A 979,397-nucleotide genomic window follows, 5' to 3' on the forward strand; every position below is an offset into this window, starting at 1 on the left:
TAGGGAGAGGGGGCTCCTGGGTGGCCCTGTAGGTTAAGCATCTGACTCTTGGTTTCTGCTCAAGTCCTGATCTCATGAGTCATGAGATCGATCCCCACACCTGGCTTGCCCCACTTCCTGCATCTGGCTCCCCCCCACACCCTCCCACCCTTGGGCTCCACGCACTCAGCAAAGAGTCTGCTTGAATTTGCCTAAAGATTCCCTCCCTCCTGACCCTGACTGTGCTCTCTCTCTTTCAGATAAAGAAGTCTTAGAAAAAAAATAAGCTAGGAAGAAATTAGTGGGCTTTTAGATAGTGGAGAGGCAAGCTGATGAACATTATGATAGAATGAGAAGCTTGTTGTATAAGAAAAGTTATGTGTGCAGAAACCTATAGTCCCAAAGTGATATTCACATCTCTAACTATTCAAGGTACACCAAAAAGTTCTGTGACTTATATATAATTTTGCAGAGTCATTAACTTAAATAGTACCAGATGAGGCTGGTTGAGAGTAAGCCTTACTTCACACCATCTGTATATGCTGAACTTTTTTTTTTCTCTATGCAATAATTTTCTTTATATGTCTGGAAGTTTTTTTGGTTTTTTGTTTTTCTTTTTTATGGTTCAACTTTATAGCCATTTAAGGAAAATTATGGCTTTTTTAAAAAAGATTTTATTTATTTATTTGACAGAGAGGGAGATCACAAACAGGCAGAGAAGCAGGCAGAGAGAGAGGAGGAAGCAGGCTCCCCACTGAGCAGAGAGCCCAACACGGGGTCCAATCCAAGGACGCTGAGATCATGACCTGGGCCAAAGGCAGAGGCCCAACCCGCTGAGCCACCTAGGCACCCCCAAAATTATATGTTTTAATGGTTTGGGAGAATTTAAAATCCATGAGTGCCTCTAAAATGATTTCTCCTCAGTATTAAGAGATACTATTTTTTGATGATATTAAAAGAAAAATTTTTTTAAATGGAGCAACAGTTATTGGTATCATCAAGCAAATGACAGGGTCACATGAGATGAGGGAGTGGAATCAAATAAGCATTGTTTATAGGCTAAGTGATGTAAAATCAATTGTGTTTGTATCTAGCTTTCACACTATTTCCTTGCATCACCACAAACAACTGACTTCATCCTTCAAAGCTCCATTTCTCAAATGTACAGTTAATATAACTATACCTAGAGCTGTTTTGAAACATATATCAAGTATTTGAGAAAAACTCCACATGCATTATCAAATTATAAACAAGTATTAGCTATTTTAATTAAATTAATATTGGTATAGAATCTATCAGTAGCACAGGACTTTCAGAGACCTGGTGATTTTTCAGTGTGAAATATGCTCACACTCTTTTTTTTTTTTTTTTTTTTTTTTGACAGAGAGAGATCACAAGTAGGTGGAGAGGCAAGCAGAGAGAAGGGGGGAAGTAGGCTGTCTGCTAAGCAGAGAGCCCGATGCAGGGCTTGATCCCAGGATCCTGAGAGGCAGAGGCTTAACCCACTGAGCCACCCAGGTGCTCCGAAATATCCTCACGCTCTTATTTCTACATTCAGGATTTAGAGGAAATTGTTTTACAAAACAACTGCATGTATACTATTTGTGCTTCTGAAACCACTGTCTTTATTCTTAGAGTATTTGATTAAATGACTTATTCATTGGTAGGACAAAGGAAGAAAAACAACTATCTGAACTGTATAGGTAGAGTGAGAGTTGCCTAGAAAACCTCAGTTCCTCCAGTGAATAGAGTGGTAATGAGTGTCTAAATAAAATAGCTCAGGACTTCCCACCCCCATGCTCTATACCCCTGCACCTAGTGTTTCAATATTTCTCTTGGAATCTGCAGGCTATGTACATTTCTTTTCCCACCCCAGGATATAATTCTGTTTCTATTGGAATTCTCTTGCAAATCTCATGTTAGTAGTATGATGATGACCATATATGAATATCTACTTTTTAGCCCATTGGTGACTTCTAGAGGACAAGGCAATTTCTTCTCATTGGGAGCCATTCTTAGGCTAAAACCAACAATAATTAGTGTATTTTGTCAACTACCTGGAGAATTTTCGAATCATGGGCAAAATTACGTGCAGTAAACTGTTGGCTGAAAATATCAAACTTAAAGCTGATAGGCGTATTGAAAATCTTGCTAAATAAAATTAAAATGAAGAGATTGTGTTTCTGGAAAGAAAAGCTCATATGGATATTTGTTTATTTCAGCATAATCAGTTCAATAACTGTAATCGGGCTTAAGATCACTACTTGTGTTTTTTACTTATTTTGGGGTGATATAATTAGGTTAGCTTTGAATACATAAGGCAAAAATTGATCTCCCAAGATTCACTCATTCTTTACCTTTCGTAGATTTGTCAAGATGAGAGGTTTTAATATGGAGTCATTTATTTCTATTTTAATGTTTTAATTATTATTATAGTCAAAGTGCTTATATGTTTACAATTTTAAATACTTCACAGGAGAAATAATGTAGGAATGGCTGTAAAAGGATATAATGCTGATTTGAAATCTTTAAAAGGAACAGTGGGAAAATTTGCTTTTAATCTACAAATGGCAAGCCACCTGCCACCCAATATGTCCACATTAAACTCAAAAGAACTTAAGATCTGTTAATTTTCTTTATTTCCTATTTTACACAATGTCATCATTCGCCATTCTCATAATTCATTTTTCCTACCAGAGGTGAATGGGAGGTTTGATTATAGTTAAGACTTTGTTAAATGTAAAGAATTAAATATTATTCATTAAATATATATTATGCCCTTTCTGTATACTAGTATCCTTTGCGTGGTATAAAGTGCCAAGTTTTGTTCTTTTTCAAAATTGCTTAAGCTATTCAACGACATTTGAATTTCCAAATACATTTCACAATTAGTTTGCCAATTTCTACCAAAAAACAAAATGGTCATAATTTTAATTGAACTAAATCCATAATTAATTTGGGGAAATTCTTCATCTTAATATTGATTCTTTAAATGCATGGGCATGGTATGTCTAACTATTATTATTATTAATATTTTACTCATATAAATATACTAAACATGGAAAACTTACTTTTACTTCTTCAGGCTTTATTCATTCATTTTTTTTCCCCCTTCGGACTTTCTGCATAAAATACCATGCCATCTGCAAACAGAACCACTTTTAGTTCTTTCTTATATATATATATATATATTTTTTTTTTTTGCTTTGATGCATTGACTAGCACATTCTATATAATGTTGAATAGAATTTAAGGGATATTCTTGCCTTGTTTTAGATCTTAAAATAAAAACACTCTGGCTTTCACCATTAGGGATAATGTTATCCATAAGTCTTCTTTGAGTGCCTTTTTTTTTTTTTTTTTTTTCAGGCTGAGAAACTTTTTATTCTTAATTTGCTGGGATTTTTTATTATCCCTTGAACTGGAGCCAAGAGATGAAAAACAGAGAAAAACAGTGAGTTAAAGGTTGTGGAACTGAAACCTATTTCTTTGTGGATGCAGTTACTGTAGTTTCTAATCAATCATCTCAGATAATCTGGCTGAAGTACATGATTTAAGTTGTCATTCCCCTGTTTAAAATCCTTTAATCTTGTCCTACTACTTACAGGTTAAAATTCAGTTCATCAGGCATGAGGTTCATGGCCTCTGCCTTCAGCTTCAGCTTCAACTTCTTATGCTTCTGCATTTCCCTGCATGCTCTTCTATACTCTTGATATTTGAATTATGTGTATTTCCTAAAGCATACAATAACTATATCCTATCTCTGTTTCATAACTACTATTCCTTTGGTCTGGAAAGCCTTTTCAAGTTTGTACTGGGCAGGAGGGGGAAGTTCCACTCACTGAATTTGAACCACCTCTGTAAACCAGTCTCAAATCTCTCACCCCTCACTATAAATGATTGTCTCAGAGCATAATAATGTACAATGACTGTTTACTCTCTTACTTGACTTGCCGACTGGTCTCTGAGCTTCTTAAAGGTATAGATCCTGAGTGCTATGTTTGTATCCTGGAGGCTTAATTTACTGGTGTATAACAAGTCACACATACTGACAGTTTAGAATGAATTCTTGAAGGAGGCAGTTTACCTGAATTGGTCAAGGCTGACAGAAACAGATCGTTTAGATTGGCTTATCCTGTATTTATATATGATAATACCTGAATAAATTCTTAACTTTGGAAATTATAGATGTGACATTTATTATGAATGTCTGAGTATTAATTTCAGAACAAGAATACATTTTCACAATGCATCATTAAAAATTGAGATGATTAATATAATTATTTATCTGGGAAATCTGAAAGACATGCCATCTTTCTCTCAAATGATCTAAGAAGGTGAAAGAAGTAATTTCTAAGTGAGATTTAGTTTTCAATACATTTATTAAACTTTTCAGCCATATGAATTCCAAGAATAAATTTAATCCTTATTTACACCTGGAGGATATATTCTCCCATCTTTCAAGCATCAACAGGAAGTTGAGCTTAATTTTCTATTTTCTCTGTCATTAGCACTGAAGAAAACACGTCCTTTACTCTCTCTTAAGTCAAGAATAGTGTGGGAGTTAATCTATGCAGGATGATTGTCTAGGGACAGATCAATTTGTAGATGTGTGCTAAGCAATGGGAATTGAGTGATTTCTGCTCTTGTTTCAGGGTGTTAGACAAAATGTGACCTATCATCACTGCCTAGACAAAATTGGCAAATAAAAGCATAAAAAGAGAGACTGCAAAATGCCTTTGATGGAGATGTCAGGTTTGAGGAATGAGTTTTCGGGCATATAAAATATATGAACCTGGTTAAATTTCACCAGTGAAGTTTCATCTGGGCTTGTAATTCTGCCCTGTTTGGGGCCAGTTTCTCCTGCCTCACTAGTGAGATAAAAATACATCTCTTGTTCTCGGCATATCTGTGGCACATCTCTGGTAGCAATGATTTGTACATTTTAGCATTTTATGGGATCTATCACCCAATTAAACTATAACTAGTAGAGGTTTTCTGTTTTGTTGTTGGTGTTGTTTTGCCACGTGATATTTGACTTCTTCTTAGAAAGGACCGTTCCAACGCATGGCAGATTTCATCCTCAAAACTGCCACTTTAATGAGAGGCAAGGGTCTGTTGTCCGGGAAGCCCATGTAAGAAGATTATAATGATGAGATGTGCTGTTGATGCTGTGAAATGTTTATCTGACATTAAGGTTTCCATTAGCACTTAAGGAGACTCCCAGAAAAATCTCTGTGAATATCATTTAGATTGCCATTACACAAATCATGTTTTTCTCATTTGGTGCTCATATACTCAATTTTCCCCTTTAAATTAGAATCAAGCAGTGTGGGACATCTGTAATAAAATGAGACTATGTAGAAATACCTGAGCAGAGTTGTTTATTTTCCATTTTGTTTTGTTTTTCTTTTAGTGTCTTGTTATTTTTCTTAAATAGTAATTAGGATTAATGACTATATGGTAGGTTATTAAGAAACATCAGATGTTAGCAAACTGAAAACTCCATTTTAAATCTGTGGTATAAGATTACAAAAGCATAAATAATCAAATAGTAATACAGGTTTAAGTCTTGTGATACAATATGCATGTTTACAAATTTTTGGAAAGGAAACAATGTAAAATAAAGTGGAGAGTAATGTCAACGTATACATGACCAAAACACTAATAATTTTCCCTCGACAAAGGAATAATCTTTAGTATTAAGAACAATTCTTTTCTGGGACTCCTGGCTAGCTCAGTTGTTAGAGCATAAACTCTTGATCTTCGGGTTATGAGTTTGAGCCCCACAGTGGGTGTAGAGATTACTTAAAACTAAAACTAAAATCTTAAAAAAAGAAGAAAGTTGTTTTTCATTACTTTCTACTCTTAAAAGTCAGGAAAATGTCTTTGAATAGCTGCTTTAAATATTGGCAACCTAGGGAGGGACAGCAGTAGACTTTGTTGCTTAGAATGAACCACTTAGATAATTTATCATTTGCTATCTTTGTAGCTTCAGTGATTATCTAGATCTGTTGTCGGGATTCTAAACTCTGGGTTTATGTCACATGATATTTGACTTCTTCTCAGAAAGGACCATTCAGGTGTATGTCTTTAATGAAACGAGGGTGATGATTCTGGTTCAGTATTGCCTAATCAATGCAGGAAATCATCAGTTCAATAAATATTTTTAATACTGGATTGGAAACTAGTTTTACTACAGTCAAACTCTGGAGGGCAGTATTTCTCAAAGTTTTGTCTAAAATAAGCCAGAATTACCTAAAATGTGGTTTTCTAAGCCCCACTATAGAACTTCTAGAACAGGATTTCTGATGGAATAGGGGTAAGGGACAAAAAAATAAGCATTTTTAAGTAACTCCTCAAGAAAATTGTTCACACTAAATGTTTTGAGCAGCATTACTCAGTACTGTACATTATTTAGAACTGTATTATATGAGGTGAGTAATGCAGGTTATTCTGAAATTTCCTTTTAAATTTTCAGAACCCCAGATGTAATCTATCTCCAAATGAGAACAATTTCATCACTTCAAAGTGACTGGTATTGACTTTCTTATCAACATCAACAGCATGTTGTGATTCACATTTACCTTATTTCTAAGTGACTAGTATTTAATATAGTAGCCACTAGGTACATAGAGCTATTGCACCCTTGATAGTGTGATTGAGAAACAGAAGTTATATTTTAAGTTAGTTTAATTATAACTTTATAAATGAAGACTTAATTAATGTATTGGAAAATTTTATGTGTGTTTAAATCAATTTGGAAGTACAAATTTACTTTTTTAACTGATAATTTTATGAAATCTCAGCATAATGTATTCTTACGCATCTTAATTTGAATGTTAAATTTCTAAGATAAAATTTGCAGCAGATCTCAAAGATTTAGTATGAAAAAAGGAAAGCAGAATATCTATTAATATTATTTACATGCTAAAATAACAACTTGTTTATATTGAGTTAAGTAAAAAACATTTTAACTCTATTTAAAAAATTTTTATGTGGCTACTAGAAAAACTTGATAAATGGTATGGAGGACTTTCATTATAATTCCGTTGTACAGCACTGCCCTAGAGTGAAGAAGCAGTTATCATTAACTGTGAGCAGTAGCATCCCTAACCATTAGTGAAGGAGCTATGCTTTTATTAGAGTCTAGAAGTTGAAGAGTAATAAAAGGAAGAGCTGGAAGACAACATGGACTGGTAGGCAAGAAAGCTAAAATTATAAGAATGGGACAATTCACCGGCTTCATTTTTAACTTAATAATGAAGTAAATAAGAATACTTATTATCAGATTTGTTTTGCTAATCATTCCTGAGGAATTTTTGGTCCATATTTTTATTATTATTATTTACCACACAAGACTGGCCTTCAGGAATAATAATCAAGGAATCAAGGAATGTGAAAGTGAGAACAGCTTTCTTTACAGAGGAAGATATAGGCAATGTTCCATTCATTCAGTTTCATAATTAATATTGTCATCGGAAATTATGCTTAAGAAGTGTCATCCTCATGATTGCCCTTCAATTTTATATAACAGTCATGTAAGGAGGACAACCTGACAGAAGGTAAAAAGTTGACAGGAGGGCCATTGAACCAAAAGATCCAATAAACCAATCTCAGTATGTGTTAAAATGAAGAAAATTGCCTTTCTCTTATTCCGCTCCTTCCCTTCTCTTTTCTTACTATTTCTGTTTATTCCTTTTCCTTGCTGGCAATCTAATGTTAAAGCCATTAGGTAGGGCGGGCTAAGCAAGGTAGTAGTCTGCACTAAATGGAAGAGTCATGATAGATGAAAGCGGGGTTCAGAGCCCAGAGTGGGGATGATTTTTCACACAGGAGAAAATTGGGAATGAGGAGTGGAAGTCCCAACAAAGTGAGGAGGACAGTCCAGTATGGGATACTGGACCTAAGTGAGATGAGGCTGAATTCCATATGGGGTGCAACAGGTAGCCCTTTGCAGAGTGCCAAAGCTTAGAGTAGGTGAAGAATCTTCTGTGCTGTGAAATGGTTGGGCATAGAGTATGAAGCATGGGCAAAAGAAGGAACATTCTACACAGGTGGATGGTAGTGGAGGCTAGTCACCGAGTGTCAGAGATTAAGTGGTGTAAAGAACACAGGCACAGGGAGAAGGAATGTGGTGGCTGTGAGGATTAGTTAACTAAATAAATATGTTTATGGTAATGGATGCTAGTATCAGAGAATAGAGTTATAAGCATGGAGGAGAGAACGGGAGTAAAGTAAAATGTTGTTTGACTGAATTTGGAATTATTAATGGAAACTGAGATCACATATATATCTACCTCTCAGATTTTGGCTTTTACATGCCATTCTCTTCTCCAAGAAACTAGAGATTGTTGGAGAAATGACTCAATGCAAGGATAGGGCAAACAGGCTCAAAGAGGAAAGTTAGCGCCATTTATAACAAAAAATAAGTAAGCATTCAAAATATAGTGTCTTAAGGATATAAAAGCCAGCTTGTTCTGGGACAATTTAAAAATAAACTTGATAGTAATGAATTATGACCTACTGAATGCAGTGGAGAACCAGTAGCTCCAGAAAATAAAGACACATATGGGCATAAACTTGAAGTTTGGCAAGGAGCAGAGTATTTTTGTAATTTCAGAACAATTTGCCACAAAATACCTATTAATTACAAAGGGCAAAACAATAGTATTTTTGATAATAGATGTCTGGCAGTTATCACCCTTATAAAGATATCAAACATCATTAGTAATGGGACAAATTGAAATCTTGTGCCCTATATATAGGCTACCATGAGAAAAACATAGGATCACTTCTGCAATAACCATCCAAAGAAGCATAACCTGAAACTACTCATGAGGAAACATCAGATAAAATCAACTGAGAAACATTATATAAAAGGGTTGGCCTCTAACCTTCAAAGGTATCAAGATCTTAAAAGTTAAGGAAAGACAATGGAACTCTTTCATCTTGAAGATGACTGAAAAGACATGACAAGTAAATAAATGAATGTTTTAAAAATATATTTTTGTGCTCTAAAGGACATGGTGGGGCCAGTGTTCACATTTAATGGAGTCTGCGGATTATATTGGTCTGGACTCAATGTTAATTTCCTGATTCTTGTGTTTTGTCATTATGTAAGAAGTCTTAAGTACTTGGGGATGATGGGACATCATGTTCTGAACTTGCTGATAAATAGTTCTTGAAAAATAAGTTAGTTTTACTGTTTTTGCAACTTCATGCATTTCAGAAGGTTTTCATATAAAAATTAAAACTCAAGAAAAAAGTACCTGTTTTTATTTTTTTTTAAAGATTTTATTTATTTATTTGACAGAGAGATATCACAAGCAGATGGAGAGGCAGGCAGAGAGGGAGATAGAGGTAAGAGGGAAGCAGGCTCCCTGCTGAGCGGAGAGCCCGATGCGGGACTCGATCCCAGGACCCCGAGATCATGACCTGAGCCGAAGGCAGCGGCTTAACCCACTGAGCCACCCAGGCGCCCAAAAAGTACCTGTTTTTAAAAATCTCTGATCTGTTAGATGAATGGTTTTAAAATATTTCCTCTCTAGCTTCTAGTTGCTTTGGTTTTTTTCAACTAAGTAAGAACCAAGCTCTTAAGCAAAGAGAGAATGGGTAAGAAGTTTTAGAAGTTTGAAAAGAAGGGAGAAATTTGAAGTATTCAACTCAAAGAACACAAAAGAGAATAGACTGGGGGGTGGTTAGAGTATGGCACTGGACAACATTAAGAGCCCATTTGAGGGTAGAAGTCACAAATTTCAAGTGCGAACAGAATTTTTTGTTCAATTATACTCATCTTCAAAGGTGTAGGCTAGGGTCGAAAGAGAGTTTGGCTTAATTTGGATGTTGGCTTTTCCAGGGGCATATAAAAAAGCAAAAGAAAGAAAAGACAGTTAAGGATATGTGCAAGGGAGTTATAATGATTGACTGTGGGAATAGAAGCTTCTGTGGGTTATAAACATGATGTACATTGTTGAAGAATGTGTTCTTTTCCTGACTCAGCCTTATTAACCCGAGTGTTCCCAAAATCCTTCCACTCCTAATTGGAGGAAAATATAGCCTGTGTTTTTTAAAAGATGGAGTGCCATATCCTCCCCGTATTACTGTAGGTATGTTTCTATCACTAATGTTACAGCATTATTTCATAATTATCTCTCGGGTGTTTGTCTTTCCAACAAAACTGAGAAGTTCTAAAAGATGAGATTCTTTTTATTTTTTTAAAGTGCTCAGCAGAGAGCCTGATACATTGTAACCAACATATTAGTCCTATAAGAAGTCATTTGGGGGGGCCGCAAAATCACCATCTTGTGGCAAAACACAGAGTATTGTCACTATTGACCTTAAAGTTGTTATTGTGTCTTAGTAATTATTAATATAATTACTTTTTGGTCTTCGGACTCTAAACTACATAGGATTAAGTATAAAATAGTGTCTTATCTGAAGATACTCAGTTTTTACATCTTTGCTTAAATCTCTGTCGACATAATTTAAAAGTTGGGTTCTCTTTAACTGCATTTTGTTTGTTTGTTTCAAGAGAAAAGAAAATCATATTTGTGAAAGAGAGGAACGTTTTTATTTCAAAAGCCTGAAGAATTTTCCCGGGACCCAAATACAGAAAGTAACTTAAGGTTAGCCTTCTTGGGAACTGAAAAACAATCAGGAGCACAGGCCAGATCTCCCTTTCTCAGGGTCAGAAATTAGTTTCTGCCCTTCTTTTTTATTTTCTTCTCTCTCTCTACAGAGCTTTCATCTGATCCCTCAACTTGAAAATGTTTCAAAATGACTGGCCTTGGCCCATTTCTATGATAGGTCGTGTGTTTTCAGTCCACCAGCTAACTGACAGGGTCTCTGTATACCCATACTAAAATGCAGATAATCTTTTCTCAGCAGGCCTGCCTGTGGATGGGCTGCTTCTTGCATCATTATTCCTCTCCTGGCTCAATCTGTTGTGATAACCAGGTAAGTCAGTGCTTTCACCCAGAGGAAATCCATGGGCAGATAGATCTCTTTATCAGTGGCCTCTCAAACAGAAAAGCTGGATAACTAAGAACAGATCAGATAAGGGGTGGGCTGTAAGAATTAAACCTTGCATAATTGTGGAAGTCCAGAAAGGGGAGTCAGAGGGTCAGAAAAAAAAAATCACTCTCAGCCTCTGGAAGAATTTCCAGCTTTACATTTCAGAGAATCATGAAAATATAATCTTAGTTCTAGTAATCCACTGAAGAACATCTATCAAATGAATCTCAGTCAACGGCACATTTCCTTAAATTTGGTGTTGGTGCTTTGCTCCCAATAGTATGTTTACTAACTTTTGTGATTTGGCCTGACATTTCTCACAATAAGGATACTAACTACATGAACTTGATGTTAAAATTCACAAATGATGGTCATCCATAATTCCATTTGCTCCAATGTACCATCTATGACATGCCTTCTATTTAGGTTTAATGTCCTTCATGGTTTTGGTTGACATGACTTTCACACCTGAAATTTCTTAGGAATCTATGAAAACTATGAGTGTTTTGCTTATTCTTTTTCAATATTAAGGGAGATTGACATCCTGCATTTTGAGGTTAAGAAAATTTACAGGCAAGTTCCTGGAGTTTCTGGAGATGAATAGAATCAGCCATTGTTTGCAGGCCTAACATCATCACTGAGGAAAGCGCTGGATATTAACCAGAATTTTTTGGTTTTCATTTTTTCCAAAACAAGATTTTCATGAGTAGTGAATTTTCTAAATTGTATGGGAAAAAATGTTATGGGGGATGAGAGTTTAGCTATAAATGTTTCTGGGTGTCTCTAACAAGAGAACACAGAAAACCAAGAAAAAGAAAAAATCATTTAAATTTTATTGCTACTTATAAAGTTTTAGAGAGCATATCAAAGTGTTGGGGGAAGGGAAAAAGTCTACAGAGGTGAAATGTCCTCCTCCTAGCCCAATAAGCACTGAATTTGCTATATTTGAACAGGGAAGATGGAATTAGACTATAGATATTTGGCAGTCGGTAGTGAGAAGAAATACTTGCCTTTAAATCATATAGCACAAAGGAGAGAATGCTCTGGAATAAGTACTCTTAGGTTCTCATACTATAGTATTTCCTAAAAATCTGTCCACAGATTTGAGGAGGTTGTTTTCTAATTCCATAGCACATATGCCTAGGTCAAGCCTTAAAACAGATAGTTTATAGAAAGCTCATCTCTTTGCCATTTTCAATTTACTTTTCTTAAATGTGAATCGAAGGCAGAAATGTACTTCTGGTCCATGCTTGGGTTCAGCACTGAGTATAAACTAGAGGAAATAGAGAATCAGATGAATGATATCTCTGTTTAGTCAAAAGATGTTTTTGGATATTTGTAATCAAGCCTCTAGCTATAGAATGTGAAAATGTATGAGAAAACAAGTTAATTTAAAGGTTAAAAAAATTGAACACTGATTAAAGTTAATAATATTTATCATACCAAGGAGCTCATATAGGATGAAGAATATATCTATAAAATCTACTGTATCCCTTAAGTATACGCCATGTAAGTACAACCTGCCAGAAACTGGCATCAAAGGAAAAGTACATGCTGCCAAAAAAAAAAAAAAAAAAAAAGGCTCTTGAGTCATAATATGATACTGCCCTAATCAGTATTTTATGAAATTACCTGTCATCTTAACAAATTATTGCCCAGCCGGTTTTTGATTCCCTAATCAGAGAGGGGGACTACTCCAAATATTCCCTCAGGACAGTCTTCTTCACAGCTCCTACTTTCACTCTCCTATAAGGGTCCTTTTCAACCAACATCTCCTGTAGTCTCCCTTCAGCCCTTCCCCTGACCTACTTGATGATTGCTTAGATCTATCAATAGCTGCATCATCTACATGGAAACATCAACTTGTGTCAATGTTTCAAGTATTCCTGGACACCATGCCTCCTCCCAGGCTGCTAGCAATAATTTAACTGTCATTTAGTCTACTCAGAAATTATCGTTAACTGGAAAATATATTCCATTAATCCCAGACTAAATGTGCTTTTTCAGTTCAATTTTCCTTTAACCAGATTCCCTAAATGAGAGTTGTCACGGTAAAGCCACTGATGAGCTGGGAAATATGATGAGATGGAGATAGAAATAAAAAGACAAAACATTTTTTAACTGGTTGTGGCTAAACTTTCTTAGTTTGCCAAATTTTTAGAAACATATACTTGTATCAAGGTCCTTTTGCAGAGGCCTTATGTAAGTGAACAGTCTTGGATATTTAATTCCATTAGCTTCCCAGTATATCTGTGACCATAACATCAGTACCTAGAGTATAGGGTATATGGTATATAGTAGGTCCATAAAAATTACCTATTAAATGCATAGGTTAATATATTAAAATGAAGAAGAAAAAGAGCTGTAACACTGAGTATTTGAATGACTGCTACTAGAATGCATGTCCTCTTTTCCTGAAGATGGAGATCTCTTCTTGTCTTCTATCTTGTCCCCACCACCTTCTGATGAGCTTCAGGGGAATTTTTCCTTATTCCAATATTCATGTCCAGACTCAGAGGGTAGGCCCTGATACCCTGGAGATATCTGACCTCATGGTCATTATCATGACCATCACCTGCATCTTCACCATCACAGTTCAGCTATTAGACAAAATTCTCTTATTATCATTCTGAAATGCGTGGCCCCTAAAATCAAGTCCCTCATCCCAAAACAGGATGGTTGTTTACATTTTCATGCAAAAAGAACCATTTAAAGTGTATCCTTTAGTCGTCACATACAGAAAGGAGCAGTCCCTCTGCTGCCACTCCCTTCCTCCAGCAAAGTGGTAGACTTCACCTGGTAGAGAGAGTAGGAAAACGACAAAGGATTTTACAAATGTCAGAAATAATAGGTACCGGTTTCGAAGTACTCCCAATAATCAATGATAAAAGATGCAGTGAGATAGGTGCCGAAAGGGAACCACAAGTGTTAGTGAAGTCAGAGAAGAGGGAATCTACTTGCACTTGTTGGAATCGGAAATTTGGTAATTAGAACTCCAGCTACAAGTGTAGGTTTCCGTAAATGACTGGAAAGAAAGACTGAAGCCACATGCCCCAGATTTTGAACATCAGTCTAACAAAATTTGTCTGTGGGGGAGGAAAATTTATTTTCCCTTCACCCCTCTAGGTTCTGGGCTAAGACTTCTCTGTAATTAATTAGTAAGAGTTTCTAGAGTTTGGGTCATCTCTCTTCTGGAACAAAGAGGGAGACACCCTTAGAAATGGAAATTTTCCTTACAAATGTCAATTTCTCTTACAGAAAGTTAACTTCTACTGGGTTTTCAGAGATTCTCTTATATTTGCCATTTCTTAAAAGTAATCAACCTAAAATAATCCTCATGCTAAGAAGATATATTTTGGGGTGGCAAATTCTGTTCCTCTTCAATTATTTGGTGGGCAGTAGTTAGCCGCAAAAGTTTCTGAGCAGAGGCTTGACATCATCAGATTTGTGAATCAGGAAGGTTAGTCTAGAGTGACATAAGAAGAAGGAATAGAACTAATTAACTAATTAACAGAACTAATTAAGAGACAGCTGTCCCGAGTGAATCCAGTTCCAACCAAGAGCAAATCAAAAGCAATAGCAAAGGGGGATATTGGAAAAGTCTGGATACAGTAGGCTTTAGGTTGACTTTGCTCAGAAAGGGATCAAGGTACTTGATCGAATACGTAAGCACTGAAGTTATTAGATTGAAACAGATCACTCCCATGTTCGTGTGAACTTCCACTGGTACTCTATCAAAACTTATTCTTACATTTCTATCTTAACCTTGAATAATATTGAGAGTCTCTTTATCTTGTTTTTGCATTTTAAGTAGAGTGTATTTTTTAGAATCAAAGATCGTAGCTAGTAGGCATCAAGGCCCATTGCAGGACTTAAGCTTGGTTTAGTTTACCTCAAAAATTTTAAAAAGCAACCTATTTTCTTTTCAAATGAACATGTATTATATTGTCATACATAAATTTGAATAAAATGTACAGCTTTTAGAAAGAATCATGGGGATTAGTACTTTTATTCAGTGACAGCTGAAGGTCACAGAAGGCCGTTAAATTGTAATAGTTTGTCTACTCAAAATCTTGATAGATAGCTCTGGGAACTTAGAATTTTCCTGGGAAAAAATTATTTGTCTCTTTTTCAAAGAATAGAAAGCAAAAGCCAGTAAACATTTAGGCCTTCTGCCAAAGGAAAATTATCTATGCCTAGAATGGACAAATTCCCAGCATATGAAGATTTTTTTCCTACATTTCTGTGGCATAGTCACGTCTTATTCCAAGAGCCTGTGCTAGAAACTTGTTGAACCATTGAGCATGCCATTAAAACCACCTTCACTCTTAAAAAAACAGTGGACATTGGACACCTAGGTGGTTCAGTTGGTTAAGCACCTGCCTTCAGCTCTGGTCATGATCCCAGAGTCCTGGGTTTGAGTCCCACATTGGGAACTTGGCAGGAAGCCTGCTTCTCCCTTTGCCTGCTGCTCTCATTCTCTCTCTCTCTCTCTGACAAATAAATAAAATATTTGGAAAACAAAAACAAACAAACAAAACAGTTGGACATCAAAGTCCTGGCAGTGATTCCTGTTGTGCTCACGTAGAAAAACTTCTCATGACATCCAAAGCCTAAGGATAATTATTTTTAAAAAACTAGGAGAAAATAAATAAATACCTTTTGTGTTGTTGCTAATGCTAGACAGAGAGTGTGCTTAGTGACTCACATCCTCACTTACTACTTGAGACAGTCTGTTGAGTTATGTATTACTGTCCTGACTCTGGAAATAAGGGAATCACAGAAGTTAAGAAATTTGTCCAAAGTTATAAAGCTGCTAAGTGAGGCAAAGATTTGGATTTGTGTCAGTACTGTTATGTAGTATTAATGCTTCTACTGAAGAACACAGTTTGGAAATTAACACTTATTGAACAGTTTCCAAGATGGAATTTTAGAGTTAAACATTACAATAGAAAAAATGTTCTATTGTAAACATTACAATAGAAAAAAGAGACCTCACAATTTGTCTGCTCTCTAGTCTGCTGAAAGGTAGATGAAATAGCATAGTTTTATTGAGGGTAATATCTTCATTGAAATCTATTTACCACTTGACATTTCTCAAAATCTATTGGATTTGTTGTGACTTTAAGATTATATTCTGAGGGGGCGCCTGGGTGGCTCAGTGGGTTAAGTCTCTGCCTTCAGCTCAGGTCATGATCTCGGCGTACTGGGGTCACGAGCCCCGCATCAGGCTCTCTGCTCAGTGGGGAGCCTGCTTCCCTCTCTCTCTGCCTGCCTCTCTGCCTGCCTCTGCCTACTTGTGATCTCTCTGTCAAATAAATAAATAAAATCTTAAAAAAAAGATTATATTCTGAATATGTATGTATATATATCTATATATATATATATATAGAGAGAGAGAGGGAGATCTCTATATGTATGCATAGTATATTCTGATTTCTACCAGATCTCATTGATCTCATTGTTTTCACCAATGGTGCACTGGTCTAAGCCTCTAATGCTGCAAATGTCTCTTGAAGTGGTGTTCTCAACTTCCAACCCTAGGCGCTCTACACTCAGTTTCCAAAAGCAGCAAGGACAAGGTTTTTAAAATGTAAATCCAAATCACATTGTATTCTGCTCAGAATCCTACAAAATTGTTCTGCCAAACTTTGTTTTGACTCTGGCTGTCTCCCTGGCCTCATTCCTTACCCCTCTTCTTATCCTTTATTGTGTGACAGCTGTACTGATCCTGCTGAAATTCAAATCAAGCAAAGTTTGCTCTTGCCTCAGACCTTTTTTTTTTTTTTTTCATATCTGGAATGCTTTCTCCTTGATTTGCACTTCTTTTTCATGTAGGTTTCTGCAGAAAGCCTGTCCTTGATTATTTTATGGGGGTGGGGTGGAGTAGGGAAGCGCACTTGAGTCTGTCTCTATCTCTTGTCTTCACTTGATTTATCTTTATAGCTCTTGTTACTATTTGAAATTGCATTATAGAACTATTTAATGCCTACCTTTCCAGCAGGATGTGAGCTTTATAAATACATGTCTGATTTTGTTTACTGCTGTATCCTCAGTGTCTACACCAGCATCAGGCACATGAGAAACTCTTAATACATATTTCTTGTATGAGTAAATGAGTGGATGAATGAAAGAAGAAAGGAATCCCAGCACCACTTCCTTCATTTGATTGCATAAGCATTCTGAACATGACAGAGTATCGTAGGGATCATTTTATCCACTTGCTGTTATGTTGTAGACATGTGCTTTAACTTGAGACACCTTGGCAAATTCAGGACTTAACGTATGTATTTATTTTGATAGTTTTTTATGTATGTTTATATATATGTGTGTATGACGATTTATGTACTTATTTTGATAGTTTTGATAGTTAGGAGAAGAGAATCCTTCTGTTGTCCACGAGAAAACCATGGGAGGCTGGGAGGCTGCTAGCAGGGACAGGAGAGAAGGCAGCTAAAGAGAACCACAGAGAATCAGCAAAAACCTGATGACACTGAACCTCACTACAACTAGTGAACCTACCTATACCGCATTTTAGTAACATTTATAACCTTTGCGTACCAAAGCCATTGGGATTTTTGCTACTTGAAATCAAAAACGGCTTAGCTGCTACAAGTTCATATCACATGTTTGGTTATTTAGCAAATACAACTCTTCCTCACAACTCTCTTTACTAGTAACTGTATGTGTTAGATTTTTAAGAAAAGGAATGATTGACCTATATTAACCTGTATTTTCATCAAAGTTATACTTTTTTAAAGCATTTGGGACTTGTTTAAAGACTAGATCATTGGCTAGATTTTTACCAAAATTGTTTTTACACTTTTGTTTTTTCTTTTTGTTGCATAAATTTTTAGTTTGTTTCAAGGAATTTCATTTGTGAGAGATTTTTCTCTCTTTGAAGTGTGATTGTCATCACATACTAACTTGGTCTCTTGGTTTTGTGAGAAATAAAATTGGTATTTCTGAAATAAACATAAATCCATCTGACTTTTTAAAAAAATAAACAATATAAGCTACAATAGGAAGCAAAATTTAGACACTGTATAAAAATAAGAGAAGAGAATATTATAATAATCTTATTATAAGAATAATAAGAAGACTTATTATTATTAAAAATAATAAGGTGAAACAAATGCATAAATAGGTACAATGAGTTTCCTTTCTCTTAAGGCACCATATGCAAAATAGATATGTATATATCAAGAGACATTTATGCAGATTAATGTCAAATCACCTTCTCATTGGCTTGAATTATTTCTGAAGTTCAAACAAGTTATATTTTATCATTTTAGAACAAAAAGAGGAAAGAAAGATTTATTCTCATGGAAAAATAACATAAGTGAAAGCAATGTGAAACAAAATAGCAAAGGAAATAGTATATGTGGGGAGAAACAGAAAACATTAAAATTCCATTTAAGACTTTGTAGTGCAAGAGTTGGTGATAGCATTGTATTTGTACTCATATACTTGACAAGTGCATAGTAAAGGTACAGATATTGTCATCCTATTGAAATCTTCTATAGCAAAAGTCATGGACTGGCCCAGAAAATGATTATATTTTGATCCTAGAATCTCCCTTTCCTGAAAGTTAAATGCTATTTTGATAATTTAAGTTAATGTTAACCAGGCTAAACTTTTGAAAACAATTATAATGAAATGACATTTTGTTGTGTGATAGCCTCATACTAGTTGTTAGTTGTGATATTGGTGATAGCTTTGTTAAATGAATTGTTTTTCTTGCATTGCGTTCTATGGTACACTAAGTATCCCAAAATGCTAGTAACTGTGCAACAACAAAAACAAAAACGAAGGAGTGATCTCTTTTTAAAAATACATACATTAGAGGAACTAAATTAATATTAATCCAGTTCTTTCCTGAAAACATGAGATTTTAACTTTCTAATGGACATCTTATATATCCTTGAAGTGCTCTTTTCAAATTTATGAGAACACTTTTAATACCTGAAGAAATTAGTATCCTAAGGAATACAACTTGGAATTGGCTGATATAAGTATTTTAAAAGATCTGGGGATAGATGTACCGTTCTAGGGTATTTTCATCATTTTTTTAACCATTTCACCTTATGAACTTGAGGTCTCTCTCTCTCTCTCTCTCTCTCTCCTCTCACTCCTTCTCCCCTCTCCACCAATAATATCTGAAATTCATTTTCACACTGGCATCTGTGATTGTACATTAATACATCCATGGCAACTTGGGAAGTTCCATTTGCCCCTATAAGTATGTGGGGCCTTCTTATAAATGATCTTTAAATTCTCTTTTCACTAATATTAAACCTTAGACTCGCCTTTATGTAGTTCAGAGTATCAACAACCAATATTTGTTGAGTGCCCTGAAGGTTAAGGGGAAACAAAAATTTATGAGACGGGACATTAACTGTAAGTTTCTTGAAGACAAGATGATTCTCAGAGCTAGTCATAGACCTGGCATATGTAGCTAGCATCTTTATTTTGTAATTGGCCAACACCCAGATGATTTTACTCTTCCAGGACCTTTGATCATATTAAGAAAACTCCCCAGCATGCATCACAGTGGTTTTAAGGTAGTTGAGACAATGAAGGTATGTGAGTCAGTAGCAGTATGAATAAAGACTTGGAATGAAAACAAAAAACGACACTGACTGGAACTGTACACTACCAAAGTGCTAACAAAGTCTGTATTGTTTTGCTCATCTGAGGGACTGAGCTAGTTAGTTCTGAAGTGCTCTCAACCAAAATTTAAAAAGAAAAATGGCGAGTATTTACATGTTCTTTGCTGAAAAACATTAATATGAAGTAGTAATTATTTGAAAAAATGGAAAGAGTCCATCGATAAATGTGATTGCTAACAATTTTGAGTTGTTTGAATCCTTTTAGGTAAATGAAGGAACTGATTCCTGTTGTACTGTGGGGCTGTAAACAAACTTCACTCAGTAAGCCCTCCAGCCGTTCATTGATCCTTTCATTTATTTGCAAGTCTGAAATTAACCAGGAATAGCTGAGAAGGTGCTCAAGTTCAGTGTGCATGGAAGACCTTGGTCTCACAGCATCTTGAGGGACAGAGAAAACTTGTATTTTTCCATCTGCGTAATCTTATCTGTTCCTGGTGTTTGCTAACCCTTCCTGATTACCCTCAAGCTTCTCCCATCCTCCTTTATTCTCTCCCCTCCATTTATGTTCTTACGCACTTCACACTAGGATATGTTGCATTATCTCATAATTACTCCTTTAATTATTGCTGACATTGCCAAGAGTAGAACATCTACAAGGAAAACAAAACATTCCTTATTATTACTTGCTTTATCTACATGGCATAATTCTGATATGTACAAATGCTAAAAGGCCTCTTTCCCATGAATGAAGACAAAGTGGGAAATGGAAACACTGATCCCATTTAGACAAAGAGCCTATTAATATATATACACTTTTACCATCTTCCTTACTAACTGAGCTCAACTGAATGATCTTTCTATCTTAGTCATTTCCTTTCAGCTTCTGCAGCCATGCAACTAAGTTTTATTGGATGAAATGAGAATTGAATTGCTAAAAGGGATCTAGAGTTCATTTTTTTTGGAGGAGAGGGAGAATACTCACATTAGTCTTTATTGTTAAGTGTGTTGCTGATGATAAGATTTATGGATGGAGCATCAGTGGTCATCTTGAATAGGTGGGAAAGCTTGAGCATGAAAACAACCAACAGTTATACAGAAATATAAAAGTAGTTGAGGTGCTTCATGATTTTATGAAGCATCAGGTAAAACCAGAAGTGCCTGACTTTTGCCTTGTTTTATGCTAAGAAAAAAAAAACTTTTTTGACTATTTAAAGGACATCTTTTTTATTAGAATCCAGGTACAATACTTATCTGATGCAAATATTCTATTGTGTGTTTACTTAGCATCTACTCTGCTCTCAGAACTGCACTAAATTATGTATTTCAACTATTTTGATGGTAACTCACAGTAAGAACTTGATTTACATAATAATCCAGTATTCGTTTATACATTTCTTTTTATACATAGTGGAAAAATATTTTAAGAAACAGTATCTCATTATTATATTCATGATGTCCAATATCTCCATTTAATATATGTGATATTTGAAAGTAGAGTTGGTTTAATCATGCCAAGAAGAACATAAAGGGAATACAGAGGGAAAAAAATATTAATGGTTATTTGAGCAAAGAAATGTATGCTGGATGTAAGAAGAATGGTAAAGAAGCACAAAATACAATAATTACTATATGCCTGGCAGGATGTTAGGTGATTTGCATAGGTTGAGCCCATCTGGTTTTGTAAAAATGCTGTGAGTTAAAGTTAAATACAGTTTTTGTTTTTGTTTTGTTTTTGTTTTAGTGGACAATTAGAATTCTTTGAAGCTAAAGAACTTTCCTTAAATCATATAGTTAATGGGTGCTAGAGTCAGGAGTCATACTTGGGTTTTTCTGTCCACTTCATTACTTTAACTTTTTAATTCTTTTAGAATTAAATGTGAGAATTTTTTATCTGATTTTTTAACAGTAGCAGTGCTTATTAGCTTGTTTCATTTTCATTTAAATGATGCCTTTAGAATTTTGAGGGCTTGAGAAAAAGAATAAACAAGATCAAGGAAAAGTACTTGGTTCACTTCTGCTCAAAAGCACTTCCCATTGGTCATTGATGGTCTAATTCAGAAACAGTCCTTGTACAGTAGATTCACTTTATGTTTTAGAAAGAACGATGTTCTCTCTTGCATGTTCCTGAGCATTCTGTGGGAGTTCATTGATCAGAGCTTCATTTTATTTCTCTCCCTTGTTCTTCACATGATCCTTCTGGAAGTTGTGAGTCTTAAGTGCAAAGTCAAATTGTTTTGAATCAGGTATTAGAGTCATAAAGACAGTAAGATAAATCCTGGTTCTATATAAAGATGTTACCTTATGCAAATTACTTAACTTCACTTTACTTATTTGTAACAACGTGGTATACACACACGCCTGGTTTTAGGATTGTGTATGTAAAGTAGCAAGCATAGAATGATCATTAGTAGTATGAAGTATGTAAGCCCTAGGTCACACAGCCTAGTTTCATATCCTGTCCCCATTACTATCTGAGTAAACAGGTAATGTTACTCAACCCCTTTGTCCCTTTCTTTCCTCTCAGTAAACATTAAAAATACCCCTTTCATGGTTGCTGTGAAGTTACTAAAAAGAATAATTCATTTGAAATGCTTATCATAAGACATGTTACCTTTAAGCACTCAAATGTTAGCAGTTGTCATCTTTCCTTAATAGATTAATAATGAGTTGATCTATGAAATAGATACTTCCAAATTTTTGCAGACAGGTTTTTAGAACCCTTCTAAGAAAACCTATCCTATTAGTGCAGTGAACCTTCGATTTTTCAGACTCTACCTAACAATATAAATATCCACTTAACATAATCCTGTAGTGCTAGTTCTGCGGGACTTGATTGACTTCAAAGAAAAAAAGTGGATTGCAAATGATAAAAGACTAAAGCTTGTACAAACTTTTGAAGTATATCTCCTGTTGATGCTTGAATAATTAGAAAATGTATTCAATGTAAAAAACAGAAATTTTCCCACCATTGGACTTCATGTGATTTAGGTCATAAACTGAATTTTTATTAAATTGGAAGCAAAGTTGAAAAATTCCATCTGGGACATAATGTATTCTTTATTTGGAGATTCCTTCTTATGAAGTATTTAATGTATTATAAGTCAATTTAATGAAATCTTTGTAAAGATGATTTTTTTCAAGCTGCCACTACTTGGAAAGAATGCAGTTGTTCAAGACTAATCTGTATTTCTGCAGGACACACACAGACGCATGAGCAATAAGTAAACATTAGGATTTTGAAGTTGTTTAAACACAAGAAACCTAATTACTATAGTCTGCTGCTTACACAATTTGGCAGATATCCTATCTAATTAATTCTGTTACCTAAAAGCCACTGAATAATTCTGTTTTGAGGCACATTTTATCTATATTTCCCATCTGGATTGGTCCTTTGTACTGGTATATTCAGTATAGAACCAGTGGTGTTATAATTGGCAAGACTGGAATTCATTGTGAGATGTAGAATAACTCCTCCTGTCCTCCTGTCATTTTATTTGCTGTAGGCCTAGAGAGTGAGATAGTCTCAGCAACTTTACAAAGCAACTGCTGGCTTAGCTGAGATTTAAGATACAGATGATTGGTCAATGTATACTCTATAGGGTAAATTTATTATTGGTGAGGTAAACTCCATAAGTACAAAAGGAATCAGTATTTCCACACAAGTATATATTTTTATTCTAAATCAAATTTCCCGTTATAACTGGTTGGTGGAAATCCACTCATCCCTTTCTTTCATCATTTGATCTAACTTATATGAAAACATAAGCTAATTAATGACTCAGAGCTGTTGTTTTGAAATAACTAATAACATAATTTGGATACATTGGTAATATCATATTTATGCAACTAGATTTTATACAATATTAGATATAATTGCTAGTAATTCCAACATTACTTTTCTGTTTCCAATTTAAAACAATGTCCAAAATATCATTACTTTGAAACTACTAGATTAACCAACAAATATAAATTAGTCATCAGTAAATTATCTCTCTGTCATACCCATGATTACACCTTTGTCATAGAACCAATATATCTTATTTTGGAGTCCCCAAATCGAGAGATATGGCTAGAATTACATGAAACTCAAACAAGCAAAAATACTCTTTGCATAAGTCCATCTGGATTCTAAGTCTTCATTTTCAGAGATATTAATTATGAAATTATTTACAAAATACATAGTTTACTAATTCTCATTTTCAGAGAAAATTTAAGTTTTAAGAGTTGTGCATCCATCCATTTGATAATTCGGTATTCTAAAATTTTCTCTAAGAACAATTCTCATTCAGTCAAGCAGAACACTTTTCTAGTGCAAACAACTTAATTTTTAAACAAATGTTTTATCCCAGGAAAGCTACTGAATTCTTCAAATAGTTGCTACCTATGAATCTATTCTGACCTTTCCATTCCACATTGTTCATACTATTTCTACTTTTTCATCTAAAACGTTTGATTTAAATTTGAGTAAATTAATACTAAGTTGGAGTTTCTTTGTGTCTTGCTCCCATCCCTCCATACCCGTTGTCACTATTTCCTCTACTTTCATCTAAAACAAAGATTTATTCATCCCAGGCTAGAGATCAGTAGCATGTTTGATTCAGAAACTACAGACATGAAGATGAAATAGCCTCTGCTCTCAAGTCCTTCACAGACCAGCAGCAAAGATTCCACAAATATTAGTAATACTAGAGAAATGTGATAGGTTCTATGACGGAGAGATAATCCTTTCTTCTGAATGAATGGAGGAAGGCATCTCAGATGTTGTAATATTTTTTAAAGGGTCTTTTTTTTTTTTTTTAGATTTTATTTATTTATTTGACACAGAGAGAAAGATCACAAGCAGGCAGAAAGGCAGGCAGAGAGGAGGAAGCAGGCTCCCCGCTGAGCACAGAGCCCGATGCAGGGCTCGATCCCAGGACACTGAAATCATGACCTAAACCGAAGGCAGAGGTTTTAACCCACTGAGCCATCCAGGCGCCCCTAAAGGGTCTTAAATTAAGCCAGATTTTTATGAGCAAAGAAGAAAGGTAGGACTGCTCAGATATATTTGTACTATGTAATGGAAAATGCAACAAGTTTTTAGACCTAATGTAGGATTTAGGGCAATGATCTCATAGTACACTACTGTATAAAACTTTAAGTTTTTCTAAAAATATGAGAACTTTATTCTAGTTAAGGGATTTGGATAACTTACTCCTACAAACTTTTTCTAAGAAAGTGCTTGGTTGGGGCGCCTGGGTGGCTCAGTGGGTTAAGCCTCTGCCTTCGGCTCAGGTCATGATCTCAGGGTCCTGGGATTGAGTTCCGAATCGGGCTCTCTGCTTGACAGGGAGCCTGCTTCCTCCTCTCTCTCTGCCTGCCTCTCTGCTTACTTGTGATCTCTTTCTGTCAAATAAATAAATAAAATCTTTAAAAAAAAAAAAAGAAAGTGCTTGGTTGAAGGAATGAAATGGGTCATTGAAGGTCAAAGAAGAGATTCCGTTTTATCTGTAATGTTCTTTGATTTCCAGGGGAAGTTACTTACTATTTTAATAACTAATAACTATTACAATGATTTTTTTTCAAAATTATACATCTAAAAAATTCCTTGAAGTCAGTTGTATCAAAATAGTAAAGGTGGTTGATTCTGGAAGGTAAGAATATGAACATTTAACATTTTTCCTCCTTGAACTATTTTTTTTAAAGATTTTATTTATTTATTTATTTGACAGAGAGAGATCACAAATAGGCAGAGGCAGGCAGAGAGAGGGGAAAGAGGCTCCCTGCTGAGCAGAGAGCCTTGATCCCAGGCCCCTGAGATCATGACCTGAGCCAAAGGCAGAGGCTTAATCCACTGAGCCACCCACGCTCCCCTTGAACTGTTTTTTGTTTTAACATTTTAAGAATCATCTAAAATTTTTAAAAAGAGATATTATGTAATTGGAAATTTGAATGACAGATTGATGAAATTAAGAAAAAAGGGCAGCAATATCAGGTAGGAGATAAAAGCAGTAATCCTAGTAAGAGACCCTGTGCTTCTATTAAAAGCAGTGACAGTAGAAGGAGACTGAATTTACAAACTTAGTGTTGTGTTACACAAGAGGAGTGTCCTTCCTGCACAATGCAGTATCTCTAGGATAGAGAGTAGGGGGGTGTTTTTTTAGTGTAACTTGAGATATTTTTGTATTAAGATATGTAGTTAATTTTGTTATAGTATTATGAAATCAGTGGTATAAAATAATAATCTGTAATATATGACAGTTTTCCAATTAATTCCTGGATTCTTGTAAGAGCCAAGTAAAGGCCTTCTCTGAACTCTCCCTATCTGCCTTAAAAACAGATTCTCCAAGAGAGACTAAGTTGTCTTAATTCCTCTTCCCGGGAGTTTCATCAACCAGGGAAGACTGATCCTTATTATAGGAGAGAGACTAGAAGTTAGCACCACACCCAGACAAACTTCCTACTCCCCTAAGATGCCTGCTCCTTCCTCCCCTTTCCCTGTTAAAATGGTGTTTAATCCTGAATTCTAAGCCACCTTGAGGAATTATTCATTTTTCTCTTTGTATCTCTCATGTATACATGGAGTGTACATGATAATTAACTTCTGTTTGTTTTTCAGTTATTCATCCATTTATTATTACAGGGGGCCCAGCTAAGACCTCAGAAGGAAACAGGCAAAATTATTTTTGCTCCCCATTTTATTCAATCTATATAATGACCGTGGTAGAAAGAGATTATTAGTCCCATTGAATAGATGAAGGTAATAAGGACTCATTACCATTACCCAGGATCTAGATCTAGGAAATGTCAAACAGCAGCTTTTAAATCTAAATCTAAATATGTGTGGCTCTAAATCTTATAATCTTTCCAAGTGCAGATATTTTAATTTATCAAAGATTTTTCAAGCAATTCCTATATGTCCATGTACTCTTTATAAACCATATATTTTTTCAATTTTTTTATCAAGGAGTTTATACTCATATTAGAAGAGATAATTATTGTTATACACAGCTGTAAAATAGAAGCCCAATTGTGTGTTATATGTCATGTAAATATAATAAATACTATGAGCTAAAGCTATTACTGTGGGCCCTATGGTAGATTAGGTGCATGCAAAATTAAGAAAGTTTATGTTTTGGTGGTTGTCTTAGTTCATTCAGGCCACTATAACATAATAGCAGGGACCAGGTAGCTTATAAACATAAAAAGTTTACTTCTCACAGTTCTGGAGCCTAGATGTCCAAGATCAGGGAGCCCACATAGTCAAGTGCGAATCCTCTTTTTGGTCCCACACTTCTTATATCCTCCCATAGTGAAAGGGACTGGGAACTTCTCTGGAGTCACTTTAATAAGGCACTAAACCATTCATGAGGGCACCATCTTCTAATACCATCACTTTTGAGGGTTAGGATTTCAACATATACATTTTCAGAGGATCCAAATATTCATATTATAGCAATAAGGAATAAATTTTGGACTCAAGATGCCAAAAATTGAACTCTATTCTAACATTTAACCTCACAATTATATTAAATTACTCTCTATAAACCTTAGTTTCTACATTTTCAGAATAGGAGTAATAAAACCCATTTCACTGTTTTGTTGACAGAATTGCATAGGAAAATGCATGGGAAAGCAAGAAGCAAATTCATAGTTTAATACAAAAGGCATTATTATAGGCAATGAAATCTGCATTTTATCTGAATGCCAAATTCCAGTCATGTTAAAGTTGATAAAATCTTTAACCCAACTGTCAAAAGTTTTCAAAAAGAAAACATCAAAACTATTTGTTCTTGAATTTTAAAATTCTTCTTTGAATTTTATGACTCATCAATCTTGAAAATGTTTGTTTGTATAGTTCACTGATGTTCAAGAGATAGCAAAGCTCTTAAGTAAGATTTCTGAAGTTTGGAAAGAAACAGAACCCCAAGTCTATCCAAAAGGAACCTAAAAATAAAACAAGAGAATAGGAAAGTCCTACTTCCAGAATAGAAAGCATCCCTAAGATTCACAATTAAAATATATTTTAAATATTAAATCCAGTAATTCTGATTGAGTTATATTCTTGGAAACTGGAGGTTGAGAAACAAGAGATTCTATTCCATATTTGTTAGTGATTTAAAAATAAGAGTTATTTGATGTTTACTATATGCTAGTACCTTAATATTTATTAACACATTTAGTTCTCATAACAACCATAGGGGATAGTTGTTCCCACTTCACAGATCAGGAAACCTATACCTAGAAGGTTAAGTAATTTGCCAAAAGTAGGTACACAACATGGGCATAGGCACTCTCATCTCAGTGGCCTTGTTCTTAGCTATAGAGTTTAGATGCTATTTGTGATATTAATGCCTAAGTTACAGTACAGGGTCATAGTAGAACCCATTAACCTCAAACAAGCAAACATATATCCTATTCACAGACTTTTCCTCTTTGCCTGGAAACCTTTTACTCCAGATATCCACAAAGGACATTCCTATTTTCTATTTTCCAAGCATACGATACCTTCCCAGGGAACTTCCTTGACCACCCTTCTGTGTGTGGTCTTTCTACATAACATGGGGTTTTTAAAAAATAATGCTTACTGTTCTTCATTTCACATTCTAGATTTGCCAACTTTATTATTTCTGTTCCTACTATTTTGATAAGCAATGCTGAAAGCAATGACTGGCATATTACAGACACTTAATAAACATGTGTTGAATGAATGCGTAGTTATGAGCTAGACATTGTGTTAGCAGCTTTGAATATATTGTCTCGTTGACTCTTAAAATAATCCTTCTAGGTGTGGATCTCATTCTCCTTTTCACACATGGGGAAACAGATTCATATATGTCAAATAAATTTAACAGATGCACATAAGTACTAAATAGCTGAGACAGGATTAATCCAAGTCTATATAATTTTAGAGTACTCACATTTTGCATTACTCTGTTGCCTTTCTGATTGTTTCGGATGAAAAGTCAGGAAAATGATTTTATCTCTGCTGCAAACCATTATTTTATATCATGATAACATGTTTTAGTATAAGATATCTATTAGATTAAGTCTAGTTTTATAAAGGTGTTTCTTCAGACCATTACAATTGAAGCTTTTTTTTAAATTATTATTACTTTCATCTGTTTTAGTAACTCTACTGAGATATTCAATTTAATGTTTTCATTAAAAAATAATGCACAATTCCTTGAATCTGGTGACTTTAGGAGGTATATTTATCCTCAACCCTATGAGCCCCAGGGCCAAGTCAGAATTGTAAGGCTTTTTATAACACAGAATTCAAAGTCTACTCCGCAAATGGCTAAGGTTCTAAGAAAAATGAATTGTTTCCTTTTCTTTTTGTCTTTGCAAATTTATTTTATGAAACCTTTATATTCTTGAAAAATGTATCATTATATTATCCTGGGATTTCCTGGTAAGTGCCCGATGCTTGGCTCTAAACACATTTTTCATAGAACACCCATGTAGTCATCTTTCCGCATTAGAATGCCCCGTTGGTTTAAGCTAAGAGTCATGTGATATGGTAAGTGCAGAGGTGGTTTGACAAAAAGGATTTTTGTGGTTGTAGCTCATAGGAGATGGAATATGCAGCTAATGCATTCAGATAACTTTTCCATTATTTGTAATAAAACTCGTGCTAAATTGAATATTTCTAACTCTAAGAGTTTTTAAACATATTTTGGTTTGTGAGATTGATTCCCATAAGTTAATCTTGGGCAGCTCTTTTGAGAAAGTTAGGAAGCAAATACCTAGGGCTTTTGCAATATGCATTATCTATGTGAATAGTAAATGTAATGAGATTAGAACACTTTTCCCTCTATCAATAGTTGTTGGTATTGGATGAAAATATATTTGGATATGTAATCAGTCTGACTGATTGAAGAATTTTGAGCAACTTTGATATAATGTGTGAACCTGTTAATATGTAAGGTATTTTATAAAATGATATCTGGAAGATATTCTAGTTAGGTTAAAATAATAGAGTTAGGATCAAAAGACTTTTTTTTTTTTTCCCTCTTTTTAAAAATTTTTATTTTTTCAGTGTCCCAAGATTCATTGTTTATGCACCACACCCAGTGCTCCATGCAATACGTGCCCTCCTTTTTTTAATTTTTTTATTTTTTTTTATTTTTAAATTTTTTTTTTATTTTTTTTTTAATTTTTTATAAACATATATTTTTATCCCCAGGGGTACAGGTCTGTGAATCACCAGGTTTACACACTTCACAGCACTCACCAAATCACATGCCCTCCCCAATGTCCATAATCCTAACCCCTTCTCCCAAACCCCCTCCCCCCGGCAACCCTCAGTTTGTTTTGTGAGATTAAAGGTCACTTATGGTTTGTCTCCCTCCCAATCCCATCTTGTTTCATTTATTCTTCTTCTACCCACTTAAGCCTCCATGTTGTATCACCACTTCCTCATATCAGGGAGATCATATGATAGTTGTCTTTCTCTGCTTGACTTATTTCGCTAAGCATGATACGCTCTAGTTCCATCCATGTTGTTGCAAATGGCAAGATTTCATTTCTTTTGATGGCTGCATAGTATTCCATTGTGTATATATACCACATCTTCTTGATCCATTCATCTGTTGATGGACATCTAGGTTCTTTCCATAGTTTGGCTATTGTGGACATTGCTGCTATAAACATTCGGGTGCACGTGCCCCTTTGGATCACTACATTTGTATCTTTAGGGTAAATACCCAATAGTGCAATTGCTGGGTCATAGGGCAGTTCTATTTTCAACATTTTGAAGAACCTCCATGCTGTTTTCCAGAGTGGCTGCACCAGCTTGCATTCCCACCAACAGTGTAGGAGGGTTCCCCTTTCTCCGCATCCTCGCCAGCATCTGTCATTTCCTGACTTGTTGATTTTAGCCATTCTGACTGGTGTGAGGTGATATCTCATTGTGGTTTTGATTTGTATTTCCCTGATGCCGAGTGATATGGAGCACTTTTTCATGTGTCTGTTGGCCATCTGGATGTCTTCTTTGCAGAAATGTCTGTTCATGTCCTCTGCCCATTTCTTGATTGGATTATTTGTTCTTTGGGTGTTGAGTTTGCTAAGTTCTTTATAGATTCTGGACACTAGTCCTTTATCTGATATGTCGTTTGCAAATATCTTCTCCCATTCTGTCAGTTGTCTTTTGATTTTGTTAACTGTTTCCTTTGCTGTGCAAAAGCTTTTGATCTTGATGAAATCCCAGTAGTTCATTTTTTCCCTTGCTTCCCTTGCCTTTTGCGTTGTTCCTAGGAAGATGTTGCTGCGGCAGAGGTCGAAGAGGTTGCTGCCTGTGTTCTCCTCAAGGATTTTGATGGATTCCTTTTGTACATTGAGGTCCTTCATCCATTTTGAGTCTATTTTTGTGTGTGGTGTAAGGAAATGGTCCAATTTCATTTTTCTGCATGTGGCTGTCCAATTTTCCCAGCACCATTTATTGAAAAGGCTGTCTTTTTTCCATTGGACATTCTTTCCTGCTTTGTCGAAGATTAGTTGACCATAGATTTGAGGGTCTATTTCTGGGCTCTCTATTCTGTTCCATTGATCTATGTGTCTGTTTTTGTGCCAGTACCATGCTGTCTTGATGATGACAGCTTTGTAATAGAGCTTGAAGTCCGGAATTGTGATGCCACCAACGTTGGCTTTCTTTTTCAATATCCCTTTGGCTATTCGAGGTCTTTTCTGGTTCCATATAAATTTTAGCATTATTTGTTCCATTTCTTTGAAAAAGATGGATGGTACTTTGATAGGAATTGCATTAAATGTGTAGATTGCTTTAGGTAGCATAGACATTTTCACAATATTTATTCTTCCAATCCAGGAGCATGGAATATTTTTCCATTTCTTTGTGTCTTCCTCAATTTCTTTCATGAGTACTTTATAGTTTTCTGAGTATAGATTCTGTGCCTCTTTGGTTAGGTTTATTCCTAGGTATCTTATGGTTTTGGATGCAATTGTAAATGGGATTGACTCCTTAATATCTCTTTCTTCTGTCTTGCTGTTGGTGTAGAGAAATGCAACTGATTTCTGTGCATTGATTTTATATCCTGACACTTTACTGAATTCCTGTATAAGTTCTAGCAGTTTTGGAGTGGAGTCTTTTGGGTTTTCCACATATAGTATCATATCATCTGCGAAGAGTGATAATTTGACTTCTTCTTTGCCGATTTGGATGCCTTTAATTTCCTTTTGTTGTCTGATTGCTGAGGCTAGGACCTCTAGTACGATGTTGAATAGCAGTGGTGATAATGGACATCCCTGCCGTGTTCCTGACCTTAGCGGAAAAGCTTTCAGTTTTTCTCCATTGAGAATGATATTTGCGGTGGGTTTTTCATAGATGGCTTTGATGATATTGAGGTATGTGCCCTCTATCCCTACACTTTGAAGAGTTTTGATCAGGAAGGGATGTTGTACTTTGTCAAATGCTTTTTCAGCATCTATTGAGAGTATCATATGGTTCTTGTTCTTTCTTTTATTGATGTGTTGTATCACATTGACTGATTTGCGGATGTTGAACCAACCTTGCAGCCCTGGAATAAATCCCACTTGGTCGTGGTGAATAATCTTTTTAATGTACTGTTGAATCCTATTGGCTAGTATTTTGTTGAGTATTTTCGCATCTGTGTTCATCAAGGATATCGGTCTATAGCTCTCTTTTTTGGTGGGATCCTTGTCTGGTTTTGGGATCAAGGTGATGCTGGCTTCATAAAATGAGTTTGGAAGTTTTCCTTCCATTTCTATTTTTTGGAACAGTTTCAGGAGAATAGGAATTAGTTCTTCTTTAAATGTTTGGTAGAATTCCCCCGGGAAGCCGTCTGGCCCTGGGCTTTTGTTTGTTTGGAGATTTTTAATGACTGTTTCAATCTCCTTACTGGTTATGGGTCTGTTCAGGCTTTCTATTTCTTCCTGGTTCAGTTGTGGTAGTTTATATGTTTCTAGGAATGCATCCATTTCTTCCAGATTGTCAAATTTATTGCCGTAGAGTTGCTCATAGTATGTTCTTATAATAGTTTGTATTTCTTTGGTGTTAGTTGTGATCTCTCCTCTTTCATTCATGATTTTATTTATTTGGGTCCTTTCTCTTTTCTTTTTGATAAGTTGGGCCAGGGGTTTATCAATTTTATTAATTCTTTCAAAGAACCAGCTCCTAGTTTCGTTGATTTGTTCTATTGTTTTTTTGGTTTCTATTTCATTGATTTCTGCTCTGATTTTTATGATTTCTCTTCTCCTGCTGGGCTTAGGGTTTCTTTCTTGTTCTTTCTCCAGCTCCTTTAGGTGTAGGGTTAGGTTGTGTACCTGAGACCTTTCTTGTTTCTTGAGAAAGGCTTGTACCGCTATATATTTTCCTCTCAGGACTGCCTTTGTTGTGTCCCACAGATTTTGAACCGTTGTATTTTCATTATCATTTGTTTCCATGATTTTTTTCAATTCTTCTTTAATTTCCCGGTTGACCCATTCATTCTTTAGAAGGATACTGTTTAGTCTCCATGTATTTGGGTTCTTTCCAAACTTCCTTTTGTGGTTGAGTTCTAGCTTTAGAGCATTGTGGTCTGAAAATATGCAGGGAATGATCCCAATCTAGGATCAAAAGACTTTTAAGATAAGGTGCTATTCAATAAAGTTAAAGTTGGACACCAAGTACAAGAGATCTTTTAATCCTTTTTTTTTAAATCCTTTTTTTTTTCCACTAAGTCTCAGGATTCAAGCTGGAGTTTGCCTTAGTTTTCTTTTTCATAACTCATTCTGGAAGTTTAAGCAAGTCAACTAATTTCAGTGGACTTTATAGAATAAAATGAAAAGTTTGGATTATATGATCTCCAAATTGCTTTAAAACTTGAAGTGATTTTTTTGGAGATAACCAGCATAAAATATTTAAAATCTTGTATCATAGCATCTTGAATAGCTGAAGGGCTCTTGGGTAGTATCTAATACTCTAGTACCAAAATATGGTTCATTACTGAAATTGACAAATGGCTATTGTAACTTGCAGCTCTTCCAACTCCAGATCAAGGATTTCTGCTTCTGTAAATCTGAGGTGTGGCCACGGATAATATATTAACACTATCGTTAAGTCCAGTAAACAATAGCTATTAGAAAACTGAGGTTAAATAAATCATTTTCTCAATAATTAGAACTCGGTTTTGGCTAAGTTTATTTTTTAAAAAAAGTAAGTAAATTGGGTGCCTGGGTGGCTCAGTGGGTTAAGCCTCTGCCTTCAGCTCAGGTCATGATCTCAGGGTCCTGGGATCAAGTCCCGCATCAGGCTCTCTGCTCAGTGGAGAGCCTGCTTCCCCTTCTCTCTCTGCCTGCCTCTCTGCCTACTTGTGATTTCTCTCTGTGTGTCAAATAAATAAATAAAATCTTTAAAAAAAAAAAAAAGTAAGTACATCTGTAAAATAACAACATGTTTCCTTGTTTTGAAACATTTGGTTTCCCTTTTCTTGGAGGGGATATGTTCCTTTTCTAAAATTGAGTGAGATGTATAGGCCCACTGGAAAACTGAAATTTAATCATAGGCTTATAGAATGATAACCTCCCCTGCTACATCTTACCACCCCCACCACAGTGGAATACAGGATTATAACTAGAAGAGCTGCATTCACTATGTGGACTCTGTTTGATCAGGAGTTCTTAGGAAATCCAGAGACAACTGGAGAGATAAAAAAAAACAACAGAATAATTCAAAGCCTCTGGCACCAACAGGTACAACAAACATTAAATATAGAACTTTGGGGCACCTGGGTGGTTCAGTTGTTAATCGTCTGCCTTTGGCTCAGGTCATGATCCCAAGGTCCTGGGATAGAGCCCTGTGTCCAGTTCCCTGCTCAGCGGGAAGCCTGCTTCTCCTTCTCCCACTCCCCCTGCTTATGTTCCCTCTCTTGCTGTGTCTGTCTCTGTCAAATAAATAAAATCTTAAAAAATTACAGATCAACTACTATTACCAGTTTTGTCTGGATTTCAACAAAAGTTAAAAAGCTTGCTAAAAGTCAAGAGAAAAGTAGTAGTATCAAGAAACAAAGTGAATATCAGAAGCAGACTCAGATACACAAGCATGCTAAAAGTCGAGAAAAGTAGCAGTATCAAGAAACAGTAAATATCAGAAGCAGACTCAGATACACTATTGGAGCAGGAGGTTTTAGATAAGTGCAGGAGGCTAGAATGATACATGTTGAAATGGGTTAGAGCTGGGAGACATCAGTAAGAACTCATATTTAGCTTAGTATAGATTGATATAGCTACATACAAAATATGTGTAAATATGTGTATAAATACATAAATACCAGTTTTTATCAACATATGTATTTCTTTGCTCTGTCAGCTGAGATGGCCTAAAGGAAATGACATCAGGATAGCAGTAATATCTCGAGCACCCGAGTGCCATACCTTGGTTTCTAAGGCCATTCTCCAGCAAAGAAAACTGGGTCTCTACAGAAAAACAGTTGATCTAAGAGTGGGGCAAGAAATGTGTTAGATTACTCTCAAGTATCTAACAGTGTCAGAAAGGGAGTTGTAAGAGGATCACATGACCAAACTGAAGGAGCTTGCAGTGGTCAAAGCCAGAGCAATTTCAGCAAGAAAATAAGAAAAAGTAGTACTGGATTATAACTCAAAGTATAAAATAAATATCTATGAATTATAAGGGCCTATTTAGCCAGAGTGATTCCATCTTGGATTAAACAGTCGTTTTGTTGTTTATGCAGTAAAACTTAAACTGTCCCTATCCCCCTTTCCCCCGGGGGACTGACTTAAAAACAAGTCCCAGAAACCAGTCCCAGCTAATAAAGTCCAAACACAAGAGTGGGTCAGGCCAGGTGAAGACATCCAATCAGTGGGGGGTGGGGGGACATACTGTCTCCCTAGCTACCAAGGAGTATGGGCCCCACCCTTTGGGCACCTTTTGGGCACCAGTTCTGACCAAGGTGATAGGCTAGTTCAAATGTCTACTATAGGGTAAATTGTAATTCAATTGGTCACTTATGTGTGACCTAGCAGGACTGTGCAGCTTTCTCTGTGCGTTACAATCTCATTGGCCACCTGTGCGTGGCCAGGCCCAACCACATGGCCTTTGCCCTTAAAAGCTAGTCTGTAAGGCAGAGAGAGCTCATCCTCTCTGTAAGAGGCATGGCCCGGGCCGGTCGGTTTGATTCTTGATGCTTGGTGCAAAATAAAGCTTTGCTTGACCTTTACTTTGTATCAGTCTTGCTCCTTTAATCACAGACCCATTAATGACGGACCTTTCAAATCCATATTGATATATATAACTGATTGAAAAAATTAGTAATTGAGGGGAAAAAACTCTCTTATGTAAAAGAATTCCAGACAAATAATTTATATACTCTGTTCTCAGGAGGGAAAGTGCTTCACTCCCCACTACTTAAACAAAGTAGTAGACTTCCTTCCAAAGATTACAGTATTGAGAGAGGAAAAAAAAATAGTAAATTAGTTAAAAAAAAAAAAAAAAAAGGAACCCTGATGAACATTACCCTAGCCAGGTGATCAAGGTCAACATCAACAGTGACAAATATCATAAATGGTATTTACCTTTTGTCTGATGGAATGAAATTGTTACAGGGTTCTTCTCACAGACTCAAAGAATGAATCTTATGAACACAAAGGATGAAGTGATAGTTTATTGAAAGTAAGAACAAGTTAAAAAAAAAAAAAAAGGATCTAGAATTAGAGGGGTCCTGAATGGGTCGCCCAATGAGGCTTTTATTTAGAACTGACCAGAAACTTGTGGCCTTACAATTCCCATGATATCTTTTTGTTAAGTAGGGATTTATGATAACATCTTGTAATGCCTGACTTCTCTTTTGAGGCCTAGTCATTTTCTGTGGTCATTTTTTACTTTCTATGGTCATAATATAATTATCGGAAAAAGCATTTTAACCCTCGCAGTTGGGACAGAGTGGTCTGGTTTTTCTTCCTTATCTTTGTTTTCATTCTGTCTCAGTGTCTGCGTGCTTGAAATATCCTCAGAGCCTAGTTGGAGTCATTTTCTTTCCCTACCTGAAGTCCCATTCTTTCCCGATTCAAAATTACTTTAATTCTGTGATTTTTGCTCTCCCAAAACCCATAATCCTAGTCTAAGTGTGAGAAGAACATCAGATAAATTCCAATAAAAGATACCTTACAATATACATAATGCTCACAATTTTCAATGTCAAAAAAAAAAAAAGAAACATCTAAAATTGTGAACTTCCTTTAGTCATAATGTATCAGTATTGATTTGTTAATTGTAACAAATGTGCCATACTAATAGAAGTTAATAAGAGAACCTCATTGCTGGGCATATGTAACTCTCTGAAATATCTTCTCAAGTTTTCTGTAAATTATACACTGTTCCAAAATTAAAGTCCTTTTTTTTTTTTTTTTTTTTTTCTGTTAGTTAAGATTGAAAGAAGACCTCATTGGAGGCCAGAACAAAATTTCAGACATTATAAATACAGCCACATAGTATTCAAAAACAAGTAAGCTGGAAGCATCTATGTTTAAGGAATATGTTCTGAGAAACTCAGATGTTCTAAATATCAGTTCCTACAACAACCTCTGTGTTAGGCAATTTCATGCAAAATATCTTATTAAATTAATAAAATTTAGCAACCATGGACACTTCAGGTGATTTAGATGAATTGAAGAGGTGGAAAGGAAATGGAAGATCAACCAGGTTCACTGAAAACAGTGAAATACTTGGAAAAATAAACAGGTAGTAATTACTTTTTCAAGGTCAGAAGAGATTAACCTGAGATCTACTTCCAAGGCTCCAAAGCCATAAATATTTGAACTTAATTGGCATTTCAGCAACTTTTAACACACAGATAGATAGCTTCACTGTCCCCTTCAAATTCAAGATAACAAAGATACTGGTGGAAGAACAGAGGCCAGAGGAATGCTTTGCAAATCCACAAGGTGCCCCCAAGCACCAAATACTAGTAACTATTTTCATGAAAGGGTGGTGTTTGACTTAGGCTTCCAAAAGGCTTTAGGTATTAGCCCCAGAATCCTGCCAATTTTTTTGCTAAATATGTTGTCACTTGCATGTATAAAGGTATTTGAATTGAAAATATGCCCTAAAGAACTTTCAGAAACAATGAATAATTTTTGATTAACAATAAGCATGGATTCTCATGAACTCTCATGAAAACAGAATATAAGATTTTCCTGAGACAGGATTTTGGAGAATAAGACCAATTACCTATACCCACATTCATTTTCTGCTTTTCCTCTAAATCTCCAAGTAGTTTAGCATGGGGCCTGACACAATTGTTTCGTGTTTTAATAAAATGAACAAATGAATAGATGAAATAGATTGATCACTTTCTTGAATATGTTCTGAAAATAAATCAAATTCTCAAATATGTTCTTGAATAAATCAAATTCTTATTGTAAATAAAATTTACTTGAAACAGAATACTTTGTAAATTTTTAAATTTGTAAATTCCTGTAGGTTCATAGTACTTTTGAGGAAATTGAAAGATTAATGGCATACTGTGGGTTGCACAGAAATATAGAACTCAGACTCAATTTTGAGTTTGTCCTGAAGGTCCAAGGATGTATATGACTTTTTTTTTTAATGCGTTATTGCAGAAATAAATAATGTAGGAAAGAATGCAAAGATCTACCCCTTAATCAAACACTTTCAACAATAGTTTCCGGGGACCATTCTGATTTATGTTTGATATCTTGGCTTCTCACTCAGTTTAGTATTTGTCCAGGATTTTTATTTGTTAACAGTGAATAATTAATAATTACTATTAATATTTGTATTTAAATAAGACCAGAAATGTGTAAACCTTCAGACTACGTTTCCATCTTTTGACATGGGTATGGTATGGGGTATGGGATCATATGTATTAAAGTTTCTTCACTTGGATACATGGGTAAAACTGAAACCTGATTCTCTTTTCTATAGAGACTGCTTCCTGAAAACAAATTTCCCTCAGATTAAGCAGCTGCAGCAAAACTCTTCCTCCTGTAACAGTCCTGAGTGGTGGTTGGAGAGATAATCTCAGCTGCTGCCCCTAGCAACGATTTTTGTGAACAAGCATTGTGGCCTGCAAAAACCCGAAATATTAGAGGGAGTTCTTTAGACAGTAAAATCTGAGAGAAGTCCTGGAAAACTATTAAATTGCAAAAAGAAATAAAGAGCAAAGGGTAAATATTTGATTAAATCTCAAAGAAGCCATGATAATATAGGGACTGAAAACATATAGAATTATTTATAGCCCCAAAAGGTAGGAGATGGATAAAAGGAGTTAAGAAGTTCTAAAGTCTGTGCCTTTTTTTAAGATGTGGCAGAAGTGCCAGTTTGCTAAACTCAAATAAGGATGTTGCATCACGGTAATCACTAAACAAAAATTAAAGTATGTATAATAGCATTATAGGAAAATAGGAATCACAAAACAAAGCAAAACAAAACTGTTGATCTGTCTAAAAGGTGAGACAAATTGAAAACAAGGGTAGATTGAAACTGAAATATATCAACAACTACATTTGATATAAATGCACTTAAGCACAATTAAAGCACAAAGACTGTCAATGAGATTTCTTAAAAATCTCATTATGTTCTCTCTAAAAGAGTCAAAACTGTATAATCTAATAAAGCATAAAGTTTGAAAGTAAAGAGATAGGAAAATGTTATACCATGCAAATATTAACAAAAACCAGCCTGGTATGTCTAAATTACTAACAGATAAAATTGAAGGGAGGGAGGAAGGAGGAAAGGAAGAGAGAAAGTCAGGGAGGAAGGAACTCAGGGAGGGGGAGAGGAAGATTCCTCAAGTTTGTGAATTAAGGTACTAAGTGTTCTATAATCCAAATAGGAAATCACAGTGCCAATTAGAAACCAATTTTTATTGAATAAAGACTGATAATAATAGGATTACTTTATAACAGCAAACTGTATATTAAAACATGTCAGATATAATTAAAGCCATGTTTAGAAGAAAATACATAACTTTAAATTTATACTTTAGGAAAGAAGATTGAAAATCAGTGATCTATGCATGCCTCTTTAGAACCTAGGAAACAACAATAAATCAATCCTAAAGAAAGTAGCAAGAGGAAATTTTAAACACAAAAGTAGAAACATGTATAAAACAGATCAATAAAAGAAAAAAAATCAACAGAGTTTACTATTGGCAATTTTAAGAGATCAATAGAACTGATAATGCTCTGAACAGAAGTAATCAAAGGAAAGAAGCAGCAACAAGAATGAGAAGTGAACTTAGCTTTAGATCCTACATACCTTAAAAAAGATATTTATAGGATTTTTTAAAAAGATTTATTTATTTATTTGAGAGAGAGAGAGGACAGGTGAGCAGTGGAGTAGGGGGCAAGGAGGTGAGGGGTGGGAGAGAAAAATCTCAAGCAGACTCCCCACTGAGTGCAGAACCTGGAACATATCCCAGCTCAAACTCACCAGTCTTGAGATCTTCACCTGAGCTGAAACCAGAAGCTGGAAACTCAATCAACTGAGCCACCCAGGTACCCTGAAGATATTATGAATAGCATTAAACAAAAGAATTTTTAAGTAGTAGATAGTTCAGGGAAATACCTAGAAAAAGACAGCATTCCACAACGGACTTGTGGGGGAAGAGGGGAAACAAAAAACAAAGACCTAGTTCTTTATCTATTAAAAAGATTAAATCAAGAATTCGGAATTTTTTTTTTTTTAAGATTTTGTTTATTTTGAGAGAGAGAGAGGGAGAGAGTGAGCATGAACAGGGGGGAGCAGCAGGGAGAGGGAGAAACAGATTCCCTACCGAGCAGGGAGCCTGATGTGGGATTTGATCCCAGGACCCTGAGATCATGACCCAAGCCGAAGGCAAATGCTCAACCGACTGAGCCAACCAGGTGCCCCAAAGAGTCCAGAATTTTTAGAGAAAATGTTTAAAACCAGGCGATTTCCCAGCTAATTATTTCAAAAATTTAAGAAAGAAATATTACCAATCTTAAAAAAAGAAAAAAAAATTATTCCAGTGAATAAGAAACATAATAGTTTCTAAATATTTTATATGAGGAGAGTACCATTTTCAATATATCTTTTAAAAAAATATATTTATTTATTTGAGAGAGAGTGAGCAAGGGTGGGGGTGGGAAGGGGCAGAGGAAGAAGGGAGAGAATCTCAAGCAGACTCCCTGCTGAACACAGAGCCCCACATGGGCTTGATCCTGCAACTCTGAGATTGTGACCCAAGCTGAAATCAAGAGTTGACACTTAACTGATTGAACTACCCAGGCACCGCTCCTTTTCAAAACATCTTAGCAGTACTATATGAAAGAAAATTATGTGCTGATTTACCTCATAAACATAGATGCAGTATTACCATCTGAATCTACTAGCACTTAAGAAGACTCATTACATCAAGGCCAAGTTGAAGTTAATAAAGGAATAAAAATTAATTTTAAATCTGACAACCAATTTACAACATTAAAAGGAAGACAGGGTATTAATCAGCTCAATAGAAATTGAAAAAGCATTTGATAAAAGTCAGCTCACATTTAGTATTTATAAAAACAATAAATCCGGGGCACCTGGGTGGCTCAGCTGGTCTGCCTTTGGCTCGGGTCATGATCCTGGGGTCCTGGGATGGAGCCCCGTGTTAGGTTCCCTACTCAACAGGGGAGTCTGCTCTTCTCTCTCCCTCTGTCCCTCTCCGTTGCTTGTGCTTGTTCTCACTCTTTCTCTCTTTCTCAAATAAATAAAGATAATCTAAAAAAACAAAAAACAAAAAAGATAAATCCTTACCAAATTGTGAATAAAAAGGAATGTCCTTAATCTAATAAAAAGGGTATCTACAAAAAACGTAAAGCAAACTATATATTTAGTGAAATACTGAAAAATTTCTGCTGAGATTAGGAATGAAATGAAAATATTCACTGTTATCATTTCAGTCAACATTGTACTAGATTTACTAGCCAGCATAGAAAGGAGAAAAATAGGAAAACATAATTACTAGAAAATTCCCATGATGCTATCACTGCATAATCCTTTGATCTAAACTGATCTAAAAGTCATACCATTTTAATCAACCTCTTATATATATCCTTAACTACTAAACACTTTGGAGGAATTTTACCCTTTTTAAAAAAATATGAAACAATTGGGGCACCTGGTTGGCTCAGTTGGTTAAGGTCCTGATCCTGGAGCCCTGGGATAGAGCCCCAAGTCAAGCTCCCCACCCAGCAGGGAGTCTGCTTCTCCCTCTGCCCCTCCCCCACTCATGTACACACTCTCCCTCTCTCTCAAATAAATGAATAAATAAAATTTTAAAAAATATATATGACACGATTTCTCATAACATTTCCAGCTGGAATCCATAATGTGATTCGGAATCTCTCAGGGCTAGGGGAAAGAGGAGAAAAATGGAAATAAAGAAATTCTGAGTCTTAATATGGCTATTAACCCATTTTAATTGATATTTTACTCATTTGTTGCCATTTTTATCTGTTTACCATCATTTGTGCTATTTCCTTTTAGTTAATTAATTTGCCTTATGATTTCTTCCTTAATTTTATCTATTTTTCTTCCTTGATTTTATTTATTTTTCTTCCTTCACTTTAAATTCTGTTGAAATAATCTGGATTTTCAAATCATAAAATTATCTTATAATTATTTGACTTGTTTCAGAACATAATTTTCAACAACTGTTTAGTCCTAAATGCTTTTTTTAAGATTTTATTTATTTATTTGAAATAGAACAAGAATGAGAGAGAGAGCACAGCAGGGGGAAGGGCAGAGGGAGAAGCAGACTCCTACGGAGTGGGGAGCAGGAGGCAGGGAACCCAATGCAGGGAACCCAGTGCGGGGACTCAATCCTAGGACTCTGGGATCATGACCTGCGCCAAAGGCAGATGCTTAACCAACTGAGCCACTCAGGTGACCCCATAAATGCATTTCTAACTAGATTATTTTTGCTCACCATTTATATATATATATGATTTTTTTTTCCTGTTTTGACTTCCTTATTCTGATTCTTTTGTTTTTTTCCCCCTTTGGCTGGAGTATTTCCTCAAATAATTGTTTTCAGATACAACACTCATGTTACACAATTTGAGTCTTTCTTGTTTATAATAATTTATTATTGCTATGCTTTTGAATTATGGAGACATCACTTTTAATCATATTGCTCTAAACTTTGCTTTATATTCTGTCATTTGATGTTGAAGCTAAGAAGTCCTCCTTTCAAATTTGCACCACATTCTTTCCTTTACTGCCAAGTTCATCTTGAAATTTGTTTGAGATAGTCTTTGGATTACAGATCATGTCAAGATACGTGTGGTGTTAAAATATGTACCTTCTTTCAGTATTGGTGCATTTGCTTGGCATTAATGTGATCCTTTGAATTTGAAGTATTGGGAGTTTCTTCCATACAGGAGCCTATTTGTTTTGTTTTCTTGTATTTTTATCATAAATTCCATTTTCTTCGAGTTTCTGTTTATACATATTAAATTTTCTATCCTCTATTATAATTTCCAACTTTTATATTTTTGCTCTATATTCAAAATAATTCTTTGTGTTGATTTTTAGTCAATTAAAGTTCTTTTTACCAATGATTTACCTGTGGGGCACCAGGGTGGCCCAGTTGTTAAGTGTCTGCCTTCAGACCAATGATTTACTTGTTATCCAGTACTTCTGCTAAGTTGACTTTTTAAGTGTGCTTCTTACTTACTTTCAACAACTTTTTCTTTTACTCTGCTCCCTTTCCCTAGCAGCTTATTTTTCTATTGTATATATAGAATATTTTCTCAAATCTCGCAAAGGTAGGGGGTAAAATTTTCTTCTCTTTTATTGTATTTAGTATGATATGGTGAAGTTCATTGGATCTGATGGCTCAGTTCAGTTCTTGAAATTGTTTCTCTTCAAATATCTTTTCTTTTCTTTCAAAAGATCATAACTCCACAGTTGAAGCAAAGCAGAATGACTCCTGGGTTGGCAGGCAATGACCTACATTATATTCAGTGTATGATTTGTGCCAGTTGCTGTGCCTGGAGACTCTATAATTGGTATAAAATTACTAAAATAGACAAACTCCTGTGACTTACTCACTGACTTGTCTTCTGCTTTCACCACTGTTGAATGGAACTTGGTGCAACTGTTAATGGGAATTAAAGAAGGAAATTTGGGGAAGGCTGAGTATGTACTAAAATTTCTCTAAGTTATAGACTGGCTTGACTCTCACTTTCCTGGGGCAATCTGCAAGTTAGCTGCGGAATGCTCCTTTTTCTAGCCCTGATAGCCAGTTAAGGAAATGATTGTGAACTGATCTCTTGCTTCCTTAGTACACAGCTGGAATCAAATAGTGCTTAGAACAAAGCAACACATCTTGTATTTGCTTCAGTCTCTGGTGCTCCTACAGGGGGAGGGACATGGTCTCATCTAGTCTTGTATTCAGGTTGTCCTGAGTTACACCTGGGCAACTTCCTCTTTGCCTTCATGGAATTGCTCATTACTCAATCAGTTCAGCCCTCACCTCCACCGTATATTCCAGAATTTCCTCAAATTTTCTTATAGTTTACTCTTTTGCTCTTGGTAGATCTTTTAAAATTTCTTCAGTTAGTTCAATAGTATTCTACGGTAATTTTTTTCAGTTAGTTATGGTTAGCTTTGTGGCTTCAAAGAGTCATTCTGAAACCTTTTCTAGCAAATATATATTGTCCGACATTCCTAACAATTGTTCCTTTTAGCAACTTGTAAATATTTAGACAACTATGTAAAAAGCAAGCCTTATTCTTTTTTAAGAATGTATTTTTATGATGCAGTTAAAATTATAATTACAGTTACGTTTAACCATTTTCAAAATAAGATCAAGTTAGTTTGGCCAGTTAAGAGAACCCAAGACAGATTATACCAAAATTAAGCATACCTGAGAACAAAAAAGGTTTTTAAATACAGCCTGTGTTTTGAAATTAATGAGGGACTAGAGATCTGAATTTACTGTAATCACTAGCAAGTGAGTGGTTACTATAGTAACAGAGATAAACTGATCCAGGTTGAGAGGAAAATATTTGCAGCTGGACCAATCAAAAGAATTGTTTTTGTGTGGCATTTCCTGCCATCTCCTGTTTATACTCTAAAAGATTGGGGGGGGGGGCGGGGAAGGACATGTTCTGGGTTTTAGGAAGATGATTGAGTTAAAGGTTTACATGGATATTTTCTAAGATTTATAGCAAACTGTTCTAAATAAAATTGTTAGCCAAGATGTCGTGGAAACCCCTTTACTAAAACTTTGATGTCTACAATAAAATTAAGGTAATACTTCTATCTCACACAATGTTATACGTGAGTTTTATCTCAATAAAACTAGGGAGAGGGAATAAAGTACTTACAGACTTAAAAGGAAAAAAATATACTTGAAGTCTACACAGGCTTTGGCTAAAGACTCAGGAACAGAGAACTGCTGAGCTGATCCTTGAGTATCCACATTAACTGAAGGTCCTTTACCACCAGATTTCTGGAGACCTCAGGAGATGTTTGTACCTAGGTTACTAGTGGAAAAGGACAATGAAGTGAGTTTGTTGACAGAGTTTGCTTATCTCTATTATACAAAGCAGTAAAATCTTATTTTTTATATATTGGAGAATAGTAATTCCCAGTTTATGGATATATGAGCCATATCAAATTACTGTATGGGATTTATAAATCTGCATGCATACTTACAGTTATCTTAGAGCAAATGAGTAACATTTCTTACGCATACATGAGCACATTTTCAAAGATATATAAATGTAATTGATAACATATTTAAATGCTCATGAATTTCAAGTAGTTTTATATGATTATGTCAGATATTGATACTCAGAATATCACAGTATGAATACAGATGGTTGGATAACTCTGTATTTGTGTGTGTGTGTGTTCTCTTTTGGTTCCAAGATGTCTTCATGCTCAAAAACGAAGTCCCACCACTTGAGACAATGAGACTATGCTGTGACATAAGAGATCATGCCCTCAGGGATGGGTCTTACTGAAAATCATTTATGTTGTGATTTAACTGCAACTCTCTGGCCAAATCGCATTTCCATGTAACCATACCCTTTAAATTATTGCTTGAAGGAAGGAACACTTGAGGATTTGATCAAATTTATGGGAGATAAAAGGGGTAGAAATTACCTAGTAGTTAAACACTCATGAGCAACTCAAATTAAACCATTGAGACTGTCTCTCAGAAAGTATACCCCACCAAACACCATGACAGATATTTCAGTTGAGAACTGTGAAGCCCATCTTTTGTGATTCTAGAAACTACTTTTTTTCTTTAAGTTGTATATACACATTTTTTTACCCTTTATTCATTTCCTTGTATTTGCTTTCCTTTTCCTACCAACCATCTTTTCAACTCATTTTCTCAGTACTGACCAACGTGCACCTTTTCTAGAAGCTTTAACACAGAGGCTAAGAATCCATAGGTAGTAGGGAAGCAAGTAGAATCTGTATTACTATGAAAGCACTTTGTCAGGTATTCTGAATATATACTGATACTTTGATATTTCTTTTAAGCAATGATAGTATTTTGCTGAATTATTATTTATAATTTTAATTCTGCTTTTACCTTCTTATATAAGTAAAGTATCATGTAATTAACAGTGAAACTTGGCCATATTTGCCATATTAGTCAGATTTTTTCATGCTGGTTCCAGAATGATAGTAGATGAGGCTTGAATGGCATTTTGTTTGTTGTCGATGCTGTTGTAATGACAGTCATTCCTGAGCCATGAGCAGTAGTTTATAAAAGCATGCAGAGCAGAGAGATAATTTTCTTTCCTTGTTTGTTCAGTTATAACTAATGATGAGTAAGACATGCCACTTTTTGTCCAGAATACTTTTCATATTTTAACAACTACGAATTTACAAACCTCTTAAATATACTTTACTTTCTCAAAGAGTGCTGGAAAAAGAAGTCATATTGCTTCAAATATGCCAGGCTTCATGTGTAGCACATCTATTGCCATAACTTGTACTATGGTTATAACTAGAATCTCAATCAGTCCCTGAGTCCAGATTTGGCCCACATCTTTTCCATTGACCTGTCTTAACATTCATCTGTCTAAGTTAACACCTAATACGGGGTCAATAAACACTCACTTAAATGAATAAATAAATTAATATAATAGATTTTAAAAGACCGTCAAAGAACTAATCTGAACTTCATCTAGTTTGACTCTAAACTGAAGGATGGCTTTTGCTAAATTATTTTTTTTAATTATCTGTCAATGGGTACTTCCTCATGATCATTATGGATTCATGCACTCAAGAACAGAAGATGAGTAAGAATGAGATCCTAAATTTATTTTTCTTTGTTTTTTAGAAGAGAGAGAGAGAGAGAGTGTGTGTGTGTGTGTGTGTGTTTGCAGTGGGGGAAGGAGCAGAGGGAGAGAGAGAGAGAATCTTAAGCAGTCTCCATGCCCAGTATGAAGTCTAGCATAGGGCTTGATCTCACAACCCAGAGATCCTGACATGAACAGAAATCAAGAGTTGAATGCTTAACCAAGTCAGGTGCCCTTAAATTAAAATTTCTAAGTTGACCAAAATAACCTTCTTCCCAGATACTCAGAAGGATCACATCCTTTACTTCTTAACTAGTACAACAATATCCATTTCCTCAATTACTATGTTTTTAGCATTTGCTGCTCCACTGATCACCTGCTCATATTATGAAATCAGTCTTTTGTGTTTCTTAAGCTGTATTTTATTTGACCACCATTTTTAAAATATAGCTTTTCCTCTAAACTTCATTGAGATAACATTTGTAAGTTTAAGGTATATAATGTGATCACTTGATATATGCAAATATTTCATAATGATTACCACAACAAGGTCCATTAATATATACTTCACCTCACAGTTTGCTTGTTGTTCTTGTTGTTGGTTTTGGTGATGAGAACATTGAAGAAGTACTTTCTTAGCAACTGTCAAGTATATAATACAGTATTGTTATCTATACTCACCATGCCATATATTACATTCCTAGATCTCACCCATCTTATAACTGAAAGTTTATATCCTTTGATTAGCATCTCCCATTACGTCCAATCCCACTCCTGGCAACCACCAATCTACTCTGTTTCCACAAGTATGGCTTTTCTAGATTCCACATATAAGTAAGATCATGCAGCATTTGCTTTTCTTTGACTTATCTCACTTAGCATTGCAACCTCAAGTTTACTCCATTTTGTCACTAATGGTAAGATTTCTTTTTTTTTTTTTTTTAAGATTTTATTTATTTATTTGAGAGAGAGACACAGAGGGAGGGGGAAAAGCAGACTCTCTGCTGAAGCAGGGAGCCCGATGAGGGGCTCGATCCCAGGACTCTGGGATCATAATCTGAGCGGAAGGCAGCCGCTTAACTAACTGAGCCACCCAAGCGCCCCAAAGTTCCTTTTTTATGGCTGAAAATATCCCATTGTATATCACATTTTCTTTATCATTCATCTGTCAGAAGAGACTTAAATAATCCATGCCTTGAGTACTGTAAATAATGTTTCAGTGAACAAAGGGTGCAGATATCTTTTTGAGACAGTGATTTTATTTCCTTTGGATGTATACCCAGAAATAAGAATGCTAGATCATATGGTAGGTTTTTTTATTATTTTGTTTTTGTTTTTGTTTTAATTCTTTAAAGACCTCCATAGTGTTTTTGACAGTGGCTTTACTAATTTACACTCCCATCACCATTGCATAAGTGTGCCCTTTTCTCCATGTCTTCAATTTCTTGTCTTTTTGATGATAGCTATTCTAACAGGTATGAGGTGATACTTTATTTTGGCTTTGATTTGCGTATCCCTGATAATTAGTGATGTTGAGGTCCTTTTCATGTACTTACTGGCCATTTGTATGTCATGTTTGGAAGATGAAAAAATTGTTCGCCCATTTTTAAAAATTGAATTACTATTATTATTACTATTATAGCTACTTCTACTACTGAATTATAGGAGTCCCTTTTATTTTTTGGATATTGAAATATCAGATAAATGATTTGAAAACATTTTATTCCATTCTTGCCTTTTCATTTTGTTGATTGTTTCTTCGTTGTGCAGAATATTTGTTGCTTAATTTACCTTTTAGTCTCCACAATCATCATCTTTGAATAAGCATGAGGACTATAGTCTTACAACCGTGACCCTGGAAATATCATTTAGGATTAATTTCCTTCCATATTAAAACATTCGTTGATGAGCTGCCCAGTGGAAAAAAGTTTCATTCTCTTACAGGCTTTAGCCCCACCCAGCTGATCTTTTGTATACAGAAATGTGAATGAGAACTTCCAATACCAAGTTACTAAAAGCATCTCTGCAGCCTTGCCTATGCCTTCACTTAGCCCATTTTACTTTTCACTGCAGCCTCTCTGAGATGGAGTTAGTGCTGCTGTCATTTTAAGGCAGCAAGATATCGTCAAGAAAAAACAACTCTAAAATCCATCCATCCTGTTGAAGTCAATTGCCTAGAAAAGGCATGAATACAGAAATTTAGAGAGTCAGCTCTGCATGTTTTATCTCTTTTGGATTTCCAAGTGAGAATAATCACCAGAAAGCCTGAAGTTACCACTGATTATAATACAGTGATTTTTTTTTCTGTCTCCTATGATTTTTAAAACTTCAGTAGTGTGAACTTTGACTTACATAGCTCTTTAAGAATTTTGCAATGTCAACTGTGAAGTTTGAGCTGGATTATCTTTCTCCTGAAGGCTTCAGACATGAGCATGCTTCCAACCCAGAATTTACACTAACCTGTTTGACCGAACTCTCTGATGATTCTAGTCAACTGGAACTTCAGCATGCCAATTCTGTCCCCACTGGTAAGCTAAACTTTAGATTGATATTTTTGTGTATCTTACATCTGTATTTTCTTTAATGTCATATATGTTACAAATAAATCTTGATGTCACCTACTTTGTGGTGGCAAAACTGATGTCAATTTTAGTTTCATCAGTTGTTTTCCCTCAAAATATATAAATAAGTTTCTACAAAAAGAACAGAACATTGCCCCAGTAGAGTGAAATGCCAGAAAACAAATTTAAGGGACACAGAAAAATATTAATAGTGAAGTAGATTTTGTTTTTATGAACTCAAGTCTATCAAGTCTTAGTTTTGTTTGGGATGATTGATAAAATCAGGGATTGTATCCATAAACTGCAGAAAAAGTCCTGCCGTCTTTCATTCATCTCTTCTATTTCAGTTTCCTTTTATATAATTATATGAAGGATAATATGTTTTCTTTACCTTCTCATTAAGAACAAAAAAAATATTCCTTTTTCTTATGTTATTTTATGACCTATTTAAATTCTATATGAGCTGACAATGCTGACAGACTTCAATGTGAAAATAGTATTTTTTGATATCTGTGGGTGGTACTTACTTATCCAGCATCCGACAATTTTTATTTTAGCACCGCAGTTTTGAGGAAACAATGCTATATACTAATAGTCTGCATACATTAAGAAATTCTGTGGTTTGGATTATAGTGAACAGCTATGAGATGTCAATAATGAATTAGTTGTGCTTTGTAGAAAAAAAGTATAATAAATAAATATATTAAATAAATTCTGTTCTAAAGGAAAATGCCGTTATGAGCTAGTTGTTTATCTTTCCTCATAAAAAAGACAGTACAATGAGAAAAGGAAAAGTTAAGCAAAGTCTTTATAGCTCTGGATGTTACATACAGGTCATTAATCTTTGTCCAATGAAAAAGAACTTGTAGAAATAACAAATTCTAGTTTGCAACCAGAGGAGTCTTCTAAGAAAACTTGGCATATTTATTTATTTTGAGATGAAAAGAAGTTTTGAAAAGAAGTTTTATGTGACTCCCAACCAATTGTTGATTTGTTGTCCGTACACTCTTGTTTTATATGACTTGTTTTATAATATGGGAAGTTCTATAATCAGGAGATATGACAACTTTTTAAAATTTTCTTTCACCCATACCATTATTTCTCTTTCTTAAATTGAAAGCCTTACTGGATATTGAACATACAGTTTCATAAATGGAAAAATCGAGAGTTTTTTTGTTGTTTGTTTATTTGTTGTTGTTGTTTTACAAATGAACAGTACAGTATAGTAGACTTAGACAGGAAAAAGACACATTACTTATTTTACATGTACCAGTTTAGTCATGGTTTAAATACCCATGTTCTTTTCACCATGTTTTTGTCTTCTAGTTGTCTCTGTTCCAGTTACCACATCTAGTCCAATAAATTCAACTGCTGTCTTTCTAAAACTGGCTTTACACAGCTAGAGCTTAAGTTTGAACTCTTCCCCAGTGCCTGGAAGACACTTTCACCTCAATATACTTGGTAGTGCCTCAAATTCAACACAAATAAACTAAACTCCCTAAAAATGCCTCCTCCTTCTTACATTCTTATTTTTGTCAATATCCCCTGAGTCACAGACATTCCTTAACATGTGTTGCAATATAAAGTACAAGGTTATTTCTATGCATATTAGTTTAATATAGGTCTTCTTTACTTCTTTGTCCATCACTATGAGCCAGTACTAAACAGGGTGCCTGGCAAAAAAGGTTCTTTATATCTTGACTCATTGACTGCCTGGCTGAGAGACTGAAATCTTGGCCCTCTTCATTTCCCTAGTTCATGCACCTGTGTAGTCTTCTATCTCATCTCAACTTCAGGTTTTCCAAAACAAGCTTCTTGTCTATTGATAGCCTCCTAAGCACAAGTCTGACTTATTTCCACCTTTGTTTACAGTCTCTGTTAAGTGTACATGACCTTGTTCTAAACCTGGTGCTCTAGGATCTAAATCTTTTTCTCCCCAGAACTTTGCCAGTTTCATGTAACCTACTTGTATCCTACAAGAATGATTTACACTTTTCAATTACTGTTTGCGTTATTTTTTTCAAAATAATTTCTAATAAATGTTTCTCCTTCTTCTACTTCTTAAGGTTTCACTGAGAAAAAAGATATATCATCTTCTTCTTAAATGCCTGTGGTTGACTCTTTATATAAAGGAATATTTCCTATGCCTAATTTCTACAAAAAGTTTGTCCCATATATGAAAGCATTCATATTCTGGATTTTGTTGTTACAAATACATATGTCCATGGCTTCTCTTCCATTAGATGATTTTTCTTGAAGGTAACTGCCTTTTCACAATTGTTTTTGCCTATAAATCATGAGCATGTCATAAATGTGATCGAGTGACTAAATTTTAAGTGTAGTTTATCTTTTCATTCATTTCCTTTCATAGGGAATACTTGTTCAAGTCAGGTTATACATGCATTTTACCTGCCAAAATACTATGTGGAAATTACACACAATTTTTTTTTTTTGATGATACCATCATACAGGATATTACCAGTGTGGAATTTGTCCTTCATTTAAAAATTTTATGGTGCATTGGTCATCTTAAAATCTACATTGTATGCTAGATCTTTTCCTCTATATTCAAGAGAGTCAAGTTGTATTCACTTAAAATATAATAATTGAAAAAATAATATATATATGTATATATATTCATTGAATATTTATGACTGAGAGTTTTGCTTGGAGTGTCTATATGAAAATGAAAATGAGGTATTAGTAGAAACATCTTGGTTGTGTGACACTATGTTTTTAACATACATAAGCACATATCCCCAACATGGGAAAATAAAATACAACAGGAGAATGTTAGTCCATAGAGAGTTGAGCAGATATGTCTAAAAAGAAATGTGTTCCATTGTTAGCAAAAACAGTATTTATGACTTTTATTTACATAATAACTTGAAGATAATTCATACTTTCAGAATCTGACTAGTTCTCATAAGACCTCTATGAGTTAGAGTTCATTTATCTTGAACTTTATTAAATAAGAGAATTCAAAGGCCAGAAAAGGTAATGTAATCGGACCTACAAAACACATATACATATCTAATGTGTGCCTATGTCAGTGGGGAGTGTGGTGGCAAAGACAGAGATAAGTTGAGTTGCTCTTAATCTGCTTTCTGCCTCTAAACTTAGTGTTCTTTTTTTTTTCTCAGCATTGCATGGAAATTATGATTAAAAACAGTCCCATGGGATAAAAATGCTTCTTTAGGTTTCAGAAGTGTATTTCATCAGTAATCAGTAATGAGATTATAAATATCATTCCCAGATTCCGGAATGTGCTTTAAATGACTCTTTTAAGATTATGAACATCTCACATTCAGGATCATCATTTTCACCATTGTGATATTAATGATAAGCACATATATATCATTTCCTATATATCAAGCAGTGCTGTGAATGTTCTATATATGTACACATGCAGAGATGTACATACATATGTGTACATATGTTTTATATGTACACATATGTCAATATATATATATTTATCCCTGTCAAATAGGTAATAATAACTTCCATCACAACACAGTCTAACATATATTCAAGAATGTAGTGATTCAGCTTTTTAAAATTTGTTAATTTCATTTAATCTAGAATTTTGTATATTCTTTAGACCCTAAAATCCTTTTACATAGAACATTTCCTAACATCCTCCAAGACCTGCTTTGGAGATTTGGTGTTAAAGAAATGAATTACGCAATGCTAGTGAAGTAACTGGAGAACTCTAATAAAAAGTCAAGATAAGGTCCTGCTCAGTCACCAACAAGCAGTGTCACTTGGGGCAAAGTTTTAACATCCCTCCTGGGTGATTTTTCTAATCTCTAAAATGTCTAGAGTAGATTAGTTGATTTTAAAGGCCACCAACAGCTATAAAAAAAGGTTAATGAAAATAATTAGATGTAGAGCATTTCCAATGCACATCATTAAGCTAGATTAAGACCAGAATATAAAGAAGGGTAAAGACAAAGCCTCTGTTTACATATAATTTATAACAATAATAATGAAAGTCAGCTTATGCAAAGAATTTGATAATTTATGGAGTTCTTTTAAATTTGACTTGTACAATCCTTCTGTAGATCAAATCGTTTTATTACTCCCATTTTGATAAACGAAGAAACTGCATATTAGTGATATTTTACAGTGAAATTTTAGTAAGTGATAAACCAACGTGGACACAGATTTTTTCCAATTCCAAGTGTTATTGCTACTACGCTAGTACAAGTGTGAATACCGGCCTTACTAGTTACCCTGCTGCTATGGCAATAGGGAAGATGACAAAAACAGCATTTACTGTTTTATTGACAATACCATATACTTGAATGGAATAGTCTCATTTTACTCTCCTAATGTTTTAAAGCATGAAGAAGTAAAATATTAATGTAATTGTCCATCGTATTTCAAATATAGAGCTATAGATCACTAATTTACATACCAATTTGCTATTTTCAATTCAGAATGATTGAATTGAAATCTTTTTAAGATATTTAGAATAACTTAATAACCTAAGTGAGACTATTTGGTGTATAGAAATGTTAATAAGCTGATTTTAAATACTATGTTAATTTTGAATGTGTCCACTGAGCCACCCCGGGGGCCCCCAAATACCATATTCTTAAGAAAGTGTTACACTATCCACTAGTAGCCAGAGGAATCAATATAAACATTTATAAACATCACCTATCCCCATTAAACCACATGATCACAACACATACACACATTTAGTATGTAATTAGTATGTATGTAGTAATTCTCTGAGAATTTGACTATATTCGTCTTCCTGGATAGGTCTTGGAACCTAGAAATGACTGACCACTCTGCAGCCGTTACAGCTGTGCTAAGGTCAGCATAAAAAAAGAAAATCTTCATCATCCTGGGTGATTTGGGACTTTATGGAGTGGGCTTTGCACTGGTTATTTCTTTGTCTCAGGAAGTGAAGAACATGGTTTCTAAGGACATGCAAGGAGACCAAAAAAATAGATTCTGTTCTGTGACCTTGGAATGGAGGGTGAACATTCAGCTAGTTGCAGCCCAGAAGACCATCTATGACCAAAAAGTAAAGGACCTGAGTGGCCTTTTTTGCTTAGTTAGAAGGAATTAGAGGTCCTAACTTCTTAAGATGCTTAGAATGATGACCCGTTGCCACATGTCTAGTGAGTTTATAATGCTGCCATCATCCGCTATTTATATCTATTAGTCGTCTACTCTGTTCCTAGCTCTCTGCCACTAAGAAATGTCAAGTATCTGGATGGTCCAGTGCCTGCTCTAACTCACTCTCTAAATCTAGTTATGAAAAAAAAACTGTGTATGTGATTGAAATAGGTAACTCTTTCTTCCTGTCAGTCTCATTCAGGGCAGGAATCAGCTGGAGAATAGTGCTTTAGCAGGGTGGTTTCCAAACCCTAAATATAGTCCATGGAGCATTTGCATTAGAATCACCAGAATACTTGCGATTCCTGGGGATTCTAGGGTCCCATCCCAGATAATTTATATGTAAACTCTGTGGATACAATCAAGGAATCTAGATTTTAGAAATACCTCATTATGTTCATACACACTAAAGTTTGAAAATCCGTGCTTTGGTTAAGTGTCATTATAGGAGGACTAGCAAGAGCTTTCTACAGTGATCCTGATATTATGGCACTTGTTTCAGATAATTTCTCATCATTGTAATCTACAGCCAACTATAGCTTTTTTGTCAACAAGCTTTTATACTAAGGTTGTTAATCCATTGACATAATTGAAAGAGTGTTTTCCTTTTTCTTATATTTGCATATTACCCTCAGATAAATTCAGATCAAATGCTTCCAAAGAGCCCTCCCTCTCATTCTTTATATAAAACATCTAATTTTCCCTGTATTGGATGCCCAGAGTATCCATTTCTGTGGCATTGATATCAATATTAAATGTTTATTTTTTGCATTTAATCTTGCATTTAAATGTTTTACTGTTAAATTTTGGATATAGCTTTCAGCTTTCAGTGCAGTTTTATCAAATAGAGCATAAACTCCCACAGGATAAGAGATATCTTGTACTTCCCTTCAGTCCCCTTAAGGAGAGACCACCAGAGAGCTCTATGAACTGAGGAGCTGAATTGCTTATTTCTAATATGACTTTACAAAGATGGGCCAATTGATAGAAGCCTTCACTTCCTTTGTGGAATTTTTAATATAACTCTGATCTCTTAATGGCTCTGCCTAGGGGCCTTCAACTCATCCTGTCTTAAGAAGAACAATCTAAGTTCATATAATATGCATACTTTGGCTGCCATGGTAAAATGAATAGTTAATGCTAATGTGATGTTGTAAAATGAAATAACCCCAACAACCATCATTTCTTTAAATGCCTGCTGAAGATATTCTACTAGGAATTGGGTACATCTATTATAATTCAAAATGATAAATTAAAAAATGGCCTTTCTGATAACATACAGGGTGTGCTAATGGAAGTATTGATAAGTGACCATTGCATACTATGTAATACCTTGTGGAGTTGACTAAACTAGATGGAGATAGAGATTAACACAAATACATAGATTTATCTCCTCAAAGGAAACATGTCTTCCTGATAGCAGATGAACGAATATTACTCTGTTTTTTTGTTTGTTTGTTTGTTTGTTTGTTTTAGAATAGGCCTCAGTACCTTAGTTTATACAGCACTTCGTACAGAAAATCAAGGATTGTGGTGAAATGTTTATGATGAGATTCTCAGGTTGGCATGATGAAATACAGCCACAGTCTTTATTCATAAAGCTCTTTCTGGGAAGCAGTTTACGAAGGGCTCTCTGTAAAATAATGGGTGAGTTATCTTAGGGTATAAAATCAGGTATGCTACTGATAATTTATAACCGGTTATAGAAAAGGTACTTAACTTGCAAGCATTATTCTCTTATAAAGTACAATAGATTCTAGAATCTAGAAATCACTATAACAACTTGATAAGATTTTAAGCTAAGTTTTCAGGAGGAAATAAAAAAAATCATAGAACATGCTGATTATCAGCATGAAAAGAGAAATAGCGGCTGCTGACTCCAGAGTCATGTTGCTTCTGCTGAGACTGCAAAGCTTTCCCCTCTGCTCTAACCCCAGAGTACACCGAAAATCATTGAGTAAACAGGAAGAAGACACAGCAATACCCCTCTAGCCCAACCCTCTCCCATGATTGGTTTCTTCCTGAGTCACAGCTGAACTTCTGCTCTGGAGTGGAAAGAGCTTCACGAGAGAGGCACTGGCCAAGAATAGTCAGTGGGTGAACCCAGCCAGAGAAAGACACTCCAAACCTGTTTCCTTAGTTGCAAACAGGGGACTTGCAGAGTACATTCTCTGAACCTCTTTCAAAGATTCTCTGATTTAATTTTATAGGCATTTACTTAAAAAAAGGGTGGGGGGCCCTATCGGGAGGGTCCAGCAAATTCTGTAAGTCACCATAATTTCTGATTGCTTTACTGCTTAAAATAAATTTGCACACTGGGAAAACTCATCAATGCCTTCTGATACCCCAGCTTCCTATGGCTGTGTATGGTCTCATGCATCACTGTTGGGCTTTTTCAAAGCTCATTGTGCTACATAACATGGGGATACTTTTCATGTCCTCAAGAATGTTGGAAAAACCACTGCTTGGTCCCTTGAGTCAGCTGTGGTAGATCCTATTATTCAGAGTGGTGTTTTGCTTATTTTTAGATGACCAATGAACTACTTACATTTCCCATGTTTGTATCGTATTTTCACATCCTTAACTTTCAGCTTTCATTTTGCTTGTCCTTTGCTTTTTCCTGCTGTATAATTTGAGTTCTCAAAAGCTAAATATACTCATTTGTGTTCTCTGAAAATTCTATATAGAAAATTCCTGCTCTAAGTTATGAGTAGAAAAATATATAAACTACAAATATAATCTTAGATTTAATGTTCCTACATTCTACTTTTTATAAGTTAATCCAGAAGACTGTGGCATTTATTTTTACAGTTTTTTGAGCTGCACATTTTAACTGAACACTGACTGATTGCTATAGAAGGAGTTGTCTACGTAAGAATATACCCTATAAAATAATCCAGTATCTTCATGTAAATTAAAATTGCTATTCTGTATAAACAACCACAGAGAGGTAATTGCTTAGACCCTAGTCAAGCTAGAATTCAGAGGTTGCTCTGTTATGATTTAGTTGTGTGATTTCTGTCAATCAGAAAATTCAGTGAATATCTGTATGTTTCTATTTCCTGATACATAGTAAGGGTATGCAAATCTCTACCTCACAGAGTAGTTAAGAATATTAAGTGAAACAACGATAAAACATTCAGCAAAATAATAGTAAATATCTAGGAAATGCTGTTATTCTAAGTATATATTATTGGATAGCTATATTACAATAGTATTCCAGAATGTGATGATTGACCATGTTCTGGTGATTACAGTCCATATGAGGCAAATCGCAGAATCTATGTAAGGCAAACTGAGCTGCTAAGATTCAAGTACAGTTGTCCACAGGAACACATGACTGTGCAGAGAATGAAAGTCACAAACTTCAGGAGCATTTGTTTTATTTGCTAAATTATCCCATTAATGCTTAATATTAAAATAAAGGTGGGTTTGGTAGGATGTAGAATAACTACCTAAATTAATTTTTGTAATCAAATACCAGACTGCAAAGAAAACTGTTCTCCTAGAGATGTGTGTGAGCACTCACTTTTCTCTAACAGGAGAGACATTTCTAGGGGAAAATTTGTGAGGCACTGGAAAGAAAACAGGTGTTGGTTGCATGAGAACCCTGGTGTCAGTTGGCTGCTTGGTCAGTGATGTCTCATAATGCCGGAGGGTGCTCAGTGCATTTGGTGAGGCCAGGAGTCTGTCCTGGATCCAGTGAGGCTCTGCTAGTTTTAGCACTGACATCCTGAATCAGTGTTCTCTTCTCAGGGTGTCATTGGTTTTCGAAAGCAACTGGGAATTTTACTTTACTTCATTGAGAGTTGGGAATGGTAAACTTTTTTATGTGTGCTCGAAATTAAACTTCTGTATTTTGTTCCCACTCCAGATAAAAGTAGGCAGAGGTAAAGTCTTCCCTGTGTTCATCTTTAAAAGATTATCTAGCCTTTAGAGGTGAGATGCCTTATCTGAACATTGAATAGTGCCCTGAGCAAGGAGGCGGAGATATTAGAGACAATCATGTATTATCTAGATTAACTTGACTAACGTCATAGATGGGAAGAGATAGATTCACAGGCTTCTCTTATATGAGAATGTGAGAGTGAGGTCAAAAAAGCATGATGAGTAGCTTGCCTAATATTACACAGATGATTTGATATAGAGGTCAGTCTGTAATTTTCTCCATCCTGTATTGTCAGGCCCTCATGTGTCTTCTAACTCCCCTGGGTCATCATGATAAAGGATGGCTGGACTTTGCCATATAGAACACCTCTTGCTATGACTCACACATAGATTTTAGAGCTTGCGAAGGTTACTTAATATTTCTCTGCCTATTCTTAGTGGGATACCCGCTTCATAGAATTGAGCATGGGATTGAGAAAATATTTGAAAAAAATGCCTTCTGGAGGGACAGGGTTTAGAATGTATATTTAATGGATATGAGATGTCTCCTCTTTTCCTGCTTCTAGCATTCTGCCTACTCTATTACTCGCTTGTGTCTTCTCAACTCAAAAATTGTTGGGCCGTTCATATGAGTTGCTGTGAGGACTGAGGTAATAAATCTAAAGTCAAAGTGTTCTACAAATACACACATCACTGTGACTTTTCTAATTAATTCTTGCAGCCACATGATTTTTAAATCAAACTTTCTTGAAAGTGATTTATGATTAATTTTTAAAAAAATTAAAGATCTGGGGGTATTGGTCTAAATGTCTCTTGTAATGTAAGAACTCTAATCTCATCATTCATCAGCTTATTTTTTATTACCACTGAAGAAATTATCATTCCCCTCTATCTGTCCTGCTGATATTTTCTTCAGAATCCTTATCTGATGCCAGAGTAGTTAAGTACAATTCAGTGTCTCATAGTTCTTCTTTGCCACTGAATATTTGGCTCTCACCAGTCAGATTTCAGACTTTAGGCTCCATTTCCAAGGCCACCGTGGAGAAAAGTCTCAAAACAAAAGCATGTAAAGAAGTGAGTTCTGTAGCAGATCCAAGAGCATGGATTTTAGAAGTCACCCGATACATATAAATGCTATGTATTTTGTAATTTCTGGCAAAAACACAATAATCACAGAGAGTTTGGTCATTTTTTGTGTTGTTTTGCCTTGGAAGCCTAATGAAACTTTTCTCAGGAATTTGTCTTATAACCTTATCATAGTTACCCTTTAAATGATTAATTGTTAAAAAATAAAGTTCCATTAGCTCCAACATATGCAGATACTTTAAAATTTGAGTTAAAAGGGGCATTTTATGACAGACAAATGGTGAGGAGAATAAGTGGAATTAATGGGAATTCAAATGTATACATTGTTTATTACCTATGGGTCAACAATATAACATAAGACCTGCTAAAATGTAAGACATTGTACAGGTTAGGAATTAGGGGCAACTGGGTGTCTCAGTCAATTAAGTGTCCAACTCTTGATTTTGGCCTAGGTCATGATCTTAGGGTCTTGAGATAAACCCCACATCAGGCTCTGGGCTCAGCAGTTAGTCTGCTTGAGACTCTCTCTCCCTTTCCTCTTCCCCACATTCTTTCTATCACTCTCTCTGTCTCTCAGATAAATAAATCTTCAGGAAGAAAAAAATAAGTTAGGAATTACTTAAAAGGAGACTAAAACATGGAGTCTGCTCCTAGTGTTAGAGAGGACATTCATTCATTACATTAATATTTACTGAGTAACCATATATACAATGTACCTATACACATACATACAAAATAGTTTTGTAATATATATACAACCTATTTTGGTACACACCATCAATGTATTTACCGTGTGAGCACAGCTGATATCAACTCTGTTCTCCCTAATATCCCAGCACTCAGTGGCATCCCTCGTCCCATTCTCATCTGTGAGTGCCCCGTAGTAAGTAAGGTCATTCTTTCAGTCTTAGGTTTGTGTTCTCATCTCATCCTGAATGTCGTCAGTGTTAGAATCTTTAGTGATAGATGCTTGCAAAGAAGGAATAGGCAGCCATGGACAAAAGGAGAGTCTGCATGGAGAATTTTGCAATATATTCTCTATGTAAATATGTCCATGTCAAGTTTAATTTTAGTCTTTAGTTTTCTGAAAGTTAAGCTAGGAAAGAGTCTTCTCCATGGCTATAAGCCGTGTTTCAATGTTTCTGTGTCAGAATATCTGTTGATTTGTGTTAGTCTTCCCCTACTGTTTCTTTCTATTGTACATCCTCATGGGTCTTGGTCACCATTTTAATCCTCACCCATACGAGACTCCTCATCCCCCACAAATATCACATTATGTTCTGCATCCTCTGTCCCCATGTCATCTCACTCAACCCACCTGGTAGAGCATCTGTGCCTTTTGTGTAACTCCAGCCTTTGTAATACAGAATACTCTCATCAAATTATGGGAACCATCACAAATGACTGGTTAATGAGCAGTGTTCTTCTAGTGAAAGTGGCAGGTATCAGAGAACAATAAGGGATTTAGGATGGTTCTGGAAAGTCAAAATAGAATTTTAATATTGTACCTCAGTCACATGATGAATTAATTAAATCTTGCTAAGCTCTAACACAGGATATTATACTGTTTCTTAGTGTAAGAGTTTTCTGCCATGCAGTAAACTTTGGAATTTAAGTCTTATAGCTCACAGAAGTTGCTTGTAAATTGCAGCTGATCACTCAGGGGAAAAAAGAGGCAACTATTCATTGTAGCACATGCCAAAGGAAAAATCAATGATAAAGGATATATGTTTTGAACTTCCAGAAGAAATAGATTAATGTAGCTCAACGAGAATAGAAAAGGAAAGAAATTTTAAGCAGGGACAGACTGAAAGAAAGGAGGAAGGCATTCCTAGAAAATGAATTGACATAGATTGACCACAGTATACGGTGTCATAAAGTATTTATTTGTGTGTCTGTGCATTCATGTGTTTCTTTATTTTTTGCCACAATTACTTCCATACTTCTAGTATGAATACTATGGATTTTTCTTAGAGAATCAACCCCGTTTCTACTCTTTATAGTAGGTCATATCGTTTGTGCCCCTACTTTAAGATGTGCCTTAGGCTAGCCTTCCTTCCAATTATTTAGGTTATTGGACTAATGAATTCCTTATGGGATAGTGTTCATTTGATTTGATTCTTGTATCTATTACAGTAGGAATAGTTCTCATTTCTAGTTTTTGGTAAGGGAGTGGCAAGAAAAGTCCTGCGTGGCGAGAGTGAAAGATGTATGTTGCACGATAGGGGAAGGTAAATTAAGTATAGGTAGAATAGTAGGCCTCAATGCTAAATGAATAGCATTGACCAGTACAGTTGGTAGACACCTTGCTAATTCTAGGAGACCCGTTTTAGCTTTCCCTACTTTTTAAAGTCAAGGCCTTGGTAACATTAGTCTGGGGCTACAGCCAAACCATCATTCTTAAGGAAGTCTGGAAACTGTGGCCTTAACCTCTGCTCTCAAGGTTCCTGGCTCTATACTCTTTTGCAGTTAAAATAGATAAAATCTAAGCCTCATATAGAAGTTTAATGTGTCCCCAAGGCAACATTGAGATTTTCTCTTCCTCCCATTAAGAGAAATTTTTATTTAATTTGTAGGAGGAGGAGGAAGTGGCTAATCTTAGGCTGTTTACAGAAACTCCTCCAGGGGTCTCAGAGTGGCCTAGCCTGTCTGGTTTGTTCTATTTCAGGGTGGAATCCATGTGGGTCCTTCATGTTCCTGTTTTTCATTTCATGCAGGGATCAGACCTACGCGTAAATTTGTACGTGCATAACCACTGAGAGATGTCATGTTTAACCATCTGGTTAGAAAGTGGGCTAAAGATTCTTCTTCTCTGAGAAGCTGTGGCTACAGAAATGATTGATTTTTTTTTTAATGATTTTATTTATTTATTTAACAGACAGAGATCACAGGCAGGCAAAGAGGCAAGTAGAAAGAGAGAGAGGGAAGCAGGCTTCCTGCTGAGCAGAGAGCCTGGTGCGGGACTTGATCCCAGGACCCTGAGATCATGACCTGAGCCAAAGGCAGAGGCTTAGCCCACTGAGCACCCAGGTGCCTCAGAAGTTGTTGATATTAATGACTTCCTGCGTTTCTATATATTCAGATTACCATAGGAGTTAAAAGTCAATATGGATTTTATCTTCCTTAGATGAAGAAATGGATTTTCTTTTTTTTCGGTAAATGGTTTTAGGACAAAATATATTAGGCCTGTCTTGGCAGTTATGGTGTATAACAGTTGCAGTAGAACCCATTTCCCCCTTGTTTATGGGAACTGTTAACAGTTTCTTCTAAGAAACCTTACTTTGTCACATTCTAATCATGATGTTAATGGATAAAACTCTCTCAGAGTGCTTGACTTATGACCATAGAGTATCCTACGGATTTAGAAGGGAAAATAAGCCTGTCCAATCATAGTGGAATTTAAGACCTTAGTTAGAAATACTCAGCTTGGGGAAAGGGTATGAGGCTGGTACTGAGCCTTGGGCAAATATAAGGCGAGAATCTGGTGTTATCAGCGACTATCTGTGGAGACTAATGATAGAGAAAACCCAGAGGAAGCAGAGCCACAAGAATGGCATTACTATAAAGTTAGAGTATGAATCAGGTTCTAACTGAAGCTAATCTGAACCTGGAGCTCAGTCAAATTAAGTCCATTATGTTTTCCTAAGCCAGTTTATATCAGGATTTATTTAGCTATTTTAGTCTGGTGCTACAGGAAATATTTTCTCCCTCTGCCTCTTCCCTTTGAAACCTCTTTCTTTTTCCTTAAAATTTCTCTCAAGTATACTTCAAGTATTTCTTCCTCTTTGGAGCTTTTTTTTTTTTGACACAGCTTGGGAGTTTGTTATTCTGTTACAATCTTTATCATGAAAAACAGTGATATATTTGCTTATCTGTATCTCTCATGGTGAAAATTACTATAATTCATTTCACATTTATTCTATGTTACATTTTATTAAGCTTTGGGATATGGGGCTGAACAAGACAAACATTGTGTGTGCACTGTGTAAGGGCTGTTCTTATATACAACAGATGCTTGCAAAATACTGAATTAGTATGCAATTCAAAACATTCATTTCTGAATCTTTTTTGACTAACATCACTCCACGAAGATCTTAAATCTTCTGAATATCCACCATTGCCTTTATTTCTTAACATTTTGAGAGCTGATGCTTCAGTTTCAAAAGACATATATCTCAGATCTTCAAAGAGTTCCCAAATCAAAACTGCAGAAATATTTACCAAAGCAGATAAAATTCCCTGTGAATCATAATGTCCTTAAAAGTTAAATTTATAACACCATGTAGACACAGTCCATGCTTGCCATCTTTTTAATTTTCACTATCATTTTATTGTTTATGTTGTTAAAAAAAATTACAGTGACTAGAGAACTAATTTAAATGGTTTAAAAAATACTTTTTCTTATTTCCATACACAGCAGACTATAGATTGTGTTCAAGTGATAGATCAACACTGAATTTGACAATTAACTCTTAAGAGCATCTAAAGCTATTCTGCCCAGGCCAAGAACCAAGAAGGTATTATATATATTGGCTTTATTTTTTAATGTAACCTACTATCTTCAGTTGGACTTTTATTCTGCCTTATGCCAGGGTCTGTTTTTTCAAAAGAAATGTTTGCGTATATGACTTTTCAAGAGTTGTCATTTACTTAAATGGTGAATGAAGAAAAGATGAGGAGAGAAAAATGTCATGCGTTCGTGCTGGCTTTGATCTAAACCTAAATGACTCATACTATTCAGTTTTGCAAGTTAATAAATCACAAGTGGAATTATATTGTGTATTTTCAATGTGGTCAAGATTATAAATTCCATGAATTTCAAGTTCATAAATACCATTATGGTGGAAGAGTAATATACCCATTCAGTGAAATTCTTAAGTTACTTGAAGGGATAAAGATTTGTATATTCAAACTATGTAAATAAAATATATCAATAAATATTTATAGTATATTTTTTAGTAAAATACTTAGTAAATAATTTGGTGAAAAATAAGTAAAATATTACTTTTTATTCTGTGTTTCTCACATATAGAAGTTTTATTTTTATTACTGTTCCTCAGAGCCTTGCAGGTCTCAACGTATAGCTTATCAAATGAAAGCTTGACCACTCATAAAACCCTATGGGAGTTGTACTGGTAATTTTAGGCAAAACAGTCTCATTTATGCTCATAATCTGTTGCTACCATTGCATTCATTTATGAAAGAGCCATTTAAAAGTTTGGGCTGTAGCTGATGTTGGAACGGAATGAAACAAAATGATCGCCTAGAGATTGCGTTCAAGATACTAGCTTCCTTAGCTTTAACCTACCTACTCATATAATTGGTTGGATCTAAGATAAGACAATCAGCAATTAAAATTTCATAGAAGTATCTTATCCAAAACTTATAACTGTCCTCAAATAATCTCCTAAATTCTACTTATTTTCAGAATGCCATTTTTTTAATATTAAAAAGTACTCTTTAGAATCTTATATATGGATCTTAACCAATGCTACATTCACTATTTACTGGAAGACAGCCACTTAATTTGCCTGTTAAAATGCAACACGATTAGTGTTATAGTAAACTTATGAATACTGTGTTGGAGAAACAGTTATGGGAGTGATGAATTCTGACAGAAGTAGGAAGAAAGCTACAGAGAAAGTAGCTTAATGGAGGAGACACTTGTACAAACTCCTCATGAGTACAATTTTTCCATAAACTTGAAGTTTAAGGAGAAGAGGTAGTATAGGTAAAGGAACATCATGGGCAACCACAGAAAGACATGAGAAAGCAACTTAACAGTTGAGAGAGTAAAATCAGTCTTTAAAGCCATCCCCCAAACCATGAGAAATACTAAATAATAATTCCTCTGAATTTTTAGAATATTTTATATATTTGGTAGAAAAGTTATTTTTTGTTTTGTTTTGTTTATGAGCTCCTTAAGACAACTCCCTTCATCAAACTCTGTGTTCTTAAATGCAGGGGCCAGTTTTAATTTATCCAGCAAAACATACAGCCCTTGGCAGCCATTCAGCATAGTTGTCAACTGAATAGTGATGTAGCTGGAGTGTGGGTTGTGTGAGACATAGATTGGAAGATAAGGAGGTTAAGTTGGGCCAATTTGCAATGGGATTTGAATGTCAAAACAAGCAATTTAGCCTTTATTCTTTCAGGGAAGATAAGCCACCAAATGTGTTTGAGCAGGTTAGTGGTGATCAGAGCTGTGCTGTTGATATTGCCAAAAAAAAAAAAAGAGAGAGAGAGAGAGAGAGAAGATTTTTTCTCTAGTCTCAGAATGAAGGCTCATTTTCTTGCTCCAATTTTTTAGTATATGTGCTGCCGAAGCGAGTACCGATTGTCTTGATAAAAATATTTTAACTTGGTCACACACAACTCTTAGCTTTTTTTGTTTCAGTTTTTTTGTTTTGTTTTGTTTTGTTTTGAATAATTAGGAGGTTCCTGAGAGAATAGACACTGATTTATGAGTAAGAGGTCATTATCTGAACAATGGGTATTTTGGTGTATGGTTAGCATCAACTGGAACAGATACTCCCAGAGGAAGGCTCCTTATTCTAGAAACTTCCTTTGAAACCTGAAGAATTTAGTGGGTTGACTACCACGTAGTTTTGAATATGCTATTTTTAAGTATAAGAGCCAATCATTAAATTGTACAGTCATATTTCCAAGTAAAACAGCAGTTACATTAAAGCTACCAGTCTATGTGGAAGAAGCCATTGCCTAAGACCCATACTGAAGTTGAAGCTTTGTATTTGTCCTCTGCTAGTAATTTTTACTCCTTCACATGTTAAAGGAAAACCCAGAAACCTTTTAAGAAAAATGGAGTTGCACCATTTTATATAGAAAGGGCAAAGAAAGCAAGAGATGTTGATAACCAGTAACAGTATATTATATTTTCCAAACTACAATTCAAATTTATGGTTTAGTTTTCTATTGACTGTATCATAGAAACTTAATTTTAAGCTATTTCTGATTGAGATGAAAAAATTACCAAACATAATTTGTACATTGTAAATTTGATTTAATTAGTAATTTGCAACTATTCAAATATATGTTTATATGGTTATAATACTCTTTTAATTTCTAAATTACTGATTTGAACTTTTAGTTTGTATTACTTGAATCTTCCACAGATGGAGACAAATGTCAGCTTTCCCTGATTTCCTCACATGATACAAGATTCAATCCATTCTAAATGAAAATAGTACATTATAAATACTACATAGTTAGAATTCTTCTTAAAAAAATAAAAAATATGGTATGTGTTAATAAGCTTGGCCTGTGTTTCTGAGTAAACTTTTATCTTTATTTCCATTTTCCCTGTTTCTATAAACATAACATCAACACTGTTTCCTTACTGGGTAGTGTCAGAAGAATTTAGCTTATGTTTTAACATCAACAAACATCCCCAAGGAAGAGACAAGGTGGTATATAGAGAATATTAGCATAATTATTATTTGACAAATGAAAATGATTTTCTGCTCCTGGTACAAAGTTCTTTCATAGACTGAAAAGGTAAATGTGTACAAAGACAAATTAATCAAAATATTCTCAATCAAAATGGTCTAGTTCAAGGTTAGTAAGTTATTTATTCTCATTTATAGTATAGTTGTACTGAGATTTTGACATGCTAGGGCATAATGTTCATTGAAACATTATTGGGTATTGAGCAGATGAATGAACATACAGGAAAGGAGCATTTTAGTGTGATGCTGTACTTTTGCTTTACTCATTTAAAAACTGTTATCTCACTTAATTAGACTTAATTTCTAAAATAAAGCCAAATTAATCAGAAATATAGTACCTAGAGAAGTCATCTTACAAGTATTAAGTGTTTTAAGAAATTAAAGCTTGGAGCATCTGGGTGGCTCAGTCATTTAGGTATCTGCCTTTAGCTCAGGCCATGATCTCAGGGTCCTGGGATTGAGCCCCTCATCTGGCTCTCTTCTAAGCGGGGTGTCTGTTTCTCCCCTGCCCTTGCTTGTTCACTCTCTCTCTCTTTTTCTTTCTCCAATTAACAAATAAAACCTTTTAAAAAAGAAAAAAAAATAAAGCTTATTTTAAAAAATATAAATCACTTGCCATAAATCAGATTTTTAAATGCATAGATAATATTCTAAGGTATTAGGTTGTTTGTTTTTTTCTCCTATAATCTCTTGACATTGGAAAGAAAAAGCTCAGCAATGCTTCTCCTGTATCTGTAGGCTGATTGCTTCATTAAGTGTTAAGGTGAGGATTTAAATCCACATACCTCTCTTTACCAAGCATCTTGCGTGAACCAGTGCCTTCGACTTCTCTGTTCCTTCAAAGATTCTTCATCTTTAATAATAATAACAACAATAATAATTCATTAAGACTTTACTCAGTGCCAGACACTGTTCTGCATGCTTTTTCTAATTTACTTTATTTAGTCCTCATAATGGCTCAGGGAGGAAGTTACTGTGATAACAGAGAAAAACAACTGAGGCACAGAGATGTTAGACAGGTTGCCCAAGACCACATAATTTGTATGTGGTATAGCGGGTCGGGATAGAGACAGTTAATTTGGTGGTAATACCTACACTAGATTACAACAAGCTCTGTCAAATGTGGGACTAGTAGAAGTGACCTTAGGGCACTTTATTTTTATTAATCTATTCCGCAATAGGTTGACATTGAAATCTCTATGAACCATTAATATCAAAAGGTCTTCAAATGGATGCATGGTTAAAGATATATAATACCAAGCCTATTACACTTTATTTGCTGAGCATTGAGGATTGAAGCTCCCCACAGAGAGCCACAACTCCATAGATCATTTAGTTGTAGAGAATTTAGTGATTTGTGAAATATTAAAATGTCAAAACTAAAAATATTTCCATAAGTTATAAAAGTATTATTAACCTTCCTTGATGGGGAAAAAGTGGTCTAAGGTATTCAAAGCACCTTTTTAAAGACTATTTTGATTAACATTTTAAAAGTTATGTATAAATATTTATTGAGCTTTGTGCATGCACACACACACACACATATACATACATACATATTAAAAAAAAAAAAAAAAAGCAGTTAGCGTGTTTTTGCCTTGGATCTGAATGAGGCAGCAGCCTTGGGTAGAGCTGTCTTGAGATAACATAGTCAAAACAAGCAGGGCATCAAGGCCCATCTTTTGTCTTGTATTTTCAGTTTTCTGATTCATTGTTTGTTTCATTTTATAGCCTCTAAAGAATAAATGAGGGGAGTGCCTAGCTGGCTAAATTGGTAGAGCATGTGGCCCTTGATCCTGGGTTGTGAGTTTGAGCACCATGTTAGGTGTAGACATGACTTAAAAATAAAATCTTGGAAAAAAAAAAAGGAAAGAATATGTGAGATCTTGAAGTTGTATTCTAATCCTTTGCTTCAATGTAATGGGAATAATTTTGCTCTCACAAGTTCGGTATGATCATTAAGTGACCTGATATGCAAATGCTGGGTAAACTGTAAAAACAATAACTACATAATAAATCATGAACTGATTTGGTTGATAGGAGTAATTATACTAATAATAATAGCAGAAATTTAATGAGAGTCAACACCAGATGCACTTTACTTTGTACAAAGACTTTTGGTGTTGCTTTATCACAACTGGAGAGCAAATTCTATTTTAGTACACCAATGGATTCTTCTCATATTTCATAGAGGAATTATTATATTCTTGACAAGGTCATGAGCTGACTTTAAAGTTCAAGTGTGATATGTCCATGATTCAGAGGACAGAAAAACCATGTTTACAGTGGGTCTTAGGATGAGTGAATTGGGCTAAAAATATTCTTTCGAAGTCTAAGGCAAAAAGCTTTATCAACTAGACGAGCCAGTTAAGGAGTTTCCCATACCAAGTGCACCTAAAATCCAACTGACCTTTCTCATTAGTGGTTTTCAAACATTTCTGTATTTGTCCAGAAAGAGAACCAATCTCCAGGTGCTGAGATGTCCCTTAAATGAATGTTTGGTGTTCATACCTCCCAGCCACTGAGCTCTCAATGATAGTAACATGCTATTCTAATAGGATCTTAACTTTGGGGCCACCTTCCTAGGAATAGTTTTCTCTGTTGGAGCAGGGAAAGCAGAAATACAGCACTGCTGACCAAACCAATGCACATGCAATCAGGAATTATCTAGAAACAAACACTAAAAGGAGCATGTATGACAGAAGCAAAATGTAAGTGGTGTACACAAAGGTTAAGCATCTACTCTTTTCTGTTGAGGTTGGGAAGAAAGCAATTCTGCATTTTCTAAAGAGATCATTGATTTCTGGAAAGTATTAAGCTTTTAGATTCCAGTTACAACTTGAGCTCTCTTTTCCAACACCTAATGTATGAAGAATCATACAAAATTCAAGATTATAACAATCTCTGTAAGACTGTGTATCATAGTTAAAGCAATACCTTTTTGTGGAGGTAGATTTATTTTCTATGGCATTCTGCAACTGAGAATTGAGGACCCTGTTTGTTAAGCAACCATCTACCTCCTCTCTCATTTGATATGGGCTGATCAAGTGCTACAAACGTTGTAGTGTGAATAATATTAACTTATTCTATGTGAATATGATGACAACTAATAATTAAATAAATTTAATAAATGAATTCATAAACCATTGCCTCAGCCAATAAATTATAGCTTCCTCCTTGACTAGAAAGAGTGAATTTATTGATGTTGGTTTTTTATATTCCTAATTGTTAAATATAAATCTCCCTGTGGCCAAATTGGTGGTCTTCTAGTCTTCTAGTCTTCTATCGTTCCTCCTTGACAGTTTCTCTCTTGGGAAAAAAATATGTATCTGCTACATACTCATGTGGTATAATATAAACTACAATAAAATTTTATCTTAATTCAAATTAAATCTCTCAAATATATGTAGTTGCACAAACTTCCCCAATTCAATATTTGATGTCATTTCTCCTAGACTCATATCTATCTCCATCCAACCATTTCCTAATAAATACTTCTAAGGTTATCAGAAATATACAGTAAGCATTTTTATATTAATCAACATTAATTTAGTGGTTATTATATCATATATACAATTCCACTTTCTCTTATGCAGCCAAGTTTTTAAATTTTTTTTTTTATTTTTTGATAGAGCACATCATGTGAGCAGAGGGGTGGGGCAGAGGGAGAGGGAGAGAGAATCCCAATTAGGCTCCACACCCAAGGCAGAGCCTGACACAGGACTGGATCTCACAGCTCTGACATCAGGACCTGAGCTAAAATCAAGAGTCAGATGCTTAAGCAACATCACCCAGATGCCCCTATGCTATCAAGTTTTTTTTTTTTTTAAGATTTTATCCATTCATCCGACAGACAGAGATCACAAGTAGGCAGAGAGGCAGAGAGAGAGGGGAAAGCAGACTTCCCGCTGAGCAGAGAGCTCGATGTGGGGTTTGACCCCAGTACCCTGAGATCACGACCCGAGCCGAAGGCAGAGGCTCAACCTGCTGAGCCACCCAGGCGCCCCTGCAACCAAGCTTTTAAGCTATAATGATTTAACCAAATTTTCTATAGTTTCAATCAAGAATACTGTTTATAAAAATACTGTCATTTGAGCAAAATTTTGCACTTTTATTCAACATGTTTCTTACTTCCTCAAATTTTAGACATAATTTGTAAGTTCAGCTTAGCTCTGTGGTTTGAAGAAATATGGGGGAAAATGTGAGAAGAGTTGGATTTTGAATAAAAGTTAATCTTAATAAAAATGAGAAAAGTGGAGACAGGCAAATGAGGCAGTGGGGAAATGTATCAGCAAATGTGTACCTTTTCTAGACCTAATCAAGACTATTTTCATTTAATAAGAAGTTTTCCTATAAGATAGGAAGTGGATCCTTGCAGTATCTCAAATCCTATATTGCTGATTCAGGTTAGATAACTTTATAGAGCTATGCTGCTGAATCTCCTTTATGCCTGTCCAATTAGAACATATTACTCACTTGGTGGTAACTCTCCTTTCCTAGATGAGTATGTGGTCATTGAGAACGTTGCTTACAAATCTGCAGGAATTGTAAGGAAAAAGACTAATTCTGAGATTGCAAGAGCTAAAGACAGTATCAGCCTGGAAGTTTCAGGTGTGTGGAACACACATTTAAGATTGTGGAACACTGTCTTAAGAGTACTCTTTTAATAATACAGCTAATCTCAAGGTGAACTTTAGAAAAATTAAAGTTTTCTGCCTTTTTATAAACTAAACTAAATGGTATAATTTGATTGATGTACAAGTTAATAAAGAGGTGAAAATGTTTGTATACCTGAAATGTGTAAAAAAAAAAAAGGTCTATTTCAAAGAATCAGTCCTTATTCATTTAAATTTGCATCTATCTTTCCCTTCAAAGTATGTTACATTTCAATATTTCTTGATTTGATTTCTGTTTGGACTACTGCAAGTTTAATTAGATTTTTTGAATCCAGATTACAATTTAGTTTATTCATATATGGCTTTTAAAAGGAAACCAATTTTAGGTATTCATTCTGAAAATTTTTAATTTCCAAAGCTTTTTATAATAAAGGGGTTTTGAAAGAGTAATTTTCATGTATATGACCTTCAGTGCTATACCAGCACACTAATTTCCAAACAAATATTTGTCCCGTAAAATAAAAATTTCTATATACCAAAATATACTAAAATAAAGTTATCTATTGAGGCAGTCTCCTAAATTGGAAAAATAAAGCCAAGTTACAAACACCACTTATGTCTTAACCATATAAATATGTCTGTGTATTTATGAATATAACTAACAAAACTGCATTTTTTTCTGTTTTATATCTGGGGTTAAGGTTTTCAGTGACAGTTGTTGTAAGATAGGCTGACACGTTTCAGCCATAATGAATTTACAACTGTCACAGTCCATTATCTGCTTCCCAATGGAGAACTGTTCATTCAAGAGTTAGGCTTGGATTTTGGCAAAAGTATTCCATATTATAACAATAATCTCGACATAGATTTTATCACTATTAACTGACAGCATTTGGATACATGCAGCTCAATCCAGAGCCATAATCTCAGAAGTAGTTTGATTCTTTTTTATATTCCATTTTCTACTCAATGTCTTCTTGTCCTTCCCTGTCTCAATGTAACATTTTAAAATAAAGTGTCCAGAATAGATTTAGATTATACATCCCATGCTCATGGATTAAAAGAACAAATATTATTAAAATGTCTATACTACCCAAAGCAATCTACACATTTAATGCAATGTCTATCAAAATACCACCAGCATTTTTCACAGAGCTAGAACAATCCTAAAATGTGTATGGACCACAAATAGCCAAAATAATCTTGAAAAAGAAAAGCAAAGCTGGAGGCATCACAATTCTGGGCTTTAAATTCTATTACAAAGCTGTAGTCGTCAAGACAGTACAGTACTGGCACAAAAACAGACACATAGATCAATGGAACAGAACAGAAAACCCAAAACTGAACCCACAGCTATATGGCCTGCTAATATTCAACAAAGCAGGAAATATGTCCAATGGAAAAAAGTCTCTAACAAATGGTGTTGGGTAAACTGTATAGCAACATGCTAAAGAATGAAACTAGACCACTTTCTTACACCATGCACAGAAATAAATTCAAAATGGATGGAACACTTAAATGTAAGACAGGAATCCATCAAAATCCTAGAGGCAAACACAGGCAGTAACCTCTTTAACATCAACCATAGCAGCTTCTAACTAAATATGTCTCCTGAGACAAGAGAAATAAAAGCAGAAATAAACTACTTCGACTTCATCAAGTTAAAAAGCTTCTGCACAGTGAATCCACAAAACTAAAAGGAACCTTCAGAATTGGAGAAGATAATGCAAAATAAATAATTTATCAAACTCACCCCCCCCCAAATTATCCAGTTAAGAGATGGGCAGAAGACATGAATAGGTATTTTTCCAAAGAAGACATAGGGTAACTGACACATGAAAGGATGTTCAACATCACTAGTCTTCAGGAAATACAAATCAAAAACTACAGTGGGGTATCACCTCACACCAGTCAGAATGGTTAAAATTAATAACACAGGAATCAACAGGTGTTAGCAAGGATGTGGTGAGAGGGAAACCCTCTTACATTGTTGGTAGGAATGCAAACTGATGTAGCCACTCTGGAAGACAGTATGGAGTTTTCTCAAAAAGTTAAAAATAGGGTGCCTGGGTGGCTCAGTGGGTTAAGCCGCTGCCTTCGGCTCAGGTCATGATCTCAGGGTCCTGGGATCGAGTCCCACATCGGGCTCTCTGCTCAGCAGGGGGCCTGCTTCCCTTCCCCTATCGCTGCCTGCTTCTCTGCCTACTTGTAATCTCTGTCTGTCAAATAAATTAATAAAATCTTTAAAAAATATATTTTAAAAAAGGTTAAAAATAAAACAACCCTATGATTCAGCAATTGCATTACTAGATATTTACCCAATGGATGCAAAAATATTGATTCAAAGGGATACATGCATCCCAATGTTGAGAGTAACATTATCAATAATAGCCAAATGATGGAAAGAGCCCGAATGTTCATAAACTGATGAATGGATAAAGAAGATGGGAGATGGATATTACTCAGCCATCAAAAACAAAAGAAATCTTGCCATTTGCAACCATATGGTTGTAGCTAGAGAGTATAATGCTAAGTGAAATAAGTCAGTCAGAGAAAGAAAAATACCATAAGATGTCACTGATATGTGGAATTTCAAAAACATAATGGGGGAAAAAAGAGAGGCAAACTAGGAAACAGACTCTCAACTACAGAAAAAAAAAAAACTGATTACTGGAGGGAAAGTGGGCAAAGGGATGGATTAAATGGGTGATGAGTATTAAGGAGTATTTGAGCACTTGTGATGAACACTGGCTGTAATATATAAGTGATGAATCACTAAATTCTACACCTGAAGTGAATATTACACTGTATGTTAACTGGAACTTATTTATTTATTTAAGATTTTATTTATTTATTTGACAGAGATCACAAGTAGGCAGAGAGGCAGGCAGAGAGAGAGGAGGAAGTAGGCTTCCTGCTGAGCAGAGAGCCCAATGTGGCCATCCCAGGACCCTGAGATCATGACCTGAGCTGAAGGCAGAGGCTTAACCCACTGAGCCACCCAGGTGCCCCAATTTAACTGGAATTTAAATAAAAACTTGAAAAATAAAAAACAAAAACACCTTTAAAAAAAAAAGGAAAAAGTATGGTATATTCACAAAATGAATGCAGTATCAAAATAAAAATTAATAAAGTATAAAAAAAGAACCAGAGTTTGGTTTATAGAAAAGTTCAGGAAATAATACAGAGAATTCCCTATATACACCACACCTGGTTTTCCCTATTAACATCTTGCATTAGTATGGCACATTTGTACAAGGAAGAAACTAGTCCCTCAGCATATGTTTGTCTTATTCTTATCTCATACTTAGACTGGGATCATGTGTTTCGGGCGGGGTAGACCACACAGGTAAAAAGTCATTTTATCACATCATTTCACAGGTTCCTACTTTCCACATGACTTATGACTGTCCTAATTGTCATAATTTAGCTGACTAGAGTAGTGTTTATCAGGTTCCTCCATTATAAAGTTATTTTTTTTTCTCTTTACCATAGTGTACTCTTCAAAAGGAACTCACTGCATACAGCCCACACTTAAGGAGTAGGGAGTTATGTTCTACCTCCTTGAGTGAGTAGCATCTGGATAAATTATTTGGAATTCTTCTACATAGGATACTTAATGTTTTCTCCCATTTGTTTAGATTTTTATTTATTTTTATCAATATGGACACACGGATACCCATTTTATACTTTGGGTTTTAACATAATTACTTTGTTAATTTACTTTGTTGTTCAAATGTTCCAGCTTTGGCCATTTGGGGTTGTTTTAGTGGTTTCCTTGTTGCTTTGATATCGTAAGATATAGTAATATCATGCTGACTTAATTTTTTTTCCCCTGATGAAACGCTCTTTACTTTTGGACAATACAAGATATTCCAGGATCATCTTGTATATTTCTTCCCCAGTCCTACAGGAAGCCATTTATCTAAAAATTCTGTTTTTTGTGTGTGCTTGTTTCTTTTTTATTCAAGAAAGGTATTCAAAACCAAGATCAGGGCATTAGGTACGGTTATTGGTATTGTGATATCTCATTGCCTTTGGGCTCTCTCTGCTGAAAAAACAATGAAATATATGTGTGCATAATGACCTGTATATAAACATATATCTATGCATATTTCTATGAGCAACTACCTCTGTCTATATTGAACAGAATATGAGTTCAAACTGATGTATGTGACTCCTGTCCATTACCACATGATCATTATTGTCTCCTCTCTTGTTTATAATACTCTACTCTCAACAATGAGAAACTTGACTCCCACCATCTACCTTTTATATTTCAATCGCAGTGTACAGTGTGCACACTGTTACCAGAATTGCTAATCCTCATCAGAAATGACTTTATCAAGTAGAATACAACCTTTATATATAATCACTTGTCTTTACTATTGTCAGATTCCATCCTTATACATAATCTCTTGTTTTTAGTCTTACAGATTCCATCTCTTTCTAAACTTACTTGGTTGACCAATATTTTCTCCCACTCCCTGCAGCTAAATGGTTTCATACATTTGCGATACATGGAAATGGCTTCGTCACCTTCTGCCTTCTCTCCTTAAATAACCTGACTACCTAAAATATTTTTAAATTTGTTTATATTAGGGTTTGCTTTTTGTGTCACAGAAGTCCTAAAAGTTTAAAGAAATGTGTAGTGTTATGTATCATGTGTCATGTATCATGGCAGTATCATAATAGTTTCACTGTATTAAATGTCACCATGCTGTACTCATGAACCTCCTCCCTCCTCAACGCATGGCAACCACTAATCATTTTTACCATCTCTCTAATTTTTCCACATAGAGAAATCTCATGTAATTTGGAATCATCCTTGCAGCCTTTTCAGATTGGCTTCTTTGATCCACCAAAATGCATTAAAGTTTTATCCACATCTTTTTGTGGCTTGATGCCTTATATCATTTTATTGCTGAATGATATGTAGACCACAATGCGTTTAGCCACTCACTCCCCGAAGGCCTTCTTGGATGTTTCTACTTTGGGGTGATTTTGAATAAAGCTACTAAAACTTTGACCTGCAAGTTTTGTATAGACATAAGTTTCCAATCAGTTTGGTAAGTACCTAAGAGCGTGACTGTTAAATTATTTAGTAAGGTTATGCTTAGCTTTGAATTCAGTGGCCAGACTATCTTCCGTACTGGCTATGTCAGTCTGCATGCATTCCCATCAGCAGAGACTGAGAGAGCTCCTGCTGTTCTGCATCCTGGTCAACAATTCCTACTGTTCCTTTTTTTTTTCTTTTTCCTTTCCTCTTTTTTTTTTCCTACATTAAAGTGTATGGTGGTATTTAACTGCTGTTATTTTATTTACAACTCTTTAATGCAGATGTTTAACATTGTTCCTATGCCATCTGGACATCTTTGATGAAGTGTCTGTTAGATTTTTTGCTCGGTTTTTAATTGTGGTGGTAGTTTCCCTATTGTAGGGTTTTTAAGGATTATTCTAGATTGCATATACAAGTCCGTCTTCAGATACTGGTTTTGCAAACATTTTCTCCCAATTTGTGGCTTCTCTTTTCCTTAACAGTGTCTTTTTTGGGGTAAGAGTTTAATTTTAATAACATCCAACTTATCAATTCGTTTTTCTTCTTCTGTGTATGGCACTTTTGGTATATCTAAAAACCCTTACTAAAAAAATTAAAATTAAAAATTAAAAATCCCTTTCTAGACCCATGATCATATACATATCCTCCTATATCATATACTAAAAGGTTTATAGTTTTTGTGTATTTTACATTTAGTCTATAATCCATTTAGAGTTAAATGGATTTTTTGGGAACAACATCAGACTCTGTCTAGGTTAAAGAAAGGGGATGAAAACTTTGGAGCAGTGCTTGAATGCAGGAAAGGGAATTTAAAATCAATCAACCTCTCTTTTTCTCTCCATCTATCTCTGCCTGAACTTCAACGAGTATGAGTGTCTATATATGTTCCTAAGAGGCTGGTTAAAAAAAATGGCCTCTGCCATGTGATGTGCTTTCAAATGGGCATGCGGGAAACACAAAGTAAAGATTAGGGAATCATAGTGAGAGATCATAGACTCTAGATTCATACATCCTGATTAGAATCCCAAATCTATCTCTTACCAGCTAATTGGCTTTGGACAAGTTTTATGTAGCCTTTTGTATATGGGTTTCTCTATCTGTGTGAGGATAATAGTAATTAATACTTATTCATAGAAAGGAGGTAAGATTAAATTAGTTAGTATTTGTTAATTGCTCAGAACAAAATCCAGGACATATTACATACAATAAAAAGTATTTTTAAAGTATTTAAGAAGTAAATGCAAAAAAAAAAATTTTAAGATTTTATTCATTCTTTTGAAAGAGAGAGACAACACAAACATGGGCAGCTGCAGAGGGAGAGGGAGAAACAGACTCCCCGCACTGAGCAGGGAGCCTGATGTGGGGCTCAATCCCAGGACCCTGGGATCATGACCTGAGCCGAAGGCAGATGCTCAACCAGCTGAGCCATGCAGGTGTCCTGTATATGCAAATTTAGATTCAAATTACCTCTAGATATTTGTTACTGTTGAGGGTTTTTTTTTTTAATTATAATTCTTAAAAATTAACAGAAATTTAGTGTGTGTGTGTGTGTGTGTGTGTGTGTGTGTGTGTTGTGTATATTCTTTCTGAATGACTGAGTTAGGTGGGGGGGGGGGGTGTCTGTGTTCATGCCTGGATCAGAATGTTAAGTGGACAATGTCATCTCTGTTGTGACCAGTGTGATAATTATAGTTATTGAACTGTGGGAGGAGAATCTGGGTACAGCCATAAAACCATAGTTCTATGCTTCAAATACTCCTGCTATAAGGGAACTTCTTCAATAACTTTAATATTTCTGAAATTTAATTTATTCACTATTTTCAGTAAGTGAGGTAGGCATAATTATATATTGCAACCAGGTCTGAGTGCTGACCCTGGGAAGAAGAATAACCAGAGACATGGCATTGTGGCTGTGCTTAGTGGTGTTAATAATAAGATGACCTTCTCCTGAAGCCATCTTAAACCCTTGCCAATTGCTTTTTTCCTCTACATTCTATTTTAAATGTGCAGTCTTTTGAATTTTTCTCTTCTGTATTTTCCCATGCTAGTTCCTACTTTTATTTGACCAACAACATTTCAACTTAATTCGTTACACTCACTCTCCCAGGGTTCTGGTCTGCTTCCTCACTTCTTCCCTAGATATTATCATTATCCAGTCAAACTGCTGATTCTGTGTCCCAAGCAATGCTTCAAATCAGTGTTCAGCTTACTGCAAATTCATATTTGTCGAAGAGCTTTACTGATTTGAACTCCCTGAAAGGGCAATATTAATAATCCGTATTATTATGTAAATTAAGGTGCAAAGCTCTTAGAGAGTAGTAGAGCTCTAGACTATTAAAAACTTTTCATTTTTTATTTTTTTGAAGATTTTATTTATGTATGTATTTATTTATTTATTTATGTGAGAGAGGGAGAGAGACCACAGCATGAGCAGGGGAGGCAGACTCCCTCCTGGGCAGAGAACTGGACAAAAGGCTCCATCTCAGGACCCTGAGATCATGACCTGAGCTGAAGTCAGATGCTTCTTAAGCGACTGAGCCACCCAAGTGCCCCTAAAATAGATAACTTTTTAAAGAAAAAGTTATGTAAACTTATAACCTCAGAACACGGCACCGACATATTTTTATATGTGAAAGAAAAGGCGGAGAGCTGGTGTCCTGCTAAGTGATGGTTTCAGTCATAATTCCAAATTGTCACCTTAAATTTAAACCCTTGTGCTCAATCTGCTAGATCAAGGCTCCTCAACCTTGGCCAGAAAATTCTTTGAGGTAAGTAGTTGCCTTGCTCATCGTAGACTATGCAATGGCATCTCTGGCCTTGACACACTAAATGTTAGTAGAACCTTCCACCAGCTGTGACAGACAAATCTCTAGGCATTGCCAGATATCCCATGTGCACAAAATTGCCCCCAGTTGAGAACTAAAGCACTACACATTTAAAACATTCTTTTCCAGAAGATCTTTAAACCCATGGGAAAAGATATGGTGAGATGGAGAACTTTAAAGTAAATATGAGTTAGAAATTTGGGCAGAACTTCAAAGAATTATATTAAAGTTTTATGTTATCTGAGCCTGCTTAATCATTCCATTTTATACTTGGTGTTTGTTTTATTTGAGTAGAAATCTTGAGTAAATAGCAGTGCAAGAGGGATCATATCTTGTTTTTATTATGGTAAAATAAATAAAACTCTTCCTTGGGATCTCTTAGTTTTTGTTTTCTTTTTTCATGAATCCTTTGTTCAAGATACAATAAAACTGAATATTAAACCAGAAATAAACAAAAGATAATACCTGATTCAAAGCAACTAACCAGATATTTGGAGCTCAAGAGGAAAACTGCAGTGCTAACATCCATATTTGATTGCTTATACTTATACTTAAGCCACTGATGTTCTTTGGGGTTGTGTTTTTATTTTAAGTATGAAAAAGCATGGCCTCTTTGTAGTAAAATTTAAAACACCCATTTATTAAATGCTTACTACTGAAGTCAGGCCAAGTAAGGATTCTTTACTTAGAAAGACCTCCTAACTCTGCATAATATTTTGCATGTTGTTGGCACTGAACTACAATAGAATGATGCAATTTTATTCAAGAATGAGTAAGTGGGAGGAAAAAAGTGTCAGAGAAAATTCAAATGAGAATTATTTCTGGTTTGAGAATAAGCAATGGTCCAGGATTTGTGGAGCCTAAAGCCTATGTAATTAAAGGGCCCCTTTCAAGAAATAATAATACAAATTTATATATAAAATAGAAAGGGAACGATTAGAGTGAAAAAGTAAATTACTACAATTACACTTTTTCCAGTGCTGACAAATTGTACAAAAGCACAAACTTACAAAAAAATAACATGTTATTTTTATTAATTAACTGCCTGACACCCTCTACCATGTTTTTTCCTATATAATTTTTGGCTTCATTCTTTTTGATAGCCTCTTCATATGACATTGAGTTTATAGTAACTTTTTCTATAGCAAGAACAAAAAACTATGTATTATTTCCAACATCATGCTTGGTTGAACTGCCTTATTTTCACATAAAATTTATTTTTAGCTACACAATAATTTTTGGTACTGCCATGTAAGCTTTTTGGATTAATGCCAAACTTGGAAATACTTTGGAAATACCTCTCTCAAGTTTCTTATTTATGATCTATAAGATTTAGAACAATTTCTCAGATAATGTTTCTGGCTTGGTATGTTCCAAGTATTGTTATTTCTTCCCCAAGCACAAGTTCCAGAGTGAAGCAACATAGGATAGCTCCATTTCCCTATCATAACCACTGTCTTCACACCTTTGTGCCATGGTGCTGGGTGTGTTCACACCAGATGGTAGGAATATGCCTAGAAGCCATCTTTACACTGGGACTGCCAGCCATAGCTCAATTCTAAATACCTGTGATTGATAAGCCCATACTTATAGCTCAGCAATGAAAGATAACAGCATTCCCACTTCAACTTCCCCTTATGAGGTCACAGAAATATTCATGATCACCCGAAGACCCCATCTGATAAAAAATGAGATATGACATAGAAAACTCAGGGTTCACAGAGACAGCCATTCTCACACATTATGACTTTTGCAAATGTTACCAAAAGATGATCACAGGAAAATATTAAAGGGGAGGCACCCTGATTCGGATTTCACTAACTTCATTATCTGCCTGGGGTACCTCTTCAATAGAAGAAATGCACCAGGGGCACCTGGGTGGCTCAGTGGGTTAAGCCTCTGCCTTCGGCTCAGGTCATGATCTAAGGGTCCTGGGATCGAGCCCCACATTGGGCTCTCTGCTCAGTGGAGAGCCTGCTTTCCCCTCTCTCTCTGCCTACTGCTCTGCGTACTTGTGACTTCTCTCTCTGTCAAATACATAAATTAATTAAAAAAAAAAAAAGAAGAGATGCACCATTTTATTTATCATTCCACACAAGCCATGTCATTGTTTAGGCTACTTCTTTGCATCTTGATTTTGCTTGGAATTGTTTGTAGCATTGTAAAATAAGCATAAACATTATCACGAGAGTTTAAGAGATAGTCTGGGCATTGTGTTTGTTCCTGGATTTCTTTTTTTTTTTTTTTAACCTGATAAAGCATGGGACTGTAAGGGTTAGGATTATTAGCCATGGGTTTGGCAGTCATGGATTTAAATCCCGGTTGTACATTCACTGTGTGACCTTAGAAATGTCTCACTTCTTATACTCTATACCCTCATCTTCTACTTGAAGAAGAATGCCTCCTGACATAATTTCATAAGACTCTAGATATAAAGCACTTGATACAGTATCTAGAACAAAGGTAGTGTTCCATAAATAGGGGGTGAAGAACACTTATGTTGTCAGTATTGTGGGGTCTCTTTGTGGATCATATATAATCCTAGCCTTGGACTTTGAAGACCATTCAGATGTACTTTCCCCAATATTGGAAGCCAGTATTTATTTAGCTTTCCTACTAACTCAGCCTTTACTTCTGCACTTTCTGTATTTCCTAATTCTGTGCCTTCATCCCAGTCTTTCACATTAATGCCACGCACATTCTGGAGCCAATCCCATTTATAAGCAAAATCCTGAGCCATCTGCCTGAGCCATTCAAAGGTTTTATTCATCAGTAGTTTCCAACTGACTGTTTAAACTTTTGTTTTTATTGTTTACTCCTGGGCTGACATTTACTTCTTAGGCTTGAAAACTGATTTGACTTCACCACTCTGATCTTCAAAACTTTTTCTAAATAACATAGATTATAATGTGACATCTATCCTCTGGCTCTTTCTTATTCTCACTCCTGATCATCTCATTTCATTAGGTCCCAACCTGTGTGGTCATTCTTGGCCATGTCCTCACGCCCACTGGAACCTGCTACATTGGGTTGATAACTTCCGTGGAAATTTCAAGTGACTCCTAGGTCTCTAAACTTTTATCTTTTCTTTCAGAGGCAACACCATGTACTCTCATTTGCAAACCACCATCAACCCAATAAGCTTGGCAAAGTCACATGAGGTCAGGTTTCTTGAAATATTGACAATAACGTCTACTCAGGGTCCTTTTATCCTCCTAGTAAAGGAAAAACTATCCTAAAGTTCAGTTTAAACAAATTTGTGGTTGATGTAGTCTCAAATGATTCTCAGTCCAGAGACTCACTTATTTTCATTCATTCATTCAATTATCAATTTATCTACTCACCCATAAAATACTTTTAAAGCCTTGCTGTATATATCAGCCACTCTGAAAATCTATGGAAAAGAGAATTGAAGAAACTTCAATGTTTATGGCCATGGCATGCAATCAATAAACTCTGTCAATTCTACTTTGGAGTGATCTTGTATACTGGCCATTTCTCTCTATTGTCATTGAAATCACTCTGTTTTTCACAGGTCAGAACAATTTCACCCCCAATTTATTATTAAGCCTTCAAGTGGTCCGTTTCCATTTCTTATACTGTTTAAGTCATTCCACATAGGGAGTCAAAATGTTCTTTTTAAAAAACAAATCTGATTATGTCCCTCCCTTGCCACAGCCCTTTCAAAAATTTTCCATTGTCCTCACCATGGAAATTAGAATCTTGAATCTGCTTCTCTGTTTGCTTCTCTGGCCTTATTTCTTGCTGTTTTTCCCCTGTTCATGTTCTGCATTGTATACCTACTGGACTGGCATTTGGTTTGGTCCTTTGATTGCCTTTTGCCCTTTTCCATTCTACATACTTTATTCATGAGGCCTGGGAGACTTGTCCCACCTCTTCTTCTGTGCCACCATTTTAGCTAGGCACACATCCATTACTCCATTTACTTGTTAGAGTCACTTTATCAGGGCAGCCTCATTACTTAGGCCACATCCACAAATTGCACTAGCATGTCCTGTGTTTCTAATATTGTAGTAAAATTATGTCTGGATTATTGGTCTTTCCTATTGGACTGGACTGTAAGTTTCCTAAAGATACAGTCTGTTGCTTGATCACAGATGGACCCCTGGTACCTTAGACTGCATGCAGTGGACACTTTGAAATGCTTGTTGAGTGACAGTGGCAAATGAATGAATAGTACTACTCTCTAAACCCCATAGTCCATGAAGTCATCAGAGAAGTAAAAAAATCAATGAGAATCCGGTGTGATTAAGAACTCAGGGTGGACATATACAGAACAGCATGGAAACACAGGCCAGGGGTAATTGAACCATCCAGTGGAAAGGTTGGGAAAGATTTTAAGAAAGGTGATGTCTGAGTGGAGACTTTTGAACATGAGTAGGGATAAGCCTGCAGAGAAGAGGGCTAGGTAGTTGCAATGGAAGGCACAATATATGACAAATAAGGCAAGAGGCACAGAGGAAAACAGTAGGTTCTAGGCACAAAAAATAATGCTCTGTCCCGAGGTAGCTCAGTCAATTGAGCACATGACTCCATCTCAACTCAGATCTCACAGCTGGGAGTTCAAGGCCCACATTAAACAACAATAATAATAACAATAACAACAACAATAATAATGCTCTACATGTAGGGCTTGGGGTGCACATGGGACAACAGCAGTTAATGAAGCAAGAGAAGTGGACAAGGACCAGATCTCCAGGGACCCTGACTTTGTAAATTAATAGGATTAATTGTAAATTAATTGTAAATTAATTGTAAATTAATTGTAAATTAATAGGATTCATCAGTTGGTTTTTAACAGAGGAGTAGCAAATCCAGTTTCTTAGGTGCTGTAACCACTTCTTATTTCTCAACTCAAATGCGCCAAGGAGAAGCAGTTTTTTCTGGGTTCACCCTAATAAGTACCAGCCTCTTCTAGCCTCTTCCAGTTTTTTCATAAAAGGATGCAAAAAATGTTACCCTGCTACACTTTCCTTTTTTGATATCAAACTTCTTGACCAAGTGAAATTTTTTTTAAGTCGCATAGTCAGAGCTTCCAGATTTTATTTCAATAAAGGCAAGATAAATAACATCACTTATCTTAGTTTAGTTTAAAAATATATTTTGCCGAACTTAAATAATGATTTACAAAAATTTACACTAAACTCTGGGAAAAATCGTGACAATTTATATTACTGAAAAGTTTGGCTATTGCCTCAGCATTGACTATATTTCATTTTATGTCTCCAATGATTCTCATCAGACACCTGCCTCTATTCAGAAACAAGTTCCTTTGAGTAACTGCTTTAATGCGAAAGCCACGACTGGGTCGTCAGTGCACTACTGCCATCTGCCGGTCATAATTAACAACACGTTTCCATCTTTCTGACTCTTCAGGAAATGATTGATAAATAGTGTGAAATTAAATCCATTTGTAGATAACAGAGGTGAAGCAATCAATGATTCATCTCTGTAGTCACTGTTAAGAAGTTCCTTCTTGTTGTGTTTTAAAACAAGCTCTCAACATTCAATTATTCATCCTGAGCTATAGGATGAAGTCAGATTCTTTATTTGCATGATTCCACTTGTTTTCTTCTGGCAAACATCGGTCTTCAATCTTGCCACTCTTTCTGAGACCATATACTCCTTCCCAGCAAAGTAGTCCAAACCGCAAGCTCCAGCTGTGTGTGATCAGTGAATTGACAATGTTTTTGATTTTGGCACATACAATAATGAGCTCTTTTAGCAGAATTTTTATTTCTTCACTTACTGCTTAGACAAATAAAGTTGTAGTCGGCTTTGTTGGTTTAGTCAGACCTAAGGAAAAAAAGGAAAACTGGCCAAGAGTTTAAAATTGTAAGCCTACCTATAAAATGCCATAGTTTATCTGACGTCAACATAGGTAAGAACTTCCCTGAGGGACATGTAAGTTGTCATTCCAGTAACACAGACACAATGTACCCTCATCTGTTGAACTCCTAGATGTTTAAACTTGACTATAAGTTTGAGATGTTGTGGCTCATATCTTGACTTAGCAGAGAGGACCAAATATTTTTAAGTTTATGCTTCCGTACAATTTTAAACTGATTTACTTCATCCTGGTGAGATGTCAAATGTAATAGTCTTTGCGGTCTCTGTGACCTACATACTTTTCAAATTCCTGCCTCTTCACTAGCCAGCTAGTACATTCCCTCCTACCCGTATGCATCACAGTTTACCTCTGGTGAAAGCTTTAAAATCAGGCTGCCACATGCTGTTAGAGTGGCTTCGAATATAAGGAATATAAGGATATAGTCCTCACTGCCACAGGGTAGCAAGTAGTCTAACACTAAAACCTGATATTATTTTCTGCTTTCTCATCCCATTCCTGGCATCAGTTGTCACAAGTCAGGTCTTATAGGAGGGAATCCCTGAGACTGAGATAGGTGTAAGATATTTCTTAAGTCATTTTTAAAGAATGGCTTTGGGATCAATACTCAAGGCAGGGAGGTGGAGGAAATAGGATTGAGCAGAGGGAGAATGGTTAGACCTTTACACCCATTCTTCCATCAGTCAGTGGATGCAGACCAAAGAAGGAAGGGCATGCTTTTGGATGAAACAGTTGTTCTCTGAAACTAAAACAATCCTAAAAGGACTAAAAGCTGAAGGGAGATATGGTGGTGAATCTTGTGGCAAAGCAGTAAGTATGTTTTCAAATTGGTTGAGTCTGTGTGTCCAGAAATTGGATTAATAACTTCAAGATTTTGATCAAGAAAAAATAATCAAGAATGGCATCCTCTGGCAAAAACTGCCATTTCCAGGCCAAAGCCATGTGGGCTCTCAGATTGTTTGTACTGTGCCATAGCCTACAGCAATCTTTTAAGGCTCTTAAATATAAAGAGGCCTTTCTTTATTGCATAGATACAAGCTCACCTTATTAGCATCAGGTAGAAATCTCTCTGAGGTACCTGACCTGTTTTTCCACCTGGCATTAACTTCCCTCAGCCTAGAATTCTCAGTGGTGGGGAGATTCAAAAATATAGTGCCTTTACATGTTTGTAAAACATAATTTACAAGATAATTATCCAATATGATAATTATTGCCAAAAGCATATAAAGCTTTGAATCATAAGTGTGGTGTGATGCCTAGATCTGCCAGTTACTTTTTCTGTGACCTTGAACAAGCCATTTGGCTTTAAGCCCTTTACTTCAGTATTCCCTATTTTGTTAACTCAGTGTGTTAATATCTACTTCATCCCTCTGTGAATATAAAATCAGAAAATGGATGTAAAGGAGCTTTGCCAAAGGTGAGGTGTGACATAAAGGCCATGAGTAGCTTCTTAGCTCTGGACCTGCAACCCATCTCTTATATCTTGGTGTGTATATCCTAAGTTGCTTTTCCTTCTTAGAGTGTGTGTGTGTGTGTGTGTGTGTGTGTGTGTATTTAAAATGCTAACCTATCCCGTCCTTTTGTTGTTGTTCTTACTTATTCTCTTAAAACTCCCTATCATCTACGTCTAAATGATGGATGACCCTCGTCTCTTCTCAAAACTGACACAGAACTTCTTCTCTTTGCCTCTCCTTATGAGAACCTCTTCTCTTTGCCTCTCCTTATGCTAAGTGATAACAAGAGGACCATTGCTTCTTCACGGGCATATTTTCAGTGTCCACAGCATATGTTTTTATCGTTATTTTAAGCTCAAGACCCTCTACATCTGTAAGAGGTTACAAAAGGGGTTAATTTTTTAAAATTCTGCGTATATAGATACAAATATGTATGTGTATATATATGTATGTATATATGTACATATATATGTTTGTGTGTATACATGTACATATATACGTTTTGTGTGTATATATATATGTATGTATATACATGCCATTGTGTATACACACACAACTACCTGATATTCAAGTTGTTATGTCTCTATTGCATACATTGAAATATCAATATACAAATAAAACAATAAATAGAACATGAATAAAAGAACAATTATTAGAAATTTTTAAATTTTTTAAAAAGTTTACTTAGCTATAGTAAAACATTGCTGCTTTCTGATCCTTTATTCTTAGCCTCATTCTATTTCAGGATCAGAGCTTTCTTGCTTTCTCCTGGGACCCATGCCATGCAGGGGAAGGTAGGCCATCCTGAGATGAAAATAGACTGGCACAGACAGGGTAGTTGGCTAAAAGACTTCAGCCTCCTGAAAATATGACTCTTTTTAGACAAATATATTTTAAGTGAGTAGAATCATAGAAATGGATAGTTCAACAAAATAGGTTAATTTACTTGTAACCCATTCTCCCTGAGCTCAGAGCAGAGGAGGAAATGGACACAAGATAGGCAAGTTTTAACAGTCAGAAGCAGTAGGAAGATAAACAGGAATAAGAGGACTGGAGGGTAGAGGGTTTCAATGGAGAATACTTGTCAATGAAGACAAGTCAGCATCTCTACCAACAGGCTATAAAATACCTTGACTAGAAGAAGGAAAAGTAAAGAACTGATGGATCTAAAGATAGTTTCTATCCCAAATTTAGATGGAGATTATTTTGATTGCCTACCTCATTGCTTAGTTTCATTTTGAAATAAGGTGATTCTTTAATGTCGTCCTTAGTAAAGATCTATCTTTTCACAAGAATGTTCCCAGTTATTCTCCAGAGTTTTCTGTTTTAGTTATTGTTTTCAGTTTTCTTTTTGTATTTCTCAGAGTAGACGGCTCTCGTGGACAAGATCCTGTGGGGTTAAATCGGTGGCTTATCCTAAGGAGTCGTGGCCTTTGATCAGGGCTTTGGGTTTGGGTCAGGTCCCTTTGAAGGATGTCTCTAGTCTGCTAAGACTGTTCAAGTTCTGTAAGAATCATACTTAAAAGAAGAAAACACACACAAGCTACCCGGGAGCTACCATCACCCTGCATTTGTTATTCACATGTGTTTTTATAAGAGATTCAGCAGAAGACTCCATAGCCAAGGATCTCTGAGAAGGTGACTTGTCCAACTTTGTCCCTGACATACTGAACAATAGTAGTGAACTGATCATCTTCAGTTAGTGGCATCAGTGCCCAAAAATAGAAGAGCAATAGGCTATACTTGTCAGCACAAGGGTAAGAAAGTGTTATGAATCAGAATTAAGCCTTTGGGACTTCTTCTCATAACCCATATATCTTTTGAAAAGCTACTTGAATTCTCTATGCCTCAATTTACTCCTGAATAAAATGAGATTGGTAAGCCCTTTATCATAAACTTATTTTTTAATATGGATTGGGGCTATAAATGTAAGCTACTTGGCATAGTTCTTGCCAGATAGTAGTCAATAAATATTATGTATTATCATTATTGTTATATGATTATAACTTATTTGGAGTTGAACAGTTCATAAAGTATTATTCTGCATCTTCTAAGGTGCATGAATTCAGGTTACTTGTAAATCTTTGAGTTGATTTTTATTTAAGGCAGAAACTTGTATGATGTCTGATGCGGAAACTCGTATGTAGTAAAACACTTTACACATATTTGTTCCTTTCCATTTGAAGATGGATTTGTCAAGTAAACCTGCTTTGAAGAGGGAATAACTCCCCCACCCCTGGCCCGCCTGATAACAATTAGTCCTTCTGATATATGTGCCTCAGGGGTCCCCTTGGTGACTCAGTCGGTTAAGTGTCTGACTTCAGCTCAGGTCATGATCCCAGGGCAGGGGTGAAGGTGGGGGGAGTCCCTGCTCCACGGGGAGCTTGCTTCTTCTCTTCCTCTCTGTTCCCCCTTGCTCCTTCTCTTTCACTCTCTCCTGTCTCTCTCTCTCAAATGAATAAATTAACTCTTTTAAAAAAAATGTGTGTATATGCATATATGAGATATATATGTGTGTATATCCTGTATATATGTGTATATGCATATATTATATATGTATATATATTCCATTTTATGCCCCCCACCACTTTGTTGATTCTTTTTTTAAAAGATTTTATTTATTTCTCTGAGAGAGAGAGCATGAGGCAGTGTATGTGAGAGAGAGAGAAAACACAAGAAGCGGGAGGAAGGAGAGGGAGAAGCAGACTCCTGCCAGGCAGGATGTGGGGCTGTATTCCATCCAGGACCTTGGGATCATGACCTGAGCTAAAGGCAGAGGCTTAACCAAGTGAGCTAACCACAGGCCCTGTTGATTCTTTTTACTCATTTCCTTATTTGTTTCTAAATGTCAAGCATTACCACGGTTCTGAAGCCAGAGATAAAGGCAATGGTGTACTAAGGGGAATATCACTTCCCTCCATCCCTTCTATCCTTTTCACCCTGACTCCTTGTACCTTCTGAAGGCAGCCATTTTCAATATAATGTAGTTTATCCTTCCTGTGTTTCTTTTTGCACAGCAAGCAAATACATATATATATTCTTATTTCCTCTTTTTTGTAAACACACGTTAAATGCTAAAGATTATATTTCATGTAAACAGAGTATTTGTTTGTAGAGCTCTCATTCTGTTTTTACAGCTACAAATTATTCTGTCTTGAAATACATCATAGTTTTTAAATTATTTTTCTATATAAGCACTCAGGCTGCTTTCAATATTTTGTATTTATAAAAGTGATTCAGTAAACAAACTTGTATATATGTATTTTCGTATATTTACAGATAAAATTCCCAGAGGAGGAATTGCTAGATCAAAATGCAAATACATATGTAGTTTTGTTGATTGTTGCTAAATTCCCTTCAAAAAGGATTTTTCCAATTTGCATGCTTGTCAACAAGTACTTTAAGCAATCTTTTAATTACCAATAAGTATTAGGTTCATTTACTCTATAATTCTTATTGAGTCAGAAATAGAGATATATACAGTTTCAATTCTTTTTAATTAGGGAAAATATATATATTTTTGCTCTAAGCTCATTATTCAAAATTATAATTATCAAAGATTCTTTATCTTATTCTGATCCCCATCACAATTCCATGCATTGAATGATTAAGATTTTGAAGTCTAGCAAAACTGGGTGTGAATTCCAGAGTTCTCATTTATGTGATATTAGCAGTTTTAGAACATTTAGAAATGTTTGTCATTTCTAAAAATCTGGGTTTTTCATTCTATGTAATTGGTTCTAATTATATTTCCTATTATGTATATTATTATGATTAAAGAGAATTACCTCTGATATCTTTACATACAGCATCTGGAATAGGGTAAGCTTCAAATTATATTTTTTTCTTTCCCTAAAACATTTTGGGGAATTGAGATTTGTTTAAATTTTGATTTTTAGAAATTTTGCTGGCTTTCTTTTTGTCAATGAGTTTCATATTTTATTTTTAGATCTTTTGTCAAAATTTGTTTCCTATTGCAGCATAGTTTAGATAATTTTACTTCAAGGTTTTGGAAATAAAGCAAAACTGACAAAATCATAATACATAAGTTTTAAAAAATTAGTTTTTTTAAAGGATTCTAAAATATATCTTAAGACATTTTTCTTTTTCTAAAAAGCCTGAGTTATAGATGAGGAACAAACAAAATTGTGTTTGTTTCTGTTTTTTTTTAATGAAGATAAAGAGCTTTATTCTGTATATCTTTTAGTGTAGATAAAAGGTTCTATAACATACATTTATTTTCTTTGTAAACTGAAAATAATTAATAGCACAAAAGCTACATATGCCCAAATACATGTATCAAAGTATAGATGCCAGTTTTTCTCATTCTAACAGGTTTTCTGTAATTTATATCTTAGTACATTTCATATCAGTCTTTAATCTTTACTTAACCATTCTGCTCTGCCTAAATGAAAGTGTTTATGAATGTCATAAGTTAGAGTGAAATTTAAGAGCTGCACTGATTCTAAAATAAGTTTTTCCCTTGTATGAATGTGGTAGACAAAAACTGGACTGTTTATAGGAAGTGTTAGATAAACTGTGTAGTAATATATCTTTTTAAAGATTTTATTTATTTATTTGACAGACAGAGATCACAAGTAGGCAGAGAGGCAGGCAGAGAAAGGGAGAAGCAGGCTCTCCACTGAGCAGAGAGCCCCATACAGGGCTCAATCCCAGGACCCTTCTTAGATCATGACCTGAGCCAAAGGCAGAGGCTTTAACCCACTGAGCCACGCAGGCACCTGAAACTGTGTAGAAATATTTTTAAAACCAAAGTTTGGAAGTTTAAACAGTTTAGTGAATCTCTTTATGACAATATCAATCTCCATCCCTACTACTATCCTCTGTGTGTTGTACTTAACATTGTGTATGTGTATACATGTGTATGTGCACATGCTTGTGTATAACACAGGATGTGTATCATATTAAACTTAATTAGTTTGTCCACTTAGCTTGTTAGCTTGTGGGAATCACAAAAAGGAAACTTACACATGTTTTTATTTTGACAGCACAAATTCTATAGGAGCAATTTCTATCGGAATCTCTTAATTGTAAATCTAAAAACTGGTTAACTTGTATTTACTTAGTGTGATGTACATTTTTCTCCAATACATTCAAATCTTCGTATTGAATTTAATGCTTTTAATTTAGCATCATAGATTAGAACTGAAAGACATAGGAAGTAATCTGGTGTAATATTAATAGTCTCTAAGATTTGCATCCTCAAAATATTTTAAGTTTCGGGCGCCTGGGTGGCTCAGTGGGTTAAGTCGCTGCCTTCGGCTCAGGTCATGATCTCAGGGTCCTGGGATCGAGTCTCGCATCGGGCTCTCTGCTCGGCAGGGAGCCTGCTTCCCTCTCTCTCTCTCTCTGCCTGCCTCTCCATCTACTTGTGACTTCTCTCTGTCAAATAAATAAATAAATAAATAAATCTTAAAAATCTATTTAAAAAATATTTTAAATTTCAACCATTAAAAACAATTACATATCAATTTATTTACTTAATCCCTATTCATTCAATACTTACTGAGTGCCAGGAGATGTTCAAGGCTTCATATAATTGAACAAAACAGTCAGTGATTCTGCACTGATGTTGATTATATTCTAGAGCAGGAGAAAATCCATAAACTATATGAATATGAAAATTATAAGTATTTTAGAAGGTAATAGATATTGTAAATAGAATTTGTAAAATATAATGTAGAACAGAGGAATGCAGGTTGAGGGTCTTTATGTTATTACAAATTATTGCAAACTTCACTTGTTGTCTAGAAATTTATTATGTTTTGGTACTATTTATCTATTACTCTATTTTTAGACAATCATTTCAAATATTATCCAAGATTTGGAAATATCTAAATCCAAAGTTCTACTAATTAGAGATAACTTTTCTAAGCATTTCATGGAATTTTGTGAATTTTTGTGCAGAATTTTTTCAATATTTATATTAATTATAATTTGGATTAAAAGTCATTTATGGGCTTGCATTCAGGTTTTTGAATATTAAATATTTTACTTAATAAATTAAAATTGTATTATATATTCATAAGTGCATCAAGACATTATTAAACTATTTACATGATAATACATTGCTACTTTAATCAGAAAAATAATACCCCAAACACATTGTTATGCATGTGGTGACAATAAGTTGGTGACCTCCCATTTATGCTAATTAGAACTCTGTCTTATCTGAGCAAGAAGCAAGGCTAATTTGCACCTTCATTTATATTTAACCCCATGAAAATGAGTCATGACTTGTGGCTGAGAGATTTCTACTGCTTATTGCCAAAGTATAGCAGTCCATTGTCTTCACAGCTCTTTTCAGTTTTGAAAAGAGCTGTCCCCTCTGCCTGGAGCCCTCGTTCTGTAGATCAGCTCCCTGGTGCCCCTTATCACAACTGAGGTCTCCACTCAAATGTCATCCTATCAAAGAGACTTCCTCCCATGCTGTTAAAAGAGCCCTTCCAAAAAAAAAAAGAGCCCTTCCCTTTGGTCACATTCTCTCATGTTGTCCATTTCATTTTCTTCAGTACTAAAGTTGATTTGTTTCCTTGTTTATTGTCACCTTGCCCTCCTACCTTAGTTCTCTAAGTGCCCAGCACCTGTCTGACTTGATCTCCACGATAACCTTGGTCTCAGCTGAGTGTCTAGCACATACCAAGTGCTCAAGAAATATGTGTTGAGTGAAGAATGAAAAATGATGAGTTTTCATGTTAAAATATTCAAGGCAACTAAGTTTTCTGCTTAGTTTAGCATTTTCACTGTAGTTCTTTTCATGACTAGATGAAGTGCGAAATTAAATGATATTTTATAAAGAAAAAATGCATTTCTAACAGAATAATATATTATAGGGTAGTGTAATATGGCACATTTAGTATAGTGGTTAAGATTATGGGCTGTGGAGCCAGATTACCAAGCCATTTCTGGCTTAGTTACTTACTTGAACAAATTACTTAACCCCTCTTTTGCCTTTTCATTTGTAAAATCAAGGTAATAATAGTGTCTACCTCATACAGTTATTGCAAAGACTAAGTGAGTTTATCTCCCTGCAATGTTTATCATAGCTCATAGTACATAGTAAACATTTGATAATATTGGCAATAATTATTATTCAGTGACTATACTTCTCATTTTTGTGATGATCCCTCTGCATAAAATAAGAAGGCACAGGTGTGATCCCCACATATGCAGTAAAATTGTGCATAAAAATTCAGGTTTGAGTACTATTCACATTTTTAATCATGCCAGTACTTCCCCTGATAGTAAAACCATTTTCAGGGACCCATTTTTCTGTGCTGTTATAGAAAAATAAAACACTGGGCTATTTCAAAGATGCTAAGTATATATGAGTGCTGAAAACTACTTGCCAGAAATTACACAAAGTGCCAACATAGCACCTTGTCCCCATGTTCCTCTGCTTTGTGAGAAGTTTATTTATTGAAATTGATCCCCAGAAACATGAAATGTTGGAGTTAAACTTTGCTAAAATGCATTCTTTAAATATACTTTCCTTTCTTTATTTCTAATACTTGGGTAAATAGTGTGTTACATTACTTCTAAACTCAATGTGTGATGACAACTCAATAATTGGCTTGACCCACACTTAAGCTACTGCCATACTGTGAAAAGAGACATCTTATTACACTCGAATATCCTGTGTGAGATTCTTCAGGTTTCAAATATGACCATTAAGTCATGTCTAAAATGCAAAGACCAGATTCAACACCATAATGAGAACTGTAAGATGCAGAAAAAATACTGCAAAACATTGGTGTGTTCTCCCAGAACTGAGATAGCCCGATATTTAACATGGGAAACAGTGATTTTGGCAAGTAATATTTCAATTTATTTTTGTTTTCATTTTATTTTATTTTATATTTTTTAATCATGTAAGACTTCTTAATTTTATTTTTTTCCAAGTGTTTATTTAAATTCCAGTTAGCTAATACACAGTGTAATATTGGTTTCAAGAGTAGAATTTTGTGATTCATCACTTACATACAATAAATACCCAATGCTCATCGCAAGTGTCCTCCTTAATACCCATCACCCATTTAGCCCATCCCCCACCTACCTTCCCTCTGACAACCCTGTGTGTTCTCTATCATTAAGAGTCTGTTTTATAGTTTGCCTCTTTTTTTCACCCTATGTTCATATGTTATGTTTCTTAAATTTTGCATATGAGTGAAATCTTATGATATTTGTTTTTCCCTGACCGATTTATTTCACTTAGCATAACACATTCTAGCTCTATCCATGTGTTGCAGTCTTAGAGGAGAACGGACACAAGTGGTAACCTCTTTTTTTTGACACTGGCCACAGCAACACTTTACTAAATATGTCTCCTGAGGCAAGGAAAACAAATGCAAAAATAAACTATTGGGACTTCATCAAGATAAAAAACTTCTGCCCAGTGAAGGAAACAATCAACAAAACTAAAAGCCAACATTTGGAATGGGAGAAGATATTTGCAAATGACATATCTGATAAGGGATTAATATGTAAAATCTATAAAGAACTTATCAGACTCAAAACCCAAAATACAAATAATCCAGTCTCAAAATGGGCCAAAGACATGATTAGATATTTTTCCAAGGAAGTCATCCAAATGGCTAACAAACACATGAAATGATGCTCACCATCAGTGATCATCAGGGAAATACCAAGTAAAAGCGCAGTGAGATATCACCTTAGACCTGTCAGAATAGCTAAAATCAACAACACAAGAAACAGTAGGTGTTGGTGAGGATGAGGAGAAAGGAGAACCCTCTTACACTGTTGATGGGCAAACTGGTACAGCCACTTTGGAAAACAGTATGGAGACCTCAAAAGATCAAGTTTGTTTGTTTTTGTTTTTGTTTTTAATTTTCACATATATGTATAAATAAAATTGCTTGCATGAGATAGCTTGTGTTACAGTTTCTGCTTCATCCTAATAGTAGACATTTTGAAATATGAGTGTTGACAGTTCTGGATTTAGAAAGAAAAATAATACAAAGTGCCATCCATCCTAAAAAAGGCTCCTTGCCTCAAAATATAGCCCTTGATTTAGTTTGTGGTCTTAAACTTCTCTATAGGATTCTCACCTTCTTAATCTAATACTCCTAACATACTTACCCAACAAATACATAGCTTACTAACTCTACACATTAATAATAAACATCTAGTGTTTTTCTCACTTATGCCCATATATATTTCTGCCTTTAAAGAAGTTAGTCTTTAGTAAGGAATATGTAGACCAATAACTTTAGTTCATACAATAAACACCAGTATAGTAGCAAGTAATATCTAGTATTTGTGAAACATTTGTTATGCTACAGAAACTAATATACTACTTTATAAAGCTTACTTAAGTTAATAATTCCTACAATTATTTCAGGTAGTACTAATGATCTCAATTTTACAGATAAGAGTTGAGGCACAGGGGGTATGAATCACTTAACTGAGGTTATTCAGAAAGCAAGTGGTGGAGCTGGGATTCTAATCCAGGTAGGATCTTCACTCCGGGGCCCAAACTTTTAATTACTCTGCTAAAATCAAGGTTTGACTATAATTTTACTAGGACAAAGATAAGTAAAATGTAATTAAGCTTTGAGGTGAGATGCAGAATAGAGAGCTTTCAAGGAAAATGAGGGAAGATATGACATATGGAATGAGTTTTGAAGGATACATAATTTTCAAGCAGACGATCAAAGGATAGATATTTCAGGAAAGGAGCAAAAGCAAAGAAAGAGGGATTGATGATAATTGGAACTGTTATAAACATCTCTTTGCTTCCTGAATAATGTTCAAATTACTTAAACTAGCCTTGAAAGGCTAATTTGATTTTACCTCAACCTAAATATCTAGTCCTGTTTTTTTTTTTAATTTTTGTTTTTTGCTATTTATTTTACATTTTGTAATATATTGTTTCTTCTTCCATTTTCATGCTTTCCTACCTCTATTTCTCTATCAGTGTTATTCCATCCATATGAATCTACTCTGTATGTCTCCGCCTGTTCATCTTTTACTTAACCTTCAAGGCCTCATTTAGAAATGCCTTCCCCGGGTGCCTGGGTGGCTCAGTGGGTTAAGCCGCTGCCTTCGGCTCAGGTCATGATCTCAGGGTCCTGGGATCGCGTTCCGCATTGGGCTCTCTGCTCAGCAGGGAGTCTGCTTCCTCCTCTCTCTCTCTCTGCCTGCCTCTCTGTGCCTACTTGTGATCTCTCTCTGTCAAATAAATAAATAAAATCTTTAAAAAAGAAAAAAAAAAAAGAAATGCCTTCCCCTTCATAAAACATTTCAGTCCAGGGCAGAATTTTTCATTTCTCTTCCTATCCTCGTCCTTAGCACTTACTTTCTCTATTCTTCTCCATGTGGCTCATTACTTCACACACACAGCTTACCTCTTAATGTATTTATGTGTCATTTCATTCATCCATTAATAGTTATCCTAGCTAGGTAGCTATCATCTATCTTTACAAGTAATCTACCAAAAAGTTTTAAAGGAAAGTTGCAAAATAACAGTTAAGATCTTGGACTTTATAGTCTAAGACAACTAGATGGGATTACTAGCTCTGGGTTTACAAACCATCTATAAAGTTGGTGAAACAATCTGAAGTTACATTTCCTCATCCTAGAAGTGGACAGAGAATACTTCCCTCAGAGCATAGTTGTAAAGATTACATCTAATGGTAAATGTAAAGTGCTTAACTCAATATGAGCACTAATGAAGTGATAGCTATGGCTGTTACTATTGTTTAGATACACAAAATATTCCCAGGAGCAAACATTTAAGAATCATGGTTGAATAATACAGCAGCATTTCTCAATTTTTAGCATTTATTCTTATTGTATATAATCATCACCCCAGGCACTTGTTAAGATGCAGACTCCGTATAGTTTTACTTCCAGATACTCTGATGTTCAAAGTTTTGGTTTGGGGCAAGAATCTCCATTTTTAAGAAGCAACCTGAGTGACTGTACTGCAGATGATCTGGAGACTATTTTGAAAATATGCTAAAGCAGAGACATAGCCAATGAAAATTCTTAGCTAGAAAAACAATATGTGTATTAGCCAGAAGTGCCAGCCTTGATGTCATCAATCTCTTATCAATCTCTTTACCATTTTCCTTTCTCTCTCATTTTAGAAGAGGGGAAAAAAAAAAAAAACTCTTTTATTTATGCATGATCTTTCCAGATTATGCATTCTTTGCAAAAATAGAGGCTTTGGTGCTTACATGTAAGAACTCTCACATATCATATTTCTTTGATTCATAAAGAACAAAAGAAAGCTGTAATAAATCAAAAAAAGGAGAAGATTCTATATAATAGCAATGATTTAAAGATAAAACCTGTTGCTTATATAAAAGATTCGTTTTTGTTTGATTAACTAAGGTTGTCTTTTTTGTCTTTTTTCCTGAAAATGCAATTCAGAGTTCTCCATTGTGATTTTAACTATTCTCAGAAACAGAACACTTTGTAATGAATAGCCATCAGAATATTTCTTGGGCATAGGAGAGCACCAATCAGTGAATCTCAAATCAAGATCTCATGCGGAAATGAATTTGTTTTGATTCTTTCTGCTTCTTTAGGGTTTTTGGATTTTATTTTTTTTATTTTTTTTTATAATTTTTTTTATTTTTTATAAACATATATTTTTATCCCCAGGGGTACAGGTCTGTGAATCACCAGGTTTACACACTTCACAGCACTCACCAAAGCACATACCCTACCCAATGTCCATAATCCCCCCCCTTCTCCCAAACCCCCTCCCCCCAGCAACCCTCAGTTTGTTTTGTGAGATTAAGAGTCACTTATGGTTTGTCTCCCTCCCAATCCCATCTTGTTTCATTTATTCTTCTCCTACCCACTTAAGACCCCATGTTGCATCCCCACTTCCTCATATCAGGGAGATCATATGATAGTCGTCTTTCTCTGCTTGACTTATTTCGCTAAGCATGATACGCTCTAGTTCCATCCATGTTGTCGCAAATGGCAAGATTTCATTTCTTTTGATGGCTGCATAGTATTCCATTGTGTATATATACCACATCTTCTTGATCCATTCATCTGTTGATGGACATCTAGGTTCTTTCCATAGTTTGGCTATTGTGGACATTGCTGCTATAAACATTCGGGTGCACGTGCCCCTTTGGATCACTACGTTTGTATCTTTAGGGTAAATACCCAATAGTGCAATTGCTGGGTCATAGGGCAGTTCTATTTTCAACATTTTGAGGAACCTCCATGCTGTTTTCCAGAGTGGTTGCACCAGTTTGCATTCCCACCAACAGTGTAGGAGGGTTCCCCTTTCTCCGCATCCTCGCCAGCATCTGTCATTTCCTGATTTGTTTATTTTAGCCATTCTGACTGGTGTGAGGTGATATCGCATTGTGGTTTTGATTTGTATTTCCCTGATGCCGAGTGATATGGAGCACTTTTTCATGTGTCTGTTGGCCATCTGGATGTCTTCTTTGCAGAAATGTCTGTTCATGTCCTCTGCCCATTTCTTGATTGGATTATTTGTTCTTTGGGTGTTGAGTTTGCTAAGTTCTTTATAGATTCTGGACACTAGTCCTTTATCTGATATGTCGTTTGCAAATATCTTCTCCCATTCTGTCAGTTGTCTTTTGATTTTGTTAACTGTTTCCTTTGCTGTGCAAAAGCTTTTGATCTTGATGAAATCCCAGTAGTTCATTTTTGCCCTTGCTTCCCTTGCCTTTGACGTTGTTCCTAGGAAGATGTTGCTGCGGCTGAGGTCAAAGAGGTTGCTGCCTGTGTTCTCCTCAAGGATTTTGATGGATTCCTTTCACACATTGAGGTCCTTCATCCATTTTGAGTCTATTTTTGTGTGTGGTGTAAGGAAATGGTCCAATTTCATTTTTCTGCATGTGGCTGTCCAATTTTCCCAGCACCATTTATTGAAGAGGCTGTCTTTTTTCCATTGGACATTCTTTCCTGCTTTGTCGAAGATTAGTTGACCATAGAGTTGAGGGTCTATTTCTGGGCTCTCTATTCTGTTCCATTGATCTATGTGTCTGTTTTTGTGCCAGTACCATGCTGTCTTGATGATGACAGCTTTGTAATAGAGCTTGAAGTCCGGAATTGTGATGCCACCAACGTTGGCTTTTTTTTTTCAATATCCCTTTGGCTATTCGAGGTCTTTTCTGGTTCCATATAAATTTTAGAATTATTTGTTCCATTTCTTTGAAAAAAATGGATGGTACTTTGATAGGGATTGCATTAAATGTGTAGATTGCATTCGGTAGCATAGACATTTTCACAACATTTATTCTTCCAATCCAGGAGCATGGAACATTTTTCCATTTCTTTGTGTCTTCCTCAATTTCTTTCATGAGTACTTTATAGTTTTCTGAGTATAGATTCTGTGCCTCTTTGGTTAGGGTTATTCCTAGGTATCTTATGGTTTTGGGTGCAATTGTAAATGGGGTTGACTCCTTAATTTCTCTTTCTTCTGTCTTGCTGTTGGTGTAGAGAAATGCAACTGATTTCTGTGCATTGATTTTATATCCTGACACTTTACTGAATTCCTGTATAAGTTGTAGCAGTTTTGGAGTGGAGTCTTTTGGGTTTTCCACATATAGTATCATATCATCTGCGAAGAGTGATAATTTGACTTCTTCTTTGCCGATTTGGATGCCTTTAATTTCCTTTTGTTGTCTGATTGCTGAGGCTAGGACCTCTAGTACTATGTTGAATAGCAGTGGTGATAATGGACATCCCTGCCGTGTTCCTGACCTTAGCGGAAAAGCTTTCAGTTTTTCTCCATTGAGAATGATATTTGCGGTGGGTTTTTCATAGATGGCTTTGATGATATTGAGGTATGTGCCCTCTATCCCTACACTTTGAAGAGTTTTGATCAGGAAGGGATGCTGTACTTTGTCAAATGCTTTTTCAGCATCTATTGAGAGTATCATATGGTTCTTGTTCTTTCTCTTATTGATGTGTTGTATCACATTGACTGATTTGCGGATGTTGAACCAACCTTGCAGCCCTGGAATAAATCCCACTTGGTCGTGGTGAATAATCCTTTTAATGTACTGTTGAATCCTATTGGCTAGTATTTTGTTGAGTATTTTCGCATGTGTGTTCATCAAGGATATTGGTCTATAGCTCTCTTTTTTGATGGGATCCTTGTCTGGTTTTGGGATCAAGGTGATGCTGGCCTCATAAAATGAGTTTGGAAGTTTTCCTTCCATTTCTATTTTTTGGAACAGTTTCAGGAGAATAGGAATTAGTTCTTCTCTAAATGTTTGGTAGAATTCCCCCGGGAAGCCGTCTGGCCCTGGGCTTTTGTTTGTTTGGAGATTTTTAATGACTGTTTCAATCTCCTTACTGGTTATGGGTCTGTTCAGGCTATCTATTTCTTCCTGGTTCAGTTGTGGTAGTTTATATGTTTCTAGGAATGCATCCATTTCTTCCAGATTGTCAAATTTATTGCCGTAGAGTTGCTCATAGTATGTTCTTATAATAGTTTGTATTTCTTTGGTGTTAGTTGTGATCTCTCCTCTTTCATTCATGATTTTATTTATTTGGGTCCTTTCTCTTTTCTTTTTGATAAGTCGGGCCAGGGGTTTATCAATTTTATTAATTCTTTCAAAGAACCAGCTCCTAGTTTCATTGATTTGTTCTATTGATTTTTTGGTTTCTATTTCATTGATTTCTGCTCTGATCTTTATGATTTCTCTTCTCCTGCTGGGCTTAGGGTTTCTTTCTTGTTCTTTCTCCAGGGTTTTTGGATTTTAATACTTAGCATCATTCCAGAGAATCTGACTTAAAAAAAAAAATTTAAGAGGCCCAAATATATGCAATTTTTAAAAGACTCCCACTTGATTGTGGTCATCTAGATTTTAAACATCCATCATCCCAACGTGTGGCTTCTAGCTTCAAATCCACCAGAAGTGCTTGTTAAAAACATAAATACATGATTCTTATCCTGGCTTATTGAATCAGAAATCTTTGAGGGTGGCTTCAGCATCTATAATTTTAACAAAGTTTTCTGATGATTTTATGCACATTAGACACTGAGAACCCCCACCAACTAAAATGATCCAGTTTCCTCCTCCAGTACGTGGAAAAGAATACCAGGAACCCAGGGACTAAGAAGCCTGAGAACTATTCCAGAAGCCATTCTGTTATTCTTTTTATTTTATTTTGCTTTTAAAAATTGTAGACCTCAAAAAATATTCAGTAAGTAGCACTATATATATATATATATATATATATATATATATCACAAGGCTGCACTGATAATTAACATTGTCTACTATATTTTCTTTTTATTTATTTTGTGGAAAATTAAAGTTCAAGTTTCACTAACCATATCAAGTCTAGATATTTCAGCTTATATTCCTTATAGACAAAATCACTTTTCTATGTGACTTACATACAAATGTTACCCTCAAGAAATTTAACATTATAATTCATATTCATATACTAATACTAATACTTCGTATTCATTTTCCCCCACTGTCCCAATAATGTCTTTCACAGCTTCTTTTTTTTTTTAATCATATACACCACCAAGGATCATACATTGCACATAGTTTTAAGGTTTATTTACAAACCCCAAAGCCAGAAGAAGGAAGGAAAAAAATAAAAAAGATTAAAGAAGAAATAAATGAAATAGAGAAGATCAATGAAAGTCCTAGAAATGTAGACTTCAAAATTATATCAAGATGAAAGAAAATTTGAGCAGAACAATTACTAGTAACAAAATTGGAATCAGTAATCAAACAAACAAACAAAACAACAACAACAACAACCAAAAAGAAAAAAAAATAACAGAAAAAAACTCTCAACAAAAGTTCAGGAACAGATGACTTCATCTGTTCCTGAATTACACTAATCATTTAGAAGAAAACTTAATGCTTACTCTTCTTAAAATATTCCAAAGAAATAGAAGAGGAAGGAAAATGATGAGATTGATTCTACAAAATCAGTATTCCCTATACCTAAACCAGACAAAGACTGCAAAAACAAATAAACAAAAACCTATAGGCCAGTATCTCCAATGAATAAATACCCTAAAAAAATATTAGCAAACCAAATTCAACAATACGTTAAAAAAATCATTCACCATGATTTACTAGGATTTATTCCAGGGATGCAAGGGTGGTTCAATATTTGCAAATCAATATGATAAATCACATTGACAAGATAAATACCATATGATCATCTCAATAGATTTTTTTAAAAGTATTTGACAAAATACAACATCTTTTTCTGTTTAAAAACTCTTAATAAAGGGGCACCTGGGTGGGTTAAGGCCCCTGCCTTCGGCTCAGGTCATGATCCCAGGATCCTGGGATTGAGCCCCTCATCGGGCTCTCTGCTCAGCAGGGAGTCGGCTTCCCCACCTCTCTCTCTGCCTGCCTCTCTGCCCACTTGTGATCTCTGTCAAATAAATAAAATCTTAAAAAAAAAAAAACAACCTCTTAATAAAGTGGGCTTAGAGAGAACATACCTCGACATAATAAAGACCATATATGAAAAACTTACATCATACTAACATCATAGTCGATGATGAAAATTGAGAGTGTTTCCAATCAGAACAAGACAAGGATGTCCACTCTTGCCACTTTTATTCAACATAGTAATGGAAGCCCACACCACAGCAATCAGATAAGACTTAAAGACATCCAAGTTGGTAAGGAAGTAAAACTGTACTATTTGTAGGTGACATACTATATATAGAAAACTCTAAAGACTCCATCAAAACACTATTAGAACTGATAAATGAATTCAATAAGTCACAAAATGCAAAATTAACATACAGAAATAGGTTGTATTTCTACTGATAATAAAGTAATAGAAAGCAAAAATAAAATAACAGTGAGATGCCTGGCTGGTTGAGTCAGCAGAGCATGGGACTCTTGATCTTGGGGTTATGACTTTGAGCCCCATGTTGGGGGTAGAGTTTCCTTAGAAAAATTTATTTGATTAAATTGAAGAAAAAATAAAGAAAACAATCCTGTTGACAATTGCACAAAAATAATAAAATAGCTAGAAATAAACTTAACCAAGGAGGTTAAAGACCTGAACTCTAAAAACTATAAAACCCTAATGAAAGAAAGTGAAGATGACACAAATGGAAAGCTATTTCATGCTCTTGGATTGGAAAAACAAATATTGTAAAAATGTCCATACTACTCCAAGCAATCTGCAGATTCAGTGTCCTCCCTATCAAAATACTAACAATGTTTTTCACAGAACTAGAACAAATAATACTAAAATTTGTGTAGAACCTCAAAAGACCCAACACAGCCAAAGCACTCTTGAGAAAGAAGACCAAAGCTAGTGGTATCACAATCCTAGATTTCAAGATATACTTCAAAGCTGTAGTGATCAAAACAGTATAGTGCTGGCACAAAAACTAGACACATGGATCAATAGTTTTCTTCAAAATAGAAGATTCTCCTGCTGTACATGATTATAAGTAATTTGTCTTGCAGAAAAATCCTCAAATGGAATTTGTTCTATTATTTCCTCTTAATTAGAAAAAGTTAAATATGATTTTCAAAAAAAGCTATAAAGTGTCCTTATTAGGCCATTATATCAGGAGGCATTACGCCATACATTGGTCCCACTTTTCATGAATAAATTATAATCATCATTTGAAGGTAGTGTTCATATGATTTTTTCTTGTGAAAGTACCTTTCCCCTTTTGTTAATAAGTAATTAATAAGTAATCTGTGGGATGATTTGTGAAGTTTGTAGGAATATTCTCTTGCACAGAAATGCTTTACTGAATAATTTAGCATCTTTTGGTGACTCTTTCCTTAATCAATTATTACAATACTGATTGCAAAAGACTTTTTAATTTTATCATCCTTGTTTCTTTAATGGCATTCTTCTATAAAGTAGAGCTTTTCCCTCTCCCCCTTAACACTGCATTTTGTTATTATCACCTAAGACTCATGGATTTTTTTCTTTTATTAAAATATGTGTACACATATATCCTGTAATATACATACTGATAATAATAATGCAGCTCAGTGAACTTTCACAAACTGAACACACTGCTGTAATTAGCATCCAGGTTAAGAATAGAGCATTATAGCACATTGTAGCTCCCTACAATAGTTATATGTCAAGGATAACCACTATTCTGAAATCTAGCAACATTTACTATATTTTCCTATGTTTATATTTGAGATAAATAGAATTATATAATATGTAGTGTTGTGTTTTTGTTTTTTATGTCTGACTACTTGGATCACCATATTTTTTTGTTTTGTTTTGTTTTGTTTTTTTTTTTTGATATTTTAAGCTTTTTTTTTTTTAAGATTGTTTATTTATTCATTTTAGAGAGAGAGTGCATGTGAGAACACCAGCAATGCTTAGCGAAATAAGTCACCATATTTTTTTTTAAAGTTTCACTCATATTGTTATACAGAATAATAGATAATTCATCTCCTTACTTTCTAGCATGGCATCATGTAAATATATCACATTTATATATCCAATCCATTATGAATGGACATTTGGGTTGGGTTGTTTGAAGACCAGCATAAAAATAGTCTCATAAACATTCTAGCTTATATGTCTTTGGTGAACTCATACATAACTTTTTGTTGTTGTTGTTGTTCTTTTAAAATTCGATGGGATATAATCCATTGCTGTCATAATTCCATTTGATGCTCAAATTTCCCAAATTTCACCAGTAGCTTCAAGCAGGCTTCTGGGTCCTTTAACAAGTCTGATTAATTTCTCTTGTTACTTTCTAACACATAAGATAGTTTAGGCTTGCCTTAAACTTTCCCAGATGTAGACCTAGAATTAGCCATTTTTCCTGAGAGCCCGGATAATGAGTAATGCTATTTAGAAATGAAGATCTAAGCACTAGATGTGTTGCTTTTGGGAGTCAATGTTTTTAGGCCTTTTAGTGGACAGTGCTAGGAAAATATTTTTAATATAAATAATGAAATTGCACTGATATTTACAATATCAACACAATGCCACATTTTCTTCATTTTTGACTAGTCTACATATCTCTTGTCTCTTAAGTGAAATCTTTGGTACACAAAACTATTTTTTGTATTTACTCAAACTACACAGTACACCAAAACTACTTTAAGAACTTTAGAACTACCATACCAAAAAAAAAAAAACCAAAAAACACAATTATACCAACAACAAGCCAACCATGAATATTCAAGATTTCTTCACTTTTTGTTGTTGTTCTTTCTTATATTCCTCTAACATTGTACAAATCAGGTATTTGGATCAATTATTTATTTCTCCCCCCCAACTACATTATGCTTATGTTATCAATTTGATAAGCATTTAATATTAACCATACCTGATTACATTTAATTTAATGATTTTATGTCCATTTTGTGATTTTCTTTTATCCTTGCTTATCAAATCTTATGTTTTGCATAAAGAAAGTATTAACATGATTAAAAATTCAAAATATATTTAGCCAAGTCACATTCCCTCCCTTTGCTATTCTGTTTACCCTATTCCCACCCTGTAGCCATCTACTTTGATTAAATTTTGGAGTATTGTTACTGTGTTTTAATTTTTGAAAAAATAAGATTATATATATATATTTTTTCTTAGTTCTACATTATTTTATAAAATTTATATGCTCTTGGGCATATTGCTTTTTCTAACTAATAATAATATATCCTGGAAAATCACTCCATATCACTTCATGGATACTATTCTCTTTCTTTTTATAGCTGTTTAGTACTGTGATAATGCATCATAATTTATCAAGTGATTTCTTTATATATGATAAAAAGGCAAAAGGCAAAAGGATGTTCCCAATGTTTTGTTTTTATAAATAATGGCAAATGAATACTTGTATGTGTTTGGTTATGTATGTGGTATTTTGGAAGATGACTTTTCATATTGATTCTTAGTAGTATAGTAGGTCAACCAGCATATGCTATGGAAAGTTTAGTTCGCTTTTTGTTTGTTTGTTAATTTATTTATTTATTAAAAGAAGGAGGGAGAGGAGGTGGGTCAGTGAGGCTACATGCCCAGTGTGGAGCCGCATCTGGGATCATGACCTGAGCCCAAATCAAGAATCTGATGCTTAACCAACTGAGCCATGCAGGTGCCTTGTTGTTGTTTTAGTCTTACTACGTAACAATTTCCACTCTAGTGTAAAATATAAAATTTCTATCAGCAGAGTAAAGAGAGCCTGTTAATTCACAGACTTACAAACAGAATGCGTCAAATGTTTAAAAATTTTCACCAATCTGATAAATGAAAATGGTATCTGAGTGTAGTTTTAGTATTAATTTTTATTTTTAACAAGTGAAAACTGAATGTTTTGTCATGTTTTAGGGCCAGCTGTGTATTTCTGAAATTGTCCGTGTCATTTGCCTGTTTTTCTTTTGAATTTTTCATATTTATTTCCCTGATTTTAACAGTTCTTTTTTTTAGTATGTTTTTTTTTTTATTTTATTTATTTATTTGACAGATAGAGATCACAAGTAGGCAGAGAGGCAGGCAGAGAGAGTGAGGAGGAAGAGGAAGCAGGCTCCCTGCTGAGCAGAGAGCTGGATGTGGGGCTTGATCCCAGGACTCTGGGATTGTGACCCGTGCTGAAGGCAGATGCTTTAATCCACTGAGCCACTGAGTGGCCTGAGCCACTCAGGCGCCCTGATTTTAACAGTTCTTAATGTACTAGAGATACTGCCCATTTTTTATGGCATAAATTGAAAACATTTTCTCTGAGTTTTTTTTCATTGCTTTGGTTTTACTTTGATTTTACTTGATATTATTTTCTTTATGTAGCCCAATTTACTAATAATTTCTTCCAATATATCAGAGTATTCGACTCAGCTAAAAAAGTCTTTCCTCAGACTGAGGTAAAAAGGTCGGTGATATTGATATTTAGTATTGCTCTATTTTCTTACTTTTAAATCTTTGATTTAATTGAGGTTTATATTTATGTGTAGTAGGAGGTAGGGATGTAGTGCGAGCTTCTCCCCACCCCTAGTGGTGAACCAGTTGTTCATCTGTGCGTTTTAATATTTCATTTTTCCCAGTGATTTGCATGCCACTTTTATCAGACACTAAATTTTTATATGCACATTCTCTATTTCTACATTTGCTTTAATTTTACTGAGTTGTGTATTCATGTACCAGTGCCAAAAGGGGAATATACTTGTGAGTTATTCAGTGACAGAATCATAAGTACTTTTGATTTTGTTCATCACTGAAACCAAGAGACAGGCCATTGGGAGTTGAAGGGAATGTCATTTGCAGAAACTATTGTTTCAACTCAGTTAATGCTAGAGCTTTATTTGATTACCATCTTTTTGTTCTTTATTTCTTTTGAAGAGATGAGAGTATTATTGAAAATCCAGATGTTTTATTTAGTTTAGAACTTGTCATTTTAAAGAGGAAGGATTTAAAATTTACATCTTACGCTCTTCTCTTTCAAGTTAGCTTTCTTTTTAAATGAAGTTATTATATATGGACTTTGATATTGGCTTTTATTTTTATTTACTTAAATGAATAATAGCAAGATATAGAAACTGAATGAAAACTCTGTAAATGGTACTTATTATAGCAAAAGAGAAAGGCTTTTAGAAAGTCTTTTCAGTTTCTTAAAATCAATTAGTGGAGCTAAACTGGATTATGTATGCATATATTAGTCACTCAGACATTATCATCTGTTGAAATAACTTTTTTAAGTTATGAGGTTTTTTTTTTTTTTTTTTTTTTTTTTTTTTTTTTTTTTAAAGATTTCATTTTTATTTATTTGACAGAGAGAAATTACAAGTACACTGAGAGGCAGGCAGAGAGAGAGAGAGAGAAGGAAGCAGGCTCCCTGCTGAGCAGAGAGCCCGATGCGGGACTCGATCCCAGGACCCTGAGATCATGACCTGAGCCGAAGGCAGCGGCTTAACCCACTGAGCCACCCAGGCGCCCAGTTATGAGGTTTTTATTTCTTTGTGACATTCTTTATTCCATGGAATGCACCATTCTTTTATATTGCCTTTAGATTTCTGTATTTTTTCTATATTAGAACTACCACTTAAACAAAGATATAGTATTAACCTTAACTTATATTTGTCTAGCGCTTCAAAATAGTGGAGACCACTAAAAATGAAATATTAAAACGCACAGATGAACAACTGGTTCACCACTAGGGGTGGGGAGAAGCTCGCACTACATCCCTACCTCCTACTACACATAAATATAAACCTCAATTAAATCAAAGATTTAAAAGTAAGAAAATAGAGCAATACTAAATATCAATATCACTGACCTTTTTACCTCAGTCTGAGGAAAGACTTTTTTGTAGTGGAGACCAATTACCTCATTTTGTCACTGGGACATATGGATACTGACTGCCACATTTGAGCTGGACCCACTTAATCCAGACATCATTCAATACACTGTATACCTGCAGGGTTTTGTTTACAGAGAACTTTGTCAAGACAACAAAGGATTACTTAAAAAAAAAAAAAACTGAATTTATTTTATAGAAGGATGATTGAAGACATTTTACTATGCAATTAATATAGGAGATAATACATATATATGTGTGTCATTGACAAGGATATAGTGATAGTATGATATTCTTTAACTTTTTTAAGTTTTGAAAAATTTTTAAAGGTTTTATTAATTTACTTGAGAGAGAGAGAGAGTACAAGCATGGAGGAGGGGAAATGGGAGAGGAAGTAGACTCCCTGCTGAGCAGGGAGCCTGATATAGGGCTTGATTCCAAGACCCCAAGATCACAACCTGAGCCAAAGAGATGCTTAACTGACTGAGCCACCCAGGCACCCCCTGATATTAATTCTTAATTGCCGTGCAACGAAAGGACCAAAGGCTTTTGCCAACATTAACATGGGGAATAAACTGTGTTTTCTGGTTTTTGTCACTTCTTGAGCTATGCAGTTCTATGCCTATTCTGGTGGCTCTTGTTGATTGTGCTAAACTAATTCATGCCTTTTTTTTTTAAAAGGCTAATTAGAAAGGAAATAATATTTTGAGCACTGCAGTATCTTTAAACGTATTTTTATATCACATCTAATACAGTGAGTATAAGCTGGTTTTGTTTATGAATTTTTACACATTTATATTAAATAATCCTTGTTAACTAAATCTTATAACAATAATTTCCCTCTAATATAGACTGAACTCTGCTTCAGGACAAACTCCCATATCTTAGTTGCTTAACACAGATGATGTGCCCTTTTTCCCCTGATGCGAAGTCCTCTGTGCTTTTCTTCCTAGCAGTGTTTCAGAGTCCTAGATTTATGCATCTGAGGACTTTGTTCTCTCAACATATGACTTCCACTCTCACAGGAAGAGAAAGGAGAAGGAACATGAAGAACAAACATTTGTTGTTCCTTCTGACTGGAAGTGGCCATGTCACTGTCCCTTGTACTTACAGCCCACTGGTTCAGAACTATTCACTTGGCCCCAACCTAACTACAATATAAGTATGAGGGAAATGTTGGGAAATGTCGGCTAGCAAATAAAGTATTTGCTGAGTCTCTCTCTGTCACTTGCTTTTGGAAAAACCTTGCTCATAAACCTAGGGAAAGCTTCCTTTTCTGTTTATATGTTTGAGGTTTTCTTCCTCCTGCAGTTCTGAGCACTTCACGTTTTCTGCCTGGCTGCCTCTATGTTCCACCCATGTGTGTTGGTGAATATATAGAGAAATAGAGAAAGTGTAGAATCTGCTCTCTCTGGAGGACAAATGGCTTGATTGCATTCAGAGTTAAGAGACCCATGATGGGTGTAGATCTTGATGCCACAACATTCTCTGTGTGACATGTGTAAGCTACCACTGAATCAGAAGACTTCATGTATTCCTGTTTTATCTTTTCATGTCCAGTATACAGACTATAGTTAAGTGGTTAAACTTCCAAGAGGTACTATTTCCAGTTTTTGTACCACCTCAAGCTTAATAGGCTGTCAGCAAGCTAACTTTATGCAAAAATTTCTGCTGGATTTATCAGTGCTGTCCTTCATTACTGAAGCCGTTTACTTAACCTGAAAGATAGGGTTGAGACACAGAATTATAATCAGGAGAACTAAATTATCTTTTTTTTTTTTTTTTTTTTTTTTAGTTCTGTCACTAGCTAGTTGTTTTCCTCTCTGGGGATTTCACTTAACTACTCGGGGCATTAGTTTCTTAATCTGTTAAATGAAGATGTGAGTCCCTTCCAAATTTTAAATACACACGTGTGCACACAAACACATCCTTCTTTGTCTTGACTTCATAATAAAATCTGTCTTAGGACCCCTAAATGAGAAAATAAAAATTTTTTCACTGACAAGGAAGTACAGGAAGAGAACAGGTCTATTCTTATACTCTGGGTCAAAATCTGAGGCACAGCTATCCAATTCTAGATCTTCAATTTAGATCTTCCCCATATATCCAATTCTAGAAAAGTCTCTGAAATCTACTAAATCAGATGTTTTAAGAAATTCTCAGCTTCCAATATGTCTGAATTTATAATCCAAAAGGAAGAATGAGGTTGTTTCTGTTTTTTCTCTATAGATCTAAGTTAATAATTCATTGTAACTAAGGAAACATTTGAATTGAGTATCCATCAATGAAGCAGTTTTTCCCTGCATTTACCTAACATTTAAAATAAAAGGTAACAAAGAATCATATTTTAAGTCAGTGAGATACTTCCGTGTAATTCAATGCATAAAATGTTTATAAGTGCTTTTTGGTTCATGCTTTTTTTTTTTCCTAGAGAAACAGACATGTCCTAAACTTCTATATCAATGATATAAATACACAATTAGAAGCATTCTCTTATGCAAAATACAAGGTGTTTTGTTTTCATAAAACTAAATTTAACTTTGGCCTGGTTCAGAAAAAACTCAGAAAATCACATTATTTAGGGCATCTGGGTGGCTCAGTGGGTTAAAGCCTCTGCCTTCAGCTCAGGTCATGATCCCAGGGTTCTGGGATCGAGCTCCACATTGGGCTCTCTGCTCAACAGGGAGCCTGCTTCCCCCCCTCTCTCTGCCTCCCTCTCTGCCTACTTGTGATCTCTGTCAAATAAATAAATAAAATCTTAAAAAAAAAAGAAAATCACATTATTTAATAAAAATTTTAAGTGATATTTCTTAGTGAGAAATTCAGTCTGATTCTGAGGTAAAAGATACATGAAAAGCATCATGAGAAGTTTTTCTGGAAATACTCACATCCTAGAAAGACCGTGGATTACTAGATCCTTATAAGAAACCTCTTTTACTCTCTAGATAGTTTACCTCTGGTTTCTGAACTAAAAGTTCAGAGTGTCTTGTTCAGTAAGGCCAATGAGGAACCTGAGGACAAACATGGAATTATGTTTTTTGGATTTCTGACATTTAAATTATTTACACAGTTTTGAAACTCTTCCATGGGACACTACTTCCATCACCTTGTTTAGAAAAGTGAGCCACTCCAGTGAATGACATGGCCTACTGGGTGTTACACAGATATTTGAACACTTCTTACACATAAACCCCTACTTACATGTGTCCAACAGATATGCATATGCATTTATACACATTCCATGACAATTTTTATCATTCACCCAGTGAACCACATTCCATTAAAGATAAAACTTCTTTTGATCTTTTCATGCTATTTCTGAGGTGTGAACAAAATTCATATCTAAGGTAGAATGCTAGGATGTTAGTACCCTGCTAATGATTTAAATAACCCACCTGAAAGACTCTCATATGTCACTGATCCTAAAAGAAACACATGAGCAATACGCAAATGAGAGCATCTCTTGTTAAAATTTAGTTCATTGAAAACCAGTTCCACACAGGCCAGTGAGACTTGGGTGGCAGCCATCCTGTTGGACATGGAAATACAGGAAGGACCAGTGCAATGCTTGACCAAAGTATACATATATATTTTTTATACACACACACACTCACACACATACACACATATGTATTTTAATGTGCATATTATATATATTATATATATCTTTGGGGGTATACTTTTGTATATATAGTATATATTATATAAAAAATAAGAGAAAACAAGAAACTTACTGGACACATTTTTGGCAATTTGCAATGAAAGGATGCTTTACTTTCAACTAACCTTGAAAAATCAATTAGTCAAAATTTTCTTTGTAGATGAAGAAACTGACTGTAAGAAGTAATGACAGTCTTATACAATACCCCACAGCCAATCAATAGTAAAGATGGGATATGAGGCCAGATAATCCAGTTGCTAATCCACAATGCCACCACCACTTTTTGTTTGCCAACTTTAGGCAAATCATGTGGTTAAACATGAGTCTGTGCCACTCCCTGACTTATCTGTGCTTCATGGACAAGGCTCTGACACAAATAACTCATTTGTTTGTTCCATCTGTTCTTACTGGATGTTGAGTAGATCATATAGGAGCCAGGATGACAGTTTGGGTAAATACAAAAAAGTATGTTCAACGTTAACATGAAATGCTAACCAGGACACCTGCATGCCACAAGTTCATTCCATAAGGATTACCAACACCCAGATTGTGATTCATATTATGGATTCAGCCTTTGGAAATAAGTTTAACATGCTAGGCTTTCAAACTTCACAAGGCTGGTGTGTTTTATTTCAAGGCTATGGACTTATGAGCCCTTGTAGCATTTCCTGGAAAGGTATTATTAATTTTTATCTTGCACTAAAAGTAAAGGTTGTAGCTTCCCCAATTCAGTGATTTGTTTGGATCAGAGAATCTAAATATTTTAAGATCTATTATATTGCTGCATTCCCTGTCTAACTAGGATGACTTTAAATGGAGAAAATACAAATGAATGTACAGAAGGATAAAAACAAGGCTGGAGAAATAAACTATGTGGGCTGGACAACCTGTCTTTAAAATAACCTATCTTTAAAATTTATCACAAATGAAATGACAATCTCTTAAGTTTTTCAAATTATTACCAAGGTTGCCATTATTTTAAGAGGTTATTTCTTAGCACATGTAGAGAAAATATGCATTTTCTGAACATTGATTTATTTCTGAGGGTTGGGATTAGTTTTATTGGTGGCTGACAATACTCAAAATTCTGTTTACTATTATTATGTTATGCTATTTTGAATGTCTCTCTAACCTTTAAATAACAACTTGAAACTAGATTTGTTTTTTGAATGATTTTTTTTTATAAGGAACACATATCATGTAAATATTAAGAAGACAATAAAAAATCCTCAGGGTGAATAGCAAGTTTTCTATATCCAATTGAATAATATGAGGTGAAAAATTACATACAGCTCAGCAGGTGTTACTATATATTTCAGTGTAAGATGTCATTATTTTCTAGTCATCCCTGCATAGCCCTCTCAAAGTGTTTTGTCTCATTTAGCTTTCAATACAACCATTTGAGGTTGGCTTCAGTATTCCAGTTTTAAAGATGAAGAAACAAGTTCATCAAAGTTAAAAAGTTACCCAAATTTAGTGATAGATTCAGAATTCAAATTCAAGCCCCTAGGAAAGCTGACACTGTTCAATGCTTGGATCTATTTCTCTGTAATGATGTGTTTAGCTATGTTGTTTGTTAACCTCCATGAGGTTAATGATCTGACAGGTAGGTTAGAGTTTGACATTTCTTCCAAATATCTTAAAGAGATTAATTAGAAAAACTGCTGAACTGTTCATGGGGGACAATTAGAGTAAGGACTTTTTAATCTTATCCTCAGGCAACAAAGACATTTTGTCCTTTGAATTTTATTTTATATCCCTCTGTCAGACATTATTTCCTGGTTAAGACTATTACAAAGACAGTGGGTGTTACCTGCAGGATAGGCTATGGGTTTAGATGAACTTAAATTCCCATACCACCATTTTTAGTAGTGGTATTTGATAAGCTACTGTAACTCAGATTTTTTGTCGGGGGGAGAATCATTGTGAGGATTAAATGTGCACTGTTAATGGAATTTTGCAGGTATCTGTTAATCATGGCCTACTCATTACTTTATATTAGATATATTATTTATTTACCTTCCTTTAGGTTTCCCATACATTTTCAGACTATCATCTTCAGAATCTTATTAGCAGGAATTAGAATGAGACCACACATTTGAGAGGAGGTCAAAAATATAAAAGATAAGAGAGGATTTTGGTGTCTTATGTACCTCAAACATTAACATACTATACAAAAATGTCTCCTGCAAAAATCAATCTCCAATCCTGATGTTGAACACTTTTATCCTCAGTACATAAGTCTGCTTCCAAATCTTTCTTTTTGAGATTTTTAAAAAAATTCGGTTGCATTTTCAAGCACCATCTGAATGTTATGAATATGATGATAAATTATGTTATGAATGGTTTGATCTTTCTAATTTCTTGGATTTGACCAGCCATGTTTAGCTGATGGAGTAACACTTCCTTGGTGGCATTGCTAGGAAATGAGCAGTCAGAGGTGTCTCCTAAATGCCAAAAACTAAGAAAGTTTTTGTTTTGATTTTTTAACTTAGATTTGCCCATGAACCAGAAACCTCAGTAGTTTCAAATCCAGTTCCATTCATGGTGGTAAACCTCAAAATATTAACCAAGTTACCTGTGAGATGAAGTTATGCAGTAGTAAAGACTACCACCTTGATGGGTAGATGAGTCAGAAGTAGGACATTTTTTTAAGATTTTCTTTCTTTATTTGAGAGAGCAAGCAGAAGCAGGGGGGTGGCAGAGGGAGAGAGAGAAGCAGCCTCCCTACTGAGCAGGGAGCCCAATGTGGGACTCTATCTCAGGACCTTGAGATCATGACCTGAGCTGAAGGCAGACACTTAACTGACAGAGCTACCTCAGTGCTCCAGATATAGGATATTTACAGGGCTTTGTGGTCCAAACTCAAGTGGTTTAAGACTTTTTTTTTTTTTTTTTTAAAGGAGGGTACAGATTGGGAATGGGAAAACATCAGTTGAAGACTGATATAAGTTGAGGATTGGTGGACACAGCAAAGCAAGGGCCATGAAGTAAGTTGTGATCACTGAACTGTTGATAATCAAACTGCTTGCCCAAGTGAGCAAACTAGTGACTCAGATAAATTGTTGATAGGAAATTCTTTGAGCCAACAGTGAAGTTATTTATTATTTTGCAATTTAGGTTACCCAGGATAAGGTTTACTGGTACAAACAACTAAGTCATGATGACGTAGGTACTCTACAGTTGTTTCTAAGTTATAAGAACAAAATTGCTCTCAATTCTCAACAAAGTCACATCAGATGCTAGGGGATCCCTGCACTCTCAGAACCCTGTTCAGTACCTCAGAGACTTGACTAGAGAAGACTGATCACTGATGATAGACTTCAGTAATCTGACACTAGGCTTCTGGAGTGATCTTTATGTGAGTGGATGGTAAATTATAAGAGGAGAATTAGAAAGGTACCTAATGGAGGGAGAAGTGATTGAGACTATCACAGAGTAAGGTAAACACAGGAAGAATCCATTAAACCTGAGACAAATGAGTAGGCACCATTCTCTGCACTCTGTAAATTAATAGGGAAAAAACACTAACCTCTTTGAATCCAAGTTACTAGATAATTTTTAGTAAATGTTTTACTGTTTTAAAATAATACCATATAAAACTGTATCATATAGTGACACTTAGTCTCAAAAACGTCTGGATGGATTTTGGACTAAACTTGAAATTTCCTACTCTTAGTTGTGAATGGATCAATAAAACACCATAGTTTACAAGAGATCCATTCAGGTGCCTTGTATATTGCCTTTCTTTAGCTTTTAGAATTCTTCTACGAGTATAAAGATGATAAATTATAAGGTTAAAATTATAAAAACAGTTATAAAGATTATATCTTAGCTTACATTTGTGATCTTATTCAGCTTCCAGACATATCACAGAATGGTGAAGAAAAACTTCAAATTTTTGCTCATTTTAGATGCAATCTTTGATTTCACCACTTACTATGTGTACAAGTTTGATCAGGTTACCTTACTCTAATAAGCCTTCTTACTTATCAAATAAACTATATACTTATTACTTCTGTGAATCTCTTTACTCTATAAAATGAAGATGATAAAAACATCTATAGTTGTTGAAAGAGTCAAAGGAGATAATGTATGTTGATTACACCACTGTTCCTTAGGCACTTAGGCTTTTCTTTGCTTTTTCCTCTTCCTTTTCTCAGCTACCACAGTTTTGCAGGGTACAGCTAAAATAGGTGTGAGTTTTCTCTGCTTGACTTATTTCGCTAAGCATGATACGCTCTAGTTCCATCCATGTTGTTGCAAATGGCAAGATTTCATTTCTTTTGATGGCTGCATAGTATTCCATTGGAGGGAGACAAACCATAAGTGACTCTTAATCTCACAAAACAAACTGAGGGTTGCCGGGGGGAGGGGGTTGGGGAGAAGGGGGTGGGATTATGGACATTGGGGAGGGTATGTGATTTGGTGAGTGCTGTGAAGTGTGTAAACCTGGTGATTCACAGACCTGGGGATAAAAATATATGTATATAAAAAATATATGTTTATAAAAAATAAAAAATTAAAAAAAAAATAAATACATTAAAAAAAAAAAAAAATAGGTGTGAGTTTTCTGTTTTCATCTCGTGCCAGCTAAATAAGTGATCTCAACTGGGGAGACTCTTTTTTAACCCCCTGTGGACATTTAAAAAGGTCTACAATTATGTTTGGTTGTTACAACAGGAGAGGTTGATGCTACTGGTGTCTAATAGGTAGAGGCCAGAGATACTGCAAAACAACCACAATGCACAGGACAACTTCCTCCAACAAAGAATTATCCACTCAAAATGTCAGCAGTACAAATCAAAAAATGTCTGATTAGATGCACATTTTATTTAAAACAAGTTTGGTATTGAGAGAATCATCAAAATCAAAATCATAACTAATATCAATAGTAGTAGTTATTATTATATTATATTATATCAATAGTATTGGCAACTTTATGCTTAGTGTATATGTATAATTATATATGTGTGTATACATATATGTGTATGTATACATATTGCATATATACTGTTTTTACTGTCATTATTTCATTTTGGTTTACATTATTTAATCAAAGCTTGTTTTTTTATGCCCATTTTTATAGGAAATTTGGCAATAATAATATAATCTGACCCAAGTACACACAATTTATTACGGACGGAGACTTAAATTTAACCCAGGTGTTTCTGTCTCCAAAAGCTATGCTTTAACTTTCTAAACGATTCCATGTTCCTGTGGTTAAATTCTAGCCTTGCCATGTAATGATTTGAGTCTTTTGACTAAGAATTTACTTTTCTTGAGTTACAGTTTCTATTCTGTTAAAAAAAAAAAAAGAACAAATTTACATTCCCATCCATGCTATGGAATCAATGTGAGCACCAAAGTTAGGAAATCAATGAAAGTATTTTAAAATCCCAAAGTACCATAAAATGCAAGCTGCTATGCCTCCTGGTTAACATATCCATCTCATCACTGAGAATACTTGGGAATTTCAGTTTTATGTGACTGAAACAATATTCTATCAGTAGTAGCTCCTATAGAAAGAGAGATGAATGAAAATAAAAATTCTGTCCCATTGCAACCTAACTCCTGTTTGGATAAGGGATATTTCTGACAAATCTACAAAAAGTAGAGGGACCAAGAAATAACTATAAAACTCCAGTTTCCTTCAGAGTCTAATCTGTTTTATTTACTGGTTGGATTAAGCATGATTGAACTAAAATAGTTGATATTAGAGAAAAAGTTGGATTACCTTTCACACAGCCTTTTTAAAAAAAATTTTCCATGAAAAATAAAGCCAAGAAATATCAACAAATACTGAGACTATAAGGGAGACAAATGTGGCATGTGTTTTTTAGTCATTTCTGTGAAAATTTAAGACTATGTTAATATCACAATGTATTCAAATAGAATTTCCTTATTAATGGTACATTTTACAGAGTAAAAATAGATTTATCCTGGTTTTTACAAAAGTATATGATATATTAAGTAAAGTTTTATGAGTTTTTTTTTTTTAATTCTTTTGACTAATGTCTTAATGGTATCATAGTCTTTGATTGCCTTGTGTGGATCAGAACAGTTAGCTTTCAAAGAGATGTTACACCTAACATTCTTGTTGATAAGAAATGTAACACAATGGTATTCACTAGACGTTTGCTAAGCAGTTACATCAGTCAACCATCCAGCACATATTTATGAAATACCTACTCTGTGCTGATCACTGTGTAGCCATGTGCAAGGATACTTGGAAATTAAAAACTTCACTTTCTGAAAATGAAATTGAAATAACAAATAATTGAAAGAACTGATTTAACTGAAATTGAAATGAAATTGAAGTAACTGCCTTTTAGATTTCTTCCAGGAAGCTCAGAGCCAAAGCTGAAGCTGGAAGACTCTAGGTCTTTACAGTCCTCATATTTGAGTTACCTACTTAGTCATAATTGCTTCTTTTCTCTTTAACTTTTTTCATAGTATTTATTCGTTGTTGGATTCATGTGTGTGTTTTTTTTAAGATTTTATTTATTTATTTGACAGACAGAGATCACAAGTAAGCAGAGAAGCAGGCAGAGAGAGGAGGATGCAGGCTCCCCACTGAGCAGAGAGCCTAATTCGGGGCTCAGTCCCAGGACCCTGGGATCATGACCTGAACCGAAGGCAGAGGCTTTAACCCACTGAGCCACCCAGGTGCCCCGGCTTCATGTGTTTTACTTATACTCCATACTCATCCTCACTTCTGATCTCCATTACTGTCAATTCTGAATCTGAATAGTAGTATTAAGATTAAACACTGGATTCAAATTAAATCTATAACCATCAACCTATAACCAGGTACATTTATAAAATCAATGTCCAAAGGAAGATCAACAAAAACTTCAAAATCCTCCTTCTAAAATGGCTCAAATTCTTTATAGAATGAGAAATGGTGTTAATAAATTAAATATAAACATACAAAGACATTCTTTCAGCGAATACCAACTATGGACATTATAGCTCTCTTGCCAGCATACATCTATTTGCTTGTCCACAGTGAGACCTAAATGCAGCTTGAGTTGCACTCACTTTAAAGTGAACTTTGAGGGGTACCTGGATGGCTCAGTTGGTTAAGCTTCCAACTCTTTATTTCCCCTCAGGTCACCATCTCTGATTGTGAGATCCAGCTCCAGTTATGGCTCTGCTCTCAATGGGGAGTCTTCTTGTCCCTTTTCCTTCCCCTGCTTGTGCTTGCCCTCACATGCTCTCCCTCTCTCTCTCTCTCTCAAATAAATAAAATCTTAAAAAAAAAAATAAAGTGAACCTTGTCCGAGCAAAAATTGGATCTTGATTTTCTATTCTTGTCACAATAAAGATCCAAGTAACGCAGGTCAATATGTGGTATTCCTCTGTCCACAGGACTTGGTGCTGGGATAGTACAATCTATGCAAAGTTCAACAATTTTCTCTGGCTCTTGGAGGATAAGCATACTATCTTCTCTCATTGAACACAGAGATAGATTCTTAGTTGTGTGTGTTCATCTCTTTCAGATGCATGCATATAAATATACACAGTCAGAAAGGGAGATAAATGGAGAGAGCAATAGATTCTACTCAATAATGTTTAGTCATTAATGCAAGAGTACCAAAATCAAAATATTTTCTATTCTACCTCTGCAGTTTACAAACCATAAAACATAAGGATACTTGTTATTCTATTTTACAAATGAAGACATTGAGACCCCAAAGAGATTTGGGGATTAACCTTTGCCACAAGTAGATCACTTGCATAATGCCTGCCAGAAGGTAGTATATTAGAACAGATGACGAGTGAACAGAAACTCCAGAAAGAGAGACCCAGCGTACAACACTTCTAGGAGGAGTATGAGATTATCAGGACGTTGAATGACAGTTTAGATGGGGAACAATAAAAACAACCAGAAACCAGAGGGAGAGAAGAGATCCTGGAGCTGAACCAAGATCTACCTGATTCCGGAGTCCCTTTCTTTAATGACTCAGGCATTGCCTTCCTTAAAGCCAAGATAGATATTCTCAATTCCAAGTAAGTATGGATCAGACGCTACCCAAAATTAATCCACAGGCCCATTATGGGCCATTTTTATTTCATGGCTTCAGATCACTGCCATGTACATAATGCACACTTTCCCTTGGTGATTTTTACTTTTATTAAGTCTTTAGCCTCTTCGTAGAGCCTCCCTGTGGTGTGTAGATTTATGATGTTAGGAGGTCTCTCTGAAGTGGCTCAGGAGGAAATAACTAAGGCACAGAAACAGAAGAAGAGGTTGTGCCTTTCCAGAAAATTAGCTCTAAATAGAATAATATGTGTCAACACAATAGCTAATTCTAGACATCATTTATCAATACCTCTCTAAGATTCTCTCCATGCCAAAAGAGAACATTCCATAGAGAACAAACATGAACAAAATAAGAGAATTTAACTTTGTGGCTATCCTAAGGGGCCTGAAATACCCTTTAAAGAACATGTCAAACAAACTATCAGTTTTATTTTTTTATCACTTTGGAACGGCTTTTTACATTTTCCTTGCAAGAAAAAAAAATATTTTTTTAAAGATTTTATTTGAGTGGAAGGCAGAGGGAGAGGGAGAATCAGGCTCCCTGCTGAGCAGAGAGCAGTACATGGGGCTGGATCCTTCCCAAGGCCCCCAGACCTGGGATCATGACCTGAGCTAAAGGCAGAGCTTAACTGACTGAGCTAGCTAGGTGCCTCAGAAAAAAACGGGTATCTAAAGAACAACCTTGATTCCTTTGCCATTCTGGTTTGTTTTCTCTGTCAGGATGTGCTTAGTTGATGTACCTTACAGTTGTAAAAATCAACCACACCCTGAAAAAGTTTCTGAGCATGATAAGAAGCTTACTGGGAGAGACTCCAAAATACTTTGACTTGGTTTCAAAATCAGCATCTTACCCCTTTGACCAGCACCCCATTTCCTTTCCTGTTCTTGCTCCTTTGATTTATGTAGATTTCCTTCTGATTGTTTTTCTCTCCCACCTTGCACTACCCACCCAAACAGAGCTTCCTCTGTTTACTTAACTTACGGCTGACCGCACTGACCCTAAGCAACTCAACTTCATTCCACAACCGATAGCTGCCAGGGCACTGTCAAGACAAAATGTCCCCTTTTAGAGGTCCTAAAGCTTTACTTCATCAGAAACTTAATAGAAACCTCGGTGTACTGAAGGAAGAAGAGTGGATTTATTTCTGGAAAAATTAAGAATGATGCTTTAGCTCCATCAAAGGAGCTGAGAGTGTTTTATCAAGTAAATTTTATGTATAGCTGTATTCTGAAATGTTTAGATTAGGACTCAATAGTGTTTATAGATTTTGGAATTATGTATGCAGTATGTACTTTCTTTCAAGGCTGGCCACAAGCATGGGCTGTAAAGGAATAGTCAGTATGAGGTCTTTGAGGTTATGTAGCTTTGAACCAGATGTTCATGTCTCAGGACCAGCATCATTGTCCATAGCTACAAATCTCTAGAGTGCTCTAGTAAGCAAGATAAGTATTCATGGCTTATATTTGCCTGAAATATAAGAATAGAGGAAATTTAGCCCATAAGAACCTTGATGGCATGGCCCACACCGACCTTCATAACATCACCTAAAACTACAAGGATTTTTTCTTTATTTATTGCAAACTTCTTACAAATGTGTGAAAATGCCATGTTTCCTCCCATTCCTATTTTTTTTTCCTCCCACTCCTATTTATGCATGTACGCTTTGCTTTGATTGAAGCACTTTCCCACTCTTTCAACAACCTTCTTTAGCCAGTTAAATCTCATTATCAAAAATCAAGTGGTACATTTGACTTCTATTCCTAGCGAGCTGTTCTTCGGAGGCTCAATGATCCATGTGCTTATCTTTATCAGCCTTTAGAAATGTGCATTAAAATTGATGCTGTATATTCAGCTTCTATTAAGCTGAGCACTATGGGGCCACAGGGGTTGATATGGTATTATATTTGCTTTTCTAGAATGACATGGTACTTAAACTATAATAGGCACTTAATGACTGTCTACTTCATAAGTAAGTGATGGGATGAATGAGGTTTGTGAACTCTGTCTTTATTTATCACATCTGCAATGTGATTCTCTTCATCTTGTTGCCCATGTTCCTCATTCAACACCAAGCTTTCTCTCAGCCAGTCCTTCCTAACCCCCAGCTTCCTCCATTGTTTCCTTGTCATCTCCCATCCTTGCATTTACTCTCCAATATCCAAAATGTAAATCTGTACACATAAAAAATCTGAAATTTAACTTTTTAAAATACTGTTGTATTTGCAGTTACATTCAAATCCATCCTCATTCCGTTCTGAGTCAGGTTAAACAAACTGTCTGGCCCTCAGGCTTCCATAGGCACTGGCCTCACACCAGAGAGCACAAGGGAAGAAATCAGGGCATTTGCCCCATCTTTCTCTGCATGGGCTGCAACCTTTTTTCAGCTCCAGTTCCCACCTACCAAACCTGTCATACTTTCGGGTTCTACCAGGATATCCCATGCCTTGAGTGCTAGTAATCCTGTCTCTTCCTGTTGTCACTCTACTCCAAGAGTCCTGGCTCCTTCCTAATGTCATTTATTTCTGGGTAACTTTACAATCTCTTGTTTTGCCTCTTTGGTTTCCCGTAGCCTGATTATTTAATTCAGGGATTTAAATTCCTGTATTGTTATTATTTGCAGTACTTAAAATAGTTTCTGTTTTCCTGTTTGGATCTTGACTGATCAATTGGCAGAGAGTGGCTGATTTTTTTCTTGGGAAAAAAAAATGTGTGTGTGTGTGTGTACACACACACATACCAATGATATACTTCAGTGATTATGGAAGCTCTGTAGAAACTGAAAAAAATAGCAAATGCAAATGAATGTAACAAATGGCCCCTGATTATCATTTGATATGGACAATGGCTAATACTGCTTCTTATTTGGTCAAAGACCTAAATTCAGCCAGAACAAAGTATTACTTCATGAATTTCAGGCTTATTGCACTAAAACGGAATGAATCACATTTAGTCCTATGTAAAATTAATCGCCTTCATTAAAAAGATTAAAATTAAAAGTTCTTGGTTCTTCCTTTGAAGTGTTGGATAATATATTTCTTTCAGTTACATAGTGAGGAGGTCATGTAAGCTGAAGTGGTAAAAATGTATTTCCTGGAAGATTCTGAAAGTAACTCAATGAAAAAAAAAATGCAGTCCATTAAATCTTATAATATTTCTAGAAATACAGCTAGAACATTTGGCTCTTATTTAACCAGTCCAATTTACCCAGTAATTTTAATTAAATGAATCAAATTACTAGGAAGCTTTATCAGCTATCCTTGCATGGCAAAGTTAGCAGTAATACTCTCAAACCATGGGCCTAGTTAAAAATTTGGCACCAAAAAAAAAAAAAAAAAAAAAAATTTGGCACCATATAATCTTTGAAAGAAGTCCAGGAAAACACACAAATATTACAGCAAAGATACCAAGACCCAGAAGAAGTTAAGGCACCAAATGCTCTAGTTCTGTTTATACAGTACAAAATGAAAAGATCTTGGATACTTTTTATGTGAGGATCTTTACCTTTATACCAGTAGAAGAGGGATATTTGTACTATTGTTCATTATATTAGTCTACTGGGGCTACCATAACAAAGTTAACACAGACTGGGTGGCTTAAATAACTTATTTTCTCACAATTCTAGAGGTTAATGTGTCAGCATGGTTGGTGTCTTCTGAGTATTTCTCTCATTGGGGTGTGGATGGCTGACTTCACATGATCTTCCCTCTGTGCCTGGGCCTGAATTTCTCTCCTCATAAGGACAATAGTCATGTAGGATTAGAGTGCACACTAATTATCTCATTTTAACGTAATTACCTCTTTAAAGGGCTTAGCCCCTCTGAGATACTGAAGCTAAGGAATTCACCATATGAATTTCAAAGGATGCGCATTTCAGCCTGGAAAATATACAGTGATTGAACTTCTCTTTTAGAGATAATACATATTGGACTTGGTGGGTTTGGTATTAAGGAGGAAATAAAGCAGAGAAGGGGATAGAAGACATTCTTAAAAAAAGAAGAAGAAGAGGGAGAAGAGGGAGAAGAGGGAGAAGAGGGAGGAGAAGGAGGAGAAGGAGGAGAAGGAGGAGAAGGAGAAGAAGGAGAAGAAGGAGAAGAAGGAGAAGAAGGAGAAGAAGAAGAAGAAGAAGAAGAAGAAGAAGAAGAAGAAGAAGAAGAAGAAGAAGATGATAAAATGAAAAAGAATTGCTTCTCACTCTGCCACACTCAAACAGGTACCGATGTGACATCCTTTCCCCATGTGTATACATTGCCTGTCTTTGGTGATCATTTCTCCGTTTCTAACATGGCTATTACCTAGACATCCTTCAAGAATTAGCTTTTGCACCATTCCCTATAGGACACTTGATCCCTCCCACTTTTATTGATTGAACTCAGTGGTCTTCCTTTGTGACACTTCAGCATTTAGCACCAGGATGTTTATCCGCACAGGTAGGGTCATTATCTTGTATGGTAATTATATACATCTGTTCCTTCCAATAAACGAAGAGCTTCGTGAGGAACAAAGACTAGCTCTTTCATCTCAGTGCTTGTCTTGGCACTTAGTAGGTTCTACTTAAACATAATTTCTTGATCCAGTAGATCAGCATCCTCTCTGTGGCAGACATAGAGGATATAATAATGAGAAAAATCAGATGAAGTTTAATGAAAAAAATCTGATGAGTAATGCATACTGCATACACCCCCACCATTAGCATCACCACTGTCCATCATCACTCCAAAAATATCCTTTATACTTTCTCTTACTAGACAAGTAGACTAGTCTAGACAAGTGGAATTTTTCGAGGAACATTATAGTCTCTGGGCAGGAATTTTCTTCCATTTTGGGTAGTCTTTTCTTGAACAAGTAGTAGTACCACAAGACTTGAATTGTGTAGTGAGTCAAATACTATAAAATGCAGAGTCATTTCTCAAAGCTTAGGTAGGAAGCCAAAGTTCATATAGGGTAATTTTTATCCTGAGTAAGATTCATGAAAAATTATAAATTGGAAAACTTAGAGGTGAATGGTTAGAATTCAAAAGACAGCAAGGATGAATGGAATAAATGTCGAGGTAATATTTAATTCCCGCTGAGTGGCCTACTTCACAAGCTGCACAATGGAAGGGGAAAACCGTCAGTGTCAGCCCATCTTTACTAAAAGCCTTCTGGGGAATAAGGGAGGAATTTTGAAGAAGACATTTTCTGCCTCTCTTCTCTAGGATGAAATTCATGATTCAATACAATTTTATAACTAGATGTTTACAGTGGGATTCATCAAATCCCTCTATGAATTATCTAGGAGGAATTTTTTTTAGTCTCCTTTTGCAAAGTTGCTGAACTTTATAAATAAAGTACTTTCAAACTTGCTCATACCCAGAACTCAGTTGCTCGGCAATGACTCACTTCTTTTATTCATCACTTCTTCTTTCCCTGTGGTTCAGGTTTTAAAGATTTATTAATTAGAATGTATTCATTAACTAATTTTAACACATTTGGGCAACAATCACATGCCGGATAATGCATGTAACTCCTGCTCTTAAAAAGCCTAAATTCAAGCAACTAATAGTTAATTCAAATAACAAATGTAAATATTTCTAAGTACAGAGAATTCAGGGGAAAGTACTTTTAAAAGACTTTCATGTATGAAGTCCAAGTTTAGCATGTATCAAAACTACCTTCTCACTTACTTAACAAATGTTTTAATGGTTCAAAATAAATTTACCTGGAATTCTCCTTAGACTCTACAAAGCCACCAAAACTTTCTTTGAGACCATGTATGAATAGTTGAGATGATGCCCTAAAATCCCAAATACATAACATTACCTAAAATATTATGCTAGAAATTCATCACTAGTAATTTTTTACATGGCAAATATTTCATTCTAAAGAGAGTCCATATTCAGATATACTTTTGTTTTTATGTGAATATTAAGGAAACCTATCTTAAAATACTCTATGTCTGGTTTCTCAGTGCTCTTTATTTCATTCTTGGTTCAGCAGGTGAATTTTCAGAAATTCTTTTGTTCATGTTTTTGTAAATGACTTTAAAAATATTACCATCAGCAAAGAGAGTATAAAACATTGACTGGGTACAATTGCATTCATTTCCATAATGTTTTCCTCTTCTTCTGAAAGTAAAGACAAGGAATCTCTTTTCAAATTCAGCAGTAGATAGGTTTGCTGAATTGTGCAGATAGACACCAGTTAAATTTGCAGATTTTCTTGCCTTTCTTTATGGTCTGCAAAATAATCTTATTGGTCTGCTTTACACACTATCCTTCTGCTGGGTCTACTGAGCAAAAATTCTGACTTTAAAAGTTTCTGCTTATTCTAATTCAATCTACACAATTTTGTAACTTTCTTTTGCCTCACTTTGTTCTTTCTCTTTGTTTTCTTGACATATAAACATTGAATAATATACTAAGGTGAAAAACTGGTAAAGAAACTATTTGGAACTAAAAAAAAAAAAAATAGATGAATACCTAAGAGCAAAATTAAGCAACACAGCACTAACAGCATAAAAAGGAAAGCAAAGGAGAGACCTAGATTCTGTGGTAAATATACTGGTCTGGAAAAGAATATGAGAAAATCAACATTTACGGAATATTTACTGTGTGCAGCACATTGCCCTAAGCACCACCAAATGTAAAAGTATAAATAAATAAGGAGTTGATAATTTCAAATATTAGGTTCAAAATCATAGAACAATGGGAAAATCATAGAGCTAAGACAGAAACCAAGTAGACTGAGCCCAAAGAAAGTGTAAGTTTGTTTGTTTGATTTTGATTTCTGTTCTAATAGTTTTGATAGTATCAATGTTCAGACTCTGGTAATTTCAAAGTCTGCAAAGTAGAGGTGACATTATCTCCTGTGTGATTGTTATCAAGAGTATATGGAATAAAGAACCGAAACCTGCAAGAATGGAGCCAAGCATATAGCCCAAATAATCACTCACACAGTCCTTCCCTCGAGGCCACTGTTCTTCTTAAGCAAAGTCAGAAAAGCTACAGATGAGGATGGCAAAGGCCCCTTTTACCTATAAAATTGTTTCTACTGGACTGTTAAACCGAAAGGGTCAACCTTGACATATTTACATCAAACTGGTCTATTGGCTTTTTAAAATATCATCTAGATTAAGAGGAGATGGCTAGAACTAATAATCTGAGGATCATGTTGGCTGTCCCTGTTGACTGCCAAAGAAGTGACACATCTCCTAGTTCTAGATCAGTACAACCACCAACACTGAGCTGCTTTAAGTTGAGCAGATTCCTTTCCTAAATGCTTTCACTGACAACATGATTCTCTCTGTAGTCCTACTCACCACAGTAGAATGGACCCGGAAGGGAGTAAATATCAGTCACTGCGAGAATGTGATGTGGGTACAACTGAAATGAAAATGACTGGTCAAAACATCTCAAAAGAAAAAATTACTTCACATGCATAAATAGGACATTTCCCTAACTCATGAACAGTAAGTAGTTTGGACACTAACCATGAACCTCTGTGTGATCTTTCAGGCCCAACCGTCGGTGATTACAAAGGCTGTACCTGGCAAGGCTTATTGAGGGAAACTGTCATTTGTGCACAGGGATTTGGCGCACATCAATACATTGCAGTCGTAGAAGAGTTTCAGAAAACACTCAGCCTTCCCTCAGCCCCTAAGGTGGCCAAGCTCTTACATGTAATCTGTATCCCTAAAACACACTCCATTGGCCATTGGTGGCCTCCTTTTTTTTTTTTTTTCCCCTTTAATTTGAGAGAGAGTGGGGTTGGGGAAGAGGCAGAAGGAGGAGAGAAAGAGAATTGTAAGCAGGCTCCATGCCCAGTGCAGAGCCTAACGTGGGGCTCAGTCTCAGGACCCTGAGATCATGACCTGGGCAGAAAACAGGAGTCTGAAGCTTAAGCATCAGACTGCTTCCATCCTGATTTCCAGTTAGTTACCACCCAGATGCTCCTGTCAGGGACTTTTGTCAGAGATCTTCCTCAGGCACTTCTGCCAAGGTCGCATTACTGGGGAGCAGGAGAGGGACATTTTGGACACTTTTCATCCACTCTGGCCCAGTACTCAGTAGCTGTCCACTCCTCACCCTTTTCCCTCCTCCCTGTCTCTAGGGGCTCTTTCCACAGTGCATCAACCCTCACATCTGTGCTGATCCAGCTGACCCTAGACTGGCACTCTTCCATGGGAAAAAATGAAACAGTGGGGAGCCAGTGCTTCCTCCAGTACAGCATATACTATTGCAGTAAGTGATTGAAGCTTTGACCAATACTTTCATTCTGGCGGGTTGACTTAATTGGCTACTCCAGCATCTGACAGTTCAGCTCTCTTCAGCTCATCTCTAGCTCCTGGCAGTCATTACTCATTTCCATGCTGCATGGAAGCATGAGGCATTGTCCAGAAAAGTCACAGAATCTGGAGTCAGACAAGACTGGATTCAAATTTATACTCTGCTACTTTTTAGTGTTTGACAGTTGTTATAATAGGCTGAGTTGTGTCCCTCGCCCCCTGCCCAATTCATATGTTAAAGTCCTAACCCCCAGTACTTCAGAATGTGCCCATATTAGGGGATATAGACTTTAAAGTGGTATGTAAATTAAAATAAGGTCATTAGACTCGACCCTAATCCAATATGATTATTGTCCTAATAAGAAAAGGAAATTAGGACACACACACAGAAGACCATGTGACAACACAGGGAGAAAATGACCATCTACAAGACAAGGAGAGAAATGCTCAGAAGAAACCAACCCTGTCACATCTTATCTTGACCTTGGGGACTCCAGAACTGTGAGAAAATCATTTCTATTGCATAAGCCACCCATTCTGTGGTATTCTGTTATGGCTGCTCCAGAAATTTAATATAACAGTGATCATGCTACTTTTCTTGGAAATTTTCTCTTATGTAGATTGGGAATAAATTAATAATTGATTCATGACACCATTTAAAATATAAGAAAATCAAGTAAAGAGTATTATAAATACTCAAGAAATACCAGCTTTTATTTTCCTTTGTTTTTAGCTTGAAATATATGGCCTTCATTTCTTCCATGATTAGCCTCTCTATTTTAAGACCTCTCACCCAACATTCTGCATATACTGGAAGATTCATCTTGATCATATCACTTACCTATGTCAAATAAATTAACAATTCCTAAAAGTCCTTGGGACATATTTAAATTTATTGGTATGGTCTAAAAACAATCTGCTAAAATGGCCCCATTTTATTTTTCCCATCATATCATCTATTAGCCAGCCCCAGTTTCCCATTTCAGTTATAGTTGATAGACTCTCTTTTCCCAGCACCTGCGATATTTTAGCATTTTGTCTTTGCACATGCTATTATTCTGTTTGAAATATTCCCTCTTTTTCTTTTCTCCCTATTCTTAAGCCTTCTTATTTAGAGCTTAATTGAGAAGCATGTTTTTAGCTTCTTCACTCCTAGCAGTCTCAAGCACGCAAGGAATAGGATTTAGGAAATGAGGTTATTTAGAGATACATCCTAAACTCACTCATGAAGCAATTATTGGGAATTCTCTATTTGATAAGAATTGAGCTAGATTTGGATATAGGAAATGAGAAAAATATAGACCTGTCTGTCTTCCAGGAATTCATAATCTGGCAGATTAGAAGCAACCACACTCCCCACTGCTAAATATCTTGTGCGATATCTGAAAAGGATGCTTTGTACTGAGAGAGATATATGCAAATAGAAGAAGGGCAGAGCTGACTTTTAGGAGGAGGGAACATTTGAGCTCAATCATGAAAAGTCTGGAAACATAAGCTAGAAGGAAAAAAAGAGATTCTGGAAAAGACAGACATGTTCAGGGAAATCCTTGTAATCGCCACAACTGGAGTGTGTAAAGAGAACAATAGGAGACAGGAGGGAGAAAGGGACAAGAGAAAACCCTGGATGTGCAAGAGACATGTTTGGAAACATAGAAGCCACCTAAGCCAGCCTGAGGCCAACATGCGGCTTTTCCCCTACTTCCTCTCTGGTCAGACACAAAAACATGTTACGAGCAATATACCTGCACCTGCTTGCAAATGGCTGAGAATTTCAGATAGTCTTGATGTAAGACATATTATTTTCATGTCTAAAAACCCTCTACTGGGGGAAAAAATCACAACCAAAAGGATATTCATAAAGATTGAAGAATTTCAATTACTCTTGAGAAACTGTAAGTTGGTGAATATTATCCAGGACAAATAACTGCAGTGCTTTAGTATTCTTCCCCCATGCTCTCTCTACTGATTTTTTTATCCTTCATTGTTTGTCATCCTTTCCTTGATTTCATGTTTAATTAATAATTTAAAGGTATGGCATTACCATTTGAAGAAAGAAATGTAGAAGATCTTTATGAATGCTATAAACTAAAAGATAAGTTTTAAATTACATTTTGAGATTTTGCTATACTTTTGTTTATATTTGTATATATTTTCTCTCCTTCTAAAATATTTAGGGCAATTATTTTTTCACCCCAAAACAGTGATTTTTATGTATGACAATTTCTGGATGAACATGGATGTTTTCAAGACTCTGGATAAATTAAGAAAGGGTGAACGACAATATTAAGTACTAAGCCTATACTGTGTTCTGAGTATTTATAGCTTTTTTTCATTAAGTCTCATGAAACACTTAATGGCAGGGATTAACTACATTTTATGAATGAAGAAACTGACCATTAAAGATATTAAGTATTTGACCCTTACCTCATTGTTTTATGTTACAAAACTTGAGTGTTACCTCAAGCATTTCTATTGACAAATTTCATGCTGTTTCCCTTAAACCTAGGCTAATTGAAGAATGATGGTTGGAGAGCCAAGGATGAAAAACTTTATAATGGACTAGTTTCTGCTTGAATGAATTACAACTACATTCATAAAATCCTGTCCAAGTTTTAATTAAATAGCATTTTTGTGAAACTGATAGTTTTCATTGCTTGGATTTACTCAGACTCGTTTGATTTCAGATTTGTCTTTTTTGTTTTGCTTTTATTTTTGTCTTTGAAACGGCTCTGGACTGAATCCAGAAGGTTGTAGGATGCTGAGGAGGGAAAGAAAAATCATATTCTATGTAGATTCTACCAATTCATGATGATGAGCTTCATAAATAACCACTTATAATATTATTTTCAGATTCACCATGTTAAAAATGGCAAAACAAGAGACAAAATGTTAATTAGCAAATGTAGGTAAATAGATATTGGCAAATGTATTTATGGGAATAAAATCCAATTGGTATAGGTATTGACTCTTCTTTAAATGTTGGTAGAATTCATCTGTGAAGCCATCTTGTCCTGGGCTTTTCTTTGTGGGGAGTTTGTTTGTTATTACTCAGTTTTATTGCTGGTAACTGGACTGTTCACATTTTTTATTTCTTCTTGATTCAGTTTTAGGAGGTTATATGTTTCTAAGAAATATCCATTTATTCTAGGTTGTCCAATTGGTTGGTGTAATTTTTCACAATATCCACTTATAATCCTTTGTATTTCTGTGGTGTTCGTCATTATTTCTCCCCTTTCATTTCTGATTTCACTTATTTGAGTCCTCTCTCTCTCTCTCTCTCTTTTTTTTCCCTTTTTCAATGAGTCTGGCTTTAGCTGGAAAAACTCAACTTTCTTGATCTTTGCAAAGAACTAGCTCCTTTTTTCATTGATCTGTTCTGTGTGTTTGGGGTTTTTAATTACTACGTACCTTGGTATGGACCTCCTTGGGTTGAGTCCTCCTTGGGTTGAGTGGGGGAATCTCTGTGCCTCCTGAGTCTGGATTTCTGTTTCGTTCCTCAAATTTAGGAATTTTCCAGCTATTATTTCTTCAAATATTTCTTCCGCCTTTTCTCTGTCTTCTCCTTTTGGGATCCCTAAATATGAATGCTATTATGTTTTATGGTGTCACTGAGCTCCCTAATTCTATTTTCATTTTTATTATAATTTTTTTCTCTCTCCTGTTCAGTTTGATTGCATTCTATTACCCTGTTCTCCAGGTTGCTGATCCATTCTTTTGCTTCCTCTATTCTACCGTTTATTCCATCTAGTGTATTTTTAATTTCAGTTGAGTTCTTCCTTTCTAATTTGTTTATTATTTTCTATTTCTGTGTTAAAGGTCGCACTGAAGTCCTCCACCCTTTTTTCTAGTCCAGTAATTATCTTTATGACTAGTACTTTAAATTATCAGGCATGCTACCTGTCTCCATGTCATTTAGCTTGCTTGCTGTGATATTTGACCTGTTGTTTCATTTGGGACATATTCCTCTGGCTCCACATATTGTCTAATTCTCTGTTTCTGTGTCTTTGTGCTAGGAAAGTTAGCTAAGTCTCCTGCTCTTGAAAGTATTTGCTTCATGAAGCAGAGGTCCTATGGTTATCTGTAGTGCAATAACCAGTCCTATGGTGACTGGTGATTCAAGGTGTCCTTTGTGTGCTGCGTGTCCCCTACTATTATGGCTGAGCCACTTTCATCTTTAGTTCCATCATTTGCAATGTCTCTCTTTGCCTGTTGTGGACAGAGTTTGGTCCCTGTGTTCTTGGTGGGCCAGTCCAGGGCCACCTTGGGCTTGAGCTGAACCAGACCAGGCATTTGCCAGAGATGCAATAGCACAGAAGTGGAGGATGCTTTCCGTGTGTTGTCCCTTAAGAAGCTTTTGTTGGTGGGTAGGGTCTGCAGTTAGAGCAGATGCCTGCCCCCAGCTCACTGCTAGGGCTTCACTTAGAATGGTAAGGGGCACCTGGGTGGCTCAGTTGGTTGAACATCTATCTGACTTTTGGTTTCAGTTCAGGTCATGATCTCAGGGTCCTTAGATCAAGCCCTGCATTAGGCTCCCCACTCAGCCTAATGAGTCTAGAGTCAGCCCTGGAGTCTGCCTGGGATTCTTTTCCCCTTCTTTTCCTCCCCCTGTCTTGTGCTCCCCTTGCTTGTGCTTTCTCTCTCTCTCTAAAAATAAATAAATAAAACTTTAAAAATCTCTCTCTAAACATAAATAAGTAAAATCTTTAAAAAACCACGTATGTGAGTATTTTCCCTTCTCCTTGTAGCAGGAGTTGTTTCAGAATTGTGCTGACATCTGTCAGGGCAGATGGGGCTTGACACACTGCTTTGGACAGGCTCTGGCAAAGGGCATATTGCAGGGTACAGGTTGGCTGGAAAGTACAGGGGCTGGGCACATGGTGTTAGCAGCTTTGTGTGGGTCCATTCTGAGAGGGGACCTAAGGCCACTTTAGAAAACTCCTGCCTCAGGGTTGAAGGGTTGGGCCCACAGAAGAAAAGCTCCTGCCAAGGCAGGCCTGGTAAAAGGAGTGGATGTGCAGAAGTGCTCAGGGCTGGGGCACACACTGGAGGGTAAGGGGGGAAGTGTTGGTGCTGGGCCAGTTCCTGCAGATGTGTGCACGTATCTAGGCTGGAGGGGTGACAGAGGGAAATGGCCCCCTCCAGCTCCCCTGTTTTGGGGGAAGTCTCCCAATGATCTCTGCCCCTCCAGCACAAGCTCTGAGATTAGTAAACAAATCTCCCACCGATATGACCCTGGCATTTTTGAAATGTCTGCTTCAATGCTGTAACTCCACACAACTGTTCATTGTGCTATCTCTTTAAGGGTGGGGATTTGGTTTCCTCTTACTTTAAAACCCAGCCAGCTGATTTTTTTTTTTTTTAAGATTTTATTTGTTTATTCGACAGAAAGAAAGAGATCACAAGCAGGCAGAGAGGCAGGCAGAGAAAGGTGGGGAAGCAGGCTCCTCCCTGAGCAGAGAACTCAATGCGGGGCTAGGTCCCAGGACTCTGAAATCATGACCTGAGCTGAAGGCAGAGGCTTAACCCACTGAGCCACCTAGGTGCCCCAGCCAGCTGATTTTTAAAGTTCCAGGCATTATACCCCATTGATCAAAGAATTGTGAAATTATGCCCCTCTAGTTTTCAAAGCCAAATATTCTGAGAATTCATTTTCCCTGCGCAGGTTCCCTAAGCCTGGAATGACTGGATGAGGGTCTTTTTTTCTCTCTCCTTTCTGCACCCGTAGAGCCCCTGTGTCCTTTTAGCTTCTGTATCACCATCCTACTCTTTCAGAAGTGGCCTTCTCTCTACATTTAGCTCTGGAAAGTGCTCTAACAGTCTTTGGGTCATTTTCTGGGTTATTTATACTGATATGGTATTATTTAGTTGTGTCCTTGGGAGGAGGTGAGCTTAGAGTCCTTCTACTCCCCATCTTCCCTGGAACTCCTACTTTTATTCTTGCTGTATGTTATCTTGGTATAAAAATGTTAGTGACATAGGGCTGTGCACTTGGCATGGAGTCTGCTTGTCCCTCTCCCTCCCCAAGTTGGGCTCTTTCTCTCTCTCAAATAAATAAACAAATAAATAAAATATTTTTTAAAAATTAGTGGCAGGGCACCTGAGTGGCTCTGTCAGTTAAGTGTCCGACTCTTGATTTCAGCTCAGATCATAATCTCAGGGTCCTGCAATCAAGCTCTAGTTTGGTGGGTAGTCCGCTTAGGATTCTCTCTCCCTCTCCCACTCCCCCAACCTGTGTGCATGCACTCTCTTTCTTTCTAAAAACAAAAGTTAGTGAACAATTTTTTCATACTTCCTTCTATATTTATATTTTTCTGGAAAAGTCTAAGTCAGTTTATTTCAAAGTTTGTGAGTATGATTATCTTTTTTTTTTTTTTAATTTTGGTCCACTCATAAGAATCCTTCTCCTTAAAATACAGCAACTTTATCTGTATGCCTCATGGTTCATCATTTCTTGTAAATTTTCTTGGGACACCATTTCCTTTTAAAACTACATAGTTCAGGTTTTGTTTTCTCCAGTTTCCATCTCCCACCAAAACAAATTTCCTTTCTCATAAAACTTCCATTTTTGTCTATACTTTTTCTAGCTTCTGTCAAGAATGCCATTATGGATCATTGGGATGATTTATTTTTTATTTGTATACTTTTCTCGTAATCATTTTTCTATTTTATTTGCTCATTCTCTGTGGCTTTCCTGTGTTGTTCTTCCTTTTAAGGTAGCTCTTTCTTTGTTGTTTAATTATATTTTCCTGGATTTCTTGGTCATCACCGAATTAATAGCACACAGTACAATGTCTGTGGGGTTTTTATAAATATTTGTTGAATAGATTATGAATAAAGAAAAAACAAAAAAACTTTTTTTATTTCTTTGTACTCTTTTATTATTGATAGTGGTTATGGAAGACAAGTCCATTTTCACTGCTTTTATGTTTTCAGTTTGTCAACCAAGCAGAATTGGCAAGGCTATTTTTGACTCGTAATATATTTGCTGATAATATAGTATTCACACATTTCTAAATGCCATAATGTAGGGTAGCTAAAATCATAGGCTTTGTTGAAAGATCAGTCTCACAGTTTCAGGTCACAGTCTGCCAGGTAATAATCAGAAGAGTGTGGTAAGAAGACCATGTTGTTTTGTCTCTCCCATAACTCCAGCACCTATCCTGGGGTCTTTCACATACTTAGTTCTCAGGAAGTATCTTCGGAATATCTGATTGATGAATAAATTTATAAAATTATGCATGCAGTTTTTTCAGTTGCTCAGAAACATTGTAATTAACAAATTTATGTGTCATAAATTACCATAAATGTCTATCAAAACTACAAACAAGACTATGGCTTTAAATAATATGTGACACCAAGTATAACTGTTCATTGATTTGAAACAAACAAACAAAAAATGACCCACTGATTCTGTTTGTTGAGTAACAAAAGAAAAGAACGGCATGATCTCTTTCAAATGGGTGAATATCAGATGTGTGTTAGGGCTTTACATGGAAATGGAGAAATTGAAGATACCCCAGAGTTGAGCCAAATCTGGCTAATGATATGCAAGTACCCCAAGAGATCATAAAGAATTAATTGCTTATGTAATATAAGTCTATAAGGCGGGGAAAAAATATGATTAAAATAGTGTCAGCACAGCAGATCACCCTTCCCAAACTGCTTTCTCTCTCTCTTTTTAAAATAAATGATCAGAAATAAAAAGAACATCAAATTCTAGATTTCTAGCACAGAAATTCACAGTTTAAATCAGTTCCTAGTATTAGTACTTGATGTAAGGAGAGGCTGTTTAACCAGGCAAGAATGACTTGTGTTATTTTGTAAAAGAAAAACCAGTGTGAGGAAAATGCAGGCATATCGAGAATTATATGATTTTCATATCTAAAACAATTCTATATAATCTGTATTTATTAAACTATTCCAAAAGAAATATGTGCATGAAGATTTATGTCAAAGTATGTTCTGTCCATCATTATTTGTATTATTGAAAAATCAGAATAAATGACAAATAAATTATGATGCATTCATCTGACATATATGAAGTCATTGAAAAGTATTAGAAGTAGCAGATAGTATTATTATTAAACATGTATATTATAATTTATATATTGTTAAAAATATTTGTTCACCCTCCTCACAAATCCTAGACCCACTGATGCCACGCTTAATCAAAGGACTTAAGTAGGGCATGGAAATGTGAGAAGAGAGGCCTCCCTCTTTTGACAAAAACAGCGTTCTCTGTTTTTTCTTACTTCTGCTGTGATACAGGCAGTGTCCCAGAGAGTGGCTGTGCCAGCAGTCCAGTCTCACAGTGGAGGACTGATGAATTCATGGAACAGACATCTACCACTCTTCCCTACATCATGTGCTTCCTTTTTATTGTCGTTGGAAAGCACTGGGGTTTCAGAGTCATTCATCGTTACCACAGCATTAGTTTGTTGGAGCTGACACTGAGCGGGTATTATGAAAGTTTTATATTCCCAAACTCCAACACCCAACAAACTGAGCCATGGTTAGGAAGGAGGGACATAGGGGCAGAGGGAGGAGGAAAAACTTTTACTTCATACAAATATTTATTAATTTATTATTTGTAAAAATATTAGGATAGATAGATTTCACCAATATATACTTATCTCCAAACTCATCAGATTGTTTATATTAATTATGCATACCTTTTTATGATATCAGAAGAGGAATACATATATTTCAAAATTTCAAAATTAAAAAAAAGTCTAGCTGAACACACATAATTTATCCTTACCCCTGTAAATATGATCAAAGATTTCAGAGGGAGTTATTCTAAGTCATTTGATTTTTAAGTTTTTTTTTTAATTTTTAAAGATTTTATTTATTTATTTGGTAGAGAGAGACACAGCAAGAAAGGGAATACAAGCGGAGTGGGAGAGGAAGAAACAGGTTTCCTGCTGAGAAGGGAGCCCCATGCAGGGCTCTATCCCAGGACCCTGGGATCATGAACTGAGCAGAAGGCAGACACATAATGACTGAGCTACCCCGGCTTCCCAAGGGTTAATTTTTAGTGTGTTGCTTTATTCACATTTTTTGTGGGGCTGACGAAGATTATATATTTAAAAAAATGAAAATCTGGATATGCTCTCCAAGCTGACATATTTACATGAGTGGTTCTGAAATGCAATACAATTTACAAAAAAAATGTTTTCTCTATTTAATAGGAATGGTCAGATCAACTAAAAAGAAGAGAAAATAAGACATATTTCAACTTTATGCTATAATATTTCTTGACTAGGCTCTGACTAGACTGAAATAGGATCCTTTAGAGAAGCTAAAAGAAGCCACACTATTTTTTTTCAGGATTTTTATTCATTTTACTTTTGGTAGAGATGAGATGTTTGACCTTCTTCTGACTTTAAATGCCAAAACCCATCATTTACAAAGTCCTACAAACAAATCTGTAAACCAAAGAAATCCAATAAAAATACATTTAAAATGTATTTATTTCAAGGAAAAACCATTAGGAACTCTTCCTTACTTCCACTCTCGGGACAGAGGCAGGAGTTAATGTTTTTCCTCTAAAGTCATATTGTAGGTCAGAAGTCAGAGATTGGGTAAAGGTTCTAGAATGGCAGATGCCAATTCGATATGGGAGAGGGCGCTTTCTGACATCTAATCCAAAACCTGAGGATTAAGAAATAGCGAGGAAATTCATACATGGAAACTAATAAACCTTTAAACACCTCCTTCATCCTCTCCTTCTTAGCTTTGTAACTTCAGAATGAAATAAATCTTGCTTTCTAAGTGCATGACTGTGGATCAGTCATTTAATCTCTCTGAAACTGTGTTCTCTGTGAGTTGTAACTGGGAGCAAAAATATCGTCTTCAATGGTTTGGGGGAGAGTGAAGTACAATAACATACACCCAGTGCTTAGCATTGTTTGTGACCAAAGACAGGTGCTCTGCACAAGGGAGGTGTTGCCTGCTTTATAAAAAGTGTGTGTGTGTTTGTGAGAAAACAGATCACCCTCACCTAGCTGCATTTAAGAGCCTGACTCAACAAAAGTGCTTAACACGGGTATCCCAAATTATGCCACATTTCTTTGTCCTCAAATATTGCAAGGGAAAAGAATTGTCTGAGGCTTTTGCCAACCCTGCAGTCACCTGGACGCACCTCAGAAATTCTGATTAGGAAGATCAGGGATGGGACCTGGGAATGAAAATTTTAGCAACTTTCCCCCAAGTGAGTCTGAGAAAGGGGTCCTAGGAAAAAACTCTAGCTTCTTTTTTATAAGTGAATTTGACATTTGCATAATTTTTAGCTCTTTACAAAAATAACCCAAGGTTTTAATCAGAAATGAGGCTGCGTACAGACTGCTTTAGCGTGGTCATGCTTATATTCAAATAGGGATCAGCTTCCGAATGAGTAAGATCGCATGAGGTAGCTATCCCTTCAGGGGTCATATTTTAGTAACAGACTAATGAACCATTATTTTCAGTTAGAACAGCACTTTCCACTCTGTTCTACTTGTTAGGGATACATCAGGTTAGAACACATTTTCAGTAGCCAATTTAATGTGTTTGAAGAATGGCCCACCTCTCTCCTGTAAAGGTAAAATTGGTTAACCCGGCTTGCCACCCCTTTCCTTCTTCTAGAGGTCATCTCCATCAAAATGACACTCTTCGCCTTTCTGGATTTCATTACCGTTGGGCTTTGATGGGTATAATTGGTCACCATGGCTTCAATCTGACTAAACTGATATTTCATATCTGTCACTTGATAGACTGACCTATCCTTTTGCAGCGATGGGTTCTTCCTAACCTCTGCTGAGGTCACCTTTGTTGCTCAATTTTGCTCTGAATTAAAGCAGCTCTGTGCTAGTTGGTCACAGCACGAAGTACGTATGCCCTCTAGTGGCCACCAGTCATATTGCACTGCAGAGATTTTGTTTCTGCCTTTACTCTTGGGGTTGGGGGCGCCAGGAGAGCAATTTAAGACAGAAATCAATTCATCCGAACAAAGAATAAATATCTTTCCATTTCACCAAATAATAATGTCCTTAGTGTGAGTATTTTTCTCATAGTATTATTTTGGATGAGCTGACATGAATAGCCTTTTAATGAAAAATAAGCTGTTAGGGAAACGCCTTAAGAATGTATTAAGGGCGGGGCGCCTGGGTGGCTCAGTGGGTTAAGCCTGTTGCTTTTGCTCAGGTCCTGGTTTCAGGGTCCTGGCATCGAGCCCAACATCAGGCTTTCTGCTCAACAGGGAGCCTGCTTCCCTCTCTCTGCCTGCCTCTCTGCCTACTTGTGATCTCCCTCTCTATCAAATAAATAAATAAAATCTTTAAAAAAATGTTTATTAAATGGCTATTTCCCATCATATGAGGGGAGGAACAAGCAACTCACACGGAGACAGAACTGCCCATACTATGTCTAAGCTTTAGCATAAATATCTATCATAAAATATCTTATTATTATTGATATTAAGGAATAAATTTTGATTCCCAGGATGTCTGAATTCCCATCATCTCCCCCACTGTTAAAAACCCTTCATTGGATCCTTATTGCCAATAAGTGAAAATATAGACTCCTTAGAACAACATAAACAGGGGCGCCTGGGTGGCTCAGTGGGTTAAAGCCTCTGCTTTCGGCTCAGGTCATGATCCCAGGGTCCTGGGATCAAGCCCCACATGAGGCTCTCTGCTCAGCAGGGAGCCTGCTTCCTCCTCTCTCTGTCTGCCTCTCTGCCTACTTGTGATCTCTGTTTGTCAAATAAATAAATAAATCTTAAAAAAAAAAAAAAGAACAACATAAACAAGGCTTTCACTATTTGGGTCAAAACAATCTTTTTAATCTTTTTTGCTATTCCTTCATTTCAAATCGGAGATTCTAGCCAAATCAAACTACGTGTATGAAGACAAATTATATCCATTCAGACTTCTATCCTTTTACCCATGTTGTTCCTTCTACTTGAAATGCCTTTCTTCCCTTCTTCCTTCTATCCTCCAGAGACTTGTCTAAAGCTTGACTTAAATATCATCTTTGTAAAAGTTTCCTGATTTTCCCTTTTCCCCATTTGTGCCTTAAACATTCTACCACATCATCACTGAATGTAGTGAACTGAGTTTTTGAGGATCTCCTTAAAGCCTGGAAGTGTGCCTGTGATCTAAAACATAACTCAGGTAAAACACTCTTATAAATAAAAAATCGATTTAACATATAAATAAACTCCATTGTGTTTCTAATTAGAAACTGGTCTATATACTCTGAACTTAATTTTACCTATGGCTTTCCTTCTAAGACATTGTTGGTGGTGTCTTTTTGTCAGCTTAGCGTCGATTCCCCATTATTTTAGTTAGGATTCCCAGTCCCATCACTGTAGTAACAACTCTTAGACTCTCATTCTGTGCTTCCTTCCATGCACTCCTCTGACCTTCCAGTGATGTGACTCCATCCAGTTCTGCTTCCGTTTATGAGCACATGGTTTAGATCTGACTAATAAAAGCAACACATTCTTCTGGCCTTGGTGATTGATTCAGAGACAGACAACACTGAGATCTTTGTTAATTGTCCTGGAAAGGAAACTCGTACCTTCCCACTAACTGTGAAATGTCTCCACTATCTTCCTACCATACGAAGCCAACATTATGGTAATAGAGTGCAGAGACAGAAACTGGGGTGTTGGTGATATGGTTAAGAATATAAATTTTCATGACTCAATAAAGCATATTTTGGAAGGTGATCCACTTAAAATTGAGTTCTCTTTATGGAGCCTAAAGAGTCCTAACTGATCATATATATTTTACTATTTATTCTTACTCAGACCTACTTAGTCTTACTTAACTGGACTCAAGCAGCAAGAAAACAAGCATCCTATTAGTAAATAGTTCTCAATATTTAGCATAAAAATACCATTGTTGGTTTGGACCTCTGGGAAACTAACTCTTACATATTGGGCTTTGCACCTGTGTTTCAAAGTCCCCAGTGCTTTAAACTCCAGTGACCCTAAGTAGTAATTTTCTGGTTATTCTGCCCTTTATTATCTACTTTTTCCCTGTACCATTCTTCACTTCTCTGTTAATGTTCTGTGCACCTACCAAGCAAACTACTTGCATTTGAAATTTTGTCTCGGAGTCTTTTTCTTGGGGAACCCAAACTACGACTAAGCCTCTCTGTCTCTCCCTCCCCCTCTCAGGATATGAATGGCAGATTTCAATTTAATATGGGTAGGGAGCTGCCATTGGCTCATTTGGTTCATTTCCACAATTCTGTAAAAGGGAATTCTAACAATGTTGTCCAGTTTTCTTGTTGCTTTTAGGAAGGAGGGATTTTTTGGGGGGGACGGGTAGTCCTTACTCCATCCCTAACTTATAGAACTGTATATTCCATCCCTTCTAGAACTGTATATATAGTATACTATCAAAATCTGGAAACTTACATTGGTACAGTATGTATGTATAGTCCTGTGTCATACTGTCTTATGTGTAAAGTTGTGTAACCACTATGGAGACCAAGATATAGAACTTTTATATCATCACAGAGGCTTCTCTTGTGCTCCCTCTTTATGTTTACATCCACCCCAAACCCGGATCGTCCACCATTTTTAAACCCTGTTAACCATTATTCTGTTCTGGAACCACCTGTTGGAAGAGGTATCCATTCCCCAGGAATAGTGTTTCTCTGCTTCACTCAGTTATTGTCAGGGAGCAGCCAACAGACCTCTTCACAAACACAATAATAGATTTTAGGGTGTGGCAACTGGGAAGCTAGTCAACCATGCTCTCTGGAAGCAGAATGGCTCGTTTTCCTGGCTGCCAAAATCAGTCAGAACATCAGTCGTTGTTTTATCCCTAGCACTTGGTACATAGTAGTAATAATATTTCACTATATATCAAATATTGAATACTCTTCATATAGGAACTCACTTAAATCTTATTGTAATCCTATGAAATAGTAAAATTATAGTTTCTATTTTACAGATGAAGAAATGAAGATATAAAAGGCCAAGTAACTTGTCCGAACTCATATAGCCTTATAAATAACAAAGATAATGGCTTCAGAATTTATATGGTATATATAATGCTGTAGTAGGCATTCCATTAGTTTCTGTTAAAGAAATGAATGACTGAGTAGGAAATACTTACTTTCTCCCCCACATTCATCTTCCGGATAGCACTTCTAATCCATCCAAACTCCTGGTGAGAATAAGAAAATTAAGAGATTGAAATGATGAAGAGAAGCCTTTCTCCCAAATTGTCATTAGCTGAAGACCATCCAACATCCATCTCAGATGACTTGAAAGAGATATTTGTCTGCACTTACCTTTAAAAGATTATGGAAAACTTTAGTTTCAGAAACTGAAATTTGGCCAATATGTTCCAATCTGGAGTAATTATGTATGGAAATCTCTTATTCCACTCGGGGAAGCAAATAAGGGCCAGCAAAAATGTTTATAAGGGATTTCATCAAAATGTGTTGTCAGGAGAGCATGAAACATTTTAGTTTATCCAAAGATGGTGCAGAAGTATAAAGCCCAAGAACTTGGTTATGTGCTGGTAGGTTCCTGAAAATACTATTTGAAAGGACAGAGCCCTGCCCGTGTCCCTCTGACTCCTGTTACAACTAAAGCCAGGTAGGCTTTGCAGTCGGGGAAGGTCTTCCTTAAGATTGTCCTCTCTTTTGAGAGATATGTGACCCAGCACAGCTCATGTGCATCACAAAACACAATGGTAGTACCACCCAGATGAGCCATAATTCTTATCCTATGGCAAAGAGAAAACATGAAAGCCCTTTCTCTTCACCTTACACGTGTCTGTTCTCTTTCAAAATGCCTATTAGCAGCAGGGAACTGTGAAGCAGGGTTTGGGCCAATGTTATTTTGACTGTCAATGGAACTCTTCCCCTCCCCCCACCCAATTTGACTTGGCTGTGATATGATCAGCCCAAACAAAAATTTCTGAAACTTCTTGTGCTCAGTTGAAAATAGAGCTGATGATGCTGGTCGTGTGATCATGGAATGAGATCCAGGAATCCGTCTGAATTGGGCTTTTCCTTAGCAAACAGGATCCTGGTTTTTTGTTCTCTTTTCTTGAGTAGATTCTCTGATTATGAGGATCTTTTTGTTGATTGTTAGGAACCTCAAGGACAAATGTGTTGCCAACTTCTAATAAAATTAGAGGACTCCGTAGCCCACATTCTGCATATTAATTTCATTAAAAAAAAAGATTTTATTTATTTATTTGAGAGAGAGAGAGAGAGCCAATAAGCTGGGGGTGGGGCAGAAAGAGAGGCAGACTCCTCACTGAGCAGGAAGCCCCAACCCTGGGCTCTCTTCCAGAGCTCTGGGATCAGGAGCTGAGCCTAAGCCAGATGCCTAACCAACTGACCTACTCAGGCACTTTTGAATGCATCTTTTCCCAATAATACTTGGCTCTTATTCTATTTCTTCTCTACTTTTAAAATCTTATCATGTGTATTCATTGATTTCTTTAAAAAAGACTTTTTTTTTTTTTTTAAGATTTTATTTACTTGACAGAGAAAGACACAGCCAGAGAGAGAAAACAAGCAGTGGGAGAGGGAGAGAGAGAAACAGGCTTCCCACTGAGCAGGGAGCCCGATGTGGGGCTCAATCCCAGGACCCTGGGATCATGGCCTGAGCCAAAGGCAGACGCTTAACCAACTAAGCCACTCAGGCACCCCATAAAAAGACTACTCTTTAAATTAAGAAGTTTAATATGTTATTCCTAGCGTTATGTAGGTAGGTCACTTTGTGGCATTAAAAAAGAAGTTAATATGATTAAATAAAATTGAAAACAGAAGACTATATCTCCAATCTATCCAGTTAAAAACAGTACTTGCGTATCACTTCAACCAAGCATCAGGGGAAAATCTGGATTTCATGAAGCCCTGTGGTCTTTAATTTGGGGAGACTTTTCAAAAAGAATACAAAGTTACAAATACAGAACTATAAAGTAAATGAGAAAATAAATCAAAAGCAGATTATAAATTTTAAAAGGTCACAAAACCTACAAACATCAGAAAAAACAGAAAATAGCATATATCCTAAGTAACTGCCTATCACAGCTCTGTAATTACTTTTCGTATATTTTGACTACACACTTCTTGAATATTTTAATGCATATTTATAACATTTCTATAGCATTTATATCTTTCTAAAATTTTATAACATTTTCTAGAAAAAAATTTGAAAGACAATCATTGCTTTCTCCATGAAATTGACCAAATATTTTTAATCATTTTCTTAAAATTTGTTTGTTTCACAACTTGTTATCAATATTGTAGTGCAAATCTTTAGGATTTTTATCAACTATGTGATGTTCTCTTTCAAATTCCCTTCATATATGAGCAGTGTGATGTCATTGCATTCACATTTTCTTGTGCAGAAAACGATGTTACTCATGCACTAATCTGTTGGTATAATTTTACCTTTAAGAAATAAAATACATACTTATGACAATGTAAACATAAATCTGGGGTCCCTTTCTTGGCCTTAAAACTTCTAAGGCGGGGCCCTTGAGTAACTCAGTTGGTTAGGTGTCCAACTCTTGATTTTGGCTCAGGTCGTGGTTCCAGGGGGGTCATGGTTCCAAGGAGGTGAGATCGAGCTTCACAATAGGCTACGTACTGGGTGTGAAGTCTGCTTAAGGTTCTCCCTTCCCACTGTGCTTGCTCTCTTGCTCTTTCTCTCTCTAACAGGAAAAAAAAATTAATTTAATTTTTAAAAGTTCCAAGGAAAATGAGGGATTTGGGCACTTAAGATTTATTCATTTTACTATAAATCTGTCCTGTAAGCAAGTACAGAAGAACCATGTCTTTAGTCAACTACTTAAAACATTTAACAATTAGTTCAATCTAAAAAAAAAAAAAAAAAAAGCAGCTCACAGTTGTTCCTAGAAATGAAAACTAATAGAGCCCAATGACTCCTTGGAAAGAGAAGAGAATTGGGATTTAGTGAAGGCCTAATTAGTCCAACCTATGCTTAGTAATTCTATAAAAATTGAATTCATCTACAAAACTATTCAATAAATACTTAAAAGCACCAATTCTTCAGCATACTAGGAATCTAATTGGCAACAGGAAAAGACCTGGTATCTTAAATTTTAATGGGGAAGACAGATAATGAACAATTAAACAAATAACTACAGATTGTCATGAGTGTTCTTCCAAAGGAAACAGAGTGCTATGAGAAAGACAATTGGAAGATGGGAGACCACATTCAGACACAGAAAATTTCCAAAGCAGTATTTATTCTGAGACCTGCAAGATGGGATGGAACCAGACACAAGAAAAAAGAGAAAAATGCCATCAGGAGGTGGGATCAGTTTGTGCAAAGACCCTGAGACTGAGAATGCTATGGCCAGTTTGGGGCAGTGTAGAGAAAAGCTAGAGCTGCATTAGTGGGTGGGTGGCCATTGTGATGTGATGTGGGTGGCTCAGGTCCCAGCTCACTGCAGTCTTGGAGGCCAGGTAGGGAGGGTCCCAAGTGCAGTGGTGAACAATGTGGGGCTGGCTCTCAGGTCCACAAGACACAATGTCTGTTCAGTCTACCGTGTGCATCATGGAGCATATGATGGGAGGGAAGTGGGGAGGGTACTCAGGAAGCTGTTCCAGCGGTAGAGGCCAGAGGGATGGTGTTTTGTACTAGGAATAGATTGCAGATGGAGGGGAATGACTTAATCTGTGGTCATCGCTGCATGACTATAATGAGGCAAAGTACAAGAGAAAGAGGATTCAAATTTGATTCTCTGGGGTCACATATTTTTACAGATGTGGAGAAAGACTGAGGAGAAACATCTCATTTAATCCTTAAACAACTCTGTGAGGTGACTGTTTTCATACTCACTATATGTATATGAAAATGGTGGGGCGCCTGGGTGGCTCAGTGGGTTAAAGCCTCTGCCTTCGGCTCAAGTCATGATCCCAGGGTCTGGGGATTGAGCCCCACATCAGGCTCTCTGCTCAGCAGAGAGTCAGCAGTCTCTGCTTGCCTCTCTCCCTACTTGTGATCTCTGTCTGTCAAATAAATAAATAAAATCTTAAAAAAAAAAAAAAAAGAAAGAAAAAAGAAAATGGATGGTAAGAGAGCTTTAACTTCCCTCCTAGCCTTGAATTCAGAAGTAGAAGAATATAAATTAGTTTCTTCTTTTGCCTTAAGAGATGCACATTTTGAATGCTGATCTTCCTTCCTCCCACTAAATTTTTGGATTTGGGGCCTAGTCGATCTGTAAATAAGGTTTGTATTCAAGAGGCTATGTATTCAAGCCTGTGAATTCAGAACTACTCTGTTAGAATCGGTGTGTCTTCAGAATTTCCACTAGAGGGAGCCAGCACAATGTGTTTTGTTTTCCTCCTGGCTGTACATTGTTTTTGATAATCGTGGTAAACTTAGTACCTTTTGGTCACCCGCAGACTTAATAAAGTCACTTTAAACTTAATAAAGTTCATTTTGTTATCTTTTAGAAATCCATATGCATAGTTTGCATAAGATCCTAAAGTTTTCATCAAAAGCTGTTTGCAGGGCCGCCTGGGTGGCTCAGTGGGTTAAGCCGCTGCCTTCGGCTCAGGTCATGATCTCAGGGTCCTGGGATCAAGTCCTGCATCAGGCTCTCTGCTCAGCAGGGAGCCTGCTTCCTCCTCTCTCTCTGCCTGCCTCTCTGCCTACTTGTAATCTCTCTCTGTCGAATAAATAAATAAAATCTTAAAAAAAAAAAAAAAAAGCTGTTTGGAAGGAGAAAATGTAGGAGATTAAGGAAAATTTAGGAAATGGGGAAAAAAGAAACTCTTATTTACATTATCTGCAACTAAACATCTGATTTAAACTGGTGGTGGAGGAGGGGCGCCTGGGTGACTTACTCAGTTAAGCACCTGACGTTTCAGGGTCCTGGGATTGAGGCCAGTTTTGGGCTTCCTGTTCAGTTTAGCAGGGAGTCGGCTTGAGAGTCACTCCCTCTGCCCCTCCCCCTGCTCACAACGGACTCTCACTCTCTTAAATAAATAAATAAATAAATCTTTAAAAATATAAACTTGGTAAAGAAAATTCTAAAAATATTTTAGTTAAAAAAAGACATGTAAAATTATATAGAATTTAATAGATACCATCATTATTACCTTCACATGTACCAAATTATATGGGTTCTTTCTTAGTCACTGTGCTATCTTTATTTTTAATTTTAGGTGAATATATAATACATATTTATGAATAATTAAAGTTTACTTCGAGCATGGCCCCCAAAACTGTTTTTCCTGTAATGTCATGCCTTACCAAATATAAAATCTTTGTGCTATAGGAATTTTTGGAGCGCTTGGATCAACCTTTCCAATGAAATGAACAACACAAAATAAGCACAAACATAATAATAATAATAATAATAATAATAATAATAATGGTAACCATTTGGGTGTCAGTTTCATCAGATCGAAAGGGTTGGTTTCAGATACAGGGCAAGACAGGACAACCCTGGTGTGTCCCTTTCCTTTGTCATGCGCTCAGTTATGAAATGTTGTATGAGGCCTTTGGCAGCAGCATAGTAGTAGTGCATGGAATGATATGAATGATAAAGGCCTCCTTCAGAGTGGACACTCCAAGGTGTTTGTAGATGAGTGCCTGTCCAATGAAGCATGTGTTTCTAATTTGGGATTGCCTTCCTCTCTGGAATCTGACACAGAAGGTGTTGTGAGTTCTAAAAGGCTTGGATTTCACGTGTTGAATCCGGATACCAGATACAGTGGCGAATACCACCTTTTGAATCCATACTGCTGCATCCTAACAGATGGCCATTAGATTAGCCTGCAGGGGAGTCAACCTTTTGTTGTCTTTCTGAAAATAAGCAAATCAGCTCTCTACATCCTGAAATTACCATGGAAGAAATAGCCCAGGGAGCTCTGAATCCAGCAAGTGCCAATAAAATCTGGGAAATCAACCTTTCTTAACCATGAAAGATGTGCATTTGATGTATCTTAACATTTTTGTATTCAGAACACATGAAAGAAATTATATTTAATATAAAGGCCTGGGACATCTCAAGATTTAGCTTGGTGCTTTGAATTCTGGCTCTACACTGAAATCATTTGGGAAAATAATTTCTTAATAAGCTCAGATGCTTGGGCCACAGTTCATACCAATTAAATGAGAATTGCAAGGCTTGAAATCCAGACATAAGTCATTTTATAAGTTTTCCAAGTACAACCAATACTGGAAATCACTGATGTTTCCCAAACCTTTATGTTCAAGGTATCACTTGGGATTTTGTTAAAATATAGAATATGATTCAGTGTCTCTGTGTAAAGCCCGAGTTCCCAGAAGATAGTGATATTGTTGTGAACACACCATTCTGCAGAGTAAGGATACCAAACAGTGTAGGCAGGCTTCTCTGTCTTGATAAATAGCTCCTAAGATGCCAGAACTCTTTCTGCTCATTTGGTGATATTTATTATTGCTTGATCATGTAGAAGCTCTTGGATTGTTGACATACTCTCAGCTTATCTTCCAAGAGTCTTTAGCTTTCTTCCAGAATCTGCTAAGACTTTCAGCTTATATTATTTTCCTCTGGGAAAACCTGAAAAAAGAGACATGTAGATTTTTAGCAGAAAGGAGTTTATAACAAATGAACTGTACATAAATGAATGGAAACACAATGCATTTGCTTTTTTATTACTCACCTGATTGTCATTAACATAGTAGGTAAAATCAGGTCTGTGGGTATTTGAGATGCTTTCCCACCAATTCAAAAATAGAGGCCCAGAGAAGTTAAGCAACTTATCCAAAGTCACAAAGTTAATAATTGGCGAAATCAGGATTTAAACCCAGGCAGTAGATGTTTCTAAGCTTTTGCTCCCAACTACTATTTTATACAGCTTTGCAATAAACCCAATAGTTAGGAACCAGTTAATAGATGAGCAAATTAGAACCCTGAAAATATAAGAGACTTACTCAAATGTCAAAAAGGAATCAATAATCAGGCATGGGTTGAGACTCAGATTTATTGTCTTTCAATCATAAGGAAGAAGTCCAAGTTGTTCTCTACTTGGCTACTGAAACCAAGGGAGAAGTTTGTCAAATAGAATATGCTAGTTTCTGAAGAGTCATGTGAACCCTCTGTGGATTCAATTGCCCTTCCATTTTCTTCTCCATATGTATTTTGGGCTGTTTACACCACAGACTAATGCTTTCATAAAATTAATCAGATGATTGTGGAATGCGGAGTGTAGCCCTCTTTCTTGCTGAGAATATTTATGTCTTGGGCCAGGAGGCTAAAAGCCCAGGAGGGAAAGGGAATGAAGGCAGAGGAGGCCCAAGAAAGGGGCACTGGCTATACTCTACCTGTCATAGGGCAGGGGAAACCGTCCTCAGGGGAAACCATCAGCCTGCCTTTTTCCTAATTTGCTTTTAAGATAAAGAAGTAGAGTTTACTTCACAGATATTCCACTACTGCTGACATTTGGAGTGGTTGTTCGGAAAAGCACAAATGGACCTTATGTCAGCAGGAAAGTAGAATTTTTCACTGTTTTTTTTTTTTTTTTTTAAAAAAAAATGTTCTAAGAAAGGGCCTACAGGAGAAAACATAAATTTAGACTCTTAAATTGTCATCTTTTTGTGAGTGGATACAAAACAATCCCTAATTTGCTTGCTTGCTTTCTTTAATTTTTCTAACAGATCCAGAAGTGCCTGTCATTCTAGCTTGGATAATAATGAGTACAAACTAGAGTGGATGGATGGGTAGACTTTCCATGGCCTCTGTCTTCTTTCTAAATTTCAGATAAGTTTCACTGGCCATTGTGTGCCTAGAGCAATAAGGAAAGAAAACATCTAAAGCAGACCAGCATTGTCCTCTTTAATCTGTAGCATGTCTGGAAAGCATCAGGGTAGAAGGAGAGGAAAATGCAGTCTTTCCAACTGGATACACTAAATTAGTCAACATGGGTGTTTCTAAATTGAAGATTGTTTAATTAAATGGTGCAATGGATCTACTATACAATATGTATTTCCCTGCAAATTACCTCCTGGGAAGCCGTATCAAGTGGATTATAAATTAACACAATCTGGGTTTTTTTTTCTGATAGATTGATATTTGATATCAAATATTGATATCAATATATTGATATTTTTCTGATAGTCAAAGTTTAATAAAATGTTCCTAGGAAATAGATTCTAAATCCGGAGATTATATTACCCTATTTCACATCACAATGATTCAGCGACTGTGGAGTTTCCAGTATCTATCAGGCAATATGTCAAGACTTAAGAATATGGTGGCAAACTAGATGGTTCAGGTCTCTTTTTTATAGACACTGCATTTCAATAAGGAAGAAATAAACAATAAGTAAAAATATATGTATATAAAAAATATATGTTTATAAGTAAGTAAACATATAAACAATTCTAGATAATAATAAAGGTACAAAAAACAAAACAGGCTAAAGGCATAGATCATATTAACTAGGAAGAGGAAATTTGATCTAGTGGTCAGGGAAGTCCTCTCCGTAAGGGGAGGTAGTTGAGAAGACAACTGCATCATGAGAAAAAGCAAATCAGGAACTGGAGAAGACTATTCCAGGTAAAAGAGACAAATATAACCCAGTGACCCTGGGATATGTATGAGTTTACAACATTCCAGATATATAAAAAATGGCATATGGGGGAGGGGTGTGCCCAGATGGCCCAGTCAGTTAAGCATCCCACTCTTGATTCTGGCTCAGGTCATGATCTTAGAGTTGAGCCCCACATTGGACGCCATGCTCATTTTGGAGTCCGCTTGAGATTCTCTCTCTCCCTTTGCCCCTCCCTCTACTCACATGCTTGCTGTCTCTCTCTCTTTCAAATAAATATTTAAATTTTTTAAAAAGGGGGGGCACATGGATAGCACAGTAACCAAGAAAGAGAGATCAGAGCAGTAAGTGTGAGTCATTATTGTCAGTCTTTATAATCCATCATAAGCAGTTTTATTCTAATTGCAGTGAGAAGTTAGTAGAGAATTTAAGCAGTGTTATCTGATTTAACTCTAAATTATTTTATAGCTTCTGTGCAGGGAATAAATGGTAAGGTAAAAGTAGAAAGAATAATTAAAAGTCTTTTGTGTTAGTCTAGATGAAATGTGATTCTGTTTGGAACTAGAAGAGCAAAGAAGGAGATGAAAGATGGGCAGAATCAAGATATATTTTGGAGGCAGAGCTAACAGGACTCATTGGATTGGAAATGGAGACTGCACCTATTATCTATTTTTGTACAAAAATGACCCTAAAGTGAAACCAGCAGGTTTTGTGGGTCAGGAATTTAGGAAAGGCTTTAGATGGACAATTAGTGTCTGATCCATGTGGCCCCAATTGAGATGACTGATGCTGGAAGGTCCAGAATGACTTTTGTACCTCTTTCTTTGTACAAAATGCCTCATCCTTTTGAGCCTCTCTGCATGGTTCATGCTTCTCACAGTGTGGTGGCTCCATGGAAATCACATCTTTTCATTTTTTAAAATTTTTTAAGATTTCATTTTTTTTTTTTTTGAAGGGGGCATGAGAGAGAGAGCGAGAGCGCATGAGCATGGGTTGGGGGCGGTCAGAGGGAGAAGCAGACTCCTGCCAAGTAGGCAGCCCAATGTGGGACTCGATCTCAGGATTCCAGGATCATGACCTGAGCCAAAGACAGTCGTTCAACCAACTGAGCCACCCAGATGCCCAAAATCACACTGTTTACATGATAGTTGGCTTCCATGAATGACTATTACCAGATGAAGGAAGTGTCTGTATCTGCCAGTCTCTCACTGCTTAGGCCAATAGATTATTACATCTGTACTTCATCAAATTGGTCACAGAGAAACCAAGAGAACAAAATGTGGATTTACATTTTTCAATGGGAAAAGGGCCAAAGAATTTGTAGCCTTTTTTTTTTTAAATGCTACAAGCGTGGATGATAGAGAAGAATTTACCAAGTCTTGTAGATTACTGATTGAATCATTAATAGTTATAGAAAGTTATTTAAGTATGAGCTCTTCTCAGGGAATAAATTACCTCATTACATCAAACAATAAATTCTGTGCAGATTAAATCTCTGGTGTGTTAGATAATGGAAAGGAAGTAACATCCTAGGCACATACTGGAAATACCATTGACAAAATTTGGCTGTTAATTGGATATGGAGGACAAAAAAGAAAGAGTCACTGATTTATGGAAGATTGTATTGACTGGGCTGTAGAGACATTAGGTATAAGGAATCAATAGGAGCTGGTTTAAGTGCCTAATCCAGGACTTTGACTTTGGACATAATTTATCAATGTGTCAACAGATTAAGTGATTACTAGTCAACTTTAGAATGAGTAGCCCTGATGTTTCGTGAGTCTCTGATGAGTACTTATCAGACTCTGGACAAAGAATTAAATACAATTATTGCAATTCTTTTGTGAGGTGATTCCAGGAAGTGAGGGTAGGGAAATAGAAAAGTAAGACAGGAAACAGAAAAATCAAATGAAGTAATAAAGTCACTGTTGTGGGTTTATGTAGCTTAGACCTGCTCTGAATCCCACGTGATGTAGGAATGACATAGCACACATGCCTCACGCACCCCAAGGTCACCCAAAGAGAGAAGAACCTGGGGTATTTACCTACTAAAAACCCATTAATCATTAGTTGAAAGATGTTCCCATGGATGCTAATTCCCTAGAACCCCTAGCTTGCCTTTCACACCAACGGAATAGGCACAGATGGTGAGAGAAACCCTTCAGGCAGAGAGACACAGATGCTGGCAGCAAAATTCAGAGAGACATGCACTAAAATAGCAAAGGCTGGGCACTGCTACAGCAGTCTTGAGAGGTTATATGTTCTAGGAATGTCAAAAGCAACTATTAGAACATTATTTGCAAACATGTCTAATACTCAAGTGAAATTGTTTGCTTCTAAAACTATGAAAAAGGCACATTTTCGTGTTAAGGCATTAACATCAACTCTTGCTGGCTTGCTGGCTTGGTGATAGTCACTGAAAATAGAACAAGGAAACAACGCACCATGGAGCAGCACAGAATCCAGAGGAGCAATTAATTGCATATGGCTAGAGAAAAAGGTCTGTGCTTCTGTCATGTGCTTTCCACTAGATTTATAACTCTGTACATTTTGCATGCATTTATGCATATAAATGATACATATTTATGATACTCAAGTTACTGCTGAAGTATTTGTACTTGATGGTTTCCATCTGTATCAGAAATGCCTTCTCCCTCTTCATCTTCACTGGAAAACCCTCCTAAAGACTCAAGTTTTTCTCATTCAGCTGGGCTATGTTCTGCTTATTAAAACTGTGTTGTGATAATTTTCCATATTCTTATTAAATGACTATATTTTGCCTTGTGTCAAATGTATGTATAATCTTTGTTACAGATCAACTGCTTTCTTTATTGTAGGTAAAGGTTCTCCCAAAACAAGTTTATTGTTTAAATGATTTATCTAGGGCTTTCACTTGTGCTATCAAGTGAAGTGCTAAAAGAAATACAAATTGAAAAAAGATAAGTATTTGCTTTGCCTGCAGAATAACAAACGTTAGTCATTATTCACATTTTTTTAAAGATTTTATTTATGTATTTATTTGACAGAGATCACAAGTAGGCAGAGAGGCAGGCGGGGGTGGGAGGGCGGAGGAGCAGGCTCCCTGCTGAGCAGAAAGCCCAGGACTGGGATCATGACCTGAGCCGAAGGCAGAGACTTTAACCCACTCAACCACCCAGGTGCCCCCATTATTCAGATTTTTGAACAACAGACTCAGGGATGGAAAGTTGAATAAGATGATCAAGAAAAATATAGTGAAATAAAATTTTAGTTGTCAAAGTACTTCTTACAGAAAAATATTCAGTTGGTGCATTAATATTGGCCAATATATTTGAGTGGTAAGTGTTTGATATAAAAAAACAAAATACCTAGATTCCTTTTTTTTTTTTTAAGATTTTTATTTATTTATTTGACAGAAAGAGAGAAAGAGAGAGAGAGCACAAGTTGGGGGGAGAAGGAGAAGGAGAAGCAGTCTCCCCACTGAGTAGGGAGCCAGATATGGGACTCAATCCCACGAGCCCAGAATCATGACCTGAGCCAAAGGCAGATGTGTAATTGACTGAGCCACCCAGGCACCACACCCCCCAAAATCTAATTTTCTTAAGAATGCACTTTTCCCCATTAAAGTGATCATTAAATATATATTTAAATTTTGATGTGATCTTCAAAATTTGAAATTTGGGGTCTTTTTTACATACACATCTACACAAATCAAAAATTACCAGGTAACATTTCTGAGTTTAAAGTTTAAGGTATATGATCATTGATACTGTAAATATCCAAAGTGTTTTGCTGACATAAAACATGAGGTAGAGTCATGGATTCTTGGTCTTGAGAAAAAGAAATAAGCTGTGAAAAATTACTAAAACATGGAGTCACATTCCAGTCCTCACTTGACAACTCTAATGAATTTTGCCTTTCTTCAGGCCGAAATATAATATGTCCTATATTAAATCATGCTAATTACAGCTTGAGGATAAACTGATGACCTGCTAGGTCAAATTGCTTCCAAACACCCAAATTAGGTTTAGGTTCTATGGTTTGACATTTTGTAGCAAGAGATTGGAGTGGATCTTCTGTCCCGATCTACATTTAAGGTGTATCATGTGCCAAGTTTTATACACAGAGGGGCCAAAGGTAGAAGGACAGAGGGTGAGAAGAGGAGGAATCTATCTTCCCTGGACTCTCAGTTTGGTCTCTGTCTCACTCCTTCCATTTTGTATGCCTTTTTTTTTTCCTCAACATAAACATAGTATGTGCTCATTGTACAAAATTTTCTAAATGCAAAGATATATCATGAAAAAGCAATCAAAAGTAACCATAAGTCAGACACCTCCAGAATCACCATTAATATTTTAGGGTATATCCTCACATTGCTGTTTTATGTTTTTTTTTTTTTTTTCCACAATTACGTGATTTGTGCTTCTAAATACTGCTTTGATTGAATTAATTCCAAAGGATCCTTTCTCAGGAAAACAACTGAAAGGATATAAATAAGGAGTGACATTTCAGTGGTAGATTTTGGCTATTGACAAGAAGGTGGCTGCCTCCTTCACCAAAGCAAAGATCTAGTCTTATTTATATAAATAGTACATTAAAGCTTCATACCATGAATCCATCCTACTGCCCATTTTATTTTACTCTCTTTATGAGTAATTTGATGACAAGTTTTTTCATCATGAATGTATACCCACTAAGTATTTTGATTTTTTTTATTTGTTGACTATTCCATAGGAGTTATGACTCAGGGACTTTAAGTTTAGCTGAAAGAACAAATTTTCAATTAATGTAGTTTAGAATTTATTGACCTTGGTTCTTGATGATAGACAAATTTAATCAGTTAATGACTAACATGTGTTTCTGACATATAGAGAAAGCTAAGGTATAGCTATGAAATGCCTGCAATGACTCATGATTATCTTCAAAGCTAACTCCAATATATTTTTCATCTTGGAATCCAAGGCCCTACCCAATATGGTTCCAATTTCCATTTTTAAATTTGTCCATAGGATTTTTTTTCATGATATAATATTTGATATTTCTGAAAGAACACAGATTATAATTAAATTTGATTTCAAATTCTCACCATAATATATTTTCTCTGTCATCTTGTCAATTATTTATTTTTGTTAAAACTCTAATATACTGGGCTCCTGGGTGGCTCAGTGGGTTAAGCTGCTGCCTTTGGCTTGGGTCATGATCTCAGGGTCCTGGGATCGAGTCCTGCATCAGGCTCTCTGCTCAGCAGGGAGCCTGCTTCCCTTCTCTCTCTCTGCCATCTTAAAAAAAACTCTAATATATCTACTTCACCGAGTTATTATAAAGATGAAATAAAATGAGGTACATTGTGTGAAATACACAGCACGGTGACTAGCACAGAGGAACACACTCAAGAATGTTATTTCCATTCTCTTTCCTTTGATGAGACTTATACGCCAGCCAATGAAATTTTATGTTGGCTTCCATGCCTTCCTACCCACCTCCTTCCCCAAAGAATTTGCTCATATAGTCTTCTTTACTTTGGGGGATACCTCGATTATTTTTATAATTGAGAACTTTTTATCTTGTATATATGAATCAAAACATCTTCTTCACAAAGTATTTGCTCATCCTACCCCTCTAAAAAATAATGTTCTCTGAAATTTCATCAAAATGCTTTATCTGTACTTCTCTTTAGGTCGTTATTACTTCTTTCCATTATAATGATGTTTATACATAGACACGCAGCAAGTTACTTAAAAGCATGAATTTTAGAGTATAAAGCATGACAAGTTTTTTCTTTTTTTTCTCATTCTATCACTAACATGTTGTGTGTTTGTGAAGTGTTAAACCTGACTGTACCTCAGTCATCTCTCTTTTTTTTTTTAATAGTGGTAATTCTCATACCCATTTTTAAGATTAGTATGAGTATAGTGCCTGACAGAAAGGATCTACATAATGATGAGGATGGTTATGAGCTTTGAGAGGGCAAGTCCAATTTTATGCAACCTGGGACCCTTCACAGAAGGTGGCACTTAACTGTAGCTAATTAAATGAGGAAATGAATAATACGTGTTTTCAAACATAATCATGGGAAACAGGTAGCCTGATGCTGTATTCTGTTGCCATAGGTTCCACCATGTTCTGACACTTGCAACACCTTGGGTTATCCCATTGTCTCTTAATGTCTTTGACATGTCTTCCTTTGCCAAGATGTCAGGAGTTGTTACACAGTTTCTGTAGCTGTTTGAAGGAATAATTACCACAGTGTTCTCTACCATGTATGTATGTTACCTTGAAAACTGAATACCCATTGCACTAAGATGCAACACCCTAGAGCATGCTCTTATTGAATCACATAAGTAAACATATCTATTGACATTTTTGTTCTTGGTACTTTCTAGTTCCTACTTGCTTCATGACTAGCATGCAGAAACGTAAAGGATAGATAGATCTTAAATGCTATCTATCTAAGGGAAGTCCCTGGGCAAATACTAAGAAAAAGAGAAAAATGTACACTCTGCACTATTGTGAAGTGTGAAAAAGAAAAAAGAGGAATGCACCAGACAAGGTGTGTGATACTAGGATTCAAACTGTCTTCTTCTCTGACAGGAACCTGAGTAGGAGGTTAATGTAAATATCTATTAAGTTTGGAGAGTCTGAGAATATTTGTGCTCTTGGTGCACAAACATAAGAATTGACTGAGGATTCTAGGGACCTCTAGGAAATTCTATGCTTTGATTGTGTGCTGACATATACAATATAGGGATGAAAAGGAGGTGGACAGATAGATCGACCTCAGGAAGTAGTCAGAAAATCCTGTGGTTTGTGAATGGTATGCAGTGTATTTAGAACTTTCTGCATCCCCTTATTGAAGTGACATGGAGATTCTGGAAGTTATACTAAACTGCAAATGCCTGAGAAGCTACTGTACACCTGATTTTAAAACTCAAGAATGTAAATGTGCTCCCTCTAATTCATTCATTACTAGGAAATAATACTTATTTTATGTGCAAAAAAAATGTTTGGAAATCAAAGCATCTTTATATATTGTCTTTGCCTTGATGCTACTCAGTGCTTCTCAAAGCTTGTTGTGCTAAATAATGATTGTATAGGTAACTATATAATACATAGACATCAAAACTATATATAAATACATAGAGATATTTTTAAGATCATTTTGGTGCAGCTATGATTTATTTTACAGTGATCAGAGGAAATATGTCCATCAACATTTTGTTGATAAGCAATTTAAAACAGTAGCTTGAAATCATTAGGAGTCCCCAGCCCTTTTGGAAAACCGATGAAAATTATGGGTCAACTCCCAGAAACAAATGCATATATACTCATACACAAAAGTCCTAAATATAATTTAAATGATTAAGAAAATCCCCAAAACCTAATCATGGACTTTAAGTTAAAATAAATCCTGCTTTAAAATTTATTGTGGGGCTTACTATGGTTTACCTTGGAAATGTGAGCTATGTTTTATTTATTAAATTCCACAGCCTTTGGCACCAACATTTGTGAGAAAGAAAAAAAAAAAAAAAAGACTTATCTCAAAGTAAGAATGAAGTCAATCATATTTACAGCCCTTATATCATCACACAACATTTCTTACTCATGTCAATAAGCAAATTTATCCCCAGTAACCCATATTATGAAATGGGGCTTTGGGTTCCAGGAATGAGTTGATTTTGAATTACTGCATGACTTTTCACCAGATATTCAGTTTAAAATGTTTCTTAAATGTTGCAATGACTATAAATTTGGTAGTATATATCTTCCTTTATATAAGGATGACAAAGCAAGTTAAAGTCTCTTCCAAATTTTATCAAAATGGGTCTTCACCAGAGAGGAATTTATTCCATCAAATGTTACACAGTAGATTATTATACCCTTTATCTTAAACAATAAATGCATTTGCAAGCAGTTTTTATAAATGCCTCCTGTGGTTCAAGTTCATTGGTTAGGGCAGAAATGACAAGTAGTTAGATAAGGCAGAAACTATTAGCTACCCATGCAAGAGCATCCTCTCTTTTGTACTTGCTCTCAAAATGTTTCTTTAAAGATAGGATGAGGCAAAGAGCTCACGGGAAGTGGGGCTTTGTCCCAGAACCCTGGACATGAATTCATGATAAAACCTACCCTTTAAATAGAAAAATAAAAGTGACTGCTCTGAAACTCATTCTGTCATTCTATCATTGAAATGTCTTTTTTTATTTTTATTTTTTCCCCTACTTCCTGACGCAGTCGTTTTTCCCAGTAAATGGATCCAGGTTTTATATTGCTAGAAAACTATAACATCTGTGCTCTGTAGTTTCTGATTTTGTTTTTGTTGTTTGTTTGCTTGTTTGTTTGTTTTTCTGGGAGGAGGTGGTTGTTTTGGTAGAACCAGCTTCAGTGTAAAGCAGGTCCAAGGATTCCATTTATTTTTGTTGTTGTTGTTTCTGTCGTTCTTGTTTTTCACTCTTTTACTTCATCATAGAAGAAATCCGGGGTGGGGGCTTAGAGGTTATGTTATGGAAATATATTCAGATAGAATTTAAAGATTCTTAAATAACCCACTCAAGTAAGAGAGCTGGCATTCTTTTCATTATTCACCTAAATATCTTTTTTTTTTCCTACCTAAATATTCTTGCTACCATATGTTGCCAACATTTGTGACTGCATTCCAACAGGAGAGTCTCTGTGTGGTTGTTGGGGAAGGCCCTAGGAAGATGGCATATTTTGGAGAGTAGGAGGAAGGAGTGGAAATTGAGGGTTACTTGGGTGGCTCAGTCGGTTCAGCGGCTGACTCTTGATTTCAGCTCAGATCATGTCTCAGTGTCATGGGATTGAGCTCCATGTAGCACCACACGCAGGGTGTAAAACCTGCTTGTGATTCTTTCACCTTTCACAGCCTCTTTCTTTGCTCCCTGCCCACTGCCCCCCCCCCAAGAAAAAGTAGAAAGAAATTGAAAGACTAGACATGGAAATTGGGCTCTGTGGAAATAAAATGTTTTTAAAGTACTGTTATCTACTGTTTTAGAAAATATGGTTTATAACATTTTGCGGGTCATCTTGGGGGTCAGAAGCTGACCCATGCTGAAAGTATGGTCATTACTCTGATCACAGTTTCCACAAGGAATATATAAAACTCGTGGAGAGCCATGAGCTCTTCTGCTCCAAACCATCTACATTTTCAGGATTCATCTGCAACAGCTACTGTGTCAGTGCTTTATATAACATGGCCACACTGAATCCTCGAAAAAGCACTGTTCTCATTGTTAATATTGTTGTTATTTTAATGATCATCATTTCTTGCCAAGTGGGGAAACAGAAGGCACAGTAGTGTAAGCAGCTGTCCCAGGGTCACACAACAAAACTGACAGAACTGAAATCTACCTAATTCTCTACTTTTACCACCTACACAAATACCTTTGCCCCTTCCTGAAAAAGAATGACTATGACTTACAGTTTGATTCCTAATTCTCCTTTGAAACTTTTAAAAACTGAAAAATAATTCATGCCTTTTTTTCTATATCTTTAAGAAACAGAAATATGTCTGAGGCAAGGGGTGTAGATCTCACCCACTGATAGCCTGCCACTTCTGTCATTTCTCCAACACATTTTTTATAACCCCCTTGTGATAAAGCCTTTGTTTTTCCCTTAGCAATAATAAAACTCATTTAAGCCAAGAAATTATGGGAGAATAGTAAGACCAGTCAAAGGCTTTAAATGTATTTTTTCACACATGAAGTCATACAGCAAAAAAGAAAAAAAAGTTACCGTAGTTCTTTAAAAAGTCATTTAAAAGATATTTAAAAGATATAAAGGTATAGATGTGAAATAGATCATCAACTCCTATTTCCATTCGATATCAGATCCAGTTGAAATTTTCAAAGCTAGCTTTACTATATCTCTGGGTTTTGTTCTTGCAGGTGTTAATTGTTTGGAAATGAGTCTGAGAAAATGGTGCCCAGTGGATACTTTGAGCCAAACTCTTCCCTTTTCCCACCTTTAAGTTGCTTCTACCCTCAGTGTTCTTGGGATTGTTTCTCCTCCTCTCCGTCTACAGAGCTGACTTTCTCTAGATGATTCTCTTTTTATTTATTAGCTTAGAAATTCTCTTGTGATAAGCACACTCCAATGTTAAATGGAAAGAGGATGATAAAAACAGCTTCTGATGCTGTGTCTTGCCTAAATATGTGTGTGTGTTTAATGAAGAAAAGAAAATAGATCAGTTTAATATTCTCTGTAATAAAGTGATGGTAGATAGCAAGGTTTTTGTTTTTTGTTTTTTTCTTGTGCTGGTAACTGGTCTTCTGTGCACTTATTTATATGTAAAAATGTTCTTGGTACCTAGGGAAAATAAGCTCTTATTACACGAATGAGTTTATTAGAACTCTCCTGCCTTAGGCAAGTAAGCAGTTTCTTTATGAGTCCCTGAATGTAAGCATCTCTAAAATAAGAAATGAGAAAATGTCTCCATGAGATGCCAGGGCTGGTTCTGGCCCTAGATTAATTGACCCTTGCTTTTTTTTTTTTTTTTTTTTTTTAATTTAAATTTAAATTTTTAATTTTTTTTTATTATTTTATTTTTTATAAACATATATTTTTATCCCCAGGGGTACAGGTCTGTGAATCACCAGGTTTACACACTTCACAGCACTCACCAAATCACATACCCTCCCCAATGTCCATAATCCCACCGCCTTCTCCCAAACCCCCTCCCCCCGGCAACCCTCAGTTTGTTTTGTGAGATTAAGAGTCACTTATGGTTTGTCTCCCTCCCAATCCCATCTTGTTTCATTTATTCTTCTTCTACCCACTTAAGCCTGACCCTTGCTTTTAATGCTTTGGAGAGTGACTAATTTTAAGCAACATATATAAATCACTGAAATTCAAATCGTGTTTTTTTCTGTTGTTGTTGTTGTTTGTTTGTTTTTAGCTAGTCTAAAAGGGAGAGAAAATTGTGATATGCTCTCAGGGTAGAGTCCTACCAGTACTCACAGAGATTGCATTCCTCCGTAAGCCTGAGATTAATGTGTCATGAGACGGGAAATATCTACCGAGGTTAGGAGGTAAGAGAAGAAAAAGGATCAGTCATTCTTTACGGTTTCTGTGTTCGGTGAGGGGACATCATCCCATAAATAAGAAGTTGTAGATGCAGAAAGCCTGATTGGTTCAGGCGGAAGGACATGGGACTCTTCATCTTGGGATTATGAGTTTGAGCCCCACAAAGAATTACTAAATAAATAAATAAAGAGATTGGGTGAGGAGATTACTAAATAAATAAATAAACAAGCAAAATTATAAAAAGTCATAGATGCTTCTATTATATTTCATTGCAGTACATAATTATCGCTGATGAAAAATAGCAAAGGCACTGATTTGCATGCCCTCCAATTTCTGAAACCAGTAGGGCCTTCATGATTAAAACAGGCTTTCATAATTTACATATGAGCAAAGCAGCCAGATTTTACTACAAGAAATATTATTAGCTTACAAGTCATTTAAATGTGGGTTTGCACTGAGTAACAGGACCTGGAAGCTGAAATGCTTTTAAAGATCATCAAGGATTCCTGTTATTCATGAATCCTCTCTAAGGGCTACCACAGTTAAAACTGTTCAAATATGGGGGGCACCTGGGTAGCTCAGTGGGTTAAGCCTCTGCCTTCGGCCCAGGTCATGGACCCAGGGTCCTGGGATCGAGCCCCGCATTGGGCTCTCTGCTCAGCAGGGAGCCTGCTTCCCCCTCTCTCTCTGCCTGCCTCTCTGCCTACTTATGAGCTCTATCTGTCAAATAAATAAATAAATAAAATCTTAAAAAAAAAAAACAAAACTGTTCAAATATGGTTGGGTATATCTAGAGGCAGGGAATCACAACCAAGGAGGCTCAGTCCATATTGGACAGCTCTTACAATCATGTTGGTCCAAATATTTACAAATTACACTTACAGAGTTAATTTAGGATATCATTTCCTATCATTTAAAGATAGCAATCACTGGCTCCTTGTGCCCTCTCTTCTTCTGGCCAAATATCCCCAGTTGCCTTGACTATTCCGTATGCACGTATATGTGAATTCCTTTGTCATATTCAGTATTTTTAAGGATTTCAGTATTCCCTTTTGACACCTGTAGATACCCCTGACTATCTCCTTGTTGGCTTACCTTGTTGATGTCTATGAGGATCATTTTAAATTTTGCTTTATAAAGGGATGTTTTTTGGTAGTAAGTACTTCTGTCAATATCAGAAATAACCAGTGAGTGTCACTGTTCTAATACACACCAATACTTGTGGGTTTTGTTGTCCTATAATGATCAACAGCACCCTTGCAGAAACCATAAAAACTTGTAATTATGCAGAGCACAGGCAGTGGGCTGGATGAATCAAGGGTCCTCTTATTCCACCCACATCAGCTACTATAGAAATTTTGGACAGATTTACTGGTGCCTTTTTTCCTCTTTGCTAGTCTACTTCAGTTTTGCAAGAAGAAAATATATTTTGCTTTCCGTCCAAAATAAAAGACTGGCCATTTTTTTTTCCCCCAAAATGCTCTTCCTACCACTCAACTTCATAGTCTGTAAATAAATTCTGCTGACTTCTGATAAATATCATTATTTCTGATTTGATTTCAGTTATTTATTTAATGGATTATTGATATAAAGGGAAGATAGTAATTCTGAGTATCCATTTGTACCAGGTTTCCTTTTAAGCACTCCGCATATACTATTTCTTTTAACTCCACAACAATGCAATGAAGTCCTTATTCATGCTACTGTATAGATCAGGGAAAATAGTCTGAGATATGTTAAATAACTTGACTCAGGGTGACACAGGGATACATCTGACATTAGAAGCCAAGATTGTCTAATACCAGAGTCTCATTCTTTCCACGACACCCTCCTTCCCTCAGACTATACATGCAAAAATGGGATGCTTAGAAACTAGTATGCGAACCGTTACAACCATGTTGGGATTTTGATGGACCCTGTAGGTAACACCTTTCTCCCACTGCCTGAATTCCGAACCAGGGGAGAAATAGAGCTCTGCAGACTGACAGATGGATATCAAAAGGTCAGCTCTATAATTGATGAAAGCTAGGAAAATGGGACTTTGATGTGTGGCCAAATGAGCTTCTGAATTCCCTCTCCTTATAAATCTGAGGCCTACCCATCAACTAAGTGACTCAGCTGGGAAATCTGATCCCCCATAGTGTCAGACCCCTTATTATTAGCAGAATAAAGGGGAACAGATTGAAATGGAGAAGAAAGAAGAAAATTTTTCCAAATTTGCGAACCACATAATCCTGATAAGCTAATTTTTCCCCCCCAAAGGAAGAAAGGCCAGGAGTGCAGTCTACTACACTGACATCCCCACTGAAGTCTACAAGTCCCTCCACACGGGACTATTTTTCTTAATATGCCATCTTATAATACAGACTATTAACAAAAATGGAGAACAAATGAAAAGGAGAATTTGGATCCTTCCTGACACTAATCTAGGAGTTTTTTTCTTTAAACAACTGACATTTATTGTTGACAATGATATAAAAATCCTTTAAAGACTATCATATTTTATTACCCAAAGAGAGGTAATATGTTTATAAAACATTTATAGAATTAGGTATGCAAATAAATTAGGAAGGAAAGTAAATGAACACAGTAGTAACAGAGGGGGGAATAAAAGAAGCATTAGTACTGGAAAAAATGTTAAATGAAAGCAACATTTTAAAGAGTACAGGGTACTGAGAGATGTGGCACAAACTCATAATTAAATTACATATGCCCTATAGTTTTCTTACAAGGATAATGAGGTGTTTATCCTATAAGCATTTGTGCAGTGATGAACTCCTAATTTTTTGAGTTCTTAAAGATGAATTTAAAGAAGGATATGGAAAAGCTATTCCCTGAAATAGATGTGTTTTTATATCTGCAATGGCAAGCAAGGTTATTTCATACCTTTTTGGGCTTGTCATATAATTGTAAGGACTTGGGGTTTTACTCTTAGTGAAATGCGAGTTTACCAAATGAAGGGCTTTAAGCAGGAGATTCGTATTAGCTGGATTTCATTTTAAATTCTTCTGCCTCGTGTCTACTCACTGTGAACCTCAAACCTACCTTCACACTGGTCAGTAGAGAGGCCACTTAAGAGACTCACAGCAGAGGAGAGAGTGAGAAGCTATGGATAGGTTCTGGATACACTTTGAAAGTGGATTGAAGTGAGGTTATGAAAGACAGATATTCAGATTTTGGCCTCTAATGTTTTTCCCATCAGATGATATGGGAAGACTATATGGTTGGGTTAGGTCTGGGAACAAATATTGGAAGTTTCATTTAAGAATATTGAGTTTGGACATGATTCTTTCAGACCAAGTAGAAATGTAAAGAAGACAGATGTGGGGTGCCTGTGTGGCTCAGTGGGTTGGGCCTCTGCCTTCGGCTCTGGTCATGATCTCAGGGTCCTGGGATAGAGCCCCACATCGGGATCTCTGCTCAGGGGGGAGCCTGCTTCCCCCTCTCTCTCTGCCTGCCTCTTTGCCTACTTGTGATCTCTCTCTGTCAAATAAATAAATAAAATATTTAAAAAAATAAAAATAAAAATAATAAAAATAATTTTAAAAAGAAGACAGATGTGATATAAATGCTTGGAGTTATGGACAGATATCTGGATGAGAGATATGCATTTAGGAGGTATGAGTGTATCAATTCATTTCACCATGAAATGGGTGAGATCACCAGGGATAAGGAATAAAGACAAAGAAGAGAAGATGACGACAAAGAAGAAAAAGTAAAGAAGATAAGGGCCCAATAATTGAGTCACAGAGCTTTCCAAAGTTAAAAGTTCAAGACATGAGAGGAAGATATAACAGAGATTAAGAAGGAGCATCTAGTAAGGTTGAATAATCAACCTCTACCTCCCTGGAAACCAAGTGAAGATAGTGTATCTAGAAGATCACAAGCAATTATGTCAAATGTCCCTAATGTAGCAAGTAAGATGAAAACTAAGAATCCACTGTTGATGTTGGCAGTAAAGAGAACATGGATAATTTTAGTACAAGACTTTGTGGAGGTATGGAACAAAACAAACGAAACCACAAAATTTATGGAAGATTTAAAAAGAGGACTTAGAAATGTTACTATTGACTGTACTTTTGTGGAATTTTGGAGCAAAAGGGAACAAAAAATTGAGGAGAAAAAACATCAGGAGAACTGGATCCAAAAGAGGTTTTTTTTTCTTTCTTTCTTTCTTCTTTCCAATTTTTTAGTAGTTAATGCTTGCATGGTGATGGGAGGCTGGACTTGATTCTGTAAGGAGAGATGGGAGAATTATCAGGCTGTAGTAAGTGGAAGGAATGGAAATTGGTGTCTAAGCAGAGGAGATGGGCTTAGCTGGGAGTGCAGTTAGTTTAGTAGAGTATCAGACAGGAAGTCAGAATATAGGGGTTTGGGATGCCAGTATGTGGGTGGGAGCTGTGGAAGTTTTCTGCAGATTGCTTCAATCTCGGAGAAATAGGAAGCAGAACTATCAGCTGAGAGTGAAGAGTGGGGAGGAGGTGGGTGTTAGAAGACAGAATTTGAAGTGAGGGAATAAAATATGAAGTAGTCTTCTGGGTGAGTAGAAAAATAAGATGACCAGGGAAATATGCTGACTGCTATCAACATTAAGGACTCACTTGAGGTTATTGTGATGAATTTGAGGGAGATAAGTCTACATGTTGGCATGCTTTTTTTCTTTAATTGTGGTTGAACTTTCTAGGTGTACACATGCAATTGATATATTATGTACACACACCCATCTCATATCTAAAAGTAAATTGTTTTGTGTATTTCCTATTCTATTCAAAAGTGTCCTTTTAAACAATATCCATGGTCATGTTATAGCTTGTCTGAGATAGTATTTTTTAAAAATAATACAAATGTTTGATAATGTGTCTCTAAGACAGTTGCTCATATTTTTCTTCCTTTTGGCTTTTTCCCTCTTGACATTGAACCTGATTTTAAAAGCAAACAAAAAGTACCACATCCCAACTAACATAACTGAATATGTAAGCATTGAAAATTTTTTTAGAGATCAATCTCATTCCCCTCATTACAGATTAGGAAAACTAAAGCCCAGGGGACAGAGAATGGTACACAGGATTCTATATAATTCTACTCATGTGATTTTCCAACTAAACCTCACCTTTTTCTTTTCGTCTCCTTTTTCTTCTTCTTTTTTTTTTTTTTTTTTTTTAGAGCCATAGCACAGATCCAGCTTTGCCTTATGTTATGATATGTCCAGGGGATATTACTTGTTCAGATTTTGGCAGTCACATAGGAGCAAGCTGCTGGAGCTTTCATTATAGATATTCTTCTGCAGAACAGGTGTGTAGAAAAAGGTCTGTCCTATTTCCCAGCAGATGCTCAACCTGTCTTCTCCCATATACGCACCAGCTCAGTTGAAGCAGAAGTAACCTATGCCTGCGTAATGTCACTCACACTGTTAAGAAAATGGCACTATTGTTGCCTGGTTACCTCTCCATTTTCTTAATTGCTTCTTCATAATGTGAGTTTCATAAGCTATAGCAACTCATGGAAAATTCAGAATTACAGAGAATTGCCACTGTCACTAGCTTTCCAATTTCCATCTGGAATTAAAAATCCAGATCTCTTATCCTATCTCCGCCATAGGCTTATAACCTTGGTGAAGTAACTGAACTTTCTGGGACACTGGTTTCCTAACGTACTAAATGAGTAAAATGGACTTCATCAGTGGTTGAGATCATTTTTAGGTGGCTGCACCTGGGCTTTATGAGAAATGAAAGTGAAGTAAAATTTTAATTTTAACCAGAGCTACAGTGGCCTAGTTGTCTACTCTCTGAACATCCTCCTGCTTTCCTAGGTTTCCTTGAGAAGCTACACAGAGTCCAAATGCTCCAAGGATCATGATCCTAAAACTGCTGGATGACAGGATCTAATAATCTCTTTTGGCTCTGTCATTGTATCAGCCCATGATTCCACGCTAGAGGGGTGTGTGTATGTGTGTGCACGTGCACGCAACACATGCACGTGCATGACAGAAAGACGTGAAGGATTTAGGCCAAAGATGCTTATGCATGCAGAGTTGCGCAGAACCTTAAACCCTTAATACCACAGATCGTAGACTGTTTTATTTTTTCCCCAGTGATGTAGTCTCAAAGGAAACGAAGTGAGATTGAGACAGACATTTTTGCCTTTTCATCTCATTTTTAAGCCCTATGACAGAAATAAACCTGCATTTGTTATAAAAATTTGTATGGTTAAGGGTGGTGGAGAATGATTAATATCAAAAATTTCCAAGTGGAGAAGAGACTGGTGATTCAGTTCTGCTAAGCTCAGTACTGGGCAGAGGCTATGGAAGCCCCTGCCAAGATTCAGCCAAAACGCCAGTCATCATGTGGTATCATCTCATAATTCCTTAGACATAAACTGAAGGTCACTGTATCCTTTAGAGAAGTGAGAGAAAGGCCCCTTCATACAGAAGTGGCTAATGTATAAGAGTTCACTAAATGATTGAAGTCAGAATACCTCTGATAATTCTAATGAATACGCTAAGGTCTTTAAATACTACTTTCAACATCCTTTTATATTTATCTCACTACAGAAGTAATGTAGATAATGAATTCCAACTGCTGGAATGTATTTAAAGTTCAGAGGGGAATAACAAATCTAAAATATTATTTGGAGATTAAAATTCTTAATACTCTAAAATATTTACTTTCAGCTTTTATGTAGCTGTGTGTGTGTGTGTGTGTGTATAAATGATATATAACACCATAAGAAAAATTGTTACCATCAGCAATATATAAAAGTGCTTTGTGATCAAACTCTCACAAATATTAACTGTTACCCATTTTAGTTTTGATAGTACAATGCCATATTCTTGATCTCTTTGATTCTTTGATTCTTTGATTACTTCTGAGGATTAATATCCTTTAGTATTTACATAATTTTTAGTTTTTTTTTATATTTTAAGTTTGCTTTTAGAATAGAGCAAGCTTTCCATTTAGGATTTTTTAAAATGACTTAAATTTATCACTTTTAATTTTTTTTTGAATTTCATTTTAATTATTTTATTTAATTTATTTTAATTATTTAATTGTATTGTATTGTATTGTATTTTCAGTAGGCTTCACCCTGAATGTGGGGCTTGAACTCAGGACCCTGAGTTTAAGAGTCTCATGCACCACTGACTGAGCTAGCCAGGCGCCCTGAGCTATTAAATTATTTTTAAATAGTATGCTTAAGTACATGCAGCAATAGCCAATGCAGAGCAATGTCTATATAATGCTTTAGTGTGAAGAATTTATATGTAATATAAAAGTCACCAAAGAGTAATAATAACGAAGCGTTAACTTTTTACTCATTAAATTCATGTTAAGCTATTCTATTTTTTGAAATTAATTTTCTCAAATTCAGACTACTACAAAATTTAATAATAATGAAATGTAGGTTCCTCCTTTACGTCCCAAAGCCACTCACCACAGGTAACTACTATTACATCTTAATATATACAATACTCTATGGGTTTGCTAATTTCTATAGTACAGGTAAGTACATATTATAAAGGTGGGTTACACCTAGGTAGGTCTTAGTATAATAGGTTTTAAAACATCATTTTTCACTAAAGAATAATATCTTTCCATATCAGCACATGTAGATCCACCTCATTCCTTTTTTTTTTTCTTTTAAGATTTTATTTTTAAGTAATTTCTACAACCCAACATAGGGCTTGAACTCACAATCCCAAGATCAAGAGTAACATGCTTTACCAATTGAACCAGCCAGGATCCCTCACCTCGTTCATTTTGATGGCTCTTTCATAGGTTGACATACGGTTGTATTTTGTTGTTTTTTTTCCCCCAACTTTATATCCAATATAGCAATAATCATCACTGTGTATCTGTATTTGGGCTTAGTATGTGTTGTTTCAGGAAGCGAGATTCTCAGAAGTAGAATGGCTCCATTGAAGTGTATGTGTATTTTCAGTTTTTAACTTACTGCCAAACTGCTCCCCTAAATGGGACTTGCCATGTTAAAGTCCTATCAACTGTATGTGGCAGCACCCATTTCTCTACAGTTGCCAACCCTGGCTCTTCTAATATTTATTTTAGAAATATTGGTAATCTGATGGCATTTTGTTTTAATTTATATTCCTTTACTGTTCCTAAGTTTTCACATTCTTCAAGAGTAATCTCCTTATATATGTTAAGGAATGTTTGCAGTTTAAATTGTGTCTTGATTTCCTCTTTCATTAGATTGTTAATATTTGATTTCTAAGTACTTTTATAATTAATTTCTAATTTTATTGAATGGAAGTCAGAGAATGTGCTCAGAAATACACTTATTGGTTCCACAAAACATAAATCTTATGGCTGTCTCTTCCTAGAAGCCTGGTGATGCACCATGTTATCAATTTTGCTTTAGTCTAATGATTGAATTCAATGCTTTACCTAGATCATGTTACATTTCCCATGCCTACATCCATATCTAGATAACAACTATGTGAAAAGTCAGGTTGCAGAAGATTTGATAAGAACATGTTATCACCCCCGGTCAATAATTTAGAAACTACCTTTTTATAAGACAATAGGGACTTCAGATCATCCACTATCATCTGCTCATTTTACAAAGACAGAAATTAAAAGTGAACGTCCCAAGATTATCCACTTAGTCGGTCATGACTCACTTCATTCTGAACTAATGGACAAATGAGCATTATTTCTCTGAAAAGAAAAAAATAATTCACATTAACAACTTTGATCCTAATCAAGAAAACTAATTGTAGGTTAAGTTGGCTCAGAATTTATAGTGTATAATTCATTCTGATTTAGAGATCAGTATTCGTTGAATCAGTGAATGGTTTGAAAGCAACACTGATGAGTCTCAACTTTTGCATTTCAACAACTTCTGACATTGGCGGCCCTCCCTTTTTAAGATTATATGTAGCTCCTCTGATGACGTCGGTATCCAGATTTGTCACTGTATTTAGGCTATTTAACCAGATTAGTGTAGGCTTTTCCACTGAGTCAGACTACAGACTGAATTTTTGCCTTAGTCACAAATCTTCAAAATAGAGGGTTTTCACAACAATAAAAAGTTTGATTTCTAATATTTACAAGTAGTCTGAACATACTTAAAAACCAAAATTTTAATGAAATATTTTAATATGTTTTGTGTTTCTGAGGATGAATTAGTCTAATGTGGTTTTTCTTCTTTCAACATTCTTCACTGAATTTTCTATAATTTTTCACAAAAGACTGGAACCGTTTGGCCAAATACTGACACAGAAACTAGTCTTTTGAAGTTGATAGACATAGACATAGTGGACACATTTTCCAACTATCTTTGAAATGAAGAGTTCTTCCAAGATCAATATTATAATATTTTCAGCTCTTTGTTTTGTTTTTGTTTTTGTTTTTGTTTTTCAGACCCTCCCTCATCAGTTTCCTTTCCTCTGAAACCAGCTGTGATCATTGGGCAGGGGTCTGTCTTGGCCCCCTGTGCTGTTTTCTCCCTATCTTTCTTTCTCAAGAGTTTATTTCTTATATAGGTTCAGCCTATATGAGATGCATAGCATCTCAGTCTAAGTCTCCTGTTCCTATCTCTCCCTCAGGCTTGGGAACTGACGTACTGAATTATCCCAGAGTCAACCCAAAGTTAGTCTGTCTGAAACTAGGCCTACCCTATCTCATACCTACCTGACCCCGCTCCCTGTTTCATCAATAGAAAACATATGTCAAGTCTCTGGAACTTAAAATATTAACTTGAGCTATTATTTTATTTCTGTCTCTCTTTTTTACCCAATTCTCCAGGCAATTATGATTTCCTGGTGTTTCTTTTGCAATGTTTACTCATGATTTGAGTTTCTACTGCTACAGTATTGATTGGAGTTTCAGCCCTTTAAGAATTCCCAGATGATCTTTGGGAATCTACACATAATCTTCTACACACAATTGCCAGATATGTCTTCCTAAACTTACTTTCAATAATTAGGGCTTCTCTTCACTATCCTTCAGATGCAGTTAATGATTTAGTGAAAAAGATAAGATGTTTCAGTTTTGTTAACTATTGCATGATTGAGTTGGATTACGTATTTCTTGGCTTCCTTATGTCATTCTCTGCATTTGTTGTCTGAGTTCCACAAACAGGTCTCTAAGAAAGCCTTTGCTATTCTAGTTTCATACTTTGACTCATTATTTCTCACACTTGAATTAACTTTGTAATCTTGGTCTATCCAAATTCTTTAAATTTAAAAATTCAAGTTAAATCCTGAAGGTTTAACTGAAGATATTTAGTTTAAAATTATTGTAGCCTTCTGAAAAAAGAAAAAAATATCTAGTCTTTGTCTCTCCAAAATAATTTTATCTGGCCCATATTGAACTCAAGTTGGAAGAGGTGAGTCCAGTCTTAAAATAGAGGTAAAACCACCTCCCCGTCACCCCCCGTCTGACTCCGCCATTGCCGCTACTGCTGGGAGGAGGGAGCCATGATCCAAAGAAACCAGAGCACTTGAGAAAACTGTTTACTGGTGGTTTGAGCTTTGAAGCTACAAATGATAGTTTAAGAGAATATTTTGAAAAATGGGGTTCACTTACAGATAGTGTGGTGATGAGAAACATTCCAAGGCTTTTGGTTTTGTGACTTACTCTTGTGTTGAAGAGGTTGGTGCAGCAAATGTGTGCCTGACCACACAATGTTGGTGGGTATGTAGTGGAACCAAAGAGAGGTGTTTCTAGAGAGGATTCTGTAAAGACTGGTGCCCATCTAATAGTGAAGAAATTTCTTGTTGGTGGTATTAAAGACACAGAAGAGAGACTACTTTGAAAAGTATGGCAAGGTTGAAACCATAGAAATTATGGAAGACAGGCAGAGTGAAAAAAAAGAGAGGATTTGCTTTTGTAACTTTTGATGATCATGATAGAGTTGATAAAATTGTTATTCAGAAATACCACACTATTAATGGGCCAAATTGTGAAGTAAAAAAGGCCCTTTCTAAACAAGAAATGCAGTCTCCTGGATCACAAAGAGGTCATGGAAGTGGATCTGGCAACTTCATGGGTCAGGGAGGAAACTTTGGAAGTGGTGGTAACTTTGGCCATGGTGGAAACTTTGGTGGAGGAGGAGGCTATGATGGTGGAGGATGTAGCAGCAGAGGTAGTTAAGGAGGAGGTGATAGAGGATATAATGGATTTGGAGGTAATGGTGGCAACAATGGTGGTGGCCCTGCTTATAGTAGTAGAGGAGGTTATGGTGATGGTGGACCAGGATATGGAGACCATGGAGGAAGATATGGTGGTGGTGGTGGTGGTAGAGGATATGATGGTCACAATGAAGGAGGAAATTTTGGAGCTAACCGTGATGGTGGTGGTGGGAACTATGATTGTGGAAATTACAGTGGACAACGACAATCAAATTATGGAACCATGAAGGGGGGGCAGTTTTGGTGGAAAAAGCTTGGGCAATTCCTATAGTGGTAGTTATGGATCTGGTGGGGAGATGGTGGAAATGGTAGCAGAAGGTTCTAAAAAATTTTCAGGGGAAAGGGGCTATAGTTCTTTGCAGGAGAGAGAGTATGGAGTTAACAGGAAAGCAGCAGGTTACTTTGAGACAGTTGTCCCAAATGCATTAGAAAAACTATAAAAATCTGCCACAGAAGGAACAATGATCCATAGTCAGAAGAGTTACTGCAGCTTAAACAGGAAACACTTCTTGTTCAGGACTGTCATAACCACAGTTTGCAGAAAGTACAGCTATTGATTAATGCAATGTAGTGTCAATTAGATGTACATTTCAGAGGTCTTTTATCTGTTTTAGCTTTTTCTTTTTCTTTTTCTTTTCATTACATCAGATATATTGCCTGGTGAATTGTGGTAGTGGTGCCAGAAATTAAAAAATTAAGGAATTTTTAACTTAAAAAAAAAAACAAAAACAAAATTATTTTATCTGTTTTATCATTTTTTTTAAAAGAGAGTTTATTTATTTTTGACAGACAGAGAGCACAAGTAGGCAGAGCAGCAGGCAGAGAGAGAGTGGGAAACAGGCTCCCTGCTGAGCAGAGAGCCCCATGTGGGGCTCGATCCCAGGACCCTGAGATCATGACCTGAGCTGAAAGCAGAGGCTTAATCCACTGAGCCACCCAGGTGCCCCTGTTTTATCATATTAATAGCACATTTGTCATATTCATAGCACAACTGGAAAAACCTAAATAGCCTTCTGCATAAGTGCTAGGTAAGAAACCTGAGCATAAGACTCAGCTCTGTGATTTCCAAACATTTCTTGGAATATCTCCTCCAAGCCCACATACCAAGCCCATAATACGATACGAGGTCTCAATTGCCTCATCTGTGAAATAGGTAGGGTTAGAGTAAATAGTTCTCAAGTCCCTTTCAGTTTATGATCCATAAACTGATATTTAAAGACATTTTGTCAACATAGTGTCAAATATACTTTACTATTATAAAACAAACTCTATCATTATAAAATAGCCTCTATTACATGTTTATCTGGTGATCATTAAGTTTCTCAAGCCCATGCCCTTATAAGAATATTCAAACTTCAGAATCAACATAATTTTTTGTTACTATATGAAACCAATTTTATTTAGTTGACATGCTACTAAAGTGACATGCTACTAAACAGGTTCTGATACCAGTTCTAGTGTGAGGGGGAATCCCCATCCCCATACCAACAAGCAACTCTTGGGATACCATCTGAGAGTTTTAAACTTCAACTCATTTGTAACTCTACCTGGAGAGAGCCTTGGATTCCACAGGTTATGGGCTCGGTCCAGTATGACTCCCATCCCAGCCCCATCCCACTCCACCTACCAGTCATAAGTCCAGGTTATCCCCTGTGATTCTGATGGACTAGCTGCAAATTTGACCTTCGAGCAAACCCCTCCTTGAACCTCAGACACTAGTAGCAAGTTGTTACTTGGTTGTTACCTGTACTTCTTACCAACCGCCTAAAAATCACAGATTCCCATAATCCCTTTCTTCCTTGGGTTCACCAGTTGATTAAAAAAAAGACAAACCTGTTCCTCAAAATGTTGAAAATAGAACTGCCCTATGACCCAGCAATTGCACTACTGGGTATTTACCCTAAAGATACAAACGTAGTGATCCGAAGGGGCACGTGCACCCGAATGTTTATAGCAGCAATGTCCACAATAGCCAAACTATGGAAAGAACCTAGATGTCCATCAACAGATGAATGGATCAAGAAGATGTGGCATATATACACAATGGAATGCTATGCATCCATCAAAAGAAATGAAATCTTGCCATTGCGACAATGTGGATGGAATTAGAGCGTATCATGCTTAGCGAAATAAGTCAAGCAGAGAAAGACAACTAACTATGATCTCCCCGATATGAGGAAGTGGTGCTGCAACATGGGGGCTTAAGGGGGTAGGAGAAGAATAAATGAAACAAGATGGGATTGGGAGGGAGACAAACCATAAGTGACTCTTAATCTCACAAAAGAAACTGAGGGTTGCTGGGGGGAGGGGGGGTTGGTAGTAGGGGGGTGGGGTTATGGACATTGGGGAGGGTATGTGCTTTGGTGAGTGCTGTGAAGTGTGTAAACCTTGCTACTCACAGACCTATACCCCTGGGGATAAAAATATATTATATGTTTATAAAAAATAAAAAATTAAAAATTAAAAAAAAAGACAAACCTCATTTTAGAATCATTTAAAGACCTTTACCATATTTGCAAAGAAATTGATTATTTGTACTTTTATTATTTATTTATTTATTTATTTTTGGTGGTGGTGACAGGAGGTAGGGGGCCCAGTTCAACAGTTGACTGAAATGCCTCTTTTTTTTTTTTTAATTTTAAGAGTTTACTTATATATTTGGGAGAAAGAGCAGGCTTGAGTGGGAGAGAGGAGGCAGAGGGAGATGGAGAGGTAGACTTCTCACTGAGCGGAGAGCCTGATGCAGGGCTCAATCCCGGGACCCTGGGATCATGACCTGAGCAGAAGGCAGATGCTTAACAGAGTGCCCAAGTGCCCTGAAATGTGTCTTTTTTATCAAGTTTTTCCTCTCTTTTCTATCATGCCTCTTCTTTTTCTTTCTCTCACTTTCAAATCCCTTATGAAACTGTGTTCTTTTTTTCTTATAGCAACTAATAATTTTGTTCTATTCTCTGAGCTCAAGGGTGTGAAGTTTGGAATTTGAAATTTCTGATATTAAGTCATCCTTTACATGATCATTTCATTTATTTTGTGTGTGTAGAAATGATATAGATTTTCATAGTGTATTATTTTTCCATCCATTATATAAATCTCTTTCATTAACTATGTTGTACTTCAATATATTGTCTTGGAATTTTTAGTAATGATAAAATTTACAAATAAAATAATGACTGCTTCTTAAAAAAAAAGAATAAAAAGCTTCTATTTAAAAAAAAAAAAGTTATCTCAGGAACAGACAGATGGAAGAGGTGCATAGGGCATTGGATGTGAAAAGGAGAACAAAGCTTCCATGTTCTCTCAGGTGGGCTGCTCTCACCAAATCTCCAAGTATTCTCTAACCCTGAAGTGCTCTGATCTCCATCTTTTTGGGATTTTATGGAGGCTTCGTTACATAGGCAAGGTTGATGAAATCACTGGCCATTAGTGGTTGAATTCTGTCTGTAGCCTCTCTCCTCCCCAGAGGTCAGGGGGTAGGACTGGAAGTTCCAAGTCTAATCACCTGGTTGGCTGTCCTGGCTAGCAGCCCCTCCTCCTTATGTGCTTTCCAAAAGTCATCTCATTAACATAACAAAAGATATTTCTATGCTCTCATCACTTAGGAAACTCCAAGGGTTTTAGAAGCTCTATACCAGAAACAGGACAAAATTACATTATAAATTACATCACTCCTACATATTAATTGAATAAGCTTAGGCAATTTTTATTGGAAAAACAAAAAAGCTTACTAATTACAAGGTCCTGTGCCAAACACTAGTTAATTGGGAATGGGGTGAGGGATACAGAAATGAATTCAAATGAATTCTACATTTAAGGAATCAATTGTCTAATGAGGGAGGCATACAGATAAAGATGAAGGAATTACTACAATTAATTAAGAATTTAACATTACAAATGCTACTGTACATACACAAACTTGAAAGTTTACAACAATATTCCAAGGTAGTAATTATTAATTCCTATTTCTGAGTATATACTATCCACTATATTCAATAGGTGTCTTTTGAGGCTTAGAAGCATTTCTGGAGGAAGGCTTATTTAAAGGGAGATTATTTCTAAATGGACATGTCACTTAGAAGAGAGCAGTGCCTGTCAAAGTACCATTGGAGCTGAGTCTTCTTTCAAAAGCAGAGCAGACTTCCCATTGATCCTGTGGGTAGGAAAGGCATGTTAGGCACATAGAAAAGGTTGACCAAAATTCCAGAGGCAAAGAAGTAGAGGTTATGGTCAGGGAATTCTGGTGATTTAGTCTGGTTGCACAGAAAAGCAGGGAATGAACAAAGAGAAAGGTACGGCTTTTGAGTTTGGGAGGGCACAATATTAAAAGAGGGTATTACTCACCCAGGGAAAAAGTAATTGGAAAATCTAGCCATTCTAAGCTTTTTCAACACTGACAGCTAAATCAGCTTGCATAACAGTACATAGACCTACCCACCTGCTTAGTTTCTAATGCAATTTACTAAAAAGTTGTATCTTCCTACACACTTCTTTATAACTAATTTGACCTATACCAGATAGCAGTTTTACAGCAGAAATAGTCAACATGAAAAGCTCTTTTTTCATGATAATTTCCTATTCTCCTTCTGGTCTACTGAGTTTCTAAGCAAAATGTTTCTTGTTCTTTTGTTCCCTCTTACAGGCTTACAAGAGTTGTGCTCATCTCATTGTGAGCTGGAGAAGAGTGTGTGGGCTGCCAAAGGCAAACATAAAGGTGAGTTATGAGGGTAGATTTTCAGGTGCTCCCACCAACTTCGCTCTTCAGTATAATGGAGTAGCAACTGCAGAGTCTTTGTCGGGAGTGAAAATTTAACACTGATTTGTATTATCACATTCATGTTATTAATTATTCATGTGACACTTTAACTTACCATGCAGTTTGCAAAGCACATTCATATCTGTAATTTACTTAGTTTTATCCCAAGCTTCTAGTGAAATTACATTTACTTGTAAATGTCTTATGCAAGATATAACATACAAAAACCTTTGTACCACTTGTTCTTAAGAAATGAATTTAAGAGTCATGTGTCTGGGCGGCTCAGTCAGTGAAGTGTCAGTTTCTTGGTTTCAGCTCAGGTCATGATCTCATGGGTCTTGAGATCAAGCCCCAAGTCCTGTCCTGCTCTGCACTCAGCAGGAGGCCTGCTTGAAGATTCTCTCCATCTATACCTCCCCCACCTCTCTCTCTTTCTCTCCTAAAAATAAATAAATAAATATTTGAAAAAAATGTTCACATTATAAATTAGTAGCTTGGCAAGTATTAATAAATTAATCAGCTCAAGGCCACTGCCAAACCATTTGATATATGCTTACTTATAACTTCTGATGTAAGATATTTAATGTGGATTATATAGAGTCTATATTGTATATAATTTATATATATAGGCAATATCTAACTTATGATGGTTTAACTTACAGCTGTTCTGCTTCATGATTGTGCAAAAGTGATAAACATTCAGGAGAAACTGTACTTTGAATTTTGATCGTTTCTCAGCTAGTGATATGCATAACATATGCCTATGATTCTGGGCAGCAGCAGCCACAGCTTCCAGACACACAGTCATGAGGGCAAAGAACTGATATACTTAGACTCATCCTGCACCTATATCATCATTCTGTTTTTCACTTTCAGTAGAGTATTCAGAGTATAAATTACGTGAGATCACTAAAGCTTTATTATAAAATAGGCTTTGTGTTAAATGACTTTGCCCAACTGTAAGTGTTCTGAGCACATTTACAAGAAGCTAGACTAAGCTATGAAGTTTTGTAGGTTAGGTGTACTACATGCATTGTTGACTGATGATATTTTCAAATTAGAATGTGTTTATTGGAGGGTTCCCCTTTCTCCACATCCTCACCAGCATCTGTCATTTCCTGACTTGTTAATTTTAGCCATTCTGACTGGTGTGAGGTGATATCTCATTGTGGTTTTGATTTGTATTTCCCTGATGCCGAGTGATATGGAGCACTTTTTCATGTGTCTGTTGGCCATCTGGATGTCTTCCTTACAGAAATGTCTGTTTATGTCCTCTGCCCATTTCTTGATTGGATTATTTGTTCTTTGGGTGTTGAGTTTGCTAAGTTCTTTATAGATTTTGGACACCAGTCCTGTATCTGATATGTCGTTTGCAAATATCTTCTCCCATTCTGTCAGTTGTCTTTTGATTTTGTTAACTGTTTCCTTTGCTGTGCAAAAGCTTTTGATCTTGATAAAGTCCCAATAGTTTATTTTTGCCCTTGCTTCCCTTGCCTTTGGCGATGTTCCTAGGAAGATGTTGCTGTGGCTGAGGTCGAAATAGAGGTTGCTGCCTGTGTTCTCTTCAAGGATTTTGATGGATTCCTTTCTCACATTGAGGTTCTTCATCCATTTGGAGTCTATTTTCGTGTGTGGTGTAAGGAAATGGTCCAATTTCATTTTTCTGCATGTGGCTGTCCAATTTTCCCAACACCATTTATTGAAGAGGCTGTCTTTTTTTCCATTGGACATTCTTTCCTGCTTTGTCAAAGATTAGTTGACCATAGAGGTGAGGGTCTATTTCTGGGCTTTCTATTCTGTTCCATTGATCTATGTGTCTGTTTTTGTGCCAGTACCATACTGTCTTGATGATGACAGCTTTGTAATAGAGCTTGAAGTCCGGAATTGTGATGCCACCAACTTTGGCTTTCTTTTTCAATATTCCTTTGGCTATTCGAGGTCTTTTCTGGTTCCATATAAATTTTAGGATTATTTGTTCCATTTCTTTGAAAAAGATGGAGGTACTTTGATAGGAATTCCTACACATAGGAAATGTGTAGATTCCTTTAGGTAGCGTAGTGATGCGAAGGGGCACGTGCACCAGAATGTTTATAGCAGCAATGTCCACAATAGCCAAACTATGGAAAGAACCTAGATGTCCATCAACAGATGAATGGATAAAGAAGATGTGGTATATATACACAATGGAATACTATGCAGCCATCAAAAGAAATGAAATCTTGCCATTTGCGACAACGTGGATGGAACTAGAGCGTATCATGCTTAGCGAAATAAGTCAAGCAGAGAAAGACAACTGTCATACAATCTCCCTGATATGAGGAAGTAGTGATGCAATGTGGGGGCTTAAGGAGGTAGGAGAAGAATAAATAAAGCAAGATGGGATTGGGAGGGAGACAAACCATAAGTGACTCTTAATCTTACAAAAGAAACTGAGGGTTGCTGGGGGGAGGAGGGTTGGTAGAAGGGGGGTGGGGTTATGGACATTGGGGAGGGTATGTGCTTTGGTGAGTGCTGTGAAGTGTGTAAACCTGGCGATTCACAGACCTGTACCCCTGGGGATAAAAATATTTTATATGTTTATAAAAAATAAAATTTTTTTTTAAAAAAGAATGTATTTATTGGGATATAACATCATCATAATTTGAGGAAGACCTGTAGGAACATCTATCAACATAAAATAGCAAACTGCCCCAAAACCTTAAAAAGTTAAAAGTTAGCAATAAACTGACGCATAATAGATGAACGAAGATAAATGCAAACCACACTTCGCAATCAACTTCTTGAGATCCAGCCATAAAGAGAAAGAACAAGGCTATTAGTTTAACTAATAATTAGTTTTAATAATTTTAATCTAAAAAATAATCTAATTTAGATTTTAATCTAAAATCTAATTATTAATAATTTTAATCTAAAAATTAGTTAACTGTATTAGCAATACAGTTAACTAAATTGTCATGGTTAGAGGATAGATCACTCAGAAAGTATATGGTTCAAACATGAATAAAGAGAGGCAAGCATTGGCAATGCTTATTAGAGAACTCTTAATGGAAGAATTTATTCTGGCTCAAGATATCCCCCTGCACCATATGTCGATGGGTACATTGAGCTCTCACACTCAGTGCTACTAACCTTTCAAACTGTATAACTCACTTACTTTGCCTTGATTCTAGGCTTGATAGAAATCTTTGCATTAGAATCCAATTTCCAGTGTGTGTATTTTGGGAAATGTATACGCTGAATGTATGCCGTAACTGTCAGTACCCAAAGCAGTATTATTTTCATGGCTTAAGAATAATTTTATTAGTATTGTATTGGTATCATTTATTCCAGGCTTATTGAGATATTGACATATAATTTATGTAATTATGCAATTTATGTATTAAGGTATAATGATTTAAGACATGTGTACACTGGGAAATGATTACCACAATCAGATTAGTTAACACCTCCCACCCTTTATATAATTACTTCTTTTTGTGTGTTGTGATAATTTTTAAGATCTATTCTCTTAACTTTCAAAAATATAATATAGTGTTGTTAAGTATAAGCACCATGCTACACATTAGGTCCCCAGGAACCTCCATATTATTTCATAGTGGCTATGCTCATTTACATTCCCACCAGCAGATCACAAGGGTTCCTCTTCCTCTACAACCAACATTTATTAGTTCTTGTCTTTTTGATAATAGCCTTTCTAACAGGTATGAGGTGATATTTCATTGTGGTTTCAACTTGCATGTCCCTAATAATTAGTGATGTTGAGCGTGCACTCAGCCATTTGTATGTCATCTTTAGAAAATGTCTATTCAGGGGTGCCTGGGTGGCTCAGTGGGTTAAAGCCTCTGCCTTCTGCTCAGGTCATGATCTCAGAGTCCAGGGATCGAGCCCCGTATCGGGCTCTCTGCTCCGCGGGGAGCCTGCTTTCCCCTTTCTTTCTGCCTGCATCTCTGCCTACTTGTGATCTCTGTCAAATAAATAAATAAAATCTTAAAAAAAAATAAAAGGAAAAGAAAAAGTCTATTCAAGTCCTTTATCTGGTTTTTAATCATAAGGTTTTTTGCTATTGAGTTTGTGGGAGTTCCTTATATATTTTGAATATTAACCCCTTACAGATTGTTTGGAAACATTTTCTTCCATTCTGTAAGTTTCCTTTCTTTTGCTGATTGTTTCTTGGCTCTTGAGAAGCTTTTTAGTTTAATTTAGTCTTCCTTGTTTATTTTTACTATTGTTGCTGGCACTCTTTGTGACTTTTTTTGTCATATCCAAAAAATTGTCGTCAAGACCAAAGTCAAGGAACATTTTCCCTATGTTTTCTTCTAGTAGTTTTATGCTTGTGAGTCTTCCATTTACATCTTTAATCTACTTTAAGTTAATTAAAGTGGATAATTCTTGTACATGGTGGAAGGAAGGGGTCTAATTTCCCTAACCTGTATGTGGTTATTCAATTTTCCCAGTGCTGTATTGCTATTATTAATATATCCTGAGAACTTGGTTGCCATGACTCCACCTTTGAAAAAGGTTCTGCTTCCTTCTGTCAAAGTCAGATTTCTGAGATTATAACTAAAAATCAATCTGTTACCTTAAGATTCCTCTCAGCAATCAGTAAGCCAGCCTTTTTCTGGTATAAAGTTTGCTATTCTTTCTGTAGTACTTAACATCACTCACTATTTTGCCTCTAAACAGCTTTCTTGTACTAAATAATATGGGTAGGAAATTACCAGAAGTTTTTGCAGATCCAGAAGAGGGTGGAGTGGAAACTAGCAAGGATAAATGATGAGTCAATGAAGAAACACATGACTAAAAACAGGCTTTGGGATAAAATTAAATGACCATTAGAATATTAGCAGGAACTGATATTTATCAAGTTTTTCCATGTGTCAAGGACTGTGTTAGACTCTACGTGAGTTGACTCTTCCCAGCAACAATATGAGGCCAGGGTTACTATCAATGGCCTTGCTGCAATCCCACTGCAAAGATTTTGGCTCTTCCTTGCTTTAGGATTCTAGGATTCAGGAATCAGGGAACACAAGAAAGAAGTTAGATAAGTGATAAACTGAATCAAGTCCTATTGGTAACAATCTAATGATTTTTTTTCCTCCATTTTTAACAAAAGGTGTTCAATGAATATAATAAGAAGCAAAAAATAAACACTTTGTTTGGGTATTCTAAAAACCTACCAAACCAAAAATCATGCTTCATAAATACAGACCCATCATAATTGATTGTCATCACCGTCAAGCTATTTAACACTGTAAAGCTATTTATAAGTCATATCCCCTTATTACTGGTTTAAATCCCAATAATTTTATAAGTTAAATAAGTATTACTTTTTTATTTTATATGTAATCTTTGTATCCCTTTTATAAATTCTAGGCAGGTTTATAAGTATGTTATTAAAAAAAAAAAAAAAAAGGGGAAAAAAAAACAAACAGCTGTGATGATCATTCCCGCCTGTGGTGTTCAGACGATAAGCAGTCCATCTAGTTATCAGTCTGTAAAAAAACTGTATTTTATATTATTTCTAATTTCATTATAGTCAGTCCATAAAAATGGCTAGAGTCCACTCTTTTTTCTTTTTTAGTCCTTATTCTTTTCCCTCCCAAAACCTGAGTTTTTCTAGCTCTTTTTTTTTTTTTTTTTTTTTGCTCCCAAAACCACTCTGAAAGAGTTGGTTGCAAGTTGCTGGAACAAGGTTCACCTGAAGCTCAGAATGTCTAAAAAGCATTAAGGGTCTCAGTAGGAAAAAGTGGATGAGTTAAGCAGGCAGTCCACAATATCCCAAAGGGAATGGTAAATGGAACTAAACTTCAACTTCAGGAAAAATGTGATGAGATAGAGAGTTAGAGAGGAGACACTGAATTTTCAGTCCCACTTGACCTTTGACAAGTGATAGCCAAGGTTCAGTTTTAATAGATGTCCTCAATTTTTCCAAGTTACAAATCCAAATATTTATATAAATCTCTCAATTCATAATGTTGGCAGTGCCTTCAAATCCCTAAAAAAAAAAAAAAAAAATACTAGGTAAGGCTAATAAAGGACCCCGAAGACAGATTTGTCCCTTGTTAGTAAACCCCAAATCTCTGCTTCATTAGCTTCAGAATTTTGATAGAGGACAAGATAAGCAAAACTTAGCCCTGTTAATATGGACTGTCCTTCATCAAGTGACTGATGAGTTACACCAATATTCTGTCTCTCTATTCTGTTTTACTATGGACCTATCATCTCCACTAGGGGCAGGGTGAGAACAGAAAGGGTGAATAAAGAATAAATCTATCTCCTGCTACTAAAAAATGAGGGACCTATGGTTCAAGCATTTATTCTAGATGGGGTTACTGTAGGTTCTGGTTTGCCAGAGACAGTCCTTATTTATAACTGTTACCCCATCCAATGTAATCATTAATAATGACTCCTTTCATACACATAAGTATGCCAGTTGGGGTGGCATTATTACTGCTTACAAGTGTCATAGCTATAGACAGACCAAAATCACATGAATGCAGGGACGTAAGTCAATCATTGCTAAGTGCTATCTGAGATAAAAACCATTATAGTGTCCAGGCTCAAAGCCAGATTAGCTGACCCTAAACTCGGAACTCTTTCCACAATCCAGGATGTTTTCAAGTTTTATGTTAAATGTCAGAGACCATGGATACCAGAACTAAAGCTAAGAGAAACAAAATACACTCAGACACATTCTTTAGGAAGTAACAGAGCACAGATTGTATCTGAGATCTTCTGAGGTCAAGGCTGGATACTTTTCTAACCATCTCCCTGTTTGGAAACCAAATACCAAGCATTATGCTAAACATAAAAGTCATTACACTAAAGGTACAATTTGGTGATGCATCTGTTAAGAGAAATAGAAACCTGAGAATAGGATTAATCATTAGGGACATGACTAACAGGCACAAAAGAATCAGAATAATTCATGATCCTATATAATTAAGTGCTAAATTATTTAGCAAGGATGAACAAGTTCAGAAGAGACTTCATGTGGGTTGGTATATTCAAGGAAGAGGTGGCACATCAACTCGGCCTGGGAGAACTTGATGAACAGCAGATAACAGCAGATGGAGAGTGTTCCCCAAAGAGGAAACAAAGAGAAGTATTTTGGGCTGTTTTTGTGAAGCAGATCAAGGAATATATTCGGACCCAGAGTTTCCTGTGAAGTCCAGAGAAATCTGGTGCATTAAATTAGATTGGGCCAGATTATGAGAATGTCCTTAATGTTTAATTTTGTTTTACACATACATATCCATAACTTTATGCATTCATGTGGATATTCATGTATAAATGCACACATGTGGATATTCACATGCTTTTGAATGTCTAGTTGTTTTTCTTTTTCCCTTATTAGGCTTCCTTCTCTCCCTCTCTTCTTCCATCCAGTTGTATTAACCTACCTACCCATGTTAACAGCCCAGTACATAGATTTCTGTATATTTTCTTCCTGTCAACTAATCATATAGATGCCTTAGTAGGATAAACCATAATTTACTATATTGCTGGGTATGAGTTTTGTTCTAGTATTTTGCTACCAAGACCAATGATGCAACAAGCATGTGGATCATTATTTACGGGTCATTATTTATGGGTGCTTTGTTTGAATGGAATAGACTGCTAAGAGATGGATTATTGGTTAAAATAAGCTGTAATCCTTCACGATTCCAAAGCAATGTATGAAAGAATGCTTTTCCCAACATCCTCTATAAAAATAGATATCATGGCTCCTTTCCATTTTTGCTAATGTGAAGAGCCTAAAAATATACCTTGTTATTTTAACTTATCGTTCCCTGACTAACAGAGAAAAATTTTTTTCATTTTATTTATGATTTTTTTTAGATTATAATCTTAAAATGTAGTCTGTAAATACTCTGCATTTTTTTTCCCCGTTTTGCTTTACTCTTCCTTCTTTTGTTCCTTTTATCAATCAGGGTTCAATGAGCAAAACAGAATGAGATACACTGTAAGTATTATGGAATTGGGATTTGTTATAGGAATGGGAATTTTGGGAGAATAGTCCAAAAAGGAATGTTGGGGAATCAGAGAAAAGCCACTAACCAGCTTTCCTGAAGCACTTGGGGGTGTGGCAAAGAAATCAAGAGTTTGTCAGGGAGTCTGGAATGGGACCATCATGGAGCATTGGTGGAGCCCCCTGTGGAAAGACTATGGCCTCTGCATGGCATTTCCATAGAGGGGGGGAAAAAAAAAAAAGCTGAATCTGGTACTGGGAAAAAAAGGGGCTAGCTAGACTCTGTCTATCCCTGTGTCATTCTCTCATTGCTTGAAAGCACAGTGACCTTCAGAGTGCACTGGCTACTGCTTTCCTGTAGGTTTACTATCTTTGTACAAATGTCTTTTTGATCAGCTTTAACCTGGAACTATATTGGGAAACCAATTCTGGAGAACATGGCTGGAGTTTAGTGAAGTTGACACAAAAGGAACGTAACAAAGCACATGATTGATTTTTGTGAATGTCTGCAAAGTACAAAGATAATGTATGATGATCTTATAAAATTCTGTTAAATGAAGTTCATTGATTGCAGTAAGTCCATCTAGATCTTTATTTGTTATTTGGTCTATTATACTGTTTAAATTTTTTGGGAAGTATATATTTTCTTCCATTACAGTTGTAGTTTTGTTGATTTGATTGTTTTTTTAAATTAAAGGCTGTAAAATTTGGTGCATAAAATATATGACTTACATCTTATTTATAAATTATACCTTTATCTTTAGGCAATGTACCTTTTTAACATTTTAGTCCTTCTAATGTGAAATTCCATCATGACTGACATCAATATGGCTAGACTTGCTTGCTTTCTTTTTTCATTTACCTAGAATCACTATGACCACCCTTTATTACTTAACATTAAATATTTATTTCTCATGGAGTACATATCTTGATTTTAATCCAGTTTAAGTCACTGTCTTTTGTGGGGAAAAAAGAGTGCTCATATTTGGGATATTGGCCAATAACTTGATCTTTTTCATTCCATTTTTCTTTGAACCTATAATTTATGTTGATTGTTGAGTCCACATTTTCCTTTTATTTTTCCTGGTTTGATCAAGGTGTAATATATTTCATTCGTTTTCTCATTGGACAACTCATCATTCTTTTCCTATTCATTTAATATAACTTTTTCCCCCTTGTTCCCATAGTTAAATGAGTTAAACCAAATTATTTTTTTCTATTAACATGCATGCTTCTCCTTTGCCTTTTGTTGATCCTTCCCCAATAAAAGAAGATCTTAATGCTATTTTCATCTTCCACTTTTCTTTTCTAGTTCTCCCCTCCTTAGGCTTCCGTAACATTCTTACTTCTCCCACTCCCAACTACCTGGATTTATTGAATTAATAATTAGGATTTTTTTGTGTTTTCTTTTTGATAGCTTTTTATAGTTCTTATATTAAGTATCTCTGGAGAGTGTGTTATTGTCCATTTGAATTTAATTAGGTAAATCAAGATCTGATACTATTATATTTTACTCATCTTTTATCTTGAGGTCTTTTTTCTAAGTTATTTTTTTTTTTAAGTAGAACCCATAAGTGTTTAATCAGACTATGTAAGTTATATATTCCTCAAATTATTGCAAATCTTCAAATTTCTTCCAAGACTTGAGAATAATTATATCTTGTGTAGAGGTATGTGATTCTGGGATGAAGTCATTTATATCATCATCCTGAAGAAGCTATTCTAGCTTCCAGCATTGCATATTAAAGAGTATGATCAGTCTCTTTTTGGTTTTCCTTAGTCAATATTTTACTGATTCCTAGGTGACAAAACCTAATTTGAAGATTGGAAAATATAATCACTAGAGTTAAGGTCCAAACTTTCCTGCAAGGGACTGTAAGAAAATTAATGTTTTTATTGTATAAAATATGATGCTCTAGTTTTTTTTTTTTAATGTTTAACGACAGTTTTACAATAAAACACCACAAACATGGAATACTTAGAGCTTCAAACATTTAGAGGTTATATAACCATTTGCTGTCTATTCTTAAAGAAATTACGAAGATGCACTCTTCTTCTAGTATAAAGCTTGCAAAGACTAAAAATATATATCCTGGCTGAATTTGGCAAATAGATTCCAGTATATATCTCTTAAATGTACTGAAAATATATGTAGCTTTTTCTTATTAATTATAGGAATTATAGAAATTATAGGAAGGGAGGAAGAAGAACTTTATTTGATATAAAGTATGATTTACTGTATATTCTTCAAGGTAACATTATGTGATCATCTACTCAGTGATGCTAACATAAATTACTTAGATTTAATTTAATGAATATAAAGGCTATAAATGGCACATTGATTATTGATTTGCTTTTAAGTTGCCAGTATTTGTTTTTTAAGTAAATTCAGTGGTGTCACACTAAATAATTACTTCAATAATCTCTCCATCCTATAGCTTTTATTTTGGCAAACAGTCTGTTCATCATATTAGTGTTTAATTTCTGACCCCACTCAAGCTCATATTGCCACAGAGTTTATATTTGTAGATTTTCTGTACCATTTCCACTATTTTCCTTCAGAGAGGAAAGAGGACTAATCCTGGTCAAACCAGCCAAAAGGATTGTATTTCTGAAGTCAGAGCAGAAATTTTCTTTGACAAGAATCCTAGAATATGAGGGACAGAAGAGAAGTTAGGAAGCATCTAATCCATCAGCCTTCTTACAGATAGGATACCTTGAACCAAGAAGGCAAGGTGATTTGCACGCTGCTGGAGAGCATACAACTTTATACACCAGTCTATAAGCTATAGACTCCCAAAGTAGTGCCATCTCTTCCACATTTCTCTGCCAGGTTAAAAAGAGGACCTCCATGGCCAAGTGCTGATTTTCCTTTTCAATTTTAAATCTACTATTGGATTAAAATGGCATAACAACATTTTCTACCTAGATTATTTCTAAATACATTTTTATCATTTTTTATTTCTTTACACTTATTCTTCTAATGTAAGTAATATGTATTTGTTGGTTAAAGTGACTGTTTGACTTACTGTCCAAAACAGGATACATTTTAAAGTTTGAGCTATTAATGATTACACTGAAACAAAAAGCAACCCAGAACATACTGTCACTCTAGGAATAAATGGAAAATAAGGTTAAAATATCAGTAAGCAAAATGAAAGAAAAAATTATTACTTCACTCGTATTTTCTTTATGTAGACTTTGATATGTTTTAATTTTATTACTATAGCTCTATCTATGCATATATTTTTTTTGCAAAAATGGATCTCATACTGAAATATTCTTTTGAAATTTGTTACTAATAAACAATATATCAGGAAATAAATTTTCATGCACACTATCTTTTTAAAGGATTTCCTTTTTTTAAAAGATTTTATTTATTTATTTGTCAGTGAGCGAGAGAGAGGGTACAAGCAGGGTGAGTAGCAGACAGAGAGAGAGAGTGGAAAGCAGGCTCCCTTCTGAGCAAGGAGCCAATGTGAGACTCCATCCCAGGCCCCTGGGATCATGACCTGAGCCGAAGGCAAACACTTAACCGACAGACCCACCCAGGTATCTCTAAAGGATTTCCTAATATTACATTTTTAATGTCTTTGGAAGAATGTCAAGGCAGTAGACACATTCTTTACTCCCCCTGGACTGGTTATATTCAAACAGAGAGCACAGTGTATTCACAGCCAGTCAGTCCAGCTTCCCAGGGACCACACACTTATTTTCTCTGAAAAGAAAATAGGTAACTGCAGAAGCTACTTTATTTCCACTCCAACTGGCAAATAACCCCAACAACAGACACAGCACAGACCTATACCAGTTGATAGAAGCATCAAGCTATCAGAATAGATGCTAGCTATAGACAACATTCACACCTAGAACTCTAGGTGAGTATTTATGGAAAAGTTGACTCAAGAGCATGGAAGCTCACCAAATGTGGTAGAGTAGTCAATATGACCAGAGTATCAGTTTAAGAGCTTATGAAGATGAACAGATGTAGAAAATAAACCAACAACTATTACAGTCCTAGATTTTCAAAACAACAGGACCAATCTTTATGAAATTATCTACCTAGAATAAGTAAAATCACAGAACAATATAAAACCACAGTCTTGCATGTAAATTTTGAAAGGTAATTAATACACTTGACTTATCTTTGAATGTCTTATTATTAGACTTTTTTTGACAAACAGAATAAATGTTTGTGCTAACTTTCAAAGGAGTGTATATCTAATGCATAATACAAACATGATGAAAAATGCCATGAAATGATGTTAGTCATATTCTATAGGAATTATAGGAGATTAAATTCACATCTAATTGGCTTCATAGTGGGTGGATGTGGAAAGAGGAAGTCTTCGTTTTAGAATTGGCATTGCTCTGGGGCCTTAAAGGATGAGTAGGGGTGGGGAAAACATGACTAGGAGTTTTAGAAGGAGCATCCCAAGTGCAGAAAACAGCAGCAGCAAAAGCAGAGAGGCTTATGAGGAAGAAAACCATTGTAGGACCAAAGCTGAGTATAGAGAGTCTTAGAAACAAGATTAGAAAGTGCTGAGAGCAGATCATGGAGCTCCTTGAATGATAGAATGATAAACATGGACTCCATTCTATAGACAACTTGAAATAATGGTAAAGTTTTCAAGTTAGAGAAGTAAAATAGAAAATGTTTATTCTGTCATTACCTCCTTTATTCTACACATCTGCCTTCTCTTAATGCTGTCTTCTTAAACTGTTTTGTGTCCCTGTCTCTTCAGAATACTGTGTAACAAGACCACCTCAGGCTAGATTCAGATTAGGTAGAAGCTGCTGATTTTCCTCCAGTGTTTTCTCTTAACTCACTTAGATCCATTAGGAACATCAGTTCTGAATGCTTCTCTGAGTGTCTAGCCTGGCTGTCAGCAGGACTAACCTGTTGTTACACTGTCGCGTGTGCCCAGGAGCCCAAGGCTTTGGGGAAGCAATTGTTAAATCGTATTCCACCCTTCCATTTATCACAGCACTCGTTTTTTTCAAGAGCTTGTTTATACCTTTAATAAACCATGGATAGTGATTAGAACCAAGAAAGTAGTTAATAGATTAAATATAAATATATATATATATAAAATATATAAGTGGTTTAATATCATTTCTCTTGGTTTTGCATAAGGAAGACAACTGCTCAGGTCACTAAAGCAGCATTTTTCTTGAAGTCATTTTAAATTAATTACTTTCTTTATTTATTCACTAGTAAGTATTCATTGAGCTTGTGTGACTGGAACTGTACTGGTCTCTGAAGAAACAGAAACACTCTATCTGTTCTCAAGGAGATCAGAGTCTCCCTATAAGAATGTCTCTGGGAGAGCTCTCTCTCCCCTTCTCCCTTCCTTACTCTTTGCAAATAAACCCATTACCGGTGTGACTTGGCTATTTCATTTTGCCCATTAATACCTTAAATAACTGGATTCTAGAAAGAGAATGACTGCAAAGAGAATATCTTTATTTCAGTTTCCATTGAGGCAAAGAGAAGCAGAATCGGCAATCCCAGTTTCAATTGAGTCATTTATTCAAGATGCAAAGAGGTAATGACAGAACTCTCTCAGTTCCTGTGATAGAGCACAAAATGGGGAGCCTCACAATTGGCTGAGCTGAATGGTCATATTTCTGAGTTCAAAGGAATAGAAAACCGCTTGATGTAAAAGCAGAGTTTCTTACCTCTCGGGGAGGCAAAAGTTAGCATGGGGCCTGATAGATTAATTACCTAAGAAGGACAGGAGACAGGTGGTGAGCTGTGGGAGAGCTAACACTGCAGAGACCTGCGCAAGGAAACAGAACAAAGAAAACCAGGGTCCAAGACTGAAAAAGAAATATTAGATTGGTAGAATGATAGATACTGAAGGAGTTTAAAAATATATGTATGTAATCAATATAAATTCAGTGTAGAACATGTCAAAAAAATATGGAGGTCTAAAAAAATCAGCCTTAATCCTTACTTGCAAAATTAGTTATTTTGGACATTTTGGTATGTTTCTTTCAAGTCTTTTTTTTTTTTTTTAATATATTGCAAAACATAGTTAAGATCATTATGTATGATAATCATGTTCCCTCACTGAACATTATATAAAGTATTTTCTCATTTTTAAAATTTGAAGAAAGAAATTTGAAACCAAAAATAGTAAAAAAAAAAAAAAATCAGTTTAGCCTTCTCTGATGAGGCTATTAAGTATTCATTTCTAAACTTTCTACAATGGAAATGTTAGATTCAAAATATTTCTTATCAGATCACAGAAAGATTTATTTTTGGGGAAGGTCTTTGTTCAAACCCCTCCATCTCCACTTTCAGAATACATACACATACACATACAGCTTTTCCTTCTCTTTGCATTGCCTTTCCTGTAAAGCAGATGGTGCTTGAAATTGCCTAGGCCCCTCACAAAAGCTGTTCCTCTAGCAACCTTCCTTAAAAGACGATTTTAAAACAAGCAAAGATATTCTTTGAATTCCCTGCTAGCCAATATGTCAGTCCAGCCTAAAATATTACTAATTAAAACTAATCAACTTTATGAGAATATAATTTAATCATAGTTGCACTGCATAGGCTAGGGTGCCATGGTGTTAGATATACAAAATCGCTTTTTAAAAATAATTAATTTCTAATGAGGTTCAAATTCTTAACTCATTCCTAGCTCCAGTGCCCATACATCCTTACCTCCTGCTGAGTTGTGGTTGGAGAAAATAAGACATCAGCACAAAGAAGAGGTTCTAAGAAATTGAAGATGTCCTTATGCCTGGAAGTGTAGAGTAGAACCATGAGCCTTTAATTCTTTCAACTGTTCCTCCTGATCATAAATTGAATTAAAGCTCATATTTCAAAAATATTTCTGATTCCAATAGTGATTTAAAAGTGTTTGTAAAAGAAGATCAGATCCTCAGGAGTTATAATTATAATAGTATGTGATATTTATTGAGCTTTGCTTTGCTGCCATGAACTAGTCTTTAATTATATGATCTAATGAATCATGAGATTGGGTGCTATTAGAATCCAATGAGTTGGACTGTGTCAGAATGACCTATAAGTCAAGCTATATTAGAATTTTAACTGAAGATGAAATAAACATAACCAAGACAACCTCAGATATTCATTTATTGCTTCGGGTTTCAAAGCCCCCTTCTGTAAAATAGCTGTAAAATGAGGCTCTGTGGAGATAATCTCTGAGGTTTTTTTCTGGATCTTCAGTTGGAGATAAACTCACACTGAGTTAACTTTTCATAACCAAGTATTTCTTCAATGTTTGCATTCTGAGCTTTTACTGAATGTTCAACATTTTCCTTTTGGAAAATCCATTATCCTCCATTCAAGAAGGGGTCTTCAGTTGGAGATAAACTCACACTGAGTTAATTTTTCATTACCAAGTATTTCTTCAATGTTTGCATCCTGGGCTTTTACTGAATGTTCAACATCTTCCTTCTGGAAAAAACATTATCCTTCATTAAAGAAGCCTGCACATTCTATGCTATATGCCTTTCCCTGAGAGTAGAATCAAATTTCTCTCTCCTCAGTGCCTAGCCACAGAAAACTCAAGAAAAATCTAGTCAGAACCACCAGGCTGACTGACCAACTTCTGAAATATCATGAGAGATATTAATAAATTATAGTTTAAATCTTTTAGTTTCAGAGTGATTATGCAGTCATATTTAACTGGAATGTTTTCCTGTTCACAGCCTGCCCTTGTGCTATACACTACAGGTGAACTCAAAGCATGATGGTAACTCAACCTGTTTGGGGTTTTGAAAACCTTGACATCATTCCATCTTTCTTTTTTCCATCTCCCTTTAATTAAATTCAACTGACTGAGTTAGTCTCACAAACCTTCAAAAATCAGGAAAAGCATAGTTGCTTTCTGTGTCTGTGCGGTAATGCTCCATCTTCCAGGAGGAGCTATGAGGTTTGAGTCCGGCAGCAGGAAGAAGAAGATAAGAAGACGAGAGAGGCCACTGAGGAAGGTGCCGAACTGGCTCCTGTCCCTATTTTGGGGCCACTGTGATTTGGTCCTCCCCAAGTTACTTCACCCCTTTGCGTGTCAGATATCACCTCTCTCAACTAAAGTGTTGGTTTTTATGGTCTTGAGAATTCTTTGTTGTCCCAGGCCTCAGTTTCTTTTACTATATTAAAATAATATTCTATCTACTTTATATGGCTTTTGTGAAGATTACATTTAGCATGGTAGATAGTGTCTTCTCAATACCTGTTACTTAGTAGGTAAATAAATGGCCCAATGTCACTATCGTATGATTCGAGGCCTCAATAGCTCAAATACAAGAGGATAACTCACGTGTAATGTGCTTGACATTTAACATAACTTATCTAATAAAACCATTCTAGTGGCTAAGTGAAAGTTATCCATATTTCTATGCTCGAGTTTGAGAGGGAAAGACAGAAACGTCTCTCCATCTGCTGCTGCATTTCTCTCAGAGGCGAGATTAGCTTTGCCCTTCTGTAAGTGCCAGTATTTACAGACCAACTTTTAGGAAATCAAAACTGTGTCTCAATATAATAACCAGACTCGAAACTTGAAGAAGAGGTAATTACTCAGTGGCTCCAGAGATTTGCTAGGATTTATTTATAGTCGCTAAGAAAAGTCCTCCCCTCCCTTGCCAGGCAAACCCAACGCAACGCCCACCCACACTGCGGCACTGGACGCTCTGGGGATGCGAGGTTAATTCCCCGAGTAGCCGCTAAGGGGAGCTGGACGCTGGACCGCCCTCCGGCGTTGCCATAACAACGGTGGGCGCGCAGCCTTAGGAGCAAAGCGCCGGCTAAAGCAGGTGTTGGATTGCAGCGCGCTCGCGGAGGCTCAGGGATTGTGTGGCGCCCGGGAGCCTCTCAGAGAGTCTGGCTCCTGTTCCTCCGCCTCCCTCTCGGACAGCTTCCGAACCCAGCGGGGACGCGCAGAGTGAAAATGGTCCACCACTCAGGCTCGATTCAGTCCTTTAAACAGCAAAAAGGTCAGTTGGGATCTTGGTCCCCCCTCCCTAAGGGCGTCACGTCCCCCTCTGCATGCCCTTGCAGTTGTGTAGGAGCATCCTTTCCAGGCTAATGCGACGCAGAGGTGGAGAACTCTGTGAAGTTAAAAAAAAAAAAAAAAAATGCTTCTTTACTCTGCATCCAAGATGAGTCTGATTTCTGAGCCTCCGCACGGTCCCAGGGAGAAGCGGAATTCGTCATTTCAGGGACTTGATTTAATGTACTATCTCTCCTAAGACTGTTTCATTGCATTGCAGTAAACCAGCTGAGTAAGGATTGTTTTACCAGCCCAGTAGTGCTCTGAGGTTTGAGGACAGTAATATTGGACCCTGTTTGCCCCAGTCTGTCATTCAAATGGCTAAGAAGCTTCACATGAATAAATCTCTTACTTGAGATGCTTTTACACAGTCCTAGATAAATGAATTTTTGGTCAGTTCGATAAGTTGGCCTGTTGAAAGGGTTCTGAAACTTTCTTGGAAAACTTAATTTTGCCCACATCCTATGTTTGATTCTGCGTTTCAGGCTTTTGTTATTGTTGGTAGGTTCCTCTTCCGGGGGCTTTGTATTATCTCTCTTAGCTTGTCCTTCATGTTTCTCTCTGGATGCAGTGGTATGAGTACCTATGCTCATAATCAAATTAAGAAATATCCCTAGTTATCTTCACTCTTTAGTCCTTATTCCCTATTTTGTTGAAAAGTATTTTTCTAGAGCATGTTTATGTTTAGGCATATTTACAATTCTTTGCAGTTGGTCCAAAAACATGTATTAAATAACATAATTACCATTTTATTGAATTAATAATGATGATGGCAGTTATGCCACAGTTGACCACAGGTACCTAAGATATGTGAATTCTAGAATGGTAACTTGACTCATTCATAGCGAAGTGAATATTTACTTATGTTATTATCTGTACTCTTATCTGTCCATCTCTCTATCTACAGTCAACAATTGTTTCTGTATAGATTGTTGACTATTTTAAAGCAAAATCTGGATGGACATACCAGGGATAATCTAATAGGGATTCCTGCATTAGGCAGAATATGGGACTGATTGAGCTTCAAATTCCATAATTTTGTACTGTTACAGTCCAAATTCTCTAGGTTCTTTTGAAAAAATATGTTGTGCCATTCCACGTAAAATCTAAGTGTTCCAAAGAGAATTAGATTGTTTCAAGAAGTCATGTTCTCTTTAATCATTACTTTAAACACATGTACACTTTAAGAATGAAGACAAAGATAGTAGGAACTTTACCTTAGCTTCATACAATTAATATTCTCTGATGCATGGCTATAGGTGACTCATTCTTGGAACATGGAACCTTGAAATGGTCCCCACACAACTTATTATTATGTATGCATACATATTTTGCTTTTAAAAGCTAACAACTGCCAATTTAAGGACCACCTGTGATTGCTCAAAGTGAGTCATCAAAAATAGTACAAATCTTTGTTCTTCATACTGTCCAAAAACATTTGGTTTCCTTTATGATGCATTATGAGCATTATTTTCAAGTCTTTTACTTTTTGGCACAAAAAACAACTTTAGCAGAAGGATAAATGTGGAGAGGAGGAGGGATAGGAAAGGAAGCACCAATAAAGTGGTTCTGGTTAATTGCTTGTTAACCATGAATGGGCATTCCAAAAAGATGTAACAAACTGAGGATTAGCTACTTTAATCTTTCAAAGAAGAAGCAAAATAAGATTTTAGATGCTTTCTGATCCAGGAAGCATGAGACAGAAAGCTTTTAGGGGTGCTTTTCAGCATAACATTAACCTGAAAACTTCACATTAAAATGGAGAATATGCTGGAACTCTATAGGGTTCTAATTACCAAGCTTGCCTTTGTTAATTAGCTTAAAAACCTTGAGCAAAGGGAGTCTGCTTCTCCCTCTGACCCTCCCCCCATCTTCTCCACCTCACCATATTCTCTCAAATAAATAAATAAAATCTAAGAAAGGAAGGAAGGAGGAAAGGAAGGAAGGAAGGATGGATGGATTGATTTAGCTGAGCAAACCAGTCTCTGGGGATGACTTTTTGTTTTAATCAAGTGAAATTAAAGTTTGTTTTTATTTTGATTTCAACTCTATAATACCTAGAAAGAGCCTGGGATATTCAGAAAACACCATTAGTGTAAGACTTTAAAAATGTTCACTATCACTTGAAAAATAGACACACTCTCTATTTAAACTCTCAGCAAGCAGGGCGCCTGGGTGGCTCAGTTGGTTGAGTATCTTCCTTCCGCTCAAGTCATGATCCCAGGCTCCTGCTTCTCTCTCTGCCTCTCCTTGTGCTCTCTCTGTCTCTGTCTCTCTCTCTGACAAATAAATACATAAAATCTTTTAAAAAATAAGTAAAATAAACTCTCAGCAAGCCAGGAGAACTATGTAGTAATGTATGTAGTATGTAGAACTATGTAATAATCTAATCAATCCCTGATCCAAATTCCCTCACTGATAATAATATCTATCTAATTGGGTAATCAGCATTTTTCAATAAGTCTAATAGATGCCAGAATTGTTTTCTGTAAAATGAAATACTATCTGAAAAACCAGATTTCTCCATTAATTTAATCTGCAATCTTCATTTTCAGCCTTGCATTTTAATTCTACATATACTACTTACAAGTTTTTTTCTTTAAGATCTCTAAACTTCAGTTACTACCTCTGTGAAATGAAAATAATATCTACATTGCAAACCCCTAATGTGTTCAGCAGTTTGGCGTACAGATTGGGACCCATAAGTATAGTGAATAATTAATAATAATAATAAAAAAATAATGATGGCTATTCTTCTTCCCAGGCCCATCTGCTTTTATTCTTGACTACTTAGGAGTAAAAACAACAACAACAACACCCTCAACAGTTCCCTTAGAAGTTGTTGCCCTTTATTTTACTTTGTCTCACTTTTGTTATTTTGGGGTATTTTTAAGGAAAATGAGACTCTAGGTCATCTAAAAATTCGTTGCAATAGTCTTGATTTACAGTCACAAACTACACAACTCCCATGCCCATTTCTCAGGAAGGCCTCTCAAAAATTCCCATAGAGTAAGTTTAGATGTTCATTTCATAATTTCAAAATTTCACTGCAGATAAATTGTACTTATTCACTCTCCACTCAACCCATATTTACTCAGCTCTTGCCATATGTCAGATATGGTGCTTAGCAATGGCATTGTCAAGAACGCTTTCATTCATGAACCTATTACTGCAAAAGTCTTCTTCAGAAAACTTTGTGTAGTAGGAAGGCGGAGAGGTTTGCTAAACACAACCTTTATGCAAATTATAGGAAACTCTGTATTTTTCTAGGAAGATGTTGACATATTGTTTATTGACAAAGCCAGTTAAGTTTTCTTTTCTGAATTTTTAATTTTTTAATATTCTAATAATTTTTTATTCTACTTTGATTAAATTTACATTGTTTTATTAAGAGGCTTAATAAATTAGGCAGTAAACTGGGAGAATGGGGGAGGGGGGCAGAGTATTCCACAGTTTATTTCTGAAGTCTCAAGATTACACTGGAGTGTATTATGCTTACAGAGAACTAGGACTGTGTTTTTGCCTTTGCCTTCGCACATATTGGAGGAACACATTAGCTGGCAAGTCAGCAGTGATATCTGGTGAAAGTCCAACTGTGCTTCCCAGCCTGGCTTGCTCTGTTCACTTGATGGAGGATGAATTCATGTGTCAAGCAAAAGTGGGCAAGAAAAGGACAATGTGAGCTCTGGCTTGTAGTGGCTGTTATTTACCAATACAGCCAGCAAGACTTTGAGGAAACCATAGGTCACCTCAAACACAGCCTGTCCTAAAAGGCTTGGGCTTAATGGAATTAGCTGAAGCTGTTAAGTGATTCATCATTATTCTAAGGGACATTTGGTAAACATGAAAAGAGTGTTTTTAATAATTCCATGGAATCAAACACTTCCTACTCAAAAAGTGGCTTAATCATAATAATAATCTTTACATGTACTTGGGAATCTGCAAACCACAAAGCGCATGTATTCTCTCTCTCTCTCTCTCTCTATCTTTTTTCCTCAAAATAAATTACTTGCAATGGCAGGTGCCCATCTGTGAAGCCTCTCAGCAGCCATCCTGCTTTGTGTTCAGTTCCTAGTTCCCAAGACCCTGAAGGGACATTGCTGGGGGGAATACCTAGTTTCAGAATCTCTGATATCCATTGTTTAAGTCTCATTTTCCTCTCACTCATATCTTTAGGATCTAGGATTTTCTTTTGCTCTTCCCCTGGTAAAATGAGAAAAAAAAAAATCTGGAGCCATTTATACACTGACAGAAATGTATTCACACGTGTGTACTGACTCTCCCTGGTATTTTGCTAGTTGATTCTTTTATTTATGAGAAGAGAAGGCATTGCCTCTTTTAAAAAATTCCTGCCACGTAGGAGAAAAAAATTTGGGGGGGGGTGGATATTTTGGGGTCAGAAACTGTACTTCTCTCAGGCTGGTGCTGACTATCATCCTGATCACAAAGGATTAGGCACTGAATCTAATGGAGAGCCCCTCAGGTCTTTCTACTCTGTCTCTTAATTTTCACCCTTCTCTTTCTTTACCTCCTCTGTAGATTTCCTACATATTTACAACTCTAGTTTCCTAATGATAATCTCCCAACTGGGGGAGAGCCCAACTATGAAGGGAATGTAAAGAAATTTCTATCCAAATAGGAAACACATGTGTCTGGGGCCATTTCTTTTCTTTCTTCTTTCTTTCTTTTTTTTTTTTTTTTGTTAACATATAATGTATTATTTGTTTCGGGAGTACAGCTCTGTGAATCATCGCAATTCACAGCACTCATCATAGCACATACCTTCCCCAGTGTCCATCACCCAGCCACCTATCTCTCCCCCAACCCCCCAAAGTCTCAGTTTGTTTCCTGAGATTGAGAGTCTCTTATGGTTTGTTTCCCTCCCTGGTCCCATCTTGTTTCATTTTTCCCTCCCTTCCCCCAAAGAACATCCCGCCCTGCCTCTCAAATTCCTCATATCAGAGAGATCATATGATAATTGTCTTTCTCTGGTGGACTTATTTCACTCAGCATAATACCCTCTAGTTCCATCTAGGTCCTTACAAATGGCAAGATGATGTGGTATATATATTTACAATGGAATACTATGCAGCCATCTTGGACCATTTTCTTTAAAAATGCTGCATACGTCCAATGGCTTAGAAGAATTACTGTGTCACTTCAAAGTAAGGATATTGAGGTTTAAAATGATGACTTTGAATTAGCAAAAACAGTATAGAATATGTGATAAATAAATATCCTCTTAGGAATGAAGAGAAGTGATAACATTTAAAAGAAATTTCATCCAAAATAATTATAGGATAAAAATATGAGTGTTTCAAAGCTATCTAGAAGTTCAGTTACCCAAAATATCACATTTCTTGAGGATTCTAAGGAGCGTAAGTCTTCATTTGAATCAAGGATTTAACATTCTACTCTGCCCATGGTTGTTACTGAAAAAAAAAAAAATGGGGGGTTGATAATTATATAAATCAACTTCTCAAAAGAACCTAAACCTAAAAAAAAAAAAGGCCTGGCCTCTTTCTGTTTATTATTTCAGTATTTTACAATTATGCAGATGTTTAGAAAGTATTAAGGTAAAGTGTGTAGATTAATGTGAAATAGGTGTATCTTGATGAAAAGAACACGGATTGGAATTCCGAGATTGAATTCTGTCACTATCTCTGTAACTTGCGAATTTGCCTTTTCTGAGCCATAGGTTCTTTATCCAGATCCGTGGGTAATCATCCCCACTCTCAGGATTGTCGAGGAGGATAATGATAACACCACCACGAAAACCAGCAGCAGCAACAGCAAATACAGTGTAGATACTACTCACCCCAAAGCTTAAAAGTACACTTCATATTGGATGCTCACTAAACCTTTAGTAGTTCCATGTATCATTTTTCCTATTTTCAAGGTGAGAGAATTGAGGTGTAGCTCTTTGAGGTATAGCTCATTAGCTCTTAATGAGTGACAGAACTGAGCGGTGAACACAGCCCTTCCTGACTCTGAGGTCTACCTTAGAATTGTTCTGCATTCCATAAGGAAGTAAGGAAGCCTACTTGCTCTAAGTCCTCTGGAGGAAGGAACAAAACAAAACAAAACAAAACAAAACCGAGGCAGCTGAAAGGCTGCTCACTCCCATTTGATTTCCACTGTCTGGCTGTCTGTAGCTTGTCTTCTGGTTTTAATCTCTTCTCCTCTATAAAACTATCAGAGTTCCAGGCAGATTTCAGTAATTTCTGAGCTACATCATGGATAGCTCACTGTCCATTATGTGGCTTCAGTAAAATGAGAACTTTAGATGGGATAATGTCTGTGATACCTTCTGACTCTGTAGTTCATCAGAAGTTACAGAAGTGTGAAATCATATTCCAGCAGGCAGTGCATTGGTACAACAAACCTACCTGTCCCTTCACGTCACTACCTTAACTGCTAAACTAACTGCATTACAAAGCAGCATTTACTTTAAATTCTGATTTGTTCCAACCCAGCAGGCACATGAGAAAACAGAACCAAATGCAGGATCCACGGTCACCAAAACACGAGTCCCTCTATTCACATCCTCACTGGCACCGAGACCAAGTTGGCATTAGAGGAGAGGACTTCCCCATGCATAAAACTGGGTGGACATGAAGACTGTTTTTTAAAGGCACTGTATTAGTCTTAGTCTTTTTAGCATTCCATTTCTAGAAAATTAATAGGATGACCAAAAGACATCTGTCAACTCCTAAAGTTGTGTGTGTGTATATATTTATGCAAATGTATTTATGTAAAAGTATATATTTATATCTATATAATATGTATATACATATATATTAAACATTTTATTTATTTACTTGAGAGAGACGGCGAAAGCAACAGAAATAGTGAGAGAGAGCACAAGTGGGGAGAAGGGAGAAGCAGGATCCCTGCTCAGCAGAAAGCCCAATGTAAGACTCAATCCCAGGACTCTGGAATCATGACCTGAGCCAAATGCAGATGGTTAACCAACTGAGCCACCCAGGCACTCCCTAAAATTGTATATATCTTATATCTTATAAAATTGTATATGCACATTTAACAGCAATTTAGTCAGGGGGCAAGGGGTCGGGCTTTCCAGATACAAGTACAAGGTCCAGTTTAAACTGTGTTTCCATCACTCAGTGGTATCTTGAGCAATTTGTTTCATCTACCTTAGCTCATGTTTTTAATTAGAAGATCCAAATTTTCAAGATCTGAAGAATCACCTGGAGTTCTTGTTAAATGCAATTCTTCAGTCCCTCCAGATGTATAATCTCTTCTCCCTCCAGGGGAGGAGACTAGGAATCTGTGTCCTTAGCAAGCATGCATCCTATAGGGTTCTAACAACTGAGCCCATTTGAAAAACTTTTATAAAATAGTAACTACATAAACACTGAATGAGATAATGAATTAAAGTGTGTGGGCTACAGCAGGTTGTGAATAGGTGTTCTCTATTAGTAGTAGAGGTAAACTATGTAGATCCTAGACTTAGATGAATACATGCATTTAGTCCTAAGAAAATATAACTTTAGTGTGTCTCTATATTAACTACAATCCCCAATCCTTCCTTTTTTTTTTTTTTTAAAGATTTTATTTATTTATTTGACAGAGAGCGAGATTACAAGTAGGCAGAGGCAGGCAGAGAGAGAGGGGGAAGCAGGCTCCCCGCTGAGCAGAGAGCCCGATATGGGTCTCGATCCCAGGACCTTGAGATCATGACCTGAGCCGAAGGCAGTGGCTTAAACCACTGAGCTACCCAGGTAGTGGCTTAAACCACTGAGCTACCCAGGTGCCCCCCCGCCCCCGCCAAATCCTTCCTTTTTAAGGTATGAGGAAACTTCCTAAATGGGAGTTACTGCCTTGTCTCATTTACTGGACAGTTCAGCAAATGAGTTATCTGACTTGTAGAGAAGAGCTCTCAGACTTTGCCTTCAGTTCTTCTATATTGACCCTTATAAATACCTCAAATTCTATCAGTTCCTTATATTTGCTGTAGGTATTTTAGGTCCTATTTTTTTACTGTATAACTTTTTGAAAAATAAGGAAGCTTTAGCGCATACCCTCCCATAATGAAATAATTCAGGGCAGGGCCTTAAGAGTACAATACATTGTAAAAGTTTATAGTTCTTCTTGATTTACATATATGGAAGATGTGCATTAGGTTTGTGGTGATTTATTTATTTTTTTAATAATTCATTGTCATAATTTAAAGTCATGGTGAAAACACTATGTGAAATAAGAAGCATAATATGAAATCACAGAATTGTGTTCAAATCTTAAAACTGTTCACATAGTGACCATGGGCAAGCTAATTTCAATGTGTTTCAATTTCCTTACTTATGAACTCTGAATAACAAATACTATTATTAAACATGTGTTCTTTGCCAGACACTGTTTAAAGTATATTGCTTATAGTATCCTACTTAATCTTCATAAAGAGACATATCTGTTACTGTAATTTCACAGTTGAGAAGACTGAAGGATAGAAAAGCTAGTGTTCAAGGTCACACAAGTAGGAGTGGCAGAACTAAGGTAGCTATCCAGAGGTGGAAATGTCATGAGAATGAGCAATTCTGTATGGCTAACTCCTTCTACAGCAATTGCTTATATAGTAGGCTCAATATTTGGTGACTAATGTTTTTGTAAAACACTAGTAGCTCCCTATCCTAACTTCAAATCAGTGAAATTAATGGTTGCCCATTACTCAGCACAGGGTTTTTCTGTTTGCCTACATAATCTCTACTTCCACTTGGTTATATCAATATTTCCCAAAGCATTTTTCAAATAATTCTCCCAAAGTTTAGCTGATTGCAAAAATTCAACTTCTTTTCCCTTTTTGGTAAAATGACTCTAATTTCCTAACATTAGCTCTATTTGGACTTATTCAAAAGTTGTTTAGCCGTGAACCTGTGGATCTTAATAGGCACAGTGGTGTACTTGCAGACAGTGGTGCATTTACAGTGTACTTGCCTAGAATTACCTTGACTACCGACTGAACATAGTAACATAGATGGCCTCAGACTTATAATGAATGAGATAAATGGTCAAGAACTTGAAGGGAGATGTCAAGCAGCTTGGATTCAAATGACACTTCTTGGCGCCCCCGGGTGGCTCACTTGAGCTTCTAGCTCTTGATTTGGGCTCAGGTTGTGATCTCAGGGTCCTGAGATAGGCCCCACATGGTGTTCTACACCTAGTGGGGAGTCTTCTTGAGGATTTCTCTCCCTCTGTCTCTGACCCTCCGTGCTCTCTTTCTTTCTCAAAAATAAATAATTAAATGTTTAAAAAATTATGCTTCTTGGGATTTGTAATGTATGATTTTTGCCAATGTTCTTATTTCTCTAAATTTCCCATTTGTCCTATGTAAATTGGAACTGGTAGGGTTGTTTAGGGGATAACTTGCTGTAGTGTGTACTTAAAAAAAAAAATGCATATACAAATCTGACTCTATTTTTTTGCTACTTTTTCTGATCTTAAGAAGTTCTAAGACATTCCAGTATAATTTATGTTTGTTGAATAAATGTTCCTACTAAACATAGGTCAGGAAAAGTCAAGTTTAACACTTTTTCTTTACAGTCCAATTCTTAGACTTACTTCTTTTTAATCATGTTCAATCTACAAATTTCAACATAAGGTATAAATTTTGAAAATAGAATTATCAAAATATGATTCACATGACTTTTAGTCTCTGAATTTATATTTACTTCTGATATAGTATTAACAATTTTTGATTGTTTATGATATTTTGCTCACCAAATGATATTCATGAAATGAAAGTAGAGTGATAATTACAAAGAATTTTATATAGAAAGGGTTCAAATTACATCTTTCTCTTCACCATATTTTATATATTATAAAATATATTATGGCCTGATATAATAAAAAAGAAATAGCTTTCAGATGTCAGTCACTAACCATAGACAAGAGAATTGGGGGTAAAGCAGTAAATTCAAATTTCCTTACTGAGGAAAACACTGTCTTTTAAAATACTATCTTTGGTATAATGCCTCCTTTGGAGCATTCATATTTTGAATAATGCTTTTCTATTTCTCACACATTGCTCCAAGACAAGTGAGTTGGTGGTATGTACCACACTGAACAGCTTGCAGTTAGTCATAACTCTTACCAGATGTGAAGAAATCACCCACTCACAGGCACTTATACCCAGCTAGAAAAGAGTACTCTAGAATTTAAGTCACAAATAAGCAGTTACTTTAGTCTATAGTCCATATAAAATCATGTTTTGCAAAACTTAATTTATTCTCTCTAAAAACGCTGTATAACTGAATAATGAAGTATGCCTGAGAAAATTCTATCTAAATATGATGTTTAAGACCTAATTATTACAATTTTCTTTATATAATTGGAGTCCTGCAGGGTACTTGAGTACTGTATGGTCTTTAGGAATGGTATGATTTGATATCAAAAAGTAAAAAAAAAGGTGGGGAGATTCTGAACCTTTCTCTGCTTCAGACCGAATCTTGAAAAACCAACCGTTGTTAGCCAATGGGAAATGTGACAATCAAGTCTTCTTTGAAGTTATCTAATATTCATTTCTTCAGCCTAATTAAAAATCCTTGATATGAAAGATATTAAATAGATATAAAGCTTAATATATTTGAATTTTATTTCTTCCAAGAATATTTTGTCAGATTTAAATCTTATTTAACTGCTCAGTAAATGAAAAGATGTTATGTGTTCATTGAAGGTTTTTAAAGATAGTGGTCTTGAAACACGGAGGGCTTATAATTGAGCTTACTGAAGATGGCTCATCACTGTGTGCTTGATATTCATTAACCCATCTAATTCTCAAAAATCCATCAAAGAAGGTACTACTCATTCCATTTTACAGTAAGGAAATCGAACCATAGCATGACTGATAGTTTATGTAGTAACATAAGCTGAGCATTTGGTAATGTAAGACAGGTGCTTAACAGAGCTAGAATTTGGATCAGCAATGTGGGTGCATATCTTCTTTTCTATAGAGGCTTTTACCAAGATGGCTGAAAGGAGCTGATAATAGTTCAGAGCCCACTGTGTGTCCATCAGTGTGCTAACCATTGTATATATGTTCTATCACATAATTCTTATGTTAACACTTTGAGACAAAAGTCTGTTTTGCAGGTAAGGAAACAGACTGAGAAGTTAAGGAAGTTGCACATGACCACATAGCTAATATGTAGCAAACATGAGATTAAATCCTATGGACTTGCTAGTGTACCATGAGATACACTAGGGGTAGGGAGAGTAGCTTCTTTCTATCATGAGTTACACTGAAGAAATTGGATTAGGAAAAAATAGTGCATTGATGAATAGTTACTGTAAACATGTCAGGATATGATCTTTGTACACAGTGCAAAGGGGAAGGATTTTGGCCCTTTATGAAATTCAGTCAGTTATAAGATACAGCAGAGATATCAACAAAGAATCTTTCAAAAGTTCTGTTACAGCTTATACCTCACTTTTTTTTTTTAATTTTTTATTTGTTATAAACATATATTTTTATCCCCAGGGGTACAGGTCTGTGAATCACCAGGTTTAAACACTTCACAGCACTCACCAAAGCACATACCCTCCCCAATAATCCCACCCCCTTCTCCCAAACCCCCTCCCCCCAGCAACCCTCAGTTTGTTTTGTGAGATTAAGAGTCACTTATGGTTTGTCTCCCTCCCAATCCCATCTTGTTTCATTTATTCTTCTCCTACCCACTTAAGCCCCCATGTTGCATCACCACTTCCTCATATCAGGGAGATCACATGATAGTTGTCTTTCTCTGCTTGACTTATTTCGCTAAGCATGATACGCTCTAGTTCCATCCATGTTGTCGCAAATGGCAAGATTTCATTTCTTTTGATGGTGACGATCCTATAGATGGTGATAGATCCGTATAGATGGTGATGAAGATTTTCTTATCATCTCAGCAAGACTCCCTTCCATTCTCACGCTTCTCTAAACCACCTTCTCCAACAATACCCATTCCCTTTAGTGTATCCTCCATCCTACCCTCTCAAATCTGGATTTTAACATTTGTTGCTATTTCACCTGGATGTGAATATTGAGTTCTAAGTTTGTTTGTACTGGAACGAGACATGATGGGGGACCAGGAATCATGATGCAGCATATCCTAGGCCCCACAATTATGTGTTTGGGGCAAAAGCTTAACAGAAGACCTCCGTGTTCCAGGCACTATGCTAACCATTGAAAATACAACATTCAGTGAAATTTGACATCTGTTGAGGTATCTCTGCTAGGGTTTATGTTCTTTTCCATTGATACCTCTGTTGAAACACTGTAAGTATCTCTTAGCCATTTTTATTGAAGAAGTAACTGGCTGTCATCAGTTTGGACACCTGCTTAAATCATAAAAGTACTCCTGTGGTCAAGGAATCACTTAAAATTTTGAAAGGAAGCAAAGAGCTTTAAGAACAGTTAGAGTCAGCCTTGTCCTTGGGATAATTCAATGCTGATCCAGCATCGAAATCCAACTATGCTGCCTATAGTAATGCTTTGGAAATGTTTTCAGTAAAATTTCCCAGCATCTAATTTTTATAAGGAGGTAGTATAAGGTGGTAGTTCCATACAGAAACTTCAAATGCTTGCACTGTCAATGCACGCATGCAGTATTGATACTGTAGAACAGAGAAGGCAAATGTCTGTATTCTAAATTATCATTCCCCCTCTTTTGTGCAAGTCAAAGCCTGACTTTAGAATGCTTCCTTACATGGCACCCCCCGGACAGAGTTCATGTGGAAATGAAATATTTTTGTCAGACTTGTTATACAAGCTGGAATTCATCTCTACCTATACCCATGGTGAGAACAAGTCAGTATCACTCCTTTTACACTCTGCTGCTGAAATTTGTTCTGTTCTTATCAATCTCTTAAAGACAAGGGGTACATTTTTCTTCTTTTCTTTTAAAAATGATATTTATTTATTTACTTATTTACTTATTTGAGAGAGAGAAAGAATGCACAGGAGCAGAAGTTTCTTTTTTTTTTTTTTTTAATTTTATTTATTTATTTGGTAGACAGATCACCAGTAGGCAGAGAAGCAGGCAGAGAAAGAGGAAGGGAAGCACAGTCCCTGCTGAGCAGAGAGCCTGATGTGGGGCTCGATCCCAGGACCCTGAGATCATGACCTGAGCTGAAGGCAGAGGCTTTAACCCACCGAGCCAGCCAGGCACCCAGAAGGTCCTTTTTGACAGTACTTATAAGAGAAAAGAAGGACAGACAATGGGGAAAAAGAGCAATCAAAGTAAAGCAAAAAAAAAAAAAAAAAAAAAAATTGGGAGTTTATTTTATGATGGAGTTATGCAATAATTCAGGTACTGCTTGCATAGTATCTTGGAAGTCCAAATATCATTTGGTTTATTTAAAAACTAATAAATTGTACAATACCCTGTGCAATATCGTGTGTTCCACAGGACCAAGAAATTGATCCTGAGCCAGAAGACTCTGGTTATGATGTATCTATAGTCCTCTCTGGCCCTGATCACTGAGTATTGTTTGCAGAGATGAAAAAAAAAAGTATAGATATTCTTCTAGTTTAGTAATATCCCTCAAAAAATACCACTCATTTAATATATAATCCCATCTCTTCTTCCCGTCGTAATATTAGACTTAGCTTGCAACGTATTTCACTCTTTTCTCCTGTTCCTATCCCATTCCTGATCCTGAGACAAATAGTAATCCCAAATCACCACTTAAATACATCCTGCCTTACTTTATGCAGTATGATAGGATAGAAACTAATAATTAAGCTTGACTTGTAGTAATCATAATATACTGATCTTTGTCAAATAGAAAGTCATTTTCTTAGGTGTACAATTAATATGGTTCAATACATTAATCCTCCAAAACCAAGAAAGGCATAGGACATTCCTATAAGAATCTCTGAAATATCTTTGAGGCCACATTCTTAGAGGTCTAACTTGAGAATCTAAAAGGGTTTATTTTATATATATTGATCAAACTCTTACCATGTTCTATATTCTGAGGTTTACAATCCATAAACTGAGTTAAATTTAAGGATTGCAGAGATGGCCAATTCATACCTATTTGTAAAAGTGTCACAGTAATGGGAATAATGGACATTAAACTTTTTAAAATATATATTTTTATTTTGGGGGAGGCAGAAAGAGAGGGAGAAAATCATCAAACAGATTCCCTGCTGAGCACAGAGCCTGATGCAAGGCTCGACCTCACGACCTGAGATCATGACCTGAGCCGAAATCAAGAGTCAGATGCTCAACTAACTGAGCCACCCAGGTGCCCGGACATTAAACTTTTGACCTAACTTTTATTCATCCTATATTTATGGTTAACTCTTCTGAGTTCCTGAAGACCAGGTTTTGAATGACTCTGAAATTAAAATCACTCATTTATTCATATTTTAATTGATTTACTCATTCAGTGATTTTACTAGACACTGTGGAAGATACAAGGGATTTAGAGAAAAAAAAAATCAGAAGAGGCCTTAACTCTGCAAGATCTGGCATCCTAACAAGGAGAGAGCTGGACAAGCAGCCCACAACAGAGTTTGAGAATGCTGATGACAGGCAACCAAAGGACATGGAAATAGGAGCAGGAGGTCTATCCTAATATGAGGATACAGGGTTTTCAGGAGAAGCATGTGGTTGCTCTTATGAAATCAACGGGGTTTTCTTCTTTCACCTCATTTTAAAACTCCTTACCAAGGAGGACCTGTGATTGTAAGCACAGAGAAACATTTATGAGACCCTTTGAAAGGAAATCATGGTCTTATTATTAGTAGATTCTTATGTTAATAAGAGATAGTGTTTAGCTGATTAAGTCAGACATATTATTATTTTTTGATGTAGTGTTCCAAAATTCATTGTTTACATATAACACCCAGTGCTCCATATAATACATGCCCTCTTTAATACCCACCACCAGGCTCACCCATTCCCCCACCCACCTCCCCTCTAAAACCCTCAGTTTGTTTCTCGGAGTTCATAGTCTCTCATGGTTCACCTCCCCCTCCAATTTCCCTCCCTCTTCACTTTACCTTTCCTTCTAATGTCCTTCATGTTATTTCTTATGCTCCACAAGTAAGTGAATTTAGTAAGTGAAAAACCCCCGAAGCAACTCAAAATGTTGAAGCCAGTTCACTGCTCATACCAAGGACCCAATTTTCAAACTCTTATAAGGACTGTGGGTGAATGTAAAAGCCATGTCCATTCTCCTTTGCGAGGTGTGTGAGTGAGGTTGATCAGCAGGGGATGACCCATCAACATTGGGGAGGTGGGTCCTGCACAAGTGCAGACTGTCACCTTCTGATCTAGGACCTGTTACCAACTCCAACTGCTCACCAGGTCTGAGCAGGCTGCTTAGCAGGAAGTGGATCTGTGCAGATATTTGCACATGGCCTAAATTAAAAATTGTTTTCTAATATTCAAATAACATGATCATTGTAGAAAATTTGGAAAAACATTATTACCTTTAAAAATTGTGCCTGTTAAAATATTCTACACATTTTAAGATAATTAGATTCTGATTTTCTAGTTTATCACTATATGGGCTTATTTACCATTTTTCTAGATTATCATTACTTAGGTTTAACTTTATGTGTAGGTGCATCCATCTTCAGTGGTTTTTTTCAAGTTTCACATTATATATATGAATAAATATATTTTATTTTAATATATCTATAAGAAATACAATGATATTAATATTAATATATTAAATTATATCCTAATGATATAATATTAATAAATTTATATTTATATAAATACATTTATTTATTATTTTCCTGATTGAAAAGAGTACAACTTTATGATTTCTTTTTTTAGAAGGTTCAGATTTATTCAGTGGGATACATTCTCTTGATACCTTCATATGTGAATGAAAACTTTTTGACTCTAGGATACTTAAGACGGGAATAGTTTTCCATAAATATTATAACTTTGAACTACAGAGTGCTTCTTTTTTCAGCCCAAGGAATTTATTGTAGCAATGCTTTAATTATCATTTCGGATTCTTTCATTTTTGCCTCTTTATTTAACCATCACAATTGGTTGCATAAACTCATGGAGATATACATCTTCCAAATCAATTTATCTTCCTTTCTTTTATTGTCATTTCCCCCAGACATTCTGGTGGTGCTCCTTAAGATTCTCTTTTCTACCGATGACTCAGTCTTTCCATAGGTCGATTCTGATCTTTATTTCTTCAAAAAGCATTTTTAATGTTAACAACAAATTGCTAACCCTAAACTATGCCTTTATTTTACCTAGCTCTCTTTTCATTTTGATATGTTGTAACATAATTTTTTTGAGAATTCATTTTTATCTAAGGAGAGATCCCTGATTCTGTCTGTATTATCTTTGTTTATTGTAGCATATCTTATTCAAAGGTTTTCTCTTCTGCAACCTTTGAAACATGTTTCTTCTTATATTGGGAGGAAAAAAGGAAACTTAATTTCTATTTCTCATCCTCCTCCTTGAGGAAGGAGAGATCTATATAGCCAGGTGTTTAACCCAAAGTTGTTTGAAAGGATTCTCCTGATCACTGCTAGTTTACCATCCTCCAGTTAGATCTTAAGATCGATGACAACTCTTAGTTTGTTTCCAAGTCCAGTGACCTAGAAATCTTGAGATGACCTGAAGGCAGACTCTATAGGTGCTTATTTTTAAAAACATTTATTTAGTCAGCTATACCTCTGGCCATATTTACTAATGAAAATTTCTTTTTGGCCTGATTTCTACTTTAGGCACATTGTGGTTTTGTTTATTTGTTTTTTTTTTCCTCCCGTATCAAGAAAAACCCAGTAGGATCAGTGAAAAGCTCTACTTTTTTTCTGTTTGGGATGGACACACTTGCCCTGGGCTGTAGCTCTTTATTTGTTAATACCTAGAGATGAAGGGTATCAAACAGTCTCTTAATCTGTTCTGTCCACTTGGCTTTGCTTTTCCAGACAAGAAATAATGGTGAACTCAGACCAAGATCCCTTCAACCTTCTTGCAGCAATACATCACCAAAGATGACTAGACATCTTTATTTAATCTCACTTTGTCTATTCCATAATTCTTTAGTTTCTTGCATTGAGGTAGAAATGAAGCATCATCCATTTACTTTTTCACATTCTCTTCCTCCATCTTTTTGGCCATTGGAATGGAGAGGGTGGTTCAGAGAGGAAATTAATCCTTAACAAATGATTTCCCCAGAATTCTTTAAGAAATTTAATTGTAAACTTTACCAATATATGTATTATATTTCTCAAAATGGATGTGCCTTGCCTTTTTCCATTTTCTTTAATGCTCCCTGGATTTTATGTTTAATATTTCCTTTGCTTTCTGTCCTTGCTCTATTAAATTTAGTTTGCTGGCTTTCAACTTAAATGGCTTGGAAGGTATATATTCTGTTTTAAATTTTACTAATGGTTTGGCCTGTTCTTGCTGTTCAGTATATATCGGATCATTCACACATTCCCCCCTTCATTATCTTGATTACATTTTTCCATCCAAGAAATTTTTCTATAAATTTGAAACTGTTCCAGTTTTTTGATTTCTCTATAGCTAAACTGTCTACTTTCCCTGCTTTCTTAAACATAATCACAGTGAACTCTAATTTTCTGTGTACTTGCTGCCACTGCCACCCACCAATAAACTATAATCTGTTGAGAACATTTTCTTATTAATTTTTATCACCAAAATTGAAATCGCCTGACACACGGAAGATACTTTTAATTCTATTTTTGAAAGATTGCTATGCAGGGGTGATAAAAATCAAGAACTCTATTAAAAATTTTTAGTTATTTTTTTCTTTTGTGAACCTAAAGCATATTTTTCTGAAAATAAATGATTCAACATAATAATAGAGACTCATGCAGAGCTGTACTAATTAGGAGGTATTGCTAAGGCAACCATTGCTGATTTCTTTAATAAGAAAACACTTTTTAAAAAAATGACTTGAAACACAGTGGAAGAGTGACAAAAGTTAAAAAAAAAAAAAAAAGGCAATATCCTGCCCACCCCTGTGTACTCCTTAGGCTCTATTCTCAGAAACAAACTCTTTAGCTTTACTACTTACTAATGTTTGTTCTGAGACTTCTAGAATTTCTTAATTGTATACCTATGATCCAGTATTTGTTACATTAAAATATCTGTTGATTTCCCATCAAATTAGTGGATATTAAACTTCTCATACTACCACTACAACACCTCTGCAATCCCTGCTTCCTTATTTTCCCAGTACTGATCTTGAATAAATCAATAGTTAATGTATATATTATTTTCACATTAAAATTGTTTAGTGCTTCATCAAGCAGTTAGTAGTATACAAAATTAATAACCTTTCAAGTAAGTAAGATTTCTTATTTTTCCTTAAAAAACTTGTTTTTACATTTGCTATATTTTCATCATAACTCTTCCATAACTTTTTAATGTTCAAAAATAATTTATCAAATGCTTAGCTGTTATTCTTCCTTACACTGAAACACATGAAATTATAACTTGTTTTCCTTAAGATGCCTCTCCATCTTACCTATCTCTTGCCCCAATGAGAAATTTTTAAATTTCAGGATTGTTGCAGAGCTGGGACTTATCTTTCCAATTATCTTATATTACATCTCCTTTTCTTGACCCCATGTCTTTCCTTTTTTTTTTTTTTTTTTTTTTTAATTTGCTGCCATATCTTACTAGGACATTCTCGAATAGCTTTTTTAAGAAACTGTGTTTCAGGAGTTAATTTTTTGAGGTTTTGTACATCATAAAATGTCTTCTTTTCCCATACCAGAAAAGTTGATTGAATCTTTGGCTAGATAAAGAATTCTAAGATGGATATTATTTATTCTCAAAGCTTTTATGTCATTATTCTGCTGCTGACTTCCAACAGATAGATTTGCTTTCAAATAGCCTAATATCCTTCTGGATTGAAATCAAGTCTCTCTTGTGAATTTTTATTTCTTTTCTCCCCTCCCTCCCGAGTATTCATTCCTGCCCAATACCAACTTTTCTAAGTTTTAAAATTCTCTTTAACTTAGTATTGTGTGAAATTTCATTATCGTGGATCTTAGCATGGTTCTAATTATTCGTTCTTCTGGTCACTTAGATGCTTCTTTCAGTCTATAAAGTGATAATTTTAATTCTGGGATGTTTTCCTCTATTAGCTCTATAACGATTCTCTAATTCTTTATTTTACTCATTTTTTTTTCTAAAGCTATTTTAAGATAAATATTGGAGCTCTGGGGTCCTGGTTATCTTTTTGTTTTTATTCATTTCTATATATACACTATATATGTGTGTGTATTTACACATATGAGATGTATATATGTTATCTAGACATCTAGATATCTAGAGATATCTCTATATCTATGTATCTATATATATAGATATATATTTATATATATATCTAGAGATATCTCTATATTTATGTGTGTATATATATATATAATACATACATATATATATATATATATACCCCCTACATACATATTTTTAATTTTAAAAGTCTTGAGGTGTAATATACCTACTATAACCTGCACATAATTAAAGTGTGTGATTTGATAAGTTTTGACTATGTACTTACCCATGAAACCAAAATTACAGTTAATATTATGCAAATATAATTCACCTTCAAAAGTGATTCTTTGCCACTCTTCCTTCCTGCATCTACCTGTCCCTTATGTTCAAACAACCACTTACATACTTTCTGTCACTTTAGATTACTTTGCATTTTCTAGAATTTTATGAAAGTGGCATAATACAACATAAACTCCTTTTTTGTCCTTTTAATTTACTCAGGAATTATTTTCATGTTCAGTTATATTGTTTATATCAATAGTTCACCCCTTTTATTGCTGATTAGCATTATATTATATGGTATATTCATTTACTATTGCTGCTCTATAAAATTATCACAAACTTAGTGAGCTAAACAACACAAGTTTATTCTTAACATTTCTTGTGGTTGAAGTCCAAATGAGTTTCACTGTAGTGGAATTAGGTTGTTAATTGCACCACAGCACCTGGGAGATGAACCTCTCTGTAATCATACTGTCAGTCTGTTTTAGCTCTAGGAGTCACCTGGCTTTTCCACAGCAAATGATGCATTAGTATGCTGAATCTCTTAGTCAAGGCCTCATGGAGTCTCCTCTGCATGCTTTTACTGGAAGCTTTCTGTACGTTGTTAGTTTCCTCCCTCACCTTATATCTGTGTTCCAAAAGTTCGTTCTAGTGGCTGAGTTAACATTTTCTCATCATGTATTCTTTGATCTATACATTAATAATTATTTGTATTTTTGATTCTTATTTTGGTGGGGTTCTGGGAGTAAGTATATAAGTGATAAAAGTTTGTGGTAGATCTTTTCTTATTGAATGGATAACCTGATATCTTTGTTCAGTGGCAATCTTGAACAAGTATCAGTTGCATACCCAGAGAAGGTTCTACATTGATATTGGCCTTGGGCATGACCTTTTAAATTTAACAACAAAAGCAAAGGCAACAAAAACAAAAACAAGCAAGTGGGACTGCATCAAACTGAAAATCTTCCGCACAGCAAAGAAAATAATCAACAAAATGAAAATGCAGCTTACAGAATCTGAGAAGATATTTGTAAATCATACATCAGATGAGATTAATATAAAAAATATATGAAGAACTTATATACTCAATAGAAAAACTCTAATCAGAAAATAGAGGAACTAAAGAGACAGATTTCTTCTGTTGATCATCTCTATGTCATCCTTAGAAATCTGAGGATGACGTAGAGATGATCAACAGGTAGAGGAAAGGTACTCAAAATTATTAATCATAGGGAAATACAAATCAAAACCACAATAAGATATCACTTCACACCTCTTAGAATGCTATTATCAAAAAGGTAAGAAATAACCAGTGCTGTCAAGGATATAGAAAAAAAAAGAACCTGTGAGCAGTGTTGGTAGAAATGTAAATCGATACAGCCACTATGGAAAACAGTGTGGAGGTGCCTCAAAAAATTAAAAATAGAACAACCACATGAACCAACATTTCCATTCCTGAGTATTTACTCAAAGAAGAGAAAAACGCTAACTCTAAAATACTTTTGTACCTCTATTTCCATTGTGGTATTATTCACAATAACCAGGACATGGAAGCAACCTAAGTGTCCATCAGTGGTTGAATGGATAGTGTGGAGATACGCACACACACACACACACACACACACACAAATATTATGCAGCCACAAAAAAGGAAATTTTAGCAGCAGCATGGATGGACCTTGAAGGCATTGTGCTAAGTGAAATAAATCAGACAGAAAAAAGATAAATACCACATCATCTCACTGATATGTGGAACTTTAAACAAGTAGAGCTGATACATATATAGAGAACAGATTGTTTATTTTCCAGATGCAAGGGTTGGGATAGGTGGGCAAATGGGTGAAGGAAGTCAAAAGATACAGACTTACAATTATTAAGTAAATCAGTCATAGGGATTTAATGTACAGCATGGTGACTGCAATTAATACTTTATTGAATATTTGGAAGTTGCTAAGAGAATAGATCTTAAAAGATCCCATCACAAGAAAAAAAATTCATAACTACCTATTATGACATGTGTTAACTAGACTTATTGTGATTATTTTGCAATATATACAAATATTGAATTATTATGTTGTACCTCTGAAACTAATGGGTTATATGTCAATTACACTTCATTAAAAAAGCAATTTATTGCACTTGATGTGTAAGTGCAATTTCACCCCTAAATTTTGTACTATTAATCTTCAGACTTAGAATGTAAACATATTTTATACTTGTTTGCCAGAAGCCAGAAAGGGCCAGTTAAATTTAATCTGAAGTTTGGTTTAATCATATCAGTGGTCAGTGTTTACACCCTGGTTCATGAAAAGCTGCTGTTTGAAATGAAATGTATTCAGATTTTTAACGAGTGTTTAAGAGTTCCATCATCTTGGGAAGAAAGGCCCATCAGTGCTTTTGCATGTGTTTTGTAATTGCAGAAGTTTAGGAGTATTAGATTTATTTTTCATTTTGAATACCTGATGACATTTTACTGTTCCACACTTTGTGCTACACATTTTGAAGAGATGTATTTTTTATTGTAATGTTTGTAATAAAACATTATTCAATTTAACACAGAAATGTGACTTGGGTTGGCCATTTGCAATATAACTGTTGGTGTAATTGTAATGATTTATTTGAACTATTATTGTTCATGCTTCTCCCTTATGAGTGCCAGGCAAAAAGAAAAGGGAACATTTTCAATAAACATGTTCTTAAGGGCAAACAGAGATGGCAATTAGACTTCCAGTGTCAACTGCTCACTGTGGTGTTTGCTGATGATTTAGAAGGTAATATTTCTGAAAATAGTGTTCCAACTACTTTAAGTATGTCCTAGGCAGTACAGTGGGAACCACTTACAAAACTGCCAGTAAACAGTTATCTTCAGCTCTTTGATACTCTGATTTCTTTTTGCAATAATCCCATATTTCTTGGGGCTCCTGGGTGGCTCAGTGGGTTAAGCCTCTCTGCCTTCGGCTTAGGTCATGATCTCAGGGTCCTGGGATCAAGCCCCGCATTGGGCTCTCTGCTCAGAGGGGAGCCTGCTTCCCCCCCTCTCTCTCTGCCTACCTCTTTGCCTACTTGTGAGCTCTCTCTCTGTCAGATAAATAAAATCTTGAAAAAATAATAATCTCCATTTCTTTAATATTTCCATCTCCTCTCCATAACTAGTTATGTTCTGCTTCTGACTGTGAGTACTGAATTCACTCTGTGCCAGATTTTTGTAAAACACCTTTTTTTATTCTCTTTTTACTTACCACCATTAGAATTTAGCTGAACAGTTGTCAATGATTTTCTTTTATGCAGCACCTGAGTCACAGATTGAGGAGAGTTAGAATTGTATATTACTATCTTGAGTGACCCCTCCTCCAACAGGAGATTTTAACATGAGGATGATGATTAAATGTAACTCAGATTGCAGCTTCTCTCACTGATGATCGTGGATCTTGAGTCAAGTCACAGACTTATATCGTCTCAAGGTGGTGCTCCACAATCAATCATCATCATTTCCCCATATTTGCTTTGAAATAAAATAATAAAACAATAATGATAAATACTTTCAGTGCCTGCTGTATATTAAATAGTCTGCTTGGAGTTTTGTGTATATTGATCTCTGATTTTCATAATAACTGCCCAAGGTAGATTGTGTTTTTTCATCATTCGGTTATGAAAAATAAAGCTTTGAAAGTTTAAGTCATTTAAATTCAGGTTGTTCTTTATGAACTCTAAAACATCTATATATACCTGACTTGTTTCCCTCTTGTTTCTTTGAGCAGGTAGCCATGTAGCAATTATGAACTCATACTAGCTAGGACTGACCCTAACCAGAGGGATTTCACCAATGACTTCATCTGTGTGAACAAAATGTGCTTTTATAAGTCTCAGATAATCAGATTATTTCCTAATAATTTGATCTTTGGGAGAAGGAATTATCTTCCTGTGAATTCCAGTATAAAATTACAATGTTTTTCTCCAAATACTAATTAATATTATTTCATTTTTTTTCATGATTGTAGTTCTGAATTAACTTACATAATCTTGCTTTTTAGTCCCCATGAAGGAAACTGGCATATGCATCCTCTTCATAATTTTATTTTTTTAATTTCTTTTAGCACCTGGCTAGCTCAGTCGGTAGAGCATGAGACTCTTAATTTTTTTTCTCTTTATAATTTTATTCCCATCAGTGGTGCTTTACCCATAGATATGTTCAATAAATATTTCTTAAGTGACTACCTAAATGCATGATCTGGAATCTTCCCTCAAGACTCTCCCAACTCTACAGGTGGGAATGAAATATGCATGTATCAATCAAGAAGAAATGATATCACTTGATGTTTGTCATATATTAGATTATATTACAGTGAGTTTGTCCTACATAGATTGTATTATAGTAAGTAATGTAATCTATTAAATGCATTTATCAAGAGAATGGGAAATTTCGGGGAGTTGGAATAATTAGGAATGTCAACATTCCCATTAAATTTAAATTTTTGAATACCTTAGAGACAGAGTACTCCCATCATCCAGATGAGGGGTTTATGGTCTATAGAGACTAAACAACCTCCCCTAAATCATCCAGTTAGATAAGGGCAGAATACAAAGGCATCAGGTCATCCAGGGGCAAACCTTAATTGATACCAATTTTAGGGTCTCTATTAATCAAGGTTCTGTTTAGCATTGCCAAAAAATAGTACAGACTGGATGGCTTAAATAATAGAAATTTATTTCTCATAGTTCTAGAGGCTGGAAGTCCAAGATCAAAGTGTTGTAGGTTTGGTCTCTCCTGAGGCCTTTCTCATTGGCTTACTAAGAGCCATCTTCTTGGTTGAACTAACATAGCCTCTTTCTGGGGCGCCTGGGTGGCTCAGTGGGTTAAGCCGCTGCCTTCGGCTCAGGTCATGATCTCAGAGTCCTGGGATCGAGTCCCGCATCGGGCTCTCTGCTCAGCAGAGAGCCTGCTTCCCTCTCTCTCTCTCTGCCTGCCTCTCTATCTACTTGTGATTTCTCTCTGTCAAATAAATAAATAAAACCTTTAAAAAAAAAAAAACACACACATAGCCTCTTTCTCTGTGTAGACTCATCCTTAGTCTCTTCCTCTTCATATAAGGACACTAGTCCTATAAGTGCCCCATCCAAACGAACTCCTTTAATCTTAATGACCACTCTAAAGGTCCTGTCTCCATGTACTGTCAGAGGTTAGAATGTCCTTGTGGGGGACACAATGCAGGTTTTAAGATGGTCCAAGTCTGTGCTTTTTGAGGATGTATGTTTGGGTTGTTTTTATATTCTTGAGGCAACCTATACTTTTTTACTCTTTCCTAATGAATTTCTCTTTTCTTCAAGTCTCTGTCAGCTTCAGTTCTTATTGGTAGCTATGGTTTCTTCATGTTCCCTGATATGCATTGCAAAAAAGAGAGAGGAAACCAATTGGCCTAACTCTCTCTCAAAGAAAGATGATATCATAGTTCTCTAAGGAGAGAAGAGATTGTCTTTTAAAGTTCAGGTGCCTACTTCTGGTCCATTCAGCTATGACAATGACACTCCTTAAAACACTGCTTTCGTAATAGGGATTAGGGCATATTAATTTGTGGTATTACTCAGATGAAGAGGTAAGCTAGTAGAAACTGGAATTAACATCTGTAGAATAGATATTTTATCCATTTCAGAAGCAAAAGGAGCTCAGTTTCAAAATGGCAGTAAATGTTGTGGCCTTAATGTGAGTCCACATAGCTCTACTGGCTTCCAAATCCAATAAGCTGAGATGAGATTTTTAACTTCATTTCTTTTTCCATGCAGAATGAATCTTTTGGCAAACTCAGTCCCATATCTATAAGTTTGGGACCCGTTTGCTTTGAGTATCATCCAGAAGCACACAGCCAGAACCTACTTACTCCTCAGGTTTAATAACCTAACTCATTATGGGACGCCTACATGGCTCAGTTGGTTACGTGTCTGCCTTCGGCCCAGGTCAGGATCCCGGGACTTTGGGATGGAGTCCCGCATTGAAAAAGGCTCTTCTCCCTCTGCCTGCTGCTCTCCCTGCTTATGCAATCTCTCTCTCTGATAAATAAATAAAATCTTAAAAAAAAAAAAAAAAAAAACTTAACTGGTTCAACAGTGTATCCCATGCTAATATAGTTAATAATTTCATAGTAATTCTAAAACATCATTGCCATTGATCCAAAAAGCCTCATTTCTCAGAATCTTCCCAGTTCATGCTGTGAGGCCACCATAGTCTCTGTGTTGATTCTCTCTCCGACTGAAATTCTGAATTCTTTAAATGTTGAATTCCACTTGAGTGGGCAACATCCTGGTGACAAAGAACTCTAAACTGCAAGTGTTGAGGGAACTCTCCTTCATCACAATGAATACAAATATTAATGACGGATAGCTCTGCATGGCTTATGGAATGAGCCAGAAGAATCTATGAACTGTGACTTTCCTCCAGTAATTAAGTTAGCTCTAATATCAGTCCCTGAATGATCTCTGTATCAAATTTTATGTCAGTAACCTCGATATGAATGAACCCAGTTTAAAACTATACATTTTCTGGAAATAAAATTGACAAAATTCCATTTCTTGTATTCTTACCTGGTTTTGTATATGAAATATAGTACCTTTGGGCCATATGTGAAGGACTGGTAGAAAGTGAAAAGAAGAGAGGGGCAGAGAAGGAGAAGAAGATGGGGAGAGAGAAAAGGAATTTTTTTGAAGAATTTGCTTTTTTAAAAGATGATACTTCAGGTACAAAAAAAGCACAAAGATCTATGGTCACAGCATAACACACCCTCCCCCCCAATTTACAGGGCCGCTTTCATAAAATAAAATAAAACCTGCTTATTTTCCTATTCTAAATCAATTAAGTGTGACTGTAAAGTAACACATGTTTTCAAATGAAACGAATCTGTGTGCATGCACGTGTGTGCTGGAAGTGTGGAGGTGAGCAGTGAGACAGTAAAGGTGGCAAAATCAGCGGAAACTGAATTGTGAAATCCTTATCCAATTTCAGAAGGGAATCGGGAAATCGTTCAGAATCTGTGCTGTCTGGAAACATTTGAATGTCAAAGAAACTACACCATTTCTGTTTGATATTTCCAATTTTCAGTTGCTTCCTCCTCCTCTAAATTTTGTGTTTCATTTTGAGAGCTCTAAGGCTAACAGGTTAACAAAGCTGATTTTGCCATACTTTGATTTTTTGAACAGACAATACACAGTTGGTTACTGCTTTTTTTTTTTTTTTTTAACTTTTGTTCTAGTTCCTTGGCAAACTTTAGGGTACACCTTTAATTTTTTTCAAAGATTTTATTTATTTATTTGAGAGAGAAGAGTGTGTGAGAGAATGGTGAGGATCAGAGGGAGAAGCAGACTCCCGGCTAAGTGGGGAGCCTGCTGATTTGACACTGGATCCTGGGACTCTGGAATCATGACCTGCACCGAAGCCAGACTCTTAACCAACTGACCCACCCAGGCACCCTGGTACACCTTTAATTTTAGCTGTTATTTTCAATAGCATCTACTTTTATTTCTTAATCCCAAATTATGTACTCAACACTATACCTTTTCTTGACTTCATCCTCATTTTCTCTTCATCCCTGTATAAAGAATACCTTCCACTTCCCCGTAAGCAATATTGACACTCTTGCTTACTGTTATTTCCTAAATTGAAATCTTCCTAGTTCAATGTATCACTGAACCATCACGTTAAGAGTTCATTCTTGGATATTCAGAAGAATTTCAGTTTAAGCATCAGTGGTTCCACCTTCTGCATCCTGGTGATTATCCAAAGATAAATGAGATTGGGCAGGTGCACACCTTCTTATCTTTTCTCTCCCTCTGTATATTCTTCTCTATATATTCTTCTTCATGATGAACAGTCGTACATGGATAAATTGGACTTCATTTTTTTTAATAAAAGAAGTTACTGTACTTTTATAAAGGGTTGTCAGTAGATGGAATTTCCTTTTCCTTTTAAAGTATGAATCTTTAAGTAACAGTGCTTTTTATATTATATAAGTAATTTTAACTGAATACTGATTGATTTTACAGTGCACCAGGCATTGTTCTAAGTCCAGCAGTTAACAAAACAGATAAAAATTCTTATTCTCAGGGAATTAATATTCTTCTGGTAGAGAGACAGTGTTAAGTAAGGAAAATGCATAATGTATCCAACTCATGGTGACTGACATCAAAGAGATTAAATTAAAGCAGGAAAAATGTCCATAAGATGGTAGAGTGATAGTCAAAATTTTAGAGAGATTGGGCAGTTACTGAGCATTTTTGTAAACATTTTGTTTTTGAATATATTATTTTATGAAAATAATAGTATATGATTATGGAGTATTTGGAAAATGCAAAAATATGAAGGATAAAAAATCATAAACTACTACCTAGAAATTATAACTTTTATCCTACTGGTTTATTTCCTTCCAGTTATTTTTCAAAGTCTAAGGTTTATACATACAAATGTATGCCTACATTTGTATTTATGCATGTCTATAAACACAGACACTTAAGTGTAAAGGTTTGTTGAAAAGCCAATTCTGTTCACTGTTGGTGGCTCTAGAGTATATCAGGAAAGAACTTGGATTCTAGGACCAAATTGTTCTGGTACAAAACTAAGTTCTCCTACTAACTATTTTTGTGGTTTTGGACAAGTTGTATATGTGAGCTGATTGACCAAACATGTAAAATAGAACAATGATGGCTTCAGGCTTACAGAGTCATAAGAATTCAAGAAGTTTTAAGAACAAACAGGCAAATATGCATATACACAGACTTCTACACCTACCCCAGCAGAGCAAAGCATACAAACTGTGCAAATTCTACTTGGTTTTGAGATCGTTTTTGCTTCCAGGTTCACAGCTGCTTCATCGGAATTTGCTTTGCCAGATTTTATAGACCTGGGTAAATTAAAGTAACTTTGAATGAAGATCTCTTGTGAAGATCTAAAGACTCATATACCTTTCAGGCTCTTCTGTTTCTGGAATCGGTAGTTCTTTTCTGTGGGAGGGAGGGGATCCCTCCAACAGTTACTCTTTCTCATTTTTATTTCTATGTGAGTGGCAAAGAAACCATCTAAAACATCAACTCTTCTTTGATGTGATAAATATCACATTAGAAGTTGAAATAGTTAAACATTCATGAGTTGTTTGGCGATGGCAAAGCAGGATTCTTCTCAGTCCTGCGTAAGAGGTATGACAAATTAAAGATCCACACTTGGATGTACAGATCACTTTTGACCTATTTTCCTTTGATGCTTTTGTCTGTTTCTGGAATCAGTCTTTATAACTGATACCCTAAATATCAAGAAACTTGGTCTTTCAGAAGGAACAAAACAAATTTTGATAGAAACAGAAAAGGTAATAATAATTCTCCCCCCATTTTAATTATATAATTTATTCAGGTTGAGTTTTAAAATTAAATATTGTGGTAAAATTAGGATAATAAAAATGATAAATTTCTGTTCCATAAGAGTATGAAGAACTCCTTTTATTCATGTATATTTCTATGTATAACCTAGAAATTTATCTGTAAGTTATTAATATGTATTTGGTATTTGGTGGAAAAATTAATGTTAAAATATGAATGAGTGAGTGGGTTATTCCTGGCTACAACATTTAATGTAACAAAACTACAGGAACTTTAGTATTCCTTCCCCATTCTCTATGGGCCCAAGCACTATGATAAACATTTTGAGGGTACAGAGTAAGACATGTTTTTATGTTCAAGTTGTGTATGGTTTAGTTTTTGAATAGTGAAAGAGGAGACAAGATAGATGTGCATGGACAATGAGAGAAAAATTCAGCAGCAGAGTTATCATCATAGGCCACAGGCTAGTGGAAACATGGAGTATTTTAAGCCAAGGGGGATATTATCTCCAAAACAACCAACAAAACCCTATGTGTATAGGGTCAGATGTTCAAAGGTTACTTTTAAATTTCTCGTACATGCTTGGGGTGAAAAGAAAATGAAGTCTCCAGTGGTGGGGAGGGGAAGAGTGCATCCTCAGATGTACACAATCATGTACCCAAAATGCAAAGGGTATCATCATATTAAGGATGATAAAGAGTATACATTCTTAGGGCACCTGGACATCTTAGTGGGTTGGGCCTCTGCCTTCGGATCAGGTCATGATCTCAGGGTCCTGGGATCAAGCCCCGCATCGGGCTCTCTGCTCAGCGGGGAGCCTCCCTCCCCTTCTCTCTCTGCCTGCCTCTCTGCCTACATGTGATCTCTCTTTCTCTGTCAAATAAATAAATAAAATTAAAAAAAAAAAGTATGCAGACTGGAAGAAAGACTTTATAGAGGCTACTTGACTTTGAGGTAATTGGATTCAAACACCACTTTGTATCTAAAGAGCATGTATTTGATTACTAAATGATAATATGTCATTACAGGTACATGAATGGAAGAGTGTGAGACCATTATAACAGCTCCGTGGGCATCCTGACATTGACCTCCACTCACTCCTTATGCCACCCTTTATAAAATTACACTTTAAGTCACAGTTCCCCAAACAGATCCAGCCTCTGTGCTTATTAATAAGAGGTGTATTAAAAATTGAAAAGACAGGGGAAGGGAAAAAGAAGACATGGGGAAAAGTAGTCCCATGACAGATTAGAGGAACTTTAAATTCTACATTAAATATCTGATCATGCCCTTTCAGCATCTCTTACCTAAATGTTTCACACTTCTCCTGAACAAGCAACATTCTTTTCATAACTGCTGGCCAACTTGACACCCTTACTCTCCAGTTTGCTAGGATTTTCAGAGATTAGAAATTAATTGGCAAGAACATTCTCTAACACATCACACTTGGCTCCTCTACTCTTCTCCCTCGTCTACCCACTGTGATAATCTCTCAGATAAAAATAATCATGAACTCCTACCTTAAGAATATCTAATAAAAATGGTGTTATTTTTTAAAGCTGGTACCTAAGGAGAAACAGTTCTAGAAACAGGTTGGTTGTTTCCCAAATGGTTTTCTACTGTAGAATTAGTCATCATATCTCAGAAATTACATGAATATTCTCTCAAAGCCCACTTCTATTTAGCAGCAAGCTTACAGCCGTTTATGTACTTAGCCTTGTAAACCCTAGTTGCTGCCTCCTTGAGGATCTCAGAACTATGAAAAAATGCATTGCTTGCTGAAGCTGCAGACTGTGCTCTTCAATTATGAGAACACTGACATCATTTTAGAGTTTGAAGACAGGCCCCTTTGCCTATTTTTTATTCCTAATGATTTTCCTACACTGGTGAATCCTTTTGAGGAAATCACATGTATCCTAATCTTCTGTATTCTGGACTTCAAGTGAACATATATCTGACTTGAGATATCTGTAATGTCATAACCACTATGATCTTTAATCACTGTGATCTTTAGTGTTAAATTTTTTAAAAATGCACTCACTTGCAGACTGCAGCCCTTTTTAGGTGAAGCTTGGCCTACATCCACATTTTCCAAAGCGTGGTCCCTGGAATTCTATTAATTTTAAGAAAATAAACAAGGAGGTTAATGACCAAATGAGGAAGGAATTTATTCTTAGTATTTATGGTTTCATAATCACTTCTGAAGTGAGGCAAATATTAACTAAAATTAGCATATTGAAGGCACAAATAAGTTTTACCAAGCTCTGGCCAAACTGGTTTCAAACAGACTTGTTTTCAGTGTACACTAACATACTAGAAAAGAATGCCACAAAAAATGCTTTGAGAAATTTCAACCAAAGAGTGAGTCATTCAAACTATGTAATCTATCGTGTTTAACTGTTAGTCTAGCTGTGAGAATCTGGTCTTATTTCCACTTTGGATGATAGAGTAGACGTCCTACAATCGCATGTTAGAATGCTCCTGACAGTTAAACTCAAATTAGCATAGTGGATTGTTTCCGGAAATTACAGAAGTTGATGTAACGGATTACCCCCAGCTTAAATGACTATTAAATTATGACATTATGACATCTAACATGTTGAACAGTATTTTTACACAATTATTTTAGGCTGACCTTAAAGAACTACTTTGCAAAAAAGAAAAAAAAAAAAGAAAAACCTAATGCAAGTGACAAGATTCAGGCTGAGCTAAGAGAGAGAAAGAATTACTCAGACTCCTGATTAAATGTGTACATTGACTAATATTTGCTTGTTTTTAATCTAATCAAAACTAGTAAGGATGTGGAAGTAAAGGATTAGAAGAGAATGCAATAGAATAACAAATGACTAATGCTATATCCCAAATATTTTGTGCCAGGCATTGTTCTCAGTGTTTTCCACATAATAACATTTGGCAGTAGATGCTCTCGCAGTTTGGGCATCTGGGAAGAGCAGATAAACAAGTAGTAGCTAACGTTAGACACGAGATCACTGAAAGTTGAGTGTCTGGAGAAACCAGCAAGAATGATGCCTCTTAGTTCCTAGAATCCAGAACAGCTCAGACTGTAAATACCAAGAACTTCTGAATGGGCGACACGGGTAGAGCTTAAACAGGATTAACCGAACATCTTTTAAGGAGAACCCTCCAAAGCATCCAAAAACTCAGGCACAATTCCCAGTTTCCCTTGATTCTTCCTCCACCCTTTTTTCCTTAAAACCAGTTTGTTGCTTTGTCCCTCACTTCTACCCCCAAAACATGCCAGATCATTTCAGCTCTTCCTGGTTAATCTGATTCCTGATTGGTTTTTCTGTTTCTATTCTTAATCCTTATATTACATCCCTTCGAAGAACTTTGCAGAAGTATCACTGGGTAAACGTGATGGGTCTTGTTCTCTGAACTTCTTTGATTTGACCTTTCACTCCTTCTGTGAGCATCTCCCCTGGCAATTCCATCCTGCCTGGCTTTGTTCCCTAGTAATTCTGTCTTGCTTAATCATGTTCTTGCCTCTCTGGTCTCTTTACCCAGGTACAGTTAGTCTCGCAAACATACATTTTCTCAAGCTGTTTAATGCATTTAAAGTATTTTTTTTAATACCAGCCTAAATCCTATTTACCCTACAAAACTTTTCTTACATAGTACTGATACTTTTAACTTAAAGTTATATAACTTTTGATACACAGGATTTATATGAAAAGAACACTTAAGATGTGATACATATATGAATAAATGAATTAACTGACAAATTTTAAAAAGACTGAACAAAAAAGTAAATACAATGAAGATGTTGGGGAGAAACAGAGAAGAAAGCTAAAAATAACTAAGTTTCTCTGGCAGGTGCATTAGTTTCATATTGCTACTGGAGCTAATTACCACAAATTAATTTAGTAGCTTAAAATGACACAGAGTTATATTCTTAAAGTTTTAGGAGTCCGGAGTTTAAAATAAGACTCACTGGGTTAAATTAAGCTATCAGTAGTACGGATTCCTTTTCGAGTCTCTTGGGAAGAATTTGTTTTCTTGGCTCTTCTAGCTTCTAATGTCGACCTGGATTACTTTGGTTTATGGTTCCTTCCTCCGTCAAAGCTAGTGGTACAGCACCTTCTCTTGTTGGTCCTCTGACCTCTGCTTCCCACATGCCTTCTCTTCCTCTAACTCTGAGGCTTCTTGCTCTTTCTCAGAAGGGCCCTGGGTAATTGTGCTGGGCTCACTTACTTAATCCAGGATACTCCTCTTATCTCAAGATCTTTAACTCAGTCACAGGCTTCAGGGATTAGGGTGTGGACCTCTTTGGGAAGGGAGTATTATTCTGCCTCTCAGAGAGGAGAACTAGAAATGTCAATATGAACATGTCATAGTTTATGCATATATCATCATATTCTTCCCTGTCTGGTCTCCAAAATTCTGCTTACCCTTTTACACTTCGTCCTAATATCTACTTTTGTTCTCAAACTGTTTAATGCATTTGAAGTTTGGTATTTTTTTTAACTTGTCTAAATCCTATTTATTCTTCCAAACTTTCCAAATGTGATATCGTTATTTTTAACTTAAAATTAATTAAAATTATGTAACATCTGATACAGGGAAAGTAATGGAAAGGGTATTTAAGCTATGACACATATATGTACTTACATGTATATGTTTGTGTATGTGTGTCATTTCCTCACTTTTTGTGCTGAGAGAATCTGGAAGGAAGGATACCCAGTGGCAGCAAGCAAAAGTCCCCAGTTCTTGGTTTTATTTTATCTTATTTTTATCTGATTTTTTCAATGTTGCAAGACTCATCGTTCATGCACCACATCCAGTGTTCCATGCAATACATGCCCTCGCCAATACCCACCACCAGGCTTACCCAACCCTCCCACCCTCCTCCCCTCCAAAACCCTCAGTTTGTTTCTCAGAGTCCACAGTCTCTCATGGTTTGTTTCCCCTTCCAATTTCCCCCAACTCACTTCTTCTCTCCAACTCCCAATGTCCTCTGTGTTATTCCCTATGCCCCACAAATAAGTGAAACCATATGAGAATTGACTTTCTCTGCTTGACTTATTTCACTCAGCATAATCTCCTCCAGTCCCATCCATTTTGACACAAAAGTTGGGTATTCATCCTTTCTGATGGAGGCATAATACCCCATAGTATATATCTTCTTTAAAGAAGACCACATCTTCTTTATCCATTTATCTATTGAAGGACATCTTGGCTCTTTCCACAGTTTGGTGACTGTGGCCATTGCTGCTATGAACATTGGGGTGCATATGGCCCTTCTTTTCACTACATCTGTACCTCTAGGGTAAATACCCAGTAGTGCAATTCAGGGTCATAGGGTAGCTCTATTTTTAATTTCTTAAGAAATCTCCACAGTTTTCCGAAATGGTTGCACCAACTTGCATTCCCACCAACAGAGTAAGACGGTTCCCATTTCTCCACATCCTCCCCAACACCTGTTTACAGTCTTGTTAATTTTGGCCATTCTAACTGTTGTAAGGTGGTATCACAATGTGGTTTTGATTTGAATTTCCCTGATGGCTAATGATGATGAACATTTTTTCATGTGTGTGTTAGCCATCTGTATGTCTTCTTAACTAGAAGTCCTAGCAACAGCAATCTGACAAAAAGAAATAAAAGGTATTCAAATTGGCAAAGAAGAATTCAGACTCTCTCTCTTCGCAGAAGACACGATACTTTATATGGAAAACCCAAATGACTCTTCCCCAAACTACTAGAACTCATACAGCAATTCAGTAATGTGGCAGGATACAAAATCAATGTACAGAAGTCAGTTTCTTTCTTTTACACTAACAATGAAAATATAGAAAGGGAAATTAGAGAATTGATTCCATTTGCTTTATTACCAAGAACCTTAAGATACTTAGGAATAAACCTAACCACATAGGTAAATGATCTATACTCGAACTACAGAGCACTCATAAAAGAAATTGAAGAAGACACAAAAAGATAGAAGACCATTCCATGCACATGGATTGGAAGAATAAACATTGTCAAAATGTATATAATGCCTAGAGCAATCTGTACATTCAATGCCATCCTGATCAAAATTTTACTGGCATTTTTCAAAGAGCTGGAACAAACAATCCTAAAATTTGTGTGGAACCAGAAGAGACCCCGAATTGCTAAGGAAATGTTTAAAAAGAAAAACAAAGTTGGGGTCATCACTTTGCCTGATTTCAAGCTTTACTACAAAGCTGTGATCATCAAGACAGCATGGTACTGGCACAAAAACAGACACATAGACCAGTGGAACAGAGTAGGGAACCCAGATATGGACCCGCAACTCTATGGTCAACTAATTTTCGACAAAGTAGGAAAAAATGTACAGTGGAAAAAAGATAGTCTCTTCAATAAATGGTGCCCGGAAAATTGGACAGCTATGTATAGAAGAATGAAACTTGACAGTTCTTGGTTTTAAATACCACCCTTCAGTGAAAGAAACAGAGCTCCTTTAGAAATGATTAGACTAGAGCAGGGAAAACACATGCTAAACCTTGAACAATTTCCTGTGCTAGAAAGTAAGAATATACTCCAAAGAACATTTGAAAAGATGTAAAAATGACACAGACCAAATATGAGATCATTTTAGCATTAAAATAAATGATAATAATATATTTAACCTACTGAATAAAATAGGAATCTGTGACTCCAGGTTTACTTAAGTATGAATAAATATATATACATAAATTGGGGGTAAGACAAGGCTCTTTTTTACATTATAATGCAAAATTATTTCTGCAGAAGGGATGAAGGAGACAGGTCGATTTTAGCAAATCATCATATTGCTAGTCAATTCAAGTGTAATTTTCAATAAAGGCTAAGGCCGGTGGGAGAAAATTTGATAAAGAATATAATTTGTCATAATTTGATGTTATTTTTGCATAGAACACTAATCAATTACAAAGGAAAGATGGTGGCTTGATTGTATGGAGAAACCTGGTAGATACCAATATGACCAAGTGATCTACAGTTGTGCCACACTGGTGCAACAAGTTGACACCTTGAGCCTGATGATTCAATGCTCTGGAAAGAATGCATTTTTGTGGTATTTTTGCCAGGAATTTCTTATAAGAAAGCACCAGACAGATTCAGGTTGAAGTTCATATTATAGAATATAAGGGCTATATTATTTAAAATTCAAAGATTTGAGAGATATTCCAGATTGGAAGGTTTCCACAGGACAAATATGTATGTATTCTTGGAAACTATCCTTGGCCCAAAAGGGAAAAGAAACATTGTTGAGGTAATTAGTAAAATTTTAAACAGATCCGTGGATTGTATAAGAATATTGTATCAATGCTGATTTCCTGAGTTAGAGTATTGTTTGTCCTTATGTAGAAATGTGGCTGATATGTTTTGGAGAGGAGGTGATGCACTTAAATATTTAGGGATGATGAGGAACCATGACAGTAGTTCTCAGAAAGCTTTTTAGAATTCTTGTAATAATTAGTGTTGGGAACAAATAAGAGAGAGAAGATGGAAAATGGTGAATTGGTCCAAAGTGGTAATGATGAAGGTGATCAGAGTCAAATCTGATACCTTCTAGTTCTTTTTTCCATGTCTCTTAACCTTTCTTTTATTATATCTCCTTTCCTTTTGGTCCTACATTCTATGTAATTTGTTTAAATCCAATACCTTAGCTCTCTCTTTAACTGTATACAGTCTACTGTATAACTTCACTGAGTTTTATATTTTAATAATTATTATTTTATCTCTACAATTTCTTAATGAATTTCTTAAATCTATGACTACTCTTTGCTTGTTCATCTTTCTGAGTCTGTATTTTATTTTTGAAATATTTTGTTCTTAGTTACTTTATGTTTTTTATGTTATTCCAGTATCCAAAATCCTTAAGGATCTAAACCTGTTTTTATTTGTCCTGATTTTCATTAGAGGCTTATTTCCTTGTTTCTTTGGGTGATCTTTATTGTGTCTTGTATTTGTGAGATCTTAATTTGTGGAGTACCATGGGTGCTTAAAGCAGGGATGCATCTGTGTTTTCTTTTACTGGGACCCATGGGCTATATTTTCCTACAGCCACTTTTCCCTAATTTAACTGCCCAAGCTTACTGTAGAAATTGTAATTTCAGCTCCTCACTTTGAAGTGGCCAAAGATCTAATCTCTTGGACAACACAGGCTTTCACATTCTTACCACTCACTATTTCTGTACTGGTTCCAGATCATGATTATTTCTTTGTTTGGTTGTTGTTCATTTTTTTGTTTTTGTTTTTGTTTTGTTTTGTTTTGCTATTTTTTGACCCTTAGAAAGTTTTATTACTTCCTATGAAGTGAGAGATATATTCAAATATGTTTAAGCAGAATCACATTAATACTCTAGTAGAAGAACCCTAAAAGTGTTGTCTTTCATTATGCAAAAAGAAGAATATTTTATGTATTTTGTTACTCTTCCTGAAATGGCTATAAATCTCTTATAAATAACACCAATGTTATATATGCTGTTGTCTTAATGTTAACACTCTTCCCCACACAAAACAGTTGAAATGAACTGAACTACAAATGAATTAATGAAGGTCTATTTGAAATCTCTTCACAATAGCTTTTAACATATCTAATTGTAGCTAAAATTTACTAAGTATTTAAATGTGACAAACAATGTTCCAGGTAGATGGCATGTAATATCTCAGTTAAGCCTTTGTAATATGTGTATGACTAGGTACTAACCATTTTCCCATTTTATGGATGAGGAAACACTGAGAGAGCTAAATAAATTGCTTAACACTAACCCTTGTAAGTGGTCCCAATATGGCTAATTTTTCGGTCTATTTGTCCTGGAGCCACTTGAAGGCACTGATGATGACCCCCATTTATAGAATGCCAGCACCTACACAAAGATGTATTATGTAAACATAAATAAATGGATAACTACATAAATATGAACATGAACATACATACCCAGTACACACACCTTTCTATGTAGCCTTCCTTCTTAAGTTATTCTAGTAGGATTCTGTTCTGTGGATTTCACTCAAATGGAGTAGTTTTGAGCATTCTGTATCCTGTTAGCACTTGCAGGAAATATTGGGGGAACATTATGTACTTGAGAAAAGCTATCACCTTTGAGGCAAACTTAGACCTGTACCTGTCTTCTGATGGCAGAATTCAGTGCTTAGAGGGAAGGCCCCCAGAATTTCTTCCTAGGCAATGAATCCTTTGGACAACTTTGTTTGATATGTCAAAATAATTTATAAACTGGAATTCTTTTTTCTATCTCCATAACAATATGATCAGGTCAATTTCAGAACAATATTAGCAGCTACTCCACATAACTTTTTTTCTCGCTCTTAATTTTTTTAAAAATTTATTTATTTGACAGACAAAGATCACAAGTAGGCAGAGAGGCAGGCAGAGAGAGAGAGAGGAGGTAGCAGGCTCCCTGCCGAGCAGAGAGCTCAGTGCAGAGCTTGATCCCAGGACCCCAGGATCATAACCTGAGCCTAAGGCAGGGGCTTTAACCTACTGAGCCACTCAGGCGCCCCTCTCTCTGTTTATTAGGAAAAAAAAAAAAAGCTTAGAACCAAATGGTACAGCACTGACTAAGAACATGTGTTGAGACTACCCGGGCTTAAAATCTTAGCTCTACCACTTCTGTTTTTGAGCTGACTTACACTCTTGGTGCCTCAGTTTCCTCATGAATATGATAAGATTCTTAGAAGAATCTTAGAAGGATTTTATGAATTTTAAAGGTCAGTAAATATAACTGAAGGAAGGAAGAAAAGAAGGAAGGAAAGAAGGGAGGGAAGGAAGGACTCCAGGATCTGATACATAATTATTACACTGTATATAGTTTTTATTTTATTTTTCTATCTTTAGCCAACCTGACCTGTTCGTTTTCAAATGGGTACTCTTTGCAAATTGATAGCTATAAATACCCTTCTTTAGAGACCTTATAAACTTTGATTAACATTTGAAAAGAGTTTTCTGATTCCTATGAAAAGTCTTACTTTACAATTATGAATATGTATTAGGTACCACATGTTTGCTAATTTTGTTTAAAAGTTGAATATCTCAAGTTATATTTTATAGTCCTTTATCTTCTCATTATGCATACTGAAAAGGTATTATTTTCTTCTTGAATAAAAGGCTCTGAGGAATATTGAAATTCTAATTTTGTATGTATGCTGCAAAATCCTAGAATTTAAAAGAGGTTTATAATAAACTTAATGTATTTTGAAATATTATAATTAAATGGCACTGTACACCTCTGCTGCCTAACTCAAGAAGTATGTACTGAGCTGTCTTAGGAAGTTCAGTATATGTATAATGTCTGAATCGAGAAGTAACACTTGGAAGCAGATATAAGGGTGTGTGCTTTGGTGAGGGCTGTGAAGTGTGTAAACCTGGCGATTCAGAGACCTGTACCCCTGGGGATAAAAATATATTATATGTTTATAAAAAATTAAAAAAAAAAGATATAAAAGTTAAGAAGGGAAAAAAGAGGACAATTAATAAGAAACCACTCACTGTTTCTTACTTTAAGATAATTTTGTCTTTTATAAGCGTCTTCTAAGTGTTAGAAACCATAGCATATAATTTTGCGGTTGGCAGACAATCGTGTACCAAACTCCTGGAATATCACCAGAAGTGTCTGTCAAGTTTTTTCACTGAAACTTTACAGAAATATGGACTCAAATTAGACCTCAAGCATTTCTTTTATATTGGATGAATGTTACGGTCTCAGTAATTCAATAAAGGATTACTTTTGTACAATGTTGCGTACAGTATAAATTATAGTGAGAGAGATTAGACCCAGAGAGGTAAGAGACACATTTAGCAGGCGATTACCATGAGGTAAAAGAGGCACTGATGAGAAAAGATGGAGACCCAAAACCTACTGCAAAACCCCTTTTATCTTGAATTTTGTGGGAATTGACATTATGTTAGAGAGAAAGAGTGAAAGAGAGAGAGAGAGAAACTGAAGTAACTGAAAAGATTATAGTGACTTATAATTATTCCTTAAGCTTCAAAATGATTTGATTTGGGGAGGTATTTGGGCCTGAGCTCAAGCTGGGTGTGTGTGACTCATTAGCTGAGTGACAATGGATAATTACATTCCCTCCAACATAACATGGGAGTAATGATACTCATCCTAATGGATGATTATACAGTTCGAAGCATGTGAAAGCGCTTTGTGAATTCTTAAACTACACAGGTGAAATGAAGGAACCCAGTATTCATAGCTACCTCTTCTGAATCGTGAAAATTTGCCTCAGAAGGAGGCTGAAAGTCCATGAATCTTGTTTTCTTGACTACTTTCTCCCTTTAGTTATTTCATTAGGATTAATTCCTGGGGCCGAAATCATCTGTTAAGGATAAACATCATCATATTCTTACTATATCTTGCTGTTTTATTTCCCCAGTGATTAAGCCAGTTGTTGAAGCTAGAAGTGGCTTATAATTTTACCAGTTTCTCAGCTACCTCATCAAACCTGGGCTTTAGTGTTTATGTTTTTCTGATTTTTATGACTATCAGAGTCACCGGTGTCTTTTTAATTTATATGCTTTTGGTGAATAATATTTACAATTATTTAAAACTCTGTGCTTTTTCTTCCCTTTGAATATTCTGTCTGATTAATACTCATCTTTTATTTACTAATATCTTGATCTTATTCATAGACACTAATAAAACATCTACTAAGTGAATTATTTGCATTGTTTTATTAATTATTAAAATCTCTCATATTTGATAATTAATATTTTCTCCATTAACAGAAGACTTACATTGATAAGATAATTAATAAAAATAAATATTTTCCCAATCACATTTAATATTAATATCTTCCTACTCCATTTTCTTTTTAATCTGTTTTTTTTACTTTTATGTATATTTAATATAACTATATATATAGTTTTATATATTGTATATATGATTTTCCTTTGTAACTTTTTGTCTTCTGTTTCAAAGTTGAATACAATTCTTCACAGAGCTAGTACATATCCATTTCTCCTTTCACCTGAGTTATTTTTTTTTTGGAAGATTATATTTTATCAATATTTGTCTTTTTAAATCATCTGGAGTTTATTTGGAAATGTGGTAGGAAAAGTATGGTTCTGGACTGCCTGAGCACCCCTCATTGATCTCTTACCTTCCTCAGCTTCCATGACTTGCTCTTTCCTGGTTCTCTTTCTCCTAATCTGACTCCCTCCCTTTTTCCCTTGCTCTCTCCATCCTTCCTTCCTTCCTTGTCTCCTCTTCCTGCATAAATAAATATAAGTCGTTACCTTGCATCATTTTTCAACTTTTCTCCCCATGTTATGTTTCTGAAGGACTCATCTCACACTTCAGGGCACCTTTTTCAATTTTTTTTTTTTTTAAATAATTGAAATGCAAGTACAAGACATGGTCCTGAATGTTCCATATATATTATTATGTGTCATCTTTAAAACAACTTGGTAGGTTGTTCATGGCAGTGCTTTTACACATAAAATGGTAACTCTAGAATCTAAGTGATTTGTTCTGTAACATAAGGCTAGTAGATGGTGATGCCTAGAAAGATGCCCTGTGTTTGTTAAACTTTAAAGCCTTATCTTAATTTTAACGCTGTATTGCCTCAGCCACCTAGTCTCTCCATTACTCTCAAACTCTGGTTATTCTCTATCTCTTCTCTTCTTTTTCTTTTTTTTTTTTTTTAATCTCTTTCTCTTTTTCTCAGCAGTGTCTCTCAATCCATCCCTTCCCTCTCATTTCTCGTTACATAAATTCCTCTAACAGTTCACTGTATCTTTAACTAATGCATAGACGACTCTTTACCAACCACCATCCTTCATGTGTATATATATATCGAGAGAGAGAAAGTGGAGGCAGGGGAGAGGGAGATAGAGAAAGAAAGAGAGAATATAGAATATTCTAATATTCTTGGTATGATATTTGACCATCACTAATAGCCAGATTTTCCAGTACCTCAACATTCATTCCCTTCAGGAATATCTTGTGCCTTTGTTAAATTAACTTCTTACCCTTTGTTCCTGCTGCAAAATTCTCCATCTGTACCAATTGCTAATAATATATAACTAGCTCTAGCTTGGTGGATCCTACATTTCTGAGAATGCACTTTTGTCCTCCCAGACTGCCTGCCTGCCTGCCTTCCTGCCTTCCTGCCTTCCTGCCTTCCTTCCTTCTTCCTTTTTGATGCTATTAAAGATCACTCTTTCAGGTCTTCTGTTGTGGAGGCTAATCTGTCTTTGCCAACAGTGGCATGAGAGTGGACAACAGAGAACTCTAGTTTGTTTGGTCCCTATTTGGTCAAATTCTAGATTGTTTTATAGTCCATAGGGGTCAAATTTAGCCGTTTCTGGTAGTCTGTTTTTGCCATGAGTCTACTCTTCTTATTTTTAAGACTTTGAATTCAGGGAAGCTTCTGGATGGAAAGACCCATGAATATACCCAGGCCCACATTTTTCCTGCTTCTGAGTTATCTATCTGCTTTTGTAATTATAAGCCTAATGTCTCTGCATGGACTTTGTAAGAACCTGAGCTTTTTAGTCAAGAAAATTATAATACTTAAACTGTAGTTAAGCACATGGAAGTGCTTAAAAAAATGATATTGAGCAGGGTTCTGGCTGGGTCTTCATAACACACTAGCTGTGAGGCCCGTAGGAGTTCTAAGGCTTGATCACACAGAACTTCTGTGTCCTCAGCCATGTGGTACAGCATTACATTTGCTCACCTGTGAACTTCACACAGTGTGATTCTGAGTAAGAAAAACATTCATTATGTGTATGATGTTGTTCAACTGAGGAGAAAAAAAGTTCTTTGTGATATGACTGTGTTCATTACAAAGAATGGAAAGTTTCCCTTTGATGGTTTCAGAGGTAAAACTAGACAGAGGGAAATAGTAGGTTTAGAAAGAGATTCCTTGGTCATATAGAGGTAATAGACCCTCTACATTTATTGTCGGGGCTGATAAAAATTCAGTCAGACTTCCATTTCACAGATTCTAAATCAGAATTTTGAGAAGTAGGTACTGAGAATATTCTTATTAACTGCCTTTTTCCCTGTCCCTAACACACACACACACACACACACACACACACACACACACACACACACAATACACACACTCATAGGCAATCATTTTTGCACATGCTGCAGTTTAAGAATGAATGATAGAGGCAAAAAAAGTAGAAAATTAAAGGATGAGTTTTGGAAATATCTACATTTATAGGAGAGGAAAATGAAGAGTAGATGAAAAATATAAAATCAAGTAAAAACAAAATTAAGACATATAAACAATAAAAAAGTGTCATTTTAAACAGAGGAGAAAAATTTCAACTAAAGAATACACATACCACATTGCTGTGTTATGCTCTAATAATCAGGTCTCTCTAGAACAACAACAACAAAATGATATAGATATAGATCTATAGATCTATATATATAGATATATATTTTAATACTTTATGCACTTGGCACATTTTTTTTTTTTGCACTTGGCACATTTGATTTTATTTTTGAATTTTCTTCAATTCCACATTACATTTGTGCCTACCAAGATAATCACCCCCTCAAATGCATATTAATTAAGGCATCCTGGTTATTTATGAGTTAACTGTTTTCGTCCATCTTGTTATATTAAAAAGTTATGCTCAACATTTCTTCTTTTAAAAGGTAATTTAGCTGGCTTTTCTTACAGTTGCCACCCAGGCTAAAGTATTGGTGTATATTGGCTGATGGAGTTATGGAGGCTGAGAAGTCCCATGACCTGTCATATGCAAGCTGGAGACCCTGGAAGGTAGTATAGGTCAAAGGCATGAAGGCCAAAGAAGGGGACAGGAGGTGTAGATTCCCCTGAGAACTAAGAGCAGAGTACAGGGGAAGACTGATGTCTCTGGTAAGCAGTCAGGTGGAGAACCAGCAAATCCTTCCTTCCTCCATCTTTTTTTTTTTTTTTTTCTATTCAGGCCTTCAGTACATTGGATATTGCTTATCCACATAGGCGAAGACAATCCACTCTACTTAGTCCAGTGATTCAAATGCTAATGTGTTCCAGAAACAAGCTCACAGAAGTAATATTTAACCAAATATCTGGGCATGCTGTGATCCAGCCAAGCTGACACATAAAATTAACTCTCTTAATTGGTAAATAAATAACAAAAACAACAAAAGACATCAAAAAGATAATAGGTTTAGAAATTAGGAGACTACTGGGGATGTCCAGAAGAAAACTCTAGTCTTATTTGCAAAACAAGTCAGGTTAGAGCTATAGGGAACAAGTGTGAGGGGCAGAGGTCTGGAAGTTGAAGACTAAAACAAGATGTTTAAAAATGTGAAGAAATAATGATAGAGATTTTAGTTCTGTGGTTAATATGCAGAAATGTCCTTGGCAAGATTTGGATTGCATGATTTCAGATGTACCTTCTAATTCTAAAAAGCAATGGATGATGGGGCAACTGGGTACATATGACTTTCTAAGATTCATCCAGACTTCCTTGTTCCTACCTCTTCCTGGCTCTGATCCCACACACCTCATTTCATGCCTGTCTGAGTCCATGCTTTTTCTTGCTTAGATCCTACACAATCTTCATCTTGACCATCCTTCAGGTATCTACCACAGCACCAAACACAGCCCTGTGTATGTTATAACACTCCATGAAGGCCAGGTTGAATCCTTTCCCTGGTATTTCCTTCCCTAAAGAATCATAAAACCATCCCCCCTGCAACATTCTCTCTTTGGGGAAGGAAAAGAGGGAGTGAGACAAAAAGAAGAAATCAGTATCTAAAGGCAGAGGAGACAGGTCAAGAACTCAAGGTTATCTGGCATAATACAATGAAGAGTCCCATGTTCCACCCCACAGTGGATGGGGACCCTTGACCTTGTCTAGATTCCATCTTTTTAACAGTTTTAATGGATACATATTAATTGGAATTAAATTCTGTCAATTCAGTTGACATTTGTTGCCTTAATGATCAGAAGGCCTTCAATATTAAAAAGCAAATGTAAGACTGAATGTTTTTGATATGCTAGCAAATATTTCAGTCTCAGTTTTCTCTTTTCATATCAATATTTCAGAATTGCTATTGCCATAAAATGATCTTTTTAAAACTGCAAACAAATAAGTGGTTAAAGCATATACTGCTAACTTTTTTAATGCTTTGGTAAAAATATAAGGGATTATCTTTACATTTAGATAAAATCTTTTTGATTTTGACCTGAAAATACAGTGAATTTACCTTTAAAGTGATCTACTAACAATATCCTCTTGATCTATAAAAGCATTTTAACATTTATTTAAGTGACCTTTCTAAATAATGGAATGTTTTGACCAACTTGATAAAGATGGCTGATTCAGCTTTTAGAATACCAAAGATTAATTTTAACTGTCAAAATTTTACTAGTTCATTGATAACGGATCTTTTGTAAGTCACCTGCTTTGGTGGTTTTATTGTTTGTGTTTGTTTGTTTTGCCAAACCACTTGCTCAGTCTACTGTTTTTAATACTTAGGTAAAATTTTAATACTTTATAATTTGAGTTAAAATATTTTCTACAGCAGCTGCTAGATCTTTTCACACACCGCTTGAAAAATTAGCTGAATAAGAATTAGAAAAGTTAGAAAATCAGAGAACTTTTGAGATTATCTGCTTTTGACATTATTATAATTAAGGGGAAATGGGAAATTTCAGGGAAATTATACTGCTTGCTTAGATCATAACAGAGACTAGAACTCAGGCCTTCTGACTCAAAATTGCTTTTTTGGTATGGGGTAGGTCATGTAGTATCCATAAAGTCCATTCTGTAGACATTTTATCATATATTATGTATCTTTACATATTATGCTACTTCCTAAAAGCTGTATTTATGTGGATGGAGTAAGTTATCTTTCTAGATGATTTAGAATTATAAACATTTTGTATATTATAAATAGGTTTAGAAATTTTAAAAATCCATAAAAATTTTATGGAGTTAGAATGTTAATCAGTGATACTTTTGGCCAAATAACAAAACTGGTCAAAACTCTAAGTCTCTCCTAAAAAACAGTACTGATTAATGTCTTCAATAATAAAGTCTGGATTGAAGAAAAATTTTAAATTAATTTCTGTAGATTTTCAGTTTTCTACAGTTGTTGATCTCATACATAGTCATCAATAAATAAGCAAGCAGACAGCAAATATTACTTCTCCAGAGCACTTTTCACAGCCTCCTAAGGCTCCTGGGAACAACATCATATTACAGGAAAACTTGTGTGTAATTTGGGGCCAAATCTGCAAACTTAGATAAACTCAACATTAAAATTTAGTGTTTAGCCAGAGAGAGAGAAAGAGAGAGAAACTGTGTGTGTGTGTGTGTGTGTGTGTGTGTGTGTGTGTGTGTTCCTCACAACAAAGAGAGAGAGAGAGGGAGGGAGAGGAAGAGACAGAGAGAGAATCATAAGCAGGCTCGGTGCCCAGCGAGGAGCCCAACATGGGCCTCAATCTCTCAATCTCACCTGAGCTAAAATCAAGGGTTGGATGCTTAACTCACAGGGCTACCACACACCTCTGTGTTGCCCTTTTTTGCAGGTGGGAAGCCAAAGGTTTGGGGGTCGTTTTATTCATCCATAGTCCCACAGTAGCAGAAGCAGGAGCATCATCAGTCCCTTTTTATAATGAGGCTTCCCTCAAATCCTTAGAGAATTCTTTCCCAGCCTCAGATTTCCTTGGTCCTTATCTGTGCACACTTCTCACACTCCATTGTAATTATATGAAACTGTGCATTTCCCCCCTTAGACTGTGTAATTCTCAACTACAAGAACCAAATCTTACTGCATGGGTGTCCTCCTTCACCTGACATGGTATCCTCAACTGCGGACCAGGTATCAGTACATGGTTGTGAAGGGGATGATTTGTTTTCCTGTAGCTCTTCTATGTGGACTCTGGATAGTGCAGAGTAAGATTTATTTCCATAATAATATTAATAACATAATGGTATACTATGTCCATGTATTGTGCTTTTATTATGTATGGACACTTGACTGAGCACCTAAAATGGATTATCTTTAAAATGGATTTTCTTGGGTGCCTGGGTAACTTACCTGGTAAAGCAACTGCCTTCGGCTCAGGTCATGATCCCAGAGTACTGGGATCCACTGGGAGCCTGCTTCTCTCTCTGACCTTCTCCTCTCTCATGCTCTGTCTCAAATAAATAAATAAAATCTTTTTAAAAAATGGATTCTTTTATTGATTTCTCACAATGACCCATACACTAGGCATTATTTTAGTATATTTGGTTAGTTGGCTTTTCTCCCTCCCCTGGGGCTAGAAGACTCCAGTTCTAGAACTTCAAGTTTCTCAATTATCCTCAGTTCATAAGACATTTAGATGCAGCTGTTATCATCATGTTCCTTACATATAAGGAAACTTGCTTTATGCTGCCTCAAGCTCATCACAAGGACTAAGGAAGTTTCCAGTCCATGCACATTGGATTGTTCAGTTCAATCAATTAACTCAGAAGAAAATACCAAAGATCAGAAACAAAGGGATATAGGCAATTGTCAGACAGACTTGCATCCCAGTCTTGAATGTCTATGACCTTACACAGGATTTGTACTTACTTTGAACATCAATTTCTTCAGTGGTAAAAATGTTAAAATTTTTTTCCTAAGAGGTGTGATAAATTAGATCTAGCATCACAGTGTAGGATTTAGATATTTACATCCAGTATCATTAAATGTCATTTTTAAATCTGTTTCCCTTTTGTACAAAAAAAAAAAAAAAAGTACTTGGAATTTTTTTTTTTTAAATCAATACTCTAGAAGAGCCTAGGTTCCCAAGATTTCCTAACACAATTTTCTTTATCCATAAAAATGGAGCTGAAGTTCTCTGATACAGAAAGAAAAGAACATGAAAGAATGCTACTATGTTTTCTTTAACTTTTGAGAAAAGATGAAGACATAGTTGAAAGAGGTTAAGATTTTTTTCTCTACTACTTTATGATCTGTGACCCTTTCAGCCTCTCTTACGTTCTCTAGTTCATGGTTTCATTCAGCTAGAAAGTGGTGAAGAAAACTTGTTCTCTTTAATTTTTCTCAATCATTATGAGGATGGGTGAAAAAAGTCCTTGTAAATAAAAGGTGCCATACAATGGTATATATTGTGTTATGTAAGAGACATGTGATTAAAATCTGCAGAGCTCAATAAATATTTAGGAAAAGAGTACTCTAAAAATATCTGGTGCAATCCCAAGTGGCAGCTCTAGGCCTTAATCCATTAAGGAAGAGCGTACCTAGAATTGGTGAAGTTCTAGAACATAGGTGAGGTTCGGTGGGGGAAGTCCGGAGGCGATGACCAAGAAAGAATTCTTGAGACATCTTTGGTGCAGAATGGTTGTTCATTAAAGCACGGGGGCAGGACCTGTGGGCAGAAAGAGCTGCTGCTCCAGGGATGTGAGGAGTGATCTATTACATACTTGTAAATTGGGGAGGGGATTAGGGATGATGTAAGACTCTAAGGAATTTTGGAAGCGAGGTTTCTAGGACCTTGAGGGGCTAGCCATTGTCTGGGGAAAGGGTTATTCATTACCAGTAATAAAATCTTTTTTTTTAAATTAAATTTATTTATTTTCAGCATAACAGTATTCATTATTTTTTCACCACACCCAGTGCTCCATGCAATCCGTGCCCTCTATAATACGCACCACCTGGTACCCCAACCTCCCACCCCCCGCCACTTCAAACCCCTCAGATTGTAAAATGAAATCTTTTTGTGAGACCCTTTAGATATCTATCAGTGGGCCATATGCTTGGGAATGATTGTCAGCATAATCTTGGAGGTTTAGACATAAAAGTTTCCAAAGGAATTGTTACAGGATCCTGGCTGGGGGTAGGGGGTAGTCAGGCTAAGATTGTACTTTGCCCTTTGCGCTTAGCAAAGCCTTAAGGTGGGGGTAGTTGAGTCTCTAGAGGAGAGTCACTCTGCCTGGTTTAAGGGCTTGTCAGTAGGTAAGGAAATTTAATAATTTTTCTTCTGCCTCTGTTTCCCACATCAGAATCACACTCCATTCAAGGTTCTGGGCACACTAAATTTGGGGAAAGCCAAGTAGCATAAGTAAAGTTTTACAGCACTCTAGAGGGAGCTTTTGCAGGAAATAAGGAACTCTCAACTAACATATGATCAAGGAGAGAGGGCTTTATGAATTTTCAAAAGATTTCTGTGAGTATAGAGTTACATTTTGGAAGGAATGCTGGGAACAACTGCGAAGAAATAAAAAGTATATTTCATATGTATGGGCAATGTAAAGCATGACCCGGATCAAGTTTAATAAAAAGTTAATTATTTGTCAAATATGGTATTTTACTACATGAATCTTCACTTTATACTATATATACTCAGTTTCTTTGGTGTATCTGAGATATTTAATATTTTTAAATTGATTTTCCATCAGATCATGAGGCATACTACAGCATGGATGAAGATGATTAGGGCTCACTATGCGAAAGTAACTATATAAGGTGAGAGTGAAACATAAGCAATGCCCTCACTGTCTGGTAGAGGGAGGCCTTCTTCATGGAGCCATGCAGGGTATGCCCTGCAGAAATCAAGGGATACTATTCATGTAAATTATCATGGGATTTTTTCCCTGGTATTGTTCCATTCATCAGCCTTAGAAGGAAAGATGAAGTAGAGGAACACGAATAACCAAAGTGTCATTTAGAAATTGGGGTGAACTAAGTGGGCAAGACCAGTTTCATGAATGTGACTTCTGAACTCAGGCTAGAGAAAGAACTAGAATTTGGGTAGGTAGATGACTAGAATTTGGAGTACAGGAGAGAGACAGACTTTCAGGCAGATGTAATTATAAAAGCAAAGTCATAGAGTTGAGAATATTGATGATTTATGCATCCCTCCACTTCTGAATTTGTCCAGTACACTGTTACCCGGAATAACTACAAATCTCAGGAAATAAACATTGTGCCCAGGCTCACTTTTCGCTCTCCTTCACAGCCCTGTTTTCCCTTCTTCTGTCCACCAGTCTCTTTCTGTGAGTTTCATTGAGCACTTTTGCACTAAAGTCTTAAGAACTTAAGGTCTTATTTCTGTCAGTCATTTGCCTTCCAAAACAGGACTATGCAGAAGAATGGTGCTTTCAGGGATAGAGCACCCGCACCAGGAAAACCTTTCTAAAACTCCCCTTTATGTAAGTGGTTTCAGTTTCTTCCCATCAAATACACAAAATCTATAAAATACAAACTCCATAGCATGACTTTCAGGCTCCTAATGATCTGTCCCATTTCATCAAATTCTGTCCTACTCACCATATGCTACAGTCACTTTACAGCCTGCACTTTCTTCCTCTCCTGGACTAACCCATCCAGCTAGGGGTGGGCCAAGAGCCCACACTTTATATGCAAGTAGGGCTTAATTACAGGCTTCACCATTTACCACAGCTGTAATTTGGATAAATTATTTCCTTAGGGAGTTTTGGCTCTTTTTTTGTACATGAGATAAAGTATTTAAGGTTAAGGGTGATTGGTATATTGAAATAAAATCAATGCAAAATGCTTAGAGGATTTTCTAGAGATATCAAACTCTCAATAGAGTTAGTTCCTTCCTTTGCTTTTGTTGATTATTGAATGGATTGTCTTTCCTTCCTCCTTACCCCCAGGGCCCCAGCTACACCAGTTTTAAAAGGTTTAACCCACACCTTGTGTCCAGCCCTTTTCACATTAGAAAGTAAGGCTTTTTCCCCCTCTGTTTCTCTCACGTTTCTTCTCTTTACAGTTACTAACTGCCCTCCTCAAATTCGAAATACATTATATTGGCTTCTGGATCTAAACTGTTCATTTTGCAGTCTGCAAAAGCTAAACTCAAGATAAAACACACAGTATTTAGGAAAGTTTTAAATAAAATGTTTTTAATAAAGTATAAAAGTTTTTAATAAAGTTAAAAATATATATTTTATATATAAAATATAAAAGTTTTTAATAAAGGATATGATTCCTTTATTTGTATCTTTATTGCTGCAATAACACCATTCTGTTAAGTCCTGTGTACCTACAAGTTGTGATTCTGCAAAGCTGAGATTGTTACGCCTTTGTATGCCTATATGGTCCCAAACTGGGACATGAACCCAAACATTTGAGGAAACTTAATATGTGAGGTCATTAAGAGCAGTGGTTTCCACTATTACTGGTTATGAGCATACAGTGGATTGCTGGGGCATTTTCATAATCAGATCTTAATGCTGAGGAAGCACTCAACTGATCATGGATGCCTACATAGACATAAGGCAGCTCCCATATGTGTGGGACTGAAAAAAATCATAGCATATGAAAAGAAGAAGTCATCTTGAACATCTTTCAAGTTTTGTTTATTTTTTTGTCTATGGAAAATATAACATAAGACAATATTGAAAACCATTTTGTAATAAAAATCACTTGTGCATTTGGTTTGCATATCACCTTTTGGTCCTTGGACCATAGATATACATATTTCATAGTTTCAAACATAAACATAGTACATCTGTCATTTGGCATATTGCTTTTTATTCCATAATTTTATTTTAGTATTTTCCTTTTCTTTTTTTCATACATTTGATTTCTGTCAATGAATATTCTAGATGTTGTTAGAGATACAATGGTGAAGAAAGCATTCATGGTAAATACAACTTAAAAATACCTATATGCACATAGTATATAGGTATGCATATATTAAACAATTAAAGAAAATAGAGTTTCTATTAGTATGGAGGAAATGGGGAGTATCTTTCAACAGGTATTTAATAGTACCTCTCATGGCCTTTCTCTTTGCCACAAAAGTGAATACCTTTTTTACTTTGCACATGTATTAATAACGCTTTCCCCTCATAGCTTAAAAAGAGAGAAAATACCAAGTTGCCTCCATGAACGGCTTTCACCCAAAAGTCAAGGCAACTCTGGAGAGTGTTACTATTCTCTTTAGAAAGTTATCTGTTTCTCTGGCTAGAAATTAAGTCATCCACCTTTAGATGCCCAGTATAAGATGGCACAGAAGAAGCATGACGTCTGCCAAAAAGAAGAAAGCCTGTTCCCAAAAAGCAGATTGGAAAATGAAAAACACAGTAGTCACTGGGACTTGACATGTACCATAACCCTGTGAATAGGGAAAGTCTGGATTCTTGGTCGTGGAAGGAGAGTGAGTTCTCAGCTCAGCCAATCATGGAGCAGCCCCTGATTCTGTTCTCTGAAATGATTCACTAGGTTTATTGTACTCCATTGCCCTGGTTCTACCTTCCAAGTGTCTCCCCTATTATTCTCTTTCATGGCCTTACCTGAGGTGGATGATTTCTAGAAGAAGCACAGGCTTAGGAATCCACTTCCTGGTGTCTAAATTCAGAAATACGTGGATTGCCTTAATAGGTAAATAATTAGAGGTTTTTGTGAAACAGATTTTAGGTTTCTTTAGTGTTTGAGTTTCATTGTAATTTAGTGTGCTCCTGGTCATGTGTTTCCTGCCAATCTCATGCAATAGCAGCAGCCAATATTTTATGACCTTGTATTAACATGAGATTTCCTCCTTTTAGCCATATTTCCTTACAGTTTGTGAACTTTATTGCTAAATGTTCTGCTTCTCTGGCAGAAATGGAAAATTAAGGGGTGCCTGGGTGGCTCAGTCGTTACGCATCTGCCTTTGGCTCCCGTCATGATCCCAGGGTCCTGGGATCCAGCCCCAGCATCAGGCTTCCTACTAGGCAAGAAGCCTGCTTCTCCCTCTCCCACTCCCCCTGCTTGTACTCCCTTTCTCACTGTCTCTCTCTCTGACAAATAAGTACAATCTTAAGAGAAAAAAAAAAAAAGGAAAATTAAGTTTTCCAGCTCTGTAAGACTCCAAAGCATCCATTTTTACTGTATATCACAAAACACTTTCCTAGAAAAGCTATATATTACTTCCTTCTTGATTTTTTTTTTTGATGAGTCAACTTTATCTAAATTTTGTCTTTTCTTGGAGGACTACTAAAAAAAAAAAAAAAAAAAAAGAATCAGTTCTCATATGGAAGCACTCTGATTCCTTTTTTAGAAAAATTTTTCCTGATATTACACACCTAAGGAATAGATAACAAGTAACTTTTTTACAAGCTCATAAGGACTGTCATCTCCCAGGCCTGAAATTGGGTCAGTGCCCTGTGTGCCATACTGGAGTTTGGCACACTTTTTTTCTGTGAAAGACCCAATAGTAAATACTTTGGGTTTTGCTGACCATATGGTCTCTGTTGCAGCCACTCAATTCTGACTAGCAGCATGAAAGACCTGTAGTCAATATGTAAACAGGTGCACATGGCTAGAGAGCAATAAACTTTATTCACAAAAACATGTAGCAAGTCAGATTTGACTTGCAGACCATAATTTTTTGACCCCCCCCACTCCAGCTCCTTCACTCTTTTTTTTTTCTTTAAAGATTTTATTTATTTATTTGACAGATAAAGATCACAAGTAGGCAGAGAGGAGGAAGCGGGCTCCCCGCTGAGCAGAGAGCCCGATGTGGGGCTGGATCCCAGCCTCTGAAAGCAGAGGCTTTAACCCACTGAGCCACCCAGATGCCCCCCTCCTTCACTCTTTTAATTCCACATTTTAGTCTGTTACCATCAGACCATCAGTCTGTTACCAATAGTCCCTGCTATTCCTAAATAAGTTCTGATTTGACAATAACACAAAACCTAATTCAAAACAGTTTCAACAATGAGGAACAATTAGTTTCTCACATAACCAGAAATTCCAAATTAGGGCTCCTTTAGGATTGTTTAGTGAACCCATTTACCATCACTATCTCAGTGTTGTCAGCAAAAATCCAGGTTCTATACTTTTGTCTGCCATTCCATTTCCAGAGTCCTGTTCTCACCCTTAGGCTAGTGTACCTCATAATCACAAAATAGCTACAGCAAGCCCTGCAGTTATATACACACACAACATCCCACTGTAAAAAGTCTTCCTTATATCTCCTTTGCACAGTGAGAAAATTTCCACTTAATGCCCAGTAGCATATTTCCTTTCATTCTCCACTGATATAAATGGTGTCACATGCTCAATTATAAGAAATCTAGGTCCTTATTACAGTGATACAGGAAATGGATTTTTGTGGTAAAAGACCTATAATGTAAAAATATACTGAAAGATGTTTGTGAATTATTTCCTTTATAAAATCTAGCCATAGGGAAGTTAACTAATCAAATATTGCGTGTATTTTTATCATTCATGTTTACATTTTTCCCCCAAAAGTTCAAAGAATGCACTTGGATAGGAAAAGTAGATTAGTTAAGCAACAATCCTTCCAATATTTCTACTCAGTTATTCAAATTTTTTAGTTTTATAAACTTTTATTATGAAAAATTCCAAATAATATAAAAGTAGACAGAATCATATAATGAATACCTACGTATACATACTCAGCTTTGACATTATCAACTCCATCAACATGTTCTATCTATATCCCTATTCAATTCTACCATCCATTGGATTAGTTTTTGTCAATATATCATGTTTTATTTAGTAAATATTTCAGTATGTACTTCTAAACTTTAAGAAATTTTTAGGGGCACCCGGGTGGCTCAGCCAGTTAAGCATCTACTTTCTGCTCAGGTCATGATCCTAGGGTCCTGAAATGGAGCCCTGGCATCGGGTTCCCTGCTAGGCAGGGAGCCTTATTCTCCCTCTCCCTTGGCTGCTCCCCTGCTTGTGCACTCTTTTTCTCTCAAATAAATAAAAAAAATAGTAAAAAAAAAACTTTTTTTGAACCAAACCCAACATATTATTATAATATCTTTAAAATTAGCATGCTTAATGTCAGGATACTAATATCCAGTTCTTGTTTAGATTTCATGAATTGTCTTATAAATTGATTTTGGTAGTTGTTCGAGTCAGAATCTAAAAAGACTCATACACTGTAATTGTCTGATGTGTTTCTCAGATTTCTTTTAATGCTTTGAGTCTTCACATTCTCATTTTGTCTCTTGCTGTTTATTTGATGCACAATTGTATTTTTCATATAGATTTATCCATATTTTAGGTTTTGCTGGTTATATTCCCTTGGTGTGAACATGTGCCTTGGCTTCCTGTAGTTTGTGTAAGATTTAGAAACATGATCAGATTCAGATTCAATTTTTGTCGAGAGTATCTCATAATTGACATTGCACATTTCCATCAGGAAGCACATAATACATGGTTTTCACTCTATCTCTGTAATAATAGCAGTCATTAGTGATCATTGTCTTGATTTATTATTTCACTAAGATGATATTTTATGCTAAAGATGTAGAAATGGTGGTTCCATTAAGTTCAGTTACTTATACAAGAGGAAGTATGGCAGTTCATCAGCAAATATTTTTGGCACTAACTTCAAAATTTAGCTTGAATGGGACCTTTTTACACTTCTGCCTCACCAACATCTGTTTTCTGTCACCTGGACTGCCCTTCTGTATCATCTTGACTGTCCAGTTTCAAGCCTTATTTCTTCTCACCTATTTTCCACACAGTAGAGAGCAATCCTTCAAAACAGCCATTAGACCAAGTCACTGTCCCTAACCTTCCACTGATTTCCAATTTTACTTAGTTTGAAATTTTTACTTAAATTCCAGTTAGTATAACATATAGTGTTATGCTGGTTCCAGGAATAGGTTTTAGTGATTCTCCAATCACACTTAGAATAAAAGGCAAACTCCTTTTATTTTAGATTTACGGGCTCCTACATTATATGGCTTCTGGTTTTGCCTCTACTTTTGTTCTGTCACTCTTCTGTTCCCTGTTCCACAGCCCTAGAGACCTCTTTGCTCTTCCTCAAATATTTCAAGTACTTTCAAACTCAAGACCTGCACTGATTTTGCATCTGGCCTAGGATGCTCTTATCCCAGATGTTTGCATACTTCATCCCCACCACATTCTGATTTTTGCTCATCCTTTACCTCCTCGGAATCAATTTTTGTGGTGGCCCCATCTAAACCTGTATTACCCACCATTCTCTGTTCTCATATCCTGCCTTTGGTTTCTTTGCTGAGCACTTATAAATACCTGACATCACATGCTTGTATTGGCAATCTTTCCCATTTACGAACAACGTGAAGGAGGGATTTTGTCTGTGTTGTTCATTCTTTTAATGTGGTAGGACTAAAACAGTGCCTGTCATATAGTGGGTGCTCTGTATTGTAAATGTTTGAATAAAAGGATGAATGAATGTATCTGAAAAAGAAGCTACACTGAGTAACTCCCAGTCCTCATCCATCCTTGTCCAGGTGACCCTACGTGATGGGCTTGAGCTTCGTTTTGTTAAACTCTGTATGCAAGAACACTGGGCTTACATACCTTGTGAGGCCAACTTCGTGTTAGTGCCTAAACACTTTGGAAACTACGGTTTCCCAAGACAAATTTATTCCCTGTCTGATTTGTAGAGTAATTGCTGCTCTTACTGACTAAACCTCTCCCTGCATATGATTTTATTTAAAGAAAAAATAGGGGTGCCTGGGTGGCTCAGTCAGTTAAGCATCTGCCTTCAGCTCAGGTGATGATCTCAGGGTCCTAGGATCCAGCCCTGCAACTCCTCTGCCTGCTCAGCCAGAAGCCTGCTTCTCCCTCTCCCTCTGCCTCCTCCCCTCCCTGCTCAAGCTCTGTCTCTGTGTCTCTCTGTCAAATAAATAAATCTTTAAAAAAGAGAAAAAAAATGTTGCATAGAATTAATGGAAACAAAGTTCCTAGACTGTTATGGAAAAATCTGGCAGTGTAGTGGCAGTAATAACTGGAGCACTTGTTACCGTTACTCAGTTAAAACTTTGTTTTTGGCTTGCTCTTCCGTATGATACTTCCAATTTAGTAAGGGGTTAGAGGGAGACTCATTTATGTAAGGCAATAATTATAATAACATAACCATTATCAGTGTTGTGATGAGACAGCTACATGGGGAAACAGTGATTTTATAGAAATACCACAAAAGTTGAGATACTTAAAGGTAAACCATAAAATTGTACAGTAGAATTAAGTTTTGAAATCACATTGCTAATTCTTGGTAGATTTGCTAATAGCCAGTGGCTAATTTGACTAATAAGTACTTAGTGTATGTGTATGGGTAGAGGGCAAAATCTAAAGTTATTAGGGGCAGTTCCCAATGTAAGTGTTTACCTCGCAGTGGGTATTCAAAAAATGTTAGTTTTTTCTTCCCATCATGGATGCCGTATAGGTTTTTACTCTTCCTGTGGGGAAAAATAATCTACAAAGTGAAAAAAAGATGAGAAGAATTTAATTGTAAAAATGTTACTTGCTTTATGTTACCACCTGCCTCATCAACAAAGTTCTGATGCTTGAAATAAGCCATTTGTGGAATTCTCCTTCATCACATTTGGATGATGTCACAATACTGCCCGGATCTTTTCTGAATTTGTCACCAGTTCTGTTCTCGGGATTATTTTCTTGAAGGTTCTGATAAGGAAAATAGAAAGGAAGTATGTCTTCTTATTGATAAAGAAATTATAAATGTTTGTGTGTTCATTTCATTAGTTCTTTACCTTTACATGTTACTATATTTGCTGACAAAACTCAATAACCAAACATGAATGAAAAACCATTGGGAAGACACTGACTCTCAGGATATTAGCGGCCAAGTCTGTACACATTCTTTATAGGTCAGTCTATCAGATGGTGAAGAGAGAGTGTGATCACCCTCTGTTCGTGCCATACATCTGTGCTAATGATTGAGACCAAATGATTCTGGCACAAAAGTTTTTTAAAGTTTTTATTTGAATTCCAGTTAGCATCCAGTTTAATATTAGTTTCAAGTATATAAGTTCGTGATTCAACACTTCTATGCAACACTCGGAGCTCATCTCAAGTGCACTCCTTTATCGCCATCACCTGTTCTACCCGTCTCCCCACCCACCTCCCTTCTGGTAACCATTTTGCTCTCTGCAGTTAAGAGTCTGTTTTTGGTTTGCCTTTTTCTCTTTCTCCCCCCACCCCATTCCCACTTGTTTTGTTTCTTAAATTCCACATATGAGTGAAATTCTATGGTGTTTGTCTTTCTTGAGTTTTGAGACAAGTCCTAGCATGGGTAAGAACTACTCCTGCAACTTCAAGCAAGTCATTTACAGTCTCTGACGATCACTTTGTCCATTAAATGCGCAGTTACATTATATCGGTACTTTTCACACTTAGGAACACAAATGTGTATATTAAAAATTCAGATTCTATATTCCTTTCTGAGAGACTTGGAGAAAAGCTGAAGAGACTGCATTTAAATATACTTAAGTAGACCTCACACTAAATTACATCAGCTATCTAAAGGGTTTCCTCAAACTGCAATTTCTAAAGGTGTTCTTTTTTTCATTTTCTTCTAAGTGCTATATTTGAAAGTGGCATTTTTGCATTCCAAGCCTAAAAATGGCATATTTAATAAGTAGGATCAAACACGGACTCCTCCTGGTGACTATATTTCATCTCTCATGGCCTTTGCTGATAAACCTTTGAATGCAACTTTTAATACGGAATTCTTATAAGAATTCCACAGGAGTCCCATTTTTTCTTTTGATAGAATTTTCAGAGAAAACCACGAGATTCTTAGAAAACTTTGTTGGTGTAGTTAGTGTTTTACATGAATTAGACAGAGAAAGAAAGATTTGGGAGTCTATGTGGCCCTATTGATCATACTGGCAAAGACTAGGTATATGACCAATTGTTAACTCTTAGGTGGTACTTTTTTGCAGGAGATGAAACATTAAGCCAGCCCAGAGTAAAATGCCTGTGTTCTGTGTGTGTGTGTGTGTGTGTGTGTGTGTGTGTGTGAGAGAGAGAGAGAGAGAGATTGTGTATTGGGGTGGGAATTGGTATTGGTGGGTTGGTGACAGGCGTGTGTGTGGCTGACGTATGTCAGTGTCTTGAGTTGTTGCATTCATACGAAATATGCTTACTCTTTCCCTTCAAGTGTATGATTTACTACAAAAATGACTATGTATGTTTTATAGAAATCAAGACTTGGTTTAACTTGCTTTTATATTAGAAAATAGAAGATTAACTCACTTATTTTATTAAACTGATTTATTTCCATAGAACTATATACACTATATATATACACACACACATATAATTCATATATATATATATATGAATTAGAAAAAAGCTTATATGAACTTATATGAGTCCAACTTCTAACATGTACATTGATCAGGAAAACAAAGCAAACATTTCTCTAATTGAGTGTTCCAAGTTGTTCTCTGAATATATAACAAACTTGTCTACCCCTATGCCTTGGTGAATTTGTTCTATTTTATACACCCGGCTTTGCCCTCTGAAAATCACATTCTTTAAGACCTAATTTAAATGACACTTTTTTTTCTTCTACTACTGTTGCTGTCTCCACTTGGAGCTAACGTCTGTTATCCTTCTGCATCTATGCTATTGGAATATACTCTGTTGATGACAATGTTCCTTCATATTTAGTATCAAATGAATATTTTCACTCAAACTCCATGACCTGTGAATGCTAACTTCCTAAGCTTCTCTTGACTCTGTCTACTTTTCTCTTGTCCCACAGCTACAGTCTTAGCTGAAGGCCACCATATGTTCTCCCTTGGCTAACTGAAGCAGCCTGTTTTTTTGTTGCCATGACTTACCTTGTATCCAACTCACATACATTCTGCATGCTGAGAAGACAAATTAGCCTGTGTCACTCTGCAGCTGAAAGCTTTCAGTGGCTCCCTATCCCCTTAAAATGAAGAATAAACTTCTCAACAGGCCATGCCAGGCCATGCAAGAGCTGATCCCTGCTTTCCTCCCCATCCCTCCCCATTCTGTATCACTTTTTGCTCTGTTCACCAGTAACACCAAACTTTTCCCTCACGTCCCGATGTTTTTACATGATGTTATTTCTCTCTAGAAAGTTCTGTGCTCCCGTTTTATCTAATTCTTCAGGTACAGCTTAGAAATCTCTTCCTCTGGACGGTCTTAATTGCTCCCCACTCCCACTTTAAGTTTTGGTAAGAAGCCCCTCCTACACGCGGCAGGGGCTTTGGGCACTTTCCCTACCAAAGCATGTCTCACATCCTAGCAAGTGTAAGTTCTCATACACATCATTGCTTCCTTTTGCCTAACTCAGCATTTCTTCCTAGATCTGAGACTATATATGGCACATAGTTCAACAAACGTGGAAATACTGAAATGGCATGTACTTGGTAATGGAATGTTTTATTGGAAAATAAAAGAAAAGAGATGCTTTTGGCTTGGAGTCAGCTAACAAAGCATTGAAGAATGCACGTGTAATTATTTATTCACCCAGTTTTTAACACTGGACCTCAGCTCCCCATGTCAACTGTCTATTGTTTAATGACCTGACTTTTGAGGGACAAAAATTATATGAGTTCATGCCAGTACATGCCGTTTGCCTTGTATGTATATTGTGAATTTAAGTACTGAGATATTTGTAATGAAATAACATGATATCTCTCATTTTCATGGAGATAGAAATTACCATGAAAGCAATGAATATCATCTATTTTTCCCACAGCAGATTATTCCCCTCTAATTGTCTTGTCTCTGTTTGTGCCTTTGCAGGAGTATTAAATTGTGTGAGAAGGATAGCAATTTAAGTGATGTGTTGTTCTCCTTTTGCTTCCAGCAAAATGATGTGGTAAAAGGGATGATACGATACCCTTAGAGACAAGGCAGCCATATGGCTGATGGTTAATGTGGTTGAGTAATTAAATGACTGTGTCTCAGTGATAGGGATCAATGCCATAGTAATTTTCTTTATGGTTGTAAACCTTCTGATGCAGAGTTCTTTTTCTTGATCCTGTCTCATTCAATATTATGATTATATGAGGAATATATCATCGATTCCTCAAATGAACTGTAAAGAAAAAAAATGCTTTTGACATTTATAAATGTACATAAAGGTAAGCCCTAATATTGAGTATTCAGGTACTGCTCTATCTTCTGTGTATTCCATACTTAGAGGGCAAACTTACTGAGTGTCTATTATGTGCCATGCATTGTGGTGGCCTCAGTGGTAGTCTCACAGTGTACCTGTGAAAAGCCATATGTCCTGCCTTCTGGGGACTCACCGTATAGTAGGTATTTAGACAAGTATCAAATGATTACAGGGAGATTTATTTAATTACAATGGAGTTACATGCCTATATGTGAAAAGGTCATAAGAAAGGAAACCTCATATAACTGAGAAAATATGTCTTAAGTAGCTGCAGATAATGTCCTTCTTTTATAATATCAAGAGCTGATGAAATGGGCCAACTAGAACACAGTGGAACTGAGCGCAGGTCAAGAGGTTATTCTGAATTGAATCCAGACTCATCACCTTTGTGAGAATTGAAGGGAGATGATGTGGTTTGGCAATATCCCACAAGCCAGTTGTAGAAACCTGATCTTTAGTTGAGAGAAGAAAGGACTTAAAGGGGAAGTAATAGATGTGTGCAAATATTTGAAGAGCTGTCATATGGAAGAAAGACTGCATTTAATTTTCAGTTTTCTGAAAGGCAGAACAAGGACCAATGTTGGGAACCATACAAAGGCAAATTTCAGCTATACAAAAAGAAGGTCTTAACAGCTGGAACTGTCTGAATGTGGAGCAGGCTGCCTAGGGGGAGCCACCAACAGTTTTAAAGCCCTGAATGACAATCTGAGCAGAATTGCTGAGTTTGGTGTTAGAGCAGAAGCAGTAGAAATTTCCATTGTTTGGAGGATCAATGCTCCATGTATTAAGGATCCTGCTGGTTGTCAGAGCAGCTTCGTCTCTCTGTCCTGGGATCTGAGATTCCTGAATCTCTGACAGAGGCTTTGTCCAGTACTGGGATTAATCTATTGGCTTAAATTACAGTAATTTTCTAGAGTGGAAGAAGTAGAAAAGTCTTTTATCTTTAATGGAAATAGAAACATCCCTTTGTAAAACTTGATACATGGAAAACAAGCTCAGCTTGATCTGAGGACTGAAATGTTTCATTCTTTCATTCAGTCATCTGCTCGCTCTGCAAAATATGCAGAGTATGGTGTCCTGTGGCTTGGAAGATGTAAAGATAAATTAGTTGCTGATCTTGACTGCAAGTAGTTTATGGTCTAACAGAGAATAGTGATGTAATCACTATTGTAATCCAGAGAAGGAGACGTTATTTTAATAAAATGTTTAAACTAGATTAGGGGCATCTGGTTGGCTCAATCGGTTAAGTGTTAGTTCTGGTCATGGTCCCCGAGTCTCAGGATCAAGCCTCAAATCAGGCTTCCAGCTCAGTGCGGCGTCTGCTTCTCTTTCTTCCCCTCGCTCTGCTCGTGCTCTCTCACTCTCTCTCTCTAATAAATAAATAAAATCTTAATTTAAAACATTTTTTGGAAAGACTAATTAGATTACCGAGTTGAGCATTTTGCCGGTGTGAGAAAAGTGTTTATCATTTACACTTTTGCAATAATTACATAAGTTAAACCTATATTCCTTTTAGAGATATGTCAATCAGAGTGAATATTAGGTTGGATAGTAGTACACCTTATTTTAAAAAAAGTTATCATGGAGTTTCAAAAATAAATTGATCATCCTAATGCAATTTTGCATTTCACCAAGTACTGTCTTTTAATGATTCAAGTCAAAACACTCAGGGATATGTTCACAAATGTTAGCCAGTACGATCTCCGAATGATGTGCTAGCGTGTTTGTATGCACTTAATGAATACTTCTCTACTCATCTCACTTAGTGTCTTTGTGTCTCATCTTCTTAGTGTCTTTGTTCATTTGCTCAAACCAAGAAAGCAACACCTGTTTTTTGCCTTTCTCCTGTTCTTCATTATTTGTAACCTTACAAATTCTGTATTATGGGTACAATTAGTTTTATGAGTTTTAACACGTTTGCATGTAAAGATTGCATTTAGACTTGTCCTTCCTCCTTCATAGAGTCTAAGATTAAGTATTATAACTACATCTTCCATTATCCTTGTGACTTTTCAAGGTAGGACCCGTGAAGTGAACACTTATTGTGTGAGGTTGATTCTGAAAATTAAAGGAGTATTAATTGGAAAATTAATGGCATAAAATTGGAGTTATGTTTGTTAATTTTAATGTGACCTCCAACAACAAATACATACAGTTACATACTGATCATTCCTTAAATTAAGCACATTATAATTTTTAAATGTTAAATATTTATAGAGAGATAAGAAAGCTATTGTGAAAATACCATAGGATTTGGAAAAGTACAAATCTGGATTTGAATACAAGTTCAGCTCTTTATATGACCTCAAGCAATTTAATTAGGCCATCTGAGCCTATATTTTCAGCCACATGTTAGATGAGGATATGAAACATTTTATTGGATCAGAAATACTGTACATAAATGGTTTAGCACTATGTTTGGCCTACAAAAAGACCTTAAGAAATGTAATCACTATAATACTAATAACTAAATTTAAACAAGAAAGTCAAATAAAAGATTTTTTTTTGATAAATAACACATCAAAATCATAAAAATAATACATGAATATTAATCTCTATGCATATATGTTTTTAAGAAGTAAAATACTTAACCCCTTAAACTGGAGTATAGTGAAGGAATATTGCTCTTGATTTAATACTCTGATAGTTATTTTAGGATTTTTAGTCTTGAAAGTATATTTTAAGGATCATGGCTGGCCCCTGCTGTAGTGCAAGCTACATGGTGCTTCCAATGGTCCCATGAGCAAGCTCCTGTGGAGGAAATGAGCAAGAATCTTGATCCCTAACCTCAAAGGACTGAGACCAAATGGTAAAAATATATCTTACTGACAAAAATTGTAATGTAAATAAAAACTACCATTATTAGTTAAGCAGTCATAAATGGAGTCAGAAAAAATCTCCATGTATTTCCGGGAATGAGTGTTCTAGACAATCAACATTTTTTTTTTCAGAAGCCAGAGATCCTTTCTAAAAAGATTCACAAGGCACAGAATATTTTACATATGTGCCTTTCAGTGGGAATGGCGAGAATGCTCTTACTTCATCCGACAATCCCATGGCAGCCATGAGCTATATTTACTCAGCGGTACTGAGCCCTTCCTTGGCACTGAGTTGCCATACTGCTCATTAAAGCAGAAGGAGGAAATGAAGGGAGCTTTGCCTGGCTTAATGACCCACATTTTCAAATTGTCATCCTGGTATCTCTGAATGCCTTTCCCATGGGTATTTAAGAAATTACTTCATTTTTTTTTTAACCAAAGATAATCATTAGATTGTCTGTATGATGAATTTTTTAAATCCCTAAATAAGAATATTTGAAGGCAAATATGCCATGCAGTTTTTGGAAAACTATGTTCTGAATATGGCTTAAATACATTTCCCTGTAATTGTCTAAGTTTTCTATTTCAGTATAATAATTCTGTCATGCTTGTAGAAAAATCTTACTATTCTAACCTATATATATATAAATATCATAAATTTCAGTCTGATTTAATATGCCAGAGAACCAATTTAATTTTTTATTTGGAATACATTTAATTGTGAAACAAACTTCTTACTTTAGGAAGGGTGTTGTACTTGACCCCCAAAGCACTAATGTCATAAACTCTACTTATGAACTGTTTTCATTGCTTTTATCTTTGAATTGTCTTTTTTTTTCTTTTCCCCAAAAACAGAACAAAGGGATTGGATTGGTGGAGAGAATTTACACACAAGGGATCCTGCCCAAGTCTATAAAAATATGCCACTGAGTTTATAGTCTTCTTGCATTTATTGGCAGCTCCACAGTGACAGATTTAAGAAATTGAATAGAGGTTAAATAAAGTACAGATGAGAATAAGTAGAATAAAATTTGAACTAAATAAAGGCCTTGAGATTTCTCTTAGAAACAGAACACAAGGGGCGCCTGGGTGGCTCAGTGGGTTAAGCCGCTGCCTTCGGCTCGGGTCATGATCTCAGGGTCCTGGGATCGAGCCCCACATCGGGCTCTTTGCTCAGCAGGGAGCCTGCTTCCTCCTCTCTCTCTCTCTCTCTGCCTGCCTCTCTGTCTACTTGTGATCTCTCTCTGTCAAATAAATAAATAAAATCTTTAAAAAAAAAAAAAAAAAAAAAGAAACAGAACGCAAAACTTAACTACTGAAAACCATAGCATGTTATAATTTTGGAATTGGAATTGTCCAGATTGTAGAAGTTAATCCAAATATAATAGGGGAGCAAAACAATGATTTGGAGGGTTTGTTTTGTTTTGTTTCATTTAATAACATGCAGTATTCTTCCTCAGAATTGTCTTTGGTTTGGTCAATTTATTTGTCTTGATTAGGAGAAAAGTGGTTAGGATTTAGGAGTGACTGGTTTCTTTATCTATCCTAAAACCACGTCTCCATCTCCAGCTCACAGGATTGGCTGTTGAAGAAGTGACCATAGGTACCCAGGCAGAGCCAGACTGCTGTGTGTGCGTCTGTTTGAGAGTGCATGTGAGAAACTTTAAGTCCTGTATATCCTTAGGCCTACCTAGAATTTCTTTAGAAGCTCCTGAATATTCCTAGATCTGCTCTACCACCATTGTACCAATTGGCATATGGAAAGAATGTGGCAGACCTGATTAGGAATTTCAGAGGATGGTATTCCCTTTGAATCAGAGTCCCATCTAAACTTATTCATTCAAATAACAGTGTGTACACAGAAATTCTTGTCAAGCCTAGCAGAAGATGCTACATTCAGTTTCAGTGCTATACCCTCAACTGTGCTTGGAACCTATACTAATTCCCATGCCATCTGTTTGCCCACTGTTGCCTCTTTGACTGCAAAGGACTTGTAATCCAGTCCGTAAGCTAAAAAGAAAGTAACCATGGAAAATGGATATCTCAGTGAGAAACTGTGCCTACAGCGTCTGCTAACAGACACAAAATAGCTGGTGGGCTCCTATCTTTCCCATCTGACTTTGCATTTCTTTCCCATGGTTCTCATTGCAAAATGTAGCACTTCTTCGTTCATCAGTCCATCTTTCTTTTTTAAGGATTAGAAAAGTCCTAATCATTTTGTTGCTTTTCTGTGTGTCACTGTGGAGAGAAAAAACCTATCAAGGACCAGTGATTTCTTGAAAAACCAGTAAAATAAATCCAGGCACATGTTTTGTTTTCTTTTATCTTTGAACTGGGCACTAAATCTCTCCACAATGTCAATGATTTCGAAATTCTTTTCTATAATGTCAGTCTGTCAATTTAAATATGTTCTGTATTATGCGGTGACAAGATCAGAACATTTATATTCAGAGAGCTTTGAAAGAGAATTAGAAGGCAATGAAACTCCTTTGAAGTTTTTGACATTAGACTTTGACAGAAGTAAGAGGTTTCTTCTTCTTCTTCTTCTTTTTTTTTTTTTACTGTTTTCAGCTTAGATGGAATGATTAAAGTGCTCAGCATCAATTTTCTGTAGACTGACAATGTTTTTCTTATTAACGTCCACTTTACATAGCAAGTGGTGTTGCTCTAAATACTTTAGTTATATTCTTGATATATATCATAAAATCATCCAAACTCTATTCTCCTTCTCTGCCCTAAATAACATTTATTAAAACAGGTTTTTGTTTTCTCTTAGCCTGTATTTGAATGTTGATATTTCTATTCAGTAGATGTGTTCCAATGCTGTGTAACTAGACTATCTATATCTATATCTATCTATCTATCTATCTATCTATAAGCACAGTATTCCTGGGGATTTGTAAGTATTTCCTGTGTTAAGGCAGAGATTTAGTGAAACCCAGGATGATTATTTTCAAAACTTAAAACAGATTCATGAGAAAGATATGCAGAGTAGACACAAACACATTCAGGAAAAACCAATTGTTTTTATTTTTCTGACTAGGGCCTTGGCTCAGAATCCTATATAAAATTACTGGCTTTGCTAAACCAGGCTCTGCTTTAAGATAGAACATAACAGCAGACATAGTGGCATCCTTGGTGTGTTTCTTCTTCACCTATATCTAATTTGAAACTTAATGTTACATCTTTTCAAAGCCTTCATAAACACAAGGAAATCTTGAAGGAAAATGAAAATATTCCTAAAGTGTAATCTCAACTGGTTAAACCACCATGCAAAAGCTTAGCTGCATAGGCCCTACCTATCCTGTTATTGTTTCACTTTTTCAAGTCCCAACACATGAGAGAGAGAATTAGACAAGACCAGGAGAGATTATATATTGCAGTACAATATAATCTTTTCTGTCAGTATACCCACTGTTTTGTTGTTGAGAGCAACAACAAAAGTGTCCATTTCCTAAAACCCTACCAGGACCTCTTTACCTTGGAAGTGGAGTATAGAAAGGGAGATGCTTCATGGCCCTGGAGCCCATCAATAATATTTCTTCTTGCACATATGAAAGCTATTATGCTACAGTAAAAGGAACATAGCTAGGGTATCCTATGGACTTGAATTCAATTCATAGATTTGGCAGTTAAGGCGCTGAATGTCTTTTATAAGTGTCTTTAATTAATCTTAGTTGTCTTATTTTAAATATGTATAATTAAAGCTTTCTTTCAGGATTATTTGAGAATTAAATATAACACCTGTCACAAAGGAATGCAAGGCTGGTTCAACAATCAAAAATTCATCAGTGTAATTTCCCAAACTAACACACTCGACAGGAAAACTACCTGATATATCAACAGGCACAGAAAATATAATTCGACATCTATGTTGTTAAAAACTTCAGCAACCTAGGAATAGAAAGAAATGTCCTCCATTTGATATAGGGCATTTATAGAACACTTAATACATCTAACATTGTGCTTAACCATGAAAGTCTATTTTCCCTCTAAAATTGAGAATAAGCAAGATTGTCTACTTTGACCTCTCCTACTTGATATTTGCATTGGAAGTACTATAAAGTAAAATGAGAATAGAAAAAGAAAAATTATTCAGTTGGAAAATAAGAAATTAAACTACTCTTATTTGCAGACAATGTGCTTCTCTATGTAGAAAATTCCAAAGAATCTGTAAAATTTTTCCTGGAACTACTAAGCAAGTTTGCAAGTTCACAGAATACAGTATCAATAAACAAAAATCAATTGCACTTCTATACATTAGCAATGCACAGTTGAAAACTGGAAAACTGAAATTTAAAAAGATATTACCTTTTTAAAAAAGCTCCAACAAAATGACATTGTTAGCTTTAAGTCTAATAAAATTTGTGCAGGATTTTTATGGAGAAAGCCAAAAAAATATGATGAACTCAAAGAAAAAATCTCAAGAAATCATCAGACTGGCTTCATGGACTGGAAAACTTGATATAGTTAGGATATTAATACTTCCCAAAGTGATATAGAGATTTAATTCAATCTCAATTGTAATATCACAATTATAGATAAGTCAATTATCATTTATAAATAAGCTGATTCCAAAGTGTATAAGGTAAGGTAAAATAACTCAAATAACCAAGGCAATTTAAAAAAAGAACAAAGTGGGAGGACTAGCACTGCCTGTTTTTAAGATACACTATGAGGCTAGAGTAGTTAAGACAAAATGGTGTGGGTGAAGGAATAGACACATAATTAAAAACAGAATAGAAAATCTAGAAAGCAACCTAATAAGTATGGACAACTGATTTTTGATTAAAGTGCAAAGACAGTTGAATGGAGAATAGACAGTCCTTTAAGGAATAGTTGACTATTAGAGAGCCATATGCCAAAAATGATTATTGTTTTATACCTCACACTGTATATAAAAAACTAACTTAAAATATATAATGGACCTGCATGTCAAATACGAAAGTATAAAAGCCTATAATAAAATGTTCATAACCTGGGGATAGGCAATGATTTTTTAGACATAGCACCAAAAACAGGATTCATAAAATTTAACTTCATTGCAAATAAAAACTTTGCAAAGGGCACTATTAAGGAAACAAAACAAGACAAAACAAAACCACAGACAGATATAAAATACTTGCATATCACATATCAAATGAAGGATTTATATCCAGAAAGTAGAAAAGATTCTCAAAACTTAATAATAAGACAAAAATGCAGTTAAAAAAAAAGGGACAATATCTGAACAGGCTTCACCAAAAAAAAAATATATATATATATATATAGATATAGATATAGATAGATAGATATAGATGAATAGATAACAAATTGTAGGACATCCTCACAATGAAGTTACTACTTAGTATTTAAAGGAACAAAGTTTTGATGCTTATAAAAATTGATGATTCTCACATGCATTTTGTTAAGTGAAAGAACCTAATCTTAGAAGTTATACAGTGTATGATTCTATTCATATGGCTTTCTGGAAATGGCAAAAAATAGAGGTAAAAAGAACAGATCATTCATTGTTGAAGCTGGGTAATGGAGGACACTAAGCACAAATGGATGGGACTAGAGAATTGATTGAAGTGTTGTAATTTTTGTGTATCCTGTCAATGAAATTGTTGTAAGAATGTCTGTTTGTGTCAAAACTCAAAAAACTTAACACTAGAAATGTTGACTTTATCCATGGATATTTTAAAAAAAGTAGATGAAGAAAAGAAAGAAAATAAGCACTTGGTTTATCCCTAAAAATACATATAGGTTTTATAATGAAAATTAAAAGTATTTGGAAAAAAGCAGCTTAGGTTTTATTGAACTCAAAACTCTGCAAAAATAGCATCATCTTCCTGTGAATAAAACCCATGATTTTTAAAATATGATTTTTTTAAAAATTGAAAGTCAAATGATATTAAATTACAGCTTAAATTCTGACTTTCTGTAATGTGACTATTACTGAGCAGAGTAGGTTGTAAATAATTGGTGGTAAATTCATTATTAGCCAACATAATAATTAAACATGATAATTAATACTAACAATAATACTTACTGCCGTTATTATTTATCCTTTATCTTTTAAAATGGACTTTAAAAAAAAAACACCATAATACTAGTAGCTTAGATTTTCTCATCCTAAACTCACTGAAAAAAATATCCAGAATCAATACTATTTTCCTGTTTTTTTTCCTAGTATAACTACATTTTCCCATTCTTAAGCTTTTAAAATGGCTTTCAATTATAAATTCTCCAACTATGTTCAAAAGAAGTTGTGGGAATTGCCAGCCTTTGGCATGGTATGGTGAAACCCATCAGTAAAACAAAACAAAACAAAACAAATCAAAACAAAAAAACAGCAGCAGGTTTCAAGCAGTGGGAAGTTCTGTGGTTACAAATGTTCCTGGCAGGCTAAAAATATAGAACAGGTTGTATCCTGATGCTGTGCTGGTTAGACTAGTCATGCTTGTGTTTGGGTTCAGAGACTACACATCAGTTGCTTCTGGTTGAGTTACTGGTTTCACCAATGACAGTGTGTGGTTGGAACAGATGAGGTCAGATGTTTAGTCTTTCAAAATGCCATCATGGACCTGTGAGGTGTAGCGGGAGTCTTCAGACCTTCCCCTCTCCAAGAATAAGGTATAATCCAGGTCTTCTTGCTGACTCCATGCAGTTGTGTGGAAACCCCAATCCCATCTCTGAGCTCTTCAGAGAGAAACCAGCAGTATTGTTGCTGGCAGTGGTGTAAACATTGTAACCTTGTAGCTTGTCAGAAGTAATAGAAAACCTCAAATTTTATATCCTAATCCAAACCCAAGATTTGTTTTCATTTGGAATTGCCTTCCATGAGGCACGCAAGGAAGATCAGGAGTTTGGTTTTACCCCTGTACACACACCCAAAACAATGGGAAAAACCTCAGCTGCAGGTATATCTTGTATTTCTGCTTTTGTTCCCCCCCCGCATGCATTCTAAACAAAGGCCTTTTCATCACAGCACATTTCATAAATACCAGGAATCTCTATTACTCTTGGCTTCAATTGCTGTGAAAATCTATTTGAGTCCTAAAAGAGAAGCAAGGAAATGAATAGCCGTTGCAGGGAAGGAGTGGGATTTGGGATAGCTCCACTAATGTGTGGATCATTGTGTACAAAATAATAACGTCCATATTTATGACACTACCATATAAGCATTTAATTTAGAGAAAAATCTTACTTGTATTTCACACAGCATTATAGGTTATAGGTTGTATGAATATTGAACTTTCAGAACCCTGTTTCATGAAGCATAAATATTTCTTGATGCCCTCTTGACATTTTAATCTTTACTGGAGCAGTGAGTTTTATCTCTTTGTTCACTACTGTGTCCCATTTTCTAGAAGGAATATCTGACATCTATGAGAATGAATAATTGTCACATGAAGATATTCACTGGTAAACTCATTAACAGACCCTTCGGTCTTTCTTTTTGTAAATGTCTGTTTGCAGACACAGTGCCACGTGCTGAATGTGTGTCCATGAACAAGGCAAGCATGGTCCTTGTCCTCATGGAGCTCCCTGTGCAGCTAGAGAGACTCTTTGTTAAATAGCAACCTCATAAATACATAAATGCAAATGTGAAATTCTGTTAAAGCAAAGTACGTTTTGTTGTTCTTTTTCTTGTTTTAGAGAGAGCATAAGTGGGGTGAAGTGCAGAGGGGAGGGGGAAGGAAAACCCCAAGCAGGCTCCCTGTCCAGTGTGGAGCCCATGCAGGGCTCAATCTCACAACCCTGAGATCATGACCTGAGCCAAAATCAAGAGTCGAACACTCAACCAACTGAACCATCCAGGCGTCCCAAAGTATAAGTTTATAAGAGGACTTACAGTGAAGAAAATGAACCTATTTGGGTGGGCTTGTCGACTTGGAAGTTAGACTCAGACAAGACTACACACAGATAAAGATTAAAAATGAGGGCTCTCGTGTCACCTTCAGGACTTTTGAAATGTATTTCAATAATTTATAAACTCCTTCTTAACTCTGTGCCTTTCTTACAGTGTCCTGTCTTGCAGTAGACTTATTAGAGAGCTTTTCTTATTCATACTTCTTATTAATATATTTTAATTGAATGAGATAAATTTTTATTTTACAAATTACTCTTATTTAAGACTGAGTGTATGTTGTTTACTTTTGTCTCCTGCACAGTCTTGCACAAAGCAAGTCAGATTCCCTTTCCTCCAGCTATAATTATCTCCAGGTTCTTACGTCTGCTTCCTGTTCCTGTTCAGCAGGCCTGTGGGTGATAAAGGCTTCTGGCCCTTGTTAGTTGTAAAGAATTTCATCAACATCTATTGGTTTCTCTTAGTTCTGCTCACCCCTTTGTAAATTTAAATATATATATAACTTGCTTCAATTACTGTGAGTTAGCCATCCCTATTCTATGAGGACTCTGATACAAGAGACATAGATTTATTTCCCTGTTCCTAGTGAGAGTAAAACTGAAAAATGAGTGAAGAACAAACTATTGTAAATAAAGATGTTTCTGAGTAAACAAAGAAGTTCTATGTTTTATAGCAAAGAGTGGAGGCCTCGATGTCAGATGGACCTGGTTTGTTCCAGGCTCCAGAACTTCCTACCTGTGGAACTAGAGACAAGTTACTGTGGTCCTTTGCATCTCAGGATTCTCACGTGTAAAGTGGAGATGAGAATTCATAACAGAACTAGTATGAGAATTACTGATAACATATAGTATGCAAGAGCATACTATAGTGCCAAGAGACACTTTGTAGGCAATCAGTAAATGGTGTTTTTTATTACTAGCAATAACCTCCACCAAAAAGGGCACACTCAAGCAACAAATCAGAAATGTTCCTTTGAAGACAACAAAGCTACAGTGGTTTTGATAAGGAAGAGAAGAAGAAAATTCTGAGTGTGTTTGTTTTTTTTCCCCAATGCTTACTATTTAGATAAATATGCTTTGGTTTTATCTGCTATTAGAGGAAAGTGTATTTGGATTTTATAAAATAAAATGACATGCTGAGACCATTACCCATTCTCGGGCCATCGATTCTAAAATATTTCGGAGAAAGGTGTAAGTTTTACTAAACTACAGAATTCATCTTGAGATTATAGCAAGAGTCAGACAATTACATTTGTTATGGACAAAACTTATTATGGACATAATGTAAAATCCATTAGGTCATAATATCATATTATTTTGCTATAAATCTTCCAAAAATTCTTCTAACAATTTACTTGATAGAATTTTCTGAGTTAGTTCTATAAAAAATATTTTTTTTTCATATGAGACCTTAAGATGAGTTAGTTTTTCTTGAGGAGAAATTTTACTGAAAGAGTAGATCTTTTGAAAATCTGTGTTTTGCGCTAAGAAAACCAACCATTTTGGTGCAATTTGATGGCTCCATAGGTTGAGTGTTCAACCCTTGGTTTCTGCTCAGGTCATGATCTCATGGGTTGTGATATGGAGCCCTGCATAGGGCTTTGCACTCAGAGGGGAGTCTGCTTGAAGATTCTCTTCCTCTGCCCCTCTCCCTACCCCCCAAATCTCTCTCTCTACAATAAATAAATATATCTTTAAAACAAAAGAAAATCATCTTTTTTTCTTCTCTCTCTCCACTTGTCTCTTTGAAATTTCCTAAGGATTGTTTTTCCAATTAAAATTCTACATCAACTCAGAGCCCATTGAGTTTAAATGGTACCTGAATGGCAACTTTTCCTCTTTTGGTGCCAGATGTCTTATGTGAATGCATTTCTAGAAGATATCTTATTTGCAATTGCGACTCTGGGACCTTTGTTTATACACGAGTGAAATGGTCATTTCATTTGATCCCTTTAAATATGTCTGCATTTATGAAGTGCTCTTAGAACAATTGGAAGTAATTAATTGTCACTTGAGAAAAATCTATTCTAAATATAGGAAATGACACATATTCTGCAGGTTATAGATTTATGCTTGAACTCATGAGCTTCATATGCCTATCAGAATTGACATGTTACTATGATCTCTTTTCTAGTTATTGGCTTTAAAGGAGTAGTTATCAAGTATTATTCAAGGGTATCAGGTGATCCAACAAGGAAAAAAATGGAACTTTAGAATGTTGAAGAAATAAACTCTTATACTATGGAGGTAGCTGGTGTTAATCATGCTGTGCACAGAACAGATACCGTTAGTTATGCTCAGCAGAATGGGATAGCATTTCATGTGAAACTTTGAAAAGAAATTTTGTACTCTATTTTTTTTTTAAGATTTTATTTATTTACTTGAGAGACAGAGAGATAGAGAGGGAGTACACAAGCAGGGGGAGTAGCAGGCAGAGCGAGAAGCAGGCTCCTCACTGAGCAAGGAGCCCGATGCAGGACTCAGTGTGGGATTCAATCTGGGACCCAATCTGGGACTCGATCCCAGGACCCTGGGACCATGACCCGAGCTGAAGGCAGATGCTTATCCAACTGAGCTACCCAGGTGCCCACTTTGTACTCTTTAGAACGTTAGGACATCAGACTTTCTGTTTAAATTGTATAAGTTTCTAGCAAAGATGATCTGTATAAGAGCTTTGGAGACAGTTCAGAAAATGAGAGAGAACTGCTTTGAAGATGTATAGGAAGAAAATGCAGAGCTTTGGGAAGGACATTTGTTTCATCGTCAACATTTCTTCCCCAGTTTTCTTTAAGTGTTGCATTTGACAAATATTTTCAGCAATTATGTTATTCATGGAGAGTTTTCTACCTTATGTGCATAATCCTTTGAAGAAAATGTATTGAACCCAAGAATTATAAATAAAGACAGAGAAGTAGGAGTAGGAATATGCCAAAAAGAATCCACTCATATTACCTTCATAGACAGGACTTCACTGGCATTGCCACCTGGATTAGGAGTGTTTCTTGGATCGTTTTATAATGTGCTGTGTGTATTTCATATTGTTTTTTTAGAATAAAATCTGTTTTTATGTATCTCCTTCCCCTGTGAGTGAGCACCATGTTATGCTCAACAATGAGTCAAGGCCTGGCCCAGATAAAGAACTCAAGAATTGTTTGAAATTATTATGTAAATGATTTAAAAAAATGAATACAAATCAGTCTTAAAAATAAAAATTGATACCTATGTTTTATAACTCAGTTACATACATTGCTAACTCACAGCAGATTAAATATTATTCATATAAATATTAATATTTATATGGATATTATTAATTTTATATTGATATTATAATTATATAATATTTATAAATATTATTCATAATTTATATTACAATTTATTATACAAATTATATTATACAAATTATATTATAATTATATAATTCATAGAAATTTATATAATTTATAAATTATATAACATGTATTATATAATATTTATGAATATAACAATATTTATATTATATATTATTTATAAATATAATAATATTTATATTATATAAATGTTGATATTTATTAATAAATAAATATTAAATATTATTCTATTCTTTTATAGATGCACATAAGAAATACAGTTTTATAGATAGTGTGGGTAGATATTCCCTATTAATATGTACCAAGCAGCTCTTGTTCATTTTTCAACAAATTATATTCCACAGTTTGTTAAGATTGTGGATATAGAATTATAGGTTCTGAGGTTTGCTTTAGCTCTGTGGTTTCTACATTCAGAGCTCTCTGCTGAAAATGTGTGTGGTATTTATACCAAACGAAACCATGGCAATGAACCATGTAGGATTGGGGCTCATGGGGAGCCATAGAGAATTCTGAAAAGATCATAGGCTTGGAATCCCATAGCTTATAACTTTAACATTCAGTTCTGCCAGTTGCTAGATAGATGAACTTGAGGAAGTAAATATCTAAACCTCTCCCAGTTTCCTTCCCATGTAGGGTAGGCATTGTTTAAAAATATTTTATGAATTTTGGCAAACACAATTATTCAAGGAAATAAAATAAGATATAAATCCGTGAGAAATAAAGGGCAAATAAATGCATATATAAATAAAACAATGCCTCAACGAACAGTAGCTAATTTTTTCCCAACCTAGACTGCAACAGTAATTCCTTTATGCCTCTTTGTCTTACTAGGCCACAGTTTTGGGGTTTTGTTTCAGCTCTCTAAATACATTGCAGTCTTCCTACCTCATGACTTTCATACATGTTGTATCTTGTCTTAAAAGCACTTCCCACAAACACACATGCACACACATTACCATAACACAAACATATGTAAGCATCTTTCTATAGAGTAGGTTCTTCATGGTTTGGGGTTTTTTGTGTTTTTTTTTTTCCAGCCTGATATGTCACTTCCTCAGAGAAACTGCCCCTAACCACTTCTTAAAGGAAGTCACATTATATAGAAGTACTTGTATGGACTCTGAAAAACAATCCGAGGGTTTTCAAGGGGAGGTGGGTGGGAGGTTGGGGGAATCAGGTGGTGGGTATTAGAGAGGGCATGGATTGCATGGAGCACTGGGTGTGGTGCAAAAACAATGAATACTGTTACGTTGAAAAAAATAAATCAATCTTTAAAAATTAAAAAAAAAAGAAGTACTTGTATTTTCACAGTATTTCAGGCAATTTACATGTATATACTTATTCTTTTTGTTTGTTTCCTTGTTTGGTCAGTGTCTGAGTCTCAACTAAAATAGAAGTCCCTTGAGGCCAGGAATTCTTGTCTTCCTTACTCACCACAGTGTCAGCAGAGTGCCTTCAGAGAGCACAGGCCCAGTGAGTGTCTGTTGACTGCCTAGGTGAATACTGGAAGAATCAAATGACAGAAAACACTGACATTGGTGAGCATAATTAAGTTAGTCTCACCCCATGCTGGTTTGTAAATTAGTATCTACTGATTCAGTAGTCATCTTTCACCCAAAGAAAAGTTGGAACTTTCACTCCTGTTTGAATATTGTAAGAAAGGGAAATTTAGAAGTTGCTCCTTTTGGAAGCTACATGCTGGTGTCAGTGGATTAAGGTGAATACAGTATTATTATAAAGTTCCCATTGAGCCATTTCTCTGGGGCCAAGGGTAATTTCTCTTTCAGTCAACATCTTTGTCATCAACAATCACTGTCTTCTATCTATGCAACTTCCCTCTCCCCCACTCCACCCCCAAATATTTATTCAGAGTAAAAGACTCCTCTCCACCAGGGTCCAGAAACAGAAAACTGACCATTTAATATCCTACATAGATATTTCTTAAAAGAATGTATCGATCATATTAAGAAAGATTAATAGGCATAGAAATGTACTAGGACAGATTTGCCCTGTGTCATTTCTTGGATGTAGTATAGAAAAAACTAGTTGGTCTTTAAGGGGAATTGTCTGGTATGTTTGTGGTTTTCAGTATGCTTTCTGTGGACCTTGGGAAATTCCTCTTCAGGGAAGTATTTTCTTGTCAATACAAGGTCCCAGAAAGCTAAGCGACTGGGTATTATGCTTCTAGTCAATTCATAGTTCTTCCTTGCATCTCTTTCTAGTTCATATTCTATGTATACAATGAGACTTGATATGAAAATACATAGTTTTATAAAACCAAAAGATAGAAGCCCACTCCTATGTTTATCTGAATTTCTTTTCTTTTTTTTTTTTTTTTAAGATTTTATTCATTTATTTGACAGACAGAGATCATAGGTAGGCAGAGAGGCAGGCAGAGAGATTGGAAGGGAAGCAGATTCCCTGCTGAGCAGAGAGCCGGATGGGGGCTCCATCCCCTCCATCCCAGGACCCTGAGATCATGACCTTAGCTGAAGGTAGAGGCTTTAACCCACTGAGCCACCCAGGTGCCCTGAATTTCTTCTTTTCAACCATATCTTGTTTCAGTAGAACTTCTTTCAAAAATTGTTTTGTTATTTCTTTTTTCAGTATTCCCATTAGTTCCAATGGACAGTATACATTTGTACCTCTGCTTGTCTTTACTTGAATCCGTTTACTTGAAGAGCTATTTAGAAACTTTGAGTCAATTTATAAACTGACTATAAAATTGAATAGTTAAAAAATTACTAACATGAGCAATTTGAGTGGATTTTTGTTAAATTTGTTTATATTCTAAATATAATAATTAATGAAAATGTACCTTTTCTCTGTCTTTACCCCTTGTCCATATCTATTATGACCCAGATTCTACTCTGTCTCAAAATTGAAATTAAAATGAGTAACTGCAAAGCAAAAGCTTCCTTAATTGAATGTGCTATGTACTAATGCATTGGTACTATCCCTTTCACTTTTCAATCACTCCCTTAGAAATTTACCTTAATACAGAGAATCAGCATGTGGGCAGGGAGGCTCGTGGAAACTAGTGGAAACTTTGTCTATCTGCCATCTTTGAGTTTGGCCATCTCTGTGCTCTTTCTGTGTTTTAGTCTCTATTGGTATGGACTTCGCTAAATGTTCTTTACATTTCAGTGTCTGTGAGTTTGGGGGAAAAGAGATAGGGTTCAGGAGTTTTGAACTAATTTATAGATTCACCCTGATGTGGTGGTTTTAGCTTGGGATAGAAAATCTTATCTGCTTATTTATCTGTGTGATATAAATCATGTTACTTTTCCTCTCCAAGTCTCAGCTCCCCACAGCTAATAGAAATAACAATGCCTGCTCTATAAGATTGTTGGAAAGTCAAGGAAGAATAGAGTACAAAGAAGGGCTCTATTTAGTAAATAACAACTTGAAAGTTTATGTATTGTTTCATTTATTTTGCCACTTTGAGAATTAAATGGTTAGATGTATCCAAAGACAATCCAAATGATTGTTCTCATAACTTCCTAAATGAATTTCACCACTTGTTGTTGTTGTTGTTGTTTTTTATACAAATTCTTAAAAATTATGAAAGCACAGGAAAAAAGATGGCAGGATAAGTCAAATAGGAAAAAATGCAAAAGGTCAACTTTTATCACAAGAAAGTATTCAATGTTATATCTTACCATGATGTGAATCTTGAATCATTACATTAAACATTTTTCTTGTGAGAAAAAAAAAAATGATGGAAGGTCAACTGGAAAAGAAGCTATTTATTCCTCTGGACTATTTGACAAAATTCTCACTTTCCCTTATAAAATATGAACAAAACGAACTCAATTAGTTCAAGTCTCTAGATGGTAGGTTTTTTTGGTTTTGGGGTTTTTTTTTAAGATTTTTATTTATTTATTTGACAGACAGATCACAAATAGGCAGAAAGGTAGGCAGAGAGAGAGAGGAGGAAGCAGGCTCCCTACAGAGCAGAGAGCCCTACTCCGGGCTCGATCCCAGGACCCGGGGATCATGACCTGAGCCAAAGGCAGAGGCTTTAACCCACTGAGCCACCCAGATGCCCCTAGGTGGTGCTTTTCAAAAATACTTTCCTGAAACAGCCACCACAAGAATTAAAATTATTTGTTGACTTCTGCGGAGTATATACTTCTTAACTCACCATTTTGAATTTGCAGGTATGAATGTAAGCAAGAGTGAGATAACAAAGGAAACTTCGTTGAAACCATCCAGAAGATCCCTGCCTTGCCTCGCCCAGAGCTACGCCTACTCAAAGAGTTTGAGCCAGTCTACCTCACTCTTTCAGTCCACCGAGAGTGAGTCTCAGGCTCCCACTTCTGTAACCTTCATCTCCTCGGACAAAGCAGAGCCAGGTGAGCAGCTATTCCTGCTTTTTTTGTTCAACTTGCAAAAAATAAGTGTTTTCAAACCGTTCCTTCCTTCCTTCATCTATTTTATTAGTCCTTACAGAACTCATTAGCTGGAAGGCTGGCATAGAAAGGAGAACATTTCACCCGTCAGACAGGAGACATTTGTTGGCTAGCTGTGTTTTCACGTCTTTCTTGCCTTGAAAGAAGCCAACCTTGTGGGAACCTGGAGCTCGTATTTCCTGTTTGCAGGAGAAGACGGACCAGCTACCTGAATTTCTGCCTCATCATTTCTGGAGAGAGCCTGTAACCAGTAACTGAAGAGAGTATGTCAGCAGTACTAAACTCAGTTTCCTAAAAAGAAAGACCAAAGATTTTAAGTAATATTGACAATAAAGCAGTGAAGATTTGACTCCAGAAAGATGTGGTTGGACAATTAGCAATCAAATGTTAGCACGAAAGCTTTAGAACAAAAGGGCTGAAATACAAGGAAGTTCCAGCTGGATGCCACATTAAAGATACTTTGTGGCTGCCCTGGGCACTTTCTGCACACATCTGCCCATCTGAGACATCATTATGCTTTTAGACAATTCCTTTTCACAAAGCCAGGAGTCAAAATACAACCCAGCCCCCTATCATTCAGTAGATGAGGTGTGTTTCTATTTCCCCATCTGTTTCTAAGTTGCTTTTTTGTCTGAAGAGAATGCATTCCTTTATGATTCCTTGGGGTTGTTTCTTCCTCTGGATAACTTGAAAATACCAAGATTCTCTTTTCAGTAACACTGTGAAATCACTACTAATTATAAATAAGAGTTTACATCCATGTCCAATAAGAAAAGTGGCTAATTATTCAAGAGGATGAAGGTACTGAAATATAATAGAGATGAATCTTGCCCTTATTGAGTGAAATTTTAAATAACTAATTTCAACTCATTAACTTAAAATATTCCTTTATGCTTGGCCATCAGTCACAGTCATTTTTCTAAATGTTAATGTTTTTATTTCCAAAAACTATGAATGTCGATGTCTTTTTTTTTTTTTTTCTCCCCCTACAGTTAATGCTGAGGAGGATAAAAAAGACTCTGTGCTCAAATGCTCTTTTGCTGACCTCAGTGACTTTTGCTTGGGTAAGTAGGTTTCGAGTATTTCCTTATTCCTTTACCCCCTCTCCAAAAGTAAGCTGTCTTCTTCAAATCTAGAATATTATTTTTTAAGAAAATAATACCTGTTTGGTCTTTAATATTTGATGGATGAGTGTAATATCCTCAGGTTATAAAATGATTAAGGTATTTTATGCACGGTTTGAAATTCAAGTGATACAAGATTTATAATGAACAACAATCTCATAACCAAAAACGTTTAACACTTTCTGCTGTTGAGCTTTTGGAAATATCTTTCAATTCCCTATGAATAAGCACATTAATTCTGCTATTTTCTAGATTTATTAAATTTCAGCAGTGTCTGTTGACCCCACTGTGGTGTTAGATGAAGATTTAGCTTATTTACATAACCCTTCAATTTTTCATAGTTACACTATCATTTAAATTTTTAAACCTCTCTGCTGATTAAATTTGTCACTTTAAATAGCATATTTACACCTTTATATCATGTTCTATCACATTTTAACAGTATTTTTTACTCTCCACTTGGCAAATGTAGTATTACTATGAAAATAATGCTTTTGACAGTCACAGGATGACTTCCTTTTCTATAGTTAAAGTTGTTATGACCTCTCTGCCACTCTTACATAGTCCTAGAGTCAAGGTCAAATTGATTCCGCTTTCCAACTCTCCATCAATTACTCAAAATCATGCCACACTAAACTTACTTTCTTGTTTATGCCACTAACTTTTGTTAGTTTTATTTTCCTAGATTATCTGTATATTTTTTTCTTGGGAGGAGAAAATATCTCACCTTCTGAATATTCCCATCTGTTCCAGATTCTAATTTTTATATCCTTTACTTCATTCTTCTTCTTTAAGAAATTCTTGGTATTCACTGACTTTTCATTAGATATCTAGATACCTGGGTTAATGCCAGTTTCTACTGTACCACATATTCCTCTTTCTTAGTTTTCAACCTCATTTTTTTCCCCACAGTGTATCCTTAAGAAACTACCTCTGAGGGTCGCCTAGGTGGCTCAGTGGGTTAAAGCCTCTGCCTTCAGCTCAGGTCACGATCCCAGGGTCCTGGGATGGAGCCCCACATTGCATAGGCTTTTTTGCTCAGCCAGAGAGGCTTTCTGCCTCTCTGCCTACTTGTGATCTGTCTGTCAAATAAATAAATAAAATCTTTAAAAAAAATAGAAAGTAAGAAAGAAACTACCTCTGAAGGCTCATGTGAGATGCAGACTTTCTAAGTTATTGTATGTCTGAGATGACTTCAGTTCACTCTTACATTTCATTGTATTTTATAAAGTCCTAAGTTGAAAATCATTTTCCTTGAAATCTGGAGACTGGATTCACTATTACCTAGCATCCACTGTTACTGCTAAAATTCCAACTGCTATCTGATTCTTGTTCTGTTGTCATTGAATTTTTTTTCTTCTCTCTGTGCATTTTTATTGTCTTTATTTTTTGTGTTACAGAATTATACAGCATTATACAGCATTATACAGCATTATGTTTAGGTGCATTTTCTTTTATCTCATGATTTTGGTTTCTGCCTCAGTTCTGGAAGATTTCCTACACTTTTCTTCCAAATGACTTTTCATTTCTGTGTGTGTGTGTGTGTGTGTGTGCGTGCGTGCGTACGCATTGGGGAGAGGGTAAGATCATATATGTATATTTGATTTCCAAGTCTTTTTTTGTTTTCAGAATGTAACATTTTCAGGGTATCTGTTGTATTTCATGAACATAACATCTCTAATCTCTCTAATTACACTTGTGATTTCTTAAGTTTTTCTTTGTTTTCGTTTTTTTTTTAAGTTTTAGTCTGTTGTTCCAGTGATCCATTTTCCTGCGTGCTTCTATTAGTCATTCTCTTTTAGGCTGTAGGATTTCCAACAATTTCTGGTGATCTTTGGTCATCTGCTTACATTTAAGAAAAAAACAACAGGAAGGCTGAGTCAGAGTTCTGGGTACTTGGAGACGTCTCAGGGAAGGAAAGCTCTCACTACAGAGTGAATGGCTAAGGGGCCATTACGTAGGTGATCTACCCAATCTCAGATGGAAGACTGTACTCCAGAGTGCTGATTCCCACATTACTGCTTTTGCGCTTTGTATTTCTTTTATTTTTTTTAATTTTTTATTTTTTATAAACATGTATTTTTATCCCCAGGGGTACAGGTCTGTGAATCCCCAGGTTTACACACTTCACAGCACTCACCAAAGCACATATCCTCCCCAATGTCCATAACCCCACCCCCCTTCTACCCCCCCTTCTTCCAACCCCCCTCCCCCCAGCAACCCTCAGTTTGTTTTGTAAGATTAAGAGTCACTTATGGTTTGTCTCCCTCCCAATCCCATCTTGTTTTGTTGATTCTTCTCCTACCCACTTAAGCCCCCATGTTGCATCACCACTTCCTCATATCAGGGAGATCATATGATAGTTGTCTTTCTCTGCTTGACTTATTTCGCTAAGCATGATACGTTCTAGTTCCATCCATGTTGTTGCAAATGGCAAGATTTCAGTTCTTTTGATGGCTGCATAGTATTCCATTGTGTATATATACCACATCTTCTTGATCCATTCATCTGTTGATGGACATCTAGGTTCTTTCCATAGTTTGGCTATTGTGGACATTGCTGCTATAAACATTCGGGTGCACGTGCCCCTTTGGATCACTACGTTTGTATCTTTAGGGTAAATACCCAGTAGACCCCGGGGGGAGGGGCCGGCTCCCAGTAAGTGGCGGCGCTTTGTATTTCTTTTGATAAAAAGTTTGTGCTTGCATGTTTTATTTTCAGACCTTCAGTTTTCTTCAGGTTTTCACTTCTAAATCTCACTCATATCTTTGTCTACCTGCCATCTTTGAGTTTGGTCATCTCTAGGATGATTCATTGTCTTCCTGCCTCTGCACAAAATCAAGGCTAAACTACATGATCAGGGCACCTGGGTGGCTCAGTGGGTTGGGCCTCTGCCTTTGGCTCAGGTCATGATCTCAGGGTTCTGGGATCGAGTCCCACATTGGGCTCTCTGCTCTGCAGGGAGCCTGCTTCCTCCTCTCTCTCTCTGCCTGCCTCTCTGCCTACTTGTGATTTCTCTCTGTCAAATAAATAAATAAAATATTTTTTTAAAAAAGATTAAACTACATGATCAGTTAACACTCTTACATCAGAATTTTACATTCTAGAAAACTACTGTAGGCCTGTATCTTTAGAAAGTATTTATTATCATGTTAAGTCTCCAGAGCAAGGGACAACAAATGTACTTGAAAGCTCATTCAGCCATCTTGAACTTTGTTTGTTTATTCTACCAACAAGTTGATGATACACAGCTCTTCAGTGTGATACTTTGGTGTATAAGCCTGTATAGCACTTTGTTGTATAAGCCTATATAAGCCTATGAAACCTGTACAACACTTATTTTAGAGACCTGTTATAGAATTTTACATCTAAAAATCTATTCCAAAAAATAGTATCAGAAATTGAAAAATAATTTTCCTCACAGCTGCCTTAACTTAGGAATAGAGGAAAATTCAACATTATAGTAATTGTACTATAGTACATTTTGTGACATATTTCTGGGTGGGGAAAAATAGCTTAAATATAAATGTAGACCTCCCCTCATTTTAGTTAAAAATGTATTGGAAAAGAGGTAGAAAGAAAGGAACAAACATGTTACCTAAGAGTGTGTATCTTCATGTGGTACGATTATTTGTGGTTTCTTCTTGTTGTCTGTGTTTTCTTCCCCCCCCAAACAATATATACAAATATTATATAATAAGAATATGTAAAGAATAAATTTACATCAGAATTTTTTGTAAGAAAAATTGTTCATATTTCTGTCAAAATAGCATATGTTCAATGGAGAGTTTTCAGAATTGAAACTTGAAAGTGGTGGATAGTCACCCAGTATTTGGAATAACAGTAATATTGAAAGATTCTGTCTTGACCCTCGGTTTGTAGTCAGTATAATTTTTACTATTTTTCCTATAAACAGAGATAAGTTTATTCAACCTTCTCTCTTCCCTTTTGCTATTATCATGCAAGATTTACTTCATTTGAGTGAGATTTGCATTAAGATCTATAGCTTGCCAGACTTGGTTATGAGCAATGCCTTTGAACTTTTTTTTTTTTTTTTTTTTTGGTAATTCATAAACTGATTAGAAAGAAAAGAAAGCCAGAATTTATCAAAGAGTAATATTCATCTGTTACAACGCTTATTTCACAAACTTAGAGTGAATTTATTTATAACCTTCAGAGGGTTAGCCCTGAGTTTTCAGCAGTGAACATTTCGGTGGCCTGACTGCACCGCCTGCATCAGTGGTTGTCAACTCTGGCTATGCATTCAAGTCACCTGGGAGCTTTTAAACCTCTGAGTCTCAGCTCCCAGGAATCAATTTTACTTGGTCTAAGGAATGATGCATACTTTTAACTGTATCCCAGGCAAATATTAAATGTAGCTAGAATTTAGAATTTCTAGCCTAGGGGCATCTGGGTGGCTCAGTGGGTAGGTATCTGCCTTCAGCTCAAGTCATGATCCCAGGGTCCTGGGACTGAGCCCCGCGTCTGGCTCCCTGCTCATTGTGGAGCCTGCTTCTTTCTCTGCCTGCTCTGCAAGCTGCTCTCCCTGTTTGTGCTCTGTCTCTGTCTCTCTTTCTCTGACAAATAAATAAACAAAATCTTAGGGGGAAAAAAAAAAAAAGAATTTCTAGCCTAAAACATGTATCTTGATTTCTCTCTGAGGACATTGTTAGGATACTTTTTCATAATTTTTTAAACAATGAGCTGTGTTATTTATCGTAGCACTCTGAATTACTGCAAATTAGTCATGTTTCTTACAATACTCACTTTTGTGTGTGTGACATCAAGACAGTGCTGGCTTATTAAGTTTCCTAATTAAAAGAAGACAGCCACCAGCAGTTTCATTTCATATAGAACATCAGTATCAAAGAGAACATTTCATTAGAACAAATACACTCAATCAGAGTACAAAGGTCTTTCCCATGGTAATTAATTCTGAAAGAGGTTACTATTATTACTTTTCTGATAAGACAAAAACAAGAACAAAAACCTTGTTCAAAATATCCATACGGTTGATGTAGTTTACATAGCCCTTTTCATAATAATTTTCCCACACTAATACTAGTTAATAACCTAACAATAACTCTAGCCATGCAAGCCTTTCCATTCAATTTTATGCATCTTATTTTTGATAGTGAAATAATCATGATAGTGTCATCACAAATGTTAACATTTTCTCTAAATGCTTAATGTAATTGGATGTCCTAACTCCATGAATGTTTCTCTCCTTATCATTCTAGTGTGTCCCAATCATCTGACACACTTGACCCGTGTTCCTCTCTTCAGGCATTGTACCTCACAGTCAATACTTTAGCACACCCAGCATCGATCTACCATTCATTCAACTTAGGAAATTGTCACAGCTTCTGAAGGGGTAAATATGCACACATGAGGTATTTCCTTTTACAGTGAATGTGAGAATGAAGCTCTGGCTGACTGTACCATCACCAAGCGTTCCAAGAATCCATCCTGGTGTAACACCTGGCTGGAAAGTACTCCTTTTGAAACAGCCGCATATCTAAGATGTATATGATTTTATCGCTTTTGAGAAGACATCAAGCAAAATGATGTCAAATATACCAAGAGTGTAATTAAATAAAGCATGAGTGTTTTAGCAATACATCCTTCCTTTTAAATTCAATGAAGTTACATTTTCTAATTTTGCTTTTAGAGTGCCAACTGCCAGCTTCTAGCATTGGGTTGGTTAACAACCCAGTGTTGATTGTTGGTACTTGTTTTTAAGTACCAACAGGCCCTAATACAATTTTTGGAACCTGATGGATACATCTAATTAATGGCTTTTTTTTTTCTTTCCAAGAGAAAGGGAGAGCACATGCACATGAGTGTGAGGGGAGGGGTAGAAAGAGAGGGAGAGAGAGAATTTTAAGCACATTCCACACACAGTACTGAGCCCAGTATGGGGCTTGGTCACAACGATCCTATGATTTGGATCCTGATCCATACACCCTGATCCAAAATGAAGCATCAGACACTCAACCACCTGGACCACCCAGGATCCCCCCGTACTTTTTTTTTTCCCCCAGTGTACTACTTTGAACTGCCCCATGAGACTATCAGTGCTGTGGCACAGTTAACTGCATGTAGTCAGTGTTTCATTGAGGATGAGTATACCTCATTGTTCAAAATGATAGCCATGGAGGAAGAAGCATTCGTGGTCCTGTTGATTCAGAGCTGGACATTTCCATTAAGACTGCCTGACAGGATATAACTGTAACATATTATGGATGAAATGTTGTTTTCCCAGCCAGACATTGGTCAAGTTCCCATTCTTATATCTATGAGCTGTGTGACTGTGGCATGTTATTTACCACTCTGAACCTCAGTAATCTTATAAATTGGAATTAATGATCCATACTTTGCAAGACGATTGAGTTAAATGAAGAGACATAACTCCATCACTCTCCTAGCACATCATAGAGATTCAACAAATACCTGCTCATTACTTTATTCACTCACTCATTAAGCTTATCTTTTACCCCAAATTTTGCTGGGCTCAGAGATATCTTCACTAACCATTATCACCAAAATGTGATTTTTATGGCAGAGTGAAATAACAAGGATTTACCGAGCACTTACTACACAACTCTGTGTCTGCCTTACCTCACTTAATTCCCTTAACCATTCTTTGGATTAGGTACTCTTATGAGCCTCTTTTTATACCTGAGGAACCTGATTGGCCAAGAGATAAAATAACTTGCCAAATGCCATACGTCTTCCCAAGGAAGAGTTGAGATTTTTAACCCAGGAAGTCTTCATCTTTCATCTTCTCCCTTAATCATCATAGTAGGAATCACAATCCATGGAGATGAAAGGTGGTTAGCGATGTCCGTAGAATACCAGCTCGGCAATGCTAATGAGTATGAGGCTGTGAGCAGCAAAAGATGGGGGTAACATTGCATGACATACTATATGTGGGAGATGACTGATTGAAGAAGGCTAATCAGGTTGGGAGTTTAGAATTCCATTCTTCCATTTTCTTCCTTCATTCTTTATATTGCTGTCTGTGAGCCTTTAAGTCTTCTTTTCTTTTCTTTTTTAAAGATTTATTTATTTTAGAGAGAGGTCAGGGGGAATAGCAGGAGAGGGAGAAATCCTCAAGCAGACTGCCCGCTGTGTGGGGAGCCCAACATGGGGCTGGTTCCTATAATCTTCAGATCATGACCTGAGCTAAAATCAAGAGTCACTCAACTGACTGAGCCACCCAGGTGCTCTGAATTCTACTTTTCATAGAACAGTTCACAGAGCCAAAACACCATTCTGCCTTGTGCCCTCAGCCACACAGACAGACACAGTCTCTCTCTCTCTTTCTTTCTCTCTCTCTGTCACTGTCTCTCTCTCTCTCACACACACACACACACAGTTATTCTGGAAAGTGTCAGTCCATGTAATGGATTTGAAATCCTGATGTGACGATACTCTTTTTTTTTTTTTAAAGATTTTTTTATTAATTTATTTGACAGAGAGAAAGATCACAAGTAGGCGGAGAGTCAGGCAGAGAGAGAGGAGGAAGCAGGCTCCCGCTGAGCAAAGAGCCCGATGCAGGGCTCGATCCCAGGACACTGAGATCATGACCTGAGCCGAAGGCAGCGGCTTAATCCACTGAGCCACCCAGGCGCCCCGATACTCTTGTCTATCAGTCCTGGACGCCCTGCTATAATCATCCACCCTCTCTCTTGCTCGTATTCTGTAAAATGACAAGGACAGAGACACCCATATTAACAAGTGACTGATGGCTGAGTCTGCTCACACTCATGCTGCAGTAAAAACAGATAACTTTTAAGTAAAATAATCAGGGCTTACTAAAACCAACGTAATTTGAGTCCAACCAACTAAAATATACATCTCTCTAATCTTGTGAAATCAACATTTCCTTAATGCTATGAAGCGAGTCCCTTAGGAAGTGATTTATATTAGAGTGGTAAGATAATTTGTTTTCTGTGAGCTTCATCGTTCAGCTTGCTGCAGTGTTCATTTTATTTCTTAAAACGGTTACGGTCAAATGAGTACGCAGTGATTTTGATTTCATTCTACGATACTTGATAATCTCCAATAATTTTTCATAGTTTTTTCAAATAGCATTTCATATTAAGATGGCATTAAAAAAAAAAAAACAACTTCATAGTAATATTACCAGCCTATTTCAGAATCACAGAAATAAGGGATTTACACTGAAAGAACAGATTGTTTTCCAGGAGCGACAGCCTCACAGTCACTGTACATCTTTTCAGTTGTTAGTTAAACCCATTATGTAAGTCCTTTGGGCTCAATTTTCCAATTATTTTCAGAACCTGACACTGTTGAGTAGTTGCTGCCACAAGCCTTGTCCAGTGTTTCAGTCTCTGAGTAGATCAGCATCATGACTTCCTTCCTCTGATGCTTGCCTCCTTATGGTCTGTTTTCCATACAGCAGCTACAGGAAGCCTTCATATGAGGGGAATGAAATATCATCATTTCTCTACTCAGTCCCCTCCTGATTTCCCACTTCATGTAAAATGTAAACTCCTTACTGGAGCCATCAGAGGCCTTACGAGGTCTGGACCTGCTCCAGCTCTAGACCATTTGCTAATGCTTCCTTTGACTCACAGAGCATCAGCCATGCCAGTCCTCTTTTGTTCTTTGTTCATGATAAGTTTGCTCTCATCTCAAGTCCCGCCACTGAGAGAAACCAGAGTCATACAAGCTTCACTTTGTGTCTCCTAATCTTGACTTAAGAGGTATTACTGGAAATTATAAGATTTATTTTTTTCCTCTTTCCATTTCCAGAGGACACAGACTTAGTCTTGTTGGTGCATACGGGCCAGAATCAAGAATAGTACTTAGCATGTGGTAGGTGTGCAGAGAGTATTTTTAGGGTCCCTGAAAGGATAGATGAATAGATGAAATGATACTGACAGACATATCTCTGGAGAATCTACTCTCCATTACTCCTTTGCTTTCCATGATGTCATTCATTGCTGTGATTTTTCCCACTGGTTAGGAATCAGTGTTCCGTTATTTTTCTTAGTGAAGACCTAATCTAATTGTGTTACACTTTTTCATGTAAGTCATATTGACAAACCTTTTATGGAGCATTTAAAGACCTAATAGCTATGACTCTTCTTAAATAGTACGAGAATCCCTTTATAACATTATTCCTATGGGAAGTCCTCCGGAACATCATCCATTTAGATGCTTCCTACTTCCTATTATTATTATTGCACTTTAGTTATAATACTGTTGTACTCAGTTCACTAGATGATAATAATGGCTATTTATTTTTTCGTATTACCTAATATATACTGTCTACTTGAAGATGTATGGATGATTGACGATTGGGTGAATGTATGAAACAATAGATGTGGATAGAATAAACACTGGCATGCTGACAGTGGAAAGCATTTATCTTCAAGATCTGCTGGTTATGGGGTTGACTGAATACAGCTCCGACCATACCCTCAGTGTGACTGTCTAGCATCAGGACTTTTGAACAATGCGAGTGTTGGGAGAAATAGGCAGTATAGGAACTGCGAAGAATGATTAAGTCTGGATCTTCATTATCACCACGTTCTAACCACTGAGTAAACCATATATGGACCATTAGGTTTGTTCTTCATAGGAAACTTTGGTGGAATAATAATTTTAAAATCATGGAATTTATTAGCAGTCAGATCAAGTACTAACTCTATCAGTCAGCAGAAAGGTACACCATCTGTGCCTTAGGTTCCTGATTTATGAAATGGAGATATCAATATTATGGTTTGATTTTTTATAATATAAATAAGATTATTTGAATTAAGAGTTTTTGTGAGATGCAAATAAAACAATGTATGTTGGAAATATTCATATATTAATTCACATTAATTAACACAAAAAATTAATTTGGGTTTGCTGAAATCATCATTAGTTCTCTTTTCACTATATCAGGCTCCCTGCTTCAACATATTAAATGACTTTTTTCAGCTTTGAGAATCTTGGGTTTTTTTTTTAATTTAAAAACTTTATTGAGATATAATTCACATACCATACGATTCACCAATTTTAAGTGTACAGCTCAGTGGTTTTTAGTATATATAAATTATAAAGAATAAAAATAACCTTAAACCATTAATATTATTATTTAATCATCAGCCCCAACTACTTTGGCAATCCTGGAACACACTATCATTAGCAATGTATGGGATGGTCACACTGTTGGAAGTCAGTAGAGGCCAACTAATAAGATCACTCACACATATTTAAAATTGCCTTAACAGTTACCTCATCAATTTCCAGATGCTCCAGCAGTTATATTAAAATGTAGCAAAGTAATGAAATGGCATTAAAATAAAGAAGAATTGACTGGAATAATTTGTCTATTAAAATTCCATTCTGAGAGCTGCTCTGAGGTTTATGTTACAATCATAGGAGCCTGCTATCTTCATTGGTTCCCTTGAGTTTTGAACTGATACTGGTTTGCAAACAAAATTTGCAAGAGTTAATGGATTCCCACTTGACTCAAGTTTTCATCATAAATTATATTACTGATGATTGGAAGAAGGTGTAAATTAAATTTTTAAATTGTTTATTGGCATACTCACGTTAATTACATGGTTTCCTATCCACCTAAGCTTTGAAGTGGAAGATATGACCTAGTTGTAGGTCCAAATTATATGATTAGTTTTGTAGATTCCCAATTACTGGAATTGTGAATTTAAAGAAAGATCAAAGAAAAAAAATGTATATTTCTTCAATACCTTATATGTACAAATCACATAGATTATTTTATTTAATCGTTGAAACAGATTTTATTATTCCAGATTTTCATATCAGCCAGAGTGGCCCCTTTAAAACTTAAATTAAATTACATGAGACTTCTACTTAAAACCCTTCAATATTTTTGTAGGTCCAAATAAAAGCCATAATCTGCATTATGGCACACTGTGTAAGCATCATCTGGCCCCTTACTACCACTTGTTGTCCCTCCCCTTTAACCCTACCCTCACCCTCCATCCAGCGGCACTTGTTCCTTGATGTTAAGTATGCTCTCACTCACCACAGAGCCTTTGCACTTGTTCCCTTCTCTTCCAGTAAATAAATGAAGATAAATAAAGACAACATATTGCATGTTAGAAACGGGTATGTGCTAAAGAGTAAAGCAAAGCAGAAAAATGATATTTTATGCTCAGTCAGCAGAATTTAATTAAGGATCAGACATAAGGTAAAAGAGAAAATGAGGAGTCAGGATCTTGGCCTCTGTAGCTGGAAGAATGGAGTAGCTATTTATTAAAGTGGTAATTATTTTTTTATTTTATTATCCATTGGCTTGGGGAAACATTCTTGGGAATACAGATTTTTTTTTTCTTTTTGATGACTTTCAGATCCCTCTTCAGTTGTGCCCCTAACACATACTGACACACTTTGTTCCAAAAATTTTACTAATTTATATTGGTACAGAAAGCAAATGACTATTATCAGTTTCCCTAGTGTCTTGTCAGCAATGGATATTTTTAATTAAAAATGAAAGATGTAAAAAACTATGTACTAGCATAAAATAGTACTTTTTAAATTTTAAATTCTTGGGCATGGAGACCATTAAACCACATAAAAATAAGTAAGTTTTTACTAAATTTATCTCATCTTTATTTCTTTTTTGTTGACAATTTTTATCTTTATTAGGATACTAATATTTGTCTCCATCATCATTAACTGAAGGAGGATAGAAAGCTATGTTTATAATTAGAGATTACCCTTTTTTATTCAATAAATATGTTATAATTTTTATGTAACCCAAATTTTTTTTTTAACTTGTGAATATTTTATGACTTCAAAGTTTCCTAAATCATTGTTTTTCCAACACTACAAGAGACAGTATTACATAGTGGCTAGAAATGTAAGGTTTAGGGCCAGATTTCCTGGGCTCTTCTTCTGCCACATACCAAATGTGAGACCCTAGGTAACTGCCTACATTTCCTCACTGGTAACAAAAGCTAGTAACAATACTTGTTACTAGGATTTAGTCAAATGATATGTGGAAATAATATGGCACCCTTCCCAGTGCTTAGACCAGAAACATTGAAATTATTGTTGATTTTTCTCTTTTAGATGCCATAGCAAATAGAATTCTGTTAGTTTTTCTTTTAAAAAAAACCACATCCTCAGTTTGACCATTTCTTAGTCTTAATACCACCTTGACCCAAAGCACATCCTCTCTACCTGATTATTGCAATAACTCTTACCTGGCTTCTTTGCCTCTGGCCTTGGCCCCTTCAGCATATTTTCATGTCAGCTGACAGAATTATTTTGATCAAATCTGCTCAAATTTACTCTGCTCAGATTCATCCAATGGCACTCTTTAACTCAGAATGAAAACCAAAATCGTTATGATGGTCCCATGCCCTCCCTCATATGCTCTTACTTCCTCCATTACCACTTTAACATGATACCTTGTCACCTTCACTTTTGTTCATTCCTTACCTGTCACACTAATCTGTTTGTCTGTTAACAGATGAGAAAGGCATGCTCCCACCTCAGGGCCTTTGCACTTGCTGTACCCTTTGCCTGTGATGCTCTCCTACAGAGGTTCACTTACCATTTTGGCATCTTTGCTCCAGGTTACCTCGAGAACGCCATCCTTAGCCACCTCATTTAAAATTGCAAATTGCTGCCCTCCCTATTATCTCCTTGCCCTCTTTTTTTTTTTTTTAATTGACCATATCATCATTTAATAGATAGGGGTTATATTTGTTCTTTTCTTAACTTTATTACTTTCAACTTCATGAGGGTAAGGATTTTTGTTCATTGTGATTCCTACTCCCTTCAAAGTAGAACAATCTCTCGTACACTGTAGATCTAGCTCAATATATTGATTTAATGAATGAAGAATACCTAATACATCTAGCAATTAAATAATTAATTAGCAATCCATGTGAAAAAGAATACAAGTCATTAGTTACAGGAATATTGTGTATAAAGTTAGTGTAAGAAAAAAATCCAGTGTTTAACAAAAGAATACGAACATTTAAGACATTTTTATATTCAAAAATAGTGTATGTTAAGTCAGTAAGAGTAGAGGTTTCTTGTTTCTAACATAGGAACACCATAGGGACATTGTAAAAGACAAGATAGGAAAGGAAAATTTACATTACAATGACAGGAGTTTGCAATCTTGCTAATCTTGCTAATAGTAAAAGGAAAAAAGAGTACTATTATTATATATGGAAGAATCCTTCCCTATACTTTCAAGAAAAACAAGAAGAAAGGGAAACATACTTACATTCCTAGCAATAAAAGGAAATTTTAAAAATTATGTCACTATGATCCAGATTTTTTGAAATAACAAGTCTTTTTTCTTTTTCTTTTTAAGTTAACTCCTATGATATACAAGTTGTTATAGACTCTGTAGTAAATTGAACACACATGAAAAAGAGATTGAACATAGTCCTGGGATAATTTTGTCTAAATTCAAAAAAATAAAAAGAATCACAAAAAGAAAGAAAGGAAGGAAAGGAAGAAGAGAAAGATAAAGAAAAGGAGGGGAAAACCAAATGTGATGGAATTCAGGACAGAAAATGATTCATTCTATTTGGAACTTTGGGGCAGGAAGGAGGAGACGATCTGAGAAGCTTTCATGAAGTTGGTAGCATTTGGCAAGACTTTCAAAACTGAGCTTTCTTCCAACAAGATGATGATGTAAGGATGTTCCTGTTCCAGGAATATTTGTGTTATAGGAATTAAAGAGAAGAGAAAACTAAATTAAAATTAAGCAAAACAAAATATAAAAATTTCTGCCCAGAAAATGTAATTGTGAATGGAATAAAGTTTAAATGAGTGGAAAACTTCTATACATTGTATTTCTTGTATTCTGTGGTAAATGAGATGTATTAACATAAATTGCATTTTCTCTTGTAAACATTAAGTTAGTAATCACACAGTTGTTAGAGCATAGAGGAAGACCCTTTGAGATGTCTTCAAAAACCTCTTTACAGATGAGAAGAGAGACTGCCAGGGAGAGAACTGATGTAGGACCAGGGCAGATGTAGGCTGAGGAACCACAGTACTGTGACCTGCAGGGTGGTTTGTGCTCCCAGCTTTCGCTGCCCATTTACCTACTGCCATTTAATCACAAAGGTCTCTTCCTATGTCTCCAATATCAAAAGAAAGAGAAGGATGGGGAGGGAGAGAAAGAGGGAGGGAAAGATAAGGAGACAAGGAGAAAGGTAAGGAAAGGGACAGAAGATGAAAGGAAAAAAACCTATTGGCCTCAAAAAAAAGTGAAACCTTTATGCCTTACAAACCAGCAAGCTGAACATGATGGGGTTTAGATAACTGATCCAAAAAATTAACTCCAAAATTTCCGTTTCTTTTTCACTCATCTGACACCCATTCAGAACAAGTCCAGGTTTTACACTTTTTTTCCTTGCATCTAGACCATTCTTCCTCCAGTTACCCGTGTGACTTACTGCTTCATTTTCCTGCATCTTTGCTCAAATGTGACTACGATTCTCTGTACTAAAAGAGCACCCTTGTTCACACCTGTGACACCTCTGTCCTTCTTTTCTGCCCTCTACTTTCTAGTGCACTCACCACAAAACATGCTTACTATTCCCTTAATTTGTGTTGTTTATTGTTTTTCTCCTTGGACTTGAACGCTCTCTGAAGGCAGGATTCTGTTCACTGCTACATTTCCAACTCTTAAAACTATGTCTGACATATCATGAGTGTTTAATAAATAATTGTTAAATGAATAAAATGCAATCTTCTTAAACCTAGGGAAAACATAATAGTATATTTACAAATATCAGCTTTGGAATCAGATCTGGATGTGTTTGAGTTCTAGATGCACTCTTTAATAAATTAGTGACTTTGGCATAATACTTAATCTCCATCTGCTTTATTTACTGTTTAATGTAGGTCAAAACCATACCCACATTTGTACAGATGTTATAGGGAGTAAAGGAAATAATACCTGTAAAGTTTCTGGCTCTTAGAATATACTCAACTACTGTTAACCATCCATCAGTGCTAGCTATTTTTAGTAGTTCTGGTTTTAATCCTAAGTGCTTAGAGCATTTAAACACAATTGGCAATTAAGAACATACTACGACATAATATTACCTTGTCCAGTCTTAATTCATACCACTACTCAGATTCTGATAGTCTAGGTGTACACGGCATAATATATGCTATAAGATTCCTAATAAGGAAATTAGTGCATATATTTTAAACAATTTTCTATTCTAATACTACATCAAGTGATGGAAATCTTTAAAGCATTATACATAGTTGTCTATGTCAGAATTTATGTTTGATAGGTGTTAACAGATGGAATAAAATAGCTCTCCAAAACATTTTCATTTATTTGAAAAGGCTAAATATATTCAATTTTGTCTGTGTTTGACCTCAAAGAGGTACTTCTATCACACGGAATACAAATTGCGTGAAGCACGTCAGGAGTCTTTGGTTGGACTGACAGTCCCATAGAGGTTTCTTGTTTTGTACTGTTGCATTGATTATAGCTTGTTTATTGTTCATATATATTCTTACAAGGCCCTACGCTTTTTATAATTCTAGTGGTAATTAGTTTTCAGTATTCTCTTCTCATTTGCAGCTGTAGTTTCATTTCGATCTTATATTTTTAAAAAGTTTTTTCTTGTAACGTTTGTGAGAATTGCTTCTATGATTTCTCAGACTTCTGTCACACTTCAGTTAAATTCACATTTAGAAAACGCTACAACTTTGAAGAAAACAAATTCTCGAAATTAATACAGTTTTTAATTAAGCAAATAAATGCTTGGGAATCTATTGAGTTTTTAGAAATATCTTTACCTGGGGTACCTGGGTGGTTCAGTAGATTGAGCATGTCTGCCTTTGGCTCAAGTCATGATCTCAGGGTCCTGGGATGGAGCCCCAGGTAGGGCTCCGTGCTTGGCAGGGAGCCTGCTTCTCCTTTTCCCTCTGCCACTCCTCCTGTTTGTGCTCTCTCACTCGCTCACTCCTCCTCTCACTCTGAAGTAAACAAATAAAATCTTTAAAAAAATATCTTTATCTTCATGTTCAAAAGAGATGATGAGTTTGCATGGTTCTAATTTTATTTTCAAAAAGTTTAAGTCCACTAAGCAGCAGAGATGCATTTAATTTTTATGAAAGTTACTGTAGTTTCATTATTAATCCACTACAGGGAAGATTTGCCCTTTTTTTCTCTTCTTTTTTTTTTTTTTTTTTTTTTTTTTTTTTTTGCTTACTTTTTGGATAGATGGGTCATAAGAAAGTTATACTTGGCTAAACCTTGGAAAAGCTTGAATAAAAGAGAGATTAGTACATTTAAAGAGAGAGAAAAGGAAGAAGGATAAAAGTGGATATAATTTTCTCTTTCTCTTTTCTAGCTCTAGGGAAAGATAAGGATTACATGGATGAATCAGAACATGCTAATTATGACCGATCTCGGCTAATCAAAGACTCTGTTCCCAAAGATAATTCTGAATCCAAGGCAAAATTGTCGAAGGTAATACAAACTAAACTATCAATAAGTCATGTGAAAGTAACATTTCTAAAACCTTCCAGTTCTTTTCAATATTAATGCATATTGTGCTGGAGAGAAGAGGGCACACAGGTTAATATGTATTTTTAAGGACTTAAAGGTGGAAAGTTGTATGTAGACATCATATTGCTTTATGTTATCAACATTTTTTTTAAAAAATTCTGAAACATAAAATTAACCTTTAGAGGGTTATTACCTTATTTTTTCATACTTTTGGAAAAACAGCATGATTTCACGAAAGCATGGAATGGACCCAGGTTTGAATTCTAGATTCTATGCCTTACTATTTGTGATCATTTGAGCAGGTTAATTAAAGTTGCTGAGCATTGTTTTTCTCATCTGTAAAGTTGTATTATGTTGTCTGCTTGACAGAATTCTTTGATGAGTGCCTGAGAAAACCACGTGAAAGTATTTAGAGCATAGGAAAGACTGACTATATAGCAGGTTTTTATAACAACCTGGAAGCTGAGAACACCTCATTGAAACTCTAGTCCATCAGCAGATGGGTCACTGGGCTAGAGTTCAGATTTAAAAAACCCTGGCTGCAGCAATGCCTCCATCCCACAAACATAATGATTTTGTGGACTCTTCAAAGCTTCTGAGTTTGGTCATTCAATACCAAATACTATCCATTTTTGGTATGTTCCAAGGAAATATCTGGCTCAGTCTAAGCCCACTTTTTCTTCTTCCCCATTATTTTCTATTGATTTAAGTGGGAATGCCTTTGTAAGAGAAATTTGCAGTTTAACGTAGGGAATGACTTAGCTTTCACTGTCACTGCATGGCAAATAGTCTCATCTTTGAAAAAGTATTTCTCTAATATTTGATTGGTTTGGCCTGAATTAATTTTGCAAATCCCTTCATTAGTCACCACTAAAACATCAGAGAAAAAACACGATAAAATTTAAATATTACTCTCATAAATTAGACCAACATTAATAAATAGATGTAGAAATAAATGCTGGTGTCAGATTTCTTCATTCCTCTTTTGTTTTGTGTTAAATGGGGTCAGTGCTTTGTGCCAATAATTCTTAGATTATCTTTACAAGTCAGGGGTTCATCTGTTTACTTCATCTGCTTTCCTGTGTCTGTCAGATCAACATGGTGTTTAGAATGTTTCTGCGATCTGTAAACCATTATTCCAAGTCACCTGAGAGAAGGAGGAGTTATCAGAAATCCTGAGAAAAAACCTAGATGTTGTTCCTCAAGATCCCCATAGCACCAATAAGAAGACAAACATAGGATGATTTAAGTAATTAGAAAAGGCACTAAGATTGAATAAACTCTGTCTTATCTGCTTCCCTAGAGTTTACCACATGCACCAATGATACCTGCCATGTCATTTCTACTCAAGAGTAGCCATTCCTCAGTCTCACTTAGACTGGGCTTGAACTGTAGAATATGAAAGTTAAGAAGAAATAGTTAAGGGGTACCTGGGTGGCATAGTCAGTTATGGAGTCTACTCTTTTTTTTTTTTTTTTAAGAGATTTTATTTATTTATTTGACAGAGAGAGATCACAAGCAGGCAGAGAGGCTGGCAGAGAGAGAGGAGGAAGCAGGCTCCCTGCTGAGCAGAGAGCCCATGCTCGATCACAGGACGCTGAGATCATGACCTGAGCCAAAGGCAGAGGCTTTAACCCATGAGCCACCCAGGCGCCCCTGGAGCCTACTCTTGATTTCAGCTCAGGTCATGATCTCAGGGTCGTGGGACCAAGCCCCAGATTAGGCTCTGCACTCACAGGGAGACTGAGTTTCTCTGCCCCTGCCCCTTCCCTTGCTTTTTCTCTCTCTGCTTTTCAACTAAATAAATAAATCTTAAAAAAAAGAATAGTTAAACCTGCATGCATATTTTATTTTTAATGTTAAAATAAGAGAATGGTGTGTGATGATAACATACCACAGTTGTTCAATCCAAGAAATGCTAGTGTAATGTCTTATTGAATCTGCCCAAATACATACTTTTCTGCTATTGCACTTCTACTCAAAATGTGGGAAAAAAAAAAAGTAATGCATCACCTGAATGTTTTTAGACTCATTCTTTTAGTTTCTATTAAAATATGTCTACTTTTGTCCTTTCATAAGTTAGAGCACAGCATAAATTCCATTTGAACAAGTGGTCTTGTGACAAAAAGAAAAAAGTGTTTAAAAGCCATTAACTGTTTACTTGCTTATGTACAAATGAAGGGCAAAATAATCTCCTTAGAATATGTTATTTGTGTACATTTGTCACAGGGAAGCTCAAAGAGCAGCAACCTATATTTCTACCATTTGGACTATGCCATTTGGTATTTGGATATACTTCCCCTTATAAATTTGTTAACCTTCCTCTTACTCCATCCCACCACTAAATAATATGGGTATTTATATACATATTAGTGTGTATATATTAGATTATATACATTTTAAGATAGACCTTATGAAATTGACAAGATTTCCTCATTTTTGTGCTATAGAACAGCAACTTTCATATTGTTTAATTAGCATGTATTAACATAGGTATAAATTTCATGGCTGAAGATCTTACCTCACACATTATTTGGTTGGGATAATTGTACTGGTTGCAACAGGTCTTATGCATAAGATGCAATGCATTTGATATTTTATATCTTTATACAAGTTACTCATTTGCAACAGAATTATTTTAGACATGACAGAACAAGTTTATAGAGTCAACAGGAAGGGAGCACAAATCCCAGGGAAAGTGACTGCTAATATAAACTACTATATTGTGAGTAATGATACGCCATATTCTGTACGGGATTACAGAAAAACAAACGGAGCTTTCCAACAAAATTTGCCATGAGCTATAAACTAGGTTCATAAAAAATAACTCCAAATCCTCCAAGGTGGTGTCTTACATATGAATTTATGAGGAAGTCTGTTGAGCTCATCTTATTGTCTGTAAAAACAAACAAGCAAGTCTAGAAATGTCTGGAGTGTTTGATTCATCAACTATTGTGCCAGTGCTTCCTGAATGATCTTGGGTCAGCATGGTGAGTTTAAATTTTGATCTCATGTCCACTGCTTATGATAATTTAGTAAGCTAAGTGCATTTGCAAGGCACTATAGCTTGTTCTAAAATTAACTTTCAGAACAATTAATTGTATCCTTATGATACTTTACTTTAGGTCGTGAATTACCTGAATGGCTCAGTGAGTTCAACATTTAACTTTTTTTTTTTTTAAGATTTTATTTATTTATTTGACAGTCAGAAATCACAAGTGGGCAGAGAGGCAGGCAGAGAGAGAGGAAGAAGCAGGCTCCCCGCTGAGCAGAGAGCCTGATGTGGGGCTCCATCTCAGGACCCTGGGATCATGACCTGAGGCAGAGGCTTAACCCACTGAGCCACCCAGGCACCCCTAAACATGTAATTCTTGATTTCAGCTCAGGTCCTGATCTCAGCGTCAGGCTCCATGCTAGGCATGGAGCCTACTTAAGATTCTCCCTCTCCTTCGTCCTCCCCCCGCCTCACTTTCACTCTCTTTCTCTCTAAAACAAAACAAAACAGAACAGAACAAATTGTGAGTACTTGGTATGTCATTTATACCAAAATACTTCAATATTTTAGGAAATAAAAATAGCTATGATATTGATATATCAACTATGATGAAATAGTATTGATAAAGTAATAGTAAATAGTAGTAAATATTTTTTTATTTATTTGGAAGCTAGTATGTGCAAAACCTGGCCATTTGTAGAAAAGAGAAATATGGCACAGGTGGACAGATTTTGCTTTCCAGATATTAGGGTGCACTACAGGATGTGTGCCTATAAATGGAGAAAGGTAAGAGGCTCTAGAAATGAGAGATGACACTGACTATGGGATCAATCCTGATTTAGCTAGATTCAGGCTTTTTGGTAGGAGCCATATTTAAATAACTCAAAGACACTGTAGTAGATGGAAAATAGGCCAAGTCTTTCTTCCTCATATCCACTCTATTTTTAATGAGACATTACAGCGTCTCTCATCAAGAGATATAATCATTAGGATAGCCTTGGGCTTTGCTTTGGCTAGTAGAATGCTGCAGAAGTGCTAATGTGCCAACACTGAACCTTAGACTCAAAAGATTTTGCACTTGCATTCTTTGTCTTGGGACTCTGCCTCTAGCATGAATGAGCTTGTCTAAGGATGAGTCCTGTGGATCAGGGCCCCTTGAGCACAGTTGCCCCAACTGAAGCAGAGGTGTGAGAGAATTCAGTGACAAAGACCAGGAAACTCAGACCTGTAAGAGCCCTGCTGAGATCAGAATTACCCAGCTGGGCCCAGCCTACCCACAGAATCATGGTCTAAATGAAAACTGTTTGCTGATGATTTATTTCTCAGCAGTAGGTAATGGGTGCAGCCATAAATGTTAAAGGATAGCCTGTTGGCTGATACCAGTTGATTGTTAACATAAAGTGAATTCTTCCTCAATTACTGAGATTTGAAAAATTGTCCCTGGGTTTTCCTGAAGCATACTCATATTATCCATTTCACTCTACAGAGCCCAAGTATGTTTTAAATGTCATAACCTAAATAACATAGTATCAAGCCAGACTATCTAAAACATTTTGACATCGTTATCTTAGAAAAACAAAACAATACAAAACCTCTGTTTACAAAAGGGTTTTCTTTGTGATAGCATTAAATCAGGGTAGAATTCCAAGATTACCTTCAGTTGAACTATGGGTCTATAATTAGCAATCACAAATACCCACTAAAATTGGTGAAGAGCTATTTTTTAAAAGGGAAATTTGTTTCTTTTTTTACATTTTGACAAAAAGTCTCTGTCACACCTACGTGGACAAGAAATTTCAGGAAGCAAATTGTAATGTAAAAAAAGGAAAAGTTCTATAAATCCATAGATTGAGGCACCTGCTGACTGCAGGCAAATTTCTAGAATAGAGAGGGATTGTTTTTAAAACAGTTTGGGTAAGTATTGCCTTTTTCCCTCTCATTAATATTGAGAGACTTGTGAATTATAATTAAAGATAAGATCCTAGAGCCAGCTGGATGATCCTTGGAAGCAAAATCCCTCTCTGTCAAAGAGCCATGTCCTACACACTAGCTGAGGTCTCTAGATGTGGGTAATTTGCAGGGAACATCTATAGTTAGTTTAGGTGAGAAGGAACAAATCTGTGAAGCAGAACCATGGTTTCTGTAGTGGACATTAATGAAGAATTTCTTGCTACTCCTGTCCCTCAGGATGCCGAAAATCATTGCAGGTGTTACCAATAATGAATGAGTCTGGGAATATGAATCTATATTCCAAATTACAGTGACTTTTCCTCTTAAAGGATGCCGAGTATCAAAATAGACAGGAAAAGGTTATGGAGCAGGAAAATCTTGACATGAATATTTTAGTAGTTCATTAAATTTAGATTTCAAAGCCATTCAGTTTGACTGTGTTAACTGGCATTGGCAGATGATGTTCATCTTTAACTCAACTGGTAACAGAAATAATTTTCTGTCAAAGCTGGAGACACATCATGTGTTGGAGAAGGTGAGAGTGGCCTCTGCAGTCTCCTGCAATATGTACCTTTCACATGGACATCAGCAACTATTTCATGTACCTCAGTAGCTCTTTGCTTCCCGATAATCCACAGGGATCGTTAGCTTTCTGAACTTGTGTGTATTTTTTTTCTAGCAGTTGTGAGATAATGATGACTTAAACTGTAAGATAAATGACTAAACTCAGCCCTAAGGGGTTGCCTTAGTTGACAAGATTATATATGAAGTTAAATATTAATTATTTGCATTTATTGGGATAGTCAGTTTCTAAGGAAAATCCCAGTATTTATATAAGCTTAGGACCTGAAGTAATATTTTTATTTAATAATACCATTATGGGAAATGGTGTCCTAAATATTTAATTTTCATATATATTATGGAACATACAGCAAGTTATCTTGGCTTGTTCATCTTTTTGGCCAGCATCTTAGATTTATTATTACTTTTTTTTTTTTTTTTTGCCTTGTACAAGAAGACTTCTTTCCAGGCTGCTTAGTCTTGTCTGCAGAGTCTTCGTCTGATACAGAGGAAAGCATTATCCTCCCTGCAACCATACAAGGCATCTTTCCTTGTGTTTTTTAAGTACTTACTTTGACTGTCAGAAGTCTTCCCCAGTGAGTTCTGGGGACTTGTGCTACACTAGCTGAATGATAGTATAGATTTTACAGAAGATTTAGTAGAAGATTTTCTAGAAGCCTTACAGAAGGCTTCTGTACCTTGCTTAAACCTAAACTTGGTGTGTGTGTGTGTGTGTGTGTGGTGTGCGTTATGATAAAGGCGGCATTTCATATCTGTGATGACCTATTGGTCTTTCAAAAAATGTGCAAATGTTCTCACACTACTAGGTCATTAAGGGGTTAAACTATTTTTAATGCTGCTGCATATCTTATACCAAGATGAATTATTGAAGAGCTAAATAGTTAATAAACTCACAATGAATACCTAAATATAAAATAAGCATTTTTTTTCCTAATCACAGAATAGTAAAATGATCTTTCCAAATGGTCTTTGTAAAAGCACAATGAAATCGATCATGGAAGCCTTGATAGATTTGACTATTTACATACTAATCAGTGTCAAAGTTACAATAAAGTTAGAGTGAGGGATAAACTTTAAGATATGATAATGAGCTGACAGAGTAGAAAATACACAAGCCATGGGGCATCTGGGTGGCTCAGTGGGTTAAAGCCTCTGCCTTCCACTCAGGTCATGATCCCAGGGTCCTGGGATGAAGCCCTGCATTGGGCTCTCTGCTCAGCAGGGGGCCTGCTTCCTCCTCTCTCTCTGCCTGCCTCTCTACCTACTCGTGATCTTTGTCTGTCAAATAAATAAATAAAATCTTAAAAAAAAATACACAAGCCAAGCAATAGTTCATATTCTTAATTTACAAAGATATAATTACATAATTAATGAATTCAAGAGTGAAAAAAATTGAAAAACAGTATATTTTAACACAAAACTATTAGCAGTACTAGCAATTGCTAAAAGACAAATATCTGCAATATTTTTGTGAATCAAATTAAAAAAGAGTTTTGAAAAGTAGTATTGACAGTGTAAACTATAACTTCTAATTGCCTGTTGGTAGGTGTGTATTTTAATCCTCATTTTCTGGAAAACAGTTTATCAATAAGGATTAAAAAACGTAAAATAATCTTACCTTTTGACCCACTTCTAAGAATTTATCTGGAGCATATAATTAGGTGTTAGCCCATGTAATAATGTTTAAGGATGTTTCTCACATTGCAGTTTGTGAGGCGTTGAGGGTGACTAAACACTTAAATGTTTGAAAGTAAAAGGTAAAATTTAAAAAAATACGAAAATTGAATAATAAACTTTCAGAGTAGTTAAGAATGATGGGAAATGGTCATAACATGTGATTATATAAGAAGGTTGTTATAAAAAGCAAAATGTATGGTATGATATCAATTATATCAAAATATCTCTTATTGAGAAAGTATTCAGAATTATACACAACAAATTTTTATAGTGTTTTCACTGCATGGTAGATTTCAAATGGCCTAAATCTTATTTCATATATTCTTAAATTTAAGCCATAAGTATTATCGTATTATCCCCATTTAGAAATTTTACATAGCTGATGAATGACTAAGGCAAGATTTGAAAAATAAGATGGTTCTGTTTCCTGAAACTACACTTCTGCTTGTTACACTAGCAAGAGAAGAACAGTTCAGGACTTCATCTGCGTGGTCTGGTAACCATCATAATTAGCCTTTCAGTTTGTCCCCCATTATGCATTGGTCACTTATACACCAGAAGCTGTGGTAAACACTTTGTATGCATTATCTCATAACTTCCCATAGCTCAGTGAGAGTAGTAGTCTCATTTTACTAATGAAGAAAATAAAGGATAAAGATGTAAAGGTTTCTTCTCTAGTCTCTGAGCTAGACAGGAATACAGTGGGATTATAGTGTGTCTCTTTGATTCCAGAACCCTGTGCCTTTCGGACTCTGGTTAACTGACTTACAGTGAACTGTAAGATGTATACCTGCATATTAATCACACCTTTGTAAACCCTTAAAACATTGCTCTGAAGTAGGTAGCCCTGCTTTATTTTTTTTTTAAGATTCATTTATTTATTTTAGAGAGAAAGAATGAGCAAGCAGGGGGAGGGAGAGAGAATCTTGAAGCAGACTCCCTGCTGAGTATTGGGCCTGATGAAGGGCTTGATCCTATGACCCTGAGCTCACGACCTGAGCCAAAATCAAGAGGCTGCCCAACTGACTGAGCTACCCAGGCACCTCTCTGCTTTTTACAACTTGTGTGGCTAACTCACAAGATCCTATGAATCGGTTGACCTGTTTGTAATTTACTTTTGCATCAATAATTAACCAAGTAAAAAGGCAAGAAGTTTGTTTCAACTGAATATTACTAAACTTCAGGAAAGTAACCATAAGGGAGAAGGTGTGCATATTCCTTGGTGGTTACAGAATAATCAGTGGATGAAATATTTTCAAATGCATCTCCCATATAGAATGGGAATCCCCCTTTGTCTATCAAAAAAGAAAGAAAGAAAGAAAGAAAGAAAGAAAGAAAGAAAGAAAGAAAGAAAGAAAAATAGCTCAACAGTTATGTCTAGAACAGTGGAACAGAGGGGTAAAAAATCAGGACATGGAGACATTTTAATTATGAGAGTAGATTTAGGTGAGGGATGAATTTGATGAGGTTGTTGTCTTCAGTTTCTTTGGAAGCTATATAGGAAAAGATATGCCTACAAAGGAAGTCTTATTTCATAGCCAGTACAACTAAACAAACAAGATGCACAGATATTTTCTTTCTCCTGACACTAATGTTTAGGTAATAAGCCCTATAGGAGGCTTCCTGAACCATCAACTTACTGGTTTTCTCCATGAGAACTTAAGAGCTCATCTTGGGAGATCTTTTGCTTAAGCCTCCCTAGAGTACTTAGCTCTAAAATGAGAGCTGCAATAACTTGTCTGCAGACGTTGTGCATGTGTTTATGGGATGTGAAAGTAAACTCAGTAAATTAGTGTGTCAGCATACCGGATAAATTGCTTAGATAATTGTTCTACTTGACATTTATACATTCGGTCAATGATAGGCTCACATCAAACCAGTTCTCTGCTTAGACATGAAGGCTGGCAGAGAAGCCACATCAAAACTAATGTTATTCGAACACATTTAAAGTCAAATTTGCCTCCTTAATATCCCACCTCCAGGCCCTCCAGTTTATGTATGTAGTGGAAGGAACATAGGATTAGGAGTTGGAACATTAATAATAATAATGCTAAGATTAGGAGCACCTGGGTGGCTCAGTGGGTTAAAGCCTCTGCCTTTGGTTCAGGTCATGATCTCAGGGTCCTGGGATTGAGCCCTGTATCGGGTTCTCTGCTCAGCAGGGAGCCTGCTTCCCCTTCTCTCTCTGTCTGACTCTCTGCCTACTTGTGATCTCTGTCTGTCAAGTAAATAAATTTAAAAAATAATAATAATGCTAATATTAAATAACTACAATGGCTAATTTTTATTAAGGACTATTCAGGGATTTTGTTGATGGCCTGTATTGTTTTAGCGTCACAACCATTCTAAAAAGGTAGAGTCTGTTTTTATTCCCATCTCATGGGTGTGGAAATGGAGGCTTGGAATGACCAAGTGATTTCCCTGTTCGTATATGGCTGGGAATTGTATAGAGTCCATCACACTGTGACGCACTGGCTATGTTATACTGAATGGAGGTATGCACAAGGGCCTGTAGAAGCCATGAGACAAGTGCATTAGGTAGTTAGAGAATAGGTTCACATTACTGGGGAATGAATGATCTTATGCACTAGAGACCATGAATTTGGTGTTTTCCTCAATATTTTATGCTTAAGAAAAAATATAATAGGGGCGCCTGGGTGGCTCAGTGGTTTGGGCTGCTGCCTTCGGCTCGGGTCATGATCTCAGGGTCCTGGGATCGAGCCCCGCATCGGGCTCCCTGCTCCGCAGGAAGCCTGCTTCCCTCTCTCTCTCTCTCTCTCTCTCTCTGCCTGCCTCTCTGCCTACTTGTGATCTCTGTCTGTCAAATAAATAAATAAAATCTTAAAAAAAAAAAAGAAAAAATATAATAAAACTGAGACGCCTGTGCTCAGATCCTTTAAACTATAAAATACTCGTCCCTTCTGTGCTGTTTCTTACCCTTCCGTCTTCCCATGTCCTTTTCCTCTGTTCCCACCAACGTGCAGACTTCTTAATCTCACCCAATGAGCCCATCAAAATACGAATATTTCAAGCAGCTGTCACTCTTTAAAGAAAAGAAAACATCAACAAAAATAAAGCAGTGTATTAAATGATTTCTGATGCTTTGTGGACTTTTTTAAAATTGAGTCGTTGCCTTTGAATTCCTTATAAGATACAAATGAAGAGCTCAGATCGAGGGTCTCTGTCATGGACACCTGGGCAATGTGATTAATCCTGTGACGCCACAGGCAGTTTAAACACAGAGATTATAGTAGTCTACCCTTTGTTGTTTAAAGATTTCAAACTATTGTGTGAGGTTAAACTTTCCTATTTTGTGGCTTACCAGAAAATCAATTTTTAAGTACGTTGATTAATCCAAGACCATATCCAGTAGTTGGCTGTTTCTTCAGTGTCTTGTCAGTCCCAATTACAAGCTGTCCTGTGGAGGCTTTCTTGACAGAAATAAATGTAATCTTCTGCTGCATCTCATCATGTGAATGTTAACCAGAAAGGGACGAAAATGCTCAATTTTATTTATTTGTTTATTTATTTTTAGGTAAAAGGTACTTCTGTTGCTCTCAGATTATAATCACTTCACTATATGCAGCCCAGAGCCAGTATGATGCATATTGCCAAATTTAATGGATGCAGGATTTTTCAGAAACCATGAAGGTTTCTATTTTAGCTTTCCACCATGAATAAGAAAATAAAGCAAATTTCCTTGAAATGCTGGGGGTAAAAAAAAAAAAAAAGAAAAGAAAAAGAAAGAAAAGGAAATCCTAGTGAACACCGTTCGGCTATCAAAAACATCTATTGGCTCACCAATAAAAACGTTAGTTCTCTTTGCCAGACCACTATTATTCAAAACTGACACATACCTCCCACCTTTTATGTTAATCTCCCAACTCATTCAAATAACATAAGAAGGTGCAATAGATTATTAAAAATTGACAGTAAAATTATCAAAATGTCACTGACTTTATATGACTAAATGTCACTTAGGTGAATCATCCATAGAAGCTATTAACCAATGACGTAGGAACCTCTAACCCCACCCTCAAGCCAACCCTCTCAAATCAATTAAAAAAAAAAAAAAAAAGAAAAGAAAAAACCAATGAGAAGTTCTTATAAAGAGATGACGGTTTTTTTTTTTTTTTTAATCATTATTCAGACTCAGGCATTTAAAGAGTTGTCTAAAAACCCTCCAGTCAAACGTTTCATGCAGCATTCAGTATGTAACACTCCAGCTAATGAAAAAAAAGCAGGCAGTGGAAGGGAGAACTTTCTGTTGTCATGCTGAAGAGTGCTTTAAAGAAGATTGTCATTTGCAATTCTGTTGTCAGCAATGAAGGATTCCAAATGCAGCTGAACCCAGAATTCTGACCGTGGTATGTTTCAAAGTACATCCATCTAGGAATTCTATATTACTTTTCTGTTTTCTTAAAACTGTGTAGAGAGGCCAATTAAGAATAATTGATACTGGTTTCAGAATTGGGATGAGTGTGTCTCTTATTTCAAAATATTAGAAATGCATTTAAAAAAATAACAAATATATGATCTAAATTGTTACATTGTGAGCATCTGTGTTTATCTTGCATGTAAAACAAATGGCACCTTCCTGAAGTTTTGACTATTTTTAAATGCATTTGATTATTGGTTTCATTGAAATCATTACTCACAAATTCTACTGTAAAATTAATTCTTGATTCAAGAATATATAAAATACAATTATTTGTAAAAGTATGTGTTTTTAAATGCTCTTAAGAAATTATTTTTATACAAGATATTTTAGTAAATAATTTCCGTCAAAATAGAAAATCTGAGAAAAACTTCTGAATTTAGAGAAGCATAACTGATAGCTTAACATGTTAAAGTAAACAAGTGACAAAGCTGTGAAAGTCACTGTATTTAAGCAATGGAACAAAATGTTTCAACCTGCTAGCTTTACTTTTTCACAGTTTTAAAGGTGGTAAAATTATTATTGTTTCCATTCTACAGGCTTAATTTTAATTTCTTTGTTTAAAAATATTAACTGCTTCCCTTTGGCGATCAGAGATTCAGTCTAAGTCTGCATTTATGGTTCGAGCACTTAAAATGGATATGGAAATAAGTGTCCTTTTCTTAAAGAAAAGTAAGCACTTAAAAGAGTCCTTATATAGTTTTTAATATCAGTGAGCAGGAAAGGTATACTCAAATATATTCTCTTAGTGGAAGTAAATTACTAAGATCATATTTAAAGCCCACATATTTTAAAGATGTTTATTTCTTTGAGAACCCACTTGAAAACCATAACGTATGCTCCATCACAGACTGTTCTACTTAGAAAGGCTTGGCTTTTGGTTTTCTTTAGCTGAACCAGAAAACATTCGATTTTGAGTAAATAAAAATAGGTGGAGAGAATAATAGAAGATAGCCTAAAAAGCTGCCTGTCACATAATAGAAATTCATTCAGTATTTTCCTTCTTGTCTGTCTCTCTTTTTAGTTCCTTAACTTTTTTAAAAGAATATTTACACCTGCTTCATAATTTTGACTCTTTTAGTGGATATTTTTATCTTATCATATGGTATTCAAAGCCACAATTTATCCACTTCTGCAGGTTAGGTAATTCAGGTGTTTGGGATCCAGTCTGAAGTCTTGTCTTCAATGATGAATTTTCTATCTTCTTTGTGACCCCATTGATACTGTGTTGCTCAATGAGCCAGCTCTGTTTTATAGGACATTCCAAATGTGAAAACCTAATGATTCCCCTTAAATAAAAAAACTAAAATCACCATGGAAAATTTCAACTCAAAGGCAAAGTGTCAGATAAATCATCCAGATCAATTCATTGTTTGAACCATCTTGAGAGAAGTAGGAAGCGCAAATGTTCCATAATTATATCTGAATTTAACTGAATTAATACTCAGCCATCAGTATGAAAGTAGCTGTGTATTTGAAGACTCTTTTCAGGAAAGAGTGTGTGCTGCATAATTATACTTCATATTCATAAGAAATATGCATGCTTTACTATCTTAAAAGTAAACTTACAAGCAGGACTATCACTAATTATTAGATTTAAATACATAAAAGTTTCTTTTGGAGACTTTTTTTTCTTCAATAAAATGAGAGACTATATTTAGTGATACGCAAGTGATATACTATATATCATTGTATCTCACATTCTAAGAAATTTTGGCTGCAGCAACTTCTAAACAAAGTAGGTTTTTGTTTTGTTTTGTTTTGTTTTGTTTTTTATTCTAGCAAGATACCTTTCAGCAGTTGTTCTCAAACTGGGAATAGCAGGATCACTTGTAGCGCTCATTAAAAAAACAAACAGATGACCAGGCTCTACCCCCAGAGTTTCCAATAACAATAATTCCAGCTGAAGCCTGATAATTTGCATTTCTAACAAGTTCTCAGATGATGTTGATGCTCCCGATGCTAGCACTACATTTGAGAATGACTGCTTCAAAATTTCTCTTAGCATCTCCAGTGGACTCCGCATTTTGGGAGCCTACCATGTGCCAGTGTCTGTACTAAGGCTGGAAATGCATTCACGCATATTCATGCAAAACTTCTACCCTTGCAAAGTTTGTAGTCTAGTAGGGGAGTCAAAAAATAGATAGGTAAAACAACCCACATATCTGTTTACAAGTTGTAAACAGTACATTAAAGTGGGTCCTTGGTAGTGGAAAGGATGCTATTTGGGGCAATCTCTCAGAAGAGATTAAAGACGAGAAATGAAAGATGAGAGGTCAGCTGAGGAGGGAAGTGTGAGAGAAAGGCATTCCAGGCAGAGTGCCCTCGAGGAGGGCCTTGGGGTGGGAAAGAGCTTGGTGTGTTTGAGAAACTGATATGTGGCCTGTGTGGCAGGAACACAGAGACTGAACACCAGGATGGCCGAAATGAGAGGAGAGAAAGAGGTAAGCAAGCGCGATGCTGTAAGGGCTTATGATGGGGAGTTTGGATTTCATTCTCACTTTTAAGGGTTTTAAACAGATTTCAGTTTTCATGAACTCATTCTGTTCCTGAGGGTGGGGGAATGATGGTGGAAAGTGGGGATGATATTACAGCCTTCCAATCGAAAGAGGACGATGCTCTAGCTAGCTGCAGTTGTAGTTGGGGTGGATGCATGAGTTTCTAATATCAAAATGTGGAAACCATTAGATATATAACCACAGAGATGACAGTTATTCAAAAAATCACCTTGAGGCTGATTATAATGACATGGAAACACGTCAAGGAAATAAAAAGAAAGCAGCTTTGAAAGCAAAATTATAATTGTGTATGTGTGAGAGACCAATTACAATAGTAAGATTACAGGTGATTTTTATTCCTTTTATTTTTTATGCAATATGAAAAGAGACCCATTAGCATAAAATTCCAAATTAAAATACTTAATGAGAAAGAAAAAGCTGACTTTGAGAAGACAATCATAATTTGAATGATTAATTCAGTCAGGTGTGTGTGTGTGTGTGTGTGTGTGTGTGTGTACATACACACATAGAATTCCAGATACGATGCAAAGTATAGTGGATAAAAAGTGAATAAAATCTAGTTCTTGTCTTCAAAAAGTTTGCAGTTTATTGAGAAGAATAGGGAAATAAGAGCAATAGGTCTCAAATGTTTCAGTAAGAATCATCCTTTATGCCGCTTGACAGCCCTTCCAGGTACCAATTGCTCCTACCACAACAAACACCCTAATAAATCTGAATATACTCTCCTTTTTCCATGCCCTTTGTCTTTGCATCTAGAGTTTTCTTCCCCTCTACCTATTTATTTCTCAGGAACTGAATCACATATTATTAAAGACATTTTTTAAAGAGGAGTTTTAGGTTTATGACAGAATTGAGCAGGAGATACAGAGATGTCCTGTATCCCCCTATGCCCCCCACATGTATAGCCTCTCCCATTGTCAATGTTACTCACCACAATGTGCATTTATTTTTTACCAAGGATGAACCTATATTGACACATCATGATCATTAGGTCCATAGTTTATCTTACAGTTCACTCTTGGTGGTGTACATTCTATGGATGTGGACAAATATTTAATGGCCATATAGCCATCATTATAGTGTCACACAGAGAATTCTCACTGCCCTAAAAATCCTTTTTGCTCTGCCTATTGTTTATCTTTCAATAGATGAACTTCCAAGTTCATCTTCCAAGCCTTTCCCCCTACCTCTCCAGCAACCACTGATCTTTTTATTTGTGTTTTTGTTGTTTGCATAGTTTTGTCTCTTCCACAATGCCATATAGTGGGATTATGGGAGAGCAATTTCTGGATCACACAGTAAGAGTATGTTTAGTTTTGTACGGAACCCCCAAATTGCCTTCCAAAGTGGCTGTACTTCCAAAGTGAGTGAGAGCTCCTGTTGCTCCACATCCTTGCCAGCATTTGCTGTTTTCAGTGTTTTGGATTTTGGCCATTCTAATAAGATGTATAGTGGTAACTCATTGTCTTTTAAATTTTCATTTCCGTGATGACATATGATGTGGAACATCTTTTCATATGTGTTGTCGTTTTGCATCTTCCTTGGTGAGGTGTCTGTTAAGGGATCACATGGTGTTTTTTAATTGTTTTTTGTTGTTGTTGAATTTTCAGAGTTCTTTGTTTATTTTGGATAAGTCCTTTATCAGCTGTGTCACTTGAGAATACTTTTTCCCAGTCTGTGACCTGTCTTTTTCTTCTCTTGATATATCATATTTCCCAGAGAAGAAATTTAATGAAGTTCTGCTTATGAATTACTTCTTTGATGGATCATGTCTTCAGTATTATATCTAAAAAGGTATCACTATATTCAGGGTCATCTGAGGTTTCTCCAGTGTTACCTTCTAGGAGTGTTATGGTTTTGTGTGCTACTTTTAGGTCTGTAATCAACTTTGAATTATTTTTTTGTGAAGCGTGTAAGTCTATGTCTGGCTTCTTCTTCTTCTTCTTCTTTTTTTCTTACATTTGGGTGTTTAGTTGTTCCAGCAACATTTGTTGAAGAGAACATATCCCCACTGAATGAAGATGTGTTCTCTTTGTCTGGATAGTCCCTTTATCTTTGCTCTCATGGCACTTGTACTCACCCCTCTTTTAGCACAAATCACACCAAATTGTAATTATTTGTTCCTGCTATTTGTCTACCTGACTAAATTACTCTCTCGAAGGATGAGGATCATGGATTATTTTTCTTTGTAATTACATTACACCTTGCATAGAGCCTGACTCATAACAGGAACTCACGATAAACTTGTCAAATGAGTGAATGTGAAAGCGAATATTAGAACCGTAGGGGGAGTAAAGTTATTAGTGGCTTTCAAGAGTTAAGATAAAGTTTATGGAGAAAAGGAAATCAAGCTTGTTTTCAGATAAAAATTTTTGAGTAATTTTACTTCTAGGAATGTGTATTAATAAAATACTTAGAGACATTAACAGAGTTACAAGAACAAGATATTTATTACATCATTATGAATCATAGCAAAGGATAATTTAGCAAAACAAGCCAAAATATCCTTCAGTCAGATGTAAATAAATAATGATCCAACCATAAAACTGAAAATAGTGTTCAGCTATTTAACATTGTTCGGCTGTTTCCCAGGGCAGTTCGACTAAGCCAGCCCGAACCATTCATCCTCAAGTGGGCCGATGGCACAACAATAAATAAAACATCGAAATACAAAATTGAGGTATTTTCCACCCTTGGTTCTGGGATTCCCTGACCCAGCAGATCTATTCCACACAAGCTGCTGAGACAACAAAGCCATGGACACTCTTCCCTGAAGAGCTGGGAAAATTTCAGGGAACCCCAATATCATGTACCCTTAATCTCATCTGTATTCTTTGCACTAAAGCAAGATGAAAATAACCCATTTTTTACCTGGAACAGACTTTGTTTTTGGCCTAACTCAAATGAAATTATATAAAATTTCATTTATTGAAATAAAGATGTCCTGTGGACTTCTATTGTTTACCAAAACATCACTTCCTTTGTGGTTCAGGTGGAGCAGACCCTCTTTCCTTACCCTAAGAATGTCAATCAGAATTCTCCATCCTCTTGATTGCAACCAAAGGGATATATAAAGACAAAATCCTCAAGCTGAATTCCTCTCAGGGATGTTCTGCAAGAACTGTAAAGAATGATATTCCCTCCTCAACTATAGAAAGGAAGTCATTTTTAAAGGGAAGGGATGAGAAAAGCAGAAAAAAACAAAAGACAAATAAAAATAAGAGGCAGAGATAAGGAAAATATGCAATGGTAGAAAGAATGAAAATTTTGACAACTGCATTTGAGTCTCCTCTACTAGATGTTTTTGAAGCCAACTAGCTCTACTCCTGGACTTTTTAGGGTGAGAGAGCTGAATAATTTTTCCCCTGTGGGCAGAAAAAGCCTTTTATGGCTAAAGGAAGTTATAGTTGTCTGATTTGTGCTGGATTTCTGTCATTTGGAACTGAAAAAGTCCTGATTGATAGAGATATTTATGATATCCTTTTGAGTAAGAACAGATTTTATAACAATATGTATGAAATTCCATGTGCATCCCTGTGTTATATATTGCATTGCATATATCATATAAATATTTGTGCACACACACATGCTGTTACATCTGTATTTGTGGGGAGAAAAAGGAAAGAATAAGAAATGGAACTCTGAGCTTGTACTGGCAATTATCCTTGAGCTGTTACCTGTAGCAATACTTACTCTCTCCATTTTGTACTGATCATATGTATTATTGGAAAAACAAAGGCAGAGTCAGGAAAAAATAAAAAAGAGAGAGAGAGTTGGCAAGAACAATTGTTAAGAGCAGAGTAGGGATTTAAACCACTGGAAGAGCAGCATGAGCCAATGATTGGAGTCTGGACTAGATCATGTGTGTGCAGCAGCCAAGGCAAGAGACACACCTGGCTGTGTAGGACATTGTGTGGGGCCATGGAAGGACTGTGCATGTGGGGACAATATGGGCTCATGTAACATGTCTTATTCAGGAGCACGCAGTGCCTCACACCCTTGAACTCAAACCTTTGTGACATCCTGCTGTCTTAACTGCCCTTGCACACACACTGCTGGATTGCAGTCAGTCAATGGAGCGGCTGCTGGGTGGACTCAGACATCATTAAAGCAAATTGGGGCTACGTTACTACTTAATGAACTTTTCGGATTATGGACTAGACCCCTGTTTGACCCTGAAGGGCGAATACGGCATTCGAGGATCTTTTGTTGATGATATCAGGATGTTGCTCTTTCATATGCCTGAGAGGAGTAGTTGGTAAAAATTAAGAATTAAAATAGTAACAGATTATAGAAGCAATTGACAAATAATATGTATCAAAGAGTACATAGGGCTTTCTGTAATAAACATCTGTGAAATAGATAATAATTCTTAGCACATTTTATAGTTATATGCCTTTCAGTATAAGAAGAGTTAAGAACTTGGCTCCTGGACTTAGGACACATGAGTTTGGATCTTGGTGTTGCCTCTTAGAAGCTGCATTGGAAAAAGGGTTAAATTCACTGTTCCTCAGATTTCCTCTATCTGAGATAAAATGGGGGAATGGAGGCAGTTAGTATATCTACCTCTTAGGGTATTTGTGAGGAATGAATGAATATTCATTTAAAAAGTTAGAATTGTGTTGGCACATAGTAATTGCTCAATTTCTTAATAAGAAAAAAGGATTCATGTTATTATGGATAGGGAAATTGAAGATTTGAGAGATTAAATAACTGGTCCAAGGACACACAGTCATAATGGGTGGCAAGACTGGCCTTATCCCTTTGGTGGTCTGATTCCAGGCTGAGAATGAGAGAGAGATTGGGATTAGGAAAAGAAGAAAGGAGGAGGCAAGTGTTTAGAACTTTTAGGCCTATAAGAGAAAAAGGGAAAAGAAAAGGGGAAAAAAATGATCTTGGAGAAGAGATTTGTCTGAAGAAGCGTGTGGTGCTGTGAAACATCTCATTTTTCTCTACACTACAGGTGATGAGTTATGCTTCATTTACTAATGCTCTCCATGGATGGGATTTTGTGAGGAGAGGTGGGGAGGGCAGTAAAGAGGGTGAGGGAAGCTCATACATGCTATCCGTTGTAGGTATATAACCTAAGAAAGGAGATCTAACCTGCTGAATACCGGAATGCTAGTTTCTCCCTGTACCAACAAACAAATGGTTATTAGCTTTTGAAGGGCCTTGATAGTGTCTAGGTAGGGCCCTGTCGATAAGACTTATCTTCAAGTATTTGATGGAAAGGGAAGATAGAGAACAAAATAAGGCACCTGAGCAAATGGAGGATGTGAAACCGAGAAAAGGGGAAGAAGTCCTGTAAAGAAACCAGGAATCGGTTGTTGCTCTGAGAAATTTAGAAAAGGCAAACACAACCTAAGAAATATGTTTCAAAGATTAAAATACATATTTAAAGATTAAACAGTCTTCAGTTCTCTTCTCCTGCTAAGTGTCTCTTGGATCATGGGCGCTTCTGGGGATTACATGCTCGTCATTCGGGATTGATTTTATAGAATACTTACAAATCTGCTCTTTTATCTTTCATTCTCTCACTAAGAAGGAAGTTGAATACAGCTGCTATATAGATGTGTCTGAAAAACATCCCACTCAGAAACTATCTGACTTCACATGTTTTCATAGCTGTATGTAAGAAAAATTCATGTATACCTTGAATTGGGTTCCATGTGTATGTTATATTGTCTAAAATTTATTTAATATTGCCTTTTTAAATTAAATATGTGTGCATCAGTAAGTCTAATACTTTTTAGGAAGTTTTGAATTAAAAAAAAAAAAAGAGTGGGGGATTAAATGGTTAAAAGAGAATGCTTTTAGGATTCCTAAATTGAAGTCTCTGGACTTGACGTTATTTGTAACTGTTTATGCTTTTCCTTTACGGGCCTCTGCCTTGGAAAGCCGTATTTTCCAAAACTTCAAATGCAAAACAAACAAACAAAAAAAAACAAACTTCAAATGCTTGACAGAGCATTTCAAATGCCAAACATTCCAAAATGTTTACGTGTTTATACATGTGAATTCTCGTTTTCGTCCTTCTTAGGTAAGCAGTTCTTCCTCCGGTAACAAGGAGAAGCACAGGAGACTGCCTTCAAGGAATTTCTTACCCTGACATGAATCTTAGAGTTTTGCAGATACAACTGGCATTTTTGACATTGGACTAGAGTGTTTGTTATTAATGGATTTAAGGTAGCCGTCTGTAAAAAGAAAGAGATCCTGGGGCAGGGCAGAGGTTAGAGAAACTACTACTCTCGTGGAACCTGGCCCTTGAAATCTGTCATCTTTGTTTGACAGGGTCTTAAAGTGTAACTGGGTCAAAACAGGCAGACAAGAGGGGAGGTTTTAAGTGGAAAAAGTTGTCTGGACTGACATTTGTTGAACCCTGTTATTAAGAATCACCCCTAGTGCTATATGCTCCTCAGTCACCATTCCTTAATGTGGTTGCCCCTGCCCTGCAGACCCCAGCCTGATTTGCAGGGATTCTTTGGTGTTGCAGGGATTCTTTGGTGATATATAAATGTTGGGCTTCCAAAGTCTCCAAGAAGTGAATCACAATAATCTTTTAGTTTGAACCCCTTTGTATTCTCTATTCCTATACCATGGTGGTTTTGAATAGCAGGAAGCTGAAAAGCAACTTCAGAACTTAGCTCACCAAAACTCTGCTCAGAAAGCAAAATATTTAACCCATTTAAGCTAGTATGCTGTGATCAGCTCTGCCCCCCAGCTGGGAGATGTCCTGGCTTGACATGGACTGAGTTCCCAGAGACTATTAGAAAAGCCATGTTTTACTCTGCCTTCCCTCATATATAAATAACTTATCCCTGTGCATCTCCTCCTTATCATAAAGGAATTATGGAAATAGTAGGATAGAGACACCACCCACTTGGGGGTTTTTACAAGGCTGAGTAGTTTTGATTTTAAGGGTCATACATAGATTTTGAAATGAATTATTCCATGTATTTGCTAACTCTCCTGTCTGATTTATCTGGCTTGTATACACTCACTTTAGGGCCTGTACTAGACTAAGCACCACATAAACAGTTGTAAGCAACAAAGGCCTGTTCTGTCTCTTCATACATTAAGATAAATAAACAATGGTGGTAAAAGGGCTCAAAAAAATAAATAAATAAAAGCATCTGCTGATCCCCATATTGGTCTATTTAAGATACTACTGTGCTAGTTCTCAAAATTCCCGAAGATTTCAGAATCGGGTCCTGTGAGCAGGTGCGGGCTGGCTTCAAAAAAGGAAAGATCTCAGTGTAAAGATGGGTAATTCAGAGAGTAGAAGCAGGGAATCACAGGGCTTCATTACCAGGAGTCCCTGAGAAGCCCCAGACCATAAGGACACAAAACTGTCTCTGTTCTTCCTTCACCTTTTCTGTTGGCTATGGAAACCAGAAGGAATTTCTACTTTTTGATGTAGTTCATCCGTATCCTCTTCACACCTGGGTGGAAAACAGGTGAATCTGAACCTACCCTTCATATGTAGCTCCCACCTCCATTTCTACCTCCTCCCTCTACGAAACGGCACTTGGGCATGGAGCAGACCTGCTTTAAAATTTATAATTTTATGAAGTTTTCTTAAAAAGAAGCAAAAATATAAAAATTCAAAGTCAAAGTATTTTAACTACCTATACATTATCTACTAAGTGGTGAGTTACACTAGGGATATTTAATTTTTTTCCTAAGTACAGCTTAATATCTTTTTAAATTATTGTTTGTAAATTCTAAAGCCAAACAATGTCACCTTTCAATCAGTCACTAAAAGAACAGGGGGCCCCTCTGTTTGCGATTTCTTTTTCCAGTCTGGATGAACAAGTATGTATATATTGATTTTGGGCCGTGGCATAGGAGTAGCTTGGGCATCTAGAATTAAAATGATGTTTAATAAAATTGGGCTCTACTTGATGCATTAGAATGAGGCTAAGCCTTGGTGGCTTGTTAATGAGGTAGGGAACCGGGGTGTGTAGACCTCCCAACTCTACCTCCCCTCTTCTTTGTTGCTTCTAGTGTGAATGTTCATAGAAGCTTTTGCCTAAGTAGTTATGACACCATATGATCTAGATTTTTTCTCTTCATTTATATAGTCTAATTAGTTTCTTTTTAACTTTTTTCTTTCTGCATGCATAAGAGTCACTTTACTTGTAATATGGTACCTGATTAGGAGAACCCATCTGTTCAGTAAGGCTACCTTTCTTTAGCCCCAGCTGGCACGATAACTTCCTGCACTGAACTTCTGCAGCAGCACTTGGTTAGAATTTCGTAAAAACATAATTAAAAATGTTTATCATTTTGCCAGATAGCTACTTGGTGATTTAATCCCTGCCATTTTGTTTTATGGAACTACTTGCTTTCACACAGATGCATTCCTCATCCTGGTGCCTGTTCGGAGTTTCATCATTTAGTAATTACAGTAGTCAGTTCACGGCGTAAACTGCCCACTAAACACTCTCCCATAAACCCACTCACTGATCCACACGGTTGGACTGCAGGGTGTGTCTGTCTTGTTCACTGTTTCTCACACATGCCTAAAATAGTAACCAGGATGGAACACTAAATCGTACTCGTTGGAGAGCACATAATTTTATGGTGTAGGGAATATTTGTCTCCTCCTTTATGAATGAGGAAATCAATGAACACGAAAGTTAGTAAAATCCGGGGTGCTTGGGTGCCTCAGTGGGTTAAAGCCTCTGCCTTCAGCTCTGGTAGTGATCCCAGGGTCCCGGGAACGAGCACCATATCGGGCTCTTTACTCCGCAGGGAATGTGCTTCCTACTCTCTCTCTGCCTGCCTCTCTGCCTATTTGTGATCTCTGTCTGTCAAATGGATAAATAAAATCTTAAAATAAATAAATAAATAAAAATAATATAAAATAAAATTTAAAAAGTTAGTAAAATCCAAGTCCACCTAGCTAGTTAAAAGGCAGAGTCAGAATTGAAATCCAGATCTGTCCGCCTCCATGTGATGGAAAGAAATAGCTAAGGTAAAGAAAAGGGCACAATTTGCATTGCATTATAGGTGATTAATAAACTTCTTTTGTTCAAACTGGAATATATAGGGCATGACTTTAATAGTCATTTCATTTTTCTGATTGCTGTTCACCTCTGTATCCAGTCACTTGAACAAGTGTCTGGGTTTGAGTTGGAGCTAAAAAGAGATTTGTTGAATGATAGATGCCTTTTTTTTCCTATAGAATGTGACTAAGTACAGTAGATATGTGTGTGTGCGCATGTGTGTGCACTTTTTAGGTTCATGAAAGTTGCACCTCTTGAGTTTAAGTAATCTAACTTTCATGGCATGTCATTTGTTTTCATCCTTGTTTATTGACATATTTGTTTAATGTCTATATAGAAACATGCTGGAAAAGGACTGCTGTGGGTAGTTCCAGGGGCATTATTGGATAAAAAATAAGCTCTGGTGTAATGGCTTTCCACATCCTTCAAAGAATTACAATCCTGCGTTTAGCTTCTAAACAGAGGTGTGTTATAAAAGATTTGCATCAGTAAATCAGCAGAATACTGTCAATTTTTCTGCCTTCCAAAATGTCTTGACTATTCTTACCTTATGTTCTTATTTCTGTTTTTTAAGTGATGAGCTATCTATTATTTTTTTGCCAGTTTTAGAACACTGCAGCCATTGACTAGAGATGAAGCTCTTACGTGGTAGGAAGGACACAAGTTAACCCAGTTCTGGACTTGAGATCATTTTTTTAAATCAGATTTTAAATTTCATGGATGTCTGTCCTGGCATCTTGTCTTCCTACTCCATGCTCTCAGCCTCAGGGACTAGAAATCTCTGGCTAAATGTCAGATGCAAAAGGCACTACACCTTAGCTTCCTCAGGGCATTTCCTTCTTCCCTCTCCACCAATAAAACTCCAACGACAGTTCCTCAAATCTTGCTCTTTCCAATGAAAATTATAAACCCAGATTACATCTGATTAAAGCAAAGCATTAGCAGCTTGTTACAACTACGTGTTTGCCAAAGCATGGTTTTCAAAATAATTTTTAAACTGAACCACAATGACCTAATCATTTTTAAGATAGGACTTTACTTTAATGTGTGTTGAGAAAAAAAAAATAACCAGCACATTAAGCTTACTATTTTTTAGGTTAATGTTATCTCGGCAAAAGCTATTTTTTTTTTTTTTTAAGAAAAAGTACAAGCTAAAGAAAACATTTTAAATAAGTGGTCTAGGACTATGGCCAAAAATGGAGATATATGATTAAAGGTTGATAAACAATGCCATATTGTATCTTGTCTAATCACTTTTCAGATGACAGTCATCATTCATCGAGAACCTAGGCAGTCTGGTATTCTTGCTAGTTCTTGTACATACTTCAACCACCATCTTCACAGTTTCCAGAGAATAAATAGGCCTTATTATTACCATTTCATAAATACAGATGCTGCATCCTTAATTAAGCTTTTGGGCACAGTGACGTGAGATAAGAAGCAGAACTGAGTCTTCATCTCCGGTGCTCCAACTATAAATCATGCTGTCTTCATAGAATTAAAGAAATACGAATGTCTTCACTGACCTCAGTTTCAAACACGGGCCATTATTGTGCGTTAGCTTTTCCTAGTCTCTGAAAAGGAAAGATTAGTAGGGGAAAAGGAAATGTTGTATACCTTCCCTAATGTCCATTTTAAAAATAAATTCAAATGACTGCCCTGTTAATTTAATTATGGGGTTTCCAACATGCTTAGAGGCTTTGCTTTAAGAGATTCAACTTTGTTTCTGACAAGGCCAGCTAAGGGAGATTAGCGGACAAAGGCACCTGACCCAGTTCTTTGCCTGGTGTCCAGAGAGCTCTAAGCAGGCCCACACATGAACCCAGGGCATCTGTGAACTCTCTGAAATTATTATATGCATGGTTGTACAAATATGTAAGTATGTGTATTTTTCTTGGGATACTGCCTATTACCAAAGAAGGATTAAAAAACCATTGGTTTTATCTTGACCTGTCCTTCTAGAGCTTAAGGGACTAACCTACCAGCACTGGAAAAGCCTGTACAAATACAAATAGCCAGGACCATAATTTTAAATGAAACTCATGGGGACCATAGAATTCTTCTTTCTCTCTCTTTAAGTATCCAGCAAGAGTAGCTCTGGAGCTGGAAAGAACTAAGCTCATGGCAAAATAGGCATTAATATTCTATGATATATTTTCAATGCCAACTTTCCAAAGTTTCCAACATGACCTGATTTATTTTTGCTCAGTAGATTATTTGTAGCCAATGTGAAAAGGTCATCTGCTTTATGATGTTAGCAAAATCAGTTGTTTGATAATCTGTTTTCTGCTTGCTTGGTCTCAAGAGATTCTTGTCTTATTGATAGAGCTTTTAAGGAGAAGGAAAGAGGAACAGTGGACTGCTGGGTCATGAGAAATAATTTTCTGCAAATGTAAGGAACACAAGTCTCATCTCTTCTGCAGGAGCCAATACTCTTCTCACCAGATCAAATCCACCTTGGTGTGAAGGTTATGGGAGATTTTATCCAACGCCTTTTTAGCGAATGTAATTCAGTTAAACACTGAATAATAGAATAGTTTGCTTTGGAGCATTATATGAACTTTCCTAATTTCCACATATGGTCAAGGACACCAATGATGATACTAACCATTTATTCAGTGCCAAAAAAAATCTGATACCCTGATCAGTAGGTCTGCCATTTCAAGTTAAATAATCAAGTGAAACAGGAGCCTTTGACCAGGATAAGGTTCGGGGCCACTACCGTGTTTCAGAGATATTTTTTACCCTATTCTATATTTTGACTTGACATTTTTATTTCGCATTTCAAAACTGCAAGTAAATGCAACCTGCCCTGTTAAAATGGGGCTTTTCTGTATTGAGCTTCCCATTACTTTTAGGCATCTGTTAAACCTTTCATCTATTATAAATCCAGAGCCAAAAGGAGAGAATATCTTAATATTTTAGGTACATTTACTCTGACGTGTCCTAAAAATATCTTAGAAAAACTAGGCTGATTCGTTTATTCACCTGTGTATCCTTGGCAACCATACACAGGAAAGTGCTAATACAAAAGCCTACATTTGCAGGATCTGCAAATGTCCTTGAAGGTAGAAGTGACCTATGTGCTCAGGTATGCAGCTTACCTCGCCATTTCTGATTTCTACTCTGTTCTGAATTGACCTAGCAACTCCTCACTATCTTGTGAATTCTTTAAAAATTTTTAAGGCTCTGCTTTGCATAATGTTTATTTATTTTCATAGGAAGGACTAATTAATAACTAGAAGTAGTTCAGCATTTAAAAAAAAATTTCTGCTGGGTTTGTGAGATTACCAGTCTTTTAAATCACTTTCCTAAACACATGTTGGAAATCATCAAGTTACCCTTCATTATGAACACCCTTTTTTTGTTTTGTTTTAAGAGCTCTGGGGCTCCTGGCCGGCTCAGTCAGAAGAGTATGACACTCTTGATCTTGGGGTTGTGAGTTCAAGCACCATATAGGGTGTAGAGATTACTAAAAAAAAAAAATAGTAATTAAAAAAAATTTTTTTAAATAAAGAGCTGTGTAAGGGAGAATATAGAACTCACGATAGCAAGAAATGTGTTGATGTTACTGATTTTTTTTCAAACTCTCTACAAAGTTAATTTCCTCAAACTCTTTTATTATAAAATGGTATTTGATTTTATTTTGCATTTAAAATTTGATCTTTTAGTCTAAAAATCTTCATTCTCACGCTTACAGTAAATTCTTAAGTGGTTTTGCATTTGTTTTTTTAATTTCCAAATGATCACTGCCAGAAGTACAGAATAACTTCAGGCTGGATTTAAACAGAGTTTATGTGTTAAGTTGTAGGTGGCTGACGGGAGACTTGACAGTGCTTGCATCTCTTCAGCATATGAGCTCTGAGGTCATCATCTGTTCCTAGTGATGCCCTTGAGACCTGTTATATAACAAAAATTCAACCAACTACATTCTGAAGTTCTTAATTGGCTTTATTAATCTGTTTATGAATCAGGTAGCATCCCCTCTAACAAGTAGAGGACAGCTTCAGAGGACTACAGAAAAGAAAGGTTTTTAAAGGTAGAGAAAGAACAGAACAGATCACCTTCCTAAGGGGAATGAAAGGGGTCTATTAGTAAATTACCTAGCACTGACCAGGAAGTTCCCATGTTGACTAGTAAAGGGTTAATTCTTGGGGAGGAGGGATGTGTATGCAATGTGGGGTTAAACAGCAGTTAAGTTAGGTAATAAGTCTTTGTTTACTGACTTGGGACCTTAACCTAAGTGATGCCTGTGGTCTTTTTAACAGACCTCATGGAATTCCTTCTGAACGATTCCTTCTGAACGATCAAATACATTCAGTTTAATATCTCTGATAAGCTTATTTTACCATATTTCATTTAAAAAAAATGATAATGTAGGCACAAGTATAGTTGACTGAAGGGGGTGTGCGGTTTAGCGACCATGATTAAAATTGAAGTTTTATTGTTTAAATGTCTTTGATTATAATAACTATAGTGTGTGTCATTTTAAGTATCATAGAGTGTTTCATCCATTTAATTCTTGAAATAGGCATGCAAGATTGTCATTGTTCCCATTAGACAGGTAAGGAAACTGAGGGTCAAGTTATAAGTAAGATTTTAACTGCTAAACAAATACATAATCCCAAACTGTTAATTACAAGGGTCAACAGCAATGCTGATCTTTTGAATTATTATCACTAGGAATATTTCAGGCGTATTGAAAACTGTATTATTAGACCATATTTAGCTATAACAAGCTATATTGAATACTGAGCTTTACTGGATCTGAATTATTTGCTAGAACTATTTCCAAGTAATTATTACAGACAAAATTGAAGACTTCCATGTAATACTTCCTGATCCTTTTCCTCAATTTGTCTCAGTGTAACCATTCTTATGATTTTGGTGATTAACTTTCTTATGAATATTTTTGTACTTTTATCACCTATGTTACCTATCTATCTATCTATCCTGGGACAATAATGAGTGTTGCTTTTCAGGTTTTTAAACTCTGAAGAAATATATAATGTATTTCATACTGCTTTTTTGAAAGTTCAAGAGCTCCTCTTTAAGAGCTATTTGAGCAGATACACCATATCTCATCCTATGCCTACACAAAGAATGGCATTAACGTATCACCACAGTTTGTTTATTCAATCCTGGTTGATGAGAAGTTTTATGTTTCTAATCTTCTGTTCCAGATAGTGCAATAATGTTTCTTCTTTTGTTAAATGCCTATTAATAGCATCACTGGTTTTCTGTTGGATTTTTTGTCTTTTCTTACTGATTTAAAGAAGTTATTTATATATCCTGGAGACTATTCCTTTATTGGTTGTAGTCAAGAAAAATATCTTCTAATGAAAGCTTACCTTATCACATTCTTTATGATCTTTTAATGTACAAAGGTTTTATTTGAAGGTAGGCTTACTAATAATAGCTTTATCTTATATACGGACTTAGAGGCTTTTTTTAATGCAAAAAACAAACACATAAAACTACTTGTCTACTAAAATCATCAAAATAGTCTATAGTTTATTGTAAAAGTTTTAAAATTTTGCTTTTCACATTTGTCTTTTAACTATTTTATTTTATTTATTTATTTTATTTTATTTTATTTTTAGGTATTTGGTATTATTCCAAGAAAAAAGACTTTTTTTTTAGTGTCACTAAATGACTCATCTACCTATCCAGGAAAAGTACATGTATTTGTAATTCCATCTCAGTTCTCTGTATGTAGGTCTTTTTCTAGGATCTGTATTTTGTTTCTTAGATTGTCTCTTCCAGCATGAATACCCTGCTGCCTTAATTACTATAGAATTGTAACAAATATTAGCATTTTAAAAGACATGCCCACTTACCTAGTTCTTTTTCAAGATTTTCCTATCAAATACACTTTGATCTTCCATATAATATAAAGATTAGCTCATTAAGTGCATACATGTATACAAAACCATACTTAGACTTTCAGTTAGAGACCAACTTTATAGTGAATGTGAGATAGCATTTTCACAGTACCGGTCTTGCTATAATGAACAAATACTTTAACATGTAGTATAGGCAAATTTATGTATCTTTTTTTTTCTTTTGAGTCCTGTCTAAGAAATATTCACCTACTGTGAGTTCTTATGTCAGCTTTTAGAAGATATAAATATATATATGTATATATATACATATATATATTCGTGCATTTTAAAATCAATAATCCATCTGTAATTTATTTTTAGAGCTTTATTGAGATAAAATTCACATACCATACATTCATTGCCCATTTAAAGTGTACAATTCAATGATTTTAGTATACTTACAGGTTTGTGCAACCATCACTGTAATATCCATTTTAAAATATTTTTTAAAGAAAACCTGTACCCCCCAAAAGACCCTGTATCCATTAGCAGTTACTTTCCATTCCACTCACTCCTCCAACCCTAGGAAATGATTAACATATATTCTGTATTTATTCGTCTACTATAGAATTTCATATAAGTGGAATCATATAATAATGGTCTTTTGTGACTAGCTTCCTCTACTTTGTAGATTATCAAGGTTCATCTGTGTTATAACATGTGTCAGTATTTAATTCATTTTCAATACCAAATAATATTCCATTATATGGATATTACACATTATCACATTTTATTTACATGTTTTATCATGTTTACAGACATTGCATTGCTTATTCTTTTTTACTATTATGAATAATGTTGCTATGAATACACACACACACACACACACACACACACACGTTTTTGTGTGGATTTATTCTCCTGGGTATATACCTGGGAGTAAAACTGATGATTTGGTAACTCTGTGTTTAACATTGTAAGTAATTGCTGAACTGTTTTCCAAAGCTTATTCACTATTTTACATCCCCACCAGTGATGGACAAGGATTCCCATTTCTGGTTTAATGTTTGGCATTTTGATTATAAGCATCATAATAGGTGAGAAGTGGTGTTTCACTGTGGTTTTGATTTGCATTTCCCTAGTATTTTCATTTAGGGAATAGGACTGTTGGCCATTTCTTTGGAGAAATCCGTAGTCAGATCCTTTATTCATTTTTAGCTGGGTTATTTAGGTTTCTATTGCTTTTTATATATTGTGAATATAAGTCCCTTATCAGACATATTTTAAGAATATTATTCCCATTCTGTGGTTTGCATTTTCACTTTCTTTGTTTTTTAAGATTTATTTATTTATTTGAGAGAGAAAGAGAGCGAGAGAGAGATTGAGAATGAGCACACAAGCAGGGGAGAGGCACGTGGCGAGAGAGAGAGGGAGAAAAGCAGAACCCTGCTAAGCATGGAACACCACACGGGGCTCCATCTCATGATCCAGAGATCAAGACCTGAGACCAAATCAGGAGTGAGCTGCTCAACTGACTGAGCCACCCAGGCACCAAGCCCCCACAACCTTTTTTAATTTCTTAATGGCATATTTTTTGGAGCACAAAGTATTTAATTTTTATATACTCCTATTTATGCTGGTGTTGTACTTAAGAAATTATTACTTAAGGTGTTGTACTTAACTCAAGGCCCCACATATTTATTCATATAGTTCAGACTAATAATTGTATACTTTTCTTCATTACATTAAGATCTATGGTCAATCTTGAGTTAATTTTTGTGTATGGTTTAAGACAGGGATCCCACCTCTTTTGCAAATGGATATACAGTTGCCCTAAGCACCATTTGTTGAAAAGAACATTTTTCCCATTGACTTGCCTTGGTACTGTTGAAGGTCAGTTGATCATAACTTTATGGGTTTATTTCTGAACTAAAATTGATGTTTGAATATAGTATAAAGTATGAATAACTTTTTTACACCAATATCTAATTTATCTGAATCAGCATTATTTACCAAAGCAACTATATCTTCACTTCCTTTCCTAGCTTTACTGAATTTTCTTTAGCTTATTAGTTATTTAGAAGTTTTATTTTAAAATTTATCAATATTTTTTTCCATTATTTTTGTTATTCTTTTTTAAATTGATTTCTACATCTTCATCCAGAGAAGCCACACTATTAACTTATCAGCATGTGTTACGGTTTTCTACATATTTTTTTTTTCTACTTGGAAACTAAAGTTATACATATGTTCCTGCTGATTCCTCTAGAATTTGAATAGATGCATATTTTATTTTATCTATCATTTCTAGATATTATATGACATCAGGGTTTTGAAATTATGTTGTTTGCCATAATACTGGAATCACAACCCTGATTTCCTATTTTTATGCCCTACTTCTGAAACTTGGAGCTAAATTTTTACTGGGAGTACTTTACATCTCTGCATTTTCCCCTTTATGCTTTAATTTATTTCATGGTCAAAAAGAGTGCCACGTCCCAAAGTATGAGCTTTGTATTCCAGTCAACTTAGGAAATTTGATAACATTGAGGTAGATCAGACTGCTTTTCTTTTTGGAATAAGAGAACCCTTGTCTCCCTGTCTCCTATTTTCTCCTTCATGATATCAAAGTTGCTTACTCAGTTGAAGTCAAACAGATCTCAATTGTCATTTATAATTTTTTTTCTGAAAAGACATTTGAAGTACTTTAAGGAATGAATTCAACTGCCCAATATTTATGTATCATTTTGTACAGAAAAAAAAAAAATCCCTACCTAGAGTTAGTTGAAAAACCCTTAGAGGACTTAGAAAACAACTTCCTGGAGAAATAAAGAAGAAGTGTCATGGAATGTCAGAGCTACAAAGGGCCTTTATTTGTCATAGCACCTATGCTTTGATTCATGGTAGGGACTGAGATTGTCTACAGCCATGAAAGAAGAGAATAGAACTATGAGTAAACTCAGATTCTTTTATTTCCTTCCATTTTCTTTTTTTATATTCTCTGTTATGGCTGTTTCCAAACTGATAGGTTATCCCCTAGTTATCCTATGGGGAAGTTTGGTAAGTGAGACTGTAGCCTTCTTTCCCGAGTACGGTATTTCATGATTTCTTTTTAAAGTCAACTTTTAATCTTTTAAATAAGTCCTTTTTAAAAAGATTTTTATTTATTTATTTGACAGAGAAAGACACAATGAGAGAGGGAACACAAGCAGGAGGAGTGGGAGTGGGAAAAAGCAGGCTTCCCGGAGAGCAGGGAGCCCCATGTGGGGCTTTATCCCAGGACCCTGGGATCATGACTTGAACTGAAGGCAGACGCTTAACAGCTGAGCCACCAGGCGCCCCTTAAATAAGTTCTTTAATTTTGACCTAATTTATAAATCTTACTTTGACGGCCAGACTCTAGGATGGTCTAAACGATCTCTTCCTCCAGGGATTCATACTCTTGCATCATCCTCTTCCCTATGACTTGCTTCCAAACACCAGAGTAAAGCAAAGGGGATGAGATACCACTTCTCTGACCCTGTTACATTGTACAAAACCATCTTGCTGTCAGATTCACTCTGAAGACTCTTCTTTTTGATTTAAGTCTTAGCCCTATTGGGAAAGCCCGCATGTCAAGAACTGTAGGAAGCTTCTGGATGCAGCGGTGGCCTCCAGCTAACAGCCAGCAGGCAGTCAGACGCTCATTCCTTGGCCACAAGGAAATGAATTCGGCCAAGAATCTGAGTTATGTTGGAAGTGGATTCTCCCTAGTCAGGCCTTAAGATAAGAGTAAAGCTCCACACTGACTCCTTCCTTGGTTGCAGCTTTGTGTCTTCTAAGCAAAAGACTCAGCTAAGCTACGCCTGAACTCCTGACTTACAGAAATGGAAGTGATGTATCTGCATCGTTTTAAGCTCCTAAATTTGTGGAACGCTTCTTATGCAACAATAGATAACTAATACCATAAAATATGCTAATCTGATACATTAAAATGCAACCTCATCAGTGAATGGTTGGTGTACCATTAATGAAGCAAACCGACAATTATCTAACTCAGATCCACCAGCAGGAGCTTGCTAGCAGGCCAGGCAAATGTAACCGACAAGATGCTCTGTCTGCCTGACAGAAACAGATTTGAAGTTTTGAGTAAATGATTTTTGCCCAACTTGTAAACATTAATTGAATTAATTCAATAAAAATTAAGTCAACAAGATGCTCTATGGGCACAATACCAAGTATTTAGTCTAACAAAAATTACAATGACCTAATCTCATTAAGCACTTTACTTTAATAAGCTATCTTTCTAAAACCTCCCCCTCCTTTTTTCTTGCGCACAGAGGGCTTCCTCTTTAGAATTTCCTCTCTCTCCTCTATATCCCTACTTAATAACATCAAATAATAATAAGAGTAATAAGAAGAAGCATATCTGTAATATTTTACATTTTTTTTTACTTCTGTCATTTATGCATCATGTCATTAAGCATATATTTAGAGTGTCCTATGTATACATTCAATGATAGGATTTTTAAGATGTATTTATTAATTAATTTATTTATTTATTCAACAGACAGAGATTACAAGTAGGCAGAGGAGATAGGCAGAGAGAGAGGAGGAAGCAGGCTCCCCGTCGAGCAGAGAGCCTGATGTGGGGCTCGATCCCAGGACCCTGGGACCATGACCTGAGCCGAAGGCAGAGGCTTTAACCCACTGAGCTCAATGATAGGATTTTTTAAAAGATATTAATTTTTAAAAGATTTTATTTATTTGTTTGACACAGAGGGAGAGAGAGAGGCAGAGAGAGAGGCAGAGCAGCAGGCAGAGGGAGAAGCAGACTCCCCACTGAGCAAAGAACCCAACACAGGGCTCCATCTCAGGACCCTGGGATCACTACCTGAGCCCAAGGTAGACATTTAACTGACTGAGTCACCCAGGTGTCCCTCAATGATTGGATGTTAAAATGGACAAGAGACATCTTTCTTGGGCACATTGCCATACCTAATTTTCACTTCACTACACTTGTGTGAACTGTTGATATTATTAGGAAGAAAAATTTGACTCTCTCTGTAACTTGAATGCTCTAACTGCAAATACAATTTTTACTTTTATCCACTAAAAGAAAACAGCTTATCTTTTTAATAATCTAAAATGACCTTTATTGATGTTTCTACAATGCACCAAACCTATATTTGCATTTTACTTGTTATCATTGGAATTACATCTTGTATTCTTTTTTTTTTTTTTTTTTTTTTTTTTTTACCATATCAGACCTTACAGGGTGCAATCTCACTTTGCTTCATTATTCCTAAATTCTCAGAGCTGCAAGAGTTCTTAGAACATAGTAGATAGGTAATAAATACTTTATACAAATAAATATGATTATATTGTTTTATTAGAGAAAAAGGATCACAGTGCTAAATAAAAAGAAATAGAGCTCTCTGGCTTTATTATAAGAATGGACTTTGACTTCAAGACATCTTTCTAGCTCTTCAACATGTGTATTTAACTAATATTGCTAGGAATGTGACAATAAGAGATACAAGGTAGCTGATAAGATATATGACATAACTTAGTCTTTAAAAAAAAACTTTTAAAAACACTTTATTAAAAATACTTTTATTTTCTGGGGTACCTGGGTAGCTCAGTGGGTTAAAGCCTCTGCCTTCAGCCCAGGGTCCTGGAATGGACCCCCACATCAGGCTCTCTGCTCAGCAGGGAGCCTGCCTCCTCCTCTTTCTCTGCCTGCCTCTCTGCCTACTTAGGACTTCTGTCTGTCAAATAAATAAATTTTTAAAAATCTTTAAAAATACTTTTATTTTTTAGAACAGTTTAAGGTTGATAGAAAAATTGAGCAGAAGGAAAAGATTTCCCGTATACTCCCGCCCCCACACATGCACAGCCTCTCCCATTATCAACATCCCACACCAGAATGGGAGATTTATTACAGTTGCTGAACCTGCTTTAACACGTCATAATCACCCAGAGTCCATAGTTTACATTACGGTTCACACTTGGTGTGGTACATTCTGTGCCTTAGAACAAGTGTATAATAACATGTATCCAACATTATAGTATCACTTAGAGTAGTTTCACTGCCCTGAAAATCTTCTGTGCTCTGCCTCTTCAGCCCTCCCTCTCTCCTGTCCTTGGCAACTACTGATCTTTTTACTGTCTCCATAGTCTTGCCTTTTCCAGAATGTCATATTGTATTGCACAGTATGTAGAGTTCCCAGACCTGGCTTCTTTCACTTGGCAACATGGTCATTTATGAAGCTGGAAAATCAAAAAACAAAAAAAACAACAAAAAGAAAACCTTAATATGATTTAAAAACAAACCACAAAACTTTGGCTGCTATGAAGATAAGCAAGCAAGAAGAAGAATGGACATGTTTACTCCTACCCCTTCCCAAGTCTGTTTCTTCCCCTGTAAGTCTACCTGGGAGAGTAAAACTCAAGAAGCAGATCGACGTCAAGATTGGAGTAAGGTCTGAAATGTCTGGAATATGCTTGGTTACTGTTTTGTTGCTGTGATTAGATATAGATATGCCATTTGGAGCAAACAGCTTTAGCCCACCTGTTACATATCCTGTGAGCAGGTGAGGCTGCAGAATCTTTCTGCACCTGCCTCTAGGCCAGGGTGGTTTGCTCCTTCCCTGTATACCCAGGAAGCATAAGCAGTGAGAGAGAAGAGGCTCTGCCCTGCTTCTCCAAAACCTCATCCCTTAATCTGGGAGCTGCTCAGAATGACACAGTTTGCACACCCACTTGGTGTCAAGTAAAAGGAAGATGAATTGCTATGGAAATCCCAGATGGGATAAACTTGCTCTTTGGCTAACATAAGACCTTTCCATCTATTTCAAAGTTTGCCTCAATTTCAGCATCTATGAAATGGAGGGTGGGGGAAGCACTTATCTCTCAGTTTTTATGAGCATGAAATGTGTGAAGATATGCAAGGTGTGTAGAAGAGTGCTTGGTTTCTGCTTATCTTATGTTAGTATTTATTATTTCTTTAGCTATGACTTTGTTAGTCATTGTTTTCTTAAATAGTTTTCTCTACCAGATGTAATAGGAGCTAGAATACAATCTACCATCTGATAAAAGTATCAGAATTTCAGATTTCTAAAGACGATGGGGATGAGAATTAGGGTTGACTTTCTGTTAAGGAAGCTACCAGCCTGGCCAGGGTCTTCTCCACAGTGAAAGCCACGCCTGTATAGCACTGAAGTGTGATTTTTTGAGATTCCTAAGACTCATGATTAAAGATGATTTGCATAGGAAAATTTGCATAGTAATTACATTTCTGAAACATTTTTAGTTAAGCTAGGTGTGTTAAAAGATATATATGTATTAATATGCTTTGTGTCCCTGAGGACACTTAGAAAATTAAAACATTCTTCTCCCGTAAGTACCATTTTAAAATAAAAAATTTCCATGACAGAAAAACCAGAAATTTTACTAATTCAGCAGCATTTAGTAAATTTCTACTCTTGTGCAGGATTTCTCTTGAACTACAGTGCATGTGTATTTTCTGTTAGTTTATTTGAACAGGGGTTGCTTTTATTGTTGTAAATATGTGAACTTTTTGACAAAACCGTTTCTCATTTGTCTGAAATGAGACAAATGTTTTTTAGGGTGTTTTTCAAATAAACACCCTAAAAAACATTTCCCCCCCTCCATAATGGGTAATGTTAACAATAAGAGCTATTGTAAGGAATGGTTTTAACTCCAAAATAAATTATAGTTACATACTAAGGATGTTTGGATTTTTCTCTGTTTAAGGAGCATAAATCTAGAACTTCTGAGTAAAACATGGCATCAGACTATCAACATCAATATAGTCATTTCCAAATATCTCATTAATGATTGCCAAAAAACGATACAGAAACACTAAAACAAACACCACTGCTAAAAAGTAATGAATAAGATTTTCATTATTTGAAGTTTTGGAAAAGATTAAGAAACACAAGCATGAAACACAGAAACTTGGCCTTAAGAAATGAAACCAGATCACAGTGGAGAGTTGGGCTAGCCTGGCCCATCATTGGTCTGAAATGTTGGACTGCAAGGGCCACACAGCGAAGGAAACTAAGCATCCACTGCCCTTAAAAACACCAATTTTCTGAGCCAGAGTCATGCCTTGTCCACATGTGCCTCTCTCTCTCTCTCTCTCAATCCAAACAGAAACAGAAATACCCAGGAAGAGGGCATGACAATAACTGATTGCATTCTGAATAGCAAAATTTGGATAAAAGGACTATTGCAGGTGGGAGTAGATATTCACAGCACTTGAAACCTATGTATACTATAGGTTTTCATGCCACATAGTATGGCAAAACAAGTCCATTTTTAAGCAAAAGTAACTTAGTAGAGACCAGTAACTTACTAAGTTAGTTAGTAACTTACTAAGACCAGGACTCAATAATCAAGAAGATTCCATCTGTACAAAGCCATCCATGTTCCATAAAATCTTAAAAGACATCAGAAATTGCATTAGACTCTGTACTCATGGGCTCCATTCTGAGTTGTGTGGCATACTGAGGGGTTGAAAGAAAATTTTTCTTGTTAATCAACGATTTTTCTCCTAGGTACATGCTGATATGTATGCACATGTGTATTGCAAGATACACACATGAATGTTTATTATAGCTTTATTTTTAATAGCCGAGACTGGAAACAGCCTGAATAGCAGTTAAGAGAAGCATAAATAAGTTTTTTTTTGTATTTATATAATAATATAACAGTGAAAAAAGACGAACTACAAATACAAGAAAATTAGAGATGTATTGCACACCCATAATGTAACAGGAAAGAAGCCAGACAAAAAAGTTTATTCATTTTATATTTGCATTTGCACAAAGTTTGAAAAGAGACAGAACTAAAATATAGTATTTAAGGATATGTCCCTTGATAATAAAACTAAGGAAAGGCAAGAAATTAGTTTCATAAACAATAGGATTATGACTACCTTCTAAGGAGGGAGGACATCACAACTAAGAAAGATGATGTAAGGGGGCTTCTGAAGGAGATGGGGGGTTCTGTTTCTTGACTTAGGTAGTAATTATACAGGTATTTGTCTTATAATAATTCACTGTTGTGCATTTGTTTATTGCACTTTTTGTTTTATAAATGCTGTTTCACAAGTATATGCAAAGGATACCTGCTTTCCTTTGCTCTGATTCCATATCCACACTAACATCCTTTGGATTACTTATCTATGTTTCCATCTGTTTTTGTCCTGAAGAAGATAATTTTCCAAAAAATTAGAAGGAGTCATTGGAATAATCAGAAAACAAGACAGACCCCAAAACAAATTAATACATTGCATACATATTTTACCTTATTTTTTGTGATAACAGCTGACTTTTAAAATTTTTTTTTAAAGATTTTATTTATTTCACAGAGATCTCAAGGAGGCAGAGAGGCAGGCAGAGAGAGAGAGGAGGAAGCAGGCTCCCTGCTGAGCAGAAAGCCCGATGCGATGCGGGCCTTGATCCCAGGACCCTGAGATCATGACCTGAGCCGAAGGCAGAGGCTTAACCCACTGAGCCACCCAGGCGCCCCATAGCTGACTTTTTTTTAACAACATTGAGAGTAGCCTGTGTATATTACCTCATTTAGTCATAACTATAATCTTACAATGTTGATAATACTGTTATCTTCCCTGAAAAGCTGTGTGAATTGAAGCTGAGAAGTGAGATTAAGTTACCTAAGAACACAATTAATTAAAACCCCAGTCTGTCTGATACAGATACCAGTACCGTAACCAGCATATCATACTGAATTATATACTAACTCAAAAGTATGGTAACCATGTAATCGGTCAGCAATCACTTGCAGATTAATGACCTGACCTAATTTCATATCTGCCTGACAGAGGACCATGATAAATTCACCCAAGACAACATGACCCTTACTGGCTCCCGGCATGTGTTAATCAGTCTTCCTCTCATACACCTTGACGTTCTTCAATTCCAAAGCTCAGGCCTCTACTCCTGCACATGTTAGAGAGCATTGTAACTAAACATCTACATGTCTGCCACTCCAGATGTATGCTAAATTTCCTGAAAGACTTCTTTGTCCTCTTACATTTATCCCCCAAGTTTAACACGGTACCTAGCATATATTAGGTGTTCAATAAGTTCTTGTTAGCTTGAAAAGAACAAATACTGAAAAAAATATGCATCTCACAAACAGGCAGTTACTACCATAATTTTATTTAAAAAACACCCAAAAGTGCCTTTTCATGCAAATAGGCAGACTTCTGTTGCTACTTTAAATGTGCAAAAATCTTTGCAAAGGATTCTTTCTCAGCATGAGCCGTAACATGCATATTGTCGAGATATTCTTTAGAGAGGCCAGCTTTTCTGAAAGTACCTGAGCTTTGTGGTTTGTAATGCATTAAATAATTAAGTTGTTTTCAGAACTGTTAAAAGATAAGGTACCTGGTGGATGATCAGCATCCTAGCTATTCTGAGCAAAACTAGTTTTATTCTGTCTTCTGAGATTCATAAACATGAAAATTGTTTCTAAATTAAATGCATCTATATTGTGATTGAAAGACATTTCACTATTCCAGATAATTTAAGAGATAAGTCTTGATTTCATGTTCGAATGAACATTATTATATCGAACAATTAAAGAAGTTGTTCTTTTGGTGTCTAGATACAATGAAATGTAGAATGAATTTCCCGCCAGTTCTGCTTTTTAAGGTTTGGACATGGTTAATCAATATATTGGTTAATAGTTGCCATATATCTATTAAAGTAAAATACAATGCCTTTAACCTTGGAATTATATAAAACCTGTACAATTTTTTAAAGATTTATTTATTTATTTATTATTTTTTAGATGGATTGAGAGAGAGAGCACAGGGCGGCAGGGGCAGAAGGAGAGGAAAAGAGAGAATAAGCAGACACCATGCTGAGGCTACAGCCTAATGCGAGGCTTGATCTCAAGACCCTGAGAGCATGACCTGAGTTGAAATGAAGAGCCAGTCTTAATCGGCAGAACCACCCAGGCACCCCTATACGACATTTTTTAAACAAGATTCAGAAGAGATTTCCATATTTCTCCATGCTTATCTATTACCATTTTGATCACTATTTTTCATTTGGCCTGGTAAAACTCATCATTAATAATTTAGAATTCATAGAATCATTAGATAATAAATTAGAATTCTAGTTAATATAGTTTGACTGAGAACACATTCACTCAGAAACAAAAGCTGTGAATAATGCCTAAGGTCAGTTATTATAAAAACAACAAAAAAATATATTGATTTTATTTGATAGTAAGGCAGCTGTTTCTCTGGGAGAGTTGAACATTTGTTTTGCTTAGACTTAGAACAATGGGTAACAGTATCTGACAGGGTTCCACTTTCAGTCCATGCTGCTTTTAAAATATGAAAAGCACAGTGACGCCTGGGTGGCCTGATCATTTGGGCATCTGCCTCCCTTTGGGTCATGATCTCAGGTCCTGGGATCCAGCCCCACATCAGGCTCTCTGCTCAGCGGCGAGTCTGCTTCTCCTTCTGCCTCTGTGATCCCTCTCCCTTGTGATTGTTTCGTTTTCTCTAAAATAAATAAAATCTTTAAAAAAATTAAAAATATGAAAAGCACATAAAATGGATTAAAAAACTATCTTATTTTCTTTTATTTTTCCTACCAACCATTCATTTACTTCTAGGTCTTCTCACTGAAGGACTTTTGCCTTCACCTGGGACTAAATATGTTATTAGTACCATAAGACTCAGATGACCCTTAATAATGGACTGGAGTGGATGGTATACTTCAAGCAAAGGAAAATGCAGAAGAAAATTTGTATATGATTTTGTTTTAACCCAGTCCTTGTTTAAATTAATACAATGATGTCTGGAGACAATGGGTCATAAATGAAGTGGGTATAAAGCAAAGGGCACACCATGCCTATTGCAGTTCAGCTGTAATTTTGCAATTATCTTCACCTCTAGTAATTTTATTTGTTTTAAGTACTGGAGGGGAGAGGATGAGAAATGAAAACACGATTTCTTCTTGGCCTTATATCCTTGAGGTCAGCCTTACCTAGATACACAGGATTATGGATATTGCCTGCGTTCCTTTGTTCCTCTCACAAATACTTATTGATGCCTACTATGTATCTGATTCTGGGTTAGATGTCTGGAATACTCTGAGGCAAAATGATGAAGCAACAACAACAACAACAACAAAACCCTTACCTTGATACAGTTTTTATTCTAGTAGGACAAGGCAGACAGCAAACAAAAGATAATATATTGTTTAGTGTTATATAACATGGTCGAAGTTAGTAAGTGCCAAGAAAAATAGACTGGGGAAAGTGGGCTAAGGGTCTCGGGGAGAGGAGTTATATGATGTCATTTCTAATGTGGCAGATCACTCAGGTGCCTCAGCTGTCAGGTCAGGTAAGTCTCACAAGGCAGGAATTTGGTGGAAAATTGACCAGTCTATAAAAAAATAGCATGGGTGGATGGGTGCAGCAAGGGGAGGGCCTTAAAGCGATTTTGATGAGCAAGTGATTAGTCTTGGTAAGTAAGCTCTTTCAGTGGGCTCACGGATTTATATCCTGTGAACAAGTATTTGGGGAGCAAGCAGCTCAGGAATTATTGTTTGGTTTAGTGTTGTTGAACATAAGTTTAGAAAATAGTATCTATTCTGAGTATCATTTAATATTGGAAGCTATGTTGGCTTCAGTACTTATTCAGACTTTGTGCCTTTATTTTTGAAATGGGAGTTGTAAGTATTAAATAAGATCAAACATGTAAGGCACTTAAGTCTGAGACTGATGTTGAATAAATATGCAATATATGCTAGCTGATATTATTTTTATAGGACCTTATTGAATAAAACATACACATTTTGATGCCAACATCAGAGAATCAGTTTCTGGTATGAGACTGTGTAATTTCAAATTCTGAACATCACTTGTTAGCTTGTCTCCCATTATAGATCGCAACTGTCTTTAATCATCTTTCCATGTCTTATAACTGGAATGTAAAACAACACATTTTTTTTTTTTGCTTTGCTTTTGGATTGCCCATATCCAAACCAAAGTGACTGAAACCAAAATATGTGTGCTTGTCTAACCTACGCTATTAACAAGCATTGTTTTATTTGCAGAATGACATGAATTACATAGCATCCAGTGGACTTCTGTTTAAAGATGGCAAAAAACGGATTGATTACATCCTGGTTTACAGAAAGTCAAATATACAATATGACAAAAGAAACACATTTGAAAAGAACCTCCGAGCAGAAGGCCTGATGTTGGAAAAGGAAGTAGGTGCTTTAATAACACTTCTTATGTGACATAATGGGCTAGGAGGGATATAATCTCTTATGTTTTAGCATGGGAAGCGTATCACACATGTTTCTATAAAATGCATAGTTATTTTCTCCCAAATGTAAAAGAAATACGTATGTATGGTCCCATTTAAATGTGTATTCCTTTTTTACTTACACATTTCCGTAAATTTAAATATTTTTCAAAGGGCATAACTATTTTTACGATTTCACAAATTGAAAAAGAAATCATTATACCTATATAAAGTACAAAACCTACGAAACGAAAAATGCTGAAAGAGTGCCAAGCCGTTAATGTCTGGGTTTTAATATTGGAACTGTAAATGAGTTCCTCCTCAGTCCTTTTTTTTTTTTCCCCCTAATGCTTTTATTTTATTTCAGACCTTATTTTTTTTTAGGGCTATTTTAGGATCACGACAAAACCGAGAAGAAGGTACAGAGATTTCCCATAGACCTCCTGCTCCCACAGATTTTCTCCCATCATCAAGATCCTTGTACCAGAGTGATACCTTTGTTAGGATTAATGAACCTACATGGGCTCATTATTATCACCCATAGTCCAATAGTGGTCACTTTTGACGTTGTACATGATATGGGTTCGGGTAAATGTACAATAACATGAATAACACGTATCTACCCTATGGTATAGTGCAAAGTATTTTCACTGTCCTAAAAATCCTGTGTGTTCTGCCTTGTGCCTCTCTCTGCCACCTTCAGCTCCCGGCAACCACTGATCTTCTTACTGTCTCCATAGTTTTACCTTTCGCAGAATGTCTGATAGTGGAATCATACAATTTATAGCCATTTCAGGCTTGATGTCTTCCACCGACTCATATGTACTTAAGGCTGCTCCATGTCTTTTCATGGCTTTATAGATAATTCCATTTTAGTGCTGAAAACTTTTCCATAATATAGATGTACCACAGTGTGTTTCTTCATTCACCTCCTGAAGGACCTCTTGGTGGCTTCTAGGCTTTGACAGTTATGAATAAAGCTGCTTTAAGCATCCTTGTACAGGCTTTTGTGTGGACATAAGTTTTAAACTTTGGGTAAATACCAAGGAGTGGACTGCTGGATCATATGGTAAAAGTATGTTCATTTTTGTGAGAAACCTTCACACCATCTTCCCAGATGGCTGTCCCATTTTACATTCATTCCCACCAGCAATGAATGAGAGTTCCCATTGCTCCAAGTCCGTACCAGTGCTTGCTGCTGCCAGTATTCTGAACAGTGGCCATTCTAGTAGGATAGTAGATAGTGGTAGCTCATTTTTTTAATTTGCATTTTCCTGACGTATGATGTACAGCATCTTTTCATGTGCTTATTTGTCATCTATATATCTTGTTTGGTGAGGTATCTGTTAAGGCTTTTCAGCTGTTTATTTTCTTATTGTTAAGTTTTAATTTTTTTTTTTTTTAATTTATTTGACAGACAGAGATCACAAGTAGGCAGAGAGGCAGACAGAGAGAGAGGAAGGAAAGCAGGCTCCCTGCTGATCAGAGAGCCTGATGCGGGGCTCGATCCCAGGACCCTGGGATCATGACCTGAGCCGGTAGCAGAGGTTTTAACCCACTGAGCCACCCAGGCGCCCCATTCTTATTGTTAAGTTTTAAGAATTCTTTATATATTTTGGAGTAACTGTTCTTTATCAGATATGTCTGTTGCAAACATTTTTTTTTTTAGTCTGTTGCTTGTTTTCTCCTTTCTTTTTTTAAAAAATATTTTTATTTTTTTATAAACATATAATGTATTATTAGCCCTAGTAGTACTGGTCTGTGAATCGCCAGGTTTACACACTTCACAGCACTCACTATAGCGCATACCCTTCCCCAATATCCATAACTCATTTCTTTTGACACTGTCTTTCACAGAGCAGAAGTTTTTAATTTTAAGCAAGTCCAACTTATCAATTTTTTTCATGGACTGTATTCTTGGTATTTTATTTTATTTATTTTTTAATTTATTTTTTAAATTTTTAAAAGATTTTATTTATTTATTTGACAGACAGAGATCACAAGTAGGCAGAGAGGCAGGCAGAGAGAGAGAGAGAGAGAGAGAGAGAGGGAAGCAGGCTTCCTGCGGAGCACGGAGCCCGATGCGGGGCTCGATCCCAGGACCCTGAGATCATGACCCGAGCCGAAGGCAGCAGCCCAAACCACTGAGCCACCCAGGCGCCCCTATTTTTTAAATTTTTTAATCTTTTTTTATTGTCTTGTTAGTCACCATAAAATACATCCTTCGTTTTTGATGCAGTGCTCCAAGATTCAGTGTTTATGTGCAACACCTAGTGCTCCTTGCAATACGTGCCCTCCTTAATACCCACCACCAGGCTTAGCCTGGTGGTATATTTTAAAAAGCATCCTCATACCCAAGGTCATATAAATTTTTTCTTATTTTGTCTTTTAAGAGTTACTTAGTTTTTCATTTTACATTTAGGTCTTGATCTATTTTTAGCTAATTTTCATTAAGGGTGTAAGGACTGTGTCTAGATTTGTTTAGATAGCTTTTGCATGTGGATGTCCAGTTCCAGCATCATGTGTTTAAAAAACAGTTTTTGCTCCATTGTTTGACCTTTGATTCTCTGCAAAAGATTAGCTGGCTTTCATAAGTCATAGATATTTATGTGGGTCTATTTCTAGGCTCACTATACTGTTCCATTTTTCTACTTGCATACTTATTCACTAATTCCACTACTGTAGTTATTTAGTCAATCTTGAAGTCAGGTAGCGCCAGTCCTCCAAATGTGTTATCCTCCTTCAAAGTCGTGTTTGCTATTCTGGGTCTTTTTCTTCTCCATAATCTTTGTCAGTATCCACAAAATAACTTGCTGAAATCTTGATTGGCATTGCACAAATATATAGATAAGTTGAGACGAACTGACATCTTAACAATATCGTCTTCCTATCCATGAACATGAAATCTCTCTCCATTTATTTAGTTCTTTGACCTCATTAAATAGAATTTTATAGTTGTCCTCATATAGATATTGTACATGTTTTCTTTAGATTTATACCCAAGTAATTAGATCTTTGTGGTACTAATGTAAATGGTATTGTGTTTTTACTTTCAAATTCCATTGTTCATTGCTGAAAGAAAGCAATAACTTGCATATATTAACCTTCCATCTTCTAAAATCCTGTTGTAATTATTTATTGGTCCCAGGATTTGTTTTTGTTGTTATTGTTGATTTGTTTGAAATTTTTACATGTCTCTGTCATCTATGTCATCTGAGAACAAGAGAGTTTTCTTTATTCCTCCTGAGTCTATGTACCATTTTTGTTCTTTTTATACCACACTGTATTCGCTAGTACTTCCAGTATAATGTTGAAAAGGAGTAAACAGGTGCCTTTTTCCTGATCTTAGTAGGAAAGCTTCTAGTTTCTTACCATTAAGTATGTTAGCTGTAGGTGTTTTATAACAATCCTTTTCAAGTTGAATAAGTTCAACTTTATTGCTAGTTTACTTCGTTTTTATCATGAATGGATATTGAATTTTGTCAAATGCTTTTTATGCATCTATTAATATAATCATATGATTTTTCCTTTTCAGCCTGTTGATATGATGGATCACATTAGTTGATTTTCTTTTTTTTTTTTTTTAAAGATTTTATTTATTTTATTTGACAGACAGAGATTACAAATAGGCAGAGAGGCAGGCAGAGAGAGAGAGGAGGAAGCAGGCTCCCTGCCGAGCAGAGAGCCCGATGCGGGACTCGATCCCAGGACCCTGAGATCATGACCTGAGCCGAAGGCAGCGGCTTAACCCACTGAGCCACCCAGGCGCCCATTAGTTGATTTTCAAATACTGAAATGGCCTTGCATACTTAAGATAGATCCCAATTGGTTGTGGTATATAATCCTTTTTATACATTGTTAGATTCTATTTCCTAATATTTTGTTAAAAATTTTTGTGTCTATGTTCATGACAGATATCGGTCTTAGTTTTTTTGTTTGTTTGTTTGTTTATTTCTTGGAGTGCCTTTGTATGATTTTAATAATAGTGTAGTGCTGGCCTCATAGAATGAGTTAGGATGTTTCCTCTCCACTTCTGTACTCTGAAAGACATTATAGAAAAGTGGCACAATTTCTCTGCTTGGTAGAAACCATCAGTGTACCTATCTGGGCCTGGTGCTTTTCCTCTTGGAAAGTTATTAATTAATGATTCCGTCTCTTTAATAGATACAGATCCATTCAGATTGTGTACTTTTTGTATGTGAATTTTGGCAGATTGTGTCTTTAAAGAAACTGGCCCATTTCATCTATGTTATCATATGTGAGCATAGAGTGAATCATAATATTCCTTTATTAACCTTTTAATTTCCATTGGCTCTGTAGTCAAGTCCCCTCTTTCATTTCTGATACTGATAGTTTGTGTCTTCTCTGTTTTTCTTAGTAAGCTGTCTAGAGGCTTAATGATTTATTGATCTGTTCAGAGAATAAATATTTCACCAATTTTTCTGTTGTTGTTTTTTTCTGTTCCCAATTTTACTGGTTTATCCACTAATTCTTTTTTATTGAAGTATTGTTGACATAATGTTATGATATGATATGCTTTAATTCTTGTTCTTTTTTTCTACCTATTTTGATTTTAATTTTCTTTTTTTTCTAGTTTCTTAAGGTAGAAACTGAGATTATTGACTTTAAATCTTCCTTCTTTTTTTAAGTACATGCAATCAATGCTATAAATTTACCCCTAAGCACAACTTTCACTGTATTTAAATTTTAGATAGTATTTTATATATATATATATATGTATATATATATATATATATATAAAATATATATATATAAAATATCCTGAGGGACACCTAACAGTGTCCCTCAAGATATATACTGATAAATTGTGTTTACACTTGCACAAATCAGGAAAATATTTTTTCCTCTGGAGATTTCATTTTTGCCCTATGTGTCATTTGGAAGTGTGTTATTTAATCTACATATATTTTGAGATTTTCCAGTTATCTTTCTGTTATTGATTTCTAGTTTAATTCCATTGTGGTCTGAAAGCAGACATTGTAACATGATCTCTACTCTTTTAAATTTGTTAAGATATGTTCTATGGCCCAGAATATAATTTATCTTCTGAATGGTCCATGTGAGTTTGAGAAAAATGTGTATTCTGCTGTAAATGAAGTAATTTATAGATGTCAATTATATCTACTTGATCAATGGTGTTTGTGAGTTCAACGATTTTCTTACTGGTTTTCTGCCTGTTGGGTTTGTCTAATTCTGATAGAGGATTGTTAAAGTCCCCATCTGTGACAGGGGATTCATTTGTTTCTCCTTGCAGTTCTGTCAGTTTTTGCCTCACACAGTTTGACATTCTTATGAGGTGCATACATATTAAAGGTTGTTATGTCTTCTTGGAGAATTGGCTCCTTTTATCATTATGAGATGGCCTTCTTTATCTCTGACAACTTTTTTTCCTTGAATGATTGTTTTAAAGTGTTTTTTAAAGAATGTTATTTTTTTTCTACTGAAACAATAAAACTATCAATGTCCATTAAAAAAATAGAAAGTAGGTAAAGAGAAAGGAGATAGAAACATATCTTTCACACTCCTTTTATCAAAAACAAAAACAAAAACCTCTTGCCATCAAGTCCTAAAAAACATCCATTAAACACATAATTACAAAAGAAAAAAAATCTTAATGTGAAAAACTTAAAGTATAAAAATGTACAAAGTAAGAAGTTAAAATTTACATCTACTAGCTCCCAAATCATGTCCTTTTCTTTATTATTAGCCCTATTAATACCTTGATTTTATTCTCCTAGGTGTCCCTCAGGATATTTTCTATGTATATATAAAATGTATACATTTTTTAGAAAAAAACAGTCATTTTATGCATACTAATCTACTACTCCAATCTGTCATTTAACAATGTACTATGAATATCTTAAATTGCCATTATATTTTGATCCAGCTCATCTTTTTTGTAAGGTGTATAGTGTTACAACTTGGGGATTTAATTAGCCGTTCCCTTATTCGAAGAAAATTTTTAAATTAAGTTTTTGAGGAGCCTCTAAATTACTACAAGTGTGATTCAACTACTTTTCTAAAGAATGGCACAAAGTGAAAATTGTTGATCATTTCTTTGATTAAATATCTAAGTAATTTGCTAATCAGTGTCAGTGAAATAGAGTGCTCACAGGTACTTACATATGAAATGGGAGCCTCCTCCCCTTTATTCCCACAGGACAGCTCCTGTTGTTAGTTTTCTAAGAAACACATAAGGATATACTGAATTATAAGTTGAGGAGGCTCTAGAAAACTGATGTATTTATATTTATTAGCACTTTTAAAATATATATAAAATAACATTACAATGCCTTGACTTTTTACAAGGTAAGGATTTATTCACACACTGTCTAGTGCTATAGAATTGATCAAGTTGAGTTCTGGTCTCAATTTCTATTGACTCCTTTAATTGTGTTTCCCTTTTTTGTTTTTTTTCTGGGAATTTTAATCCAGAACATCCATATCACTAGAGTAATTCAACCAACAAGTATTTATTACAAAAACCTTATGAACTCAGTCTTGTGATAAGATTTTATTTCCCCATGATTTCTCCTCCATATAATCAATCATTTCCTCATCTGTTCCCAGAGCAATTTATACATACCTCCCATTATAATATTATTAGTTATTTTGCTTACATATCTCCAATTATTTATTAATTCAGCAAATAATCTTACCACATACTATTCAAGCTACTGGGGATCCAATCAGTAAGTAGACTTTCATTGACACTACATAGGAGTCAGTCTTTCATAATTATGATAACTTATCATAATCTGTGATAAGTGACCCCTCCCCCCAAAAAAAGTAATCCTAGAAAGATTTATATCAAGGGCAGTGATCTAGTCTGAAGGGTGAGGCAACACTAGAGGAAGGGAAGAAGTGAAATTAAAAAAATAATCTTTGAAGTTTAAAAATGGATAATACCTAAAATAAGTCAAATAAAAGGGCGAGACATGGTTTTCAGTACTGACTACACATTCTAATCACCTGGGGATCTCTTAATCTATTAATGCCAAACCCCATCATCATAGGAATCAATTGATTATCTTAATGGTAGTGGGAGGAAGGACCCTGGCATTTTTTAGTACCAGAATAAAAGGGTACTAGATGAGTATGGAAAGAATGGTGAGGGCTAAATTCTTACACCTAGTAATATAAGACTTTTGATGACTTTCTTAAGAAAAATGGGGAACTATTGAAAAAATTTAAGCAGGGCAGGATCATGACCATATTTGTTTTCTAAGAAGATACCTTGGAATCCTAAAAAGAGGATAGATTTGAAGAGTAGGACTAAAGGCACAGATATCATGGATGGCATTAGAGAGGGAAGAGGAAGATATGGATCTGATAAATATTTAAGTTAAAATGTAGATACTTGGTTTGGTTATGATAGGAAAAGAGAGGAAGATCTCAAGGGTAATTTAGGATTGTGGCTTGAGCTATTTCTTTATTCATTCAAGGAGCATTAATGAAGTACTTATTATACACTATCTTCTGGAGATAAATGGGAATCAAGATAGATAAAAATGGGTAACGTTCTCATAGGAGAGAAACCATAAATCAACAAGAAAAACTGCATAATGAGAAATGTCATGCAATTATTAAAACAGAATAATTTATTAAAGTTTTTTTTCAAGTTTTATTTATCTTAGAGAAAGAGAATTAGCAGGAGTTTGTATGTGTTGGGGGAGGGTCGGAGGAAGAGGAAGGAAGAGAATCTCAAGCAAACTCCCCACTGAGCATGCAGTCTAACAAGGGGCTTGATCTTACACCCATGGTGATCATGATCTGAACTGAAATCAGGAGTCAGATCCTTAACTGACTGAGCCACCCAGGTGCCCCTCAAACAGAATAACTTATATAGGGAATATGGCTAGGTAGTTAGTTATGTATGCATGTGTGATCCGAAAGAGTTATAAATGAAAAGGAGTCCATCATGGGAAGATTAGGGGACAGAATACTATTGGCAGAAAGAATAGCCAGTACAAAACTACTTTTGACAAGAAGAGAGCAAATTCGGGGAGAAAGTGGAGTGGGATTATGGGAACAAAGATCGTAAGCTAGTAATTAAGGGACCTTTGAGAAATATAAGTAGAAAATGTTTGAATTTTGTGTTAGAGCCCACTGAGGAGTGTGAACTGAAAGTTAATGCTTTTGTCTTTAGTACATAGATGGTAATATAAGCCACGTATTAGGATGAAGCCACTAGAGAGAAGAAAAGAAAATGCATCTAGGGGACAGCCTGTAAAATGTAGGAGAGGAGAGTAGACATTTGAAGGAGTTGGAGGTAGATGGAAGAGGCAAAGAAGAGGAGTCACAAGGAAAAGGGACTAGCAGGGTAACGTACCGCTGAGCAGTCCAGTAAGACAAGAAGGAGGCTCGTTCCATTGGAGGTTGAGAAAAATCTTTGGTGAAAGCAAGGAGAATCCTCTCTCTGAGGAGACAGACGTGCAAGCAAGATGGACATAGTTTGAAGGGTGGAAAAGCAGAGTCAGCAGCTAATGTTACCCTGGGGGTGGGAGGATGGAAAGCAGTAGCCAGAGATGGGCAAGAGCTCTTAGGAGGTTTCATTCTCTCCTTCTTTCTTTATTCTTATATGAGATGCTTAAATGGTGATGGGAAAGAAGGGTGAGGAGAGGGTGAGAAGAGGGAGGGGAGGGAAAAGAAAGGGTTTGTAATACGAGGATAGAGAAAAGGAAATTATGAACACGTCAGCAAGTATTAGACTTGTTAGCTGAAAAATAGGAATATCCCTCAAGCAACAAGTTCCCAGTTTTTAAATTTACATTCACCAGAGCTAAGCCTTGAGTCTGGCAGAGAACAGGTTTCAAATCCTCATTGTATCACACGTTCACATGGACAATTTCTAGACGATCACATGATCAATAGTTAGGGATTCATATTGGAAGGCCATATGAATGAAGAGGTAGATGATCTGTAACTGTGCTTGTGTTCCAAGTACACTTTCAGGTTGTATGAGCAATTTGTCTTCTTAGATCTGTTCTTTCTCAACTACCACATTCTGTTTTCTTTCAGCTCTCTGCCACTGGCTTGCAGAGAGTGACTTTGTAAAAACTCAAGTTTTTAAATTCCTTCTCTCAAGAGTGAATATTCTACTTCTTGGGAATTTTGGATGGAATAATTAAATAATAATGTGAAGTGTGAAGGCGGTGGGTGTTTGTTCCATCCAAAAAGGCTGCCTTCATCAGAGCTAACAGAATAGCGGCAGATTGGGAGCTTTTGATTCCAAGGGGGAAAGTAATCTTTCTCCCTGGCAACACCGTCCCTTCACCAACCCCCTGCTCAGTAGCTGCAAGAACACGAAACTACTTTTGTTTTGTTTTAAGTAGAGGTATAACAAAAGAGAAATTAAGTTGAGGAAGTTATAAAAAAAGACAGTTCATGCTGCTTGAAAAAGATCTATATATATTTAAAGTTAAGACATACAAAATTAGAAATGTTCTAGCTGTATGTGCACTTAGCTTGACATTTCACTCTTGATGGTAGAATTAATGTAGAAACATCTTTCTAAAGCATCTCTTTTATTTAAGTGTATTAGATATTTTCACATCTTAAAGGTTGACAGGAATGAATTAATAATCAGTGCTATGCCAGCTATTCATGATGCTAATTTGAATTTTGACATAGTGCCTCTTCCAGAATAATTCTGGTTTATTTGCATTCTTGTTTCCATCATCTCTTGGTGAGGTACAAGTTACATAGGACGTGTACTTAAAATAAGTTAACTCACTCATTCATCCATTCAACAAATGTTTAGTGAGTGACTACTCTGTGCCCAGCATGGAACTCAGTGCTTAGTAAACATAAATGAATAAAATGAAGATCACTTCTTCCATGGCACTAACATAAATAAATAGATTCACATATTAGAAGATAATAAATACAACAAGGAAAAGAATAGAGAAGGTGAGAAAGATGGGGCAAGCACAAGCAAGTTGTAACAAGTGACCGGAAGATAAGAAGTAGAATGAGTGAGGGGTAAGGTAGTAGGAGAGAGTGATTAGCAAGATATTGAGCATGAGATTATAAAAGGCTGTGTAGGTCACTGAAAACACTTTGGCTTTCACTCTGAATGCGAAGGGGTTCTGAGAAGTTATATGATCTGAGTTCTATTTTAAAGAGTTACTCTGGCTCTTATGCTATGAATACATTATTGGGGGCAAGAATGTGAGTAGAGACTCTGTTGGACAGCACAGTAGGAATCTAAGCCAGAGATGATGATGGTTTAGACCAGGGTGGGAGCGGTGGGGAAGAGGAGAGTGATCGACTCTGGTTGTACATACTGTAAGGTAAAACAAATCAGGATACCCCTGGTACAATAGAACCCAAGCTCTCCTGCTGTGGGAGTTAAACCTTCTAATACCTCTCCTAAAATGTGTGTCATTCACACCTTCTTCATGCCACAACTGTACTCTGGCAACCAACATGCCTAGGCTTCAGGAACCATGATGCTCTGAATGAGAATGAGATCTCCATTCACACTAGATTAAGGTCCAGCTCCTGAAAGACCATTTTTTTTGTCCCAGGAACTGTGTGTTTCACAATAGAGATTCCTACTTTCAAACTCACATGGTACCATCGGAGGGAATGCAATGTTCAAACATCAGTGCATTTCTCAAGGGCTTGTTACTCAGTCTTAAATCATTCCACGCGTAGAATGTGTCAGTCTGGTATAGATTGGTTTTTGTCTGTGTCTAGACTCATTCATTTCACAGAGGCCTTTCTTCCAGATCTGAGGAAAATTAATACCTGATATGTTTTCTGTAATCTTGAGGGTGTCATTTTTTTCTCTCTTTATAGCTGCTAAAAAAGAGCCCACTTCTCCCTAGGAACTAGCTATAACATACAGGTATAGGATAATTTAAATACACATAAAGGAAGAGATATTTTCCAAAGAGACCCTAGTCCACAGAAATAGTTATATTACAATTATACCCAGTTTATATTACCAGAAAAATATTTAATTCTTTAATCACTTGATTCTAGTTACTGTAGAATTTCCCCCAAATATAGGTTGTTACTGGTTTTATAATTGTATAACTCAAAAGGCCTATTATTGAAGGCTTACACAACTAAAGGATAAAGAATTACAGAGAAAAAAGAGAAAGAGCGTGTGAGAGAAAGATTCTAGTGAAGCTTTGAAATTAGCTATTATTTTGGCTCACGTCTGATTAAAGAAGCATGCTCTTGACAGAGAATGAACAATTCAGGATATCCTCTTACACTTGAGTAGTTTCTAACAGCTCTCTGAGTTAAGATCATTGTCTCCAGTTCTCAGGAGAGAAAGCAGGATCAAAGAGATAAAGTAATTTCCCCAAGCTCACAGAGCTAAGTAAATGGTAAAGATGGAATTAGTGCTTAAGTCTTTGTGATTCCAAACACTTTGTTCTGTCTACCATACCATGTGATTTTTTTTTTTTTTTTCTAAGTAAGCAGTTAGGATTGAAGAACTTTAAGTTGTGCCTGGTAAGTGAAAAGGCAAGTTGGTCTAACACCAGTAGCCAGCACTATAATTTCAAAAGAAACATCTTTGTTATCAGTTTCAATATAAGAACTTTTGTATGACTAAAGCAGGAAAAACTATAATAAAACATGACATTCTTCTTTCACTTGCCTCACTGAAGGAGTCATTTAAATGCTTATGTTTTGTATGTTTAGAAAGATTTTCTTGATCTATCACTCCTACACAGAAATCTTTCTCTTTTTTTTATTGAATTCAATTTAGTTAACATGTAGTGCAGTTTCAGGGGTAGAATTTAGTGATTCATTAGTTGCATGTAACATCCAGGGCTCATTACATTAAGTGCCCTCCTTAATACCCATCACCCAGTTACCCATCCCCCCACCAACAACCTTCAGTTTGTTCCCTGTAGTTAAGAGTCTCTTCTGGTTTGCCTCTCTCTCTGTTTTTATCTTATTGTATTTTTTCCTTCTCTTCCCCGATGTTATCTGTATTGCTTCTTCATTTCCACGTGAGTGAAAACATATGGTATTTGTCCTTCCCTGACTGACTTATTTCTCTTAGCATTATACCCTCCAGTTCCATCCACATCATTGCAAATGGCAAGATTTCATTGTTCTTAATGGGTGGGTAATATCCCATTATATATGTATACCACATCTTCTTTATCCATTCATCTATCAGTGGACATCGGGTCTCGTCCCATAGTATGGTTGTTGTGGACATTGCTGCTATAAACATTGGGGTGCATGTGGTCTAAATTCAAAGGCCTGTTAATATTTAACATATACTGTGTCATTGTTAATTTAATTCCCACATTTTTTACCTGTAATTTAAAATAAGCATATTCAAAGTAGGAAAGCTCTTTGGAAATTATACTTATATGAAAGTATAAGAAATTAATATAAGAAATATAATATAAGAAATTATACTTATATGAAAGCATGTTTTGCTATTTTTCCCATGATGATTTGCAAAATACAAGTACCTCAATAAACTCTCAAGAAAAAAATAATCCATGGCCCCAAATTTTGGAAATTTAATTTACTTTTTCACCTTCTTGGATATTTTTAGCAAGTACACACATATTAAAGTGTCTCACAAGTCCTCTAGCGAGAAATCCAAAATTTTATTGACCATGGAATATCTTGCTTCTTTTTTCATTGTACTCTGGGAAATAAACTTTAGCAAATGCTGTTCAATAAAAGTACCTGTCCTATGGCAATAATGCCCCCTATATCTGAGTATCAGTCAGATGATTGCCCCATGGTTTTCTAAGAATACTCTTTAAATATTGGTGATACATACTTGAAATATTGTTCTGCAAACTTATGAAATCAGCCACACCTAAAATATAAGCTATATATATGTATATATATACATATATATATAATCTTAAAATAAATGTGTTTTAAGATTTTATTTATTTATTTGACACAGAGAGATCACAAATAGGAGAGAGGCAGGCAGAGAAAGAGGGAGAAGGAGGCTCTCTGTTGAGCAGAGAGCCTGATGTGGGGCTTGATCCCAGGACTCTGAGATCATGACCTGGGCTAAAGGCAAAGGCCTAACCCACTGAGCCACCCAGGCACCCCCAGGGCTATATTTTGGATATAATGTATTGATTATAAATTTATGAATATATTAATGTGTGGACATAAAACTGTACAGTTTAATTATAAAATATATGTGATTTTAAATTAAAATGATAAATTTCTTCCATACTTCTGAGCTTTTAAGATGATTATGTTTCTTGAGAATTTCCAGCTATCTGAAATTTAAATGAACAGTGCTAATCAAATAGAGTCCAGTTGTGTCTAACCTAGCAACCTTGCTAAGTGAAAGCAAAACACAATTGTTCCTTTATATATTAGCATTAATAACCACCTGAAGGGTAAACTCTGTGGAATTCACTCCTAGAATAGTCACATTCATCCTTCTTGCTATGTGGGCCTCAGATAGTACAGGACCTTGAGAAAATAACTGTCTAGGCTTTAGGGGCACTGGGTGTCTCAGTGGGTTAAGCCTCTGCCTTTGGCTCAGGTCATGATCCAGGGTCCTAGGATCGAGCCCCACATTAGGCTCTCTGATCAGCAGGGAGCCTGCTTCCTCCTCTCTCTCTCTCTCTGCCTACTTGTGATCTCTGTCTGTCAAATGGATAAATAAAATCTTTAAAAAAAAATAATAACTGTCTAGGCTTAAAAAAAAAAAAAAGAATATGACCATGAATGATATGTAAGGCCAAACTAGTCAATTACATAGTTACCTATTTTAGCCTAATGGGACACATCTAAGAATCCTGATAATTATCTGGTTCAAAATGCAGCTGCAGGGGTGCTCTGGGTGGCTCAGTGGGTTAAGCCTCTGCCTTCTGCTCAGGTCATGCTCTCTGCTCAACAGACACACACTTGTGATCTCTCTCTCCCCACACACACTTGTGATCTCTCTCTCTCTCTCTGTCAGATAAATAAATAAAATCTTTTTTGAAAATGCAGCTGATTATCTATTAGTAATATGAACAAAATATTCAGAACAATGGAATCCAATTCTGGGAATTCTTAAGAATTAGAATTTTGTTAAAAGCCCATTAATAATTTTGGTGCACAATTGATTCTGCTTAAAAACCTTTTGTGTGGATCAAAGACACTTCAATTCTTCTGGACTAAAAGGTTAAAGTAAGTGTGCAAATTTGACAGCTCTGTAGGGTCATGGACTTGTATGATTTATGCTCCATTTTTTCTCCCAGGATTTTCATAGGACCTAGCCGGTATTAGTTACTCAATAAAATCTGCTAGAAGAGTAAGTGAATGAATCAATGAATGATTAGTGGCAGCTGTGAGTGTTTTCTGTTCCCTCTGAGCAGAATGATGATAAAGTTTCCAACAAGAATAACTTTAGGGCACCTGGGTGGCTCAGTGGGTTAAGCCGCTGCCTTCGGCTCAGGTCATGATCTCAGGGTCCTGGGATCGAGTCCCGCATCGGGCTCTCTGCTCGGCAGGGAGCCTGCTTCCCTCTCTCTCTCTGCCTGCCTCTCTGTCTACTTGTGATCTCTCTCTGTTAAATAAATTAATAAAATCTTTAAAAAAAAAAAAAAAAAAAAAAAAAGAATAACTTTAGATTCCTAACTGGCTCGTGATTTTTCTGGTTGGGTATTCTGGATCTTGATAACAGTCAATATAAGAAAAAAATCATTCTTATATGCAATGGCATTATTACATTTTTATGAAGGTTTTTCTGCATTACAAATTTTTATTAATATAAATCCTGATTAAATCAGTGACAATGATTTATTGATAACTGCCTTTCTATCCTTTGCAGCCAGCTGTCGCAAACCCTGATATCATGTTTATTAAAATTCATATTCCATGGGATACGCTTTGCAAGTATGCAGAAAGACTAAATATCAGGATGCCCTTCAGGTACTTCCAAATTTTACTTCACTCTATCTCAATGTATCTCAAAGATTATTCTGTTCTTTGCAAAACTTTAGAGAAACAAATGTTAATTAACTCTTTCTACAGAGCTTTTTCTTCCAAATGTTACAATATCTTGGACACTTTTTTTTTTTCCCTCCTCATATATTTGCCAAATGTGATAAAATTTATGGTCCCTTGGATGTTTTATAACGTTTCTAGGTGGACTGGCCTAGAGGGAGGGAAAAATGGTTGTTTTCAGAGTTTGACTTCCTGTTTCCAAGATCAGTCTCAGTTCTTATTTCATATGGGTGGGTCTCACGGCTTTAGTGGAAGGCAGGATGTATATGTAGCATCCATTTGTAAGCAGAGAGAGTGTTTCTCTTGGTCTAGCAGTTAGCAAGAATCATTCCTTGCAGTTCAAACACGTAATCTCTTAGATCTGTCCTCAATCTCAGAGGATACATGGGAATGAGTCAGACATTTAACTGACTGCACTACTCACGTGCCTCCCTATAACATGTCTTTTAAAATAATGTCTACAATTGATACATTACTAAAACTGATAGAAAATGTTGTTGAAATTCTCATGATATAATAATATAAATATTAGAACTAATATGCAACATTTTTCAGAAATGTATCAAAGGAATACTAGTTCCACAGGTTCTTAAGAGAAAAATATCCTGTGAGCAAATATGTTTCTGAATTTCTGAGTTGAACAGTAAGTTTCCTTACTGTAGGAATTTTTAGAGAAGTGGCTCTCATGCTGCCTGTAGAGTGCATTACAATCACCTGAGACACTTAGTAAACATGAGGTTCCTGGAGCCCTCCCCTCAGGGATTATGGCATACAAATTCTAGAATAGAAGGTATATACATTTTTAACAAGCATCCCACAGGATTCTGATGCAGATGGCAAAGAAGTATTGTCTTAGCAATTTTAATATTTTAGTAATTCTGACCTTTTTTATACATTTCAAGAGTTGGTTTTACAAAGCACCCTTTCCATTTGAGGATAGGATTTTTTAAAAAATCTTAATATGTAGGTGTTCTTGGGAAAACAGTTTGACAAATACTGGAACACAGAGTTTTCTTGGAACATTTTCCAGATCAGTTTAAATAATAGATGTAACAGTAACTCCTTAATAACTAACTTCTCATTTATTTATTAGGTGCACATGAAATTTGGCATAACCATTGCCTCATAAAAAGAGAATGCTATACAAGCATACACTAAGTGGCAAAGTGTTTTTATGATGGCTGAGTCAGTTTCAATTGTCAACTGTTATCAAATTTAAGAACATATATCCTGCCTTAAAATTAAAATATACAATAACAAAGAACTTAAATAGGAAAAAACAGATACTTCTTTTTAGGATAAGAATTTTTAAAAGATTTATGCATAAAAAAGCTTATACATGCTTGGCTATCCCACATATATATTCAGTATTAAAACCTCCATATTGTATTTCACAAAGAAAACCTGCAAATGTATACAGAAAAGATTATTAGAGTTGTAACCTACCATACAATAAGGAGAAATTATTGTATGAACAGAAATCTTAAGCATTTTATTTAAATTCTCTACTTAAATATATGTATAGAACTTTATACTTAAATCTTCTAGCTCTTTCCTTTTTTGATTATTTTTCCAAAGTAAATATGGCCTATGTATTAGACTTGATGTTTCAGAAACTACCCAAGAAAATTTCAGAGGATGAAAATAGTTCAAATTTTCTTTTTTTCTTCTATCAGCGAGGACTTAGCTTGTGTCTTCCACATTCCAGAAATATTAAGTCCTGCTTTCGTTATTTTTCTTTTGTTTCAAAGGTAGTTCCTATTCATTCTTACCCCTTTCGTAATAAAAGAGTCAAACATATTTTAAGATGATTCGGTCATCCCCCCCCCCCCTCAATTTGAGTTCCTTAATAGGATTCTTAATCTTCTCCCACAAATATTTTAAACATAGCAGATTGGGGGGGGAATATTTTTAAACCATTAAGAATAATTTTTCATCACAATTGGGATTAAATTTAGATCACTTTTCTATGCAAAGAACACTTCACTCAAAAATAAAATAACTTAGAAACAACCAGGGAGCCCGACATATGAAATAGGTAAAACTGGAGCTACTCTCCCTGACAAGGTGAGGACCCAGGGTTCCACCCGGGTGACTGCCCATCCCCCTTGGCCCTGCAGGCATCTCCACTTGTGACCACAGGGATGAGTGGAACACTGGTTTGGAAAACCGTGCTTCCCATTATTATTTACTTACAGTTTTGAGTGGATGTTCTAAATAGCTGGGTAGATAGATCGGGAGATAGATGCTGCCTTGATGCAAGGTATAAAATCATAGAATCATTCAAATGAAAAATTAAGGGGAAAATAAAGAAAGCTCTGTCTGTGAACAATATGTAGTTAATAAAGTACAGGGTGGAGGATTATGGGTAGAAAATTATTTGGTCCTGCTGGTTCATTTATGAAGAAGAATTAAGGAAAAGAGCAAGGTATTATTGACGTCATGGATTAAAAATACACTTAGGGGGAAAAAACAAAATCTCCCTCAACCGAGAAAACTTCACAAAAGTATAAGAGAAAGAAAATGCTTGTATTATTGCCTAAGCGTTAAATCAAAATGTGATGTACATCACAGGCAGTTTGCTTAGTGATTGCAAAGACAGAAAGAAATCTCACCCTTTAATATAGCCAAACAGATAAACAATAACCAGTCCTCAAGCAAGAGGACCCAACAGCACTAATTGTCACACATAGTTCATCGTGAATTTAACTGATAGAGAGTGTTAGTTAGGAAAAGTGAGTCTCTTCATTTTTATTTGCTTTTATAATATTACTCTGAAAAGTGTATATATTCATCCTTTGTGGCTTTCTTCCTTTGTTTTTTCCTTATTGTCCCCAAAGCACTTCAAAGATAAAAAAAAAAGTTTATGAGAAATTTCAAACTGGCAGCAATAAAGATAAATGGAGACTAGTATTAAATCTAAATGTCCCCTTGCAATATTCCTTACTGTATCTGTGGTTGATAATAATAATTTTTATCTCCTCTATATAACATTTCTATGTTTTTTGGTGCAAAAAACTATTTTAAACTAATTTCTACATTTGTAGCTTTAAAAAAATAATTCGTTATTTAGCAAATGTTAATATTAAGTGCAAAGTGATCTCAGGCACTGAAGGAAATAAATGCAACTGTAAATTAAACAAAGACTCATTCATTTACTCATCAGCTATCTGAGCACCTGCTATTTATCAAACAGTGAGCCAAATATACAGCATGCATACAAAGTCAAATGAAATAAAACCACTACTTTCAAGAGGCTCAGTGTCCTGTAGAAGATAGTCTATTATCAGTTATATAATGATGATGAAATAGTGCAAGACAATCTGTGTAGAGGCAGTTCAGAAAGAAGATGGTTTATATTCCAGTGGGGATGGAATTACGTATGCACATGAATTTTCTGTATATTTGAAAAAATGAAGGGGAAGATATTTAAATGAGTTTAGGATAGACATGGCAAGACTTGAAATTTCATATTTGAATTTAGTATTGAGGTATGTCAAGGACAACTGAAAAAAATATATCGTTTTTAGCAGTAAAACTAGTGTTTGCCATGAAATATGGTAGTTCAGGTTTTCAAGTTTTCTAAGCAGTTAATAACACAGTTAGGACCAAATATCGATTGTCCTGACTCAGCTCTGCTTTTTAGATGCCACAGAGGGAGGAATTTACTGATCCTCTGAAATGGGTTTTGTTGGGTGGGGGAAAAAAGGCATTTTAGAAAGCCTTGACTATGAGATTTCTGAGCTCCAAAATGAGGACCTGGTAAGAATCTTTAAGGAGATGAATTATCCTCTGTCACAAACTTCTGGATTCTCTGAAATCAGACATGCTGCACACCTACTTAAAACACTCAATGTTTTTCATCCATTGTTTTTTATCCAAAAACCTTAGAGTCAGTGGTAAGACGCCTCATTATCTGTGTCTTCTTCACCATCCCTGCCAGCTCTTTTATCACTGTGCTCAACTTGCAATTTTATACTCCAGAGACCACCAAAGTAGCTGCAGTTTCCTGAATCTGAAAATACTTGGTGTTGCTCCTATAACCCCATGTCACATGCTGCGGCCTCTATCAAGAATACTGTGTCCTACGTACTTTATTCAGAGGACGACTCCCACTCATACCTCAAGATTCACCACAGATAATACATGCTCTGGGAAGGTTTTTCTGACTCCTTTCTCCTTCATCTACAAAAACTAATTGAGACCCCATCCTAGGTCCTTCCTTAGCACTCTGTTTTCCTGCATTATCACAATTTATTTGAACTATCACTTGTCTCCTCAACTGTTAAGGAGACTCTTTGAAGGAGATGCCCTCATTTTTTCCTCTACATTTTTAATGGTTATACCTTAACGTAGCTCGCAGAATAGCTCCGTACTGCATATGTGTTTAGATAGAAATATAAATAAGTGGAAGGATGGATGGAAGAATGGATCAGTTCATATAAGCAAATGATCCAGTTAATATGCATTGGGTAGCAGAAGACAGACTCAAAAAATGGAATTAAAAGTCAAATATTCAGAAGTGATCTATTAATTTATCAAAGTTTTTTTATATTTTATTTTATTTTTTCAGTGTTCCAAGATTCATTGTTTATGCACCATATCTAGTATCAAAGTTTTTTGTTATTAGAGACTTAAAATCTGAAATTAAGACAACATACATTCAGAAGTCTTACTATCATATTGGCTTATTTCTTGTCTTAGGTATGTGGAAGTTGGAGAGTTAATATACTCAGTATGATTGAATGTTGTCACTCACTGGTTTCTCTTTTTTCACATGACTGTTTTCACCTGTTCCTATTATTTTTCAGGAAAAAGTGCTACTACACTGACCGGAGGAACAAATCAATGGGCAGGTCAGTGGCTGATGCATAATTTGTTTATAACAATTTGTCATTTGGCAAAAAGCAAGAAAAATAAAACATTCAATTACCCATATCAGCAGTTGTAAATTTTAGGAATAAATACTTTGTTGATTTGTTCAAATATTTCCAAAATGACTTATGCCAAATTTAACAATGTTTAAAATCAGATCATCTCTTTTTTTTTTTTTCTATTTACCATTGCCATTCCTGCAATCCTCTTTTTGTTTTGTGTTCTTTTTTTTTAAGATTTTATTTATTTATTTGTCAGGGAGAGAGCACACAAGGCAGGGGGAGCAGCGGCTGAGAGGCCAAGCAAGGAGCCCATAGTGGGGCTTAATCCCAGGACCCAGGGATCATGACCTGAGCTGAAGGCAGATGCTTAGCTATGGAGCCACTCAGATGTCCCAGCAATCATCTTGATATAATGTTGTGAGAAGGGGATTTTAATTGCAAGTTAGCATCTCAGGAGATTTTAATTAAAAAACAGTTATAAAATCAGGATTGATGGGCAAATGATGACCCACTGGAGTCCTAGAAGAGCAGACATGGCAGAAACCTCTGGATCATTCAGTCCAGATCTCTTGTTTGATAGAGGTGGTCAAGGACAGACCAGCCTTTAGAGTGACGAAGTGGTCTGCCAAGGCCACACAGCATCTCTTGGATCACAGGCCAGCTCTTATTTCACCAGCTGAGCTGCCTGTTTTATCCGAATATCGAAAACATACTTTTTCAAGAGCCTCCTTTCAAAATTTCTCTCTACCCACTGCAGTAACCGTAGCTATGACAAGGAATTTACCAAACCACAACCCTGAGACAGGAGAAGCTCTCCCACCGGAATTACCTTGGCCTGTTTCACTGAGGAAAATGAGCTTCCATTCAATGGATGCTAAAAAAAAAAAGGCTTCTTATACTCAGGTGTTTTTCTCTTCATTGCAAAAGAATCATTTAATGAAAACAAAATGTGATAGAGTACACTCTATGGAATGTAGGATGTTATATACAGAATGACACAAAACTGGAATCCTATAGAGTGAACATCAGAGCACTTTAAGAAAGGAGTCTGTAAGTCTAGTTCTTTACCAGAGAAAGTGGCCGAATATAATTAAAGCTTTAGGAAAATTTTTCATTTTAGGAGAGGAGAATGTTGTTCTCTCTTAAACATTAAATTTAGATGTGGTAGGAACGGGCGACAAGAAAAGTGAATAATCGGCGGTGGGGGGGGGGACTTGAAGTTAGAATGAATAACAAAGGAATTAGTACTTAAAATCTCTTTAAAATACTAAAATTATTAATGATGCTCCTCTGCCAGGTCAGATTCCTCGGCTTGTTGGGTTAACATGCTCAGATTTAAAATGAACTTTTGTCATTCCCCTTGGGCATATTTGGTCCTAGTCTATAGCAGAGTCCCAAAATTATTTTTATATCATAAAGTAAAAGTCATTGGAAATCAAATATATGAATTTACAACTGCCGAGGGTTTTGTTTGTTCTTCTCTGCATGTACCTGCATTGTATTTGATGTGTTGATAAAATGTCTTTGGATTAGGTTCAGTGAGCTCTATAGACTTAGTGAGATTTTGCTACTGTATAATTAGTGGGTTTTCTGATAAACAAGCATCTTTCTTTCAAAGACCAACAGAGGGTAAAATCCTGTATATTAAAATAGCAACAAACTTCTACATTATATAATTTAGTTTCAGAATGCACTTGTGTTTAGAATGCATGACAAACGTCTAAGGAAAAACATTTTTAATAGTGGAAAAATGTGAGGTTTTTTTTTCTATTTTGGTCAAACTTTAAAGTAGGCTGGAAAAATAAATGCTGTATTTTGTATCATATGTTTTATTATTTGTTGTGTTTATTATTATTTTCTGTTTAATTCCATGTAATGAAAATTCAATTATATGTTCCAGATACTTATTAAAATCTTTAAACTTTATGTATTACAAATAGTTTCTTTAATATTACATATTACAAATAGTTTTTTTGTTCCTTGGCTTTCTGGATGCATATGGAAAGGATACCAAATACCTGGGAAGGGCATTTACAGAAGTATATGACATATTAAACTGAGAAAAAGGATATCATGTTACTTGCTTGAATTTAGACTTTCACTTAGGGAAATAACTGATTTTGATTCTTTTTTTAAACTTTAATTTTGGAGAAAATTTAAGTATCCCCGTTTGTACCACCCCCCGTGTGTGTGTGTGTGTGTGTGGTGACCATCATTGTTATAAAATTTTAAAAACCTAATTTGTAGGCAATTGGCAAGAGAGAAATGAAAATCAATTATGTGCACTTAGATTCCACTTGTGCTTTTCCTTTCTTGAAGTGGGAAAGATGTTTTGTGCGTAGGTATCTTGAGCAGTAAATGTTAGGTGATGAATAATGTACGGGCAATTATCCAGCATTTGAAGACTGTCATTTCTTCTGGCAGGTTGATAGGAAATGGCTATGGTTTTATTGTTGCTGTTGTTTATCACTTGTTTACAAAGCACTTTCATATCCGGTTATCAAAACATCTTCAAAATGACCGTTTGGGGAGGCAGACCAAAGAGTAACTAGTTTTACAGATCTGGGAGAAAAAGTGACCATTATTACCACTCTCTACTAACCCCATGCTTCCTCCTCCAGAGTTCACAGCTGTTTGGGTAGAGCTGATGCTCTGACCAAAAATCCAGATTTTTTTTTCTATTTCCATAGAATTCTCTGCTTTCCATTGATTTTAGCCAAGGAACTTAAAACTCCCTTAGAAGTCATTTTCACAATATGCCATGAAATCTTGAGTCTGCAAGATGGCCAAGGTGAAAAAGATTTGGTAGAGTGTAAATTCTGCATTAGATCATGTTCTTGACATGTTGGTGAGACTGGTAGTAGTAGACAGGGTAGTAATACTCTCTTTCCTTATTATTACCATAAGCATTGAGTGCTTGCTGGGTTCTTAGCACTATGGATGTAGGCATTACATATTTAATTCTCAAAATATCTCTTCCCTTAAGAGATGAGAAAATTGGATAAGAATCAAGGAAGCTGGGTAATAATCTAGAACTTCACATCCCATGATTTCAGTCTAGGCCTGACCCCGACTGACCAGGCCTGAGCACATTACACTATCAGAATCATTTACTTTTTCATAGAAAGAGTATATGAAAAGTCTACATTATAATATTATTTATGTCTATAAAAAATGAGAGTGGTCTGAAGGCCCTTCTGTTTCATTAATGTCTTTAAAATTCACCTCCCCTTCTTCTATGTCTATATGTTGTCAGAGATAGGCCCTCAGGAACTGTGGTTCATCAACATTTCCTAAGTGCAGTCAGAAGGTATCCTTTTATTTGATTCTTCCGACACCTAGTAAGGTAGGACAGATAGAATCACAGATAAAATCACTTCCCCTCTCTCCAGATAAAGAACCTAAAAGATCCTAAAGCTCAAAGTTTAAAAATGTTTGCTTCAGTTTCAGTAACCGGCAAATTCAGTCCCGGAAGACTCCTCCTCCACCTCCTCCCTCCCCTGTGTTCCTCACTGTGCCAACTTTAAAAAGCTGGAGTAATGGCTCTATTATCCATTAAGTGATTTATAAATATCTGTGTAGTAGTTGCTGAAATACAGAGATACTCTGTTATTTCAGAGGCTTTCGTTATGTGAGAAGCAGCAAAATGAACACCTCAGATATTGTGCATTTATTATTTTAGGCTAGAAAGAAAAGCTTAGTCCTTCTAAAACCAAAAGTGACTTGAGATTTAAAGGTCCAGACTCTCTGCATGCTGAACTTTACATCAGGAATTCGTTGTTATTTCAAATTATGCATCGTAATTTTACCATAATAGACTTGAGTGGAATAATTCTTAAGATACGCTATTAGCTGCCTCCACATTGCTATACTAAATTTTTTAAAAATTTACACAGCATTGGACAAACAGATATTAAGATGCATTGTACTTGTCTAGGAAACTGCCCTATTCTGCTACTTTGAATCTTACTATTGTGGAAGAGGCCAAAAATTGACAAAGATAGAACCTCATAAATAGTGTGTAAATATTGCAGTTCTTTTAAGTAAACACAATTGTTATTATAGTCACTTGGAATTAGGTTTTCAGAATCAATCTCTGGATTCAATATCTCTTTCTTTTACTTGCTTTTCTTTGTAAAGTAAATACAATTCCAATCAATATATATACATAAGAATTGGGTGATGACTGTAATCTAAAGTTGCGAGCAAAGACTCCTGATGTAAGATTTCCTGAAATAGTATCTTAATGTCATATATCTGGTGTCTGTACTAAACCCATTACCCAAAGTGCACCCAATAGATAGCAGCATGGACATCCCCTAGGAGCTGGGTACAAATGCAGAATATTAGCTGGTTAGGAATGCAGTAGGCCCACCCTGGGTCAAGTTTAAAATAAGGCACCAGGGGTGCCTGGGTGGCTCAGTCAGTTAAGCATCCAACTCTTGATTTCAGTTCAGGTCATGATCCCGGGATTGTGAGATAGAGCTCAGTGTGGAGCCTGCTTGAGATTCTGTCCCTCCCTTTCCTTCTGCTTCTCCCCTTTTAAAAATAAGTAAATAAATAAATCTTCTAAAAAATGAAATAAGACACCAACTTAGAAATCTCTAACAAAGTCACTTTTTTAAAAATAGGAAATAGAGGCAAGAAGTTAAATAACATCTATCAGTTCGCACAGCCACTGTGGGGCCAAGTTGCCTTTGAACTGGGTTTTTTGTTTCTGAGTTTTTTTTTTTTTTTTTTTTTTAAGATTTTATTTATTTATTTGACAGAGAGAGAGAGACAGTGAGAGAAGGAACACAAGCAGGGGACGTGGGAGAGGGAGAAGCAGGCCTCCCACTGAGCAGGGAGCCCAATGTGGGGCTTGATCCCAGGACCCTGGGATTATGACCTGAGCAGAAGGCAGAGGCCCAACTGACTGAGCCACCCAGGAGCCCCTGAACTGGGTTTTGCTTGATATCAAGACCCCTGCTGCTCCCCCCACACCGCTGCTGTTTCCATCATAGCTGGGGCTCACACAACAAAGTGTGTGGTAGACATTTACTTCCTCTCAGTCTCTACTTGAGAGCCACATGGCTGTAGAGGTTTCAGAGAATCCAGGAATGACCTATGGCTACATATACCGGTATACATACATACATCTATGCACTCACAACTTCAAGAAGTGTGTCATACCCCTTTATTGTTATGTTCTTTCCTACCACCATCTTTATGTATGATGATTCTTTAAAAATATTTTCCAGGGGCACCCGGGTGGCTCAGTGGGTTAAACCTCTTCCTTCGGCTCAGGTCATGATCTCAGGGTCCTGGGATTGAGCCCGACATTGGGCTTTTTTGTTCAGCAAGGAGCCTGCCTCCCCCCTCTCTCTTTGCCTGCTTCTCTGCCTACTTGTGATCTCTCTCTCTGTGCAAATTAATAAATAAATAATATCTTAAAAAATAAAAACATCTTCCGCAAATTTTTCTTTTTCTTTTTTTTTTTTTTTTACTTATTTGTCAGAGAGAGCGAGAGTGAGCACAGGCAGACAAAGAGGCAGGCAGAGTCAGAGGGAGAAGCAGGCTCCCTGCAGAGCAAGGAGCCCGATGTGGGACTCGATCCCATGACACCAGGATCATGACCTGAGCCGAAGGCAGCCGCTTAACCAACTGAGCCACCCAGGCGTCCCCGCAAATTTTTCTTGTAAGGATAACCTAGTTGCACAGAAAGAGTTGTTTTGGAATTTATTTCTTTTGTGAGGGAGCAGGAGAAATGCTTGTGAGTGGGTGTGAGTGTGGGTATGTGTATGTCTTTTTGGAACTCTTTTATCAGAATGGTATAGAAGATAGCATGGCTCTGGAATGCAACCTAATCTAGTTCATGTGACTTTGTTCCAGTGTACAAAATTATTTTAGGAGAATAAAAAAATGGATGTCCCAAAACCCAATGGTTCTTGATAAGTCAGCTTTTCCAAACCTGCAGGAGTCAGACTGCTATACGGGCCCCTTCAGCCGCGCACGGATTCACCAGTAAGTTCATGTTTCTTTTTCTCCCACCACCTGGTTTGTTACCTTTCATTACCTAGGAATTATTGATAGAATAAAAATACCTTGGAGCAGTTCCACTGTTTGCCAAGTAAGTCAGAGAGTGCATCATTTTATTAAAATGTTTTTTGCACTTAATTTGTGAATAGTACTCAGCTAGCACTATTAATTCCGTATCAGCTGATTTAGAGAAATTCAAGAAATGAATAATTAATGGTAAACTTATGGGCTGATAGTCTAGGTCCCAGTTCTTTCAAAATAATTACAATGGTGGTAAGCTACCCAGTTAAAGTAACATTGTTATCAAGTAACATGAATGAATAATGGATTGTTCCAATTAATAAATTATTATACATACTTATACTTAATTAATATGCATTTATTAATTTAATAGACTTTAATTGTATTAAACTAAGATAAATGGGACATTTTTTAGGGATTTGTTGCATATCTATCCATCTACATACCAGCATATCTGTCTCTATCCCTTTGTTCATTCAACCAGTGTTTATTGAGTTTCTGCATAATACAGATTGAGGCTATGACACAGTCCCTGTCTTTATGGATGTTGAAAGGCAGGATGAAATTAATGAATTTAATCAAATATGTGGGAGGAGAGAGTTCCCCATTGATTATTGCCCTGTAGCATGTTTGGTGCTCCAGTTATCTGTTTCATCCTGCCTCTCAATGTCCCACATCCCACACTGTGCAAGTCCCTATCTTTATGTTTACCCTATTCTCTTTAATTATTAGTTTACATTTTCGTCTGCTCCACTATACTGTGAATATTATGAAGACAACAACTGCAATTTGTTTATTTATATGCCATCTGTTTCCTCCCTCCATAATATAACTCCATGAATAAAGGACACTTAATCGTCTAGAGAAATATTTGTTCAGTGAATTCTGCATCAATCTGATGGTGAAAGAATTGTGTGGACATTGCTTCAGATACCGAGAATTAACAGGACACTGATCATCTGTGCTAACTTGTTGCCTCCAAATACAAAACTAAAAAGCACAATATCAGAATGCTGGAAGCTACTAAAATGGACATGATTACAGATACCATGAAAAAAAAGCAGAATAAAATCAACCTGCTAGGAAAGACACAAATACAATGCACTTTTTTTTTTTTTTTTTTTTTAAATAAGAGAGGGTGAAGCTACAGCCAGAGGAAAGGATCTAGGAAGACTTTTTGAAGGAGATAGTACTCTCCATCAGTAAAAATGTGGAGGGAGGTGGGAAGAGGTGGGGAAAGATATCAGAGACAGAGCAAATCCCAAGGAAAAGAAATGTAACATTTCGAGGTGTGATAAATTGTACAATTTGACTATCAGATGCAAAAAGCCAGAGCTATAGGAAATCAGAGGATAAAATGCAAAAATAGAGAGCCGGAGAGGAAAATAAGAAATTTAATTATGTGTGTAATGTTGACATTAGTAGTAGGAGTGCTCTAAGAACCAGAGCTGTGCTTGAAAAGTCAGGTGGGAAATTGGGCGGCCAATTAAGAGGACGTTCCTTTCTCATGATCTAGGCAATGAGACCCAGAACAATAGGGTAGCTCAAAGCCAGATAGACACAGTTCAGCTAGAAAAGTTGACTGGTTCTGTAATATGGATGGTAAAAAGAAAACAAGAATCAAAGAAGACCTAATACTTCAGTACTAAGTGCCTGGGGAAAAAAATGGCTGATTATTACAGAGATAAAGCAACCGGAACCAGGAACTGTCAGAAATTGAGTAAGGTCCAGGATGTTTCCATTTTTTTGAGGATGCCAGCATATTACAAAATAGACTGAAATAGACCCCCCTTTGCTGTCAGGATCACCCTTTTGCTCTTCACTCATTGGCTCTCATTACTGTTTCTCTTTGCAGCTTTTACTATGTGGGGACAGTACAGGGCATGAAGGGAAGGGAGAACTGCTGCTTCTTACCCAGGTTCTGAAAAGAAGACATGTTAGCTTGGAAGGTGTGATATGGGGAAATGACATCAATAATTAATGTGTTCTATTTGGAATTACATTGCTTAAGGTAGTACAGAATTTATGGGAGGCAACGGACAATTTAATGCTGCTGTCCCTCTTTCATGCTAAACAAGAAATAGGAGGACATCTAGGCTCCCCTATAAACTGCAAGATTTTTAAATGAATATTTGATAATGCCTGTATTATTTATAAATGTATTTTGTCTCTGCCAGTTGATTTATTTTTAAGAGGGTAGTTTGTCTTTTGATGTACTGTATTTCTCATGCATTAGTTTTAATGGAGAAAACAGATGGATGACTACTTAGAAACTTGTAACTGTTGCTGGACTCTGGGCTCTGCTTTGAATAATAAAACCAATCCCCTTATCTTAACAGCTTCATAATAAACAATAAGGACACATTCTTCAGCAATGCTACTCGAAGCAGGATAGTCTATCACATGTTACAGCACACGAAATATGAAAATGGAATATCAAAAGTGGGTAAGAACACTAATTAAAAATATAGAGAAGGTAATATTTGCTGTTACTAATTATATCCAGAAATACTTATTTTCACATTTGAAGCTGTGCCTTCATTCATTAAATATGAGGATATAATGCACTGAACACAAATTCTAAACATTCTATTTTTCAGCCTTCCAATAAAACACTTAGTTTTCTAAATAAGACATAAAAATAAACCCAGAATGTAAAATAAAAATGTGTCTAAGTGATAGTGTTATGTGCTTACATAGTCTTTAAAAATAAAAATATGACATTTCAATGATTGTAAAGATATCATGCCCTTTGTAGAGCATACAATAAACACAAAGAGTATAAAAATAAAATTTAGGGGCACCTGGGTCACTCAATGGGTTAAGCCTCTGCCTTCAGCTCAGGTGAAGATCTTAGGCTGCTGGGATCAAGCAGCTCTCTGCTCAGCGGGGAGCCTGCTTCCCCCGCTCTCAATGCCTGACTCTCTTCCTACTTGTGATCTCTCTCTCTCTTTCTGTCAAATAAATAAATAAAATCTTTAAAAAAATAGAAATAAAAAAATAAAATAAAAGCAATTTAAAAAATCCACGAACTCAGTTGTCACTCTCCCACATTAATACTGAATGTATATATAGTAAACCTGCATGATTCTAATAATGATTTGTTGAATATGATATATATACACATCATTATTAGAATCATGCAGTGTTTACAATTTTGTCTTTTTTAAAAAGTATTTATGAGTGTTTTCTCAAGCCCTTTGGTATGCCTGTAAACATTATAAATAGCTGTACAAGATTCTATTATAAGCATTCATCAAATTTCAGTTATCTACCAAGTACTTAGTATAATTGATTGCACCATAATAATTAAATGATTCCCCAATTTTGGAAATACAATTATTTCTTATTCTTTACTAACATAAATAAAACCATAACAAAAATTATTCTCCAGAAGTTTCCCAGTCTTGCTGGGACAATATGAGAATGTCCATTTCACTACACTCTGGCTGAGCTGGAGGAGATTTTAAGAAGTGTCACATATTGATATTTATGTATCCTTGGCTCAGTATTAATTAAAGACTTCTCAAAACCAGTATCATTTAGAGACATTTTGTGGGTAGAGAGTTCCTCTATTTTCTTGACCAAATATTGTTTTTTTTTCTTTTTTTTTTTTTAAAGATTTTATTTGACAGAGAGAGAGAGATCACAAGTAGGCAAAAAGGCAGACAGAGAGAGAGAGAGATGGGGAAGCAGGCTCCCCACTGAGCAGCGAGCCCAACACAGGGCCCTGAGATCATGACCTGAGCCAAAGGCAGAGGCTTAATCCACTGAGCCACCCAGATGTCCCAATGTTGTTGTTTTGAGGCAGAAAAAAATATTTGCTCCAGGTTCATGTGATCCCAAATAAATGGGTATTAAAATGCCTCATATTTCATGATACGGCAAAATGCCATGTGTTGGCACCTTACAAATCTCCATTGATTCATGTTGTAAGAATACAAATAGACTCTTTAGTACTGATCTCTTTCATAGCCCTTGGCCTTCAGAGGTGATGTGGCTATGGGTGTCATTTGGGTTATTTTAAGTTTTTAAAATTAATTTTTTCTCCCAAATTTATATATGTTGTTACAGAGGGAAGTCTTCATTTGAACTGACTCAAAAACTGTTCTTTTGTTTCTCTTTCCAGGTATCTGTAAACTTATAAACAATGGCTCATATATAGCAGCTTTTCCCCCTCACGAGGTAATTTTGAAATACAATTTCCATTGGGGGAAAAAAAAGAAGTTTCTCATACTCATTGTTGATCCTTCTTTTATTTTATTTATTTATTTTTAAAATCTAGCCACCCTCTCTCAGGAGGATTCAGTCAGTCAGTGGCTCTGGGCCTTTCTCAGACCCCATTATGATCTCTGGTTACACACTGGGCCCAGTGCTCTCCAGGACAATTCCCTAGTGAAGTTTTTCCCTTGTAAGGAGTCCCAGCCTTGGAGGGAACTTAGGGGCATGGTTCAATCACTCTGACCACCGTCCTCTGCTTCAAAACAGAGTCCCAAGCTTGACCCACCTTGGGATCCACACCACTCCCAAACAGTGCAAGTTCTACTTTGAGATGTCTGAAAATCTAAGACAAACCCACAACACAAACCTACACCCCATTATTTACTTAATTCTCAGCCAAGCTACCTGTCTACCAATTTTAAATTAGAAACACCTGCTCCAGACTGTGGTGAGTTCTGCCTACTGAGTCATGAATGACGTTTGAATTAGTTTTGAACATCGTCTCCCAACACAGAGGTTTGGGGTCAGCAATCTCAGAACCCATCACTTCTATTTATAAAGGCTGAGGACTCATAAGGTGTAACCCCTAACCTGAAGAATCCTAGTCTAGTAAAATTTTTAAAGGATAAAATACATTGTGTACTTCCTATGTGGCACTGAGCTAAGTGTTTTATATGAATAATCTCATTTAATCCTTAGGGAAACCCTTTGAGAGAGACAATAATAATAGCCCTATTTCATAGCTAGATCATTGAGGCACAGAAAAATTAACTATCAAAGGCACAGGTTTGGGCCCAGGAAGCCAGACCCCAATGCATCTATTCCTTGTGCTATGAATATCTTACTTACTGTAGGAATGGGAATAATAATAATGGGGAATATGTTAGGTCATTTCATGCAACAACAGGCCTTGTGCATAGATTTTTCCATTAATCTGAAAATAATCCTGGAGGGATAGATATTATTTTCTCATTGTAGAGATGCAGATATAAAGCTCAGAGAAATTAACCACGATGTCAGATTTGACATAGTTGGTAAGTGGTACAGTGTTCAGACTAGCAAATCTAAGGCCCTGGGAGAGCTTTTACGGTTTGTTCTTATTGCGAGTAATTTCGTCTACATAACTAGTCTATGTTCGTTTGACATTTTCTTGTGTGAAATTTGGAACCTATTTGGAATAGGTTGTAAATAATCGTCCTGTTTATTCTTCTCTGTTGGTTGGAGTAGAGGACTGATCATGAGGATGTGGAGGGGTGGTCACTGAGTGCACATGGTCCTCTGAACAGGACTGGAAACACGTGGGCCAGCAAGGGTCATCACTGCAATTTTCTCTTAAAGCCACCAGGTGTCACTGTCAACCCAGAACAGTACGGTTGAGGTTCTTGAGCAGAATTAGAACAATGATCTACTAGGGTTTCTTTTTTTTTTTTTTTTTTTTTTTTTTTTTTTTTTTTTTTTTTTTTCATTTTTTATTTTTTATAAACATATATTTTTTATAAACATATATTTTTATCCCCAGGTCTGTGAATCACCAGGTTTACACACTTCACAGAACTCACCAAATCACATACCCTCCCCAATGTCCATAATCCCACCCCCTTCTCCCAAACCCCCTCCCCCCGGCAACCCTCAGTTTGTTTTGTGAGATTAAGAGTCACTTATGGTTTGTCTCCCTCCCAATCCCATCTTGTTTCATTTATTCTTCTACCCACTTAAGCCTCCATGTTGCATCACCACTTCCTCATATCAGGGAGATCATATGATAGTTGTCTTTCTCTGCTTGACTTATTTCGCTAAGCATGATACGCTCTAGTTCCATCCACGTTGTTGCAAATGGCAAGATTTCATTTCTTTTGATGGCTGCATAGTATTCCATTGTGTATATATACCACATCTTCTTGATCCATTCATCTGTTGATGGACATCTAGGTTCTTTCCATAGTTTGGCTATTGTGGACATTGCTGCTATAAACATTCGGGTGCATGTGTCCCTTTGGATCACTACATTTGTATCTTTAGGGTAAATACCCAATAGTGCAATTGCTGGGTCATAGGGCAGTTCTATTTTCAACATTTTGAGGAACCTCCATGCTGTTTTCCAGAGTGGCTGCACCAGCTTGCATTCCCACCAACAGTGTAGGAGGGTTCCCCTTTCTCCGCATCCTCGCCAGCATCTGTCATTTCCTGACTTGTTGATTTTAGCCATTCTGACTGGTGTGAGGTGATATCTCATTGTGGTTTTGATTTGTATTTCCCTGATGCCGAGTGATATGGAGCACTTTTTCATGTGTCTGTTCGCCATCTGGATGTCTTCTTTGCAGAAATGTCTGTTCATGTCTTCTGCCCATTTCTTGATTGGATTATTTGTTCTTTGGGTGTTGAGTTTGCTAAGTTCTTTATAGATTCTGGACACTAGTCCTTTATCTGATATGTCGTTTGCAAATATCTTCTCCCATTCTGTCAGTTGTCTTTTGATTTTGTTAACTGTTTCCTTTGCTGTGCAAAAGCTTTTGATCTTGATGAAATCCCAGTAGTTCATTTTTTCCCTTGCTTCCCTTGCCTTTTGCGTTGTTCCTAGGAAGATGTTGCTGCGGCAGAGGTCGAAGAGGTTGCTGCCCGTGTTCTCCTCAAGGATTTTGATGGATTCCTTTCGTACATTGAGGTCCTTCATCCATTTTGAGTCTATTTTTGTGTGTGGTGTAAGGAAATGGTCCAATTTCATTTTTCTGCATGCGGCTGTCCAATTTTCCCAGCACCATTTATTGAAAAGGCTGTCTTTTTTCCATTGGACATTCTTTCCTGCTTTGTCGAAGATTAGTTGACCATAGAGTTGAGGGTCTATTTCTGGGCTCTCTATTCTGTTCCATTGATCTATGTGTCTGTTTTTGTGCCAGTACCATGCTGTCTTGATGATGACAGCTTTGTAATAGAGCTTGAAGTCCGGAATTGTGATGCCACCAACGTTGGCTTTCTTTTTCAATATCCCTTTGGCTATTCGAGGTCTTTTCTGGTTCCATATAAATTTTAGAATTATTTGTTCCATTTCTTTGAAAAAGATGGATGGTACTTTGATAGGAATTGCATTAAATGTGTAGATTGCTTTAGGTAGCATAGACATTTTCACAATATTTATTCTTCCAATCCAGGAGCATGGAACATTTTTCCATTTCTTTGTGTCTTCCTCAATTTCTTTCATGAGTACTTTATAGTTTTCTGAGTATAGATTCTGTGTCTCTTTGGTTAGGTTTATTCCTAGGTATCTTATGGTTTTGGATGCAATTGTAAATGGGATTGACTCCTTAATATCTCTTTCTTCTGTCTTGCTGTTGGTGTAGAGAAATGCAACTGATTTCTGTGCATTGATTTTATATCCTGACACTTTACTGAATTCCTGTATAAGTTCTAGCAGTTTTGGAGTGGAGTCTTTTGGGTTTTCCACATATAGTATCATATCATCTGCGAAGAGTGATAATTTGACTTCTTCTTTGCCGATTTGGATGCCTTTAATTTCCTTTTGTTGTCTGATTGCTGAGGCTAGGACCTCTAGTACGATGTTGAATAGCAGTGGTGATAATGGACATCCCTGCCGTGTTCCTGACCTTAGCGGAAAAGCTTTCAGTTTTTCTCCATTGAGAATGATATTTGCGGTGGGTTTTTCATAGATGGCTTTGATGATATTGAGGTATGTGCCCTCTATCCCTACACTTTGAAGAGTTTTGATCAGGAAGGGATGTTGTACTTTGTCAAATGCTTTTTCAGCATCTATTGAGAGTATCATATGGTTCTTGTTCTTACTTTTATTGATGTGTTGTATCACATTGACTGATTTGCGGATGTTGAACCAACCTTGCAGCCCTGGAATAAATCCCACTTGGTCGTGGTGAATAATCTTTTTAATGTACTGTTGAATCCGATTGGCTAGTATTTTGTTGAGTATTTTCGCATCTGTGTTCATCAAGGATATCGGTCTATAGCTCTCTTTTTTGGTGGGATCCTTGTCTGGTTTTGGGATCAAGGTGATGCTGGCCTCATAAAATGAGTTTGGAAGTTTTCCTTCCATTTCTATTTTTTGGAACAGTTTCAGGAGAATAGGAATTAGTTCTTCTTTAAATGTTTGGTAGAATTCCCCCGGGAAGCCGTCTGGCCCTGGGCTTTTGTTTGTTTGGAGATTTTTAATGACTGTTTCAATCTCCTTACTGGTTATGGGTCTGTTCAGGCTTTCTATTTCTTCATGGTTCAGTTGTGGTAGTTTATATGTTTCTAGGAATGCATCCATTTCTTCCAGATTGTCAAATTTATTGCCGTAGAGTTGCTCATAGTATGTTCTTATAATAGTTTGTATTTCTTTGGTGTTAGTTGTGATCTCTCCTCTTTCATTCATGATTTTATTTATTTGGGTCCTTTCTCTTTTCTTTTTGATGATTCGGGCCAGGGGTTTATCAATTTTATTAATTCTTTCAAAGAACCAGCTCCTAGTTTCGTTGATTTGTTCTATTGTTTTTTTGTTTTCTATTTCATTGATTTCTGCTCTGATCTTTATGATTTCTCTTCTCCTGCTGGGCTTAGGGTTTCTTTCTTGTTCTTTCTCCAGCTCCTTTAGGTGTAGGGTTAGGTTGTGTACCTGAGACCTTTCTTGTTTCTTGAGAAAGGCTTGTACCGCTATATATTTTCCTCTCAGGACTGCCTTTGTTGTGTCCCACAGATTTTGAACCGTTGTATTTTCATTATCATTTGTTTCCATGATTTTTTTCAATTCTTCTTTAATTTCCCGGTTGACCCATTCATTCTTTAGAAGGATACTGTTTAGTCTCCATGTATTTGGGTTCTTTCCAAACTTCCTTTTGTGGTTGAGTTCTAGCTTTAGAGCATTGTGGTCTGAAAATATGCAGGGAATGATCCCAATCTTTTGATACCTGTTGAGTCCTGATTTAGGACCGAGGATGTGATCTATTCTGGAGAATGTTCCATGTGCACTAGAGAAGAATGTGTATTCTGTTGCTTTGGGATGAAATATTCTGAATATATCTGTGATGTCCATCTGGTCCAGTGTGTCATTTAAGGCCTTTATTTCCTTGCTGATCTTTTGCTTGGATGACCTGTCCATTTCAGTGAGGGGAGTGTTAAAGTCCCCTACTATTATTGTATTATTGTTGATGTGTTTCTTTGATTTTGTTATTAATTGGTTTATATAGTTGGCTGCTCCCACATTGGGGGCATAGATATTTAAAATTGTTAAATCTTCTTGTTGGACAGACCCTTTGAGTATGATATAGTGTCCTTCCTCATCTCTTATTATAGTCTTTGGCTTAAAATCTAATTGATCTGATATAAGGATTGCTACTCCTGCTTTCTTCTGATGTCCATTAGCATGGTAAATTCTTTTCCACCCCCTCACTTTAAATCTGGAGGTGTCTTCGGGCTTAAAATGTGTTTCTTGGAGGCAACATATAGATGGGTTTTGTTTTTTTATCCATTCTGATACCCTGTGTCTTTTGACAGGGGCATTTAGCCCATTCACATTCAGGGTAACTATTGAGAGATATGAATTTAGTGCCATTGTATTGCCTGTAAGGTGACTGTTACTGTATATGGTCTCTGTTCCTTTCTGATCTACCACTTGTAGGCTCTCTCTTTGCTTAGAGGACCCCTTTCAATATTTCCTGTAGAGCTGGTTTGGTATTTGCAAATTCTTTCAGTTGTTGTTTGTCCTGGAAGCTTTTAATCTCTCCTTCTATTTTCAATGATAGCCTAGCTGGATATAGTATTCTTGGCTGCATGTTTTTCTCGTTTAGTGCTCTGAAAATATCATGCCAGCTCTTTCTGGCCTGCCAGGTCTCTGTGGATAAGTCAGCTGCCAATCTAATATTTTTACCATTGTATGTTACAGACTTCTTTTCCCGGGCTGCTTTCAGGATTTTCTCTTTGTCATTGAGACTTGTAAATTTTACTATTAGGTGTCGGGGTGTGGGCCTATTCTTATTGATTTTGAGGGGCATTCTCTGAACCTCCTGAATTTTGATGCTCGTTCCCTTTGCCATATTGGGGAAATTCTCCCCAATAATTCTCTCCAGTATACCTTCTGCTCCCCTCTCACTTTCTTCTTCTTCTGGAATCCCAATTATTCTAATGTTGTTTCGTCTTATGGTGTCACTTATCTCTCGAATTCTCCCCTCATGGTCCAGTAGCTGTTTGTCCCTCTTTTGATCAGCTTCTTTATTCTCTGTCATTTGGTCTTCTATATCACTAATTCTTTCTTCTGCCTCATTTATCCTAGCAGTGAGAGCCTCCATTTTTGATTGCACCTCATTAATAGCTTTTTTGATTTCAACTTGGTTAGATTTTAGTTCTTTTATTTCTCCAGAAAGGGCTTTTATATCTCTCGAGAGGGTTTCTCTAATATCTTCCATGCCTTTTTCGAGCCCGGCTAGAACCTTGAGAATTGTCATTCTGAACTCTAGATCTGACATATTACTGATGTCTGTATTGATTAGGTCCCTAGCCTTCGGTACTGCCTCTTGTTCTTTTTTTTGTGGTGAATTTTTACGTCTTGTCATTTTGTCCAGATAAGAGTAAATGAAGGGGCAAGTAAAATACTAAAAGGGTGGCAACAACCCCAGGAAAATATGCTTTAGCCAAATTAGAAGAGATCCAAAATCGTGAGTGGGGAGAAAGGGGATAAAAAGAGGTTCAAAAAGGAAGAAAGAAAAAAGAAAAAAAAAAAAAAAGAAAAGAAAAGAATTTTTTAAAAAAAGAAAACACCTAAGAAAAATGTAAAAAAATATATATATATATTAGATAAACTAGTAAAAAATCGTTAAAAAAGAAAAAGGTAACAGTTAAAAAAAAAAATTTTACCCGAAGGCGAGAAAAAAAAAAAAAATGAAAAAGAAAAAATTAAATTAACTGCAAGACTAAAAAAAATCACAGGAAAAAAGCCATGAGTTCCGTGCTTGGCTTTCTCCTCCTCTGGAATTCTGCTGCTCTCCTTGGTATTGAAACCGCACTCCTTGGTAGGTGAACTTGGTCTCGGCTGGATTTCTTGTTGATCTTCTGGGGGAGGGGCCTGTTGTAGTGATTCTCAAGTGTCTTTGCCCCAGGCGGAATTACACCGCCCTTACCCGGGGCCGGGGTGAGTAATCCGCTCGGGTTTGCTTTCAGGAGCTTTTGTTCCCTGAGCGCTTTCCGTAGAGTTCCAGAGGACGGGAATACAAATGGCGGCCTCCTGGTCTCCGGCCCGGAGGAGCCGAGAGCCCAGGGCCCCACTCCTCAGTGCGCCCTCAGAGAACAGCGCCCAGTTACTCCCGTCTGCCTGACCTCCGGCCGCGCTCCGAGCTCACCGAGCCTGCGACCGGTTCAAGGTAACACGGAGCTGCGAGCTTACTGTCGGCTCTGTCTCTGTAGCCGGCTTTCCCGTTCCAATACCCGCAAGCTCTGCGACACTCAGACACCCCCGATCCTTCTGTGACCCTGCGGGACCTGAGGCCACGCTGACCCCGCGTGGGCTTCGCCCCGGTTTAGCCTCTGGAGCGATGTCCCTCAGCGGAACAGACTTTTAAAAGTCCTGATTTTGTGCGCGGTTGCTCCGCCGCTTGCCGGGAGCCGCCCCCCCCCCCCCCCGGGGTCTATCTTCCCGTCGCTTTGGATTCACTTCTCCGCCGGTCCTACCTTTCAGAAAGTGGTTGTTTTTCTGTTTCCAGAATTGCTGTTCTTCTTCTCTTCAATCTGCCGATGGATTTTCAGGTGTTTGCAATCTTTAGATAAGCTATCTAGCTGATCTCCGGCTAGCTGAAGCAGTCTCAGCTTGCTACTTCTCTGCCATCTTGACTCCTCCCTCCTCTACTAGGGTTTCTAAGCTTAGACCCTAAGACTGAGGATGTGCCTGTGTCTGCCCACTGAGACTGGGAAGCAAAGTCAAGTATTTTAGAAAGATTATCATTAGTGACTAAAAGAAAACTGAGATTTTTGGTTCACCTTCCCTTACTTACCCAATCTCAGGCAGTCTACCCTAACAGATCAGTCTAGCTGGACAAGCAAACAGACATTTCCCGGGTGGACATGCCCATGCTTGAAATCTTTTATCTTCACTTTTATCTCCTTACCTTCTAGTCTATAGGCTTTAAAAGCCTTGATCTCTTAAGGAAGAAAACTTGGACTTAAAAACTTGGAGAGGAAAACTTTTCTCTTCTTCCCTTTAGGGTTCTTTGACCGACCTCATAAATTGACATAAAGCAGGTTAATAGAAGAAAAGCAAATGTAATTACACATATACAGATCCCCACAAAGATATGAGAGGCTTGTAGCAATCAGGAATTGAGGTTTATATGCTGTCCTGAGCTAAGAAGAAGGCAGGGGTCTAGGAGGGAGATAATTCACAGGACATTGGAAGAGCAAATGTTGGGTGAACAAATGTTTGCCGTGTCATGGAGATAAGTATTTCTTATGTAAAAAAGTTATCTTTGGTAATAGTTCTCCTTACTCTTATAGGCTTCCTATCTAAATTATTTTGAGCAGGTAAGAGGTTAGGTAAAAAAACTCTTCTTGAGTTTATTGGTCATTAATTGTTTTCAACTTAGAAATAATCTACATGCCAAAGTAACACATTCTGGGGCAGCCTGCCCTGAACCTGATGCTGCCCATCAGCACTTTAACTGTATTTCCATCTTTACCTAATTAATTTATCTATTTCATTAGGAAGCCACAGAGTGAAATCCACATATGTGTCTCCTTTTAGCCTGGTGCACTGTGATTCAGGGTGTTCTTTCTTCATAAGAACTCACATCCCTGGTTGTCTGGGATCACTCAAATGACAGTTTTCTGCTTTTCAATGGCCACACTATATCAGAAACAAAATTAACTAACACTGACTTTGTACTTTATATGTACCCAGCACTTTATATTGCAAGTGGGCCCTCACAAAACCTCTCTATGGTGGAAATCATTAAATTGACTCTTACTCTCATCATCTACATAAGGAAACTAAGGCATGACTTCACTTGTTTTAAATTTCATTAAACTGTTTATAGAAGTAGAATCACAGGGGCACCTGGGTGGCTCAGTGGGTTAAACCTCTGCCTTCAGCTCAGATCATGATCTCAGGGTCCTGGGATCAAACCCCACATCGGGCTCTCTGCTCAGCGGGGAGCCTGTTTCCCCCCCCCACCCCCCGCCTGCCTTCCTCTCTGTCTACTTGGGATCTCTCTGTCTCTCTCGGTTAAATAAATCAATAAAATATTAAAAAAAAAAAAAGTAGAATCACACATTGGAATAAGAGGGAGTTTGTCAAATTCTGTCCTAAGTTTTGGTTTAGAAAATAGTAACCATATTTGTTCCCCTCCTTTTTGATTATAAAATCAAAGCTGTTCCTCTATCAGGCATATATATTCTATGTGTCTAAAATTGCAACCTTATGACAATTTTTGAGGGGAGATATAAAGAATTTGAAAGTGTCTCCATTTTTGGAATATATATTATCCAAAGTAAGGTCTAAGGATTCTAGAATTTAAAAACTTGATTAGCACTTGTGACTTAGGCTTCTTACACTTTTTGATTGAACATTTACTTTCTTCTTTAGCTTCTGTAAATAAAAGAAATATTTCCTGGGACTGAGTCACTTCTTTAAGGTAGAATAATATTCTTAATTTCTGAAATAAGGATTACAACTATTTCCCTCAGTGATGGTGATGAGATAGTGTTTATTAAAAGATTTTAGGTTACAAATAGTAAAACCAAATTCTAGTTTACTTTAAGTGAAAGGGATTTCATTAGTTTAAAAAGGGACTTTAAGAAAGGACTTTTAAGGAATTATCAGTATATTTTCAATGAAGAAGAGATATATAAAGGCATTTACTAAATCATTCCAGTGATGGACTTAAGTTTACAAATCTGCAGCTTTCAATACGCTATTAAATTGTTCTGTAAGGAAAAAATAGTAAAAGCAATTCCTGTTTAGTTCAAATTTACCAAGGGAACTTATCTTTGGTTTTATGTTTCAGGGAGCCTACAAAAGTAACCAACCCATCAAAACGCATGGACCTCAGAATAATAGACATCTATTATATGAGCGCTGGGCACGCTGGGGAATGTGGTATAAGCATCAGCCCTTGGATTTAATCAGGTAATGTGGGTGGATTGATAATGAAAGATATATTATGCTGTTCTGTTGTCATTTTCCTAGATTTGGAATTACCTCATTCGCCCACCAAATCGTCTGTATTACTCAGGATGTAGTCAGGGAAAAAGAAGCCACTGTAGGTCTTTTCAATAAAAGAAACTTAATTTAGGGCTTTGGTTAAACAGTGGATGACAAAGCTGAGAAATCAGAGAGGAATAGTAAGGCAACCAGAGATTAATAACAGCAGAAGATTGCCAACAATCCTGAGGTTGGAAGGAAAATGGGATGAAGTATATTCCAGAGACCCCTACCTGGGCCATTGGCCAGGAGCTATACCATCCATGACTAGGACTGTCCACAGAGAAGTAAAGTGTTGGAGAAGGTATGACCACTTTTCCCTGAGGATGACCAAGTGAGAAGGAATGATTCCCGCCCCCCACCTCTATCTTTGAGTCTTCCAGCACCTCCTTATCCAGCTTAACTAGGAGAAATTTACAATGGAAACTGTAATATACTTCCCAGTGAAACAAATCAAAATAGGGAAAGGCAGAACATGGATCTGAGAGCAAAGAGGAAAATGACCAACACAGCATCTCTACATATATTTGTATTTCAACCAAGAATTTAGTGAGTATCTATTCTATTCCAGGAAGCACATTTCTAGTGAGTAACTGCTCTCAATTTCAGTTAATCTCCAGATACTGTTATATTCATGATTTAATTAATTTTGATGGAGAATAATTTGTTCTTTTAAAAAAATACCAGGAAATACATATTAAAAATGACCTAATCAAGTTTCTAGCTAACTATAAATATTCTTAGAATGAATGAAAAAAAAGAGCCTTTATAAGTTTATCTATGTTGATACTTTGAACAGTTTATAAAATGTACATATCAAGAATAACTTATAACTGTGGGCATTGTCCCAGCAGGAAACTGATAGAACTGAGAGAATAGAAAGGCTATCAGAAGAAAATCTAATAAAAGAAGTATATGCAGAAGTGTAAGAAATATCAAGGGAGCAAATGGATAAGGATGATGAAGCTTCCAGGGACAAGTAAAAATTAGATGCTTTTATCAAACCTTGGCCTGGAGGAGCAGGGGGAGGGAACAGTTGGTAGAACCTGTCAAAAACAAAAAGGGGGGATGCCTGACAGTAGTTACAGTCTTAGAAGGAAAGCAGCTATGGGCGGATCATTCTCCAGGAAGGAGAAAGTCAGGATAATCAATACACCGATATCTCTTAGATCTCACTCTGTGATCTCCTGCTAGTACCTTCAGTTAGCCAAAAAGCCCCTCAGGAAGGCAGAAGAAAGAAAGAGCATGAGAGATACAGTTCATGAAGGTGAGCCTCCTGGGGCATAGAGCAGAAAGGAAAAGGGATAGAACATGATCTGGATATACAAATCATAATATCCAGCACCAAACCATTTCAGACGTTAAGTACTTGGGCATATCCAAAATCAAGATGCTTTGATTCTAATTCTGTTAATCACAATAAATTATCAGATTCTTACTTGTGCAGGTGAAAAATTATTTTGTTTTGTTTTAAGAGAGATAGAGAGAGTGAGCAGTGGTGAGGGGCAGAGGAAGAGAGAGAGAGAGAATCTTAGGCAGGCTCCTCGCTCAACTCAGAGCCCAAAGTGGGGTTCAATCTCACAACCCTGAGGTCATGACCTGAGCTGAACTCAAGAGTTGGACACTTAACTAACTGAGCCACCCAGGCACCCCATTATTATTATTATTATTATTTTATTTAGAGAGAAAGAGAGGGGAAAGAATTGTTATTTTAGAGATATGTGAACACAGTGAGATGTGCTCACTCACAGAATCACATTTATTATTAGGAACTAAAATTAAATTGCTGTTCTCAAGCAAACATTTTAGTGTCAATAATCTCTTATCTATTGGATGCATTGCTATTATGGCTTCAGGTAATTTCAGCAAGCAACCTTTATTTTCAATAATAGGGTTCTGTGGCTACTATTGCCAATTATTTGGCTATTGACAAAGAAGGGAAACTTTGCTTACGGAAATTATATATTTTGTGTTCAAGTGGCTAAAAAGAGGGAGGAGGTGAAGGCCATAAAAGAATATAGACGATCCAGCATGTTCCTACTCTCCAGAAACTTGCTTGTTAGCAAAATATAAAATGGATAAAAAGAGAATGGCTATGGGTGTAGTGAAGAGTGACCCCAGTAGCAACCTAGCAATTCCTCCCTGCCTTGGCATAGTTTTTGAGATTCCTCTAGAGATCCTAGAATATTATGAATACCAGTGCTATAGGTCAAGGGGGTTTCCATCAGCTTCCTTGGCCTGGAACTAGCTTCTCTTTCTCCTGGATCAGATCTAAAATCTCCTGAACTTAGGTGATTAAACTACAGTCAAGCAATATTGTTGTTCCCCTTAACCTTCAACAGTATATACTTTAAAATCTCAGTATAATTCTCCCTATTTAAAGGGGGTTGTCTATGCCACCCTCTATAGTCATTATTATAAAGGCATTTCCTTATATTAGTAATACATGCAAAAACCTATTCTACTTCACAGAGGAACACTTGTTTATAAGGAACAAATGGCTTTATTGAAATACCTGTTACTATGATAAGCTTTTGTCTCAACTAGAACATTATTGTTGTATGAGAAGTGAATGGTCTACTGATCTATGTCTCCAAGGAGAAATCAATGAAAAAAACAAAAACTTGGATAAATGAAATATGACTCTATTTCTATACCTGGTAGAATATGCAAAATTTTAATTGGCACAATGCAGAGAGTGATGTAGAAAAAGAATTATTTTCAGAAAGAAAAAATACCAAGAGAATTGTCTTGTCCCAGAAAAAAAATACCAAGAGGATTTTCTTCCTAGCAAGAATCACTGCTCAGCGCAATATTCCTAAATGAACTGTAAAACACCAATTTTTAAAATATCCCTTAAACAAAACTGTTTTAAGTAACCATTTTTAGAAGATAGAGACCAAACAGTCATAGAGAATTCAAAAAATTATTATTTCTTACCAGAGCTTTATAAACTGCATAGCAGTTGATATGATCAGTAGACTGGGTGAAGAAAGAGCAGTTGGGTAGTCATTAAAACTATCTTATTCATCTGCCATTTCCATATAAATTATGTTCATCAGCTCAAGGGAAATAAAATATATCCATTTCCTTAGCTTCATTCACTACTCCCTGTGGTGGATGCTGGTGAAGAAGACACAAGTCTACTTTCAGGCACTTGAAGTCTCATGGGGAGAGAGAGGAATGGATGAGTTAATTGTCATAAAGGGTTATAAGTTTAGGACACTGAAATATGGGTGAGGGCAGAATGGGAGCAAGATCAGGGGTATCTAAGCAAGGGTAGCAGTGGAAGTCAGGAAAGGCTTCCTGTAAAAATTGATGTAAAGTGAAGGATGCATATAAGCCAGACAAAGGAAGAGGATGAAATGTAATTTTCCAAAGTAAGAGAGCAGCATTGACCAAGGAAAGAATCATGTGCTCCAGGAACTGCAGTTAACTTTGTTGAGGAAGGTGTGACATGACTGTGTCTAGCATAAGGGCATCTGGCCAAGGGTGCAGATGGAAACTGAAACCGAATCTACTTTCAACATCTACCTACAGGGAAGACTTTTTTTCTAATTTACACAAAAGCAGTATGGTGTAGCACGGTTCTGTGTGTGGAAAACAAAAAGACATTTTACTGGGAAGATGGAGAAAGGCAAGAATTGGCTTATAAAAAGTTTATGAACCTTGTTAAGAAGTTTGACTCAGAAAGAATACCTTTTATAAAATTGCCCCCGTGATGACAATGTTTAAAGACGAACAGCGTCACCATTGTTGGATTCATTAACAAGTGGGGAAGTCAAGATACCCCGGATGAAACTGATGAGGAACTGAGCTGGGATGTCCTTCTTAAATTCTGACTAGTTGTGACAGCAACATTTGCAGTGTTGCTTATGTTGCCTTAAACTAAGGGTTTGCTTTCTTGTGCAGGCTGTACTTTGGTGAGAAGATCGGGCTATACTTTGCTTGGCTGGGATGGTACACTGGAATGCTGATTCCGGCAGCACTTGTTGGCTTGTGTGTGTTTTTCTATGGAATATTTACAATGAATGGAAGTCAAGTAAGGTAAGCTATTAATAGCTAATAATACTACTTTTTAAAACGTATTGGCCTTTATTCTGATTGGCAAAGCTTTATGATAATGCTGACTATGAAAAACAACTCATAGTTCTATAATTTATTTGCTGGGATTTTTTGAGGAGAAGAGAAAAGCACTATTTTTAAAAGGTCATTTCCATATTTTTATATGCAAATTTTCTTGGATATGTTCTAAGACTATTTCTCTGTATGCAAAATTTCTCTTTCCACTATATCTCACTTAATAATTCAACAATACAATGATAGTTTTATATCATTTACATTTCCAGAGTATTTGGTAGTCTAGAATGCCCTCTCACTACAGTAGTTTAGATAATCAAAATAACTACAATTCTTGAGGGCGACTGGGTGGCTCAGTGGGTTAAAGCCTCTGCCTTCGGCTCAGGTCATGATCCCAGGGTCCTGGGATGGAGTCCCACATCGGGCTCTCTGCTCCACGGGGAGTCTGCTTCCTCCTCCCTCTCTCTGCCTGCCTCTCTACCTACTTGTGATTTCTGTATGTCAGATAAATAAATAAAATTTAAAAAATAATAACTACAATTCTTTAAGCACTTAAAATATACAAAGAGCTTCCCAATAATGTTCTTGTTTTTTCATTTGATAGGAACTTTACCACCCTTGGAGACAAGTATTCCTCTGCAGATGAGGGAACCTTATGTAGTTAGAGATGTCTGAACAAAATATCTGTAGGACATAAATCCTGCTCTAAGCAATCTTCTCTCCTGAAAACATAAAATCACTTTTTACTTTCTTCTTTTTCTCTATAAGAACAAATAAGTATTTTAGTATCCACTTATGGTATCAAGATGGTAGGAAAAGGGGTGCCTGAGTGGCTCAGTGGTTAAAGCCTCTGCCTTCAGCTCAGGTCATGATCCCAGGGGCCTGAGATTGAGCCTCACACCTGGCTCTCTGCTCAGCAGGGAGCCTGCCTCCTCCTCCTCTCTCTGCGCCTGCCTCTCTGCCTACTTGTGATCTGTCAAATAAATACAAATCTTTAAAAAAAAAAAAAAAAAAGATGGTAGTAAAATAAGGTTTGACAAAAATCAAGCATTTATGAGAATGGTGATTCTACTGTTAAAGTTGAAATGACTCAAGATTTGGGTGGAGGAACGATACATTACTATTCAGCAGATCCAAGGCTCACCCCTGGGCATTAATGAATCCTCATAATAAATGTCCTATTTAATCTATACAAGGATATCACCAAGTTCAGGCTTGTATGATATAATTCAAAACATGTAAAACACTTCTCCCCTCCTTTAAAGCTCAGCACTTTTTTCTCCTGTGGTCCATCTTTTAACCATGACCTTATTACTGGGTAGTAATCATGGCAATTAACAGGATCATAAAAATAATTTCCTTGAGTTTTCTCTAAATAAATATATATATAATATACCCATGTGTACAGTTAACAATTTGCCTGAAAATGAAATACTTCCATTGTCCTAGAGTTAAATCCAGTTCCATAACCAGCAACCTTGATTGGTGTCTTAGTATCCCCTTGCTCTCCATGAACGCCAAATGATAATTAGTTTGAAAACAAAGAAACACCTACTGTTCAAACACATTTCATCTAGTCATAGGTTTATTTCAGAGTTTTGCAAACTTACTACCACTTTGGAAGGCAGCATCTTCCTAAACAAACTTGTTCCCAGTGGAAACACCCATCCCTCTTTGGGCATTTCTCTGTAGGCTGTTAAATCAGTAACTTCTGAGGCTAAGAAAACAGGTTGTGATTTGAAGTTATAATGTGTTTTGAAAAGAAAAGCACTTTTTTGGACTACTTTTTAATTCTGTTTCTATGAATTCAGCTTTTTTTTTTTTTTTTAAGATTTTATTTATTTATTTGATGGACAGACATCACAAGTAGGTAGAGAGGCAGGCAGAGAGAGAGGAGGAAGCAGGCTCCCTGTAGAGCAGAGAGCCCAATGCAGGGCTGCATCCCAGGACCCTGGGATCATGACCTGAGCCGAAGGCAGAGGCTTTAACCCACTGAGCCACCCAGGTGCCGTAAATTTGGCTTTTTAAAAGATTCACTTTAAAGGAATACCATACAATATTTTTTCCTTTGGCTTATCTCACTTAGTTTAATAGCCTCAGGGTCCAACCACGTTGTCACAAATGGCAGGATTTCCTTCTTTCTCAAGGCTGAATATCCTATTTTATTTGTGTGTATATACACACACATACCACATCTTCTTCATCCATTCATCCATCTGTGGGCACTTAAGTTGTTTACATAGCGTGGCTATTGTTAAGTAATGCTACAGTGAGCATAAGAATGCCAATACCACTTCAAGGTCCTGTTTTCATTTCCTTTGGATACACACTTAGAACTGGGATTGCTGGATCATATGGTAATCCTATTTTTTAATGTTTTGAGGAACCTCCATACTGATTTTCATAGTGGCTGCACCAATTTACATTCCCATCAGCAGGGCTCTGATTATAAGTATCCTAACAGGTGATACCTCACTGTGACTTTGTTTTGCATTACGCTGATGATTAATGATGTTGGTCTTCTTTTTATGTACCTGTTGACTTATAGATCTTTGGGACAAAAAAAAAAAAGATCTATTCAGTTTCTCTGTCCATTTTTAAAATCAAATTGCTTATTTTTCTGTTACTGGATTATATGAGTTCTTTATATATTTTGGATATTAACCCCTTATCAGATATATGTTTTATTAGTATTTGCTCCCATTCTGTAGGTTCTCTTTTTGTTTTGTTGGTGGGTTTCTTTGCTATGTTTGCTGCAGTCCATCTCACTTGTTTATTTTTGCTTTGGTTGCCTTTGTTTTTGGTGTCAAATACTAAAAATCAGTGGAAAGGCCAATTTCAAAGAGTTTATCCCCTCTATGTTTTCTTCTAGGATTTTTATGGTTTCGGTCTTAAATTTAAGTCTTTAATCCATTCTGAGTTAATTTTTACATATAGTATAAGAAAGGAGTTTAGTTTCATTCTTTTACATGTGGATATCCAATTTTCCCAATACCATTTATTGAAGAGATTATCCTTTTTCCATCGTATATTTTGGCCTCTTTGTCAAAAATTGACCACATATACATGGGTTTGTTTCTGGGTTCTGTATTCTGTTCTATGGATCTATGGGTCTATTTTCATGCCAATACCATATTGTTTTGATTACTATTGCTTTATAATATTATTTGAAACCAGGAGGTATCATGCCTCCCATTTTGTTCTTCTTCCTCAAGATTGCTTTGGCTACTTAGGATTTGTTATGTTCTGTACAAATTTTAGGATTGCTTTTTCTATTTCTGTGAAAATACCATTGAAATCTTGATAGAGATTGCATTGAATTTGTAGATGTCTTTTAGTAACATAGACATTTCAACAGTATTATTTCTTCCAATCCATGAGCACAAAATACCTTCCCATTTATTTGTGTCTTTTTCAATTTCTTTCATCAATGTCTTAGTTTTCAATGTATTGATCTTTTACCTCGTCAGTTGAATTTAGCCCTTAATTATTTTATTCTTTTTAGTGCAATTGTAAATGGAACTGTTTCCTTTTTCTCTTTTGGATAGTTTATTGTTAGTGTGTAGAGATGCTACTGATACTTGTATATTGATTTTATATTCTGCAAATTTATTGAATTCACTTATTAGTTCTAACAGTGTTTTTGGTACTCTTCAAGGTCTTAGAAAACCACACTTATTTTTTAAATTTTTATTTATTTTTTTTAATTTAAATTTAATTAACCAACATATAGTCCATCAGTTTCATACGTAGAATTCAGTAATTTGTCAATCACGTATCACAGTGCTCATCACATCACATACCCTATTTAATGCCCTTTCCCCACACACACACCTCCATTCCAACAACCCTCAGTTTCTTTCCCATAGTTAAGAGTCTCTCATGGTTTGTCTACCTCTCTGATTTCTTCTGTAGGGAAAGGGAGGGAAAACAGAATGTGGAGAAATCTGGGGAAAACACTGTTTTAAAATGAATTGATAGAGACATAAAATGATTTTTAGATGGATAGCTACTGTTCAAGTTGGTTCCATGGAGAACATATTCTTAAAAAAGTTTTACTATGTGATGTAGACTCCTTCCTCTACCTCTACAAAGCCGAAAATAAACAAAAGGCAATGAAAGGAATAGTTTTGCCATTCCTATTGATTTATGTACCAACAAAGTGAATTAGACTCTTTGCATATAAGTATCTTTAGTACAAGGAGTGTTTTAAAAGGCATTAGCAAACTCTTTTCTTCAGTGCTTTATGGTATTATATTACTGCTACTCTGTCACACTATAATTAACATCTTGTCAGACTTTCTATTCTAAACCAAGATAAGCATCACTGAATATCTTGACTTTCAAAATTTCATGGGACTGTAATTTTCTATTCAAGGTGTCAGACATAGTTAAGTCATGGCTAGGTTGTAGGTGTTGTCATGGCAGGTCAGGGGAGGACACAGGGCTTTTATTTAGCATTGCTTTGTTTTAGAATTATTTTATTAAGCTCTTTTTTTATGACAAGGTAACAATATGCTTAAAAGCTGAAGACTAGGTTGTGTTTATTATGTTTCTATCAACTATGTTCATGTAAACTAAGGTCATATTTCTTAATTGCCCTGTAGTTAATTGTAAAACTATGCAGCGATCAAGTTGTAGATTATTACTCTATGAATATGTGCATATGTGTATTTACATGTGTTCATTGGTCTTACCTAACCAAATGTGGTCAGATGTTCACCTAGCAGAGCATATATCATAGGAATATGAAAATGAACAAGCAGGCAGATCAAATGGTTTTCCAGGTCTAAGGTAAAGAACAGAAGCCCCAGCTCTCTGGTCCATTCTTTCTTCTTTGCCATTAGAACTCCCTGAGAAATTTAAGTTATCATCAGCATCAGATCTGCTTTTCAAAATCTGTTGAGTCATAAAGGACTTCTCTAACCCTCTCCTGACAACATCCTTAGCAATGAAGTCTGTCTAGTGCCTATGATGTTCCAGGCACAGTATCAATATCCCTTATGTAATACCCCAGTTAGATATTATCTCCATCTAGAGATGAAGAAATTGATCCTCAGAGAGGTAAGTGACTTGGTCAGGGGAATGTATGTAATAAGTGGTCAGCTAAGTTTTAAACCTTTATTGGATTTTTTTAAGTTGTGGAAAGAACACTTGACATTAGATTTACCCTCCACACATTTTTAAGTGCACACTACAGTATTGTTAACTCCAGGCACAATGTCACACAACAGATTTCTAGAGTTTATTCATATTGTATAACTGCAACTTTATACCTGTTGAATAGCAACTCCCAATTTCCCCCTCACTTACCCTCTGGCAACCATGATTCTATCCTGTTTCTATGAATTTGACTATTTTAAACACTTAATATATGTAAACTCATGCATCATTTATCCTGTGCTTGCTTATTTCACTTAGCATAGTGTCCTCCAGGTTCATTCAATACAATGAACATGGGAGTGCAGATATCTCTTCTAGATCCTAGTTTCTGTCCTTTTAGTTATATACCCAGAAGTGGGATTGCTTTCCATAGTGGCTGCACCATTTCATAGTCCCACCAAGAGTGTACAAATGTCCCAAAATCTCCACATCTTTGCCAACACATGTTATGTTTGTTTTGATTTGTTTAGTAATAGCAATCCTAACAGATATAGAGTAATATATTGTGATTTGATTTACTTTTCCCTGATGATTATATCTGATTCTAAAATCATGTTTTCCTCACGCTTTCATACTACCTTCCCTAAGACCACTTTCACAGTTTCACATTTCCTCAAAATAGACATCACCAAGCATCCTCTTCTCTTCTTGTCATGTTAACAGAATCACAGGAAACATCAAGACCTGGGAGCAGGTCCAGCCATCTACTCCCAAAAGGACAAATCACTCCCTACTCCCATGATCTTAAGTTGGTGGTAATTATTATTTCCTTTGAATCAGTCCTTGATGTGTATATCTACTAATAGATATAAAAGGAAAGAAAGCCACAACTGAAGTGGCAGTTTATATTATCAGGCGGTGCAAACGAAGTGAAGAAACACTCTGGCTGTACACTCCCCCTCCCTCTAGTGGTTAACTTAAGTCAAAGAAATTTGTGATAGTATTCACTTCCTTTTTTAGACTACAAAATATGTTGTTAAAAGTTGTTTTTTTGTTGTTGTTGTTACATATCAAGTTGAACTTTGAACAACTTATAGAAAATGAGCATAATAATTCTGGAATCAAAAAATAGGACTCAGTCTAATGGCGTAGGATCCTAGACATGGTGCTTTCATAGGTTTGTACTTTTGTTTGACCCTGTGGGAGATGGAAAAAATGATGTGGTATAAAGTGACTCTAAGGGGCACCTTGGTGGCTCAGTGGGTTAAAGCCTCTGCCTTCGGCTCAGGTCATGATCCCAGGGTCCTGGGATCGAGCCCCGCATCGGACTCTATGCTTGGTGGGGAGCCTGCTTCCTCCTCTCTCTCTGCCTGCCTCTCTGCCTACTTCTGATCTCTCTCTTTAAAAAAAAAGAAAAGAAAAAAAAAAGTGACTCTAACACTTTTAGTATGAGATTTCAATGTAGGACATACTGTGTCATTCTTGAAACAGAGTGAATTATGAAATTTTAATCAAAATTTCCTTCAAGGGCTGTGTTAATTTTTGTTCCTATAAATTAATGGTAAAACTAAGAGGAGGTATAAACTTTTTTTCTTTTTTGATCTTTTAATATGAGTGTTTTACTTGCTTTTCTTCTAATTCATATAAATGTCCTGATTACTAGCAGGATGATGTCTGTGAGAATTGGAGAATTACAGTATTAGACCTTTAAGATTATCATCACCATTAATAAACTAATTTTATAAGAAAGTTCCTTTTATTTTTTTGTTTTTTATTTGCCAGGTTTTTTTTTTTCCTCAAGTACAATTAACAGACAGTGTAATATAGTTTCAAGTGTACAATAAAAAGATTCATCAGTTCTATACATTACTCAGGGCTTTTTATGAGACATGTACTCTTAATTCCCTTCATTGGAAAGTTGCTTTTAATATGAAATAAATCTTTCTCTTTTAGATATGTTACAGTTGATGGGGAACTGCACCTCGAATCACAAAAACCTAAACTTGGGTCCCTGAGGTACTTCTTGTTAGCTGTATGACCTTGAGCAAATTACTTAAATTAATCGTCAGTTTCCTCTTAGTTTTGGAGACAAGTACCATTGCAGGAGATTGCAGTGTGGACCAGACCTAACGAACATGCCCATTTTAAAGTTCTGTATTACTATATGGTATTATTACTTACTATTTATTCCTGCTTTGGAGTGAGATTTGAAATACATATACATTATTTTTTGCTTCATTTGAGTATATGTATTTTTGAAAGCAGTAAATCATGCTGTAAACCCTGACAATTAAACTTGTATTACTTATTAAGCAGCTGTATTTCCAGATATATTTTCAAAATCCTTTAAATTACTTTCAACATTTCCAAAGCAGATTTAATTAAAAAGCATTTTTTAGAAGTTACTAAGTGGGAAAGGGACACTTATGACAGAAAAAAGGCACAAAACATTTTAAAAATATGTTGCTGTGAACTCTCAGGCTGGGAAGCCTTTGAGAAATTGTTATTGGTGTCCACCTCATATAACAAAGTCATCTGTAATGGATGCTGAGACCTTTAAAATGTAATAGGTATATAAAACCAAAAAGACAAATATTAGACAATTTAATTCTCATAGAGAATATAACACATATTAAGTAAATAAGAACTGTCTTATCATCATGACTGTGTGTCAAGACCCTGCAAAAAAATCAACCCCTCATATTTCCAGTGAACATAATGTCTCCATTGACTCTAGTGGGAGCTATGAAGTTGTGTGAATTACGGATGCTGTTCATTTTAGTGATTCGAAAGCTGTGAGATTCAGGAGAAAGGTCAATAGACTTGAGAAATCAGAATATTCAGATTTGGTTCAGCTCAGCCATTTCCAAGCTGTGAGTTTGGTTAAAACTCCCTTGGGTGTTCCTCACCAGAGTATCCTGAGTGCCATGAAATCCTGTGTTAACTGTCTTTGCAGCAAAGTCCCACAAGTGTCTCGTAAGTACAAAGTGTGGCCTATTATCATTACAGTATCCTAGCAGAGACTTCTAAAAACAAAGAAGCAAACACAAATCTCTGTTTTCACAAATATCCTAAAAATTTGAGTTGGAGCCACACAAATTCTTCCTTATCTGTTCATCACTCCCACTGTATCCATTTCTTCTTTTCCTATCTGCCTTGCGGCTTCCCACAAGATTGCCAGAGGGGCTAAGCGCCTCTTATATGTGGAGGTTCATGCCTTCTTTTTCTCCTTTGGTTTCTCAAGCCAAGAAATTTGCAAGGCCACCGAAGTCTTCATGTGCCCTCTCTGTGACAAGAACTGTTCACTGCAGAGACTCAACGAAAGCTGTATCTACGCCAAGGTAAGTGTGGACCCTCACATTCTCCTTCCTGAAGCAGATAGTAAAAAGTCCTCCAAACAAACTTAAGTGTTCCCAAGAGTTTCAACAATCAGTAACAATGACAACTGTCTAGTCTGTCACTCTGCTGCCATTAAAAAATGAGTGCATTTTTATTTGAATATTTTGTTCTTCCAGTGCTTTTATAACAGATCACTGTCATAGGAGACATAAACTTGCACTTGGAATGACAGCTAGATTTTATTAAGGAGAAGACGATGGTTTCCATTACTAATGATTACGTTTGTAACTTCCATGAACATTCATCACAATACTTTTAATTTTACGAGAAAAACAAACAACATACTAAAATTCTCAGGTTGCTGCCCATTAGAATGGTTTTTTTTTTAACTTTTGAATCCCAAGCCATACATTTGAGCAAATAATTAAATCAATACCTTTGGATTTAGAGCCTAGACATCAGACTGTTTTAAATTTTCCCAAGTGATTCCAATGTGCATACAAGTTTGAGAAACTGAATTTTGCAGTGATTACTGTTCATTATTAAAACAGCTTTATTGAAGTATAATTAACAAATATAATATACACACACTTAAAATGTATTAATTAATACACTTTGATATTATATATGCATCTGTGAAACCATCACTACAATCAAGGTAATGAATATGGAATCACTTCCAAAACTGTCCTCATGGTCTCTTGTAATCCTGGCCTCCCAACCCTCCCCAGTTCCACTCCTGTGCCCAGACAACCAACTACTTTCTGAATAGATAAGTTGGTATTTTCTGGGCTTTTATGTAAATGGGATCATACAGTGTATGGGGTGTGTGTGTGTGTGTGTGTGTGTGTGTGTTTTCTGGCTCCTTTCACAGCACAATTATTTTGAGATTCATCCATGCTGTAACACTTACCGGTAGATCGTTTCTCTTTATTGCTGAATAGTATTGCATTACACAGCTATACCAGAATTTTTCTATCCATTCCTCTACTAATGGACCCATGGGCTGTTTTGAGTTACCGTTTTACATAAAGCTGCTCTGAACATTTGTCTATAAATCTCCATATAGACGGGCACTGTTATTTCTCTTGGGTAAAAACCCAAGAGTAAAATGACAAGATTATATGACAGGTGGGTGTTTAATCTTCTGAGAAACTGCCAAAATGTTTTCCCAAGTATTTATGCCACTTGACATTCCCATCCTCAGTATGTGAGAGTTTCAGCCTTGTGTACACTCACTAATCCTCAGGATGGCCAGTTTTTTAAATTCTAACTATTCTCATAAATGTATAGAGATGTTGTGATTTAGTTACTTGGAAATAATATGGACATTTTGGATCTTGCTTTTAAGGTTTGTGAGCTGGGTTCATAGCAATACTGTAACCAGCACAAAATTTTCCCCACAATGATAGCAAGATCTGTCTGTGTACAGTACCTGATGCAGCATAAATGAAGGATTTCCAGTCCGGCTGGTGGGAATGGGCATACTGGTACTCATGCAAGGTGGTTCTTTCCTTGTAGGTCTCCTCACAGACATGCTCACTGGGCACTATTTGGGGTGCCCCTATCTGCATCCTGTGAACTCTTTTAGTGTGATAACCTGAGGCAATCCTAATGCTCACCTCACTTATTTCCCACTTCTCAGAAATCATTGCCCTTCTTGCCCCATATCTACTGTCTTGAAATCTGTTGCTTATGTATTTCATTCATTCTTTGGTTGTCTCCAGAATGGGGTAAAATCAATCTTTGTTAGCCCATCATGTTCAGAAGTAGAGGTCTCTATACAATTAATTTTGACAAAACAGGGTATAAAATCAGAAATCACTCGATATCCTACTATGAAGCCAGAACTTATGAAAATTAGCTTCGGACTTATTTATTGTGAATGTAAACCATGAGGAAAATCTGTTTTATTTTCAGTTTAATTTCTAAAAGTATGCTTAGTTTTGAATCATTTTGAATGTTTCCATAAAGATGTCTTGTTTGGGGAAGCATTTTCTCAATACTTTTTGCAAAAGCCAAGCATACTAAAGTCATTAGGTGTATGCATACACCTGCATACATACATACATGCCCTTCTCCTAACCTGTGCATTTCAAGGATATATGACAGCCTTAGAGATACCAGCAAATCTATATATATATATATGTTATTTCTACTTTTACTTGTACATATTTAATAAAACACCCTAGCAGTATCTGAATTCTAAAAATAAGAAACATTCCCAATGACAGAGGGATAAAGAAATTATCCAAGGAAACACTAAGTATAGAGGGTTTTTGTCATTATATAATATCTATATCCCTCCTTTTCTTGGTTAAAAAAAAGAGTATGTATAGAGACATGTATGACTAAGAAAGAATTCACTTAATAACTATTATAAGGAAGGTGGAAAGGTACCTGGCAGAGAAGACTATTACCTTCTGGAACAACGCAAGAAAAAAATCCCACCAGGATGAAATATTTAATATCTATTGTATTTTTTCTTCTGACTAAGATAAAATGCAGCTACTTGTTTTACACCTTAAAATCAGAATTACTCTTCCTTTATTGATGGAACTAACATTCTTTTGGAATATCAGTTTGTATATTTAAACATCTAGAAGTTACTTGATGGACAGTGTTTGAAAAAAAGAATAGATTATTACCAAAGAAACAGGCAAATCAATCTAAGATCACCTAGCCACATCATCTAGAAACTTGTTAATTTCTTATGGAATCCATCACCACTTTGGACAAGAAACAGAAAATTAAGTGTCATGTTATTGAAAAGTATGTGTGTCTACACATAATTATTTTCTTAATAATTTTAGGAATGTGTTCCATAGAACAAAATTGGTCCCATCACGTGATAAAATTCATATTTAAGTAATTAACATATTTTAACATTAGTTTAACATTTAAACATATTAACATCATTTTTAATATTTACAACCATGATAATTAAAAATGTTTTCCAACTAAGTAATTCAGTGATATTTGCACATTCACTAAAAGCATCTGACACCAATAATGTCAATTTGCATTATGCTAAGCTTTCTCATTTTAGGTGAGATCATTAGAAGGGTTTTGCTTTGTTTTTTCGTATCATTTTAAAAGTGATTCTGACCTTGAGGTCAGCTTTATTTATAACAGTTATTAGTTTCTGGGCTTTTTTTCTTTTTTTTTTAATTTGCTCAGTAAACATTTACTCAATACCAAGTATGGGCCTCAGACCATACACCAATATTGATACTACACAGAAATAAGACAGGCTATTTTTTTCTTTTAAGAAACTTCATGAAAAAGTTCATGTAGGAATCACATAGGACATGTGTTAAGTAGATTCCTGGGCCCCACGTCCTACAATTCTTAGGCTTGCAGGCTTAGAATTCTGCAGGCTTAACATGCAGGCTTAGAATTCTGCATGTTAACAAGATCCTTAGGTGATTCCTCCAAAAGATACCACATATTGCTCTAAATAATAATTGGTCAGGAACAGGGAGGAGGTTGGGCATGGACTACTGCCATGTTTGATGCAGCTTGTGTTGAGGTCCAGTGGACATGGGTGGTTACACAGAGTTTGCCCTGTCCAAGAATTAAGGACTTAGGAAGTGAGAGAGGCCTGAACTCTAGCCTAAATTCCAACTCCTTGCTGCCCTTCCCCCCCACTTCCCACAGAATAGCCTGACATGCAGGGTTGAATCTGCCCAAGAAGTGCTTTGTTCTCCTTGGCCTAGAACAGCTTTAATGGAATGTAAATGAGAGTTTCCAGAAGCTAATGTGATCCTAAACCCATCATACAATTTTAGAGACAGACCTAGCAACTACAGTAGAAGAGATCAAGACTGTAATTTTCCAACCTAATAAGAAATTTACCCCTTTAAACAATATCTACATTTATTGATTTCCAGCCATACTCAGCTCCCCAAGAGAAATCAGATGTCAAACATAATGGAGAGTTTGTACTTAAACATAGTTTTGTTTGAGGCTTCGTTTGCTTCTGTCTTTATATATTATTCCTACTCACATCAACAGTGTTGAATAAAATGCTTGTCCGTAGGTCCCCCATGCATAAAGGCAAGCTATCTTTCTAGTAAAATAATTCATTGCAAATACACACCTGTAGATAGGACACACTTCCTTTTGCTTTTGGAAAAACCTGTTATGTTGCTTTGGGAATTTTCTTGAGATTTCATCTGGAACTTTTTTTACAGGCAAGAGTCTCTTTCCTAATAGACAGAAGGTCTTTCCTTCTTTGTTCTCCTGCCAGTTGCGCACAGTCGAAGTTGAGGCATCCATGCTATGCTTGACTCTTCCTTCTCCCTGTCCCCCATTTTCATACGACAGTTCAGGTATCAGTACCCTAAGTGCAACCCTCAGCACCTCCAGCTATTAATGCAGACTTCAAATTATCCTGAAGTCCGTGGCCTCTCACATATCTTAGCACATCCCACCTGTTATATCTTAGTGGCTCTAACACAACGATTTTATACTCCTCCTTAGGGTGAGTTCTGAAGTTTGTAACTCCTACTTTAGCTGTATCTCACATTAGGTATATGTAATCTCTCATTATATTAGTATTACACGTATACCTCCCTGTACCTCATGGATGTGCTTCTTTAAAAATTAATGCTTAATTTATTGAATAAAAAATAAATTCCTGAAAGATTTATGAAAAAAACTTAGAAGAAAAAAAAAAGACAAGCTTTTTTAAGGAAAATGTGACTTAAATTATGACAGAACATAGGCAACACAATTATTGGTAAGCATGGCTTTGTATTTGTCCCTTTTCTGAAAGCACTGTTGTTCCTGAAGCAGGGGGAGAGCCATGTTTTCCTGGTGACCTTTAAGTCCCCATGTGTAAGGTCTCTGTTCTAACACTCTAAGAGACTTTTTCCTGCACTGGGTCTGTTCTGAAGGAAACCAGACAGCTGCTCACCAGCGTGGTGGCAGCAGTGTCTCTGTGGGATGCCTTTGGAAACAAAAACGCTGGATTCCCACAGTGGGTGTAATTTTATGAGCTCTGTAGAGAATTTCTTTATGGCCATTTTCTCATCTGTGCATAATATATAGTGATGACTGTGGTGAAAACCAATTCTTACAACATTTTTAGAAATCCCAAGCCTTAAGAACCATAGAAGTTAGAACCAACTAGGACTTCCTGCACCTAACCACAAACCTTCTAAAGGAGCACGTTTTGTCTTATTTTACAGGAAAACACACTCTACCTTTATCTGTATTAGCAATTATTTTGCAGTATTTCCCAAACATTGCAGTTAAAATACACATTGGTATTATTTTAATGCCCTCAATGACTGTAGACTGTGCAAAGAGGACACCATTGTATTCCCATTTTCCTTTAAATAATGTTCTTTAGCCCCTAATTGGCCTTTCTCTTCTATGAGGATAGTGTACCTGTTTTCCCTATAGTCTCTATAGCACATACATATATAACCACAAAACATATATTACCTTGGCTGTATTGGTTTAATATCCCTCACTATAAATATAAAATATATAGAGAATGAGGGCATTATGCAAATGAAAGGAAGCAAAAGTAAGTTGAATTTATGATTTATTAAAATCAAACAATCCTTGCAACCCTGAATATTGTATTCAGTAACATCATATAACTGTACACTGATCTTTATAAAAATTCAGATAATGTCTGATTGAAAAAAACTTGGGTAATATCCTAAATGTTTAATGATATATGAAACTTCTTGAAAAAAGTTGTAGCCACTATTGGACCCATGACACATTCTGATAGATGTCCAAAAGTAGGGCAAGCACTATGATACCTTTCCGTTGAAAGTGCCAGTGCCGGCTCACTGGTGGAATTCTGCATGTTGTAGTTACAGCTTCCCCAGTCCTGGAAATTTTGCAGACAGGAAGTGCAACTAGGTATGCCTCAACTGAAAAGCTAAACTTAGTCTGACGATCAGTGGCCCACAGTACTTCCTCAGGGTGCTAGAGCCCCTTTTCAGCAGAAATGAAGGTGAAGTCCAAAGAAGAAAATAGGGAAAATGTTGACTCCTCATCTCTTCCCATGAAAAAATCATAAGAAACAGTTACAGGACTCATGAAAGGATCATACATCTTATATTTACAGACCATAAAATAATGTGATTCATTTGGAAAAAAAAATCATAGAACTTAAATGTACACTGTAATCACTAGATTACTATAATCAGTATGTGATTAATATTTTTGCTTCATTTTCCATTAAGGTGACATATTTGTTTGATAATGGAGGGACCGTCTTCTTTGCTATTTTTATGGCAATATGGGGTAAGTATGTTCTTCTGTTACTTAATTGCTTGTCTTTGTTTCCTGAGGCTGTTGTTTCTTCACATATGTACACACACACGCATACACACACACAAACACACCCTGTGTATCAATTCAACAGTGAAATCTCTTGCTTGCTTTGTTCGCTTCATACATTCATGGCTTCTTTGAGAATTTAACTCTTCTGCTAATCCTCTAGTCCCTAAAGCCTTGACCTTTCTATACTGAGGAGTGTGTTTTTCCTGCTGAAAGCTGGTGGTAATTATAAAAAAAAAAAAAAAACTGGAACATACTAGAATTCAAATTTATAACACCTGTACTTCTGCGTGTAGAAGTAATGCTCAGAAAATGCTTTGTTTGCATAATATTTCTATGTGTCTATTTTTTAATGTTACACTTTACACACTTAGATAGACAATCTATTCCATGTTTGATTAAGCAATGATATCTAATACATAATAAATCTTGTTCTTATTTAACATCTTAAAACTGTAAAAATTATGTACAGGTATATGCTTTGGCTGAGTTTTATCACCATGTTTCTCATTGACTCTTTAAAGCACCCAAATTAATTGAGTCCTAAAAGAAATCAGGCATGTTAAGATTCCTCACCCTTTGAAGAGAACTGATACCATTCCTGGTTAAGAGTCAGCTTCCCTACCATTGCCCTGTTGAATGCAAAGTCATTGTCTGCTTGGCCATTCAAGGGGCTGACCATGTATGTGCTGGAGATAGGAAAGTAAAACGTTCTACAATACAAGTCTCTCACTCCCATTACCTTAATTTCCCCAGGAGCAGAAACTCCATATACTCTCTAAGTCAAAATTTTAAAAAACTTTTCCTTCAAGAAAGTGTCCTAATTTGCCTTCAAGAAAATGCCAATATTGATGCATGCAATTAGGACAACAGGGTTAGTTAAATTATCAGGCAGGGCAAGCATCGTGAACCCTTTTAGTTTTACCTGATTCCCACAAACGTTTCCCACTAAAGAGTAAAATAGACCAAAATACAAATTAAGGTTACTCAATAGATGATTCTGTACAGCCAAAAATGGTAAGAAAGGAAACCTTTTAGATGATTTATCCTCTACGTTTCTGCTACTAGTCTCATACTTTTATAGTTCTCCTTGGCACAGCCACAAGACAGAGATCTTGCTTCAGCTTTCGGAAGATGGGCTTGTGGAAAGACTAGGGTGTAAGCGATCATTTGCCGTCCGAAGCCTTCTTCCCTTTCCTTTTATACTGAGGTACGAAGTTGAGGTATGTCATCCATAGGGATGCCGTCCCGTGCATTTTCTTGGCCTGCTGGCACAGATGAATCATTCACAGTGGAGTTGTAATAACTAGAATTCCCAAAACTCGCATCATAAGGCTCTGGTGCATTGTCTAATCGCAGAACTAAAAAAGCAACAAAAAAATTATTTTATGGTGACTGTCTGGAAGATGCATGCTTGGGCATCTGCCAGACTATAGGAATTGTTCTAGATTAGTAAGTAGATACAACTTTCATATGGGCTTTGCAGATACTGGTTTTGAAGTTTTAAATAAGCATATGCTTATCATGACACATTTCTTTCTAAGACTAAGAGAACAGTTAAACTTCTAAAATAATTTTACTACTAGTGAACCAAAAATAAAAGAACTAAGGGAGAAATCCTAATGAAAGTAGAGTGGTACTTTGTATGAAGAAGCACAGACAGACATATGTCTCATTGACTTTTGAGTTCAGGGCTTTGAATTTTTACTTCAGAATTTTTACTTCTGGTGTAAAAAAATAATTTTTAAATACTGAAGAGCCTTAATTTTAAATCAGTGTCATTCTTTTTCTAAATGTCTCAATATCATTATGGTTGAGCCAAAGAAGATGGAGGTGGAAGAAAACTATTTGTAAAACCTTATATTTCTTTGTGGTAGATCCTCGTTATCATGCACTTGGCATTCTCTGATTAATGATATGAGATTATTTTTTACTTTTTCAATGAACAGCCAGTTTTTACATCCTTAATGATCTTGAATTTATTTTCAAAGAAAACTTGGTATGTGCTAGGTATCTTTAAGTACTAGACAGTGACTAATTACTAATCAGATTAGTGATTTAACTTTAATTATTAATTAATTTAATTTATTATTATTTAATTTTATTTAAATTATTATTATTTTATTTAATTTTAATTATTCAGTTAGGTATTCCTATGTCCTATGTATTCTTTATCCCTTCTGTTTACAGACTGGGTGCCCAGTAACCTTACGGACTTGGGGGAGGTTTCTCAAAGCTGTCTTGAGGGAGGAAAGTAGGTGTTGTGATTGAGTTATTCCATTATGCCTTAATCACAACATCTTAGACTGTATTAATTTGACAGACTGAGCTTTTGCATGTGATTACAGGGGAATCTGGGGTTTTAAAAAAAAAGGTTTGGAAAACCCTGTTGTTTGAAATCCTATCCTTTAATTTTGAAAAGTACCACTTCTTATTTTATATGGATTCCTAGAAGCCCCCCAAATAGAATTCAGTTAAATTTACAGTTAATGGATTTGGTTCTGAAGATGAACAGTATGTCAGTCATGCTCTGAACTTAGTAAAATCAACAAGACTTTATTGACAGGATGTACCGGGGCATTTAAGTATTTTTTATGGTGGCAAGAGTCCTTTGTAGAACAGAAAACATTTTTTTCCCCTGAAGTATTTTAAAAAAGACAAATCAATTATGTGAAATTATTTCATTTCTGTTCTAATCAGTATTACATTAAGAAGAAATCCAATTCTTTATTCTTAGCAGACACATTTCTCATTTTAGATCTTAGAGTTGGTCTTTTCTATTCCATGAGTGAAAAATTCCTCTGTTTTGTGATTTTATATACCCAAATATACAACTCTTTAGATTCTGTTTTAGAGACTCATTAAGACAATTGATTGAGGGGCTACTGCCTCCGTGTAAACTTTAGAAGAACTTCAGATTGGAATAAATCATTGTTCAAATTACTGCTGCCACGAGATCCAACAATGGCAGAAAATGTGGCTGTGCAGTTACTTGCTAACAGCACTGACCCTTTTTCCCTCAATGGCATACCATTCTCTTCCAATTCCATAGACATGTTTTAGGTTCTGGGATTTGGTTTATTTAAAACTAATTGTGATGCAATGATCCACAGCCCCGTATAGTTTTAAAATTCCACCCACAGGCCCATAATTATTTTGGTTATGTTCTTTGAGAAACAGAGAGTAGATCAGAATAAATCTTTCATCTGTTTCTGTCATACGAATCTCCAGATCCCTTCTAGATAAGGTAGTGAACATTAGCATCCTCATTTTATTAAATCCACAGTGTGCAGGTGAGATTCTGAAAGTTGTTTTTACCTGGTTCGTTTCTGTCATCATAAAGTCGTCGATGGGAAAATGAATCCGTTTTCCTTTTTCCACACAGCAAGTAGCCAACAAGACTAAGCAATGAAGCACCCAGAATAGCACCTAAAATGGCCCCAAATACTACTCCTGTATTTTTATTTTCTAGAGAAGAGAGAAAAAATAATTAACAGATAAAGAAATAGAAAATAATTTTTCAAAGAAGAGAAATATGTACATTGGACTTTCTTTATAACAAAGAATGTTTAAACAATATTGGGTTTTTAAAAATTAGATAATAGTGATATGTTTGTGTATTTTGTGAAGTACTGTGTGTTGGGGATATATTGGCAAATATACCTCCTTATAAAACCATACTTCAAATTTTTAATTATGTTTAAATACTTCTTATTTTTATAACTGTCTCTCATTCTTTTTTTAAAAACAATAGTACTGAAGTGCCATGTGTATGTTCCATTAAGATCTAATTTCTATGTTGAGTGCTATATTGCTTTTAATCAACTCTGAATCTCTAATGAACGTTAATGATGAAATGAACTTTGGGCTTGTTTCTATAATAACTGAAAAGTAAAAAGCTAATGGGAGTAAGTGGGTAATAGGAAATGAATCTATAAAACCCCAACTGAAAAGGCACTATAAGGGAAAAGCAGTATATCCTAATACAGGACGTTTCCCGATGCAATAAATAAACCAAAGCAAGATGTTTGCAATGTCTTGCACATTGAGAACAGATGTGTAGGTCTGAGTTTAAGGGACCCCAAAATTTTACTCTATCTCCCTTTTTACTAAGTACCTTACATGAAGCCTGAGTTTGTTGTTAACAAACTATGCAATTCTCCCTGAACTCATATTTAGTGTATTGTATTTTCAGGGTTTTTTTAAAAAAAATCATGAGAATGTTATTAAGGAGTCTTATAAAGTGTATAATTCTATATTAAAATCCATTTATAAAAACATTAACCTACACACTGGAACCTTACAGCAAAATTACTACTAAAATAAAAGGGAAACAAGGTTAACCAATTTTCTTTTGATTAAAGAGCACTGGTGGGCACAAGTACTCAGTATTCTTAGTATGCATATTGAGTTTAGAGAGACAAAAGAAAGAGAATATTTATTAAAAATCTTTCCAATGTAGGGGCACCTGGGTGGTTTAGTCAGTTAAGCGTCTAACTCTTGGTTACAGCTCAGGTCACGTTCTCACTTTCATGAGCTCGAGCCCCATGTGGGGCTCCATGCTGGGTGTGGTGCTGCTTAAGATTCTCTTTCCTTCTTCCCTGCCACGCCCTGCCGCCCCGTTCCCTCTATCTCAAAATACAAAAACAAAACAAAACAAAACAAAACAAAAACAAAACTTCCTGGTGTAGTATCAGAGTATGTATGAATGAAAGGATGCGTTAAAATTATAGCTAAATTGAAAATATATGTACATACAATCTATTAGCTGCAGTGCTATTAGAAAGCCTAGATTTCAAAATTTAAAACTTCTATACACTACAACTTTCAAAATAGGAATTTGTATGTATGATTTAGTGTTTACATCACTAATATAATCTTGAAGTAAGCTGTATTTGGAATCATTGAATTCATGGGAGGAAAAGGAGTATTTTTTTTAAATTTCAGGGAAAGGCAAATACCATATAATTTCACTCATATGTGGAATTTAAGAAACAATTTTTTATGGTATTCATTAGGTACTAAACTAAGAATTCAGGAGGATTTATTTTGTTGAGTTTACTTACTTTTTTTTAAAATCAGAGTTCTGTTTTCCTATGATTGCTATGTGATATCAGATAATTTATAAATTAACTTATTTCATTCAGTTTTCACATACATATATTTCTAAAGTTCAGTTGCGTATTGTTCCTAAAAGCATGGGGGCATTTCAGGCAGTTTTCTCAGATTCAGTGAAAATTGTTGCCCAGTATCTCAAAATTGTACGGCTACCTCAACCTAATAACCTACCTCTAATTTTGTCCCGCTGTCTCATCATGTTCCCATACGTAATGACTACTGTATGCTGACTAAAGCCTGAAAATCCCTTTATTACTTCCACTGAATATCATGGTTGTGCCTCAGAAGTGTGAACCACCTGTGCTGCTGTAGTTGTTTTTTTTTTTTCCAATATGGTACATTCTTTACTTTTTTTTTTCAATATGGTACATTCTTTACATACATTTAGATATAATCTGTATGACTTAGTTTGAGATTCAGTTTCACACAAAAGGAAAGTTAAATCCATTTATATTTACCTTCTTGGGGGTCTGATGTATTGGAGAAGATTTTTGAATTATTAGTAAATTTTAAGGTGGGCTGTAAAGTTGTTGTTTCTCGGTAGGGGTTAAACCCTATGAAGCTGTCATTGGATGTGGTGAGCCATTCATCTGATTTTGTTACCATGGGAGTCACAGATGTGATGTTTGGTGCTATAGGGAGGATGCTAACTGAAATGGAACTGTTGTCAGGAGTTTTTATGGTGTCACTGGCTGAAGACCAAGTGAACTTTTCTGAAGATACAGCAGATGTAGCTTTGGGAGGTGCTGAGACTGGAAGAGAATTTTCATTTGCTATGGATGAGTTCCAAGACAATTTAGAAACAGAGCTATGGATCAGAGGATGGCTTGTGGGAGACGTAGGCATGGGTCTTGGGTTCCTAGAAATGTTGTTCGTTGATGAATTGCTGAAGACGTCTGTTGTTCCATGGTGTTTATTTAATGGGTCCCAAAGAGAGGAATTACTTGCCTCAGGATTGGAGGTTTCTCTATTTTCTTTATTTGAGCTTAAATTTCTAAAACTTTCCAAAGGAACAGATTCATTTTCCATTGTTTTTGAGCCTGCTGCAATGCTTTGTGTTGTGTTTCTCTCTAGACTTTCTTTCCCATGGCTTCCAATTAATAGTAAACTAAACAAATTTGAAATCAATAGAATTTTGGCTGAGGTCAACATTGTAGCCTTTTTTGGTATTGGTGTTATTAAGAGGAATCTGAAAAAAAGCAAATAATAAGCATCTGAATTATTAAATGACATAGTGTTTTTTTTTAAAGGATCTATATCTTTAAAGTAAACATCTAGAGATATAATACTGAATTGATAATGCCATACTCCTTATTCCAAAAATTAGTTTTCTTTGGATTATATACTAAACCTAGAGTGAGTTTTATTTTCTATATAATATCTATTTCTTCTTTCTTCTAAGGAAATGCCATGCAAAAACTTTGTCAAGCCACATACCACTATTCCACTATTTCAAAGATCATTTATCTTGGGACAAGCTGAAATATTTGTATGTATTTGAAATATTATATTTGGATTGATAAGTAGAATATTGTAAATATAGAGCATGTACACCTGGCTGATTTCTTTAACATATTTAAGAAAATATGGTTTTTATAAAGATATGATTTGGAATGTTTATTGTGAAAATGAAGTTACTGATTCTACTCTAAACATACTACTTTAAAATGAATCAGTTGGGACTTCCACTTAAAAACATTTTATTAGTACCTCATTTGAGTTATTTGAATTTTAAATTAATATCCCTTTTTTCACAATACTTTTCATGATGCCCTTCTTCCTACTAATCAAAATTAGGGAAAATCAGGAAGACTCTCAGATTTCAGGATAATCTTTCCTTGAGTGCCCTTATTATATAAATGAAACATCTGTCTGGGAGCATGTGTAGAAAAAATGACGTAGTTAAATAGTAGCAGAGTTGAGGTTGAAACCCTGGTCCAGACCTTCTGCCTCTGAAATGTGGAAGTACCATAATTCATTAATAGTAGGATATGGGGAAAAGATCTCAAAATTAGATTTATATTAAAATTCTGACTTGTATTATGAGTAACCTGTGAAAAATAATCAACATAATAAGCAGTTACTTTATTCATCATTGTAATCATACTGAAATCACAATGTTCTGAAGACTAAATGAAATTGTATAGATAGAAGTACTTGAATCAATACCTGGCCTGAAGTAAGCAGCTAGTAGACATTAACTTCCATTTTTTATTATGAAAATATAATAATATTCCTGTAAGTGCCTTACATCTCAGAGAGTTTGCATTATCATCTCACTTGATCCTCACAATGATCCCTTGTGACAAAAAAAAAGATAAATAAATAACTTGCATAGTCTTATTTTGCAAAAGAAGAAACAGGTTCAGAGTGGCTAGGAGACAGCTAATGAAAGGAAGAGAATGACTGAAATCCAACTCTACTGACTTCAACCTAGTTAGATGCTAATATTTGAAAGGCTAATTGAATTTAAATTAAAAAAAAAACAAAATTTGAAATATCTTTAATATAGAAAATATTCTTTTTAAAATGTTAGACTGTTCCTCCCCAAACAATAAAGTCTGATAACTGATTTCCTATTCTTTGAATTGGATCTTAGAGCTTATTTTTCACTAAAAGCCTCCATGATGACCAAGATAAGAAAAGGAAGGATGTGCACCTGATATTTTTAAGGTCCAGTATTACATAGCATTTCTTAAAAGCTCTCCCAGAAATGTTTACAGTTATGGTCAACCTTAATTTTTCATTAGGGTCTGAGGAGCCTCTAAATACGTCTTCTGATTTTCTTTGGGATTTAAGTGCCTTCTTCCTGCTAAATGATATCTTACATAGTGGTACAACTTAATTATATTTATAATACATCCTGATACATATTTTTCTTTCAGTTATTAGCCCATACCTGTGGATTCCTAAGGCTTTCAAAATGTAATATCTTCCATGCCCTATGCTTATCACATAAATAAATTCTACTTAAAAGGCAAGGCAGGGGTGCCTTGGTGGCTCAATGGTTAGATGTCTGACCCTTGGTTTTGGCTTAGGTCATGGTCATGAAATGGAAGTCTGTGCCTGGCTTCTTGGCTCCACTCTAAATGGAAGTCTCCTTGGAGGTTCTCTCCCTCTGCCCGTCCCCACCCCCTAAAATAAATAAATCTACTGGAAGCAGACTCTGTATACTCCTGACACTGTGTTTCCTGATCTGGTAGGAATTACGTGGGTATTTGTATTTGTGATACCGTCTGTTTATATTTCATTCACTTTTCTGTGATAACCAAGAATATGGATTTAGATCCTAAAAATTGTTAACATCATTGGAAAACATATTACTACTCTGCTTTTATTAAATCAGATGTTTCACACATTTTCTCATTTAGTTCTTACCAAAAACAAACCAACAATGAGGAAGGAATTATCAATCCTGTTTTACACATAATTAAATGGGGCATTAAAAATGCAAACAATGGGGGGAGTCTGCATGGCCCAGTTGGTTAAGCCTTCGACTCTTGTTTTTGGCTCAGCTCATGGTATCAGCGTCGTGAGGTGGAACCCCATGTGGGGCTCTGCACTCAGTGTAGGGTCTGCTTTGGATGCTCTCTCCCTCTTTCTCGGCCCCTCCTCCACCTCTCTCTAAAATAAATTAATTAATTGAAAAGAAAAGTGTCAAGGACACAGAGTAGTGACAGAGATCGGGTTAGGATTTAAACCTCGGCATTAAAGCTAGTCATCACCATCTGTGTAACAGAAGTTACAAAGGAATATAGAAATTGGTTACAAAGAAATATAGAATTCAGCTGCTTTTTAGAACTTCTTCCCACCAACATTTTTTTTAGCACAGCTTCTCCAAGTTTTATCATTTACTCAAAGTAGTTTATAATACCATTATTTTAAACACTGGAAAAATAGGGCCTTCTACCTTAAGTACCCCTCAAATACACTAAATACATTTTTATCCTAATTTAAGAAAACCCCAACAATTATCTCTATGATTCTAGGTAGACCCCTTTGGCATGTAGTTTACAAATTAACAAAAGTTATCCCCAGGACCTCCAGTTCACCAACACATTATTAAACTGATACCTCACCCAGCACATTTAAAATACAATTCAATTTAGTTTAAAAATACTTCCATGCCTCTTTTCAGAAAAATCTTTCTCCTGTGAGCTCTGTCAAGTTCATAGCAAACATTATAGCCCTTCTCATTATTTAATTCCAGTGGTCTCATTAAATTTATGAATCGTCCTTAGCCACCCATTTTTTCATTATTATACATTTTGATTTACTTTCCCTTCGAGGTTATTTTCTTTTCCTAATGAAGTGGTCACCAGAAGGGGAAAAAATAGGCCTTAGCTGTTCTAGTTTTCTCATGTTACATGAGGAACGTGGTATTGAGCTTTCACTCCCTTCCCGTAATGAGAATCCACATATCAAGAGTCAGCAAAGTGAGTTTTGTTGTTCCTGATTCACTTTGTAACATTGAACCACCAATGGGATCTCTCTACCCCTCACCCAGCTTTTGACTGTAACTTGAAAACCTAAGGTATTAATACTCCAAATGAGCCAAGCGTTCTGTTACTGCCTATAATTTATCTCCAGGGAAAAGAGAAAGATGGGAGAAAGGGTTGATGTGTGTTGTGAATACCATTTGCAGTTTATTCCAAAAATAATATGGTTACGTGTAAGGCTCTTGGGAGAATTGGTTTATTCCTGCTATCCTGGCCTGACAGTGGAGGATAACTTTGTTTCTGCTCCTTAGCTTCCAGGAGAAACAGGTTACACCTCTCTGCTCAGGTCCCTTCATCTTAAAGGGATAGAAGCAAAGAGAAATTGAACCCCAGCCCTGGACTTTTGCTGGACAAGGACTAGGAAATTTGGGTTAAATTCAACCCTATCCTGAATTGAACGCAGTGTAAGCCCCAAAGGCTAATGGAGTTAGTACAGAAAGTGCTGAAGAGCAATAAAAAAAAATCCGTGCTCTTTCTCTTTGCACTTTCCTCTCAGCCTCTCTCCATCTCCAGAGTTTAAGTATTTAAAGTGTGTTGTATACCCATTGTGTAAATTTATGCTAGGTGATGGTTGGCAAACTTGTGTGTGCCCAAATTCATTTGTCAGCCAGGTGCACTGTGGAGGCAGACAGAGGTGGAACCAAAGAAAAAATGCAATTGTAGAAAGAGAGTGTATCAAGAGAACCTGGTAGCATCATTTCCCCTCCTGTTCTTTTTGCCCTTTTTGTCCCCTAGGTGGAAATTTGAGAGAGGAAATTTGAGGGTATAGAGCATAGGAACAGAGCTAAGATCATTACAAACTTGAAAAACTTCTAAGATTAGAATTATTATGAAGGGAACAGAAAAAAAGGATTTCCACTCATTTTATGGTATTTTAAGCACAGATTCTAACCCTTTCTGTATATATTGAACTATTTTCATTATTTGTAGTATTTAACAAATTTTAAAATATACTTTCAAAGGGTGTGAGTTGCACTATTTTTTTTTTAAATAATTGCTCTATGCAGAACAAATGAACACAGTTTTCTCCTCTGTTTTTGGTGTTGACACTAAAAAGTGGTTTCACATTATGACTTTTGTAGGGAGGACTGTAGAAAGTGGTAAGAGAAACACAACAACCCCGTCCATTAAGGGAAGCAAGTCCAGACTCTCCACATAATTTTGCTTCCCCTTAAATGCATGGAGTCATTATTCTGCCCAGCCTTCTTGTTATAACTGAGTCATACCCATTTTATATCAAGTTTTAAAAATAAGGAGGTACCCTGGTTTGTATCAGGTAATCAACCTATGCAAGGGAAGAGAAATGCTAGTTATTGGCAAGTCAATCAAAATCTAAGCTTTTAAATTATAACATTAGTTCAGTGCACTGAGGGGTACTATAAAAACATGTTTCTGCAGCAAAATAACTAAATAGAACTTAAAATGTGCTACTTCTCTCTCAGTTGCTTTTACTTTTTTTTTTTTTTTTTTTTTTTTAATGGATCTCAGGCTATATAGGTTAATACAGATGGGTTTTGTTTTTCTTTGTCATAGGAAATTCAGTCTGACATTAGCCTATATCCCAGGCAGACCGTGGGTGTTACTTTTGAGTAGCCTTTACAATCTTGAACAGTATCTTGCTTTTCCTAAATGAAAGAACTGTAATAAATGAGGACATAATGAACTATGCTTCTAGAAATGCCTCTTTTAATAAGAGGGTTTTGAAAGGATGAGAATACTTAGAAGCCAGAAAGGAGGATTGTACCTGAGGAATGCAGGCATATCATTTCGTTTTTGACTTAAAAAGAAAGGAAGACAAGGCTTTCTTTCAGGGGGGAAAAAAAAATCTAGTTGTGAACGTAATTCTCATTAAAAGACTGGGGTATGCAGGAATTCAGGAAAAATATATAGAATGTCATATTCCCTGCTAATTTGAGCATTGTTAGTCATAATCTTCAGTACTGAAATAATTAGGTGGAAGAGTATCGAGCTTAGAAAGAAAAACTGTCTGCAGAATATTCTAGACCTAGACTCCCAAGCATGGAGTTTTCAGCCTTCTATTATATTTCACTGTCTGTAGGAAATGCCTCAATGGATAAAATAGAAAGTGCCAAACAGTAAATCAGCATCCATTTAATTAAAGGAGCTTTACCTCGCCACAGACTGAAAATAATTTTAAGAAACATGATCCACACTTTCATTCCATAAGATGTGTTTCACAGCAAGTGACTTGGCCGTTCAGATTTCCAGTGAGCATCAGATGTACACACATACCACACTAAGTGAAATAGTTACATACACAACATTTTGTCAATTTTTTGATTAATAAAATCTTTGGAAGAGATGTACAGAAGCTGGTAATTCATTGTATTCAAAGATTGTTTTCCAAAAACTGTCATATTCCAATACTTTTGCAAAATTCTTAAAGCCTAAAAGCATAATTTAAATCTAAATAATCAATTCATATTAATGCCATTTCCACTTTAAACACCGTGAAACTTAGATACTAAGATCTGACTTAAGGCAACTCTCTCTTGTAGTCATGTACATTTTAAGTAAGGTTTTTATTTAACTCTCCAGCTGGTTTCATCATTGAGCAAATTTGGCAGTAATTCCCAAGCTAAGCTAAGTCACTTAGTGCGAATGCTCATTTTGTAGGTAATTACTTAATGAAACAACTACCTGTTTTTATAAGGGTCTCCTTATAAAAGTAGCTACTTGCCAGAGAGTCCTGTCAAAAAGTTGAGCCTACTTTGATTCTCTTTGGCAAATAAAAGAGAGCCAAAGACAGAGAGGGAAGGAGAAAAGAAAAGAGAGGAGAAAAAAGGGAGAGAGACAGAGAGAGAAAGAAAGAGAAGGGAGGGAGAGAGAGCGAGAGCGAGCTGGGATCCTAGGTAACCCAGTCCACACTCACCTGTAGGTTCTGGAGGTATTTACAAACAGGAACTGAAATACCACAGACAGCTGTCCTGGCTGGAATGAGTCTGCCGAGCATTAGAGAAAGCAGATGGGTTAAGAATGACAATGTCCCACTGAGCAGGAGGGTGTCTGAGAAACAAAATTAGGTGGAGCTGGCCAAATCTTGCTTGTGTAATAGAGCACCCAAGAACCTGACTGACCTGCTTCTCAGCTGTCAGCGTGAAGATATCACCTCATTCAGACCTTAAAAAAAAAAAAAAAGAAAGAAAGAAAGAAAAGTCCAACCCTCCAGGTTTCATAGGTTGATCGTTTTGACTTTGGGGCAGGCTAGTTCTCTTGAGCAGTGGAAGAACAAGGGGCATCCATTTCCTGCCCTAAATGGGGAAAAAAAAAAAAAAGGGACAAAGACTTTGGTAATGTTCCCTGGCGTATCCGGAATTTCTGGCACATGCTGGATTCGCCCTTTGCAGGTGAGGAAACCAAAATGACTCACGTCCTGCACCTGTTACAGCCCCATGTTATTCTCCTACATCATCAACAAACCTGTCTTTCCCATAGTAGGATGCCCTTTGTGTACCAAAACCTGAATGGAGAAAACACAGTGGTGAGGGGTCTTGTCTGCAGTCCACTGAAATCAATTTTATAGAAAGTCACACTTCACACAAAGTGAATTAATGTGTATTGGCCTCCTTGAGAAAGCTGCGAAGCGTTCAGTTAGAAATAATCACCAGGATTGAGAGGGGCTTTCTTGCTGATTTTCAGGAGTTTGGGGAGTTACTAGGACCTGTGTGAGAATGGCCACATGATCCAGAGTAATCCTGAGAGTCTTCTCAATTAAGTGGTTTCCATCCCATGTTCTCTTTGCTTTTACTCTCAGTTTAGAAGCTGGAGAGTTTCACAAGTGCCCAGGTAATGCCTGATTAAATCCTGGAGTTGAATAACAACCTGGCAGGCTTCCTTCACTTCCTTCCATGGCTTATGAAAGGGAGCAGAGTGAAACTGCACTTTCTGGGATACTCTGCACACCAGTATTTGGGGGCTGGCGCCAAGGCCCGTTGAGCTCAGTATGTCTGAGGTACACATTTAGTTTCTGTTGTGCAAAGAGATAGCTTTCCAGCTGCTGGGAGAGAAAATGAAACTTTAGCTAACGTACAGGACCTTCAAAATGAATGTAAAGAATCTGCCCAGTTAATTGGCTTCAGGAAAGAACAAGGTAATGTGTGGTTTTAAATGTTCTGAGGTCCGAGGGCCTTTTCAGAGTAAGATTAGAAATTAAGCAAACCCCTAAAAAAGTGTTTACTCAAAGGGTATGTCATCTGTATCTGCACTGGTATGAAGAAAAGCAAGTTGAATTTAATCAAACAACTGGTTACTGAGCAATGGCTTCATAGAATTCAATTGGTTCTTTTCAGGTTAGTCAGTTACTAGGAAAAATTCCAACTGACAAAATATTTTTTGTCTACTTAGAGATCTGAACATGACTTGGCAGGGTTGGGTGTGCCATGCCCTTAGGGATTTTCCTAGATATGTGTATGAATATCATTACCACTTTCTGACTTGACTATGGTAATTATGGCCTCTGCCAGGCATGGAAATTACAAGGTACTGTTGCTACAATTCTCTTCTTTCACTGTGTAGGAGACGAATCTTATCTCCCATAAACCCCTTTTCTAGAGACTCTACCTGTGACCTCAGACTCCCCTTCATCACTGCCCTCCTGACAACCATAACCAATTGGTTAGAAATGACCCTACAAATAAACCCTATTTATCTTCCCTGTCATGAGCACATCTGGAAATAAAGTCATAAAATAAGAAGTATTCATGCATTTAATGCCTCAGTGGTTACTTAGCCCACTTACTTGTGATCACAAATCTTTGTGAAATCACCCAAGTTCGAGTTAAAAAGTAATTTCTTGGGGCACCTGGGTGGCTCACTGGGTTAAAATCTGCCTTCAGCTCAGGTCATGATTCCAGGTACTGGGATCAAGCCCCATGTCTGGGTCTCTGCTCGGTGGAGAACATGCTTCTCCCTCTCCCTCTGCCTGCTGCCCCCACTGCTTGTGCTCCCTCTCTCCGTCAAATACATAAATAAAATTTTTTAAAAAAAAAAAAAGAAGAAGAAGTAATTTCTTGCCAAACAAACAAACCTCAGTGAGATACATTCCCAAGTATATACCGTGTTCTAGGTAAGATCAATCCCGTGTTGGCCCTTGTTTCTCCAAAGTAACTCAACAATAAGGGACAACTAGCTGGCAATTTAGTCAGCCAGGCTAGCTGAGATGACACATGGTACAATGCCTGGCTAACTATTTTGTACTTACCTACGATGGTACCTTTCATCGGCCCCTCTCCAATTGCTTTACACCTATCAAGTCTCATACTACTTATTGGAAGAAGCAATAATTTCTCTTTGTCTGAAATGGTGGAACTGACAACATGTTCTACCAGAACATGAAGTTACATTATTGTCACTGATGGATTTGAAAATACAACCAGAATGTAACTTGGGACCGTGCCTCAAGTAAAATTAAAACATTGTTCTGGATCCAAAATGGTATTCCTTGTATACAAATCCTATAGAGTCATGTGCCTGATGGTGGTGCTATATATCGGGAATTTGTTTGCCATAGATCAAAATCCATTAATAGCCGGTTCTGAGTCTAAAACATGATATAAGTTGAATTCATGTTTTATCTCCCCACAGGAGCATGGGCACTTTAAGAAACAAATATTTGATTAATAATAAAGCAAATAACATGGTTATATTATTTGAAGATAATTTAATGGTATTCTTCAGGAATACAATAAAATTGATAGCTGGAAAAATTCCTTATGGTTGATAACTTTTGTTTCAGTATTCTGTGAGAAGAGAAATAGATTATTCTCATGAGAGCCAACCAATGTTTAACATAGCTTATCTTTTTTCCTAAGTCACGTGGTATTATAATATGGTCATCTTTAACAATATGGTCATCATTTAACAATCACATTATGTAAAGATTAAGTGCTCTATTTTGTTGCTAAGGACATTCTACAACAATGCCCTTTGTTAGGTACAAGTTGCGACATAGCATTTGCATGTATGCAGGTGTGCATGCTTGGATGCATACCTACATAAAATGGGGAGCTAAGGAAGGTTGTAAAAACCTGATTTAATAAAACGTGATAAATCACATACAAACTTTAATTCAGCTGTAGTTCAGAGAAGCAAACAACATAACTATAACAAAACATGTTGCATTCTTATCTACACATTATGTGTAGATGTTTGCTTTGTAAATATCCTCATAAAGACAAAGGATTCACATAGAGTTGTTGCTGAAACCTCTCACTATAGCAAGAAGTAACACGTATCCATGGATACCTGAACCAACTGAAAAACAGTCAAAAAGCCCATTGATATCCTTAAGAGAGGTGTTTTTAAAAAAAAATATTAGGCTTCATGTTTAATATCTGTTAAATTTTGGTATAAATTTTCTTTCTTTGTTAATAATAATGACAACTCAATCCAGATTTTAAAAAGAGCCTCATGGTCAAAGAAATTTTAAAAATTATTTTAATTTCTTATGACTAAAGTTAAAATTAATTTTAATTTCTTATGACTAGTTTCATTTTCTATTTTTTTTGGTTAGCAGTAGGAGAAGATAAATACTTTCAGACAAAATATAAAGGATATTATTCTGAGGTAGAAGCAATAGAAGCAGAAGTAGATTTAAAGATAAAATGAAACAACTTAATCATATCAGGGAGAAGGGGGGTGGGGTTATGGACATTGGGGAGGGTATGTGCTTTGGTGAGTGGTGATTCACAGACCTGTACCACTGGGGATAAAAATACATGTTTATAAAAAATTAAAAATTAAAAAAAAAAAAGAAAAAAAAATGAAACAACTTAAATTTTACAATAGTAAGATCTTATAGCAAGTGTATTTTAAAGGGATATGAGTTAAGTATAAAAGACTAATGAAAGTTTTATTTTAAAATGTCAGTTTTTTGTAATGTGCTAGAAATCACATCTGTGGCAAATATTTACATATATGATAAAAAAGAAATTTTGGATGTTCTTATAAAATTATACAAACGGATAACAATTTTACAAAGGGATTTTAAAGCTTATACTAAAATTTTGAAGACAACTGATTCTAAATGATACTTAAGCTTCAAGTTGTTCATAGATACAGAATATTTTATTGGGTATTTTTCTGTGCTAATTAGGTCCTGACACTATAGGAGTTCCCTATGCCTTTTTATCTCCCCTTCCAATTCCATCAAGGAGGGGGAAAAAAAGAGCCAGAGAGTGGGAATATTGCTAAAAGGTGATGGAGACATTTTGAAAGCAAACACTATTTTCCTCAGAGCATTACCCTTGCAGATATGGTCACCCTCTACATATGTTACCAGAATAACTTTGTTAGCATAGGATAGCCCCATAAATTTTTATTCAGTGTCAGGGCTCTTCTTCTGGCTGGTACTACAGGCTCATTCTTAGAGAACAGCAGGAATGGAGGAAAGGCTCAGGCCATCAACTCACAATTTTCTTGTTGAATCCTAGCTTTGCCACTTAACTGGTTTCATAATCTTGTCTAATCACTATCTCATTCCCAGTGTGTTCTCATTTGTAAAATAGCAAAAGTGACACCTACCTTCTAGTCACCTGTGGGGAGTCAGTGAGATAAGGTAGATAAACACGTGGTAGGGCTCAATAACTATAATTATATGATAACTATAGTAATTTTTGTTTAGAGATGGTAGAAATTAAAGTTTTAGCATCAATGTGAACAGAAGTTGAGATGAGTCCAACCAAGCATGGAAACACTTATGTTAAATTACTTTGAGTTTGTGTCTATAGCTTAGCACATAGTAGTTGCTCAATAAATAATAACTGAGTGAAAAATGAAATAATTCAGTGCACCTGGTTGGCTCAGTCAGTTGGCCTTTGGCTCAATTTATGATCCCAGGGTCCTGATATCCAGTCCCGTGTCAGGTGCCCTGCTAAGCAGGAAACCTGCTTCTCCCTCTCCCATTCCCCCTGCTTATGCTTTCTCTTTTACTCTCTGTCAAATAAATAAATAAAAATCTTTGAAAAAAAAGAAAAAGATAAATAAAATTGTTCTTCTCCAATTTTATTTTTTTTTCCTGACAGAGAGGCTTTCCCTAGTTATCTTTATAAAAGCTACAACCCTGCTTTCTTGACCTGTTTTAATTTACTTCCCCCACATTATTTTATCGGCAGCATTTATAGTCACTTAATGTACTTTTACATTATTTTTATTGTTTATTATTTGTTCCTGTATGAAAGAGCTCATGAAAGCAAACATTTTTGGTCTTCTTTCTTAATTGCTTCATACAAAGAACTAGACTAATTCCTTGCACAGACTAAATGCTCACTAAGTGTATAAATGGGTGAATTAATGAGTAGATACATAAATAAATATAATTAACAATAATAACCCCCCAAAAGTGAGAATACTAAGTATAAGACATCTGCAAGCTCACATTTCTTCTACCTAGAATATTATTCTAATTGTTGGCTCTTTCAGGTATGAGATCAACCTTTTTTCCCACATCAAGATATCTCTTAAGCAACTTTGTATGATTGTACATGTACATCACTGAGCAATGTCCTACAGCTGGTAATAAGGGATAGGGGCTAGTTTATAAGAATAGTTGATTTAACTATGAATTCATAAATCTTCTGTTATAGCAGGTGAGAGTGTAGACACTACTGCACACAAGTGTTGGTAAGTGGGTAGGTGTGGCTTTGGGGTATAATTTCTCCTGAACACTTTGGTTTTTTGTTGTTGTTGTTTTAAAGATTTTATGTATTTATTTGACAAAGAGAGATCACAAGTAGGCAGAGATGCAGGCAGGGTGGGGAGAAAGCAGGCTCCCCACAGAGCAGAGAGCCCGATGCGGGGCTCGATCCCAGGACCCTGAGATCATGACCTGAGCCGAAGGCAGAGGCTTAACCCACTGAGCCACCCAGGTGCCCCTGAACACTTTGTTTTTAATGGTGAGGTAGAGAGCAAAATCGCACCTAAGAGTGGTAAGAGTGTATGTGCTGGTTATTAAATGAGAAAAGAGAAGGTATTACAGCATGGCACAAGTCTTCTCAAATCATTTTTTAAAACAAATCAACCCACCCAGTATACTTGTCTTTTTCTTCAATGATGTTGGTGTGCATGGGGACAGATGGACAGTAGATGGATTGTTGTTTTTAACTAGGGTCATTTTCAGACTCTGAGTTTATAACAAACAGGGATAAGAGGTAGAGATCTGAGGGTGTATGCAGGTGGTTGAATATAATGGCAGACCATTAGAATCTTAAAGAAGAAAGTGAGGGCTCCAGGAGAGGAAAGGACAGTCAAAATATTATGGGACTGAGGATTGAAAAATATTGGTCAAAGGTCAGTGGATTGAAAATATGGGTCAAGGAGTTATTGGAATTGGAGTTTATAGGGAATGAGCTAGAGGGATAGAGCTGATAAGTGGAGATTGATCAGAAGTATGCTGTGGGAGTACATGAATGAAATAGACAAGGAGAAGACAACTTTGTAGAGCCAAGGCCCTAGAAAGATTATCTGTGTTTGTTGCAATTTCAAAGAATTATTTTAGAAATCATGTTGAAAATAGTTGCACTAAGCCAAGAGTTTTAATATATTAAGATAAGCTAGGGATGTGTCTCCAGGGATTGTTACATGACTTCCCCTAACACAGGTAGTAGGAAGTATGGATTGATAATGTGAGACCCAAATCTGTGAATGAGGAGGGGAAGAAATGGTCTTGAAACAGCAGTGAGGAGCAAGAAATTCACCTCCTCATCTCAGTCTCTCAACTGGTATGGGAGACAAATCGCTATTAGCTGAGAATGCCCTAAGGAAATTGTCCCAGGTTTCAGTTAGCAGGAGAAGGTGAGGGGACCTAAGTTACTGTTACGGCATTGAGCACAAAAGGATAAAGTGAAAGTATCTCAAAAAGTGTTGGGAAGGAGTGGGAGATGGTCACAAAAGTCTTCTGTTTCCCTGAAACTGGAGAATCAGACTTTGAGGGTTAAGGGATAATCTTGGAAATCTTGGTCTTCTTGAGATAACTGATATGAACAGAATTAAGGAGCACAGTGAGTGAGTTATGATGGACCCAGTTGTGAGGGATAACAGGAGGAAAAGTTATGTGTGTAGGATACAGACATGGAGGCATCTTGCTAAGATGGAGAATTCTGGGCTCCCTCTAGACTCCTGCTCAGAGAAGAATTCTGAAGTAAAGCCTCTTATTCCTAACACCCAAAACAACTACTCAGACTTGCAAGTGGCAACCTGCTGGAAAATGATACTATTATCTTTAACAAGTACATGATACTCTGTTGTGCAGAAATGCCTACAAAATCCCTCCATGTCTGTATGATGGAATATACCATTATGCAAGTTTCCTTCTTTTAGAGCCTCAATTTTGTTACAAAGTGTAATCTCTCTAGATGACTACTGCTCAGTCTATCAACTATGCAATTTATTTTTATAGGGACTTAATGAAATTACAACAAGGCATAAATATAATAAAATGGCAAAACTAGTACATGGAAAATAGAACTTATTTTGCCACCTTGAGGAAAAGGTTGATTTACTAATGCATTCTAAAAAATATATTAAAGAAGATAATCATAAAATTCAGGCATCTCTAATTTGTTTTTTTTTTCCTGTCTAGAAAGTTAGCAGAGCTAAATAATAATAAATAATAACCATGGCAGCAACAACACACAGAGTGTATTTGCTGAGTGTCCTCAGCACTGAGCCATGACCTTGTAAGGGGCAGAGTGAGGAGAGAATAAGATGCCAAGACTAGGTCTATACACTCTGACGAAGGTCCTTGATTTGTTTCTTGGCTCAGAACCCAGGGAAGAAGGAAAGGAAACTTATCCATAACCTGAAAGGGATTTTGAAATCAAGTTCACAGACAGCAAATAGCAATGACAAGTGGCTTTCCCATCCATTTAGACTCTAAGCACCTTAAACACTTTGGAGAGAACAATGAAAACATGCTATGTTTAACTAAGCTGACAGTTCCTAGAAGCTCTTAGCTGTAGTATAACAAGAAAGAAATTTTTGTACGAAATCAGGACAGAATCCTTAAAGGACACTTAGGACTATTGGAAACTGTCCCTTTGAATGAGTATTTGAAGCCATTAACCCTGCCTTAGGACTCAGAGTGACCTGGGGTACACAGTCAAGTTCATTTGGGGCAGGAAAACTTTATTTCTGAACTGTAGTATCATTACCTATGAAATAGCAATAAAAAAAAATTGTTTCTTGTACATGGAGCTGTTGTGAGGCTTTAATGAGTAACGTGTGAAATATTTAGCAGGATGGCTGGCATATATGTGAGTGATCCATTACAACTCTTCAAGGGAAGGAGATGCACAGTTTTGGAAGCTACAAAAATATGAACAGAAAATGAAGTATAAAAATAAATAAACTAAATATATGTTTATAAAAAAAAAAAAAAAAAAAAAAAATAAAAAATAAATAAACTGGGAAAAATCACAAGTTTACAAATTTTTAAAATCTCCAAATAAATAAAGTCAAAATCCAGAAAAGTAACAATATTTTAATTAGCTGACTACCATATTTCTGTAATGCTTTTTGCCCCACATTTCTGTTTTATCAAATTGCCTTTTAATATAACATATAAAAATATTACAGAGAATGTATAGAAAAGCAATTAAGTCTTTCCTCTTCCTCTAACATGGTTAATTGGAAGTCTTCTTTATCGATAATTTTGAAAAGTTTATTTCAGCTTTATAATTCATTATTGGTAGTGTGCATTTTTAATGTAAATTTGAGAAAAGCTCTGGTGCATTTCACATACCAGTTGAAATTTATTTTTTTTTGAAATTTAATTTTTTAAAAGATTTTGTTTATTATTTGAGTGAGGTGGAGGAGGGTTGGAGGGAGACAACCTCAAGTAGACTCTTCACTGAGCGTGAAGCCCAATGTGGGGCTTGATCACATGACCCTTAGATCATGACCTGAGCCAAAATCAAGAGATGGATACTTAACTGACTGAGCCACCCAGATGACCCAAGTGTTGAAATTTTAAAAATTTTCCATAGAGTAGTTTCTGGCTCTGTACTTCAGATCGTATTTCTCTTGCTTCATCAGTGCTGGACACTCTAGAACACTCTAGACATCTAGAGTCTAGAACATCTCTCTATACAATCACTGGTCTGGCTCCTGAGTCCACATATGAAGTAAAAGGAGTTTCCTCAGAAATCATTGCTATATTAAGATAGTTAATAATCACTGAACAACTTGTAGAAGTGACTGCAGACCACATTAAATATATCTTCCTCAACGCAAACTAAATGTATCCCTGAGTCAACGTTCAATTATTCCTTTTTCAAAAACACTCATGGCCAGTCTACTGCACAATGTTTGAGGAAGTCATACTGGCTGTGTGTACAAGGAGCTTTTAGACACATCAAAATTATGAATATACACAATCCAACCCTTCTTGGACTAAGTAAATATTTGCTTGAATTGTGGACCAAGAAGCATTAAGTTTGCTTCTTTCTGTCTCTGCAAACTCAGATATAGCGGTCCAGTAAAAAAAAAAAAATCTTTTTAGACAATTAAGTTATAAGCATGTATCAAAATTTTATTAGAGTTTATCTGCAAAGGAAGTTCTCTAAGAGATCAATGCAAAGATTTCTGTCTTGGTAGCGTCAGCTATAAGAAAAGAGAGTGGTTGATAATCATTTTTAGACTCCAAACAACAACAACAACACAAATGGAAAAGATTTATTTATGGTCAAAGAGCTTTCGACTGTTGATTGATGGAGCACTGAGTGGGTGAGCAGCCAACCTCCCAGAAGTTCTCGATCTCATTTAGGTCTTTTAGAAATTTGCTTAAAAAATAAAAAGAAGGAAAGAAGGAAGGAAGGGAGGAAGGGAGGGAGGGGAAAGAAAGGAAAGGAGAGGAGAGGTGAGGGGAGGGGAGGGGAGGGGAAGAGGGGGGAGGGGAGGAGGGGGGAGGGGGGAGGGGAGGGGAGGGGAGAGGAAGAGGGGGGAGGGGAGGGGAGGGGAGAGGAAGAGGGGGGAAGGGGAAGGGGAGGAGGGGGGAGGGGAAGGGAGGGAAAAGAAAAGGAAGAAAGAAAGATTGATTGTTAAACATTTCATCTGCGGTGCTAATTTCTTCCCAGAAAGATGTTACAAATTATATAGCTTGAAAACTTCTATCCCAAACCATGTTTGGGGTGATTTTTCCTTTGGCACAGAAAAAGGTCAGCATTTGGATCTAGATTTGAATTTCAGCCAAATATCTTTCTCAAGTAACTTAACCTCTAAGAGCTCCAATTTACTTATCAACTGAATGACATTAATAACCTTGTATTTACCTGGGTTGGTTGTGGAAAAGACACTGGTTGTTTTAAAAATAGCTAGCACAAAGTCTGGGACATTGTAAGTGTTCAATCAATGCTGGTTCTCTTCTTCCTCTTTGGGAATATGAGGCAACTCATTTTCACTTTTTTTTTTGTATGCTCTTTATAGGAATAGACAAATATGCTCTCAAAAACAACAAGTTTTGAATTGAATTATTTACTCCAGCAGTAATTTTACAGTCTTAAATACAAAAGAAGAAAAAGGACAATATAAATCATTTGCTAGGTTATGGACAAAAGAAAGTATGTGGAAATTGACCAAGACTGAATTTGTGAATCAATTGAAATATAAATAAATGACAATGGCTTTATTTTTCCTGCAGGATGATATACAATATGTTTAAACTTTATAAAGTATATTTTGTATTGTATATCCCTTGTGCAGTAGAAACCCAGTAGAAACTTTGTCTATGTAAAGTTTCCTATGTATAACTAATAGAAGGTTGAAAAAATGGTTATTATAGTTTATTGTACTATTAAAATGAATTAAGCATAATTAGACCACTTACAAACTGTATCTTACTTAATTCATTCAATGTCCCTGTGAGGATGATTCTACTGTTGTCACTGTTCTCATTATGTAGACCTTCATACAGGGCATTTGTCACACTGTTAGCAAAGCGTTTAGGCAGCTTTCAAACCCAGAGCATTCCTACCCCAAACTATGTTCTTTCTCCAGCACCACATTGCCTTTCCTAGGAGTTTTTTGAGGATCACTGTAATTTGCTCAAGAAGATAAATTTTATGATATTGATGATCAAAGCAAAGCTAGTCCTTTCTTTTATAGTGACTATCATTCTCCTGTGGTGCCAAGTACCATTCTAATTTAAACCGTACCCAGTTCCAGAGGGATGCTTATAAGGTGAAAAGACAAATATTTAACAATGTTTAGGGTTCTGGCCCTGGCTGGTCAGAATGAAAGCAGACCTTCGTTCTGGAGCCCTTAGTTCTGGAGCACTTTGTTGGAGGCCATAATCTGTTTCAGGGGTAAACTGGAAGGTATCCTATTGTGGTGAAGGTATCCTGTCCTAGTGTAGCTTTCCTGGGAAGGTCAGACCAGTGCATGAGGGGTATGAGGCAAGTTAGGGACTCACTTATGAGTTTGCTTTTCCTTTTTTCAGTCATAACTTCACAACCAGTATGACCATACCTTTGAGTATCAGCAACTAATCAGCCATAAATAGACTGTCCAAAAGAAATACCTTGGATGGAATTATCAAAATTATAATTATAGTTCCTTACCAATGGTGAGATTGTACATAACTTTTAGTTTCTTCTTTGCATTTGTGATTCATTCATTCAACATATATTTATTGAAAACTTCCTATAGAGCAGGCATTCCCGGACCCTTTGTGTTTCAAAAGTGAATCAGACAAGGTGCCATTCTAGTTATTTTTGCTGCTGTTTCTACATTTATCATCTGAAAATGTTCAACATAATTAAGGATGTTAAGTGTATCAAATAGTTGAGTGGTAAGATGAAGAGAAGGCCTGAGAAAAATTAATCCTGTGTCTAAAAGGTTACATTATATTTTTTAAAAAATATATGGCAAAAGCTGACAAGTTTTATTTGCATGGACTCTGACACCACTTCAAGTGACAGACAAGTTAACTTTGGTAACTCTTGATACCAAAGAGTCTGCTCTGGTTGAGATTGTCATGAGAATTCTCACTGGGTTTTAATATAATATCAAGCTGCTCCTATGTTGCTTCTTATTTCTAGATGAATTTTCTCAGGGGAAAAAATCAAGTCTGATTTTAGGAATCGGTGAAGAATTTCAGTACTAGGTCCAAATGTTAGGCTTCCCATGCTCTTAGAACCTAGTTATTTGCTGTTTCCTTTTTTAATTTAATATTGTTAAATATTAATATATTTAATTAATATTAAATATATGAATTGTCATTAATATATTAAATTATATTAATTTATATATAAAATTTATTTCTTAAAAATAAATATAGGGAAGAAGGAAGGGAGGAAATTGGAAGTCAGAGAGAGACTCCATGTGCTTGGACTAAGAGGAAATTTCACAAGACAAGAGAGTCTTGACAAACCAGTTTCGCGTGTGCTTGGGTCTCCTACCGTTCAGCCCAAATGTTCAGGCTCTGTCTCTTCACACATATTGAAGCCTCTTATATTGATTAGCCTGCTTTATACTGATAGAAGGAACTCCGTTAATGACATTTTTTGTAAGGTGCTAACCAGAAAAAGAAAAGAAAGAAAGGAGATAGCTTTCTCTAGGCATGGAAATGTAAAGCGTTCCACATTCGTGGCCCTCCTGCTAATTGTAGAACCTGTTTTGTGAGGTTTCTATTTCTACCTCATGTATAGTGATGTTGCAATACTGTGTGGGAAAGGCACATTATGCTCAAGGATGTTGCTGAAAATAAATCTGGGGAATGGAAGAAAGTCTTTAGTGGTACTCGGGTGTTATCTACATTGGCAGTCTCAGAAGTACTGCTCTGATAAACTTTTGTTTCAGCCAGGTCTTCTTTTGAGAAGGTTTTCCATCTTTATCTCTTCTGATGAAAACAATACTTGGAATTCTTTGTGTTGTCCATATTCCAACGTATTTAACTTCATTTGTGTTCGGAACTGACCTCTTTCCCCAGCTCCGTCTTCAAGAGCCCCCACCTGCTGAAGTACAGTGAAGTCATTTTTTAAACTTTTAAAGTAGTGACAATTTTTCCACATAAAATTGAACTTGAATTCTCAAATTATAAAACAGTTATAGAATGGACTTCTGTGGTGAGGGACTATCTTTCCACTATCTCCATCGTGCATAATTTGAAAACGTTTCTAATGAAAAGAGCATGTGACCAAGAGTTAGAGTTAAAATCACTCGATTCCACTCAATAATTCAGCTCAATGTAACAGTTATGGAACATGTCAGTGTGCCAAGCACTGCAAATGCTAAGGGAAAAAGGCACTCTAGAAACAACTTCAAGTGTAGGAAAAAGCAGATGTAAAAAAAAAAAAAAAATTGTAGTAAAGCACTGTAGATGCTTTGACAGATTTCTAGACAAGGCCAATATTACTTGCCAACCACTCTGAGCCTTTATTTCTTTAAATTTGAAATAAATAACTTGGAAAAAACTACGTATAGAATCTAACCTCTTTGAGGGACACCTGTGTGTCTCAGTCCATTAGGTATCTGACTCTTGATCTCAGCTCAAGCTGCAATGTCAGGGTCAAGAGTTCAAGCCTGCCATTGGGCATGGAGCCTACTTGAAGAAGGAGAAGGAGGGGAGAGGAAGAGGAGAAAAAGAAGAAGAATCTAACCTGTTTGAGATGCATAACTTTATGATTCTGTGACTCTGTGCCATTGACTTTGGATCACAAGGAAAAGCCATTGGAAATGAGCATGAGGAATAAACGGAAGTTCAAGATGCAGCACATGTATCGTTGAAGTTTAAAGTAGAGAAAAGTATGTCATTATAGTCAGAGAGGCAGGAGTAAAAAAATAAATACATTGTATGGTTGCTAAGGAACAGAAGTATGTGGTATCACCTTCAGCTTTTCCATAATATTCCTCCTACCTCCATGACTCATGTGAAAGCTGGCTTTCCCTGGATCACAAAACGCCCTTCTCCAATGGCAGCCTCTCCTCCGACCCCAACCCCAACCCAGTCTCACAGGACCAAGGGGAAGAGTTGATAAACTGTACACAAGAAGCGGTTTTATACTTCCTAACTTTGTAGGAAATAAAAGTGCTCCAGAATCCATTTCCACAAACAATTAGTGGTAACACTTTGGTAAATATTCTTTTGGGCATTATGTATATATAACGATCATATGTCAGGCTCATCCAGTTACTTATGGTACATACACAATATATAAACGCCTATACTGTATATATAATATATGCTATAAATTTCTATAAATTCATCGACATCTATATTTATAGTGACACATCCTTCTAAGTGAAATGGCTTTATACGTGTTTATTTTTAAAGCATTTTCACTTTTCATTAAGGCAATTCAATATGCTCCCTGTCCTCTTCATCATCTCATGGTCTCTGTCACCCTGCTCATTCTGAGTGATCGTTTCTAAGTCCTTCCACATAGTTCATGCCAAACGTTTCACCACCAATTACAATAAAATGACTTTCACTGCTTATAATATACCTTTTTTTTAAAGTCACTGATTCATGGAGTCCTTCAAAGATGCCTGTTTCTTCTTGAATTCCTATTGCCATTCTTCAGTCCTGAACAGGATGCCAGCTCAAGCCCTTTCCTCATCCTTTTCTATCAGGAAAGGGCTCAGGTTCAGAGAATGCTTGTGGAAGAACAAAATCACCAAACTAGGCATTAAAGCATTTAGCCTCTCCAGCTTACATTTCTGTCATTTGGAGCCTACTCTTTAGTCTAGGGGCAAAATGTGAGCCAGTGGGACAAATCTTGCTGATGACTCAGGGCAGTGTGGTGGTTTATTTGATTTTATTTTATTGGAGTTTGAATGTGTTTAAATGGACAGAGCACTCAGTAGTCTAGAGTTAAGGCTCAGCCTTTCTCACTATATTTATATTGGGCCACACTTCTATCTACCTACCTGAGATGACCCTGAGGCCAATTCCACTGGGCGCTTCTGCTTTGCCCTTTTTCTCAGGTCTTGGCATATGTCAAACGCTTTCTTCTTTCCAGGGCTACTTGATATATTTGTGTCAGGCTACTGTGCAAGCCTCCTCCTTCTTCTTCTTCTTCCTCCTCCTCCTCCTCCTCCTCCTCTTCTTCTTCTTCTTCTTCCTCTTCTAAGATTTTATTTATTTATTTGACAGGCAGAGATCACAAGTAGGCAAAGAGGCAGGTGGGAAGGGTGGGGAAGCAGGCTCCCCACTGAGCAGAGAGCCTGATGCGGGGCTCAATCCCAAGACCCTGGGATCATGACCTGAGCCGAAGGCAGAAGGTTTAACCCACTGAGCCACCCAGGCACCCCAAGCCTCCCAGGTGCCCCCTGTGCAAGCCTCCTTAATGCTCAGCCAACACTTCTAAGTGTAGTCTAATCGCCTGTGTTCATACTTTGGGTTTGCAACTCCCCAGAAACTGGTGGTGTAGTGAGATACGGTCTTCCCAGCCTCCCACTTCCTTTTCAGGCCCTCACTGCAAGCTCAGAGCCTCCTGCTGTAAACCTGGGAAACGACTGGCTTGTCGTAATGATCAAGCCCACTGATGTTGTTAATCACTTGGTATTTTATTTTATTTTTTTTTAACTTTTTATTTTTTATAAACATATATTTTTATCCCCAGGGGTACAGGTCTGTGAATCACCAGGTTTACACACTTCACAGCACTCACCAAATCACATACCCTCCCCAATGTCCATAATCCCACCCCCTTCTCCCAAACCCCCTCCCCCCAGCAACCCTCAGTTTGTTTTGTGAGATTAAGAGTCACTTATGGTTTGTCTCCCTCCCAATCCCATCTTGTTTCATTTATTCTTCTACCCACTTAAGCCTCCATGTTGCATCACCACTTCCTCATATCAGGGAGATCATATGATAGTTGTCTTTCTCTGCTTGACTTATTTCGCTAAGCATGATACGCTCTAGTTCCATCCATGTTGTTGCAAATGGTATTTTAAAAATTACTTTCTAAAATCTGGCCTTTGATAAATAATTTACATACGGTGAAATCTACAGATTCTAGGTGTCTTTTGATCACCTTTGAAAATGAAAGGGACGCTTGGGTGGCTTACTCGGTTCATTGTCTGCTCAAGTCATGATCTCAAGGTCCTGATAGAGTTTTGCATCTGGCTTCTTGCTCAGTGAGGAGTCTGCTTCTCCCTCTCCCTCTGCCTGCTGCTCCCTCGGTTTGTTCTCTCTCTCTCTCTCTGTCAGATAAATAAATTAAATCTTTGGGGAAAAAAAGAAAATGACATAAATTTATATAATCACTTCTCCTGTTAAAATATGGAATATTTTCATCATCTCTGTTGGTTTCCTCATTCCACCTGCCAGTCATCACAGCCCAGAAGCGATGACTATTCTAATTTTCAAAGTGAACTACTTTTATTATTAATTTTGTTTTTATTAAATTTACTAGGGTTTAGTTAAGTGGTACTTTCCATCCTTCTTTGGTGTTTGGCATACTGATAAATTAAAATTTTTTTTTCTTTTTAGAAGGGAAGAGTGGTGGATAAGGGCAGAGGGAGAGGGAGACAGAGAATCCCAAGCAGGCTCCAAGCTCAGCACAAAACCCGACACAGGGCTCTATCTCACAGCCCTGAGATCATGACCCGAGCTGAAATCAAGAGTCAGTCCCCTAACTGACTAAGCCACCCAGGCACCCCAGCATGCTGATAAATTACTCTTCATGCCCTCTTTCTAATTAAAACTTCCTTAGAGAATATTGATTCACTTGAGAGTTTAAATGATCTGTGAATAAAGTAAATATATCTTAAACTGAGAATGGATTTTTAACACAAAGTGTAGTTAATATTATTGATATTCAAAGTCAAAACATTTGTGGAAGTTAAAATTATACCAAAGCTAGTTTTCAGGCTCACACAAGCAAGGTTACCTTTACTTCTTAGATTTTCTAGGAGCCGCTTCTAGACAAAGTTTATGCCAGAAAGATAAATTAAGAAATGACTATGTGACACATTTCAACTTTAAACCTTGACTGAGATCAGTGATAATTAGAATTTTGTTGCATATTCTGTGTCATGTACTGACTGAAAGACTTTAAGTCCCAGGCTTATAATTACTGCATGTTATAGTTGCTTATATGACATAATGCTTTTTTTCTTCTTCAGTTTTCTTTTCATAATAAATTATTTCTCTGTGTCTCTCCCATATAGTTCCTCTACATCCCACTTATTTTTTAAGTTCTAGATCTCCCTCTTGGTAACAATGATTGTGATCTACTACTTTTATAGCAGATCCAGTATTTGGAAAACCTCATTTTTCTTCCTTTCAGTGGAGCTTGGCTATTTCGATTCTTTTAGCCTTATCTACTCTCTTTAAACTTTATATAAAATCAGTAGATAGCATGGAGAGTAGGCTTGAGGAAAAAATAATTTTTAAAAATATGAAGACTGTATGGACAATAACTCGCAAGAGTTTCAGTCCTGACTGTGCCATTTATTGACTGTATGATCTTGGACACAGTAATTTTATACCTTTGTTTCAAAAATCTGATGATAGTAATACCTGCCGTATTTACTTGTGTTATGAAAGTAATAAAATTAAATCATGTGTAAGAAAGCACTTGTACATTTTGAAGTGTGACAACAATGTAAGATAGTGTGATTATGAACATTATATTTTCTAACCAATATCAGGGCTGATTTCTAATTATAAAGGAAAAAAAAAACACACACACAACCTCAGAATCCTCTTCCCCTGGCATTTCTTTACTTGCAAGGCTAGAGGAGAATAAACACAAACTGGGAAGAACACCTCACTCCTTTACACTGTATTGTTTGTGATGGTGGTGTTTTTCCAATAGCATGTGTTTCTATGTTTGTGCTATTATTCTGTCTTCATTATAACTCTAACTGCAATGTAAGTTAATTTTATTTAGATGACTGTGTCTGTCTACTAAATTAGGAGATCCCAGAGGTTGGAGTACCTTGCCCCAAATAAGAGAACAGCAAATGGATGGATGGATAGAGGGATGGATGGATGGTTACATGGATGAATGATATCACAGTTTTTAAGAATGCACCTATGAGGTCTTAATGATGTTTGCAAAGTCTTGAATGCTGAGGTGAAGCCATCTTACTAGAAAGCAAGCAATCTGTCTCTCAGCTGTTTACACGGAAAATCCAGTTAATGATTCAGCCATTTCTTTACTGTTTCCACTGAGTCCTCTAGTCTATGCTAAATTCATCTAGAATATTCATCCAAGAGTATCTTCTCTAGTCTTTTTCTCTTCTTCTCCTTCCACCATGGTAACTTTGTGCTTTTCCTCTCTCTCCCACCCCATCCTGGAGGAGTAGCATCTAATCTTTATTGTCATTCCTGGCTGGAGAAGCCCCCCTCCCCCTTTTTAAGGTCTTTTATGTGATTCTGAAGTAGCATATACAAAACAAAAGGGATGATGTATATTTACCTCACTAATACTGACTTTCTATTATAACATCACTTTCATGGGCCAGGCTAGCAAAGGCCTATGCTTATTTAATCCACTGAAAAAACTATTCTCTGGGGTTCATGCTGATAGCAGTAGTCACAGACAGGGAAGAGAGGATGAGGGGAAAAAAAAGTTGTATAAATTGTATAAAATTAATACAAATTTAATTTATTTTAATAATTTAATAATATGACAGAAATGCATTAATCCCAGAACGAAAAGTAATGATAAAAGAAAGCGATGTGGTTAGGCAATGAATAATGATGATGATGATGATGATGATATTATTATCTATAGCTACAGTCTTCTTGGAGTTTTGGAAAAGGAGAAGAAGTACACTGACCTATACTTGGGACCTTATTGAATGGGAAGAAGAGGAGGTAAGATGTTAGGAAACCAGGAGACAGAGAAACTGGAATAACATATGGTGCAGGAAATTATTCACTGTCCTTAACATCCAAGCTGAAAGGAACTAAACACTGTTAGGTTTTCCTTTGATGTTTTTTACTCCCAAGATTTCTTATTTCATGAAGTTAAGAAAGACCGTTGATGAGGTAATGTCATTTTTTCAAAGACTTTCACAGTGTTTCCTAAAATTACATTAGTGAAAAATTGTGTTAATAAACTATAGCTTAGGGTTTATTTGGAAAAAAATTTTCATTTTATTTTTTAAAAGTTACTTCTTTTCCAAGACTTACTATAAAAGTAGGTCAAAATGCAGGGATTTTGTTCCAGCTATTGGATATATGTACCTTTTTAATTTATGACTTTGATAGGTAGTAACTTTAGTTTCTCTTATAGGAAACACTTCGTCCCCAATTTGAAGCCAAGTATTACAAGATGGAGAGAGTGAATCCCATCAGTGGAAAACCTGAGCCACATCAGCCTTCCTCAGACAAAATCACTCGTCTTCTTGTCTCTATCTCAGGAATATTCTTCATGGTAAAGTACAACCATCAATATCAGAATGCTCTGGGATCCCATATTTAGAAAGAAATTCTAAGATATCAATTCATTTAGTGAGCCTCAGGGTCAAACCATATCCAGTTCAGTACATTTAATACATACCATTAAACAAAATTAAAATCACAGCAAGTCAAGGAGTGATTACAAAGAGAGTTTGGGAATATCTTTAAATAAAACACTCTTTGAAAGAAACAAAAACCATCTAAAATAAAATGGAAATTATATGAGTTGTCCTGATTAATTAAAACTAAGCATTCCACTTGAAAGTGGAAATTTGAACAGTATCTTACAACTTGTATTTTGACTCTAATGTAACTGAAGGAAAAAAACTCAAAGGAAAAAATTGAATTTATGTATCCTTTCTTGGAAAAGCAAATTCCTTTAGCTCTTCGGACGGGGGACCGGGCAGGGGCAATATCTTGGTCTGTGGTATTGCTTTTGCTTTGTCAATTATGCAAAATATGGATGTCTTCTTCTGTCTCCCATATTGTAGATTTCTTTGGTGATCACTGCAGTGTTTGCTGTTGTGGTGTATCGCCTGGTTGTCATGGAACAGTTTGCATCATTCAAGTGGAATTTCATCAAACAACACTGGCAGTTTGCAACATCGGCTGCTGCTGTCTGTATCAATTTTGTAATCATTATGGCCCTGAATCTTGTAAGTGTTTACAGTTTTCAAAAGGTTAAAATGCATAGGTTGGGGAGAGGTCTATGTTTCCTTCATGCTTGGATTGTATTTTACAGGAAGCCAATGAGTCCAACCAACGTTTCCATCAATGGCAACTCAGTTTAGCAGAAAAAAATTAATCTATATGGTTTGGATGATGGGTTTGTTTTTTTTTTCTTTTAATAATTTTTTATTTTTTATAAACATATATTTTTATCCCCAGGGGTACAGGTCTGTGAATCACCAGGTTTACACACTTCACAGCACTCACCAAAGCACATACCCTCCCCAATGTCCATAATCCCACCCCCTTCTCCCAAACCCCCTCCCCCCAGAAACCAGTAACAGTTGTATTGTCTTCCTTGTCCTTTGAGTTTATAATCTTGATGAGCAAACATTTCCATTCATTGAGTATCTATGTGTGCTGAAAAAAGTGCTATGCTCTTTTTATTCAAATAAAGCATCTTTTGGTTCAAAAACTGAACCTCTGTGGAGAATCTGTTATAAAAGTATAGGAAAATCTGTTTGAAATTGAAGGCTTGTTACTTCCAAAGCCTCACTTGAAATAGAAAATAGACAGCTACTCCATGTTTCTTTCTCTGGGTCTAAACAATTTTCTCTTTCCTCCCTCCTTTCCTTCCTTCCTTCCTTCCTTTCTTCCTTCCTTCCTTCCTTCTTTCCTTCCTTCCTCGGTATTTTCCGTTTGCATATCTGCTCTATTCTATTAGGAAATGTCTATCTTGCTTAACTGTGACCTGTCTTCTTTCATGCTGTGGTATTGCAAAGATTTTGTGACCTCCTTTGGTTCTAACTACGTGATCATGTTGGTTTCTATAGCCTATTTAACTGAGATCACCCAGTATTTCAATGTACTAATTTTTCAGAGCCAACATCTGATTGGTTCAACATCACCTACACTGATGGACTTGTGAACTCTTTGGCTGAGAGGGCATTATTGTATCTACCTTGGCCCATATCTTCAGCAAGGTCTATGGGTAGGGTCCTATTCTCTGAAGACAGGAGGCATTGATTGGCACATTTAGGGTAATAATCTCTTTAATTAATTTAATTAATCTCTTCAATTCTTCCAACAATGCCATAAGGCCAGCATGCTCTCTATTATGTAAATAAGGAAATGAATCTGGAGAGCTTAAGTAACTCTCCCTAGATGAGACATATATTAAGTGTTAGTGCAGGCATATTTACATCATGAGATAATGTCTGAAGATAGATGAGCAATAGACAAATAATGATGTTTATATTATGTAAAGTAATGTGCATTGAGTCTATATGTGGGTGAACACTGATGTTACATGTTTAGCCTGGAGAGGGCTAGGACCATCTAAAATAATCAGAAAAGTGAAAAGTCACTGTGATAAATAAGTTTTGATGTAAGGATGGCAGTTAATATCTTCTATTGGAGTCTGCTTTCTTCAGATTCCTTTTTGCTTTGTGGAAGGAAATTACTGTTTACAGTATCTCCAAATAAATCACACAATATGTTGAGTTTATGTCCTTGACTCATAGATTAAAGTAAATGATAAACATTGAAAAAACACAATATGGGATGGAACAGCATGGCTGGTCATGTGTGAAAGCACTATAGATTGCACATTACACAAAGTCACCACATTGTGTTGTATTACACATACCACATTTTACACACACCACAATTGATGGGGGAGCCATTCACAGAACAGACATTGTAGATTTTTATATTTATGGTTAAACTCTTACGGTAGATAGTGAAAGATTTTGTTTCTAACAAAATCAATTTTTTTTAATTTAATTTTTTTTCAGTGTTCCAAGATTCATTGTTTATGCACCACACCCAGCACTCCATGCAATACATGCCCTCCTTACTGTTTTTGACAATTTTTCATTTTCTGAGGAAAGGAGCCTAAATACTTGATGTGTTTATTTCTAGGTAACACTAACAATCAACTGGTCTGGTCTTAAATTGACTCAATTTTCTTATCTGTAGTAGGCTGGTTGACATAAAAATGACTATCTAGGATCTTATAGTCTAGTGGGGACATAGGACACAGTGAGGAATGAATGCATCATAGTTGAAGCACAAAAGGCTCTAAGTAAAATGGGGGAAAAAATACTGCTCAGGCTCTCATCACTTTGTGGTGCCTGTTGCTCAAATTGGTGTCCTGATAAAAAGCAGTAGACATTAGACACAGGCAAACCGAAGATTTGCACTTGATCTGTGGGATCCTGGCCAGACCCTGTAACATCCTTGAGTTTTGATTTTTTGATCTTTCATGTGAAGGTGATAAAACTAATGCATAGGGGAGTTGAAAGATTAAATGAGATCCTCTAGCAAATAAATGGTGCCCAATAAATGTTAACCTTTTTCTATTTGGTTCTCTTTAATATTTTAAAATTTTATTTCTCTTTAAAAATCTCTATACCCTCCTATTCTCTTTCTTGCAAAATACTAATATTTTATTTGTTCTCTTTCTCTTCATCTTTAAATCATAAAGCTTATTTATTAATCTTTAGTCCAAGTTATAGAAATGCCAGTGATCTTTTTTTGGTCTTTCTGAATTTATTTATAATTTTTTCATTCTTTTTTAAAATTATTACCTATTGCCCATTCATAATTTTTTTTAAAGATTTATTTATTTATTTGATAGACAGAAATCACAAGGAGGCAGAGAGGCAGGCAGAGAGAGGAGGAAGCAGGCTCCCTGCCGAGCAGAGAGCCCGATGCGGGACTCGATCCCAGGACCCTGGGATCACGACCTGAGCCGAAGGCAGAGGCTTTAACCCACTGAGCCACCCAGGCGTCCCCATAATTTTTTAAATACTCAAGAGTTGTCTTTAGAAAAAGAATCACATCTAAGGTGTTGTATTATGTCTTCTGATCAAATTTATGTCTAAAATATAAGAAGATTTAAAATATTTAATTAGTTCATGTGGAAATTATACCACTGTGCTAATTTTCAGTAGGCTTACTTGGTTTTGTTTTGTTTTTTTTTTTAATTTTAATGGTATTTCTTTATTTTTAAAAAGTGGATGTTTTGTATTTTGTTGTTACTTAGGTATTTTTTGTTTGTTTCTTTTCAGCATAACAGTATTCATTGTTTTTTGCCGCATACCCAGTGCTCCATGCAATCCCTGCCCTCTCCAATACCCACCACCTGGTTCCCCCAACCTCCCACCCCTTGCCCCTTCAAAACCCTCAGATTGTTTTTCAGAGTCCATAGTCTCTCACGGTTCACCTCCCCTTCCAATTTCCCTCAACTCCTTTCTCCTCTCCATCTCCCCTTGTCCTCCATACTATTTGTTATGCTCCACAAATAAGTGAAACCATATGATCATTGACTCTCTCTGCTTGACTTATTTCACTCAGCATAATCTCTTCCAGTCCCGTCCATGTTGCTACAAAAGTTGGATATTCATCCTTTCTGATGGAGGCATAATACTCCATAGTGTATATGGACCACATCTTCCTTATCCATTCGTCTATTGAAGGGCATTGTGATTCTTTCCACTGTTTGGCGACTGTGGCCATTGCTGCTATAAACATTGGGGTACAGATGGCCCTTCTTTTTACTACATCTGTATCTTTGGGGTAAATACCCAGTAGTGCAATTGCAGGGTCATAGGGAAGCTCTATTTTTAATTTCTTGAGGAATCTCCACACTGTTTTCCAAAGTGGCTGCACCAACTTGCATTCCCACCAACAGTGTCAGAGGGTTCCCCTTTCTCCACATACTCTCCAACACATGTTGTTTCCTGTCTTGCTAATTTTGGCCATTCTAACTGGTGTAAGGTGGTACCTCAATGTGGTTTTAATTTGAATCTCCCTGATAGCTAGTGATGATGAACATTTTTTCATGTGTCTATTACTTGTTTTTTTATATGTATTTTTCTTTCTGAAATTTACTATTGTTATCTTTTTTAGTTTTGCATTATAAAATCAATACATTTTTATTATATAAAGTACTGACAGTACGAAGACATTAAAAATATTAAGAAAAGTCACTGTTTTCTACCCAAAATGCCACTCATGTCCCTTCCTATCATAAACTAATTGTACCCATTGGAGGTAATCAATGTTAATGGTTTCATGTCTATTTATTCCCCTCACCATCAATTATTAGTGTCTTCAAAAGAGTACCCTGTGTTCCTGATTTTGACAATTTGTTCCAAAGACCTTCTGATCTTCAAAAACATCTTAAGTGAGTTAGGAACTGACCTAATATTTTTGAAGGTGGAAAGTATTTAATAGGGGAAATGAAGAAGCCAAATGTGTTTCAATTAACCTTTTCTTGGGAAGGCAAGCATGACAACTCTGGGAACAGAACCTCCAGCTCCAGGAGTCAATCCTTGGTTCCTACCCAGGGAAATAGCTATCTTTTTTTCACGCAAGCTGAAGCATTTGTCATGATCAGATTTTGTAAGAAATAAAATAGGAGCTTTCACCTTCATACATTTTCCCTATCAAAAGTTTCTTTTTATTTTCACTGATAGTTCAGAACATTGAAATTCGGCTTGAGTCTCCCTTGGTGTACCAGACTCCAATTTCATATTATTCCAGTTGTTTCTTAATCACCCGTCCCTTAAACTCACTCGGCCTCATTTCCAACCCGCGCCCTCAGTCACTGCCCCTTTCCTAGAATCACAGTGAACCCATATTCGTGCAGTCTTCTCTCATAAGCTTCCTCTCACTAAGTCTGAATACTTAGAGGCTCAATATATTCCTTCTTCCAAAGTACTGCTTTTTACAGATAACGAAGGCTGAACTAGATGGAATGAATCTCCTAATTGTAGAAATAAAACCTCTGGAGGCAGATGAGGATAGTGTTATTTTTGTCATAAAAATAATCTTTTGAGGTCCTCAAAATCCCATGTAACTGCCTAGTCCTATAATTCATCCGTTGTTCCTTATAGAATGTAAGACTGACTATCTTTTCTCTAATTATTTATTTATACTTGTTGGGAATTTTGACATAAAGATTTAAAGATTGTTGGAAGTAGAATCAACCACAAAACCTCTCCTTTGCTCCTGCAACTAATTTAGGAAAAGATTTTTAAATGGATTTTAGTATAAAGGAAGTGAACTACACAGCCAACTCAACAAATGTGAAAAGAATGTTCTATTCCTCAGATTTTTTTTTTTGAACTCTTAGGATGTTTATTAAATCAAAGATTTACAAGGACAGTGATGAATAAAAGTGAAATTTTTCAACCAGGAAACATGAAGTTTCAATGTGTAAGGGTTTATATTCAATTTCATTTTTTTTTAATCTTCCCCTTTAAGATTATATCATAACATGTGAAGCACTGGTGAGATCTATGTCACCAGAAATTCCCAGTTTGCTGATTTCCTGGAGATTTTTCATCCGATGATTGTACTGCAACAAGTGAGCATCATTGACCGCAACCTTGAAGTGGTCAGATTCAACCAGCCCTTGTACTTTGAATGGTTTACCACTTTCGAATGGGAAAGTCGCCTGTCTTTCTTCCTTTCCCCAGAGGTTATCCAGCTTTGTATTGCAAACAATAACTCTCTTGTTGTCCTCATTGAAGCGTGGGTTAAAGTGGAAAGCAACATCATTCCCTCTCTTGAAATCTAAAGCAAATCTGTTTGCATTGGGCTTCGTTGTGCCCAGAATTGTTATCAGCATGTGAGGCATGACTCCTCCAGGCAAGGGCAGGTCATAAGGTACAGTCAGTGGTCCAGCAGGGATGCCAAAGGCGCCAGCGGTGGGCTGGGCTCCAGGAGCACTTGGCTGTCCAGGAGGCGGGTAGGCCCCAGGCCCACTCGGTTGCCCAGGGTGGGCTCCTGGTGCAGGTGGTCCAGGATAAGCAGGAGCTATTGGGCCAGGTTAGGGTCCTGGAGGTGCCTGTCCAGGATAGCTGCCAGGAGGGGCCTGTCCAGGGTAGCCACCAGGAGGGGCCTGTCCAGGATAACTGCCAGGAGGGGCCTGTCCAGGGTAGGCACCAGGATAGAAGGCTCCTGGGTAGCCCCCTGCTCCAGCAGGCTGGTTTCCCCATTGACCAGGCCATCCTTGAGGGTTTGGGTTTCCAGACCCAGATAAAGCATCATTAAGTGAAAAATTGTCTGCCATTTTCCCGACGCCTTGGCGCTCGCTGGCTTGCTGCGGGGGTGGCTTCTGGTGAGGTGCTGCGATCCCTATTCCTCAGATTTTATCAGTGTAAAACCTTAATGCCCTTCTAAATTTATGTATTCCCTTCCTATCCAGGATGTTAACACATGTCACAGATTATCAAAAAGCTCATCTAATTTACCTGAACCCACAGGATTAATTCAAGGTCATAATCAGATAAACATAGATTAAAACCATTAATATCAAAGTGCTAACTCTTTAAAAAAAATTATACCACCAAAATGATTGACCTGGAATACCAAATGCTATCTCTTGTTATTTTCAGACCAACACTAAATATGCAGCACATAAAAATGTGCTTTTTTTTTTCTTAATAGCTAGACTTTGTGATCTCTGTGCAACTGTATTCTCCAAATGAGGGTTTGGCCTCAGTCAAAATAGTCTATTAATCTAATATGCTTTTCAGCTGTAATCTATATAGGCATGGCAAAATAGTTTCAATTAGTCAAACCCTTTTTTTTTTAAAATCAGGAACTTTAAATATTTAAAGTACACAGCCATAAATTTAAAGTCATTCATTCATTTCTTTTGTCTCTTTCATCACATCAGTGATTGTTGTGAATTTTGCTTCTGTAACATCTCTCTTAGCTATTCCCTACTCATCATTCTCACTTCTCCTTCCTTAGTTCAGCTACTTGTCATTTCTAGCTTGTACCATTTCAGTAGCCTTCTAACTGTTGAGTCTTCCTGTCTTTTTCAACTTTTCTCACCTCCCTTGTACATTGCTCTTAGAAGGATCTTTCTGGGGCACCTAGGTGGCTTGGTGGATTAAGCATCCAACTCTTGATTTAGGCTCAGGTCATGATTTCAGGGTCTTGAGATGAAGCCTCTAGTTGAACCCCACACTCAAGGGGAGTCTGCTTGAGAGTCTCTCCCTCTCCCTTTGTCTCTCCCACTCATGCTCTCTCTCTCTAATAAATAAATCTTAAAAAAAAAAAAAAAAGAAGAAGAAGAAGAAGAAGAAGAAGGATATTTCTAAATCACGGATTTGATCATTTTATTTTGTACTTGAAAGTGCTTAGCGGGTTCCCATTGCCTCTGGTATAAATTCTAAATTCTAACAAGGCATGGAGGCCTCCCATTATTTCAAGCCAGTTTTCCTTTCTTGTATTGTTTAAAGTTGGATGCCCTCCCTCCCTCTCACACTCTGCCCTCCAGCCTACGAGGTCCCTCTTGTTGGCTGCCCAGCATTCTGCTTTTTCATGGCCCTGTCTCTGTTCACAGTGCTCCCTCTATTTGCCTTCTTTCCTTTTATCTCCGTGGAGGCTGTTTCTTTATCTTCGGAAATTCCAATAAAGGATCACTTGCTCCATGAAGTTTTTTCTCGATCCCATATGTAGAATCGAATAATCTCCTCTTTGTGTTTGTTCTTCTCACAAGGTGCTTGGACATGCCTAGTCTCCCTCCTTATCGGACTGCCCTGTTGGAATTAAACACTCCTTCTTGTGAATGCTCTTCTGATTACTGGGCTTAGGCATGCCTGGTCTCCCGCTCTTAGGGTATAAGCCCCTGACAGTGGGGCCTCCTCACTGTTATGTTCCCAGGTCTTTGCCTAGGCCTAAAAGACATTTAGAATATATTCTTCAAATAAATTTTAAATATTTCATTCTCCACATTTCCTAGCATCTTGAACATTATTCACATTGGAAAGAGCTTAGCCTCTTGAATAATTGTTCAAAATTATTTTTGTAGCTGGAATTCTCTTTTCAGTGTCTTTCACATTTGTAGCACTTGTGATTTTCAAACTAATAAGTAAAGAACATGCATCGTTTAAGCCTTCAAAACAAATGGATCATGGCATCCCTCAATAAATGTTCAATGTGGGATAAAAATAAGGGTAAAAATAATGAAAATTGGATTATAAGTCCATCTTACAGATCATGAAAGTAACTTAGATTGTTTCCTGTTCTTGCTATGCTTCAAATCATCTGGAATACTTGAAAAACTAGAGAGCCCTGAGTCCCCTTCAGAATTTCCCTTGTGGAGCTGGGAAATCTGTATATAAAACAAAACATTCAAAAATATTCTCCCAGGGGCACCTGGGTGGCTCAGTGGTTTAAGCCTCTGCCTTCAGCTCAGGTCATGATCTCAGGGTCCTGGGATTGAGCCCCACATCGGGCTCTCTGCTCAGCCGGGAGCCTGCTTCCCCCTCTCTCTCTGCCTGCCTCTCTGCCTACTTGTGATCTCTCTCTATCAAATAAATAAATAAAAATCTTTAAAAAATATATATTCTCCCAGTGATTCTGATCCTGTCAGTGCCTAACATAGCACTAGGAAATCACTGATTTAAGAGATGTGAGGTAATTTTGATACACAGCCAAGATCAGAAACTACATTTTCAAAGATAAATTGCAAGTAATTTAACAAGATTAAAACCTCAATTTATTTTTTAACACCTCTTATCAGACATATAATTAAAAATCTACAGAATTTGAAAAGCCAAAATTTGAAACCAGGAATTACTCTTCACTAATCCCATTTTTTTTTTCTTTAATGTTGCTGCCCATAAAATGCTATTATACTACTTAAAGGTGCCATAAACAGCTTGGTTAATGTCAGATATTTCCAAGAAGATATTTTTTGTTTGTTTTCAGATTTTTTAAATTTATTTAACACAGAGAGAGAGAGAGAGAGAGAGATCACAAGTAGGCAGAGCAGCAGGCGGGGTCATGGTAGGGGGAGCAGGCCCCCTGCTGAGCAGAGAGCCCCATGTGGGGCTCAATTCCAGGACCCTGAGATCATGACCTGACGTGAAGGCAGAGGCTTAACCCACTCAGCCATTTAGGTGCCCCTCCAAGATTTTAATAAAATTTAAAAATATACGGTTATTCCAAAATGTATATTCTTGTTGCTTGACAATCAAACATTAATTAATTAATGAATAGGTTACAGCAGCTTGTACTGTGTAATTTTAAAGAAAAAACTGAAACATCACAGAAGGATTCTTATATCTGGAATTAAGCCAATTAACCACTTCAACATTGACAACAAAACAATGAACTCGTGGGACACCTGGTAGGCTCAGTCCATTAAGCGTCTGACTCTTGGTTTCAGCTCAGGTCTTGATCTCATAGGTTGTGAGCTTGAGCTGGCACTGGACTCTACGCTCAGCTGGGAGTTTATTTGAAAATTCTCTCCCTCTTCCTCTTCCCTACAACTAAAATGAATTTTTAAATAAGGAATGAACTCTTTTTTATATTCTTCTTCTCATTTTAAAATCCATGTACCATCTGTACACTATAACTTAAAACAAACAAACAAAGAAGGGTGTCCAAAGAGTATAATAGGGTAGATTTAAAAAATCAGCATATTAGATTAATAGACTATTTTGACTGAGGCTCCCTGCCCAGTGGGAAGCCTGCTTCTCCCCCTGCTTGTGTTCCCGCTCTCTGTATTTCTCTCTGTCAAGAAAATTAATAAAATCTTTAAAAATTAAACCACCATAAAACTATCTGGCCTGTGACTGACTTACGGATTTGACAGATTTGACTTAACCAGTCTTGTTTTAAATAACCACCAAACCACTGTTGTTCTTTTGGAATGCAAGCTATCATGCTATGTTCCTCTTAGTTTGGAAAATTTCTTTTCAATAATAAAGAATTCAGACTTTTACTCAGCCTTTCAGCATAGTAAAAAGTACATATAATTTAGTGATCAAACACCATGTCAGCCACTGATTAGCTGACTGACTTGTTCTGCAAAAAGTTTTAAGTTTTTTAAAGTCCCATTTCCTTGACCTGTAGAATGGAAATAAAGACAGCTACTGCAAAAGACTTACTCTTACAGAAATCAAGTGTGTCTGTGTATCTACACATATTTATAACATGTTTATATTATGTACATTTAGTTTGTGTATAAATGTAAAGCACCACATAGTAAGTTTTAAAACATGCTCCGCTTAATTAAAAATGTAGCCACTTTATAGAATACACTTTAAATGTTTCCTTGAATAGTGTCAATAGCAGCCTTTTCTAGAGGGAAAGAATAACATTCACTGTTCTCTTATTACAGGCTTATGAAAAAATTGCTTACCTTCTCACCAACTTAGGTAAGTCCTTCGTTTTTACTTAGCTCCTTAGTAAAAGAATAACATATGGGCATATCAGTCTGTAGTTTTTTATGTACTCTTGCATTTTTAATGTCAACTTCAGTTATGTACATTGTCACTCAGATTGAAAGACATACATGGGAAGTTGGAGCAAATTGCTTAATATAGAGAGGAACTCTCCCTAGGTGGGAGTGCTTTTCTCTCTCTAACTTTTCAGTTCGTTGGGGTTTTCCCTAAATTTTTATTTTTATCAAAATATTATACTACATAAATGAAATTTAAAAGGCAAAGTAGTATTGAGAAATTTATAATTAAGGGGTGCCTGAGTGGCGCAGTCAGTTATGCATCCCACTCTTAGTTTCAGCTCAAGTCATGACCTCAGGGCTGTGGGGTCAAGCCCCAACTCAGGTTCCATGTTCAGCTCGGAGTCAGCTTGAAATCTTCACTCTCCCCTCTTGCCCCTCCCATTTGTGTGCTCGCTTGCTCTCTCTCTCTCAAATAAATAAATAAAATATTTTTTAAAAAATTTATAATTAAAACCAGTACTCTGCCACATTACCTATTCTTATTTTCCATTTCCTGAGAGACTACTTTTTCTTTTATTTTAGGAATTTCTTTTGTTATTTCCAACCCTATTTCTAAATAACATATTTCTTTGACGTTCTTGGATTTTTCAGGTTTGGGAAGCTATTGCCTTTCCCTTATAAATGACAAGAACTTAGGTCTTAGCAGTTCCTACAGCGTTCTATCCCTGTACACTTCCTCTTCTACCACCTGTTATACACACACTATCTCTCCTCCTTCCAAAGTAGCTATATTTAACAGATTTGAATTTTTAGTCAAATTAATAATTGGTGTTTACATCATTGTTTCTATATAACTATTTTTTTATGTAAGGTGTGGTATATGCTATGATTGTTTCCTTTCTTATACAATCTTTATAATTTCATGAAGCTAATAATAGCACATTTTTCTTTAATTTTCTCCATACTTTCTTAATTTATCTCAAATTTTCTGCTTCAACTCTGAATAATCTATAAATACATACAAAACCATCAGGTAGGCTACTCATTTTATTTTCTTCTTAGAGTTCCCCTTCCCGAACCTACTGTTTCCTCCACTCTCGAGGGCCCACCCTTATTGTGGTTGGTTGCATCTATGCTTCCTCTCTCCCATCCTCTAGGAAATCCTTTTACCTTTATTTCTCTCAGTAGGGTATCACTCTTTGGATCCATCGGTGTTCTTTTGTCTTGGCTTAATTCCTTACTTTGCTGCCTGGAAAGGAAATTTCTTGAGACCTTATGTGTCTTAAAATGCCTTTTCTCCATCCTCAAACTTGGTTTTGGGTCTCTTGGTTTGTGAACAAAATTTTGATTACAGAGCTATTTGAGCAGTGATCTTTTATTGTTTGAAAACTCACCAGATCCCAGGCACTATGCTGGACACTCTGCATTGATTTTGTTTTATTGACTTCCCAATTTTACGACAGTAGGGTCCCTAGTGTGCGAATTTGAAAATCAAGATAATTAAGTTGAATAAGTAGAATTTAAACCCAGGTGTGGCAGAGTTCACTTAATTATGGTGGAATAACTATATCATTCCACAATTGCTTCCCCCTATAATGCATTTGCTGGAGCACCAAAGTTTGTAGAGGGAAGAACTGGGCCCTAAGTCGGGCTCTGGAAATAAGTGGTTATATCCCTTGGAAATTCTGTGACTGTGAGCAAGTGTTCTCTCTCCATTCTTTGTTTCCTTCCTCCTGTTCCTTCCACTGCTTCTCTTCCTTTTGTTCTCCCTCTGCTTTTGTTTTTTTGAGTCTCAGATTTTGTTATTGATAAAATGAGAATGATAGCATTTCCTGTTTCACCACTGCTGAGGATTGGCTGTCTGACATATGACAAGTGTTCAGAAAGTGGGAATGATCTGTTGCATTGTTCTTAAACCCTCTGAGCTGCAGTTTCTTCTGCTAGATAATGAAGCACTTTAGATTGTCTGAAAGCTTTCCTCTAGCTCTGGTTCTCTATATTCATTTGCTTTTAAAGTATTTTATGCCGAGGATGGAAGCAAATTTGAGGAAATTATTTGGAGGATCATAATAATGGGAAACAGAAGTTATTTTTTTAAAAGATTTTATTTATTTATTTGACAGAGACCACAAGTAGGCAGAGAGAGAGAGAGAGAGAGAGAAGCAGGCTCCCTGCTGAGCAGAGAGCCCGATGCGGGACTCGATCCCAGGACCCTGAGATCATGACCTGAGCCGAAGGCAGTGGCTTAACCCACTGAGCCACCCAGGCGCCCCCCAGAAGTTATTTTTTTTTAAAGATTTATTTATTTATTTGACAGGCAGAGATCACAAGAAGGCAGAGAGACAAGGCGGGGGGGTGCGGGTGGAGGAAGGCAGGCTCCCTGCTGAGCAGAGAACCCGATGTGGGACTCGATCCCAGGACCCTGAGATCATGACCTGAGCTGAAGGCAGAGGCTTTAACCCACTGAGCCACCCAGGCGCCCCTAGAAGTTATTTGTGTTAAGTACCAAGAGCACCAAAGTTTGCACTTGGTATTTGATATTTCCATGTATAACTCATGACATAGTACCTATGGATTCATAACTATTAATTAATAATGAATGGTCTATACTAATTTAAATTAACAAAAATAATATTTTGTTTAAAATAATGTGTATATAGACATAAATATATGTTTACTATTTGAATATTTATAAATACATACATAATAAATATTCAATATGAATACATACAAACACAATAAATATATGAATACATACGCTGCACATTGGAACTGCCATCTGCTTGGCACTGAATTGAACGTAGCTTGTGTTTGCAATTCCATCCTCACCCTACTGGTCCTCAAGTCCCGGTGAAAGGGAATTCTGGAGCCACAACCCACCATTCTGACTTCATTATAGTAAAATGTAGTGCCTGGTGAGTCTGCCCAGGTACCCCACTTGAGTATCAATCTGCTTGGCCATCAAAGGTACTCCAATTATAGGCAGCCATATATATAATAAATCCATATATATAATAAATATGTATGGCATTGTATTCTGTGTAATTTTAGACTGTGCAAATTTGTGCTTCAAATTAGAAATTAGGTTTTACTTCCTGGTAGAGGTAACACATTTTTTTATTTAAAGAAGCTTATAAACTTTATGTTTCTTGACTTATTTTTAGCCAAATATTTTATTTTTGAAAGTCACAAAAAAAATTAAAGTTTTAATCCTACCACATTTTTTATGTGAGAAAAAACATATAATATTTGACCCAAAGTGATGTTCTTTTCAGTTTGGTTTTATGGTCCAAATGACAAATTATTTATAATAAAGAACTAACGAATCTATAATATGAATTATCTATAAAAAATGAACATGGATTCCAAGAAGCAAATTAAGCCAAACAATCAAGTTTCAGTTTTGTCAAATAGAGGTCAATTCAGGAACAAGAGCACATATATCAAGAAAATAGTAACGATAAAGTCAGATGTCACCATATTAATATTAGGCAAACCAGAATTTTATATCTGTTTAAATGGGAAAGAGAGATACAACAGTCTGCCAGGTCAGTGTAACATGATTTCTATACATCTTTTATAAACCTTCAAAATATAGAAAGCAAAACATAATAGAAATGCCAAAAGAAAGGACTGACAAATCCATACTCAAATATAAGCCACGATATAAAATATTTGGATGTCAAAACTAACAATCTGGGATGCCTGGGTGGCTCAGTTGATTAAGCAGCTGCCATCGGCTAAGGTCATGATCCCAGCGTCCTGGGATCGAGTCCCACATCGGGCTCCTTGCTCAGCAGGAAGCCTGCTTCTCCCACTGCCTCTGCCTGCCACTCTGTCTGCCTGTGCTCACTCTCTCTGACAAAAAACAAAAAAACAAAACAAAAAAAAACTAACAATCTTCTCTTTAAATATATATAAACTGTATGCTTACCAAAGTATATATATTCTTTCCAAATACTTAATACATAGACAAAACATATCCAAGTAATCTGACCATAAATGAAAACAACTTTTTTGCTCCAAAGCAGAAATCACACAGGAACATTTGTGGATCATGATGCAATAAAATCAGAAATGGAGATCCAAAAACAAATTACACAACGGGGATTTTTTTTTAAATCCATATTCTCATTTCCAGATAAGTTTTGTACTAAATTCACAAACTGTTTGGAATGAAAACAATAGTGAAAATACAGCCCACTAAAACCCTGAGGATATGTGGGTTCTCCTGGCTGCTCTCCTGAGTGCCCACCCAAGTCAGCCTTGGGGATGCCCACAGACCCCTGTCACTTCTGTCACATATTGTAGTTGGGCTTGGAATCCTCCAGGACCTGTTCCTATTCTATTACTGGATCATGCACCCATTTTGGGCAACCTTTTCCTTAAATCAGATCTAATCTGTTTTCTTCCTTGAATTCTTTAATTATATGAAAATATATATTAGCTGTGCATAGAGATCCTCTATCATCATTTGGATACTGGGCGGGAGCAGAGACTGCAGTCTACACTGCCATCTTAATTCAGTCCCTTGCATCATTTTGTTTTAAGAGTCATAGAAACAGGGACACCTGGGTGGCTCAGTGGGTGAAAGCCTCTGCCTTCAGCTCAGGTCATGATCTCAGGGTCCTGGGATGGAGCCCCGCCTCGGGCTCTCTGCTTAGCAGGGAGCCTGCTTCCTCCTCTCTCTGCCTGCTTCTCTGCCTACTTGTGATCTCTGTCTGTCAAATAAATACAATCTTTAAAAAAAAAAAAATACAAAAAACGGGGGGGTCATAGAAACATGAGATGTGAAAGTAGACAAGTTCTTGAAATCACCTCATCTAAACTCTTTGTTTCATAAATGTTAAAACTGCTAGCCAAAAAATGTAGAGAGATGTACTTGAGATTACCAGAAAATTAGGTATAAAGTTGAGATAGGAGCCCAGCTTCTATGACTAAGGTAGTCTTCTTTCCTCTTTACCATTCTACTTGAGTCTGTGAAAAATACCCATTCTTCAAAATACTCTGTGGACAATTTCGTTCCTTATTGAAGCATAGGCAGTTTGAGTGCAGGACTGATCCAATGTACATGGCTACTTCCAAATGACAACAGCAGACAGAATCCTGAAAATCTTTAGATATTATTAATAACAGGCATTCTATTTTTGTAGTTGTGGGGGAAGTGTGAAGATTATATCATTGGATCCTTTTATCAACTATGTGTGCACAGCGTACACTCTCATTCACGTTTTGCAGATGTAGACCCTAGAATTCAGAGACACTGAGTGCCTCATGGAACTAGTAAATGGCTGAACCAGAAGTGAAATGTGGGGCTTCTGATTCTCTCTCCACATTTCTTGTTATTCACCTCCTTTATGTAAACACACCCTGTTTTCCTTTTAGAATATCCTCGAACAGAATCTGAATGGGAAAACAGCTTTGCTTTGAAGATGTTCCTCTTCCAGTTTGTTAATTTAAATAGTTCTATCTTCTATATTGCTTTCTTTCTGGGGAGGTAAGTCAACTTTATGGACATCATCTTTGTAGAGTGAAAAAGACTGCCAACAGTTCCATTGCCAATTTGTTAATAGAGGTGGTGAATCCTTGTCCCCGGCCTTGGAAAACTGCTACTCAGCCTTCCCATGTGTTTTCCATCAAAAGACTTCTAAGTCCAGGGCTCTGAGGTGCCACTACCAATTAAAGTAGGCATACAGAAACAAAGCGTGTGTGCCGTACTTCAGTTGGATTATGATTATCTGATCATGAGTAATGATTTTATTAAATAGGAAATGATTTTTGTACAACCCTAGGATATAGTTCCTTAGTGTGGAAACTTCTCCTAACTATCACGTCAACATTTTTTCCTACGTTTCCTGCACAATGGAAGCATATTAAATAAACTATGCTTAACGCTCCAGCCAATGCCATGGAAACATACTAAAACTAGAACCATTTTAAACTAAACAACTCAGTACATTACATTAATATTCATTAGCTAGGTCAACAAAACATTAAAGATCTACAGGTGAAAGTGGAAAATTTCCTTCGGTTGTTTTGTCTGGACTTTCTCACCCCATTGGGGGTGAGAATTGAATTCATACACCACTTTTTCCTTTTAAGTCAGGTACTTTGATGAGTCAGCATGGCGAAAGTCTACAGTCTGGGGACAAGATGCACCAGTGAACATTTATGTCTATCAACCCATGCATTAGTAGATGTTCTTCAGTCAATCCCACATAAATGCTAATGAGTTAAAATGGCTTTTTACAGATTTGTAGGCCACCCAGGAAATTACAATAAACTCTTTAACCGGTGGAGACTGGAGGAAGTAAGTAACCTTGTAAGGGTGGATGTGGGCCTGGGTGTGGATATGGGCCAATGACCATGGGAGGGAAGTGAGGGGAAGGAAAGAGAGAGAAGGGGGGTATATGGAATTTCAGGCATGCTGAAGACACATTTTTTGTAGACAGTTCTTATGGGTTCAGAAAGGAAGGAACTACATCTTTCCAAAAAAAAAAAAAAAAAAAAAAAAAGTTGTGATCTTAAAGGTTAAACCTCGAAATCCTGTCCTCAGCTCTTTAATTTACTATCAAACCCATTTCCTCCATTCACAAAGCTCAGAAATTTAGATCCAAGGACTTCACATTTTGGAGGAATTATTATAATCTATTCCATGGGTTTTTAAACTTTTAAATATGTTAGGTTTCCTTTTAAGCTGGGAAACTTCATCAAAAGACAACTTATTTGAAACACCAATCTATAAATATGCAGATGTATATCTTCCAAATCCTATAGGTTTTTTAATTAATTTTTAAATATGTATGTCATGGGAACAAAAGGTCTAGTATTGCTAGAGCACAGGGTTAAACAGATTGTATATTGTCACTGAGACGGACATACGGTACTCCAAAATGCAAGACCCTACCTTATAAAATGCAAGACCTTATAAAGGTCTTATAAAATAAAGACCTTATAAAATGCAAAATGCAAGACCCTTATAGACCCTACCTGTGGTCTATAAGCCCACTTCCTCAGACTTTTGCCAACTGAAACATTTTAATTTTCACCAATATAACATCTAAAAGACACCTTCTTTTGATTTCAGATCCTTTCATTTTGAGTGAGATGAAGAGTGTTTTTCATATGTTTGTTGGATATTTTTTGTTTCTGTGTGTATGTGCTATCCTTGATCATTTCAATTAAACTGTTTTTCTCGGTCCTAAAAATTATAAAAATTATAAAAAATTTTTCTGTCCTAAAACTTGTAAACTAGTAACATTAGGCTCTAACCTTACAAATTTGCTGCAGATAATATTTCTCATTTCCTTGTTTGTCTTAGTTTTGTTTTGATAATTTAAAAAAAACTCTATAGCATTTTTCATTTAAAATATCACTACTATTAATGACTTCAGGCATTTATATCATGCCAAAAATGTGTTTTTCATTCCAGAAATTAAAAAAAAAAAAAACCTCATGCTTGTACTTTTCACCAATTTTTTAAAAAAAAATATTGACATCTTTGGTGCATTGGAAGTTCATTTTTGTGTAAAGAGTAATCAAGATTCTCCCCCCACCTCAGCTGGCAGTTACATATTTAACTAATAATACATTTTTTTTAATCATCATTTGGCAAAATAAGATTTCAAGATCTATTGTTGATTGATTTATCATTGACTGATTATTTATCATTGATTCATCATTCTACATCTTTTTTTTTTTTTTTTAAAGATTTTTTATTTATTTATTTGACAGACAGAGATTACAAGTAGGCAGAGAGGCAGGCAGAGAGAGAGAGAGGAGGAAGCAGGCTCCCTGCTGAGCGGAGAGCCCGATGCGGGACTCGATCCCAGGACCCTGAGATCATGACCTGAGCCGAAGGCAGTGGCTTAACCCACTGAGCCACCCAGGCGCCCCATCATTCTACATCTTGAAATCATATCTACTTCTGGACTCTGTTCAATCTCATTGGTCAGATTGTTTATTGCTCCTGTAGTTCAAAATCTTTTTGATTATTCTAATGTAAAATCCAATTTAATATGTGGTAATATTAGTAAGAGGTCATAATTTAGAAAGACGCTAAGAGAAGTTTCCCTGAGAAAAGAGGTAATTCCATTCTATCTAAAAATTTCCACCAAACCCAGGAGAGCCCTCGTTGATATTGTATCCTTAGAGCCTTCTAGTTGATTGAAATACATGGAGAAAGCCTAAAACTTCTCAATAAGATGCTTTACATCATAGAAACCTGAGCTCACCTGCTAACCTTGCTGCTTATTAATTCTTTGCCCTTAAGTTAATCCCTCTGAATATCTGTTTCCTCATCTGTAAACTAGAAGTAGTAATACTTAGGTTGCAAGTTGTTTATAGATAGGAGATAATTTGTGTAACACAATTAGCACAACCCCTGGACTTTGGAAGGCACTGTATAGTTTGTAACTGATAGTTATCAATGCTCTTTCTCCACAACCACATAAGTATTCTCCTCTTAGACAAGAACAGAGGAGGGCCTTAAATAATTTTAGGCCTTCAGAAAGTCCCCAATCAAACTTGCAGTTTTCACTCATAGCCCACAAGTATGACTGTATTTTCTACAAGGCTTTCGTGTACTTGGTTTGGGACCCAAAGCTTACCTTTTATTAGGAATGTTTGACTGGAATTAGCAAGGGTACTATGGCGAACAGGTGGATGGATATGCCTATCGATGCCATTTTATAAACTGCCGTCACCAATACTTTCATTTAATTGGATATTTTTACTCTTAAGGGTAAGATTATTGGAAGTCATGTTTCTTCTTTGGAAGTTCCAGGGAAATTATTCCAGTACTGGTGTCAGGAAATATGTTTCATAACCACCCTAGACATTTTCCACAATATTTATGGCACACACAATGGCCACATTTTCCCAAAAGATTTTTTTTTTAAATCAGTGAAATGAAACGTGGGTTTTTGATAGACCCTAGAAATTCTAGAATTGTAGACATAAATATGCATAATGGAAGATAAGAACTGATCGTCAGAATTCAATCATGCAGCAAGCATTTTTGACACATACTCCATTCTAGGCCTCTGCTGGGTAATATGGGGTATACAAATGAAAAAGTCCCTTTCCTTTCTTGATGATGTTGATACTCCCAAAGAGAAGAACATAACCATGTTATGTAATAAGTATTGTGTCTTGGAGTCTGACAGTCTGCATTCTAATTCTGCCCCACCCAAATCTTTATATCTCTAGGTCTTTTGTAAACTGTGATAGGAGTAACTATCTCAGTAGGACTGGTGAGTGGTGGATAGAATTGGGCTCATGCATGTAAAATCCCTGGCAAAGGGGCGCCTGGGTGGCTCAGTCAGTTAAGCATCTGCCTTCAGCTCAGGTCATGATCTCAGGATCCTGGGATTGAGCCCTGCATCAGGCTGCCTGCCCAGCAGGGAGCCTGTTTCTCTTTCTTCCTCTGCCATCCCCCAGCCCCTACCACCCACCCCCCCAGCGCCATGCTCTCTAGCTCTCTTTATCTCCGTCAAATAAATAAATAAAATCTTTAAAAAAAATAAAATCCCTGGCACAAATAATGATAGCCATTATAAAGAAAGCAAAATGAACCTCGATTTTATTTAAAACATTTTGAACTAGCTATACTGACTTTTCCTCATACTATACTGTATGTAATATATCACATAAATATTTTATGTAAACCTGTATAAACATGTTAATAATGATTAATATTTAATGAGTACTTACTATACACCAGCACCTTTCAGCAATTTTTCCTAACTGCTCTACATATGTTAATGCAAAAATTCTATTATACTCATCTTGCGGATGAGGAAACAGAAATTTAGACAAGTTATATAATTTGCTACAATTATAGAAACATTTTTGATGAGAGAATGCTGAGTGGTTGCTGACTTGCACATGTAAATCGAATTTAGAGTAAACATAGCTCCTGTGAAAAGAACATCAGTGTCAGAATCTGATGGTCCTATCTGCCACTGGGCTTCATCATCTCCAAAATAGAGATACCAACACCCATCTTAGGAGGTTCTCAGGAAGAGCCAATGAGAAAAATATGTGAAGACACTCAGCTGTGGGTTGTCCACAGTCATATGATTTTGGGTGTGCAATAGGAATGGAAGCCTGGGTGTCCCACACACCCATCCATGCCCTTTTACTTATTCTAAGTATAGGCTCTCTTACCAAATGAATTTTAGAGTATCGAAGGACTGGATTTTGCTCAAGAGAACCATTATTTGAGGAGGGCAGATCCACAAAAACTATTGGATCCCTTTCTCTGCCCTATAAATCACCAAGCCATGAAGTCTCAATTTCAACAAAATTGTCTGTCGTCGGCCTCCCCACTTTGGCCTATGATTGTGGAGAATGAGCCAATCAGATGGTTCAATAATGGTCTTTTTTTTTTCCCTTTCTACACAATAGTATGCTTTGCTAAACCATCCCTTCAAGGCAATATTGGGTAAATAGAATTCATCTTTAGCATTATGTACAAGAGCAGAGGATTGGGGTGCAGGAGACCAAGGCTTTCAATTCCATGTCAGCAGTCCACATTGTATGACCTTCTACATGTTAATTGACATCTTTCAGTCTCTCTATAAAAATGAAGCATTTCATCTTGCAGCTGTGATGTATGCCTCTGTAGCTTAGTAATTACTCTGTCTCAGACATTCTATGGAACCCATTTATCATATATATGTGGCATAACTCAGGGGGTCCTAAATTCATACTAGAAGGAAGAGGCATGCTTCAATGGGAGAACTGTGACTTCTCTACACAATAAAAATTACCACTGGCAAGCTTCTCTCTTACTCTCTGACTCAGTTTAGGGAGTTTTAAATTACTGGGCTGGAACCGGAAAACCAGGCTCTTCATGTCCTAATTATCTGTTCCCTTTGAAGTCCCACTGGTACCAATATGATAGAAATAGAAACTGAGGATCAAAGCTCTAGTGACTATTGTTCTTATGAGGAGGACATGAACCCATTTGTAAAGAGACAGACCCACGCTTTATCCTCTACAGTACAAAGTTTTCAAGCAAAACATGTCATTTGCAATTTTCATTGTAATCACATTTTTGTTTTGGGGGGGTTTCTAATTCTAACCATTTTTGGACATCTGAAAAAGCAGAGGAGCACAAGGAAGGCAAAATTGAGATCATACTGACGAGGCATTCTGTGGCATGTTTTTTTCACTTAAAAATACATTCTAGTATAGGTAGATATTCCCTCTCCAGGATATAGATCTTAACATGTGCCTACTATCTTTAGAATAGGCTAGATTTGATTCACTTCAGAAAATAATAGGGAAAGGGAAAAATGATTAACTTTACAGTAGAAATACCTGGCAAACAGTGTACCAAGCACTGATGAAGATTATGTCACTAGTGATGTCTGTGGCTATCATATAACTTCTGAAGGGATGTGGTGAAATTTACATCTGTGATCTCCCTCCATTCTCAAAACACATAGACACAGTCTAAACTCACGAAAACATCAGATAATGTTGGCTTCTCACCTTTGACAAATACACCTTGATAACATAAGGGGCAGTGGAGGGAATTGGCTGAAGTGTGTATGGGCATTCTCTGTACTTTCCTTGCAAATTTTCACCACATTTAAAATTATTCTGTTTCAAAAAGGTTATTGTAGGAGAACATATTATAAACAAACATTTTTCTGTCTCCTGGTTGTTAATAGATACACAGTATTCCTGAGCACTCATTAAATGGGACCATGCCTAATACACAGCTTGATAGATAGTAAGTGCTCATTAAAAGATAGATTTGTTATATGTAGAATATGAGAAACAACACAGAGGGCCATAGGTGAAAGGAGAGAAAACTGAATGGGAAGTAATAAAGAGGGAGACAAACTGTGACTCTGAACTCTAGGAAACAAACTGAGGGTGGCTAGAGAGGAGGTGGGTGGGGGCATGGGGTACCTGGGGTAACTGCGTGATGGGCATTAAGGAGGGCATGTGATATGATGAGCACTGGGTGTCATAGGCAACTGTTGAATTATTGAACACTGCATCTGAAGCTGAGGATGTATTATATGTTGGCTAATTGAATTTAAATAATAAAAAGATTTGTTTTTATTGCTGTTATAATTCCAATCAATATTCCATTCTAATTACTGGAAACTTCCCTATCAGGTGTCCTTCAACATGTTATTTCTTTCTTGTTTTTATTTTCTTGATGCACTGAGATTGTGTAGCTAGCTTTAGAATTGGATGTATAGTGTGAAGGTAGGGACATGTAACCAACCGAGAAGAGCAAGACCATTGTTGTCGCTGTGTTTCAGTGTCATCCCAGTGGCTGTTTGATAGACCTCTGCCTCCAGATGGGCGTTATCATGTTTTTGAAGCAAATATGGAACAACTTCATGGAACTGGGATATCCGTGAGCACTTGATTTTTAAACTTACCTTATATATAGTTCCAAAAAAAAGACAGAAGTAGTGGGAATAGTTCTTAAGAATTGGGGCCTATTAGACAGACAGGGGTGGATTCAGTTCCTGCTCTTCTGCTCACTAAATGAGCGACCATGTGTGAGTTAGTTGACCTTTCTGAGCCTCAGTCTTCACATCTCTAAGAGAATCAATGGCTATATGTGCCTTGAGCAAACACTTATGAGGATTAAACGAAAGAGTGGGTGTCAAGCACCTGGTACTCTGTTCAGCACATTAAAGTGTTTGTTGCTATTCTTAAATCACTATTGACAGTATAGATTCTTGAGGAGAAGAATAACTTTCTGGGTTCTTCCGGCAATCAAAAGACCAAGGTTGTCATTGTTTAACAAAGACATTTATGCTTCCCCTCTTAAAAAAGAATAAAACAAAGATAAATTTCTGGATAAAGGAGGTCTTGTACTCTTTATTACATGAAAAAAAAAAGTCATTAGAACAGGATTGATTTCACAAAACAGTAGCATTCTGTTTTGTCCCTTTTGATGGGATTTAATGATCTCTGGAATGCTGACATGAAGAGTGTTGAATGCCTACTTCTAACATCTAATAACATAGATTACTCTTCCAAATACACTGAAATACAGTTTGTATAAAACAATGTCTGATGGAAGCTTTGAGGCCTAACCAAGGTTAAAAGCAAGACTATTTTGAGGAATTTCTAATTGAAGATATAAATAGCTTAGGCTTAGTCATCTCATTATGCCGTGATTCTTTCTCCTTGTTGGCCAACAAATGGTCTCAGGACATTCCAGAGCAGAGACCTTAGGGCTGGAGAAGTGATATTTACCCTGAAATCTGCCATAAACTATTGTGGTAAGTTACAGGCAGTCTTAGAGCTTGGACTATGAAATCACAGAGACCTGGTTCACATTCCTTCTCTGCCTCTTGCCAAATGAAGATGCTTGTAATTTCCTTGACCTATCTGTGAGATTATTTTTCTTATTTATAAAATAAAGGAGGAGATTACAAGAAATTCCCAGTGATCTTTAAACCTCATCAATAAATGACAAAACACTTTTTTAAAGAGATTTTTATACAGTATTCAAAACAGAAAAAATAAATATCTCTTGTAAATGAAGAGATCATAGGGATTAGGGAGCCCAGTTCATTGTTTGTATCCCTTCCTATCCATGGCTTATCTGTTTGAGACACAGGATTTGGAAACATCACTTGAAAATAGCTGAGGAGGTTAGGTAGGAAGTGCCCACCACCGGATCTGATGTGCTGTGATTGAAATAGCTTCATAAGCACCATCAAGATGGGGTAGTCGTCATTATACTATTGAGAATGATTCTTGTTGTTGCAGTTGCCTATGTGCCTCTGTACATAGCATGCACCTTGGATAACACATTTTCAGCATGACCTTGCCCATGTGGTCAGCCTGGATTGTGTATATCAGATCCCTAACGTACCATGGTAAGGGACATCCTGTTGGTGTTTTTCTGAATCCAACAGGGGTGGACCAGTCAATAAAGCAATAATTTTGAAACATTTATAACTCAGTTCTCTTTTTTAAAGTAAAATCTTAAGCAGGCTGAAGTAAATAAAATTAAACCAAGCAGGCCTGCCTCAATCTCAGCACCCAGCCCCTTTTGCATCTCCATGAGACCCCAGAAGCAACCTCCATGGGACCTACGTGAGGAACTGACTACCTGACATTTTGGTCTCTGGTTGGTCTTCCAATACCCACTGAGTTCTAGGTCCATGATTAATTAATATTGAGAGTTGGGATTCATTTTGGAATTCACTTCATTCTGGAGGTAATGTTCATCTAACTCTTAAAATAAATAATTGCCCAGAAGTCCCCACGATGGGATATTTCAAGGTCACATAATTTCAAGACTGCCCCTAAGCTAGGGAAATAGTGTTGTTAATTCCATTCCAAGTCTTTTAAATGGACCAGGCACAGATCCATTGCCATAAATTATTGTTCACTATAGTAGCAAAATGTAATTGTTAATACTCAAAGCCTTCATCTTCATGAACCACAGAGGTAAATAGACTTAGTAAAAGTCACACAGCTAGTGCATTATAGGGTGGAGACTAGAACCTATATCTCTTGAAACCCTATCTAGGGCTCAGTTATTTGGTATGGAACATGATTTTACTCATGTTCAGAGAGCACAATCCAGAAGATTTGGGGTTATGAGTAATGAAGGGCTCAGATGTAATCATAACAGGCAACATAGAAGTTTAAGTGCATATAGAGGTTGAGGGGGTAGAGGGAAGGAATCCTACAAATGGGTGTTTGTCTATTAAGTATCAGGAAGCACGTAAGTATGGGGGGGAATTAATTCCCAGATACAAAGGTAGATGTGTGCAAGGTCGAAGAAGGTTGAAGCCTATTCCTGCCTCCTAAACTTGGAAGTTGAGACCATGCAAATACCCCCAGTTCCCAGAAATGCCTAGTGTACTCCCAAGGTAGTGCTTATCTCTCTTTTCTTATTACACTATAAATTGCTCACCATATGCTTTTTTTTTTTTTTTTTTTTTACCATATGCTTTTAAGAGTTCAAAAGCCTCTTGTCTTCTCTGTGATGTAGGTTGATCCAGAACTGGTGGTCACGACATAAAATCAAGCGGGGAATACAAGATGCATCGATTCCTCAGTGGGAAAATGATTGGAACCTGCAGCCCATGAATATTCATGGGCTGATGGATGAGTATTTAGAAATGGGTAAGGAGAGAAACTTCTGCGCAGCTATTTGGCCTTTTTAGTACAGTTTTGTTTTTTTCCTTCACATAGGCTTTGGTTCAAGAGAGAAAACCATCTCTCTCCTTTCTAACCCCAAGCATTCTAAAATACCTCTGTACCTTTTTCTCAACATAACTAGAGAAGATATTAAAACAATGTTCTTGAAAGGCTCACAAATTCTGTCCTTTGTCAACTGTCCCATTTGACCAGAATGGAGGGTATTCTCATAGTAGAACATCTACCTTTAGTGCAGATCTTTTTAAAGGAACAAAATAAATCAGAACCCATTCCTATATCAAAAATACACCACCCTGCTCACATAAAGTGATGATTATTTCTTGCAATAAACCTTTGCACAGACATGGTGTGAGTTTAGCTTCTTTGAGAAGCCCGATTCTCACTCCAACTGTTAAAATCTTTGTGTGTTGTCTTCACATTTGCTCTTTCTCTGGCCTTTAAAGTCGTCTCCTCCATAAAAAGAAAGGACAAGATTAGGTGTCTTGGGTCCCATAGAGGTTTTCTTCAAGGCCACCTCTTTGACTTTTTTATTCGCTCTTCCTTCGAGCCGCCTGGTAGAGTGATGGAAAGCACAGAAACTTTCAATCCTTTGAGATCAAAGTTTAAATGCAGGTTTTCACATTGTTTGCTATGCACACTTTGGCAAGCTGACTTCACACATATGAGCTATAATTATCTGAACAGCAAAATATTATGAGCATATCTACCTTGTAGGGATATTGAAAGGACTAAAGATGATTTATGGGAAGCCCCTCAGAGGGCACCAAGAAAGCATTCAAGAAACGATACGGTTTATGTTACAAATTTTACAACACTCTCCCTTTACAGTTTTGCAGTTTGGTTTTACCACCATCTTTGTTGCGGCTTTTCCTCTGGCCCCTCTTTTGGCGTTGTTGAACAATATCATTGAGATCAGGCTGGACGCATACAAATTTGTTACCCAGTGGCGGAGGCCTCTGCCGGCTCGAGCAACTGACATAGGTAAGAGGCAGAAATCACATGGCTTTTGCATTGCTGAGGCCAAGAGCCTTGATCTCAGCCCTGTATGGGTTTCCATTCTTGGGACTCCCTTCCAACTATAACAAAACAGAGCAGTTTTGATTAACAAAATCATGGAAGGAACACTAACTTAGTTGAGAGTATTTTACATTAAACATGCTATTTCATTAACTTATCACTAAAAATGATCTCATATATGTTTTTCCATGTTAATAAACATAGCTCTGCCTCCTTCTTTATAGTTCCTCCACAAATTTCTATGGCACGTTTTATGACATTTCTAAAAAAAAAATCATTCCCTTAACTAGAGATGCTTACATAGCCCCAGTTTTTTTCTATAAGAAGCAACACTGAGGTGAACACACATCTTCTTACATACTTAGATTATTTCCTCAAGATAATCTCCTCAAGATTAGGTCATTTAATTAGCTTTCCCGCTGTAAGCAGGAATAAGCATACATAAATCTAGCAATAGACAAATATAGGTATAAATATAGACACAGACTTCGATATTATATGTATTATGTATCACATATCCATAAATGTGTGTGTACAGGTATAGATCCCAAAAAGAAGGCCTGCTAGATTAAAATGTACTGATATTTTAATTTTAAAAGATATCAGATTAATCACCACAAATATTCTAACAAGTCATACATCAAACAACCATGTTGGTTTCTGTTCACTGGTTTCCACAATCCCTAAGCAGCAGTGGATGGTCTAAGACTTTCAAATCTTCTATAGTCTGGTAGATTTTTTTTAATAATCTTATTTTTTGGAGGACCTTTTTCCAAATACTAGTAACTGAAAAAATTTTAATATATTTATCAATTATTTGCATTTTCGTAGCAAATTACTCATTTGTATTCTTTGCCCATTTTTCTCTTGCCTTCTTAAAATTTAGGACATTTTGTACATTTTATATCATAACACTTTGTCCATTTTTTGTGAAGCAAATATTTTCTCCCTGGTGATTGCTTTCTTTTCACCAAATATTGTTACTTTTATAAAAATAAGTGTTAAATTTTGATGAATTCGAATATTTTTATGAATTCTGATTTGTTTCATGACATTTTATATCTTATGTCTTCCGTATTTTTATTTTGTTCATTACGACTCAATATAATGAAACATAGTAAAGATTTTGAAAGACGAAGAAAGGGGTTGGCAGAGAGGAAGTTGCCATGCTATCCCTTCAGCTTTAGCACTTGTGAATATCTCTTTCCAGGACTTTTTTTTTTTTTTTAATATCCATATATTTAAAGCTAAGTTTAATCCTATTTGAAACATCAGTTTTGACTAGAACCAATAGTATGTGGATACTGTATATAATTTCAAAAGCTTTTTTGTACATATGTATACCAAATTGGAAAAGTCTGCTAGTGATCTCCAGATCTTGACACGTTTTTATATTTTTACTTTAAAAGGTCCTTGAAACAATTCCTGATGATATTTTCATTTTCAGATCTCTCTAGATGGGGTCAACTTTCCCTCAGTGGAAAAGTATTCAGTAGATGTTGGATCTGTAGTGAGATATTATACTAAGAAAGTAAATAATGGACAAAGCCATGGCCCCAGTAGAAGTAAAAATACTCTTTCCAAAGAAGAGTCATGAAAGGGTTTTCATTTTTTTTTTTTTTTCCATTTCATTCCCTATCTCTACTCTTTTTCCCCCTAGGAATCTGGTATGGCATTCTCGAAGGAATTGGTATACTGGCCGTGATCACCAATGCATTTGTAATCGCTATTACATCTGATTACATCCCACGTTTTGTCTATGAATACAAATACGGCCCCTGTGCAAGTCGTTTTGAGTATGGTGAAAAGTAAGGTTGAAATTCATACTTTTTTCTGATATGTTTTATGTTTGTGATTGAAATGGGAACTCATTGGGAAGTTCTGTTCTGTAACCATTAAGGGCAGTGTTTTTGATCATTGTACTTACAATATACATATTGAATGAAACCAAGCGGGATAAAAAGGGTGACAGTGTTTTCTTATGCAAATAACTTTAAAGTGTCTCTCTGTTATACGTGTAAATGCATCACTGGTATCCAAATGTTAAAAACATTATAATGTATTTAGAAGTAAAATTCAGAACTGGAACAGATGTTAGAAATTGTCTAATGCAATCTTCTGACTATATAGTTGGGACCACACTGGTTAATCAAATTGCTTCAGGGAATAAAGCTAGTTTGCAAGGAAATACAAAATATGAAGGAAATGTCAGCTACATGACAGGAGAGTTTTCTTTCTTTTTGTTAAAAATTTTACTTATTTGAGAGAGAGAGAGATAGTGACAGAGAGCACAAGCCAGGAGGCAGAGGGAGCAGACTCCCCATTGAGCAGGGAGCCCGATGTGAGACTTGATCCCAGGACCCTGAGATCATGACCTGAGCTGAAGGCAGACCCTTAATGGACTGAGCCACCCAGGAGCCCCTTTCTTCAAAAGGGATTTTTAACTAGGGATTTTAAGGTGCAGAAATGCTGCCCTGGACTTTTGTCTTTTGTTAATAAAATTTGAGTCCATACTTTAGAACAGCATTTTGTTTTATTTTCAAATTATTTATTTTATTTTATTTTTTAAAATGTTATTTTATTTTATCGTCAGTGTTCCAAAATTCATTGTTTATGCACCACACCCAATGCTCCATGCAATGCGTGCCCTCCTTAATTCCCACCACCAGGCCCACCCAACCCTCTTCCCTCCAAAACCCTCAGTAGAACAGCATTTCTTGACCTCTGTGCTATGGACGTTTTAGATGAGATCATTCTATTCTGGGGGAAAGGTAGGGGCTATTCTATGCATTGTAGGATATTTAGTAGCATCCTTGGCCTCCTACCCAGTAGATACAACTAGCAACCTCCCTATTCCCCAGATTGTGACAACCTAAAATTGTCCTCAGACATTGCAAAATATCGCCTGGGGGACAAAATCACCCAGTTTACAAGCACTGTTTAAGGGGAAATGGATTTTTCACATCTTTCCTTCTTCAAAGCAAATATTAAGAAAGAGTGCAAGAGAGCACTAGACTTGGGGAACAGAAATCAGAGTTTCAGCTGGAGATTAGCCTTAGGTGTGGAAGGAGTGATGGGAGAAGCCACTTGCCTTCCTGCCTCAGGAGCAGCTTTGGGCATGCGTCTTATTTAGATGCAATGCATGTGCCGCAAGAGTCTGAGCTGTGGCTTAAGATGAAATCAATCCTTTGCTCCACTGATGAACTGATGTTTTTCTCAGAACACTAAAATAAATGCCTTTCTGATCATAAATATCTTCTTTTCAAAGAGAAGTAATAAGGGCATAAAATACATTTTGGAGTCTTGTCAAGAGAATTTAACTTAAAATGAAACACCCTAGGTTCAAATTTTATCTTTGCCTTTTACTAAAAGACACATCATCAGTCTGGACCTATAATAAAGAAACGGTGTCTAGGGACGCCTGGGTGGCTCAGTCAAATAAGCATCTGCCTTTGGCTGAAGTCATGATCTTGGAGTCCTGGAATTAAGTCTCACGCCAGGCTCCTTGCTCATCAGGGAGCCTGCTTCTCCCTTTGCTTGCTGCTCCCCCTGGTTGTGCTTTCTCTCTCACTCTCTCTCTCTCACTCTCTCTGATAAATTAATTAATTAATTAACTAACTTTTTAAAAAAGAAATGGTGTCTAAAGTAACATTTTATAAACTATAAAAGACCATATAAGTCAATTGGTTTTAGTACTAACAGTGAAAAACCAAAAAAGGTCCCTTTTTTCTTAATTCAAAATAGTCTAGAAGCAGATTTCAAGGGTTTATAATATGTAGGCAGGTTTGGGCAGCCCTCTTCCTTAGAAGCATTATTTGCTACTGTCTTTGCTTCCACCTAGTGGCAGGTGGAAATGATACTGGTCGGTTATCTCTGTTTACTTTTCAAGTCCTGCCTTTAATGGAGATAGCACCCTTGCCTTCTCCATACCCAGTGACCAGATGTAGAATGACTTCAAGAAGATATGTGGAGGGCTTGGAGGAGGTTGGAACCACACATTCATAGGGCCCTGTTATTTAAATTTAAATTTAAATAATTTAAATAATTTAAAATTAAATTTAAATCCTGTTATTTAATTTTTTCCCGTTATCCTTAGCAGCTAAACTGGAGTAGATTCATTCAGATCATAAATTTCCCAAACAAAATAGCAAAAGGACAAAATGGCAGTGAAGAGGAGGGTATTGGCAGGAGAGCAATTGGGATGATAAATCATGGGGTCTGAGGTGGATGGGGAGGGGAGTGAAACCAGTGTGGTGCTGCACTTTAGCATTCAGGGGTTAGAATGAGATAGATGCACATTTGAATCCAGGTTTTAACAGCTGTTTATCCTGGGGAGTGATTCTCAGCATAGGACAGGTCTCTTTCAGATTATTTTCTTAATAATACTAAGATATTATTTGTTTGTTTTGCCAAATAGACATTTGTACAGATGGTTAAAAAAAAAAAAAAAGTGATAGTGGTTAAAATGATCCCGTGGCTTCATGTAACTGAAGGCAGTGGTACCAAAAAGTACTAACAATGGTTGTGTTCCTCACCATTGTAGAACAACCATTTAAAAAGTGCCAGTAATAAAATTCAGGATGCCCTTGATGAAGCAATAACGATTGTTAATTTTATCAGATCTCCACCCTTGAATAAATATCTTTTCAGTATTCCATTTGATAAAATGCAAAGTGTGACAAAGGTCTTCTGCTACATGTTTAAGTATGGGGATGGTCATCTCAGAGAAAAACACTTGCATGATTGTTGGATTTGCAAACTAAACAAAATTTTTTAACATGAAATAATGATCTCCATATATACTATTATTATTCAGACTTGGGTATTTAGGAGGCACTCTTCTAAAAATGGACAAAACTAGCTTGTCATTTTAGGGGAAATAATTGACAGTATTTGTTGCCATTAAGAAAGTTCAAGTTTTGAAGTGAAAATCAGAATTTTGGATAATTTAATCTACCACTGAACTTGAAAGATTCCCAGTACTTACAGATTTTTTCCTGATAAAAATCAGTGGTGATTTTCATAGTCCATTATGATTTTCATAGTCCATTGTAGAAATATAACAACATTTGGAAGATCTGCATAATTTAGGAAACTATTTCCCAAGTGACCCATATTTAATGTCACAATATCATGCATGGATAAAATATGAATTTGAAATACAAGATAGACCTGTGGATTTTAATGTAAAATCCATATGAAAAGTTTATTAATACTTTAAGGCTCCACATTGCAATTAAACTTTAAGAAATGACCACGGGTAGAACTTTGATGTAATGTCAATGAAAAATATCAATAATCAGCAAGACAGGAAACAACGTGTGTTGGAGAAGATGTGGAGAAAGAGGACCCTCTGACACTGTTGGTGGGAATGCAAGTTGGTGCAGCCACTTTGGAGAACAGTGTGGAGATTCCCTAAGAAATTAAAAATAGAGCTTCCCTATAACCCTGCAATTGCACTACTGGGTATTTACCCCAAAGATACAGATGTAGTAAAAAGAAGGGCCATCTGTACCCCAATGTTTATAGCAGCAATGGCCACGGTCACCAAACTGTGGAGAGAACCAAGATGCCTTCAACGGATGAATGGATAAGGAAGATGTGGTCCATATACACTATGGAGTATTATGCCTCCATCAGAAAGGATGAATACCCAACTTTTTTTATCAACATGGATGGGACTGGAAGAGAGTATGCTAAGTGAAATAAGTCAAGCAGAGAGAGTCAATTATCATATGGTTTCCCATATTTGTGGAGCATAACATGGAGGACATAGGGAGATGGAGAGGAGAAGGGAGTTGAGAGAAACTGGAAGGGGAGATGAACCATGAGAGACTATGGACTATGGACTCTGAAAAACAATCTGAGAGTTTTGAAGGGGTAGGGGGTAGGAGTTTGGGGGAGCCAGGTGGTGGGTATTATGGAGGCACGAATTGCATGGAGCACTGGGCGTGGTGCATAAACAATGAATTCTGTTATGCTGAAAAGAAATTTTTTTAAAAAGTTTTTTTAAATCAATAATTACTTGAAATTCTATTAAAATGCCTTTTTTAAAGTACTTATCTATGTAATTATCTACTTATTCTTCAATCAAAACAACATACTGCAACCAGATTTAATGCAGAAATAAATATGAGAATCTAGCTATCTTCTATTAAGGAAGACATCAAAGGATGTCATTCTCCTCACTTCATCTTTTGGAACATACAAACTATTTTTCTTTAAAAATGTGCTATTTATCTATTACAAAGCTGTCATCATCAAGACAGCATGGTACTGGCACAAAAACAGACACATAGATCAATGGAACAGAATTGAGAGCTCAGAAATAGACCCTCAACTCTATGGTCAACTAATCTTCGACAAAGCAGGAAAGAATGTCCAATGGAAAAAAGACAGCCTCTTCAATAAATGGTGCTGGGAAAACTGGACAGCCACATGCAGAAAAATGAAATTAGACCATTTCCTTACACTACACACAAAAATAGACTCAAAATGGATGAAAGACCTCAATGTGCAAAAGGAATCCATCAAAATCCTTGAGGAGAACACAGGCAGCAACCTCTTCGACCTCAGCCGCAGCAACATCTTCCTAGGAACAACGCCAAAGGCAAGGGAAGCAAGGGAAAAAATGAACTATTGGGATTTCATCAAGATCAAAAGCTTTTGCACAGCAAAGGAAACAGTTAACAAAATCAAAAGACAACTGACAGAATGGGAGAAGATATTTGCAAACGACATATCAGATAAAGGACTAGTGTCCAGAATCTATAAAGAACTTAGCAAACTCAACACCCAAAGAACAAATAATCCAATCAAGAAATGGGCAGAGGACATGAACAGACATTTCTGCAAAGAAGACATCCAGATGGCCAACAGACACATGAAAAAGTGCTCCATATTACTCGGCATCAGGGAAATACAAATCAAAACCACAATGAGATATCACCTCACACCAATCAGAATGGCTAAAATCAACAAGTCAAGAAATGACAGATGCTGGCAAGGATGCGGAGAAAGGGGAACCCTCCTACACTGTTGGTGGGAATGCAAGCTGGTGCAGCCACTCTGGAAAACAGCATGGAGGTTCCTCAAAATGTTGAAAATAGAACTGCCCTATGACCCAGCAATTGCACTATTGGGTATTTACCCTAAAGATACAAACATAGTGATCCGAAGGGGCACGTGCACCCGAATGTTTATAGCGGCAATGTCCACAATAGCCAAACTATGGAAAGAACCTAGATGTCCATCAACAGATGAATGGATCAAGAAGATGTGGTATATATACACAATGGAATACTATGCAGCCATCAAAAGAAATGAAATCTTGCCATTTGCAACAACATGGATGGAACTAGAGCGTATCATGCTTAGCGAAATAAGTCAAGCAGAGAAAGACAACTATCATATGATCTCCCTGATATGAGGAAGTGGTGATGCAACATGGGGGCTTAAGTGGGTAGGAGAAGAATAAATGAAACAAGATGGGATTGGGAGGGAGACAAACCATAAGTGACTCTTAATCTTACAAAACAAACTGAGGGTTGCTGGGGGGAGGGGGTTTGGGAGAAGGGGGTGGGATTATGGACATTGGGTAGGGTATGTGCTTTGGTGTGTGCTGTGAAGTGTGTAAACCTGGTGATTCACAGACCTGTACCCCTGGGGATAAAAATATATGTTTATAAAAAATTAAAAATTAAATTAAAAATGTGCTATTTATATCAACTTTTAATGTATGTAATAAATTATTTTAAATGACTTAATAGATAAATATTTTCTAAATTTCTATTTTAATTTCTAATGTGCTGAATACCAATACATATAGCCCTCTGTAAAAAGTTCCTTGAGATTCTCAGTAATTTTTAAAAATGTAAAGATTAGTCAAGATCAAAAATTTTGAGAAATACAGTCTTAGGAGGAAGTTATTTAGTCTCTGTAAAATTTAGTTCTTTAATCTATATGATGAAGATAATAATATATATGTTCTAAGGTTATGGTAAAAGTTGATTCTGACCACAATTTAATACTTCACCACCAGGACAGGGATTTCAATCTGGTTTGTTCCTTGTCAAATACCAACTGTCTAGGAATTTTCTAACAAATTATAGGTTCTCAATAAATATGTATTGAATAAGTTAATAAATCACAAAGACACATGTTGATCAATTGGATGCTTAATTACAATTAGCCAGATAGGGTGATATGCGTATATATTTATAAAACTTATATTTTTAGGGTCTTAACACATGGGAAATAATTAACACAATGCCAAGTACATAGTAAACACTTAATAAAGGGAGGTAAATGAAGGGTGGGGAAACGGCAGACAAGATTCTGTCTCATTGAGATAAAATTATAGATTAATGGAAGTGAGGAGATAAAATCAGAGAGCTGAGTCGTTAGGAATTTATAATTAAAATGGAAGGAATAACAGCACTTACCAAATCCTGTCATGTGTAATGAAGAAATTGAACTAGAAACTTATAACTCTGAATTACATGATGCTTTTCTTTTCTCCCAGTTGTTTAAAGGGATATGTCAACAATAGCCTATCCTTCTTTGACCTGAGCGAGCTTGGTATGGGAAAATCTGGTTATTGCAGGTACTTCATTATAAATTATAGCTATCTTTTCTTCTTGCTTTCATCTCCCATCTCCTCTCTCTACGGGCTGATGAGCCCATTTCAACTGACACTTTGGGGTTTTGGCAAATTAAAAACATGTGGGGCCTTCGCACTTTAATCTCTATGCCTCAAATCTTTGTCTTGTGGATTTTAGGTACCGAGACTACAGAGGTCCCCCTTGGAGTTCCAAACCCTATGAGTTCACCTTACAATACTGGCATATCCTTGCTGCTCGATTGGCCTTCATTATCGTGTTTGAGGTTAGTCACAGGCTGATAAAATCACTATGGGTAAACGCTTTTCTGACTGAGACATTAGTTGACTCTTCAATATAGTAGTTCCTCACTGAGTTCCAGGACTTGTTGATATACAGTACAAGGTTTAGGTATGGTGAACCTGCTATACAACGTACAAAAAAGAAAGAGCTGAAAAATATAAGAAATTAGATCATGGGTATTAATACCAGAAAATGAGGATAAAAGAAGCTATTAACATTTGAACTGAAAACTTTGAACCTCCGAGTAACCACATTAAAGGAAAGGATGGTTTTCATCATTTGATGAGAGAATCTCTACTTACTCATCAAGGTGGAGAAACTTATTTGCTAATCAACTTAATTATAGCTGACCACATGTGTATTTGTATAAGGAACAGTGCATAATTGAATAAACAATGCCCAAGAGCACTTCCATAAAATACACATAAATTTTGATTATCAGAGTCATTAATATTAGACTAGTCCTGTGAAGAAATCTTGAAGCAGCTACAGTATTATTGGCTTCCTTAGCATATAAGAAGCTTAATACAGTGAAGCATTTAGTGCTGGGATATATTGGATATTCTTTAAGGTACCGCCAAATTCTGTGAAAAAGCACTTTGAATGCATCTGTTTCTTAGGGAGAGAGAAAAAGTAGCCATACCGGCAAATATACCTCTCTACTGATCTCCAAAAAATATGTCAAATTTTGTCGTGAAACATCCTTCATCTGTAATACCAAATGCTTAGCTCTAAGGTTTAATCCAGGACGAAATTCTATTAACTAATGACTCTATGAGCCTATAAAAAAGTCTCCTGATAAAGTGTGACTTTTCATTTTATTACAGGTAGCAAAAAGGTTAAGGCATATTTCTAATGCAGTGATTCTGGAAAGTCTTTTTTTACTGTGTTTTTAATGTACACTTCATCTTCTATTAGAACTCAGGTGAACAGACTTCGTCAAATGTCTCAATTCACAACAAACTTTCATTGTAGATACATATGATTCCCTTTTTATCTTTTCTTCATTATTTCTCATTACTAATTCCATTACCCACCTACTCCAAAAGCACCAACTCTCTTTCTTTCAGAAGTTTTTCCACATGTTTATTTGGGGAAAAAAAAAAATACACACACACACACATACACACACATAAAATATTGTTTTAAATGTTCTTTTTTCAAAATTACTTCAATGATATTATGTGATAACTCATTTTTATCTCTTACCCACTTTACTTTTTTTAGATATAGAAAGAGATCTACCCATGAAGTCTACCACATTTAGATAATTTCTTCTGTCTACTTAGTATGATAGTTCATTGAATTTAAGTGCCGTAGTCCCCTTGGGTGGATATTTAGGCCTACAATAATTCTTTCCACCTGTATAAATCTCTTATTAGAAATCTTGGACATGTAACCTTCTGAACCATATTTAAGGGTTTCTCAGGAGTATTTTACTCAGGTTTGGAATTATTTATATGCATACTTGATTTCACATAAAACTGACAGGTCCCTCCAAAATTCCCTTAGATTTTCACCAGATTTTCAAATTGTCTGAATTTCTAGTATTTTGCAGATGGATAGGAGTAAGGTAATATTTTGGGGTTGTTTTGTTTTGTTTTGTTTTAATCAATTTATTCATGACATTGACTATTATATTACTAAAAAGTCATTTTGGTTTTTTTGTGTGTGTGTGAATTTCTAACTTTGATCTATTTTGGCTGAGTTTCCAGTTTATTTGTTACCAAATCTCAAGATTTTCTTATGTGTGTGCCAGTTATAAATCAGTCTTTACCAGTTATAAACACTCCAGATATCTCTTTCTTGTCCATAACTTATTAATTTTATCAATTAACAAATAGTGTCTGATTTTGATGTCATCAAGCCCATCATCGTTTTCCTATTAAGGTGTTGGCTTTTTTGGTCTAGCTTCTTTAGGAAATTTTCTTATCTCCAGGTAAAAAGAATATTCTACCATATTTTTTACTATTAATTTTATAGTCTTATCTATCACACATCTTTTAAGATATCAGGACTTTTCATAGAGTCTGAAGGAAAGACTTATTTTTCTTATTCTTTATATAATGAAATAACTTTTTGTACTGCTATTTACTAATATGTTATTTATCCACTGTTTTGTAAATCCACCTCTGTAATATTCCAAATCCCTACAGTAAGCATGTGCCTGGCCTCTGTGTTCTGATTTCATTACTTCATTTGTCTATTCCTGTTCACTGTCACACTATTTAAATGCCGTGGTTTGGGAATATATCTTCATATCTGATAAAGCCATCTATTTCCCACCCCTGCCAAGCCTGCTCTTATTTTTAAAAATTGCCTTGGGTATTTAGAGTTATTAATCATTCATAAACATTGCAGAAGCCATCAGACTCCCCCAAATATCATGCAAGGATTATGATTAGAATTACTTGCGTTGGGGGAAATTGGAGGGGGAGACAAACCATGGGGGACTGTGGACTCTGAGAAACAGGCTGAGGGTTTTGGAGGGGAGGAGATGGGGGGATGGGTGAGCCTAGTGGTGGGTATTAAGGAGGGCACGTATTGCATGGAGCACTGGGTGTGGTGCATAAACAATGAATCTTGGATCACTGAAAAAAAATTAAGTTAAATTTAAAAAAAGAATTACATTTGTAGAAAGCACTTGTTGACTTATTTACATACTCTGTGCTGATTCATTAATAAATATGAAATTTATTCAAATCGTTCTTATATCCTATAATAGAGTTTTTAAATATTCTTTTGCTTGTTCATTCCTTCTTATATCCAAAAATTTTGTAGATATTTTTATTGCTGTTATAAATACTATGTTAACCTCCATTATGATTTGATTGATTTTTGCTGGAATTGTCTGTCTTTCTAAAATGTGCGTAGCTCCTTGTTTAACTCTTTCATTTTCTAATCTTCGGTCTGTTAAATCTGTTAGATTGTCTTTTCAAAGAATAATTCAAGTTGCCCATAACAATAGCTTTGTTGCTGCACTTGTGAGGTTTCTGCCTCGTTTCTCTTGCTTGCCTTAGTGTGTTGTTGGAAATTTCCACATGGTGTGGAAAAGCAGCAGTGTGAGCAGTTGTGTCTTGTTTCCAAATTTAATATGAATTTTTTTAAGTATGATACTTGCTGTAGTTTTTTATTTAAGAAAAATTATGTCAGTTTAAGAAATTTGTCATCTATAACTAGTTATAAGCTTGCCTTCATAGATGATAAACCAGCTTTTTAAACAAACAGTCTTAAAAATACTGAATCATTTTTACATATCAGTCTCTCTAAGTGAATCAGTTTATAGGGTCATTTATTACCATTACCATAAAGGACTTGGTGCAGATTCTTCACTAATTTAAATTATAACAAATTTTTTTTTTATTTTTATTCCTATACTTTTGAGACACACTGCCGGATAGTTCTGTGAATACCAAATATTTGATCAGGAAAGAAATTTCTGATCTACTTTTCTATGGGAAGTAGGACCTGCTTTACCGCAGTGCAGTTTACTGAGATACTCATACTAAACCCAGTTAAAAGTACCTCGAGTTCTTCCTTTCCACATGGAGAGATGATTGTCACAAAGTCCTGTAGGTAAATGGGGTTTTTTCCACATATCATGCTAACTCTATCAGTATCAGATTTTCTTCTCTTTTCTGTCCTCTACAGAAAAGAGAAAGGATGCATTTATTATAATAGGACATGATATTTAAGTGGTGCTTATACTGCTCCAAGCCCTTCTCCACACCCTTCACGTATATCTGCTCATTTAATCCTTGTAATAACCTTTAAGAGATACTATTACTATTACCATGTTAGAGATGAGACACAGAGAACATAGGTGATTTGCGTAAGGTTACAGAGCTAACATGTTAGGGGATGGTTCAACACAGGTGGTCTCATTCAGCCTCTGAACTTGAGACCACAGGTTTTACCTTTTGGTTTTTGATCCTGTCTTTTTTATACACAATACTTTCATTGGTCTCTTTAAAAAAAAATAATACATTTTCATCATAAAATAATTATGTAATAGAAACAAAAATATTAATATTCTAGATATCCTGTGTTTTGATGCTGGACTATAAGGTAAATGCAATGTTGTTTATGATCTGTTTTATAATTGGCCTTTCAGAATCTTTGAAAATTGTACTTTCCCCTCTTAAATTTGCAGCACCTTGTTTTTGGGATCAAGTCATTCATCGCATACCTGATTCCAGATGTACCAAAGAACCTGTATGACCGAATACGACGGGAGAAGTACTTAGTCCAAGAGATGATGTACGAGGCTGAACTGGAACATTTGCAACAACAACGGAGAAAAAGTGGTCATCCCGTTCACCATGAATGGCCTTAGTTGATTCCTGTTGCCCAGTGGGGGCAAAAGCATTAGTGGGAATGACAGCAACTTTAAATTCTAGGTAGGATCCAGGAGGAAGGAACGCCTGGCAAACCACATGTATGATATGTTACTTGGAAATGCAGCACAACCATCCCTAGGATTTGGAATGTCCAGGCTTCTAGGGAAGAGAAAGATGATTCATGACCTTAAAGAATGGTTAGATTGACAGTGCAGGAAGCCAGGATCTAATTCTCAGAACCAGCCTCAGGGAGTTGTGTGTTGGGAGACCTCCACCCTCCATCAGCTGCAGTGTAACGGGAAGGGTGATGGTGAGGATGCTAGCAACAGATTTCCATGTAAACGTTCATAAGCCAGGCATGCTGAAAGTCTCATGTGGTCTTCAATCACATACTTTGGAACATTACTTAGGTTGAGTAGAGATACTTACAAGAAATGACTTACAAGAAATGACTTTAAATCAGTTATTGCCTTTGCTGCCAGAATTCCATGTCCCTTCAGCTTCTAGGTTTGGAGAATTTTTCTTGTTCCTTGATGAGATTATGGATCTGTGCCACAAGGAATTTATGCTGCTTTACATTGACTATGCAGTGGAATTGTTGCACACCACCTTTAGTAGTCAAACCAAAAACTAAGATTCTAAAAAGAATACTATTCATTGAAATATATCCTATTGCATTGGCTACATTCAAACGTGTTGTTTCACCGGCAGAATAAGTCGCACTGCCTTTTTTAAAAAAACAAACAAGCCAAAAACCCATGAATTCCAATAGAGCCACATACTTTAAAAATATGGGCGTTTATTCTCATATTATATAGAATACCACTCATCCATATTTTACCATGGAGGGCTGTTTTATAGTATTTTTAATTTTTTCCTCCTTGGTTTATTATAATAACTCTTGCAGAATAACAGAATAACTTGAAATGCTGTACATATGTTGGTTTTCCTTGTACCTTTGCACCTTGGCAATGTGTAATGCAAGTTACATTTCGTGCAGCTCTGAGACCAGATACATAGTATGCCCTTGTGACTTGTTTATTCAGGAAATCAGAAGCCAAATGCTTTGCAACACTTTAAGCTTTTCTAACAATGTACATTTTTGTTCATGAGCTGATGAAAATTAATGCATGGATATAAATTTGCATTATTTGTTTAAAAAAACACACCCATTTTTTTATTTTCTTTTCTTTTCATCGATGAGGGGAGTTTTCTGTTACTGTTTCTTTGATAGACCAACTTGGTTGATTTTTGAAAACTCTTTAAAACCAAGATCAAGTCAATTCTGAAAGATCTCATTTTGCTTTGTAGTAGAGTTGCTACTTCTGTGTCAACTCTGTCTGTGGTATTGTTCACAGATGGAGGAAGTAGGAATGAGGGATTCAAGGAAAGAAAGTCTGGTGGAGGCATAAGCAGTGGGAGCGGGAGGGGAGGAAAGAGTAGAGTTGAAACACCGGAATGAATGGGAGAAATGAAGACACCTTTCCTTGGCAAAGCAATCAAAATGAATCTCACTTTTCCTCCCCCGGGAATGGGGGTTGGCAAATTACATATACTCACGTATTCAGATATATACTATATATGTATGATTCATAATCTTTGTCCAGTTTGGTTTTTGCTCAAACAAAGCACAGTTATTTCCACAATGCATAAAGATTAGACTAAAGACAATGGAAATAAAGCTACTTTGTATATATGCTAGGGTGTCTCTAGTAAGAAAATTATAAAGTTTCTCTTACTAGAAAACTACTTTTTGTCATCCTAGCACTGAAAATGGCCTTTCGGCTTTTTCTTCTTTTGCTCCAGGGAAAAGCTGTGCTAGATCCTCGTTGTTCCTTGGTTTGGTTTTGTCAAAAATACTTACCCTCCCTGCTTGCCCTCTGATTCTGAATCTGAACCAGGGGTAGGACCTCGAAACTTCCTCCCATGCCCTTGTCACGTGGGACCCTTCCATTCACATTCCCCAGAGATTCTGTTTCTGCCACCTGCATACTCATAGCAACTAATTCCACTAACTACACAAAGGAGTTTAAGCTCCTCCATTTTTGTAGCATCTGCAGCATTTCCTTTTCTTTGTTAGTTAAATGTATATACTATGCCTGAGCTTAAATTGGTGTCTTCAATAGGCATACAGAGTTTTTAAGCTCTGTATGCCTATTGAAGACACCAATTAACCTAACATTTAGGTCTTTCCCAAATTAGGGATATAAGACAAAGACAATTGTTTTACAGAAGAGCAAAGAATAATGATAGCCATGTTCTTGAGAATTCTGTTCTTTCTGAGTTATTTTTATATTACCACCATTAGGGTTTAAAATTGTATTGATTGCCCAGAGAGAAAAACATGAAAAGAGAATGGTACTTTGAATTTTAAAAAAATTATAATAAATTGATGTAAACGTTACCTTCTTTGGTAATTTCTCAGACCAATCAAAAAATAGAGAAACAATGAAAAAGTTATCTGTAAATGTCTTTTTGTGAAACAAAGCAGTAGAACCTAGCTCTGCCTTCATCATTGTTGACAGCAAAATATTGTCAGCCCCCTCACAGTATGTGAGTTTTAAATCACTCTGCTTTCATTGAGAGAAATGTTTTATATCATGGTTTTCATACGAATACAAATTATTTCTCAAAGATTTATATAGCACACACTATTCTCAGGAATTCTGTATTACATGAATGCTGCTTATATATTTTCATATTCTAAATTGTTGTCTTTTCAAGCAAATAACTAACATATAGGTGCATGCAGTCTGCCTTGATAAGTCGTTCAGAGCTGAAGCACTTTCCCAATACAGTGTGTCGAAAATTGCTCTAGGTAGTAGCCGAAATGGTTTGCAGTTGTCTGAGTCTATGCACGCCCTTTTCAATAAAATGCTGCTGAGTGACTGCATGATGAGATACAACTCCTGAATGATGCACTTTCTTTCAAAATGACTTTTAGCCCAATCTGTTGTAGAATGGAATGAAAAGGAACTTTTTCACTCAATAAATCATGTGATATGTTTCTTCCTACAATTTTCATGTTCAAGTTGATCCTGCTTGTTTTACAAATAGAAGTTGGAGTGTGGGGACAGGGGATTGTTCACTCTTTAGCTCCAAAGGCTATGGTTTCCAAGTCTTGCAAAACCTTGTTCCACTCTTCAAAAGTTTTGGCTGTTTGTCTTCTGATAAACTCATTGTCATCATCAGGGCATTTGCACATGAAACATGAAACCTACAAATGGAGGCTCTTACTGATTCTAATAATGCTTTCTTCTAGAAAAAGATGGAAGAGGAAGCTTGGTTAGTGCTTAAGAAGGTAATGAAGCTCCTGTCATACAGAAGCTTTTTTTCACACTTAGGCTGGCTCTACCAATTGCTGTCAAAATCTCCTTAAGATAAGAATTTTAGCACTGATTAAGTTCCTGCCAAGGAAGGAAGACATTTAGGGGCACTGTAACCAACTGCCAACAAGAGGCCACCAAATGGCCTGATTTTTCTCAACTTGATCAAAACTGAAAATCCAGGTGGCCTGAAGAGTTGTTACTGATATGGCTGAATTGATCCATCTGTCAATTGGAGGCAGGTAGACAGAGGCCCTGGGTGTGGGTGCATGTGTGTGTGCACACATGCACTTACTGACTGTGAGATATGCCCAACTCAGTCCTACTATGGTCATAGGTGTTTCTATTCCATTTTCCCCAAAATCACAATATTATAAAAGACTTTAGGAATAGTTGTGGATTTTATCCAATGAATCAGTTAACATCTTATTCTTTCTGGTATTCTCAGTAACTTAGGAGAGAGAGCCTTTTAGGCGTGGCTTAAAATACCTAGCTTCTGATAGAAAAGTCTGACTTTTCCTATAGGCATTTCTATCCAAAATGAAATGTGCCAAACACATGTAGTCCAAGAATAAATGCTGCTTAGCTTCAGCCAGAATCATTGATCAGACTAGGTTCCTGTTACCAGGATTGTGTATTTGTAATGGTGATGTTACCTTCAGTTGAACACGCCATCTGGTTTCATATGAAGAACCACACCCACCACCACATTTGTTGGTTTTCTTTCTAGAAAACAAGTATTATAGCCACTGTGTTCTAGCCACATTCACATTGAGGTATCTTTTCCAGGGAAATAAGATGAAAACCGGTTAATAGAAAAAATACTCATATTTATGATCTCCTCCAATTTCCTGTGTAATCAAAGTCTACTCTCCAGAAGAAGTCGTCTATCCATCAAACCTCACTGTTCTTTTTTTTTTTTTTTTAATTTTATATATTTGAAAAAGAGAGAACAAGCAGTAGGGAGGAGCAGAGGGAGACAGAGAAGCAGACTTCCCGCTGAGCAGATAGCCTGATGCAGGGCTCCATACCAGGATCTGGAGATCACGGCCTGAGAAGAAGACAGAGATTTCACAGGCTGAGCCACCCAGGCACCCAAGCTTTACTTGTATATGAGGGTGTCAGCATGTGCCCCAGCCCCATTCTCCCTCGTTCCACACCCAACTGGCCCCAAGCACTTGGGGTACTCTCCGGAGCACACCAGAGAGTAAGCTGTATGGTTGTGTTGCATCTTTCTCTAAGATGGAAGGGAGTAAAATTTCCAGACATATGCCCAAAATTGACTTCCTCAGAATATTTATTTCCATTTTAATTCTCTCTGTGTTGGGGGGAAAATGGTTTCTCTGGTGTTTCTCAGAAAACAAAAATTTCCTAAATTATTAGTTGAAAGGCACAATGTATTGAGATTTCTTTAGATATCCCCCACAAAATAAAATTGTCATAAGATGACTAGCCCCATCTGATTTTCAAACTGACTCAAATCCTTTATAATTATTTCATCAGTGCCCATGCCACTCAACACTACCAGGTGAACACAATAGGCTGTTTGGGTTGTTTTTTTTTTTTTTTTTCTCTTTTTTTTTTTTTTTTATTTTTAAATTTATTTATTTTTTTTTTTAATTTTTTATAAACATATATTTTTATCCCCAGGGGTACAGGTCTGTGAATCACCAGGTTTACACACTTCACAGCACTCACCAAATCACATGCCCTCCCCAATGTCCATAATCCCAACCCCTTCTCCCAAACCCCCTCCCCCCGGCAACCCTCAGTTTGTTTTGTGAGATTAAGAGTCACTTATGGTTTGTCTCCCTCCCAATCCCATCTTGTTTCATTTATTCTTCTTCTACCCACTTAAGCCTCCATGTTGTATCACCACTTCCTCATATCAGGGAGATCATATGATAGTTGTCTTTCTCTGCTTGACTTATTTCGCTAAGCATGATACGCTCTAGTTCCATCCATGTTGTTGCAAATGGCAAGATTTCATTTCTTTTGATGGCTGCATAGTATTCCATTGTGTATATATACCACATCTTCTTGTTTTGTTTTTAATGATTATTTTTTTAATGTCTATACCCACCATGAGGCTCAAACTCAAAACCCTGAGGTCAAGAGCTACACAACCTACTGACTAAGGCAGCCAAGGGCCCCCACATTGGCTAAATTTAATATCTTTCTAACAACTAGTATGAGCAGGGTTTTCCCACTTTTCATTTCGTGAGAAGAAAAGAACTGAGTGGCTAAAAAAATCTGGTGGCATAGATAATTGTGGAACCAATGTTTGGGAGATGGTGAAGGGACTTAGGATTCTCCTACCTGAGCAAAAATGTCTGCTTTGCAAAGCCCATTTTAGACTCTGCTGTGCACACACCCAGCCTTCTTTCTGACTGAAAAACAATTGCAATTTTGTTCATCCTCTAACGTTCAGAGAAATGAAGTGTTTTCGCCTTGTTTTTTTTTTTCTTATTTATTTTAAGATTACAAAGCTAACTGTGGTAAGCTTAGATTTCAGTGACAACTCCATCTAAAGAATAAACAACAATGCTGAAGATGAAAATGCCCTTAAAAATATGTATAATTTTACTTTCCTAGGATGTGTGACTATTGGCTTCTGTACTGTATTTCTCAACTAAGAAAGATCTAGGGAGTCCTGTAATTCAAGAGGAAGTTTGGGGAAAAGATGGAGTATATTTCTACAACCATTTTTATTCTCCATAGGAGAAATTATGTTGCAACCGTATATTTAACCAGATGAACTTAAATGTTGATTTTTTTTCTTTTTACTGTCTGCAATTCTTCTGCAAATCAAATTATATACAGTAGATTGTTGATCATTAATCATTTTAATCATTAAGCTTTCATAAGAAGTTTTAAAGCCAATCTAAGGAAGATTTGCTCTGTCGAAATAGATTGAATAAAATTTTAAGGTCGGCATTCTTGAAAACAGTAAACAATAATGGTACATAAACCTTTATGATGTAGATTCCAAATCAATCAATTAGATTGCCTCTACAAATTCTGCTGACCATCTTATGCTGGTAAAATAAGCAATTTGTGGATTGCTCATTTATTTTCATACGTGGTAATTACATTGGGACATTGAATCAACATACTACATAAAATTATTTTTAGCTTTTTAAATATGTCAAAGCAGATTCTGTAATGGGGAACAGGATGTTCAAAACACCTGTGTACATAATTGCTTTAACATTTTTTAAAACCAGAGGAATGGTTGTTTCTGGAAATTCCTGAGGGCAAATAGGCCAAGGCCCATAAAAGACATCACCATTATATGTGGTCTTTCTTGATTTAGAGTAATCTATTGTATTAAGTCATAAAATCCTCATCCTGGTTACTTCTGAGTATATATGGGTCTGTGTGTGTGTGTATGTGTGCCCTAAGCCCCTGAGCAGCCCAAAAATAGGCATAATCCAGAATACATATAAATCATATTATATCATATGTCAAACCTTATTTTGACATATGCTTTCTTGGTGATTTGGTAGACCTGCTTTAATCTATTAGGCGTATATAAAAGCTTTTAATTTGGGTAATTATTTTGCATACTGCTCCTAACCCAGAAAATAGTCACATTGATCATTTAAATATGCTTTGGTCTGAAATTACTTTTAAAAGAAATAATTAAAATTATTACACATCTTAATTATATATCTATGTTCATTCTACAGATATTTCTTAAAATTGAGTAGTTGTATAACTACAGCATTAAATATAGTATTTCATGGCTCTATGAAAAAGACAGAAAATTTGGAAATAGAAAAAAATCATCTTAAATTTCACACTAATATACAGAAATATTACCAATTAACATTTCCATGATAGAATAGAATTATTTTTCTAATTCATCATGATAGTATAACAAGAGAGCCACTGATACACCTACACCCCAAGTGTAGGTAGGACTACACATGTTGATTAAGAAGCCAAATACTTATATGTTTAACTCAGTCTTCTAAACAGCTGATATTTCAAATACCACAAGTGCAGTGTTAGAAAAATGAGTTTATGAATGTTTGTTACTCAGATAGGTGTTTGCAAATATAGATTGATATGGTCAGGAGACTGGAATGCAGGAAGAATAATAACATTAACTTTCTCCAAAAATTACAAATAAAAATAATCCATTAGATGATTATTAATTATGAGTTACACTTGATTAAAATTTTGTATCATTTTAATATCATTGGTAACATCAATTAAATTTCAGTTGTTTGGAAACAGATTATACTTCAAGGTTATTAAAGTTAGATAAAATAGTTAACTTTGCAGTAAACCCAGTTACCTTGGAATACTGAGATTGTGCACATGAGATTTCTAAATATACAAATGTATACATAGAAAGCTTAAATTTTTGTACTGTTTTAAAACAATTTGTTTCTAAGAGAACAAGTAAAAGGAAACTGTTCTGTTTTTTATTTCTATTTACTGATCTGATCTTTGTAATAATGTTTAAGTAAGATTATAATATCATAAAGATATTTCAATAATATTCTCTTTGAAACATTGTTTGCAAGCCCCCTGGTGTGTGGTTTCTTTCCTTTTTTTCTTTTTTTTCCTCTTTAAAGTGAAATGCTAGAACCCTGTAAAATCACAAAAGAATGAGATTTATATTCAAGAAATATTATTTGAATTAGACAAGGGAAAAGGCCTCACCCCTTCTGTTTGGAGAATCACAATCTCTGGTAAGTGTGCACTGAGTCGTACACAAGGCTTAAGATCCCGTTTACATATACAAACACAATACTTAACAATCATAAAAATGAAAATTGCATTTTTCCAGTAATAAATCTCAGTGGGGTTTTTTTCTTTTTTTCAAGAATTTCAGACTAGAAAATTTGCTCCCTGAAAAGTCATATTTCATTTGAATTCACCATTAAAAGGCTACTGTTTGGAAATTAATGGTATGACTTTTAGTTTATAGTTTATGGTTCTCTTGTTCTTGTTAGTTCTTAAAGTGCTTCAGTAATTCATATGCTAAGCCAGTATCTTGGAAATTAAAGAGAAACAGTGAACCAACTTAACTGAAAATGAATACTGTAATGAGTATCACTTTCTTCATATATTGAAGACTAACAAGTATTGAACGTTTCATGGAGCCAGTCACCACGCTAACTAGCTGATATGATTTCCCTCTATAATTCCTCGCAACAACCCTACTAAGTAGGGACAACTTCTGCTCCTTTTAATGTGTAATAAAATTTTAGAAAGACTTGCCCAAGAATTCCTGAGATAATTTGTATCAGAACTTCCATCTGAATCTAGGTTGTCTTCCTCCAATCTGTCTCCAGACAGATTAAACCACAGGTTTAAGTCATCTCCTTGGCTTGGATTGGACGTGACACTGGAGAGATCTTATATTGCATGGTCAACCTTGACTCAAGTCTGAACTAAGGCTCCTAGGGAATAGTGAGGGCAGGAGAGAGGTGTCATGACCAAGAAGACGAGCCTAGGACTGCACTCCACATTTCCTTTCTGTTCAGCCACACAACAAACGTGGTTCTTAGACACTGTGGAAGATAGTTTTCCTCTGGGACTCGACACTCTACCTGAAGCCTTAGATTTTTATACATTTGTTCAGTTAGGAAGAATGAGGAGGGATCCCTATATTGACCTCTATACGCACCTCAAAATATTAACTCATAAGGCCACAGGTTCCACTACGTGAATAATAATATAAAATTATTATTATTTTTATAATAATAATAATGACAATAATAATGGTATTTTCCATTTGTAAGTTCACTGATGCTTTGATAATAGTTCAGGTAAGAGAATTAGCAACTAAAAAAGAGAAAAGGGGGTCCTAAAAAACTCTCTGGGCAAAGTGCTGTCCTAGTGAAATGTTGATGGGATTATTTGTGAATAAAATGAAGAACATTATGGTACATTTTGATTTCATGCAATTCCAAGAGTAAGTTCAAAACCTTGAAATGTATCCCATCCATCTATACCCCAGCAGTGTGCCTCTCACCCTGGGCCCCTTGTGTCTGGTGTGTCTGGAGGGGTAGCTCTGTGCTGGTTCTCAGCATCGGAGACCAAGTCTGCGTGCAGGCCGCTGTGGACCTGCTGGGGGCAGAGTCTCAGCTCAAAATCAGACTGTGAGGTGTTCTCAGATGCCTGAGTGGCCACTGCTCAGTTCAGACACCCTTTAGGCACTGCCATCCATGCTCTTGCCGTGGAAAGAACACCAAGTTCTTTCTCCAGCATTAAAATCTCTACAGGGTGTGCTGAGAAGGCAAGATGCAGGGGTAGTAACTGATTTATCTTCTCCTTAAAGTGAATGAATAATGGGTAATTTGTCAAAGCATCCTCTGGGAGGCAGGGGGCAGGCAGGAAACCACATATATAATTGCTACTGTTTATCAGGTTTCATCCTCAGAATTGTTGCTTCCCTTCCCAGTCATAAGATATGAACTAAACCAATGAGGTTTGGCCCGGATGTCGACATTCACCTAATATATTCTCGAGCTCTAAGTCATAGAAATGTCCTAACTACTAAATCATTTGGAAAATAATCACGCCTTCCAATTTGCAGATCCTTAGATCAACATCTTTGTTAACTTGGTGGACCTCAAGAAATGTTTTCAGACATTTCTCATTTTCATGATTTTTTTCCTTCTCATTTTCAGATATTTTTCCAAGTGTATTCTTACTTTACTTCTTTCCTCCCTTTTCAAAATGTGTTTTTCTCATCTCCCTTGTAAACCACAACCCAGTTCTCTCTTTTTCTAACTCTATTCACCTCTCCCACTGAGAATGGAGAGAGAGAAGGCAAGCATTTGGTTGTGGCTTGTGAATCCCAGTTTTTTTTTTTTTAATTTCTTCATTGGTTTTCCCCCATCTTTCTATCTTCCCTCCCTAATAACAAACACTGGTTACATAATGTTTTTCTCTATCTCATTGCTTCTTTTAAGGTTTGCTCCTCCTGGATTACATCTAAACAACAGAACCTTTGGGGCTTCTCATTCTTCCCCATTTGGATCATTTCATTTTATTTTGCTAACATATTATTTCTAGGCCTTTTAATCTTACCTGGTCACCAAAAGAAATTCCTGGCACTGCTCTAACGTACCTGACACTGAGACACTGCTGTATTTCTTATAATCTTCCCTCTGATCTAGCCTCTGTGGAACTGGTTCTTTTTTACTTTCTATAAATTATAGATTTATAATTATAAACAACCATATAAATCTTTCCTGATGTCACCTTAGCCTGATGGAACACTTTGAGCTTGCACAACAGAGCTGAGTTCTCAAAGATCATTTTTTAAGTTCTGGAGTAAAAGAAAATACAGAACAGGAGTTGTTATTTTAAAAAAATGGAGCGGCAGTGAAAGGTTTTTAGAAGAAGCAAAGAAATAAAGTCCTCAAAAAGTGAAAAGTATAAATCCTGTGGACAAGGTATTTTGCACCAAAGAAGACCCCATGACGAGTGAAATCTGTGGGTTGGTAAGCTATTTGCAAAGTTCTTTTCCTCGATCCTAGCCTAATAGCCTCCTCTAGGACATTCCTTGTTCCTGTTCACCTGGCCCTGGAGAGAGACTCTAGACTTCTGTTGAGCAGAATCAATTTTTCTTTGTAAGGTGATAGAAAGACCTACTATGCCAAGAGCCCAAAGGGTGAGCGTATTTAGTGATGACTGTTGCACTAACTAGATATACCAGACCCTCTCCTGTGCTAAGCAAAATTATTTCTAAGGCTTGGTCAGGACAGCTGTAGGAGCAGGGATGACGGAAGAGGAGGACTTCAGGTATGGGGGCCTGGCATGAGATGAGGGGTTTAAAGGCAATTAAGTGTTCCAACTGCAACTGCAGTGTGAGGTGTTGTAAAATGTGTCTCCACCTATGTGAGGTATGGGGGTCGGGGCGGATGGCATGCCTTCATTTTACCAGCAGTGATGGAGAAGCATTTAATATGCATAACCCCTTCTACATTCTGCCTGTGAATTCCAAGATACATGATGGCTCAAGAACTACCAAATCAAATCAAAACAAAACACCCTGAAGCTTAATATGACATATCCAGTCCTAATTTAATCCAGGAAGAAGTTGCCAAGGCACTTAAGACTAGGCTGTTTCTTCTCACCTGAAAGTTGGGGTCTTCCAAAGAGTATCCTGGGAATATCCAGGGAAACAGTCATGTTATTTGTAGTTATAAATAAGTATAAATAGACATTAGACATCCCTGTCTTTGAGCAGTGACAACTACACAATCTACTAGCCAGTAGGCCAGCAGGATACGTACTGTGTGTATTTGTGTGTGTGCTTTTGCTTGTGTGTGTGTGTGTGTGTGTGTGTGTATTGTACTCTCATGCATGTGTTAGAAATGGGTAGTCTTCTCAAACGCCAAATTGTTGTAGCTGTTGTCCTTCAGATCATGGCCTGAAATATGGACCAGGTTTTCTTGCTTGAGTCCATTCTGTAAGACAGATTCAGCCCCTTGTTTCCAGGAACTCCCATTCTCAAGGTTTTCCTGAGGAAAATGAAAAGACACATATTAGACAGGTCTTGATGTATTCCAAATCACATGGAATCTTACTGAGCATCTCCTCCTCAAATTATATGGCATGAGCAAATGATATAATATCAAATCATGTAATCATGTAAATATGAAAGCAATGCATTTCTTGACAACTAAGATGACTCAATCCATCTAGCTAAGATTTCTAATGATAATAAAAACGGAACAATTTAGTGAGCATTTGCAATTCATCGTGTTGTGTGAAAAATGTATATTGTATATCTCTCAGTATCGGAGTCCTGTGAGGTAGTAGTTTCATCTCCTGAGGAGAGACCAACCCATGTCTCAGATGGTGGTGGTTCCCTTCCTTCCTGGGGGAAGAGAAGAACCTCATGATCATAAGACAGGGACAGGCAGGCAGACTCCCGCAGAGGCTGCCCAATGTCATTCTTCAGGGAAGGAGCCCAAGAATGACATACTAAGTGTTCCCTCCCCCTCTCAGCTCAGCCTTGAGAACAGAAGGTGCCATTATCAACAGGGTTGATCATTCAGGAAATTCTTGACCAGAAACATAAGTCTGTAAATCAGTAAATAACTTGATTATTTCCTTCTAGAACATTCTCAAAAATCCATTTATCCAAACAACACAATGCTCGATCAGCTGCTTTTCAGCAAAATAGATTGCTTTCACATTCTGAATGCCTGTCAAAACCGTAAGCTCCTTACTTCAGTAAAGTAACTGTTACACTCAGTTTTACTTCATATACAAGTTACTGTGGCATTTTGGGGAAGGAGAACAATTAACAACCTAGGTGATGTGACATGGTGAAGAGTCTGTCTTATAAAATACTAGAAGAATAAAATGTCTGCAACTGAAAGAATGTGAATAAACCATAATTAACAAAACAAAACAAAACAGACACTCCTGCACTTAATGAGGCTGAGAGAACAGACATAGGGAAGACCATCTGCAAACTTGACAGGAAACATTATATCTCCCAGGGTCCTGCTGTGGTCAAACTCCATATGGGGCCAAGGGATTATCACTCTCTTACTCAATGGGCCCCAGAGAACTTTGTTTTCCTGCAGCTTCCCTCAGACTCCTCTCAGAATCCTTCAGTGGGAACTCAAACCTTGCAAAAGTCATGTCCAGCATCCCTCTTGTTAAGGGCAGCATTGTCTGCTTCCCTGGAGTGTCCCCACCCCCAGGAGCTGCATCAAGTCAACAAAGTCAATTTGGTTTGACCCTAGGCTGTTCCTGATGGTCTTTGGTAGCCATGATCCTAATGATACTTGGATAGTGTCTCTAGCCCTGCCTGCTCTAAATGCAGCTCTCAGTGGGGTAGGAAATGTATGCATCCTGCTGTTTCTCTATTTAAGAAATTCCCCCTGTCAATCTGACTCTCTATTTATACCTCATGGAGCTAGAAATGTCTGTGTCCAGATGGCACGGGATGAGCTCCTTCTGGTTCCCAGGTAAAAGCTGAAGTTCAGAGGTTAAACAATCTACCCAAGGCAAGTAAGACACAGAACCGGGATTCCTTCCAGGACTGACTCTCAAGGCTATGTTTTTCACCATGATACTAGACAGCTGTCCCCTGTTTTATTCCTTTTCTACAGTTCATTTTTATATTTTTCCTAGAATTCCCCCTTAGAAGGGATAAAAGGAATTTTGGAAATTGATCACTTGCAGAGCCAGCAACTCTCCCCAAAGATACATGTACAGAGCCACATATTTACAGGCTCAGAAGCTAATTAGCTGGGGTAACTGATGTTGAAACTAGATTTGGGTTGTAACATTCACTGCCTTCCCTTCTCACAGTCACCTGTGCAGGTGGTTCAAATGGGCAAAGAGGGAATCTCTTTGTGCTCGTGTGTGTGTTTTTCAGAATCAAACATCGGCTCACCTGCTCCGTTCCACCGTGGTGCTGGACACCACACCAGCACAGTTGTTTGTATTTCTCAGACCAAAAGCAAACTAAATTGCAAACTGGTCTAATTAGCAGCGGTTGAATATCCTTTCCACTCTGGTGACCTATTAACAGAAGGACAGATGGATGAGGTGATCACATGCTTCCAAGGCTTCATTAAGAGTTTAAGTATTGTCTACTTACTAAGTAGGTCATTTCTTAGTGTAAGGGTGAAAATAAGCCTGCCTAGTTAATAGACAGAAATTGGTAACTGCTCAAAGTGAGTGGGGGGATAGTTTTTAAATATCCTCGAACTGTCAGGTCAGGCAAACTCACAGGTACAGAGTTAAGCAGAGACACCATATTTATTTTTAGATATGGATTATTGAAAACTCTACTTTTCCCCTTTGGTAGGTCACCAGGAGGAATAGCAGGAATTGTATTTCTTCCTCTAGGAAAACTGTTTTTCAGCTGTATCAGGTATATTAGAGGTCATCAGAGTCATTACTTGTAAAATTAAAAATGTTATTTTTAGTGTTTCTTCTTCCTTCTACCCCAGGATCCTGAATCAGCAATACCCTTACATTCCCTCCAGCTAGCCTAGGCCTTCCTCACATCTCCTTTCCAATCATTAAAATATAACTGTCTATTGACCCTTTCCTTCAAACCCTGCTATAGTTTAAGAGTCAGTCTTAATAGTCAAGTTTGATAGTCAAACCAAAATTTAAAAACTGACAGTATTCCCTGACTAGAACCTTTCTAAATTTTGGTATAATGATAACCATTTGCAAATACAGTGATTTCTTTGTTTGTTTAGGGGGATGTTTTTCCACAAATATGCCCCATCTCCTTCAATGGCTGTCTTTAATTCAATAACCAATTTCGTCTCAATGTCCCTAGCTGGGGTAGCCGAGTAGAGATTACAACCTTGAACACATTCCTCGTATGTACCAAACATTGTGCCTGTCCACAAGCTTTTTCCAAATTCAAATTTCTTTCTAGAGATTAAAAAAAAAAAGTAGATCTATAAAGCTCCAATTTGAAATTTAAATGATATATTCCCTGGCATTATGTCACTCTGTCAAAAGACATTCAACCAAATAGAATTTTACTATCCTTAATCCCTTATTAATATTTATTGGTGAGTGCCTTTTGTGTACTAGACACATTTTTATGTAGATTATAAAACCTATCTAATCTTTATGAAATAAATATTGTGGGGCCACAATTGGTTCAGTCAGTTATACATCTGACTATTTTTTTTTTTTTTTTTACATGTGACTTTTGATTTTGGCTCAGGTCATGATCCCAGAGTCCTAGAATCGAGCCCCACATCAGGCTCCCTGTTCAGCAGGGAGTTTACTCCTCCCTCTCTCTCTGACCCCCTCTCTCTCTCTCTGCTCATGCTCTCTCTCTCTCTCTCTCTCTCACTCTTTCTATCTAACAAATAAATAAAATCTTTAAATATTTTTAAATAAAAAATTAAAACATATGTCATATGGGTTAGCAATAATATTATATGATAATCAGGAGGATGTTTTTGCCTATCAGCTTGGAGAGAGTAGACATCTGTCTCTGGGAAAAAGGGCTTCTTGCAGGCATCCAAAATCACACCAGTAAGTCATCCACCTAGTCCGCCAATGCGTGAGGCTAGTCCATGTCTTCCTTGGCCCCAAAGAGAGGACTCTAAAGACCCCACCTGTTATGAAGCTAATGATTATTCCAGCAGCAATGCATCCGAGGCAGCCCACTGCACTGTAGTAAAGGTAGGAGAGCGAATACCAGGTGTCGGCGATGGCAGGTCTGTAGATGACAACAGCACGTGTCAGCAGTTCCACGAGTTCTCACGTCACAATCCACAGTGATGTAGAGGACCACTGACCGTTCCTTGTCAGGAACTGGCATTTCTCAAAATGTCAACATTTTAATTTTTTGCCATTTGGTTATTCTTTTTTTTAAAGAATTAATTGTAGACTAGTTGTGCTTGGTCTTACACTCCATTTAACCCATCCTTGCGTTGCAAATATTGCCATGGAGATACTAAATTATAAGAAGTACAAGGAGGACTGTGCCTCCCATTTCTTTTGTATTATTCATTCTTCAGATACTTATCCAGCCCAGATTTAGTGCCAAAAATCGTGACAGATATTGGAGATAAAAAGATGAGTAAGCTACAACGCCTACATAAGGGGAGCTAATGGGCAACAATAAAGGAACCGTAGTACCTCGGTAGAATAGGAGCAAAAGATTCTGGGAACATTTAAATTTAAAAGAGTATCAAACCAAAGCTTACGTGTGAGATAATACCTGAGCTTATTTTTAAAGACTAGTGAATAGCTAATAAGCAAAGAAGGTAGTTAGGGCCACGGTTTAGCACTCTAAGGAAAGAGGATGGAAAAAGCACAGGCAGGAGGGAAGAAACATGGGGAACTTGGGAAGTATAATAGGTTGGTGTTATTTGTAAGATTTATGGAAAGGAACGGTTCTAAAGTGAATAACACTCAGAGGCATGAGGAAGCAACATAATGGAGTGCTCATAGAGTATGGAGCCAAAACAGTTCTAGAATGTAGCTCTTCCTACTTCATCCTTCAGCAAAGCCCATAACAACTTTTCCACCTGATAGGCAGAGTTAAGGAGCTATCCCACATTTCTTAGATTTGTTTCTACAAATAATGAGAGAGTGAGAATGTGCATTTCTTAAAGTCAGGGACAGTGCCACAGGCTCTAGGTATCTTCTCTCACTTAATCCTCTCAAGCAGCAGCAAAATAAAGATGATTGCCCTCATTTTTCTTTCAAAGACTTAAGAATTCAAGAAGTGACAAGTTACTAACTTATGCAGATATAGAGTGGATAAGTGGTAAAACCCACAACCAAACCCAGGCATTTCTGTTCCAAAGACCATGGTCTTCTCCCTACACCATATTATCTCCTGTGTTTTGGCATCTTAAATGACCTATTCCGGCCAGAAAGAGAAGGAAAATCGTTTGTTAAACCCATTGGAACTTGATCGAGAAGGTGCTAGTTCACAGCAGTGCCCCCAGCTAAGTAGGTCCACTACGGTTCTCTTCATTGTTCACAAACCTATTCTACTCAGGTCCTTTACTCTTTCAAGGGCACCATCTCTGATCCTCATAATCATGCACCTAGTTTCAAACCCTCCACTACTTCTCCTGTTTTGAACTTAGACTTCTGATTAATGCTTTTGCTGAGCTCACGCTTGTGAATCCCAGGATGTAGGGTAACGGATATCTAGGGAACAGTCAACAGCCCTGCATATGCTGGGCACTGCCTGGCGGGATTCTCACAGGAAAAGCAAGATCTGGCCCATCGGCCTTATCTCTGGAGCATGCATCTTCCTCTATCCCAGTGCCCCACTCTCTGGGACCGAACACCATCATTAAGGTCCACATACCTGCTAGGTAACACTGTAGGCACTGACGTTGTCACATTAGATGGGACACAATGCTCTGTGGATAAAGGCAGGGGCCATGTCTTGGAGTCTGGTGCAGGGTAGACGAAGGCCCCAATGGCCACCCAAAATGACAAGGTGATTCCAGTCAGAAGGCCACCTAATGCACCCTTGATGGAGGGAAAGCAAAAGTTAAGGAGAGGTTTGATAAAGCTGTTGAAAGAAAAAGAGATGAGGAACCCATGCCTCAGAGAGTCTTACTCTCCACCCCAAATCTTGGCCACGTGAGCTGGAAACAGCCCACGAAACTGCCTTTTTTCCAGTTTTATTAAGAAATCACTTGTTCCCTCAATGAAAACATTGGAGAATGTCATAATGGTCACTATTTTTACAATTCTAGAAGGAAATCTTTCCCCACCTTTTAGCTTCATCTTACCATTTAATCTGTTGAGAGATGTACAACATGATGGCTATAGTTAACACTACTATATAATATATATGAAAGCTAAGAGAGTACATCCTAAAAGTTCTTTTCCAAAGGAAAAAAATTTTCTCTTTTTTCTTTTTTTATCTGTGTGAGATGATGGTAAATTTAATGTGGTAATTATTTCACTATATATAAATCAATTCATTATTCTGTACTTCTTAAACTTATACAGGGCCATCTGCCAATTGTCTTTCAAAACTGAAGGGAAAAACACCTGCTGAGACCCTGGTTCCTGGTAGAAGAGGTTCGGCAGCTGGGGAAGACAACTTCAGAAACTGGAGACAAAGGGGTCATTTTTCATTGACAGCGATAACTTGTTGTATAGGAATTCTCTCTCCCATATCTGGCAGAAATTCTGGCAGAGACCCTCACTCACAAGCTTGGAGCTTTTCTTTGGGTCTAAATACTAGCAAGCATATTTATTAGTCTTGCTGTTTAAGGTTTCTATTCCGTGATAAACAGTGGAAAGTCAGTGAGTGATTGAGTCATTTCTCCTGTAGAGGAGACAGAGTGGTCTAGTGGTGACCACAACAGGAAAATAAAATCTGGACGCTCCCACCCTCTGCTGACAGTTGAGCCTTCTCTGTGAGAGAAAACAACTTGTTAGTTCCTCTATTTATTCAGGAAAATACTTTTTTTTTTAAGATTTTTTATTTATGTATTTGACAGACAGAGATCACAAGTAGGCAGAGAGGCAGGTGGGGCGGGGGAGGGGAGGGAAGCTGGCTTCCCTGGGATCATGACCTGAGCAGAAGGCAGAGGCTTTAAGCGACTGAGCCACTCAGGCATCCTTGTCATAACTCTTCTTTTTTTTTTTTTTTTTTAAAGATTTTATTTATTTATTTTACATAGAGAGAGATCAGAAGTAGGCAGAAAGGCAGGCAGAGAGAGAGAGGGGGAAGCAGGCTCCCTGCTGAGCAGAGAGCCCGACGTGGGGCTTGATCCCAGGACCCTGGGATCATGACCTGAGCAGAAGGCAGAGGCTTTAACCCACGGAGCCACCCAGGTGCCCCAGGAAAAGACTTTTTGATAAGAGGACTAGAATGTTTTGTTCATTATTGTTTGGGGAAACTGAAGCAATGTATGTGATTCAAATACTTGTGTCTTGGTCTAGACCAGGGGTCCACAAACTTCTATTACAAACAGCCAGCTAGGAAATACTTTAGAGTTTGTGGGCCATCCAGTGTCTGTCACAACTACTCAGTTCGGCCATATAGCGCAAAAACAGCCATACACAATACGTAAACAAAGGAGAATGATTATGACCAGTAAAGCTATTTATGGACACTGAGAATGAAATTCATATATTTGTGGGGCATGAAATACCCATGTTCTTCTTTTAATTTTTTCCAACCATTTAAAAATGTCAAAACCATTTTAAGCTTGCTGTCCATACCAAAAACAGGATGCTTAAGGGGTCTAGTTTGCTGTCCCCTGGCCTACCAGTACAGGGTGAATGGATTTCAGTAGGAGGTTCACCCTTAGTGAGTGATAGTAGCTGCCTAGGAAGCCAAGCTTGGAAGGATTCTGGGTTTGTACCCACATTCTGTGGAAAGAGAACTGTGATCAGCCATGATCACAAGAGAGCTCAGATCAGCCATGGCCAGTGATAACGGGGGGAGGTGACCCAAATTTGTAATGTTTCCTTTCCTCCACCTGGAACAAGATGGTTTTCTGAACTAAATAGAAGGGCCACAATTCACTAACATAGATAAGAAGTTAACGTGTAGAAGGACATAGGTGTTAGATCGTTCATTATTATTTTTTTCATGGCCAGGACATTGCCTTCTCTTATATCATCTCCCCAAAACATACTTATCCTTGTCAACTTCAATATCAGAAAAATTAATTAAAACAAAAATGACTCTCAGGGAAACACTACAAATTACCAAATGCTCCCTACATATTCATGCTCTTTACCTAGCTCTGAAAGATTTACTAGAATAGAGGTCAGCAAGGGTCAGAAAGCCACAGAAACCTAATTAGATAGATCATGTGACTCAGGCTTCATCGTGCACCCTAAAGTATATTTAAAAATATGCATTCAGGTTTATTGTAGTCCAAAGATTTCTTTTTTTTATTTTCTGTAGTCTAAAGAATATTTATTTCTAAAAATATATGCATGTAGGTGTATGGATGGCAATAGTAAAAAAATAAAAGATAGTTTTGCTAGATTGAGAAAATTATGAGTTTAAAGCTATTTTAAAGAGTTATTATTTTTCCAAATAAATGTTCACTTTGATTTATATTTACATAAAGTCATCCAACTAATATTTACTTAACAATATATTACTAGTTTGTAAGATCAGAATATACTAGGATTGTTTACTCTGTCCTTCTTAAATAAGTTAATTAAGTTAATTAAATTTGTTATAATTTTAGGTAAAATATGGAAAAAAATGAAATTCAGATTTTTTTTAGGTTTTCAAAATTTTCTTTAACCTAAATTATTCCTGAATTCATTATATTTTTAAAATTTCATTTGGTGGGTTCTGAATTTAAGGACGACAATTTAAACCCTAGAGAATCAAGTTTGATGCCATGACATTTGGTACTGCATCTAAGAAGGCTTACTTTCCTTGTTTCCTGCATCTAAGAAGGCTTCACTAAAATCAGAGATTCCAGTTCTACTCTGGAAAATAGCCACCATTTTTTTTTTCTTGGTACGGAGAGATGGCCTTTCCAAGGAGAAGTGGGAAGAGAGAGAAAATGGCTGGGCTTCAGTTTTATCTATTTAGTTTTTACTTTTCAAACAATTTGAAAGGTAGATCCAGGACCTTTTGTTTTACTTATTTTTTTAATTTAAATTCTAGTTTGTTAACATATAGTGTAGTATTGGTCTCAGGGATAGAATTTAGTGATTCACCCAGTGGTCATCCCAACAAGTCGGACTTCAGTTTGAGCTGGGAATCGTGGAGAGACATGCAGGATCCTTACCTTCCAGTTCACAAAAGGGAACACGATTCCCAGAGAGAACAAGCCCAGCATTGGTCCCCCGCACATGCCGTGGATGCTGAGAGCAGCCTGCGAAACAAGACAGATCAGATCAATGTGCCCACTCCCCCGAATCCATAGTCACCTGACATCACTCTCTCTCAGACACGGGATAAAATTTAGTCCTAATCCTGATGGTGGCAATCATTAATCATGTGCTTTCTGGAAGTCATTTTTCCCTCCTGGGGAGATAAGCACTATGTAATAATAAAAATACATACAAACATACATTTGTGTGTTTGTGTGTGTGGGTGTGGGTGTGTGTGTGTGTGTGGGTGTATGTACACACCAGTAATTTGGATTTGGTAGTAGTTTTCCCTTAATGTGGAACTCACTGATTTGCTTACATTTTCTGTCTTACCAAAAAACTTCATTTTGTAATATACCAAATAAATATATCAATAATTTACATTTCATATCTTACATGACTGACCACCTATTCTAGTTTAGTTTGAACAATTCTGTCATTTTGATCATAATAGGTTACCCCACTCCCACCATCCCACCCAGAATACCTCAAAGATGTTGAAGCATGAAGTTGGGACATGATGGGGAGGCCACTGGGACACTCCCTATCTCATCTCTCCTTTTCATGGCTCTATTTTCATTGGAAATTGAGGGGGTTTGACAAACGCATTTCCATATCTCTTTGCCTCTGTTACTGAATTGGTGGGAGCTGAATTGGTAAGGAGCTTTCATTAAATTAATTTGCTGTTGGCCTGCCGCCTTTTCTATGGCCTCCCAAGAGTCTTTGACATGCACATGCACTGAAATGTGTGCAAGTGTACAAGTGTGTACAAGTGCCAAACATGTGTGCACAAACACACACAGCTAGCTATCCTTCAGTACAGCCCCTATCTTGCTGTCACAATGGAACTGTAAGGCTCTTAGATCAACAACTGAGAAGAGGATGCTCTAATGATCCTATATGTACCTAATGTTTGTCAGGCACCCCAATGTGCCAGATGGTTAAAAGGAGCTACCAGGCACTCCAGATACATGACTTCATTTCATCCTCACAATTTTAGTAGGTACCATTAACTAAATTTTATAGATGAGAAAACCATACTGATGGAAAATATATTAAAGGCATAATTCCATTTAGAAAATGAGAAAAGTCAGATTTAAGAGATGTAAGCTAGGTTTGCTTGGTTGTAAAACCCACATTTTTCTCTCCTAAGGGCAGTCTACAGAGAAAAAAAAAAAAAAGAAGAAGAAGAAGAAGAAGTGAAGAACACAAGCCCTCATAATGGCCTCCTGCTCTTGTTTAAGGGAAAAAAGTTCTTGAAAGATCCCATCACTAATAGGATATTTGGATTCTAACAAGTTCTTGAATTTGGATTCTAACCCTGATGCTCATTACTATGATTTGGTGAGTCTTCTCTTATTAATTCAGATACGTTCTATTTCCAAGTCTTCTTTATGAAAAATAGCCAGGACCGAGAGGCCGTCGAGTGCCCTCCAGCTGTAACGTAAGTTCTTTTCTCTAGAAAGATGAGCTGCGATGCATTGTTGGGTTTGTTTTCCGGGTTAATTTTTTATGAAGTCGGTGCCATAGATGGATCTTCTACAGGATGGAGACAGATAAGGTTGAAGTCGATACTCTTCCTCAAACTCAGGACTTAGTTTAATATTCTTGACATTTCCTCTGTTGATTGATAACATGAATTACAGTTGCCATTGTTGCTGAATTTGGAAGCTAATTTACTAGCTATTATATGGGAGAATCAATAAGTTTAGGAAAGACGTTCATGTTCCCCAGAGGAGGAAAAAAACATTAATGATCTCTTATAAAGTCATCAACCAATATGTTTCTGCAAGAAACAGTCTTCATGTGATAGAAAGAAAAAAAGAAATCCAACAGTTTCTGGCTTTTGAAAATATATATTTCTGTAATTTACACACCTAAATTAATTTTAATTTTTTTAATCTTTCTTTTTGTTACTGTTCTTAAGCAGTTTCAGTTGGAGGAAGGCTTAAAGTTCATCCAACAGCTTTCTTTGCAGTGGGCAAATCTCACATAAGTCACTCCTGTAAGCAGGGATGATGACTAAGAACATACACTTTGGGGCGGTTGCCTTGTTGTGCCTTAGCCTTCTCCTAGATCAAGTGCGGATCATAACTTAGCTTGCTTAGTGGGTTTTTTTGTGAGTATTCAATGTGGAATCTGAGAAAGGCCAGAATAGTGACTAAACACTCCAGAGTACATGTTATCTACTATTATTCTTTTTTCTTTTTCTTTATTGTAATTTTAGTTCCAGTTAATTAGCATATAGTGCTGCATTTGTTTCAGGTGTTATCCACTATTATTATTAGTAGTGAGCTCTCTGTTTCCTGAGACATGTCATTTGGTTGCTGGACTATGTGGGGACCCAGAAAGCACTTTCTCAAGTCAAGATAAGAGCATGCATGGAAGTCATCATGGCCTTTGGTAGAACTAGATGATAATCATTAAGATAGAAGCATAATGGATACAATGACCTTTCCCAAAAGGAGCTCTGCAAATCACCAGTTAAGGGGTGATCTTTGCTGCTATCTCCCCCTCCCCCTATTTCTGCCACCAACACCACCACCCCCTGTTGTCCCCAACATATGGTCTATGGTAACATATTTTTTAAAATGAAAAAGGGGATGCCTGGCTCATTTGGAAAAGCATGCAACTCCTGAGCTCAGGGTCATGAGTTCAAGCCCCACGTTAGGTATAGAGATTACATAAATAAGTAAAACTTTAAAAAATAAAAATAAAAAATAAAGTGAAACAAGTTTCTTTGTTTTGAGACTTTCAAGGGCTTTCAATGTGTTAATATGGCTGTGGATTTCTGAGAGGAGAATGCAGTGTACAGCATTTCCCAAATGTCTTTGACATTGGAAACTTGCTTTCTTAGAGTATTTCACAGGTCGAAAGTCTCCAGAACACACTTTATAAAGCCCTAAACTAAAACAGTAAAGAAGATTGAAGCTGCCTGCCCCTAAAACCACCCAAAACACTCACCATGAATAGGGGATAGCTTTGTGAACATGAAATTAAACCTAGCTCTATCGCTCACATCCATGAGATTAAGGCTTCAGCCTTCCCATGTGTAAAACCTGAACATGAATGTCCCATTATAATCAAAATAGCAAAGCTGTTTGCAAAATTAAATAGGGGAATTATTAGTGCCTTTCTGTACCAGTTAAATTAGACATATTCAAAGAAAGGAGACAGTTATCCTATAGACAATATCTCTTCTAGGAAACAAGAACTCAGAATTGTCATCTCTTGCCAGTCAGCATCTCCTAAATTGTGTGAACTGTGAGGTAAACATTTTACTTTACTTTATTTATTTTTTAAAGTTTTTTTTTATTTCTTTGACAGAGAGAGAGAGATCACAAGTAGGCAGAGCAGTAGTGGGGGGGAAGCAGACTCCCTGCTGAGCAGAGAGCCCAATGCGGGGCTCGATCCCAGGACCCTGAGATCATGACCTGAGCTGAAGGCAGAGGCTTAACCCACTGAGCCATCCAGGCACCCCTAGGCAGCAAACATTTTAAACAATCCAGAAAGTGGACCCAACAGATGAGACAAGTGGAACAAGCAGATGAGAACTTTCACAATCATTCCCAATTCACAGTAAGCTTTTTTATACTGCTCGTGGAGGGATCCTTGCCTATGCTAAAGCCCTTCCTATCTCAATTGGAAGTAAGATTAAAATGCAAACACTTCTGTGAGACAACAATATAGTGATTCAAATTCTCACTAATTTCAACACGATGATACTTTCTTAATAGTAAATGTTGGGATAAGAGGAGGAAGCCATGGGGCCCAAGGCCTCAGAGTCAACCTGGAAATTTGGTCCCTGTGAATGCGTGGGTGGAAAGCTAGCCGCTGAGGTCACTCACACTGCCAGTTCTGTTGTGTGCATGAGCAAATAGCAAAGGACTGAAAAAAATGGGAAAAGATTATCATGCATCTGTGATGAAACAGTAAGTTCTGAGCTTACTGGAGAGGGCACTGGGTTTCTGGACCCACAGGTTTTTATGTAGACAGCTGGATTATGGTGTCCCCGGTCTCCCAGAACTATGCCCTGAAGCTCAAAAGGCAAAGAACGGAATCTACATAGGTAGTCCTTGGAAGGATCAAGAAAGATGCACAGCTCTGCAAACTAAAATACATCCTATAAAAATCAGTGGTTTCTCCTCACACATCCTTCTTCACTTCGTTGAAGCAACATTTATTGAAAACATGTGCCATGCCAAGATAATACAAAAGATGTTGAAATGATGCAAAGATACGAGGGGGATGGAGAGGGCGGAAGTAGAATGTGAAGATGGGCCTATCTACTGTTGCTTGGAGAAGTGAGCGATTTGCAGAGGGAAGAGAGGAGGCTCGGGAGTCGAGGGCCATAAACTCAGCCACTGACTGGTGGGGAGAACCTAAGCAGGATATTTTCACTCTTTTCTATAATCATCTCCAAAAAGAAGATGCTAGAACCCATGATCCTTGAGGCTCCTTCTAGCATGGTCGTTTTGTGGAAGTGGGAGTTGGACAGATGGGAGGCAGTTAGAGATGGGCTCATATACCATCTCCCCTGCCCCTTAACTGTGCAACTCTGGGACAATCCTCTCACCTCTCTACTTCTTAGTTTCTTCATCAGTAATGTCAGTATATGAATTATACTACCCTGAGAGAAGTGATTAAATGAGGTAATACATCTGGAACAGTACCTATACCGTTAACAGTTAACAGAATATAGTTAACTGTTTAATTAATAGAGATTATTCTTATTGTTTTGCTATTATAATTATCACTTCTACTTTTATTTCAGTCATATAGTCTCAGATCTGGATTTTTAAAAGGGGTTCTAATTTAATTATGGTGTACCATGTCACTGACTTCCAGTAGTGGTTTTTTAATAGTTTCCCCTTCTGAAAGTAATTTTGGTTAAATTTTTATAGGTATGTTTCATTTGGACCTGGTATCAGGGAGTCTCAGCAAATGGTGCTTGGAGGAACAGGCAAAGTTTCAGCAAAGAAAGTGGTAAGAGCTGCTCTGAAATCAAAAGCATCTTTTTTCTCTTTCATTACCTGCACGACCCCCCCCATGAGGGATGCAGCAACAGCCATGGAGGTACACATCACACCAAACAAGAGACCTGAAAGAAAGAAAACTCATGACCATCATCCAAGCTGGCTTTGAGGGATTTCTTGAGCTCCTGCCCATGATAGTCTCTGAGGCAAACCCTTTTGGAAGGGATCTCAGTGAGAACTATCCTGGCCACTCAGCCATCACCAGTGGGAGACTTCATTCCCAGTCAGGTAAAAGGAGCTGGATGGAAGCCAGCCTCCAAAGTTTTTCTCTCCGGGATTCAAGAGGAGAGCCATCATGTGAATGCAACATGAAAATGTGGAAAAGGCACCAGCCTAACCTAATCCAGGCCCAGTTAGTGGGAGGTACTTCCAGTTTGACCACTCATCAAAATGTAGCTGAGGAAGTTACTGACCTTTCTGGGATGCAGACAGTTCTTCATCTTTAAGATGGTTGAATATCTATATGTTTTACCTCACAACATTTGAAGCTCTGGAAAGTTTTTCTAATTTTTTCCTTTAGTGCTTTATTCTTACCACTCTTCTGAAGATATTGTGATATATTATATTATTTGTTTCCATATTTACATAGGAGATCCCCAAGAGCCATCAGAGTACCAACCCTGAAGCATCTCACGCAGGGCCCCGAGGACCAAGGGAGATCGCTGAGTGAAGAAGCAGGTGCGTCTTAGTCGTCTTTTTAAGAAGATGAGTTCTTTTAAACTATCTTTAAAAAAAAAAATTTTGTTTTGTACATCTTGATTTAAAAATCATCTTAAAACCTCATTCATTTCCCATTATAACCCCTAAACTAAATAAGAGAGGGAGAAAGAGACAAGGAGTTGGAGATATAGACAGAGATACAGTGACAGAAATGGAGAGAAAATGATTTTGTTTATTCTGTTTGAAATGATCTCCCAGCTAAATATCTCGCTCAGTTCCCAATGTGACCTGTCGTAGTGCAGAGTACTGACCATATGTCAGACACTTGGCCAGTGCTAGAGTTTTCAAGGCAGCACCTGATTCCTGTCCTAAGGATCTCACATTCTAGTAATGGATTACATGTAAATAGTATATCCAGCAGTGTCAGGTACCTAGAAAGTACTGTGTGTTTGCTGCTGCTGCTGCTGCTGTTATTATTATTATTATTACTGTATTTTAGGTTTGAATCATGATATTCATGATATTTATTATCAGGAACTCCCTCTTAAAACGAAATCATGCTGCCAACTTCCAATGTGATACTTTCCAACTTCTCAATGAGCCAGAAAAATAAGGAAGCTCACAACAACCCTAAAAACCAAGTTTGATCAATCAAAACATTTTGGGATTCTAAAATTGTTCCCATTATCCTTAAAGAGGGTAGATTGGATTGGGAAACAACAATGTCTGCCCTGACTCTGAACTGCTTCATGAATAAGGAAAACTCTGTGTACCTGAAAAAAAAAATAACAAAAGACATGTTTTCTGTCTACTACTGACTTTCCTTCTGCTGGGCCAACAGTTATCTGTTCAAATGAAACTCTAGGCAGTCATCCGTCAATCCAGAGGTTCTAATTTTTTGTGCTGACTAGAGAATGATTCATTCCCCTTCTCCCCCAAATATTATACTTCCACCAGATTACAATTAATAGCAACTGGCGAGGCAGGAAATTTAGGGGAAATTGGTGGGGGGGTTCCATAGATATCTGGAGAGTACGGCACTTCAAACAAAGCAGTCAATGTGGGAGGGAGAGAAAGTTCAATGCTATGGATTTTCTAAATGTCACAATAGCTCAAAGGATCAGACAATAAACCATGGGCATAAACCAGCATATTTCTGAATATCTTAGAAATTGGGACTTGTACTGGGAATAATGCCCCTCTACCTGCTATTAGCATAATCCATTTGGCAAGGTAGTGAAAAGAATTAAGGCGATTCACCTACCTAGTTAACAAACGTGGTCAGCATTGATCTCTCCTTGTTCAAGCATACGTAGAAAGAAAAAAGAAATGTGGGATCCATAGCAGAATATTGCCAAACAAAGGCATGCATATATTAACCTAAAAGCTCAAATGCACAGTATGCTTTTCTAGAAATAATTTACCTTAGGAAGCAGAAAAAAAAGGTATTTAGAAACTGTTTGGCAATTTTAATATGATGCAAAAAAGCACAGACTCAATGAAGCAAACAAGTTCAGGTCAAGAGCAAGTAAGTGAGGTGGAACATGGCAAGATAGAGTGCGACACCAATAAAGTTAGGTGAAAATGGGTCCAACTGGGCTAAGGCAGAACTATAAAAAAATTAAAAATGAAAATTGACCAAGCACTTCCACTCGTAAGTATTTGCCAAATAGAAATGAAAATATATTCACAGAAAGACTTGTACAAGAGAACTCATAGCTCCTTTATTCATTATAAACTCAAACTGAAACACCCCAGGTCTATCAACAGAATTAGAAGTTTAAAAAACTGTGGCATATCCATACACTGTCATACTACTCAGAAATAAAAAGGGATGAACGACTGATATACAAACAACATGGATAAATCTCATAAACCAAAACATGCTGAGTGAAAGGAGTCTTACCAAAAACAGCATGTACGGTGTGATTTCTTGTATATGACATCCTAGAACAGGTAAAACTAATCTATGGTGGAAAATATCAGAATAGTGCTTGTCCTGGGGCAGGGAGTGGGGGGATGTTGGTGAAGGGGATTGACTGTAATAAGCAAGAGAGAACTTGCCAAGGTAATGATGATTCTCATCTGTAGTGGTTGAGTTACACAGTTATGTGCATTTGTCAAAACTCAGCAAATGTGTACTTAAGGTTTGTCTATTTTATTATAGGTAAATTTTACATAAGAATTTTTAAGCAAGTATTCAATTCTAGTTAATAATGTGTATGCTAAAATAATTAGGGGGAAGTGTACTGATGTCTGCAATTTACTTACTTTTAAATGTATGAAATATAAGGGCTCCTGGGTGGCTCAGTGGGTTAAAACCTCTGCTTTCAGCTCAGGTCATGATCCCAGGATCCTGGGATCGAGCCCCGTGTCAGACTCTGCCTCTCAGGGAGCCTGCTTCCTCCCCTCTCTCTCTCTGCCCGCTTCTCTGCCTACTTGTGATCTCTCTCTCTCTCAAATAAATAAAATCTTTAAAAAAAACCCTATAATATACAAGATGGTATTCATCCTACAATTGATAATTTAATTAAATGAAAATAATCTATACGATCGTTAAATCCTTACAGATGAAAGAATCTTATATTGTATATTATCATTACTGAAATATTAACAACCAGTGGAGATTATTGGATTAGCGATACTTAGAAAATTGGCCATATAATTGAAAAGAACAATTTATGTCCTCATCATAAATCATAGATCAAATAATTTGAATACATTTAATATTAAATGTAAAATATAAAATTATTTACAATCCAGAAAAAAAATAAGGAAATCTATAAGTGGATTTTGAATGGGAAGAAATATGTAAGCATAAAAAAAAAGGATAGAATAGTAAAAGAAATGATACATATATTTGACCAAATATGTATTTATAATTTCTGTACATCAAAAATGTATTTTAAAAAATCTGGGGGATATTCTACAACATAAGAAGGTCACATTTCCTTTATACATGAAGAGATTTCACAGACAAAATTTCTGATATCTCATCAACAAACGGCATAGATTTTTCACAAAAAATATAAATGTTATTCATCATCCGAAAAATGTTCAAATGCACTATAAATATAAAAATGTAAATTAAAGCAAAAATGTGATGTTATTTTGTCCATGAATTTGATCAATTTTTTAAAATACTAAGGTAAAGGGCACAGAGAAATATGTCACTACTCACTGCTGCCACACACAAATATTATTAATTGGACCATGTTAGAAATATTTTTCAAAACATAAATCCAGAACTGTCAATGGATTTGTGTTATTTGACCTGGTAATTTTTTTGGATGTTTTTTACTTAGGAAAAAATTACAGATCCAACAAAGATTAATGTATATGGGTATCATCATGACATAACAAAAAATTGAAAAATATTCTAAAAAGTAACAACATAAAAATAAAAAAGTAAGGCATTTTGTAGACTATCAAGCACACATTCAAAAACCATGTGTTCAAATACTGTATAAATGACACAGGAAAATGCTCGCTATACTATCCTAGGAGGTACATATATTTTCTCCAATTACCTACATTTTTTGTAATAAGTGAATGAACATATAATCTGTTTATACTTAAAAAGAAGTAAACTCTGTAAAACTACAATTCAATATGATGAGTGCATCAACATAATATGCAACTGTGTGATTATGCAAGGAACAATTATTCCTTGAAGTGAGGTCACCAGAGTTTTGCATAATAAAAAAAAATTCTCTAGAAAAGAATTCGGCATCATAAACTTGTCAAACCACCATGATACCTGAAGCTAATAGAACCCTGTGCATCAACTGTACTAAACATAAGTATGTAAGTAAGAAAGTAAATAAAAATTATAAATAATAAAAAGAAAAGGAAATAATCTGATTTTAGTAGACAAATTGACTGACCCATAGAGAGCAGAACATGTTTCCATGTAGAGGGATGAAAATATGGTCTGAAGAAGGCATAAACAGATGTTGAAGTGACAAACCTAGAGTGTGAGATAAGGACAGAAGAGTGTCGAATGGAAGGTTGGTGAAAGGTAAAATAGCTGGTAATTCTTTCCTGTTACCCTCCTGACAGGTTTGGAAGTGTGAATCTTTATGTACAATTCCTCACACGCTCAGGGTGCATTTGGGCCCAGAGTCCTGAAGAGCACGTACCACATGCACATTTCATGGGTAGAAGGCGCCCCGGCTGTACCTACATAAGCCTTTACTGATCCAGGTGCTCATCTTGTCGGAGAGATGGGGGAAACAGCTCTTGACAAAATCCTCAAAGGTCACTGTTGCTAAGGCATTGATGCTGGCAGCCACGGTGCTACAGGGAGAGAAAAGCGAGAACATAGTCCAAGCTAAATAAAGCTGACCAGCCTGCCCCGTCATTCAGGGCAAATAGACAAGGCAGGGCTCGAGAAACAAAAACCAGATGCAGACATATTGTCCTTATTCTGGGGCTTCAGGAGAGTTAGGTGGCCTGCCTACTCACTCTTCAAAGCTGCCTCTGTGCTTTGTGCTCTTTGATTTCTTCAGACTCTAGTGAAGAAGCTTGATGTTCATGCTCTAATACCTAGTAGTGCCCCTGAACAAGACATTAAATGAATTGGCAGGCAGTAATGGGTTTTGTGTGTATGTGTGTGTGTGTGTTTAGGTTAAACTTGAGGCTGGAGGCAGTGACTGTCCTAATCCAGGTATCTCAGTAGAGTTTGCCCCTCACCATTCACTCATTCATTCATTCATTCATTCATTCATACCATTAATGCATGTCTTCATTCTAGGTACCAGACACACAATGGTGAACAAGAAAAACATAGGCCTTACACTTGGCAACACAGACATTCAACAACCACTTACACAATTGATCACAGTTGTTCAGAAGGAAAATAACAAGGTGCTATAAAAGTATGCCTTGCAGAGTCCTAAACTAATATGAAGTTAGGGGATTCTTCCCTTAGGAAATGATGATTAAGATAGGCACTGAAAGAACACATGCAAATTGGGGGGAAAAAGATATTCTAGAGCAAAAGAACAATTACTCTTAAATGCCTCTGGCTGGAAAGCTTATTGCATTCAGCAATCTTAAGCCACCCCAGGCTTAGAATGCAGTCCGTAAAGGAGAACAGAGCAAAAGATAGGATGGAAGATGGACAAAGGAAAAAACTACATAAAAGATTTGATATTCTCTCTGACTTTTCAACCACAGTCCAGTCTTATGGTCCTAAAACTCACTTTGATGACAGAGAACCTGAAAGTTGGGTTTTCTTTTCAGAATAGAATGAAATCTTATTTAATTCTTCATATAGACCAGGAATATTTTAGTTACTAAAATAGGTAACAGTATTAAATTCATGTGAAGCAAAATCACAACCACAAAGAAAAGTTCTGGAAAAGAAGTGAGCTGATGAACAAAACCTGGCCAGTTGTTTGTAAATTTCCCACTGATATTCAGTGGCTAATTGTTTTATTACCCTCCAGGGGTCATGTGAAGACAAACTAGCTGTTGGCAACAGCATGGAAGAAAACCCAAACATTTTCTTTTTCTGTAATGCAGAATAATTTCAGCTGTAGTTTATTTTAGTTGGAATAGTTTCAGGTCCTTTGTATGCAAAATTAAAAGTTCCTTCCTTAAGTGCCAGTTACTGCAAGTAGAAATTTCCCAAGACCCAGTTCTGGGGAATTGAAACTGTAAGTACTTTGAGATACCATTCTCTTTTTCCTGAGAATCAGGGCATGCTGTGTGTTTCCTGCCAGACTCTCCTTCTACCTGTGGCTCCATGAAAGTCAAATAAGGAAAGGTGTCCAGGTAAAAAGAGTCCATATTCCCAACAGCTTTGTCTCAAAATATATCATCTGGAAGTCTCACATGTTCGGGTTGACCCTTAAATTCTTTGAAAGAGTGGAAGGAAAACATTGACTTTGGCTCATATAGAAACTCTACTGGGTTGCCATTTTAGTCAAGTATATTAGACGTATGCTGATTTCTCAAATTCTAAAACTTCTGTAAGATGGTAGAGATCTCTCTTTAATTTTTCCTATCTCTCTACCACTCTCTCTTTATTGTATCCCCATTCCTGTCTTTTCCTTTCTAAACTCAACATCTGACGTAAAGTTGTAGCAGAAGGAATGTCCCTATAGCATGTACTGTCCAAGTGTCCCTTTCTTAGAAGTTTTGGACTTGAGACCAAAAGATCCATCCATTCTCTTATGGGGAGATTATCTGTTGACAATTGCATGTTCTGTGTCTGGAGAGACTCAGCCTTAGAGTTAAAAAAAAAAAAAAAAAGTAGATAAATAAGTAAAGCTCTATAGAGAGGAGCAAAATAAAAGCTAGAATGCCACCACTCCTTGAGGTTAATCCTCTGGTGCTCATTTTTTTGGTCCTGAGTTTCCCTGAGATCTTAATCTCAACACCACAGAATAATACCACTTTGTGTTACTGAAGCAAAATCCTAAAAAGAATGTAAGCAAAAATAATTCAGTAGTACACTAAGCTAGAATTACACCAGAAGGGAGTTAAAGTCATTATACAAGTTCAAGGATATTGCTAATTTGAAAATCTGGCAACAGATTAATATGCCAAAAGTTTACAAAATAGCCACTTCAAAAATGCCAAAAATTTAATAAAAGTCAATATCTCTGACAAAATCTTTCCTAAAAGTAGAATAAGCATATGTATTTTGTTCTTTTTTACAATTTGTTAACTTAAATGCATATTCTTTTTTAAGAAGAAAAATATTTTATTTATTTACTTTAGAGAGAGTGAGAGCATAAGCAGGAGGGGCAGGGAAGAGAGAGAGAATCTCACACTGACTCTGTGCTAAGTGCACAGCCCAAGACAAGGCTCCATCTCAGGACTCTGAGATCACAACCTGAGCCAAAACCAACAGTGGGACACTTAACCAAGTGAGCCACCCAGGTGCCCCTTAAATAAGTATTCTTAGATGTAAATAATATCTTCCAAATTAAAACTTGATATCACAGTTAATGGTAAAATCTAAGAGTCATTTACTCCTTTTCTCCTCACAAAAGCATACCCTACCACTTACAGTCTACTACAGACCCATCAGGAAGAGAGGGACTTGACCTTGCACTTGGATACTACTCTATCCCACCCGGAAGGGAAGTGTCTCTTTCCCCTCAGCAACCACTCAGCCAATGAAAAGCCACCACGCTTCGAACTCCTGGTTTTCTCCAACCAGTCTTTTAGTCCATACCAGCCTTCCAGACTTACTCCTTTCCTCCTCAAAAAAAGCAGACCTTTCCTTTGTTCCCCACACTTACTTATGGTTTTGCCTCAGCTTACTTGTCCCATATTTCCATTCTCTCTTATTCCCCAATAAACCCATCTTTTGCTGGTAAGATAGTTGGGGGGTGTATTTTTAAGGTTAATGCTTCTAATGCTTTCCCATTGATCTTCAAATCCAAAGCACTTCATCAAGTTTCACAAGTACAGTTTCTGTCTCAAACAACGAAGGAGAACATGCAAATGAACCTGCAGGGCAGCAGACACACAATATGCAGTAAGTGGTGATTATGACCACCATCACCCTTGTCACCTCACTGTGCTTGCCATCACTACCGTCATCATCCTCTGCATCGTCAGAGTGGAGTGTTGTCTAAATACTAACCTCAGAGTTCCACTGAAGGCACAAGCCACGAAGAGTCCAGGCAGTCCTGGCATCATGGAAAATATCTCCATGACAAAGTATGGCATCAGCTGAAGGGAAGGGAAGACCGGACAGGATCAGTGGTCTTAGCAGCAGAGTCTCAAATGGGAACACATCACTTTTTAGCAAAAGGAGTTGGGAAAAAAGACAAAAAGAAAAAAAAAAAAAAAAACTAGAGGAGTTTGTGGGGACTCAGGGTGTCACCCAATGGCAGTTGAGATTACAATTAATCCAACTTTGTGGAGCTGAGGTCCAGCTCCAACTGGAGGGGAGGTGAAGGGTAAGAAGGGAAAGTTGATATTAGGGAAAACGGTGGATGAACTTCAGAAGGTTCAGGAACTTGTTTTATTTTTCCCATGTTTGTAATACACGCCTATCCCTTGCCTGTCTACTCTTAATGTTAGCACTTAAATCCTAACAACACATGCTTAAAACACATATTCAGGGAATCTAGGAATTATGGTTCTACTTTGTAGTCAGATTTGTGAGAGAGGAACCCCACCGGGACATAGGGGACAGTGGAATATGCCGAAGAGAGAGAGGTGATGGTTCTTCTTCTCCATCAATGGAGTTTTTGAAAACACTTTTAATGTAGTATTTTAGGGTGATGGTGTTTAAGTTATGTTGAGAAGGCATGAGCAGAAGCTCTATAGAAATAAGGGTCATTCTTCAATTTTAGAATAAAGCATCTTTAATCAACCTTGAGACATACAGAAAAAAAGAACTGAAATGTCACATCAATAACCAAAGCCATGGGTTCAAGCCTAACTTCCACTCTCCTCAACCTTGCCCTGGCCCCTGGCCTTTCCTTCATGAACAAGGTGAGACATCCTTCTATGTGTCACTCCTCCATTTAGAACCTGGTGTGCCGTGATGTCACTCAAGAGGAGAGGAAAGAATTCAGCTCTCTAGGGGTTAGAAAGTGGCTTGAGATCCAGGTGGGATAAAAGGGAAGAACCCATATTACTTATTCATGGCCAGAAGCACACTCATCTCAGCCATTCCCCACTGGTTCCAAGGGAACACATACCTGATCTGGTGCTGAAATAATGCCAGAAGTCCAAGGGTCACAATCTCTGAAGTGGGAGTACATGATTAAGCCAGAGAAGACAGCGCACACCAGAATGATCCAGAGACCCAACAAGTTAAAATACAAGGCTCTAGAAAAGAACAAAAAGCTCTGTTGGTAGTCTCTATGCCATTTTACAGTATGATGAAGACATTACCAAAAATTCAAGGAAAAAATTTGGAGGGATTTTTTGCTATATTAAAAAAAAAAAAATCCACAGTCTTCAAGAATCATTACATTTATACATTTGCAAATTTTTGTTTATTTGAGAATGTTACACTTTAGACTGATTATTAAATTTCAATGAGGCAAATTTTTGATGGCTTTCCTTTTGAAATCAGGAGTTTTTCTGCAAAATCTCAACATGTAGTGTAAGATCTATTCTCTTGGATGAAATTTCACATACCAATCACTCATCTTATATAACTCACAGTGATTTTCCCCCCACTCAATTCATAAAACTGTCAAAAAGCAAACTTACATTTTAACATCTTTTCTTCCAGAGGGATAATGAGATAAATGTAGAAGTAGACACATTTTGGAAATAATCACTTTGGAGATTGATTTAGATGAAATTTAAAGTTGAACTTTTTGTTTTGTTTTGTTTTTTAAGGAGGATAGAAAATATGCAAAACCTAAGGTCATTTTACCATATTCTGGGGAGCAATTCTTTTTATTTGTACAATAAAGATATGCTTTATTCCAGTGTGAGTGCTGTGGCAGTATCCTATGGTTATTTTGTATTCATTGTTGTGTTTGAAAGTCAAAAATATTACTAGTTTTCGGGGGTTTTTTGTAAGGGCCTATTTAGCCAGAGTGATTCCATCTCGGTTAAACAGTGATTTTGTTGCTTATGCAGTAAAACTTAAACTGACCCTGCCCCCCCCAACCCAGGGGAATGTACTTAAAAGCATGTTGGGGAGACAAGGACAAGTAAGGCCAGGTGGAGACATCCAATCAGTAAACGCACATACTATCTCCCTAACTACCAAAGAATGTGGGCCCCGCATTTTGGGCGCCAATTCTGACCAAGGTGATAGGCTAGTTCAAATAGCTACTATAGGGTGAACTGTAATTCAACTGGCCACCCGTGTGTGACCTAGCATGACTGTGCAACTTTCTCTGTGTTGTTACAATCTCATTGGCCACTTGTGTGTGGCCAGGCTCAACCACATGGCCTTTGCTCTATGAAAGTTAGTCTGTGAGGCTGCGGGTGGTTTGCCTCTCTGTAAGAGGCGGCCTTGAACGGTCGGTTTGATTCTTGATGCTTGGTGAGAAATAAAGCTTTGCTTGACGTGTGTTTTGTATCAGTCTTGCTCCTTTGATCACAGACCCTAACATTTTGAAAGATTTTATTTGTCTACTTAGAGAAAGAGAGAGCACTGGTGGGAGGCAGAGGAAGAAGAAGAGAGAATCCCAAACAGGCTCCATGCCCAGAGCAGAGCTCAATGAGGGGCTCGATCTTAAAACCTTGAGATCATGACCTGAGCTGAAATCAAAAGCCAGACATTTAACCAACTAAGCCACCCAGCTTCCCCATTGGTTTTCTTAATCTCAAGGGATACTTGAAAGTGGGCTGGATTTATATAAACCACCTTATTCTGGAGAAAGTTTCAAAGGGCCAGAAGAGGAACAGTGGGAATTTTCTTGGATCAAGTCATTACTTGAAGGGAATCAGATACATCCACACTTAAATGTAAGGACACAAATTAATTTCAAAGCCTCTGAAAGCCCATACTGTACAGGTGTACCTAGCTTTCAGAAAACTCTTGAGTCAGTAGCAGAGTGGCACAGCGGAAGCGTGCTGGGCCCATAACCCAGAGAAAACTCTTGAGTCAAACTACCCATTTATGAAGCAAATCCGGTTAAATGAGTCTCTCCTTTGGAAGTTTCTATTTCATACTATTTACATTAGAAAAGGGACTTATCCTAGAAGTTATTTCCTTGAGAGTATTCTAACAATGTTTCTTGTGGAGCTGTGTTGATTTGTTTGTTTTTATTTAGAGGGGTTGATTTAGAGATAGCCTTTTGGGGATACAATTAATACGTGAGGAGGTCAATACCCATTAACTGCATTGTTTGTACTCTTGCCGTCCTCCTTTCTGGGCAACTTTATTCAAACCTTTACTCAGGCCACCTCCGAGAGAGCCCTCCCTGACCATCTTTTATTCAAAACAGTCCATCCCTGCTCTCTTAATCAGTTTCTACTTCTTACACTACTTTACACCTTGACAGCACTTAGCATTATCTGAAATTGTAAAATATATACATTTGCTTTTTATTCGTTTCCCCCACTCCAACGAACACAGTGCGATAGAATTGTTCTGGCACATAGAAGACATGGAATTATTTATTTTTGGTAATAAATAATTGAATGACTGAATTAATTAGTAGTAGAAATTCAGTACAATATGATTGTACTCCTCATATCACTTATTTCTTTAAAAGAATGTTGGACCGCGAGTCAAAAGACTTTATCCTTAACAACCACCTGATGTTAAATAGGTCATGTGACACTCTGAGACCATTGTATCATCTCTAAGAAGAGTGTTAACACACCTGCTCTCCTTCTATTATGGGACTAATATGAGGAATGAAAGAGTTACATTCTGTGGAGACGTAGGTTATATGGCCATACATGCATACATTATCCAAAATAATTTCAAGTTATTGAAGTGGGAAATGAGAAACCAATGGCAAAATTGTATTAAATGTTAAAATCCTTGTGCTGTGAATTTTTCATTAGAAATGGACTTTGAGGGGCACCTGGGTAGCTCAGTCCTTAAGCGTCTGCCTTCGGCTCAGGTCACAATCCCAGAGTCCTGGGATCCAGCCCCGCATCAGGCTTCCTGCTCAGCGAGAAGCCTGCTTCTCCCTCTCCCATCCCCCCTGCTTGTGTTCCTTTTCTCACTATCTCTCTCTCTCTCTCTGTCAAATAAGTAAATAAATAAAATCTTTAAAAAAAAAAAAAAAGAAGGAATGGACTTTGATTCTTTACAGAGCTAATTCTCCTACTTGTAACTTAAACTATTTCATTGATTCATTCAAAAATATTTATCAGGCATCTCTTTATACCAGGCTCTTCTAGGTCCTGGGGTAGAGCTGTGAGTAACACAGAACCCCCCTCCTCACGGAGCTTAAATTCTGGGATTGGAAGCAGACCATCACTGAAATGAAATTAACAAATACAATGATTTTAGACGTGAATGAGGAAAATAAAGGAATAAAACAAAAGTGACTGGTGTGGGTGTGCTCATCTTAGCCAGAAGATGACAATGGGAAAGGACAGAAAAATCGGTATCAGCCCCTTCTACCTTCCTTGCACCACTTATGATCAGCAATCTTGAAAGATAAACTTGGGTCTAGAAACAAGAGGAGATGAAGTCAGGTTCCAAGGAGCACACCTAAAATGACATGGTGGGTGACATTATTTCTGGGTGTGAGGAAGGTCAAGAGGGCTTAACATCAATCAGTGATGTGAGTAATAAGTGAGTAAGTAATCAGCATTCCTGGCCATGAAATTATATGCATATATAACGAGTTGCTTCTGGTTTTAACCCATGGACACGTTCAGTATGAACATTATGGATCTATTTTCACCTACATATGTTTCAGTTTGTATTTTCCCCAGGTAGCAGAGCTTTTCCTAAACTCTGATGGAATGTTTTAATGACACCAGGCTCTCAGATAATTGAACAGAAGCAGAGCATTTAATCAACATTCTACAGAGCCTCCTAGGTGAGAGCAGATTTGCAGCTGGCTCCGAGTGGCCTCCAGCTGCCCCAATAGTGACCTTGAGACTTCAGCTGGTGTGACAAATGACACATCCCCACTGCAGGCTTCCTTCCAGCTGCATGCAGTTCAACTGGACTGATCATTTTGACTGATTTCTATTGTAGTAACCAAATCTATTTGGATTCTCTCAGAGAAGTCTGTTCTAAAGAGAAGTTTTATTTTTTCATCTTTCCTTATTCTCACAAAATTCCTGTCATAGCTCTGGTCTTTCCACAGAAGGGGAAATGGGTGAAACCAGGAGCTGCAATCCTAAATGCTTAGGAAATTGTGTACATTTTTTCTCCATGAATATCTTTCCTTTTCCAACAGGTTTCATAGCCAGTAAAATCTCATGCAATAAATTTCAAACTCCAGGCAAACATTATGAATGTAATTGTATCAACTTTTGTTTGATTTAGATGAACTCACTCAATGACGCTTAAAGATACACAAACACAAGCACACACTCAAGAGTACACACTACTACTTATTGGAGTTATAGGGGGAAGTTAGGCATGTTCACAAGAAAAAATAATATAACACAATACATAAGATTAAAAACAATCTAGATATAGTAGAGAATTATTGGTTATTTCACAAAAATATCCTTCCTTTTGGAGATACAATCAACTTCATTTTAAGGCAGAATTTTATTTTATTTTTTTTAAAGATTTTATTTAGTTATTTAACAGAAAGAGAGATCACAAGTAAGTAGAGAGGCAGGCAGAGAGAGAGGGAGAAGCAGGCTCCCTGCCTAGCAGAGAGCCCAATGTGGGACTTGATCCCAGGACCCTGAGATCATGACCTGAGCCAAAGGCAGAGGCTTTAATCCACCGAGCTACCCAGGTGCCCCGTAAGGCAGAATTTTAAATGAATTTTCGTTTTACCTATTTTTTTTAAAGTAGGCTCTACACCCAATGTGAGGCTTGAACGTACAACCCCAAGATCAAGAGTCCCTGCTCTACCAACTGAGCCAGCCAAGAGCCTCTAAGAACTTTAATTTTAAATGAATTGCGTGATCCAAATCACACTTGATATTAATTACATTTTCAACAATTTAGCTATTTGATACAAAATGATAATCTTGTATGGAGGGTATGTTAACATTATTTAATGCAATAGGATATAAATATGTTATCAACAAATTAATGGAACACTAGATAATGCCTTCAATTCTTCCTTCTGTGAGTGTAGGAAATACATAAGTAATATAGTCTCTTGGAATTCAGCTTACAAAACAGTGAACCATGTCCCAGCAAAGTTATTTTCTATTCAGTCTAAATAAAAAAACTATGCATTGAAAGTATTTTAAAATCAGTTGGGGAAATATTCATAGTGGTTGTTTCTCACTTGAAGAAAAGCTGAGGACATCCTAACAAATCTGGGTTTGCTGGAAATTTGGACATTTGGGGATAAGATTGCATTTTAGACGCAAGTCTAGCTTACTTCTGTCATGTCTGCAGAATAATGCATGACTTCCTCCAGTCCCCACTCTAGGGCACGGGATGCATTGCATGACTTGCAAGAGGCTTCCCAAGCTGTGTCCCTGCTGGGGTCTTTCAGTGCGAGCACACCTGGCAAGACTGGTGACTGCTAGATCAGCAAGAGCTGGATTGGCAAAAGCCCCATTATGACTTGTCTTATTACCTTGGCTTTCCTTCTTTTAAACCTCTTCTTGGAAAATTTAAGGATCAAGAGACCACAGGCTGAATCAAGTCAGCCAAAAGGACCATCTCATCACAGAAACTCTAAGGAGGCAAAATATGCTATTTACCTCTGCATTGCCACCCAGGGCACCTAATTTCACCTAGTAAGTTCTCAGTAAGTGCAGGTGGCAAACGGTGGAGAGCAAAGGCAGGCAGAACTGTAAGTTCAAACACACTTCCTTGCTGAGATGGGATTAGTAATGCCTGCCTCAAAAAACTGTTTGGAAGATTAAATAAAACTTTCCATTTCTCTCTCTCTCTCTCTCTCTCACACACACACACACACACACGGAAGCATATAATAAGTACCCACTAGGGCAAAGAAAACTGAAATGTTTATTTATAACTTACAGTTTTGCATGTTTTTCTGTTTTGCAAGAGATGCAGCGCTGTATGGTGGACTGATTAACTCCATAGATCCCGAGCCAGGTGAAAGTTCCCCCCACTGAGATTGTCCAAAACGTGTGCCTCCTGAGAGGATCTACATCAAAGCTAGGAGGCAGAGAGACGCGAGTGAACAAAAATGTTCTTTTGATGCCCAAATATTATTTTAGTCACTGAGATCATACAGCTATATCATTATAAAATATGGGAAAGTAGTATTGGACGTACTCGAATATATTTAGTCGAGATCCATTTGTCGAGTGCTCTATGACATTGTGCAATCCACCAGCATGAGCTGATCCTTGAATGAGAACTGTTAAGAAGCCCACAATCATGACAACCATCTGAAATGCATCTGTCCACACCACTGCTTTTAATCCTCCCTGAAATGGAGAGAATGGATGTGAATTCTCAGAAGGGAAGTCTGTAAGTCTTCCAATTCTTTATAACTTTTCTGCTGATGCAATACTTCTTTTCCTTTTGTTGCTCCCTACCTTCCTCCTCCCCTTCCTTCCTTCCTTTTCTTCTTTCTCTAGCCTTGTCTTGAAGAATGAGGGGGAATTTACCAGGTACGGAGGACAAGAGGAGAGGGGAACAACATGTGTGGAGGAGGAGGTGTATGGCTGCCCGGAGAAATGAAAGAATACTAGAATATGTAGATTGAGGTATTTACAGAATGCCCAAAGGGAGGTTGCTGAATTTGCCAGAGGCCAGAACACCCCGATTTTGACAAGGCTACTTAGATGATTTCTCAAGAGCAGTGAGAGAGCATTAAAGAGATTTACATGATGAGAGATTTTCACGTTTGCTTCTCCGTGGTTTCAGGGGTGTTTGTGTGGATAACAGATGGGTGGGCCAAGGGAAAAAAGGAGCGATAGAGACACTCGGAGTTGATTTCAGCAGTCTGTGCCCAAGAGGACAGAGGTTTGAAGAAGGTTTGCAGCAGGGTAGAGATGGAAAGACATGGATGGACTCGAAAGAAAACTGGGAGGTCAAATCCACACAACTTGTGAATCATTGAATACAGATGATGAGGAAATGGGGGAATTAAGGATAATCATCTGGGTCCGGCTTTTTTTCTTTTGTAAATTTAGTGATAATAAATAAATTTGGGGGGACTGAGATGGTAGAATGCTGAGAAAGAAGAAAAGAACTAGGAAAGAATGATCGGTTCCAGATACTGATGGAGTAAGGAGTTTTAAGAGCTGGAGGATGATCGAAGAGTGAAGTGAGCAGGACAGACTTCGCGGAGGATAAATCTCACAGCAGAACTCAGGACAGCGCCATGAGGCATGAGGTTAGCGGGCTGCTTATCAAAACTGGATCCTCTGTAGACTCCCTTGGGGAATTTGAAAACAAACAAAACACAGATGCCCGTGTCCTAGCACCAACCCCAAGGATTTCTGAATAAATTGAGGTCTGGGTTGGGACCCGGTCGTCTATATGTTCTGAAAGCTCTCACAAGGATTCTAATGCACAATTCTAGTTGAGAGCACGTGGGCAAGGGGAGAGGAGGCGAGAAAGGCTGCCGGAGTAATCCAGGTATAGAATCCCTCAGGACTACAGCGAGGTGGAATGAGCAAATTGGGAAAGATGAAACAAAGAGATATCTTAAAAAAAGGGGGGGGCTGAAAATGAATAAGCATTATGAGAATGGAATGATGTGGTATTTTTAACATTGAAAAACAGAATTATCATCCCCAGTTACTCCTCCAGAGTGTCAAGAACTCCTGTGAAAAGATGACAGGCTTCATCTTTATCTTAAGAAGAAAGACGACGTTGAGGTTGTCCCATCATTTCTTTTGAATTACATGCAATTTCATAAGTAGACATTAAAGTTCTTGCCAGAGGCATCGTATTTGTATATTGTGTTCACATCCTGACTTGAAAAATAATCAGTGTTTACCTCCTGCTTCCCAAGTAATAGTCTTATGATTTTCTCTAAAGATATGAAGCCTTCCAAATCCACATCACAACATCAGATTTTAGTGATACAAAGACCAAATGTCACAGACCTCAGTTTTCGGCAGCTCCTTGTTACTGGTTATGTAAAACTGTGCTTAAAGCTGCACTTCAGCTAGACATGAGGCAAGAGAACCAATCGCTTTATCAAACGTATATCAAAAGACAGATTATAGCCACCATGAAAATTTCTCTGTAACTCCTTCATACAGTGAGATACACACACACACACACACACACCACTGACCTATAACCCTGATCCAGCGGTGCCACTGATGTATTTAATCAGTCTGTGTTGTTTGAACTCGAACGTTTACTTTACTAAATGGCAAACCCTTCGGTGGCAGGGGCTATTGTTTTAACCTCTTCAACTGCTTATTTTAGATATGCAACCATCTGCAGGATCATAAAGAGACTGCAACATGAGCAACATGTGCTAGACAAATAAACCACCCTTGCAGTGAGAGCTGGAAGCTTGCAGCCTGCCTAGAGACAGGAGAGATGGGACAGAGGTGTGGGAAGGGATTAGATGGGCGGACACGGACTCCTATCGGGAGAGATTTCAGGCACTAGGCTAAGAGGCTTATACTTGATCCTGAGAACAATGGGAAGTGAGGCGGGAATTGGGTCAGTTAAGTGGCATGAAGAAATAGGTGATTAAGAGTAATCTTCTGGAAGCATGCAGGCTGGAAGGAAACACTGAAACCAATTAAGAGGTAGCAAATTTAGTTCATTTTAGCTTATTGCAATTATTAAAATATCCAGACTTGTGTCTGACATCATTTTTTCGTTTCTATTTGTGCTTCCTCTATGCTTTTATCCTCTTCTCTTGCTTAACTCACTTGAGATTTTGGTTTGTCTTTTTTAATTCCCTTTTTCCACTTTGATCATTTTGCCATAAATTTTTAAGTTAGAGTCTATATTTAAAGAATGTCTTAATCCCTAACAATTCAAAGATGATAAAATTGTCAGATCAGATTACTGTCTTCCTGATTTACATGCTATTGTTGTCCAAATGAGGGTTATTCTTTTTCTTAATCCCAAAATTACATATATTAATAATTAGTAGTAGTATATTTTATATTATAAATTATAATATATAACTAGACATGCGTGTTATACTATACTATAAAGTTATTTTTTTTCTTTTTTAAAGATTTTATTTATTTATTTGACAGAGAGAGAGATCACAAGTAGGCAGAAAGGGAGGCAGAGAGAGAAGAGGAAGCAGGCTCCCTGTGGAGCAGAGAGCCCAATGTGGGGCTCGGTCCCAGGACCCTGGGATCATGACCTGAGCCAAAGGCAGAGACTTTAACCCACTGAGCCACCCAGGTGCCCCTAAAGTTATTTTTTAATCATCAAGCACCAAAAATTGTTTGACTGACTTATTAAATGTTCACTATTTTTATTTTCTTATCATTACTTCTTCTATCAAAAACTGGATCATTTTCCTTCTTCCCACAGTACTCCTCTAGATTTTTCTCAGAAAAAAATAGATTAGTGGTAAATTCTCTTGGTTCTTGACTATTCCTAAGAGTTAGTATTGCTGAATACACAATTTTATGTTGACAATTGTTTTCCATCAATGCTTTGAAGATATTATTTCATTGTTTCTGCCTTCCATTGTTGTTGCTAAGAAGCCTGGCAATGTCCCTGACAATGTATCTAGTCATCCTGTCAGATATGGCCAGACATATAAGGAGCAGGAGCTTATTTTTAACCTACGTAAGAGATGTGTGTCTGGAATAAAGCTATGGTAGTGAGAATGGAACGGAGAAAAAAAAAAAAAGATAACATTCTGTAGTGCAAAAGAGATGGTGGGAATTGTGTGTATGAAAAGGAGAGATAAGGGCATTTTTAAGTTGTATATTTCATGATCTAGTCCGAAGAGTCTCTGATATGCACACAATGCCAAAATATCTAGATGGTCTGCTCTATGATAGTATAGGATTACTTTGTTATTCTCTACAGAGGAGGAAAGATAACCCAGCTTTCTGAAAACCAGTGTCATATTTTTAACTGGTTATTTACAGCCTCTGTCTGTGGGTGCCAATGATTCAGAAGGATAAAGCTTCCCGTTGCAAAGCATGATAAATAATATATGCTCAATGAATGTTTGCTGAACTAAACTGATATTAACAATTATATAAATATGTTGCCAATGGCACTCAGATTCCTTGATGAAAAACTGAGCATATGTTAAACCAAATGTTACTGCAATCCAAGCTTATCAATAAATAAGAAACAACAACAAGCTGTGGAATCCTCAAGTTTATAAAATACCAGCCATCCTTTATCATTCATACATGCATTGCATATTTCTCAATCACTAGGCAGCTATAAGTGTATAAGCTATAAGTGTATAATTACGGTTCATAATTACCGTTAACAAGAACATTGTTTTCTTGCCGGTTGCCTATGGTCCCTTATCCTCTGAGCAAGAAGGGATTTCTTTCATGAAATCTTTTCTTTGCCATGGCTTTCTCAAAGGAGACCAGAACCCAATTCTGCTAATGGCACTGAAAGAATTTTAAATAAAAGAACAGCGCCTTCCTCAGGAAACTGTGACAGAGAAGCTAGCAAATTTCTATTTAATTTTGGAATAGCAATCTCTGTTTTAATTAGATGCCCTGTTGCCAGAGATTTGCCCTTATCCCCTATTATGGAAACAGTGTTAAATACTTCTTCACAGTTGGATACATACCAGGGTACAGTAGAATGTGCAAACAATTCCTGTTGCAAACACAGAGCCCCAGAGATCAAACCCAGTCACTAGAAAAGAAGAAAAAATATTGAAAGAAGTTTCTCTGAGAAAAGTAGAAGAGCAAGGTTTATGAGAAAGAAGTCACAATATTTTTGTCAGTGTTCTTTGTGGGTCAATGGAAATCAAATTAGAATTTTCTCTTATTATATTCACCTCTGTTAAAAATTATTTTATTACAGTGTTATACTTCAACTCAGTCTATAATTTTTAGGTAATGTTAAAAGCCAAACCTTTCCTCCTAAACTCTGCAGCTTCTGGTCTTTGCACCAACTGTTTGTTTGCTTTTGCTTTTTCTTTCCTTAAATTAAATCAATAAATATTTATTGAGCAGTTACTATGTGGCAGATAACATTTCTAAACCTTCTGAACAACAGTAGCCCATCTGTAAGTGTGATTAAAAACTGTAGCTTCCTCACAGGGTTGTTATGAGAATATGCATCAAAAACACATAACCTAATGCATGGCACACAGTAGGCACATTGTTTGCTTTTTCTTAACAAAGTTAGTCTGAGGACTTTGAAACCACCTAAACATCAGCCATGAATAAATATGTCTCGATAAAGCACACAGCATGATTAAGCTGAATATTGAAGACTTCTAATATTATAGGTATTATTATGAAGTTTATTTTAATCTTTTTAAAATTCTTGTTTCTAGGATTCTATTCCCTCAAAAAAGGTAAGCATAAGTTTTAAAAAAAAAATTACTATGTGTACCTTTTACTTTGTACTTAGGTTATTGACTTCATAAAATCCCTGAGATGGGATCATAAATTATAAATGTCTTAAGTGGTTGTGTGTATGCAATACCCAATACCCATCACTTTAGTGATTAAAAAACAGAACAAACAAACAAATGACAATCACACTGGGTGTTTGAAAACTTGTGGGCAAATCAAGTAACTCATTATTTGCCTTTTTTTCTCTCTCTCTTCTTTTTTTAGATTTTATTTAAATTAAGGTTAGTGGGATGCCTGGGTGGCTCAGTTGGTTAAGCAGCTGCCTTCGGCTCAGGTCATGATCCCAGTGTCCTGGGATCGAGTCCCACATCGGGCTCCTTGCTCAGCAGGGAGCCTGCTTCTCCCTCTGCCTCTGCCTGCCATTCTGCCTGCCTATGCTCGCTCTCTCCTCCTCTCTCTCTCTGATAAATAAATAAAATCTTAAAAAAAAATAAAAAAAAAATAAGTTCAGGTTAGTTAACCTATAACATATTATTAGTTTCAGAAGTAGAATTTAGTGATTAATCAGTTACATGTAACACCCAGTGCTATTTTCAATGTTTGAGTTTTGGAGCTCTCTATTGTAATGACTACAGTAATCATGGGATTACTAACCATGGGAATGTCTCCCCAGCAGGATAGAGGTATATTTCTCAAGGGGAGAATGTAAACATACAAAAGATGGAAAGTATCCAGGAGAGTATCAGTAACTCACCTTGATTGAGCGCCAATGCAGGTGCATACACCACCACTCCTGTGTAGAGAATCTGGTGGGGAAGCAAGAGTCAGGTGAACGGTGTGAAAAGTGACATGGAATGGAAAGCTGCCTCAAAGCTTCCTTATTGACCTTAGAGAGGAATTTTCCTTATCATGGTCCTTAAACCTGCCATTGGCAACCACTCTAGTCTTGACATCATTGATTACTGTCATTAGTGTGCAAAGGGGATCACCAGCTTTTGATGGGAGAAGAACATTGGACTTTTAAGTCTGCTGTGAATTTTGAGACTTGATGGCTAGATATGACATGACACATTTCTGAAGGAAACAAAGATAGGGTTCAAGTCAAGGTAAGGGTTTTGGTTCAGCCTTTCTCGACCCACCCCTGCCCCCATGCCTGTGTCACAATGACTCACCCTCATTGCAGCACGCTGCCGAAACAGAGATTTTAAAGATTTTTATTTATTTATCAGAGAGAGAGAGGGGGAGAGAGTGAGCACAGGCAGACAGAACGGCAGGCAGAGGCAGAGGGATAAGCAGGCTCCCTGCTGAGCAAGGAGCCCGATGTGGGACTCGATCCCAGGACGCTGGGATCATGACCTGAGCCGAAGGCAGCTGCTTAACCAACTGAGCCACCCAGGCGTCCCGAAACAGAGATTTTAGAAGGGAGAGAGGAGAGCACAGCGAAGATTGACACGGGTGATCTAATTCCTGCGTACATCTTGGGACTCCCAGCGTTGCAGCCACTATGCTGAAGGAAGTAGGTGCAGTCCCATTTTTATTTTAAATGGGAATTCATCATTTAGAGGTCATGTGAGGGTTTTAGGAGGCAAAAGTATAGGAGCCGTGCAGGGAGCACTGCCTTCCTCCTTTTCTCTCTCTTAAATCCCTCAGCCAGTGAGTGGGAGTTTTAAGAAAGGGAAGAAGGTCATTTTCCAGCAAGGAGTACTTCATGAGCTGTAGGAAGCGTACCAACCCTGTGGGACAGCATGAAGGCACCAAGAGCCTAGGAAGCAGAAGAGGAGTCCAAAAGGGGAGAATGGGAGTATTGTCTTAAAATGACTTTCAGCAAGACGAGCATTTCTGGTTCAATGCAGTTAAGTGGTGAAAAACTAATGACTGGACCATTTCATAGCCAAAGTAACTTGTACAAGCGAAATAAAAGTTTTTAATGCTATTTTTTCCTTTGTGGTTTATGATATACATTTGTTTTTTATTTACTATTTGGATGAATTTACAGGGTCTGTGCAATGTGGATAACTTTCACTGTAATCACGTATCTCGAAAGTGCTATCCTTGGAAGAAAACAGTTTCTTCTTAGTGCTAGGTTTGTCCTTTAGTTGCATTCATTGCCCCCCCTGGAGTAAACAAACCCATAGCTTGTCACCCCACACTTCCCACATCTGAGGCAGACCTTCCGCCTTACCGTCTGCACAATGTAGATGACAGTGGCCGCAAAGCGTACTGGTTTATTGAATCGTAGTTGTAAGTACTGAGAAGAACAGAGAGAAGGACAAGCAGAGAGTCAGTGAATTATTTACATAAGAGCTGCTAAGAAGGTTCTTTTTTCGTGTATTCCTTTATGTTTAGTGCTTTGGATTTATAATGTGATTTTATGCCATATATACTCGAGAGAACCGGAAAAATACAGATTTTTTGAAGTCCAAGAAATGGCAGAGCTCTGTTAAAGATCAATTTTTGCTTACGCTTCTCATGATAGAGAAGATAAATGCTTTTTATTTTTAAATTTTCATGGTTTGAATAAAAATCCAGATCCTCTGACCTTCTACTCAGGGGTCTTCCTACTGACTATACCGAAGCCACTGTTGCCTTTTCTATCCCGTTCCCCCAGAATTCGCCCAGACCTGTATTCCCTCTTCCCTAGGCCACTGCAGCAGCCCAGAGAATAATTCTTATTGGAATTAGAGGGATCAGCTGGTCCCTAATTCCAATCCTCGCCCGTCTATTCCATCAATGGATGTTTCTCCTAGACCAAGGCTCTAATCATATTGCTTTTTTTCTTAAAATCTTCAATGACCGTCCATCATTGAAAACAAAGTGTACATCCCACACTTGGTACTCTCTCCTGTCTGATCTGCCCCTTCCTATCTTAAGTCATACCTCTGTCCCTCCGATGATTTATTCTCCACATAAAATCACTGTGTGCTTTTCAATCGACATGCTTTGCACTTCTCAGACTTTTCTTTTCTTACCCTGCTCCACCCCTGCCCTGAGCAAATAACCATCTTATTTGTGAACCCTCTTTCCTCAGACGATAGGTTCAGTACACTGAGTCCGGAGCTAGTCCAGCGAGAGGGTGACTGAGGGCACCAGATATAAGGAAAACATTCGTAAAGAGGTAAGAAGGTCAGTGAGGAGACAAGTCTCAGATGTCACAGGATGGAAAATGATGCAAAACTTTTGTGGTGTTGACAACTTAGGTTCAAATCAGATAACCTTTGGAAAGATTCATTTACGGCGGTCAGCGATGGCTTTCTTTTCTAAAAGCGGTGCTTCTAAGGCTCGAGGGGCATAGTCAATGATAATGCGAAGTACAAGCATAAGAATGTAGTGGGATCTTAGTGACCACAGTAGTCACCACGAGTGCAATGCCAGCTTACTGGCACTCACGATTCCAATACACGCTGACAGCTTCTAAATGCACCTGTGAGCGTCTGCTTAAGGGCTTTGTTTCAGCCCTGGCAAGGCAGGCTAGAAATGCCTGCGGGTGTTATCTTTGGCTGAAAGCCAGAGAGTTACGCAGAAAAATATTCTGGCTTCTTTGCTGGTCAGGAAAGACCTCCGGGACATGATCTGTATGTCTTCCTGAGGTCCCCAGTGAGACTGAACCTCAGTTGCTCCCAGTAGCGACCTGCTCCAAAACACACATTTTATTGGCTTCATTTCCTTCCATATTTATTTTAACTGCCATTTGCCTACCAATGTTAAATGAAATTACTTCCTGCAAAATGACTTGCATTCAGGGTTTCCTTTGGGGGGAACATAACTTAAATCAAATAGAATGCAAATGGTGACTTTAAAAATGCTTGTGTAAAAGGGTGTGTCCTGCTGATGGGGACTTCTTGTTCCCCATGACATAAGAGAACTCAAGATAGCCTGCTGGAGTATGCAAACACGTGTGATAGAGACAGGCTGTCTCATCTCAGTTCCCTTGGACCTATGAACCATTAGCTAACACATCAGCTGATGGCAGTCCTATGCAAAGTCTCAGTGAGATCAAGAGAAGAACCTCACTGTTTTACTGGACTCCTAGTGAGCCCAGACCAAATTGCTGACCCACAGAATTGTAAGCAAATAAAATTGTTGTTCGATAACATTTATTTTGGGGTAATATGTTACATAGCAGTATACAAGTGATATAAAAATTGGTACCAAGAGTGGAGAAATGTTGTATCCAATCCCCAAAATAATGCAGTATTGGCTTTGGGACTGGGTGGCACCTGAAGTTTGGGAAAGCAAGGGGGAAATTATTCCTGAAAAATGGAAAGACACTAAGGGGACTGCTATTGGAATCTGCACAAATTTAAGTAAGGGTTTTAACATCGTCATTTAGTTCCAGTAAATTCAGTCAATTCAGTCCAACTGAGAAGGGAGTAAGGAGAAAAAGATATGTGGGGGAAGAAGAAGAAGAAGAAGAAGAAGAAGAAGAAGAAGAAGAAGAAGAAGAAGAAGAAGAAGAAGAAGTAGTAGTAGTAGTAGTAGTAGTGAATCAGAAGTAAGACTCCCTGAATTCTAGTTTGAGCTTTGCCACTATCTTACTGTGACCTAAGCCTTTGGTTTCTCATCCATGAAACGAGAGACAATTTCAACGGCATTATAATCTGTCTGAAAGAACATGTTTACCCATCCTTTCAATTACTCCCTCCCTCGTTCAATGGTCCTTTTTGATGTGTATTTATCTATCGCTACAGTCGAAAGTAAAAGTGGAAGTCCAGCTGAAGAGTTGCATGCTTCGTGCCTGCTTTTGAAAAATTGCACAGGTAACGCTTCCCATCTTTGTATTTGATTATTTTCAAAACTGCAGACCTGGATAGAGCCACATTCTTTTCCATCTTAGTGAATAATTAAAAATAATTAAATGGTTCTGACTTCTCATATTGGTTCAAACCCAAGTAAACGGATCCCTTCTTTATTCCTCTCTTTCTCTCATTCCCCAGATCTACATCATACAAGAATCCTGGTGCCCAAGTCCCACTTTCAAAAATAAGCCACTTACATTATCTCTTCTGTTGCTCCTGCAACACCATCAGCTCTTGCCTGAGCTACAGCAAGAGCCTCCTAACTAGACCCTGCTAGAGCAGAAAAACCCCAGACTCACTGCCAACATCCAGCTAGAGCAACACTCCAGATCCAAATCACGTCACGTCACTCCTCTGCCCAAATGCTGTCATGATCCATCTCACAGAAAGTACACATCAATCCTTGCCATGACCTCAGAGGCTTCATAACACTGGTTCAAACCCTCTAAGACCCTGAATACCCATCTTGGAGTAAAACATTTTATAGGATCATTTACTATGCTAAAATAACATTCAATAGTGACATCATATACACATCTAATTTCTGAAAGCTTGATTATAATTACTACAACACCATAAATGTAACTTAAAGGAGAATTAAAAGGAAAGAAACTAACCTTCCACAGTACGTCATCTATAAAGCTTAGAAACCATGATAAAAGATGATACTTAAAAGAGTAGTAGCCTGTGCATTATGGCAATGAAGAAGTTTGGATTAAAGAGATGTACGTAATTCAGAAGACGTTTAGTTTGAGAAGTCCAAGAAAAATGAGAAGACAGGCAGACACCAGTTTATAAATGAGTGCTATGGATAAATAAAAACAGACTAGATTTATTAGCGTGTGCTCAGAGAAAGAAGGCAATTACTAATGACAAATCACCCAAGTGGAGATCATGAAACTGTATGACACTGCAAATGAGCTGAGCCCAATCTATAACGTGACGGTGAGAACAATCCCTCATGCTTTGACACGGGGAAACTAGTGATAAAATCACACGGATGGCACAGCTTGGTGTTGAAATCCCACTATATATCAAAGCATTTTAATCATTTGGCTATGACTGTAAAATACTTATCCCAAATCTCACTGGCTTAAAAACAAAGGACTTAATCAACTATACCCTAATTTAAACAATAAAATAAAATAAAATAAAATTCAAAAATAAATAAATACAATCTCTTAATTAAAAAATATATTAATAAGGGCACCTGGGTGGCTCAGTGGGTTAAGCCGCTGCCTTCGGCTCAGGTCATGATCTCAGGGTCCTGGGATCGAGTCCCACATCAGGCTCTCTGCTCAGCGGGGAGCCTGCTTCCTCCTCTCTCTCTCTGTTTGCCTCTCTGCCTACTTGTGATCTCTCTCTGTCAAATAAATAAATTTTAAAAAATCTTTAAAATATATATATATAAATAATTAAAAAATGTAAAAAAGAATTTCATAATTTTGCAGATTGGCTGGGTTATTTCTCAACTTGTTTCCCCAGGGCCCTCATGAGACTGCGATCTGCTGGAAGGTTAGCAGGGTGAGAAGGTCCACGTGGCCTCATTCACCCATCTGCTGGTTGAGTTGGCTGTTGGCTGGGGTGCCTCTCTTCTCCTCTGTGTGTCCGCTCCTCCTCCAGAAGATGGACCCGGTAGCCCAGCTTCCTGACACAGCAGTACCAGGACAGCATTCCATCGGGCAAAGGCAGAAGCTATATACCTCATGAGGCCTAGGCTCCAAATTTACAAATCCCTTCTGCCACATTCTGTCACAAGGACATCCCAGATTCAAGGACTAGAGAAAAAGACACCACCTCTTCCAGTCCTTGGCACTTCAAAAGACCCTGGAAAGAATATCTGTGAATGGGTAACAGGGAATGGAGAATGAAAAAAGAAACATAATACATTCAAGCTTCTATAAAGAGCTCGAATGGTATAAACTTGGGGACCGTAACCATAAGAACAACAGTAATAATAAAGAATAATACAAAACCCTTATGAGGCATTTACCATTTGTCAGATTCGGTTAAAAATATTTGCACGTAACGCTCCAATTACTCTTCACAGACATCCGAGGAGAGAGGTGCTTTTATTATCACTACTCCACATATGTGGAAATCAGGCAAAATTAAGCAATTTTCCCAGTCATGCTGCTGGTGGATGGCAGTGCTAGCATAGCAAGCCAGATACTCAGGAGGCCATGCTTTTAATCCTTGTGCCATTTGCCAATTCTCATAAAGCAAAAGGCAGTCCCCAAATCACCCCTTATGTACTTTACATGATCTGAAGTTCTTACCATTAGGGTACTAAAAATTAAAAATATGTAGAAGGCAACAAAATTTAAAAATTGAATTCAACAAAACCCTAACATTTCTTACAACTGTATTAACTTAATAATTAAAAGGCAATCTCACATCTCCCCAACTACATATTTGCAAGGGTTGGATGGAGTAACTGAACCACTTTACTAAAACCAGTTACAATGACCTAGGTATTGAGTAACACATCTGGAAGAGATTGCTCATTAAATAAAGTTTCAGTAACCTCAAGACAATGTTTTTATTCCATTTTAATTTGGGGGAAATAGACTAATTTATAGTGCATGTGTATAGCTTCCTTTTTTAAAAAGTTAACATTAGTCGGTGCCTGGGTGGGTTAAGCCTCTGCCTTCAGCTCGGGTCATGATCTCAGGGTCCTGGAATCCAGCCCTGCATGGCTCTCTGCTCAGCAGGGAGTCTGCTCGACCCCCACCCCTGACTCTGCTTGCCCCTCTGTCTACTTGTGGTCTCTCTCTCTGTGTCAAATAAATAAATAAAATCTTTTTTTAAATAAGTAAATATTATTATGTATCAAAGTACTACTAATTTCTATTTGCTGTAGGTTTTGAACATGAGGGCATTAAAAAATCACTAAGCATATGGTGGTACAATTATCCATCACATATATACGTCTTATATACTGTAAGACACCTGGTGCCCCTGCTCATGCCCCTTAAACTCCAATAGTGTCCCCCACTCATTGTGACAACCAAATTACCTCATGAATATTCGAGGTCCCCTGTGTCTGACCCCCATATATACAAGAACTGTGACTCCATGCAGTGAGGCTCCCCCACCTCTTTGATCCCAACTCTCCCCTTTCTCCCCTTGGCTCACTCTTCTCCAAGCATAATGATTTCTTTGCTGTCCTTCAAACATGCTAATCACTCTCCCCTTTGAGGACCTTTGCATCTGTGGTTACTTTAGCTTGGAATGGTCTTCCCTCCCACGGTGTGCAATTGCTTGCTTTCTCTGGGTCCCCAATTCAATGTCCAATTCTCACTGAAGTCTCACTTAACCACCCTGTATGAATTGTCGACATTCTCCGCCCAAAGCAGAGCTCCTGCATTCTACATTATCCTATTTACTTATTCCCTAACTGTACTTAGTAGAGCAGGATAGCATTGTGATTCAGCATGCCATCTCTACAATTAGATGGTCCATATTTGAAACACGGCCACTTGCTAGCAAGTTACCAAACTCTATGTGCCTCATGCTTCTCGTCTGTTAAACGGGGATGATAATAACAGAACCTACCGAAAAAGGTTATTTGAAGGTCAAATGATTTGATCATAGAGTTAGAGAGGTGCTCAGCACACAAATGGCAAACACTTTTCTATTATGACTGTCTTACATAGTATGTTTATTGATCATCTCTGCTATCAAGTAAGCTGTGTGAGAGCAGAGGTTTGGTTCAATGCTTCATCTCCAGGGCCTAGGGTGTGCCCGGAACAGAGTAGTGTTTAATGAGTATTTAATGGATTATTGATTTAGTTAGTTGTAAAGATGATTTTCGACATTTAGGTAGCTTTTTTTTTTTTTTTTTTAAGTAATTTAAAAAGCTCTTTCATACTTAACTCTTTATGAAAGAAGGGAGGTATTATTTCCTGTGTGGAAACCAGAGCTGATAAACATTAGGTAACTTGCACCAAGACAACCTATTATTAAGCAATGGGCTTTGAAATCAAACTGCCATTTTCTGTCTCCTCTCCTTTTCTCTCTGTCTCCCCTCTCCAGCAGTCACTGAGGCAATTCTTTCTTAAAATGTTAGCAGTGGTGGTGGGTATTAAAGAGGGCATGTATTGCATGGAGCACTGGGTGTGGTGCATAAACAATGAATTTTGGAACACTGAAAATAAAATAAAAAGTCTGTGGGAATCACACCTTATTAGCTGAATGGAAAAACCTGGGATATATTTATGTTTTCAGAAGTACACTAATGAGCCTCGAGGATATATATATATATATATATATATATATATATATATATTAGGACTAATGATAAATTCCTCTTGAACTACATCCCAGAGAGTAGCTGATGCATGACCTAATTCTGATCACCTACTTTTGGTGGGAAGAGGAGTTTGAGGTTGGATGTTTGATTATGATTACCTGCAGAATCACAAGTTTTAAAACCTGCTATAAAGTATTCATTTGACAAAGTGGCTTTTAAGGTCCAGAGTAATCCTTTATGATCATTTAGTTAACAGAATTAAAAAAAAAAAAGAGGTATGTTAAGAGTCCTCTGCTGTGACTTGGTAGGGATGGTGTTGGATAAGGAAAATACACATATTTCTCATAGAAACTGATGTATGATCATGCTGAAACACGACATGCGAACTCAATTTTTAACACGTTATTTCTCTTGAGAATTATTGCAAAATCAAAACACCACTGCCTCATATTGTTTTCCTCAATATAATCCCCATATTTGTATCCTTTAGCAATTCCTCCCCCCATTAAAATGTTTTCTAATCTCTTAAAAACTTTACCATTTCACCACTGATAGAAATAATCTATATTAAAATACTCAGCTCTACTATGAGACAGAAAGGGATAAAGATGAAATGGGTTCTCATTAGACCTTATCTGGTATACAATCTTGATGAAGCCATTTATGTCAATTTCAGTTTTCTTTTCCGGAAAATGATGATATTTACAGTGTATGTTCTGCATGCTTTTCAGAAGACTGATATGCATAATACAAATAACAACTTCAGCTCTCTTTCATTGAGACTCTCCTACAAGTCAGACAATGCATTAGGTGTTTGTAGATAGGTTCTCATTTAATCAGTGAGATAGCCTTGTGGGATTGGCTCCATATTTTCATTCTACAGGTGGAAAAACAGTTCTGCGTGTGCAAAGATAAGTTTTTCCAATAACAATGAAATGTGTTTTTACCATGATGCATAATCGTCCTGAAAATAAATGCACTCTTCAACTACCACATGTTATTAAGACAATGTATACTATTATGGGGGAGAGGGATGTCCAAGTGTAGAGAAAATAGCAACTCTTTCCAAAATGAAGAAGAAAAGAAGAGTTGTCTTACCTCGTAAGTGCTGGTGATGCCAGATCTGTAGAACACGGGGAGAAAGAGCTCTGATGTGAGGATGATGACAAATGCATATGAAATGAAGAAGAGCACAAAAGATGCCCCAAAGCGGTACACCTCAGAGGGAGCCCCCAGGACAGTGACAGCTGACATGAAGCTGGCTGTCAGGGACAACGCTACAGGACCAAAGCTCATTTGCCTTCCCCCAACAAGGAATTCCCTTGAAGTTGCCTTTTTCCTCTCCTTAATAGCAAAGAACACCCCAATTCCAGAGGAAATGACAAAGAGGGCTGCAAATACAACATAATCCCAAACTGCGAAGCTCTTGGCCTCCATGCTGGGAAGTATGGTCCCGGGTAGAAGTTGTTTCCAAAAGCAAAGCTCAGGGCAGTAGATGTTTTGCCAAGAGAGGAGACTGTGATTTTGTGAAGAGACTGATGACCACGGACACTTGACTGGATCTTCAGACACCAAGCTGTACTCAAGGAAGACCTCAGAGGTTGACTACAAAGGAGAATCTGGTAGTGGCATTGGTAGAAACAGATGAGAATTTGAAATCTGACCCGGCCAGGAGCTGTCTGTTCCCCAGAGAAGGAATTCAGATGTGTTCTGAAATTAATAACCATGGAAGTGGAATGGACTTGCCAGATAACATGCTCTTTTATCTTCTAGATTTTTTTTTTTTTTTTGATTTAAAGTTAAACATTACTGGAGAAAAAATGGAAGTGATACAAGTTGACCATCTCAGCATTTTTAATTAGTGAAATGCAATCTGCAATATGCAACATCACCCCCAGGGGTGTCTTTTCCTGAGTAAGGTGGGGGAGGGATACCTGTAATTTTCCGAGGCTGTGGGTGTGGAAGGAAAGGAGCATAGGACTGGCAATCAGGAGACCTTTGCTCAAGTTGGCTCAGTTGTAAGCAAGCTGTGTAATTGTTGGCAAATCATTTAACCTTTCTGAGCTTCAGCTGGAACATGGAGGTAATAAGACCTTAATAGGTTTTTAAAGTTTTTAAGTGTTTGTAACTTTCTACCCACATTTCCCCTGATCTATAAAATGAAAGTTACTAATATCTACCTCATTGGCTGTTATTGGTGTTTAGAGCAGAGCACTTCTCAACATAATAGTTGGTTCTCTCAACTCAGGAAATAGATTCACCAATAATTAATAAACGATTTGTAGTCCTCTGTTTTATCTCTCTGTCTCTCTCTTGTTTCAACACTTGCACTCAGAGGCTAAGTCAGAGTGAGTACTAGGACAAATGAGAAAAGAAAGGTGAAAATCCAGTTACAGATTCCTGTTTCTGCTCTTGTTAGACGGTCCATTGTCCTGAAGCACCACACTGAGCCTTTGGGGGACAATTTCTCAATTGTTCTCATTGCTCAAACTTCTCTTTCTTGGTCTTCCCTGAGACCTAGCTCTACAAAACCTGATTATTCCACAAGATCAAGTTCCTGTCTCTTCTGCTCTGTGGAGCCTTCCCTAACTCATACCTGCTCTCTGTACCCCAGATCCTGTGGGAATCAGCATCCCATGGTGCTCAGTTTGACCTCTGAGAGTGTCCTCAGGTATTTTAAAGGACCTATATGTATGTCTGAATCAGTCAGTCAGCTGTTGTAGATGACCAACATCTGGAAGATAGAGGCTCAAGACTTGGTCCATAGTGATCAAGAAATAGTAGCCATTGTAGAAAACAAGGAAATTGGGTGCCCAAGTGGCTCAGTTGATTAAAAGTTTGACCTTCATTCTTTCCTCACTGAAGTCAGATTATTTTTATAATGTTTCCTGACAGTCCAGAGTCTCTTAGAATCCAACTTTTCTGGTTTTACTTATTTGATTGAAAGAGAAGACAGTAAATATTTTAAAAAAAAAGAGAGAGAGAAGGCTCAATAACCATTGGAAGTTCATTTGGTTGCTAACACTGTTCCACAACATCTTAGGACACATGTTTCTATTTGGAAAGCAAGGCCTTTGATAAATAAAACATTTTATTTCCTCTGGGCTTGAATTAGTTCTTTGCTTGCAAGTCCTTATTCTAGATCAGTACCCATCAGACCCGAAAATGGAGCCTAAGAGGCATTAATGAAGTAGCTGGGGTTTTGTATGATACAAATTTGTAAATTATTAATGGGAAAGGGGGGGAGCAAGACGCTCACAGTCAAAATATGTTTGCACAAAATTCACTGTAAATATTGTGAGAATCGAAATTTGAGAACATCCTATTTAATAAGCTATTTCAAAACACACATTTAAATAAAGACTGACTAAATAAAAAGGTGCCACACACACACACACACACACACACACACACACAAAAGTCTGCCTTCAGCTCAGATCATGATTTCAGGGTCCTAGGATGGAATTGAGCTCTGCATTGGGCTCCCTACTGAGCGAGGAATCTGATTCTCCCTCTGCCTCTATACCCCATCCTGTGCTCTCTTTCTCTCTCAAATAAATAAATAAATAAATAATCTTTAAAAAAGAAAATATGGAAATAATCAACAAAGCTAAAGAAGAAAATACAAATTTATTCAATATTTCCAAAACCAGAAACATTTTTATCAAAGGAAATTCTAATTTTCCTTTTGACATCTGGTTAACTGAACATATCTTCAATTATTTGTTTCTTCTGGATACTGTCTTCACACCCTACTTTGGTCCATGGATTTGAATTAGGCCACAGGAAGCTCCGATGGCCAAAATATACTTCTAGTTATGAATAAATATGCAAAGACTCTGCCAGGAGCTGTGTCCTGTTAAAATTTCTCCTCTAAATTTGCAGACTTGGCATGATCTGTGTTAATAGGAAACTAGGCCTTTAATATTTTTATTTTAACCGAAGCTTTCAATTATTTTTGTCATGTGGTATTCTTATTATATAATGGGGTTTTGTTTGTAATGGTCTTAACATAAAATCAGAACTCTGACTTTCAGAGACTTGACTACCTTATACTTTAATATTAACACCAACTAAATGTTAATATTCAATCCACAAGGCATGTGAACAACTTGTTCTGGTCAGGTCAATATTTGTTCAAAACATTATCATTATATCAATGAGGTCCCAGGGTTAAATACCAGAAGCTTGCTGCTGATTAGTCCATGAGTACTACTGGTTTTAATGAACCACTGTCAAGAAAAAGTATTATCTACATAACTTCCATTCCTCTTAGATTTCAAAATTGTGGGGAAGCAGAGTGGCTAATGGTTTGGTATGTGAAGAAAACTTCATACCTCTCAAAAAAAATATTCCTTGCTTTCAACATTTTGCTGACTATAAGACACTGCATCAATTTCTTAATTTAGTTCTCAGTTATTTTCCATTAAAAAAATTTTTTGTCCCTTTTGTAACATTCAATATCTTCAAACTTTTTCCTTCTTCCTAGTGAAACCCACTCTATGCAAGATTCATGATGATTACAAGACATAGAATCAATTTATTCATAACTTTTCAGGGAAAATAACAGAACCAGCACATCTGATGGCTATATCAATTATCTTTTCCAAGATTTATTGATTGATTGATTTATGAGAGAGAGAGAGAACAGGGGAAGGGGCAGAAGGAGAGAGAGATAACCAGACCACCAGCTGAATGGGGAACCTGATGAGGCGCTTGATCCCAGGTCCCTGGGATCATGACCTGAGCCAAAGTCAAGAATTGGACGCTTAACTGACTAAGCTCCCCAGGTGCCCCCAGGGCTATATCAATTAGAAGGTACATTCCTATATCATAAATATTAACATGGAAGAGAGGGGAAATGTACTTCTTTGATCTGAAGAAATCCCAGCATCTCCTAAATCCTTTTGTAGGTGCTCCAAATGCAAATATTTGCACCTTATTCTTCAATGTCAGGTGGGAATCCTTGTTAGAAGGTAAGATGAACCATGAGAGATTATGGACTCTGAAAAACAACCTGAGCATCTTGAAGGGGCGGGGGGGTTGGAGGTTGGCGGAACAAGGTGATGGGTATTATGGAGGGCACGTATTGCATGGAGCACTGGGTGTGGTGCAAAAACAATGAATACTGTTACGCTGAAAAGAAATTAATACAAAACAAAACAAAAAAGTAAGACATAATCATCTGTTCTCCCAACACACACACACACACACACTCTGCCCTAATGAGGATCCATTATCCAATTACCCACGGCCTAATAGGTTAAAGTTGTTATCAGTAAGTCTCCTTAGTATAAAATAGTTCTGTGCTTTTTGTTTAGAGTAAGTTCTTTCTTTTTTTTTTTAAGATTTTATTTATTTATTTGACAGAGAGAGATCACAAGTAGGCAGAGAGGCAGGCAGAGAGAGAGGAGGAAGCAGGCTCCCTGCTGAGCAGAGGACTCGATCCGAGGACCCTGAGATCATGACCTGAGCCGAAGGCAGCGGCTTAACCCACTGAGCCACTCAGGTGCCCTGTTTAGAGTAAGTTCTAATGGGAGAAAGGAAGAGAGTCTGAGAACGTTGCTACCAAAGGGAAGAAAGGGTAAAGAACTGGCAAGATTAGACATCTGGGGGAATAGTGTTGGAGACTTGCCATAGATATGAAGATAAGAAAACAATACAAGAATCTGTCTGGTGGCAGAGACATTTCTCAAAACTAGCAAGAATTTCTCAAAACAAGTGTAAGGAGAACCAAAGGGCTCTAACTATGAAAATAATTAATATTAAATGTTAAAACTATTGAAATGTTTCCAGGTTTCTTGAGATGTAAGTAAATGACTATAACATTGTGTAAGATTACACAATGATACACTTATATATTGCAAAATGATTATAATGAAAGGGTTAGTTGACTGCATCATTTCCCATAATTACCTTTTTGGGGGAGCCGGGGGTGAGAACATTCAATATCTATTCTCTTAGCATCTTTTAGGTGCATAATGCCATATTGCTAACTATAGTCACCATATTGTACATTACATCCCCAGATAAATGTTACATTTTTGTCATGTTGTGCTGGAGTGTAATTCCCTTCTGTATCCCAACCTTTATGGAGAAGCTGCTACATCACTGGTATTATACTGGTGTATAGTCATCATCACACTAAAGGAAAAAGAGGCTGTGATGACCTTTGGGTTCAAAATGCAGAAGGAGAGAGTAAAACTATTGAAGGAGGTATGACACATAGAAGAAATTGAGAACCCAGAAAAAATAAAAATTGGAGAAAGGCCTCCTGACAGTATGACCTTTGAAATTGAGGTGGGGAAGAACATTTGATATCCTATTCTACCGAAGTCAGGAGATTGAGCTTTCTTGTCTTTCTTTTTCTTTCTTTCTTTCTTTCTTTCTTTCTTCCTTTCTTCTTTCATTCTTCCTTTCACTTTTGTATTTTCTTTCTTCCTTTCTCCTTCCTTCCTCCCTCCCTTCCTCTTCCTTCCTTTCTTCCTCCTTCCTTCCTTCTTTCCTAATATAAAAAAGAAGGGTGATCTGAGAAGGCTGGAGGATTTAGGGCACTGAGGAATTGACACTTGAATTTCATTTACATACACTCACTAGAAAAAACGGCACACAACAGACATGCCATAAATTAAACTAAATTATATAAATTCTAAGGGTCCATTCCATCTTTATAATCTACATTTAATTCCTATTTTCCTGAGGTGGTGGGGGGAGGAAAAACTAAGAGAAAACTTTTCAAGATTTGTTTTGAAGCTGAAATAGTCATTTACCTCCAAGCACATTTTCCATGTAAAATTGAAATGTACATTCCACCCTATCAAGTTCCTAAATTCATTGTAGCTAAATGTGACTGTGGTTAAAATTTTATTCACTCATTCTATATATACTTAATAAATGGGAAGGGATGGGGTGACTCAAACCTTTAAGAGGCAAATGTCAAAGTCCAGCAGATAATGTTATTTAAAACAGACGAATGGCATCACACCTCTACAGTAAACAAGTACAACATTTGGAAGGAATATCCCAGTGGGAGAGCAGCTGAGCATGAGGATCAAGGTCCTTCCGTAATTGCCCTCAACACCTTCGTTATAGAACAGCAACTCTTCGTGCTACATAAGCATAAAGGAAAAAACATTTCTTGCTTAGTTCAGGTTTCTAGGCATTGAAATAGAACTTTTGAATAAGTATGAAAAGGGGACAGAATCTGCTATGTGTCTGACACATTCATGTATCATTTTGGTCCTTATATGACTATAGAAATCTAATTTTTTTTAATTAAAAAGTACCAATCTTTAAAAAATTAGTGTCAACCATCCCGTTTTACAAATGGGAAAAAAAGAGTACAAACAAGTGCTTTGTCCAAGGTCAAGAGCAAGTTCATAAAGCTTCTGAGAAGTGGTTTTAGACTAAGTATATAACCTGGATAACTCCAAAATCTGGGCTGCTCGTACTGATGTACAAAGACATTTTTTTTGTTTTAAATTTTTATTTAAATTCTAGTTAGTTAGCTTATAGTGTAATATTGGTTTCAGAAGTAGAATTTAGTGATTCATCACTTGCAGGCAACACCCAGTGCTCATCACAAGTGACCTCCTTGATACTCGTCACCCATTTAGCCCATCCCCCAGCCACCTCCCCTCCACTGACTCTCAGCTCATTCTCTATATTTAAGAGTCTCTTATGGTTTGCCTCCCCCCTCTTTTTTTTCCCCTTTCCCCTATGTTCATCTGTTTTGTTCCTTAAATTCCACATATGAGTGAAATCATATGGTATTTTTTCTTTGACTGACTTACTTTGCTTAGCATAATTCACTCTAGGTCTGTCCACGTTCCTGCAAATGGCAAGATTTCATTCTTTTTTTATGGTTCAGTGACATTCCATTGTATATATCACAAAGACATTTTCAGCTTACTCACTCTCCAGCTTTAATGGAGAGAATTTCTAAAAGCATTGAAGGGGGTGCTTGAATGGCTCAGTTGGTTGAGCATCTGACTCTTGATTTTGGCTCAGGTCATGATCTCAGGGTTTTGAGATCAAGTGCAATATTAGACTCCCTACTAGGTGTGGAACCTGTTTAAGAGTCTCTCTCTTCTTCTCCCCTCCCCCCACTCTCACATACTCATCCACAAATGCGCTCACTCTCTCTCAAAAAGAAAAAAAAAATTAGTGAAGAAAAATCTAGTTTTCTCTATCCTGTTGACCTGAGCAGTGGCAATCAACACATCAGTGAAATAGAGCAGTGATAACCAAGGCCCCTTGTGTCCTGTAATACTGTCAGCTTCTCAAGTACCTTATCAATCAATCAATAAATAAAATATCAATTGAATTCAAGCAAATTGGAATACTAAGTGATTTTTATTTATTCAGATTCTTTGGAAATACACTGGAACAATACAATATAGTTGTCAATTTCTGATGTGATTTTATCAGTTACTATGGAAACTCCCTTGTTCCTAACTTCCTATCCATTCCAGGGTTCTTCATGCCACCCCACACCACTGTGATTGAAGGGCTTTTGTGTATTTCCTGGACATTTGTCATCACTGGGAATATACAAACAAATGTGTCCTAGCCTCAAAGGCAACATCAAGAGAAAACTGCCAAAATGTGCAACAGTAACAACAACATAGAGTTTCCCCAACAGTGACATGTTTAAGGCTATGATGTGGGTGACTGTGTTCTCACTTACTTAGTGATGAATCAAAGACATCATTGTCTTCCTTTATAAGAGACTAAGATGGTCACATGGAGGTCCATCCACACCGATCAGAGGGCATTCACTCTGCAAGTGCCGAGTCTCTTTGTAATATTGTGCATGTCATTTAGAATTATAGTCTAAGAAATAATTCTTAGAAACCCTATTCTAATTCTACACTTTCTAATGATGTCCTAAGACTTTTGACCGTTATCAAGGTCAAAAAGTGATGAAAAGCACTCTATGTCTTTCTTCATCATGAAACTCAGGATAGTGGCTAAGTTATACAAGGGCATGATGGGTAATGGGGTGGAAGAAAGTGAGAATAAGTTGGTGCAATATGCCAGGGTAGCTTTCTGCACACATTCTAGAGGCATATCCATACAAGTGCCATTTAAGGATTTTTAGTGGGACCTACTTTGCTGGGAGCCTTGAATTTATTTTATTTCATTTGTGTCTCCTTTTTATTGAGGTTTGCTCTTAGTGGCTCTGCTTATGGTTTTCAGATAATTCAACGAACTTAAATGTAATAGTCAATTCATAGATACATACATATGTATCAATAAGTGGAGGGTCTTATTACTAATAATGAAGACCAGAGGATTTGAGCCAGAGCCAGGCTTACATTTTTTGCTCAGCCATTTATAATTTTATCACCTTAAACAAGTTATTTAATTTCTTTGACACTCAATCTCTCATCTTTGAAATAGAAATAAGAGCCTTTTCAACAGACTGCTGTGGATGTTAGAGATATGTGTCATACAAAATTCGCACATCATAGGAACTTCAAAACTGATGTCTGTCACATCTCCATTAGTGATCACTATCCTGCTTCAACACATGCACCAGACACTTTAAACACTATTCTGGAGAAAACAAAGACAACAGGAAAACAATAAAGGAAAAAAACATCGTTTCACTGGTAAATATATATTTTCCAATCCAGGGGGCAAAAGTCAGATTTCTGACTGGGAATTTTATTGGGTTTTTCTCTATTCTGTATTCACAATGTCTAGATTATGGAAATACTCCTGGTTTCATTGCACTGATGTAATTTATCATATTGTACACTTTATATCACTTTTTTCTTCTTTTTAAAAAGTGGGCTCTTTCATTTTAGGGTAGGAATGTTCCTGTAAATGTGGTAAAAATTCTAGCTCAGTTGAAATCCGTCAGCTACAGCTAACTTTGTTTTGTGATTCTGTAGGTATTTTCAGCCGTTATAGATTCAAGTTACTTCTTGTCACTTTTGCATCCTAGATAAGCAAGTGTATAGCCTATTTTAAAAAATGTTTTGAGCTTTCCCAAATCAGCATTATTTCAGTTACCCCATGAAACAAAAATCTTATGGAATATCACAACAACTAGGACTTGGGGAAGAATGTGTAAGAAAGCACATTTACAAACAATCTTGCTGTGCACCATGTTTTAAAAATCTAGAGGATTAGAAAGAAGGGTTTACGGAAAAATGCTTACAATATCAGTGCCCTTACAGAGAAAACGGGTTCAAGAAGCGGTATTATACAAACCAAGACAAATGGTTATGCTCTCTACAGGGGATAATCACTTGGGCACGGGAAAATGAGAATAAATTCAGCTGATTTCCTGGGACTGCCTCTGGCCATATTTTAGGCCAGTCATTGGTATTTGTTTCTGATCACAGGAGATTCCAGAATGTTCTGGTTTCCAGCCCCCACTCTCTGGCAGTGTCTCCACTGGAGAAATGCTTGAGATGGAGAAGGGGCCCATCCTCCAACATCCTCCCACACAGCATTCCCACCCAGGTGGAGGAAAACCTACACACTGCAACTGATACGCTTTGATGCTCTGTTAAACCTGATTTCTTAATGCCTTTATTTTTAGTCACCAAAGAGTGAAAATGCCCCAATTGCTAGGGCAATTAAAATCAACCCCATTGTCAAAGGGAGAAAGATAGAAGAACAAGTACATCTCAGAGTACCTAATAATAGAAACATTTGTATTTGATTTTGTCTATGTTTTAAATTTAGGAGTTTTTAGATAACGTATTCATGAGAATCAACTAGCTCTGTTACTACTCAATAAGGAAAATTCAATTTTTAAGAAGCATAGCTGTCCATCCTTTTATTGTATGCCTGACATTTTCTTTCCCTAAGAAAGAGAGGTCTTATAATTGACTAAATGGTTCTGGTCTGGAGTAACCACTGAACTTGGAAATCTGGTGTGAAATCAAGAAAAAATAAGTGAAAGGAAGGAGGGGGTTTTTAAAAATCAACCTGTATGACCTTGTAAGGCAGAAGTAAATATTAATGTTTATGAAGACCAAGTATCATGTTAAACAGATCATGGCTTTGGTCCAATCTGGATTATTTTCCAAGCTCTGCTCCACACTACAAGTTTGAAGAAAGTTACAAAAATTGATATTTGGTTTCCTTAGCTGTAGAACAGGAGCCACAGTTTGAAGTGTAATTGTGAGGATTAAGTAAGGCAATGCCTATAAAGTAGTTAAGATAATTAATAGCAGGAATAGTATTATGGTAATATGGGTGAGATAATTGGTACCAGGCATACAGATGAAATTCAGTAAATGATAACTCAATACTACTGAGTTATACAAAGTTACTACTTTGTGTAACTACTTACTACTGAGGAGACAAAGTTATTATACAACAACTTACAAAAAACTTACAAGAGAAACTTAACTTCATTAAAATTTTTAAAATTTTACTGATCAGTTTTTTGCTAAGAGAATAGGGGACTATTTTTCCTTTGAGTAAAGATCTATTTTTGGACTTTGGTTTTTGTTAATCATTGTTTATTCTAGCAATAAGATACTGCTGCCTATCTATGCCAAAGTTCACAGGTCCACAAGCATAAACATAAATTTAGCTGAAGTTCTGTGAGTTCATGACACGTAAAGTTCTGTAACAGAGAACAGTCACCGAGTGTGAAGGAAAAATAGTACTACTTCTTATAATAAAAATGGCATTTTCAATAATTTTTAGGATCTGAATCATCTTGAATGAAACCTTTCTGTAAGTTGATTTCACAACCCATCATTCCTAGGAATTAGAGGTAAATTGAAGGAGCATATTGTGTAAGCTTCTTTCCAAGTCCATCCCATTGGAAAGAATCTACAGAATGGACAAGATAAGAAATGAAATGCAATTTTGTGGACCACCTATTTACTATACGACAGTCAGAGGGCTATACCACTACATGATGAACCCAAATACAAGCATACCTCATTTGGCACTTTGCTTTATCGTGCTTCATAGATACTAAGTTTTTTTTTACAAATTGAAGGTTTTTGGCAACCTTACATCAAACAAGTCCATAGACACCATTTTTCCAACAACATTTGCTCACTTTATGTCTCTGTGTCCTATTTAGTTATTTCTTGAAGTATTTCAAATGTTTTTTATTATTTTCATATTTATTCTGATGATCTGTGATCAATGACCTTTGACGTTGCTATTGCAATTGTTTTGGGGCACATGGCCCATATAAGGAAAGCTTAACTAATAAATGTCTATGTTCTGACTGCTCTAGTGGCTGGCCATTCCTCCATCTCTCCCCCTCTCCTCAGGCCTCCCTATTCCATGAGACACAACAATATTGAAAAGAGGCCAATTAACCCTACAAGGACCTCCAAGTGTTCAAGTGAAAGGAAAAGCCACACTTTCAATCAAATGGTAGAAATGATAAAGCTTAGTGAGGAAGGCCTGTAGAAGGCAGGGAAGCCCAAAAGCTAGGCCTCTTGTACCAGTTAGCCAAGGTGTGAATGAAAAGGATAAATTCTTAAAAGAAATTAAAAGTCTTACTCCAGTGAGTGCATGAATGATAGAAAAGGAAAACAGCCTTACTGCTAACATGAGAAAGTTTTAGTGGTATAAATAGAAGATCAAATAACATTCCCTTAAGCCAAAGCCTAATCCAAAGCAGGGCCCCAACTCTGTTTAGTTCTACAAAGGCTGAGAGTGGAAGCTGCAGAAGAAAAATTTGAAGCTAGCAGAGGTTGGCTCATGAGATTTAAGGAAGAGGCCATCTCCATGACAAAAAAGTGCCAGATGAAGCAACAAGTGCTATTGTGGGAGCTGTGGCAAGTCATCCAGAAGATCTAGCTCAGATAACCACGGAAATGGCTATGCTAAACAACAGATTTTCAATGTAGACAAAACAGCCTCATATTGGAAGAAGATGCCGTCTAAGACTTTCATAGCTAGAGAAGAGAAGTTAGTGCCTCACTTCAAAGCTTCAGAGGACAGGCTGACTCTCTTATCAGGGGCTGGTGATGTGATATTGAAGCCAATCCTCATTTACCGTTCCAAAAACCTAGGGCTATTAAGAATAATGTAGAATCTCCTCTGCCTGTGCTCTGTAAATGGAACAAAAAAACCTAGATGACAGCACATGTTTATGATATGGTTTACTGAATATTTTTTAATTAACTATTTTTATTAACATATAATATTTTATATATTTTATTAACATATAATATATTATTTGCCCCAGGGGTACAGGTCTTCAAATCATCAGACCTACACATTTCACAGCACTCACCATATCACATACCCTCCCCAATGTCCATAACCCAATCACCCTCTCCACACCAGCCCCCTTAGCAACCCTCCATTTGCTTTGTGAGATTAAGAGTCTCTTATGGTTTGTCTCCCTCTTGATCCCATCTTGTTTCATTTGTTTCCTTCCCTACCCCTCAAACCTCCCATTCTGCCTCTCAAATACCTCATATCAGGGAGATCATGGTTTACTGAATATTTTGTTCACTATTAAGATGTGCTGCTCAGGGAAAAAACATTCCATTCACAAAAGTACTCTTCATTGACAATGCACCTGGTCACCTGAGAGCTCTGGTGGAGATATACAGCAAGATTATAGTTGTTTTCTTGGTCTGCTAACACAACATCCATTCTGTAATCCATAGATCAAGCAGTAATTTAAAATTTAGATTCTTGTTATTTATTTGTTTGTTTGTTTGTTTGTTTTTAAAGGTCTTATTTATTTGTTTGACAAAGAGAAACAAAGCCAGAGAGGGAACACAAGCAGAGGGAGTAAGAGAGGGAGAAACAGGCCCCCTTCTCAGATGTGGGGCTTGATCCCAAGACCCTAGGATCATGACCTGAGCCAAAGGCACACTTAAAGACTAAGCCACCCAGATGTCCCTTGAGTCTTGTTATTTAAGGAATAGATTTCATGATGTTATAGTTGCCATAGAGATTGGTCCCTGTGATGGATCTGGGTAAAGTAAATTGAAAACCTTCTCGAAAGGATTCACCATCCTAGATGTCATCATGAATATTTATGATTTTTTAGAAGAACTGAAAATATCTACACTGACAGTTGATTCCAATGCTTATGGTTGACTTAGGGGTTTCAAGACTTCAGAGGATATGTGAATATGTGAATATGTGAATATGGTGGAAATAGCAAAAGAACTAGAATTGGGTGTGGAGCCTGAAAAGGCAATGGAATTGCTGCATCTCATGATCAGATTTGAATGGATGAAAAGTTGCTTTTAATGGATGAGTAGAGAAAGTGGTTTCCTGAGATGGAATTTATTCCTGGTGAAGATGCTGTAAAGATTGTTGAGATGACAAGATTTAGAATATTATATAACCTTAGTTGATAAAGCACTGGGAGGGCTTGAGAGGATTGACTCCAATTTTGAAAGAATTCTAGTGTGGTTCAAAGTCTCTCAAACAGCATCTCATGCTACAGAGAAATTGTTAATGAAAGGAGGAATCAGTCAATGTGGCAAACTTCACTGCTTTATTTTTTAACATGTCCACAGCCACTTCAGTCTTTGGCAACCACCACCCTGATCAGTCAGCAGCCATTAATATTGAGGCAAGACTCTCTTCCAGAAAAAGAAAAGAAAAAAAAAGAAGAAGGACTTACTGAAAGCTCAGATGATGGTTAGCATTTTTTAACAATAAAGCATTTTAATTAAGGTATGTATACTGCTTTTTTAGACATAATGCTATTTCACACTTAGTAGACTAAAGTTTTATGTAAACATAATTTTTAAATGCATAGAGAAAACCAAAAAATTTGTTTGACTTGCTTCAATGAAATATTTGCTCTTATTGCAGTGGTCTGGAACCGATCTTAGCTCACTGATGGCAATGGGGATGGTGGGGCTCTAAAACATTAGAAACTAGGAGACAGACTTAATTGCCAGAAGCTAGGGTGTTATAATTGTTATAACAAATGGCAAGTTCAGGGTGACAGTCAGGGAGTCTTAAACCAATGAGAGTCATGGACTTAGTAAGTAGAACAGAGTGTTCCTAAGGGTACTGATACTTGGAGATTTGAGGTATCAGCATGTTCCTCAAAGTCTGAATTACAGAGTTCACTGTGTTTATGAACTCACCTGGTGGCCATGTCCTCAACCCATGAATGTATACTTGTGAGTGACATCCTTGGCAACTGGAGTAACCCCCACACTGGGTCCTTTGCCTATAGGGTAATTGCTGGCACAGAGGAGAAATCAAGTGGAAAACCTCTGACACTGCCTCCCACGCCTGGCCAAGATAACAATTCAAAAACACCATCACAGCCCAGAGGAGATGGTAGAGAGATTAAGACATAAGATTTAAAGAATCAGGAGGGAGAGTCCTCATAGTTCTGCTCCATCTTCTAGACTGGGATCCTGTAAAATACATGTGAATCCTGGACAACGGTGTAGACTACAGCACACTCAACCAAGGAGTAGCCACAAACACATGTCAAACAAGATATTTTTTTTATACTATAGATTGATCTAGTATGGTTTTCTATACATGGCATGTGACTATTAATTTGGTAACTATTCCTTTCTACTAAAACAGGATTAAAGATCAGAAACAGTTGACATTCACAATAAGTGGATGATAATATACTCAACAATTTTAGCTCAGGGTTATGTTACCTTTCCTTCTTTCTGTCATAATATGATAAAGAAATCTGAGCTATCCAGACCTGCAGAATATCATACTACTCTAGTACATCTTTGGGATCAGGCTGTTTGGCCAGAATAAGCTAGAGGGGACTGACATGTAAAAATCTTTAAGACATAAGCTCTGCAAAGGCGAGTAAATAAATCTTACAAATATTGAGAGATCTGCCACTTCAATGTTTTAGTGAAACATTTTAAAAGGACAGAAATCAGGGAGGTATCATGATATCTTAAAGTAGAAGGATATTTCCTTAAAGTAGAAGACAAATAATGCATCGTGCATCCCCTTTCACAAAGAAATCCAATTTCTGGAAGTCTCTCTTTTTCTGGAGACAACTCATTTTACATTCAGGAATACTGGTCTGGACTCTACTGGGTGTCATGGAAGGATGTCATCTTTGATTGAGACCAAGAAAAAGAAAGAGTTTTGCCACAGATCAAGCTACAGTGCAAGTTGACCAGCCATTTGGATCCCATGATCTGGCAGAATCTGTGATTTTGGAGATGATGTGGAAAAAGACACACTGATGAATTTATGTCAGATCCCAGTGGGAGAATCAGTGAGTAAATTGCTGGGTCTGGACTCTGAGAGAGACACAAAGCTTGGCCTCAGAGTCCAAGTGACCGTATATATATATATATATATATATATATATATATATATATATATATATATATATTTTAAAAACGTCCATACCATCCAAAGCAATCTACAGTTTTAATGAAATTCCTATCAAGCACCAAAAACATTTTTCACAGAACTAGGAAAAATAATACTAAAATGTGTATGAAACCACAAAAGAGCCTGAAAAACCAAAGCAAACTTGAGAAAGAACAAAGCTGGAGGTATCACAGTCTCAAATTTCAAGATGTACTTGCAAAGCTGTAGTAATTGAAAGGAAAATAGACAAATAGGTCAACGGAACAGAATAGAGAGCCCAGAAATAATCTCATGTTTTTACAGTCAATTAATCTATGACAAAAGAGGCAAGAATATAGAGATGACAGTCTCTTCAATAAATGGTGCTGGGAAAACTGGACAGCTACATGTAAAAGAATGACACTGGACCACTTTCTTGCACCATTCATAAAAACAAGCTCAAAATGGGTAAGATCTCAGTGTGAGGCCTGAAACCATAAAACTCCTATAAGAGAGCATAGGCAGTAATTTTTTTTGACATCAGCAGTAGCAACATTTTTCTAAATGCATCTCCTGAGGCAAGGGAAACAAAATAAAAAGTAAGTATTGGGAGTATACTGAAATAAAAAGCTTCTGCTGAGCAAAGGAAACCATCAACGGAACTTCTCATCATGAACTGGCTCCTGTCAGACTTACCAAATCATAAAACCATCCAGTAGTTTCAGCAGAAATCCATTGTATGGTAGGGATTTTTAATTCAGGATGGAGCATAAGCAGGACCAAGCTCGGTTTAAAGATGGGTCAAGTTGGTATATGAGTGGAAAACCGACTTCACCCAGGGTGGCCTCTGGAAGAGCACTGTTGCTCAAGTAGATCAATAAACTACTGGGTGGCAAGTTGATTACTGAGGGTCCCTTCCAACTTGGAAAGCGCAGTGACTTGTTCTCAGAGAATGGACATTTAATCCAAGTGTGGGTTTTTCTTTCCTGTCCACAGACAGCACCACCCCAGAGAGGAAAACTGCCTTCTTTCCTTGACTTAAATACTCACAAACTTGCATCAGAGCCTGTAATGTGGAGCAGACTTTACCAACGCTCTGGGGAAGATAGAAGTGGGGGAACTGTTTACATCACCACAATGAAAACAACTTGAAACTGAATGCCAGCCATCCCTGTTCTTTTTTTTTTTTTTTTTAACGATTTTATTTATTTATTTGACAGACAGATCACAAGTAGGCAGAGAGGCAGGCAGAGAGAGAGGAGGAAGCAGGCTCCCTGCTGAGCAGAGAGCCTGACTCCTCTGGGATCCTCATGATCTCCTCTGGGATCATGACCTGAGCTGAAGCAGAGGCTTTAACCCACTGAGCCACCCAGGCACCCCATCCCTGTTCTTGAAGTAGTTGTTTTTGTTTTGTTTTGTTGCAATTTTATACTTTGGTTCTTCATCCACTCTTCTTCTCCTCCTCTTTTCTCTCCTCCCCTCCCCCCTCCCCTCTCTCTTTTTCTCTGCTGGAGCCAAATCTAACAGCCAACTAATCCGATACAAATTCTCCTGGGGCCCATGGGTGGCTCAATTTGTTAAGCGTCCAGAGTCTTGATTTTGGCTCAGCTCATGATCTCAGGGTCATGAAATTGAACCCCACATAGGGCTCAGCACTGCACATGGAGCCTGCTTAAGATTCTCTCCCTCCCCCTGCCCCCCATCCCAATTTATCTTTTAAAAAAAATCCTCCCATTTTCTTCTTCAGAGTAATGCAGCTCTTTTTTTAGTTCCTACTCCCTAGCCCAGTTTTGGGCCTCCCATTGACCAATGCAAAATACAAAGAAGCTTAGAATTAATGCTCTAAGAGCCCAGTGCTTATCTGGTATGGGAGCCAGGCTGTTTGATCTTCCAGATACAGATATAATAAAGTCCGTATTGATGATGAGGGAAACAAGATCTTTGACCTCCATTTGTTAGGAAGTACAAACTAATATAAAATTTAATTATAAGCTACTCAGATTCTAGATTTAGGTGTACAAGATATCCATTTTTCCTAAAATGTAACATTATACAATCTTGGCATAAACTTATTTGAATGAGGTCAATATTGGCTACAATTGATATATTTCAAATCATCCAGAGAAGAAAGACCCACGGTTGGGTTTTGGAAGACCTGGTTCAAATTCTACCAATTAGCTAGTGCCTTAGTTTCATGTTCTACAAATGAAAGCACATGAATAATAATGCCAGCCCTTCCTGTCACATGACACTGATATGACATCTAAACGAAAGAGTTAACCGAAAAGTGAGCAGCAGTTTAGAAGGATTTCAACTCACTAATTTTTTTAAGATTTTAATAAGACTTCCATCTTCAGAGACATTATTAAAACCATACACACTTATACATACAGGCATATTTTATGTATAAGTAATATCTATATTCTAAATTATTGGTGGTGAAGGTTTTTTGGAGCCAGTAGTTCTAAATCAGGGATTAGTCAACTATGGTCCTCCAGCCAAATTTAACCCTCGTTTGATTTGCCAGCTTTATAAATACAAGGTTACTGGAACACAGCCCTGGCCACTCATTCACTATTGTCTTAGATGCCTTCTGCTACAATGACAGAGTTAATTAGGGCAACAAAGACTTATGGCCCACAGACCCCAAAATATTTACTGGCTGTTCATTTTCAGAACAAGTTTGCTAATCTCTGCTCTAGGTACTAGAAAGGCAGGGTTGTATGCTATAAAACATAGTTACACACTGTGGTCTAATCTGCACTGTGGAGTACTCATGCAATTTCCCTAATCAGTCCAGGTAAAAACAAGTTATTTCATCGCATCACTATTTTGGATGGAGGAGTTTTAAGGCTTAAATGAAGCAAACAATTGTTCACTTTACTTCTGCTGCTCATGAAACATGCAACGGGAATTTTCAAAATGTTTACAGGTCTCTCTCAGAAATTACAGAAAATACAAGGAAGTATTCTTCCCTTTTGTGCTTCGCATTAACAGGAAATCGTTACTGTGAAATCACAGCAAGATAAATGTGTATGTCTGCACCCACCATCACATTTATTTATAAGACAATGGCTTCTTTTTGCAGTGAGCCTATTAACAAAGGTGTAGAAGAGGTGTGTGTATTTGTCTGCACTTAGAAATGAATGATGACAGTATTAGTTCCTCAAGGAAGTGTAGTAAACCCATCCCTTTGCTTATGCTTTAGAAAAAGGAGCTGGTTGTCAGTTATTTCTTTAACAACATGTTATAACTTGATGAAAGTTAAAGGTCATGGACAGAAGAAAGGCAATTTTACACTTCACAAGTAACTTGAAGTAGTTCTTAGAATTTAGACTTCATTAAGAAATAAGTTCTGGGGGCGCCTGGGTGGCTCAGTCATTAACTGTCTGCCTTCTGATCAGGACATGATCCCAGCATCCTGGGATGGAGCCCTGCTTTGGACTCCCTGTTCAGCTGGAAGCCTACTTCTCCCTCTCCCCCTCCCCCTGCTTGTGTTCCCTCTCTTGCTGTGTCTCCCTCTGTCAAATAGATAAATAAAATCTAAAAAAAAAAAAAAAAAAAAAAGAAGAAGTAAATTCTGATCAGAAACAAAAGATAGGACAGATACAGATTGACATTTGGAATTTGAGTATAAGCCTTGGACAAATCCATCAAATTGCTGACTTTTCAACTCTGCGGGATTTCAGACTTTCCCTGAGATCAACGTTATCTATTAGAAAAAATATTACACAAAGAACCTGCAGACCAGTGATCTGGGGGGCCCTTGCTTTCGACACATCAACTTCTATGATATGGTGCTGTCTATAAAAAGAGATAATTATAACTCAAAGGTTTACTGTGAGGCTCACATATAAGATTTGACCTGTAAACAGATTTTAAAAAATTGGAATTGGTCAAGTATTTAGATAATTACGAGACCAGACAGTTATTGTTATAATACCTGGAATGACCAGACATGTGATTACAAACTCTGATTTAATATTCACTAGTTTTGTAACTCTGTTCAAGTTACTTTGGCTCATTAGGACTTTTTCCCTCATCTGTAAAGTACAAATTTTAGTAGTAACCACAGGTATTTATGCAGTTTAAATGAAGTTAAGCTATGCTAAGTGCTTACCCGATGTCTGATACATGATAAGCACTTACTATATATTAGCTGTTAGAGTAATTATTATTACACAAGCCTTTCATCTTAGATACCTATTATGCTTAACTGATAGTTCCTGCTAGGATTCTCCTGTACCAGATATCAACTGCCATTCTTCCTACAGTGTGGCTAGAAGTTGGCAAATTAGTATTTTGTAGCAAATTATATATTACTGTGCCAAGAAAGTTGTAAATTGACTTATAAACTTTTTTTTTCATTTTATTCCCTCTCAATAAAAATCTACATCACATGTCTGGGGTGCTTGGGTGGCTCAGTCAGTAAAGTGTCTGACTCTTGATTTGGGCTCTGGTCATGATCTCAAAGTTGTGTGATCGAGCCCAGCATCGGGCCAGCCCTTTGCTGGGCGGGGATCCTGCTTAAGGTTATCTCTTTCCCTTTCTTTCTGCCCTTCCCCTTCTAAGATACTTGCTCATGTGCTCTATTGTTCTCCATCACACTTCTAATATAGGTATATTTTCTCTACTTATAAATTATTTACATGTATTAATATATTATTCCATTTAAAGTATATTTAAATATATACATTTAAGAGAAGTTTTAAGATATAAATTTATAAATTAAGATATATATTTATATAATATATTTTAGGATTTTTTATGTATTAGATTAAGAAGAAATAAGGTATATAGATTAGATATATAATATACGAATATAGGCATATATATATATGTTCATATGTATATAATAGGTATATGTATAATTCCTTATAATTTTTCCTGTATCCCAGAAAATTCACTGGTGAAAAAACTCCCCTTTGCAAACTACTGTATGAGTCATTCAGGAGTAGATTGGGAAAGGAAGCCATGGCTACACCTGATGGTGAGTTTTTCAGGGTTTGACAGGGTTTGAACTAATATGTATTTCATCAGCAATAATAATTAACAAACAATGAATATTAAGTATTTTCAGGCATAGTGCTAAGTCAATTATATATCTTCTACTGTAATCCATATAACCACTCTCTGAGGTAGATACTAATTTTATGAATGAGGAATATGAGAATAAGGAGGCTAATTAACCAGTCTAAAGTTCCTATCTAAGTAAGCAACAGAATGAAGCTTACATCATTCTAAGCAATAGAATGATGCTTTACAATACTTTATACAACTTTATAATGGACATTTATTGAACAAATATGATATGCCATGTTAATATACGTATATTGTCTTAATCAACATTATGAATACTTCTCAAGAAAGTAGTAAATTTCCCATTTTATTGTCAGGGAGCTGAGCTTCAGAAGGATGTAATAATTTGGTCAAAGTCACGTGGCTGGAATCAAAAGTTAAGCCCAAACTCAGGTCTGTTGGACCTCCTCACGCCTATCTATAAAGCAATGATCTATGTTTACTTACAGTAAATAATCCCATTCAGTAGATAACAATTTGGGTTTATTTTGCCTCTTTAATCTTGGAGGGAATGTTCTATGTATAAGAAGTGTATAGCTTCTTCTGTGTGCTTTCTGAGACCTTAAGCATGGGGTCAGACTGTCCAAAGGCATCACAGAGACCTCCTCTGTGGTACAGAACATTAGAGGATCCTCCACAATGAAGACCATACCAATGTGCCTGGGATCAAACTCTCCATATTTCCTCCATTAAGGGGGGGCGGGCAGAGAATTTAGAATGTTTCAAGAGAAAATTATAAAATAGTAAGTGAAATTTTTTTTTTTAAGATTTTGTCTTTTTTTTTTTTGAATTTTTTATTTTTTATAAACATATATTTTTATCCCCAGGGGTACAGGTCTGTGAATCACCAGGTTTACACACTTCACAGCACTCACCAAAGCACATACCCTCCCCAATGTCCATAATCCCACCCCCTTCTCCCAACCCCCCTCCCCCCAGCAACCTTCAGTTTGTTTTGTGAGATTAAGAGTCACTTATGGAGTGACTCTTAATCTCACAAAACAAACTGAGGGTTGCCGAGGGGAGGGGGTTTGGGAGAAGGGGGTGGGATTATGGACATTGGGGAGGGCATGTGATTTGGTGAGTGCTGTGAAGTGTGTAAACCTGGTGATTCACAGACCTGTACCCCTGGGGATAAAAATATATGTTTATAAAAAATAAAAAAAGTATAAAAAAAAAAAAAAAAAAAAAAAAAAAAAGAGTCACTTATGGTTTGTCTCCCTCCCAATCCCATCTTGTTAATTTTATGGTCATATTAAAGTAAATCCTTATTTCCACTCATCTAAAATAGCTTTGGAAAAGTTTAGTAACGACTTACTCACTTCCTAAGAACTAAATCAAATTGACTTTTCTGAGGGAATTTTACATAATTAGCCTCAAATGCACTCATGAAACTCCCTCTTTCTTTGGAGTCAGAGACATTACTTTTTCCTAGTTTTCCCCTTCTTTCAAAGCTTCTTTCTCATTCTCATTTCAATGACGTGGCTTCTTTAGCCCAACCCTTAAATACGATGCCTTCTCGGAACTCCATCTTTGATCCCCTTTCTTGGTTACTCTGCTTAGTGAATATTGCTGTTTGTCTCCCCAGCATCTCCCTTCTCTTCCCCAAAGAACTCAACTCTTCCCAGTTCTAAAATTTGAATAGAATCTGTGCCCAGATCAAGGTAGCAAGAACAAGTCTCTCTAAGCCTTCATCAGTAAGCATAATCTCATCCTCTTTCCTGGCTACAGTGGCTGTTTCACAAGGATGCATGTGAAATCAGGTGTCGTGAGCGAGTACACCATGTTCCTCCCAGATTCACTGGGGACAGAGCAAGCATACGATTTAAATCATCAATCAGAGCAAATCTGTGGAAGGCAGAGCAAGAACGGATGGAAGCTGGTTTTTACGAGACAAGGTTGAGTTTTGGGCTAAATTTCAACTGGACATATTCTATTTTTGGACATTTTGATTACGTGAAACAATAAATTACAGAGTTTGAGTGTAGCTTCCTGTTACCCACAGTTTTAAGCTTTTCCCATCCAAGTACTAACCAGGCCCGATCCTGCTTAGCTTCCAAGATCAGACGAGATCGGGCGCGTTGAGGGTGGTATGGCCATAGACAGTTACAAGCTTTTCAACTGACTCTATATACTTTCCCTCTAAGTAATGAAATCCACTTTCTTTATGTATAATTATTGTTAAGTAAAACAACATACTAAAACTTTCAGCATTGTGACTGGCATGTAATTCATATTCTTTCCATAGCAGCTGTTATTATTATTTATATTCTTTTATCTTTTATCTTCATTTGACTCTTGAGCTTCAGACCAAAACATACAACAATTCATTGCATATTTCCACTTGAACGTGCCGAGGAGTCACCCAATGTTCTTTCTACTGTATAGGCTATAATTTCTTTCTTTCTTTCTTTCTTTCTTTTTTTTTTTTTTTTTTTGACTAGAGAGACAGAGTTCTTTGGAACCAGTGGCTAGGATGTAACAAAAATGAGAACATCCTAAGATTTTGTAGTGGCTTTGCCTATAAAAGCAAGAATTCACCAGGGTCTGTTGTGAAGTCCTTGATTATTGTTGTGACAGAAATACAGCACAGGAAGGGTATACTTTAATGAGCTCTTTCTCATTTGGGGAACTCACTTGGCACGGGTTTGCGCATAAATGCTTTCACTTTTCCGACCATAGTACCTAATTAAGCAGTCCACAGTATTTTACTACAAACAACATTGCATTCTCGTTTCTAAATGTTATTTCAACTGGTACTTGATCTCCTTCACATTGGACTTGTGTGATTTTCTAATCTTTCCTAAGGTATGCAACATTATCTGCCTGCCAAATTTAGATAACTTCTTGGAACAGATTCAATTAAGCTTCATGGTGGAACCCTATTATGATCAATGTCAAATACCAGCTTTTGATAAATTTTCAGATCATAGAAAAAGTATTTTTAAAAATCCTATTTTCTTTTTCTCTTGCCTTTTTCCTACCCACTCTGCTACTTACAAATACTTAATTTTATCAAGACCTACACAAGATGTAAGTTTACAACAATCAATTATGTATTTGTATCTTAAGGGAACATTTTCTGGTGTGTGTGTGTGTGTAAAAGAGAAGTAATGAATTATCCATTAAAACTCATCACCAATAAAGGGGTGCTTGGGTGGCTCAGTTGGTTAAGCAACTGCCTTCAGCTCGGGTCATGATCCTGGAGTCCAGGAATCAAGTCCCACATTAGACTCCCTACTCAGTAGGGAGTCTGCTTCTCCCTCTGACCCTCCCCCTTATCATTCTCTCTCTCTCTATCTCTATCTTTCTTGAAAATAAATAAATAAAATGTTTAAAAAAAAACACACCTCACTAATATGGCCAGAGTTAAGACATCAGCTATTCTTTAATTACTGTTGGTTTTAGTACTTTTCTCTGTGTAGCTGTGCATATAGTGTATGTCAGGTGGGAGGGAGGGAGGAGAGAAAAAGAGAGAGAAAGATAAAGAAAGTCTTGTGGCACAGAAAAATAGCTCTCACCTGAAATACCTATAATGGGAGGTTAACTTGCTAACTTTAGAAACAAGATTACTTAGAATTCCTCTAGCAATCCACATGGTTTATCTGATGACACTGGTTTGTCTAAATGCCAAGTTCTTCCCTTTTGACATGAGTTGCCAGAAAGTTTAAAGCCAAATTGCTGGCTCAAACCCATATTAAATGCATGACTCATTATAGTTTGAATGATTAACCTTATTTATGGTTCCATCTTGTAGCCAGTCTTTATGATTTTTTTTTTTTGCATTTTTTTTTTTTTTGCTTACTTTTAATCCAGGCTAATTTATTATTTTCTATTGTGCTCTGCAAGTCATTGCTAAGCTTCCTGAAATAATAAATAGGTAGTCAATATGAAGGTCTTTAAATTATAAATTAACTGTATCATTATTTCAAATACTTGTTTCGTTTTGTTTTTTTTTACTTTTTTGTAGACATGCCAAGTTATTGCGCAGGCTCACTATCTGCTAGCAGCCAGAACTAGACTGGACATGGAGTTTAGGTGTTAGTCTGAAAGGTCCCTCTAACCTACTTTGATTCTTCTTCTCAAATCTGTTAAACTCATTCTGCCTTCTATATTCCAGAGGAGTTTATTCTGTTTCTGGTTCTCCTTCACATTTGTAAGATTTTGCGTCGTGTATTTGAGTTTACCAAGCATTTCACAATGCCTGTTAAGCAATATCCCTACCTTCATGTCTCTGTCCATTCTAATCCATCCTGTGAATCCACACGATATAATTTTCTTAAAGTACTATTTTTATCTTTCTTAGGAACCACAATCTGTCCTACAAAAGAGAAACATCTTTGCCTAGACTCCAGGAGCTCTCACAAGTTTGCCCCATCTCACTCCTACAAATCATTCCTCTCCGCTCCCCAACCTTCCTCCTCATTGTTCTCATTTTTCCACAGCAGCGTCACCTTTGTTCCTGCTTCCCACATGTGTATGCAGTTTCCATTACTGGAAAAACCCTTCCTGCTCCTCTCCTCCAATTCACATCTAATCCAATTTTTTAAGACACAAGCTGTGGTTCCTTCACAAAGATCTTAAATCTTGAAGGTTGTTCTCCATCAGATGTGTAACTTCTCCAACTGAATTATGTATTCCTTGATGGCAAGCATACTATTGTATCACTTTCTTAGTTCATGTCACTAAGCACAGCATTGAGAGTTAGTATAAAATTAGTAAAAAAAACTAAGCCAGGATCACACAATAATCTAGTACTCAACCAGAGCTATATATTTGAGAATCTGTGAAATCGAAGACCTAGACTTCAAGGACTCTTTAATGGCCTGATATGCCCAACCAAGCATTTTATATGATAATACTGAAACAATTTTGCAGTATAATAAGAGTCTCCAACACAAGATAGGTGAAAATGTCCATGGCCTGTGTGTAGTTACTACAAACTGTCATTGAATGTGATCATGGGGAAATAGCTCTGTAAGAACTGTCAAAAAATGAACTTGAGTTTTCTTTTTATGTAGAAGAAATTCATATTCCTTCTTAGGAGTTTGAAAAGTTAGTCTGAGCTTTCCAAGATTCATACCCCCTAAATGCCTTATTTCCGGGGAAGTCGGTATACAGCATGTGTACTACTGTTTTCCCTTTCCCACACTTAGCATAGCTTTTGGCCCCACTCATGTAACCATGAACAAGATAGTCAGTTTAGTAAAAGATCACATTAATCTTTTCCTCTTTAAAGCCCTTCTTCCCATCACATAGACCAAGGTGCAATTAGTGTAAACAGAAATATTGACATGTCAGCTAGAGTCTCGTTAGGTGATGACTTGCATCAAGTGGAAAATTACATCCTTATGGCCCTGAAGTCCCACATTGTTTTTGTTACTTTGGTTAGGAGTTTGTTCTGTTGGCCATGAGTAGGCACTGGAGATTTGGAAGATGGGTATAATTTTTATAATAAAATGCCAACTCATAAGCATAGAAACAATGATAAAGTTTTCAACAAATCCCCATTTTGTAGTCATTTTTACTAATAATTGATTCAAGCAAGGATCAGTGGTAGATGCTAAAAACTTTGGGTGAATGTTTGTTGGGATGGAGATTAGCGTATCTATAGTCTCAAACTCTGTCCCAAAGTCTATTAATCACTTATGAAGGGGAAAATGGCAAGTGTGTATTAAAGAAAACTGGCAAACACCACGATTCAAGTCATCAAAATTAACACCACCAATAACAGAACAATCTGATAGGGTGTGCCTCTCTATGTGGTGTATTGAGATGCTCTGTCATCATGTTTCTGTAGTATCATAGTTTATGCTATGTCACTCATGCTTATGTAGTGCTGAGCCAAAATGTATCACTAGAGTCTAATTGTGAGGAAAATTTTGAAAAACCAAGACTGAAGTATATTCTGTAAAATAACTGTCCCATACAGACTTTTCATAAATATTAGCAGTGAATGATCATGGGTTGGAAAGATTGGAATTTTTTTTTCTTGTGGAGGACCTTTTTAGAGCAACTAGTAAAATGTGAATATTAGATAGTAGTAATGCATAATTGTTAATTTATTATGCATTTTACTAATTTCACTGTGGTTATAAACAAATGTCCTTATTCATTTTTAAAAATTTTTTATAAACATATAATGTATTTTTATCCCCAGGGGAAAAATGTCCTTATTCTTAAGAGGTTCTGAAATATAAAGGATCAAAACGTCTGTCACTTACTTTCAAATATTTCATAAGTAATATACATATAATATACACATATGTGTAGATTTAATATACATACATATAATATGCATGTGTTTATATCAACACATATAATATGTAGATACGTGGAGAGAAGAGTCATGGTGGTGAAGACTTTTCTCTCCACGTATCTACATATTATATGAATTCTAGTGAATCTTCTCCAACTCCATGTTGGCAGAATGTGACCCCCTAAAAATATCCACATTCTAATCCCCGGAATTTATAAACAGGTTCAGTTACACAACAAAGAGCCATTATATTGCTGATGGAATTAGTTGTCAATTAGCTGAATCTGAGATGGGGAGATTATTCCGGATTATCTCAGTGGGTTAATCACCAGGGTTCTGGTAAGTAGATGAGTAAAGAGGGAGAAGTAGCAGCATGAGAAAGACTGGGCTTGAAGTTGCTGGCTTTGAAGATGAAAGAAGGGTCCACTGGCCAAGGAATTCCGATGTTCTCTAGAAGCTGGAAAAGGCAGATTCTCCCTAAGGCCTCCAGAGAAATATGGTCCCGCTGACATGTTGATTTCACCTAAGTGAGAGCCATTTCAGATTTCTGATTTCCAGAACTCTAATATAATAAGCTTCTGTTGTTTAAGCCAGTAAGTATGTGGTATTTACTACAGCAGCAACAGAAAACTAATACTTTTTTTTCCCCAAAATAAAAGAGTAAAGGGGCATCTCAGTGGCTCAGTCAGTTAAGCATCAGAGTCTTGATTTCAGGTCCTGATCTTGGGGGTGTGAAATCAAGTCTCGCACGGGGCTTTGTGCTGGGCACGGATCCTGCTTAAGATTTTCTCCCTCCCTCTGGCCCTCTTTTGCACATGTGTATGTGTGCATGTACACACTCTTTCTCTCTCAAAAAAAAAAAAAAGATTAAGAAGAAAAGGTTTTCATGAGAATGATTTTTAAAAATTCAATCTCTAGAGGCAGAGGGTTGAATTAGGATGCTAAGATATTGTCTACAGGATTTGTAATCTTTTGGAAACTTTATTTGTAACATAGGTGAAGATGAAGAACCAAATCAGTGCCCCTGGGAATCAACACATTGCAGATGTACGATAAGATCAAGAAGGGGTAAGACAGGAAGAGAGAAGAATGTTTTCATCCTGAGAGTCCTTGGGCACTTATCAAGACAGAGACAGAGGAAAGGAGATAGCTTTAAATACTTTTTTTAAAAATATGACACAGAAAATATGCCTTATAAAAATATATGACCCATTTTTAGATAACATGTCACATATACACATATGTATATATTTATAAAGTATCATTTGGGGCATGTGATCTATTACAAAGAAGGCTGAAATTCCCGTCTCTGTCACTTCATTTTGCAAAACTGGGAAATAATATAAATCTTTTGAGCCTCAGACTCTTCAACAGCAGGGGAGAAATGCTATCTACCTTAATGACTTCTGTGAGAATTAAATGAAAAGAATGCAAATACCTAAGAAAGGGGATAGTATAAAATGGGTGTCAACATAGAGAGCAGTCAGCATACTTACTGTTGTTAGTTATTTTGGCCATTGGCCCTACAACTATTGTTGGTGCCCAGTGATGCTGAACTCTCTTGGTTTTTTGTCCTTTAACCCCTCCCCATCAATCCTTTTTACTTTGATGATGTAAAATATTGCCTCAGTATTGGAGACATCTTAATATCTGTATCCGGTTGAGTTCTCATGTCTGAGTCCCATCATCAAAGTCACAGAAAGGCAGACATGTAAAGGATGTCTTTGAAACGTTCGGAGGGGAAAGAAAGCTGGGGACTCTGACTTAAGAGAAATACAGGATTGAGAAAACTAGGTTTATTATCTTGTTTTGTTTCACTCTATTTTGGGGGATCAGGGAGTTTTAGTTAACTTATACACCAAGGGGAAGTTGATGAAGGAAATAATACAAATAAAAATAAAAGATAGTTGAAGGGGCAAGGTATCAGGGGAGAGTTAGAAACATGGGATCGAGAAAGATTTGGAGGGAGAACTTAGTTTGATGTATGAGTATGATGGGAAGGTCAGAACATAGATTCCCCAGAACTGAATTAGAAGGAGGAGTAGATGAGTCAGTTATAGAAGCTTGAAAGAGTCATTCATTCCTTTAAAGTTTTTTGTTTCCAGAAGTTCCAGCTCCTGGCCAGTGGTTAATAGTTGGTAAGTATAGTGCTTCTTAGGTCTGAGGAGCCTATATTGGAATAGATTTGAAATCTTTTTAGTAATTTCAATGCTGATTATTTGACCAAAGAGCCATCTTCACATCTGACAAAATGATGCAAGGCAATTTGAAGCCCACCATGCCTTTTCCTCAAACACTGGAAAATCAAATGAATAGGTGAATTGTGTGTTAGGGTGCATGTGTGTTTGAGCAGAGCCTCCAGATAAAATTTTTTGCACACTATGAAATTCTAAGACATCTTTATAATATTTTCTCTGTTCGGCTAATATACAGAGAGCCTTTGTGTATAGCCATCCTTTCTCTGGTTGTCGGGGAAAAGTCCTTAGAATGCAGCAAACACACACAGTAAGGTGCACTGTGAATTTCTGAAGGCCTCCCATGACTGAAGACAGTAGGTCATTCAGAATAATGTTAATGGAAAAACTGCCGGAAATAAGCCACACGCCCTAACTCAAATAACCCTTTCTTTTTAAAAGTCATAAAAAATGACTGCGTAAGACCCCAGTCCTGCTTTAACACATGAATAGGATTTGTATTCAGAGTCCACACTCTGAAACAAGACTAATAGGAACCAGCTGTGTTGTGTAATAGTACAACCAAGTGGACATGGAAAAAACTTCCAAGGGGCCACAAGATGGCAGCCTCTTCATGTTTAACTCTTGTAGGCTTCCCCTGCATCTGCGGGGTTTTGATTATAGGGGCAAGAACTTCAGTGTAGAGAAGACTGGGGAGTAAGGATTCAATTCAAGGCCACAAATAAATGAAAACCAATTTATTTTCCTTTCAAAATTTATATTATATGTATATAATGCATATTTTAAAATTTATTTTAAATTTATTTAAAAAGGTACTAAAAGCAAAAGTGTTATTTGCAGGGCTTTGCTCCAAGGTCCCACATGGGCGGAGGCTGCTGGGTCTGGTGGGCCTGAGACCAGGTGGGGCCAATTTGAGTCCTGGAGGCATGGGGAGAGTCTCTTTCTGATAGTAGCAGCCACCTCAATGCTAAGGTCCAGTTTGCCGTTGCCCGAAAGAGTTCTTCTGCTTTTTCTCCTTAGCCTTCTAAATGGCTGAAAGGTCAGTTAATTTTTATTGATGTTCAGTTCTAATTTTAACTTAGTTGTCTCCTTTTATGATGCACTTTTGATTGCACAATTTATCTTACCAAAATTTTAGAAAAGACAAAATACTTTCATTCAATAAAGGCAGTAAATATGTCTAAAATTCCTTTGTAAAAACATTTTGAGGGGCTCCTGGGTGGCTCAGTGGGTTTAGTGTCTGACTCTTAAGTTCAGCTCAGGTCCTGATCTCAGGGTCATGAGTGTGAGCCCTGTGTTGGGCTCCACGTTGGGCATGGAGCCTACTTTAAAAAAAAAAAAAAAAAAAAGCATTTTGATGTGCTGTGTATAGACACGAGAGAATAACTTAAGTTACAGAAAACTCAAAAAAAGTGCATGAAACAATATAACCTTATTACCACCAAAAGATATACTCTGTTAACTGTTTTATAACATCCCACATCCATATAAATTAAATTATTTTCCAAAATGAAATTTTACCATATAAAAAGTGTTTTGTAGATTTTTTAAAAATTTAACTGTGTACTATATACATTTTTCTATGTTAAACATGTATTTCCACACTGTAAAACTTAATGGTCATATTATCCCATTGTGTCAATATGTTATAGCATGTTTAATTAAGTCTTTACTATAAATGTGCTTTTAAAAAATGCTATAGTTTTATAAAAAGAACAGTTAAAGAGGAGAGTAAGAAAGAATAGGAAAGAAGAGTGTGAGCAAAGGGAGAGAAGATGTAGATTGAAGAGAAGGAAACACAGAGGAAAGAGACAACCAAGAAGGAAATACGCAAACATGAAAAAAGAATACGTGCAAAACAGAAAGAAGTAGAGGAAGAGAGGGGAAAGAAAATCAGAGATGATCTGCCATTAACCATTAACCAGTAGTTGGCTTTTCATTTGATTTAGAGGTTTCAGGTTTTCGAGCTTTATCTTTTCCCTTTGAGATACTCAGCTGCCAACAGACCAGTGCTGTACAATTGTTCTTCATCTTAAAGTCTGGCAAATTCTCACAGAAGAACATGGTAAGGAATGATAGAACAGATACGAATACTGAAATTATTCTCTGATTGCAGCTATGGAAGAGTGGATCGTAAACCTATGATTTGGAATCAAGCAGAAGGCCCAATCAATCTCTAGGGGGAAAAAAAAGACATGAAAACATATTTCTACTTCCAGTGCATTTCAACAATAAGATTGTGAAGAGAACACTCATCCTTGACGTGATAATTCATATGAAATGATGTTTAAAAAATTGTAGATAAAAAACACACATGCATATACCTTTCAGTGCATGCAGACAAAAAGATGTAAGGATAATCCCCGAATTGGGACTAGCAGTAAAATGAGAGGTGTAAAGGGATGGTAAAAGAATAATTTGGTTTTTTACTTGATATTTTGATAGCAAGCCATGTGTTATTTTTATAAATAAAAATAAAAGACTAAAAAAAGAAAAGGTCAGCAAGCTGAGCACAAACTATTCATGACAAGGAGGGAAGGAAACAGGATTCTGCAAAATTCCCAAGCCATGGTTGACAGGAACAGCCCCTCCGGTCACATGCCACAGAATGCTTTCTCCAGAAGATTCCGAAGGCCTATTCTCCAGTGGCGTCATGTGACTGTCATGTCATACCACGCATTTTTATCTTCCCTTGAAGAAAATTCTTTGTGAGGCTTGGATCTGGAGCTCTTTATCTTCAAATAGTTGCAGATGGCGGCATTAGCTTTCCTGAAGGAATAAGGTAGATTAGCAGACTGGAGTCATCAACGTACAAGTGGCCTCAAAGGGAATAGAGGATTTTAAAATGAAGACCTTCACTTCAGAATGTAGAGCCATAGGGCGACAAAGTAAACCTAAGGGAAATATTAAGTTCCTCATGTTCCAGAAATAAAGCCGAAAGAATTGGGATTGACCTTCTCTAATAATTCCCCCAAATCTTAGATTGAGCTCTTAGAAATCTACAAAAATTATAACAGGGGTCTGCAAGCCATTTTCAGTAGTTATTAAAATCTAATGGCCATTATGTATTTTACCACAGTAAGGCTGCATAATTGAGCTAAATATCAAGATTTTTCCCTTGTCTGGTTCTTTTTCAGCCATTTTGATACATTGGTGCTAAGTTCTAACACAGACATTTTTAGGTTTTTAATAACAATGGGAAAGTAATTAACAATAGCTTAAGAAATGCAGTCTTTGCCCTACCTTTGACTTTGAGTCTCATCTATTTCTCAAACTCTCCCCTCTGTTTAATCTTACAACTTGTCCCACATGGTAATTGACCACATTGTCTTTCCTCAGGACCCTCATCTGTATCTGACACATTTGGGCAGCTTTGGTAAGACATCCCCAGAATTCCAGGTCTCCCTTCCTTAACTCCTGCAGAAGTAGAATGAAATGGACTTTTTCTTGAGTGGGAATATACTTTTTCTTGCAATAGGCCCCATCTTTGCTCAGGACCCTTGGGAAGTATCTGGGATGGGAAAAAGCTAAGGTGACTCAGGAAAACATTTAATAAAGATTGTAGGGGCTTATTTTAAACATGAATATCAAAATATTAATTTTTACCTTTTAATTATGAAGTCATAGGAAGATAGCCTTTCTTACATTGTCGCTGTAACTCTTCAGGAGAATTTTTAGAGGATAATTTATCAATTGATTAGTTTGGGGACAACCGAACTATTCTAGAGACTCCATTAAGGCCTTGTGGCGATTCAAGAAGAAAGAACTTAATTCTTAATCTATAGAAGTTCACAAAAGTGCCACAACCAGTCTGTGTAACAAAAGGTAAGGCTGACTAAAACTCATGCAAAGTTCTATGGAAGGATGGAGGCAGAATTGCTGGAAAGATTCTGTGTTTCTTAGAGAAACATTTGAGCTGGTAGCCCGAGATTTAATAATTTCTTTTTATTAATATAGGTGAGGGTGGTCAATAATAAAAACACAAAAAGCAACTTCAAAAAGATTTTTAAGATATTTTAAAGACACTATGACCCAGCAATTGCACTACTAGGTATTTGCCCCAAAGATACAAATGTATTGACCTGCACCCCAATGTCTATAGCAGCAATGTCGACAATAGCCAAACTGCGGAAGGACTCCAGACATCCTTCAACAGATGAATGGATAAAGAAGATGTGGTCCATATATACAATGCTATATTACTCAGCCATCAGAAAGGATGAATACTTACCATTTACATCAGCATGATTGGAATTGGGCAGTATTATGCTGAGTGAAATGAATCAGTCAGAGAAAGACAATTATCATATGGTTTCACTCACATGTGGAATGTAAGAAACGGTGCAGAGAATCATAGAGGGAGGGAGGGAAAACTGAATGGGAAGTCATCGGAGAGGGAGACAAACCATGAGAAACACGGGAAACAGACGGGGTTGCTGGAGGAGAGGTGGGTGAGGGGATGAGGTAACTGGGGGACAGGCACTAAGGAAGGCATGTGATGTAATGAGCACTGGGTGTTCTATGCAACTGATGAATTATTGAACTCTGCCTCTGAAACACTAATGATATACTATATGTTGGCTAATTAAATTTAAATAAAACAAAATGTTTTAAAGAAAGAACGCCTTAGCCATGAGCAGTGGTTTGGAGGCATGAGAAATGCATGGGAAAATGGAGGACAGTAAGCACACGATCATTGCTTGAGTTAAATGTAAAGGAGACTATAATGGAAAGACAGTCTGAAAAAGAATTTCAAGGCCAGAATATACATTGCCCTGAATCCCAAACTAAAAAGATTTCATTTCTTTTTATATTCAACAAGGAGCCATTGAAAGAGTTTGAGCAAAAAAATATTTTCAGAATTATGCCTTAGAAAGATTTATCTGGCAGCAACAGTAAGATAGTAAGATCAGAAGCCAGGAAACCAATTATTAAAATAATACCAATGGCAGATGTTGAAGACCTAAAATAGTACATTTTGAAAAGAGAAGCCATACACTTGGCCACAAACACATCTGTACTTTGAGAAGGTGGGTGCTGAGAGTTTTCCTGTAGTTGTCAGCTCCATTACTGTCACTGCCCGCAAAAAAGATCTAAAGTAATTATTTCTATTTAAAAAGAGCTTTACAAAAACAAGCATGAAGGAAGAATTGCTTTGTGTGCCTAAGGACATCAGCAGAGCCCCCAAAGAGAGAAAGCCTTGGCAAAGTAAAGGCCTGATGCTCACATTTCCAAATGCTGTTTTAGCCTTTAAATTGTGCCTCCAGTGCAAAGGAGGGAAATTATAAAACTTAATCCTTTTATAGAGAAAAATGTCATCCATTTGGCCCTTCCTGGAAGCAAATCCATTTATAAGTTTATCCTGGAAAATTAGTTTTGAGTAAACAATCTGAAATACGATCATGACAGATTTAGGCCACAGAAATTAGAAACTTTGAATTAAAGAGTATGAGAACTTGAGAGACAATTTGAACTTTCTTATGTGTTTCATCTTTTCTTTAGGTATTTATTATTTTTCTCTTAATTGAAAGCTTTATTATTTGGTCATGGGCCAGGTGTTGTTACTAACGTCTGGTCCACTGGTCACTTACCAGAAAGTCCTTCAAGTTATTAATAGCCAGGTGGTATTTTTTTATCTCCTTTTAAACACCTGGGTGGCTCAGTCAGTGAGGCATCTGCCTTCAGCTCAGGTCATGATCCCAGGGTCCTGGGATCGAGCCCCATATGGGCTTTCTGCTCAGTGGGGAGCCTGCTTCTCCCTCTCCAGCTCTCCTGTGCTTGTGTTCCCTCTTTCACTATCTCTCTGTCATAAATAAATAAAAATCTTAAAAAAAAAAAAAACACCGATATGATCTCAGTGCATTGACAAATTCCAAACAGAATCAAACTCAATAATCATCACTTTTATGGCCTTATGATTTCTATTAAACTCAGAGGCACTGAAAATAATCTGATTTTCATCACTACCGTGTATATTCCTAAATCCTTGAGGATAGCGAACCTTAGGTGAGAAACAGTAGTTCTAACCTTATTTCAGATGAAATGAGGCATGGAGAAGGAGAGTGACTTCCAGGGACAATTAAGTGTCCTCAGCATCCTATAATTTAATCCTAAGTAGCTTCTGAAGACAAGGAAAAGAGGCCAATCTTACAGTCTGCTTCAGTGGTTCCTTGTGTCCCTGGATTGTGAGGCTGATTTACATGCTGTCTGACTTCTGATGAATAGATCGACGGTCAATGGCTGTCCCTTGAGCCTTGCTCTTGTCTGCAGGTTTTTCCCTAAACATGTTTAATTATACCAAAAATCAGCTGTCTTTGATCCCACAATGTTCTTAGCTAATTTTCCCAGATTGCTTTAACTCTGCCATCTGGACATATGACTGCTCTGTTTGGATCACTTTTAAATAACCATGACAAGGAAAATTAAAAAAATAAAATAAAATAAAATAAATAAAATAAAATAAAAAGAGCTGAAAGACCAAAACAACAACAACAACAACAAAAATAAAACCAAACCAAAACAAAAAACTCCACCAAAACAAAAAACAAAACAAAACAAAACAAAAACCCCAGAAATCGAAAACAATGGAAAGAACTAAGACAAGGTTGATTTTCCTGGAGAAAAAACATAGTTGCCTGGTAATTTCATCTTAGCTCTGGGAAAAGAGCCCTGGCTATGTCACATGCCCCTTCTCTGCTTTTCCTCTGCTTTCTTTCTTTCTCCTTTATTCTACCCCTGCTCTTTTCCTCCATTCTGTGTGGATAGGACTGGAGGCTTTTCAGGTACCCAGTTCCTACTGAAGAACTCCTGTCAGTGCAAAGGGAGAATACGATCAAATTGTTTGATTCCTCACCTATGCCTCTGATTCCAGAGATGCTATGAATTAACGATCAGAAATATTTGCAATGACTGGGAATGATGTCCATGTGCAGACTGTTGGTGGCTGAGTAGGTAGATGGAGGGTATAGAATTTATATCATCAGTGTTTTCAAATATTCGGTGTTGTGTGCTTGTGTAAATAAGACTCAAAAACTCCTGATCCAATCATATGATCAAACATCTTTTATAACTTCCATGCCAAATGTTTATCCAATGCATTTCTTGGTCTTCCATGACTTTTAGAAAGGTTTTCTTATAATAAGCAGAAATTGGTCTCCCTGTAGGCTACCCTTTCCTTCCTAATCCTACTCCTTTTAATCATATAGAATAAGTGAAATTCCTTTCTCCTCTGATGGATCTTTCTGAAATTTCAAAGATGTTGTCACAGCTCCTCTGAGTTTTCTCTTCTCCAGGAAAAATTTTCCCTGCTTCCTGAAATTGTTTCTCATAAGAATTATCCCTAAATGCATTCCATGTGTTGATTTTCCTATTTTTCATCCCCCAGAACTAGACACAGTCCTTTTCGAAAATAGCACAAGTAATAAATAGTCACTGAAAAAGAATTAGAAAACACAAGTAGGCAAAAGTGTTTTAAAATTGCCTATGAAGAATTCCTATGCAAAAAAAGGCTGCTTTCCATATCTTGCCATATAACCCTCCAAAATTATTCACGATACACCCTTCAATGTTAGCAGGACGGTTGGGTGAGACTAAACTTAAATGGTCTATTTCTGAAAATGGAGGCAAAAGATTATATTGGAGTAGAACTTTTTCCAGGAAATGTCACTTAACTGATTCCTCATTTATAGAAGTTTAAGTTAGTAGTAGCCCAATTCTCTAAAGCAAAGGTCAGTAATCTTGCACTGTAAAGTGCCAAGGAGTAAATAAAGGAATTGGTTAAAGCTTTGTTGGGCCTCTAAGTTTTCTGTTGCCACCATTTATCCTCCTCTTTTTTTCTCATTCATTTACAAACCTAAAGAAATGTTAAAACCATTCTCAGTTTCCAGTCTCTATAAAAATGGGGCACTGACCAGACTTTGTCAGCAGGCTACAGTTTGCCCTGCCCTACTGGAAGGGAAGTATTTAATACAAATTCTCATTTTCTGGCAAACCCTGTCTCATTAATACTCCTGGTATATAGAATGGATCCCTGGGGAGGATTTGAGTAAATTTGAAGTCTCTTAGGAAGGAAGGACTAGACACCTCAAATACCACCGTTTTGAGATCAAATTTTGATGGGGTCTCTCTGGTGGGTTTATTCCCAGATGAGGTAAGATAACTGGAAATACCAAAGGCTCCAAAGTTGAGCTAGCTCTGAAAGAAATAGACATCTAGATTATTGGCCTGGACCTGTTAATGGTTGGAGAAGAAAACTGACTGTAACATGGTCCATGACTAACTAAGCTAGTTTAGTAGAAAGACGATGCTTTGGAATTAATGACTAAGAGTATGAATATATTCTTGGAGAATTATTATCCTCAAAGGAACTCAAATGGCGAGCCTTCTGTTTTAGTCATAGACTATGCTGCAGTAAAAATTACCTGAAAGCTCTACAGTTTAACAAGATAAAGGCTTTGAGTTTGACGGACAGCTCCCCCAGACAGATCTCTTGTACAGTTCTCCTCCTCAGGATTGGTCAGGAATCCAGGCTTCTTGTACCTTGAGATGTCACTCTCTTCAACACATAACCACGTCTGCCATGGAGGGAGAAGAAATGGCATGGGCAATCATTCAGAAGTTATGCTCAGGTCCAAGACTCCCATATATTACTTCCCTTTCATGTGCATTGGTTAGATTCTATTCATAGAGGCCCAACCTATCTTAAAAAGAAGCTAGGAAATATAAATGTCTGATACACCCAAGATAAAGAAAAATATTGCTTAATATCTAGCCTATCTCGGTCATAGTCCTTAATCAGCATGGTACCAGCATTCCCTAAGTAGGAATGACAGAAGTGATGGCATATGAAGATTAGCCTAGAAACCTTTTATGCTCTTTATTTATTTCTTTGCCCGATGTTGGCACCTGCATGTAATTGGGCCCTTTGAACTGAATGAGTTCTGGAGGTTTTCAGAAACAAGAAGGCAGAGAGCAAGAGAAATAAAATATCCTGCCAAGTTAGACACATGAAGTCCTGAGCAATTTATTCGAATACTGTAGCTAATGACATTATATATGAACCGAGTTGGTGAATTGGATCCTACCCACTACAAATGTGTATATGCAGGGGTACCTGGGTGGCCCAGTCAGCTGAGCATCCAGCTCATGACTTTTGTCTCAGGGCATGGTCTCAGGGTTGTGGAATCGAGCCCTACATAGAGTTCCACTCTCAGCACAGTCTGCTTGAGTTTCTCTCCCTCTGCCCCTTCCCCACTCATGCATTTTCTCTCTCTCTCTCTCTCTCTCAAATAAATAAATAAATCTTTATAAAATAATGGTTTGTTTTTATGTATTTATAAACACACTGGAATCATCTATTTTGGACTCAACAATATGTATGTTAAGACCAATTTTTCTAGCGTTGTCTGACCAATACATATTAGAATATAGCTATCATTTTTCTGATTTTGGAAACCTTGACTCGCATTCAGTATAGCCTAAGACTGAATGAACTTTTAGTGGCTAAATTATAATATTTGAACCTAATGGTGTCAAAAATCTTGAATTTCTTTTCATGTGTGTTTTATATCTCGGCTATTTTGTACTTGGGTGATTTGCCTTTGGTGGTTAACATTTGCTGTTTCACAGCCCTCAGAATCTAATCTAGCTTCTTATCAGTAAAAACAATAACTTAAATTGTGTTTGAAAAATTGTATCTTGGAATGAATCAGGGTAAGTGGAAAGATTACAATCAAAATGCTAGTCCACTCCTTAGCCAAGAAACAGGTGGTTAAGTGAGTATTTAGACTCTGTTTGCTCAGGATTCTTCATCTTATACAAAATAAAGTGTGATTGAGAATAGATATGGTCACACATTTTCATTTCAGAAACAGTACTTCTCAAGAAGTAGAGATGTTCATATTATCTAGATAATTAAACTGGACTTCTTGTTATCTTTTTTGAGGTATGTTCTCCAGATTTCTCATAATTTCCTAAGAGCTTCCAGTTATCTTTCCAATAAAGTATTATTTTTACTAAAAATAGTCAGAGTTGGGCCCCTGGGTGCTCCAATCCTTTGAGCATCCGATTCTTGATTTTGGCTCAGGTTATGACCTCAGGGTCCTGCAATCAAGCCCCACACTGGGGGGGGTCTCTGCTCAGTGGGCAGTCTGCTTCTCCCTCTCACTCTCCCTCTATGCTCTCTCTCTCTTCAAATAAATAAATATAATATTTTTAAAAAAACAATCAACTTAAAAAAAAATCCATCCTTTAGTGTCCTTTTTTTTTTTCTTTATCCCTCTTTAGTGGGTCTCTAAAAATTTAGAATGTCTATGTGGTTCAATATGGGAAAGAAAGTGTACAATTGATTCAAAGTGATCATAGTGAAATTCAGGTGAGTTACTCTTAGTTATTGTATTAGTTATCTATTTCTGCATAACGAATTATCTGAAAACATAGTGACTTAATGTAACGCTAAATATTTACTATTCGTCACATAGTCTATGAGTTGGGAATTTGGGAGTGGATTGGCTGAGCAGTTTGCCTCACAGGCTGTCCTGAAGTTGTAATCAACCATTGGCTGGAGTTATAGTCACCTGAAGCCTTGACTGTGGCAGACAGAGCCACTTCTAAGGTGACTCATTTATATGGCTTGCAAGTTAGCATTGGTTGGTGGTGGGGGCCATCAGCTTCTTTCCACATTGGCCTCTCCAGAGGGGAAATTAAGTGACCTCATGGCATGGCAGGCAGCTTCTTCCACAGCAGTTGATCCAAGAAAGCTAAGAAGACTTAAATGCTTTGTATGATCTAGTCTTGTAGGTCACACTATTACTTCTGTCATACTTTACTGGTCACAAAGACCAGCTCTGATTCATTGTGGGGGGAGACCATACAAAAGGGCACAAATACCTAAGATCATGGAGGCTATTTTTGAGTTAGTGACTGAATCCTGAAGTTAGTAACTGAATTTGGTCCGTGCTCAGCAGGGTAGTGCCTTTTATGACACAGCCAGCCAATTAGCCAGGAAAGCTACATACTATAATAGAGTGTGGCTCTGTGTGGGAGAAAAGTAGACATTCAAAGATTTTTTTTTTTTTTCAAACTACATGTAACATCCCTCTTAACTCCATTTGCCAAGATTCTGACGTGCCTTCTGCGAGTGTGCTCCAAAATGTTAGAATTATTGTCTTACTGAAACGTTATTCATTAAAAGATAACAGTGGTTGTATTAGCACAGGAACACTGCTCCTAAAAGTAAGCCTTCAGCCCTCCTGCTTTTCATAGACTTCGACCTGTGCCACTTACCCTGGCTCATTCCATAAAACCCATCTCGAGCGATTTCCAACCTCACTATACCTTACTGTGATCTTTTGGTGATGTTTTCTTGACTACGGCCTTGTCCTTGTCCCTGACTCGACCTCAGTTTATCCCTCCACTTCCACCGTCCACACATCCTCAAGGACCCATGGGTGAATCCTTTAGAGAAGGGATTTCTTGGTCAAAAGCAAAGAACTGTCTCCATAGATGGTCTGGGAGTCAGAGTCGCCAGTTATATCTGCGTGCAGGCGAAATCCCGTGTTACTGAGTGAGGAAAATGTGTCCCTTCCCCTTCTTCTGGGCAGAACACATAGAAATGGAGGATAGGGGGCAATTTCAGGAGTGCTGCTAAACTAAGAAGAAAGCAGGGATTTTACAGAAACAGATGTGAGAAACACAGGTAGTCTCCTTCACAGACCTATATGGACAAGGGTGTGGATAAAGAGATTCATTGCAAGGGAGAGAAAAAAAAATAGAAGAAATTACTTACTGACTATAAATGTGAGCTTGCTCATAAGTGCATATGAAAAATCCCCTGTGGACTTCTTGAAATAATTGGGAGACAATTTGAAGGAATCTGCAGGTCCTATGTGAGCAGGTCAAAACAAGAGTCATTAAATTTTATTAATATTACAACCTCATTTGTCACCACAAGTCAACAAGTTCTGAAAATCTTAGAATTAGTGGTGCAGTATGTTAGTTTTGATGAAGAGATCATCTGTTAGCAGGTAACTGGCTGTAATTCCTGAATGGATGTCTGACAAGAAAAGCAATAAACGCATCAGTTCCTTTTGGGATATCACCGTACAAATTGCAAACTACTTTCACATCCATTATGTCAGCGAAGCTGCACAGAAATCTATGAACAAAGTGCTAAGTGATATGCTTATTTTAGAGATGTCAAAAATAAAAATACTGGATGTTAAAAGGATGTGTAGTTGGTTATTAACGGGTTTGTAATTGTAACTCAGAATTTGTGACCCCAAGTCCTATATTCTCTCTGTCATAACAGTGATTGTTAAGCTGTGTTCTGCAAAGCCCTTAAATTCCACAAATCTGCCTAAAGAGAAATTTTGGGGGCAAGAGAGCCAGTGAGTTCTCTACCAAACTTAACCAGAGAAGTTATAACTTTATCACTTATACATTGGAGGGTTCCCTACCCTATTTATTTGGGGTGAAAGTTTTATGGCTAACATAGAAATTAAAAGCCCCTGTGCCGCTTCCAGTCGGCGACGAGAGAAGAATTAGGCACAAACAAGTCAGCTGCAAAATACTGGGAGCAGGGCACAACAGTCGAAAAGGACTGCTGCCAGGAGCAACTCCACAGTCTCACTTTTATTAGATAGAAAACAATAGCCAATAGAAGGATTGCGGAAGGTCAAACGTTAATCCCGTCTTGCAGACAAGCAAGGAGCAGGATAAAGTTTCTAGTTAAACAAGCACATTCAAAGGACTCATCTAACTAACAACGGGCACTTCTGGGATGAGAAAGGAGCGATAACGGATAAGGGAAGCAGGCGGTTTTCATTCCACCCTGAGCTGACCAGGCGGTCCCGGGTGCTCAGCTTCCCTGAAGCAGGCGGCGTTCCGCCCTCAGCGAGCCAGGTACCCCCAGCTGCCCAGCTACATGGTCGTATATCGTCCTTCTCCCTAAAGACCTGTTGTCAGTATATGTAGTTCTTAAGGCCTTATCTAAATGTGCTTGGTAACCAGTAAAGTCCTCCAGGGGTTACAGTTTAAGCAACAAATTGTTCCGAGGGGCAGCAGCACCGCTGCACCAAAATACACTATCTTGTGACCCAGTGGATGGGATTTTAAGTGACTATGGTCTGTCCAAAAGCACCAGGTAGAAGTTTAGTTGCCAGAAGTGGAATTTGAGCTTGATTAGAAGAAAAAGCAATTTGATAAAAGACAAGAGTTAGATCTGGCAGATGATTTTATCTTAAAATATATTTATTGGGTCCTACTGTGTTCTAAGTGTTCTGTCTATGCTTATATTCCTGATAAATATTAGTCCTAAATTCATGGTAGGTACAAATACAGCTGGAAGTCAAGCAGTTCTAAATGTGATAGGAGGAAAACTACAGAGCCCGAGTGTCCAATGGAACATTCCACAATGATGGAAATGTTCTATGCCTGCATTATCTAATATGATGGTCACTCATTGTATGTGGCTGAGCCCTTGAATGTGGCTAGTATTAACTAACGACTTGAATTCTTAAGTTCATTTCTTTTACGTTTACCACACATTTCTTTTTTGTTTTATTTCTCTTTTTAGTCTCCAAGCCTGTGTAACCTTTTCTTTGTTTTGTTTTGTTTTATTTTTTCTTCCTAGGAGACTTTCATCCCTCTTATTTTCTGGTTAAATTTGAGCCATCCTGGAAGTTTCAGTTTAAAGGGTACATCTGCCACAAAGCCTCACTTTGGGCTAAATGAGTGAGGTATTCAAGCTCCATGTTTCTGGGATTCCTGGACTTCATTTATTATAAAAATCACTGAGCTTTATACAACTACTTGTTCAGTATCGGTCACCCTCTCCAGACTGTGAGTTTCATGAAAGCCCAGAATTTGCCTCTTTTTCAACCAGGATTCTTCCAGACACAAAAGGGCATTTTAGGGGTGCCTGGGTGGCTCACTGGGTTAAGCCTCTACCTTCAGCTCAGGTCCTGATCTCAGGGTCCTGGGATCGAGTCCCACATGACGCTCTCTGCTCAGCAGGGAACCTGCTTCTCCTCTCTCTCTGCCTGCCTCTCTGCCTACTTGTGATCTCTGTCTCTGTCAAATAAATAAATAAAATCTTTAAAAAGGGGGGGGGGGCATTTTATAAATTCCATCTTAATAGATCAGTGAAGCCTGAATGAGTCTTGCCCACTGAGGACCAATCCCAATGTACCCACCACCATGGCTACCTTCTGCCCTCTCTAGAATATCACAGACTCTAATACTGTCCTCCCTCCCATGTTTTTCTGTGACCCTGTGGGACCTGAGACCACGCTGACCCCGAGTGGGCTTCACCCCGGATTAGCCTCTGGAGCGATGTCCCTCAGCGGAACAGACTTTTAAAAGTCCTGATTTTGTGCTCTGTTGCTCCGCCGCTTGCCGGGAGCCAGCCCCTCCCCCCGGGGTCTATCTTCCCGACGCTTTGGATTCACTTCTCCGCCAGTCCTACCTTTCAGAAAGTGATTGTTTTTCTGTTTCTAGAATTGCTGTTCTTCTCTTCGATCTGCCGATGGATTTGTAGGTGTTTGCACTCTTTAGATAAGCTATCTAGCTGATCTCCTGCTAGCTGAAGTAGTCTCAGCCTGCTACTTCTTCGCCATCTTGACTCCTCCAAATTTTTTTACCTTCTACGTTAGTTCAGTTAATGAATTCATGATGTTATTGACTACTTACAGCCATAAATTACTACTTGTTAGGATGACTAGCTACATGCAAACTGGATCATAGTGGAGATTCATTGATTTAATGTCAGTAATTGTGCTGAATAGAAATTTCTTTTGATTGGTAGGTTGGTGGTAGGGAAAGAAAGCCTAGGGCAGGAGGGCCTCTAATTTTCATTTTTAAGTCATTGTCTGCCTCTATGCAGTCACTTGCTCTGCTTATACTTCAGTCTGGCCTTAGATTTTTGTCTTCCTGAATGTATGTTGAAAGTGGGGATTTTCTGGGTAGACTTCAAGGACACTTAGAACTGGAAACACCGAGTTCATTGGAAGAGAGTTATGGTTCGGCATGATGAAACAGTTGAGAATTGCAAATGAGAGAAACATCTGGAGAGGGAAGCAGAGAGCTGGGGAAGAGAACTACCTGCTACTGAACACAGACTATAAACAAGGCTCTATTTTTGGATTTTTACAGTAACTCATTGAATACTCATAGACACTAATATTTTCCCCATTTTTCAGCTATAAAAACCCTGATGCATACAGAGGTTGAACAATTCAGTGTTGATATAGTAAATAAATGAGTCAAATTTGACTCTGTGCTTGTACCAAAGCTCATGCCAATACACTATGTCTCCTTTTATCAGAATAACAAGATCACATTAAATTGGAAGAATGGGATCTGAATAAGGAAATCTGGAGAGTATTCTTTGAGGTGGATGAAAGTGAAAAAATGAGGAATAGAAGGAAACAAAATGAAAGACCAAATTTGACCAGGGAAAGGTCTGCCTTCTGCATAGATGGAGCATGTGGCCACTCATAATGGGATTTGAAGTTAAGCAAAGCCAAGCCATTCTCTTTAAACCACTCTCATCAACTTGCCTGCCTCATCCCCCTAGGACCTTTTCCATCAGACTCACTCCTTGGGTAAGAAAGACTACTGTTAAAATATAGGACGTTCATTATATATAATCCATCAAGAAGAATAAGGATAACCTCATTTATCTGATATTACCCTTAGTAAACACCTGTTACTTTTGCCTGCCATGATTTTCTCCCTTCTTTTGGTAAGAGTATATCAAATTTCCTTCAAGAAACTGACCCCAAACTTCCATTTTCAATCTACATAATTAAAGTAGTGGGCTGAACCTTCTTCTACTTCTAGTTATGCCTTTGATTCAAATCTGTCAATGTTTATTAGAGCACCTAACCCTCTGAGTAGTACAGGGATGAGTATAGGACCATGCAAACTAGGTCAATGAGAGTCCTACCAAGGACCTTACAAGATCAAATGAGAAATAATAAATGGTTGATTCACCATAGTTTCTAAGCTGGTGTATTATAAACTTAAAGCCATTGGTGATTATTTTTGTCACTACATCCTGAGAGAACAACCTGAGAAATGATGCAACACCAGGGAAAGCAAATCTCAAAAGTGGAGAAAGATGTATGATTGATAACAACATGTGAGAATCTGGATTTGTTGGTGCCTGAAACTGTACGTTAGGAAATGCGAATTGATAATCTACTTGGCTGGCTTTTTTTTCTTACATAGTTTCAGCTGGCTTTTGGTCACTTGTAACCTGCTATTCACATAAATTAATCCCAATTGTCACTGATTATTAAACATAGGACTTACTCAAACTTTGATTTGCATTGCCCTTCATAGATATTTTTCTGGATCAGAACTATACATATTCCGTAAGTTTTACATTAGGCATAGATCGTACATAGTGAAACTCTGACATGTTTGCTCTTAACCCATCATGGACATGTCAAATTAGCTAGTCAGAGTCAAGCCTGATGAGGAGGCACAAGATGTAGAAATTCTGCATGAGTGTTTAGAGTCTGGGAAAGGTCAGAGGGTACAAAAAGACAAATGGAAGTCCATAAGGGAAATCTTCCATTATTTGCATTAAGTAACACTTCTAGAACATCTGAAACTTAGAGGGCCTATCTGCATACATGTTTCTCTTTAACTCTAACAGTAAGTCCATAAAGTAGTGAACTTTGCTCATGCTTTAAAAAAAATAGACTCCAAAGAGGGGAACCTGGGTGGCTCAGTCAGTTAGGCATCCAGCTCTTGATTTCAGCTCAGTTCATAATCTCAGGCTCATGAGACTGAGCCCCGTGGCAGGCCCTCCACTGGGCGTGCAATCTGCTTAAGATTCTTCTCCCTCTGGCTCCTTCCCCAACAACTCATGCTCTCTCAAAAAAAAACTTTTTTTTTTTAAATGAAAAACAATTAGGTTCTAACAACCCAGAACTAGTATGTGATGGGACTTGGTCTAATCATTTTTATTTTGACAAATATTTATGGAATACCAGCTCCATACCAGATGCCCTCTAAGTGCCTGGGCAACAATGAAGAACAATGAAAGGTGATAACATTCTGTTGTCCTTACTCCGTGCCAGACGCTGTTCTAAACACTTCCCCCATCTTCATCTACTTAAACTTCACAACAACGCTATGAAGTAGACAGTATTATTAGTGATCTACCCATTTTTAAGTTAAAAAGACATTTTAGAGCAGTTTTAGGTTCATAGAAAAATTAAGAGGAAGTACAGAGATTTCCCATATACGTCCTTGCCCCCACACATGCATAGCCTCCCCCCATTACCAATAGCGCCTACCACAGTGATACATTTGCTACAAATGATGAATCTACACTGACACATCATAATCACTCAAGTTTGCATTGGGCTTCACTCCCAGGCTGAGTGAACCCTTTTTAGAGACTGAGAAAATGGAAGGAAGATGAGAAAAATCTGCTTGTGAATGTAACGGTAAGGAGAAAAGCCCAGAGATGAATATCCATACATCTTTCTTCCTAGCCACTGCTCCAGAGGTCCTCAAAGTGTCAGACCCCTGGGGGTTTTGAGAAGCCTCTGTGAGATCCATGAAGTCAGTGTCATTTTCATAGTGCCACTAAGACATTATTTGCCTTTTTTCACTGTGCTGGCAGCTGTATTCATGGTGCAAAACAATGGTGGGCAAACGAATGATGTCATTGCAGGGTCACCAAACCATATACTAGTCATTGTGTCACACACAGAAGGAAAGAAAACATTCTGAATGTCAAGGACTTTAAGATGATCCTTGACAAAACAGTAATATTATTAGTTGTATTAACCCTCAACCCCTGAGTGCACATCTTTTTGAAATTCTATGTAACAAAATGAGAAGTGATGTAAAGTGCTAATAACACTTACAAAGTATGATAGTTGTGATGAGGAAAAGTACGTACATGACTGAACAGGTAGAAATAGACACTTTTTTCTTGGAATACCATTTCTAATGAAAAGAATGAGTCAAATTAGGCTTATTCACTCTTGAAATTTCATAGATAATTTCTCAAAAATGTTTGGAGTCAACTATCAAAATTTATGGGGTGCAGTGAAAATAATGCTTAGAAAGAAATGTACAGCATTAAATGAATGTATTAGAAAGAAGATCCAAAATCAATCATCTGTGTCCACCTTAGGAAACTAGAAAAAGAGAAACAAATTAAATCCAAAGAACACAGAAGAAAATAAGATTAGAGCAGAAATAAATGAAATTAAAAACAGAAACCTAAAATAGAATAAAAGAAACCAAAAGCCAGGTCTCTGAAAAGATCAGTAAAATTGGTAAGCCTCTAGCCAGGTTAAATAAGACGAAAAGATAGAGGACATAAATTATTAATATCCAAAATGAAGGAGAGAACCTTACTGTATATTCCAAGGACATTAACAAGTTAATAAGGTTAAAAGCAATGCTACTGCTATACATTTGGTCACCTAAATGAAATGAACCAGTTCCTTCAAAGACACAATTTGCCAAAATGCACACAAGAAGAAATAGACAATTTGAATATTTGTCAAAGAAACTGAATCAATAACTAATAACCTTTCAAAACAGAAAGCACCAGGCCCAAATGTGTCACTGGCAAATTCTATGAAACATTTAACAGAAGAAATAGTATCAATTCTCTACAGCTTTTTCAGAGGGTAGGAGCAGAGGGAATACTTGCTAACTCATTCAGTGAGGCCAGCTTTTCCTAATTTCCAAACGAGGCAAAGATATTAAAAAAAAAGGAAAAGTACAGATAAATATCTCTCATGGACATAGATTCAGAAATCCTCAAAAAAAAAAATCAAATCAGTGCTTGCTAGGGGTTGGTAGGAAAAGGATAAATAGGCCAAAAATAGAGGCTTTTTAAGGCAATTAAAATACTCTGTATGATACCATAATGATGGATAACTGCCATTATACCTTTGTCCAAACCCATAGAATATACAACACCAAGAGTGAACCACAATGTATAATATGAACTTTGGGTACCACTCTGGCAGGGAATGTTGATAATGAGATGTCATGTGTGTGTGTGTGTGTGTGTGTGTGTGTGTGTGTTTACAGGAAGTATATGGGAAATCTTCCCCTCAATTTTACTGTGGTTCTAAATCTACTGTGAAAAAACAAGATCTTAATTAAAAAAAAAAAAATACATAATGAAATGGGTCTGTCATTGTAAGACAAACAGCTGATGTTATTTTTCCATCCACAAAATTTAAGCTTTTAAGTGAAAACTAGGATTTTGAAAAACTTGTATATGCCACTATGATCTTAATAGCTCCTAACAATTTAAACATTTTTCTCATGAGATTAATGATGATATTAGCAAGTGAAACTTTTTGATATCCTGTCATGAACTATATCAGCATTTGAGAGACAAGCATAAAAACAATTAACTAATAATTATCTAGGTGATCAATGCATGATAGTACAAAACCATTCATAGGTAAAAGAGTCTTTCAAAGTACAAGTCTGTGAACTATAATGTAACAGATCATGAGAAGTTCATTGATATGGTTTCAGATTCCATTTTGCAAGTAAACTTAAAGGAGTTACTCCTTGTCAATTCTTGGTATAATATCAAAGAAGGCCCTGTGCAATATTTTTATTCTTTTCATGTTCTTCAACCAAAATGATGTATCACAACAAATTAAATGCAGAAGCCCATGTGACAATGTAGTTTTATTTTGCTGAGCCAGATATTAAAGAGATTCACATAAATATAAAACAATGACACTATACTAACTGTATATTTTGGAAAATAGGGTTTTTTCAAATAAAAAATATTATTTATGTTAACATGAAATGGATTTTCCTATTCCTATTTTTGAGTGACTTAATAGACATTTAAAAAACTTCTCAGTTTTAGTTTTTAATACAGTAGATAGACATAACTCCCATAAATACTATAAAAGCTCTTTGGGATCCTCAACTTTTAAGGGTTTAAAGGGATCCTGAGACCAAATAGTCTGAGAGCCATGACACTACCCGTCCTGGTTCTCAAAAATAAAACAGATGTGTTTATGGTTCTGCCTTAGGTTTCTTGCCTCTTAGAGGAAAAGAAAAACTAAAAAAAAAAAGAAAAAATAGATAATCATATAAATAAACAAAATAGTTATGGTTGGGGGAAAAATGCTTTGGAGTAAAGAGCCCAGGGTTGTGATGATAACTAAATGGACACTAGGAAGGGTGTTACTCTAACTGGACTGGTCGGAGGAGACCTCTTTGGAAAAGTGACAGGCAGGATGTGGAGAAGGAGAAGACATCAGCTAGGCAACAAGCTAAGCTAAGAGAACAGTGATTTGGGCATGGGGAATAGCAATGCAAAGACCCTGAGGCAGGACAGAGTTTGGAACAGGTTCCAGAATTGTGTCATTCCAAAGCCCATGCTTTGCTTTCCTTCTCATAAACCACAACTGACTTCTCTTAAGCCAGTGAGGCTCTGGCTCTTGGAACAAACCCTCTGGAAAATGGAGTGGAGATTGTTTTGATTCTCCCTAAACGACAGCCTCATATTCAGTTCGCTGGCAGGTTAATCGGCTTGCAGACAGTCTTCTATTTCTCTAAGGAGTAGGACTCTAAAGTGCAACCCTTCTCCGTGGTGCCAGGAAACTGCTGTTGCAAGAAGTAGGAAAAGAGGGGAATTTAATTTTACAGGGAGAAGACTTAAATGCGACCTATAAATTATATAGCTATTTTTCTATACTTTGGCCCCAGTCTGGAATTTTTCCCTCCAAATAAATTATTTGAACCAGCTTCACTGTGGTTGCAAATATTACATCATGTACTGTGGTCTCCCAAGCATGTGTCTTTTGCTGACATGGCATTTCGAAAAACTGCTGTGACCTATTGAAGAAAGTGGTGGCTCCCAGGGAAAGCGTGCTCTCGTTTCCCACTCCCCGAGATACTCACAGAGGACTCAGAGGTGGAAAGCTAGATGACATATGTGGAGTAAGTAAGGGAAACTATAAGCATTATTTCACTAAATGGTGGCATTTCCTTCTATTTCCAAAAGTCAGAAGGGAATATAACCCCTCTCCTCCTGAAGCAAACCCTCAGAACGGTAATTTGGCAAACATTAAAGGAAAACATGAGTCAATATCACAGTGCAGACTTCCCAGTGAAAACATCGGATCAGGCGCAGTGGGAGACCACAAAGGAGAAGGTACATTCTGAGCAATATGACATTAAACAGTTGGGTGACCAGGACACTTCAGGCAACCAGAGTTCTGATTCAGAAATGACAGCTTTGAGACAGCCCAGTGGTTAAAAGAGCCTGTGTTCATGGCCAAATGTTGTGTCCTGGAACTACAGGTCCTTACTCGTCTGTGATAGGTGATGAGGCGATTTACCTCAGGCTGGCCTTCTCTTCTTTTCTACATTACTTTTTCCCTCATAGAAAGGTGTCTATTTTCAAAGTTTCGGTTGTTACCCTTAAGCCAGTGACACACATATTTATCTCCAGGCCTGACTGGATAGTTCACCACAGAGCCACATCAACAAAATCAAACGTCCTATCTGAAATCAATACCATCATTTTGCCTTCAGAGTTGATGTCATCTGCTTTCCATTTTTGTACATGGGTACTTTTATTTTCTGGCTTTTGTGAGTCAAAACTGAGAAGCCGCTGATTTTACCACTGACATCAAACCTTCTGGTGACACACTGTAAATAGCCAGTGAAACTAACATTTAAGCTTTGACCCAGGAGAGCAGAGGGCTTCTGAACTTAAATCAAGGCATCTTCATATGATTCTGTGGAAGTCACCAGAATCCAGCTGGGTGTGAGTCTCTGTCCTACAACAGGGAAGTGGTAAGACAGCAACTTTGAGATGAGATGCCTCAGAGTAAAACATCACCTGAGAAGGAGTACCCTAAAGAGGAGATTCATGAATTTGTTGAGCTCACTAAAATGGACTTGGAATATTTATTTTTAAATTTTTAATTTTTTTCCTGAAGAGTTAGCAATGTCAGTTATTCCTTTAAAATGTCTTTCATCCTCCTTCCTATGCTGATTTGCTGTCCCTACCACCAACTTCAAATCTAAATTTGTATCATCTCACACATAAGATTTATTCATATATTTCCAGCTGTGCTCTCTGTTTACAAATTTTACCCATTCCCAGCCATCCTGCAAACAGGACTGCCTGTGGCTATCAATTGCTCAGAAGCTATAATGGCTCCCTTCTTCCACTGCCTCAACTCCACCGCCCTGCATGAATCGAGTAACTGTTAGTTGAGGCAGCTCTGGTTTGATGACTCCCAAAATGCATCCTTCAATGTAAGCAGCCTCAGAATTTTATAGTGTGGACACAGTTATTCTTGCTTCTGTCTTTAATCAAGCTCTTTGATCTTTAGAAAATATCCTCTTCATTTCTTTGTATTTTTATAAGGAGCCAAGGATTATTACCAAAAACTCAGTCTGGAGGAGAGAGATAAGGAACCCAGACTATTATAAAGATGGATACCCAGTTATAGAGGGGAAGAATTTGCTTTAGTGCAATAGTGGTTGAATTACTCCTATTATGCACACAGTGTTTTTCTCTAGGAAGTGTGCCAAAGTCTTGGGTAGAAACGGTTAAAAATATAAGTGAATCTGCTAACATTTCAGTTGTGACCTTGAATGCAATACTTCATAGTCTATAGAGGGTGAGGGAGAATCAAGAACAACCTTAAGAAAGGATGATTGAAATATTATGAATGTACACGATAGGGAGCATAAAGCCAATGGGCTCACAGCAGGAATGAAGGAGAAGCCAAGAAATATTGGGGTGACAACCAGAGACATCAGAACTCAAAATGTCTGAGGAAAGTGAAAATGGCCCATACCATCTGTGGTAGTGGAAACTGCTACATTCTATACATTTACTGCACTTGCCTAAGGAAATGACAAAAAAATCCAGTGTTAGCTAAGAACAATGAGTTCACAAGCACAGGAGTCACTCTCTGGGGACTTCATAAACTAGGTAGGACTCATAATCGTACTAATGAGAATAGAATGAAGGAAATTCTACTTTGCTATTGTTTGTGAGTTGATTTAACTTATCATCTAACGAAGCTTGGGAAATATGACTGTAAGTTTTACATACAGTCATGATACATCCCACTTGCTAGAAATAGCTCTAAAGTGTGCACAACTGTAAATTGATAGAAGTGTCCCCTATGAAGGAAAAATTACAATTTTTCACCCAGTTCTTCCTTCCATGCCCTAATACTCACCTTTTGAGTTGATTGATTCTCAAACTGATCTAGCTGCTTACCCCAAACCTACAGGGTTTGGAAGTGAGCTTCAGCTTCAGAGCTTTTATCTGACCAAATCGTAGCGCTGGAAAGAAACTGCTGGAGACTGATGCTAAATTCTTCCTGGGCTGATATAACATTTCTCCTCAACTTCTGAAGGAAGGCAGAATTTTCCAGAATCTCCTCTGCTCTTGCTGTACTTTCCAAGTTATTTTCTTCCACTCTGACCTTTTGTTTTCTTTTTCACGGTCACAGCAAGGAGGTGACCTGGTTAGGGAAGGGTACACAATCACGATTGCGACCGGTTTCCCTTACACAGTAACAGCTGAAATTTGCTAAGCTCCTTCACATTCGCTATGCAATAGGGTGACAAGTAAGAACTATGTATGCACTACATGACAGATAGAAGTAATTAGGCTCAGGAATAGTACGAGATTTCTCAAGTAGTTAGAAGGAAGCAGCAAGTCCTTGAAGTTTTGGTCCAGATTTCTTTCCACTGTATACAGTTCTCTTGAAAATTTCCCCACAGTTTCCAACATCTCAAGAACTTGGAGAGGGGACTTCTGTAAATCTAGCACATTTTTATCTTGTAATACAGAATTCGATGCTTAATTCTCAGGAACAGCAGGCTTTGCGTGGGCTTATTGGAGAAATTACTTCTCTATTCTACATTTCAGCTGTCTTTTAAATTACTTATTATATTCATGGTTATACGTAGACTACTATGAATTGTTCTGCATCTGCTCCACACACCTTCAAAGTTCAGAACACACACACACACACAAGTATACCATGTATATTCATAAAGAACTAGTACACGAGTGCTAGTATACTAATCTTTATTGGTGTCTACCAAGTAGCCTTCTATGGATATCCTTCAGTTCATACGAGCCAGAGTTTCTGATCCACATGAATAAATAAACATCTCTGAAAGCGCAACATTTGGGAAGAAATGATACATTTCATGTGATGATGGGTTTTGTCAGTATTTCACTAGACATTTATTGAGTTTGCTCAAGTATATCCTCAACTTCTATTAATATTAATGGATGTTCCATATGTCTTAGGGAAAAAATAATTCTTATTCTTTGGCATAAGAGAAATGTAAGTCTTGCAGTTCTTGCAGAGACTGATGGCAATTCTGATGGCAAAGAAAAAAATGGAGCACAGTTTCATAATTAAATTATTCTGGGCAAAATATCCTAGGAGGTTTCCCAGAGAGTTCAATTTCTTGGACAGCAGGTACCAAGAAATGCATAACACAGGCTCTTCACTCATGGCACGTGATATTCAATTATCCCAGTAAGACTTCTTAAATTTTATTTAATTGTATTCATTTTATTATTATGCTTTACTTGATCCCACTCCACTGTCATTTCCCCACCTCCCCTGCCTTCGGGTTGAACCCATTCTAAAATGTTCAATGTGGTCTTTGGTATAAAAACTATTAGCTTCCAGATCTTGTTTCAGTTCTTTCTTTCTTTCTTTCTTTCTTTCTTTCTTTCTTTCTTTCTTTCTTTTTTTTTTTAGACTCAGGACATATTTTCACCATAAACTTGACCTTGTGGTTATCAGTCTAGCTCATTACTTCTAAAGGCAAAGTAGGCCGGCATTATGTAAGTATCCACTGCATTTTCCTTATCCATACTCACAGTAATGGACATCCAGGTCACAAAGCCCTATTTCTCCGAACAAGGCTCTGATGAATTCCCTCATACCTGTCCTCCTTTGAAGCTGGAGGAGAACTTCTCTAACATATACATAGCTGTTATTTGTTTTGTGAGAGACACCGTAACTTATTTTACTAAACCATGCCAAGTTAATATCCGGGAAGGCTGCAAGTGATGAATCATTCATTAGCAGTGCATGATGATTCCTCACAATTGCAAAAACACTTGGCCAGGGGCACCTGGGTGGTTCAGTGGGTTAAGCCGCTGCCTTCGGGTCAGGTCATGATCTCAGAGTCCTGGGATCGAGTCCCGCATTGGGCTCTCTGCTCAGCAGAGAGCCTGCTTCCCCCTCTCTCTCTCTCTCTGCCTGCCTCTCCATCTACTTTTGATTTCTCTCTGTCAAATAAATAAATAAAATCTTAAAAAAAAAAAAAAACACTTGGCCAATCTAATTTTATACTTTTTGTTAAATGTGGATGATTACTATGAATTTGTACACCTCATCATAAACTTAGGTTGAGTTTGCTTTCTTCTCTTTGCTTATTTGCTTATTTGCTATTTGCTTATTCAAATAGTTTACTTTCTTTGTGCCTTTTACCTTTTTCTACTTGATTTTGTACTATAAATATTATTCTCTTTTCAGTATACCATTCATCTGCTAACTTTGTAGGGACCTTGTTTAAAGAGAAGTTAAATTTTGATTGGAGTGTTTAGTAATACTTTCCCACCTGAACTTTACAAATATATTTTCCTACATATATTTCCTACATATTCTTCTATTGGTTACTTATTTTGTTTAGTTTTTCATTTACTTATAGTCTATATTGTACCATGTGTGAAGTGGAGATCCACCTTCAGTTTTCCTTACATAGTAAGTCTTTTTCCCCAAAAATATAGAAATAAAATGTATAATTTACCAGTGATTTTTTATGCCTCCTGTATCACACAAAAATATATATGCATGTATTATCTCTCTCTGTGTATATTTGTTTTTATTTCACTAATCCATTTACCTATAAACATATTAGCACACTTTTTTATTTTTTCATTTTTATGGTTCATGTTAATAATTGGCTAGTCTTCAACTTCTTATTTACTGTTTTAGTAGCCATTGTTATTCATGAAACTTTATCTTTCCTATACATTTTTTAAGATTTATTTATTTTGGAGAGAGAGAGAGAGAGTGGGTCTGAGGGAGAGGGAGAAAGAATCTCTCAAGTAGATTCCACACTGAGCACAAAACCCTATGTCAGGCTCAGTTTCACAACCCTGAGATCACAACCTGAGCTGAAATCAGGAGCCCGCTGCTCAACCAACTGAGCCACCCAAAAGCCCCTTTCCTATACAGTTTAGAATCAGTTTCTAAGTACGCCTTCAGAAGGCCTGCTATAAATTTGACTAGAATTGCATTGAATTTGTTTATTTAATTGGGAGAATTAATATTTCTATAATATTGTATTATTTGGTTGACAAAGACAGTATTTCTCTACCTTTATTTAGATATTTCCCTTTTGTAATATTTAAATTTTAAAACCATCTTTAAAAAGCCATTTTGCCCTCTTACTAATGTAAATTCTAGATACATCATAGAATTTTATACTGTTTTATTAGCATTTTATTTTCCCCTTGTTCTTAGTAAAGAAACCCTATTGATTTCCTCAGATTATTTACTCTTTGGCAGCCTTACTAAAATTTTTTTATTAAGTCTAATAATTTATCAATTAATTTTTTGAGTTTACATGCAAATTGTTACATTATCTACAAATAATCTTCATGTGTATATCTGTTCCAAAACATTTGCCATTTAACTTTTTTTTTCTTGTCTTGTTTCTAGATGTCTCCTTTGGCAAGGGACCAAAAAACTCTTAGAACTACATCAAAATAAAAAGCTTTCACACAATGAAGGAAACAAGCAACAAAACAAAAAAGACAACCAACTGAGTAGGAGTAGATATTTGCAAATGACATATCTGATAAGGGGTTAATATCCAAAATACAAAAAGAACTTATATAACTCAACACGGAAAAAAAAAGCAAATAATCCAGTTAAAAATGGGCAGAAAACATGAACATGTTTTCAAAGAAAACATCCAGATGTTCAATAGACAGATGAAAAGAAGCTCAACATCACTGACCACTGGAGAAAGGGAAATCAAAACCACAATGACATATCACTTCACACCCGTCAGAATGGTTAAAATCAAAAACACAAGAAAGAACAAATTATGAGATTGTGGAGATAATGGAACCCTTATGCACTATAGACAGGACTACAAGCTTGTATAGTCACTGTGGAAAACAGTATGGATGCTTTACAGAAAATTAAATATAGGGGCACCTCGGTGGCTCGGTTGGTCAAGCATCTGAATCTTGATTTTGGCTCAAGTCATGATCTCTGGCTCGTGAGGTTAAGCCCAGCATCTTGTTCCATACTGAGCATGGAGCCTGCTTAAGAGTCTCTCTCTCCCTCTCTTTCTGCCCCTCCTGCCTGTGCTCATACTCTCTCTCTCCAAAACAAAAGATTAAATATAGAAACATAGAACTACCATATGATCCAGTAATTCCACTACTTGGTATTTACCCAAAGGAAATGAAAATACGAATTTGAAAAAATATATACACCCTTATGTTTATTACAGCATTATTTACAATAGCTGATGAATGGATAAAGAAGTGATTATATAAATGTGTGTGTGTGTGTGTGTGTGTTACTCAGACAAAAAAGAATGAAATCTTGTCATTTGTAACAACATGGATGTAGCTAGAGCATATAATGTTAAGTGAAATAAGTCAGAGAAAGACAAATACCATATGATTTCACTCATATGTGGAAAAAACAGATGAATAAAGAAACAAACAAAAATACAGGCTCTTAACTATAGAGGACAAACGTAGTTGCCAGAGGGAAGATGGGTGCTGGAATGGGTGAAATAGATAAACGGGATTAAGAGAGTACGCTTATTGTGATGAGCACTAAGTATCACATAGAATGTATAGAATGGTGGAATCATTATATTGCACACCTGAAACTAATATAACACTGTGTTAATTGTAATTGAATAAAAAGTATTTTTTAAAAATTGTGGTTGTTATGATCTATTTTGTTTATAATTAAATGTTCTCAAGTTCCTATTTTTGAGAGGTTTTAATTGGGTAATATTTATGTAACTGTTCTTCTTAATTTTTAGAGTTTTTAAAAATCATAAACAAGAATTAAATCTTACTACAATTTTTAAATTATCATGTGATTCTTTCCACCTTTTGAACTACTAAAATGATTAATCATATTTACTAGTTTATCTGATATTTAACTATCTTCACATTCCTGGAATAAATTGGACCTTAATCATAGTGCCCTGGTTTTCAATACACTATTGAATTAGGCTAGCCTAGATTTTTTTTTTTTTAAGATTTTATTTATTTATTTGACAGAGAGAACTCACAGTAGACAGAGAGGCAGGCAGAGAGAGAGAGGGAAGCAGGCTTCCTGCTGAGCAGAGATCCCGATGCGGGACTGGATCCCAGGATCCTGAGATCATGACCTGAGCCGAAGGCAGTGGCTTAACCCACTGAGCCACCCAGGCGCACTAGCCTAGATTTTAATCTGGATATATCCACAATGTGTTTATTAGTGAGATAAGACTACAATATTATTTAACTACTTTACCAAATTTTGGAGTCAATTTTCTACTATCATTATAAAATGACTTAAGCAACTTTTTTTTCCCCTCTTTTCTCCAACAATATATAACTCTTAACTCTTAACAGACTGCTGATTACCAGAAGGGGGCTGTGTGGGGAGTGGATTAAATAAGTGATGGGGATAAAGGAGTATACTTGTGATAAGTACCAGATGTATAAATGTTGAATCACTGTATTGTTCACCTGAAACTAATATTACACTGTATGTTAACTAACTGGGATTTAAATAAAAACTTTAAAAAAAAAAAAAAAGAACTCATTTTCAAAAGCTCTTGTTCCCATACCTTTTGGGAAGGGTGATAAGTGGTGGTTTGGGATCATTATTTCTATTTATTTAATTAATTGTTAATATATCCACGTTTTTTGTTACTGTTCCATTTTTGGCATTTTATGTTTTTCCAGATATCTTCCCATTTTACCAAAGTTTTTGATAGGCTACTTGTCTCTATTTTATGAACCAGCAGTTCAGTTTCCCTCAAAGGGACACACCAGCTTCCATCTTCTGTTTTACTTTTCACCCTGAAATTCTGGGTAAGAGAAGACAAATGTCATATAAATTTATATTATAAATTTAATTCTGGAGTCCTTTAAAAAATTTACAAAACCTGTCCCTTATTTGGACAACTTCATACCTTAAAACCTCTTTAACTATGAGCGGTATTGAAGAAGTTCAAAACCTAATCTGACTAATAATATTCAATTGACTTGACTCCTCATGAAATCCAGGCATGGCAGGGATTGAGGCTGTGTCCATCTGTTCAATAAAATAATGTATTATGTGCATTATATTAACCTCTTTTTATGCATATCTTAAGTGCTAGTATATTTTGTGGACATAACTTATTTAAGATACACATATCTATATTGCATGGCATTGTTAGGGAAGACTTTGAGCTTTCTGTTAGTCTTTATTAGGAATGATAGAGAATATTTTTGAAAATAAACCAGACAACTTGCCAGCTGAGAATGAAACATTTACATAAGCCACAAATCTTAAGAAACATTTCTGTTTGGAAAATATTCCATGTTTAATTTGAAAATAAGCATATTAGTTGATAAGATCATAATGAATTGACATGTAAAGTGAAGGTCATTTGGATTAAGCTAGACCATTGTCCTGTAACTTTGAATGAGTCACTGAATATAAGGCTCAGAAATTTATTCCCCTGAAAAATAATGCTAATTGCCCTAATACTGAGGTCCTGGCAAACTGATATGTTTGAGAAGCCTATTTATTCATTTATACAACAAATATTGAATTAGCACCTTCTATATCAAGGAGTATTCCTGGGGGATGTAGCAGTGAACAAAACAGACCAACCCCTTAGCACTGTGAAATTTAGACTAGTGGGTAAGAAAAGACAAATGTACAAACATCAATATACAATACAATGCAAGATAACGATAAGTGCTAGAAAGCAATTCAGGGATAAAGTACAAATAGTGAAGGAGTGTGATATTTTAGCAAAGGTGTATGAGAAAGCTCTTTCTTAGGAGGTTATATGTGAGAGAAATGCCATAAAATGAAACCTAATTAAAATTCCTGTAGAACGTGTCAGGAAAGAATAAACAAACTTGGACCCAAGTTTGCTCCATGCTGATACTTTTCCAGACCGTTTGCTTACACAGAACCTTTTCATCTCTCCCTTGTCTCCCTTTGCTGAGATGGACACAAGCGACCCAGCCAGTACTGTTTCATGGAGCACGTATTTAGCTAAGCCAATACCGTCTGCAAATATGCTGGTTGCTCATCTTGATGTGATGGTACTGTGATAAGCTCTGAATTTTGAAATCACACAGAAACGGAAAAAATATCTTTCGATGAGCCAGTGTCGTTAGTTCAAGGATAGCTTGAAAGACTGGATCGAAAAGGAATCTCTTTTGGTGTTAAAAACAAATCCCTCTCAAACTTAGCAAATGGCAGAAAAAAGCATCTTGCTGTGTGTAAGGAGCTCTCAAGAATTCTGGGTCACTGCCTGTGTTGCTGTTTGCTCACTCCCTATGCTGGATGTCCAATGTATTAGGTCCTTCCTTATCAGAGTCTTTCCAACCAGGGAGCTCAAACAATGAGGGGGCAAGATTTTTATGGGGAGAACTATTACTGTTTTTGTTTTTGATTAGAGAGGCAAATGTGATGTGATGAGAAGGCTCTGGATAAAAAGTGAGTTCTGAGTTCAAGTTCTGGCTCCATTGCTAAGAGCTGTGTAAGTCTCAGTTTTTTCAACTATCAACAAAAGCTGTTGAATTTTATTATCCTGAGTTGGAGTAATACGTATGATAGCATTAAAGACTCAAGGCCATTGAATCAGACTTGCCTCTTGATCTGAGGAAGTCCTCACTTGCCAAGAAACTGAATACTACTCATTTTAAAACTCACCATTGAATTAAAGCACTGGAGTATCTGGGATTGGAAGCCAAACCAATAACCAGGATGAAAGGCACATACCTCCAGGGCTGACCTTCGGTTGGCATGCTACTACATGGTTGTACCAGAGCTAAAATACTGGAATATTTCCTGTGGACTGGAAGAATCTCTGCCCCAAGCCATCCCACAGATCTCCCCACAAGCTAGCAACTAAAGGATATGACCTTCACATAGCAGGAGCCTTCAGGGTCTTGATCTGGGGATAGCCACAGCGTCCATTCTGATTGCTTGTCCTCCACACTAAATCAATTACTAAATATTTTTATTAGTACTGCATCCACCCCAGTGAATAGCGTGCCCTCTGCCTCTTTCACTAACCAACTGAGGCTCAGTCATAAGAAACAAATGAAAGAATGATGGATTTGCATTTTCTAGATCATTTCCATGCAACGCTTCCCACCCTACCCCCAGTTTCTCATAGGGAAAGGAAGGAGGTGTAATGAACCTAAATCTCGGTTGCCCACAGCAAGGAACTGTGAAGCCTATGTCAGAGTACGTGATGAGATGTTTCTGTTTAAAACAACACAGTGATGTGGTGCTAAAGAGACCTGGATCTAACTTTTTACCGGCTATCGCTCTCAGGCAACTTATTAAGACTTCTTTCCTATGGTTCAGTTCCTTCATCTATAAAAATTTTAATAATAATCAAAACAGCTAACATATATTCATGTTTTAACATAGGTAACTTGGTGCTGAATGGTATATATGAATCATCTTATTTCTCACAGTAACTTTACGATGTAGATAACACTTTCATTCCCATTTTACAGTGAGGGAAGCAAAATTCAGAGAAATTTAGTGGCTTGTCCTTGTTCTAGCACACACAGCTGTAAATAGGAGTTCCACAAAATGGACCCCGTTAGTTAGATTCTTAGCTCATGCTCTTAAATATTGCCCCCAAACAATGGAAAATATTCTCAAGGATAGCTAGTATTATTATAATGATAATCAGGTCTCTAAGGACAAGGATCTTATTTTCTTATAAATACTAATTATAGTCACAACAGAACTAGCCCTTTGAAAACTACCCTAGGAAGTATAGGCTATATGTTTATCTCATCTGTAGAGTATCTTCCAGCAGAATCACTCCACAACACCCCAAGGTCAGTCATTGGGTCTTCAGATGCTTTGTGAGCATACTTGATTTTAGTACTTGTGGAACTGATTGCCATGCTCGTGTTCAAAGTCTAACCCTTTCAGATTATGAAATTCTGGATGTTCAAGGCTAACAGAAGATTTTGATCCAGAGGGAATAAAAACAAAAAGTAAACTTCAGATGTCAGTATGTAACAAAAAGCAGCTGCCACAAGAGTCTGTTTTGTCAAACTATAGAGTCCACAGATGCGCTGAGTTTCCTAGGTCATGGTAGTCAGCTTTTCAGGCAGGCAGGCCTGATCCATAACTTGAGTTATTTAGCTGAGACCCAAGATAGTCTTTCTCTGAGTGCAAATAATATTTATTTATGTCCTCTTTAATTAGAAGAGAAACTGAAAATGTGAAAAAGGAATATTTTTCATAGATCCTCAGGGCTCCCAGATCCCTAGGAGGGTATGATCCTGAGAAAGAGAACAGTTCTGAGAATAGGTGTGTAGCCTTGGTGTGCATGAAAGGTGACAGAAATCTGACCCAAAGACAGATTTTACCATAGTGATTCTACTGAACAAGCATGTGTATTGCTGTGTATTGGATCAGTTACTTTGCAAAAAGTCTGCATCTGTGTCATGATCTTACTCAGAATCACCACTGCATTAACCATGTTGACCTTTTCTCACCAGACCAATGTTAGATTCAGAATTTGAGTCATTCATCTCTTAATAAACATTGCCTACCAAGGTCATATCCTATTCCCAAGGAACAGACAGTTTGATAAGTGAGATAAGTCCACAGACGCTAGGGTGTGGAGGGGAATGGTAGAGAAAGAATGGCAGAATAGACCAGGACTGTGGACAAAGGACTCTACAGGACTTGCGGGGGCATTGAAAGTGAAGGGAAGCCATTGAACGCCCCTTTCTGTGTTCTGTCACTCTTTTAGCAAGGTGGAACAGGATCAGAGAGCGGAGGAAACTGGAAGAGAGTTTAAGGAGCAATTCAACCAACAAATAAGGGGAACGTCAACTGAAACTGGAAGTTTGTAGATATGATAGTAGCTAGGGAAGGAGATGGGGGTGGAACAGGAAGATCATTTTTCAAGATGAAAGCCAGTGGAGCAGCCACAGTAAATGCTGAAGATAAAGAACTGTACAAAAACCAACGAACCAAACAAAAAGTATTGAGGATCCAGGGAATTTCTTTGCTTTCACTCAGCACATAGCACCTTTAACCCTCCCTCCCACCAAAACCCCCCCAAAACACCTTAAGCATCTCTGTGAGATCCACAATGTGGGTGCCCTAGGAGAAACCTGGGATCAGAAGAGCTGTTCAAATAGCATTCCCAAGGAACAAACTTCTTCTTATATACTTTTTAAATATAAAAGAGTTATGAATCCTATGCCCGAATGAAATGATTCACAAATTATAGATATTCTTTGATTTCATAGCTGAAATTAAACATTAAAATATATTCATCCTATATATAATTTCATATAGAGATTACATAATCAAAACAGTTGTCTTTAAAAACTAGAGAGAAGGCCAACAGACACATGAAAAAGCGCTCCATATCACTCGGCGTCAGGGAAATACAAATCAAAACCGCAATGAGATATCACCTCACACCAGTCAGAATGGCTAAAATAAACAAGTCAGGAAATGACAGATGCTGGCGAGGATGCGGAGAAAGGGGAACCCTCCTACACTGTTGGTGGGAATGCAAGCTGGTGCAACCATTCTGGAAAACAGCATGGAGGTTCCTCAAAATGTTGAAAATAGAACTGCCCTATGACCCAGCAATTGCACTACTGGGTATTTACCCTAAAGATACAAACGTATCCGAAGGGGCACGTTAGTGATCCGAAGGGGCACGTGCACCCGAATGTTTATAGCAGCAATGTCCACAATAGCCAAACTATGGAAAGAACCTAGATGTCCATCAACAGATGAATGGATCAAGAAGATGTGGTATATATACACAATGGAATACTATGCAGCCATCAAAAGAAATGAAATCTTGCCATTTGCAACAACATGGATGGAACTAGAGCGTATCATGGTTAGCGAAATAAGTCAAGCAGAGAAAGACAACTATCATATGATCTCCCTGATATGAGGAAGTGGTGATGCAACATGGGGGCTTAAGTGGGTAGGAGAAGAATCAATGAAACAAGATAGGATTGGGAGGGAGACAAACCATAAGTGACTCTTAATCTCACAAAACAAACTGAGGGGTGCTGGGGGGGAGGGGGTTTGGGAGAAGGGGGTGGGGTTATGGACATTGGGGAGGGTATGTGCTTTGGTGAGTGCTGTGAAATGTGTAAACCTGGCGATTCACAGACCTGTACCCCTGGGGATAAAAATATATGTTTATAAAAAATAAAAAAATTTAAAAAAGAAAAACTAGAGAGGTGTTTCTGTTTTTCCCAAAGCTCATAAATAATAGACTTTTCACACAGTGTAGCTTATAAAACACTTTTAAGGCAGACTTTAAAATGTTTAAGGCCATATCATAAGATGAATCGAAGAAGTATAATTAATAACTCATAAATCAAGTTATAAAAAGGTATCTCCCTTCCTATTTAAAAATTCAAGCTAGTTTTCCTTGACTCAAAACAAATAAACAAACAAACAAACAAAAACACCTCATTGTGAATTCAAGTCAATGATTAAGAAAATCACTCTGGTAAAGTAAACTCCCTTTTATCCAGCAGGTTATCCATGGAATTATGTGAGCCATCATTTGCACGTATGAATAAGTAAAATGCAAATTGACATTCAGGGCTTGTATTAGGTTTCTAATGCTGTGTAACAAATGACCACAAAGTCAGTTAATTTAAAAGAACACACATTTGGGGCACCTGGGTGGCTCAGTGAGTTAAGCCTCTGTCTTCGGCTCAGGTCATGATCTCAGGGTCCCGGGATCAAGTCCCACATCGGGCTCTCTTCTTGTCAGGGAGCCTGACTCTTCCTCTCTCTGCCTGCCTCTGCCTACTTGTGATCTCTCTCTGTCAAATAAATAAAAAAAAATCTTTAAAAAATAAAATAAAAGAACACATATTTATTATCCCCAGTTCCATGGGTCAGTCAGGAGTCCAGGCATGGCTTAATTGGGTGCTCTGCTCAGGTTTTCACAAGGCAGCAGTCAAGGTATCTGCCAGGCTAAGGGCTCATCAGAGCATTAATGAGAAAAGATCTTCTTCCAAACTCCCTCAGGTTGTTGGCAGAATTCATCTCTTTGTAACTAAAGGGCTGAGCTTCCTGGTTTTTCCTTGCTATTGGCTGAAAACTGCCCTCAACTCCTGGAGTTGCATTTTCTCAATACCTCTCTGTAGGCACTTCACAAGATGGTAGTTAATTCTTCAAACCAAGAAGGCAAAAAAGTTAAAAAGTCTCCCTTATATGAGGTAGGAAGACAGATACACATGGATGCACAGGCACACACTCATAGTGACAATCACAAACTCCAGAAGTGACATCATTCCATCCCATTTCACCACCTTTGCCTCCTTTTATTTATGAGAAGCAAGTGATAGGTCCCAGCAACATGGGGTGTGAACACAGGGCCATCCTAAGTTCCATACACCCCAGGAAACAAACAGCACTTTCATATGTGAAAGGAAAAGATATATATTTGAATGTAATTTTAAAATCAAGCACGTATTTTGACATTATTTTTACCATTCCAAATTGCACACATTAAAAATCTGTCTCATTTCTTACAGTTAACTTTTACAGATATAAATTCACTATTATCTGTTAAAGGAAAGGAGTGAAGTAAGTACGGCAAAGAAGAGAAAAAAAGAAGACAGCATAACGTAATTTCCACACTAAGAAAAAGAGCAGAAAATGATTAGAAGGTATTATCTCCTATTACTGAATTATGTGGGGCCATAACCTGACGAAGGACAAACATAAACAGTGTCAGTGAAGCTAACACTGGAAAAAAGTATTAGAAATAATGTCGCAGGGGTGCCTGGGTTGCTCAGTCAGTTAAGCATCTGACTATTGATTTAGGCTCATGTCATGATCTCAGGCTCCTGAAATCAAGCCCAGCATCAGGCTCCATGCTGAGCATGGATTCTCTGAAGATTCTCTCTCTTCCTCTCCCTCTGCCCCTCCTCCCTCTTTCTTTCTTCTCTCTCTCAAAAGAAGGAAGGAAGGAAGGAAGGAAGGAAGGAAGGAAGGAAGGACGGACTTTGCAAAGAAAAAAACCTCGTGTATCTACTTATAACACAAAATTCTGCATAAATATCTGGGGCTTCTTAGGGCTCTGAAACCCCTTCAAGGGGCTCAAATAAAAAAAATCTTGCTGAAGCTTGAAAAATATATTATATATATGCAGAAAATAAAGTTAACCAATTCATGGCCAAGTACACAATCTTTTTTCAATTAAACAAAACTTGTGTATGTATAATGAGTACTTGTAATTGTGTGTATGTGTGTTTTTTGTTAACTTCTCCTAATAGACTGTGGGCAGAGGTAAAACCAAGCATGTTTGAGAATGGTATACCCTGAGGGAAGACCTAAGGTATAAAGTACCAAGCTTGAAGGCAGAAGCTCTATAGTACCTGGACATCATTTTCATTTATTTCAAGGTTGGTGTTTTATGTATTTAGTGCACCTGTCACCTTTTGTGTTATTTTTCTCTACTCTTCATATGTGCAGGTGTATAAGTAGTTATGAAACATGTTGAAGAACACCTAGAAGAAAATGGGACTGTAGAACCAAGAATACACTGGGTGGCACAAAAAGGTATTTTTCATTTACATTATATTTTTGCTTAAAAGAAATGTATCTTCTCTATTCCAGAATGCATTGGCAAAGACAAGAGGATCATACCATGATTATATCAGGATTAGACAAACTTGGGCTTGATTTCCATCTCTACTAATTATTGCCTACATGTTTTTTATTAGTAAGTGTCCTTATCTATATAATGGAAATAATTATAGTACAGTTGCTGTTTTCTCTAAGTAAGTATTTAATAAATATAACAATTTTTTAGTGGTGTCACTATCCAAAGGAAAATTCCTAATAAAAAACAGAAAATTGGGCTGCCTGGGTGGCTCAGTGGGTTAAGCCTCTGCCTTCTGCTCAGGTCATGATCTCTGGGTCCTGGGATCTAGTCCCACATTGGGCTCTCTGCTGGGTGGGGAGCCTGCTTCCTCCAATCTCTCTCTCTCTCTCTCTCTCTCTCTCTCTCCTGGCCTCTCTGTCTACTTGTGATCTCTCTCTGTGAAATAAATAAAATCTTAAAAAAAACAAAACAGAAAATTGTCTGTCAACAAAGAAATAGAGAAGAGACATGATGGAAATATTAAAAAGGCAGTTACCACTAGTATAAAGAAATGTAAAGATGTTTTCTTAATAGCAACTAGATCTCTACCATTATTTGTTTGTATGATGTGTGTTCACATTACATGCCAACCATTGGTAGCTCTAGCACATCTGTCTTGAAACTGAGCAGCTTATGTTGCCTCTGTATCCTGTTTCTAAAATGAATTAAACAGGCTCCCTCTTTCCTCTTGGGCTAATTAGAGAATTTAAAAGAGGAAGAAAACCCTGACACCTATGATAAATAAATCTGGCCTCATAAACAACACATCTGGAAAATGTATCTGGCACTCCATGGGAAATAGATCTGGCATTCTAAACTGTAAATCATGGGTGTTTTGAACACTGACATTCTAAAACAAAGTAAATTATTTATAAAACATGAAGGTTTTAAAAATTATCTTTTTCCCTTGGTAAATTTTTCATGAACTAATAATTCATGGTGTTTTGTTTTTTAGACACCAGAAAATTATGAAGAGAAGTAAAAATAGGACAACATAATCTGGAGTCTAGTGTTATTTCTGTGCAAGGCTGGGCAGCTGTGTTTCTAATTACACAGAGGGAGGCCTTTAAATGACTACTTCCAAGTATTTAGTTAATACCATTGGAAACTACAGATTGTGTGTTTTCAAAGCCATTTGGTCATTGGGCAATATTTTCCACTTTTCATATAATGACATGGTCCAATTATAAATGTACTACAAATTTATTCTAGATAACAAGTCTTATACATAAAGAGAAGATAAAACTCACTTAAGAAGATAAAATCATCCAAGACATAATCTTTATGTACCTTTCCAAGCTTCAACATGAACTCCCTCCTTCTACCCAACATTTAGATTTTTATTAATATTTGATCATTTATTATGATATTCATGATCATATTTATTATGATTTTTTAAAACAGTTTACATATTTTATAATACATTCTGTTCATCTATATATCAATAAACACAGAACTTAATGTTTTCAGTGACTTATAACCAACAAGTATATGGGTATTCTAGAATTTTTCTAAAGTTGCTTATGGGTAACAATTTCATAAGTAAGATTGCTGTACTGTAGTCTTTGTATATACATGTTTTCACACAAATCTGATAATTTCCTTACTATAAGTTCTAGAAGTAGAAGAGATGCCTCAATGTGAATTAACATTTTTGTAAATTTTTTTAGATAAACTATTGTCAAATTACTCTCCAAAAATGTGTGTCAATTCACATCCCCATTTATAATTTATGGAAGATATATTTGACCATATTCATGCCAAAGACGGATTTTACTCTTTTTTTAATAAAAAAACTAAGATCCTCAATTAGATTCTTTTCAATAGACATCTCAATAGAGATAAATTTTATATATTTGATTACCCTTTTGATTAAGTGTCTTCATTAATGATTAATATCTATTCTTTAAAGAACTATCTAGTTATATTATTTGTTGATTACATTTATCTTTTTAAAATTTATTTTAAATAATTTATTGTAAGTCAAGGTTATTAATGTTCATTTTATTGTATTTATTGCAAATATTTTTTCTAGCTCACATATTTAATATAGTTTTTAATCTTTGCAGTATTTCTGGTGTATAGAAATTATATGTGTCATTCTATCAATTTTAGTTTCAAATATAGTTCTGCCTTTGTTGTAAACTTAGAAAAAATTTTTCCCAAGCTCCTAATCATATATTTACATACATTTTGTTTTTCAGTAAAAACAATGCAATCTTAAGTCAGCTGCCAATCTAATATTTTTACCATTGTATGTTACAGACTTCTTTTCCCGGGCTGCTTTCAGGATTTTCTCTTTGTCACTGAGACTTGTAAATTTTACTATTAGGTGACGGGGTGTGGGGGGCTTAAGTGGGTACGAGAAGAATAAATGAAAGAAGATGGGATTGGGAGGGAGACAAACCATAAGTGACTCTTAATCTCACAAAACAAACTGAGGGTTGCTGGGGGGAAGGGGGTTGGGAGAAGGGGGGGTGGGATTATGGACATTGGGGAGGGTATGTGCTTTGGTGAGTGCTGTGAAGTGTGTAAACCTGGTGATTCACAGACCTGTACCCCTGGGGATAAAAATATATGTTTATAAAAAATAAAAAATTATAAAAAAAAAATGCAATCTTAAATTCATACGAGACTTATTTTACTTTAACTTGTGATGTGAGAAAATGTTCAACTTTTTTCCAAAATGGGAATCCAGTTTTCTTAACACCATTTATTGAAAAAAAAAAAATCCTTTCTTCTTTTGTATATTCTTTCTTTCCTAAATTCATCTGTCTACTTGGACATCATCTAGTTTGATTTTTTTTTTTTTAAAGATTTTATTTATTTATTTGACAAAGAGAGATCACAAGTAGGCAGAGAGGCAGGCAGAGAGAGAGAGAGGAGGAAGCAGGCTCCTGTCGAGCAGAGAGCCCGATGTGGGGCTCGATCCCAGGACCCCGAGATCATGACCTGAGCCGAAGGCAGCGGCTTAACCCACTGAGCCACCCAGGCACCCCTAGTTTGATTTTTTATAGTAAAACGTGCTTCAATAGTTAGTAGGGCAAATCTCCCTACTAAAAACTTACTAAAAAATTACTCCCTAGGTAATTTTTTTCTCAATTTTCCTCTGTATTTTTTTCTTTACATTTATTTATTTATTAAAAGATTTTATTTATTTATTTGGCAGAGAGAGATCACAAGTAGATAGAGAGGCAGGCAGAGAGAGAGAGAGAAGCAGGCTCCCCGCTGAGCACAGAGCCCGCCGCAGGACTCAGCCCCAGGACCCCAAGATCATGACCTGAGCTGAAGGCAGCGGCTTAACCCACTGAGCCACCCAGAGGCCCCTACATTTATTATACTCTAAATTCCTAGCATGTTCAAAGGATCATCTTCAATATTAAATGCAAAGTAGCATTTTCACCAAAGTTGAGAATGAAAGGTAAAGCAAATAAGAACAATTCAATAGATGGTGGTAAGATACAGAATCTAGAAGTAGCATAAATAGAATTCTGATAAAGAAGAGAGGCAGGGAGATCAGAGGGCTCCACAGAAGAACATGACATCTGGGTGGATTTTGAGGAACCAATCGAGTAGACAGGCAGAGAAAAGGTGAAGGAAGTGTATTCAACAGGAGAAAATCTTTTCTTGTCTGTTTTAGGAAGAAAAAAAAAATATTCCCTCTTTTGTGTATCCAAAGCATTTTGATAATATTCCCATTACAACCACTGTTAGCATTTATTGAGGTTTTATAATGGACCAGAACTTGCTTAAATAATGTATAAGGATAACATAATTAGTTTAATTCTTCCCACCACCTGTCAGGTATGTACTATTATTAGCTCTGTTTCATAGGCAAGGAAGTTGAAGCACAATGATCCCACATAAATTGGCCAAGCTTATAAGCCTCAGTCAGGATGCTCACTCATCAGTTTGGCTCAGAATTTACACTGACAAGTATTATTATGCCATACTCCTTCTTAGCACACACCAAATTTAAGATTTCTTAAAAGAAAAATCATAGGGATGCCTGGGTGGCTCAGTTGGTTAAGTGTCTACCTTTGGCTCAGATCATGATCCCAGGGTCCTGGGATTGAGTCCCACATTGGGCTCCTTGTTCAGCAGGAAGCCTGCTTCTCCCTCTGCCTGCCACTCCGCTGCTTGTACTCTCTTTCTCTTTCTCTCTCAGACAAATAAATAAAACCTTTATAAAAAATAAAGAAAACTCATATATGTATTGTGTAAAATAAGTGTGAAATTTATGTTATCTTTTTAAACTTATTTTTACCTGTAGTAATATATATATTTTTCTTGCAGAATTTTAAAATTAGATTTATATCAATTATTTATTGTCTGTGCAAACTGTAGCAGCCAGAGAACTCTTGGCTGCAAATTTGGCTCTGTGAATTGTATGAAGCCATGCCATGGTGCATTGAGTGATACTCATTCACATTCAGTCTCCAGACTGGAGAAGTCTTGGTTAATTCCTGGCTCTACTGCTTACAAGTTGTGTGAGCACAGGCATATCACTTATTCTTTTTTTTTTTTTAAGATTTTATTTATTTATCCAACAGACAGAGATCACAAGTAGGCAGAGAGGCAGGCAGAGAGAGAGGAAGGGAAGCAGGCTCCCTGCCGAGCAGAGAGCCCGATGCGGGACTCGATCCCAGGACCCTGAGATCATGACCTGAGCCGAAGGCAGCGGCTTAACCCACTGAGCCACCCAGGTGCCCCCATATCACTTATTCTTACTATGTTTGATAAATAGTTGAAAGATATGACACAGCAGATGTGATAATGCCTAAGATAACAACAAAGAACCAAGTGGCAATGACCCAACAGTTGTTGAAACATCCTTTTTCACCTCACTCTGCATATACCTTATTGAACCATGGTTTTCTGGAAGCCATATATAATAATAACTGTGATGATAGCAATGCTTTGGTAAACATTTGTTATATTCCAAGGCATGGGGTTTACAACATAAATTTTTTTTTAAAAGATTTTTAATTATTTGAGAGAGAGCCTTAGATAATGAGAGAGAGCACACAAGTGGGGAGGAGAGGGAGAAGCAGGCTCCCCTCTGAGCAGCGAGACCAATGTGGGGCTCGATCCCAGAACCCTGGGATCACGACCCAAGCTGAAGCAGACACCTAACTGAGCCCCCCAGGCACACCGGAGCATCTTTATTTTAATCTTACAACATCCTGGTAAGGAATGCAGCACTGTCAACACATGAATGAGAGAGTAAGTCAGCACAGAGAGTGGGAGGACCAAGATTTGGACATGTTCTATCTGGCTTCGAAATACATGTTTTTTATCCTACACCTTGCTTGTTTAAAAACTTTACAAAGGAAATGTAGCAAAACAGTAAAATAAATGGAAGTCACACATAGTCTATAAAAACTTGCCATACATGTCTTATTCTGAAAAAATTCTAACACAGGTGAAAAGACACCTACTCCCCTGCCCAGGTCCTAAGCATAAAAGAGAGAGGAAAAATATGTAACTTGAACTCTTGGAGATGAGCCTAAGTGGTTCAGTTGCAGAGCCAGAGGCATGCCATTCATTGCTCATTACTCTTTCCTTCTATGGGAAGACTGGCTTTCCCAATGTCTACTTTGGTTTTCTCAACTACCAGCTAATTTTAGGATAAATGATCCCAAGCTTCTTGGGGAATAGAGCCAGTTAGTTTCCAGAATCTAATGAAAAAATGCCTTCTCGTGCTGTAAAGGGAAGACCACATTTAATTCCGAGGTTAGCAACAATCATAAATATTTGAATTCATACAAGATTCCAAAAATGTCCTATAAATGTGGAACCAATTTTGAAACCAGAAGTAAGGACTAGTTTATAAACCTACTCGCCCAGCGTCTGTGATCTATAATAAAAAGAGAGCAAGACTTGGGTTGGACAGAAAATACCATAGGTAGGAATAGAGATATAGTGGAAGATAAACACTGGTAATTTGGAAAAAGTGTTTTGTTTTCTGAGTAGTGTTGCCTTTTTGATTATAGACTCTCTTCCATTCTTTTAGTTAGACTCAAGGGAAAAAATTGGAAAAAAAAAAGAAAACATGTCATCATTGATTTAAACTATTAAAGGTGAAAATATTGGGAAACGGACAGAATTGAGACCTGTTTGGATGATATATAATCAAGAGGACTTGCTTATTGATTGGATGTAGGAAGTGAAAAAGGTGAAGGTATCACAGAAGGTGTCCTTGTTTGGGACTTGAGCATCTGGTTATTTGGTGTCCTGGTGGAGAGACTGGCTGAGAAACAAATTTTTGTGAAGAGGTAGAAAGTGGATAGAAAGTAAGAGTTTAGAGATCAATGTTTGACCCATTAAATTTGCACTGTCATGTAGAGATATAAGAATGGTAGTTGTATATCAACTCAGAAGAACATTATAGAAATAAAATATTCATGAGTTGTTGGTGTAGAGACAGAATTTTAAATCTATTTGAATGGATGAAGCCATTTAAGCAGTGTGAGGTGATGTGGGAAGACAGGTCATGCCTGAACTCTGAGGAATTCCAATATTTAATAGTTAAGCATGGAATGATGATTGGCAAAGATACAGCGAAGGTAATACCCAATTAAAAAGAAGAAAGAAGGGGTGCCTGGGTGGCTCAGTTGTTAAATGTTTGCCTTTGGCTACAGTCATGATCTTGGGGTCCTGGTTTCAAGCCCCACATCGGGCTCCTTACTCGGCAGGAAGCCTGCTTCTCCCTCTCCCACTCCCCCTGCTTGTGTTCCCTCTCTCCCTGTGTCTCTCTCTGTCAAATAAATAAAATCTTTTTAAAAAAGAAGAAGAAAGAATAAGGCGTTACATTGTTATGAAAACCAAGAGAATATAGCCATTTTAGCTTCATACTTTTAATATTGTTTCACATATTGTAAGCTTAAAAGTTCAAAGAAAGACATGTCTTTGAGACTTTTACCTGTCATGAACTAGATGCAACTCATTAAAACTTTCTTATTGTTAAAATGGGAGTAATAATCTCCTCTCATATATTAGATCATGATGAACATCAGTTGGGTGGGGCATAGGCAAGAGAAATTTTGTACACTGTTATATATACATTATAAGGTTTTCCATAAGGAAGACCATTATTACTGACTTGCTACTGATTTCTACTAATTTTAAGTTGTTACTAAGATATGTAAGTTGGGACAGGTTTGGAAGACCTCATGACTCTTGAGCTCAGGGCTGTGAGTTCAAGCCCCATGCTGGGTGTAGAGATTACTAAAAAATAAATAAATAAGCTTTAAAGATACCTAAGGTTATTAAGATAATCCAATTATATGAATATAAATTATATTATCAAGATTTATTTATTAGGGGTGGGGGAAGGCGAAAAATGGATGAAGGGGAGTGGTAAATACAGGCTTCCAATTATGGAATAAATAAATCACAGGATCGATGGCACAGTATAAAGAATACAGTCAATGATATTGGTGTACCGCAACAGATGAGAGCTACACTTGTGATGAATACAGCATGAAGTATAGACTTGTTGAATAACTATGCTATACACCTGAAACTAATGTAACACTGTGTATCAACTATACTAAAAAATATATTTATTAGATTTTCACTCTTTGTGAATACATATGGTAGACTTAAGTGGCCAGTAAATATAGTATTTAATTCCATCAGAAGAATGTCTCCATGTTGTGTACCCCAAGGTGAATATAGGAAAAAAGAAGCAAGGTAAATGGAAAAATTCCTGTCGAAAGGGGGGATGATCAACCATGACTATGGACAGTTGTTAGAGGTCTCAAATAAAATAAAAAATAATTAATTAATATGCTCCCTCCAAACTTGATCCTTCAGTGGATAGCTAAGTCACATTGAAAATAGTCTTGGGGCACCTGGGTGGCTCAGTCAGTTAAGCATCCAACTCTTGGATTTGGCTCAGGTCCTGATCTCATGGCTCATGGGATTGTCTGGTGTTGTCAGGTTTGCGATGAGTTAGAGTCTGCTTGGATATTCTCTACTCCTGCCCCTTTCCTCACTTGCATGCCTCTCTCTCAAATAAATAAATAAATCTAAAAAAAAAAAAAAAAAGGAAAATGGTCTTTACTCTGTTATAATTTCAGCTAGTCCTCCTCCTTCAATCTGAGGTCTTCTTTAATCCTTGGAATGTTTTCTTCACCTTCCACTTGACAATGGGGAATTTCTCAGGACTCTAGCCACTTTGAATAACAGCTGAAGTTTGTTATTCAAGTATGCAGTCTTATCTCCTGGAGGGACAAGAGAAAGCGTGCATTTATGATAGCAGGAAAGAAGTCTATAAACCCTGGTGGTTGTTGGGCACTGAGGATGGAAGAATGAGAAAGTAGACAGTCTCAGATTTGAGTCAGATTTGATCTGAAGTAAGAGACTAATTTGCTGACAGGCACAGTTTAGGAAAACTCTGTTTAGGGAGATCGATGTTAGGCTTACAGGCCAATAAAGATTCATTTTATTAGGTCTTGAAAGCTGTTAAATTTTGTGAGTTCCCTATAAAAAGGCCTGGACATCTTTGAACTTTTGAAGTAGTTATTAAAGGTAATCACATTATTGGGTGGGGCCCGGCAGGAGAATGAGTAGAGCCTTTGAATATGTTATTAAGTAGAGCAAATGACATTGAAAGAAGTACTGAGAGACACCAGAGAAGCTCAGAAGCCAGTATGATGGAGCCTGAGGTCCTGAGAATTAGTTTGAACTTTGCCTACATGACCTGCAAAAATGCTTCAAGGCCTCTTGAGTGCATGACAGCTGATTATTCTACACAGTACATGCTAAGCTAGGTCTGCATCTCTCGACTGATCCTTTCTCCAGTTAACTGACATTATCCTAATACCACATTGCATGAACATAAATTGCAAGGATCTGGAGAATATACTTGCTTCAAATGGAGAACTAGAAATTGATCGTTTATGCCTAGGATTCTGATTTTTTATGCCAGGAGTTTTTAATGGTGTAATCTGAAATGTAACTCTTTTTGGAAGTCATTCTTCCAAGATGGAAGAAAAAAAAGACTGTAAAAAAGAAAAAGTAACTTAGTGAAGAAACAGAATCCTGTGAAATCTTACCTGGTGGAAGTGGAAATTGTCAGATTACATTAAAATGCAGCCAAGAGGAGATAAAACACCCTTTCGAATACTGTTGCCTTTGTTGTCATTTAAATTCTCAAGAGAATTATCCTAAGTGATTTCCTCTCTTTTAATGAAAATAAACCCTTAATGAAAATAAAAAGTGGTTTTAAAGCCTTTGGAGCTTCTGATGGCATGTCCAATTGCTTTGTTGTTTACTTTGAAAATGACCAAATGAAAGACTTCAGCCTAAACAGCAGCTTAGAATAGAGGTTGGCATTTCAAAATGGTTAATAATCTGCTTGGCTGTATACTCACTGCAGCCTTTCCTATTGGTAGATGAGGTTATCAAAGAGGAAGAGTCATGGATGCTGAAGAAATAGTTGGACTCGCTGGTCTGAAAAGCTACAGCCTGAAAATTAGTTACTAGACAAGATCTTCTAAAATGGAAGTTTTTAAGGTTTGATCCCTGGACCAGCAGCGTCAAGCTCACCAGGGAACTTGGTAGAAATGTTAATTCTCCAGAACTAGCACCCTAAACCTCTTGAATGGGCACCTCTGGAGATGGAGTTTGATAACGATTTAGAGGAATAAATTTTCCTCCTAGCTGGAATGAAATTCCCTATTTTTGTTGCGAGGGATAGCATTCTGTTCCTGCTCATCTTCATGTCTCTGTGCTTTGGCTGTTGAAACTTTTGGATTTTTTTTTTTTTTTTCTAGGATCATCAAGTTAGTATCTGGCACGGCCAGTCCTTGTACCCAGGCTATCTGAGTCCATGCCCCATGTTCCCATTTTGTCCCTCACTCCCATGGGGTGACATCAGTTCCAAATTGCACATTGGAGGGATACTTCTTGAATTCTCATTCGTCACACAGGAAAGAAGAGTGGGTTAGTGGCTTACCCAAAAACCATAAAGAAGGCAGTGGTGCCAGGAACATCATGACAGCATGAAGGACCCAAGCAATTGATTAACTTATGAAATTCCACCACTGGAAGGGATTTTGAGAAGCCACACAACTCCTACTTGGAACTTGTTTATTACTCTGAAATACTTCTGCTCCTCACCTCCTGGTTAATATTTGTCCTTTACGTCTCGGTGTAGGTAGCACTTTCTTTGGGAAGAACACCCTGAGTAAAAGTAGATGAGATTAGATATTCCCTCAGCACCCCACTTGTTTCCCTACATCCTTCATTATCACTGCTTATCTAATTGTCTGATAAAAGAACCAGGGCCCAATCTGTCATGCTCAAGAGTCTATCTCCAGATCTACTGAGCACAGCAGCTGGTATATCATTTTTTAAATTAATATTTGCTGAATGAATATTCCATGTAATCAAGAATGAAAATCCTTGTATTTGATATAATCATATGTATATATACATGTATAAAATACCTTCTCTTGCTCTGAAGGAAGATTATATGCAAAGTAATTCCTCTGAAAGAATATAAAGAGCTCATAACACCTCTTAATTATTCATTCTGGCATTTTGTAGGCCTAACTGCTAGCAAATCCAGCCTTCTGTTAGACATCAGTATCTTAAGTTAAGGCTTAGTTACTTTCCCTTTTCTGACCTCAGCAAAGATGGAGAACATGAGCATTAGTTTCTGCATGTATGTGTACTGTTGTATTTGTTTGTTGGACTTCTTTACATGGTTCCTCCAACTCCACTCTGTTCTGGATCTTTTCGGATCTTTTGTTTCCTGCATCATTTAAGAATTACTTGTTGTAGACCTCAGGCTAGTCACTTAATTCTTGATCCTCATTTTTCTCATTGTAAAGTAAGAATAGTAATGGTTTTATATATGCACTGACACTAAATTAGATGATGTATATGAAAGTGATTTGTATGGTGACAGTCACATAGCAATTTTTTCAGAATTATTCATTGTAATTTTTCTCTTATTTTTATTTCTTGTGATTGTATTAGATAGAGACTACATGAAGTCACTTAGTCTTCAAGGTAATGTCCAAAAATTGCTTTCTATATCATGGTTGTATAGAAATAAAATTTGCCAATCCAAGGTCTTTAAATTACCCTAAATTGATCTTTTCTGGGTTTCAAAGGATACCCTTTAATCCTATATCTTAGAATTTCGAAACTAAATATTTGACCTTTATCATTGAGGATAGTATTGGGGGATGGTGAAGAATCCAGAGGTTCTAAAGAGTCAGTCCAGGCAATCCAGCAAGCTCTTTGGTCCTTATTCTGAGATTAAAATCTTATGTCAATAGTAAAGCCCAAAACAGGAAACGACTCAAGGAAATGTCAAGATTCATGTTCTGTGACAGAGGTTGAGTATCAGGTACCAGAAAGATAAGACATTGCAGTAGAAAACAAGGATATGAGAACAACAGTAAAGGAAATTTGACTCGTATACCTTCTTTTGTTTATGACATTCCCTAGTATAGCAGTCAATGTCCCACATTTCAGTATCTGATCCTATCCTATCAAACTCAATATTACTTCATAATCTTGGCCATTTTCCTTTTAGTTTAGGTTGTTCCAAACTAGAAGCAATCTAATTATTTTAGCCTAAACTTATAAGCTTGATTTTCCAGCATTTTTATCCAACAATGTTATCTGATTTATTTTTTTTAAATAAGCATAAGTAAAGAACCAAAAGATTTGGGTCTTACTTTTCAATCTATTATTTAGTTATTGTGTGATTTCGGTTCAACCTATTAATTTCTGGGTCTAATTTTCCTTTTCTTCCAATAATTATCAACATATATTTTAGAATAAGCCTTTCTTTAGAATTTATTCATTCTCCTCCCAAATGTAGTCATTTATTTCTCAATATCCTAAAGATGTCATCAGTCTACATACTTTGTCCTTATTACTGTCCTAAGAAAGTTCAGAATTTCATTGTCATTTTGATTACAAAATGCTGTTAATCTTGCATCCATGGTAATTTAGAAAGACTTGAATGAGAAAAAAATGTTCATGTAAGTGTGTGTGTATCATCCATAATTGTAATCAGACCAAATTTAAATATCATTTAATTATCACCATTAATCTTCAATGTATACATCAGTATTAAAGCCACAGTTTTTTTAGACCCACAGTTATGCTTTTATGTAGCATACATTAGTATAGTAATAATTTTTTAAATTAATGGTTCCAGTTTTTGTCAGATCTGTATATGTAAGTGCCCATCACACAATTTTATCTGCTTGTTCTCTAGGCACCTTAAACTCATTACATCCAAAATGGAACCTGTTAATCAGCCATCTCAGATACCAATATGCTCTTATTATTATTTTTTTTTATAGTGGTTAATAATATCTTCCGCTCAATCACCCAGCAAGTCACCTGAGAGTCATCCTAACCTCTTCAATACCTTACCACATTTCCATATCTAATTAGTCAAACGGTCAATTAATTCTACTTATTATGCCCCCCTCCAGCTAGAGTCCACCCCTCTGTCACCACAACTACTGCCCTAAACCTAGCCTTCATATTTCTTGCCTGGATTGTTACAATAATTTCATGACTACTATTTCTCTGGTCCAAGTTACCATTACTTTTATTATTGGGCTCTTAACTTGTCCCTCTGTTTCCACCATGTTCCCTTTACCTTGCTGCCATATTATCTATTCTTCATGCAGTGACCAAATTGATCTTTTAATAGTTAAAATAAGATGATGTCATCTTCCTGCTTTAAATTCTCTAGTGGTTTTCCATTTCACTTATAATAATCCACATTGCTCACCATGTCTACAAGACATATGTGGTCTTGTCACTGGTTCCATTTTGAGCCTCATGTCCCAACCCACCCTTCACTATATCCTAGTCATATGAAATTTTTCCTGTTCCTAGAGGGTACCTGATTGAATGCCACTTCAAGCCTTTGAACTATTTGTTTTGTTTGCCTGAAACAGAACTTATCATTCAGCTCCTTGTCAAATGTCATCTGAAAGAGTCCTTACTTGGCCATTCTATTAAATGCTTCTCTCCTGGTCTCACATATTACTCTTCGCATTGCCATTTTCTCTGTATCTTTTCTATGATCTGAAATTATCTTATATATATATATATATCAATTTGTTTACTGTTAATTTTCTGTTTCCAAGAAGAGAGAGATTGCCCTGATTGCCATGGATTGTACAGATTTACAAAACCATGCAAGTTAGATATTCAATAGTAAATTTAAAAATTGTGTATATGTGATTTCATGGGAAATTAAACTAAATTCCTGAGGGACTGAAAATCTTACTTTACTTTCCATAATATGTGAATTTATATTTACCACCTAGCATACTGTTTTTATAATAATAATTAAATATAAAAAATAAAATATACCAGATGATATAAAATCTGTTTTCTATTCTTCATATGAAAAGAAGACTGTGTCCAACTTGATTACTTGCTATGCATATTAATTATGAAATGACTTCCATAAATAAATTAATTAATATGCCTATTGCCTCACACTGTTTTTTTAAGGGAATACTTAAGACCTACTCTTTTAGCAAATTTAAGTATATAATACTGTATTACTAATTGTAGACATCATGCTATACATTAGATCATCAGAACTTATTCATCTTACAACTGAAAGGTTGTATTCTTTTACCAACATCTCCCCATTTCCTCCACCCCACACACCATCCTATTCACCATGGCTGTGAGTTTGTTAATTGTGCCTCAGTAAAGCTGGGAAAATAACTCTCTGAATCCAGAGACATAGAACTAAATGTGAAAAACAAAACAATAAAGCTCTAAGTATTAGGAAAAAAAGAATCTGTTTTAGGTGGGGTTAAGGAAATTAGCATAAGCATTATAGAAAATAAAATTATTTTGGTAGAATGGTTTCAGATCTTTTCATTTAAAAATAATTATATTTATTTTTATTTTTTTTATTTTATTATGTTATGTTAGTCACCATACAATACATCATTAGTTTTGATGATTCATTGTTTGCATATAACAACTAGTGTTCATCACAGCACATGCTCTGTCAATACCCAACATCCTGTTACCCCCTCCCCCAACCGCTTTCCCTCTGAAACCCTCAGTTTGAAAATAAGTCTTCAGTGCTAGTGGGCAAATGCCCAAGAGTGCAATTGATGGGTCATATGGTAAGTTCATTTTTAGTTTTGAAAGGAACTGCAAAGCAATTTCCTAAGGTAGCTATACAGTTTTGCATTCCAATCAGCAATTGCAGTTTCTCTTCATCCTCATCAGCATTGTGTGTTATCATTATCTTTCACTTTAGTTATATCATTTTTTTAAAGATTTTATTTATTTATTTGACAGAGAGAAATCACAAGTAGGCAGAGAGGCAGGCAGAGAGAGAGAGAGAGGAGGAAGCAGGCTCCCTGCTGAGCAGAGAGCCCAATGCGGGACTCATTCCTAGGACCCTGAGATCATGACCTGAGCCGAAGGTAGAGGCTTAACCCACTGAGCCACCCAGGCACCCCTGAATAGACATTTTCTAAAGATGACATACAAATGGCTGAGTGCACGCTCAACATCAGTGGCTTAACCACTGAGCCACCCAGGCGCCCTAGTTATATCATTTTTAACAGATTAAAAGTACATTGATGTTGCTCATCCATTTCAAGTTGCTTTTTCAATGTCATACTTCCTAAACAAAATATTTATTAAATAATTCTCTCATAAAAAAGATAAATACTCCCTGGGATCTCTCAAATCTGAAATAAGATTTTTAAAATTATGTCACATGTGAGATATGAAGAATTATGAAGCTATGACAAAATTATGTCACATGTGAGAAGAAAAGATAAGAAAAGAAAGAAAAACAAGAATGTTAATGTAAAATAATTACAAACTTTAAAAAAAGAGCACAGTGTGGACAAATAATTTTCCTTAAGGTTTTTTGGTAAATTCCCCAATGGTTAAAATCCTGATTTTTCTTTGAAATTATGATATAGTTGCACAAAATCCCATACTTATTAAGAAGAGGTGTACATGTTTACTATTATGATGAAAAAAATTAATTGAGCAAGTTCCTCAAATAGTAGAAATAAATGTTGCTACCAGTGAAAATGTTGGAGAAAAATTTCATCATAACAAAAAGCTATAAGAAAACAAGAGCAACTAATTTTCTAGTGACAAGAAATAGAAAAAAATAAAAGTATAAAGTAAGTGTGAATGTCTTCCTGTGGCTTGACTGAGTCATGTAAGTAATACACAATTGGAAATGTGAGTTATAACCTTGTATTTTCTGGGAATCAATTCAGTGTTAAATACGGTTATTAACTAGTAATTAATCTCTGTGGCTGGTCACATGACTTGGCTGAAACTATTCAGTAATTATTGCTGAATTCTTAATCCGTAGTATGATTCATACTAAAAACCACTAGCACAATGGTAATATTTCATACCAGGCTACACAGAATCAAAGTGACTACTGAATGAAAATGGGACATGAAGGTGTGCCTGGGTGGCTCAGATGATAGATGATAGACTCTTGGTTTTGGTTCAGGTCCCAATCTAAGGGTCATGGGATTGAGTCCCATGTCAGGCTCCACTCTCACCATGGAGTCTGCTTAAGATTAACTCTCTCCCTCTGCCCCTTCCCCTGCCCTCTTTTTCCTCTCTCTCGAATAAATAAATAAATCTAAAAAAAATAAAATGGGATATTGATAAAATCCAGCATCCTTATTTTTTCTGATTGTTTCCTTCAGTTTGGTTGAACTCCAGCCATCAAGAGAAGGCTTATCAACAGAATTTATCATCCTGAGTGACAAATTCTGGGATTCATGCTTAGTCTATCCTATGGTATTGCAGATCACAGAAGGCCTAACACAAACTGGGTAGAACTAAGCCTCAAAAGAAGATACCCTTGCTACACTGGGGCAATATCCAGAGTTGTAACATTCCATATGGTAGCTGCTAGTCACGTGTAGCTATTTAATATAAATATAAATTAATTAAAGTAAGAAAAATTAGTTCCTCAGGTGCAGCGGCTGCATTTTGAGTGCCTCATTGTCACTTTCAGCTAATGTCTAATATTTGGACAGAAGACAAAACGGTTCCATCACACATCATGACCAAAAACTCTTTGGACAATAATATTCTAGAGAGATGTGAAAATAGGTAATAATCCAAAGAAGAATTTAATCTAGGCGCTTTGAGGATAATGTGTAAGTTTGCTAGTGCTGTCATAACAAAGTACTACAAGCTGAGTGACTTAAACAATAGAAATTCATTTTACAATTCTGGAAGCTGGAAGTTTGTGGAAGTTTGTGGTCAGCAGGGCCATGTTCCCTCTGAAGGCACTAGAGAAGGATTTCTCCCAGGCTTATCTTTTAGCTTCTTGTAGTTGTTTGGTTTATGATAACATTACTCAAATCCTCACATGTCATTCTCTCTGTGTGCATATTTCTATGTTCAAATTTCCCCCTTTTATAAGAACACTAGTTAAATTGAGTTAGGGGTCTCTGATACTTCAGCATGGCCTCTTCTTAACTAATTGCATCTGCAAAAATCTTATTTCCAAATAAAGTCACAGGCTGAGATAATGGGATTGAGGACTTCAACATACAAATTTGGGACAGAATATAATTTAACCCATAACATATAGTATCTGGGTGTATTATGATATTAATGAAATGTTAATAAGGCAACAATACCCATCATGGCCCATGAACCCCAGAAAGAAAAGGGTGAAGAGTCACAACAAAAACTTTAAAGTAATATGCAAGGATCCTGGCAACAAATGCCTCTGATAAACTGGCAGGGAAAAACTTTTCTCTTGCCTTTTTTTAAATCAGTTTTTGTTATTTCTTATACATTCAAAACCATAGGTTTGAGGCTCAGAATAGAACTCTTGTCTTTTCCAACAGAAGTTCAGGCCAATTTTCTAAATAACCTGAGATACTTACAAGATTCGTTTATTAAGAATGTTGCTAAATGGACCTGGGTGGCTCAGTGGGTTAAGCCTCTGCCTTCAGCTCAGGTCATGATCTCAGGGTCCTGGGATTGAGCCATGCATCGGGCTCTGGGCTTAGCAGGAAGCCTGTTTCCACCTCTCTGCCTGCCTCTCTGCCCACTTGTGATCGCACGTGCTCTCTCTCTCTCTCTCTGTCAAATAAATAAATAAAATATTAAAAAAAAAGGGGGGTTGGTGCTAAATGGTAACAGAACAAGTCAATGCCCCAATCCCAAGACACACAGTAAAGATACAGTCCCATGAACAAAGCAACAATCTAATTATCATGACTGAAACATAGGCCAACTCCAGAATAGTAGAAAAGCATAATCAATCACCTACGAATTAAGGTTAGAGATCCTTAAATTTCCGTTCCCATTTTCTGTTCCATAAAACTACTCCTTCTGGTCAAGCCCTGGTATCCCATGCTAACAACCCTCTTTTGGGCATAATTTCATCTACTCCCTAAATGCTTGACTTGACGTACTCCATAAAGTGCTTCTGATACTCCTGGCTTCTGTTATGCTAGTTTCTTTTTCACTTGAAGTCTTGCCTTGCCTTTCAAATGTAATGTTCAATTCTCCCTTTTGGTGACCTCCCTGGCTACTAAGGCCATTTTCCCTCTCATTCTCCCATCCTGACCCACAAGATCTCTGAAATAATCATCTCCTCCCAGTTCAGCCAAATCCTAGGAACTCCTAATATCAGCAATACCTTCCTACAACTAGTTGTTGTTTTGTTCATGACTATATTTTTGTACTTGTTTTCCCATCTAGGTATGGCACTCCACTATCAACTCTGAAGTTGAAATGGGATTTCTGTCATTATCTCTCTCATATAGTTTCTTCAGATCCCCCACTACTCTCCTCTCTACTTTCATCTGCATAGAGATTCAGGACCTACCTTTCTGAAGATCCATCAGAAGCACTCTTAATGGTTCTAAGCTTCTGGTGAGTATAGGAGCTGCCTGTGACAGAAATCTTCTTTGAATGTTCTAAATGAAAAAGTGAAGATTTTATTACTATAGTGATAGTAATGTAGCTATAGGTAATAATACGGACAATGATCTTATTTTTCAAAAGAGATCTAAATCTGCCTTTCTGAATTAAAAAAAAAAAAAAAGATTGTTGGAACCAAATACTGGAAAGGAAACGTTAATTTTCTGGCCTAAAAGGCCATTAGGTGTGTGTGTGTGTGTGTGTGTGTGTGTGTGTAAGTGTGTGTGTGTGTTGCATGAAAATTGAGAGAATAGGAAGGAAACTCAATGATCCACACTTTAAAATGCAATTCATTTATGTATACATACACATATTATACAAATTTATTTTAACATATAAGGCACACTACATAACTACTGTTTTATCTCCTACTTTTTACTTTTAATAAAACATTGATCATTAAACTGACAATTCAATTCAATTACAAACTATATGTTGATGAACACCCTATGAATGCATTGGAGGGAACATGTCCTATTAAATTAATACAAGCTGTAAAACATATAATTCCTTGATCAATTCAAAACATATAATTCCTTGATCAATGCAAAAGTAGTTTTACCCATATACATACATAAATTCAGTGTATGAAAATGTCCAATTTGTTATAAAAGGGAAAATTTAAAGCCTTGAGGCCTTTGAAGTTGTGGCTGATAGACCTTTCACTAGATTTTGGAATAATTCAAAGCAGGGTAGGGCTCTGGGAAAGACACACCTGGCCATCAAGATGGGAGTGGCTGCCCCAGAACACAGTCTCTTCCTCTTGTAGGCTACCGTAGACTTTAAGTGAGCTGTTTCCAATCTTTTTAAATGGTGAAACTCCTTTTTAAACTTTCGTGTTCAAGTAATTATGCCTTGTTATCAATTTGTTTTGAAAACACATTTTTATAGAATCACTACTACTTGGATAATGCTTTTTAATTTCTTTTCATTTGATATTACAGAAAATTTCAAATATATTCAAAACTAGAGAAAAGAATGTGAGTCTATCCCTCAGCTTCAACACTTACAAACTCTTAGTCAATCTTGTTTCATCTCTACCTCCATTTTTTTCTTCAACTTTCCCCCTTCTGAAAGTCAGATTATGATGAAGTTAGTCTTTGATATCATATTACTTAACTTGTAAACATTTCAAAGTATATCTCTAAAAGATAAGAACTTAAAAAAATCCAAAATAACAATAGTTGTTGTAAAAATCAATTCTTTATCGTCTGATCAATGTTCAAATGCTCCTGGATATGTTTAAATTATTTTTTTGGCTTGCATCATGATCCAAATGAAGTCAATATATTACAATTGCCTTCATATGTCCTCCATTTCTTTGAATCCATAGATTTCCTCTTTCATTTCTTTTTTCTTTATAATTTATTTGTGGGATAAACCAGATTATTATACCTTAGAAATTTTTATAATCTAGATTTTAATGATTAATTTTTTTTATAGACTAGCTCCACAAACTTAATCAACCCTGTATTTCCTAAAATTTGTAGTTAGATTAAAATACCTTATCAGATCCAGGTTCTACATTTTTTGGCTACAATAATCCATAAGAGACATACAATGTCTGACTATCTCTCTGGTGATTGTTTTCTAGATGAATAATGCATTTTTTAAGTGTGTGTTTTATTTGCCACAAAGAGTTTGAAAAATCAAGGAGTGCTTCAGAAAGTGAATGGATATACAACTGAGCCTTAAAGGAAAGGTTGAAGTCAGATGGGTGGACATGACAGAGGAGAAAATTCTAAGTCCAAAAGGCACAACTGCTGAGGTGAAAATATTGTATACAAGGCATATATAACTGTATTAATCTGACTGGGATGAAAGTTCCCTTAGTTTAGAAGAAGAAGAAAGTTGACTAGACAAACCTAGATTAGAAATTCCAGGACAGGAAGAAAGGAAGAAAGGAAGGAAGAAAGAAAGAAATTAACTAATTAACTCCAGGATTGTTAGTTTGTACTTGATCCAATAGACCGAGGGGGTCTAAGTTTTACGATTAAATTGAGGGGTGCCTGATTGGCTCAGTTGGTTAAGCATCTGTCTTTGGCTCAGGTCATGATTCCAGGGTCCTGGAATGGAGCCGCACATCAGTGTTCGTCTCCCTGCTCGGCCAGGAGTCTGCATCTCCCTCTGTGTCCCACTCTAATGTGAGCACTCTTGTGCTAATGTGTGAGCACTCTCTCTCTCAAACAAATAAATGAAATATTTAAAATAAAAATTTTAAAAAAGAAGACTAAATTGAAGAATGGATAGAGAGGGTGGAGACAGGCCAGAAATCTGGAAATCCATTAAGAGATTAATGATTAATCGTCTAGGCCAATCTAGAGTGACTGGCAACTGTGGGAATAAGAAGGGAAGATAGATACTTAAAATGACATTATTTCAAAATAAGAAATATAATATTTTCAAAGTAAAGGAAAAAGCCTTCAAAAACATTATATAAAACATAAAGTTTGATGATTTTTTAAATTTTAAAATGCCTAAGATAGTGTATGTCTGTGGCCTAATACATATGGCATAAAAGACTGAATCACTGAATCATTCATTCCACAGAGGTTTAGAAAAATCTCGGAATGTCCATATTTTTCATTTAATCTTTCTTTGTGTATAAAAGAAGACCACAGTAAAGTGATCTGCTTCTCACATGGAAGAATATTGTTCTGCTTATTAAAGAAAAAAAATTCATCTTAAAATGTAAGCCAGATATGTAATTTGGAATTGACAAAACTTCTTTCTTTTCTTTTTTTTTTTTCCTCTTGTTTGATTTGTTTATAAGTGACTCTTACTCTGTGCTACCTAAAGTCCCATATGTTTGCCTAAGGTTATACAACAAGCTCATGGAAGAAATGGGATTAGAATATAAGTCTACTGGATCTTGGTCTGATGTTCTTTCCACTATGTGCTCACATCAGAAAGGATGCCAATTTATCCCTTATCTAAAATGGGCTGGGGGAAAAAATGTGAAGTTCAGTCGAGGGTTCCTATGGAACATCTCTCCCTCACTTGATGGCTGAGTTTTCTAATGTAATGACATGACAGATAAATACAACAACATTAACCCAGTGTGGACTCTCTTGGGACCTAAAATGATGGTCTCAGCTGCACGATCAATTTCCATCTTGATGTAGGGTGTAAATTTGGTCCAAGGGTATTTGAAAAAGTAAGAATAGAAAGAGTGCCAAGTACTGGAGAGGTGCTGAAATGTATGTGAAAAGAACACCTGCCTTCTTTTCAGGGGTGGAGGCTGAGATGGTACGAGCAGGATTCCACTGCAATAAAAAAGGTCTCAATAATCCAGAGATTATCAATAACCCTGGGTCTTATGTAATATATGAATTCTTCTTTTAAAATTCAAAAGATGGAGTGCCTGGGTGCTCAATGGGTTAAGCCGCTGCCTTCGGCTTAGGTCATGATCTCAGGATTCTAGGATTGAGACCCGTATCAGGCTCTCTGCTCAGCAGGGAACCTGCTTCCCTCTCTCTCTCTCTGTCTACTTATGATCTCTCTCTGTCAAATAAATAAGTAAAATCTTTAAAAAATAATTTGAAAGAGGGACACCTGGGAGGTGCAGTGGGTTAAGCTTCCAACTGTTGGTTTTGGCTCAAGTTGTGAGCTCAGGGTTATGGGATCCTGCTCCATGTCTGGCTCTGAGCTCAGTGCTGAGTCTGTTTAGGACTCTCTCTCCCTTTTCCTTTGTCCCTTCCCACCCGCCCGTCCCCACCATTCTCTCTCCTTCTCTCTCTAAAATAAATAATCTTTTGTAAAAAATTAAAATTTGAAAGAGAAGGATATTCTAATGTGGAAAAAAACTTCCCCCTGTTTCTGCATATCTTGTCTTTTGTCTGAGATCATTTTTTCAGGGATATTGGTATAGTAAACAGCCTTAGATAAAGATGTTCTCCTCTAGAGCAGAGGATAAGTTTGCTTGCTGTCAAATATAATGTCTCCCTCTAAGGCAGCTATTAGGCAAATTTGCTTGGAGTCCATTAAATGGACTCTGTTAAGCTCAGACTCCTTAGCTGTGATGCAAACCAGCTATGTGTGCAGGAACCATGGGAACTATTCCATCTCACTCCCGTGGAACTTGGAGGGCTAAAAGAACCAGTGCATAAATAAAATTCATGCTACGTGCTCTGCTGTGAATGCAACTTTGACCTAAAAATAACACATCTTCTGCCAGTAATCACAGAACTATGACAGGCTAACTTGTTACCTTATAAGTAAGGTGAAACCAGACCTTTCATAATTCTTGACAAGTAATTTCTAGTTGGAACTCAGAATAACTGCGTGATTATTTCTCGGTATTTAATAGTAAATAGATTTTTACTCAAAGGGGTCTTGAAAAATAAAAAAAATAATAATAAGGATTAAATAAAGTCTCTGGGTTAACTTGCTAAATCTCAAAATAGACATCTATATTGAGAAGCCAGACTAGAAGTTTCTATTCTGAATTCAATAATACCACTTTTGACTAACTACCTACATATGGTTCTAAGCCAGTATAATAATGTTATTACGGCAATTGCTTTTACTCCATGGCCCAAGAAATCAGTGTGTGGGTTCTGTCAGCTACATATATGTCTATTCTGAATATATACTTATAAACCAGAGAAATAAACATTGGTGCACCCTTGTTTGCAGTAGACTCCCTGTGAGACAGACCAGTATTAGAACTCCATTTAATACCTTACTCTCATACATTTATACTCTAACTGGTAATCCCCAACGGCACTTTGGTTCCCTGGGTATTCATATCGGTTTGGACTTTGTATCCAGCAGACCTCAAAAATCTGAGCTGTTCCCTTCCCCCATGATAAATGGTCAAATGTTTTGTTTGGGTAAGGATTGAGAAAATAAGAGCTAAGGAGATGGGACCTCTCTTTTAGCTGATGCATTCAGAGGAATAGAACTAGCCAGGACTTAAACCTTGGTGATGGATCATGACTTGTTATTGAGATGGCTTACTCTTATTGGCTTTCTATGTATTTTGATTTTAGGAATTCCATGTTCTACAAGGTATGGCCATGGAACCTTATAGACCAGGACCTTCTGAAGGCCATCTGGACCTTGCTGCCCATTATAAGAATTGTGCTTGCCTTGCCTCTAATGGTTAAGTGTTGTCACTGGTCTCTGCTATTCTGGAATTCTATCATTCCCCTTACTTCTAGGGAATCTCAGTTCTATAACAGCATCTTTTATCATCAGAATGAGGTTGGAGGATTTATATTCCCTGACCTCAAGTATTACCATAAAGCATGTGGTACTATCATAAAAATAGACAAAAAGATCATAGGATGAAATAAAAAGCCCAGAAATATACCATGCATTTACAGTCAAATGACATAGGGACAAAAGTATCTAAATGGGGTAAGGAAGGGCTTTTCAACAAATGGCCCATAATCTCACATGAAAAAACATTGAAATTTTTTAAATTTTTTAAAAAGATTTTATGTATTTATTTGTCAGAGAGAGAGATGGAGAGAGAGCAAGCACAGGCAGACAGAATGGGAGGCAGAGGCAGAGGGAGAAGCAGGCTCCCTGCTGAGCAAGAAGCCCGATGCGGGACTCTATCCCAGGACACTAGGATCATGACCTGAGCCCAAGGCAGCTGCTTAACCAACTGAGCCACTCAGGCGTCCCAAAACATTGAAATTTTATTTCCACCTAGATCACAATTAGTCTTAATTTTATATGAATCATATACCAAACTTACAAGTTGGGATTATGGGGCACCTGGGTGGCTCAGTGGGTTAAAACCTCTGCCTTCGGCTCAGGTCATGATCCCGGGGTCCTGGGATTGAGCCCCACATCGGGCTCTCTGCTCCGCAGGGAGCCTGCTTCCTCCTCTCTCTCTCTGCCTGCCTCTCTGCCTACTTGTGATCTCTGTCTGTCAAATAAATAAATAAAATGTTTAAAAAAAAAAGTTGTGATTAAGAAACTTTTAGGAAATGTTGTTGCATCTTGGGTATAAGTAAAGATTTCTTATTCAAGAGCACAGAAAGCAATAATTATGGAAGGAAAAAAAATGATAAATTAGATACAATTATTCAGTGTCCACTTAAAGATAAAAAACTAGACCCTTGTATTTCTATCCTCTCCCTCTGAAGACTCTACTAAAATTAGTATATGAGAACTTTTAAAGCTGTTTAATTCTAAATAATGATGATGACAGAAAATATCATCAGTGGATGAACCATTCAATAAAACCCTGCCAAAAGTATGATGCTTTAGAGCACAGCACGGTTTTGAGTGCTAACAAATAAAAAGTATAGGGAAAAAGGGAGAGTAGATGATCCACAAAGACTAGAGAGTCATGGAATCCAAAAAAAAAAAAAAAAAAAAGTTTTAACAGTGGAGGATAGGAATGAGATGTGGGGCTAAAAATAGTAGAAGGAATTTCACTGTAAAGTGTGATAGACATCAGTGGCATTCACACCTATCTCTGTTTTGTTTCTTCCTGGCACCTGGTAGGATTGTATTGCCAGCCCCCATGAAGTCAGAGAGGCCATATGACTTGCTTTGTTAAATTAAATGCTAGTTGAAGTGATATGTGTCACTTCCCTTAACATCTGTGACAATTTACTCTCCTACTTTTAGCCTGATTCCCTAGCTATACAAACTTACTCCTTTTAGCAGACATTACTTTCTCTGCCCTTCTGCTTAATCATGTCTTCTTCAAAATTCTGTCCTAGGCCTCTTATTTTATTACCACAAATTCTCCAGGGGTCACCCATCCATCTATGGTTTATTTACCATCTGAACTTCTGACCCTCAAATCTACATATTCTGCCAAGATATATCTGTTGACCTCCAGACCCATCCATTTAACTATTTACTGGACATTTTTACTTAGATATTCCATAGACACATAACACTAAGCAAATAAAAGCAAAACTTGCTCCTTCTCCTGACTCTTCTACAAATGATATCCCCATGGATGACATCACCATAATAGAAAAATAAGTCATAAACAGGAAGTTGTTTTTGAGTCTCACTCATGAGCAGTCTTCCCATCTCAACAAACGCATGAAAACAGACACAAAATAAGTCTCAAAATATTGTTTGTCCAAATTGTTAACCATTTCGGTCAATTCTCAAAAGAGCTTTTTTGATATAATTTACATAAAGTAAAATTCACCTATTTTAAGTAGACATTTGGACAAATTATAACAAATGCACACACTCATTTAACTAATGGACATCATTCACAGAACAAGAAATCTCTATAATTACAGAGTTTTTTTCTCCTTTTCAGTTAATCACCTCCCACCTCCAAACCCAGGCAACTATTGATCTGGTCTCTAACTTCCCAGATTAGTTTGGCTGTTCTAGAACTTCATTTAAATACTTAACACTATCTGCTTATCTTACTGAGTTGAAAGAGTTCCCTCTATATCTTTAACACAAGTCCCTTGTTAAATATATGTTTGTAACAGTTTCTTCTTCCCAGTACCTTGCATTTTCATTAGTTTTATAGTGTCTTTTGAAAGTGGAAGTTTCTAATTTTGATGAAGTTAAGTTTACATGCATATGTTTTTTAGGGTTAGTGTGTTTGCATCCTATTTTAAAAATCCTTTGCTTATCCCCCCGTTACAAAGATTCTCTCTTAGAAGTTTTATAGTTTTATTTTTAATATTTAAAGCTATAATTAATATTTCATTATTTTATGATGTGAGATAGGAATCAAAGTACATTTTATCTAAGTAGATAAAAAGTTATTGCTGCTTCATTTGAAACAAACAAACAAATACCCCTCCTTCTTCAATAAATTGCCCTGTTGTCTTTGTAGAAAATCAAATGGCCATATGTGTGTGGGTCTATCTCCATGCTCTGTTTTATTGATGTGTGTGTAGGTCTATGCCAATGCCACAGTCTTGAAATTACCATAGCTTTATAGTAAGCTTTGAAATCAGGTAGTATATATCACCTAAATTATTTTGTCTGTTTTTCTTTTTTCTTTTTCAAAATTGTTTTAACTATTCTAGGTCCTCTCATTTCTATATCAATTTTAAAATCAGTTCATCAACATCTGCTAAAAAAGTAAGCCATCTGAGATTTTGGTTGTTCAATCTGTAGGCCAATTTGGGGATCATTGAGCATCTCGGAAAGGTGCTAAAAATTTCAGAGCCTCTGGAGGGGAGGAGTCAAGATGGCGGAGAAGTAGCAAGCTGAGACTGCTTCAGCTAGCCGGAGATCAGCTAGATAGCTTATCTAAAGATTGCAAACACCTGAAAATCCATCGGCAGATCGAAGAGAAGAAGAACAGCAATTCTGGAAACAGAAAAACAACCACTTTCTGAAAGGTAGGACCGGCGGAGAAGTGAATCCAAAGCGACGGGAAGATAGACCCCGGGGGGAGGGGCCGGCTCCCGGCAAGCGGCGGAGCAACCGCGCACAAAATCAGGACTTTTAAAAGTCTGTTCCGCTGAGGGACATCGCTCCAGAGGCTAAACCGGGGCGAAGCCCACGCGGGGTCAGCGTGGCCTCAGGTCCCGCAGGGTCACAGAAGGATCGGGGGTGTCTGAGTGTCGCAGAGCTTGCAGGTATTGGAACGGGAAAGCCGGCTACAGAGACAGAGCCGACAGTAAGCTCGCAGCTCGGTGTTACCTTGAACCGGTCGCAGGCTCGGTGAGCTCGGAGCGCGGCCGGAGGTCAGGCAGACGGGAGTAACTGGGCGCTGTTCTCTGAGGGCGCACTGAGGAGTGGGGCCCTGGGCTCTCGGCTCCTCCGGGCCGGAGACCAGGAGGCCGCCATTTGTATTCCCGTCCTCTGGAACTCTACGGAAAGCGCTCAGGGAACAAAAGCTCCTGAAAGCAAACCCGAGCGGATTACTCACCCCGGCCCCGGGTAAGGGCGGTGTAATTCCGCCTGGGGCAAAGACACTTGAGAATCACTACACCAGGCCCCTCCCCCAGAAGATCAACAAGAAATCCAGCCGAGACCAAGTTCACCTACCAAGGAGTGCGGTTTCAATACCAAGGAGAGCAGCAGAATTCCAGAGGAGGAGAAAGCCAAGCACGGAACTCATGGCTTTTTTCCTGTGATTTTTTTTAGTCTTGCAGTTAATTTAATTTTTTCTTTTTCATTTTTTTTTTTTCTCGCCTTCAGGTAAAATTTTTTTTTTTAACTGTTACCTTTTTCTTTTTTAACGATTTTTTAATAGTTTATCTAATATATATATATTTTTTTACATTTTTCTTAGGTGTTTTCTTTTTTAAAAAAAATTCTTTTCTTTTCTTTTCTTTTTTTCTTTTTTCTTTTTTCTTTCTTCCTTTTTGAACCTCTTTTTATCCCCTTTCTCCCCACTCACGATTTTGGATCTCTTCTAATTTGGCTAAAGCATATTTTCCTGGGGTTGTTGCCACCCTTTTAGTATTTTACTTGCCCCTTCATTTACTCTTATCTGGACAAAATGACAAGACGTAAAAATTCACCACAAAAAAAAGAACAAGAGGCAGTACCGAAGGCTAGGGACCTAATCAATACAGACATCGGTAATATGTCAGATCTAGAGTTCAGAATGACAATTCTCAAGGTTCTAGCCGGGCTCGAAAAAGGCATGGAAGATATTAGAGAAACCCTCTCGAGAGATATAAAAGCCCTTTCTGGAGAAATAAAAGAACTAAAATCTAACCAAGGTGAAATCAAAAAAGCTATTAATGAGGTGCAATCAAAAATGGAGGCTCTCACTGCTAGGATAAATGAGGCAGAAGAAAGAATTAGTGATATAGAAGACCAAATGACAGAGAATAAAGAAGCTGATCAAAAGAGGGACAAACAGCTACTGGACCACGAGGGGAGAATTCGAGAAATAAGTGACACCATAAGACGAAACAACATTAGAATAATTGGGATTCCAGAAGAAGAAGAAAGTGAGAGGGGAGCAGAAGGTATACTGGAGAGAATTATTGGGGAGAATTTCCCCAATATGGCAAAGGGAACGAGCATCAAAATTCAGGAGGTTCAGAGAATGCCCCTCAAAATCAATAAGAATAGGCCCACACCCCGTCACCTAATAGTAAAATTTACAAGTCTCAATGACAAAGAGAAAATCCTGAAAGCAGCCCGGGAAAAGAAGTCTGTAACATACAATGGTAAAAATATTAGATTGGCAGCTGACTTATCCACAGAGACCTGGCAGGCCAGAAAGAGCTGGCATGATATTTTCAGAGCACTAAACGAGAAAAACATGCAGCCAAGAATACTATATCCAGCTAGGCTATCATTGAAAATAGAAGGAGAGATTAAAAGCTTCCAGGACAAACAACAACTGAAAGAATTTGCAAATACCAAACCAGCTCTACAGGAAATATTGAAAGGGGTCCTCTAAGCAAAGAGAGAGCCTACAAGTGGTAGATCAGAAAGGAACAGAGACCTATACAGTAACAGTCACCTTACAGGCAATACAATGGCACTAAATTCATATCTCTCAATAGTTACCCTGAATGTGAATGGGCTAAATGCCCCTGTCAAAAGACACAGGGTATCAGAATGGATAAAAAAACAAAACCCATCTATATGTTGCCTCCAAGAAACACATTTTAAGCCCGAAGACACCTCCAGATTTAAAGTGAGGGGGTGGAAAAGAATTTACCATGCTAATGGACATCAGAAGAAAGCAGGAGTGGCAATCCTTATATCAGATCAATTAGATTTTAAGCCAAAGACTGTAATAAGAGATGAGGAAGGACACTATATCATACTCAAAGGGTCTGTCCAACAAGAAGATTTAACAATTTTAAATATCTATGCCCCCAACGTGGGAGCAGCCAACTATATAAACCAATTAATAACAAAATCAAAGAAACACATCAACAACAATACAATAATAGTAGGGGACTTTAACACTCCCCTCACTGAAATGGACAGGTCATCCAAGCAAAAGATCAGCAAGGAAATAAAGGCCTTAAATGACACATTGGACCAGATGGACATTACAGATATATTCAGAATATTTCATCCCAAAGCAACAGAATACACATTCTTCTCTAGTGCACATGGAACATTCTCCAGAATAGATCACATCCTCGGTCCTAAATCAGGACTCAACCGGTATCAAAAGATTGGGATCATTCCCTGCATATTTTCAGACCACAATGCTCTAAAGCTAGAACTCAACCACAAAAGGAAGTTTGGAAAGAACCCAAATACATGGAGACTAAACAGTATCCTTCTAAAGAATGAATGGGTCAACCGGGAAATTAAAGAAGAATTGAAAAAAATCATGGAAACAAATGATAATGAAAATACAACGGTTCAAAATCTGTGGGACACAACAAAGGCAGTCCTGAGAGGAAAATATATAGCGGTACAAGCCTTTCTCAAGAAACAAGAAAGGTCTCAGGTACACAACCTAACCCTACACCTAAAGGAGCTGGAGAAAGAACAAGAAAGAAACCCTAAGCCCAGCAGGAGAAGAGAAATCATAAAGATCAGAGCAGAAATCAATGAAATAGAAACCAAAGAAACAATAGAACAAATCAACGAAACTAGGAGCTGGTTCTTTGAAAGAATTAATAAAATTGATAAACCCCTGGCCCGACTTATCAAAAAGAAAAGAGAAAGGACCCAAATAAATAAAATCATGAATGAAAGAGGAGAGATCACAACTAACACCAAGGAAATACAAACTATTATAAGAACATACTATGAGCAACTCTACGGCAATAAATTTGACAATCTGGAAGAAATGGATGCATTCCTAGAAATATATAAACTACCACAACTGAACCATGAAGAAATAGAAAGCCTGAACAGACCCATAACCAATAAGGAGATTGAAACAGTCATTAAAAATCTCCAAACAAACAAAAGCCCAGGGCCAGACGGCTTCCCGGGGGAATTCTACCAAACATTTAAAGAAGAACTAATTCCTATTCTCCTGAAACTGTTCCAAAAAATAGAAATGGAAGGAAAACTTCCAAACTCATTTTATGAGGCCAGCATCACCTTGATCCCAAAACCAGACAAGGATCCCACCAAAAAAGAGAGCTATAGACCGATATCCTTGATGAACACAGATGCGAAAATACTCAACAAAATACTAGCCAATCGGATTCAACAGTACATTAAAAAGATTATTCACCACGACCAAGTGGGATTTATTCCAGGGCTGCAAGGTTGGTTCAACATCCGCAAATCAGTCAATGTGATACAACACATCAATAAAAGTAAGAACAAGAACCATATGATACTCTCAATAGATGCTGAAAAAGCATTTGACAAAGTACAACATCCCTTCCTGATCAAAACTCTTCAAAGTGTAGGGATAGAGGGCACATACCTCAATATCATCAAAGCCATCTATGAAAAACCCACCGCAAATATCATTCTCAATGGAGAAAAACTGAAAGCTTTTCCGCTAAGGTCAGGAACACGGCAGGGATGTCCATTATCACCACTGCTATTCAACATCGTACTAGAGGTCCTAGCCTCAGCAATCAGACAACAAAAGGAAATTAAAGGCATCCAAATCGGCAAAGAAGAAGTCAAATTATCACTCTTCGCAGATGATATGATACTATATGTGGAAAACCCAAAAGACTCCACTCCAAAACTGCTAGAACTTATACAGGAATTCAGTAAAGTGTCAGGATATAAAATCAATGCACAGAAATCAGTTGCATTTCTCTACACCAACAGCAAGACAGAAGAAAGAGATATTAAGGAGTCAATCCCATTTACAATTGCATCCAAAACCATAAGATACCTAGGAATAAACCTAACCAAAGAGACACAGAATCTATACTCGGAAAACTATAAAGTACTCATGAAAGAAATTGAGGAAGACACAAAGAAATGGAAAAATGTTCCATGCTCCTGGATTGGAAGAATAAATATTGTGAAAATGTCTATGCTACCTAAAGCAATCTACACATTTAATGCAATTCCTATCAAAGTACCATCCATCTTTTTCAAAGAAATGGAACAAATAATTCTAAAATTTATATGGAACCAGAAAAGACCTCGAATAGCCAAAGGGATATTGAAAAAGAAAGCCAACGTTGGTGGCATCACAATTCCGGACTTCAAGCTCTATTACAAAGCTGTCATCATCAAGACAGCATGGTACTGGCACAAAAACAGACACATAGATCAATGGAACAGAATAGAGAGCCCAGAAATAGACCCTCAACTCTATGGTCAACTAATCTTCGACAAAGCAGGAAAGAATGTCCAATGGAAAAAAGACAGCCTTTTCAATAAATGGTGCTGGGAAAATTGGACAGCCACATGCAGAAAAATGAAATTGGACCATTTCCTTACACCACACACAAAAATAGACTCAAAATGGATGAAGGACCTCAATGTACGAAAGGAATCCATCAAAATCCTTGAGGAGAACACGGGCAGCAACCTCTTCGACCTCTGCCGCAGCAACATCTTCCTAGGAACAACGCAAAAGGCAAGGGAAGCAAGGGAAAAAATGAACTACTGGGATTTCATCAAGATCAAAAGCTTTTGCACAGCAAAGGAAACAGTTAACAAAATCAAAAGACAACTGACAGAATGGGAGAAGATATTTGCAAACGACATATCAGATAAAGGACTAGTGTCCAGAATCTATAAAGAACTTAGCAAACTCAACACCCAAAGAACAAATAATCCAATCAAGAAATGGGCAGAAGACATGAACAGACATTTCTGCAAAGAAGACATCCAGATGGCCAACAGACACATGAAAAAGTGCTCCATATCACTCGGCATCAGGGAAATACAAATCAAAACCACAATGAGATATCACCTCACACCAGTCAGAATGGCTAAAATCAACAAGTCAGGAAATGACAGATGCTGGCGAGGATGCGGAGAAAGGGGAACCCTCCTACACTGTTGGTGGGAATGCAAGCTGGTGCAGCCACTCTGGAAAACAGCATGGAGGTTCCTCAAAATGTTGAAAATAGAACTGCCCTATGACCCAGCAATTGCACTATTGGGTATTTACCCTAAAGATACAAATGTAGTGATCCAAAGGGACACATGCACCCGAATGTTTATAGCAGCAATGTCCACAATAGCCAAACTATGGAAAGAACCTAGATGTCCATCAACAGATGAATGGATCAAGAAGATGTGGTATATATACACAATGGAATACTATGCAGCCATCAAAAGAAATGAAATCTTGCCATTTGCAACAACATGGATGGAACTAGAGCGTATCATGCTTAGCGAAATAAGTCAAGCAGAGAAAGACAACTATCATATGATCTCCCTGATATGAGGAAGTGGTGATGCAACATGGAGGCTTAAGTGGGTAGAAGAATAAATGAAACAAGATGGGATTGGGAGGGAGACAAACCATAAGTGACTCTTAATCTCACAAAACAAACTGAGGGTTGCCGGGGGGAGGGGGTTGGGGAGAAGGGGGTGGGATTATGGACATTGGGGAGGGTATGTGATTTGGTGAGTGCTGTGAAGTGTGTAAACCTGGTGATTCACAGACCTGGGGATAAAAATATATGTATATAAAAAATATATGTTTATAAAAAATAAAAAATTAAAAAAAAAAAAAAAAAAAAAAAAAAAAAAAAAAAAAAAAAAGAAAGGGGCAGAAGACATGAACAGACATTTCTGCAAAGAAGACATCCAGATGGCGAACAGACACATGAAAAAGTGCTCCATATCACTCGGCATCAGGGAAATACAAATCAAAACCACAATGAGATATCACCTCACACCAGTCAGAATGGCTAAAATCAACAAGTCAGGAAATGACAGATGCTGGCGAGGATGCGGAGAAAGGGGAACCCTCCTACACTGTTGGTGGGAATGCAAGCTAGTGCAGCCACTCTGGAAAACAGCATGGAGGTTCCTCAAAATGTTGAAAATAGAACTGCCCTATGACCCAGCAATTGCACTATTGGGTATTTACCCTAAAGATACAAATGTAGTGATCCAAAGGGACACATGCACCCGAATGTTTATAGCAGCAATGTCCACAATAGCCAAACTATGGAAAGAACCTAGATGTCCATCAACAGATGAATGGATCAAGAAGATGTGGTATATATACACAATGGAATACTATGCAGCCATCAAAAGAAATGAAATCTTGCCATTTGCAACAACGTGGATGGAACTAGAGCGTATCATGGTTAGCGAAATAAGTCAAGCAGAGAAAGACAACTATCATATGATCTCCCTGATATGAGGAAGTGGTGATGCAACATGGAGGCTTAAGTGGGTAGAAGAATAAATGAAACAAGATGGGATTGGGAGGGAGACAAACCATAAGTGACTCTTAATCTCACAAAACAAACTGAGGGTTGCCGAGGGGAAGGGGTTGGGGAGAAGGGGGTGGGGTTATGGACATTGGGGAGGGTATGTGATTTGGTGAGTGCTGTGAAGTGTGTAAACCCGGTGATTCACAGACCTGGGGATAAAAATATATGTATATAAAAAATATATGTTTATAAAAAATAAAAAATTAAAAAAAAATTTTAAAAAAAAAATTTCAGAGCCTCTGATCTTTTACATGAAAAATCAAAAAACTTAGATGTGTGTTGTATAGATTAGGTAAGATATTTTAATAACAAATTCTTAACCTTGCCTGGTACATAGTAAATGGTCATTATTATTGTTATTACTGTCATTATTATTAACCAAATAGTTTTATATGTGACCGTTCACGTGATTCTGACCCTAACAATGTAAAGTAAAGGGACAGCACTTAGTATTATCAAGTATTTATTGAGAACTCTTTACTGCTTATTTAATTTATGGATAAAGAAGGAAGGATTTAGGTAAAGAAGTATTTTACTTAAAACCAAACAGCTGGTAAGTGATGGAGGGTAGTCTCAAATCAAATAAGACTTCTAATTCTGATACTTCAAAGAAAATTAAAACTATAAAAGGTATTTAGAGTCATGCAAAGAGTTAAAGAGTTATGAAACTGAGAAGAAGAACTCATTCTAAGTAGAAATAGGATAAGGGTCTGACAAAAGAAAAGATTCAGCCTTCTTGGTTCTTTTTCTGTCCCTGTGGCTGAGCTCACCATACCTTCCTTTCTCCTGTCCTGCCACTGGCCCCTCAGTAATCTAGAGAACCATTTTGCCAGCCTTCCAGAAATGGACCTAACATCTTAGACATGGGTGGAGTCCTGGTTTCTCCGCTACTTGGTCATAAAATAAGCTGGGAGCTCAGTCAGCACTTCATCTGCAACTGTGTTCCAAGCACCTCCCCACACAGCAGCCACATGTGGGTTGGCCCTCTGGCCATTTCCTGACAGACAACAGGCAGTTAAGAGAGACCAGAGCTGTATGTTTTGGTACAAATAACATGCTTGACTATGCATGTCTGCTTTGATAGTTTCCACTTTCTGGGATGACTTCATGTTAGAAGCTTCTGGATAATTAATAAAGTTTTCTCACACTTCTCTTCTCATGTCCTGTCCATTTCAGGTGCTGTTTTTAAGCTGAGTTTAGTCACTGAAAGAATAGCCCAACTGAATTAGCTGAGAAAGGCTACAAATTGAGAATTTTCATGCCTGGCAGGTCTATTGTTTTGTAGAAACCACTGAGTTAATATTTGAAGGGATATGTAAACATTTACTTGATGGTTTGGTGCCAGGTTCACTGGAATATTAATTTTTATGGACACACTAATAAACTTGTGCTACTTCAGGGTAGAAAAAATAAAAAGGAGTGTAATGGAAACGCTGACATATCCCTGAAAGATTTTATTTTATCCAACTCAAAACTATAAACACTTCACTGGCTAAAAGGCCTAGAATGAATTGGGTAAACTATGGGATATATTTTCTAAAGAAAGATTTCAATAGAATGGGTTTTGTTTCTTATCAGTTTTTTTTCTTATCAGTTACTGGTATGAAATGTCATGCTTAAACAATCCCGTTCCCCAAATTTGACACATACCAGCACACATGAAATTCAACAGTGACAAGCTCTCAGGTACTAAGATTCACGCAAAGGCAATGACAATTGGGAAATCACAGTCCCTGCTCTTAAAAATAAACAAATATTTAAGGAGTTTCTTCTGACTTCTGAGAGATTACCAAGAGCTTCGGATGTTAGAGGAATAGTCATACCTGCAAAGAAGGGGATGGCGGGTCTTCTAGAAAGGTCCCAATGAAGAAAATGAATGTCTGAACTTGAGGTAAGCTTAAGCCTGGTTCTGAGGCACAGGAAAGACCCAAGCATAGTTTTGAGTATATAGTAAATAAATCATCATAGGAAACACAAGGCTATAGAGTTTCTGTGACACTTAGTTTAGCCATTTGGTTTCATTCAGTATTTAGGATTTAAAAAAAAAAGAATATAGGTTTGATTAAAACAAGCTTTCATTTTAAGTTAAGCCTCAGATTTGAGAAGATGCTAGGAATACCTTCTTCGGGAATTTTTTTTTTTCCAGTTTATTTCTAGAAATTACTTTATTTGTATTTCTCTATCTTTTTTTAAAATTTTTTATTTTTTATAAACATATAATATATTTTTATCCCCAGGGGTACAGGTCTGTGAATCGCCACGTTTACACACTTCACAGCACTCACCATAGCACATACCCTCCCCAATGTCCATAACCCCACACCCCTTCTCCCAACCCCCCTCCCCCCAGCAACCCTCAGGTTGTTTTGTGAGATTAAGAGTCATTTATGGTTTGTCTCCCTCCCAATCCCATCTTGTTTCATTTATTCTTCTCCTACCCCCTTAACCCCCCATGTTGCATCTCCACTTCCTCATATCAGGGAGATCATATGATAGTTGTCTTTCTCCGCTTGACTGATTTCGCTAAGCATGATATCCTCTAGTTCCATCCATATCGTTGCAAATGGCAAGATTTCATTTCTTTTGATGGCTGCGTAGTATTTCATTGTGTATATATACCACATCTTCTTTATCCATTCATCTGTTGATGGACATTTAGGTTCTTTTCATAGTTTGGCTACGGGAAATTTTTTTTAAAGATTTTATTTATTTGACAGACAGAGACCACAAGTAGGCAGAGAGTCAGGCAGAGAGAGAGGGGGAAGCAGGCTCCCTGCGCAGCAGAGAGCCCGAAGCAGGGCTCAATCCTGGGACCCTGAGATCATGACCTGAGCCGAAGGCAGAGGCTTTAACCCACTGAGCCACCCAGGTGCCCCAGGAGAAAAGTTTTTAAAAATATATTGTTTCATTTATTTGGAAAACCTAAATACTAAGTACATTTTGCAGCTTATTTACATCACAAACTCATTTAACAGCTGTTTAACTGTATGGAGTTTTTACGTGAGCTACTCTCAAGCCATCTTTTGCCTATCTTGTGCTGTGTGTAGAAGTCTACATTCCCCAAATCCTAAAGAGATTATATTTCTTTCCAATACTGAGTTTTAAAGACTTACTTATTTGAGGGGGAGGGGCAGAGGAATAGGAAGAGAGAGAAATAATCCTCAAGGAGACTCCCCACAGAACCTGGAACCTGATACAGGATGGGATCCCAGGGACCTGAGATCATGAGCTCAGCTGAAATCAAGAGCCAGTCACCCAACTGACTGAGCCACCCAGGTGCCCCAAGAGGTTATATTTTTGAAGTTACTTTAAAAAATCTATCCAGGCATATCTGATATAATCACCTTATCACTATATGTGGACCAAACATTTGGGAACATCTGTTGAACCCCAACCCTTCATTTTATGTGGACATTGTACATGATAATTGAATATGAATTTAGATATGAACACATGTCATTTAAGTGTGGTACTTTCTGGGGTACCTGTGTGGCTCCATCAGTTAAGTGTCTGCCTTCAGCTCAGGTCATAATCCCAGGGTCCTGCAATCAAGCCCCACATTGGGCTCCCTGCTCAGCAAGGAGTCTGCTTCTCCCTTTGCCTCCCCCCTGGCTTGTGCTCACTCTCTCTCTCTCAAATAAATAAGAAAAAAATGTTAAAAAAATAAAGTGTGGTACTTTGTCATCTCTTAAAGAAGAATGAAAATTCGAATATAAGCACCAGAAAGAGGTCAAGGAATTTAATTTCTTTGAACATCAGCTCCTTTAAAAGTAAAAGATACTCTTAATCTCACAAAACAAACTGAGGGTTGCCGGGGGGAGGGGGTTGGGGAGAAGGGGGTGGGATTATGGACATTGGGGAGGGTATGTGATTTGGTGAGTGCTGTGAAGTGTGTAAACCTGGTGATTCACAGACCTGGGGATAAAAATATATGTATATAAAAAATATATGTTTATAAAAAATAAAAAATAAAAAAAAAATAAAAAAAAAAAAAAAAAACAAAAAACAAAAAAAAAAAAAAAAAAAAAAAAAAGTAAAAGATACAGCACTGTACCCTTTGTGGGAGCATAATGAGAACAAAATAAGATGACTAAAACCCATACATAGCACATTGTTAGCGCCCCAAAGATAGTTATTTTGTCAAAGCAAATAGGCTGAAGTATATTTTATTGTCATGAAGACAGGTGTGTGTGGTCTCTCCCATCTATATTCTATTTTTCAGCTGTCTTGTTGACACTCTTGTAGGGCCCTCGATCTTAATATATTTTGCCTGGAGACAATGAAATCTGCCTGTATCCTCTGCTCAACCCGTATCTGTTACACACATGAGGCCTCTTTCAGGGACTTCATCTTTGACTTCTTTCTCCAATTTTGGTCTCTCATCCAGAGCTTCAGACTCACTTTTTTCCCTTGGACTTATACCCTCTCTTCCAAACCAAAGGGATTGTTTTTACCTTCACCCAAACTGCCTACCCATTATACCTCTGCCAAAAACACTGCTTTCCTTGTGTGATGTGTAAGAGTAAAGTTAGCATTGAAAAGCAGAGATGAAGAATGGAGAGCAGAAAAAAAGACAGCCTGTCAGACCAATGAGTTAATTTGCCTAGTTCAGTCAAAGATCTGCTGACTGCAAAGTAGATAGGCCATGACTCTAGTCAAAGGGTATTCTGTTTTGTGGATATGGGAGAGGAAAAAAATTTGCAGAAGACCTAAAGTCTACCAAGGAGTTGCAGGTGTTGAAAGCTGTAAAATCTGACAGCAATCAAAATTAAAGCTCACTTAATCACATTGAGAGGAGGACTCCATGAACTTCATAATAAGGAGTTATTTCATAATCTCTACCAACTCCCTCTGGCTGCATGTTAGGCTGTGTGTGCAGAAGAAAACTTGTTTAGGTCACCCTTTCACTACCTCAAAGGGAGCCAGTGGTATTTTGAGGAGAATCAGAAGATTTACTGGCATTTTACGACACAAGATATTTGCCAAATCCAGCTATTATTATGCAGTGCTATCCCAGGCACTGTTGATTTCACAAGAATTTTCACATGTTGCTGTATTTAAAAATCCAAGTTTTTCAGTTGGATGAATAAATGTATTTGCTACCATACCTAGAAGATCTCAAAGGTTGCCCATGTGACCTGTGAGCTTTGGAAGCAAGACAAGTGGATACTTTATATTTGGTATGATTTATATGTAAACTCATCTGAACGCAGTTCTAATTGACGTCATGGAATTTGTAGCCTGGATGTTGGTTTCAACTTTTCTTACCTCCAGATAGGCCATTTCTTTTCATTTTTACTCCTAAAGAAAAATATGGTTCTTTCTATCTGTATTATGAGAATCACCCTAAAACTTCTGTCTTCAGCTAACTTCACAGTTCAAATACTTATTTTCATAGGTTCTAAGCCTGTCCTTTTTTGGATGTCACATGAGTTCTCTTTGTATATTTTATCCATATTTTACCATTTTAAGTTAGGATGTTTTTAGCTGAAAGTAACAAAAATCACATTATCAACCATGTTAACTTTAAAGACATTTATAACCTCATTTAGAATGAAATTAAGAGGTGGGTGGTTCCGGGCTTATTCCAGCAACTAAACCAAGTCTTTAGGCTGTCATTTCTTAGACCCAAAAGGCTGTTGCTTGGACCCAAGAGGGGCTGTTGCATCTCCTGGTATCTTGTCCTTTTCTAAATGCATGGAAAGAAAGAAAGGAAAGCTATTCCTTCTTCTGCATCTCTCTTAAAAAAATAGAGGAAAAATAAAAGAGAAAACCTTTCCTCAACATCATTGAGTAGACTTTCCCTGAGATCTATCATCCAGGATTGGGTGAGTAGCCATTGTAGTTGTCTGATTAGTGACCTCTAAAAGATATCTCTATGCCCAAACCTCTGGAACATATGAATATTAGCTTATTTGGGAAAAAAGATCTTTGCAAGCTCTGCAATTAAGTTAAGCATCTTGAGTTTAAGAGATCATCTTTCTTTATCCAGGTAAGAAGGGCTAAATTCAGTGACAAGTGATGGGAGTGGTGGTGATTATAGAAACCTACAGAGGAAAAGAGGAAGACGAGGCAATGTGACCATGGAAGTGATTGAAAATAGAGAGATGCTGCTACTGGTCAAGGAATGTTCACAGCTATGGAATTTGGAAGAGGCAAAGAACAAACCCTGCCTTAGAGGCATCAGATAGATGTCGACATCTGTCAACATTGATTTCAGACTTCTGGCACCCAAAACTGTGAAAGAATAAATCTTTGTAATTTGTTTGTCTTAATAAGACTACTTTTTAAAGAGAGGTTTTAGTTTCACAGCAAAATGTGCGGAAAGTACAGAGTTCCCATACATCCTTCAGCTCCATACATGCATAGCCACCCCATTATCAGCATCCTGTGCCCCAATGAGTGGTACATTATTTGTTATGATCAATGAAACTATACTGAGACATCATCATTTATCAAAACCTACAGATTACATTGGAATTCATTCTTGGTGTTGAACATTCTATGGGTTTTGACAAATGTTTAATAATATCTATCCACCTTTGTAGTATCATACAGAATAAAAATTCTCTGTGCTCCCCGTTTCATCCCTTCCTCCCCTCGAACTCCTGGAAGCCACTGATCTTTTTACTGTCTCCATAGTTTTACCTTTTCCAGAATGTCATATAATTAGCACAATACACTATTCTTTTCATGAGAGTTCTCCACAAAAACAGAATCAATAGTGTATGTATAGTGTGTGTGTGTGTCTGTGTGTGTGTGTGTGTGTGTGTGTGTGTGTGTGTGTGTGTATAGAGAGAGAGATAGAGAAAGAAAGAGAAATTTATTGTAAGAAATTGGCTTACATGATTATGGAACTAGCAAATCCCAAGAGCTGAAGGATGAGTTAGCAAGCTAACCCAAGGATCCACTGGTTCATTTCCAGTCCAAAGGCTGGAAAATTCAAGGGTTCCAGACCCAGGAGGAGCTGGTGTTTCCAGTTTGAGTCTGAAGGAAGGGGAAAGGTCCTAGTTCAAAGGCCATCAGGCAAAGAGAATTCTCAGTCAAGGGAGAGTCAGCTCGAGTTCTACTGAGACCTTTGACTGACTAGATGAGACTCACCCACACTCTGGAGGTCAATTTCCTTTACCAAGTGTACTGATTCAAATGTTAGTTTCATCCAAAAACATCACCACAATTATAATCAAATAATGCTTGTCAAAATATTTGGGTGCTTTTAGGCCCAGTCAAGTCCACACACAAAATTAATCATCACAAGTATATAGTCTTTTCAGATTGGCTTCTTTTACTTAACTACAATGCATTTAATTTTCTTCCATGTCTTTTCATGACTTAATAGCCCCCTTTTTAAGGGCTGAATTATATTCCATTATCCGGATATATCACAGTTTATTCATTCAACTACTGTAGGACATCTTGGTTGTTTCCAATTTGGAGCAATTATGTATAAAGTGACTATAAACCTTCTGTGTGAAGGTTTTTCTGTGAACAAGTATTTTCATTTCATTTGGGTAAATACCAAGGAGTGAGATTACTAAATGAAATAATAAGAATATGTTTAATTATGTAGGAATATTTTCTGTTGTTTTCAGTCACTAAATTTGTGTTAATTTGTTGAAGCAGCTTTAGGAAACTAATACAATCATCCGTATTTGCAATGAAAGAAAAATCTGTATCCATTATTTTGATCTTAATAGAGAAAATGAGGTCAGCCTACAATGAAGAAAAGTTTTGAAAATGGTCCTTGGCTAGGGAACCAACATGTTTGAAATAACCAATTCTTTAAAATGCTGGAAATGTGGAACTCCAAGGCTTTTAACTACTGGAATTTTCCTTGATATTACTGTAGTTTTTACTTTAGCTTCAGAGGCCAGAGTCCTTTAATTAAAAGAATAATAATGAATACTTTCATAACTGTATACTATAGGTTTATAGAAACTATTCTTTTTCTGCATTAATTCATTAGCTCCTAATAAGAGTCCTGACAGGCAGACATAACTATTGTGTTCATTTGGTGACCAGTAGAGTGCAGTACATAGAAACACAGACTGTGAGCACCAGCTCTAAGGCCTGTTATCTGGCAAAACCCAGGCCACATCACCTAACCTCCCTGAGACTCAGTTTACCATCTATGAAGTGGGTCTACTATTAATTCCAACCTCATCATTGTAAATATTAAACCAGATTATAGCTATTTGTGGGTTGAGACATAGTAAGCACTCAAAAAATGTTAATGTAATCTATATTTATTACTGTAATAATAATTGAGAAAGATTAAGTTACTTTTCCAGGATCAGATAGCTGTAAATGGCAGTTATTCTGGTCCCAAGTCCATTTATCATGCTGTCCCTTCTATAAGGAGGGGAGAATATATGTTTAAATCTTTGTAAAAATTGAAATTGTTGTCTTAAATGGTGTCAAGGGGAAACTCATTGCATGATAGGTGTGAAAAAGAATGTGGATCATTACTCAGGACTGAGTAAGGCTCTGATGTGAATTCCCATGTACAGTATATATATTCCATGAAAACGATGTCATTTTGATATAGTTTGTCTAAAAAAATAAGAAATTGGCCTGGGACAAGTCAGAACATGTGTTGTTTTATTTTCTTTCCCTAAAAACATTTAATATTTTGGGCAGCAGACTAGGAAAAGATTGTGCAAATAAATTATAGTTGTGGAAAACACATGAACATGTTTAAATACATATGCCTATCCATATGTACATAATTATAGATTTATTTTACTTTTATTTTCAGAACTGCAAGTACTATCATTTTACAAATACCATGGAGATCCACCATGGTGACATTTAGGAAGAGGAAAGTAACATATGCTGAGGCATTGCGCTCTGTGCTTTTCATACACTTACTCATTTAACCCTTGCAATAGCTCTGCAATATACATACTATTACTCTTTTATGAATGGGGACATGAAGGTTCGTAGGACTCCTGTGATTTTTCCCTAAGTTATTCAGGTCCTAACAAAAGAGTAAAGGCAAACTCATGTCTGTCTTGATTTAAATCTTATAATATGTTGAAGGGCCTGGGTGATTCAGTTGGTTGAGCATCTGGTTTCAGCTAAGGACATGTTCTCAGGATCAGGAGATCTAGCCTCAACTTGGGCTCTGGGCTCAGTGGGGAGTCTGCTTGAGAGTCTCTCCCACTGCTCCTCCCCGACTCATGCTCTACCTCCATCCCTAAATAAATAAATCTTTAGAAGTCTTATAGTATGTTGACAATATCATTATCCTTGGAAAGAAATGTGGGTGTTTTGTCTAACAAAATTATGCTGTAAAATACATTAATTAAAATGGAATGAAATCTTGCCATTTGCGACAACATGGATGGAACTAGAGCGTATCATGCTTAGCGAAATAAGTCAAGCGGAGAAAGACAACTATCATATGATCTCCCTGACATGAGGAAGTGGAGATGCAACATGGGGGGTTAAGGGGGTAGGAGAAGAATAAATGAAACAAGATGGGATTGGGAGGGAGACAAACCATAAGTGACTCTTAATCTCACAAAACAAACTGAGGGTTGCTGGGGGGAGGGGTGTTGGGAGAAGGGGTGTGGGGTTATGGACATTGGGGAGGGGTGTGCTTTGGTGAGTGCTGTGGGGTGTGTGGACCTAGCGATTCACAGGACCTGTACCCCTGGGGATAAAAATATAAGTTTATAAAAAATAAAAAATTAAAAAAATATATAATGAAGATGAAGACGGATAAAACAAAGACTAGAAAAAGCCAATTACTCTTCAAAGCCATACTTTCATTCCTGAGCTGAAATCAACCCTGCAGTTCCACTTAGCAGTGAAGGTTTCAGGTAATGGGCCAGTAGTGAATCTGGGCTTTGTTTCTGGACAGTGGCCACAGGGAGACTTGCTGGAATTTTTCTAGTATTTTATGCCAATTTAAACAAACTAACAAACTCTGGAGGTTTAGAAGAGTATTCCATGGATCTGAGAGCAGAGGTGGAAAACCCACAATGCTAAAGGAAAGTACTTTAGAGAAGACAAAATGAAAATATTAAAAACTAATTTTCCTATTATTCTGAAGGATAGATCCTTCCTTCTAAAAGGGGAAAGAAGGGAATTTGTAAGATTAGATGACATATAGATCTGGGAGGTCCTACAAAAAGCTCTTATTGTATACAAGTGATCTAATTTATTATTTTGACTACTTGTTTTATGAATGTTGAAATAGAGTTATCATATAATTATTAATGCAAAAATGAAATCAGGTAATCAGTAGCACAAAGAAGTATGAAGTAGACTAGAAAAATGACATCCCTTTGTCCAGATAGGTTCAGTGATTTGTTTCAAACCCCAAATTGTCCCAATAAAGAAGAAAGAAAGTTTCGCTGATTAGTTAGTCCTTTTAAATAGTGATTTGCTTAGTGTTTTGTGAGTTTAATTATCACTTTCTAGAGACCTAAGTATATCTGATATAAAACATCTTTTAAAAAGTGAAATTAATTAGAAAGCAGACACAGAAAAGTTATTGGAGCTAAAATAGCTGATATTCAATTGACATCATGTGCTTCCAAAGAATAATTATAATGAACTACATCCTGACAGTACACATGAAATCTGCCCATAAATTGATTAAGGCTGGGGTTGGAGTAAAGAGTATGAAAAATATCGATATTTTAAAACATTTTCTAAAATGCCTGAGGAATTTTAGGTTTCAGGTATGCGGATTCTCAATTCTTACTTCTAGAATTGTTCTCTCAAATGTAAATGTGCCTATGAACCACCTGCAAATCTTATTAAACATAGTTTCTGATTCAGTAGGTTTGAAATGGAGCCAAGACTCTGCATTATTAACAAGCTCCCAGGTTAACACTGCTGGTCTCTGTCATAGGGTGACCACCCTACCCAGTTTGCCTAAAAACGAGGGCTTTTCCTGTGACAATGGATTTTTTTTCAGCTAAACTGGGATAGCCATGTGCAAACTGAGATGTTTAGTTATCTTAGGACATTTTGAATAAAGTGGTGTAGATCATACCTGAAATTCAACAAAAAGAATTCCTGATAATGCTTAGATTTGTTCATAAATGAGAGCAACAGGCATACACATAGGCTTACATGACACTGCATTAAAATTCTTCTTTCTTTGAAGAAATATATAAATAATTTATATACAATCTGGAGAAGTGCGGGCACTCTGATTTAGGTCTAATTTTATTGCCAAGTGAAAGAAGCCCATCTGGGGAAGGCTACATACTACATGATTCTAAATATATGACATTCTGGAATATGTGAAACTATGAAGACAATAAGAAAAGATCAGGGGTTGGGGGCTGAGGGAATATATGAAAATACTCTCTGTAATATTATAATGATGGATGCATGTTATCATATTTTCATCCAAATCTATACAATATACAACACCAAGAATGAACTAAAGTGTAAATTACAAACTTTAGGTGACTATGATATGACAGTGCAGGTTCATCAACTGTAACAAATACACCATTCTGGTGGGGGTTGTTGATAATGAGGAAGGTTATGCAAATGTGGAGGCAGGGGCATATGGGAAATCTCTGTGCCTTCCCCTCAGTTTTGCTGTGAACTTTAAATTGCTTTAAAATATAGTCTTATTATTTTTTAAAATATAATCTTTTTTTAAAGATTTTATTTATTTATTTGACAGAGAGAGATCACAGTAGACAGAGAGAGAGAGAAGTAGGCTCCTTGCTGAGCAGAGAGCCCAATCCGGGACTCGATCCCAGGACACTGAGATCATGATCTGAGCCAAAGGCAGTGGCTTAACCCACTGAGCCACCCAGGTGCCCCCTAAAATATAATCTTAATCTTAAAAGTTATATAAGTACATAGAAAAAAATCAATAACTATTGTGCTGTGGCAAGATTGATCCCAGTCAGGTTTGGCCTTAGACACACAGAGAGGATGGAGTGCTTGGGTCTAATAAGATGGATACCAGCAGTTCAGGATACTGCTACTTTATGTTTTCATTCTCTTCTGAATTAAGGATGCCTGAAATGTTATCTATAAATCTATTAGTTATCTAACACTGCAAAATAGATTACTGGAAATTAATCAGATTAAGACAGCACACATTTGTTATCTCATAGTTTCTATGGGTCAGGAGTGCAGGCACAGTCTAGCTGGGTAATTAGCCTTGAAGTCTCTCACAGGGCTACAACCAAGCTACCATTTGGAAGTGCATTCATCTCTCAAAACACAATAAGGAGAGTTATTTGCTTCCATAGTTAACTCATGTGGCTCCTGTCAGGCCTCGGGTTCTCATTGGTTCTTGACCCTGGCAGACATGAATTCACTGCCACATGGGCATCTCCATAAAGTGGCTTACAACATGGTAGCTGGCTTTCCTCACAGGAAATGAGGGAGAGAGAGAGACAGGGCAAGATGAAGCCAGAGTTTTTTGTAACCTAATCTCAGAAGTAACCTCCCATAACTTTTGCCATTTCTGTTCATTACATCAGCCTATACCAAAGGGAGGGGATGACACACAGACATGAATATCAGAAGGTAAGAATCATTGGAAGCCATCTCAGAAGCGGCTTACCACCAAAAAAGGGGGAACTTTCAAGATAACAGTTAGAAATAAGGCTTAAAATTGGGGTGCCTGGGTGGATCAGTGGGTTAAAGCCTCTGTATTCAGCTCAAGTCATGATCCCAGGATCCTGGGATCTAGCCCCTCATCGGGCTCTCTGGTCGGCAGGGACTCTGCTTCCCCCTCTCTCTCTGACTGCTTCTCTGCCTTCTTGTGATCTTTCAAATAAATAAATAAAATAAAATTTAAAAAAAGAAAGAAAGAAGGCTTAAAATAAGGTCCTGGCAGGAAGAACTGTGACACTTAACTGTTCGAGGTCCACTATAATCGTCACCTAATCTATAAAACTTTCCTTGACTTCTTTGGCTCTTACCACAAAAGAAAAATTTAGTCATTGTCTTTATTCTTTATAGTGCTTAATGCCAACTCTATCCTGCCTGCAACCTAGTACATCGGATTACAATTATTTGTTGGCATGGCTCTCTCCCAAGTAGGTGAGAGAGGTTCCTGAGGTCAAGAGCTGTTATTTGTTCCCTGAGTGTTGGTTAGACTAACTGAAGCTATGACTTCCCCATCCTGAGTGGTCCTTGGAAAACAGGTCATTTTCCAGGGGTTTGGGATCGAGCCCTGCGTGGGGCTCTCCGCTCTCTCCCTCTTCCTCTGCCTGCCACTCCCCTTGCTCATTTGCTCTTTCTCTCTGTCAAATAAATAGGTAAAATCTTTTTTTAAAAAAAATCATATCCAGAGGTTTGTGTTTGGTTGGTTGGTTGGTTTTTTAAAGAATCATTTTTAAAATACCATTAGTAAGAGTGAATAATAATAATATTTAATAATATTTAAATAATATTAATAATATTTAAAAACCCACCTCTTTAAACAATTCTCTTATACAAAAAGAAAAGAAGGAGGGGAGGTTTGTTGTTAACGATGACTAGTGACAACAAATACCACAAGTGGCAAATAGTTCACTACATCACAGGGAGGAAAGTAAGAAAACAGACTAAAAGTCAGCCTAGAAAATTATGTGTATGTATAGAATGGGTCTGACATGTACAGTTGAACATAAGAATAATAACTAAAAGTTATTGAGCACTAAGTGCCAGTGCCTACTCTAAGTCCTTTATGTGTTTCATTTTCCTTTATCCTCACAAAATACTCTGCTACTACTTAGTGGCACAAATTACCCCAGCTTTAAAGATGGGGAAATTGAGGCACAGAGAAATTAAGAAGCCTGATCAATTAGACAGGTGGTGGGGGGCATCTGTGTATAAACTTATGACCCATTCTCTTAACCATGATTCAATTAAGGATAAAGGAAAACACTGAATGACCAAATGTGTAGCACCAGGTACTAACCTGTTCAAAAATACTTGATTGGATAGTCCAGATAGAGTTTAGGGTGAAACGCCTTTAGAAAGCTTTTAAGTGTGAACCACCAACTAAAGGTGTTTGTTCATTGAAGACAAGAGTTAGAAAACAGAACCTACATTTTCCCCTATTTTCTCTTAGATTTGTAAGAGTTGAAGCCAACTCTTGATATTAAGAGCCCACACCACATTTGAGAATCAGGATTTCTCTTTTTCTGAATGAATTTCTATTTTATTTACCCTACTCTCTGTCAGGGTAAAACACGTAGAAAAAGAATTGGTTCCAGTTTACTTTTCTCAATTATTTCCCTCAATTTCGGGCCTGACAATCATTTATCAGCAGTGCTGTGTCCACTCTGCCCCACCAAGGCCACAGGAAACAATTTCCTCTGGAGCAATTCCAAATCAGCTCAGGGACCATTCAACACCTTGCCTACTGAAGGACTGTGGGGGAGCTTCTTGATCTCAGGCCCTTTAGGATTTGCACATTTTGTTTTCATTCACATCACTCATGGCCAGGAGCAAAGCCATTGTATTTACTCCTTCCCATAAGTGTAGACCTCACATTTTGTTTCATCTTATAGTAACGAGGCAGGGGGAAGTTTTGTTAACATGGAGCAAGCCTGGGTTGCCTATTGTCCACCATGGCTATTGCCAAATTCCAGTTTATGGAGAGTTTAGAACTATTTTTTTTTTTTCTTTCATGGTACCAAGGGATTAATAACAAGAAATTGGCAAGAAATTGCAGTCTGCAAGCTGCAACCAATATGATTTGATATAATCCAGATGTGCAAATCTCCCTCCCTTATCCTGTGCCCTCCAGATAGGTGTGTGACCTCAGTGAAGGCAGGGCTGGCAATTACATTTATTTGGAGACATATAGACTCTGGTTCCCTCACCCCTCCTTTTCCTACTTTGAGGGAAAGAGTGATTTGGAATGTATTTTTACACTTACTAAAAAGGATGTGGAAATAAAACTTTAATTACTGGAAAAGCTATTCAGAAGAAAGTATATTTTATTCTTCCAGAGACATGAGTTTTTCAAGACAGAACTAGACCTTGTCAGTTGCCACAACCCCAGGAAGCAATGGAAACCTCACAAACTGGGCAGAGTCCCTGCCCGCCTGTTGCAGTGTGGTCAGTTCGATTAAGGGATGGAATGTTCTAAGACATGGCTCATCTGTCTGACAGTTTGGACCTAACTGGGCTACAGAATTTTTTTTTTTTCTCCAATTGCCCTGCTCCTGTTACCATGGCTGCACAACAAATCACCCTAAAACTTATTGGCATAAAACAGTAATAATCACTTGTTATCTCTCCCAGCTTTGTGGGTTAGGAATTTAGGAACAATCCATATGGACCTTCTGATTTGGGATCTCTAATGAGGTTGTAATTAGACAGTGGCTGGGGCAGGTTATCATACAGAGGGCTTCTCACTCACATGAGTGAGATTAGAGGCTAGCACACCTGGGGCACTTTGGGCATCCCTTTTCACATTCTCCCTGAGAATAGGGGCTTGAGGGTAGCTGGACTTTCTACATGTTGATCTTATGCTCTGAAGGTATAGGTCTCAAGAAAGACAGAGTCAGGCTAGGAAGACAGAATGTCAAATCTGGTATGCCCTGTTGCTTGAGGCAGTTGCCATGGGCCATCCAGGTGTGGGGTGTGCAATGTCACACTGCAAGAAGTACCTATGAGTCAATCATCTTTGGAAAATACAATCTGCCACATCCTCCAGAAACTTTGTACATGAAAAAATGACAACATCCTACTCATGGCAGCAGCTTCTTAATAGCTGGAAGGAGAGCCAATTGGTTGACTAAGGACTTCTTAAGTCAGTTAGAAATAAAGTTTTAGATACTCAGTTTTTGGAATGCAGGGCCAATCTAATTGGGAGCCTATGGCTACTTGTAGGCCTCTCATATAATGTGTTGATTATCCTTCGGACCAGCTATGATTCTTCATAACGCAACTCTCTTTTCGACCATTTGAGTCAGTCGAAAGAAAGGTGATTTCGCAGAGGATGACTATTAGTACATAATAAGAAAAAGAAAGGGTTGACTGAAAAAAGACGAAGTCCCTAAAAGGTTTATCTTAAGTGTAAGAGAGTTACAATTATAATTAAGAGAAACTGATTAAGACATCTCCTCTTGTCCAATTAGAGTTCCCAGATAACATATAGGACATGCAGTTAAATTTGAATTTCAGAAAAGCAACAAATAATTTCTTAGTATAATGTCCCAAGTATTTTATGAGATTTACTTATACATTTAAAAAAAGTGTTTTTTTGGGACACCTGGGTGGTTCAGTTGGTTAAGCCGCTGCCTTCAGCTCAGGTCATCATCCCAGCGTCATGGGATCAAGTCCCACATCCGGCTCCTTGCTCCGCAGGGAGCCTGCTTCTCCCTCTGACTCTGCCTGCTGCTCTGTCTGCCTGTGCTCGCTCTCACTCGCTCTCTCTCTGACAAATAAATAAATAAAATCTTAAAAAAAAAAAAAAAGTGTGGTTTTTTTTTAAATCTGAAATTCAAGTTTAACTGGCCATCCTATGTTTTAGGTGTTAAATCCAATTAAAATGATGACAATTAGTCATTGCCTGATGGACTCAGGTGTTTTCATACTTTCCAAGTGCACTTTTGGAGTTTGAGGCAGTAAGTAAAGTCAGGTTTTGAAAGTATGCAGCCCCAGGCTGAATGTGATGCCAAATGAACGTTCATAATGAAGAGTACAAGTTGGTCCAACCTCTTTTCTTCTTGCACTCTTTAGTATATATTCTGTGTTTCTACTGAAATCCAAATCTTATTGATTTATTCCCTAATCCTAAACTTTCTTCTATAACTACTCTTTTTCTTTTTTCCTGGAATATCTTGCCCATCACGTTCTACTCATCAAATTCTTAAATATCCTTTACAACCAACCTATTAGAAATTCCTGATTGCTCACCTGTCCCATAGCATAGAACTGTGACACCATGTTTTTTTACAGTGGAATGTTAGCAAAAGTGAGATATTTTATTTATGGGCCAAGGTGGTCAAGATTCAAGTGTACATTTCCCCCACTCTTCCTTTTTTTTTTTTTTTTTTGCCATTTTGAGCATAAATATTTTGGAAACCATGTGTTGTAAATAAAGGAACCACATGACAGAAGGATCCTAGGTTTCTATATCACACTTTTGAGGAATGATAGATGATTAGAAACATGTATCTGGAAAACAAATAAACATGTAATTGGAGTCCTACAGAACTAAGAAATGAATTTCTATTTTTTTGTATTTTGTTACTTTTTAGTGTTATCTTTTATAACATAACTCATAATGGATCATACATTATTCTATGAAGCTTTTATCCACAAATTAGATAAAATTATCATCAAAAATGAAATATAAAAATATAAATGTTGCATATTTTGTACTTGAAGAATTCACTTTCCAGTAGGAAAAATAGACATGTAACAATAATACAAGTTAACATTTGTTGAGATTTATATGTGACATACTATGATAACCACCTTATCAATATTTTTTATTTAATTCTTAATTTTATTTACTTTTACCCCATCATAATATCAAATCTGTTAGAAAGATATTATTATGGTTATTGTTATTATTCCCATTCTACTGACAAGGACACTATATAATAAAAAGAAAAATTTCTTAACATCTTTGAGCCAAACATTCAAAGACATTGAGAAGGTGCTTCTCTGACAAAGAAAGTCAGACATTAAGTGTGGAAATTGGGTTTAAATCCCATGGAATCTGACTGTGGAGATTAAATGCTAAATCAGTACTGACAGGCAACATGATAAATGTTATTGAATAATAAAGTAAGGACACAAGGGACTGCCTAGTTTTATTGGGTCATGTATATGCAGAAATATTTTTTTGGAAGAAGTGATTCTTGAGCTGATTCTGAAGGAATGGAAGATTATAGGATCATAAAGGCCTTAAATGTCTTGCTAAGTATGTATCTAACCAAAAGATGGCAAGGACCCATTGGAGAGCTGAAAAGAGTAGTGACAGGGTCAGCCTCACATTCTTCACAGGCTTCCCCATTTTTTTTTTTCCAGAAAATACCCAAACCTGTCCTATGACACCAGAGAGTTGGTTTCTAGGGCATTGAAGGAAATGAATTCCTTGATGTAGACTTTTCTGGAAGGAAACTACTTGTTCTGAACTCTTTGTGCTTTTTTTGTTGTTGTTGCTTCCTTTTTGATGTTGGCTCTCTGAGAAAACATTCCAAAATGTCACCACTTCCATAGCCAAATCAGACCTATGATGAGAACAGCATGCTATATTAGTACTAGAAAAACAAGGTTGTAAACTCTGCTTCAAAGACTTCATGTTGCCCTTGGCTCTGACTGGGGAAAAAAGACTTGAAGCAGGCATATGAACTACACAAGTACAAATGTTGCTTCAAATAGAATAGTGATTGAGTAGCACAGTTAGACCTGAAATAAATAACAAGATTGGTCCCCATAAGAGTATGGGACCCATAGTAGGGACTCAACAAATACACATGGAATGAATTAAGACTAAGAGATACTTTTTCCTCACAGCTGTGTTGGTACCAAAGGATATGGATTCTGCAGTACATTCTCCTTAACTGTGGGTTTCAAATTGAGGGAAATTGGGCAGGTAGCCAAAAACAAGGCAGGACTTTTTCTGCTTATCCAGAATTAGCCTTTCAACTCTCTCATCCACTAAACATGCAATTGAAAATAAAACCCAAAGGGTCTCCATTAGGTAAAAAGTTAACAATTTTATCTTGTAAGAGAGGTTATAGCATTCACATTTGGCCAAAGTTGTAAGGGTTACCTGAGTAGGCTCGATATAGATCATGGCACTAATAAAACCAGGATTCAGGGCTTGTTCACTGTATGGGCCATTTGGTTTTTCTGTGCTTGGCACATTGTAGGCATTCAATAAATGCTTACTTACCAAAAAAAATAAAGGAGAGAGAACCATGTAGCGTTAAAATGAGACGACCAATTTAATATACTTGACTGTGTAATTTCTCCATGGCATGCAATTAAGGATAAGAGAAATGAACAGTGTATTGTAGGTGACATTGATGCCATACAGGTAAGGAGCATTCAAATGTTAAGTTGGTTACTTATTTGAGTGCCCATTTGAGTGTGGCATTAAGCAGGTTGCTTGGCTGTTCTGAGTCCTTTATCCTCTAGAAAATATAAATAATTTTACCCCATCATAATATCATAATGTTTTAAATTAGCTAAAGTAAGTAGAGACTTGTTAAATGCTTGTCAGATAGAGGGTAGTCAGAGCGTACTGATCCCTAAGAAGAAGGCTGATAATCTTCAAGTGTTCACCAATTAGACCACATGAGTGATTCATGGAAGCACGCATTCTGATTGGTTAGGTCCATTATGTACTCTTGCGAAATATTTTGCCTCTCACCTCTGCCTAAGGTGAGAAATCGTCATAATAAATCAATACACGTAATTATGATCTCAGGTCATCAAGGAAAGTGTAGAGTTACATTCCAAATGTTCTAAGAAGTACGTAATACTAGTAAAGAAAGATCATGATCTTCCCCAAATAAAATTTTTTTCTGCAGACCAAGTCGTTAGTCATGATTTATATGCAGAATTCACTTGATAAAATACTGAAATCCCTGATGAAGCTAGATCAACGAAGTGTTCTGGTAGTAGCTATGCTTCATTTACTTTTGGAGAAGTTTGCTCACAGAAAGGGCATGGGTTCAGATAAAATGAAGCTTTGTAAACAAGAGTGTTGTGTTGAGATGAACTAAGCATTGACAAGCCAAAGCAGGCTCATGAGAACAGGACTGGGGTATGGCCTTCAGATAGTGGTTTTGCCTAAAAATCAACGCCAGCCAGGTCTTATATAACAGAGAACCTCTTGAACTCCGGCAGGAAACCCTATGTCCAGACAACACCCTCCTTCCAGACACTGCCAGGTAACAGCCTGACTGCCTCCTTTCTTCTCCCTTCCCAATGAAAGAAAGACCCAGAGCAGATTTTTCCCTCACAGACTGAATTCATTAGATTTTTTTCCTCCCAACCATGCTGTGGATGTTGAATTGCCCTCATTCATAAGTTGACACCAGACCAAGAGAAAGAGACAGCAAGCTCCAGCTATTGCACCTAATAAAATGTGTCCACTGGAAATGACGAGCAAAAATTGTATGAACAATTCTAAATAACAAGGGTCCTCAGAAACACACACTGGGATACCAACACTTTTTATAGGTTTGGGGGGTATAAAGATGGTTTGGGCTTAGCACTAAAAAACAAACAAACCAGGGCACCTGGGTGGCTCAGTGCGTTAAAGTCTCTGCCTTTGGCTCGGGTCATGATCCCAGGGTCCTGGGATCGAGCCCCACGTCGGGCTCTCTGCTCTGTGGGGAGCCTGCTTCCTCCTCTCTCTCTCTCTGCCTGCCTCTCTGCCTACTTGTGATCTCTGTCTGTCAAATAAATAAATAAAAATCTTAAAAAAAAAAAAAAAAACCAAAGCCTTCTTCACCCTTGATCATTATTTTATTCTTGGTTCCAGATGACTCTCAAGGGGTTTCTTCCCCCCAGACAAAACCCTTGCTCTTTAAGGAAGAGAGTGGATTGGGCTTAAAGCAGATAGATAGATGAGACCTGTAAAGACAGATGAGAGACAAGGGATCGAGAATTGAATGGTCTCAGCCAGAGCCCCTGCTCCCCTCGTCTCTGAACATTTTCTTCAGGACTGCTCACTAGCACTGCTCATAATTATCTGCTGTCATGATGCTATTGCTTTTGGCAATAAACACTTAGCACATTGCTACTGGTTTTTGCCAAGACAGCATGCCCCACACAGATTTATGATCTAGAAGATGCAAGACTAGCTTTCACACCATAGTTCTTTCCATTAAAAAAAAAAAAAGTGATTATGCAAAAAGTCACCTCTCTCACTGTGTCCCTCCCTACTTTTCCCCAGATCCAAGACAAGCTGTAGAATATACAGTTGGAAATGGAAAGACTTTCTAGGGTGAAAAGAACAGAGACTTAATGGGATATGAGTTTAAAATCTGAATTGAGGTCTATTTCCCCTGTCAGAATATACCTGCATTTGTTCCAATAATAATAATAATAACAAATCAAAGGCAAAATCATAAATTAAATAGAAATTTCCCATTAACATCTGACAATCCATCCCCTACTTGTGTCTTATAGCACCTCTATTCATCCTCTCCAGAGTATTCATCTTATTCAAGTTAACATGGCTGAGAACACAGTAGGCTTTGTAATCAGATGTACTTGGGTTCAAATCCTCTAAACCTCTTTGAATCTCAATCTCTCTGTTTTTAGATAAGTTAATATCTGGCGTGAGAACAACTTCTCTTTTTGGTTGGTTTAAGAGTTAAATACAAACCTATGCTAAAGTGTCTGATGCTTACAAAAACTTGTAGCTTCCTTCTTTTCTTCCCTTCCATCTTTTTATTGCCCATCACATTTTTGCTGTAAGCTTGTATATCCTTTGACAGAACAACTTCTTTTGTCCTGACTTAAGCAAAAATACTATGAGCACCATACTTTCCCACTCCCAGTTTACCGGTTTCCTTTCCCAGGCTCTCAGAACATTGCTTTGCCTTTTGTTGTTCTGATAAGCTAACTAGATCTACAGAAAACTGGATGCATTTGGTCAATGTGTTACTTCTCTCAGGTGACATCCTCATTTTAATAAAAATGGAAACAATATCTTAACCCAAAGTCCTGAGGTCTTCATATAAATTAACTTGGCAAACATTTATTGAATGCTCACTGATGCAGAATGCTGGCATGGGTATTGGGAATGACAAAGACAAAAGACCCTTACAGAATTTGTAGTCTGGTGTGTAAGACAGACATACAGAAATAATTATTAAAATGTTAGGTTCCAGTGAACCTAATTAAAATAGAGGTTGAACGAAGAGTTAGTCATAGGAGTATGTGAGAGAAGGAGATGGATTCCAGCTGGAGCAATATATAGGAGATTTTCTTGCAGGAGGCATATTCGAGCTGAATCCGTAAGGATGGGTTTGGGGAAAGGCATGAGTAGCTTGAGTGAAGAGCCAGCTGCTGAAGAATTAATAGTGCCTTTGGAAAATAGCAGTTAGAATATGGTGGTTGTAATAAAAGTTACAGGTTGGGAAGATATGGTATATTTGGAAAATAAAATTATAAACAAAGTTGAGTATAGATACTTGAGGTCTCTGCTTGGCAGCTTGAGTGATCTGAGATTTTTACTTGCAGGAGAAATCCATAGTAGATTCTTACACAAGAAGGGTGACAATTATAAATGTTAGAGAGACCACTCTGGCAACAATTTGTTTTGGAATCAGAAAGAAGCTTGTAGCAGGCTGACTAGTTAGAAAATTGTTGCTCTAACTCAGGTCCACAGTAATACAGCAATAGCAGTGAGAGGGTAATGAAGTGACAGAAGGAAGGAACATATGGCAGGGACATTTAGAAGCAGAGACAACAGGGCTTGGCTTCTTCACAAAGTGCAAAGAATTCCAGAGAAGGAAAAGCTGAAGGTTAATCCAAGCTATTTATCTTGGAAGACTGAAAGCATGGCAATGCCATCAGTGAAATGGGTAAGTGATGAGTTTGGTTTGGGGTTCATAATAAGACAAACAAAGTGCAGGCAGACCTTTACTGATCTCCAGCAGCTTTCAGCTAGCTGGACCATAATCTCCTCATTTACAAAATAGGCATCATTACTCATGTTGTGATTATCTCACTGAGTTGCTGTGAAAATCAGGCAAGGTCATGAGTGTAGCTATATATTTTTTAAACTGTCGAATCCATTCCCAAGTGAGGGCTCAATAAAACCATTCAAATCCCTTATTGTGCCCACAGAGAACTCTGTAAGTCAGCTTGGGTCTTCCCACACATAAAACAACACCTTGATCTGTAAGAAGAGTTGTTTGGTAAAGAATCTCAAGGAAATGTTCTCTAAATATCACGTTTTATATCTGACCTAGCAGTCTCTAATTTTTTCCTGCCAAAGGGTTTCTGAATTGAATCAGCTCCATTTAGGATTTTGACCAAAAAGGTGTTTCAAAATAAAAAAGAGAACAAAAGAATGAATTGTTACGGAAGCCTGAAAGGTCTCCATTTCCTGCAGTTGGCTCACATGTGTGACTTCATCCTTCATGGAGCAGCTGTATGGTATGAATGAGGCCAGACACCAAAAGGGGTCTGGAATATGAAAGTGAATTAAATTTAGCGACAAAAATGCTACAGAACCTTCTTTACCAAATTGTCAGGGGAATCTGATATGTCTACACATCTAAGTGTCACCGGTATGTCTTCATAGAGTTGCCAATGGACTGCCATAATTAGAATCTCTGTGTGGGCTACTGGAAACCCTGAAATTAGTAAGAGAATTAAGAGAGATCCTTCTGAGAGGATGTGATTTTGGCACCTGCTTTCTGCTGGAAATGGAAACAAGGAAAGGGGCATGTGAGGAGATGTTATTCATCAGGCATCTGGTTAGTGAATGGAGGCTCTTTGTCTAAAGTCTAATTACAATATTATATACATGACATTTTCTTTGCCCAGTAGGTATATATGAATGTATGTATGTATGTATGGATGGATGGATTTACTTCATTTTTTGTTTATACCCAGCCTTTCTTCTAGAGGAAATTAAGGAAACTTCAAAATTTAGTATTAAGGGTAAAATCAATAGATGAAAAAATTGGAACAAAAGGAAAGTATTCCCATCGAAGTATTAAACAGGCCTGATCCTGCTTAGCTTTGGAAATCAGAAGAGATCTGGTGCAGTCAGGGTAGAACTAGAGAGTATTATGCTAAGCAAAATAAGTTAATCAGAGAAAGACAATTATCATATGATCTCACTGATACGTAGAATTTAAGAAACAAGGCAGAAGATCATAGGGGAAGAAAGGGAAAAAAATGAAACCAGATGAAATCAGAGAGGGAGAAAAACCATAAGAAACTCTTAATCTCATGAAACAAACTGAGGGTTGCCGGAGGGGATAGGGGTGGGAGATCAGGTAACTGGTGATGGACATTGGAGAGGCTATGTGTTGTGGTGAGCCCTGTGTGTTAAGTCAGAGACCTGTACTCCTGAAACAAATAATACATTATACATTAATAATGTTTTTTTAAAAAGGAAAGTATTATGGACCTTATATTTGTGCCCCCCCAAATTCATATGTTGAGGGCTAATCCTTAATGTAGTAGCATTTTGAGGTGACATCTTTGAGAGGTGATTAGGTTGTGAGGGTGGAGCTGCCGTGAATGAAATTAGTGCCCCTATAAGAAGGGCACTAAGCTAGCACTGATCTAGCTTGCTGTCTTTCTGCGTTGTGAGAATGTAAGGAGAAATCAGCAATCTGTATCCTGAAAGAGGGTTTCTATCCAAATCCAACTATGCTGGCACCTGGGTCTCAGGAATTCTAGCCTCCAGAAATTGTGAGCAATAAATTTCTGTTGTTAATAAGCCACCCAGACTCTGGTAATTTTGTTATAGCAGCCTGAGCTAAGACAATGAGAGAAAACAAATAAGAAATCTGGGGATAGTACAAAAAACGAAACCATATGTTCTTATAAGAGTCACCAGCTGGTTTTAGATTTTTTTAGATTTCTTCCAAAGTAAACATGAATGCAAGCTGAATTCCATGAGTATTCAGGAGGCACACAGCTATTTCTGGTAAGACTCAACCCAAGTTTCTGCTGCAGACCCTCATAAAAGCAACACCTTGGAATACAGTGGACTTCTTCATCATAAATATCACAGAAAGTCTCATCTGGTTGTCTTCATGATAATTTTCCTTAATGAATGAGAAGCAGTTTCCTAACACTGAGGTTCGCTGTGTATAAAGATCATTTTCGAGCCAATTAACAAAATTGGAATTTGTAATTAAAAAAAAGTACTGTATCAAAGTTAAATTTTCTGAAATTGATAACTATGGTTATGTAAGAGAATATTGTTATCCTTGTGAAGTATACACTGAAGTACTAAAAAGTAAAGGGACATGATATATACAACCCATGCTCATCTTGTGGGACAAAGAGCACAAATGATAAAAGAAAATGTTAACAATAGGTGAATTTGGTATTCACCAATAAATAAAGGGTATTTGGATATTCAATGTGGTATTCTTGCAACATTTCTAGAAGCTTAAGATTATTCCAAATAAAATTGTTTTTAAAAGTGATTACTTTTCACTGGAACTCAAATGCAAATCTCATCTAAAAAGAAGTATGAAACCCAAATTAACTGACAATAATTTCAAGAGGGAGGCATACATGAACTGATAATGACTTAATGAAAGCTCTATCAGTAGAAGAAAGACCTATTCTGAGAAGATTGTTTCTCTATGGTTCACACCTATAGGATAGCCATGTTGAGCAATGGGGAAACATTTGGTCAAACTTTGGTAATACTACAACATAATTCTCTTAAATCAAAGTCCAAAGAGAAACATCTGTCCCATAGTCAAAAGACCAGCACTATCGATCATTTAGTTTTTCCTACTGGTGATAGGCAATGAAGTCAAACATGCATGTGAAGAATTTGAAATATTTAATGTGAAAGAGAAAAAGTACATGCAATAGTGCATTTTTGGAAGTTATGGAAGTAATAAATACTACATTGGTTTATAAGTAAAGCTTACTACTTTTCTCTCCATGATCTGTTTGCTAAATTTGGACAAGACTATAATATGTATAATGAAACATAAAGCAGCTGAAAAAAACTCCCAACCATTGCAGTGAACTTACTTAGTTTTTAAATAAAAGTTTTAATTATTTTTCTCACAAAACTGGTAGATTTAAAATGCAGACATTTTAGAATGCAAAAATAAAATTAAGACAACTCACAATTTTATTCAAATATTTTGTGTGCATGCATATTACAAAATGGAATAATATAGTTTTGAAATTTGCCTTTTGTAAACTTGTTATAAATAACTTTGTATAAAATTTTATTAATTAAACAGCTGGTTGTGATTCTTAAACATAACAGTCTATTACTATAAATTTTCTCTGGTGTAAATTATTAGTACTGCTTGTATGTGTAGAAAGAACCTTACAAGATAATATAACTATTTAGTAAATTTTAGTAACTTCATCTAAAGAGAGAAAAAATTCTTACTGAATTACTCAAATTACTCAATTAATGAGGAAAGTTAATAAATTATAATTGACCAATTTAACCTCTGTGCTTCTGTTTAAACAAAACAGCTGTTGGTGATGGGATTTTACCTTAGATTTTTTTCCCCCTATAAAAATTAAGTAATAGGAATGTTGGAGCAATTAAAGGCAATTCATATTTTCTTATGAAACCTTTTCCAGTGAACAGGAACTTCAGTTTTCAGTTTGCTTTCTGGTCTGGTTTTTAGGTAAATTTAAAAATTAGAGGGAGATGGCAAATAGGAAACAAGAACATAAATGGTGAAGATTAAATCCTAAAAGTTTAATGAGTTCCCTGATTCCAGAATGGTTGGTTAATACCATAATGTAAATACATTGGGCAAAGCAAGAAGGATTTCAAAGTGATTATTTCTATCAGGGTTCCTAAATACTCTATCCATGGAGGATTAGGAAAAGAAAACAGTGAAACCCCTTTTCAATTGGGGAATAATTGCTACCTTCTCATACAACCCGCCTGTCCCTTAAAACCAACCAGGCATTTACTACTACAGTCATTTAAGGTAAAATAGGCAATTTACTTTACAAGGGAGCCAAGTTGGAAGAAAGCAAGTTGTGGGAATGTTTCTACAACACAATTTCATACAATTTGGAAATAAAATGTATTCAGGAGTCAAAGATTAGTTTGGGCTGAAAGAAAAAAAAAAAGGAAATTTTTCTGGACAGAGACAGAGTGATGTGACTTTATTTTGGAGACAAGTAATTTTCCTGATTGAGTACCCTTCTTGTTTTGAAAGTCCTTGAGACAAATTTAGTATTTACAAAAATTCCTAATCCACTTTTCTTAATCTGATCTGCTGAAGCTATTCTTCAAATTTACTAGACTTTCTTGCTAACTTCTTTCTTGGATGGGAAAAGAGCTAGAAAAATGCAATATTTTGAATGAATTGTATTGTCTTGCTGTTTCTTCTTCTTTCCAATCACATTTTCTGTCAACTTCTATATCTCCAACATCAAAAGGCCTGCCACCAGTCTGTAGCTGCCTCAGAACCTGGTTCTCTGTTTACCATCAAAACATACTGGGGGCCTCAGGGTACCAAGCTCACACTAACAGACAAAGAGAAGAGATAGGTTTTTTGTTTGTTTGTTTGTTTGTTTGTTTTTTAAGATTTTATTTATTTATTTGACAGACAGAGATCACAAGTCCTGGGATTGAACCCCACATTAGGCGCTCTGCTCAGCAGGGAGCCTGCTTCCCTTCCTCTCTCTTTGCCTGCCTGTCTGCCTACTTGTGATCTCTGTCTGTGTTCCACAGGTAAATAATATATGAAATTAGAAAAAAAAAAAGTAGCCCATATCTTTCAAATCTTACAATTCCCAACATTCTCTTCACATTGAATATGGGTATGTTGAAAGGAGTAGGGCAAAAATAGGATACCTTTGCTATACATTCAGATTGGGGATGACATTTTTTGCAAAATGTAGAATGAGAAACAAAGCCTATGGATTTAACATGGTCTATGCCATGCCTGTTATAGCCACCTAGGAGCAGTTTAAGGGCAGCTCTGTCTAAACACAGCGAACTGAAGAATTAATGCAAATAAGGTACAGAAAAATTACCTGCAGTTGTCTGAATATCTCAGGTGAGGTCTTATTCTTAGTACCTATTGCAACACTGGGTTTCTATGAAATCATCCTATTTCTAAACTGCATTGTAAAAAAAAAAAAAAAATGTTTTAGTATCCATTCCACTAACCATAGCCATTGTATAATTAGAGATTCAGGAATTGTGATTATGGGATCATATATCTTTAATGTAATTCAACCATGGAAAACTTGAGAATATTATATTGATATTTATGATCTTTTAGATTTTAGTTGTGGTATTTGAAGAAACTGTATATGAGAATTTCTAAAAACATTTATTAAATTTCTCATTTTTGGTTGCAGTAAGGAAATAAGTTTAGAAAAGTGGCATTTCAGACACACTAACAGGTAGCAGACAAAAGTTTAATTTCAGAGTCAGCAATTTTTCAGGAAATCTACTAAATAAAAAACTAAGTTAAAAGATCTTTCTGATTATGTTAGCAAATTCAATAAGCCTAAAAAAATAGTCCACCTCATTTCACTTCCCAAATTTTGTGAATATAAAGTATAATTTTCTTAAATCCACGAGAAAAGACAACTTGAAAGAAACATGTTATACACAAATACAAGAAAACAGAATTGTAAAAAGTGACTGACATCATTCTTAGCCTAAAAAATACAATGAAATGCAATTCTGAACTATCTTTGAAATAATTCAGTTAGCAAAATGTATCTGATGGTTGAGTTAGAGAACAGTTTTCTTCAGGTGTGCTTTTAAAAAAATATTTTGGAGATACAAAGGAAAATTAGAGAATTATTGGGAAATAGCTGCCCACATTCCATTATATACTGATTTGCATCTTGGAATTTTTACCCAAAACTGGTTCTATTTTCCAAAAATAAATTCTTCATTAGTTTATTTCCAGCTTAGGCTGCACCCTCTCTTTCCCTAATCCAATTTACTCAAAGGGAAATTTACATCTGACTGTCTCCCTATGTCTAATTTTTAAAAATAAAAGCATACTAACGATTATAAGAATAAGTAACAGTAATTGAAGATTTACTGTGAAAAGGGCATTTTGCTTTGCGCTTTATGTGTATTTTCTCATTTGCGTTTTACAACAGTCCTATGACAAATACTGTGATCTTCCTGTATTGATTAGGAAAATGACATGAAGAGAAGCCAGTGTCTTATTCGGTGTCATAGAAATAGTAATTGGTGGATCTGCAATTTGAGCTCAGTTCTGTAGCACTCAGAGTCCTCTAAAGATGCATTGTTACATGATATTGTCTTCTAATTATTACCTGAAAGATATTATTGTCTTTAGTAAAAGAGTGGAATAGCTGAGTATGAACCTGTATGGAAGGATAGAATTTTTAATGAGTTGAATTGCAAAGATTTGGGGGATTCTTTAAGCATCATGAAAATATATATTAATTAGTTTCTGGATTGGTCAATTTAATGGAAAACATTTAAGCAGACATTGCTTATAGACAAATTTAAGAAAGTGATTTGTATTCCTTTGAGTGGGCCAGGAGTCTCTGGCTAGAGCCAGGAGGAAAAAGTTCACAGATAGACAATCTTTAAGACATGTGGTTCAGACTTTAGGTCCATTTCTTAGAATTACACTATAAAGAGACTAGGTATTCAAGACAGAGAGCAGAGCAGATGTGTAATAGGTTCCTTTTGGCTCTGAATCCAGGGAAAATGAGCCACAGTTGACTAATCCAGCTGGAACTTCTGGGTGGTCTCAAAAGGTAGAACCAAGCAGGGAGTTTCCTAATCCAGTCTGGAGGTCCCACATGCACAAGGGAAGAAAGTGTTTTGAGTGTCCATAGTAAACACTGCACTCCCACATTCTTTTTCTGTTGCTTCCAAGGATTTCAAAGGGGCTGGTTTCTCCTTAAAATGGTGCATATAACATTCATGTTAGAAATAACAAGACTATTGGTACCATCATTTGATCAAAGAACAAGGGTTTCTCTACCCAACATAGGTTTTTAAAATGAATACATAGTGATTTAGTATATACCAGCCACTATTATTGATCTATCTTTTCATTTAATATTTCTTCCAACCTCTGAGGAAAGTAATAGAATCCTCATATTACAGAAGGAAAAACTAGGGTTCAAGCACCACGTGGTTTGCCTCCAAGACCACATAACTTGAATGCGAGAAAGCCAAGTTTCTTATCTAAGTCATCCTGAAACCTCATGCAACATTCTGACTTCCTCTCCAAGACTAGCTTTGTCTTTTGTAGCATAGAAGGACAAGGCTGAACTGCCTACTTTCACTGCACCTATTCTGTTCACTGAGCATCCCTGAACCTTCCCATTAGGCCTCTTTCTTCCCATTAGCCCTTACTTTCACTCACTTGTTTGGAGGAAGGTACGCTATCTTTGTATTCTTCTGCCTTTTGGACTATGACATCATTCCAGGAAAATCACAGAGACAATTAAAACCCAAGTCAACACACCAAGAATGTTTTGGGGAATCTTTCAATCCATGATCACAATAAAGATAACCATTTTCCCTGTGACATACTGCAAGAAAAACTTGTTTTCCTGAAACTCTTCATCCCATACATGTTTCTACAAATATTTCAAAGAACTGATGTCTAATTATTTTGGCCTTACTCCATGATTCTGTAAAGAATTTTAAAACTATTACATCTTGTCTTTTGATAGAAAAAATTCTTAGTTGAATATGCATTGGGAATTAAGTGAAACACATTAACATTGTTTTATGAAGATAATCCAAAAATTACATCATGCTGCTTGTTTCTACATATGAGTACAGTTGTGTGTGAAACTTTGAAAACTATGAGACATTTGCTTCTGAAGACTTTCTATCAAATTGCTAAAGTAATAATGCAGAAAGCAGAATCCCTTTTATGCAGATATTGATTCATTTATGAGAATTATAATCCTGTTTGGCAATTTATAGCTATTTTTTAAAGTTAAAATGAAAAATCCATGTTTTTAAGATTTTCATGATCATCACAGAAAATGCTTCAGCAGAAGCACACAATTAAGTAGTTTCTAGTATGATTCTGTATATTATTGTATTATTTGCTTCCAGCTGACTTACAACAGCATGCAAATGTATGCCCATGTAACTTTACAAAATTAGCTTCACATTTGTCTTCCTGTTTCCTCTTCTGGACAAGAGAGGACGGTGACCAACATTTAAGTGTTGAAGAAACAGAGGTGCAGAAAAGTAAAGTGACCTGCCTAATGTCATACAGTTATCGGTGGCAGAAAATTGATAAGTGTCCAGGTGTTCTTGATTCCCAGCCTTTAATCATTATTCCAAATCATGTCTGTGGAGTACTAGCATCCTGATAAATGTGAATAGGCATTCTGATAAAAATAACTGTCCCAAAGTCAAGTAAGTTCGAGAATTAATACATTATGTATTTTAACATTGCCTTTAGAATTTCACAGCAGTCATATTAAAAGATCGGTGAAGTCCTATAATTTAAAAATTTGTTTAACTCAGAGTTTCAGCAATTTATTTGTTCATGAACATAATTGAAAATCCACTAGCATTCCCCAGTACATAGTTTAGAAAATGTTACACTAGCCATACATTTAAGTTTTACTTTATCTCAGGACTGAAAACAATTCAAAGACATTACTATGCCTTATATATTTCATTTTTCACAAAGTCAAGAAAATGCCAGAGCTAAGAGTTTAATTAACATTGAGTGATAAAATCTTTGGTATAGGTATTCATAAGTAGAAGCTTAAAAATATGGCTGCCAGATTATTTAAATCATACACTAGTTTGTTTTTTTTTTTAATACCCCCTTGAATAACAAAAGCAAAAAAAAAAAACAGAGAAGAAGATATATTGAAAATTCTCTGTGGTGAGCTAGAGAAATATATATATATATAAAATATATATAAAATATATATAAAATATATATATTTTATATGTTGCAGCAGGGATACACATTGAGAAAAAAATGCAATAATGTGGAGAAACCAAATACATAAATAAATATATGTATAAATATGTATAAATAAACATATTAAATAGATATTGAATACATTCTTTCTTCTAGATAGTACAAATGCTTCCTCATTCATTCTTCCCTGGTCTTTATGAAATTCTTCCCTGAACTTCCCTAATCAAGTCAGTTAACTAATCTGTATCAGTTATCTGAAATGTGCTTATTGACTTTTCCTTCAAGGTTTAGTTTAAAAGTCAGGTACATGGGACACCTGGGTGGCTCAGTGGGTTAAGCCTCTGCTTTGGCTCAGGTCATCATCTTGGGGTCCTCGGATCGAGGCCCGCATCAGGCTTTCTGCTCAACGGGAAGCCTGCTTCCCCCTCTTTCTCTTCCTGCCTTTCTGTCTACTTGTGACCTCTCTCTGTCAAATAAATAAATAAAATCTTAAAAAAAAAAAAAAAGTCAGTTGACATTTAATAAATATTTAGTGAATGAATGAATATATACAAAATCCCTGTCCTCACTGGCTCATATGTTATCATTATATTAAGTTATAGATCTCAGATGCAAGGCTCTCTGCTTTAGGAGGGTAAAAGACCATTGTTCTTAAACTCATCTGCTAACAAGTAGGTCTATAAACTTGATTATGTTATGGGAGTTCTTTGGATATTTTTTCTTGTAATTAATTGTTGGCATGATTTTGGATAGAACAGTGGACTAGATAGTTGATATTTAGGCAATAAATTTACTGGTATGGGTTATTACTTTGTGGTTAACCTAAATGCTTTTTGTCTCTTAGTGGCCAATGTCCAAGCATCCTAGTTGTTAAATATTGCACTATTACCCTAGGTAGGGAGAATAGCATTGAAAGAAATTGGACTTGAAATCTCTAAGATCCTAAAATTTTATGATTCAAGAACCAAGGGCCTATACATCCTTACTGATTCCTGATGGAATTTATGAAGATGTCACTAGCCAGACAAATATAAATAACATTTTGAGTCAGATTCTAGACTTGGGAGCCCAGTCATGTGGTTCAAAGTAAAAGCATATATCCTTAGTGACATTCTGCCATGCAAATTACTTTTTATCTGAGTCTGAGGCATCTCAAGAAGGTGGCAGCACTTGGCAAGATTACAGAGTTAACATGAACTCATAAAGTTTAAGTTTTTACATTTAAAGATCCATGTCAGGGTAAATATTATATTCAGCTTGTTTGGAGCTCAGAATGAACTGATGGTTTTGGCTCCGAGGTTTGGAAAAAAAAAGAAAAAATCCCCCCAATTGAACAATGCCTTTAGATGCCAAAGTCATCTTGTTTCAGTTATCCAATCAATAAATATAACGAGATGGTCTGGGACCAAAGAATCAAAAACATTTGTTGCTATTCCCAAAATAAAAAGCAGTCCTCACAGGTGTGCTATGTCAGTTAGAACCCTTTCAACTAAATTGAAGCCCCATGTTCCCACTGGCCATTCATCACTGACCATTCACAGAGGTATCCATGAAGGTTTTGTAGCTGTTGTGAAGTAATGCTCGCTTTCTGCCAAGATCTCATGAGGACTGAATTACTGTGAGTCATGATTTCCCCAGAACTGGTAGAACTCCTTCTTGTACCACCAGGCTCATATATCTCAATAACAGCTCTGCTGCCAGGGAAAGCACAGGTACATTTTGATACTGAAACAGTCCTTGAAGTTTGATTTGGCCCACACTGACTCAGACTCTTCTGTGGCCTCCTGTGTGATTGTTAAAGAAGTTCCCACTGGAGGGGAAAAAAAAAAAAAAAAGGACCATTTGTGTCTTAAACACACACACAAATAACTTATTGCTATTACTCTTGAGAACTTAGTCGGCAGGATTTATGACTTGCATCAGGACATTCCATTTGTTTTAAGACGAGGGAAACAATGGCTTGTTTGGACCCACTTCTACTGGATTTCTCTAACTTGGGTCCAAATATTTGCTGGGGCCAGGCCTTGTTTCTTTTCCTTGCTGAGGTCTGGCTCCACAGGATGTAACAGTGAAGGGATTGTGCTAGGTCTTCCTGCTCACTTCATGTGAGCAGTTGTTTTAACTGCTTATCTAAATGCTGGCTCTTCCTGCGGGCATCTGTTTGAGTCATTTCCTTCATGAAGTCTTCCTCAGTTTAGACCAGGCTTCAGTAGCCTTCTCTGCCTTTACAGCAGTTACAAGTTTTACACCCAAGGCCACAGGGTGGTTTTTCATAATACGCTTTCTTGTTTTCTGTTGTTTTCTTCCTATTCTTTCTTTCCTTCCAACTTGAAAATGGTGTGTAGGGTTTATGCTCTGGAGTCAGAATTTCTGCAGTCAAAACTTGAGTTTCACCTGCCAGTTCTTTTAGCTTGTTTTTTTTTTTTTAATTTTTATGTGCTTATTTTTATTTATATGTGCTTCATCTACAAAATAATGATAACAGAATCTACCACATAGGGGTAGTATGATTATTAAATGAGATAATGTCATAAGCAGTTCCATAACACAGTGCCTGGAATAATAAGTGTTCACTTGATGTTTCTGGAAGTTAGGATGCACACCTGCCAACTTCAGAGGTTGAGGGAAAAGCAGAGTTGAGTTTCAAAATCAAGTCCATCTTAAGTCAAAGTCTAAACTATCTATATAGGTAGATATAATATATGTTCAAGAAACAAACAAAAAAAAATCACATTATAATTAAGCTTCCTATTCTACCTATTCTGCCTAGCCTACCTATATGACTGGCTTATAATTAGTGCTAGGGTCCCAAAATTTTACATGACTTTGCATTATTTTCTCAAAAGTTACCCCCAATTTTTCAACCTGGTAGTCCTGGAGCTGAATTTGAAGTTAACGCATGAACTTTTTTTTTTTTTTCTTTATTTTTGGATTCTTCAAGTCTGCCTACTGAAAAACCTTCCTAAGATACTAAGGTAAAGGAAGATAACTTGCATTTGAACTTTTTGCTTCTTCCAGGACCTCCTCCATTTCTTTCTTCATAGGAGACAACTGAAGGATTATACAAAGAGTCATATAATAATGATGAGAGCCAAGAAATCCTCACAAATACCCTCTGATCCCTATCTTACCAATATGGAAAATGACATCTAGTAAAGCTAGCCAATTTGTCCAAGAATCTATAGCCAGGGTAGTTAAAAAACTCAGGTAGGATTCCACAACTATGATCCTAAAGCTGAGGCTCTGAACTATTAAATGATTGTCTCCCAAAACATTAAAACCCAAGAAGAAAATTTTGAGCACTACCATAGATATTTCATTTGGAACCTTGAGGTTTAGTAAGTCTATAGGAGTTTATGTGTATATGTACATATCAGAATGTCACTGCATGAGTGTAACACTGCTCACCCCTGCTCTTCTCAGAGTAGCCATCCATCCATTTCCCACAGTTACAGGGGAAAGGGTTGCACCACACCTCTGATCTCTCTCCCCCACCAAGGATCAGATTATTTACTTAGAATTAGAAATTAAAAAAAAAAACTATAAACTGAAAAAAGATGGATATCATAAATATCAAAAACCCTGGACATGTAATATTTTTCTGTAATATCCCTTTATAATCTATTTCTTATATTTCTTGGCCTGCATACTCCTTGAATGTTTCTTCATATGACAATATTTTTTTGTAATATTTCCTGGGGAGGGAATGGATAGATAAGTTAAACTTTCTTCTGTTATGGTTGATAATTTTTTTTCATTATTGATAGCTTAGAGAAGTTTCTTCCAGTCTCTAAACAATTGTTAATAATTCAATGTAAGCTTTTACAATAACTGTCAAGTTTGGAAAAAAATTCATCAATATTCTATTACATGTTTTCTCATATGTCGATTGTGAGATTTTGCGGCAGCTTAAATTTTCTTTTTTAGCGAGTAACATTCAATTTTTTAAATTAGTGATAATCTCCAACCAGTTTGTTTTCAATGTTTTCACTTTAATGAAATGAACACATTAGTGTTCTTTGTGGGGTTTTTTTAATGTTGCTTTTATTCATGTTAGTATTTCATTTCAAATCAAAGAGGTATCCACTTTTTCTTATTTATATGATTCATTCCACTTTGTTATCTTAATTTTCCATCAAAATAGTAGTTTATTTATAACTTATATTCAGATGTATCATTTCTTAATAAATTGCTGCTTTGGATATACTGAGAACAAATTGTTACAATATACTTCTCAATTCCAGAATAATTTCTACAGATTGCATACAGTAAGCTATGAAAAATAATTTCATGTATAACACACTAATAATTTTATATGCTACAGTATTGAGGACACTCCTTATAGGAGAAACTCACGATTTGGACTAGATGTTACTAAGAGTTGAATATGAAGCATTAAATATTATATCTGATGATTATAAAAATATTTCTCAGACTAGATTTTGGTTCCTTTCATTTCAAACCTTGTTTCTCCTCCACTACCTGCATACTTCCATTGCCCAGATGCACTGGGAAAGTTCACATCCTGGTATTGCATCTGGGCCTATACCATTCACTCTCAACTACTGAATGACATGATCTTTTGGAAGTTGGGATTATTCCTGTGAGTCACACTCCACTGAGATGGCTAAAAATTACCTAAGGGTACATGGTGATGACTGCAAGCCACATAAATATATCCTGTTAATCCCAAACAAAATGTATCCTTGAGCCAATTTCTCATTAGTTGGATCCGAAAAGTACCCATAGCCACTGCAGCACCACCAGACAAAGAGCAAGAGGGTAGAAGTGAGAATGTAAAGAGACAATGGTCTTAAGGAAAAGTGCTGAAAAATCTCTTACTCTGTTGGCTTCGTTCAGTGAGAGTCCCTGAAGTTTAGCATCACCAGTGTCACAGCCAATCAACCTCTATTCACACCTCTATTCTCTCTATTCTGCTCCCATCTAGGTGTTTCAAGCCATATAAAACTCACTGCTGTGCCTCTCACTGAACACACTTCCCAATATGACCTACCCCTGTTTCCTCACCTGAATTTCCTGAACCTTCTTCCTTTCTAGGACTCTCTTGTGCCCTAGGGTCTTGCTATTCAAAGTGTGATGAATGAACCAATAGCCACAGGAGGCTTTTTAAATTCAAAATCTTAAGTCCCATGCCAAAACTACTGAGCCGGAATTTTTTTTTTTCAAAACAAGATCTCCAGGAGCACTTCCTACACTTTTGCATGTGACAAGCATGTCCTAGAGGACCTCCCGTTCCATGGAGACAAAAAGAATACGTGCTTTACTTTAAAGGGAGCTTTTCTCATTGCTAACTCAATGCCCTAACCAACTCAAGTTTTTCCACACCCCTGATAACATGCTTATCACCACTTTCACAAAGACTATCTCCACTTCTTAGACTCCAGGTAGGATGGACTGGCCTTCTTTCTAAATACTTTTTCCTTCTTCTCGACATCAAGTCCATTATCATCACTTAGTGACTGAGTAGGCAGTTTGTCTCAATCTTGGAAGATCATCAGTACTACTAATTGCTCCCACAGATACATTTAAACATTAAAATGTCCAGCATTCTATCACATTTCTTTTCTTATCCTTCATCTTCTGATTGTCCACATTTTGATGATCTGCAAAATTGTTAACCTCATATTTCTACTCAATCTAAGCCACATATGTATTATTAATTATTTCAAGAAAATGTTGTTGTCTCCCCAATTAATTTTATCTATTTTGAAGGCAGGAACAATGTGGATGATGCATTTGAGCTGAGTGTAGTACTTGACACATTATAGCTTTCAATTAAGCCTTCTGGCTTAATAAGGCAATAATTAGATATTTCCCTGATAACTGAGTAACATTCAGGGTTGCAGAATTAACACATTTGAATTATAATTCTTCCTGAATATGATAGAGAACCAAATGTTTTATATCATGATTATCACCAAATGTGCATTTCTCGCCACCATGTGTCTCACACATTTTTAGTGGAAAGAATGGAGTTTTTATCATTTATATTGCATTTTAACCCAGAAAATTTAGTGTAATAAAATGCCATGGAATCAGAAGTACTATTTACCAGTTCCCAAACAGTCATCTATGAGCTGTGTGACTTGAGTGTAATTAATAAGCCCCCTTTCACCCTGTTTCCTTGAACACTAACAATGTTCACTAGGAGAGTCACTAACCCTCATGGGGTTGCTAAGATATTTAATGAGATAAAGTATCTGGGAAAAACTTTAAAATCTAATATAAAACCTTGATGTATTTTTCCTCAATTTATTTTTCTAAATTATGATCTTTGACACTGAGATTTACATTGTTTTTCTTGTAGGTATGGTGGCACTTACTAGTTTTGAAAATATATAACAACCAAAAAAGTTTTAAGTCTGGAATTAGGCCATGGTTGTACAGCAACTTGGACTCTCCACCCTCTAAGTGAACCATGGAAATTTCAAAATTAACAAGGGAGTTCCATGCTGTGTTTGGATGATTAAAAAGATTAAAATTCTTCGAAAAAATAGAAATAAGGGGTGGACTTTTTCACTTTGTTCTTTGAAGAAAGAGGTGTGTTGCTTGAGATTGGGAATGATGATAAGGCAATGCTTACTTTAATTTAGCCCTAGGCTTCTGGACTTTCTCAGGAAAGTTTATCAAAAGCAGTATGCAAGATTCTAGATGTTGGTCAATGGAAACAGAGAAAGAAAGAAAAGAAAGAGCAATGGACTGAATGTGTCTGTCCCACCAAAATTCACATGTTGTAAAATCCTAACCCCCAAGGTGCTGGCTTTAGGAAATAAGGCCTTTGAGAAGTGATCCTCAAAGTATGGTGTAGAGACCGCACGAATGGGATTTGTGCTCTCAGAAAAGAAACCCCAGAGATTTTCCTCACCCTTTCTGCCATATAAGGATGAGCTAATGAAATGTGAGTGAAAGTGATACCCACCAAGGCAGAAGCTCTAAGGTATTGGCAGAATCTTGGATGCACTATATTTTTTTTCTGCCAGTGAGCCTGGCAAGGTTTATAGCTATTGGCTGCTTTGTCAGTCTACTTACCAAAGGATGACAATAACACAGAACCAACAGTCCAACACGCCTAAGTATCGCACAGTAATAATACACTCTAGTGGTTTTAAGCCACTTGGATTTTGGAATTATTGTATACGGCAGGTTCTGCAGAGAAACAGCCAATATGCTATAAGAGATTGATTTTAAGGGATTGGCTCATGTAATTATGAAGTCTGGCAGTTCCAAATTCTAAAGGGTAGGTTGGCAAGTTGGAAATTTGGGTAAGAGTTGATATCAGAGTGTTGAGTTGAAATTCATAGGGTAGGTCAGCAGGCTGGAACCTCTGGCAGGATTTTTACTGTAGAGTCTAGAGGCAGAATTCCTTCTTCTCCAGAAAGCCTAAGTTTTCGCTCTTAAGGCCCTCAACTGATTGAATGAGCTCTCTCACACTATGGAGGACAATTTGCTTTAGAGTCAACTGATTGTAAATATTAATTATGTCTACAACATACCATCATAACAACATCTCAACCAGTGTTTGACTTAATAACTGGACAGTATAGTCTAGCCAAGTTGACACATGAAATTAACGATGTATTTTTAACTATAGCATAATCTAGCTCAGCTTGACTGAAAGATACATTTGTTGAAAAAAACCTTACAAGTTAAAAAACAATATTTAAAAAAGCAATTACTCCTATTTTACCATAAATATCTACTATAAATCTTTCATTGTGTTTTATTCCAGTCATTTTCCTATACATTAAAAAAAATTTCTTATACATTTAAAAAAAATTTGTCAAAAGCATATGATATATCTGCATGATTTATATGAATAAAAAGAAATCCAGTATTATACAACCTTTGTTAACATCCAATGTATTAACTAATAAAAGTAAACCTTTCACTAAATATCTACATATCACTTTCACGATCAATAATTTTTATTTAATACATTAGGCTTTCCCAATATTTAGCCATTAACTATAAATCCAGCCAAACTCTCCTTATCATAAAAATGGCAAATTAAGGGGCACCTGGGTGGCTCAGTGGTTTAAGCCTCTGTCTTTAGTTCAGGTCATTATCCCAGGGTCCTGGGATCAAGCCCCACATCGGGCTCTCTGCTCAGCAGGGAGCCTGCTTCCCCCTCTCTCTCTGCCTGCCTCTCTGCCTACTTGTGATCTCTGTCTGTCAAATAAATAAATAAAATCTTTTTTAAAAATTGTAAATTAAATATACTAGATCATTTCAAGTGTTTTAATCATCTATACTTTCAGAAAAAAATTCCTCACTGGTTATTATTATAATCATAAAACCAATGAACACACTTTAATTTATGTTAAAACCATTTAAAAGTGCTAAATATTGTGAATTCTGTTTATTTTGCTATTATCTGTCTATTTATTTATTTATTTTTGCTCTGATTCTGATTTCCTATTCTTTTAAGAGTTGTAATTTCACTTTCCCTACCTAAAGAGAGGTTTGGATTTGGTGAAGAGGATGATAGGTGAAGATTTCTTATTGAGTTTTGGGTATTTCAAGAAGATTCTGCTTATGCTCATTATCCTTGTAAGCTGGTCTTGTTTTTAGATCTTGACCATTGTACAAAGACTGTTACGATTATTAGCTCTGACCAACACTTTAGTGTTTGATTTCTGTGTACATCTGTATGGGTTGGTGGGGAGTACACAAGTTTTATTATCTTCATCAATCTGACTTGTTATGAGCAGCTTACTTGATAGAATAGACTGATAAATGTCTATTATGCAAATATTTCTTCTCAATGCCTTCATTTTGTTTATATACCAAATATAAGTCTTTTTTGACAACTACCTACTCTGAATGGGTCCTATTCAATTAAATCTAAAGGTATTTTTTTTCTTTAGAAAAAAAAAGTAAAGACATTTCTAAATTATTTCACTGAAATTACAATTTCTTCTTTATGAACCAGCATGACTTAGAATGCTATAAAAAAAAAAAAAAAAAAAGAATGCTATGTCCTAAGCAATGTGACCACAGCTATAAACTCTTTTGAAACAAGTGTCATGACTATATAAAATTCTATGGTAAGAACAAAACATAGTTTTGACAAATTTTATGTATACTGCAAAGCAGATAATGATGTTCTATGGTGTTTCATTACTAAAATTTTTCAATATACCATTTTATGTAAAATAAAATGTCAACTAAAAATACCTAATAGCATTAATTAGTATCTAATAATAAATATTTTTATTTATTTTTGTCTATAAGGTATTATGCATATTTATTTGTTGGTTTTTTAACTAAATTGACTGGAAGATTGAAATTGTTTAGTATTTACCAGTGAGTCGTTATTCGTGTTCTATGTTCATAATGGGTATAAGTGTTAATAAAACAGCCCAAGTATCCAAACTATCTGTCAACTGATGAATGAATAAAGAAGAATGAATAAAGTATATATCTCCATATAAATCAATATAAATCAATCCCAATTGATATATGTGCTGAAATATTGCTCAGCCATAAAAAAAAAAAAAAAAAAAAAAAAGGATGAAATCAGGGCACCAGGGTGGCTCAATGGTTTAAAGCCTCTGCCTTGGGCTCAGGTGGTGATCCCACGGTCCTGGGATTGAACCCTGCATTGGGCTCTCTGCTCAGCGGGGAGCCTGCTTCCTTCTCTCTCTCTCTCTCTCTCTCTCTGCCTGCCTCTCTGCCTACTTGTGATCTCTGTCTGTTAAATAAATAAATACAATCTTTTTTTTTAAAAGGATAAAATCTTGCCATTTGCATTGACATGGATGGAGCTAGAGAGTATAATGTTATGTGAAATAAGTCAGTCAGAGAAAAACAACTCCCATATGATTTCAGTCACATATGAAATTTACAAGCAAAACAAATGAGCAAAAGGAAAAGAGAGAGAGGCAAACTAAGAAAGAGACTCTTAACTACAGAGAACAAACTGAGGGTTACCAGAAGGGAAGTGCATGGGAGGATGGGATAAATATGTGATGGGGATTAAGGAGTGCATTTGTGATGAGCATCAGGTGTTGTATGGGAAGTGTTGAATTACTGCACTGTATACTAGAAACCAGTACTACACTGTATGTTCACTCACTGAAATTTAAATAAATACTTTAAAATACACTGAAACATTGAAAAGTTATAGATTGTCATTACTACATTGATTGAAATTAATACATGGCAACATTGTAAGATAAAATGGAAAGTAACAGTACAAAGATATGTTATTAAATATACAAATTAAAATTTATGGGATTAAAAAAGGAAAAAATTAAATGCTTATGGGAATGGTAAAGGGAAAGAAAGATCAATCACAAAGGTACGGAAATTGTTATATAAGAGTTGGATTATTCGATATATGATATTGGGACAAATGTCTGGATATCTGGGAACAAATGACCAAATTGTATTCCTACCTCATGGTTTACATCAAAATAAGCCCTAGGAAGTGTGAAATTAAATACATTTTTAATAAAGCAATAAAAGTGCTAAGAGATATTATTAAATATTTGTACAATCTTTTGGCAGGGCATTACTTCCCAAGTATTCTATATCTAACAAGTGTGGGGACCACAAAGAATATTAATGTATTTAACATAAAAATTTATAAAAACCTAAGTATATTTAAAAATAATTTTTTGAAAGTTAAAGGCATAATCTTCAAAAGTGTCAGGATTCTGAAAGATAAGGAACCATGGGAACTATTGCAAATTGAAAGAGACCAAAGAGACATGACAACTAAGTGCTATGTGGGATCCTGGAATAAAAAAGACATTAGTTGAAAATGGATAAAATCCAAATAAATTCTGTACTTTAAATAATAGGATTGCTCCAAAGTAGATTTCTTAGTTCTTTTCTTTTTTTAATCATTGTTCTGTAGTTATGAAAGACATTAACACAAAAGAAGCTAATTTAGGGTATATATGGTAGTTCTCTGGATTATTTTTGCAATTTACCTTAAAAGAAAAAGTTGGGGAAAAAATGTTAAAGGCAAATGACAAAGTGGGAAAATTATTTTTAAATGAGTCATGAGGGACATATCTTTAGTGTGTAAAGGTTGCCTTCAAATCTATACAAAAAAGAAATAACCTAATAGAGAAATGATTCAGTGACACTAATAGACAAATCACAGAAAAAAAATAAATGGATAATAAATACATTAAGATATTCAATCTTATTAACCAAATAAATGTCATTATAAAATGCCATTTTCATCCACAAAATCAAAAATCAAAATATTAAAAATATTTTAACTTTCATTTTTAGTAAGGCTGTGGGTAAATATGAAATCCTATGTTCTGAGAGTGGAAGAAATTAATATCATTTTTTAAAGTTCATTTTGGAATTATGTATCCAAGTTTTCATTGTCTCAGTGACTTATCCTAAGGCAATAATCACTTATGTAGACAAACCTGTAGCCACAATAGTGAGGTATTGATAATGTGAGCAAAAAATGGAAATAGCTTCTAAATAGCTTCCAAAATAAGACAGATAAATCATGATTGAATCATACATGGAAAAGTAGACCATCACTAAAAGTGATACTGAAGATTTTAACTTGGTCTTTAATTTGAAAGTAATAGTTAAAATGTTACTGAGAGGAAGACAAGAGAACACAGAAATCCTAGAGAAAACTACATGGGAAAATGAAGAAATAACAGACTTATTTTGAGTTAGAAAGGAGAGAATGAGAGTCAGATGTGGTTGAATTACAGTGACTCAGACCTGGTCCATGCCTGGAGAGCATCTGTGAGGAATGGACACTTGCACACTGATACCTACGGTGAGGAAACAGCTGAGAGATGTTGGGCTGCATAGCAAGTAACTGGGGATCCGGAGAACGGGGCTTGGCACAAATGACCAATAACTGAGAGAGATGTTTAAAATCGTTATTATCATCTCCTTCATCATTGTCATAATTATCATGAAAAAAAGTTAACTGACTTGCTCAAGGCCACCCAACTAGAAAAGAATCCCTGCTCTGAGGTGAATCCTATCTATTTCTCCAAATCCTTTTTCTCTGTTGCTGGTTTAGAAAATTTGGGGGTGGGGGGTGAAATACCAACATTAGAATGCAAAAAATGAAGTGCTGCAACTCCACCCTGTTTGGGAATCTGGAATTCTTTTCCAATACATTTTTATAGCAATTCCACAGATGTTTAGTGCTAAGCATGAAGACCAAGGCAGAGGGTGGCCAATGGAAATGCCTTCCATTTAATAATCATAATCTCCCCTTAGAAATCTTTATTTAAAATACTGTCAACCTATAATGTGACTGATTTGGCCAAGAAGGTGGATCTCATACTTATCATTTCTTTGTTCAACCAATAAGTAGTTCATGAAAGTGTACCATGTACTGACTCTTGTGTTACCGTGCTAAATTTGACCCATGACTCCTGCTTCCAAGTCAAATTATTCTTAGTGTGTTTGTCTCTCTGTTTTTTTTTTTTTCACCTTTTTCCTCTTGTCTTTCTTTCTTATTTCTGCTGGTTTGTGACTCAGTGACTGCCAGTGACTCAGACCTAGTCCATGCCTGGAAAGCATCTGTGAGGAATGGACACTTGCGCACTGGTAAGTGGGTAATATATTAAATCTTGTAATTTGGGATTTCTGCTGTACTCTTACACCCTATTTAAAGTTTAAGTTTCTTTTCTGAATGTAATAACCAGACACATATTTACATTTTTTTTTCCAAAGAGGGGTCTTTTCCCTTGGTTAAGATGCCGATTTCATCAATGAGTCCTCCCTTTCCTCAATAGAGCTGGACCAATAAAGGTGTTTCCTTCCCCACATTCCTCACTCCACGAAGCTGTGAAAGGCACTTACTTTCTCCCTCTGCCTGCCCCTCAAATTTGACTTTGCTGTTTTTTTTAATACTTTTGGTATGAGATAATTATGAGGTTTCTGTTGTAGTCTATCTTTTCTAGTTTAATAATTCTTATTTTATGCTTAAATTCTTCATTCCCAGTCACATTCTGATTATCAGCTTAGATTTTGATTACAACTACTGCAAAACTTACTGCTCCTCTCCTCAAGTCCTATTCCAATCTCTTAAACACTCAAATCTGATTTATTTGCCTTTTGTTTAGAGTTCCCATATAAATATGCCCTTGGATGGGATAGATGAGTGGTATATATTCTATATCTTGAATATCTTGATGTATCTTTTTCTTATCCACACAACTAAATGTTGTGCTTGGTTTGCAATCATTTCTGCTAACTCTTCTGTATATGCTGCTCCACCATTTTCTAGCTTTCCGTGTTTTCGTATGAAAATGAGATGCTGATTTGATTTTTATTCTTTAAAGAAAATTATTTTTTATTAATCTATTATCACCACTGTGTCAAATTCAGTAGATACTTTTTCATTTTCATTATCAGTTATTAATATATAATTTTTGTTGTTTTTCTTCAATTATTATTTTTCCTCCTTTTGAAATCTCATTATTTTAGCATGCCAGGTATCCTGGATACATTCTCTGAGACTCCTTTGTGTAACAATGCCCATCTCTGGTATTTTTAATTTGTTTTGAGGTATTTATTCCAAGCGTTAGCTAAGGTCTCAGCCATGACCTATTTGACTAGATGCTTTTTTCAAGTTCCTAACTCATGTTTATTAATAGAAAAAGATTGAGCTTTTTTTTTTTTTTTTTTTTTGGTATTTGACTTCTTAGAGGTGATCTTTTACATTAAAAGGAAATGCTGTTGTCTCTCCTTTAGCAGCACCATTCTTCTAGGAGCCATGTTTTCTGTCTTTTGTTTCTGTTTGTTCTCTCTCTCTCTTTGCTGAGTTTATTTGCCTGCTCACTGAAACTCAGGACCAGGGGTTCAGGTGTCACAAGTGGCAGCAGTTCTTTGTCAAGAAGCACCGAGGTTTCTACATATGTGATGTGAGCCACACCACTGACCTCAGAAGAAACACTCCTTCCTTTACTATCTCCCAAGCCACCAAGGTTGGCAAAAGCTAGCCAATTACAGTTGGCACTTTCCCAGCTTCAGGAGAAGAGATTAAAGTCCCTCATTTGACTTTGCCACAGCTCTTGATACTCAAAATGTGGTCCTTGGACCCTCAGCAATGAATCAAAAAGTAAAAACTTTAGGAGCTAGTCAGTAAAGCTCAATGATGCCCAATCTGTTTGACAATCCCTCCCACCAATCAGACTGGATTCGTGATTTGAGTGTTGTATTAGGTCTCAACACAGACACATTCACTTGTCATATTATATTATGTCTGAGTGAGTCCAGCCTAAAATGATGACAGTAAAGTAGCATACAGTTAGCGCAACATGTAGTATATTCAGGGATCCCAGGATTATTAAATTGTCATGTCACAGATAATTTGTAATTCAGAATTGTAATAATATTTCCTAAGGTCTGTAGGATCATGGAGCTATATCTGATAGATTTTTGTGTGTGTGTGGTGAACAGATTCCTGGGAAGCCAACTTATAAAACTTTGTCATTATTCCTGAAATATATTCCAACTTAATATCCTGCTGCTGCCCCTCGGAACAATTTGTTACTTAAACTGTAACCCTTACTAGTTACCAAGCACATTTAGATAAGGTCTTAAGAACTACATATACTGACAACAGGTCTTTGGGGAGAAGGACGATACACGACCGTGAAGCTGGGCAGCTGGGGGTACCTGGCTCGCTCAGGGCTGAACGCCACCTGCTTCAGGGAAGCTGAGCACCCGGGACCGCCTGGTCAGCTCAGGGTGGAATGAAAACCGCCTGCTTCCCTTATCCGTTATGGCTCCTTTCTCATCCCAGAAGTGCCCGTTGTTAGTTAGATGAGTCCTTTGAATGTGCTTGTTTAACTAGAAACTTTATCCTGCTCCTTGCTTGTCTGCAAGACGGGATTAACGTTTGACCTTCCGCAATCCTTCTATTGGCTATTGTTTTCTATCTAATAAAAGTGAGACTGTGGAGTTGCTCCTGGCAGCAGTCCTTTTCGACTGTTGTCCCCTGCTCCCAGTATTTTGCAGCTGACTTGTTTGTGCCTAATTCTTCTCTCGTCATGCCTGGAAGCGACAATATCCTAAGTCAGATTCTCATCACTGATTACCTTCAGTATTAAATGTATAATTTTAATAGATACAAAATGTCTTGTGAAGTTGATACTGAGCTGTGAGGCACACAAATAAAGGATCACATTCTGAAATCAATGGAGCGTCCCCAAATTCATTCACCAAGTCCCCTTTTCCTTCTACCTTATAATTAGGCATTATAGAGTTCTCCATTGCTTTTCCTTATCTATGGAAAGGGCTATATAATGATACATTTCATTCCCTTTTGTTTTCCAGTGTTTTGAAAACTGGGATTCTTTTTAATATGTACAAATTAAATAACCTAATATCTTTCACCCAGCGAGGGACATAATAGCAGAAACTTACTGGAATACATTTAAATATAAGTAATGTATTTGGTAACATGATGTTAGGTCTGCTAGAATTCATCTGGAAGCAGGTACAATATTGTCACAAGATGGCAAGAGCCCACAAGAGGATGATGAAAGTACCAGACAGAGCCAAAAAGAAGATACATTTTTAGTCTTCACTACTCTCACCTCTTCTGAATATGCCCTAAACATTATTTATTATAGGATTCAGGTTGTTCTGGTGATAGGAGAGGGACAATTTATAAGCTCTTTGTACATAATAATAACTAAAGAATACTAGAACTATCCAAAACCAAAGCCACTTCCAACTTTGACTTCTTTCATGAAACTGATGTGTAAAAATTTCCCGAGGTCGCTCAAGGCACTCTTCTCCATCATCTTTTTTATACCAACTGACCACAAGAAAATCAGTATTTGGCAATAAAAAATATGATACCTTTGGATTATTCATAGGATCCTTAAACCATGGAACCAGTAGCAGCCCCTTCTAGGTCCTTTGCTGCTCTCAAAATCAAGTATGTCACAGAACCCTAACTATGTCTACAGCATTACACCATGTTTTAGTTCCTGTTTCCCTGAACATATCTTACTGTTCAGGTACAGAAATCACAGCCCCCATTGTGGGTGGGAAATGAGGGAAAGGTAGAAGGGCAAGCAAGTTTGGTCTTATACCCTCTCCCCATGCTTCCAACCATAAGATTCTCCTTGGTCTTCCACTGTACAGAAATAGGTGTTAGAAGGCAGGCTGATGGATGCTTATACGACCTGCCCCTTTCTTCTGCTCCTCCATACCTGATCCTCAGGATCTGGACACATTCCATCCCCTGCCAAACTTTGTCTTCCTTCTTATCTCCCTCTCTATACTCCCTACACTACATTTATTCAAGATGATGCCTCAGCCTTTATTTTCCAAAGTACTGAAGCTGAGAAGAGTTACAGAATTTATATGAGTCCAGATTCCTTTTTTTTTTTTTAACCTGGGAGAAATCTGTAGTCCAGAGGGGAAAATTCATGAGCTCAAGTTTACAAAACCACACTTTGGCTGGCATTGCATCTTGGGTCTTCTTTCAGTCAAGACCTCTTTCTACCACCTTCATGCCTTATTATAAAGAAAAAAAAAAGAAATTGAGTTAACAATATGCCTTGTTATATAAAAATAATTTTTAATTATGATCTTACAATTTTATAAAAAATTGGGACTCAGGGATCTGAATTCCAGCTACCTACTTCCACTCCCCACAAGGCAAGTGTAGCAGGAATTAGACAGAAAAAGTGCCCCACTAATCTTCAGTATTCATTGCTATTTAGAAGGTTTAACCCATAAGGAAGACATCATTTTACCAGGAACACTATCCATATCGTCTCTTGAATACAACAAAACTGTGTGAAGGCATACCCCAATGTTAACTCATGAGCATTGGATATATGAATACTCAACTTCCTGGGAAGCTAATAACTTTTAGGATCATTTTCCTCTGAGGAGTCAGCTTCTTTTAATGGAAAAGACATTATCTCACAAATAGGAGCTTGTTTCCTGCTTTTTGTTAATAAGAGAAGCCACTGTTAGAATGAAGGCCTTGGGGATGAAAAAAAAAAAAAAACAAAACAAAAAAAAAAACAAGTGAAACAGTTCTTTGGCAAGGCTGCTTGAGAGATCTGGCTTCTTGACAGTGAAAATAGACCTCAACTATATAAATTAGGCAGGTTGGGACAGCCTGAGTCTCAGCCTTTCTTGATGGAGTCATGTGGGAAAGAACGTCTAGACACCAGAAATCGAGTTATTGCTTTTATAACTCCCGATTTAAAAAAAAAAAAAACTGCTAAGAGCAATGCCTGCAGTGGACTGTAATGTGGAGCTGTGGGACATCAGTGAAAGCAGCTTCAGCAGCCATGTGAAGCACACATTCAGACCAGTTGGAAATGATCAATTATTCCAAGTAACATCACCATTTGGAAAAATACTACTTGCTGATTGGAAAGCACAGTTACTTAAGTTAAAAAAAAAAAAAAAAGTTTTGTAAAAGAAATTCAACTGACAATGAGCCTACATCTGCAACTGTTGTACAAGAGTTCTAGAGCGACAAGCCTTCTCAGTGTCTCCCAGGAAGAAAGACCCCCCACCCCCACCCCACGCCTTTGAAAGGTTTCTAGTATCTCAGTTTGTAGTTAAGGAACATTAAAGAAACATAGTAAACAAAACTGTGAGCTAGTGCCAGCTTAAATTGGTTAGCCATAATCAAAAATAATGGTAGGGGTGCCCAGTGGCTCAGTAAGAGCATGCTACTCTTAATCTCAGGATAGAGAGTTCAAACCCCACATTGGATATAGAGATATAGAGATGACTAACAAAAATAAATAACTTTGAGAAGAAGAATAAAAAATAGTAAATATTTGGAGTTTCAGATAGAATTTAAAATTCTGGGGAAAATGGACCAAAAAATATAAAATGTGAAAAAGGTCAATGTAAAATTATGCATTTTGATCCTAAATAAGAGTTCTTGGGTTTTCAGTTTGCTACAAGAGCAATATAACCTCAATAATATAGTAAACCCTTAACTTGACCAATGAAGTCTTTATTTCTTCGGTAGAAGTAAAATTTTTCTATCAGAAGTAGTATTTTCATTTTAATTCCCGAATTTGTCTAAACCATACTTCATGCATTAGGTTGATGTTTTTATCAGATGCAAATAATTTACATATATTCTCAATCAATTCCCTCAAAACCTATTGGATAAGTATTCTTCTTATTCCCATTTACAGATGAAGAAAGAGATCCTAAAACATTAAATGACTTATCTGAGATGACACAGGCAGTAGATGGCAGAGTTGGAATTCAACCCAGGTAGACCAATTCTAGAGCCTATAATTGAAAGATAATAATTTTAATATCCAATTTGAAAAAGCACTTATATGAGGAAGAGTAGAAAGCACTAAAATATTGTATTTTGACTATATATACATATGGATATAACTTTCTTCAACCATTTGAAGAGATATAATGTGAAAGAAGAAATTGCTTTGGAATATAGAGCTAGGATGATCAGTAGGTAAAGGGACAGAAGTTCAAATTCTGAATGAAGGAGATTCATATGGCAGTTTGACTTATTAACAAAGAATTATGGGCTATCATCAAAATAGTGATATTAGCAAATGTTTTCAACCAGATATTATTGTTACTCTCTCAGAGGTTTACAGCAGAAGAGATTCTGGTATTGGACATATTATTATTAGAGTTTATGAAAAAGAGGAAAAAGAAGATCCTTCCCTTAAAAGTATAATTCATGATTCATGATTCTGAAGCTTTCTGGTAGAAAGCAAACCTTTAATTGACTACCCAAATACTTCCTGTATAGAGTGCTTATTTTTAAATACACTGTGATCAGTATTTGTACCAAGAATAACAATAAAAAACACTATATTTATTAAATAAATACCTTTCACCGAATCATAGACTCATCACATGGTGGGGTTCTGAGGAGCAAAGGTTGGTTGAGTCTTTTACTCAAAGCTTAAGTTAAGGGGATACCAGAAATAGCAGAGTTGGGAGGTAGACAGATCTCAGCACTTATTAGGAACCTGAATCCAGAACACTGGCAAGGGAATTCTGAATGGGTTTTTTAAATTATGGGACCAGAACAGACATCAAATACTGGAGGCAGTGTTGGAGAGAAGAACCAGCCCAGCAGTGAACAAGAAAGTGGATTCAGATTAAAGAGGGAGAAGAACCAGGCCCAACTGGTTTTCAAAGTGGGGCTTCTTCGTGCTCAGCTACAGGAAAAATTACAGCATGAGTTAGATGATAATGTTGTGTTTGGTTTTGTTTTTTGTTTTTTGTTTTTGCCTGAAAAAAGGGAATGAACCTAAAACAAGAGATCTATAGGGGTTTCTATACTGCTGAATCAATGAACTTACGCTGTTTATCTTACAACCAGTTTGAGGCTTTCTAAGAGTTATTAATGAGACTCTGCCTCCTTTGCTCACCCCATTCCTTATTCCTGTGTGTGTGTGTGTGTGTGTGTGTGAGTGTATATATATATAAAACATATATGAAATATATAGTTCTAGAATATATAGAATAAAAGAAATATTCTAATTTTTTTGTCTAAGTTAAATTAAATCTAGATTGAAGCTCATCAACAAGCTGGTAAAAAAAGGTGTTTTTGTTAGGAATCATCCTCCTCTATGCCCAATGTGATATAAAAATGTCCGGACCTCATCCCAGAAAGAGAGGGAATCGCTAGTTCAAGGTCTCAGTTTATTGGAATCATCCTGTTAATAATTCTTTCTAATTCCCCGTACCCATGTGAAAGTGCAGAGCTCTGTACAGTCTCATTACTTCATAAGGAAAAACATGAGAAACTGCCCAAAGCGCCTCAGCTTAGTGCCAAGTGCCAGAGTGCAGTGTCCTCCAATGCCTTTTGCATGGGAAGTCTACGGGTGGAAATTAAACAAAGACCGTGATATTTTTCCATTATTATAATTCCTTCCTGCCTACCTTCTCTTCCCCCTTTTTTTTTCCTGTCCTACCTGATTTCAAAAATAATTTATAATACCTTAGGAAAAAACAGATGTAGCAAGATTAAATTTTTTTTAAAGCAGAGGAAAATATGTAAGACTTATTTTTAAAAACTGGTATGAATGAGGTATTGAGTCCAAAAGTAGGGACCAAGAGAGGACGACAAGGCATAGACCAAAATAAGTACAACATGGCTTCTGTCTCAAGAAATTTATGCTTACCAGGGAAATTACCAATAGTAACAATTATTATTATAATAGTAATCCCTTTAGTTTGTACAACAGTTAAGCTTAGAAATAACTCTGGCATCCAAGGCCTTCACTTGCACAAAGTGCCCTCGTGCAAATTATTAAAAAGTGCCCCTTTCAGGTGGATAAATTACAGAAGCTTGCCCCTATCCTCTCAACCTACCTCAGAAGGAGTTCCCCACCTTTACCACAGAACACCAAAAATAATTTCCGAGCAGCTCTTTTCTCAGTTCTCCCAAGGATGGTGGTTAGCTAGTAGCATTCTAGATGTATAGCCGGTGAGTTAATTAATTGCATCTGTGGATGCCTTAGGGCATTAGAATTTGATTCTCTTAGCAAACTCTAAATGAGAAAGATTCCTGGATGCAGATTGAGACTGGACTTAGTCCCTATTTTCCCCTTCCTCAGCAAAATCAAATCTAGTGGCCCAACGAGTTGCTTTGACTGAATAGTGCTCTGACTTGAATTCAGGTCTTTAACTAGAAGTTAAGTCGTGATCCCTCATTCCCTCCTCACAGTAAGTACCAAAAGAGGGTAAAAAGTGAGTGTATTTGTCCAGAAAGTCAAAAAGTATTTTTAGTCCAAAAACCAAAAATAGTTTCATGAAGATGATAATATTTAATATTTTAGCCGTGCCTCTGTGATATGCTTGTAATTGTTGGAATGGGGAAGGAGAGTCCTGGTAAAAGGCACTGAGGTCTGGATACAGGGGAGTCTGCTGGAGTAGAAAGTTATGACCAAACGGTGTAGGAGTTCAAATGCGAATGAGACATCTGTCAGATGTGAGGAATGAGACATCATCAGGAATGAGCGCAGGAAAGAAACCCTGGTACCACTATGTGTAATAGATTCAAGGACAATGACTTACATGCTTATACTATCTCTAACCTGTAACAAGCACTACTGAATCTGCTTACATTCTAGTAAAAATTAATGTAAACTTGAGGGAAGAGATAAGAGTGGGAAAGCAGCAAGGATGCTGGTTCAGAGCAATATCTATAGTCGAACAGTTACACCTCCACCTCACTACTTACTACTAATATGAATTGAGACATTGTGCTTTCTGCCTCAGTTTCCAAATTAGTAAAGTGAATTTTAAAATTGAAAAATTTACGTGTCTCGTGGTTGTTTTAAGGTTTAAAATACATCACACATGTAAAAGCCCAACATGTGGAAGTTCTCAGTAAGTGTGGGTGATGATGATTCATGATGGAGAAAAAGGAGACAGAAGAGGCAGGCACAGGGCTGGGTTTACAGTGTGACTCGCCATGTGACTGAATGGAAGGGATAAAGAAAAACCTGCAGAGCAGTCAATGATAACTTGAAACTTTCAAGTATTTATAACTGGGAGAATGGCGGTGGCACTCATAGAATTAGGGCTACTGAGTCCGAAAGGGAAAACAAAACAACTGTGCAGACTTTACGAGGACACGGCCCAAGTTGATCCCACTTCCCAAACACAAATAGTGCCATTCAGCCCATGCAGCAGGCAGAACTCAGAGTTCCAAGAAAAAGACAGCACTCCAGCCTCTGTGACCCAGTGCTTCCAGCTCCTTGCAACTTACTCAGATGTGGTCCAAGGACCAGCAGCAGTGGAGCCATTGAAGGGCTTGTCAGAAATGCAGCATCTTTGGCTTCTGGGCCGACCCACCAAATTGGGCTCTAGGTTTTAACAAGATTCCAAGGTGATTAGTATGCAAAGTATGTTTCTAGAGGCACTGCAGCAGCCAGCAGAGAAGGCAGGAAGAGGGAATGTCAGTTAATTAATTATATGACTGAATCTCAATTATTTACATACTCTTAGGTGTAATCTGACTAAAGGGATTTTATTGAGTTTGTTGATTCCATGAATAAATTGCAGAATCACCTAGCCTCACTTTGCCTCAGTTTGTCCCATTTTAACTTTATGAGTCCTCATTGGAAGAGAGACCCAAATAGGACATGTTACAGTGTTTAAACCAAACCCATTATGGGATTAGAATAGTCATGCATTTAAATTTCACAAAATAATAAAAATTATTACTAAGTGATGACATTTTTCCCTCATAAAGAGACGAATGCTTGACTCCTAACATTATGTTCAGGTTTTGAAATAAAAACTCTTCTATTCAATTACTCAAACCATATGTTATATTTTCTTTAGCAAACTTGCCATTGTAAACCCATGCAGTTTTCTTTTGTATGCTTCAGGTGTAATCTATACTAGAGCTTTATAAAAAACAAATTATTTTTGACAGTGGTAATTTAGAAGAAACTTTCATAAATATGCCACACCAGACCATCTGGAATTGCTCAAAGTCATAATGGAAGTATTTACTTTTATTGTCATAGCAGATCATCTCTATTACATATATAGTGCTGCATTCAATGTTGATTCGTAAAAATTACTTCAGGAACAGTTTCATGTTTTCCCTCCTGCATAAGGAGAAAACATTTAAGTGTGAATACTGAAAATCAGAATTAGATTTTTAAAGACACACTAGATTAACCAATAGTTATCACTTCACTTTTTTTTTTTTTTTAAGAGTCAAAAATCAGGGCAGCTGGGTGCCTCAGTTGAGCATCTGACTCTTGGTTTCAGCTCAATACGTGATTTCACTGGGTCATGATCCCATGGGTTCTAGGATAGAGCTTTGAGTCTGGCTCCACACTCAGGGGGGAGTCTGCTTAGAAAGCCTCTCTGTCCCTCCCCTCACTTGCCCTTGAACATGTGTCCATGCTTTCTCTCTCTCTCTCTTTAAAATAAAGCGCCTGGGTGGCTCAGTGGGTTAAGCCTCTGCCTTCGGCTCAGGTCATGATCTTAAGGTCCTGGGATCAAGCTGTGCATCAGGTTCTCTGCTCAACAGGGAACCTGCTTCCCCCGCCCTCTCTCTCTGCCTGCCTCTCTGCCTACTTATGATCTCTCTCCTTCTGTCAAATAAATAAGTAAAATCTTTAAAATTAATTAATTAATTAATTAATTAAATCTTTTAAGAAGTTAAAAAATGGTCAAAAATCATTACTCATGTTCATCTTGTATGTAACTGAACACCTACGAATTTATTTAAGAGATATTTACTGAACACTGACTGTGTGAAAGGATACTAGAGACTGCATTGGGCACTAAAGACACAATGGTGAGCAAAAAAAAAAAAAAAAAAGGTAGTTTCTCTGAGGGAGCTTACAGAAATTGTACAAATAATGTACAATGACAACAATGCGACATATACCTGATGCAGTGAGACTACATGTTATGGGCATTTGAAGTATCCTGAAGGTGTCATCCTGAGGAAGTAACAGGACTGGTAAGAGATGGAGGGAATACAATCAATTTAGGTGCCAAGAGGAGTAGAGATAGTGACGGCGGAGCAGAAAGCAGCCACAGAGAGAATTCCAAGCACAAGGAATAAGAAAAGCTCTGTGGCATGACACATTGAAGGAAATAAAAGATGGCTTCACCAGGGCAGGAGCAGAGGAAACACAGAGCAGCATGGGATGCATGAGGCTGGGACAGCAGACAGCAGGGAGACCAAGCAGAACATCGTGGGTCATTTTAAGGATTTTCCTATGCTATCTTGAGGATTATAACAAGCTTGATTTAAGCTAAAAGGTGTTGTCGGTTGTATTTGCTTTGATGAGTTAGAAAGAATTAGAAGTAAATAAGAGAGACACTTCAAGAGATTCCTGCAATAGTATCAATGAATACTGAAGAAACTAACCATGAGAAAAATTCAGTTTATTGCATGTTCATCTGTGACCCTCTCAAGGGACCTTCTTGTCAAGTTCATCTATCACTCTCTCAACCTCACAACTATACACTCTACACTCCTTACTCTGCTGTAGATGTTCCCTCTTTCTTTCCTCTGAGACTTTATTCACAGTGTTTCTTCTATTCAAAATGCCTCTTTCCTTCCTCTGCTTCCCTCTTTCTTCAAAACACAGCTTACTTCCTTAAGAACACCTTGCAGGTCCTCCTTGGGAAGAGATACTTGTTTCCACCTCTCTGCTGGCATTAACTTCTTAAAACAACTGAATACACAACATGTATCACCTTGTGCAGTGATTATTTTTGTTTCCCTCTATAATAAATCAGTGGTTTTTAAGCTGTTGTTTTAAGCCATCCAAAGCTGTTCAGTGAACACTTGTAGAAGCCCAAAATATAAAACAGAAGCACAGGGGTTTTCAGCTTAAGCAGGAATAGAAGGTCCATTAACCATCTAGACTTTTCTTGGAGAAAAATTCAAAATAACCCTAAGTTAGCTCTGTCTGTGAATCATCAACAAAACATATCTTGGTTTTAATATTGATGGAAGTGAGTTTACTTCCAAACACAGCTATTCTATGATACTAAAAAGCCATTATCTATTACCTTTAGAATATTTTAGACATCAGGCTAACAGCCATCTCTTTACTCCCACAAACTCCAGGACACAAGTCAAATTCCATATGTATTTTTCTAAGGCATTGTCACTTGGCTTAAGAAGAAAGATAAGCAGTCCACCCCATCCAACCCCATTTGGAGGGTATGGGATTAAGTAAGGTAAAGTAGAACATTGCTCAAGTCTAGCAACCCTCTCTATTGAAATTACCTCCAACAATACTGCCTCTCCAATCTTCCAACATCTGAGTATTATTGAGGAATTTGTTGAACTGAGAATCACAAAACTGATTCTCAACAATTGCCTTTATAGATCTGCATAGGTGATCAGCATCTCATTCAGGCATCTGAGGGCACTTATAATTTCTTGTATTGTTTTCAGACTTTGGGGTGTTGGTCAACATTTAAACATAATGAATCTCATGATAGCACTCTTTTGAATATGCATATCATTTCTTTAGTATAAAGAGGAAATGAGTGCTCTTCCTCATTTTCAGTAGGGCATACTTAAGTATTTTACACACTTTAATCACATTGGTAGTAACTTCTGCCCTTTCAAAAAATATGAGGGCTGACCATATGCCACTTGAAGACATTGGCTGGCACTTACATTGTATTGTGGAAAAATGACAATAAGTAAACCAACATATGATGTATTATATGGTGATAAGTGTTTTAAAGGGAAAAAGTAAAGTTCCATAAGGGTTCAGAAAATGATATAGTTTTAAGTGGAGTGGTCAGGCAAAGTCACTGTGAAAATATGATATTTTAGTTAAAACTTGGAGTTAAAGAACAAGTCATGAAGATAACATAACGAGGAATCTCTCTGGCAGGAAAAAAAAAAAAAATGCTTGTGATGGGACCATGCTTGGTGTGTTCAAAGAGCAGCAAGGAGACCAATAGTTAGTTCTCCACCAAATCAACCTGGAAAAGAATTGGTAATAAGTGATGGGTTATAGAGGTAGTCAGAGAACAGATTAAACAGAGCCTTGTAAATCATGCTTTAAACTTTGGATCTTACTCTCAGGAAGATGGAAATCCTTAAAATGTTGTGATCGGAAACAGTGACAAGACCTAATGTCAGAGTTTGAAGTTTTCCCTGGCTGCTGGGTTGATAACCGAGGAGGGCAAGCCTTATAACAGGAAGACCAGACAGGAGACTATTACAATAATCTAGGTGAGAGAGGATGGCCTTGGGTAGCGGCTGTGGAAGTGGTGCAAAATGGTTAAACCCTGGATATATTTTTAAAATAAAACTATTAGGACACTTAGAAGAAAAGTAGGTATGTGATCCTGGAGTTTAAAAAGAACAAGTTGGGACTAGAGGTAAATGTTGACTTAGTTAGCATATAAGTGGTAATTAATGTCATAGTACAGAATGAGCTCACCTGGGGAATACATGAAATAGGGAAGTTCAAACACTGAGATTTGAAACACTCCAATGTGTATACAATAAGATTAGAAGGTGAGGAACCTGGGTGGCTCAGTTGGTTAAGCATTCAATCTTGATTTTGGCTCAGGTCACAATCTCAGAGTTGTGAGATGGAGCCCTGAGTTGGTGCTGGGCATGGAGCCTGCTTAAGATTCTCTCTCTCTCCCTCTCCTTCTACCCCTTCCCACTGGATTCATACCTTCTCCCACCCTCCTCTTGAGGAAGAAGAAGAAATAGAAAAAGAAAAAGAAGGAAAAGGAGGAGGAGGAGGAAGAAGAAGAAGAGTAGAAGGACTAAGAAGGAACAGTGATCAAGTCATAAGAAGAACCAAGAGAGTGGTGTCCTAAATTTCAAGTAGGGAAGGTATTCCAGACAGGAACAAGTAAGTAACTGTATCATATGCTGCTGAAGGAATAGAAACCAAGAAAGTTCAGAAACTAACAGATATTTGAGGAGTTGTGCTATAAATGGAAACAAAGGAAGGACAAGTAGGTGAACATGAATGAGAGTCTTACTTTTATGAAAGATATATTTATTTGTTTGTTGGTTTATTTTTAGAGAGAGAGAGAGCACGCATGAGCTGGAAGAGGGAGAGGGAGGAGGTGGAGTCCAACTTGGGGCTTCATCTCACAACCCTGAGATCATGACCTCAGCAGAAGCCAAGAATTAGAAACTCGATGGACTGAGCCACCCAGGCTGCTCAGCTTCAGCTCCTTTTGACCCCCTTGTACACTAAACTATTTGATGTCCTTCAAATGCACCATGTTCTTGGCACCTGCTCTCCTCTCTGCTTGAAGTACCCTTAATCCAAATGATCCTTTAAGACTTATTGTCTTGGTCTTTATCAGTCCACTTTACCTACCTAACCTATCAAGGTATTCACACTCTACTCTGTGTTGTCATAGTACATTGAATATAACAACTTTTAAAACATTTTAGTGATTTTATAGCTGCCCTTTTTCCCTCACCACATTATTTAGCTCCCTGAATATAAAAACTCTTTCATACATCTTTGTATCTCCAGAGACTACCATACAGGCTGGTACACAGTATATACTAAATAAATAATCAATAAAAATGGTGGATGAGGGTGAGGAATGATGCTACATTAATGTGAGGAAGTATCTGAGGGACTAAAACTCAGAAGAGTTAGATCCACCTAACTTAAAGCATAAACTTGGATACATTTCCTTCATGGCTAGGTTTTGGTTTTCTCATTTTTAAAATCATGCCTCTTAAGCAGATAGTCTCAAAGGCCTTCAGCTCTAAAATGTTCCAAATATATCTGTTTGAAATCAAGTTGTTTAATGTAACTCTGCTTTTTCAACAAAACCCCAATGCATGCAAAGTCATCTAGCCACCTGAGAAAGTCAATTGTCTTCCAAACAGTGAACAATTTATTTCCTGATCACTGGCAGGAACACTTCCCTTTTATAAATAGAAATCTTCCAGTAATATAAGCAAAATTGATTGGACCAAGAGATTGAGACTTTGGAAAATATGAACATCCTCTGTTGGAAGATGAGTATGATTTTGAAAGGTTTCATCTGAAGTCAGCTTGTACATGAAAATCCCACTTTGGATGTAAAGGGCATTCATGCTTGGAGTCTCTCTGCTTAATCTCTATAGTCATTTGCTAAGTTCAAAAGTATTTACAAAATAAGTATTTTTTATGAAATCTTTGCTTCCCTCATAGCATTTGGAACTAAAAAAGTCCTCTTGCTTATGGAATATTCATTATTGGCAATCTGGGGTGCATTTGCAAGCCACAAAAATCCTCTGCTGATTATAGACTCTCCAATTTGTCATAGTGTGTTCTGGAAGGAGCTGAATTTGGTCAAACTGGAGCCAAGGTATAGCGGCCTTATGCTGGAAACACACATGGCAGTCGAGTATCAGGTTATGCTGCAGCATGGCTGAATAGGGAATATCATGTGAGACATTTGGAATACACAAAGATTTTTTTAAAACTACCATTTAGTCATAGGCAACATATAAGAAAGGCTGACATTCTGTGACTGTGAATATGGTAACCCTGTGAATGCTAGAACTATAATTACTTTTTTTTGTGGTGCAGAATCAACTAAGTCCCAGGATAAAGTCACTGATGACTGATGATGAATGGCAGAAATTCAGCTTGCAGTGGATGTAATTCCAATCTCTTCCTGCTAAACATCAGCTTTGGTTGCCAGGATGTCTGTAACTGGTGTATAGAAGTTGTTCATCCCATATCTAACACAAAAGCAAAACTGATATATCCCAAGTTATTGTCAAATGTTGGCCTTAAAAATAACTTATGTCAAAAACATTTTAGTGGTTTCAATTTATTTGTGCAAAAATTGTCTATTATTTGTTTTAAAAGTAAAATAGATTGAGAAACAAATTTTCCTTTCTCTGTCTACACACACACGCACGCACATAGTAGCTTGGGACTTGACCAGTGTGTTTCTGGGATGAGCAGTTTGTACTGGCGTAAGGTAGTAATTCAGAAGAAAGTTAAAATAGAAGTTCAGTGAGCATTTAAACTATAAAAACACTGTCTGGGGAAAAGTGATAAATGACTATTTGCAGAGTTTCTCACAGTGGTTAAGAAGCAATGTGTGAATTTAGATAAAGCAGTCTTCCATTTTCCTCAGTTTATAGAGATTATTTATTTATTTGACAGACAGAGATCACAAGTAGGCAGAGAGGCAGGCAGAGAGAGAAGGCGAAACAGGCTCTGTGCTGAGCAGAGAGCTTGATGCGGAGCTCCATCCCAGGACCCTGGGATCATGACCCGAGCCAAAGGCAGAGGCTTTAACCCACTGAGCCACTCAGGCACACCTTTTCTCAGTTTATATATATTTCTAGCAAACTCAATCCTCCAGATATGCCATTAAATTAAGCAACAACAAAAAGAAAAACAAAAACAATCCTAACTTCGTGAGATAGCTATTTCAAAGTGCCAGCACCAAAACCATATGCTTTGACAGGTTTATAGATTAAACCTAAGGGTAGGAGAGTCCGAGAGAGAGGGGGAGAAAAAGGCAGAGCGAGCCTGTGAGAGTGAAAGAGAGAGCATGCGAGAAAGATTTGAAGATCATAATTTATTGTTTAACATTGACGAAGACAGAAAACTGCAATGCAGCACAAACTTTTGTCACCATCAAATTCAGTAATGGAAGTCCATGAGGATGACTTGGATTATCAGAAAAAATTGTTATAAGCTCAGAACTCCCTGTTCAAGAAAGCAAATGAATAGAGAATTCATATTTTGTATATCAATATTGGTTAACGTTTTTCAGTTTTTGACTTGAAATAAACAATTTCAATTATGAGAGACATTTATTTATATGGAAGAGTGGCTTTGGTAAAGGAGCTTAACCTTAAGAGCAGGGCTGTGCATTTCTAAGGAGACAGTGCTCTGACGCGCTAGAACCAGGAATCTGTGTGTATTTCATTTCCAAGAAACTTGGGCACATTGGCCCAATGGCCGTTTCTGACTACTTCCCTACTTGATTCCAGTAAATATCTCTCTTTTCTCCTCTTCTTTCCACAGTGACTTTGCCAAGGCCACGTGAGCCCATTCCTGACTCTGCATCTGCCCATTAGTATGAAGGCAGCCACTCTAGCGGGACAATTTGTTGAGATTCCCTGATGGCAGAGATGATGCAAATGAGAAGAGGAAAGTAAACAAGGCATAATGGTTAGGGTTTATGTTGAGAAAAGGGAAAATCAATAACGTGTTCAGAGAAAAGGCAATCTTCCAAGGAAGCCAAAGGAAAGACTGTCTTTTGTATTTCTGGAAGGAAAAAACCCGCCATAGCCCAAATATTTGTGAATCAACTTCAGGGATGTTAATGAAAGAGCTTTCTAGTTGGAATACCCTCAGCTCAGCTCTACAGCTCTTGAGGAGTGTGAGAGCTTAAGCCCCCCCTCTCCCTGAGCACAACACGAACTTGCCAATATTAAAAGCCAGATAAAAATAAGAGTGCTCTCCTGAATCTTGTGTTCTCTCCACCAAAGGTTCTGAGCTCATCAATGAATACTGCTGGTGGATCTCTGAGTTTTATGGAATTGTTACCATGTCGCGTAATGCTTTCCAAGGGAGGCAGACGTATCCTGGTGTATAAACTGAAGCTTCCTGAGAGACATAACCTGTTCTGATCTGAAGGAAAATGAGAGATACTGGCTAACAAAGGAAGTCCCGTTCCCCGTGTTCTCCCTGACAGATGTTCACGATTCTCCCCCAGTTCCCTTCCTCTTCTCATTCTTCTTCTCTCTCCTCCTCTTTCTCTTTCTTTCTCCACTATCATCTTCCTCCTTTGCAACTCTTTTGTCTTTTTTTTCTCCTCTTTTAATATTTACTATTCTTCTCCTTTTTCAGTTTTGCCAATCATCTACAAGTGTCAGATGCTGTTCTGTGCAATCAAAAATAATTAAATTTTAAGACTATAGACTTGCACTATAGGATGTCACAATCTCCTGCTGAAGATGACAAAGCATGAAATATATTTTTACCATTTACAATAAACCAGCTTTTTATATTCAAGTTCAAGTCTAGAATAAAGGGATAAGACTAGAAGCAGGGAGACCAAATTACAAGGATCTTGATGTAGCCCCTCAAAGAGATGATTAGGCTAGACTAGGAGTGAGGTGGAGTGGTGTTTCACATTTTAACTATGTTGTGATGGTACAGTCATCATGGTTCTTCATCTGCCTTCATCCTTTTAGCAGGTAAGGAGAAAGGACCAAAGCCTACTTTTGTTTTGTTTTCTTTTTTGCTTTGTTGTGTTTTGTTTTATTCCTGGACTGTACTGCTGAGGAGGGAAGATGGTACCAGGAACCACTGAAACAGAGTTAATAGCTTTATTTAAGTTTCTGAAATTTATCACTACAGGATGTTTCGCTGATCATTTATCCTCCACTTGGACCTCAAACCCAGTAGATGATAAGATGTAAAAAAAAAAAAACAAAAAAAAAAAACAAAAAAAAAAAACAACTCAAACAAGAAAGTCCCCCATGTTCCAAAACCTGGTCAGAGCACTTTCTTAAAAATAGAGGCTTCTGGACTTGACTCTAGAACTATCAAATCAAAATTTTCTAAAGGGTGGGGCCCAGGAATCTCATTTTCTAAATCTTCCCAGATCGTTCTGACAATGATAGGGGTTTAGGAACCAGTGGAGCAGAATATATGTAATATATCCATGTGGACTCCAAAAGATGAATGGAAAAGACCCTACAGGAAATAAGGGAAGGGGATTTAACTGTCAATAAAATGGTTGGCATATTTGCATTCAGAGACTAGTGAGGCCTCAGGATGGAGCACAGCATGTGCTGGAATTCAGCTTTTTGGATCTGGAAATTCAATAAACCCAGAGTCAATTTCAGCTCATCTATCTATTGGCATGTTTCTCTCTGGGCAAGACATGTAAATTCTCATTGTCTCACTTTCTGCACCTATCAATGAGGGTAAGGTACCTAATTTAGAAGATCACCATGAGAATTGAACTGAATGTCTCTTTCCTGCCCATCACTGTCTCTGGCACTCTAGTAGGAACTCAATTAACATTCAGAAAAGGACATGTAAACAAATAAGGATCAGTAACAAGTGCACAATCTCTCTTCTCTGTTGCAAATTTCTACAAGAAGAATGTTTGGAAGGCAGTGGCCCATTTGGAACAATTTAAATGTTTCTTGTTTCTTTCAGAACTTTCATTTAGACTGAAATTGGTTTAAAGACAGAAGATAATTCTCTAGGGCATGAATTTTTCTAACAGTGGGAGTAGTTCTCTATGTGGGTCATTGGCCCTGTCTTGAACAAAGTTGTTATGGCTTTGGATGAAAATATACAAGTAAGGCTATCAAATCTGCTCATGACAGGAGCAGGGAGGGAGAGCTACTGCATGAGCTACCAAGCCAAGATTCCACAAGACATCATCTGCTTATCCCAGCAAGCCAGAATGGGTAAGATGTAGCATAACTCGTATATGAGAAAAACAGCACCGTGATCCAGGAAATCACTTGTTCAAATAACGGATGGGAGAGACTTCAGAATAGTTCCTGAGGAAAATCCCCTAGGAGTTTTAATTCACTGCAAAGGACAGAATTGGGTCATGTCTATTTTGTGTACCCACAGACTGTTATTCCTGTGTCTATAATAGCACTTAGAACGTTTTGTCATATTGTTTATTTGGGTTTTGGCTCCCATTTTAGTCTGTGTGCAAAATTAAAACAGCGATCCCATCTTGCCCAACTTTGAACATCTAACATCTCTATCAGACCTGGCATAAAGTGTGTGTTCCCTACATATTTTTTTATATGAGTGGAGATAATGTATGGCTGTAAGAATGATGGTATGTATCAGTGGGATATGACTCTCAAAATCATAATGATTTTGAAGTATGAATGAAATGGGTACCTCAGGAGGAGTGGAGAGGAAAACTATTTATTCAACAATATTGATGAGGCTAACTTCCAAAGTTTAACTTTGTCTGTACAGCAGTTTTGCAAGTGTGATACAATAGTGTGAGCTTCATGAGGTGCTCTGAAGAAAAGAAATATAGCAGGGAAGGGGATGTTTCCTGTGTCCAAAAATGGTCAGTCATTTCTGGATACTCTGTGACCTAAAGATTCACAATGTACTTTATTATGTCAAACGCTCTGAGGATTTCGGTTGCAAATAAACCTACTTAGCTTCATTCATCCTAGTGTTTAACCAGTCTTTGTCGATTAATTTAAACCTGGAACCCCTTTTGTGTGTGAGAGAGACAGAGGTGTCTATCAACCTCCCAAGGAAAGCACTTGAGAAATGTCCTTAGACTGCAAGTTCCAGACTAAGTATCAAGAGCTCTTGGTTCTAGTCCTGACTCATCATTACTGACCTCGTGACCTCGAGCACACCACCTTCATTCCCTTATCTCTAGGAATGAATGTGAGTGCTGGATTGCCTTTCAACTTTATTACTGCTATGCTTTATTATCCACGGAATTGGGAGCATGCTCCAGCAGCATCATTAAGTATGGTAGGACAGTAAACATTACTAATGCTTGCCAATACCCAGCCTCTCTCTTCCCTGTGGGTATATAAGGAAGACTACACTTCCCAACACTCCGGGGGGAGGGAGGGAAATCTGTCCAGTTCTCAATAAAAAAATACAAATGGGAAAGGGATATGGCACTTTCAAGCTGAGTCAGTGAAAAGCCCTGCATGATTCTCCAATCTGGTTGCTTCTATCCCAGCAGTCATGGAGAAAGTCTCACTTGAGATGCTGGAGACCCAGACCGCAGTAAGTACGGACTGCTGAATCCCTGCCCTGACAGCTGCCCCAGAGAATTGCTTGGACTTCCAGCAGACTTTGCATGAGTGGGAAATAACTGGAGGTGATAAACCACCGACATTTCAAGGTTGTTTGTTACCACAGCATAAGCCTAGTCTCTCCTGACTAGTAAAGCGAGGCAACTACTTTAATTAAGAAACCATCTGATCCCATTTTTAATGGTCATTGGAATCAATGTTTTATACGCCTTTTAGGTTCTTGCCACTAAAAGATCACCATAAATGAAATATACTAATTCTTTTGACATCAAATAATCTTATTTAAGTCACTATTTTAAATGGCAGCTTTCAGGAAGAAAATCGTACTGCCACGCCTTGGGTCTGTCACTTCTGACTTCCAAGTAGTTCGGATTGCTTTCACACATGTTATTCAGTTTAGGCTCCTACAGTCCACGGAGGTAGGAAAAAGACATATTATTATGCCTATTTTACTAAGAACAGGGTGCAGTGCTCAGAGAGGGAAGGTAATTACCTCAGAGTCGCCAGAGGGAACAGATTTTATAATCATGTTTCCAGCTCACCTGCGCAAGGGTTCTACCTAGTCATTCCTCGATCTGGCTCCACTCCATTAATCCGTAATGGTAATACGGCATTACCTCTTCAAACTCCCACAGCCATTTCTCTGTCCCTCTCTGGTGCCCTGTCTTATTTGTTTGGGATTCCTATTTTGCCAGCCTTTATGGAGCTCCTGCAACATGAAGGATGACGTCTCTGGCTGGGATAGGAGTGAGAAGCTGAGGAACAGAAGGCAGAGAGAAGAGATCCCGACGAAAATTGGTCTCTTGCCCCACCAGGAGCTCAGAGTCAAGGAGAGTGAAGGGGAAGCAGATGGTAGACAGCAAAATGAGGGCATGAACAAAGTGAAAGTGACTGGCCTGCAGGTCCTCTTGCAAAACTGTTTTAGATTGTGAGAGAGACCGCTTTTAAATGTGGTCCCTAGGGGCTGATTAATGGAACAAATCATTCCCAGATGTGAAGCTAGAAGAGGCGTTCTCTTTCTAATTGTGACTTGCCTATGGATGGAACATAAGAGTTACTCAACTAACTAATGAAGAAAGAGAGGTGGCAGGAAGAGGACACTGAAAGAAAGAAAGGAAGGGAAAGAAGAGAGGGAGGGAGGAAATGGTGCCTCCTATTTTTTTTTTTAAATAAACTTTTTATTTCCACAACACAACCCATCTTCCCTTTTCCCCAGGAACACAAATTGACCTCTGTCATCAAAGTAGAGGACAAAAGCTGACAAGTGACAGAAGGCAAGATGTTCCTAGAAAAATAGATTATACCCAAGGCTCTTCTGGGGTTCCAAACCTCTGTCTTCAGGCTCCTGGTCAGGGCTCACCAAATAGAGAGAACTAAAGCCATGAAGAGGCTGGAAACTGACACAAGCGGTTCTACTCTTGAGGCTGGAAACTGACACAAGGGGTTCTCCACTGAGAACCCCATTGTCAGGGGAAAGGACCCTGACAATGAAAAAACCTGGATGGTTTTTGTGGGGTGAACTTTATTCCTAGATAGAATGCTGGAAAAAAGGAAGGGGGAGAAAATAATTTATTGGGTGATACAATGGTATATAGTTTCAATCATGTCAACCATTCCAGAGCTCTCAAGCTAAATTCTGGCCAGCCTATGGAGGTAGAAATAGGAGATGGAAGGAGTTTAGAATCGCTCCTACTTCTCCTGCCAAGTAGACATTTATTACCAAGCTCTACACTTTTACCCAACCTGCCTCCCCACCAAAATCTTCCAAATCCCTTAGCTAAAATTTGCATCAGAAAATGGAATGGGGGCAGACCTGTGTCTTGCCCAAGTACCCTAGCCTGCGAACTGATACAGTTGAAGAGCAGAGGCAGGGAAAGGGAAGTTAAGTAATGAAGTGAAATCTCTCCTCATCTCATCTTCAAACTCAGATGCCCGGGTGGACAGAGGGAAGGAAAACCAGGCTGCTGTTCTCGCCAGGGACCCATGCAGACCTCTTGGACAGACACTGCAGGTGAGAGAAGGCTGAGCTGCAGGCCAGGAGGGTTCTTTAGGCTCCTAGAGGGAGAAGTGGGCCTGGGTCAAAGGGGGAGCAGGAAGCAACGAACAGTGAAGGAGCTTTTGAGCCCCTAAACTTATGGGCCACCCTCCACCACCACCCGCCCCTTTTATTTTTTAAGTAATCTCTACACCCAGTGAGGAGTTCAAACTTACAACCCCAAGATCAAGAGTCACACACTCTACTGACGGAGCCAACCAGGCGCCCCGGTGCCTCCTATTTTTAATGATCTATTCTAAAACCGTATATGTTTGCTTTACACATTTACCCAGTAGGAAATTAGATCATAAATGTTCTAGGAGTGTTGGAATGAAATATAACACTGGCAATGCTACAAAATAGAATGCCATTCTGGTCCCTCTTTGTCTAAGGTGTTGTGAGTATCTTGAACACCTGTCCAAAATATTTATGGTTAATAAGCATGAGTAGATACACTGCATATGTAAATGACAAAGCAAAATCCATGCTGTGTGTCTGAATGCTGTGAATATAGATCCCTGCAAAGAATACTTCTCGCAGATTCCCAGGAATTGCTTAGATGTTATGTAATCAATATAATTCTCATTTGTGAAAACTTGGTCTCCTTTTCATTATATTTCTGGCTTAAGACAGAGTGTCTTTTTTCAGAAAGAGAAATAGATAATCACTGTTGAAGAAGCCCTGAGGAGTATTGTGCCACAGTCCGGGGAAACCTTTCCCCGGCCGGCCGTTCCTGCTCTTCCTCACCCGATGAAAGCCTACTCCATACGTGTATGTTTCCTAACATACGTATGTTTCCTCCATACGTCTGTTTCCTAATAGTCCAAGTCGCCAGAAAGAAATGGCATAGACTGAGTGTCCACCAGTTAAGGTTAAAACGAAAAATGGAAATGATCGCATTTTAATGAGTCCAGTCATCTACATAACTGCCTGTGGCCAGGCAGGAAGAGAAAGAGGGGAGAGGGTGAGTAGGGGACATACAGGTCATGACACAACATTGACAACACCCGTTTGATGTACAACTCTGATTCGAAAACTTCAGGGGACTCCTCTCTGCCCTTAAGAAGCTGATGATCTAATTAAGCAGTTTATACAAACAGATGCTTAATAGATAACAGATAATATGAAGACTGATCACACAGGATGGTTTTCCATCTATTCTAAGAGGTCTCCGATCCTGCCATTTATTGTATTTTATTTTATTTTATTACTTTTTAAATTAACATATAATGGGTTATTTGCTTTGCCATTTATTTTCTATCCAATGCTCCTGTTTAGGTCAAATAAAGACTGTCTCTTCTCTGAACACATAAATAATCTAATGTGTTCGTGAAAGTGTTCACCTAGGAACACCTAAGTGTTCTAAAGAATGCTTAGCACATAAGTATGTCAGAAGTGAGTGAACAGTTTCCACCCACAAGGACATGAACACCAAGAGATGGGATCAGCAGGGACTACCTCAGAGGCTTTTTTTTTTTTTATAGATGAGGGCTGTTCAGCAGTTGTGTGAAACAGCCCCTCAAGATTCGAGCACAGAGAGAGCAAGAGGTCTCCAAGGGAAAAATATCAAAATGCAACTAAGAGATTATTCGATGCTTGTGACAATATATCAGCATATGTGACCAATAGTTGGAACTGTGCTGCATTTAGAAGGAAGTACTGAAAAATTAGAGACAACTTCAGCAAAGGGAAAGAAATAAACATAAGAGCAGGCAATTAACTTGAGAAAGAAAACAAATGAGAAAGAAAAAATAATCAGAGAATACCCACTTGGCTCAGCACTAAATAATACTTATTTACATGGAGAAAGGCATATAAGCGGGTACTCAAAAGAATTGTTACATAAACTGTGCTCAAAGGGAACATGGGAATGGAGAAGTCAGGGATGAGGAAGTGACAAACAGATCTCCGTCTACCATAATAGGTCAATAGATCATTTCCGAAGTTGACATCTAATTAACAAATAATTTCTACAATTGATAAGTCCAGAAAAGCCAGCATTAATGTATTTAGTAGAAACAAGAAGAAAAGTATCAGACAAATAGTTAAAATGTTTTAAAGTGACTAGAGAATGGAACCAGATATCATGAGAGAAAGCAGAGGCTGCTATTTTTCAAGATAAAGTTTGAAAGTATACTGTTTAAAAAACAAAAACAAAAACCTATGAGCATCTGTTTACTTGTGAAAATACAAATGAATTTGAAAACAAATACATTAAGTGAAAAGAACATTAGGCACTGCATTGGGTGAGAAGGATACAAAGATGAATAAAGGCCATCTCTGATTTTAAATTCTTTTTTTTTTAAGATTCTATTTATTTATTTGACAGAGATCACAAGTAGGCAGAGAGGCAGGCAGAGAGAGAGGAGGAAGCAAGCTCCCTGCTGAGCAGAGAGCCTGATGCGGGGCTTGATCCCAGGACCCCTGGATCATGACCTGAACCGAAGGCAGCGGCTTTAACCCACTGAGCCACCCAGATTCCCCTGATTTTAAATTCTTACACACTAATAAAACCTGAGACAGAATATTTTTCTTTTCTATATGGCTTACCATGCCTACATCTTGTAAGGGCTTATCTCTTCCTACTGCAATGAAGGGCGTTCCAATTGATTGAAGCTTCTGGTTAGTTGGGTTTTAATTACTCAGAAGATAAAGAGTCTCCCCCACTTTGCCTCCTTTCACTTTTCGCTACAACTTTCCCAGCACTTCAGTCCCACATTGCACCAAAGGCACAGAAGGAGTTGACCTGGGCCTTTTGAGTTGGAGGAGTCCGCACTTAGGACCATGGCTCGGCGTCCCTCCTGCTGCTGCTAAGCATGTTGGCCTCCCTGGCCAGGAGTAGCAGACAGTGTTTCCAGATCCAAGCCACTGATCACATCTAAAGTGTTATGCTTGAAACCCAGAGAAAGAGAGGAATGTACTTATTGGAAAATGTGTTTTCACTATAAAACTTCTGAGAAAGTATAAACTGTAAACTAGTTAACATTTTTCCTCTGGACAGCTGGTCAGATATAAAAGTGACCTGGTGATAGCTCTTGTAAATGTGATTTCCATGGCAGAGCAATTGCAGAGCACAAACAGCTTTATAAATACGAACAGCTGACCAGTTTAAGGAGATAACCTCAGTCTTTTATTTCGTTTAGGGCAGCATGCAGTCTGGAGTGGGAAACCGTCTTCTCGAATGACACAAGAGTTGGATTTTGAAGCTCTTGTGTCTACAGAAAATTTCCTTGTTCAGGGATTCTGTGGTTTTTGCAGTTTGGTTTTCGGCAACTGCTATAAAAATACCTTATCCATACGGCCAGTAATTTGTAGAATCCTTTGCAGTTCACCAAGTATCATGGCAATAAGGACTATATAGATCAATGGTTCTTACATTAGAAATAAGGGGAATGACAAAAACAATGATGGCCAGACTCCAACCATACCAATGAAATTAGAATGGGGCTTTGGCATTCATAATTATATAACCATCCCAGGTCACTCTAATGTGGTTAGCCGTGTCTGGGAGAATATTAAGAATGGGAAGCATAGTATGGTGGAAAAAGCTAGAGTCATGAAACATGCTAGTCCTTCATTTACAAGCTGTATGACTTTGGATCTGAAACACCATCCCTTTCAACTGCGGTTTCTCCTTTTACAAAATGAGGCTAAGAATCTTCCTCTCCTATACAGAGAATTTTACATCTCAGAAGAGTTCCTCTGAAAGCACTTTGCAAACTATGACGCTGATCAAATATCAGCTCTGAGGTTATTCTGACCCTGGTTGTAACACACAGAAGTGTCATGTAAGACAACAAAGCAAAACTTACAACCACCCTGACAGCTAAAGTCTCCGGATGGCCAAGAAAAAGAAAAGCCAAGGAAACGATTTCTGGGGTATAATTATTACGGTCATCAAAACCCAAATGGTTGCCTCCTTATAGGACCAAACAAGAGAATGAAATTCTAAGATTAGAACCTTGGAAAGGAGTAAGAAATGAGAAAGATTCAGGAAGAAGGAATTCACGAGGCCTCCATGGTCTTCCTAAAATCCCAGCCCTAGAAACTTGCATATTTTGTGTGAGTTTAGATCAGCCCTGCTGTTTGAGTACTAGATTCATGTTATGATGGAAGTAAACTGCCTGGTGCAGAGTAAACACTTGAATGTCAACTGGAATATTGCCTAAGATCAGTATGAAGAAATTTTCTCATTAAAAGGTTGTGTCTAGGGAAGACTGGGCGACTCAGTGGGTTAAGCCTCTGCCTTCAACTCAGGTCATGATCCCAGGGTCCTGGAATCGAGCCCCTCATTGGACCCCCTTCTCGGCAGAGAGCCTGCTTCTCCCTCTCCCTCTACCTCTCCCCCCTGCTTGTGCTCTCTTTCTCAATAAATAAATAAAATCTTTTTAAAAAAAAGTTTTTGTCTATATATGGAGGCACAATTTGAATGTTACAGATGTAAAGATATGGAAGAAGGAAGGATGTATTAGCCATGAAGGACGTGGCACCAAAGGTCTGGACGCAAAGGCTGGATCATTAAGCTATTAACCATCATCCCCGGGACTGTCCAGGACAGAGGACAGTATCTGTCTAAAGCCCTCTTTACCCAGTGGACCTAAGGCCTTAATCTCTAAGCAATATCTGCTGGGGTCCTGGCAATCACTACACTAACTGGTGTTAAAGAATCATAATCACCATAGTAGCAAATAGAGATCAAGGAATCCTGGAGGAAGGCTTCAGGAGGAGATGGAGTCTGAGCTGAACTTGAAGGTGGACAGGATTGAACAAGCCCAACAAAGAGGATATGTTAATGAAGCAAACGCATGATTAAAGGGAAAACCACAGGCCCAAATAAATGAGACCACATTAACTGTCATCTGTTCTCAGGCAAGAAGGGCCCGCTGCCAGATCATGAGGGAAGAGAACAGTCCCAGGACAGGTCCGTGTGAACGTGGCCCTTTTCTCTACCAAGTTCCTAAGCGTAGATGATTTCCAGTAAAGTTGGTTGGAGGTATCTATGCTTTTAGTAGGGAAAACAGATTAAGTTTCTATTGAAAAGTCATGGACTTATTATCCATTCATTTGATGGCTACTTGTCCCACGAGTACTGGGTTTGGGAAGAGTATGGGTTTGGGGTTTTTGAGGGGTTTGTTTTTAGCATCTTCTGTGAGTGAGGCTCTGTGCTAAATAACAAGGACTCAGTACTGGACAATTCATGATTCCTGCCCCCAAGGAGCTTCCAACAATCCTGCCTTTGAGAAAGCGCTAGGACAGTCTGTGTGACCTTAGATAAATGACTCACCTTCTTGAAGCTGTGGATTTTAAATTTTTAAAGTGGGGTAATATTTATAACCACTTCATAGGGTAGTTAAGAGTATTTAATAGGATAATGAATATAAAGTACTCAGCAAAGTGCCAGGCACATAATAAGCACTCTATAAATATTAACTATTGTTATTCCTGCCCCACGTCATTGGGCTTGGTCAGGGCAAGAAAGTGGGAGGGATAGGTTGTTCTCTGGTGCTGGGCCCGCTGTTCGCACTCAACCAGCAGGCTCTCCCAAACAAATGAACATGCATTTGGCTGGACTCCACAACTCCAACCTTACAAGTTCAGTTTCTGAGCTTCTCCCGGAGAGCTGCTCTCACCGAGTTGATGAAATGCGACTGGTTATGCCTCTATTTCAAGCCAACGACACCCCTGCCATATGCCTGACATATGTGCTCCCACCATAAACAACTGTGTATGGGGAAAAAGGAAAGAAAGAAAGAAAGAAAGAAAGAGAAAGAAAGAAAATGACAGTTGTTGTCTTTCCAGTGAAGAGGACACAGGGGTAACCTACAATGCAGACTTTGCCATTTACAAGACGTAAAAGGAGCCCTTGGAGTCCTCAGGTTGGAGAGTTTCCACTTGGATGCAGCAGCTGTGGGCCAGATGGTCGCTTGTGGGCAGATCCAGGCTGGGAACCTAAGCGTGGCTTGTGATGATGAGGAGGACCGAATGCAAAACAAAACTTGCTTTCCTTTGGAAAATATTGCCTCAGCTTGCTGAGGGACTTTACCTCATCAGTAACCACAGTCAAGTGAGGGTGGTTAAGAAGAGATGGTGAAGATGAGTGTCTCCCTGCTTATCCCCAACAAAGGGAGCTTGTGGACTCCTGCAGGGCTTTCTTTTCTGGCAGTGAGGCAGGTGATGGTTAGGATTTGGTCTTAGATGATTCAGAAGCGAGATGATTTTAGGGTTCAGTATCTTTGGTTCTCTGAGATTTGGCCTCCTTCATGGAAAAGTTCTTTTGGGAGATGAATGCTTTTTCGATGTTCACATTTTTGGCCTTACCTTATGGATGTAGGTTTCTTTTTCTGGGAGCTCCTTTAGGCCAAGGATGACAGTTTAGCAACTGCTGTGGGCTGACACTATGTGTGCAATAAATGGTGTATGCGTGTCTGCGTGCGTGTCTGTGTGTGCGTGCACATGCCCGTGTGTGTGTGTGTGTTGAGGGACAGGAAATGAGATAGACAGAAACAAACAAATGAAGGAGAAGGGAAAGAGGGAACAGGCAAAAAGGATATGGGAAAAGGAGGAAAGAAACAAAGGGATGAAGAAGATCGCACATAGACCATGGGCCATGGGAGCCAGGTGGGGCGCAGACCTCTCAATGGATGTAAATGCAGATGCTCTTACCTAACAAGGGTTCTACTTAATGATTTTTCAACTTTAGGATGGTGTGAAAGCAAAGCATAGTCAGTAGAAACCATGCCTGGAATTTTGAATTTCAGTCTTTTCCCAGGTCAGCAATGCGCAGTATGATCCTCTCTTGTGATGCTGGGCAGTGGCAACCCCAGCCCCCCATCAGCCTCCAATCACGAGGGTCACCAGCGATACACGCGCAACCGTCCTGGACCCACACAACCATTCTGTTTTTCACTTTTAGTACAGTACTTGATAAATTACCAGAGATATTCCACATTCTTTTATAAAATAGGCTTTGTGTGAAATGACTTTGCCCAATTGTTAACTAACTTAAGTGTTCTAAGCATGTCTAAAGTAGGCGAGGCTAAGCTATTAAATGTATTTTCCATTTGGGATATTTTCAACTTAAAATGGGTTTAACAGGATATAATCCCATCATAAGTCAAGGAGGTTTCATTCTCTTCAACAGATGATTGAAGAGCAACCAGACAAATGTTCCTCCCAGAAAATACCAGTGCGATGACTACTGTACAGACATCAGTCTCAGAAACAGAGAAATGGATTGGAGAAGAAGAGGAAAATCCTGAATGGGCCTGAGGTTTTCATCTGAGTTGACTAAGATCACCTCAAAGTCATTAAGTCAAGTGACCTGTGGCAAGTGGAATAGGGGGTCAGGAAAGAAAGACCAATTACAGGAAAGATACAGTTTGTTTTTGCATACGTCAAATTTTAACATCAGCTTCTTGCTATGTAAAATGTCTCACCTTAATTCATTTGGACAAGCATTTGTTGAGAGCCTGCTAGGATATCTGAAAAGCCATATTTTTCCCATGTGCAGTTTTTGTTGTTGTTTTTTCTTTTTTCTTTTCTTTTATTTTTTGCTTTGAGTTAGGAATTAAATTAATCAGGGGCTCTCTCAGTGATGATTCAGACATTCACTTTTCTAAAGGCAGAGTGTAGAAGATAAAATCTATCAAATGCCTTCCAGCTATGAGAATAATGATTTCAGGGTTTCTGTATCATAATGAAACCCACATATCTGCATTGTACTTTTCAACTACTAAGTGTGATACTGGCATGATCATCCCCTTCCTGAAGAAAGGGAAAAATGGAGAGCAGAGAGCTTAATAAACCACTTGCTAAGGACAGTTACTTGATAGCAAAACAAGGACCCAAGTCCTCATCTTCTCATTGTCTGTCTACTTCATTACAGCTGCTACTCACGGGGTCCAGTTAATGGGCTTGATTTTGCAGGTTCAAAAACTAGATTTTTTTAACCCTTCAAAGATTATTGGGTTCTGGCAGATGAATTTGCTAAACTGTTCACAAAAAACTAACTTCACCTGGGTTGGGAAGAAGGAATCTCTGGTTCTACAGTGAGGGAAAATTGTCTGGCCAGGAGACTCGGAAGTTATCTGGAAAACACAAAACAGAGAACATGTGTGATTGTGTGTGTGTGTGTGCACGTGCGCGCATGTGTGTGCGCGTGCATGCCTGCATTTCTCTTTGTTTCTCCACTTACTGTAAAAAAGTGTACTAACCTGACTGAACACTTTGCTGTTTCTTGGAAGCAGGGACCAAGAGGGATCCAGGGTGCCTTAAGTCCTGCTGTAAGAATGCACACTCACTGGGGCACCTGGATGGCTCATGTGGTTAAGCATCGACTCTCGATTTCAGCTCAGGGTCACAAGATTGAGCCCCAAGTTAGGCTCTCAGTGGGGAGTCTGCTTGAGATTCTCCCTCCCTTGGTCCTGCCTTCCTCTCTACAATAAGAAATAATTAAGTCTTAAAGAAAAAAAAAAGAAGACTACATATTCATTACTCTATCTCAGGTTCCTGGTGGTAGGGCCAGTTTTTCCCTTGGTCTTATCTTGAGCTGGGGAGGCTATTTCCTTCAATGGGAGAGACACCCAGGCCTAGCTGTGACAATGTCTACTTTGCCATAAGTCGGAATGGCAAGTTGTTTTGGACCCTTGGCATGTGCTGGGACAGGTAGAGGCTGAAGTTTAATAAGCCTTTCTCTATGGCTTGGAGGAAGGAGGCAGGCAACCCCTATTTGTCCTACATCTGTGTGTGCCCAGGGAGTCACAGGCCTGGAGGGCACTGCTCTGTTAACTAGCAGAAGTAGTCGGCAGGTGATGATAACACACATTTCTGGTTTGAATGTCAAAGCCAAGCCAAGCCAAGCCAACCAATGAGATGTATTCGTTTAAGGACAAAACATCTAAAGTGATGTGAATATGGCCAATATGTTTATAAAATGCTAGTTTAAAGTTAAATGGGACTCCTTTTCCTAAGATTATTTAGAAGCATTTTAAAAAATTATTTATTTATTTATTTTTATAGAGAGACGGAGAGTGAGTGTAAGTGAAGGATGGGGCAGGGAAGGAGAGAATCCTCAAGCAGACTCTGCACTGAGCGCAGAACCCCACGGCGGGGGGCCAGTCCCAGGACCCTGGGATCATGACCTGACCTAAGATCAAAGGTCACTAGCTTAACGACTCATCCACCCAGGTTTCCCTACTTAGAGTTTTAATATACTAATATTACTATCAGAGGAGTAAACCATTTACAACATTTTCCAAATGTACCTGACCATAAAATGTCATTTCAAGAAATATCTACAAGTTCTCATTTTAAGAAAGACAAGTGTAGACTAGAGGTTTTGAAAATTGGATATTTTCAAACAGTGGTTCTGTCAAGCTGGAAGAAACTCATAAATTGTCCTTCTCTCCAGGGACAAAAGGACCGTGCCTAGAAACTACTTTGCCCCTCCCATGAAGAAACTGGAGATACACTGGCATATTTTTTCACCTTGATTCCCTGTATTTTATATACCATACTAGCTACAGGTTTTCTCTTAATATACTGTCCTCCTGTGGACCCTTGTTGTGTGGCTTACCATTTTATTTACATCAACTACAACTCTCCTTCATGCTGTGGTGTTAACAAATAATAACAATGTAAATGATTTTTAAATGAGATAATTTATTAAGTGTTTATTATTCATGACACACTATATTAGGCACTTTATATGCACCACTAAATGAGTTCTTTTAGTGACTACTATTTTTTCCCATATTACAGAGAAGAGACCAAGTCAGAGAGGTCAAGTCACTCTTCCAAGATCACACAGTTAAGAAGGGATACATTTGGAATTCTAACCAAATATGTTTAATGAAAGTACCTGGTAGTTAACTAGAATGATATTCAACTTCTATATCTCTTGATCACCTTGACAGGGCCTGGAAGACAGCTAAATGTTATTGATGAAGACTGTGAGCATGCCCTTATATTCTGGTCGAGCCCTCAAAGTTGGAGGTGGAGAAGCTTCTGAAATTTAGGGTAAAAAGCATCCATTATGCTGCACAGGCAACAGCTGGAATTATTTCCTAGAATCATAGGGATTCAAGAAGGGAAAGTAGAGACAGTACAAGTGTCCAAAAATATGTGTCTAGAATTAGCCAAATGCCAAACTTAAGGAGCAACCCAAAAGTATATTAGAGAGGTGGCAAGAAGAGGTCTCTCTTTGATGGGTCTCAACATCTTCATTAATTTACACATCTCTAAACATTAGAGTAGACCCAAATTGTGCAGTGACCAATTGTTCTTGACCAAAGTTTGGTACAGGAATCTCACAGACATCTTTTCTTCATAGTGAATTGATTTTTTTGAAGTCCATAAAGTTATAAGCACTAAATCATTAAGCATTCTCTTTTGTGTATGTACATAAGCATGTACACATGTATTTTCCAAGCCACTTTTATAAAAAGGATTTAAAACATCCATTTATTTTTTTAAACATCTGCTAAAAATAATAAAATTTTATGAAATCTGAGTCATCATATTTCTATACTATTTACAGTCCCTTATATAATAATTAGCATTCTAATGTTCTCTTGTTTCCCAAAGTATATAAGTTTGATCAACTTTTTAATTTTTATAATAGTTTGTTGTTAATAATCAACCAAAAAATAAACCAAAAACTCATGGATTTGGGATTTGGGCTTGTATCATTTTAAGTATACCTATCCTGGAACTATATGATCTCTAATAAGCAGCATGTAACATAAGATCCCATAGATACGAAAGGTGCTATCAGATACCCCTCCTGCTCATCAGAGAGCCTTCAATCTTTTCCCCTTTTAGGGATTGTTTCAGCTGCAGGGAGCCAGCCTGCCCAAAGTCATTCCTTTCCTGGGAGAGCTCAGATACAATGACTCATCAGGTGAGGGATAAAGCCATTTATTTCAGTAGGGACAGTCCTGATGGGCTGTTTTAGCTCTAAATGCTCCATGGGGTGGTCAAGACTGTCCCTTAGAAAATGACATGGTGATATTGCAGCTTCCTTTTTCCCTCCTTCTAATCCTTGTTTTTTTTGTTTTGTTTTATTTGTTTTTTCTTTTCCTTCCACAGATTTTGATACCAAGAACACCTCATAATAAATGTGTTAGCCTCTAAACTCTCTATCAGACAGTGCTTTCCAGAGAACTCAACCTGTGACTTATAAGTAGAACATGAAGTTCTTAAGGGCAGCAATCTTCGGCTATCTTGCTCACAGATATCCATCAGTTCCCAGTGCCTGGAATGGTCTCTGGCAAATAATCAATTCCTAATAAATACTTGATGATTATATACAACTTCATCTGCATGGTGCCAAATGCCAAGGAACAAAATAAGATAATTGTAGAAACAGTGTTGAACTTCCAAACCAAGAGTCCCCTAACAGTTTTTACCATAAACCAACTGATATAGATAAGCAGAAGTTGCTGTAGATACAGCGACTTCATTCATTGTTGCAACATTTATGGAGGGCCTACTAGGTTGGGGGGAAAAGATAAAGAAGAAAAACCACCTTTTCTCAAGAAGCTCACCGTATAATTATTGGAAAGAAATCAAGTCATCAGTGATGACATCATAGTGACAAGTACAAGGATATTGAACACAAGAGGCTATCGCAACACATGAGAAAAACAAAACAAACCAGTAAGTCCAGCCTTAGAGAGAGTTCTTCTCAGAGAAAGTGACATCTGTGGTGATTTGGTAGAGAACTACTGCATGCCTTTAAGGGCACAGATTGAAGCCCATCTATCTGGGTTCAAATCCCAGCATCACACACCAGAGACAGTAAGCAGACAACTTATTTTTAACCTCTGCCATACTAATCTTTGAAATCAGAATATTTAGAATATCATAAGGGCTACATGAGTTGACTTCTTTGAAGCATTGAGAATATATCTGTCCAGTAGTAAATTCTCACTGTGAATTGCAGAGATTCAATTAAAATGGATAATAGGATTAGCCCAGTGGGGAATCATAGAGAGATTAAGAAGTACAGAGGGAGTCTGGAGCCTTCAGGGACTTGGAGGTCACTTAGTATGTTTAGGACAATGGGGGATAAGGATGTGAGCCGAAAAGGAACCAGAGAGAAAAGTGGGTGAGTAGAAGGGAAGGCCTCGATGGAAGCCATCTCCCCAAAGCAGATGCAGGCCCACCAGGCTTAGGTCGTAAATTTCTACAAAGGGAAGGTCAGTTGAAGTGTCCTAGAGCTTAATGTCTAAAAATCCCTCTGAAAACTTTGGCCCAAGTCTGAAACGCTCACCAGATATCACAGTCATCTGAGTATTGGAGTTTCTGTGAATGGGTACATTGAATCTATCTGCTAAAGAGAATGTGAAACTTCCCTTTCCATAGGATTTTCTTTTCTGCTCTGAAGGCAATCATTCATTGTGAAGCCACCAATGTCTTTGAAGAAAAATGTGGTATCTGGGGCATTTCATTTTATATGTTTGCATATTTCTGTGAAATCAGTGTCAGAATGTTCTGGGAATATTTACTTAACCCCAAATATTTTAAGAGGTTCAAAGTGTTGGTTTCAGAAATAATGACTACTAGGAAGGGGACATCCTTCTTACTTGGTCATGTCTTGATTGCATCTGCATCCCACTTCCTCCTTGCAAAAAGTAAAGAGTGTATTAGCCTACTCAAGCTTCCATTTCAATATACCACAGACTGGGTGTCTGAAACAATAGAAAATTATTTCTCACAGTTTTAGAAGCTGGGAAGCCCAAGATCAAGGTGCCAACCCACTCAGTTCCTAGTGAGGTTTCTCTGGCTTGCAGCTAGACCACCTTCTTGCTACACCCTCACATGAGATTTCTTCAGTGCATGGAGAAAGAGAAAGAGGGAGGTTGGAGGGGATAGCAAGATCGTTCTCTGATGTGTCTTCATATAAGGACACTGATTCTATAGGATCAAGACCCCAATCTTTTGACTTCATTTAACTTTAATTATTACTGTATGGGTCTTATTTCCAAATACAACGACACTGGGGTTAGAGCTTCAAGATATAAATTTGAGTAGGGGGAAGAGACACAAACTTTCAGTCCATAAAAAGTATATGCTCCCATGATTCTCTCTTAAGTGCTCTAAAATGCTAGGAATTTCTAGTTAATAATGGACTGAGTAGAATCATAGTTAAATAAATATTTTCTGTGGTTGGCTTTAACTTCATCTAACAAACAATTAAGCTCTGACAAATATGAATGACCCAATCAGTGTCTCCAGCACACGATGAAGGATATGGTAGAAATGTCAACATTGTAAACAACCTTCTCTCTGAGCTATGTATGTGTTTTATCATTTTGCCTCAATCTAAAACAGATAGCAAATCACTGTCTTGAAAAACACAGCAGTTGGACAGAAATGGCTAAGTTCATTTTTTCAAATAAATAGATTATACAAACCATTTCCAAGATCTAGAAGGATTGTGTGATTCATGAATTATCTTGAGGATTGGACTTTTACATTTTGATAGTAAGGGCAGAATCTTCCTGGGTCCCCCAAACAGGCCAAGGACATCTTTATTCTGCTTTCCCAGTCTTCTGAGGGCTCACTTAATGAGGACCACCTTCACTGAGTGAGAGAATCCTTGTCATCATGTGAAATGACACTGAAGCAGAAGCAGGAAAGATGTGAAACAAGCCAGTCCTTCTGCAGCAAAATAAAAACTCAAATTCCGCTCCCCTGGCCAGTGTGTGTTTGTGCACTGAGCATTTCCTTGTCTGGCTAACCCGAGGCAAGAATCCTTCACTCCATGTGGAAATGAAAGAACAAGACTTGCAGGTTTGCTTTTGAACACAAACTGGGATACAAAAGGATCCCATGCATTAGGCAGCTTTTTCAGCAGAAAAACATTTGGAGAGATGTCAGGGTGGAGGCTGTTTCCACTTCAAACTGCATTTCAAGACTCGTGGTTAAAACATAGATTCCGAAACTATTGCTTCAAAACGCACGAGCTGGCTGAAATCGTTGGAGCTCAGTGTCTCTTCTCTGCCTTTCAAACGTTTCCACATTCTGTTGTATTGCTCTTCATCATTCCCGTCTCTCTTCTCTTTCCTGTTTCTTTCTTTGCTTTCTTTTCGTCCCTTTTTTCTTTATCTTTTCTCTTTCAATTACTCTTCCTTCTTGACCATTCCTTTCTTCCTTCCCTGTCATCAAATTGTCATCAGTGTCTTCCCTTACCTTCTTTTCCTTTTCTTTGTTTACATCTTCCCTCTTTCCTTCCATCATATTTCCAGCAGAGTTTGTTTCGAATATGAAGTGAAAGGCAGCCCAGACAGTGCTTTAATCAACCATGACTGTGCTAGATCCCTATTAACCAGAAGATCCTAGCAGGTCAGGATAATCAAGAGAACTAAAAGTCTCTATTCTTTACTTTTGCCAAGGAGGGTAAGGGATAGATATGCCATTGAGACATGAGCAAGAGAGAAAGAGGCAGCTCCCTTTCTTCCTTTCTTCCTTATTCTTTATTTTTTCCTACCTCCACTTCACAATTTTCTCACTATAACCATTTTCCAAGATGAGTTCGAGAGTATTGCTAACCCATGTTTTAGATCAGAAAACTAAAGCCCCGAGGGATTATTTAGTTCAAGGGTGGCATAGTTATTGACCCTATTCATCTTCCTCATGTAAAAGTTGATGAACAAGCCCTTACCCTATCCTACCCCCAGCCATAGTGAAGCAATGATTCCAACACCTCAATCAATCATTTGAGCAAAATAACAGAAGAATAATCCTAAAATAACCCCACTAAGAAAAACGGTATAAATTCAAAAGTCATCCACTGCTTGTTTCTATGTGAACTAGGAGTTTAGATACAACCATGGATAAAACTTATCCAGGGGCACCTGGGTGGCTCAGTAGGTTAGGCCTCTGCCTTCGGCTCAGGTCATGATCCCAGGGTCCTGGGATCGAGCCCCACATCGGGCTCTCTGCGCTGTGGGGAGCCTGCTTCCTCCTCTCTCTCTGCCTGCCTCTCTGCCTACTTGTGATCTCTGTCAGATAAATAAAGAAAAAATCTTAAAAAAAAAAAAAAAACCTTATCCAAATTTTACTTAGTAAGTTATAATCTTAAAGTGGGATTTTTTTTCTTATTTGAGAAGCATTATGTCATATAGTCTAAAAATATGGTATTTTCAATCAGACAGATGTGGATTCCAATCTTCACATAACTTCTTAATGGTTGTGTGACTTCAGACAATTGCTTATTACCACTAAGTCTTCAGTTCTTCATTCATAAACTAGAAATAATTATTACCTTCAGAATGGTTATAATTATAAAAATAATATGCTGACTAGGATGTCTGACACAAGAAGCAATAATTTACAATAAATACAGAACTGGATTGTTAGCATGTTTGCACAACTCTAAAATTTACTAAAAATTGTTGAATTGCACATTTAAAATGATTGAATTTTATGATATGTAAATTGACTTCAATACTGCTATATATAAAGCTATGTATGTATATATACATATGTAAGCAGACATGAAGTCACCAGGGAGGCAGAAACATTTTAATCAAAAGAGAAATCAAAATTTTGCTGGTCAGTCTTGAATTCATGCTAATAATTTTGGATATAATCTATGAGATAGTAAAGAAAATTAAATGCTTTTGAGTCAAAGGGTTAAAAAAAAAGAAACAAATTGAAGTGTGCCTTATTGATGAAGGCAAGAAGAACAGCTGGAAATATCCTGCCAAACCATATTAAAGGTGATAAGGTCCTGCCTAGCTAGCAAAGAGAGCAACAGTGGGGGAGCAGCTATAAGTGATCCTGGGAAGAAGGGGAACATGTTGACTGACTACTGAGAAGAACACAGAAGACGACATCAAAATGACTCAGATTTTGAGCTTGGGTGTTGAATTTTAGGTAGATCAAATCTGAAATACTGATGACACATATGAATGAATATTCAGCAGGAATGTTTAGCAGGTTGTTAAACTCTGTGTCTGAAACTCAGGAACCAGAGATGGAAATTCATATGAAAAGTAGTGCTAGCTGAATTCTGAGCTCAAATTAGACCTCAGGTTTACACTGAGTTCCTAACCCCCTAGCCTCCTTGCCTGAGGCTCTTGTTTGATCTTTACATTATCAAAATTATTCATGAGGGAAGGAATCTTTTTCTGAGGAGGGTACTGGAGCACCATCATGTTCTCAATGAAGTCTGTGACCCCAAAAACATTAAGAACAACTGATCTAAGCAATGTCAGTTGAATGAAAGAAACCAGAGGGTTGTTCAAGCCTGTTTACTCTCTTCTTCTATCCGAAGGTCTGTCTTGGGTGGAGTGCACAGAAACACACAGGCTGTGGTCCCATTGTTGGTGCATGGTACCATTCTTCACTTCTGTATTTACATTTCAGTTTCACTCTCATGCTCCGGGTTCCAGGTGATTTGTTTGTGGTTGTACTGGTTACTATCCAAAGGGAAATACAATTTTTAAAGGATTTTTTATTTTTATATTTGAATAGAATCTTGAATTATTTTTCTAATTTTAATTCAATTAGCCAACATATATTACAATATTAGTTTTTGATGTAGTGTTCAATGATACATGAATTTTGTATAACACCAATTCTCATCACATCATGTGCCCTCCTTAATGTCCATCACCCAGTTACCCCAACCCTCCACTCACCACCCTTTCCATAACCCTCAGTTTGTTTCCCAGAGTTAAGTGTCTCTCATGGTTTGACTCCCTCTCTGATTTCTTCCCCTTCAGTTTTTCCTCCCTTCCACTATGATCCACTGTGCTAGAGAATTTTTTTAAATGCTCTACCAGTTCATATTTAATTATGAAAAAGTATCCTTAAAAACATTTTGGAGCTGGAATATTTCTGTTAATTGCACTGACATATCTAAGACCAGCTTTCTGAGAGTCAAGGATGCATGAGCAATCCAGGATGTCATATGAAATGAGTTTTAAAAAATGGAAAGTTTAAAAAAAAATTATATCCAGACAGTCATTATGTTATGCCATCAGTGTGGGCTTGAAAGGCAAGTTAGTGAAGAAAATTTAAGAATACAATTGTTTTACCAACTAGTGAGCCTAAATTAGTAAAGTTGCAAAATAGCTCAGATGCTTTTTATTGAAACAGCTCATTTTCCTTTATTGCTCAGTTTCACTTTTCCCTTGAAAAAATATTAAATCTAATATGTTACTGTGTATAAAAGTGCCTTAATTAGGCTATGTGGTACACAACATGGTTCAGTGAGGGAAATACAGATGTTGAGGGACAGAAGCATACCTAATTGTATTGCTTTTTTAGCAACAGCTCTTTTCTGTACTTGGAAACCATAGAATTAGGGCCAGATGGGGGAACTCAGTCTTCCAAGTGGTTGGGTAAAAGGACAGAACATCTGACTTCCTTCATAGGTGCATGTCTCTACAACATAGAGAACCAGCTGACTTTGCATTAGAAATGTGTGTTCATGGGAGTTAAAGGCAACCTGAAAAAGGAGAACCAGGGGAAGGAGATCTCAGAAGAGAAGGTCCCAGTTCAAGGAAACCAGGAGCTGTGCTTATTTTAGTCACTCAGAGGCAACATAGTTGGGTTTAGGAGGAGCAATGTGAGAGTCAGAGTCACAGGACAAAACATCAAGTCTTCGGGGTAATATAGGGATGGCTTTTGGAGAATTAACAGTAAAATGCATTGCTGGCAGGAGAGAAGTCAGGAGGGATTAGATATGAGGAATGATTAAAGAAAAGTGGATGGGAACAAAGATGGAAAATGGCAAGAGTTTGGGCTATGGCTTCCTGATGGTTGTGTTTGGGGCTCAGAAGTGGTTGACTAACATAGGTAGAACTGAAACCCTGGAAATCTTATGCATTTAACTATTCTGCTCTTTCTAGTGTCAGAAACAGAAGACTGTTGCTTCAGTTCATGCTTAAAGTCCTCAAGAAAGCTTGCCTTGTATCAAGGCAGGACATATCTTCTGACAACTGCAGCTTCTAGAAAGACATCCTTTTTCTTCAGCTGAACTCTAACTCTCAATAGAAGGTTGTAATAAGTTCAGCCCTATATCTACTAGCAAATCAGTGAGGCTCAGGTTCTTTCCATAACTTCAAGAGTGAACTACCACTGTTACCTCTGTTAGAAATCAATAATGATGGAGGGAATCAATCAAATGGTTTTTCACACCTTGAATATATTTGATGCTCTAGTTACTAAAATAGTTCAGAGGCTTCACAGGATGGTACTATGGATCTGCTGGGATTGAAGGCCCAAGTCTTAGAGTCTAGATTTTAAGTGATTATATCAACTTGTTTGCTAAATACCCTGCTTCCTCTCCCAAATTCATTATCTGGGGGAAGATTTCCAAGCAGGAGATAGGCACCGAACATTTGTCCCTGTGCAGCCGTACATGACCCTATATCTCATCCAAAAAGCAATCCTGTGTAACTGATGTACATCCTTGAGCCTGGTCAATGTATTCCAGTTTGGGGATTTTGTGATTTTAGAAACATACCCATAAGAGATGAGCAGGCTCTGGTCTGAGCATGCTGAAGATGAATCCCATCTCCACACTTGCCTGTATTTTCCACCCACCAATCTCAGTTTTACTCCATGTAGACACATCCAGTAAGCTTAATCCTGCTGTTTCAGGGCAGCCTTCAAGAATTCTTAGGGAGCTATCATGCCAGCTCTAATCCCTCTAATCCCTCTCTTCCCTGAGCCAGTACCTCCAGAGTCTTGGCATAACATGCTTCCCAGTCAATCTCCAACCTCATCTCTTTCCTCTGAGAAGACAGTGGCTAGAACTAAATATAATATATCTCACCAATGCAGGGACTGCCTCATCCTGTATTCTTGAGATTATAATTCTGTTTGTATAGTTTACATGTATATAACCCCAATACCATTATAAGCCTCCCTCTTTTGCCTTGGTATTCTCATTTTATTTTTTTAAAAGATTTTATTTATTTGTTTGAGAGAGAAAGAGAGAGAGAACTTGAGATGGAAGAAGGTCAGAGGGAGAAGCAGACTCCCTGCCAATCTGAGAGCCCAATGTAATACTCGATCCTGGGATTCCAGGATCATAACCTGAGCCTAAGGCAGTTGCTTAACCAACTGAGCCACCCAGGCACCCCGTATTCTCATCTTAGAGACTACCTTACCATGGCTGCTGAGTAGCTACTGCAATAGGCCTTGTAACAGATCAAAGAGAAATAAGGGGCTGTCCTGCCTTAGGGACTCAGGGGCTATTAAAAGACTCACATTTGTGTTCAAATGTATCTAATTACACCCCAGAGCCAACTGTTTCCAAAGTCAAAGAGCTAAGGCAGCTCACAGAAGGAAGATGCTATGTATGCTAGCATGAGGAGGTGATCATTCCAGAGAGAACATGGTGTTTGGCAATGAAACTCCTGGCCAGAGAGAAGCCTAAGAACTCATTCACTCCACAAGTATTTATTTTTACACTTACTATGTACAGAAACAAAAAAGGAAAATTAATTTAATTAAAGATCAGAAAATGTTCTGATATAACCTACTTTTTAAAAATATAAAGGATTCCCCAAGAGCTCCAACTTTTTCCTAAACAGGCCTTCTGGAAAGGAAGTGAGAATGCCAAAAATGGGTTAACACTTTCTTTGCTGTAGTCCACTAAGGCACAGAGAAATGAAGGAGCATGAGATGTCTCAAATATCACAACTTGTTTGGAAAGTAAGCAGAGGTGGGCAAGGGCCTGAGGAGGGATCTTATGCATCACACCAATGGATTTGGACTTGCCCCAGGAGACAGTGGGGACTTACTGGTATGCCAGAAGAAGAGTGGCAAGATCAAATCCATACTTTGCCAAAATCATGACAATATTGTGAACAGGAGAATCAGAATTTAAGGCAACCAGTTTGGATACAATTGCAACGGTCTATAGGAGAGAAAAATGACAGTCTGTTAAGCTGATAACACTGTAGGATCATATGAAGCACTGACTTGGGAACCACTGCAGAGGTAGAATCGATGGCTTGGGTTTATATTGAATATAGATACTGAAGGAGAGGAAAAACCCAGAAATAAAAATAATGCACCTCACTTACCCTATTGAGCACTAAAAATGAACTTAAGTTTATGGCTAAGAAAGTACCTGAAAAAAAAAAAAAAAGATGTAAAACTCTTCAATATGTAAGGTATTTTTATTTTCACAAGATCTTATTGCTAGATAGTATTTCGGTTTAGTCTTTAGCACAAGGAAGCAAATCAAATGCATTGTGGACAAAGTACGACCATGACAAAGAGAAAAATGTAACATATAGTTTTGAATGTATTTGCACCTCCAACATCCTTAACACCAATAGGGATTAGGCACTGCAGAGTGAGAAGGACACAGACATGAATCCTCCACACCCACTGAAAGGATCAAGAGGTTATTGCTTGAATTTCCTTAAAGAAACTCCCCTACCTCAGTAAAGAGCCACCCTCTCAGAGCTACTCCAACTAAATTATATTATAGTCCTGAAACAGAACTTTAGGTGAGAGGCAGAAAATGTTTAAATGTGTAAATCTGATAACTATCCCATCAACAAGTTTCCCAAGTGAGCTATTTGATAATTAGCAAAACATCTGTAATAGGATTAGTGTCTCAGAAACAGTTGCTGCTTTTTTGGCCAGGGAAGGAGGTGGGGACGTTGAGGGGAGAGGGGGTGGGGAATTTGGACATGAACTTAACTTTAGCCCAGCTGTTTCCCATTTGAAGAAAGGATAAAGGGTAGACACTGAGTCAGTGGGAAAACATCAAGACAAAAGTGAAAAAGGACATGATATCAAATCACACTGGCCCTAAGTTGACTCAAGTGCATACCATTGGCATGTGGTGAGCAAAGCTTCCCTTCTCTCCACAGTCCTGGGAGCTAGCCTTGGTTGCCAAAAAATGTCCCAGTAAAAATATTTATATGAAAACAACACAAAGGCAGTGTTAAGAACACCGCTGACCTCTTACAGTTTGACCTCATCTTTCCACAGCAACAAGAACTTGGAAAGTCTCCCTCACTCTGTGGATGATGCAAGACTCGTGGTTACTCTAGGTGGTTTGAGCACTTCCTCCTGGCTTTGAGCCTTCACAGACTGGGAGGAGCATGTGGGAAGCACCAGTGGATTATAGGGCTCTTTCTATGGAAGAGACAGTTCCTGCTGAAGGAGGCTGGAACAAGATTTGGGCTCAAGTGCTGTAACTGGGAAGGGAACCTAGCTAATTTCAATCATTCATTTGATCAAGCAATTGGCAAATATTTATTGAGCACATACAATGTGCAAGGTGATAAACTAAATGCAGGGGACTATATTTTGACAAGGACAGACAGGGTCCCTGCCCTCATAGACCTCACACTGTAGGGAGAGTAAATGACATGAAAATAATAAGTCTTGGGCTGCCTTTTTTTTTTTTTTTTTTTTTTAATGAGATTTCCTTAGTCTCCCTATCTTTGGTCCCACCTGTGACTGTTTTCTGCATTCTTTTCCTCTAGTATCTACCCAACCTCTGGCCCACTAGCTGCTCTGTGCCCTTTTGTTCCTATTGATCGAAATTCTTTCTTCATCTTGAGTACTCAATGAGACACCCATCCAAGAGATTAGAAAGGGTTGACTTCATTTAAGTAATTGCCAGCCCCAGGCTAAAGCTAGACTCAGAAGAGGTCTTTAAGCATAGGCAGCAAAAAAAAAAAAAAAAAATCTTTGGCCAACTTATGAATATGCAAAGACTTATCTTTGATGGTGTGCACCTCCCCAGAAGGCGTTATTTTTTCCTGTTCTAGACTAAAAAAAGAGAAATGGCTTATCTCTGTATTTTTATGAAGAAATAGTACAGAAATTTGCACATAGAAGAGACTTAATTAGAATATAGGTCTTCAGGTAGATAGAGGTAGCCCACTTGTGAATCTTGACACTGCTTTTTGATGAAGAGACATTTCTCAGTTTTCTCATCTCATCAAAAACTAATAAAGATTCTAATAGGATTGCTAAGAACAATAAATGTTACATTAGATGGGAACACCTAGCCTGGCTCTGGTTCATTCCATAATAGTTTGTTCACTTTCCTTCTCCTGATGTGTTTTTACTGAAGTAAAATGAATTGAAATGGAAGAAATTGAAATTGAGAGATATTAAATAGCCCGTATTTTCTCAAAATTTGGCTTTACTTCTTTTCTTGTAACTCCATCATTTAGAACAAGGGTCTACAACTACAGCCCACGGGTTCAATCTGCCCCCAAACATGTTTTCATAAATAAAGTTTTATTGGAACACAGCCATGCCCATTCATTTACATAGTTGCTATGGTATCTTCTTCATTAGACATGTAGAGTTGAATAGTGGCAATAGCCAACATATGGCCATAGTAGCTAAGCCTAAAATACTGACACTTTCTCTCACCCTTTAGGTTTGCCAACGTCTTGTTTCCAGTGAAGGCTCTCTTTTTTGTCAGAAAACCCTTGTGACAATTCCACAGGCTGCGTCCAGTAAGTGACACATCAAACCACGTGTCCTTTCACCATATTATCGTAGATCAGATCACATGAGGTTTGGAAGCAGGGAGTGAGACCAGAAAAAAGAACTCTTTGGCAAGGATAAAGAAGGAGAATGATCTGGGCCAAAGGCGTTGACTCATGAAGGAGAGAAATAAACTCGACTTTCCGAGTAGGAGAGTCATCAAATTAATCTGAATGAGAGGAAGGGTAGTGGCAATGATAACATTACTTTTTTGCCAACGTTCCCCAAAATACAAAAACAAAGACAAAAGTTTACATACTAAATCCCCCCAGAAGTAATGGGATCACCATCCCTGGGAAAATGGGAGTGAAGGAAACAGAAGGGTAGGGCAGGGAAGGAAGGAGAACAATTTTTATAGCATGTCCCTAACGAGCACTGCTGAGTGCTCGGTTGTGAGGCAACTTCAGAGAGATGCCTGGAATTATGCTCTCCAAAACTGGCTGTCAGGGACTGAAAAGGAAGGATAACTCCTAGCCCTGGTTACCCAAAGGGTGTCCCATGGGATGGATCCACCACACCTCCAGATTCTCTCTCCTGGCCTGAAGAAGCTGGAAACCAAGATAGCAGTGGAGACGTTTACAGCACAAGCCACAGCTTGAGGAGCCATCCTGTTGCTGACTATAGGCCTCAGCTGTAGCCTATAACCAGCAGTCCCACTGGCCTGCCCAAGTGCCCATGTGTAGGCACCATGTGAGTTTCAGAGTCGGCTGAGCCCCAGGGAAGCAGGGAAGCCCTAGGATAGAGGTCAGAGGTGAGACCAGACACTGACAGGTCATGAAGACCAGGGACACAGGGGACCCAGAAAAGTCCACACAGTGGGTCTGGCATGGCCCAAACCATGGAAGCTGTCATATGTTCAGTGAAGACCAAAACCTCCCCATCTGTGTCCTGCAGGAAAGCAACTGATGCCAGGCAATCTTCCTCAAGAGTCATTAGTCACATAGACAAAAACTCTTAGAATCTGGGGAAACTGACTGGCCTTGGCACACTAGAACTTATTGAGCACCTACTAGATGCTGAGTTTTTTTCAAACATATATGTTTTTAATCCTCAGGAAATCCCCATGAGTGTGAAATGACAATCTCCATTTTACGCTATCAGTAAACTGAGACCCAGAGCTGTTAAGTAACTTGCTCAGTATCTTTTTTATTTGAGGGCCTATCATATGGAAATGGTCTGTTAGAACAGAACAGACCCTCTCAGGTAGGCCCAGGGAGCCAAACTGAGAACAATGGGTAGAAACGCTTAGAAAACAGTACTTAGAACAGGGACGGAGAGCCCGAGCTAGTTCTCCAACAAGGCAACATGCTATCATCCAAAAGAGTGAGTTACTCCTCTGTGGCAGTAAGGAGCCCAATGTGATGCCTGTGGGAGAAAGAGGCAGGATCCCCCAGTCTGGTAGAAGGCTGGGCTTGATGAAGGCTCAAGCCTTCTAGGATCTTTTTCGTGAAGAAAGAGGCAATATCAACACAGATATTTTTACAGTTGCCATTTTAATGTCAATTTGGGAGAAAAAAAAGATACTTATAAAATAATAATATATTAATAATAAGATCACTGGTATTCAGTTTTTAATGTGTACCAATTACTTTCAGAATAGCTTTATACATATCATTTAATCTTTACAACTATGGGGTCCTCATTACCATTATCCCCAATTTACAGATGAGAAAACAGGCTAGCAGAGACAAAGCACAGAAACTCAGTTGCCAAGGTCTCCCAACTTGGGAATTTCAGCAAAGGGCGGGCGGCTGGCGGCTGAAGCCCCACTCCCACTGTCTCTGCTCTGTTGCCTGGGTTATTCTGCATTTGCCTACCCCTGTCAACTCAAAATCAATGGAGCCTGAGCTCCTGGGAAGAAACAGTCATGTGTAAGGTCATTTTGGCAGACAACGCAGCATTTTAAACAGCCTGAATTTTTTTTCTGTGCAAATTTCCTGAAAATCCTTTCCTCATGAATCCCTTATTTTTCCGTTGCATTTAAACCCCTCCCAGGCTGTTTGCTGCCATTTAAAATGTTTTTGAAAAGAAATTTTGCAGGTTTCTCCCAATGAAAAATCAACCAGATCATCAAAAGACAGACATTTTACCCACCCCCTCGGGATGAAAATGATTTTGGAAAAGCAGGAGACAACTGAAATAAGGAGAAACAAGCTTCCAGAGCAAGGTCCTAACACAACCAGGCGCGGGAGACAGGTAAGAATCAGGTGATTTAGAGATGGGTGAGGCCTCAGGGAAATAAAGGCAGAAACAGAGGGGGAACCTCGGCCTTCTGAAGGCTTGGGCATCAAGAAGCTAGAGATGAGGGAGCGCAAAACTGCATCTGTGGAAAATCACAGCAGCAGGAAACCGCAGGGTGACGGCTAAAACCTATCATCGTGGTGCTTCCCAACCCTGCTTGAGACAGCGCACATTCATCAGTCGCCTGTGACGCCTCCCAGCAAAAAATCTTTAAACACTTAAACTGTATTTTAATTTTGAAAGGACACATCTTGCTACCATTTACTTCTTCGGTTTTCCCACCACAGCTGAAATGTTTTGCCTTGACTTATAATCTAACATTTTCCTCAGTTTCCAGCGTAGCCTCTAGAAGTCAGACTGCCCCAGTGTTTACTGTTGGCTCCATCACTTGCTAAAGGATGTGAACCGGGGGTAGGTTACCTAACCTCCCTAAATCTCTTTTTTTTCATCTATCAAAAGGGAGTGATTAGAGTGCTTTCTTCATACAGTCATTACTTTGAGTTCATGAAATAATGTAGGCTCAATGCTTGACATGGCTCTTGGCACATAGGAAACCCTCTTAAAAACACCAATTACTATTGTTTTTTAATCCATGAGAAAGGGAAAGGTAGCTATCTTCCCAAGAAAGTAAAAATCTGAGACTAGACCACTTATCAAACTGTTGAGGGCCAACTTTTGGAATAAACTTTAGAAAAAATAACTACCACCTGGGCTTCCAGTGGCCATGATCTCTTTCAATGAGTCTTCTTTTTTTTTTTTTTTTTTAAGATTTTATTTATTTATTTGACAGAGAGAGATTACAAGTAGGCAGAGAGGCAGGCAGAGAGAGGAAGGGAAACCGGCCCCCTGCTGAGCAGAGAGCCGGATGTGGGACTTGATCCCAGGACCCTGAGATCATGACCTGAGCCGAAGGCAGCGGCTTAATCCACTGAGCCACCCAGGCGCCCCTCAATGAGTCTTCTTAAGACACTTAGTCCCCTTATGCTGCCTCAGATTCTAATCTAAGAAATATGGCCTCTACATAGGACATATTTTGGTGTCTTAGATGCATTAGATGTTTCTTAGATGCAGTCTCAAGAATTCACTCAGTTTTTACCCTGGGACTTTGTCTTCCACAATGGACCACCTTTCCTTGGTCTGCAACTTTTGTCTTCTATTTTCTCCAGAAGATTCATTCTCAATACTTAGTTTATAGGATTACTAGAGGATTAAATGAAATGATATAGATAAAGTTATTAGAATACTTCCTAATACATAATAAGATGAAGTGTTAGATATGAATGTTGAAATAGTAATAATCCTCTTTACGTCTTGTCAAAAAAAAAAATATCCTCCTGCCTCTGTGACCTCCTGGCACTTCTGCTCTTTGTTATAGCAGTAGGTCACCCTGCCATCTTAGTCGGTTTGGACTATTATAACAGAATACCATATACTTGGTGGTTGAAACTACAAACATGTATTTCTCACAGTTTTGGAGCCAGGCAAGTTTAAGATCAGGGCACCAAAATATCTGGTGTCTGGTAAGGGTACTCTTCCTGGTTCACATATGGGCAACTTCTCACTGTGACCTCATGTGGCAGAAAGAAGGCAAGAGAGCTCTGTGTGGTCTCTGTTATAGGACACTATTCCCACTAATGAGGGCTCTACCCTCATGCCCTAAGAGGCCTCCCAAAGGCCTCACTTCCTAACACCATCACAATGCAAGGTGGGATTTCAACCCATGAATTGGGGTGGGGGATACAAACATTCAGTCCATAACACCTGCCCACATGCTATTTCATTTTACACATTTCCAGTTCCTAGGCCAAAGAAGAATGAATAATAACTCATGGCAAACAGCTGGCATCAGACAGCCATCATCTCCTGTAAATGCCTGAGACTGTTTCCCTGGTTTCTTCGGTGTCCTGTCTTGTACATCCCCCATCAGGACTCTGCTTATACTGAATTGCTTTTTCAAATTGCATATCTACCTCTCCCTTTTTATTGTGTGCTCCGAGAGAGCAAACAAATCTTGTTTATCTGTTTCTTCTTGAACCTCACGCAGATCCTGGCATGGAGTAAATAAATACTCAGTTGTTTGTTAGACAATGTACTCATTTTCATTTCTAGATGGAGGCGGCCTTAGAACCTAGTTCAAATCACAGCACAAATATAGCTAAGTCCTGAGTCTATATACTCCCTACATGTGGCAGATTTGAACATATTATACATGTATGTCAAAGAATCTACTTCACTTTAAAACTCTGAACTCAAAAGATGCAAGACACCCTACCAGGAAACTACTTTGCCTCTAATAGGATGGTTACCATTGTTCTAGCTAACTTAACTAGGACTACTGAACAGAGAATTCAAAAAGACCAGGATAGAAGAAGGCTGTGATTGCCTGTGCTATGTGCCTATGCTACTAGGGATCAGCTGTCTTTGCCTAGGCCTCTCATACCACCGTCCACTTTGGTCCAGGACTTCCTGTCAGCCCTCAAGGTGAGTAGCATTGTATATTAAGCAATATACTAATGTTTACATATGACATTGTCTACACTTTTTGTTTCTGGCATTAAATATTTTGCTTTTCGATTTTTAATAGAAACTAGACATCACGTCATTGATGTGTCATCAAAAGCAGTGCCAGACTTCCTGTTCTCCCTGGGAAGGATTTAATGGCTAGGAAGAATACATAGAGGATTCAGCTCTAGTATATGCAGACCAGAGAAGCCCCAGATCCAGGGGCCCAAGATGTAAAATCAGCTTTGTGCAAAGAGGAAAAACCACTTCCGAATTAAACTACTTGAAAGGCTCAGATGTCTGGCATTGATTCATTCTCTGGACAGATGAGAATTTGCCGACCACATGCTAGTGTCTAGGCTCTGTGCTAGAATCACAGAAATGAAATGTGTGTGTTTATGGTACATTTAAGGAACAAATATAAGAGTGATTCAATCTTTCAAAATAGATTAAAACTATATATTAGAGGTAAAAGATGAATTATGATATGTTGGTTGTTTAGATAATCACAGAAAACTGTAGGTATATTAGAGTCACAGGAAAAGATAACTTTCTAAGTTCTTCTGGCACAAACCATGTGTATGATGATTTTGTGTGAGCATGATATCATAAAACATTGATGTCATTGGCTATTGTTGTTACACAAGTTGTGCCAAAGTGAGCTACATATTTTCATGTATGATGTCTACATTTTTGCACTGAGAAAAATATAATGTTTACAAACTGCATAACCACTTGCTCGTTTTGTTTGCTCACCCTTCCAAATACATTTGGGAAGAGGCTTGTTTCTTTGTGAGCTAACTCAGTTGCTTATACAATGTCCATTGTGTGCTAGCATTAGAGATCACAAACCCCCGCCCTCTCCAAAGAATTATGAAAAAGCAAGTGCTAGAGAAAAGGCCAGAAGCCTACAGAATCTCCAGTACATAGTCCAGAATTTAATCTGTGTTCATTCACCCCAAACACATACTTATTCTGGGACAAAGGGTACTTGGAAAGAGGAAAGTGTCCTGCATTCCAAAAGCTAAAGCCATAAAGACAGTATGTAATAATGCTTGACCATTGTATTAAAATAGGGAAATAAAGAGTGTGTGGAAACCCTGTGGCTAACTTTGATAACCTGAAATTTTATTCTTATTGTAAATAAAAGCAGCAAAGTAGAAGAAGAAGGGAGGATAAGGGGAGAAAAAGAAGGAAGGAAAAGAAAGGAAGGAAAGAGAGTGGATGAGAAATGAGCAGAACGGGGCATCCAAACTATAGATAGCTGTCTAGCACAGACATAGCTGGAATCTCTGAAGAAAAGAGGGCACAAGAAATATATGAAGAGATATGGCTGAGAATTTCCAAAAATAATGAAAGTCAATAACCCACAGATTCAAGAAGCTCAGAGAACTATAAGCTGGATAATTACACATGCACGTGCGCATGCACACACACACACACACACACCCCTCTAGATACACTGGAGTTATACTGTTGAAAAAGAAAGAGAGAGAGAAAATATTGACAGCAATTAGAAAAAATATATGTTACATAGGGGCAGAGAAAATCTATACAGACATTCATGCAAAAACGAAAATAGCATCTTTCAAATACTCACAAAAGATTTGTCAAGCCAGAATTTTATATCAAGCAGAAATGTCTTTCAGACAATCAAGAGCTAGACCATTTATTACCAGCACACCTGCACTACAAGAAATAGTCAAGAAAATTCATAAACAGAAGAATTAAGATACCAAAGGAATATTTGGATTTACCCAAAGAAATGAAGAGTGCCAAAGAGTCCTAAAGAGAGTAAATATTAAAATACATTTTTTTCTTGATTTTAATGGCTTTCAGAGATCTTCAATGGCCAAATGAAAAACAGTAAGAATGTATCTTGGAATATGTCACATATGTAGGAATAAAAGGCATGCCAACAGCAATATAAATGATAAGAAGAAAGAATGGGAAATATATGTGTTAAGGTTCCTTTTCTAAATGTGCAGGGGTATAGTATTCCTTGAAGGTAGAGGATTATGATTTAAATATATATATTGAAAACCCTAAAGCAAATACTTAGAAAGATGTAATGAAAAGTTGTGGAAATAAAATTTTAAAATGGTTTTTTAGAAGAGAAAAACAAAACAAAAAGCAAATGAGATTAAAGAATAAATAACAAAATGGTAGGTTTATGTCCAATTATATCAATAATTTCATACAATGTAAATGGTCTCAATCATCTCAATTAAAAGGCAAAGTTGTCAGATTGAAAAGAAAAAAAAGCTATTTTTGAGAAATTTATTTTACATATAAACAGATAAAAGTAAATGATAAAATATAGTCAATATTTGTATGTAAAAAAAAAAAGGAGAATTTAAGAATTGCAGTTTTACCTCAAGCAGCTTGTGTAGTGATGTTATTCAGAGAGCTGAAAAGGATGTGAGAATAACAGGTTTAGGAAGTGTAAACAATAATTCAGTTAAGAGACAGTGTATTAGTCAAGATCAGGAATTAAACTATGAACTTGGGGCCAAATCCAGCTGGCCTCCTGTTTTTGCATGGCCTATAAGCTAAGAATGGTTTTTACATTCATGAATGACTGAAAATCAATAGAAAGATATTTGTGAGATGGGAAAATTATGTAAAATCCAAGTTTCAGTGTTACTAAGGAAGCTTATTGACCACAGCTGCACTCATCCATTTACACATTGTCTTTTACTCTGCAGTGACAGGGTTGAGCATTTGTGACAAAAACCACATCTGGCACTAATCTCACACGTCTCAGTACACTATAAATCACAGTGCATAGTTACTACTCAGCAGTACTGTGTGTCACATGTATTATCATGATGTGATATTCTATGTAATTTTTATCACCAGTGAATACCCACCAAATCAAAAAAAGGAAAGACAAAAGTGGACTTCAGATGGTATGCTTTTCAGACACAGTGGAGTATGGATTATTTTATTATTGAATTAGACAGCAAATCAGTGTGTTCCTTATGCAATGACATTACAGCTATAGAATATATATTATGTGATGATATTACTGTACCAAGCATTCACCAAAATGTTCCCAGTTCACAAGAAAGCAATAGTCCAAAGAATCAGAAAGTTTTAAACTTAATATCTCATCACAGAAGGATTTCTTCACACATATAAATAAAAGTAAGTCTACAACCAACATAAATTTCCAAGTGGCTCATTTGTTAACTAGCCAAATGGGGAAAGTAATTGATGCTGACTTAATTAAACCATGTTTAATTGGGACACCTGGGTGGCTCAGTTGGTTAAGCGGCTGCCTTCGGCTCAGGTCATGATCCCAGTGTCCTGGCATCGAGTCCCACATCGGGCTCCTTGCTTGGCGGGGAGCCTGCTTCTCCCTCTGCCTCTGCCTGCCACTCTGTCTGCCTGTGCTTGCTCTCGCTTCTCTCTCTATGACAAATAAATAAATAAAAAATCTTAAAAAAAAAAAAAAAAACATGTTTAATTGCAGCAGCCCAAGAAATGTGTGCAGGGAACACTTGTTTAAGACTACTACCCCTTTAACTAAAACCACTGCTCAAATAGTTGTGAACACAGGGAACAACATCTGTAAACAAAAACAAAGCAAATGCTTTTAAATGCTTTTCATGGTTCTTAACGTGTTGTTCTCAACACATGTTCTCAACAGTTGTTCTCAGTACTGTTCATTTATTGTTTATTCAAGGAATTAATACCGAGTTTGAAGCGACTGAAGTGTGAGCCTGAGTGACCTAAAGGCAGGAATAATTTCAAAGCTGAGAAAATGTAATTCAATATAAAATGAAGTGGAATCTGCTAAGATGTGTTACAACTAATCATGATAAAAATAGAGACGTAGTAGAAAAAGACATAATTGAATAAATTTACAAAATTCATGAAAAGTATAGTTTCTGTAGCCTATGGTTATTCATCACATTATTGATCACAATATTATTAGATATTTGATATCATACCAGTAGATGCAATGGTGAGTTTTGTCTGCTCATGACTTTGTCATTGTGAATTTCTTCATTCTCAAAACTGTGAGAAAGAGAAGGAACATGGGGAATTCACAACTGTCTGCCATAGAACAGAAGTGACAAATCCCTTCTGCTTGATTTTAGAGTCATCACAACATAGATGGTCTTTAAAGACATGAGAAGGAATGTGAACATCTATGGGAAAATAGAATGAGAAGGGGCAAGGAATGTGCCCCAAGGAACGTCAATGGATACAGCCCCAGTCAACCAGAGGAAAATATGAGAAGGCCATAGAAGAGGAAGAAAACTAGAAGAGTTTCATGTCACAAAAGCTAAGCAAAGTCTCAAAATGCAAAGTGAGGAGGTGCCTGGGTGATTCAGTCAGTTAAGTGTCTGACTTGGACTCAGGTCATGATCTCAGGGTCCTGGGATAGAGCCCCATGTCGAGCCCCACTATGGGCTCCCTTCCCTGTGGGGAGTCAGCTTGTCTGTCTTCTTCTGCCCCTCTCCCAACTTGTGCTCTCTCTCTCTCTCAAATAAATAAATAAATAAAATCTTTTAAAAAAATGCAAAGTAAGAGGTCATGTATGACCTGTGGCATCAGTTACCAACTGTAACTAAGGCAAGTCACAACTTCACTGAACTATATTTCCCACACCTGTATATTAATATATTGATAGTATCTACCTCATAAGATCCATTACATAGATGAAATGCAAAGTGGGTATGAAATTACTGTGAGCCTTACACCAACGAGGACAGTAATAGTTATCATTATAGTCACATGCAGAGACTCCTCTACTTTGTGCCAAATCTGCTGGAAGAAAGAGAATTCTCCCATAACCTACTTAACCATTGCCTCCACCTTGCCACATCAGGTTTTACCAAACTGGTTCGGGTGTGGATAACCACAGTCTAATTGAAATTCAGTGATTCCTAATCTAAAACATTTCCGAGGCAAGACCTACCCAAGGATATGAATCTCTCTTTCATTAAAATGGGAGCAGTGTGTTAAATCCTTACAATCTTTCTGAAACAAATATCCAACTCAAGTTGGCCGCTCCGGAGACACCACAAGGCCATAGACAGACTCAGTAAGCTATAGTCTGAATTCTGGTAAATAAATAGTGCCCCAAACTTCAGGGAAATCATAAAAGCAGGATGAATGAAAGCTGTGTCTAAAGTGCTCTGGCTGTTAGGCATGATCAACAGTAAAGCTAAAAATAAGCAAATATAGATGTGCCTTTACTTAACTCTGGAACTTTCACTTTATAGATTTTTATTAAAACACATTTGCAGAAGTCCAAGGGTTAGTTTGTGTTTTCTTTTTCTTTCTTCTTCTTCTTTTTTTTTTTTTAAACAATGATATATTGGAATTGTTCAATTGAAACCATATGTTGGCTCAATAATTCACATTTGCAAAATGTGTACCGTTTTAAGTCCCAATAAAAATGGAGGGGAGGGAACTAATGTAGCAAGATAAATACTCTTGGATAGATGGAGTTACTGTGTTTCCAGTCTGTTGGAAAGGAGGAAAGCCTCCTCCTTGATCAATTACCTCCAGAGCAGAAATGTAAGGCAACTGATGTAATGGCACATTGGCTTACTGGAAAACAAAATGGAATATATAACTTGGAGAGAAAACAAACCTGGATTCAAAACCAGCTTTTCTGCCTATGGGCTCGGTGTCCTTTTAAAGCATTTGTAATCTCACTGAGACTCACTTTCATTTCTTATGTCATGAAGATAACAATGCCTACCTTGGATAATTTTTACAGGGACTAAACAGACTTTAGATAAAGCATTCTTTATGCAGAGTCATGGTTGAACTTAACACCAAGTGAAATGGATGACAACTTGAAGTTCATTCTATACTCTGCTCTTCTTTGTTTTCATTTAGTTTGTTTGTTTTGTTTGTTTTTGTTTGTTTGTTTCTGGACATTAATTACAGAAAACTGAAAAGCTGAATGGGATAGCAAATTTTTATGCCAAAACTGGAAGCTTGAACAGGAATGAACATGAATCTGATCAGTCATGAGCAACTTCTATGTATACCTTCACTCAATGAAAAGTTCTTCAAAGCTAATGTGTATCTCAGTGAATCAGGGAACTTAATAAAATGCAGAGTTTGACTTAGTGAGCCTAGGGAAGGTTCTGAAATTCTTTTTTTGTAGCAATCGCCAGGTGATAACAATGCTTAAACACGGTAAGTTTTGTTTTTTTGTTTTTTATTTTGCATAAGGGTTAATTCAAGGAAAATAAAAAGGTTTATAAGCTACTTTTTTTTTCCTTCAAAATTCTGTAGCTTTATTGAATTTCATGAGAAAATTTTGTGTTTATTAGACTTTAGGGTATTAACAACAGCCAGCACTATTATTGAGATCTTACCATGGGCTAATTGCAATGCCAAATGCTTTATAGATATTTGTAAAGAGTCCTTATGTACCTATTACTGTGTTATGTAGCTCCACAATAAAAAACCAGAGACCCAAAGAAGTTAAATGACTTAACTGTGTAAATATTACAGCTAGATTGTTTTAAAAGAAGTCTGTCAGACTTTTGAACCTGTGCAACTTTCTGCCTGTGGTTTTCAACCAAGTAAAATATCAATGATAAATTAGGTACCATACTTTACAAAAATGTTACCAAAAGAGAAAATCTGATATTGAAGAATATGGAAACTTCTTTCTAATCTCTTTGAAAAGAGCTTTAAAGTTCACAGGGGTTTTATATGCATTGTCTTATTTCATCTTGGGAAATCAAATTCAGTATTATAATTTTTAGTTCATGTATGATGCCTGGAGCAGGACCTGGCATATCATAAGGTTCAATAAATACTTGCTGACATTCAAAAATTATAACATCTTTGAATAACAACAACAAAAATTCTTGCTGAGGTAATGAACACACAGATGAACGAATTGATTTATTGGTAGTAATTGCCTACAGCCCTGCTAAGAAAGATATAAGGCTAAGATAGAAGGTATACTGTGATAGATCTGTGATGTTTTCGATGCTGTGGCACAGCCTGAGAAATGTAACTTCCACCTTTGTAGTAGGACCTCAGTCGTGGGGGGCAAAATTTAGCCTTAAATCCCTGGCTTAGTAGTACAGGCAAGACATGGGAGAAAATGAGGTTAAAAAACATGGGGAAATATGTATAAATAGATTGGCCTCTAAGAGTCTAATTCCAAAATAAAGACGCAATAGGAGATTAGAGATTGAAATGTAAAAGGGCTGGCTGGTTACTCATAGTCACAACCTGAATGTTCAAAAACAGAAGAGGTAGAAGATTGAGGGTTTATCCACAAAGAATATGGAAAAAGAGAGAGTCAGAGTGGCAGTTCTTAACTGTGCCAACTAAAGACAATTCAGGGAAGATGGTGCAGTGGTTAAAGGTGAGACTTCAACCAGTCCTCTTACGGCAGGTAAATCCCCATGAGGAGATGAACGTCTCAGTTCAAGTTCACCTGGTAAAGTTAAACATTCAAAATATTGACAGCTAACTTACCTTGTACTTGGGATGTGCTAACTAGAGTATCTGAGTATGAAGTCTTCTCAGAATACTCTAGTCATTTCACATTCTTATATAAAACACTGAACAAAGACAAAGGTTGAGGCAGAAACTGACCTCTCTCAGGTCATTAAGGATAGGCCAGGTTGTGGTTTGGTAAAAAAATAACTGCAAAATGCAGCAGCAACCAGACCAGAACTCCATCTGTCACTTAGGCCCAGGGTCTACTTGGTTTAGCAGTGGCTTTGGCTCATTGCATCACTGGAAGAAATGGGCTGATAGAGGCTCCATCTTAATACAGTCTTCCATAGTCACTTTAGCAGCTGAAAGGGATGGCTTTCAATGTGAACTTCCAGGACCAATGAGCTCTTCAAGAGGTCTCTCCCATGGGGTGCCTTCAGCTCAGGTCATGATCTCAGGGTACTTTGATTGAGCCCCACATTGGGCTCTCTGCTCAGCAGGGAGCCTGCTTCCCCCCAACCCTCTCTGCCTGCTTGTGGTCTCTTTCCCTCTGTGAAATAAATAAATAAAATCCTTAAAAAAAAAAAAAAAAAAGCTCTCTCCCAAAGACCAATATATTGCCTCTTAAGATCATATTCTTTACAGACCTATACCATACCCCTGAAGCAAATAATACATTATATGTTAATTAAAAAAAAAAAAAAAAAGATCATATTCTGTGAGGTTCAGTCCTTGGCCCCTGTCAAGTAAGACCTGGGCATGACAATTCTGACAATTATATTCCAATATTTACTGTAGCAAAAGGACCGGATAAAGGATGTTATTTATATTCTGCTTTATTTGATGTCCATTAAAGCAAGAAATTCATTCTTTTATCACATATCATAGATACTTTGCTGATACTCTTAAGATAGACTTATGCTGAAAGATTCATTTAAAATAATAGAAAGGAACTAGGCCTCTTTTCTCTATATCAATCAATTCTACCTTTTGTTCATGATGATTCGAGATACAGTTAGTCCTTCCATTTGGGTTGTGTTTACTTTAAGGTCGTCCCCACTGACGTTAACATTCTAAATCCTGGGGCATCCACTGTGAAGTGTTCTATGATCAGACATGGTCTCAACATCCCTCGGTTCATATTCTTTCTGGGCCAACTGTTTGCTCTTAACTCAATCATCTGTTGCCCAGTAGGCAGGAGGGTAAAACTAAAAAGAAAAATTAACTGCCATGTCCAGTACAAATATGTCTAAACAAGAAGAAAACATGATAAAATAGAGGGGAGCACTGATACCAACAGATGATCATGGCAGAATATAAAGCTTAGCTCAGCATAAATAAGCACTTTCTGATAATGGAGTAAACTGCTTTTTTCTCCATCACTGGAGAAATTCCAACAAGTGTCATCAGGGACTGCTTGCTAGTGATAAGATTAAGAATATTCCTCTGTTGCACTGAGAGTTAGATTAGGTGATATCTAAGAAACCTCCTGGCCAAGAGTCCATGATTCATTGACTCCATAGAATAACATAAGAGAAATCAATTTGATTAGTATTATATCACATATAAAACACAAGTAATTTACCATGTCTTTATAGTAAAAAAAAAAATCTCCCCAGACTTTAACCTAATCTGCACTGTGCAAACCCCAGAACAGACCCTATTTACTTGAACCCTAAGGAAGATGTGAAAGATGATAAAAAGGGGCCTTGGTATTACTATAAAATGTTACTTGTTTGCAGTTACATTCCTCGATTCTGCTGGTGGGTGGGGATGTGGCTGGAGAGAGCATGTGATTCTCAATGCCAAGATTTGTGTTAGAGAGCAGCTAACACCTCTTTTCTTTAGTACTGAGTCCAAGAACAGAAGTTTCTTGCACCACACCTGGACCTGGCCTACTAGAAATGGATATGCTCCAACAGGTGAATATGGCTCTCCCTTTCATTCTGCTCTTCGCTTTTACCCAACTCACTCCCTCTTAAGCATGAGAATCTACGCTCAATACCTTTGGTATAATAGCTATTAAGAATTTGAATATGTATTTGAAAATAAGTATGAAAATAAGTTTGAAAAACAGAAAAAAATATCCTTGAAATAAGGATGATCACAAAACAGTCTGTTATTTGTTGACTGGCAAGTAATACCTTTTAAGTGGTATTTAATATATTTTAATATAGCAGTAATGGATAACACTTTTGGACCCTGAAGTTATCCAAACCATCTGGACTTTTGCATGCATCGTTATGAAAGTCCCCATTACAAATTTTTTCTCAACAGATGTATTTTCCCATAACATAACTTTGTCATATTATGGACATTCAATACTCGGAAGTGTATAGTATATACAAGTGTATAGTGAATACTTACTCTAAATCATACAATGAAGTTTGCTTTGAGAGCAAGCAAATAATTTGGAACAAAAATAATGTCAAAGTGATTTTGGAGAGCCACACTAGCTTTAAAGCAGCCTTGGACTCCCTCATTCCTGTCCCCCGTGCAAGGTTAGCACAGTGGCAAGGAGCTTGGGTTTTTCTATCAGGCAGAGTGTGTTAAAATCTCAGTTCCTTAATCTGCCAGTTTTATGACCAAGGGCAAGTTATATGTCTCCATGAGCTTCAAAATCCCTCATCTGCAAAACAGAGATGAAAAGTGGTAATACTGATTTGCGATGATTACATAAGTGTTGTGTAAAGCACTCAGCCAGTGATAAAATCTTGCATTTCTTTAGTTCCAAAACACGTTTTCTGTAATGCTTTCACAGCTCTGAAGTTAGGAAGTGTCTTACAATAGATGTGTAGTGTGAATGTCTGACCATTAGCTTTTTTTTATTGTAATGTCAGTGCTTGACATTAAGCTTTCGTTGTCAAGGCATCCATTTTGAAGACCTTCATCTCAAATAAACACATTGGCAGCTACACAACTCGATAAAGGGCCAGGCCTCCCCACCCATCGAGTTTCCCCTTTTAAAAAGCTCAGTCTGAGTAACCCTGCTTTCCCTTCTCCAGGCTTACTTCCCACTCTTGTGTTTTAAATTCACCAATTAATAGTGAACCTGGGAAACCCTAGGTCCGTCTCTCTGTCTCATTCTTTCTCTCTTTACCTCTCTCTCTCTTAGTGCTACCTTACTCTGCGGCCCTGGGTGTGCTATCCACCTTCTACGACTTGTGAGTAATGAACCTTGTTTCAAAGCGCCCTGATGCGTGTTGTTGAGGTGTGTTCTGCAATCGTAAGAACTACAAGGGTTAGTCCAGGAAGAGAATTATCTCCAATTGGGACATGCCTGTGAGGGCTCAAATGAGTATGAGCCAGGCGAGTGTTCCCCTAGCATTTCAACCTTGACTGCATCATTTTCAAGAGGCTCAGAGCAACCCAAAACAAGAGAACAATTTGTAGTCCCTGTTGACCAGGGAGCATCTGTGAGGTAAATGTTGTTCTTTGTTCTTGTGTGAATTCAACTGCGGATGCCCACATTATTGTCACTTCAACTGACAATGTGCTTAGTTGTTTGTATATGTGCTGAGTGTCCTTGGCTTCCTCCGGTATCTTTTAAAAAGGTAGCACTGTGATTCCAATTGAAACAAAAGTTAAAATGTATGTTTGAGGTGACAGAAAAGGAATATTGTGACATTGATATTAAAGATACAAATATCATTGTTGAAAAATCACAAAATTCCGTATTTTCTTGCAAGCAAAAAAATCAAGACCTAAGAAAGATACCTGATGGGGAAAACAAAGGCAGAAAGAAATGCGGATAAAATTAAATTTCCTTATAACCTGCCACCCAGTGAGGCAGGTGGAGTGTAACATTCCTCCAGGAAGCTCCCAGCTGTCTGCTGATGCTTTCCTAGAGGGAAAAACAACACTGGCTTGACACTAGCTAGGCCTCTGGGATCCTGTGAGTGTTCTTTAGCATTTGAAAATCCTTGTGGAAACTTCCCTTTATCTTTCCTTCCTCCAGCCGCAAAGTATAAAATCAGTTGCTTCTTACAGTCCTGGGGCAGCAGTTCTATCCACCCAAGTGTCCTGACCCCATGCTTCAATAAAGTCACCTTTTTGCACCAAAGACATCCTAAGAATTCTTTCTTGGCCATCAGCTCTGGACCCCAGAATTCCAAATCACATCAATACCTGCAAGTAAATGAGACCGTTAACATTTTCTTACTTAAGTATCTACACAAAGATCATCTATCACACACCAAGCAGTAGAAATGAAGACAAGATAAACTGATACCAAGGAAGAGGTAAAAGGAATCTTACAGAAATGACAAACTGATAAGACCAATTCATATTTTACATAGCACAAGTAATGGGGTGTTAAAAAAGAATTTGTAAGAAAGAAATATCCTTCCAACTTTGAGCTCAAGTTCCAATCTGTGGGATCATGAAGACTAAAACAAGAGAGGAAGGAAGGAAGGAAAGAGTTAATTTCTTTTGTACTTTCCTTTTAATATATGCCCAAAGGAATAAATCGTAAAAGTTTATGTTTAAATAAGTCGAAAAGGACTTTATCAATAAATTATTTCGGGGCTTCTGAGTGGCTCAGTACTTAAGCATCTGCCTTCGGCTTTGGTCATGATCCCAGGGTCCTAGGATGAACCCCACATTGGACTCCCTGCTCAGTGGGAAGCCTGCTTCTCCCTTTCCCACTCCCCCTCCTTATGTTCCCTCTCTTGCTGTGTTTCTCTCTGGCAAATATAAATAAATAAATAAATAAATAAATAAATAAATAAATAGTTTTTAAAATACTCTAAGATAGAATTCTGTTAAGTTTTATTGACTGTCTTTTCTTTTTTTTTGGTACACAAAATGATGGTACATCTTAAAGCTGATAACATCTTAGACTGGATGAAATATGATAAGAGTTAGCTATTGTTACAACCATATCTCTGCAACCTTAGCAAGATTTCTCTCAAAAGTCTTCTTTTTTATAAAAAATATTTATTGATAGAAGACAGTGTCACTTTGCACTTTGAAAGTTGCTCCATAATTTTCAGAGTCCATTTTACAATAGGTACAACAATGACCAAGAAATTAGACAAAACTTAGATATTCAGTCATTTACCTATTTCTTCCATATCTTGTAAGATTGGGTAGTCTCCTGTGACTTTTCTCCTGGGGAACTTTTGATAACACTTCTCAGCTCAGACACAGGACGGATGTGCCTGTTTAATCTAAGAAATGATTCAATAGATTTTGGATGTCAGGGCTGTAAGCTCCGCATCTGAGTAATAGTCTACAGACCAAAGCCGGTATTAGAGAGGGTTCTCAAGATCATAACCAGGGATAGCCCTCGAGGAATGTTGCCCATCGTCTAAATTTATCTCGCATGTTATCCTCTTTGCCCTTAATAACTCATTGTAGGTATGCACACCACACATGTTCATGCATTTCCGAGTACTCTTCTGACTCTCCACTGGCTATGAAACAACAGAATAAAACTAAACAAGGGCAATATGCCAGGAGAAAACATGTGCAATTCTAACAGAATGATAACCTGACTACATGTGGTTTCTTTTTGTTTGTTTGTTTTGGTTTGGTTTTGGTGTTGGTTTTTTTGGTCTCCTACAGTCTATTTGTGAAGGGATGCAGTGGAGGAAATGCAGATAAAAATAAAATAACCCAACTTGAAAGTTTTAAGCTCCCAATAGTTCCAATTCTGGCATACACAATGAATTTGCAGGAAGCTAACCAGTGTTGCCTACTGCAGAGAAAATCCACAAAAGTTGTATGGGCTGGAGGAAATAGGAAGAAGATTTTCAGAGAAAGTAAAAGAGGTAGACAGAATTTGGTAAGCCAGCATATTTTTGACTCCAAGAATAGAGTCCTAAAGTAGGAGTAAGGGAAAATAATAGAACCCCTAATATAAGCTCAAATCCAAGAGTAGAAAACTCCTGAGGGCCTTTTTTTCTTGGGTGCAGCCTCGAAAAATGAAAAGCACCTTGAAGAAATATCTCACACTTGACAGGACAGCAGTAGTAGCTGTGGTAGGGAGCCCATTGCATCTGGAGGTATTGAAGGCCAGCAAGAGCTTCCTAATCTCCCATGCTACCAGAGCATATAAAAGGGGAGGAAAGATGGCTAGGTAAATGGCCAGTTTTATGCTGATCTTCTAGTGTCCTTACCATGTCTGTCTTCTCATCCTGCTATTATCCTACTGCTGGATTTACCATGTGGTATGTCTGGTGGGTCCATGATTTATTCCATCATGGCAAGAGCCCTGTGTGAGCACTAGAGACTGTTCCCTCTAATCCTTTCAGTGGTTCTTTCTCCACTTCTGGTATTTTCCTTTTATGCATGTGCTGATCACTACTCAGCTGAAGACTTGAAGAAGACCCTCTACGGATTTCTGGGGGTCCTTCTCTGTGTGGTTCTAGCCTCTCCACGACCCTGCTCTGTGAACTCTAGTCAACCCAGTCTCCCTGGACCTCCACCCCCCTTCACCACCTGATACTCCCTTCCTTATACTATCTCAGGTTTCCCAAATTTCTGGGGCCATTGTCTTCCTTGCCTGATGCCTAATGTTTTGAAAACTTTTTCAAAGATTTTAATTATTTATTTGAGAGAAAGAAAGTGAGACCACGAGCCGAGGGAGGGGCAGAGGGAGAGAGAGAGGGAAAAGCAGACTCCCCACTGAGTCTAAAGCCTGACAATGCAGGGCTTGATCCCAGGACCCTGAGATCATGACCTGAGCTGAAGTCAGACATTTAACTGACTGAGCCACCCAGGTGGCCCTTGAAAATTCTTATTTAATGTACCATGTCAGGTGTTGTAGTCATTTCAGGTTGGAGGGTATATTCATCTTCTGTCATCTCATCTTAGCAAGAAGCACAAAATCACAAAATAGTGTAATTTTTTTTTCTAGTGTCTTAAATTGACTGGTCTTATTTGAGTTCATATATTCTGATGATACTCTGGGATGGTTTAGGATGGTCCTTTTCAAACAATAGTCCTTCTTCCTCAAATTAAAATGTCTATAAACATCTTCATGTTTAGGATTCTAGAGCTAAGATCCCAATGTATTAAAATATCTAGAGGGGAGCCTGGGTGGTTCAGTGGGTTAAGTTTCTGCCTTTGGCTCAGGTTGTGATCTCAGGGTCCTGGAATTAAGCCCCGTGTCCCGCTCTCTGCTCAACAGGGAACCTGCTTCCCCCTCTCTCTCTCTGCCTGCCTCTCTGCCTACTTGTGGTCTCTGTCTGTTAAATAAAGAAAATCTTTTAAAAAAATAAATTAAAAATAAAATAAAATATCTAGAGTAAAAGCAAACCACAAAAACATTTTGCTTACACATTGCCAAGTACCTAAAATCTGGATGTATCCAAGTAGTCTGATGTTTGATTTCATATAGACCTAATATCTGAATGCTTAGTTTTTCCTCCTTCCTGTCAGCTGTTGGAGCCCAGTACCCATGAGTGCAAACTACAGACTATTCACCATTCCAATGTTAATCCCTTTCTTCTCTTCAAACAGCTTTGGAATGCAGCCATACTGAACCAAGGAGGGTCCAGGAGGTTAAAAATAAGAAACATTTTTTTTTTCTAATTAGAGAGTGTAAAAATCATTCTAATTTTTCGAATTAGAGTTTAGAATTTAGTAATATTAATGGCATTTTAATGACAAATCACTTTCAGTTATTTTTAAACTTGTTTATATTCTTCCTGACAGAAATATTTTTCTTCTCTGGGGATCATTTTGTCCTTTTCCATTTGGCTTTTACTTTTGAGATAAAGCCATTATCAATAAACCATTTGGGAGGACAAAAAAGAAAGATGGCTTATCCTAGGCAGAAAGCCCCATGCTCATCGTATCTAAACATACGTGGACCCAGTGAAATGGCTCAGTATACCTGATACTAACTAAATTCTCTAGGACTGAGAATGTTTTTATTTTGTGTTCTCTCTACATTAAATACTCAATCCTATTATGTTACTGTGCTGTCACAACAGTGTTATTCTAAGTCACAAGTCTTTTCACTATTCGTAAATTATAGTTTGCTGTCAATTTATACCAGGCACTGGCCTACTTTGGGGGGGAAAAAAAAAGGATTCTCTGTTTTTTAAAATCCAGTTCAGAGACTTTTTAAACATCATCAGTTACTTGGTTACTTGACAGACCTCCCTGGTAGCATATGCTCTATTTTTAAACTTTCTTAATATCCAAACTTCATTTTTAAATTTCTATACAGCTTTTAAAAAAACACTTCAAAAGATATTTTCAGTGAATTGTTTTAGGACCAAGACAGATTTTTTTTTCTTACATCTTATTAAAGCCTGCCCTTTTTTATTTTTCATCATTGAGAATGGGAAATTATGCTTTTCCTCCCATTTTCCTTATAATATTTGCATGTAGACAACCACACATCTTCAAACTTGGTTTAACGATCCCTGAAGGAAGACATCATTTACATTAAAAGAAATGAAAGAGGAAAAAATATAGTAAGTATTTAATGATGTAGATTTTTAAAAATTTTCTCATGTACATTACAGGATATAATTTAGCCTCTGAAGCTACATAATAGAAATTCCTTCATTTAGGTGGTGGTATGAGGCAAAATCTGGGAAGCAGCAGTCTTAATAAATATACAAGGGACTTGGACATGAGAAAGGAAAAAAAAATTAAAATCTAGTCGTCTTGGCTTATTTAGCTTGACTGTAATCCCTGGATTTTAGGATTTCTGGTTAGAAATCCTACCCAAGAGTAGAGACGCTTTATCACAAAATAACACTCTCCAACACTTGCAGATTGCATGCCCCCTTACCTTGCCCTCCAGCCCAATCCTTAATAGTGGCAATGAAAATCCCAGACCAAAAAATCTAGGAATTTAACCTCAAAGTCCACAGTAATAGAATGTGCTTTTATTTTGACAGTGAAATGAATCTACTAGAGGTTACCAAATCCGAAGTGTTTAGGTATCCGGCTCCAGGGCCAAGTGGTTTTGGAGACTAATGCAAATGAGTGTCTGCTGTTTGCAGTCCCAGGATCAGGATAACAGAGAAGCTTTCTGCCTAAAGAATGTAAAGTCAGGAGCTTTGTGAGGTGGGTGCTTTCAGAATGTAAGATTTTCTGTCTCTCAGTACTATTTTCCTTCCTTTGTTTCTCTTTTTCTTCCTAAATGTCATACCATATCCTATTATGGAAAATGCAAGAAAGGCAGACCAAATTAAAGAATAACATACATAAAACCTCCATAGAAATAAGCATGTTACCTTTTGTCATATTACCATCTTGGACTTGTATTGTTTTTACTGTTCTCTTTAGTAATCATTTTTTATATAGTATTGTATCACAACACTTTCTCATTTTATTAAAAATATCTTAAATTTAACTTTCAGGGGTGCCTGGATGGTGCAGTCAGCTAAGCCTCTAAGGCTTGGTTTTAGCTCAGGTCATGATCTCACACTCATGAGATTGCAACCCACGTTAAGCTCTACACTCAGCATGGTGTTTGCTTAGGTTTCTCTTTCCTTCTCCCTCTGTCCCTACCCATGGCTCTCTCTCAGTCTCTCTCAAATAAATAAATCTTAACAAAAAATTTGATTTTCAAAAGATGTAAAATCCAACATAAGGATACACTAGGTATTTAGTTTAGTTTTTCTTTTTCTTTTTCTTTCCTCTTTGGGACATTTTGTTTATTTTTACCTTTCTATTACAAAAACAATGCAGTAGTGGATGTCTTTGTTTATAAATCTTTCTATGTTTTTCTTTTTTCTTTTTTTTACAAGATTTTATCAGTGAGAGAGAGAGACAGAGAGAAAGAACACACAAACAGGCAGTGTGGCAGGCAGAGGCAGAGAGAGAAGCAGGCTCCCCACTGAGCAAGAAGCCTAATGCAGGACTTGATTCCAGGACCCCGGGACCATGACCTGAGCCAAAGGCAGCTACTCAACCGACTGCACCATCCAGGTGCCCCTTTCTATGTATTTGTACATATTTATGTTTCTGGCATATATTCTAAAAACAAAATATCAGGTCCAAGCATATGAAAAATTTTAACTCTCTCAATACAAATAACCACATTGCTTTGTAGAAAGGTCAGACCCATTAATATTTCCATCTTCAATACATAAGAACACTTATCTTTCTATGTCATTATAGCATTAAGAAGTATAACTATTTTACACTAATATTAGAACAAATACTATCTCACTGTTACTTTCATTTCTGGTTTTTCATTATTTACAAGGCTACCTACCTTATATGTTAAACAGGAATGTAATTTTCTCTACTGAAAATTGCCAACTTGTGTCACTTGATCATTTATCTTCTGAGGTTCTAGTGTTTTTCTTATTGGATTTTATGAACTCAATATATACTAAGAATGTTAAACCTTTCTTATCAAAATGTGTTGTAGGGGCACCTGGGTGGCTCAGTGGGTTAAGCCGCTGCCTTCGGCTCGGGTCATGATCTCAGGGTCCTGGGATTGAGTCCCACATCGGGCTCTCTGCTCAGCGGGGAGCCTGCTTCCTCCTCTCTCTCTCTCTCTCTGCCTGTCTCTCTGCCTACTTGTGATCGCTGTGTATCAAATAAATAAATAAAATCTTAAAAAAAAATGTGTTGTAATTGTCCCAATGCACAATTGTGACAATAAATGCTTTTGTATGTAATCAAGTCTACCATACTTTCTTTTTATAGATTTTTACATTGTTTTATTTTCCGTTTGTTCTTTGGTGAAAATAAGAAAAACTAAAGACAAACTAAAGACTAAAGACAAGGCAGGCTGTGACCCAGACTCACTCTTGACAAATTAAGAGTAGTTTATTATGAACAAAAGCTTTGCCAGAAAAAGTTGTCAGCAAATGAGTATGTTTCCCCAGTCCAAAGAATTTTTCGTTATGGGATCCTTAGATCCTATGGAAGAGTCTTAATCACTCTAATGAATTGTGTCTTAAGTCTGTCCCATTGAGCCCTCTCATGTCCGTGGTTCAAAACATATGGTCGGTATTAAATTGGTAACCTCACTTATAATCGCTGGCTTAATAAACTCCAACAACAAATATTTGCTGAGCACTTACTCTGACCTAGGTCAGATTGAAAAACATCCCAGGTTTAACCAAGAGCATGCCCTAAACAGATAAAATACCTAAAGACCATATTTAAGTAAATTGCTATATCTCAAATGTCTCTGTGAGTCTACTCTTCTGCCTTCATCTGTTCGACATTTAGGGTCATCAGCACTAAGGGCCAAATGAGGAGTAGTTAACGGGAGGGAGAAATTAAGTGTCGGCGTTCATTAAGCAGCATAAACAAAGCTGCAAAATAAAAAGTGGACGAAATTGGGTCTAGCCTGGAACCAGGATCTGCTAATAAGCTTTCTGAAGTGCATTCAGACTTTTCCTCCCAAAGGCAATATCGACAGGCCCATTTTGACTCATCTTCAAAATAACCCTATCATCCTCTTCCAACTACATTTCTTTAGAATTAAAAACTGGATTTGGATTTGGATTCAAAACATAATCAAGGACTTTCTCACTGCAAGACAATTTCTAAATCTCCAAGATCTTGAAAAAAGGCAGCCAAGGACCGAGAAATACAAGCATGGAAGCTGTTCTTGTTTTCTGACACAGAAAGTGAAATGCTATTACTAGTCCTGCCACATCCCTCCACTCCCCACCCTAACTGATTTCTGACGGGCATCTGTTCAGCCATTCTGTGGACTCCTTTATAAGTTTTATTAAGACCAGAACCAAGAGAGGTCCTTGAATAAGGGGACTGACTCAGTCCCGTTGTTCGTCAGTAATCTCAGTCAGTGGCTCTTGGACTAAAAATTTCATGACACATGTCCTGTATCCAAGCTCAGATGTGAGCTTTCATTCTGTTACATCATCACACTCCTTGCAGGCCCCTCTCACAGATCCTCATCAGACACTTCCACGTGCAGGCTCTTTGCACCCCATGTCCCCTGCACTGTCAGTGGGTTATACAGCTGCTTCTGCTTCTCCTTGTTTTCCCATGTGGTTGCTGAACAAAGGGCTTGCAGAATCAAAGTGAAACTGGTATATCCTCTCTCTTATTCTAGATCTCTGCCTTTTCTCATCTCCCCCAGTTCTATTGGTCTTTATGATTGAAATGATGAGGAAAAAAAAAACATTGCCCAGAGAGGGGGAAAAAATGAAGTTTGATTCTTCTCTAAATTAGCTGAATTATAACCCAGGACATGTACTTCCAATAACAGTAAAGTGAAAATCTTCACCAGGTAAATAGCAAAGTACCCTGCAGAGTGGTCTGATGCTTCTGTAGTTTACAGACCAGAACACTCTGGGACCATATGTACAGCCTGTTGCATAGTTTACTCAGGACGGGTCAAAAGTCGCCCTTATGGGTGATACTCCCATTTGAATGTTCTAAATATTGGAACTCACAGGACTTTTCCCCTTCTCTCCTGCCAGATTAAGTGTGAGACATCACTGATTGACTGTTGGCCAGACAAAATGTGTATTCAAATAGATAGATTATCTGACCGTCATTAAATAATGGAATTCCTTAAATTCTACAGTTTAACTATCACAACAACAAATATTTGGCTCTTGCTATATCCTTGGCTCTGTGCTAATCACAGAGAATATAAAGGTAAATAAAATACACCCCTACCCTTGAGGAATTCACAGTCAAGTGGGGGAAGACAGACTAGTTCATAGATAATCCAATATAATGCAGCACACTTAATAGAAGAACAAAGAAAAAGTACCATTGAAACACTAATCCCATTGCAACTGATGAACCACTAAACTCTACCTCTGAAACTACCAATATACACTATATGTTATAAATGCTCTATATAAACTCTACCTCTGAGACTTTAATATAAACTGTATGTTAATTAATTGAATTTAAATTTAAAGAAAAGAAAAGAAAAAGAAACATTAGTTGCAAAAAACATCTTGCAGAAACACTAAGTAGGAAGTGACCAACTTCACCTAGGGTGCTAAGATATATTCATTAAGCACTTCCTATGACTGTATTAGGCACGTGAGAGATAGAAGGGAATACCCCTCCTGTCTCTCTGTAGTGTAAATTAAGCTGAAAAGACAAACTAGAACAGATAAGTACATAAATTAAAGTACAATTATAAACAATAGAAAGTAACGTGAGGGAAGAAACAGAGTGGTATAAAAGGAACCGATAGGGAGAACTAATTAAAATTAGGGAATCAAGGAAGGGTTTTTAGAGGAAATGCCATTATAGCTAAGTCATGGAGGAGAGTTACTGAGTCACCCTGACTTGCAGTGGACTTGAATTTGGTGTTAGCATGTTGGTGATATTTGTTACCTCAGCATATCATAGCCTGCTCTCACTAATGGAGACAGACTGGGAGAACGGAACAGACTCTCTTCCCACATTATACTTATTTCCTTGTAAGCATTCTTATTACATTTGCATGGGTGTGTTATATTTCCTCTATTTCCTGGGAACTTTGTGATTGCTTTGGTTAAGAATTGCCCCTAACCAATGTTCTTATAGCAAATAATAATAACCTCTTCACTGAGTTAATGTGACACATAAAAGATTCTATCATCAAAATCTATTCCACTCTCTCCCTTTTCTTCCTTCTTTACTTGCTTCCTTTCTTCCATCCCTTTACTTTCTACCTTCTTCCTTTCTTCTTTTCTTTCCTACTCAACCATTTCACTTCCTTTCTCCTTCCCACCCACTGTAAAAAAAAAAAAAAAAAAAAAAAAAAAAAATGGCTGCTCAATAAATACTAGTGATTACCTGTTAATTGATAAAATAATACCCAACGTGCTAAATACTGGGGCTTTCTTATCTTCTCCCCTTTGTCTTCCTTTTCTCTCTTGTCCCACCCCAGAACCCCTACTCTGGTCCAAGCTAACTCCCTTGTTTTTTCCTTCTCTGACATGGTTTAGGGATTCAGCCTGATAGTTTGGGAGAGGGGAGCTTTTGAGAGTGAGAGCTTCCACTTCCCAGAGACACCATTTGAATGTCTAGACTGCGTAGTGGGACCTCATCTAATACAAGTCTCTTTGTCTATAAAAATTCCACTATTATCATAATCAGAAACAGTCAGGGGATCATAAAAATCTTTGGCAAGGGGAAATCATGGAGCTTAGGAAATCTTATAGGTCTTTAGGCTCATGGTGTCAGCCTGATTTCCTGCTTCCTTCTCTGAAGTGGACTGGACCAAAGGAACAACAAGATTTTAAAGTTCACCAAAAAGAAGAAAGGATACACAAGCTGTAAACTAGCCAACCCTGCTGGTGCTGCATGGCAAGTGTTGCAAATAAACAGCTGGTACTGGGTGAAGGTGCTTCCAGGCCGCTGGTCCTGGGGTCCTCTTTTATTCTTAAATTTATCCAATTCCTGCCTTTTGACTTCATCTTGTATATCTGTGTTTGGACATTTCCTCTGGCCCTATTTACTTCAGGCCAATCGTTAGAAGCCCACCTTAACTCTGACTCTAGTAGATCAGCCCGAGACGTGATCGTACATTTATAAGATCTTATAAATAAATAACTTAAAAATGAGCAAGATGAAGTTTTAGTGCAAAAAGCTATGGCATGCTGGAGCTAACTAGCACTGGCTCGTGAGAACCAACTCTTAGGTTTTTAGGAATTTAGCAAGTCAGTTGTTAAACAGAGTCATTATTGAAAATTATGGGACTTAAATATGTAGTTAAATAAGTCATATTAAAATGAAGGGAATGCATATGTAAAACTTATCACTTTGTAATTGCTTTACTATTTCCTATGTTCTTGGGATTATCTGGATCGAATTTATCGTATGATGGAAATGCTATATAATGGTGTGTCATTGCACACATCTTCCTAACTGCATTCAGTGACCCAGGCACGGTGAGTGTATTCACACCATATAAATCAGCAAATGTTACCAGAGCTTTTTTCTCCCATAGGCCAGCTGTTAAATAGTTGACTACACACAACTAGAAGAGTGCTGGTGTCTTTCGGAAGTGGTTAATAAAGACAGATGCATGGCATAGGGAGAATATTTGTAGTTACTTCCCCCAAAATCCATTCTCATAATGTCCTCTTCCTAAATAAGACCTTACATTTTTCATTTATGTAGTTTGCATGGTCCCTTGCCTTTGGGTACAGAACAGGACCCTTATTGTCTCAAGCACAGTGGCCAGTCCCCAGCCTCTGACTACTGTCAGTCTGGTTCAAGGATGAATTAATGGTCCAAATTGAACCAACATGGCCACTGAGGCTGATTTTGAAGGACCTGCCATTCATAACCTGTCATTCCTACTATACAGGATCAAGGAAGTTTGTAACTGCGGAAGACACTGATAGCTATCTTGGAACCACAAATGAAAAGGACTACCCAAGAATGCATTTAAGCTGAGGAAATAGAACCCAAAAATGGTGGGAGAGAAACTAGATTCTGGCCCAGGCGCAGACTGAAAATCTAATTATAGACTTTCTGTAAGTCAGTGAATTCCTTTTTGACTTCACCATGATTGAATTAGACTTTCAGTTACTTGTACCAAAGTGATGCCTTCCTGATACATGACATGGAGTTTATATCTTTAGATGGGGTCATTGTAGGAAAAAGTAAATACTCTCAGTCATTCGTATCAAGATTATTTGTGTAAATATGCCTGACTCTTTAACCAGGGAGCAAACTCTTTGTAGGCTAAAACTTTTTATTGCACATCACTGTTTCTATAGTTAACTCAACACTGTGCCCTGCACAGAGTAGGGAGCAAGTAGTAATAAGTATTTAACTTAGGTCTGCTTAACCGATTCGGTTCATAAGTCAGGGAGGGATTGTGCAAGAAGTGGAGTGAATCTGAGTAAATTCCTCTTCCCTTCTTTGGCCCAGCGGCCAATTTGAATCCATCTGTTGTCATTTGTGAATGTCCCAGGAAAAAAAAGAATGAAGTAATATGGCTCTTGAGTCCAACAGTCCAGTCTCTCCAATGGAGAAGATGGTAGTTTTCTGCTGGAATGCAGTGAAAAGAAGTCATCATCTTTTGGTTAGCGTAATCATCAAGAAAATTCCTTTTGATCATGTTTTCATGATGCCAAATATCTGGATAAGAATTAAAATGTGCAGTCAACATGTCTCAAAAAATCTAGGCCCGTGGCACCACGGTGACGAAATATCCAGTTACTTAGCCAGACTTCTCCTCTATCCACGAGTCTCGGCTTCCACAGCTCTGGTAGCCGTATCTAAAATAGACTCTAGCATAGAGTAAATGCTCAATAAACATTTCTTGGACAGATGAGTTGGCCCGATGGATGCCAATTTGTTAATTAACTCATAGATCAGAAACTAAAATGGCCTGGTGGAAAAAAAATACTTTTTTTTTTTTTTTTTAATTAAATGAAAAGACCCTGTGTTGGCTCTAATATAGTCTAACATTGTGACTACAAATGATTTGTTTCCCATCCTGTCCCTTGGTTTCTCCATCCGGAAAATGGAGATAATAGTGCCAGCCCTACATTCTTCAAAAACTTTGAAGTATCTCAAAAGAGACAGTAACTGCAAAGGCGTTAGGCTAAAGATACATTGCCAAAGCTTAGCACGGATGCATTTTCATAGGATTAAACAATTATCTCAGTCGTCCACTTACTTATTAAACTGGCAAAATTCCATTTTCAGTTTTTATTCCTGTACATACTAGCAACCGTGCATTAATCATTTTCTATATTGCTATTGCTTCCAAAGTATTGTTACTAACATCTCTAACCATTTCCAAACAAAACTGCCACATCCAACACTGCAAATTTGCCTTCGAAGTCACAAACCTTTTAATGTTGAATTTTTAATGATAAAAATAGAGATACTTAACAAATCTAATCAAACGGGTACTTATTTAAAATGTGAAGTAGTATTTCTCCAGGGTAATCACGCTTCCCCTAAGACATTAATAGCAAATCAGTCTTTCTGTCGTGGGCATTCTATTTACTCTGTTCTCATTTTCTCCTTCAAGCTAAATTCTATTTTGCATGGTCCCCTTTCCAGTCTTAAAAAAAAAGATCCTGTACCTTTAATAACAGAGACCTGGTGAGAGGTTTCTTTCCAAACTTGTTCCCTGGCTTCCAAGTGACGAAACCAGCTGTAATTTGAGAGCAGAGAGATCCTCAGGATATCATTAGCCAAAGGAAAAGCTCCACATTCCCACCCAGTCCAGAAGTTGAAATCGTATCAGAAGGCAAGAGCCTTTCTCTCCAGCTACACGCTCCACCTCTTAGGAGCAAGGGGGAACTCCGAGGGACAGTGGGGCACCAGAGCCCTGGAGCTGGGGTTCCCTCTCCTGCCTGTGATCCCGCCGCCACCGCCTGGAAGGAGCAGGCAGCATTCCAGTCCAGAGCACAGGAGCAAGAGCCTGGGTGCACCCTGTGCTGTGTGGCTGTGCTCCCCAGGCACCGGTGACACAGCCACATGAAGCCTGCTGGGGAGGGGGGGCCAGGGTGCAGCAAGCCTGCGGGAACTGAGGCTGTCACCGTCTTGGAAAGGCACTGACTCCCAGGGGGACCCCCCCTTCTTCGTGCCTGGACGGACGGTCTTCTCCCGGGGTCCCCGGTCACCCTGACTCTCCAGGATGGTGTTCCTGAAGTTCCTCTGGATGGGTTTCTTCTGCCACCTGTGTCAGGGCTACTTCGATGGCCCTCTTTACCCGGAGATGTCCAATGGGACTCTGCACCACTACTTCGTGCCGGATGGGGACTATGAAGAGAATGATGACCCTGAGAAGTGCCAACTGCTCTTCAGGGTGAGTGACCACCGGCGCTGCTCCCAGGGGGAGGGGAGCCAGGCCAGCAGTCTGCTGAGCCTCACGCTTCGGGAAGAGTTCACTGTGCTGGGCCGCCAAGTAGAAGATGCTGGGCGTGTCCTGGAGGGCATCAGTAAGAGCATCTCCTACGACCTGGACGGGGAAGAAAGCTATGGCAAGTACCTGCAGCGGGAGTCCCACCAGATCGGGGATGCCTACTCCAACTCGGACAAGTCCCTCACTGAGCTGGAAAGCAAGTTTAAGCAGGGCCAGGAACAGGACAGCCGGCAAGAAAGCAGGCTCAACGAGGACTTCCTGGGGATGCTGGTCCACACCAGGTCCCTGCTGAAGGAAACGCTTGACATCTCTGTGGGGCTCAGGGACAAATACGAGCTGCTGGCCCTCACCATCAGGAGCCATGGGACCCGGCTAGGTCGGCTGAAAAATGATTATCTTAAGGTGTAGGTGGAAGGGCAAACTGCCAGGGAGAGGACAGCAAGTGAGCCCAGTTGTGGAGGGCGGGGACAGAAGACAGGGCTAACATTTCTTTTGTGCTTCTTATTTTTTATATCTGGATTTGCACTTGGAGAATGATCTGAAGTGATCTTTGAATAAGTGAGAGTCAAGTTGTTTCATTTTTGTACATTATTTATGGGATTGCTATTGATTTACTTGGAAAGAACAACTTAAAGCCATGCCTCCTGCCTTTGCTAAAGGACTTTATAACTCTGCAGAGACACCTGTTTCAGCCACATCTAGAAGGACGCAGTTTGTGCAGTAGGGAGCGATTAAAATTCCCCACCCTGGAGATTATGTGAAAATACTCAGAGAGGATAGTGCAGAGCTCCTTTTCGCCTTCAGCCTTCACTCTTGGGCTCTGAAACTTGTCAGCTGTCTGTTTTTCAGATGAGGTCTGAGGTGCTGCTCAGCCTTCCTACCAGCTGATGGAATTTGCCAGTTTCTTGTTCTCTTTTTCTCTCTTATTTATTAACCATGGTCTCCAAGGTTTTGTTTTTTGTTTGGGGGGTTTTTTGTTCATTCTTTGTTTTTGTTTTGTTTTGTTTTTTTGTTATTCGTAAGAGTATCGCCTAGAATTTGTACGCAAATCGTCCTTTGCAGGGCATGTCCGAGGGGCCTCTGTGAGTGTTAAGTTGAAGTGACCACATTTAAGAAGTGCAAGCTTTGTGGTGGGTACAGACTCAATGTTGCTAAGCTGATTTGTTGTGTCTCTCATTGTATGCCTGTGTCCTCAGAGCTACAGTCCGTTACAAAAAAGTAGATAGATTGTTTGAACCCACGTCTGAATGCCGATGATGCAGGTTACCAATGTATTCGTTCTGGGTTTGGGGTTTTGCTTCTGTTTGAGTATTGGAAACTTGTACTTCAAGTAAGGCGGGGGGGGATTCTAATTCTAATAATTCCTTCACTTAGTTTTATTATTCAGCCAATAAATATGTTCTCGTATAACACTGGCTTATTTTCTAATTGATACCCATAACTTTCAAAGTGCGAAGAGGAGTACAGTGCAGGAGGAAAGAGATGGGTGGGATTTGAGCCAGTTTACTCAGCGTATCTAATCAAGAAGGCAGAGGGATGGCTACGCATTTGGCAAACAACCCTTCCCTGGCCACCCTTACCATCCCCAAAAGAAAAAATCTAGGTCTTGCCAGAAGTTGATCTCTGCTGGTCTGCCTAAAAACTCCATTTCCCCCCACTTTTTCCCATAGAAGCAACTGGAAAATTTATGACAAGGCTCAAAAGTTATATGCCCTCGTAATGCGGATGGAGGGCCCATGCTAAGTTACAGGAACTATAATGATGTTTAATAATTTTGAAGCCAGGTCTGTGTTATTGACTAATGATTTCAAAAGGTGGAAATGCCCTTTATTTCATGTCTTTCCCCAGGCTTTCCCTCTCACCTTAAATATGTTTTCCTTTTATACACACACACACACACCCACATACACACACACAGAGGAAAAAAAAAATAAATGTTCATAATCTACTCTTCAAACATTGAAGCATTTTTTTCTCTCCCATGCATGAAGAATCCAGTTTTCTATGTTTATAATGTGTCCAGTATATTACTGTAGGGGATACTAACACCCAGAATGGCTGACCCTTGTTGCAACAGCTTGAGGACTCTTAATGTGCTCCTTGCAAGGATGTTGAGGCCTGTAACTTTGCATAGCTACCTCATTGTTTAAAATATAAAAGAACAATGCATGGAATAATACTTAAAATAATCATTTGTAATCTTTTTGCATCACTCAGGAGACTGCTTTTAGCTGCCTTTATACGGGTGTGTGGGGAGAACATAAATGATTGTTGAAAAGTGTTTACTTCTTTATGCTATGAAAGACGAGGGGAAAAACAGCAGAAACAAAGGAGATGCCGTTTGGCACTTAAATGATTGTAGTTTGTAGTTACAACATTTAATATCTCAAAATTTTCCTATCACTCACTTCACAGGACTCAAGTCTAATCCATGGACATATTAAATGTCATCTCTTCAGTCTCCCCGTCTGTAATAGGAGAATATTAAGCACATGACACGGTTAGAAAACTGGCTTCACTGTGCATGCTAATTTCAATCAACCCGTAACGGCTGCATACACTATTGAGCTAATAATGATTTAGAAGGCACAGATGTAAAGAAGGCTGTCCCCAGTTAAAGAAGCCTTCCATGGGTGCAGAAAGAGGCACAGGGGCACATCTGCTACAAATTTGAAAACCCTGAAACACATGATGTATGAGGTTCTTTCCAGGGCCAACATTCTATGAGTCCTGCAAAACCAGAACGAAATTATCTGACATTGAATCATCCATTCAAAGCTAGATGTACAGCCAGTAATCCCACAGCGTCTTATGTAAATGGCCTTAGAGGGCAAATGAGAATTTCCAGGTGGGGGGAGTGAGCCGCCCTAGATACCAGCACAGAGACTAACATCTCAAGTCTTTTCCAAATCCTCTTATGGGGGGAGGGGAGGCAGGGAACAGACCCACTCACCTCTTTCCTCCTGACTACCTTGTTATGCTTATTAGGACCTCCTTACTCCCCAGGTGACAGATTCTTTTCAATAGTGCTTCTTTATTTCTCAGACCATGAAATAATATTTTGAGAATCTGAAGAAGACTACATACTTTCTTCCCTGAGAAATCTGACAAAAATATCCATACAATTTAGGATATGCTTTATTTTTATAAATACTAATCCCTTAAACTTGCATCAGGTAGGTTGCATCCCTTAAGGATGGGATGCACGTATCCTTTAGCATGCATCAGGAGTTAGGTTGTGGGTAATTCTGGGATACCACAAAGCTATGGGACTTAATCTAACTAAAAGTTTTAAAAAGCCTCTTGGAGTTTTATTTGAGTAAGAGACATTTTTGTTATTGTTATAGTTTTCAGTTAGCTTATTTTTAATGTTTTATTGACCTATTTGAAAGAGAGAGAGAAAGAAAGAGAGCACAAGCAGGGGATGGGGGCAGACTCCCTCCCCACTGAGTGGGGAGCCCAGTGCAGGGCTTGATACAGGACTGGACCCAGGACCCTGGGACCAATGACCTGAAGGCAGATGTTTAATTGACTGAGCCACCCAGGAACCCTAAGTTTTGGTTCGTTTTAACAACAAAACTGCTAACTTTTTTGAGAACTCAGGGCCTGTGCTAAGAATATTGCCTGAAATACTTCTCTTAATTCTAGCAACAAACTGTGTAAAGAAAGTATCATAGAAAGGGAATTATGCCAAGTGCTTCAAACACTTGACACCTGACACAGAGTGAATCCTCGATAAATGTTTAATGATTATTTTGGTAATTGAGCCCAGAAAGCCTAGAGAACTTTCTCAAGATGAGAACTGTGTCTTATATACTTCACTATGTACTCCCCTTTTTTTTTTTTTTTTTTTTTTTTTTTTTTTTTTTTTTTTAGCACATTTATTTTTTTATTTTTTTTTAATTTTTTTTATTTTTTATAAACATATATTTTTATCCCCAGGGGTACAGGTCTGTGAATCACCAGGTTTACACACTTCACAGCACTCACCAAATCACATGCCCTCCCCAATGTCCATAATCCCAACCCCTTCTCCCAAACCCCCTCCCCCCGGCAACCCTCAGTTTGTTTTGTGAGATTAAGAGTCACTTATGGTTTGTCTCCCTCCCAATCCCATCTTGTTTCATTTATTCTTCTTCTACCCACTTAAGCCTCCATGTTGCATCACCACTTCCTCATATCAGGGAGATCATATGATAGTTGTCTTTCTCTGCTTGACTTATTTCGCTAAGCATGATACGCTCTAGTTCCATCCATGTTGTTGCAAATGGCAAGATTTCATTTCTTTTGATGGCTGCATAGTATTCCATTGTGTATATATACCACATCTTCTTGATCCATTCATCTGTTGATGGACATCTAGGTTCTTTCCATAGTTTGGCTATTGTGGACATTGCTGCTATAAACATTCGGGTGCACGTGCCCCTTTGGATCACTACATTTGTATCTTTAGGGTAAATACCCAATAGTGCAATTGCTGGGTCATAGGGCAGTTCTATTTTCAACATTTTGAGGAACCTCCATGCTGTTTTCCAGAGTGGCTGCACCAGCTTGCATTCCCACCAACAGTGTAGGAGGGTTCCCCTTTCTCCGCATCCTCGCCAGCATCTGTCATTTCCTGACTTGTTGATTTTAGCCATTCTGACTGGTGTGAGGTGATATCTCATTGTGGTTTTGATTTGTATTTCCCTGATGCCGAGTGATATGGAGCACTTTTTCATGTGTCTGTTGGCCATCTGGATGTCTTCTTTGCAGAAATGTCTGTTCATGTCCTCTGCCCATTTCTTGATTGGATTATTTGTTCTTTGGGTGTTGAGTTTGCTAAGTTCTTTTTTTTTTTTTTTTTTTTTTTTTTTTTTTTTTTTATTTTTTATAAACATATATTTTTTATATACATATATTTTTATCCCCAGGTCTGTGAATCACCAGGTTTACACACTTCACAGCACTCACCAAATCACATACCCTCCCCAATGTCCGTAATCCCACCCCCTTCTCCCCAACCCCCTCCCCCCGGCAACCCTCAGTTTGTTTTGTGAGATTAAGAGTCACTTATGGTTTGTCTCCCTCCCAATCCCATCTTGTTTCATTTATTCTTCTACCCACTTAAGCCTCCATGTTGCATCACCACTTCCTCATATCAGGGAGATCATATGATAGTTGTCTTTCTCTGCTTGACTTATTTCGCTAAGCATGATACGCTCTAGTTCCATCCATGTTGTTGCAAATGGCAAGATTTCATTTCTTTTGATGGCTGCATAGTATTCCATTGTGTATATATACCACATCTTCTTGATCCATTCATCTGTTGATGGACATCTAGGTTCTTTCCATAGTTTGGCTATTGTGGACATTGCTGCTATAAACATTCGGGTGCATGTGTCCCTTTGGATCACTACATTTGTATCTTTAGGGTAAATACCCAATAGTGCAATTGCTGGGTCATAGGGCAGTTCTATTTTCAACATTTTGAGGAACCTCCATGCTGTTTTCCAGAGTGGCTGCACCAGCTTGCATTCCCACCAACAGTGTAGGAGGGTTCCCCTTTCTCCGCATCCTCGCCAGCATCTGTCATTTCCTGACTTGTTGATTTTAGCCATTCTGACTGGTGTGAGGTGATATCTCATTGTGGTTTTGATTTGTATTTCCCTGATGCCAAGTGATATGGAGCACTTTTTCATGTGTCTGTTGGCCATCTGGATGTCTTCTTTGCAGAAATGTCTGTTCATGTCTTCTGCCCATTTCTTGATTGGATTATTTGTTCTTTGGGTGTTGAGTTTGCTAAGTTCTTTATAGATTCTGGACACTAGTCCTTTATCTGATATGTCGTTTGCAAATATCTTCTCCCATTCTGTCAGTTGTCTTTTGATTTTGTTAACTGTTTCCTTTGCTGTGCAAAAGCTTTTGATCTTGATGAAATCCCAGTAGTTCATTTTTTCCCTTGCTTCCCTTGCCTTTTGCGTTGTTCCTAGGAAGATGTTGCTGCGGCAGAGGTCGAAGAGGTTGCTGCCCGTGTTCTCCTCAAGGATTTTGATGGATTCCTTTCGTACATTGAGGTCCTTCATCCATTTTGAGTCTATTTTCGTGTGTGGTGTAAGGAAATGGTCCAATTTCATTTTTCTGCATGTGGCTGTCCAATTTTCCCAGCACCATTTATTGAAAAGGCTGTCTTTTTTCCATTGGACATTCTTTCCTGCTTTGTCGAAGATTAGTTGACCATAGAGTTGAGGGTCTATTTCTGGGCTCTCTATTCTGTTCCATTGATCTATGTGTCTGTTTTTGTGCCAGTACCATGCTGTCTTGATGATGACAGCTTTGTAATAGAGCTTGAAGTCCGGAATTGTGATGCCACCAACGTTGGCTTTCTTTTTCAATATCCCTTTGGCTATTCGAGGTCTTTTCTGGTTCCATATAAATTTTAGAATTATTTGTTCCATTTCTTTGAAAAAGATGGATGGTACTTTGATAGGAATTGCATTAAATGTGTAGATTGCTTTAGGTAGCATAGACATTTTCACAATATTTATTCTTCCAATCCAGGAGCATGGAACATTTTTCCATTTCTTTGTGTCTTCCTCAATTTCTTTCATGAGTACTTTATAGTTTTCTGAGTATAGATTCTGTGTCTCTTTGGTTAGGTTTATTCCTAGGTATCTTATGGTTTTGGATGCAATTGTAAATGGGATTGACTCCTTAATATCTCTTTCTTCTGTCTTGCTGTTGGTGTAGAGAAATGCAACTGATTTCTGTGCATTGATTTTATATCCTGACACTTTACTGAATTCCTGTATAAGTTCTAGCAGTTTTGGAGTGGAGTCTTTTGGGTTTTCCACATATAGTATCATATCATCTGCGAAGAGTGATAATTTGACTTCTTCTTTGCCGATTTGGATGCCTTTAATTTCCTTTTGTTGTCTGATTGCTGAGGCTAGGACCTCTAGTACGATGTTGAATAGCAGTGGTGATAATGGACATCCCTGCCGTGTTCCTGACCTTAGCGGAAAAGCTTTCAGTTTTTCTCCATTGTAATAAGAGATGAGGAAGGACACTATATCATACTCAAAGGGTCTGTCCAACAAGAAGATTTAACAATTTTAAATATCTATGCCCCCAACGTGGGAGCAGCCAACTATATAAACCAATTAATAACAAAATCAAAGAAACACATAAACAACAATACAATAATAGTAGGGGACTTTAATATTCCCCTCACTGAAATGGACAGGTCATCCAAGCAAAAGATCAGCAAGGAAATAAAGGCCTTAAATGACACACTGGACCAGATGGACATCACAGATATATTCAGAATATTTCATCCCAAAGCAACAGAATACACATTCTTCTCTAGTGCACATGGTACATTCTCCAGAATAGATCACATCCTCGGTCCTAAATCAGGACTCAACCGGTATCAAAAGATTGGGATCATTCCCTGCATATTTTCAGACCACAATGCTCTAAAGCTAGAACTCAACCACAAAAGGAAGTTTGGAAAGAACCCAAATACATGGAGACTAAAGAGTATCCTTCTAAAGAATGAATGGGTCAACCGGGAAATTAAAGAAGAATTGAAAAAAATCATGGAAACAAATGATAATGAAAATACAACGGTTCAAAATCTGTGGGACACAACAAAGGCAGTCCTGAGAGGAAAATATATAGCGGTACAAGCCTTTCTCAAGAAACAAGAAAGGTCTCAGGTACACAACCTAACCCTACACCTAAAGGAGCTGGAGAAGGAACAAGAAAGAAACCCTAAGCCCAGCAGGAGAAGAGAAATCATAAAGATCAGAGCAGAAATCAATGAAATAGAAACCAAAAAAACAATAGAACAAATCAACGAAACTAGGAGCTGGTTCTTTGAAAGAATTAATAAAATTGATAAACCCCTGGCCCGACTTATCAAAAAGAAAAGAGAAAGGACCCAAATAAATAAAATAATGAATGAAAGAGGAGAGATCACAACTAACACCAAGGAAATACAAACTATTATAAGAACATACTATGAGCAACTCTACGGCAATAAATTTGACAATCTGGAAGAAATGGATGCATTCCTAGAAACATATAAACTACCACAACTGAACCATGAAGAAATAGAAAGCCTGAACAGACCCATAACCAGTAAGGAGATTGAAACAGTCATTAAAAATCTCCAAACAAACAAAAGCCCAGGGCCAGACGGCTTCCCGGGGGAATTCTACCAAACATTTAAAGAAGAACTAATTCCTATTCTCCTGAAACTGTTCCAAAAAATAGAAATGGAAGGAAAACTTCCAAACTCATTTTATGAGGCCAGCATCACCTTGATCCCAAAACCAGACAAGGATCCCACCAAAAAAGAGAGCTATAGACCGATATCCTTGATGAACACAGATGCGAAAATACTCAACAAAATACTAGCCAATCGGATTCAACAGTACATTAAAAAGATTATTCACCACGACCAAGTGGGATTTATTCCAGGGCTGCAAGGTTGGTTCAACATCCGCAAATCAGTCAATGTGATACAACACATCAATAAAAGTAAGAACAAGAACCATATGATACTCTCAATAGATGCTGAAAAAGCATTTGACAAAGTACAACATCCCTTCCTGTACTCCCCTTTTAAACTGATGGTTATCTAGTAGAGTATAGATCAAATAAAAGAAGAATGTGGAGGGTCGGGGTCCCCTGGAGCCACCAGCTGTCTACTGCAAATGCTGTCCCTATAGGTCTGTCAGCTGACATCCCATAACAGTTCAGATGTCTGACCTCTGTCAGTCAGAAGCTGAGTGGCTCCTGTGTTTACAGAATTTCTCACTGCTACTTTCTGTGTGATGCATTGTTAAATGCCACTACTCCCCACTCTCCCAAACTGATCATGTGAAAATTTCCATATCCTTACTTTGAAGCATTCCATAGGTGTCTGTCTGTCTAGAGTCTGTTGATAAAAAACACCAGGCCTTGTTAGCCTCTGCAACCACCAGGCCACACGCCTAGAAGCTGGCAGAAGCCTGCTGGTGGAGATGTGTTATGAAAGGCAGCAGGGAGAGGCTGTGCCACAGCTCACATACTTTTCATTGTCTTTTAAATTCTTTCTTATAACTCTGCTAAGGAAATAGGCTCAAAGCTTTCTAAGAGAAGCCTTGAAACATAGATTATAAACTATTTTAGCAAGTAATAAAAATATCCATGAAAACCACTAAAGATAGGAAATCATTCTAAATGGTTAGCATGCTCAAACTTCCCTTGGGACATTTTTCCGAGGATGTTAATAAAATCTTTTTGATAAGAAACAATAATCGGTTGTGAAATATAAATGCTAACTGTGGTTTATCAGTGTTTTCATACAAAATCAATGTTTTCGTAAAGAACAACTGGAGACAAGTCTTGGTTAGAAATAGAATACAGAAATGCAGAAGCACAATTTGCTGATCTAGAGAATGAGATTCTATACATCATCTTAGCAATTTTGGAGTTGGGGTTATCCTTAGGAATACTATCTCCAGAGTCAAGATCCCGATGGGTATGTCATTCATCCAGCATTTTTAAAAAGCCACCATATAAGGTACCCACAATAGAAAATGGCATGTAGACATGTGAGAAAAAGGAGAGCTAGACTAAAGATCATAGTACCATGTAGGACTGGCAAAGTACAAGCTTCTGTGGGAGCTTAGCAAGAATGTAAGCTAGAATTGTTTGGGAAATGTAAAGCAGTGTAAATAAAATAAGGATTTGGTGTAATGATACATTCAAAAGATATAAGGCTTTCATTGTTGTTGGTATTATTGTTGTTCTGCTCTTAAATAACAATTTTTTCCAACTATACAAGCCATAGCTGTTGTATTCTAATGACATGTAAACAGCAAAACACAAAGAAAACAAAATCATTCCTATTCCCCCAGCATACACCTACTATTTGCATTTTAGTGTACTTACTTTTTTAGTATTTTTTAATGCATACCTATGTAACTATATTTTCCTTTGGGAAAAAAATGATATCCTAGTAATACATTGGTGTGTAGCATGTATCTATTTTAGATATTCGTTATGTTCAGTAGCATAGATTTTTAAAAAATGCTTAAATCTCCCCCACGGTACTTCAGGAAGCAGAGGTTCCGGTTTCTAGATCTTGTCTTACTATGTATTAGTTGTACAGTTTTGAATAAATCCCTTAAGTGATCTGAAATTCCAACCTTTTGTTTGCAAAATGCAGATAATAGCCAATATTTATTAAACGAGCACCGCTCAAAGTATTTCTGATGCATTATCTGACATAATCTTCCTAGGGTTATATTTCAGGTAGCTGTTATATTTTCTAAAATTTTGAATAAAGAGACTGAGGCACAAAGAGTAAGTTAAGTGACTTACCCAAAGTCTCATAGCCAAACAGGAATGGAGTCAAGATTCCAAAGCAGGCGGGTTGTCTCCTCTACTTCCACTAGTGATGAAAGTCTTTTCCGTTCTAAAGGTGGGAGACGAGACACGTGATTTCTTAACTCCCTACCTATTCTAAATGGCCTATGAAATGAACATTTTCCTAATATGATTTTCTTAATTGAAAAAAAAATGCAAATCCAGTTTCTCTCAAAGAACTTATTTCTCTGCTTAATTTTATGTTGGATGAAGAATCTCCTTCACATGCATGTGTCGCTCCATGATTCTTTGCGTAAGAGCAACCGGCTTCTTGCTAAATCTTGTATTTTCCAAGCACTTTCACCCATATTATCACAATTGACAACAAATGATTATTGATGCTGAACTGGCCAGGACAGTTTGTGGTGTTTAGCATTTGGTGATGGGAGCCCAGTGTTCATACCTAGACAAGTAAATACTCAGAAGACTGAGACAAGTTACTCAGTCAGCAGATGGAAAGATTCCTTGTCTGGGCTCCATACCTTATAGGTCTGCCTTTCATGCATCCATTCTTCCATTCAAAATACACTCACTGAGTGCTTGCTAACATGTATACTAAAAATGGAAAAAAATACAACCATTGAATCCTTCCTGGGTATCAGGCCCTGATCAGGATACAGCAGTCAGACAAAATCCATGTTCTCCTCAATCTTATATTGAAACATGCAAGTTTAATGAATCATTAGGACTCCTCTTGTGGGGAGATAACAAATAAATGAAAATATCTGTAGAATGGGATATTAGGCAGTGATACATACTATTTTAGTTAAGATGGCGTTAAGGAAGACCCCTCTGAGTAAATAAGAGATATTAGAACAGAGCCTTAAATGTTGTGTAGAAGACCAAGAAATTAAATGTTAGAGGAAAGAGTATTCCTGGTAAAAGAATAATAAATTCTTCAGACAGAAGACAAATTCAAATTCCTTCAGACAGAGACAATTTTATGTTTGAGAAGAGAAGGCAAAAAAACAGTGGGCCTATAGCAGAGCAAATCAAAGAAAGAATTAGTGAACTTGAAGTCAGAGAGGAGATCTGGGATAGGTAATAAAGGAACTAGATGGCCATCATAAGAAATTTGGATATAATTCTAATTTTAATACACTGAAGATCTAAGGAGAAGACATATTTGAATACTAATTAACATATTTTATATAATATACGTAACTAATATATTTGAGTACTAATGAATGATACTTGGATATTATTCAAATTTCAGCGATCTCATTTCCATTTGAATTTCAATACATGGAGGTCTAAGGAGAGGAGTGATTTGATCACTTTGATACCCAAAAAAGATAGTCATTTTCCCCAGACATTTACATATAGTCTGGGAAAGATTCTCCATAGAGAAGCAAGAACAGAAGCAGGAAGACCATGTGGTTTGGTAAAAGGTCATCTGAAAAGAGATGATGGAGGTTTGCTCTAAGGTTAGGGTGGTGAAGGTGACAGAAATGTACTTCAATCTTCCACATGTCCCATTGTTGATTTTTATCCCAGAAGAATGTGCATCATTCTTCTCAATCTTCTTATATATTATTCCAAATCCCTAACTCTTAACTTCATTTCTTCTCTTCCCCCAACTTTGGATTTGACAGCACTGACCCCTCAGATTCTTGATCACCTTCCCCTTCCCTACCAAGGTAGTTGGATATGTCTGAACTGAATTCAGCTGCTTTCCTAACTGCATCAAGATATATTCGGACCCCAGCGGACCCCTCTAACTCAAAGCCCCAACTCAGGCCCACCAGCCCAAGCCCCGTCTAACCTACTTGATGGCCTGGGATAACAGCACTCTGCAGGTGGAGATTTGCACTCAACCACGAGAATGCCTCACATGACTGACAAGTACACAAAAATAACTATGATTGCACTAAAGCTTAAAAATCTATCTTCCCTTTACTAATGATGTCAAGCAGCATCATTGTATTTCTGCATTTTTCCCCTCAGACACTTTAAGTAGATAACCTATATCTAAAGATAGAACTTTTCTCTTGAGGCTTTCTGATGACTTCAGAATTTTGTATTACCTTATATTCAGTACATTAGGATACAGAGTATCCTATTTTGACTCTAGGAAGCGTTTTCTCAGAAGGCTTGTACAATGCACCATTTCCTGTTTTTTGCTATTCCACACACACACACACACACACACACACACACACAACCCAAAAAGCCACCAAAAGATATTTTGTATGTCAACAGCTTGCTGTTGCTCCAAGATTGGCAGTAATGGCATGCATTTTCCAGTTGTGAAAAGTTTCCTCCTGCAGGCAGTGAAAGAAATGTGTTTCCTTAACGTCTTCTCTTGCTTTGATCTTTGCCCAGCGTTCATTCCAAGACCAAGCAAATGTGGGCGCTCCACTCAACTTTCAAAATATATGCTTTGCTGGCAGTCCCACTGAGTCAACCACTAACATTTTCCACATGATTCTACTACGAATTAAATTATAAAGAACAGAAAACCTAGTGGGTTTGCTTTGCTCTGAATTATATTTCTCTACCCCTCAAGTGTCAGTTTTCTCTGTCCTGGTTTCCCCTTCTCCTTGCCATAGCCAAGCTCTTCTTCTCCTGTTTCCTCCTTTGGTCTCTCTTCCCCTCTTCTTGGTGTTAGGAGTATGGGAAGTTGAGGCAGCAAACTCTGTTTCCCATAATGCCTCTGCAACTTATTAACTGCAGGACCAAAGCAAATTGTGTAACTTCTGGGAGCCTCCGTTCTTTCTGCTCTACAGTGGAGATTATGACACATAGTTTGTATGGCGTTTGTGAAGATTTGAGAGCCCATGCATGGAAAGGAGTTACCATAATCCTGCACAATAGCAAGTGCCACTCATCCCATACTGTTTGACCATGCAGATCTCATTGAAAATCCTCTTTTGAGAAAGGACAATCTCTTGAGAAGGAACAGTCTTTTAAGAAAGTTGAATTTTTTTTTAAATGCATTTCAAATAAACCTTGGACATTCTATGTATGCCCCCTGGACCAGTATTGGGCTTCCTTCCCATCCTAGGCAGGTACCTCAGAAGCCAAAGATGCATTTGCTCCCATCCATATAAGAGATGCTCTATGCAGGTGTTTACATTACAAACATTCCTCGCTATGTATGCCAAGAGAATGAATTCTGCAGCAGAAAATAAGTTAGGCATCTTGCTTACCCCTCCTTTCCAAATGTTAAGAGTGCCTCTGCTCTCTGCCTCTAGCATGAGGGGGAGGTACATGAGACGGGAAGCTCAGCATGTAGGTGGCTACCGTGAGAGAACTCTCAAAACTTGTCAATGGGTCCACCAGGTGAGAAAGAATAAGAATATTAATTCCTGATATTTATTGAGCACCAATTACATATTTGGTTCTGGGTACATTGAAAAATTCAGTTATTAGGTCTCTAAGACTGAAGGTCAAACACTATTTGCAGTGGTCTCAATATGGAAAGGAGTTGGGTGAAAACATGAGTCTCTTTAGAAAACCAGACTCTCTCTGTGTGGTTTGTTGTCCCCAGCTGCCTGACAGGCTTCTGACATCTCCAGGTAGTGAGCTCGCCAGCACTGATAGAATGAAATGATCCAACTGGGTTTCACTGGGAGTACCTAGGGACATTTATAGTTTTGCTGACTTTCTGAAGTAAGGAGGCAGCTTCATAATTCTGTAACTCACCTGCTCCTATTCCTGGGCAACCTATCCCTGGTCTGCAGGGGAAGAGGCCTTGACTCAGCTGAACACAGACTCAGGATAAGGCATGCTGAGCCCTGCAACTCGGACCCAGAAGAGACTTGAACCTACATCTTCTTCAATAAGAAAGCAGACATGTTGGCTCAGTGAACACTAACATATGCATATATTGAGCAATAAATGCAGGGGTGGAATAAGCAGTATTTCTTTTCCAATTAGAGGCATTTTGGTCCCTTGGAAAACTTCAGAAGCAGAACAATTTTTCACTGTTTGGCTCGAACAAAAACTCATTCAGGCTTATAAATTGGCAAAGGGCAGACTAATGATAAATACTTATCCTAAATCACATTTTCCATAGACCCTCTAATTTCCAAGAGTTTTACCTTAAAAAGAATCACAGAGAAAAATCTGGACTGACAGTTCACAATAACGACATAATATTAACAGGATGTCAGAGTTTACAGGGCTTTCCCATTTCCTCTGTAAAAGCCTTACCATTACCAAAACATGCAGTCACCACTTTGCCTTTCAACCGTTGCTTTTCAAAGCTATTCCTTCATTTTTTTTTCATGTTTTTCAAAGCTATTCATTCCTTTTCCTATTCATTCAACAAATGTTTCTTGAGTACCTACTATGTACAATTACTGGACTAGATTCAGAGGGTGATAATTGTAATAATAATGGTAATGACAATAAAGCAAGACAATAACAATAACATTAAAACCCATACAGTATTTTTATGCTATTTACCATGTGCCCAGCACACTATTCTGAACATGTCACATATATATAACACAGGTAATCTTTGTAACAACCTTCACAAGTATTTCTTGTAAACTGCTCAGCGACCTTTCTAGAATGTCACCTGATGCCTGTGCCAACCCTTGTTGTCAGCCTTCCCACAGTCCCTTTGCTGACCACCAAGATGGTCTCTTCTGGACCATCTTGTCCTCTAATGGAACCCTTATTCTGGAAGTACCAAGAAGTCTTTAAATCAGGAGCTCAGGAATATTTGGAGAAAGTTGTTCCTCAGTGACCCAGGGAGCTAAATAAAACAAACTTTGGATTTAACTGAGAACAAAATGAGAGGAAATTAGCAAAAGAGAACCTTGACCCCAGGCTCAAGTTTCCAGGACTGAGCCGGCCAACCTGAGAATGAAACCCAAGATTTCAACATTATGTTAACCTCTGTCAGGTTAAAAGAGTAGTAAAACTGCACTTGTAACTATATCCCTATATATAGTTTTGGCCCCGAGAGCTGAAAACTTCAGAACTAGAAATAACCTTCACACATGGAGAATCTGAAGTCTAAACAGGTAAAGATACATATTCCGGGTCAGATAAATTCGTGGTCTTAAGGCCAGGGTAACACAGAATTACAACCCAGAGAGCCAAGCTCAATATTCACCAAGTCATCGACTGCCTGAATCTTCCCTACAATATTACAGCCTTGCCAAGTGATTATAGAGCCCACACTTGCACTTTTCAAATTATGCGGCAGTCTCTTATCTCTGGAGGAGTGCATTCATATGTCGGATAGTCCCAACTCTTATGAAGTCCTTCCATATTTTGCAATCTCTCCCCATGCGGCTTCCTTCATTCAGGGACCCACAGCTTCCATTTATCCCTTTTCCATGTCAAGTTAATCAAAGACCTGGCAGCTCCTTTGGCCAGGCTCAATACCCCAAGTTCCTCCAACCCTTCCTTTTGTAATTTAAACAATAACCAAGTTCTCCTAGCTTTACAAGAAACAAGGATTTACGATGGTTTAAAGCACGAGCTTTACAAACATAAAGCTGTGGACTGAGTCTGTTCTATATGTACATTAGTGTCTAAGGGTAGTTTACTTCCTATAACCACACCATGGGTTCCTTTTATGTAAATCGGTGATGGCAATATGCACCTCAAAGTGCTGTTGGGGTGAATCAATGAAAGGCTATACATGAAACTCCAAGCATCGTATCTAACACGTCATAGGAATTCAAAATCTATTTAAATAAATGAATGAACTCCTGGTTGGGGGCTAATAAAGAAGGTTTATAGAATGAATAGCAGACCTGAAGAACTCCCTGTGGAGGAGAGTGCCAAAGGAAATATAAAAGAGAAGGATCCAAATGAGAACCCAAAGGGGCCACAGGTGACAAGCTTCTCTGTGGGGGCCACTCTTTGACAAGTTCATCAGCCATCTAACGAGCGGTGTGTTTCATGCTCCTGACTCTGCTCATTAAGGGCAGAAGAGGGAAGAGTCTTAAATTCAAGTCTTTTTAAACTGATTCTGGACGTTCTATAAAGGTCTGACCACATACTAATTTGAAAGCCCAAACACGAAGTTATTTTGGGAATGGGAGAAAAGGTACTTTATATCTTTTTTTTCCCCCCTTCTACAAAAACAGCTGAACAGACTTTCCTAACCCTTTCCCAAAAGTTTCATGTTTGGGCTGAGCTCAGCCCTGGAAGTCCTCACTCTCAGGAGGAAGGCCTGAGAAAGCCATTAAAAGCAAATGAAAGCCTGGAATGGAAATACACAGGGAAGATGGGAATTCAATTGGCTTTTTCTCCCAGGTGATCCGTCTTGCAATAACAGGAAGATGAAACCAAAGCAAAGTATCTCAAGGATCATATCTCCTAAATCACTATAAAGTTTAGCATAGCATCGAGGAGAGACCAACAGACAACCTGATTTGCACTGGTCATGGCTCATCCTTTGATTACCAGGGTTATCTGTGGTAAATGATTGACACTTCCTGAGATTTTGAAGAAGATCAAATAAAAGAATCCAGCTTGGTATATGGTGCGACACAGGTGTTATACCATTTCGTGAGGTGTAAAGTGACATACTGCGATCAATCTTTGTCCTATTAGTATCATGAGCTTGAAATAATTAATACCTGGAATCCATACTCTTTCTTCTGTTCCTTGGCTGTTTGGCCTCTCCTCCTCCTCTCTCTCTCCAGGCTCTTGGTAGTAAACACGGCACTGACACATTATCCACCCCACTTCCCAACAAAATTGTATCAAAGTGAAAGAACCACATGCATTGAGGGATAAAATGTGACACAGGAAAAAAGTGGGGGAAGAGACCAAAGAGTCTGATAAGCATCTTACAGGGCATGGAACAATCCCCACAGCAAACGATTATCTAGTCCAGGTTGAGAAACCCTGACCTATAACTTGTAGAACCTAAGGATATAGTGGGATCAGGGGCTGGGAGGGGGGTACTAGTTAGACCGAAGATCTTGAATATCAGACTAAAATCCTTCCCAAAGGTAATGGGTATATTACAGGATTCAAGGTATGAAGAAAATAGAATTTTAGCAAGATGTGTATTACAAAGTTTTGTCTAATATGTTAGGGTATGGAGACACCAGAGAGTTCTAAGTATCCTGATGCAAATTCATATATTTTACATAGTATTATGGTTATAATGCCCCAACACCTAGCTGAAAAGTGAAAGCATCTTTCAACGGGCTAAATTTATCTCCTTGGCTTCTATAGACAAAAAGGCTAGATTTCTGTTCTTTCCATTTTAACCAATGGAAAGGGCTCCCTCTACACGTTGGCAAGACAATTAAAGGGGATGAGAGGTGTTGATTTAGTCTAACTAATAGTTTGGCATAATGTAGACGAAACATCTGGTTGATTGGTGCTTTCATTCTTCACTTGGTGGTTTTGACATGAAGGAATCATAATCATTGTTGGATACTTGCTAGTCATCATTGTAAACCCAGATGATAACAGGGTAGAATGAACTGGTTCTAAAATAAAGAATCACAGGTACGAATCTTCAACCTGAAAGACCATTGCTTATAAGAAAGGGGAGCTCTAGAATTGAGAATGATGGACTCAAGAATAACCTTCATTTATGTTTCCCTGTAACTGCTCCTATCCAAATACGCTCTCAGTTTCCTTATACTCATGGGAAGTTTGTGCAACGCATAAAAGCCTTCATAAAAGTTTCTCTGATGATCCTGTGAATAGTGTTATATATAATGCATAAAAACTTTGATTGGTAAAAGCTACTACGATCACTGCATCAGAGTCTTGTTAAAGTTAGAGGAGAAAAAATTTTATGGTTCATAATGTAATGCCTTTCATGATTACAAGATGGGGAGGAGGTAACCTGACTCCAATATCTGCTTTCCTTACCTTTCCTGACACATATTGACATTGTCATTCATTTTTGGTATCAGTGCTACATACCTGTGTAGCAACAGTGAACAACAATAGATATTATCTCTGTGTTCTTAGAACTTAAAGTCTAGTAAAACAAATTAGTAATCAAATAATCATATAACTTCTGATGAACTAAAAACAGTCCCATTTCTTTACTACTTCATTCATCAGAAAGTGGTGTTTTACTTCTCTCCCTTTCAATCTGGATGGCCTTGTGACTTACTGTTATCCACAGAATGTGTTGAAAGTGACACTGAGCCAGGTCTGGACTCAAACTGTAAAAAGCCTGTCAGCTTCCACCCTTGTTCCTGGAAGTTAGCCATCAAGGGGTGAGGAATATTTGTCTAGACCGTTGAATAACGGAGCCCACATGGAGAGAGACCGGGGAAGGTGAGAAGCCGTGTTGATCATGGCAGGGCCGAAAGATCTCCCCACTGAACGTAGCCACATCAGCAAACACATCTCACAATGTGGAACAGGAAAACTACCCAGCTGAACCCAGTCAACCCAAAGACTTGTGAGAAATTTAAATTGCCATTGGTTTAAACCACAAAGTATGCAGGTCATTTGCTGCACGGTGATAGCAAAAATTCATCATATCTAAGGTAGACCTCTACCACATTCTCTTTCTATCACACTACCTTTTTTAATTTTCTTTAAAGTTCAAATTGCTACCTAAAATTATTTTTTTATTTTTCTGTTGTCTCCCACAACAACAAGAAAAACTCTGACAACAGGGACTTCGCCTGTACTGCTTCTTGCTGTAACGCTTGTGCCTGGAGCAATGCCTGGCATAGAACTGAATGCTCAATAAATATTTGTAAATATTTATATTACAATATTAAATATTTACATTAAATTTACTATAGATGGACAGTTGCAACTAGGATAGATGAAGTTAACTAAGAAGAAGATGTTGCTGGAACAGTTTCTACATGAGGAAATTAGAAGGGCACCTGGGTGGCTCAGTTGGTTAAGCGTCTGCCTTCTGTTCAGGTCATGATCCCAGAGTCCTGTGATGGAGCCCTCATTGGGCTCTCCAATCAGTGGGAGTCTACTTGTCCCTCTGCATCTGCCCTTCCTCCTGCTCATTCTCTCTCTCTCTTTCTCAAATAAATAAGTAAAATCTTTAAAACTTATTAAGGAAATAAACAAACAAATGGATTAGAACTGCTGAGGGAAGTCAGAGAAGATATGACTTGTTTTGATAAAATCTTCACATGATCATGTCCAGCAAGAGAGTGGGGATTGTTTTCTTCCTAGTTTATTGTTCGATTAACTGTTATCTCATAAAGGATATTATCACTTTAAACTTTCTATTGAGGCAGAATATAAAATTTTTTTTAAAGATTTTATTTATTTATTTGACAGACAGAGATCACAAGTAGGCAGAGAAGCAGGCAGAGAGAGAGGAAGAAGCAGGATCCCTGCTGAGCAGAGAGCCCGATGCAGGGCTCAATCCCAGGACCCTGGGATCATGACCCGAGCCAAAGGCAGAGGCTTTAACCCACTGAGCCACCCAGGTTCCACCTAGAATATTTTTAAAACTATATTTAAAGCACTTTCTAAGGATACAGCTACTAATTAATTAAGTAGGTAAAGAATTCCCTGAGGTATCAGAAATTCATTTTACAAAAATTGCTCAGGAAAAGAAGATGATGAATCTGCTCTATTACTCCACTAGAAATAGAAATTAAAGAGAAAATTTTTGCTCAATTTGAAGCAATACTTTTTTCTAAGTGTGAGGAAAGTTTTTAAAAGAGCATTTTGTTTCCAAAGCAGAGTTCATTTGGGAATTTCTTTACATAAAGAAAGGGTTGTTGGTTTTTTTGCTTTTTTAATATTTTATTTATTTATTTGACACAGAGAGAGAGAGAGAGAGACAGAGACAGAGACAGGGAGAGAGGGAACATAAGCAGGGGGAATAGGAGAGGGAGAGGCAGGCTTCCTGCTGAGCAGGAACGACAATGTGGGGCTCAGTCCCAGGGTCCTGGGATCATGACCTGAGCTGAAGGCAGATGCTTAACAACTGAGCCACCCAGGCGCCCCAAAGAAAGAGTTCTTAAAAGAGGAAGTCAGCAAGAGAGAAACATGGGAATATCTTTCCTCCTTCTTCCTAGAAAATACTTGCTGGGAAAGAGGAAAGCAGAAGAGGTCCAAAGTTAAGAGATCCAAACACCAGAGTGCCGTGGACACATTGTCTCAGGGCTGTGAATGAGATGTTGAGTAAGCAGCTAAGACCCTTCCTTTAAAGCCAAACAATGACGATAGGAAAATGAAGATCAAAAAGAGAAAAAGAATTAAAGTGAAAAGGAAATAATACAGCTAATGTCACTTTTGATGTGTGTGTAAAATATATATCAGGATGGTGGTAAAATTAAATAAGTCTATTTTCTTCCTTACACTTTTATATATTTTATAATTTTTTTTAAAGATTTAGTTGTTTGTTTTAGAGAGAGAGTGTGAGCAGGTGGAGGGACAGAGGGAGAGAGATAATCTCAAGCTGACTCTATGCGGAGCACAGAGCCCAATGCAGGACTCAGTCCTGCAACCATGAGCTCATGACCTAAGCTGAAACCAAGAGTCAGACACTTAACAGACTGAGCTATTCAGGTGCCCCATCAATGTTGGTTTTATATACATACACACATACATATAATAAATATATATACATGTACATACAAATATATGCATACTTACCTATACATATATATTTATACAAATAAAATACATGTGAACATGTATTTACAAAATATATATATATATTTATATATATAAACATATATGCATATATGTAATATCTATGAATATAAACATATATGAATCTTGGGTTTCTATTTGTCTTAAAATTTTTCTTTAAATCACTGTTTTAGATGAATGGATAATAAAGATGTGGTATATATACACAAGGGAATACTATGCAGCCATCAAAAATGAAATGTTGCCATTTGCGACAACGTGGATGAAACTAGAGGGTATTATGCTTAGCGAAATAAGTCAAAAAAGACAATTATCCTATGATCTCCCTGATATGAGAAAATTGAGAAGCAACGTGGGGGGTTTAGGGGGTAGGAAAAGAATAAATGAAACAACGTGGGATTGGGAGGGAGACAAACCGTAAGAGACTCTTGATCTCACAAAACAAATTGAGGGCTGCTGGGGGTGGAGGGTAGGGATTGGGTGTTTGTGTTATGGACATTGGGGAGGGTATGTGCTGTGGTGAGTGCTGTGAAGTGTAAGCCTAGGGATTCACAGACCTGTACCCCTGGGGCTAATAATACATTATATGTTAATAAATCACTGTTTTGATCTTGACTCAAAGCTTAGTTTTGTCTGTCTTAACAGAAGATTAGGTAAATTGTTTAGCATAAATGGGACGGATATTCATACTTATATAACTCTGAGTTGAGTCTGAGCAAAAAATACTGTCACTTGATGTACAGAGAGATAAGATTCAGATCAACAAGTAAACAGACTTTGGATTCATTTGGATTTTTGTTTGAATCTTTGATTCACCACTTGCAATCTCTAGAAACTGGGAAATTTATTAAGCTATTTATCTCTGAAAGGCAAGTTCTTTACATTCAATTCAAGAAATATTATGGAGTACCTTCTTTGCTACCTTCTGAGACTACAGCTGTGGGCAGGACAGCTAGCCACTGCCCTCATGGAGTTCATAGTTTGTCTGGGGAGAGAGACATTTACAAAGAAGATGATAAGTGAGTGGAGAATCCCCTCAAAAGATTTTTATTTGGGAAATTTCCCTTATAAAGTGGTTAAGAGAATTTTGTAAAATAATTCATACAATGTCACTGGAACTGTGCCTAGTCATACACATTCAATACTTTAGAGTTCTAAGCTCCTCAGCTCCAAAGCAAGTAGGAAGTAGAAACCCCATACCTTCCGTGTTTGAAGAGTTGATGAGGGCTAGTTCTTACCTGCGTATTCTCCATGACAGTTCTGGTGCTTAGATTGGATTGGTAGATGACTGAATTGATCCCTCTTCAGGTTTAAATACAAAATAAACTACGTAACATGTAACTTTGTAGTACTGCCTGCTCTTCGTGGGCCAGAAACTGTCTCACCCACTTTTTACAATCCCACGGTGATCACCGCAATACTTAAGAAATTATGGGAAGTGTAGACCAAAGGGAAAACACTAAAATAGTAGGAGAAATAGCTCTCTATCCACACTTCTCACCTGAAAATTATATCATCTCTAAAGGCCAGAATCCTTACTTTCAAATGGGTTTTGAAATTCTTCCCTCACAAAATAGTCAAATGAGATAATGTAAGCGAAAGTGTTCTGAAAACTTTTAAGACACCAGGAACGCATACAGGAAGTTTTATTAAGATATTTTCATGGTTTAACCCCCTGAAGTCTGGCTTTACCCGGCCATCATTTCTCTGAGACTCCTCTCTTCAAAGTTACTCATAAACTTGGTCTTATTAGTTTCTCGAGGTTGATTACATTTGTGATGATGACTCATGCTAATTTGGATATAGAACCCAGGGTATATGTGTAAAAAGAGAAATAGAACAAACTATTTCTTTGGCATGTTCTTTCCCAGTAGAAAAGTCACATGGAAGCCAGTTTATCAGAAGGTACCTTGGTAGGCAAAGAACTAGATCTCTTGTAGTCAACTCCAGTGATCGGAATGTTTAATGACTCCAGGGTGTCTGCTTCCAGGATAAGGAGGCATCTGCCTGTGGAAAAAAAAAAAAAAAAAAAGGATGTTTATACTGTCTAATCAGGGCACTCATTTCTCTGGCTTGTGTCTGTCTGCTTCTCTCTTGTTGGCCAACATCCTTCTGAATGACACATTCTTTCCTTTGATAAGGTAATGCCTTCAATCAGGTTTCAGTCCTGTCTAATTGGCCTGGGCAGCAACTGTCTCTTATGTAACCCTGCTTTTCCCTGATCCATCAAACCTTAAGTCCTTGTTTTATGGCTTCACTCTCCGTGGCCATCCTATTTCAATTTCTTTGTGTTCTTAGAGGGTCCCTCTTCATTATCTCATCTTTCACCAACAGTAATAGTCTTCTAATTCATCTCCAGATTTGATGGCACAGGTTAATTCCTGCCTTGCAAATGCCTACCTCCAACTATGGACCAGACTCATGTTCAGTCAGTTTAGGAATGTGGCCAAATCGCAATCAATCAGAGGCTTTTAAGATTTTCAGGGGCATTCTTATAGTAGAGGAGGATAGAATAGCAGTCACTACAATGTCATACAGAATGCTGCAGATATTTGCCAAATAGTTTACTGCATTTTGGGTTTCTGGATTAATATTTGTATGTACACATATATATAATGTGTATTATATAAACATACATATATATTTATATAATAAAGCAAAGTATATAATATAGAAACTATATATTATGTATTATATCTATTATAATACATGTTACATTAGGTTATGTCACAATATATTACACATTGGTTTCTACCATTTCTAAACCTTGTCTTTCTACTATATATTTTTTTAAATATTTTAACACTTTCATTGCATTTGAGGACATTTTCTTTTTCTTTTTTTTTTAAGATTTTTTTTTTTAAGATTTATCTAATTGACATACAGAGATCACAAGTGGGCAGAGAGACAAACAGAGAGAGAGGGTGAAGCAGGCTCCCCACCGAGCAGAGAGCCTGCTACGAGACTCGATCCCAGGACCCTGAGATCATGACCTGAGCTGAAGGCAGAGGCTTAACCCACTGAGCCACCCAGGGGCCCCACATTTGAGGACATTTTGAATAAGTATCTTGAGTTTGAAGCCTTGGCTAGGTAATCTTTTTGCACTAGAAATCAGAGTTCTCTATAACAACTCCATTGTCAGCTATGGGATTTATCAAAACTATAAATCCCTTCCACACTTTATTTGGTTGTTCATATCTAACAATCTCATTTGCACTGAAACAAATCAAATACAAATATTTAATATACAGTACAAATCAATAAATTTTTCACAGAAGAAAACAACAAAAGACTAATTTTCTACACCATGTCCCCTGCTCATTAGATCTTCAGTAATATTACTCAGGTTATTTCAAAGATAATAACACTTACATACCATTACTCACCTTTTCTCAAATTTTTTGTCTGGCTTCTACAAAGTAGAAACAAGGATGCCTATAGTCAAAATTGTTTTTGTAAACTTTTGATGTTTATTTTGTCCTACATCTTACAAAAATGAATATATGGAGAGGAGGACAGATGTACAATGACAAATGTACATTTAAGTCATTAATGGTTATATGAATTTTGTTTATATGGCTATTTGCTCATATGAGCATTATAAATGATAAGAGAAAATAATTCTGATTCTACGATCTCTTAAAATTCTTCTACTAAATTCATTTTCTTCAAGTATTGGGTTTTTGTTGCTAGCTGCCAAGAAATGTTTAGTCTCCTTATGAAAGCAGCAAAATGGCTTCTCATCATCTCCCCAGCACAGTACCTTTTACATAATAGGTGCTCAATAAAGTCTGTGTAATTGACCTATTGTGTATTAGATATTCAGCAACTAGAGTTGAATTGAATTGAACTGAAATGAATTGAACAGGCTTTTCTCAGACCCATAACAACAACGAAACTAGAATATTTCACCACCATTGAGAAAACTGCTCACAAGATTACATTCTGGAATCCTGACAAATAAAATTTCAGCAACTCTTTATTTAAACACTTCTTAGACAAATTATGTGTTGCACTGTTACTAGGAGTTCTGGCAAGGATCTATCTACAAGTCATGTTGTTCCAAAGCAACTGTGTGTATTTGCCGGCAGTGTGTCATTGTGAAGTGGCTGTAAGGGGCTCTGCAGTTAGTCTGGGCCTCTGGTTTCACCACAGACAGTGATTCAACAGTGACATTGGTTTGCAGAATCAGATGGAAGAATGTATGCTGAATCAGAATTTCAGAAAATAGTGTGGGTTGGTTTTTCCCTTCTGAAGCACAGAGAAAAATTGTTTTCTCCCTCTGTTACAGGATTTCTATAGTATCTCCCTTATCCAGCATTATATCAACTCTACTTGGCAGTTGTGCAAGTCTGTTTAATAAAAATGAGAGATCGCAGTCGTGTTCCTGGGAAACTTCTTCTTAAGCGACTTATTCAGTAAAATAAATTTTAAAAATATTAATAATTGACTTTTTTAAAAAAGGATCTTATTTATTTATCTGAGAGAGAGAAAGTGCAGGGAGGAGGGGCAGAGAGGAAGAGAGAAGTAAGCTCCTGGCTGAGCAGGGAGCCCAATGTGGGGTTCTATCCCAGGACCTGAGATCATGATCTTAGCTGAAGACAGACACTAAACCCACTGAGCTACCCAGGCACCCAAGAATCAACTTTGATTAAAAAAAAAAAAAAAAGGTAAGAATTTATGTGACTCAAAGGTTTACCAAAATAAGACTATGCTCTAACTTTGTCAAGTAGTATTTTTACTTCTTCCTGACTATGAACCTCTCTCCCTGAAGAGAACTGCCATTGAAAACCACCAGTCCTTGCTATCTACAGAGATCTGAGCTTCATCAGTAAGGACACAGAACTCACTAGACACCACCCCATGCTTCTATCAGGCACACTGAGGCCATGGAAACAGTACCATCTCAGCAGTTTTTCATTCCCAACCCAGTGCATCCTTCCCCAACTTTGCAGAACACTCAAGCCTTGAAGTGTCAAAAGACCCTGGAATGTCATTGATGAAACCTCCATGGAGGGAGTATGATCAACTAAGACACCCAAGGCACACATGCTTCATCTTTAGTCACCAATGACTATTAGGGACGGAGGTTGTGGGGGTCCAGGACCTACCAGGTCCAGGAAAATCACCCTAGAAGAACTTCTTTAAGAAAAATGGCTTAAAGCAAAACAAATCAAATAATTTCACCACTAAGAAAAATGTAAGAAACAAAGTCTAACTGGGTTTGCTATAGAAAAAACAAAAGCCTTGGTGAGGAGACAACCTTCCCTCTTTTGGTTAGAGTAATAATAGGGACTTTGTCTCAAGGAAGAAAAGATGTGGTGGTCTCTTCTGTCCCATGCATAAGTTTAACCCATAAGATATAGGTTAACCAATATTCCAAAGATTACCAATGATGTAATAGATAAACCACCAAAAACTGGTTATCCATAAAAGAAAAAATAAAATTTGATTTCTACCAGTCCCACCAAAATTGGTTCCAGAGAGATTAAAGATCTTAGTATCAGGGGCACCTGGGTGGCTCAGTGGGTTGGGCCTCTGCCTTTGGCTCAGGTCATGATCCCAAGGTCCTGGGATCGAGCCCCGCGAAGCCTGCTTCCTCCTCTCTCTCTGCCTGCCTCTCTGCCTACTTGTGATCTCTGTCAGATAAATAAAGAAAAAATCTTTAAAAAAAAAAAAAAGATCTTAGTATCAAAAGTGAACATATTAGTGGGAAATATGGGTGAATTTATTTCTGACCTTAAGAGAGAGAAGGATTTCTTAAAACACAAAATGTGCTAACATGTATGAAATAAAGGGATGAATTTAACTGTCTTAAAATCAAGACCACTTTGCTAATGAGAAGACACATTAAGGAAAATGAAAATTCGTCTTATAAACTGGAAGATACTTTTAATATGTAAATCATAAGAAAAACACACATAACACAATAACAAATGGTCAAATGCACAAACAAGCACTTGAAGATAAAGGAAATATATTACCAATATACATAAGAAGAAAGATTTAGTTTCATGAGATATCTGGAAAATACAAATTGCAACTTAAACAAAATGATAAAAAATGAAAATATTAAACAATGACCAATTGTTGAGAAAAATTTAGATGAATGGGATTGAGAGGTAAAGATTAACTTTCAAAGACCAATCCACTACACACTGATCTCCCAGTTGTGGAGCTGGCCTCCTGCAAAGCACCAGCATTGGACAAATACTTAAGGTGACATCAATTCTAGTTAACCCGAAAGCTTAGACCACAGCACCCTGATTATGCCCCATGATGGACTGGTGATTCTGAAAACATGAATACTCATGTTAGGCAGCAAATTCTGCCATTCACTCACATCATCCTACAGCTCCAGGGGATAGATGGGGAACTTAACCTCCTGATCACTGCAGGAGAGAGGTTGATGGCACAATCTACTAAGAAGACACAACCAGTAAGACAGGGCTGGACTAAAAGTTCTGCTGTGTCACTTTGCTATGTCACTATTTTACTTTGGACTCAAATCACATTGGGAGAGGGGCAGATTAACATCAACTGTAGAGATTAAATTCCTACAACCCAAGAACCAGAATCTTCTGTGGTCTGACATCAACTATGCTAGATTACTGTGACCTACCCCATATGGAGTGGCCAAAGTGGACTTTGCAAGTCAAATTCTGGTTCTCATATTGAGTGGTGAATCCTTAAGTGATTGCTGTACAAATAAGTAACTATGAACAATAAGCAAACAACTAAACAAGTTCATGAGTCATGATGAGGGTGCTTCATGGCCAAAGACGATGATTAATTCAATGCTGTGCCCCTGGGTGCAACACAAAAGGAAAATTGACTTTATATACTTTTAACTTAGGTGGTTTATATAACTCATCTAAAATTCCAATAATAATTTGTGATGTATCTACTTTTTTAGAAAATTATTTATTTATTTATTTGACAGAGAGAGACACAGCAAGATAGGGAACACAAGTAGGGGAGTAGGAGAGGGAGAAGCAACCCCCCTGCTGAGCAGGGAGACTGATGTGGGGCTCCATCCCAGAACCTCTAGACCTTGACCTGAGGGGAAGGCAGACGCCCAACCAACTGAGCCACCCAGATACCCCATGTAGCTACTTTTATATCCATATTTTACACAAAATAACAGACTCATAGAGGATAAGTAACAGTCCAACATCTAATAATGGCCCAGCATCTAATAAAAATTAAATATCAGATTTGGATGTAACTCTGATTATGTATTGGTTTGACTAAGCTGCAATGACACTAACTCCCAACTTTAGGTGGCTTAACACAATAGATATTCACTTCTCATACACATGAGGGTCTTAGGTTCATCATTTGAGTTACTGGAGTAGCTCTTCTGTATGTGGTCATCCCGTGGCCTAAACTCCTTCCCCCTGTGGCTCCATAACCCTCTAGATCCTTACCATTATATGTGGGAAAGAACATGAAAGAACACCCTAGGGAGATGTACAGGCCAGGTTTAGAGTGATAGTCATTACCCACTGAAGTTGCATTACAGTAAGTGTCACATGAGCACATTTAACTGTGGGGAAGGCTGGCCAATGTGGGAAGAGTAAATTTGAATGGACAGCCAGTGACTTCCACTACAGTGTCCAAATCTCATGGTCTTCCCAAAGTATTATAAGTTGTTTCCTGTAAAGATAAATGCTGAAGATCAAAAATGACTTTGGACAATCACTTGATAATGGCAGGCCATGAGCAACAAGTTCTGTGATATTTGGGAGCATGTACTCCCTGGGGACCGAGTTTGCTAGAGAATAGAAAACATAACCTAAGAAAAGCTGTGAGGTGCTTCCTTATTATGCTTGAATCCATGGATGCCCACTAACCAGCTGCATTATGCAGAGAGCTAGTCACCCTGGATTTGGTAACTTGTAGAAGAAACTACACTGATGTGGTATGTGTGTGAGCATTGGAATGAATAGAGGGAGATAATGAGAAACAGAAATAATCATAACATTGAAAATCAGTATATGTTGATTGTCATCTAAGACCACCTTTCCTGGGAATTGCTTCACCAAATATAGAATTTTTCTTTTCTTTTCTTTTTTTTTTTTTTTTTTTTTTTAGTTTTGGCCAGATAGTCAATTAGAGTCTAATGTATTCAAGAATTATCAATATTAAATAAGTTCTTAAAAATTAAGACTTCTAAAAAAAAAGGCTTCTCAAACAATTTCTGCAGCCTAAGTTGCTGGGAGACAGTAGCAGATATTGTCCAGCTAAGCATGTATATGTCCTACTAACCCAATGAGTTATCTGCTTTCTTACTGTTCTAAATAATAATAGTAACTATTTGTTAAGCAAAAACTGTATGCTAAGAGCTTTATATACACTGCACCATTTAACCATAATGATGTCATCTGGTAGTATTAGGATTTGTAATTTTCAGATGCAGACACTGAATTTAGAAAGGTTAACTCCCTGAAATCACAGAGTTAGGAAGAAGTACATCAGGACTATAATGCAGATGTCTCTCATTCCAGCCCCCCTTTATTCCTCCCCATCATGATAAGCAGCCAAAAGTCTAGCTCTGAGTCTGTAATGTTATCCACAGTGTATTGGAAAGAATAACAGTTTCCTTATCTTGATGCAAGTTTTTCTACTGGGAAGGCTAAGCTGGTACTATATATGGTGAGTATAGATAATATCCTTGCATTTTGTATCTCAAGATTGTTCTAATTATCTACCCAGTTCTGGCCCACCCAAGAAACAGGGTCCCTGACAGCTGCATTGAAAATAGAAAAGATTGAGATATTCTCTTGGTTTAGTCCTTATGGAAACAGCCATTTATCCCTAGGCTCCATCAGTTTAGAATTTTAAATGTATTTTTCTCAACATGGGACTTGAATTCACTGACCCTGAGATCCAGACCTGGGCTGAGATCAAGAATCAAACACTCGGAGCGCCTGGGTGGCCCAGTGGGCTAAGCCTCTGCCTTCAGCTCTCAGGTCATGATCTTGGGGTCCTGGGATGGAGCCCTGCTTCGGGCTCCCTGCTTTGCGGGGATCCTGCTTTCTCTATCCCCCTGCCTCCCCTGCCTGCCTCTCTGCCTACTTGTGATCTCTCTCTCTCTGTGCCAAATAAATAAAATATTAAAAAAAAAAAAAAAGAATCAGACACTCAACCAACTGAACCACCTAGGCACCCCGAAGAGTATGTGTTTCTAATAATATAGGATATTTTCTTTTTTTTTAATTTTTAATTTTTTATAAACATATATTTTTATCCCCAGGGGTACAGGTCTGTGAATCACCAGATTTACACACTTCACAGCACTCACCAAAGCACATACCCTCCCCAATGTCCATAATCCCACCCCCTTCTCCCAAACCCCCTCCCCCCAGCAACCCTCAGTTTGTTTTGTGAGATTAAGAGTCACTTGTGATTTGTCTCCCTCCCAATCACATCTTGTTTCATTTATTCTTCTCCTACCCACTTAAGCCCCCATGTTGCATCACCACTTCCTCATATCAGGGAGATCATATGATAGTTGTCTTTCTCTGCTTGACTTATTTCGCTAAGCATGATACGCTCTAGTTCCATCCATGATGACACTCAAGTTATATCCTTCAGGATGAATAATTTCCTTAGTAGCATGGCTGCTCTTGACAGGAAATCCGTTTTACATATACTGTGTAATATGAAATTGAATGGATTGTTCTCATTTCCTTAGAATTGACTAAGTGCTGATGGTGAAAACGTGACATTTTTAAATGAATGAAAATTATCATATGGTTTCACTTACTTGTGGAGCATAACAAATTCATGGAGGACAAGGAGAGGAGAAGTGAGTTGGGGGAAATCAGAGGGGTAGACAAACCATGAGAGACTGTGGACTCTGAGAAGCAAACTGAGGGTTTTGGAGGTGAAGGAGGTGGAGGTTGGGCAAGCCTTGTGGTGGGTATTAAGGAGGGCATGGAGCACTAGGTGCAGTGCATAAACAATGAATTTTGGAACACACACACACAAAATTAAATTAAATTAAATTAAATTAAAATTTTTAAAAAAGGAAAGAAAAACAAAGTAGAGCCAGACTCTAAGACTTACTTAGAAGCAATAGACCTGGCTCCTCCAAACCCAGCCATGTCTCAGCTACATGAATTCATCTTCCTCTCCCCATTCCCTCCAACCTCCAGCCCAAATAAAAAAAATGTTAGAGCAGAGGTGCGTAGGAGTAAGGAGTCATTGAGCTGGGAGACGGTAAGCCTTAACTTCACCCCAAACCAAATCATAAGGGCACTTGGGGAACCACATTAGAAGTTGGGGGTACCTACAGCAGTATGAAATTGTCATCTCATCCCTCAGTTGGACTTTCTTAAGGAATACACATGCGAATCTACCTACTTCAGCATGGGAAAGGGACTAAGGAAAGATGGCAGCAAGCAGATAGGCACATCGATGGTGAGAATTCCAAAGGCGTGTGAAAATAGCAAGGTTACTTGGACATTACAAAAGTAGTTAAATGGAAATACCCTTGCTGGTAACACATATGTCGAAGAGGGCTGGGCACTCAGTAAATACCAAGAGCATCAAGAAGCTGTGGGATAAACTGCCAGGAGTACAAATTGAATGATTTCAAGAAAGTTAAACTAGAAATAATCTCATATTAGAGAACTATGCAATAAGGAAATCTCCAAGGCCCTCTCACATCCCAGAATAGAGCCAACATTGAATGTTTGCATCAGCAGCCAGCCGGTCTTAGCCAGAGACTCAGAGACTGCCAAGAGACATGAAGAATTTAAGTGACCTGCTAACTTAGACACTTGTCCTAGTCCACCTTCTTCCATACTAGAGAGACCAAGAAAAGGAAGACAGAAAAGTGAAAGACCTTTGTCCCCAGTCAATCTGAAGTTGGATGCAAAAGAGCAGGACAAAAGCAACAAATTGGTTATGACACTGAGTCCTTAAATTCAACTAGATTGGATTGCCCTTCTTTGTGTTTAAAGTTTGCTGGAAACCTCTCAGATCTGTCTAGAGTGGTTTAGATTATTAGCATAATAGCTGTCATTAGGTTATTTGCAAATGGTCACTCCCTTCCCCTTGACTTCCGCCATAGGCTGGAGGAGAATTCCATGAATCCTGCCCATTCATTAGGTCATGGCTATGGCGCTTGCTTTGATATATGGGAAATGGGATACTGGCAGACTTGGTATAAGCAAGAACTTAAACAGAGCTCATGTGGAGGCTAGCCCCTTTTCAGTCCTGCCTTTCACCATGAGAAGAACATGCCTCAGTTGGTCACTGGTCCGAAAAGGGTGGAAGACGCATGAAGAGGACATGAACACAACTCAGGAGCTACAGCAAACCCTGTCTTATACAGCTGGAGCCCAGCCAACTGATGCAATGTAAAAAATAATTGGATAGATATGAGTTAATTTAGCCATTCTACAGTATTGATAAGCATTAGGTTCTTTTCTTTTCATTTTTTTTAAATTCAGAATTTGCTTCAATGAACACATCTTTCCATATATCGTTGTGCATATGAGGGATTATTTCTATAAGCTAGAGAACTGGCAGAGGAATTTCTGCTCAAAGGTATTGCACACTAAGACTTTGTTATACATTGCCAAAATTACCTGGAAATCTGTTATAACTATTCATATTATCACTATTGACATGCCCTCCCACTGGCATGTCAATAGAGGACCTACTTTTCCATGCCCTCCTAAGGACAGGCCTTAACAATCTTTTCCAATTTTACCATACCGGGGGGGGGGGGGGTGAGGGGATCTCATTGTTTCAATATCATCAGTTGAAAATAACAAAGCATTACTATGTGTGCACACATGGTAGGGTTTCTACAACATAAGTGAAAGATCAAGTTGCAAAACAATATGTAATATGATCTCATTTCTTCTATATACATGCCTCATGTATAAAGTATAAATGTGTGCACATGTACGTGTGCATGTGTGGGCATATCTTTATGTAAGTCTATATAGACATTTAAATATGGAAAAACATTTTCCAAACTCTTACCATGATTTTCTTTTACAAAGTGGTTTGTGGACAAGGGAATAAAGAGAAAACTTGAATCTGTGCACTTCATTAGTTCCACGTTGTTTAAAATTTTATGATCATGTAAGATTTTATAACAGAAGAGGGGCACCTGGGTGGCTCAATGGTTAAGCCTCTGCCTTCAGCTCAGGTCATGATCTCAGGGTCCTGGGATTGAGCCCTGCATTGGGCTCTCTGCTGAGCAGAGAGCCCACTTCCCCCTCGGTCTCTGCCTGCCTCTCTTCCTACTTGTGATCTCTGTTTGTCAAATAAATTAATTAAATTTAAAAAATTTTATAACAGAAGAAATGATACAGATAAACTGTTTCTTTGACTATAAAACAAAAATCTTCATTTTCCCGAATTATGCAACTATAATCTCCATTTAATGATTTCTTTTTTTTTCATCTTCACTGAGAAATAAGTTAGCTGAGTTATGTGATATGTCACAATTCTTGTATGCTTGACATTTACATTAATATTATTCAACTTAGTAATATATCAAATATAGTAAGTTAAAAATTTTTTATTTTATTTTAAATTTTAATTACATTATTTATTTAATTGAATTTATTTATTTAAACTTAAATTTAGTTATTTTAAGTTTTTATTTTAAATAATATTTTTATTTTATGTAAAATTATTTATTGATAAGACAGTCAGTAGTAATAATCCTCTTACTAATTACAGAGGGACAAAATTTTTAAAATCTTGATTTTTTAATTAAGTGATTAATTAGTGATAAATTATTTAGTGATTAGTTAGTGATGTTAATTAATTAGTGATTGATTTTTTTAGTTTTTAAGAAAATTTAAAAATTTTTAATTTCAATTTTAATCAATTTTAATTAATTAATTAGTGATAAATATATCACTAAACTAGGCACATGGGAGTAACAAAGTAGTGCTAACATACTCTAAAACAAATAAGTCCAGGGATGCCTGGGTGGTTCAGTCAGTTAAGCATCTGTCTTCAGCTCAGGTCATGATTCTGGGGTCCTAGGATCCAGCTCTGAGTTGGGCTCCCTGCTTAGCAGGAAGCCTGTGTCTCACTCTCCCTCTGCCACTATCCCCAATCATGTGCTCACTCTCTCTCTCTCTCAAATAAATAAATAAATAAAATCTTTTTTTAAAATGAGTCCAGATTTCCACTTGTATTTCAGGAGGTTTTCAGTCTCAGAGCTCTGTGTTTATACTTATTTTTTTTTTTTGAAGCTGTTAATGGGCCAACTTATTCCTCTAGTTAAAATAATTTCTCCTTTGAGATGTTTTTTTTTTTTTTTTTTTTTTTTTTTTTTAAACTTGACCTTTATTTTATTTTATTTTATTTTTTTTATTTTTTTTTTATTTTTTTATTTTTTATTTTTTATAAACATATATTTTTTATATACATATATTTTTATCCCCAGGTCTGTGAATCACCAGGTTTACACACTTCACAGCACTCACCAAATCACATACCCTCCCCAATGTCCATAATCCCACCCCCTTCTCCCCAACCCCCTCCCCCCGGCAACCCTCAGTTTGTTTTGTGAGATTAAGAGTCACTTATGGTTTGTCTCCCTCCCAATCCCATCTTGTTTCATTTATTCTTCTACCCACTTAAGCCTCCATGTTGCATCACCACTTCCTCATATCAGGGAGATCATATGATAGTTGTCTTTCTCTGCTTGACTTATTTCGCTAAGCATGATACGCTCTAGTTCCATCCATGTTGTTGCAAATGGCAAGATTTCATTTCTTTTGATGGCTGCATAGTATTCCATTGTGTATATATACCACATCTTCTTGATCCATTCATCTGTTGATGGACATCTAGGTTCTTTCCATAGTTTGGCTATTGTGGACATTGCTGCTATAAACATTCGGGTGCATGTGTCCCTTTGGATCACTACATTTGTATCTTTAGGGTAAATACCCAATAGTGCAATTGCTGGGTCATAGGGCAGTTCTATTTTCAACATTTTGAGGAACCTCCATGCTGTTTTCCAGAGTGGCTGCACCAGCTTGCATTCCCACCAACAGTGTAGGAGGGTTCCCCTTTCTCCGCATCCTCGCCAGCATCTGTCATTTCCTGACTTGTTGATTTTAGCCATTCTGACTGGTGTGAGGTGATATCTCATTGTGGTTTTGATTTGTATTTCCCTGATGCCAAGTGATATGGAGCACTTTTTCATGTGTCTGTTGGCCATCTGGATGTCTTCTTTGCAGAAATGTCTGTTCATGTCTTCTGCCCATTTCTTGATTGGATTATTTGTTCTTTGGGTGTTGAGTTTGCTAAGTTCTTTATAGATTCTGGACACTAGTCCTTTATCTGATATGTCGTTTGCAAATATCTTCTCCCATTCTGTCAGTTGTCTTTTGATTTTGTTAACTGTTTCCTTTGCTGTGCAAAAGCTTTTGATCTTGATGAAATCCCAGTAGTTCATTTTTTCCCTTGCTTCCCTTGCCTTTTGCGTTGTTCCTAGGAAGATGTTGCTGCGGCAGAGGTCGAAGAGGTTGCTGCCCGTGTTCTCCTCAAGGATTTTGATGGATTCCTTTCGTACATTGAGGTCCTTCATCCATTTTGAGTCTATTTTTGTGTGTGGTGTAAGGAAATGGTCCAATTTCATTTTTCTGCATGTGGCTGTCCAATTTTCCCAGCACCATTTATTGAAAAGGCTGTCTTTTTTCCATTGGACATTCTTTCCTGCTTTGTCGAAGATTAGTTGACCATAGAGTTGAGGGTCTATTTCTGGGCTCTCTATTCTGTTCCATTGATCTATGTGTCTGTTTTTGTGCCAGTACCATGCTGTCTTGATGATGACAGCTTTGTAATAGAGCTTGAAGTCCGGAATTGTGATGCCACCAACGTTGGCTTTCTTTTTCAATATCCCTTTGGCTATTCGAGGTCTTTTCTGGTTCCATATAAATTTTAGAATTATTTGTTCCATTTCTTTGAAAAAGATGGATGGTACTTTGATAGGAATTGCATTAAATGTGTAGATTGCTTTAGGTAGCATAGACATTTTCACAATATTTATTCTTCCAATCCAGGAGCATGGAACATTTTTCCATTTCTTTGTGTCTTCCTCAATTTCTTTCATGAGTACTTTATAGTTTTCTGAGTATAGATTCTGTGTCTCTTTGGTTAGGTTTATTCCTAGGTATCTTATGGTTTTGGATGCAATTGTAAATGGGATTGACTCCTTAATATCTCTTTCTTCTGTCTTGCTGTTGGTGTAGAGAAATGCAACTGATTTCTGTGCATTGATTTTATATCCTGACACTTTACTGAATTCCTGTATAAGTTCTAGCAGTTTTGGAGTGGAGTCTTTTGGGTTTTCCACATATAGTATCATATCATCTGCGAAGAGTGATAATTTGACTTCTTCTTTGCCGATTTGGATGCCTTTAATTTCCTTTTGTTGTCTGATTGCTGAGGCTAGGACCTCTAGTACGATGTTGAATAGCAGTGGTGATAATGGACATCCCTGCCGTGTTCCTGACCTTAGCGGAAAAGCTTTCAGTTTTTCTCCATTGAGAATGATATTTGCGGTGGGTTTTTCATAGATGGCTTTGATGATATTGAGGTATGTGCCCTCTATCCCTACACTTTGAAGAGTTTTGATCAGGAAGGGATGTTGTACTTTGTCAAATGCTTTTTCAGCATCTATTGAGAGTATCATATGGTTCTTGTTCTTACTTTTATTGATGTGTTGTATCACATTGACTGATTTGCGGATGTTGAACCAACCTTGCAGCCCTGGAATAAATCCCACTTGGTCGTGGTGAATAATCTTTTTAATGTACTGTTGAATCCGATTGGCTAGTATTTTGTTGAGTATTTTCGCATCTGTGTTCATCAAGGATATCGGTCTATAGCTCTCTTTTTTGGTGGGATCCTTGTCTGGTTTTGGGATCAAGGTGATGCTGGCCTCATAAAATGAGTTTGGAAGTTTTCCTTCCATTTCTATTTTTTGGAACAGTTTCAGGAGAATAGGAATTAGTTCTTCTTTAAATGTTTGGTAGAATTCCCCCGGGAAGCCGTCTGGCCCTGGGCTTTTGTTTGTTTGGAGATTTTTAATGACTGTTTCAATCTCCTTACTGGTTATGGGTCTGTTCAGGCTTTCTATTTCTTCATGGTTCAGTTGTGGTAGTTTATGTGTTTCTAGGAATGCATCCATTTCTTCCAGATTGTCAAATTTATTGCCGTAGAGTTGCTCATAGTATGTTCTTATAATAGTTTGTATTTCCTTGGTGTTAGTTGTGATCTCTCCTCTTTCATTCATGATTTTATTTATTTGGGTCCTTTCTCTTTTCTTTTTGATAAGTCGGGCCAGGGGTTTATCAATTTTATTAATTCTTTCAAAGAACCAGCTCCTAGTTTCGTTGATTTGTTCTATTGTTTTTTTGGTTTCTATTTCATTGATTTCTGCTCTGATCTTTATGATTTCTCTTCTCCTGCTGGGCTTAGGGTTTCTTTCTTGTTCCTTCTCCAGCTCCTTTAGGTGTAGGGTTACGTTGTGTACCTGAGACCTTTCTTGTTTCTTGAGAAAGGCTTGTACCGCTATATATTTTCCTCTCAGGACTGCCTTTGTTGTGTCCCACAGATTTTGAACCGTTGTATTTTCATTATCATTTGTTTCCATGATTTTTTTCAATTCTTCTTTAATTTCCCGGTTGACCCATTCATTCTTTAGAAGGATACTGTTTAGTCTCCATGTATTTGGGTTCTTTCCAAACTTCCTTTTGTGGTTGAGTTCTAGCTTTAGAGCATTGTGGTCTGAAAATATGCAGGGAATGATCCCAATCTTTTGATACCGGTTGAGTCCTGATTTAGGACCGAGGATGTGATCTATTCTGGAGAATGTACCATGTGCACTAGAGAAGAATGTGTATTCTGTTGCTTTGGGATGAAATATTCTGAATATATCTGTGATGTCCATCTGGTCCAGTGTGTCATTTAAGGCCTTTATTTCCTTGCTGATCTTTTGCTTGGATGACCTGTCCATTTCAGTGAGGGGAATATTAAAGTCCCCTACTATTATTGTATTGTTGTTTATGTGTTTCTTTGATTTTGTTATTAATTGGTTTATATAGTTGGCTGCTCCCACGTTGGGGGCATAGATATTTAAAATTGTTAAATCTTCTTGTTGGACAGACCCTTTGAGTATGATATAGTGTCCTTCCTCATCTCTTATTACAGTCTTTGGCTTAAAATCTAATTGATCTGATATAAGGATTGCCACTCCTGCTTTCTTCTGATGTCCATTAGCATGGTAAATTCTTTTCCACCCCCTCACTTTAAATCTGGAGGTGTCTTCGGGCTTAAAATGTGTTTCTTGGAGGCAACATATAGATGGGTTTTGTTTTTTTATCCATTCTGATACCCTGTGTCTTTTGACAGGGGCATTTAGCCCATTCACATTCAGGGTAACTATTGAGAGATATGAATTTAGTGCCATTGTATTGCCTGTAAGGTGACTGTTACTGTATATGGTCTCTGTTCCTTTCTGATCTACCACTTGTAGGCTCTCTCTTTGCTTAGAGGACCCCTTTCAATATTTCCTGTAGAGCTGGTTTGGTATTTGCAAATTCTTTCAGTTGTTGTTTGTCCTGGAAGCTTTTAATCTCTCCTTCTATTTTCAATGATAGCCTAGCTGGATATAGTATTCTTGGCTGCATGTTTTTCTCGTTTAGTGCTCTGAAAATATCATGCCAGCTCTTTCTGGCCTGCCAGGTCTCTGTGGATAAGTCAGCTGCCAATCTAATATTTTTACCATTGTATGTTACAGACTTCTTTTCCCGGGCTGCTTTCAGGATTTTCTCTTTGTCATTGAGACTTGTAAATTTTACTATTATGTGACGGGGTGTGGGCCTATTCTTATTTATTTTGAGGGGCATTCTCTGAACCTCCTGAATTTTGATGCTCGTTCCCTTTGCCATATTGGGGAAATTCTCCCCAATAATTCTCTCCAGTATACCTTCTGCTCCCCTCTCACTTTCTTCTTCTTCTGGAATCCCAATTATTCTAATGTTGTTTCGTCTTATGGTGTCACTTATTTCTCGAATTCTCCCCTCGTGGTCCAGTAGCTGTTTGTCCCTCTTTTGATCAGCTTCTTTATTCTCTGTCATTTGGTCTTCTATATCACTAATTCTTTCTTCTGCCTCATTTATCCTAGCAGTGAGAGCCTCCATTTTTGATTGCACCTCATTAATAGCTTTTTTGATTTCAACTTGGTTAGATTTTAGTTCTTTTATTTCTCCAGAAAGGGCTTTTATATCTCTCGAGAGGGTTTCTCTAATATCTTCCATGCCTTTTTCGAGCCCGGCTAGAACCTTGAGAATTGTCATTCTGAACTCTAGATCTGACATATTACCGATGTCTGTATTGATTAGGTCCCTAGCTTTCGGTACTGCCTCTTGTTCTTTTTTTTGTGGTGAATTTTTACGTCTTGTCATTTTGTCCAGATAAGAGTAAATGAAGGGGCAAGTAAAATACTAAAAGGGTGGCAACAACCCCAGGAAAATATGCTTTAGCCAAATTAGAAGAGATCCAAAATCGTGAGTGGGGAGAAAGGGGATAAAAAGAGGTTCAAAAAGGAAGAAAGAAAAAAGAAAAAAAAAAAAAAAAAAAAAAAAGAAAAGAATTTTTTTTTAAAAAAGAAAACACCTAAGAAAAATGTAAAAAAAAAATATATATATATTAGATAAACTAGTAAAAAATCGTTAAAAAAGAAAAAGGTAACAGTTAAAAAAAAAAAAAATTTTACCCGAAGGCGAGAAAAAGAAAAAAAAAAAAATGAAAAAGAAAAAATTAAATTAACTGCAAGACTAAAAAAAATCACAGGAAAAAAGCCATGAGTTCCGTGCTTGGCTTTCTCCTCCTCTGGAATTCTGCTGCTCTCCTTGGTATTGAAACCGCACTCCTTGGTAGGTGAGCTTGGTCTCGGCTGGATTTCTTGTTGATCTTCTGGGGGAGGGGCCTGTTGTAGTGATTTTCAAGTGTCTTTGCCCCAGGCGGAATTACACCGCCCTTACCCGGGGCCGGGGTGAGTAATCCGCTCGGGTTTGCTTTCAGGAGCTTTTGTTCCCTGAGCGCTTTCCGTAGAGTTCCAGAGGACGGGAATACAAATGGCGGCCTCCTGGTCTCCGGCCCGGAGGAGCCGAGAGCCCAGGGCCCCACTCCTCAGTGCGCCCTCAGAGAACAGCGCCCAGTTACTCCCGTCTGCCTGACCTCCGGCTGCGCTCCGAGCTCACCGAGCCTGCGACCGGTTCAAGGTAACACGGAGCTGCGAGCTTACTGTCGGCTCTGTCTCTGTAGCCGGCTTTCCCGTTCCAATACCCGCAAGCTCTGCGACACTCAGACACCCCCGATCCTTCTGTGACCCTGCGGGACCTGAGGCCACGCTGACCCCGCGTGGGCTTCGCTCCGGTTTAGCCTCTGGAGCGATGTCCCTCCGCGGAACAGACTTTTAAAAGTCCTGATTTTGTGCGCGGTTGCTCCGCCGCTTGCCGGGAGCCGGCCCCTCCCCCCGGGGTCTATCTTCCCGTCGCTTTGGATTCACTTCTCCGCCGGTCCTACCTTTCAGAAAGTGGTTGTTTTTCTGTTTCCAGAATTGCTGTTCTTCTTCTCTTCGATCTGCCGATGGATTTTCAGGTGTTTGCAATCTTTAGATAAGCTATCTAGCTGATCTCCGGCTAGCTGAAGCAGTCTCAGCTTGCTACTTCTCCGCCATCTTGACTCCTCCTCCCCTTTGAGATGTTTTTATAACTCTAATTTATCTACCTAAAAGCATCTCAAAATTGAAATTTACTCATATATTTGCAAATCAAATACACATGTCTAGATGAAGCATTTTTTAGTGGCTTTTGATACTCGAGATGACATATTCTCTGAAGTAGGAAAAAAATAAAATATTTTGAGAAATTGATATTTGGCTAGACAAATAATGAACATACAAATCATTGTTTCTCAAATGTTTTATATAAACAGTGTATCCTCTTCTCCTGTTGTTTCAGTCATTCAGTGAGTAAGGAGTTACACTCTTATAAGCCAAAAATGCAATCAGAGCCTTGTGAGCTAATTGGAAAAATGATCATGAAAGAAAAACAAAGAACCCTATAAAGTTAAGAACAAATAAAACATATTATAAATACATCTGGCTAAGAATATAAAATTTAGGATCTAGTTTCAAGTGTGCAAAAGACATTAATATGCTTTCCCGAATGCTAGTTTGCCCATGAATTACACACATTCGGACAATGTTCTTGAAGAGATTTCAATGTAGCATTTTTCCCCAGTCACATTCTAAATTCATCTTCCACAACATATTATCAAATCCTAAATCCATTTTCCCAGGCATATGTTGAAGTGTTTTGTTGAGATATTCAAACACCCTGGAGAGTACTTCATTTGCTAAACAACAACTCAGCAAACAGAATTATTTTTTACTTTGTTGAAGTAATTTGATTGCTGGTTTCCAGAAAAGGTTCAAGCAGGAGATACACTTACAGGAAAACAGCATGGAAAGTTTCCTTGGGTCCCACTGGCACTCCTAAAATTGAGCTAAAGAATAAAAGCATGATCCATCATTAAGATCACTTGAAACTTTGTACAAAGACTTAAAAGCAATCCATTAATTTCAAGGTAGGCCAATAGGATTCAGGCCAATATTACCAAAGTTACAATATTGGTTTGAGAGCCATTTGATAACCTTGGGAAGGCAACAGTGTATCAGCTACTGTACTCAAATCCACAGGTAACGTTCATTTAGTCTTATTTCCAGCTTTTTGAGTTAACCTCAGCCACCATCAGTGTGTTACACATCCTTCTAAATGTAAAAATTCTAAGCACTAACTTCCAGAGAGGAGGTGGCTGAGGTCCAGATGTTTGTAAGAATGTTTGCTGGAGGAGCCCCTCTGTGGCTCAGTTAACCACCTGCCTTCTGCTCAGGTCACGTAGGGCTCCCTTTTCAGCACGAAGACTGCACTTTCCCCATTCTCATGCACATGCTCACGCACTCTCTCTCTTCCTCCCTCAAATAAGTAAGTAAAATCTTCTAAAAAATAAATTAAAAAAAAAAAATGTTTGCTGGACCCAACTACTGTCAGTACTAAACATAATCTCCTGTCTTGTGTTCAATAGGTGTTTGAAGGAATACAATGGTTTGCATATCTAAAGCCAAAACTGTGTTATATACCTCTGGGCCTTGGGGGATAAAAGTTAAGCATTCCTAGCAGCAGGGCTAACCCCTGGAAAGAAATACATGCATATATAAAAACTTCTGCCTTCCAAGACTCTTCACCTTTTCCCTCTTGAGCCTTTCAGTTACATCCAAGAGTGGATGTTGTTCCCCTCTTCTCCTGCCCATCTGTCTAACTTTGATTATTTCTACTTTCCCTTTATCTGTGCATCTGCAAGGGTCTGTCTGTTCCTCAAGTGCACCATCTTCCCCTCTATCTCAAACATTTGCGCATTGCCCTTCCCCCTGCCTGGAATGTTCTCACACTGTCTCTATCCTTCGGTTCTTTCTGCCTGGAAGGTTTTTCACCCTTTCCCAAAAGCTGACTCTGTTTCATTACTCAGGTCTCAGCTTAAGCATTTTCTCCATAAAACTTAAAAAAAAAAAAAAAGCTTCCCTGGACCAGCACACTAATATCCTTTCGCTCAAATTTCTCTCCATCCGATTACCCTGTTTAGTATTTTTATACCACTTACCACTAACTGATATCATCTCATTAACTTATTTGCTATTGCATGTGTTCCTCAATGGAATAACAGCTCCTTGAGGAGCATCTTGAAGAGTTCATAGTGGGCTCTTAAACATGCTTGTTAAATAAATGGGTAAATGATTATTGAAGTTGCTTTTAGTCTCTCCATTGCTACATAGTAATGAGAAGCTCAGTTTTGTTTTGGTTTTTAAGACTTTATTTATTTATTTGACAGAGAGAGACACAGTGAGAGAGGGAACACAAGCAGGGGGATTGAGAGAGGGAGAAGCAGGCTTCCCGCTGAGCAGGGAGCCCGATGCGGGGCTCCATCCCGGGACCCTGAGATCATATCCTGAGTGGAAGGTAGACACTTAATGACTGAGCCACCCAGGCACCGCAAGAAACTGAGGTTTTGAACTCATAACTACATTCGAATCCTATTCTTGCTAATTATCAGCTTAGTAATTGGACCACTCAACCAAGTTTCTTTAAGCTTCACTTTACTCATCTGTAAAGGTGGGAATAATAGCATTTACTTCACTGAGTTTTATGAAGATTAAACAAAATAAAGCACAAACACATACCAAAGTTTCTGCTCTGTAAAAATTGCTCAATAAACATTAGTGACAATGTCGGTTTCTCTCAAAGGACATGCCTATTTGAAAAGATCAGGAAGAGACTCTATCTTAACAATCTTTCTGCCGACAGTAGGACACCATCCACTGTTAGAGTAGGCAGTTAGACCTGAGCAGGAGGGAAGAAAGCCAGATGGCAGATGGGAGATTGCCTGGGAACACCCAGTCTCAGCCCAGGGACTGCCCTGTCTCCCTTAGACCAACCCCTTTTGCAGTTTATCACAGCTTGGTAAGTAGGAGATAGGGCCGCAGGGAGTGGCCCAACTTTGGAGCACGTACACTTAAGGAAAACCATGTGTGCTTGTAACCCAAGTGCTGTGTTAATATCATAATATCGTATACCTTGCAGTTTTAGCCACCACCTCCCACCCCCCAGTGGTTTTGCTTAGGTGCTCATGGGGAGAGAGTGTACATGAGCCTGCATCAAAGGTTGGAGGCGAGGAAACACGGGCAGATCCATAGGGTGGCATGACAGTGACAAGATAGGAAGAAGACCCAATAGGCCCCCATAAAAATAACCTGATGTGGAATTCAACAGGCTGCTAACATACCTTCCCAGTCAGGCTGCTCCTACGACTGGAGAGTATTTTCACATTGCTAACTAAAACCTTCACTATTTTAACTCTCTTTAACTCTCTATCAAGTCTCATCACTGGATTCTATCCTTGAAGAAGTCAAGGACAGAGGAGTTGTACAATTCACTACCTGGTCACACCACAACTTGACTTTCTTTGGGCAAAAAGATCATATGAAGAAGACGAGTTAGCTAGCATCTTTCACATCATACTTTGAAGAGAACATTGCCAAGGGACAGGGCAAGAACTGTCTTTGGAAGACTGAGAGAGAAGGTCAGATGCTGCCAGACTACCTGACTGGTGAGTAGAAAGTCGTATCCAGTAGCGTTTCCTGAGTGAATTTCCTGCAATCAATTATTAGCCCTGTAGATCCAGAAATGTCAATCTCCCAGAGTTGATAAGACTCAGTGAGGCAGGCTTGCAATATCCAAACTAAAGCATATAAACTGGAGGCCAACTTGTTGAATTAGAATAAGAATCTTGGGGCACCTGGGTGGCTCAGTCGCTTGAGAATCCTCTTGGCTTACATCGTGATCTCAGGGTGGTGGGATCCAACCAGTCTTGGGTCTCCTGCTCAGGGTGAAGTCTGCTTGAGATTCTCTCTCCCTCTCTCCCTCTCTCTGACCCTCCCTCCACTCATATGCCTACACACTCTCTCTTACATAAATAAACAAAATCTAAAAAAGAAAAAAAGAATAAGAACTCTTAAGTTCAAAATGTCAAATATTCACATTAGCCTGAGAAGTCCCTCTAAGAAAAAAATCCAAGAGAATCAAGTTTTGATGTAAAAATGGCTTGGTGAGCAAGAAAACTATTCGTGCATGTCAAATGTTATCGAGAATGTGCTACCGGACACTAATGTACCCATCTGTACTTCCAGACCCATTGATGGTGTTGGAGGGACGATGTCAGTTTTCCTCTTCTAATTTCTGTTTTTTTAATATTCCCTCACCTTTCAACTGATCCCTTCCTTAGATATCTTTACAACAATTTCCTGCAACTCATTGTCTTACTAATTTAGGTAGGGGAGAGATGGAAGAAATTTTCAGCCAATTAAACATTAAATTCCATTGTAATTCTCTAGAATTAATTTTCTATAATTGCATTCTCTAATCACCTTTTTAAAGATCTTATTATACTCTAGTATATTCCACGTTTATGGAATAACTGAGTTCATACACATAACTGAGTACACACATTTGAAAATTATCAATGACTATAGGAGTAATAATGATTTGTACACATTGGGGCTGTTCACAAATATTCCAGTTTCCTCCTTCCACTAACATAGCTGGATTGCAGTTCCCTACCTCCTTGAGGGGATACATGACTATTGATTTGCTTAGCTGATGAAATGAGTGGAAATGATATGTGACACTTACAGGTGGGAACCTTTAAATTTTAGGCATGATTAGCCATTCTTACTTTCCCTCTACCATAGCATCTGGTGATGTTCCATCAATCCAGATCCTTGAGCTCATGCAGTACACCTCACCACCCACCTGTGATGGGCATGTCACATGTAAGAAATACCAATCCCTCTATTGTCTTAAGTTACCGAGCTTCTGTAGTTATTTATTTATGCATAATAACCTAACCTAGTCTCACTAATAAAAATGTGAAAATCTCTGGAGTATCTCCTGATGATTACCTTGGTTTTTTGCTTTTGTTTTTGTTTCAGCTTAGAAATGTTTCAGATTTGCCATTTGTAAAATAAGTTTATTAGATCAGAAGATGTCTAAGATTCTTCCAATTGGGAAATTAGGCTCTACATTTAACTGATTTTCCTGAGCTCTGTCTTTAAGCTGATGTCAAATCGATAAATTTGTGTTTTCATTAACTGCATTTCAGATGTGTTTTTCCATTCTTTTGGGGTCTGACATAGAATACTCCTTTTTGAAGATCCTTTTTTAATAGTGTAAGGGAAGATTCCCAGACAAGATCTTTTCTATGTTTACAAGCGATTTCTTTCCAAAGTTTTGAGTTCATAGAAACAGAGCTCAACTAAGCAACATTTTGGTAGGAATTGGTAGGTAAAACAAAAGACTACTTGTGACCCTGTGAAGGGGAAAAGATGTCTATCGAATTCTAAAAATGTGTTGAGGAAAGGGGAAAATGGCTCATTGAGCACACGGTAGCAACACTGAAATATTTGGGGAGGAAGAAAACATCCTCAGGTAAAATAAAATACCTGCTATTTAGGAATTACTGAAAAGAAACAATTCTTATACTAAATATATCAATTACTAGCCAATGGAATATGTTCATGGGTGACAGCATTCTCAAGTAGAAATTATTATCAGGAATTATCAGTTAATTAACTGAGCAAGTGAGAGAGAATGCCACTGCTGAACCCTTTAGCCTTCCAATTTCTCATGTATTCATCCTGAAAACTCAATATATTCCTCGCTGAGAGTAACATATGGGATGACTAAATCTTTAGTATTAATTCTAAGCCATTTTTTTTTCTCTCCACTATCCCAGGATACAAAAGACAGCTGAGAACAAAGTCAGAGCATAAAAAACATAGCCTTTCTCTCCTAGGCTCAGATAACAGACTTGTAGCCAAATGGAATTTTACCAAACTTTCTAAAATGAGTAACATTGTGTGAGCACTGTTCCCTTGGGAACTGTGTAAAAATGAGATGTCTATCTCAAAGTGTTCTCCAATAAAAACCCTAAAAGAAATGGGCATTTGTCTTGACCTAGAGACAACTGCAGAAAATTACAAACACCTAAGAATAGCTTAAACTGAAAACCTTGAATTTTTCCCAAATGTGATAATAAAAAAGATATTAAAATTTATTAAATGCCAATTATTCATTCTTTCAACAACATTTATTGATTGTGTATAAGGTGCCAAGAACTATGCCAGATGCTTTCACATAAACTGCATAATTTGGTCAGGAACTGTGGAGTATAGATTACCTTATAGATAAACGGCTTATCTGAAAAGTCACCCAACTAATAGGGCTTATTTTATTCAAGAAGTATTTATTAAGGGTCTACTACATGCCAACAATTTTCCATGCCCTGAGGTGTGTCATTAACTTTTGCAGGGCCAAGGATGAGAGTACAAATTGAAGCCCCTATATCATATGTCTATATATTTAAAATTATAAACAGTGATTTGCTGGATCCAGCTTTTCTCAGCTCAGAAGAGACAACTATATTTATCTCTTCCCAAATTCACATTCAGTAATGTTGCATTGTACCTTGAAATTGGTCACAGCAGGAGCATTTATACACCAAAACAAATGGCAAATGCTACAAATTGGGTGGTGATGGGTGATGTTTTCAGGGAGCATCTTGTTAAACTCTTACCAGGATACCACTGCTTATAATAATCTGACTGTTGAATAAAGTGTTTTATCTTCCAACCTTGAAAAATATACCTTGAAGACCACTGCTTATATAACAATCTGACTGTTGAATAAAATGTTTTATCCTCCAACCTGGAAAAGTATACCTAGAAGTCCAAGTTTGAACTTAGGATTCCCAGACACTATATTATACTATATGCTAACCAACTAGAATTTAACTAAAAACTTGAAGCAACGACCACACACACACACACAAATAGAATTCCCAGATATCTTGTTGTTCCATACCAGAATTTGGGAAGGGAGGGAAAGCCAGTCTCTAGGCTGTAGCTCTCAGCCTGCAGCCCAAGAGCCACAGACCCCTCCACTTTTCATTCTATCCCAGTTTCACTCTGCACAGGGAGGGAGACAGGGTGGATACTCCAGAATACACATCCACGCTTCATCTATCCATACATCCTACACACATACACCACCACCCCTGGCTCATCCCACTGGCCTCAGTGTGTATATACCAGGGCAGTAGTACGACCTCTATGGCCTAGAGAAAGAGAAGAAGTCACTCACAGAGCCTAGAAGAAGACCCAAGTCTTTGCAGGTCTAAAATTTAAGGGCCTGGGCTTCAGAGCATTATCTAGGATGTAGGGATGATGAAGGTTCTGGGTGGATCCCTTGGTCTCACAGATGGATCACCCAGGGTACAGATGAAGGAGTGCCAAAGTAGAAACCCCTAAAACACAGAGCACTATTGCCTATTCTAAGAATGGTACAAAATACAGAAGTCCCAAAGCCCTCGTGGAGTTCATGTTCCACTAAGAGGAAATATAACAGTTTAAGTATTTAAAACAAATTATTTCCAAAATCAAATTGGCTATATTACCACCACTTTTTTTCAGCCCAAGTGAAAAAATTATTATTTATCATTTGTTGACAGTTTATTATTTACTCAGAAATTAATAAATTCTTGGAAACTGAATGACTAAAAACTCAGAGCCTAGTTATTGCTTTTATTTTTAAAAAATTTATTTATTCATTTATTCTTAATATAAATTTTAAATTTTTTTTAAATTTAAATTCAATTACTTAACATAATTGTTGGATCCTATTGACTAGTATTTTGATGAAAAATTTTGCATCTGTGTTCATCAGGGATATTGGTCTGTAATTCTTCTTTCTGGTGGGGTCTTTGTCTTGTTTGGGGATTAAGGTAATGTTGGCCTCATAGAAAGATTTTGGAAGTTTTCCTTCCATTTCTATTTTTTGAAATAGTTTCAGAAGAATGGGTATTAATTCTTCTTAAATATTTGGTAAAATTCACCCAGGCAGCCATCTGGCCCTGAGCTCCTGTTTTTTGGGAGGTTTTTGATTACTGCTTCAATTTCTTTGCTGGTTATGGGTCTGTTCAGGTTTTCTATTTCTTCCTGGTTTGGTTTTGGTAGTTTATACATCTCTAGGGACGCATCCATTTCTTCCAGATTGTCAGATTTGTTGGCAGTTCTCATAATATGTTCTAATTAATACTTGTTTGTATTTCTTCAGTGTTGGTTGTGATCTCTCCTCTTTTATTCATGATTTCATATTTTTGATTATCTAAGTTTTATAATTTCTCTTCTCTTGCTGAGTTTAGGCATTATTTGCTGCTCTTTCTTGAGCTCCTTTTGGTGTTAGATTAGCTTGTATATTTGAGAGACTTGTTTCTTAAGAAATAATTGTATTGCTATATACTTCCCTCTTAAGACTGTCTTTGCTGTATCCTAAATGTTTTGAACAATTGTGTTTTCAATTTCATTTGTTTCCATTATTTTTTAAAATTCTTCTTTAATTTCATGATTGATCTATCCAATCTTTAGTAGGATGCTCTTTAGCCTCCATGTTTTTTAGTTCTTTCCAAATTTCCTCTTGTGGTTGAGTTCCAATTTCAAAGCATTGTGGTCCAAAAATATACAGGGAATGATCCCAATCTTTTGGTACTAGTCGAGACCTGATTTGTGACCCAGGATGTGAACTTCTAGAGAATGACTCATGTGCACTCAAGAAGAATGTGTATTCTATTGTTCTGGGATGGAATGTATCTGGGATGGAATATATCTGTCCATCTGGTTCAGTGTGTCATTCAAAGTCCTTATTTCCTTGTTAATCTTCTGCTTATATGATCTGTCCATTGCAGTGAAGGGGTGTTAAAGTCCCCCACTATTATTTTATTATTATCAGTATGTTTCTTTAATTATGTTATGAATTGGTTTATATAATTTGTTGCTTCCATGTCAGGGGCATAAATACTTATAATTGTTATATTTTCTTGTTGGCTAACCGTTTAAGTATGATATAGTGTCCTTCCTCATCTCTTAATACAGTCTTTGGTTTAAAATCTAATTTGTCTGGTATAAGAATTGCCATCCCAACTTTCTTTTGATGTCTACTAGAATGATAAATGTTTTTCTAGCACCTTCACTTTAAATCTGGAGATGTCTTTAGGTCTAAAATGAATATCTTGCGCTTTTTTTTTACCCAGTCTGATACCTGTGTCTTTTGATTTAGTGCCATTGTATTATCTGTAAAGTGTCCATTTCAGTATATTGTCTCTGTTCCTTTCTGGTCTATGTTACCTTTGGACTTTCTCTTTGCTTAGAGGATCCCTTTTATTATTTCTTGTAGGGCTGGTTTGGTGATCACAAATCCTTAGTTTCTGTTTGTCCTGGAAGCTTTTTATCTCTCCTTCTATTTTCAATGACATCCTAGCTGGTTAAAGCATTCTTGGCTGCATATTTTTCTCATTTAGCACCCTGAATATATCATTCCAGTCCTTTCTGGCCTGCCGGGTCTCTATGGATAAGTCTTCTGTCATTCTAACATTTCTACCCTTGAGTTACAGACCTCTTGTCCTGAGCTGCTTTAAGGATTTTCTCTTTCTTTGAGATTTGCAAGTTTAATATTATATGCCAGGGTGTTGATCTATTTTTATTGATTTTGGGGGGAATTCTCTGTGCCTCCTGGACTTTTAAGCCTATTTCCTTCCCCAGATCAGGGAAGTTCTCTGCTATAATTTGCTCGAATATACCTTCTGTCTTTGTCTCTCTCTGTATGTCTCTTTCCTCTTCTTCTGAGATCCCAATTATTATAATATTGTTTTGCTTTATTGGTATCACTTATCTCTCAAATCCTCCCCTCATGATCCAGTAGTTGTTTATATCTCTTTTCATCAGCTTCTTTATTTTCTATAATTTGGCCTTCTATGTTACTAATTCTCTCTTCTGTCTCACTTATCTCAGAAGTTAGAGTCTCCATTTTTTATTGCATTTCATTAATAGCCTTCTTTATTTCAACTTGGTTAGATATTAATTTTTTTATTTCTCCAGAAAGGATTCTCTAGTGTTTTCTAAGATTTTTCAAAACAAGCTAGTATCTTTAAAATCATTTGGAAATTTAGCTCTGACATCTTACTAATGTCCATACTCTTCAGGTCCCTGGCAGTCACTATGTCCTCTTGTTCTCTCTTTTGAGTGAGTTTTTCCATCTTGTCATTCTGTCTAGAGAAGAATAGATGAACAAGAAGAACAAGAGCACCGCTCCTCCTGGGGAAGAAGAAGGGGTGTCACTGGTTCAGTGTTTTTTGCGCCCCTGCTCAGAGAGCAGTCACCCAACTGTGCTGTGGTTTGAGGACCGAGCTGAGAGCCCATTCCTGGGTTTACCCTCAGCCAGCTCCCCATTTTGATGCCTGGAAGCTCTGCTGTACACAGCCACCCCCAGTCTGCCTGTGACCCAAAGGATCCTGAGACCACACTGTCCCACCCATGATTCCGCTCTTGCTTTGCCACCTGAACACCTTTCAGGTAGGGGTGTCCCTCACCGGAGCAGACTTCTAACTAAAAGTTTTGATTTTGTGCTCCACTGCTCTATCACTTTCTGGTAACCGGCTTGTAGAGGCTCCCTCCCCTCACAGTTTGTCTTCCCATATATCACCTTGGATTCACTTCTCCCACCTCCTACCTTGCAGAAAGTGGTCATTTTTCTATTTGTGGAGTTGCACTTAATCTTTTTTTCAATCTGGTCGAGTTCCCAGGTGTTCAGAAGGACTTGATAGCTATCTAGTTGAATCCCTGGGACCAAAAGAAACTCAAGACTCCTACTCCTCTGCCATCTTCTAGTTATTGATGTTAGTTAGCAAAATGATTCCTAATATTTATTTAGCATCACAGTATTTGTTATGGGACTGACTTGGGACAGCTTCCCACTCAAGGCAAATGTTCTTATAACCTACCTGGGTGAATCCTTTTGCAAATTCCAGACTGGGCTTGCTCTTTACTCATGGGACCTATCAGCATGGGTGATAAAAACACTTTTGTTATTTATCTGAGGTTTAGGACCATGTGGGCACCAAGAACTGATTATTCATTGTTTAACAGCACACTGCTCAGTTTCCCTTTTTTATAGTAAACACCTTAGTATAGGCCAAATTTAAAAAAAAAAAAACAGTAATTATATTTGGGAAAAGGAATCCAAAAGAAGGAGAAGACAGACTTAATTTTCATTTAATTTTTCTATATTTATCTCAATAATGTGAGGACAATTGGATTATGGGCCTTGGTTTCCTTCTTTATATAAAATTATAAATCATTACAGTCTTTTTTTAAAAAACATTTATTTATTTATTGGTGAGAGAGTGCAGAGCCAGAAAGAGAGAGAACAGCAGCAGGGGCAGGGGGCAGGGATAGAAAGAAAGGGAGAAACAGAAGCAGACTCCCCAGTGAGCAGGGAACCCAATGTCGGGCTTGATTGTAGGACCCTGGGACCATAACCTGAGCTGCAGACGAACGCTTAACTGACTGATCCACCCAGGCGCCCCAGTCTTTTTCATATCATTAAAACACTCTTTGAGCTTTGTAAACCTTTTGAAAATGACTAAAATTTAAACAAAAAGAATGATGCTATATATCAACTGCTTATACTGTAATTATTTTTCATAAATCCTGCTGTTTTTCATTCTTCCAAATAGGAAATTGTGTAAGCTGCAGAATTTTTCCATAGGTCCTAGATTTCACTGACGCTAACGAGTCCTGCCATCTGTAGTAGCTTCTTAAGCCCAGGACAACTCCCTGAGTATCACCATATGTTAAATATAACAAGATGTACGTCTGCTGCCGCTGAAGTCACCAGGCTTTCTCCCCCAGAAACAGCATCCACCTTCAGATCTCTCAGTGGGATCGTGCTCAGTCCCATCCAGTGTTTCTGCAGGGGCAATACTGAAGAAGGCTTTCAAGAAATCCTGAGCCGCTTTTGTTGGTGCACACTCATCATATATTTCCATGTTTCTCCTGTGTAACACAATGGCTGTACTTAAGTTCAACTCACTGCACTCGACATGCACTTAATTTTAAGAATAATCTTAGACTCTCAATCTCACAAAACAAACTGAGGGTTGCCGAGAGGAGGGGGGTAGGGAGAGGGTGGTTGGGTTATGGACATTGGGGAGGGTATGTGAAGTGTGTATGGTGAGTGCTGTGAAGTGTGTAAGCCTGACGATTAACAGATCTGTACCCCTGGGACTAACAATACATTATATGTTAATAAAAAATAAAAAAAAATTTTTAAAGAATCATCTTAAATCTTAAAAGAGAAAGAAGAAAAGAAACAGATGGGCAAAGTGTCACCATTGTGGTTCATGAACATTTGCACATTTGGTCACCATTTGTGGTTCATGAACCTCTGTGGTCTCGTTTCCTCCATCTAAAATCTGGCCTTGTGCTATGGTTTGCTTCTTCCCGGATAGAACCTTGAACAGCCATATGTGAAAGCAAGCGGAAGACTCTGAAGGAGGGGCACAGATAGGAGAGAGCCCTCAAGAAATGTTCATTTATTTATTTATTAATCTTAAAGAGGCTTCTCGCAGTCAAGAGTACGATTTGTTTGTTCGTTGTTCGTTTTTGGTGCGGGAATTCATTCTTTAGGTGCAGGATTTAAAACTAGAACTGTTGACAGGTGTGTTTGTTGTTTTGTTTGGTTTTACTCTTCTATTAGAAGCTATGTACGTGCAACACATTTTTTTCAACAACTTTCTTAAAGCTGGAGCTGAGTTTACCTAATTTATTCCAGTGATGGTTACGAAAGCACAAAGTGTGGAAGAAAAATTAGTGCGATGTGTTTCTATGATGTCATCTGAATGTTTAGAACGTAATTAACCCCACTGCTTCTGGCACACCTATAGCCTCTGTTACCGTGGGTTTTAAAACGTTGACAACATGTATGGGGGCACTTCACTTGCACTTACCCTCCTCCTGTCCTTGGGGAAAAAAAAACGTAAAAACAAACAAACAAAAGAAAACTGCTATCATTTTCACTGGATACCCAGCGGTATCAGTAATTTGACCTGGGGACTTGGGGAAAGGAAGGAGGAAGATGGAGGAGGGAACCATGCAGATTAAGAGACACGATTTAACTTTTACTGTGAAAGGAACCGACAGGGCATCATGGAGGAAGGGGACCCTGCAGTTCTGGGAGGGGCAGTTGTCCTGAGCAGGAACCCACCGCAGAAGCTATGGGAGAGTTGGACTGAATTTTCTCTCTCCTGGGTTAGCTCTTTTGTTCCTGCCTGTCTCGCAGCTGTGAGAGTCCTTCAGGCAAGAAGCAACAAGTTGCTGGCTGAGACTGCTTCAGTGTCTTGTGGGTAGGGTGGTTTTGTGGGAGGAGGGCAAAGGGCTCGTGTGGCTCTCTCCTGGACCTCAGTTGCCACCTGCAGATTTTCTTTTAGTGGAATCTCCCACTCTGTTAGGAACTACGACTTGAGACTTGTCTTCTAGCCCTCCTCTGCACTGGGCACTCTCCATCTGAATGTTTGGCAGCCAGGCTTTGGGTCCCTGGCCCACCGCCCACCTCCGCCTTTCCCTTTTGTTGTCTTCAGGCCTGTGTAATTGTGAGTCATGTCACTGGGCAATCGGGTGCCTTCAGAAAAACCCCGTGTTCTCGGGCAGCTACTGTTCATTTCAGTTATTGCTGCCAAGAAAGGAGGGCATCAGGCTTAAGGGGACTCATCCCAACCTTCCTCCCAGTCCCAGAAGTAGTCCAGCATCCTTCAGAGAGGCTCGAATGGAATATTCTATGGGCAAGCTAATACCACCTCACCTCTGCTGAGGTGGGAGCTAGTGAGTCCTCCCTGTTAACCGTGCATCTCAGTGTCTTTTCTCCAAGTGAGCTTGACCTTGAAAGGATTGTCACTGTGAACCAATCAGACAGGAGTCTCCTTCACTGGCCTCCACTGCTGCTGCTGGCTCGGGGTCAGGAGAACAAACAGGTAAGAACTGCTCTACCTTCTACCAGGAAAGACTCTGAACTAAGGCAGTGCTTTGCACGGAGTCCTGGGGTTCTGTGGCTTCAGGCACTAATTGGAAATCAAATGTTTTCTCTTTCTAACTGCTTCTTCTCTAGGCCATAAAAACTCTTTTTCCTTTCCCTTCCTCTACCTTCCTTCCTGATATCCTTCCTTCTTCCCATTCTCTCTCTCTTGCCCCACCACCTCACTCTCTCTCTCTCTCTCTCTACCTCCAAGCTCCCTTCAGGAGTTGCTACACCTTCAGATTGGGACATCCTTCCTCATTTGCAAACCTCAGCTGTGTCTGGGGGCAGGGCTTCTGTGGAGCTGCCAGGAGCAGAAAGAAAGGCTCCCAAGTAATAGTGCTACATCACAAGTCAGATGTAGGGAAACTGCGGGCAGATCAACTGGGATGTGCTGGTTACCAGAAGGCTCCCTCCCCAAAGGACGTGAGGATCAAAGCTGACATTTTCTGTCCTTGGTAAGTTTTGCATGGTTTGGTGTCTGAAGCACATCTGAGAACAGGTAGGACTGAGCTCAACTTTGCCTTGTTGGAAGAACTTCAGGTCTGTGGATTGGGGGTGGGGGGGAGCATCTAATTGGAAACCCAGGCACATGTGTCTCACAGCCATGTGGGCTGCGAAGGGGATCGTCCATCAGACATTTGGAGTAGGCTTGATTTTGGAATGCAGTGGATCTGATTGCTTCTTGGCAGCCTTCCTTTCCCAATTATGTTTGGCTTAGTCTAGTAGTCAAGTTACTTTACAGTCCCTAAGCCGATCCAGAAAGCCTACAGATGGGACAGAAAGGATACTGTCTCAAAAGCAGACTTGGTGGTGGGAAAGGGAGGGCTCTGGCTGGATTGGAAACATTCACCGAATAAGCCACAATCCAGACCAAAGAAAGGGACTGCATATTATACCTTGGCCCTCGGTTAAGTCCAAAGACTTAATGAAAATGCTTCTCAAGAATACTGGTCGAGTAAGACTGACATTGGTGTGCGTTTTCAGTTGTTTTATTCCCCACATGTAGCTCAAGAAGAGACATAACAGGTATTTTGAATTGATTTTATTATAAAACATAGGATTTCCCATAATGAATCTATGTCCTGGTTCAAAGATTTAGAAATCTTAAAATCTAGACTCAGTATGCTTCATTATACTAGTCAACAAATACTTTGATATAGGAGCTTCAAGCTGAAGGTGGTAATTCTACCAGAATGAGGCTTTTTATAAAAAGTTTTCTTTTTTATAATTTATGAAGGAAGTGTTTACACAAAATTTGATACTTTAAACAAGATAGCAGGCAGAATGTTAAATGTACTCACGAGAATGGAGAGTTTTTTCTAATGGCTTTGTAGAATTCATTGTCCACAGGAGTATATTTGTAAATTATTAAGAAGCTCAGCCACTTACTAAATCAAGATTTAAAAAATAAAAAACAACAGTTTCTAAGTTGAAGGCCTTTAGGTAGCAGATATAATGAGTAGAGTTTGCATATATTCAAATAATTCTAAAGTTCAGACACACAAACACTCAAATACAGCTTGGTCAACCTTTACCTTACCAAATGGAAATGAGTTGAGTTTTATGATTTAAAGGTTGATATATAAAAGAATAGTAATTCATTCTAAGCCTTCATGGTGGAATGTCCGGAAAACATCCTGTCCTGTTGTTCCAGTGGTCGGATGGTGAGGTCAACTAACAAGCAACAGACTTGAGATCTGGCTACTATTTTAATAGTATATTTTTGGTAAATTAAAATTATTGTCTGGGAAATTACTTAACCATAGATTCTCCATGATGTAGTTCAGTGTAGTGGGGTTCCTATTTCCTCTGCTTTCAAGTCAGGTATTTCACCTGTCCAAGTTCAAGATCACCTGTAAAACAGCAGTGACAGCACTGAACTCAGTGTTTCTGGAGGATTAAATAATTAGTATAATCAAAAGCATTAGCAGAGGGGCCAGAACATAATAAGCGTTAAATAAATGATTTTATACATACATCACACACACACACACACACACACACACACACACATTCCCATACATTCTGCATGTTTTTTGCATTGTGATCATTTTCTGATCCTACCACCTGGAAGCAGGAGGACAGACACATTAAGAGAATCCTGCGGTCTGATAGCAGGTCTGATGACTTACCTAAGGAAGAGGAGATGGAAATTAACAATTAACAGATACTGACATTTGATAACATGAGTCTACTCTATTCTTTCCTTCTCTTACAAAAAAAAAAAAGTAAAAAATAATATCCTTTTGTTTTAGGGGTCAGTAATCCAGTAGATGAATCAGGCTTCTTGGATGTACATTATTAATTTCCATTCGATTTAATTTTTATATATAGTAGTTGTGGAGCTTCTACATTAACTTCTTGAGAATCCCATCCAAAACCCATGGTACAAATTAGTGCAATTAATTAGTGTTTGAGGAAATTTTGTGCTCTCTTTTATTAGAACTCGGAAATGTTTACTTTATATATGCACAGTGAACTGGCAAACCTAAGTTTGGAGCAACCTCTCCTACTAGCCAGCATTGCGGGCTTGGACAAATCACACCCAACATCTCTGAGCTTCCATTATCCTTGCATATCTGATGAGGGCACTGAGCCCAGTGATATCATGAGTTGTTTCTTTCAGGCTCTGAGAGTTCTCGTTCTAAGTTCTTTTATTTCCAAGATCAATGCATGAAACAACTTTCAGAACTACTTCCTTGAGTTTCCAAACAGTGCTAGAGAAAACCAGCTGAAAGAAGTTGAATTTATAAAAATTTTAAAAAGACAAAACCACACCCATTGCCGAAGTAGGATAATCTCTAAAACAGACAATTTAGTTGTGCCAAACAGAAGTCCCAAATAAACTTCCGTAACTCTGAAGGGGAAAAATACAGTGAGTCAGTTAGGAAGGAACACACACACACACACACACACACACACACGTGATGGGATTAAATTAAAAGAAATCTATCCTATCAGATTAGAATCCCCCTAACCCAAGATTTGTTTTCCAGGACAAGGAAATCTACTCCCTCCTACCCAAACTAATCTGATATTTTAAAAACAAAATTATAGTTGTGAGTAAGGAGAAGCCAAATAATAATTAAGTCCTAAAATAAATTAGCATTTTTGTTTTATAGGTCCCTTTAATTTAGCAAAGAGGACCCACTGGTAAAATATATATTGTATATATATATATATAGAGAGAGAGAGAGATATCTCTCTCTCTATATATATATATACACACACACACACACACACACCTAGGAATACCTACTTTTTTCTTTTTCTTTTTTTTTCTCTTCTTCAAAGAAACACAGTGGTTTATCAGATAGGTACAAGTCTATGATGCTTCAACAGGGCTCAATTTTAACAGGTCATTTGGACTAAATGGAAAAATGGATTTTAACAAGTCACACTTATGTCAAACCTATAAACTTTCAGAAAGAATTTGTCTTTAAATACTGATGATTCTTGATTATTCTTTCTTTTTGAATGTTCATCACATTTGTCCCAGTAGAGCTTTAAGTAAAACAAGGCTAAGTTAAAGAGGGAACCATATTCCCATTTCTCTCTGCTTTTTTTTTTTTTTTTTTTTTTTTTTTGGATTACTATTCACATTTATCATAAACTGAGAAAGGAATTGTGAAGAATAGAAATGACCCGACAAGCTCCTTGATAGGTACCCAAACAATTTAACCTGAGCAACACCCAAGTCTTTCCAGTTCTTCCACACTCTCCCTGGTGCCTGGGGCAACTCCCATCAGGCTCTGGTCCTGATGGCACCTCCTCTCTTGAAATACCCTCCAATGGATCTCCATTTGGCCAGGCAGGCTGGGGGAAAGAGTCAGGTTCCCCTATAACTGGAAGTACGCTTTTTCCTTTCCAGTTCAAACATGTTAGATAGAACAAGGAAAGAAAGAAAAAGAGAGAGAGAGAAATGGAAAGCTTCTGATTCAGGTTGGAATATAATTAGTGTTGGTTGGTACAGATGTCTCTAAGATGTGATCACTTCAATGGTAAGCAGGACATGGACACAGTGCCATCTTTAAGTACAGAGACAATGTATATTATAGGGGAAAACAATGTATCCATTACCTATATATGTGTCAAGTTTCAAGTCTTATAAAAATCCTTTCAACCAAAACCTTTTCAAACCCACTAATGAACAAATAGGAAATGAGTGGAGTCTGAAATATACACGGACATACATGGAATTGTGATGATAAAAATAAATGAAAAGAATCTTTCCTCTTAATTGTCTTACTCCCTTGGAGAACTTATGATGGATTCTACTACCATCTGTATGCTGATTCCCTAGCCTCTTTCTTCTGCTGCTTATTCAGGTAATTGCAGTGTATTTTTAATTGGGTTTTGATGAAGATTCAATAGGTCATTGTATCTGAAGCCCTTAGCTTGTATGTGAAGCCCTTAGCATATAATTGGCATGAGAAGGCATTTGGTAAATGTAAACTTTTACTATTATTACTAGTATTGTAATCTTACCATCAATATAATTAACACCAGTATTCTTATTATACAACCAAGCTAGTTATTCTTTCTTAAGACCTATAAACAGTTACCACTATTCTTCCAAACTCCCAGGGTAAAAATACATAAATAAAAGTTAAAACATTTCTTTCCTCATTAAGGTACTAATTCCCCTTTTCCTTATACTAGAAATGTTATATCTGTGCTATACTGTATAATTTGAAGCCCCACATTTTGAAAGACATTTAAAACTGGAAAGTAACCATGCATCCTGCAAGGTATAGAATTAAGAGATCATATGTTATAAAGAATAGCCTGAAAAATGGAGTAGATTTAGAGAAGATAGGGAATGAAGGAGACATGTGATTTCAGTTGACTATATCTGGAGGACTATTACCATGGAATAAGTACATCCTATACCGTTTTGAAATCAGACCAGGGCCAATATGTCAAATGTATTTTAAAATGTAGCTAGGTTGGGGTGCCTGGGTGACTCAGTGGTTTAAGTGTCCTGACTCTTGATTTTGGCTCAGGTCATGATCTCAGCATTGTGGGACTGAGCCCTGCATCTGGCTCTGTGCTGGGAGTAGAACTTGCTTGAGATTCTCTCCCTTTCCCTCTCCCTCTGCCCTCCCCCCAAACATGTAACTATGTTCTCAATATAAAAAGAGTGAGCTTGAAAACTATATATATTTATCTTGTGTGTGTAGATATTCTGAGGTATTTTTGCCTTTGATTCTTGGCAAGTAATTTTAGCAAGTAAATAATCCATCACTTTATAAATAGATCAGGTTAAGTATCAAAATGAATAAATAACAAAATAAACAAATTAGGATATATGCATGTATTTTTTTCCTGCTTCTATTTGCCTGTGGGCTCTCCATTGTCCATGTTGATATTTATTTGCTGTGAAACCATAACTTTTTCTGTCTCTCATCAGCTTGCCACCCACTGAAAAACCATAGCCTTGTACTAAGACGACTTGTTATAGCTTCATTCTGGTAAACATATCCATATCTCCACATGGCTATCTATGGGAATAAGGAATTCGTATGCATTCAGAAGCATTGATCACATCCTGTTAAGACTTCCTCAAATAGACATCCTCTCTAAGCAGGTGTCCAGGAGCTTCTCAGACGACTCTCTGTGCTATTTGTCTCCAGCCTTATTTCCTTGTTTACTTTAATAATTGTCTTACTTTTTTTCTTGAACTCTGGAGCTTCATGGTGAAATTTGAACATTCTGATATAGCATTTCAGGCAAAAAAATATATATATGCTTAGTATTATTCAAATAGGTTTAACCTTATGTATAAGGAGAAGTGAACTATTTTCTGTATTTAAGTATGATTGTCTACCACTGTAATAAAAGAATGCTTTACACAACTCGGTCAAGGAGAGCCACCCAGGTGCTCCATGGCCAGGCAAATTCTTGCCTGTGGGCCAAGTATGGCCTACAGCCTGCTTTTTCTAACCTATGTGGTAAGACTAATTTTTTTTTTTTACAATCTCACAAAAGTTTTTAAAAATAAAACAAGAATATGTGCTAAGGACTATAGATAGCCTGGAAAACCAAAAATACATACCATCTGCCCTTTTACAGAAAATATTTGTCAACCCTGACTTAAAGAGTTACTACATTTCTCCTTTTTGTCCTTATGTTATTTAAGGATCTGCTTGGATTATACTATATTTACTGGAACCATCACTGTCCCTGAAACCACATATAGAAAAGACTTGCCAGCCTTCCCTTCTCCTATCAGGGAAATTATTTTTTTTTTTTTCCTTTCCTCCCCTCCTATCAGGGAAATTAAACATCCTACCCATTCCACATAGGAACTTATGTTTGAACTTTCTGAAGTCCCCTTACTCAAAATCTATGAGGTAAACACCCGAGTTTGAACTAAATAATACTTTCGATGATTTTTCTAAGTAGTACTGCCCTGTTGCTATATAAATTATTAAGAAAAAAACGGATGAGAGTTCCTGAGTAGGCATCGGCATGGGGCCCTGTGAATTGTGTTTCTCTTTTATCATTAGGTAACTTCAGTGTGGTTGAGCCAACTGGAGAAAGCAATCTTTTCTCGTTTTGGCCGGCTTCATAGCCTGACTAAATCATCCAAGTTAATGATTTGAGGAAGTATATGTAAAATCAACACCTAAAAGTTGTTTTATTTTAATGTAGTATATTTTTTAAAGTTATGTTCATGGTACATAAAGTCTTCCTCTCTGTAAGTTTAAGAAAGACGGGGAGCTGTTTTGTCCTTGTCATTGAACCCTCCAGTGTCTACTGCACTGCCCGATACACAGAAGGAAGGTGGTTAACAGTCACTCTGTGTGTGTGTGTGCATGTGCGTGTGCGTGTGTGTACATGTGTGTGTGTGTACATGCCCATGTGTGCACGCCTCCCCTTCATCCCAAGACAGTGAAGTCTTGTTTCTATCGTCATATGTCACCTTCTCTTAATGAGCTAATCATTATATGGAACAGGTTAAGAAGTTCTATTTCTTCCATATAAATTCTACCTTTTCCAGCTAAGTTCTATTTCTTCCATCTATGTTTAGAGTCCTGGCAAGTTATATAGGAAGAAAGTGAGATTTAGAATATTGACAGAATTTCAGAAGGCCCCCTATGTAGTCATTAATAGAATCATAATCAACACTGAAGTGTTCAGTCTGTAATACCTTGTACTTCTTTTTTCACTTGATTTCCTTTCCTATAAACTTCATGCCCTCAAAATTTGGTGTGTTTCTTAAAAAAAAAAAAAAAAAGAATGTATGTATTCCCAAGTAAGGTGAAATTTCATGAAAATACTCTGTAAAGGTTTAGATTAGATGTGCATTATCGAGGCACACTCTATTAAAACAGAAAATCCCAGAGAACGAATCAAGCGAGACAAGAATGGGACCTTGCTGAGCCTGGGAACTTTTATACTGCATTTAGAAAATGAATTGTGTAAGTAAGAAAGTAAATGATGGAATAGAAATAGCACAATGTACTGGATTATAGTACCTCTTAAAATAAATAAATAGCACTAAAATTTCCCTCGTAGAACAAGTTTACTAATTTAGTGTCATAAAAACATGTTTTTCCCCCAAAGACAGGTGCACTTATTTGTGTTAAAATAGCACAGATATCATTAGTGACACTTTCAATCTGTGGAGCATTTTTCTCCCTTAAAAATTTTTCAGAGCCTTTTATGCAAACATAATTATAAAGTACCTGTGTCATTGATTCCAAACTCATTATCTAAAATTTCTGGGAAAAAAAAAACAAAAAACAAAGAATTCTTTTCATCTGGATCTTGATTCAGCATGTTTATCTTATTTACTTTTAGTCACTGTGTTTCTGTTTACAGCGTATGAAACACTGACGAGAACAAAGGTCCCAGTGCTGATAGGCAAATCTCAAGCTTGGGCAGCTGAGCCAAGAACAGGAGCCAGAGTCCACCTGCCTTGTTCACATGCGTAGAAGTCAAGTGCAGGCTTGATCTGCATCAGATTCCTTTTGCCCAGGATCTGTCATAGCAGGTAGCTGACGAGATTTCCCTGCAAGGACCAGCAACATGCACTGTGCCATCCAAAACGCAGCCATGCTGGACGGGGCTCATTTGATGCAGGTCTTCTGGCAGGATGGCTCAGAGTCTCTCTACCCAGCTGTATGGCTGCGAGACAATTGCCAGTGCCCCGACTGCTACCTGGATTCTGCAAAAGCGCGGAAGCTCCTCATCGAAGCTCTTGATGTGAACATCGGGATTCAAGGCTTGACGTTTGACAGGAAAAAGGTAATCCATTCTAAATGATCTCTCCTTTCTCTCCCAAGTTCAATGAAGGGATTAGTCTTCGATAACCTCAATAATGAATTGTTTTTCATTTGATCATATGCATAACTACAGCTAGAACCACGTGTGTGTTGTGCTTGGTGCAAAATCAGCACGCTCAGTCCGTGGAAGCTTCTGTTACTGTTATTGCTATTTGTATTACCACTATTTTGAAGAAAAATTGCATTGCTCATTATTCCTTCAATACATGGACAGTCTTGAAGACACAATCAGACGATTTCTATAATTAAAAGAACGTTTCTGGGCCTCAGTTTACTCACCTGCAAAATAGGGATACTAGCAACTTGTTTGTACAGATGACATGATGATGCAAACAGATAATATGGGTAAAAAAGTTCAAAATGATATCTGGCCTTTGGTGAGCACTCAGAAATGTTTATTGATTGGTGTATTTTTAGTCAACACAAGCCTTGTTGTAGGATTCCCAAAAACAGAGCTCTCAAAACTGCAAACTAGATGCGGCCACCAGCCTGTGTTTCTGCCTTCCACATTCACTAGGATAGTTTTCAGAGGAGCAGGTGTGAACAGCTGGGTCTCTCTTCCCTCTTGCTTCATCTGGACTCAAGGACTTTACTCCCAGGGTTCACTGCTTGCGAACTGTGTGACCTTAGCATTGTTACTTACTCTTACGTCCCTCACTTGAAAAATGTGAATGCTAGCAGTACCCTCTTTCTAGAGTTGTATGCAGGCTAGATGACTTATGTCTACAGAGCTCATTACCCAGGATGCTGTTGCCATTGTTACTTATGGTGATGATAGTCTGTCTCGTCATCCTCATTCCTAGTTCTGGATACTCTTGAAAGGAATATTATATTCAATGATACCTGACTTTAAGTCATCATAGAAAGTTTGGAAACAACAGGTTTAGAGGACATAGAATAAGAAAAAGAACTTCAGACCAGTTTTTATTTCTTGTGCGGTATTTAAGGGAATTCAAACCGCAGATGTATCCCCTTGGCTTTCAGTTTTCTTGTTTTCCAAAAGTGTATTCTATGCCTATATGTACATAAGTGAAAATAAGATAAAATAAAAAATAAAAGACTAAGGGCTAAGTGGGTCCCCTGAATATCTTACATTGACTTTCAAAAGCAGAGCAATAGTAAACCAAAGTACATAGAAACATGATAAACAGATACGTAATGTACATATTCATATACATATGATATTTTCTTTCTGTGTTACAAGGTTTGTATCACGTGGCCAAATGAGCATTACAGTGAATTTGAAGCTGACTGGCTGAAGAAAAGATGTTTTTCACAGCAGGCCAGAGAAAAACTCCAAAGAGAATTATTTTTGCCAGGTAACCTTGCTGTGGTCGTCAATGTCTCTTAAAACTTGTATGATAAGAAATTTGCTCAGAAGCAAATTCAAACCCTTGTGCTTTGGTTAAAGCATTATTATAATTTATGCAGGATGTTTAATGATTTACCAGCACCAATCGTTTGGGTAGAGATGAAAGGAAATATAGACATTCTTAAGGAAGAGAAAAAAAGTGCAACAAACTTGTATCCTTGTCATCTACCGTGAATCCTGGAACACCAGATACTCCTTACGGGACTGCTGCAAAGGAGTAGGGTGAATGAGGAAGGCTTCTTAATTTTATCTAAAGCCACAACAACACAAAATCAACAAAGCAGAGTTCCTGACCTGCTATTCACAGAGAAAATTACGTGATCCCTGAACCCCATGGAATGGTATACACGGCACTGAGTGAGCACAGGAGTGTGTGTGTGAGCGCAAGTGTGCATGTGTGTGCATAGCAGGTCTGTGCGGGGAGAGATGAATGGGTCGCAAGAAAATCTGTGACCACAAAAATATATTTTTTTAAAAAGCTGCAGTAGTTAGATTCATTGGAAAAAGTCTTTATTCTTGAGTTGAGAGACAGAATAAAAAAAAAAAACACTTAATACAAGTAAAAAGTTAATTATTTACCCTCTGTAATTTGAACAGTGGTATCATAAGACTATGTAGGTCAAAGGCAATTCTATAAATGCCATGATTCTTATGTATTTACCAGAATTTGGACTTCTCCAAACACACTAACAAGGCAAAAGCCCCTCAACTTTCCTTTCCATTGTTAACCAGATTATTGGACCAGCCTTACTGAATTCTATAATATCCCTTCTGAGGATTCTGGGTCATGCACCAAGACAGAGACCTTGCCTACTGCTTTCAGAACTGAAATTCTCAAATACATATAGTGAGTGGTTTTAAATTTGAGTTTCCTGGGCATGGAGATATTACTAATTAATTAGCTTGAACCACACATCTCTGCCTTGTCCTACAGTTATCAATAGGGCATGATATTGCCCCCTTCTTGTTCAGACACACGCCAGTGTTGGCAAGAACTAGGTTCCTCTATAACTTTATCTCATCATTCCGACAACGGACAAGTTTTTGCTCCAGTGATTTCTGTCTAAACTGCCAGGAATCAACCTTCTTTATCTAGCTAGCTGGTGGAATCCAGATGGGCACCCCAGGAAAGACGTCTATCCTGCCTTTCCCCAGAGAGGGAATTGTTAGAGTCTTCAAGGAGTCTCCAGTTACATAACTGAGTAGCAATTATCTGGGTCAAATAGCTGTTTCATGAATGTATTGCTATTTTTTATTTATTTTAGACTTCTTCTGGTACTCAAAATATTTTTCCTTAACTCTGCCCTAATTTTGTAATCCTGTTGGATTTTGCTTTCATTTCCTTCAAGTTCTTCTTTTGATTATTTCAGGGAACAAAAGCCAACTTTTTATTATTACAGCTTAAGTTCTTAAGCATTGTAAAAAGCTACAGCCACCCTCCACCATTAATATTTCTTGATGAATGCAGCTTTGTAGCTTAGCTTTCTCTGTACTATCAGGCAGTAGCAAAATGGAAATGATGCTACACTCAGTTAAGTAGTGGAAAAAACCAGTCACGGGCTGCAGTCATGAATAATATAAGGAGACCTGGCTGCTATTTAGACACTGGAAAATACTTTAATGATTTAAAACAAGATCAGATTTTTAAAATATATTCTCAAGCTGTGCAGTTGGTGGCGTCAAGGAGAAAGCAAGGGAGCCATTTTTGGAATATTGCTTCTATGGCTTTTTGCCTGTAGAATTTGACACCTTATTGTCCTACCATTGCATATTTTCCAAACATTTATACTCCAGAACATGAGAACAAACTCAGTGACGTTTGTGAAGGGGTTTTGTTCTTTGTACTCAGTGGCCATGTTGCCCTTATTGCTCTTTCCTTAGAGTGAAGAAAGACTTTCAAAATCTGGCATTGAAATGCAGACCACTTTTCCTTGATCTTCCCTTGGCACTAGCTGTCGAACTCAAAAATGAAAAGACCGTGATGATCAGCCAGAAAAAAACTCTTGTCAATGGACAGCCACAGCTGGAAGGAAAGACATGGATAACACTCATTCCCTCATAAATTTCTATTAAGTTGCACATATATTGGGCATCTATTTCGTGCTGGAAACTCTAAGGAAATACCAAGTTAAAAAAAGGCACAGATTCTGTCCTCGAGCATTTATCATGTCGAAGAGGGGGATCCGAGCCATGAAAACAGATATATATAATATTTTATTTTAAGTGCATGAAAGCCTGCAGAGAAGGTTAATTATAACAAAGAGGAAGGAATTGGAAGAGACAAGAAAGTAGGCAGGTGACACGTGAGCTGGATTTTGAAGAATCCGTTTGTCAGGCAAAGATAGTGAGGAAATTCTTGGCAGAGAAAAGGGCATGAAGAAAATCATGGATGTGTAAAATAGGAGAGTATGCTTGGAAACTGCAATTTGTTTAATATGGGTGAAGTTAAAATTGTTAAGGTAGCAGAGAAGAAGGAGGGGGCCAAACCATGAAGCAGCTTCATGCCCTACTAAGGAGTTCAGTCCAAAACCCTGCAAAGACATTTTCTCAACATAGAACTCAGGTATATTTCTTTCCATTCATTTTCCAGGCTGATTCTCTTCCTATAGGGCCAGAAAAATGAGCTCAGTATCTTTATAAGTTTAAGAAGATTGTTTCATTTTCTTTTGAATGCACTTTTTATCTTCAGTATATCGTTCTGATTTTGACCAGATGTATATAATTTCTCAAATGCTTACATACTTGTGAATATCTTCTTTGCTTCCTCTATTCTCTGGTTGCATTCTCCCCTCCCCCAGTAGGTCCATTTGGTTCTAGGTTTGTATTTATCTTCCAAAAGAGAGTGGAACAATCAGATCCGTGTTGCAATTTCTTGGTCATGGTCATCTGTATTGGATGGGCTGATGTGGAGAGCAGGACAGGGAACACGGTGACCATAGCATGGCCTAGAAATAGTCTTACAAGAGGCACTACAAGAGAATTTAAGCTAGGGAAGGAGCAGAGATGATGGGGAAGAATTTGTATTCAAGAGAAATATCTATTAACCAGTAGGATAGGAGATTGCTGGCTTTGTTCTATATTCTCCACCAATTTAAAAGCTAAATATTGAAACCTAGCATGTAAATGTTTCCAAACATATGAATGAAAACTGAAAACTTAAGACATTGGAAATATGAAGAATTTTATTAATGTAGTTGTATTTTAGCTTCCATGTCAAATTGAAATGATTATACACTCATTTTTGTGCTTTACTTTGAGATGCAAAATTCTCAAAATATAATTGATAGAACTAAAAATGGGATAAATCCATATGTCGTATGATCTTATACATAGGAACCTAAATATTTGTCCTTTTTACTAACATTCAGTGTCAGAATGAATGCTTGTTTTCCTATCTTTTTGAGTTGGTACTAAAATATTTATGTACTGTTTTCTGACTTTAATAATACTTGTAATTTCAACTTGAAGTTTAAAAGATTATAATTCAAAGAAAATCTTTTTCCCATGGAAACAGTCTACTCACTTTTCTCAGCAGTCCAGGGATTGAGTATACTACATAGTCAGAAAAGAACATTTCCCCTCAATTTGATATAGCAAAGCAAATCTTAACCCTCACATTTAATTGGATTACCTCCCATCGGTCCATAGCTATAAACCCCTCTTTTGTTTCAAGAGGAATGTGCCGTTTCCGTAGTGTAGTGGTTATCATGTTTGCCTCACAAGAGGAATGTGCCACAGAGGGAGTCAGAACTCTCCTGTAACTGTTAGGGCCCTCTAAAAACCTCTGTGTCTCTCACATGGCAGAGGGAGTAAGGGAATAGCAGAGCTCCCCCTTTCTTGCTATGCATTTCCTTGAAAATAAAGATTTTTTTCAATTTAATTAATTAATTAATTTATTTTTGTCCATCACCCAGCCACCCCATGGCACAAAGAACAGAGCTGGTCTGGTGCAGAGGCTATTTTTATAGAAATTTGTGGGAAAAAAAAACCCAAAAACAAAAACAAAATCACTATTTTTTTAAATTAGCAAGTTACGAGCACACTATGTCTAACTCCAACTGCTCATTCACCCATGTTGCTAAGCCTTGCTCCACACTTGACCCATCCTTGAACCCCCAGAGGTGGGAGTTTGCCGTGCAAGTCAGGGATGGAGCGAGGAAGGTATTTGCTTCATATATTACTTGGTAATTATAAAAAGGGCTGGAAGCTTGTTTTTTTCAGGATGCCTCAGCCTGCTCCAACTGGATCAGGGCTGCCAGGTCTTTACGACTTTGGAACAGCTCTGTGAAAACAGCTACATCGGGGGCGCCTGGGTGGCTTAGTCGGTTGAGTTTGGCTCAGGTCATGGTCTTGGGGTTGTGGGATTGAGCACGTGTGGGACTCTCATTTAGTGGGGAGTCTGCTGGAGAATCTCCCCTCTGCCCCTTCCCTGGCTCATATGCTCCCTCTCTCTCTCAATCTCATAAATAAATAAATATTTTAAAACAAACAAAACAAAACCTGCTGCATCAGAGCAATCAAGCCACCATGTCATGTACTCACATGTATTCCCTTCCCAAGAAAGACCTAGTCAACATCCCCTACCTGCCATTATCCAGGCTCACACTCTGATGCACAGGTGGGAGACTAGCTTCGAGTCTTCGTGTGTTTAAGAAGCAAATCTCTGTTATGTTTTGCCTGTTCTCTCTGAAATGGACTTACTGAGTTCCAGAGAAATATCTTTGGGGTGTTGATGAAATGAATACAGGTATCTTCAATGTCTGTGAGTTTACAAATGGGTATTTTTGCTTCATTATTCTTCTGTGCCATATGTATTCCAATGTGTTTCTTTTTTTTTTTTTTTTTCTGAATTACCTGTCGTTTATTAGCCCACTCAATGTCTGCATCGTGCTTGACAAAGGTCCTAATGGTTAAAGAGTGTAAGGCCCCTACATGGATTGTCCCATCAGTGAATCCGAGGTGGAAGACTAGCAGCTTGAGAAAAGCCCTGCAGGGCCCTCCAAGCAGTAGACGCCACGGACGTGGAGGCTGTTCCCACAGCCCTCTGCCTAGTTTGGGATCACTTCTAAACATTAAGTAAAAACCTCTTTCACCCTTATCTCCAACCATACTTCCAGCAAGAAGACACATAACCACATTCTCAGAGATAAATACTCAAGAGAAATCTATTTTACAACTGGCTACATGACAGAAATGCAAGGGAAAAAAAAAAAAGCCTGTATATCCTTATTCCTTTTAAGAATTCTTAAAATAAGAAACATTAATTACATTCTTTTGAAGAAATCAAAAGATGATTTCTTAATTACTTAACAACTTCCTAAAACAAACTATCATTGCATCATCCAAAGTTAATGCTAAACAGGACCTTGAAAAGCTGGTGCTGAGGATATTTGAAAGCCTAAAGCAAATGTATGTTAAGGAAGAATTATTGCAGGATGTTTCTTTTTCAGGTCTTCTTAGTATACTTACCTCATCCAAAATTAAGGAAAATATACTAAAGATTTTACTTTGGAAAAGTAATTTTCTATTATTATACTAAAGTAAATTTATTGTTTCCCTTTCCCTTCCTTTCTTTTCCTTTTTCCTTTTTTTTCCTTTTCTTTTTCTTTCTCTTCTTCTCTTTTCTTTTCCAAAGACAATAAAAGTAGAGTGCGCTTTCTTCAACGAGTGAAAAACTTCAGTTTCTCACAAACTTAACTTGCTTTTTCTTATAGGTCAGGAATGGACTTTATAGCATAAGGCAGCTGGACAGCAAATTTTTAATTTATAAATTTAGAAAATTCCAAAGGGTAGCAATTTCAAGGAGTAAAATTGGATTACTTTATATGCTGGCTTCATTTTTACCAAACCTACACAAGTTATATATTTAACCTGTCAGCTTTGCTAGTACCTACACATCAGGAAATTCACCAGTCAAAAAAAAAAAAAGAGGACAACTGATTAAAAAACCATTAATTCTCACTTCTGATTCTACTTTGTTTCTTCAAGATGACAGACCACTGAAATACACAACTTCAGTTCCAGGATAATAGATCTTTCATTACACTTAAATTTCTTCCTTGACATTCTAATCCCAAACTTCCATATGTGGCCATGGAAAAAATTAAAAATTTTTTCAGTGTTTCTATCCTGTAAGGGAACAAAAAGTTTCAAAAAGTGATGTGCTATTTATACATTCTGTTCATTTGTCTAATTTCTAACTTAGTAAATCAAAAAATATAATTATTAAGCTCTACTCCATTCAAACTAACTTTATTACTATTTATGTTATTATTTATTATTTATTATTCATTATTCTAACTTTTTATTTTTCTCAAAATTTTATATTTTTCTCAATCTGCAGCTTTGCTCTTAATCAAAAGAGCAATACAGCGCTAAAATCAGAGTGCTCTTGAACCTAGGCCTTGTTAGGTTTGTAATTTTGAGCAACTTACTTTTCTATACCCCAGAATCTTCATGTGTATGATAGAGATACCATCTAATTACCTGTAAGTAGTGCCAGGTTGGGTGAAAAGGACTGTCACACTTTTCATATAAACTCCCTTCATCTTTACACCACTCCCTCGAAAGCAATATAAAAGACTAGAGAACAGTCCTGAGAGGGGCCTGATGCTCTTGAACAGTGTATCAGTTTACAAAAAAATTAAACTTAAAATGAAAAATGCAGAATTCTATTAGTGAAATTCTTTCTCCTTTACTCCCACTGGCTGTCAGGCTTCTATGGACATGGCCTGTTCCTATGAACATTGTCCAGAGAAGACTGATATTCAACAGGTTATAGGAAGAAATGCTTGGGTTGTCCCTCTTTCCAACAGCCTAGTTGGAGCTTTTTATAGTCTCATATCTAGATTATTGAAATAACGTGGTCTCGGTTCACACCTGCTTACCCTGCAGGGTAATCTTCCTGATGCCCACCTTCCTCTCTCTTCCCCTTTGCTCTGCTATCTCACTGCAGCACGATAAAGTCTTAAGTCTTCACCGGAGCTTTCCAGTCATCCCAGAATCTGGTGCCCCCTCCATGACCATGTAGATTTTGTTCAAACTCTGCCTATTTTCTGGATCACTTATTCCATTCTTTCTGTCTGGCCAGACTTCACCTATCCATTCTGCAAGGCCCACATCACATCCCAGTGAAACCCTTTACCAACACTTCTACCTTACTTTTATATTATCCTTAAGCCAAATGACAAAGATAAGAAAGAAAGCCCCCAAAACAGACCTCATTTCACTGGTAATACTAAAGTGCAAGGCTGTACCATAACAGCGGAAGTACACGCATCTTTCAGAAGGAATGTTGTTAGAATGTGTTAGGAGAGAAAGCGAAGTGTGGTATGTCAAGAAAACTCTTCACCTGTGAAACAGCATTGTGTTATGGAATGAGAGCAGGCTTTGGAATCAGCACAGCTGGCTTTGACTTTGCCCTGTGAGCTTGACTGTTTCATAAATGACCTGTACCTCACTTTTCCATCCTCTCAGTTTGGGAATTTGAAGAGTAAATGATAAAACCTAAGTACTTGCTCCCTTTTGCCTCCAATTTAGACAACCAGGAACATAAATAAACATAGGAGCAGAGGTATAGCAAATAGTGTTTGGGAAAGAATGGAAGAAGAAATAAACAGCAGTGACATGACAACACCTTATGTTGAGTTTCCCTTACAAGGAGAATAATCATGTTCTGTTCCTGACTAAAAACATGAGAGTGGCTTAGAGGTGAATTGTTGTCATGAAAAGGATATTAAGAGCTCAGACATTGGTTTGAAGTCCGGGCCAAAATTTTACCTACGTGACAGATAGTTTCCTTAAATAAATTTAAGGAAGTCCATAAAAGGACTGATCAGCTATGAACGTAATTCCCATCAGGGATGTAGAAATGTTTGCAGAGGCTGGGGTGATCAGCAAACTTTGGAGAAAATGGCTGTGTTATCTATTAGCTAAGAATTGCTACAGATGAGTATACCAACCATCAGCGGACATATTTTCCATGTACGAGCTAAATACTTCAATGAAAAAAATCCTTGGCCCAAAGTAGCTACAATCTCATGATCGTACAAAAGCAGATAATCTCAATAATCAAAGATAAAGGGATGGTCCCTAAAGAGAACAGTGTGCTCATGCAAGAAGGAAGCACAGTCTCTAAGCTCTAACTTTAATAGAGCATAATAGAAGTTTCTAGACCAGAATAAATTCATCAAAAAGAAAATAAAAATTTCTTTCTCTGACATTAGCCCCTGCCAATTTATACAAGAATTATGGGATGTAGCTAAACTTAGACCAGTCTTTGGTGACTTAGTTAAATTTCATTTCCTAAGTTTGGTTTGCTGTATCAAAATCTGTTCTTTTCCAAGTTCATTGACTAAAATATGTGTATTTATGATGAGATGTGTCCTTCCTAAAATCTGATTATTAAAAAAAGAATATATCCATCAAGCCAAATATACAATGGACAACCAAAAGGGGATTTATAAAGCGATTTGCTTGAAACAATTTTTTTTAAAAAATGAGGAAAGCAGAGAAAAGAAAGCCACCCTGAGGAACAGATGATTTTAGAGAATCCTGACCCGCTCTTTCCCATCTTAGTTGATACAACTCCATCTCTCTGGCAGCAGCATCATGTGTGACTCCTCTTTATCTCTTTTACTACACATCCAGTGTATCAACAAAATCTACTAGCCCTATCAGCAAACTAATCTAGAATCCATCCCCATCTTACTATCCCCACCACCAACCTCTGTCTGAACTACTGGCTTCACTCGCTGATCTTCTTCCTCACATTTTAAAAACATTGCTCTATGTTGGGCACTGAGCTCAACACCTAATATTTATTGTTCTATTTAATCCTAACAACAACTTCATAATAGGAGCACTATATTATAACTATTTTACACATGATAGAAATTAAGTAAATCATCCAAAGTCAAAGAGACAATATAGCAAAGACAATGTAGCGAAGCCAAGATTTGACTAAAGAGTATCTGTTCTAGTAAACGCCATTCCATGGCTCTCATCTGGTTGCTACAGTTTCCATGGGCTTCACTCTCTGTGTCACTGCAATTATTACACTGGAGAGCCATTGTGTATTTGACTCTCTTCCCCAGTCTGAGGAATAACTAATCCAGGTAAATAATTAATATTAGTAAAGGTGTCATTTATTGAATACCTCCCATGCACTTTGAATTTATTCAGCAAATATTCAGGTGTCTTCTATGTTCTAGAACAGATACTGTTGTAGGTGTCGGGGATGCCATATTGAACAAAACAGAGAAAGACTATCTATAGGGAGCTTACATTCTGTTAGAGAAAGAGATTGATAATTTTAAAAAAATACATATATATGCACACAACATGTATAATATATAAATTTACAAGTACATCTACAACACATCAAGAGCCATAAGGAAGGAGACAGACACGGGCAGATTGGTGGATGTGGTGGAGGAAATGTATAGAAATTCTCTTCTGAGTCCTTCTATTTTTCCACTGAAATAAGAGGCAAAGCTGTCAGCTGAGCGTAAGGAGGAAGAGGAGGTAGAAGGGTTGAGGATAGAGCACATGAGAAATGGTCAGCCGGTAAGAAAGAATCAGGCAGACAATAGTAGACATGCAATGAGACCAGTCATCACGGTGTGTTTTCCTTCAGTCAGGTTCAGCTGCTCTGGTTCATGGGCAGATTTTATCAGATACGCTGTGTTAAGTTGTTTATAGATAGCATATCATTTAAATTTCGTAACAACCCTGCGAAGTCATTTTCATCCTGCATTTTCCGTAGCTGAACTGAGAGACTGTATCACTTTCTGACGTTCTTGCAGAAGGGAAGTTTCAGAATTCAGGTTTGAGTCACCTTCAGACCTCGAGTTACTAACTCTGACACAATGTTCCTATCAAACCTCTATCCCCATCTCTACACATGCTCCACACATTCTCAATGAACTAGCTTCGGAAATGAAGACGTGACAAACAATTTTTACACATTTTCATTGACTGAAAAGTCAATCTGAGTCAACAGAGTCGAGACAGCCAAAAAAGATTGAGATTCAGGTTGCATAAATGAAAGTGTGGTAGCGAGGAGCCCACCATGCAGGCATGGGCCAGACCACATCTATAGTACTCTGTCTGGTTCAAGACATCAGTGCTGTTGCAGAGTGTCAGCAGACTTGAATGCATCGTACAATGGAGAGCAGAGAGCTGAGCCTAGGGCAGAGCTTGGAAGCCATAAGACATGAAAAACATGGGGAATTAAAAGGCTATTTGGACTCAGAAAGAAAAAGAGCACAGTTCCTTATATACATCTCCAAGACTGTCCTATTCTGTGGGATTATGGCGCACAGAATTAGGGCCTAAAAGAAAGGTGACAGAGGTAGATTGTGTTTTAGCATAAGGAGGAAGCTTGTGACAACCGGAGCTTTCTGGAACCAGCAAGGGCCACTCCATAGGAAGATGTGTGCAGTGTACATAATTTAAAGTGACCAAGAGGGTGTTTTCCATAACCTTTACATGGATGTCATAGGGTACACTCACAATAAGAACGGAAGGTAAAACTGAATTTTCTGTTTGCCCTGAAACTCTAAGGAAGTCTGAGATTATCATCTCCCTTCCTGGCACCTTAAGTGACTGCTTTCCTTTCTTATAAAAACTGTAATCAAACTATTTGTGTGGTTCCCCTGCCCTGAGGAGCAGGAGCTGTGTAATTCTTTATAAATTATCTAAGATCGTTATGCCTATGTCACCTTGTCTATAAAATGGGAACAATACTAGGACCTCTATTACAGGGCTATTGTGACAATTACATTAATTAATCCATCTCAGGTGCTCAGAAGAGCACCCAGAATCCTAGCGGCTCCATAAATAAATACTCATCACTTTTAGAGTCCCTGTCTCATTTTCTCATGTGTTCTTGGATTCTCCGAGAAAGCCACTGTTGTCATAGGGCTAAGCATATAGAATATGCCAAGTACCTAATAGTCCAGAATAAAAATATATTTCTCTCCTTTCAAGCAATATAAACTTGTGTAGAAGTGTGTGTGTGTGCGCGCGCGCGTGTGTGTGTGTGTGTTTTAAAGATTTTTTACTTATTTATTTGACAAAGATCACAAGTAGTCAGAGAAGTAGGCAGAGAGAGAGGAGGAAGCAGACTCCCTGCTGAGCAGAAAACCGATGTGGGGCTCGATCCCAGGACCCTGGGATCATGATCTGAGCCAAAGGCAGAGGCTTTAACCCACTGAGCCACCCAGGCACCCCCTAGAAGTGTGTTTTATACAACCTTGAGGAGACCTTTTGAGTTTGGTGGGATTATCACCCAGGGCAAAGGTTTTATGGATTTCTCTATCTTTTAAAATACTAAAGAGTGTTCAGACACAATCACACCTTTCAGGGATTGCCTCCAGCCTCTAGTCCCCATAAGAAAATAAGCAAAGATTTGTTTATGATACAGAACATAATAGTTTTCTAGAAATCTGCTGTGTACCAGCCTTAGGCTCTGTGCTAGAGGGTGGCGGGAGAAGGGAGCAGTAGATGTGAGGAATTAAATATACAAGACATGCTCTCCGTCCCTTGCAAAGAAGAACTTGTGGTCTAGGGCAAGAAAGAGAGATGAAGTCCTGCCTGAAGTCCTGGACCCTGTTTATTTATGCACTTCATCTGCCACTCTTCTCTTTGCCTGGGTTCTAGCCCTAGAGACGCTGAGTTTCCCCAGCAAGATAAGAGATTCCCCCTCTGCCTACTGTCCCTCCCACCAACACACTCCTGTCCCTGCCCTTTGCATGAATGCCCTCTCCCCACACCCTGGCCTCTGGCTTAAGAGGCATCTCTTTAACTAGACAGTTCTTAACTGCCATTTCTAAACAGGTTCCCCAACCCGCTGGCAGTAACTTGGTGCTTGCTACAAGTTTGTTTTTATGTATTTATTTGTTTGTTTTTTTCCTTGCTTACTCACCTTTCCCTTCACAAAATGGATGTGCAATCACATCAATTTTATTCACTAATGTGATCTCTTTGGAATAGCAAGGCTTTCAAGACTATACTTTCAGGGATCATTTCTATAATTTGTTACCAGAATCGCAAGACTTTCTATAAGTATGTGTGGAATAAGTACAAGATCATTTCAACACAACGTGGCAAGCATTGGAATGGAGTTGTGTTTCAGCACTGGGGGGCCACAGAAGACAGCCATCTAATTCATTCTTACAGAGCCTAAAGGAGGGCGTCGCAGAGGCTGGCTGTGCCTCCCCAAAGCTCTCCCCACCCCGACCCAGTACTCTTCCTGTGCATGCCATCGCTTTCTAGCACGGACTGCCACTTGGCTGGAGGGGCTTCTCTGCTTTGGCTAGCACATGGAGAAGGTGTCCAAAGGTGCCCAGAGAAGTGGGGTTGGTTTAGGTAGCCTGGGCATCCCAGCTCCCTTGCCCCTAGGTGGGACAACTCTGAAATACAGCCTTCAGTATTGCCAGAAGGCCCAGCCGTTCAATTCACCATTCATTAAAATGATTTCCAGAAGCTTCCTTTCTTGTCTTAGTTCCCCACCTCCTATTAGTTCTTCCAGGGATCCCTCCCTTATACATTGCTTGCATTCAGATCCTCATCTCCGGTCAGCTTCTGGAATATCTCAATCTAGAAGAGAACAAGTGATCAGATTCTTGAGATATGCCAAGTTCATTAGATGAGAAGTAAAAGAATATTTGAAGAGACAGGATCCCCTTAGCCCAGGGAAGAGACTCAAAGCCCTTCCAACAGCCAGGCATGCTTCCTTCCTCGAGGGTCAGATTTGGGTTTTGGCTGGACCCCTGCAAAGTACTCACAGAAAGAGATAGTAGGTGATTGGCTGGCCTCAGCATATTAGGCTTGCTACTTCAGAGTCCAGAGCACAGTTCAGTGCAGGTGGACTGAAGGTTCTAAATCCAAAATAACACATTGCAACTCAGCCTGGTGCCTTCAGGAATCTTTAAGCAAAGAGCGTCTTTGTGTCTTTTTCCTTTTTGAAATACAAGTCAAGAGCCAGGAATGTGATGCCTAATGCTGAAAAGGAAACCTTGTACAAACCGTTCCTTGAAAGCCAGCATGTAGTGTTCATAAATTTTATGATGTGTGAAGCACATGTTCAAGGAAGTATTTATTAGTAGGCCATAAGTTAAATTAGAAAGGGTGGTTCATGCCTTAAATATTCCGTCATTTTCCATACTGTTTATGTATCCAGACCCAAGTGTGAAATTTAAATTTGCTTTTAATGTGTTCACCTGACAAATGATTTACTCTTCTCAAATGTGTTTTCTCTTGAGTCCACAGTAGTTCTGTTCTGTGGTTGGGGGAGAACTGGGGAGGTGCTCCAAAATCACTTTTTCAATGTTAAATTTTCTGTGCGGGTACATGAAATGGTTTTACTGGTGGATTTATTGAAACATAGTTTATTTCTCCCTGAAAATTAAAATATTTTATATGGTGGATGCTAAGCTGAGTTTAGAAACTGGGTAGTCATAGTACCATCTTGGAAAATCACGTTTAGCATGACTGAACATAGGAGTGTTGGTATTAGGACACAGATTCTATAATGAGCTGTGGCCCTTGTGTGCTGATTTCTGGAAAGTCCTTGCCAGGGCATGCCAGAATGAGAGCTAGAGCTGGAAAATGGTGAACTTTTGCAGAATGTAAAAGGCATTGTAACCACCCTCTGATAGTAAAATCCTATAAATCTGAAATTACTTACGGTAGAGACTACGCTGTGTGTTGCCCTGAGAGCCTTGCTTTATATTGGAGTCTCAGTGTGAATATGGTTAATTTTATACATGGAAAGAGTAATATGTTTATTGAAAGAACATAAGTCATTCTGTGATTTTAAAACAAAAAATACTGTGTGTGCACATGTGCATGCCCGTGTGTGTTGTTCTATAATGGGAAAACGAATCATATAGAAACAAAAACTCATTAAAACATGCTATAAGTGGGGGTGCCTGGGTGGCTCAGTTGTTAAGCATCTGCCTTTGGCTCAGGTCATGATCCCAGAGTCCTGAGATCGAGCCTGGCATCGAGCAGGGAAGCCTGCTTCTCCCTCTCTTACTCCCCCTGCTTGTGTTCTCTCTCTCGCTGTCTCTTTCAAATACATACAATCTTTAAAAAAAAATGTTATAGATGTATGTAGTGTGTGTCCTAAGGAGACCCTCCTTGAATCCACAAAGTAGTCAAAATATGAACTCAAAGTTTTTAAAACGTTCCCATTTTGGAAAATGTTTTTTCAATCTGTGTATTCTATTTCCCTGACTCATAGTCACTGACACTCTCTGGAAAGTGATAATGGCCTTAAGTAAAACCAAACCAGCTTGGAGTTCTGAAATACACTGGCATAAATTAAAGAAGTGAAGCTAGCTGATTTTTCAGCCTTGGTTCATTGCACAAAAGGTGGACAGCAATGTCATTGTACAATGAAACCTACTCACCGTGTTTTTTCTGCATCTAAAATCCTGACTAGAAGCCAAGCTTTATTTTTCATTTTTTTTTAATTCCATCATTTCTTGGCTTTTTTGCTCAGATCAAGTGTGGTATATTTTTCTTAATTCCAGTATAATTAACACACAGTGTTATATTCAAGGTTTATCTTTAAATACTCATACCTGAGCAAGTTCAGACAAAGTGGTCCTAAGTGTAACTTGCTTTGCTTTCTTTCTTATCTAGTTAGATTTCCTTTGTAAGGGACAGAATAAATAATGTACCTGCAGACATAAGGCATAAAAATACATGTGACAACAGTATTTCAAGGCACCACTTCTTTATTTTATATGTAGTTGTTAAAATTATAGACTTTGGAATCGGTTGTCTGGATTTGACTAACTTGCCCTGCAAATCATTAGCTCTGCGTGATTTGGATGGCTGTTCCCTTCTTTATAACTTGGGAATGCTGAAAGCATCTAGTGGGTATTTTAATTGTGGACATTAAAAGAAATAACATATGGAAAGCACCTAGCACTGTGCCTAACATCTAGAAAGGAGTCAGTAAATACCGACTATTATTATAGGTGGTCAGAATAGTGGTTTTCTACTATGTACCAGGCACTGTACTAGGCTCTTTGCCTGGTCAACAAATGGCCTGCACAGTAAATAGAGTTTGGCTCTTTTACAAATTAAGAGATGGAGGCTCATAAAGGACACGAAGAAACTATGTGGTAAGATGCAGGACAATGATTCAAATCCAGGCCCCTCTGCCTCCGTTCTTGACCTTATTGATATCCTGGTCCATATGGTACCAGCTGCATGTGGCTGTTTTGCTGGTGGCTAACTAGCTGATGGGAGAGCAGGAGGTGGCCTCCTGAACCTGCAGGCATCTTTTCACTATCTATTGCTACTATCTGACTCCTAAGAAATCCCTGTTGGACATCAAAGAGAAGGGAATGACTTCCAGTCTACAACAACTACACAGGAACACTGATCCATTCCACATTCTTAAACTGGGAGCTTGGGGCTGTTTTCCATAACACGATGTATATTCCCCAGTTTGAGAAGTGAGGCTTGCTTAGGATGACACTGAGATCATAAGATCTTATTCTGTCACTTGTTCGGAAGATTTGCCTTCCTAAGGCAGATTCTTTCTTCTAAAACTGAAAAAAATCAAAGGGATTATCTTGAGCTAGGTCTCTCCTGAATGCAGTTGCTAATATCTGAATTATTTCCTTTGGCAAAATGACATCTCTGTGTTCTGCCTCCTTTGGGGAGAGCCCGGTTTGCAAAACAAATTATTTCTTCCATTTCATTTCCTTTCTGTTTCTCCAAGTAAACTTTTCTCATGAGCATTTGATCATGAGGAATGAGAAAGCTAATGAAAGCACTTGACTTCATCTACAATCATGTTGTCATCAAAGGATCTATGCAAAATACATTTCTATGCATCCCAGGAGCACACCTTTCATCTTTTCTTCCCCATGGATAGGTTTTTTGTTTTGTTTCGTTTTTACGCCAAAGAATGATTTGACCTCAGAGAAAGCTTCTGCTCAGATGAAATAAGAGGAAGATGGAGCTGGACCCACCAAGGCAAACACTCCTCCCACCTCTAGGAATGTGCATATAGTGTTCTCAGTCCGTCATTCAGATTTTATCATCTATTTGGAGTTGAATAATGTGACATGGCCATTAAAATACACAGTATCTCAGTAGAGACGTTTCTAAGCAGAATCCAGGCAAAGAAGCCCTACGGATGTACATCTCAAGAGCTATCCATGAGCTAAACATTCTATCGACAAACGGGCTTAGTGAATGTATGCCTGTCATGGGTCGGCAGTGGTAGGCAGGAGGTATATAGTAAACTGGCATGGCCCCAGGGAAGAAAAGTTAGTAGCTTGAGCAATTCGAATATGACTGAAATTTTGTAAATCCCACGAGAAATGAAAGCTCAACTTCAATGTCCTCTGAGGTTCTCATTTTATATAGAAACAATGTAATCTCATCTGGTTTCTTCTTTTTCTTATTCACAGAATGTCAGTACTGGGGCGCCGAGCTCCAGCTACCCACACTGGATTTTGAAGATGTTTTAAAAAATGATGAACATGCCTGCAAGTGGCTCTCCACCCTCAAGAAAATAGGCATAGTACGACTCACAGGAGCATCTGACAAACGAGGACAAGTTTTAAAACTTGGGAAAAGGATCGGTTTCCTTTATCTCACATTTTATGGGTGAGTTACCAAAGAGTTTGTATTCTGCCACTAAGTATAAAGTCTGGTATATTTCCCAGAAGGAAGAGACTCTTTTGATTGGAGAAAACAAAATTTGCATAATACCCTGAGCAGGAAGTCAGATGAGAAGACATGTCTAAAAGTGGGATTTCTCTGAGAATAACTGGGATTTTAAAGGATCCTAAAATCCAAAAGACATCAGACATCAAAGCCAGGCTAGTTATAGATGGCAGGTTTGTTTTCTAGGGTTGCCATAACAGAATACTATAGACTCGGTGGCTTAAACAACAGAAAGTCATTTCCTCAGACTTCTGAAAGCCAGATGTCCAAGAGGAAGGTGGCTGCAGGTTTTATTTCAGTGAGAGCTCTCTTCCTGACGTGGAGATGGCCACTCTCACTGGGTTCTCACATGGCCTTTCCTGTCTGTCCCTGCACTGCTGGTATCTCTTCCTCTTCTTATAAGGACAGCAGTCCTGTTGGAGAAGGGCCCCAACCTTAAGACTTCATTTAACCTAATCACCTTCTTAAAGACTCCATCTCCAAATCCAGTCACATTGTTGGTCAGGGCTTCAACATTTGATTTTGGGGAGAACGCCCTTCAGTTCAGAGGAGATAGCATGGAAGACCATGTTTCTCCAAGACTTTTATAAATGCAAAGTTCATTAAAGTTTTACTGCCCAAGACTTGGTGCAAAAAAAAAAAAAAAAAAAAATAGGGCCCTGGGGAACTGAAACCAGCCACCAGCTGTGTTTAAAAAGATAAAACTAATATGCAGAAAATTAGGTCTATGCACTTCGGTAAGGAACAGGAAATGTATTTGATTTTTAACTTTGGAACAAGAAGCTGTTTGCATAAGAATTGCCTGGGAGTAACATTCATTATGGATAATGAAACTCTAACAACAGGAAACACTTATTTGGAAGTGGGGGGTATGAGTGTATTTTTAAACCGTAGGGTGAACCCTCATGCAGGATGCACACAATTATTCTTGGGCTCACGGAGCAGAGGGCACTGGGAGTGAAAAAAACCTTTAAAATCCAAAGGTTGCAAAACTGGTAGCACACAGGCTGTATTCAGATATGTTTTGGTTGGCCCATAGGAAGTTGAAAGAAAAGAATTAGTTGTCAACACTTAAAAACTGGGAGATTTTACATTAAATATGGATCTGACTTTTCTTGAAAAATCAAATCTGGCAACAACTGAGATTCAATCCCCGCATGCCAGGAGCCTGCTTGGTGTAAGTGGAGGCCGCCCCTTGAAGAGAGCATGTGCTCACACTCCAGTAGCACAAATTGTGTGTGGGCCCCCCACCCCTACTCAGACCTGCAGGAGCCCTGCCTGCCTTTGAGTTTGCCACCCCCAATCTAGAATAAGACCCTGTCTATAGATAAACAAGGAATCAAAAATAACTAATCACTTGCTCCCAATGATTTGATCAAGTTTATTCATGGCAGAAGACTCTATCGTGTGTAGACTTAGACGACCCCACCCCACCCCCCACCCCAAGAACTTACTGCTACCACTAAGCACACTGTGAACTACCTAATTTTTATCTTCCCTACATCTACAAGAATTTAAACTGTTTGGGGGCAGTGGTGTGGTTCAGTTGGTCAAGCAGCCAACTCTTGATTTTGACCCAGGTGACGATCTCAGGATCATGGGAGTCAGCTTGAGATCCTCTCTATCCCTCTGCCCTTCCCCCACTCATGTGCACTGCACTCGCACTCTTTCTCTCTCTAAAATACATAATTTTTTTAAAAAATTTAAGCTGTTTTACAGATTGTATCGGTAACAAGTGATAAAGACCTGGAGATAGTCTTGAAATTATTAAGAGCCTCCATCTAATTATTTGGTCTTTACTTATCGTTCACAATTTTCTGAAATGGGTAATTTCCTCCAGTTCACTGATAAGGAATCTGAATTCCAGAGAATTAAACTATAACCCAAATTTTCACAGGTAATAGAAAAGGAACCAGAGTTAGAATCTGGGGCTGCTTTATCCATGGGCTTCCTAATCCACCTCACTATCAATGATATTAAGGAGGAACATGGGAGGATGCTTTTAGTCACCGGAAGTAAACAGAATACTTCACAGTAAATCTCTTCTATATTTTTCTACTTAGTTTTATTGGCTGACAATGAGATTTTTGTATCTATGCAACACATGTCACAATTTCACAACAGCAGCCAAATTGGGGCGGGTCTCTTTGTTGTAGTATCCTAATGCTCACCCTAACCCGTCACATTTAGGGTCGGCTTCTTAGTCCTGATTTATTACTTGAATTTTGTTTTGTTTTATTGTAATTTTGCCACTGATCTAACTGATCTTATCTTGTGAAGTTTATTGGAATAAATACTCAAGGTTTGTTGTCAAAAACAAATCAGACCTCCTACTACGGTTGCATTCCTTTGTCCAAGATCTTTGCATCTAACTGGATAGGTTTAACCTACTCAGTCTCATCTTCCATGCAGAGGATCACATTTCTTTCCTGAATCTCTCAAACTATACCTCAGGCCAAGAAAGGCCTTTCTGACAACCTTACAGCTACTTCTACAACATATTATCAAGATCTCTGCAGGTTTGTTTGTTTGTTTTCAATTTTAATTTTTAATTCTTTACCTCAAGAACTTACAGAAGAGGGCAGTTTTGCTGTGGTTGCTTTGTTTTTATTTGTTTGCTTATGTGTTTTTTAAGAGAATGAGAAAAACGAATATTTTCCTGAAGTGATTTCCCCTTTCTGCCTCCTCCCACGGTAATGTGGAAAATGATGTTGAAATTTCTATGACAGATGATTCAAAGGAGGGACATTTAGAGCAATAGTTCTCCACTGAGGTTACCCATCAGAATAGCCAATTTTTAAAATGCTGACATCTGTGTCCATTCTCCACGGATTTTTCAAAACAGGATTTGGATTTGACCTGAGTCTCAGGCATTTTAAAAACCCTGCAGGTGATTCTTGTGTGTAGCTAAGGTTACAAACCTCTAGTTGAGAAGAGGATTATTTCAAGAGAAGGCAGGTCTCAGTTGGTGTAGAATTTGGGTACTTTACACTCTCTCAGCTCTCATAGTTAGGTACACCAAGTGTCATTTTTCATGCTCTTCTTTGTGGTGTGGTAATGCCTGGACATGACTCATCTTTATAAGAGACTCAGTAGCTGCCTTCAATGTGGTCCTTTCTTTCATAGCTTTGTTTCTCCCCTGGCAAAGAGCCTTACTATTGCCCCAAATAATTGGCAGGTGAGTGAGAGAATGCAATGAATAAATGAAGGCAATAAATAATGGAGAGCAGGGATTGCCATAGATAGAAGGATGGAGAAAGGAAAGTGGGAAGGCTAATTTTGCATCCCATGTAGATTTTTCAAGAAGCCTGGTTTCTACTTTTGCGTAGATGCCCAAAAATATAAATAGCTTGGTGCTACTTTACACAGGTCTCCTTTGGGAAACAAATATCCACCTAGCACTTTCCCATTCAAGTAGAATTACTAGTTTGGAGAATTTGAATGCATGGGTCTAAACTGAGAATTATAATATCTATTTTTGGTTCTTGGCTGTCATCTCAATTGTTAAAGCATTGATTGGATAAACAAAAACAGTGGATCCCAGCATTTTGCCTAGCCTTAGCATACAGTAGGTAAGGAATAAATGTTTAATGATAGATACACACCTAGATGTTTTCAAAAAACTATAAAGCAGCAAGTGAATACAAAAATTATTAGAGCATGTAACAATCATAAAATTAGATTAAAATACTAAATCAAAATGGTAATAGCTTTGAGGACAAAAGTAGATGTAATTTCCATGTCTATATTTTCTCAGATGATTATCATTATTTTGTCAGTGCCTCATCTAGACAATATTTTTTTCATGCAACTCTGTGAAATGCTCAGCAACCTTACTGCTTGATGATGAAAGCTTACCTGGGAGAAAAGAATAAGACTTGGTAAAGAAGCCCTCATTGTCCATTTTGTCCCACCAGAGATAGCTGGTAAGAGATAATTACAGCACTATGGAACAAGATAACATTTTCAGAAGGATTTAGATCTTAAAGTTGGATCCATATAGTTTTTACAGGGTAGGGTCAAGAGCCTCATCTCATGCCCCTTAACTTCCTCCCCCCAAAAATCAATAAAAATATCTTTCTGAATAATTTCTCTTTTAAATTTTTATTTTTTTTAATTTGTATATAATTAATTTACAGACTTATACTCAATCCAGGTGTGCAATATAATACTTAGCAATTCTATATGTTACTCAGTGCGCCTCACAATAAGTGTATTCTTGAACCCCTTAATCTGGTTCATGCTCTCCCCATCCACTTCCCTCTGGCAACCACCAATTTATTCTTTGTATTTAAGAGTCTGTTTCCTTGTATCTTCCTTTTTTTTGTTCATTTGTTTTGTTCCTTAAATTTCACATGTGATATGATATGTGTCTTTCTCTGACTTCCTTATTTTGCTTAGCATTTTACCCTCTAGATTCATCCATGCTGCTATAAGTGGAAAGATCTCATTCTTTTATAGCATAGTGTATACACTACATCTTCTTTATCCATTCACCTATGGATGGACACGGGCTGCTTTCATAGCTTGGCTATTATAAATAATGCTATAATAAACATAGGGGTGCATGTATTTTTTCAAATTAATGTTTCTGTTTTCTTTGGGTTAATACCCAGTAGAGGAATTACTGGATTGTATGTTAGTTCTATTTTTAATTTTTTGAGAAACTTCCATACTGTTTTCCATGGTGGCATCATCTATTTGCGTTCCTACCATCAGTTTGCATTCCCACTTGGGTTCCCACCAAGAGTGCATAATTCCTTTTTCTCTACATCCTCACCAACACTTGTTGTTTCTCATGCTTTTGATTTTAGCCATTCTGACAGGTGTGAGATGATATCTCCTTGCAGTGTTGATAATAATTTCTTAATTGAAGAAATTATCTGAATTTATGACACAATCTAGCCCAATAGGAGTCATTATAAACTATACTTTTTCTATATACTGCCATATTCAATGATTATACCAAGTTAGAATGTTTTCAAGAATGCAACCAGCAGAACAAATCTGAAAGGAAGTACAATCACTATAGATCACACTGAACATCTTGATTGGCGGTATTATTGTTTTACCCTTCTGTATGCTACATTGTGCAAGGCACTGTGTTAGGCATTTTGTTCTGACCTAGATTTGGGTTTCTACTTTATGGAAAAGTATCTTTTGTCACTGTTGTAAGTGGGCAAATACCAATACTTGGGTTGACTTCATCTAAATAATTGGAGCCAATAAAAACTCCATAAAATCAAGGAATAGACTGGAAAGCAACCCCGGACTTTTGGCATTCCAAATGAGGAAACGCGGCAGTCAATACATGCCAGTGGCAGTTAAAAGGCAGTGAAGGGTGATGGTCTCCAACATGCGAAGGTACAGTAAAGATGGGCAAACATGGCTGCTTGAGAAAATGAACCAGGCTCCTCAAAATGTTCACAGGCTACCATAGTGTAAGTAGGTGTAGCAGGAATAAATATATATATTTAATTAAGACTTCATAAAGCTGGACAGTCCCTCTTCCCATCCCCATACTAATTCAGTTCAGGTGAAGGACTTCTTTTTTGTAGGCTATTCTTCCTCCTTCCTGGCTATCCCACCAGAGAGAGCTGGTGAGGGACAACGACAGCACCATCACTCTCTCCGCTGATTGTCCAAGACTGCGTTCCTCTCATCCTGCGTTCCTCACTCCTTTCCTGCATGCATCACCCTTGCTTTTCCTTCTCCTGGCCTTTATTCTGCCTACAAACAGCATATCCTGTCCCAAATCCTCCTCTGTTTTTGGCTACTTTTTGGTCTTTCTTGCTCTTCTCACTTGATGTACTAGCATTTTCCCCACTCCCTCCCAACACCACCTCTGTGACAGCCTCCCTTCATCTGGTAGTCTCTGTAGCTCTAGGAAAGACAACTCTCTCCCAGCCTCTGCTCTGTGAGCTGACAGCACCTCATCTCCAAGCCCAGGCAAATAAATAAAACAAAGTAAGCATTTTACTTCTCACCCAACTGAGCCTGTTTTGCATTCTGAATTACCTATTCAAAAAAGTGAAGTAGAAATTCTCCTCTCTTCTGCATATTCATAACATCTAGTAAGGGCATTTCTTCTCTTTCTTTCTTTTTTTAAGATTCTTCTTTTAGCAGAGATGCACGCAGTGTGGAAGAAAACCAACCACCCTGCTGTATAATATCCCTACTGTCTATTTGCTGGGTGACAGTAAAGCTTACTGGTCATGGGCTTTTGAAACCATAATTCTGATAAGGAAACACTAAGATCAGATGTTCTTCCCTAAAAGGACAAAATCATACTCTGAAAATACTCCTTTTCCAACTGGTTGGACAACTAAATAAATTGGCTGGGTCAGGGTTTTGTTATTTACGTAAGTTCATGTAAAGGTGTGTGTGTGTGTGTACATGTGTGACACAGAGAGAAAGAAGAGATTCAGTATCGATTTTTTAAAGTATTAACCACCAGTATTGTGTAGTAACTAGCTGCTCTGCATGTAACAGGATAAGGCATGCATATCTCACTGCTATCATCGGTGTCACATTGATCTCCTTAAAGGCTGAAATGGTGGCCTCATCAGGATGATGTCTTCAGTACTAGCTCAGAGTCTGACACACAGTGAGCACTAAGGGAATTTTAATAAAAGGGCATATATGCTAAGATATTGAGGCCTCATTTTGTCAAGAATTCTCTCTTAGCATTGTCGACATTGGTAAGCTCTTTAGTGAGAATATTAACCTTGTGAGCAACTCTGAGGGACCCTTCTTCATCAGAAGGTCAAGCAGAAGAAGATACAAATTTCAACCTTAGCTAGCAAGACTGTCTTCTTTCCAGAACACAGTCGAGTAGTTTCAGATTTTCTTCTTTCTAAGAATGTTTTATTTGCTGGCATAAGCAAGTTGCATTAACACATGTAGCAGGGATTAGACTAATAGGAATAATGAGGTGAAAATGAAAAATATGTTTCTCTGAAACAGCAGCATGAGGAGTAAAATAGGCAGTGGCAACAAGGAAAAGGGATGAAAGGAACTTGGTGGATCTTGGTAGTAGTCAAATTTTATCTTGTAGAGACAAGCATGGAAGCTGTACAATTAAGGAATAAAACTCACAAGGTTAACAAATTGTAGTGGGAAAATTTAAATAAATACTTTGGAACACTTCATTCCTAAAAACTGGGGGGAGAGTGGAGAACCCAGTATCCCAGAACATCTGCACTTCATTACTGCCCACAGAGCTGCCCGTAGGACCAACAGAGAAACACGGTTGAATCACGGCTCCACACTCGCTGTTTGTAGGTGAGAAGGGGATCTAAGCTTTTCGTGTAATTTCCTGGAACTCTAGGATTCTCCTCTACTGAGGACTTGCTTCTCTCTTTCTACAGGAACTGTTTTAATACCTGGCATGTCCTGTGAAACCTTTAGATGAAAGGTTGCTGGAAAATGTAAGAGGTGACTACTGCTGCCCAGTTTTGCATCTGCATGAGCGCCTTGCATGCGGGCTTCGTCAGAGGAATAAAATCATGTCAAACCAAAAAGGTTTCTAGTGGGCAGTTTGTCAAATACACCAGCCAGGCCAGTTAAGAATTAACAATATTGAAATGGCCTCTGGGGAGTACAAGAATATATCCTTTCCAGCATTCACTGGATTTCTGCTAGCATTTCTGTAAGCCAGCCCAGCAGCATTTCACACATTTGGTTGTATTAGAGATTGAGGGTATATGAGCGAAAAATATTATTATTCCTTGGCTTCTGGCCCTTTAGAAATTGCTCCGACCATTAGCACTGCCTCCAAACCTGACTTTGAAAGAGCTACTTGTTTGATATACGGGTTACCAGAAAACATTTGTGAAGTGTGGAAACTTAACAGGGAAAGAAAAAACAAGTTTATCCATTTTGGTGAAGTTTCTAGACAAGAAATTGCTTGAGAAAACCAAATAGCCCTTCTTGAACAAAAATGGCTCTGAGTTATGAAAAACCAACCTAAAAGCAATTTAGACTTGGGAAGAAAACAAAGAAAACCTTTCTGAGTTCTGAATCTAGTTGTAATTCCATCCTACTTTGTAAAAAATTCACACTGGGATTTCTTAATGAGTTGTTTTAGATTCAGTACTGACCCAAGTGTTTCAGTGGGGGGGGGGGGGGGAAGAGAACCTTTAAAATGTGTATTCTTGTTTTAGGGGTTCCCAGGCAGAGTAACAAGCTGTGTTCTTTCAGCCATTGTGAACCCCAGCTTATGTTATCAGCCAAGAGACCATCCCTGGTGTTCCCTTTGTAATACTCAGTTTTGCAGTAATTAAAGTTGTGGCCAGCAAAACCACTTGAGTATGAGGTCATCTCATGAATGAAAGGAAAAATAATTTCTCTGTCTCGTGCTTTCCTAGAAATCACTGGAGGAGATTTTTGAGACCGTAGTAAACCATTTGTTTCTCCACAAGCCCTGACTCCTTATTACCTCCTCAGTTTTCCTCTGAGCATTGGGATGGGACAAAATAATTTTCTGTTAAGCACCTTTGACGTGCTAAGTATTGAACTCAATGCTTTACAGTGATTATCTTGAATCTTCACAATTCTAATAAGAGCCATTATTCCCATTTTAGAGATAAAGAAACTGAGGCAGAAAAATCAGCCTTCAAACCCAGGTTTACTTGACTCAACAGTCTGCAGTCTTTCCTTGGCACTGTGCTTGAATGGTGGTTTATCGAGCACTCCCCCCCTAGTTCCTAATGCCGTAGGAATTATTAACTATCAAATGGGGCTTCCACTCATATTTATAGCTCAGATGCAAGGGAACAACTTAATAGGATTATAGAGAGATTTCTCAAACTAAGTCATAACAACAGCACCAGAATATTCATTACCATCTCATCTATTAAATTCAAATTATAGCCAATTGTTTATGCAAAGGGAAAGTGACGATCGACAAGGAATCAGAAAACTTGTGACAACAGAAAATGAAGTTTATATTTTAACCTTGCACATCAAAAATCTAAACCAGCATCTAGCTCCTGTTCTGTTGAGATAAATCAAGCACAATTTGACGTACCACCACCCAAAAACAATATGCTTACTTTGGAATTCTCCAAAGCTTTTTTTTTTTTTTTTTTTTTTGCAATGCACTTTATTCTTAGTTTTTTGTAATGAAAGACTTTGGAACTTTGGAGGAAATTGCTGTAACTTTTTTCTTTGTGTTTTTAGAGGTGGTTGCCATCTTTCCATTACTACCCATCTTTATTTTTATTATTGGGAGTATTATTAAACTTTCAAAATAAATTTTAAAAAGCCACTTCTTGTGGTAAAATACAATCCAGACACAGAAGAATCACAAAGACAAATATATAACTTAATGAATTTTTGTAAGACACATGCTCTTGAAACACTTGAAACACCATCCAGGTCAAGAAATAGAACAGTGACTACTCTGGAACCCATCCACATACTCTAAGCAATCACAAACCTCTCTTTTCTCCCCAAATGTAACAGCTCTCCTGAATTTTTTGGTATTCACTATCTGGTTTTCCTGATTTAGAGTATTAGCACCAAAATGTGCATTGCTTAATGGTGGTTTGGTTTCTCAATTTTTTCGTTTTATTTATCTTCTTTTCCTCCCCTATTACTAATTCTATTAGTAAATAAAATTTACTACTTAGCACCATTGCTTTGTGAACATCATCTCTATTCATTTTGGTTGTCTGAATCTTATTCTCTTGTAAATTCCTCAGAAAGGCCCCATGAGAACAGTATTCTCTAAATTCTTGCATGTTGACAGCAATTTAAGATCTTTATACTTGAAAAATCAATTTGGCTAAATATAAAATTCTTGGCTTACAACATCTTTAATATGTCTCTACAGTTTTATTGGTAATCTAATTTTCCTTCCCTTATAAATAATTTGATATTTTTACTTGGATGCCCAAAAGATTTTTCTTTTTAAAGATCAGTAACTTTACAGGCTATGTTGGTGTTGGTTATTCTGGGGCAACTTTTTCAGGGACCATATGGCTTGGTCTTTCAGTGTTTCAAATCTTTTGTATTTTTCTTAATTTCAGGAATTTTTTTAAAATTATAGTTCTTAATATTTGTTCTTTTTATTCTGGATTTCTTCTTTTGAGGACTTCTATTATGTGTATATTAAATCATCTGTTAATTAAAATTCATTAAAATTTATTACTTTCTCTCAAATCCCTCTTATCTGTCTTTTTTTATATTTAAGTTTTTCTCCTTTTTATCTTCTCATTATCCAAAGGTGTTATCTGTTGTACTTATTCAATATTGTATCCCTTCTAGCTTAGTCTTCATTTTTAATGATTTTTAAAATTTTTCCTTTCTGAGTATATCACTCCATTTCTGGGTTTCTATCTCTGATGTAAGTTATTCTTTCATATATTGTATCATTTGATTAATATCCTCTAGACTCAATAACAGTAGGTATAAGCAGAAAAATAGAAGTTAGAGAAACTAGAATATTTTTTATCTTTGGGGGCATATCCCTCTGGCATGTATTATCTATAGGTATGTTATTTTGCTATTCATTCTCTTTCTTAAAATAACTTTAGAAAACTAAACCTTAACCATGTCATATTTCTAATGTTCATGTGAACTTTTTTCTTGATTATTAAAAGGAGATATGACTCAGAAACTTTGTTATAGTTTTAAGCTGTATTTCAAAACTATGGGTGATAACCTTCTGGTTATCAGACCTCCTGGTTTTTCTCCTTTACTTTTATCTGGAACTTCTTTTTCCTTTGTCCTTACTGCTCCTGGACTGCTCAATTTGGGGACTCATCATGGATGAGAGTTTCATCTATTGAGTGTTTAGAGCTCCCGAACCCAGACTAATCTAGTCCCTTACCACAGACCCCTCATAGACCCCTACGTTGAAATGTGAACATACCCTCCCAGGAGCCAGTACACTGTCCCTTCATAATCTGGGAATTTTTCGGATCCATCCAATACCTAGTTGCTTCCCTCTGCTTCCTCCTCTGCACCATTTCTGATATGGCATGCTGTGGCTTTGGAAAGTCTATCTCTATACCCACTCGTATTTTGGGCCTCATGGATATATCCAGTCACCTAATTTTGGTTTAGATGTTTTCCCTGAGTTTTGGGGTTTGCACACTAGATGTCCCATGAAGAAGATTCAGAGAGATTAAGAACTATGTCACCATGATTATCCCAGGACCCTCCTTGCTTGCTTTGTATCTTCATGCTTCATGGAGATTTCCATGTGAGTTTAATGGATGGAGTGAGAGCAATGCTAGATATCGGACAGGTTACTTTCATTTTCCTACTTGATAGTGGGGATATTCTTCTCAAAAATGGAATGGAGTTTCTCATTTCCAGGAATAAATGCAATGTCAGTGAGAGCCCATAATATAAGTTAGAACTGAAAAGATAATGGCTTTTTAAAACACAGCCTAGCAGTTCTGCCAAGTATTGTTTGCAAACAACTGTAACACTTCCCCTAGGAATCAGACAACAGAAATGATTGGTGGCCAAATTATTCATAATTTAAATATATCTAAAACATATAGCTTTGGCCGGGATTAAAGTTAATAGCTAGACAATCAGGAACATAACACAATTTACTGTTTCACAGTCCATGCCTTCATTCAACAAATATTTTTGGCAGTGGGTTAAATGCTATGAGATAAAGAGTATGTTTCAGCTCAGTTCCCTCATGTAATGAGATTTTTTTTGGTACGACTTTACCGTACAATAAGGGAAACAGATATTTGAAACAAAACCAAGAATAGCCACAGAGCAAACAGTCCCCACTGCAGCCCGTATTGGACTTCTCTCTCTTCCCCTGAGAGGCTATGTTCTCTCCCTCCACTGGGCCTTCTGCCCATAGTGACCTTTACCCTTCTAGGTAAATCCTACTCAGTCTTCAGGTCTCCACCTAATCTTTACTCTCTTATTCTCATAACGTCTTGTACTTTAGCTTTGAAGGTAAGTCACACTGATTTTTCTTCCCCAGAGACTGTATGTTCCATGAGATGCAAGTACCGTGTCAGTTCTGTTCATGTCTGTATCCTCAGTTCCTGGCCCATTGTGTGTCTAATAAGTGATGATGGAAAATTAAATATCTGAAGCTCAGAAGGGGGACTGCATCTGGGAAGTTATAGGTGGATGTGTTACAACTACGGTTAGAAATGATAGGGGCCCCTGGGTGGCCCAGTTGGTTAAGCATCTGCCTTCAGCTCAGGTTGTGATCCCAGGGTCCTGAGATCAAAACCCGCATCGGGTTCCCTGCTTAGCGGGGAGCCTGCTTCTCCCTCCCCCTGCTCTTGCTCTCTCTTTCAACTTTAAATAAATAAATAAAATCTTCAAAAAAATTAAAAAGAAATAGAAAACAAATGATATACAGCATAATATTCCTTTGGATGATTATTAATGTTTTTGTTTATTTTAGCTAAGAGATAATTTTCTTTTTTAAAAAGGTTTATTTATTTGAGGGCACCTGGGTGGCTCAGTCATTAGGCGGCTGCCTTCGGCTCAGGTCATGATCCCAGGGTCCTGGGATGGAGGCCCACATGGGACTCCCTGCTCAGTGGGAAGCCTGCTTCTCCCTCCCCCACTCTCCTTGCTTGTGTTCCCTCTCTCTCTGTGTCTCTCTCTGTCAAATAAATAAATGAAGTCTTTAAAAAAAAAAAAAAAAGATTTATTTATTTGAGAGAGAGAGAGCAAGCATGTGCTCACATGTATGTGTGTGTGAGAGCAGGAGAGGGAAAAGACAGAAATTGAGGGAGAGAAAGAATCTGAGTCTCCACTCAGCATGGAGCCCAACACAGGCTCAATCTCAATCTCAATCTCAATGACCCTGAGATCATGACCTGAGCCCAAATCAAGAGTCACACTTAACCAACTGAGCCACCTGGGTACCCCTAGGAGATAATTGTCTATGTTAAAGCTTAAAAAATAAAAATGACATATGAGCATTGTGTTTTAGGTCCAACATGACAAGTGACGATAGTCAAAAGAAGGCATCCTTCTGTTACCTGATGAGAGCGGTTTGCAGTAGGCTGAGATTTGAGAGTGTAGCTGTTGGTGATAAGAAATCTAGGTTGCAGTTGTAGAACATCTTTTCATATAAGTTGTACTTCAAAAAAGAAAAAGATTAAAAATAAATCCAGCATGACTTTCCAGGTGTGATCAAAAGATTATAAAATCTATCACCAAGGGTATAAGAACAAATCTAGAAAAAAACCATGTTTAAACACTCCATAAACACTAAAGGATTCAAATTTGTCACAAAACACTATTAATTTCATGAAATATCATGAGTATCTATGATTGGCCATCTAGACTGGGGTGGAGCTAGTGAATAAGTATTCAAACCAAGCCCACAAAATAGTCTCTAAAAATCATGATTTTAATGTACGGGAGCTTTTGACAAAATCCTTAAGTGGAAAATATAAAAGACATTTCTTTTTAAAATTTTAATTCCAGTAGAGTTAACATGTACTGCTGTATTAGTTTTAGGTATACAGTATAGTGATTTAACAATTCTATACATCACTCAGTGTGCATCATGGTAAGCGGACTCTTGATCCCTTGACCTGTTTCACCCACTCCCCACCCACCTCCCCACTGGTAACCACCAGTTTGTTCTCTAGAGTTAAGAGTCTGTGTTTTGGTTTATCCAATTTTGAGAATGACACAAGTAGCTCAGTGGAAATCCCTAAATTTGTTTAAAATAGCACCGCTGGCAAAAGCAGGATTATGTGCACAGTTCCAATCGCCTGTCCCAGCACAACACCACACAGGTCTATACCAGTGGGTTAAGATGCTATGCTGAGCCTGCCTCTTGAGTTTTAGAAGATCCTGGGTCCTGCACCTCTGCTTTGGTTGTGATACTTTCTGACAGTCTGCTTGAGTTGCTTTACTTGGAGGAGTGTTAGAATCTGTTTCTAATGAAAGATGCCTCATCTCACTAAGGCCCCACAGTGGGCTTTTAAAAAACAATTTCTCCACATTTGCATTTATTTCTGGTGTGTTTTCCTTTGGATTTGAGAAGGATGCATGAAAGCTTAGGGTCACAAACAATCAGCAGCAGCCTTCTTGGCATGATTCATTTCTATAAGGAGGTAGAAAGGTAGACCAAATGACATTTCTAGGATTTTTCCAGACTTACACTATGACTGTTATGAGAATGTTTTATGATTGGAATTGGCAAGCCCCTTTCCTGGGATTTATCATTATGTGCGAGCATAGACTTTTAGGCTACGTATCCCACACCGTGCCTGAGACACTTTAGGGCTGAAAAATGTTTATCATCCCCTGCCAGTTAGCGCAGAGGGCGGAGAACTGCTCTGATGATGCCAAGTCACAGGCCCCATCCCTGTAGAAGCCAGTTAATGTCAAACGAAGGAAAGATCCGTTCCGCGGCTAAAACCTGCACCTTGAATCTCAGCCAGCTCTTGGCTGAATGAAAATTCAGTCAGCTTACCCCTGATCATAGGAGACACCACGAAAGGGAAGGTAGGTGAATCAATGCAAAACCATCAACACTCTTGAAAAGAAAAATCCAAATATAATCATTTCCTATTCACAATGTCAAAAGCATCATCTTCTTAGAAGATGCTATAGATTCTACACCTTGATGAAATTACTTTTTTCCTGTCCTTACATCCTTCTCTACATGTTGATTATTGTTGGAATGCTGATGGTGACAGCAGGCAGAATCTTCATTAGGTTTGGGTCACGGAGTGACATGTATTTCCTGGGTACAGTCACTACAGTATAATGGATTGTTGGATTCATATTTGAAATTAGTTGGGGCAGGCTACATACACTCTTTTTCTTTCACAGGTTCTCTCTCCGGCTTAGAGAACCACCTAGAGATGGTTCTTTAAACTTTGGAGGAAGATTTACCAGGCTTTCCATATTTTATTTATTTATTTATTTACTTATTTATTTTAGATTTATTTATCTATTTATTTGAGAAAGAGAGAGAGAGCACAAGCAGAGGGAGCAGCAGGAAGAGAAAGAGGGAAAAGCAGGCTCCACGCTGAGCAGGGAGCTGGATGCAGGTCTTGATCCCAGAACCCTGAGATCAGGACCTGAACCAAAGGTAGTCACTTAATGACCAAGCCACCTAGGTGTCCCTATCTTTTTTTATATTTTTGTCACAGAGAGAGAGCACAAGTAGAGGGAGCAGCAGGCAGAGGCAGAGAGAGAAGCAGACTCCCCACTGAGCAGAGAGCCTGATGTGGGGCTCTATCCCAGGACACTGCAATTATGACCTTAGCTGAAGGCAGATGCTTAATCGACTGAGCCACCCTAGAGCCCCTCCATTTTACACTTAGATGAAATACAATACAAAACAAGACCAAAAAACAGAACCAAATAGCTAGTTTCATCCTCAATCCCAGAGAATGGGGAAGACACCCTATCTCTCACTTCAGATTCCTCTCCCTAAAATACACCCCCAGAAATTCATATTTCTACTTTTCTTCCAGGTCTTCTGGAACACTTCTCAAAACATTATCTCTGCCATGATATTCTCCTAGCCCCCAATCCTTATCTCCTTGCCTTGCTTTATTTTCTTTGTAGCACTTTTTTCTGTTATTTCATTTGGTAATTACTTGTTCATTTGTTTCTCTTGTTCGCTGCTATATCTCTAATGCTAAAACAACGCCTGACATAGAATAGGGGCTCAATATAGATTTATTGACAAATGATTTGATGAATATGAATATAAATTAATAAATAGACATTATGACAGCAATAAAATGACATGCATTTATAGTGATACATTTTTCAAACCAGATTTGCCTTATTTTAAACACAACTTTCTTCCAATTACCTATAGTCTCAATCTTCTCAGGGAAAAGTCTTACAAAATCTGAATACTGGTTTATTTTCCTGACACAGAGTTGCAAGTAATCCCTAGTTTGTTTATTAATTTTTTTTTAAAATATAAAGGCAGGCTATTTCTTTTGGTACTGGAGGTAAAATTGACATAACATAAAATTAACAATTTTAAAGCATACACTTTTGTGTTATTTAGTACATTGACAATGTGAAACCATTACTGCTATCTAGTTTTAATGCATTTTCATCAAAACTATTATTTTTTGAAAACTAATTATTCATCTTGGAATGGTAGAAAACTAATCCATTACATAATAAAATGGTAAATAAAGGGAAAGAATCAAGTTCTTATCTCAGTATCCCTATGTAGCTCTTATATGGGGTAACCAAATACTAGATGAAGGAAAGTAGATATTTTTAAAAGCACTGACAAATGAAAAAGAATTAAAAGAAATTATTAATTTGGCACTTTACTATTTGGGACTCCCAATGAATTAGTGGATCTAGCCACTAAGCATAAGTATGTACAAATATCACAAAAACAAAGACATCTTGACATTTTGTGTCTTCTAATAGAAGAGCACAATGCCATCTATCGTTTTGCCAAAGAAAGAAAATAGAGTTTGTCCAAGCCTCTGCATTTAGTTGCCAATTTTCTAGAAACACAGAAGACAGAGAAACATGTTGAACCACACCTCGATATGCAATCAGCAAAGTCCAGACTGTGAGGAACTCTGGAGGTCAAATTCCCTGTGTTCTTCAAACAATAAATTGTAGGAAAAACAGGCTGAAAGGGAAACCTGTAGATGAAGACACTTAAAATACATAACAACCGTTGCTAATATTAAACAAAGTGTCTAAGGATGCAGATTCAAGGGTAAAAATATAAAGAAATGCAAAGAAATTATAAATACAGAAGTCATGGTATGGTTACTTTGGAGAGGAGAGAGATGAGGTTATGGCTGAGACAGGACATATAACCTTAAAGTTATATTTTCTGATTTGAGTAATAGTTATGAGTGTAATTAAAAATTCATTAAGTTCAAATAAAATAAAATAAATATGCATTGAGTTCCCTCTAAGATCAGGAAAAAGATAAGAGTGCTTGTTTTCACCACTGCAATTCAACATTGTATTAGAAGCTCTGCCCAGGGCAGTTGGGCAAGATATAGTAATAAAGGCATCCAAATAAGAAAGGAAGAGGCAAGTGTATCTCTATTCATAGATAACATGATCCTATATATAGAAAACCCCACAGAATGCACACAAAAAAAGCTAATATAGTTAGTAAGTAAATTCAGCAAATTTGCAGGATATAAGAGCAATACAGAGAAATGAGTTGTGCTTATACATACTAGCAATGCATGATCTGAAAAGGAATTTTTTTAAAAAATTCCATTTACAATAGCATCCAGAAGAATAAAATACCTGGGAATAAATTTAACCAAGGAGATGAAAAACTTATAAAATGAAAACTATAAAACATTGTGAAGGAAATTAAAGAAGACCTAACAAATGGAAGGATATCCTGCATTCGTGGACTGCAAGACAGAATATTGTTAAGATATGATCACTACCTGAAGCAGTCCACAGATTCAATGCAATGCTTACCAAAATTCCAGTGGTTTTCTTGTAGAAATAGAAAAGCAATGCTCAAATTCATATGAAATTGCAAAGGGTTCTGAAGAGCCGAAATAATAATAACAAACAAGAACAAAGTTGGAAGACTCATAATTCCTGATTTCAAAACTTATTACAAATCTATAGTAATCAAAATACTGTGGTACTGGGATCAAGATAAACATGCAGATTAATGGAAAAGAACTCAAAGTTCAGAAGGAAGCCCATGCATCTATGGCTAACTGATATTTAACAAGGGTGTTGAAACCTTTCAATGAGGAAAGAACAGTCTCTTCAACAAACAGTGCTGGGACAACTGTATATGCACATGCAAAAAGAATAAAGTTGGACCCCTTCCTCACATATTATTCAAAATTAGCTCAAATGGATCAAGGATCTATATATAAAACTGTAAGATTCTTTGGAGAAAACATAGGTGTAAATCTTCATGACCTTAGATTGGGCAATGGATCCTTAGGTCTAACACCAAAAACACAAACAAACACAAAAATAGATGAATAGAACTTCATCAAATTTTAAACTTTTGGCCATTAAATATCATTACTAAGAAAATGAAAGGACAGCCCCACAAAAGGGGTAAAAAATAGTTACAGATCACATGTCAGGCTATCTAAAGTTCTCATAGAAATTAAAAAGGGACAAACCACTCAATTTAAAATGAGCAAAGGACTTTAATTGACATATGTCCAAAGTAAATATACAGATGGCCAGCAAGCATATAAAAAGATACTCAACATCATTAACCACTGGGAAAATGCACATCAAAACTATGATATACCTTGGGGGTGCCTGGGTGGCTCAGTGAGTTGGGCCTCTGCCTTCAGCTCAGGTCATGATCCCAGGGTCCTGGGATCAAGCCCCGCATCAGGCAGGGATCCTGCCTCCCCCTCTCTATCTGCCTGCCTCTCTGCTTACTTGTGATCTCTATCTGTCAAATAAATAAAAATCTTTAAAAAAAAAAAAAGAGTTTTGGGGCACCTGGGTCATTCAGTTCGTTAAGCGACTGCCTTCGGCTTGGGTTGTGATCCTGGAGTCCCAGGATCAAGTCCCACATTGGGCTCCCTGCTTGGCAGGGAGTCTGCTTCTCCTGCTGACCTCTCTCCTCTCATGCTCTCTCTCTCTCAAATGAATAAATAAAATCTTAAATCATAAAAATGCTTAAAACTATGATATACCACCTTACACCCACCAGGATGGTTAAAACCAACAACAGCAGCAACAACAACAAACCAGAAAATAACTAACGTTGATGAGGATGTGAAAAAATTGGAAGTCTCAAAAATCCTGGTGGGAATGTAAAGTGGTCCAACTACTATGGAAAATGGCTTGGCACCTCCTCAAAAAGTTAAAGGTAGAATTAGGATATGATTCCATCTTTGCACTCTAGGCATTACCCAAAAGAATTGAAAACAGGTGCTCAAATAAGTACATGCACACCCATGGTTATGCCAACACTAATCACATCTCCCAAGGAGTAGAAATAGTGCAAATGTCCATCAGTTGATGAGTCAATAAACGAATTGTGGAATATCCATACAATAGAATATTATTTGACCATAAAAAGGAATGAAGTAATGATACATGGTCCATCACAGAGGAATCTCAGAAATATTCTGTTAAGTAGAATAAGCCAGACACAGGAGGTTACACCTTGTATGATTCCATTTATATTAAATACCCCAAGTAAGTAAATCCCTAGAGACAGAATGCATTTGGTGTTTGCCAGGGACTGGGAGGAGGGCAGGATGGGAAGAAAATGCTTCATGGGTAAGAGGTTCCGTGTGGAGTGATTGGAAATATTTTGCACCTAGATAGATAGAGGCGATGCTTACCAACACGGTGAAAGTCCTAAGGGCCACCGAACTGCCCACTAAATTGTTCATTTTGCGTTATGTGAATTTCACCTCAATAAATGATTTTAAATGTACTAAGCTATTAAAAAAAACCTAACCTACAATCACACACATACATCTTTATAAGCTCTGTGGGATAGACAAATGCGTAAATGTACTTTTCTCTGGAGAAGAGAGGAGAAAGGAGGAGGTACATACTCTCAAATGGTAACTTTGGACAAGGAAAAGCCAGGCTCTCTTCTTGGCTCACATCAGTACAGTAATTATTTCATAAAATGAAAAGTTTCCATTTCCCCCATGTATCCAATTCATTCTAACACATTTCCTCTGGATTACTGACAGACCGTTTAAACATATGCTTCTTGTATTTTACAGACATACTTGGCAAGTGCAAGACAAAATTGATGCAAACAATGTGGCTTACACAACTGGGAAGCTAAGCTTTCACACTGATTATCCAGCCCTCCATCATCCACCTGGGGTAAGGTGAGCCTCAACATATTTTCCACAAGACAGGCCAAGGACCAGTGTCCTCCTGTATTTTGAGTCTAAGTGACTCTATGTTTCACTAGCTAGCTTGTCCTACATAGATCCTTCTTCAAGCATAATCCAAACATGAAATCTCTGTGCCTAAATCCTGAATAGCCTGAGATTTCCAAGGGATAGAAGACTTTTGTGTATTAAAAAAAAAAAAAAAAAAAAAAAAACACTTCTTTTGTTTCCTTTTGGAAATAACTATTGACACTTTTTGCTTTGCTTAGACAAATTTTATGATAGCAGTACATCTTCAGGTCCTTTTGCATATTTACCATTCCCAAAAGAGTTAAAAGAGAAAATGAAACCAGGGAACACAATGTAGGGTTTTCCCATAAAGTCACATGACTACCATTCATATCAGTTAGCTATCACTGCATAAAAACCACTTCCTAACTTAGTGGATTGAAAGAATACCACTAGGGTGCCTGAGTGGGGTCTGCCTTTGGCTGGGGTCATGAACTTCGGGTCCTGGGATCAAGTTCTGCATTAGGTTCCTTGGTCAGCCGGAAGCCTGCTTCTCCCTCTGCTGCCCCCCCCTACTTCTGCTCTCTCTCTCTCTCTCTCTCTCAAAGAAATAAATAAAATCTTTCGAAAAAATTAGACTAGAAAACTAAAAATTCTAATTTAATATTTTAATTATCTGCTGTTTTTAAGTGAGGTTAGGTTTTGTTTCTGGGTTAAAATTGAAAGCCTAAGGAAAAGTGATTATGTGGCTTTGTAAATATTCTTGAAGTATAATATAATGCTTGACATTTTCATAGCATTTTATACTTTTTCGAAGTATGCTATATATATTACTTTGTCTGATCCCTCTTAACATTCCTGTAAGGCAGGTGATTGATCATGCCTTTTTATGTTAGATGACAAAATGACACACAGCAACGTTAAATGCTTTCACTGAGTGACATCCGAATAATAGGACACTTAAAACAGAGCCCAGGCCTCTGTCTAGTCAGGTTTTTCACCATACCGTGCTGGCCTTGAGTTAGACTTTCTAATTACCATGATTTATATAATGCGATGAGCATAGACATCATCAGACATTACAAACTAAGGCTTAGCTCAGCACATTTCATGTCATAGGGACGTCACAGATATGATATAAAAAAGGCAAAGAAATACCACAAAGTTGTGCCTGTCTCCATCAGCAAAAGACACATTCAAAGATAAATGACCTGACAGAAGCTTTTTCAGTGACAGATGATTCCTAGAATGTCTAGATTGGTGTAAGAGAATAATTAGAATGTAGGCAGCTGTTTCTGCTATTGGCCAAGTTTCCATTTGGAATAGTTCAGAGGTCTTTGTAACAAAGCTTGAGCTTTTTTATAACAAACAGAATAAGACAATTTTCTTTTCAATGCAGATGAAATGATCTAAATAAGGAGTTACCTGTTGAGAGTTGACTTTCATCAGTTTTGATCATGTAGAGCAGGGATGAGGTGACACATCTTTAAAGAAGCACAGATGTTCCTTTGCTCACTGTCTTTGGGCCAAAAGTCTCATGCTGCTTGGGATGGGTAGATGAAGTAACATCTAGGAAGGAAATAGTTTTGGTTCTTAATGAATGACATGAAATAGAATTTGATTTTATACACATCAGGTGCATATGTACTGTTTGAATTAGGTGATAGAAGTGTTGTTGGCCACCATCATCTTTTTTTCTTTCATAAGATTGCATTAAAATATAAATACATAAAAGAAGATTATTACTTGGCCTTGCCATATATATATGTAAAAGATATCAACTGACATTTTTTGAAGATTCTTATTTGAAATATTCTGTGACTTCATTATGGCAAAAGCTAAGAGGATTTAAAGAACACTGATTCTCTCAAAGACAGAGTTGGGCCATTGTTTTGCCTTCTTGGAGTCTGGCAGATTGGAGGTTGATGTTTCCATTTCATCCTCTTGTTAATCATGCTGCTTCACCTTTCACAGCCCTGGTGATGAGATGGTTTTCTACAGCGACTTGGTCAGCTTATGCACATTTTTTTTTTTGAGCGTAAAAAACTGACATCAGTTTAAGGTTGGAACCATTAATAATGGAGACCAATTCTCTCCTAACATCAGAAAATAAGGCATAATCAACCTGAAACAGGAATTGAAGTTTACAAAGCACATATATATATACACAACTCATGATACTAAACTAGTAAGAGTCCCATTAAAGAATTTCCTCCCTTTAAAAGGAAAAGAACTTGCTGTATGATGATTTTGAGGCAAATAGACAAAGGTTTGAATGACAGCTTCACCATGTGTAGCCGAGTTCTTACCAGCTGGCCAATTTTTTCATTTCTGGGTCTGGGTTCTTCCACCATAAAATGGAGAGGAAAGTCTGACATTCTAAGGACTGTTGTAAGGAAGTGATAAATGTACAATCATAACTTGAGATCAAGTATGTGTGAGATTTAAAATATTGAGAAAATGTAAGCAGTTTGAGGAAGAAGGCAGGATTTGTGTTCTAGATCCGCATTACCCAATATATTGTCACTAGCCATATACGATCATTTAAATTTTAAATTAAATTAATTATATTTAAATAAAATTTAAAATGCAGTTCTTTGGTCACATTGACCACATTTCAAGCTCACAATAGCCATGTGGAACTAGTGTCTACTGTACTGGGCAGCAGAGGAGGACATTTCTGTCACCGCAGAAAGTTCGTGGTGATGCAACATGGAGGCTTAAGTGGGTAGAAGATTAAATGAAACAAGATGGGATTGGGAGGGAGACAAACCATAAGTGACTCTTAATCTCACAAAACAAACTGAGGGTTGCCGGGGGGAGGGGGTTGGGGAGAAGGGGGTGGGATTATGGACATTGGGGAGGGTATGTGATTTGGTGAGTGCTGTGAAGTGTGTAAACCTGGTGATTCACAGACCTGGGGATAAAAATATATGTATATAAAAAATATATGTTTATAAAAAAAAAAAAAAAAAAAAAATACAACTCAAAAAAAAAAAAAAAAAAAAAAAAAAACTAAAGAAAGATATAAACAGATTTTACTTTTTTTTGCTTTTCAAAATGAAATAATGCTGAACATTTCCCCCTAAATCTTAGTAAAAATAACTATCCTTTTGGTTTCTTATTTCCGGTGCTTCTTAGGTTTATACATCCTCATAGCCCCACCCAAACTCCATTCCCTTCTGATCCTCATACCTTAACTATCTCATTTAACTCTCGAGTAGTTACTGTCTCACCTCCTTTAAAAAAATATGTCCTACGTAACACCACTGGGCTAATATTCTTCAACTCAGTCTTGGCTACATTACAACTGTAATGTAAAACCCTTCAACAGTTCCCCTCTGTGCAGAAGAGAAAATCCAATATTCTTCATCTGACATTCAAGACTCTATAATAAGTACTTCAATAACCTTTCCCACTGGATCCATCCTTTTCAGTCATGAACCTCTATCGCGACCAGACTTTTTGATACATAGTGAGGTGTGCATTTTTGCACATCCATTATGACTGCACCTGATTTGCTCTCTCCATTCTGCTCTGCATATCCAACACCTTACCCATCCTCCTTTGCCCAGTTTAAATCCCACCTCCTCTGTAAAGTCAACATGAAGTGAGTAAATACTCCAATATGAAGTGTTCGCTCCCTGCAGCTATTTTGGTCTGTGCCTTTTGTTTACTAACAGACATTATCGTGCCTCTGTTCATGTCTCACACTGAAATAGTGTCTAAAGGAACTTTCTCTCTCCAATCCCTTTCCCTGCTGACACAAAAGAGATTTAAGAGGTTTGTTGACTTTAGTGCATTCAGAACTTTCTGAATCTTTAATGATGTCAAAAATGTAAATGTTTACCATTTTAAAACAGATTTCTCTATTTCTTTTTACAGGTTCAGTTTCTGCACTGCATAAAGCAAACAGTCACTGGGGGTGATTCAGAAATCGTAGATGGGTTTAACGTATGCCGAAAGCTCAGGGAAAAAAATCCTCGAGCATTCCAGATTTTGTCCTCCACTTTTGTGGACTTTACAGACATTGGAGTGGATTATTGTGATTTCTCTGTGCAATCCAAACACAAAATTATAGAGTAAGTACCATCTATACATTTCTCAAGCAATTAAATAGCTGACTGCAAAAGCTTCATTTCCTGGGGCGTCTGGGTGGCTCAGTATGTTAAGCCGCTGCGTTCGGCTCAGGTCATGATCTCAGGGTCCTGGGATTGAGTCCCACATCGGGCTCTCTGCTCAGCAGGGAGCCTGCTTCCTCCTCTCTCTCTGCCTGCCTCTCTGCCTACTTGTGATCTCCCTCTGTCAAATAAATAAATAAAATATTTTTTAAAAAAAAGCTTCATTTCCCTAAACCTAAAGCTTAAACAGAAGAAAGCTTCAATTAACTACAGAACTTACTTTTTATTAACAGTTTAACCCAATTTTAGAGGGAAAAAGAAATATTTTCACCATAAAAAAATCATTATCAAATCCCATGAACTCTCTCTACTCTCTCTTCTTACTTCGTATAAGAGAAATAATTAAGACTTAAGATACACTTGATTTTCTTTTTTTACATACAAATTCTACAGAATTATAATCAGTATGATTGTAGTAGTCAGAATCCTTTCAGCAGGAAGGGGAAAAGATTCTAACTCAAATCAGGTAAATCTGATAGACAAACAACGTCATATGATATTGATCCCTTTTTTCTACATCTCTTAGCTTTGTCATCCTCTGTGTTGGCTTCCTTTTCTAAGATGTCAATAGAAGCTCTGCATTTGCAGTGTCCTCAGAGCTAGGAATCACATGCACAGAAAATCCTTATTTCCCAATAGTTATAACAAAACTAGATGACTCACTGTCCGATTTGTATTTGAGTCCATCCTTGAAGCAATCACCATGGCCAGGAAGTCAGCGAATTCCGATTGGCCAATCCTGGATTACATGTTCATCTCTGGAACAAACTCAATCTCATTTGAACCACATGGACTGAGAATGAAACAGGAATGTCTGCCTAACTTGAAGCCAACAAAAATCATATTTCCCTGCATAGAACATTTTATTATTTTTTCATTCAATATTATTTTATCATACGTTTTTGAAGTACCTACGAAGGCCACAAATTTATCCTTTTATTTGAGAATTATCTTACCTTGTCTTTCTTGGACATGATTTATTTAATCAGACCTCAGCTCATGAATTTTGGGGTGTTTCTCATTTTTATTTATCTTATTTATTTATTCATTTTATTTCGTTAACATACAGCATAATACTGATTTCTAGAGTAGAATTCAGTAATTCATCACTTATATACAATACCCAGTGCTAATCTGAAAAAGTGCCCTCCTTAATACACATCATCCATCTAGCCCATCCCCCATTGACCTACCTCCATCACCCTCTGTTTATTCTCTATCTTTAAGAGTATTTTATGGTTTATTTCCCTCTTTTCCTGATCCCCAGCCCTTCCCATATGTTCATCTTTTTTCTTTCTTAAATTCCACATATGAGTGAGATCATATGGTATTTGCCTTTCTCAGACTTATTTCACTCAGCATAATACACTCTAGCTCTATCAACGTTGTTGCAGATGGCAAGATTTCATTATTTTTGATGGTTAAGAAATACTCCATTGTGTATATAGACCACACCTTCCTTATCCATTCATTCGTCAGTGGACTTTTGGGCTCTCTCTGAAGTTTGGCTATTGTTGATAATAATGCATTTACCCTCCTTTAAATTGTATTTTTTTTTTTTATCCTTTGGGTAAAAACCTATTAGTGTAAGTGCTGGGTCAAAAGGGGTTTTCTAATTTTAAAGTTGAGTTTGTATTCTTCTTTTAGTGGAAACAGCCAAATGATATGAAAATTAACTCACTTAACAAATTATGAAATCTCCAATATGCAAACTCATCTTTCTTTATATCATATGGCTTTTATTTATTCATTCAACAAGTTCTTATTGAAAGCAGCCACTCGTCTTGGTGGTTGGGATACATCCATGGACAAAACAAGGATTCCTGCCCTCATGAGCCTTAAAGTTTAGTGAGGGAGGAAGAAATCAGAGATTTTAAAACAAATGAGTAGATTACACTGACTGTTAATTTTGTTTAAGTATTTAATTATTTTAAAGTATTTAAGTATTTTAAGCATTTAAAATACTTAAAATTAAGTATTTAAGAAAAAATAAAATAAAATAAATATTATATATAATAAAACATAATAAAAATTTTAAAAAGAAAAAAATACTTCAAATTAAGTATTTAAGAAAAAAGGAGAAGAAGTAAGGCAGAATAAGGGGAATCTGTAGAACCACAGACTTAGGGGAGATGGAACTTGCACTATTCATTTAAGAGAGGAGGCCAGATGGGAGTAGGATCATGCGACCCTCGTTATGCATTGTTTAAAAACACATTGCCTTTTACTCTTAGGGAAATGGGGAGGTGCTGTGAGATTTTGAGCAGAAGAGAAACATTTGTATTTACATAAATTTATTTACATGTCAAGTGGGCCACCCTGGCTGTTGTGCTGAATATAGGGAAGAAGGGCAAGGGCAGGAACAGGAAGACCAGCCCGAAGCCACCGCAGGATGACGGGCTGGAGGAGAGGGTAACCAGAACGTGAGTAGTTCATGTGGTGACAGGGGCAGTGTGGAGAAGTGTTTGCAGGTTGAGACAGCATATTTTCCTGACAGATGGGATGAAGGGTATGAGAGAAAGACAGCCTTCAGAAATAAATTCTAGTTCAGAATAATGTTCTCTTGAGAGGTCAGTCACCAAGGTGAAGAAAAGAAATAACTCTTGGATTCCTAGTTTTAACTGTTCAAAAATTACTTAAAAATTCACAACAGATTGCATAATTTTGTTGTGGCAGAATATAATTGCAGATTCTGCAAGGCTAGCAAATGGAGGCAAAGCAAATAAACCCTGAGTTACTGAGTGAGATTAATTGAATGCTCCTCATCTGAATCATAATATGTGTTTGTTATTTTTTGTAGTAGAATTCCAGAATTTGACCATTGTCAGTGTTCAGGTCTTGGGGATATCCCCAGAGATTATCAAGGGGTTGTTAATCCACTCAAGGGTATACCAAGGGTATGTTAATCCACTCAAAAATGTATTTTTAACAACGGGGGTGAAATGAATAGGGTTTTCAATTAATTGAGGGATTTGGGTCGCCTGTATGTTTGGGTTAATTTAATATTCCTCATGGTTAAATTTTTAACTCCTTTGAGATGTTTATGTTCTATCTAGCACAAAAAGATCTGCTGGCAGAGTTAGGGTACAATGAAGTAAAATGAAAAACAAACAGATAAAGAAACTAGGAAAAAATAATAATGGTGAGAGTAAGCTACAGCAGTGCATCCTCATGGTTACAAGTTCAATCCTATGAATACCATTCCTACTCCTTGCCTCATTAGCAGTGCAGTCATGGTCTAATAACTCAGGCTTGCTAAGCTACTGTCTCTTTGCCAGTACAAACGGAGTATATTAGTGCCTACCACATACAACCAAAGTGGGAGTTATAGAGACAATAGATAGTCTCCCCTACCACAGTGTCTGGTTTTGAAAGAGCAGAATAAATTGCTAATTCTATAAACTCCAACACAACTACTAGTGATAGACTTCAGTTTCAGTTCTGAGCTTCAACAGACCAAAGCAAGGACATAATCAATTTGCAAACACATCTAAAGTGTGACATAAATTTCTCCTGCAGATCCCAGTAAAATGTGATGTGGTAGGCAATGCCACAGTGATACATATATCTCCACAACAAATTCAAGTGGTCCCATCAAATATCACATCTCTCAATGAGACAGACTAGTGTAACTAACAAGGAGTATTCATGGCACCAACTCTGATTTCAGGAAAGGATACTACAGTCCTTTTACTGGGTTCTTTTGTTGGCATCACTGATAACATTTTGCTTTTGCTGATTTGCAGTCATTAGGATGCTCGTTTAGGTTTAAACATTTGCCCTTAATGCATTGCTATAATGTAACCAGTTACTCCTTGTCTTTGGAGGCATTTTACCCTTCCTTAGCATGTAACTCTGCATTGGGACCTCCCTTTCATTCTTTGGCTGCACACAGAATGCTTACAGAGACTCAATTTTGCATTTTAGTTTGATCTTTGAGATGTCAACCAATCTTCTTCTCTAACACTGTTCAATCCTTAGAATGTCTTCCCTAAACCTCAAAACTAAATTTTTCTATTTCCCCAATATCATTTCTGAAAATACTAAATTATGAATTTATATCTTATTTTTTTCTCAAATAGAAAGTAAACACCAGGAAAAGGAGACAGAGAATGTCTCTCTCTCTTGATCTCTCTCTCTCTCTCTTTCACTGTGAGAAAAAGAAAGAGAAAATATTGATTATTATTATCTATATATCTGAACTCTTTAGAAATGAAAGTCTAATACAATGGTCCATGGGACACAGTTCTGATTTTCCTTAAACAGTTGAGTCCCAAAATTCCTTTCACCATATTCCTTTCATATGTGAGGATATACACATGGACTCTAAAAGAAAGAGCTTATTACTAGCATAACCATTTCCATCAAGAAATTAGAGTGTTAATGAAAAAAGAAACAGATCGCCAGAGTGGCTTGTGTAGATCTCCAAGAAATTTCAAAGTCATGACAACCTTGTCAGTGACACAGAGGATGGCACAAAGGGTGTGATCATTAGATGTATAGAAAATAGCATAGGAAGAGAGGAAGGAAAATGATCCAAGAGCAGTAAGGCTAGAATCTTAAGATTAGAAGACAAAATCACCTCAAACTGAAAGAGTCTGAAACCCACAGTGTAAATGCTAACAGAGCAAATGAAATGTCAGACACTGTCCCTTGTGCCACTCAAATCAGAGGCCCACAATCTCTTCTGCTGACTGACCTTTTCCTTGACTCTTTGTTCATCAAGCCACAACCTACAGGTCACAGAGCATTCTTTATCTATGTGGAGGGGAAGGAGGGAGAGCACTCCTTGCCTACTCAGACATATTTGCTTTTTAATCAATATATATATAAATTCTGATTTTAAGAATCCAAGAACCCTATTCAAAACCTGTTCCTTTCTTTCACTTTCTTTCCCCAGTGTGGGTTCAATAGGTAGTTAGTTTTCCATCACTATCAAAAAGCAAAGAGTTAGAGCTAATGACCAGTTCTTAGAGTTCACCATTACAATTGCCTTAGGCTCTGGGGATTGAGTATTAATCTGAGTGACAAAGCACAGGGACCCAGAGAGCCACAGTTTATATACCACAGGCAATCACATTTTTCTCCTATATCCTGACTTGTTGATAATGGTTTACTCTGTGTCTTTGGTCAGCTAAGTGTGATCCAGACCCAAAATCAGTGTCACCAAGCCCTTGGGTACATGTGACTGTCTCTTTGGTTTGACCCATCAGGTCTGGTCCCCTACAGCTGTAGGGTCATAGTACCACCTCCTGGGCTGGCCCAGGAACAACTCTAGACACTTTGCCACCATCTTCGCCCACTTTCAGTTTTTATTTATCCTTTCTTTTGGAGTTAGTAGATGTTTTAGGACTGGCACTAGTTTACCTTCCCAATAAGCTTAAAAATATATCTTCCTTTTGCTTTGTGTGTAAAGAGTGCTCATGCTGTGCTAATGATAATAAGCATAGATTAAATTAAAACATAATGGTGTGTTTTTACATCAAAAATAATATTACCTTACATTGTCATGATCATGATGCATATTCTAAGGAAGGATAGAGAGATCACAATATACTACCTCAAAAATACTAGAAAGACCTTGGTATTCTTCCAAGGAACTAAAAAAAGTTTAGAGAGTCACATATGCAATGAATATTTACTGCTTATTATGTGCAGGCTCTATGTTAAGTGCTGAGAATACAACATTAAATGAGATAGAGTATTGGTCTTCTAAAAGCCTATATATTGAGATACAGAGTATAGATAGAGAGATATGAAGAACATATCTCAGGCTAGATTCTTCTTTTGTCCGTGTCTTGGTTTCCCTACCTGTAAACTAGGGATTGAATTAGAACAGTGAATTTCAAACTTTAGAAAATGGATTTTTCTTCCCAATCATGCTTCAAAAAAAATTATACTTAAAACCCTAATAAAGGGTTGACCCATGAACTTGTAACATTAAAAGTACTTCGATACATAAAAGCTACTATTTTAAAGAGTGAAGAATGAATTCATTTCCTGAAATACAAAAAAAAAAAAATTTAACTTGAATCTTTCAACAACTTTTTTTTTTTAATTAATTTGAATCACTCTAGCACTTATGTAGTAAGTCTTCAAAAAATACCTGCTAAATGGATGGAAAACATGAAAAGATACTCAACATCATTAATCATCAGAGAAATGTCACCACAATGAACTATCACCTCATTGAGCAACACCACAATTGAGCTATCACCACAATGAGCAACACCACAATGAGCTGTCACCTCACATCTGTCAGAATGGCTAAAATTAAACACACAAGAAACAACAATTGTTGATGAGGATGTGGAGAAAAGGCATCTTTGTGCACTGCTGGTGAGAAAGCAAACTGGTACAGTCACTGTGGAAAACAGTACAGAGATTCCTCAAAAAGTTAAAAATAGAATTACTCCACAATGTAGAATTTAAGAATCAAGACAAAGAAAAAGAGAGAGAAAGAGAGACAAACGAAGAAACAAACTTTTAGCTACAGAGAACAAACTGATGGTTGCCAGAGGGGAAGGGGGTGGAGAAATTGGGGAAAGAGTAAAGGGGATTAAAAGCTCACTTTTCTTTTTTTTTTATTTTAATTTTTTAATTTTTTTAAATTTCTTCTCAGTGTATCAGAATTCATTGTTTATGCACTATACCCAGTAAAAGCACACTTTTCTTGATGAGCATTGGATGATGGATAGAATTGCTATATCCCTATATTATACACGTGAAGCTTAATATAACACTGTATGTTAACTATACTGAATTGGAAACCTTTTAAAAACTGCTAAATGAATAAAGAACAAATGAATATATCATCCCATAGATAACCTTACTACCTTTTGTACATGTTTTTGGATTCTTTAATACTGTATTTGACACATCTTCCAAGACAAATTGACCCTCAGAAATGTAAATAAGTACCTTATGGCTTTTTAACTTTTTTTCTCTTTAAAAAAACAGATTAGATGATAAAGGCCAAGTGGTTCGCATCAACTTCAATAATGCAACCAGAGACACGGTATTTGATGCACCCGTCGAAAGAGTTCAACCTTTCTATGCTGCTCTGAAGGAGTTTGTTGACCTCATGAACTGTAAAGACTCCAAGTTTACTTTCAAGATGAATCCAGGTCAGTGGAAACACATTTTCTTAAACAACTGGATGTTCTTCAAGTTTAACCGTGTAGAGCAAGATCTCGAGCAGTTTTTCTCAAATACGGCATGTGAAACACAGAATTTTGTGAGCAGCCCCCGCCTCTGCTCTGTTGCCTCTCCAGACATAAAAATATTCATTCTTAGCAAACTCCTAGGTAACCTTTAAGCACACCAAAATTCAATAACCTCCAACCTAAAGAAGAAATATGTGAAAGACAAGCTACAAGCCAAATGAAATCTCATGTCTGAGGTCAAGGCTGATAACTTATACTTTCTGCCCTGATAACCAGACAATATGAACTGCAGATTCTACTTAATTCTTCTATCCCAGTAAACAAGTAAAATTATCCCCATGATTCTCACTCATGAAGTACATGGGTCATGTTTACTCATTTAGCTTATCTGATCTGGAAGAGACAGTACTACCTGAAATAAAGCAGTATTTGAAATAGTCCAGCTACTTGAAATACAGGAACAGAAAGCATTGCATTTGTTCTGGACCATCTCTACTCAGTGAAGTGACCTCAAACTTGAGGCTTTCCCTATCTATAGTAAAAAGCAGAATTTCTCTCTATTACTGATGTGGCCAAGTGAAAGATATTCTTAACGTCTGATTACTTTTTGAATTGATCTTTGGCATGATAAAGTGATACTAGAAATCTTTATAAATCCACTGACATGCAGTCACCACAGGCTGACTTTAAGAGCAGTAACATTTAAAATTGAAATACCAGGAAAGAAAAATAACAAAAAATAGAAGTTGGAATCTAAACTCCACTATGTAATGGTAGTGTAGCTTCGAGTAAATCCCTCAGCTTCCTGGAGCCTCTCTTTTCTCACACAAAAAGATGAGCTAACACTATTTTCAGGACTTTTATGAGGCTTAGAAATAATGTACACAAAATATTAGGAACATACAAGACAAACCAAGTCACTATCCTTATAATTACCTGAAGCTGCTTAATTGGAAATAAATATATCTAAGTAAGAGCAAAATAACGACCAGGAAGAACAATTCAAAGTTTTACACAAAGATAATATTTTAAGTAGAAATTATAAAAATGTATACAGATGCCTACAAAAGGTCTAAAGCAGTTTGCGTCCAATGGTCTGATTTCTGTGAAAAAATAAATGTACAGTTTTCAGTCAGAGAAAGACAAATACCATATGATTTCACTCATCTGTGGAATTTAAGAAACACAAGAGATGAATATAGAGGGGAGAAAGAAAGGGGAGGAAGCAAACCATAAAACAGACTCTTAACTATAGAGAACAAACTGGGGGCTGATGGAAGGAGGTGGGCGGGTGTTGGGCTAAATGGGTGATGGTTATTAAGGGAGGACAATTGTTGTGGTGAGCCCTATGTAAGTGATGAATCACTAGATTCCACTCCTGCAACAAATATTACACTATATGTTAATGAACTAGAATTTAGATAAAAACTTGAAACAAACCAAAAAATGAGACTAAGAAACACAGTTTCTTTTTTCTTTTTTTTTATATTTTTTTAAATTTTTTTGATAAACATATACTGTATTATTAGCCCCTGGAGTACAGGTCTTTGCACACTGTTGCTTGATGTGAACAAAGTAGCAATGCTATCTTACATTTTACATTCTCTAGCTTCACAAATAATTTAAACTCATGATTGTTCACGTTGAAAAAAATCTTTTGTCTAGGTGATGTGATTACTTTTGATAACTGGCGTTTACTTCATGGCCGACGTAGCTACGAAGCGGGAACTGAGATATCCCGCCATCTAGAAGGAGCTTACGCCGACTGGGATGTGGTCATGTCAAGGCTTCGTATCTTAAGGCAGAGTATCCAGAATAGAAACTGAATCTCCCGTCTATAATTTCAGTAAGATTCCAACTATAAGACATGACAAGGTTGTCTTCACAGACCATGATCCATGTCATTTCCATATTAATTTCTTTCACATTGAACGTGTCACCTTTCTTGGACGGGTTTTCTTTTCTTTGTAATCATATATAATGCCAACTTTTTAGATGTTTTAGCAGTGTTCTTTCTATATACAAAGCATTTCTTCTGCTCTATTGTATGTAGGATCTAATTTCTTTTGCCTATATATGAGTCTCCAGAATGCCTACAAATAGTTGTATCAAATAAAACTTTTTCAAATAAACCCTTTTTTAAAAAAGATTTTGTTTCAAATAAAGCTTGTGTTTCAAATAAAACTTGTCTCACATAAAACATGTTTCTGCTCTGTTGTCTGTAGAGTCTCAGTTTTCATGACTGCATGTGACTGTCCTTGGCATGATTGGAAAGAGGCTTTGTATTTTCAAAGACCTGTTTTATTCACTTTTATTATAGATATTTATTATCCAAATTTTCAGAACTCAACAACATGTGATCTCAACATTTACTTTAACAGTTAAATTATGACACCAAACCCAAACATGTCAAATTAAGAAAAAAACCTAGTCTCCCTAAATTTCTCTTGCTTTAAGTAAACACTCTAAGGATTGCCAGAATAGCTTATACCTGTCTGTGAATCAGTTCTCATTCCTTGCCTTCAACTAAAAACTAAAAACCTTTCCTTCAACTAAGAACACACAAGCAAGGTGCATGTAACCCTCCATACACAGACACAATAACTACTAACCTCGGGACAGCTTCACCTGCTGATCTTGCCTTACTCTATGGCCACTCCTTATCTCCAATGGTGGAACACAGATGTCACTGTCAGCCATGGAAGTCCTGCTCCTGTTGAGCCCACTCCCCTTGCTACCCCTGCTGGGAGCAAATTACCATTTGCTGAAATCCTGGTAATACATAGATTTTTAGTCAATACTTGTGGGGACCTAACAAGTCCTCTTATTTTTAAAGTGTTAATGACTATGACCACTGCAGAGCTCTACCTGTTGCCATAAGACCAACTGAAAAACTCTACTTCTGTTCATATGTTACTTCTACTTCGCACCCCACTGGGTGTCCATGGCACTGGGAGGCTAGATCACAGGTGCTATGAGCCCACGCCAGCACACCCTTCTGATTCTCTAAACTCTGGTATTGAGTCCACATCACCAGTTCAGACTCCACTTTCTCTGACAACACTGCCTTTTTCTGGGCCTTCATTGTCCTTTCCTATCATCTGGTCTTGATCAAGGTTATGGTAATATATCATGTATGATTAATGTCTTTGAACTTTGAAAGGAATGGGTTGGGTTCTCAATCTCATCTCCCATAAGGCACTCTTATGGAACAGGTGATTTCAATAGAGGCATGGCTTGATTCTAACAGGCAGCATCCAATACCTAAAAATAATTTTCCAGAGTGACCTAGCTCTATCCATTTACAGCATCTAAACCCTAGGCACTTGCCAGGCTAAAATGATTTACCATAATTTCCTTCATTCAGCAGATATGTATCATATAGCTGGTATATGTCATGCACTCTGCTAGACTAAGGACATAGAAGGACTTGAGATGTGCCTGCTTATAGTCTGGTAGGGGAACAGATAAGGATATAGATGATGATCTGGTTCACAGGAACACAACGAAGCCAGACTAGGAAGATTGATTGAAGCTTCAGTCTCAGTTGAATGGATGTCAGTCGTAGTTTTTCAGGCAAAGAAGGTAACGTGACTGTCCAAGTCGAAGGGCAGATGAGGCACAGAGAACTGAGAGTGCATGTGTTAAAGTGAAAAACCATGGAATAGCAGTGGTGTAAACTCTGGGACTGGATGCCTAGGTTCAAACTCTAATGATGACAGTTAACTGTGTGCTTGGACATATAATCATCTCCCCTGAGGCCTCAGTTTTTCTATCTATAAGTGAGACTAGTAACAGTTCTTATCTCATTAAATTTTTATAAGCATTAAATGAAAATTCATGTAAAGCAATGTTTTCCCAAACGTCTCAAATGATGAGTCAGACGTTGATGTGTGTGTGTGTGTGTTGTTTTTAAGTTTTTTAAGTTAAGTTTATGTGCATGCACACACATCTTTTTTTGGCTTTTTAAGTTTTTATTTTAATTCCAGTTAACATACCATTAGTTTGTTCTCTATAATTAAGAGTCTGTTTCTTGGTTTGTCTCTCTTTTTACCTTTCTCATTTGTTTTCTTAAATTCCACATATGAATGTAATCATATGGTATTTGTCTTTCTCTGACTGACTTATTTCACTTAGCATTATATGCTCTAGCTCCTTCTATGTCATTGTAAATGGCCGTATTTTACTTTTTATGGCTGAATAAAATTCCATACACACACACACACACACACACACATCACATCTTCTTTGTATACTTGGACTGATTCCATATCTAGGCTATTGTAAATAATGCTGCTATAAACAGAGGGGAGCATGTATCCCTTCAAATTAGTGTTTTTGTATTCTTTGGGTCAATACCCACTGGGGTGATTGTTGGATCATAGGTAATTCTATTTTCAACTTTTTAAGGAAACTCCATACTGTTTTTCACAGTGGCTGTACAACTTTATGTTCCCACCAATAGTGTATGAAAGCTCCTTTTTCTCCACATCCTTGTCAACACCTGTTATCTCTTGTGTTATTAATTTTAGCCATTCTGACAAGTGTGAAGAGATCTCTCATTGTAGTGTTGATTTGCATTTCCCTGATAATGAGTGATGTTGAACATCTTTTCATGTGTCTGTTGGCCATCTGGATATCTTCTTTGAAAAAAACGTCTATTCATGTATTCTGCCCATCTTTTAATTGGATTATTTGGCTTTTGGATGTTGAGTTTTAGAAGTTCTTCATAGATTCTGGGAACTAGTTCTTTATCAGGTATGTCATTTGTAAATATCTTCTCCCATTCCATAGGCTGGCTTTTAGTTTTGTTGACTGTTTCCTTCTCTGTGTAGAAGGTTCTATTTTAATGAAATCCAAATCATTTATTTTTGCTTTAGTTTCTCTTGCCTCAGGAGATATATCTAGAAAGAAGTTCCTATGGCTGATGTCAAAAAACTACTGCCTGTGTTCTCTTCTACGATTTTTATGATTCCAGGTCTTATATTTTGATCTTTAATCTATTATGAATTTATTTTTTTTAAGATTTTATTTATTTATTTGACAGAGAGAGATCACAAGTAGGCAGAGAGAGAGGGGGGAGGAAGCAGGCTCCCCACTGAGCAGAGAGCCGATGCAGGGCTCTCGATCCCAGGACCCTGAGATCATGACCTGAGCCGAAGGCAGCAGCTTAAACCACTGAGCCACCCAGGTGCCCCATATTATGAATTTATTTTTGTGTATGGTGTAAGAAAGTGGTCCAGTTTCTTTCTTTTTTTTTTTTTTTTTTTTTTTTTTGCATGTTGCTGACCAGTTTTCCCAACTCCATTTGTTGAAGAGACTTTTTCCCATTGCATATTCTTTCTTGCTTTGTCAAAGATTAATTGACCATATACTTGTAGGTTCTTATCTGGCCTTTCTATGCTTTTCCATTGATCTATGTGTCTATTTTTACACCAGTACCATACTGTTTTGATTACTACAGCTTTGTAACATAACGTGAAGTCTGGAACTGTGATGCCTCCAGTTTTGCTTTGCTTTTCAAGATTGCTTTGGCTCTTCAGGATCTTTTGTGATTCCATACAAATTTAAGAATTTGTTCTAGTTCTGTGAATGTGCATTTTTTTTAAAGATTTTATTTATTTATTTATTTGACAGAGAGAGAAATCACAAGTAGGCAGAGAAGCAAGCATGGGGGTGGGGTGGGGGAAAGCAGCCTCCATGCTGAGCAGAGAGCCCGATGCGGGGCTAAATCCCAGGACCCTGAGATCATGACTCAAGCTGAAGGCAGTGGCTTAACCCACTGAGCCACCCAGATGCCCAAATGTGCATGTTTTAATACAACTTCCTAGTCTCATTCCCTAAGAATTATAATTCAGGGGGTCTAGGATAAGGACCAGGAACTGTATTTTTATCAAAGATTTCAAGTAATATACCTCATCAGAAAAGTCTGAAAAATACTGATGTAAAAGCATTTAGTATCATTTCTAGGTGAAAGTAAATACTCAATGGATGTTAACTATTATTAGTTATAATAACAGAGGTTGTAGAGGAAGAGGATAGATTAGGATAAAAAGAGATATATGAAGATGGAGACAGAGATGGGGCCAAGTCATGAAATGTTGAAATGTGGGCACCTGGGTGGCTCAGTGGGTTAAAGCCTCTGCCTTCAGCTCAGGTCATGATCCCAGGGTCCTGGGATCGAGCCCCACATTGGGCTCTCTGCTCAGCGGGGAGCCTGCCTCCTCCTCTCTCTCTTGCCTTCCCTCTCTGCCTACTTGTGATCTGTGTCTGTCAAATAAATAAATTAATAAATAAAATCTTAAAAAAAAAAAAAAAGAAATGTTGAATGTATGTTGCACTAAAGAGCTGATATTTTTATCTTGAAAGCAATGAGGAGCCATTTAAAAGTTTTTAAGCATTAAAGTGCCTTGACCAGATACCCATTATTTAAAGATGCATTTGGCTATGTTGTGGATAGAATTGTAAATGAGCAAGACTAGAGGCCATAAATCCACTTGTGAGACTGAATCTACTTACTGCAAGAAGTTGGATGAGAAATTAGGAAGGATTGAATGAGAGTGCTTGGATGATGGCAAAGGAGAGGAGAGATATTTAGAAGCCAAATCTAGAGGACCTATATAAAGAAGGAGGAAGATGTTTAAGATGTCTCCTGGGTTTCTACTTGGGAAAGATACATTAACAGTAATTCCAAGTACAAGGAGAGAAACCACAACAACAGAAACAAGCTTGTGGGCAAGAAAACAAATCCACTTTTGAACAGACTGAATTTGAATTGCCCCCGAGTTAGTCCACTTGGCAGCTGGATGTATAGACACACACAGAGCTCAGGACAGACACCTGGAATGGAGTGCTCCATTTGGAAAGTATATAGATGGTGGATGAAATCATCACTTGCTTTCCTGGAGACATTTAGTGATTGTGACCAAGGTCACAAGCCTCATGGTAGGATGATAAGCTAATGATATTGGCCTAGTTTGTGGAATCAGTTACACTTTGAACATAAAGAATCTGCAGTGGCTTATATTCAAACTCAGCTAGACCTCTTACATATTGTATTTTGTTGTTAGAAGACAGCATTCCAAGCCAGCACCCCATGGCCTGGCTGTTTCCTTCTCTGTCAGGAATTATTTCTGCCCTGGAAAGGAGGGATAGAAAGATTGGATGCAGTTTCAACAATTTCTAAAGTGTTATATAGGACATGACATATTATGGGCTACGGCAGCTGGTGTCGACTAAAGATGATTGGGTTTCCTGGATATAATGGTCTAAAGATTTGACTTTCCCCCAAACTCATAATAGATCTGAGGTAACTTGGAATGGAATTTACCCATATTTGGCAGCATGGATTCTTACTGTCTGTTCCATTGCTCTGATTTGACTTGGAGAATATTAGCTGCTTGGCTGGTGAATCGGAATAACTCCACAGGTCACGAGAATGACATGTCACAGAGTATCTTCACTGTTCTCTATTTCTCCCTCTAGCCAGCCACTAAAAGGTGAGTAAGTGAATACTGGTACAGGGAATTTATACAAAAAAAGGAATTCCATGGAGAAACTAAGTGTCACTGAGGGTAATTTCACTGTTCAGGAATTTAAACTGGGAAATAGGAAATATTTTATAAACAAAAGTACCCCTTTATGTTAAATATCATTTTGAGGACACATTTGAACTGAAATATCTTGCAATGAAAATGTGATTTGGTTGGACTTAATGGCTTGGAACATACCTTTCTGTCTCTGCACAGCTGCCTGGAATACTCTTCCCTACTATCTTTTAAGCCTAGAAAGTTCTCCTTCCTCCTTTAAAATTCAGTTTAAGTTTCATCTCCCCTGTGAGACCCTTCCTAATTTTTCTAGTATGGCTTAAGTACCCCTCTCCTCTGGCTTCCATTGAGACTTACATACATGTTTGTATATCTATCCATTCATTCTAGCAATATTTTTGAGCATGCTGTACTGTGTACCAGACACTGTTTGGTGCACTGGTAATACCATGGTGAGCAAGGCAGACGTAAGGGCTCTCTTAGAGCTAGTGGTCTAGTGGGAATATCAGGCATTGATCAAATGATCATTAGAAATTAATGATCATTAATTTCTAATGATCATTAGAAATTAATAATTTTGAATGATGGCAAATGCTATGGATGGAAAGCCCAAGAAGCTACAGGAGCATAGAATAAGAGGATAGGACTAATAAAAAGAAAGTGGGCCTGAGGAAAGTCTTCCCTGAGGAAGCAGCTTTTGAGCTGTTTGATGAAGAATGATATACAATGATGATGCTTTCCCTCAATTAGCAGAAACTCTAAACCTAAGAATAAGGAAATTTTTTAAAAAGATTTTATTTTATTTATTTATTTATTTAGAGAGAGAGCGAGTGGGGGAAGGGACAGAGGGATAGAGAGAATCTCAGGCAGACTACCCACTGAGCTCAGAACACAACACAGGGCTCAATCTTACAACCCTAAGTCCTGACCTGAGCTGAAATCAAGAGTCAGATGTTTCACCATTTGAGCCACACAGGTGTCCCAGTACAGAAATTTTTACCTCACAAAACATGAAGTCCACAAACTTCCCAATCATGTATATCTCAATTCCTACCTCTGTGTAACTATCTTGGCTCTATCTTACTTCAAGTGTGTGCTTCATCCTCTGGTAAAGCTGGCAAAAGGGCTACTGAAGTTCCAGGTCTCACATTCAGACACAACTGCAGGAAGAGAAAGAAAGAAACAGACTTTTCTTATGTCTCCCTGTTTGAAGCATAAAATACTTTCCCAGAACCCCTGTGACAGGCTTCTCCTCGTGCCATCTCAATCAGAGTTAGGTCAAATACACTCTCCTAAACTAACTACTGGTAGAAGGAAATGGGATTTCCATGACAAACTTAAATAAGCCAGGACCTGCCCTTGGGCTGAGGAGGTGGTTTCTATCTCTAGTACACAAGGTTGAGTGGAGAAGGAGTGAATAACTAAAAAGTTGAGCTGAACATGAAGGTTAGATCACATGTGGGCAATCACCAGTGTGTGTGCTAGATAGGAGAGACTGGTCTAGAGGAAGGGGAAGCAGGCAGGGAGAGCATGCCAGCGAAAGCAAGACTGAGTAAGGACTCTGATATGGAAGGCAGCATAGTGCCTTGAAGAAAAAAAGGAAGGCCATAAGTCCAGAAGCCAGGTAGGCAACCAACAGTCTCTAATATATTGTGAACTCTTTAGGCAGAGATATTTTCATTTGTGTCTCTCCAATACCTAAATGTTTGTGGCATTAATGAGGGGAACTAAGGTAGTTGTTCCTTGGAATTCTCTATTTTACATCCTCAATGAATCAAGTTCCATCCCCAGGATCTCATCCAAAAAAATGTCTCAATTTTTGTGCCAGGCAGGACCTCATTTCTTTCCCTGCCTTCACTGGGTAACACATTTTATCTATACACATACCAAATTTTAGCCTCAAAAGCTTTCCCAATTTTTCCCACTCTTTCCCAGAATCAGTCCATTCACCAATTTAAAATACTCTGATAGTTTCCAGTTTCCAGTCCTTGCTCCATCCTCACAGCAAGTAAAAATGCTGAACACACTGAAAAATTAACAACTCTTCTTAGCTCTGCCAGATAAGTGAGGTTATAGGGGAAATCACTGCCCTGAAAATTGCACAGACAGAAGGCAAACAGAGAATCACAACATACCAGAATAGAAACTTCAGTAGGAACCAGTGCTAGGGTAGGAAGACCTGAATTATAATTGGTAAACTGCTGAAGGCTCAATATGGACAAGTCTAAGAGAAAAAACTTATCAGACTATATCAGAGCTTAACCTAACTAAAAGATATAAAATACACAATTCTAGACTTCTTTAGCCATCCTGAGCCACCTAAAGAGAGGAACAAATTGAGAAGCATTGAAGTTCATGGTCCAGAAGCACAGACTCACCAAAAGACTGAAACTTAAACATAGGATTACAGAGTACTTCCCTTCCCCAATCACATCTTATCACTACCTTATTAAAGGACTATTTATCACCAATCCTTTTACCTCATATATCATGTCCACCTTTCAACAAAAAATTATAAGGCTTACTAAAAGATTAAAAAAAAAAAAAAAAACAGAGCTTGAAGAGACTGAGTAAATCTCAGAACCAGAGTCAGATATGGTAGGCATGTTGGAATTACCAGACCAGTAATTCTAAAAAAACAAAAACAAACAAACAAAAAAAAAAAAAAAAACTGTGATTAATACATTAAGAATTTAATAGAAAAACAGACAACACACAATAACACATGGGTAGTATAATCAGGGAGGTGGAAATTCTAAGAAATAATCAAAAAGAAATGTTAGAGATCAAAAAAACTCAACAGAAATGAAGAATAACTTTGATGGGCTCATAAGTGAAGTAGACCCAGATGAGGAAAGAATATCTGAACTTGAGGATGTGAAAGTAGAAATTTCTAAAACTGAAAAGAAAAAAAAAATAGACCAGAACATCCAAGGACTGTGGGACAGCTATAACTTGAATATGATTGATTTGATTTTCTATCTAGATGGCCTATGCACTGCTAGAAGTAGGATACTGAAATCCCCTACTGTTATTATATTATTGTCTATCTCTTGTTTCAGAGCTTTTAGTATCTTCTTGGTGTATCTAGGTGCTGTGATTCATATAAGGGGTTCATACCCAAAATATATAAAAAACTCAGACAACTCAATAACCACCACTACCACCAATCCATTTGAAAAATGGGCAGAGGAACTAAATAGACATTTTTCTAGAGAAGACATATGAAAATGATTGACAGGTCCATGAATAGATGCTCATCATTAATTATCAGGGAAATGCAATCAAACCACAATGAGATATAAGCTCACATCTTAGAATAGCTATCACCCAAAGACAAGAGATAAGTGTTGCAAGGACATGGAAAAAAGGGACCGCTTGTGCACTGTTGATGGAAATGCAAACTGGTGCAGCCACTATGGAAAACAGTGTGGAGGTTTCTCAAAAAATTAAAAATAAAAATACCATATGGTTCAATAATTCCACTTGTGGCTATATATGCAAAGAAAATAAAAGCAGGATATCAAAGATACATCTCCACCCCCATGTCTATTGCAGCATTATTTATAATAGCCAAGATATGGAAACAACATAAGTCCATCAGTGGATGAACAGATAAAGATGATTTTATGTAGATATAGATATAGATATAGATATATAGATATACACACACATACATAATATATAGTAATGTATAAAAACAATACAGATAATACTCTATTGCATTCATATACTATGTATCTACATATATGCTATATATATATCTGTATTATTTGTATATATACAACAGAATATTATTTAGCCTTGAGAAAGAAGGAAATACTGCCATTTACAACAGCATGAAGGGACCTTGAGGGCATTATGCTAAGTGAAATAAGTCAAAAAAGAAAGACAAACACTGTATGTTAGAGATAATAATACTATACTGTATACATGAAATTTGCTGGGAGATTCTATCTTAAATATTCTCACCACAAAGAGTGCTGTGAAGTGTGTAAACCTGGCGATTCACAGACCTGTACCCCTGGGAATAAAAATATATGTTTATAAAAAATAAAAAATTTTTAAAAAAATATTCTCACCACAAAAAGAAATAGTAATTATGTGACATTATAAAAGTGTTAGTTAATAGTATAGTAGTAATCATATTACAAAATATAAATGCATGATATCAAAACATCAAATATCTTAAATTTATACAATGTTATATGTCAATTATATCTCAATAAAGTTGAGAAAAAATGATATACTATAAGTATACCATGAACAGATTTGGAATTTCATTTCTGCTTAAAGTGTAATATTTTTTATAACTCCGTTATATTTTTAATGATTTGAAAAAAGAAACAGATGGAATTAGCAAATGCAATATTCTTGCTTAAATACTATGTACCTGATATAATCATTTAATTAAATATTTGAGTAACATTAAGGGCCATTTCTTTTGAGGAAAAAAGATAATTTTTTCTCAGCTTTTATTATAGAATTTTTGTCCGATAGTCACCTATGGTTGATTTTTCAGAGGTTGCTTTATAAATTTGGACTTCTTTTATCCCAGAAGTAATGAAATAATCATTTGCATGATCATCTAATAAACATGTAGATTTATAAAGCAGAAACTAGTCTTAAATAGTATTTAATTTATGGTTTCCCAAAGTATGCCAATATCATTAACACTAGGTACAATTGTTTTAGAGCTCCAGGGGTAGACTTTTAAAATTCTTTAATTGTTCTATAGTTTATAGTTATGATTTTCTAATTATAGTAAGTGATGATTGTTTTCCATTTGTGGCAATAGGATAAAGCTTTTTAGAAAATGAACCTTAAGTAACTATTAAAAGAAAAATATTTCTAATATTATAGGTGGTACTATTTTGAAGGTGGTAGCACATTGGCCAAAGCTTGGAAAATGCTGATCATTTTATGAACAAGCAAGCAGAATGGAAAAAAGAAATTACTTTTCATGACCATATATAACAACATGTGTTATTGTTCATATATTGTTATACGAACAATTCAAACACAAGTATGGATTTCCAGTTCAGTCCTCTCTCCACTTTTCTACACTATGAGTATTTCGACTTCCTGTGGAATTAGGTTGTCTATTTGGTATTTCTAAATTTCTGACCCTCTGAAGTCATCCCAGAAATGATTCAGAGACAAAAGTGACAAAGGTCATTTGAGGATTTAATAAACATGGGCTCTAAATCAGTGCAAAAGTGACCAAATTATGGAGTGTAGAAGAAGAACTTTGGAAGCTTGTTTAAAATGCAGACTCCCGGGGCGCCTGGGTGGCTCAGTGGGTTAAGCCGCTGCCTTCGGCTCAGGTCATGATCTCAGGGTCCTGGGATCGAGTCCCACACCGGGCTCTCTGCTCGGCAGGGAGCCTGTTTCCTCCTCCTCTCTCTCTCTGCCTGCCTTTCTACCTACTTGTGATCTCTCTCTGTCAAATAAATAAAATCTTTAAAAAAAAAAAATAAAATAAAATAAAATGCAGACTCCCGATAATAGCTCCCTTTGGTTCCAGCAGGCTTGGTCTACAAATCTTGACATTTAACAGATATCCCAGGGATAGGGATGTAGGTGGCCTACGGACCACACTTTCAGAAACAGTGTTCTGATCACATGATCCCAATAAAGCATTCCAGTCCTGACCAAAAAAGCCTCTGGAACCTTTAAGCCATGTATTGTATGATCTTGCTCAAGACATCCCTTCTTTTCTTTTGGTACAGGAGTAGCAAAGGGAGACATCCTAGAGAGGGTCTCCTTACACTACTGTATATTATTAGGGGTCACCAACTCTCCCTGCAAACTGAACATCCCTACAAACTGAAATCAAAGGTTTATTTGGGTAGTTAATTAACCAGGGTCTCTTTTTTGCCCTGGACATTGTTAGATTCACACTATGCAGTACACTTGGGAGCCAGGACATACTCCATGAATAGTTGCTGATTAAAGAGGCAAAGTATCACCTTTGGGCGTAAATATTTTTTTTCTTTTGAAAATAATTCAAATTTTACATCTGGTAGAAAAAATGTTTTCCTTCCTTTTATTTTTGGAGAAAGTGGCTTTTCCAATGGTCATACTGTAATGTGCCCAGGAAGATGCTGGTGGTAAATGTTCTCAAATTACTGAAATGAATATAATGAGAAAACACTTCCACTGAGTGCATAAAGGGTGTTTTTGGCTTATTTTTGTATGATGTAAGCAGTGGCCCTGCCTAAGCTTTACATTCTCAGGAAGCCATATGGAAACAATCACTGTCAACGATGCTTGATAAACCCAAACACTGCTATGATTTCTCTCCAAGAAATATCAGAATGCTGACCCAGCTGCATAGTGTCCATTATATATTTAAAGACATAAATCACAAGGTTTCCCTTTCAATACATTTATGCAAAATTAACAGATCTTACCACCAGAGCTGTCCTGGGTTAAATCATACATAGAGAGACCTAATCCTTCGGCTCGTGGTGGGGAAGCAGGGTAAAGAAGATGCAATGCATATAGATATGTGGTTTTATTGTGAGACATAAATCACAGCATTTCCTTTCTAATACACTGGGGCAAAATTGCAATCCTAGTTGTTTTGAGTTAAGTCATGCAGAGAGAGACCTAATTCTTGGATCAGTGGTGGGGCAGGACCAGATGGGGGGAAAAAAAGAAGCAATGAATATAGCTATGCATATTAAAATAATCTCATTTAGTGGTTTCTATTTTTCCCCTATACAATTTGCTTTTAAATTTTAAGCAATGTCTTTGAAATGCTGAATTCAACAAAAATTCAAATGAAACTGGTGAAAGCTAACATTTAACAATCCGCAGAAAGTCTTGTTATTTTTTTCTTGGGCACAATGGGAAGTATTGGTGAGGAATAATGTACCTTCTTTCCCAGGAATGAAAGGAAGACCTGATCTCAAGTCTGAAGACTACATCTGAAACCACCACCAAATTGTTTCCCCCTGGCATTATCTGCTGAAGAAACTGAACCAAGATCCAAGTGGAAGCCTCGTAAGGAAGACTAAGATGCCATTCACTTTCCTTAAGCAGCAACCACCAGTTATGTAGCCTTTTTTTCTTTAATTTTTTAATTTTTTATAAACATATATTTTTATCCCCAGGGGTACAGGTCTGTGAATCGCCAGGTTTACACACTTCACAGCACTCACCAAAGCACATACCCTCCCCAATGTCCATAACCCCATGTAGCCTTTTAAAATAAATTTAAAAAACGGTGTGGTATTTACAAAAAAATAGGAAAAAATATGATTTACTTATTTAATAAACCAACCAAACCAGACAGCCCCTACACTGAATGCTAATTTTTGGCAAATTTTACTCTCTATATTTTGGCACACACAAAAAGTGATTCAACAAATATTTCCAATTAAGATAGGGAGCCATAGCCATCATTTGTGACTCTGGATATGTGTCTCATTTTTTGTGACAGAATGAGTCCTGAAAGTAAGTACAGTTGCGCCACTAGTGGTTCAAGACCTTAATAACAAATCCTCTTTAATCTATTCGTTATGGTATTGGTACTGAAATAGCCAAACTGATCAGTTAAATGTAATAGGGAATCCAGAAATAAAACCTACCATGTAAAAGACCTTATTGTATTGACAAATACTGTAGTTCAATTCTTAAGTAAAAGGATGGGTTATTTATTGTGAATGACATAGCAGATTATCTTTCTGGAAAAATAAACAGAAGTTTCCCCATCCCAGAAAAGAAAAAGAAATTTCCCCATCACAATCTTACACCACCCACAAAAATAACTTATAGAGAGATGAATGATTTCAATTTTTTTTTAAAGAATAAAATCCTAAAGATATACCTAGGAGATGCATGTACAATCTGCATTGAAAATTTGAAGTTGTAAAATAGAAATTATAGCCATTAGACTATATGAAACAAATTTTTGCAACTTTTTCGTCTGAGTACAAACCAGCAGGGGCTGCTGCTGGCTCCCTGCCAAATGTCAATCCTGATGAAACCATAGACATAAGTGGGGATATATGGGTTCCCAGAACCATCAACAAAACGCAAGAAGCCCTGGAGAGAAAAATTATTATCTTGGTGCAGGGTTGGGTAAGAAATGGGTAAGTGCAGCATGCACTGGAAATGGTCTGGAAGGCAGTGAGGAGGTCCACTGGGGAAAATCTTTTTTAATTTTCTTCTTGTCTCAGACTTGTTAACCCTGGGGAAGTCATGGCTTGTTCCTTCAGCACCCAAATCAATGATAAAGCAAAAGGCGTCAGCTAAAAAGCCTTAACAAGGTAAAGAATAATTGAAAATGGGTACCACTGCCCAGATCCTACCCTCTACTTCCAAAATCCCCAAGATTGGCAATATTACAACCTATAGCCTTCACCTCTTCATGATGCTATTTTTTCTTAAGAGTTAAAAGTGGTACAAGTTCTAATTCTTTCCTCCTCAAACTCACTGAGGTAGACAGAAATGAAGGCCTGGCCTTGGCCCTTAATTAACACTCATTTCCAGAGTAATTGTTACCTTTAGGGCAATGTGATCTCACAAGACAAAATAACAATACACCTAAGGATATGACCACTGTGAAAGAGAAGCAAAGAAACAACTAAAGAACCAGAGGGGCCAATAACTTAGAATAAACATGAAAACATATTGTTAAGGAGATAAGAAAAGACAATAGTAATACGAAGCAACAATAAATATTTATTTAAAAAGTTAGGGAAAATAACATATAAAAAATGTTGAAATAAAGAGTAAAATATATGAGACAAATAGCAGGATGAGTTCAGCAAAGAATGGATTAGGAAATTCATCATTAGGGAGATTAGAGCAAGCTAAAAAGACAATACAGTAAATTTTTTAAAATAAAATAGGATGGCAAAAATAATCCCAATGTAACTGATATTCTATAAATAAATGAGAGCCACCTTGAAGGTATTCGACTGGCCAAATGTGGGACAATTTGAACCTCAAATAAATGACTATGGCTACAGATTGCATAGTCATTCCAGAGTCCATACTAACATAAATAAATCAATGGAGGTGAATGAAAAGCTCCACCTTTCAATAGAATGCCCATTAATCATGTGGAAGAGATAATGGAATTAAAATGCCATGATAGGGGTGCCTGGGTAGCTCAGGAGTTTAAAGCCTCTGCCTTGGGCTCAGGTCATGATCCCAGGGTCCTAGGATAGGGCCCTGCATCAGGCTCTCTGCTCAGCAGGGAGCCTGCTTCCTCCTCTGTCGCTGCCTGCCTCGCTGCCTACTTGTGATTTCTCTCTGTCAAAAAAATAAATAAAATCTTTAAAAAAAAAAAAACAAAACAGAAAGAAACTAGTAGGTGAAAATTTGTTGAGGAAAATAATATTTGCATAGTCTCAAAGTAGTTGCCCATAAAACACATTAATTACTTATTAATATAATTATGTATTATCGAGTACAAAAGTACAAAACACAGTGAGTGGACTTTAATGCAGAGACATCTTGCAGACACCATCTTAACTAAGTAATGAAAGGCAGCATCCGAAGTGATGGTTCAAACAGACACCATCTGCTTCCTTAGAAAGAACTAGGAAGAACACAGTATCATCGTGCTGTTCTTGTCAAAGGAAGAAAGTGTATAACATTAATTCAAACATGAGAAAACATCAGATAATCCAAACTGAAGAACATTCTACAAAGCAGCTTGCCTGTACTTCTCAAAAATGTCAAGGTCATGAACAACAAAGAGAAAAAATGAAAAACTCTTCCTGATTTAAGGAGACTAAAAAGATATGACAATTTAATGCAACAGGTGATCCTAGATCCTAGAGAAAAAGAAATGGGTATGTTTACAAGGGCATTATTGAGAAAATGGGCCAAAATTTAAGTGGGCTCTGGGTTTGAAAAATGGTATTATATCGATATTATTTGCCTCTAATAGCTGTCCAGTGATTTTGCAGGAGAGGGTTCTTCAAGTACTAAAGAGCGATAAGGCATTTTATCTTCAGTTTGTTCTTTCTGTAAAGTTTGAGAAATAATAATAATACAATTATAACAATTATAGATTAAGTATGTGGAGGGGAAGAATGAAAAGGCAAATATAATAAAATATTTATATAAATATATAATTTTAACTTTTAGAGAATCTGAGTTAAGATTATATAAAAATCCTTTTTACTATTCTTGCAACTTTTCAGTAAGTTTAAAGGAGAAAGGAAAGAATCTTTAAAATGGAGGTAATAATGTCTACCTTATAGATTTAAATAATATGTGTAAAGCATTTAGGGCTGTAACTCAAGCATAGAAGGTGTCCAATAAAGGAGAGCTATTCACAACCTAGAGCTCTCAAAATATATCTCTGCAGTGGTTCTAATGGGTTTTTTGAAAAAGTTTTCAGACAATTTTTTATTTCTCTTTAACTTACAAGGATACTGTAGCATGTAGGGATATTTCAGTTATAGGAATCTCCCAGAGCTTCTGAAATCCATAAATGTGTTGACGCTTACCTTTTATCTTAGGATTTTAGTAAAAGTAAGAATTCTACCGATAACCTACATTAATTATAAAGCATGTTCCCAAATGGATACTTATTGGATTCTTATGATCACCCTGTATGAAGTTAAAATGATTACTTCCATTTTACAGATGAGAACAGAGAACAATAAAAATGTTCAATGATTTATATATAATAAATAGTGGGGCACAATCCCACTTTTTGTGATTGTAAATCTAGTACATTTTTTTCTAGTTAGAATTAATATTACCATATTATTCAACACAACAGAATCTTATATGACTCAAATCAGTTTGTCTGAGACAAATAAATCTTGCCAAAACAAGATTGGCAATACTGATTAGAGGAAGCAATTTAAAAGGAAACCTGGAATATATAGGAATAAATAAATCCAGCAACAAATGTTAAAGATTCAAACAAAAAGCAATGTTAACCTTACTAACATACTTTGAAAGACCTAAAGAGTATAGAGATAAACCATGGTCCTTGGTATAAAAGTTTCATGTGGTAAATACGTCAGTTCTGTTTCAGTCAATTAATTCATAATAAAATGAAGTTAGAGCCATAATTCCAGAATTCATTTTTATTTGTTTTATTTATTTATTTGAGAGAGAGCACGCCCATGGGCAGAAGGAGAGAGGGGAAAAGCAGACTCCCTGCTGAGCAGGGGGCCCCATGTAGGGCTGATCCCAGGACACTGGGAACAGGCACTGAGCCACAGGCAGACCCTTGACCAACTGAGCCACCCAGGCGCCCCTCCATCTGGATCATTTATGAACTCTGACAAGCTATTCTAAAATTCACATAAAAGATAAAATGTGTAAGAATAACAAAGAACATTAAAAACAGAGTAAAGGAAGAACAAGGGTCTTCTACCCTACCAGATGTCAAAGAGAACTATGTTGTAATAACAGAAACCATGATGTTGGCACAAGAATAGAAGACTCCTTCATGGTGTAATGTAGAGTCCAGAAACATATCCACAGTTTTATTTATTATAAAAGTGATATTTTATGTCAGTACAGAAAGATGTTCTTTCCAATATTGGAAAACTATTGGCCATCCATTTTGAAAGCATTAAATTCAGACCATCTCTATCACAAGACCTCACTCTCTACACACACACACACACACATGCACACACACACACACACACACACACACAGAAAAGCCCTTCAAACAGATTTTGGAGTTATTATAAATGTACAAATAAGAACTATCAGAGAATGTTTTATAATCCAGGAGTAGGGAAGACTTCATAGACAAGATATAAAGCCTAGAAGATAAGGGGAGGACTGGACCTCACAAAAATGTAAAACTTCTATACAACAAACAGCAACATAAATAAAGACAAAAGTTAAATGATGGACTGAAAGAAAATATTTGTAAAAATATTTAACAAATGATATTACAGAGAAAAAATTAAAAGCTACAAATTAGTTTTTAAATTATAACTTAGCTTCAGAAAGCTCTCCCATTTCTTTTCATGCTATGGGAGATGGTCCCCTGTATAGCTCCTCTATACAGCCCTCTATCAAAAGTTATTTCACTTTGCGTTAAATTTATCTGATATATGTAATCTCCTCTAGTTGATGGAGTTAACACAAACTGAAAGACACTAGCATTTACTGAGTACCTCCAATGTGAAAGGCACTGCTTAGCATTCCACACTGTTTTTCCATTATTAATGGAACTTATTTGGAATGGAAATTATTAATGGAAAATGTGGTTAAGAAACAGATGGTAAATATCTTGCCCAAGGTCATTGGGTGACTAAGGTGGAGAGTCACTGTACAAATCTAGTCTTTCTACTCTGAAGTCTGTATTTTAATTCCTATGCCTTTTGATTCTTAGTGCTCTAAGAAACTGCTACAGGATTTAGTGAATCCTGGAAGAAATGAAAAACATAATGTAGTCAAATGGAGGGAAGAGACATTTCTCTATGGTAGAGTAAGCCCCTAATAAAACAGTTCTCTAACAGATGACCATAAACATGGGAAAATACAGGAGTCAAAAAGAAAACCGGGCACCTGGGTGGCTCAGTGGGTTCAGCCTCTGCCTTCTGCTCAGGTCATGATCCCAGGGTCCTGGGATCGAGTCCCACATCGGGCTCTCTGCTCAGCGGGGAGCCTGCTTCCCCCTCTCTCTCTACCTGCCTCTCTGCCTACCTGTGATCTCTCTCTGTCAAATAAATAAATAAAATCAAAAAAAGAAAGAAAGAAAGAGAGAGAGAAAAGGAAAGCCTACCAGAGATGTCTGCAGAAGGAAAAAGACAGGCAAATTTTGAAGGGATATCAGAGCCTGGGAGGAGAGACTGGAATAGGATGAGTGTTTCCATTTTTGCTTCTCTGGCCTCTGGACCAGCTGCAGTCACAACATGATGCAGGGTGACTAGCCCACTCATAGAAACCCCTCTATCCTGATCCCTGGACAAACTAAGTAGTGGAGCCCAGAGAAACCACAGGCACCAGAAAGGGAAGAGGAGATCTCAGATGGGAGAAGTCTAAAGAAAGAGGGGCCCCAAGTTTTGCATAAAAACGCTGAACTTTATGTGCTGGACACATTCAGACAACTCACCTATAACTAAGAGAATGTCTGAGATTTAAACTTCCACCACAGCTAAGACAGACTTTCCAGTTTGAGTTTCACCAAGGTATCTGCCCACTAGAACAAAAATATCAATGCTCTTTGAAGCATTAAAATTGTATACAGAGTCCTGAAACATAAACTCACAATCCAAAATCATTCAAATGTGAAGAACAAGGAAATGGATAGCATATGGGTCATTTAAGTCCAAAAGGAAAAAAGAAAGAATGGAAAGAAAGATCTATTTGGAGAAAGAATACTGAAAAATTTCTAAATATAGTAGAAGAGATAGATAGATTGATTGATTGATCCATCCACAGGCTGAAGAACCTCAGCAAACACTAAACAGGAAAAGCATGAATAAAAATAATATCTTGGCATACTATAATCAAACTGCAGAAACCAAAGATGAAGAGAAAACACTGAAAGCAACCAGAGATAAACATAGTACATAGAGGGACAGGAGGACTCAAATAACCATGAAGTTCTTATCAAGAATTATAGGGACCAAAAAAACCCAGTAGAAACACATCTTTCAATTGCTTAAACCATCAACCTAGAACACTATATCCACTGAAATTATCTTCAAGAATGAAAGTGAAAAAAGCTGCTTTCATGTAAAATAAACTAAGAGAATAGATTGCCTGACTTATTTCACTTAGTGTGGAGGACCACAGGGGAAGGGAGGGAAAACTGAATGGAAAGAAATCAGAGAGGCAGTCAAACCATGAGAGACTCTGGACTTCAGGAAACAAACTTAGGGTTATGGAAGGGAGGGGTGATGGGTACTAAGGAAGGTGCGTGTTGGAATGAGCACTTGGGGTTATACACAACTAATGAATTGTTGAACACTACAACAGAAACTTATGATGTACTACTATATGCTGGCTAACTGAACATTTAAAAAAAAAAAAAGATAGAGGGAATAGATTGCCAGCAAATCTATACAAAGAATACTAAAGTTCTTCAGACTGAAAGGATTTTGTAGCATAGGTAAACACAGGTGTTTAAGAATGAGCAAAAAGTATCCAAAATTGTAAAAAGAGTAAACTAAAAATAAGCTTCTTTTCTTAATGTCTTTAAAACACACATAAATGTTTAAAACAAATATTGTCGTGATCATAGATTTTATTTCTCAACTTGACTGGGCTCGAGATCTCCAGACAACTAGTAAAATATCATTTCTAGGTGAGTTTGTGAAGGTGTTTCTGGAAGAAGATTTTCGGGGCAGCAAAATTTTCTATGTGATAGTCCAGTGGTGGATACACATCCTTACACATTTGTCAGACCCACAGAATGTACAACACCAGGAGTGAATGCTCCTGGAATCTGTTACAGACTTTGGGGGATGATGAGTCCATGTCAATTCATGGATTACAACAAATGTACCACTCATGGTTTCAGAGGTTGTTCACATGTTAAGTACGTGACATGACAATAATTCTATGTACTTTCAGCTCCATTTTTCTGTGAACCTAAAACTTCTCTTTAAAAAATTAGACTATTAATTTAAAAAATAAAAAATGAAAATAAGTGGTCTATAAAAGCACATTTACATGTTCAGCACATCTATCCACTGGCCTTGGAGCTAATAGAAAGACAAAGACAGCAGGCTCTAGTATTGCTAAATCACCAGAAGTATTTTACTTTTTAATATTTTACTTTACTCTCTGAAGAGATCCTAAGTTGGATCCAACCACTTAAGTGAAAAAGAATTTGGACTGAACGAAAAACTAAATTTTACTTGGAAAATTTTTGAATAGTTTCCATCATAAATGCAACCCTTAACCTCTCCTTATTTTCTATTTTGGGAACGGTAGGCCAAGAAGGGTGTTTAGGCTACTGTATGGTCATCAGTGCTTACTCCCATGAGAAGAAGGAAGAGGAGGAGGAACAGAAGGAAGAAGAGAAGGACAGAATGGGGAAGTGGGAGAATGGAGGGAGGAGAAAGTACTTTCAAATATTCCCTTTTTATTACTCTGCCCTCTGCTTCTACGGCAGGTCATACTTTGATAGCCTAAAAACGGTCATTTTACTATTGTCAGATCCTCTCTTATGGGAGAGAGATTATTCATGATGTTTAGGTCTAGAATATAATACAGGCCAAATGTCAATTTTGCTATGTGCCTTATCTGCATTGTCCTGCCAGGAGATCTTTCTGTAGAATCACAGTAAATGAAACCATTTTGTATTGTGTGTTATACTTTATGGGGTTTGCAAAACTTATTTTGAAGGGGGGGAAAAATAAAGGAAATATAGTTGCTAATAGAATCAGAATGAAAAAGGGTTTTGTGTGTGTATGTGTGTGTGTGTGTGTGTGATTTCATGTGATCTGAAATGCTACATAGCACTATGTGGACCTAAAATAGAGAAGAAAGAGATCAGAATGGAGGACTCCATATTTAATAAAATAAACTCTATATACAGAAATTCTGGCAGTAAGGCAAAAAAAAAAAAAAAAAAAAAAAAAAAAAGACTTAGTAAACATTTATGTTCCTTCCAGCCCCTTGGCCTGGGCTTGCCCAGAACAAAATGGTTCCCTTGAAGCAGAGATGTCTGCCATTCCTGCGTAAGGGGTCTTCTCTTTCCTGGGATGCCTAAGTCATTCACTAAGCATTTAAAGGAAGGACTCCAGAGGTCAGCCAGAAGGTGTGATCCCCCAGACAAGTTAATTTCGCATCTTCCCCTCCATTCACACTTGCTTCTCTACCCTGTGTCCTACGTATATGGTATGTTCACATATTCCCCTCCATCACCCGTTCTCTCACCCAAGCCCTATGAGCAATCCATGCCTTTCCCCCTCCCTCAGTCTCAGCATCTATCTCACCTAAGCCCCTTGCTTCCACATCTAAAATCAAGTTAGATGTTGTACACTCCCCCTCCATTCCCATTGCAACTCTTCCAAGTAGAAGCCTCATCACCTGCTTCCTACACTACTGTAATACAGTCCTCCCTAGCCTCCCTCTAATCTTGGAGGGATGCTGCCCATCTATTCTGCCCTTGACAGCTAAATTAATTTCCAACATACAAATCCAGCTGATCCTCAGCCATTATGTACCCATCTTGCCATAGCAGTTGTGGGAATAGTTATTACATACACCACTTATTAAATATTGAGCATCATTCCTTTTGCTCATCTGTCATTCTCTTCCTTAAAACCATTCTCTTTTGATTCTCTTTAAAATGTATTGCCTTCAGGGTATAGTCCAACCACTTAACAATGCAAATAAGGCAGGATAATTCCGCAAAATAGCAGTATTTGTTTGTTATCACCATATCCACCTAATACCTTTTCCAGGCCAGTAACCAAACTTTGTAATGTTTTGCCTTGGGAATTCTGATGAGAAAAAAAATGAGAAGCTTAAGTTTTCTGTAAATATCTAAACCTTTTGAAGACATTAGATTATGTTAGACTCTCTGGAAGGTAAGAGAGAGAAATGATGAGGTCATAGCAAAAAAAAATCTTAAGACATTTCAGGGAAGGGAAAAGTTTGTGAACAGTAATAATCCAAGCCCTACTCCCCCACCTTATAGCAGGAAGGTGGAGAGACCTTGGACAGGAAGGGAGAATGGCCTATCCAGGGAATCTAGGTTCTAAGTGTTAGGGTTCCCACCTCAACAAAGATTCTCATGATTAATGAAATCACAAACCCGCAGGGACCATGAAGACTGAAGCAATGGGTTTTTCATGACAACCACCATGGACAGATGACTGATACCCTAAAGGGCCTCTCTAAAGACACAATCTTGGGAACATGAGACACTCCAAAATAACCAAAGGCATCCTATAGTATATCTACCATCATGGATCTTATACTCAACACAGTGACCATTTACCTGTCAGCCCAGGGGATGGCAAACTTGATTTGTAGAGGGCAAGTTAGTAAATATTTTAGCCCCAAGTTGCAAACTATGCAGTCTGTTGTAGCCTTTCAACTCCACCATTGTAGCACAAAACAGTCAAAGACAATATCTGAATAAATGGGTATGGCAGTGATTCAATACAATCTTATTTACAAACAGAAGTACAAACAGAAGGGCCGAAACTGGCCAACCTCTTGTCCAGTATATTGAATTATACATCCACTAAGGTCAAAATCATATCTTTCCTTAATTCAGCAAAGATCTGTTGAGAATTTGCCATCAAAACCCCTGAAAAGTTGGCATCAGCATTTAGTGGTAAATAATACAAAATCTGTGCCCATTGTAGCTTAGATTGTAGCACGTGTGGAGACAATAAGCAAAATCAATAAAATCTGAGAGCAATTGGTCTTATTCACCAGTTCTGTTCTCTAGCCTACTGTTCAGTACCCAATAAGTACTGAGTATAGAGCTGCTCAATGAATGTGTCTTTGCAGCCAACCTTTAGCTCTGTTCTTCAAAACAACCAGAGGCCTAAACTGCAGAGAACTGCAAGAAAAAGTGGAATCCTAGGCTAGTTCTTAAATAGCTGGCTCAATCACTTACCATTTTCTCAAGTCTTGAGGTACTGTCTGCTTTCAGCTCCCACCAGGAGAGTGGTGAGGACCAGGAGCAGACCACCAGGCATCTTCAGTGTGGGCGTTTCTGCAAAAACACTGTGCCATCTCCTGACATGATGAGGGATAGAAGTTCTCGTGATTGAATAATGAGTCCCTAAAAACATCCACATCTTAAACCCCTGACTCTGTGCATGTGTTATCTTGCATGTCAAAGGGGATTTTCCAGATTTAGCTCTGATAAGTTAAGGATTTTGAGTTAAGGAGATTATTCTGGATTGTCCAAGTTGGCCCAGTGTAATCACCAAGGCCCTAATAAGAGGAAAGTAGGGGGGTTAGAGTAGGAAGTCCTCATGGGAAATGGAAAAGGAGAAGCAGGGGAACCTGTTGGGGGGTGCTTTGAAAACATGGCCATGCTGGAAGATGGAGAACAGAGCCAGAAACCAAGAAAGGCAGGCAGTCTCTAGAAGCTAGAAAAGGCAAAAAACGTATTTTCCCCTAGAATCTCCAAAAAGAATTCACCCTGCCAACACCTTGAATTTAGACCTATAAGATTCATTTCACACTTGCGACCTCCAGAACTGTAAGAGCACAAGTATGTATTGTCTTAAGCCACTCAGTGTGTGGTGATTCGTCGCAGCAGTAATAGGGAATGAATACAGCCCCTCACTCCAGAACGGGTGCAAGTAAGAGCTGGGTCTTACCGTAGATGTTCTGACCCCACCGGGTCTGTGTTTGGGGCCCCTTAACCAGAGGCAGCTGTGCAGAGAGCCCTGGCGCAACCCGAGTGGCTGAGTCAAGCTGGGTCTGGCCCAGGATCACAGTCTCCTCTGCAACCTTTTCCCCTTTTCCAAGCTTTCTCCATCTGCTCCACCAAACCCAGCCAAGGCTTCTGCAGGGCTATCCTCCTCTACCCCCTTCCTCTGCATCAGCCTTGACTCACCAGGGTCAGCAGGGCTTTCTGTGCCCTTGATGGGAAACCACTGTTCTTGGACGCATCTCAGCTATGCCGCTCAGCTCCCTAGTCTAGTCAGGCCCAGGGAATGGATGTCAAGTAGGCTGATGAACCGTCAGGTATATCAAGCTAACTTGTGTCAATTCCAAAAATTTCAGATGCAAGAAAAAGGATTATTTGAAAGGGTGCTGAAAGTAGGATCTTCAATTGGACAGGCTTGCTAATCAGATGGTATTGCCAAGAAAGGTCCCCTATGTCTTTTTTGATCGAAACTTCAGAGGTTTCTCTTTATAGATTTAAGCTGCATTCTGGAATTCGCCCCGTAGCACTGAAGGCCCTCTGCATTAGCATTCTATCTGCAGTCTTGCTCTAGAATTTCCAGGTCTGGTTTAGCCAATAAGGCCAAGATTATTTTCGCGTGACAGGATGAGACAAAGAACTCTTAATGCAGCCGATGCCTCACCCAGTCTTCAACTGATTTAGTTTTTATAAATCAAAACCTGAACTTACTTTCATCTCTTTTTTGACTTGATTTATCCTTTGAATCTTGGGTTCCTTTCATTTTTACTCTTTACTGTATTTTCATGGTCCTTGGTCTAGTCTGTGTTTTTGTTATTATTTATACAGCTCTCTTGTCTCCATTCTTTTTAGGGCCTGATCATGGTTTTATTTTATTTGATTGTTTAATCCTTGCTGTTTTTATTATAATTTTCATGCTTTCACATTCTTTTTTTTTTTTTCCTACCTGGAGTTATTTTATTTGTTTGTTTTATCTGTTCTGGTTATCTAACATATAATTGTAAAGCATACGGATATCATCTGTAGGAATAACCTGTAATCCAAGCAAGAAAGAATACAGTATTTTCTCCTCCGGGGACCAAGCAATTTGTTCTATGGGTAATTTCTGAAACTTTAAAAAGAACTATCAGCGGTTGCTGTCAGGGTGAAGAATGAACATGAAGTACAATATAGAGTCTCAATGAGAAATAGGAGTTTAAGCCCTCCTACCAGGAAGATAAAGTGTCGCTAAGGATGTATTAAGGGGAGTAGGGGGTGAGAGGCTCTGTCCTCCCCCTCAGAGGTGCTGCTGGGGAGCTCAGAGTCCACAAAGAGCACTCTGAGCCTGACAGCCCCTTGACAGAAGTGGGTCTGATTATTTATTTCAATACTTATTTACTGATCAATAAACTCCTTTTGTTGCATTACTGGATCTATAGAACAGATTCATTTTAAAACTATTTTTAATTCATTTTAAAAAGTCAAGATGACATATGTCTATGTACATTGAGTAATTTTTAAAGCTTCCTTAAGTTGACAATATGAATATTAGAAAAATGAGCAGAATATTTTTGGAACATATACCTGTATCTAATACTGTGTTACTGGAGTGCTACTGAGTGCTTTGTGTTATGTAATGCTATCTTTAATTTATCCATAAAATTGTCGGAAACGTCACAATTGCATTTTGTAGTTAATAAGTTGACACCTTTGACTTTTCTCAGTAGACTCATACATTGAATTAAAAAATACTGCCTCTACAGGTGCTGAGTTTCCTAGAAAACTCAGAACAAAATCTGCTGAATAGAAGATATTAGCTTTTTTCTATATTTTTTGGATTAAATGGACAAAAATTCAACCAAATGTGTCCAAAGATACTCCCTTTTTGCTCTTATTTAAAATATCTTGATTTAATAAGTATTTTATTAGAAGGCAACAGTGATCAAAAAATTGCATAATTCTTTGAAATGTGTCACCAGATTTAGATACTACAAAATTGTTGGGCTTCTTGTTTTCACTCCATTTTAGAATAGAATATAACCATACCCAATTCAAATTAGAAGTCCCATCAAAAGACCCTTCTCTGCGATAGAGATAGTCCAAGAATTATTTACTTCCTCCTGTGCTTTGTCTTTTATTTTAAGTATTTAGTCCTTTGGCAGGCCCTGACCTCCTACTTTTATCTCCAGGTACCTTAAGACCACCAACGGCTCTGTTTCTAGCTCATCCTCTTAGATACACCTTTCTATTACGTCCCCCTCACTCGGCCCTCTCCCCTTCTCTACTTTACTCTACCCATGCTAGTTTTCTCCCTTTTAGCAAAAACATAAACATAATAGGAGACCACGGTCCAGCCTGTAGGACCTCCTAGCTACAATACTCAAAAGCAACCGACGCTAGTTTCCAGAGCCCCTCGTAATACCCGGATGAAAATGTCGGCTTGGTCTTACCTGGTATGGATGTTTGCCTTTTGCACTTTTCCTGGAACCATTGGCCGTTCCTCTGCTTTGCTCGATAGCCAGGGGCCTGGTCCCTGTAGAAAGTATTTCCCAAGATCCCTGTCAGCTGGCTTCTGGTGAGTTTAGACAATGGAAGCCTTTCTGGAAAGACTGGAAAGCCAGAGTATTTCCCCCGATTACTCTGCCAGGGTGGCATCCTAGGTAGGGAATGCATCTTCCCCATGGCTCCAAGTCCTGCTGTGGGGGCTTCTACAGTTCCAAGCTCTGACTGGTGATCCTAGCGCTTGGGTTCAGGTCACACCTCCTTCCTTTGTCCCTTCAAGCCCAGAGGCAGTAATGACTTCTGCTGTTGTTCATACTGGGTTGCCTTCCTGCCCTCTTAGTGTTTGCAGCCAGGCTCTCACTGGTATAACCAATTATGCACATTAAATTTCCTGTTTTGTAAATACTCAGAGTACTTGAGGCTATCCTGGGAGATCCTGCAGGAATCACCTGGTCTAGTCGTTTGGAATGGGAGGATAATGTTGCCCCCTTCCCAGTCCTCACCAAGGCGTAGCAGCAAGTCAGAGCGATAAACATGGTGCCTGCTATGGACTGCAAGAAATGCAGAGGTAAAGGACAAGGTGCAAACTAAGCATCAAAGACATTGGAGAGAAACATCTTCAGCCCCCAGTTTTCCTTCAGCCACCTTGACCTTGGTCAGCCTAGCCAAGAGGGATTCAGAGGCTACTTGGTATCAAGATTTCCCAAGGCTAACATCATGTAACCTAATTCTCCATCTGGTTTAGCTAGAAAACAAATCATTCTTTGTCAAGTGCGAAGTTGTTGCTTTCTTACCCACAAATGGGAAACAGGCAAACCCTGAGAATTGTCAGTTCGCTTATAAATCTAAGGCGTGAAGCTTTTTGTTGGCAAAAATGTCAAATATTTGTGAGTTCATAGCTCATTAAATCGATCTATCGTGTATTTAAATTAATGGAGTTTTATTTGCAGAATAAATGCACACTTGCTTCTAGTAATCCTTGTAATAAAAATAAAGTCTGTCCCAAGTTCCTTAGCTATGGGGTAATCGGTATCAGTCAGAAAAACTCAACTCAACCCCCAGAAAGAGAAGCTGGCTAGCCCCAGATCCGAGTTTATTTACTGTGCTGTTTGCACGCAAAAGCCATACTGGGAGAATTACCTGTGTTTGCAGGGTTACCTTTCAAGGAACCAAGAGCTCTTCACAGGACAGGCAGCCCTTATGGCTCATGAAATGGAGGGGAAAAAAGACAAAACTGGCTGTTCAGGCATTCAAAGGGAAAAAACCACTGGGAAAGTAAACACTGCAGTAGTGGTCTAAGCTTAATAAGCCATGTGGCACGGAATGACCCATATTTGGGGCAATTCTTGAGAAGAAATGAAGAAAGCAGTTTGAGAGACAGCGTGTTCCACAACAAAACAAGATTACAGAGCCCTTCAGACAGATTGGGGTTTCACCTGGTGCCCCTAATTCATGTTTTCATCTAGAGGAGAAAATGCGCAAATTGGAGTCCTGGATCCAAGTGTGTTCTTTAGGCAGGAACTCCATCTAGTGGTTTGCACTAGAAATTACCCCCCAGTCTTTATTTTATGGGTGTGGGCGGGCGGGCATGCGTGTGTGATACATCATACACACACACACACACACACACACACACAATTTCCTTTCACGGACTCCATGAAGATAGAGAAACCGTTTCCTCTTGTTGCCCGGCAAGGTTTTCTCTGAGCCCACGGAACCCCGTGCCTTTGTCACCAAGAACTGTAGATGTCTTAGCCCCCAGATTTTGCTGGGTCCTCTCCACTCATGAAGGTCTTACATCTAGTTTATCCAATTGCATACAGAAAAAAATTGTTCCTGATGACCAAAAGGAACAAAGCTATCTGTGTGGGAGAAGGGAATGAGTGTGTGTTGTGTAGTGTACAGTGTATGTGTGTTGGGTTCGGGTATGCTGAGAAAGAGCCCAGTTGTGGAATAGAGTAGGCAAAGGCATTTGCTAAAATTGGAGATAATGGGATACAAGTCAGTTAGACAACAGGAGAATGAATGGATGCACAGCGAGAACAACAATATATAAACTTGCAAGCATAGTGTCTCATGGGACTGGGAGGTAGAGTGTCACCAAAATGAGACACATTATCAATGAGGACATTTCGTTTCTGGCCCTCAACAAGCGACCTCAGGTGGCCAGAGTTCCGCTGCTCTTATCAGCATGTGACTTTGATTAAGTACCTCTCCATATGAGCTAATGACGTCATTACTAAGGTATTTTAAAGCTTCTTTGCCCCCATACCTCTTTGTTGTTCTGATAAGTGCTGTGGAACTTCTTCTTTTTATTCTCATTTTTTTTTTTAAGATTTTATTTATTTGACAGAGAGAGAGACACAGCAAGAGAGGGAACACGAGTAGGGGGAGTGGGAAAGGGAGAAGTAGGCTTCCCGCTGAGCAGGGAGCCTGATGCGGGGCTTAATCTAGGACCCTGGGTTCATGACCCGAGCGGAAGGCAGCCACTTAATGACTGAGCCACCCAGGTGCCCCCACAATTTTGGTGGTTTAGGATGTCCCTAAAACCCATCCCTGATCTCTAAGTTCATTATTCCATATATACTAGGGCTATGACAATTCTTAGCACTGGTAGGGTCTTCCCCATTCTTTAAAATTTCCTCACATGCACTCTTCAGAGTCGTCCAGTCCCCTCTTTGCATGCACCCACACATCTCGCCATGCCACTGACTCTGCTTCCTCATCATTGTTCATTCCCACTGGTATTTCCATTATTCACTGGTATCTTTGCCCTCTACAAGCTTCTTTCACTTGACATGTTTCCTTTCAGCCTCACTGAGAGCAAACGGTATTTTTAAAGGAAATCTTTATGCCCCTCAGGAGAGCATCAGGAAACATGACCCAGGAAAGCCAATGAAGGATAGTGGGTGGCAAAGGAGTTCTAAGAAGTCACAAGAGTGTGAAAATGGATGGAGAGAGATTCGGAAAAACACCAGTTAAAGGCCCGTCAGTTTTAAGGCAGCAGATTCCAATTTTTGTGGGCTTATGACACATTTCCAAATGCTAGAAATCTTGGTAGTGTAGCTGTGGTGATTGTGTGGCAAGATTCTTTCCCCGAAGATGACCAAAACAATCTCTCTCATTCCACAGACTCTCCTTAAATATGACTTTGGCTCTCCACCCATTGAAAGGTGGGTCTGTGTCCCTTTCCTTGAATCTGAGTGGTCTAGGACTCACTTAGCACCAACAGAATGGAGTGCAAGGAAATTCCAAAGCTAGATCAGAAAGGGGGAGGTTCCCTCTGCCTTGTGCCCTGAAGTGCCTGCCCTGGAGCCCTCAGTGGCCATGTAAGCAGCACACCAGTTCGGAGGCCACCATGCTGTGAGGAAGCCAAACTAGTTCACATGGAGAAGCCCTGAGGTTATAAAAAGAGAGAGATCTGGCTGGCCCCCAGATTCTATAGACACCTACTGCTCTAGCTGCTGCCACCAATTGATTAAAAGTGAATTCAAGACTCTAGAACCATCCGTCAGAGCATTTCCCCAAATCATTAACCCACAGAAACCAAAAATGATAATAAAATAATTGTCCCTTTGAACCACTGAGTTTTGGAGGAATTTGTCGCATAGCAGTAGAAAGTGTAACAGAATGAAAGGCTTAAAACAATACAGAACAAGCCAGGAATCATTCAAATGGGAGCGCAACTGCAGAATCACCACATCTCATGCAGTCAATAAACACATGCTCATTTTCTTCTACCAGCTCCCCGAAGTGGGGCTCCCTTTGGGGTCTTCTCAAGCTCCAGGAAACACTCTCTTTTCTTTGACCCTGACTTGATATTATGATCCTATACCCTGGCCTACAGGGCCTCCCTCACCAACTCAATTCTGTTATATTTAATAGACATTAACATAACACCAGAAGTATTTGAATCAAAATCTAGTGGCTCACCCATCATCCCCACCTTAGTTTTTTCTTCTTCCTTTTTTTAAAAATACCTTCCTTCATCAAATTTTCTATTAAAGTTAATGTAGTCATGTGGCTTATACAAGTTATAACAAAAATACATAATACATAATATATATATATTATGTATTTAAAATGTGTATTTTAAATATGTATTTTGTATGTATAATATGTATCATGTATAACATACACACATCCTTTTCTATATAATATATATGCCATATATATTTATATATACACACACACATACATGCACACACATCTCACATTTTTCTTATCCATCCTTCTATTGATGGAAATTTAGGTTGTTTTCATGTGTTTGGATACTGTAAATAATACTCCAATAAACAGAGAGGTGCAGACATCTTTTCAAGTTAGTGTTTTCATTTTCCCTAGGTAAATACCCGGTAGTGGAATTATTGGATAATACGATATTTCTATTTTCAATTTTTCGAGAAGCCTCCATACTGTCTTCCACAGTGGCTGTTCCAATTTACATTCCCACAAATAGTGCAGGAGGGTTCCTTTTTCTCCACATCCTTGCCAGTACTGATTGTTTCTTGTCTTCTTGATTGTATCCATTTTAATAAGCATGAGATGACATCTCATTGTGGTTTTGATTTGCATTTTCCTGATGATGAGTGATGTTAAGCATCTTCTCATGTCCTGTTGGCCATCCGTATGCTTCTCTTGGCAAGTATTTATTGGTTTGTTTGTTTTTCTATTTATTTTTTTTAAATAACATATAATGTATTATTTGTTTCAGGGGTACAGGTCTGTAATTCATCAGTCTTACACAATTCACAGCGATTACCATAACACATACCTTCCCCAATGTCCAATACCCTGCCACCCCATCCCTCCCACCCCCCTCCACTCCAGCGATCCTCAGTTTGTTTCCTGAGATTAAGAGTCTCGTATGGTTTATCTCCCTCTCTGGTTTCATCTTCTTTCATTTTTTTTCTCCCTTCCTCTATCTTTTTACTCAAATTCCTCATATCAGTGAGATCATTTGATAATTGTCTTTCTCTAATTGACTTATTTCTCTTAGCATAATGCCCTCTAGTTCCATTCATGTTGCAAATGGCAAGATTTCACATTTTTGATGGCTGCATAATATTCCATTGTGTATATGCCACATCTTCTTTATCCATTCATCTGTTGATGGACATCTAGGCTCTTTCCATAGTTTGACTATTGTGGACATTGCTGCTTAAGCATTGGGGTGCATGTGCCCCTTCCAATCACTACATCTGTATCTTTGGGGTAAATACCCAGTAGCGCAATTGCTGAGTCATAGGGTAGCACTATTTTCAACTTTTTGAGGAATCTCTATACTGTTTTCCAGAGTGGCTGCACCAACTTGCGTTCCCACTGACAGTGTAGGAAGGTTCCCCTTTCTCTGCATCCTCACCAACATCTGTCATTTCCTGACTTGTTAATTTTAGCCATTCTAATTGGTGTGTGGTGGTATCTCATTGAGGTTTTGATTTGTATTTCCCTCATGCCAAGTGATGTCGAGCACTTTTTCATGTGTCTGTTGACCATTTGGATGTCTTCTTTGCAGAAATGTCTGTTTATATCTTCTGTCCATTTCTTGATTGGATTATTTGTTCTTTGGGTGTTGAGTTCAATAAGTTCTTTATAGATTTTGGATACTAGCCCTTTATCTGATATGTCATTTGCAAGTATCTTCTCCCATTCTGTTGATTATCTTTTGGTTTTGTTGACTGTTTCCCTTGCTGTGCAAAAGCTTTTATCTTGAAGAAGTCCCAGTAGTTCATTTTTGCCCTTGCTTCCCTTGCCTCTGGCAATGTTTCTAGGAAGAAGTTGCTGTGGCTGTGGTTGAGGTTGCTGCCTGTGTTCTCAAGGATTTTGATGGATTCCTTTCTCACATTGAGGTCTTTCATCCATTTTGAGTCTATTTGTGTGTGTGATATAAGGAAATGATCCAGTTTCATTCTTCTGCATGGGGCTGTGCACTTTTCCCAACACCATTTGTTGAAGAGACTGTCTTTTTTCCTTTTTTCTTTCTTACCTGCTTTGTCAAAGATTAGTTGACCATAGAGTTGAGGGTACATTTCTCAGCTCTCTATTCTGTTCCATTGATCTGTGTGTTTTTGTGCCAGTACCATACTGTCTTGATGATTATTCTATTGTAATAGGTGAAGTCCAGAATTATTATGCCACCAACTTTGATTTTCTTTTTCAACATTCTTCTGGCTATTTGGGGTCTTTTCTGGTTCCATACAAATTTCAGGATTATTTGTTCCATTTCTTTGAAAAAAGTTGATGGTACTTTGATAGGAATTGCATTAAATGTGTAGATGGTTCTAGGTAGCACAGACATTTTCACAGTACTTGTTCTTCCAATCCACGAGCATAGAAAGTTTTTCCATTTCTTTGCATCTTCCTCAATTTCTTTTATGAGTGTTCTATAGTTTCCTGAGTACAGATTCTTTGCTTCTTTGGTTAGATTTATTCTTTGTTATGTTATGGTTTGGGGTGCAATTGTGAATGTTTGTTGGTTTCTAATACCATTCTTCAATAAAAGAAACTAGCATTCCTTGGTGGAATGGACAATTCAAGAGCTAGTACAGGGTAAATACAAAGTTAAGTCTGGAGAATCTTGCAAAGCCAAAAAGTAAAGAAGGGCTCAAACTAAAGAATGGAGGCACACCAAAGGTAAACAGAAGTCAACTTGAAAAAGTTCCCAGTGGAGCCAGAAAAATTTGAGTAACAAAGTAACATAGCACAGCATACCTCATTTTACTGCCCTTCACTTTTGTGTTTGACAGTATATTGTCTTTTTCACATATTGAAGGTGTGTGGCCCCTCTGTGCCATTTTTCCAACAAAATGCTCACTTTGTGTCTCTGTGTCACATTTTGGTAATTTTTGCAATATTTCAAGTTTTTTCATTTTTATTATATTTGTTATGGTGATCTGTGATTGGTAATTAGGATTGCCTAAAAGCTCAGATGATGGCTATCATTTTTTAGAAATAAAATTTTTAAATTGAGGTATATACATAGTTTTTAAAGACATAATGCTATACATACTTAATAAACTACAGTATAGCATAAACATAACTTTTACATGCACTGAGAAACCAAAAAGTTCATTTGACTTGTTTTATTGCAATATTTTCTTTATTGTGATGGTCTGGAATCAAACCCTCAATAAGTTTGAGATACGCCTGTATCTGATCATTATCTGAAGTACAAAATAAATATTTATGAATCCCCTTTTACAGATAATAGTTACATTATCTATAATACATATAATAATTGTTTACATATATTACTTACTATGTCATGGGTCCTGTTCAAAACATTTTGTAAATATTATTTTAATCCTCATAGCCTCCTCTGAGATAGATTATATCATTGAAACCATTTTACAAATGAAGAACTCAAAGTTTTTCATGTCAAACCACAAATAGAAAAGGATACCATTTGTATAGCACATTACAGGCTTTGGCAACCATAAAAAATTATCTTTGGGAGACTGGCCACCATAGGCCCTGTCTAGCCACCCAAAAGCTGGGGGCACTGTTCTCCAAGGCATACCAAGAGGCTCGGCTATAATTTGCTCTGTGTCCTACAGCCTAGGACTTAAGCCTAGATCTAATACTCTACAATCTCTGTTCTCTGCCTCACAATCAAAATAGTAAATGTCAGCACTGTAATAATAATTATACTGAGATTATACCAAGATCGTGCCATTATACCAAACTTCATCATATAGTCTCAGAAGTTGTACAAAGTCTCTGTGGGCCCTAAGGAAAATGTAGTCATTAACCTATTAAGTAAAAAGTAAGTAAAGTACTTGCCCAACCAAGCAAGAGATCTGGAATGACCTGCTCAATGGAAAGACACAGCAAAACCTCTCAAGCAGAACCCAGTCAACCTGAACTCTCTGTTCCCAGAATTTCAGCTGAGTTCCACTTCTGGGGAATTTTTTTCTTGAACTAGAAGAAAAATCACAACAACATCTAGGTGTTTTCTGGGGTCATAACAAATTCAAGGTCCAGCATCCAGCCCCTACCACCACACATGCATTATTAAAACAAAAAATAATGGCACTGTGGGACAGAGCAGACAATACAGTGCACAGGGAGTGGAATATTTACTACAAAGCACCTGCTATGTGCTAAGAACTATACCAGACACCATCCCTTAATTGGTTGTTCATAGCAAACCTTTGAGGAAAGTATTATTAACATCATTTCACATGTGAACACAAGGTTCAGAGAGGTGAAATAATTTGCTTAAGGACGCACAATTATTAAGAGATGAATATAGTATTTGAGTCCAACTATGAAAGGCTCCAAAGCCCTTACATATGCAGAACCCTGAGCTCTAGGGAAGGCTACTCCCTAAAGCTAGAGACACAGAAAGTGCCTCATGGCTCTAGACAGAATGTAGGTCCCAAACTCCATGTTTGCAAGGAGGGATCAATCCACACCTGGAAGTGGGTGGCCATCCCACTAGTATGGTAGTGACGGATAACTCGTCAGGAAATAGCTAAATAGGGAAATGTCAGGGAATCTGTCATAGAAGACTAGATTACAGAGGCAGGCTTCCTATCTCTGGGAAAGCAGAGAATGAGTTTCATTGACATTCCCCACATTCTCCCTGACTACAACCTAACATTTATAGATTGCTGGGCAGGATACTGTCCTGTTTGTTCTCATTTAATTCTCACATCATCTCTATGAGGGAGATACCATCATTACTTCTAAATCATAATGAGAAACTGAAAACTAAATTATTTAACCAACTAAACTAATGTCAGAAAGTCAAGGTAGAGCCAGACACTCTGATTCTAGAACCCACTTTCTTAACCACTAAAAGGAAAAGAACAAAGTTCAAATCCTGAAGTTCTACCCATATTAATTAATCTATTTAGAATATTAAGTATTATTGCCTTTATAATACTGAATTTTACTTTACTTTGATAATGAATATTATTAGCATTGAATTTCATTACTGTAGTTTTAAAGTTTAGTTTAACTACAATAGTTGGCTGGTCATTAATACTATATTGCGTGTATTATTTTAGTACTGGGTTTTACGGTGATGATTTAATCATTATTACAGTTGTAGATTTTATCATTGCTGCCATGTTTAGTGTTTTAGTAATAGTTTAATGGTCTGGGTAGAGATGGAAAAAATGTAAATCATGATATTAAAAGAATCTCATGGTTTCATATGTCAAGTGAAAAAAAATGAGAAAATGCAGCACCTTGTAGTTAATGCTGCAAATTGATTTAGCCATCACCTGTTCAAAAACCTTTTTTTGTGTGCCTTCCTGTACCATAAAGGCTAGGAAATGGGGGGAAACTGCATTTCCCAGAATCTTCTGTGGCTGGGATACTCATTATTTGAAGAAGAAATAGCTTCTCCCATGAAGAAATAGCTTCTCTCAATCCTTGGGAAGCAGAAGTGACACAGATGACAAGATGACACAAGACACAACATAACATAGTGGTCACACTCCACAAGACAGGATCTTCTGGGGTCCCTGGCTCTTCTGGGTAGCTATGATTAAGTTTCTGGCATCTCTGGCAACAAAATTTCTTCTTGATGACTTTCTATAGTAGCTGGGTGTTTCCACTCGCTATGTTCCTCTAGCTGTGAAGCATCAATACAAGCTCCCTGGTCCTCATCTAAATCTAATAAACTTATTAATGCTGTATAATAAATCCCTTTCCTAAGGTGGATTCTGTTATTTACCATTAAGAATCTTGTTTGGGTTATGGACATTGGGGAGGGTATGTGCTATGGTGAATGCTGTGAAGTGTGTAAACCTGGTGATTCACATACCTGTACCCTGGGGGATAAAAATATATTATATGTTTATAAAAAATAAAAAATTTAAAAAAAAAAAGAATCTTGGCTAATACACACCCTTCCACTACCTGACAGACTTTCGAAGTGGGAGAGAATAGAGGTTCTTGAGTTTGAACTACCTCCTAATGTGAGAGAACTTTTAACAGTAATTTTGACATTGAGCCTCCTTTTTTTTTTTTTTTTTCCATCTAGGGAAAGGGGATTTATCTTTACCACTTAAAATCCTTTGAAGTTAATGATGACTTCATCTGGCATTCCCTAAAGGGTCTTTTGCTGGAAATTTGTGCATGCAAACATTTAGGATTCTGTGGTTGAATAAATGTGGAGAATAAACGCTAGGTTAAATAAAGTACATAGATTTCTTTCCTGGATAATTTCTCAGAGTCTTTCATTTACTAAGGTTCATAGATAATCTTCAAGAAGTAGATAAACTGTGCAATTATTTCCCAAATATTTAGCCAAATGTTCTTCTTTTGTGGTTGCTCTCTAAGAATTACTGTTACACAAGATACCTTTTATGGTACTTGCCTTAAATTAATGAATTACCAGAAGAATGGGAATTTCAGCTTCAAGATAGGTGAAGGAAGAGGTTGTTTGGAAACCGAAGTTCATTTGGCCCCTTCAGATCACATCACAGATAAAGACACCAGCTCCTCAGTCTTCAGATCAGACCTTTTTTCCAACAGGAAATATCTGGGAAAATCCTGTTGGGAATATCTGAGCTGCTGCCTCTGTTCTGATGTTCCAGGTATCTACTGATACACCGCGAATCATCCTGAAACTGTGTTACACAAACAGTATGGAGAATTCCTATATACTTATTACCCAGGTTCCACCAATATTTAATTCCTACATAACCTTAATACATCATCAAAGCCAAGTTAACATGGTATTATACTCTTAACTAAATTGCAGACACTACTAAACTTTACTGGGGGATCTACTAATGATCTTATTCTACCCAAGATCCTATCCAGGATCCTGTATTGTATTTACTTGTTTCCCCTTACTCTCTTCTAATCTGTAACACTTCATCAGCCTTGTCTTTCATGGTCTTGACACTTTTTTTTTTTTTTAAGGTTTTATTTATTTTTTTGACAGACAAGAGATCACAAGTAGTCAGAGAAGCAGGCAGAGAGAGAGGGAGGAAGCAGGCTTCCTGCTGAGCAGAGCGCCTATGTGGGGCTCGATCCCAGGACCCTGGGACCATGACCTGAGCCGAAGGCAGAGGCTTAACCCACTGAGCCACCCAGGCGCCCCGGTCTTGACACTTTTGACAAGTTATTTTTATTTTTAGTTATTTGATAAAACACTTCTCAGTTTTGTTTTGTATGGTGTTTTCTCCAGTTCTGTAACTGGAATGAGGCTGTGGTCAAACTGCTTACATGGTGTCTGGCTTCAAGGAGGGAAAAGAGGAAACTGCTTGTCCTCTGAAAGCCTGCAGAGCCACATCAAAGCTTCTATTGGTCAAGGCAAGATAGAGAGCCAGTGAGGTTCAAGGGGAGGGGCAAAGGAGTCCACCTCCGAATGTGAGGAGCAGGACTGACCTACAGGAAGGGAAGTAACAGATGGTGGCTGTTTTGAAGACCATCTACCACAACTGGGTTTTCAGAAATACTTTATAAAAATCTACTTAACAAGACAACCATGAATCCTGGGAATCTGTCATTCTCATACTGAACATTTCTAATTATCTGAAATTTCTTCAAAATAGGATTACTGGCAGCTGCTTTGTGTACTTCACAGGGTGTGGTAGCCATGGATGATTGCTGGGAAGAACTCCCTTTTAAAGAGGAAAAACGGCCAGGGAGAGTACAGTTCGCTAGCAACTTCCAGATGCTGCATTTTGGTCGTCTGTGATTGTATTCATTCTGGGACCACACCCTCCCCTGGCTCTTCCTAGCCAATGACTGAGTATGGCAGTAGAGCTAGAACCAGACGATTTCTGCTTTGTCACAGGATTCTCTAGCAAGCATTCTGTTCAAGAGCTCCCCATCAGCCCAGTAGAGACATACCCAAAACTACATTACTATCTGAACCTCTTCCTACTTCTCTCCTTCCTCCTCTGGTCCTTCCAGGGCTGTCAGACCTGCATTGCACTTGAAGGCTCTACCCCTGTTCTCTCTCGCCTTCATTGTTTGCAGGCATTCCCCTCAGTAAATTCTTTACACTTCTAATTTCATCTTTCCCTCTGCTCCCAGGAGGACCTGCCTTGACACACAGAATATTGTGAGGACCAGTGAGATCATGGATGCAAATAGCCTTTGAAAACCATAGCAAGAAGACTAAGTATTAGGTATTATCACTTAAAAAAAGAAATTCAGGGGCAATTTTCTTTATACAACTCAATAGCATTTTAGAACTCATTGCATCACTGCTTCATTCATTTATTAATATTGATATTCTTTTTGTTGTTGTTCAAAAAATATTGATATTCTTAGTGATAGCACTCAGCTTAAAAAGATTATATTAAATAATCCCCATGTAAGAAAGCACCTAAATTTGTATTGAATTGAAAGAGAGTCTCATCTAAAAGAGAATTTATTTCTTAAGCAGATAAGTTTCTGTTATCTGGGCTATTCATTCAAGGTCAAAAGCTAAGAGTCTTTCTGTGTTTGATCCTTTCCCTGGGATGCCTCCTTTTCTGGGGAATTGGGGACTTGCTGGCTATGATAAATTAGTAATCTGAAGCCCCCACCAGAAGATTCCAAGAGGATGAGGTTCATTCTTACTCTTTTTATTACAGTAACCTACAAAGCAGGAGTCCTCTATAGGCAGCCTTTTCCCTGGATCTGCTCCTGTCCATTGTGCTCTACACTTGGCAGTAAGGGTTATCCTTCTTCTGCTTGACATCCTTATGAACTAAGACTTTTAAGACTAAGTCAAAATGCCTTGGTCTGACCACAGGCTACCACTTGCTCATCTCACTCTGCTCCCTGCAACACGTACATGCACGCACACAAGCACGCGCGCGCGCACACACACACACACACACACACGAGACTGCCTCAGCCCTATTTCATCATCCTTGGAGATGCACATTTTTTTCTCACATCATAATACCCCTGAGGTTGGGACGCATCTGAAAATCATTGTAAAGCAGGAAAAGTTCATAGTTCTGGCTTTGCATGGACAAGCATGAAAAGCACCAGTTTCAAAACCGTCAGAATGGGTGTTAGCTTGGAAGAAAATCCCAGAAACAGCAGTGGACCACCCTTTTAACACATAAGTACTAACTGTTATGAGGAGGTTGTGGGGGAGGTAGTGAATCAGACGCATTTAGCAACATTATCCAAGGAGGAATTAAAAGGAGGCTACTTTCAAATATGCAAACCCAGCTTAAGGGCTCAGCCCCAATGGCTCAGTTCTTCCATGAATTCTTTCAAAAAATGCTGTTATCACCAATGCTCTATCACCAATGCTCTTCACCATATTGTGCACAAAAAGCTTGCAGTCAATGCTTTGGAATGCAAAACACCTTTCATGGAGCCCTGAATGTGGTATATAAACAGTGAACCTTGAAACCAGTGAACACTGAAAAAATAAAATTAAATTTAAAAAAAAGAAAAACACCTTTCAAAAGAATCTGACTCTAAAAGTGAAGTTTTAGGAATACTGAGAGCAAAGTATTTTACATATATATTATTTTGCTATATTTGATAGAATGTTATTTGATAAAATGTATATCCAATTAAGAACTTTAAAAATGTGGAGCCTGGGAAGATGGTGGACTAGGAGGGTCCTAAAAATTTAAAAAAAAAAAAATGCTCTTTCAAATAGTATTTAAAACCTAAGTTATAAGAAAACTTTATGCCATAGTTAATTGGCAGTATTTTTCTCTTTCTCGGGGATATATAAAGTAAGGACACATCTTAAAATCAATGGTGTCTCAAAGTAGATGAGATGCAGTGGAACCACTTTATTCTGTCGCTTTCTCTGTTCTCTGGACTCTCATGTGTTCTGCTCTTACTTTCTAGAACACTCTCTCTTTACTTGGTTAACTCCTACTCATCCTCTGGGTTTTAGTTTATCATTTCCATGAAGTCTTCCTTAACCTCCCCACCCCCACCCTCCAAAGACTGCACTACCCCCTGCTACACAGGGGTCTCCAGCATTGATACTGCAACTCTCCCAGCAGTTATCGCCCTTACTTTCATGGCTCGTACAATTTTCTGTCTCCCCCCACAGGCTAAAAAGTCCTTGGAAACAGGGAACTCCTCTGTCTTGGCTCACTTTGTCCGGCATAGTTGGCACTCGATGAATATTCATTAATCAGGGAATAAATTAGCAAATGAATAAGTACCTCCCTTCCATAGCACACAAGTCAATTCATTCAATCTTGAACAGTGAAGCAACAAAGATTTTATCTCACCGATAAGGAAACTGAGGCACAGAGAGTAAAAGGCTAATGAAGGAGCCAAAACTAAAATTTCCTAAAGCCCCATGTTATAGCGACACCTGATGTTTACTTGGCATTTACTATGTGCCTGGCACTGTTCTGACCTCTGTCTCTTAAAAACTCTGTTAGGTGGGAGTGATTAATATCCTTATTTTATGGAGAGGGAAACTGAGGTGCAGAGTCATCAGTGAAATTTCCTCCGATAATAGAGCTAAAAATGGCACAACCCAGATATAAACCCAAGCCGACTCCAGAAGACTTTCCACAGTATTAGAGGTGCTGGTAAATGGAATCAGAATATGTAGCAATAGTAAACACTATTAGTTACTAGCAGATCAGTTCTTAAGAATGTGTTTTCAAGCTGGTCCAAAACAAATAGCTTTATTTCAGTGGATATTGATACCAACAAAAACAATTAAGTCTAACATAGTTGAAAAGGTGCCCTCAGTTTGACAGAGCCAACTCTTCAAGTAGCTATGAAGTCCTGGATGAAGAAATTAAACAGTTTCTTTTCACTAGTTTAAAAAAAAAAAAAAAAGGTGATTCAATGAAAATAAATGCTTAAAATCCTCTGATAGGGTCTGTCACTTTATCTCAAAGCAATTAACTGTACACCAAGTGGAAACAATCAGGAGTGATTAGTACCCTACGCCAAATATTGAATCCGAGGATGTAACTTAAACTCCAGTGTTTGCTCTACAAAATTCAAATAATGTTTGGCAAGGTGAAGGGCTCTTGATCCTCCTCCTAAAAGCACGGTTCTTTAATTCCAGCCACGGACTTCTTTTCCTTTCCTGCTATTGACAGTGTTTGCCTTCGTGAGGAGAGAGAAGCCCAGACTTGTGTGGACAGAGTTTGACTGGTGGGGAAAAGTACATACCTGGAGGGGGAATAGTGCTTAACAAGAAACAGGGCATCAGACTGACTCATTCTAAACGAGGCCTCCCTCACCGTCGCTTTGTTCCAGCACTAGATCAGAGGCACAGGCAGAGACTTGCTGAAGTTAAACACTATCAGAAACACTCCAACCCAGCTATCCTGGGGAGGAAAACAAGATCCTTGCCAGATGGGTGTTCGCCAAGGCTACTGAGAAGACCTGGAGACACTTGCCAGGGCTCCGGGGAGGAACCAATCCACACTCTTCAAGGTCACAGGGCTGCTGATACCATATTCATAATCATCCAAACCTTTGGGAAGTGCTTTTTTGACAGGCAGTGGTTCCCATCTTCTTTCTCTTGTTTTCTTTTTTTCCTTTGGCTTTGGAAAGCTCCAAGGCCATATTTCTAATCCAAGGCATCCAGTGTTTTCAGGCTTCATGATCTCACTTCGAGCTAGGATCAATTCGGATGAATCTCTCAACTTCTTAAAAGTTGAGGTCCCTCACCTATAAGATGAAAATAATAGTGTCCACGTTCGAAGATTCCATGAGATAACAAGTACACCTAGCATGTAGTGCACTCAAGAAGATGAGCTCTCTTGTGATTCCTTTCATGAAGGAGCACCCTCAGGTCAATCAGTTTTTGATCCTCCAAAACCAATCAAATTTTGGGAGAAAGGAAGCTCTTCTATTAGATTTTCTAAAAGATTATTTTCTTGTGGCTTAGGAAATACCTCATGTTGACACAATTAGAACCAAAAATTTTTCATTAGTGGGATAAAGATACAGAGAAATTACATTCCCAGTTAAGGATGTATTCCATTCAATAAGCATTTAAAGGCACCAGTCTTTGAGTAGGGTAATAATTACTTCTTTTTAAAGCACTTTTAACTTTTTTTTTTTTCACCAAGATTCTTTTGTTTGATCCTTGATCATATTCTGTGGGAGTAGATGGGGATCCTTGTTTACCTCTTATAGGTGGGAGTGAAAAATCATAGAGAACACTAGCAGGAGTCCTATAAGATCAGAGACTTCAGTATCAGACAGACCTGGGTTTGAGGCCTGGGTCTGTTACCAGCTGTGTATCTCCTTGAGCAAGTTATCTTTTTGCATCTCATTTCCTCCTCTGTGAAATGGGAATAATGTACCTACCTCCTAGAATTGCCGTGAGGATTCAGTGAAGTAGAACATGGTCAGGTATTTATTACACACAGTCCCTAACACACAGCTTAACACACTGTCCGTTAGAGATCATCATGGTCTTATTATAGTTTTGTTTTTGTTGTTGTTGTTATTCCTCAAAGCCATGTAGCTGAAATAGCAGAATTAGGTCTAAAACCCTTGTTTGCTGAATGCCAATCTAATATTTATGCTGTACAATAGTTTCCAACATGGCAAAGCATGGAAATACCCCTTTCAGAAAATAGGCATGTGAGCATTTAGTATAGCAGAACAGCTCTTTCAGGAGTTGGGAGGGGGACAAGGGCTGAAGTCTCTACTGCCTGCCACACAGAGATCTCTCCATAACCCCACTCCATTACTACCAAGTGGGCTGCTTGCAGTCATCATCCCCTGAGTTCACCAGGGACTTGATCTCAAAGAGTGAAAAGGGCATTTGGACAATAATGTTTCCATTTGCCTTGTTAGTATCATTTTTGCCTCTTCCTATTGGTCTTGCCCTGCTCCTCATTTCCTATTTCCCTTGGTCCTTTGACCATCACCTTTTTCTGGCTCATGAACTCCATCAATTCTTCCAGTTCCGACTGTTTGCTAGGACCAGACCCCTTCCCATTATGTTCTGCCAACCAGAATTTGTGTCTGCCTGTCATGGAGATTCATCCTCCTCTCTGCCTATAAAAGGGGGAATGTTTCTGTCCCTCTCCTCATGCCATGCAAACTTCTGCCATCCCTTTCTAGCTCCTTCTCTCACCTTTCAAGAGAGGAAGAGTTACTAATCTGATCAAAATTCTAGATCATTTTTTCATGTCACATGTTTTTTTGAGATCAGATTACTGTATGTTAAAGGTACAAACCCATTACCTCCTCCACGTGGTTGGAAGCATAGATCCAGGCAGATCAACTGTATCTCCATATGCATGCCTAAGCATGCTGGCCCTTGTCTCTCTATATAATTGAGCTGGTCAGAAAGATCCAGACTCAACTCTATGAGACTAAAACTTAGTCTTCAGGCTAAAGTCGGTACTCTTCTAAGACTTCCACATTGAAGGTTACTGGGTACTCCCAGGACTAATTAGATTCCTACTTAACTGTTATTTCTTGACTCTGTCTCCACTGGAAAATCAACTGGGAAAAGTGACAGTAGAGTAGATCTAAACCTTTCCAGCTCCCTGGACATGAAACTATTAAAAAGCCCACCTTAATTCCTAACACCTCTATGACCATTCTTTTCTTTTAAAAAAAGAATTTTATTTATTTATTTATTTAACAGACAGAGATCACAAGTAGGCAGAAAGGAAGGCAGAGAAAGAAGGGGAAGCAGGCTCCCTGCCGAGCAGGGCTCGATCCCAGGATCCTGAGACCATGACCTAAGCTGAAGGCAGAGGCTTTAATCCACTGAGCTACCTAGGTGCCCCATGACCTTCCTTTCTTATGCCTGGCCCCTTTGCTCTGCTCTCAGCCATTCACAGGTCCCTCACCATATAGCCATCATCTGGTGAAACAGAACATTTTAGACATCCCAGCCTATCCTCCTCCTGGCCCTGAATCCAGAATGCCTTTCCTGGCTTTTTTCTGTCTAAATTTTACTATCCTTCAAGGCTAACCACAAATCCCTCCTCTACCTGAAGTCTTCCATTATCCTGTTGGAAAAAGTTCTCCCTCCTCTGGCTCACACAACACTTAATTTTTCATTTGGCTATAGCACTTACTTCATTCGGCCTCATATTCCAAAAAATTGTTTACAGCAGTTCAGTCTTTCCCACGAGACTGGAAGCAATTCAAAAGCATGGAGCCCGGTTTAGTCATTCCTGATACCAGTCAGCCTCTACCGCTGTGCTTTGCAAACCACTACAGCACAATAACACATCGCAATGTAGGAGCCCAATAACATCCCAATAAACCCACAATCGGAACCTTTATTTATATTACTATATATATAATATAATAATACATATTATATATAATGCATCTGTTGTTTGTAAAGAACAATTGTGTGTGTGTGTGTGTGTGTATACTGCTTGACCAGTACGTATGTTGGTGATCAGGTTGAATTGTTAAAGAACCCAGTGTTAGAAATTCTAGGGGCATTGGACATCTTGTGGTCCTCTGAAGCATGAATGGAAACCATTTTGCCAGGAGCAGGAAGGAACTCATCAGGAAGGAACTCATCTTTGGCCTACTTGTGCATTCACTTGTTTTCCTGTTTTTTCTCATTTTTAATTGTGAACAAGCTGCTTCACGTGTTTCCCTCTTCTGCTACCAGAATGTGCTGTCCACGAGCTTTGTGTGTCAGTCAGAACGCTGACACAGGCAGTGCTAGCCATCAAGGCTGGGCCTTGGTTCCCCGGCATGCTGAAGGATTCTGATCCCTTGGGCCAACAGTCAAATCTCATTATGAGTTCCTGCTTCTCTGAGGGCAGTGGAAAGAGCAGAGAGTGTGGAGACTGAAGTGTCCAATCCAGTTTTATCTGGGTCCCCAGCTTTTTACACAACCTTGTGCAAGTTGCTTAACTTCTCCAAACCTCAATCTCCTCTACCCTTCCCTCCCCTTTCTTTCTTTTAAAGATTTTATTTATTTATTTATTTATTTGAGAGAGAGAATGAGCAGGGAGAGAGGCAGAGGAAGAGACAGAGAGAGAGAGAAGCAGACTCCGCGCTGAGCAGGAAGCCTGATATGGGGCTAGCTCCATCTCAGGAGCCAGAGATCATGACCTGAGTAGAACTCAGACGCTTAACCGACTGAGCCACCCAGCCATGCCCGAACCTTGGTTTTTTCATGTGTAAACTGAGACTGGTGAGACTTAAATGAGTTTTTCTGCAAAGCCAAGTACGGGAATGTTTTGTAGACTGGCTCTCTGGAAAACAAGGTGCTCTCTTTCTCACGTGCCAAACAGCTGTGTCTACTAAAGTGATGAATGTGTCTCCCCCACAGAGAGAGTTGTCAGAGCCCAGTTTGGGATGAAGGGTAAGTAATCACCACAAAAAGACAACTGGGAAGAAGAGGTTGGATACTAAGTCTCCTTAGGGAACTCAACAAAAACACAAGTGCTTAGAGACTGGAAAATACACCCTTTTGTAAATAAGCTGCTGCTTCCTTCCCCCTCTTCTCCAAGACTCTCTCCCATTGTTAGATTGACTCTAAGGATAAAGACTCCCAGGAAAAAGGAGCCCTGCGCCTGGGCACCTCTGGAAAGACTGGCATGTTGCCTTTGGCTCCACTGCCAAGGATCTTCCATCAAGTTCAGCTGAGGCGGCCCAGGACAATGAAGCTGTGTTACCACCTAACATTTCCTCACTTGTTATCTGCAGGCAGGTCTGTGGAGCCAATAGCCCACAGCTGTGTTTACAACCTCACATCAGCTTCATTAATTAAGGAATTCTGAGCCTGTTGCTCACCTCGAATAGATTTCTGTGGCAGGAGATGGTGGCAGGTTATCTCTGCAGGAATGCCACACAGCATTTGGGCACTGTTACTGGGGGCAGTGTTGTGGAGAAGGGTAAAAAGGGGGCTGAGAAAATGGAAAGCAAGTTCTGTGCATGAGGGCTAACCATTGGCTTCTCCCATTCTGTACGTGCTCATCAAGTTCAAAGAGGCCCTCAGCTTCCGTTTCCATGACTTGGAAAACATTGGCTCCCTCATTATAAATGTGCGGCACATTTCAGATCAAATGCCATACAAAATGTCCTACTTCCACTGAAATAACATATCTTCCCCGGATTGTATGATGTCCCAATAAACCTGATTAAAACAGTGTAAAGAAGCAGCTACCAGATCCCATAGCCATTCCAAGGGAGAAAAGAAGGTTATCTCATTTTCTAAATGTCTTGTTTCATAAAAGACCATCCTTGGAAAGCACTAAAATGGGAAGCAGGAGAACTGAACTAGAAAATGACCCCAGTCTTCATAGCTTTACTCTCTGAATATCTATTTGTGTGATTGTGATGGCAAATGAATAACATCCGCAAACCAGGTTGCTCTGTGTGATTAGAGTCAAAAACAGATGGAGGAAAACAAGTACTTGGTGTTATACGCAACTAATGAATCGTTGAACACTACATCAGAAACTAATAATGTACTATTGCTATATGCTGGCTAACTGAGCAAAATAATAAATAAATAAATAGAATTCCACACACAGACAAAATAAATTTTCTACAAGAAACAAAAAAAAATTTTTTAATTAAAAAAATTAACTGGCTTAAGTGAATATATATAATTTTATCAAGTTTATAAAGGATTAACATAAACAGAAAAAAAAACCCTTGATTTTCATAAGAAAAGAGATTGTTCCTGTTGTTTGGAACTAAAGAAGTCCTTGTGAGTACCTAATAGAACAAAAAACCCGCCATCCTAGATGCCTAATGAGCATAGTAGAACCCAAAGTTTTGCATTCTGGCTCTGGCACTAGCTCACCCAGCTGTGTACCCTTGAACTACTCCTCTCTCTGTCCAGTCTTCACCCTCTTCATCCACAAAAAGATAACAACACCACCCAGACGGACTCCTTCATCTCCCAAGGCCAGTGATTTCTAACAGGAGGTGGGTGGAAAACTCGTTTGCAAACACAAAGCATGAGTGTGGTGGTGGAACATTCTGCTCTAGGCCAGAGTTTCAAAAGTTTCATTGTTGTTGTTATTGTGTTTTCCTCCTTTTAAGGAGCCTTTAGAGCTCCTTGTTTCAAAACATATTTTTTTTTGTTTCAAAACACATTTTTTTGAAGCAATTGTTTGATTTTGTTCTACTTTGTAATGTTTGGTGGGATGGAGCAGATACGTAATTAAGGGTTCCATCCAAAACATGATTTATAAAGATAGTTAAGGAATGCCATCCTTTAAAAATATTTTAAGAAGAAAAATAAAGGAAATATTAGCCTAATAAAAGGAAAATGAATAAGCATTTTATGAAGTAGAACAAATACCAAATGATAATTTAACTCAAGACCATCAAGCTAAGTTTCTAGGAAGTAAACTCAGTACACCATGTCACACTTGAAAAAGCATATACATTGATATATTTATACATTCCTAGAATAATTGAGAATCTTAACCTTTATAATGAGAAATCATCTTTCACTATGGAGTCACAGAGTTTCATAATGTCTATATAGCTGGGAAACAAAGAAAGAAAAAAGCTACTAAAACCCAGTTAGTAAAGGCATGGTGAGTGCAAGAAACGTCTCAAAAGTTACACATGGGGGTACCTGGGGGGCTCAGTCGGTTCATTATCTGACTCTCGTTTCAACCCAGGTCATGATCTCAGGGTCATGAGATCGATCCCCACATCAGGCTCTGTGCTCAGCAGGGAGTCTGCTTGTCCCTCTGCTCCTCCCCCTGCTCACTTACTCTCTCTCAAACAAATAAAATCTTTTTTTTAAAAAGTTATAGACAGTATGGTTCCATTTATGTAACATTCTCAAAAAGACAAACTACACATCTTCCTCAACTTAGGATGGGGTTACTTCCCAATAAACCCATTGTAAGTTGAAGATATCATAGGTCAAAAATGCCCACCTAAGGCACCTAACCTACCAGACCACCATAGCTTTGACTAGCCTAACTTTAATGTGCTCAGTACACTGACATTAGCCTACAGTTGGGCGCAGTCATCTAATACGAAGCCCAATTTGTAACAAAGTGTGAATGATCTCAGGTAATTGATTGGATACCCTACTGAAAATGGAAAACAGAATGGCTGCCTGAGTACAGGATGGTTTTAAGCGCATTGATAGTTTACCCTCTTGATCACGTGGCTGACTGGAAGCTGAGACTCCCTGCCCTGGCCAGTATCACCAGAGAAGACCACATGTGAATCACTAGTCTAGGAAAAGATCCAAATTCAAAATTTGAAGTACAGTTTCTACTGAATGTCTTGCTTTCCCACTATCATAAAGTCAAAAAGAATCCCAAGTCGAAGCCACGTAAGTTGGGGACCAATCTGTATGGTGATGATAGATCAGTGGTCACCAGGGATTCAGTATGGGGGCAAAGTAGGCTTGTAGAGAACTAGCATGAGCAAGTTTTTCATGATGATCGAATGGTATTGAAGCCTGACTGTGATGGTGGTTCATCAATCTGTACATGCATTAAAATTCATAGAACTGTACAGCAAAAATAAGTTAATTTTACTGTATCATTTGAAAATAAAATGTTTAAAAGGAAAGAAAAGAAAAAAAAAAGTCACATCATCTAATCAATGCAGCAGAATGCAGGCCCTGTCCTCTGAAATGTCACATTTGGAAATGTATTTGTAAATAAGCTTTATAGCAGCACCCTTCTAACATTAAAGGGCACAGAGATCACTTCAGACTTTAATTACAATGAAGATTCTCCTTCCGTAGGTCTGGAATGGGGCCTGAGTTTCTGCATTTCTATGAAGCTCCCGAGGGATGCCCTTGCTTCTTCGTCTGCAGACAGCACTGTCAAGCGTGTACACTTTGGAGAATTCAGCTCAGTTGGAGCAATTATGGCAATTATGTGTCATCACACCAACCACCCCCGTCCTTTACCCACAGTGAAGATCACTAACTGTTCAAACGCATTTTCCTGCTGAGCCTAGGTCTGACCACTCAATAGAGCTGCTACTCCATAGGAATAATTATGTGAGAGAAGCCTACTGGCCACCCGGGAGCTTAAAAGTGCTGACTCGAGTCCCATCCATCAACATTACAAAGAAATCCGCTTAGAAAACCCACCTCCTGTCTCGGGCCTTAGTGCCCTAGCTCCAAAATCTGTGTCCTGGACAAATTAGCCACAGTTAATTATAGATATATCTTTCCTTCCAGCCGAGATAAGCAAGCCTGTCTTTCCACCTAGGCTGTGAATGGCCTGAGGGCAGAGACCAATCATTTACTTCTTTTAGTAACGCCCTTAATATCCTTTGAGCCGCAGTTTCTTCATCTACAAAATAAGGATAATTATGCGATCTCATGAGGTTGCTGTGAGAATTAATAAGAAAAAGATGTGAAGCACTTTGAATAGTGCTCTGCAAAGAGCATGGCTCGGTAATTGAAAACTGTTATCATTTCCCCCAAAAATGTCCAACACAGGGTCATGACCAAGGCAAATGTTCAAAAATGACCGCTATAGGGAACCCAAGTTGGAGAGTGACAGGAGCTCTGAACTGGGAGCCAGAAGGTAAGAGGCCACAATACACACCTGTCCCTTTACCTCTTGAACTTCGTTCTTGGGTATAATGAAAATTGGGTACATTACTTTTTTTGATTGATTTCAGCTCTGACATTCCGAATATTGATAACATTACAATCACATTCCTTCACAGCACTGTATCATTTTAAAAACCTGTAAAGAATCCTAAGTATCTAGTTGAGAGCAAAAAGAACAGCATTATATAATACTCCCAAAATCTATTTTAGGGAAAACGTCCATTCTCCACTTTCACGGAGTTTACTGGTTTTCTACCACTTGAGGGCGTGCAGGGCTTGGTTGTAAAATGTCCTCCTGGGTTTTTTAGCTCTCTGGCTCACAACAATCAAATAGGAATCAGAGAATCAAAGAAATCGCCTCCTTCATTTGACAGAGTTAACAGATGAAGGGCAGCTCGAAGAGATTATGTGAATTGTCAAAGTCAACAGAGAGAAAACTTTACTTAATCAACCTGGTGCCATTTCTATTTCCTTTTTCCCCCTTTAATATTAGCCCCCAACAGAACCTCACAGCACACCTCTCAGCTCAGTTTTGAGCCTATCCCTTCAGTTCCTTATCCCTGCACAAGGCTTCTCCAACTTCTCTTGTCTTTTCCCCAAATCTCCAATAGAAACTAGATCCTGGTCCATTTGAATACACGGGTAGTATGTTAAATGGATTTAGTTGAAAGACAGTCAGAATCCATTCAATGGGCTCTAAATGATTTGCTTCGTTCTTGATCTGGGATACTAATGGTGCAAAAGATGGAAGAAAGGTGCTGTCCAGCCAGCCAGTTTTTACTAAAACCCTAGTGTCCACTAAACAAACACAAGGCATGGGAAGTACCAGGAAAATGAGACATAGTCCCATCCTTTAAAAAGCTCCCAAACTAACCAGGATAATATATGGAATGGGAAGGAAGAGACATGAGGAATGACAAAACTTGAAGGAACTCTCAGAATAAAATATTAGAAGTAGAGGTTTCTTCTCTATTGCTACATGTGACCAATAGACTGAAGTTATACTGAAAACAATTGGGAGGTCTCTTCCTGACTTAAAATGAGACTTGTGATCAATTATTCATATCTACCATGGGCACAGAATAGAGTAGAATATGCTCGTAATCACCAACTCTGATTTACAATCCAGGGCTCACTTTTTTTTCCCCCCGCTTGGGGAAACTAAAACCCGGAGAAAGAAAGAAAAATGGCCAAGGTCATTCAGCTAAGTGAGAAGAAGTAAGTTTTCAAATCCTGAAAACCCTAAGACAGATCAGTCCAGGAGTGGAGAGTGGATGGAAGAGAAATATCCACATGCTTTGTGTTCTGAAAGCCCTGGTTGGGTCTCCTCCCTCATCTAGCTATTCCTAGAAAATCTGGTTTCTTCCTCTAAAAATATCCCAGGACTTCTTCCTTTCTCAGTTTTTTTCTTGTGGAATTTTGGTACCTATAAAATAAGATATTTCACACATACAATCAATAAAGCATAAAATATAATAAACATCCATAAGCCACCACTTAATTTAAGAAATAGGGGTTACTTAGGTGCCCCTCTCTCGTGATGCCTCTCTGTCTCCTTGTCGAGAGAAATCTATTATCTTCAACTTTGCTTTTTCCCACTCATTCCCTTAGTTTATCTTCAGGGCTTTACTATGTATGTATATATTCTTAGACATTGCAATTTTTTTGGTTGCTTCACTTGTTTTTAAATGCTATGCAAATGGAATTGTCCAGTTTGCATTCTTCTACCGTTTGAATTTTTACTCCAAATTATATTTTAAGGATTTCCAAAGGTGTAGTCCATTCATTTTCACTACTATACATTATTCCATTGTATAAATCTACCACAATTTATTTATCCATTCTACTGTTGATTAATACTTGAATAATTTCCAGATTTTCATTGTTATTGTTGTTGAGAATAATTCTATCATGAACATATTTTGGATGTTTCCTGATACAAGCGTACAACAATTTCTCTAGAGCAGTTATTCTCAATCAGGGCAGGTTTGCCTCTCACGGGACATTTGGCAATGTCTGGATACATTTTATGTTGTCACAACCAGGGGAATGGGTGGAGGAAGTGGTGGCAGAAAGTTGGTACTGCCTAGTGGATAGGAACTAAGACTGCTTATAAATAGCTTAAAATGCATAGTACAGCTCTGCACAAAAAAGAATTACCTAGTCCCAAATGTCAATAGTATCGAGGTTGAAAAACTCTGTACTAGAGGATATACTTAGAGTGAAATTGCTGAATTCTAAGTGTACTCATCTTCAAATTTTCAAGATAGCATCATATTCTTTGCTAAAGCAATTGTACCAGTCTCTACACCAGTCAGCAGTTTCTGTGCCTCATTACTCTACATCTTATGCAACACTTGGTGGTTAGATTTTTTAAATATTGGCCAATCTGGTTGGAATACAATGGATAGCATACAGTATTGACTACAAATGAGACTGAGCATGACGTTGGCCATTTATGTTTCCTCTCCGGTGAATTTCCTGTTCATGTAATTTGCCCATATCTCCCTTAACTATTTATTCTCATTTGCCATATAACTTTTCAGGGGGCTATTTTTTATATCAATTCTTTGGTAGCTTACTACATCCCAAATATCTTCTCCCACTTAGAAGTCTGTCTTTTTTAATTGGGGTCTCTGAGGAATGTAAGTTAATTTTAATGTGGTTGAATTTACCTCTTGTCTATTACTTACAGTACTTTTTGAGTTTTATTTATTTAATAAATCCTTTTCTCCCCTAGGTCATATGGGTGTTCTCCTATGTTTTCTTCGAAACATTTGAAAATTTTGCTTTATACATTTAATGTCATCTGGAATTTATTTCAGCTCTAATATAAAGTAGTATGGAATCTTTTAGCACGTCCTAGAACTTCCTTTTTTTCAGGCCAATCAAAAGTGCTTTCCCTTAGGACAAAGTCTGTTAACTGTGGGCTTTACCTAAGGACTTCAGGGTGAGAATAAAAGCCCTCCCTACTCAGTTGGTGGCCTCACTAAATCAGCAGACTGTGAGGAATGAGACCATCTCTGTAATCTTCCCATGGCCTTTTTTTTTTTTTTTTTAAGATTTTATTTATTTGACAGACAGAGATCACAAGTAGACAGAGAGGCAGGCAGAGAGAGAGGGAGGAAGCAGGCTCCCTGCTGAGTAGAAAGCCCAATGCAGGACTCAATCCCAGGACCCTGGGATCGTGACCTGAGCCGAAGGCAGAGGATTTAACCCACTGAGACACCCAGGTGCCCCTTCCCATGGCCTTTTTAATGCTTTGGTTCCTCTCTATACCCTTCAAGTTCAGGGCCCCTCTCTCCATTCTGGCAAATGTGCTCATATCAAAGTGCTAGAGACTCACCACTCCTAGCCCAAGAAATCCTGCTTTCTTGGAGGACTCCAGGAAGAAAAGGGAAAAAATTATTTATAAATGTCAGAACCCCAGGCATGGAAGGACACACTGGAGATGTTTCAGGAGGGGTCACATAGGCCTACTCCAGAAAGAGTAGAGGCAGCTGCCTACTTGTAAGGAGGGAGATGTTTCTCTCCACACTTCTCATGACTGAAGAAGAGGCTGTGACAACTGAACCAATGGCTCCAGCTGCCCAGTTCTTAGTAGTTAGCCAGAAGCAGAGATGGAAGTGAGGAAAATGCTCAGTGGCATGCTGGAGTTTGTAGCACAGACTCAAAGAGCCAACTGAACACAACTTTTCCCCATTTGCATTCAGAGACATTAGATTCAGCAGCTTGAAATTGACAACTGTAGGAGAATTTGCAGCATACAATTGGTGAACATTAAACTCTAGGCTTCTCCCTCCCACCCAACACCAAGTGTTAATGATTTACCAGGACAACACTGAAAGTGCTGCAACCAGTTGTGGCCCTAGGTTACCAAATCTCCAGTGATTATCTCTGTCCCTGAGACAACCCCAAGTCCAAGTTAGTGTGTGAGTCTCTATTCAAACTTAGTCCCTTCAGGGAATAAAGTAGAATTATATTTTTCTCTTGAGCAAGTAGCACCCAGCTCTCAAGCTTTGTGTTTTTTGTGTGTGTGTTTCTACTTGCAAGGAGGGGCCTTAAATGGAATCCTGCCCTGGGCCTTGCCTCCTTTAGCTCTTGGATACCATAAAGAATTATGCCTAGGAGCTTGGAATTATTGCCTCAGAAGAGGAAGTGGTTACCTGTGAAATTCCTGTACTCGTCCCAAAATAAATCTGGGCCGTACTCCAGCAGGGGTATATTTGTTTGTTTCCTTGCTTGCTTTGAAGGGACCTTATTCAAATTTCTGTATATTGGCAGAAAAAATATCTAGGACAAAGAAGGTTCTCTGGCTTAGCCTGTTGCTCCCTTTACAACCTTGAGGAAGTCTCTTTCTGTCATTGAGCCTCAATTTTTTTAGCTGTCAAGTGTGTTTAGATTAGATTAGATTAATGGTTTCCCAATGATTTTTGGCATTGGAACCTTTTTATGAAATGCAACCTTGGGCCTGATTGCAATATATAAGAGAGATGAGTGGGGGATGCCATGGCTAAAGGTAAAATTGAGTTAAAGGGTGTTCCACTTGGGAGAATAAAGGGAATCTAAAAGGATGATTGTGAACACTGGAAATGTAACAAGATGCAAAAACTGTTTTCCAGAATGCTTTCTGACAATATAGCATCTTATTAGAAAAATCAGTATGGTAAACGCATGATATAGGAGTGAGCTCTCCCTCCCCCACCACTAGGTGTACTTCCTTTAAATTAAGGGTTTAAAGTTGCCAAACTATTTCCTAAACTGTAAAGGGCCTGTGAGATACAGCTTTCTTTGACTGAACCACTTTGTAAGTTTGGGGCCAGAGTGAATTGCTTTTGATAACAGCAAAGGAGCTAAACATTGTAACCTCCTATATCACCTAAAAGGCAAGGCTCTCTCTCATCTCTAAATGGTCAACAAAAATGTAAAAATACTCTCTTTAAAGGAATGCAACATTATCAGTCTATCTAGGATGCCTCAGACGTTGATCAAGCCCTGGTTGAAAGGAAGGCCAGAGAGGTATGGACCTCCACCTTTCCAGTCCTCCACTGGCCCTGACCAGCCATTCTGTCCTCCATATGAAGCCCGTGGTTTTACATATGCTATGTTGAAAAGACTGGACTCTAAGTCTTCCCCAGCTCACATGCTCTATTTGAGTTCCTCTCTAGTTCAAGCTACCATAGCTTCTTTCTTGCCTGGACTTCTGCAGCAATAATTTCCTAATAGATCTCCATCTCCACGCTCTGTGTATCTCAGTCCATTTTCCTCATTCTCCTCATTATGTTCTTTTAAGCTAAACCATAATACTCCCTCGCTCAAACCCTTAAATAAGGGCTTCCCATTGTACTTGGAACAAAATCCAAAACCCTTATAATTGGTCCTCAAGTCCCTGATCAATGTATCCCCTGCCTTTTTCTCCAAATGTGTTGTCTACCATTCCCCTCCCCCTCACTAAGCTCCAGCCACATGGACTGTCTTTTCCTTCTTCAAACTTATTGAGGTCTTTGCAGTTGCAGCTTTATGAGCCTGGTATGTTCCCTCCCCAGATCTGTATGTGGCTGCTGCCTCCTTCTTATCTCAGTACGAATGTCATCTTTTCAGGTCTTCCTTGATCACACAGTAAAATTCCATCCGTTCCACACACAGTTATCCTCCCCCAACAAGGCATTCTCCCTCACAACATTCTGTTTTGTTCTCTTCCCATCCCTTATCACTAAGTAAAGTTATGTTGTTTACTGTTTGCTTGTTCCCTTTTTTGTGTTTTCTTCCAGGATGTAAGCACCATGAGGTCGCCCTGACTGCTTCACTCTAACTTGTGACTCTAGAATCCAGCATAAGGGTACATGGCACATGGTAGATGATCAATAAATACTTGTTGAACAAATGAATTAATTTAATGTTGTTCCGTATCTTTTTTTTTTTTTTTAAAGATTTTTTTTATTTATTTGACAGAGAGAGATCACAAGTAGATGGAGAGGCAGGCAGAGAGAGAGATAGAGGGAAGCAGGCTCTCCGCTGAGCAGAGAGCCCGATGTGGGACTCGATCCCAGGACCCTGAGATCATGACCTGAGCCGAAGGCAGCGGCTTAACCCACTGAGCCACCCAGGCGCCCCTGTTGTTCCGTATCTTGATGTAAGTGGTGGCAACAGAATTCAACCAGACCTGTCTTGGATGCTCATAAAAGCTACATTTCTCATTGTTCTTATGATCCAATGGGAGGGTTTTGCTTAGTACTTATATTCCTATCCCCTAAGGGAGATATTAACTTCCCCCTGAACTGACCAGAAATTCAATGAAACTTCCGTGCTCTTCACTACAAATAAAACTAGCCATGTTCTTAACTCAACTCTTTTCCTTCCCACATACATATTTTCTCGACTTGAAGGATACTGGGAGAAGGTCTGGACTAATGAGAGAACTATTTGCTTCTCCAAATTAAAGCTACTCTACGGGGAGAATTCCAGCATATGGTCTCATTCTACCACTCCCCTGCTACATATGCACTCTCTCTGTGAGCTGTACCCTATTCTGTCTCTCCAGCTATGCATATGTGTCCCTCGGATTCTCTGCAGTGATTACCAAATATCTCTTAATCTCCTTTGTTATTTTAGTCTTCAGGTTTTTGTTTTCCTTTTTTTTTTTTCCAAACTCAAAGGAAGCCTAAATTGGGCAAAGCAGGTTTGCCCAGCTTATCTTCAAATTTGCCTGAAGGGAAATCTTGGTACCAGTCACATAAGAAGATGACATTATTCTTGTTCTAAAAAGAATCCCAGCCCCTAGTCTGGACCCCAAAAGCAAGATCTGGCCTTTAAAGCTTAATACAACTTCTGGTTTTCTCAAGATTCCCGCTGTTGTATGTGCTTTCAAAAGAGCCTATTAACTGAAGATTTAAAAAGTGACTAATGATTCTGTTAGGACCATAAAGAAAATATACTCTGCCCTGTGCTCATTGCTCTAGGTTTTGCAAAGAACGTTCCCTGAATCCACTCCCTTCCTTAATTATGACAAATGTTGCTATACAAGTTGTTCATTAGGAGGTTTCAATTGGTTAAGAAGTTCTGACTTTTCCTCAAGCACTGCCCCCACCTTATTAAAAACCTAGCTATTTTGAAAAATAATTTAAAACAACTTTTAGGAACTCCTGGGTGGCTCAGTGGGTAGAGCCTCTGCCTTTGGCTCAGGTCATGATCTCAGGGTCCTGGGATCGAGCCCTGCCTTGGGCTTCCTGCTCAGTGGGCTTCCTTCTCTGTCTGCCTGCCCTTCTGCGTACTTACAATCTCTCTCTCTCTCTCTCTCTGGCAAATAAATACATAAAATCTTTATAAAAATAAAAATAAAACAACTTTTATACTCTATGGGCTAACAGTAAGCTCTTAATAATTTGCCCAACATATGTCCTGAGACCTTTACAAATCTCTAATTTTGAGATTATGATTACGCATGGCATGTGTTTTTCCCTGGTAAATGTATATTTAACCTCATAATGCAATACTCATTTACTTGATCCCAAATGATACAACTGACCACTCCATCCTTGAAATATTCTTCCTTTAGTTTCCATTCTGGTAGCTTTTCAGCTCCTTTACTGGTTCTAACTCCTTCACCAACAGGTAGTATTGGAGTCCACAAAGCACAATGCTGAGGTTTTCTTCCCATTTGACATTTTAATCACAAGGGTTTTTTATCTGGGGTGCCTGGGTGGCTTAGTCAGTAAGTGTCTGACTCTTGATTTCGGCTCAGGTCATTATCTCAGGGTCTTCAAATTGAGCCCTGCCTTGGGCTCTGTGCTGGGTGTGGAGCCTGCTTGGGATTCTCTCTCCTTCTGCAACCCCCACTCTCTCCCTCACTAAAATTAAAAAAAAAAAAAAATGAAAAATAAGGGTTTTTATTCATTTCCAAGGCTTCAAAGACCATCCATTTGCCAACGATTCTCATATTTATAGCTCCTTTGACCTCCCAATCCATTCCTCTAGCTGTTTATTGCATGCCTGTGCTTGGATATCCACAAAATGTATCCATATTAAACACTTGGTTATCTCCTTCAGGCTTTTACTGTGGTAGTCTTCTCCATTTCAACAAACATCACCATTATCTATCCAATTGCTCAAGCCAGGAAACCTGAGTCATCCTTGACTCTTCTTTTACCCTCACCATCCCACATCCGATCCATTGCCAGATCCCATAAGTCCTACTTCTAAAATATTTCTAAAATCTATTCACTTCTCTCCATCACCATTGTCACCCACCCAAGTCTAAGATGCCATAGCCTCTTCTGTCTCCTCCCAATGCATTAACTACACAAATATTAATTACAAAAAGCAGCCAGGATTATACCTTAAAATTATACATTGGTTCTTGTCACTCTCTAGCTCTAATCTCTTTGGACTGTAATAAAACCCCAGATCCTTTGCAGGTCTCACAAAGCACAGTATGATCTGGTCATGACTCCTCTCCTGACCTCACTTTGCCCGCCACATTGTCCTTTCTATTCCTTGAAATGTATGAAATCAATACAGAGAAAACTTAATGAACTGGAGTGCCCTGGGTTAATTGAGGAATAAGAAAAACCAGTTTTGTGTTTCTTCTATTTTAGGTTGAAAACCTTTCCAAGGGGCCCCTGGGTGGCTCAGTCATTGAGCATCGGCCTTCAGCTCAGGTCGTGATCCCAAGGCCTGCATCCGGCTCCCTGATCGGCGAGAAGCCTGCTTCTCCCTTTCCCACTCCCCCTGCTTGTGTTCCCTCTCTCACTGTGTCTCTCTGTCAAATAAATAAATAAAATCTTGAAAGAAAGAAAGAAAGAAAGAAAGAAAGAAAGAAAGAAAGAAAGAAAAGAAAAGGAAAGGAAAAAGAGAAGAGAAGAGAAAGAAAAGAAAAGAAAAGAAAAGAAAAGAAAAGAAAAGAAAAGAAAAGAAAAGAAAAGGAAAGGAAAGGAAAGGAAAGGAAAGAAAAGGAAAAGAGAGTCCTTCCAGAAAATATGGATCTACTGTGGTGCTCTGTCTGGAAGTCAAAGTTGGCCAAAATGACAGTAATGTTCTTTGTAAACTGAAAATCTGACAGAGCATTGGCATTGTTTTTCACCAGTAATAACTCCCCCAGTTACCCTTCAGGGGAGTGGGCGAAGATGAAAAATTTATAGAAATGAATCTTTACTGTTTTCACAAAATCAGCAGGATTGGCTCCCTGCTATTAGTGATATTGCATTTTTGAGGGAAATTATGCTACTTAACCAGCAGTCTACTAATTGGCCTCTTGCTCTTAACAGTAGAGAGAGAGATTCTCAGTTAACATACATTGTTTATCAACTCCACTCGGTCAAGAGCACCTTCATCTGTGTATGTATGAGCGCTTGCATGTGCAGCTCTGGGTCATAGGAAAGTTATTTAAATTTTCCAACCCTCAGTTTCCTTATTTGTGAAAGGGGATGATACAATCATGGCTGTTGATAAGTCTATATAAAAGCATTTTGAACCATAACCCCTAAGCTGAAGGCTATTATTGGCAAGTATGGAGGGGGAATATGCATAAGTAAATCTCCCTTTTTATATTTTACCTCATTTTCTCCCATACCAAGACTGTATCACTTTGCTATTACGAGTTGTTAAGATGTTAGGCTCATAAGTACTATATAATTTCGCTTCCCAGCAATATCTTTATACTTTCTAAAATAGACACTCCAGGGTTAGGCAGTGGTTAGGAAGACCCTATTTGTGCCACAATGGCCGTGCTTTGGCGCCTTGCAAATTCCTCTTTCTGGACATAGATGCTTTTGAAACAGTCTGTTGTTATCTCAAGGCCTTGCCCCTGTGTTTTAGATAAGCTGGGACTTTCCATCAATCTTCTTTCTTGCTCATGGTAAACATCAACTCTCTCAAAGTATGCCTTGTCTGTCTTGTAGGGCTCCAAACAAGTCAGATGTTCAAACAGAAGGCTCCTGACACTGCCATGAAGAACGATGGCTCTGGGAGTGGTTTTCTATGTTACACCAGAGTTGAAGGCCAAAGGGTCAGCTTGGGCAACTTAAGTCCTCCATCAATAATTCCAGCCAGGACAGGATCATCAATTCTATTCATCTCAACCAAGACCTATGATCACTCTACTGGAGGCTGAGCTAATGGCCCTGTATAATCTAACACTTTTCCACTTAGTAGATTAGCCTCAAACAGAACATCATGGGCCTATCCAAAGCCAGCAAAATTTAAAGAAAGTTGGGGAGTTTCCAACTGCGCATAGAAAACAACACCATCACAGTATGAGAGATAAAAATGCAGGGGAGAGGTAGATCTCTTTGAGAAAACTTACTGAACATTTTTATTTATTTATTTATTTATTTATTCAAGAGAAAGAAAGAGTGCTGGCAGGAGGGGCAGAGGGAGAGGAAGAGAGAGAATCTCAAGTGGACCCCACTGAGTGTGGAGCCCGATATGGGGCTTAATCTCACAACCGGAGATCATGACCTGAGTCAAAATCAAGAGTTGGACACTTAATCAGCTGAGCCACTCAGGAGACTCAGGAGCCCTTACTGAACATTTTTAAGGAGTGAGGGTATAGGGATTCAAATGTCTAATGCAGGAGGAAAAGATCGTATGGATATTCCTTTAAGCTCCATAAAGAAGCTATACTGCAAATCTTTGTAAACAATTTGGTTATAAAACCACAAAATGTAAAAACTGGTCCTTCTATTTCTTTAAATGAAAGATATATGCTACCAAATTAGAGGTCACTGACAAAACACAATGCTGACTACTTCAGAAATTCTTGAATATAACGACTATGACACTCTTGTTTTTATCAGTATTCATTTTTAAACAAAAAAGTTAATAAAACTCCTGGTCAATGTGTAAGACATTATAAGATCAATTAGTAAAAATTGTATGTACCAGAAGGGTTGTACTCGGTTTCAGTATTAAGGGAGAGAATGCACCCATGTGAAACAAAAAAAAGTATAGTCTGTAGCCCCGGAAGAATAGAAACAGAGATTTTTAAAGAAAACCAGTTGTCGACTGTGTAGCAACACTTCAATGATACATACCACTCTGCGGTTCACTTTGAATTGGTGGCAATGTGAAAGTGATGTGATATGTCATCGGGAGATTTCTGTCCTGACAAGAGATTACTAGGACCCTGGGTCTTGTGTGTGTGTCTCATTTTGTTATGGTAAAGTGATCTGAAATAGAACAATTTTTTAAAAGGTTTGTTTATAAGGAATGTTCTTTTTCCCTTCCAGAAAACTTCCATATCTGTTATTTTCTGTCCCCTTCCTTCCAGGGTCTAGGCAGAGACCTGCCTGTGAGCTGAAAGAGTAAGACTCCAGGTTTTTTTTTTTTTTTAAAGATTTTATTCATTTATTTATTTGACAGAGAGAAATCACAAGTAGGCAGAGAGGCAGGCAGAGAGAGAGGGAAGCAGGCTCCCCGCTGAGCAGAGAGCCTGACGCGGGACTCGATCCCAGGACCCTGGGATCATGACCTGAGCCGAAGGCAGTGGCTTAACCCACTGAGCCACCCAGGCGCCACAGGACTCCAGGTTTTAGAGGACCCACTCTGGTCACATGTCATGTCAGAGGTCAGAGTTTTAAGGCTCCTTGAGTTGCCTTCTATATGATGCCAAAGAATGCAGTACAAAGATACAGAGGCCAGAATTTAAGATAATTCTGGGATTGCTATAATTATCATTTTGTTTCTAACAGTTCATGTAGAAAGGTGAAGAAAATACTCAAAGCAGCCTTTGCTTCAGAGACAGCCTTGAAAAACCACACTCAAGCTTTTGATTTCCCTTCTTTCTCCCATCACCACTTCCCCTTCTTTCCTTCCCTTCATTTGTCCTTTCTCCATGAATATCCATATCTTTAACTTGTTAGATTGTCAAATATAGCATCCTTTGCAGAACACAACTGACCATGTTAATTTATCTTTAACCAGAATGCAATGCATATTTAATTTCCCAAAACTAAGTCAGACTATTATTATTTAATATTTTTTTTAAAGATTTTATTTATTTATCAGAGAGAAAGAGGGGGAGAGAGCGAGCATAGGCAGACAGAATGGCAGGCAGAGGGAGAAGCAGGCTCCCTGCTGAGCAAGGAGCCCGATGTGGGACTCGATCCCAGGACGCTGGGATCATGACCTGAGCCGAAGGCAGCTGCTTAACCAACTGAGCCACCCAGGTGTCCCATTTTTTAATATTTTAAACTGATGAATTTAAAATGAAAATAGAAAAATGTGAGTGTTTTTATTTTTAAAAAAATCTAAATGAGTAAATTTTTTTCCAGAATCAGTCTCCATTTTTTTTAATGGACCAGAGCAGGGAGGAAAAAAAAGAAAGAAAGAAAGAAAGAAAGAAAGAAAGAAAGAAAGAAAGAAAGAAAGAAAGAAAGAAAGAAAGAAAGAAAGAAAGAAAGAAAGAAAGAAAGAAAGAAAGAAAAATGGAATTAGCATTTAAGTTTGCATGATGAGGTCAACAACACTTCTGGCTGGCCCTCTGTTTTATCCTCAAGCTCCCCCCAGGTTTCTATATGAACACCAGCACAACAAGAAAGTCCCTCTCTACCTACAGCTTTTAATTTTAACAAATAAATAATGCATACAGACACAAACATCCATGTACTATCTCATCTCTCTCTTCTTGCTTCCTAAAGAAAGCAGGGACACAAGGTTGACCAAGGCCAGAGGAGCGGAGAGAGGATCAGAATGGCTTTCAAAAAATTCAATTCTAGGGACACCTGGGTGGCTCAGTTGGTTAAGCAGCTGCCTTCGGCTCAGGTCATGATCCCAGCGTCCTGGGATCGAGCCCCGCATCGGGCTCCTTGCTCGGCGGGGACCCTGCTTCTCCCTCTGCCTCTGCCTGCCACTCTGTCTGCCTGTGCTTGCTCTCTCACACTCTCTCTCTGATAAATAAATAAAATCTTAAAAAATAAAAAATCAATTCTACCCCAGAACATTCCCTTTCTCAAAAGCCTGAATGTCTACCTACAGCCAACAGAAGAGCCCAGCCCCTTAGAGAGACATTCAGGACCCCCACTCTCACCCCTTCCCTGTCTCCTCTCCCATGCTATGCTTGGCTGCAGCCACTCCAGTCTGCCCGCATTTCTCCACGCACACTTCACTCTTTCATGCCAATCCCCCTACCATACCGTGGGGTCCCACAGACAATGGCTAGTCTCGTAGTATATGTATTCTTGCCAGCTTGCAGAATGCCTCACTCATGTTATTGTCCATGAGGACTTACTAAATTGAAATCTCCAAATTTGTCAGGGTATTTTTTTTAAATCTTCACACTACTTGTTAGTGGGTTGAGGAGTCACACTGTATGGGCTGAAGCCTTGGGGAAATGCACAGTCAAGGATGAAATGCAAGTTAGTATAACTCTTCAGAAGAGGAATTGAAGCCTATATTTTCAGAAGTGGAGCTGTCACTCCTGGCCTTGCAATGCCACTTCTGAATTTGTATTCTCAGGAGTAATCCTGTATACCTACAAGCAAGTCTATCACAGGAATGTGTATTAAGATCAAAATGTCATGAGAAATCAAAGTGTCCAGCAATGAGAGATTCATGAACTGAGCCATGGCTCACTCAGACTGCGGAATGGAACAGAATCTAGCCTCAGGAAGACTATGTGCAAAGAGGATGGGGCAGCGAAAGGTGAACACAAAGGAAGCATTTGCAGCTTTGAATCGATGGCAATGTTATATTAAGAAATTTAAAAAATGTAGTCTGCATGTTGTACTCAAATTTTTTAAACAACGAAATAGAGTTTATCCACGGAAAATGTTTAAAAGAACAACATAGGATTATTTTTAATTAGTTCGGTAGCTAGGAGCATATTAAATGAAAAAATAAAGATTCGGTGACGTTAGGTAAACCCTGCACCTTAATAGGAACATGTCAAAGCGCTCTATGCAAGCTTCCAATCCCAATGAAGCAACACAGAAAAAGGCCATTAGCATAACATCTGCCAGCTTGCAAGCCACGGAAAAGTCTTAGCCGTGTCAGTGGGACAGCACGGATATGTGCTAGAAGACTCCCCACAGGGGAAAGCGATGACACCCCCATTACAGAAGCAATAAGTCTTTCTATAGGCTCATGCATTTAAAAGAACTAAGAATTTTATTGCCTTTTCCCCCCACAACTCCTCCTTTTATTGTTGCATCCATTTCACCGCCCACATGCTCACCTCAATCTACTTCATCAAAGCAGGAATGAAACAGTTTTCCTACATCCCACTACCCGCCAGTCCCTTCTTAATCGGGTTAGCTTGAATCCCATTCATCACCCTGAAAAATCTCAGCCAGAACATCCTAAAAACACACAGAGAAAGATAAACAGAAAACCCAATTATACTTTCCTGGACATTTCAACCCTCCAGTGGGTTTTCAAATTCCATTCTAGGTCATTATTGGGTAGCTGCATTGATTCACTACTAACCAGTCACCCTGATGGCTTAAAACAGAGCTCTCAGTCTGCAAGAATGAAGATGTTATCACCAAGAAAGTGAAGGGCTTAGGAGACAGCTGGTTGCCTTTACAGGAACTGAAGTATCTGGAAGGAGACTCAGCCTGGCTTCCGAATGTAAACAGGAATTAGTAAGGTAGAAGCAGAACAAATAAGCACAGTGATTGAGAGACCTTTTCCAAAGAGCAGGCCCCCGTGAAGGAGGGAAGAGGGCCAGACACCCAAACTTTCCCTAAGGTTTCTGTCAGACTCAGAGTTAGGGAAAGGAGGACAGGCTTTGGAGTTGACCAAACCAATTCAGAATCCTGGTTCAGCCACCTCACAATTGTATGTGCTGGGCAAGTCACAAAACGCTCAGAGCCTCAGTTTTCCTGCCAGGAAAATGGGTGCAAAAACCCCTCATGGGGCTTTTGAGAATAATTAGAGCTAACATAGGAACTCCTAATACCAGGCACGTAGTGAATACTAAATAAATGGCTGATGTGATTGCTTGAGAAGGGGAAGAGAAGCCAAGAAAGATACAGGAAACATTTGGGAGGAAGAGAAGATTTCCAAATATTCCCTTTTAATTTCAGATCAGCCTATATAGAGTAGAAGGCACCAGCTGAACTCACTCACTTCCATTCAGCTAGAGGTCAGTGTTACTCCAGTCTCCCTGAGGAAAAAAGCAAGGACACTACAGCTTGTTTAGAGAATCTGTCTGCCTTTCCAGCCTCACGCTCCTTGATGTCTTTTCCTACAATTTTCAGGATGGGTTCACCATCATCAATAAGTGTCTCCATGTCATCAGAAAATTTAATCAAACCTCCAACCCGTGGCTGTGCTTTGAGGGATTTTGAGGCACAGTTTAAAAAAACAAAGCGGGGCGAAAGGATTCAACAGAACAAGAACTACCAGTTGCAAATGGCATTCTTCACGGATGGTGCATTTGAGTTATTGGAGTTTAATCATAAACCCATCATTTGGAAATGCAAAACTCATTGATGTTCAGGGGCCTGACATTTTGCAGCTTGCCTACTCTCTGCCAAATGAGGTCTCACTTGTTTGAATGAGGCAAGACGAGAGTCCAAGGTCATTGCCAGGGGCCTCCCTGGATCATTCCCATCACTTTACATGCCAGCACAATCTCTTTCTGTCTGTCTGTCTGTCTGTCTCTGTGTCTCTCTCCCTCTGTCTCTTACTCTCTCTGTCTCTCCCTCTTTCTGTCACTCTGTCTCTCTATCTCTGTCTCTGTCTGTCTCATACACACACAGAGAGAGAGAGAGAGAGAGAGAGAGAGTTCTCAATGAGAATGATAAAAGCAATGGCTAAAGTAAAGTGACAAATAGCCTTCCTGGAGCAAAAGGCTCACTGGCCTGGAAGGAATCTCAGACATCATGTCCCGTATCTGTCTGATAAGATTTCATCTCAAATCCTTCCTGGCTGAATGGAGATCAGGCTAGTCTTAAAGATCACCATAAACTCGATCCTCTCACATTCATTCTTTCCCAACAATAGATACCCAACAATAGAACTATATTAAACGCTAATAATAATCATAAAAGCCTACATTTGTTAAGCCCTTACTATGCATCAAGAATAATGGTGAGAAAAACAGGCAAAGTGCACAGAGCTAGAGGCCTTCCATAGGAGGATGATATTAAAGAAATAACTACAAGTAAAACTTTGTAATTACAATCTCTAGCAAGAGCTGTCAAGGAAAGGTTCAAAGAGTTCTAAGAGTGCCCAAGGTAGAGAATGAACTTCATCTGTAGAATACCTTGGTTTGTTCAGGGAACTGGTTGTATACTCGGAGCAAGTGGGTCAAGAGTCCAGAGAGGAGGACAGGAGATTGACCATATTGGCCTTATGAAGCATAGAACAGATTGGTCTTAGGACACCTGGGAGTCTCAGTCAGCAAAGCACCTGCATTCGACTCAGTTCATGACCCCAGAGTCCCAGGATCAAGCCCTCGTCAACAGGGAGTCTGCTTTTCTCTCTGCCCCTACCTCCTCTTGTGTTCTCTCTCGCGCGCTCTCTCTCTCTCTCAGATACATAGGATTGGTCCTTATCCTGAGCAGGGGGAAAACACTGAAGGATATCCATGGAATTATATCTTAAAATAAGGCAGTGAGCATATAACCAATTTTATCCACTTCATCACAGTTTAGACCTCTGGAGTCCAAGGCTGTAGAGTTAGCCCTGAAAGCTAACCAGTGTCACAGAGAGATAACATTCTATTTGAATTCCCCATGGCAGCCACCATTTCTCCAAGGCCATTTGTGGCCTACGATCATTTGAATCTGACACCCTTAACTGAATTTCCCCTGACCTCCCTGTGTTGGCAGCTGGGGAGAGGCAAGTAGTCAAATTAAGGCACAGACAAATATCCCAAACCCAAGGCAAAATAGTACAGGTATTATAAAGGGGTACTGAAATGGAGTCAATAAGGCAAGTAGAGTTGAACCAAAAGATGTAGGATCTAGACTCTGGGTCCAAGTTGTGAGTGTGCCATTTATGAGCCCGGTGACCCCGGACAGGTCACCTCTATAAATCTAAGTTATTTTGAGAGTGAGTTCTGTGTAGTGAGAAGGCTATTGAGAAAGTTATCTCGGATTTTTAAGTTAATTAAGTCATTAAAGTTATACATAAATTTTCCTCTTGGGTTTACATTCCACTTACAAATTTAATTTTTCTATTTAGAAGTGGAGCAAATTTTCTCCTACGTTTTTTAGTCTTTTCATAAAGGTGATTTTATTAAAGCACAGGGACAGGGCCCAGGGGCAGGAAGAGCTGCCTTTCTTTAGTCACTTCTAAAGAGCCTTTGACCAATGTTTGGTTAAGATTGCAAACATAAGTCACCAAATCTTTTCAAACAGTTTAAATTACATTTATAAATTCAATTTTCATTTTTAAGCACATCAACTGTCTGATCAACAAACGTTCCCAAACATTAATCTAATGAAATCTGCTTCTAAATGTGACTGACATGAATTTCCACTTAAAGTTGTGAGTCTCAATAATTTGTTAGTTATACATTTTAAATTAGAATTATGAGTATCATTTAAATAGTCCAAAATTTTTAAAACATTATGAGCATATAGATATATGAAATATGGCCTCTTTCTTAATACAAAAATATTTATACTATGGTTTTGATTATTTTAGATGTGCATATATGTAATCTAAAACTTGCAGGAAATGAAAGATGCTTACCCAGTAAAAAAGACAATCATCCCTGCTAACTGAAATTACCTTACACAGAGCTATTTGGCTGGAAATATGATCTGGAAATTCAGGCTTCCTGGGTGGCACTTTTTACAAAAACTAAAAAAACTATTAAATCATCTCAAGAAGTAGGGAGAATTGCCATCTCAGCATTCCTGGGATTACTAGTGATCAGAGATTTTGGTAACCTTGATGTGACATCCTGAACTCCATTTTTAAAGGTTATGTCAATGATTCTGGAACTTCAAAGTGGAGCATGGTCACATCCTGGGACTTAAATGATATGCACACAGTGATTCTACCTCACAAATGTCTCCAACTCAACTCATCCTGACTCTTGAATACACTAGGCATTTTCTTTGGCTTTTAACCTCCCTGCATGTCTCTTCCATTGAATGTAATGGACTTTTGAATGTAATAGAATCCAAAGTTAAGTGAATGTCTTTTTCTAACTCTTAACAGAATGCTGCATTCTTTGGCTACTGAATTTCAGAGATCTCACAAGATTTTCTCTGACTTGCCGTCACAATTCATGAAGCTAATCTACTAATGCCCTCATGTCTCTGGCCTCTGTGTTTCTGTTCTTGGTATCATAGAGTTGCAAAGAATTAGATGACTAAATGCTCATGAATGTCACTTTGTGATCCACAAAGCACTGAAGAAATATTAGTGCCCAGGAGAGATCAAAGCACAGGATAGATGATGATGATGATGATGCTAGATAGATAGATAGATAGATGAATGATAGATAAATGACAGAGAGAGAGAGAGAGAATGAATTAAGTCTAACATGAGTATATGGAGAAAGGAGTGATACTCCCAACCAGACATTCAAGGAGAGCTTCACAGCTCTCAATGAAGAATTGAGATGGACCTTTTTTTTTTTTTTTAAGATTTTATTTATTCATTTGACAGAGAGAGAGACAGCAAGAGAGAGCATGAGCAGAGGGTGGGGAGAGAGAGAAACAGGCTGGCTCCCCACTCAGTGGGAAGCCTGATGCAAGGCCCCATGAAGGGCTCCATCCCAGGACCCTGAGGTCATGACCTGAGCAGAAGGCAGACGCTTAACTAACTGAGCCACCCAGGTGCCCCCAAATGGATAGGATTTTAACTGACTGGCATAATGATGGGGAAGCCTGCAAAGTCCATTTGGCAATCTTTACAAAAGATAAAGATTATGTTGAATAGCATAAAGCTAGCACTGAGTTTCAGGAAAGAGTCAAGGCTTCTCTTGGCCTGCAATATTCTTCCAGCTCTGATCCTCCTAGACTTCTCATTTTCTACACTTGAATGCAATTTTAATTCTATGTCTTCATTACTTAAAACTGCTCTTACCATGTCGAACATGCTCCAGGAGAATGCTGAGGGAGGCCCAGTGCTCTCTCCTGAGTAGGCTGATAATATCCAAATCATTAGCTCTGGCCAACATGAGGGTTTCCCATGACCTCAAATATAAGGACTTCTTTTGGGTAATAAGCTGATAAAATTCATATGCAAGTAGAACTAGTCATATGTGCAAATCCTCCAAACAACTGCTGTAAATGTGTAATGATGCTTTTGGGAACACTCAAACTCCCATCCAGATGATTTAAGTATCCAGGCCCTTTCCATGTCTTGAGGCTCATAGTCAATTTTAAAAAAGAAATGCCAAAACAGTTTTTAAAAATTATTCTATGCATAAAATATTTATACTTAACAAAGTTAGGCTTTTAGTGCTCAGTCAGTGGAGCATGTGATGCTTGCTCTTAGGGTTGTGAATTCAAGCCCCATGTTTGGCCTAGAGTTAGCTAAAAAATAAAAATTAAATCAAATATGATATCATGGGGCACCATGATGGGGCTCAATTGGTTAAGCCTCAGTCTTTGGCTCAGGTTACAATCTCAGGATTCTGGGATCAAGCCCCACATTGGGCTCCCTGCTCAGCAGGGTGTCTGTTTTTCCCTCTCCTTTTCCCTTTGCCTGTTCTCTCTCTCGCTCTCTGTGCCAAATAAATAAAATCTTTTAAAAAAAATATATGATATCACTATGTTCTTCCAACATTAATTCTAGGATTCATCTATTAATTCATAGTATACAGTTACTGTGGTTCAGTCTAACATAAGTAAACATAAGCTTAAAGATACATACGGAACATCTTCCTCTTTCAATCCTATGTGGGCATTTCTAGATAGTGTAAATACCCAACTTTGAAAGCTTCCAGGTTCCATGATGCTTAAAGCTAAATGACCTCCCTAGCTCCCAAGGAAACCCCCCCAACTCTGATAAACCCTAAGCAAAACCTTCACAGCCCAGGAATTTAATAAGCAGAAATGTTATTTAATGTGCATATGTTGCAAGCATTGTTCATGTGTTTAGTGAAGCTTAGTTGGCTTCCATATTCTAAAAGAAGGTGATCAACAGCTCCTTGGGAGCTCTGCGTACCCTAGTGAGTCTGGGACCAGCTAGCAGGCTTCCCTCTGTGGTCATCAAGCAGGGAGCCTACCGTCATGATGAGGGATCCCCTAAATTCCTCAAGAGGAAAGTCATTTGTCTAGGGCCATCCAAAGTCTTCAGAGAACACCACTTTAACTTACTGGCCTTAGGGATGGACTGCCAAGGGTCCTGGCATAAGCATGAAGAGCTGCCCATCCTGAATACAGCAAGACTTGCCATTAAATGTCTTGTTATCCATCACAACCTCTTACTCCTTCTCCTTAAACTTCTTGTTTACTTCCTCATCTTTGCCCAGGTTCTAGAAGATAGATGAGCCGCCTTCCTCAGTTGAGGTGCCTGAACTACAGTTCCCTTTCTTTTGTGTCTTCAGTCTGTCTTCCACCTTCCAGAGATGTGTTCCGCCTCACCAGGAAAGCACATTTCCAGATGATTTCATGACTAGTGTGCTCTCAGCATTCAGCTCTTAGCTCAGATATCACCTCTTGGGGAAGGAAAGCCCCCTGTCTCAGGTAGCTCTCCAACCTCAGCCCCTCCTTGTCCCTCTGCCTTCTAGTCTTCATATAGCATTTATCACTCTCTATAATTACCTCGCTCATTTATTTATTGCTGTCTTTATCCCTCACCAGAATTCAATTCCAGGAGAACTCATATCTTGCCTGTTAAATTTTGAATTGTGTCATCAGATTTTAGGTCCCTGGCAAACAATTGGCATTCAGTAAATATAATTAAATGAATAAAATCACTCATTTCTTTGCACAGCAAATGTTCATTAAAAGCATGTCAGGGTGGCTCAGTCTGTTAAGGAACTGACTTTGGCTCAGGTTATGATGCTGGAGTCCTGGGATTGAGTCCTGCATCCGGCTCCCTCTGCCCTCCATCCCGCTCATGCTCTCTCTCTCTCTCACTCTCACTCTCAAATAAATAAATAAAATCTTCAAAAAAGAAATAAATAAAATAAAAGTGAGTTAGGGGCCAGAAGTGGTGCCTGTAAAGGAGAATTGGATCCATTTATGAAAAATGCCTCCTTGCTTCTCTACCACTTTCTGCCATACTCTCCCTCGACCCCCACAAAAAGACACACACATGGGCTGGCTCTGCCTTTGTGCCTTGCGGCCCAAAGAAAAGAAACCCAAAGATAGGGTGACCCTGTCCCCATGGCCAACTGCAATCAGTACTGGCCCTGGCAGCTGGCCAGACAATAGGGGCCCAGTGTTTCCTGGGCCCAGCCTAGTAAATATTCAGCCACAATAAATGCACAGTCCAGTGAGCAATTAGAGAAAGAGGCCCAGGTGTCCTTGGAGGAGCAGGTTCCCATTTACAAGAACCTACAGAGGCTGGCTAGGACACAGCCTTCTTCCTCGGCTTTGACTTTATCCCAGCAAACAGGCCCAACCTAGAGCTTTCCTCCGGCCTGGAAAATGAGTGTGATAGTAAACACATATTGCTTCGCCCATGACCTGACAAATCAGATTACCTATCTCACACACACACCCAAGGACTCTACTATGAGGCCACCTGGAAACCCAGCTCTCTGAGTGTATGCTAGTTCAGTGCTGGTGTTTGCTGGGGGTCCACAGTCACTCAGAATGCCTTGCAGTCACGTGGAAAAAAAAAATCTTCTATTTATTTTATTGTCCCCTCTTCCAAAGGAGCTAACATCAGCCTTGTTCTTGTCAAGGAGCCCAAACATTCTCATTCAAAGGCTGTATTTACAAACGGAGCGGAATGGCCATAAAACTGATGACCTTGCTGCTTCTGGAATCTCATAAAAAGTTTCCAAGCTGCTCCTCCCTGGAGCAAATAAGGGTGTTGCAGTTGCTAGTCCCCTGGCAGAGTTCCAGCTGGGGCTATTACATTCCTCCCTCATCGGTTTTCCTTGGAGCTCCAAATGCAGACTTGTCTGCTCAGTAGGGTGTTTAACTCTGGAGGTGCTGTGGCACTTGAAGTAGTCAAACCCAGAGGTGGGGGCAACACAGAAAGAAAAGAGGGAGAAGGGAGAAAAGAAGCAACACTGACTGAGAAGCAGTCCTGTGCCGGGCACTATGCAAAGGATTTCCCCATTCAAGCTTTATAACTTATTTGTACGCTTGCTGTCACTGAAAGCTGGACCCATGTGCCCACATACTGAAGATGTTTGTGGCAGACATTGCTCATTTTGTGGGGGTCGCTTGGCTACTGTTTAATAAAATATATTTATCTTCCAATGTCCTATGCTATAGAAGCAGCCGGGTGACTCCGATGAGGTCAGTGGGGGGGGACAGTGGACATGTGTATGGGTAGGTTTTTGGAAAGCTACTCTCTCTCTGATAAAAAGACTCACACTTAGCTGGTATGTGCCTTTTGCCCCTTCTCACTCTTCCTTCCTTGAATGGGGAGGTGAAACTTGGAGAAGCAGCACCTCTCTTATAATCAAAAAGATGAAAGATGATAAAACAGAAGTAAAGAGCCTGGGATATGGATGGCAACATGGGTATGCTCCCTTATCCCCCATCTGTGGGGCTCAGGCTTCTTGTTACCGTGAAGAATTAGACCCCTTCCTTGTGGTGTTGGACAGACTCGAAAGTAGTCCCATGACCCCCATCTACTGGCAGACCTGTCTTTGTGTGATCTTCTCCCTTTGAATATGAGTGTGACTTGCTTTTAGCCAATAAAATATGGCAATGGTGATCACATGTCAATCCCGTAATTCCATAAGGTTATGTAAGTCTTCATCTTGTTAGCAGACTTGCTCTAGAGACTCTCCTTGCTGAATTAGTAAAGTTGGCAGCCATGTTGGAAAAGCCCATTTGGCAGAGCTACATGTAGCTTCTAGGAACTGTGGGAAATGCCTATGAACAGCAGAAGGCTTCTAGGAAGTCTGAGTAGCCTTTAGGAGCTGATGGTCGCCCACAGGTAGCAAAAGCCAGGGCCCTCAATCCTACAGCTACAAGGAAATATACTCTGTTGACAACCTGAATGAGCTGGGAAGTAGATTCTTCCCCAGTCAAGCCACCAGATGAGAATGCAGCCCACCTAACACCTTCACTGCAGCCTTGTGAGTTCCTAAGCAGAGGATCTAGCCAAGCCTTGCCAAGGTTCTTGATTCAGAAAACCTGAAATAATAAATGCATATATCTGTGACAGTTTGTTATGCAGCAATAAATCACAAATACTGTCATTTGTTCTGTTTGGGTCAGCTTTCCGTGACATGCAGATACAGCTGTTGGAGATACAGAGGAGCATTTAGGGACACCTTCTGAAGGTGTTGAGAGATGGGCATTGATTTTTAGAGGCTGAAGAGCAGGGATTATTGGCCAAGGAAGAGAAAGCAAGGTCCTAGACTATTCTTCAAATAGAACTAAGTCTTCTCATTTAAAAGGCTTTTTTTTTTTTTTTAGCTGCTGACTATATTGCTGCTTTTCAAAGTATTACAGTGATTAAGGACTAGAAAAAAGAACATTTGTTAAATAACCCTTTGGGATAAGTATTTGACTGAACTGAAAGTGGGAGAACAAACGATATATTCCTCTTTTTACAACTTTTAGTTTTGTTGGTGGTAGTTTTGTACTTGGAAAATAACAGTACCAACTGGCATCCCCCCTTGAGCACTTTCTATGTACAAAGTGTTATGTCGAGCCTTTCACCCAAATTACCTCTTTGTGCTCACAGCCATCCTACAAGCTAGGAATGATTATTACTCCCACATGACAGATGAGAACACTGAGATTTGGAGAGGTTAAGATAGGTCAGTAGGCAATCTGGCTCCATACCCAGCATGCTTAAAGACTTTGCTAGTCATTCATTTGCAAAAGATGGGAAGGAGAGAAAAATAGTAGTAGAAGGGGAGGAACAATTTTTCCATTCTCCAGATGCCTGGGAACAAATATGAATAATTTTTTTAAATCTCTTTCCTAACAGCACAGAGATTAGACTACATAATACAAATAAGGATGTATCCCGAATTCTTATTTTAGTTAACATACTAGTCACAGTTCTCATGCTATTCAAAGCCCCTTGTGAGCATAGGCTGCCTCATATTCCATTATCTGGATGTGCCATCATTTACTAAGTCTTTCCTTCTCCTAATACAGACAATTTGAAAAGCTTTCCACTTGGGAATATTATGAATAAAGCTTCAGTTAGTATCTTTGTGCATAAAGTTTTTTTCCATATTTTGTGTTTGGAGTAGAATCCTCCAAGTAGTGTGACTGAATCAGAAAGGATGAAGACACTTAAGGCTACTGACACTCTGTGCCCAGTTGGCTCTAGCTCAAAGATGCCACTGTGAGACTCTGGAAATAAGAGAAGGGAAACATGTCTCTTGAGTAGGAACGGCCCCTCCCTTGAACATTCCTGTGGGTTAATTTCTTCAAAAGTGACATGAGGGGTTAGTTACCTTTAGAAGACCAGATTTTCATTGTCATCAAGAATGAAGGCCTCATCCAGAAGCTATAAAATTCAAGTCTGATATTTGGTAAACTTCCCTGGTGTTTGTGTTCATAAACTGTCTTGTGGCCACAATCTCAGCCCTTTCTGTATGTTCCTAATAAACACCAGGGCCCGCATACTGCCTCCCTAGTGAGCAGACCACCGCAACTCCCAGCCTTTTCATTCTCACTGACACCCACCACATTTCCCATTTTTTCCAGATGTTCAAAAGAACAAAATGTCTCTAACTCCAGAAACACAAATATATGCTTCATTGTTGAGGTAAAATAACCAAAATTTAAAAAACAAAAACAAACTTCAGTATGGTGGCTAAATTACCCGGGAAACCAGTTTTTCATCCCATCTGCTGCTGCAGACATGTTTTGAATTGAGGTGATGAACCAGATAGTGGAATGGAATGGAACCTTAGGCACCTAATAATGAAAATAGTTAACATTTGCCGAACATTGACCATGTGCCAGGCACAGGACTAAGCACTTTGCATAGACTGTCTCCTTTAACCTCAGTACAACGCGATCAGGGTGATAGACTTATTTTCTCTATTTTGCGGATGGGAAGATGAAGGGACAGAGAAGTAGTAACTTTTCAAGATCACAGAGCTATTCAGCCACACCGTTAAAGCCAGAAAAGATCTCGGAGACCAGGGCGGTCTTAAATTCAGCTCTGGGTCTCCAGGGACAACTGTGGGGGAAAGAGCTGACCAAGAAAGGAGAGATAGAGAGAAAAGCTCCTACCCCCCTGCTTTTCTCTCCTTTTCATGGCAGGTAGAATAATGCCCCTAAGATGTCAATGCTCTAACCCCCAGAGCCTGTTGTATGTAGCCTTACATGAGCAAAGGGACTTTACATGTTGATTAAGTTAAGGACCCTGAGACAAGGAGATTACCCAGGATTATCCAAGGGGGTCCAATCCAATTACACAGGGCTCTAAAAATGAAGAACCATTCCCAGCTGTGTTCTGAGGGAATGGTGCTTACAGAACAATGGTCAGATAGATGAAACACTACTAGCTTTGAAGATGGAGGAAGGGCTGTGAGCCAAGACCTGTGACCTCTCAAAGCAGGAAGAGGCAGTAAAATGGATGTTCCCCTAGAGCCTCCACGAAGGAATGCATCCCACCAACAATTTGATTTTTGCCCAGTGAGACCCCTTGGACTTCTAACTCGTGGAACTATGAGAGAATAGATTCGTGTTGCTTTAGGCCACTAACTTTATGGTAATTTGCTATAGTGGCAACAGAAATCTAGACTATCCCTGCTTCAGTCAGTCCCTCCACTATTACATTTTTTGTGATTTTCTATTTTCCTGTTAAAAGAAAAATAAGTTGAAAACTAATTCTTCATCTCTTATTTTTGTTTTGTTTTAGAGGTAAAATGTCAGTTCCCAGAGAGAGAGACTCATTTTGTCCTCAATCACACAGTGATAGGGCAACTGGCCCAGCCCCCTCAAACGGTGCTCAGAGACCTCCTTCTCTGGACAGGGCTGCAACTGTGGGCTCTGCCACATGACCCAGCACGAAATATGCAATGATGCACATTTGTCACTCATCCATTCAATAGGAATCTACCAGGATGGATCAGGTACTGCAGCGGCATTGGCACCGAAGGGGTGCACACACCCGCTAGGAAGTGCAGGAGTTACAGGAAGTGACTATCACTCTGTGATAAGTAGAGTGTGAAAAAGCACAGAGAAATGCTGCCTTGCCCAGTCCTGGGGGCCAGAAAAGCGTTTCAGATGAAATGAAACCTAAGCCTAAAGGGTAAGTAAAATTTGGCCAAGCACCGAAGGCAAAGAAGAGCGTTCTGTGCAGAAGGATAGCAGTGCAAAGGTAGGGAGAGAAGAAATGGCAGCCTCTACACTTTGAGAATGTATGAAAGTGGGATTCGAAGAGTAGGAGATGGGGAGAGGTGAGACTAGAGAAGAAAGTGAGGGTGAATCCAAAGGGCCTTGTGAGCTAAGTTAAAAATTCACCTGAGTTTACCTTCTATGGACACTCATTACCAGTCAACAATGGGAAGCCATGGAAGGTCTCCTTGATGCACAGGACACCGAGCACAGGGCCAGGACAAAGTGGGATGCAGTAAATATCTACTGACTCTGAATGCAGTGTGGTGATTTGTTCTTATAATCAAGGTGTGTGCAAAGTGCAAAGGGAGCAAGGAGGAAGGACCACCTAGCTCTGCCTGTGGGGGATGGGAGGGTTACAGAGCCAGTGAAGACCTGGACTTGAAGGATGAGTATTTTCTTTCAACATCCACTTACAGTCTTTGGATTCTTCCAGATTCCAATAGACTTTCCTGCCTTGAAAATTCTGCAAATCCACACCTCTATCTCTGGGGTATTCATTTTGTATTAATGGTGAGCCTTCATAGTGTAATGCTTAACTAACATTCTAAGTGTATATGGCAGAAACCATTCCCCGCTTCCAATAAACTTCTCCATGGCCAGCAGAACATCCGTTTTATTCATGACCAGACATGAGGGTGTTGAATCATAATGGGTCTAAGTCAGACATTGCTATTCCATCAACATTTGACAGCCACTCACTTTTCTATACTCCCTCACAGCTAATGTGACCCAGTGCTGATTAATAATATTGTGGTGAATTACCCTTAGTGTAAGTCAGCTGGAAAAACTTCTGAGATATTTTTGTTTCTTCACTGATGAAATGCCACAGTCACTCTAGGACAAAAACACTTTGCCACAGCACATCCTTACCCCTATCACTTTTATAACTTTGATATGGTGGTAATGCTTGGAGGTCTGGCAGCCATCCTGTAGCCATGAGGCAACCAGGAGAAGAATCAGTGACCTACATACCTCAAGAGGATAGAGAAGTGCCTGGCATCCTGATGGCCCTACTGAGCTTCTATTCTCATTTTAAACTACTTACCTCTAGACTTCCTACAATGTGAGATAATCATACATCTTTATGGCTCAGTCCACTATCAGTCAGATTTCTTGTTGTTTGTTGTCAAATATATCCTAAATTATAAGGATGTTTCCAGAAAGAGGACCACCTTTCTTCTCACCAGAATTATGAAGCTCTGATAATATCACTATTAACAAAGTGATAGTCTATGACCAAGTAGCTACATGAAGATGTAAGTTAACACTTCTCCAATCCTAGAAGCAGAAAACTTCCTTCTTCCACTCCTCCCCTCCCAATGATTACTCTTCCTTGGCTGGGATGAGATATTTGCTCTTCTGATTTTATGCCTCCAAATAGTACCATTTGCTTCATTGCTATTTTCATTTGGCTAGGTCTATGCTCAAGGTGGTCCCTCTGAAGGGTCTGGCTGGTTAGGAATGTTGAACTTGTCAAAAATCAGAGTCAGATTCTCCTTGGCAACTGCAAAGGTAAGCTGTCACCAGCCCTGTCAACAGCCACAGCAGAAAGAGAGCTATTTATTCATCTAAGACCTTCATGAGTCACAGTCTAAACATTCTATGAACCCTCCTCCTCTGGCAAGTCATACCCTGCCCCAGTCTCTGGAGAGAGTGCTTCCCACCCAGTGCCACTTCAACACAACAGACTCTAGGCTTTTGGCTGTCTAATCTGTGGGCTGCACAAGTGGTCATGTTATTAATGACTCTGAGTCATAATTTAGAGCATTCCATCTGGAATGTGTGTGGAAAAGTCAGAGGAGGATAGAGGTCTACTCTGTCCTGGGCAAGATATGAGTCTTCTTATGGTCATGCCTCTGGCTAACTGTATCCCCTTGAAAATACAACACATGCCTTATATGTCAAGAATTCAAGTCTCTCCACCTTTTGGTGACCCCCTCTTTTAGATACCCTCTTGTTTGTCAGTGTCAATCAGGATTTGAAGAATTTAACCAGACCCAAGTAGGTCTGCCCAGTGCTGAGTGTGAGGAAGATGGAAGAGAGGAGCTCTCACCTTTTTAAATTTTAGACACGAGTCTTCAGTTAGAATTTTTCATCTTTGTTTTGAACTTCTGCTCAGTCCCCACTAGTACAGTGAATTTGACTATCCCTTTTGGAGTAAGGAGATGCTCAAGCCTTAATGACACAATTCATGGAATGTTTCACTCTTTATCAACACTTAAGCTTTTTGTCCAAAAAAGGGGTTTCCAATCTTCCCTCCCACCTCTAAGTGGTGATTAGAGCATTGCTTGAGGTGTTCTATTTGCATAACAACCTTGAGTAAAATGCTACAAGGACACCAGGACAGACAGACTTCTTCCAGAGCCCTGGGACGAATGCTGTAGAACATAGATGAACAGACAACCCCCAGGGAAGACTTCTCAATGGATAAGGATATCATTCAATGGGAACATAAATTAAAAGCTTCAAGGTTCTGTCCCGAAATGCCATTAATTCTCAATGGATTGGTCATATTTGTGAGGGACCCTGCATGGTGCTACTCAAGCGTCCTTAAACCTAATATCTTGCCTGCACCTCCCTTGAAATCCCAACGCTTGTCAGGGAAGCTCTCCTCAGGAGGAGGTGGCCAAAGTTAGTGGAGGAAGAGAAGGTATACCAATTCTTTGATAAGAACCCCTAAGTGGGAGAAATGAAAATAGACAGCAAAATTTTCTGGTTACCAATCAGACCATAAGAACCTTCCAGGACCCTGCCAGGGAAGGGATGTGGAAGAAAAAGCTCAGGAGCCCAGAAAACCAAGGGAAAGCTAAGGAATCAGAAATCACTGGTCCAGCCTCCTGTTTTCTATTTGACCAACTAGTTAGTTACTCCATTTTCTTGAAACCAGTATTCTTCATCTAAAAAAATGGAGAAAAATAAGTCCTAACATAATGGGCTTACAGTAGACATTAAAAGAGATTATATGTTCACAGCTCCTGACCCACAGTAGGCGTTCAATTAAAAGAGAATATATGTTCACAGCTCCTGACCCACAGTAGGTGTTCAATATATGCAAACATTATTATCATCACCTATGCAGAGTCTGAGAACCCAAGTCAGTTTTCCTCCCTGTTACAATGTTTTCCACCCCACCCCACCCCCACCTGAATGTTTGCCCCCAGGCTGGTGTGGCCAGGGAATTCCAGATTTTATTTGGCTGCCTTCCAGTGCTGAATGTACCACCTACACCTCATCTCCACCCTCTGTCTTTAACACCTGTACGTTCTTTCACACCATGTACCTTCTTTTTGATAAATACAGGTCATATATCTCTACCTGGGCTTATCTGGAACATTCCTCAATCAGATCTTGACCTTCTCCAGATTCAATACACCTTTTCAATTTTTATGTATAATTCCTATCCGTCCTGACCTCACTGGACTTTGCTTCTGGACTTTCTGGCGAATGATTCCAAGTAGCCATCATAGACTCTGGCTTGGGCTTATCTCGCCAGTTCTTCTGGTTTCCTGCTTCCTTAATAGCAAGCCTTATCAGGTCCTCAAGTTCCCAAACCAAGGCCACAGCCAACCATGCAGCTGGCTTCCTGGTTGAACAGCCAAAGCCCTGGGTTCAAAAGCTGGCATAGAAAAGGCACCCAGGTATACAGAAACCAAGTATAGAGAATCCAATGGTCTCATGTTCATGTTCATTTATAGCTCATCACTGGAGTGGGTCTGAGACTACCTGCAACATGGCTAAAACCTCATAAAAAATGGATATAGCCTCACATCAAAGCACAAGGAAATTGCTCTTTGATGGACAAATATGAGTGTGGAAGTGAATCTGAAAACTACCAATTAACCTGACCTGAAAAAGACTTTCAACAAATAATGCAGCTTATCTGAAGAACCCAGAGAATAAAAACATAACCCAAGCCAACTCTAGGATTTGATTGAACCAATAAATTCAATCAAGTGAATTGATTAAAGTTAATTAAGTTATTGATTAAATAAATTCATCTTCTTGGGACCATAATAAAAAAGGGGAGGGAAGAATTCACTGAGTGCCTGCTATGTGCCAGACATTTTCTCAAGTAACCCACATAACCCTCTATAACCTTGATAGTGCCATTTTCCCCAGGAGCTACGAATAATTTACCCTGACAGTCACACATCAAGTAATAGGTCTGGATTCAAATCCATATCTGTGTTCAAGCCTAGGATCTCTGCACTCCCCCTCCCTGGTACTAGCCATAAACATGGAAAGCTCACCTTCCCACAATACAGTTACCACAGAGACCTCATGCTCCCCGTGGCAGTCATTCCACTCTCCTCCTTCCCCACTGAAGACTGTTGACATCCTAGCCAGCTAACAAGCAATGGGGTGTTTTTCTTCTTAAAGCCCTCCCCAAGCCACACACTCCCTACCTAGAAAGAAAGTATACTATAGCATAGTCATTAACACCGATTCCAGAGCCAGGCAGCCTGCGTTCGAATCCTGGCTCCGTCACTTACCCTCTGTGTGACCCTGAGGGAGGTGTTTAGCTTTCCTGTACTTCAGTGTCCTTGTGCAAAAAAAGCAGCAATAATAGTAACCCATCTCACAGGCTGTTGCGGAGCTCATACAAGCACTGACACATAGTAAGGGCACAATAAGTTCTAGGGACTGTTAATACAAGTCAATGTGACAACGCTTCACTGAGGTCTCATTTAATTTCATTGCACAGATGAAGGAACTGAGGCAGGCAAACGTTACTATTATGCCCACGGTCACATCGCTCATTGGAGGCAAGGCCAGGATGAGAAAGGAAGGTCTCCCAATTGTTCATCCAGGGCTCCTTCTGCTCACTGGACAGAGAGGCAGAAGAAGCGATTAAGCTGTTGATGCAAGGCGTAATCTCTCGCTGCAGGTCGCCCTGTCACATGAACCATGGTGAAGTCACCACAAACATCCATTTATTTATAAACCTACAACGTTAACCTCTTCACTTAAAAGCCTCTTGGAAACTGGCTGGTTAAAAGCATTTCAGATTCTGTCAGAGAAACAAGCTCACACTGACATCTTGTCTCCATATGCCTTTAAAACCTGTTCGGAGACCCCTAATCCCTCACCGAGGGACGTTCCCCCACACTCCCTTCTTCTAAAGTTTCCACCGTTGGGTGTGGATATTCTCTGAAAGCTCTCTCTTTTGAAAAATTCCCGTGCTTTGAGTCACAGCAAACTTGGGGGGAAGTGACTGCAGCCAGAGGTTTCAACATTCACATAAGCTCTTAATCAGCCCTCCAGTTCATTACTGGGTGATGTCTCGATTACACCGCTGTGCGGGAGAAGAAACAGGGTCTCTGAGTCTGCTGTTCTGATTTAGAGCATGCAGAGGGGCCTTGGAAAATGGGCTCTGTGAGGGGTGACTGAGCTTTCCGAAGAGGTTCCAGCTTCTCCCTTTTTAAGAGTTTAATCCTGCACTGCATTCTTGTTTATTCATTTAGTACATATTTATTGGTTTCTATTATGGAAACCAGACTAAGTGCCAGAGATCCGAGAATAAGTAAAGCAGATATGACCTCTGGTTTCATGGATCTTATGCTCTAAATGGGGCGACAGGCACTAACCAAAACGAAGAGCGGTATGAGACAGGGGAGGGGCACATACCTGAGCACATCTGTGTCGTGGAAGGCTTCCCCTATTAAAGGAGTTTCTGTCACATGTGATCTGAAGGTTTGTGAGTGGAACCTCTAGACAGAGCACATACATGCAGGATAGATGACGTGGAGAGAGAGCAGGAAAGATGAAGACAGGAAAGAAACCTGTGAATTAAGCACATCTTTGTTCTAGAGCAATGGGAAGACGCTGAGAAGCTAGAGCCACTATACCCAAGGGTATCACCATCTGGGGTATTAGAAGATATTTTCCCATCTATTATTTCTCTTTCATTTTATACTGTGTTAATAGCTATAATTTTTCTAACCCTGTACTTTCTATGCTATTTACATTACATATATTATCTCTGTTAACCCTAACCTTAAGCTATAAGGAATGGACTATCATTATGCCCATTTTACAGATAAGAAAAGTGAGGTTCCAAAAGGGCAAATCATTTGCCCAAGGTCACACAGATGAGATGAGATGAGATGACATTGGAATCTGGTTCTCTCTGACGCCAGGTCCAAGTTTTTAACAGCAGGGAATATTGCAAGTTCCCTGCAGGCAGGAGCTGAGTCTTTCTGATTCTGCTTGGTTTGTTAGTGCCGCCCCGTGCTGGTCCACCCCCAGAGCTCACTGCAGGCGGGTGGGACAGTTCACTCCCCGCCCCACTTCCCGCCTATCCCCACCTAATCACCGCTGACACTTCTGTAACGCTGACCACACACCGGGCACACTTGATGGATGTTGGCTCGTTTTCATTTTTATCCCAACCTATGAAGTGGGTACTATCATTTTCATCCTCTGCATTTCGTGGACAAGAAAAGTGAGTCACGGCAAGGTGAACAGCTTGGGCAGAGGACCCACGTTAACAAGTGGCACAGGCAGGCAAGCTAGAGCGCACCAAGTACGACCACTAGAGGGGATTCTTCCTCCCACTCTCCAGCCATCAGGACCTCCTTGACATTTCTTGGGAAATGTGCATTCTCTTGCCTCCAGTCTTCAGAGATGCTAATACCTCTTCCTACAGGCTCTCTCAGCCCATAGCCTGACTTCATCTTCCCTTGGGCTCTGTCCTGTCTCTCCTCCAGGACTCTTCGTCAGGGTCCACTGGCCCTGCTGCTCTTGCCCCTGACAGCCCTCAACTTCTCAGCACTCACCAAATAAGCTGGGTAGTCAACTGGTCTCCCCGACACCTCCCACATGGGGCAGGGCCCACGCTGCCAAGTCCCAGATACATCCACAATGCTTGGGACTTGGCAACAGCTCTATCATTATTATGAAATGAGCAGATAAATACATGAGTTAATGAGTGAATGCTGAATGATTCTTTTCTGTACCCAATTGTGCACAGCACATAGTAGGCCTCATTCGATATTGCTGAATGAACAAGTGACTGTATAGTCTGATTCCAGAACTTATTTTTCCCTTTGGCTTCCCTGGCCTCTTTCTCCTTGTTTGTTTAAAAATCCCAAAGAGGGGCGCCTGGGTGTCTCAGTGAGTTAAGCCTCTGCCTTTGGGTCAGGTCATGATCTTAGGGTCCTGGGATCGAGTCCCACGTTGGGCTTCCTGCTCAGCAGGGAGCCTGCTTCTCCCTCTCTCTCTGTGCCTGCCTCTCTGCCTACTTGTGGTCTCTCTCTCTCTCTGCCAAATAAATAAAAATCTTAAAAAAAAAAAAAAAAAAGGTCAAAAAAACCATAACAGTTCTACAGAGATCAAGGATGAGGTTGTTGGTTAACAGGAAGGATAAAGTGAGAATCCGGAATTTTTCCTCCAGCTTCAATGTGGGAAAAAATATGTATGTATCCCAAGGTGTGTTCTGGACTCTAGAGCCTTGCTGTTGCCATCTGCCTGTCCCTCCCGAAAGCAGCAGCCCCAGGGGCTCTGCCCTGAGTGGCTGAGGGCCCGCAAGGAGTGAGGAAGCTGCCTGACCTGTGATTGTTCCTGAGCTGCAGGGACAGTGGCTGTTCTGGGCACTTCAGGAAGTACTTGCTCTAAGAGGCCCTTCCGGCTATTGTTGTTCAGGCCGAGCCTGCTGGGCTGGCACTGGGACAGGGTGCCCCTCCAGGCCAAAGGTCTGCCTAGGGCACTGGGGCAGGAAGGTGAAAGGCAGGGGTTAGTACTTGAGCCAGGAAGGGGTCTTGGGCTCAAGCTTCTCTTGTCTTCAGGCCGTTAAAGCCAGGAGCTGGGTGCCTCACATCTTTGGGTCTCCTCTAGCAGTACTGGCTCTGATGAGAGATAAGCCCGATGCGGAGGGTGATCGGGTGGCTGGGGCCGGTGAGAACTAGCTGGAGCGGGGGAAGGAGCATGGACTCGGGAATAAGGCCTGTACGCTGGCTCTGCCCCTCCCTGCACCCTGGGACACTTCTGAATCTCCTCTTCCTCTTCCTCATCCATAGAAGAGAAAGAATGACCAGCGTGAGAGGTCACAAGGATGAGCTGAGTAAGATTGATGAACCTGTCAGGTACACAATAGCAGTGGGAAAGGCTGGTTTCCTTCCTTCTCCGAAGCAGCTGGACAAGGGCAGGCGGTGCGGGGATGCGGTTGGGCAGCAGATGTCACGTTTCACTACATTCCTCCCAGTCACAGGCTGCTGACCCGGACGCTGAGCCCTCTCCTGCCTGAATTCTCCCAACAGCTGCCCTGCTTCTTTGCCTGGCCTTGCCCGTGACTCCTGTTGGAGCCAAAAGCCTCTGCTCTGTTCCAGTCACACACACACACAAATTTACAGGAATGACGTAATATGTGGCTCTCATAGCCACCAGCCATGGAGAAAGTCCAGACTTCCAGATCTCTACCCCAAATTCATGCCAGGATTGCAAATCAGCGCTCTCTTGTTCCCACGAATCCAGGGTAACTCCCATGCCACCACTCCACCCAGCAGCAGCTCTGCCACCCCCTTCTCTCATGACAAAGGCCACCAATCCAGCCACTGAGGCACAAAATTGGTGGGGAGAGGGGCAGGAAAGAGTTTGCAAGTCCCTAACCCTGCAACCTGACCTTTAATTATAATAGCAGCGACGCTGACTGAAGAAAACGTGCCCGACACTGTTCTAAGCTCTTTGTATTAACTCATTTCCTCTTCACCAACAGAGTTTGAAGTAGGTACAGTTTTTAATCTCCATTTTACAAAAGAGGAAACTGAGTCTCAGGGGGAGCGATATCAGCACTATGGCCGCAGGAGACATTCCTCCATTCTCTCCCCCTTTTTCACAGCAAGTTAAACATCCGTTTGCAAACAAAGATGTTTCAGTGAGTTGTGGGAACCAGCACCATACGCCAAGGGACTCAGGAGGACTCTCACCCACCTGTGCAACCAAAAATAGGCAGACAGACCTGTTGGGAAGGGCTGTGGAAACTGTCTCAGAGGGCTCAAGGGCTGGCCTGTGGCCATAGAATTGATGTGTTGCAGGTAAGATTTAAACCCATTTCTGCAGCTGCCAAGTCTAGTGTCTTTTGTTTTCCCACCAAGCCACTGATTCCCAAACCAAAAGAAACTGGCAGGCTGGACCCTTTCACAGCAACACAGCAGAACAGAATTTCTCCCGGCAGACCTAACTTGTCAAACCCCAGACTAAGTTTGATGAGCAAAGGGAGAGAAGGCAGGGAGTGTGATGCGGTCCACCCTCTCTCTGCCCTCGGTGAGGAGTGGGATGCTGGACCTGCCACTGTCCCTGTCTGGTCTTCTGGACCCTCACCTATCCAAGCAGCAGATGAAATTAATCTGGCTTCAGACAAGTTCCCTCCCAACACTGGCATTCCAGGATCCCACGTACTGAGGTGGTTTTCCGTGGTGCCAGGCACTGGGCTGAGTATTATATACAACCAGAAAACAATCGCAGCTATTTGCCGGGCTCTGCTGTCAGTACCTTCCCTGGTCTTAGCTCATTCAATCCTCAGAACAGCCCTGAGATGGGCATGACAATCCACAACCCACCCTACCCCACCCCCCAGCTCCCCTTCCGGCCCCAGGAAGTGGAGACTAGGAACAGTGATACAAGCCCACCCCGACTCACCCAGCCTGGCAGGGATGCGGGTGGGATTGGAACTCAAACTGTCCACCTCCCAAACCCACGTTTTTCATCACCAGACGACTTAGAGTGCCTCGTCCACCTCAGCCAGGGACAGGTGCCAGCAGCAGCACTATTGTTTTTTGCTTATCCCGCTGCCTGCCCATCTGCAGTTGCTATTTTTCCATTGCCATCATCAATCACGGCATGACTTAAACAGGTCAGGGAGAGGGTCCTGCAGCTGCCCGTGTGTGGCTACGGCAGTCCGCTGCCCACAGTCCTTCCTGTTGGCTCCGTGGGGACATGTGCGGAAAGCCCTTTCTTTGAAAATAAACTGATCCAGTTTGGGGGGGGGGGTGCTGTCCTTCTTATTTATTTAGTCACAGCCTCAAGGCTAAACTGGTGGCCCAGCAGCTCTGAGTATTTTCTCTGAGCTGGAAAACCAACTCCAAGCACGGGTGAGCAGGTCGGGAAACTTGAGAACAGCACAGACGTCGGGGAAAATTCCATGTACGGTTGCCTGCGGCGGAAGGGCTGTGTGGCCTAGCGTTCCTTCTCCCCAGGAGAACTTGCAGGCTGCCCCCGGCTCTCCCCCACCAAACCAAGTAAGCAGAGAGACTCTAGGAAGTAGTCCAGGCTTGAGGGAGCTGGCTTCTCGGGAAGACGGAGGGGAGGGTGCAGAGGCCCAGGAGCTGTCTGTCTCAGGGCAGTGGGTCATTCAGAAGTCGCACACCTGCATGCTGGGGGGCAGATGGCTCTGGCTTGGGCACAAATCCCACTAGTCCCTTGGGTTGTACTACCCCAACTGCCTGCAGGCAGGAGCCAAGATGGGGTTCCTCCCAATCAGAGGAAAGGTATCCGGCAGGACTTCATCAGGAGGGCCGCTGAGGTGCCGTTCTTGGAGGAGTCATCCAGAAGCTGGAAGAGTTGGAACTGAAGAAATTTCCAATAAGAATGCGTTCCTGTGAGGAGCACCAAGGTGGCTCAGTCGGTTAAAGGTCCAACTCTCAATTTCGGTTCAGGTCATGATCTCAGGGCTGGGGATCGAGGTGCTTCAAGCTCCGCCCTCAGCGGGAGTCTGCTTGGGATTCCCTCCCTCTCCCTGCCCCCTCACTCACAGTACTTGCGCACACTCCCTCTCTCTCTTTAAAAAAAAAAAAAAAGAAAGAAAGAATGGCTTCCTGTGAGGTCACTCACTACCACCAAGATCACCACGTTGCACTGACTGTGTTCTGCTTCCTGAAAACATTTTCTAACATTCATTTAGAGCTTTCTTTATTGTGTCACAGTGGAAATTGAAAACAAGCAAGCAGTCATCTCTGGGGAAAAAACCACTTGAGCAAACAGTGTGGACATGGCAAGAACTCCATTTCTTGCCCAGGGGAGGACAAGTCTTGACCCCAGACTGTGTGTTTTGGCTGAGCTGGTCTCCAAGGGCTTGCTTCACTGCATGACAACAGCACTTGGTCCGTGTCTGTTGGCCTGCAGTCACACTCGTGTCGTTTCATTCCTAGGCTCCAGAGAGAGAAAGAGAGAGAGCAGGCTTTGGAGTCACAAGTGTCAGACTTCAAATTCCAGTTCCACTATTTTATTTCTTTGTGGTCCTAACCTAGGCTTCCTGGCCTTGGTTTTCCCATCTCTGAAGTGGGGCTAGGGCTATCCATCTTGAAAAATCCTCGTAAGGCTGAAAAGAGATAATGTCTGTAGAGAGCATCTGGCACACAGAAGGTGCTCTATAAATTTGAATCTTTCCCCCTTACTCCTCACACTAGGCAAAGGAAATACGATTAATAAAATATTTAAAAAGAAAAGAAAGATGGAAGGAAGGAAAGAAAGAGGAAGAAAATCCTTGCAGTTTAAGCCACACTCCCTTCAAGGTTGACTGTGATTTTACCTTCATTTCCTAATCTCACTCCCTGAGCCCGACACCCCCCACACTTGGGTCCCCATGCTAAGAAAATATCTGGAAGTCCAATCCTCCCCTATGTCTATCAGGACCGCTCAGAGGTGAGGCAAGGAGAAGGCTGGGGGCGGGGGGTACACTGACAAGTCCCCCCAGTGCTTTCAGCCACACGTGCACGCCCTTGCTCCATCAGCTGTCTGCATGACTGGGCCCTGCAGTGATGCCCCCATCCTCGGATGCCGTAATATCTACCAACATCCCTCCTGGGAGGACCATTTCACATACCTTCAGAAAGAATCCTTCTCTTTCTTCCCAACTCCACCCCCATTGGAGAAAAGCTTTATCACCACAAAGAACAGTGTTCGTTTAGCCAAACTGATGAAGATTTCAAGATCTGAGGTGAAGCAGCCTCGGTTTGAATCTTGGCTATGTCCCTCACCTGTGTGACCTGGCCAGGTTACGTAACCATACCAAGCAGAGTCATGCCATCTGTGAGATGAGGACCGTCCAGTGCAAACCTCACAGGGTCACCACGACGACTCCTTGAGATCATTTATTTAAAATATTTAGCACAGTACTTGGAACCCAGTAAATGCAGAATATACAATCGTGTTTTTATGACCTGGCCATTAAAAATTTATAGACCATCTGCATTCCTAAAATTCCCATTTTGCCACTCTAACAAAAAAAAAAAAAAAAAAAAAAAAAAAAAGTGGTCAGGGGGCGGGGAATGACAGGATAATAGTATTTAGTAAGGAAATTTTTCTCTAAGGTTTTTTAAAGAAGTGAAGCATGTGGATTGGGCAGGCTTTAGGCATTATATATACCGTCTTCCTCAACTCTTGTGATACCTTTTGGAGTAAACTGGAGGGGTAAGTAGAGGAATAGTTCATAACAGACTATCTGAGTCTGAACTCTGACTTGGCCACTTAGCTGTGTGAACTGAGGTGAGTGGTTTAACCTCCCTGGCCAATTTCTCTATCCAGTAAAATGAGAATAGTGATACCTATAAGGTAGTCATGAGGACTAAATGAGTTAATATATGCAATGCAGTAAGAAAAGTGTTAGGCACATAGTAACCTTTTACTCATGACTGCTGTAACCTTCTAGAGAACCTGAAAAAGAGGTTCAAGAAGGTTAATTAATTCACGCAAGCTCACATGCTGCCGAGTGCAGGAGCAGAATTCAAATCCAAGTCAAACTGATTCCAGAGCCAGTGGAATGCTTATCCCACTACTCTTTATCATATACCGAGCAGGAAAAGAGTTAGGACTTTGTCTGGGCAGAAAGGATGCGGCCAAATGAGAGTCTGGGTGTTAGATACATTGATGGTTCATTTTTAGCAGAAGTAACAAAGACAGAAAAAGGAACGGTTTGAAGAGAAAGAGAGTCAATTATATTATGACATCAGAAGCTAACTCTGCAAACTAAAACAACAACAACAACAAAACTGTTTTAGGCCGTACTGCCGCCTAGGAGTACAAGCGGCATTCCAATCAGTTAGAAAAAGCTCTTGTGGGAGAGTTCCAGACACTGTTTAAATTCTGATGCGGGGAGGGGAGCCCTGGTGGTTGTGTGTTTCTGCAGAGCTGGTTTTCATGTGCACAGACCCTCCCCTGGGTCCAGCCCTCGGGGGGACATCATTCCAAAGCACTGAACCAAATATGCTATGCCCCTCTGCCAGGGCCAATGCCCACAGTTCTCAGAACATGAAATCCGGGCGCATGGGGCCCGGCTGGGAGGGCTGGGCAGGGTGGGGCATTCAGAGACTCCAAGCGACTGTCATTGGCCATGGGATTAGCTGTGATTAATTTTTCCTTTTAGCATTTGCTTGAGCATTGAGCGTATATTGCTTTAGTGATTGGAAAAGAAACTGTTGAAACAAAACAGTGAAAAACCACATGTGGTCATCTCTGGGTTGTGGGATTACTGGTGATTTGTGTTTCTTCTTCTTTCTTTTGTGTGTTTTCTGTTTTGCTTCATTTTCTGCTTTGAATGTGTAATACTTTAGGATTTAAAGGGAAGAAGAATAAACGTTATTAAAACTCAAATGAGAATGATTTCACGTGAGTGTGAGCTCCAACCATGCAGGCTTCCCTGGCTCCTGTCACAACATGTTGAAGGTGGAATGAGGTAAAGTCCTCCTCCCTCAGCAAAGAGAAAAAGCGGCCAAGAAGGGGGTGGTTACTCTCTCAGGGTCTGGGACTCCATCACCACTGCCACACTGAACTGTGAACGCCTCTCTCTCTCTCTTTTTTTTTTTTTTTTCATCATTGTTGCTGTGCTATGGACTTGTCTGATTTTTTTTTTTTTTTTTTTTTTTTACCAAATGGAAAAAAAATGTATTTCCACCTGATCAAAATTCATGTTTTGTCCATTAGCTCCATTCTTCAAACTAGGAAGGAAATGTTCAAGTTCCCTAGAGAAACCTTTGAGGGTTGTTGATTCAAATGCAAATACATATGAGCCCCTCAGGGATATAATTTCTGTCCGGAAAGAATAGAATGGGCCAAAGTCAATGCTCTGGGGGCTTCTTGTGTTTCTTCTCTGGGAAGAAAAAAAAAAAAAAAAAAAGAGGGGAAGAGAAGGGGAGAGAAAGAAAGAGATGGAAAGAAAAAAGGAAGAAAGGAAGGAGGGAGGAATAAAGAAGGGAAGGAAAAAGAGAGGAAAGGAGGAAGGAAGGGGGAGAGAGAGAGAGAGGGTGGAAGAGAAATAATACAAAGAATGGATGGGGAGGAAGAGGGAGAGGGAAGGAGTGAGTTTAGAAACATCAAGGAGAGAGTGTTGACAATTAGGATGCAACGGGAATATTTAGAACAAAAGGGGCCTCAAAAACTATTCCTTCCACCCCTTCTCACTTTCCAGATGAGAAAGCCAGGCCCGGAGAATTCAGTGATTTGCCCATTTCAAACACTCACAGTGATGACAGAAGCAAGATTACAAGCCAAATGTTCCCAATTCCAGCCCTGGCCCACTTTCAATTCAACTCTGCGCACTCTGCCTTCAGGTGCAGGGAGGTATGTGTGACCTACCCAGCCTATTACAAAGGCCTTGACATTTAAAGGATTAAACATTTGGATGATGCCTTGGGAGTCTTCCTTCAAAGACAGTTCTCTCAAAAGAGGTGGATCAAAGAAGACGGGTGGAAAGAGGGGTCTGTATCCGTTAGGGTGCTTTCAACTGCCAGCAACAGAGAATTGGACTCAAAGTGGCTTAAGCAATAAAGGAGGTTTTGTTGAAAGCGCCTCGGTATGGCGACCTTCAGGGGAGGCTTGCTCCTGGCAGCTAAATTAAATCACCAAAGATCCAAGTTTCTCTCCATTTTCTTGTTCTGCCTTTGGCGGCACCATCTTCCTCCTATAGCTCACTCTCTTTGGGGCCCCAAAGCAGGAAGTCTCAGGCCAGGTCCCTTCCCTTCCCTGGCTTGAACCTTGATTCCCTGATCTGTCTATTGATGGGGCTGATCACTGAATGAGCTCAAACAGCCCTTGCACCTCTGACTGGTTTTCTCAAAAGGTGGACCGTGGGCCATTTGTATTAGAACTGTTGTTTACAATGTTCGTTTTATCGACCATACAGTTCCTGCACTCTAGCTCAATGCCACTAAACCATGATCTCTGAGGAACACAGGGATCTATGGTGTCAATGAGCTTGCCTAGAATATCCTTGGTGCCTGCTGAAGTCTGAAAAATATTTGTTCCCAAGAGAGCATAGGACAGGGATTAAACTATGGCTGCTGAGCCAAATTCTGCCTGAGAGTTAAGAATGGTTTTTACATTTTTAAAAGGTTGCCTTTAAAACAAACAAACAAACAAAAAAAAAAAAAAAAAAAACAACAAGCAAAAAAGGGGGGAAAAATAAACTCAAGCAAAGAAGAATATGAAACAAGCCTTCCATGGCTCCCAAAGTCTGACATATTTACTACCTGGCTCATTACAGAAAACTTCTGCCAACTCCTGGCCTAGAATAATGAGGTCATTGGATGGCGGAGAGAAAGGCAGGGGGTGGATCTGGACAGTTTGTAGGGCTGAGGCGGCCAAGAATTCCTGGGAGCAGGAGTTTGCAACGTTCCATCAGCTCCACGGAGAATCAAGAAAGTCAAAAATAAAATGTGCTCGAGTTCTGGAATTCAGTTTAAGAAATATCTTTTCCAGAAGACCTCCTAGAGTCTCTAGTTGCACCCAATGTCGAATATTGAACTAAGGGCTGGGGTGGGGGGCACAGTAAAAAATCTCAGGAAGGGACGATGTCAGTATGCAACCTCTTTGATCCGACAGCCACCAGTCAGTGGTCTCCCATAACATGGGGAACATTTTGGGGTTAGCTTGTGTGACTAGTTTCTATGCTTTACTTGCAACCATGGAGCAAACACTAATCAGCTAAGGATATGGTACTCAAAGAGCCACCCCAGGTCAGGGAGGTAATTTCCTGGGGCCTTCACCAGGAAAAGATCCCAGGGCTTCTCAGACAATGAGCAAGAGATGCTCTATGTTATTAGGAGCAATAGCGGACAAACCCATGACTTTGGGAGTCAGACCTAAGGTCAAGTCCTGCCCTTGAACTTATTTGCTCTATGATTTTAGATCCATACTGTCTGAGATGGTAGCCACTGGCCCCATCTGGCTATTTGTATTTAAATTCATTAAAATTAAATAAAATGTAAAATTCAGTTCCTTGGTGACAGTAGTCACACTAGCAGTCATTAGTCAACTCACTAACTACACGTGGCTTGTGGCTATCATATCAGATTGCACAGATGTGGAACTTTACCACCATCACAGAAGTTCATGAGACAATGCTGCTATAGGTAATCTTTTCTGGGGGGTGGGGGAGCTTATTTAATGAGTTAAAGTTAGTTAGTTAATATACAGTGCAATATTAGTTTCAGGTATACAATTTAGTGATTTAACACTTACATAGAATACCAGGTACCCAGCACAAGTGCATTCCTTAATCCCCATCACTTATTTCAGCCATCTCCCCGACCGAGCTCCCCTCTGCTAGCCATCAGTTTGGTTTGTTCTCTATAAGAGTCTGCTTCTTGCTTTGCCTCTCTCTTTTCTCCTATGATCATTTTTGTTGTTTCTCAAATTCCACATATAGGCCATTTTTTTTAAGATTTTATTTATTTATTTGACAGAGATCACAAGTAGATAGAGAGGCAGGCAGAGAGAGGAGGAAGCAGGCTCTCCATTAAGCAGAGAGCCCAAAGTGGGGCTCGATCCCAGGATCCTGAGATCATGACCTGAACCCAAGGCAGAGGCTTAACCCACTGAGCCACCGAGGTGCCCCCTTAGGCACTCTTTTGACAATCACTTTGAAGTCATCCTCTGGCTTTCATTCAACCACCCCATGGCCTTATTATTTCTAGGTTCTATTGCCTAGAAATGGTCATCAAATTCCAACCCAAGATACCGTGTGCTCATTCATAAAATAGGCATAAGAGTATATCTACTTGTCAGGGTTGTTGTGAGGATTACAGGAGGCAGAACGGGTAGAGTGACTAGCACAAAACTTGCCACAGAAAAAGTGCTCATCAAAGGGGGCACTCACTGGTATTGGGTGCAAAATCTCGGGCTCCGTTACTGCCAATACTCTCCCATCTTCCTCTAGGCCAGTGGTTCTCAAACTCTAGTATGCATTTAGACTCCCAGTCGGCCCGGAGGGTCCTATCCCCAGAGTTCCTAATTCAGGAAGTTTGGGAGCCTGGCAATGTGCATTCCAACAAGTTCCTAAGTCCTGTTGATGCTGCAGCTCTGGGAACCACATACTAAAAACCGCTGCTCTAGATAGTTCTTCTTCCGCCATTGCTGCCCCTTTTTGTTAAGGAGTCATTACTTCTTTATGAATACTGTCCTTTTTTGAACATACCTTGCTAAGTTATGCACCTTCCTGAAAAGAGGCTATTCTCTCTATCCCTGAGAAAACTTTCTCTGCATTTTCCAACCCCAAATCAGACTCTGATAGGCCTGGCCAGTGGCTTCCCCCTCAGATCTCCACCCCATGTTTGTCACTCATCCCTCTGTGCTGTCTCTTACATTTTGCTTATTCTTTGTTTGCTGTGACATAACGGTTATTAGTTTCCCTGACCGTGTTTCCTAAAGTGTAAGGAGATGATCCGCTGTGAAGGAGCAGGAGGCTGGCTGAGGACAAAGCAAAAGCTGGCGCCTTGCATCCCCCCCGCTTCACCCGCTCCCCTCCATATGTGTAGCATTCCTCAGGCACCCCTGACTGCCATAAAACGATAAATAGGGGGTAATATTCAATTGGCATTTCAGCTGCTGGTCCCCGGGACAAATTGTTGCGGTATATCAATAATTTCAGATGGTACAGAGAGAAACAAAAAACATGGAGCCACAAAATAAGACAGTCCTTTCCAAACTCCTATTATGTCAGGGAGAGAGCCACAGTCTGGGGCTGATGAGTCTCACCCCCTTGCTAATAACCCTCCAGCTCAGAACCTGAGTCAGATAACTCCATCACCATACCATCATCGTCGTCATCCAACAGTGGTGGCTTAAATGCATGCAGCGCTTTCTGTGTGCCTGCCAGTGTTCTAAGCTTTACATATGCTTACATAAATTAATCCAGTGAATCCTCACCACCCTAGGAAGTAGATAGAATCATGGTGTTCATTTTTAAGATGAAGAAACTGAGGCACAAAGAAGTTACGTGACTTCATCACAGTCATATAGCTGGGAAGTTTCCAGCCTAAACAGAGCATCTGTACATGGGCTCTTAACTACAATAATCCTGGGGTTGATTTTCACAAAATTGTTCTTTTATCCTTGTCTTATATTTTGGAAGTATATTCATTTTCTATTTAGCTGGTGATAAAAGCCTCTTTTTTACCCGAAACAAAGTAGGATACAGTTGGGCACTAGCAGGGGAGCCAGTTCTTAGATGGAACAGCTGCGGACACGGCACACAATTGACTGAGGTTTGGGGTAACAAACAAAGAAGGTGAGCTTCTGGGGGGCAGGATCCTATTGGTGTCAGTCAGGGTCCAGCCAGAGAACAGAAGGCACGCACAAAGACTTCACTGGAAAGAGCATCAGGAAGGAGGGCTCGGGGATGTGGGCAGGCAGGAACAAGAGAATGGCAGAGATTAGTAATGTGCCAGGGACTAGCTAGGGAGGGAGGCTGTAACCCCCTGGAAGGGACAAGAGCAGAAAATGGCCTTACCAGATTACGTGATAGAGATCGCCAACTGCAATGGTGGAAGAGGAGTCACCAGACAGAAACTAGGGCCAAAGGAGAACCAGCTAGGAGTAGGGAGCAGTGACCCGTTTCTCCTCTGTCTAATCTCTGTCCTGCTAGTCCCTGCCATAGATGGAATCCAACAGGAGGCCAGAGGGGAAGAGAATGGGGATGCTGGCCATAAAGATGGCCTCCCAGGCACAGGGCAGGGCAGGGGAAGGCAGGGATGAGTATGAGGCAGCCCAGAGAATAATCCGCCCAGCAGCTGCCACGGTGTGGTACACGGAGAAGCATATACAGCGTGTGTGTCTAGGATTTTCACAAGACACATTTGTTGCTCTAAACTCAACTGAACTGATGGAGAAATTGGTTTTGAGGAAAAAAAAAAATACTGTGTCCTAAAAGCAACTGGACCCTGGACCTCAAGGTTTCTACTTTCACTTTATCTGAATCATTAGATTTCACTGACCTCTTGGAGCTTGAATCACACACGTGAGGAGCTGGGTTACTGGTACACAGAGTGTTTCAAGGTGTAATTACATCCTCCACCTCGTTAGGGTGTCTAGACTAGATTTCGAGAGCTGGCCCTCGAACAAGTGGGAATTCCTGGTAGAGGCCCTGTCCCAGAGCACACAGGAGCAAATCCCAGAAGCAGCAGGAGCCTTGGCCTGAAGGATGAATATAAAAAGGAAAAAGAGGTACTCATGTACAAGTCTCAGTAGGAAAGAGAGTCCTTGGGATGCCTGGGTGGTTCAGTTGGTTAAGCATTTGACCCTTGATTTCCACTCAGGTCATGATCTCAGGGTCATGAGATCAAGTGCCGGGAGTGGAGCCTGCTTAGAATTCTCTGATTCTCTCTCTGCCCTCTTCCCTCCCCTCAAAGTGCATGTGCACATGAGTACACACCTCATGTAGCACTCAAGTATACTCCTCATGTAGCTCAGTATATATCTCATAGTACTCGATTCCAATGCTGATTCCTCCATGAATCTTTTCCTGATAGTTAGTCTGAGTTAAATGTCCATCCTCTGGGCTCCCTCTATCTCTCTCAAATAAATAAATAAATAAATAAATAATAAAAGGAAAGAGAGTCCAGTCAAGCACTGGCAGTAGAAATATGAAGGGATCCTACTGGTACTCTCTAGGAAAAGTTTTATATGACCTATTACTGGCAATATTAATAATAATATTTTGCATTTATCACACATATTTTATGTACTGGACACTGTTCTAGGCATCTTTGCTTAGACTTTGATTCCTCTAAGCTCCACAACCAACTACCTATTGAGGTGAGTAATATTAACCCTGTTTTTATTTTATTTATTTTTTTAAAGATTTTATTTATTCATTTGACAGAGAGAGAGATCACAAGTAGGCAGAGAGGCAGGCAGAGAGAGCAGGGGAAGCAGGCTCCTCACTGAGCAGGGAGCCCAAGGTAAGGCTCGATCCCACTCTGAGACCATGACCTGAGCAGAAGGCAGCGGCTTAACCCACTGAGTTACCCAGGTGCCCTGTAGCCTTGTTTTTAAAAGAGCAAAATGAAGGGGCGCTTCCATGGCTCAGTTGGTTAAGCATCTGACCTCCGCTCAGGTCATGATCTTGGGAGTCCTGAGATCAAGCCCTGCATTGGGCTCCCTGCTCATCAAGGAGTCTGTGTGTCCCTCTCCCTCTCTCTGTCCCTCTCCCTGGCTCATGATTTCAAATAAATAAATAAATAAAATCTTTTAAGAAAAAATATCAAAATGATGCTTAGTAAGGCAAAGAAAACATGGCTTTAGCTACAAGTGATTGAACATGTATTATGTACCCGCCACTGTCTGGTACATACATCAGGGCTGTGTATCACAGCAGCTGTCAAAGTAAGGTTGGTGGAACTCTGGATCCCAGAACTTTACAAAGGACCCACAAAGTCAAAACAGTATTCATAATAACACCAAGACATTCTTTTTTTCTTCCAATGTATTTACATATTGGTGCAAAAGAAAAGGTGCACAAAGCTGCCACCAAACCATGCTAGTGGCCATTGCATTCTCCAATGTCACCCACTCACAGGAGAAAAAAAAAATGTCATTTCACTTAAGCATGTCTTTGAGGAAGCAGAAAAATTATTAATTTTATTAAATTTCAGCCCTTGAACACATGTCTTTTTAAGATTCTGCATGAGGGGCAATGGGGTGGCTCAGTTAAGCAACTGACTCTTGATTTTGGCTCAGGTTTTGATCTTCTGGTCGTTCTCTCGGGGTTGTGAGTCGAGCCCCACACTGAGCTCCACCCTGGGCTTGGAGCCTGCTTGAGATTCTCCTTCTCCCTCTCCTTTTGCCCCTCCCCCACTCAAACGTATATCTACTCTCTCTCAAAATAATAATAATAATAAAGACTCTACATGGGGAAATGGGAAGATCAGTGTACTTCTACACATGTCCAAGTACCACGGTTGTCTTAAGGAAAGGCATCAGCTCAATTGTTGGAGTTGCAATGCAAACTAAACTTTTTTCACAGATTACCATTTGTACATGAAAGAGCAAATGGAAAACTATGGGCATTCAGACTTGAGTAATGGGCAGGCATGTTCTCAAAAATTAAGTAAATGAGTCTGTTATGTAAAGGAAAGCAACTGACAGTATATGTTGCCAATAGTAACATTCAAGCTTTCGCATGGAAAATAGGATTTTGAAAAATATATATGCCATCATTAACTTTCCAGCTTTCCAATACGTAAAGTCTTTTCTGATGGGATTTGTGGTGGCATTAATGAAAGTGATATTTTGATGTCATATAAAGAAATATGTTAACACCTGGATGATCTGCATAATTCAGTTAATCACCATTTTCCAAATGCCCAATACATCATGTTGCAAAATTATACACAGGCAAAACACTGACTTCAGTGCAAAATAGCCAATGGATTCTAAAGTAACATAATATGAAAATTTCATTGATATGGTCTCAGATTCCACATTATAACCAACTTTAAGAAACCGGCAGTCAAGTTTTGATTTAGTACCAAAAACGTCTACTAAATGGGCGCCTGGTTGGCTCAGATGGTTAAGCTTCTGCCTTCAGCTCAGGTCATGATCCCAGTGTCCTGGAACCAAGTCCCACATCTGGCTCCCTGCTCAGCAGGGAGCCTGCTTCTCCCTCGGAATCAGCTTCTTTGTCTCTCATGAATAAATAAATAAAATCTTTTTAAAAAGAAGCCCATTAAAGTACCTTTCCCTTTTATAACTACATATCTGTAAGCGGCTAAATTTTTTTTTAACAACACCAGCAAAACATATGTTTATGGCAACACATTGAATACAGAAGAAGTTATGATACTCTGTCTTCCATTAAGTCACACATTAAAGAGTTTTGCAAAAATGTCACTGTCCCCACTGAATTTTTTTTTTTTTGGAAAATATAATTATCACCAAAAAATGTGAATTATGTAAGTTTTAATCAGTTCATTATTATTTTAAAATAAATTAGTAGATAAGTGATTTTTAAATTTCTTAGTTGTAATTTCTAACATAATAATTAATTAGTAGCTATAACACACACTTAAAAATAAAAAGGTTCTTTGGGGCCCTTGATAATATTTAAGAGTATAAAAGGGTCCTGAAGCCAAAGTGTTTGCGAGTTACTACTCTGTAAGAATCTTACCAATGCAATGAGATCCCTGAGCTAAGAGCTTCTAGAAGCCTAGAAAAATGTACGAGACCCAGGTAGAAAAACAGTTGTTGGCTCCAAGTCTACAAAAGAAAACAATAAATGTAAAAATTAATAAATGTTTAATTAAATGTCTACAAAATGTACCAACATGCCAGCTTCATTCATCATTAAATTCAGCATTCCTAAGGATTTAATTCCATCAAACACAACTTATAGGTTCAGTTTTCTCACTTCACAAATTCCCCTATTCATAGTGTCCATGGTAATTGTTGGGAACTCATAACCAATCATAAATTAAATGTATAACATGGAGCCTAATAATTTCTAAAGCACAAATATAAAAACACTACAAAGATTCTTAAAACAAAAAAGTATATTTAATGTGGGATGCGGGTGCAGCTGGTATATTTGATATTTTGTGTGGTGGGAACTCTAAAAGTCAGAACATGCAGGGCTCATGAAGGTCCTGCTCTAAACACAGCATTGAACTACCTGTAAATTATAGCTATCCTGAAACATTTCAGTGCTAGGAGATATCTTCACCAGGTAAAGGAGAGATCTTCACCAAGTGAAATAACTCCCCTTGACCTTTGGCAGGAATGGGAGAAAGAGAGACATAATGAAAATACACTAAACAGGTCCACAGAGGAGCAAAATCACAGGGAAAAGAGCGACCACGTGGTCTTTCGTTTGGGTCTGAGCAATGGCACAGCTGGCCAGCCCTCTGAATTCTGGGCAGGGCTTACACTGCCCTCACACCCAGACTTTCATCATTAGGTGTGAGCAAGGTGGGGCTGATGGTTTAGAAGAGTCCTGCGACATCTCACCAGAAAAGGACTGCATCTGAAAGCAAAGGCTAAGGGCAGCCCCCTTGAGGCAAGAAGTCACCCAATGACAGCCCCCACTTCTGGTCCATGAGGCCCTTGCCCCCTCACTGGCACCTCAGAATACATTCCCTTGCTGAGGAGCAGTGTTGAGGGGCACTTAGGTGGCTCAGGCAGTTAAGCACCCAACTCTTCATCTCAGTTCATGTCTCAATCTCAGGGTCATGAGTTCAAGCCCCATCTACTTTAAAAAAAAAAAAAAGGAGCCATGCCCAGTACTGCAGAGATGTCTCTCAACTTCAGTCCCTTAAAAAGTGTCCTCCTTACCTTTCTGCCATGCTAATCTCCATCACCTGGAGGAAGGCAGTGTTGGCCCTTCATCCAACTTTGAGATATCATGACTCTGAGACAATATGGTTGTCTCTTAACATGGATCTCCAGTGATGGGATTTCCTGCAGTATTTCAAGTAACTTATTTTCTTCCTTATTTGACTTTTTATAGTGTCTGCTATAATGCATTTGCTTTAAATTTTTTTTTTTAACTTTAAAGGATCTGGGTAAAGCAACTGGCTTATAATAGGGCTTTGATAAAGAGAATCACTGTTATTTAGGAATTAACCAAGGAGTTCCCTAACATTTCCTGCATCGAAAGCAGGAGTTCTCCACTGTCAAGATGACTTCCATTTTCTGGAGCTGCCTAGTTTAATAAAAAAGTAAGATAAAAATAGAAAAATGGAAAAACAGAATTACAAAACATGATATATTTGAAAAGTTTCACTTAACAAATCAAGGTTTTAAACACATATACACATGCAAAACCACAATACAATAAAATCATGCAATTGATGATATAGATCAAGATTTATGAAAAACAAATTATGTATGGAGCATACATTGTGTAGGCAAAGTGGCCTGGAAAGGAGACTTTGCTGTCAAGCTCTCCATGTACAAAGTCTTTCAGTCATGTAAGTGAAGCTCTGCAAGTCAATGGTATCATTTAGAGATAAAAACAAGTCTAAAATTGGGTTTCATTGCCAAATTGCTTTCCTTGGGTACCTCCTCCCTTTAAATAAAGGCTAATGATTGCCATTAGCCTTTATTCCTCGTATTGATATTGGCATTTTTCAATGCAAATGTCTGAACTTCCCAACGGAAGGGAAAAGGTCATATAGTCTGCTGTGACTTTTCATGCTCATAACAAACATGTAACCTACCAGTTGAATTACTGATACTTTTTAAATGTCAAGTTTTTTAAAGCGCTAACAGAAATACACTTTCCACTATAAATGCATATATTTTTTTATCTTCCAACTTGCACATACCCTGGAGATCTGCATCAACTCTCCAAGTCTACTCTATCATATTAAAAGAGGAAAGCTCAAATCACCTTTTTTTTTTTTTTTTTTTTTAGCTTTCTGTCCAATCCTTTTAAGCAAGGATAGCACCCCTTCTTCCACCTCCCCTCTGTGGAAGGCTAGCAAAGATCTCTTGGCAGCTGTTCTTTTCATCCCTCCATGGGCAGATACCTCCTTGCATTGTTATTTCAGTTGATCCAATTGTGACTAAGCCATCAAATGCACTTTCTCTGAAAATTCAACTCCTGATCACTGAAAATTAAGAGTTTTGGATGATGGTCTCTGGCTTGAATCTTCTCCCATCTGGTTCTAGTTCAGGGCTGGCCTTTGACGGCCCTTCGTCTCACACCATGGCTCTAGGAGTGTGTGGAGACTGCTTGGCTCTCTTGCAGGCTGAATGGATCCAAGGAGACCTGGTTGTTTTTCCTAAGCAAGAACAAGGAGGGATTTTTTGCACCATGTGGATGTAAGCTTATCACCAATTTCTTCACAGCAGGTGTGTCTTATTTGACATAAAGGAAGACCTGTTATCAAACACAAAGGCCTTTTTCATTATAACTTTAAGGGAACAACAGTACTTTTAAAGATAGAAGCAACTGGGGTCTTCATATATCCATTGAGGATATTATAAAAGGTCCATCCCATCCTTGCCACTTCCTCATTCCACTCCCTTAATGGGAGCCATTACTTCTTGTCTAGAAAACAACAGCTTCATGGTTGGTCTCCCTGCCTCCTCTCTTGATCTTTGCCATCTTCTCTCTGCTGTAAGCACAACTTGTTTCAAACACAAATAAGAGCCCAACCACCCTCCTTGCTCAAGTACTTGCAATAGCTCCTCGCTGCTTATGGAAGAAAACATACATTCCTTAACAAACATGTCTAAGGACAGGGAGATAAAACTATAGAAACTTGTGAAAAGTTTTGTTTTTAGAACTCTTTTTTTCTCTCAGTGGAAGCTGAGCCACACTAGGCATAAGCATTATGTACTTTTGGTCTATGGTGACAAGTTTAAAATTCTGACTCTAGAGGTTTTCCCTCATGCCACTCCTAGTGCCTGGAAGGACCTCAGTGCTGCTTGCCACTCCTGCCTCCTCATGTAGCTCAGTATATATCTCATAGAACTCAGTTCCAATGCTGATTCCTCCAAGAATCTTTTCCTGGTAGTGAGTCGGAGTTAGATGTCCATCCTCTGGGCTCCAGGTTACCTCTGGTCGCTCAGTGACAGTAGTAACCACACCACTACCTGCCTGACACTGCTGCTTCCCAGACTCCTCCATTATACCAAGACCTCTTTGATAAAAAGAGAATGTCTTTCACCTCCTTGAGTAAGTACACAAAATAAATGCATATAATAGACATGCATTTTATCTACCTAGGACCTCCTCTTCCTGTTCTTGGAAATGGGTACTACCCTCCTTTTCAAGGAACTTCGCCTTCTCTACTCCTTACGGTTCAGGCAAGGCTATTAAACCAGAGGACTCCACCACTGTCCTAGGAGGGCTCATGACCCAAGATGAACCTAGCAAATTCTTTTACCCAGGAATGGGCAGAGCCCAAAAATAATAAAGGCAATTGAAACTATGTCATCTTCTGGCAGCTCTGCAGAGTAGACTCATGGGACCCAGGTCCTGGATTCTATTCTTCTCAAGGCTTTTGTATCAGTGAGCTTTTGCTGTATAACAAATAATCTCCAAAATTAGTAGCATAAAATTATATCCATTTATTTATCTCAAAATTCTGGAGGTCAGTAATTTGTACTTGGCTAAACTGGGCCTCTCTCATGGTCTTGGAAGGATTCATACATCATCTACAATCAGCATTAGTGAACTGGAAGCTGGCTGATCTAGGGTAACTTCAGGTGGAATTATCTCTGTCCTACATGGTGTCTCATCTTCCATTGAATTTATTCACATGCAGCTGCACAGAATTCTAGGAGAGAGAGTAGAAGCATACAAGACATCCTGAGGCCTAGGCTCAGACAAGGCACACCATCACTTTCACTGCATTCCATCAGGCAAAGCAACCCACAGGACCAAATTCAAGAGAGTGGGAACTAAGACCTACTCCTTGGTGGGAGGAGTGGCAAAGTCACATTGTGAAGGGTGTGGATACAGAGAGGGGTACAAAAAAGTGGTCATATGTGCAAACTACCACAACTTTGTTATTTAGTACCCTTTTAATCTTCCAATATAGCCCTTTTTAAATAAACTTAGTCAAAGTCAGCTTCTGTTGCTTGTGCTTAAAAAAAAAAAATGTAACTTATAACTGCTTGGAAATGAAGGAGAGGAAGTGTTATAATGGGTCAAACTTTTATTCAGGGAGAGTTGATGAAGGGGGTGTAGAAAAGTGACAGTCATAGAGCTAAAGGAATTGCAGAGTATACTATATACTTGTTGCCTGTGAGCACCCCAGAAATTAGGATATCACTTTCCTTTCCACCTTCCTAACTCACCCTATGGTCAGAGCCACCAATCTCTTTAAAATCTCTTTGAAATCTCTTTAAAAGTTAGACCTGGAACAATAAGCCATTCACTGGGAACTGCTCTCTTGTCACTACCTAAACTGAATTGGCTGAGTGTTTGTTAGGTGACTATCTGCAGTTGTGTATTAATATAGCCACCTGTTATATCCTGGATGGGCTTAAATATCAGACATATAATGTTTTAAAGAAAAGATATCTCAAACTAAAGTCAAGTCGTGGGGCTCCTGGGTAGCTCAGTGGGTTAAGGTCTCTGCCTTCAGCTCAGGTCATGATTCCAGGGTCCTGGGATGGAGCCCCATATCAGGGTCTCTGCTCAGTGGGGAGCCTGCTTCTCCCTCTCTCTCTGCCTGCCTCTCTGCCTACTTGTGATCTCTGTCTGTCAAATAAATAAATAAAATCTTTAAAAAAAATAGTCTTAAGGTTGATAGGAGTCTTAGATATGGTCTAGTGTTCCCCACTCTAAGTCCTTCCCATCTCTACACTACTACTTTCCAATTAAATCTCCCCTTCTTCTTCCCCTTTGTCTTCTTCTTTTTTCTTTCTTCTTCTCCTTCTCCTTGTCATTCTCATTCTCCTTTTTCTTTTAGGAAGGGCAGAGGGGGAGGGAGAAAGAAAATCTTAAGCAGGTTCCATGCCTAGCACAGAGCCCAATGCAGGGCTTAATCTCACAATCCTGAGAGCATGACCTGAGCCAAAATCAAGAGTTGGACACTTAACCCCTGAGCCACACAGGCACCCCCAAAATTTCCATTTCTCTACGTGCTGACCAGAAGGACATCAGGAAAAAAGGAAGTTACAGAATTAGAATTAAACAACATTGAAGCATGAATGATGTTTTATGTGCATCAATTTAAAGGATAATATCTAACAGTAGAGAAAAGATTTCTCAACTCAGAATATCTTTTAAAAGTCAAATCCCAGGAAATATAAAGGAGACATTTTTAGGTGCTACAGGCAGTTTTGTTTTGTTGGTTTGGTGGTGGTGGTGGTGGTGATGATGTAAATAATGAAAAAATAAGTTTCTGGGCTTACAGATGACAGTGGACTTCCGTGGTGTGTAGAATTTTCTCTCCTTTTCCAGATGGACATAACAGATACATACAGAACATTCCATCCAAAAGCAACAGAATACACATTCTTTTCAAGTGCACAGGAACATTTTCCAGGATAGATCACATGTTACGCCACATAACAAGTCTCAATAAATTTAAGAAGATTGAACCAACTTTTCTGACACAAAGGTATGGAACTAGAAATTAATAATGAGAAAAAAAAACTAGAAAAAACACAAACATGTGGAGGCTAAACAACATGCTTGAATTTTCTCTCCTTTGAAAGACCTTCAGAACATGAAGGTCAAGAAAGTCATGGTTACCTGACCTCCAGAAGCTAATAATTATTGAAATTTATAATAAATAAATACTGATGAAAATGGAAAGTTACTCAAAGTTTTTGTAGCATTAAACCCAATATTTAGGGTTTAAACAGCACCTTCAGATTAAATGAGTGCTCCTTCAGTTCCATGAGTACTTCTCACCATCTGTAAACCACAAAACTGTCACTCATAGTGCTGAGATTTACATCTTTGTGGTTGAGACAAGGAGGAGCCATATCTGCTCTCACCATGTCTCAGGCTTGGGACACGTGCCAGGGCAGCCAGACAGGATCTCTAAGGCTGAGTGAGATGGTGTGATGTTCTCTGTGTGGGAGGCCCCCCGGGGAGACAGAGTGGTGACCTCACTGGGAAAATGAAAACAGTTCAATAAAAAATACTTATCTTGGAATGATCTGCCTGAACTTGAGACCAGTGAAGGGATTGTATTTCCAACACACTTTCAAAAAGAAAAGCCATTTTCCATTAATTCTGTATAGGGAAGAAATCCTACAGTACCTCTTCTTGACTGAGAGATGATGATTCAGGCAAAAATGAGCTTGACTCTAACTCTACATAAAGACACAGTGAGAGAATCACCCTTACCCTTAAAAGAACCAATTATAAAGTTTTCCTTTTAAAACTAGGGCAGAAATTTGCTCCTTGGCAATTCAGCATTAGAGAGGATTCAGCCCCACAAGTAACCTCAACTTTTGGCCTCTAGTATTTTCCTCCCTCATAGGATTTCTCTCGTGATACTTCCATTGCCACCTACAGAGACTAAGTGTGTCCCTGTGTTTGAGGCTTAAATGCAGACAAAAGGAACAAAGGTATGGACATTTTGAAAGGACCTCTGCCTAAAATGCTGAAACACAATAGGAAGATTAATCAAGAAAATGTTAAAACAATGTAGAAGCACCATCAGGCTGACAGCTGCCTTCTGATTCCTCCGTGTTTGACTTGTTCTGTTCTGAGTCCGGTTGCTTGCTTTTAAGGCTTAGAAATTCTTAGTTCTATGGCTCTTGGGTGTGTATCATTCAGGAAATTGGGAGTATCAGCTCTAGGGAAAGGCAGTTTTGCGGGTATTTAACATTCTACCACCATTAGTACAACCTTATCACCTCTTTAAATGATATTTATAGAAAATTAACCCAGCCAAACACATTATATAGAGCAAGATCAGAGAGCAATCTCTTCTTTGTTTGGCTTATAAGCAGGTTTAGACCCATGGCCTTGGTCTAATTAGAAAAGGGCTCTGGCTAGAACAACCCAAGAGAAAATGCAGTTTGGCAAAAAAGCGTGAGAGTCTTTGGTCACATAGAACCCTAATCCCATAAATTTCTCAGCATGTGAAGCTATAGCTTCAGGTGGCACTGTAGCCAACAATTTAACTGCCAATAATTTAACTAATATGTTTCAGGGTCTTCTTTCCCCAATTAAAAAAGAGACCCAAAGTCTGTTTCAGAATTATCTCTGAACATGACAAATTCTAAGAGTCCCCTGGTTCCCTCTTTGCTTCAAGAGCTAGAAAGCACATAGTCAAATCTGCTAGCCTTTCTTAGAAGCTGTATAAGATCTTCAGGTACGAATTTCCAAGTTGAACTTTGCCCCTGGATTAACACTAGCCTTACTTTTCTCTCTTAAATTTGCCTCATTAACAATTTTGTGCACTTTTTCCAACTATGTAGCTTTGTTAGATACCTCAAATTCATTTTTCAACAACTCAATATCAGAAAAATTATCTAACACTTGCAAAGGAACTGCTGGATGTTCTCCCAGTACAGTGTTCCTCTTGACAATCTATTGTCTGAACTATTTAGTTTACAGCTCTGCTGGGCAGAGGGTGCCTTGTACCTTTGTGTCTGGTTGAGATGGAAATAATTCCCTTCCAGTGGAACACATAATCTCAGAATTTATGGTTTATGGCCCTGGGGCACTTGGGTGGCTCAGTGTTTTAAAGCTTCTACCTTCGACTCAGGTCATGATCTCAGGGTCCTGCGATCGATCCCCACATCGGACTCTCTGCTCAGCAGGGAGCCTGCTTCCCCCTCTCTCTCTGCCTACCTTTCTGCCTACTTGTGATCTCTGTCTGTCAAATAAATAAATAAAACCTTTAAAAAAAAACAGTAGCATATATAATTAATATGTTTAATCTAATATTGGATACTTAGATTCTAAAATACTCTGGGGGCACCTGGGTGGCTCAGTTGGTTAAGTGGCCAACGCTTGATTTCAGCTCAGATCGTGATTTTGGAGTCCTAGATTCAAGCCCCCAAAAAAACAGGCTCCACACTTAGTGGGGAGTCTACTTGAAGATTCTAATAGTATCACACCTTGCTCACATGCACTCTCTCTCTAAATAAATAAATAAATAAATCTTTAAAAATAAAAAAATTTTAAAAATGCTCTTTGGACTGGTTTAAATATTTTACAGTTTTTTCAGTGATTAATGAGTTAAATATAATCTTTGATACATCTTATATTTGTATAAAAGTAATTTAAAAATTCTTTCGGGGCGCCTGGGTGGCTCAGTGGATTAAGCCGCTGCCTTCGGCTCAGGTCATGATCTCAGTGTCCTGGGATCGAGCCCCGCATCGGGCTCTTTGCTCAGCGGGAGCCTGCTTCTCTCTCTCTCTCTCTGCCTGACTCTCTGCCGACTTGTGATCTCTCTGTCAAATAAATAAATAAAATCTTTAAAAAAAAAAAATAAAAAAAAAAAAAAAATAAAAAAAAAATAAAAATTCTTTAAAACTATACCTTAGCAGTAAGTAGAAAACAACAAATGGATAGTACTACATATATGTCAAAAATCTGTAGAGCTTTTCAGAAGAAAGAGTGAACTTAATATGTGCAAATTAAAAATAAATTACTTAGGAGGTCAGGGGAAATCCCAGACGAAATACAGAATGTGACAAAAGACTCTAACTAAGCTGGGAATGCATGAAACAAACCTCACTAAAAGGGATAGGGAAAAGGTGCTGACTAAGGGACTTTGGAAGCAAGTAGACTCTGTATAACTGAGGGAAAAGGTAATTGTAACTAATATTGTACTCTAGTTGGTAAACTTTTTTCCTATAAGGTTATAGGTCAACAAATCTCCAATCATTATACATGTTTACTGGAATTCACAGTTAAGTAAATGAATGGCAGATGGTAGGATCCAGGTTTCTTACTGTTAGAGAAAGAGTTTATAAATTAGCAGAGAGGAAACTGCATTAGAATTAAAGGTATCAGTATGAATTCATGTTTGGCTTAATATAGATACAGATGGTTTAATATAGAAATACTTTTAGAAACATGGGTTATCATAAACATATATTTCCTTGTTCAGTCAGATAAGAGGACATAGGAAAAACACTTCATAGCAAGGAGCACACTTAACCCCAATATCTTGGTTTCTAATATCATTAGAGGAATAAAAGGAACAGTGCTTCTTGGAGAAATGGCTGATTTTAGAGTTGGGGCAAGAATTATGTAAAATAAACCTGAAGCATCTTGTAGTGTTCACCAAAATAAGTAAATAAAACAAAATGAGGGGCACCTGGGTGGCTCAGTTGGGTAGGCCTCTGACTCTTGGTTTTGGCTCAGGTCGTGATATAAGGGTCATGAGATTGAGCCCTGCTCCAGACCCCACACTCAGCGGGGAGGGTGCTTGAAATTCTCTCCTTCTCCCACTCCCTCCGTCCCCCTACCCCCGCTCATATTCTCTTTCTCTAAAATAAATAAATAAATGTTTTAAAAAAATAAATAAAACAAAATGATAGAACTATGTCAAATTTGGGGATACAGGAGCCAAGTGACAGAGCTCCCAAACACTAAAGTTGGAATGACTTGAGCAAAAAAATAAGTAATAGTGGATGATTAGTCAAAATATAAAATAAATATCAAGTCCATACTAACACAAATAAATGCTTAAACATATAAATGGGAGAGAGAAGACAAATTCTACATGCAGAAAAATTCTACATAATGCATGCAGACACATCACCCTCAAGGAGGTGGAGCATAACTCCCCACTCCTTAAAGATGGACTGTCCATAGTGAGTTTTTTAAGAAGAGTACAGTATGGATGGGGGGAGTAACTTTATGGTGTAGAAACCTGACAAACACTACTTTAGCCAAGGTAACAAAGTCAATAATACCAACAGTCATAAATTATGTGATAGTACACATCCTTTATATAATAAGAATGGCACTTTACCTCTATAGTCTTTGCCCAAAAAGGCAAAACCCCAGCCTAATTATAAAAAAAAATGTCAGACAAATCCCAACTGAACAACAGTCTACAAAATGTCTGACAAGTACTCCTCAAAAGTATCAAAGTCATGAAAAACAAAGAAAGGGCACTTGCATGGCTCAGTTGCTTAAGTATCAGCCTTCAGCTTAAGTCATGATCCTGGGGTCCCAGGACTGAGCCCTGCATCAGGTTCCCTGCTCAGTGGGACATCTGCTTCTCCCTTTGCCCTTCCCCTACTCATGCTCTCTCTCTCTCTAATAAAGAAATGAATAAATAAATAAATAAAATCTTTAAAACAATAACAATAAGGAAAGTCTAAGAAACTGCCACAGAGCAGAGGAGCTTAAGGAGACATGACAGCTAAATGTAATTTGGTATCCTGGATAGGATCCCGGAACAGAAAAATGACAGTAGATCAAAGATAAGGAAATCTGAATAAACAATGGAGCTCAGTTAGAAGTAATATATTAATATCAGTTCATTAACTATGAAAATATACCATAATAATGTAATATATTAATAATAAGAAAAATTGAGTGTGGGATATGTGGAATTGTTCTATCTTTTTGATTTTTGTAAATCTTAAACTACCACAAAATTTAAAAGTTATTTAAATAAATAGGTGTATCAGACAAGCCCAAATAGAAATAAATTCTGTAAAATATTTGTCAATGTCATGAAAAACAAAGAAAAACTCTGAAACTGTCACACATCAGAGGAGACTAAGAAACACAACAATTTAAAACAATGTGAAATCCTGGGTTGGATCATGGAACTTAAAAAATAGAAGAAGAAGATACTACTGAAAACACCGGTAAAATCCACCCCCACACTCCCCTCCCCCCAACACAGCTATGGCTTTGTTAATACCATGGTACTAATGTTAATTTCTTAGTTTTGACAAATGTACCATGATTGTGTAAGATGTTAGGGAAAGTTGGGTGAAGGTGTATAAGAACCATCTGTACTATCTTTGTAACTTTTTTGTTTTGTTTTTTTTTTTAATTGGTGAACCATGAGGAAAAACAGATATATATATATAAAAAAGCATGGTATACCACTTTCAATTGGCCAGTAGAGATATAAAGTTGTGATCACTGGAACTCACATGTTTTCAAGAAGGAAATGATCACTAAGAGCTTACGGAAGGCTGCCTGAATCAGTGATTCCCTACTGGGGATGGGGAAGTATGACACTCTGGATAATTAATCTTATGTTAGCATTTGTCTGGGGATAGTTCAGGCCAAAGCTCAGGGAATTCTGATTTTCTTAGAACTCTTGGTGACAAAAACACCTCTCTTAACAATCTCAACAAGAGTGGTCTATTTTAGGCAGTGGTGTTAAAAATGAGAAAAACAGCTATTAATAAGCTCTCTTTTCCTACGTGATCCAGTCATCTGCTCCTTCCACACACAGGAGACCCAGGAGATATTCCCTCATGAACTTAAGAAGAGCAGGTCTTATCTTACTGGCCATTTAGAAGGCCAACCCCCGCAGGATACCCACAAACAGCCAAGATCCTTCTTCAGGCTTTTCCCAAGGTAGCTAGAAAGAGGTTTCCTGGAATTGTTTACTAGGATGCCAGGAGGTCAGCCAGAGTTCTCAGTACCAAAAGTCATTCATTTCTCTTCCCTTCCTAGAGTAACAATACCATATGTTACCCTCACAGAGCTGCTCACATACTAAACACCTGTCACATGCTAGCTACAGTACTGGATTCAGGGGAGGAGGGATCAGATTCTGAAAAAAATGTAACAGTAATGAGGACAAGAAGGACAACACTGATAACAGATTTGTGAAAGCACATATTAATAACAGATCAAGTCTTATGCTATAAGCACCAACTGATTTGATCCTACAGTAACTCAGTAAGATAGGTTATATTGTCTCCATTTTACAAGTGAGAAAATGCTTCCTTCCTCCAGGAAACTGAAGATTAGAGTAACTTGTCTAAGGTCAACCAGTAGTTAAAAAACATCAAAGTAGTTTCCTGTAGACCTAGAATCAAAAACCAGTTCTGATATTTACAAGCTGTGTGACCTTGGACAACTAATGTCATCTCTTTGTCAAGTGGTCAATAAACAGAGGATAAAATCAGCACAAATATATTGAGCGTGTTGGTCCATTAATGTTAGTTGCCACCAGGGTGGGGATGGGAGGGACCTCAAGTGTACTCAGAACTTGCCAAACTGTGCCAGGTGCCTTACAGGCATGAACTTATTTTATCCTCCCAATGCAACATCAGATAAGAATTTATTGTTTTACTGATGAGGAAATGGATGTTCAAAGAGGTTCAATTAACTGTCCAAAGGTCACCTGGCAAGTAAGTGGTCTAGCAGCAATTTGAGTTCAGCTCTATCTACCCTAGTACCCTGAGTCAACCATTCTGTCAACCAACTGCCACCCACTCAACATTCCAGAAACTCCAGACAGCTCAGTTTCTTCTAGGTAACATATTTCTCATTTTAACTGAAGGCATAACCCAAAAGAATTGCTAAAAGTGTTGTAAATTTATGGCTAAGAGAGTCTCAGTTGAATTAGGTGGGCCCTTTCAGCACTGATAGCAAGTACCAAGCACTGATAGCAAGCAGAGAGTCTTTCCTGGGAGGCCAGAGTGCATTCTGAGAAGAGGAAGCATGGAAGTAGACAGGGTGGGGGTGGGGAGAAGGTGCAAGATATCTGAAGGCTTGAGAAGGAGCTTCTTTGGCATGCAGAATCAAACCTACAATTTATCCAACTACACTTGCCTTTAGCTGAGCGCCTATGGAGAAGACCATGCCTCTGGGCCTCAGAGCAATTTAGGGTAAGGATAAGAATGCTAAGTGGATTCCAGTCACTAAGCCAACCTCAAGTACTGTTAGTAAATGCTGGGGAAGTTGTACTAAGGAGGATCATGGGATTACCTAGGCTCAGCTGACAGGGAAAAAAAAGTCTTGGTTCATTAGTAATTTCTGCCACAAGTTTGGGAATAGAAAGAGCCTCACATGTGCCAAGAATTTGCCATTCATGTTTTAGGGGATACTGCAGCCTGGGCATACTCTGCAGGAGAAGTTGATTGGGTTCAGGTCCAGGTAGGAAACCAAAATGTCCCAATGGCACCCTGTCCCCACCTCACAAACTATGGCAAAATAGCATTAGCAGCAAGAAAGGACGTAATTTTAATTCTTTGGGTTTTAATTACTTTGAAAATAGAACCAGGCCACCCCTGCCAAGACACTTTAAGAAGTACTAATAACCAGAGAGATGCAGGCCGGCCAGAGAAGGGGGAGGGGGGAGTTCCAGCCAATTAGCCTCCCTTTATGACATGGTCACCATTCACCCCACCCTCCAGATGCCTTAATAACACTCATATGTCTCAGGAGAGGGGGAAAAAGTGGTGAGCCAAACCTCAAGAGTGAAGAAAGGGGGGAAAAAAAAGCAAAATATGGAATTTCAGCTCAAAGCTCAACCTTTGAATGTCTTAACTGCTGTCGTTATTTTTTGTAGAGCCCTCACTGGGCTTTCCTGACCACCAGGAACTTAGCCTCAGGGCTCGAGGGCCCATGTTTTCTCTCTGAGACCTTGCTACTGCCTTGCCAAACATGCTCAACCTACTGTCTCAAAGTCTACAATTTCTACCTCCAACCTCCCCCAGTGGGTCAAACTTTCCATGGCTAGACTATAAAAGGGGAAACAGTCCTACCATTTCCTTTAATTAGCCATTTTTACAGGGTGCCAAGTACCCTTTAAGGAGCCCAGAAGCCCGCAGTCCCCTGGATTCCAGAAACTCCAGCCTAGTCCAGAAGTAGCAGAAGGCAGGGTCCCGGACCTAGACCAGCAAAATTAGTCTCCAGGGAATCTGCTTGGTTCAGGCTACTAGGAGAGGTGTGTGATGCTGGACTACAATTAGCATTGATATAAGGCTCTGCTAGGTCCTTGCAGGAATGAGCCCAGTCTCTCCAGGGGAGTGGTCCTAGAGAGGAAATTTCTACCATCTGTCTTCGAAGAAAGCTAGAATTTGTAATATAGTCCTCTTGCTCTTCTGAGCATCTTGATGGATTCGGATTCATAAAGGTGAACATGAAGCAGAGTTTGAAGTGGAAGAAAACTGAATGGTCCTACATATTAGAAGAAAAATGTGAAATTTGGGAAGACCACACTGACAATGACTGTTCCTGACTGTAGAGCTCCTCCAGTTAGGGGAAGGGAAAAAAGTCTGGCTAAGTAGATTTTTTAAACAAAAGAAAATAAATCTTGTGAATATGGTCTAGTGGTTGTCATTGGACCATGAAATGAACAGGAAATAAACTTTATTATGCTTGTCATTGAGATGGGAAGATTGTTTCTTATTGAACTAGTCTATATGTGCTAATGCAGGCACCATTCCACACTAGCCAAGTTTGGTGGGGATCTTAAAAGGAAGGATGTTGGTGAGTTGGGTATGAATTTATACAAAGAGACAAGTGAATGATGACCTCTGTGCAAAGTCTTATCAGATCAAATGTATTACACTTGGCCTTTTCTTCATGTTATCTGATATTTTCCATAACTATGAGGACCCAAGTTTTTCTTGTTTTTCTCCTGGGGAGATATATAATAATATACATATTATATAATATATCTGGTATATTATATATTATATATAGCATATACATACATCTATATAGCATATATATAGTATATGCTTATAGTACACTCACACACACACACATTTATATAGTCTTTTTCCCAATTTGCATTTAGGTAATTTCTAATTTTCTACACTTAACAGACTTTTTTGGATAGAAGCATAATTTTTTCAACCTTTATTGAAAAATAAGTGAGAAATAATCTGTGTAAGATTAAGGTATACAGTATGATGACTTGACACACAAAGATTGAAAATTACCACCACAGTACAGTTAGCACCTCCATACCTCACAAAATTACCATTTCTTTTTAGTGGTGAGAACATTTAAGATCTACTTTCTCTAACTTTCAAGTATATAATGTGGTATTGTTGATTATAATCAGCCATGCTGTGCACTATATTCTCAGAATTTATCCATCTTCTAGCTGAAAGTTTGTATCCTTTGACCAGTATCTCCTCATTTCCCTAAACCTCCTCCCACAATTCTACTGTTTCAATGAGCTCAGTTTTTTTAGATTCCACATATAAGTAACATCACACAGTATTTGTCTTTTCGTCAGTCTTATTTCACTTAGCATTATGCCCTCAAGATTCATCCATGTCACAAACTGCAGGATTTCCTTCTTTCTCATTGCTAAATAATACCACACACACACACACTTCACCTTCTTTATCCATTTATTCATTGATAAACACTCAGGTTGTTTCCATATCTTGACTATTATAAATAATGCTGCAATGAACATGGGAATGCTGATATACATCCAAGATCCTGACTTCATTTCCTTAGATATATACCCAGAAGTGAGGTTGCTAGATCTTATGGTAGTTGTAGTTTTAATTTTTTGAGAAACGTCTACACTGTTTCCAAAATGACTACACCAATTTACATTCCCACCAACAGTACACCCGGGTTCCTTTTCCTCTACATGTTCACCAACACTTGTTAACTCTTGTCTTTTTGATAACAGTCATTGTAACAGGTGTGAGATGATATTGTAGTTTTGATTTGCATTTTCCTGATGATTAGTGACACTGAATACCTTTTCATGTACCTCCTGGCTGGGAAAGTCAATTCAGTTCCTGTGCCCATTTTTTAAACCAGATTGGGTTTTTTTTGCTATTGACTTGTATGTGTTCCTTACATATTTTGGATACTAACCTCTTATCAGATAAATGGTTTGTATATATTTTCTCCCATTCAGTTGATTCCATTTTTATTTTGTTCATCATTTACTTTGCTGTGCAGAAGCTTTTTTTTTTTTTTTAATATGGTCTTGCTTATTTATTTTGCTTTTGTTCCTTGTGCTTTTGGTGTCACATTTAAAACATGTTGCCAAGACCAATGTCAATAAGACTTCTCCCTAGGTTTTCTTCTAAGAGTTTTTGGTTTGATTTCTTACATTGATGTATTTTACTCATTTTGAGTTAATTTTTATGAATACTGTAAGATAAGGGTCTCAATTTCATTCATCTTCACATGATTATCATTCTCCCAAAACCATTTATTGAAGACACTATCCCGGGTGCCTGGGTGGCTCAGTGGGTTAAGCCGCTGCCTTCGGCTCAGGTCATGATCTCAGGGTCCTGGGATTGAGTCCCGCATCGGGCTCTCTGCTCAGCGGGGAGCCTGCTTCCTCCCCTCTCTCTCTATGCCTGCTTCTCTGCCTACTTGTGATCTCTGTCAAATAAATAAATAAAATCTTAAAAAAAAAAAAAGACACTATCCCTTCCCCATTGAATATTCTTGGCTTCCTTGTCAAATAATTAGTTCACAATAGCTCCACTGGAACAAGATGCCAGGACCATACAGTTTTGATTCCTATAACTTTGTAATATAGTTCAAAATAAGAAGTATGATGCTTCCAGCTTTGTTCTTCTTTCTCAGTATTCCTTTAGCTATTCAGGATCTTTTGTGATTCCATATGAATTTTAGGATTTTTTTTCTATTTCTGTGAAAAATGACATTGAATTTTGACAGGTATTGCATTAAATCTATGGATGGCTTTGGGTAGTATGGATATTTCAATGATATTAATCCTCCTGTATGGGATGAGAGAGAAATGAGCCTTTTTGGTAGAGTTCTGCATAGCTGGGGAAGAAGGGTGCTCATTTACATGCTCTCTTTTTCTCCCAAAGGAGAAGTTATAATTGAGAAAGTCTTTCTTGGCACTGAGCTGTGCTACCTTGAAAGAAAGGTGACAGGAGTCAAGTTGAACTATTCTTCTTACCCTCTCCAATACATCCAAACTCATATATATTTTTTGCTCCAGTGGTGTGCTGGAATTTCTCCACTGGACTCCTAAGTATCCACAAAGACTCTCTTGTCCATGAGTCTAAGAAAGTGTCTTCCAGGGCTCTAGACCATGACCAATAGGGAATGGAGTCAGTTCATGGGACACTGCATGAGCTACAGATGGGACTGACTTCTGTATGCCTATTACCCAATGCATGGGTAGGTGACACTTTTCTCGGGTTTCTTGGTGCTTTCTGTGGATTGATGACAAATTGTTGAGGGGGCATATGAATGAAGGACATTTGCTGACACACAGAGCCATCATTCTGGACCTCTGGCCAGTCTCCTCCCTGACATACACACACGGCACTTCTTCCTCTGGTCCAGCTGCTCTGGCAGAGATTGTTGAATAAAACTTGGTACACAGTTTACTGGTTATCTTTGTCTGGGGCCCACGATTTTTTTTCAGTCTGAAAGATAATACCTCTCCCAAGCTGTAGAAGCCAAAAGGAATTTATTTCCTCCAAAAGGAGTTTTAGGAGATGCTGTATCAGTGGCTTAGACAAAGCTAGTTTGATTACATTCTTTGTCTCCTTGTCTCCCCTTACACAACAGTCAGGGTTTTAAATGAGGGTTTAATGTGAAATTGAGTCTTTCCAGTTTCACTTTTCCACACTACTTTCAGTACAAAAGACCTACCTTTGAAAATGAGAGTGAGAATTGTCTCATTAATCATGAGATTTCAGATCTTTTCAGTGGGGCAATAAAAAAGATGAAAAATAGTTATTTTAGCAGTCAAGGCTTGAAAACACAAAAGGATACTAAAAGGGAAAGTTTCTTGCAGCCATAGGGGGAGAAAAGTCAATTGGCTCAAAAAACTAAAAATGAAAGTGACAAACCTTGTTTGATGCAAAAAATAAAAATTTTTTAAAAATTAAAATAAAAAAGCCATATATCGTGGCATGGTTGGTATAACATAGATAAATGTCCTTTTTACTGTCCAAAATCACTTCTAGGGGATTGGTTTCTTTAAAAACAAATTTATGAGAGGCGCCTGGATGGCTCAGTCATTAGCATCTGCCTTCTGCTCAGGTCACGATCCCAGGGTCCTGGGATCAAGCTCCCCTTTGGGCTCCCTGCTCAACGGGAAGCCTGCTTCTCTCTCTCTCACTCCTCCTGCTTGTGTTCCCTCTCTTGCTGTGTCTCCCTCTGTCAAATAATAAATGAAATCTTTGAAAAAATAAAAATAAAAAAAATCTGTGAGTAGGACAGCATGCTTTCTGCTAGCTACTAATTTTACTATTTATTCTCTCCCCTTTAACTAAGTGGGAAATCTCATTTTGTGCAGTGAAATGAAAAACAGCTTTACATCTGACTTGATTTTTGAATCACAACTCTATATTATCTAAACTTCTCTAGGTCTTAGTTTCTCCCTATATAAAATAAGGAAAATAATACCTACACTATAGAGTTATTTGAAGGATTCAATGAGAAATTTTACTTTCTTATCATTACTATAATAAGAAATATACTTATTATTACTATATTACTTATTATATGCAAAGTACTTTAGATATAACAATTTGCTTAACCCCTCAACAGTCAATTCCATGTTCTATATACCAATACTAGCCCCATTTTACAGATAGGAAAACAGAGGCCCAAAACAGTTAAGTAAATTGCATAAAGCCACTCATGGTAATAATTAATCAGAGAGGTAAGCATATGCAAAGGGGAAACAGAATGTTTAATAAAGGTGAAGGCAGAATTAAGGGAACTAGTATAATGATGGATCCAGGGACTACCCAAGAGAAAGTCATTATCACCTCTAGGCCTAAAGGGACAGGGGAAGAGACTGATGTGGCTAAAACCAGGTGAGAGCTGTGCATGTGGGAGAGATGGTGATAGATAGTGAAACCCCATCACCCCCAAACCACAGCCTGGCAGCCTTCCCTATTCCTCTCCATACAGCAGTTTTTGGACCTTCCATCTTCTCCCTTTTATCCCCATGTGTTAACACCAAAATCTCTCCTTATTTTTAAGCCTGGCACCACCACCCCCGACCCCAGAGGTTTCCTTCCATATTTCAGTGGATTGAAGAAATTTTCTGCTAACGATGTCTCTCTTCACAAAACATTCTTACATCAACTACTAAGAAAACATGTGTTTTTTTTATCACTGCATACATATGTATAGGGCTTGGCACGAAAGAGGACTCCTACCATAGCACGTGGTAATAGCAGTAGCAGTGGTAGTAGTATTGTCACTTTGCCCAAATGAGGTTAAATAGAAAGTTTACAGTGACTGTAGAGAATGGTAAAAATGCAAAGAGCCAAGTTCTAGGCAAAGAAGACAAAGCTTCCGTGAGAGCACTCTGAGATGCTTCCCAGACAATACACAGCAACCTCTCACACCATAATGCATTTCTACTCAACCTTTTCATTATGGCTTTTGGCAACATTCTTTGCACTATTCTACTCCAGAATCACTCTCCTAGGCACCTTCATCTGCAAGGATATTTTTTTCAAAACAAGTGACAGATGTTTTTTCTTTTCCTTAGAAACACTCTATTGCATATTATTTTTCAAAATGTTGAGTTTCATGCCATGAACATTTTATTCCTGGCCTTGGGTTAGCATGATATAAGAAACTTAAATAACCATGACCAGTGGAGGAATAATCTTTTGTTTTTCAATCTTTAAATAGACATTTTTTTAAATTGCCCATAAGTCTTCTACCCTTTTAGATATGTGTCTAAAGCAAAGTGCATTTTTCTGTCCAAACATACAGCAAGTTCAAGTTTGTTCCAATTACATCACTTTTGTTTGCCTCTACAATCTATCAAATGTGTTAAACACAGAAGATATATAAGGTGAAAGACATATTGTTTGCATGCTATTAAATCTTCATCAATTTCTTTGTGTTAAATGGTAAATGTTGATGCTTACAAAATGGGTAGCTGTGTGAGTAGGAATAAGAGTAGGACTACAAAATGGAAATATAACGTCATGGATACAAGATGGAGTGAGATTAGCAGTCTGTTTCACTGCGAATATACAGGTGTTTCTCTTCTGATGCAAAGTTTCACTAAGTAATTTGGATATAATCCATGGATCTGTCCACATGTCACCACCTTGCTACTGCCTTCCAAATCCAAGTTCCCATCATCTCTACTGCACAAGCTTTTGTATCAGGTACCTCTGGAGTACCTGAGTATACCTGTCTGGAGTATACCTGTCTTCATTATGCCTCAGCTGCTCCACAGAACTCTCACTCCTGAGGGAACTCTCACTTGGAATGTTTGGGACGATGGCAGGAGCTACTAGTCATTCTGCCTCGTGCAAAAACCTGGTATGCAGGGGAGTTAACACTTCAATGGGCAACCCTAGATCAATGGGGTCAGAGCTGAACAATTCAGAGGTATATTCCCACCTGGCCTTTTAGAGGTCCCCGGTGACATATACATCCAGTTTTCTATAGAATTTATCAACATCTTCTGTTTAAGTGGATTCATTTCGCCCTCTTTGTCATTTCACACTTCCTAGTCTTCCACTTATGTTCCTTGGATCATTTTCCAAGACAAACTACCATCACGCAAGCCCTTGCCTCAGACTCAGATTTATAGAGGAAACCAGACCATGCGACAGTCTCCTAATTTTTCCCAACAATCCCCTTTAACAGTCAATAATCTGTTCTACAGCAGCCAGAGCAGGTCTCCTAAAATATCAAGCATCCTATGTCATCCCTCTGCTCAAAAAGTTGTAATGGTTTCCATCACACTCAGAATAAAATCCAAAGTCCTTTCAGTGTCTCCCAGGGCTCAGCATGATCCAACCACTGGTCCCTCTCTCACTCTTTTATTTTTCTCCATATCACTTACACCACATGATATTATATTGTGTATTTATCGATTAATGGAAATTGGAATTGGAAGGTATTGGAATGCAAACTCCATAGCAATAGGGACTTGTCTCTCTTGCTTACTACTACATCCCCAGTGCCTCACCATGTAGGTATCAAAAAACACTTGTTGAATAAATAATGCAACACATGATTTTCATTATGCACATAGTTGTAATGCTAGAACTAACATTACCTCAGACAAAGAGAAAAAAGAACTTGCTATCAGCTGCTTTGTTTGAGTGACTTCAGGATATATTTATCCAACAATGGGTGAAAATGTGATAAAAATGGCTAAGAAGACTTGTGCCATTGATAGTCTTGGGGAGGATTGAAAAACAAAGGCCATTACTCTTGATCAAAAGCTAGACGTAATCAAGGCTGGATTTTCCCAGGGATGTTTAGCTTTATAAGTATAGACTTAAAGCTATAAAAACACCAGTATTATTGAAATGCCTTCAGGCAAAATTACTCTATTATTGTGAGTCTGAATGCTCCAGAACCAAATCCCATATTTGCTTTCTGAAATAATTATTTTTAAGTGATTTTTTTAATAAAAAGTGACTTCTTAGGAATGCAACTATAATACTATAGCACAGATCTAATCCCTGCTCCCAATGAAGACAGAAAAAGCTAAATATAATCCTTAAGAAAGCTTTCCTTCACACATAAAGGGGAATCTTATGGCGAAGCCCTCAGAAGTCACAACTATGATCTTAAAAGGAGATAGGCACCGAAAGAAAATATTACCTATAAAACCATAATTACTAAAATTAAACATGGCTGACAACTCTAGAAGTCAATCTGGCATTTGGTTGGCAGCCACTAGGGTGACCGGCCCTCAGGAATAGCCCCAGATTTAATACTTATCTAATGATGTGAGCCTGAATAAATCACTTAACCTATACGTCAAATGCTGTTGAGGACAGATACTGTATCATTCAGGATAGATCCTGGTATCCACCTCACACATGGCACACAGAGGAAGTACCCAATAGATAAGAACTGAATGAGTAAGTCTGAAGAACTAGGCGAGGCATAATCTGTACTCTTAAAGGCCTCATGTAACTTTTAGCAAGAATTAGTATTAATTATGCCTCTATTCCTTCCGAAGATATTCATTTGTATTTTTGCCAGCACCTTACTCCCTGAGCTAAATTAGCTACAAATTTCCATGGACATCACTCTCATGAGGTATCTAGATTATCATTTTGAACTAGAAAATAATCATGTCTAGTCAATAGAGATTATTGTGTAAGTAGATAAAAAGTGTTATATATAAGTTGGACAAATGACATGATTTTGGTTGAAAATTCCCTTTAAGCAGAAGACATGAACAGACATTTCTCTGAAGAAGACATCCAGGTGGCCAACAGACACATGAAAAATGCTCAATATCACTCATCATCAGGGAAACGCAAATCAAAATTACAACGAGATGTCACCTCATACCTGTCAGAATGGCTAAAATCAAAATACAAGAAACAAGTGTTGGTGGGATGTGGAGAAAAACAAACCCTCTTACATGAGTGGTGTGAATACAAAGTGGTACACACTCTGAAAAACAAAACAACAAATCTGGAGATTCCAAAACATTAAATATAGAACTACCCCATAATCTGGTAATTGCACCACTAGGAATCCACCCCCCAAAATACAAAAAGACTAATTAAAGGGATACATGTACCCCTATACATATAGCAGCATTATCTACAATAGCCAAAGTATGGAATCAACCCAAGTGCTCATCAAGAGATGATCGGATGGGGGTGCTTGGGTGGCTCAGTTAGTTAAGTGTCCAACTCTTGATTTCATGATCTCAGGTTGTGAGATCGAACCCATGCCAGGCTCTGCACTAGGTGTGGAACCTACCTAAGATTCTCTCTCTTCCCCTGCCCCCAGCCCTTCCCCCCTTGAACGTGCATGTGTTTGTGCTCTCTGTAAAAAAGAGAGAGAGAGAGAGAGGTGAATGGGTAAAGAAGATGTGGTATACACATACAGTGGAATATTATTCAGATATAAAAATGAATGAAATCTTGCCATTTGCAACAACACAGATGGAGCTAGAGAATATAATGTTAAGTGAAATAAGGGAGTCAGAGAATGACAAATACCATATGATGTCACTCATATGTGGAATTTAAGAAACAAAACAAATGAGCAAAGGAAAAAAGAGGGGGGCACCAAGAAATAGACTTTTAAGTATAGAGAAAAAACAGACGGTCCCCAGAGGGGAGGTGGGGAGGTGAGTTAAACTGGCAATGGGGATTAAGGAGGGCACTTGTGATGAACACCAGCTAATGTATGGAATTGTGGTCTCACTATCTTGTACACCTGAAACTAATATAATACTGTGTGTTAACTACATTGGAATTAAAATTTTTAAAAACTCCCTTTGAAACTAAAAATATTACAATGGCTCTTCATGGAAGGAATATCACATGCTGAATCAGGAGACCTAGATAAGTAACTTATACTTTTGAGCCTCAATATTGCGTTTGTAAAATGAACACATCTGAGGGGATTAAAAAAAAAATCTCTTCCCAGGCTATACAAGGGCTGATCATTGTAAACACACCAATTTATTTTTTAGAGATATATCAAGGGATGTTTCCATTTAGTCTGCCCATGGGTCCTGGAGGAAGGGAGGAAAAAGACTATGTACCCATTATCTATTGTTACATAAAGGAGCCACCTAAATTTAATAGATTAAAATAACAATGTATTCCTACCTTTTATAAGTCTGTGGGTTAACTGGGCTGAAGTGGAAGCTTTAGATAAACACTCTTTATAGTGTTGCAGAGATCACTCGAGTGCTGCATTCAGCTGAGATGGGAATGTCTAAATTGGCTCTTATCCTTCAGGGTCTTTCCAAATGGCCTCTTATCATCCAGCGGTCTAGCCTGAGCTTCTTTACAACACATAGCCTAGATTCTAAAAGGAAGTATTCCTAGAGGACACGCTCCTGTGGGCAGCATTTATCAAGCCTCTGCTTGCATCACATTTATTAATATCCCAACGGCCAAAGAAAGTCACTTGGCCAAGCCCAGAATCTAGGTGGAGGATAGGGGCTACACGAGAGTATGAACGCCAGGAAGTATGGCTCATTGTAAGAAAAAGAAGTACAAAATGGAGACAGGAATTTGTAGATTAAAATATTTCTGCAGAACTTAACCACTTTCTCTCAAGAAACCTGTTTCCTTGTTCCCTAAATCCCATCAAGTCACTGGAGGTCATTGCTTTTGGCTGGGGCAGATCAACCTCTTAAAAATCATGAAACATTTTCTCCGCAGAAATCCACCCATGACATAATGGCAATTTCAGCATGATAGGACTTGTCTGGCATTCATCATATATGAAACATTTTTGCCACCATTAATCAGATTCATTCAGTAATCCAGTGAATAATGAGGGAGGCTGTATGGGCTGAAGGGCTAGAGGAATGAAAGGAATAGATTTTAATTTTGCCTTTGGAAGGGTACAACAACAAACATTTAGTGAGGCCTTGAAATATATTCAGACATGTACTGAGCAATGAGATTGTGACAATAGAGGAGAAGTATGATAAAAAAATTTTAAAAACTTAAAAAAACTTTAATAGACCAAAATATAACTAGAAGGAGAGTTAATCTATGCACTGGATTCTAAAAACAACAATAATGATTATTATGGGGATTACTGCTGCTATTCTTATTCTACTTTTTAAAAATCACTATGTTCTTACTTGCATTAGTTCACTGAATCCACACAACAATTCTATAAACAAGCACCCCCATTTTAGAGATGGCAAAACTTGGTTTAGGGAGGTCAAGAAGTTTTCCAAGGTCACTCAAGAAATTAGAGGCAAAGGCAGGGTTCAAATCTGTGTGCTAATTCATCTAGCCACCAAACATTTATTGAATTCTTCCTCTGTGCCAGACTCTGAATCTTTATTCTACATTTTCACCCATTACATGTTCAACAATAGCTTCTCAATCATATGCCCAAAGGAGTTGAAAAGAGAATAAATGAATAGATGTTGGGGGGGCGGCAGGGAGAAAGAAAAAAAATTCAGTGAGATGAGTTTCTCCTTAGTTTAAGAATTGATTCTCTGTTGGTTCCTGGGTGGCTCAGTGGGTTAAACCTCTGCCCTCGGCTCAGGTCATAATCCAGGGTCCTGGCACTGAGCCCCGGCATCAGACTCTCTACCCAGCAGGGAGCCTGCTTCCCCCTATCTCTCTCTGCCTGCCTCTCTGCCTACTTGTGATCTCTGTCAAATAAATAAATAAAATCTTGGGGCGCCTGGGTGGCTCAGTGGGTTAAGCCGCTGCCTTCGGCACAGGTCGCGATCTCAGGGTCCTGGGATCGAGTCCCGCATCGGGCTCTCTGCTCGGCAGGGAGCCTGCTTCCTCCTCTCTCTCTCTGCTTGCCTCTCTGCCTACTTGTGATCTCTCTCTGTCAAATAAAAAAAATAAATTAAATAAATAAATAAATAAATAAATTTTTAAAAAAAGAAAATAATTGAGTCTCTGGGATGCAGCACTATAATGCCTCACATCAACTGGGTGTTATGAAAGGTTGAACATGATTTACTCTCTTCCTTGGAAGCTCATTGCATCAGCCTTCTTGATATAGAGCTGCTGTCCTAATATCCCTTCTAATCACAGGAGGAGCTCCTGCCATGACTTTGAGATGCTCTGCCTCACTGCCATCGTCTTTCATCATCACTTTCATTTTCGACTTAGATACCTCAGATGTGGCTGATGACCAAAGGTCAAGTCTTGGGAATAAAGAATGAGAGAAATGATGCAAACTTGAATCCCATATTCTTTTTTTTTTTTTTAAGATTTTATTTATTTGACAAAGGGAGAGATCAGAAGTAGGCAGAGAGGCAGGCAGAGAGAGAGGGGGGAAACAGGATCCCTGCTGAGCAGAGAGCCCGATGTGGGCCTCGATCCCAGGACCCTGAGACCATGACCTAAGCTAAAGGCAGAGGCTTAACCCACTGAGCCACCCAGGCGCCTGAATCCTATATTCTTGCTTCAAGAGTTCAATTTTGGGCGCCTGGGTGGCTCAGTGGGTTAAGCCGCTGCCTTCGGCTCAGGGTCCTCTCTCAGCAGAGAGCCTGCTTCCCTCTCTCTCTCTTTCTCTCTCTGCCTGCCTCTCTGTCTACTTGT

At 37.5% G+C, this 979,397-nt stretch overlaps 6 protein-coding genes, 1 long non-coding RNA gene and 1 pseudogene across 17 annotated transcripts; 4 read left to right on the forward strand and 4 right to left on the reverse strand.

The window, feature by feature from the left end:
• The first annotated feature begins 48,853 nt into the window (after positions 1-48,853).
• On the forward strand, positions 48,854-467,796 carry ANO3 (anoctamin 3). 3 transcript variants are annotated; one of them, XM_059138525.1, is made up of 28 exons: positions 48,854-49,390; positions 178,405-178,476; positions 274,455-274,649; positions 275,699-275,770; positions 292,192-292,310; positions 334,459-334,617; positions 349,462-349,562; positions 354,449-354,493; positions 360,386-360,517; positions 362,893-362,999; positions 364,683-364,738; positions 374,767-374,888; positions 378,876-379,010; positions 387,391-387,487; positions 393,698-393,758; positions 425,116-425,198; positions 425,620-425,760; positions 426,278-426,442; positions 436,612-436,648; positions 442,060-442,171; positions 442,927-442,984; positions 448,965-449,062; positions 451,673-451,806; positions 452,671-452,823; positions 454,520-454,667; positions 461,384-461,464; positions 461,640-461,745; positions 465,916-467,796. In XM_059138525.1, the coding sequence occupies exons 1-28, from the start codon at positions 49,237-49,239 to the stop codon at positions 466,096-466,098; spliced, it is 3,126 nt and encodes a 1,041-aa protein (XP_058994508.1). In that variant the 5' UTR covers positions 48,854-49,236; the 3' UTR covers positions 466,099-467,796. The 3 variants fall into 3 exon arrangements, with proteins under 3 accessions (XP_058994508.1, XP_058994512.1, XP_058994514.1); XM_059138529.1 differs by lacking the exons at positions 48,854-49,390; positions 178,405-178,476 and adding an exon at positions 195,050-195,463; XM_059138531.1 differs by lacking the exons at positions 48,854-49,390; positions 178,405-178,476; positions 274,455-274,649; positions 275,699-275,770; positions 292,192-292,310 and adding an exon at positions 327,389-327,810.
• On the forward strand, positions 71,427-174,093 carry LOC131818830 (heterogeneous nuclear ribonucleoprotein A3-like; annotated as a pseudogene).
• MUC15 (mucin 15, cell surface associated) lies at positions 393,026-406,662 on the reverse strand. The gene is made up of 4 exons (XM_059138536.1): positions 406,305-406,662; positions 399,371-400,101; positions 397,113-397,262; positions 393,026-395,155 (listed from the first exon to the last, which is right to left on the reverse strand). Exons 2-4 carry the CDS (start codon positions 400,062-400,064, stop codon positions 394,995-394,997), a joined length of 1,005 nt encoding a protein of 334 aa, XP_058994519.1. The 5' UTR covers positions 400,065-400,101; positions 406,305-406,662; the 3' UTR covers positions 393,026-394,994.
• On the reverse strand, positions 431,668-432,600 carry LOC131810556 (galectin-3-like). Its single transcript, XM_059138539.1, has one exon. It carries the CDS (start codon positions 432,103-432,105, stop codon positions 431,731-431,733), a length of 375 nt encoding a protein of 124 aa, XP_058994522.1. The 5' UTR covers positions 432,106-432,600; the 3' UTR covers positions 431,668-431,730.
• Positions 467,797-468,406: 610 nt separating the features above from the next.
• On the reverse strand, positions 468,407-523,214 carry SLC5A12 (solute carrier family 5 member 12). Of its 4 annotated transcripts, none has more exons than XR_009345599.1 (16): positions 522,570-523,214; positions 514,603-514,668; positions 513,175-513,226; positions 511,682-511,749; positions 507,244-507,398; positions 506,983-507,123; positions 501,113-501,242; positions 500,044-500,132; positions 496,624-496,736; positions 491,775-491,842; positions 486,657-486,743; positions 483,236-483,402; positions 481,521-481,624; positions 479,819-479,946; positions 477,696-477,923; positions 468,407-470,479 (listed from the first exon to the last, which is right to left on the reverse strand). XR_009345599.1 is itself a non-coding variant. In XM_059138548.1 (15 exons), the coding sequence occupies exons 1-15, from the start codon at positions 522,906-522,908 to the stop codon at positions 477,771-477,773; spliced, it is 1,860 nt and encodes a 619-aa protein (XP_058994531.1). In that variant the 5' UTR covers positions 522,909-523,213; the 3' UTR covers positions 473,609-477,770. The 4 variants fall into 4 exon arrangements, 2 of the variants coding, with proteins under 2 accessions (XP_058994531.1, XP_058994535.1); XR_009345598.1 differs by having other exon boundaries at positions 477,537-477,923; positions 522,570-523,213; XM_059138548.1 differs by lacking the exon at positions 468,407-470,479 and having other exon boundaries at positions 473,609-477,923; positions 522,570-523,213.
• Positions 523,215-724,582: 201,368 nt separating this feature from the next.
• On the reverse strand, positions 724,583-942,152 carry LOC131810595 (uncharacterized). Of its 5 annotated transcripts, XR_009345611.1 has the most exons (12): positions 940,479-942,152; positions 861,327-861,432; positions 842,804-842,947; positions 834,566-834,666; positions 798,469-798,577; positions 796,971-797,062; positions 792,139-792,192; positions 782,149-782,202; positions 763,538-763,635; positions 751,048-751,141; positions 739,907-739,977; positions 738,550-738,857 (listed from the first exon to the last, which is right to left on the reverse strand). It is a non-coding gene; the product is annotated as an uncharacterized LOC131810595 (long non-coding RNA). The 5 variants fall into 5 exon arrangements; XR_009345608.1 differs by lacking the exon at positions 861,327-861,432; XR_009345622.1 differs by lacking the exons at positions 738,550-738,857; positions 739,907-739,977; positions 861,327-861,432 and adding an exon at positions 724,583-727,070.
• On the forward strand, positions 740,007-742,101 carry FIBIN (fin bud initiation factor homolog). Its single transcript, XM_059138588.1, has one exon. The coding sequence runs from the start codon at positions 740,464-740,466 to the stop codon at positions 741,097-741,099; it is 636 nt and encodes a 211-aa protein (XP_058994571.1). The 5' UTR covers positions 740,007-740,463; the 3' UTR covers positions 741,100-742,101.
• Positions 794,862-854,919, forward strand: BBOX1 (gamma-butyrobetaine hydroxylase 1). 2 transcript variants are annotated; one of them, XM_059138567.1, is made up of 9 exons: positions 794,862-795,165; positions 795,421-795,664; positions 803,040-803,465; positions 804,708-804,822; positions 821,321-821,519; positions 841,253-841,358; positions 845,264-845,460; positions 852,520-852,686; positions 854,391-854,919. In XM_059138567.1, the coding sequence occupies exons 3-9, from the start codon at positions 803,247-803,249 to the stop codon at positions 854,549-854,551; spliced, it is 1,164 nt and encodes a 387-aa protein (XP_058994550.1). In that variant the 5' UTR covers positions 794,862-795,165; positions 795,421-795,664; positions 803,040-803,246; the 3' UTR covers positions 854,552-854,919. The 2 variants fall into 2 exon arrangements, with proteins under 2 accessions (XP_058994550.1, XP_058994560.1); XM_059138577.1 differs by lacking the exon at positions 795,421-795,664.
• Positions 942,153-979,397: the final 37,245 nt, after the last annotated feature.

This window comes from Mustela lutreola, chromosome 1 (assembly GCF_030435805.1).
Source record: "Mustela lutreola isolate mMusLut2 chromosome 1, mMusLut2.pri, whole genome shotgun sequence".
Classification (NCBI taxonomy): domain Eukaryota; kingdom Metazoa; phylum Chordata; class Mammalia; order Carnivora; family Mustelidae; genus Mustela; species Mustela lutreola.

What these genes read in the sequence shown, in the direction of transcription:
- MUC15 (XM_059138536.1), bottom strand. Translation starts at nt 400,064, where the DNA reads ATGTTGACCTCAGCCAAAATTCTATTGATTTCAAATTTGTTTAGTTTA. An exon ending in TACATCAGACCCCCAAGAAG is followed by an intron (nt 397,263 to 399,370) that starts GTAAATATAAAT and finishes TCTCTTCTCTAG; the next exon opens with AAAATAAAAATACAGGAGTA. An exon ending in TGATGACAGAAACGAACCAG is followed by an intron (nt 395,156 to 397,112) that starts GTAAAAACAACT and finishes TTGCTTTTTTAG; the next exon opens with TTCTGCGATTAGACAATGCA.
- ANO3 (XM_059138525.1), top strand. Translation starts at nt 49,237, where the DNA reads ATGTCAACTGTGAAGTTTGAGCTGGATTATCTTTCTCCTGAAGGCTTC. An exon ending in TGCCAATTCTGTCCCCACTG is followed by an intron (nt 49,391 to 178,404) that starts GTAAGCTAAACT and finishes TCCCTCTTACAG; the next exon opens with GCTTACAAGAGTTGTGCTCA. An exon ending in TTCATGGAACTGGGATATCC is followed by an intron (nt 449,063 to 451,672) that starts GTGAGCACTTGA and finishes TCTGTGATGTAG; the next exon opens with GTTGATCCAGAACTGGTGGT.
- BBOX1 (XM_059138567.1), top strand. Translation starts at nt 803,247, where the DNA reads ATGCACTGTGCCATCCAAAACGCAGCCATGCTGGACGGGGCTCATTTG. An exon ending in CCCTCCATCATCCACCTGGG is followed by an intron (nt 841,359 to 845,263) that starts GTAAGGTGAGCC and finishes TTCTTTTTACAG; the next exon opens with GTTCAGTTTCTGCACTGCAT. An exon ending in TCCAAACACAAAATTATAGA is followed by an intron (nt 845,461 to 852,519) that starts GTAAGTACCATC and finishes TTAAAAAAACAG; the next exon opens with ATTAGATGATAAAGGCCAAG.
- SLC5A12 (XM_059138548.1), bottom strand. Translation starts at nt 522,908, where the DNA reads ATGGAGGCCAAGAGCTTCGCAGTTTGGGATTATGTTGTATTTGCAGCC. An exon ending in TCATCTACATTGTGCAGACG is followed by an intron (nt 513,227 to 514,602) that starts GTAAGGCGGAAG and finishes CTTCCCCACCAG; the next exon opens with ATTCTCTACACAGGAGTGGT. An exon ending in CCTACAGTGTTACCTAGCAG is followed by an intron (nt 481,625 to 483,235) that starts GTATGTGGACCT and finishes TGTCATCTACAG; the next exon opens with ACCTGCCATCGCCGACACCT.
- LOC131810556 (XM_059138539.1), bottom strand. Translation starts at nt 432,105, where the DNA reads ATGCCTCACATGCTGATAACAATTCTGGGCACAACGAAGCCCAATGCA.
- FIBIN (XM_059138588.1), top strand. Translation starts at nt 740,464, where the DNA reads ATGGTGTTCCTGAAGTTCCTCTGGATGGGTTTCTTCTGCCACCTGTGT.